Below are 926,717 nucleotides of genomic sequence, written 5' to 3'. Positions count from 1 at the left end.
GCTAAACCAGTTTACATGCCCGCCCACAGGGAACAGCTTCACTTTTTTCTGCATCCCTGCCTAGTTACTTCTTCTTATTGTTGATAATTGATGACCTAACAATGTGAGGTGATATCTTGTGGTTTTAATCCTCATTTCTCTGATGATGAGTTATGTTAAGCACCTTCTCATCTTCCTGTTGGCCATTTGTATGTCTTTTTTGGACAAATGTCTATTCAGATTCTCTGCCCACTTTAAACTTGTTTTTTTTTTTTTTTTAAAGATTTTATTTATTTATTTATTTGAGAGAGAGACAGGGAGAGAGAGCATGAGTGAGGAGAAGGGCAGAGAGAGAAGCAGACTCCCCATGGAGCTGGGAGCCCGATGCGGGACTCAATCCCGGGACTCTGAGATCATGACCTGAGCCGAAGGCAGTTGTCCAACCAACTGAGCCACCCAGGCGTCCCTAAACTTGGTTTTCATTTTGCTACTGAGTTATAGAAACTCTTTATTTTAAATGTTAATCCCTTATCAGGTAAATGGTTTGCAAATATTTTCTCCCATTCCTTGGTTGCCTTTTTATTTTGTTGATGGTTTCCTTTTCTGTACAGAAACTTTTTTGTTTTATGACATTATTTGACTTTTGTTTCCTTTGCTTTGGTGTCAGCCCCCAAAAAAATTATTGCCAAGGTTAAGGTCAAGGAGTTTACTTTTTGTTTTTTGTTTTTTTTCTAGGAGTTTTAGGGTTTCAAGCTTTATGTTCAAGTCTTTAATCCATTTGAATTGATTTCCCCCCACCATGGTCCTTTTTTATTCTTTGGCATGTGACCATCCAGTTTTCCCAACTCAATTTATAAATTATGTATATTGTGTATATATTCTTGCCTCCTTTGTTGTACATTAATTGACCATATATGTGTGGGTTTATCTCTGGGCTTTCTATTCTGTTCCATTGGTTTATGTGTCTGATTTTATGGCAGTATCATACTGTTTTGATTACTAAAGCTTTGTGATGTTGTTTGAAATCAGGAAGTGTGATTCCTCTGCTTTGTTTTTTCCTTCTCAGGATTGCTTTGGCAATTGGGGCTCTTTTGTGGTTCCACAGAAGTTTTAGGATTGTTTTATTTCTGGACAAATGTCATTAGAATTTTGATAGGGGTTGTATCAACTCTGTAGATGGCTTTACTCAATATGGACATTTTAGCAATGTTCTTCCAATCCATCAACACAGAATATATTTTCATTTATTCGTGTCTTCAGTTTTTCTCATCAGTCTTATAGTTTTTAGTGCACATATATTTCACCTCCTTGGTTAAATTTATTCCTGTGTGTTTTCTTGTTTTTGTTGCATTGTAAACGGGATTATCTTAATTTCTCTTTCTGTCGTTGGCAGATAGAAATGCCAATGATTTTTTTACATTAATTTTGTAACCTACAACTTTGCTGAATTAATTAATTCTAGCAGTTTTTTGCTATTGTCTCCGGGGTTTTCTGTATTAAACATCATGTCATCTGCATATAGAGACAACTTTACCTCTTTCTTTCTGATTTGGGTAGCTTTTATTTCCTTGCCTAATTGCTCTGGCTAGGACATCCAGTAAGCATACTGTGTTGAAATAAAAATAGTGAGAGTGGTCGCCCTTGTCTTGTTACTGATTTTAGAGGAAAACCTTCCAGTGTTTCACAGTTGAGTATGTTAGCTGGGGGTCTGTCATCTAGGCCTTTACTGTGTTGTGGTACATTCCCTCTGTACCCAATGTGTTGGGAGCTTTTATCATGAGCATGAATGAATGTTGAATTTTGTCGATGTTTTCTGCATCTACTGAGAGGATCAAGACTTTTATCCTTAATTTTGTTAATGAGGTACATCTCATTTATTTGTGGATGTTGAATCATTCTTGCATGGCTGGAATAAATAACTCTTGATCATGGTGTATGCACCTTTTAATGTATTGTTGAATTTGGTTTGCCAACATTCTGTTGAGGATTTTTGCATCTGTGTTTTTCATGAACTGAATAGCTGTTTACCTTTAGAAAATGTATTTTGATGCTTTCAGAAATAGTTCCAGTATGGGTACTGAAAACAAATTGAAATTATGGATAATAACCCAAATGATTAAATACAACATTATTAAGGGCTTCCCCTTGAAAACTAAGTTAGGGATAGTTGGGCATGATCTGAGGTACATTTAAGTTTAAAGTATTAATTACCTCATTTTAAAAAAAATGAGCCATGATGCTTTGCTTTACGATCAAGTTGGCAAGGAGATTGGTTTTAAAAACACGTACACCTCCAAAAAATGTGGTGGTAGAATAATTTTCAAGTAAACTAATAGATCCCCTTCACAGTTTTTGCTATGTATGTGCACCACCTGGTTATTATCTCTTTAAATCAACTCACATTTCCTTAACTGTGATTTATAAAGAAGCTCTAAATCACTATCCCAAACTGGAAAACATTATTGCTTGTCATGAATAAAAGATAACACATAAATACAAATGAAGACAGTTCTTAAATTCCAGCTGGTTACCATTTTTCCTTAAATCCTTCCGAAAAAGAGCTATTATCAGTGCCAGAAAGATGTTTAAAACTTATTAACACCAAGCTGAGAGTATTACCTTGGTATAACCAGAAGGTAGAATTTAAAAATAATTTTAAATCTTTCTTAAACCTTGAATAGAACAAAATCATCTTCTCACTGTGATTCAGCATGTACATCCCTACTGAAGTTTCCGAGACGCCACCGAAAACCACGAGGAGTATCAAACACTGCTCTGAAACGCAGCTGTCCCCTCTCCCAAATAATTAATACTGCAGATTTTCCTCCATTAAGATCCATATAGAAAATACGTCTTACCACAGATTTAACTAGAGGATAGTGTCTGACTTAACCAAATGCTAACCTAGGTAACATCTTTGGTCTCCTCCCAGCGGATCTGTTTTGCAATACTTCTGCAAACTATATAGCATGTACTCCTTAATGCATTGGCCCATATGTTGCCCCAGTACCTGCTGTCATTCTTTAAAGCTCTTCCCCTCTGTAATACTTTGGCACCCAAGCCTAGAATTACCATCAAGGGAGTAGCCATTAAAGGCCAAGATGGACAGTAGGCAATATACCAAAGATAACACCCCAGCAGACACCCACTGACCTTGTTAACCTTAAACGTAAAACTGTTGGTTATTTTACCAACAAAAATGGGCCTTTTTGGGAATAGCAGGAAATTGCAATTGGGTACACACAAGCTACTGCAAAACCACAGGCAAGTGCAGAGAACAAAGGAGAGGAATGCTCTTTCACAGAGGAAAGGGTAGGGGAAGGATAGTTGGGAGGGGCTCTTACCAACAAAAAGTTCACTGGAATAAACTGGGAGTTCAAAGGACAGTGTCTTTTTATTGGCTGAATTGTAATAGTCTGTTATTGGCTGGGCTTTTTCCAGCCAAGGAGAAAACCTTTCTTCCTCCTGTTGGGGTAAAAGTAGTACCAGTTTGCAAAGTACCCCTTCTTCTGTTGGTTTTGCAATTGATGAAAGTGATCGGGCATGAGAGCTTTCCCTTGTGGCCACTGGACTACATTAGTAAGGTTTCCCTTTATTAATTCTCACAACCTCACCAGTGAGAACAGGTTCACCACAGCCAGTCCCTCTCTGTGGCTGGACGATGTTTCAAGCCAGTAACCAAGTACTCCTGAGAATACTGGAACCTAGAAGTCCATGTGACAAGTTCAAAAAATGTAGAAGGTTTTTGTAAAGGACATTTCTTAGAATTGGAGGTCACCACCTGCAGGAAAGGCTTAGGTGCTTCACCTGACTCTCAAAAGCTTTGCAGCTGCTCCTCAAGACTATGAACCACGGCTGCTGGTAGCAATAAAACCCAGGGGCATAGAAAATGCCCACAGCCAGCCTCTTCTCCACACTGTTTGAATTCATGTGAGGTAGCTACAGAAGTATTTTTAAATAGCTCCCGTCATGGTTATGAAATGCAGTCAGGGTTGAGAACCAAGAGGCATCATACTAGGCAGACCATGCCTACCACTGCAGCGTTGAGGGCAGTCAAGGAACTAAGGTTCCATATGCACGTTTAGAAGGTGAGATGAGATCCTTGTGTGTCTAGAAGTGGACACCTCTCCAGCTATGTTCTGTATGCTCATTTCCCATTTTCCAATGATTAGCTACATCAAGTTTAAAGCTATGCCAGTAAATTGAGGGGTTATGGATAGAACAGGATAGATAGAACATGGACTTTATGCTGATTTCAAAACATAAAAAAACTCGGATCAGTTATTCAGAAGGATGGATACAAATAAGTGTCTTCCCATACTGGATGAGTCCCCCCATCTTCCTTTGTTAGAGCAAGTCCCCCCATCTTCCATTGTTAGAGCAAGCAGAGAATCGTGGTGCCACTTATAATTCTGGAGGAATCAGCACATCTGTTCCCAAGGTTAGAGGTCCATATGCTGATCACGAGTGAAGGAACAAATGTCATTCCAACCCTTCTCAGCAAGAGGAGGATTCCCAGGAAGAATGCTGGTCTTCTCCCTTGCTGGATCACAAAGCTTAATTAATGTTTGTAAAACCCTTGGAGGACTTTAGATAGAAATTGCTCTGCAACTGCAAAAGATGACTGTGAGGGAGAACGCTAGTAGAATTGACTGGGAGAGAAGGATTTAATTGGTAAACCTTGTGTTTTACTTGGAAAATTGTATCAGACAGAAGCAAATGGACTTGATAAGTACACAAGAATAAAGGAAGCTGTCTTAAGAATAGTGATCTATAGGGGCACCTGGAGGGTCAGCTGGTTAAGGGACTGCATTTGGCTCGGGTCATAATCCCAGGGTCCTGGGATTGAGTCCTATACTGGGCTCCCTGCTCAGTGGGGAGCCTGCTTCTCCTCCTCCCCCTGTTTGTATGCTGTCTCTGTCAAATAAATAAAATCTTACAAAAAATTAAACAAAAAAGAAAAGTGGTCTATATATCAAAGATACCATTAAGTTCAGTGGCTCAATTTAATTTTGCTTAGATTCATAACAGCATAACCTTAACCACTTACATTAAAACCATTTGTTACAGAAATAAAAATCTATATATATATGATACCTGTTATCGTTAAAAAAAAAAAAAAAAAGCCTCAGTGCAAAGCATTCTTCGTTTTCTGTGAAGTTCTAACCAGGAAACATACTCCAGTCAACAAGATGGTAATTGGGTTTACTTAGAGGTCTTTCCATTTCTAGAAACCTTTTGGATGCCTTTCGAAGCTGTGGATTATATTTGTTGGATTACGTTTTGTGAAATTTGAGTAAACATAGGTAATGTCTTGTAGTTTATTAGTTTCCATTTTTTGTTTTTCTTGAAGCAAAACATCAAAGCTGGACTTAGTTATCTGATGATACAATGTTATAACCATATGACTTGTAAGTGTTCCTTCCCCAAACCCCCTGCCCTTTTCCCCAGCCCATTTTATGGTACAATGTTAATCTTATCCATGTTGCTCATTTATGGGCTAACAGATTAAGTAGAGTCATTATTCTAGCTAATTCATAGGAGTCCAGGTTTGCAAAGCCAATTACTGCATGGCTCCAGGCTTGAATGGCTGGGAGTTGAGCAGCCCTACTCAGGACAGCAGCAGCTGCCTACACCCTGAAGCTGTAGGAAATGGAGTCTAGATCAGCTGGGCCAGCCCTTGTCCAGATTGTGGGACAGCAGCCCGACTGTAGGAAGAATAGCTACGTTGGTGCACCAGTCCAGGATTTGCCAATAATTTTCTTTACCCAGGAAGTGCTATTTAATCAAGATAGTCCCAGGATGATTTAGCAACTGTGGGCTGCTGTGATCAAAGGAGTCAGTTTGAGGGGAGGAAAGAGATAATGTTCTCTAAGAAAATGGGTTAAAATATGGTGTAAGCCTTGTGAGGGATTGTGGTCTTTGGTATGTGCAAGCCTCAGGGCAAGAGGTAGGAACTAGAGACCCTGGTCATCAAACTAAGACATGATGCTTGAACTGAGATCCTGGAGGACCTGGAGTTGGTGTCAAAGACAAAAGTAAGGAACAGGACAAAGGCATATGAGAGGCAGGCCAGAGGCATGTGAAAGGGGTAATGAAAATGGGGTTACTTATGTCAAGGAGCTTTAAAATGGAGCTGGGAGGTCATCAAGGAGACAGGTCTTATGCATGTCCTCCCTCATAGAACCATGAAATTTTGAACTGGACCAAACCACAAATAAACCAAGGACTCAGCCCCAAACCCTACAATTTGATATATACAGTAACAGACTTTTCTAGACACAGCCTTAGCAACCAATTATATTCAGTCTAGATTAGATTTCCTACTTCCAACACCGGTAAAAAATATTCTTTGTAAATAATGTATACAAGTATTCCTTTTTTGCTTAAAACAAAAACAAAAACAAAAACAAAACCCTGACTTTTGCTCCCTTGTGGGGTACTCTTTGGGTTGCTACTAAATCTGTACCCTGAATTGCAGTTCCTTAATCCCAAGTAAACATTCTTGCTTGATTATGGCCTCCTGACAATTCTAGGTTGGCAGGCAAGCTCTTCCAAGGGGGAGAGGGGGCAAGTGGTTGTTGCTGGACGGCTGTACCATCTCAACAGGTTTCACTCCTGCTCCCATACTTTGAGTGCCTGGACTTTCCTCTATGGGACAACCAGGGCAAAGTCTGATAACTTTGAACTGAATCTGGGTCTTGTACTGTAGGAGGCAGCCATGGTGGAGACCCCCCCTCCCACTCCCACCCTGGGATCCTTCTGTGTTCTGAGAAATTGTGTGCTGTGAAGGGTCAGCCTGCCCTTGCATGTTGCAGGTAAAACCCACGGATACCTTTTCTCAGGGACTCGCTAGTTTTAGAAAATCTTCACTTTCCCCTCTCTCTGCCACTGTCCTCACTGACGGATGCTCTCCCTATTACAAGAGCCTGAATAAAATCATCTCTTTAATTGTCTGATGCATTTTTGTCTTTCACAAATCCAGACTCATTAGCATTTCACAGAAGGCCCTTCATGGTCTGACTCCTTCATGGTCCGACTTCACACTCCCTCCCCTCTTGCCACTCAAACCAATTTCGCACTCCAGCCTCACAGGCTACTTGAATTTTGCCATTAGCTTCACACTTCCCTGGGTCTCTCTGCCTTTGCATGAGCTACCCCAACTAGGACAGGACTTCTTGCCCATGTTCTCTTCCCAACTAGTTCCGACTCCTCCTTCAAGATGAAACAGCTTTCCCCTCTCTCTGGAAACCTTTCTCAACCCCTTCCACAATGCACGGTATTTTGCTGTCCTGCATCAGAGCGTTCACCATACTGTGTTCACCACAGTATGTGGGCGTACAGTATCCTAACTGTCCCATTTACTTACCCTAAAACAGGTAAAACCATATTAGACTCTGAGCTACACAGTGCCTGGGGAGAAGTTACTTAAATGCTGGGGAAAAAATTTTGTTTGATGAATGCTCATCGGTTCAGAGTGGACCGTCGATGATAATAACCACCTCTGTGCTGTTAATGTGCAAACAAGCATTACTGTCTTCTGATTTGATGGATAGCACTCATCCTTGCAGATTGGAAGCCCTAATTAAATGTCAAAAGGGACTAAATTGCAAAGCATGAATTGTTTCTTAATTAAAGAGAGAGAGCAATTGAATTAAATGATCTGGTAATTTTTTTTTAAATGACCATGCTGAATCCTTAGAATTATCCTCAGTTTCTTTCTTGTCTAGGTTACAAATGAGCATAGAAGGCTGGGCATTACACCGTCAGTAGTAGAGCCTGGAGAAGGAAACCTTGGCACTGCCTCAGTGAGCTGATCCCAGCATTCTTGGCCCTTACTACTACTCTCTTTCACACTTCAGTTTCTTCTTTCCAACTTTGAGTCATTACTATACAAGGATTTTTTTGTTTTGTTTTGTTTTTTTAAAATAATTCCTGCCACACTGGTGTCCCGTAATATCTTTCTTTGGTTCGTGTTTTCTCAATGCACACTGATCCCAAAGCAGGTAGAACTATCTTAACCAGTAACTGGTATAAATTGTAATGAGCCAAGGGTCACCTTGAAAATATATAACAAATTCTAGAGGCAGGATCCTGGCAGGCTGAGTTGGAGGGATGTGAGATTCTTGATCTTGGGGGTCATGAGTCTGAGCCCCACACTGTGTATAGAATTTTACTTGAATAAATAAAAACTTTAAAAAAAATTGTCAGCCTGCTTGGAAATCAGGTCCACACGAAAGGAGCAGAAGAACTGAGAGAGGGCTCTTCTCGTGGATGCTAAAGATGTCCTTCCCCCTTGATGATCGGCTTTGCCTGATGGGCTCTGTCTGAGCTGAAAAGCTGTATTTGAAATGACCATTCAGGTCCTCCCTAAAGCCAGGCAGCGAGTCAGTAGCCAGTACTGAACAGCATGCCCCACCGTACAGGGCTTTGGTGACACTGCAGGGTTTCCAGTCCCAAGAGATGAAAAGCTTGTGACTATCCTGACCATTTCTGTGTTGAGTAGGAATTCCTGATTGTTTTCTTTCCCCTTGCACTCAACAACCGTGATTACTTTAACATCTTCCCTATTTTACTTTCCAATCATGTTACCCACTTTGGATGCACTGCTCTCGGGGCCTCCTTACGTCTCTTGACAAGTAATGAGCTAGAATTTGGAACTGACATTTAGCAAGCATCTATTTTAAGGGAATTTATACAGCCTATCTCCATTCATCTTCAGATCAACCTCGAGAGATTGGTATCATGATCTCTATTTCACAGACGTGAAAACTTTGCTGAACGTTACAGAGCTGGAGATTTCAACAACCTGTTGGTTCACCCTTGCCCCTTGCTGTGAATGTGCTGGAGTTGTTTTTAGCAGTCACATCATGGTCAGTATCATGGCAGCTTTGCCGAGATTCCTAGTGCTATATTCCTAGGGATAAAATCAGCACAGCTATGCCCGTGACTTCTTTTCAGTTTGGAATCACTATGACCATCTCCTCTAGAGATGGCAAATAGGGTTCATCTGAATGTCTGTGCCAGACACAAGGCAGAAGGTGCCTGAAGATCTGCATTGGGAGATTTTTGGAGGGCTTGGCAGGAAAGGATGAGTAATTAGAAATGTCTCCCATGGGCTCTGGAGCAGTGGCATGATGAGTAATGTGAGTTTGCCGTGCTTGATGTAATCTTATCTGGAAGTACTTAGGTGCTTGTCATTTCCCAGGGAACATTTACATGCTCTGTGTTTTCTCCTTTTATTCATAACATAGCAGCCTTGGGTTTCATATTACGTCTTTGGAGACCCAAGTTTTAAAATTTAAGTCCAGTGTTGTGAAGGTGCTGGGGAAGCTTTGTTATTTCTCTTCTTTACATAACCCAGTGTTATCTACCTACTGAAGGTGATAACAGCTAAACCAATACAGGTATTTCGCAGAAACAAATCCTAGGACTGGAGCCTCCCTGACGTTCTATAATCTGTTAGAAAAAAATAATATTCACAGAATATACAGAAAGGTTTTGCCAATTTTTATACATGTCATTCCTAAATCTAAAAATGTTTGCCTCTATCTCTACAAGTCTGATGTTAAATGGATCCCATAATCCATTTGGAATTTCAGAGATAAAATTTTTCTGAGCTTGAAGGCCAGCTTAAGGGTTCAAAAACAGCTTTGTCTTAAGAATTTCACTATTTAACTTGTGGTCTAGATCTCAATAAAAATGATTTTAAAAATTTACCTATGTTTTTTATAGCACCAAATAATCCTTTTTCTTCCTTCTCAAACTTACTTAGGCCCCAGACACCAGTTTGCAGGTAGACTTCTAAGCAGTATCTGAGAAGGTCATATTTTCTAATACCCATAAAAAGAAAATGAAATCCTTTGCCTTGAAATGATTTTTTTAAATGTAAGTATAGACTATGTTTGGCAGGAAGGAAGTGAAAACATATGTATGAGGTTACAATTAAAGTTCTTGTGTTTCTAGAGTAAGGAAAGCACAGTAATGTCTTTCCTACAAAAAATTCTTTTTTTTTTTTTTTAAGATTTTATTTATTTATTTGACAGAGAGATCACAAGTAGGCAGAGAGGCAGGGGGAAGCAGGCTCCCTGCTAAGCAGAGAGCCCGATGTGGGGCTCAATCCCAGGACCCAGGGATCATGTCCTGAGCTGAAGGCAGAGGTTCAGCCCACTGGGCCACCCAGGTGCCCCTCCTACAAAAAATTCTTAGACTTAAGAGGATGAACAATTTCATTTTCAGTGGTCATTCATAATTTTAATATGCTGTGCTTAGTATTTGCATGCTGAGTGTTGGTTTAAAAAAAACAAGTTGGCTCTAAAAGCTAAAATTATCTGCTCCAAATTACAGTATTTTCTTCGAAAGTTTTGTCTTTTCTCAAGTACCCCAAGCAAAGGCAAATGAAATGAGAGCACAAGTCCTATGGCAGCCTCAAGAGAAAATTCATTTTAATTGCATTGATCTTCCTTCATAAGGTTAAATACAATTGTTCCCCAAGTTATATATCATTTTTATTGAGGTTAATGTTGAGTCAAGATCTAATTTCGGCAGCTTCTTAAAGTTATTTTAACTGTTGCTACCAGCTACATGATGATACTTCTTGTTCATTTGAAATTTCAATTCATAATGTCTTATTCTACTCATAAATAGTTCAATGTGCTTTTAATAAATTAATAGGAGTATGTGCTACTTATGTAAAGAAACATCAAAAGACTTCCATTCTGAACATGGCAAAATTGATAGCATTACAACAAAACAACACAATCTTTAAAAAAAAAAAGATTTTACTTATTTCTTTGACAGAGATCACAAGTAGGCAGAGAGGCAGGCAGAGAGAGAGGAAGGGAAGAAGGCCCCCTGCCGAGCAGAGAGCCCAACGCAGGGCTCGATCCCAGGACTCTGGGATCATGACCTGAGCTGAAGGCAGAGGCCTTAACCCACTGAGCCACCCAGGTGCCCCAGTGTATGATTTTTTTAATGTACTGTTAAATTCCTTTTGCTAGTCTTCAGTTGGGAATTTTTATAGCTTTATTTTTCAGATATATCTGTAATATTTTCTTCTCCTAGTGTTCTTATCTAGTTTTGGTATCAGGGTAATGCAGGCTTCATATGAGTGTTTCCTTTCTTTGATTTTTTGGGAAGAGTAGAAGTACTGGAGTTAACGGTGGAGTTCACCAGGGAAACAGTCTGTGCTGGAACCTCGCTTAGGTTCTGAGCACACTGCAGGGGAGAAGGCTCCAGCTAGCCTTGGAGTAGTAACAGATCCTGAAAGCATAACTCACAGAAGGTTGGAAGGAATGTGTAGTACGGTATAGAACCAGTTAAGCTGTATTCAAACACCAAGAACACTGTCCTTGAGCAGAGTTAAGCCTTTTCCAAAGAGTTAGGCTTCTGAGGGTTAACGTTGCCATAAGAAAGCATTTGGCTTTGCCAAAGGACCCCAGAGATCCTCAGCAAAAACTGTACAGTGTCTCCTGAGGGGTGAGATAAGTCAGGTAGCTGCTGGGTGGCCATCTGCTGTGGAAGTTGGAAGAACGCCCCTTCCAGCTCTGAAACTCAGTGACTCAATGACAATACTTATCAGTTAAATTAACAAATGATTCTATTAGGCACTGAAGTTTCAGCAAAGACTCCCTCTACTCATTCTTTGCTATGTGATAAATATTAGCTGCAACTCAGAACTTGGGAAAAATATTTAAACCTTCTTCAGAGACCTCTGTCTGAGCACTGACATGGTGTCCTGACACTCTGGCTTTCTGGCCTCAGCGGCAGGGGCCATGTCACCTCCTGCTTGGAGAACCAGGCTCTCATGCCTGTGAATCATAGAAATCTTCACAACAGCATAAGAAAAATGTGCCATTTATCTTCAGTTTCAACAGAGCTGTTACACCACATCCAAAGGCAAGAAGTGTCCAAAAGTCCAGTGTGGAGGAGCTCATCCCGGGAAAGCCATTAGGCAGCCTCTCTGATTTTCCCTATGTCTTTGTCTCAATCTCCATAGCCACATCATCTTTTTACGCTCTTAGTCCATTAGCTTCATTCTGCTCTCTACAGATGAGCGTTCTCAGCTTTTCCCCAAGCAAGGCTTTTTCACAGGTCTACCTGCAGGCTTAGAGACCTCTTGGTCTTGATTGGCTGCTTTGGATCAGGAGTCCACGCCTGCTCTGGGTGTTGTTGGCTAGTGACAGGTGGTAGAAATGGGAGATTTGTCTCTCTGTATAGAAGGTAAATCTCAGAGAAAGGGAGCAGGCATTGAACACAGAAGTTACCTCAAGGGGTTACTGAGATGACCAAGTGACGGGAAGTTTTACCACAGTACTTGGTACAGAGGGATTGATAAATAAATATTAGATTTAGCAGAGTTACAAATACAGGGAGCAAAAAAGTCGACCTGAGAGAGGAGTTTTGCATGGGAGTGAATTATAAGTTCGTATACTGGCTCACAGAATTCCAATTTGTGTCTTAACAGAGTTGCAATCCATAATATCACGGACATCCAAGATCACTATTTATAAGCCAAGATAGCGATTTCTAAACTCAGTAATGTCAGAGATCTATTATAATTATTACATGTCTCTTTGAAACATCCTATTACTAAAAAATGCAAAGAAGTACAAAAAGGCCAAGAGTTCAATATTTAGTTCCTAAGATACAATATTGATCATGGCCAAATAAGACAGGCCTAGGCCACCTGAGCATTTCAAATTTGTTTCCACATAATGACCAAAATAATAATTTAAATGCGGCAGGAAGAATGGTTGACTATGTTACATTTTTGAAGTGGTTTTTTTTTTTTCCTTTTTGGAAAGTATTAGGTAAACTTTGATATTTTACTTAAAATCATCCATCACTTCTAGTCAAACTTTCATTGGGAATATCAAAACTATCCTGATGGGGTTAAACTAGGCTCAAAGACTGAGAAAATTGCTTTATGAGAAAATATAATCTATGGAGCTGTAAGCTCTGAGTTGGTGTGATTTTAGATGACAAAGCCAATTATAGGCATATCCACTCGCTCCTTACTGAGAGCTAATTTAAGCTAACATTATTTCATATAATATTCCTTGGGAACGAAAGAAATCCTTTGCTTCTTAGATACATAAAGCTCTTTCTGACTTCAAAGGGAATTTTGCCTACTTTAGAAACTGGATCATGTTTCTCGACATATTACCCTTCTATGATCTCCCTTTTCTCTTGACTTCTTTTTAGTTCCCTGATGCCTGGAAATTTTGATGGACTATATATTCATGGATGGGTACAGCTCCCATGCGAGTCTGCATTCATGCCGCTCCCGTTTACCTCAGTGGCCTAAGTAGCATTTAAGAAAAGTTCTGTTGGCATACTCCTGAGAAATGGCACATTTTAACAGACGTAAGTTGAAAAATGTATCTGTATATATTTAAAACACTAAAGGATGTGCTGTATAAGAAAATAAGTAGTCCACAGCATTGGCAGGATGAAGAGAGACTCGTGTTCTGTTTTTGCTCTAGTGTACCAGTAAAGTGCTTTGAAATGCCTATATGGGGTCAGGTAAGAGGGTAGAGAAACTATAACAAAGGGTTGAATCTCACCAATTATTTGATCTTTAAAAAATTAATAAAATACAGGCCATTGGCTCTCGAAATTCTTTCAAATGGAAATGTGTCATTAGTCTTCTTTACCTCTGTGAAGTTAAAAAAAAAAAAGAGGGATAACTGTCTTTGTCAAGTCAAAGCTAATTTCATTCAATATATGTATGCAAATTGATATTTTAGATGAAGATGTCTCAGCGAAAGGTCAAGAGAATGCCCCAAACTAAATTTGGTTTCAAAGGGCAAAGAGGAACTCCAGACTCATTTGTTTTTATCAATATTTTGCTGCCCCCACAGTGCACACGTCCTAATCGGATTCAGTCCTAGCAGAGAAGCCTGACAACAGCTCCCTTATCCCTGGTCCCCCCTCTAGAGTCGAGATAGATTCATATGACAAACATGGTCTGTGGAAACAGACCTTGGTCCTTGCTGTCAATCACCATTTTATTCCAGTTTGGGAAAGTAATGCCATGCTCAGTTATTTGAGTTGTTTTCTTAATTAATTGAGATGATGGGATCATAACTAAGATTTTGGCAGCAGTGCCTAGAACAGACTTATTAATGATGATCAATTATGACCAGGTGGACTTTCTGACAGCTGATTTTTACCTGACAATATGTGTAAAGGCTTTAATTAGATAAATATAGCTAACAAGCTGACCCCACCATCTGCTGTCATTTCTCTTCCTGGGTAGAACACTGCAGTGATTGCTCATGGAATATTCACCCTGTCTTGGGCAGCCTCCCTCAGCCCGCCCTACTCGGGACTTACAGTCCATCCATCCGTATAGCCAGTGGTTGAGTGCCTCGCAACCTCTTTGTAGCCTCATGACCAGGAAACAATTTTCCAAAGCTGGCTGGTGAGGATGTAAACAATTCAATTCTTGCTCTAAACCCAAGTGGGTAAATTAGGGCCCTTTCCCTTTTGGGAGGTTAATAAGGAGCTTCACCTCCAAGCATTCTCAGGCTCAAAGGCTGGCCTTGCTGGGACGGCTGGTGACAGGCAGCTGTGGTGACATGGTCTGATAGTGGCAGAGGTACAAGGGCACACACTGGAGCCACCATACCTGACTCTGGTCCTCTTCCAGCCTGAGGCACCACATTCCTATGGAGGGCCCACAGTGGGCCCACATTCCTACGGAGGATCTCTGTGTTTTCCCTCTTCTATGATTTACTCTAACTCCTAGAAGTTCCCCTAAACTATGGTTTTGCCCCAATATAGTTTGTGTGCATAGAGTTTGTGCAGATAGTGTGCTTTAAGAGTTTGGATTTAGACAAGCTAAACCTGAGACATTTAACAAATACTCAACCAGAGATAACAAGTAATCTGTTTTTGGCAGAGCAATCTTGGGACTCCTGGGTGGTTCCGTTGGTTAAGCGTTTGACTCTTGATTTCAGCTCCAATCATGATCTCAGGGTTGTGAGATTGAGCCCTGCATTGGACTCCACACTGGGTGTGGAGCTGGCTTAAGATTTTCTCTCACCCTCTCTGCCCCTTGTCCCCCACACCCACCACTTCTCATGCTCTCACTTCTCTCCCTGTCTTAAATATGATAGAGCAATCTTGAACTCAGAAAAAAAATGTTGGGGTTAGCATAAAACTCCTGTATAAAGCCATGGGAATGGAGTGAGTTATCTAGGGAGAGTGGGAAGAGAGAGAAGAGGGCTTAGAATGAGTTGGAAATTCGTTCTAGAGGCCTGGCAGAGGATGCAGGGTCTTCGAAGGAGACTGAAAAAGAGTAGCCAGAGTGAGAACAAACAAAGAGAATGTTACATTCTGGATGCCTGTGTTTTAAGAGAGACAGGGTGGTCAATTATGGCTTTTTAAAGAATGATAGCTTTTTTTGTGTGTGAGAGAACTCACATATCATAAACTTTGCCATTTTAAGATTTTATTTATTTATTTATTTGACAGAGATCACAAGTAGGCAGAGAGAGAGGAAGGGAAGCAGGCTCCCCACAGAGCAGAGAGCCCGATGCGGGGTTCCATCGCAGGACCCTGGGATCATGACCTGAGCCGAAGGCAGAGGCTTTAACCACTGAGTCACCCAGGCGCCCCAAACTTTACCGTTTTAAAATAAACAATTCAGAGACTTGAGCATCCATTACTACTGTCTCATTCCAGAATATTTTTATCTTCCTAAAACAGAAACCCCATGTCCACTATCAGCCTCTCCTCATTTTTCTTTCCCCCAGCCTCTGACAACTACTGATCTCATTTATCGGTCTGAATTTGTGTATGCTGGATATTTCATGTAACTAGAATCCTGGGACTGACTTCTTTCATTTATGCTTTCAGAATTCATCATGTTGTGCCTTATCATTAAATTTATCCCTGTTTATTGCTAAGTAATATTCTATCACCTAGAAATGCCACATTGTGTCTGTTGTTCATCAGTTGACGAACACTTGGGTTGCTTTGCTTTTTGGATATTATAAATAATGCTGCTATGAACATTTGATACATTAGTTCTTGTGTGAATGTATGTTTTCAGTTCTCTTGGGTATATACTTGAGAGCGGAACTGACGGGTCATCATGTAACTGTATTTAACAGTTTGAGGAGCTCTCAGACTATTTTCAGGATGGTTTCATTATTTTACATTCCCACTAGCAGCAATGAGTGAGGGTTCCATTTTCTCCCATCCTCACCAACATTTTATATTATCCATTTTTTTTTTGATTATTGTTATCCTAGTTGGTGTCCAGTGGTATCCCATTGTGGTTCGGATTTGCATTTCTCTGAAATCTAATGATATTGGGTATCTTTTCATGTGCTTATTGGCCATTTTTATGTTTTCTTTGGCAAACTCTCTGAAATCCTTTGCCAGTTCAACTGGGTTATTTGTCTTTTACAAGTGAGTTGTAGGAGTTCTTTATATGTTCTGGTTATAAGTCTCTTGCCAGATAGATGATTTGCAAATATTTTCTCTCATTCTGTATCTTTCTACTTTCTTCATAGTGCCCTTGGAAGCACAAAAGTGTTAAATTTAGATGAAGGCCATGTTACCTATTTTTAGTTTTGTTGCTTGTCCTTTTGCTGTCATGGTGAACTGTGCTTTGAGTGCTGGGAGTGATGGGGGTAAAGTGGAGACAGAGAAGTACCCATAGGCTTGGCAACAAGAAAGTCATTTGTGACCTTGGAAGAAGGTTTAAAAAATGTTGGGGTTGGACTCCTGCTGCCAGAGTAAATTGTGAGGGACTAAGAAGACCACCTAAGCCACCTTCTGGGCCTGAGGCACATGGGGTATAGAATAAAGAAAACATCCTCTAGTTGAGAAGCCAGCAACTTGCAGGGGAGGGGTCCTCAGAGGGGTCAGATTTTAGTTGTGGAAGTCATAGGGATGTCTAAGAAAGCGGTTAAAATCAGAGAATAGTTGTTGATCAGTGTTTGGAAGTTAAAGAAGGCACAGAGGAAGGTGAGGAGGCTGGTGTAGGATTGGTACGTCGGGCCACGTTGAGGAGGAATCTCGGAGTGAATTTTAATTGTTCCTTTGTCTTCACACCAGTAGAACAAGCCTCAAAATCCTGAGGTGATGTATCCAGCTAAAGACCTGTGGCTTCCAGGGAGCCGAGAAGACATGAGTGCAGTTGACTGAGTACTGCCTCCCACCAATACCCACAGTGGAGGCTTCCCCTGACTGAAAATGGGGATTAGATTCTGGGTTTTTATTCCCCTCAAAAGACAAAAGTCGGCTACATAGACTATTGGTTAAATCTTTGTGTCTTCTTTAAAAGAATGTTTTAGATAAAATCCTCTGGGCTAGGTGACAGAGATTCAATATCAAGTCAAATTCACATATAAGTATCTGACTTGCTGTCACTTTTAACTGTATGTTTGGTCTAGATGGTTTGAGGTATGAATTCTATCAGCCTAGATTTTTTTTTCCTTTTGGAAAGTGTAATCTTCGGAACTATTTTTAAGGCATCATATATCCCTAGAGTTAAAGTATTCTCAACACATGCACATACACACACACGAAGAAGACTCATTAAAAATAACCTTTCCTAGGGTGCCTGGGTGGCTCAGTCGTTAAGTATCTGCCTTTGGTTCAGGTCATTATCCCAGGGTCCTGGCGTGGAGCCCCACAACAGGCTCCCTGTTCCGCGGGAAGCCTGCTCTCTCTCTCTCCCCCTCTCCCCTTGCTGTGTTCCCTCTCTCACTGTGTCTCTCTCTGTCAAATATAGATAAATAAAATCTTAAAAAAAACAACAACAACAACTCAACCCTTTCATGTATATGTAAAAATATGCTAAGTGTCTACTTTGATTTATCCCATTCCGCTTGCGGCTGCTTACAGCTGTACAAATATCCAATGAGAAGTCCCTGGCAAACACGGTTTAATTTTATCCGCATCAGTCTTTAATTTAAATTCTACATGTGTTGGTTGGGGTTCAGTTGAAGTTGCTTAAGTACCATGGATGAAATTTTTTTAAACAAAGATTTTATGTATTTATTTGGCAGAGAGAGAGAGAGATCACAAGTAGGCAGAGGGGCAGGTAGAGGGAGAGGGGGGAAGCAGGCTCCCTGCTGAGTGGAGCGCTCGATGTGGGGAACCTGAGACCATGATCTGAGCCGAAGGCAGAGGTTTAACCCACTGAGCCACCCAGGTGCCCCCGATGGTTGAAATTTGATAGAAGTTTTATTATTTTCTCTCCCCGTGTTGTAGGATGGGTCAATGGGTTGGATCCATGACCAGTAATCTTGGCTGTATGTGGGCAGATTCCATTCCTAAACCCAAGACCACCACTATGGTGCTTCCCATTTCCAGCTGGCAGTGAAGGGGAGGGCTGTGGTCCAGGGTATAAAGCTTGTCTTTATATTAGAGCTGCCCCAGGATTTGCATACACCACTTAGGATCACACCCCATTAGCCTAACTGTAGTCACATGGCTACAAGGGAGACTGAGGAATGTCTTTGCTGTGAACCCAGCTAAAGTAAATGAGTTCTAGTATCAACAGAAGGAGAAAATGGGTCCTAGGGGTGAAGCACTGTCTACCAAATCAGAGGACGGCTAATTTGTGGAGGTCTTAACAGTTTTCTGTGATGACCTCAGTTCTTGCTGCAATGCATTTGGAAGAGGGTTGTCCTATTGAACAAGGACTTTCCTGTTAAACAACACATGGAAAGACGAATGTGAAAACTCTCTGAGCTGCTAACTCAAGCCTTGCTCTGCACTGGCTCTGTGACTTTGAGTGAATGACTTTTCTGTGCTCTTGCTTCTTCAAAAGATGAGAGGGATGAAAAATGTCTATTACAGTGAGCACTCACTTAGGTTAGTTTGTATTCTAGCAGCCACCGAGGGTCATTAACTGGTTTTTGGCTATTTTTTTTGGGGGGGGGGTACCTATTATTTTTTAAAATGAAAATATCCTGGAATTGTTTGTATTGTTCCAATGTGGATTGTACTTTTCTTCTAAAAGCAACTGTGGCCCAGTTTGATAGGCTTCATCTTCTGTGAACTTTCCAACATATCATCCCTTACTCCTCCCCAAAGTTCCCTTCCATCCCCAGTACTTCTGTTGTTTCCTGTTTCGGCTCACTCTGCTTCCTCCTTCCAATAAGCCCGTCCCCACAATTCATGTTGAGGATTTCCTTACACATTTATCCCAAATCCCACCCTCCACCCTGGCCCCCCACAGGCAACCCTTGTCCACTCCTACTGCTCTGTGCTTTGAGCCTCCTGTGTTTCTAGATGCTCATTCTGTCAGTTGAGGGGACACTAGTCTTTCTGGCAAAGGCTTAATTGCCCCATGACCAACCATTGCCCGTTTTTGTTTGCCGTTGGGAATCCAATTGTATTCAAGGCAACAACATGCTCAGTCCCAGGCAAATATGTTTACTTTTCCTGCCTACATTGCAGCTAGGGAGAGCTATGCCACACGGCTCTAGCCAGTGAGAGGTACTGTTGTCTCTGAAGGACTTCAGGAAAGTTTTTCTTGTACTCACGAAAGAGGAAGAAATGTTAGTGCCCCCTTTTATCCTTTTTTCTTTTCTTTTTTCCACATCTGTGTATGCGGTGTCTGAAGCTATAGCAGTCACCTTGTGCCCATGAGGCAATACTCGGGAAGAAGAAACCAACTCTGCTAAGGGTGGTGTAATAGAAATAGAGAAAGAGCCCGAGTCCCTATTAGTATCATCAGGCAGCTGAACCCTTGTCCCCAGCCACCTTACTCTACATTTCTCAGTTTTACCTTCTCCCCCTACAGGTTGATAAATCCACCAACACTATATATCTTTCCCACGCTCCCTTCCTATCTCCAGTAAAACAGTGTCCTCTTCAGTTCCACAGTCAGTAATACTGGAAGCAGAAAACAGCTATTAAATTTCCTTCTGCTCCACCTCTCCCCTCCAGACATCAGACTTTACCAGTTAACCTGGCCTGGTCTAGGGCAGCCCAGTCCTGGGTGGGGCTCTGGAATTTTATCCTCAACACACCAGCTTCTCTCTCATCTGAGATCTGGTATCCCACAGATGGCGATGGACTTCGGAATTGCTCTCTGAGGAACACATCTGAGATCTGGTATCCCACGGATGGCGATGGACTTCAGAATTGCTCTCTGAGGAACGCCTGGGTGGCTCAGTGGGTTAAAACCTCTGCCTTCATCTCAGGTCATGATCTCAGGGTCATGGGATCAAGCCCCATGTTGGGCTCTCTGCTCAGCAGGGAGCCTGCTTCCCCCTCTCTCTCTGACTCCCTCTCTGCCTACTTGTGATCTCTCTCTCTGTCAAATAAAGAAATTTTAAAAAAAATCTTAAAAATTGCTCTCTGGTGCAGATCACTTCTCCTCCTACCTGTTCTATCTATTAAAGGCTTCTGAGTCTTTGGTTAAGCCCAAGTCCTCCATGTAAATGTCAGTTGACAGAATTAAGCTTCTCTCAGCTCCCTACCTTGACACAAGCATGGGATTCTGCTGGGCATTTGCTGCCTCTCACCTTAGTCTAGAGGCTGGCATTCTGTTCTCATCGAGAAGACTTCAGAGACTCTAGTAGAACTGCCTGCTAGGCTCCTGAGCCTCCCTTGCCCTCCGGTTGCCCCTTCGAGTTCCCTTGCCCTCCTGTAATGGCCCTTCTCTTCCCACCCTGAGCTTGCTGCACTGATACGTCATGCCGAAGCCATGATAGGAGATACCTAGAAGATATGGGCCTGGCATTCTTCTTGGTCCAGATGGTGCTTAGCCGTTAGGCCTTACTGATGATCAGCATCCCCAGCAGCAGGTCTGACCTGGTAGGTGGGTCCAGCGTCATGCCAGTCCCACTTGCCTGGTCTCCTTGCCAGAAAGCTGTCATCTCAGCCATAAACCGTTTGGAAAATTGATAAGCGTTCTAGTAGCTTTGGGTGTGGGATTTGTCCTTTTCAGGATACCATTGAAGCCCTGAGGGTTAGTGAGTTCTCCTTTTAAAATTAAAAGAAAAAAGAACTCTGAAAGGGTATTTATGAACGTATAATAGACGCATAATAGTGGTCGAATGAATGGATAATGAGTCACTGAGGCCAGGGAAACCCATAGGTCAGAATAACAATAATGCTTTCTTTTCATATTCTGTCTTCTGAACAGCTTCAGGGAGTTTGGCCTGGTTGTAATTGATAAGGAAAATAGGAGTCTAATTCTTTCCAGGGCTTTCTTGTCTAATTAACACTACAATTTATAGCCAGTGGTTACATGAAAAAAAAAATGTTATCTTGGCATTTATGCTAGTAATTCCAAATGTGACACCAATGACCTGGACATTGCTCATGGTAGAAAATACGAAAAGGACTTAATGTAAAATCCAACCTTTCAGGCCTTGGGTGACCACCTCTGCTGCTCAGGATCTACTCACACCTGACCAGCCCCACACGCTACTTTTAATCCATGGGTCTGGTTCACCAGCTGTTCCTTGAATCATTACATTTGATGGGGTTCCCAAGGCTACGCAACTAAGCTTCTCTGGATTTTTTTTTTTTTTTTAAAGTAGGGAGAGGCAACAAACATTTTCATCTTCTCATTGCTGTTTTTAATGGAATGCCAGCATCTTGAGGGGACGTATTTGAAGTGATGACTAGTTAATGAAAAAATGCTAAAGCCTAAAGAAAAGCATGAGAAAAAGTTTTAAAAAAATGACAAAGGGCCATCTTGATAATGCAGGTCAGTGAGTGAGTCATAATAGTGAGATATGTTAGTCTACAAATAATTAGCAGTTTAAACAATAAAATGTGTGTGTGTGTGTGTGTGTGTATGTGCATGTGTGTGTCTTTCTCTCTCTCTCTCTCTCTCTCTGAAGCGCACACACACACACACACACACTCCAGTGAAGATTGCGTCAAGGGTCGTGTAGCTGGCTACATTACAGTGAACATATGGTTATATATAGCCCTGTGTTTTGATTTCTTTTATTCCCCCTCGACACGAACCACCCACTTGCACTGCACCCTCTAACGTGCTCATCCCTTAGAACTACTCAGAAATGATCGTCACCAGTTCTCTTGGCCCATCTTCCTCTCCTTCCAGTTCTCATGGTTCCAACATCCCCTCTTTCTTTCTTTCCATCCAAACCTCCATTCACCTTCCAAGTCTACCAGAAACCCATCAGTTTTGACTTCCTTTCCTGGCTAACCTAACCTGGTGGTCAATCATGCCCTGCTAGTCCTCCGCGTGCGTGAACCAGCAGGAAGCCAACTTTCCCCTTCCATCCTGGGAGCTTGCTTTTGGCCACTGAATGCTCTTAGAGAAATTCATAAAACTCCAATTGATATCATCACAAATTGTGATCTCCAGTCACAGCTAGTCCTCCACACTGCCCCCAATACTTAAATGTGTTCAGACCTCACCAACTTGAACAAATATGGCCCAAATTTACCACGATCTCCAGGCTTACTTTTCCAGCTCATTGTCCTTACTCTCAGAAAATAATTCTTCTCCCACTACGTGGATAAAACAGGGTCCCTGGGAGTGAACTTTAAATCTCACTATACCGCTAAAAATGCTAGTCTGTATTCAACACCAGGAGTCCTGGAGGAAGAGGCATCCTTCTTCCTGTTCAAGAAAAATCCCTTTTCTGTCCCCTGGATCCCGTTCCCATATTCAGGAACACCTTCCCCCACCCTGTAGGCCAACTCTTTCTCTCGCAGTGCATTCTAGTATTTCTATTGCAGATAGATCTATTTGTCCTTCCTGTTCCTCTGCATCTCTGCCTTTAGTCAGGTTGCCTTTACTGCAAACCCATAGGATCTCCAGCTGATTCTTCTAGTCCATGCTCATCACTACTGCAAGTAATCTTACAGCAATTTTTCTAAAATCTAAGTCTGAACATGCCTTCCCTCCACTTTAAATCCTTTAGAGGCTTCTAACCAGCACTAGGAAAAAAAGTCCCAATTCCCTGGAGTGGCAGACTGTGCCCTTCATAACCTGCCACCTCCTTAGCAACATGTCTCTACTCTTGCCACCTAATGCTTCTGCAATCAGAGCCCTCATACCATCCCCTAAACACTACTGGCTACTGGGTCCTGCCTAGAATGTCTTGTCCCTGTCATTCTTGGTTCTCCTCAAGTATTTGATCAAGGGCTACCCCCTCTGTGGTGCCTTCCCTAACCACTTCTCCCCTGATCCCCTATCCCAGGTTAGAAGCCTTAGCACCACCATAGTAGTCTCCTCCTGGTTCTTTTATAATCCTTATCATGCTTTATATATTTATTTGGCTATTTGTCTTTTTATTTACAGAAATAAATTAATCATAGAAAAATAAATACTCATAAGCAAAAAAAAAAAAAAAAGAAAAGAAAAGAAAACCCAAACCAACCTATAATTCTCCAGATTTAATCAATACTAACCTTTTGGCATATTTTCTAGAATATCTAAGCATATATAGGTGTATATAATTATTTGATAATGAGTTTATAATGTATATGCTATTTTTGTCATAAAAATTTTTATTTTTTTTTAAAGATTGTATTTATTTATTTGAGAGAGAGAGAGAGCATGAGAGGGGAGAAGGTCAGAGGGAGAAGCAGACTCCCTGTGGAGCTGGAGCCTGATGTGGGACTCGATTCAGGTACTCCAGGATCATGACCTGAGCCGAAGGCAGTGGTTTACCCAACTGAGCCAGGTGCCCCAGTCATAAAAATTTTTAGTTAGCAGTGTTGTGAATATCTTTCCATGTCAATGAATAGACATACATATCAAATCTTTCAAAAGCTGTTGAGAGTTACAATGTATGGATATTTTATTCCATTCCCTGCTGTTGGCCATTCAGAATAGTTTTTTGCATCATTATAATCAATGTTGAAATGATTACACATAAATGTGTACATTTCTGTTAGAGTTTTTGGAATAAGATTTTATTGATTTTTCTTAAGATTTTATTATTTGAGAGCAAATGAGTGGGGAGAGGGACCGAGAGAGAGAAGCAGACCCTCTGCTAGGCAGGGAACCCAACAAAGGGCTTGATCCCAGGACCCTGAGATCATGACATAAGCCAAAGTCAGACACTTAACCAACTGAACCACCCAGGAGCTCGTTTAATTTTATTTTTTTAAAGATTTATTTATCTGAGAGAGAGAGAGAGTGGGGGAAGTGGCAGAGGGAGAGAATCTCTTAAGACTCTACTGAGCAAGGAGCCCAACACAGGGCTCTGTCCCACAACCCATGAGATCATGAGCTGAGCAGAAACCAAGCTGGCTGCTTAACTGACTGAGCTACCCAGGTGCCCCAGAATAAGTTTTTTTTAGAAGTAAAATCTCTGGTTCAAGAGGAGTGTCGATACATACTTTGTCAAAGAGCCAGAATCACAGTGTTTAAATGTTTGTCTGTTTCTCTTTCTTCCCATCAGTCTGGAGCCTCTTTCAAGATGGAAATACTGTCTCATTAGTTTCTGTGTCCCCAGACTACACTTGGAATATTGCCTGCTCATATCATAGTCAAGCATGTCATAGATTCAGGCCATTTAGCTGATTGCTCTTTTCTCAAAATAAGGAAACCCAAAACAGGGCTTCAGGATCATTAGTCCCAGACAAACTTAGTTCCAGTGTTTTCAAGAAAATCATCCTAATAGCAGGTCAAGCACAGGGTTTGAACCTACGTGTTGAATGGGATGTATAGCATTATGAGGTCAGCATTTATGGGCTGTGCCACTAATTTCGTGATGATCACTTCTTCACGTCCATAATGGCATTTTTTGTGATGTTATTTCCCAGCTAATATACATATCTTCCTTTTTCTTAATTAAGAACAAACTCCTGGAACATAGGGATAATTATAATTCTTTGCCTATAAATTTGTGTTCTAAGTAGGCCCTAAATACATGTTTCTTGATCACCCAAATCTAATTTTGATAAAACTGCTAGGGGGAAGGACAGGGACTTGTTCTGCTAATGTTGTCAACCCCTGATAAGGGGCCAAATAAGAGAATTCACCACCTGTGCTCGCTGCTTAGATACAGTTGAAGGTGACTGTCTCTGCTCCATGTCACATGTCACTGACGGGTGGCAGGCAGGGAGTACCCACTCAGTCTCAGTGAGTACTCAGTCTTGGCTGAGGCAGCTGCTGGGCATTGCTCATGGTCAAGTTGGAGGCCAAAGACCGTTTCAGCCCCTCGAGTAAATGTGCTTCTGCTTTTGCCACCCAGCCGCCCCCCATTCCTTTCGGCGCTGTGTTTCTGATATTTTATGTCTCTAGCCTGAACAAATTGTCTGAATAACCTATAGCCTTCCACCAGCTTAAAGAATTTAGGAATGTTTTTTTAAAAACCAGTAGCAGGAATATGGGAGAAAAGAAAATGAGTCTCTCGGAGCTATTACCTACTCATCAGCCTCTGCTCAGTACGTTCGACGGGCTTCTACAGCAGTGAAACAGCCAGCGCTTAAGGTTCAAAATGAACCCCAGGCCTTTCACCTAAGTTTGTGAAATTACGGTTAAGTGTGGTGGAGGTAGAAGAGGAGGAAAGCAGATCGAAATGCACAAAATTAGAAAAAATGATGACTAAGTAACTGTATCCTACTGTATCCTGGAGGCCCGGAGATAGTGCTCCACTCATTCCTGTAAATGGTTTTGACTCCCACACTGAAGGGGAGTGGTACCGCTCGTTTCTGTAATCGTCCCATCTCCTTGCCCCAGGAGTACTGGATGGCCCTGCGCCCTAGTCCCCCGGCCACACCATGCACCACCCAAACGGGGCTGCTACCTCTACTTTCCCTCTGTTTCCCAGACCTGCAGTGTTCATGAAACAGGACAAGGGCTTGGAAGGGGTGGTGGGAGAGAGTTGTGAGGCTGTTCCCTTTTACTTGTGCCAGTAAAGATACTGGGATGGGGCACGTGGCTGGCTCAGTTGGTTGAGCATCGGCCTTTAGTTCAGGTCATGATCTCAGGATCCTGGGATTGAGCCCTGTGTCAGGCTCTCTGCTCAGTGGGGAGTCAGCTTCTCCCTCTACCCCTCTCCCCACTCATGTTTTCTCTCTCTCTCTCATTTAAAAAAAAATTTTAAAAAAGATTCTTGGGATGACTCTGGCATCCACTCTCACCAACAATACAAAGACACAGACCACATCTATACCCTCAAAGAAGAGAGAATAAAGTTCTCCCCAGGTTCGGACAGCTGGAAAGCAAAGCCAACACAGACAATATATCCTCTTGTTCTTGTTTCTCTCTTCCTGAAAAATGTGTGAAAAAACTTTCTCACGGAGCAACGTTGGCATCCAGGAAACTCCCTCAGTCTTTGCCTGCACGTTTTCCGCTTTTTCCAAGCACATGCCTCAATGCACTTTGATTCTGCTCTGCTGTTCTGGGTCTCCGATTCCCCTCCCCAAGCACTTGGCCTCCTTTGCTTATACTCGTCCTTTTCTTTCTCCATTCTTCCTCCTGCTCTGCTTTTTCTTTGACCCCCGTGGAGCTGTGTGACTCCATTGTGAGCCAACCCGGTTTTCTCACCTCTGAGCTCTATTTCTCCCTATTCTATTGCATTACATCCCCACTGGTCCTGATTACAGTCCATTCCCAGAACTACGAAGGGGAGGAAGCATCTGCTCCTTGGGGTGGGAGGATCAGTCCACCCCATCCTCTTCTGAGAAAATCAGCAAAATTTACCAGATCCATGCCCGAGGCTGCTCCTGGCTTCTTGCCCAGGATTTTCCCACTTTCAGAAAATACTCTGAGTTGGCTATTCTTTGGCCTTCTTATCTCTCTTTTTTGGCAAATTATGAATAATAATTTTAAAAATTGAAAAACTAAAATTAAAGCCAGATTGTCATCCATAACTTCACTACTTAAAACAACGTTTATCAGTTTGGTATATTGCTTAAAATTATGCACTTAAAAACATGTTCCGTGGGCGGGAATGGAAATTGGTGCAGCCACTGTGGAAAACAGTACGGAGGTTCCTCGAAAAACTGAAAAATAGGAATGCCGTACAATCTGGTAACTCCACTACCGGGTATTTACCCGAAGAAAACAACAACAATCATTTGAAAAGATAGATGCACCCCTATGCTTGTGGCAGCATTATTTTTAATAGCCAAGATGAGGAAGCCACCTAGGTGTCCCTCCAAAGATGAATGGTTAAAAAAGTTGGGTGATCTATGCACAATGTAGTATTACTCAGCCATAAAAAAACAGTGAGATCTTACCATTTGCAACAATATGGTTGGACCCAGAGGGTATATTGCTAAGTGAAATAAGTCAGAGACAAATACCATCTGATTTCACTTATATGTGGAATCTCAAAAACAAAGCAAAAAAAGAAACAGACCCATGAATACATAGAACAAACTGATGGTTGCCAGAGGAGAGGGGTGTGGGGCGGATAGGCAAAGAGGAGTGGTGAGGAAAGGGGGATACAGGCGTCCAGTTACGGAATGAATAAGTTATGGGCATAAAAGATACAGCATACAAAAGTCCACAGTATTGTAGTAGGTTGTGTTGTAACAGATGGTGGCTATACTTGTGGAGAACGTAGCATGCCCACAGAGACCGTGAATCACTATGTTGTATACCTAAAACTAATGTACCATCATCAACTGTATTTCAATTTATTTATTTATATTTTACTTTAAATTAAAAAATAAGTTCCTGTAATCATAGTGTGCATATGTTTTAAAACTTTTTTTTCATTTCATGCACTACTAGGGTTTTCTCTTTGTGACCCGTATTCGGACATATTTTAAAAATTAGGGTATACCATTCTGTTGATTGGATGTGTTCTATTTTATGTAACCATCTCTATACTACTTTTTCTACGACTTGAAATTTTTGCTTGTTGTTTCTCCATATATGCATGTCGCATTTTGAAATTTTTTTTAACATAGATTTCTAATAATGAAGTTATGGCTCAAAGGACATGACCATTTTTTAGACTCTCGATCCATATTAACAAATTATATTTGAAAAGGTTATCCTAATTTAGTGCCACCAGCTGTATCAATGGATACAACTTTTGCCATATTTTTCCCAGAATTGAATGCTATTTTATATATGTAGCTAATTTCATAAGCAACAAATGTTACTTTGTTTTTTCTTCTTAGTGGTTTTGTTAATTTCCCATGTTTGTTTACCCATGTTTTATAAATTACCTATTTGACTATTAACGTATCTTCTCCCTTCCTTTCTGACACTTGTGCCTCTTAAGAGTGTCTTTGTTATTATTTTATAAAATCAATATGTATGAATTCTTTATAAAGATATGAACATTGTCAGACTTAGTGCAAATGTTTTTTGTCTATTCTTTCGTGTTGGCTGTATTTTTCTTTGACTTACCTAAGTTTCGAAATTTAATACCATGAAGTCGGCCAACTTTTTGTATATTCTTGGGCTTAGAAAGTTGCCTTACCAAAAGGAATAAAAAGGTGAGAAAGACAGAAAAGGAAAGCTAGCCTGCTTTCTGGGGTTAGTATTTAGTTGTATTTGTTTTCGGTTTTTTTGGGCCCAGGCATCAGATCACTGTGATAAATGGGGTCAAAGGTGACCACCAGATTCCCTCTCACTTCCTCTTGGTAAGGAAGGGTTTGGAGGAGGGACGTAAGATGGTATTAACTCCTGGGTGGGGAGCTTGATATCCTGATGAGAACTTCTCTTCTCCTGGGCTGGGAATAAGGATTTGCTTAGGCTGTGGGTAGTCAGGCAAGAGTTTGATCTCCTGTGAGGGAAGGGACAAAGGAGTAACAGGAGACCCCCACCCCCCCCAGCCAAACTACTTCTCCATAGACCTGAAGCTCACTTAACACTCAGTGTGTATTAACTAGTTTTTCCCCTCTTGGAGGGAAATAACCTGGGACTGTTGCCTGTTCGCAAGGAAGTTATACTTAGATGTGTGTGTACAGACCTGTGTGTACGTTTATCAGAATGAGAAAACTCACACCACTGACAGAACAGGAACCTGTAAGCTGGTAAAACTTGCAGAGTCCTTTCAGAATCCTGTTTAAAAATTGTTGCTGCGGGCTGCTTCCTGCTCCCACTGAGGAACAAAGAGGAGGAGCCTAAGCTCTAAACCTATTGCAAATGACTTCACCAATGGGATTAAAAAAGTGTTGGTGTTCCTGCCAATCACTTCTGCTCAGGGAGGGGTTTCATATGGATCCAGAAACTCCTCCCCTTCACTTCCTGCTACCTGGCCCCCTACTCCTTTAAGTAGACACCTGGTTGCAAACACAGTATGGGCTTCCCAAAGAGTTCTGGATCCTAATCAGCAGTAGAAAGGAGGGAAAAAATCAGCCACGGAACATGAAACCAGTGTGGTGGTATCAGAATGTTTTAGAATACAGCTTTTTCAGTCTCTTAAAAGTGTACCACAGTCATATATGTATGTAGTTCCACAAAGCCACTGTGAAAGGAGTCACCTGGGATATTTCGGTTTCCAGCCATTTTTACTCCCCAAAGACAATTGTTTCAATTTGAAAAGTTATTTCTTAATGTTTGCCCTAATATCTCTAAACAAAAAAGTATCTTACACTGCTATCTTTTGCCTGCCTTTAGATTTTAAGCATTTTCTATTTCAGGGATCAAGGGCAGGCTGCCCAAAATGTGCTACTTTGGCATATTGATTACCTCAAATAAAACTTATTTAAGAGACAGTCTGTGTAAGGTCATTCAGACCCTCCTCTATTCCCCCAAAAGCCACAAATAAATCTCCCCTGTGATAGGTACCCTTCCTGTATCAGGAGGTAGAGAGACATCCTTATCACCAAAGATAGGAAATTTGGAGCCAAGAAGTCTAGGTAAACAACCCTTGTTCCTTTTTGCTAGTTTACTACCCCAGCCTAAATTCTGTTTAGAATTCCTTACCAATTGAAGGTCCCAAAATTAAGTTTTGTTTGTCCTGTCAGTTCCTCACAGATTTATTATCTCTTTGTCTAAAACGTATAAAGACTTTGGTCCTTGTTAGGTCTCAATTGCATAATTGGGCCTCTATGGCTCCTGTAATAAAACTTTGGTTTATTTTCTCCTGTTAATCTATCTCCTATAAATTTAATTCTTAGCCCAGCTAGAAGAACCCTGGACCAACACAAGTTTCTTCCTCCCCTTCACCTGACACAGTCAGCAGGATAAACTTCCACTGGACATTGGCTCTGAAGATTCTGCAGCTTTGAGCTCTGGGGACTAGGACATAAAACCAGAAGGTAAGGCTTCTTCTGTCAGCCTCCTGACACCTCTGTGGAGTCAGGTGGAGCAAGAGGGGTGAGATTTTTGTTGTCTCTAAGCTTAGGAGATGAAAGTACTGGAACTAGTTCCTTGGGCTTAAGGACTCTTGGTAAAAATTTGGTAGAGTACTCTCGGGTTACTGATCCATTTCCTCTCAGAGATGGTCTTTGTTTTTTTGTTTTGTTTTGTTTTGTTTTGGCCTGTCTTTTATGCCATTCATCCTTAAAACAAAAACAAAAACAAAACCCACCATAGGGCAGAAGGCAGCACGACCTGTAGGCCGACTGTTCAGACTGGCTTCACAGACAGGTGAATCCAGTGATTCTGATCAAACCAGCGTCTAGACACACTTTGTGCATCAAAGTGGGTTATGTGCATCAGAGATAAAGGCTATTGCTATGGGACATGTTGGAAGGAAAAGCCAAGTCAAGCACTAAAAGCTGTTAGAGCATTTACCACCTAACTCAAAGGCTTCCGTGTTTGGATGAGTTGGTCACAGAATGCATTAGATCGGCACCAGGTCACTGGAAACCACAAAAAATGTTCTGTTCAATGAAATACACGATAAAACACACAATCTCCAGCCCCGGGCACATCTGTATTATTAGCATGGCTCCAAGAGAGCCAAGGCAGAGCTAAAGTTGTTAATGCTGCATAAGAAAAATCAGATGGGAGTTTTTCTTTTCATCTCATCCTATGTCAAAGAGCTTGACTTTGTGACCAGTGAGAACATTCCCTGTGGTCTTCACCACTGGGAAGTGTGCCCTTGTCGGGATGCACCTTGGTGGCCAATCAACTAGAATGGGAATCTGAGACATGTATTGTTTGTTTGTTTTTTTAAAGACTTTATTTATTTGACAGAGAGGCAGGCAGAGAGAGGAAGGGAAGCAGGCTCCCTGCCGAGCAGAGAGCCCGATGCAGGGCTCGATTCCAGGACCCCAGGATCAGGACCCAAGCCGAAGGCAGAAGCTTTAATCCACTGAGCCACCCAGGCGTCCCTGAGACATGTATTCTTAAGCAACACTCTTTTTGTCCAGACCTGCCAGTGCTCAGGAAGCTGTCATAAGAGGTCCCAGCCCACAAGGGACCTCTGTTGTCTCAACCTTTGTTGCTTGTTAGTGCTGGCAAGTCCCTTTCCAGTAGTGCCTGCTGGAGGTACTGTATATTCTTACCACCTGCACAGCGATGGTCTTTGCTCTCTTACGGTATTTTTGGGAGAAAACTTCTGGATCATAGATAAAATGACTTTTTGAGTCTCACATAGACTTAATTCTTAGCCCAGCTAGAAGAACAGAGGCTTGGACTAAGGACGATTTCTTCCTCCTCTTGACTACTGACATCCCTCTATAGACGATGAGAACTTCCTGTATTCTCTGCACATACAAATTCCTTCCTTACCCTCACCCTTCCAGTCTAATTCTATTATAATTTGGGATTAGATCAATATGTTTTACTTTGCCATGACTGTGTAAATGTTATATGTAGCTGACCCACACAGTGTGCTATAATTACATTTACTTTTACAAAATATTTTTGTTCTTTGGAGTTAACTTTTTTCCCCCTCCACTTGCATAGCTTTCTAGAGCCCATCTCCTCTATGCCTCAACATTCTTACAAAGTCAGAACAGACTCTTAAGTTCGTTTGAACTTAACACACAGACTTTGTATCAGCTTTATCTTCCTGCGGACACGTCACTCAGCTGACTGTGGCGTTTACGACAGCTGTTTAGGTCACTGTCCTCACCGCTCAGTTTTTTATTCCTTCCCTGATTGTGAATGACAGGGAAAAACTCTGGATAAGTGAGGTTGTACTTGTGTTCAAAATGCTAAGGATTTTCTCTTCTCTGGGATGAAGTATTTTCAGTAGGTGCTGTCAGAGCATCAACATTAGCTTGTTACTTTTCTGTCTTCTCATCTCTCTTTTTCATTTCCTCTGTAAGGATATCAATTTCCTTAGCAAAAGATTGTGTGAAAGACTTATTAACATTTTCTCAAATTTTGGGTAAGGCAGCAATATTTTCTTCCCACATAGCACAAAATACTGCATCAATAGCCAATCTTGGAAAGATATTGCTGGTGGCATTAAAATTGGTAGAACACTTTGGGGAATAAATTTGCCAATATGCAAAAGAATGGTAAAAATCATCATTTCTCTGCCTTTGCAATTTCAGTGTAGGAATACATTGTCAGGAAATAATCCAAACACGGAAAAAGCTGTGTGTAAGAAGAGTCAAAGTGGAGTTATTTGTAGGAGCCACTGCTTGAAAACAATATAATGTCAATTAATAGGGGCATGGCCCAAGAATTATTATACTTTGCCTTTACATATATATTATATGCAAATACATACTACATATAAAGACAAAATAAGGATAATTTGTCCAGGTTTACTGTGATTATAACTGAGTAAAACATATACGTTGAGAACTGAAACTACGTACCTCATACAGCTGTTGTCCGCGTGAGTAGGACCCCATATTCCAATGCTTATTAGTGTAAGCTTACCACAAATCTCTTGGTGAGGGAAATAACTTTATTGTTCATAATAGGAACTTCTCAACAGATCTTATCAAATCATCAGTACAAAGCATCAACTGAAAGCTAATGTCCTAAGACTTCATGAACCCCTCAACCCAAAATTCCTGCCTTGCTGTTTCCATCAAATCTGAACAATTATATCATGATGTTTACCCATTTTTAAACAATGCCCGCTTGTTGAAAGTCCCACCTTAAACAAAATTCTAAAATTTCCCGGAAGTCTGATCTTGCCCTTCTCTCTGTGACACAACCCAAAGCTCTACTGAGCTGTGATGTCCTCACTAGTGGCAAGGCGTCAGCCCTGCATTAGCAACAGGTTATGTTGGTGATACTTGGGCAGCCACACTCAACAGTGGAGAAGAACTATGCACTAAATATATGTAGAAAGAAATGGAAAAGGATATGTAAAAATAATAATCATTGTGTCAGGGGATTGGAATTTGGCCAATTTTTTGATTCTCTTTCAGGTATTCTTAGGTAATGAGGACAAAGCTTATTTCAATCAAGAACTAAAAATTCATTTTGGTACAGCCACATTTTAATATGTAAAGATCAAATAAAGGCAAGGCTGTGTAACTTGTTATTCTCTTCGTTGTGTTTTGTAGAACAATCAATAACAATCCGGAGAGAAGACTACTTAGGTAGGAAGGAGAGCTATTCATATTGTAATTATGCTTGTAGAATCGAAATACTTATGGGCTGTTGTAATGAGAATGATCCAAAAATGCTCTAAAATCACTTAGTTAATGTCGAGAAACAATCAGGAGGACATTGACTATGGCCTTTAAATGGGTTTTGGTATTTAATGGGTTGGAGGCTTTAGACAATGGCTCGCTTAGCATTGAGTTACATAAATGTTGTAAACCCAACACAGCATAGACACATCTCACAAAATTAAACGCCAGCTTCTATTAACAGAAATCTTGTAGTCAATGGGTTTTCCAGTGTTTGTCAAATACATTTCCCATCTTTTCATGAAAATCGGGGAGAAAAGCTGGCCTGTGGATAGAGTTTGTCAGAGCTAACAAAGGCAGTTACTCCTTTGTACGCCTGGCAGTTACCTGTCTGTGTCAAGTACTCCAATGTAAACAAATGTGGATTTTTTTTTTTTTTCTGGAGAGAGCATGCACATGCGTGCGCGCACACACACAGGAGCACCAGCATGTGGGTGGGGGAGTGAGGTGGGGTGGGGAGAGGCAGAGGGTGAGGGAGAGGAGAGAGAATCCCAAGCAGGATCCACGCCCAGCCCAGAGCCTGGGGCGGGGGTAAGGGGGCTGGACTTCAGGACCCCAAGATCATGACCAGAGCAGAAACCAAGAGTTGGCAGCTCAACTGACTGAGCCACCCAGGCACCCTGATGGCTTGACTTTTAAAAAATGGCTCTCCTTAGGTTAATTAGTCTAGTATCCAGGTAAATCACTTCTCTTTTGGTTACTACCAATACCATTACCTTTTCAACTTTTTTTCTCCAAGGTATAAATAAGCTTTGCCTGGAGACGTGTGTCAGCCAAGGCAAGACAACACCAAAACAGGATCTATCACCCAAAGAGTCTAACAACATCAATCAACACGATCCGACCAAGAGATTTACACAGCTTCTGTTGCAGGTAAAGACACGTTGACAACAGGAATAAAGACAGTTATATTAAGATTAATCAGGTAATTTTATTAAATATTTACCATTCAGCAGCAACCAACATGAACATCTGAGCTAACAGAATCTTTTGAAATGTTCTGCTATATAGCTGCTTCAGAAATACACACATGATAAATTGAACTGTTCATTGCCAAAAAACTTCTTTAAAAAATGGCTTCAAGAGCAAATAACACTGATTTACACAGTGCCCAAGCACTAGTCAACAATCTATTAAATTACAAAGGAAAAGGAAATCAAAGAAGCTTTGTTACCTTATGCATGTCAACTGATTTAAATGGAAGGCTTTACTTCTTTAAAGCAACAGGAATATGGAGCTTCCTATGTGTGTGTGTATATATTTTTAAGAATGTGATTACAAACACAAAGTGTTATCATCAAAAGCAAAAGCTAGTCCAGAAATTCCCGACTGCAAAACTTGCAAGATACAAAGCTAAAATTCATGTTCCTTTTCTCAATAATGAATACTTCCACTAAACATAAATATTTTAACATATATTAATTTTTCTGACATTCATTCAAAACTGTAAAGTCAATATGGCAGAATTATTGTTAAAAGCACATATGTACAAATATTCTTTTTCCATACATAAAGTATTTGGCATAATTATAACAATCATACTGCATCCACAACTGTTTGCTTTTATTTGTACTTTTTTTTTTTACACATAATGGTATCTCTTATTAAAATTAACCAGTTATGTACAAAAATACTTGAACATTTATCATAGAAAACCTCTATAACCAGCCTCAACAGCATATACCTGCTGAATGGTTTCATTAAGAGAATATAAAAAAGTGGTCACTGCCTTCCAGGTAAGCTATCAACAAAAACAAACACGGTTAAACTAAAATGAGCTTCCCAACAAAAGAGGGAAAATATTTAACAGTATGATTTAAAATACAGTTCATATTTATTGTCAATTGAGTGTTATAAACAGTCAATAAAAGAAAAAAACAAAGATACAAAATACATTACTACATACAAGGTGCTTTTTTCACACTCCTGCAACTGTGGCTTCAGCATCCCTACCTAGATCTGAGATGCTGTGCAGCAATACTCAAGCCAGAGGGGTCTACAGCCTTCTCACCCTTCAAAAAACAGGATCCGCCAAGAAGACAAGCTCTGGTAGGAGCTTGGAGAGTTGTGAAGAATATTCTATTTGGCGCAGGATTGAATGTTAATGCCCTTACCTTTTGAAAGTCCTTTTGCCATTTAATCATGCTAATATATTTTCTCCAAGGTTTTTTTTCTTCATTTACGCTATTGATTTAATACTGTCCTGTATTGATTCCTGAATTCTTGTTAATGGGACACATTAATTTGTGCCTATTTAACACGTGAACATCTGCTCTTCTTCAATGACAAATGCTGCGGAGGAAACTATCAAGTACGGAAGCACAAGATTCAAGTAAACACTTCTCCTGGGGTCTTTTGCTTAATCTAGCCGATTGGAACTCTGAAAGTAAATTGCACCTTCAAAAGAAATACAGTAGATGCCATGATGTCAGGATACTAAAGGATTTACCAACCGATTCACAAAGGTAGAGTTTTAAGACAGTAGATGTTGGTCAGATGTCAAAAGCAACTTTAAAGAGTTACTTTGTTTCAGGAACAAAATAACTTGCAGTCCTAGTCCTTGCAACCCCTTAAGTATATTGTCTGAGTAGCCTGCTTTAACTTGTAACTCTGTTGGTGTGCACTGATCAGTCTGTTCACGGAAAGAGCCAGAAATCTCCCCTTATGTACAGAAGTCTTCTAAAGCAAGGATCATAGTGTTAGGATGTGCATTGACTTTAGTAAGCTTTCTCGGAGTATCAAGTATTCAGTAAAAAGTATACAACATCATCACGCGCCGTATTGTTCGACAATAGCCTATTGGTTTAAGATGAAACTATATAAAAAAGGTGAACATAAAAAGATACAAAAGAAGTCTTTAACGCTATTTACCACTTTCAAACGAGAGACATTGTAAGGAAAGTCAGCCATACTTCATGGAACATCTGGCGTTTGAGATCATTAACTTTTAATATTGTGCAACATATTAATAAGCAAGTGTTAATTCCATTCATTGAAAGACAAATCTGAGTAAGTGATTAAAGTGCCTACACTAAATGTCTCCTCGTCCTACTCCCTATTCTCTTGTAAACCGCCAGGACTCGGCGTCGTCGCTGCGGGGGCCCAGCAAAGGGACTCACAACTGCGAGACCTTGCGGGGCAGGGGCCGGGGGCGCGGGCCGGGCTCAGTCCTCCGGGTCCCGTTCTCCAGGTGGCCGGGCCGCGCCGCCAGCGGCTTGGGGGGCAGCGCGGGCGGCTCGGCCGTGACCGGGATGGAGAGGCTGTGAGGTAGCGGGACGGGCCGCCGCAGAGTCCGCTCGTACACGCTGTAGGGCGGCGGCGTTTTGCTCTCCTTGCGCCCCGGCTCCTCCGACCCGCTGTAGCTCGGCCCCGGCGCCGGCGCCGACTGTTCGTTCACCTGATTTTCGAAGCCTGAGGTTTCCGAGGTGCTACACCGGCTGAGAGAAGAAATCCCACTGCTGTAGCTGCCCGACAGGACCGGGGAGTTGGAGATGAGTCCTGGGGAGTGGTACTCCACCGGAGACGGGGTGAAAGACTGCACGGAGCCCTGCTCGAAGGCGAGAGAAAGGCCGGAGGGGAGACGCGCCAGAGTCATCACCACTGTCCCAGGCTGCCCGCGAGCCTCCCGCCCTGAACCCCAGCCCTCATCCCCGGCGCTCTTAACGGGACTCTACGTGGAGACAGAGCCTTGAAGGCGGTGGGGGCGACCTTAAAAGTGAGGCCTTTCCGGTAGGCCCTTGTCCGATCACTGGTGTCCTTACAGGAAGAAATTTGGGTAGAGAAGCCCCAAAGGTGCAAAGACCGCGTTAAAGCAGGGAGAAGGCGACCCATCTGCAAGCCAAGGAGAGGGACCGCGGGAGAAACCAAGTCTCCCGACACCTTGTTTTTGGATCCTGCAGCCTCCTGAACTGTGAGGAAACCGTCCCTGTTGTTGAAGACGCCCATACTGCAGCGCTTACTTCTGGCAGCCCTGCTGTGGGACTAACGCACACAACCCGGCCTCACATCGGAGGCCGTGTCCTCTCCGCAGCAAGACCGACCTCTGGCATTCACCTGCTGTCCCCTCCGTTTGTTCACCTTGCTGCCCATATCTACTCTTTTTTCGGGGCAGAAAAAAGCTAAAAGTAATCAGGAAGAAAATTCAGAGGTATATAAGTAGTCCCATCATTTGAAAGATCGGAACCCGCAGAAACAACAGAAAGCTTGGGCGGTGCCGTTTCCCCATTCTAGCTCAGCAGGGATGGGCAGAACTGGAGGACAGGAGTGAGAGCAGCCTGACCTGGGTGGGCCTCCTACCAAAGACCTCCAGAGGAGGAGTGAGGCGCTTGAGGCTTGCACTTCAGTTCTCTCCCATTCCTGACCCCTGAGCTGAAGCAGCAGCACTAGGGCAGCTCTCGGGCTCCTCTCCGGCTCTAGACTGAAATGAGACCTGTTTCTTCTGGCACATTTTTAAAGAAACTGACTTGGTTACTAATTTTGTAAAATCGGAAGATTTCTCATAAAAACCCCAATATTTTTGGCGTTACATTAAAAAAAAAAAAATAGAAGTTCTAGCAACAATGGCTTGCTTTCTCTTAATGGGGACAATCTTTTGAAACAGGAGGGGCTTTCCCCTGGAGATGGGGCATGAATTCTTCAGTTTACTTTGGTCTTCACATTGTGTTCTACCAGCCTCCTTTGTTCACATATGTTAGCGGTCTACTCTGTTGGCATCTGAATTTGCTAATTCCCCAACTGGTGTCCTACGGAAAAGGAGTCCTAACTGATGCTCTGTGAGAGCAGGGTTCTACCTGGAAATGCTGCATACTGTGTGCTCCTTGAGTACATTCAAAGCCTAGTAGCATGTTACAGTCTTACAATCAAGAAAATGAAAGGACACCTCAGCCTAGGGTTTTCTAGACTTAGCTAACCACAGACCACTTTTTCATTTATTGCGTAATGGCCTCTAAAACTATACCCTATGGAGAGGATTTCTGAAACGCTATCCTAGACTAACTCTACTTTGGTCTCTCTTTTTAGACAAAATAATGCAGGGAGACACAAACTCATTTAGCAGGAGCCTAAAATGAAGTGTTGCCAATTAAGGGATCCAAATTCACTGCTGTTCACTGTCAAAAATCAGACTGCAAGTTTAAATAAGGCAGGTAAGCTCAGTCTTCACCATAGGATTAACTCCATAATTTAATTTCTGAAAAACTGAGTTAAGGCAACAAACTGCATTCTAGTCATAGCAAAGCTCGTAACTTGGTAGCACTGTGCCCCCTAATGTAACACAGGAGTCATAACAGAAGGAGGCCATTTGTTTTCTCTCCAAACCCTGTTGGTTGTAGATATGGCTGCAGAGCTACCCCTGGCTGGTAAGAACATCACAGCTCTGCAGAGAGAGAAACCATATGCCACCTTGCCAAACGGGACTGTTTGGTAGCTGCCTGAATATTTTCGTGCCTTCAGTTCTTCTTACAGAATCAGTCTCGTAGACTTGCCATCTTACTACTCTACAGAATCCAGTTGGAAAATGCAGATGTTAATTGCATAGCAGTATGTGGGAGCTCCTTGCGAGTAAGGCCAAATGTAAGATATGGAAACATCATGTTGCTTCCCTTCCCATCACAGCAATGTGACAGTCTATGGCTGCCCAAGCTAACGCAGTCATGGGTACGTTATGATTAACAGCTGCATTGCAGAATGACAAAAAAAAAAAAAAAAAAAAAAAAAAAAAAAAACCCACACAAAACCACCCCCCCCAAAAAAACCCCAAAAAACCAAACTAGCAAATAATTTGCACTCTCCAGCAAATTTCTACATCAGAAACGTTGGCAATGCAAATGAAATCACACTTCTTTGCAATTTTCTCCATTTTGGGGCTTTTGTTTTCCAGAGTCTCAGTTTCTATCAGCAACTATCCTTAGCAACACAGATGCACTGGATCACGACCTGCCCCTGTGTGTTTTTAGAAGCTAATTTGTCTCTTTCTTTCACATTAGCGAGAAATACCTTCTCAACAAAAAGGACACGGAGCATGTAAATCCTCACTCAGATTCAAAATCATTCTTTTAACACCCACTTCAAACCCCATATTTGCCTCTGGTGCAGCGGCTCTGAACACCAGTGTCTGTAGATATTGACAATCCCTACGGCCAGTCTGATTCAATTTGGACAGAGACTAAATATTATTCTTTACCTTCGTGAGGGATTTTGTATGTTTAGAGATGTTAAATAGCCCACGTTTACCTATCAATTTAAAGCTTTTCAATTTGTTTCCTAGAAATTTTACTCCTTTTACTGTCTTGTTTTTCATGATGAAGTATGTATCTCAAATGTAAATGAAAACATTAGTATAAAACATGGAAGGAGAGAAAGTCGGGTTTGACTTTGTCAAATGGTTGGGGCTGACAGAAGCAAAAAGGCCCAGGAGACTCTTTAACTGGGTTTGATGGCTGAGTTTTTAAATTTTTTTCTTTCTCTTTTTTTTGATGTCCCTGAAATCAAAAGGCCAGACTGAAAACATCCTAGGAAATTCAGTGGGACCATATTTCTTTCCTAATTCAGTGTATACGGAGATTCTAGTCCATACATTTTCACGGCCACTATTTGGGGAATGAGGCCAATAACCTGAACACAGAGGGCTGCACTGATGGAGGAGGCTCCCTGACAGGAAAGCCTGTTTTCTTACCAATCTTCCTTCACCCCTTCTCTAGGTGTTCTTTGCCTGGTCTGTACCTATGAAAGCAGCTCAGTGATGAACCACGGATGGATTGTAAGGAAAGAAGGAATGTGGGGCTAGTCTCTAGCCTGAGTCTAAATATGAGTCTGTACCTTCAACGGAGATCTCCCAGCAGGTGAGGGGGACACTGACGTTGTATGTCTTGCTGGTGAAGCTGTAAACAGAGAGAAATGCTTTGAATTGAGAAAAACCAGAAGGTTCACTAGCTGCACATGCCTTCTGTGTACAAACCCATATAGATGGTCTAGTGCCTAAAGACCTCCTAGGCAAGGGGTGGGGGGATAGGGGAGAAACTAAATGATGCCTGTCCGAATCAGACTCCCCACCAAGACACGGGAGAATTAGTGAAAAGTCACCAGCACATACATAATGCTATACAGAAGTGACAGGAACTCGAACTGGTCCAATGTCCCATTTTCCAGAAGCCCAGATGCTTTTCCACTGCCTGATCTGTTTCAAAAGGTGCTTTTAGGTGTGATGTGCCAGGGAGAGACTTTGGAAAATAGCTGCCGACTTTGAGCAGCAGTGGGGACACTCCTGCCACCTAGGCAGGTTAGAAGGGGTCCGTGAGAATAAACTACACCAGCCCCCGGCCCTCACATCCAGTACTCCCCCAACAGAAAACCCTTGGCCACATCCAAACAAGAAGTGAGAAGTTTTCCATTTTCTCCCTTCATGCTTGTCCTCAGGTCTTCCCTTTGTCCTGGGGCGGTGGGGGGCAGGGCGGTGGGGGGCGGGGTGGGGGTGGTGCTCTATGGATGTCGTTATTTCAGCAAGGAGGTGCTGTCTCTCTATTTCTCCCCCTGGGTTTCCTAGCCCTACAGCTGGGATGCAGCCCATGATGGCCCTGCTCTGTGTGCTCGGAAGTCAGGTCCAGCCCCCTGGAACACAACCACACACACAGAAAGCTGCCGTGACACAGCCAACACGAGGAGGGTAAGTCAGATTTCCCAGTTCCACTACAGAGGTTTCACTGAGCTCAGGGTTTGCTGCTCTGTGATCAGCTGCCCTTCTCCCAGCTGCCAAAGTGAGGTTTACAACTCTTGAGAAAACTAGAAAGAGGCTGGAGGAAATAAAGACAGACAGTTACAGATCCCGCGACAGTGAGCACAGATGATGACGTGAGGACAGACCCGGGGAGCAATCAGTGCAGAAGGGAGGGCAGCCCTTCCAGGCGAGACTGGGAGAGGTGAGGTCACCTGTGCCTTCGTGCACGAGGGCGAGTGGCCCTTTGTGGCCACGTGGGGGTGTGCAGCACCTGCTACTCTCAAACACCGGTGTTAGTGTTAGCCTGTGGGTTGCGGTGGGGGCTGACAGAAGAAAATCCTGTGTGAGCGGAGAAACAGAGTGCTGACTGGGAACTGTATTACTGCCACCGCTGTGTGTGGTCCAGGTTTACTACAGCACAGGCTCCTCTTCCTCCTGAGCCGGGCGTTCCGTGACCCCACCACGTGGTTCCAGAGCAGCCCCTGCAGCCATAGTCTGTCCACAGAGCTTTTCTAGAAAGGCCTTCTCCCCCAGAGACCTAAAAGAGTGCCATCAGTATCCTTGCCTCCAAGTTTGACTGGGCCTAGGCTCTTACCTACCATCAATACTGTGGTTCCTCTGAAAATGCTTTTCAAGTTTCTGACATGAGTGATACAACCAGTTTAAACTGGAGGCTCCTTGAATATATGTACAGCATGAATACGATACAAATTACTTGGCTGAAGAGTCTTAACCGTCTTGGGCCACAGTGGTGTTCGGATGTAGGTTATCGATGAAGACTAGTTATTTCTTGTTCTGTTGAAAAATCTCACATGCTTTTCAAAACCTATTGGTGACTTTTAGCTTTGACAAGTATAGAACAAACTGGGTAGCACACAGTTTGTTTAAAAAAAAACCGAAGTCAGTAAAAAAAAAGAAAAAAGAAAACAAAGATGAGATGCTAAAATACAGCAAAGGGAACCTGAATGAGCGACTCCAAAAAATCTGGGACGAAAATGTCGTATTTGCTCTTGCTTTTAGGCCAGTTGTATTTGTAAACTCCAGAACTACTCTAGATGTGTGCACATGTTGAAAAGACTCTCCCCATCACCAAGAGAGGCAGATTCAGCAGAGGAGGTCTTAAAAACTGTGCCATATCAAGGTTACCAAGAAAATGGCTTATTCAGTTGGAAAGGGGTCTGTTATTGCTATAAGCTCATAAAGTTTCTTAAGAATTTTCAGTGGTTCTCAAAATCTAGAAGGGTTTGGTAAAATATCAATTCTAGGGCTTTACCCTGGAAATGGTGATCTGATTCAAATTTTCTGATCTGATTTAGATCTCAGATCTTCTAAGTTGAGCCTAAGAATTTGCTTCTTAAACCATCAGCTGAAGGGCTGCAGTACCCTGAATCAACCCCTTGAGAAATCTCACATTTTTTTAAAGTTTTGTTTATTTAGGGGCACCTGGGTGGCTCAGTCATTAAGCATCTGCCTTTGGCTCAGGTCATGAGATCAAGCCCCGCATCAGACTCCCTGCTCAGCAGGAAGTCTGATTCTCCCTCTCCCACTCCCCTTGCTTGTGTCCTGCTCTTGCTGTGTCTCTCTGTCAAAAAAAAAAAAAAAAAAAGATAAAAAAGGTGTGCACATGCAAGTGAGAAGGCAAGTGTGGGGAAAGGGCACAGGGGTAGGGAAACAATCTCAGGCAATCACTGAGCGCAGAGCCCTATGTAACATAATGTGGGGCTCGATCCCACGACCCTGAGATCATGACCTGAGCTGAAATCAATAGTGGAACACTTAACGGACTGAGCCACCCAGGCACCCTGAGAAATTTCACTCACTCCTGGATACAGACCTCTCTACACAAGGGATAGCAATGGATGTGAGATTAGTTGCACCCCACAAGCTTATCAAAGTTACCATTAGTCAGTTCCTATTTCGGGGCCATGTGGAACTCTGGCATCAGTCCCGAGTAAGAGTAAAGTGGCTGAATTAGCAGAGGTTGATAAAAATGAGGTGGTTCAAGCAAAGGACAGAGAAAATCCTAAGGGCTTGGCAAAGCGTAGGGTACCTCCCCAAATTTTAAGGATAGTGCCTAGCAGGAGGACATCTGTCTGTGGAGCTCATGAGGAACAGAGTACAGTCTGACTTAGTGTCGTAAGAAATTCCGGAAAGAAGGAAAACACTGGGAATGAATTAAACTACTCAGGTTTTTACCTCAGCACATGCCTACCTTTCTCTGAGGAATTCACGACAAGCTGGAGTAGTCATAAAAGTTACTTTATAAAAGTGACTGTTCAAATGCTTCAAATACCCACCAGTTTGTGTGGGTCTTGGAGGGACAGGGGGAGAGATAATTTTCCCACTATCCGACATGTTCTTGGCTTCTTTCCCACTGTCCAGGCTCCAGCTGCTAGGGGTGGGATTCACAGCTGGAAGGGAATAACACAGCTAAAAACACATGGTCCACTTTGCCCTTCGAACACTTGAGGTCTTAGAAGAAAGTCGAAATTATCCGGAATGAAAAGATCAACTGGATTAAAAAACAAAAACAAAAAAAACCCCCAAAGCCTCCTAAATACTAAACCTTTAATTTTCTACCTCACAGTTGTAGTTTACATTTAATTGGGTGCTAGCATGTCTGTTTATTTCCCCTCCAGCAGTCAGACAAAACTACAGATCTCCACAGGAGAATGGTGGAATCTTGCTGAGAATTACAAATGTGTTTAGATAATAGATAACAGATAGGAGGACACAGTCACTGAAGTATTTTATAAGTCAGTTTTTAGTGGAAACTTCTGGACAAGTGGCACCCCAAAAGGGGGAAGACAGTAATAGGCTAATATTTCAACTACCTGGCAGGGTGAATCACACCATCCTGTAGACCAGATCTTTGGCAAAAGGACCCTTGTTCCTGAAATCAATGGATTAGACTGAAGTATGTCCTAAGTCCTCAAAAAAAGTAATTTGGAATACGGACCGTATCATTCCCTTTTTTTTTAATTTGTCTGTTCCATGCTTCAGTAAGATGCAGAAATATGGAACAACTCCTGTTAGAAGCAAGGGCAAGACACACTATAAATAGCTGCTAGGAAATCAGGTTTCCAAAAGCAAGTCTCAAGATTGCTAGCGGTTTGCTCCCTGGACAGACACTGCCATCTGATGGACACAGCTGGGATTTCAACCTTTTACTCGAAATCACCACATCAATTTCAGGGGATGGAATTGCCACTCTTAAAAATTAATTTTTCTCAGTTCGTTTTAAATTGGCTTTGTGGTTTTCCTTGGTAGAAGGGCGAAGAAAAACGCTAAGCTCTCCAGGCAAAGATTAACATTCGACATGTAACATTAAAGCAAAATTTGTGTTTTAAAATCATTTCAGCTACCATCTCACTAGTTTCAGTCTCCCAAGGAAAGTTTTAATGTTAATCTATCCGTGTCGTCCAAGGACAATACAGTTTAGCTCTTAATGAGGACAATTAAAGTGCACTTTATGGGAACATTTCATTAGTGGCTCAAGTCCTGGGCTTACAGGACCACTCGGAGTTTTGAGGCTTGACCCCGCACGAGGCAAATGGGTGACTTGCTGCTGGCCCCACCCGCACGGTGGAGGGGGTCACACTGAATCTGCTCTTCATCTCCTGTCACCGATGCTAATTAGCTATTAACCGCTATGCATGGGTTTCTCATTTTTTTGTATGACCTTGAGGCAGGGCACACTCCATTAGGCACTGGATTGCAACTCCGAAGTAGTAGTATAGGAGTCCCCACAAACAACAGATGAACTGGCAGAGCGAGCTCTGTAAGGGAAACAAGGTTGGGACCAGGGAACCCATCTGGGAAGGTGCTATTTTCACTGTGCCGAACAAGTCGCCTCCTCAGCAGCTTTGTTTCAGGGAGCATAGGCATTGCCTTGGTGATGGGACCCCAAAAGCCATTTAACCGAGGGGTTCCTAACTTGCTCAGATTCTGCTGTTCAATTCTACAAGAAAACAGGTTTGAAAGGATGTGTCAGGAAAGAGTGTCTTTCATGAACTCCCTGAAGGGCAAATTAGTCCCGACCACTAAAGATCCAGAGATCTGAACTTCCACAAAGACACACAATAGACTGGAGAAAATGAGGACAAAACAAAGCCTTACAGCTGCCGGGTGAGGGGTGGGCAATGAAGGGGCTGGCTTTATACTCACCTTTCTCAGGTGCAGAAAGATTCGGGTCACTGCGTGGCAAGGCCCCTTCTCCAATATGATTAAACAGCAGCCTCTGCAAAAGCACAAGAGTCTGTTTCTATGGCGCACTATGCCATGATGGGAGACCTTCTAGAAAATGAGATGATTGTCTCATAACTGAAACTTTTGGTTCAAAATAATTTTTATATGGTACATGATGAGCCTGGGAACCAAGAATTCAATTATATTTAAGGGGAAAAGGGGAGACGAGTTTTAAGTTTAAGAAGTCTGTATTCGATTTTACATGTAAGTGGTAAATAAGTTTTCATAATACAATGGAGGAAAAAAACCAGTAAGCAGCGGTTAAGCTATGGTGCTCTTTATAAATAAAAACGCTAGACTGGCAGTATGAAACATAAGAATTAAGAGATATTCGCTCAAAAACTCTCTAGTGAATGGACATGTGTTGAGTCCTAGGTTAAAAACACGAAATGGACAATGTTCTGTGGCTTTTAACCCATGAAGATGCCAGTTTTACATGGTTCCACCTAATACATTAAAAGAAAGAGGGCAGGACCTTAAAAGTAGATGCACCATAGCCATGTGTATTATCGGGGTTTTGGCAATGACACACTGCTTCACGTTTTACCAAAAGCAGAAAAGCCGGAGGCTAATCAAGGAAGGCTTTCAGAGTCCCCCATGCTGGCAACACGCGCGCTCCTGGAGCAGATGGAACAAAGTGTGAAATTCCCTTGCAACAGCAAGTGACAAAGGGAAGGAAAACTGGTGAGCTGGTTCAGCCAAACGCACTCAGAGAGAATTTCTGCGAGACAGCAGGGTTGCGCAGAGCAGGCATCCTGGGGCTTTCGGGAAGATTACACAATCAGCAAAGATAAACCAATCAAGCCACATCCCACTCGCTCTCATCCATTTCCAGATGCAGCTACAGACTTCTGCCAGGGTGGTGTAGAAAAACAGAAAAATTAGCCGGAACATAAATGAGTACTGTTCTCCGCTCCTAAATTATTCCCAAATCATCGGCAAAATTCAGGGCTACCCAAGAACCTCCACGTTGGAAGCCACCCTTCACAGCCCCTGAAGTGCCCAGAGAGCCGAGCCCTTGGCCCTACCCTCACCTGGACTAAGAGGGATGGATGTGGGAAACAAAGGCAGAAGAAAAATTACTAAATTTCCTTACTACCTACAGCCCACTGACAACATCCTTGAAATGGGCGGAGGAACAGTCCTCTAGCAACTCAACTGCCTCCATGTTAACACTTTGCTAAGGACAAAAGGCAATCCTAGCCTAATCTCTGCCCCGACCCCTGCCCCTAGGATCCTGTAAGTCTACTTTAACATATAGCAATTCTTGGGGCGCCTGGGTGGCTCAGTGGGTTAAAGCCTCTGCCTTCGGCTCAGGTCATGATCCCGGGGTCCTGGGATCGAGCCCCGCATCAGGCTCTCTGCTCAGCCAGGGAGCCTGCTTCCTCCTCCCTCTCTGTCTGCCTACTTGTGATCTCTGCCTACTTGTGATCTCTGTCTGTCAAATAAATAAATAAATAAAAACTTAAAAAAAAAAAAAAAACATATAGCAATTCTTTTGGAAACTTCCCTATCTCTAACCCCTTCCCCACAGATACATGTTGGCAATCATCCCACAAGCATATCGCCCAACGATATACATCTGAACCTCTCATGACTCAGGTTTTATTAGATGGTAAAAAATGACCTTTTCCCAACAATAGCTAGTCTCCTCAAAGTCCTGGAAACCTTGCTCCCAAATTCCTCAGAGACTTACGCTATCCCTAAGTCCCTCCCAACTTGAAAGTCTATAATGGGCTACTCCTCATGACCCTGGGGGGCAGCTCTTTCTACCTCTGTGCCCTACCCCTGTTCTTTAATAAAATCACCTTTTTGCACCCAAGATGTCTCAAAAGTTCCTTCTTGGCCATCCACTTCGAGCCCTAACATCTTTCCTACGTCACGATCACTTCAACATCAAGTCCTGGCAGGAGCTGAGGACCATGGGCCTTTACTCCTTGGGGGTATAGGGAAAGCCTGGGCCCCCAACTGCTTTTCTCTCAACACATTAATGAATGGCAAAGGTGAACAGAAATTGTCCTTGTGCTCCTGGGTACCTCAGAAAGGAATCAAGTGAAGCTCTCTCAAACTAAGCAGCGGCCAAAAGAAAGGCTGCTGGACGGATCATGTTTCTCCAGGGTCTTTGGCTAATGGAGAAAGTCGCTTGAAATTCCTGGTACACACACGCAAACACACACAGACACTCCAGCTCATTTACCTAATTACCCCTTGCCCTGTTTAAATAGCAGCAATGAACTAGAGAGCTAGGTCAAGGAGGGAAAAATCATTTCCCATTTTCCGCTCCGCTCGACTGCTCAGGCAACAACCTATGTATCTGTATCAGAAATATGGCTCCAACGGAAACTGTGAACAACAGGCATGGAACAGAGGTTCGCTCTTCACTCAGATCGACTTGTTGTCTAACAAAGCCCATCTGGTTGCCTCTGGCAGGTACCGGGTTTTTCTGCAGAGATATGTAAGCAATTCCAGACATCGGCTTGTTTTCTAGGATCTCCGTCCCCCAAGGACTACCTGAGAAGGTTCCACAGGTGTTGGGTAGATGGCACTGCACGGTCTCTCTCTCGGGGACAGGCAAGAGTTTTCTCGGGAATGTTTGTGTTTGTCAGACAACAAGGGGGAAGCTGGGAAGAGAAGAAAAGGAAGGATCGTCAGGGTGAGGTGCTGGACCTGCCCGGAGGACAGGGCTCATGTGCCGTGGCCGCTGGCCATCCTTCAGGAACCCGAGGGCCACAGCTCCCACGCGGCACCCTCGGTCAACCCCACATCCTGCCACTGACCTCTGGCGCTCGAGGGGGCAGAACTTGTCACATTAGGAGAAGCAGAGTGAGTTGAACTCAAGCTTGAGGTAGATGGACTTGGCTGCAAAAACACAGGAGCTGTTATCACCTACGGCTTAGAGACTCCACACAACATGGACACACTGAAAACAAAATCCCTGCCCTTTCCTTTCAAAGGAGCCAAAGAACCGAACAAAATGAAATGAAAACGAAAAGCAAAGGGCCATTTAGAACTAGAGAAAAATCTCTGACTGATAAGGAAGCCAGTCTGAATTAATCACGAATTTGAGATTTAAAAACAAAATACTCCGAAAAGAAAAAAAATCTGAGATTTTGACTCCGGCTAACGGAACACATTCACGTTAGTTTCCGGGACACCCTGGGACCGAGGAGCAGGTAGCAGTGCCCTTGCCGACTGAGGGACACGTGGAAGGACTCCCAGCCGAGGCCACAGAGATAGGGGAATGCTTCTAAAGAGCAGAAGACACCTTCTTGTTTTCTTCAAAAATGTGTTCAAGGCATAAAATTGGCAGTAGGTGCCATGCCCCTTTTCTAAAGACAGCGGAGAGGGAAATTTTAGCTGCTTCTTGCTAATCAGTGTAAATACTCTATTATTAGTAGGGTCTGAATAGAATTTTGTGTGGCAGGAGTTACCCTAACTAATGTCCTTAAAAACTATTTTGTTTCTTCAGTAAAAATCTTTTTATTATGAAAATTTTCTGACAGGAACAGAGGTAGAGGAATTTTATAACGTCCCTCTCAACCATGTACTATGAAGCAAAAGGGCCACTTTGCCAGGCTAAGAGGCAGCTAGTGTGTGGTGACAGGCTCCCAGGGTCCCAAACTGAAGACGCAAACCAGAGGCAGGTTTCAACGCCAACCCTGCACAGTGTGCCTGGGCTTTCCTGTTCTTGCTCACGTCTTCTGAGAGTGGAGTGGGAAGTTTGGGGAGAAACCTCTTTGGAGGGTCCAGAGACCAACAAAGCAGTGAGAGTGTTTAAAGCTTTGTCCTTAACTCAACATTCTTGCTCGCAGATCTGTTCATGAGCCCAGCAGACTGAACAGAAACTCTCATGATTGAGACAGAAAAGGAATACACACGACCAGACGATTAAAAAGCCAATCAAGTACCTGCATGTTAAAGACTTCATCAGAGCTTTCTGATTGCCCTGTAATATTGCTTACTTCAGCAGAAGCTTGTGAGGACAGTGAGGAGGAAGAATATCGGTTGACAGCTGGGTAACTTAATGGGCTGTTTTGGGGGAAAAAAAATGGTCATTAACTCAGTCTCTGAATTGTACGTTAATCGCATGCTGGTGTGGTATAAAACCAAAGGAAAAAAAATATACATCCCATTTTGTTGTCTCCTGTTTGCCTCAATATAATCAAATGTTTGAGTTTATTTATTTCTCATGCTGTTGCTGTTTTACCAGTGACAGATGTCTGCAGCTGCCTCGCGGGTTAATTATTTCATTAAGAAATAGCGTATTTGACAAATTGTGCCATAAAGAATGAGAGAATCATTCCAGATCATCTTGTGGGGATGCCAAATTGTAAGATAATTCAGAATATGACTTACCTGCGTCTAGGAATTACCCTGGTACCATCTGGGCTCATGGAAGCAGGGGCTGAGTTTCTACACACGCGGGGGCTTCCATTAGGAAAATGGACCGGACTGGCTTGTATACAAGCAGAGAACTCCTAGAGAGGGAGCGAAGGAAATATTTTAGATGAGCCATCGTAGGGGCAAAATAACTTGTAAGGTTTATGTAAGTTTAAAAAAGTTAATTTTTGGTATTATTAAGCTTTCTTGCCCTTTTTTGTTCTCATAAAAGTTGAACAGGGCAAATAGAAGATGATGCAAAATTTTAATACTGGAGGACTCCATGGTAGGGATGGTGCAGTTTGGTAGAAAAACCAAAAGATGTCACTATTGGATACTTCATCGTCGTCCCTCTAACAAAAAGCAAACCGGCAGTGGTCAGACTGCCCCTATGGACACTTTGGGTACGTACCTGAATCCCTAAACTTGACTTCATCACAAAGAACTGGTCGACCAGCTTTTTGTGTAAGGGTCTCATATCTTGAGGTACAAACTTCTCGTGCACGGCCAAACCAAATTCCAAAATCTGTGCCTTGAGAATGAGACAAGGAAAAAACCCACATCAATGAGGAACTCCACCAAGTGCCTGCTAGGAGTCAAGCACTGTACCAGGCACTCTGTATCTGCTATAGCTAATCCTCTCTACCCCACAGAGGAGCAATCCTTCATTTACAGGTGCGGATCAGAACAATCCAGCATGTACTAACAGACAAATGGGGATTCAAACTGAAGTCTTTCTGATTTTCCTGCTACCCAAAGTTTCTTTGCAGTATATTTTAGATCTGGAATAACAACCCTTTCTTTTTTTTTTTTTTTTTTTCAGTTTATTTTTTTAATTTTTTATTTCTTTTCAGCGTAACAGTATTCATTGTTTTTTGTACCACACCCAGTGCTCCATGCAATCCGTGCCCTCCCTAATACCCACCACCTGGTTCCCCCAATCTCCCACCCCCCGCTCCTTCAAAACCCTCAGGTTGTTTTTCAGAGTACATTGTCTCTCATGGTTCATCTCCCCTTCCAATTTCCCTCAACTCCCTTCTCCTCTCCATCTCCCCTTGTCCTCCATGCTATTTGTTATGCTCCACAAATAAGTGAAACCATATGATAATTGACTTTCTCTGCTTGACTTATTTCACTCAGCATAATCTCCTCCAGTCCCGTCCATGTTGCTACAAAAGTTGGGTATTCATTATTCATCCTTTCTGATGGAGGCACAATACCCCATAGTGTATACGGACCACATCTTCTTTATCCATTTCGTCCGTTGAAGGGCATCTTGGTTCTTTCCACAGTTTGGCGACCGTGGCCATTGCTGCTATAAACACTGGGGTACAGATGGCCCTTCTTTTCACGACATCTGCATCTTTGGGATAAATACCCAGTAGTCCAATGGCAGGGTCATAGGGAAGCTCTATTTTTAATTTCTTGAGGAATCTCCACACTGCTCTCCCTTCTAAGCACTTCTGTGTCGCTTGGCCCCCGTCTACATTGCACAGGACTGGGAAGGAGTTGCTCCCCACGGGATCTCTTCTCTGGATGACACTCCCTTTTCCACGATACTCTTTTCTCTTCCATCAGGTTCTGCTGTGCCTATCCATCTCCCCCCCCCCCACCGCCCCCCAGCTCAAGATTTCCAAAATTTGTTGAGGAAGACATGCAGGTAAAATGGGAACAGAAATTCTATCATAGTTGCTATGCTTTTTGTTTTTGTTAAAGAACGATTATTCTGGTTCACTTATAATGCAATAAGGAGCAGCTCTTACTTAAAAAGGGAGGGGGTGGTTTCCAGTGGTGAAGTCCCAAAAGAAATAAACACAAACATTCAAGTGTTTTTTGTTCTTCAACTATGAATACTGCTTCATTCCTCTGAGTGTCAGCTGCCTTTTACATTAAAAAAAAATGCCCCGGTACTAAAGTTGTCAGAAAAACAAATTTCATGGACTGTGAGGAAAGCATATCATACCATGGGTTTTATCACACTGGGTTTTATCTTTATATCTTGTGAAGATTTAAGATTGAAAGCTCAGGTCAAATAGGACTGAACCTGGTGGGTTAAAGTGTCCAGCACCTTCTGTAGGGGGACAGGACGGTGGCAGCCCCTATCCACTGCCAGCCTATCTACATAAAGATAAAAATACCTCAGACCTCAAGGACACCTTTAAAGGGAGTAGTGAGAAAGAAAAAAAAAAAGTAGTAGTGAGGGTGGAGTGGATGTTTGAGGGGTAAAGGAAGGGTCTGATGAGGGGAAAAGGGCGTGGAAGAGTTGACCTCAGGGTAGGAATCCAGTTTTTAAACACTCGCTATAAGGCAAATTCTGTTTTGTCCAAATCACATCGAAGGTTGGGTTCTCCCAGGAGTAGACCCTGGCATGGAGATGAGGATGTTTACTGAGGTGTCAACTGGCATCACTGTTTGCATGAAGGAGGCACAGAAGCAGGACTGACTAAAAAGAATCTGGGAACATGGCAGTCATGTCAGCCTCTGCCCACACCAGGGGATCTCTGGGCCTCAACCAGGCTGTGAGAGTTGTGCTGTGTTGGGCCCAGATGGCCGGGCTGTTTCTTCCTCAGTCACTGGATGTGGGACCGCCAGGAAGGTGGTGATGCTGGGCCAGGTGGCATTCGGCAGCTGAGGCAATGGCTGAAGGACCAGAGCACCTACAGTGTCTGTCGATGGCCACCACTCCCAGCAGCTGGCTCAACAAGTCCTTTCTGGAAGAGTCACTGGGGCAGAGCATCTCCGAGGCCCCCAGGTAGTTTATCTGAATCACCTCACAGAGGTCCAGCCTAGGACGGTGGCCTTGGCTAGCCTAATCCCCCACTGCTATGGTCTCAAAGAGATGGTGTGATCACCCAAAGTCACATGGCAGTCACTTGTACCACTTATCCTATGACAGAGATCTAAAGTCTCCCATACCGGGGCATCTGGGTGGCTCCGTGGTTTAAGGCCTCTGCCTTCTGCTCAGGTCAGGATCCCAGGGTCCTGGGATCGAGCCCCACATTGGGCTCTCTGCTCAGCGGGGAGCCTGCTTCCTCCTCTCTCTCTCTCTCTCTCTCTCTCTGCCTGCCTCTCTGCCCACTTGTGATGTCTGTCTATCAAATAAATAAATAAAATCTTAAAAAAATGATTTGTTTAAAGTCTCCTACACCAAGGCTCTTTCCACAAGGCCCTATGAACATCAGACAGGATGTGGAGGAAACAAAAGTTCCCAATTTATTTTTCTAGAGAGTCTTCTTGGCCCTTTTAATTTTAATGCAGGGGAAAGAATTCAGTCCGACTGAACACCGGTTGAGTCCTGCAGTGAGGCAAGCCACTCGCTAGATGTACTCAAGTTAAATACTGATTTTTGAATATCAACAAAGGCCACAGTCATTCCCTAATCCTAAGAACTGGATAAACTAACTTGCTCACTTCTAGTATCTACATGAGCCCCAGGGCCACATCGAGAACTTAGCTTATTCTCGATTTCCTTGCAGGTCACCTGGTGCTCGCTTCGGCAGCACATATACTAAAAAAATCTTTGCAGGTCACCTTAAAGTAACTCCTTTCTTGGGCACCTGGGTGGCTCAGTGGGTTAAGCCTCTGCCTTCGGCTCAGGTCATGATCTCAGGGTCATGGGATCAAGTCCCACATCGGGCTCTCTGTTCCGCGGGGAGCCTGCTTCCTCCTCTCTCTCTGCCTGCCTCTCTGCCTACTTGTGATTTCTGTCTGTCAAATAAATAAATAATCTTTAAAAAAAAAAAAAAAGTAACTCCTTTCTTTTTTCCAGAAGCTGCGTAACTGACCCTCTTCCAGCCATGGTACCTGTCCATGGCCACTTCTGACTCCCCAGTATTAAGTTCTGTGGATTAAGCCTGCAGAGCATAAAATGATGAAAATCAGATCCAACCTCATCATTTTCTTACCCAAAAGGGCATGCCATATTTGTTGATTAATTTGGTATTATCAAGTAGAAGGAGATGCTTTGGTCACATTTTTTCATATGTATTCCACTGTTATAGGCGTGTTAAATGTTCTTATTTCCTATTTACCTCAGCCTCTTAACTGCCATGTCTCCCACCTAGGTTTTCAAACCCTGTTCAGGCCGAGAGCTAGCTGCAGGAACACAGCAGGCAAGAGATGACCCTAGTTCTTTGTGCTTGCTGGACCTATATAAATAAAAACAAACTATGCTTTTTTGGAATAGAAAATGATGCGTTTGTTATCTCATTTTGTCCATATCCTATCATTGATAGGCTTAGTCTTTGTTTTAAAGCAAAGTCTATTGATTGCCCCTTCGCTGGAATACTTAAGTAAGAATCTCATTCCTTCCCTCATTCATTTACCTATTCATTTATTTTCAGTTGGCCCGAACTTCAGTGAACCCAAAATTTTGAGTGAAAAGTTGGCACCAAGCCTACAGCAAGCCTTTAGGGAGAGAATGTTCAAACAGTATTCCAAGAAACTACATGAAATTGTCTCTCATAAGGGGCTGCCATAATTTACTCACTGTTAAATTTATTTTTGCATCGAACTGGAGAGTAGAAGTGAAAATGAGCAAGTTGGAATACATTACAGACGAATCTATAACCTTTGGCTGACCGCTTCTATTAGAACACTGATACAGAAAACCAGGGAGATGGGTCTCTGGGTAACCATGCATATCTAGGCAGGAAAGAGCAGGTGACCGGCTTCTGTCCCCAACTTACCTGCTCAAGCATCAGCTCTCTTAACCGTGCAATTTTCTCTCCATCTTCAGGGTGACTTAAGATATATTCTTTGACAAAAAATGCCTAGAAAGAGAATGGAGAGTCAGTTTACTTCAGGAAAGTTAAAAAGTGAGAGACACAGCTGCTTCTAAAGGCCTGGCATCTTGGAAGAAACACCACTGTCAACCACATTTGTAGGGCAGGAGGAACGACTCCTACTGTGGGCATCTGGTCCGAAAGGGAATACAAGGAAAGGACTGTTTAAGCGAGAGCAGCAATTGTGTAAATAGGTATCTTTGGTAAAGCAAGCAAACAGCAAATCCAAATCAATAAGCATTATATCCTAAAATAAAGTGCTTTAAGATTCAGTGTGACAAAAATGGTGGCCTCTCTTGGGGGCGCCTGGGTGGCTCAGTGGTTTAAGCCGCTGCCTTCGGCTCAGGTCATGATCTCAGGGTCCTGGGATCGGGTCCCGCATCGGGCTCTCTGCTCAGCAGGGAGCCTGCTTCCCTCTCTCTCTCTCTGCCTGCCTCTCCATCTACTTGTAATTTCTCTCTGTCAAATAAACAAATAAAATCTTAAAAAAAAAAAAAAAAATGGTGGCCTCTCACCTCCCAGGCTGCTGTGGCTTTCTGTTTAAAACCACAAGGGCAGATGAAAAGTCCGTTTAAAGTATCTTCTAAACAAGATCAGACATGTCTATGCCTGTGAACCTCCTTGGTCAGGGAAATGGTTTAAGGTTGACATTTATTAAGTAATTTTTATAACCTGATCACTTTATTTATCCAAGAAAACACACACACACTTTATCCTCTTATCCTCAAAATACCACAGATCGGAAAATGGTGTTAACTAACTGTGCATCGTAAATGACTATCTGTTTCCTCTATTTAACCAAGGACTCTGTGTCAGTTGTAACCCTATATTAGCATGGAGATTTGTGTATTTGTTTTGAAAAAAAACTTCTGAGGCCCTAAGAAATCAATTTAAAAACTTTCAAACAACAATACCTAATCCTTACCTCTTGATACCTGGAAACTCCACCATTAACCGCAGCATCTATAACTCCATTCAGGCACATGGTCAAGGGATTAATATTCTGCATCTGTCTTGTCTGACACTGACTAATCAGAGTCTTCAGCTGCTGATTCTTATTTTCCAACACTTCAATTGCATTTTCCAGAGGACTCATTTCTACCTGAGAAGCAAATGCACATAAACATATTTTGGATTTTGTGACATTTAAAAGAAAGTAGATTATCCATGCTCTGAATTATCTGTGCTTGCCCTTGGCTCCAATCAGTATCTCCACCAGGGGCCATACTGTAGACTAGACAAGGATGTGGAAGACAAATCAGTTGTTCATTCAAAGGTATGGAAAGTGAAGGTGATTATACTGAGTGGCTGAAACGTGGCAGGGATAATCAACAACCATCACCCCTATATTAGCACTGCAAGAAGCCGTATAATCCTTAAAAGAAAATCCGAGGATCTCATGTCTGTTAAAACTCATTTTTCTTTTCTTTTGAAGGACTAAATATTCAGGGGCCCTGCATATTATTATCACCTTTTTAGTTGCTTACTTAATGCAGAGCATCACAGGAGATACAAAGATGCATTTACAAATCCTCTGATGTCAAGGAGTTTCAGCCCAGTTGGAAAGATGGGACATATGCCCATATGGACCCCATATGCACATATAACAGCACCATAAGGTGGCACAGGATGGTACTCGGTTGGGAGTTATGGAAAATAAGATAATCGTATATGCTGTAGGATCTATTTGTTGAAGGAGAGCCAAACAGAATTATAATGATTTAAAAATTCTAGGTTATATGGGGAACTTAAATGTGAAAATGATGAAAGTGTTCTTCAAATGTTGAACATTGTGGCCATTACTGTCATTGACATTCTCTTTGAAGAGAAGGTCTGCCAAGTTCTTAGCTGTAAAGAATTCAAGCTTACAATAAGCACATTTAAATATTGGTTTTTTTTCAGTTAAGGAAACAAATTAGATTTTTAAAGGTCACTTACATCATCTTCAAACAACACTGAAAAGTACCAGACTAACTTGACTATGTCAAAATTAAGATTATACATTCATTAGCAGGCATTATGAAGAGAGGAAAGATAAGCAAGAAAGGGGAAGATATTTATAACATATAAAACCGTCAAAGAGCCTATGTCCAGAATATATAATGAACTCTCAAAAACAAGATGGCAAATGGCAAATGACCCAGTGAAAAAATGGGCAAAGCCTCTACATGGACACTTTATAAAGGAAGAAATCCAAATGGCCAGTAAATACATGAAAAGGTGTGGAACCTCACTTGTAAATCAACAACATGAAAAATGCCACCACAGTAATCAAAACATCTACATGGATACTTTACAAAGGAAGAAATCCAAATGGCCAGTAAATACATAAAAAGGTGTGGAGCCTTACTTGTGATCAACAACATAAAAAATGATACCACAGTAATATACTACTAAACACTCACTAAATGACAAAAAAACAGCAAATGACGGTGAGAATGTGTTACTAGACTCTCTCAATTTTGGCTGTTGGTAGTTCAAATCGTTTCAACCACTTTGGAAAACAGTCTGGCATTATCTACTAAAGTTAATGATTTCTTTACTATATTTCATGGTCCTACATGCAGTTCTATGTAGGCCTATATCTGGAAAAAAAAAGTGGAGTAGGAGATGTATTTAGATGTGTGTGAAGAAAATGTGTGTACAAAAATGGTCATAAATGTCTCAAAAACCCCTGTCTGTTGATAAAAGAATGCATAAATACATCGTGGTATGTTCACACAATGGAATAGCACCTAGCAATGCAAACAAACTTCAGTCACAAGTAATAACATGGACTAACATTACAAATAATACTGAGTGACAGAACCAAATCAGAATATACACACTATGATACTGTTACATAAAGTTTGGAATCAGGCAAAACTAAATTGACTTGTTTTAGAGAAACAAACTTAGAGGATCAACCAAGGAAGGGAATGGATACCATAAAAGTGAGGACAGTGGTGATGTAAGAGAAAGGGAGTTGTCACTAGAAAGGGGTACATGAAAAGCCTTTAGGGTGCTAGTAGCAATGTTCCCTAACTGAGCGCTGGCAAGTGGGTATTTACTATTTGTGACAATAAACATTTGTTTTATAAGCACAAAAGCTGAACCAGAAAGTAAAAGGCTGAGGACTCAAATGGACTGAAAGTTAAAAAGACATCTTAGAAAGCAGGGCAGGGGAGGAGGAAGAGGGGAAACGTTCAGTGGGTATAGAATTTTCGTTTTGTGAGATGAAACTGATCTGTTGCATAAGAATTCACACATAGTTAACTCTGTTGTACTGTACACTTAAAAATAATTAAGATGGAAAATTTTATATGTGTTTTGGCCAATGGTAAAAAAAAAAATCATGCTCATCTTTATAAATTCAAATGCTACTAATATGAAAAAAAATTTAAAAAGAAAACAAAATGGGAGAATAGTCCAAGATGGCGGAGAAGTAGGAGACCTTAGTTTCCTCTGGTCCCAGGGATTCAGCTAGTTATCTATCAAATCACTCTGAACACCTGTGAACTCAACCGGAGATCTAAGAAAAGAATTGCTGCAATTCTACAAATAGAAAAGCGACCACTTTCTGCAAGGTAGGAGGTGCTGAGAAGCAAATCCAAGGGGATATTTTGGAAGATAAACTGGGGGAGGGGAAAGCCTATGGAGCTACTAGAAAGTGACATAGCAGGCGAGCACAAAATCGGAACTTTAAGTCTGCTATGGTGAAGGACGTCCCTGCCTGAAAGCAGAGCAAAATCCTATGAGGGAGAGTGTGGTCTCAGGATCCCTGGAGTCAAAGGAAGATCGGGCGACCAGTGAGGCAGAGCTCCCAGGCATCGGAGCAGGGAAGCCAGCTGTAGTTAGCAAGCCTAGGAGTGGGCTACGAGCTCGGTGCTGCCATATACCGCAAACAGCAGCAGTCTGGTGACTGCTCTCTGAGCAGGGGCCCAGCAAGCAGCAGAACTGTGGTGAGAACCCCCTTCCTCCCCTGGGGAGGAGTGGTGCAAGTATGTATCATAGGAGTCTGCAGGGTTTGCAGACTGGAAAAGGGGTCACACACCTGAGATTGAAACACTCAGTCACAGGATGGGTGAGCACGAAGTGTGGGTGGAGACCAGGGAGACAGGAGTGACTGACTGCTTTTTCCTGAAAGTTCACTGCAGAATGGGACCCTGAGCTTTGGGTTCTGGCACTGGAGATTGGGAATCACCATTTTCATTCTCATCCTCTAAAGCCAACACAAAAAACCTTCAGGGAACAAAAGCCACTTTGAGAAGTCTGGAACCACTTACTTACCCTGGCCACTGACAAGGGTGGTATAATACCACCCAGGGAAAAGAGACCTGAGAATCAGCACAACAGGTCCCTCCCCAAGAAGGGGCCAAGACCAAGTTTACTGATCACAGAGAACTGCAAAACTCCAGTGGTAGGGGAAAACAGTATATAGAATTCATGGTATTTTCCCCATGATTCTTTACTATTTCAATTTTAATTTTTTTTCTCTTTCCTTTTTCCATTAATTTCCTACTTTATCAACTCCTTTAAAAAAATCTTTTTAAATTTTCATTTTCAGAGTTACATTCTGTACTTTTAAGTACTTTGAAGTACAGAATGTAACTCTGAAAATGAAAATTTAAAAAGATTTTTTAAATGGAGTTTAAAAAACTCCTTTTGTTGCATTTAATTTTCTTTTTGTATATGTATGTTTTTCTTTCTTTACAATTTTGAGATGCAGTTTCTTCTAACAAACAGACCAAAATACACTAAGGATATAATGTATTGCTCTGTTCTGTTCACTTGTCTGATTATATTCTCTTTTTAAAAAAAAAAACAAATTATTATTTTATCTTTTTTGGTTTCAGCTCTCTTCTGATTTGTTTAGTGTCTATTTCTCTGGGGTCATTGTTGCCATTTTAACATTTTGTTCTCTTGTTCATCTATTCTTCTCTGGACGGAATAACAAGATGGAAAAACTCACCTCAAAAAAGAGAACAAGAGGCAGTACTTACTGCCAGGGACCTAATCAGTATGGATATAAGTAAGATGTCAGAACTAGAGTTCAGAATAACAGCTACAAAGATTCTAGCTGGTCTTGAAAAAAAGCATAGAAGACACTAAAGAATTCCTTTCTAGAGAAATAAAATAACTAAAATCTAACCAAATCAAAATCGAAAAGGCTATTAATGAGAGGCAATAAAAAATGGAGCCACTAACTAGGATAAATGAGGCAGAAGACAGAATTAGTGATATAGAAGACAAAATTATGGATAATAAAGAAGCTGAAAAAAGATAACTACTATATCATGAAGGGAGAATTCGAGAGATAAGTGATACAATAAACTGAAACTATATTAGAATAATTGGGATCCCAGAAGAAGAGGAAAGTGGAGGGTGGGGTGGGCAGAAGGTATACTAGAGCAAATTATAGTGGAGGACTTCCCTATTTTGGGGAAGGAAACAGGCATTCACGTCCAGGAGGCCCAGAGAACCCCCTTCAAATAAAAATAAGTCAACATCCCACCATGCAACAGGGAAACCTGCAAATCTTGAAGACAAAGAGAAAAATCCTGAAAGCAGCTCAGGACAAGAGGTCTATAACCTACAAGGGTAGAAACATTAGGCTGGCAGCAGACCTATTCACAGAGACGTGGCAGGCCAGAAGGGACTGGCATGATATATACAGAGTGCTAAATGAGGAAAATATGCAGCCAAGAAGACTTTATTCAGCTACGTTGTCATTTAAAAGAGAAGGAGAGATAAAAAGGTTCCAGGACAAATAGAAACTAAAAGAATTTGTGATCACCAAACCAGACCTGTAAGAAATATTAAAAGGTATCCTTTAAGTGAAGAGAGAGCCCTAATGTAACATAGACCAGAAAGGAACAGAGACAATATACAGAAACAGTGACTCTGTAAAGTAATACAAAGGCACTAAATTCGTATCTTTCAATAGTTACTCTGAATGTAAATGACCTAAATGCCCCAACCAAAAGACAAAGTGTACCAGATTGGATAAAAAAAGCAAGAACCATCACTATGCTATCTGCAAGAGACCTAGATTGAAAGTGAGGGGGTGGAAAACCATTTACCATGCTAATGGATATCAAAAGAAAGCTGAGGTGGCAATCCTTATATCAGACAAATTAGACCTTAAACCAAAGACTGTAATAAGAGATGAGGAAGGACACTATATCATAATTAAAGTATCTATCCAACAAGCTTTAACAATTGTACCTATTTATGGTCCTAACATGGAAGCAGCCAATTATATAAACCAATTAATAACAAAATTAAAGAAACACATTGGTAATACTACAATAATAGTAGGGGACTTTAACACCCCACTCAATGCAATGGACAGATAATCTAAACAGAAAATCAACAAGGAAACAAGAGCTTTGAATGACACTTTGGACCAGATGGACTTCACAGATATATTCAGACCAATCCAATCTAAAGCAGCAGAACACATATTCTTCTCAAGTGCACCTGGAACATTCTCCAGACCAGATCACATACTGGGTCAGAAATCAGGTCCCAACTGGTTTAAAAAGATTGGGATCACTCCCTGCATATTTTCCGACCACGATGCTTTGAAACTTGAACTCAATCACAACAGGAAATTTGGAAAGAACTCAAATACATAGAGGCTAAAGAGCATCCTACTAATGAATGAATGGGTCAGCCAGAAAATTGAAAATGAAAACACAATTACTTCAGGTGGTCCAGGAGAGAGATATAGAGCAATACAAGTTTCTCAAGAAGCAAGAAAAGTCTCAAATACACAACCTAACCTTACACCTAAAGGAGCTGGGGGAAAGAACAGCAAATACAGCTTAAACCCAGCAGGAGAAAAGAAATGATAAAGATTATAGCAGCAATCAATGAAACAGAAACCAAAAGAACAGTAGAACAGATCAATGAAACTAGGAGCTGGTCCTTTGAAAGAATTAATAAGATTGCTAAACCCCTGGCCAGACTTATCAAAAAGAAAACAGAAAAGACCCAAATAAAATCATGATTGAAAGAGGAGAGATCATAACCAACACTGAAGAGATACAAACAACTATAAAAACATATGAGCAACTATATGCCAACAAATTAGGCAATCTGGAAGAAATGGATGCATTCCTAGAGATGTATAAACTACCAAAACTAAAACAGAAGAAATAGAAAACCTGAACAGACCCATAACCAGGCAGGAGGTTAAAGCAGTCATCAAAAGTCTCCCAACAAACATGAGTCTAGGCCTGGATGGCCTCCCAGGGTAATTCTACCACACATTTAAAGAAGAATTAATACTGATTCTTCTGAAGCTGTTTCAAAAAATAGAAATGGAAGGAAAACTTCCAAACTTGTTTTTTGAGGCCAGCATTGCCTTGATCCCCAAATCAGACAAAGACCCCCATCAAAAAAGGGAATTACAGACAAATATCCTTGATGAACACGGATGCAAAAGTTCTCACCAAGATACAAACCAATAGGATCCAACAGTACATTAATAGGATTATTCACTACAACAAAATGGGCTTTATTCTCGGGCTTCAAGGTTGGTTCAACATCTGCAAATCAATTAAACCAATGTGATACACTACATTAATAAAAGGAAGGACAAAAACCATATGATCCTCTCAACAGATGCAGAAAAAGCATTTAACAAAGTACAGCATCCTTTCTTGATCAAAACTCTTCACAGTGTAGGGATAGAGGGAACATACCTCAATATCACCAAAGCCATCTATGAAAAACCCATAGCAAAAATCATTTTCAATGGGGAAAAACTGAGAACTTTCCTCCTAAGGTCGGGAACATGGCAGGGATGTCCACTATAACCACTGTTGTTCAAGAGAGTACTAGAAGACCTAGACTCAGCAATCAGACAACAAAAAGAAATAAAAGGCATCTGAATCAACAAAGAAGTCAAACTCTCACTCTTCTCAGATGACATGATACTCTATATGGAAAACCCAGAAGACCCCACACCAAAACTGCTAGAACTCATACAGGAATTCACGGAAGTGTCAAGATATAAAAATCAATGCACAGAAACCAGTTCCATTTCTATACACTATCAATGAAAGAGAAGAGAGAGAATTAAGGAATTGATACCATTTACAATTGCACCAAAAGCCGTAAGATACCTAAGAATAAACCTAATCAAAGAGGCAAAGGATCTGTACTCAGAAAACTATAAAACACTCATTCAAGAAATTGAGGAAGACACAAAGAAATGGAAAAACATTCCCTGTTCATGAATTGGAAGAACAGATATTGTTAAAATGTCTATGCTACCTAGAGCAATCTATATATTTAATGGAATCCTTATCAAAATACCATCAACTTTTTTTTTTTTTTAACAGAGCTGAAATAATCCTAAAATTTGTATGGAACAAGAACAGACCCCCAAATAGCCAAAGGAATGTTGTAAAAGAAAACCAAAGCTGGTGGCGTAATAATTCTGGACTTCAAGCTCTATTATAAAGCTATAATCATCAAGATAGTATGGTACTGGCACAAAAACAGACACATAGATCAAAGGAACAGAAGAGAGAACCCAGAAATGGACCCTCAACTCTATGGTCAACTAATCTTTGACAAAGCAGGAAAGAATACCCAATGGAAAAAAGACAGTCTCTTCAACAAATGATGTTGGGAAAATTAGCCACATGCAGAATGAAACTGCATCGCTTTCTTACATCATATATAAATATAGGCTCCAAATGGATGAAAGATCTAAATGTGAGATGGGAACCCATCAAAATCCTAGAGGAAAACACAGGCAGTAATCTCTGTGACCTCAGCCACAGCAACTTCTTGCTAGACACATCCCAAAGGCAAGGGAAACAAAGGCAAAAATGAACTATTGGGACTTCATCAAGATAAGAAGTTTTGCACAGCAAAGGAAACAGTTGACGAAACCAAAAGAAACTGACAGAATGGAGGAAAATATTTGCAAATGTCTTTGCAGAGAGAAGGCTAGTATCCAACATTTATAAAGGACTTATCAAACTCAACACCCAAAGAACAAATAATCCAGTCAAGAAATGGCCAGAAGACATGAACAAGTATTTCTCCAAAGACACACAAATGGCTAACAGACACATGAAAAAAATGCTCAACATCACTTGGCATCAGGGAAATACAAATCAAAACCAAACAATAATATACCATCTCACACTGGTCAGAAAGGCTAAAATTAACAAGTCAGGAAACCATAGATATTGGTGAGGATGTGGAGAAAGGGAAGCTCTCTTATACTGTTGGTGGGAATGCAAGCAGGTGCAGCCACTCTGGAAAACAGTAATAGGACTCCTCAAAAAGTTGAAAATAGAGCTACCCTACAACCCAGTAATTACACTACTAGGTATTTATTCCAAAGATGCAAATGCAGTGATCCAAAGGGGCACCTGCACCCCAGTGTTTATAGCTGTAATGTCCACAATAGCCAAACTATGGAAAGAGCCCTGATGTCCATCAACAGATGAATGGATAAAGAAGATGTATGTGTGTGTGTGTGTGTGTGTGTACACACACACACACACACACACACACACACATACATACACACATACTGCTCAGCCATGAAAAAGTGAAATCTTGCCATTTGCAACGATGTGGATGGAATTAGAGGATATTATGTTAAGGGAAATAAGTCAATCAGAGAAAGATAATTATTGTATGATCTCACTGATATGTGGAATTTAAGAAACAAAACAGAGGATCATAGGAGAAGAGAGGAAAAAAATAAAAGAAGAGGAAATCAAAGAGGGAGACGAACCATAAGAGACTCCTAATCATAGGAAACAAACTGAGGGTTGCTGGAGGGGCATGGAGTGGAGAGATGGGGTAACTGGGTGATGGGCAGTAAGGAGGGCACATGAGGAATAAGCACTGGGTATTATATAAGATGGTTGAATCACTGACCTCTACCTTAATGATATAAAATAAAATCTTAAAAAGATTTTATTTATTTATTTGAGAGAGAGAGAGAGAGAGAGAAGCTGACTACCCCCTGACCAGGGAGCCCGATGTGGGGACTTGATCCCAGGACCCTGGGATCATGACCTGAGCCAAAGGCAGGTGCCTAATCAACTGAGCCACCCAGATGTACCAAAAATATATATTCTTACCTAGCATTCAACAAATGCCAAAAAGAAAACTTAACCCTAGTATGATAATTTTTTATCAATTATTTGAAAAGATTAAAATAACACAACACCCAGTGTTGAAGGGTTGTTGGGAAAATGGGTATTCCCAAGAAGAGTTATCCCCACCAGATAGGACATAAGGTGGTACATGCCATCCTTGGCCCATGAATCAAAGGTTAAATTGTGGACTCATTAATAGATCAATTCACTTTTAGAGAAATTATTCTAAGGAGATGGTCAAAGAAGTGTGCAAAGAATATTGTGTAAAAAGATGTTTACTGAGGAATTATTTTTCATCTAGTCCCCAGATTGTGTTCTTTAAATCTTGTTTTCCACTACAAAGATGCAGGAGTCATTGGAGAAATGGTTGTTTTAAGGTCTGGGGTAGGGAGTGTGTGAATGAGCATGGAGTACCTAGTCATCCCACTAAGCCAGGAAGGCAGCTGGGAGGAAGACTTTGAAGCAGCTGGCCCATGATTCATTCACTCTCTTTAATGGAGGAGAAAATATCCTTGGGGGATAGAAAACAAGGCCCGTGATTGGGTCTTATCCCCTTGTCAACTGAACCTTCAAGTAAATAGACTAAGATAAATTGCCAGGAGGATGAGATAGTATCTGTGTCCTCAGTGAAAACTGCTTATATTAATAATATCCAGAAGCCAGGAGACATGATTTCCTACAGAATGTCCCAGAAAAGTGTTATAACTCTTTGAAGTACAAAATGGAATATTTCATAATTTAAAATGTACTCCCTGGATAAGGAATCCCGTGAATCCTACTTGGAGACTCCATCTATTCCAAATAATTATTGATGTGGGGAAGACAGACCTGGAGGGCAAGGCTTGAGGTCTCAGATGTCTCTCCGCTTCATCTGAGGCTCCTGATTGCCTTAAAGTTATTAGGAAAGTTTGCTGCTGATTCCCACATCTGATTTGACAACCCAGTTCTTTGTGTAACCCAGCTCTGTAACAACTATTGGGATATTATCAGAAAGACTCCAAAGTCAATTTGAAGAGGCTCCCAACAGGCAAATGGAACAGCTTGAAAAATTAATAAGAGTAATAACTGCAATGGATTAAAAAAATAAATCCATGAATTACTAATGATACTAATAACGAAACCAAACAAACAAAAACTTCTCTGGTTACTTCTGTAGCATATTATCCTTCCTTTGCTATACCTCAGGGTAATCAGATAGTGGATGAGGGAACGTTTCTCATTATAGAAGTGTTCCAATGAATAAACAAAGAGGGAATGCTAAAATAGCACCATTTTCTGATACCTGATAGAGTAAGACCATCACCATCGGTGGCTGCCAACACAGCAACAAGAAAGAGACAACCAGAAGCATGTAACACCACCTATGAAGTATTCTTGCAAAAAAATAATAAAAATAAAAAATCCAAAATAACAACATTCTATCAAGCCTCTAAATCTAACTGCCAATTTACCAAAAAATATAGGGACAAAGAAACACATTAAATTACCCCAAAGGCTCAGGCTACGAATTGCAAGGCAAAAAAAAAAAAAAAAAAAAAAATTCAGGAAGAACCTATAGATCAAGAGAACTTTAGGAGACCTCTCAACCCATTGCAATGTATGGCCCTTACGTGGATCAGAATTCAAACAACAAATGACAAAAAAACCAAAACTCATAAAATAAACAGACCCTTGGTGAAGTGTGAATGCTGACTTGATATCTTATGTCAAGGAATTACTGTTGATTTTTAGATGGGATCATGTATGATATTGTGGTTATGTGTTTTAGTTAATATACGTCATTATTTATAGATGAAATGATATGATGTCTGAGATTTACTTTAAAATAATCCTGTATAAAACAGGGTGGTGGTAAAACAAAACTGGTCTTTTTGATAGTTGTTTAAGTAAAATGATGGGTAAATCATGTTCATAATATCTTTGCTTTACGTTTATATGATACAACTTAAATTTAAAAGCACAACACTGGGGCGCCTGGGTGGCTCAGTGGGTTAAGCCACTGCCTTTGGCTCAGGTCATGATCTCAGGGTCCTGGGATCGAGTCCCACATCGGGCTCTCTGCTCAGCAGGGAGCCTGCTTCCTCCTCTCTCTCTCTGCCTACTTGTGATCTCTCTCTGTCAAAATAAATAAATAAAATCTTTAAAAAAAAAAAAAAAGCACAACACTGGATGTTGTGCACATAATGACTGTAGGGGGTTAGGGTAGAAACACATGACCGCTTAGGACACTATTGCAGAAATCACACACCAGATGGCGCTATTACTGGGGGCTGGTGAAGAGGGGTCGGATTCTGCATATATTCTGAAAGTAGAACCACATGATTTTCTGATGGATATTATGTGACATGAGAAAATATTCTCATTATCTGTAGCTGGAGTTTAAAAAGTCATCACACCTTTCTTTTGAACTTTTAAAATTTTGTTTAAAATTTTTAAAATGAGCTTACTTATTAACCAGGAAAAGTTGATTTTTTTGTTGGTTCTCAAGACAATAAGAACAATTACTGAAAAAACAGTAGTTCGAAGGCACTGTTATCTTTCAAAGAATGGGATAATATATTTGGGGGCTATGATTTAGAGAATAAAGGCCCATAATCTCATCTAAAACCTTTGATGCCAGATGTTTCACAATTCAGAAAATTTCAGGTTTTAGAAATGTAATATACAGCACGTGGAATCTATTATGTAATTCTCAAACAGGGTCTGGGGAAATTCTCTTTAACCAAATGCATTAACATTTCTGCAGTAAGACATACAAATATTCATACTAAGCAAAATAAAGATCAGATCAGGTCAGGCTTATTACCAATGGAGTTCGGAGCTGAACTTAGGAAAACATCTTTTGGTTTTCAGAATCTTTTAGATTTTGGCATTGTACATAGGAATTTCAATTCAGGCTGGCATACATTTACTTAGTACCTACTATGTGCCCCTGATTTTGAGGGCCTTATACACCATGCAATGAAGCAGTAAATCAGCAACTTTAGTAGAAGGTGAGGACATTCAGGCAGTGGGAACAAGAGAAAGACATAAGGTTGTTATGAGTGGGCTGTGTTCAGAGAACAAAGTAGTCCAATTTAATTTGTTCTGTTTGAAAGAATGTAAGATTATATATTCTAATAAAGTAGGCAGCTGATGTTTGAAAGGTTATTTTGTCATGCTTCTTTAATCATCAGCATGGTACTTTTTATGAATGTTGTGTGTGTGTGTGTGTGTGTGTGAGAGAGAGAGAGAGAGAGAGAGAGAGACGGGGGAAAGGGAGGGGGAGGTAGGGGGTAATGTTTCAAGGGTTAGGACCATTGGTGAGGCCTCAGAGAGTTTAACATTCTGGGTACGAAGTAGCCGGAGAGGCTCCCTGCATCATTAATGCAGTCCAAGATGACTAAGAGCATACTGTGGGCTGGGCCCATTCAGCAGGAAGCATAATAAGACTTTGAGATTGTTCAGCAGCCTCCCCTAGTCCATGGAAGGTACTAGGGTATACCATGGAAGCAACCAGCTTTGGGGACCCTTGACTCAGACCCTCCAAGAACGGGACTACATTGAGGCAGTCTACTGAACTGAGTTCTGTTTCTTCAGGAAGCCACGGGAATTTTTCAGCACTGTAAAAGGAAAATGCCACTAAATCCTCAGTTTCACTGAACATGACAAGATGAGCGGTTTCCAAGCTTGGAAGGCCATTTGGGCAGGAGCTGCTCTTATGTATTCTGGACAGAGGAGGCTTATTACCTCAGTGAGAAAAGGGTTCAGTGATATTTTCACAACTCTCAAGGTTTTGATCGGCTACAGGATATGGCAGTCTCAGGGCTGGTTTCAGTCAAGATGGATGTAGCCGGGGAGGCAAGACGGTGCTTGGTTGCTGCCATCAAGGTGCTGCCGGCCCGAGGAGCGACACAGGCAGCAGGCTAGGTCTCACCCCAATACAAGTGCCATCAGCACCCAAACTGGGGCCTTTTTAACAAGCTGAAGGGTTCTTGGGTGCTGTGGTTTCCAGGTTCTAGAAGAACACCCTTTGGTTTCCAGCTGGTGTTCATCTAGGACAGCTCAGTGAGACTCACGAAGCCGCCTTCCCTCCACTGCCATTGGGAGCAGCCAGGAGCTACCGCGCGTCGGACAGCGAGCTGGGGCCCTGCACCAGCCTCACACTGCCTGTTGGGAAACTGAGCTCAAAGAGATGGATGGGACTGGCTTTTGAGGTTGGACAATCTGGGCTCCAGTCTATCTTTTCTCAATGTCTTGATGCTTTTAGCTTCTGTTTAAAACTTGTAAGAAGAGGGGGGTGGGATACATACCTTATAGTTTCGGTAGGATGATTAATGATTAAATAAGGCAAGGTAGAGAACCTCTTCCCAGTGGCCTACAATAATTCGAATTCCAGCTCTTTGACTCAAGGGCCTGCCGTGTTTCCAGGCTGTGGTCATAGTTCTCTTTGAGAAATGCCTCTTGCTGGCTGGACTAGGATAAGTCACGTTCCCCTTCAAGCCTTGGTCACAGGGGTCAATACCATAAGCATTCACTACCTTACTCTGTGTGTCTCCGGGGACTCAGAGTCACCAGCAGAAGCAATTAATAGATGGCCTGACTCCCGCTGAGCAAGTGTGATGGGAAAGTACTTGAGAATGAGCTCTGATGCTTACCACTTCACGCTTTTCCACTTCAAACCAGCGGGAAATTCCAGGTAAACTCTGCACCAAGTATAATGATGTTCTCTCCACCCAGAGACTCTACGGAATACAAAACAAATTAAGTCCCCAAGTGTCTTTTCTTTCTAGTTACTGAGCTATGACTAACATCAGCCATTCAATTTGGTCAGGTTTGCTTATTTCTATAGTCTTTTCTTTAGTATCCCTTTTAGCCTGTGGGCAATCCCTTCATACTCATGAAGCTGTCACAGTAAGATACCAGTGACGCTGTGTTCATCATTCCCGTTCTGTGTTGCCGGACAATTTTTCCTTCATGGACTACATGGTCTACTTCACACAGCAAGCTTAAAATAGAGTAATAGGCTACCATGTTACTTCCTTTGCTGGTTCTTTCAAATTCCAATTTAAACCCCCCTCACTCCTTAAGGTCTTTCCATTTTTATCTGGAAGGGGTAATATCAACCGCCAGTCAACACAGGTTTAGAGTAATAACATCCTCACGGAGGAAAGGCCCATGAAGAATCACATAGATCCATCTTTCTGTTTTAAAGAGGAAGAGGGTAAGCATCAAGGAAGCCATGTGACCCCCCCCCCGGGGGGGGTACCTTCCAATTCCCAGACCCTACCTACTAGAACTTCCGACCTCCTCACTATGCCACATTTTCTCATGCCCATTTCAACTGCCATCATCCAGGAGGATCTGTATTTAAAGAGCTGAGGCTTCCTCTGGCCAGGAGAGCACCCCCATAATACGTGAAGCCACAGCTGCCTTGGTCCTTGGTAAGAGTCACTGTGGATGACAGATTTCTCTTCTGTCAATCCCATTTCTGGATCTATGCCTCATTTTTCTCAAAAGGATAATAAACTTCACAAAATCCCTGAAATAGTGCCACTTATTCCAGAACAACAGAAAATGGGGGGATTTCTTCGTGTCAGCCACAATATACTGCAAGGAATATGGCAGAGTCCCTGTGACAGCAGTGACAGTGGTGACAGGAAGGTGAGTGGCCAGGGAAGGGCTCAGGGCAAAGAGAAAGGAATGCTTGCAGTGCTGGGGGAGAGCAGAAGGAAGCAGGCAGGCACAGCAGCCGGTGGGGGGAGGACAGCACTTCTCAGAGGAGGTGACACGTGAGCGGAATGCTGAAGAGTGTGTAGGAGTTTGCCAGGCGGAGGGAGGGGGCAGCACGGCAGGCAGCAGGAAGCAGCCCGCGCAGAGGCCTGCAAGAGGCTGGAGAAAGGGAAAGGGCGCAGCAGGAGATGGAGAGGAGAAGTTCAGGGTTGCTGGAGCCCAGAGGGAGGGTGGGTGAGTGGGCTGTGGCACAGATGAAGCTTCCGGAAGGGCACTTTGGTGCCAGATGCCGAGGGCTGGAAGCCCAGGAACAAGGAGCCAGATTTATCATTATTTTCTAGGGGGACTGCTATACCACTGATAAAGTGATGGCCATGAGGAAATGTGCTGCAGCAGAAAGGACAAAGGAGAAGGTTCTAGAAGGTGTGGGTCGTAGTGGAGGGTCTGCAGGTAGTTAGAATGTGCCTGACTCCAGTGGACCTCACACTTTCTATTCAGTGAACACAACTGCAATGAAAACTCTATCATAAACTAATGACTGTTAACTGGTTTTGTGGGACACAAAGAAAAATGGAAATCTCCAAAAGGACTAGAAAGTGATCACGAATCTTTTCAATGACATCCTGGTACGGTCTTCCAATAGTTTGTCTTGATAGGTAACCCATCCGACCTCCCTGCACAAGAGGACTGCTCTGGGTTGAGGCCCATCGTGACCCTGCAGAATGACCCCAGCTTCCCCTTCTGATTGCCGGGCTGTGCCCCATTCCTGGAGCTACTGCTGGGAACTGACATGCAGGCAGAGGCAGCGAGGACAGTTAACATCAGAGGATCTCTGCTAACAGTGTGAGGAGGACCTTTCCCAGATTAAGTAGAGACTCTGTGATGAAGGGAGCTAAGCTAGTTAACCCACAGGAATAGGTCTGTTTTGCATTCTTTGTAGGGGGGAATACTGACTAACCAGGTGTCTACCTGGTCTCACTGGTCACTGATATCAGGGAAAGAAGAGATAATGTACCCTCAGCACAATGCCCCAGTAGGGCTGTGAGCCAGCCCAAGAGAGCTCCAGAGGGCAAGGCTTTTTGCAGCTACTGAGAATGGACAACTCCATACATGCAGGGAGTCTGTGGTTTGCTTTCATTCCATGTCTTCTCAGAAGTCCTAATGACACACCATTCTAACCAGAAAAAGCAGGAGATCGCATGGAAATCTTCCAAGGTAATAGCTGTCTACCTAACTGCTTCCTGTCTCAGAATCTTTGTCCTGCTGTCTGTCAAGCATTTTCTACTCACTGCAGACTACTGTATCTGAGAACAAATATCCTGTGATCCCCACAGTTGGTTCAACATGAATGAGTGACAGGGCTAAGCTAAACTGTGACATCTCAGAGATTGGTCTGAGGGCCACCAGCACTGTCACAAAGAAGCTGATTCCCAGGCCTTCCTCTCAGACCTACTGAGTCAGGACTCCTGAGTTAAGAACTCTGCTTGGTTAGAAAAGCATCCCACGGCCCTCTGATATACCGTTGAGTTTGAGATCAACGAGACTCAATGATTTCTGGTCCCTTCTGGTTCTATCACTTGACTCTATTCTGTGTAAATACTTATCGTGGGGCTTGTTCTAAAGAGCTCATAGGAAACTGTATGTAATAAGAACGCACGGTACCTTGAATTCATTTTCTTTATCTTTAGTGCCTTTGTGAAATGGTCTGTCATAGCGGAATTTCCAGATGTGATTCACTTTATAGAAACTTTTGATGTTGTCTGGTACACCCTCTCTCTGTAGGACCTCCTGGCTCTCCGGGATAGGAGTCACGGCATAGATCTGCAAATCTAGGATTAAAAAGTCAAGGAGGAAACCCGACTTGGCAAACGCCAAGGAAATCTGGCTTGAGCTGAGCTGTGGCAGAGAACCGAGGCTGGGTAACAATCTGGTGTTTCCCTTGGGTCAAAGTCATTTTAAAAACCGCCAAGAAGGTGCCAAGAACTCAGTTCACAACAAATCATTTCTCAAACTACAGGCCTTGAACTAGTTTTAGGTAGGTGATTCTGACAAAGTATCTGGTTAAAATGTCCATACCTTGTGAATTTATTTATCGCTAATTTTTCTTCCTCTTTCTTTTCTTAGTTGGGGGTTGGGTCGGAATGGCTTGGATCTTAGGTACTCAAAATTATATTATTCTAAACCTTGTTTAAGAGACAATTTTATCTTTAGTCCATGCATGGCCCCTCTTAATTTAATGTTTGTAAAATAATGTATAAACATCCATGCAACCATGACCCAGGACATGGCCAGTTCTGACAGTGATTTATATTTACCTGTGTGATGATCTGTGTCTCCAGCCTTCCCACACTTGTGGTATCACTCTCCCAAAGCTTGTACTGATAAGCAAAGTGTTTTTGTAGTTGATATTTTAAAAAGTACATTAAAGGGGTATCACAGGAATCACTGAACACTACATCTAAAACTAACTGATGTACTGTGTGTTGGCTTATTGAATGTAAATTTAAATTTTAAAAAGGAGGTGTCCTATTTACTTGTATATTCACCTTCTTTTCTTCTCATTCAAAGAAGGATAGCAAAACCTTTTCCCTTAATTTCTTGCTTCTGCTGCATTTTATTTTCTACTTTGAAATGGTATCCATGATTATCAATGGGCCTTTCTTGTCTTCTCCCAGATCTTAAGTTTAGGGAAGAGAGAGAAGCATTCACGAAGGAGTGCCGGGGTGAATTCCCTTTGTCTCCAGGGCCTGGGTAATTTCAGTTGAGTTGTTCGTATTTAGATAATTGAAGTGTCAATTATATAGCATTCATCAAAGGCTGTCCAAAATGCCATGGCCAAGAATTCCCCAAAGATATTAAGGTACCTCCTTCTCTGCACTTCCTTCCAGAATAAAAATATCAAGGGGAAAGAGGGTGAATGATGGGGGCCAGTTAATCTTTCCACAGGATATGTTGGAGGAAAATTATTCTAAGGGAAATCACTAAAAGAAGCTTTAAAAGCAGGGTGGAGATAGGGAAGTTTTAATTAAAAGGAAAAAAAATTCTTTACCAGAATCCTTAAGGGATTTCCTTTCCACTGACACTGTGACAATAATGAGAATAATTCTGTTCAGAAGGCGCTAAGCTAAAATCAAGATGAGTGAGAAAGAGGGAGAGAGTGGGAACACAGCAAAGGGGCCAGAGGCTTTCCTTGCAGGAAATTGCTCTGCGGCTAACGGCCCGTGGCTCTAGCTGCAGTGCAGCCCGTCTGGGTGTGGATACACTGAGCTTCCGCTTGGAAGATGGTCTCGTCGGGCTGGTTGGCGTGCTGCATGGCGATGGCGTGGGGGAACTCATTCAGCATTCTCTGTTGGAAGGCCTCCAGCCTTTCGTAGTCATGCCCTCGACACACAAACTCCTTATTCTGGAGGCGAAATAAACAAAGAAATGAGAGCGACATAATGGAGTGTGTTAATTACAGAGAGAAGCCAAGAAAGAAGACCCTGGCAGGAAGTGAGCACATGCCTCACATCTATACACAGTAACAGAAAAAAAAAAAAAAAAATGCAAAACAATCTGAAAAATTTGCCCAGATATGAAAAATGAGAGGCAAGGATCAGGAACTTTGCTCTCCACTGCTTTTGGTCAGAGCCACCAGCACGTGCCGTTCCTCCCAGTTTGTGTGCTAAGGTGTAAAGAGGCATCAGATTCTCAGAGCACAAAACCATGAATCATGTTCCCTCTAAATGTTAATGAGTGCATGTGTTAAAGGTTTTTTTTTTGTTTTGTTTTCTTGTTTTGTTTTTTACTATAAGCAGAGTTTAGTGGATAAATTCTCAATGTGGAAGGAAAGAAAGTAAATGCGATCTCCAAAAATGCATTTTATTGCATTCTTTATGAAAGCTGCAGAGACGGGCCTCCACACTGGATCGTGGCATGGAAGAAAGGAAAGCTGAGCCAGTTTGCATTCCCGCTCTCAGCAGGCCTGGCACTGGAAGCTTCTCTGCCATCACCAACTCAGCTCGGCTTCCTGTGGCCAAGAATCTTATTTACTGGCCCAAACTGAGATTTAGGATTTTCAGGGATTTGCCAAATGTTGGACACATTTTAAAAAAAAATTTGTTGTTGTTGTTGTTCGTTTGTTTGGTAAGATGTGTAAGTACTCTGTGGGCTGGGACTATCTCTTATTCAGGTAGAAATGGTGAAGGTTGTCCTTGAGGTAGGCTAGAGAGCTGGAAAGGGTGGCAGGTTTCCTTAAAACACCTCACTGGGGCACCTGGGTGGCTCAGTTGGTTAAGCCGCTGCTTTTGGCTCAGGTCATGATCCCAGGGTTGTGGGATCGAGTCCTGCATCAGGCTCCTTGCTCAGTGGGGAGCCTGCTTCTCTCTCTGCCTCTGCTTGCTTGTGCTCTCTCTCTCTAATAAATAAATAAAATCTTAAAAAAAAAAAAAAAAAAGCACCTCTCTTTAGGAGAAAGAGGGAGCGGTTCGTGGCCTGGGGAGCTAGCTAAGGCCCAAGGTTCTCAGCATTTCTCAGCCTGATGAGGTTCCTACGATTGCACAAATGCCCTGAGGAACAAATCTGAGCCAGAGGCAGGGGGCTGAGGACTGCAGCTGAGAAAAAGCAGCTGCAGGCAAGCAGAGGAAACAGCGGGGAGTGGGCTCTGAAAAACTGCCGCCAATCCTCACAAACCCTCAAGTCACGATCCTTTGGTAACACAGGCAAAGACGGACTACCTAGAAATCAGGACCCCCCACACAATCCTGTGTTTAAGACTTTCTACAGAAAAGAAGGTATACCTTCTGATGCTATGTATTTTTTATTCTACTCAAAAGATAATAAATTTGCTTGATAAAATAAGACCATGCACATATATCTATGGTGCATATTACAGAAGTCCCCAAATAAATATCCAAGTACTCTAATAACTACAACCTTTTTAAGGCAATGCTTACATATTATAGCAGTTTATAAAACCAGGGGTTACTTTAAGCATATAATCATTCAGCAGTGTTAGGAAGTCATCCTGAAATGAACTTGGGGACACAATGGAGTTGTCAAGAAATGAAAAGGAATGAAGCATTTCCCCCATCAATACATTTTTTTTTTTTAAATCACAGCTTTGAGATACAGTTCACATACCATAAAATATACCCTTTTGAAAGTTTTTAGTATATTCACAGAGCAACTATCACGACTATTGAACGTGAGAACATTTCATTACCCCGAAGAGAAACTCGTACCCATGCGCAGTCGCTCCCTGTTTCCTCCACCAACCCCCGACCTCTGAAACCACTAATCTACTTCCTGTGTCTATGGGTTTGCCCATTCTGGACATTTCATACAAATGGAATCATACAACATGTAGTCTTTTGTGACTGGCTTCTTTCACTTAACATGTACTTAAGGTTCGTCCACTTTGTAGCATATGTAAGTACTTCATTCCTTCCTTATTGCTAAATATCCCACTGCATGGATATACCATATGTTGTTTATCCATTCATCACCAGCTGATGGATATTTGGGCTGCTTCTAGTTTTTGGCAATAGTGAATAATGTTGCTATGAACATTTGTGTAGAGTTCTTTGTGTGAACATATGTTTTCAATTCTCTTGAGTGTATACCTAGGAGTAGAATTGCTGGGTCACATTTGTTCACACTTAAATTTTTTTTAATTGTCTTTTTCTTCTGAAAAGGAAATACATATCTCTGGTAAAAACAAAACAAAACAAAAACCCAAACAGTAGAGAGCATACAATGAAAAGTCAATCTCTCATCCTTGACCTTGGTCATTCTCTTCAGACAAATCACTACTCAGAGATACCTTGTGCATAAAGAGATGGTCAATTTTTCATAAGGGTAAAAAAAAAACTATTTAGATCACATGCTTATATAAATGTATTAATTTATTGCAACTTCAAAAATTATCTTGGAATTTATCAATGAGGAAATCTTTAATGTTGATATTTGCTTGTTTTTTAATTGATGGACAGACTAGAATCTGATTTCCTAAAAAGAGATCCAGCCCCATAATTCTGAAAGGTGTGGTGCCCTTTAGAAACCAATAGAGGGTGACCCTTCTCTTCGTTTTGAAGAAAATGCCATTTTCTTCAAAAATGGCAAAAAAACAACAACAGAAAATGCTGTTTTGAAAAGACTATTACCATAGGTTGATTTATTCCAATTGACTTTGTAATAAAATTTATTTTATTAGCCAATTCAGTTTTCTACTTTGCTAAATTCTCTTTAAAATTGTGGCTCCTAAACTACTTCTGATTAAAAAAAAAAAAAACTTTACACTTTTAATTATCACGGTTTCATTTATAAGATAAATGGGTCTAAGTCTAAGATACTTCACAGTGCACTTGCTAGGTGAACTCAGAATTTGATCAATATGACCACATTATGACTACAATATGACTTTTGCGGGCCCCTTCCTCTATAAAAATGTATTAAAAGTCATACTGAGAGGCTGATTTGGTATAGGGACAAATAAATACATAATCTAATGTATAATATACAAGTTAATATACATTATAACAAGTTCTTCAGCCAAAAAAACCTCACTTTTTTCTTCTGATCTTTAAAAGAAATTAAAATACTTTTGTAGGCAATATTATGAATTGTAAACACTGTACCCTGAGTATCATGAGGAAGAAAAAGTAATCTTTTACTTTGCCTGATTTTGAGCCAAGAAAGGAAGGGGATGTGCTGCACCAGAGTCACGTCTGGACCTTCCTGTGGGGTCTCCCGCCCTCTGCGCTAGACTGTCCCCCTTCTCCCACCACAAGCATCCTGGCCATGTACACTAGGAAGGGGGCTGCTGATGACAGCCCTGGCCTAGAATGTCCACTTTCAAAACTCAGTCTTTCAAAGTCAGCAAGTGTCCTAAATTTATCTCTGTTTTTGATCCAGAATCAAGCTTTCCTCTGCCCTCAGGCCCATCTGCAGAGTCAACTTTGTGACCATCTACACCAACAGGCAGACTCCCTTTTAACCCAACAAGGAGATTTGACTCACGTCTGCATGGCACCAAAATACACAGTCCCTTCAACCAACCTGTCATTTGAGTGTATGCTCAATGTAACACTAAAATGAATTTTTGCTCATGGTGTTTGGAAAATGTGGGCTCTAGTTCTATATTTAGTGTGCATGTATATACATACAAACTTTATAGGTAAATATATGAATTAACAAATACATATAAAACTCTCATTCCAAAAGGGAGACAAGTTAAAGTGATTAAACAAATAACAAAGTCCAGTCTTCCTCTTCTCCCTCCTCCTCCAAGTACCCCTGTCCTATACGTATTCATAAGTGCTGGCAGTTACAGCAGGATACAGGGCAACACAGTTACCAAAGCATTTGTATGCTGAGATTTAGAGTTTGGAATGAATTCACTCAATTTCTAAAGTATTCCCAAAACTTCTCCTCAGTTATGTGGGGAGGTACATTTCCTCTCCCAACTACTGTTCTCATATAAGTAAGTGTAAGTAAGATTTTATACCCTGAAGGGTTAAGATAAGCCTTCAAGCTTGTAACATACGACTTGGCACAATGTAAAAAATGGTAAGAACAGAGTCAAGTATTTTATGATCCACAAGGTACCTTAGTGTCTAGAAGACTTACTTTGGTAGAATTAGTTTATACTAGCAATAAATAGCATCTCTTGGCTGGGTGACATTTACCTTTTCACAAAACCACTAACTGGGCTCTTTACGTGATTCTGGAGGGAGTTTCTACGGGACTTGAGACTGCAGTGTTTTATGTCACCTGCAATGCTTTGCCATTTTTCTCTGCTGCTAACTCTATGGACATCACAGACTGCACAGAATAGTAAACAGCAGTCCCACAGGGGAGCAGTTATAATGACCAAAGACTGCTCATAAGATATATTGCATTTAGAAATTTAGGAAAAAAAATAAAACCATTGTTTGATAACTTGGGAAATTATTCAAAACAAGGTATTCTAGATTTAGTACGGTGTCTGCACACTAAAAACATTAAAGGAAAATCTCTTATTGTTCTAAAAGGACAAAATGTCTTCAAACATCTTGGTTTTCTTGAGTGGCATATCTATTTTAGAAGTATAACAACAAATTAAATAGTGTATTAACTTACTCTTAAGAAGAATGGAAATTTTTTCCCGTAAAATCCAACTCTGAAGAACTCTGGTTCAAGACGTTGCTGGTCCATAATCTTGTCATACAAAGAGGCTTCCATCATCTAGGAAAGCAGAAGAGAATTCTAAGAATCTTACCTCATCCTTCAGCTCTCCCTGTTTCTAGAAGAGGATATTTATTCTTTATGAAGAAGAACTTAATTATAGTGTTCAGTTTTCAGAAAAGAAGGTTTAACTCCCTTTCTATGCTTTAAGGCAGGGACCAGCAAAATGATTCTGGAAATGGCCAGAGAATAAAGAATAGAGGCTTTTCAGCCCATATGATCCCTGTCATAACCGCTCAGTCCTGCCAGGTACACTGGCTACAGGTTGCTGACCCTGCCTTTAAAGGATCAAATATTATTCCACGTTCTCACCAAAGAAAATAATTTCTATGCACAAAGCCTATCAAGAAAATATTTTCTTCACAATTAAATGAAGATGAACATGAATTTTTTTTAAAAAAATGAATGAACTATTAGAGGCCCAATCTTTCTGGAAAATTCTAGCACTAGATGTACTCACCTGTGGATTTGGTTCTTCTTGGTCATGGTAATTCAGGACATTTGGAAGGTGCAAGCTTGCACAGGCTGGACAGGGATAAACCGAACCCGAGGAGACCCATCATGCAAAGTGCTGTCTGGGCTGAAAACTCTTAAGTGTATCTCTAACAATGTCGGCACTATGACGCACATAAAGCTTATGGTTTTCCATTCATGGTATTATCATCCCCAGGGTTTATAGAGAAAGACTAATGTTGCTCTTGAAAACTTCTCCCCCTCCCCCTGCCCCCACTAACAGCACCCCAAAGAGCAGTTGGCATGAAGTGTAATGCTCTCGGTTTATAAAAATCGGAGTGACTATGGTACCCAAGGGCTCTCCCGGGTAAACACTGTAACCTCGCTTCTGTTACAGGGGGTGTATGCCAAGAGAAGCACAGACATGTTTTTATATAGAACCGCAGTGCCTGCCAGAGCTAGCATGATGGACTGAAGTTGAAACAAGGTTTTTGTGTTTTTTTTCCTCGTTGATTTTCATGTTAAGAGAAACATTGATGAACTTCTGGCATGAAATACTATACCAGCTCCTGCAGGCTGAGTGAGCTACTTGTGGGGTATGGGGTTTTACGAGCTGTTAAAGGTTGACAATTTCATCTCATAAACCCCTACTGCAGAATTAAAAGGCAACATCATAATCTTTCTATTTTAGAAACCCTGCAGAACTTAAGTGTGATAAGAGGACACAAAATGATCATGGCTCTGAAGAGTAAGGACTCAGGGAGCAAGAGGGACCCATTTGAACCTGAAAAGAAAAGAAGGGACAAAATGTTTGGTTCAGGAGCACAGAATACTGAACTCCCTGGGTTCTTAGGTACCAAGCCCTTGGTTCTGGTGTCGCACATAACACATGTTGCTACAGCTAAAGAGAGAAGGCATCTGTAGAATTTAGCCTTGAAGTGGTCGGAAATGGGTCAGCTAGCCACGTCTACTGTTTGTGCAGACTGGGGTCTAAGAATGGTACATTGTGGTAGAGATCTGCCGACAAGCGAGCGTCTCTTCAAACAGCACAGAGACTTCTCAGCAAACGAAAAGAATCAATCATGGATTAGATTGCACACTGCAGACGTGATGTTTAGAAGAGATCAAAGGCTCACTTCCATGTACTAATTAGAAGCCTTCGCTGTTTCTCTGTATAAACACTGAGTACGCTGCAGAGGAAAGACTTCCCTTAAACAAGCTTTCTGCACGACAGGTCGGGATGATCACAAAGTTAGTTTTACGGAACGATAGTGAATGACAAAAGGATGCCTTTGCCTGATGGGCATGCATCCAGGCTCCTTACCCTCATCTTGCTCAGGTTTCTGTAGTCATAATAACTCTCATACTGTTCCGCGATCTTCCGGCACAAGACGATGCCATTCTCCCAACACTGTGGACAAACGAATGATACAAACACGAATGGTCCCACAACATTCACTCATTTCCACCCAGAGGACAGGGTGGGACTGCTTTCAGATCACCAGGTCTAACTTCTTAATCTCTACAGTCTACCTTGAATAGTACCATTGCCACTTTAAGCTTGATACCAGCATGCAATTAACATGTAAATTATTAAAAATCTTTAGGAAGTGAGAAAATACAATCCACCACAACAGGCATGAACATATGGTGTGCAAACATTTTCTGGAACCATGTCAGAATCATCATCTTGAAATAACTACAGTTCCACAATGGCCAAGTAGATGAATAAAAGGGCCCTCGGTGCTAAGGGGGGAATTACTACTGACCCCTAAGGCCCAATTATCCACAGCTGGCATGCTCGAGCCCTTGCTTGGCTCAACTGCACTTGTAAATTGTGAGGATCTAACCCAGCTGGTTACTCTCGGCAGAAATGCAAAAATTCTTTCTTCTAGCCCAAGGGTCATCAAACTTTTTCTACACAAGGCCAGACAGTAAATAATTCGGGCTTGGTGGGCGACACGGTCCTTGTCACAACTACCCAACTCCACCATTAAAGCACAAAAGCAGGCACAGTGAATAAGCGTGTCTGTGCTGTAATAACGTTATTATCTAGGAACACCGAAATGCGAATTTCATGTAATTTTCATCTGTCAGATATTCTTCTTCTTGCCATATCTTTCAAACACTTTCAAATGTAAAAGCAATTCTTAGAATGTGGGTGGTGCATAAATGCTGGGGGCTGAGCCATTCGACACATGGGCCATCGTTTGTAACCCCCGATCTAGTGAAAAACCCCTTTGAAGGGCCAAAACAAGCACAACAGGATTTTATAACAGCTTATAGATGGAAACTTCACTGGAGGAGGACACAAAGGCATTTCCTTGCTACTAATGTAACAAATCATATGTCAGGGTATTTAGATACATAATAAAGGACGATAGGAAAGAGGCAATTTCCTTGCATCAAGTTATGCAATTATGTTTTGTAAAAGGACAGCCACTGTTTGTATTTTCGTCTCCTGTTTAACCTTGGCATTTTGGGAGATATATTTAAATCTAAGACACGTATCACCAAAGCATCCAAATGTTCAAATCAAATAAACAACTGTGGTCAGATCCTTAAGTTTTCCTAAAGGGTATTGTAAGCCCTTGAGGAGGGAGACAGAGTGGAGTGAGGTAATGGGCTGAATGGCATCATCAGGTCAGTGGGATCTTTTAAATATATGATGGGATGCCGTAACATTCTTTAAACAAAGTCAGCTTCATTTATCTTCCCTTACCAAAAAAGTGGAATGGGGCAGAATGCATGCTAATTTGGGGAGGTAGCTGAGGGGTGGTTTTTCAGAGAATCAAATGCCTAGGTGTCAAAACCTCCAGACCAGTGTTTCTCAAAGTATGGCCCCAAATTTGTACACACGGCAATGTCAAGTCCTTGTTGAAGTCACAAAATCCCCTGCCTCATGCCAGACATACCCAGTCAGAATGCCTAGAGGTGGGACCTGGGAATTTTAGCAAACTCTTGGGTGTTTTTAATCCTCATTAAAATCTGAGGGTACCTGGCTTGAGGAGGTGGACATGAAAAAACTATGAAGGAATGGAAACATGACACCAACACAACCGCCTTGAGAGAGACCATGGGTGGGGAAGGCTACTTACTTTGCCTCGGTCAAAATTCTGGATGATAGCAAGGTGCAGGTGCTCCTTGCGTTGCCATTCTGTCTGCATGGGGTAGGTCAGGAACTCCCGGAGGGGACGATCCGACCACTCCAACAGCTCATCGTATAATAGGAGAGTATATGCAGCCTCTGAAAGTTGAGTGGGAAGGAAATGATCAAGACAGGATCCCAAACAGCTTCCCCTCAAACGCAGCTGGCTTGGGGCAAATTGCAAAAACCATTTTTTGAATTTCATGATAATGAAGAAAAATGTGCACAACAGATGCAAGAGCCAGTTCACAAGTGATGACTTCCCCCTGGAAGATGGAATTTTCAGAGATTTGTATTTCATCTTTTGGCTCCCTATATTCATCCCCACCCCACCCCCATTTCTCTCTTTCTCTTTTCCCTCTTTCTTGCCTTCTCTTCTTTCCCATCCCTCTTCCTTATTTCTACAACGCCTCTATGCTGCTGGCATCATAAAAATGTTTGAGGATATATTGTTGGAGCTCATTCAGAGGAACAGGGAGACATGACTTTGACTGCTGGGGATGTTCACTGGTAAATCCCTTGGGGGAGGCTACAGGCATCTTCCAAAGGGTGTGTTTAGGAAACAAGAAATGGTAATTAAATTCTTCTTGATAATAAAAGGCTGAAAAAGTTCTCTCTTTATAGGGAGAGGACTGTTGTGTGTTGTGGGATACCGAGGGTTCTCAGTTGGCCCCCAAAATCTTTAGTAATGGTTACTGAAGTCATTACGTGTTGGTGCAGTTGGGATTTCTTGGGAAACATGTAAAGTGGTGGTATTCTGTATACACACATGGAAATAGTAATCCGCAGGCTAGGCACAGTTCATAGGTAGTGTCCTTAATAGAGTACTTGCCATTCTGTAGGGCTCTTCCTGAATCTTAACTACGGCCAAGTAGATTGATAGGAACCAGAGTTCCTCTGTCACTGATGAAGGACTACAATAATTATTTTTTTTTCCTTTAATATTGTAATGGCCAACTCATTTATTAAACAGAATAAAGTAGACGAGCCCTTAAGTTATTAATCCATTTAATGACCATCCCTGTATGTCTCTTAAAGATGTAGTATTTTGTGCCTGGGTGGTGCAGTCGGCTGGGTGCCCGACTATGGATTTCAGCTTGGGTCATCATCTCGGGGTCATGAGCTCCAGCCCTGAGTGGGGCTCCACGCTCAGTGCAGTCTGCCTGAGAGTCTCTCTCCTTCTCCCTCTGCCCCTCCCACTCCAGCTCTCTCCCTCCTCAATAAATAAATAATCTTTAAAAAATTTTAATAGTAGCTTTTAACACAGTATCAATAAATGGTCATTCTTAGTCTTCATTTATTTGCCTTAAGAGTAACTATACATAAAGCTCCCAAGTAGCAGGTTAAGTGCTATTACCACAATGTGGTCATCTCAGTGTGTAACATGAAGTTGTAATAAGAAAGGCCTGGGTTCCTATCCCTTTTCTCTTGCCTTTTACTTGTGCAAGTCCTGTGAGGCATAGGCTCTGGCCTTTTTTCTTCGTGATTACCTTTGGTGATCTTAGTCTCCTGGCTTCAATAACTGCAAAAGCTTTCATAGGCCACCAGCAGTCCCTTACTTCCCTCTGTTCAGTCTGCACACTGTTACCAGTCTGACCTTTCAACTGCAAAGGATCGTATTGCTCCCCTGATTCCAAGCAGCCCGTGACTTGCAACAGCTAACAATAAATGTAGCTTTCAGAAAGGGACAGAGTAGGCTGGCCACGATCTGGTCCCTACCAACCTCTGCTCACATTTCCCAGTGTCCCTCCACACAGCACACATAAGATGGAGCTCACCGCTTTCTCCTGAGAAGCCTCCAGCCTCCGTGGCTGGAGTCCCTTGGCCCCATCAGAGGCTTCTGCTGAAGGAAACACAATGCCTCCTCATTCGGAGGCAGCGGTACAAGAAAGCTGCCCATACAGGGGCAGAGGCAACTTCCGTTTAATGGACACTTGCCAAATTCTATCTTGTGGAAGGTGAATGTGAGGCGGACGAGGAGAGTATCCGCCAAAGGGTGCTGGCTAACTGGGCAGTTGCAGAAACAAAGCTGAATGGCCACACTGTCGGTTGCCAGCCATGAAGACTGGTTTTGATGGGACAGGAATGCTAATAATAATGGTGAGATGGGCGCTGGGTCTGAGGAGCTTCTAGTTTCCTGGGGCCTCCTGAGAGGACTTCCTGATCTTTCATTCCTCACACAGCCTTATAACAAATGCTCAGCATCTAACAAAGCCCTATGTGTGTCCTTGTTCCTCTGTCTACGTGAATAATCCATGGTTCCCTTCATTTACCACAGAGGTGACACCTGCAGGCCTTCAGAGATACTCTCCTTCAAGATTTGGCCCTGTACTGTGGAATAGCTCCTTTTTCTCTTAATACACAGCTCTGGAATGATCACTTTTGTCTCTCAGTTTTCTTTTGTTTCTCCCCCAATACCTGAGATTTTAAAAAATATCCTTGCGGTTAATCATTTCACAGTGAAAAGGATGAGAAGGACCAAGCAAACCTCTTCCTCCAGCTGAAGCCTTCAGCTGCCCACAGGTGGTGACTGAAAGAGCTATGAAGGTCAAATTCATGGAGGCAGAAAGTAGCATGGTGGATGCCAGGGACTGGAGGGAGCAGAAAATGGGAAGCTACTGTTTCATGGGTACACGGTTTTGGTTTGCGCCTATGATAAAGTTCTGGAGAGCCAGAGCGGGGATGGTTGTGCAACCACGGGAATTCACGACGTGCCAACGGACTGTACACTTAAAAACGGGTAAGACAGTAAATTCTGTGGTACGTATATTTTACCATAATAAAAAAAAATTACAAGGGTGGGGGGCAACAAAGCATTTTTAGTTCATCTCAACTGCTTTCCAAATCATGCTTGCCTTGGGGCAGTCCAGGGACGAGGGGTAGATGGGGAGTGGGTATGCCGTCACCGAGTCTGGGAGGGCAAGCTGGGATTGGCAAGGCATCAGAAGAATGGTGACATGGAAAGGCGTGGAGTAAGTGACACCTGTCTCAGAAACTGATTCAGGAAAATGATGATATCTCTCAGGGGTCAGGTGTGTGAAGGAAGCTACAGAAACTTTCCACAAAAGCAAACAGATATACCCTTTGAGGTGTGACCAACATAGGACAATACTGTGACAGATTTTAAACACATTAGCAAACTGTAGATGTTTTATTGCAATACATCGGATATTTATACTTCTGCATCTTAAGACAACAACAATATGTACTGAAGAGGGAAGAATGAATCACATCGCAAATTTCCAGCAGTTTTTAAAAAAGTACTTAGAGTTTTGAACAAAAGGCACCGCCACATAATTAAACATGGGCCATCTCGCTCCATCATCGTGACAAGAGTATAGTGAGGACACCCACATGTGACAAGAAAAAACAAAACATGAGAAGATAAGGCATAAATTACGAATGGAGAGCACCGTCACAAAAGGCTGCAAAGGGTTAAAGCCATTTAAACAGAATGCTCTAAAGATAGAAAAGTTTCCCCATTAATTTCAAATTCTTCAAGGACACACAAAAATGAGGACAGAGGAGAAATGAGTATAATGTGGCAGGTGAGGAGGACTTATTTCTTATGACTTTGGGGAAAATAAATACTGCAAGTTCAGTAAACAAATTAAAGAAAACCAATTTGCCCACTTCTAAAATATAATCAGACAGATTTGGACTCTGTTTCAGAGAACAGTTACATAGCTGGAAGAGCTTGTCCTTAGTTCCCTCCCTCATTTCTTTTTTAATGGACTTTAAAATAACTCCACTAGGTGGTTTTCTTTGCTATAAAAACTAGCTCAAAATGTGGCTACTAACTACTATAAAAATGGTCATTTAAACTTTCAGACAACATACCTCCAAAATCTTAGTCTATTTAATCAAAACCATCAGCACATCTGTGTGAAGATATATATATATATATATATATATATATATATATATATATATATATATATATAACCAATATTGAAGGAGAAAAATTTCTGTAGGTTTTAAAATTTAACTAAGTAAATTTACTGGTGATGCATTTATTTAAATCTCACATTGCAGGGGTGCCTGGGTGGCTTAGTGGGTTAAGCATCAGACTTTTGGTTTTAGCTAAGGTCATGATCTCAGGTCCTGAGATCCAGCCCAGTGTCAGGCTCCACACTGGGTATCAGGCCTTGAGATGCTCTCTCTCCCTCTGCCCCACCCCCACTACTCCCATGCTCATGCATTTGCCCTCTCTCTCTAAAAAAAAAGAAAAAAAAATCTTACATGGGGGCGCTTGGGTGGCTCAGTGGGTTAAAGCCTCTGCCTTCGTCTCAGGTCATGATCCTGGGGTTGAGCCCCACATCAGGCTCCCTGCTCGGCGGGAGCCTGCTCCCCACCCCAACTCTCTGCCTGCCTCTCTGCCTACTTGTGATCTCTGTCTGTCAAATAAATAAATACAATCTTAAAAAAAAAAAAATCTCACATGGCTGGGTACTAAAATGAGAACACTAAGAAGAAGAAAACATCATCCCTGTCTTCAAGGAATTCACCCTTTAACTGGAGATACTTCTACCTACCTGTGTATGCATAGAAACATACACAAACACATACACACATAACACACCCCTTATATAACTATTAAAAACAATGTGGTGGGGCGCCTAGGTGGCTCAGTTGGTTAGTGGCTGCCTTCAGCTCAGGTCATGATCTCTGGGTCCTGGGATCAAGTCCCACATCAGTCTCCTTGCTCAGTGGGGAGCCTGTTTCTCCCCCTGCTTGTGCTCTCTGACAAATAAATAAAATCTTAAACAAAACAAAACAAAACAACAATGTGGTCAGTGCTTTAAAGAAATTTGAAAAAGTTGAAAAAGAGTTGGAACCATGAACTCAGCTCATGAGAGAGGGATGGGGGGTGGGGCATGGAGTTGCTGTGGGAAAGAAAAGGAAAAAGAATTCCAGGAAAAGATGGTAAAGACGCATGCCCTGAAGGATGAAGACAGGGAATGTAGCCCCAAGTGGTAACATGAGGCTGCACAGATTGGTAATGGTTTTACCATGATAGATCTTGCATAAAGAGCTTGAACTATTTTTTTTCTTTTTTCTGTAGAAACTGTACCAACTGAAAATGGTTATATCTGGAGAAGGGGCTGGTAAAATTGCCTTACAGGGCCAGGCAGTAAAACATTTACAGTTATAATAATTTATAATCTGGCATATGGTCATTGCAACTATTCAGTTCTGCCTTTTGTAGGCGCAAAAGCAGCCACAGACAATGGCCGCGTAAGTGGGTGTGGCTAAGTTCTGATAAAACTTTCTTTACAAAATCAGGTGGCTGGTCTGCAGGCTGTAGTTTCTGTCCCCTGTTCTGGTGCTAATTAAGAAACAGCCCGGGGGCGGGAGGGGGGAACAGCCCAGGTGTGAGATGATGAAGGCCTAACTGAGGCAGAGTGAGTGGGAACAGTGAAAAGGACGTGGCTTTGAGAGATTGTTAGGAAGGGAAATCACCAGAAAATGGTGACTGATTATTTGAGGGAGGCTCAGAGATACCAAAGAGCACATCAAGGTCTCCACACTGAGAAACAGAGATGCATTAATCGATACAGGGAAATTATAGCTGGAAGCATTATCTAAAATTTGGCCACACAAGGACCATTTCAGAAAGGATCACTTTCTTTTAAAGCTGGAGAAGAGGCCACAATTCAGGACTTCCTGGGAAGAACAGTGCGGCAAAAGACTCAGGTTTATAGTTCCTACATTCAGTTAAAGGGTTCTTTTCTGGTTACGATATGTGAGCTCTTTGCATCGTATCTTTCCCCCACTAAAAACCCTAGGCAGGATATATAAGGCAACTCTTGGAGGACTCTGAAGAGTAAATGAGAGAAGGTGGGCAGAGTAAGAAAATCAATACTCAAAGAATGACCATAGAATAGTGAGTTTGCGGTTTTTATTTTTTCGCCTTTCATATCTCCTGGCTTCGCTGTCCTGGTCTCCTGGAACTACAAAGGGAAACGGACATAAAAAGCTCCCCAGGAAAGCTCCTCTGGTCAGACGACTGAGAAGAGAACCCTCCTGGGTTTTGGAGTCCTTTTGACCCTTCTAGCTTCCTTTGAGTCCTGGGAACTAGCGCAAAGCTGCAGAGTGCACAGTGTGGGCATCATGGCAGCAGAGGCGTCCATGGGTTTTTTTATGTTCGGTGCTTGGCCCCCAGAAGACCAGCTGTCGGGAATACATCACAATGTAGGGAGGATCAAGTCCTGGCTTTTACTAATTTGCTTCAGATTAAGTGAGAGTGCTAGGAAAAGGAGTCCTTGGGAGATAGTAAAAGTGAGGAAGATCACAGAGAGAAAGGGATTTTTAAATGTTGCGTACAATGTCCTGAGCTCACTTGCAAGCTGCACGTATATTGAACAGACCAGAATCAACATAACAAAGATTTTGAGACATGAACTATGATACAGACCACTGGTTAGGTCCCAGGCTCTCTCCAGGTGACATATATGTGGGACAGACCAGAACAGTATGGAAAGGCTTTGAAAACTAAGCTAACATTGGAATCACAACCTTCAGAAGGTGGTTTAGGACTTGAGGTTTGAATCTAATTGGACTATCTGCTGAAATTAAAAAAACCCTCAACATTCTCCAGGTTTCACCAGAACCGAGTCTCATAATATTCAAAACGTTCGTGAAACAACCCCAAATGACTTGACATTCAAAGAAACAGGATAACCAAAAAAATTTCAAAGGAAAAAGGCAATTAACAGATGCTAACCCCAAGATTCAGCTGTTGGATTTACAGAAAATACTATGAAGAAGTTATTATAACCACGCTCCTTCAAGTAAAAGTGAACACTCTTGAACAGAAAGATACAAGTTCCCTATAAAGAAATGGAAACTAAAAAAAAAAAAAGAAAGAAAGAAAGAAAAAGAAAAGAAAAAAAGTAAAGGAAATTTTACAAATGGGTAATACAGTAACAAAAAATTTCACTGGAAGGGCTCAGTAGCTGAATGGAAATGGCACAGAAGAGCCAATCAACTTGTATACGGATCAACAGAAATGATCTAATTTGAACAAGAAAGAAGAAAAACTGGGAAAGAAAAATGAACAGAGACCCAAGAATTTACAGAATACCAAAAGGCCTAACATTCATGTCACTTGTAGTTCCAAAAGAGGACCAGTGCAGAAAATACATTTGAGGAAATAATGCCAGAAAACCTCCCAAATCTGGTGAAGGAAATAAGTCTATAAATTCAAGAAACACTGTGGACCCAGACAGGATAATCTTAAAGAAAGCCATGACCATATACATCATAATCGAACCGCCAGAAACTGAAGATAAAGTCTTGAAAGCAACCTTACACATTATACACAGGGACACAATTTAGGTGACTCCTGATCTCGCATCAGAAACCATGGAGGCCAGAAGACAGCAGGGCAATGTTTTCCAAGTACTGAAACAAAAGAACTATCCACCTAGAATTTGATAACCAGCAGATGTATCCTTCAGGGGTAAAGGCAAACAAAGACTTCTCTGACGAAGGAACACAACGAGAATTCTTCATTGCTAGGTTTACTTTTTTGTTGTTGTTCTGTTTTTGAAGATTTTATTTATTTATTTATTTATTTGAGAAAGAAAGAATCTGAAGCAGATTCTGCACTGACCACGACCGCAGAGCCGTACTCGGGACTTGATCCCACAACTGTGCAAGCATGACCTGAGTGGAAACCAAGAGTTAGCAGCCCAACTGACTGAGCCACCCAGGCACCCTCCACCACTGGATCTACTTTAAAGAAATACTCTTTAGGTTGAATAAAAATGATAACAAAGAGGAACTGAGAACTTCCATGAAGGAAGAAAGAGCAACACAAACAGTAAATATATGAGCAACAAAGACAGACCATTTAATCCTCTAAATTCTTTAAAATAGGTATGACTGTGGGGGCGCCTGGGTGGCTCAGTGGGTTAAAGCCTCTGCCTTCAGTTCAGGTCATGATCTCAGGGTCCTGGGATTCAGCCCCACATCGGGCTCTCTGCTCAGCAGGAGCCTGCTTCCTCCTCTCTCTCTGCCTGCCTCTCTGCCTACTTGTGATCTCTGTCTGTCAAATAAATAAATAAAATCTTTAAAAAATAAAATAAAATAGGTATGACTGTTAACGTAAAAATTATGGCATTATCTGGTGGGGTTTCCAATGTATGCATACACAATATGTAGGGGAACTACAACATAACATTATTTAACTAGAAGTGGTAAAATACCAACTGTAAGTAGGCTCCAAAAAGTGAGATACATATTTTGTACTCCCAAAAGCAACCTCCAGAAAACAATGCTGAGAGATAGAGTAAAAAAGCCAATAAATTAAAATGGAGTACCTAGAAAAAGAGATCCAATGGAAAATTTCCATTATAAAGGACAAATGCTTGAGTTCCCACCTCTAATTATACAAAGCAAAGGACAGACCATGTACGATACACCAGTGTCCAGCCCACTCTCCCCAGCCGGAGCCAAAAGACAGAATTACCTGTGAAGTTTTGCGCTTTGAGATGCAGATCATACAGTTTGTGGATGTAGCGTATATACATCTCTTCCTTGTTTAGTTCAGTCTTATAGAAGTTCTATAAAAAAGAATACAAGTATGGATTGTTCCTCAACAATCAGGTTTGCAAACAGCTGCTTTTTACTTTGTGAAGTTCCATGTTTGGAACTACAAGAATGGACACATTTTTCCATACAAATGTCTTTTTAAAAATTAAGGAAGGAGGCCCAGCGCTATACTCTTAATGCATCGTTATGTTAAACATTACCTAGCAATTTATTGGATAAGTTGGTAACGCTTGGGGAACGTTACTGCCAGCAACTCACATTTATTTTGCACTCTATTATTTTTTTGTTGGTTTTACTGCCTAGTCAACTAAAAATACATTAAAAATAACAGTGATTAATCCACTTGTTAAACCCGAGCACTGATATTCAAAGCATAGCTTAATTTCAAATTTCAAACATATTTTGCTCTGAAGAAAAAAAAGTTTCTAAGATCTATATAAGTAAGGATGAGTAAAAATAATGTAAAAGCATTTTTTTTCTTTCCCTGAAAAATCATGTAAAAGAGGATAAATGAAAATGCTCTTTTTTTGGTAAGGTACTATTCAGAGTTTCTTACTTGTGCTGGGGTCTCAATACTTCCAGGAAAGGGATTATTAACAAGAGATTTCAAACTATTATTAGAGGGGCATGCTTATGGAAAATATTTTGTTTATTTTTTAAGAAAGTATCTGGAGCTTACCAATCTTCCCTAAAATGTTTTAACATTACTGGTGAAAAATTCAACTCTGACTTACCTGGACCCATTATGTTGGGTTTTTAAGGGTATAAGCTATAAACACCCACATGTAGTCCTCTACCACATCGTACAAAATACCTTAGCCCTCACTGAACTTAGTAAACAGGAAGAAAAATGTACATGACATGAGGTTCCAGCAAAAGCAGGCTGCTGTGAGGTTCTAAATGGGGCACTTCTTGTTGGTGGATCATTTGTGCCTTACGAAATCGCTGCACAAGCCCTCTGAACTACCATCACTATTGTTGACTGATCCTGGCGGGTATGGGGAAGAAGGAAAAATGAGAGGCAATAAGGGGATAATTCTGTTGGCCTGGAGGAGTGACAGGTTTTCTTTAAGGGGGAAAGATCAGGAATTCTAAAAATCTTTTAAACAGACTAGCTAGACAGGGCTCTGGTGATGAACCAAACTAGCCAATGTGGCTGTTTAAATGGCACTTGGCTTCAAGCCCGAGGACCTTCTGTCAAATGTACCTTCTGTCCACCACCTGATACTGTCTATTCTTCAATATGAGAACTCTCTTACCTTGAGGCACTGACATTTAGTTGAATGCATCATAAAATTTTTTTTCTTCCAATTTATGCCATTATCCTCCCCTTTTCCTCTTGTCTCCTATAGATCTTGGCATTCCTTAAAAATCTAAGTAAATAATGCTATTCGCATCTCTCTTATTATGGCCAAAATCATTTTAATTAGCAAGAACTATTGTACCATAAACACAAGTCTAACAACCCCACAGCAGGCTTTTTACATTATTAAGGGATGATTCGCTCTAATAGCTTTTTGGTAAGAAGCAGCATTTTTTTTGAGAACAAAATAAGTGATCACTCTGTAAATGAATAATTCTCCTTTAAAAAAAAAAAAAAAAGAAAAAGAAGAAAAATCTCTCCAGTCAACAGATGAGAATTTTTCACATATGTCTGGCAAAACTTGTGACACAAAGAACAAAACAATAATTACATTTCCTAGTATGAGTCATGTCAAACATTATGCATTTTTACCAATTTAACACTACAGTTTAACTTCAATCTTGTGAAGGAAGCCAGAGCTCTCCTGAAGACAATCTGGAATTAACCCTTCCAAAGAGTTAAGGAAAATCTCTAAGAGGAAGTGAGTACCTGAAGAGAACCATATTACTAATAGAAAACATCAAGAACTTTCCATATGGACTAGAAGCTAAAAAGATTAGCTTCAAAGTTATGTATTTGGCTTTGATAATAAGCGTTCTCGTACTAGTCTGAAATTAGAATAGCTTTCAAAATGTTAACATTTGGGGGGCTCAGTCGGTTAAGCTTCAGCCTTTGGCTCGGGTCATGATCCCAGGGTCCTGGGATCAAGCCCCATGTTGGGCTCTCTGCTCAGTGGGGAGTCTGCCTCTCCCTCTCCCCCAGTGTATGCTCTGTCTCACTCTCTCTCTCAAAAAAATAAACAAAATCTTTAAAAAAAAAAATGCTAACATTTTCTATAAAGACTGTTCTTGGTCAATGCAAAGCCAAAAGGATAAATTCTTTGTGTCAAGTGAATCCTACTGGGGCCACTGATTTTATTAGGTCTCTAGCTTATTCCTACTGGGGGACTACACATATTTTAGGCAGAGCATTCATTCCTTCATCCAGAGAAATGATCTCTTCTGCTACACCAACTGAGGAAATGAACCTGGAGTCTGCATGTACCTGTTAACCTCCACACGGAGCGCACTGTGGAGGAAGATGGAGACAAGGGAAGGAGATTCTTCTGGAAAAAAGTACAGGTTGTCCTTTGAGGTTATTTATGAAACTTTGTGGTCAGCGTTGGGGAAAAGCCAGGGTTAAGCTGATGGACTAAGACTAAAAGTGACAGAGCACTGGGTCTTCTGCCCAAACACTGATGACCAGGTAGGGATACAGAGGCAGCTTGGGCTGGGGCTCTCGAATGTGGTAAAAGGCTGGCAGCAGCAGGCAAGACACTGGGGAAACACATGCAGGAGACTTAAAAGTGGTAATGACGATGCTCAAAGGTTAGACATGAGAACTCCGATGGGAGGTGAGTTGGGCTGACCTCGGGGGTCTGGTCTGGTGGCCTGAGGTCACTGTGGGGTCTGATGACAAAAATTATGTCAAAAAGTGTACCACAAGATGGGGCCGGATAGAGGACTCTCAGGTCTCACTATTTCTAGTAACTGATTTCGGAGGTGGAGAAGTGGGACAGGCGTTCACAATGAGGAACAAGCCGCGGGTGTGGTCAGGAAGGACAGAGGCATCTACCTGGAGGCGAGCCTAGTGCAGTGAGGGACACGGACTAGGGTAACTGGTAACAAAGGAGCAGAAGTCCTGTGCTTCGACGAGGGGCTCTGAAGGGAATAAACAGAGCAGACTGGAAAGACTGAAGCTGGTGAGCGAGGACACGACAGATGAAGAGTGGGGGCAAAAGACACTTCTGAGGTGCCAGCAAAGAGAGACCCGCAGGGCGTGTGAGGGATTCTGACCATCAGAGTCAGGAGAAGAATATCTGCACAAGGACTCAAAACAGCTGTGAGGTTTCAGCTCTTCTGCAACATACGAAAAAGAAACCTTGGCTCTCACACATTTAGACCTGAAAGCAGTCACATATTTCTATATTTCATATCGGACTAAGGGAAACTTCCAAGAGCATCAATATACCCGATATTAAAATGTAAAAAAAAATGAATGTCTCTATGTATGGTCATTTTTCAGCTCTGCGGTGAGGATACCATCCTATTTAACACTTAGGGAGGAGACATTTTAATACAATTGAGTGTTCCAGGACAATCATGGTGTAGCCTGTTTTCCTTACATAATATTTAATTATACTCCTAAAAAATGTCCTCTTTGGGTGATCAATTAATATGCTTATCTTAGTTATGATGCAAAACTTCACAAGAATGGTATTAGACACTTAATTTGCAAACAAGTTAGAGAGTGAAAATTAGTGTGTTAAACAGAAACTGTCATTTGTTCACCAAAGAAGAGATGACTAATATTCATTAAGATGTAGAATGAATATAAAAACAAGGACAGAAACTGTCTACACAGAAGTAGAAAGAGCTCTATCCAGGGACGTTGTGCCTTTTTCTAGGAGAGCCACAAAAGACTCCCGGAGGGTAAAGTGCCACAGGATGGGAGGGGGCATCGCTCTCTGATCTCACACAGCCACAGACAGGCGACGCGCTGGGGACCTTCTGCGATGTTCTGGTTGAGCATTTTGGGGGATTTAATTCAACCTGAAGCTCGCTGTGCTTCTTTTGAAAACACTTCCAAGCTCTTCTAAGAAGCATCCAGATAAAAACACATTGTAAACTAAAAACAATCGAAACAGTATTTCTGTGAACAAACAGAACGATTCTGTGAATCAAACATTAGGATACAAGGAGGAAGAGAGGAATAGTTTACTAACCAGAAGGCTCACTGTGCAGCCAATCTTTTTGCCATCTACCTCTCCCATTTTCATGCAGTCCCTAAAAACAAAAAGCAAGAGTCAAAACTTAGGACTTCCTTCCTAGGGGCAAACACAGTTTCTTCCATGGGGGTGGGACTGGGGGAGGGTAGGGGCAAGTACTGTCAGAGACCCAAGGCAATTCGCAAGTTGCCCTTGAGAAGGGGGCTCTGGGGACTAGGGGAGCCACCCCAGGCTGCAGGGTCTCAGGTGAGACACTCCTGAGCACCATTTCTGCAGCTCCCTCTCAGTAGACAGGCTCCCCCTCCCATCCCCCAGAAGGAGGGGTGAAGATGTGTTCTTATACACCTTCTTCCAGAGGGGTGGGAAGTAACAGGAAGCCTGGCCATCAACAACAAGAACTAGGGTTTCATTCTTAAAAGGAAAACACCACGCATTTAAGGGGATGAACTGCTTTAACAGTTGAGATCATTGAAAAATCAAAAAATTGCATCTAAGAAAGGTAACAGTGTGCACTTCGCATGCCACCTCCCCTTTCATTTTTTTTTACCCCCCTTTCATATGAAAGCAGCTTGACCATGCAATTCTCGTTTACACTGTCTTCACCCTAAAACCGAAACATTTGCTGGTGTCAACGGCTGAGTCTAAACACCAAAAAAGGTCCCTTTACTCATGGGACTCTGAGAACCTTCTCAATTCACTAAGGCTTTGAAAGAACGATCCACCAAACAAAAGAGAGAAAAAGGGGTAAAAAATGAACTAAAAACTCCGAACCAGCTAGATAAGTCCATTATCCTACTGCACAAGGTACTGTGGGCTGATGATTAACTCCAGCGGAAAGTTGACTGGATCCTGACTCTGCTTTCCCAGCTGGAGCACAGCGCACCCGAGAAGCAGGGGACTCAGCTTACCTGTAATCTAACAACCTCTCCATCAGACGAGTTACAGTGGCAATTAATGAAACGCCACTTTCCCTCCATGTTTCCCGCTCAATTTTCTTTAATAGACTGGAAAAGAAAGAATGCAGGGCATTTTCAACACTTATTTTTATCAGTCACCATGACAACCATCTTACTTTCATCAGTACCTTAAATGCCTTAGCAACCACTCCAACATCGCACAAGTAGCACGATTTGCAAACAATGTCTTACCTAGGATAGGGACCAAATAGCGGAATTCTAATCCAGGAAGCATTGACAAAGCAAATTGATTTTCAGATTATCCAAGTCATAAAATACGAACACATGCATATGATCATATTTTCAAACTATACAAGCACCCCAGAGCTCCAAGACATTCTCCCCTAGCTTCTCTCCTACACTAGCAGAGAAGTGAGCCTTACCACAGCAAATAACACCGCGAAGAGGGAAAACAGAGTACCTCTAAGTTTACTTTGAAATAAGATCTTGCTGTTATTCACATAAAAATGTTTTCCTACCTCTCGGTGGAATGCATCTTCATCCAGGCAATTTTACTGCAATGCAACTGCTAGAGGAAAATCCTTGTACAGACGGTATGACGTTTTGCGTTTTTCCCTTTCCCTTCACATTTGCCCACTCAATACATATTGTACTATCTGTGCACTCACTCAACAGTTTCATTCATTTTGTCATTAATCACAGGGGATTGTCTCTGAGGCTGTTAGAGCAGGTTGGTGACAAGTACTGAACCACAACTCTCCTCCTACATTTTCCCTAATCTTAAGCACCTTGGAGCAGAGGCACTACGTAAACACAGAATCACAACAACCAGAATAATTAGGATCTGTTTGACTTTCACTCCTGCCTCTTGGCAAATTAAGCATACACTTGGCAAAGTCTTTATGACTGAACTTCCCCCAAAAGATAAAAGTAAGAACCGAGGCACGGCGATGGGAGCATCCTTCCCTACCCCTCCGCATTGAAAGATCCTTTCTGTCTAAAATCGTTTCCTTTTCATCTTGGTTTTGGGATTACCAGAGAAAGAAAACACTTCTCACGAGCACAACCTAAGCCAATCACATATTGTGCTTAAAGTAGAAATAAACATTAAAGAAAAAAAGCTATTCTGCCCAAACTAGCTTCCTTCCCTCCTCTCTCACTCCTTCTCTCCTTCCTTCCCCGTGCTATGTTCTTTCCCAATTTCTCTCCCGACTTCCTCTTGCTGTTGCCTTTCCAGAGCCCAGCCTTCTGCCTTGTCTCCTCATCTGTTGCCTATGTAACCCTGAGCTTTCGTTTCCTGGGTTATTCTGAATTGCTTCCTGGATTAAGTGGGGGGAAGGAGGGAGAGAAGCCCTACACCATGGGATGGAGCTTGCCCTGACTCATCTGCCAGGGATGGTCCCCTCGTCTGTTTTAAGTGAGTTTTCTTTTAAAAACCCTCTGAGCGGCCCCTGTTTCAAGCTTAAATGCCAAACTGGTCTCGAACCAAGTCCTCAAATGCAAATCTGCCTGCCAAAGCAGCGCAGGGTGATATAGAAATTTCCCCAAGTGACAGCCCACACCTCATATACTTTATAGTCTGAAAAACAAAGAACTCAAGTTAAGTAATAATTCTAAAAATATAGGGAGACTTCTTTTGCAGGCATGAATTTCATTAATTTGCACAGCCTCCTGATGCAGTCAGAAATCAGAGCTCCACAAACCCTCTTGTAAAAAGAGGCACAGCTCCGCAGCACCCGCTTCACCTTCAGGAATCCCAGACCCAAATGGCAGGACCAAGTCTAGAACCCGATCCATCTGCTCTCGCAGCCAGGCTTGTTCTTTCTATCGGGAAGCTGGTTCTCCCAGTTTATCTGATACAAACTGAGAAGGGGAGCCTCGCGGCCAGACAAGAAGAGTCTAGCCAACTTCAGGGAGACTGTGTTTTTATTTGGCCCGTGTGCCCATGCTGAGTACATGGGGAACTCACCCGAGAACAGTGAAGGGTGATTTCTTACTGCTAGCTGATAGGCAGTGGGCCTCCCTACCAGTGGAGAGAGGAGTAAACCAGAGTCCTAGAGGATGACATAACACTCAGAAAGCTCTTACTCTGGGAAAGGACATCAACAGGGGGAGGTAGGATCTGACCCTAAATTTGCTTCTACCTACATCACCACACAGTGGTGGTAAGGCCATCCCTCCTACAGGAAACACCTGTGTCTGTCTGTCCATGCTCCTCTTAATCCAAAAAGAAGAGCCAGACTCCTGAGATACATGTCATGTACCCACTGCTCGGCCTCCAAACTAGAATTTAATGTGTGACTGCCAAATAAAGACCTCTGGAATGACCTTACTTAATTATTTAGAGCAACATATAAGAAAGGAGGGAGAGGGATGGTGGCTCGTCCAGAAAGCACCCTACTGTGTGCTCCCACAGCACATTCCCTGTGGTGTCCTCAGCCCTAGGACAGCACCTGCCCCAGGGAGGTACTTGGTAAATAAAACCAAACCAAGCAGAGCCATGGGAAGCCAAATTTAGTTCTGACACTCTATGCTGGAGAGAGCACACTGGTGTCAATGATCTGCACTTCCAGCATTATCAAAAATAACAAATCCTGACTTCTACTTACTCAAAAAGATGGAGTATGTGTCCGTGAAGACAATGTTGGGGGATAAGGTAGGGAAAGGTGAGCTAGCTCTTAGGAAGGAAACCAATGCACAGATTTCAAGTCTCCTTCTAAGGAGGCTCTTTGGGCAACTCCTACATTTGCAGGAAGGAGGAAGCTACTTTCAGCTTCTGAACAAAACTGAAGAAGTTTTAGATATGAAATACAGAGAACAAATGAAAATCTGTACCATAATGGCATGTGTTCCCAATTGATAATGTATGCAGTGACTCATTGTGCTTATACTAATTCGTGGTGACTTCTATTGCCAAAGAAGCACTTCATTGTTTCCTGAAACATGGCTGGCTTTTCACTTTCTTTTCTGAACCCAGGTAGTAATGATATTTAATTATCACTTTAGGTTTTATTTAAACCCAATATGCTGGTAGGAAAAGCATGAAAGAAAAATATTTATAGTAACATTTCTAATAATATGTTAAAAATCACAAAAGAAAAATAATCTCCATTGAATGAATCAGGCACCTTAAAACAGTCTTAACTACAGAGGCTTAATATATTAATTACTGGTTTCATGCTAACGTCAAGATACATCTCCTATTTCAAAGCCTCATTTAGACACAAGCGTTCCAAATTGCAAGCTCTAGGCCTTTATTAAAGTAGAGAAGAGGCACTATAAAATGATGTATTTATTAATCTTGTGAATTTATTATAAATAATTAATCACAAATCTCCTGAGATTCATTTCGCCGAGTGCTTTCTCGTTTTACTTCTTTGTTCAAACCAACGACTGGTAACTGAAATGAGAGCAGTTTTCAAAGGCAATTTATTACCCTGGATGAGGCTTTAATCAGAGTTCTTGCTAAACTCCAGCTGTCATGAAACATAGGCGCTTTGTACACTAGAATGAACGAGGGCTTGGTGAAGAATTACTAAAAGTTCCAGTTTAATTGCAGTACCAGAAGAAAATGATTTTGTTCAGGAGTCAGTACAAAGAATCTATGTTATCATCACCCACCACCATCCCAAGAAATCTGGGTACGCTTCTTGGTTTTTCCTTTGAATGTAATTTTCTTAAAAGGTTCAGGGATGATTCTGAATCAGGCAAGTTGAAAGCTACCAGTCACTAATAATGCTTTCTAAATCTGGATACTAATAATACATCTACTGTTCTAAAGTAACGATCATAAAGTATACAACTTGGCATTTGGCTACCAATTCTGAAGCATGAATGGCTGGACGTGATGCCTGGGCACATACACAAGGCAGAGCATATTCTGTAACAGAAAGACGTATCGCTGAATGATTTTTGTATTTCTGAAAGAACTGTAAACATTTCCCAGGCATAAGGAGCTAGCCCTGCCTTCAAAAAGAAATACTTTATGAACATAGTCGGACTGAAAATGGCTAAGATCCATAGAAAAGTGTAGAGAAAACAAGTGTTAGAATGAAAACCCTAAAGTACTAAAACACTCTTACATGTCCTCTCTGGCCATCTCACACAGTGATGAGAACTGGGTTTAGCAATTCACCTGGACTGTGATCACATTCTATTGGCAAGGACCGCCTCAAAGTCCCCTACAGCACTCTGCAGTCGTTCTAGCTGCCATCCAAATCCAAATCACAGAATTCACTAAAAATGACTTGGTTCTGTGATACTCTAGCAAGAAACATTTAGAAAGCAATTAATAATGCTGAGTGACCAATCAGTATCAATGAATCAAATCAAGTACTGAGAAACAGAGGCCAGCTCTTAGCTTAGTCAACCTGTCAAGAAATCAGCCAAGGATATCTTGCTTTGGAGAGCAATGCACAAGAACCCGATAATTATGTCACTGTCTCCCCACCCCCCACCCCCCCTACCCTGCCGTCTTCCCACTCTTAACCCTACTTAAAATCATTATTTTGCAGCCCTGGCTTTAATTCTTAGGATTGAAAAGATTGAGATTTGTTACGTAACACAAGTGATCTGACCTAACCAGAGATTAAAATGAGGAAAGGGGTCTAATCATCAGCATACTAAGATCCTTCACCAGAGTTAGGCAATTATCCTTTATTTCACACTCCACAAAGACAAAGCACTCCTGCGAGACCCAAGCTGTCTTTGCAGCTCTCGGGCGCTCAGCTCTGACACCAAATCCTCTGAAGGGAACCGACTGGGGAGACACGCATTACTCACATACTGTTGAAGAGTTCGCGGTACGTTTCATCACCTTTGCCTTCAGACATCAGGCTGTCCAGTTTGTCAATGAGCTTGGCTTCCACCTGAAACATACCCAAATATTACTCCCTTTCCTCTCCTTCACAAGTGGGTTCCCTAGGCAAACCGAAACGTATTTCTATCTGCAAGGGAAAAAAAAAACCACAGTAAATTTTGTGAAAGCAACATTATCATAAGCTGTGGTTAATAGCAGACACCCCCTTGGAATTCTAGGCGGCTACTTTAGATGGAGCAATGTGACTTCAAACTCCCAGAGGGTATCATCTGCTGCCACCAAAGACTTCTATTTATTGACTCAAACACACATGTTTACAGCCCAGCTTAAACACTTGAATTTTTTTTAAGAGCTATAAAAACTGGCAAGTCCTACTTACTTATTTAAAAAAAAAAATCACTCATGTGTAAGAACATTAGCAAAGTAACATACCCACAGACATTAATTTAAATCTTTGATGTGTTTTCTATCTATTTTCTTTCTCAAAACAGTCTGAAGTTGCACTAAATCTTTGCTCCAGTTGAGAACTTGCCTTATCCATGTGCAGATGGTAGATCCATGGAAATATTCTAAGTCAGCAATAAGCTACATGAGAGAGAAAGGACATATTTCCTGAAAACCTGCCATCAAAACATTTATATCTTCAAGAATGTAAACCCCTTGGGCCTTGAATATCAGGAAAGCAGAAATAGCCCTTCATCTGTCTGAGACAGAGAGTCAGAAAGTGAAACACCCCTGCATGGCCAGAGAGAGGGAAGCAACTACAGACTGGTAGAGATACTTGCCTTTGTCAAAGGACTAAGCTATTCCTTGGAATCAGATTCTAATAAGGCTATGAAGACCAAAGGAAGGAGGGTGGATCTCCCCCCGGCAGATACAATTTTAAAATAACCTTCCATTCAGTTATTCGCTTTCTTGAAATGAGGTATTGATACAGGTGATATGGCAAGCTTCCGGCAGGAGGAGGGGTCTGTGGTCGCCTTCACTCACTCCCAGAGTTGATCATCATTTTAAAATTTGAGAAAGGCTGCATTTGGAAAAGCATGGTGGGGGGTAGGGGAGCAGATCCTTCACACAGGTGACTGTGTACAGCTCAGTGAGGTGACTACCTGAACAGAAAGAAGGTGACTATTTCCAACTTGAGTGACCTGGCGCAGCAAAAAGCAGCTGATCTCTTATGTAATATAGTTTTGTAATAAAGAACTTCTATTCTTTCCAAAACTGGAGCAGAGCTCTCAGAACCTATGTCAATGAAACTAATAGGCTCATCTAGAAATCTAGATGCAAGAATTTCCACTGCTTTCCTGGTTAAACTAATTATCAGCACTTCAAGCAAAAAGCGATAAAACATACTATGCATCAAATGCTCAAAGCCTAGCCATTCACCAAATGCAATGCGCAGACCCCAGACAGGTCCATGATTTTAAGAACGGTTAGCCTTCTGATTCCTCTGTGTCGTGTCCAACTGGGAACAGATCAAGTCTCTGCCAGCTCTTCAACAGAAACCCTGGAAATCACAGAATTTTTAAGCAGAAGAGGATGTGAGAGCTTCCCCGGAGGCTCAGGGGAATACAGAACTGGAGAAGTGACCAAGGTCACACGAAGGGGAGAGGCAGACCAGGCTGGAATCGAAGTCCCTTGAGCACTCAGTGCTCTCACTTCCCAACTTGGAGTTGAATCCGGTAGCTCAGAGATGCTCGAGAAGAACTGAAATTCTCCCCAACCGCTCTGAGAAGCTCATCCACTTACCTGTTTAAAGTTGCCGCTCCGCCTCTGCTCCCAGTCCATCATATCGTGAAAAATAGGAATCATGACATTCCGGAGATCTGCCTGGGGTATCAAGGTCACTTCTAGGAAAGGGCCAATCAAGGCAGGAATAAAATGAAGCTTGTGTTCTCCTAAATTGAATAACACATTTGAGTTTTAGTATATTTAATCTTAGCAGGAGTTCAGAAAATTAATATTATTGAATTTATTTTAAATGATTGCCAAAAGTATTTTCAATTATAGTTGTCTCTCCAGGCAATAAAGTATTTCTCTAAGCAGATATACAAACACTAGGTTTTCATAGGTTGACTAATAGTTCTCCATTTTTTATTAAAAAATTAAGGATTTACTTTTTCACAATTTAAGAAAAAGCTCTAAGATACCATGAAAAATTATATCGCAAATTAAAAATGACAAATTAAAATTACACCAGAAGTTAAATCATCAGGAATTGGTTATGTACACTACAATACCGTCACACATTAAAATTTGTATGCGGTCACTAAAGCTGAGGTTAAGGAAGGATAAAAGGCAAATCTTTTCAAGAGAATTAATTGAAAAAGCCAAGGTGCAATACAGTATGGACAGGTACTTCTCTCATTTGAAAAAAAAATACATATAATAATCAAGAAGATTATATCCCCACAACGTTAACCATGAAGGTTATCTCTGGGTGGTAAGAGTAGAGTAGATTTTTATATATGAAGAAAAGTGGTCCCTGCATCATATAAATTTTCTTTTTAATTTTTAAATTTTTAAATAAACATATAATGTATTATTAGCCTCAGGGGTACAGGTCTGTGAATCACCAGGTTTACACACTTCACAGCACTCACCATAGCGCATACCCTCCCCAACGTCCATAACCCCCCCCAACCTCTCCGACCCCCCTCCATATAAATTATTTTATGTTTTGAAACATAACACACAGCCTAAATAAAATACTAAATGGTCAACCAAAAAAAAAAGTATGTAACAATTTTCTAAAAAGATTGCACTATAATAGTGAACTCAAAATGGTGTATTACCAAAGTACACAAAGCATGATGCCGATACTTTGTTGAAAAGGAAGGTAGAGAGCGGGAGGGACACCAGTGAGCTCATCTAGCCGATGAGCATTGAGTTCAGTCCATTACACTAATGGTCTATGTTAAATCTCACAGTCTTACTTTGATGATAAGAACACCGCATACAATGGAAAACACATTATTTCTCAAGTGCTAACCTTGAGCATTGAGGCTGAAAGCATACGACACTTAAAGCGTTCATTTAAAATCCACAGAACAGGTCGGGAAGCTGGGCACAAGAGCCCTGGGGTCATGAAAGAAGATAGTTTCCCCCTTATTATTCTTTTCTACCTCTCATCTTTTGTAGTAAGGGTCAAATATACCCAGAAAATCATGTCATTCAGAGTTACTGGCACATTTTGGAGTTACATACTTTCACCTTAATGATCAATTTCTCTCTTTTGTTTTCTGTACTAGAAGGCATTAGGGTGCTCAGACACACACAACTGCAGGGTGCAAATATACACTTCACATTTATATTGACTTTAGAAGAGCTTTTATTTTTTAACTTACTTTATTTCTAATTTTTTAAAAAGATTTAATTTACTTATTTGAGACACAGAGAAAGAGAGACAGAGAGAGCACAAGGAGGGGCAGAGGGAAAAGCAGACTCCCTGCTGAGCCGAGAGCCCAAGACCCTGAGATCACAACTTGAGCCAAAGGCAGACACTTTACTGACTGAGCCACCCAGGCGCCCCTAATTTTTAATTTTTTGAGAGAGTGAATGGTTGGGGGCAGAGGGGCAGAGGGAGAGGGACAGCATCATAAGCAGACTCTATGCTGAGCATCCGGACACAGGACTTGATCTCATGACCCTGAGGTTGTGACCTGAGTCGAAATCAAAAGTCAGATGCTTAACTGACTGAGCCACCTAGGCACCCCTAGAGGGGCTTTCAAAAGAAAGAATAGGAAAGGGAAAATTTGGAAACTGGAAAAAAATGATGGATGAGATTAGAGAGAGGGTGTTTGTGAAGTCATTGTTTTGTGACTGAAAGTACCTAGAGACAGTTCTGCCATCTTTAGGATGTGGCCCCCATTCCTTTTCCTCAGTTCTGTGGGACAATAGCAGGACACAAGTCACAGGCCCCGGCTTATCTGAAAGTCTCCTTCTTTCCAAACTCTGAGGCCACATTGTCTTTTCCTTTCTCTCTGAGATTTCATTAAAAGTAACCTGTTTCTCACCATCTCTTCATCACTTATCCATACCCATTATGTGTGAGGAATAAACCTGGCTTAGAATTCCTTTTGCTTTCCTACCTTCCTCTGTGGCCCAGGTACAATTTTATCTCTCCCAAGGGACTCCCGAGTTCTCCTCATCTGAGCAAGCACACCTCCTTCTTATTCATGAGAAGACACTTCCTTATTAATCTAACCTTATGCACTTTCCTCGGAAAGAATGAATCCTTTCAAGATGGACAAACGCACTGTGGCAGAATATAGAGAAGCATCAATCCGCAGTTCTTCTCCCTGTGTCTCCCCCATCCTCCCGACACACACATTTCAAGCAGGGAGCTAGCAACCAGCTTTTGTGATTGCTTTCCTCGGTTATTTTTGTCAGGGCAGAAAGCAGAAGCAACTTGAACTCAATCACTCTTCCTGTCATTTGTAAAACCCTAACCCACTCAGTGCTTATTCAAGAGATCCTGACAAGAAAGAGGAATAGAGAAATAGGGGAAGGAGACTTCTGGCCCAGCCTGAGATGAGCAGGCCTTACACCCGGTCTGGGAGCCTGCCCCCAGGGGATGGCTGCAGGTCTCTGAGGCGGAGTCTACCACAGACGCTGTACCCTCTGCCGAGCCACGCACTGAAGGCACCAGGAACACAGGACAAAGGTCACCTTGACATGAGACCAATAACCAGGAGGGCCTCCCCACAGTTTCGAGATTATGTAAGACACCAAATATGTGCATAGCTTTTGGGTATGTGTGGGGAAGAGGTAATAGAAGTGGCAAGAAAGACAAAATAAAATGGAACTTCCTGCCAGCCCAAGTAGTCCTCCCTTGCCTGTTGAAATGAGACTCAGAGCTGCTACATTATTACCTACATTTTTAATCTTTCTTGAGCCTGGCATCCTTTGGCCTCTGCGAAGAAGATCACTAGCAGGTACTTATTTATCATTGTTTCCCTGAGCATTTTTTAATTCCTTTGTAAAAAGAAAAAAGATCCTATTTGCAGGCATTTTACAACCTGATTTTTTTCTTTTAAAAAGGTTTTAATGTGTATTATTTGGAGCCAGATAAGGACTACATTTATCCTGAGTAACGTACAGAATTGTTGAATCATTATGTTGTCTACTTGAAGCTGAAAGAACACTGTATGTTCATTATAGCTCAATAAAACACTTTTTTTTACTATGAAAAATCTTACAGGTGCAAAATTATAAAGAACACTAAAACAGATCCCCACATACCCATCATCTAGCTTCAACAATTAGCAACATTTTTTCCAATCTTGTTTTACCTATCACTCCAAAGTTTTTTCTCTCCCCTAGGGTACTTTAATGCAAGTCTGAGACTTCATATCATTCTACTTGTACACAAATCAGTAAGCATCTTTAACAGGTGGGAAGGAATATATATATATATATATAACATATATATGTAATAAAGGCATTGTGATTATATATGTGTGTGTGTGTATATATATATATATATATTATACATATATAATCACAGTGCCTTTATTACCTCTAACAATGGCACACAATAATTCCTCAATCTAAAGCTTGCCTATATTAAAATTTCCCAGGGCGCCTGGGTGGCTCCGTGGGTTAAAGCCTCTGCCTTTGGCTCAGGTCATGATCTCAGGATCCTGGGATCAAGCCCTGCATTGGGCTCTCTGCTCAGTGGGGAACCTGCTTCACCCTCTCTCTGTCTGGCTCTCTGCCTACTTGTGATCTCTGTCTGTCAAATAAATAAATAAAATCTTAAAAAAAAAATTTCCCTGATTGTCCTAAAACATGTTATTTACAGTTGGTTTCTTTCAATCATAATCCAGACAAAGTCCATTTACTACATTTTACAGCCCAATTTTCTACTGACAGTAGACAGGCCACACCCACTTTTAAATCACTGTACAGGAAAGCATGAAGATGGCCTTATTTGCTGAAAACACAGTTTGGCAACACAGAACCTGTGTAAACCTGAACAGGATCTCGCCATGTAAAACTTAATTCCTCCCTGATCAGCAAAGCAAAATTGGGAGCTGTGTATGACAACAGCAAAATAAACTTCACTTAAATGATTTCTTTTTAAACCGAAGATTTAGTATACTTTCCCCATCCCTAATTGTCAGCCACATGGTCTTGTTTTGAAGTATTTAGGGCATCTGCTACTTGGGCTGTTGGAGTTTTATATTTATGGGCACAGAACAGCCTGTTAGGGAAGTATTGATTTTTTTACGGCAGTTACAAGACGCTGTGTTTGCAAATGTGGAAAAAAGGGCCCACTTTATATTTAGTAAGAATGTTGGTTCCACTAAAAATAGCAAGAAAAATCTTAACCTTGAAGCACAATGAATGCCGAAGCTGGGACACAGTAGTCAAGTCAAGTAGTAGCCTCTTTCTCTGTAGACCAGTTTGTTAGCATAGTACTAATGTATGAAATTTGTGTGCCTTCCCCCTTCTCCTGACAGGGCATTTTAAGTCCTTCTGCTTGGAAATGAAAATACTGAGGAACAACACATTTAAGAAAAGGTATTTACTTTTCACTACTTGGTCTTTACTCTTCAAAAGTAAATTATTTTATCAAAACCACAAGGAAATGTCACTTGACACCTGTTAGGATGGCTACTGCCAAAAAAAAAAAAAAAAAAAAAGGAAGAAGAAGGAAGGAAGGAAGGAAGAAAGAAAGAAAGAGAAAGAAAGAAAAAGAAGAAAGTGGGACGCCTGGGTGGCTCAGTCAGTTAAGCACCTGACTCTTGATTTCAGCCCCAGTCATGATCTCAGGATTGTGGGACTGAGCCCAACATCAGGCTCCGTGCCGGGTGTGGAGCCCGCTTAAGATTCTCCTTCTCCCTCTCCTCCTGCTCTACCCCGCCCCAGCCCCACCCCACTCACATACCTGTGCACATACTCTCTCTCTCAAAAAAAGAGAGAGAGAGAGAGAGAAGAACAAGTGTTGGCAAGAACGTGGAGACTGGAACCCTTATGAACTGTGAATGGGAATGTAAAACGGTGCAGTCACTGTGAATAGAGTATGGCAGTCCTGTAATTACTCCATGATCCATTGCTCAACGGTAATTCAAGGGGATATAATGATAAGATTTGAAAATCGTACAGCTCTGTGCTTAAAAGCAGACTCAATTACATGTACCCTTTATTCCTTGTTCTCAACAGAAGGTAAAAACCAACCCTGTTTCTACTTGAAGAATGCAAGAGTTTCCACACTTCTAGGTAAGTACTGATGACCAAAATCCGATTTAAAAATACTATTCTGTAAAATTTCTGTTTGTGTTTGTGTATTAGACTAACTGGGTATTTTCAAGTGGCAAAAAATGTATTCAGTGCTCTGAGTATTATTTCCTCTTTGCAATTTATTTTCTAAAAGTTAATGTTTTTTGTATCAAACTAAAAGCCATGGAGGCTCTTGACTTCTGAAGTCATAAAGCTTCCTTGATTTACTAAAACTGACAATTCATTTTTATCCACTTTCTTGTCCACAGAAATCGGACAAAAAGTTTAAAATTTGAGATTTAAACACTAAGCTCTGTGCAGGTATGGTCCATTTTTTCTTGTATCTCTCCAAATAATGTGCACAGAGCCAGTGCCTCATGAACTATTCAATTAAATGTATTGTCCTGTTCCATTAAGAAAAGGATATCTGTAATTATCTGAATAAATTCTTCTTTAGCATTCCAAATACTCAACAGGACATATTTATAGGTAAACCAAATTATAGCAAATAGATTTTCATATTTCTAAGTAACAAGCTGACTTAAGGTCTAAAAGGGGTGTTAAAACAGTACTTTGAATACTTAATTTTTCTTATCATTTTGTAAGAATATTTGGATGTTGGAAGAGAGGCTTCAACATTTCTGAACATTTCCCCATTCTAGTTGTTGCACAATAGCAGTGACCTTTAAAATTCACCTTGTGTTTTGGAAGTCTCAGAAAAGTCAGGACACAACTCTAGGGTAATACGCCGAAAACCAAAGAATGAAGTGAAAATTTACACCCACCCTGTATTTGAACTAGGTCCTGCTGGGAATCCATAGTTGAGTCTAAGGAGCCTTTCTTTATATATATATATATATATATATATATATATATTTATTAAAAAATTAATAAAATCTTAAAATATATATATTAATCTTAAAATATATATATTATATATATATTATAAAATATATATATATATTTTAAGATTTTATTAATTTATTTATCACAAGTAGGCAGAGAGCAGGCAGAGAGGGAGTGGGGGAAGCGGTCTCTCCACCGAGCAGAAAGCCCAATGTGGGGCTCCATCCAGGACATTAGGATCATGACCTGAGCCAAAGGCAGAGGTTTTAACCCACTGAGCCACCCAGGTGCCCCTAAGGAGCCTTCTAAAGACCGCCATAACTGAGCTAGAGCTAGCCTCTAGGGCAGGGAGAACAGAGAAAAGGGAGAGTATCTAAAGCAGTGCTTTTCAATCTTTAGCCAAGAACCACCTGGAGAACCTGTGAAAACTCAGCTGTGTCCCACTCTCTCCGTGATTCTGTTTCAGTAGAATCAACAGCTCTGGGGCGGAGCCAGATGATTTCCCTTCCTCACAAGCTCCCAGGTGCTGCTGCTGCTGGCTTATATGAGAACCAATGTTCTAAAGAGTACTGGCATAATAACATCTTGTTAAATTAATGCCAAACGCAATATAGACACTACAGGGCTTTGAAAAACAACACAGAGAATGAACAAAACTTAAAGACTGAAATGAGTACTCTTCAAATAAGACAAACTCCTGCTCTTTTTGGGCTGACTCTAAAGATACATCGTGGACTTCTGGCTGGCCTTAGACAGCTGGAGGTTGCTTTCAAAATGCCAACTCACTTGTATTTTCTGAAATTACCAGCAAGTACTGAACACTGGGCTCAGTTTTATATAACAAGTCTTCCTCAAATTGCTATGAATATTGCTATGCATATATTGGTCAAAAATCACTCTGTAAATAAATGGAAGTAAAATGCTAATGGTTCTGTTTTCATTTACAGAAAACAAATCCTGCCATTTCCAAGTTGTACTTGGGTGAGTCCAAGAGGAGAGATACTTTTAGATCATTACATATTCAATTCAAATAGGCCCATCACTTTAATGAATCATAAGAAGTTTACCACGCTGTAATAGTAATGAATGCTATAAACTTGCATAGTTAGCATACAAAATTTAAAAAGTTGGAATCTCTAGAAAGAAACCCTATGCCAATGCGATGGTAAAACAATCTGTTTTCCAAATATTATTCTTCTCCAAGCAACCAGGTCTGGGTCATCAATTTGCCAGAGCAGTATGCTCTATCTGCTGTGTCGGATTAACCAGATTGAATCTAATAGTTTCTTAGCAACTGCAGAGGCTTTAAAATCCTTTGTATATACTCTTTATGATATAGATCCATGGTGTTTTTAAGAGTTCTGGTGCGCGAGTCGGTGTTTCATAAATTTAATTCTAAATATGTTATGATTCATAGACTCAGCTCAGAGTTCTAGAAATTGAGTTGTTACAATCCCAAATTCTGAAAGGTTAGCTCATTACTGAACACGTGTGTATTATTAGAGCAATGCTAGATAATAAAATTTATCATTTATTAATAATGAAACACACAAAGATAAGATGAGTTTTCAGACAGATACCAATTTTAAAAAGTTAGTTATAACCATATTCAATGCCAAAATATCAATTACATTCTAAGGATGACTTTACTGATCTAAACACTGTCACTTGTAAGTTGTCCTTCTTCATTTATACACTTAAAAGTACAGTGACAAACTGCACAATGGAGGTGGCTTCTCTTTCCATTACTTACCAAGGTTTTGCCACATGCTGAAAATTTCACAACCCATTGTGACGCGCATGTCACCATACCTGAAATAAAACAGAAAGCAAATCTGATGCAAAGTCTTCAAAACAAAGAAGTATTTGTGTCTCTTTGGGACAGAGAAGTATTTTTGTCTCTTCTGAATTAAAAGACACTATATTTGTAATTAAAGATAGTTAATGTAGATGTCTTGATGCTTCTAATGCAAATCCTTATATAAATCCTTTAATGAAATAGATTTGTCCTCTAATTAATTTGCTACTATAACACACTAATTTCTGAAAGATGGAGCTTCCTCACCCAAAAAAAAGTATAAGTTCAAAATTTCCAGAAAAGATTGCTTGTCCTCTTGCTCATTGCCTCTCCACTGTCATTTCCAGTTACGAATACCTGATTTATGAATCATTTAAACCACATGCCCTCTTAAAGGCATAACATTTGATTTGCCTCATATTCCCCACCCAATTATACATTGGTACTTACTTTTCTAACACCTTCTTCTTTTTGGAAGGTGTGAACATCTCTAACTGAAGACACAACTGGTTGATAAAAATGACGGCAAGGTAAAAGTAAGAATCCCAAATCTAAAACAAGAACAAAACATTTAAATGCTATAGTTTACAAAAATATTGACAGATTAAGTGACATATCTTGGATTTGCTTCAAACGTGGTGAGTGGATGGAGGTAGAGTTGAAGTAAGATCGGCCCCGTGTGGATAATAGTTTAATCTAGATATGGGTACATGGGGGTTCATCACACAATTCTCTCTGCTTTTACACATGCCTGAAATTTGCTGTAACAAAGAGGGAAAGCAAATAAATACTATCTATTTCTGTACTGCTTCCGGGCCATACCCCAGGTTTCTTAAGGTCCCTGGTGTATGTTAAATCCTTTGTTTCTCTTATAATATGTCTGAGGTATAAGTTGGGCTATTTTATTCCTGCGAGAATTCATTTTTGGAACTCCTTTTAATGGAGAATTAAAAAAAAAAAAAAGGCATACACTTCTCTGGGTATGCTAATTGCTTTAAATTCAGACAGTATGTAAAAATTCCCTGCCCAGACAAATCTTTTGAGTTTAAGGTTTCTTATACCAAAAACAGCACCAGAAAGAGATCAGAATAAAATTCCCAGAAATAAACTTAACCAAAAACATATGACATAATGGAAGGAAACTACTTCTTCATGGACACCAAGTAAAATTGGAAATAATAAGGAGAAACATCATCAAGAATTAATATCTTTTATGTATAAAGAGCTCTTATAAACAAAAAATATAAGAATGAGCAAAATAATGAAAAAGTCAAGAACAGATACTTCACAAACTAAACTAAACTAAAATATGAATTTTAGTCAGTAATTTTAGGTTGGTAGATATATAGGAAATCAAATATAATTGGCATAACCCTTAACTCATTGTTCCACTTACAAATATATATCCAAAAAATAATTAAGGATATATGCCAAATTTTATATTGTAAGAAGGCACATAGAGTAATTTCTAAGAATAAAATAGCAGAAACAACTAAATATTAAACAGCAGAGTTGTAATCATGAAATTTTCATATATTTATTATTGCACGGTATGATATAAAGACATAGTATACAAACTTTAAATTCCATTGGTTTTCACTGATTTGTGTTTTTTTTTGTATTTTCTAGTTATCCAATAGGGACAGTTTATTCAATGTTGAATATGAAAAATGTTATTTAAAAAGAATAGGAAATACAGATGCCAAAACCTGAAAACATCATTAAGAAAGGAAGCCAAAATAGGCATTGCCCATCCTTGTTTACCATTTATCATCTTCCATTTAGAAAATAGTATATTAAGAATTCTTAGGCATACCAAATTATATTATAGATGTACCAAAAGTTCTGCCGTAAAGAATTTTACCAATCTTTTATTTTGTTTCTTTTCATTAATTCATTCTAAAAAAAAAATGTGATGATGGAGGAGTAAAGGAACTGAAGCATTTACTTCGTAAACATTTTCTTAGTATAAACTCTACTTTAAAAAAGTCCTAAAAACATATTCTAAGTTCCCCTTGTCACACATGAGGACCATACAAGAAAGAAGAATGAAAATTTATAGTAACAAGAAACTACGTCCACTTAAGCACTATGATTTCCACTAGGTTGGTAAGCATGATTATAGCCCTATCTTGTTCACAAATATAATGAAAACTTCTAATATTCATCATTAAAGCTAATATAGTCCAAGATTAATTTGGGGTAGGTGGAATAAATATGTTTTCCTATTATTAAGAGAAAGAAAATATGTTAGGTGATTTCCTCAAGTACAAGGTGAAAGATCTCAGCTCAGGCAGGAGAGTCATCCAAATGGATACTTACTTTATAATCAAAGTTTTCATTTAAGAAGTTCTTACGAAGTGCATCAGACAGGTATAGAACTGTTGTAATAATAACACTAGTGATTAAAAAAAAAAGAAAGAACATTTTAATTTGGAAACTTCACATTAGTGAAAATTATGTATTAGATAAGAATAAAAAACAAGGTAGAAGGAGAAAACCTTCAGGGGCACCTGCGTAGCTCAGTCAGTTAAGCATCCAACCCTTGGTTTCAGCTCAGGTCATGATCTCAGGGTCCTGAGATCAAGCCCCATGACAGGCTCTGTGCTCAGTGTGAAGTCGGCTTAGGATTCTTTCCCTCTCCTTCTCCCTCTGCTTCTGCTCCCCTCCCCCTCCCCCAAATCAATCAATCAATAAATCAATCCTTTAAAAAAGGAAAAGAAAAGAAAACCTTCAGGAAGCATGTTGAACAATATTACTTGAATACCATGTGCTAACTTTTTAAAATTTTCTTTAAAGTAATCTTTATATCCAACATGGGGCTTGAACTCATTACCTCCAGATCATGAGTCACATGCTCTACAGAATGAGTCAGCCAGGTGCCCCCAACGTGAAACAATCTTAGATAACTTGTATTTGGAACAGGAAAAAGGAACACCAGCACCCCCCAACAAAAATCCATCACTGAAGTTGGGTTCTTTGTAAAATGATACCCAGATCTATGAGATCATATGACTCAGGCAGAAATATATCAATCTCCTGATATTTTATAGTGCTTTTATTAATTTCTGAACAAAGCAAAATGATTAATCCAAGTTTAGTGTTCCACATTTGATGAACATGGAAGAAAGCCACACTTAAAAAAAATACAGAACAAGAAACTGGAGCCCAAAGATGAAATGGATGAAGTGAGAGAATATATTGAGAATTTATGAGAGATCTTCTCTCTGTTCTCCCCCGTTTAAGATATTATGGGGCAGGCAAGAGCTATGGAAGGCAGACTCCCTCTCTCCTGGTGACAGAATGCCACAAAAGAAACCATTACAGACTGTGAAATTGTCCATAATCCAGCAGTAAGCTGTGTGAGAAACTGCTAGTGGGTGGTAAGGCCATTCAGAGAATGGGGCATCTCAGGGCTGGAGAAATTAGGGAAAGATGAATCGACATTCAACTGGTTCATTTAATATTACGTACAGCATTACACTGAAACAACACAGGTCATTCTCCAAAATACTATATACTAATGGTATATATATGGTTGATCCTGAAAACCTCCTCGGCCTCTGCTGAGACGCATGCCCAAGGGAGTGTTTGCGAGACTTTAGTTCTCAGCACATGACCTCCAATAAAACAAAACACCCCACCAACTTCACACCTTGATTATCTTATTGGTAAAACCTGGACTAGAGGGATATTTACTAATTAGAAGAATATTTACAGACTTTGAAACACATAAATGTTCATTATCGATATCTACTGGAAAATTCACTATGATAGCCTTCTCCTGGGATAGGGGAATATTAATGAGACTAAGTGGTTGGATGATTGAATGAGAATAGCTCAAGGTAAAGAAAGGGAAGGAGAAGAAAAACCATCATTCCTCAGGCACCTGCTGTACCGTGAGGAAGCACGTACATTTTATGTATGTCAATTACATCTTTCAAAGAATCTTACTGTGAAAGTTAAGTATAAGCAAAGCCCATGAAAATGAAAAGTCCTGTGGTATCTCCACTCCCACCCCAAACAGAAGACATCCTCAGTGACTATCCTATTAAAGAGATAACTCACCTGCAACTAACAGTATTAAGTGGCAATTTTCCATAGCCACTAGCAAAATCAATGATGATAACTGAAGAAATCATTAAAATTCCCAAAGTAGTTTCTCTAAAACTTACATTATGAAGCTAAAACTTAATTATCAGATAATGGAATGCTAGCAAGGAGGAAGTAGTTCATCCTTAACACGGGGTTCTAAGCACAGATGTTCTGCTTTGGTATTCAATGGAGAAATACACCCAGTCCCACTATGCTGGAGTATCACATAAAAAAAACACTTTCTGGCCTATAGCCATAGCAGGCCCATAACCATAACTGGATGAGCATCCAGTGGTACTGAAACAGGACATATCTGGGATTTAGACTATTGGACCTAATGTCCTGGAAAGCAGCCAACACATTCAACCTTCCAAGTAAGAAGGTTATTCCACAGCAAAGATGACCCATTTGTTATTTATATGTTGGGTCCCAAACACACAAACAACATCCACAGCTTATTGGCCTGTCACCCAGTGAGTCTTAACCTAGTGGCTCTGTGGATCACCCAGGAGCCTTTAAAATACAGAGAGATACCCCCAGAGATGCTAATGAAGGGACTGGGGTACAGCCTGGACAGCAGGAGTGTCAAGACTCCCAGGTGATTCTCAGGTGCACCCCGAACCGAGAACCACTTCTCTAGACAAAGTGGTGCTTCTCAGACGTTAGTGGGTACCCGGTGATCTAGTTAAAATTCAGATTCTGCCTCAGTAGGCCTAAGGTGAGGCCTGAGACCCTGCCATTTCTAACAAGCTCCAGGGGATGCTCTTGCTGGTCATCCACCCTTTGAAGAGCAAGGCTCTTCAGAGGACTAAGCCAGAAAAACATTCCAACAAACTCTGCTTCACATTCTCCTGGCTTCTAGAATTCCATGCCAGTCATTATATTTGGTAGTTCTTAAATGGGGAATGCAGTCCTTGTCCTCTCACCAAGGCGGTGTCATCCTTAGGCACCAAGAGGTACAGGGCATAGGACCATGATCTTTGGAGGAGCTTTGGAAAATGCAAAGACCTGAAAAAATGTTATGGGACCAAATTTTAAAACTGCAAAATAACAACTAAAATTAAGTTCATTGCATGTCCACAGAATACAACATTACTTATTTCATTGCTTGCCCAATTTCATATTTAGGCGACATCTATTATATTAAAAAAAAAAAGGATAGGTTACCTTTTACAACTTCACAGGAATTCCTAAACATACAGAAATGCTGAGAAATCACAAGCAAACGGAGTTAAACGACTCACTCACAGGCCAATAACTTAAAAAGCAAAATGTAAAAATTGCCTTTCACTTTCTCTCTTCAGTAAAATGCGGTGTGGGGATCTATTTAATATGTTTGATATGTTGAGAGGTAAGACCTCCAAAAACAAGACTTCTCAGAACTAGAAGGATGGAAAGTGAGTCTACTTCAAATGCTTTGCATTTATGCTTATAACACTCAGCTCAAGTCACAGAGGCAGCTCCCAGAGCTCTGTACAGTAACTCAGCACTGAGTCAGGATCCGGGCACACAGGCTCCAAGCCAGCTAAAGGCATTTGTACATTATTTTTCCTTCATTGTGGTCAATACCTGGGGTGTTTAGGGATCTTTCTTTACTTGTTCCAGTTTTTCCAAAACCATGTGGCTCCTTTGGTTTTATTCTTTTACTCATGACTCAGTTTCTGAATATAAGGACATCTCAAATCCCAACACTCTACTTCCATAGCCAAGAAAGCTTTGCAATCTGTTACTACAAATGGTCAAATGACTGATGGCTGCCACAGAAGTGTAGGCACAAGGATGACTTCCCACAACCTTCATCTATGGGCACAGCACCACAAAATTTACACATGAAAGAGGAACTGGTGCACAGGAAATCAAAATTTTTGCTTCAAGATTTTCAGCTGCCACCTCATTCTGGCATTTAGAAAGTTCTGAGGCAAGGCTATCTCCCTGCTATTGAAATCTCATCTACTTTTAATTGGTCTGTGGTAAACTACTTGGACCTGATAATATGCTTAAGTAAAAGGCCGCCTCCACAGATTATACCTGGACTTGGAGAAGCAGCTTGTGGAGAAACTGGGTTTCAACAAGACTAATGTTTACACATTGAAAACCTATGGAATTCTAATGGTGGAGAACAACAACTTCCCTACAACCTGGTGGATGAACAGGGGTAGGAGAAATCAACACAAAGACACTGGGGGCAAAGGCAAATCCTTGAAGGCCATTCAGGGAACTGATCTAAGCTAGCGGTCCACAAGCTTTAGTGCGATTGACAAAATCACCTGGGGGATTTCTAAGACTTCAGGGCCTTACCGCCGCCGATGGCCTGGTGAGCTCCAGAGGGGGCCCAATGAGACAATTTTTTTTTTTAAGATTTTTGTTTGTTTCTTTATTTATTTGACAGAGAGAGATCACAAGTAGGTGGAGAGAGAGAGAGGAGGAAGCAGGCTCCCTACCGTGCAGAGAGACTGATGCAGGGCCTGATCCCAGCACCCCGCGATCATGACCTGAGCTGAAGGCAGAGGCTTTAACCCACTGAGCGACCCAGGCACCCTGAATGGGACAATTCTAACGCATGTGATCAACCTGTCTCATTTTGGGGACTGTGTCACAGATGGAGGAGAAGACAGCCAAGGGTTGGAACTTAGAGAGCAGTGACGTTGGGGGATCTGGCCTTGTGAACCACTGCTTCACCAAGGGCCTAGCCCACAGTCAGTTTTACTGAATGACTGCAGCCTCACCACTATATCTAAACCTACGCTTTGTTGTACTTATTTGCGTACTAGGTAATTCTAAAATGAGAAGCTGGTAAAACATTTTATGCCTTTTTAAAAGCTATTTTGAAGAACGGACTGAAGGCACTCCAAGGCGAGGGCACAGTGTAAGCCAAAATGGAAGCAGGAAATGGAGTGATTGTGCTTTTAGTCAAGGAAGCATGCCGCGTGGGTGAGGAAGAACAAGAAAAGACTGAAACAGAGAGATTTAGGGATTTTAAAAACTCCCTTGACCTTCTCCAGTGAGCAGTACCAGCAGAAAGTCACTCATGTGTCAACGGGCTCAGTTTTAGCCCATTGGGCTCAGATCTTAAGGAAGCCTCTCATTCCTGGATTCATTCTTCCTGCCAGCTCCTCACAACTCACCAGGACATGGAGTACGCGGGAGGTTCTTGTAAATATTAGCTGTCGCTATTTAAGTTCGGCACATTCATCTGGGTAATGGATAGTCTGGGTAAAAATCAGTATCTTATCTCTCCCTAGACAGTAAATTGTTCAAGGATTATTACCCTAATAGAAAAACACCACCACCTACAGCAAAAAAGAGGGGTTAGCGGTGTTCATGGGTACTCAGCAGATTAGCTGCTCAACCTCCCCACTTTTCATCGCATATTCTGTCTTCCCTCCTGTTCCTGGGCCAAGGCTCCTAGCTAAGGCTAAGCTTTCTTTGTGTGCACAAGATCAGAGCTACTCTAAGTGTGGCACTTCGTTCATTGAGAAAGTTTTACCGCAAAAAGCAATGCCAGCTAAACTAAAGTGCACGCCGATGTGGTTGGTTGCCTTTCCAAGGCAAGCTGCTCATGCAGAGGGAACCGGCAGTTCTCAACAGGCACACTGCTATCCTGCACTTGTCCCAACCCCACTCCCTTCCCCTGCCCAACTTGTTCCTTCACTTATTCCTGTTTTCTTCAGTAGCATCAGTATTTCTGTCTTTGCTGAGCCATGCCTATTTGTAAGCCAAAATACTATGTTATTCCATATCTTAAAAAGAGTCCTCGTCCCTCAACTCCTTCCAGATCCCCAGTTCACTGCCCCTTTCCACAGCAAAACTTCTAAAGAGCTGTTTTCACTTTCTCAGTTCCTAGCTGTTCTTGAATTCCCTCTAAGAAGGCTTCCTCCTCCATCAGTGCCCTGGAAGAGCACATGTTATGGTCATCCGTATCCACCCCACTGCCAGATCCGGGGGCAACTGTCAGTCTTCATCATCTCCAACCTCCAGCAGCTCTTGATACTCCTTGCCTCATGAAATAAATACCTTCTTCGCAGGACATGGTACTCTGCTGGCTCTCATCTTAAATCATGGGCTGCTCCTTTTCAGTCTCTTTGGCTAGATGTTTCTCCATGTCTTGACTGTTAAAATGGCACCATGCTCTACAGCCCTGTCCTAAGTACTTTTTTCTTTTTAATCTGCTCTCTTCCCGGTGCTCTCATTCAGTGCTATGGCTTCAAATATCATCCATAGGCTGGTGACCCTCCAAGGCGCATCTCCAGCCCTAACCTCTCCCCTCAGCTCCATGTAAGCAGGTTTAGCTTCCTCTTCTGTTTCCACTAAGATATCTAGGAGCATTCCAGACTCCTGTTTTACCCAAGACTCTTCACCTGCCCCACCCCCAAAGTTTCTCCTCTGGTATCTCCCCACCCAAGTGAATAGCACCAGCCTTCATCCTTCTGTTCAGGCCAAAATTCTAAAGGCAAATCTTCCATTTTTTTCTCTGCCATCCACATCCCATCATCTGCAAATTATGTTACCTTGATCTTCAATATCAGTCTTACTACATTCACTGTAATCTACCTGTTCAAGCCATTAACATCTTAGCTGGATTGCTGTATTAAGCTCCTAACTGGTCCTTCTTGGTTTCTCTCCCTCTTTTCTAAAAAACAAACAAACAAACAAAAACCCCACAAAAAAACTTATTTATTTATTTCAGAGAGAGAGAGAGAGAGAGCACGCACATGAGTTGGGGCAGAGTGCAGGAGAGGGAGAAGCCGACTCCCCACTGAGCAGGGATTCCCCATGTGATGCTCAGTCCCAGGACCCTGTGATCATGACCTGAGCAAAAGGCAGATGCTTAACCAAGTGCCCTCTTCTTGGTTTCTTTTAATACTTCTCTACTCCCTATATTTGGGCCCCGTCTTCCTCTTCTAACTTCATGGTTACAGGTTCCTTCTTGCCTCATGTTCCAGCCACACTAACAGTCTTTCAGTTCCTTGAATGTGCCATATTTACTCTGACCACAGGGCCCTTGTATAAGCTATTCCTGCTGATAAGAACATTCTTCCTTTGTTGTCTGCCTGTTAACTCCTCCTTTGGCTTTCAGCTCAAGTTCTATATCCTAATGAAAGAGGCTTCCAATCCTAGTTCAGAACAAATTTTCTTTCATAAACATCTTCAAAGAACTATGCTCTATCTGTACGGCATTTATTTTATACTTTAGACACTGAAAAAATATTTGCTGAATCGATGGGTCAGTAAATAAATGAATGACCTTCCCTAAGAATCTTTGGATCCATAAATTACCTATTTGCAACGCTCCTCTCATTTGAAAGCTAAATTAGTTGAAGGTAATAGTCAACTACATAATTCAGTGTTTGGTGAGAAAAAGCACAAAAGAAAATGTATGCTACATTTGAAGCCAACATGCACACAAGATAAAGAAAATAAGGGCCTGAACTTTCAACTGTAGGCCAGAATATTTTACCTTCCTCAGTAAGCAAGTCTAAGATTTATCTCTTTGAAAATGTATAAAGCTGTGACTTTATTTTTGTACTATATTTTGCAATGTGTATGGGAAGGGGGTGGAGAGAAGCTTGTCTCAAAGTGTCCTGTATTTTTGGTACTTAATTTTCATCTCCCTTATGTTCCTTCTTTCTCAAATTGAGCAGTTGTTCTCATCAGAAACATCTACCAAGAACTTAACAGTAGGCATAATATAGCTTTGCAAACAAGCAAGAGAGACACATGTCTCATCCTTGAGCAAGTTAGGCTGGACAGTCTTACCGTGTTGCCCAATATTGGACATTCAGGTGGAAATAAACACAAGACCATACTAATCATCAAGTGTCTGGTCAGAGCTTTTGGTAGAACTTCACATAAAGCAGGCAAGCCACAGGACTTGGGACAACATAGTTTACAGATGAAAGTTAAAGGCTTTAAACCTACTTCAAAATGGGAAGAAAGGACCAACACATCAAAGAATACGTATTTTGAGGGATGAGCTATTCAGTTGCATTTAAGGGTAGGGCAGTGGTGACTTTTCAGCTAGTTACTATCAATTTGACATGTATTAAGCACAGAGTGGGCAGTACAAGTGGGAGTTTGGGTAAAAATGCCCCTTTGAGGGGCCCTGATCAAATGTTTGTCTAAGAAAGCACCATGGAGGGGCGCCTGGGTGCCTCAATGGGTTAAAGCCTCTGCCTTTGGCTTGGGTCATGATCGCAGAGTCCTAAGATCGAGCCCTGCATTGGGCTCTCTGCTCAGCAGGGAGCTAGTTTCCTCCTCTCTCTGCCTGCCTCTCTGCCTACTTGTGATCTCTGTCTGTCAAATAAATAAAATCTTAAAAAAAAAAAAAGCACCATGGAAGAAAGGTGGTAAGCTTCAGAGATGTGGATCTAGCCCTTGCTTCTACAGTTTAGCAAATGATAATGTTTTCTTTTCAATGTAAGCTAACAAGAGTGGGCTAGAGTACACCCAAGTGTGTGTGTGTGTGTGTGTGTGTGTGTGTGCGCGTGGGGGGGGGGCCGCGGGGGATGGAGGAGGGGAGGGGGGAGGGAGAGAGAGGAGACTCCCTGCTGAGCAGAGCCAAACAGGGTTTGATCCCAAGAGCACAACCTGAGCCAAAGTCAAGAGTTGGACGTTCAACCGACTGAGCTACCTAGGCGCCCCTCTCTTTAACATATTTCAAATATCTTTAACATCTTTCAGAAATTTACCTTTTAACCAGTATAGTAGTGGCTAATAGTTTTTTTATGGATTTCTAGTATATTCTAGAAAATACTGCATTCATAAGGCAAGGAAAATCTTACATGGTTTCATAATTTGAATGGGAAATGGCTAGGATGTTTGCATGGGGAGAAGAGTGGGAAGCAGAGCAGCACAGAACAGTGTCTGTTCCAACTTGGCAGGTGTTCTCTACCAGACCCTGGAGTCCTCTCTCCAAATTGGATCGGACTTGCCATCACCAGTGGAAAAACAGTGCCCATTTCTCATCACCACCGACTGGAGTGGCAAGAGCATGATGTTACTGCATTTAGCAAAGGCTGATGGCCTTTTTCTTGGGTTTGCTTTGGGAGCATCTTCTGCTTAGACGTATTACACAGAGCTCATCCTAAACTAACCCATGCTCCTGTTTGGTTAACGCTGTAGATAAAGATCTTGAACATGAGGTATTTACTCAAAAGCAGAATCTATACTTCCAAGTCTGTTACCCATTTGTGTGACCATGAATCTTCATAAATGGAGTAGAGATTTTTAGGTAGGTAGAAAGAGAGAGAAAGAGACAGTGTTTAATTTTTAAAAAGACACATTGTGGTCACGGTTTTCAGGAAGCTCGAGCAGAGCCTGTGTGGATAAGGAACAAAATGTCAAATTTATTTTTGGTTTGAATTTTTGCCATTGAATATTCTAATTCAAGTCAAAACATCCCTCTGCACACAGGGCAGGCATAATGACCACATGATGATGTTGTGTGATGGTGATGTCAGCAGCCTGGACCTCTTCCCAACTGGCTCCCTGGACCACTTCAGAGCCCTCTGCACGTACCTAGAATGTTAGATCTTTGGTAATAAGGCCAGATACATGACCAATAGCTTCCTTTAAACCTATGGCAGCCGGATATCCAGATGAAAAGATACTTGATTCTACTCACAGATATCCAACTAAATATGCTAAATTCTAAAGAGAGCTATTTCAAGAGTTTCAATTAGTCTTGAACATGGAAAAGCTGCTTCTGTACTTATGTAAAATATAATATGCCATATTATACTATTTGTTACTTCACAAGTTTTTAACACTTCGTTTTAACACCTCCACATCTATAAATGTATACTGCAGCAGAAGCCATATTAGGCGTATCTTATCAAAATCCAACCCTACATTCCTGGGGCTCTTACCACCATCATACCTGGCATCTGGGGAGCACATATGGTATCTTTGGTCTACAGATAGATACCTGGAGAATCCAACCTTTATCTTGAATATGAGGATGTTTGGGGCTGGACAAGAGGAAGAAGGAGAAGCAGGCAAATGTAGACTTGAAGGAAAGAATGTTTATGAAACAGTACATTATGAGTGTGGTCATAATGTACTTCAGTTTCCTAAAGAACTTCACCTTCATTCTGTATGCTGAGGTGACAGAGACAGGAAGCATGAGACCAGATACCACCATGACACTCTCCTGGAAGGTTCCTGACATTCAGGCTGCTGCCTAATCTCCTTTCTTGGCTCCTACTCCTTCAAGTACTGACTCTGATCATTTTTTTCCCCCTGGACATGCCTAATACAAGCTAATTTTGCCAACCTTCAGAGATTCAACTTTATGTCAATATCTCCCCGAATGTCTTCTCTAGCTCTAAATTTTGCTGACAGCATTATTTTCGGCTCTCTACTGGCCATATTTCTTGGCTGTATAAAAGGAACTTCAATCTTCATGAGTCCAACTTGGGGATCATATCTTACTCCTAGTGCTGAGCACATGGTAGATGCTTAATGTATCCTGCTGAGTTAAAATGAATTAAGAAAGATTAGAAAATTCTCAAGTGTCCAGCAATAGGGCTGGTTAAATAAATGATGGTACACCGATTCAACAGAACATTATATGCCTATAAAAGAAAAAAAGGAACATAAATGAATGAGGGGCTTTCTACGTATTAATGTGGAAAGAGTGCCAGGATTTTTAAGCAAAAGAGCAACATGAGGGGCACCTAGGTGGCTCAGTGGGTTAGGCCGCTGCCTTCGGCTCAGGTCATGATCTCAGGGTCCTGGGATCGAGTCCCGCATCGGGCTCTCTGCTCAGCAGAGAGCCTGCTTCCTCCTCTCTCTCTCTCTCTCTGCGCCTGCCTCTCTGCCTACTTGTGATCTCTGTCTGTCAAATAAAATAAATAAAATCTTTAAAAAAAAAAAAAGAGCAACATGCAAAATAGTGTATATATTAAGCTACCTGCCAGGCTCTCTATAAAGGAACACCAGAAGTTCATGCAAGAAGGTAATAAAAGTGGTAACTATAGGCTGGGGATAAGGGATGAATAAAATAGGTGAGAGGAGGATTTCTCAATGTACACTCTTCTTGTATTGTTTGGTTTCTGAACTATGTTAATGTTTCACCTGTTTAAAACAAATAGTAATATATATATTTTTCAAATGGGAGAAGTTAGTTCAGAGACAAAGAAAAAGAATCCCAGGACTTACAAACTTTCCAACTGGAGATCAAACTAGAAGAATCATTTGTACCTCCTCCCCTCCATATAACAAGCTGCAGTTATCATCAACTTAAAAGTCTTACTTGTTAGCCACCAAGCGCATAACAGTCCAGTCCTTTGGAAACATCTCTGGGCGTATCAATATTCGGAACACAGTAAATATCTGTAGCAGGAAATCCTTGGATAGGGAGGAAACAGAGCATTTTATTGAGTTATTGTAACTGTTCACACACACACACACACACACACACACACACACACACACACAACACCGTTGTTGCCATTTCCAAGGCAACTACAGAGAAGGAAGTCATGCTTCCCTAATTCACCGGGAGAAGGAATCATCACCCTTCCCCTTCTCACCACCCAACTAGCTTGCTACCCTGCCCAAATGTCCTCTTTTCCTTTTCGTTCTCATACACAGTGGAGATGAGCTTTCATTCCTCTTCACAAGCTCTAAACATTTAGATTTTATAAATAAAAAGGAACTGATAGTTGAAGATTAGCAGACAGATATATTCTTTCTACTATTATAGTGTCCTCTACATCAGAACTTTTCTGATGGAGAGAACAATCAACAGTTCTCCCTTTTAGGTGGGTGTCAAAAATCACGAAGTTCTGTTCATTAAAAAGCATTTTAAGTGAACACCCATGTTTCTTCGAGGGCATTCTGAGGATACAGCATCAATGGTAGGCATGCAGGTTTATAGCATCCGAGTGTGCTATGTAGAAGACACTCAAATAAGGATGTGTACTATGCTGAGCCCAGTGCTGAGTGCTTAGTAGCTAGGATGGTGTCAAGGAATTCTTCACAGAGCTGTCATGCCAGAGGGTAATGGGATTTACTGAAATGTTATCTTTTTACTTTTTTTTTTTTAAGATTTTATTTATTTATTGGTCAGAGAGAGAGGAGCTAGAGCGAGCACAGGCAGACAGAGTGGCAGGCAGAGGCAGAGGGAGAAGCAGGCTCCCTGCCAAGCAAGGAGCCGGATGTGGGACTCAATCCCAGGACCCTGGGATCATGACCTGAGCTGAAGGCAGCTGCTTAACCAACTGAGCCACCCAGGCGTCCCGAGATGTTATTTTTCAACTGATCACCTAGAAACACTCTTGACAAGAAGCTACTGCAAGACACAGAAATACCTCTTTTCAATACATTTCAACTGACAGCAGCTCAAACGCTGTAGTATACTATACTTAACGGGGACTCAAGGAGACCCCATGCTACATGTACTGAACGACATAAAGCATGCCCAATCAGAATGAGATTGGCTCAGTCTAGCTTGAATTTTTATTTATTAACTAGAAAACACAAAGATTTGCTGATAACCTTAAGTAGTGCTAGGAATATATCTCTCTACCAATCTGATGGAAGGCAACAGTGTGGTGTTGCTTAATCTTAAAAAAGAACCCAACACATGAGAGTTTTATTTATGAAACCCAACAACACATTATGTTAAACATGTAAGCTGCTTGAATACAAGATTATGGTTGTCATTCATATCATCAGAAGATAGAATCTGAAAATATAAGAAACGTGGTAGCTCTGTGTGTGTGCATGTATGCATGTGTGTGTGCGTGTGGTTTTTTAAAAGATACTCTAACAGCTTTGATCAAATCCATAAATATTTTGACACAAATTTATTTTGGCTTCTTGGGCATAACACACGTACATATGTACTATGTGCCGTGTGGAAATATGCCCTCTGGGTCATTTGGCTTTAAATGGCCAGACAGATCTTTGTCATTTAGGCAGAATCACCAGACAGAGTTTCCCAAATGAATTCTACATCAGGTCAGACAATCTGGGGAAACACCTCACATTCTAACCCTCTTTTTAGAAAGCAGGTCATTATCATATTAAAACATTGAGAAACTTTTCTTAATGCATTCTAAAACTTATTCCAGAAAGTTTTTCAGTTCATTCTTTTCGGCTTCCCAGAATGACTATATATACTCTCTGCCAAAATGGATGTCTGAATTTACCTTTGAAAGAATTATATCTGAATTCAGTTTCCTATCTGGCTGCACTTGCTTAGATAGATTTCTTTTTTTCCTTCACTTAATTTACTTCACTTTAATTTCAGTTTCCCTTTATTTTATTTTATTTTTTCAGTGTAACAGTATTCATTGTTTTTGCACCACACCCAGTGCTCCATGCAATACGTGCCCTCTCCAATACCCACCACCTGGTTCCCCCAACCTCCCACCCCCAGCCCCTTCAAAACAAGCCCTCAGATTGTTTTTCAGAGTCTATAGTCTTTCATGGTTCACCCCCCCTTCCAAATTCCCTCAACTCCCTTCTCCTCTCCATCTCCCCTTGTCCTCCATGCTATTTGTTATGCTCCACAAATAAGTGAAACCATATGATAACTGACTCTCTTTGCTTGACTTATTTCACTCAGCATAATCTCTTCCAGTCCCATCCATGTTGCTACAAAAGTTGGGTATTCATCCTTTCTGATGGAGGCATAATACTCCATAGTGTATATGGACCACATCTTCCTTATCCATTCGCCTGTTGAAGGGCATCTTGGTTCCTTCCCCAGTTTGACGACCATGGCCATTGCTGCTATAAACACTGGAGTACAGATGGCCCTTCTTTTCACGACATCTGTATCTTTGGGGTAAATACCCAGGAGTGCAATTGCAGGGTCATAGGGAAGCTCCATTTTTAATTACTTGAGGAATTTCCACACTGTTTTCCAAAGTGGCTGCACCAACTTGCATTCCCACCAACAGTGTAAGAGGGTTCCCCTTTCTCCACATCCTCTCCAACAGACGTTGTTTCCTGTCTTGCTAATTTTGGCCATTCTAACTGGTGTAAGGTAGTATCTCAATGTGGTTTTAATTTGAATTTCCCTGATGGCTAGTGATGATGAACATATTTGCAAATGACAGTACAGACAAAAGGCTGATATCCAGGATCTATAAAGAACTCTTGAAACTCAACACACACAAAGCAGACAATCATATAAAAAAAAATAGGCAGAAGATATGAACAGACACTTCTCCAATGAAGACATACAAATGGCTATCAGACACATGAAAAAATGTTCATCATCACTAGCCATCAGGGATATTCAAATTAGATAGATGTTTAAAAAAAATCATGAAGGTGGGAGTCACTTCTCATGGTTCACAATGACTTACGAATAGCTTAATTTCTAAAATACTGAAATTTCATCTTTTTCTTAAAAAATACTGAAATTTCATCATTAACCCTCAAACCTTTTAGAGAATTGGAAATTGGAGGTAGCACCCTTAGTAATGGAGTGTGTGTATGGGGGGAGGTAGGAGAGAGTGACAGAAGCTGCACAGGGCATTGGGGAAGGTATGTGCTATGTGGTGAGTGCTGTGAAGTGTATAAACCTGGCGATTCACAGACCTGTACCCCTGGGGCTAATAATACATTATATGTTAATTAAAAAAAAAAAAAAAGAAGAAGAAGAAGCCACATGGGGCAGAATTGTCTGAAAAACTGGCTACAGCAGGCAGGACATCTAACTTCTGGGCTGACAACTTTGGTTGCTCTTTTGTAGTGCTCGGGTCAAAGGGAAAGTTATTCCCGGGTGGAAGAGTTGAACATAGATCATCTGTTTCAGTGCCATCTTGTTTTCTTATTCCCACTAATCTCACAGAATAAAAGGTGTGGTGGTGTGCGACACTGGGCCAACACCCATGTAGTGACATAAATCTTTGCTTCCCATAAGAAAACCTTTTAGTCTTTCAAATAGCTTCCTATGGTATCCATGCAAGCAAGCTTCATCTATCTTTATAGAACCCAACACATTGTGGCAATCTGACGATGTTTTGTCAGAGGATAACATAAACACCTTCTACTGTGACCCTCCTATGAGATAGAGCTCAGCAAGGATTTACCCTCAGCTGCCATGCAACGGGTTTCATTCCAACTCAGTTCCAGTCTTTTAAAGCACTAATACCCGAATGCTGGATTCTTCAACACCCCCTGCCTGCCCTCCTCAAATGCACTGCGGTTTCCCAGTCTGCCCTAAGTACTTCTCAGCTCTGATCATTTCACTGAACGGGTGCTTTTGCATGTTTATATGAAATTATTTTGCACATGTAACAATAACTAACAGATCTTGCCTATAATTTAAAAAAAGAACATTACTAAAATAATATTCCTGTTTGGATAGCAACAAGGAGGTGTTTCATGTGCTGCTACTTTAAAATTGGTAGCCTGGGAGCAGTTTCTTTTTTGTTTGTTTACTTCAAATAGCACAATATGGTAACTTAACTGCATTACTGTTTTTATTCTGATCAGGGTTCGAAACAGATAAAGGAACAGCGAGGTAGTACTTTATAGAAGCACTTTTTTCTTCAGTGCAAGAGGTTCAAGTAAGGAAGATCATGTGAAAACCAAACGATAAGAATGCCCACAGTCAAGCAGAAAAGAAAGCAAGAGCAATTTTTTATGACTTTAGAAATCATCACTAACATTTATTCATTCATAAATACTGAGTGCTCTATTATGTACCAGGCACTGTGTTAGACGCTGGGGACACCTAGTGGGGTAAGATACATTCTTTTTATTTTATTTGAATGCAAAAAGATACATTCTTTTATGTATGTATTTATTTATTTATGGAGTGTCTGCTACATGTCTTACCACAGCAGTCTGAACGGGATGATTGCCTTCAGGGAGCGTGCAGTTTGGCGGGAGAGAAGAACGTTAATCTAAACACCACACAGGTCTATGCATGTGCCGCAAACGAGGCGACGTCTGAGGACCAGGTATTCCACGCAGAGGGAAGACTACCAGCAGGCCTTAAAGGCAAGAGACAACCCAGGGTTGCCTGGACTGCACTGGGGAGTGGTGAGAAATGGGGATGGAAGATCAAAAAAAAAGGTAAATAGATCTCACTCCTGCTCCATGGTAAGGGATGTGGAAATTTATCCTGAGGGCAATGTAAGGCAGTGAGGGGTTTTTAGGCAGTTGCGTGAGAGGATGAAATTTGTTTTACACTCATTTCCTGATGATATTGTACCAAAAACTGCTTGGTGTTTACACGGCATTCTGTGGTATCAGCGTAGCAGAAGACAGAAATGAAATTTATACAACAGAATGAGTGAGACACAGGAGGAGGAATTCCAAGTTCATGAAACATGAGTTAAGAACTCAAGAAAAGAAAGCATCAGGCCACGACAGGGTCTCCTTATGTCAAAAGCAACGGAAGGGAACAGAGCCTCCTAGGAACACATTTCCTTCACTTAGAATTTAAAGTATAGTCAAATATTGTTTTAAAAACTTGCCACAAATTTCAAACGTGTAACAGCGTTGGTATGGGGTTTGAATTTAATTAAAGGGTGTGAATAATTATTATCACATTGAAATTCATAACCTTAAAGGTGACTATGTAAGCATATTATGCAAAACTAACCCCCAAGTGGTCTTCAGTCTTCAAGAGCTAGAGAACTATTTTTTTTAATAATACTATAAAGGCTATAAATTGGAATAAATGTACAGAAAAAGATGATTTATGAGGTATGCAGACATTATTAAGAGGACTGTTTCATTCAACAGAGATATATTGTCCCAGGCTCTGCGCTTAGGACACAAAGACATGGTCCCTATTCTCACAGAACATAGTCATCAAGGATCCAAGGAAAGAACATTTAGAAGGCAGCGCTGGGTGCTATCAGGGAGGGTGGGAAAGAGTGGGGCTAGGGGCCACCATATTCTGTGAACACTTTGTACAGAAAGTGATTCCTGAGCTGGATTTTATAGTATAAACTAAAATCAGGGAGGGATTAATAGGGGGTAAAATAAAGCAATTCAAGTGAGTGAGTAATGGTAGACTAGGCATTTCAGGGAGACACAAAAAAAATGATTCAGAGGAATTAAAAACTGTATAGTTGGCTAGGAATATGCAAGTAATTTTAAGTGGCTGTTGTGAAAGGGGTTTGGAGGAGGGTGAAGGATAATGAGGATGGAAGGTAGACTGAGGACGGGGATGACTCGGCAGAGACTGGACCTTGTCCCACAGGTGACGTGAAGTCCTCAGGGTTTTTAAGTTGGATTGTGACTTGATTAGATGGGCTTTTTCAAAGCTGGGGGCCAGTATATGGGAGACAATGAAAGGCTGTCAAAGTGCCATACTTCACTTTCAGAACAGGTATAATCACATGCTTAAAGCAGGATCCCCACCGCTCTATGTGAAAAGTCACAATCAACAAAGAACAGGAGACTCACTGCTCTCCATGTACAAGAAATACCACGGATATGGACAAAGCTTTAGCCCTCAGCAGAAGGTGGGTGTATAATAAAACATTACTGACTGTAGAAGGAGGAACAAAAACAACAACTCTAATCACTTCCTAGTCTTTGCTTTTGTTCATTTCTAAAATACTGCCATGCTCCAAAGAAGGAAAGGACTATACAATGCAGAGTACCAGCCCTCAGGACCTTGCTCCTACACAGTTGTGTTGACATTGTGACTCAAACTACTCACAGAGAGCCCCTGAGGACCCAGGAGAGGCACGCTGTTCAAAATGCCAGAAGCCACTCCAACAGTAACTGGAGACATCCTGATTCTTCAAACAAGAATGGAGTTAAAACACCAATAACCTTAATAGATATGGGAACTCCGTACTTTTAAAATTTGTTTTCATTTAGAAAACCACTATGAAATGCTAGGCCAAATCTTTCTTTGAATTGATATGAAGAAAGAAAAAAGCAGTGATGCTAGAGATAAACAACAAAAATATTTATCAGAATATTTCAGAGCGCCTGGGTTGCTCGGTCCGTCAAGCAGCTGCCTTCAGCTCAGGTCATGATCTCAGGGTCCTGGGATCAAACCCTGCTTCGGGCTCTCTGCTCAGCAGGGAGCCTGCTTGCCCCTCCCTCTCTGCCTGCCTCTCTGCCTACTTGTGATCTCTGTCTGTCAAATAAATAAATAAAATCTTTAAAAAAAAAAGAATATTTCAATGTATAATATGTCAGTACCAAGGAAGATTTAAAATGCATATATCCCGTGATCCAACAACAGTTTGATTTCCAGGAATTCGTTCTACAGCAATAAGGGCCCAAGTCCACAGAGACATGTGTGTCACAATGTTCCCTGCTGTAACCTTCTCTTGGCAAATATAAGAAAGATCCTGAATGCCCAGCAAAATGGGAATGATTAAATTATTAACATCCATATAGTGTGATTCAGTGCAATAAATGATACACTGAGCTCTCCAATATTCATGCCATATTACTGTGTGAAAAAGTGCAACTAATACGAATAGTAGGAGTCCATTAAAAATGTGTGAATATATATAGATCAGAAAAAATACTATGTGAGGATATAGCCTTATGTGTCAACAGTAGCTATGTCTGGAGATGAGAATGCACGTGTGTGGAAGGGAGGGGGACATACTTTATCACTTTTAACCGGTAGGTAAGATAGGGGTTTTGGTGTCTAATTCCAGGATCAGCTACAATTTTCCATTAAATACCACTTTACTCAGCTGCACGTTTCCTTACATACAATTTCCTTATATATATTCCATTTCTAACCTAAAGGTAGATACAAAACCTCCAAATAACTCTCCTTCCATTAATTTGGCCTTTTATTCCCACTTCATGACTGGAACTGCCTTATTACTTTTTAAGGAGTTGACAAATGAAATTTTATGCAATTTGATGGCAAAGATCTTGGTTGAACAAACCTCATTAAAGTTTAAGAAAAAGCTGAGTTTAGCTGCCTGAGCAAAGAGCTCCAATGTTAATAGAATTCCAGGCCCTCTCAGTTACTTCCTTGCAGGTGTGGAAAGTGCTTGGGGCAGGTTAGTGGGGAGTAAAATGAGGCAAGGAAAATCGTTGCGCACTGCAAGGCCCATGGCGGTGCAGGTAGGGGTGAGGGTGAGGAGGTATTCTAAGACTGCCATTGTTGTTTTTATACATCCCACTCATTTATAACCTAATGATTTAGACACTCTTAATAACATTAAAGCATTAAGAGAGATTGTTTTATTAGTGTTGATATCCCTAACGTTTAGCCAAGGTGCTCAATAGATGTCTACTGAATCACGTAACTGACATTTGTAATGAAATCATAATGGTGCCTACCTCAGGGGATTGAGGATTAAATGAGTTAATATGAATCAGTCTTTTAGAACAGTACTTTGCATGTGTTGTTTCATAGAAGGGTATGCTGTTAGAAGTCCTCAGTTTCTTTACTACCAGAGTAAAATCTCAAAGTATTCTAAAAATTCTGGTTTTATAATCCATTCGGCAGCAAAACCTGACTTGAATTATTTAGTTTTCATTTAATCCCACTTAGAGTGAGTATTTTTTAACTGAAGAAATATTAAGATGTTAAATTATAGTGGCTATCCCAAATCCTACTAGAGGTCCTATACCGTAAACAGTATGTACACATTACCTTCCTGAAATGTCAAAGCTTCTAATTTCTAAAATAATGGTATTAAGGACTTCGCATAAGGGACAGTGGACTGGTGTTACTCTTCTTTGAAAGATCCTGTAATGTAGCTTTCAGTAGCATAAACGGGTATTTGGCTTTGAAGAAAAAGGAGACTAAGAAAAATAGATCTGTTAAGAGGTGACCTCTGAACTTTTAAAATACGGATTAAAATCTGATGACTAATTAGCCTTTAATAAAATAAGTGACCTTGAGTTTGCCTTCATCCCAGTTACTCCACTCCCATTCTTACACTGGGAAAGTGATCTTCCTTGTCAAGGCTACTTCTGTCCCCTCCTGCTGCCTTCTCAGGGAACCTTCCTACCTCGAGCACTTCTTCCTTGCACCTTCAGCTTCTCCTCTATCAGCTCTAATTGTTGCTATTTACACATGCTTAAGTCTCCTCCATCCTGAATATTCCTATGATATCCAAAGTTCTCCTTTAGTAGACACCTCATCCTCCTTTCCTTGGAACATGGTATTAAGTTTACTGTGGCTTTTTCTCTTTTTATTCCTCAGTTCATGACAGCTTGGCTTCTACCCTCCCCAATGCACTGAAATTGCTCATCGAGTTCATTGACATTATTAAAGGACCCTTTGAGGATCGTACCACACCTCCTTGCAACAGCAAGCAGTGTTCAACACTTCTTCCTCCTTGATGCTTGGATTCTATTCAGATCCCTTCAATTACATACTCTACACTCTCTTTGAATGATCACATTTACTCCCAATGATGTCAATGACAATTTCCAAATCCACATCTGCAGTCCAGCTTTCTCTCCTAAACTGTAGACACTGTCTATGAGACATGACCATTTTGATGTCTCTCAGGTGACCAAACTCTAGCTGAAACCAGATTTATGTTTGCTCCCTAACTTGTACACCCACACCTCCTGGGGTTCCCCTTGCAGTGAATGGCACCAAACCAACAACTGGCCAGTTGTTAAAGAGCTTGGGAGTCATCTTCAACTCTTATCTCTCCACCTCTTTATAAATTGAGTGACCAGCACCTGCCAATTCAACTTCCTAAATGTCCCCAGAATCTACTACCATCATGATCATCTCACTTTCAGGCCATAGTCATTTCTAGTACAGACTGCATCAGATCCTTTATACGGTTCTGCCTCCTGTATACGTTCTGCCCCTCTTGGCTAATTCATTTTCAATAGTGCAACCAGCAGGTTTTTCTTAACTCAAATGGGACCATGGCTCTCCCTTCTTCCTTAAAACCATCTACAACTTCCAATTGTCTTTAAAATAAAGCCCCCACACAGCCTTGTGTCTTATAACTCTCTTATTCATACTTTATATTCTATCAAACATTCAACAAATTTTTTTAATTAACATATAATGTATTATTAGCCCCAGGGGTACAGGTCTGTGAATCGCCAGGTTTACATACTTCACAGCACTCACCATATCACATATCCTCTCCAATGTCCATATCCCCATCCCCCTCTCTCTATCCCTCTCCCCCCGACCCCCTTCAGTTTGTTTTGTGAGATTAAGAGTCTCTTATGGTTTCAACAAATGTTTCTTGAGTGCCTACAATGGTGGTGAGTATGTTCTGGGATCTGAGGATACAGCAGTGAACCAACCAAAGCTTCACACGCCAAGGAGCTTATAATCTAGTAGTTAGGGGTTGGGGATTCATACAAACAAATAAAACTAAAACATTCTGGGTTTGAATAACTGTTACAAAGGTGGCATAGAGAGTGCTTTGTCAGTTAGCACATCCTGGTATCATTTTAGCTGAGAGATCTAAATGTCCTAGACAAAGGTAAGTCCAGAACACTCCTACTCATCTCTTAGTTCTCAGCTGAGACCTCCCTTGGGGACTTTTCCTCCTGTCATGAATTTGGGTTGGCAGCAATTACCAGATGTTCTCAAGCACCATGTGCTTACCCTGGGAGTTCCCTACCTGGGGGGTCAATGCCTATTACCTGTCTGATTTCTCCCCCTTCAGGGACTGGACAATTTGTACCTGGTTACATAACAAAACCAGTAGTTTCCTGAATTTCTCAATCGATACTGCTTAAAGAACAGATGAAGTAATTAAGAGCACTCAATAATTTTCCTGGCCCGAAGGCCCAGTTAATTTTGAAGTGGGAAATGGTGAAAAGGTGTGGGCTGACTGAAATGAGGAAAGGCCACATAAAACACTTTATTCATGACTTCCATTTGCTTTATTATTATTAACATGCATAATAAGGTATAAAACTCAATACCTAGATTAATTATGATTTTCAATGTGTGCTCCTCTGCTATTGTTTTATTCCCAGGCTCTGTAAAAATGAGTAGTAGCTTTTCCTATGGGAAATTTTAAAACATGAAGTCAAGACTTCTTACGTAAAACCTAATAGTTCCTTACCTGTTTTAAATATTCAACTTCTGAAGTTAATGACTACACAATTATCTTCCTTTTTAACCACATGAATTTCTGTGCATAGAGTGGGCGCTTTCTAAGGCCTTTTATCTGTTTTTAATTCTAAACTCAAGATTGAAAATAAACATGAAAAACGTTTTTTTAGGCATGGGTTTATGCCAACTGACTTTCTGCTTGAGAGAGTACATCTGCCCAAACCTTTTCTTTGTTTCATGATTCAGCTTGCCAACTGCTCCAGTGTAACTTTGAAAGATGCTTCTAAGGTCATGCAACATCTTCCAGATCAAAGATAAGTGATCCCTGTGCATGATCTGTATTAAAAAACATCTACAGGTTTTCCTCTGAGGTGCTATGAAGCCTTCCGGTCATGCAAATCTCGCAGTGTGACTGTTCCTCCTGTCCTATAATTCTCCCCCACCGCTATGTTAAGAATCCCTTCCATTACAATGGTGTACCTATGAAGGTATCTGGAAAACTCAAGAGATGGGAGAGAAATAAAAGTAAATAAGAACAGATGACAGGTCATTCTTGTAGCTGAGGACAATCAACTTCTAAGGTTTTAGTGAACACCGTGAAGGAAGCACTGGAGCTCCCTAAATCTCAGGAAAGATCGCATTTTTATAAACCTGGCATCAATATTTTCTATTTAATGTCAGCCTGTCACACTAGCACAGCATATTGATTGGACTGTAGCTGACAGAGAATATCAAACACAACCCTGTTCTCCAGTCAGAACATTGTAGCCACAAGTCCTCATTGTGGTTTTAGAGGGATGAAATCTGCTAATATATTTATATATTCGCCCTTATCTTCTTTAAAGGCAATATTTCCAAGTCCACCTAACTAGAGTTAGCCTATTTGCTTTTGTCTCATTAAGTCTGTGATTCTGTTTTAGTTTATTGAATTTTGCTGACAGGTATTTCAAATCCTATGTCTTTGTATAAAATAAAAGTTAAATGCTTTGCTTGAGTAGTTGAAATCTTAATGAGCCAAGATAGATAGTCAGACATGTGGATGAACGGGAGAAAAAACAGCTCAGAATTTAACACAAACAGGTAAAACAACTGTCAGGGAACTATCTTAACAATAATGAATGAGAACAAAGAAAGCTACAAAGACATAGGAAATTTTTTAAAAAGTTACTTACCCTTAATTCTTCCTTTGTATTGAAACTATCAAGAAGTTGTTGATAATGTCTATCTGTCATTTGTCGTAATAAGGACAGGAGACAAGCAACAAACTCCCCCTAATTTAAAAAAAAAAAAAAAGCATATTTTTTATTAAGAGTAAAAATGAAATGAACATCAATAACTTACTTTGAACCGCCCTCAAATAGAACACTGAAAAAAAACCACTATGATTTAAGTCACTCTATGAAGTCTTTTAAATCTAAAGTAACCATAATATTATAGTCAAAATTTCTCCCTGTGATGAATACCATTTACTTGGTATATATGCATTTTCAAATTAGGAGGGTTTTTTTGTTTTGTTTTGTTTTGACTTGCGTGGAAGCTTCTCACGAGGAAACTTCACGCACTTAAAGGAGGTAAGGTCATTTTACTGAGCATTTATTATACCTTCATTCATTATGTCATTTAGCCTCATTTTCAGTGCTATGAGGTAGGGGGTATAATATTTACTTAAAGAAGATAAATTGTACATTCAGTGGGCTAAAACACTTGCTCAAAGTCTTCCACTAAAACGTGGAAAAGCTGAAGTTATCTACGTGTCTTTCTAAAAACTCTCCCTGTACCTCAAGCTCCCTTTCTGAATTCAAAGTCTCCTCCAACTCATCTCAGTGGTGGTCTGCTAACTGGCAGGGTATAGAGAAAGCCATACATCACAATGTTGGTTTCAAACACCTTTTAAAAATAGCTTAACTGTCATCATTTTCTGCTTGGTGGCTATGTGACTGACTCCTAAAAAGTCCATTCTTAAAAATTAATAATGAAAAAATAGCATCCCTAGATTTAAAGACCTATAAAATTGCTATCACTGCATCTAACTTAAAATATTTGTGCTCTATACTTTTAATGAGAACAATAACATTTAAAACAATATGAACACAACAGAAGAAGCAATCAGTGGTAACAGACAGTAAATTTACAAAAATGTATTTTAATTGAGAATTGGTGGGTTGTTTTTTTTTTGTTTGTTTTGTTTTGCTTTACATTTACATGGAAAGTGGTTATAGACTCACGTGTAAAATCAGGGACTGAAAGCTTTCATAATTGGGATTTTCCAACAGAGGCAGCTAAGTCAGGAAAGTCAAAAGTATATAACCCTTCCAGCTGCCAAAGGAGGCCTGGAGATACTACTTAATTACAGGTCAGGGTAACCAAAGAAGCAGACTGACTTATTGCAGGAGGATAAACGTTTGTAACACAAATATAACAAATAATTATTCCTACACACTTGGTGGGGCAAGTATTTAAGAACTAACAAGTAAAGGCTAGCAGAAATCTATCTTCTAAGCTCAACATAATACTTTGCTAATGAACAAAGAAACCCGTGATACTTAACACAAAAGATGGAAAATTTAAGGGCACAATGATTTATATTTTAGTGCATGTGTGTGAGGAAACGATCCAAGGCTAGGAAAGTAACAAGCCAAAAGAAAAGAGAATACTACCTGGTACTCACTCAAGACTGGGAATAGTATCCTTGTTTCACCAGCAAGACTGGAAAAACCTTGCCATATTAGGGCATCAGAATACTAAAAAAGATCTTTTCTCAGCAGAAGGGAAAAATTACATCTGGAATAAATGCTGCTGTGACCCTACCTAAGAAAGTTCATAAGCAAGATAGGAAAAAATTAAATAGTTCCTAAAAAATTTAACCTCATTGCAGAACAAAGTTCAAATATATTTCTAGGAATTTTAAAAATCCATTCTCAACAGCATAAAATTCACAATGTCTGGCATTCAATGAAAAATTACCAGGAATACAAAGAAGCAGGAAAAAATAATGATGCAAATGAGAAGAAAAAAAATCCATAAAAACAGACCTAGAAATGACATAAATAATAGAATTAGCAGTAAAAGACATTAAAATAGCTATTATTGGGGCACTTTGGTGGCTCAGTGGTTAAGTGTCTGCCTTCAGCTCAGGTTGTGATCCCGGGGCCCTGGGATCGAGTCCCATATGGAGCTCCCTGCTCAGGGGGAGCCTGCTTTTCCCTTTCCCACTCCCCCTGCTTGTGCTCCCTTTCTCACAGTATCTCTCTGCCAAATAAGTAAATAAAAATCTTAAAAAAAAAAAAAAAAGCTATTATTACCACAGTTTACATATTCAGGAAGCTATAGGAAAGTTTGAACATATTAATTTCAGACATGAAAGAAAACAAAAAGACCCAAATTGAGATGAAGACTTGAATGTGTGAGATGAAAATTTACGTAGTAAAACTAGTGGCAGATTAGACATCTGCAGAAGAAAAGATTACTGAACTTGAAGACAGTAGAAATTCTCCAAAATTAAAAAAAAAAAAAAAGGAAATAAAAGAAAAAGCATCAGTGAACTAAAGAACAACGTCAAGTAGCAGAATATATATGTAATTGGAGAACTCAAAGAGGAGGAGGGCATAGAAAAAGTAATTGAAAAAATAAGGGGAAAAATTTCAGATTCTCTGAAAACTATAAACTTATGTATTAAAAAATTTCAACAATTCCTAAGCACGAGAAACATGAAAAAAATACACTAAGGTACATTATAATAAAATAGCCAGAGATAAAGAGAAAATATTAACAACAGTCGGTGCAAAAAAGACACATTACATACAGAGGAACAAAGGTAAGGGCAAGACATTGCTCATTACAAATAATACAAGCCAAAAGACCTTGGAGCAACATCTTTAGAGTACTGAAAGAACAAAACTATCAATCAAGACCGTTACCTAAAAAATCCCTCAAAAAGAAAGACAAAGATTTTTCAGACATTGCAAAGCTTAAACAGGATACCACTTCTATTCAACTTTATATTGGTTTCTAGCCAATACAATAAAACAAGAAAAAATAATAAAGGAATATATACTGGAAAGGAATAAAAAAATCTCTTTATCCACACTTAACATATCTGTGTGCACAAAAAATGCTATCAAATCTATAATGAGCTACTAGAACTACTTAACTGAATTAATCTATGTCTCAGAATATAAGATCAATGTACCCAAATCAATTTTACTTCTACATATGAGAAATGGTTCATTGGAAGCTGAAATTCAAAATAACATAATTTATAATACTACTGAAACATTTAAGTACTTAGTGATATATAAGACAAAAGATTCACACACTGAAAATCATAAAACACTGATGAGAACAATTAAAGATCTAAATAAATAGAATACTATGTTCATAAATTGGGAGATTTGATACTATTAAGGTGTCAATTCTTCTCTAATTAATATACAGATTCATGATAATCCCAATCAATATCACATCAGGTCTTTTGTGGCATAGAAAGTGACAAGCTGATTTAAAAATTCATATGGAAATGTTAAGGACTTGAAATTGCCAAAACACCGTTCAAAAAGAATAAAGTTGAAGGACTTATACTATGTGACTTCAAGATTTATTATAAAGTTCTGGTAGTCAGAATATTGTTATTGGTGTCAAAACAGAAAAAAATAAATAAATAGAACAGAATAGTCCAATCCAAAAACAACCCAAATGTCCACTAAAGGGTGAGTGAATAATCAAATTATAGTATATCCATATAATGTAACACTATTCAGCATTAAAAAAGAATGAATACTGCTACATAAAACAACAATGAAGAAACTCAAATAATTATACTGAGAGGAAAAAGTAGAAATGTCACTCCCCCCAAAAAAACCTAACAGTAACTATGTACCATATAATTCCATTCATATAAAATTCTAGAAATGCACATTTATCTGTAGTAACAGAAAGCAGAGCAGTGGCTGCCTGGGGATGAGTAGTATGGGGGAGGGCAAGAGGAAGGAAAGAGAGGGAGGCACAAGGAAATTTTTCCGATTGATGGACATGTTGTTTATCTTGATTGTGATGACGGTTCACAGGTATATACATATATGTCAAAACTTAGCAGTTGTATTCTTTAAATATATGCAATTTTTGGAATGTCAACTACATCTTAATAAAGCTTAAAAAAGACATTAGGACAACATTATCGTTTATGGAATAGCACTATGTGTAAGTTACTGCATTTTTTAAAAAAGATTTTATTTATTTGACAGAGAGAGAGGGAGAGATCACAAGTAGGCAGAGAGGCAGGCAGAGTGGGGGGGGAAGCAGGCTCCGCACTGAGCAGAGAGCCAGATGTGGGGCTCAATCCCAGGACCGTGGGATCATGACCTGAGCTGAAAGCAGAGGCTTAACCCACTGAACCACCCAGGCATCCCTGCATTTTTTATTATCAAATTCATTCCTTACTAGGGCCTTGTTGAGTAGATACTATTAACTTCATTTTACAGTAAGATCTGTTAAGGTTAAGTTATTTATCCCAGGTTTCACAGTTAGAAAAGGATGAAGCTGGGATGTACCTCTGGTTCTTCTACCTACCTGCTCAGACTGATTTGATTTCATAGAGGAAATATACCTGAGTTTGAGGTTATATTTCAAATATAAATAGGCATATAAAAATCTATCAGTTGATAACCAATGTCTGACTTTTTAACCTCTCCAGTAAGTCTCAACTTAAAAATGCAAATCCACTTAGTAGAAACCCACTGAATCTCTCATTTCTTAGTTTTTCTACATTCTAGCTATACTATCTCTAATGTAGTGACTAGATTAATATTCTTAAAATGTTTACTCCTAAAATAAACCATCCTGTGAATAGTGACATGCCTTGAAGTTAGAATAATGTATTATTCCAATAGTTTTAGTAATAAGAAGAGTTATTCAAAAAACAATAGACTTTCATTACGTATTTACAGTCAGTGTACATAGGAACACTTCCTTGAATCCAGGTTATTATCTATATTTGTCACATCTGCTGCAGACTACAAACAACTTATCCTAGTATCTAATCTTTGGCACATTTTTGATGTTATTAATCTGAATATCTACTCTGCAATGTCATTTTATGTATTCACTTAATCTATTTAGAAATTCAAAGCATATTTAACCTGTTAAGAAGCCTAGATGCCCACTGGCCATAGTAACATTTTTCTAGATATATCTCCTAAGGCAAGGGAAACAAAAGCAAAAATAAATTATTGGACGGGGGGTGCCCGGGTGGCTCAGTGGGTTAAAGCCTCTGCCTTGGGCTCAGGTCATGATCCCAGGGTCCTGGGATTGAGCCCCCGCATCGGGCTCTCTGCTCAGCAGGGAGCCTGCTTCCTCTTCCCTCTCTCTCTGCCTGCCTCTCTGCCTGCTTGTGATCTCTGTCTGTCAAATAAATAAATAAAATCTTAAAAAAATAATAAAAATAATAAATTATTGGTACTATATCAAAATAAAAAGCACTTGCACAGTAAAGGAAACCATCAATAAAACAAAAAGACAACACACTGAATGGAAGAAAATATTTGCAAATGATATATCTGATAAGGCATTAATATCCAAAATACATAAATAATGCAACTCAACACACAAAAAACAAACAATGTGATTTAAAAATAGGCAGAGAACCTGAATAAACATTTTTCCAAGGAAGACATACAGATGGCAAACAGGCATACAAAAAGATGCTCAATATCATTCATCCTTAGGAAAATGCAAATCAAAACCACAATGAGGTATCACCTCACACTTGTTTGAATGGCTAAAATTAAAAAGATAAGAAACAACAAGTGTTGGGAGTGCATGTGGGAAAAAAAAGGAATCCTCACACTCTGTTGGTAGGAATGTAAGTTGGTATAGCCACTGTGGAAAGCAGTATGGAATTCCTCAAAAAATTAAAAGTTGAAACACCATATGATCCAATAATTCCAGCACTGGGTATTTACCCAAAGAAAACAAAAACACTAACTCAAGAGGATATAGATACCATTGTGTTTACTGAAGCATTACTTACAATTTACAACAGTCAAGACATGGAAGAAACCTGCATGTCTATCAGTTGACAAATGGATAAAGAAAATGTGGTACATGTACACGATGGAGTATTATGCAGCCATAAGAAAGGATAGGAATGTGATATTTGAGACAACTTGGATGGACCTAGAGGGTATTATGCCAAGTGAAAAAAGTCAGACTGAGAAAGAGAAAGACCATTAGTCCACTCACAAATAGAATCTTTAAAAAAATGAATAAATACACAAAAAGCAGAATCACACTTATAAATACAGAGAACTGATGGTCGCCAGAGGGCAGAGGAGGGGAGTGAAAGGCTGAAAAAAATGGGTGAAGGAGAGAGAGATACAGGCTTCTAGTTATGGTACGAGTAAACCACAGGAATAAAAGGAATAAAAGCAGAGGGTAAAGAATATAGTCAGTGAATTTTAATAGCAATGCAAGAGTACAGATGGTAGGTATACTTGGTATACTTGGGGTGAACACAGAATAAGGCATAAACTTGTCCAATCACTAAGTTGTATACCTCAAACTAATATAACATTGTGTGTCAACAATATTCCAAAAAAAGAGGCTTAGATGTCCAATATTTTACTAAAATATTTCTTGTCAATAACATAATATTTGTTTTTAAAATATTTGAAGTGTCCAAGGGTGACTGGGTGGCTCAGTTGGTTGGGAGTCTTTTCAGCTCAGGTCATGACCTCAGGGTCCTGGGATCGAGCCCCACATTTGGCTCCCTTCTCAGTGGGGAGTCTGCTTCTTCCTCTCCCTCTGCCTGTCCCCTGGCTTGTGCTTTCTCTCTTATAAATAAATACAATGTGAAAAAAATTTAAGAAAACCCAAGACTCAAACATTTGTTAAAAAGAATAAATGAAAAACCTTTGTTGGCCAAGATCAGCTTTGTTTAAGTGTGGGAGTTATTTACGCATACACTGCCTTTAAAATATTATGTGTCTTAGTGGCTTGCATCCGTTTTATGTATACATTGAGTATAGAAGGTATTTCTATCAACAACTGTGAATAACGAGAGTATTCACAGTACTCACACTGTTGGTGAATTCACAGTATTCTCATACAAAAATGGCCCTCATGAAACCTTCTGTTACACACATGCACTATTTTTTCCAGAAACTTCTTCTTCTTTTTTTTTTTTTAAAGATTTTATTTATTTTATTTGACAGACAGAGATTACAAGTAGGCAGAGAGGCAGGCAGAGAGCAAGAGGAGGAAGCAGGCTCCCTGCTGAGCAGAGAGCCCGATGCGGGCCTCAATCCCAGGACCCTGAGATCATGACCTGAGCCGAAGGCAGAGGCTTAACCCACTGAGCCACCCAGGCGCCCTTTCCAGAAACTTCTTAAAAAATTCTGCATCCCTTTCCCTCCCCCAACCAGAAGCCCACAGTACATGGAAAGTGTATCTTTCTTAGACATGGCCAATGTTGACTTGAGTTACCTGTACCATAAATGGTGCCAAACTAAATTACGGGCAAAGAAAGACGCATTTATAAACTGCAAGGAACTTTGGAGTCCAATTAGTTGAGGGTGTGAGCAAATGGCCATACATGCTCATGCTGCTGTATTAAATCTGCTTCCACATACAATTAGATTTTTGAAAGAAACAGATTACAATGGTCTTTTATTTTTTCTTTCTAGCAAGAGAGAGCATTTTAAAATTTAAAGAACAGTTGGTAAAGGAACAAAAAGTACAATCTCTTTAAATAGTAAAAATAAGGCTACTGTTATCTAGAATTACGATGCAGCAGAAGTCAGTCCTGCTGTTAGTGTTATGGGGAGGCAGGGTGACAGCCATGTGACTTGCAGGAGAACTGGAACATTCTGCCATGACATGCTGTGGGAACTGCTTTCACCCACGGGATGTCCACTTATTGTGGGCACTTTCTGCAAGGACTGGAAGTGTTCAATGTAGGACTACCACGTAAAGACCTTATTCAAAGAGCCTGTTCTCCATGAGCAAATGGTAAAGAAATTAAGTCTTCAGTGCCCACAGAGGACTGATTCTGTGAATGACCAGTGCATGCTCCTCACTATCCAACAGTATAATTATTCAGCAGTCATAATAGCACTACTGTGACTGCTGCTGCTACCACAATAATGACTGAAGTAAACTGATATTATTTAAACCCTTACACACGTGATCAAATCCTCACACTAACTTTGAGAGAGGTCCAATTATTTTGGTTTGTTTTTATTTTTGTTTGCTTTTTAAATTTTATTTATTTACTTGAGAGAGAGAGAGAGAGAGAACACACAGAGGGAGAGGAAGAAGGAGAGGGAGAAGCAGACTCACCACTGAGCAGAGAGCCCAGTGTGGAGCTGGATCCGAGGACCCTGGGATCATGACTTAAGCTGAAGGCAGATGCTCAATGACTGAGCCACCCAAGTGCCCCCCTTTTGTTTTAAAGACAAAGGAAAAGAAGCTTAGAGGTATTTGTAAATTGCCCAAGAGCCTATAGATAATAAAGTTGCAAAAGAGGATTCAAAGCAGATCAGCTTGACTCCCCTGAAAAAAAAGTCTTACAGCATAAAACCAAAGGAGCCAAATAATCCAAATGGATGTTTCCCAGCAAATTTCAAACCACATACCTTGAGAGAGTTTGATTTTTTGCAAAACGGGGGAGGGTACAACATGGCTATGCTGGGGAAAGTTTCTCCTTATGTGATTTTCCTACAATTCGGAACAATGGATGAACATCCTGCCGGCCCTACCCCCAGTGTCATCTGCAAACCTGATTTCACTGCCTTCAAGTCTCTTAATTTGCATTGATTATTATACTGTGAAGGCCTAAAGGCCAGGCATACCCCAGAGAGATCTGTCATTGATAACTGCCTCTGGATACAAAGCAGTCTGAAAATGTGTTTTAGCTTCCAACCTCAGGCAGTCCTTATGCACAGCCAACACTTGCTCTGAAGTTTGCTAGGCTATTACCATTTTAAGACTATGTTAGAGCTCCATTGCCAGGAAGCCATTAAAATGTCACCATCAAAATCATAATGAAGGAGAACTTTTTTCTGCTTTGGGGAAGATGGAGTAGATATACTTTTACCTATTCCTCCTGCTATGTACTACTTTACAGACCTCACTAATAGATACAGAACAAACAGAAGAGGAGTCTAAGGTGGAGAAAAGAGAGCAGTTTGGCCAGGGTCCTTGGGAGCTGAGGAAGGACAAAGTACCACATTCTCTGGGTTTTCTTTCTGCTTTGGGTATCTCACACCTGGAGCTGAAGAAGCTGGCCAATTACACCAACAATTACACACAACAAAAGTCTACTCTCTTTCGCCAAAGGATCAAGTAAAGGACAGTTAAGCAGGACAAAAGTTTTACTGCTCTACTCCAGGTGAAGACCACAAAGGACTTTGGTCTCACCCACACCAAAGGGTGAGCTTAGACTTCCATACTCATAAAGCTATGTAAGGATGCCCTAATATCTTCCCTAGAGAAAGACAAATCGGGAGCCGGTGCTTTCATGCCCAATGTTGTTAGTGAAGACAATGTGGGGAACACGAAATTCCACCTCTGGCCATCATGAGTTAGCACCCTTCCCCTTCCTCTGCCAAGTGGTATCACATAAAGCCAGCTAAAACAGAAGGCTTAAGTAAGATTCACAGTCTTATAAAAATGTCCAGACTTTAATTAAAAATCACTTATCATACCAAGGACCAGGAAGAGCTTAAATTGAATGAAAAAAGACAATTAATACATGTCAATATTGAGATAATAGAATGTTAGATTATCTGGCACAGTTTATGCAAAAATTAGCTCAAAATGGTTTGTAGACTTAAATGTAAAATATAAAACTGTTAAAACTTTTAGGAAAAAAAAACTTAGGAGATAAACTTTAGGATATAGGGCTAGACCAAAGAATTCTTAGACTTGACATCAAAAACATGATCTATGAAAGGAAAAACTGATAAAGTGGTCTTCATCAATAATAAAAACTTTGGCAAAAGACCTTGTTAAGAGGATGGGGAAACAAGTTATAGAGAGGAAGAAAATATTTATAACCCACATACTCAATAAAGAACTAGTATCTACAATATATAAAGAACCATGAATATTCAATGGTAAAAAGCAATTTGGGTAGAAAATGGGAAAAAGACATGAAGAGATGTTCTACCAAAGAGGATATATTGGTGACAAACAAGTGTATGAAAGTGTATGTTCGGCATCACTGGTCATTAGGAAAATGCCAACTGAAATCACAGTAAGATATTACTTCCTATGTAACAGAATACACCACCACCCCCAACAACAACAACCAAAAAACCAACCACCCCAAATGCTGAAGAGGGCAGTGAGAAATTGGATCACTCATACACCGTGTACATGAGAATGTAAAATTATACAGCCACTATGGAATACAGTTCGGTAGTTTCTTAAAAAATTAAAAATGTGGGGTACCTGGGTGGCTCAGTTGGTTGAGCGCTCAGGTCATGATCCTGGAGTCCCGGGGTTGAGTCCCACATTGGGCTCCCTGCTTGGCGGAGAGTCTGCTTCTCCCTCTGCCCCTCCTCACTCTCATGCTCGCTCTCTCAGTCTCAATCTCTCTCTCTCAAATAAGCAAATGAAATATAAAACAAAAACTAAAACTAAAACTAAACATGCAGGGACTCCTGGGTGGCTCAGTCAGTTAAGCGTCTGCCTTCAGTTCAGGTCATGATCTCAGGGTCCTGGGACAGAGTATCACGTGGGGCTCCCTGCTCAGTGGAGATCCAGCTTCTCCCTCTGCCCCTCTCCCTGCTTGAGTGTGCTGCACTCTCTCTTTCTCTCAATTAAATAAAATCTTAAAAAAAAAAAAAAAAAGCTAAACTAAACTAAACCTGCAACTACCATATAATCCAACAACCACACTCCTAGGAATTTATCCTAGAGAAATCAAGACTTATGCTTACATAAAAACTGGCACAGAAACATTTATAGCAGCTTTGTTCATAATAGCCAAAATCTGGAAACAACCCAGGTGGTCTTCAATGGGTGATGGTTAAACACACTGTAGTACATCCAAAACATAGAAACTACTGAGCAATAAAAAGAATAAGATGTATAAATATATAAATATATAAAACAACTTGGATGAATCTCCAGGGAATTATTCTGAGTTAAAGAAAAAAAGCTTATTACAAAAGGTTATTTACTGTATGATTTCATTTCTGTAACATGCTTGAAAAGACAAAATTATAAAAACAGAGAACAGATTTGGGATTGTCAGGGTTAAGGAGGAGGTGCAGATGGGAAGGAAGTGGTTTTGACTGTAAACACAACACGGGGGATCCTTGGGGCCACGGAAATATTCTGTGTCTGGACTTATTAATGTCAGTATCCTAGTCTTGATACTGTCCGATAGTTCTGTAAGATTTTTATCGTTGTGGAAACTGGGTAAAAGCTGTGTAATATTTCCTACAACTCTGTAATAATTCTTACAAGTGCATGTGACTCTATAATCATCACAAAATAACAAGTTTAACTAAAAAAAAAAAATGAAAAAACAAAATAAAAAAATTCAACATAAAAAACCCCCAAACCTTCAAATCCATAATGAACCCCAGGAGTGTTAAGCAGCAACAATATGTTTTGAGCATTTACTTTGGACCAAGCATTGCGCTAAAAACTCGAAGCCGAACCCATGATGCAGGTACCACTTTCCATGTGAAATGGAGAACTCAAATGCTTGGCTTATCTTTTCTTTTAATGAGGCAACAGAGCTATTACATATATTAGAAAGTTTTCATAGTATCTTTAACTTAGTTGGTCAAAAGAGAGAGTTTAACTTTATTTCCCAAACTCAGAGCTTGGTTTCTTCAGGTTAATCTCAGCTCTAAAAGCAGAGAAAATAAAATTCAGCACAACGTGGCCGTCCTGAAACAGTCAGGAGAACTTGGTAGGAGAGTCAGGGCAGACTTCGTATTTTTTTTTAAGTAGAAATAAAAATTATTTTCATCAGGGGCTGAGCAAACATTCTTAAGACAAAGGTTCTTCTGTGGATGATTTATATTAAGAATGGCAAAAGCTGACATTTTTGTAAATATATGAAAACTATAGCATCTACAGCCATTTTGGATATTTGGAAGAATATTCTTAATCAGATCTAAAAAAAATAAAAACAAAAAAACCATTCTTGGTGAACTGAATGTGAGTTTTAAATAGAATCTATCCACCCAATCATCAATCCATCTCTCTCTATAGACACACACACATAAAAATACATACACATATATAAACTATCAGATATACTATTTCTTAATTTTTTTATAAATCATGTTATATAACACTCATAAAATAGTGGAGCTTGAAGGTTACTTAGAAATTACCTTGTCAAACTTTCTCAATTCATACCTAAGGAAACCAAGGCATCCCCAAATTAAGATCCTTACTATCCACAGTGAGAAATCCAGAATTAGAACTCAGGACACCTGACTCCTGTTTCTCTATTTCATTAGTCTCCTCTCCTCAAGCAATTTGGTGAATAAAAAGAGAATGAAAAGTACCAAGAGGACTGGGAACACAGAATCACAGGCTAATTAAATTGAGAAAAGTGAGAACTAATAACAAATTTGGCTTTCTGAAATTAAATATATCTTAATCCAAGATCTTTTAACAAACAGTGTTTCTTATCTTCATTCCCTGGCAAAATGCAAGTTAACTTCGTGTATCTTCAAAATACACAAGGGTCATTCTCCCAGAGCCAGATTTCCCAGTTTCCTATAGCAACCCACCCTCAAAGTGACTGAAGCTTTTACAAGCACAGCTATGCTCTGTTCGGGGCCATTTGCTTTATGCTCTTACAGTGACATCCTGGAATTGGAGCCTCATGGCAGAGCCGGATGGCTGAGGTCGACTGGTGATCTCCAATATGGTTCTCAGCAGGATGTCCAGCAGGCTGGCCACTATCACATCTATTTCCTCCAACACTGATTTCTCCTGAAGGGAAAAAAATAAAAAGCTCAGGAAATGGTGGCTTCATATACATATTAATCTCTCTAGTGGAAAAGAAGGGAAAAACCCCACATTTCCAAACACAGAATCAAAAAGTCAGAGGACTAGCGAACTTGACAGAACTGGACCTCACCTACGTCACCTACGTCAAAGACCTTCTTTTACAGAAAAGGCACAGAGAAGTTCACAGCTTACCCAAGAGCAGGCTGTGCAGTGGCTGCTGGACACACAAATGAAAGGTAGGGTGATGTCCTGGAAAGCAAACCAGATGCACTAAGAGCACCAGCTACGCATGAACACAGCATGTTATGGGGCCCAGGCAGTTCGCCTCTCTGAGTTGGACTGCTGACGGAAAGCCCCTCCTGATTCCCAATGTTCTTAACTGTCTCGATTTCAGATTGTGCTTACATATCCTCTTCTCATCACTTGAGTTGCAAAGGTCATTTTCCAAAACCCTTTTTAGTGCAAATGACTATTCCCATAAAAATGATTTTTAAAAAACTCTCCATGTAATACGAGCAAACAGCGTTCAGTATAGACGAGCACCATGAGCTCCAGACTGGATCTAAGATCAGTGGCCACGGCGGGCACTGCTTCCCTAAAGCAAAATTAATACTTGTATCCAAGCCCCCAGGACCTGAGAGAGAAACCCAAACTACTCTTCAGTGACTGTATGTTTTAATAGAGTTAGATTCTTATTACACCTGCAAAGACAAAACTCTGTGTCCAAAGGCTCCCTACCAAGACTGCCTCTCCAAAAACAGAAGCATAGGAACAAACAAAAACTTTGTTACAAAGTGGGAGTCTGAACAGCTCTCTGGCCAGGGTTTCATGATAAACTTTCTCACAATTGAAAGAAAAGTACCAAGGTTTCTCCTGCAGAGCAGAGTTTCTCTTCTGAATTCCTTAACAGGTAAGTCTAAGGGGACTGCAATTTCCAAACTGAAAGAGACAGGAGAAATTTTTAAAAAGTCTTTTCCGCTACTGTTGATAGTTGTTTTCAGTCTTCTGCAGTGAATCCCCTCACTCAGCAGAATTATACAGGAAAGTTTTAAAGCAAAACTAACATTTTCCCTGTCATCACTCTTCTTCCCAGTCCCAGCTTGACTTTGGGGCCTAGGATCTTGGGGATGTGCAAAAATCAGTCCTCCCTCCCTGGGCAGGTCTCTCTTACTACATTTTTTTTTTTTTTTAAGATTTTATTTATTTATTTGACAGAGAGAGATCACAAGCAGGCAGGGAGAGAGAGAGAGAGAGGGAGAGGAGGAAGCAGGCTCCCTGCCAAGCAGAGAGCCCGATGTGGGACTCAATCCCAGGACCCTGGGATCATGACCTGAGCCGAAGGCAGAGGCTTAACCCACTGAGCCACCCAGGCACCCCTCTCTTACTACATTTTCAAACACAGCTTCTGCCCTTTTCCTCTCCAGTACCAACTCTTTTTCCACAGGCCTGGGGCCCTCTCTCCATTCCTTCCACTGGGGTTCCATGCCAGCTCAACACTGAGCGCTTCAGAAGGCGATCATAAGTACGAAAAACAAACATGGGGAGACGGTAGCAGAGTAATAGCAAGGAGGGAGAGACACGGGACTCCCAACACTGCTCTGGACAAGCTGTCAAAGACGAGTATACATCAATTCACAGCTGTAAACTGCCAGAGCTAGAACAGGACATCCTTTACATGTGAATTTCACATCGGCCGTGAGCCATGAGCCACGGACATGAATACTCAAAGACTTGTCCCCAATTCTAAGGAAGTCTGTGATTTTTCTCTATTTGCCCTGCATTCTATAATGTAACAGCATTGTAGCAAGCATCAGGTATGTGCACAGGAATTCCCAAATCCACAACACTCTAGTGATTACCGTTGGGGCTGAGTAATAACTATAGTGTAAGATACGCTCGGTCTCCCGGGGCTTTCCTCCGTTTCCACAGTTTCTGCAGGGCAGGGTCCGAGAGCCATTCCAAGCTCGGACCACCACCATGCAGCCTTCCACAGACTGGGTCCAAAAAGACTTCACTTCACAGGCAGTAATTTATTCTTGCCACAGAGAATTCAGCATATCAAGATTAAAGATACATGTGGGAGGCTTTGAGAGTTCTAATTTTTTCTCACTGGGTATTCAGTTCTTTCTCGAAATGCAAGTTTAGGAAACCCAGGTTATTTGGGGTTATAGCAATCCTACAAGATGAAAAAAAATTATTTCAGAACAAAAGCAAAATGTCCAACCCAGCTGGAAATAAAAGTGAGAATCTCAGAGGGTTACGCTTAGTGAGGTTTCTCTGAGGACTTTGAGCATTTTTATTTCCAAAAGTCATTTGATGGGAACTACATACTCTGACCTGTATTTACTTACTGAGCTATTTTTCTTGATGAGACAAAATACGTTGCTAAGGATACGTGCGCACATGATCAGGTCCTTCTGCTCCTGCAGGTGCATGTGGAGGTGATGTAACACGACGGGCAAGAGGATGTACCTGGAATCTAGAGAGAGAAGAAACGTTAGCATCACATCTGTGCAGACCCACGCTGACCCCACTCAAATTCTTATCTACTCTTTAATCTAACTATAATTGTTAAAGGATTAACACATGTCTGTAAATGGTACATGACGGATATTGAAAAAAAGGGGTTCCTTTCCCAAATCCATGATTCCTGCACTCAAGAAGCCTTTGATTCTTGTGCTGAAATGGGTTATTTTTTGAATTATTTGTTTTACCTCCCAATATCTACATGGCATGCTTGATTTTTCATTGAGATTGACCATCTACTGACTTCTTACTACAGTAGAGTTAGCCTCTTTTCTTCTTCCCAGTCTCAAAAAAAAAAAAAAAAAAAATCCTATCACAATTTCTGGCTAAAGCAACATTTTGCATTTGCTACCATTATAATTTCCAATGCTTTGCACATGACCCCATTTTTATTTTGCTTTGGTTTCTCTCTCTTTGAAAGTTTTCAGGAAGTTATCCCTGATAATTCAAAATTCTCTAATTGTTTGCCTTGCCTTGGCCCTTGAAATCTATAAACTCATGTCCTTCAGCTCTGGGAACTTGGCTTGAAATACTTGTACGATTATTTCCTTCTCTCTAGTTTTTCTGTCCTCTGTCTGGAATTCTGACTACATTTATATCACGAATGTCTTAAACCATCTTCTTGAGCATTTTTTCATCCTTTTGTCCAAATTCCTTATCTTCTAACTCTTCAACTTTCTTATTCCTGCTCTCGTTTATTTAATCTCCAAGAGTTCTTTCTTATGTCCAAGGCTGGTGTCACAGGTGTGCGCTCACACAGGTGCCTGTGCTCAGAACAGCCCCACACCTGGTTTCATGCTCTGTGCTCCCAGCATGAAAGTCCTAATAATTTTCAAAGAAGAGGTGTTGTATTTTCATTATGCAGCCACTCCTGTTTATTTCTCTGAGTGATATCCTTTTATAGCATGTTTCATGGATTTTCTCTCTCTGAGTTAGTCAGAGACAATTCTGTTATTTATTTATTTATCTCCTCAAACGATCGTTTTCTTTCAAGTTCTTTTTTCTGTTTCTTCATTTTGGCCTCTGCTTTCACATTAAAGGTATTTCTACAAGTATCTGATGATTGTTGGTTGTCTGTCTTTATAAGCAAGGCACCAAAATGCTAACTGGGGCCGGGGAGGAACCACAACTGTGTGCCTGTTGGCAAGCTTGTGTACTGGGGAAGCTTCACAGCAGGGTGGGAAGGCACCCAGATGTTTCATCAGGGGACCCCCAAATTTCAGAATCTGATATGTCTTTTCTTGGGCTGGTCAGTTTCTCTACAGAGGAATCTGATAATCTCCTCTATGGGGGAGCACGAAACCATCATCTTTTAGTCATTTGAAATCAAGAAAGGAAGGGGCCGGTAGGGGTCTCTCTGTTTAACAGCGATAGGGTGTGGTCTCAGATTTAGAGAGCCTGATCTCTTGAATCTAGGCATACCTCATTCACTTCCTTCAGATAGTGAATTTAACCATTTTTGGCTGAATTAGAGAAGGGGACAGGGGCAGGGTGCTAACGCTTCTAAGAATTTTTCTTATCCAATTTTTGTATTTCTAGCACCCTTAATCTTCAGATCCCTAGTATTTTCTGTTTATTTTTCGTATTTTTAAAAAAACTTATTTATCTTTTTTTTAGTAATCTCTGCATCCAAAGCGGTGCTTGAACTCACCACCCTAAGATCAAGAGTCACATGCTCTTCCAACAGAGGCAGCCAGGTGCCCCTGGCAAACTGGTATCTTTCATTCCTGATCCTTTCTGAAGTCGCCCTGAGCTGTCTGCAGTTCGGTGGAGTAAACTAGTTTGTTCCTTGACTCTACCCCAACTCCATACACCTGTGTGGGTCAGCCTTCTCTTGTCTGCTGTCAGCTACCACTCAACTTGGTAAAAAAATGTTGGTATTTATGTGTTATCTCCTCTCCCATGCTCCTAAACTTGTGAGTCTACACATTTTTTAAAAAAAATTCCTTTACCAATCATACATTCAAAAATGCTTTTTACAACTTTAGCCAATCAATTCTAGCAACACATAAAATACGTAGTACTTCACGACCAGACAGGCTTATCTTAAAAGCAAGGTTTGCTGAACATCTGAAAATCGTACTTGCACATACTCTCATCAGGGGAGAAAGATAAACAGCCGATTCTTGTTATTCATGCTAGGTAAGTTCTAAGAAGTCACTGGGAACAATGAAACAGCAAATAATCTATCATAGATAAAATACACAGACCACATAGATAAAAAATATTATATCTTAAAAACAACTCATCCAGTCATATTCAATTTTCTTTATATTACAAAAGAGAAAAAAAAGGTTCAGAAGCCTTAAGTGATTTGCCTGAGGCCAGCCCAGTAAGGAGGGGCCATGGGTGGGATTCAAACTATCCTGTGGCCCCAGAGCTGGAGCTTCTCGCATTGGGCTGCACTGCCCCCTGCTGCTCCATCCTCCAGTTACCCTGCGTGAGAGTGGAAAGGAAGGCAGAGCGCCGCCTTGTTCCATCTCAGCCGAGAATGCATGCATCCTGCTACTCCCAAGTTTTCACTGCTCTGTGCATGGCCACGAATGAACATGAGAGTGTCACAAGTATGATTTTGAGGTTACAAACACATTTTAGTCCCTGAATCCATCAACAGTGAATTTTGATTGTACAAGTATCATTCCTCCATTACTGGAAGTCTTACATTTATCCCTACTTTGTCATTAAATAGGTATTTGAAATAGGTAACGGACCCATGCAGTATTTATTTCAATCTTTTGGAAAAGTAACAAGTAATGATGCTTATTGTCCTGAGTGTTTTCTCTTCACCAGGATGTCATGAACACAAAAGCATTGTCTATTATGTGCCCCAAATGGTCGTATTATTTGTGGATGTGCCCACTTGAAAATGCAAATTCCCTGATCCACATGGCTTTTAAAAAAATGTCAAGGGGGGTCTCTGCCTTCAGCTCATGTCATGATCCCAGGGTCCTGGGATCGAGCCCCACATCGGGCTCTCTGCTCAGCAGGGAACCTGCTTCCTCCTCTCTCTCTGCCTGCTTCTCTGCCTACTTGTGATCTCTGTCTATCAAATAAATAAAATCTTTAAAAAAATAATAAAGATAAAAATAAAAAGATGTCAACAGTGCAACAATTTAGAGGGATTATTCTTAATTTATTAAAACTCATGTATCTTATAAATAGTTGCATAAATTATAATTCAACTTGACTCACTCAAGAAAAAATGGACAGCTTAAATAACACTATACTCAGTAAAGAAATTGAACTTGTAGTTAAGAACCTTTCCATAGGAAAAATGCCATGCACAGGTGACTTCTATGAATTCTACGAAGCATTTATGGAAGAAATCACCACAAGTCTACAAAAATTCTCCCAGAAAATAAAACAGAGAACACAACTAACTCTTTTTATAAGGCCAGCGTTATTGATGTCAAAATTAGCCCAGAGGTATTACAAGACAAGAAAACTATAGATTGCTATCTCTCATGAACACAGATGCAAAAATCCTTATAAAATTTGAGCAAAATGAATCTAGTTTTATATATATATATATATATATATATATATATATATATATATATGATAAAAAGGTTTTATCATGAAGGCAAGTTTGGTATAACATCTGAAAATCAATCAATATTAATTCACCATATTAACAGATGTAGAAAATAATGTGCAAAATTCAGCATTCACGAAAAAAAACTGTCAGGAAGCTAATAATAGAAGGTATTTTTCCCAAATTGATAATGAGCATTAAGGAAATGCCTACCTTTATTTTGCTTTTTAAAAAAAAATTTTAAATTTTATTTATTTGAGAGAGGGAGAGAGCACGAATTGGCGGGAGGGGGGGTTGGTAGGACGAGTGAGAAAGACAGACAGACAGACTCCCTGATGAGCAGAGTGCCTGACTTGATCCCAGGATCCTGGGATCACAACCTAAGATGAAGACAGACGCTTAACTGACTGAACCACCCAGGTGCACCTGAAATGCCTACCTTTAGCTAACACAATACTTAAGAGTGAAAGATTGAATGTTTTCTGTTTAAGATAAAAATGAAGGCAAGGATGGCCAACCTCACCAATCAATTCAACATTGTAGGAGACTCCTAGCCAGTATAAGATACTTGCATAGGTAAAAGAATATATAATTCTGTACCCTAATAAAAATCATAGGGAATGCGGGGCACCTGGGTGGCTCAGTGGGTTAAGCCGCTGCCTTTGGCTCAAGTTATGATCTCAGGGTCCTGGGATCTAGCCCCGCATCGGACTCTCTGCTCAGTAGGGAGCCTGCTTCCTCCTCTCTCTCTGCCTGCTTGTGATCTCTCTCTGTCAAATAAATAAATAAAATCTTTAAAAAAAAATCATAGGGAATGCAAAATATTCACAACTGGGAAAGTGCCATCATCAGGGTTTGCATGGTTTCTCTTATTGGTTTATCAACACAAGGCGTTTTGGCCTTAGGTTTACCACTAAAACAAACCACACAAGGCACAGGCATTCTTCACTTTGGGCAACACAGAACATTAAAATCCAAACTTGTGAAATAATTCATTGCAGGGTTCCTTGAAATGGTAAGCCTGACCAGGAAACTTAAATACTCATTTATAAATCAATTACTTGACAAAAAGAACCAAGAAAAAGAATCTAAAAAATTACAAGACAGGAGTCACTGCCTGGTGATGATTAATTAGGAAGGAAGATAAAGCTCATCTGATACGTTCCTGCAGCCAGCAGAATTTGATCTCTAAAAATTTAATTTGCAACCAACTGTTAAGAGAATAGCTACTGCAAAAAAGGGCGTAAGGTAGACAAATAATTCGTGTGTGGTGTGCATAAAAAGAAATGTATGACTACCTAAACAGATTTGCTTTTTCCCCATTACCAGGGCAATGTCAGCCAATGCAAATGATACAATCGGTGGGTAAATGCCAAACAAGCTGACTGGTTAAAATGCTAATTCTTACCTTTAAAAGGAAACACCTGGACTCATCAAGCAAGACCAAAGAAGAAAAAACCCACAATTGAACACACACTAGCTTTCCACATACATTTAACAATAGAATCCGTTAGGCAGTTTGTCCTTGAAAGGGTCAACACACCCCACACCCCACATCTCAGATGAAGCTCACTGTTTTATGCATCTCATTGAGTGTATAAAGGAGTGACTCTCATTTACTTTTCATTTTGCCTGTATCCACTTGAGTGGTAAAGCCCGCTCCCCTGAGTAACTCTCAGGGCGGTGTGCGGCTAGGAAGGAGGAGAAGCAGCTGTGAAAAGCTGGTTGATTTCCTGCCTGAGGTTAATTTTGAAGGAAGTCACAAACTGGTCTTTACCTCCTGTACCAGCAGAGGCTTATACAGGGAACCTGGATGTCAGCATCTGTCCATACAGGAGCAGGGTCAAGGAGAACTGAACTGCCAGGAATGGCTGCCGGTCACTCTCCACACCGGGGTGCGGCATGGGCTGGACACAAGCCAGGCAGCCCCGGCCGGGGGTGGAGGGTAAATAATAGAGGAGGTGGGCAGCAATCAGGCCGAGGCACAGCAGAACACCTGAATTCAGAGCTAGGTTGGGCCTTGGTGATCAAAGCCACCAGTAACCTCAATGCCAATGTCACAGACAACAAAACCTGCAAACGAGCCTTTCATACACTGGAGGACAGACAACACTCAGAACGGCAAGACAGCACACAATGCAGGGGCTCTGTTCTCACATAGACAATGTCAGGACCACAGAGGGAAACGACAGGAGAGGCCGAAGGATGATCTCTGAGCCGATTTCATACTACCCTAGAGGCCTCGACCACGGGGCACCCTTCCTAAAGCAAACTAGATGCCATGACCACTTGGTTCCTTTTATCCACCATGCTCTGCTTCTGGTCTGGGCCTCCCACTGCCCAAGCTGTTCTGTTGTCCTATTCATGGGCATCCTTTTCCAGTAAGATTTTTTTTTTTTAAGATTATTTATTTATTTATTTATTTGACAGACAGAGATCACAAGCAGGCAGAGAGGCAGGCAGAGAGGGAGGGGGAGGCAGGCTCCCCGCTGAGCAGAGAGCCCGATGCGGGACTCGATCCCAGGACCCTGGGATCATGACCTGAGCCAAAGGCAGAGGCTTAACCCACTGAGCCACTCAGGAACCCCTCCAGTAAGATTTCTTTTTATATACACATCACTGAATTAGCACCTATTGGTGCTCGGCCCTGATCCTTAATGTGTGACCCACTATGTAGTCTTCCTTCGTGAAACCTCTATGGAACATGCACCAGGCACAGTTCTGGAAGCTGGAGAGAATCACTGTGATCAGGACCGATAAAGTCCCAGCCCTGGGAGGTTTTCCTTCTGGAGCAAGGGTTGGAGACAGACTTGAAACGACTAAAACCCAATTCTTTATACAGTTTCAGCTGCGTCAGGTGTTCCAAGAAGCAAAAAGCAATATGAGCACAAGAGAGAGATCTGAGCATGCACGGCAGAGAGGAGAGGCCTGAGAAAATGAGAGTTGAACTGAGCCCAGCAGGGTGAACGGGGATCACTTGGGATCGGAGAGGAGCAGGAGAGCACGGGTTCAAGCAGAAGTGGAGCATTAAGAGACGGGACCAGGCAGGTGGGCAGGGTGATGAGAACGGATGAGATCAGTTCTCTTCTGTGTCCTCAAAAGAGAGCACAACCAGGGGATGTGAGCGAGGTTGCTGGGAGCAACATGGTCTGGTGTGAGTTTCCGTTAGGGAACTCTGGCTATGCAGACGGATGGGAGAGGGAGGTGAGGATGGACATGCCCAAGGGAGAGCAGACAACGCGACAGTGTGGAACGGACCCGTGGCAGGCTTGGGGTAGGGGGCCCGGCACATGTGAGAGGGTGTGGAGGCCCAGGAGCATCTCAGGAGAGGCGGAGATGAAGGGCAGAGGGAGAAGAAGGTTTCAAGGATGGCTAAGAGCTATGTAGGGCTTGGTGTTGCCATATACGGAGACAGGAGGAGCCGGCTGGGAGGGACAAAGGGTTTGAGGTATCTGTGAGGTATCTGCATGGAGAAGCCGAGGACAGATGGCTACTCAGGTTTGGAGCCTAGAGGAGAGATCAGGCCTAGAAATACAGATGTGAGAGTGGTGTCAGGGCACAGGCCACAAACTCAGGTGAAGTAGGTGGGATGAACCCCGAGTCGCATTCAGGTCTCCTTGCTACACAGCACCTTCTTCCCTTCCCAGATCACAACAGCTGCATCTTATCAGTCTAATTCCCTGCTCAAAATCAGCTTTCATGGTAGACTAGCAGCAGACTGAGGGCAAGAACTGGCTGTTTCCCTTGCTATAAACATCTCTAACATCACATCTGGTGTGGGTTCCACCCACAATACACATTTGCTGAATGAATGACAGCACGAGTCCACTGGATACGATGGGGCAGCTGAAACAGAGAGCTCTGTGTCTTCATGTATCAATGCAGCTAAAACGGGAAGACAACAGGACACACACACTCTCTGGGTCTGGCCTACAGTGACTCCCTCTGCGGGTCCTCGCCCGAGCCTCCAGGGGAATGCCCATACTCGCAATCCTTCACGGCAAGGAGTGCAGCTGTTCATGGAAATGAAACCAAGAAACACATCCCAGGCCCGGTTTCCCCTGAACATCAGCACCAGTGCGGATGATGAAGTGTAAGAAATGAGAAGACATGGCTTTCAACTGTTCCCCAGTAGTGTGCTTGCACGTGCCAATCAGTATTGAAAAGTTTAGGAAAAAAAAAAAAGATAAGGAAACAGTTTAAATTTGGGCCTTGATGTTTACATGTATTTTCAAACAGATAAAACTTAGGCTCAACTATGATTTCGGTGATGCTTCCTCCTCAATCTCTATACCTCAGGTCAGCTCCTCTGCCACTGCCAAATTGGTCTTCTCCAAAATGTAGACCTTTTCGTGGCCCTCAGGAAACAGGAAGAATAGAATTGTGAGGAGGCAGTGAAAATGAGTTGTTCAATTTTTACACTTTAAATAGATCTGCCTGGACCCCAGATGACTTAGACATCAAATACTGATCTATATATATTTCAAATCTTAGTGCTGGCCTTCAGGTTTGACAAGATGCCCTAAACTCTGACCTTGGGGTGTGACTGGAAGTGGGGGGGGGGGCGGTTGGGGATGTGTGACTGGAAGTTGAGGGGGTGTTGGGGGGTGACTGGAGGCGGGGGGTGGTTGGGGGGGGTGTGATTCTGCCTAGCTGTGGAATGGCTCCAGCCCTGAAGTTGCCCACGGACCCTCAACTCAACTTGGCCTGAATCTTCCTATGATTTTTGTCATTCCCTTCTTTGGTGTTGACTATATGTGTCCCTCTGTTTTTTCTTTGTATTAATTTCTAACCTGAGCTCAACCAGAAGTATTCTATAGTCATGCTGGTTTCTATGCATGCTTCCTCTGTTTGTTTGTTTGTTTTTTTCCTCTGTTTTTTTTTTTTGTTTTTTTATGCACCAACCTGACTGTGCCATGGGATACCTGGATAATTGTTTAAACATTATCCTGGGCATGTCTGTGAGTGCATATCTGGATGAGATTCACATTGGAATTGGAAGCTCGAGTAAAGCAGGTTGCCCTCCTCAGCATGGGTGGGTCTCATCCAGTGCACTCAAGGCCTGAATAGAACCAAAGGAGACAAAATGGAGAATTTGTTCTTTCTGCCTGTCTTTGAGCAGAGACTTCAGTCTTCTCCTGCCTTAGACCTGGACCGGAACTTCCACCATGGGCTCTCTCAGGTCTCCAACTGACCAGCTATAGATTTTCAGCCTCCGTCATCATTTGAGCTCAATCCTTATACGAAACCTTGTACACGTGTACACGTACACACACACACACCCACACACACACACACCCAGTCACCTATACAGGGTCTGTTCCTCTGGAGAACTCTATCAGAATTCAAGCACATAGACAACCGTTAGAGCGATTTGTCTTTCCTGGGGAGCTTATAACATCTAGGCTTTTTTTCTAAAAATGTTTTGAAATGTATTTTCTTAAAAACGTGGGCCAACTGTACTCTGTATGCCTCTCTCTGGATAATACCAACTCTCAGGAAATAAGGTCACTTTCTCAGATTCTTCTCACTTCGATCCCACCAACCATTTCTTTGCTAATCAGACTTAAGCTCAAAGTAGCAACTGTCTTCACCATAGTCTATGTTCTGAGAAAGAAATACTCTCAAAAACGAAGTATCTGGTCTTTGACTGATGATATATGTAGTTGATACCTGGTAATGTCCTTATCTCTACTTTATCTTGTCCTATTTTAGATTTATAATCTTATGTCAGGAAAGTGTCATTGATAACATCCTTCTAACTAAGATGTACATACTCGCACAAGCATAGTGCTTGAAATCTCATTTTTAAAACTTTTAATCCATAAATAAAACTTATAGATTTTTAAGTGTTTTTTTACCTCCTTATCTACAGGTGAGCCATCACAAGCTTTTGAGTCTGTCTGTTTTACCCATATGCAGCAGACAGAATAATCATCTCCAGAAGATGTCCATGCTTTAATTCCCAGAACCTGGGAACAGCTAAGGGCAATACAGATGCTACAGAAGTGATTGAATTAATGGTCTTGATTATCCTGGATTATCTAGATGGACCCAATATAAACACAGGGGTCCTTGAAGGTGAAAGAAGCAAGAGAGTCAGAGTCAGAGAGAGATCTTGTGATGCTTCATTGCAGGCTCTGAAGATGGAGAAAGGGGCCAAAAGCCAAGAAATGCAGGTGGCCCCTACAAACTATAAAAGGCAAGAAAACAGATCCTTCCTCGACCCTCCACAAAGGAATACAGCTCTGCAGACACCTTAATCCCCTTCATTTTCGCCCAGGGAGAAGGATTTTGGATTTTTCCCTGCAGAAATGTAAGATACAAAGTTTTTGTTGTTTTAAACCATTACATTTGTAGTAGCTGTTACAGTACCAATAGAAAAATAACACCAAATACCTGGTCTGGACCTCTATCCCCTATACTTTGCACCCCTGCTCCTAATCCTGGGGGAGGCCCTGATCACTGAAGAAGAACTACTATGCCTCTGAGGAGCAGAGTTCACAAAACTACTGCAAGAAACAACTTTTCTCCAAGAGGAGATGTTTCCCTCGGGAAAAATTAGAAGGTTTGAAATTTCTTTTATTTCCTGAAATATAATCTCAGGGTGAAAAAAAACCCACAGAAACAAATAAATTAACCAAGATAAATTAATTCAGAATGGAATATCATCCATTAAAAAAAAAAAAAAGAATGAAAGGATAAACTAGAGATGTATCTCACAGCTTGGATAAATAAGCACTCTATGGAATGACATACAACATAATGTCATCATAAAAAGATTAAAGATGAAAGATATTTGAAAAGATAAGAGAAAGATATATTTTTATAGATTTATAATAAAGGCAGAGAAAATACAAACAGCAATCTTTGACAGTGGGAATTTCTCTGAAGTAAGTCAGTAAATGCAGGAGAGCCTAAATATCTCTAGCAACTGATTTCTTAATAAAAGATCTAAAGGAAATACCCGATACTACTGAGATTTATTAATGATTTACTATCTTACACCCCATTCTTGTCTGTATGTTTAAAATGTTTTACAGTAAAATAATATAAAAAAGCTTTTTAAAAATTATATTTAAAATCTTATTTCAAAAATATACACACATATGCATTCATGTGGAAAGAGAATTCTCAAGAGAGTCAATTTTTAGAAGTATACTTAGTGAGAGCGATAGAAACTTCTTAAAATAAGCTAGAAAATGAGGCTAATATGTTATTTCAAGAAAAACTAGAAGAAAAAGGCAGTGGGATTTAATAACAGGTATTATGACAAAACCAATTCAGTAACTGGTCATGTACTAGTATAAAATAAAAATTGAGGGACGCCTGGGTGGCTCAGTGGGTTAAGCGGCTGCCTTTGGCTCAGGTCATGATCCCAGCGTCCTGGGATCGAGTCCCGCATCGGGCTCCTTGCTCCGCAGGGAGCCTGCTTCTCCCTCTGACTCTGCCTTCCACTCTGTCTGCCTGTGCTCGTTCTCTCTCTGACAAATAAATAAATAAAATCTTTAAAATAAATAAATAAATAAATAAATAAAATAAAAATTGAGGGCGCCTGGATGGCTCAGTGGGTTAAGCTGCTGCCTTCAGCTCAGGTCATGATCTAAGGGTCCTGGGATTGAGTCCTGCATCGGGCTCTCTGCTCAGCGGGGAGCCTGCTTCCTCATCTCTCTCTGCCTGCCTCTCTGCCTACTTGTGATCTCTCTCTGTAAAATGGATAAATAAAATCTTAAAAAAAAATAAAATAAAATAAAAAATGACAATACATCAAAACTTTCACTCAGTTTCAGAACACAAATCGATGGAAACATTTTAAGAACAAAGAGACAAACAAATAAGGATCATATCAGGTCCCTGTAAGCCTCTCTGAAAGAAAAGGTTAAATTTTGTTGAATAAAAAAAATAAAATCGAGGTGGCTCAGTTGGTTGAATGTCTGCCTCTGGCTCAGGTCATGATGCCAAGGTCCTGGGATTGAGCTCTGAATTGGGCTCCCTGCTCAGAGGGGGAGTCTGCTTTTCCCTCTGCCCCTCACCTCTGCTCGTGCTCTTTCTCACTATACCCTTTCTCCAATAAATAAATAAAAATCTTTTTTTTAAAAAGATTTTTATTTATTTGACAGAGAGAGAGAGCAAGAAAGGAAACACAAGCAGGGGAGAGAGAGAGGGAGAAGCAGGCTTCCTACTGAGCAGGGAGCTCAACGTGGGGCTCGATCCCAGGACCCTGGGATCATGACCTGAGCCAAAGGCAGACGCTTAACAACTGAGCCACCCAGGTGCCCCAGTAAATAAAATCTTTAAAAAAAAATAAATAAAACCTGTAACAAGAAAATAAGCATGCCTGACATCACCACCAGTTTATGATCAGAATCAATTCAATCAGGGTTTTCATTCTTTCTAGAAATAAAGCTTTGACAGCCATGCTGCTATATTTGGTCACTTAATACATTTATTCTGCTATCCAAACACACAATGCTTTTGAGAAAGGAATTTTCTGCTTCCTCTTTCTAATTGCTTCTGCTGACCTATGATTACCAGGGGTAGGCAATGGCTTTTCAGAACATGTTTCATTCACGAGACTCACCACCTTACCTGGATTGGTATACAGCTGGCTCTCCACGGTTTTGCCGATGCACTGCAGCTTCACGGCCTGTAGGGAGTCATCCACATGCACGATGGTCGGCAGACTGCCCAGGGTGTCCTGTACCAAGTTGGCCACTTCCCTGACATCAAAGAGTTTCAGCAGCTCGGAGTACACAGCGGGGAAGGAGCTCAGAAACACAGCCTTGAAAGGAAGAGATTTAAATCAACTCTAAGATATGTCCCAAGAAATTTGCTGTAAAATGTCAATGAGTTTAAGACTGTGACAAATAATTTGGAATGATTACAAAAATGAAGTAAGATGGTTCCAGTACCTAAAGGTAAAAGGCTGCAATTTAAAAAAAAAAAAAAAAAGCCACGTTTTAAAATGTGAAAGGGTGCCATATAATAAAACTGGGAAATTCTGGAAAATCACTGACATTAGCAAAAGGATTGGCAAAAAATCGCACAAAATCAGCAAAATGCAGCATGATCAAACAGAAAGAATGCTCAACCACGGCCTGGAATGCCATCCCTTATATTTCCTTTCTTTTTAGAGGTTTCTCAAGTGCTCATCTAAATCTCATTTACCTTGAAGAAACCAAACACATTGATTCCCGAAAGCACTGAACTTATGGTTAAAGAAAAAAAAAATAAGACAGAGAACCAGAAGACCTAGATTTTATGTACTACCGGCTTGGCCTCTAATCAACTCTGTGACCTTGGACAAGTCACTTTAGCTCCTTGGGTTTCAGTTTTATCACCTGTAAGATCAAAAGTTCACTATAACAAACCTTTAGGTTGCTTTGAGATTTACTACAACCCCAGAACTGTGTGTACAAGGAATAATATTCTTTATGTAAGTGAAGAAGCTTGCTAACCACTTCTTCAGGGAAAAAAAGTGCTAGTATCAAATCCTAAGGGACACAAATTGGGCTAGGAGGGTACATCAAAACAAACCCTGTCTTTTGAATTCCACAGAAGGAGAGCAATGGAAGGAAGCATCAACCAGCCTCCAGTCTATCAAGCCAGGGGGAAGGAGGCACATGTTTCTAATATGCTAATATTCAAGTGTTAGCTGGCTTACCAATGAGATCTGACACCAGCAAAAAGTAGGTCGAGTCTACATGTGCTGATGATTCAAATACAGAGTCAAATTCAAATTCATGGGTTTTGGCATTTATCTGTACAGCAGCAGCAGAAATATTTGCAAGAGCCAAGACCCGTTTTTGACGCCAGAACCATCAAAATGCTTCAGGGGCTGCAGTCAACGGCTACGTTCTCCTTGACTCTTAAACAGTAGAGGTTTACTTGGATGCATTTAAAATTAATAACTTGGTATTCTCTGTTAAAGACTATATTTATATAACCTTCATTTCACTCTACAAAGAGCTGAGTCATACAGATGAAGTTAAAGAAATAAGATACAATAAAATGAGCCCAGCCTTCTGATTACTGAAAAGTCAACTACATTGATATTCCTCAGGAATCTTTTCATTTATGTTACTTCTTTATTTATAGCTCTTTACTTCAAAAACGGATCTGAATGTGACTGCAGTGAAGATATGTGTATTAAAAAGTATACAGGCACAAGCACCTTGTGATAAGGGCAGAAAGATAGTTGTATCAAGATATCTAAGCTAAGGATTTTTATTGCAAATAAGAAGAAAAGCCCAATTTTATTTTGACCTTCTTGGTAGCCAAGACAAATAGAGAAAGATAATTATTAGGAATTTGGGGCAGGGTGGTACATTCCTCTTCTGCTCTTAAGGATCCAGGGAAGGGATCTGTCCGTGGAAGGGGGAAACCAAGAGCCACAGCTCCAACCCCTGACTGGGCTGGCAGTCCTGTTGGGGCCGGGCTCCCAGAGAAGAGTCATTAGTGAGCCAGAGTTAGGGCAGGAAGACTAAATGAGCATGCCGGAGGGGTGAGGATGGCCTGATCTGTGGGGTGCTATAAATTGATCGAACAGGAAGGCTTTCTGGGATGGCTGCTCTGCCTCCAGAAGACAACATTTGCCCTGGGTCAGAGCCCACAATGAAAAAATATAAAAGAGAGCAAGGAAACTGGGTTTTGGACTCAGACCAGTGGATATCTCTCGCTCTGGACATGCAGAATCCTAAGATGACCCCAAGATCTTTTCTCCTCAGTATTGTCCCTGTGATTAAGTTATGTTACATGGAAAAAAGGATTTTGCCGGTTTAATGAAGGTTACTAATGAGCTGATCTTAAAAAATATGGAAATTTGGGCCACCTGGGTGGCTCAGTGGGTTGAGCCTCTGCCTTCGGTTCAGGTCATGGCCATGGGGTCCTGGGATCGAGCCCTGCATTGGGCTCTCTGCTCGGTGGGGAGCCTGTTTCCCCCCTCTTTCTGCCTGCCTCTCTGCCTGCTTGTGATCTCTCTCTGTCAAATAAATAAATAAAATCTTTTAAAAAAAAATATGTAGATTGTCCATATGGGCCTGACCTAATGACATGACCCTGATCCTTTAAAGCAGAAGTTTTCTCTAGCTCATGGTGGGAGGATTCAGAGAGATCTGAAGCATGAGAAGGACTGGACATACTGTTGCTGGTTTTGAGGATGGGGGGGCCACAAGCCAAGGACTGCAAATGGGCTCTAGGAGCTGAGAACACCCCTCCTCTCCTCCAACCCCTTGCTGATAAGCCGCAAGGAAATAGGAATCTCATTCTTATAAACACTTGGGAGATTCTGAAAGTAAATTCTTCCCCAGAATCTCTGAAGAAGCCATCGAGGCCAACACCTTGATTTTGGCTGTAGGAGACCGTAAATAAAAAATCCAATTAACCCTTCTTATCTACAGAATTGTGACTAAGTAGATGTTATTTAAAGCCATTAAGCACTTGGTTACTTGTCACGCAGCAGTAGAAAAGTCATGTGCAGGGTCAATCAGATTAGTAACGTCTTCATTCTCCGAAAAGAGAGCCATGAAGGTGTGAGGTCAAAAGGGCACTTGGAATAACAAAAAGCTCTAGAGTATTCCCCTTTCTCCCAAAACATAGAGGGAGGACACAGTCCTCTTTGCTTAATAAAGAAAACTAACCACTTCGTCATTTTCTATGAATTCTCTTAGCATCAGCCTAAAAGAAAATGATCACATCACGTGTGCCTGGGTCATCTCAGGGCAACTGCTAAGACACAGTGGAAACATAACGACGGAAAAAGATTATTTCCCTAACTTTATAGAAGGGAAAAGACCTCTTGAGTCCCTAGGAAGGCATGTCACTGAGAAACCATGACTTCAACTTACTCTTAAAAGTAAGAGAGTATTGGGGCGCCTGAGTGGCTCAGTGGATTAAGCCGCTGCCTTCGGCTCAGGTCATGATCTCAGGGTCCTGGGATCGAGTCCCGCATCGGGCTCTCTGCTCGGCAGGGAGCCTGCTTCCCTCTCTCTCTCTCTGCCTGCCTCTCCATCTACTTGTGATTTCTCTCTGTCAAATAAATAATAAATAAAATCTTTAAAAAAAAAAAAATTTCTAAAAAAAAAGTAAGAGAGTATTTTTTCAGATGTGAATTTAAAAAGTTTTGTCCCTATTAACCAGTAAAGGTTTAAGATAAAAAATCTCAACTACAGTAGCTTTCATCAAAGTAGTGAGTTTCTGAGACCTCTGATCTAAAGGAATACTTGATTAGCTTGGTGGATTATCTTTTTTAAGTATCAACTGCTGAAAGTCGTGTTTGGCTAGTGGGCAAGTTCACTTTGAGGTATCTGGCAAGTTCCTCAAGCGTGGGGATTGTGCCATTGGCAACAGAGGCCAAAATGTCATTAAAAGGGCCTGTACTGTATCCTTGCCCATGTGTAAGAATTAGTTCATGTGTGTAAAGAAGAGACCAACCAGAACAGGCACTACAAGTCAGAAAAAGCACAGCACTGTCGTTAGAGGGTTGGTACATTTCTGGGTTTTCCCCATTACACATAGTGCTTTCCAAATGTCGAATGGCACAAATTAACATGTTATTCCAAGGAACTAGTTAGTTTTGTCTTCTAATCTCCCATTTCCCCTGCTAATTCTCAGTGATGATAAATCTCTAGTCTCCAGGGGATGGCAGCAAAGAGGCTGCTTCTCCATCTGAGAGGTTTTTAACCAAGTCTTTAGAACTAAAAGTGTATCAGAAGGATTAAGAAAATGTAGAGTAAGGTATTGAGAATGATTGCTCAGCACGCGTTCAAGGCCATGCTACTTGGAAAGTGGATAAACCCTGTCCTTAAACAAAACCCGTGGAGCTTCTCCAAGTAATAGCATTTGGCAACAGCGGCCCAGCACTGGTTAAGTAAGATCATTGCCAGGACGTTTAGGGTCAAGATATATAAAACAAAACAACATGCCACTTTATCCAAGTCCCATACAATGAGTCTTAAGTTGACAGATTAAAATGCGGTGCAAGGCTTGGGGTAAACAACGGTAACAAGTCGGCTCCAGGAAACTTCCTTCCTCAAGGCAGATGGTGACACCGTGTCCACACACCAGCGTGTGTTTTGGGAACTGAAATCCAGGCTGCTGCAGACCAACAGTCTCCCCACAAACAGTGAGAGCAGCTGGAGGAAAGGCAACCTAACCTCTGCTGAGCTGCTGCTCAGAAGCTAGGGGACCTTTTTAAAATCTGCAAAGTTGCTCGCACTCCGTATATCAACAGGAGAGATGGATTTCTCATGAGGAAAACATCCCGCTGCTATGTAAACACGAATAAACGGGACTCGTTTTTGCTTTCCCAAGCAGAGATGAAAAAACATTACCTGTGATTGAGATAAGGCTCCCGACCCTTTGCTTTCTTGAGAAAGGAAGAAACGGACAGACATAAGGAGCTCCTGAATGCAGCAGCGAAATTCCTCTTCGTTTTGTCCACCGGTGGCGAGGGAAAAGAGCCTTCGAGACTGCACTATGTACTTAAAAATATACTCTTGTGCCTGAAAGTGAAATGTTTTAAAAAATTAGTCTCAAAGGAAACCAAGAGGATTTAACAATGACACAGCATAAAAACCATGGGACAACATCAGAAATTTAAATTATTGATTTAAACACTAAGATCCACGGGAGATTTCTGAACAGAATTTACTTGTGGGGGAAGTGCCATTTTTCTCTGATGCTGAGAGAAAATGTATAGCTAATTTGAAAATTCTTTCTAATTCTCAAGAAGTAGGAGCCTGAGATGCTTTCGATTGTCAGGTGGTTTTTAAAATGTAGTTAACAGGGACGCCTGGGTGGCTCAGTGGGTTAAGCCGCTGCCTTTGGCTCAGGTCATGATGTCAGGGTCCTGGGATCAAGCCCCGCATTGGGCTCTCTGCTCGGCAGGGGGCCTGCTTCCTCCTCTCTCTCTCTCTCTGCCTGCCTCTCTGCCTACTTGTGATCTCTCTCTGTCAAATAAATAAATAAAATCTTTAAAAAAAAATAAAAATAAAATGTAGTTAACAGAGAGATACCTGTCTGTTTCTCAACAATTACTGTGCTTTCCTGGCAGGTCCTCTTGCCACTTAGCATTTTACCTTCCATCAGACCAATGTGATAAATTTATAATTAGGAAACTACTTGCTTTACAAAGTGCATACCTGTCATCATATTGTCTATTGACATCAAACGGAGTGGCACTCAACGACAGGACATGAGAGGACTCTCAGACCTGCTACTGGACAATTCCTTTAAGAACCTCCGTTCCTTATGAACACATTTGCATGTGGAGTGTTAGCATCTCCATCAGAGCACTAAGGGCCCAGACATGTGGGCAGCATTAAACCCTGAGACCCAGTAAAACCTCAGGTCTCCAAGCCACCTTATTCTCTCTCAAAATGCAGACAAATTGTTCTCAAACGGCCTCTGTCAGGGTGCTGAAGGCAAGAGCCAGGAAACTGCAAGCTGAACTGCCCATCCGTGGTCTTCTGTCCTAAGACCTCCACTCCTGCCAACCCTAGACTTCACTCCAAGGGTTCTGGAGCTCAGAGGTACAAGGATTCAATCCCAACAGTTCCAGTGGGTGAGCCTGGCAAAGCTTCTTTCAAAATTCATCAGCTCTGGAGGAGCATAAACTGATTAACATCCTTGAATTGGAATGCCAGTACTATATCATCGCCAATTACTGTCTGTGTAGAGGAAAGCAATTAGTTTAGGCGTCACCATGCAACAGCTCTGTTTGATAACATTATCTGCTATCACCGGCATGTCTTTACCTTCAACACCTCCTGGATGTGCTCTTGCCGTTCCGCTTCCGTTATCCTGTCCACGTACCACTTGAGGACTTTGATGAGATCTCTGAAACACAGGGGAAGAGAGACAGAAGGTGGACTTGGTCGAGTTCTCAGCTGAAAGCCAAAAATCCAACATTTTTATCATGAGGAGGCTTCTTTTCCCAAGTCCTCACAGCGTTCTGTCAGACCACTTCATCTCATGATATGAGGAATGTGCACACCAACATCACTACCCCTCTCTGAAGCTGAACAGAGAAATACTTCCTCCCATTGAGATTCTCCTGGATATGGCCATGTCCATTGACCCTGCTGTTCCTGGCAAAGCTTCCCAATGGATAAACACAAACACCAGAGAAAAGGACTCTGGCCAAAAAAGGGTCTGGAAGTCTGACCGCCATGGTCCATCTTGGATAACTGATAATTGGGATTTCTTCCCCAGTGACCATGTAAACAGCTGGATGAAATGCTCAGTTGGAGGCCAAAGCGGGTGTGGGGAAGGATAAGGCAACAACCCCCTTCTCCAGATCACATGCCCATGGACTGATCTAGCCAATTCTCGGACCCGTGGGAAGAACAAGTCTTCTCATCAGAGTGCCTTAGTAAGAGAACTTCCAAAACAGCCAAGTTTGTTTTTTCTTATAAGAAACAAAATTGGTATTAAAAAAAAAAACAAAACACCAATAATTCTTAAGATTGCAGTCTTGCTACCTTTACCTTTGTTCTGTTCTTGGTTTCTAGGAAACAGAGCAATTTTTAACAATGTTCCTCTTTTCTCTCAGTCAGGGAAGAACGCATGGATGTAGTACAAGGCAGGTGCTGCCAGGAATGTTATTTTGAAGATATAAATGTCAGTGAGTTTCTGACCACCCATAGCCCGAGAAGATTCCGTAGGCCTTATCTGTCTTGTTAGGAATGATTATCCTGCTCTCCTGGCCAACATGAAGTGTTAGAAATTACACCCTTCCTCTCCAGCTTCCACTGAAAATTTCAGTCACAAGTGGTGAGATGTTACTAGGGCCCCAAAAGTTAGGCCGAGTGGCAGAGTCAGGCCGATGTTTCTAACTATCCCTGATATTACATTTCACTCTCTGTAAAAATCATGATGACACGCCATTCATTGAAATGCTGGAGTATTAAATCTTCACATGCCTTAAGAGGCAATACCCAGGGCGCCTGGGTGGCTCAGTTGGTTGGACGACTGCATTCAGCTCAGGTCATGATCCTGGAGTCCCAGGATCGAGTCCCACATCAGGCTCCCAGCTCCACGGGGAGTCTGCTTCTCCCTCTGACCTTCTCCTCGCTCATGTTCTCTCTCACTGTCTCTCTCTCAAATAAATAAATAAAATCTTAAAAAAAAAAAAAGAGGCAATACCCAACGTAACAGGATCAAATGCTTATTTGATTATTTATCTTTTAGATATCACATGATGGGGGGGAAGGGCAAAAACATGATTCCATCTTTTTTTTAACCACACTTCTGGGAATAAATGATTGTGCGTGTACTTGGTCTTCTTGGTGCTTCAAGTATAAGGTAAAAATACCAGAATAGCGATGGCAGTGTTAGAACAGAGAGAAAGAACTTTGGGGAACATTCCAGGGTTGTATTTAAGCAGGGTGAAAGACCAGGAAGATGTTATACATAGCGGAGAAAGAGAGACGCTGTTACCTTCTGGCAAGTATCAACTGGGTTGCAGGGAGGCAGGTAAGAGCTACAGCTTGTCATTATTCATTCACTTTAGCCTTGCCTGCAGAATAATCTGAGCTAATAGGAAGGGATGAGCTGTGAAAACGGCAGCTCCTATCAAAGGGTCAAGCCCACAGCTGACCTGCTTAATGGCTTCACATGAATCAGCATGCATTAGGCAGGCAGTAGGAACTCAGTAAATATTAACAGATAAATGAATGAAGGGATTTAAAAAGATACGATGACCAAGGCTGTTTTCCTTTCACATCTCTTTCTTAAAGACTTCTAGAGTAAGCAAGGAATGTGGTGGTTAATTGGGGTTCTTGGCAGCCAGGCTGAAATAACCAGGCATTCAGACGAAAGAATACCACATGAAATGGAGACAAGAAGAAAACATTTTATAGTTTAAGTTTTAGGAATAGAATTCAGAAAGGCTTCCCCCCACCCCGCCGGGTCCTTTTAATCAAAGTAAGTTGCAGCCATTAAAAAAAGATGTGTAAGAAAGGAAGAGACTGACTCAAGAGACACTTCAGTTGTTGTGGTTCATCTCTTCCTACACTCCCTTTTAAATTTTCCTATATTGCTGGTTCTGCGTGGAAAGGCTCAAAAGGAACTGCTTCTAAACCAATTACAAGATAAAGGCCTTACCTGTATGCAAGTGCCCCAGCAAAGTGACTCTCAATATAAGTGTCCATTACAGGTTTAAAATGATGGAATTTGCTATCTTGCAGCAAATTTATTATGTGAACCTAAAAAGAAATTTGAGGTTTATAAAACCAAATGCAAATTATGGGTTGTTTTTTTTTTGTGTGGGGGAGGGTTCTTTTTAAATGACTTATGCTATTCAGTGCACATTTCAGAAAGAGCCTTACGAAAGTCAAGACCAAGAGACAAAATTGTTAGGATATAATTGAAGTGAATTTAAACTCACCAAAGAATCAAATACTTTAGACCCATATTTTTGGGAATTTTCATCTAAAATTCCAAATAATGTATCCAGTGTATCTTGCAGAAACTGTAAGATAAAGAAATAAATTAATAAAGAAAATATCTGCCCTTCCCCTCCAAATATTCTTTATTCCATGAATTTCCCAAGAGAGAGATAACGAAACACCATATACCTTTACTATCTCTGAGCCATCGATTTCTTTTATTTTAGAGAGACAGCCTGTGATCTTGTCTGGGTGGGTTCTCCATTTCAAGAGATCAAGCATATCACCTTTCCAACGAGAAAAAGAAGGTTAATCACCTTAGCAGAGAATTGTCTCTCACATGAAAGTGTTTCAGCAGGAAAAGCTAGAGTCCTGTACATGTTGCCTAACCCTCCTGGTCATCCAAGTTTCAGTGTTTCAGTGGTAAAAGCTAGAGTCCTGTACATGTTGCCTAACCCTCCTGGTCATCCAAGTTTCAGGTTCCCCCAGACCATGACTAGCTCTCTAAGATGGCATTTATTGTATTACAGTGTATTCTAATTATTTCTCTCTTCCCAGTGCTCTTGATTTACAAACTCCTACTTATCCTTCAGTTCCCAGATTAGCTGTTGCTTCATCCAGGAACCCTTCTTTCCCGAAACCTCTGGACTAAGCTAACTGTCGCTGCTTCCTGCTCTCACCTCACAGTGGCGCTGACCTCACTATTTCAGTTGTCGTTGTGCCTACTAGATTGCAAACTCCAAGAAAGAAAAAGCCAACATGCTGAGTTAAGTATCCCAGCATGGGTACGGAGCAGGCAGATAGCTGGCAGTTGATAAATATTTGTTGAATCCTTTTCTGCCAAAGTGGGAGCTTCTTGAGGGTCAGAAACCTGCTTTATCCATACTTGTGCCCCCAGCACTCAGCACTCTGCCCAGCAACCAATTCTACCTGGCAATGGAGGTCTTCTTGACAATGTGACCTGAACTTGGCAGGACAAGAAGGTCCCCTGCACAAGGATGACAAGTCTGGTCAACTGCTGGGTCATCTAGTGAGCCCGAGGACTTGAGAGGGCCAGTTTCTGGACATCACGGTCATCTTCCAGCCCAGATTCTGGGCAGGTGCAGGGCCCATATCTTCCTTTTCCTTCCCTTCCAAAACTGACAAGACGTGGGCCCGAGTCTACACGGGTCCTCAGAGAACCTCTTCTTCTGGTGAGGGAAAAAATCCTTCCCTCGGCTTTTCTGGGCAAAAGTTAGGAAGGCTCCTGAACATAGTGGCCAGCTTCACTAGTATCCAGAGGGAGCAGGGAGACAGTGGCGTCTGGAGCCAATGACAGCAGGTAAGAACCGACAAGGCTTGTGTATGTGCAGGAGCGCACAGAGCTAGGGAACCTGGCGGAGCTGGCTTCCCGGGCTCAGTGGGGCTAGAAGACTAGAACAACCAAGAAAGAAGCCAAGAAGGCCCTCCCAGGCTTAATGGTGTGAACTCCACTTAAAAGCATTTCAGGAGAAACCCCAAAGGGACTTGCTTAAAGACAGAAAGACCAACATGGTAACGAAAATCTGAAGAAAACAAAAATACGAAATCGAGGAAGAAGTAGTTGTGATGAAAAAGAAAGATGCTGTAGTGAAGAGAGATGAGAAAAAGTGTAAGAATCTTCAGAGGAGAGAGAAGCAACCTTCACCTCAACCAGATTCAAGAGAAAAACTTCACAAAGGACTTAATAGTGAGAAATTTAGTCTTAAAAGGAAATATTTATCTACATCAAACAGGGATAAGAGGATGGTTTAGAATTAGAAAAAAATGAGGGAATTTGAAAAATAATGACTTGTAAAGAGAAATTTATGGTATTTTCCATAGCAGAAAAACCTGAAAGTGTTTAGTATTCATGACTAACTCAGACATCGTGGAGGTCGGATTGGAACCTTTTTAAAAATGACTGGTTACATGTAGAAGAGTAGGTATTTCCACAGAGGGAGACCTGCCACGTCAGAGGGAGCACCACATTCTTCTCCCGTCTGATTGCGGCCTCCCTCCCACATACTTCTTACTTCCTGCATCCTACCGCAGGATGCCTTCCTGCCCAGGCATCTTCTCTCACAGTTCCCCAGCGCATGACCCTTGCCACTTACTCCTCACTTCCCACTCCACCTCCACTCCAGCTCTCATTCAGTCTCCCTCCTCTCTTTCCTGCCCCTCAGGGCAAGGTGTCCAGGGCCTACTAGCCCAGTGTGAGCAGTGTGTGCAGACGAAGGAGGTGGCAGCCCCAGAGGCAGCGGTGGGAAACCAGGAACAGCACTGTCCTCAGGAGAGCTGGAGAAGAGAGGACAGTGGTCCAGACAATCAGATTGAGGTGGGGCTGTGGACCTTTCCCGCAAAAAGTCTGATGAATCTCTTGAGTGCTCATAATGGAGGAAAGGAAGAGTAAAGCCGTATCTTCCTCTGGGTGTAATTAATCATGTGCACAAAGTGCTCAGAATTAAGTCAGAACTGTCATCACCTACGTCTCTATTTTGCTGTCTGAAGATAGGTAAGTTGCAAATTAGGAGCTATGACCTATTGCTGAAAATGCAAATTTTAAGCATTCCATTCAAAAAGCATTTAAGAGTATACTGTAGGTTTGACCTACCAAGAGCTAGAAAATAGGTGGATGACATAATCCCTACTTTTTTTTTTTTTTTTTTACTTTTAAATCACACTCTCAGGAAGAGACTGAATGAACCACCCATTATTTGGGGGAGAAGGGGATGTGGGCAAGTCAGCAACTGTACAATTAACTGTCAAGCTAAATTTAAGCACTGTTTTTAAACCTTTTTAAAAGTTGTGTTTAACAGCCCAAGGAAGAAAACAAATAAGCAAAACCATTTATTCTCTGAAATCTACTTTCAAGAAGCTTAAAGTATCTCCTTGATCTGGCTGTCCCTGATGTCCGGCAGGGTACTCCGGCCTTGGAACACTAGCCCTGAACAATACTGGAGTGCAGAATGGGTGCAGAGACTCACTTTAGGGATCGTGAAATGCAAATCTGCTGTTAGAAACTATTTCTAGAGACCTTATCACTTGCTAAATGCCCAATTGTAATGGAAATGGGATTTGTCTATTTTCCAATTTGAGTAAAACGAATACAAAGCAATTTAATTCCAATTTGGAACTGGATTACTTCTACACAGAAACGTGTGTCTAGCATATAAATTCCAGAAAGATCAACTGACTTCCTTCCTCCGTCTCATCTCTTTGAAACACAGTATTTATCGCCTGGTTCATTCCCAGCTGTGTTACACTGACAAGGTTAAACAAACCCAAATGATAATTAAGCACTTATCAGTGTCCAAAAAGGAGACAAGCATTGTCCTTCATATAGTGAGATGTTTAATATAATGACTTCTAAATATGTTTATTTACCCATATCTACCTGAAAATGTTCTCCACTTCTACAAAGCACAACTTCTAAGTTTTAGGATTGGTTCTGTTTTATGTACACAATTCTGTCTACCAACCTAAACCTGAGAACAAGAAAAGGTTAAGTCGGCCAAATACTTTGATGGGAGATAAGCTATTGCTAGGATTATCTGTGTGGTCGGCAGAACAGCGGCCCCATAGATGTCGATGTCCTAATCTCTGGTACCTGTGAATATGTTTACCTTTTATGACAAAAGAGATTTCACAGATGTGATAAGTTAAAGGTCTTAAAACATGGGCGACTATCATGGAGTAGCTAGTGGGCCCAAAGTAATCACAAAGATCCTTAAGACCAGAAGATGGTCATAACCATGTCAAGGTGCTACACTGCTGGCTCTGAAGACGTAGGAGAGGCCGTGAGCCAAGGAACGCAGGTGGCCCCGTTGGAAGCTAAAAAAGGTAAAGCCACGGGTTCTTCCCTAGAGCTTTCAGGACAAATGCAGGTTCACTGACATCCTGATTTTAGTTCAGTGAAAACTCCCAAACTGCTCAATGATACATGTTTGTTGTTTTAAGCCAGTAAGTTTACAGTAATTATTCCTACAGCAGGAGGTAACTAATACAACCTGAAATTATTCTACCAGAGGCAATCGGTTAAATGTGAACCTAGGCTCTGTAACAGACATACAACCAATCCACACAGAATAAGTACAATTTCTGTCTGAAGGAGTCAACAGCAGGAAGATTTTCTTATCTTCAAAATCTCTGTAGGGATGATTGGCTCCATAAAAAATAACACCTGAGGTGTGGTAAAGGCCTTATAAACTATATCCGGTTCTGTCAGTGAAGTTTTTATTTAAGTGAAATCATTCATCACTGAATACGGATAAAGTCTTGATGTTTCTTAACTTGGTGATGGCTACCTTCAACCAAATGTATTAAAAATACGCAGTTGATTTTGAAAACTATTTCTCCAAAAATAATTTTGGAAGGGGAGAAACAAACCAACAACAAAATGTGAAAGGATCATTTGCCAAAGTTCTACATGTATATAGCAGCACTGCAAGAGAAACTGAAAGGTAGCTTAAAAGAGGTCAATATTATAATGCGACATTTTACTTCTTTTCTGACACCATGTCCTAAGAGAAATAGGTTTCCTTCTATAAATGCTGTTCTGTGACAGCAGAAAGAACTAATCGCACGTACCGATGTTTAGGCACAGGAACACTTTATGAGATTCAATACCTTATTATGAAGTGATTCTCAACATAATGAATCTGACTTATTAATATGGCATTCAGAACGCTAGCCAGAAGCCTTATATGGCAACCATGAAGAATTAAAAAATATTTCATTTCCTTCCTTCATTACAGATGATGTTTTCATGACGGTTTTCCAAGGAGAAGAGCTTATTTTATTAATCATAACTTGGTAAACAATCACTGACATAAAAAGTATGGTAGAATAGAAAAGCAATATCCAGCTAATTAAACGAAAAACAGCCTTATTCCAAAGTCTACAATTAGCACTGTTTATGGAGCTATAAAACAAGAGAGATTAAATGGTCGTATTCTTTGTCTCTCCCTCTTCCTCTTTTTAAAAAGCAGCTGGGTCTTGAAGCATTGTGCACTTGGGTTTCAATACTGGGATGATTTTGAAATCTTTACGTTAGATGCATTAACAGACCATTGGGTCGCAAAGGTTTCCATTTTACTGGAGATCACACACAGAAGGATCAACAATTTTTCTAGTGCAAAGTTCTTAAATATAACACTGGTGTTTATTAAACGTGTCTACCAAAATTCACAGGAGTGATTAAGTACAAGGGCTTTCAAATAAAACAGCATTATACGTTACCATTTTGTGTGAGTTTTGTGGAACAGAGAAAAGATGTTATCCAAAAAGACTCCTTTGTGGCCTTAATGGCTTGATGATTATTTCCAAGAAGGATGCCCTTGGAAAAGGGAAGTTTGAGGTAGCGGGTAGTATCCTGAAGATTTGTGTTTTCTTCACACTGTTAAAAATATTAAAAACAAAATATAAAAGGGAGGGATAAGAGACCTCATGAAAATTACTAAGCATCATTTCCATTTCTACTGTTTATGAACTGGGAAACATTCCACACAGGATTACAAATAGAATTTGGCTTTTAAGTAAAATACAACAAAGACAGAGAGAGAAGGAATTAAGCATGGATTTTGGGGTGGGACCAACTTGGGTCCCTCTCCCAGTTTTGCTACTTCTCCCAGGAGAAGCTCTATCACATTATCTGGCCATGCAAGATCACTATTTCTATCTCTAAAATCTCGGTATATTGTCGTAAGAGTTAGGTTCCATAAAGCCTTTTGCACAGTGCCTAATACACAGGAAGTACACAAGAAATCATATTTGCAGTGATCACAGCATTTTTTAAAAAATGTTTAAATTCTTCCAACATCTCATCTGAGGTTGCTACTGAACGCCTCCTTATTTTGAAAACTGGCAATTAAAGGAAACTGTTTTTCAGGGTTCTCTAAGAGTCCTACCATGAGAGAGAAATCCCTACTTCACAGAAGACACCAGCTAACAAATGTAAAAGGAATTACAGATTTAGAATATATAGTTTCATATCCCTAATGTAACTCTTTCTTTAGTTCAAGGTTGTCACTTGGGAATGCTAAAATTGGCAGGAAAATTGTTGGATAAAAAAATTGGACATTTGGGATGCCTAGTTGACTTAGTAGAGAATCCAACTCTTGATCTCAGGGTCAGGAGTTCAAGCCCCACATTATGTGTAAAGATTATTTGAAAAAAAAAAAAAGATAAGAATTGGACATTCTTATGACACCAATGCACTGACACACAGATTATGACGTCCCAGAAGCAAGGGGACAAATATAACCACATGCACATGGTTGGGTGGGGCGGGGGATCAGGTTGTCATTATACTGATGCAGGACAGGGCAAAAACACGTAACAGCATCCATAATGTATTCTTACTACAGACGCTGAACTGAATCTAGCACAACAGCAGCTTTCACTTCCACTTCACAGTCAACACAATGAACAGAACGACATGCTGAACAATACCACAGGGAAGCATCCAGAAAAATCCCGAAGGCAGCACTTTCTGCAGGATGCTTGGCTTTGTCTCTTCACGTCCAATGTCTTAAGAAAAAAGGATTGGTCTAGACAAACTAGCACCGAAACTAAATATGACATTTGGTCCCAGATTTGGATCAAATCTGAAAAGAGGTTTTTGTTTTGTTTTGTTTTTGAAATTATATACTGACTTAAGTTCTAGATGAGATTAAAAACATTAATGATTAGAAAATCATTAACTGAAAAAGTAGGTTACAAAATGTGAATATTATGAAGTAACGAAGATGTCCTTTAGCAGGTAAATGGATAAACTGTGGTTCATCCGAAAATGGACACTATTCAGTGCTAAACAGAAATGAGCTCTGGAGTCACAAAAAGGCACACAGAGTGAAGAAGTGAAAGTGAAAGAAGTACAAGAAGTCAATCTGAGAAAGCTCCAGACTGTATGATTCCAGCTATAGGACATTCTGGGAAAGGCAAAACTATGGGGACAGTAAAATGATGAGTGGTTGCTAGAGGCCATGGGGCAGGGATGAATAGGCAGAGCACGGAGGATTTTTAGGGCACTGTGATATTATAATGGAGATATGTCATTACTCATTTGTCCAAACCCACAGAATGTACTACATCAAGAGCGAATCTTAAGGTAAACTATGAACTTTGGGTGATTATGATACGTCAATGTAGGTTTTTTTTTTAAAAAAAAAAAAAGGTACCATGCTGGTGAGTGAGGTTGATAATGGAAGAGGCTTTTCATGTGAATAAGGAGGCAAATGAAAAATCTATATCTTCTTCTCAATTTTATTATAAACCTAAAACTGCTCTATAATATCATTTGGGTAAAAAAAATCCATGCAGAAAAATATCTAGAAGGATACATACTAGAGAATTAAGAGTTAACAACACCCAGATAATGAGAGAATTGTGTTTTTATTGTGAAGTAACTCTATACTTCTTGGTAATGATAAACATGATTTTAGGGGCACCTGGGTGGCTCAGTTGGTTGAACGACTGCCTTCGGCTCAGGTCATGATCCTGGAGTCCCAGGATCGGGTTCTGCATTGGGCTCCCTGCTCAGCGTGGAGCCTGCCTCTCCCTCTGACATTTCCTCTCTCATGCTCTCTCTCATACTCTCTCTCTCTCTCAAATAAATAAATAAAAATAAAATCTTTAAAAGTGATTTTAAACTACAGTTCTGAAAAATATTTTAACAGATATAGAACTACTATAACAGGTTATTTTGAATGTAAGTTTTAAAACTCACACGAACTTTATTTCTTTAAATATCCTCAAGGCTAGCATCTTGGTAACAGGCAAGAATTTAAGCACAAAATCCCCTTGGCATTCTAGAATACTGTGTGTGATTCATAAAGTATTTTTTAAATTTTAAATAATAAATCTTTAGGAAAGACCTAACACATTTAGAGAAAAGAATCAGATGACTACAAGATGTTCTTACTAGCACACCTGCCCACTAACAAGAGTACCTATAAACACGATAAACGGCCTCTATAATTCTCTTCTAGTGTTACAACTCCAAATGCTTTCTTTTATTATTGGGAGATATTTCATGGAGACAGCAGAGTGAATGAACGACACGTATATGGTTTAGAGAATCATTGCCAAGTGAACACTTCAAATGCCTTCTTCAGAAAAAGTGCTTAGGCAAAGTAACATTTTGGAACCCTCGAACACTATCCCCTCCCGTCTTGCTCTTGGTGTCAGGCCTTGGACCACCCCAAGTCATAGCATGAGTCACAGCACCCTACACTGCCCCCATTTCCTGCCTGGATCTGGTCTGTGGCATCAGGAACACGGTCTGGTCTGCCGGCCCTCACCTGACTTGTGTTCCATCTGCATAACCACCACTTACTGTGACACAACAGACATACTGTCCAGCTATTTCCAAGCCTTCTCTTCAGGAGCTGGAGCTGGCCCTAGTATGCTATGCTCCATCTGTTCACAGAAATTCTGCTCCTATAGATAGAGCTCTTATTCCCCCACCCATCAAATAATGGCCTAGTTCATGAGCCCTTCTGGCATGTTCCTAGCATTTCTGCTTGCTACAGTCATGTAGCTCCACTGGTAGTCATGGCCTGACCACTTCTGTGACTGAAGACATGATGGCTGTGTCATGTCCTTAGGGAGCACTGGGACTAGAAGACTTGGCTGCCTTCTCCTGGGTCACTCATCGTGGCCCCATGAGCGCCACCAGCAACGGTTTACCTCACCTCTCCTCCAGCCTGGGAAAGTCAAGACCTCAGCATCTGAGTCTGTCAGAGGTTTGACACCTTGACAATTGTCACAGCTCAAGTCTATCACTCTTAGTCAAGTGTAAACATAACCATTAACATAAATATTAGGACACAAAAGTTAATTCAAGATCTTCCGCCAAGAATACTGGGTGTGTGTGCATGTGCATGTGCATGTGTGTGTGTGTGTGTGTACTCATCAGGGAAGAGCTGGTGAAGAGAATTCTACCCATCTACTCAGTAAAGAAAAGCACATAATCACTCTTGGGTTTCAATGAACCTTTTGATGATAACATTTGCCAGAAGTTTGACACTGATTTTTTTTTTTCCTAGGTGGGTGGGTGGGTGGGTGGAGGGGTCCAATAGGAGTCAAAGGAGATAATGCTAGGCATGGGGTTAGATTTGGAGGTTTTAATCTATTTCTGAAAAACTGCAGTGGCCTTGAGAAATTGTATGGAAAAATCTCACAGCACATCTTTTATTGTTCTCTGAGGTTCCCAGCATGCATCCTTAACACATAATACAAACACTGGAGACTTTAAAAGCAATCCAAGCAATTACCATTTAGGACGGTTTATTCCACATCAGGCCCTGCAAAGCACTTTACGTGCATTTTCTTATTCTCATAGCAACCTCAAGAGGCAGGACTCTGGAACCTGAGGAGCTGTGTGATTTGCTCGACATGACATTACTAGTAAGTGTCAGAGTCAGGATTTGAACCCAGGTTTGTGTTCAAAACTACTGCGGAACAGTGTCTCCTTCAAATGTTGTTTTAACCAAGTTTTGAGTTTTGCTATAATTCAGTAAACATTTACTGATTTACAGGTAACATATTGAATGGTGGGTAAGGCTAAGAAAACCCAAAAGGTTCACTTCTCTAAAATAAAGGTCTGTGTGTGGGAGATACCCTGGGAGGCAGCTCAGAGTGGTCTGTGGAGCTGAAATGGCTCTGTGTCCAATCCGCCCATGAGCCCTACAGAAGGAACGGCTGGGCTCCATTCTGAAACCACGAATGGAATGAGGAAGGTCACATGCCCTGGATGCAGTGGGGAACAAGGCCAAGTGGGAGCAGATAAGGCACGACACTGGAGCTTAGGGACCTAACAGGTGAGGTAGAGATCATCTGTCATTTCATCTGATGAAAGAGAACCAACTGTAGAGAAACTGGGTTGGGGAGCACTGAAGAGAAGTGGTGTTCCAGAAAGTCGGCCTCTAGGGCAGAGGCAGGTATCAGCAAACACTGAAGCCAAGAAGGTTCTCCCGCCTTTTATGAGGACATGCACGGATGATTAGCAAAAGCCAGGCGGTGAGGAAGGAAGGGTCAGCAGTAAATTCCTCAGGCCTTCTTCAGCCAGACTGGAGAAGGGACTGTGCTGGGAGTACAACTCCGAAGCAGGGTAAGGGGGAGAGAAAATAGAAACGAACAACCCCACTCCGCGACTCTGAAGCTAAGAGTCCATTAAGTCACCGAAAGAAGCTGGAAAACGATGTGCAGCACTGCCTGTGTGTTACTTGGAAATACTGATATGGAAGAGTCGGGGTTGCGTGTCCGCAGGCCTGTGAGTCTGAGACTGACCCCTGTGATGCTACGGCCTTCTACAAAGCTTTAGTGCACACACGTGAGGCGTGGTCTTGTCACCACACCAAGATCCAGTTACACCCCTCTACTAGATGAGCGGTTAAACACAAAGCACTTGCATTCTGGGGACACTTGCCCAACAACTGCTTTGCTTTGGGCATAAGGACAACTTTTTTCCATCACATCTGGGGCAGACATGGAACAAGGCAATGAGGACATGAGAATGACAGAAGCAAGACCATAGCCTCTTGAGGCCACTACCAGATTACAAAAACAAAACAATGTCATTGCCCCAGTAAAGGACAATATTCTGTGTTTCCTTGGATGTGCTGGGATCTGTGCAAGTCACCTCAAAATGGCGTGAAGTTAATTTATTACAATTTAGAGAGGAAGAACTGAGAACCAGCCCTCTGCTTTACTACACTTGAGACTGAAATCAGACCTGATAGGAGAAATGTGCTCAGACTCTCACAGAAGAACTAAATGCAGGCTTTGGGAAGCTGTGGTGCTGTCTCAATGAGCTCTAAGAGGATACCTCTTAGCTTACGGTCTGTTCCTCTGCCCAGGGTTAAAACCAGTTGGCAGAGCAATGGATGGTACATCCAGGCCAGCTTGTTGACCCAATGTCTTAGACATGTCACAGAGAGCTGCAATGGTCAGTCACAAGCAGTGTTCCAGAAACATGGTGCCTGCAGTAATACAAACTGTGTGACCAAGCAATGAGCATCTAAGTTTTATGCAGAAATACACTGGTACGGAAGTTCATCATACGTTAATCACCTTAAGGGGTCTGTAATTTTTGTACTGCAGAAAGTACGGAGTTAAATTTTAAAAACACAGTAAGTTAAACAGTCCAGTCGGAACTGTATTTTACCAGTTAATCACACCAGATTTAAACAGCTGTGGTAGGATAACACCTTCTTTTAGGGACTTTCTCAGTATGATTAGCCATTCTGGAGGATATTATTAAAAGTTTATTAAATTCTTATTTGTCAGTCCTTTAACTTGGTGTTAAGAATGTACCCAGGAAATAAACACAGTCCCTGTCCCTGAGGGCATGGAATGTCTGACCCCTGCACCTGAATACCCATGACGAAGCTGCGATAAGGGCCACCGGGTTCCAGGGGCTGGGGGCGGGGCTGCCTGACTTTCATAGAGAAGAGGCGCACCCAGCAGGCAAGGCAGGAAAAGGCATATTCTGTGGACGAAATGGTAGCTATCAAGGTACTGAGAGAAGGAAAGCACATACAGGAGACTCCGGGGCCAGGGCAATGAAGAGCCACGTGGGAGGCTGGACTGGACTCCCAAACAGAAAAATGACGGTGGTGGAAGAACTCGTGAAATTCAGGTACTGCACAAAGGTTAATTTAGTTTCCATAAATATGCTGTAGTTACGTAAGATGTTAACATAAGGAGAAGCTAGGTGAAGGGTATATGCGAATTTTCTGTACTATTTTTTCCAAATCTTCTGTAAGTCTAAAATATCTTAAAAATAACCTTCTTTTTTTTTTAAGATTTTTTTTTTTTATTTGACAGAGAAAGATCACAAGTAGGCAGAGAGGCAAGCAGAGAGAGAGAGAGAGGAGGAAGCAGGCTCCCTGCCGAGCAGAGAGCCTGATGCGGGACTCGATCCCAGAACCCTGAGATCATGACCTGAGCTGAAGGCAGAGGCTTAACCCACTGAGCCACCCAACCCCCCACATTTTTTTTTTAAGTACAGGTATATTCAGACAATGATATAGACCTTAGTAAGTCTGGCACATGGGATTTCTCAATACAAAAAAGCCTTGGAACTGCCCTAGACCTCTCAGGAGAAACCGAAAAGAAAGGCTCCCATGGGGACCTGCAGAATTTGAGGTGTCTGTGTCGAAGCCCGCTGTGGATGGTCAGGAGGCTGGTAGAAGTTCAGGCCTGGAAGTCCGGTGTGGCTGTCAGCAACAGAGGTGCGGTGATGAGCGAACCCATGGAAGTCGCTGAGACGGTTCGAGACCACAGGAGTCAGAGACGATGGCCAAGGATGAAATCCATGGTAACACCCAGGTGTAAGGAAAAAGACAGAAGGGTCCTCAAAGGGAAAAGAAGGATGAAACTCAGGAGAAAACCGTCCAACAGACCAAAGAATGTGGGATTTTCAGGAAGGGTCAGCAATGGTGTTACATGCTGCAAAGAAGTAAGAAAAGATTCTCAAAGTGGCCAGTGGCTTTAGCCACTTTCGGAAGACTGACCATGTCCTGGTATAATTCGTAAGACTGAAAGGGCTTTTTGGAAGTCCCACTAATAGCTTTCAGTGCCAAGATCAAGTCCACCTATGAAATTACCTTAGACTTTTTGTCTTTTTTTCTGTTCAGTGTGGCATGTTTCTGTGTTAAGCGTATCAGCTTACTTCTAATTTTTAAAATGTTATAGGTGTTTCATTTTTTTTTAAGGTGTTTAATTTTTAATTTCTCTCATGCTAAGTAATAAAACAAGGGTTATGTGACCCAGGTTGGGCACTAGTGATTTCAACAGAGAAAGTTCATTTGAACTTTGGGCACAGAAACAGCCTGAAGAGCAAATGGAACGCAAGGAGGTCGAGACTATGAGGGAAGACCAGCTTTTCATGGAGACGGAGGGTGACGGGAAGGGAAGGGGGAGGGAGTGGTCATTTGAAAAGTTTTTTGTTGTTTTTGTTTTTAAGAAAAAGGCTTGAGCGGGCCCATGGTCTGAGAGAATACAGTCAGAAGAAAGGAAACAGCTAGAGTTGCAGGAGGAAGAGGAGACAATGGGAAGAGCCGGGTCTCCGGGGAGTCGAGAGGGAGGGGGATCCTGAAGGAAGCAGGTGAAAAAATCAGGCTCGGAGAAGAGTCTTGGCCCATCGTCTGAGACAGGAAGCAGGAAGGAAGGGAAGGATGCCGGTAAGTTTGCAGGTGGCAGAGGAGAGAGCATGGGAAGTTAAGAAAGTTCCTGTCTGCTGGTTTCTGTTTCTCTGCTAAGTAGAGGGGAAGTGGTGGGGTAGGCAGAATGGTAAAATCTTGTAAACAGCTCTTGTTGGGGCTGATCTGTAGTAACTCATGGCCAACTGGGAACAATCACCCTTTGTAAGCTGCATTGCAACTGTGTGACCTTGTCATGTGTCTCTCAGCCTTGATTATGATGGTTTTTATCAATAAGAAGTTTGAGGGGCGCCTGGGTGGTTCAGTGGGTTAAAGCCTCTGCCTTCGGCTCAGGTCATGATCCCAGGGTCCTGGGATGGAGTCCCAAATGGGGCTCTCTGCTCAGCAGGGAGCCTGCTTCCTCCTCTCTCTCTGCCTCCTGCTCTGCCTACTTGTGATCTCTGTCAAATGAATAAATAAAAATCTTAAAAAAAAAATAAAGTAAAAAAAGAGAAATAAGTTTGAAATTTTACGTAGTCAAAAGGTTTTTTTTTGTACCTAATTTCTAACATGTGAGCCATTCTTAGAAAGCCCCTCCTTTCCTCAATAGTATAAGATCATAAAAATATTCAGTTGTATTTTTAAGGCTCTTACAAGTATTTTTTTTTTAAAACCTTTAATCTGGCACTTGTTTTGGTCTAAGAAGCATGGTAGGAATCCAGCTCTTTCTTTTCCCCCAACACCCATCATGGTCATCTCAACACTACTTATTAAATGGGCTATCTTTTCTACTCAATGATTTGAAACCATTCCTCCTCCTTCCCCCCCACCATTTCCTACTTTTTTTTAAAAATAGTAAATTCAAGGCTGCAATTATCAGCAGGCTGTGAGTTTTCCTGCCATGGCAGAAGAAGGATAAGCATTATGCTCAAAATATGTTTTTATAATCCTTATACTACAAGTGGCCTCAGGCTGAACCTGAACTTGCTGGCTCAGTACTATGAAAAAGAAAACCATGGCACCTACTAGACTAAAAACAAAAGTTGTTATACTTGGAGAGAATCCCACACCTCTTCAAAAAAGCAACACCGAATAACCTTAAACACAAGATAAAACAGCTACTCAGGGTTCTTCTGTGGGCCTGATGCGTCCTGATGGGTCTCCTCAAAGCAGGTCTGCCCCAAATTAGACCATCTACAGACACCATCCTGAGCCTCCTTTGTGGTCGAGAATTATCACTGGGAACACCTGCCTTTTAAATTGCTCAAGCTCAAATAAATACATTTTCCTATGTTTTATGGATTGGAATTCTGAATACTCCATGAAAACTTTAACAAGGGTCTGAGCAGATTCAAAGCTCTGCTTCTGGGAAAAGTTTTACCCTTGCCAAAATATACCCAACAGTCCTCTGATATCAGAATAGAATGGTTCTCTGTCTGGGAATCGATGCCAGTTGAACTCCGAAGTGCTTCTGTAGAGAAGCAAGGCCTGCTACCTGTCCTCCTGGCACTTTAAGTATATGGAGTCTTTAAACGCCAACTATGAATCTTGGTCTTATTTGTATTCATTAGGAGGGGTCAACCTGGACTTGACTGGACAGTTAGCACCTGCCCCCAACACTGTCTAACCCACAGGGGAGAAAGCCCATGCTTGATGTACCATATAAAAGGGATTCATCCTTCTATACATTATTGGGAAACTGGAGCTCAGTTTTAATTAACTTAGCCCTGCCTTTTCTGAGTCAAGATTTAATGTCACACAGAGGTAGCATCACAAACACTCACACAAAATACCATTACGTCTTTTGAAAAATTGTAGCTAAAGACATTGCCTGTCATGTATCTCACAAAAGGCACCTCCCACCTAATAGTGAGATAAGCCGATTGAGTTCCTCTGTTTGCTTTATTGATTACTTGAAGATATTTTTTTTTCTTTGTATTCTATCATTGTAAGCATCTTTAAGTTCCTTTTTGAAGTAGAGAGAACATAAGTGCCAGAAACAGGACAGACTTGAACTGTTTTGGTCACCACATTTCCAGTACCTAGAACAGTGCCTGTCATTTGTGGCCAACAAATGCGTTGAACAAATAACTAGAAAATAAAAGATTCAAAAAACATGCACATACATATCCATGCAGGTACCAGCATAAATGATGTGATGTGTTATGCACTGACACTCACTTTCTTAGCAATAATTCAAAGGTAAGGAAAGTTTTGTTTGTATCTCCTTCATTCATTCGGGGAATCTTTGTTGGCACATTGCATGTGCCAGCACCCCTGACGCAGGTGTTACTCTTAGAGGATTCCTAAATCCACTGGAGTAAGCGGAGGGAGCATCAGATAATTAGGGGACAGTATTAAGAGTACCATGGTAAGAGATGTGTCCAGATATCCAGAGAACTCACAGGGGAGTGGTTGGCCAGCTAGGAACACAGGGAGTGGGGGCCGGGGAGGGAGGACCATTCTTCTGATGCAAGGTGTGCTAAAGGTGCGCCTCCAAGGGTGAGCAGGAGTTAGCCATGAGGAGAGGCAGGGGAAAACAGATCTCTAGGGGTGCCAAGGGCAGAGTCAGAGCAGAGAGAACCAGCAGCCAGTGGGAACAGGAGCTAGAAGGAGCTGGAGGTGGTCATGGTATCAAGAACAGAAGGCTTCAGAGGTGATGTGTTTGGGAGTTGAAGCTTTGTACATCCTGAGGGGTCTGAGATTTATTTTCTCAGCAATCAGGAGTTTTTTTGGGGGGGTGGTTAAACTGGGCAGTGTAAACTAGTCTGACCGGTGCCTTAGATGGGTCACCCCAACAGCTGATGAAACCTGGACCAGAGGGAGACAAGAGCCAGGGGGGCAGGGCCACTTAGTGCAGGGGTGAGGTGGGAAGAGCCTGGGCTGTCATGTGATTACAGAAACAGAGAAATTCAAAAGAGAAGTGTTTTTGGAGGAAATTATGTATTTTAATTCTGTGTTTTACAGTGGCTAGTATTTCTCTTCCATACTTTATTAGTACTAGTATTCCCAGATAATTTCTAAGGAGCTCTGGTTTTACTGATTTTCTTTTCATTGCCTACTACAGTCTACTTTGTTCCCAATGTTTTTATGACGATTCTTGATGCACAAAATAGAAAGTGACAACCGCTGACATTGTTAGGACAGAGGACCACAGTATCTCTCCCTACTTAGTGAGAGCAGCAGACCAGAAACATGTAACGATCACCCTGTTAGGTTTACTCCTGGGGCACTATGGCTCTAGACAGGAAAGCATGTATGTACTGGAAATATTCAAAAACCTATTTTCAAGGTTACTGAATCTTCTTATAGCAACGGAAAGGACTTTAACTTAAGGTCAACACGGAGACTTACCCAGACATCTACACCTAAGTTAAGATAAAGATATAAATCATCTTTAAAACAGGCTTGCATGGAGGACATGGGGACTTAGAGTGGAGAAGGGAGTTGGGGGAAATTGGAAGGGGAGGTGAACCATGAGAGACTATGGACTCTGAAAAACAATCTGAGGGTTTTGAAGGGACGGGGGGTGGGAGGTTGGGGTACCAGGTGGTGGGTATCATAGAGGACACGGATTGCATGGAGCATGGGGTGTGGTGCAAAAATAATGAATACTGTTATGCTGGAAATAAATAAATAAATAAATAAATAAATAAATAAAATTAAAAAAAAACAAAATAAAAATAAAAATAAAACAGGCTTCACGATGACACAGAATGTACAGACCATCCTTTCAAAAAGACTCCTTCCTAGCAATCTTCCAAACGAGTATTCTTTTCAGTCACTTCTTTCTCTTTTCCAGAGTGATAACAAGATAATGAGTTAATAATTCAGCCCTGTTTATCACAGCCCGCCGCCAGCATCTGACTGATGTTACCTTATGCACGATGAGCTCATGAGTGCCATCTGGAAGAGTCCTACCATCTTCCTGCATCAGGGGGACGAAGGAGAAACCAAACAATTTCTTCTCTCCTTTCTCCTTTGCTGTGAGAAAAGAGAGAAAGAATTATTTGCTTTTTAAAATGCCTGTTTATACACCTGTGTTCAGACTTGGACTGCCAACAAGCATGATCAAGAAAAACAACCCACGCTCACCAGTTTCCTCTACATAACAGAGAGCGCTTTTGTGATGAGACCTCTACCTACAGCAGCCACCTTCCAACCCGTATTCCTGCCCTGTAGCCTGCAAAGGACACTGCCTGATGAATTTGCTTCACGGGACTCACTATCTGAAAATACATTTTAAAAAAATTTCTGGATTGTCTGTTTTTTCTCTTCATCTCCTATCCTCCAGCCCCAGCCATAAGCATCACTGAGGGCAGGATTCTTCTATGTTATTTTTATTCTAACCTTGGTACCTCAAAGAGTGCCAGGAACATAGTAGGTTCTCAGTAAGTATATGTTAAATCCATGAACAAGTGAATGAATGGACGTGAAATTTGATGTTTTGCTTATTATTGATGCAAAGGTGGTTTCTAGGCTCTGCTTGGCCTATGACAGAACTTTCCCTGTGTCTACATGTGTGATGAGGACAGAGAGCCCTGTAGAAGCTACTTCCTTGGGATCTTAGACATGTGGATAAACAACATGAACTGCTACCTGTAGTTTAAGAAGAGCCTATTACAGTAGTATTCTGGAAGCTGGACATGGGGCCATGAGGTTTTCATATGCCTAATGAAGAATTACAAGGGCTGGAAAGGTTGAGGGTCATTGGCAATTATGTACAGAGAAGGAAACTGACATCACATGATATTAGGGAACTTGCTCTAGATCTTGAGAACCATTCCAATTCTTTCTATCAACTTCCTTCTTCTCCAAAAATGGAGAAAGCATTAAAAGCAACTGGTTGGTTCAATTTGACTGTCTCCTTGTATTTAGATGTTCAGGAGCAAGTTCCAGGACCTGCAGCCTATCCTGGGCGGGACGGTTATTCTTTCCCACACAGAGGAGGAAGTGGAGCATTATACTTGATAGAAGAGTTCAGCTCTGGGAAAGCAGTAAGGTCTGAGCTAGAGGAGTTAGATATGGTGACCTTGAAGATCCGAGAAGAGACTTCAGCAACATATCATTCCCTCACGATTGCTTTTGCCATTTCACCACGGGGAAGTGGGACTCCACATAGAGAACAGTAATTTTGGCTTGGTGGTTTTGGCCCCTAGCATGAGGACATCCCCGAAAATGTGATTCTAGCAAAGTATTTTTTTCTAAAATCATTAATTTCAACCTCAGAGAGAAACTGGGAAAATATCACTGTTCTTTGAAGTTAAGTGAAAATCACAGTGAAGATCTGTAGGATGAGATTTCTACATCAATGAGAGTGCTGGCTATGGAACTGAAGATTTGGGGGAAAAGACTTACTTAGAAGTAATTTCTCAAGTTAATGTGACTATCTTTTTGTGTCATTTTTGGTATTTAATTTGGAAGGTAACAGGAGTCTGTGAATGAATAAAATTAGCAAAGGTAAGAAAAAAAGCAATGGTTTCCCTGAATTTGTCTTTTGTTATAAAAGAAAAATAAACACCAAAGTTTAAAGTCCATGGCCTTTTGCCCTGAGCTTCTAGATCAGCATTAATAAGCTGATGTGACCCCCTCTTCTTACTAATAAAGACCCTACGTTTATGGATTCTACCTCCTAACTTTCCAGTCCGCCCTGATACCCCAAATCCAACAACTGTGCCCTGGGACCTCCAATTTACTGACCTCCTTCCCCAGGCCTCTCCAGCCTCACTTCCCATTTCTAGGCTCCATCCTTCTAACCACTGTGAATCCTGTCTACCCACTACTCCTCCACACTTCCCATTATTATAAGGTAGCACTGCACCGGGCTGAAACACAACCTGCACTTTAGTCTACACCTGCGCCACACTAATCTCACTTTAATTGACACACATTAACCACAGATGGGCCTTGAGCTGGGCAGATTTGCCGCATTTTCCTACCATCTCACCTTTCGACTTTTGAGACGAGGGATTTCATCCATCCTCTTCCCTTCCCAAGCTGCCAAAACCTCAGCATGGTCCTCACTCTCAGCAGACACGCAGAGGACCCCCACACGTTCCGCCCATTACCCCACCTGCATGGGCCCTCCTGCACTATTGCCAAAACTGTCCACTTAACCCGGAGCACTGGACCCCATGCTTCCCTTCCTCAAGGGCACTGCTCCTACACTTGTCCCCTCTCTCTTCTACACATCAGTTTGTTCTCTCTACTGAATCATTTGCACCAAACATGTTTTAGAACTCCAACTTAGGAAAAATCCCTCCCATGACCCACCATTCCATCCCACTTCTCTGCTCTCTTGTAGTCTGTTTTTTAAGATTTTATTTATTTATTGGACAGAGAGAGAGATCACAAGTAGGCGGGGGGGCTGGGGAACAGGCTCCCCGCTGAGCAGAGAGCCCGATGTGGGGCTTGATCATGACCTGAGCTGAAGGCAGAGGCTTAACCCACAGAGCCACCCAGACACCCCTCACTTGTATTCTTTATAGCAAAGTTTCTGGGAAGATCTGTCTGTACTTACTGCTGCCCTTCCTTTCCTCCACCTCACTCTTGGACTCACTCGCACCAGGCTTTCATCACCACCAATCCACTAAAACCACCTGTCAGGTTCAATGACTTCCATGATGCCAAACTGGGTGATAATCACTCTGTCCTCCATTTACTTGATTTATCACTGGCACCTGACATAGCAGATCAATTTCCTTTTGAAAACCTTTCTTCAGGGCACCTGGGTGGCTCAGTGGGTTAAACCCTCTGCCTTCGGCTTGGGTCATGATCTCAGGGTCTTGGGATCGAGGCCACATTGGGTTCTCTGCTCAGCAGGGGGCCTGCTTCCTCCCACCACCAACCCACCCCACCCCCGCTCTCTGCCTGCCTCTCTGCCTACTTGTGAACTCTCTTTCTGTGTCAAATAAATAAAAAAAATCTTTCTTCAATTAACTTCCTGGCTTCTATTCCTGGATTCTCCTTCCACCTCATTGGCTATTCTGTCTTAATTTCCTTAGTGGCTTCTTCTCATTCTCCCAAGCTCTCAATGTGGAAGTACCCCACAGATCCGTTCTTGGACTTCCCTTTCCTATCTAACCTTACTGTTTAAGATCACATCCGGTGTCACGGCTCTGAGAATCAGGGTCATCAGTGATATGCTGGAGCTGGCCCGTCGTGCTTGCAAGAGTTGGCAATGTGCATCTTTTCCCAACTCCAAGTTCAGTGACGGTCATGTTGGGAGCTTGAATTTGGCCATGATGGGGGTATTTACTCAATGGAAATCAGCAAATCCTCTAATTCAGGGCTCCCTTCTCCCCCAGCTCAAGTGCTGGTTATTAAATATTTACAGTACACCACTGAACTCTGTGTCCTCCTTCTCAAGTTTAAGTCTCTAGCATGGATAGCATTCAATGGTCTATCTGACATCTTGAATGTTTAGGAGACCTCACAGATTTCACATGCAATGTTTGGTTTTTGCTCTCCAAAAAGGTTTTTCCTGTTGCCCTCCCCACTTCAATAAATGATCACTTCATTCTCAGGCCAAAACCTTGGGGGTCATCCTTGACTCTTCTTCTTCCTTCAAATCTGGTCTATCAATAAATCTGTGAAAAAGAATTGACCTACTATCATTCTAATGCAAACCATTTTAACTCGGGGGACTGCTGAAGTCTGTTGGTCTTTCGGTTCCCACCCACAACCCATCACACAAAAGCAGACCAGCGCATCTTTAATCTAAATCCTCTTATGGCACTCCTTGCTCCAAACAAAGTCTGAAGTCTTGCCCATGACTTACAAGGCAATGTGGGATCTAGCTCCCTCCCTACGTCTCTGGCCTCATCTCCAAACTCTCTCAGCTGCTCATTCTGGCCTCCTTGATATTCCTTGAATTGCCAAGCATGTTTCAACCTTAGGTGTTTTATATTTACTGTTCTCTCTGCCTATAACTTTCTTTCCCCAGACACCCAAACGCTCATGCCTTTATTTCTTTCAGCTTGTTGCTGATACATCTCATTATTGGAGAGCTTCTCTCTGACTGCCCTTTGTAAAACAGCATCACAGCAACATCCCTTTCCAGCACCTAATTCCAGTGTAATCTTCTTTACTACGCTTAGAACAGCCTGATACACTACCATGTAATTATTTGCTCAGATACTGTCTGTCTTCCCTTCTTAGCAGGAAACCTCTATGAGAGGAGATATTCTGTTGTGCTCACTCATGTATCTCCAATGCCCAGGGAAGTGCTGGACACATAGGAAGTGTTCAGGAAACATGTGTTTTATGAATAAAAGATACTTCTTAAATAAATATACATACACAGGGGCACCTGGGAGACTCAGTCAAGCATCTGCCTTTTGACTCAGGTCATGATCTCAGGGTCCTGGGATGGAGCCCTGTGTTGGGTTCCCTGCTGAGTGGGGAGTCTGCTTCTACCTCTCTCTCTGCATACCCCCCTCCCCACTGCTTGTGCTTTCTCTCTCTCAAATAAATAAATAAAATCTTGCTTTCTCTCCTGCTTTTGCTCTCTCAAATAAATAAATAAAATCTTAAAATACACACAGACACACAGAAATATTTGGGAGCTCATGTGATTAAGTAATTGCTCTGATTATTCAATTTATGGGACTATGGGGATTTTTCTCCTTCATGCTTGTGCTGTTTCTTCTGAACCTTAACAATGAATATTCAAAAACCAAACTGACACTGTGAACAATGTTTGAAATATAAGGACAAGAGGACAGATCTAATGGGTTTTCCTGAAAATTGCCTTTCTTCCATTTTTCAAGTTCTGAGTTAAAATAAATCTTTCCAAATGCTCTTTCTTCCTTTTCTCTCATTTCATCTTTACTTTTCTCTCTCCTTTTTTTACCTTAAAGCTCAAAGCTTGTATTAGCTCGACTGAGAATTTATAACAAAGACTGGGGAAGGTATGCTACGGCATCATTCCAAGTGCTTTCCGTTTTGCCACTCTAAATCCTTCTCATAACCCTCCTCTGGGAATTTGGGAGAATGGTAAGACCTTGCTAGTCATCTCCCAACATTCTGAAACATCCACCAAAGAATAATTACTGGAGCGCCCTGAGCCAGTTCCAAAATATGCCATCATCCTTGCAATAGACAGTCGTCCTCTCTCTGAATCCTGGGTGAATTACACAGCACTCAGGAGAGGTCACCGCATATCTACTGGCAATGGCCCATTCTTTCCAGACTAGAGAGGAGCCTGCTGCTTCTCTAGTAGTGATTCCTCTGGTACCCCTTGTTTGCTCCGGAAGCAAGCACTTCTGGTAGTGTCCAAGTTATACTTCAGAGACACAGAGACACCAGAAGATGGGAGTGGGGGCTTGAGAGGGTGGTAAAGAGAGCAAAAAAATTAAAGTAGAGATGTCAAGAAATGACAATTTTAGGGACAGTGGTGTTCATATGGGCAAATCCTGGATTATCTCTCCATTTTGGGTTTTTTCAGTTCTGCAAAATGAAGCAATTAATTCACATCATCTCTAAGGCCTATTTGACTGACATTACTTGTCATTTGAACACTGAGACTGCACGGTGATGCAGATATATGCAAATCAGATATCACTCTGAGCCAATCGGAAGCTCTCCTGAGGACTTCCCAGGCCCAGAAAGGTCCTCCTGGGTTCCCCTGAGCCAGTGTGAGAGCTGGGTGAGCTCGTGGCTGGAGAACAGCAGATGGGTTAGGACTACCTAAGCTCCCCTGAGTCAGACAAGTTTTGATTCTGTGAATCCCCTTTCTGTCTCATCTTTCCAGACTATGAAACTGATGAACTCATTTTTATGAAAATGAATGATTTAGGGCGAACCCTGTAGACTTCCATATGTACTGTTTCCCTCCTTTTCCTTCCTGAATGTTTCCACAGAGGTTATTGGTTCTTCGAGAAGTGAGCCCACTCACCTCTCAGGACTCCACTGACCTTCACCTCTCCCTCTAGAAGGTCTCTGCTTTGTTACTCGGTCTGCAGATTAGCCCACACTGTCAGTACAGCTCAGCAAGCGCCTTACCCCAGCACAACAAAGCCAGCCCCAAGAAACACTTACTGGAACAATGCCGAAATTCAAAGCGGATGTGCGCGCCCCTGAATTTATCCACAGGAATGGGAAGTTTGAGCAGTTCGGACCACCTGGGACTGTTGTTATGATAAAGCACGAAGGAGTGGTACTCACTAGCTGGCGGCTCTCCAGAGCCGAAGGAGATAAAATCCTAACAAAGGAAACACACCGGTTAAAGACAGCTTCATTTAGAGATTATCTGAAAAACAGCGGAGCAATTGCTTTGCTCTATCTGCCTGCTCCCCAAACGGCACTTCATGGAGAATGACCTCCCCACCCCATCCTTTGCAGGGCTGTTTTACACCTGCTTCTGCCAGCGGCTGCTTCTGCTTAATGCCCATGCATATCTCCCAGGGCCTACTGTGCTGCTTAATGCCCATGCACATCTCCCAGGGCCTACTGTGCTGGGGGTGGACCTTGGGGACAAGTACGAGATGGGCAACTGCACTCCCAATTTGGAGTTCAACTATGCGGCAAAGTCCTCAGCCTGCCGCTTTCACAAGCCGGTTCTGTGCCTCCCTGGGAAATGCAAGAAGCTGCAAGGCTCACACAAAACACTTCTTGCATACAGGAACCTGGTATCACCACCCCAATCAGTAACAGCTCACTTGTCAGGCCCTATTTTGATCAAAAGGAAAATACATGGGATGAAATGTGGCAGTTTTTATTTATTGTTTTTAACCAGTTGCCAAAGACCAAGTGTTCATCTCCAAAACTAGGACAGACGAAAGAGGGAGAACGGAATGACAATAAAAACACGACATTTAAAGAAGAGCTGCTGTGAGGAAATTACTGCCACAATTCATGAAACAATCCAACTGTAAAACCTTTTTGTTTCTCTACTTGCTTTTCTGGAGGGTATTTCAGTGATGAGAAAAAGGGAAGAAAACTACACAAGGGTAGAGAAGAAAAGTCAGATCGAAAAGAATGCAAACCAGAAATTAACTGATGACATTAAAGGTGAACCCAAAATGATGACGTGGGATTGTTTTACCATCAAGGACCCAGCAGGCGCATACCTTTAAGATCTGGCCACTACTCTCCACAATGAACATGGTCACTTCCACATTTCTGGCCACGCTCTTCCCTCCTTTCTCAAATTCGCCCCTTTCTATAGTGATGTATAAATCATTTCTCATTTCACCTAGTAGGAAAATTAAAACCATGTTTATATATGTGTGTGTGTGTATGTGTGCATGTGTGTGCACACGTGAGTATGAAACTAGGAAGTGTAGTAAAATACACAATCAAGAAAAGCCTTAGTCCATAAAATGTACTGTGATAGCATACATATAAAAGTAAAAATATTATACTTACACTTCTATATAAGGGTCCCCACCCTCATTGCCAATATCCAAGAGAAGTGAAGGCCAGCTTCTGCTGGTCTGAATTTGCAATACTGAAAATGTTCGGTGAGGAGGTGAATACAGGGATTGCGTAGGAAGGTGTTGTCAAGTTTTACCATTTTTCAATATTTTCCTCATTTCATTTATGAGGTGTGATTACAAAATGACAGCCTAGCAGGGTGGCTCAAAGAAGCCAGTCTTAATACTTTATAGACACAACACTTTAAAAGTAGAAGAAATACCCAAATGGAATAAAATGACAGGACTGCAAAGGGTAGGGTTACAATTTAAATCTTTTTCAAAATTCGTGGACAAAATGATCTCACTGCTGAAAGAATCCAGGTTAGTGCTTTATGAACACAGATGTAGAATAATTCAGTTATGCAGACAAACTTGGCTTCACATTCCTTACCATAACGCTATAAAACAAATAAGATTCAAACTGACATAGTCTATGAGTGCGTATGCCATTTATTTTTTTTTCTCCATTGGTGACTTATAAAATTTACTGCTCCAAGAAAAAAGAGAAATTTGATGCCAAGGAGCAAACTTAGGCAAACAGGCTAAAAGAATGTTTTTCCTTTCCTATAAGAATTAAGGGTAAGTGGTGAGTGACTAGGGAAGTGAGAAAGAAGTAAACAAACTATTACCATAAAGTTTTTGAAGATTAATACTGGTAAGGTCAGCAGAGTTGAATACACTTTTACTTAACATAGTTTTCAAACATTAGAAGAATCACTGTCAATACTCTTTTTTTTTCCTCTAATAAAAAAGTTCTCCATAAAAAAAGCACAGATCACTAGAATGAACAATAACCATACAAATAAGCCCACAACTAGGAGATTTAGAAAACTTCCTGACCAAAGCGTGTTCAAGAAAGTACTCTAGCTTTCAAAACCATGGGGGAATACCAGCGTGACTGGTCACTTTCCTCCACGAAGACCAACTTTTGATGATGGCATCATTTACGAATGACCCAAGCTGACCGGGAAACAGACGGCCCATTAAAGAGAGAAAATGAGTAAGTCCCAAAAAGGATGAAATCGAAACCACCCTTTACAAAGAGCATGTAAAAAATACATGGGAATTAACGGATATAGTGGTCTCTGGCTTATGCATTTCTAGTAGTCTCAGACAAATCGATTTGGAGAGGCAACGATCTTGGAGTTCCGGGAGGAAACCAATGTGTTTCACCAGATTTAAAATTAGATCTATACGCTTTATAACTGTTTTGTTTGAACCATCTCTTTTGTTTTAAATTTGTACAGAATGGCCCAGTAAATTTTTATAAGCTTGTTTGATTTTGTTACTATATGCATTCATTACTGTACACATACGCATCCTTAATATAAACTCATTCTAACAATTTAATAATCCCATTACAAAACGAATGGTACATTCACAGGCTCTGTCCTCTGAATCAACCAATTTCAATCAAATCAAAATAGGCCTGGTACGCTAATGGTCTGCACACGTGTTCTTTCAAGAATATGTCTGGGAGGAAATTCTTGACAATAGTTTCCCCACTAACAGATTTGGCAGATGAAAAAGCAACACTCAGTTCAAGGTAGTTGAGAGCAAAAGATGTCCGTTAACAAGAATCCAATTCCTTTGCTTCTTAGAGTAGGTGACACATAATGAGCGGCTCTGCTTACGAACAGACTACAGCATACGCTGATTAATGGGAAGTATAGCTACAGGGTATCTACCTTAGGAAGTTCTCAGAATGAGTCATTAGCTAGTCCAAACCACATGGGATTAACTGTCCTGCAAAATGAAGAGTGTTTCTTGGGGAGGGGCCTTCCATGCTCAACTTTTGAAAGGAATGGCAACTCTGACTTTAGCAAAGGCAAGAGAGGATGAGGGAGGTTCGCAAGGTGACCAGTTCTCCCCAGGCTGTAGGCTAGGCCTGAAGGAGGAACGGGGGTGGTGGGGAGAGGAAGGTAGTGCCAGTGTTAGGAAATTCTGCCTCCATGTAGTCATTCAGCAAAGATATTCTGAGCTCCCACTATGGGCCAGATATTATTCTAGGCCAGGTAGACACAGCTGTGAACAAAGCAAAAATCCTTTTCCCACAGTTAGGATTCTAGGAATGGGGAAGTCTTTAATAATGAAGTTAAATATACAGCTTGTTGAATAATAATAGGAAGTGGTGGGGATAAAAGTAAGACCAAGAAGGGGCATAGGGAGTGCTGAACGGCGGCAGAGGGGATGTCATGTGAGGAAAGACCTCTGAGGAGATGAGAGATCTGAGGAAGCTATGCTGTAGTTTGATCAAGGAGCAAGGCTGGAAATGGTATCAGCTTCCCGAATCGATCCCCAAAGCCTGTTTCGCTTACACCACAGCTGAATTCTTCCATCTCTTCTGATTTCAGAAAAGTTCAAAGAAGCCTAAAGCATTCAGAGTTACAGGAAGATTGGAATAAAAGATCTGGATTCAAGTCTCTCTCTCTCCCTCACGCTGCTCTCTGCTCCGTGTGACTGAAGTCTGAACAGGGTAATATAAACCTCTGGGCCTCAAGATTTTGTGTTACTAAAATAGGGGTAGGAGGGACAAGAAGACTACTTTGTTATGTTAGGCTGTGTCTGTGACTTAGAGAAGAACTTCAGAAATACACACATTCATAAATAAGAGCCCCTTAAGCACACGCTTTCCTCTTCTGGTCTTCAACGGACACTCTCCCTGCAACGCCTTTTTCTCTTGCAAACCTTTTAGACTCAAGTAGGATGTGTCTGAAAAGAGAACACAGAGCAAGGAGAACATTTCTCCCAGATGACATTCTACATGCGTCTCCCCAGGAATTCTGCAGCTTGCTGCGTTCCAATACCGCAAGGTACCCACCTTGCCAAGATAGGCGGCAGGAAACAGTTGAAACATGTGCTAATTAAAATCAATACACTTGAGGTCAGCTCTGGAGAAAACTAATAAGCCCAAATGGCATTAAGAAAGCATCTTGGGTAATGAAGAGAGCAACCATAAAGTAAGAAATGGAGTCATAGCACTAGTGTGAAAAACTACTTTCCTGACAATGTTTATTATTAACACCCTGCACCTCTCAAATTTAACACTCTGTAAATTTGATGGGCAGAACACTTTCTTCTGTTCAGCAGGCCCACTGGTTCTGCCCATGTGAGGGCTTCTGAAAATATCACTGTAGACAGAAAAAAATGTAAGGTCACAACAATGGGACCAAATACAAAAGAGTTCAGTGACTGCATCAAATGGGGTTGATTTATGGCTTGACCTCAAGAGCCAAGAGGCTTCTATCAGTAGCTGAGAACCATGATCTTTGATTCTGGGCTGTGAACTCCCTGTGTAAAGCCCGGCAGCGTAAGCTCACATCAAGTAAACCACTGCTCTCAGCTACGGGCTGATCAGGGGGCCTTAATCTGTGCTGGATGTTTGTTAACATTTATGGAACTGGACAAGAAAAGTTTCTGTCCCTTCATCAAAAACAAGTCAACATGGCGGGGGGGGGGGGTGGCGCCTGGTTGGCTCACTGGATTGAGCATTTGCCTTCGGCTCAGGTTATGATCCCAAGGGTCCTGGGATAAAGTCCTGCATTAGGTTCCCTGCCCTGCGGAGAGCCCTCATCACCCCTCTCCCTCTGCCTGCCGCTCTATCTACTTGCACTTTCTCTCTATCTCTCTGTCAAATAAATAAATAAATAAAATCTTAAAAAAAAAAAAAAAGTCAACATGGGTCTGAGACTAAGAACTTCGATCATACTAATGATGAGGACAGTGGTAGTAGATAGATGGGAGCTGGGTACTTTGCCAGGCGCTATAAAGGCAACAGCTCATTCAACTTTCACATCAACATTTTAAGAAGGCCCTATTATTTCTATTTTATTAATAAGAAAACAGATGTGTAGAAATTAAGAAATGTGTCCAACATATCATCAATGTATATTAAAATAAAATCATTTTTTTAGTATGAAAAAGTGTAATTTAACAGGGTGAGAATGGCCATCAAATAATCTAGTGCAATTCAACTTTCTTCACCAGACCAGTGCCTTAAGCAAGGAAGGGATGAGTCCTAGTCTATTCTGCATGGGTCGGCCCAAGCTTGAAGTACTGATTTCAGTTCTAGAGACCATCTTTACAGAACCGGGACAGATAGGAGCAGTATCATTCAGATCATTAATAATACAGAGAAAGGGCTTAGAACCCATCAGAGGAGGAATGACGGTGACAAGAGAGTTAACTAAATTTAAAAATGTTGAGGTTGCAAGCAGAAAAACACAACCCAATGGATAAAAGGTGTAGAGAAACTGGCCCAACACGACAGAGGTCATTCTGAGATATGGTGTGTTCTCGGCCATTATTAATATTTAAGTATGTGCCAGAAAACCATCACCAGGAACCCGAGGAAGAAATTCATGCAATGGATACACGGGTTGGGCTGCATGGCCCTTCATGTGTGCAGCAGACAGAAAAATGACACCCCCTGCACGCCCAAAAGATGTCCCAGTCCTAATCCTGGGAATCTGTGAATATGTTACCTTACACAACAAAAGGGACTCTGTGGCTATGATTAATTAAGTAAGGATCTTGAGATGGGGGAGATTTTCTTGGATTATCAGGATAGGTTCAATAGAATTATAAGAGTCTTTATAAGAGAGAGAGGGAGGCATGAGGGCCAGAATCAGAGAAGAGGATGTGATGAGGGAAGCAGACATTGGCATGATGTAGGGCCATGACCCAAGAAGCGCGGGCAGTCTCCAGAAGCTGGATAAGGCAAGGAACTAAGTTCTCTCTTGCAGTCACCAGGAAAAATGTAGCCCTGCTAATAGGGTTTGCTTTTAGCTCAGTAAGACCTGTACAAACTTTTGATCTCCAGAACTGGAAGAAAGTATTTTTGTGGTGTTTCAGCCATCCCGTCTGTAGTGATCTGTAATAGCAGCCATAAGAAACTAATACAATATGCCATCTGTACCCAAGATTCTACCACCTCACGATACAATCACAGGTGGGGGGGGTGGGACAGGGACAAGATCACATGTAACTGGGTATCAAAGCAGACCACAGAAAGGAAACATTTACGGATGGGCTGAGAACCAAACTTTGGCGTTCTCACATAGAGTGGACTTTTGTGAAATCTATTCATGTCTTCTCTGTTTTTTTTTTTTTTTTCCTGTCATTCTCATTTTTGTTTTGCTTTATTTTAGAAGGGTATTGAGATGGTGAACTTTTGGGGGACATAAATTTTTAATTTTTGCTTGTACATTAAACAACCGATAGCGAATACTACAACAGCACCCACGGTAGGCCTGACAGAACAGTGTTGTGTCAAGACGGGAGAAGGGATGGGCTGAGGCTCCCTGATGTCCATCACACTCTAGGATGAGGCATGGATTTCTGGTAGGGCCAGCTGAGGTAAGTCCTACACCCTTGAGTAATGGCCTGTGACTTCAACATTTTAGAGGCAGCAGACCCTCCCTCATTCTGATTTGGGGCTGGAACCCCAACCTCAGCGATAACATGGAAGATTCTTAGCCTCCACCTCTCTCAGATCACTGTGGTATTCATTGGTTGAAAGACCATGATGCCCTTCCCTAGCATGATCGTGGGGTTTAGGTCTCAGCCAAGTGGTTACACATATATGATATGGAGGCCCAGTGACTTGGACGGAGGAATAGTGAGGTTTGGTTAGATTTAGGATTTTTTTTTAAGATTTTATTTATTTGACACAGAGAGAAAAATCACAGGTAAGCAGAGAGGCAAGCAGAGAGGCAGGCAGAGAGATGGGGGGAAGCAGGCTTCCCACCAAGCAGAAAGCCTGACGGGGGGCTTGATCCGAGGACCCTGAAATCATGACCTGAGCAGAAGGCAGAGGCCTAACCCACTGAGCCACCCAGGCACTCCTTAGGATGTATTTTTAAGGAAGATCCTATCATACTGGCTCCCACCTGCTTCCCCCAAAAGAAGCCTTATCTCAGATGCTGCTGTGTATCTGTTGATACAAATGTCTCTGTCAGAGACTGATAAAGAATAATAATATACTTAAAAGAAAATCTCAACCCCTCCCTCCTCTAACACTCCACAACTTTTACTTAATTCCTTTCAGGGTTAGGAGCTTCACAGGCCTCCTACGAAAGACTGAATGTACCGGAAGGATTTAATTAAGGGTTCCTTAACAAAGAGTGAGTTTAACCAGCTGGTACAGGGGAACAAGCCTCCAAGGGAACAGGCACAAATGCGGAAGATGAAGTAGGGAGACAATGATTAAAGCAAGGACCATTTCGCCTAGAAAGAACAATAAACTCAGAATAAGAATGGACCTTCAGGGGCGGGGCAAGGGGTGGGCTCAGCCTGACCTCCCATGACATTCCAGACACATCAGCCAGCTTTGCTTCAGAATGTCTGGTGGATGGAAACTCAGTGCTTCCCGATATTCAGTACAGTCTGTTAAGACATTTAGAGGCAGGCTGTCCAATACTGTAACCGCTGCCACATGTGGCGACTAAGTACGTGAAATGTGACTTGGCTGAAAAGAGATGGGCTGTCAATGGGCAAGACTTCGCAGCCTTCAAGGATGGAGGTTAAAGAGGAGAGTGTACCGTAGCTCATTAAGAATTTTTGTACATGAATTATTTATTGAAATGGTAATATTCTGAATGTAGTGGGTCAAATAAAATACATTATTAAAATTAATCTCTACTTTTTCTCACTCTTGAAAGTGTCTACTAGAGAAGTTACAATTACATTTGTGGCTCTAATTATAGCTCTACTGGAGAGAAGGGATTGAAATATTTTTGCTGCTCTCCCTGTCAAGGGCTCAGAGAGCAAACGACGGAACGTCCGGCAGAGCTGCGTGGTTTGTGGGGAGCAGTGTTAGAGCTTCAAAGGAAGTGACTTGTCCTCTTTGAAAATTAGACACCCTAAGAAACAAAGTGCTGGAAGACCGACCCGTAACAACGGGGAAGGGTCATGGTGGCTGGAAAGTGCATGGCCAGATCACCGCCTCACACTAGCTGACAGCTCAGACACATGCCCCTCCAGTAGCCAGACCAAGGGCAGAGTTTCAGTTTCTGTGTTTTTCTCATTCCAGAAAGAGTCTGGCACCGATGACATGCTATGATCCTCAACAGGAGTTTTGTGTACACTCCTGTCAGTGTCAAGACCACAGGTAAGTCCTTCTGCAGAGACTCGGTCGCTACGTTGATGAGCCTGCACCGTTGGTCCAAGCACAGGCCTCCCCTGTCCCGACCCCTCTCAGAACACGAATCAACTGTGAAGGATGAATCTAGAAAGGGAAAGGAAAATTTAAAAAAAAAACATGCCAGCAAACGGTCAGTGCAACCCTGGCCTCGAAAGTATGCCTTCTCACGGAAGAATTCTGCACAAGTCTGCATTATGGCCACCAGTGAGAACCAACTGACAAGTCAACATTCTGAAATAAAGGGAGACGGAACAATGAGCGCTTGTTTGCCAGTGCAAAAAAATTCCACTGAGTTTTAAAGTTGCTGTCGGCTGTTTATGTAAACACACGAGCCTTTCCCTTCTTCCTCTAATTTGGAAGATGAAGAAGCCACAGAAGGAAAAGAAGAGAAAAAGAAGCAAGTACTTTAAAATAATCTCTTGGCATCCCCGGCACGGCAGACTGGGGTCCAGGAGACTGATTGCCTGAGCAGGGAGAACCTCGCCACTCCACGGTGGTGCAGCAGAGGGACAGACGCGAGCCTTCTTCCACTCGAAGTTCATTTCCATCATTAAAGCCAGACAAAAGGGACATGAGCGCAGCACATCCCAGACCATTATTCAGCTGGTGAAGTGTCATGTTGCTTTGTGTTTTTCCACTTGTCAATGATACTGCCCAGAGACCAAGCTGAGGAATTCTTCCAGCAGCTGTCTGCATTCTGTTTGAAAATATGTTTTTTATATTAGATTTGCCCATCAATTTGCTTCCTGGTGGCATGAAATTTTTTTCTTTTTTTGTTACAAAGGAAATACCAGTTATTTATAGCAACTGAAGGAAATAATGATGGGGTGTGAGAGCAACTGAGTAACAGGCCACCAAGTAAACAGTTCTATAAACAGTCATTTTCAACAACAGTAGCATGAGATGCTCAGACACAGCCGGTCCCTAAGCCAGGTCAGGTCATCTCGGGAAATTTCCAGGCTCTTGCTGAGCCTTCCCTGCATGAACAGATTTGCATAAAGAGATCACGAGATGCTGCAACAGGGCAATGTTGGTCATTTCTGCGTCACATGAGGTCTTCATGCGCAGCGGCCTCACCATCCCTCTCACAGCTGTGCTGGGAGCCTTGTCCAATGCAACTTCCCGCGCTTGCTTCCACATACGAGATTTAACCAGAGATTTACCTGATCTCATTTCTAAAAATATTGTTAACAATTTCAGAGTATTTCATCTGGTCTACGTTTCTCTTGGTTGTAGAGGGTGGGATGTGGGGCACGGAGAAATGTTACCACTTGGCATTTACTTGAACAACGTGACTCTCATTAAACGCTTAAAATTAGATGCTTTTTTTGAGTCCTTTCGGATTGTTAGGAGAGATCTGAATAGATCTCAAGCAGAAGTAGGAAAGGTGTAGAAATACATATGTATTTGCATATGGCTGCTTATTTACATATACACAACTTAGAAAAATCCTCCAAGAAGGGCGAAATGCTGCACAACAATTATTCTTATCAAAACCTGTAAGGATTTCCCCGAAGTGACTTCACTAACATTCTCCACCCAAGGGTAAAATTTTTTCTGGATCCTACCCCAGTTTTCCTTCTTCTTAAGGGTCATAAAGAATGTAGCATGGCCCTCTAAGTTATCCACCCCAAAATAATCAAAATGTAAAGATTTTTTTTTTTAAGAAATCTTTGCTTATTTATTATCATATACCTCATTTCCTTCTTTAGCACGGTCCATTGGAACTCTTCAAATCTGACTATCTGAAAATTTCTTAAGTGTCAAACACAGACATAATAAGCATATGTCAACCTTTGGTCCATCTCAAGTCACTTACCAGGCATGATGATATTAGAGAAACCCAACTTCCTCGTTATAGATACTCCGTGAGAAAATACTGATGAGTATTCTCTTCTGATTTGTTCAATGTCTCCATGTAATAGCTGTAGGGAAACTGCTAAACCTAAAATAAATGAGAGATACCAGAGTAAAAAATAGAAGGACAGAAATAGCATGAATGGAAATCTGAACTTGCTTCAACAAGCCCACAACTATAATAGCATTGTTTCAAATGAAAGGTTACTATGCAGACAAAATTTAAAAAAATCTATAGGAATAATTTCTAGAAAACATTTTTCCTACTTGACTGTCTGAGTTTTCTTGTGTTTTAGGAGGTTCATAGCGACTGGAAAAAACTTGAGCAGAACACCAAGAAGAGGAAGTTTCATTTCAGCATCTACACCCTCTTCTCCAGCAACCCCCGCCAGAAGGAAATGTCCTTGCACGAACACGCGTGCCAGCAACTGTCAGTGGCTACCTGGCCCTTGAAGACACTGATCTCAAAAGTGGAGTTCTCATTTCCTTTAACTCTATAAAACCTTTGAATACTTACTAAACACTATAAAGGTAGACACAACAATAAAGTCATGTAATAATTCAAGGATTTTAGGGATATTCATAGAGAATTTCTTAAAACATAAGGTACAGGGGTGCCTGGCTGGGCTAAGTGTCCATTCTTGGTTTTGGCTTAGGTTGTGATCTCAGGATCATGACACTGAGCCCTGCAAAGGGCTCCGCGCTTGGCAACGAGTCTGCGTGGGATTTTCTCGCTCTGCCTCTGCCCTTCCTCCTGCTCATGCACACACTCTCCGCCTCTCAAAAAACAAACAAACAAATAAATCTTTAAAAACTTAAGTAACAAAGGTAGTTATAACAAAACCAAGATTATATTAATATTATGTGCATTAGAAATTCCTAATGGCATTATTTTCTGAGAATTTAGCAGGATATAGGCCACTTTGACAAATAAAAGGGTATTTAGTTGGTAAAGTAGTAAAATTAACTTTTTTTAAACCCCAATTATAGTGACATCATTAGAGTGGGATATATAAAAGATGAATGATAAATTTTTCTTATTTTCCCCAAATCTCAGGCAAAAGAAGTACAGAAAGGAAATTAATGTCATCTTTGTGAATATATTTGTGTATTTCTGAGAGGCTACTTCTGTTTTTTAATTCCCTCTTGCTTTTCTTCTGTTATTTTAAACAAGAAAGAACAAAAAGAAAGTCCGTTACTTACATTAGTGATAGAAAATGAAGCCGATCAAAGCAGACTTATTTTTAAAACTTCCAGTCATCACTAAACTGAACTCAATTTTTTTCTTATCTATTTTATTATTTGTTTTTAATGAAAATTTTTAGGTAGTTACCATACAGTGCAATGTTGGTTTCTAGAGTAGAATTCAGTGGTTCATCACTTACATACAGCACCCAGTGCTCATCACAAGTGCCCTCCTTAATCCCCATCACCCATCTAGACCCTCCCCCCACCCCCAATCAACCCTCAGTTTGTTCTCTATGATTAAAAGTCTCTTATGGCTTGTTTCCCTCTCTCCCTTTTTCTCTTCCCCCTTCCCATATGTTCATCTGTTTTCCTCCTTGAACGTCACACATGAATGAGATCACGGTATCTGTCTCTGACTGACGGACTTTGCTTAGTGTAATACATCGAGCTCCATCCATGCCTTTGCAAATGGCAAGATTTCATTCTCTTTGATGACTGAGGAATATTCATTGTATATCAATATACTACACCTTCTTTATCCATTTATCAGTTAATGGACATTTGGGGTCTTACCATAGTTCGGGTATTACTGATGATATTGCTGTAAACATCAGGGTGCACGCATCCCTTTCAATCCATATTTCTGTATTTTTTGAGTAAACAGCTAGTATGAACTCAATTTTAAAATGTATTTGGACGGTGGACTCAAGAGGATAATAAATCTGTGCTCCAAAGATTCTCTATGTCATTACTTACCACATGCAAGCTATCATTCCCCATTCATAATTTATAGTATTTCAATACTATCTCAAACATGAACCATAAGAATGACAACAATCATGCTGGCATAAAAAAGAAATGCAAAGTGTATCCAGCACACATCTACATTAGGATCTTCCCTTCGTTCTCCCTCAACAGAGTGAACAAATAACAACAAAAGCAGTGTCTTGTTAGTTAGTTCGCTTGGCTTTCAATAAAGTGGTTAAAACATCAGGAAAATTTGTTTAAAAAAAAAAAAAAGCATTAGGTCAGAGAGAAGATGGAGCCTTTCCTGGGGATCAAATCTGACCTAGATGGGGCATACCCAAGCGTCAAAGATTAAAGAAGTGAAGGACAGGACAGAACTGCATATTATGTCCTCATACTTTTCAGTGTGTGGGTCCAGGAGAATGTGTAAAAGAGTTATTATCAGAATTAGGTTAAATTTGGCAGGTACTCAGGAATGTTAATTAAATGTTCATTCCATTTTTACCTACCTTTCCTTTATCCCTCTCCCTGACCCCACTCCATTTGAGTTGGGTGACTGAAGGTAACACAACGGAGGAGCCCCTGCCCACCAGTGCCCACAAGGAATGAAAGAGGGGAGTATAAGTGGTCTGGATGGTTTGACAGTGAAACAGTCGGTGCAGCTTTGGGATACTTTAATGTGGTGCTATTGGTTCCTTTTAAAACCCAGAGGCAGGATGATGAAGACAAACTAACATGTGTTATAATCCATCTGTCCCAGCAGCTATTTCTTCCTGACTCACGCTCTCCCACTACCCCCACCTCATTACTGGTGTTTCTGTTCTCTACCCACTTCTGTCCTTTTGCCTTCAAAACACTCACCCACACCATCACCATCACCATTAACATCATCAGGAGCTGATATTTGTGGACTAGCAGTGTGTGCCAGACATGGTACATAAGAACAGTCCCTCCTCTTGGGAAGAACACTGCTCAAATCTGGAATACCAGAAACGATGCTTTCAAATACAGAATCAGATAGATTTAACAAAATTCTTGAGGTCCTGTAATTTTTTTGCAAGTGAAGATCAATTCACTAGGACTTCTCATCAAAGGATCTGATCTGAGACACCATCAACATTTTGTGGCATATGTAAAGGAAGAAAAGAACTGACTAGTAATGAAAAGCAAAGACATCATGCTATTCGGGGTAGGGGCTGCAAGAAGGTAAAGTGACTAGAATTCTGGTTTTGCCCTATGGGAGCCAGAATTCATTTAACCATCAGTGACATTTTTTTTTTTTTTTAAAGTAAGCTGAAACCTAACAGAAGATAAAACAATGAAAAAAGAAAAGCATTCAGTCAAAGACAGTGCTTAAGAAAATTCATGATAGGGGCGCCTAGGTGGCTCAGTGGGTTAAGGCCTCTGCCTTCGGCTTAGGTCAAGATCTTGGGGTCCTGGGATCGAGCCCCGCATCAGGCCCTCTGCTCAGCGGGGAGCCAGCTCCTCCCTCTCTCTGCCTGCTGTTCTGCCTACTTGTGATCTCTCCCTCTCTCTGTCAAATAAATAAATAAAATCTTTAAAAAAGAAAAAAGAAAATTCAAGATAGAAAAATAATATGTGTTCGAGAAGGATATATGTAAACATGAAAAGAGAACTACATCAATGTATTTTAAACAGTAAGTGCAACAGAGATTGGAGAATGCAAAAGGATAAGAGAGGACCCAATTAGGGGAAAACAGGGAAGAGCCAGCTTGTAGATGAATGAAGGAAAGGAGGAAATGACAGAGGGATATCAGACAAAACACTATTGGGCTGGGGGACATGTATTTAAGAGTTAAACCTGTCCTAAAATTTGGTTAGAAGGTTTGGCAGTTTTCATTCTGGAGCTTTAGAAGATATAGATTAAAACTCTAGGTGTAATGATTTCCTTTGTCTTGCTGAGTGACACCAGCTTGGAGGAAAGAGGAAGGTTCTGCCATTTTGAGGTACTTCGATTTCTTCAAACCAAAAGCTCACAGATTGTCAAGAACTTGAAAGGCCGATTGAACTGAGGGCTTCACCACAATTTACTTGGCTCTTCCTAAATCATCATTTTTTTCCCCATAAAAATAAATAAATAAATAAAGAGAAAAAAATATCCCACAACACTCAACATGCAACGTTCAAGAATGGGTATACGTTCAATAAAACAAAAAACATGATTAAGGGTGATCCACAGGCACTAACTCACAAAAAGCCATAGCAATACCACTTATTTTTCCATCAAGGAAACTCCAGATTCTATTTTTATTATGTCCCTTAACGACAAAAACCAACAGGTTGGATAAAGGAGTCAGCAGAAGAATAAGAAATAATGCATTAAGATGAGGAAACTACTCATCACTACAAAGGAGAGACTCATCAAATACTCACCCTTTCCAATTATCTGAGGATTACCCTATCCTTTCAGGAATGGTCATTCATGACACAGGGTGTGTTCACAGAGCAGTATTTTTGTTTCTATTCTTTTCCTTTTCAGCTGACTTCTCTATTCTCATCTTACACCTGCTATCTCTGGGGCTAGGACTTCTAACTAAAATTTCATGTGTTGTACGCCTGAAACTAATATAATATGGTATCAACTACACTCAAATAACAAGTTTTTAATTAAATTTAAAAAATAAAATTTTATTTGTACACTAGCTTAGTACTGCTACAATTTAAACTGCCCATTTTGGGCATACCAGTAACTTTTAGCTTGAGAGGAGGGTGGAAGGTGGGATATAAGGATATATGTGGTAGGGTTCCTACTCAAAGGACACGATAATCTCATACTGAACATAAGACACACACATATAAATAAAATGTAAAGCAAAATGGGTTACGAGTATGATATGACTATTAAAATAAGGAAACAAAAAATATAAAATAAGGAAGCATTACTGACTGAGGGAATTTGAAAGTTCAGGGAAGATTTTTTGGAAAAAAAAATAGGAATATAAGCTGAAGAATCAGCTTATATTTCACAAAATGTATCAATAATGTTTTACAGTTACTTTTTCCCAGTCCTTAATCTAAGTACCAAAATTGAAACCGCTAAGGGAGAACTGTTCCTCTTATTAAAAGGAGCAATCATTAAACTGAACATTTTTATCTGCCTAGATGTTTAAGAGCCAATTACAATGATTTGATATCTAATTTTGAACAAAGGCATAGACATTAATTAATCTAGAGTGTGTCACAAAATAATGTATTTTTCACGATAAAGCTCCCCTTACAGAGCAGTAGTAGAGGAAAGAAAGGCTTCATATCTGTTAAATCAAACATGGTTGATTATTTGGTAGCTCCAATTTCACGGGAATTGAAGTTAACTCACTCCATAAGATGACTCCTTTTAAATTCATGAAATTCTGCACTTTTATATAAAAAATGCCAAGCACAGCATGATTTATAAGTAGCATGCAAAATTAATTTTAGACTAGATCAGCCATTTTACCACCAAATAACATGTAGCTGTGACTGTACAGCAATGCAAAAATTAAAAAATGACAAATATATTTGATAAATACATGTTGTGATTAAGCGTGTAAGAAGTATAACATACAGCTTCATGACCCTGTCAAATATTAACTTCTCTGTGCTCTGGTTTCCGTATCTGTAAAAATCAAGATAATAATGATACCAACTCCATAAAACACTTTGGGTGGTATCTAGCACAAAGGGAGTGTTCAACAGTGTTGGCTGCTATTACTACAACTACCACTGCCCCTACCATTATATAATATCATTGTTTCTGTTCTTATTCCTCCCTACCATGCATATCAACAAATTACCTTCCATCAGAAAAATGCTCAGCATTCTCTAAGTGCCATACGCAAAGACGATTTTCCTTTCAATAGGCATGTCCACTTACCACTAGATTAAGCCAAGTGCTACAAATCTCCTGGATATTGGAATGATGAAGGTCTATGGAGGCTTTGGGGACAAATCTGTCTATCATGAGCAATACTCAATTACCAGAGATTTGACAAAGACATAAGTGATAAATATAAGTAGGCAATGTGCACCGACCTGTGAAGACAGGGAAATTCCTAATAGTGCAGGGGAAGCCAGAAAAATAAGCAGCCATAATTAATGAAGGCCATAATTAATTATTCTTATTCTAAATGCAAAATAAGTCATTGGAGAATTTTAAATAAAGGAAACATGATCCAATTTACATTTTAAGAAAGTTTTCTTAGTGTTATCTGGCCAAAATGGGCTGGAAAGATAAAGAGTGGAACTGATGAGCACAATTAAAGGATACTAGAGATATGAAAGCAGGAAATAATGAAGGCCATGCTGATATGGTTAAAACAGAGATGGGAAAAGGTGGTAAAAAAAAAAAAAACCTACATATTGGCATACAAGAAGTCATATCTTCATAGTATATTAGATGTGGGGGTATGAGGGAAAACAAGGAATCATGGAAGACTCCCGAGCATCTGACCTGAGATACTGTAGAAAATGTCACTGTGTATGGAGTTGGGAAGATAAGAGAAGAAACAGCCATCTATACTGTCTTTTATAAAAGAATAATTGATATTTGATTGTATTATTTTTATTTATTTGTTAGATGGGAAGAGAGAGAGAGAGAGCACAAGTAGGGGGAGTGACAGGCAGAGGAGAAGCAGAGAGCCTGATGCCGGACTTAATCCCAGGATCCTGGGATCATGACAGGAGCTGAAAGCAGATGCTTAACCTACTGAGCCACCCAGGTATCCCTAGTGGTGTATTTTTCATGAGGATTTGGATTATGTTCTACGTCGCTTGCCTTCAGCCTGAAGAACTTTAGTATTTCTTGCAAAGCAGATTTGTTAGCAAAAAACTCTTTGTTTTCAGTCTGGTCTTTATTTTGCCTAGAATTTTGAAAGATAGTTTTGCTGGATATAAGATTCTTGATTGACACTTCAATGGGTTGTTGTTGTTTTATATTGCTTGTTTTTTAAACATTCAAATCTTTGAAAATGTCATCACTGCCTTCTGACTGCTACTGTATTTATGAGAAGTCAGTAGTTATTTCCTGGGATTCCCCTGTGTACAATGAGTAATTTTTCTCTTGCCGCTTTCAAAAATTCTTTGTCTTTCTGCATTATTACTATGATGTGTTTGAGTATGGATCTCTTCCTGTTTACCATACTTGAAGTCACTGCTACTTGGATATACAGATTAATGATTTTCATCGAATTTGGGAAGTTTTCTGTCAGTATGTCTCCAAATACTTTTCCTACTCCTCTCTCTCCTCTCCTTCTGGTACTCCCATTTTGTATATATTGGTATACTTGATGGTATATTTTTTCTGAGGCTCTGTTTGCTTTTCTTCACTCTTTTTTTTTAAGATTTTATTTATTTATTTGAGAGAAAGAGAGAGACCATTAGAGCGGGGAGGGTCAGAGGGAGAACAGGGAGGGAGCCCAATGCAGGACTCAATTCCAGGACTCCAGGATCATGACCTGAGCTGCAGGCAGTTGCTTAACCAACTGAGCCACTCAGGCACCTTTCATTCTTTAAAAAACAAACAAACAACAACAACAAAAAACCCCAAACAAACAAAAAAAACAAAACCCGAAACAAACCAAAAAACCCTATTCCCAAGTCTCCACTTTCAGGAATTCAAATTTCTCCCTACTCTGTTTCAAATAAAGTCATTTCCTTTCAGGAGGACTTCTGAAATTTTTCTCTTTATGAACTGCCTCTCCCCCAGCCAAATCTTTGATCCATTGCTCCAGAGTTGAAGATGGGTACAGTGGTCCATTCTTTAGAGTGACACCTCTGCCTCATGGATAAGGGCCTAGACTGGGGCAGTAATCTCTGGTGTTCTCAAGTTGCTGCTCTCTGTGTGGTACCTTCATCCAATGAGCAAGCTGGGGCACAGGCAACTGATGCCGCAGTATTCTTGGCCTGCTGCTTCTCAGGCAGAGCCATTGTTCCATGAGTGGGGGTTGGGCAGAAGAAGGGAGACCCCCTACCTCACAGCCACTTCTGCCAGAAATTTAGCTTCTGCAATTCAGAGCTAAGGGAGATGAAAAATGCTGGGTGCCTTTACCTCTCAAATCAGAAATGGTATCCCCTGACTGAGAGTTCAGGGAAGAAGGAGTCCCATCTTCTTAGTCACATGTGCCTGGAGAAGAACATCCATCATATGGAGAAAGGGCAGGTGGGAATGAGCAAGTGGGTTGTGGCACTAGTGTCTCCAACTCACTCTCCTTTTATCAAGATTTAGTCTGACTCTTGAATAAGTATCTCTTTATATGCTATATATGCTTGGAAAAACATTCAAATCTTATTTAAATATATGATCTTTACCAGTTACAGCTGGTTCAGCTTGGATTGCATATATGTAGCCCCTGAGGCTGCTCCTCTGCAGTAAAACTCTAAAAACATTATTTTCTTAAAGATTTACTTATTCTAGAGAAAGAGAGAGAGAGCAAGTGGGGGAGAGGCAGAGGGGCAGAATCCTCAAGCAGACACCCTGCTGAGTACAGAGCCTGACCATGAGATCATGACCTAAGCCAAAACCAAGAGTTGGACACTTAACTGAGTCACCAAGGCACCCCTAAAAACACTATTTCTTGACAGTATTTGCATACATTGTGTTTGGGAGGTAGGAGCTATAGGGGTGGGGCAGGTAGGAACAATTGTTAGGACTTCTAAACTTGAAGTACAAAATCACTAACATCATGAGGTAGCAGCAAAACCTGAAAAAGATAGTTTTACTAGATTCCTTCATAAAATCATCTTCAGTAAAACCTGCTTATTTCTAAAACATTTTGGACCTCATTATTATCAGAGCAAGAATATTTACTTCTATTTCTTCCTATGTGCTTGATTTTACAAAATCAATCAACAGAGTTTTGCTTTGGGTACTAGAATATTATATGTGGAGTCTATAAGGTAAGATAATTGACTTTTATTTTATTTTTATTATTATTATTATTATTTTTTTTTTTTTCTGAGAGAGAGAGAGAGAGAGAGCACACGCACAAGTGGGGTAGGGGCAGAGGGAAAGAGAATCTTAAGCAAGCTTCATGTCCAGCATCATGCTTGACATGGTGTTCGATCTCATGACCCTGAGATAATGACCTGAGCCAAAATCAAGAGTCAGACACTCAACCAACTGAGACACCCAGGCATTGTAAGATAACTGACTTTTAAAATAAATACAGTAAAATTTTCATCTAATGTAGGTCCAACTCAAGGCCAGAGAGAACTTTTAGGAGTAGATCCTGGCTGCATCAAGTAGTAAAACCTTGGTGAGATTAAAGGAGGTATTTACAGAGAGGTCAGAGACAGGATCTCACAGTCTCTGGGGTGGAGGAAAGAAAGGAATCCATATGTCTAGCAGGAGCGCTGTCAAGTGAAATAGCACTCTTGGAAAATGACTGAATGAAGCAAAAGGCAGAAGCACAAGGAAGATGCTAGAGTGTCAAAATAAGCCAGATTAGATAAAGAAATAAAATGAGAGCTGTGACAGCACCAAAAGCCTACTAAATGGTGAATTACATGATCGAGGGGCCTAGTTGCTTAAACGCTCTGTTCAGCAGGACCAGATTACTAAAGGACAAGTGTCCTTTAACACTGTCATCTTGAAATTCTAGACCCTATATTATTAATGTTGCCAATGCTCAAATTTGCGGATGTATCTCATCTTTCAGATGTACTTTCAAAGCCAACTTGCAGTAAAAAAAAAAAAAAGAGAGAGAGAGAGAAGAAAAAGATAAAGTAAAAGAAAATAAATTTTCTTTCATAATAGTCACACCTCTATTTCTGACTTTTACACCATATTATTCAGTTTGTGAATGTGCCTATTGCTGAATGTTTCCTAAATCAACTTAACTCATAGAGGATGTGATTTTGGCACCACTGAGGATAATCAAACAGTCTGACTCTAGGCTCACCTTCTGATGATCATTTTCATGAGATCTCGGATTAGATAACCCTATTGATTGGGATGCCTATGGTCTATCATGTAAAAGGTATAAATATGTGCAAATACTCATGTAATTATAATTGCTAGTCCACAGATTGGCATTTCAAAGTTTTGGGAAGACTTTCATGCTTTCTTTAAAGAAGTGGTTAGCCCATGGCTAAGAGTTACAGCAAAAATAAGACCGAAGGAATACATAATAAGCTATGGAACATCAAACTAAAAGAAAGAAGAGACATCTGAAACTGTTTACTTTCAGTGAGTCGTAACCAAAAAAGAAATTTACTGACCAGAAATGAGGGATGGAGGTTTGCACTGGCAGGCAGTACAAAATGTAACTGTAGGAGTGGATGAGACCATTCAGAGGAAATTCACATTTCCTCCTTAACAGAGGAGAATGTTAACCTTAAAATGTTCTTATGATTCTGGGTAACACTTCAATGGTATACATAAGGATTCCATCAAGTTTAAAAAGGTGTTTGTTTTTTTACTGGTATATAATAATAATCATTATCATTAACTTGTAATTTTTTCAAAACACAAAGCACATAGTGAGCCACTGGCTGAAAACAATTTTTAAAAAATGCACAGAGAACATACTATAGGAGTATAACTTAACATCTAATTATTTTATTCAAATACTTGCTTTTATAACCTGCAAATTTTTTCTACATAGCAAATCCTTCAAACAGTATTGCTAGTGATTATATCTAGATTAGCAAAGTATAAGTAATTTGAAGAATAAAATCAAGCTCTAATCACTACTTCCATTAGTTTATAATTTGTTTTTTTTATACTGCATGAAGCTTTAAAAATACCTTTAAGCATAATTTAATACCATATTTTGAACTCTTTTTTGTTCACTGTCATTAAAAGAGAATGGTTTAGATTAAAGGAAACTGAAAAGATATTACAAATGCATGTCATACAGTCTGGGTTTCTTTTGTCATAAAGGATGTCGAGAAAACTGTCAAACTATGAGTAAGATCTATAGATACGAGAGTTACATCATGTTAATTTCCTGATTGTAATCATTGTGCTTTGGTTATGTTGCCATGTCCTGGAGTAGGCAGAGGGAAAGAGAAATCATGAGTGCAAAATGTTCTCAAACAGTTCAGGGGGAAAATGTATGTGTTGTGTGTGTGATACATATATTTATACTTGTATATGTGTGTGTGTATTATGTGTATGCTGTATATACACACACACACACACACACACATCTATAAACATTAGAAGCACTGAAGCAACCTTAAGAATTATACCAATTCAGGGGTGCCTGGGTAGCTCAGTGGGTTAAAGCCTCTGCTTTCGGCTCAGGTCAAGATCTCAGGATCCTGGGATCGAGCCCCACATTGGGCTCTCTGCTCAGGAGGGAGCCTGCTCCCTGCCCTTCCACCTCTCAGCCTACTTGGGATCTCTGTCAAATAAATAAATAAAATCTTTAAAAAAAAAAAAAGAAGAATTATACCAATCCAGTAATGCTATAAATGATTATAGAGAGAGACAGAGCGCGATCAAATACGGAGAGATGGATAAAGCAAATGTAGTAAAATGTTAACCTTTTAAAAATTAGGAATTCTTTGTACTACTCATGCAAATTTTCTGGAAGGAAATTTAGTTGAAAATAAAAAACCTTGAAAGAATAAAAAAGAGAGCATGGTTTAATAGTTTGGGAATTTCAACAGTGCGCAAAAAGTTCACATCCCGCCTTTCTAGCCAACAGGTGGTGCCAATAAGTACCAATTTTCTTTTAATAATATTAGAAAGTAAAGTTTCTAAATGCAATGTTCAAAAATCAGGAGCACTGATACAATCGTCAAGAATTCTAGTAGTTCAATAATACTGAATTAAATGACCGCATTGCCCTGTAAGGGTAGGATATTCAACCCCAAAATGCAATCTAACTATCACAAACCTCCTTTCACCTCCGCCAAAGAAGGAACACTGCTCCCTTCCTGCACAGAGTTAAGCAGTTCTCCCTGCATCTATGGGCTCCTCATCTAGGTAATTCCTTTGAATTTTCTGTGGGGGGTTAAAATGTATAGTTGGTAGGAATGCAACTGTGTACACTCATCTTGCGAAGGTTAAAAAGAAAGGAAAAAAAAAAAAAAGATTGCAGAAATTGACCTGACTAGTCAATATGATTTCTTCTAGCTGTGAACTACATGTGCAAACTGCAGGAAATAGGATTTCATAAATACACAGATAATATGAAAGATTTTGAAGTTTCTTTCAGGACATACTGAACCAGAGCCAAGGATTTTTACACAGTTTACTTCAAGTCACAGAACTGAATTTGCTTCAGTAAATCACACTGGCTCAGTCTCAGTGCACATTCCTAGCATTCAATTGCTAATGTCTATTGGAGGTGACATTTATAATAACCATTTGCTCAACAAACCTAAGCCAGGCTCATGTCATGAATATTTTTAGAATTTCAAATTCTTACAATATAACTTTTAGGATTTAAAATTCCCACAGAGCACAACTTTGGAAATTTCAAATTACTCAACCTAACTAAATCTAACCAGAGAGATACGTTCATTCAATTATTATTTTTTTCATCTTTAAAAGTTAAATGATCACGTGCCATCTTCTCCCAGTTTCTAAACTCAAAGGTAGAGGTTAATGTACCTTTGCAATGTAAGTTTTAGGTTCGAGGGGGATAAAAACCTAGTTAGCTAGACAAATCCCTTTATCTATTAAACAGACAAGATTATAACTACAAGAGATAGAGGACATCAATGAAGAATAAAGGGCCTGGAAATTAGCTGGTAGAATTTGTACCCAAAACTAATTCAAAGTTATTCTTTTTTCTTTTCTCTCTTTTTTTTAGTACCAGTGACCAAGGAATAGTGGGAGGAAAGCAGGAAAAAAACAATACTTGGTTGAATGAACTCAATTCTCTTGAAAACATCTGACTGCACTGCTTTCATTTAGTCAACAATCCCATGGTTCAAGGAGAAAACAATGGAAGCCAACATATCTAATAGTTTGAACATTAGGCACCCCAATTTCCATCTTCAATTCTGTGTACCCTTGCTACTTTCACTATTTTGTTTTTAAGGATTTTAAGTAACCTCTATAATCCAAAGTGGGACTCGAACTCATGTTCGCAAGATCAAGAGTTGCACTTCCCCCGCTGTTTTTAAGTAAGGCATTTCAGGGCCTCTCTCCCAACAGCGATGCCAAATAGCTCCTGACTGTCTCTCTTCTTTCTTATAACTGCCTTTCTACAAGGAGAATAGATCAAGGTGACACAGAACAATGGTCCACCAACACTGACAGGTGGAAACGTCACTGGAAAAACCAGAGTGGAAGGCAGAGAGATGCTGGCAGTGGGCAGCTGGCTGGGGCTCAGACGGAAAAGGAGGAGAATGGAGAGGGGTGGTCAGAAGAACAGGAAACCAGGGCTCCGCAGAAGAAGCCAAGTATGGAGAACATACAGCTGGCTGCCTAGTAATCAAAGTAGCACAGCAGGCGACAAAATGGAGAATGGATTCTGCCAAAGGTGAAATCCTTCATGCAGGGCTGTGAGTACAATGGCTCCTTTCACACCAAAGATGCAGCAAGTGGTCTGTCGTTTCAGTACGATGGTTGTAAACAGACAAGGGAGCACTCGGAATAAGGTGGTTTAGATGTCACTGACTGGTAGTCTCACTCAGGATTCCACCCAGGATAAGCGGTCCATAGGTCAATAAAACTGGCAAAGCACATGGAAAGTGGGGAGCATGTCCACAAGCACACACCCGGAACTTCCCAAGGAAACAGAATGTGCCGCCCTTCCTTCCTGGAAGATTACATTAATCTATGTAATTACAAGACAACGATTAAATTGAAAAGTCCTAGAAAAAGGTATTAGCAATCAAATCAGCAGAGACAAGATGGAAGACACGAAGTAGGAAGGCCTTGTGCAAGGATCTAACCTATCAATAACCCACCTACGTCATTCTCAAAGTCTTCATTACGGAGATCAAATCAGGTAGTCTGCCTTAAGAAAGAGGTAGAATATTCCAGATGATGGCTCCAAAGAGAGTAAACAATAATAGCTAACAATGAACAGATACTTAAACGTGTCAAGTGTTGTGCTACACGCTTTGCATACTCTTTCTCCCCAGTAACCCTCAGAAGACGGTATTACTATCGTCCCAGGAAAACTATGATTCAAACCTAGGACATCCGATTTCCACAGGTAAAGCTGGAACCTTGACCTCATAAGATACAGAATCTGGATTCTATATACCTCTCTCTGGAGGTGTACACATCAAAGTCCATCACTGAGACCTTTACCATGATTCAAGAGGCAACTGGGAATCACATCAGAGTCTGGACAATGATATATTCAAACAATCCAAGAACAGAGGAATTTTGTTCTGCATGAGGCATAGTAGAAAGAGGAAAGTCTTTGGAGTCCATAGGAGTTGGGGGCAAAAAAATCTATTGGAGCAGGCCAACACATGCTGTCAAGACCGCATCTGTGATGATAAGGAGAGAAGGCAATGCACGGGGAAAAAATCCCAAGGTCAGTGTTAATTTTACATGTGTTTATTCACATAGGAGGTAACTGCAGGGAAATTAGGAGTAGTGGGACTCCTGGGGAGAGGCATGAAAAGAACTGAAACAAAACCTTTATTCTTTTTCTTAAGGATTTACTTATATATTTGACAGAGAGAGAGAGAGAGAGAGCGCGCACATGTGTGAGCAAGAATGTCGGCGCAGGGGGCGCCTGGGTGGCTCAGTGGGTTAAGCCGCTGCCTTCGGCTCAGGTCATGATCTCAGCGTCCTGGGATCGAGTCCCGCATCGGGCTCTCTGCTTGGCAGGGAGCCTGCTTCCCTCTCTCTCTCTCTGCCTGCCTCTCAGTCTACTTGTGATTTCTCTCTGTCAAATAAATAAATAAAAAATTTAAAAAAAAAAAAAAGAATGTCGACGCAGGCTGGCAGGAAGGGGAGGGACAGAATCTCAAGCAGACTCTGTGCTGAGCAAGGAGCCCAACGTGGGGTTCAATCTCATGACCCTGAGATGGTGACTTGAGACAAAATCAAGAGGTAGATGCTTAACTGACTGAGCCACCTCAGCAACCCTGAACAAAACCTTTAAATCAAGTCCAGGACAGCACTGTCTAAGAGAAATACAATTGGAGCTACCAATGAAATTAAAAATGTTCTAGTAGCCATGCTAAAAAAGTAAAAAGAAATGATTCTAGTAATATATTTTATTTAACCATTATCTCCATAATGGTGTCTTTCAACATGTGATCAATATAAAAATTATTAATGGGATATTTTTCATTTTCTTTAAAGCACCAAGTTTTCACAATCCAGTATATATTTTATAATGACAGCACACCTCGATCCCAGGGCTGTAAGCCTTCTATCTAGTGCTCAATAGCCACGTGGCTAGTGCCCCATGAACTGGACAGCACAGGGTTAGAGGGTAATTAATGATAAAAAACAGTCCATGGTATCATGAAACCCTGAAAGGCTTAGAACGAACCAGGATTTAGCTAGAAGTCTACTGAAGAATATGGGAAAATTAGTGTTAAAAAAGTGGTATCTCTGTCATCTTACTGAGGGTACATTTAAATTATATCTTTTGGCCCATACACTAGTGTTATTTTAATTCCACAGAAAAAGGGAAGACAAGTCTACAGCCCAGTTTCTAAACTATCTTATCACTTCTGGGGAGCCTGGGTGGCTCATGCTCAGCTGAGGTCTGCCATCAGCTCAGGTCATGATCATAAGGTCCTGGGGTCGAGTCCTACACTGGGCTCCCTGCTCAGTGGGGAGCCTGCTTCTCCCTCTGCCTGCCACTCTCCTTGCGTGTGTTCTCTCTCTCTCTCAAATACATACATAAGATCTTAAAAAGAAATAAAGTATCTTGTATCTTCATGTTGTGTTCTGCTACTACCATCTCTTCCTGATGCTTTAGGGATTCTGCCCTCAACTACTCCAAGTCTGTTGTTTATTCAGTGGTAGGCTGGAGGACTTGGAGAGGAGTAGATAGAACCAAAGTTCCCTCCCCAACTCTTGGGAAAGGGAGGAGAAACTGATCTCATCCCTCATTACAACCTGAATGCTGCCACATGTGTGACTTGTGGATGCTCAGGGCTCTCACTGGACCAAAAAAGTTTTTGTCTGCAGTTACTTCTTCTTTGTGGGCCAGTTTGGCCTAGTAAGATGGGCAGGGTCTGAAAAGAAGGTGGTTTGAGTTTCGATTCTTGTTCTAAATTACAAGGCAGGCTGGACTAGAACATAAACATCTACACTCAAGTTACTTTAAAAATGAGTCTTAAAAAAAACCCAATGCATTCAGTTATCAAATACATTACTTAATTTGAAGTTTTTTTTTTTTTATGACAATGAAACCACAAAGCTACCTAATTTATTTTGCTTCAATATGGGCTAGAAGGGGTGATGGGGAGCAAAGAAGTGTCACCCAGTTTGGTCCACTGACCAAACTCAAAGACGTCATTACATATGTTATATAATGCAGTATTTATGAAGTTACTAGGTTAAGAATACATAGCACGTATCATACATAACTTATAATGCTATATACTTCAGTTCCCTTAACAAGTGTGCTTCCATTTTTCTGTAGGTGACACTGCAGTCAACATGGTTCATCTTCCTAGCCAATTTCAACACAGGAACCTGCGTGTTTGTTCCCAGCACTGCTCCCAGCTGTAGACAGGGAAGCAGGTTTCTCTTAGACCTCACTGGTCAATTTCCATCCATCAGACCTCCTCCACACAACACTCAGGAACCCAGGCATATTTGTCATTTGGGTTTTAGTGACTGGTAACAACTTAGAGGCCCCATGACTTGGCATTATTGAACATATTCAGTTACTCTGCCTTGTTTCAAATCAGAACAGAAGACATTTTTTAAACAGAGTTACAGCTACAAGCCTTCATAGGACAGGGAGACGCACCAGATTGTTCGCTGCACATTTTTAAAGTTATGAAGCAAATGCAGAGAAAAACAAAGGGCAGTTCATTTGCTTCTTACACAGATACATAAAACAAAAGGCCTGAAATGAAAAGTGGAGGGACACACTCACCTGCATTGGAGCCCGTCAAATTGTAACGTGCATTCAGTTTCTTGATGATGTTCTCATGGATTTGGTACCACTCACTCTCTGTGTTACACCTAGAAAACATTAACACTCTGTTAAGCTTTGATAATGGATCAGATCAAACAATGACCTTACTAGCACACCTGCTCTTTCTGGAATAACCACCGTATGGTACCTCCTTATATCTCCTTGGGAATGCCCCCAAACTGGTCGGTTTTGGCATAACTGCCCTGTGATGAGCAGGACGCCCATGTCTGGTAAATGCATGACCAGCTACCTCGTGCCAGAAAGGGTTGTGATGAGCTCACAATTTATGAAGTCCCCCTCACCTCAAAATCTCAGAGGATGATGCACACAATGAAAGGCAGTGCAGATCAAAAGTCCTACTCCCTGGATTTGAACCCTATTAACTGAGTTACATCCTTTGGACAAGTTATTTATGCTCCCTGTGCCTTGGTTTCTTCACCTGTGAAAAGGGGGATAATATACTACAATTAAATAAGCTTGGGCCTAGGATAATGCCAGGCATATACTCCATGCTCCATGAATGTAAGTTCTCATTCATGGGTTTCTACCTACTGTAACATGATCGAGTTTGGTTAGCATCAGGACATAGCAAAACAAGCAAAATGTAACTGAGGTTAACACAACTTGCAAGGGGGTCATTCAAATTGTCCCTTGCATTAAAGAGTAATCAAAGTTCCCCAGCTTTTCCTCTTCTGGGCAAAAGGGCATCTTTCTATCTTCTTACTCTCACAGCCATCTGTACCTTGTTCTTTCAGCTCTTGCCACTTGCTAGCTCATGCCATCTTTGTTAAACATGCTATAGTTCACCTAGTTAGCTTTTAAGGTCCTTGAGTAATGGATCTAGGACCTGTTGATATGTGTCCCCCTTGGGACTTTGAACATTATGGGTGCTTAAAAAGCACACAATGGATTAATGAATGGATGGATGTCCCCTTATCTGGCAATTCCTGATGGCTCCTAAATATTGAGGCTGGTCATCCTTCCTTATTGCGAGACTGTCCCGGTTGGGGGTGGGGGGAAAGCCTCCCTCATTTGAGCATGTTTGTAAATCACAACTAACTTTTATCAACCCCATATTCTCCCTCCCAAGGGTCCTGAATATGAAGATTCTATACACTATTGGTCAAAACGCTCCACAGTAGATTCCTTTTCCTTGTGATCTCGTCTGTAGCTGACAGTTCACAATTTGACTACATATTTATTTCATCACCATATGCTTTTCCAGGATGAACACGATGAAGGTCATTTTTGGGCCACTTAACAACAGGGTACCAGACGGCGCACTGAATCTTAGAAGGCAAGGAAATTAAGATGAAATGAAACCATCCCACCTGTTCAGCTGCAGGACAACAAACTGCCATTTAGTATATTCTGCCTCTAGTTTTCTTATTTCAGCTCAGTGGGGAAGGAAGAGATGGCCTGCTTCCTATTAGTGAAGTGACTCCAGAAATCATTCTTTTAACCTACAGAACTCCGTGTAAAATCAAGCTCAAGTATGTGACTGAAATAGCTTCCGGGCTCACATGAGGTATTTGTTACTGCTCCATATTTGAGACCCAGATGGGTTAGGGATTCGGTCACACTAACAAACAGAAATTTCTTCCAAATTGTTTCTAACAGGCACTTCCTTAAAATGTTCTACTAAAATCACACTTTAGTCTTAACCCACAGTGACTGTTTGGATCAGCTGGCATGCTTCCTGAAACAGATTCATAATTTGCTGAACTGGCATTTTTAAGGGGATCTCTTCTCCAGCAAGAATCATCTAAAACCTTATTTGATGCTTATAAAAAACCAGACAATAACAAGCACAAAGAGCACCACAATTTATTGTTATGTGAGGGAGCGTCTCCCATAGGCAGAGCTGGACTTCATGGGTCTTCTTCAGCAGGCTGCATAATGAGGGGGAGGATGTGACCGTCGGTCCTGTCTTCCCAAAGGCAAGATAGAGTGCTTGCTACACATGCCTGCAAAGACTACTCTAAGGAATGATGAGACTGTTTATAAGGAATTCTAGTTTTCTTAAAAAGCAAGGCCACACAATAGCATCATTATCACACTACTGGATGGTGGTGAACACCCAAAGGCTTAGGACCTTTGACATCTCAAATTCTGAAGTCAGTCCTGACTTCAAATCTGGTTCCTGTTCTTATGAACCCGGTGACTTGGGGCATCATCTAGCCTCTCTGTCCCTTTACGTGGAAATCAGAGCCAACAGCACCTGCTTCATGGGTATGTCGTGGGGATAAAGTCACATGATACATGGAAAATGCTTAACACAGTTCCTCACACGTAGTAAGCACACTGTAAATGGTGGCCATTCTCCCCAGAATTATTTCAAAATCACTGCATTTAATGATCACCAGGAGAGTTTGGAAAGAGGATTATCATGGAAATTGAGGGCCACCACATGATAAAAAGAGTAGTGAGTTTTACTACCTGCTAGTTTCACCCAAAGTTTGCAAGTTAAAATCAAGGTCACAGATTTTATCCCTCTTAAAAGAGAACAGACAGAATTGCTGGTCCTAAACCACAGGCTACAGACAAATCTTTGTCAACTAATTAGCAAATATGTGGCATAGGTCCCAGGGGCACTGGGTCGAGAATGGATAAATCCATGAAACCCTCCAGCAGTGGTCAAAATCAATTTGAAGTCTATGTCCTACAGGCAGTGGGCCACTCATATGAACCCAACATAGGAAAACTATTGGCATATGTTGGGTTTATCAGCTCCACAGACAGAAATGAAACTCAAACAAGCTCGCTCATGGAGGTGGCCAGCCGTATGGTCTCCAAACAAGAATGAGCCCACTCCCCTACCCATTCCCTCAACCCAGAGTGAAGGAATTACAGTATGGCAACTCTCAATTTTCAAACCTCTGGGGAGATGCTCAGGGCAGGGTGGTCTGAAACCATGTGCATTTAAAAAAAAATCAACCAACTGATTTGGAGTACATAAAGTGATTTTCTTAGTGGAGTGCCAGAAGTTGAATATCTCCCCACAACAACAACAACAACAACAACAAAAAAGAATATTGAAGTCCTAAGCCCTAGTACCTCAGAATGTGACCTTATTTGGACACAGGGCCTCTACAGAAGTAATCAAGTTAAAATCAGGTCACTGGGGTGGGGCTCCAACCTAATATAACCATGCCTTCATAACAGGTGGAAATATGGACACAGAGATGAAGGCAATGCTGGGCAATGTCACAGAACACTGAAAACAACCAGCAACCACCAGAAACTAGGAGAGAAAGGCACAGAACAGACTGTCTGTCCCAGCTCTCAGAAGCTATCAATCAAGCCACCACCCTGACCGAGGACTTGCCATCTCCAGATGGCACTGCACTTTGTTAGGCAGAGCTAACAAACTCATAATACATGAAAGAAAAGGGAAATCACTTACTTGCACCTTCTGTTCCGAGTTCTAATTAGTTTGTGTTAAAAACTATGTCCGTTTTCCAAGAACAAATGAACTGAGGGTAAGGACAGGTTCGGTTCTTATATTCAGAGGCGGTACTCTGTGACATGGATGGTCCAGCCCACGCTAATGTGTTTGTTTTCTTGGGTTCTTGATTTCACAGTTCCTCTGACTGCTGAACGGGCTCGCCCGTGGCAAGTCTCCACATTGAGTTTGGGAGGGGTGGCTCATGAACTCAACCCCGCCCCCTGTTCTCCCATGACCCCCTTGGAGTGACCTTCACCACATGGCATCCACACGTGCCCCCACTCCCACCCCAGCCCCTCCATGGGCGTGCTTCTTACATGTACACCTTCAGGATGAGGTCATCTTTTGTATCTCCAGTCAGAAGGTCGGCAATGCTAAGAACTGCACAGCCAAAGGGTCGCCGGTACTGGGTGCTACAGGCATTCTTTTTCTCTCCGGCTCCCATTCGACCTGTTCAATGGAAAAGCAAACATAACCCATGCAGCCACTTGACCAGTGCACCTTCAGAGGATACAGAGACTCTAACCAATGGAACTGGGCAATGAAAGGGCGCAGGAGATGTTGCTTCAGTTCTTGACTCTCCTTTCCAGGCACCTTGTTGTGTGACCTCGGGCTCATGGATGAAACTCTGGGCACCAGCTATCACCAATGAAACATGGAGACTGGAGCTGATCCTCTGTTTGGGAACCCTTCCCCAAGGATTCATGAAGACAACCCAGGAGGTCTGGGTCAATAAATGCAATAATGGTGCCATTTCATTTTTCTATTTTTGAGAAAATTTCCATACTTAAAGAACTATTTCAAATATTTCACCTTTGAAAGGAAGCAGTGTGAGATTCCCTGAAGCTAAAACAAGTAAGCAAAGATGATCAAATGAGTGTGCAGGTCCCTTTCCTGACCCAGGGCTCAGGCTGATTAGAATTCAGCCCAATGGCTAAAATCTCCTGGGATGCTTTTCACTCTGACACAGTTTCATCTTGTTTCAATTGTTATATATTTTTAAGTATGTTATGGAGATACTGTTTTAATTTATTGTTATATTTGCCAATGGATAATTTTGAAGACAGAAAGCAGATAGGATTCTGAAGCTGAAACATAATAAGTTAATGTGAGGAAAAATAATGAAAAAATATGCAAATCTGTTTCCAGATGCTTGGCAACGAATGGGTATAGAAGTTGTTTTCCATCTGAGCAAAATTCTCCTATAGCACATCTAGAGGACTCCAGCACTTCCCAAAGCCGATGGTAAAGGGGTACCAAAGAAAAGCAAGGGGGGGGGGTGGCAATATCTAACTGGCTTTTATTTATCAGTAATACAGTAAAATTACCACACCAATGCATCATTTTTAGGGAAATGCTTACAAATAGCATGAAAACATCTCATTTTATCAATTAGACTCAAAACTAGAAAACAGGCCAGTTGCTCTTTAGATGTGCAAAATTTAAAAAATCACATTTTCATGACCTGATGCTTTAATATGTGGCTAAATTTCAACCCATGTTTTAACATAAATTACATTGGCAAATCAAACACTGTCCTGTCATACTTGAATTTAACAACCAATTATACTTTACTCACGAAAGTCACAAATTTAAAACTCTGATCACTTGTGAAATGGGGGAAAGAAGTCTACGGTATCTCTATTTTAATTATTATTACAGATTGCATTAGGATGAAATGTATCCTCCTATCTTTACCAACATCACAATTTATGTTTCTTGCTTAATCATTCCCTGGTAAATGCAAGACAACAGAATGACTCAAAGATTCCCAAGTGGAGTATTTCAAAAATCACTTAACATCACACAAGAAATTTAGTTGTAAAAAATAAAAACAAACCCCCTGAAACTCTCATCATGATTACTTCCACGGACTCCTCTAGCTCTAAATTCCCAGAAGTTTAGGCAGGGCAGGCCTAGCACCCTGATTTTTTTTACCCCCTTTGGCTAGAACTGCAGGTGTCTGGGGGGAGGAAAGCCCCATACAGGGGTGCAGGCACCCATCCCCTGCAACTTGAGAAGGCGGCAGGGAGGTTCCAGTCCCTCTCTGATTGCTGGGCTAGGCCCTCACACCCCTCATGTCCTCAGATCCTCAATTTCAAGTTTTCTTTCCTATGTCGGCAGGCACCACTCTTTGGATACCAAAACCATGGTCGGGTCCTGTGCTGCAAAGACTACTTGATGCCAGGCCTGGCGTTCCCCACTCTAGAATTAATAAAAGTTCACAGTTCTGGTCAGATTTCCAGGAAAATTCTCAAAGCAGAAAGGAAGGTAGGCATAGGGAAGGTTAAAAAATATTTAGTAATATTTAGCAAACAGTGTTAGCTACCAACTAAAAGCCAAAAGGAGAAACAGAGAGGTAGTAAAACCTTTAGCAGGGTGGCCAGGAGAATATGGAACTATTTATTTCTCTTTTTTCCCCATCCTCCTCTGAACAATCAAAGATCCGGGCTCAGTTTCTGAGGCAAGGTGCCATTGCTCCCGTTCTCTGCAGCCAATGAGGGTCAGCATGCCCTTTTCTTACTAAAGCAGATACAAGGGACATTCTAGAAGAAGAGGTATCTGTCCCTGATAGACAAGAATCCTCTGCTCCTTAATTTCATTGCCGCAGACGAAGCCTTGCCCTTTCTCAGAGTTTCTTACCTTTAATCTAATTTCTTCCCAGTCTCAAAGTGTCAAAACAGTAAAAGGGACGTGATCATCAGGCAACTCTTGCAGTAATCTCAGTGTCAAGCTGAGACCAAAGCTCAGGGGCGGAAATGGGTAACAGGTAATTTCCGATTCAACGTTCATTCTGGTGGCTTAATGATCATAAAAATCTTAGGAAAAAAATGCAATTACTAATCTAATGCTGCCTATTTGAAAGGCAGCTGTGTGACTGGTAACATGCACATGGCTTCCGAGGCAGTAGGGGCCTCCAGGCCCTGGGCGAGCAGGGCCTGGAGCCCCCCTGCCACATGTGTTTCTACCACCCAAAACCTGCAGATATCTTCTAGAAAGTTCTGAAAGCAAAAGGAGTTTTTTCTCTTGATACTGTAGAAGATTACATTCAATGCAGCATTCACATGAAGGCATCTAAAACCACATTTTACATGAACAAACGGCATTATGAATTTGAATGAAAAGAACACACTCTCAAAGAATTATCTAACAAACTGCCCCCTGCCCCTCTGGGAGCCTAAAAGCTTTCTCTCATAAATAGTCAGCAGCACGCATTTCAACTTTCTCAATATTTTTAAAGATTCTTTCCAATTTTTTCCCCATATATACTCACTTATAAGAAGAAAATTAAAATGAAAAAGTTTACTTCTTTTTCTTTTTATTTCAACAGCCCCTCAAATCAAAAAAGAGCATACAATGAAAATGGGTTTTCAGAACTGACTTTTATGAGATAAAATATATGGAAAATCCATGTTAGGATGGCAACGTGTTTTTACAGTCTCTCTCAGTACACAACACGGTTATCAGATGCAAAAGAGAAAAGACTATAGAAATAAAAGTCACTATGCAGGACTGCACGGCAAGACATGACTATGGGGTAGAAGTATTCCCAAGCAAAGAATGGAGCACAGGCAGTGAACAAGTGGGAACCAGTTCCCAGTATCAGCTGGTTAGCTTTAATAGAAAAACGGTGTAGGATATGTCATACTTCATCGTACCTAGCACCTCTGCCATAAACTACCTGCTTTTAGGGGCATTTTATGAGTAAAAACAAGTGAACTTATTCTGGCTCTGTTGTGCAAGTTCAGTGTGGAACACCCAAAGTGTGCTCTGCAAGATCTTAATAACTGTTACATTTATTACATAATAAATGTTACATTATGCAAATGTTTCCATGGTCAAATCGAATTTGGAGAAAACTAGGGCCAACAAAGTCAGAGAAGCATTTTAATATTTCCCTGGAGGACTTCTGAGACCCTTTAATGAGCTGATGATATTATAAAAGTGGAAAAAATATATAGCATTCAGGGTTTCATAACCCTTTACTTGTCTAGCACTTTTTGCAATAATGCTCTGTAGCATTCTGCACTGTAGCATTCTGCACTAATAATGCCAATTAGTATATAAAATTTTCATAAACTTGTAGGAAATCCAGATCCTAAAGAAGTTTAATTGATGCTGTTAACAGAAATTAGAATTTAAAAAGACAAATAAGAAATTTTGAGTCAAATATGTTTATGGAGTCCGATAAAAACAAAGCACAACAAACTACCTAATGACTTCTATGGGAAGAAAACAAAGTCTATGTATGATGCATGAGGAAGACGTCCGTGAGTTTGGGGAGGCATGGGAACAATCCCAAATGTGGTGATTCTCAGACTCCAAACTGGCTTTCACTGTTTTCTGATCCAGACAGCAAAGAGATCACACCAACACAGAGGCCTTTCAGCATTTCTCCCCCTGTTCTATCACACCTATCACACCGGCAAGTGTTAGACTTACCAATTCGGATAATGTGCACAGTGATATAGACGTCCCTTCTTAGCTCACTGCTACCTAAATCCTATCAAAAAAAAAAGTGGGATTATTTTAAAACTCACAAGTTATATAGAATTATTAAAGGTCATAGCACATTAGTTCTACAATTAACAGAAGAAAGACAAAGATAATGCAGACATTCTTAATGGAATTTTGTAACAGAAGCATATAATTCAAATCCTGTTCTAAAAATACCACTTGATCAAATTAACACTCTTAGTCTATGGATGTCAAATGATGCTTAAAAGAAAAGAAAAAAAGGCCCATTCTATCATAGCCAAATTATGGAAATAGCCCACGTATCCACTGACAGATAAATGGATAAAGAAGATGTGAGACACACATGCACACACACACACGAAATGGAGTATTGATGGAGTATTAGCCAGCCATAAAAAAGAACAAAATCTTGCCATTTGCAAAGACAGGGATAGGGCTAGACAGTATTATGCTAAGCAAAATAAGTCAGAGAAAGACAAATACCACATTTTACTCCTATGTGGAATTTAAGAGACAAAACAAATGAGCAAAGGGAAAAAGAGAGAGACACCAAGAAACAGACTCTTAACTACAGAAAACAACTGATGGTTATCAGAGGGGAGCTGGGGGGGATGGGTTAAATACGTGATGCGGATTGAGGAGTACATTTGTGGTGATGAGCACTGGGTGATGTATGGAAGTGCTGGATCACTATACTGTCCTCCTGAAACTACTATTACACTGTGTTAACTAACTGGAATTTAAATAAAAACTTAATAAAATAAAAATACCACTACAAGTTTACAGGGTAAGTCTACTGATGTCAAATAATACATTAAAGAAAAAGTCTTTTTTAAATTTCTCACTCAATCATTCTTTTTTTTTTAAAAAAAGATTTTATTTTATTTATTTGTCAGAGAGAGAGGAGCGAGAGTGAGCACAGGCAGACAGAGCGGCAGGCAGAGGGAGAAGCAGGCTCCCTGCCAAGCAAGGAGCCCGATGTGGGACTCGATCCCAGGACGCTGGGATCATGACCTGAGCCGAAGGCAGCCGCTTAACCAACTGAGCCACCCAGGCGTCCCTCACTCAATCATTCTTTAACCATTTATTAAGTACATCCTAAATGCTCTATGTCATGCAGAGTGTAACAGGCTCCAACATAAACCAAAGGAACAGAGATGTGTGTATGAATGGTGGTATTCAAGATTCTGGGCACTAACTGTACTTCAGTGTGTTTGTTTTGTTTTGTTTTTGTCAAGCACTTATACTTTATTTTATGGTTTACATTATCATGTTCAATTAGCCAACATATAATATAGCAATAGTTTCTGAGGTAGGGTTCCATGATTCATTAGTTGTGTATAACACCCAGTGTTTATCACAGCACGTCTTCCATAATACCCAGGCCCGCAGCCCTGCCCTCCTGTACTGTGAGTGTTATTTACAAAGGTTAAGGGAAGTCACTATGTTCTCTCACAATAATTTATTTCCTCAAGAAACATGAAGTACAGCTGGAAAAATCCGCCTCCGAGAAGAAACAAGATCCACCTACCACAAAGAGAGAGCAATGTCGTTCTGGTTTATCTGGGGCTTTGGGAAGTCCATTTCTATTCAGCCTCAGGAAAAATCTCTCACTACAAGAGAAAAAAAGTTTGATATACTGAAAATTATTTAATATCTAAGGACTTATCACTCTTCTATTTACTCTTCATCTTAAGAGGTAAACTCAAAACACATTAGGTCCTTCATCTGATGTCAAAACTGCTATTGTAAATTAGAAGCACACCCAAGACAATAAACATTTACTTCACTTCTGACAATACTGGCAAATCAGCAAGAGCAGAAAACATAAATATCTATGCAAACAAAAAGATTAACCTTTAAAAGAATAGGTTTCTATATCAGTGATACCACATTCTTACTATTCCAAAAAGTGGAACTAAGTAAGTGCAGGAAAGGAAAAAAAACGGACCTACCATGTTTTGTGTGTCTGTACCTAAGAGTATTGTTTTTCATGTTGTGTGTCATGTATTTAATGAACATCATACAAGGAGTGGTAACCATCTAGCAGAAGGCTTACTATTTTATGCTCTTATAAATATATCATCTAAAGCACCAAGAGAAGGTCCAAGAAATGAAACCTGAATTTGTGCTGGTCCAGGAAGAAAAAGGAGACCTTAAATTTCCCACAGAACTTGCATATGAAAATACAGGGTCACCATATTAAAAACAAACACAAATACTATTTTTTTTAAAGTTTTTTTTTTAAGATTTTATTTATTTATTTGACAGAGAGAGATCACAAGTAGGCAGAGAGGCAGGCAGAGAGAGAGAGAGAGAGAGAGAGAGAGATGGAAGCAGGCTCCCTGCTGAGCAGAGAGCCTGATGCGGGACTCAATCCCAGGACCCTGAGATCATGACCTGAGCCAAAGGCAGCGGCTTAACCCACTGAGCCACCCAGGCGCCCAAACACAAATACTATTGATCAGCTACTAATTCAAATCAATATATTTGTGGATGTCATTTAGATCCAAGGTAATGTTACCCATTTATATTCGAATATACCCATTTATATTCAAATAAACAGAAAAATAAGTAAGTAAAATAGAAAGAATATCAACCAGAGAAAAATGAATGTACCAGCAACCATAAGCTTCTGAATTTCAATATCCTCGTGCCTATGACAGAATCAAATGGCTGCCCACCTCAGGGAGGAAACAAAGCCAACACCTACAGAATGCAGGACCAGGGTATTAGCACACAGTGTGGCCAAAGTTAGATTTGCTTCAGGCTGAGGACCAAGCAGGGAAAGAGAGTGTGGGGCGTTAGTGAGGTTCGGACTATCAACTCACCATGCTGATTCACCACTCCACCCTTGCCTTAAATACTGGCTCTGTCAACGCAAATCTCCCTTGTCTCGTGCAGGAGAAGAAATAAGAGCCATAACCACATCTCTAAGGAAGCATATGGATAAGAATTTATGACTGTTTTGAAACATTTTTATTCTCTTTTGTGATTTAAACCTAGATAGATACACGTAACAGATTCAACTACCTGGCTTACCATGTTTTTCTTTATTCTTACATGATACCTATTCCTGCCCTCTCATATGAGAAAGGGCAACCAATGTACGTTTCTGGGGGGTCATCCCATACCTATTATCTGTGGGGTTTGGGGGTATTTTACAGTGGCTGACGAGGTCTGAGTGATGAGAATACAAATTGTTGCGAGAATTCTCAAGTGAAGCTAATGTTCCCACATGCTACAATTCTGAAGGCCAGTCTGGGAATAAAAGATCCAAGAGGATGCAGAGTTAAATTTTTATTACCCAACCGTCATTTACTATACTTCAAGGAGGACTGTAAGCTTTCTTCACAGCAGAAAAAAATTCACTACTATTTCAAATTTAAGATATGCTTGAAGTAAATGTGTAAAAATTCATCTTCAGATAAATGAATGATACTTAAATAATCATCCTAGGTAATACTATTTTTGTTAAGAATTCACCATTTGATGGCCACTCTGCTAAGGACTTAACGGGAATTGATTCATTTAATCCTCATTATGCCCTTATAAAGACAGAACTACTATTATACCCATTTTATAGATGGGGAAACTGAGAAATAGTAAATTATATTGTCCAAGATCACAGATCTGGTGCACGCCTGAGAATTGATTCTATCCCATGTGTTAATTCAAAACCTTTGTACTTCAAATGAATGCTATAAGGTTAGTCTTTTCTCTGCTTTATAGAAATAAAGAGCAAATATTTCCAGAATATTGAGATAAGAGAGAAGCTGTCCATCTGTTTGGGACACCCACTGATTTGGTCAAGGCTGGTCCTAAGAGCACAGGGTCACTCTCCCCACACCCTTCTTGGCCTCATGGGAATGAAAGCAGCAGAAATATATTTTAGCAGGTTTCAAAGCAGTCCCTGGCTTAAAATAGTTCCTTGGTAATTTGTTCAAGGAAACATACCTAGAAAAATAAATAGGAAAATAGAATTATTTTATTAAACAAATGCAGAACTCCAAAATGATTTAAGAATTTGGCTTTAGTTAATCGACTCTCTTGAGATTTAAGACTGGAATTTGGTTTTGCTTCTTAGTCATCAAAGAATGTTTATGGATTATACTTTAGCCCCAAACACAGGCAATGTGACCATTTTCCCCTCTTCTGTACCACAGACAGCATCTGCTACTTTATATTTTTATATATTGTTGAGATGCACTTATGTTTGAGGTTCCTCTTTATCCCTACTGGAATGTTTACATCAAATTGACCTTTATCTTCTGGTGGGCCAGTCTAAAATAATGAATACCAATAAGATAATATACAAAAGTCAACAAGGCATTCTAGATATGAAAACCTTAACTTTAATACTGATATAAAATACCACTCCATATTTGCAAGCTTCATCAATATTCTGGTAAAGTCATGTTTCCTAAAGTATTCTATTTCAGAAAGAGATTCCTTTTGCTCTGTCACTATTTTAATTTCACCAGTCTAGACAGAATCCTGATTATGCAAGTATTATACTATATCATATCCTGTTTCAGAAAGAATATCAATATGTACTAAGCCAATGACATATCCCCTCGCTTAAGCATGCCTTAAGGGGAGATAAAAATAGACTGACAAAGGGTACTACGGAAAAATAACTCAAATGCAATTAAAAAAAAAAAAAACAGACTTCTATTGGGGTGCCTGGTTGGCTCAGTGGGTTAAGCCTCTGCCTTCGGCTCAGATCATGGTCTTGGAGTCCTGGGATCGAGTCCCGCATCAGGCTCTCTGCTCAGCAGACAGCTTGCTTCCCCCTTTCTCTCTGCCTGCCTCTCTGCCTACTTGTGATCTCTCTCTCTCTCTGTCAAATAAATAAATAAAATCTTAAAAAAAAAATACAGACTTCTATTAAAAGGGAAAAGAAAAATCTTTGTGGCCAATTTTTTAAAAATCTTATTTACTTAATGACAAGTTATTACACAAACTCAAATCTCAAATCAAGTTCTCTTTAGCTTTGGTAATACAGGACCTATTTAACCAGTAAATGGTTTCAGAGGTAAGAAGATGACCTATAGGAAAACATTTCAGAATCTTTGAATTACAAATAAATATCCCGCCACCCCATCCCCACCCCAAGTTTGGACAATACCAAAATGTATGTCTTGAAGGCCGGGGGAGAAAAACTGAACAAATCACTGACGTCGCACTCTGGTACATCTTCTACAATTCTCTCACAAACTTTTGTGGCCACGCACAAAGGCATTTTTGAGACTCGACTCTAAGGAAAAGGGTGGCTTCTCCAATTAGAAAACACAGTTGGTTTTTGTGAGCTTAAAAAGAGTCCTTTTTGACGTGGTAAGATGTGAATATCTCAATTTTATTGTTTACATTTTTTTCCTAATCATAACAGGTGTGTGTGTTCCTTGCTAATACACTGTCAAGAACGAGAGTATGGGATGATCATCATTAACCTTTACATCCCCAGCTGCTAGCCGATGACCTGGTACTTCCTCAGTGGTTAATTAAAGACTGAACAGATATAATCTTTTAGAAAAAAAATACAACACAATCCCAATAAGTGAGGAGATTTATTTGCATTCCTAAGTTTCCCTCTCTTCCCCATAATGTCCTTTACTTTTTGGTGAGAAATACATGAAATTCTCCAAAGAGACATTTCAATCAAGGGCACCTCCCCACCAGATGTGAGAGTCACCTAAATAACTTCATGGCACCCCATATTTTAGATCATGCTTCTAGCCTTGTCCCCGTGTACATTTTATATCTTTGTTATATTAAACATATAGTGATGGAAAAATCTACAGTGAAATTATATATTTCCAAATGAGAATACTGTGTCCTTGATCACTAAGGAATAAGTAAATAGAAACAACTCCAGAAACACTGAGAAATGTGAGCTGACATTACCAGCCAGGAAAAAAAAAAATCCTCATTTGACTTTGCCATATACTACCATGTTCTCCCAGAGGGAACTTCCAAGAGAAATTTGGTGCCCACCTGAATTCCATGTGTAAGCCATTATAAATCATTTTATATTATAAATCAACAAAGACAGATTCTTTTTTTTGGAAATAAAGCATAAAAAATACCCCATAATTATTTATTATCTATGACTTGCCTTCTTCTAACAAGGATTTAAGGAAACCAAGATAATGAAATAAGAGTGTAAACAAGCATCCCCATCCTGGGCCCAAGAGAAAAATTGTACAAGTAAATATTACCCTGTGCTGGGTACCATGACTTACACTTCACATGGATTTTCTCACTTACTTCTCACAACCACCTGATGTGGTAGGAACCACCTCCATCCCTACTTTGCATATGGGGAATCTGGGGCTGGGAGGTATTAGGTAAATTGGCCAAACTTGCATGATCAGCAAGGGTGCAGCCAGGAAATCAATTATTCAGGGCCTGAATCCAGAATCTCAGGTCTTAACCACAATACTAAGCAGTATGTAAAAGAACAGATTATTGTGAACAAAGCACAGTAAGACTAACCATGTCATATGAATGTAGGGTTTGTATTGTGAATATTTTCAGTAAAATAAAAAATAATAACGAAAACGCATGAAACTGAAAATAAATGACTGACTGACAGAATGAATGAATGAATCAAGCCAGCCACAAATGTATCTGTATTTAGGGAGTTTACATCTGTGTGCCTGCTCAGTTGTGCCACCGCATTCCGACGTACTCAAAAAGATCTCTGATAATGAAGAGTGTTATTTCCATGCAGAGCTGGATAGAAAAGTTCTTACCCGTGGTCAGATCATGTGGGGTGTGCAGTCGGGATGTGGGGCCCTCTGATGGCTTCTGTTCCCATTCTCGCAGGACAGGATGTTCCTTCTTCCTGTCCCTCTGCCTAACACAGCCACAGAGAAGCAGTCACCCTTCTGTAGGAAAGGCCTTGCCTAGGGTCTTGGAGGCCTGCAGCCCAGATGTGGGAGAGGGCTCCCAGACTTCTGAGTCATCCTATCAAGTGCCTCTCCCATAGGGTGTTCCTAGGATAAGCAGTTGGCTTCAAAGAAGTTGGCACCTGAAGTTAGGACTGGCCAATGCCAAGGAGATTTTTCTCTTTCTCTGTATGATTCATGTTTACCTCTCTATAGTTCCCAACTTGTAAGAAGCAAAACTGCCTGGTGATCTCAGGAATGTGAAAATTACACAAGCTGTACTTCGTCCAAAACCATAATGAGGGGGGAATATCTTGGGTTGAAACATGTGATGTGAAAGATTAGTAGCCTAGACCGACCAATCTATAGAAAATTATAAAGAATTTTTCTAAAATCACTCGAACAGTTAAATCATTAAAATAAATATAGGACCCCCAAGAGTAACAGTAGCAGAAGAGAGAAAACATTTAGATGCTTATGTTATGGTAAACTAATCAGAAAAACCCTGAACAGTCTGGTTCTTTTACACTCACACTTTAAGAAACCATCTGACCAACAACTGCCCATGTAGTGCCTTTGAAAATGCGAAGTCACTTGTTTTACAGTTAACTTTGCCATGTGTAAGGATAACAATATCTACTCTTTGATGAGCAGAAGCAAAGGGAGGTGCGCCAGGAGCCAAGGCGGAAACAGTGGGAGCGAGAAGACAAAGGGAAGAGTGAGAAGCCATGAGTGGGTGTCTCAGCTGTGCTCACCCCAGAGCCTCGAGCCACAAGGCAAGAGAATGCAAACATAAGGTGATTTCATGCTTCTATTTCACTGCTTCTGCATTTTGTCACATGCTTTCTGACTGATGAACAGTATAAGATGCTGCCAACAGCCTGAGGGGGCTGTTACCATGTTCTTTCCTAGAACAAAGTGGCAAAGGACAACTGAAAACAGGAAGGCCCAAGCTACTTTCTAAATGTGGACTAATGCCCCCCATGGGCTGGTGCTACCATGGTTCAGGCAAGACTCTGGGGAGGTGGGTGGAGGCTGGGCTGGCCACTGGACCAAGGGCTTCAGTGCTCACCATGGCACAGAGGAAAGACGAAAGGAATGCTCAGTGGGAAACAGAGACACTTGCCCGCCTTATCCTCTGGGGGCTCCTAACACAGGTGCACACAACATGCTCTTGGGAGCTGTATAAAACCCAGGCCCTCCCCTGGACATCCTGACTTCCTAGGTCAGGATGAATCTAAAAGCTCCCTGCATGTTTAAAAGTCCAGTTATGTGTAAGGACCACTGTTTTGACCTAAATATACAGGCCCTAATGAGTTAGAACTGCTGTCTGTCTTTTACAAGAGTCACATATACCAGAAAACAGGCAATGCACGCCCGTACCTTCAGGCCAAAGACTTTCCACTGTTCTTCTCCCAACCACATAACCAGACAAGGGACAGTTTCTCCTTGGCAATAAATGAAAGTAACTCTTCGAGCAAGACTTCCTAAATAAAGCTATTAATGGGCTTTCTAAGTTTAAAACTAAAGCAACCTTAGGGTCATGAGCTTTTTTCTGATTACAGGGAAATGGAAAGAGAGTGATTGTCGCTACCAAGGTTTCTGGAGTTCACCTAGAGAGAAGACAGAGTCTTGAGTTTTCTGTTTTTAATAGTAATGTCCATGCCCAGATTCACCCTAAAAATATATGACGGTGAGAGACTAAGCAACCAACTGATGTGATGGCTTTTTCAGCAAAGGATTCTTCAGTTGAATGAGACAAGGGGAGATTATTTTTTAAACTAATAGTCAAATCTATTGTGAATGGTGAACATCATGCTGATTCTTACTACTTAAGATGACTGAAAAGCATTTCATGCTATTTTTTCTTTCAGAGAATAAAGCTATCTGAATCGAAACTCTTCCTAGAATAGTATAACTCAACGAAAAAAGAAATTCCATGCTTTTTAAAATTATAAATAAGTGATATACATATCATCTGCCATTTCATATTGCCTGTGCTATCCATCACTGACTGATGAATTTTAAAAAATGACTGCACTGACTGATTTAAGAAAAGTAGTAATGACTATAAGTTCAAAAGACTTGAGACTCCAGAAATCCCAAGGTTGAATTCAAGCAAATCCTTAGAAATAGCTATATCATTTGAGCAACTCAGGGAAATACTTTTCTGCACCATCTCTAGAGAACTCATTAAGAATTTCAATAGAAAACCAGTTTCTCAGAGAAGTAAAAAAAAGTAGGCAATGATAGGATCTTGTCAACAGAAACAGGAACCATGAAATAAGAAGGCTTATATAGGCAGAATATCTTATGCTTATTCTTCTGTGAATTTACATAATTTGATCATTATAAATATTGTATATTTGACACACCACGAGGGAGGAAACACTCCAGTTGATGCACGGTAATTATTCTGACCTTTCTAACAATGTCTCTTTGTTAGGGAAAGCATCTGTAATAAGAAATCTTGAAAATAGAGCAACCCTGAGCTTAAATATACTCTGGATTGAAGCATGCAGTTCCTTGCAAGGAAATCATAAATGAAAGCAGAATAAATAATAAAACTGGAAGTAAGTCAAGCCCTATAAAACCACTAAGTACAACACATCTTTCATGCATTTATTATCTCAAAAAGATGTTTATTTTAAAGAAAATAAGCAAAAAATCCAATTTCCTTTCAACAACTTACTGACAGATTCTTTGCATTCATTACAAGTTTAAAAACTGAAAACTATCTAAATCCTTATTAAATAGTATTCGTGAGCTAGATGACAAATGCACTTGGGCTTTTGAAGGTCAAGTGATTTTTTTTTTAAATAAGGCAGCTACAAAATATCTAAACTGATATACAAATATTAATGTGAATGAGAACTGGTACACTACTTTCCATAGAGGTTTACAGTTTTCCTAAGTTGCAGAAGGAGCCAAAGGGGCTAAAAAGATTAGGAAGCATTGCTTTAGACACTGCAAATATTTTTGTGAAATGGAAACACTACATTGGTTAAAATACTATGAGATGGTATAGAAACTATCTTTCAAAAATACTTCTTGACTTAAAGTTTAAGAGTATTTTCAGTAGCATTAGAATCCACATTCTGGAAGTACAGGATTTTTTTTTCCCCCTGGGTTATTCACTGATGTGTCCCCACTTGCCCAGATCAGTGCCTGGCTCTGAGAAGGACAGCAGTAATTGTTTGCTCAGTGAATGATCATCAATGACTCAACAGCAACAGTGTGAAATCATGCTCAGTGGACATAAAAAGAAGATGCAGTCTCTGTTTAACTCTCAGTCAAAAATCTTTAAAGAAAAATACTGAGGAAAAGGCACTGTATATGTGTCTGCCAATTTTTATTCACATTTTTTTAGCATGACAGATTTTGCAAATGACGCTCCCATAGGGACAGGTCTGAGAGTGTGCTTCTGATTCACAAAGAGTAACATGAAACAACACCATCAACACTCCAGAAGCCCTCAACAGCTTGAGTTCTCCCTCTCACTGATAGGCACATGCCCACTGGAGTAGAAGGATGACACAAAAATGAGACAATAACGGCATGATCTTACAACGTGTTGTCTCAACAACAGAAGATTTGTAAGCTTCCTTTAACCACATCAACACCCACCCAGTGGACACAAGAAGATGATGAGGGGATAAAGTCTTATGTTCAGAAAAGGAGCTAATGAGGGCCCTATCATTCACAATTCCTTTGTCAGTGTTCAACCATCTTACAGCAGAAATGGCACCAAAGAAGTCCTTGCAAGATAGGTTGCTCAGTGTGACCATAACTTCTTCAGTGGGGAACTTAGGAAAATGAAATCTGAATTCCATATAAGCAGCAAACATAGCACAGAGCAAGAAAGACAGAGATGACAGCTTCTTGGTGAGAAGACCACCAAGCTGATAATTTTTTTTAAAACACAGGAAGAGGGGTAAAAGAGCCTTCTGGTCACATTCTACAAGATTGCACAATCTAAGTAAGAAGAGACAAGTAGGGGCGCCTGGGTGGCTCAGTGGGTTAAGCCTGTGCCTTTGGCTCAGGTCACAGTCTCAGGGTCCTGAGATCGAGGCCCACATCAGGCTCTCTGCTCAGCAGGGAACCTGCTTCCTCCATCCCCCACTGCTTGTCTCTCTGCCTACTTGTGATCTCTCTCTCTCTCTCTGTCAAATAAATAAATAAAATCTTTTGAAAAAAAAGAAAAAAAAAAAGGAGCCTGAGTAAGTGGGGAGGGCTAAAAGAGAGAAAGCTAGTTCTGATTTCTGCCATCTTGAATTTCCAGCCACTTATCATTAGAGTCAGGTATTAATTTGCAATTGGAAAAATAAATGGAATTGTATGGCTCTTAAAATTCTATGGAGAAAAAGAGTAGATGGCTTTTACCCCAGTGTTCTTAGCATGAATGAAGTTATTTCTTGGCTTCTTCTGTTTTAATTTAGATCTTCTTCCTGGCCCATTTCTTAAAATGTCTCTGATGAAAGACACCACCACATCTCTAAAGCAATTATTTGTTGTTGTTATTTTTTTTAAACATTTTTTTATAAGATTTTATTTATTTATTTGACAGATAGAGATCACAAGTAGGCAGAGAGGCAGACAGAGAGAGAGGAGGAAGCAGGCTCCCTGTGGAGCAGAGATCTCAGTGTGTGGCTCAATCCCAGGACCCTAGGAGCATGACCTGAGCCGAAGGCAGAGGCTTTAATCCACTTAGCCACCCAGGCGCCTCTGTTGTTGTTTTTTTTGTTGTTGTTGTTGTTGTTTTTTTTTTAATATGTGACACAGAAGTGTGACCAAAGGGGAAGCAAACCACAAAATCTGATTTACTCCAAAGTGACAATGGCCCCAGTTTTCATGCACCTGCTGGAAGAATTAGAAGACGGAAAAGAAGAGGGAGAATGGGGAGCAGTAGTGCCTTTAAACAGGAGGCCCCAGGCAAGGTCACTGTGGGTCATGGATAGACAGACACCCACAGCGAGATGTGAGCCAGCACGTCTAGACACAGCAGGAAATGCTCCAGGCCGTAGAGTAGTTGATGTTGCCACAATCCAAGGAGGAGCTCGGAACGCCTTCTTCATCTATTTTTGTTCCCAAGCAGAGTTGTGTTCCCTGCATGTATGGCCAGACCTTCTCTCTCTACATTGTTGTTGTGCTTTGGAAAGGTTCCAATTTTGAGTCAGCTTCGTAACATCACACTCAATGAAGAGCTCTTTGCCAGCTATCTTTCAGCATTCACAAACCATAAATGCTCTTCATTTATGATAAAAATATCAATGCTGAACTTATGTGATCACACTCTAATAAGTTGCAAATGATGTATGAAATGAGAAATTCTAGCATAGTGCTCAGAGACTTAAAAAATCTTTCCCGCTCTCTTAACTGGGTTACATACGATAGATACAATGTACTACAATGCATACAATTCAGACACATTTTTCCTAGTTTGGGCTGAGCAGCCATTGTCTCTGACAGCTGACTTCTATAAGCTCTTGAAAAATTTTCCCAGTACCTGAATTTTTCAGGAACAAAACAAAACACCCCTTCTTTAATTTCCTTTAAAAAATGAAAAGGCTATTATTAGATCGCATCTGCCTCTGAAGAGACCCATCGGAAGCTACAGTTGTCATTTCTTTGATTCTCCTCATCGTGATGCCAGATTCCCAATCTTCTCATTCTTTTCCAACTGCGATGTTTCAATCTCCAAACCCCAACCCCTGCTTCTGACACCTACTTCCTGAGCACCTCTGGCAAAAGCTGTAGAACTTGAGAGCCAGGACTCACTACCCATTTCAGACGTCTCTCTTAAGAGAGGCCACACCACACACAGCAATTCTATTATTCTGCACTAACTCGCTTCCTATCACACTTCTGTTCAGCGTCCACTCACCCTGTTCCTGTAAATCACTTTCAGCCTCCAATTAATTCTCTCTTTTGCTTTCCAATGACAGATCTTTTCCCCCCATGTTACTTATATAAGACAAAGGCCACAAACGCAGTCTTTTCATCTCAACATTTTCTGTCCATTTCACTGCCCTCACCTCCCTTCTTCCCACGTTAGAAGCAGCGCCCTTCCTCTCAAGGCATCTTGGATCCCCTCTGACATTTGCTCCAAGATTCACCTTTGAATCTCCAGTAAGGTCTCACCAACAAATACTCCTATGTAACTTGTGCAATGAGTGAATGAATGAACAAGTAATATGCCATTCACAGAACTGCTGCATATCTTCACTTTTGAGAGGTTGAACCTATACTAATTCAGAGTTTCTGGGATGCTGGTCCTAGTGAAGACATAAAATTTTGCTTGAACATATAAGTACTTCCTCTCACAGAATCTTGATTCATCTTCTAAAAGCTGCTATTTTGCTTTATATATGAGTCAAAGTTTATGCTTTAAAGGTAATGTTACAATGCACATATTATAAAATACTGAATGTCCTAGACCTTAGCAAAACATTCCTCTCAAGTTTTGTCAAATCCATCATCAAGGATATTATTGTCAGTTTATATAAACCCAGGAATATTATTACAGTCAGAATGGAACCAAGACATCCATGCAACTAGCGACTAGACTAGACTAAGAAACCAATCTTCTTCTTCATTGCTTTTTTGCCTCCATGCGTAAAACATGTGAAGCAGGTAACTCATTAACTATATACACCCAATTGCTAAAAGTTCAACCAAGAACCTATAGACCTACCACAGGGAATCCACAGTCATGACATTATGTCACACTAGTTCCACCTATCCCTTTATTCTAACTTTGTTCTCCATTTGCTTCCCGCCCCCCTTCTTGTTATTGAAGTATTTTAAAGCAAATCATACCCCTGATGCCATTCTACCTGTTAACCAGGAAGTCTCTCTGAATCTTATCTAACTGTAATAACTTGTACCTAACAAAACAACAATAAGTACTCATAAAATATAAGAATTCAAGAACAAATACTATTTATCATTTCTGGTTATGTTAAAGTACATTTCCTATTTGGGTATTTGAAAATCATAATCTTTATAGCTACCATTTACTGACCAATGACCAGGTGTCAAGCATTACATTATGAAATATATCTATGATCTCATTTAATCTTCAAATAACCCCTGAGAGGAAAGTGCTATTATCATCGTCATTTAGCAGATAATTAACAGCTATAAGAGAAATGAATTAACACACCAGACTGATTCAGCTACTGAATTAAAAAGAAAAAACAACCCAGGATTTGAACCTAGGCCCTCTGACACCAGACCTGGGCCACTTATAAACTATATAGTGCTGCCTGTACCAGATATGGGAAGAGACGTGTCTTGAAGATGGAGATACATTCAGACATATTTCATAGTTCTGTATGAATTCACATTAAAAAGCCCTGGGCCCCATCAATAATATTCACGACTTGCCTTTCTCATAAATGACAGAATTAGGATGATATATCAAAAAAAGAAGGTGACAGTGGGCAACATATAATTTACATGGAAATGAGGCATTTCAAGGAAAATCAAGAGTTTGTATGTATTTCCTACCACGTATGATGGTAGGAAAAATACATAACTTCAGGAAAGAATGTGACTAAGGTACCAGCAGAAAATAAATTTTATCTGAATTTAACTACTATGAAAAGACCTTAGGAATTTAATTACCAGAATAAGACTTTCCAGGAGTACTACCCGGCTGCTATTTTCTCAAATAAAAGCCCATGCCAGCAGCATGCATGCATGAGCAGCCCTGGACTAAGCTAAGTACCCATTTGTGGCACTTAGGTCCTATTAAACAAATTCTCTGATGAGAATGAAATACAGTAATACATTAGTCGTGAAACAAATTTACAGCTTTAATTAATGAAGCCTTAGAATACATCAGTAAACAAAGTAATGAAAGTTATAAGGGAAGTAGTCAGCCAGTGAATGATGTCATTTGCATTGGCCCATATAATTTACAGTCTGTTGTAGATTAACTGACACATCTCCTCACAGGGAAGATATGAATGAGTACACACATGCAGAGCTAAACAGCCTATGCAAAACACAAACACTGGGAGTATTTGTCACTAAACTGTTCAAAAACCAATTTTAAATGCAAGCCAAAGGAGACATGTGTAACATATAAGGTTAACTAGTATATATATATGTATACACACATATATATGAACAAAGACTCCAGATAATCCCAATCCTATAGCTCAGTTTATGCACACCAACACTGTTCCACAAACTCGTCCCTTTCTCTGGCCCCGGCTCATCTCTCCACCTGCAGTTTCAGGCCCATTTCCTGATGCCTCCCACCACCAAAGACTTCCCCTCTCCTCTGAGGGCAGTCTCTCTTTTGTTACTGGATCCTTCCTGTCAACAAGCTCATTTTCTCTCCCACCCTGGTTTCTTAAAAAAACAAACCCTCAACAGACCCCTTACCACACACTTGTGAGTAAAACTTGGTTGAGGAAGAAAACAGGGTATAGTAAGTCCTAAAGATGAGGAGAATGGATATAGAAAAATGACTCAGAGTAATGACACCTGACGAGGCTGCAAGTTAAGATACCAGCCACACGACATACTAGCTGTGTCACCTATTAATCATGCTGTGCCTCAGTTTCCCCATCCATAAAAAATGGGGATAGTATCAGTACCTACCTCATAGGGTTGTTACAAGAGACAAATAAGTAAATATTTTTTTAAAAAGCTTAGAACAGTGCCTGGCATATCACAAGCATTATGTAAGTGCTTTGTTAAATAAACAGAATAGAAAAGAAGAAAATAAAACAAAATTACGGAGGATATCTGGGGAAATGACTGCCTGACTTTCCCAGCTATACCCTTGTAGAGTAGAGAAATTACAAACTTTCAACCAGACAGATATTCTCTAAAACCACTTTACTCATATAAAACTTAATTTATCAAATTCATTTTTTACTAATTATGTAAATGTCAAGACTGTACAAAACGCCAATAAATCAAAGTATGTTATATTTGCTGAGCGTGGAGTCCAGTGTAGGTTTATGTGCAGGGAGCTCTGGGTTGGTGCTGTTACACAAGCAACTGAGCTAGGTAAGCTGGACAGGAAGAACATGGTCGATGTATGTGAGCAAGATGGCGTCAGAGGTTGACTAAGTCTTTATGATTACTTACAGCAAGAGTTGTCTTGCATGAGAGGCCTAACGTTCAGAGAGATGTCCAGGTAGAAATTTTTTTGAGAGAAAATTAATGGGCTTTCTAAATATGACCAAACTTTAGGGACAATTTAAGTTTTTTGGTGGAAAACATACCCTTCCTGGTATTGTAGAGATACATGTGGGGTCACTGTTCTACTGAGTTGAACCAGAAGGGGAGGATTTTCATATGTTGTCTCCTTTTGCATTTGCCATCTCCAAGTACTACTAACCTACTTATCACTGGCACACAGTAAGAGTCAATGCTACTTTGCTTTTCTTAAAGTATTTGAGAAGGACTCAATTCAGAAAACCAATTTCTGTAGCAAAGAGCAATTTTTTTTATCTTTTTTTATTTTTTATTTTAAAGATTTTATTTATTTGACAGAGAGAGATCACAAGTAGGCAGAGAGGCAGGAGAGAGAGAGGAGGAAGCAGGCTCCCTGCTGAGCAGAGAACCCGATGTGGGACTCGATCCCAGGACCCTGAGATCATGACCTGAGCCGAAGGCAGCGGCTTAACCCACTGAGCCACCCAGGCGCCCCAGCAAAGAGCATTTTTGAGGCCCTATGTTTAGTGTTATCATTATCAATAATTTATAACAACTTATTATTAAGACTATCAGTCTCTGGGGCGCCTGGGTGGCTCAATGGGTTGAGCCTCTGTCTTCGACTCAGATCATGATCTCAGGGTCCTAGGATCGGGCCTCGCATCAGGCTCTCTACTCAGCGGGGAGCTTACTTTTCCCCCCACCCCCTGTCTGCCCACTTGTGATCTCTCTCTGTCAAATAAATAAATAAAATCTTTAAAAAAAAAAAAAGATTATCAGTCTCTGAAGTTCAAACTCTGACTCTTGTGATCTCTCTGTCAAATAAATAAACAATACTAAAAAAAAAAAAAAAAGACTATCAGTCTCTCAAATTCTAACCCCGGTTGACTATGCAAACTTTCTGTGCCTTGGTTTCCTCGTCTACAGTATCAGTGCTGACGACATTTTTAAAGCATTTAGGGTGAAGTCTGGAAAATGGTTAGTGCTCAGTAAATGCTGGCTGTTTACTTCTTAGAGGAGGAAAGCTTAAAAAAAAAAAAATAATAAAAGTCCCAAAGATTTGTCTGCCTTGTGGGAGGAACAAACATTTACTGCTCCTCACCACACCTCCACTGGCTTAGCCCACATTGGCCCGTCCACCTACACCTGGACAACGTAACTTCCTGTGATTAATGGTCAGGATCAATGCTATAAATATTATTCTTGGGATGTGTCTTATTTTTTCTATATTATAGCAGTCATGATCTTTAACAACAAAAGCATTCACTTAAATATACCACCTTTTGTCTACAGATTTACATTGTTTGGACTGGACATGGAACTCAGAAAAAGAAAAAAAAATCAAATTATCAGTTTCCCCAAAAAAATAATTACAGGACAATTTAAGAGGGAGAAAGGGAGGGAAACTGTAGCTAAAAAGTGACTTGCGAAACTTATCAATCATGGGCTTGATTTCCAGATTCCAGATAAGAAATTTAGAATTCCAGATAAGGGTTCCAGATAAGTGCTAATTCCAGATAAAGAATTTGTAAAATTGTATGAGTCAATATGGGAAAACTAAAGGCTGGCTGGAGATGGATACTTGATCATGAGGGAATATTAAGTCGTTAAGCGAATATCAGTCGTTAAGTGTCTGCCTTCCGCTTAGGTCATGATCCCAGGATTCTGGGATCGAGCCGCATATCTAGCTCCCTGCTTGGCGGGAAGCCTACTTCTCCCTCTCCCACTACTCCTGCTTATGTTCCCTCTCTCGACATCTTTCTGTCAAATAAATAAATAAAATCTTTTTTAAAAAATAAGGGAATATTAATTTCTTAGGTAGTAATTTCTTTGGAATTCCTCTTTTTTAGGGATATACCCACATTTGAAAATGGGTATCTGGTATTTGCCTCCAAATAACCTGGAGGCAATGAGGAGGACTGGAAAGGGGTGTGGTTTCAATAAGACCAGGTTTGAGCTGATCACTGTTGAAGCTGGAGGCAGGTACCTGAGGCTTTATGATACTATTCTACCTTTTCACATCTGTAATTTTCTAAGAAAAAAAAAAAAAGTTTAAAAAAGAAATGCAAGTTGGTTTTAAAATACCCATACATCCCACACTATTGGGCCTAAGAAGAAACACAAGGTCTCAAAATCATATCTTACCTTTGTAATACCTTTTTCTGAAAAGACGCAAAAGCTTACACTTTACACTTATAAGCGAGGCTGGGAGCCCTGAGAGAAGCCAGATTTGTCACCAGTTCCAAGATGAATGAAAAGACAGAGGCAAGTGAAGGGGTCAGGGCAGCTGCAGTCAACAGCAAAAACCAGAGTCAAGTCCGGTCTCCAGATTTGCGTATCCTAAGGCCCCTTCAAAGGGTAATGGTGACTTGCGCTGTGCCATCAATGGAACCAAAGCTACTCACAGCAAGGTTCTGAAAATTCCCTAAAGGAATAATCGCTGTGCTGCCCAAGATCTCAGAAAGCAAGAACATAAATCTGAAACTGTTCCATCACCTCGTAAGCATATCTATCTATTCTTACTTATTCTTTTGCTCATCATCTTTGCGATGATTACGATGTAGAAGCAGTGAAGAAGGACTTAGGCTTGATGTCTTCTAGGGCCATGACTTCTCAGGTGGATTATCAGAGAAGTGTGTGTGACAGAGGCCAGGGAGAGGGGGAGAAGAAGAAAAGGGGGAAGGGGAAGGGAGAGGCGGGCACAGAGGGGAGCCCAGCTGCGTCACAGAGCAGAAAAAAGGCCCAACTCCTGGTATGAACTTGGAGACCACAAAAACATATTTTGGGGATCCTGTACCCAGGTTATTTTCCCACTTTCATCAAGCACATAGGAATAAAAGAAGGGGAATTCTGTTGCTTAAAACCTAAAACGATATTTTAGGAGATTTCAAAATGTTTATAACAAAACTAAGAGAGCAGCTAATTTTAATTCTAAATTAACACATTCCTGTGGTGATGCAATGTGAACATTAGTGGCAAAGGGGAATTTTTACATAGTCTTCAAAACCTTAGCTTAACAGGAATGAGTAGAAGAATGACCTCATGCCTCCCTTTTACTTTTCCTATAGTTTGTTAAATATTTTAGAGACAACATGTTATATAGACAATGTTATGGGGAATTTTTGTTAAACTATCTGGAAACCAAGCTCTCTAAGACACTCGTCAATATGTTAGCAAGTATTATCTCTAAATAATCTTTCACATTTCTAAAGCAAGTGCTAAGCTGCAATTTGGATCTGTTTTTCAAGCCTTTATTTTCTTCCCTTTTTAGCACTACTGGTCTGTGTTTCTAACTTACGACTGATTTCCTTCAAAAGCGTATAAAGTAGATTTTGAAACTATTATCATTGTTAATTACACATCTTATAAATTCTGTCCTTGCTACCTAAAAATATATATGTATTTTTTAACCAGGAGAGAAATACTCCAGAATTATTTTGTATTTATTAAACAATGTATGTGGCTCAGAGTTGCTTAAAATTGTCAGCATTTTAATAAGCATCATTTTTTAAAACATGGTAAAGTTGGGTCATGTGTGATTTGTGTGTTATAATTTTAATTCTAAATTTAATTTTTAATGTAAAAGGTGGCATGCATTGTGTTCAACTTTAAAGCAAATATCAAAAAATTTGAAACATTAAAAAAAAAATCTCAACAAGGGTGGAGGCTTTTGAATAACCACCAAAATATCCACTACAGTTTTTTCCTAAATATTAAAAACTTGCCCTAAGAGAAGACACTGAGAACTAAGGGGAAAAAAAAAAAAGTATATTTGAAACAGCTTACCATTTCACAGCTCTGAAACTCTAATGGGATGGTTTCCAAGTACTTACCCGTCTCTTGATATTATCTAACACAGGGAAGACAACAATAATGCAATTGTTTACTGCAAATTTGAAAAATACAATGTGTTGACCTTGATAAGCAAACCAACTTTGCACTTTAGAAATATTGTCTTCCTTGCATTATCAATATAAAGTAACTCGAATAACAGACCTGATATTAATGACATACTTTCATTTAGTAATAATTATCATGGTTCTACACCCCTTTTGAGTTTTTCAAAGAACTTCTGTATGCATCACCCCATTTAACTTTCATGGGAACCTCCACAGGGTAGGCAGGTTAGAAATTCACAGAGGTCTACAAATGAGAAAACTGTGGCTCACAGAGGAAAAGTATACAAGGTCCTATATTCCAAAGCTTGCCAATTACAAATGCTCACCATTGCAACATGCAGAAATCCTAGGCATGTTTCCATATGCAGTTACCTGATTGGTCGATTCTCTTTACTGTCGAAGAGTGAGAAGATGACCTCAAGCTCCTCCCCCAGATTGGAACACATGAGGCTCTTCATCTGCACAAAGAGGTGGTGATTGCTGGCCTGCACTGGGGTGTCTTTCTTCCGATGTCGGTGCTCCATCTGAATAACATGCCCCAACAAAAACATGATCAGCATGGACTGAAGAAAACAATGTGATCCAACAAACTAGTTAGCGATCGTATGATTATGATGTCTGGTGGTACCTTTTTTTTTTAACCCCCCCGCCCCATGGATTTGGCATCTGGTTGGATGATACACTCCAAATTTTCTTCCAACTTCTTAAAATAAGAAACCATGAAGTCTGCAGACCATCAAGGAATCTTGCTTTAAGAATTTGGTTTATCATCTAATCTATCTATCTGTCTGTCTATCTATTGAGGGAGAGGTGGGGAAAGGGGGAGAGAGACAGAGAATTGTAAGCAGGCTCTACGCCCAGCACAGAGCCCAACGTGGAGCTCCATTTCACAACCCTGAAATCATGACCTGAGTTGAAATCAAGAGTCAGATGCTTAACGGACTGAGCCACCCAGGCGCTCCAAGAATTGGGTTTTAAATCATTAATGTTAAAATGATAGCAACTTGCTGAGTAGGTTCAGGCAGCATGAAGTTCAAAAGATTCTACTGTTCCCTTATCAACCTCCAGGGAGAAAACAAATTATTACTCATCGTTAAAAAAAAAAAAAAGAAAGAAAGAAAGACTAAACTGTATCTGGTCATTTCACTGACAGTAGTTAAACAATGTAGCCATGATTTCACATTTTTCATAATTAAAAGTCCTTTTAAAGTATACAAAATTGCAAAATTATGATAGTTTTCTGAGACATGCTGTGGTGATATTCAATCACGAGACTTGCCGTGGAGCTACAGGGAGGCAGATGGGGAAGCAGGTGAGCTGGCTAAAAGGAGGAGCAGCATCATGTCCACATCTCATTCCTGCCTATCAGAGGCTACACTTGGGAGGCAGGATCAGAAGCGGGCATTAACAGAAGTGAAGGAGGAAAGGAATCACTGATAGTTTGGGGGTGAACAGAACATGGGGGAGACCAGTCAGGCAACACACACTTGTTAACTGTCTCCTCTGTGCCAAGCAGTGGGAACGCACTGATGAGAAAACAGAAATAGCCCCCACCTTCACGGATCTTATCTACCAGGGGGAGCAGACAGCAACAAAATCATCCTGCATGCAGACAGGAAACCACAACTGTGACAAATGGAGAGGAAGAACCAGCTTACCATGAGGTTCTGGAAGGATGCGATCTGACTTGTGTCTGGGCAGTCAGAACAGGTGTCCTGAGAAAGTGACACTTTGGCCAAGACCCAAAGACGAAGCAGGAGCAAGGAATAATGTAGGACAGTGGTTCTCCAGCAAGGTGCTGGAAAAAAACCCAGTTGTTCTTCCCCCTAACCTATTATAGGCAGATTATTTTGATAACATACAATAAAAATGTCATGGTAATGTTAGAATGTTGTGATGGTTTCTAAATTTTGCTCACCGTTTTTGTACTTGGACCAGTTACAAACGGTCCACGGTCCAGATAGTTCTTGGACCACCTTCAAGGAGAAGTGATTCAGGGTAAGAGCACAGGGAAAACATATACAAAGGACTGTGTATTCGCAGAACAGGTGCGGAGAATGAGGAGGAATTTTGCTTTCCTAATACAGATTACTAATGGCCACCTCTTCTGGCTCACTTCACAGTTAAAAAAAAAAAAAAAGTTCAGGAATTAATTCCACAGTAATGGGGTAATATCCTTTCCTAGGGGTAAGGCACATAACCCTGTTTCTACATGAACCATTTTTTTTTTTAATGTTTCTTAGTTCAACAATTCCTGACTGACGAAGATTTGAAAGGAAAAAACACCATATAAATTTACAACTGTAAATGCAACAGGAAGAGATTACGAGAAGTTTTTCATGCTTATATCTTTTATTTGAAGTACTCAGAAGGTAAACAGTTAAAAACGCAATTAAGCAAATGCATCTGTAATCACTGTATACTCAACAGGTACGACGGACAGCTCTCTGCGAAAGTGAAGAGTCCACTTTCTTGTAAAGTGCATCTCAGCTTTGTGTTATGTGTTACTGATGATTGCTAGAAAAACCTTCCTGCAGAGAAAATTCTAACCATAGGGGAAAAATAAAAAGCATAGTTCTGCCTTGTTTTCTGAGAAGGTTGCTCTATTTTGTGCTTTTTAAAATTCTTTTTTTACCAAAGCAAAAGAAGCATCATACGGTCATACAACTACATTCCTTTAATTCACAAAGAAGCTTTTTATTTTCTGAAAATGCTAACTTATTTACTGATATACTTAAAAGTTGAGGGTAACAGCTCAAAGTACTATGAAGAAATGAATGAAGATTATGGACTAGAGTGGGAGAAACAGGTATAAAAACCTTATTTAAATAAAGGACCTCAAGGAGGTCTTTAGAAACCTCTGATCTTTATTTCAAACAATGCAAAGCTCCTAGCTAGCATCAGTCAAAACATTCATTAAAAATGGAGCAAAAAAGAAAAAAAAAAAAACTAGCTCCTTTACTCATGCAAGGAATTCAATATATCTAGATCAGTGGTTCTCAACCTTGGCTGCACTTTAGAATCACCAGGAGAGCTTTTAAAAAATACTTATGCCCAGGACCTATCCCAGAACAATTAAATTAGAATTTCCAGGGGATAGGGGTCCAGAGAGTGATAGTTTTAAAAGCTCCCCAGGTGATTCTAATGTGCAATGAGGGTTGAAAACTATTGATTGAGATCATATGCAAAGACATGCAAATCAATGCTGACTGAAAAATGCATTGCTGCATCTTCTGTAAAATTACTGCCTTCGAACCTTGGATTTTTGCATGCATGCCTGTCCTAAGGCTGATTATCCACATGTGATATAAGTCATCACAAATGGCTCCGAAATCTCCCCTTCATCCGCCCACCATTCTTCCAGGTCTGCAAAAGATATGGACGTAAGTAGGTTGTGATGACTTGTTTATCTCCTGGTAACTCACTACTATGGGGAACGGCTAAAAATATCTCTGTGAAAATATTATTACAAAAACAAAATTAAAAAGGCATGTTCACACTTTAAGGGCTATAATTTGGTGGTTATAACAAACAGACAAAAATCCATCTGTGAAATGAATTATGCTTACAAAGGCACCTACCAGCCACTCTAAATGTGCTTATTGTTTAACTAAACCTTTGATTTGGAAAAGAAAGAGATTCATTCCAAAGATTTATTGAAGGGATATAAATATTTAATCCTCATATAATGTATCAATTACTGGGTAGATTGCCTATATCATGGTTTTTCAGCTTCAGAACTACTGATAATTTGGGCTGGATATTTCCTTGTTGTGAGGGCTTTCCTGGGTTTTGTACAATGTCCAGCAGCTTTCTCTGGCTTCTATGCATCAGACCCAGAAGCACCTCTCCCCACCTCCATCCACCCACCCCCCAATTGTGACAACCAAAAATGTCTCCAGACATGGTCAAATGTCCCCTGCTCTCTGTTTGAGAATCTCTGGTCCACCCACTAAGGATCATAAAGCAGTTAGTTAACGTGATCTTATAAAACCAAGAAAGGTTTATAAAAAGATACTCTGTGTGCACAGATAAACAGAGAATCTAGCTAAGGCTCTCTTTATTTACAGAAGGATTGGGATCTGGCCTTTGGCAGAAAACCAAATGTTCCAAGTGGACATATGTTAACACTGTGAGGTTTAGCACATTTTACTGCTTAGATGAACATAATTAGGTGAGAAAGATCTGCTAACAAGGCTATCCAAAACCTAAAGCAAGACTGTTTCTCTTCTTTTAAAGATGCAGTATGGATTTAGCAAGATACAAACGTCTGTGTTTCAAATAGGACATGGAGAAGACATATTAAAAAAAACAACAACAGCAAGTGCCAACAATCAATCAAACATCCCCTACTGGGGCACGCATGCCATGGCCCTTGAACTGTAAGTGACGACAAACACCAAAAAAACGACGCTGACAATGACGACCGGCAAGGCATTGGCGGTGGTTCCTGTGAACTTCACCGGTGAAGTCACTATAGTCAGTCACTTCTATGCTGCCCAGAGAAAAAGAGCAGCGCGATGGACAATCTGATTACTGCTCGGCCAGGACATAAACAGGAACCGGAAGCTGCCTTGCCAAGAACAGGTTCTTCTGCAGCTTATAATAATTTGGGTTTTCCTTGGGCTGCTGTCTTTGCTTTACCAACAGTAAAATATGACCACTACTAGGAGAAACTAAATTTTCAAGGAAAATCACAAATGAACACCTTGGGTGAGGATTTGAGCTCTAAAAATGAAAAACACCCTGGCCTGGAAGTCCATGCTCATCAGTGGGAGTCCCCTGCACCAGGGACAGCCACCCAGATGAGACCCCAGAATCGTATCAACATAGCACTCCCAGCGGTCATCACTAACCAATCGGAATGTTGAAAAAGATGGAATCAATTTGCCATCCAATATAAGACATCAGGTCAGAAGAACAAAGATAAAATCACACACATACAAAACCAAACTAGAAAAACTAAAATCTACTTGTGTCAGACACTGTTAGTTGCTTATCGAGTATATGCCATCCCTTAACTAAATATGGGATGTGACTATGTTCTTGCCAAAGAAATGTAACTGCAAATATTGTGTGGAACTTCTAGCCCAGCTCTTTCAAGCCTTTCTCCTTCCTACTGCTGGAAAGCAGATGTAATGGCCAGAGCTCTTGCAGCTGTACTGAACTTGGAAGTATCCTTAACGATGGAAGCCATGGACTGTCTGGCAGAAAAATAAAAAGTCTGTATCACTTTTGACACCATGAAACCAGACACAGGCCCAGAACCTCCTGCCTCCTGGCCTGCGAAAGAAATAAATTTCTATCATGTCTAAGCTTCTACTACTTATTTCACTGAACACAGGCAGATCTAATCTTAAGATCTGGCATGTAAGGTATCAATTATTCTTGCCACTTGCCTCTCTAATAAGGATGAAATAAAGGTGAGCAAGGAATGTAAATCGACTGAACGCTTAGGTGCACTGCAAACATTAACTGTCAAGGAAAGGTCACTTACAGGCATTTCTTATTTAATCTTCCTAACAAACATGGTAAGAAATATTTCCTTACTTAACAGGGGAAGAAAGAGAATCTCTGAGAGACTAAGTGATAAGCTCAAGACCACACGCCCAAGAAAAGGGAATTCAAATCCAGTTTTTTGGATCTACACCCATGGTCTTTTCATAAGACCATGATGACCTCAAAAACACTGAGTGATGACTTATGAAGTACAAAGCACTGTACGAGATTATCTTGGGGATGACAGAGGAAGTATAAAACACTGCCTACCCCGAAGAAACTTCCAGTCGCGTGAGATTAAAAAAGTAAGAGACAAATTTGATGCTCAGTCCCTTAAAGAAAGCAACTGCAACAAAGACACTCCACTGGAGGACAGGGCTCACAAATAAATTACCCAGATTTTACTTGTTATACAAGCAAAGAATGAGGGGTGACTTGAACTTGAGATGCTCTTACTTTGTTTCCTTCCTCCTTCTCTCCCTCCCTCCAACTGACATCTAACTGTGGTTTCTGCTTAGCACTGATGCCACAAAGGTGTGCAGAAATGTCTCTCAAGAAGCTCAATGTGAAGGAAATTCTCTACAGAAGGCAGAATTAATTCCAACTGACATAATAAGGTGCAGATAAATAATCTGAGCAGAGAGCAGTGATGAAGGAAAAAACTGAAAGTGGTAGAACTGCTTTTTAAAACTCAGACATCAGCTCTGATGGGCCGACCGGTGATTTCCCCACATTTCTCAGACCCAGATCATCTCAGGTCAAGACTATCCCCACTATTCTATGAAGACTACTGTACACTTGGGAAGCTATCCAAAAGAGGGAGGGTCTTCCAGAAATGAGTCTACTATTTACCATAGGTGCTGTTCCTTTCAACATTATAGTAAGATGCATGGGAAACCATACTGAAGTAAAATTACACTGGCATCATGGCTTTTGAAAGCCCTTCCCAGCCATAATCTTTGATTTGGGGTTTTAAAAGAGCTTAGTTAAATATCAGGAAATTAGGTAATTTTTACACAAGTATTAAGAATAAAAGGCTAGGGGCGCCTGGGTGGCTCAGTTGGTTAGGTGTCTGCCTTTGGCTCAGGTCATGATCCCAAGATCCTGGGATTGAGCCCCGCATCAGGCTCTCTGCTCAGCAGGAAGCCTGCTTCTCCCTCTCCCTCTGTCTGCTGCTCCCCCTACTTGTGCTCTCTGTCAAATAAATAAAATCTTAAAAAAACCAAAACCAAAACCAAAGGATATAAGGCTAAATACAAGGCAGACCAGACCAGATTTAACTTACCATGTAACTAGGAAAAACTCAAGTGCTAGGTGATGAGCAATATGATCAAACATCTTAGAATCATTCACAGACTTTAGAACTGAGGATGGATTAGGGGCTAGAAGGGGTGGGGTAAGTTCAGCAGTTGCAGACAATGGAGGAGACACTTTCGATGGATTTTGCATATGGTGGTAATGGGGGCAGGGAGTGGGGGCAACATTTTGGGGAAGAATAAGTGGATATCATTAGCCTCAGCACTGTACTGGAAAACAACATAAATATATAGGATTTGTGGGCATATCACTAAACTAACAAAATATACAAAGATGTGCAAAAGAACTTAGAACTTCTTTGGATTTACTTCCTAATATCTAAGACTTGAGAGCTCAGTAGTGCCCATCATATGATTCTGGAACAGGTGAAGTGCCCCAGTTTTTTACCTGGGGCATGGTCACCTCAGCTCTCAATTCTCTTGACTTGCTCCAAATTAAACTTGGAACATCCTGTTCTTATAAAATCAATCAAGTATGAAGAATGCCATGGAAACCACAAAATTAGCAGTGAGGCTGTAAGCCAAGGTTCCATGTACCTACCAGTCGGTAGAGCTCAGTAATGCTGATGTCCTCTGGATCCACCATTGCATACTCTTTCCTGGGCACCAGATCCAGTCCCAGTTGTCTAGAAAACACAGAAAAAATTGGGGGGAAAAGTCAATTCTATAGACTATATTAAAGAAGAGCATTTTTACTGTGCCATCTCGAAATCAGATATGTCTCCCACCATCCTTCATTCACTCCTATCTTCTGACTTATACTTGGAGAAGCCAACATAACCAGGCTGGACATGCGGCATAACTTTAGAAAGATGACAAAGGCAGGTCAATCGAGGGGATGGGCAGGCCCTGTGCCCCTGCCACTGGAAGCCCCAAGAACCACCACCACAGAAACTCTTCCATGTTAGACCAGGGCAGAAACAAGAGAGAGACATACTTTTGTTCTAGAAATCAAGAGCTAAGAAGAGGGAAGTCTAGCCTTTAGGATTTGACCTCGCAATACATAGCTAGTTACATCCAGAGCAAACACATTTCTAATGTGACTCTCTGGCAACATGTGTAGTCCTCAGTTACAGAAAGTTCTGGGGTCGGTCATTTGAAGAAACTCAGGAAAGGCAGGGGACAGAAGTTAAAGCAGTACAGTTTTAGGCCTGGGGTAGTGAAATGGTTTAATCTCTCAGGTCAGATGGACACAGCTGACATGTGGCTTACTGTACTGAGAACTGTTCTAAGGTTATACATCTAGCCTCAGTGAGAGCAAGTGTGGCGGCTGATTTGTGAGGTCCTACCACAGATGGAGGAAAATCAGTGTAACTGCCACTTCGCCTCTAGGGACCTTGGTGACATCCTCCTCTCCAGGGTGCCCGCTTGACTACAATGATATCTATGTTGTATCATTCATCTCCTGAAGCTTCCACGACCATCCCAAAAATGTCACGATGTCTCTGTGATGCCCTGTGGATCAAGGCCAAGATACCGTTTCTCTCCCAGACTCTCCTCAGTTAGCCCATTCCATGTCTCACTGTAATTCTCTGATGATAATTTTTTCTGTGTCCCTTTCACATCGTCTTCTAACACGGGTGCCTTCTGCCATGGCATTTCCAGTTATAAAACCACAGCTTTCTCCCTTGTGTATTAAAAAAAAAATCCTGAAATCTCGTACCTTCCCCCAAACTTCATTAGAGGTTTTGTAAATAGAACTCATTAATTTGGCACTTACTTCAAGCTGACCCAGCCACCTTGAGGGACAGCTGTTCTTATAATGGCAGTAGTTGTCTTTGATGTGAAAAAGTTTAATTTTCTTCAATTATGTTTCTCTTTGAGAAACATACAAATCACACTCCCATTCTCTAATTTTTGTTGAACTTTCAAATCACATACAGCATTGTGATTTGTTCTCAAAGTATTATGGAGTAAATGTGTTCCTTTATATGGAAGCCCAATAAAGCCAACACTATTAGGATTATATTTGAAGACAGGGACCATAATAAGGTAATACAGGTTACATGAGGTCATAAGGGTGGGGCCCTAATCCAATAGAACTGGTGTTCTTATAAGAGGAAGCAGAGACCCCAGAGATTTCTCTATCTCCACGTAAGCACAGAGGAAAGGTCATGTGAGGACACAGCAAGAAGGCAGCTGTTTGCAAGCCAGCAAGACAGCCCTCACCAAATTTGAATCTGCCAGTACCTTGATCATAGATGTCCAGCCTCCAGAACTGTGAGAAAATACATGTGTTGGTCAAGCCACCCACTCTATGATATTTTGTTATGGCAGCCCTAGCAGACTAATATATCCCCCCTTGGTCTACCTCACCAGGGATTCTGATAGGGTCTATTCCCCATTCTCTGCCCCCTCCCAAGAGAGAACCACTGCACTCCAATATAAGACATCATTTGACACCAGGTCGGTATTGCTGAGGAAAGATTATCTAGCAAAGGAAAGAGGATATATAACTACACATGAATCATGGCACCAACCTTACCCACAGCTCCTTCTTTGAGAAGCTGTCCTATCCTGAGTGTCATGAGGAGTTGCTGAGGCAGTCTAGTCATCTGACATCTCCCCTACCCCAGGCACACATGACTGGCTTAACAGATAGACACCCGACCTAAGGACAAATAATCCAGGGACTGGCCAATAGCTTATGAGTGGCTGGTAGAAAACCTCAGTCTAGACAGGAATAGTAGATTTTGGCTTTCAATGAGATTCCTTCTTTGAGAATTTGGACCTGGAAAGTCAGAGCATCAGCCATATGGCACGAGGAAGAAAAGATATAAGAAGGACAACTGGTGTCCATCACTGGAGAATGAGAAAACTCCAACTCTAGCCGCAAAGGCTCTGGAGCAGGTGTGAAGTCCAGAAACCTCCTGGTCCTGGGGTCCCAGGAGCCTTTAACTTGCAAGTCTTTCTCTCCTAAAGCTGGAATTGTTCAGCTTCTGCTGGCTTCCTGGGTCCTAGCTGTATGAAGAGAGCTTCCTCTGTTTTTATTTTGTTTTGTTCACTCCTAGGTATATCCTTAGGATACCTCTCCCAGTGTCTGAGATTTTCGTAGCTCACAGAACAGGATCAGGGTAGTGTTTTAATATCAGGAAGAAGAAATGAGGTAAAAGGAGAAAGGAGAAAATGCTCAGGATATGAGAGACTAGAGCAGGGAAGGGAGGGGCACACTCTTTATCATTTCAGTCACTGGAAAGAAAGAAAGAATGGATTTTCCCTCCTGTATGATCTTAGTGAGAAAAGTCAAAGGACAACACAGGACTCTATGGAGAACAGAAACAGGTATCATTATTTTAACTCTGTGTGACACTTCCAGGTGTGGATACTTCTTTTCATGGCTCTGTTAAGGAACAAAAGGAAATAGCTCCTCCTCCACTTCCTCCCAAGCTTCCCACATGCAGAGGGCTTCTCTTTACCACTGGTTACATGCTCTCATGATACACAACATGAGATTGAACATTCTTAATTTATGGTCATCCAGAGATCTACATGCTGACAGATAATTTTGCAGAACAATCTGATCTAGTTTAATCTAGATAATTTAATTATCTAGAGATAATTCTCTTGCATTATCTGAATTTGTTTTTCTTTTAGCACTACTCAATAAGACAACTGATTTAATACTTACAAGAAGCCAGTAAACGCACAATCTGTGTGCTGTAAGTTGTTTTTAAGTTAAGTGGTCAAAGAAAACAGAATGAGACCTTAGAAAATTCATGAATTTGAGGATGAGCTATATAAATTATATTGTTCATTTTCATGCATCAGTGTTTTACCAACTTACCATAAATTAGCCACAGAACTGCCCAAAGTAAAGCTAGAATTTACATGAGTCAAAACGGAGTCATGATTCAGTCATAATTAATGTTTTTCTCTCTGTCATCATCTCCTTCCTAAAACTGAAAAAGTATCTTTCTGCCTGCTCTATATTTCTATGCTATTTTTGATAAGCTACTTCATCCAACTTTCTTCCTATTTACAAACTCATCTTTAAAGAAGGACCAGCATAATGACTAAGAGCCAATATAAGTCAGTGAAAACTCAAAATATTTTTTTTCAAAATGAAAAAGAAACACAGGATAGATAGCATGAGTCCCTTTCAAACAGCCTTGAAATTACCCCCACCCACTCTGCCTCATCTCACATAGCAAGACCGGAGGCTCCGTGCAAATGGCCGCCATGTTTTCTTCCCCAGGAAATGCTGTGTGTTTGGACTCATACGGTCCTGGAGCAGAAACGGCCCACAGACCTTCTCTAGTTCAACGTACTCCTTCCACAGGTGAGAAAAGTGAAGTCAAGAAGGGCTCAGGAATTCGCCTCATGTCTCAAAAAGCAGCATTCCTAGTCTAATGTCCTGTTGCCATTCCCCACCTACGGTTGTTTTTTGTTTTTTTTAATGCCCCACGGAATCAATCTTGTAGAGGTAAATAACCTGGGGCTATCATACTGCTCATCTGTAAAAGATGAATGGCACATCTTACTCAACAAAATAGCCCAAGTACTCAAGGTGAGCATGAGGCTTAAAGTAGGTCCATGTGCTCATAACTGTAGCCATCTCATCTCAGAGGAATCAAAACTAGCTTTTGAGAGAGCAACTTCCTGCAGTCAGAAGAAGCTGCACTCTAGCTTCAAATCGATTTTTCCAGATTCAATAAGAGGTGAATTCATCTGTGGTGTATGTCCTGCCATTTCCCCCTTTTTTGCTGGCTTTTCTTTTATTCTGTACCCCTAAGATCCTTTGAAGGTCCAATTAGCCAATGGGGACTGAGAGGGGAAAGGAAGGGAGGACAAAACCATGACACTGAGAGACCTTTTGACTTCTTGCAACAAGCCCAGGATCATAGCCAAAGTGTATTCTAATTTCTCACCCACTTATTAGCATTCATACTTAGTACAGTATCAGCCCTGATCAGAGCTTTAAATGATGAGATTAACTGAAGTGTTTGGAGGTTATTTTAGATTAGTCATAGTTTTATTTAAGAATAAATCTTGGTCTACTTTTTACTGAGTTCTCCAAAGCAGCTCCTCAAAGGGGCCAATATCTACACACAGGCGGATTCAAGGGCAATAATCAATTCCCCCACTGGTGCACCTGTTTTAAGACCTTTAATAGGCAGTGTTAGCATCAGCGTCTCCCTCCAGATTAGTCTGGTGACATATTACCACGATACGGAAGGGGTATATATTAAAAGCAAATACACATGCCAAACCTAAAGCTTATTTTTAAATAAGACCTATTTAGAAGAAGCCTTATCCGGTTGATCCCTGTACATATTTCATATTCTACAAGAACGTGCACACTGTCGACCTCACAGGCCACTAGAGAACAAACAACATCCTGATGCCCTCCGCAGCCTGAGGGGATCCAGTTCTCAGCTCCATCGATGACCGTCTTCCCTAAGCCCCCACAAGGAGAAAACTGAAAAAACCCCATATGGTGTTTTCGGTGTTATTACCACACAGTGACTCACACCTATGTGACATCTGTCACCAGAGACACCCCGCCCCTCCCCCCACCATGGGGGACGGTACTCACTCGTTGCCCCAGTCCAGGCGGGCGGTAATGTGACGCTTCACATCCTTCATCCGGTCGTGGGTCAGATGGCCCACCAGCACCTGCCGGCGCAGATCCAGGATCTCATTCATGATGTGCCACAGCCGATGGAAGAGATCGCCTTCATTTCTCTGGGAAGTACCCAAACATGGAAGCGGTGGTCAGTCCCCAGAGTGAGCGGGGTGGGGAAAGGGAAGGACAAGTCCAGCTCAGCCTCCATGTGCTTGCCACTCGGTGGGCAGATTCTCTGTGAACGGGTCCCTCTCCCCTCACACTCGAATACGCCCGCTGCGCTCTACACTCTCAGCCAGGTGCGTGGCCAGGTGCTGTCCAAGAATCCAACTTCCCTTTCCAGGAGTCCTCACCACGCCTCCACGCCCGGGGCCTACAGGCACTGCCCCTCCTCCACCTCCAACCCTCCTTTCTTTAGCTCCATCCACATTCTGCTGTCCTTCAAGGCTCTACCCGAATCCACCTCTGTCAGGAACCTTCCGTGATAACTCTTACCCACATTCTTTTCTCTCTTCTCTCAACAGTGGCTGCATACAATGAAGCCCGCTTCAACAGAAAACACTGTGTTCTTATTATTTCTTACATGCTGGTCTTCCTGCTTTACTGTATTTCCCATCACAAGCTGGCTCTACACAGAGAACTCTCAAACCCATTCACTGCTATTATCTGGTCACTATTCAGACTTCTATGAACAAACACTGTTTTCTTTCTTACTTGTTAAATATTCATGTAGATTCAAAACTCTCCTGGGAAATTCGTCAAGCAAGGCGACTTAACATAAGGAAGATGGGTGAAACTCCCAGCTTCAAATGCTGCTTTTGCTACTTATTTGTTTTAAAGCCTTGGCGAGTGAGTTCTGTCATCTGTGAAACAGACAGTCCTACCTTCCTGTTTGGTTGTTTTGTGGCCTGGAGATAATGTTGGTGAAGAGAGGACAGCACAGTGATGAAGAACACAGACTTGGGAGCCTGGCTGTGCAATCTGCATTCCAAGTTTGCCATTTACTCGCTGATAAACCTTTGGCAATTTATTAACCTCTTCGTGTGTATTTTCTTATCTATAGAATGGATATTATAATAACTACCTGATTGGGTCACTGTCAAGACTGATAAGTTAAAACACCAGAACTGTTAGAATAATGCCCGACCTAGAATAAATACCACCCAAGTGTTGGCAGTTACTAATACTGTTACTACCTGCCATGGGGTTGGTCCAGGACAAGCCTTCTGCTAACGTTGTCTCTTTACCCAAAGCTGGCCTGTATCTCTTACCTAGAGACATGGAGGGCAAAACTATTTCTAAGTATCTACCCTTCATCTTTCTTTCTTTCTTTTTTTTTTTTTTTAAAGATTTTATTTATTTATTTGACACAGAGAGAGAGATCACAAGTAGGCAAGGAAGCAGTCAGAGAGAGAGAGGAGGAAGCAGGCTCCCAGTGGAGCAGAAAGCCCGATGCAGGGCTGGATCCCAGGACCCTGGGATCCTGACCTGAGCCGAAGGCAGAGGCTTTAACCCACTGAGCCACCCAGGCACCCCAGCCCTTCCTCTTTCTTAACAAGAAGCAATACTTTTACTTTCTACTAAAATATTAGTAGAGGACATGAACAGTGGTATAAAAGGATTGAGATTTATGATACATCTGAAGCCCTCTGCAGTGAGAAACTGCCAGAAATAGCAGAAGTTCTGTGGGATGGGAAAAGATGCTCGGTCAGAACACATTTTTTTTTTTACATTTAAAAAAGTCATAACATGTCTTCTACTTTATCAAGACTTGGTGACTTGGAGTGTTTTAATGTACTGTGCGAGTAAGACAAATGTGCTGGCTGAACAGCAAAGCATTCTCCCTGACACTATCCCTGGTCCTCTGAGATAAAAATAATTGTGCTCTCGACATTTAAAGCTCTCTACTATGCTTGTTCTACTATTATCTCTCACTCTTTACTCATGTTATACGCTCCCATACAAGTCACGACAGGCACACTGTAATGCAATACTCTGGTAATTCACGGCTCAGAGTCCATGGTCTCCACTGGGTGTGATCCTCCAACCACAGATGCTGGGTCTCCCTCGGGTAGGCCCAGCAGCTGGAGAAAAATGGGATCCTTGATTTATGGGAGGTCATTTTGTGGATCTTGAGAGCTAGATTCCATCTAAGTCATGTGAAACAGTAAGGGAAGATCAAGAAAGACTTGAGGAGGTCAGTGGCCAGTGGAAATGTCCACAAGAGTCAAAGAAATTACATAAGGAAGATATAAAATAAGTCAAGTCCTATGCAGCAAAATGAAGAGGCAGCTCTGTTGGAAAAGCCATCAGCCCTGCTCTTGGGGACGACGGTGTTTTACAGTTGTGGACTTCATTTTCTAATGATGTCTCCTCTAGTACTTAAGTTGAAGAGAATGCTAAGACGATAAGGAAGCTGGATCCTTCGTAAAAATGAAACCAGCTGGTCAGCGTTCCCTTTAGGGAAGGGGACACAGGAACCCTGACATACCGCAGCCCTAACCAGCAAACCAGCCCTCCTCATGGGAAAGTATCGGGTATGTATCAGGTCTGAGCTGACAGCTGGTCATAAAATGGAAATGAAAAAGTGGACTGTAAATACTGTAAGAGTTATGAAGACTATTTAGAAAATATGAAAAATGCTCTTGGTTTAACATTAAATGAAAAGGGTAGAATATAATATTCAAGCCTTGGAATAAAACAGTATCTGAAAGTTCCTGCAATAAGTGCAAAATGTAGAAAAAAAGCTAATTATGAGTATTTTAGAGAATGGGTAAGTTTCCATTTGCCTCAAAATGAAAACAGCATGGGTTTGGAGGCAGCAGATCTACCTTTCGACTCAGGTTTTACCACTTAGCATGGGACCCTGAATAGGTTATCTCTGCTAAAGACTTGAGAATAAATACAAGTTGGCAGAGCACCAGGGAAGAAAGTTATAAAATATCCAGCCAAAGGCATGCACAGAAGTACTTAAGTAAAGGATGGCTGCTGTATTTCTCCTAAGATTTTTGTGATTATATTACCACTATTTTATTAAGTGATATTTTAAAGAACATTATTTAGGCTCTTACCAATGATATGAAAAAGAGCAACTAACATTTCTCAAGTATTTACCATGAGCTTTTAAGCTAAATGTTCTACTTATATTAAGTATATCTCATAAACTTCTTACAATTTACAAGATCTTATCCTCATCAAACATCTGCCAGTGGAGAAACCAGGCACCTTAAAACCACTGGAAAAGAGCAAGGATGAACTTGAATCAAAACACTGGGCTCAAAACACCTGTATAAGGGAAAGAGAACCTGGAAGGCCCAACACAGCCGAGTCGGCCTCATTCTCAAGGTCGAAAATCTGTTCCCTTCAGGTTCAACTTCATATTTGTCCCTAACATAACTGACTACAATGCCAGTATCCAAGAGAACTTTTAAATCATTCTATCTCTGTGTCCATTACTCAGGACATGAGGAGGTGGAAAAGTTACTCCTAGAGCTTACAACACACAGATTTTCAAACCAATCAAGTATGTCCCCAAAATAGATGTTCACAACCTGAAAAGCAGGTAAAAATAGCTAGGTGAGGCAGAATCAAGAGGAAATTCAACTTTGTTCCCCACAAGCTGCCACATAAAAGGCAAAGTGCTGGTGTTCTATCTCCACTAATGGAGGACGCTTACACTGCCATTCTTTTCATAACTCTTCTGTTGGGTATTTAAGATGCAATGATGTGAACATTTCCAATAGTTTCATTTCCACATATTATATACATTATTTTAAGTGAAATAATAGTTGGATTTTATATTCCTCCTAATATAAATTTTTTCAAAAATCTGGAAGGGAGGGGCGCCTGGGTGGCTCAGTGGGTTAACCTCTGCCTTCAGCTCAGGTCATGATCTCAGGATCCTGGGATGGAGCCATGCATTGGGCTCTTCAGCAGAGAGCCTGCTTCCCTTCCTCTCTCTCTGCCTGCCTCTCTGCCTACTTGTGATCTCTGTCAAGTAAATAAATAAAATCTTTAAAAAAAAAAATCTGGAAGGGAGATCTGCATTTCCTCTGTAACCTCTCAGCACAGATCCCTTGAGTTCAGTTACCTTGACTTTGCATTTACCTCATTCCAGCAAAGCTCAGACCGGCATTTCATCTAAGACTGTTTTGTGGATTTTCATAATGAGTCCTAAAGCCACCAGCTCCAGGAGGGCGTGGTCAGTGAAATCCAACATCAAAAGGGGTTTTATTTTTAAGATTTTCTTGCCTCAGTGAAATATCCTATTGCATTTTATATGTAACAGACAATGAAAACTGTCATTCTGTGCCAATGTCCTTCACTAATTGGGATTTTCTCTTTGACAAGCTGTTTCAAATCGTTTTGTCAGGCTAAGTACACCTTTATATTTTGAACGCACTCCCTTCAAATGATTAAGCTGTTCCATAAATGTCTTTGAAAATAAAAGGAGAAATAGCATTCGTCTTCCTCAAAGCTTCACCACCTCCAAATGTGTGCATATTCAGAGACCCAAAGTGAGGGCAATAGATTCACATCAGAATCCCAGCTCAGCCATTTTCCCACTGCGTAGGCCACAGCCAAGAACCTCATTCTGCCTCACGTTCCTTCTTTGTAAGCTGGGGATGTTCTCGGTCATCATTTCCTTGAGTGGGTGTATGGAGTTGATGAGGCATTGCATATGGCGTACCTCCCCATGGTTTGCAACACAGTAAGCTCTCAATAAGTATAATTTGTTGTAACAGGTAAATAAATACATAAAAGCATACTCTCCAGACATTGACCTGACCTCTTTTTTTTTTTTTTTTCAGGAAATATTCCTTTCTCTTGTGTATTTAAAATATTCTGGCTATTTGGCCTAAGGAGTCTGTCATTTTCCATATATTGAATCATTTATAGAAAATTAGAATAAAATACCACCGATACTCCAATTGCACTGAAAATAAATTTTTCTCCTTGAAAATTAAAAATACTCAGAAAGCCTGACACTAATTAGTTCCATGTAAACCATTCTGATCGATGAGATGCCATAAAAATCATCTTTTACATTCCTGCATCTTGAAAAAAAACTTAGAGAGCCCATGCTTAGTGCACACATGGATTACAGCAAGATTATGTCTTATTAGGCTCTGTATTTCTGACATCTGGAGGACCCCTAGTGCCTTAAACCAGGTGCTCAACAATTAGTCGATGCTAACTCCTGTTCAAGTTTTTCTTAAAATAATTCTCTATCCAAAAATTATGAGACTAAAAAGTTACTTACCACATAGAGCTGTTTCCACATGGTTCCCCAGTCTCTTAATGTTGATGTCATTTCTGTTATAACGGAGTCTTCAGTGGGAATAACCATTTCAAATTGTCTGTGAAATTAAAGAGAAAAACAAAGTCTACATGCAATTATCATAGATAACAATCTTCTTTGAAATCCTCTGAAAGATAAAAGTGGAAAAGGAAACTGCCTATTATTTTGGGTTCTGCAGACTGTAACGAGGATCTGATTAGAGACCCATGCGAGGAATGTTATGTGGGTCATGGCAGAATAATACCAAAAAGTCCAGCCACTTCATCCACATCAAGTTTGAGGAGTGTGGTCAGAAGAAACAGTATCAGAAGACTTCTGCTCCAGCCACAGTGTGACCACTAAAAAACAACTCATTTAACCTCTCAAGCCCAAAAGCCTTCATGTAACATGAGGTCACCAAGTCTGCATAAATTATGAGATAGCTTTTGCTTTTCAAGCACTATGACCATAGGACTCAAAGGGAGTAACAGACTTTTTCAATGATCAGTGTATTATGGCTGCAAACTAACTTAGTGTTAGAAATATCTAGACACCAAGGTACAGATTAAACACTCACTTGATCTTTTTTTTTTTTTTTTAAGATTTTATTTATTTATTTGACAGAGATCACAGGCAGAGAGGCAGGCAGAGGGAGAGAGGGAGGAAGCAGGCTCCCTGCTGAGCAGAGAGCCCCAATGCTGGGCTTGATCCCAGGACCCCGGGATCATGACCTGAGCCAAAGTCAGAGGCTTTAACCCACTGAGCCACCCAGGCGTCCCCACTCACTTGATCTTATCAACACTTTGTTTTTATTATTTGTACATGGGACCATGAAAAATGCTTAGTCTCTTAGTAATGTTATCAAGCATCATTGAACTTAAAAGCTTTTGCTATCACAGATGTTCCAATATCCATTGCGCAATGTTCCTCTCTCCAATTAGGGTCCTATACCATTCCTGTTTCTTCTCTAAAAGCAAACCACTATACTTGGAAAACATTCACATCAACATCTCCTAGTGTATGTAAGTGGTCCTGATATTGCATGAAGCCATGGACAAAAAATAAAATCCAAATTTCCTTTATTTTCCATTTCTGTCTTTGACATAAAACAACCTTTTTTTCCTCATCTCAAATTTGTTTTTTCGAATTCTTTTCAGTGTGTGTGCAGGTTAAAATGCCTAAGTGGCTATTATCAGCACAACGTCTCAAAAGAACGCTACCAGCTATTTGATAGGACTTATTTTCTTAACATGTATATATTTTTTCAAGGACAACATCTAACAGGTACACGGTAACAGCATTTGAGACACCGAACCAGGTTGTCTAGATGATCAAGGGAAAATTACTTCTTAGCATGAGGCTAATAACTGCTCTGTTCTTTTGTGATGTTATATCCAAAGGGTGTATAATTGTCGTGTGTAAAGCCTTCTTGACAGCAAGTAAGAGAACTAAAACCTTCACCAACAGAGGCTCATTTCCTCATTTCATAGGGCTGCTAAAGTACTTGCTCTGTACTTCCCTTCTTTCTAGGGCTTAAACACAGCTGAAAATGTAAAAGTGGGATTTAAAACTAGGAAAAAAAGTAAACAGTAGTATAGGAACTGCAACACACACAGAACCTTTTATCAAGTCTATGTGTGACATTTTCAAATTGGTAGCGCCTTTATTTTGCTTTTGAAGCAGCCATTGCAATTTACATGATGAATATTTGGAGACAGAGATTATAAAATGATCAGATGTAAGGTCAAGAAGGGAACAATGAATTTCCAGGACAACTCGACGCCCTACTTAACATTTAAAACGTGGCATGACCTCACGCAGCAATTAAACACTACTGAAGTGGCCTCGTTGTTCATAAACCGTAATTTAATTTAAGGACCCCCATCAGCCTGACAATGCTCTGAAGACCCAGGAACCAACAAAAGGGCAGTTCCATCTGTGAGACTTTGATTTGGGATTTGTTCAAACAAAATGTAAATTTTTAAGAAGCCTGACAAAATCACCATTTTTGGTGAGGCAGCTGTTTCCTCTTAATTATATCAAAACCAAAGTCAATGTTCAAACAGTTGTAAGTAGTGGCCCTTGATTACATTTTGTTCAGTTATCCTGAGATATACTTTGCAGCTACTTAATCCTGGTGGGCCATCAGGCTGCTGATCCTAAAATAAGAGATGTTTACATCAAAATCCCAAAGAAGTCCCTCTTTGGGAAAGCAATTATCTGGTAATACGTGTTCTCAAATGTTTTCAGGCTTAAGTTTTCTTCCAGTTAATGGTCCTAGAATCTAGGATCTCAACCAATTCCAATAAATTTTTTTCTTTTTAAGAAAATAAACTTGGGGGGCGCCTGGGTGGCTCAGTGGATTAAGCCTCTGCCTTCGGCTTGGGTCATGATCTCAGGGTTGGGTCTCGATCCTGGGATGGAGCACCCAATGGGGCTCTCTGCTCAGCAGGGAGCCTGCTTCCTCCCCTCTCTCTGGCGGCCTCTCCGCCTACTTGTGATCTCTCTCTCTCTCTCTGCCAAATAAATAAATAAAATCTTTGGAAAAAAAAAAGAAAACAAGCTTGGGTTCTACCCTCAACATTCTCCTGCTACTTAATGTTCATGATGCCTTGTGTCACATGGGGAACTGATAACCAAGTCTTAAATTTACACAACTAAAATTTGAGACATCTATAGCCTTATTTAAACTTCCTCAGGCCCAAGGAAGGGGGCCAGACACGTACCAGTTACTGTCTAGGACAAAAATAAATAAATAAAAGAAAGCACTTGTTTTGATAATGACCCACCCCATTCTGCTTTGAGAGGAAGGACTTCCACTGGGTGGAATGATGCTGGACATCGTCTTTGCTAGCACCCTCTATTTCCCTTGCTCTGGGTGTTCCGTTGGGGCTGAGTGGCCCTTTGATCTACAGAGTTCAAGGAGTAGGGTGGGGCTTGGGGCAACGGCAGCAGAGAGAACTGGCTGCATGAGTCTACCTAGCTGGACACCATTAAGGGTCAGGGTAGAGACCCCGTCCAGCCCTGATCACTAGAGCAGAAAGATCAGAACAAAGAGTGAGCCTATGGCTAAAGTATCTTCTATGGTTTCCTCTCGTTCACTTGAGGGGGGCTGGACAGTGTCAGAGTGAGCCTGGTAGGAGAACTCCGAAAGGACTGTTTACTCTCCTTGATTCATTTCCGGCGGGTTACAGCTACACAACCTTCCCAAAGGACACCCATTTATTAAAAAGAGTAGTAGCAGTTGTAATTATTTATATCAGAATTATGATTTTAATCTACTAGTTTAAATAATTACTACTGCTACTGCTAGTAATAGTAATATTGTTTAAAGTAGCATATATGTGTGTGTATGTGTGTGTTTCTGTGTATATGGATACAAAGTATAAGGATCTCCTCCAGTTTTATCTATGTAAGTAACTCTCAGGGTATTTATATCATAGACTCTCGCCCACCTGCAGAAGTTATTTCAATGCACTAAGATTAATACTTTACCTTTATAGACAGTGGATATAATAATCATCTACGTAAATAGCATCCCTGGGACTCTTTTGGTAAAATTCAAGTTTGAAGATCTCATTTACTATTATTTAAAATGTGCTTTAGTCATCCAAGTAAACTGCTATTTTTTTCTATTTGAAGTAAAATGTAATTTTTATGGCTGAATCTGCATTGTTTCTTCTGTCATAAAATGACAATCATTCAATGGTCCAGTGAGTATTCCTTGTGGCACTGGCAGCAAATGTTTGGGTCCAAACCCACGGCCCACTGATAATGAATGGTCTGCTCATGATAACCGCTTAACTAAGCAAGTTCTACTGTTTTACACTATGATATTTTATTTGAATGATCTGTTATTCTGACAGCTCCTTCAAGTCCTTTTGGAAATCGACTAGAAAACCTTCTAAAATGTATGAGAGATCTTGGGTGATGAATGAGTTCAATCAATAAACAGAAATGCCATTTCCTAAAATAGAAGAGTGGCTTTATGAAATGGTCACACAAGGATACGGTATGATCCTGAATTAGGAGAAAACAGTCAGACTTGGCTGCTTATAATCAGTGGTGAATCTAGGAAATTCCTGGGGTTTGAAACATGACTCAGCACTCCATGAGTTGGCTGCCATGCTTCTCCATACAGCAGGAAACCAAAAAGAACCAACTCCTTCTGCTTCAGATTAGGCTGATTCCATGATCTGTGGACAATGAGAGACCTGTGATGCCCTAGATTCTTCTCCAGTCCAGCACACCCAGATGGAGAGTATTAAATTTTCTCTACCAGCTGCCTTTGTGTAATCCACCTTTATCAAACCACAAAGACAATGGCATGATCTCCTGTAGTTCATTTGTCAAGACAATTACTAAGCCTTTCAAATTCTCAACTAAGCAATGGTTCTGTGAAAATCCTCTCACTATTAATAAAACTCATTTCTTACCCTTTGTTCTTCACACAGGCATTTTTCAAGTGAACGTAGCTGGAAGGAAAGATACCCTGTGGGAGAAAAAAGGAGGTTATAGCGCTAGCTGACTGATAACACAGGAGTGTTTGCACAAGTCAAATGCGTAAAATACAGTCATACAACCTGAAGAGTATCAGGAACAGGGAAAAACAACATCTCTACCACACTGGATTCATTCCTTTTATTTCCTATTCACCAGTTTACAAATTCAGGGATTCTCTAAAATGATTTAAAAAAATTAAATCTCACTCAAAAGTATATTCTTTATAAAACAGAAAATCTTTAAATTTTCAGGAATTCTGCAGAGAAGACATGTTACACTGAATAAGAATTTTTAAAATATTGCATATTTTTTAATATTGTATTAGCTTTTGTTTGTTTTGATAGTTGTTCCTTTTCTTCTCCCTGAAACATTCATGTCTATTTTAAAATATACACGTTAAAAAAAAATACCATTATGAATTGGGAGACAAATCATATGTGTTATGGAAGATCTTTGATGGAAACACAGCAGCAATTAATCACCAGGCTGCATACCGATGGAACAAAAATTAAACAAAAGACAGCATGCTACCTTAAAGCTTTTTACTGTAGGGAAAAGATAGGACAAGGAAATTGTTCCTTTGTTCTAAATGCGAAGTTGAAAGAAACAACATAAAAAAATTAGCATCAATTTTATTGTCCATTAAATGACAATATCCTCTGAATGATTTTTGATGTATCATCAAATGACAAATTCAATTAAATATTTAGGAAAGCAAATGTCATTTGAATACATTATCACCTCTGCGGATCCAAGGATAACATAAAACTTAATAAGCAAACTCTGTACATACAACAGTAGTAAACAGACACATATGTTAAAAAATACATATTTTTTTCCTTCAAAATTTAACCCAATATGGTAGGATTAACAAACAGAGTAATTATAATTAATAAGAAAAAGTCAGAACTTGAGGTTAGAGGACTGGCAAAAATAATACATTTTTTTTCAAAATTATTCCAAATGAATAATTAAGTACTGAAGCTACATTTGCATGTGCCTTGCAGATGTCCAAAAATAACTTTAAATGAGGGCTAAAGTATTTTAAAAAATTAAATTTCTACATTCTTTTGTCCTTCAGGCTCTCCTTTAGAATGACCAAAAATAAATGAAATCCAGCTATTAAACATAGCTGGATGATCTAGAAAAAGGTGTGGTTAAGCAGAAAGACAGGTGGAAGAATTTAAATCACTAACATTATATCCCGAGAATAAGCAATGATACAATTTCTTATCTACAATCCTAATAAAGCCAGAATTAAACAAAGAAATGAACATGACATGCAAGAGAATATTGCACAATGTGGGAAGTTTGGATGAAAGTTGGAGAGATTAGAACAAAGGAGACAAATACAGATAATAAATAGTAAGGACGTGTGTCAAGGTCATAAAGCATACAAATGAAAGGTCAAACAAAAATCATACTACTTCCTACTGTAATTCCTGAGGATGTATATGACCATATGAAGGATAATGAGTCTGAGTTTTCTGTCTGGAATGGTAAAAACAGGGAGAGCTTTATAATAGATTTCTCCATGTTTCACACACCCAAACCCAAAAGGGAATCTTATTAAGCTGCTGAAATCCATGTGTTTCTCCACACCACTCTTTTGCAAATGATATCACAGAAAACTCCAAGATTAAATACCTTTATTCAATTTTTGTTTTGGAATATCTACTTCCCCTGCTTTAATTTTAATTTCACTCTCTCTTAAACTAACAGTTCAAAAAGATTTTGTTTATATACAAAGAGCTTATTAAGGTCTTCTCAGTACAAACTGCAAGGACTACGTAGGATTATCATTTCAGTAGCATGTCTTAACGATAATCCGAGTTCAAAGGAATTTCCCAAATTATGAAAATCCGTATTGCCATTTGGCATTTCAACTAAGACTCCCAACTGTAATTTCAATTGTAACATGAAGTAAAACAACTTTTTAAAAATCCTGTAATTATGATTATGAGTAGTATTTTTTATTACCTTGACATTTGGGTTTTTTAAGGCAAATCCTCTGTACCACCCTGTGGAGAAATAATCATGGTCATTATTTTGATAAACCATTGTAATAGTTCAAAGAAAAGAAATGACAAATAAGTCTGTCCTTTACTGATGGAATTTTACCTTATAAATAAATATTCTGTGTATGAACAAGATGGGAGTTGGACTGGGCTCAAGTGATTACTAGTTTAAGAATCCTATTAATAAACTGTTTAAAAAATTGTAATGGAGATTTATTTGGAAAATAGAAACATGCATAGTGGAAGCACAAGGTTTGGAATCAGAGTATTGGGTTTAAATCCTGGCTTTGCTACTTATCAGATTATTTTATTTTGGGCAAGATAATTTATGTGAGCATCTGTCTCAGGGAACTTCAAGAATCTGCACAAGATTTAATATGTTTCCAATTTCTCTTTGCCCAACTACAAGTATAGGTTGGGCTCAGCCAACAGTCATAGGGTAAATTTGCACTTCCTTGAGTCCATCATCTAGGGTTAGGATCAGTCTGATAGCATAAGAAGATGGAAATCAGATATCATCCATCAAAAAAAGTGATGGGGGGCACCTGGGTGGCTCAGCGGGTTAAAGCCTCTGCCTTTGTCTCAGGTCATGATCTCAGGGTCCTGGGATCGAGCCCCACATCGACCTCTCTGCTCAGCAGGGAACCTGCTTCCCTTCCTCTCTCTCTGCCTGCCTTTCTGCCTACTTGTGATCTCTCTCTGTCAAATAAATAGATTAAATTAAATTAAATTAAATTTAAAAAAGAAAGAAAAGTGATGGGTACACTTATCAGCAAAATGTCCTAGCACCTGAGCTCACCCTAACTTTTATTGTATAAAATGCCTATGACTCAACTTCCAAGCAACTCTGAATCAGTATTTTATAGCACTATCCTGAAAGAAGAATGTTATCTTTTTACAGTTTAAAAGAAGTATAAAGTGTGTGTGTGTATATATATATATATACATATATATATATATGAAAATTTATGGTAAATATATACCCCTATAAATGTATTATTTTCAACTTACAGTTTCTTCAAGCATAGAACCATTTTGTTTATTGGTAATAAATTACCATATAACAAATATTTTGTAGTATTAGACTTTCTTGATTAATTGAATTTTTAAAAATAAATATTTGAACTTTGTATTTTAATATTAAAAATTTATATAAAATATTATATAAAAATTATATAAATATTCAGTACAAATATTTAAACATTTTTTGTTCCTTATAAGATATATTATAAAATGCCATGCCTAACAGCTTTTAAATCAGTTTGAAGAAAGCAAAATGAATTGAGCAGAAACTATCTATCTCAGGATTAAGGAGATCCCTTAAAATATCCAAGAAATATATCCATTCTTAAATAATCATTTTAACAGAAACCAAAACTTTTTGAGAACTGCAAAAGTCTCATAGAGAGGTCTTTGTCAACAGTTTTTAGGTTACAAAACTGCTTCCATTAGCTATGGAGTCCACTGTCATGCACCTATTCAAAACAGATTTTATATTTATCTGTATACAAAGTAAAAACAGACAAAATGGATCTGACAATAACATGAAAGACCTGATTATATCTTTAAAGATATCATTCACAGTACACAGAATAAATGTTCATGTATCACCACCATTTAATGTAAGATTTTTAAGTAAATCTGACAGTTCTGTTTGGAGGAACACAGTTTAATGAATCTTGACATGACAGAATGTTATCATATTATAAGTTCCTATTAAGAATAACATTTCAGGAGGAAATTGTGTAGTTTTGGATATACTTATAGGGCTTTAAAATGTGGTCATCTCATTAACGAGAAAAAAAATAGTCATTTCAACTGGGATCTTTGCGAGTAGGAGAGCTTAAGGATGTTTCATGGAATACGATTAGAAACACTTGACGACATATTAAGTATCTTGATTTAATCAGTTACATGTTGCATAAACTAATAACCATAAAGTTCTTGCAATATATTCCACAAACATTTCATATGCACTGAACAACTTTAGTTCAAGTTTCAGGGTGGCAGGAAAGAAGACAGCAGGACTAAAGTAGAGCTGGCCTTGGCAGAAGTCCTCCCCAAGGTATCTGATTACCTAAACTTGGAGAAGCCATTTCTGCTCTGGACCTCTGTTTCTTCCAGTCCTGGGGGACCTACTAGACCCTTGAGATTCTGAGAAAGGTCTTCTAGTTTGGCAAGGAGTCATGAACTCCCACAAATACAGTAGCCTCAACTGTTTTCTATGGTGGGATCTAGTGAATATAAGGAAATAATGTTAGGAAAAATGTATCAGCTTAAAGACAGCAAATGATGCTCTTCCATAAGCCAAACACTTAAGATGCAAGAAATAAGCTTTGTCAAAAATGGCTCACTGTGACCACTGGAAAAATCCTAGAAATCAACAGAAGGAAAGAATTTGCAAGCATTATGAACTGTCCAATGGTGAGGAGGTTGGTCATACAATCTCAAGCAATCTCATTAGCCCACTTACCATCACACTTCTCCAGGATCTGAACTGTATCTCCAATTTCCAATGACAGGCCATAGGGTACAGTTCCTCGAAAACTGGCAATAACTGTAAGAGATGTTATAGAATATATGAAGATAATCATATCGGTTATAGCCAATTATACTGCTCACTATTACATGTCACTGACTAGGAAAAATGATGTGAAGAGGAAGTACACTTTGAGAGCTAAAACCTGCTGTCATACTTAAATTTTATATAGTTTTGAAGAGCGTCAATCTTAAAGTTTACATACTTTGCCAACTTCTGGGTGAAGTAAGTGTTACAAATATGAATTTTAAAGATATGGAATTTACTAAAACAATACAAAATATCAAGAGTATCACTCAATAACCTATGTGACAAGATTATTTCCTCACAAGATCTGTGTCATTCTTGCTTACTGCTATATTCACTCTTCATCCAGACAGCCTGCCCACAGTTGTTACTCAGTACATATGTGCTCACTAACAAATGAGGAATACATATCCTACTTGCTGTTCAGCTTGGTTTAGACTTTCTATTATGTTGCTTGAAGGAGATTTCTCTTTCCTAGACTATAAGCTCCTAAAGAGAAGAGACTGCATCTATTTACTTGCTAACATGTCCCCAGGGCTTAGCCAAGTATGTGGCATAAAAGCAATCTTCTTGTAGTAATCAATAGTAACACTGTATTTAGTCATGACTAGACTCCTCTCCTAGGATTAAACACACAGCCACCATGACAATTCCCATATGCCTTAACTCCTGAAATAGGGCGTGGGTGTCCAGAGGTGTGGGTAGGATGTCACTAGCCTTACCTAGTGGTTAAAGACTGACTAGTTTCTGAAACATTTCACAGGGCGGGGCAGGACTAGGATGTTAATATCGGATGAAGTGTGTGTAGGTTAGTCACCTCTGGGTACCTAGACAAGTTACAGAAAGAATGAAGCACAATGATTCTCCCCAGGAGAGTAATGTTTGAGTCAAAAAGGAGACAAGTATGGAGAAATAACAAAAATGTACCTCAATACATGAAAAAAAGAAAAGACATCTCCGGATCAATACAGCATACAGTAATCAACTTTCAATTCACATTAAAAAAATTTTAAAAAGATAGTAAATGCTTTGATTTTTAAAAGATCAAAATTTTGAAAGTGAATTTTATAATTCTGTCTGAGAGAGTGAGGTTTAGATACAACCCCAATCCCCAAAATACATTAGTGCTACTGTTATGAATGTATTTTAAAAGCTTGAAGAAACGCATGAATCTGTCAAAAATCAGGACATGCCGATAAGTAATGGGCTTTTAGAGAGGTCTGAAGCCCTTTGATCACCTCAAAACAAAATTAACAGTTGAGATCAAAACACAGGACAAAATACAGTACATGAGATGGATGAAAATAACTGTAGAGTAACCAAGTTAGAACATATTAGATAAGCACTAATTTGTGACGTCACTCTCTAACTATAACCATAAATACCATATGACCTCATATTGATGCGCTAGATGATGTTTGCTCAAAAATAATCCAGGGTCTGTGTATCTTGACGGATTATCTCAATTAACTTCCAGAGACCTCTTATAAGAGATTACAACTGAACAGATAGTAGACTGGTAACAATTTAAAAGACTTCAGAGCAAGCTTGTACCCAGAACTGCCTTTCTGTATTGATGAAGTCACCTTGACCGCTCACAAGCCTCGTGGTTCCACACTCCTCCTCTTCGAGATCTAAATGCATGGACTTCCCAGCACAGCTTTCTCTATAGCTCTGACCACTCATAAATGTCCTTGTAACTCCCAAGGCTGCATTTCTCTCCTGGTCCTCATCACCTCCTTGAACAGTTAGTATCATTCATGGACTTCATTTCCTCCTCCTCCCTTCATGCTTCAGCCCACTCAATCCAGCCTTCATTCTGCTCTGAAACCACTCTGGTGAAGTCACCATCCCCTCACTGTGACCATATGCATATCACTTTCAGGAGTCTCTCTTCTCTTGAACCGTGTCTCTCACACTCCCCAGACTTCTTCTGTAGACATTCTTTTATTAGCCCTCTTCATGTCATCCAGCATTCTGTGCTATAAAACAAAGGAGGCGGACAAGGTGTCCTCTGCTCAGTCATACCCCAAATCACAGCAAGCTCCTTCTTACAGGCCTCAGTGCCTTTATACATATTATTCCCTTTTGGGGGGTTGCCGATCCCACTGCTTATACACTGCGAACTACGAGTAGTCTTAGTTTAAGTTCTAGCTCCAAGATTAGCTCTTTTGGTTTCCTGATGCCATCCTTTTCCTCTTCTCATCTTCGCTTCAAGTGGAATCAATGACTCTCTCATCTGTGCTCCAAGAATACTCTGACCGCACCTTAAATAAGGTAAGGCACCATATAATATTACACCACTCTATTCATCTGTGTCTACTTGAGAACATGAACTATTTCTTTTTTTTTTTTTTTTAAGATTTTACTTATTTATTTGACAGACAGAAATCACAGGTAGGCAGAGAGGCAGGCAGAGAGAGGAGGAAGCAGTCTCCCTGCCGAGCAGAGAGCCCCAGGCAGGGCTTGATCCCAGGACCCTGGGATCATGACCTGAGGCAGAGGCTTTAACCCACTGAGCCACCCACGTGCCCCGAGAACAGGAACTATTTCTAATCCACTTTCAAGACCCAGTATATACAAGTATCTGAGTACAGGAACAGAGAATGAACACACACATGGAATAAATAAAGCCACTTAAAAATGGCACCCAGGTTTTGGAGATTCACAGAATATTAGCATCACCTCCTATAGCTGAGAACACCTAAAAGTAGATATTAAACTGCAGATCACATAACAGAGTGGCACTTTTTCAAGATATGGTTCAGGCATGACTTTGAACTTTACCCTCTAAAATGGCAAGCCATTCTCAATCTTCAAGTTATACAAATAACTCCACCTTGTAGAGAAGTAAACTTGTCAATGGATGGATGATCACCATACTATTTACGCTTCAGGTTATAAAAGAGAAAGTTGAAAGGGAACGGCCGTTCTTTTTTTTTTTTTAAGATTTATTTATTTATTTATTTGACAGAGAGAGAGAGAGAGAGAGAGATCACAGTAGACAGAGAGGCAGGCAGAGAGAGAGAGAGAGGGAAGCAGGGTCCCCGCTGAGCAGAGAGCCCGATGCGGGACTCGATCCCAGGACCCTGAGATCACGACCCGAGCCGAAGGCAGCGGCCCAACCCACTGAGCCACCCAGGTGCCCCGGGAACGGCCGTTCTGAGCAAAGAAGCAAAAGATTTCAAAAAAGGAAGGGCCCATTTTTATTAGTGGTCGTGTGTGATGTATCATAAACCAGGCAAACTTGTTTAGCAAAGCAAAGATTCACAAGATAACACAGGCTTTCACAAAACCTCAATTTGCATTTCCACCAAATATACTATGTGTTATTTTTAGATTCCATTGTGGATACAACTTTCCAACAAAATCCCTTTAAGTTTCTTTAGGCATTTTTGCATGAAACCAGTCTTTTTAACAAATAGGTGACAATCCACTTTGTCCCCTGTTATTCTAAAGAAGCTATGTCTTTATACAAAAGTCCTCAGGGGCATATCCCCCCCCAGTAATACTGGGTCTACTGAACATGACCATACACTGGCTTGATCCCTTAATTCCCTTTAGTTTTCTTATAAATTGAACAACTTTAGTAACTACAGAAAAGATCACAGAGAATGAACTCTTCACAGAACTGAAAATGTAAAGGTCCAATACTATTGTTTCAGTCATGAGACTTGAGAGTATAATTTTAAATAGTACATATAAACTACCATATGGTATTAGGTTCATTAATGTCCACATGCTATTACATAAAAAAAAAATTTGGATTAACAAACATATATATAAACTGAAGTTATAACCAGGTCTTTTAAAAATATCTATGTAAAATCAAAGTGTTAAATGTAGAACATAATCATCTTGAAAATCATACCATAAACTGATGCATATAATCACTCCTATTATTCCTTTATAAAATAATAATAATCTGTTTAGTACCTATTGACAATTTATCTGAAATTTAACGGCTGTGAGAAACATCCTCATATAGACTTGGAAATATTTTCTATGAAGAAGATAAAAAACACAACCGTTCTATGAAGTAGGGACTCATACCTTAGTTTCAGTGATACTGTTTGTTCATGCAAGCAACAAATTCACATTTTAAAACTTTTAAGCACTACAGAGAAACTCAATCACAGAGTTCTAGGACTTTTAAAAGCAAAAATAGAGGGTGGGATTCTGGACATTGGGGAGGGTATGTGCTTTGGTGAGTGCTGTGAAGTGTGTAAACCTGGTGAGTCACAGACCTGTACCCCTGGGGATAAAAAATATATGTTTATAAAAAATAAAAAATTAAAAAAAAATTAAAATTAAAAAAGCAAAAATAGAAAAAATGATTTTAAAAAACTACTCTAAGTCAATCACGTAGCTCTACAACACAGACAATAACAAGTTCATCATCATTGTCAAAGTAATATTTATGTGATTCTGCGCACCACAATTCAAGCTGGCAAAGGCTGCCCCTTGCCCTTTGTGGGCTGACAATCTAAGATGAATGGAACATAATGTAAAAAAATAAAATAAAATAATGGAAATGCTTTGTCCCTTGTGACACAAAGGAAGGAAAATCATCTCTCAAAGTGAGAGTTTGGGCTTCATCTTTTTAATAATAGGATCTCCAACTTATGAACAGGTTGTGGTCTGAAAGGTCACTCGGGAACTGACTATTTACAACAGAGACCATGGTGCTATTGTTCTCAAATTCTGAGACTAGCCCACAGAATCTATTTAATACAAAAATGAAACTGCTGGTTTTCGCCACAAAAAAAATGTGCTATGACTGCACCAGAAACCAAATGAGCATGTTGATGGGAGCAGTTGTAAAATCCTGAGGCACCACAGTAATGGAAGACAATGAGGAAGCAGGTGTGGACCACGGAGGCACGCTAAAGAAACGCTTCCTCACAGCATATTTAAAACTGGTTCTTGCCTGTGTCCACATTCATTTCACATTGTACATTCAGCTCTGGCTTGTCACGGATGTACCTACATTTAGGTTTATCAGTTTTGAGTGTCATTGGTAGGAGGGGCAACACAAATGGAAAAGTGGAGAAGGAAGTAGGATTTCTGAAGGACCTCCATAAGAGCTGGGAGAAACCTAAAAAGGGAAAGGAAATTAATGAGAAATTCTTTCCAGGGACTTTATTTCATGAAATGGCGAACTGGGAAAGGAGATAAGGGGTCACCTCCCCTGCACATGTACAAAATCCTCCTATAGGCAAAGATATAATATGATGGGGAAAACCAAGATACTAGTCTAATCAAAGACTCTTCTTTCTTTACAGCTGTCTGGAATAGGGCTTGAGAGCAGACAGAAGTCACTTGGAGATTTCTACTGGTATCATCACTAGTACAGGACAGAACTGTCTTTCCCCAGGTCCTCTTTTCTCTTTGCCTTTCACAAGTTAGGAGCAAAGCGGTCATTCCTAACCTCAAGGGACTCCAGGCTGGCTATCAGTATGACAGCAGGACTGTGGGAGCAGATGGCCCAGAAAGACTGGAGAAAAAATTCAGATGAAATGTGGGAGGGGGATGCCTGGGTGGCTCAGTCACTTAAGCATTTGCCTTTGGTTCAGGTCATGATCCCAGGGTCCTCGGATGGAGCCAGGCGTCAGCATCCCCGCTCAGCAGGGGAGTCTGCTTCTCCCTCTTCTCTGCCCCCTCCCCCACTCTCTCTCTCAAGTAAGTAAATAAAAAGGAAAGGGGAAGGCAGGGAGGAGAGAGGAGGGAGAAAAGAGAAAAGAAATGCGGCGAGGGTGGAGATGGAAGGGTAGCTCCAGAATATGGCTTTGATGCTGAAAATGAGCTAAGAAAATGAAAGAAATGCTGTGCTCCTCCTTCTCATCCTCAGACTTGCTGTGAGCTTGGGATCTGGCTCTGTTCGGGAACCAGCCCGTGCCCCCAGGCCTCATACACCTTGCAGGCACACCCGAGAGGCACAAGTGTGGGCAGACTTATAAGCAGGATTCCATTCCTACGCCAGCGTCACCGTGGTCAGACGTGAGACATGTCACATGACTCCCTTCTGACTTGAGTGACTAGAAATCCAAAGCTCACGGAGTAAAATCCATTCGCTTCTGACACTTCCCACAGATCACCTGAAAATGGATTGGTGTCCTTGGCTGTGAAGAGGATAGTTCTCCCGGGGATTGCAGAACTTCCTTCTGCTTGAACCACTCCCATTTGGACTCAAGGTAAACATCAAGTCTGGTGGTGGCTGCTGCAACACCAACATCCTTCTTCAGAAATGCATGACCTATTCTCCCAGCTGCTGAGAGCATTAGGGCAGGCCGCCCTTGGCTGCCAGCCCCCTTCTGGAATTGTCTCTGCTAAAGAAAGCTGCTTGGCCCAAGGTCATGGCCTCCTCCCTGGGTGGCCTGCATCTGGTGACAGACCGAATGGGAGAGAGAAGACGAGATCTTGCTGCTACCAACTCGGTACAACTGTGAAAGGTCACTCTAGCTCAAGGGACCAAGGCTGTCACTGGGCTGGCCTCACAGGTCAACTTCTCCCTCTGCCCTGTCCTGCTTCCTTCCACTCCCTTCCACTCCCCTCCATGAGTGTGAACTTCAAGAACACTCCTTGGTAAATACCCCACAAGCTAATCTGCGGCTCAGAGTGGGCTTCCTGGAGTCCAACCTGCTACCGGCTTTACAGCTTTACCCATTCACAATTTCTTCTTTGCAAAATGTATTTTCAAGGGAGAAGGAAAGAAATCTTATTGCATTACTTCAATGTGTTAAGGGTTTTGCTAAATTCTTTAGCAAAATTTTTTATTTCTAATCTTCTATGATGTAGGTGTTTCTTTTCTTTTCTTTAGATTTTTATTTATTTATTTGACACACACACAGAGAGAGAGAGAGAGAGAGAGAGCACAAGCAGGGGGAGGTGCAGGCAGAAGGAGGAGGAGAACCAGGCTCCCCACTGAGCAAGGATCCCAAGCAGGACTCCCAGGACCGTGAGATCATGACCTAAGCTGAAGGCAGACGCTTAACCGACTGAGCCATCCAGGAACCCAATGGAGGTGTTTCTATTCCCATTTGAGAGACAGTGAAAAGGAAGAGGAGAAAGGCAACCAAGGAAATAAATCAGTGATATCAGGAGGGAATTATTCCACCTTAAAATTTGAAGATACTGTCGCTGTAGCAGTAAACAAACCGGTTTTATTCTCTGGAGTCACAGACATATTCTTCACCTTGGTTTTAATGCTACAAATGCAAAGGCATTTGCCTAAGTGGCTACAAGTATAACTGAAGGTCAAACAATAAAACTCAGAACTAATTATTCATCCGCCTATCAGTACTTTTAAAAACAACTTAAGATGATAGAAAAGGTTATGGTTTTGGCTAAGTGCCAGCCAAGAGGAGGGAAGAGACAGAGTTTAAACAATTATCTCAAAAGCATCCCAGCACTTAGCAAAGGGAAACGAAGTTAAAGAGAGCTGGAGGCCTGGGGCGTAGCTCCACTGCTTATGAACCATGTGGTCCTGGGTCCTTCCATTTGCTATCCTGGGATGACATCACCTACCTGACCTTGCTACAGAGATATCACGAGGACACAAAAATGTATGAAAATGGGATTTGTAAGCCTACAAAAATGTAAGGAAATATGGGATAGTATATTTTCATCAGCATTGCTAACCAGAAACTTGGAGGCTGGACCTGAGTCTGTCCTAGGCAAAAATACATTCACAACAGTAAGTCAAAAACTCATTCTGTTATTACAGCTTCTTGGAAATCATTATTAACCAGTTAAACTTAGAAAGATTCAGGCTTAGCCAGTCGAGGGAGATAAAAAGGCTGATAAAACAGGAAATCTTTGGCAAAGAGACTGGTATGGAAAGTAAGAGAGCAAAGAGGGATTTTCCTAAAATGTAGACATGGACAGGAAGGAAATTTCACTCCAGACATTCACTCTGCCTCAACAGTACTTGTCTGAGGGGTAACTGCATCAGGAAGGAAAAATTACAAGATGGGCTTCGTGTTACAGAGTGGAATGAAGTAACAGGAAATAATCAGTGCTTTCCCCAATATCCAAATGAAGAACATTCACTGTGAAGCAAAATGCCATTTTCCAAGGAAACATTAAATCTACCAGCAAATATGTGGTGTATATACATAAATAGATGATATATATAGGATGTATATATGCATATAATATATACATATATACGTGTGTATATATATCACATATTATATACACCTATATATAATGTGGGTTTTTTCCCCTGTGTGAGGTGATTAATATGAAAATTATGCTATTTAGGAGAATTTCTGAAAGACAAGATTAAGTTTCCTGACTTTTTTTTTTTTTTAGATTTTTTTTTTTTTTTGTATAAGGGAAGAGAAAAAAATAATCTGTTATGTCTTCCTGTGCCTCTTCTTCCCTCTGATTTATCTCTCCAAGTCCTAAATACCCAGAGTCACAAAACAGGGCAGGGGAACTGAAGGGCACCTGGGCCCCAGCATCTATGCCCTCTGGACCCACAGGCCACCCCAAAGTGGGGAGAACCCAGCTTCTTGCACAGCCTCTTCCAACGTTCTGTCCAAACTAATACTCAGTCCTGTCTCATCTCTGGTCATTCATCTCCCCCACAGAGCAAAGCACAAGAATTTCTAATTTTTCCTCCACAGGCTTTTCTTTTTCCAATTTGAAGTTTGACTTCCATTCCCAATGTTGACTTCTCAAGCAGTCATGCAACTTGCATGACTCCCATCTGCAGAGATTCAAACTCTACATTCTTATTTATTACCCCCACCTTCTCTGATAATTAAGCCAGTTTCCAATTTTGAACAAACACTACTTCGGACTGGTTTTGGCCACTGAAAACCAGTCACCAACAATTTCTTTAGAAAATGAGGGGCCAGGGAACAGTTCAATGGAAAAATAAAACAAAGTCCCAAGTTTTTTCAAAAACCCCTTCTATATACTTGTCCAGCCTTGTCCTTTATAAACCATGTGCAACAGTCACAATGAACCTCTTATCTGCCTAAGCCAATGCCTTTCCCTCTATCTGAGATTCTGGCTACCTATCACCTTTCCCCACCAGATGTTCTTAAAAAAACAAACAACAACAACAAAAAAAACAAACTCAAGCATCTTCTTCAAGGAAGGATTACGCCATGTACCTCTCTCCGTTACACTCATCGCCTCTGGTGTTTCAGCTCCTTTCTATTTCCAAGGCCTAGGACAATGTATGACACTCAGTGGGGACTCAAAAAAAATGTACTGAATATACAATGTAATGAAATCCCCAAAGTGTGTTATTTCCTCATTTATTCAGCCAGTGGCCACCTTCTTCTGTATGCCAGCTCCATGGGAGGCACTGGAAATACGATGGTGAAGGTAACACTTAGCACTTGTTTCATTAAGTTCATATCATGAGAAAGAATATTTCTAGCATCTTTTGGTTCCTACAAAGCACAGTAACTTTTTTTTTTTTAAAGATTTTTATTTTTAAGGAATCTCTGCTCCCAACATGGGACTCGAACTCACAATTCTAAGAGTCACATGCTCCAAAGACTGAGCCAGCCAGACACCCTTCCCCAGTGAGTTTTAAATGCACACAAAACTGACACACTTACAGTTCTATTTATTCTTATGTGAAAAAAAAAATGAAATCCATTGGTTAACATTTAATTGTGAAATAATCTCAGATTTATAGTAAGAAAATTTTAAAAATTGATACATCCTTAACTTGCCTTCATCAAATATTAAGATCTTAAATAAATATAGCACACTTGCCAAAACCAGGAAGGTAATGTTGATAAAATACTATTAACTACAGATCAGATCATACACTAATTTCACCAACTGTCCAAATAATGTTCTTTTTTCTGGTTAAGGATCCATTCCAGGATTCCACATTACATTTTGTTGTTATATTCCATTAATCTCCTCCCATAAAATAGTTTCTCAGTCTTTGTGTTTCATGACCTTGATGCTTTTAAGAATACCCCCCAGTTATTTTTCACAATGTCTCTAAATTTAGGTTTGTCTGATATTTCCTCATGATTAAATGTAGGATCCACAAATTTGGCAAGAATAACATGGAAGTGATGATGAGCCCTGCTCAGTGTACCTCATCAGGAAAAATACATTGGCAATGTATAACCTTGCTGGGGATGTTAACCTTGATCACTTGGTTAAGGCAGTTTTACCACTTAGAATTACTAGTTTTTCCTCTGTAATTAGCAGGTATCTTTGAAACTCTGCAGATACACAGTTTTTCATCATATTTTATAGCATCTATTGATGATTCTTGCCTGCAACCTTAGCCATTTAACTCTGATGTTTTTTCATAGGGTTATTCAGACACAGATGAATTATCTTAATTGCAGTCAAAACCTACAATGGATCCTTTTTGAAGTGGACAATATCCTGAGTTTAGTCTTGATTTTTTTAAGCACAAGGCATAAAATTAATACCACTGCTACCACAGGCATCCTTGAGATGACCTACCTATATCAAACAAAATAAAACGTTAGCCTTCACTTGTTTCAGAAAGTGAAAAAAATTAGTATTTTTGCTTAATTTTCAGTATACCACATGACCTCTTCCGGTACTATTTCCCTAACCAATGAAAATATGTGTGTATGTGTGTCTGTGTGTTCAAAAACAGCTTTTTAATCATTTCAATCCAACATTCTTAAGGAAAATTGGATGGGTCCTGTCAGTAACTAAAGCCATCTGCAGGTCTGAATTAAACTTTTAGGTCGCTATTGCACTTACAGGTGCCTAATAAGGGAATCGTGATAAAATTTCCAAAACTTTTATTTCATGGAAGGAATCTAGCCTTCTATGATGGCTAATGGCCAACCTGACTGGGACTCCAGGTACCCAGATTAAACATTATTTCTGGGTGTGTCTGTAAGGGTGTTTCTGGAAGAGATTAGCATTTGAATTGTGGATTCAGTAAAACATACTGCCCTTCTCAGTGTGGGTGGGTGGGCATCATCCAACCCACTGAGGGCCTAAAAAGAACAAAGATAGAATGACAAATTCCATCTGTCTGTCTGACTGCCACGCTAGAACATCAGGCTTCTCCTGCCCTCAGCTAGGACCTCCAGTTCTCAGAACTTTTTCACCAGACTGCATTGTGGGACTTCTCTGCCTCCATAATCACAGGAGTCAATTCCTTAGAATAAGCCATATATTAATATGTTTTACATATATGTAATATATAACAAATCACAAATCATACAGAATCCTATTGGTTCCATTTCTCTGGAGAAGATTAACACACCTCCCTAATAATTTTGTGCCAGAAGGCTTCTTTTTAGCTAAGATCTTAGGCTTTACTGATGTTTACAATGGCTACCATTATTTATTAATTCTGTCACATGCTATATTAGAACTGATTATTAAAATCTCACTTAAAATAAGATAATGGGATGTCTGGGTGGCTCAGTTGGTTAAGCAATTGCCTTCGGCTCAGGTCATGATCCTGGAGTCCCAGGATCGAGTCCATCCTCAGGCTCCCTGCTCAACAGAGAGTCTGCTTTTCTCTCTGACCTTCTTCTCTCTCAGATGCTCTCTCTCTCCTCTCATTTTCTCTCTCAAATAAACAAATAAAATATTTTTTAAAAAGACTGTGACTACAAACTATCGCGAATCTCTAACTTACAGGTGACTTATATTTTATAAAATTTATAAACTTGGTTCTTTAGAACCAATAAGTAGATTCTCGAGCGACCAGAAAAAAATTCTACTTAATGGATTAAGCAGCTTAAATAATTTCACATGCCATGAACATTAGGGGATGGGAGAGATTTTGCAGAGCAGATACACTTTGGGGGAGGTGGAGAGGTACCAGCCGATGTGGAGAGACAATGGGCATAAGCGAGCTCCTTCCTAATAGCATGTTTCTCATCCTGGTCTCCTAGAAAATCTCCATTCCAGAGAGGACCACCACACCTCACCCTGCCACGACCTGGTGATCCACCCGCATCGCTCAGTGCCCCCAGCACAAACTGCATAATTATGAATACATCTTGATCTTCTTCCTTTCATCACTTCCCTGACATTATACTCATCACATACTCACGTTAAGAACACCTCTCTCTCTCAGTCCACTCCCACCCCAAGACCCAGTGCAGACACACAGCTACCTGACCAGTGGGAGCTGAGAGAATGCATACCGGCATAGGCAAGGATCTGATGGGTGGCCAGCCCGGACACCCTTTAGATTTGCAAAGTAGTATGGCCAGAAGAGCCTTATAGGCATGATCACAGCATTCTATTATAGAGTACTTGCCAACCCAGTATTCGTGTGGCTCATTTTATCCAAGAAATTCATCTAACCTTATTATTTCCACTTTATAAATTCTCTATGAACCCTTTCTGTTCCCCCTCAATTACTATTTTTAAAATTAAAAGATATTAAAAAGAAATGCTGCCAGTTTATCTTTGAGATTTTAATGACAAGTTAAGGAAAAACTCATGAAACTATAATGGCCAAATCAGGGAACCAGGATAAAAATGAGCATTACCAATTCAGCACTTATCAATTATAAATGAACTTTTAAATCCTTCCTCAGGGTTTTTAGAGGGCACCAAGTTTCTCTGGGGATAGTGCCTCTTCCAATTTTATCAGCTAACGAAGGAACTGTTTCCCAAGCCTTTCTTCTTACTGTGAATGTTGGCTATTGATCCCAGATGTTGTCTATAAAAATTGAAATCTGAATTCTTTGTTAGCAAATTGTGGCACTATTTAAAAGAAACTTTTTTAAACTACCCAACATGCCCCCCCCCATCCACATCCCTCTCACATAAATACATCTCTCTCTCTCTCTCTCTTTTAAAGAATGTTTAGAAATCACTGTGCTTGGCCGGGGTTAAAAATCTTTGTAAATATTTATTCTTTCCCCTTATACAGTGAAACTCACCAAATAAACTAGCTACGTTTTCCAAAATATCTTCAAAAACAGACAACAGGTCTGGTGTTAGAGCCAAAACCAGTCATTTATTTCACAATGTTAATTAGGAGCAAGCCATCTATTGCAACTCCTTGGTCTGAATGATAATTTTGCATTTGTTTTTATTTTTCTGAGTATCACTGGAGGTGACTCAAGTCTGGTCATGAACTAAATCTGACAATGTGAATGCCCTTCAGGCTTGCGTACAAAGTAACTGCCTTTAATATTCTAGCCAATGCATGGTGAAATAACAAGTGCCCAAATATAATAAGATTAGAGGAAAAAATTTTAAGCAACATAGAAAATTTATTTTTTTGGAAGATAATGTCAAACTGCCCAAAATAACCTCAACATACAAAATTAAAATGACCGTGGAATGTGTTCTTCCCTTGGTGTGTGGGAATTTAAAGTAATTCCATTTAACAAAATCAGAAGAATTAGCACCTCAAATTCCTAAGCAACACTAGAATCAGTTACAAGTCCATAAAAAGTACATGTGAGAAGATATCACTATTTCTTCTTTTATTAGTGACTATAATTAAAAGTATCTTGTTTTAGGGACTCCTGGGTGGCTCAGTTGGTTAAGCCGCTGCCTTCAGCTCACATCATGATCCTAGGGTCCTGGGATCGAGTCCCGAATCAGGCTCCTTGCTCAGTGGGGGCCTGCCTCTCTCTCTGCCTCTGCTTGCCACTCAGACTGCTTGTATGCTCTCTCTCTCTCTCTGACAAATAAATAAATAAAACTTAAAAAAAAAAAAAGGTATCTTGTTTTAGCCTCTGGTGACAGCTATATGTTGGCTAACCCTTATAAAGCACTGACGATTTACTATACGTTAATAAACATAGGTAAATAGAGTGAATTCTTAAATTTAAAAAAAGCAACTTATATAAATGAATAATGTATTTATTTCTAAATAAAAATGAATGAATTGAAAAGTAACTATAGGTTATCAAGACTCCAAAACAATGAACTCAAAAATTTTGAACTTATTAACTTGTAAATCTAAACACAAAAATGTAAACAAGTAAATATAAATTAATGTCCTTGTCATCTCCCCTAACTCTAGCTCTTACAGCTGGGTGAAGTTTCAGTAAAAGATTAAGACACTTCTTGAAAGTATTTTCAGTTACTAAGTTTCAAGGTCTTTCTGTGTGCTACGGGTTTGTGTCTTTTTTAAACCTTTCAGTGAATCTGGAGTAGCAGATCTGTCTACTAGAGAATGCAATTTAACAAAATTCTGCATTTTCCTCTGAGTTCTTAAAAGCATGGGTGTCCAAGAAGGTTGTTTTTTGTTTCCCTAGGAGATAAATGTAGAACTAATCTACACTATGCCAGGAAATTCCAATTTACAATTGAGCTACAGTTAAAAATACCAAACATTACAGGGAAAAACTTTCCTACACTGGGTCTGAAGCTGGGTGACAGATATAAAAAGGTCCTCAGTGCTTCTCAAGTTATCTCCTCCCCACCAGCTGCTCCAATTCTGACAAAACGCAACAGGCAAGTAGGACGTATTAACCAAGATCTCATCAAAACAGAGAAGTTAAAAGGTACCCACCCATCCCTCCATCAAGCTGTTATTTCCCTTTCTCTGCCTTAATAAACTTTTTCAGTTCATGTAGAAATAACAGATCATTCTGTCAGTTTCCCAAAGACTAGTGGGGTCCTGCTAGATGGAGACTTCATGGGCATCAATCCCAAACTCCCAAGGCGAACAAGTGCAGCTTCATACAATTCCCTAGACGTGGTAGTCCTTTCATTTGTTTTTAACAACAACAACAAAGGAACCAAAAACCATCTCAGTTTGAATCCCTGATGCCCTTCATTTAGTCTGCAGCTTGCACCTAGTGGCCTTGAGAAACAAATTTCTGAATTTGCATTTGTGGTGGTTTTTTTTAGATTTTTTTATTTATTTGGCAGAGAGAAAGATTACAAGTAGACAGAGAGGTAGGCAAAGAGAGAGGGGGAAGCAGGCTCCCCGCTGAGCAGAGAGCCTGATGCGGGGCTCGATCCCAGGACCCTGAGATCATGACCTGAGCTGAAGGCAGAGTCTTAACCCACTGAGCCACCCAGGCGCCCCTGCATTTGTTTTTGAAAAGGAGTTGATGTCATTTATTGAAGTCTTTGTCTTAAATGATCAAATTTTAGTATCCCAAACCCAAGCGCCGTCTATGTAAGATCATAGGGTTCAGAAACTAGGCTGAAATGGTTTTTGCCTTCTATATGCCAAAGAGGCACTTGTACCCTACAAGTAAAGTTTTTAAATGAAATGTAATAAATGAACAAAAGCTGGGCAACAGGGCAGGGAGGTAAAACATAAGGGAAAGGAGGCGGCAGCTGCCAATCACAAGGGCCTGCCTTTAGACAAATGTTATCTCCAGATTTAAGTCCTAAAGACTCGAGGGCCTATAAAATCGTGTCGTTTTTAAGGATTTAGAATTGGCTCCTACAATCAAAAAGCACGTAGTTCTCTCTACAGCCCCACTTTCTTCTTCCGCACCTTCAAATACTGTCATGACTAAGTTTTAACATCAGGAAATTTGGGGTGGGGGAGGTCTCTTGGATTTACAGGTTCACACTTAGCTCTATGGCTGGAGAGTATGTTTACGTATTATCATCTGTATTTCTCATTCCCAGTAACCTCCTACGCTCTGAAGCCCTCCACCCACTGGGGCAGCTGTGTGGCTTCCAAGAGACAACAAAAAAAAGGAGACATGCTCCTCTATTTCTCAAACAAGATTGCTCATTTCCCAGTCAATAGCTGTGAAAATTAAGGGTTTCACTAGACAGAGTTTGGCTTTGCTGGGATAATGTTTTCTAAACTCCTAAGGCTATCCTTTAATATCAAGAATTAGAACCTGGAGGACTCAGAGTCACTGCTCTAAGATAAAGACCATGAAGATACAGAAGGCATTCCCACCATTGGAAGGGGAAGAGCTCTTCCAGGAGGAAGAAAAAGGCATGTCAGAGAATGGCATACAATCCTAGGGCCTCTCTGGGATCTTACTGGGGTCAAGACCCATGAATGGAGAGTCCCTGATGAAGTTTGGAAATTTCAAAGCAAAGAGGTCTATGTGCTCACTGCAATCATAACAAAGAAGAATAGAAATGGCAGGCTGGTATAGGTACTAAGTTGGGTCTGAACTAGCTAGCCTTCACACCTTCCCTCAAGACAACCTCTCTCCCTGGAGAGGCCACTAGAAGGAGAAGCTGAGAATACAGAATCACATTCTTACCGGGTCTGCACAGGCTGTGGAGCAGACAGCCCAAAGCTGGGGCTGGATGGACTCTGAGCTGAATTTCAAAGGCTCAATATCACCAACTAGACCTCAGCTGGAGGCGAGGTGAGGCTGGGAGATGGACCCATTACCATGTCCTGCCCATATCGGGAGACAAACACCAACGTGCACGTGTTAGACAAAAGGTGATGCCCAAAGCCATCATTTGATTTCTCAATTGTTTTGGTTCAGAAATTAGCCCTCTAGATCTGGGCATAAAAAAGAATCAGCAAAGGGGAGTCTGGGTGGCTCAGTGGGTTAAAGCCTCTGCCTTCGGTTCAGGTGATGATCCCAGGGTCCTGGGATCGAGCCCCGCATTGGGCTCTCTGCTTGGCAGGGAGCCTGCTTCCTCCTCTCTCTCTCTCTGCCTGCCTTTCTGCCTACTTGTGATCTCTGTCAAATAAATAAATAAAAATCTTAAAAAAAAAAAAAAATCAGCAAACTGCCAGAATGAGTATCATGAGCTTTTAAAGCATGAGCTTCAGCAAACTCATGCTGTTTGTTCAGAAAATTACTTGTTAGTTATTAGCCATGTTGTATACAGGTGAGGTGAGCCACGGAGATATAAAACGTTATAAATATATCTGCTCTCAAAGGACCTATACCTACATGAAGAAGGGGGCAGATACGAATGAAAAATAAGTGAAAACATCAATCCTGTTTCTCTTTTACGTAGCTCAAGAAAGGAAAGAAGTAGTGCATACATTTCATACAGTTCTCGAATATAAACTGAATAAAAACTCCCTTGCAGTACAGGTTAGTATCTCCCAACAGGCAAGTTAGGCTAATCCACTTTGTGAATCTGTCAGTTTAAACATTTTGTGTCATCCACAAAGGATCCCATCATTTCCATAAATGCACCCAAATCTACTCAGTAAGCTAATTTCCCCCCATCTGTCATCAGTTTCCTTAAAATCTAAGCCTTTTCATTTACTGACTGCACAGGGAGTAAGATTCTCAAACCATTCCTATCTGTCAGAGAGGACTGTACAAAACAAAAACAACACAACACTGGATGAATACGTTTTCCTTTTTTTCCTTTTTCTAAATCAATCTTTAGAATATCAGCTAATGTATGTTTGCTTTAAGAAATATTAACACAAAGACATCTAAAGTAAGAAAGGAACGGCTACTCGGGGCACCTGGGTGGCTCAGTGGGTTAAGCCTCTGCCTTCGGCTCAGGTCATGATCTCAGGGTCCTGGGATCGAGCCCCGCGTTGGGCTCTCTGCTCAGTGGGGAGCCTGCTTCCTCTTCTCTCTCTGCCTGCCTCTCTGCCTACTTGTGATCTCTCTCTGTCAAATAGATAAATAAATTCTTTGAAAAAAAAAAAAAAAAAGAAAGGAACATCTCCTCTTCTCCGGCCGCCTTCTTTCAATCCCACTCCCTGCAATGAACAGTTTGTTCACCCGTTTTCTTTCTCTCCCTCCCTTGCTCTCCTTCTCCCTCTAAAACAGTGTGGTGGGGACGCCTGGGTGGCTCAGTTGGTTAAGCAGCTGCCTTCGGCTCAGGTCATGATCCCAGGGTCCTGGGATCGAGTCCCACATCAGGCTCCTTGCTTGGCAGGGAGCCTGCTTCTCCCTCTGCCTCTGCCTGCCTCTCTGTCTGCCTGTGCTCGCTCGCGCTCTCTCCCTCTGTCTCTGAAAAATAAATAAAATCTTTAAAAAAATAATAATAATAAAATAAAACAGTGTGGTGTTTTGGGTTTTTTTTTTTAAATATTTATTTATTTATTTGAGAGAAACAGAGAGAGCACAACTGGGAGGATGCAGAGAGGGAGATGCAGACTCCCCGCTGAGCAGGGAGCCCAACATGGGGCTCCATCCCAGGACCCCGGGATCATGACCTGAGCCACCGAGAGATGCTTAGCCCACCGATCTACCCAGGCACCCCTCACACAGTGTTTTTATCCATCACCGTTAAGCTTTGATTTGTTTAGTTTCCACAAATTCGGACTCACCTTATAGATGTTCCTCCGTGACTTGCTTTTTCATTCAACAACACAATACTAGGGAAATTCCTTACAACAACATAATGCCTGAGATTCACAGTGGGAAGTACTGTCGTTTATGGAAACCAACAGTTATCAGTGGGCATTCAGGCTGTCTCTAATTTTTTCCAAATTCAGACCAAAATTCTTTCTTCCGGATGTCCTGCAGAGCACATTCTCCCTGCTTCCCCAGCTGAAATACACCCGGTGGGCTACTGACCCAGTGGAGTGTCCAACAGACCACAGAGCTGTCTAAAGCAAGCCCAGAAAGCCCAACACCACGTTAAGGGCATGCCAAATGCTGTGTCTGTAAAATATGCATTTGATTATTTATGCTCCTAAGTAATATCAAAACTGTAAGCTGAGAAAGCCCTGAAGCCATCAGTGGGGACATGCTTTACTTAGCACCATTCTGTATCATGACAGCACGAGGAACACTTAGAACTGAACATGTCCCCTTTCCCTCTTCACAAGCATCTCTGCTCTGTCCCCACCCGGGTTTCTCCCAGAGGAGGCTATAGCATGTGCTTAGCAAATTATAATCACCCACTCAGTACGTGTTTATTTAAACATCTACCACAGACTGGGTACCACTCTCTGGACTGAGCCACAAACGTATGATGGTGACTCCTCTCAGCATCTCTCCGCAGCAGGTATTGTCATCTGTCCTCTGCAGAGGAGGAAGGCTTGGCCCAGACAAGCCAGGAAGCTTGAGAGCCCTACCTAAGAGGGTCCAAATCCCCATCTGGCTGATGGATGTCCCAGTGGTCCTCAGCGCTCCTCAGGAGGGGAACAGCTGCCACAGCGGTGGCAAGGAGAATGACCTGTACATCTGCACAGGGTTGGGGGGGGGGCTCCGAACCCATGTCTGCTACCTACAAACCATGTGCCCTCAAGTAAGTTATGACCCTTGCTTTGGTGAGTTTCCTCCAACTGTGAAACTAGGATAAGACAGTATGTGCCCCATCAGGTTAGGTGAGGACAGGATTGCTGAACACCACAGTGACAGGTATGGCTGGCGACCAGCACGCATGCCACTGCCACCGCTATACTCACTGGACAGGGCAGGTCATGTCAAGAGAAGGTCCCTGACCAAATGCTTATTTCCTCCATTTCTAACCTCTGTGATTGATTGGATGCAAATTCCTACTAAGCACTGGAAACCAGAAGTCTGCACACTGTTTCTACCCAACAGAAGGCTTCTCTCAGCAGCCTTCACAACAGGATGTCCACAGCTGCTATGGGAAGCCGAGGGAAATGCATAAGAGGCAGCACTGACCTTAGGAGATGAACTTGGAGCACAGTCCATGCAGAGAACTTTGGCAAGCCCTCTGGGTTCCCCCCTTGAAGATTTGGCATTTACTTCCATTCAAGTTCTAAAGAGCATCCGATAAAACCAGGCCAAGCAATGGGGCCAAGTTACACTCTGCTCATAGAGATATGACATCTGCTTCTCCTGGGACAACAGCTCAGTAAGAAAGGACGGTATCAGACAGCATCACACCTTCTGAATCAGAAAGGAGAAGTTTTAGGGTATTGTGCTTTCTGTGATGTTTAAAATTGGTAATGGTGAAGGATATTGTTTTTTCTTCCCTAAACTCTGTTCTTGGAATCCACCCACTAGAATACTAATGAGAGAGAGATAGGCATTTTGTACTCCATGCCCTGAATGGTGATGGTGCAGAACTTAGACCACATCATCTCTGCAACTCCAACATCTGCAAGGAAAATCTTCAACTTATCGATTCATACTATGTCTCGCAGGAACTAACAAAAATAATTCTCAAAGTCAGACTTCCTCTTTAATCTACAGTCCATCTCTCTTCATGTCATTAAAAAATAAAACTCCAATATTTAATGTTGCTAATTTCTAGCCAGGAGACCAAGTGATGCCAGTACTGCAAAGGGTCTCTTTCCCTTGCTTTGTTAGTCATTTGCCTGTCAATAGCTTTTCTTCCTAAACTGCTTTGCTTATGCTCTTCAGAGGCAAGATGATATTTATCATGTACATGTTGGTTAACCTTGACTTGCTTTTCAAGAAAGACTATGTATCTTTGAAAAGACATGATCAAGGACACGACACTTTCAATTTTCTAATAAAATGGCTTCATAAAGATAATCATGCCCTAAAATGTAATGAGTAAATAATTCAGGTGTCACAAGAAGTCTCTCTCAGCCTGCTGACCTTCAATATCATCTAAATGCTGAGGATTCCCAAGTAGATCTGTCTTGTTGAGACTTCTCCCTTGATACCTGCATTAAACTGAACTCCTAATCTTCTTTCCCCACCCAACCCAAGTTCCCAGTCTCAACCCTGTTCCACTCTCAGTCGTGTGTCTCCAGAAAGTGCACTTCTCCTTCTAGCTGCTCAGGTCTAAAACCCAGGAGACACCCTTGCCTCTTTTCTCTTACATCTTTAACCAACCCACCAGCAAATCCCTGTCGCCTATTTGTGAAGTACGTCTGGATTCCCGCCACCTCTTCCCTCTCCACTAATAGCAGCCCAGTCAAACCACCATCATCGCTAACCTGGATTACTGCAACTGCCTCCCAAAGCTCTTCCCGATTCCAAAACCTTGACTTTCAGTCAATTCTCCACCTGGCAGCCAGAGTGATTCTTCTAAAACTTAGACCATGTCATCCTCTGCTCAAAATAACATAATTTCTCCTCTCCTGTTCCTTGACAGGCACTGGGTGTTTCCATAGGTTATCATGAGTAGGGCTGCTCCCAAGCAAGACCTGTTGTACTTAGCCGCATATGATGGAAAATTAGCCAAGTGATACAGAATCGTTCACAAAATTAGCAAAGTAATATAACTCCTTCCTCATTATTTCATGCTACTAAATACATTTACAAAATAACCAAATTTCCAAGTTTAGAAACTGGTCTGCATAACACAGCTGGTCACTGCGAAAGCACTAATCAAGAGAAATGTTCGAGGCCCACCTAAAGTACTCAGTGACAGTGCTGACAGTACAGATGGCTTCCAAATGCTGATATAAGCCAAATCCTCAACGTCCACTCAGCATCTCCCATATGCGGGCACCATGCTGGGGGCTGGGGGCAGGGGGTGGGGGATGGACAGACAAGGTCGTTTCTACCTTCTCTTCATTGAGTTCCCTTAACTCTGATGGAACTTCCCAGTCTGCTCTACTCCATGCACATGAAATCCCTAACAGCTCAGGGACCCCCCCCTGGCTGAGGACAGGCAATAAACACAGACTCCTAGCTTCTAATCTATGTTGTGGATGCTAGCAACACACTGCTTCTTTGAGCTATTTGGGGGTATTTCTTGGCCCTTCCATCTTAGCTCAAAGTGCTTAGTTATCGGAGCAGCCACAGAGAGGGTAATGCAGTCCAGCACTAGGACAGACTCCTCCTTCAGCCACCCTCAGTCACCCACTTGTCTCGGCCTCTCGGATTCTCCCCCCATGCAGGTGTCAGCACGACCCACTGCAGGCGGCTGGTCTCTTCCAGGTAACAGCCCTACAAGTGCCCAAGCGCGCAACTGCTGAGACAGAGTTCACATCCTTTGTGGCGTAGCTCATACCTGCTTTATTTGGGGACCTCCTTCCTCATCATCTATTAATTGTATCAGCAATACCAGATCCTGTAGTTCCTCCCACTCAGGAGGCTGTTTCTTAATTCCCACTGTCTCATTGTGAGTCCTTCCACTGGGAGCAGCCTTTGGCTTCATTCCCTGCTTGGTTTATTCTAAATCATTTTAAATTCAAATTCACCTCCACCAGGCAGCCTTCCCTGCTTAGTCCTATGCACACAGCTATCTCCCCACCCACAAGGCTCAGTGCCCTGCTTTGCTATCCCCATTAAACCCAGAGCAAAATCCTCACCATACTCACCCCCGTATGTGCACAAGTATCAGTCTTCCCCACCAAACTTTAAGTTCCCAGAACCTTGTCTAACACAGAGTATGTTATCTAACACACAGGGGCTGCTTCATTAGGCCCCATTACGACCTTTACAACTATACCCTAGAACAAGGGTCAACAAAAGAGGCGCCACCAGCCATATCCAGCCTGTCACTTATTTCTGTAAGCTGATGAGGTAAGGATGGTTTTTACATCTATCAGTGCTTAGTATAAAATCTAAAAGAGAGCTTAAATTTGTGACACGTGAAAATTTCAAGAGGTTCAAAACTCAACATCCGTCAACTGTGTTTGGACCACAATCACACTCATTGATGCTCACACTGTGTACGTCTGCATGGCAGAGCTGACTTGCTGCAACAGAGACTACAGTAGGGCACCCAGAGCCTCCAATATATACCACCTGGCCATTTACACAACAGGGTTCCTACCTCTGTTCTAGAACCCAACTCCTTTGGCTAGGACTCTCCCAGTTATCACAATTCAACAGCACTTTGAATTGATATGAGAAATGCAACAGGAGCTCCAATGAAAGAGTCCAAAAGGGCGCCTGGGTGGCTTAGTGGGTTAAAACCGCTGCCTTCGGCTCAGGTCATGATCCCAGGGTCCTGGGATCGAGTTCTGCATCGGGCTCTCTGTTTAGCAGGGAGCCTGATTCCTCCTCTCTCTCTCTGCCTGCCTCTCTGCCTACTCGTGATCTTTGTCTGTCAAATAAATAAACAAAATCTTTAAAAAAAAAAAAAGAAAAAAAGAGTCCAAAAGATCCCAAGTGGATGAAGCAGGGAGATGGGCTCTAGCTGGAAACAGTGTTGCTTAGGTTAGAGTTTCACGGCCAAAGTAGCTCAGCTGCACCTGCAGAGAACAGGATGAGCTTTGATGGATTCATGTGCTGCTCAATGGCACTTCATAACTTGGGGGCAACTGTTGAAAATAGTAAGATAATTCAACCCACAAATATTCTGGAAGCCCTGATGCTTTCATAGAGTTCTAAAGTGCCAGATCCTTAAACACAGACACAGTAACCTTGTACACAGGCAAGCTACCTTTCTTTACTCGTGTCTTTATGGATTCTGTTGACTAAAGAGAAAATAATTTCTACCAAATTGATAGGCAAATAATAAACTAAGTCCAGCTCGTGAGGCTGTTAGTGTTTTGATCAAAGCAGAAGACTAAATGCACTTTAAAAAAACAGGACACTCATGAGCTGGGAACATGCACTAGACCGAAGAGCTTTGCATTTAGGGGGCCATAGACACATATGCTCAGGAAGGGAAGGAAAAGGAAAAAAATAAAAGATAAATAAAATTAAAAACCTCGATTTTTAAAAGGCTAATTTGACTCCCTTCACCACACCCAAATGCCCTCCAACAGTCATTTTTTTTTTTAAAGATTTTATGTATTTGACAGAGAGACAGACACAAAGAGAGTGCAAGCAGGGGAGCAGCAGAGGGAGAGGGAGAAACAGGCTCCCCATTGAGCACGGATCCTGACACAGGGCTCAATCCAAAGACCCTGAGATCAGGACCTGAGCTGAAGCAGACGCTTAATGACTGAGCCACCCAGGTGCCCCTCAACAGTCATTTCTTAAGCGCCTGAGTGCCAGGCTGAGAGGTTGAGACACAGGTCAGTAAATCACAGTACTTTCTTCAAACTCACAGTCTAGGGAGGAGAAGGACACGTGTAGCACAACAGTGACGATGCAGTCTGAGGAGGATGCCATTAAGGTGTATACCAAGCAGTAAAGACAAGAGGCTTACTGACAAATCCGGGAGATGGAGGATAAAGCCTCTAGAAGAAACACAACACCTGACTTGAGTTTTAACTGATGAAATGGATTGTAGAGAGAAAGGGGAAAAAAGAGCAAGCCACTTAGGAACCCGCATGTAGGTAAGTCTCACTAGAGCAAGTACAGATCCCAGAGGGGGGATAAAGGTGGTAGAATTAGCACATCAACTTTCTTAAAGATTAACTTGAAGAAGGTCCAAACATAGGAGTATATTCCAAGTCCAAGCTCTCCAAGGGCTAACTCTTAGGCTAAGAAGGTGGCAGCAAAAATAAGAAACAGGTTCCAACGTCTTCACAAACCTCTACGGGAACATAGAACTTTCCCAAGAGCAAAAGCATTTCGTTGGCAGCGTGGAGGCTGAGCGCCTGCATCAGAAGGACCCATCCGTACTTGTTTGAAAACTCCCACCCCCCCTGCTCCCAGCATAAAACTACCGCATCTCACTGGCACGATCTCGGCAGAAGTCACCAGCTGGCTTGTAATTGCCCAATAATACCTTAAAAAGATCGACTTAACCTCTTCATTTAAAGAATCATCCCATGGCTAACATCAATGGGAGCAATTTCAACCCAGAAGGAAAGCTTTCTGAAAGACCCTAGATGAAGTGAAATGGAAACTCCGGAAAGAATGAACACCTTCGATCATCCTCTGCACAGCTAGTCACGGCAGTGCTCTGCCGTCTGACACAAAAAGGCTTTAACTGCCTCCCTGCCTCCCTTTAGTTCCTTCCTCTCAGCACAGAGGACACACATTCCACACTGAATCTTACTACAGTTCTGTCCCATGGGCTTGTGATTTTTTTTTTCCCAGACTTCTCATTGTTTTAAAAATAATAATGCCAGGGCTAAGATTTTTCAACGGAATACCTAGAATGTACATCAGATAGCCAGCAGGGCTGATCCTACAATGTTAACGGTATAAGCAAGGTACAGTCTGAGCTTTCCCTTCTTTGTCTTTTGGCATCTCGCTCCTTCCAGCGGCCCTTGAAGAATCTGTCACTGAGCTGGTGTTGCACCAGTTTGTAATTGTGCTGCTCATTCCCTAGAACTGTGTCCCAACACTGGGGCCCACGAGATCTAAAGCTAATCTGATAAGCTAATTGTTATGAATGTGCCCGCGCAGAAAGGCTAAATGGCCACTCTCAGGGAGCATAATCATTTCAGCTACAAGCTTTTGAGGGACGATTATACGTCTACTCTCCCACCCCAGCACATCTGACTCACCAGGTGACCACAGGAGGACGAACAGCATTCGGACCTCTCAGATTATGCAACACAAAACCACTTCTTTCGCAGATAGGTCCTGGATACGAATCTGTTTTGTAAAAATGAAAATCCTAAGCGGCCTCCAGGGGCAAAAATAAATAGGGAAAAATAATTCATAAAATGTCATCATTCATTTTCAGCACAGGACCAGCACTTGGGTGTCTGCAGCATCTTGTGCAAAGTCAAATTGACATTGGAGGAGAACTGTTACTAACCCTTGAACTTCCGTGCTAACACGAAGGACAGAACCTGTCACTTTCATTTGGATAATCTAAAAATGTCAGCCAACAGTCATTCTTGAACTTAACGGGGAAACTCATTAATTTCAACAGACAGCACTGCTAATGAACACAGTAATTGCACTCACTGGGTACTTTGTTTGCTTATGTTGACAGGAGATACGATTATGAACCAATGTGATCCCATTTAATCCCTCAAAATACAAGGGTAAACAACCAGCGCATCACAGAAATTATTTTTAGGAAATATGGCCAAAACTAAACAGTGTCATGATTCACTATTTCTCCAAATATTCATAACAATCAAGTAGCTGTAATGTTTCAAAAAAGATCTGAATGTCTAAAATCTCACTTTCTGGTTCAAAATGACTTGTAGAATTTGCTTTCATAACATAAGCAAAGCAGCTGACTGGGAGACCACTACCTTTGCAGGAAAAACTTAGTGGTGTCAACAACTTTGCTGTTGGCATGTCGTGTGTCTATTTCAAGTGCTGGCTTCGGATTCACACAGACCAACAGGTAGGACCAAGACTTTGGTTTTGCAGAAAGCAGAAGAGGGGCCCTTTTAAGCCCAAGTTAGCATTTGGTCATGAAACAGCAAGTTCCAGGTATCTGTCTCCTAAGGAGAACACACACCAACATCGAGTGGGCTAGAGGTGAGCCCAGAATGAGTCTGAACAGTGAATGATCAAATCTGAGACACATGAAACCAGCTGTACAAATACAATCCCTGTTCAAAGCCAACCACACAGAATCCACTAGGCTGTGTTAATGCTGCCTCCATTAATGCAGCTAAAGAATGGATTCATAGTTTCCAAGTGTTTTCTAAAATCACTCTGAAACCACAAAAATCATGAAACATTAACAAGGTGGACTGACACTGTGCAGTGTGCTTTTATCTTTTCTACCCATTTTACTCAGTCCCTGTACCTTGGGAGGGGAAAGGCCCCTCACATTTTACACCCCCTCTAGCCAGGCACTAAGGAAGGTTAGCAGATTCTTCCTTCCAACTTCAGCCAGAGCTGATGAGAAAGAAGAGCTTTCATCTTTTGGGACTTTGAGCTCTAAGAGATGTGAAAGGCTGGAGCCACACAGACAGAACTTGCTAGAAAGGAAACCTTCGCAGAGGGATGAGGAACGCTCTGCTCGTACGATGAACTCCTGGAGCCAGCAGCTGCTCCAGCAACAGTCGGCACCTCAGATTTCTCAGGGTGATGAACATTTTTAGCTAGTCTGAGTTTGGGGGAGCCGCCACATGTCACTAAGAATAGCGGCCACATACCACACAAATACTCAGGGGTGCAATGTTGGGCAAGGGTTGGAGCACTTTAAGGGAGAAGTTACTGGCTTCTATTCTCTTGTGACAGGCAGTTCATCATGGGGAACCCATGCCTGTCTGTCCCCTTCAGTTACTGTCACCAAACCAGAACAGAGCAGAGGTGGAAAGAGCAGGAACGTTGTACAAATAGCAGAGACATTACACAACCATGGCCATGACCTACCAGCAATTATGACATAAAATAGGAGATGCCAGCAACCATGAAAGCCACGCAAAAATGACCCTGGATTCAAGGCTGCTGAATCCAGCAGGGGCAGGTTCAGCTCCTGTCCCAGTTCAGGCTGCTATGGACTGAGTGGCTTTAGACAACAAAATTTTACTTCTCAGAGTTCTGGAGGAAGGAGGTGGGAGATCGGGGTGCCAGCATGGTTAGGCTCTGGTGACAGCTCTCTTCCAGGCTGCACACCATCGACTTCTCACTGCACCCTCACAGGGCAGAAAGAGAGCAAGCTGGCGCTCAGCTCTCGGCTCTCTTCTTATAAGGGCACTGGTGGCATTCATGAGGGCTCCACCCTCCGGACCTAATTACCCCCAAAGTCCCCACTTCCAAACACCATCCCAGTGGCGTTAGATATCAATATATGAAACTGGGGGAGAACACAAATATTCTGTCCTCAACAGATCCTAGCAAGCAAGGGTGCCCTTCACCCAATTCACTGCTGACCCAATGAGGGGGGTCATCCTGCAAACAGTCAATTGACTCCCTTCCTTGTCTGCTGGAATCCGTGGAGCTGGAGCTCCTCTCTCTCACCTACTGCAAGTGGGATGGGGGCCCCTGGGTGGCTCAGTGGGTTAAGCATCTCCCTTCAGCTCAGGTCATGATCTCAGGGTCGCAGGACTAAACCCTGCATTGGGCTCCCTGCTCAGGGGCGCACCTGCTTCTCCCTCTTTCTCTGTGTTATCTCTTGCTCTCAATTTCTCGCAAATAAATAAATAAATAAATAGTATGCCAAATGGTTTCTCTTTAGGAAAGCTTAATTCCACTCTCCTGTTCATGGTTCCCTCCCTCCTTGCCCCTTCCATCTTCCTTTCTTCTCTTGTCATTTGGCCTTCTTCATATAAGCTTTTTATTGTTAAAAATGGATGACATCTGTCTACAAACTTTTCCAAAAGCACACGTAACCTCCCATGGTGTGCACTGCTTGCTAACCTATAACCAAGTCAGAACCTCTTCCTCACACCTCATCCTCACCCTTTGCTTATCTGGAGCTGTAACTAATGGAAGGACTTCTTTGCAAAGAGAGTTTGCTCTGTGTAGTTCATCATTTCAAGCTTCTACAAATTAATCTCATTGCTACAGGGCAATTTCTTACTTCACTCCAAGAACATTTGTGAAACTATTAGATTAATCTTTGAAGAATACAGACTTAGAAGGGAGATACCAACAAATCAGAATTAAGGTGAGGTGAACATCTCATTAAAATGCCTCCTGCCAAGATGCCAAGAGGTAGGTATGGTGGCCATTAAAAACTCAAATCAACTGAATCAAATGGCATTCCTTCCTGAGATTCACAACAAAAAGCATGTCTACCAAAAAAAGAAGGCAGTGGGTTTGCATGACAAGGCTGGCCATTATCTCCATAGGAACAAGACTGGAAAACACAAGCATAAATGGCGAATTCACTGCAGTCTGCAGCAAGAAATTCACCAGGAGTTTTAATCTTGTCATAAGACCTTTAAGTAGGTCATAGCAAGCTTTAAAAAAAAAAAAATGACAGCAAGAAAAGTGTGATGGGTGACAATGTGTACATCATCTTGGGAGGAAAAGTCAGTATTTTGCTATTCTGACCAAATCTTGACTGCCTTAAAATTATGAAATATTTAGGAAGAAAATGTAAAAAATATATTCTCAAAAAGAGAAATTGGAAGTACTATACCATCTTCAGCGTAAATAGTTGATAACTAATTAGGTTTAAGGGGTCGTTTGCCTTAAACTGGAAATCCCAAGGGAAGGGCTATAAACATCACATATAATTAAGATACAATTTATGCAACTAAGCTAATTTTTTAGAACAAATCTTTCACAGATTACTATAGAGAGGTCTCACATGAAGGCTGTTCTTGGTTTCCATTGGGGGGCCGCTTGCTTTACTTTTAAAAAGAGTCTTTTGGTATTTTGGTATTCATGGCAAGGCACAAAAGTACTCTGGGAGGATCGGTGTTATTCTGAATTCCTCACTACATGATATGGTGTTGCAGTCAGATTCCTGCCTAGTATGTGAACACCATATAAAACAGCAAGTCCAGAAGTGGCTGGAGGTAGACTAGATTGTATTTCCAGTCATACCTTGTGAGCCTACATGACTGACTTTATGGTCTCATTCCCCTCCTCAATGCCTCACTCTCACCTACAAAGGGGGGAGGATGGGTAGAGAATGGATGCAAGTAATGTAAAACAAATGTATTGCCTTTTATTCACAGTTTAAAAGGAACATTTAAGTATCAGCTGAATAATTTTCTCCAATATATTGTGCTTTCTATGAGGAGAAAACATTCTAATCTCCAAGAGGAAAAAATCTTTTCTTACAATATCCCCAAAGGAAAGAAGAAGTGAATTGTTATAGCACTCATTTATTCAGCTCACCAATGTAAGTAAAATAAAACTCATCAGAATTGTTTGTAACTTCAGTTACTAAATGCATCCGCTTTTTTCAGCAGTCATAAATCTGAGTAAACAATCCAAGAAGATATAGAGGTATATTTTAAAAATTTTCCCCAATTTTTATATGCATGTATTTCTGGTAAGCTCAATAGAAGGCAAATGATTCCAGAAGAAATACAATACACAGACAGACAAATACAACAGAATTCTAAAATAGGTCAAACTTCTTTATCTTCCTAGACTAGAAAAAAATGGACTAACAAAAGCAAATATAAAAATGATCATTTCTCTTGTTACCTATTGTTTGAGGCTTAAAGAAAATGCTGAGAAAGCACAAAACTACTAGTTTATAAATGGATTTTTGAATAATCTCAATCCCATTCCTTCAAACAAAAGAAAGCCAAACAAAAAAACACAGTGTGTGAGGGTAGAGGTAAATGCACGTGCTACATCCTGCTATTGAATTCAGCAGTACTTTTCAAGGTGTGCCTTAAGTTTCTTTTTGAAATTTACTCACAATGCTTTCTCATCTTCAGTCAAAACTTCAAGACTGACCCTCTTGTAAAATATATCAATCACAGCAAAGGGCTGTTTCTCTGACCGTATCAGTGAAGATGGGACTTCTTTTTTCTGGACTTTATGGGTTATGACTGCTGGATCAGCTCTTGTGGTCACAGGATTATTAAAGCAGCTCTGGGGAGGACAGGGACAGTTAGGTGCCACTGGTTCCCAATGTTCATGGCCTCAAAAATACAGTCCTGGGAAATCTGAGCCACTACTCCACTGTTGGGGGAATCATAAACTTCTTTACACTTCAAAAAAAAAATTAAATCTTTAAAGAGAATGAGTAAGCTCAACATAAAACTCACATCAACATTAATGTTTCAGTGTTAAATAAAGTGCTCAGTGTGAAGCAATCCCTAGAAATAGAAGTTTCAATGATACCATCTAAATTTATAAATCCTGCAATAAAGGAGCACATTTTCAATTCATGGGCTCATCTATTGTGCTTTTGATTGGGTTTGGGTTCTGAGCTCCCTCTCAAACCTTTATTTTTTTTACTTAAAGGGCCTTATATTTTCACTTGCATATATGTCAAGGGGTCAGGGAAAGAGAGGGAGGGAGAGAGAGAGAGAAGTTGTTTCATGTGTGTATCTGGGGGCAGGAAGGGAGAAGGAGAAAGAAGAGATGAGGATAAATCATGTGGCCAGCTGAGAGAACAGAAGTTTTATAATGGGCTAGGTAACAATAATCAAACAAGATTACTACAAGTACTTCCTCAAATGGCTAATGGGAAATTTAAAACATCTTTTTAAAAAGTGAACAAAAAAGGAAGGAAACTAGGTACGCGCCATCTTTTGAAACGTGGCCATTGCAAGAAACAAGACTGCAGCATAAGAGCCCTGAGTCCTACCCCATGTTATCCTGCTGGAGAAGTGGTAATGAGGAAAAAGAATGAGCATTTTCACTTAAACATTCTCAACTGGAGAGAAGCTGAACTGGAAGTCCTACAGAGGAAAAAATAAAAATGCTTGGCGCAAGAATCCTACACTTCCCTGGGTGCCCCAGGCTGGCCACATTCCAGATACGAAGCAGAGTGTGGGTCGAAATGAATCACCCATGGCTATACAGAGCGGGCACAGGCCTAGGTCATTTAAAAATGCATATAAAAGAGAATATCCCAATAGGGTGACCAACCAACCCAGCATGCCTGGAACTAGTAGGGTTTCCTGGGATGTGGGATTTTGAATGCTAACTCTAGGAAAGTCCCAGAAACACAAGGACAGTTAGTTACCCCAGGTCCAGATCGTCCAACAAAGACTGTACTCTATTCCAGCTGACTTCTCCCCACTCTCACGCCCTTGGATTAGGAATACTAGAGTAAAAGGGCACCTGGGCAGCTCAGTCAGTTGAACATCTGCCTTGAGCTTGGGTCATGATCCCAGGGTCCTGGGATGGAACCCCGCATTGGGCTTCCTGCTCAGTAGGGAGCCTGCTTCTCCCTCTCCCTCTTCCTGTCAAATAAATAAATGAAATCTTTAAAAAAAAAAAAAAAAAAAAAGGAGTACTATAGTGAGGTTGCCAGCCAGCCCTCAAATTGTATGTAGGAATCTGAGAGACAATTTATTCCTGGATAAAAGAGAAATAGGATCAGGTGAATTCACATCTACTTGATTAGAACAAAAGACACTGTGGAGAGTGTCCTCCATTATGCATGAATGAGACGAAATAAGGAAAATTTAAAAGCTATAATAAAATAAAAAATACAAGAAAAGGATCTCACAACCAAACATCAAATGTGGAACTAAGACTGTGAGGAACATCATCTTAGAAACAGGACTTTCAGTGAGGGTTTCACATTCTATGAAAACTTCATACAACTACAAAGTCTATAAAACAAGGACTCCAAGACTAGATGGTAGAACAAAAGGCCAAGATGAAAGAAGATAGTAGAAATGAGGAGATTCAGAGAAAATAAAACACCATTAGGTAGCTAGTAAACAAATTAGAAATAGCAAAGGATAGAAGAGATGAAAATCTAATGGCACAGAGTAAATGTTAGAGATAATCATGCTGAATGGGACAGGAAAAGATAAAAAAAAATTAAGGGAGTAGAGAGAAGGTAACACATGGTGAGCCAAGATAATCAAATGTAAGGATGACTATTGTTCCTGAAGTAAGACATGCATACACACAGACAGGAAAGAGAAAAGCAGCATTCATATTAAAAAACTGGACTACCAAAAAAAAAAAAAAAAAGGAACCACCATGTACTGTTGGTGGGAATGCAAACTGGTGCAACCACTGTAAACAAACAAAAAACCCACCCACACACAAAAACAGCAAGGAGTTTCCTTAAAAAATAAAAAATAGAATTATCATATAATCTAGTCATTCCACTACTGGATATTTACCCAAAGAATATGAAAACACTAATTTGAAAAGATATATGCACCCTTATATTTACTGCAGCATTGCTTACAATAGCCACATTTTGGAACCAACCCAAGGATCCATCTATAGATGAATGGATAAAGAAGATGTGGTATATACATAAAATGGAATATTACTCAGTTCTAAAAAAAAAAAAAAAAAAAGAAGAAGAAAATGAAAATCTTGCCATGTGCAACAGCATGGATGGAATTAGAGGGTATTATGCTAAGTAAAATAAAGTCCAAGGAAGACAAATACTGTATGATTTCACTTATATATGGAATTTAAGAATCAAAACAAACAAAAAGAGACAAAAAAATACCCAGACTCTTAGATACAGAGAACAAACTGGTGGTCACCAGAGGGGAGGTGGATGGTGGATGGGTGAAACAGGTGATGGGAATTAAAGAGTACTTCTTGTGATGAGCACTGTGTGATGCATAGAGTTGTTGAATCACTGTATTTTATACCTGAAAATAATACAACACTGTACATTAACTAAACTGGAATTAAAAATTTTAAAACAAAACTGGAGTACAAAGAATTAGAACACACCAAACTCTCCAAAATAAAGGGAGAACCAAAACTACAGATCAAAAGGGCATTCTCCTGCCAGGGAAAATTTATACATAATACAAAACAATTGAAGCAATAGCTTAAGTTGCTGAACAGAAGAATAAAAATACTTCAGACATCAAGCGTAAAAAGCAAGCCATCTACTAGAGGGAGAGAGACCACATAACTAGGGTGACTACAGACATCTTCATAATAACGTTCAATGTCAGGAGATAATGGGGCCATGTGTTTAAAAAAAGAAACATATGTCCCAAGAATTTTGTATTATTAAATACAGTTAATTTGTGGTTCAAGCACAAAAGCAAAACACAGGCATTTGCAAACATTAAAAAACTGAGGAAATAGATAATCCATGAGTATTCCTTTAGAATAAACAAACCAAAAAAAAAAAAAAAAAAAATAATTGACCATGAAATCTGGATAAACAAGAGATGAATCAAAATAAAGAATTTAGAAATGGAAAAACTGTGGCAAAAGGACCCGTGGTAAGCACAGAATCTATTTAAATATAGAACTAAGACTAAACAACTAGGGGATTATGACTGCAGATCTGAGTATGAATGCTGTAAAACCTGAAAAAAGAAAAATGAATTCAAGCAACATAAGGGGCAGTGGGAGGAAACACCAGTTTGTTCATTCTTCTCATTTTTTTCCACAGGAAGACAATCCATAATATGTAAGATGCTTAAATTTAGTTTGTTTAAACAATTCTCAAGTTGAGGTATACTTATACATAATAAAGTACACAGATCTTAAGTGTACAGTTTGATGGGTTTTGACAAACACATACGTTCATTTAACCAATACCCCAATGAAAATACAGAACGCAGATGTCATTGTAGAAAGTTCCCTTTTCAGCCTATCCTCCAACCATCTCATAGGCAACCAGTTTTGATTTCCAGCATCAAAGACAGTTTACCTGCTCTTACACATAATATAAATGGACTCATGTAATACGTGTGTTTTTGTGTCTGCCTTCTTTGCTTAATGTAATGTCTACAAGTCATCTACGTTATGTATCTTTATAGTCCTTTTATCGATGGATACAATTCTGTTGTATGTATGTATCACATTTTGTTTGTGGAAATCGTTTCTAAGTACTTATTAAATTCACAAATCTTTTTGTAGACATGAGGTTTCAATCCTAGGAAGTAAATGTCAGTGGATTACTGGGGTCCTAAAATCTTATTTTTATGAGAAACAATTTCCTCAGGGCCTCTATCACTTTACGTTCCCACCCAGAGTGTATAAGACTTCTGGTTGTCCCGTATCTTCATACAAACTTTGTATTTTCAGTATTTTTCATTCCAGCTGTTCTGATGGTTGCTTTGTGGCAGTACCATAATGACCCCAAACTCCTAATGGTTCTTAACTCTTTCTCTTATCTTGGAGGTGTTATTCTAGATATTAATTTTTTTTTAATTTTCTTGAATCTTAGGTCTGTGAATCATCAGTCTTACATGATAAAAAAATTACTCAGAAATTAAAATATCCCTCCAGTTTCATTCCGTTAAATGTAATGCTTTAGATTCTAAAATAGCATGTACAGCATAGACACACTATTTTAAAATTATTCACACTAACCTACCTATCCATTCATTCATTCTTCTATTCATAAATTTGCATAATACTCCAAAAGTGATAATATTTTATTTCTGGCAGGTATGATGATTTAGAGATGATTTGTAACTGCTTCTTTGTTTTTCTACATTCTCTGAATTTTATAAAATGAGTGTGTCTCATATCTAACAGATGCTGTGAAGTCATTATTGTTGCTGAGTGAAGATCCCAAACCATATAAATGCAGATAGAGAAAAATATGGTGGTGAGATCAAAGTCCTTTTGAAAAATAGCCATCTCTATTTTGGGGACTTCCGACTCCTCAAAAACTTTGTAGGGAGGAACAACAGAAAAGGTTTAATGGTGATAAGTGCTGATGTCATACGCCACACAACTGGATGAGGACTTAGATCAATATGTCAAGTGAGGCCAAGAACAAACAGCTTGGAGATATCTATAGCCAGTAACCACTACTGGCTATAGAACTTCAGGTACACTCTGGACAGGCGTGTGTATCCTGAAAATCAACATCAGTGGAACCATGTATCTCTTCCAGGTGACAAAGTAACAATAATGCAAAACCCAAGTTGCATCTGGATAATCCTCAATCAGGAAAGTAAATCAAACCCTGTTTGGTTCTATGGAAAGGACATAACTTCTGTACTAGCTAGAACAGACTTCAATCCCTGCTCCTTAGTTACCATCTTCAATGTTGTGTGATGATAAAAGGGATCATGTCTACTGCAGTCAGTAGGAGTTTTTTAAAGAGCAAGATGTAAGACCAAATGGACCAATAAGACTAGCTTCTAGGCCTAAAAAATGGTGCCTACCAACAAGTTCACCCACTAGGAGGTGTTCATGTCCACTTTAGGCTGGTCCTTCTCCTCTGAGAGGTAGGTTAGTCTCTGTACAACAAAGACTAAATAACAGGAAAGGGACTTAAACAGGGGAAGCAGACAGAGAGGCTAGGAGTATTAACATTCCTATACTGTGACATATTATATTGCTTCGGGCTCAGCGAATCTCCAAGATCCCCCCAGAATCATCAACCATATTGAAATAAGCACTTTAAATGTATTCCATACTTAAGTATGAGTGATATCAGAACTATCTCCAACTCTCACATTATTATTTCAATGGAAAGTTATTTACAGATTACGTACAGAATGAGGAACTCGGCCACAATTCCTGTTGATAAGGTGGAATTATCAAGCACTTACTGTACTATACAGAAAACTGAAGATTTTAAAAGAGAATTTCATTTGGGGGCCTTAGAGATGCATTAATCTAGTTTTAAACTGTTGCTCATTCTTTTTCCTTAAGTAATTTCCTACTTAAAATCTTCTGGTTTTTATATATCATACCTACCCTTAAAGTAACCCTGAAAAAATGAGCATAGAAAGCAAAACTTCTCTTTCCAAAGGATGTCCAGATTCCCAAAGAGCTGAAGACCTGCCCCCCGCCCAGGCTACCTCCGTATGTGGACTACATTAAATCTACAGATGTCTCCTGTTTCCTCAGCACTGTGTTGTAAAACAATTATAATTATAGCCAACATGTATGAATGAGGAGTTTTTCATAAATAAATTTAATTTCCAGCTTTTCTAGAAAAATCAGAAAATCCTGTTAACTCAGAATCCTCATTTCCAATGTTCACCACTTAGTTTGATTTACACAACAAATGACCCCTTTAGATGAAATACATAACCCATAACCCCTATTATTTATTACCCGGCCCTGCCCTCTCATGACTAGCACCAATGAGCATCTGAATTTTCAGTCCCCATCACACATGAGGTGTCTTCTACTAAAACTACCATATTCATACTGCTGCTTTCATTAATGAAGTAAGAGTGAGTTAGGCAAGCTTTTACACCTTTGGTATGGAGCCCAGTAGCTGAGAAAATCCTCTCCTTACATGTATGCTGAGCCCATTTAAAGTGAGGTCAAAACGTTTTAAAGAGAAAATTTAATGAGATCAGTGTGAAATAACAAGGAGCAATTAGATAGAAATCCTTCAACAGGATTTTCCAGTGAGAGCAACTAAATGTCCAGTTTCTGTGCTATCAAATCTTATCTTATGATTAGAATTCTAGGTAAAAAGGTCATATATTTAAGTGACACAAATAGGGGAAATTATGCCACAGATAGACTCTGCACTTTTGTTTTAGAACGTCCAACAGTAAGGGTTTGATTTTTTGTATTTGACAAAGAAATACCACCATTAAGGATAATGTTACACAAGGAAACACAAGCACATGAGAAAGTGATCAAGAAGTAACATGCAGTGAAAGGAGCATGCTGTGAAACAGCGACCAGTTATTACACATACTTGCAATAGGTACGTACAATTGTATAGATGAGATTCTATAAGCACATATTTTAAAAGACAAAGTATAGGGGTGCCTGGGTGGCTCAGTGGGTTAAAGCCTCTGCCTTCTGCTTGGGTCATGATCTCAGGGTCCTGGAATCGAGTCCTGCATTGGGTTCTCTGCTCAGCGGGGAGCCTGCTTCCCCCTCCCATCTCTCTGCCTGCTTCTCTGTCTACTTGTGATCTCTGTCAAATGAATAAACAAAATAAAATAAAATAAAATAAAAGACAAAGTATATACAATGATTTAAAGCAGTTCTCTTGGGGTAGTGGATTTAGAATTATTATTATCTTTCTTAACATTTTAACAGTAACCATGTATTTCTTAGTTATGACAGTGATAACCAGTTCAGCCTGAGCTGCAGCCTCAAGCTGAAACCATTAGTTGAGACATCTTATGAACTACTTTCCTTAGGTTTAGCAGGGAAACACTGATGAACACTGCTGATAAAAATCCTTCCAGAGTCTCCAGTACCCATCTATTGTGACAGCAAGGTCACAGAATGCCCAATTATTGTAATTCTTTTCAGGAGAGGTGAGACCCTGAGGTGTAGCTGTCAAAGCAGATAAGAATATACAATTATAGGAGTTAAAAAATGTATTTCCTCTGACCTCAAGGAAACGGGAGAAGAGAAGAAAATGGGGTCATACTATATTTCCATATTAGTCAACATTTTTTACCAAATTACAACCTTGAGCCTTGATACCTTTTAAGTATCAAATATGGCACAACTCAATGTATATGAATAGACAAAAATTTTAGATAAAAGAAGGGTCACTGATAAATTGACTATTCAATGCATAATGAACATCAATAACAATAGAAGTTAATTATTCCAAATCACAACTACTATGTAACAATAGAACTGGACATAAAAACCCCATCTTCAAATTGAAAACCCAGTACTGTTTCTACGCTGACGCTCTGCTTCTTGTTCTGTTTCAACATGGGTGTAATACAGGACTCAAATGACATTTTAGTTAAGGTTCCTGTATTCCTATGAACTTTCATGTTGGCAAAGACAATTCCCATTTATGAGTTTCCTTTACTTATCAATAAAATGAAGAACCAGACCTCCATGATTTCAGTGACCCTGTCAGCCCTAAAATTCTATGATTCAATGGCAAAGAGAAGCCCTAGACTGCCCTTCTTTGCACCATGCAACCTACTTCTAGCTTACTGGATCAAGAGTGCCAGCCTGTAGGCTCAAACGAGAGCACACTGCCAATGTAAAAGATCTCTAGTCCCTAATGGAATACAAGCAACCAGTTGCAAGGTACTAGAGAGTAATATTCTCTGAGAATGTTTATCTATCATTTTAGTGCAACTCTACTCACTAGAACAGATATCACTGTAGTCCAGAGAAATTGGTGACCAAGAAATGAACAGCCCAGGCCCCAAACTCAGTTCTTATTTGCCTTATGACAGGAAGGAAGATCACGTCAGAAAGTGTGAAAGAGAGGAGTGGCTAGGCAGCTCAGTCAGTTAATCAACTGACTCTTGATTTCAGCTCAGGGCAGGCTCCATGCTCATCAGGGCATCTGCTCCTCTCCCTGTCCCTCCCCCCAGCTCATGCACATGCACAATCACCCTCCCCCCACCTCAAGTAAATAAATAAATATTTTTAAAACAAAAATGTGGAAGAGGATACTGGACCACAGACAATGAGAAAGGATCAAGAACTCATCAAACACTATCAGTAAAACTCACATCCAGGACAACAAAGATATATAAAATTTGTTACATGGGGAAAGGGTAGAAGATGAGAATGTGCTAAATAAAAATTCCACAAACAGCACATGACAAAAATTAGCGCAAGCACACCAGCTGGGGGGGGGGTAGGTATTCAGTTGATAATTCACAATCTATACAAAATAAAATTGCTGCTGCTCTACTGCTTGCTATAGGAATGATCAACCATTTATGGACAATAACACATCTGATAAATCACTTTACTTAACACTTAGCATGTCAGGCACAAGAAGGAAATAAGCAGACATTATAAGCTACCCAGTGAAGTAGAGAGTGACTTGTACATGTCTTGAGCAAAACTAGATCATCAAACCTTCTTTATAATCAAAAGATCCCAATCAATAATCTCATTCTCTCTGAAAAGCTTAACAGTTTTCACTAATAAATCATATTCAATTATCCTACCCTCAAGAAACTGCCACAAATCAACTCTTAACCACAAAGGATGGGGACTTGAAAACAAGAGCTTACTTGTTTTTATCTAAACACAATGATGCATTGATAATGTAACAACACACCAATGAGAGGTTACAGTGTAGATAACCAAGACATTGCCTAAAACATTAAGGCAAGATTAAGATCTGTATTAAAAAGGCATTCCAAAAAAAAAAAAGAAAGGCATTCATAAAAGCCATCAGTGGAGAAAATGAGGTGTCACAAAATCATGAATGCTTAATAAAAAGGCAGATAAGCCAGTCTCACAGAATATAATCAATTTAAGAACAAAATAATGCAAAAGAGCAGAGTTTGTTACCAATTACAAGCTCCAGTAGATCCAAATGTCAGGGAGAGAATAGACTACTCCGGGTTGAAGGGATATGAGAATGTCTGACTTCACTAGGGCTTATACATAATATTTGAGTACCCCCAGATATCAAGCCAATTCTGGGTTCCCTAGAAGTTCTAAGAAAAGGTCTTAGCTTCCATTCTGAAAGAAGAATCTTAGACAACATTTAGCAGGGTTTTGTTTGAAGTGCTTGACATATATCCTGTCAATCTTCTCAGTTTATGGGACGAATATTATCAACCTTATCAATTTACATATAAGGAAATTGAAGCCCAGAGAAGCTAGATTATTTATCCAAGGCCACATAGGGATTAGAACCTAGGAAGTGTGTCAGAATTTGTGCCTTTTTTTTTTTTTTTAAGATTTTATCTATTTATTTGACAGAGAGATCACAAGTAGGCAGAGAGGCAAGCAGAGAGAGAGGAGGAAGCAGGCTCCCTGCTGAGCAGAGAGCCTGATGCAGGGCTTGATCCCAGGACCCTGGGATCATGACCTGAGCTGAAGGCAGAGGCTTTAACCCACTGAGCCACCCAGGCACCCCAGAATTTGTGCTCTTAAACAGGGCCCATCACCACTGTTTATTATCTCTGGCTTTTATATAAGTGGGACTTCCCCCATTCTATTACTATAACTTCACGGATGACAGATTGCATGCTGGGTTAGAAAAAATGGATGAAGAGCTGAGTGACATGGGTTTCACCAACAACCTCGTGCCACTGGGCACCTCACTCTACTTTCCTAGACTTCAGATTCTTCATTTGCATAGAGTATGCTCTGTTTTAGATGCTCTTCCATATTATTTTTGTCTAGTGCTCAAAGTACATCAGTTTGTTCCTCCTACTTTCATCATAATATGCCATAACAAATTTGTTCTCTAGCCCAAACTTCTCCTCTCACTCCACACTCATACATCAAATTATCTACCTGATATCTCTACTTGTATCTAATATGTATTTCAAATATACCAGATCCAAAGTCAAATTCTTAAATCCTATGCACCCCTCCAAATCCCCTGATCCCCATTCCTAATCACCCCATTAAACATAACTCTCATCTACCAGTTCAAGACCAAACACATTAAAGCCATCCTGGATTCTGATTCTCCTCTTTGTTCACATCAGACATCCAATCCTTCAGCAAACCCAAGGAAGCGTTCTTTAAAATACAACCTGAAGGTGCCTCATCAGCGCAGTAGGTAGCGCATCAGTCTCATAAAATACAACCTGAATCGACCACTTTCACTGCACAAGTACCTGCATCCCAGCTCAAGCTCTTCAGAATCTCACAGGGACTACTTTAACAAGTTCTAACTAACCCCATGTCACCCCCAAAGTTTCTTCCCCTGCTTCACAGGACAGCAACCCACAGGTACCTCTAACACCAGAGTTCATCAAATCTCACTCTCTGCAGAATCCTCCCAAGCCCTTGTCTCCAGCTCACAAAGAAAGCTCACATCCTTGGGTGCCTGGATGGCTCAGTGGGTTAAAGCCTCTGCTTTTGGCTCAGGTCATGATCCCAGGGTTCTGGGATCGAGGCCCGCATCGGGCTCTCTGCACAGCAGGGAGTCTGTTTCCCTTGCTCTCTCTCTCTGCCTGCCTCTCTACCTATTTGTGATCTCTGTCTGTCAAATAAATAAATAAAGTCTTTAAAAAAAAAATCTTTAAAAAAAGAGAAATCTCACATCCGTCACACCATGCCAATAAAGGCCAGGTGATATGGTTCCCCATCCCATCTCCATCTCTTCCCCACCTTGGGGAACTTACCTCCTGCCATTCTCCCCTTGGTCATTCCACTGGCCACTCCAGCCTCTTTGTGGTTCCTCAGACACACACACTCCAGCACACTCTCCTTTGCTAGTTTTTATACTTGCCTCTGCAGAACACTCTTTCCTCAGACAGCTGCATGATCTCTCTTCTTACTTTTTTAAGGTCTCTGTTCAAATGTCACCTTACAAGTAAAGGCCTTTCTGACTACAGAATGAAAATAGACCCTTCCCACTGTCAAGATCTACCCCACTACACTAATTTACCTTTATTGTATTTCCTATGCTCCCACCTCCTCATCGCCTCATTAAAATATTACCTCCAGAGAAGTAGGTAACTATTCACTGCTCTGAATACACAGACAGGTACAGTATCTGATGCACAGCAGATTCTCAAGAAACACTTATTAAACAAATAGAGACTAGCAAATGATTACCACAACGTGTTATATTATCGATTGATAACGAATGCGCTCATCAATGGAGACAGGCACCAAGTCTTTATCCATACACATTCCAAACATAGCCCAGGTCTAAAAGATAATAATTGCTTAATAATATTTATCAAACAAGAGCATTTTTCTTTACTCTGAAACATACTACTTTTCATAACAGCATAAGAACGAGTAGATTCAAAAGTCATGTCTCTAAATCAGATTGGCTGATAAAAGCATGCCATTTTGTTCAAGAGAGCACTATTAACCAAGAAAGCCCTACGAGACATCAAAAGCACGGCCATAGCAAATGTTATCATTTAAAAAGATGAGGGACTATAGGTCAACTGTCATTTGCCAAAAGTTAAAAAAATAAATATATTAAATTTCATACCTTATAATGTGAAGTAAAGAAAGTAACAGCACTTTTTTCCACAGAGTATAAAGAAAGTAAGTTCCCTTTAAGCCACCATTTTTAAGTTTACATTCATGGCATATGGAAGTACTGCTTAGGGAAATCATTGTTCAACACCCTGTGTCCCTTGAATAACAACTTCACTTAAAATAAATAGAAGAACTTGCCAACTGAAAACCTACATCTCATTTGAGCATGTTTTTTTGTGCTGCATATACTTGTTATTTGCTAGATTCTGGGAACTTTAACGAGGAGTTGTTTTTAAAAAAAAAAAAAGCAATCCTAGGCCATTATACTTTAATATCTACAAAAAACAACATAAAAGGTAGACATCACCCACATCCATGCAAATAATCATCACTCACACAACCCTGGAATCAACAAAACAGACAGCACCCATCAGGGATCTTTGGACACCAGTTAGCTTTTGTCCAAGTCTGGGGCTAGTATCAAGAACCCAAGGTCTCATTCACTCCACTTCAAACACTTAAGAAAATTCAGACAGTTGAAAAAACACATTAAGGGAAACTATATTCCTTCGTTAAAAAAAAAAATTTAAAAAGCCAGTAATGAAAAAGTCTCCCATCAAGCTGCCAAACTGAAAAAGAAGAAAAAAATAAATCCTTCAGTGTAAATTTACACCTAATATTTCTGCTTCCAACCAAGATGGAGTCATAGGACAAGATTTAATCTGCCGCCTGAAACAACCAAAACACTGGATAAAATCTAAGTTAACAGCGGTTTTCAAGACACTGCAAGTGGGGCACTGAATGATAGTCATCTTCGAGAGAGGGATACACATGAAGTCAGCTCTAGAATTGCCCAAAGCTTAATGCCTTGGGATAATGCCCAGGCCAAGGAGCACTGAGGAAGAGCACAGATAGAGCCTAGCAGACTCCTGGAGTTGAGGAAATAGAGTTGGGATTCTGGGGGAACCAAGGAAGCTTAGAGTAGAAAAGGATAGAGTTACCCAGAAACACAACTGCGAAGGTCTGCAGAAGTTCTGCCTTGAGTGTTCAGGAGAATACTGGTTAGTGCAGGCACATAAAGAAACTACGTGAATCTCAGGAAAGAACCACCCTGAAGATTTAGAAGGAATGGTGTCTGAAACTCACAGAAGGCCCATTCCCAGTAGTCAAACTGGAAAACATAAATCATGAGGCATTTGGTAGAGAAAGGGTTTGCCTTAGCAGTGGAGTAATAGTAGCCCTAGACTAACCACTACTCTGTCCTTAAAAAAAAAAATCTCAAATGATCTAAAAGGATTAAATTAACTGTATCCCAGAATAAAGGTGATGAATATTTATAGGAATCTAAAATCTCTACCTAAAATGGTAAAAGCTATTAGAATATGTAATTAAAAAAATACAAGAAATGCAAATATTCAGGAAAATATGGCCCTTTGTGTGAAGAAAAATAAGCCAATGAAAAGTGACTTATAACTAATACAGATGTTATTATTAGCAAAGAAACTGGAATAGTAGTGTAACTGCATTCCATACATTCAAAAGTTAAGTAGAGACATTGAAAAGATATTAAAAAGAACTGAATAAAATTTTAGAGATGAAAACTACCATGCATTGGGGGGGGGGGGGGGGAGAGAACCACTAATGGAATTAGCAGAAAAAGGGGCTAGTAAATTTTGAAGACCAAAATAGTAACTACCCAAAATGAAATAAATGGAAAAAAAAAATTTTAATGAACACATTATCAGTGACCTATGCAACATCAAGTGCCCATTTCATGTGTAACTTAAGACTCTAAAGGAGGGGCAGGGACAAAAGATGCATTAAATAAATAATGACAAAAATTTGTCCAAGTATGATGAGAACACAAATCACAGATCCAATAAACTTAACAAGGCCAAGCATAAGAAACATGGACAAAACTATGTCACCCACAACAGAGACTGCTTAAAATTGTGATAGGACAAGTTAAAGGCATAATGAGAGAAATACACATTATGTATAGAGGAACAAAGATAAGAATGACAGCAGACTTTATGTCAGAAACAGTGCAAGTCGGAGGAAGGTAGAGAACTATCTTTAAGGCACTTAAAGAAAAAAATACCCATTAACTTTGTATTCTACATCCAATAAAAAGTTTCTCAAAGACAAAAGTTAAATATAGACTTTTAAGACATCCAAAAGCTAAAAGAATTTATCACCAGCGCACCAAGATGTGTTAAAGGAAATCCTTCAGGCATATGAAATGTACTGAAGAAGAAAAGGAATAAAGAGCACCAGAAATGCTAATAACAGGTTTGTTTGTTTTTTTAATTTGCTGTCATTTAAGTAACACGGTTATTTTTTTATTTGCTATCATTTAAGTACTTTACCAGGAAGTTGACCGTTTTAACAAAAACAAGAGTAATGTACTCCACAGCTTAAAATGTATTTATGAATAAAATGTATGACAATAGCACAAAGTTCTGAAGGAAAGAAAGAGAAGTACACTATTTTCAGTTCTATCCTATGCGAGAACGGTAGATCAGTTATAGGTACAGTGTAAGTTAAAGATGTGTGCTAAAAACATAAAGTAACCATTAAATAACCAACAGAAGCCAATAGAGATTTATTTATTTATTATTTGTCAGAAAGAAAGAGAACAGGAGCAAGGGGAGTGGCAGGCAGAGGGAGGAGAAGCAGGCTCCGCGCTGAGCAAGCATCCTGATGTGGGACTCGATCCCAGGACCCTGAGATCATGACCTGAGCTGAAGGCAGACACTTAACCGGCTGAGCCACCCAGGCATCCCAACAGAAGCCAACAGAAGTTTCTAAGCCTGTAGAAGACATAAAATAAGATTAAAAAAAATAATCCAAAAGAAGGGAGAAAAAGAGGAAATGAGCAAATAACAAATGGAACAAATAGAACATATATACCACCAAGATAATAGATAAAAATATAGACATAACAACAATTACATTAAATGCAAATGATGTGACCACCACAATTAGAAGGCTGGGGTAGTCAGATTTTAAAAAAAAAAATCAAGACCCAGTTACATACTGCTGAAAGAAAAGCTATTCACATAGAAGGGCACAAGTTAACTTTAAGATGGTAACATTAACCAAAAGAAAGCTGGAGTAACTATCTTAATACCAGGAAAAAGTAGATTTCAGGGCACAAAATCTTAGCATGGATAAAGTCATTTCATAAAGGTAAAAGAGTCAGTTCAGTAGGAGGATATAAAAATCCTAAACATTAACATACCTAAAAACAGAGCTTCAAAATTAATTACAGTGAGGTCAAGCCAGATGTGCTAGAAAGAGTCTGTGTATTTAGAGGCCTACAGACCTAAATCTCAATATTAGCCTAACCACTACTAATTGTGTAATACAGGGCAAGAGATGAAATCCCTCAGAGCTTCCTATCTTGATCCAGGTTACAAGTATCCTCAAACCTATCTATTTGAAGGATGTTAGGGAACTTGCCTCAGAGCACCTGGCTGGCTCAGCTGGTGCAGCATGTGACTCGGAACCTTGGGGTCCTGAGTTGGAACCCCACGTTGGGCACAGCTTACTTAAAAAAAGGACTGGCCTCAACAATTAGTATCATGTCTGATAGAGAGGAGAAACTCAAAATTGGCTACTATCCTCTCCCTTTACTTGTCACCATGTCTGTTTCAGCATTCCTTCTAAAACGAGTGATCTGGTGCGCCTGGGTGGCTCAGTGGGTTAAAGCCTCTGCCTTCAGCTCAGGTCATCATTCCAGGGTCTTGGGATCAAGCCCCGCATGGGGCTCTCTACTCGGCAGGGAGCCTGCTTCCTCCTCTCTCTCTGCCTGCCTCTCTGCCTACTTGTGATCTCTGTCTGTCAAATAAATAAATTTAAAAAAATTTTCAAAAATAAAATAAAATGAGTGATTGCCATCATAAATAAAATCTGGCATTTTCCCCCAAAATTTAAAAAGGCTTCTCCTCAAAGTCTTCAGAATATTGGTCATTCATCTTTGGGCTGGCCTTGTTTTTGTTTTATTTTTATGGAAGGCCTTCAACTGAGAGAAACAGAAAGTAGAGTATGGCGATAATTCTGCTAAGGTCAATGAGTCTATTCCCTGACTTTAACTGGACACAAGTCAGAATAATTCTAAACTTGGTGTTCACTTTCCCAAAAGCCTTTTTAGTTTCTGCTTAATCCACATGTTCTATAGTTGATCCTTGAATAACACAGTTTGAACTGCAGGAGTCCACTTATACATGGATTTTTTTTTCATAAATACAGTACAGCACAGTAAATATGTCTTCTCTTCCTTATGATATTCTTAATAACATCTTCTTTTATTTAGCTTACTTTATTCTAAGAGTAAAGTATATAATACATACACAAAATATGTGTTTATTGGCTAGTTATGTTATTGGTAAAGCCCAAAGTAGGCTCTTAGTTAAGTTTTGGGGGAGTCAAAAAAGTTACATGCAGGTTTTGGGCTCCATGGGGACTTAGTGCCCCAACTTCTGCATTGTCCAAGGGTCAACTCCATAACATTACACTGGTCCCGAAAGAAATACTTGTGCGTATTGGATGCCGGCTTGGCCTTCCACATTGTTAAATAAATATTTATATAGAAAATTAAAGGTAGTCATTGATATGAATGATTTATAAAAGTATTCTTGACAATAATTTTATTTTTCTTTCCTGATAATATGTTTTAAACAAAAACCAAGTGTTGGAATTCACTGGAGAATTATAAAAACAAAACAGAGAACTCCAGGTTTGAGTGCATACTTTTTTCACAATAAGGCAACAGTCACTCTCAATTCTGATTTTTCACTGATTTAAAAGTCTACATAAGATTTCAGGTTGTCTGGGGCACTTGAGTGGCACAGTCAGTTGGGCATCTGACTCTCAGTTTTGGTTCAGGTCGTGATCTCATGGTTGTGGGACCGAGCCCCGTGTCAGGCTCTTCTCATAGTGTGGAGTCTGCTTGAGATTCTCTCTCCCTGTCTGTCTGTCCCTCCCACTCATGTTTGCTCTCTCTCTCTCTCTCTCTCTCTCTCACAAACACACACACACACATAAATAAACCAATCTGAAAAAAAAGATTTCAGGTTGTCAAGCAAATTCAAATTGCCAAGTATTACTAAAATCTAAATTCTGAAGCTAGAACATCCATGGGCTGCTTTTAACTCGGGATTTCAAAATTAGTAATTTCCAGTTGGGCATTATACAGATGAATTGTGAAAATCCATCCTTTACAAGATGGCCTACTGGGCTAAGAGTAAAATATGGCCACGAGCCAGGTTGGGAGGGGGGGATAGCATTAGGTACACATATGTAATATTCATGCTGTATAATATTACTGTATCATATAATACTATGGTGACACATAGAACAATTAGTGTATAATGTTTTTTTAAAAGGTGCTATTTTTAAGGTTTAGGAAGGTAGGGCAATGGAATAGCAGAAGTAGGGTGGGGAGGAGCTATGAGAAAATATTCCATGAACGAAGCTGAAATTCCTCATGGCTTTCAGGGTAGAAGGTTCAAAACTCTCAGACAGGAGGAGGTAGGACACTTCAGCAACAGGATTTACTCATACGATGGAGGGTAAATTTAATGGCACTTGATATTTTTAAAAAGGCTTGAAGTTTCTGCATACATTTTGTACTTTAAGATGGAAAAGTATCAATGACACTGGATTAGAAACTCTTTATAAATGACCTCTTTTATTGAGAAGAGGACTCCAGAAGAGTGAAGGAAAGGTTAGGAGGAGAATATATAGGCTTGATACTTTTTGATGTTAATTCTGAAATAAGATATCTGAAAATGATTGCAATCATTTTTTTTTTTAGAGAAGCCATTAATAGGTCAGAAAAAGATGAGTCAAAATCATGGCATTTTCTAATAATAACAAAAAATTTAATTTACACCTGGCTGCAAATATTTTTTTCAATAAAAATTTGAGGGCACAAAGGAAAAGAACCTCAGGAGCTGTTCAAACAGTATGTTATTATATGAGATGATTTCATATCACCATGAAAAATATCCAAGCATTTTTTTAAAAGACCAAAAACAATACCTTACATCTTCCCAAGATGATTCTATTTCTCAGAAGAGTTACTTTTAATTAAAACCTAATATAAGATCTAGATAGACAGATCTCTACATATCCATACAAATATTTATAGATCTATAGTCATAAGTATTTACTTATGAAATATAGACATATTTAATACAGAAGCATATATATGTATGTATACATTTTGAACTATCTTTTAATATCCAAAGCCTAATTTTCCTCTTAAAGCAAGCTCTATAAACACAAGCTGTGTTCAAAAGAACTTTGAACTTTCTTTCAACATTCTTTATTTTCTAACCCTCTCCCTTTTGGAGCATAGACTATATTACAGATTCCCATGATAGATTTCTTTGAAATGCATTATAAAGCTATCTTATTTCAGTGATGGATCACCAGACCAGTTTCCAACCTACCAATTTACCATCTGTATCTCCACATTCTGTCTTGATGCCCTAGACCCAGCCCTGGACTGTTTTACAAAAAGCTTCACTGCTTCCCACTCACCCACTACCCATAATGGTTGCTGCTTCCTCATAGAAGCAGCTGGACTCCTACACATACCCCCTCCCACCTTTCTCCTTTGATATGTCCCTGCAATGATTTCACACTCCTCCCCAATATTATTAAGAAGCTTTTAATTCTTCCCCTTAACAATCTCATTTTATAGTTTTACAAACTAAGGTCCACTACAATTTGCATAATTTATACAACATATATAGTTTGTCCATTTTAGAATCAACTGACAGAACACACCCATGATCCCCATTTCTTGTTCTGTTTTCTATATCGCCAAACCTATAAGAGTTAAAAAACCAAGTGAAAGCCCAGTTAAATGCTACAGTTCCACCTACTTTGTGTTTATTTATTTCAATTATTGTTATTTCATAGGACTCATATATAATGAGATTCAATGTTCTCCCATTCAAAGCCTAGAGCTAATAAAAGCACTGATTCTTATTGACCAGCCATCATTCTGGAGAGGCAATGGCAGGCCATAAACCTTACTAATTATAGTACAATATTTGGCCACATGCAAGACCCTAGGGTGCTATTTATAACCTACTTCTCAGATCAAGTTCAAGGGTTTGAAGTTCAAGGGAAGGACAAGCAAGGTGCCACAGTCAGACTTCACTGCTGCAGACTGTACCACAAGACGAAACACAGACAAGTAAAAACACCCTTGCTCATCTCCTTTTTATGAGATATGTTTATCTTTAAACAGATTTTTCTCTAAGAAAAAAGAAGAAATCATTCCACTCATTTCATCTCCACTCCAATCCCCTGTTTCTCAGAAGTTCCCTGACCCCTCTCAGGGAACCAAGCACCACTAACTACTACAACCCAAGGCATCATCCTGCTTAATTACAATGTCACCAACATGATAATAATAAAGTGCTCTTTGCAAACACTTGCCTCTACCCAACTTAGCCTACACAGTATGAGCGTTTGTTTTGACAGTTTATTTAGGATTTCCCTTGCTTTCCCACTCAATGGTATGCATGCAATTATGAAATCCTGCAAATCCAGAAATGTCTACCAGAACCTGTGGGACAAAGGTCCAAGGTAAAGGCACTGTCAGCCATACTGTAATTCTCACCCCTTGAGTCAATCACTTGGCCTGGAACTTGACCCAGGCACCTAGGGGAGGGGTAGAGAAGCACAAGTTGCAAATGAAAATGGGAGCTGGCCCTGTCTGCTGGACAGGCAAACCATAAATGTTCAGGAGGTCATCCTCTGAGCTTCTCCAGCATCCTCGTTGTGAAATCTCAAGGCTCAGCTAAGAAAGCACTCCTCTGAAGAAATGAGGGACTAAGGAACAAATTCACATATTCAGAATAGTGAGGCTCAGAAAATCAGTACCCCAACTTCTGAACTGGGTCACAAAATAATGGCTCCCTCAGCATTTAGGTCTGGGGTGACAAAACCTTAAATTCCTTGGATAGAAGTTAATTAATCCTACTTCCCAATCCCAAAATGATGAGATCTATCATGATATACCTTGATAATGTGTCCCCATGACAACTGACCCCAATTTCCAGAGAAAAGAACCCCCGTTCTCTGGTAATCCTAGTGTTAAAATCCTGACCTCTTTGCCAGAAACAACACAGAAGTCATAAATTTATTAACTGACTTCCAAGTTAAAACCAGAGAGCCCAGATGTTCCTCTTTTGTAAACTGGCCTCTGAACTGGGAATCAAAAAAAATTTGCAAAGTAATAAGATACACTATATATTTTGTATTTTGTATTTTACAGTTCTCGTGGATAGAAAAAAGTTTTCATACAACAGTGGATTTACCTGTATCTGCTCCCCAAAACTTTTAAATAAGTCATTCACTACATTTTGAATTCACTTATTTTAAATTTATTTAGAACTTTTCTTCTGAAAATATTATGGTTAATTTTGGAACAATAAAATAGACAGATTTTCAAAGCTCTTGTATTTATTCCAAAAGAGATGAAAGTAATTCAAGCTATATATATTATGGAAAGTTAAAAGAAACTTAACTTGCTTAATATAAAAAGAAAATATGAATCAAAGATATATGAAGCAAAAGAGTATAAAAGGACGAACGTATGAGAAAGCCAGGAGGGGGCCTGAAACCCCAAAGGTATTCCCTGCATTTCCATATATTGCAAAAGATGGAACAGATGGAACTCAACACCATATGTGTCTACAAAAAATCGAAGTGGCTCTAAGCTATTCCTAAAGAAAGGCAAAGAGGGAAATGATCACTAACAAGAACGTCAAGGTCCATTAGCTAAAGACTAAGAGACAGCAATGGAGAAGCCCAGTGAGATCTGATGGTAAGATCTGAGAAGCTGTTTTCCTTCCTGCCTTCAATCCAAGGGCCCTGCAGGAGCTTGGGCGGAGGAGGCAGGAGCGCGGCAGGTGGGAAAGCAGTAAGGCAGAGGCATCCCAGCTCTTTCACGCCGCTTCAACAGCAGCAGCCCTCGCTTACTTTTACATAATTGGCCCTCCCTAATGGGCTATTTTTAGAAAGGGTTATGTGACTTTATTTTAAACAAATCGACAACTATTGATAGAGTTAGGTCTACAAGATGAGCCACTGAGGCACACAACAACAGAGTAGAATTTGCCTGTGTGTGTGCGTGTGCATGCGTGTGCATGTGCAAAATACATATAAGTAATGTTTCTACCTTAAAAATAAACTAAGCTCTCCTAATGTGCATTTTCCGAAATCTGCCCGGTGCATTCTCTAAGTCACATGGTACCAGAACTGTAGGGCATCCAGGGAGTAGAGGGGAAACTCCACCCCCCCCACCCTCCCCACCCCCCCCCCACCCCCCCCCCCCCCCCCCACCCCCCCCCCCACCCCCCCCCCACCCCCCCCCCCGCCACAGAGCCGAGGGCCTGCAGCTCTTCACTTTGAGCCTGTTGTGAAAGACAGCAATGCACCTGTGCCTGGCTAAGTGGATTTACAAACAAGATTACATCAGTGTAAGCGAATTTGCTTTCAAAACTGGCAAATGCTTAAAAATATTCTTGAAATCAAAACACAGATTCAGGATAACGCTGATAACATAAACGCAGGCACACAAACAACAACAACAACAAAAAAGGTAAAAATCAAACTTTCATGGATTTACTTTAATCAAACATATGTTACAGGTAAAAATCAAAGATCTAATCGGATCTGAAAATAAAAGGGCTACACAAATCAAGCAATCCAAGCCTGATACAATCAAGAAAACTCTCTGAAATATAAATTTTATACCCATTATTTTCTTTTAAAGATTTCATTTATTTATTCGAGAGAGATTGTGAGAGAGAGAGAGCACGCAGGGTGACAAGGCCAGAAGGAGAGCGAGAAGCAGACTCGCTGCTGAGCAGGGAACCGGACACGGGGCTCTATCCCAGGACCCTGGGATCATGACCTGAGACAAAGGCAGATGCTTAACCCACTGAGCCACCCAGTCACCCCTTATATCCATTATTTTGAATAATGGATATGACCAAACCCTATTTTGCAGTCAAATGCTCTACCACGACCAAACTGTATTTTGCACATTAGATATCAGCCATTAAAATCAAATATCAAAACAACTTAGTCCAAAACTTATCATCAAAGTGCATACTTTAAAAATGGGTGTAATATTGTATATACACTATAATAAAAACAATGAGGCCAAAGATAATAAAGTGCCAACCTTCAACTGGCTATGCCATGAAAAAGCTAAGATTAAAAATGATGAACCATATTTAAGCACACTGTTCTCATGAATATGGTATCATTGTGTTATCTGACCAAAGGCTTTTATAGTATTAATAAATATTAAATGGCAAAGTTTATTTTGCTTCCATCTCTTCCTATAAGAAATGTTTCTGTAAGTGCTTTATATCATGCTTAAAAAGAGGATGTACTATGTGTATACAACTTGTAGGTAAAAATACCTATTTTGGGGAATGCAGACTCATTCTTTTACCAGTGGAGTTTTACCAACAGAGAAGATACTATATGAACTATATAAAGTAGGAATGTCTAGAAAATGTTAGATGGGAACCTGCAGAGAAAGAATCCCAGGAGCAGCACTGGCACCTTATCTTTGCCCCCACACCTCTGTTTATAGTCCTCTGTCTTCATCACTGCTATGGTAAATGTATTTTTATAATACGCAGACTAGGTAATTCCTTTTTTTTAAAATAAATCATTAAAACTTCTGTTATAAGGAATATGAAGTACCGCCTCCTCTAGTCCATGAAGGCTCAAAAGCAATAAGAAGTGATGACACAATATAATATGCCCAAATTATTTTCATAATATGAATTATCCTAGCATAATTCACATTACATTTCATTGGTGACCTTTCATCTAAGCCACCCTACTTGATTAGAATCTCTGCCATCTCTTTTCCGCCCTTTCAAATGCCTACTATCATGCACGGGGCTTCCATAAACTAAATTTGTCACCTGCTCCCTGTTTCATTAACCCAATCATGAACACATTAAATATTGAGTCCCTTGAGTCAAGCCTTCATGTAACCAATTCTCAGAGCTTCAGTCAGGCGAGAGCCTTGATTATAGTTTTTTTGTTTGCAGTCTTACAGAGAATATGGCCAGATAATGAGCAAGAAGACAATGAAATAAGCTGGACAAAAGAAAGGGAGAGAAAAGGAAAGAAAAAGAAGCCAAATCTAGGAGCAGGTTCTCTGGGTGTACAGTGACAAAGGTCGAAGCCTATTTCCGCTTCCTCTTCAAGCCACATCTGCAAGGGTCACATTGTCCTCTTAATAAGTACAGGCAGGGAGCTACCGTTCAGAGAGGAGAAAAACAGCTCTTCTTAAGTCACAGATCAAAACTGAGGGAAACACTGATTTGGGTAAAAGGTTAAGCTCCACTGTAAGGAGTTTAGGGCTTTCTGAATCTGACCTGGCCTATGTGTCAGAAGACTCAGGAGGACAGCCCTGTTTCAGCCACTCAGGACATTCAGAGGCAGAAGTCCCCCAAATGTTCTTACACACACCTGTAGTCATTTCCCATTCATAACATTATGCTGTGGCATTTCAGAATTTTTTTCAATTCAATGAACATAAAATCATCATGGCAGAACTTAGGAACCTATTCCCTTTCACTCATGAAACCAAGCTAGGATGATGAGCCCCTGTTTTCCTTCATTTTCATTTAACATCAAAAGTGACATATGATTATTTTCCCAACTCAGGAGGGAATATAATCAAAGAGAATTCTAGATATACAACCATGGCTAACCAACCCCGTCTGCTCAAAGAAGTCTCTCCACTAGATTTAACAAGGATGGTTGACGAAGGCAGTACTTTCTTAATATAAAAATTAACATAAACACAGACACATCAAAAGAAAAAAAAGATGAAAGCCATGGGACAGGAAGATTGATAAGGAGCTCCAGAAATGGGGATCTGGACCCTTTCCAATGGCTGTGTCTCATACCTTGAGAAATCTTTTCTTTTCAGATACTGGCATTCACTCACCTCCCTCTCAGCACACTGTACAGAGAGAAACACTCACAACTACTTCTGTCAGAGTCTACACCAACTCCAAGTAAGAAAAGAATACATTTAAGAACCAACAAAAAAAGTTTTTAAGACATTCTTAAGAGAAACCTTGGAAAATTTCCCTGGTATAATGGAAAGAATCGAGATCATACCCAAGGTGGTGGCTAAAAGGGTTGCCAGCTCCAACAGAGAGATGCTTTTATTTCTAAATCCTTCCAGGAGGAGCTACAGGGAAAACGAGCAGGTGCGCTTTCATCTTTGATTTTTTTAACCCATTGAAAGGTCAAAAGCAAAATCTAACAGGAAAATAATAGCCTGAGTTCACTAGGTTAAGATGCATCGAGAGAACCCTGAATAAACCCTCATGTCCTACGGTACCATGTTTCCTTCTTCTGCATTCCTTTATTTCACACAAATGAACACTTTCCAATATAAAAGGGAAAGGATGGAATGGAAAACAACTCACTTTTCCCTCCTCTTACCAACCCCCTCCCACCGCCTTCACATTTGGGTATCTTTCCCATAAAGAGATGATGATCCCACATGTGTAAATGAGCATTTCCAGTAATGACCCCTTGGGATGGATTCGACGTTACATCCTGGAGGACCGAAGGGACTGCCGCACACCCTTTGGAGAGCAGCTGCATCCTGCCTGGGCTGGCTTGCTCAATGCCCTCGAGGGCAGTAGAGGTGGTCACAGGACTTGGCAGTTGCAGAATTCAACCACAGACGTTCACAGTCACGAAGAGAAGAACAGCCACACTGGGAAAGGCTGTCATGCAGTTCCAGGGTTTGGTCCATGAGGTAGCTCAAGGCAGATGCCCAAGAGTAAAAATCAAACAAGGCCTTTCTTCAGGGGAGCTGAGCCCTGAGTCTGTTACCCACTCGCCTTCCCGGCACCTGCTTGCTACTACTACCCCATCTTTCCATCTGATACCAAACAAGGATCAGCACTCAGCAAACTGTTGGTAAGTGCTCTGTGGCCACTTCTGAGGGGCGCCTGGGTGGCTCAGTGGATTAAGCCGCTGCCTTCGGCTCGGGTCATGATCTCAGTGTCCTGGGATCAAGTCCCACATGGGGCTCTTTGCTCAGCGGGGAGCCTGCTTCTCTCTCTCTCTCTCTGCCTGACTCTCTGCCTACTTGTGATCTCTCTGTCAAATAAATAAATAAAATCTTTAAAAAAAAAAAAAAGAGTTATGAATGTAACTTTGATCGTCCGCAGTAGTAACCTTTCCCGAATTTTATTATGCGGAAAAAATATTCTAGGAGCATGTTAATAATGTTCCACCCACACCAAAAATGGTGTACATAATTTTCAAAATGTCAACAGGTTTCTTTTGTTGGAGAACTTCCCATTGTCTTTGTTATGTTAATCTTCATGGGGGAATCTCCCAGAGGAGAATAAACTCATGAGAGAAATGCTGACTGAGGCCAGACCAGCATCATTTCATATTTTTTACAGAGATTCTTTTACTTAACGCTTAAAACAGGCATATGCAGTAACTAAAATTATACAGTATGCCAATAAGAGACCATGATAAGACATCTGGTGAGTAGCAGAGTGGGACCTTGAACTCTTATTTGGCTCCAAGGTATGTTTGTCTTTTTATTCATTCACTCACTCACTCACTTACCAAATAAATATTTACTGTAAGACCCTCTTAATCTGTATTTTGCCCAATAATAATATTGGTAATAATGATCACCTTCTCTACCCCCACTAACTTTGTATTTTTTTTTAATTTCAAAACTACCCAAGTTGAAAGAAAAGCACAATGAATATCCATTCTTCCTGCCCTTGAAATCCACTTTGGGTAAAGCAAAGTTTCCAAAAGAGAGAAGTACATAAAGAAAGTCATGAAAGTGTGAAAAAGCACTATGAACAATAGTAAGACATTCTGAAGGAACTCTCTTGCCTCTAGTAAAAACAAGGCTAATTCTTAAATCTTGTATTTTATATCAAAGTGAGGACAGGTGTCGACATGTGTCTATTTAGATGGTGCTTCACACAGCACTTCTTAAGGAAAATAGTGTAGTGACCAGCAAGGTGCACTAAATACATCCTTACCTCTTCTGTATCTTCAGTGCAAGAAATGACAGCATGACTGATGCCTGAGGGTGGACTTTAAACAATTCTTTGTGAATGCATGCATACAGGGAAGTATATACTCTGATTTTAGCTGTGTCCTTCCTGATGGTACAATAGCTCTCCTGCCTTGACATCATGTGTTACACTCAGGAGTGGCTGTGCCATCTGCACACAGTTGACCCCCTACCCCCATCCAAAGATGGAGCAGTCACGTGCAGGAGAATTATTAGAATCCACCTAAAGGACACAGAGCACACGGAATTCCCCAGTTTCAAATAAACCACATGGGTGAAGACATCTACAATACCTTCCACTGTGATCCAACCAGAAAAGACCCTCCTGAAGATCACAGCTGTGGTTCAAGATGAGCCCAGAGACAGAACCCAGGGGATCCTGAATGCTGGGTCTGCACTTGCCATGGGCCAGCCTTTCTTTCTCAGCCTTTTGCATCCCTCTGCCTCATGTAATGAAATTATGAAAGGGAAGGGCAGTTACTGGTGGGACTCTTAAGATCTCTCCATGCTTCATCTCCTACTTTATGATCTGTGTGTCTCACTCACACCCTCTCCAAGATGTAACAGACAATGAGCACAGTCCCTGCTCATGTGTTACCATTCTGCCAGGGTAGGACTGGGAGATGTCAAATGTGAGCCTAACTTGAAAAAGTGGGCTGAAGAGAACACTGTCATAATTTCATTTGTGGGCTCCCCAAATATAGTTCCTTCTCATCTTTTTTTAAGAGGAAAGGGCTACTATCTTTGACAGCTTCCCATTCTGTGAAACCCCCCTTGCAGTCTGGGTGCAGCCATGAGACCAGGTCCTGCCACTCGAATATGAGTTTCGATTTGGAAATGAACTCTGTGAGTGGAAGCGCAGGACATCCATTCCACTGGCATAGGTGACACAGAGGTGTGGATGCTGTGTGGGTCACAGCAGAGGCAATGTGGCCCTGGAGGTGGCAGCAGCAGTCATTCTCTTGTCAGGCTAGTCCCTGGGGTATTTCTAGAAAATGTTCTTAGAAATGTCACCGACAGCATGTTTCTATGTCCCTTCAAGGAGTCTATAAAACAGCTAATATCCCATTATAAATTTCACTTAAACCAGCTAGGGTAGATTCTCTATTAGCTGGATCAAAAAACCCTGGCAGATACAGAATCTTCTGGAAAGGAAAAGTTCTGAAACTGCAGAAAGTCCCAGCTAATGGAGCAAAAATGTCATAAGCCAGTTCCATACTGCTTCCTACCCCCTCCAACTGTAACAGAGGTAGTAGGGACATTAAGCCAGTCTCTCTTTTGTCCAGGGCATTTCAATTTAAAAAATTCAACTCGTTATTTTACTATCATAGTACAGACTCCCCTCTTGGCTGTACTATCTTAGTACACCCTCCCCAGGTGACAAAGAGGTATTTCCTTTGTTAGACTGACTCCCACGACAAATGGGGGAATTTGTCACCTACAAATTCCTATGTTGAAGCCCCCATGTCTAGGGCCCCAGGATGTGAATGTCTTTAAAGACAGGGCCTTAGAAGAACGGATTAGGGTGAAATGAGATAATTAGGGAATCCTAAAAAAAAGGAAATCTGTATGTATCCAGAGACACCAAGGATGCCCAAGGACAGTTAAGACCATGTGAGGACACAGCAAGAACACGGCCATCTGCAAGGAGACACCTGAGGCCCCGGCAGAAACCAACCCTGTTGAAACTTTGACTTTGGACTTTTAGCCTTCAGAAATGTGAGACAATAAATTTGTTATTTAAGCCCCCTGGTCTATAGCATTGTGCTACAGCAGCCTAAGCAGACTGAACTGGCTGCAAAGAAGGCACAGACTGATGGGACACGAAATCTAGAAAGTAGGTTCGGCCTTCATTCCACCAGTTACTAGCAGGGGTTCTTGGGTCAAAACAACCTTGAACCCACCTCTGTAGTGTCCATTGTCTCACTGCGCTTCAGACATACTGCTCTTCAATTCCAGAAGACACCCAAGCGTTTGCTCACGTCAGGGTCTGTGTGTGGCAGGCTTCCACCTAGGGACTCTTTCCCACACACTTTCTTTCTTTCTTTCTTTTATTTTTTTTTTAATTTAAGATTTTATTTATTCATTTGACAGAAAGAGATCACAAGTAGGCAGAGAAGCAGGCAGAGAGAGAGGAAGGGAAGCTGGCTACCTGCTGAGCAGAGAGACCGACTAGGGGCTCTTTCCAAGGACCCTGAGATCATGACCTGAGCCAAAGGCAGAGGCTTTAACCCACTGAGCCACCCAGGCGCCCCTTTCCCACACGCTTTCTGTGAGTGGTTCTTTCCTAGTCTGTGACCCCTGAGACTTTGTGCCTTTCTCTGAGAAGATACCCCTGACCATTGGATCTAAAATGACTCTCTCTCCGTGCCTTACTTTTAAAACTACTTACTATGATACAATGATTACTTTTGCTTACTTGGTATTTCATTGTCTTCCCTAGTCAAATACACACCCTAAGGGAGAGTATCATGTCTACCCTGGTCATCACTGTATTCCCAAAGCCTAGTGGGGTCGGGGAAGGAGACTGGGGGGTGTGTGTGCAGGTCTCCCGGGAAGCTCTCAAAAGATAGCTGATGAATAAATCATTGAACTGGCTCCCAAATTCTAGTCCACTGAATGGTGCTGTGCAGAAGCCTCCTTGGAAATTTACTAATCCCAGGCTCTAGCCCCAAGACTGTTTTTGTTGGTCCAGGATGACAGCAGTTTAACAAATTCCCCAGATACTTTTAAGCACAATTGAATTTGTAGTCACTGGACTAGATAATTTCCAAGGTGCATTGCAAAACTAATTTTGCCTCCAATCCTTTGTGTCATGATACTGTTTTCCCTTCAAGTTATCATGTAAGCTGTTTCAAGAAGAAACAGTATTTGTGGAATTACTAAGGAAAAGCGTCACTGCAGTCACCATGTGATAGGACACCAGGCATCCAAAATGGGGCTTCTGACAAAGAACAGAAAAGATTTACAGGACTGTCATAGTGCTACCAGAAGATAAAACATCAGATGTCCAAAATGATAAAACATCGGACGCCCAAGGACAGAACACACACACACTGCCTCTCACACCTGAGAGTAAAAGCAAATGGCCCACGATATGAACTCTGGTTATCTACAGTGGTGAACTGATGGGTGATTTCACATACTGTGTTTTTATCTCTTTTAAAAATGTTACACAATGAACATCATTAAACTCATGACCAGGAAAAAATAAACATGCAGTGAAAAAAAAAAAGAAGAAGAAGATTCCTATTCCTGGAATCAAACCGGATACTGCCATGATACCAAACAAAACACACCAACATCCTAATGTGGAGAAGCTGGCTTGAAAGGTCCTGGAGGGGGTGCACCTTCCGGTGTGGTTGGCTAGAGCAAAGGAGCCATTCTGAAGAGGCAGGAGGAGTGGATGGGAATGAGTCAGTCAGGGAAGTATTCCCACAGGAGGTACTTCAGCTAAGTCTTGAAAAATGGAAAATACACTGAGAGAGAAAATAGTCTTTTGCATTCTAATCAAGTGATAACCAGAGGGCTGCAAAGGGAAAAGAAAAAAAAAAGTGTCAATGACATGGTAATGTCCTGGGGCCCTTGCTGCTGGGAAGCAGCATTAATTTCAGGAAAAAGGCAGGTACAGGTTTCCTGACAGCTCTTCTGGAATGGAGAGCTCTGACTCGCCTCCAGGACCCATGGGAAGAGCAAAGCTCCCCAGAGAAGGACAGATGTACAAAACGTGCCTTCAAAGGCCACTGTTTGAAATCCCTGGAAACTCTTAGACCTCTCCAACCTGAGTGCTGGGGGAAACTACAGCAGACACCTCATACAACTGCGTCTTCTCTGTTGCCACCAGCAATTTAATTATTAGCATTTTTGGTGAAACATGTGGAAGGACGTAGGTGACAGCACAACAGTGTCCAGTCTCAGCACATGAATCACTGTACTTCGATTACATCTCAAAGCAGATAAGCAATTACGTATATACAGGGCCAAGAAAATCATCCATGTTCCACACAACAAGGGAAAGGAAAAATGCACTGAAGGAAAATATAATAAACTCCAGATCTCGGTTCCTGCACGCTATATCGTTCCTGTTTATTGCTACTGGGGAGTCAGACAAGGAGAACTGGACCGGTTTACTCACAGCACAGTACTGCCCATTAGTAAGAAGACTACAACTTTAATCTCGCAACCCCTCACGGTCAGTTTCTTCAACCGTGAAACAGGAAGGGTATCTTGTATCCCTCACTGTGTCCTTGAAATGATCAAATGATGTTAAATGACCTTGTAATGACCCTGGCAGTTCTATTTTCCCAGGTTGCTTGGGTTAGATAGAAAGGTGGGATATCCCCGTGGTTAAGAGCACTGGCTTTGGGTATGAATTCCAGCGGCATCCCTTGTAACTCTATGAATGCGGGCAAGTTACCAATCCCTCTAGGCCTCAGTTTCCTCATCTATATGATAAAGGCAATAATATCCATCCCATAAGTTTAACGTGAAATGTTTAAAAAACAATTCACATAAAGTGCCTGGCACCACTCTAGACATGTCACAAAACCATCTTAGGCAAGGAGAAGCCTACAAGGCAACCTGAAGAAAACCATGTCCTTCCTGACAGAAACTCCCAGGCATCTCCACAATGGCCAGAGGGAGACCACCATTCCTAGAGAGTCCTAGTCATCCCTGCATCTCCAAGAGCCTCCCACAATGCCCTGCACTCCGTAGGTAATCACACTCTGGTTGTATTCAAGATCTCTCCTGGGAATTCAGAGAGCCTCTGACAGATGCAGGATCTCTATCTCTGGGTTACCCTTCAAGTGACATACCAGAGTATCACTTCCTTACTGACCTCAGAGTACCCAAGTGAAGGAGTTAAAAGCCAAAAAGAGGAATATTAATAAATGACATCATCGGGATGGTTTCCCAACTTCTATCTCTAATTCCACACTTAAATAAAACGTGTCCCCTTCAGAGCAACATGCCTGACATCTAAAATGCATTGTTGAAAAACTAAGCTAAAATAAATTGCACTCTCAAGTACCTTGAATAGCAGTGACCAGCTATGCTGAGCACCTAATGCTTATTTGTTGCCTGACATGACTACCGTCAGGCAATGAATATAACAATGAGCTTTTGTCATCACGGGGATGATGGCGTAAATGCTTTTCTTCTGACAAGAATGTGTTAGCTTTGGCTATGTAAGCTAAATACTTTTATAATGCTAACACCTTTGCTCTTCTTCTTCAAGCACTCACTTGACCAATTATTAATGAAAGACACAATTCCTACTATCAAGAGACTCCCAGTGTGAAGAGGAAAGCAGCACAGTGTCATTGGTAAAAGTTGGGGCTCCGCAGGAAAAGTAACTGATTTCAATATCAATTCTCCCTCTTGTTGGAAGAGAAAACAGTTCAAGTTCTCCAATTCCCTTATCTATAAAATGGAAGGAAATAGTACCTAGCAGTCTCCTGACTAGGATTAGTGCCCTTGTAGGCAGAAGCCAAAGAGCCAACTAGCTCTTTCCGCCACTTGAAGAGAGCCCTCTGCAAACCCAGAAGAGGGCTCGCACCAGAATCCCGACCGTGCTGGCAACCTGAGCTCGGATCTCCAGCCTCTGGAAAGAAATGTTTGTTGCAAAATCAAGGTAGCTTGAGCCATCCAGGCTATGGTAACTGGCTACAGCAGCCCAAGACATTATTATTATTATTAGTGGTGGCAGATGTGCAATGACAGAAACACGTGAGGGCTCATGTCAGAGTACAGGTTAAGAGTAGACAACGTAGTGGGAGGAAACAGAAAACTCCCCGGGAAAGAAACCACTTACTAGAACAGTCAAAGAGGCAAAGAAGGCGGAACAGGAAAGACAGAAAAACGAAAATGGCATTTACCTGCAGGCTTTTCTTTTTTAAACTATAAAGGCAGAAAGAGGATGTCGCTGCATGGCCCATACTTCTTTGATTTTTTTTCCTTGGAGTAACTATTACTGTTTACCTCATGTAGACAAAGATTTAAAGTAAAGCACTGGGCAGAAGATGGCTCGCTACACTGGATTTCTTTTCAACCAAACCAACAGAGTTTTGGGTTATATGCAAAAGGAAAAAACAATTTGTTCTATAAAGCCGTTTTGTTTTTCAAATGGTAACACTGGCTATGATTCGACTTTACCACAGCCCACAACGGGACCCTCCTCTTAAAATATCTGGCAATTTTGTTGATATCTGATACTGGCAATGAATGTGATTGCTCTTACACAATTTTTTCTACTGTCCTCAACTAGTATTATTTACTTCATCAGTATTACTTAGTTCCCATTCGTTTTTATTTTCTTCTCCTGAAAGCAGTTCTTAGTACCTTCAGGTCAGGAACCTCTGGCATCTCTGTCTTCCGCAGCCCCTGTCTAGTGGAGCATAGTTAAGAATGTCAGAAAAATCCATGCATGTTGAGTAAAGCACAAGAAAATTTAAAGAAAGAATTCCTTAGCATTATTATTAAGGATAGTTTGAAATTTAACTAACACTACAAGATTTAAATTGTAAATTTTTACTATTCTGGCACCCAAAAACAGAAACATTTTTAAAAAAATGGTTATAGTTCTATTTTTTCTTTTTTTAAAAGATCTGTTTATTTGAGAGAGTGAGTGAGTGCAGGTGCACGAGTGGGAAGAGAGGCAGAGGGAGAGAATCCCAGGCAGACTCCCCGCTGAGTGCAGAGCCCATGACCCACAAGATCATGACCTGATACTGACCAAGGGTCAGTCGCTCAACCTACTAAGCCACCCAGGGGCCCCAGTTCTATTATTTTCTTTATCTGGAAGGAACTCAGGAATGATTCTATCTCAAAAGATTACATTCTCAGAGCAGTTCCAGTCTTCTCAAAGGAATTCAAGTAATTCAAGTTCTCTTCAATATTTTCTATGCTTTGAATGTATTTTTATCCACAATTACCTTCCAAGTTCTTATCTTCATATTGGCATGTCCCTGCCCATAGCACAGAAAACCAGAAGTATACTAACTTGAGGAAGAAGCACCAGGAGAAGTACGTAATACTGACAGAAATAAACCTGGCAGGGAGTTACCATCTGAATCCTGTCAAAGGAAGTATAGAGTCTTACCTCCTAGTTTTCAGTTAGAAAGATCAGACTAATGAAACCCCAAATTACTCCTCTTTCTACATTTTAGTAGAAACTCCAAATTATCCCCCTTTCTATAATTTTAGTAGAAGTTGCCTCTCAGAAGTTGAATGAAATATATACCCTTCATCCTGCTCAACTCCCTTTACTATAAACCGACATGAAAATTAATTCCTAAGTCATAACCTGCTATAGCACCATAGCTACAGGGAATTGGAAATATCTTCTGTTTTCTTTCTCAAAGGCTCTAACAAAAGAGCTTCCATTTTCATTTGCAAAACTCTAATAAACCAGAATATCTCTATGCATTCAGGAACTACAAAGAGCTCATAAATTTATTACCTCTTTAAAAAGCCTCACACGTTTAAAAAAAAAAAAAAAAGAAAGAAAGAAAGAAAAAAACTAGCCAAGAGAAGATTATCAGCCTAAAAAATAATAGAACAACAGCAAGTCAGTCAACAGTCTGTTTTTATTTCATTGAATCTTTACTAACACCTACAAAAAACATTATATATATTATATAGGCCATTATACATGCCCTTGCAATCCAGATCCCTTATCTAAACCATTGGGCCAGATGCCTTGTGTAATAAAGCATTTTTCCAGGTTTTCAAAAAGGCAGTTGGGGGGGCACTGGGTGGCTCAGTCCTTAAGCGTTCGGCTCAGGTCATGATCCCATTGTTCTGGAGCCCCACACACTCCCTGCTGGACAGAAAGCCTGCTTCTCCCTTTCCCACTCCCCCTGCTTGTGTTCCCTCTCTCACAGTGTCTCTCTCTGTCAAATAAATAAATAAAATCTTTAAAAAAAAAAAAAAAAAAAGCAGTTGGGTTAAATCTAACTTTCCCAAACAGATGCCCCTTCAGAATCAATATTTCTCCAGCAACATGTATACTGGATCAACAGGTTAGATTAGGTATTACTATCAAATGAGTTATGAAAATATTTAGATTGAAAAACTTCGGGGTGTGGGAGTAGCAGATAAACAAGATACAATACCAACATCAAAAAGCTCATAGTAGGGGCACCTGGGTGGCACAGTGGGTTAAGCCTCTGCATTCACCTCAGGTCATGATCCCAGAGTCCTGGGATCAAGCCCCCGCATTGGGCTCTCTGCTCAGCAGGGGGCCTGCTTCCCCCCCCACCCACCCACCTCTCCACTTCTCTGCCTATTTGTGATTTCTCTCTCTCTCTCTGTCAAATAAATAAATAAACTAAAATCCTTGGGGGAAAAAAAAAGATTGTTTTTTTTTAAAAGCTTATAGTAAACTCAAAGAAGATATTGCATTATCCCTCTAAGTCAGTTAATAAGCCATTATCACCTAAGTACCAACCAGCTGGCCACTGGATCCCAGGCACACACGGCCCTGTTCTGAACTCAGCAAGAGCAGCACCCATCTCTTCAGTCTGCTTCAGTTCTGTTGTTTCTAAGTTTTAACAACCTAACCTCTTCCTTCCAGCTGCAACCTTCCTCATACTTCAATGTTCTCTTCTCACCTTGTCGGTTTCCTTGTTAACACCTTTAGACCTAGTTAACGATTCTTTATATTAAAGTATCACTGCTCAGGGGCACCTGGGTGGTTCAGTGGGTTAAAGCCTCCGCCTTCGGCTCAGGTCATGATCTCAAGGTCCTGGGATTGAGCCCGTATCAGGCTCTCTGCTCAGCGGGGAGCCTACTTCCCCCCCTCTCTCTCTGCCTGCCTCTCTGCCTACTTGTGATCTATCAAATAAATAAATATACCTTAAAAGAAAAAGAGTATCACTGTTCAAATAACTGGTGTAGTTACTGCCCCTGACTGGATTTCGGCTGAAACAACATGCTATAATAAATATGGGAACACACATCATGGAATAAAATACTGTGACAGTGGGCCAAGGAAAGACACAGAAGAGCTAACAGTTGCATTAGAACCCTACATGATAAGAAGGAATTCACCCATAAGAAAAAGAGGGAAAGGAACATTCTGGTAGAAAATACAACAGCAGCAACCACACAGAAAATGCAGAGCCCCCTCATGAAAAGAATTTTTGCAGTGGAAGGAAAGGAGTCCAGGCTGGAAGACAGACTTTTTGCTGTTACCAAGAAATGCTTTTTTTGTGAACAGAAGAGAACTACTAAGACTCCCATGCAGTTCCCTGCATTGGATGGAACAGCACTAATGGCTGCATAGTAGACAGCTGCTAGGGGAAGGACAGCATAAAGGAGAACTTGGAGGTCAGTAAGAAAGCTTAATGTTAAGACAAAGTCTTTCCTCTAAAGATTAATATAATTTAACAGGAAATTCAGACACAACTCACTAGATACTATATAATTAAATTTAACTAGTTCTCAAATTTGGCAGCGAACAATGGAATTTTAGCCCAGTCCAAAAAGTGGGATGACAACTTAAATTTCTAACCTAAGATTTTTGTTACAAAGTACTTCTACTACATGGATTCAACCACCCTCTCACATACACACACAGAACAACAATGAAACTTGTGAGCATGTACATGTGAGTGGGTCTAAACTTTGCCTTTATGTGTATCGGGGTGGAGGGGGAGGGAAAGAAAGTTCCCCAGAGAAATGAATAGTACACCCGGCATAAAGTCTTCCAGTCCAAAGGAAGTACCCAAATAAATGCAGTGACTACTGATTTCTTAACTTGATTTTCTTTGAACTCATAGATAATATAATTATCACTTCCTTATATCCTTGCATTATCTGTTACTTTATCTCCTCTTATGCTAGATCATAATATTACTTTGTCAAAGAGAAATACAACCTGTGACATTTTCCTATACTCTTCTAGAGACTGTCAGAGTGAATAAAAATTCTTAAAATATTTCTTGATTTATAGGCTAAAAATATAGTATTCTTAGGTATTCATTTAGAAAACTCTATAAAATACACTACATGAAACTATTTTGTTAGAACAGTTCCCAATAATTCGAGGTGAATAGTGTGATTTCTATACTTTTATATCCCTTGGAAACAAGCCTAACACCTTGTTCATAGCAGGTACATAATACATATTTGCTGAGTCGAGCTGACTAGGGAAGAGAATTGAGGGTCTTTAAAATATTTTGAAATCAGATTCTTCATTATTTTAGGATCTGAACAATCAGAGTTAATAAGGACAAACTGGATTTGGCAAAAATAGTTTAAATTTTTGGACCTCATCTTCATATTAAATAGGTTATTTAAAAAAAAAAAAAAAAAACACGCCAGATGAGGAAAGCTTAGGACACCTTGGCACACTTCCACAGACTATTTGATGATCAAAGACATCTGGCTTTTCTGACTATTTATGGAATTCCACCCTAAGGCCCACTTGATATTTTCAAAATATGTTTTGCAATATTTGGACATTCTCCAGGTGGCTGGTTTCATTCACATTTCCCTAAACACTCATCTTATTGGAAAGTTTGATTATTACTCCTTTATGATTATAAATAAGCCCTAAATTCTAGGTAAAGTGCGTTCAAGGTTTTAGGAAACAAAATGAGATTTTTTAAAAAATTCATTTTTCATTTAAAATTGAAATGAAGCTTAGAACCAACTGCTCAAGTGGACATAAGTCTCATTTTTCTGTTTAATAATTTAGGTTAAAAACTAAACATTATAAAGGGTTGTTTTTGTTTTTGTTTTTTCAGGAAAAAAACTACATTTAATTGTGAGACAACAAAATACACTAATTCTTTTTTTTTTTTTTTAAAGATTTTATTTATTTATTTGAGAGAGAGACAGTGAGAGAGAGCATGAGCGAGGAGAAGGTCAGAGGGAGAAGCAGACTCCCTGCGGAGCCGGGAGCCCGACGCGGGACTCGATCCCGGGACTCCGGGATCATGACCCGAGCCGAAAGCAGTCGTCCAACCAACTGAGCCACCCAGGCGTCCCCAAAATACACTAATTCTTAAAGCTTGACAAGCACAAGAATAATTTTCATACATAAAGCAAAGACAATCTTATTTAGAGATTCTTTTCTCTAAGAGATCTGTTAAACATAAATGTCAAGGTATGTATGTTAAGTAAAACAGTCAGACATGTTCGATTTTATTCACTGTGAAGCCAAAATGGGAAAAAGGGAGAGACAAGTCAGTGGGACAGGGGAAGAGCAACTGATTGCAAACCAATACCCAATAAATAAGATTAATGTCAATCAGTAGTTAGAAGTTCAAAAACCAAAAGCAATATGCTTTTCTGATTTAAGTAACTTTCGAGATATATCTTTCCTCCATCCCCAACATGATCAATTACATGGTCAATTGAGTTATCCAAAAAGGAAAAATGGTACAGAAGTTGTTAAATATTGGGGCACCTGGGTGGCTCAGATGGTTAAGCATCTGCCTTCAGCTCAGGTCATGATCCCAGGGTCCTGGGAGGGAGCATTGCGCTCCTTGCTTGGCAGAGAGCCTGCTTCTTCCCCTCCCCACTGTTCCCCCCACATCACCCCACTTATGCTCTCTCTTCCTGGAAAATGAATAAATAAAATCTTAAAAAAAAAAAAAAAAGAAGTTGCTAAATATCTTACTAAGAAAAAAAAAATGCAGCGTACTTGGGATTCTTCAGAATATTAAGAATAAAAATGGAGTAGTATTTACATTGCCATGATGGGAAAAACAACTCCTATGAAAAGAAACCAAATTAGAACTGTTTTCATTTTGTACTTTTGATACTATGAAAATACTTTAAATATTTATAGAAACTAACAAGACTCTTAAAAATATATGTTGTTTATAAAACAGAATTATGAATCTGTTCTGTGCGGAAGATGGATGAAGTTTCTGGAAAAAGTCTTTCATTAATAAATCATTTGTAAGTGTTCAATAATGAATTGTGGATACTATGTATTATACTATTATGTTTTAAACTATGGCGTGTGACAGATTGCCTTCAAAGAGCACTACAGGTGCGCCTGGGTGGCTCAGTTGGTTAAGCAGCTGCCTTAAGCTCAGATCATAGTCCCAGGGTCCTCAGATCAAGTCCTACATCAGGCTCCCTGCTTGAGCGGGAGTCTGCTTCTCCCTCTCCCTCTGTCTGCCGTTCTGCCTACTTGTGCTCTCTATCTCTCCGTCAAATAAATAAATAAAATCTTTTAAAAACAAAACAAAACAAAAAGAAAAACAAGGCTCCTATACTTTACTTATTTATGTGTGATATGTGTGTATTTTAACATGCTAGTTTCGTCTGCAGTACTGCTGCAACATTTTAGGCTGAATGTTGATACTGGAAAGCAATGAGTAACACTTATAATTTTCCCCATAATGCTTTCAAATTTTATCAAATATGATTCATTTTAACACCTTTGGGAACTAAGAACTATAATCAGTAAACTTAATGGATTAAAGGTAGCTAAAGAATGTCAAAGCAGTCTGAGAGAGAGAGTAATAATAAACGTTAATCACTTCATGGCAGTTACACATTAAAAGCACAAGCCAATGTGAGTGAAATTATGACTTACATTTATTGAACACACCTGCACAGATACAATGCTAATTATTGATTATGTTGACAAATACAGAAAATTGTTTTCCACTAAATGGCATACTGATAGATGATCGACTCCAGATACATAAATGTATTGGATTCTTCTTGAAATTTTAGGGCTATCAGATATATGAACGTAATTTTACCTTTCGTCTGGTTTGAAGAGATGGTAGAAGATTCTTTCTTCATTGGTATATCTAAATCTGACCTTTTCCTTAAAACAAACAAGAAGTGCCTTGCGTCTCCCATTCTGCCCCCAGCTGTATCTACCACCATTAGAGCTGTCTATTTTCCTCACATGCAGTGGAAATGGTCTATAATTCCCCAGGTAAATACATCTTCTTACTAGCTCTCTGCTACTTTCATTCCTAAGAGCAAACGATTAGGAATCTCACTATTTGGGGAGAAACTTTACAGGTGCAAGCAGGTCACAGAATGACATGGTGATTTAGGGATAATATATCTGACTAGGCAGGATGATTGTGGCTCATCAAAGTTAGGCGATATAAGAGTCTGTCGGGTTCTTTTATTTTATTTTATTTATTTGACAGAGAGAGTGAGAACATGCACAAGCAGGCAGAGTGGTAGACAGAGGAGGTGGGAGAAGCTGGCTACCCACTGAGCAGAAAGCCTAATGCAGGGCTCGACCCCAGGACCCTGAGATCATGACCTGAGCTGAAGGCAGGCTGAAGGCAGATGGTTAACCAACTGAGCCACCCAGGCACCTGAGTCTGTCAGATTTTAACAAAGAATGCTATAACATAGCTCCAAGCTTTTGCTTAAGACAAGAAGGTCAAAGAGTAGAAAACACATTGATATCACCCTGTCAACGACTTAAGCCAAATGGAAAGACCAGCAGAGGCTGGGAAAGTCCAAGCAAGGGGACACACACAGGAGATACTCATATACTCATATGTATATGTTTTCCTGCAGAGTCTGGATCTCTGTTCTAAGTACGTTTCATTACTACCATTATGATTTATTAGATGCCATGATACCAGCCAGGAAGAGTAAGGTAAAATGAAATAATTTCTAAAAAATCAAACAAATACAAGTGAATTCCTACACATTTCTTTAAAAACAAATTGCACAGAAACTGGAAAAGTCTTGCTTGCGTTTTGTGTAGATAAGGAACCTTCAAGTTTTACTTGAAGAAGAACTCAATTTGAGTCAACTGAGTTATGTGAAAGTATGTTCACCACCAAAAAATAAAATTACTAAAATAAAAATTCATATAATCCTTGGACCACCATTAGAACCACAGCATCCAGTAAAAAGGCCATTAAAACATCCCAATATTCTCTGCTTACAAATTTTATATAAGGTACCATAAAAGGTACTTTTAAATTTTGACCGTAATACATTCAAGGGCACTGACAAACCATAGCCAACCCAGAGGTGAACGAGGATAGGAAGGAGTCTAGACAGTTTGTCCTACAAGGAATCAAAGACATGGAAACTTTAAGACTACAAAAGAGAAAAATACTTCAAGACTTCAAGGGTTGAAGAAGAGATGCTCCTTTGGTTAAGCTAATTAGCTTCTCTGTGCTCTTGTTTCCTAATTGATAACAAACAGAAATCATAAAAGCACCTGTCTCAAAAGGTTGTTGTGAAGATTAAATAAACTAAAACAAACACTACAAGAGTGCCTGGCACATAACTGATCTTAAGAGGGGCTGGCTATCATTAGTAACACCATTATTTTCTAGAGTCTCCAGAGGGCACAATTAGGAGCAATGGTGAAATAAAGGTAAAGGAAAACAGATATTCACATGAACTATAAATCCTACTTTCTTGTTTCTAGGATTCCTTACCTTCATTTTTAATTAAATCTAGTTGCATTGACTTCATAAAGGTCAGTTTTTAAACTCCTATGCTTTATTAGCTAATTAAAATTATATCAGAAGAGCTAGAGTTAGACCAATTTGCTTTTATACACATTATTTACATTTAAAAAACAACATTCTCAAACTGACCTAAATGTGGATCAATACTTTCCTAAAAGCAGGATTTCCAAATAAAATACAGAATGCCCACAGAAATACAGATTTCAGAAAAATAACAGAAGTTTTTAGTGTAAGTATGTCTCCAATATTGTATATGAAGTAGACTTGCCTATCAATTTTTTTCATTGTTTACCTGAAATTAAAATTTAACAGGGTGTCCTATACTTTTATTTGCCAAATCTGGCAACTCTACTTAAAAGGGTAAATGTTAACAAACCTCAAAGGAAACGAAAATGGTTTTTTTTTTTTAAACAAATTTTTTGAGGATCCTTTTTCACTTACGATGTTTTCTAACACTGATAGGGAAATGTTGCCATTCTGCCTCTTGGTTGTTTAAGTGACATTTCAGAACATTTTTCTCCCTGACGCACCCTTTAGTCATAATATCTCCGATTTCCTGTGCCAGCTTCAGTTGCTCAAGAAGAGGTTGCAATCAGCTGCGTACTTGCAGCAACCTGTAGGAACATCACTTCCCATTTGGTGAAAAGGAAGACAGACCTACCGGCAGACCTTGGATTTCACCTCTGTCAGGCACAGATAACACGTTCCTCAGTTCCAGGAATACTTACACAACTAACGTATCCAACTATCTGAGATGACCACTGGCAGAAAACACATCTTCTATTACTTTCCTCACGCTCCACAAGTACACCATCCCCTGATACCATACTAGCCACTGGACACAGACTGCGAGGTACCGTGAGGCCTCCGCATTTATAGTTATGTCATTTAAAACCTCACATTGTGTGATTTATGGGGTGTAAGAGATGAGAAAGCAGATTTAAGGAACTTTTCTGGCTGGCGTTTAACAATATGAAACAAGTTTTAAAAGGGCACAAGGAGGGTCTCCCACTAACTGGTGGGGCCAGTAACAGCCTCTACAAGAACTGAATCAGGAAGAAGAACCCCATGGCAGAGAGAAATAAAGTCCGGGGGACAATTCAAGGAAGCAGTGAGGTTCAGAGGAGCTTCCCGGAATGTGGGCAAGCTGTATTACATGACTCAGTTTCCACATGACCACTGCTTGTCAGGGTTGTAAGGAACAAACACGACAATCCATGTGAAAATATTCTGCACACTCTGAAATCTTCAGGAGACGCTGGTCATTGTGGTCATGAATCAGGATGGCCTGCTTCCAGGACTCAGGGTGAGGGCAGAGTCCTCTGGGGGAAGTCTGAGACGGAAATTGGCCACAAGAGTTCATTATGTCCTGCAGAACAGACCAGGTAGACAAATAAAGAACATGGAAGCAGGACCCTCAAGTGGGGACTCTTCCAGACAGCCCCCGGAAGGGAAGTCATTTTATCCTGATGATCTCTGAAATATATTTGTAACTTCTCTGATTGTATGCATTTTATCGGCTACTGCAAACGCTTTGTAGACTGTATTAGCAAGAAACAAATATTTAGAGCTCTGTTTCCTAACATAGTAAGCACTCTTCACACAGCTGATGTTTAGTACATGTGTATTAATAAATAAGTAACAAATGGAAGTTTTCTTTAATGGACCAAAAAGAAAGATGGTCATGGAACTTGGGACTTGAGAGTGAAAGGAGGGAAAACTATCTAAGGCTCCCTAATCCAAATGTCAAGACCAAAGGAGGTGGATTACAGAGCAATGGGGCGTTTAGCATAGTGCTCCTGAGTACAGGCTCTACCAGGAGACACACTTGGCTTGGAGCCCTGCTCTCTATTTTACCAAACATGTGAGAAATTGGGCAAACTGCTGATCCTCTCTGGGCTTCAGATTCCATATGTGTCAGATGGATGTCATAACACTTACTGCAGAAGAGTCTCATTTAGAAACTAAATAAGAGTACATATGGAGAGCTGGCCACGGGTCTCTGGCATGAAATAAACACTCAATAAATGGTAGCAGAAATAGCAATAATAGGGGCGCCTGGGTGGCTCAGCAGGTTGAGCCTCTACCTTCAGCTCAGGTCATGATCTCAGGGTCCTGGGATCGAGCCCCACATCAGACTCTCTGCTCAGCAGGGAGCCTGCTTCCTCCCCTCTCTCTGCCTGCCTCTCTGCCTACTTGTGATCTCTGTCAAATAAATAAATAAAATATTTAAAAAAAAAAATAAATAGCAATAATAGCAGCAGTAATGAAATAGTGAACCATGCATGAAAAACTACTTTGAAAAAAAACATATTTCATGACTGGAGTGAGAGGAAATCTAGGCTACTGGAACCATGCGTTGTATGATCTCTAATACATAATGTTTGGGGTACCTGAGTCGCTCAGTTGATTAAGTGTCCAACTCTTGATTTCAGCTCAGGTCTCAGTCTCAGGATCTCAGGGTCATGAGTACAAGCCCCGCACTGGGCTCCAAAAATAATAATAATAATAATAATAATAATAATAATAATAATGATATCGAAGAAGTAATTTTTGACCCTGAAATTCTCATAAATTATAGTAGTCACCACTACACCTTCATCTGTGATCTAAAGGATCAAGAACACTCCAGGTAGAGAGTTGATAATTCCACAGGAAAGTCAAAGGGAAAGGAAGAATGGGTAGAAAAAAATAAGGGTGGTGGGCTCTATGGTACGAAATCTCTTTTCTTCCCCCTAGACTGGGAAATGATACGACTAGAAATCTATCAACAGGCTGGCATTTCCCATTGAATCAAACATCACAATTGCAGTTTATTGCAAAATTTTTTCTCTTCCTGTAAGAAACTGGAAAATCCTACAGAGAATGTATTATTAAATGAAACACTTCACTCTAATAGAGATGGGAAGGCACTTAGGGATAGTGGCAACCCCACCTCTATCACCTACTTAGATTACATTACATTTTGTACTACATTTAAGGCTCTGTATAAAAAAGAGAGAGAGAGAGAAAGGAAAGAAAAATACTAGCCACCACATGACTTGCTAAGACACTTCATATCAAAAGCAACTATCTGAGATCGACAGTGCCTTTCATGCATCTGGAAAATACGTAATTTCGTAAACAGGGTAAAAATCCTACTCTTGTGACTTACTTAGAAATAAATTTGAATTACGGAAATAGCATTTATTGTGAAATATACTTAAATAAAAGCCACTTTCTTACTTTCAGTTCATTATGGAAATTGTGAATTCAAAGTCCACTGGGCATGCTTTGTGAGTAGATTAAGTACACTTCAAATTAGCACTAATTATAATTAGTACTGATTACATCCCCCAAAATAAATCTCCTAATTTTTACAATGTACTATTCTTTAGTAGGTTCATAACATTAATCGTTTTTTTTTTTTTAAGATTTTATTATTTATTTGACAGAGATTACAAGTAAACAGAAAGGCAGGCTGGGGGACGGGGGTGGGGGGTGGCGGGAAGCAAGGTCCCCACCCTAGCCGGGAGAGCCAGATTCAGGGCTTGATCCCAGGACCCTGGAATCTGAGCCTAAGGCAGAGGCTTAACCCACTAAGCCACCCAGGCACCCCAACACTAATCTTTTTAAAAAACCTTTTCCCCATCAATTGCACTAAGGTAAATTTCAGTGCACCTGAGGTAGAATGATTGGGAATTGGGAATTAGAATTTTATATTAATAAAATTTTAAAGTATTTGAAAATAATTTTATCTGGTAAGTAAAAACCACCACAATTGTCTCAGGCTTTCCCGTCTATCCTCTCCACTGGTTTCACTTACAAGCGCCCAGAGATTAGGCAACTTAACCCTGGAAGTTCTGTGAGTTGGTCGAAGATAAAAGATTAGAATCTGGAAATTCTAGACTTACTAGTGTAGTACATGACCCAGTTACTACAACAAATTGAATTAACCTCTATTTCCCAGTGTTTTACCTTTACATGCCGAGTTAACTCCTTACTCCCGGAAGTCAAATTCCTCGTAATACCACAGATCCTTTCTGAGACAAATTGTGCAGAGAAAAGTAAAGAAAAAAGGTTACCAAGTATCCAAAATAGCCATGAAAATGCCTCACTTTCTAGAAGGAGGCCTTAAATCCTCAAATAAAATTTATCTCTCCTTACCTAAACATCATGGGTAAAAAAACTTGGTCACCTGTATACAGAGCAAGCAGGCTGAAAGGCAGGATTAATGGCAGAGTTTTCAAAGATGAAAACTGTGTATAACATCAAACCACGTTAGAGAATCATACCAATGACCCTGGTTATTAGGATAAATTAGATACTGTTTGGCAAACTTCTCCCCTCTCCACTTTCACAAAAGCGGTACACTTCTCTGCTCCATTGATGTTAGGCTCAGTAACTGACCTACTTTGACCAACGGAATCAAGTCAGAACTTGGTGACAGAACTCACACCCACAACACTCCCAGGGACTTTGATCCCTGTGTCTTCTTCATACATCCCATCAATCTTTGATCAGGTATGGACTTTTAATCTCCAAGCTTGCTTGATTTTTGAAGGGTGTTTGAAATTGCTCTGTGGGCATCCTGATGGCTGGACTGCATGTAAGCATTTGGGGGTTAAGAGGGAGACCATGAAGCATGTCTTTAAATGTGACCATGTTGGATCTCTTCCATTTGAGGAGAAAAGACTGGAAGATGGTCTGTGGTATTGTCTACATAGTCATTTCTGATGTCAAAATGGAGATACAAGGGGCGCCTGGGTAGCTTAGTGGGTTAAGCCTCTGCCTTTGGCTCCAGTCATGGTCCCAGGGTCCTGGGATTGAGCCCTGCATCAAGCTCTCTGCTTAGCAGGAAGCCTGCTTCCCCCCTCACCCCCCCCCCCCCGCCTGCTTCTCTACCTACTGGTGATCTCTGTCAAATAAAAAAATAAAAATCTTTTTTTTAAAAAATGGAGATACAAGAAGTATTTTTTTATGGTATAGGATATGAGTAAGAGCACTGGTTTGGAGTAAGGCAGCTTGGCTTCAGATCACTGCCTGACCACTTCCTAATTCTACAGCTTTATCAAGTTACTTATGCCCTTTACAGTTTAGCCTTTTCATTTTCCATAGTGCAGATGGTAATAACACACATTTCTTAGGTTATTACTTGAAGTGACAATGGTGAAATGCCCCGTGCAAAGCCTACCACACATGGGAAATGTTTAGTAATAGTGGCAGAATAAAATGGTAGCAAGTCATATCCCCGGAATTTGGCATTCTATCTGAATCTGTTACTTCACTCTGCGCAGACAGAAAGGGGGGATTTCTAAGAAAACGAGAGTTTTGTTTCATTTTCATTATTCAGGTCTTAAAATTTCCTGCACCAGTTTATTTGTGGGACGTGAAGAACACATTTTCTCAGCCCACAGCATCATGTGACTGTTTCTTACTGCTTGTCAGCAGTGTGAAACCTGATGAAAGTGTATTAACTCAGGGTCTGGTACAACTGTTCAGCTACGCTAAGCAGACTTTATTTAAAGAAAGTGCTTGTTCTCTTTTTCTGGACATACAACTCTTAAGAACTGTGTATCACACTGTTAAGTAGTGGCTTTGGGATATTTTCCATATAAATGAATTTTCCATGGCTCAGTGGTTAAGGCCTCTGCCTTTGGCTCAGGTTGTGGTCCCAGGGTCCTGGGATCAAGCCCTGAATCGGGCTCTCTGCTTGTTGGGAAGCCTGCTTCCCTTCCTCTCCCTCTGCCTGCCTGCCTTTCTGCCTACTTGTGATCTCTGTCTCTCTGTCAAATAAATAAAAAATAAATAAAATTAAAGAAAATTTTAAAAATGAATTTTCCAGTCAGATGAAACTTAATCTCTTCAAATGCTAAACTTTAAAATATTTTCATAGCTTCTGGTACAAATTTTACTAGAAGTATAACTGCCTTAAGCAGAGACAATTTAAACGTCTCCAACTTTTTCTTTATGAGTGCATCAGTCAGCTATTGCTATATAACAAACAACCCCATAACTCATTACTTTAAAAAATAAAGTAATTTTTATTCATTTTCATTCTCCAGGAGGTTGATAGGTTGGGAGTGAGAGTTGTAAGCAATGTTGCCTGCCTATCTGATCTGACCTTGTGTCCTTCACTATGGAGTAGATTTAAGCCTGTTCCACATTTATTTTTTAAAATTTTTAAAAAAGTTTATTTATTTATTTGACAGGCAGAAATCACAAGTAGGCAGAGAGGCAGGCAGAGAGGGGAGGAAGCAGGCTCCCCGCTGAGCAGAGAGCCCGATGCAGGGCTTGATCCCAGGACCCTGAGATCATGACCTGAGCCGAAGGCAGAGGTTTTAACCCACTGAGCTACCCAGGTGCCCCTCCACAAGTATTTATTCTGGGGCCCAATTTGAAGAGCCAACGAACCAAAGGAAGTGTTTCTGAAGGTGACTGCAAAGATACAAGAAGGCTGGCCCAAGGGTATGTGTAGCACATTGGTCAGTGACTGAGCCTAACATCAGTACAGCAGGGAGCTCCTAACCTACGTATCTGGACTAGATCCACTCAAAAGGTGGCAGCCAGACATCACGTCCTCATTGAAGGAAGGTAAAAGTGAACAGTGTCCCCCCTGAGTTCTTTTTGCCAAAGGAGTAAAGAAATGAACACGCCTGAATCTAATCACATCTCTAGATGAAATATCCAATTTACAGGTTATAGAGGAGCAAGTGAAAGGAAAGTGTACGCCATGTGAAAGCCAACAGCAATATGGCACATCTGAACATACAAATGAGCTCATTGTGTCAACAAGTCAATGGCATGAGGGGGGAAACAACAGCAGCAGGGGAGTGAAGGACAATAATAAATTTAAAAAACTTAAGAATCCCAACAATCACTACAAAATGTGAAGTCTGTTTAGGTCCTAAACTGGAGCAGAGGCAGGGAACATCTATAAAAACACATCCTTGAGATCACCAGAAATATGGACTGGCTGTTAATATTAACTCTTGAAAATATTGTTCATTATAGTAGGTGTAATGATTAAATGATAATTACTTTTTAAAACTAGTCCTTCTCAGAAATACGTACTGAAGAATTTTGAGGTAAAATAACATCATATCTAGGACTTAACTTAAAATTCTTCAGAAACAGGGAAAAATAGGATAATTAAGATTGACAAAATGTGTATAATTCCTGAGGTTCAGAAAACATATGCAGGTATTTTATACTACCTTTGTATATACATAGATGTTCAAATTTCAATAATAAATATGGGCAGAAAGTGAACTCAAGAAAAACTAACACACCATAGCTAACGTTCTTCTAGATATGGGGACTATTAGTAATGCTTCAGTTAATGTTTCTCTTGCCTGTCTCTCTCTTTCCTTTTTCTTTATTTCCTTTTTCTTATTTTTATTTTGTGTTAAATAAGTAAGTTTGAGAGAAGTTGTGTTTTCTACATGAGAGTCAATGAAACAGAACGACAACAAAAAAAAGAACCGAAAGCACCAAAATTCATTCATTCAATAGTTGTTGAGTCGCATGTCTCCTCAACAGTCAAAACTCAAGGCTGGGGAAAACAGCAGTGTCAAAGACAGAAGTCTGTCTTGTTAAAACAGTGGTTGCTAAAAATCTGGCAAATGTCAACTTCCCCCATTAGAATCAGAAATAAGGATGTGGTAACATGCAATTTCCCAAACCAACTTTGGCATGTAAAACGTCAATAAAACCCAGCTCCAAAGTCACATCTAACTGATCTGGACGGGGTTTATGCTGAGCCCAGGCCATCTTGCCTAAGCTCATTAAATGTTAACTGTGAAGCACATGCAAAGGAATTAAATAGTATTCAAAGACCACAATGGGGTTTTGTCACAGTTTACATGGTCAATAGCACCAGGGACAGAAAAGCAAAAGCACCCAGGAGAATTGGAATACTCCATCCCCAACCCACCAACCCTGGAGGGGGGAAAAAAAAAAATCAGGAAAAAAAAAAAAGAAAAATCACAGTTCCAGTGAGGTAACAACGAGTGCTAAACCCTTTGCAAGGAGGAAGAAAAGTCAGAAAAATGAAGAGGAAACCCTCAGGATTCTCAGTTCTACATTTTGTGATGGCAGCCCCACTCACCACACCACCACTCTGATAAGCTATATGGACTTTTGCGTTCCAAGATGCCAATTTAGATGACGTCAATTTCAAGTGCTGATCCCATTTTTCAAAGGCAAATTTCCACCCATTCAGTTTCCTAACTTGAAGGGCAGATTTAACAGGCATGAAACCCTAAGGGTTAGCATCACCCATTCTGGAGCTGGATGGTCTGAGACTCCCCTAGCTGGGCCAATGAGGTACTCTGTGATCTTAGGAAGATTCCTTAACTTCTCATTCCCAAGTTTCTTCATCTATAAAATAAGAATAATCCTAGTATCTACCATTTAAGGTAACTGAAAGGATTAAACACAGTAATGCATTTAAAGAGCTTAACAGAAGAGACTCTTAACTACAGACAAGGGTTTGCTGGAGGGGAGGTGAATGGGGGCATGGGGATTAAGGAGGGCACTTGTGATGAGCACTGGGTGTTATATTTAAGTGATGAATCTCTAAATTCTACTCCTGAAACCAGTGCTACACCGTATATTAACTTGAATTTAAAGAAAACAAAATAATAAAGAGCTTACAGTGACACTTGTTAAGTACTCAATAATGCTTGTTAATATGTTGTCAATGTAAAAGGCACATTGGGTTCTTAGGACTTTTCTTCTTAAAAAGCGGGAATATATAACATTTCAATTTTTATGCTTTTGCATATTAAAAGGATATATTTTAAGCATATATTGAGTTAAATAAAATATTAACAGAATCAATTTCACCTTTTTTACTTTTATTACTTTTTTAACTTTTTAGTGTGCCTACTGGAAAATTTAAAATAATATATGTGACTGACATTGGACAGGGCTACTCTAGAAGGCTGAACTCTGGACTACAGACCCATCACTTTTCGTCCTTTCCAGAGCTGATTAGATTTACTTGAATCTAAGAACACCTGTGCTACAGACAATCGAAAAGACAAACTCCACCCCGCCCACCACCCCTTCCCCCCCACCCCCGCTATCCCCACCCCAACCCTCCAGCCCTGAAGAAAGAAGAGATTCGCAAGGGTATTTATTTCTCAGGTCTTTCTTTACCTGGAGGAGAAGACTATACCCATTTAAGCACCCCAGTTAACATCACATGTGCTACTGAGGTTTGAAATGAATGGTATCGTCCTTACATGACACCCAGAATCTTCCCTGTGCCTTCTAAAGGCATCAGTATAGTCCATTTTATAAGCTGTTTTCTCTCTTCCGGATTATCACTGGAGCAACCACATCAATCTGTCTCCCCTTTTGACCACATTAGCAAGCCACACTGCATTCTGTCCTAGGTGTGATGTTCTCACTAACTCACAAAGCAACCAAATATTCAAAGTGTCCACTCCAAGAACTGCTGAATGTTTTTGCGTGTCATGAACAGAGTCAAGGCCCACTCTCTGCTAACACCACACCTTCACCAAGGCTGGTTGTGTAGGAACATTGATAAATGAAGATGCCAGGGACTGCATGAACTATTTCTTCCCTAACACAGTATAAAGATTCACACTGTGCCTCATTTTCATCCACCAATGGAATACACATGACACAGTGATCTGTCTTTTGTGGGGAAATAAATGCACATTTATTGTCTACCATGTATGAAGCATGATTTTAGGGTTTTCACATTTTATTTCTTCATCCCCACAACAACCCTCTGAGATATCTTACACCTTCCAACAGATACAGAAGTTGAAATTCAGTTATGTGGCTACAAAACAGCTGTCTGCAAATCTGACATGTGCATACTTTTGATGTCAAGGATCAGAGAACTCTAGCCAAAGGAGTGACAGCCTCTGTGTACCTCAACAGGAAGACCCCGTGCTCCCTCTTGTCCTTGGGCCTGCATAAGGACTTTGGGCCCTAAGCATCAAGTCTCTTCAAAACAACATCTGAAAGCACTCCAAGCGCTAAAAACAGTTTCTCCAAAGGCTATTGCACTGTGAAACAGCTCAAGATGACCCTGCCTCAAAGAGACCGTGATTTGCATTAAACTTCCCTACCTTTCTTTTTTAACATGCCCGACAGGCAGCACTAGATCAGAAAGCCATAATCACTATTCCAGTTTTGAAATTGCACTGGCCGCCTTCCCCAAGAAGACGGAATAAAATGCACAGACAGCAGACTCTGAGTACCAATAAATCACACCCCCGCACACCTCAGGATGTCAGAGAGGTGCTGCTCTCTCAGTAGGCATTTGGAAGACAGTGGAACGGAATGCTGAAATCCCTACCAGCCTGCAAACTCAAGGCATCCTGAGGAATCATTTAATGACAAAGGACTTACCATTTCTATCTTTCGCATGTAGACATTATTATGGAAGATTTGGGCACTTGTGGAGATAATTACAGTAGAAGACAGAAAAGAAAGTAACCCAAATGTGGTAAAGGTATGTGGCTGCATTTTTAAGTAGGCAGACAGTTACACTGTTACTTCAAAGGACATAAGTGGGTCCAATATTATCCAGGAGTTCCTTAATAATCACTGATTATAAATAAACATTAAGTGGTTCTTACCATCTTTGCTGTCTCTCAGTGCCCCCTCCACCTCCCACTCCCCACAAACCACTGTTCTTACTAACACTGTAATGAATTCTCTCAGGGCAACTAACTTGTTAAAAGTATCACTTAAGCTGGTCTACAACCATCATTAATCTTCACAGAAATAACCCACTACTTAATATTGCTGGTTCAATTAAAGTCATTGTACATTTCAAAAAAGGGAGAAAAAAAGCATCATATTAATACTACCACTTGGCACTCTAGTGGGGACTGCCCTCCTGACTGATTCATGTGCACCAATAATTTTAAGAAGCATGTCTGTTGAACCTGTTTTAAACATCTCTACAGTAAAGCTGGTAGTTTGCAAAGATGTTTCTTTTAAATGAGAAACTCAGTAAGGAGTTTCTGTAAGGAAATTCTTTTTATTGTAATACATCACCTCAAAGACTAGGGCAAAAAATATCCAGTGATTTTGATCCTAATTCTTAAGGAACAGAATGTCTGATACCCACCTAGTATGAAATTAGCTTTATGAAGCTTCCTTTAAAATAATAATAATAATAATAATAATAATAATAATAATAATAATAATGGCTTTCGGAAACATAAGGGAAAATCAAAGGAAAACCACAAAACTGTCTAAAATGGTTATTGCTGAAAATTTTTTTTAATTTATTTTTATTTATGAGAGAGAGAAAAAATGAGCAGGGGAGGAACAAGGGAGAGACCAGAGTGGGTAGGGAGAAGCAGGCTCCCCACTGAGGAGGGAGCCCTATCTGGGGCTCCATCCCAAGACCTCAAGATCATGACCTGAGCCCCAGGCAGCCGCTTAACCAAATGAGCCATTCAGGCGCCCTGCTGAATTTAAAAACTGTAAATTTAGTTTCTACCTCAGAAAAATATACTGAGCGTAGATATCGTTAAGACTATTTCATTTACGTGAAGTAGGTAGAAAAACATATTGAAATACTGGCAACTGACTGGAAAATATTTATACAAAAATATACCTCAACTGCTTCTTTCAAAAGAATATTCATGCCATTTTTATCTTTCTATTTTAAAAAAATTGTAATTCATTTACTCCCACTAGAGTAATGTGCTCCTTACTTCAATAACACTACTTTGTTGAGGTTAAATTAATAGTCATCACAAGGAGAAAAAAAAATGCAATATTATCATCAAAGCTCAGGAATGAGCCATAGGGAGTTTTCTTTTGTGATACAGTGACAAGCTATATAGATGAAGGGAGATATGAGAAATAAAACTGCATTTCAGCAAGGCCCATTCCTCTTCAACTGAAAGCCTTATCATATGGAGATCATTTTAAGTCAAAACAACTTTCAAAGATTTTGAGTTCACACTTGGAAATTCTCTAATCTTTATCAGCACTAAAAACTTAGAAAAGGACACTGCAAATTACACCAGCTTAGTTGTAGCTAACTTGAAACACAGAAACATGACAATTGTCTATTAAAATAAAACATGTAGGGGCGCCTGGGTGGCTCAGTGGGTTGGGCCGCTGCCTTTGGCTCGGGTCATGATCTCAGGGTCCTGGGATCGAGTCCCGCATCGGGCTCTCTGCTCAGCAGGGAGCCTGCTTCCCTCTCTCTCTCTGCCTGCCTCTCAGTCTACTTGTGATCTCTCTCTCTGTAAAATGAATAAATAAAATCTTTAAAAAATAAATAAAATAAAATAAAACATGTATTTAGGGATTTAAAAATGTATGTGATCTGTGAAACCAATAATACATTATATGTTAATCAACTGAATTAAAATTAAAAAGTATATGATAGAAAATGATAAAATCAGCAAGAAGAAAGTTCTGAAACAAAAATGACCAACTCTTACCACTGTATTTCAATGATTTAACAGGAACTGTATTATAAACTCTTCACAGCTTAACAGGAACTGTATTATGAACTATTCACAGCAAAAGAATAATATGCAATACTGGAAAAAAAATCCCTCTACTTACTATCAATCAGCTTCCAATCCTATACAGTGAAAGTTAGACTTATTTTATACAAATAAGGACAAGTTGGAGTCAAAGAAGGCAAACAATAATGGGAGACAATAATGCTGAATTATCTAGAAATGGACAAGGACTTGCAGTTACTAAAGATATATGAAAGGCTTAAAAAGAAAGCAAGGGGGAAGGTAAGGGATTTCAACTGCTTTAGGAAATAGTAACTTTAGATTCACTTTCTTTTTTTTTTAAGATTTTATTTATTTATTTGTCAGAGAGCAACAAAGAGTGAGAGTGAGCACAGCAGGGAGAGCAGCAGGCAGAGGGAGAAGCAGGCTCCCCCTGGGCTGGAGTTCCGATGTGAGACTCAATCCCAGGATCCTGGGATCTTGACCTGAGCTGAAGGCAGCTGCTTAACCAACTGAGCCACCCAGGCATCCCCACATTCACTTTTAAATCAAAGGAGTGGACGCCTGGGTGGCTCAGTCGGTTAAGCGGCTGCCTTCAGCTCAGGTCATGATCCCAGGGTCCTGGGATCGAGCCCCACATCTCAGGGGGGGAGCCTGCTTCTCCTTCTCCCTCTGCCTCCCGCTCTGCCTACTTATGCTCTCTATCCCTCTGCCAAATAAATAAATAAAATATTTTTTAAAAAATCAAAGGAGAAACAGTGAATAGGAGACAAAAGGGAGTCAAATCCCAAAATTTATTTATTTATTTATTTATTTATTTATTTATTTATTTATTTTAGAGAGGGAAGTGGGGAAGAACATGGGGAGAGGGAGAGATAGAATCTTAGGCAGGCTCCACACCCAGTGTGGAGCCCAGCTGGGGGCTGTATCTCCCAACCCTGAGATAATGACTTAAGCCAAAATCAAGAGTTAGATGCTTAAACAACTGAACCACCCAGGTGCCCCAAACCCCAACATTTTGATCTCTTAAGAAACAGAATATTTAATTAAGTGACCCAAGCCACTTCTTAAATTATTTGGCTCCATGAATCCCATGAATAGAGAATTCCGCAAATATTTCAAAGAAGTCTTTTTTTCTCCTAATTGCTACAGTGATAACCCCATCAACAAATGGCTTCATTCTTTCTAAAACATGCATAATAACTTGAAATACTTTTATAAAGTTCATTGAAGTAGAAAGGGACAAAATAAATGCAAGAAATTTTAAGAAACAAACCTTGCAACAAAAATATTTCACCAAATACCCTTAGGAAGACTGAATAAGCAAGTTTAATGAATTCATGAATTTAGGTGTATCCAGAAGTAAAAAAGCATGGGTATGATTAGGTCTCTCTGAGCAAGTTCTACAATTAAGTAAAATTATCTCTGTGTATGTATAATGCTAGGCAGGGCAGTGGGGGATGTACTTTAACCCTTCATGTATCATGTACTAATTTTGTTCTCTCAACTGATTATGTGACTCTAGAAATTGGGATCAGGTCTCACTTGCCTCTTTGTCACAACATAAAGCATTGCCTTATATACAGCTGGTGCTCAATAAATGTTTATTCAGACACAAAGAATTCTAATGCTTTTGAATTCCACTTAGTAGCCAAGACAATATTAAATGTCAATGAGGTACTCCAGCGTGGGTGAGATTTGGTGTTGGCCAAAAGCAAAGACCAAGATGTAGCTGATCAGTAAAGTTTCCAGTGAGAAGATCGAGAAAGACATAAGTCACGATGGCACAGAGATGAGCAACTGGACATTCCAGCAATGGATCATAGACCACAGCATTGGAGAACACAAAAAAGTCAACTGGTGTCACCACAGATAAGTACATAGTCTGTATAAGAGAGGCAGAGTAGCAGGGTCTCAGGGGCTGGATTCAGTCCTGAGGTGGGTGGGGGAGTGTCTGACTACAGAAAGCAGAGCACCAATATAGAATCAATGAAATGCTTATCAGACGGAGCACACCAGGCAGGGCACCGGACTGGAACCCAGCACCTGGTGACCATAACTGGAGCAAATTCTTGTCCAAAGGAAAAGAGAAGAAGTGGAGTGAATGGAACCTGAGTAACCAATCACAGAAGAACAAGTAGTAGAAGCTATCTGGTATTATTAAGTCATCAAACCATCCAATTAAGGATTCTTAGACTTCCTTGGCTGGGAAAAGAATTGGTTCTACAAACCAGGGGAAGGTCCAAACATACTGGAAGGTGTAAAAAGCTCTAGGTAAAGGGATGAGGATTCAGGTTGTTCTGTGAGCCCTCTATAAACTACAGATGTTTTGAACATTTTTACTGTGAAAAGCCTAGTCACGCATACCTTTGCGATTCTCAGTTTGTAGTATTGTTTGTAGTCATCACACAGGTGAAAGCACGGACAGAGCTTTTTCAGAAGTTCTGGGCCTATTAATTCAGAAATGCCTCAGCGGAGTTCAAGGGATTGCACTGTGTCCGTCAGCACTGAAAGTCTGTTATGTCACGGGGCTTTACATACTCCATACAAATAGTATGCTCCCTCAGGAAATATTTTCTCTTCTTCTGCCCTGTGTCTCAAATGTTTCCATACTGCACAATTATTAGAAATGAATGGGAGTGAATGCCAAAATTAAAAGGCAGAAGTACTAAAAAATAGATAACCTACATCCATCCCTCTGCTCAAATTCTCTGAAAAATTCAACTGCTAAAGGAAATTGTGGTTTTATTCTAAAAATTACATATATACTACAATTAAATTATATATATATATATTTATATGTAATTTCCTTTAGTGGTGAATAATTTAACATGTACATATGTATGCATATCCCACAATTTGAAATAAGATAAATACTAGGTCCAAATGAACACAGACTGAACTTTAAATAGACGAAGAAACACATCACAACATCTTAAAAAAAAAAAAAAAAGTGCATATTTAAATTTCTAAAACTTGCTATCACCATTTACAGCCTAGAAGGGCAAATAAATAACAGTCCACAGAAAGAGCAGCCCTGACAACCCGATCTATAGCAGGACCCACCACACACATGCCTCTCTTTAACAGTAGCCCCTTATTCTCTTTAACAGGAAAAAATAGTTTATTGTATTCCTTAACACAATTGATAACTATGTACTGACTTGTTTGTTGACTCATTCAATGCCTGTCTGCAATACTTCACTCTAAGTTCCATGAGGTCAAGAAAGGGGATAGTTCTGTTCACCACTAAGCAACTATCACAGCACATGGGGGGCATTCATTAAAACTGATAAATTGATTGACTGAATTCATGAACAAACACGACTTTCTTTTAGGTTCATAGACCCTACATCAATCAGAAAAACTTGCCTTTCAAATCAGCCAAGTATGAAGTTGGCCCAGAAACCCCATAGTATGTGGGTCAAAGGAAAGTCACAGATACAATTAGACAACCAGCTAGATGGACACAGCAGAAGACAAAACGACCCCTTCACTCAGACTTAGAAACAGAGTTGGTGGTATTGGAGCTGATTAAGACATTACTACTGGTATGATTATAGGTAAGATAAAAAATTAAGAATCAATGAAAAAATAATGAACAGGTTTTATTTTCATAGAATTATTGCACATATTAAATGCTGATAAATATTTGCAAAACAAAGACTCACAAATAGTATTTTATCCTTTTAATTCTAGGCTATTATAATTTTACAACCGTATCTTTATTTTTAGACTCCACGAAATAGTTTAACAAAAATAAATTCTGGCAATGAAAATGAGCTGTGTTTCAAGCCTACATATGCCAAATATCATACCTCCTTCCAACTGTTAATAAGGAACATTATGCATGAAGCATTTCAAATGTTTTGGTATAGCTACAATTCAGGTATTATTAACTATGTAAAGCAATTATTAAAATTAGATATCTCCTAGGAAAAATTTACACATAATTCGACCCAAAGATAAGTTAGTTGCCTAACCAGAGAGTGTTCTTTGCTCTATCTATCTACAGCATGCTCTTTTAAGATCTTGAGCACTCCCGTGAGATTCATTATAGGATTGACATGCATTTGGATCCTGGGTTAACACAGTATACCAGGCTATCCTTTCCCTTCGGGTTTTTTGTTTGTTTGTTTAAGATTTAGTTATCTTAGGGAGAGAGAGGGAGAGAGAGAGAGCATGAGCTGGGGGAGGACCAGAGGGGTAAGGAGAGGGACAAGAAGACTCACTGCTGAGCCTGGAGCCCAGATGGGGGCTGGATCTCAGGACCCTGAGATCATGACCTGCACTAAAAGCAAGAGTCAGACGCTCAATTAACTGAGCCACCCAAACACCCCTATTCATTCCTTTTGAGAAGAAGAGACACAGCAGCTCTTCAAAGTCAATTTGTCAGCCAACATAGCCAAGTGGGCATGGAGGCTCCAATACTTTATATAAGCCTGAACACCTCCATCATCCCCCACCAAGCCTGCCTGAAGAACTGCTTCTTTCTTAGCATCCAGCTCAAGAGCCCCATCTTTGTCCCCATCCACTGGGAAAGCCTTACCACGGAAAAGAGATAGCTCTTCCCTCCTCTAGACTCCCACTCTCCATCCAGGATTGCATATATAAAAGTGCAATGGAATTACCTGTGCACATCTACCTCTCCCCATTACAATCAGAGCTCAGTGAATTCAAGAACCCCACATATTCACTCCCATATCCCCCAGGCCTGGCATATAGTAGATACTCAAGTGTTTACCAAAGGGAAACATGAGGTCAGAAATTGGGATTAGTGAAATATCCTGATTTCTTCCTGCCTCCCTCCTTCTCTCTTCTCTCTTTGTGTCTGTCTCTCTCTTCCATATGTGATCAGAGCTAAGGGAAGCATTTAAAATAAATTCCACCCTTAAAGAATGGTTTATATTCCAAACTCTGATGTTTGAATTCAGACTTAAATAACCAAGCGAACAAAGCAATACTCCCAAGTTTCTATGGAACAGCCATTCATCTATTCTAAGAGTCTCCTAGGAACTGAGTCTGGGTGTGTTACAAAAGGGCAGGGTGGGGTGACCCACACAGTGAGAAGATTTCCACTTTTGGCACCACTTCTAAAGATGAGAATTATAGTCAACAACCCCCACCCCCCCCCCCAAAAAATGTCATCTACTCAGAACAAACAATTTTGTCACACGCCAACAGTCCTTCAGTGTAAACTCAACTCCCTCTCCCAGTATAAGGTTTGTGATACATTTCACAAGCTAGTTAAGGAGCTCATCTGTAATATCACCCTCAAAATGTCTTTTGAATCAAGATGATGGTGACCCTGCCTCCACCACAGCTCTGGTCCCCAGAGGGGTGAAATATCTGCTATAAAGAAGAGAGGCTTGATTTTTACACGCGGTTGCTTAGCATCAAGTACTTTTATGTCAAAAGACAAATGGCACCAATAAAATAGCTTATTACAAAGGCTACCAATCAGCCCCAGAAAAGTCAGGACCCAGTGCCAACTTCCCAAAGCAATTCTCTTGGTTGAATTTGATATTTATGTTGTTATGATTTTCCACACAATGAAATCCCTCAGAACCCCTCTTCCTAGGTATTTTTTTAACCCTAATATCTCACTATCGAACCATAATTTCTTTGCCTTTCCCACACTGGCAATTACAATTATTTTTTCCTTTTGCCCTCAAATAGATCTGTAGTTCAATCCAGAACCTTCCACATTTTAAACCTGCAGAATGATTTTTCTTAAAATCTTTTTTGTCCAGCCCTCCTGATCCTTCACCCTTCCTTTAAATGCTGATGTCCTGAGGCCTTTCCTGAGATACACACACACACACACACACACACACACACACACACACACACAGTGGATCTGTCTCTTCTACTCCCAAACTCCTTCATCTGTGGTTTATGTATCTATCTCCCACTGCCAGGCTGAGGTTTTTGAGGACAGGAAATATCCTTGACCGCAACACCTAATTGATAGCAGGTCTCAGTAAATGTGAGACTAGTGACCAAGCAAACGAGAAACCGTTCCATGAGTGAGGAAGAAAAAGAAAACTAGAAACACTGTGATTTCTGAAAGCAAGCATAGCAGAGTGGTTAAGAGAAAAGACTCCAGAGCAAATTAACTGCCAGGGTTCAAATCCCAGCCGTGCAGTTTTGTAGTTGTGTGGCGTTCGGAAAGGGACCGACCTTATGAAATGTTCTAAGGAATAACTGAGTTAATGTATGTCAAACGCTTAGAAAGGTGCCTTTAAACATTCCAAACACTTTGAGTACTGGAAATTAACATTTACACAGTGAACCGGCCTCTAAGAATTCTGGTTACTCTAATAAAAACTTGTACATTAATAAAATAAATCTTTTCTTTTTTTTTTTTTTTTCTTCGAGTTTTCTTACTGAAAGGAAGCAAACTCATAGATATCTTGGCCTCTGCCTCTGGTAATGCTGAGCTGTACACATGTCCGAGTTTACCTCTTACAACAAAGAACTCATTTCAAGTATCTACAAAATCAACTCCACTTATATAGAACACTTCCATTTATAATACTTATACATTATATCCACTTTTCCCCACGGTGTTTTAGGAAAATAGCACATGATTAATTTTTTTAAATTGTCAGATCCAAATCCCCAAACTTGGAGAACAAATGGGAAAAACAAAGCGGAATTTTTCTAACGAGACTGTAGGTGCAGGGATACTGAAAGATGAATGGGAACTTGAGGCTAGAGAAGTCAAAGCCACAAATTTATAGCATTACATTCCTCCCTTTCTAGTCCCAGCACCAGGCTCCTGGGAGCCGTGTGGGAAAGCCCAAAGGATGACTCCCTGGCCTCCGCAGAAGACCTGCTTACCCCGGAGTAACAGACTGGCAGAACATTCAGTCATCACCCTTAAAACCAAAGACTGCTCCTACTACAGGGTAGACTGGTAAAAAATGACCTATATAGGATTTAAAAAATGATAAACCCATGACTGCTTTGACCCTAAGAACAGTCCTGAACATCTTTCTCTTTTCCTGAGACCAAGGACCCAGTCCTACCTATCCCTGTGGACCCAGGGCCAACTCTCCAAGGACCGGCGGGCCATCCCGAAGTTTCTGCTCAAACTCCTATACTCCATGCTCTACTCTCCCCTCCCTGCTGAGGCCAGTGTTGTAGGGCCGCCTCTGCAGGAAAATTCAGTCTGAATTTTTTCCTAGAATTTCGGTCTTTAGAGAACGGGGGTTAGGTAGGTTAATGCTCTCTCCATCTTCTAATGATACTTCCACAACAGATGTGTTATTGCTACTGTGTGCTCTGGAATATGAATCATAGCATGCAGCAATTATTACTGAATTACTTTTAAGTACACTACTGAAACAGAATGCCTCATTAACCAAGCTGTGCTCTCTCCATTCATGAACTAATCATTAGAGTAGGGCACTCTAAGAAGAAGTGGGGGAAAAAATCCCAACTCAGAACCTTTACAGCTTTTTTTGCACGTAATTGTGGGCCGTGGCTTGTGAGATCCGGCTCACTGATTGCAAGGGGCACCCAAACTCAAAATTAACCTTGACTATCTACCAAACTCTGAGAATCAGTCATCAGAAGAAATCTGCTTTCTCCCCCTATATTGGATAGCGTAATTTAGAAAGAACAAGTATAAAGTGCCACTTCTTAGGAGAAAAATATCCAAATGACCTCCTGTGTTTCTGCTAAGGAATTTTTACTAAGGAATGTAGAAAGAATATAAAAAACTAGAAGGCAGAAGTTTCAAAATGCTTATTATGTGGTGGGGAGAACACAATTAAAAACAAAATAAGGTCGTATATAATTAACACAACACTAAACAGTGTGATAATAAGCAGTAAATGGGCTCATTTTAAACAAGGGTGAGATCAGTAATGTTGGAGGTGGTAGGTTCAAGACTAACCAGTAGGAATCAAGAAAGGAAGTAAAGCAGCATTTAAATTATCCCTTAGAGATGAGTTTAATAATCTTCTGGGATCATTAAAAAAATGGGAAAATACTGGCCATTATCAGAAACGTGTCGGAGATCACATGGGAGACATTATTCTAATTTTATATCCAAGAAGAAAAACTACTTGTCCCTATCACCTTGGATGGTGATCTGAAACTTGTTTACGTTGACTCAAAGGTGACAGAATCCTTATTTACCAGCTTTGATTTATTTTCAACCTTTCTCTAAATAAGTTATTGAAAATTACAATAAAGAACATAGCATTAAGTTTAGAAAAGCAAATTGAAAGATTAATGTGAAAATCTAGAACTCTAATGAAAAACAGATTTTAAAAAATAGGTACCAACCATGAGGGTATATAGGACCTCTTTGTATTATTTTTTTAAACTTCTTACTAGTGTATAATTATCTAAAAAATTTTTTAAAAATCACTGTGGGAGCAAAATCGAAATGCAAACATTATAACACCAGGAGTTAACTTGAATAACCATGGCAAGGTTTAAAATTTGGTAGTAAGCTTCCTTGAAGCAAAGTCACAAAGCCACCAAATTCTTAGATAAGTTTTTTTTTTTTAAGATTTTATTTATTTATTTGACAGACAGAGATTACAAGTAGGTAGAGAGGTAGGCAGAGAGAGAGAAGAGGAAGCAGGCTCCCCGCTGAGCAGAAAGCGGGATGCGGGGCTCAATCCCAGGACCCTGGGATCATGACCTGAGCCAAAGGCAGAGGCTTTAACCCACTGAACCACCTAGGTGACCTTCTTAGATAAATTTCTTATAAGCTTTATAGTTATGTGAAGGATGGGGAAAACCCATAATGAACAATGTACTCCACAGCAGATTCTGTTTGGCAGTTCCCAAACACAATGGTCTGAATGTTTGTGTCCCTATAGAATTTGAATATTGAATCCTAATCCCCAAGATGATGGTATTAGGAGGTTATTAGGTGGAGAACAGAGCCCTAATGAATGAGATTAGCAGCCTTATAAGAGAGCCCAGAGAAAAGCCCTGCTGCTTCTACCAGAGGAGGAAACATCAAGAAGATAATTGTCATGAACCAGAAATTGGGCAACACCAGACACCGATTCTGTTAACACCTTGGTCTTGGAATTTCCATCCTCCAGAACTGTGAGCAATAAATCGCTGTTGTTTATAAACCACCCAGTTTCTGGTATTATGTTATAGCAGTCTGGTCAACTAAGACACATACACAATCTTCAGCAAGAGAAGAGAGCCCAACATTCAGGCACAGCAGTGGGAGGGAGGGGGCCATGAAACCCAAAAGAACCTGGTACCTTGAGGTATACATGGATCCAAGTCCTTCAGGCACAGTGAATGCCCTTTTCTTTTAGGCAGTTTTCTGATCAAAGCTGTTTGCCAGAAAGGCTGAGGGTACACTCTAATCTGCACCAGGGACTGATGATCCCAAATGCTGAGGAGGACAACTCAAAACACAACAGATCAGACCAGCAGAGAGCAGAGCAGGACCTCGAGTGTCAAGTTGAGATATTTAACCAGATCTTTCCAAGCCAAGCACAGGCACAGAGGGGGCTGCCGAGGAGGCTCTGGGCCAAACAAGACATTTTCTTGGACATCAGCAAAGATTTTCCTCTAACGTGAAGATGTGTAATTTGATAGAGCTTCTGAATAACGCACAATGGAGGATGGCAGAAATGCTAGGAATCTCTTAAGTTTTCAAAATGGAAACAACCAGTTTTTTAGTTTAACCAGTGATAACCTTAAAAGTATTTCCAAGGAATATCTAATTCCGCGGAGCATGGCTTCCTGATAAGGCCTTTGACATCACTAATCCCAAAGAACTGAACCAATGGGTGAGTTACACCCAAGCATTATTCAACTTGTGCCAACTGAATGCAGAGAATGACTGCCTGAGGCAGTTAGGATTCCTATGTGGATTTGAAAGGAAGGTATGTTAAATTCAATCTTGACCTCTCTTTTCACCTTGAGTTTATAAGAATGAGAAAGGATGTATGCAAAATGAGCATTACTTAAGTCTGAAGGAAAAAGAGGAGTAACATATTAGTCTGGCAATGTTTTATTTTATTAATTACTTGGCAGCATTTCACTAAACCCATAAAGAAATCTTAAGTGTCATGTTTTGGCCATAAATCATTTCCATAAGAGCCTAATAACTACACTAAATTTTTGAACAGTTGATTTAATTAAAATTAAATTCAACAGATATTTACTGACCATTTATTATGTATGAGGCATTTAAACTAAGACTTGATAAGCCCATTTATACACGGCTCTATCTTCAAATACCTCACACTCAAATGAGGGAAAGGAAAGAAAAAGCACATAATATGTATAAATAGCCACTGTTTTTCTTTTTTCTTCTTTTTTCCCCCAAAGATTTTATTTCTTTATTTGAGAGAAAGAGAGAAAGCATGAGAGGGGAGAAGGTCAGAGGGAGAAGCAGGCTCCCCATGGAGTTGGGAGCCTAATGCGGGACTCGATCCTAGGACTTCAGGATCATGTCCTGAGCGAAAAGTAGTCACTTAACCAAATAAGCCACCCAGGCGCCCTAAATAGCCACTGATTTGAACTACTAAAGTCCTAATCCCCCATACCTTAGAATATGACTATTTGGAGACAGCCTTCAAAGAGGTTATTACAGTTAAATGAGGCCATGTGGGTGGGCCCTTATCCAATCTGGCTGGTGTCCTTCTAAGAAGAGGAAGAGATGGCAGGGAGGTCTGTGAGGCCATCTGAGGAGAGAAGAGAAGCCACTGGGCAAACAGGCCTCAGGAAAAACCAAACCTGTTGACCTCTTGATCGTGGACTTGCAGCCTCTAGAACTGTGAAAATACAAATTTCTGTAGTTTAAGTGACTCAGTCTCTGGTATTTTGTTATAGTAGTGCTAGCAGACTAATACAGCTGGTCTCTGGGGGATGTAATGATACATACCATAAAAGCAAAGTTGTATTTTATTTAATTGAAAGAATCAAGAAAAACTTCATGGAAGTAGCCTAGGATGGATGCGTGGAATTCTGAAAAATGAAGGTGCAGGAAGGGTGGGGAAAGAAATCCTCGAAGGAATGAGCCAATATCACAGGGTGGGCAAGGAGTAGAATATGTGGCAAGCAGCCAGCTGCCCAGTTTATCCTCATCTCGGAACCAAGGAAGTAAGACCTTATTAAAACGATATAGTGAGGGCTTTGAAGGGCATAAGGAATTTAGCCTGAATTTCATAGAGGTAGGACTGCAAATAAAAGAGAAATCAGCAATCTCCCCACACATGTGGAATGCCTGGTTGGCTCAGTCGGTTAAGCATCAGCTTTCAGGTCAGGTCATGATCCCAGAGTCCTGGGATCCAGCCTCACATCACACTCCTCGCTCGGCAGAGAGCCTGCTTCTCCTCCCTGTCCCACCCCCTGCTTGTGCGCAGGTGCGCTCTCCGTCTCTGTCAGGTAATAAACAAAATCTTAAAAAATATAACAAAACAAACACATATACATCTAAATTCTAAGTATAATTTATTGCAAAGTTCTAAGATTATAATATAAACATTTCTGAGATTACATGCTTAGACATAAACTGATATTATTTCACTGCAAGCTAGTCTGAATTCTGAAGAGCTTGCAAAAATAAATGCCACTCTCTAAATAAACTATCCCAAATTCCATTCCATAATATGTTAGGTGTCACACCCAACACTGAAGTGAGATATAGCCTTCTAGGAAACTCTACAGAAAGGGACAGAAATAAAGAAATCCCTAGTTAGAATCCTCCTCTGCCTGTAAACTTGATACCACAAGACAGGGAGACCCCTATTCTCCCTCAGAATTGAAATTTCTACCTCAGTGCATAAATGAGAATATTTTACACCATTAATTACACTAGTTATTTTTAGACCATTGAGGATACTATTAGATCACTCTCTTGGGAACAAGGCATTTATTTTAATTTGCAGACCCCGATGAAACTTGGATAATTAAAAGGGCATTTAAAAGTTAAGTCAGTAAAAGAACACTGGCCAAACCCATAAGTTTCCACAGATATCAAAATAAACTAAAAACCCATTTCAGGAGCTGACCTTTAATTACATTCTTTCTATTTATTGCAGACAAATGTCAAAATGCCCACATGAATGCATTTCAATGCCAACAGAAATCCAACAATTGCTGAAGAAACCATAAAAATGGATGCTGTAATCCTGCCTCTTAGGGATGGAATCTAGTAGAATGTAGGGGATTTTAATTTGCAGTAAATAAAGCCAGACTCCTTATTTCTAAATATTGCTAAGAACCAGGGAGGTAAAGGAGACCAATCACTTTCAGTGTTTGGCCCAGTTTTATTTACTGAAGGAGGAGAAAAGGAAAGAAAAATATTCCAGTTCGAATCTCATTTTGAAAGGTGGATATGAGAAGAAAGTGCTTTGCCTTTCTTGAAGGATTTGTCTCCATAGGAAACGTTTCTTTCTTTAAGGCCACAGGTGAAATCCAAATGGCCTGGCTGGGAGGCCAATGTCGTCCTGTCCCATTACCACACACACCCCCCCACCCCCAGCAAAACAAGCAGACTGGTACCCATGAGCATCTAGCAGGGGCTCCAAACAGCCCTCCTCCCACTACCATTTCCTCAAGCAAACAAACAAAATAACACAAGAACAAGAGTAAGCAACAGGGGACCCTTTCTCGACTGTCCTACAGACAGGATGAAAGAGCTCTGCTGATCAGATGTCCTCCTCCAGTTAGGATTACGGAGGAGGCTGCACTGAGGGGTAGAGCCCTGGCTAACTCAATTTCTCTGCAGCCCCAAATGAGACATAGAGAAGGAAAAAAAATATATCTGGTAAACTTAAAAATATAAAAAACAAGACTTCTTTCAAAGAAAATGCTATAGAAAGTCAAGCAATCCAACTTTCATATAAATGGTACCAGTTCTCATGATAAAAACTCCTGGGCCACTGGCTCTCTCAAGGTAAAACTAGGGAACTAAAAATACAAATGTATTGATTTTTAGGGATATTGTGCCTCAGCCGAAAAGCAAGCTCCTCAGGTTTTAAAAAAGTTTAGGGAGACTGGTTATTGAACACACGTTACAATATTTGTGAACAAGCAGGGTGCGCTTCTATATAGAGCACAATTTTTTTTCTGTTAAGCTGCAGTAAAAATCATCTTTAAGCATAGCATTGTATCCAAAAGCAAAGTCATTTGTGGATGCCCTCCCAGAGAAGCCAAAGGACTGCCAAACATGAATACCAGCCTCCAAGTCTCCTGATGCTGATTTGTTTATTTCATTAAAATGTGTAAAAAAAGAAAAAAAAGGAAAAGAAAGAAAAGTAATATATTCACAGATAATTCCAATAAAGGTTAAAAAAGACTTTAAATATTAAAGAATCTTGTTTTAAAACATTGTTAACACTTGCAGAGCTCAATGAAGATTATTAGCATGAAAGTCTAAGGAAATGAGCATCTCAGACGGCTACGTGCAGTGTGGTCTGCCTCTCATACATCTGTCCACGCACATTCCTCTTTCTGTGCACTGAGTATCCCCCCCATCCATCTCAGAGCCTCAGTCTTCAAAGACATGACTCAATTATTATATGCAAGATACTAAGTTAAATAGGATAGGGAACATTTCTACATTATTACCCATGTATTGGGGCCCTGATATTGGGCCTGTCTGGGGAAAAGCATGTGGCAAAACAGGATCTCCGGGCCACCTTGGTCAGCAGATGAGGCAGGGAAAGGTCAAATCTCACAACCATTACACACAGTGTGTGTGTGTGTGTGTGTGTGTGTGTGTGTCTGTGTCTGTGCACGCGCACGCGCGTGCTTGTGTGTGGCAGGGGACAACTGTCATCCAGAAATCTCTCAGCCAAGAAGATGGGGGCCGTGCTTTCCAAGGGTGACCATGTCCCTGCCTGTACTGACTTCCTGACTGCAGCCTTTCAGCTCAGCTACTCCCCACTGCCTTCTCTCAGACACTCCCACCACAGACCCAGCGCCCACCACTCCGGGAAATCAGGCAGGTGGTCAGCTGGAGGCCGCGTGTACCTCCTGTCCTACAGGGTCAGTGCGACCTGCCTCCCCATGGTAAGATGTGCAGGTGCAGCTGCCAGCATCTTGGCCATTCAGGATGCACCTAAACCTCAGCAGAGAAATCTTGCCTGTGTCCCATCTATTCATCTCCTGTAAGCCCCCCTTGCCCTTCGGACACCCCCCTCAGGTCTTTATAGAGCAGAGTACAGAACGTTGTTCAGGGAAGCCACATCGGAAAAGGGGTGTGGTCATTTCTGAGACACACCTACAGCAGGGGATGTCACTGAGGTACAGAAGAGTCAGCCCTTTCAGCTCATCGTTTCTGGGGCACCTGGTCCTGCCACAGCTCAAAAGCTGCATTCAAGTAGAAAAGACGACACGAAGGAGGAGTTGTGAGAACATTGGGGAACGATGGAACCACCTCAGCCTAGGCAGTAATGGCTTCTGGTGTGAGCCCTGGTGGACACGAGGACACTGTCTTCTGTGTAGAGGGGCTAAGGGACTTCCTTAGCTCTGGTTACTTCGGTCTGCTCGTCTTCAGGACATCTGTGAGAGTTCTGGCCTCAGTGGTGTCTATATCAGGCTGAGAAAAACACCTTAATTTTACGAACTGGTTGAAAATCACCAGTTTACATTTAGATCATTTACCATATATTGAATTTCCACCTATTTGGGGCATTTATACTCATCATTTGTTATCACTTTATTTTAATTCCAGTCAGTAATTTTTATTTTATATATTTAGCCATCTTTCACAATTTTTCACTCAATACTCTTAGTGTTTATCAAGTCTTTACTCAGAAAACTTATCACTGCTGGATATTTGCTCTCAAAACTCACATGATAGTGTCCTGACCTGGACAGGCTCTGGTTCCCCATAGAGTCAAGGGTGAGGTCTGTTCCAGACAGACTATGACCTGTCTGTCTCACCTAGGGTTAACTAGATATTTTAATTAAGTACAGTAATTTCCCCTCCCCTGCAGTTTCACCTTCTGCAGTTTCAGTTTCCCGCAGTCAACCAGTGTCAAGAGGGAGACGACTCTCCGTCTGATGAATGGTCAGAAGGTCAACAGTTGCCTAACTATATCATACATCACAGCGTCTACATCACTCACCTCATTTCACTCATCTCCTCAGGTAGCCATTTTCTCATCTCGTAAGGGTAAGTACAGTACAATAACATATTTAGAGAGAGAAAGACCACATTCACATACTTTTACTGCAGTGTATTTTTATCACTGTTCCCTTGATTATCAGTTACTATTGTTAATCTCTTACTGTGGCTAGTTTATAAATTAACCTTTACCATAGGTACATATAGAAAAAACACAGTATAATAGGTTCTGAACTACCCACTGTTTTAGTCACCCATTGGCAGTGTCTTGGAAATACCCCCAGGGTCAATGGAGAACTGCTGTATAGGTGTCTTCATTCATGAAAAGTAGAGATGAAGAGTCAACGTAACATGTATAATATCTTCCCAAGGCCATTGTATTTCTCCTCAGCTCCAATCTGGGTGAAAACTTTTTTCCACATTTGCCAAGAAGATTCATCTCAGAGTAAACTGTGAGTGAGCAATATGGATTTTACTAGATTTCATGGGAAGAACCACTAGGGTATTCCCACCCACAATCTCTTTTCTTGAATCTTTTTCTTTAGCTCCAACTACCAGTCCACCTTTCCTTTAAACCTATACACAATTCTCTGAACCTCACTGGCTTTTGTGCCCCATCATGGGGCACTTAACTTGGCCTTAAGAACCCAACTGGCTATCACTGCAGAGAGCAGATTCTAAACTCAGCAAACCACAAATTTCCCACAGGGAAGATCCCTGGAAGGCAGTAGGGGATTACCAATACGGGGGGAAAAAAATTATATGATTGCATATTCAATAAAAACGAGCTTGCAAATAAACAACAGCAACAAATTAGGTCAGAGGCTACCGTGAAAGGAGCCATTATTAGTGAATTCCCGAGGCAAAAGTGGGGCGTTGGCCAGTTCTAGCAGTTTCAAAACCAAAGCGATTTGTCCCTGAGTTCTCAAATACAAAGCCCAGTATCTGAGACCAGAAAGGGAAGTCTTGAGTGACCCCGGTAAGCACTAGACTGAGGAGGAGAGGGGAGCTATGTGAAGTCCGGGGCTTCTGACAGTGAGGCCGGCAACCCAAAGGGGGCTAACGTCTGGCACCATTAATGACTTTAAAAAGGAGACGAAAAAAGGAAATTATGACTATTAAGGTAAGTAAGAAAGGGAAAAAAAAAATCTTTGAAAGTTGGTTTCTTTATATATAACTCCATAAAAGTCTTCCCCAAATAGAAAATCGACAATCAGCTTAGCTTATTTTGGATACATCTGAAGGGGTAAGAAAACTGCATGTCAGGACTCAGCCAAAAGCAAAACATCCCCCCCTTTTTATCTACCCTCCCCACAACCAGTACCCTCACTTGACTCCCCTACATCATTAAAAGTACTATTGCTGGGGAGGTGAAGGGGGATGGGTGAAATAGGGGGAGGGGATGAAGACCACACTTAGCACCATGAGCACTTAGCGATGAGCACTGTATGCAACACCTGAAACTAATACAACACTGTATGTTTAACCACACAGGAACTGAAATTAATTCCTTTGAAAACATACGTACAGGGGCGCCTGGGTGGCTCAGTGGGTTAAGCCGCTGCCTTCGGCTCAGGTCATGATCTCAGGGTTCTGGGATCGAGTCCCGCATCGGGCTCTCTGCTCAGCAGGGAGCCTGCTTCCTCCTCTCTCTCTCTCTGCCTGCCTCTCTGCCTACTTGTGATCTCTCTCTGTCAAATAAATAAATAAAATCTTTAAAAAAAAAAAAAAAAAAAAAAGAAAACATACGTACATACATACACATACACACACTTCCGCACACTTGCTAGAAAAAACATGGTATAATCTATGCAACAGACTATTACTGAGCCTTCAAAAGGAAAGATGCACTGCTTCATGCTGCAACATGGAAAACCTTGAACACATCATCAAGTGCAATAGAGAAGACAACACAGTGTAACTTGGAACACCGTATACTAAGTAAATGAAGCCAACAAGAAACACAACATAGTGTCTTCCACTTACATGAAATGCCCAGAATAGGTAAATCTAGAGAAAAAGAAAATAAGTTACTAGTTGCCCAGAGCTGTGGGTTTGGGAGGAAAGGGGAATGGCTGCTAATGGATATGAAGGTTTTTTGAGGGGGGACGGTGATGAAAATCTTCCAAAATTGTCTTGATGATTGCACAACTCTGTCCATACACTAAAACAACCAAAAAGCACATTTTAAATGAGTGAATTATATGGTATATGAATTTATCTCAATAAAGCTGTTCATTTAAAATAACCTAACAAAGGAAAATAAAAGTATTACTGTTTTCTCAGTTCACTGGGCTCAAAACATCTGTGTGTTTTGGGGGTTTAAATGTGACCATCCAGCAAGCAGGTGCCAAATGCTGAAAATCCAACCTACCTCATGGTGTTCCCTAAATGAGGGCATGAACATATGAGCCATCCTGGTCAATCCTCATGGCACAGTCACTTCCCATGAATAATATTGGAAAATACTGGCTCACTTAGTAATTTCATCTTCCAAACTTCGATGCACTTCATTACATCAAAATATCACAAAATCACATCAGAAAAGTTTTACCAAAAAAAAAAAGTATCAGTACGCTAGTAAGTTCACAGTGACAGATAGAGGTTTTTCAAAATTCTCATTTTTGCTTGAAAGGACAAATTTTATCATTGGCAGTAACTGCTGTCAAATGCCTTGAAGTGACAGGTTCATGTTGTTCATTTCCAAGAAAGTGTCTGCCAAATAACCAAGTCTGAATGATGGTAATATGTCGATTAGTCTCCCATGAAAAATGAATACTCCCTGATAAATGCAGCTAGTTCATCATGCAACCTAAACATTTGTGGAAGGGCTCTCCGTCCCAACAACCAACATTCTCTAGTGTGCAGAAGTAGTTTATGAGTGCTTTCCATTTTGTCAGAGAGAATATTAAGGAGATGTGAACCCGAGGACTGAGATTTTTATAGCTTCGTCAAGGGCATTCTTAAGTGAAACTGGTATTTTTTCCGGCAAGGTGAAAAATATGACTACAGCTAGTGCCATGGCCTTGATTTCTGCTAAGGCGCCAGAAGTTTTCCAAGCATTGGTTTTGCACCATTAATACAAACACCAAACCCAGTGAAAAAAGCTAGTAGTAACATCTTAGTGTTATTATGAAGATAGCCTAGTCTTTGCTGACCCTCCCCCAGAAGAATCTAGGGAGACACCCAGGAGTCTGCAGACTCCACTCTGTGAACCTCTAGTTTGGTTCATTAAAACTCCTTCCTAACAGGCCTCCTATCTCCAGCAATCTATAAAGCAGATCGTTTTGATCTCAAAATGCTGCCAGATGCACTTATCTAACAAACAAGTACCGATACCTATCCCTCTTGGCCCATCAAAATGTGAGTGCTCCCCACTGAAGACAAAATTAACTACAGATTCTCACACTGACATTAAAGATACTCTGTGAGATTGCCTAAACTGCTTATTCTGCCAGGCACCTCCAGTCTCCTGCACTCATATCCTCCGTCTAGTCAAAAAGAATGTAGGTTCTCCCACTTGGACATGTGCTTCTGTAATTTCCTCTGCCCAGAACATGCCTGTCAAATGTTCAGTGGTTCTTTAAACCTATGGTTTTCACCCACAGCTGCTAGAGAATCATCGGGGGATTCTTTAAAAAAAAAAGAAAAAGAAAAGAAAAACACCTATTTTTAAGCCCCTCCCTCCAAAGATTTTGATCTAATTTGAACAGGGCCAGGCCTGAGAACAGGTATTTTTAGAGCTTCCTAGGTGACACTTAGTTCAGACCCAGTGAGACCATATTATGTGCTGCCTGTAGGAAAGCCTTTAGGATCTCTCCAGAAGGGCAGGTATACTTCCTCTCTGGACACCTGAAGCCTACTGTTCTCACCTCCTCCACAGCACAGTTCAACTCTGCCTTGTAACCTATTGTTCTGTTTACCTCATCTCCCAAGTGAGCTGTGACAATCCTTTTTTTTAATTTAAAGATCTTATTTATTTGAGAGAGAGAGTGAGCACAAGAGAGAGCCCAAGCAGGGAGCAACAGAGGGAGAAGGACAGGCAGACTCCCTGGGGAGCAGGGAGCCTGAGGTGGGGCTCCATCCCAGGACCTGGGATCATGCCCCGAGCTGAAGGCAGACACTTAACCCACTGAGGCACCCCGGCGCCCCCTGAGCTGCAGCAATCCTTTGAGACAGCACCTTGCTGCCCTTTTTACACGTCCCTTGTAGTACGAAGAACAGAACTCTTCCCAGGAAAACAAACTCAAAATATGTTTTTATATGTGTATGCGTGCAGGGGTAAAATACATATTACACAAAATTTACCATTTTAACTATTTTAATTTTTTTAAGATTCTATTTATTTGAGAGAGAGAGAGAGAGAGAGAGAGAGCGCGCGCGCACAAGCAAGGGGGAGGGGCAGAGGGAGAGGGAGAAGCAGACTCCCCACTGAGCAGGGAGCTCAACTCGGGGCTTGATCCCAGGACCTGGGGATCATGACCTGACCCAAAGGCAGACGCTTCACCAACTGAGCCACCCAGGTGCCCCCATTTTAACTATACTAAAGTACACAATTCCGTAGCACAAAGTAGATTCACAATATTCTTGCAACTGTCACCACTCTCCAGTTCCAGACTTTTCTCATCACCCCAAATGGGAACCTCATCCCCATCAGCAGTCATTTCCCTATAGGCTGCTTCCCAACTCCTAACTTGCTGTCTCTATGGATTATAGGACATAGAAGCCTATCAAAACAGACAGATAAGCCCCTCATGTTGCTGGCTTCCCTCTGATGGCTTCCAACCACCTACCACCCACCATTCACTAAAACTCACAAACTGCAGCCCCCTGAAACCCACCTTCACAAGCAACTTCAGACCATTTTCAAGCAAAATTCACTACAGTATTTATGTATTTCTTACCCATTTAACATGTGTAAAACCATGCTACCATTTTTACTTGGTTCCTATCCTTTTTACTAATGTGTCACTGAATATATTTTTGAATGCTGAGTCCCTAACCCTATTTTCTATCTCAGTGCTGTGGTTTGTTTGTTTGTTTGCTTGTTTAAGATTTTTATTTATTTATTTGACAGAGAGATCACAAGTAGGCAGAGAGGCAGGCGGGGGGGGGGGGGGGGAGCAGGCTCCCCGCTGAGCAGAGAGGCCGATGCAGGGCTCCATCTGAGGACCCTGAGATCATGACCTGAGCAGCGGAAGGCAGAGGCTTAACCCACTCAGTCACCCAGGCGCCCCAGTGCTGTGGTTTTTATTGTGCAATTTTGAGCAGCACAGTGATTTTTTAGGGACACAGAAGTTGCATGATAGCAGAACTGACTATATATATGGCCTTTACTTCAAAATAGAAGCTTAGGTCCAAGACTAGGCTTTCATGACCGGCTTCTTCTTTTGCTCTGACTCAATCCTGGACATCCAAACAAAGCCATCACTGCACTTATCAAAAGCCTCGCTCCATCTAACTACCTTTAGAATTTATTTTCACACCATATTAAGTAGATAGAGCCTCCTCCTCCACAGTCAGAAAAATCCATGGGAGATTTCCATCACAAGATGCAGAGCTATTACATAAAGAAACTCTCATTGCCCTCATCAAATCATCCACTTTCCACATAAATTTCTGATCTGCTTGCAGACCTCTTATTTACAAAAGAATGACAACAGAACCACAGAACCAAGATTGAAGGAATCGTTTCTCTCAAAATCCCTGAAGCTTACTTACACCACACTCAATTTTCCCCTTCTTAAATTTTAGAGAATTTATGGGAATTATTGAGCAATTTATTGCCACAGTTAACCAGATTTAATTGGATTTCTTCAAATGAAAATCATTCAGAGAGAGAGAGAGAGGCAAGATGTTGGTTAGAATAAACAAATGAGCTTTCAGAGTAATTTGAGAACATTTTGGCCCTTCCGTGTTCCCAAATATGCCATCAAAAAAAAATTCTCACTTTGTGTAAAAATAGATTAACAATTATTCAATGACTCTACATTACAAAGAGAAGTAGTTGCGAAAAAAGCCTTCCTCCTAAGCCTCACAGTTGGGCAGCCAGTAGAACTTCTCTGCTTACTTCAAATACCCCTTCCTGCCCTCTACCTCTCTGTAATGCAGACTGAGATGCCAGACTATCTTTTCTCCTAATTACTAGAACCCCTGCCCAGGGCCTGTCCTCAACCCATGAACCAAACAGGCCTGTGTGACCCAAAAGGCAATGACAAGAAGGAAACAAAGCCAGGGAAGCTGTCAGGTCACCCCACCTCTATTGCTGCTTCCCAAACTTCACATTGGCTGTATGCACTGAAATGCAGCCCAACTAACCCAGAAGATGCACCAGACCTTCCCTTCCCCCTAAATGTAGATGTGTCTTTCCCTAGAAGTCTAAATGCTAAGAGCCCACCAACAGCCCTTACATACCTCTGCCTTTTCCTAATGAGACTGGATGTAAAAAAGAAACAGCAATGGGGCCAGAGCTGGTCACTCCAGTTAGCTCCCTAACTGTTGTTAGTGTCCAACAACTGTTGGCAGTAAAAACATCCAGGGAGTTATGTCATGGATCATCAAGGACCCAGGGCGGGAGAGGAGATCGGAATTCCACCCCACAACAAGAATCAGAAACCAGAGCAGAAAAAATTTTTAAAAGGTGGGGGGGTAGGGAATGGCTGAGGAAGATAGGAATTGAATGAACTGCAGGACCCCAGTTGTACTGTAGATATACTGTTCGGGACAGGAAGGAGGCATGAGATTGGGAGTCAGGCAGATCTAGTTCAAATCCCGGCTTTGTCATTTTCTGCATTATGTGATGGGCAAGTTATTTAATTACAGTTTGCTTACGAGGATATATATAAAATATATAGCATGGTGTCTAGCATATAGTAGGTACTCAATAAATGAGAGCTGCTAGTTCATAAATGCATGCTCTCTAAGGTGATCGCCTGAAACCCAGGGGCTTTGCTCGAATTGTCTACCTGCCCCCTCCTGAAGTCCAGAGCCTTAGCCTTTGTCTCCCTCCCTGTGCTGCTGTAGATGACTAACAGCTCAAATACCAGGTGCAGGGGTGCGGGGGACAGGACAAAAGGGCAGAGTAGTTCCCAGCCTTCCCAAATTAAAAAACCAACATCGCCTCCAGCTCTCAGCACTAGTGGCTTTATGATCTACAGTGCTGCTGGCACTCAGACACCGCAGACACATTAAGGCTGGCACTAGAAACTACTACTTATTGGAACAGCATCTATGGCAACATGCATGCCAGATCCAAGCAACTGCATCCCACGCAAGGAACACAGCCCTTTGATAAAGACGCAGTGCAGGGCAGGGACAAAGCATAGGTTCTGAAGTCCAATAACCTGGCTTCAGATTCCAGTACCACTCCGCTCTGGCCTTGGTTTCAGGCAATGACCTTAGAGAGCATGCATTTATGAACTAGCAGCTCTCATTTATTGAGTACCTACTATATGCTAGACACTATGCTATATATTTTATATATATCCTCATAAGCAAACTGTAATTAAATAACTTGCCCATCACATAATGCAGAAAATGACAAAGCCGGGATTTGAACTAGATCTGCCTGACTCCCAATCTCATGCCTCCTTCCTGTCCCGAACAGTATTTCTACATTACATATGGTATCTTCTGAATCTCTCAATAATCTCTGAATTCAAGCAGTCTTCTCCCTACTTCCTGGAGAGCTGGACTTCGTGCTGTGACTAGATTTTATGAATTCTCTCATGTGCTCTGCTGAACACAGGCTTCTAGTGCTCCTTAACAAGGCTCATTCCCATTCTCCATCGACAAAGTGTTGATCATATTCTCCTACAAATCCACAGAGAGAAAGTTTTGTCTCCTTTTTGTCCACAGTCACTAACCTCTTGGCATGAGGTTCTTTCTCTCCCTTGAATTTTCAGAAGCTTCCCTTCCAAGCTTACCACCTCTATAATTTCATCATCCTTGTCTAGGAACTCTTCAACCACTTGAACTCGAGAAAATAGAAAATACTGTTTGAAGACCTTTGCCACTCACAAATTAGATCCCGACTTGCAAACAATCAGCAGAGAAAATAACTCCAGGCAGAAAGACTCACAGACCAACATAAAGATATTTTAGGGTCTGTAGGTCCCTTCCTTCTGGTTCCCCATTATTCTTCTATATGAGGAATGTGGTTCTGACTATACCCATCTATAGAAACTGCTCCCACAAAAGTCACTGATGACATTCCAGATGCCAAATGATAACCGATTTCTTATTTAGCACAGATGAAGTTCCCTTCCATTTGAATAGAGTATCAAAGTTCTCCACCACTACAATATTTCTTCAGTTTCTCCATCCAGTTCTACTAGAATTTGATTTGCATTTATTTCTGAGTGCAAAAAATTCTGAATTGTTTTGTCTCATATTAATAATATCATACTTGATTCTCACTTGCCATTGTTAACGGATCTGTCTTTTTATTTTTAGTTTTGGTGGGTCATTACGTTTTTTTAATTGTGGCAAAAACTAAAACATAAAATGTGCCATCTTAACCATTTTTAAGTGTCCAGTCAGTAGTGTGAAGTATATTCACACTGTTATGAAACAGATCTTCGTGACTTTTTTGTCTTGGAAATCCAAAACTCAATACCTATTAGACAGTGGCTCTCCCTCCCCTCATATCCCCAACACCTGGAAACCACCATTCTACTGTTTATTTCTCAGAATTTGTCTACTTTAGAGGTAGGTCATTGTGCTGCAAGATCGTCTCTTATAAGCAGCCCTTCGCTGGATTTTTTAAAAAACCCAATCTGGATTTGAACCCTGTAGTGTTTAGCCCAAATGCATTTACTGAGATGACAGAGAAGTGTGCACTTATTTTTTATATTTTGTTTAATCCTTTTTGCATTATTTGCTATGTACTTTAGCTTTCAATTTCATTATAAAGACCAAAATATGTCTTGAAGTTATCTTTGTCTTTAAGTTATCAAAAACAAAGTAAATCTTATATTTCTCTAATGACAAAGTCAAAAGCAAGGTCATTTGCAATTCTGTCATATGCAGCAATAAAAACTTCAGCATCACAAAAGAATGACAGGAAGATATGGCTATCTTTTTAAAAGGTACCATGAATAAACCTTTGATCTATAGTCAAAATAAAGGCCTAGTTAACGAAACCCAGACACCATCAATCATTTCTTTAACTCAAGCAAATCACATTGGAATTTTAGCTGCTATAAAGGTAGGTAACCTCTTAACCCCGGAATACTCACGGTAAATTTTACATTCTGGATCCAGTATGAACTTGAACTTACTATGTCTACCTGTTAGAATTCAAGGCAGGCAAACTAAATTTCCATTCACTCCTAAATCAGCTGTAATGAGGAAAGAAATCTGCTTTAAAAACTAAGAAATATGTTCCAAACCATAATAAGAAATGTATCTACTTAGAAGGAATCTTTCCAGAAGTAATAAAAGGGCTATCCAAAGGTAGGTGGCACAGTAGGCACCCTCACTGTTCTGTCCTTACACTATCATCAGGACTTTACCATGCGAACAAGGTATTAGTTTTCCAGATCATGGAGAAAACACTCTAACCGACATCAAAAACCAACAATCTCTACAGCTTATTCATACACATAACCCATCAGGTGAGTGAGAAATGGTTAACATGGGCAAACTCTGTCATTTACACTTAAATAAGAAATCAACTCACAAGTATGCTACCTAGACCTTACAGCCACACTAAAGGATACTTAACCTGCAATAACCCCTCTTCTAGCCAAGGAACAAATTCCAGCCCTATTATTCCTTCCCCCAGTATCAGAGGGAAGATCAGGGCCTGGAAACAGAACAATAACTGAAGAGAGGTCTAGCCACTCACTGGCCATGTGACTCAGGAAATCTCATTTTCTCATTTATAAAATGGGAACAATATCATCAACTACATCATAAGACCATTTTAAGGATAAAATAATGGATTATCAACTACCTAGCAGTGCCTGGCCCATAGGAGCTACTCATTAAATACAGTTAAAAAAAAGAAAAGAAAGAAAGAAAGAAAACACCTTTTCTATTTCCTTGTTTTTAATTCAAGGAATAAACCCACATTCATTAAAACTTTTTTTTTAAGATTTTATTTATTTATGGGCGCCTGGGTGGCTCAGTGGGTTAAGCCACTGCCTTCGGCTCAGGTCATGGTCTCAGGGTCCTGGGATCGAGTCCCGCATCAGGCTCTCTGCTCAGCAGGGAGCCTGCTTCCCTCTCTCTCTCTCTGCCTGCCTCTCTGCCTACTTGTGATCTCTGTCTGTCAAATAAACAAATAAAATCTTTAAAAAAAAAAAAAAAAGATTTTATTTATTTATTTGTCAGACAGAGATCAAAAGTAGGCAGAGAGGCAGGCAGAAAGAGAGGAGGAAGCAGGCTCCCCGCTGAGCAGAAAGCCCAATGCTATTTGGGACTCCATCCCAGGACCCTGGGATCATGACCTGAGCCGAAGGCAGAGGCTTTAACCCACAGAGCCACCCAGGTGCCCTAAAACCCACATTCGTTAAACTGATACATTTACTGATACATCTCATATATAATTGAGCTTCCTTTTTTCCATCACTTTCCTAACTATAACCTGCTTAAAGCTTCTAAAACACAGGCTGTATTTGAATCTATTTGTATACTGGAAGGTGATAAGAAATCAACAGAGTAAGAAGTGATATTCATTCAAAAATGAGGTTCGTTTCCCAAATATCACAACATCTTTTCACAGGGAAGCTTCATGGGTAAGCATGGCCCTAAAGCACTGAGTTAAACCAGGGCCCAGTGGAAAAACAACAAATCTGAAAATCCAAGCTCCAACAAATTTGAAACTACAAACAATACTGAACTCTACGTTATAAAAGTTACGTCCCTGATGAAGAGATGGGGGAGTTCACGCTCAGGTAATTGTAGTATCTACTACTTTCTATAATATCTTTATGACTGAAATTACAGTGTGTGGGAAAAATCATATGCTTCAGAGACAATGCATCCCCTCACCCCCACAGGGTGACCCCAAGGCTTCTTGATCATGTCATTTAGAGTAATCATCTTGCCTCTCAAAATCCAAGCCAGCTATTTAAAACACACTAAGGTTAGTCAGATTCTTTCGCTCTGAAATACAAGGTAATTATGTGTGTGTGGTTGCTTACACTGACTTTATTAATATTTTTTAATTATTTTTAAAGATTTTATTTCTTTACTTGAGAGAGAGAGTGCACACGCACGCGTGAGTACACAAGCAGGGGAAGAAGCAGACAGAGGGAGAGGGAGAAGCAGGCCCCGCTGAGCAGGGAGACCCACTCAGGGCTCAGGGGTTCGACCCCAGGACTCCAGGATCAAGACCTGAGCCTAAGGCAAATGCTTAACCAACAGAGCCACCCCAGCCGCCACCTCCCCCACCCCGCCTGCTTACACTGACTAATACACAAAGCTTGAAAGTACTTCTCAGTGGGTTGGCTCCTGATGAAGGCAGCGATCAAGCACTCCAGTCACCATGTGCGTATCTTGCAGGGAACTGCGTTTTTCAAAAAGCAACTGATACTAAAGAACAGGTATAGAATAATGACTAGCGCACTAGAGGCAAGACAGTTTAGATGAAATTCCAGCTTTCCAAGATAGACTGATCTTCATCACCTTAATGAGCATTTAAGACTTGGTTTCCCTCATCTGGAAAGGGGGTATTACAAGCATACCTCATCAGAGATCTGCTACAAAGTTCAAACGAGACATGCTTATCAATTATGGCATTACACGTAATAGGTTATCAAGAAATGGGACAACACTGTCACCATTGTTTTTTAAAGATTTTATTTATTTATTGGACAGACCAGACATCACAAGTAGGCAGAGAGGCAGGCAAAGAGAGAGGGAGAAGCAGGCTCCCTGCTGAGCAGAGAGCCCGGATGCGGATGCGGGGGCTCGATCCCAGGACTCTGGGATCATGACCTGAGCCGAAGGCAGAGGCTTTAACCCACTGAGCCACCCAGGCACCCCAACCGTCACCATTCTTATTAAAGAATCAGCAATGGATTTTTCTCTTTTTTGTAAAACTAGAGCTAATGAAAACATCAGCAATTTTAATCAATATAAAAATTAATCGAAAAGGCATATATTGAAATCTTCAAAGACAGAGGATCTCTGAGTATCTACCCTCATCCAAGAAGTCATGCTATTATCCTACTTGGTGCCCCGACAGCCCAGCAAAGTAGGTATTATCGTCTCCAAGTTAAATGTGAACCAAGAGCTCAGAAAAATACCCACAGCTAAAGGGGAAGAGTTGCAGGTTCAACACTAGCTCCATCGTGCCCAAGTCTCTATCTGCACATTAGACCAGGGTGTCCCCTGTGTTGTCTGATACAAGCAGGGTCCCACTAAATGTTTGCCCGTGGACACACTGAAGAGCAACAACAAAATAAACCACTATTACATAACCAATAGTACGCATGAAAGTGCTTTGCAAAGAACACCTACCGCGGTTATGGCTTGCTTACTTAAAAACATTCAGTTAAACAAACAGCACCAGGAACACACAACTTAGACAGCCCCTTAATATCTGCTGGGAAGGAAAGGTGGCAGTATTATCCCTCTCCGGTGCTCACAGATTCTGAATCCTGTACCTCAGAGGACTTTGCGAGGGTGAAATTACGGCCACCTTAGAAACTGGGCCCTCTCCTACCCGGCTGGGGAAGGTGTAAAATGGCACAGTCACTCTGCAAAGCAGTCTGGCAGTTTCTTATAAAACTAAACATCCACTTACCATCTGACCTAATAGCTGTACTCTTAGGCATTTATCCCCGAGAAATGAAAATGTATATGCACACAAAAACCTGTAGAGCAGCTTTCATCATGATAGCCCCAAACTGGAAACAACCCAAATGCTCGTCAGTGGAATGAATGGTTAAACAGACTGGTTTATACATTATGGTACAGGACTCAGCAAGAAAAGAAATCAACCACTGATATAAGCAACAACCTGAAGAGATCTCAGGGCTTTATGCTTGGTGGGGGGGGGGGGGGGGGGGAGAAGCCCATCTAATAAGATTAGATAGAGTACAATTTCACTTACATGATATTCTCAAAATGACAGGATTGTAGTCGTGGCGAACAGAGAAGTAGCTGGCAAGAGCCAGACACAGGGCAAAGACGGGCGCACTCATAAAGGAGTAGCTTAAGGGGGGTCCTTTGTGGAGGCTCAACAGTCTCTATTGTGATGATGGTGGCGGTTACACGAACCCACCCATCGGATTAAAGTGCATCAAACTACACACACACCCACTAGGACACCTGTCAACTGAGCAGAGCATGCAGTCAAGTTAACAGTAAAGTGGCAACATCAGTGTTGTAGTGTTGATCCTGGATGGCAGCTAAATAAGGTAGCTTTGGGAGAGTGAGGTGAAGGGTACATGGAACTCTTCATGTGCAAGTAACCTTCTGTGAGTCTATAATTTTAATTATTTCAAGATTAAAATAAAAGTTTAAAAAAAAAAAAAAGGCTCAGTCAGTTAAGCATCTGCCTCTGGCTCAGGTCATGATCCCAGGTCTCTGAGATTGATAGATCAAGTCGGCTTCTCCCTCTCCCTCTGCTGTTCCCCCTGCTTGCATGCCCTTTCTCTCTCTCTGACAAATAAGTAAAATCTAAAAAACAAAACAAAACACCCCTTGAAGCTTTTAGCCCATCCATATGTAGATACCTATAAACAGACTGGGCAACATTCCTCTTTTCTGAGGGCAGGATTTCCCCCAAAGTTCCTCAAACTAGCAGCAGATTGGAGAGTCCTGTCACCTAACTCATGGAACAGTTCTTCTCTACCACACCTTTTATATGGAAGAAAATGCAAATGAAAATGCATGCATATACCCAGTCTTTGGCTTTCAGTAAAGCCATTCCCTCAGTGTTTGAGTCCTCCGGGATCCTGATCCAATGAGCAGGGCCCTGATTACATCTAGACTTGGAAGCACCTAACTCTGCCTGGAGAGGTCATGGGAGGCTTCCTCCAAGAAGTGAAATTTGAGCAGAGTCTGAAGGTTGAGGAGGACGTCACCTGGCAGAACTAGAAGGAAAGAGCATTCCAGGAAGCCACAGGCCTGGGACAGCACCCCAGGTTTAGCGGAGCTGCCAGGAAGGGGGAAGGGGGTGTGACGACAGAACAACCACCCGTGGGAAAGCAGTGGTCTTAAAGGCCCACAGTGCCACATTTCAGGTGCCATGTCCTAAAGCTCAGGGACACACAGCTGCCATGCTCCACCACAGACAGGCAATCTCAAAAGCTCTCTTTACATCATGTTTAAGAGACCTCCATTAGGTTTCCCTTCTTCACATGCACACCTTTGGATAGTTAATATAAATAAGGTATCACGGTTCCAACAATTTCCCCAGTAATTATGAAAATATAGCTTTGTCGGTTTATTTTCTAAGCAAGGCAGGTGGATTTCTCTGGGCAGTAAAACTAAGCCAATGAGGAATGATATCAAAATCATAAGCCCAGGAACGACTGGGTGGCTCAGTTGTTAAGTATCTGCCTTCAGCTCAGGTCATGATCCCAGGGTCCTGGGATCCAGGCCAGCATTGGAATCCCTGCTCAGTGGGAGGCCTGCTTCTCCCTCTCCCACTCCCCCTGCTTGTGTTCCCTCTCATGTTCTCTGTCAAATAAATAAAGAAAATCTTAAAAAAAAAAAAAAAACCACTCTAGCCCAAATTATACACAAAAGCTAAAGGAATCTCATGTAACATACTCTGAGTCTGTTTTTATTCAATCTTGCCCTTTGTCAAAGCTGGTCTCTACTCTCAAAATAAACTTAAGCCATGCTTTACGTTAGTAATTGTGGGGAAAACTAAAGTGTATGGGAGGTGAGAAAAATACTGAGGTGTCCTACCCAAAGAAGGCAGTAATTTCTGATTGAAATGTAACAGCTTTGTTCACTGTGGCAGTATAGTATTAATGGCCCTGCAAAGTTGAATTCACACAGGCAGTAATTCACGATCTCTGGAACAGAGTCTTTATTTTATGTCAAGTCATTACATCAGTGAAAGTTACCCAAAATAATCCATTTGACTTCCAGTATTTTAGACAATAAATAGAGCCATTCCTTCCCAATGTCAAGTTAGCTTTGAAATACACAGGCTTGTAATAGTGAAAACCGCCATGTTATCAAAGAAATGGCGTGCCATGTCCCACAGACAGGTCTTAAAACTAACAAATGTGATTCTGCTTCTTGTAGTTGGGAGCTGTCTTCTGTTCTCTGAATTAATCTAAAACTCTTGAGTATGAATTATATGGGGTATACTGATGAGATCAGCTCTCCTTACAGCTTCTGAGATTGTTTTCAGATGGGCTGGATCCATGATTGATGGACAGCCTACAATGACCAGAGCACCGCGTATAAGCAGTAACGTGGTCTGTCTACCTGGGCCAGCGAGCAAGTCTTGCAGGATACACGGATGCTGACTTAATGGACAAACATCAGGGTGAGTCATTCACTTCATAAAGTACTTAATTGTCCACAGCTCTCATAAGACAAGAAGAAACCGAGAACTTTTACATCTGATAAACCATGGGCTTTCCGATGGTAGTAACTGTCTTTATCTCTCTATAGCCCCAGTCCCTAATACAGTGTCTCTCAATAAATGTTTTTTGACTGAATGAATGAATGACAGAATGAATGCATACCTGGTGCAATTCAAGAAACAGTTAAAATGTGGTATATGCATTATTTATTCCTTCACTTATTTTTTGTTACAAACATTTATCAGGTGCTTATAATGAACCAAATACCATGCTAGCTAATGAGGAATACACCAAAAAATCCTATGTCACAGGGGACATAATCAGAGATGTGATAGGAGAGAACAACATGACCCAAGTGACCCAAGAGAGGAGAAAGGGGAAAAAAACCTAAGTGCCGTCAGCGCAAACTGTATGGTTTCAAACTGATACCCTAGTATGGGGATGGAGGAGATGCTTTTAAATTCCATCCCTGGAAAGAAAGCCAATGTCCTGCTGGGAGGCAGCAGACTAACTCAGACAAAAGGGGCCTTCATATGCTTATCATCTGTGGGCCTGAAATCTGTAAAACTCTCATTTCAGAAGCATTTATTAATATCTGGATTCAGGGCTAAGATGAAAGGGAGCACAGGTTGGCAGTCCCTCAGACCATTAGGAAAACAGTGGACTGTCACAGTGTTTAGTCTAGGAGTTTCACTTTGATAGGATCCCTTGCCCCTTGTAAATTGGCCCCCTACTTCAGAACCTGAGGTCATTTTCTCTGTGGTTGTTTTGTCTTAACTACAGGGATTCCTGAGGAGGTTTAAACCACACGGTTTCAAAAGCACAGTGTTAACTTGAAATTCGGTTCAACGCAGTTAAAAGAACAGATTGCCATCCCAAAAGGATTTCTAGCTATCACGAACAAAAGAATGGAACTTAACCAGGAAAAACCTGGGGGGAAAACAGGACATGTGGTCATCCCAGCCTGGTGGCAGCTCCTACAAAGGATGCAATGTTAAAAATAGAATCAACAAACATTCACACGGAGATGGTATCTAGAAACAGCACAAAGATTGATGGCATCCCTCCCCTGAAAGGACCTTAAGGGAGGAAGCTACAGACCATAGATAGGCATGCATACACATGCGGATTCAAGCTTTAAAAGAAAAAAAAAACTTTAAGGACTTCAGTCTTGCTATTTCACCTACATTCAATGTCCTTGGTTACCAAGTAGGAGGTGGCATGGGATACACAGAGAATGGTCAGCGAAAGATGAGCAGAATATTCTCTGGCTTTAGGGAAAAGGACTCCTGGTTTAGGCTTCCCCTGAGGCACTTGGCCCATGGCTTGACAGACCCACAGCCCTTGCAGAATTCACTAAGCAGGAGGCCTGCATTAGCCAGTCCTGAAGGTCAGAAGTTCTGGGTTTCACTCGCATGTTTCAACGAACAACGTGAAGGGAAATGGATGAATCCATTTAGGATTCAGGTTCCTTAGAATTTAGGATCCCAAATTCCAGAATCACCCCACACCCTAAATTCCGGAGTTATCTACTTCTGAGACCTTCATTCCAACCTAATTCCCAGAATGGGGCTACAAGGCCTAATTCTCCTTTCAGGAGCTGGAGGGAGAGAAGGTGCCAGGCGAGGGTGAGGTGGTCATGCAGAGGCACTGAGTCTCTGAAAGGCAGAAGCATGTCCAGGTGCCGTTCTTTTTAGCTAGACCAAAACAAAAATGGAATCTGGGGCTGGTCGAGGCAGAATTTATCTTGCCATTCCATAAATGTTCTTGTCATGAGCCTTCTTAAACTTCCTCAAGTAAATAAACCACCCTTTCTTGTTTAATTTTACAATTAGGTCTTTCAATTTGGCACTTCCTTGCCTCAGTGAAAAGGAGTATGGTACAAAAAGGTTACTTGGGGGTGCCTGGGTGGCACAGTCGGCTAAGAACCCAACTCGTGGAGTCAGGGACGTGAGATCGAGCCCCACGTCAGGCTCCATGCTCAGTGTGGAATGTGCTTGAGATTCTCTCTCCCTCCCTCTGCCCCTCATTCTTCATCCTGTCCCCTGCCCTCACGGCGTACGTACTCTCTCTCTCAAATAAATTAAATAAATAAATAAATAAATAAATAAATAAATAAAATAAAAGTTTAAGAATTCTTTTAAATCCTTAAAAGATTTCTTTAAATCTTTAAAAAAATTAAAAGGCTGCTTAGATGTGTGCTTATAGAGGACAAAGACGGCTTTCTTGGGTGAATCATCATATACAGTCAGGTGTTTATTACTTTGGAATGGAGTTAACTCACATTGTGAGTTACGTCTCATTCATCGTTCCTGAAACGGTTTGTGAAATCAATTTTCTGAATGGCAAGGAATAGAATAGAAAAGAAAATACCATAATGTATCAGATACTGTCAGGTTATTATTTGTTGAAACTTGTACCATAGTGGAGACCAAGATTTGGATTTCTAAGTTAGAAAAACAAAACAAAACAAAACAAAAAAACCCTATTCTGAGTAATGTCAACTTGACATTAAGAAAAATATAAATGCACTATTCATACAGCTCATACTACTTTGAATTCTTCACTCCATTACAATGATTGAGAACCATTTTAATTTTAATTAGACAAAATCCCATGCCCTTTATAATTCAGTCTCAAGATAAAGGATATTAATAGAATGGGTTGAGCCTTTACTACAATAACAACAGTCCTCCTCCCTCAGGCACAGAACGTTTGCAGTGACACCAACAGCTTGAGCGAGGGGTAAATCTACCATTGAAAATCACCAAATTCCTAATGCCTAAAGAAATCTCTTCTAAAGACATCAAACATGGACAAGGCAGGCTGAACCAATGAATCACAGTAACTGATCCAATGAACTGTATGACTGTACTAATATTTCAAAACAACTTTTGAAAGTTAAAATAGAAAATATATCTACAACCAAAAAAATTTTTTAAATAATAAGTCTGATTATCAAGTATATTTCAAAAACCATCATGTGTGCTATCATATTTAATGCGAAAATGTCTGGCCTTTGATTCAATGAGCCAAACTCCAATTTTCAGAGTGGCAGTAATATGTCATGATTTAAAAAACAAAACAAACAAAACAAAAAACCTTTACTTCAGTAATTTTCTTAATAAGTATTTACCCTCAATGCTGTAAAATTTATTTCACTCTTTTAAAAAAAAATCACACAAATAGACTTTAAATACAAATACAATCTTTACTTAATCAATAAAGTCCTTTCTGTATAATTTACTTTCTAAATCCTTGGTCGATCAATTTTGCTTTAAGACATAATTTGCTTTAACTAAGACATAATATTCTGAGGGGGCCCTTTAAATTGATTCTGTTACACTGTTCAATTAAAAGTCAGTACATTTTTCAAGTAAATATGATCCAAGCTTATTGATATAAATGGAGTAAACTTTAGTCGCTTAAAAATAGCTAAAACCATGAAAGTAAATGGCTTTTTAGTATCTATTTAAGCTTCCTCTCCTTCTTTATGCTTTTATCAAAACTAGGGCATTAAATCTCAGTATATCTCTCTCCCTCTCCTTCCCTAAACAGTACCACATATATAACAGGTACTTGAGAAAAAATTATTTTATAAATGAAAAAATTACACAGGACGCATTAAACTTATTCCAATAGGCAATTACAACCAAACTTATTTATTAAATTTTATTCCCTAATGCAAGCTCTTATTAGCTATATAATTTATCTCCTTCAATCAACAGAAAGCCATCAATCCAAACCTTCAGTATTACACCCACTCAACTGACAGCTTGCTGTCTTGGTTAAGTGGCATGCAGACTACAAGGAATTAAAGAACATTTAGACTAGAAATGTCTTTTAAAAAAAAAAAAGAACATTTAGACTAGAAATTCAACCAACAAAATCTTAAAAAAAAAAAATAGACCCAACAGCTTTCTCTAACTCCCTCTTTTCTAAGGGTTATATACAATTCTAAACATTCCTTCCACCAAAAAGTTAAACCACTCCAAATTACCCCAAAATATAGTGGAAATTTGAATCTTGTTGCTTTCCCGGGAATATTGGACAAGGCTAATGGGTATTGAATATCATAAGAAACACCAGCCATCCCAACCATCCTTGTCAATTCCCTTTCACATGCAACCTAATTCCAGGCCACTTTGCCCCCAAATAATTATCTAAATCTTCAGCCAAAAGGAGAAGACCAAGTATTTTTTTTTTTTAAAGATTTTATTTATTTATTTGACAGACAGAGATCACAAGTAGGCAGAGAGGCAGGCAGAGAGAGAGAGAGAGAGAGAGAGAGAAGCAGGCTCCTTGCTGAGCAGAGAGCCCCATGCAGGGCTCGATCCCAGGACCCTGAGATCATGACCTGAGTCAAAGGCAGCGGCTTAACCCACTGAGCCACCCAGGAGCCCCGGAGAAGACCAACTATTAAGCAACAATCAAGAACTAATCAGATTTCTCTCTCCTGTTATATACCAGCGCCACAGGTTGAAAGAATTCTTTGGGCCAATTTCCAAAGATGTCACTATAAATTAAACAGATTCTTGTAACTTTTTACCTCACTGTGGTTTAGAACCTAAATCAACAGCTTGCAAAATTTTGCATCTCCGAAGAAACTGAGAAAAAGGGCAGGGGGGACCCTTGTTTCATTTTATGTCTACTGGAAGTGTTTAAAAATTTCTTAAAGTATAGAAACTATGAAGAACTAGCAACACACAAAAAGCCATTATCTGGGGCACCTGGGTGGCTCAGTGGGTTAAGCCGCTGCCTTCGGCTCAGGTCATGATCTCAGGGTCCTGGGATCGAGCCCCGCATAGGGCTCTCTGCTCAGCAGGGAGCCTGCTTCCCTCTCTCCCTCTCTCTGCCTGCCTCTCTGTCTACTGCGATCTCTCTCTGTCAAATAAATAAACAAAATCTTTAAAAAAAAAAAAAATTAAAAAAAAAAAAAAAAGCCATTATCTGCTTGTAGATTTTTCTTTCTGTGGTTCATTCCTCATCTGCAGTCCTGGGGCCAGCTTGTAAATCACTCAGCCTAAAATCATGCCACAATTCCCACTCCCACATCCAAGTACAATACACTCAGGGAACATAGAATAATTTTTATTAGCTTAATCCAGACATTTATGAAAAGGTAAGTCTGCTACAAAATTCAATAATTCATTCACTTACTCACTTATGTATGTACTCATCATGTGCCATGGATCAAACCCTCGGTGGGAGGATTATGTGGCAAAGATTTGTCTCCGCCCTCAGAGCTTGTAATCAGGTGGAGGACAAAAGACTAGGTACAAATAATTAGAGTGCAAGGTCAAATGTTGTAAATGCCATCAGCATGATATAAACAAAATAGGAGTCCGGAAGACGCAAATTATCACGAGTTTATGTGGTCATGCAAGGCTTTTCGGAGATCCCATTTAAATGGGGTCTTGAAGGTAGAATAGCATTTTGAAAAGCAGAGATGAATGGATAATTTGAGAAACGAGAAGACAGAGAGCACTGACATTTCCCAGAAGGCTAGTGTGTGTGCGCACACTGTGCTGAGTTTTCATTTATGATAGTAATTCCTTTCCAATGGGGAAACACAATGGGATTCAGCTGTGAGATCTGGAGGGGAAACAAAACAGTAGGCAAGATGGGGTGGGAGCAAGTGTAATGCGCCTCCAGTTCTGAGCCAGAACATCCGGACTCTACCAGAGAGAAAAGTAAAATAGAATATTACCAGCTATACTTCTGAATGACAAAAAGAAAAGAGAAGAGAAAGGAAGAAAGAAGGGTGGGTCACTACGGATGCCAGGCACAGAGGACTGCTAAGCACATTTTCTATTTTATGTCACTGTTACGTGGTACCCTTTACATTTGTATTACATAAAAAATGTGAGGATTTGAAAGGGTCCTACAAAGTCATTTATGTCACCTTCCACCCAATTGCGTAACTCCCTTTACGTCACCCAGGAAAAATCTTCTGGCCAGTCTCAGTGCTCACTCGATGAGCAACTTTACACTGAGCTGCTGCTCTGTGTCAAGCCCTCTGACACAGGAGGTTTTATTTCTCAGCTGCTTTGACAGGAGAGGAACCATTTCTTTAAACCAAAGTCTTCCTAGCGCTTGGTCCTTCTGTCCCCGATCTAGAAGAACAAAGGACAACATTTTTCCATCTAAGTCATGCTTTCTTCACACTGTAACAACTATAAAATCAGAAGGAGCTTTGCCATTAATTGTGTGTCAATATTAATTGGCAGAAATTTTTCTTAGTGGCAAACAAAATAAGGACGTATCTTATAATCACTGGTCTCTCCAGTGCAGGAAAACAAATCTGATAATAATATCTTATATAGTTTGGCCTAACCCCTCTTCCTGGGCTAATCTCTTGCGTGAAAAATGTCCTCTAAAGCAGAGGTGAGGAGAGTATAGGCTCTGGACACTGGGGGTCCCAGAGCAGGCCCCCATGTTCTAGGTGGTTGACCTTGACCTGAGTGACAATCCTTTGTTCTTCAGTTCTTTCAGCTGTAAAATCGGGCTAACAACAATACCTGCCTCCCAGAACTTTTATGTGTGCATTACATGGAATAACACCTGTAAAGTCCTTTGCACGGTGTTTGGCACACAATCAACATTCAGTAAACTGTTAGCCATTAACATCGACTACCTCTAGACTAAATCATTCCCTCCCTACAATCATAAGACTGGTTCCTAAAACTTGCTCACTTCTGAATCCACTCCAATTTGTCAACATCCTCCTACAAAATCTTTTGTCCAGAAAGGAACATGGTATGTTCTCAGTGGTTTGGCTTGAATATAATACAGAGGACAATTACTGCCCTTACTCTTGACATTGAATATAGAGCATTCTGCTTTAGCTACTGTCTGTTTGGCAGAGCTAAAGCCGAATGACCAAGAAGGCATTTGTCAAGGAATTTTACAATATACATACTCAGGTGACACATGTGGAAACTGAGTGGGAACACCAGAATGACAGAATACAGGAGCACCGGGGTGGTTGAGCGAGTGACTCCTGGTGTTGGCTCAGGTCATGATCTCAGGTTCCTGAGACTGAACCCTGTGTTGGGCTCCATGCTCAACACCAAGGCTGCTTGAGATTCTCTATTTCTCTTTCTCTCTCTCTGTCTCTCACCTGTCCTTGCAATCTTTCTCTCCCTCTCACTCAAATAATTAAATATATCAAATCTTCCGAGAGAGAGAATGGAAGAACACCCTACCAGAAGAGGAAATTCACTGGTTCCTGACTTCAAACAGATTAGAAAAGCTCATCACATGCCCGGATTCCAAGAGAGGACACCGCAGCACCACTGTCCCTACCCGACTCCACCGTACCTGCCTACTCTGCCGAGAGCTGGTGGCACCAGCAGCATCTCCTGCAAGGGCCACTCTGCACATCCCAAACCAGGGCCACTGGAATTCGGGAAACAATCACTCATGGCATGGAGCCTGGTGGCCTCTCAAATGACAAAAGAAGCTACCCACCTATTAAACAGGAGCACAAAATTACACTCCAAAAGGAGTGATCCCCTTGAACAAAAATATTATTAATTCCCAGAGCAAGGCAGGCTACAAAAAGAAAGAAAGAAAGAAAGAAAGAAAGAAAGAAAGAAAGAAAGAAAGAAAGAAAGAAAGAAAGAAAGAAAGAAGAAAGAAAAAAAAAGAAAAGAAAAGGAAAAGAAAAGGAAAAGAAAAAAGGGGGATGGTTTCTGGTTCCAAGAACCAGTAATCCCAATGGCAGGCATGCCCACTGGTTCTTTGCAGAGACGTTTCATCAAGACTATCATTTTTTAAATATAAAGAACAATTTGTGGAAAAGAAAGAGCAGAGAACAAGGGCCATATCTAAGTCTAACCTTTGAATGTGAGAGAATGGAATTTCTCTTGTTTAACCGAAACCAAGAGGGAGCTGGGAAAAGTATCACAGTAACAAATTCAGCAGCAGGAGGGTACCTTAGGCCAGATGTGACAAAACATTACATGTTTTACAGACTAACGGTGATGATTAAAAGTTTCCCTGAAAAATATATTAACAAAGTCAAGGCCACACAACTAAGGAGACCAATAAAGATAGAGTGAAAGAACAGTGAGGTCCCTAACTGAGGAGGAACAAGGAGATGGCAGAGCCCGGGATATGAAGAAAGCAAGACGGCTGAAGTACTGACAAGAGTGACCGATGTGACAGGCCATGGGCCATGGGCAGCACTGAATCTAGAGTGGTTGTTAGCTGGGGAAAGGGCAGAGGAATCAAGGGATTGTGAGAGGCTCCAACTGAGCTACAAGTTTCACTAAGACACAGTTTAGAGAGGAAGTAAAATGAAGTATCCCTTGAATTTTAGTTACCATCCTACTCAGGCACCTTGTGGTTGAGATGGGGGGAAACAGGCCCACGTGACTTGCCTTGAGGCTGTGAAGCTGAAGCACCAATGAAGCCAAGACTAGACACACCACAGAGCCCGAGTCCAAATTCACTGCTCTTCCCTCTCAGTAGCCTGTGACGGAGCCCGAGAATAAACACGAGCACAGCTAGAATTCGCTCAAGAAAGAAACCAAGGACTAATGCCTATGGTTCCAATGAAGCAACAAAGTAGAACAGGTAGAATAAGCAACCAACCAAGGCTCTGTGCTCTCTCCTAGTATAAGAAACTCTGACATGGAGACCGGTGCCTCTCCCCCCACCTACCTCCTGACTGGACACTGTCCCTCACTCTGATGCAGCAGTGTGCAGACCACACCAGAACCTATGGACTCCTACATGTCTGCTCTATGGTGCCAGTGTCTCAGTATGTTCCAAAGAGAACACACCTTTGAGATCAAACTCTGAGGCTGAATTTCTGAGTTTTTGTGCCCTTCCTTAAGATTAATTTCAGATTGGGGCACCTGAGGGGATCAATTCAGTGATCTCAAGGTCCTGGGATGGAGCCCAGGGCTGGGTTCCCTGCTCAGCGGGGAGTCTGCTTCTCCCTCTCCCTCTGTCTCTCCACCTTGCTCATGCACTCTAATTTAAAAAAAAAAAAAAAAAAAAAGATTAATTTCAGATTTTCTAGCCAGTGTAATTTTTCATGGAAATAAAACACAAATAATATTTAAAGTTGCTGCAAATTCTAAAAGATCATGCAGAAAGGAGTATCAAGGCTTTGTTCAATGTCCCTACTTCCCCACCAACAATAATAAGAAACTAAGCTCAAAATCATCTTACCTGATGCATTATAAAACAAAACAAAACAATGCAAAGACAAACACACACAGAAGGACGGTCTTTGCCTTTCAGCCTTTCTACAGCAGCTCCACACAAATCTAGGAGAAACAAAGGAGGCTCCAGAAAAATTCCTTTTAAGCCCTGTTGGCATCCTTCCAATGCACAAAGCCACAGGAGGCAAATGGTTGTGATCTGTATTCAGAACCTGTATTAATACCTGACCTTGAGCAGGAAGAGCACAGGCCTGTGTACCTGATTTGCAGGAGGCTCTACAGCTTGTGAAGAAACCAAGCCCTTCCTAAATGCCCTGTCTTCCTCCAAACTCCCTTAAGAGTCTCCTCAGGACTATTCCTAACCCTGAATGGCATCGCCAGAAGGACCAAACCCAGCTTCGTTGTCAGCCCCCCACTCGAGGGAGCATCCTGCCTCATCAATCACCAGCGTGCTGCCTCACAGATCCCAGCCCAGACATGGCAGCATTATCTGCAGAGCTCAGAGGTTCTCTGAGTTTCTTATATTCAACTCCTTCAAAAACCCTAAGTGCCACTGCAATCCTCTACTATTCAGGACAGAAAAAAAAAGTCTACAGACGTTTTGTACAGATATGATCTGCGAGTCAGTTTCCTTTGTTAACTTGGGTTAGGCTCTAGCGCCCAGTTATGCCACCAAACACTACCCTAGATGTTGCTGTGGAGGAGTCTTGTAGATGTGGTGACCATCTAACAAGCTGGTGACTTCAGGTTAAGAGGATCATTCTTAATCATGTAGGGAGTGCCTCGTCCAAACAGTTGAAAAGGCCTTCAAAGCACACACAGAGATTTCCCTGAAGAAAAAATTCTGCCTCAAGATTGTGCCATCAACTGCTGCCCAAGGGTTTCCTTACATATACGTAAGGGATATAATATGAATAGAATACATACAAAATCTCCTCCCAGTTCTGTTTCTCTGGAGGGCCCCAATTACTGACACATAATCCAGTTCCTATTCGCATCACTACAGACCTTTTAAAATCAAGGTGGCAAATTCAAACGCCAGTGGGGGCTGGACAGGTGATGTCACCGTCACCAGGTGGAGTGGCTTGGCTGATAGATGACCCTGACCAGCTGCCTCAGTGCCCAGGAGACATAAGGGGGTGCCAGGAACTACATTTCACGGGGGGCATTTCTACCTAGAGGGGACAGCGGTGTTGCCAGTGGGGGACCAGGGTCACTACATGCTCTGCTCCTTCATGAGAAGCCAGTAATACATGCTTTTTAAATACAACCCTCACGCAATTCTTAAGTACAGGAAACTAACTCAAATTTAAGACTTCTAGTCATCTGAGCCTGTGGGAATCAAATAAAAGGAGTCTGTGAGCCAGATGGGAGAGAAGAGAACATGCTCTATACGCGTAACTCAGTCCTGCAAACATCCCCAGAGGCAGGTTCGATTCCCGCGTCCCATCTGCAGATGACGGAACTACTGCACAGGAGGTTAAGTAAGTCCCCCAAGGCCGCGAGGCCAGTAAGTGGGCTGCCAGGACCCCAGCCCTGGCAGAGGACAGAGCTGCAGACAGCCCTGCTTCCCTGTGTCTAGTGTCCTCATAGGGAAAGCGCGAGGCTCTCTGTTTTCTGTAATTGTATGAGGCCTGGAAAGGCAGTCACAGAAACTAAGGGGGGAAAATGTGACACAGAAGATGAAAGGCCTCGTGACGGTCTCAGCCACAGAGAAGAATCAATGAATCAACGGCTGCCTCCCTCCTTCACCCTTCAACTGTGAAGGCGCATCCCTCTCTCAGGAAAACGGACCGCTAGGGCATCTCCAGGGAACGGCCCGGCGGGGATTTGGCATGATCCTTATTTCCTAAGTGTGAAGTTCAACATTTTAGTCACTGGAAAAGTTTACAAAATGATACAGGGAACCACGGAGTGCCTACCCTTCAGTTTAAAAAATTGAATGTCCCAAATATAACAGACAGCTCACACACAGTCCTGACCACTCCAAGAAGCAGCCAGGAGCTTGAGTTTTCCGTGCGACCGTTCACACGTACGTGCCAGTGTTTCTACTGTTACTTCACACGCACACACAGCGCCCTGCTCTGCCCTGGCTCTCACCCCAACATCATACACCCTTCCTCCACTTGGTTTTACTTCCTCAACATGGTGCCTTTGACACTTATTTCTACTACGATGTGACATTCCCTCACACAAAAATTACACGGGGTATTTCTCTATTTGCTTGTTATTATTTACCGTCCATTATGCACCACACAGCCAAGCAGATTCTTACATAGGCCTTCCTGTGTACAAAGGTGAGGCTTTCTCTAAGGGTAGATAAGCAGGGATTCTCTAAGATGTTAACATTTGGGAAAGTGGAATGAATGAGAGATATGAGGGGATTCTGTACAGTTTTTGTAAACCATCTGCAATTCTAAAATCAGTTCAAAATAAAAAGTTTTAAAGAAAGAAAAAGGACACCTCCTTTGGGCCACTCAAAACAATTGGGGTGCCTGGGAGGCTCAGTTGGTTAAGCATCTGACTCTTCATTTTGGCTCAGGTCATGATCTCATGCATGCGAGATCAAGCCCCGCATAGGCTGCGTGCTAGGCGTGGAGCCTGCTTGGGATTCTCCCTCTGTCTTTCCAACACCCCCTCCCTCTCTCTTTAAAAAAAAAAAAAAAAAAAGGCAAATCCCCCTAGGACTGCAAAGCTTTGCCAGTGGCAACAGAAAGAGGCTCACTCCTGCTCACCCAACCCCAGAAAGGTCACAACACTGCCAGGAGAACACAGCTGTTTAGAACCTTCAAATAGCTGAGCTTACATGTGTGGTCAAGTATGGATAAGTAAAACCAAAGCAATTTTTTGAAAATTTATTAAAAAAGACAGGAAGGAGGTTTTTGTTTTTTGTTTTAAGATTTTATTTATTTATTTGTCGGATAGAGACAGACGGCACGAACAGGGGAAAGGGCACGCAGAGGTGAAGCAGGCTCCCTGCCGAGCAGGGAGCCTGGGGGCGGGGGCAGGGGGGCCTTGATCCCAGGACTCTGGGATCATGACCTGAGCCGAAGGCAGATGCTTAACAGACTGAGCCAACCTGGTGTCCCAAGAAGGAGTTACTCAAATTGAAAAGACAGCAACGATTCATTAGAGTCAAAAATCTCCCAAGCTAGAGCACCTCTATCCAGTACATGAAATGACTTGTCTTTTTCATTAGGTCTACGTTGAATGTGATATAGTGCTACATTCTGTGCATTTGGCGACACATCTAAAAGTCCAAGACCCCCTAAACTATAAGGCGCAAAAACTCTGAGTATAAATATCTCTTCTTTCCAACCAGTCAGATATCCTTTGCTATGAGAAAAACGTGTTTCCGTAAAGACCCAGCAATTGGGACTGAGGAGAGCTACACGGGCCAAACCCAAGCCCAGCCATCTCCTCTTGGAAGTCTGCCAGGACTAACCTCATCTGAACCACATCACTCGTCTCCTCCTCTCTCCCTTCGGACTTCCACATTCCCTTTGGCCTCAATCACTTAGCACTTGTACAATGTTTTGATTGGGATCATCCGTAAGTCCCTGTTGTGTTTTCTCTTTCTACACTGACTGTAAACGTCTCAAGGCATTATGTCAACTCATCTACAAGGGCAATTGCCAGACTATAGCACCACAAAGCTGCAATGGAAAAGGGGATAAGGCAGAGTTCCTAGGAAGATCTCTGCGAACGCAACCTAAGGATGCTACAGTCTTCTGGGGAAGACTTAGTTTCTTCATCTTTCCTCAGTTTCTGAGAGTTTCCACCCACTAAATTCTATGTGTAAGTCACTCATACATTTCACCTCCCTCTACTGACAGTTTATGAAGTGCAATTTACAGAAACCATGGGAGATACAATCTTTATAAGAAACATCTGATTATTTTATTGCATATTTTGGTATCTCCCACAATGTAAGTAGCCCACTATCAACCAAACACTACCTAGTAAATGTTGGGCAAAGTGATAAAGTGAAAAAGTCAGTAGCTGGAGAATAAAAGCCTCAGTGGATCCATTATCTAAAGTGTGTTTTCTCTATCTAGCTCTTCAATCGTGGCCCACACTCAGGAACAGTTTGACATTTTAGCACCATATGGCTCAGCGAGGATCCAAAGGCCACAGTAGAACTTGCCAGGCCATTTGGCACTTCCTGCATTTGCCCATGTGGATGGCACCAGGCCCCCGGTTCACAGCTGCAGCCTGAGTCAGGTCTAGGAGGACCAGGGTCTCTCCAGGATGCTAGGACAGCAAGTAGCACGGCAGTGACCACAGGGCTTTGTGGTTCAGCATCCTGTCACCAAAATTAGTCATCTAATGCTCCTTTTACGCAGATTTCTGACACAGCTGAGAAAATACACTGGTGGTTTTACAGTACTGCCCTTCCATCAGAGGTATCCCGTAATCACACCCTACAGCAACACTCCATACCTCTGAAGCGTGTCGGTAGGGGTGCCTGCAAACATCAAAGAACCTATCAGGACAGGGAGAACACAAAGGTGTGACAAGAAGGTTCCCAACCCAACCATAGGCCTAGATTTCATCATTAGAGATCTTTTTCCTACTGGGTTTTGAAACACCTCTTGCTTGTTAAAACTTTTTAAGGTGCTACACTTTATGACCTATAAACCCAGAACTTCTCTTGTGCCCCTGTAAGGGCAGCTCCCAATGCAATGCAACAAGATTTACATTGAGAAAAGGAGGAAGCAGAAGGTACCAAAGCCAGGAATGGGCACCATGAGGAGGAATAAAAGTAGCAGCCCCAGAGAGAAGAGGGAACGCGCAGCAGTAAGCCCTGCAGAAAGGCAAGGCAAGAGTGCATCGAAGACACTGGTCTACTTGAGGTCTGTATTGAGGACATGTGATAAACAAGAATTTAGAGTTAGACTGTGATCACTGAGCCACATCCCTAAGCAACACTCGGCTTTAATTGGCCATGTCTCATTACTCAAGGCCCTAAAACCCCTCTTAAACAACACACACACACACACACACACACACACACAGGCATATGCACTAATAAACTCCCATACTAGACCGAAGATTGGTTTGGCTCACATAAAATGGAGCCAGATGCAAGCATATGTTGTTCAGGAAAAGGGCCTTGGGGCTTGCAATAATGCAATGTTATCTACGTAGAGACACAATAGAAGTCTTCCCGGTTAATACTGCCAGAAACGGCTCTTCAGAGGATGAGAGAGTCCAGACGGGCTTACCATTCCTCATTTAATAACATTAATCTATATAAAAACCTAGCGGGGTCATTAAACAGGATTTTTATACTTCCTTCAGGCTCACCTAATTTCATCCTTTCTCCAGTAAGCTTTGCATTCCACTAGGCATACACACACATTCTAGGGATGATTTTAGAAACATGATTTGCATGGAAATGCTTATACTCAACTGACTTCTCTAAAATCAGAAGTCCAGGTCACAACTTAAACAAGTCACAGAACTTAGTTAACTGGAAGAAAAAAAAATAAAAATGGTGCAGGGAGGTTACGAGATCAAGTATGTAAAAATTAATTTATGATAATTATTCCATGTCATCTAACTTCCCTTAAACTGAATACTTGTTAGAATGTGCATGAATGTTTATTTCCAAAAAGAAAATGAGAGAAATAGACTAGAAGTTATAACATTCTAATGGGATAAAATGTACCTCCCACAGCCAGAAGCCCACGGAGCAAATCCAAAATCCAACATCTAAAATCACAATGGGGCAGTGCTTATCAAATACACTATATATCTATATATAGTGTCAAATACACTATATATACACTATATATCATATACACTATAACACTATACACTATAACATAAATCAGTTTTGGTAGCAGAAACCCAAGGTGACTTTACACATGGATTCGGCTTTGGGAAGTGGTTAGACCTTAAATGCTTTGCCAAACTTTGTGAAATAAGGGTTTTCTTTTACAGCTGGCATGGGAAGGAGTATCAAAGTCTCCAGCTCAAGGCTACAGAGGTCAGGAGAGCTTGTTCATCCCACAAAGGGTTAGCCTGGGCTTTCCTAATAAACTGCCAAAACATGATCACCTTTGCTTCTTGGTCTCCATGACTTCGGGAATGCCAAATAAAAGGCAGGAATTACAGCATCTCCTAAATTGTTTTATTGTCTGTGTGACAGAAAACTTTGAAAAAAATTTTGAAAACCAATATTTTCAAGAGGCTTACATATTCCTTTATCCCACCTGATTTTTTTTTTCATTTGCGGTTAACACTTTGTGATAATTTAGGTAAGTTTAACATTATCCAAAATTTTAACATTTCCTCTAAATTAAGGATTCAATAGGGAAACCAGTAATGCAAATAAAAATGACTTTCCACACATTTAAGAGACTTACTTAAAAGCCCCAAAGCGTTTTATAAACACATCTACCTACAATGGCATGTGACTAAGATGTATGATTTAGTTTTTAAAGGAGAACCCTTAGTAACATACTAGATTTGTTCTATTAAATCTAGTTTTATTTTTTTTTTAATTTATTTATTTGACAGCAGATCACAAGTAGGCACAGAGGCAGGCAAAGAGAGAGAGAGGAGGAAGCAGGCTCTCCAGAGTAGAGAGCCCAATGTGGGGCTCGATCCCAGGACCCTGGGATCATGACTTGAGCCGAAGGCAGAGGCTTTAACCCACTGAGCCACCCAGGTGCCCCTATTAAATCTAGTTTTAAAAGTATTTGAGGGGTGCCTGGGTGGCTCAGTGGGTTAAGCCTCTGCCTTCGGCTCGGGTCATGATCTCTGGGTCCTGGGATGGAGCCCCACATTTGGCTCTTTGCTCAGCAGGGAGCCTGCTTCCCTTCCTCTCTGTCTGCCTCTTTGCCTACTTGTGATATCTGTCAAATGGATAAATAAAATCTTAAAAAAAAAAAGTATTTGAAGGCAATATAGTTCTTGTCTAGTAACATTTATATATACTCTCTTGTCCCTAATTCAGATTACCCTCAATCTGAATGGTATTGTCATTAGAAATATACACATGTGGGGCACCTGGGTGGCTCAGTGGGTTAAAGCTTCTGCCTTCGGCTCAGGTCATGGTCCCAGGGTCCTGGGATCGAGCCCCGCATCAGGCTTTCTGCTCAGTGGGGAGCCTGCTTCCTCCTCTCTCTCTGCCTGCCTCTCTGCCTACTTGTGATCTCTGTCTGTCAAATAAATAAATAAAATCTTAAAAAAAAAAAAAAGAAATATACACATGTGAGCAGTAAATTGTTGGGTTTTTTAGAGTCTATAATCCACAAAAATCCAACCATTCATTAAAACTATGTTTCCCAGGGTGCCTGGATAGTTCAGTTGGTTGGGCGACTGCCTTTAGCTCAGGTCACGATCCCAGTGTCCCAGGATCAAGTCCCATATCAGGCTCCCAGCTCCATGGGGAGCCAGCTTCTCCCTCTCTCCTTCTCCCCTCTCATGCTCAATCTCTCTCTCTCTCTCAAATAAATAAATAAATAATCTTTAAAAAAAAAAAAAAAAAAAACTATGTTTCCCAAATGGTGAACAAAACATGTTTTGGAGTCTCAAGGCAATCCAAGCCCAGGTTCTCCTATTACCAGAATAATTTTTTTTTAAATTCCCTAGACCTGGTATTTCAGCATAGCTATTTACAGATATATCAGTGTATGCTTATCTTATCACTTTAAATTCTTTTCTGCATCCACTTTCCCTGTAATATTTCCCCTGTGGCTTAACAAAGACTCAACATTCTGTTACTAAATATTTTACCTAAAAATATTTTCCCTTGCACCGGTTTTTACCTTTGGCGCAACACCTCCTAATCCTCAAACATAGGCAATATTTCCTACAAGCCAAGAGTCTGCCTACTTTCCTCTCTTCGACAGAAAATGCGGACACTACTCATCACAAGATTCTGGCAACAACTAGAACTAAAATAGGGAGTTATCTGGGAGGTAAGGGAGCCTTCACAGAAAGCCCTGAATCACGAAGGCTCCATACTGAATTCAGGTAATTGAAGACACGGGTGAAGAATCCATCCTTAACTACATAGGAACAGTTCCCAGGAGCATAAGTAGATTTTGATATGGAGAAGCTTCCTTCAGGAGGAGACTAGAAAGCCTCAATTTAATTACTTCTCCATCTCCTTATTTTTCCACCTGATGTCCTGTTTCCCCAAATCATTTTCACAGCCTCCATCGGCTCCCCCCCCCCAACCCCGGGCCTCATATTGGACAAGCACAGTCTCTCCTGCCTGCTCCACAGCAGCTCCCCCGCCACCCCACCCACCCCACCCCCCACCCCCGCTCCCAGGGCTGCAGGTCCTCTCTGTGTCTTGCTTTCACAGCCACCAGCTCTCCAACGGTCACTGGATCAACACCTTTCACTGGAAGTTTACATAGACAGCATTGTACTAAAGAGGCAGAAAACCTAAAAAGAGTCTCCTCCTCTAAGATGTATAAATCACAAACAATACAGACAAAGAATTTCCTTTGCCAGAGTCAAAAATATAAAAAAGATGCCAGTGACGCAATGGATACTGAACCTTTCGAAGTCTACATCTCAGCTCTCCAGAACGCGGGCAAAGGGACATGGGGGGGAAGAAAACAGAAGAACGGCTGAGAAGTGCAACTAATACAGAAGCAAAGGACTGGAAAACGGGGTTCTTAACTTTTGTACTCTGGACCCCCGCGGGCAATCTGGGGAAGCCTATCGACTTCATCTCAGAATAATGTTTTTCAAAGCATAAAAGACGATTACAAAGGAACACAAATATATTGCAATGCAGTTATCAAAATATTTTTTTAAAAAAATCCTGATGTAGTTGCATGTATGCTTCTTTATTAACCCACTGAATAACAGGATCTAGTGGCATATTTCACGGGTGTTGTAATTTCAAATGCTAAATACTAACCTGTCTACATTCCATAACGGAAGGAAATGCTAAACTCAGCTCAGGATTCGTGAAAATGAGGATTTTTTTTCTCTCCCCATTCAAGTGCAGAGACCTTGGAATTCTGTTCGTAGGCTCCCTGGTTACAAATTCCTGCCCCAGTTATTCTTCCCGGATTTTAAAACGGTTGAGGCTTCTTACAGGAATTACCTCTAAGTTCATGTCAGTACAAATCCAATTCAGTGATGATGGGACACACAGGTACTGGACTAAGGGGTAACTAACTCCGGAGTCTGGAGCTGCAAGGAAGCCTCTGTGTGGCCCGGAAGTCCAACTCCCTGGGGCTGAGGGGAAGGCTCTGGCCACTGCGCATGCGGCTCCCGCCTTCAGTGGGCAGGCGGAGCATCGCCTCAGTCCCAGACACTGATTTTATACTTCTCAGAGCACAGATTCAGCACCTTCATGTGGACCCATGAATCATCATATTTCCTTGTTCAAAGACAACCAAAAAAAATTTTTCCCCCTTTCATTGCAGCATTCATCAAATAAAGCCTTACCGGGGGAGGAGTGGCAACATTCAACAGATCCACTGATTTTTATTTTTTTTATTATTTTTTAAAGATTTTATTTATTTATTTGACTGAGAGAGAGATCACAAGTAGGCAGAGAGGCAGGCAGAGAGAGAGGAGGAGGCAGGCTCCCTGCTGAGCAGAGAGCCCGATGTGGGGCTCGAGCCCAGGACCCTGAGATAATGACCGGGGCGGAAGGCAGAGGCTTAACCCACTGAGCCACCCAGGCGCCCTGATCCACTGATTTTTAAGACACGTATGGTTTTCAGGCATTCAAGTGCGTACAGAGAGATAGAATGCCTCAGAACTGGATTAAAAAAATATAAGTGGCTTCACGTTATTATGAGGATCTAAAGTATCATGCTTAGGAACGAAGACAGTTCATCAACGAAATATATCCAGTTTCAAATTATTAGCCCTTCGATTTCATGCATTCATGAAATCCATCAGATAATCGACCTAACCAATGCTGGCCAGTATTTTAGTCTTCTGCAGTAACAGACCAATCAGCTCAGATACACATGACGCATCAATTCTCAGTATTTAAGTATTTAACAAACATTTATATAGTGTCAGGCATTATTCTGAACACCTTATAAATGTGAACTCAGTTAATTTTCAAGACAAGCCTCGGAGATCGCAATGAAGTCTCATTTTACAAGGAGTCAACTGAGGCACACAAAGGTGGAATGGCTAGCTTGAGATCGCACAATCACTAAGCTGGAGAGTGGGCTTCAACCCAAGCAGCTGGGCTACTGGGGCCAAGTTCTTGACTGCTGAAAGGCCTTGTCTTGCTCTGTACCTGAGTTTTGGAACACCACTTATGTAATCCACTTTTTTCAAAGTCTTAGTAAGTGCCAGTTGCTAACACATCTCTTTTTGGCATGTGGATACAGAGACTCTCCGTGGAAATTTTTCATGCCAGTGTACAGGGAGCTAGGACTTCTTAACATATATGGAATAAGGGATGATGCAGCTACAAGACTATCACCAGGCTCTGCAAGAGAGTGTCAGTGCCGCCCCTCCCTCATGACAGATCCTTAGCTTCTCACTTGAATAGATCACTATGTCTATGTTCAAGCATTGAGCCCTTTGGCTCTTTTTGGCAACTGGGGCTTTCAGAGTATCGATTTAAAGCACATAGGATAACTTTTCTGCTACCATGCCAACGTAGGTCTGATAACCCCCTGTATGTGAGAATCTAGGGTCTTCTTAAAGACTCTGTAGATGGGGCACCTGAGTGGCTCAATGGCTGGGCATCTGCCTTTGGCTCAGGCCATGATCCCTGGGTCCTGGGATCAAGCCCGGCATCGGGCTCCCTGCTCAGCGGGAAGCCTCCTTCTCCCTCTCCCACTCCCCCTGCTTGTGCTCCCTCTCTCACTGTGTCTCTCTCTGCTAAGTGAGTGACTAAAATCTTTAAAAAAAAAAAAGTGCAGAAAAAAGAAATAAAACAAAGAAATTTAAAAGAAAGGGAGAGAACATTATTAAAAAAAAATAATGTATCCTTATTTTGGAGAAGATTAAAGAAGCCTATTAAAGGGAAATCATCTGTTCTAACCTGGACAGAAGAAAACTTCACATAAGCTGTGAAAAGAAACCTAGGCCTCATTAGAAGATATTACTTTTGATATGTCTACTCTCTGGCCTCAGGACATCTGGGAGAAGGATGAAAGCTACTGGTAAAGAAAACAGAAAGCGCTTCCAGGCCAAGACACCGGATCTGCTCCATGCATCAACAGGCAAGTACTCCAAGCCTTCTGAAACACGCCCTCAGGGCAGCCCCCAGAGGAGGCTTCTGGGCCAGGTTCAGCTGCTGCAAGCTCAGCTGATGGAGAGGACGGAGGACAGATGACAGCTGCTGACATTTACTCAACATTTACTGTGGACCAAAACAAGGTGTGAAGTGCTTCACGGGCACCATTTCTCATGCTCACAAAAGCACTCTGTGTTATTATATTGCCCAACATTTTAGAAAAGAAAATGCGGACTGAGAGAAGTTGAGTGATTTGCCTAAAATAACAAAACGAGTAGGAGTCTAAGTCTGTATGAACATAGGTCGTACTCCAAAGCTTTGAAATACTTGCCTGCCTGAGGAATTTCTCCTCCTAAGACCCTAACATTACCTCTATAACCAAGCATTTCCCAAAATGTCCATCACATGTTACAACTGCAGGGGTAAAGGCATATTGTTTTATTATAGTTGGCAGAAATATCAGGGGACAAATTACCCAGTGACTGCGTAATTTATAGGTAAAGAGTCGCAACTGACTCCATTATTTCCACCTCATGAATGAATCCTTCTCCACAGGCACCCAGTTCCAGATGCTTCGAGTCAGGTGGTTCTCAGGCTCCACCCTCACCTGAGAGAGAACCCTGCCTCATCTTGCTTCTCCCCCTTATGGAGCACTGTGAATTATTTCCTTCAACAACAGAAACAGAGCCGACCGATTCAACAGCAAGTCATCCCTGCTTCCCATGCAAACCTCCAGATGCTGGGCTGCTGAGCAGCTTAGCTGCCACTCTTCCCTGAGGTGCTTTTCCAACATGGGTTCAGCTCACCTCTGTCACTCTTGCTCTGAGTTTCCCATACAGCTCCAAGTCCTTTGCTCCAGCGCTGCGCACAGCTCTCAGCCCCAGCTTGACTTCCCCGGGACTTTCCAAGCCCCCAGGTGTGAGGGCACTTTCCTTCTCCAGGCCTCCAAACATCATTCAGACATCATTTCCTAGCCACTTCCTTCTAAAACATTTACAAGATCGACAGCGTCTCCGCAACTTAATTACAAGGCACCACTTGGCTCCAGGTGGCTTGGGGATGCTGACAGACTCAGCAAGGTCCATTTGTTTCAGTCACACATGTCCCTTCACAACCAGTCTTTCTGAATCAGTGAGTGGGGGTGGGAGCACTGCTTCCTTATCTCCACTAAGCACAATACCTCTCAAGCACGTGACATTGAACTCTGGGGAGAGTAACTTCATTCCATCTACTTTGATTTACACTCGGGGCCAATTCCTAGGACAGGTGATGCAACACCCTTCTTTGGAGCCGTGTTCCAACAGCAATGATGCGTACCCACGGCCAGGACAATGCAGCAGCTCAAGCCTGTGGCTGTAGCACCTGACCCTGAGCTGGCCACTGAGACTCAATAGCTACATTAGCCTCTCGCCACGGCAGCTTCCTCATGTGTATGACAATCGTAGTGTCTACCTTAGAAGATTGTAGGAGGTAAATAAACCAATGCACGTGAGGTACTTACTAAAAATCCAGCAGCTATCACTTAGCAGTAAAAGGGGAGTGACCCCATAGCATACCTCCTATACCTCTACTATCACCCAGCTCGGGTGGTAAAAACAGCTGCAGAAGGATGCACTGGATTTTCAATTCCACAGGAAGGCAGGCACATTCGAGATTCAGATGGACACCCTCTGTCTGGAGCCCATCATCAGTATGCATCTCTGAGTCATATGCTCTAGTGTAGCATCCTTTCCCAAATCCAGTTTTCATGCTGCGGTTAAATCCAGCAAACATGAAGTTGTGTTATCGTGAGTCACTGAATGCTTGTCTCACAAAGAGCTTGGCTGCTTTGTTTTTATCCGATGAAATGTCTTTTTTCCATAATGAGGGAAGTTTAGCAAGAAGTAGAGTGACAGAGGACAGAAAGGTATAATTTAACATAAAGGTTTCCATGACCCAACAACCCACATAGATCTATTATTGAAAAGGTACCTGGGTCTGGCTAGAGATTCAGTAGGACGGGAGAAACAGCATTCACACACAAATGCACAACGAAGAGCCACCTATCTTTACCTACAGCACCAAACTGCTGCTATTTTTTTAGAAAATGAACTCCTGCTGATTGAAGCTAAAATGCAATTACTGGATGCCCAGTTGCCTCTGAGACGGAGAGAGAAACTAAAATCCATTAAAAGGCATACAAAGGAATAATAAATGCTATTTTCTCAAATGCTCTATTTATATAAAGGCACATGCTCAACTTTAATTTTAAAAAAAAAGGCTCAAGAAAAAAACAACTCTTCCATTTACTATGTAAGTACAAGCTCAGAAAATGGACAATAAGACCATTCCATGACAAAGGATCAGCATTTAATAAACTTTATAAATATAAGCAATAAACAGTTTCGGCACAGCTGGCTTCTAAAGACGTCAATATTAACAAACACACTTAATATTCTTGATTTACTACAGATTTTCCCATCAAATGAAATAGTCATGGTGATGATAATTGGCCCCACATGCCACACGGCAGACCTCCTAAAGACACAGTGCTGCCGTGTGATGGGGGTCAAGTCACAGATTCCAATAGGAAGACAACATGTGCAGCATTTCTCCGCTTGCATTAATAAGAAGGTTCTCTTTCCTCCATTCAACTAAAAATAAAGAGAAGAGAGATAGGCCCTCCTAATGACCCTGTCCCAGATTTTAAGTCACCAAATAAACCTCCTCCCTCACTCAAAACATACCAAAGACTGACTCTCGGGACTACTTTCACAGTTTGCAGCCACCAAGCTAAAGGACATGTCTCAAGTCCTTGAGTAAAATAGGAAAACATCAACATTTATTCAAGCAAATATCCTGTGAGGGTAAACATGTATCATGTAGTAAGATTTTAAACACATTTTTGCATTTGACCATTTCAAAACCATAACACAAAGAGGATCAGGGATCACATAAGATATCAGTGTCAATTTCAATAGTAATTTAAAGACTACAGAGTTTGGAATGCCAGGAAATATTTAACTCATAGTCTTTATACTTCAACAGTATTTTACAATAAATGGTATTTACCTTTGCAGGATGTAGCACAATAAATTCTTAGACTTATGCCTTTGACACCACCACCACATACCAACTTGTTGAGTTTTTAGAGAATTCTCTTTACAACAAAGGAAAACCAGTATGAATCAATAAAATGAGACCATTTTTAAAACTGCATTTAATCAAAAGAAAAGAAATCTAAAAGCCACAGTGCTTTTTAGCAAGACTCTGGCAAACAAAGCAGACATTATATTTAGCTCAGCTTCCACCAGTCACCTAATTTTGATTGTTTGAGCTTTCAGGTTAAAGTTTTTATGAAGGGAAGAAGTTCCTACACTAAGAAGTCAGAAATAAAGCTTAACAGAGATGTTACTTGGAATTTATATCTAAAAAAATGAGTAAGCAGTTCCCAGCTTACCAACTTAAGTTATTGACTGTGTAAAATTCAGCTCTAAGTCAGTTTCTGAGAGCACCTTCAGATCTTAACACATTTGTTTCTCTATCAGCTGCGCCATTTTATGGGTTAATTTAGTTTGGTGGGCCATTCTGGGAACCAACCCATTATTTATAACATTATTCCAACTGCAAAGTTAATTGCCAGTTCCAATATAGAATGTGGGATATGTGTGAAGGACACATTGTCCTGGCAAAACAAAGAGATCACCCTCCAATTTCTACCAACTCCAGCTATTGATCCAACAAGCCATGTGTGCAAGGCAGCAGACTAGGTCCTTCACAGGACAGAAAGCAACAGCATTTCAGTGGTATCAGCATCCAGGCTAAAAACTTAGCAATAATAAAAATGAACCACTGTGACATAGATGACACTGTGATATAGATGATCTCTATCAGCTTGATAGTTTGCCACTATCAAACTAACGACGTGGCATATTATACACACACACACATACACCTATGTATATATATATGTATTTTTTTAAGGTAAAAAGAATAAGGACTCTTTACTTAGGTCAGGTAAGTGACATTACACCTGAAGAAAGTAATGAGAACGACAGAAACTCTCAAGAGTCTGCTGCCTCCCCAGCTACGGGCGACATCTCCATACTGCGTGCATATTGTTTGAACGACTCTTCTGTCTTCCTACTTGCTTTCTGAAATGCAGATTAATATGAAATCCCACAATGACTTCTGCATTTGTCACAATGTCCTTCTGGACTTCACTAGTAAAGTGTTCAATAACCTCCCCCTTTCACGACTAAGGCGAGGAACTGATACATAGAGTATTGTCTACTACATATCAAGACAACTGTTCTCTCTGGTGAAGAAGTGCTGAGACGGAGACTGGTATTTATTCCTCCATGAGATAAAGACTCTCTCATCTCCCAGGAATATTGGCTCAGGGTGAACGAGTTCATAAAAGGAAGACAGCTCATGGCACTAGGGCTCCTCCTCCTCAAACAAAGTATTTTTCATCACGTCAATCATATCACTACTGACCCTCTATTAAGAACAAGATCCTTCACTGTCAGAGACGCAGAACAGCCGAACACGCGCTGGGAGAGCCAGGCCTCGGGCAGTACCTTGTTGTTGCTCAGATTTCACGACTGGTTCAGACAAGAGGGGCCCCAGGAAACGAAGCCAGGCTAACATGTGCACCCCACTGGTTGTTTCCCAGGCCCTACCAAATCCGTGAGTTCACTTGAGCCGCTGCCAATGTCTCTGACAAGCAAGGCAGATGGCATTCTTCCGATTTATTGATGGAGAAATGGATAAGGAAATTGACTAAGCTCGGGGAGGTTGCATAGCTTTTTAGAGCTCCACAGAACAGTACTTTTTCCTTTCACAACGCTGCCTCACTTGGCAAAATGACCTCTTTTGTCCTACTGCTTCTAAATGCCATAATAAGAAAATATGCAGACAGTAAGTTACAACTGCTTTTATGTATCCCCCCCAAAAGTCCTTTAAAAAGTCTATTCCCTCTGTCCAAAAATTTCCTGAAGACAGATTACTGAGGATCTTAATGTTAATATGTTCAAAATTCACCAAAGTACATCCTGAATTTCAGTTTTCACTAATTCCTCCCCATTTTGGTTTATTAATTAATTAGTATCAGTATTTGGTTTATTAATTAAGACTGAATTAAGACTCTCTGCCGAGAAAATATTAATTGAATTTAAAATAATTTGTAGTTGGCAGACTGACAGTTTGGAACTTTTCATGCAAAGAAACAGAAATCACTACCCTTCTTATGGTCTAACCTATTTAAATGTTTTTGAGGTAATATACTGTATCAACTACTGTGATGATTAAGATGCAATCCCCAAGAACTGGGTTATGCAAGCCTTCTCAGTCTTTCAGTCAAAGGCCCAGGACTGTGGACAGTGGAGATCTTAGAGTTTAGAAAGATATGAGGGTGTGATTGGCTAAGATTTAGTGTAAGTCAAAGTCCCAAAGAAGTATTTATATGTTTATCAACGATTCTGTTAAGACAGTGGACAGGAGCCTGTAAAGATTTTCCCCAGAGGCAGCCTCCAGACCAGTACGGTCCCTAGAACTGTATGTGATGGAAATGCTCTATCTGCACTATCCAAGGTGGTAACCCTTACAAACATGGGACTATCAAGTGCTTGAAATGTAGTATGGCCAAGAAACAGAATCTTTTTTTTTAAGATTTCATTTATTTATTTGACAGAGAGAGATCACAAGTAGGCAGAGAGGCAGGCAGAGAGAGAGGGAAAGCAGGCTCCCTGCTGAGCAGAGAGCCCGATGCAGGGCTCGATCCCAGGATTCTGAGATCATGGCCTGAGCCTAATGCAGAGGCTTCAACCCACTGAGCCACTCAGGTACCCCAAGAAACTGAATCTTAACTTTTTTTTAAATTTATTTAGATTTAATTGTAAAGAGACACATGGAGACAGCCCAGCTCTAGAGTAATGACATCCCTCCACACAAAAATCATAGTCCATATTTTTGTTCACAGGGTTCATGGGCCCTAGGCACCTAGATGTAACTAAAAGAACATGGGCTTTGGAAGCTAACGGACGCGGGTCTCTTACAAGCCACAGAACCTTGAAACAAGGTAATTTCATTGAGCCTTGGCATCTTCATCTCTATAATGGGGGATCTCGATGTCATCTTCTCGGGATGGCTGGGGGAGAAGGAGGTTCTCTGTCACAGCATCTAGCACAGAACCCAGAAAACAGTAGGCTCTCTCCTTCCAACCTCCCCCATCCTTTTAATCCAAAAGAATTGCACCCTTGGAACTTACCAGGCAATTATGAGATACTTCATCCACAACCCATAAAAATGTCTGAGTTTCTTAGAAGTGAGGTAATGAAGAAAAAAAGAAAATTACATCTGAGCTTACATTTTAACTTGGCAAAAATTTTATGCAAAGAATTATAAACTATACTTTAATATTTGGTTAATTACAACTACACTTTATTAATGAGCCAGAAAGCTAAAGCATGTTCCTCTCTTATCTCACAAAGCATGACATTTTATAATAGACTATAAAAAGCATATAAAATTATTTAAATGTTGCTTTATATGATGTCGTTTTCCCAAGTAGCAGATATGGAGACTATATTACTGTGTAGGGGGAGAATTATCCAGCATTGTTCTACTTCTTAATAAATGCTTCATGGTAAAATAGAGATCATTAATTATAGAGAACAAACTGTTGTTACGGGGGGGGGGGTGTTCAATAGGAGATAAGGATTAAGGAGTGCACTTATCAGGATGAGCACCAGGTAAGATATGAAGTGTTGAACCACTATGTTATACACCTGAAACTAATATTACACGGCATGTTAACTAATTGGAATTAAAATAAAAACTCGGGAGCCTAGGTAGCTCCGTCGGTTAAGCATCCAACTCTTAGCCTCAAGATGTGATCTCAGGGTCGTGAGATCGAGGTCCATGATGGGCTTGCACTCAACACAGAGTCTGCTTCACATTCGCTTCTTTTCCCTCTCCCTCCTCCTCTGCCCCTCTCCTTATTTATACTCTCTCAAAAATAAATCTTTAAGATACAAACTGAAAAAAATAAAAAGAATTCAAGAATAATTACTGACATCCTTAATTATATATTTGGCTAGAGAGATTATTTAAAGATTATTCATACACACACACACACACACACACACAAACACATGTAATTCAAGAGAGTCAATGCAGTTTTATTTATAAAGGAAGAAAATGGACAACAACCTTAACATGCCATTACAGTGGAGTTATGTAAGCGAAGACACATTCATTCAGTGGAATTTCATGCAGCCCCTAAAACATATATTAAGCATTTATAGTGAAGGGAGCCTGGGTGGGTCAGTCGATTGAGCATCTGACTTCAGATTTTGGCTCAGGTTGTCAACTCAGGGTCCTGAGATCCAGCCCTCTCCGTCAGGCTACAAGCTCAACCGAAGTCTGCTTGAGATTCTCTCTCTCCCTCTCCCCCTCCCCCTCCCCCCATTGCACGTACATGCACTCTCTCTCTCTCAAATAAATAAATTTCTAAAAAACTAAAAGAATTTATAGTGAGCAACTTTCACTAGGAAATAGAAGAACATATAAATTCTTTCCCCTCACAGTTTTCTCCTATCTCCCTAGATTCTGATAGTGATGGTGTTCGACTTTTATATTGGGAGGCTGGACACAAATGTTTTTAAAGTTATTCACCGTGGTTGAGCCCCAGTCATCTTCATTTCCCATCACTTGAGACAAGAGCTCAAACCACAACACCTCAAATGTGTTTTGGCCCCCAGCAGCCTGGCAACAAGACAATGAGAGTAATTACAGAGTGCCCATCCCACACCCTCCTTGTGGCGGCCACTGGAGACATCATCTTCTCCTCCCTCCCCCAAATGATGCCATACAAGGTTCTGTACCAGCTGTCGGCTCGCTCTCCAGAACAAGCACCCTCCTGTAGCAACCACACACCTAAGTAATCTGCTGGAAAGGTCTTCCTTGGGTAGCAAAGATTCTGAAAATATGAACTCTGCGGTCAAATAATTTTTGGAATGCTCGCTTTGGCAGCACATGTAACGGATCATTTTTGGAATGATTATTTGAAGGGAAAACACTACAACAGCTCAGAGAACAGAGCCACTCGCACAGCCTGGGTTGCTAAGGACCACCTGGCTACAGAACTTAAGTGTGAATATAAGTTCTCCAGGCAAGCAAGAAAGGGAGGAATATTCCAGGGGCTGGAATGCAGAAAGATGAAGATGTCATGGTCCAGTTAAAGAACTGTGGGGTATTTTCTGCTCAGGCTAAATACAGTGAGGAGACCTTGAAAATGCAGACAAGGTCGAGACCCTGAAAACTTCTTAAAAGCCATTCTAAAGAATTTGGATTTGATCCCATGTGACGAATGAGGAGTTACATGATTCATAGGAAGAAGGTTTCCTTTGGCGACAGTGGGGAGGATGGGTTGGGGGAGTGGCAAGCCTGTTGAGGCGGGACACTTTAGGTGGTGATTTCAATATCTAAAGAAGGAACTGAGTCTTAAGTTAATAACATTGGGAATACAGAAGGAAGGGACTATTTGACAGGTACCTCAACAAGAGCATCCATAGGATTTGGTGAACTGATGGATTACAGAGAAAAAGAAGGGGGAGAAAGAGAGGTAGGCAGGCCAACAGGATCCTACATGCATAGACCGCTTTTGCAATCTGTTGAGGCCCAGGAATGTTTCTCAAAATGTTAAGTGCATAAAATAAAATACAGAGTTAAAAGGGAACTATTAACACTGACATACAGTTCTCTCCATGGAAGCCCTAAGAGACAGAGGCTCTCAGTCTTTAGCGTTTATCAAAATCCCGAGGGAAGGCTTGTTCAAACTGATTGTTGGGTCCCATCTCCATGTTCCCCAATGACACTGATGATGCTGATCTCAGAAACACACTTATTAGGAAGCAATGGAACAGGGTCATGCCCACGTTTCTAGCTAGAAACCTGGGTGGACTTGGTGCTATGGACAGGTTTACTTACCTCTGTATTCCAGTGCCTACAGCTTAGTACATATATGAATTCAATAAATACTTTGTGGACAAATGAAGTTGGAACAGAGATAAAACAGTGAGTTTGGTACTAAATAAGGTTGGGTAAGTGATACCTTCATTTGTTTTTGTTTTGCTTTTTGGGTAGACTTTGGGACTCCCGAAGACAATGGATTACACCGTTTTGATATAATTTATAAGTTGTTTTTTTAAGATTCATCAGATCTTTAAGTGACCAGTTATATTCCTGTATATGAATAAATACATACAGTATGCATTTACATTTCAAAATAACATTTGGAAACTCTGTTAGAATGCTGAATCCTATTTATGTATATATAAAAAATCTCTCTATTAAGGCTAACAGTGTCAAATCCTGAAAATTTCTAAGAAACTATCACATTTTAATAAACTTAGAAAAGTCCAAAAGTTTGCCCAATGAAAGTCTATAAGGAATCTTTTGTAATAAATGGCTGAAAACTATCTTTAATTGGCATCTCAATAGTTTAGTTATAAAAGGATGTTTCTCTGACAGTGCTTTAAAAATCATATGTAACCATAACGATTTTGAGGGTTTTTTTAAAGATTTATTTATTTATTTGACAGAGATCACAAGTAAGCAGAGAGGCAGACAGAGAGAGGAAGGGAAGCAGGCTCCCTGCTGAGCAAAGAGCCTGATGTAGGGCTTGATCCCAGGACCCTGGGATCATGACCTGAGCCCAAGGCAGAGGCTTTAACCCACTGAGCCACCCAGGCGCCCCTCCATAATGATTTTAAATAGTCCTGGTTTAAGGACGCCTGGGTGGCTCAGTCGGTTGAGCCTCTGTCTGCCTTCGGCGTGGGTCATGATCTCAGGATCGAGCCCCACATCAGTTTCCCTGCTCCATGGGGAGCCTGCTTTCTCCCCCTGCTTGTGCACTCTACCTCTCTCTCTAATAAATAAAAATCTTTTTTATAAATAAATAAATAAATAAATAAATAGTTCTGGTTTGGTCTCCTTTACTATAACTATGGTGTAAATAGGATTCAGCCCAGCTTCATTTAAGTTACTACAAACCCACTAAAAGAATCTCATCACTGAATTCATTATGTATTGGTAAAGGGTCCTGATCTATACCAGATGCTATGGAGGATGTTACAGAAGCCAAAGAGAGGGTCAGCCACAATTTAGCTCTTTGAGTATAACCAAGGCCCTCTGATATTCTACTTCCCGGTATATTACCACAAACGTGTGTGTCTCAGAAATATGTTATCTTCTCTTCGAATGAAGCTCCAGTATCCTTCCAAGTCAATACCACTCTACAGATTATAAAAACCCACCACCATCCCATCATATACTGGGGCTGTACCTTTTTCCTTCCCTCTCTCTCTGCCATTAACATTTCTTCCCATCACCCCTGTCCAAGGACTTACCAGGTAGACCTCTGCAACAGCCCCTTAACCCTTTTCCCCATCCCTGGTAGCTCCCACCTATATGGTCACCACCCAGCCTTTATCACTTTGGTCCCTCCCTCCCCCTCCACCATGTTCTTGGCCCCACCAAGATCCTCGGTCTAGCATCAAGGTCCTCCATCATTAGATCCCAACCAGAGTTTCTGACTTATTTTCTTTCCGCTTCTCTAAACAAACTTCTCACTCCAGTCAAATTATCCTACTTCTTCTTCTCAAAATACAGCCTTGTACTTCCTGATTTCTTTTGCTCTGTTATCTCCCTGACAATAATGTCCTGTATCTGGCAAAGTTTTTCCCATACGTTGAAATCCAGTATATGTGTGACACCCTTCTCCCCTAGAAGCCTTCCTTATCCCACCGAACAACCCTCCCTTCCCACTCCCCACAAAATAAACTGTCACATACTTTATATAACAGTGTCCAGCTTCTCTTCTTGGCCTGACCGAAAGCTTCTACGTAACAAGAGCTGTGCCTCCCCTTTGCAAGTCTCCATTTGTCCATCACGGGGCACTTGGCACTCAGAACAAATGGTCCTTAACTAGGTGAGTCCAGAGCCACATCTCCAGGTCTCAGTTCATCTGCAAATGTAGGCTCCTGCTGCCAAAGAGCTTCCTAAACTTCTTTCTAAGCTTTCTAAACTTCTTTCTAAAATTTCTCAACCTCTCCCAAAGGGCTTTCACAAATATCAAACAAGATAATAAAATATTTCTTGAGAAGACACTCCACAGACTGAATAAGTGGGATAATATTGAGTTGGGGAGGCAAATGTAGAGCCACACAGTACCAGAGAACCCAACAAGACAGGGTGATCTCTAGCTCTAAAAGCATTAACAGGTCATTGGATTTCAGACAGCAGACAGCCCCTGCAGGCTCCTGGAGATTACTGGGGAAAGTTTTGTCTGGGGAAAAGAATTGAGGCAAGCCGGGAAGACTTGTAGAATTCTCTCTCAGTCAGCTGAAAAGGAGTGGCTCTCACAAACCTACCAGCCTGTCTGGTTTCTCTGAAAACTATCTTAATCTCCTAGTAAACCATCAAAAATCTGAACATGGTAGTCAGAGGTTACCCAGAAATCTGAACAGCCTTGGGTGGTCTCCTTCACAGGCACCATCACAGCCCCAGCCCCAGGTCAGTGGCCAAGGCAGAAAAGAAAACAGAATGTTTCATCAGTGGGGAACAACAATCAATTTGTTAAACTTTAGCTTTCTGTGCATTTATCTTTCTAAACAAATTGCTTGTACTTGGCTACAGCCTCGATTAAAGAACCTATCATTGCATTCATCAGCTTACAGCTCACCAGACTTTGCTGAGAATGCAGGCTTGGCAAATATTTTCACACGCTACCACAGACTCAGTCCTGTAAGGCCAGACCCAAGGCCCACCATCAGGGTCACCATGGGGATCCTCCACTTCCTGTACTCTGATACACACAGGTCCCTAATCTGTGCAGGTACACAGAAAGAATTAATCATGCAAGTGAGTCTTCCGATTTTAATAATTAAAAACTGGACTTGAAAGCCGACACATACACAAAAGGCTGATCAGTGGCACATTTCCATTGTTTCCTTTCCTGTTATGATGTCTACCAGGAGACGGACAGTTGCTCTTCAAATATACTCCATACACACAGATCTCCAGAATACTGAACATATTTATTACAACCTATACAAATCCAATATGCGGGAAAAGGCTAAGAGACTTCCCTGAGCTAGTGGATTTGTTGGGCTTGTTGAGAAAACTGAATGGGACATAAGCCTGTGGTAGAATCCAATTCTTCTACCACACCATCGAACCTGGTACCGAACAGCATAGAACAATCTGGCTAGGCACGTGTAAACGGGACGGAAAAAAAAAAATCAATACATCTTTCACGTCTAGCGTGGAAAATCTGATGGAAGGCGCTATTTCCTATAAATTCTCATTAGACTAGAAAGGGTTACCAGTGGATTGCGCTTTGATCCCAGGATCTGTCTTTATCCAACCTGTGAAGCACAAAAGCATCTTATTAATTCTGCATTCGAATTTCATGCAGCAGAGCATTTTAGGGTAAAACAAAATGCAGTCCATGCTGACTGTCTAGAGAGATTGGGCTAATTTACATGATATAAGGGATGCTTTATTTATGGAAGAAGATAGGTTAAGCTCTCCTGGGCATAAACACTTGAGCTCTGGAACAATCTCTCCAGACCACTTAAGCAGTATCAATAGTTCACTTATGACATTTACACGTCTCGGTTAATGTGGCATAACAAAACAAGAGGACCTTAATGCCAAGAATTTCTTTCCACTGTGACTGTAAGTAAACGATGACAAAAAGCCTTCATCCTGAGCATCCAAACTAAAGAGTATTCTGAACCCATGGTTGCTATTCCCCCTCCAGATTGGTTCCAACTTTCCTATTAAGATTTGGAGGGCAGAAATGGAGTACATCGTTACTATTATGGTAGTTAAAAAGCTAGTGGAAAAAAAAGGACCCATTTCCATTATAGAATAAATGTTAAAAATTTGATTTAAAAAGTGATAGTGCAGTGTTTTTGTTTTTTTCTTTTTAAAGGCACAATTTTTATTCTGCATGTTTCCAAAGAGAGCAAGTAACTCCAAATAGTGTGAAACCTCATTTATCTGGCATGGAGAGAGTAGAGCTCTGGAGGAGTGGTTTCCTGAATAACAAACACTCTGCCATTCATTTCCCTGGAGTGGAAATCTCTCTCCTGCCAACACTCCTCCCCTAGAAAACTTCCCCTCCTCCACTCTGCGTACTCTGGCGGGGCTGTCACTCAGGAGAACACAGCCCCTGTGCCTCAGAGGAAGCATGTGACCCAGACTGGACCAATCACAGCCAACATCCTCCAGGATACAGTGGTCAATCTATAAGCAAGCATGTGACCCAAGCCGACTTGCGTCCTTTCACTTAGTTTTGTGGACAGACACTGGGAGGGAGAAGGTCTCTTCCCTTCTCTGTCCAAAAGACCCAGCCACATGGACTGGGAGCAAAAGCAACAAGTCCTAAGAAATTCTATCTAATCTCCTGAATACTGCTTTGCCCCGAGCCAGCCATACCTTTGAACTACTGGTTACATCAGTCAACATTTTCCAGTCGGGTTTTTATCATTGCAACTAAAAAGAATTCTGGGGGCGCCTGGGTGGCCCAGGGTCCTAGCATCAAGCCCCGCATCGGGCTCTCTGCTCAGCTGGAGGCCTGTTTCTCTTCCTCTCTCTCTGCTTGCCCCTCTGACTACGTGTGATCTCTCTCTGTCAAATAAACAAATAAATAAATAAAACTTAAAAAAAAAAAAAAAGGAATTCTGATTCATACAATGCCTAAATCTCACCTGATTTAAAATTACAGAAAACCCTCCCAAAACAACCTAAATGCTTCCTTACCTTAGTTTTGTTTTGTTTTGCTTTAAGCCATACTAAACACAATTTAACATTTTCTTATTGATCTAGTCACTTCCATGGTAACATCTGATGTTCCCAAGCACTATTGAATTAACCCAAATACTTAACTCTTCACTGAAGGGGTCAATACTGCTTTGTAACAGACTTCTGTACTGTTACACTGTAAGCAATAAAACACTGAGTGTGTTGGGGCCAAATATGAATCTGTCCTCTCTTGGAGCTACGGCCACTTCTATACCACATCCTAGAACAGGTGGGTTTTTTCCTAAACAAAAAATCATTTACCAAAGGGAAACAAATTAAGACATGCCAAGCAAACTGGTGTGCATGACTCGTCACCCCAGGTCCTTTGTCTCAGAAGAACAGAGCTTCACTCAAGTTACAATATCAGCAAAACAAAGATGAAGGGTGGGGGGAACAAGAAGCGTATGTGACATATATACAGCCTTCCTCCAATCTCTCCACTTCTTCCGCTTCTCTGTACCACATGCTCCACTCTCACGGCTACCCTTGCCCATGGCACCCCCTGTGGCATGCATCCTCTAATGTCCAACCTCCTCTCTGGGTCGTAAACTGACTTTCTCACAACTAATTGGCTTAATTTCTCAAGTTCCCACGCATACCTCCCGGGAGAGGGATCTGACCTACCTCCTCTTTTTGAGCTGGCCAACATCATGTCAATGTCAGCCAAGGTCAGTCTCTGGGTTAGATGTCCACTCCTAGTACAATCAGTGGTAGGTAGCCAAAGAGAAGTCCCTTTTATTTACTTAATTAATATTTAACCATTTAATACTTCGTCATTTAATTTAATCATTTAACATTTACATAGAGCTTAATAGAGGCAAGGCATTCCTCTAAGTGCTTTATAAATATTCATTAATTTAGTACTCATAATAAAACAAATGAGGTAGGTACAATTACACCCCATTACACAAATGAGGAAACTGAGACATACAGAAGTAAATAATTGCTCCAAAGTCCTGAGCCAGTAAATAGATATGAGCTGAAATTGTCTAGGGCCAGAATTCATACTCTTAACCACTATGCCATGGAAAAATTCATAATCAGTTAGGACTGCAAAGGAATGGGCAAGCCACATTCTGAAATGGGTTTACTACACATTTATCCATTCATTTAGTACACATTTACACATTCATTCCAATTTTTTGAACATCTGTTATATGTCAGACACTTTTCACTGAGGAGACAGCAACAAACAAAACACACAAAGATCCTACCTTGAAGGCGTCTATGTTATTTTTTTTTTTTAAGATTTATTTATTTGAGACAGACCAGAGAAAGAGAGCATATGCAGCAGAGAGAGGGAGAAAGAGTCTTAAGCAGAAAAGGGGCTCAATCTCAGGACCCTGAGATCTCCACCTGAGCTGAAACCGAGAGTCGGAGGCTTAACGGACTGTGCCACATGGGCGCACCAGAATGAGTTTATATTTGGATCATGGTAATATTACCCTGCACATTTTCACTTAGTGTTTTTGTAAATATATATATTTTTTGTTTTACAGTCTAAATATAGCCATATTAGTAACCTCTTATTGTTTTATAATCTATATATATATAGTCTTTATAGACTATATATAGTCTTTATAGTCTATATATATAGATATATATAGCCATATTATATATGTATATAGCCATATTATATATGTATGTATATATATATACATAGCCATATATATATATGCATAGTGTATATATATATACACGTAGCCATATATATATGTATGTAATAGCCATATTATATATATTATAGACTATAAATAGTCTATAATATATATATATGGCTATATTATATATATATAGACTATAAAGACTATATATAGTCTATAATATATATATATATGGCTATATATATATATATATAGCCATATTAAAAAGATACACATTTGGTATACTTTTAGAAAATGGGATAAATAACAATAATCACAGTTGCTGTTCTCTAACCCGTCTGGATTACGAATTCAGTTCCTGTGCCAGGAACTATACTACATGTGCCTTACTTCATTCATACAAATATACTCCAGGCCTATGTGCTCTATCTAAAATCAAACAGGCAGATCTCCATCTCACCTAACCAGACTTAGAACTGTCCAGACAGCCTGACTCATGCTCAATATTTACAATGAATTTAAAAAATCTTTCCAGAGCATTAAGTATGCCAAGCATTGTGCTAAATGCATTACATCCTTTACTTCATTTAGCTCTCGTAGCCATCCTGAGGGGGGTACATTAGTCCTTCATCCAGATAAGGAAGCTAAGGCTCAAACACCCAATAAGTGGCAAAGCCAGAATATAAACTAGGGTCTGCCTGAGCTCCACTATAGACTATTGGGGAAAATGTCACTTATTGGTGATAGACATGTTCTTAAAACCTCATGAGACACAGAACCATCTATTAAGGAATACAAAAATATTTAAGTATTAACCTCAGCAGAAACTCTAATTAATACTAATATTAATACTAATATTAATTAATACTAACACTAATTAATACTAATATTAAGCAGCGTATCAACTTGGCTTTCAATCTACAATTACAAACAAAAACTGTCCACTATGTGTCTCTTAAGCTGGGTTTCTTTCCCTGGGTTACAATAAACCCCAATAAGAGAACTATTATTCTATTCTCTTATCTGGATATTTAAACATCAAGTCCATTTCTTAACATGACATGAGGAAAATCACAAAGTTTGTATCTTTCTCCGAGGAACTGAATTAAGCATAAGATTAAATTTGTCAGTATACCCAGGTAGAGGCACCTGTGTGGCTCAGTCAGTTAAGAGTCTGCCTAGGCTAAGGTCATGATCCTGGAGTCCTGGGATCGGGCTCCCTGCTCAGTGGGGAGCTTCTCCCTCTGCCCCTCACCCCACTCAGGCTCTCTCTCTCTCAAATAAAATATCTTTAAAAAGAAGAAGAAGAAGTATACCAAGGTAAATGAGAGCATCTGGAAATCACTCAAAAACACAAAGATGACCAAAGAAACCTAATACTTAAACGTCCTCTTCACCTTCTCACCCTATTCTAAGCAGTGGAATGCCTTGTGACCCCTACCCTTGAAGTCAATGCCACCTTCTGGGACCTGTGGCAGAGTCACAGCCTACAATATCACTCTTGCAACTGAAGAGTAAGTCAACAGGCCACTCTTCCCTACCATTTCTGTCCTAGCTTTTCTCTCTTTCCAAGAGGAAAATCACAAGCTAGGCTGCTGCTGCTTTTCAGTATTATGTCTGAAAGTGAGAACCCTTTAAACACCATTGATCAGTGTACAACGTGAACCAGGTATCTTGGGAAATGAAAAGGCTTATGAGAAACATAAGATGATCTGGCCAATAGAACTATGCCATTAAAGAGAAAAACAAAACAAACACTGCCAAGAATAAGTGTTTTGTTCTCCTAAGCAACCACTCTGGAAGACTTCATAATTTACTTTGGCCCAACCTTATCCCTAAGATGTCTTCAGAGCACACAGTTTATTTCAAATCAAAACCCTTAAGAGTACATTCAAATCACAATTCCCTCAAGATAATGGGATAAAGCAACCCAACTACAACCCTTAAAGTTAAAAAAAAAAAAAGTGTGACCTTATAAGGCTGTAATAAAATCCCGTTCTCAGTAATGGAAGTATTATTAAAAAACAGATTACATATTTAAAGTAACTTCTCTTAGGTCCTAACAGTTACTTGGAAGAATAAATTCCGATAATTATATCTGCTTTAAAATCTAATAAGCAAAATGGCTTAAATTTTCAAAGTTCCCATCATACACATCTCCAGTAGTTCTCAATTATGGAAGAACTCATTTGTGGACAAAATTTCATTCAGTCTAATGGCCTATAGCTGGACCAAAGTCCCAAGATCTCAGTTAAGAGCTGTTAATCTTCAGGGAACAAAACCAGGAACTCTGATCATTCGTCTGCCTCTCCTTTCCAAGGTCTTCCAAGGAATTTTTTTTTTTTTTAACTTATGTTGTACCAAAAGAACCACCACCATTTGCTGGTGAAACAGAAAAACAGAAGCAGGTGGTCAAGGAGCTAAACTGGCTAATAAGCTTCTGGCCAGTGGCCATGTGGCCTGAATTCAGTCTAGGCCAAGGCTGCCAGTAACTTCCCAGTGCACAGCTGTCCAGTGGCCAGTCCCACCTTTACAAGAAGAGGAAAGTCTTGTGAAAGACAACAAAGGGCATGGCTAAAAAAAAACAAAAACAAAAACTCGCTTGATTTCAGAATTTGCTAATGCTGTAACAAACATTAGAAAACCAGCCTATTCATTTAAAACATTCATGGCAAAATAAGAGCAGCAAAGACAGTTAACTGCAGTGAGATGGGTCATATATAGTCAAGGAATTTACTTTAAGATATCAATCATCAGAACTATCCTAGGTCACTCTTATGGTTCATTTTAATGCCTCTGAGCCTTTTCACTATCTCCTCAGCTGCTAGTTCAAATGTAACTAGAGTCAACTTAAATTCAATGAACTATGCTGGGCCTTGATTTATTCTTGTGGTGGGGGGTAGAGGTATTACACTAAATAATCTCTAAGATCTTCTTAAGTGTCTTAATTTCATCACTATAAAATTAAAACTTCTTGTAGGACAGTAAATATCTCACCGGCCCTTCCTCACCCTCCATACCTCACAACTGCCCTGCACTTCAAAACCTATTGACTTGGATACATAATACAGCCATGATCATGATTCACCTAAATCAAAAGTAGAAAACTGTATGAGTTTTGAATCATTGACTCCACCACACATCACATTTTCTGGCAGAAAAATACTATTATTCATGAGTACTTAAAAATACTCCCTGGGTTTGGAATAAAAGTTATCTGGTATTTATAAGTAAAATGTCAGGTACTGATCAAGTTTAAAATGTCTTTACATCTCAGATCCATCACACTCATTCTGGTATCTGTGCTTTCACCTGGATATATTCTTTGGAGCTGTAGAAGTCAAAGTCTCTGGAGAAAGTGACTCTTCATTTTGGGCCAAATGCCAGCATACATACAAAAATGTCCTTTATAAACACAGTTAAGCAATACCAGGAATTAGGCAAGGTAAGTGCTGACCATAGCTGATGTTGTAAATCACTGAGGGGGAAAATCAGGTACATCTGTTGTCCCAGTTTTAAGTCAGAAGTCCAAGAAAAATTGCAAGCTAAGCATGGCAATCCTAAGAAAAATAATCAGCACCCTGGGTGGTCCTTTCAAGAAGACACACATCCATCTGTTTTATCACCACTACTCTGACGCTCTGGTTTTCCAAGCAACATCAGTAGTTAACAAAGATAAAAGGATGAAATTTTATAGACCAAAAATAAAATGCCACTCAGAGCAAGATCATTGAAAACTCTGAATGATTAAATGGAGAGTTCTACAAATCAGATATTTGCTCTTTTAATGGAAGCACTTTGGGGGAGGTGAGAGGATTATAAATTATTCTGTAGTTGACTCCATGAGGAAATTTTTGAAACACATCCTGTTGATAGCAAAGGGATGTAGAATGAGTCCCAGGAGCCTCAATTAGGCGTTTGTGGACTCGCCATGCCTTTCTCTCGCAGAATCTCTTTCAGGATTCTTTACATGATTCTTTGATAAGAATCATGGTCTCTGTTGGAAGGTACTAAATCAAGACTGAAAGAAACAGAACTTTTGCTTTTCAGCTGCAAAAATGGTCAGGGCTGACAAGACAGCAGGAAGACAAATCACTTCTGTGATTCGCCGGCCAGAATTCACGGCACTGCCCAGTGCCGGGACTGGGTGGAATTCACCTACAAGAGACACCCTATAAAAGTGTACTAATCTGAGCAGGTCAACAACTCAAGAAGGTATCACACACTCCATTTGGACTTTTCTCTGAAGCAGAGCTTCTGAGCGTTTTCAGGCAGCTCATTTATACACAACCACTGTTAAGTTCAATTATTATAATCTCCATTTCCACAAGCAAAGTAGACACAGCAAATTACAAGGAGGCAAAGGGGTTACAAAGCAGCAAAGAAAATTAGAGGTGATGATATGATAGCAAAATAGAGGGAAAAAGTATAAAAGGCAAGGAAAACATTCAAAAATCATATATATTTAGGGTTTATTGTAGGAGTAAACTATACTTAACTCAATAGCTCCAAAATACATCATTACATTCCAGAACAAGAATTGCTTTCATAATGATGACCTTGGTTATTTACACAAAGGTCAAGCAATATTCAGAATACCCTAAGAGGGAAAGGATATTTAATACCTTTTACTAATGCTTTCTTAGGAAATATTCTTAACTAGGTACTAAAAGGGAAATCCCAGGCATCCAGAAAACCTGATAAAGTACTCAAGTAATCTAAGAAATTTTAAAACCAGATTTTTAAAGCCAAACACTCCCTATGAATAATTACTGAGATACACAAAAATACTGTCAGCTACTGCCTCAGAGGATAGCATACACTCAGAAGCAGGACTGTATGTGCTTAAAAGAGTATTTTTCTAGTACAATGATCTAATCAGACACTACCTTGCAACCACTGCCATGCATTTAAAATGGGATTTATCCATGTGAAAAATCTCCTCAGTCACAGCACACAAATCCACACATGTATGCACACACAAGCACACGTGGGAATGCACACACATATACAGGTTAAAGTGACATGAACATAGGCCAGATCCACTTCTACTCAACACCCAGAACTTACTCTCCAGAGCATGGTAAATATCCTCAATTCTAAATATTAGAAGAACTTTCACAAGCAGTCCCCAGCCCTCCTTTGTAGCACAGATATTTCAGGATGATCACGCTTCAACGGTGTAAGCTTCTGCATTTTCTTATCACATTGGCAAGGCTGAATAGCTCACTTCTGATATTCATTTTCTCCTTAAATGGAAAGATAATTAACTTATTTCCCATAAAGAAATAACTAATGAATACAATTACAACCTAGAACAAACTACCTTTTGAAAAGAAAAACTATATAAATGATAGTAATAAGAAAAAATTCTGACAATATCCTTCTTTTATTTCACTAAATATCATCATGTAAATAAGGGGATTCCCCCCCCCTTTTTTTTAAACATCTAGTGCTTTTTCCCTTATCTTTAATATAATATTTGATCCATGGAAAATCACATAATGTTAAATAACGTGAGATAGCATAATAATGTAAGGGAACACAATGAATCAACCACACCATCTAGTAGCTAGAGCTTTGCCAAAAACATGGATCCAACTAAATCCTCCCCACTCTCTGTCCTATGGCCCTGCCCCCTTAAGGTCATTTCTTTACACCCCCATGGAAATGTTCTCCATTTATTATTATAGCTGGAAAACATATCCCCAAATATGTCAAATGACTCTTCTGCTGCCTTATTCATTTTGCTAGGGCTGCCAAAACAAAATACCACGGAGTGGGTGGTTCAAACAACAGAAATTTATTTTCTCATAGTTCTGGAGGCTAGAAGTCCAAGATCAAGGTGTTTGTAGCATTATTTTCTTCTGAGGTCTCTCCTTAGCTTGCAGACAGCTGCCTTCTTGCTGTGTCTTACACATGGTTATCCTTCTTTGTACTCATATCCCTGTGTCTCTTTCTGTGTCTACATTTCTTCTTGTTATAAGGACACCGGTCAGTAGGATTAGGGCCCATTTTTTTTTTTTTAATTTAAACTTTACTTAGTTTACATACATCCCTCCATCAACCCTCAGTTTGTTCTCTATCACTGAGTCTCTTACAGCTTGTCTCCTTCTTTCCTCAAGGCCTCGTTTTAACTTAACCACCTCTTTAAGGCTCTGTCTCCAAATGCAGTCCCATTCTAAGGAACTAAGGATTAGGACTTGAACATACAAATTTCAGGGGGTGACAATTCAGCCTATAACACTATCCAAACGAAATTTAAGCAAATATTCCAGTAAGTTTCCAGTGCTGTGAATTTCAGGATTCTTTACAGCAACTTAAAGAAAATGTCCTCCATCTAGAAGGCAAATATTCACTCAGCCCAACAGGAAATATCCAGCAAAAAAAAAAAAAAGAGAGAGAGAGAGAGAGAAACACTCCAAGAAAAAGAAAAGCCAGAGGCTTTATCTCTTCTTCATGGCTCACTTTCATGTGCCACTCTCTCTTAGGTCCTGCACTATGTCTTTGTAATAAGTTTTCCCAAATTTCTGGTACAGCCTGTCCTCTATCTTTAGTGAAAAGTGAACCTTAGAAGACCTGATCTCAGATGAAGGCCAGGTATTCCTCATTTCCACTGTATGTAAAAAAGAGTGACTTTTAGATACTCACTGCCAGCATTATAAACCAAGGTAAAAATCAGGGCTAGACTACACTAATTGCCTAAAATTACAGTAATTCACATTTGCAAGTATTTATCTTGTGTAATAGAAATAAATTCATTAGCTTGCAATCTATCATTAAGTGGAAAAACCATAATACCAAATGGTAAATATTATACGATCCTGTTATCAAAAAGAAGGCATCAAATGCATTTAAAAAATGTAAAGACACAAAGGAAACACTGAAGAATAATAGGTTATTTCTGGTAATGGCATCATAGATGGATTTGGGTCCTTTTTCCTTACATGCTTCCCCACATTTTCAACCACAAAGTGTGCAATCTTATTTTCTGCTCCGCAGATGCGTCAGTAAAAATGACAGCCTGTAGTCCCAAAGGACCCCTATATAGGTAGACTTTACCCTAAAAGACACAGTCTCAGATAGCAACAAAACCTGAGAACCAGAACGAAGCTTAATTATCTCCTGTGAGCCCTTTATGACAATAGTCAGATCCCATGGACATTTATCATTTCACCAACCCCAAAGACATCTGGCGTGTCAATTGCTCAAAGGCCAACCGATGATTACCCAGAATCCAATGTAATCCCTCCGACGTTCTATACATTTGCCTGATTAATTTAGTGTCAAGATTTTATAGGATTCTGTCCAAACACCGGGGAGCAAACAAACCGCGAAAAAGCATGATCTCCCTTGGGCATTGGGTGAGAAAGGAACCACAAAAGGGATGGTGCCTCCCTAGCCCCCAATTTATAATTGCTTTTCCATGTTTCAACACAAGTGTCTCAACTCAAGGGAAGGAGGGAAATGTCACTTCCGGACAATAGGCCTTGTTGTATTAGATTATTTTCCATTGTCTCTTTCTAAAGACTTAGTGGCCAGACAGCTGTTTTGTAGGCAGCAGGTCCTCTTATCCCAGTTCCCAAAGGAATCATCTCCTAAAGAGATTAATAACGGAGCAAAACAGAAGTGGCTTTGAAGCCTGCACGGCTCTTTTAAAGGTAGTCAGCAGTTAGTTCTAAAGGGTTCCACTGGGATCTCATGTGGCTCTCCAAATAGTTAATATTTAGGAATCACCGGCTCCCAAAGGTTCCGGCACACTCTGAACACACTACAAAGACCAGCTGGATACCCCAGTCACGGCTGTGCCGGCTGAGACAAAGCCTGGAAATGCCCAAAGGCTGGCACTGGCCCAGCAAAACACCATGGAAGACATTTCTAGTGGTACTTCCAAGTGGAAGATGGCCCCCAGGAAAGGCCGTAGTGTATGGAACAATGCGATGACCAAAATAAGTCAAGAGAGCAAGTGGGGTATCTGTGTGGACTGACAACAAGGGGACTGGGCCCCAACGCATACCTCCAACACAACCACTCTGGCCCTCCAAGGCAGGCTTTTCCTTCCTCCGCACATTTCCTCACCCCTTCCTAGCACACACGGATTCCCTCTTGATTCTCCACCTGCGATCTGCCCTGCCTGGGCTTGCCAGGTGGGGTCTGAACCATGGCCAGGACAAGACCATCTGCCAACTCCCACCCTGACCAGCTGAAGACCTTCAGCTTTTCAGTTGGCTCTAAGAGTCCGTGAAATCCCATCAGACATTAGTACACAATCCCACCTGGCTCCTACTACATATAAATTGTTCACACAAGCACACAGGATATGGAAAAGTCTGCTGTGATCCTTGAAACACAGTATCTTTTCTCTAGATCTGTTCTCTCCCAATGGCTTTAACAAGTCAGAAGCTCATCCAACTCACTGCTCAATTTAATCATGAGCTGCCAACCTTCCAGCACAGAAATGCATGCAAGGGAACCCAGGCTCACTGCTTTTCACCTTTGTCCAGCAAAAGGACCCAAAACCTTCTCTTCACTAGCATACCAGATCACTCTCACACACACACACACACACACACACAGCCCACATATACAAGCCTCCATATATATGAAAGAAATCATGATTATAGGGAATAAAGGCAGACATTTAAATAATAAATTATTATTACTACAATTAAAAGTTCTCACCACCACCTTAGGATAGAAAATGCTCCTCCAAACACCTTTGTTCATGTGGCCCCAAAAGGCTCCAGAGCCCTCCTGATTTTAAGGCTCTTTATCTCTTCCATATTGTATTGCCAGATGAATGGTACCTGGTTCTCACTAGATGATGCTTTTTCTCCATGTTCTCCCAGTGGTTTTGCTTACATGCCTACGAAAAGAATTACAACTACACTTCCCCTCACACACATTTAAGTTAACATCTGAAATTTTTCAGCTCAAGTTTGAATAGAGAGGATCTAACTGCCAAGGTATCATATTATGACAACTGAAAACTGAATTGTAACATGATTCTCTAAACTGAATTCAACTAAATCAAAACACCAGAACTATTTGTCATCTAACATTTTTCATTAAAAAAAAAAAAAACAACTAACTAAAAAGCTTTTGAGAAATAGAAATTTCTATTTGATTTTATAGCTCCATCCCAGTTCCCCCACCAAATTTAGTCTCAGTGTAAAATATTTTTACTGTTTGAAAGTTTTATTAAGCATTCTAATATCTCTGCAAATTAAGTATAAACACATGTGCATAAGTCACAGAAAAATGTTTTATGTGTGTAAACATCTAATGGTCACAGAAAATTTGAAAAATATACATATAAATTATTTTATGGCCATAGTGTCTTTCTAGATTTACACACATAAAAACATAAATGTGCATTTAGTTTCCCTTGACCATAAGACCTCATAATTTTTTCTTCTGGATTTATACTATTAGTCACATACAAATGATAAAACCACAAATACTATATTATTTTATATACTATATTTTATATACTATATTTTATACTATATTATGATTATTAAAAATAAAAATTAGTGGCTTCTGAAATGTACCACTTAAGGACTGAACAAATGAAATATTTTTCCAATGAAATCATGCATCTGTAGATGAATATTGCTGAAATGAGACAGAATTCATAAATTTTATTCATATCTGCCCCTCCCCCTTTATTAATCTAAAGGCTGAGAAAATTTGTTCACACAAATAACTACATGGAAATTTAAATGTGTTGTAATAATGTTCCTCAATAGTTTGAATTCCTTCTGGAACATATGACAAAAACAATCTCAGGGTGATCTATCATCAAAATTATTTTTAATGATCAACTGACAACTCCATTAAGTCCTCTTTCAATTTGTGGAAAATAAAGAATTGGATGCCACCTGAAATGCATACGTATTTGTTATCCTGTCATTAGAGTCATTAATTTTCATCAACACCAACACCATTATTTCAATCATCCCTTTGTTTGGGGCCCAGGAGTTTTTCTAGCTCAGGGTCTTAAGAGGACCCTAGTATGACTGGGGATGCATGGGCCTTACTCTCAGCAGGAGAAGACCTACTGAGGAAAGGGAAGGTGGGCAAGGAGACAATTAGTAGTAAGGAAAAAATATATATGGAAGTTGAGCTCTGGAAATGGATTCCCTCAAACCTACCCAGACCCCTCACCTACTCACTAGTAGCCTATGGGTCTGTGCACTCCTGTCTAACGGTCTCCTCTTGACCCCACAGTGTTCTACTCGGCCCTAACTCCAAAGACAGCATGAGGCTGGCAGCTTTGTTCTTCCCTCCTGCAGTAGTAATGCAGATCTGTCTGCGTGACCTCTCATTTACCTTCCCATTATGAATAATGATACAAAATCTTTAAAAAGATTTATTTATTTTTATTTTAGAGAAAGCGCAAGTATGAGCTGTGGGGAGGGACAGAGGGAGAGAGAATCCTCAAGCAGACTCTCCTCTGAGTGGGGAGTTCAATGTGGGACTCAATCCCAGGACCCTGAGATCATGACCTGAGCTGAGCTCCAGTCGGCTGCTTAACCAACCATACCACCCAGGCACCTCCCCCCATACAAAATTTTAACGGCTCAATTTGTTGACACAAAAAATATAGTGGGGAAACACACACACACACACACACACACACACACACACACACACAACTCATACATACAGTGTCCCTTATCTGGCTCTTCCAGAATCAAAACAGAAAAACCTGTACTTTGTGCAAACCTGCCAATTACTGAATTTTAATTACTGCAATTTTTAACCCCCAGAGTCCTCTAACCACAAAGTCCTGTTCAGTAACAATGTGGAAACTGACTCATTATAGTAAGCTGTCTCCTGAGTACCTACTTCTTTTAACCAAATGCGTTTGCTCTGAGAGTACTGTATGCAGCAATGAGATTGCACATTAAAAATAAAAACAAGTTCAGTGGTTATTGTTTGTATTTGTCTTTAATGAAAGCACTGCACAGATGTTGATCATCTAGGTATGACTAGCCTTATAATAAGCTCTCCGGTAAGGTTGTCCTTTGTAACCTAAGTTGCCTTAGGTTACAGGGACAGTGAAGCAGAGTGAGGATAGGAGGGAAAATAATTCTCCTGCCAACCAACTTCCAATTCCAGTCATCCCTGTCCGACAATTCAGCTCCAGGGCATGCAATTACAGCCATAACAAGTTGTTAGGCAGAGACACTGGGAAGCTATGTTGCCCCTGCAAAGTGGTGCCTGTTCTGCCTGTTTAGACACTGGAACCCCATCAGCATTGCCTGAGGAATTTCAGAGTTGATGTTCAGTAATCAGACAGCCCTGGGCACAAAGCCCGATATCACCCCTTACTAGAATCGTGTGACCTTGGGCAGGTAATCTTTCTAAGCCCCACATTGCTCTTCTAAAATATAGGGATGATAATAATAGCATCTACCTCACAAGGTTATTGTGAGAAGCAGACAAGCTAATAATGCATTTAAAAGCACTTACCCTGGTGCCTGACAAATAGAACTATTCATTTCATAGAAGCTATTGTTGTTAAATACAATATCCTCTAGTACATTTGTAAACTACTTTCTTTGGAAGTCAATTCATAGATGATATGTCAAATGCAATAGGGGAATATTGATTTTTTTTTTTCCCCACAGAAATTTGAAATAAGGTCTTTGATAAGGTGGAAAAAAAAAAAAGGCACGTTCTGGGGAACTCTCGATCTTGATCACCACAGCTTGAGGTTTACTTCACGGAAATGCTGTGCTTCCTGCTATGGAGAGACCATGGGCAGTCTCTTGGGCATGAAGGCCCACCAGTGGTCACCTGCTGTGTGTGTGCATGTCCATATGCGAGTATGCACACAACAAACCCTATGACACTCGTCCCCTGGGACTTTCCTGGCTACAGTAGAATGGTTGGTTGCAGAGGGTCAATCCAATAAACAAAGTGTGTTAAGTATCCAGCATCAAGATCAGAAAAATCCCCAAACGCCTAATGACACCAGAAGCAGCCTCTCATTCCCAACTAGCTTTCTGAAGGCTGCTTCTGGCCACATTTCCCCTCATCACAGTTAGAGACGAAATGCAACAATGTGTTACAGCAGCATGCACATTGACAGCGGGTAGTGTTTCCGCTGCAGGACATGAGGAGTCTGGCCCTATCACTCACCTATACACTTACAAAGGGAGGCCTTTGTCTGTTGCATTTTTAATGGTCCTAAGTCATTCCATAATTTAAATGAGTCAAGAGCTTCCTCAGACGAGAATCAAGGAGGGAAGATGAGTGCCAGCAAGGGGAGGAGGGAGCTGAGAGAGAAAATGAGCAGGAGTAGTATCTCTATCTCCCTTTGGATTCGAAGGACTCACTTGGTAAAACTCTTCAACTTCTCTGCAGCCAACCTCTCCAGCTCAGTCAGGAACCAAAACACCCAGCAGAAGGAAGCCACAGAGATGCACGACAAGAGGTAAACTGAGAACATACGGTTCATCCTCATATCCCTCCTCAAAGACCACCCGACCCTTCTCATACACCCAGAAGGAGCCTTACAAAGAAGCTGCCAGAATTACAATGAGAAGGACATCGCTTGGTTGCTGGTAGCAGCTAACTATGCAGAAATGACCGGTTTTGTGTCTTTTTAAAAAAAGTGATCTGAAAAATACAAATTCTTTTTCCATCCGTCGTCCATCTTCCTTCTCCTGAATCGACCCTTTCATCCTCAGTTAAGAACCACAGAAGTGGAGCTCAACACGGAACACACGCACACATGCAGCGGACTGCCAGATCGCACTACCCTCACCAACCCGTAAGGAATCAGCGCCATACCCGTTATAAAGGTTATCTGAAAGATACAGCAGCTTCAGACATAAAATGATCTGATGACGATAAAAGGAATCAACATTTTTTAAAACTGTTTTTGAATTTAGCCAAGTCCTCAAGAGTTATGATAAGAAATGCTGAAAAGTTAGGAGCCTTACTTGGGAAGAAAAACAGACATCAAAGGGACCACAGGAGACAGACTTCTAAGTGAAGTCTCTAGGAACCCTGTCTCCCAGATATCAAGTAGCAAAGGAGTAACACATCACTACCTGTTAGGGAACTGCCAGAAAAATGCTGCACACAAGAGCTGGTTTTTTTAAACCTAGATACACACACACACACACACACACACACACACACAGAGGTGAATCTAAGATACTTGGCATGGAAAATACCCCTTCAAGGAACATCCAAGTGCCTCAAAAGGAAGGAAGTTTTTCCAGAATCACAACATGATTTTTTTTTATTTGACAGAGAGATCACAAGTGGGCAGAGAGTCAGGCAGAGAGAGAGGGAAGAAGGCTCCCTGCTGAGCAGAGAGCCGGATGCGGGGCTCAATCCCAGGACCCTGAGATCATGACCAGAGTCGAAGGCAGAGGCTTAACTCACTGAGCCACCCACGCACCCCACAACATGATTTTTAACTGACACACAAAGTCACCTCAAAACCCTTTCTTCCACACGCTATGCAAACCTAACTTAATTAGAAATGTGGAAATACAACTGGCAGCTCTACTGTCAAGATTTAGGAGATGAGAAGAGCTTTGTAGCAAACCCTCACAATCAGACATGTGCGGGGAAAGAGGCACCTGAACGGTGTGATGAATACTGAATGTACACTCGAGCACTTCAGTATGAGCATAAAGAGTTTCCATGTAGGCTCTCCCTATTGTACGGACTTCTGGCTTGTTGTCAGCAAGCTGACAAATTGTCAATTCAGTTTGGGGGGGGGGGGACAACATCAGCTCCTTGTTCTGTAGTAATAGTAAGTCCAAAAGGCTAAAATAGAACATGACTAGAAAACAAAATTCCAAAGTAACAACTCAAAACGTGACTGCTTCCAAGTCAACCAGTGGACAGTGGTAAGTACCGTGGATCTGTATTTCATCGCGTAGACAACTGACTGTACAGAAGACAGGGTGTCCACGGAGCACAGGGCAGAGCCGCAGCAGACCCCAGCCAGGACCTCAACATGGAAAACCTCCTGGGGACCCCTGCCCTCCTGAACCACCCAACAGCCACTCAGAGGCCTGGGGGCCTCAGGGAAATGGAGGCACAGCACCCCTCAACCCATATACAAAATCCTCCCTTCCTTCTACAAGCAGCCTTTTACTCCACACAACACCATCTGAGATCCGCCAGGCAGATCAGACAGATATTCTGCTCTTTCAGGCTTGAAAGTAAGCATGAGTTGATCATGTGGAGCCCAAACACTCTGAAATGGAATCTGCGTGTGCGCAGTTCAAAGCACTGGCTTTTCCTTAGAAAACTCTCAAAACACAGCACTGACGATTAAAGCACAAGCCCCAGAGTCACTCCTGGAGCGGTCTCAATTCCAGGATGACAGCATGAGCTGACTGTCCTGATGACGGCACCCCTCTCTGGAGCAGCTGGAGTTCCCACAGTGTCCCCCAGCACTTGGGGGCTATGCACTGCTAACACCTTGGAAGGAAGGGCTGGCATGGTGAGCTGGTTTGTGTATTACAGAACACTAAGTCCAGACTCCCAAATCAGTTACTGCTTGCCCTCTAGGAAGCTTCCCAGTGTTGATGACATGGTGCAGGTGGTTTGCCTAAAGTTGATTAAAAAATGCTTCCTAGGGTGCCCGGATGGTTCAGTGATTAAGTGTCTGCCTTCAGCTTGGGTCATGATCCCAGGGTCCTGGGATGGAGCCGTGCATGGTGCTCCCTGCTCAGCCGGAGGCCTGCTTCTTTCTCTCCCATGCTCCCGCTTGTATTCCTTCTCTCGCTGTCTCTGTCAAATAAATAAAAACTCTTAAAAAAAAAAAAAAAAAAGCTTCATAGTAACTACATGATTAAAAGAAAAGAATGGAAGACATTTCTTAGGAAAACGGGGAGTAGCTGCATAACTTGCACATCAGTCTTCTTGAGCAAATGAATACTATCAAGACTGATTAGCTAAAGATAACTAACTCCAAACACTGCTGATTTCCCTCTTTTCCTGTACTGCTATCACTTAACAAACTAATACAATATTTGAGATAATATTCAATGCTGGCAAGGGACTGAGGAAACAAAGACATTGGGAGGAGCCCACAATGGCACAGACTTGCGGGAAGATCATTTGTCAAGATCCATAAAAAGCTTACACGTGCACCCCTGCTGACCCAGCAATCCTACTTCCAGGAATATACTGTACAGATATTCCCGTGTCATTACATGATTGCACATATTTGCATATAACAAACAGAAACAGCTTTGAGGTGGCATTGTTTCAAATAGCGTGTTATTGGAAACCACAACGAGAGGTGTTTAAATAAATTATGATACATTCCTACAGTATAGTAGTATGCAACTATTAAAAAGAAAAGGTAAGATATGGAAGCAATCTGAATACCCATTAAGGGATGAATGGATTGAGAAAACGTGGTATGGAAGAGTATCCTACCTTAATAAAGAAGCAAATCCTGCTATCTGTGACCACATGAGTGGACTGAGAAGATACAGTGCTGAGTAAAATAAGCCAGGCACAAAGATAAATACTGCAAGATTTTACTAACATGAAAAATCTAAAAATCTAAAATCTAAAATCTAAATCTAAAATTGTCAAACACATAGAGCAAAGAGTAGAACTGTGATTACCAGAGGCTAAATAGAGGGTGATGGGAAGCAGCATCACAGGGCTGACCTGGATGGACAACAGCTGTACTTGTGTCTCACTCATATAAAGAAAAAAAAAATTGTATGTCCATGTACTGCCTTATGTTAATGGGTGCACAGTGGAGCGTGGGCATGTGTACCCAAGGGGCTCCCAATGAACTGACAGAGGGCTGCCCCACAGAAAATTTTGGGAAAAGGGACAGGAACCTCAGTTGTCCTCCGATCACTAACTTTTTGCACCTTTTGAATTTTATACCATATGCTATCAAATAGACCTAAGAATACCCATTCTGAAGCCAGGACACCTAGCTTTGAACACCAAAGTTACATCCTTGCCCTGCATGACCTCAGACAAGTTACCTGATCTCTGTACCTCACTTTCTCTGTACCTCTGGCACTCAGAGTATCTATCCCCATAGGGTTGTCATGAGACATATGAAGGGCTTAGAGCAAAGCAGACACATGGTGAGCCTCAACTTTAAGTATTACAGTTATTATTATATAAAACTTTTCAAATAAATAATCTTTAAAATATATTAGCTTTTTAAAAGCTAAATTTATAATGTACATGTATGGACAAATATGATGTTAAAAGTTGCAATACTTATATAATGTGATCACATTTTTTTAAAGATTTTTTTCATTTTTTTATATTTTTAAAAGATTTTATTTATTTATTTGAAAGAGAGAGACCATGAGAGGGGAGAGGTCAGAGGGAGAAGCAGACTCCCTGCCCAGCAGGGAGCCTGATATGGGGACTCGATCCTGGGACTCCAGGATCATGACCTGAGACGAAGGCAGTTGCTTGACCAACTGAGCCACCCAGATGCCCCGAGATTTATTTAATTTAGAGAGAGAGAGAGAGAGAGAGAGTTCATGCACAAGCATGAGCCTGGGGAGGACCAAAGAGAGAGGAAAAGAAGCTGACCCCCCACTGAGCGCACCTGACTCAGTCCCATAGCCCTGAGATTACAACCTGAGCCAAAATTAAGAGTCAGACGCTTAACCAACCGAGCCAACTGAGCACCCCAATGGTCACATTGTTAAAAAGACAGAACGTTAAAGAATCTGAGACTCTCCCCCAAAGCATCAGGAATGGTAACTTATAAAAAGGAGCATGGGGCAGGTGAAGAGACACTTGAGCTTCAAACTCTACGCTCTTCTATGCTGTGAATTTGTAATCACAAACACGTGCCAACTGTATGTGTAAGAGACAAAATTTAGATCTCACAGACCACAAAAGCCTTGTTTCACTAAAGAAACTAGAGGACCAGGTAAAGTAGTAAGTAACACCCCTTTCATCCACTGGAATGAAACAGGAAGCAAGTCAAACCAATGGGGATCAAAATGTCAGCTTTACTAGCAACCATCCCCACACAGAACAGCATAGCTGGATGTACACATCCTGCTCACTATCAAGGCAGAACATACAAGACCTAGAACACCAGACATAGAAACACAATGAGAATACCAAGGTACCCTCTGGAGTTGTGCAACATGGCGGCCACTAGTCTATACAGTGCTCTTGTTCAAATGAGCAGAAGAACAGCTCAGCTCCCAGCACAGCAGGCTGGGTACAGCGGAGCTCTGGCAGGCTTCCAGCCACCACTTGCTCCCTTCGTGCAGTACACAGACCACATCACTGTACACACGGCCCAGCTAACACTGGTTTAAGTGTTTAAGTCACAAACATGCAGGCCTCCCACACCACCACTGAACTCACAAATCAGAAGGCAAACTCTCTGTAGGGACAGATACCACTGGAAAGGAGGGACTGAGCCAGGCCAACCAAACACCTTCTCTCCAAGTAGCCAGCCAGTTGGCAATCTAGTGAGGAAGGGAGGGAAGCAGCAGAGAAAGGGCTGGCTGTTTCTTTAATGGAGCTCCCCCACTCAAGAACGGGAGGAGAATTAACTATTTCCTCTTAAAAAAGATGTCTTCTACTAAAGTATTATCTAGAATTGCGACAGAACAGCCATAAGACATGGAAATCAGAAACAGCAAAAGAAATTTCAAATGAAAGTCACTTACAGAAAAGTCATTCCAGACCCTACTGAGGGCCCACAAACCAAGGCCTTGGCTTTCGTGCCTTAATTCAAAATAGCAAGCATGCTCACCTCCTTGTTTCATCATGGGATTTTGCCTAATAGGGTTTCTCAAGGAGGACACCATAGGCATTTGGGACAGGGGCGTCTTTCCTTCGGGAAGCCAACTAGTATTTCCAGTTGGGTCCAAACGATGCCACTAGGGCTTCCCAATCACTCTATTAATGAAAAACACCACATTGCCACACTCCTGGGAGTGAGGGGTGAAGGTTTCAGCTAGGCTGAGAGCCACAGATCTACAATGGAATAAGATAATGCATCACCTACATACAGGAGTATTAGCATAATAATTTTTTCAGAGTAATCTAATGCAGCTCCCCAGCCACTGTGCACACACTGTTAGGCTCACTTGCCTTTACTTATACATTGTCAAGGGAAGTCCTTCCCCAGTCCTTCCACCCACCTAACTCCTCCAATTACTTTGCCACTCTTTCCAAGTATTACCATCTCCAGGACACTCGTGCCTGCCCCGATCAAAGGAGACCTTCCTCCGTGCCCCCTGCCTCTCCCAGGACCACAGCCAGTAATCCCTTCCGTCTTCTCCGCGCAGACTTGAGCTCCTTGGAATTCGCCGTTCATCTCTGTACCCACAGCATGCTACACTGTCTAACACACATACCTAACACATACTTCGTGGAGGAGTGTATTTCTACGTTTCCTGAGATGCAAAAACCCCACTCTCCCCAGTGTTGACGCATCACCTAGCACAGCGGCTGGCACAAAGGAGGAACTCCTAGATCAGAGAATATGCACAGATAGAGTCACGTGAGTGACCATCACTTGCTAAGAACTTCCGGCCAGGGTCCAGTTTTCCCAAGCCCTCCCTGCCTCCCTCCTGCACGATCAGGGGGCACTTCACATGGACAGTGCTCTTGGCAATCTCTCCACAGTGCACGACAGACTCCACCCACTGTCACACAGGAGCATCACAAAAGAAACATCTGACTTGAGGTTTAATAAAGCATATACTCCAAAGTGTCTTTCGTTTTTCTTTGTTCCTTTTTGAGCAAAAGGCATAAGCCACTATCCACATTTTGGCAAGTTCCAGGCAGCATGGCATTGGCCCACCTCATGAACAGCTGGTTCCACGGAGATCAGCGGGTGACTCCTTCCTGACAGGGGCGCCCTGCTCTATGGTCATAGGCCTTGGCCAATGGCTCCCAGAAGCGTAAGCCAGACCATTCCCGAGGGGCTTCGCAAGTCTGCTCCTTCACAAACCCTGTGTGACCACCATAACTCCTCGTGGGGGCTCGTAGCAGGTCTTGAGAGAAGGAGTTATGGATGGTATCGCGAACAATTATTCCAACTAGAGCTGACTTCCATCCTGACCTTAAGGTCATCCATAGTAATTCTTTATGCTTGTAAAGCCCTTTATCATTTCCATGGCTTCACAAGAATGATCTCACCTGATCATGATAATTACATTGTGAATAAGCAAGTAGGTATTATTATCCCTGTTTACGGAGCAAGAAACTAAAGCTTAGCAACATTCCCGTACATAGAAAATTTTTAAATAAAACTGAGATGGGCTATAAAATGCTAAGGAATGCATAGGAAACCAGTAATACTGAACTATAGAGTAACCAGCACTCACAGCTCTAGCCCTGTGGAGGCTGAGTTTGGTCTGGGGAACAAAGTAACCAAGTATGGGCTGGCACACTGATATTCTCATCTACATGTGGTGGCCACACATGGGGACCTGGTTTGGTCCACTACTCAGACATGTACATCTAGCAAGCATGGGGTAAACGGTCAAAGCCCTGCAGACAGAGAAAATATGTATACAAAGGAACAAACTGAGACAGTCCTTCAAACAAACAGCAAAGCTGGGCTGTCTTGACCTGTCACATTTTATTTGTGCTTTGCTGACGACTTTATTCCCTGTGCCTTCGCTGTGTCATCGTTAAAATGGGAAACTATCTTCTCCTATCTACTTCTAAGATGCTAAGAGGATCAAACAGGACAAGTGAGAAGGCACTGCAAATTTTAAAAAGCCCCATATCCATGGAACAGGGTATTATTATTCTACACACAGAAAAGATATAATTTAAGCACTGGAGTCATTTTCTGTCAGACCCGATGATGACTTCACAAGGGAGATGGAACATGGGTCATCCTCAGTGAGCTCTCTGGGGCAAAAGTCACTTGAACTAAAAGAAACCCTCAGTCTGACTATGATACTAACCTTACAGGATGGTGTTATCATTACATCTTCCCAGTACCGCCATAGAGACCTCCCTTTGCCCCCATCCAAAGACCTGGCAGGTCTCTATCATTGTGCATTCTGTTTTCATTAACAGCCTTTCCCCCCTTATGAGTGCACTGTCCTACACTGCCTTTGCTAAATGGAATCCAGCCTTTTCTACATGACCTGACAGATGGTGATTACCACAAGGAGGAAAAGTACCTGCTATCAGGGGCTGCAGCTGAGGGAAAGGGTCACTCTGGTAGATGGGTCCATCCCAGCTGCACACTTGGGGAACCCCAACACCAGGCTCCTGGAAGCAGCCCCTGTTCAGCTGAGTCTCTGGCCAAACTGCCTTCTGATGAGCTCTGGGGCGGTGATGGGTTGACCTGGAGAACCTCATTGGGACATCATGCACAGTCTCAGTTAGATCAAGGGCCCAGTCCAATGCAAAGGTTTCAAAATCACAAGCTGTCCACCCATTAGCCTTGGCTGTGTCAGTGAACAGCTTACACTCATTCATCCTAATGGAGTTGCTGGTTTCAAAAGGAGTAACATGTGCTGCAATTATAACTATGGATTTCGTCAACAGCTTACCTTTAGGATAATCAATACCCCCAACTCCTATACTACCACCAACAACCCAAACAAAACGAATTGGCAACAAAAACCCGACCAGGGAGACACCGTAACCCAATGGTAAAGGCACTGGGGTTTGGAATGTGACAGAAAATCAGAGCTCCACAACTCATTAGCTTGAAATCTCTGACAGGTTCTGTAACACTTCTGTGCCTCAGTTTCTCATTCGTAAAATTGGGGTGAAACAGTACCATGCAGTTGGCTTAAGCAGAGAACGAAATGTCTACACAACCCAGGCATGGTGCCTGACACATAAATGAGTTTCAGTACTTGTCTACTACTATTCTATAAATGAGGTATTGCCTATAATAGTCTAGATCATCACAAAATATGGTTGCATTAACAATTTGACATCAAATTAATATCAGTACCGATGTAGAAATAGAAATGCAAGAATCTTCCCAGTGCGCTTAATGAGACAGCCACAGAAAAACTGCAGGATTTGGACCTAAGGTTCACCAATTACGTCGTAATAATTTTCCCCTCTGAAAATAATACAACACACAAAAAAATGCCACTAACCCCTTTAGAGTACTGCAAGAACTCAGGAGGGTGACGGAGTTTCAGAGACCTACAGAAGATGTGACTTATTAGAGAAACAAAGGTCCCCCAGCAACAAGCCATGGCTATCCAAAAATAAAAAATAAATGAAAGAAAAAAAGAAAGAAAGAAAGAAAGAAAAGAAGAATCAGAAGGGGGTCCCTAATTATACATTTTTGTACACATTCATGTATTTCTTTCTCTTTTTATTTAAGATTTTAATGTGTGAGAGAGAGAGAAAGAGAGAGAAAGCATGCACATGCACACAAGCAGGGGGAAGGGCAGAGGGAGAGAGAGAATCCCAAGCAGACTCTGTGGAACCCGACGCAGTGTTTAATCCCATGACCCCGAGATCATGACCTGAGCCAAAACCAAGAGTCAGACCCCTAATGGACAAAGACACCCAGGAGCCCCTATTACTCTTTTTTTTCTTTTTTAAGTGATGTTAATGAGGCCGGGGGAGGGGGGGATTAAATGTTTTTAAAAGTTAACTATGAGATACCCCAGCATTTGTCAGTTAGTTGCCTTTTTCTCTTAAATCCTCCTTAAAATGTGCAATTGTCCAAATAAATTTTAAGTATGCCAAAATATTAAGAAATTACAAAACTCAATACCAAAATAATTCATGTGTTACAACCGTAATTACTTCTATAGTTAGAAAATTATTATCCTCCTGAGAAAATCCTGGCAAAGTGCTTAAACCATTTCCCTTCTGAGGGAATTTAGAAGGAACAAATGAAAATTCAGAGTTCAATCACTTTGATGTCCCCATGCCTAAAAAGACTTTATCTCCATCAATTACCTAATGCAAATAATTTCAAAAGCCTATGCAAGGATATAATTCCCTAGCTTATGAGGTCTTCCTTCCACCTCTACCCCATTTTATGATCACACCCGTTTCTGTGGAATAGAAACGAAGGAAAGCTTTCTTCCATTTCTAGGCCCTCTGCTCTTTGCAACTCTTTGTCTGATCTACTCCAGACAACCACAGCCAGAGAGGAAATGGGAAGGAGAGAAGAGAAAGGAGGGTTTGGTTTTGCTATCAGAAGCCACCCTTTCTCAGGTGGAAAATAAGGATGTCATGACATGATGACATTTTGCCTTGTGTCACAATGATTAATAGTCCTAATTTTTTCCAATTAGAGAAGTAATCTCAACCAGTCAGTGGAATCTGACCAGTCTTGCACAGTGTGGCCTCTGAGCGGTATAATTTGGATGTGAAATGAGATCGAGGATGGTTCTTTTCTTTTGACAGTTAAGTGTAATATATTTCCATCCCTGAGCTCTTTTTTCACAACTAAAAAAAAGAAAAAATCCTTTTCAGAAATAAATTATGTCTGAATCTGATGCCCTCAACCAATTTGTTTTCTTTGAGTTGGTACAATGTGACTTGAAAATAGACAACGGGATTTAGTTTATTTATTTGAATAAGTTAATAACCCTGGCAAAAGCCTATTAGGGACAGAAAGACTTAGGGGAATAGAGTGGCTTAATGTGATATTTATCAAACACTTAACAAAATTCACAGAACCAAACCCCACAGGGAATTGCCCAAAAGGTTTGAGATAACACATAAAAGTGTGAATGCAGTAAATGGTCTGGCACAAGCGACCACAAGAAAGAGTAAAGGTCTCACTTCACCTTCAGTTACCTAAACACAAAGTGAAACACTTCAGAAATAGAATACTCCAGTCAGCTCCACTGACATCTAGTCAGAGTCCCCAAGGAAATCTCGAACTTACAACAGAATTCTAGAATTTCAAGGAATACTGGAAATCCCTCCATCCAAGCCTCACTTTACATGAGACCTTAAGAAGTCCCTAAGAGATAAACACCCTCATACAGTTCATACAGTTACTATGAAAGCGCCAAAATTAGAACCCTAGGCTCCTGCTCTCATAAACCCCCATGAGCCCTCTGAATTAGGTTCTTGACACTATGATGGTATCAAACAAATGCTTTTTTCAGACACGAAAGCTTTACTGCATCAATATAAATGGCGCAAACTGTATCTCATGGTAATTGCAGTAATTCCATGATAATTCTTTCCCCCCCAGAAGACTTCTCCAATGCCAATGAAAGCAGGAAGATGTCAGCTCATCAACAGAACTCGGACAGTAATTTCAAAGCCTGCGGTAAGAGAAATTTAGCTGCAGTACTCTAGTCTCCTTCCAAGGCATTCTGCCAAGTCAGTGGTTTTCAAACTTGGGTTTTCACAGTCAAGTTTTTGTTTTTGTTTTTGTTTTTTCAATGAATTCTTGGCTAGAACCCCAACATATAAAGCCAATTAAAACAGCATTTTACCCTAATAAATTTGTTTTATATTTTCAAAATTTTATCTGCTCAATATCAATTAAGAAGAAGAATCAGGGTTCCTGTTAGCTCTTATCATACTTCTTACTACACAAATCAGAAAGACAGTATCCCTTCTTGTCAGAGGCAACATTCCCAAACCAGCCACCTTGTGCAGAACACAACCTGCAGTCGCACAAACGGGGCACAACAGATGGCTTCTAATAAAATGTTCTCATGAATAAGGCTGATCTCACACACACAAAAAAAAAAGATGAGAGAGAGAAAGAAAAGCTGGGGCACCTGGGTGACCGACACTGCATTTGATCAGGTCCTGATCTCAGGGTTGTGAGACTGAACGTGAACCCAGCATAGGCTCTGAGCTCAGCGGGGAGTCTGCTTCCCTCCTCCCTCTCCCTTTGCTCCTCCCCCTGTGCGTGCTCTCTCTCTCTCTCTCTAAAAATAAATAAATTTTTTAAAAATGAGAAACTATGAATGACAAGTGTCGTGTATCTCTTCAGCATGTCATAGATCTCTGTATTTTTTTGGTTACAGTACAGTGACAGGGCTGTTTCTCACCAAAGGCTAAGTGCATACAGGGTAGCGGTTTTGGGGGGATTTTTTTCTCTGTGGATAAGTGCCTTGCAATCTTAGGATACTTTTACTCTGAAAAAGCAGCAGCATGAAACTTTTGTTGTGAAGCTGAATCACTCACAAGTCGGGAAAAGAAAAAAAAACGAGAAAGAAGCACTAAAATGTTTAAACAGACTTTTACCTGTAGAGAACAAACTGGTCAACTAGAGGGGAGGTGGATGGGGTGGGGAGCAGGTGATGGGGATTAAGGAGCGCCCTTGCCTCCTGACACCACAGGCTGATGTCTGGAAGTGCTGAATCAGTATATGGCACACCTGAACTTGCATTTCGCTATATGCTAACTAACCCAAATTAAAATAAAAATTTTTTTAAAATGTCTAAGATACAGTGTTAGCCAAAGATACAGTGTTAGCCAGAAGACTTTCTACAATTGCTGATCACGTGGTGGCCAGACTATGTGACAAACAGATGTGCCCCAGCGTCGTCTGGCATGTGAACAGAGTGTCAGGCAGCCAGCCACGTGCTGTTGTGGAGACTTGACTTGCGAACAGTCCTTTAACAATTGAGACCTACCCACAGAAACTCAAAATCTATTTTGTTTTTCATAGTATAAATCATATTATAAAGTATGTACTAAACAGTATACAAACCACAGAGGATACAACAGAAAAAAATCCAGCCCTGTCTTCACAGACTTAAGTGCTTAGCAGTGGATCTCGTCACGGAAGAGCACTCACACCTTTTTTATTTTTATTCTCTATGTGGATCTTTTTTAATGCCAATTTTATATGGTCACAAAACAAACAGAACAGTGCTGTATGTTTCAGAATTTACGTAGGTAGTTTCCTAGACTCTCGACAAATTCTGTCACTTCTCTGACAAATATCTGTCTTCCCCCGGACTAACACTGGCGGATGTTGGGGGCATTTCTCCTGCCAGCATAGTCGCTTCATCTTCTCAGAGGCTGGTTTATGCTTTCTATGCAACCTGGTACAGAAACCTAACAAATAATGACAACACACTAAGCCTAGAGATCTCCCCTTCTTCCAAGGACCCATTCACTCTGGTCTGAAGGTTCATACCTGCCTCCCCAATTTATATACTGAAATCCTAATGCCCAGTGTGATGGTATTAGGAAGTGGGGCATTTGGGAGATGTTTAGGTCACAGGGGTAAAGCCTCATGAATGGGATTGATGCTCTTACAAAAGACCCCAAAGAGCTCCACAGGTCCTTCCACCAGGTAAGGACACAGCAAGAAGTCCGCAGTCCAGAAGAATGTCTTCCCAGAACCTAACCATGCCGGCACCAAATCTCTGTGGATTATAAAGCTACCTCATCTGTGGTATTTTGCTACAGCAACCTGAATGGACTAAGACCATTCGTTCGCTGATTCATCACTTCCTGGGCCTACTCAAAGCTAGTTCTGTATTTATCATCCAGGGAAATCGAAGCTGAAGAGCACAGCATCTCCGGTTTCAAAGGCTTCAGGAGCCTGTAGCAATGGCAGACAGTGTCGAACAGCAGTAAGAAGGGTCCTGAGAGAGGCAGCTGCAGGCACAATGAGGAACGGGGGACAAGTTTTCATTTTTGTGAGCAGTCAGAAATGGAAACTCTTAAAGACACCACAGTTAGGCTTCCCAAGTAAAGAAGGGGAAAGAGGGTGGTCAAGGAAGGCAGAGTTCCAACAAGGAAAGAGACCCGGAATCTAAGAAAAGGTAAGGGGTTCCCTAGGATGGAGCCCAGGGTATGGGAAAAAGAACCATCTGACACTAGACCGGACTGCAGATGGAAGCCAATTTAAGAAGGGCCTTGTATGCCATGAAAGGACTCTACCCTAACTGCAAAGGAAACACCACAGGTATTGTTTCTCCAGATGCACACCACCAAACAAAAATTCACTTTGCAAAAACACATCACTTGCACTCTAATGCAGAGCATGTTCTCGAGAAAGAAGAGACTACGTAGGAGACATATTAAGAAGGTCCTGCAGTAATTTAAACAAGGGGTACCTCTCCAGCACACCAAGGCTGTGTAAGGCACCAGCTCACTGGCTCTGCACCATGAGGCTTCCCCAAGCACAGATGGGGCAGAGTGAGATGCCCACGTCCATGAGAAGCTAGAGCTAGCAGCATCAGCCTCACAGATGAAGGCTTCCGTGGTTCTGATCATCAATGCTGATGCTCCCTTCCTTTTACCTCTCCTTCTTCTAGTCTCCAGACACACACCCCTGCTCACTGAGAACTTGGGGTCTTACTCCACGGTTCCTCCTTGTTGCTGGTCAGGCTTGGCTAAGATCCACCCTCATTCATGGATACACACTTCTTTTCCTTCTGGGTACACAGCATGGTCTCATCCTTGCCTCTCAAACCTCCTTCCCCACACCCTTCTGGCACCGTCAACTCCTGACCCATCGGGTGGTCTCTCCAGTACCACTGTGCTGTATCCCACTCCCCACCTACAGGCAGACGGCACACCGTGCGGCTGACCACCACCACCACTAGAAACCATTGCTAGAACAAAAGGACAAGGTGGGTACAGGTTTCCCCTGCTATCCTAAAGTAGAGCAATCCTATGAAAACTTTCATAAGAAAGTTCATAAGAAAATGCGTAAGACAAAGAAGCAATTACCATTAATTTACATGGAAAAATTTACAAGCATTCCCAGACTCAAAAAAAAATAACCTCTCTTCAGCCTTTTCTGATAGGTGGCTTGATGCTGAGAGGCTGAATGTGGTTCCAGGGGAAGCGCTTAGTGGTGCCACTCTCCAACAGCTCTCTGCAAAACAGATGCTGCAGGGTATTTTCACTTTCTGCCCCCCCCCTTTTTTTTTTGGTAAAAACAACAATCCTCTTTGGATACTCTGCAAAAACAGGTACTACTATAGGTCTGTCATAAAAGGGAAGTGGTATAGGGTGAACTTTTGCAAAGTAGGGCATACCCATACTTACTGCACAGACTTCTAGTATTAACACCAGCATCTCATTTAAAAAGTCAAGAATGGTGACCAATGTCTTCACCACTGTCCATGGAACCCCAAAGCCTGAGGCTAGGTCCCCAGACTTGCTGTAGGCCTGACTGTGTGCACAGAAGATGGTGGTACCATGAAGGGGCTACAGGCTCCCAACTTGGACAGTGTGTCCAAATCTCACCTCTGCCACGTACCAGCTGGGTCACCTTGAACAAATCACTCATTCTTTCCAGACTGGAGCTAAGGCTTCATTGTGTTTGCATGGGACCAATCCCACAGGCATACAGACATTCCATCTTTTAAATTTCTTCTCTGCTTACCCACTCTTACTTCTCTGTAACTTACACATTTACTATGGTTTTTATTTGTTGCTTCAAAATTTTCTTGAAGAAGAGCGAGAAATACTGGATCTATCTTTCTTCCTCTGCCCAATCTTAGAAGGAAACTACAAGAAATAGCAAACCATTTTCTAAGGTACTTAACAGGGTGAGGTGATAAGGTTGTGCCAGGGGGATGGGGTAAGGCGACATGGTGGGTGGGACATGGAAAATGCCCAGTAGGAAGAGGAAAAAGATTTTCCAGCTATTTAAAGTACAACATGGCTCAGGTGTTTATATTGGACAATCCTGGCAGCTGGTGACTCACTTCTATGCAGAATATCTCAAACTGAAACTCCTATTCTTTTATACAAGTTCTGAGTTTTCCAGGATATGAGACACTCCCTCCACAGGGCTGTTTCCTCAGGCTCACAAGTGAATAATACCACCATCCCAAGTCCTTATCTGCACTTGAAAGCTTGAGGGGAAATAACTGTCTTAACCTTCACACTGATTTCTCTGTTTATGCATTGCCTTACTGAATTTTTTTTTGGGGGGGGAACCTTACTGAATTTTTAAAAAATTGATCACACGTACTTTGAATAAATGTATAAATTAAGTGAGATTAAAAATATGATACATGGGGCGCCTGGGTGGCTCAGTGGGTTAAGCCGCTGCCTCCGGCTCAGGTCATGATCTCAGGGTCCTGGGATCGAGTCCCACATTGGGCTCTCTGCTCGGCAGGGAGCCTGCTTCCCTCTCTCTCTCTCTCTGCCTGCCTCTCCATCTACTTGTGATTTCTCTCTGTCAAATAAGTAAATAAAATCTTTAAAAAAAAAAAAATGATACATGTCTCAATTTATTACTTGTTCATGGATCCAGATCTATACCTCCTTATATGCTCCACCAAGCTAGCACACTGCCTTATACCTAGCAGACATTCTCAATAAATAATCATCCAATGTAAGTCATCAATGAGTCACAGGATACTCCGTTATAGTTACCACTAAGGAAAACAAAATAGGTAGCAAGTGAATTCTTAGAGGGATGTACTACCAGCTAACAGGAAAAACATATTTAAGGATAGAAAATGGGGGGAGGGGGAATTTCCCCAAATATTGCTTTATTCACCTTAGGGAGCTGGCATTCAACACCCAAGCCAGCCTGTCTTTATTTTTTCTTTCTTTCTTTCAAGATTTTATTCGTTTGTTTGAGAGAGAGGGACAGAGAGAGCACAAGCAAGGGGAGAGGCAGAGGGAGAAGCAGACTCCCTCCCAAGCTGGGAACCTCACAAGGGGCTCGATCCCAGGACCTGGAGATCATGACCTGAGCAAAGGCAGATGCTTAACCATCTGAGCCACCCAGGCCTTTCAAAATCAAAGGATACCAAAGTGATGTCTCCAACCAAATTTCCGTATAATAAACGGCATCTATCTGTTCAAATGCTAGCCTCAATAGTCAGACCTATCACCTCAGGTTCTTTATAAGTAATTACAACAGGAAGAAAAGAAGCATCTCAAGATCCTACTTCTCCAGATGCGTTCTAGTTGGAAGCTTTGCTGGCATCCGAAGTGGTCTGATCCCTTAAGACGATGTAAGCACCTTTGCAAAACTGCCATTATTCAAATAAACATAAGCCCAGAGCAGATAATCATCATCAAACAGTCTGACTCAGCTAACTCCATGCTTCTGTGGGTGGGCTAGGGGGCTCAGACTTCAGCCAGGATAAGGATCTGTCATACTGAGGTCCAGGATTCAGCTTCTATTCCCTTTGTCCCTGTTCCTAGTACCCAAAACTGTTTAGATCCATTGTGTTAGCTCAGGCTGCCATAACAAAACACTATAGATGAGGTGGTTTAAATGACAGGAACTTATTTTCACAATGTTCTGGGGGCTAGGAGTGTAAGAACAGGGCCGGCAGGATCAGTTTCTGGCCAGAGACCTCTCCCTGGCTGGTGGTTGGCTGCGCCTCACTGTGTCCTCAAACACTAAGACCTGCATGTGCACGGAGAGCAAGCAAACTCTCTAGGGTTTCTTCTTAAGAGAACGCTAATCCTATCCAATCAGGGCCCCACCTTTGTGCCCTTGTTTTTGTTACTTCTTACCTCTTTACTCCAATTATAGCCTTGCTGGGGATAGGAGCTTCCATATGAATTTGAGTGGTGGGGACACATAAACATTCAGTCTGTAACATCCATGAATAAGAAATTATTCCCGATTGCTAACTAAAACCTTTTTGACTGGTTGACTCTGTGGATGAATTTCTCTTGCATAAATGATCCCAGGGCCCACTGAGTTCACAGAACACGGGAAAGCGAGCAGTGACACCTACATTCAAAGTTCTCTAAATGAATACATCATGGAGAGAACAGCATTTTTATCTTAGGTGAGTTCGACTGAAGCTCTTTTTCAAAGAAGGATTAGGGCTCTTTTTCAAAGAGTTCTACCTCAAGGTCATCTGAAAGCACAAATTCACTGAGGCTGAGGAAGCATGAACAGGGCAGAGCCATCACAATAATCAAGACGGTACACCAAGGAAGCCACTTTGAAACTCTGGAACAGATTACTTCCTAGACATAAATGACAAAGTAAATTCAGGCATTTCAGACTCCGCTTCCATCAGTCTAACCTCTAATCCTGGTCAGCTTATAGAAGAGAATAGATCATTATTTCTAATTGTAAAAGAAAAGAAATGCAAGTTAATTTGGAAACTATTAAAAGTACGAAGGCAAAACAAACCGCCATTTCTCAACTGAAACAATTGGTTATAACAACACAGCAACTTTTGTAATTTTGTATCCCCATTCTTCACTTAAGCACTTTCTCATTTCAACATTCATCACTGTATTTTTAACATAAGTTATACCTACTGTTCTAACATGGAGCCAAGAATGCAAATATTTGGTTGTCTGAATCAATTTCTATAAATTACAGCTAGGAGTATTCAGTGAAAATTAATACAAATACAATTCTCCTTTAAAAAAAAAAAGGCAAATTGAAGAAACAACCAACTTTTACTATGTGTGTAATTTTGTAGGAATACCCCTATCTTTTGTTAGTATTTATTATCCAGATTTCTGGAGAAAAATCTCAACAATTTCTTCTATCTTCATTCATTCTATAACCACCCATTCATGTTTGAATTTTCATGTTTCTTTGAGAGCCTAGGTAACCTCTTAGGCTTGCCATCATGGAAGCTCTACCACCAACAGACCCTTCAACCAACTTTGGACACCTCAGGAGAATTACCAATAGGCTCTCTCCTCTCCCCAGGACCCAGGTGAGGGCCATTTTTGGTTGCCTCACATACACACATGCCCATGTTACTGAACATGTTTACCTATAGTGACCAGTGACAGACAAGATACTTTATTCTGGAGAAAAGAAAAAGAAATAGAACCCAATCTCTACATTTCTGCTTAAAGATTTCAAGGAGAGGGCGCCTGGGTGGCTCAGTGGGTTAAGCCGCTGCCTTCGGCTCAGGTCATGATCTCAGGGTCCTGGGATCGAGTCCCACATCGGGCTCTCTGCTCAGCAGGGAGCCTGCTTCCATCTCTCTCTCTCTCTCTCTCTGCCTGCCTCTCCATCTACTTGTGATCTCTCTCTATCAAATAAATAAATAAAATCTTTAAAAAAAAAAAAAAGATTTCAAGGAGACATTTTGAGGTTAATGTTCAACTAATACTTATAAAAATAAATAAATTGCTTGGTTTATGAAAATGATTCACAACTTGGTGGAGGAATGGTTATCCAATTCATCAAGAGAAAGACTTGCTAACTTCATATCCAGAAGAAACCCCACCAGCCTCCTCTTCCTGGCACACCCACCTCGGACATGAACAGGGGTGGATAATACACATATGTACTTGCAATTTTCAACAGCCTCCCCATGTGAATGTCTTGCTTTCCCTTCTTCCTCCCCAGCTGAGAAACAGTCATGTTTTAGTTTATTACTAAGTGACACATGCCTGTTTCCAGATTTAGTAGCTTTCCTTCTTTTTAGGGACACAAATGTGACCACTGGTTCTGAAACTCCCTGCAGTGCTTTGAACATGGCTGAAAATAAAAGTATGTACTGAGTCCCCCTTACAGGCCTTCCTTCAAAATCTGGTTGATGTGCACAGCTCTGAGCCAAGTTCCCAGCTATAAGCCCTCATGTTCCATATGCCATGGTTTTTGGCAATGCAGGTGACTCATCTTTTATCCCACTACTCATCGCCAAGAGACTGCAGGCGAAACTACAATACCCAACATGCTTTGTTACTACAGCCCTTCAAGGGCACCCATGAAATCGCTTTTCTTATAGAGACCCCAGTATACTTCTCAAAGACAGAGTGGCATCTTCCATAGACTCCTTGCTACCCACCCCCTCCCCGACCCCCTTCCCGTCCCAGTTGTTTCTGGAAATGGTTATCTCTCAATGGAAATATAAAGATGAGGTGGAAAGAGAAGGCCCATAGATGCCTCAGGCAGGAAAGGAAACACTCCAAGTTGAAAGTACTAACCTGACCTCTAAGCTGGTGACCCAGGGAGAGATGATAGTCCTTCTGCCCAGGTCACTGAAGCTGCTCTTCTTAATGACGGAAAGCAGAAAGAAACCACCAATGGGTTTCCTTAATCCAATTCCACCTGTCTTGGGAAAATTACTCCCAAACTGCGGCAACACGCCTTATGTCAGACTTGATTTTTAATATTATCAATGTCTGCCTCTTTATGTGCATTTATGGATATTTCAGTGGGAAGTTATGACAGTCTACATTAGGGGAAGGGAGCCCAATGCCATCTTAAGCTGGAATCCCTTACTTCAAATGACATAATTTTTGGGAGGGCAGTAGTATAACTTAATGAAGTCTAAAGTTGACCTTGTGGTTCCTAAGAGGTATTATCTATTTAACACACACACACACACACACACACACACATAAAATCTGTATGTACTAATACACTGCTTTGGATATCTGAGGATTTTGCCATTTTTAGATATGTGTATGCACTTATATGCTGTCTGAGGGATGTATAAATCTTGCTTATTAAAATATTTGTTCATTCTGTTTTTCAACATCCTGTCGGTGAAATCTCACAAACATGCACAATCTGGCATGAGATACTTGCTTGGGAGAGAACTGTCACAGAAATAGAGGCAACTGATGCCTTAGCCAGGAAAGGCACTAATGGGAAGCAAGAAAAGACCATAAAAATTTAGTTTACTACCTATTCTACCTGGACAGGTCATATTCCTTCCTTTAGAGTACCCTGTTCCCATATTAATAAAGTGCTCCAAGACGACTGCTCTTTAGAAATTTACGGCCTGTCGCTTTAAAATTTAGAGTGAGCAAGCAGACTACGTAATCAAAGTCAATACAATGAATAAAGTCTTATCTGGGTCAACTACTTCAATCATCACACATAAACCAAAAATCTCTGTAACCACACTCTTCTCGAAAGCTCCTGGCTGCTCCTTTGCTCCTGGCTGACTACCTACCAGCTAGGCCACCTGAACATTTGACAGGTATGGTAAAATCAAGGAGGCCAAAGGAAACCCAATCTTACACCATAAACCTGCCACGCCTACAAAAATGTCTCATATGTTTTACCCATTGTTGCAGCCAGAAACCAGAGAAACACCCTAAACGTCTTCCTTTCCCAAACTCCTCATATCCAATCACAAAGCCTTGTTGCTTCCCATCTTCTAACCATCTCAGATCGGTCCGGATTTTACCATACAAGGTTTGCTAACCTGGTTCCAGCACTCTCCCAAGTCATCTACTGCAAGAATCTCTCTTTTCTCATTTTTAAGCCACCCCCCTTCCTCCACAAGCAAGAATATGTGTGCTTTTAAGTTTCATACTGCTCGTATTTCCAACAAAGCGAGTTTTTTAAAAAAGAATTTGCTGATAATCTCCATGTTGTAGCAGAAAGAATTATTCTCATCTGTGAATTAACTGCATCTTCTCTATATGCTGTACCTTCTACAGTTTCAGTCATAGGCGAGGGGTGCCTGGGTGGCTCAGGGGTTTAAGAGGCAACTCTTGATTTCAGCTCAGGTCATGATCTCAGGATAGTAGGATCAAGCTCCATGTTGGGCTCTGTGCTGGGCATGAAGCCTGCTTAAGATTCTTTCCCCCTACACCCCTTGCCCCGTGTGCATGCTCTCTCTCTTAAAAAAAAAAAAAAAAGACAAATTAAGGCATCAACGTGCCTTTAAAAAATAGTTATATAACCTGCATTGTTTCTTCCAATAATAATCAGCAAGCAACATGAGAAAAAGCAAAAAATGATGATGGGTGGTAATGCTATAACTGACAATATAGCTCAGCAGGTTTACTGTCTTTATTCTTGTTACAGGGGCCAGAGATCATCCTCAAAGGAAATCACATAGAAAACATCCAAAATTGGTCACTAAGTAGTGCATACCAATCCTCGTCAAAAAGATCCTAGTTGGAAGACACACATGAACTTGAAGAGACAACTTATACAATGCATGTGATGACTTTAGATATTTGTTTTATCTATAATAAGAAATAGTACATAAAGAGACAGATTTTTACAACACTGAAGGAAAAAAGTTATGTATGGTTACTAAATTCTAAGTAAAAAATAAACACAAACATCTAACTGTTTAAAAAATCAAAACAAAAGGAAAAAAAAAAAAGTCACAAATGAACTTGACCAGAAACCCAAAAAAGTCTAAGTTCCAGTCCTTCCTTAGGAAGGACTTTTCAAACTGTGCTTTCAAAAGTACTTTTCAAACTGTGAGTCAGGATGCACTAAGAAGTCATTAGGTTGGGATGCCTGGGTGGCTCAGTTGGTTAAGCCGCTGCCTTCGGCTCAGGTCATGATTCCAGCATCCTGGGATCGAGTCCCACATTGCGCTCCTTGCTCAGCGGGAGCCTGCTTCTGCATCTGCCTCTGCCTCTGCCTGCCACTCTGTCTGCCTGTGCTTACTCTGACAAATAAATAAATAAAATCTTAAAAAAAAAAAAAAAGAAGTCATTAGGTCAAGTTAGCATAAACTTTTTTTTTATGATAAAGAATAGAAGATCACACAGAATATGAGCACATATTGTTGTATTCTTATGCGTGTGGGCTGGTGCTGATGGTATTTGTGTATACACATCAAATGAGGAAAGTAAATGTATTTCCTATTATGAATGATATTATGGATTAATTGAATAAATCTATTTCCTATTCAATGTATTTCCTAGCCAAGATTAAAAGTCACTGACGTTAAGTCACTTAATCTCTTATGAAGTTGCTTCTTCATCCCTTAGATGGAACTTAACATTCTATTTCAGAGAGTATACCCAAATAAAATAACTTCATAGTATTTTCTTCAGCTATAAAACATTGTATTAATATGTTACAGTTATAGCATTTTGGTTGGGATTCTTTAGAGTGTAATGTTTCCCTGCCATGTATGCTCACAGCACGAAGTCATTATGCTAGAAATTTGGACATCCTGAATCAAAGATAATTCTGAAAATGTAGTCTCCAAAAGAGTAAAGCTGGAGACAGGAAAGCCTAATGTTTCTCAAAATTTGTAAATCTCCTTCACAGGAAACCAACCACACTGCCTCCAGGAAAAAATGACAAAACAAACAAACAAAAAACAACACTAAAGAGGAACGGTAGTATCTCTGGGTTTCTAGTGCCTCGTGAAAGAATCCTCCTCCCTTAGGAGAATGGCCAAAAGAGGGAAACACGTTTAGAGGCTATTCCCCTAAGAGAGGAACTCAAGAACATCAGCTGCCATTCTGCACAGCCCTTCAGTGGCACTTTTTTTTCCCCCCCAAAGATTTTATTTATTTATTTGACAGAGAAAGAGAGATCAAAAGTAGGCAGAGAGGCAGGCAGAGACAGAGAGGGGGAAGCAGGCTCCCTGGTGAGCAGAGAGCCCAATCCCAAGACCCTGACACAATGACCTGAGCAGAAGGCTTAACCCAATGGGCCACCCAGGCACTCTGCTTCAGTGATCCTTTGCCTGGAGATATAAATCACTCCTCTTTGCTTCCCATTTAAAGTAAAGAATCCTGTGCCAGGCTCTAAGTGCCACAAATAATTTCAGGCAGCACATCACTATTTAGCTATACATGTTATCTGGACACATGGTACTGCAAATAGGAAACATTTCAAGAAACTAGAAGCTAAAAAACTGAAAAACAGGTAAGAGGACAGACACACTCGCTCATAACTCTCCCACACAAGCTACCATTAAAGCACACTTTTTCAAAGAAAAGATATCCTAAAGATCCTGTAGAATACAGGAAGGCTCGTGAAATTTTTGCACTGACCAATCCAGTATATAATCTCCCTCTAAGCTCACACATGTTAAACATCTGGCTGGGGTTGAGAGGCACACAGTTTGCAGCCCAGTAAGGCGCTCTGGCTCACCTGGGAAGCCTGTGCATACATGGATACTGAACAAATGAATACAGAAATGTATCTTCAATGGTCATAATGTAACTTTCTCTGTGACTAATTCCCATCTTTGAGGGAGGGAAGGGAGGTATGACTGATGAGGGCATGCAGGAAGCAGATAGTGATCCTAAGGAAATGTGCAAGGGGGGTGTCTATCAAGAATGCTTTGTCACTGCCCAAGGAGCTCCTCCTAGAGAAAGAGAATCAAACAGATTGAAATGAGTAACTATCACCTGGGTTCTGGCAGCCTGCCAGGTAGCTTTTGCTTACCTTTGATGTTAGTTAAAAAACCACGTGGTATGGTCACAACAAAAGTGTCTTTCCTATAACAATCTCTACACCATGGAGGTATTTTTCTAACCAAAGGACGCATTTGTTTGGAAGAGCTCTCAAGAATTAATACTGGGAAGGACTTTGGATATCATTTGTCCAAAAGGCGGGCACTCAGAAAGGTTAAATGACTTACCTAAGGTCACACTGCTGGCAGCAGTGTCTAGCCTACGACCAAGAGCTAACCAGAATTTCCCAAGATAAAATATGTCTATCATTGTGCCTAGTAATATAGTTTTAAAGAAACAAGTTCCCCTATCCCTCAGGACTATAGCTTTATTACTATACCTTCTAATTCTCTAGAATCAGAACACTTAGGTCTATAAGTATACATTATTTTAAGACCACCCATCAATTGGATCAAGAGTGCCCATATGTCAGGTTTGAAAAGGAATTTCTATCTGATACATCTTACTATAGGTATGAAATTTAATTTTATCCATATTAACAATGTTGTTTGAAACTAAAACAGAAATATATAAAGACATATAATTATCTCATATGTAATTGATGATGGCTAAGAAGTATCATTGGAAAAATAATACAATGTGCAGTAAAACTTCAGTTATTACAAGTTACAAAGACTAATTTCAAAGAATGAGGAATTGAATTACTACTACACCTGATAACAACCAAACATTTTTGCCCGTAAAATATCTCTTCCTTAGTATTTATAAGAACTAGATGAGAAAAGCACATGTATTTTTTTTAAACCAAGGTTAAAAAAAAAAAAACTTGCAGCATAGATAGCTGCAAATAGTGCTCTCCATGGTGAGAAATAAAGTCTACACTTAAGTATTCTAGCAAAATTTTCACCACAGACACAGGCACACACACATACACAAAATGCACACGCCTAACAGATGGATTCTAAAGAACAGCTAAGCATTTCAAAATCCAAATGCTCAAAAATTAATGATAAAAGATTAACATTCCTGTATGTGTGATACTGTATAAATGAGCAGACCCCTCTATCCTCACCTTCAACTCAACCTCCTTTTCCCAACACTGTGCTCACCCTTCCATCTCCATCTCCCCCTTCTCTGCAAACAAATCACAACCACCCAAAAGCAAGGTGTCTGCTGCAGCCCAAAACACTTGACCAATAATATCCGGTTTGCCATTCCAGGAAATCCCAGAGTGTGTTTTAAGCCTCTGCACAAGGCTTATAAAGAAAGGAGAGAGAAAAACTAATCAATACCAGCACCCAGCTGTGACTTGGCACGTAAAGAAATCAAGAAAATAAATCCCATCCATAATCTGTATAATTTAACACTTGGAAGAAAGCAACATCTGGGATCTACTCCAAGCGGGACAGTGTTGCTGGATCTGTGCTTCCTGCACTGAGTGTTAAACCCAGTGAGTGACAAGGGGGACACTCCAGTCCCTCACCATTTCAGCAAAGGCAGTATCTTTTCCTAGCAAGGGTTAATCTACCCAAAAAGGGAGTGGGAGTAGGGGACAGAAGGAAAATTATAACCACCAACATCTACTCTTTGCCAGTACAATGCCTGGCAAAGGTTCCTCTCCCCACTTTGAAGAGAAGGAAAACTGGAACCCCTTTCTAAAGGTGGGTCTATGACAAACTATTGTCCTGCTGAACGGCCACAGTCAGAATGAAAGCTAATGAAAATACAGGAATGACTTTGTTTAATCATACAGTCCTTTCAGTGGACTCCAAAGTCCTATCCCCATGGGAAGTTAAAAAAAAAAAATCCCCTATGACTACGATTCCCTGGAAAGGTTTGCCAGATTTTTTTAATTACAGGAAAATTAATTTAGAACATAAGCAGATACCTACACATTGTCTAAATCACTAGCTCTGTACCCAAATTAAAAAAAAAAAAGTACAGCAATCAGCAGGACGGGGCATTATAGGAAATAAAGATTGTTAGTAAAACCCAAAACGCTTCCAGCCTGTTAAACCTTCTGAGAGGTTATAATTGCATTTGGCCGCTGCAGGCTTGTCAGAAAGCCTGGCTTCTTAATAGCCACAACCCTAAAAGGACTAACTGTCAAGGGGAGACCCAGCTGAAATCAAACAACAAAAACGGGAACTGTAATCAGCCTGAAATGGGAGGAGGGAAAGGAAGGGAGACTCCTGTATTCATCAGTCAACATTAATGTCCTTTGTTGTTCACCTTTGCACAGAACCGCGAGCGCTACCCTGTTCCTTTTCTTCCGAACGCCAGTGTCAGAGTAGTCCTTTCCTAAAATCTGTCTCCTCGCCTCGAAGACCCAGGCTTTCCGATTTCCCCCTCCCCATTATCACTCCACAGCTGTCCTCCACCAACCCCCAACGCGCTTACCCCGGGCCGAGAGGGTGGCCAGAAGTAAAAACACTGCTGAAATACCCGTTCCCCTCCAAAGACCAAAGAGGCGCAGATGTTGAAATTTACCAATCCCCCAGCCCCTCAACACTCGCACCCCAGGAACCCGGGATAGGAGGAAGGAAGGAAGCTGGGGTCGGGCTCGGTCGGTCAGAACGGCTCTTTTGAGGACGGTGCCACATTCCGCACTCTGAGAATGTGGAGCCGAAGAAAAGGCTTTGCGCCTCCCTTCTGTTTTGGGGGTGTTCTCTATGCGCAGTAGTTGTTGTCTCCCTCTCCACCCCGGGGAATCGTTGCATCCCATTGCCCTCTCCGGGGAAGAAGGGGAACGAGGGAGAGGAGCGCCGTTCGCTCTCCTCTTCCAACTTGACTCACACACGCCCCGTCGCCACTTCAAACTCCGCAGGCAGAGCCCGCAGCGGGAGGGCTGGCCGCGCGCTCTTCCAGCCGTCCCGGCGCTCCGGGAGCCGGTGCGGGAAGCGCCGATGGGGCGGTGAGGGGCGAGACCCCGGCGCACACCCCTCTGCCCGGAGCTGGCCCGGCAAAGCCCCAAACCCGCAGCGCGATGCCAGGATTAGGCATTTCCAGCCCCGCGGAGCCAGAGGGGCGCAGGGGCAAGGACGCGAAATGCGCACCCGCTCGGGCCAGAGAGGCATAAAAGTTCGCCCCGCGGAGACTCACCCACGCCGTATTTCTCGTGCTCCGTAGGTATCCACATGGCTAAAGGGGGGCCCGGGGTCTTTGGGCTTTGTAATCCCCGCGCCTTCTCCGGCTCACAACAATGCACAGTTCCCGAGTAGCGGCTGCAAGGCTGGAACCCGGCGGCTCCGCGCGAGCTGTGGGCGCTGGGCAGGGTCTGCGCTGGAAGCTCCCGAACCCGGCGTTGACAACCGCGCAGCTGAGGCTGCGCCGCCCGCCGCTCTCCCGGCGGCGGCTGCTCACAGTCCTCCGACGAGCTCCCGAGAACCCGGCGGCACAGTCATTGTTCTGATTCACTGAACTAAGCTACAAGCCAGGATACTCTCCGGCGCACCCCCGCCCGCCAGCGCCTCTCCCAGCCCTCCCTGTCCCAGGGTTCCTGCAGCACGCTGGGAATTGTAGTTCTGGGCCTCGCCATCCCGGAAGAGGGCGTGGCATCAGCGGCTGGGGGCGGGGATTAGGCACCGCTCTCCACATCCTATTGGCCCAGGACGTGAAGGCGAGGAGAGGACCTGAAGGAAACCCTGCGTTGATGGGGAGTTCGCCTCCAGTCGCGTTTCCATTGGTTCCGGACCAGCCTGGCGGCCCTCCTTTTTCTCCTCTGCCGCGTAATGGCTGCCCCCGAGACCCAGGGGGCTGCTGCCGGAGGGGAGGAGGACTGTGAGGGCAACCGCAGCAAAGTCGCGGGTGTCAGTTATGAGGGTGAGTACGGTGCCTCTAAAGTGCAAATGGTCTGTCTCCCTTTCTCTGCGATCAGGAGTGCAGCCGATCGCCAGGCAAGCCGCGGGAGCCTGCCTGCTCTAAAGCCACCTGGGCGCGAGGGGGCCACGGGCGGGGCCAGCCCGGCGGGGTGGGGTCCAGGGCGGCTCCCGGGTGGGAACGCTCTGGGGAGGAAAGAGAAAATGGAATAGAATGGCTTTCCGCGAAGCCGAGGAAGCTCCCTGAGCGTTTGTCTTCCGTATGGAGCTCGCAGCTTTGCGCTCCGAGCCGGGTGGGTGTGTGTCCAGTCCTGTTCGCGCATGTGTGATTGTGACTCCTGGATTAGCAGCTCTCTCCTCTCCAGTACCCTGCCTCCGCCTCCGCCGGCCTCGGGCGATGCGTTGTATTTGGGTTTGCGAGGAGGATTTCCAGTTGCAGACCGGTCACTTCTCTCCACTCTGCAAATTTGCTTAATTGCTGGCTGGAGCGGCCTCTGAAGGGAAATTGTGTTTCTCAACAGCCTCTCTGATCGCCCCAGGCCATCTCCAGGGTGGCCTGTGGACCCTGGCCGAGTCCTTAGAAAAAGAGGAAAGGAAGAAGTATTTTACACTCAGGGCTTCAGAGAAAATTTGAAGGTGGTTATGAAAATCATCGCAACTACTTTGGCTCTACGTGTCTTTTCAGTTGCCCTCTAATCCGCTGTAGAGATCAAAAATCAAACTTTGGAGGCTGCCATGGCGGATTGTTTTGAGGATTCCGATCCGTATTCTTTTACCTTTAGTGCATCTGTTCCCGCCCACCTCCTTTCTTTTTTGGCTTGATGTGTAATTTAGTACAAGTTGTCTTTTTCTGTTGGACATGGTTTGGGGCTTAAAGGTTCTCTGTCCTTATTTGATATTTTCGGGGTTACTTTGGTTTTGTTTTCACGATTAAACTGACATTTAGTCTTGAGTTTTTACTCAGTAGCACAGTGATAAAGTGCAGTTTCTTCCCACTGCTCATCAGTGGAACTTCCTAGCTCTGAAATTATTTTAATACCTCTCCCAAAGCATTCTTTGATAGGCTCCCACTTTAAATAGTTATGCCTATGCCCTGCGCAGTTCATTTGGGGGCTTTTACCTAATGGTAAGATACTAGTAAGGTTTTCCAGATTCTCAAGGTTCCAGAGGTCTGGCTATCTGTTTAACATTTAAAGATGGAATCTTTGAAGAATTTATCTCACATATTAACTCATAAAAAAGAAAATTGGGAATTTCTTTCAAAAACATTGTAGAACTTTTAAACATCTTCAGTTATTATAAAAATTTTCATAATAGGGGTGCCTGGATAACTCAGTGGGTTAAGTCTCTGCCTTTGGATCAGGTCATGATCTCAGGGTTCTGGGATTCAGCCCCACAACGGGCTCTCTGCTCAGTGGGAAACCTGCTTCCCCCTCTCCCTCTGCCTGCCTCTCTGCCTACTTGTGATCTCTGTCTGTCAAATAAATAGATCAAATCTTTTTTAAAAATTTCTTTTTCATAATAATATTTGAAACCAGTGCCTTTGAGTTAAATGAAGGTTCCTCCACCACACAGTTCATTCCCAAAATAACAACTTTTAAAAGTTCATTGTGTGTTTTCTCACGTATTTCTTTTTTTTTTTTTTTTTTTTTTTTTTTTTTTTTAAAGATTTTATTTATTTATTTGACAGAGAGAGATCACAGTAGACAGAGAGGCAGGCAGAGAGAGAGAGAGAGAGGGAAGCAGGCTCCCTGCTGAGCAGAGAGCCCGATGCGGGACTTGATCCCAGGACCCTGAGATCATGACCTGAGCCGAAGGCAGCGGCTTAACCCACTGAGCCACCCAGGCACCCTTCTCACGTATTTCTACATGACAACATCTGTATTGTTTTGATTTTGAAAAATAAAAAGGGATCATTCTTTGTAAGCTCAAAGATCTGCAGCCTCCTTTTTCCCAATGATCTATTATAGACACTCTTCCATGTCAGTGTATTTGTTGCTTCATTTTTCTAAGGACTGTGCCAGTCATTTTATTCCATAAAATGAATGTGCCATACTTTAACCATTTCTCTGTTAATGAACATGTAGTGGGCGTAGTGAATAACTTTATTTACATGTCCTTCTCCCTCTTGGTGTGTATTTCTTAAGGAATTGCTAGGTCAAAGGTAACACAGGTTTAAAATTTTGAAAGATGTCAGATTTTCTCTTTGAAAGATGTCAGTATACACAACTATCAGTAATATATGAGTGTTCTTTTCCCCTGTACTTACCAGTGTGAGGAAATCATTAATCAAGGACCAATGTTTAAATGACTGTTGGATTGAATTGAGTAAGCGCTATAAAGCATAATTTTATGTTCCAGTTTGTTTTCAAACTGTATTGAGCAGCAGTGAATTAGAATTATCTGTAACCAAAAAATTCCTCATCTTGGCTCGTAGCTGACAAGTATTCTTACTAATTTGTAGCAGTCAATGGGAGAACTAATGGTTGATTTTTATATCACTCTTATAAGGTAAGGTTGTCATTAAAAATCCCTTTAATAATTTATGTATCATTCTGTAACTTTATTCAAATTATTTTCAAAGCTTACAAAGTATGATGAAAGTTTTAGGTGGAAATAATGATACTAAAAGTATATTTGTATTTTTTTGTTAAGCAGTTACCTAGATTCTCAAGAATGTCTTTCCCTGTGAAATCATTAATTTCTTGAAAACTGTCTTTTTTTTAAATTAATTTATTTATTTTCAGAAAAACAGTATTCATTATTTTTTCACCACACCCAGTGCTCCATGCAATCCGTGCCCTCTATAATACCCACCACCTGGTACCCCAACCCCCCCCCCCCGCCACTTCAAACCCCTTAGATTGTTTTTCAGAGACCATAGTCTCTCATGATTGACCTCCCCTTCCAATTTACCCCAACTCCCTTCTCCTCTCTAACACCCCTTGTCCTCCATGATATTTGTTATGCTCCCCAAATAAGTGAAACCATATGATAATTGACTCTCTCTGCTTGACTTATTTCACTCAGCATAATCTCTTCCAGTCCCGTCCATGTTGCTACAAAAGTTGGGTATTCCTCCTTTCTGATGGAGGCATAATACTCCATAGTGTATATGGACCACATCTTCTTATCCATTCGTCCATTGAAGGGCATCTTGGTTCTTTCCATAGTTTGGCGACCGTGGCCATTGCTGCTATAAACATTGGGGTACAGATGGCCCTTCTTTTCACTACATCTGTATCTTTGGGGTAAATACCCAGTAGTGCAATGGCAGGGTCATAGGGAAGTTCTATTTTTTAATTTCTTGAGGAATCTCCACACTGTTCTCCAAAGAGGCTGCACCAACTTGCATTCCCACCAACAGTGGAAGAGGGTTCCCCTTTCTCCACATCCTCTCCAACACATGTTGTTTCCTGTTTTGTTAATTTTGGCCATTCTAACTGGTGTAAGGTGATATCTCAATGTGGTTTTAATTTGAATCTCCCTGATGGCTAGTGATGATGAACATTTTTTCATGTGTCTGATAGCCTTTGTATGTCTTGATTGGAGAAGTGTCTGTTCATATCTTCTTCCCATTTTTTGATATGTTTGCCTGTTTCGTGTGTGTTGAGTTTGAGGAGTTCATTATAGATCCTGGATATCAACCTTTTGTCTGTACTGTCATTTGCAAATATCTTCTCCCATTCCATGGGTTGCCTCTTTGTTTTTTTGACTGTTTCCTTTGCTGTGCAGAAGCTTTTGATTTTGATGAAAACTGTCTTTTTTAAGAGGTTTCACTCTCAGTCTAATTAAAATATCAGTCTGTGTGCTGACTATCCTAGGACTGATGATTTCTACTCCAGTGTCACCAAGTAGTGTGCAAGCAGGTACAGTACCTTACCTGAGATCTCTGCTGCCAGACTTCTAAGGTTCCATCCCTCTCCAGAAAAGTCCCTGATCTTGCACAACACTGCTTTGCATAGATTTGAACTGTAACTGGGATTTCATATTATCTTCTAAAATTAAGAACAGATAGTAAATACAAGATAGTCTATTAAGTAACACATAGTAAATTAAGAACAGATAGTAAATCACACTTAGAGATGTATTACTGATATTTTTTCTTTTGCTGTTTTTAGTCACAGGCAGTAAGATAATACATATAGTTTATTAACTGACAGTACTTACAGGAGATCTTTATGATAGAGGTGATTTTTTTCTGACAGTCATAACCTGTGTATCTATATTGTAATATTCTAACTGAGTTAACTTTTTTCTCTGCAAATGCATGCTCAGTAGATGATAATCATGGGAATGCTATTTTGGATTTATAATGTACTTCCTCTGGAGACCTTATTAACTAATATGTGATTTCTCTAGGAGTGGGGGTAGCAGGTGGTGTGAACTCCTCATTTTTATATTTGCTATTTCAATAAATAGCAGCAGACCTTAGCTAGAAACATAGGAAGCATCCTTGATTTCTGTCTTGCCCTCATGTCCCAAATGTGATGACTTACTAAGCCTTATTTTTCTGTGCCTGATATCTTTTGAATTTGTTCTTCATCTCTTTAGCCCCTTTTCTGTTTCTAACCTTCACCATTGGTGCTGAATTGTCTGTGTCCTCCATCCTCCAAACTGTGTTCTTGAAACTTTGACATGTTCGGTTTTGTCTGCCAAGACCTTTTCTTGGCACTTTGTCAGTAGTTAATCATTGTTTAACCAGAAATGAATTCCAGCCTGGATGATTGCAAAACCTTCCTAGTGATCTCACTGACTCTTGATTTTTCCCTCCTTTAGTCCACATTCCAAAACACGAATGCGTTCATGCATCCTCACTTGAGATCTTCAGTGTGACTCTCGTGCTTGTATAATGAGGTCTGAATTCTCCGTGTGGCATTTAAGATTCAAATCTACTTTTCCAGCCTCATCTTCAGTCATCCTGCTTTCCTTACCACATCTCCATTATCACACTTAACCATATCACACTGTAGTTAGTTAGTTATGATCAGCTTTGCCTTTCCCAGTAGACTGTGAACTTCTTGAGGGCAAGAGTTGTCTTATTTTACCTTTATGCCTCCAATGCTTATCTGAGCTGCATGAAGTAAACATTCTAATAGTTTAATGGTTAGAATCTGTTTGAAATTTATTCACAGTACTTAGAATGGCTGCTATTTTACACAGAGGAATTGATGTAAAAAAAAAAATGAGTATATGTTTTATGCTTGTGGAAGTTATGCACACCAACTCGGAAATGCAGAATATATCATCATGAATATGATCTTCTGTCAGAGGTAATCATAGTTAGCATTTTCACGTAGTTTTTAGTCTTTTTTTTTAAGTGAAGTGTTAGTATTGTATAGATAATGATTACTTTTTTTTTTTTAAATACTTCATGCCTTTCCCTTGTAACCTTGAACCCATACCTGAGTGAGCTGCTGCATAGAAATTGGAATCAGTGAACCATCATCTGTCTGGCAGTTATCTGGTTTTCCACAGGTTGTCATCGTATTTCCAGCATTAGTTTCAAGTCCAGTTGCATACATTTAACATGACAGTGGGAAGAGAACTAGACCCTATCTTGGAAAAACTGTATTTGAATTTCAACTCTGATGTTTAATAGTTGTGAATAGCTTTATTGCATATGCTGCTGCATTTATGAAAATAGGAATATAATACCTATTTTGCAGAGTTGTTGTGATTATTTCATTCAGTTATATATCTCTGACAGCCTGGCATTATTTCCTTTTACCATCTTGGAATTCAATAAATATTAGTTGTTTTCAGTGTCAAGGTATGCCTGAATGAACTAGAAAGCTGCCTACCCTCTGATTCTGTATGTACTTAGGAAGCAATCTACATTGTGTTATAACCAAGGAGATGCTTAGGAATGTGTTGGTGATAGCTGCTTAGTCTGCCCTTGCATTCCTGGGAGTCATTAGTATCTGTTGGTGCTCCGTACTAGTATTGCAACTATGTGCTCTGAAAGCCTTTTATATTATCTTCATACCTTTTCTCATCCCTACGCAGTGCTTCCCCCTCATCCCCAGCTGTCTGCGCACATACCCACATTCAGAGTCAGCAAGAAGTTCAGATAATCTTGCACACTGGGATGGCCTTGCAAGGTACAGGCTAGAGGGAGTTATGGAAGAAAAAGAATTATGGAAACCTCACCCAGTGGGTTTGGTGTAAGATTCTGAAGAGGCTTCCTTTAGCACATCATTTATTTTCCTATGAAAAATATGTGGAAACTGCTTGTAGAATATTAAGACAAATTTTATAAAAGAGGATGTTAAAATAATGGTGGTACTGATTCAGATAGCTAACATTTGTTGAGCAGTAACTGTGCCAAGTACTGTTTCAAATGCTGTCATAGGTCTTATGTCATTTCATCCTTACAACATACTTGAAGTAGATACTCATAGTATCCCCTTTTCATTTATAAGTGAGGAAACTGAGGCAAGAGTGGCTTGCACAGTAACCAAAACAGACCTATTATCCTATTTACTATATAATGACGTTCATAGAAACTAAATTCCATCGTATAAGGTCTGAAACAGACTTTCCTTGAACATAAATACATCCCAAAGCTTATGTTACTCTAGAAAGGCAGTATAGTATAGGAAAAAGAGTGTGTGTGTACATTTTGAGGTCAGGCCAATGTAAGATTAGGTGCTGGTTACTTACCCCCCATAGGCACATTAATCAACCTCTGAACCTCCACTTCTCATCTTTAAAATGGATAGTAATTAAATCTGTCTTGCCGAAATGTTGATTGGTGACTGAGATGGGCTGGTCCTCAATAAATGGTGACTTATTTGAGATACAGGTATGAACTCATCTTTAGCATGTGTGCCAGAGGTGATACAGGTAATAATTTTGAGTACTACAACTCTAATGGGTCTTTCCATTTGATAATGAGGCTCCTGTTGAGGGATTACTTGGAGTAGCAGACACGGAATTTACATACACTTCTCATTGTGTCAACAAAGACTTACATTCATGCAAAAGCACAGTGCCATCCTCCACAACACATACACTTCCCATCTGGAAAAATTGAAGAAAATGTTGACCAAATTTGTGTAATAAAAATTATACTTTCTTCTAAACATAAATCTATGAGTAAATAGAAACAAAGCAGGATACTACCATCTCCAGTGATTGACTCTTTACATGTTTCTGTTAGTTGTTCTTGGAGAACTTTGATACAGAATTAGGGTTCAGTTTTGCTATGATTTATTTAATAAACTCACCAAGACTCTGAATGGATTGGCCTTTCACTGACAGCATCTTAAAAAATTGCCATCTCTCACTGAAACAAGTGTGTTCTAAATGACCTCATTGACCCAGATGTCTGCAGAGCCGTTTTTTCCAAAAGTGGCATTGGATTTAACTGATAAGTCTTCTGTCTCTATTTTCATCTCAGCCAATACTCTGTGACTAGTGTCATTTATTTGCAAGATAGGCAACTGGGGTTAGGTGCTATCTTTGGCTCTAGGGACCAAGTAAAGTTTCTAGAAATAAACAGGCTTAAACCTTTGGTTCATTTGGGGAGGGGGGTGTCAACAATTGAGAAGTGGTAGAATATTTTAAGTGATATAAGTCAATATGGTATACATTGAGTAGAACTGTATGGAAAGAAAAAATGTATTCAAAGTCGGACTCTGATCATGAATTTGCTGCTTTGTAGCATTGTGAACTTGGGAAAAATTATTTAACCTCTGAATCTCCATTCCATCATGAAAATGCTGCAGTTAATTACATATCTTTTGTGGGGGTTGAGTGAAGCAGTGAATATAGGGATGAATGATGCTGCTGATGAAGATCTATCACTAGAAGCTGTGACAGCTCTTTGGAATGGAAAAAATGGATTCAAAAGTAGCTGTCAGTTACAGGCTGTGTGAGCTCAAGCAAGTTGTTTGACCTCATTGTTATTATGAGTACTACTATTAGAAAAGTCTGGATATAACTTAACTCATTACAAACTAACCAACATTAGAGTTTGAGTCAAGACATACTCTTGGTTTTATAATATGTAAACCCTTTAGGGGCAGAGACTGTCACATATCCCTTGGGATCACTTCATCTTCTACAGTGCCATGCTGTGATGTCATTTGGTGTTGGTTGAATGGTGACTATGGATTGGCTCCATCCTGGGTCCTATATGAGGCAAAATGAAGAACCCCTGACTTTATCTCTGGGGATATGTTCCTATATCCCATAACCCATGGGAAATATCCATGTGATTGGTGGGGCTTTGCAATCATACTTCATCAGAGCTAATTGGAGAGTCCTTTCTGTTTCCATATCACAGTGTGGGAAGAAGTGGATACATCTGAATCTGCAATTTGTATCCATTTACTAAGGAGCTGAAAGCTTTTAAATGTTTTTCTTTTTAAAAGAAAGGAAGTGCATGTTCCAGTTCCTGGTTTCTCCAACACTCATCTCATTTCATGCTTTTTCTTAACTGAAAGATGTATCCTCCCACAAGTAATTACAGAGGCCCTGCCTTATAATAAAATAAATAAATAAAAATTTAGTGTTTTTATCCAAAAACTTAGAGATTTGTTTTTTAAGAGAAGGATTTCAGAATGGTAATTGTGGTTATTTAACACAATTTTCTGTTATGTAACAAGCTGCTATTCACCAGTAATAGCCAATTAGAAAAGAAAATATCTTGTACTACTAATTGTAATTATCATTATAAAGCAATTAATAGCAGGAACAGTTGTTGAATAGTAACGTAACAGCAATTAAACTATCTTTGTTAAAGCACCGTACACCTAATTTCTACAACTGGAGGAGAGGAAGGGTAGGAAAAGAAAGTGAAAAAAAGTTTGGAAGCTTTATAAATATGCACCCACATAAAGAAAAGTACTGCTAATAACCTACTAGGACTCTGAGGTTTATTTCTAGCAGCGTTGATCATAGCTCGTACTGCTTCATAGAAAGCTCACTGGACAAGGCGCCAGAGACCTGAGTTTTAATCCTACTAATGCTTCTAACTGACTCTGATTTTAGAGAAGTTTTTTGCCTTCATGGTTAAGATCTCCTGGTTTGTAAATGAGGTGATTCATTTACATTAGCATCCTTTCAACTGCGTCTTTCAAATATCAAATAAAGAGAAGGTAGTTTTATAGCTAGGGAGCCCAGTTATGTCTGTCCTAGAGTCTGTGTACAAAGAAAACAAGTGTATCTGGGTATTCCCTTAAGAATTCATTGCACATGTGAGTGTGTAGGTGTATTGACCAGGTATCAAGGTAGAAAATTCGTGGAGAACCACTGCAATAGGTAACTTCTAGGGTCTGTCATTCCATGAGACTATGGCTAAATCAGTAGGACACATCCCATCTCATTCTATCCCCTCACCTTTCCATTTTTTAAATAAACAGTGTGAATCTGAAAGTTGTTAATTGAACTGAAACTTAGTTCTGAAATATTTATTAAGCAATGCAGCATGCAAGCTTTTGCATTTTAAATGCTATTAGAATACAAAGGTAAGGACAAGATAGGTCTTGCCATCAGGATCTTACAGCCTAATAGGGAAGATATAAGAAGTATCTAAATAACTATTACAAGGTAGAAAATGTTAAGGACCATCAGAGTGATCAAGACAGAGTTGAATAAGAAAGAGATTAAGATCAGCTGGTGGTGCTTTGCCTTGAAGTTGAATAAGATTTGGACATGGAGAAATAAGGAAAAGCATTTATTACGTGGCTGGGCAAAGGGAGGGAACAATAGAAAAACTAAGGGTATATTTGGGAGATAGCAAGTCAATTCATTTTGCTTGGAGAAAATAGTAAGTAAATGAGAACAGTGAAAAGTTTGAAAAGGTGAGTTGAGACTAGATCATTTACTCTTAAATGTTAGCCCACAGCTCTGCAGATGAAGAATGGGAATGACAAGATCAAAGTTTAATCAGGTAACAATGTATTGAAGAGCAAACAATGAGTCAGGAAGCGTGGGTATTTGCCAAAGCAAGAGATAATGAAGACCCACACTAGAATTTACTAATATGCCTTTGCTAATGAAGTCAGGTGTTTGCTCAGTGCTGTAAAGAAATTTCTGAGATTAGAAAAATAATGCTGGGACACAGCAGGTGGCATATGAAGATTCTCCCTTTGAGAGGTTGAATGTCTGCTTAGGCCCCATCCCAAGGAAGGTCCAGAAACAGAGAATGCCGCAAAGATGATAAAACAGACATCAATTACATATAAACAGGTATAGAACTGCTCAATTCCAAATAAAAGGAAAGACAGGAATTTTTAGCCAAGGAGCAGGTTGGGGTCAGGGGGGTAGAAAATTACTAATTAGAAATCTGGCTAAACAGACTTGACGAGATTCTTGCTAAAGGCAGGTAGGCCAGGGTGAGATACTAGATAATGAGATATCACCTGGAGGATAGTAGAGGATGAGGAACCTCATCAGATACGGAGGATGGGAGAGTCTTTCTGAACTGATGTAGCAGGATTCTTGCAAAAGTTAGGCTGGCGAGGCCTAATCAAGAAAAGAATTGAGAGGAGCCTTCAGGAAACCAAAGTCTAGTCAAGGAGAGAATGTATTTCAGTAGTAGGAACACCATCACAAATAAACTGGGCTTTAGGGACAGGTCTCAAGCCATTAAAAGACCTAAGAGAAACGAGTTAAGAGGTTTATTCTGGGTGAGGCTTCATCAGATCACAGCTTACAGAATCAGTGCAGTGGGTTGAGCACTCAGTTACTGGAAAAGGTATACAAGCTGAGGCTCTCTTCCCAGCTATCAGTCACATGCCCAATGACTAGCATCCTGGACCCAGATGGAGATGAGGTCAAGACTGGGGTTGGTGTAGAGCCTCTGGCTTGAGATGGTCCCCTGCTGGGGCAGAGTCAAATTGCTGGTGGGTTTAGGGACCCCTACCATGCTGATTGGCAGTATTGGGAGAGGCCTAGCTCCAGACAACTCATTACAGTTGCCCATATGGCCACTGAACTCCTAACCCTGGGCTCATTAATCCTGAATAATCAGCCAGTTGTAATATAATTCTCAAGTATAAGGTAATAATACCCTTTCTTTCTCATGACCCTTAGACTACATGGAATTTGATGCCTCAGAGAAAGATTACTGTTCTTGATCTTTTTCCTTGTGAAACATTTTAGAGTTTATTGATAGAACTGATTATGATGTTAATAACCCCCCCATTAATGTGATATTTTTAGATACCATTAGTTATAGTTGTTTCTGTAAATAGCACAATCCTGTTTTCCTTTTATTACATGAAATTCCAAGTATATCCAACATATGAATTTACACATTCTTAAAGCCTAAATTAATTTGACTTTTATGTAATTGATTAAAAAAATCTTTTTTTTCTGTCATGCTTTTGAGAGATACTCGTAGAAAATTGTGTTCTCATTGTTTTTGTCTGCCCATGTGATCGAAGTAGGTAGGGCTAATGTAGCATGCCATTTATGTTTTTAGGGGACAATATTTCAGGACTTCATAGAATCACAAGACAAAAGTATTACAATAGCTTTTTACACACGCAAAGAATTTTATGATCAAATAATTTACAGTTACTGACTTAAACTGATAGCTTCCTTGCTTTAGGACTTTAGTGTGCTAATTTTTGTGAAGAGGTGATAAATATTATACTGCAGTTTTCCAAATATTTGACCACACTATCTTTTTCTCAACTGGCACACATTAACATTTCATGGGATGCTAGTGTTCCATGGAATTTGATTTGGGAAATGCTAGTCTGGGTCATTTTCCTCTTAAGCAGATCATGTTTATTAGGAGCTTAGACATCCCAAAGAGTTCATCTGTAAACATGTTCAAGAAGAGATCATTCACCTTGTGTCTGTAGGAATAACCATTGTCACTCATTTTTATGGCTTTCCTATTTTACTTCAAGTCCTAAGTGGGGGGGAAATAAACAGAGTAGTAGGCACAGGGTAGAGACAAAAAGCATAACTATTTGTTCTGCTTCAGGGAGATGTAGCATCCTCTAAGGAGCATTCCCCCCATTATATTCAGAATGCCAGAGTTCTTTGGAAAATGTCCATGCTAGTAATGAAATAAATAAATAAAACCCAGCCCTTGAGCATAATAGGAGAACTCTTTAAATCAGTATCTTTTGTTTCTTTTAGTATCCCTTTCTTAGAACATTTGAAGTAAGATCTGAATATTGAACAATGGAAAAGGAAGGTGTTCCTAAGTAACGGGTTTCTGACCTACTGTTCCGAGGTACTCAAGCTTGTGCTTCTTATTAAGTCAGGTAACCATAGCTATTTAATACATTATTTAAGGTTATAAAAATTTAATTCACGTTCCTCTATCAACTTTCATTGACTTGAAGAATGTAGGTTGGTTGCAATTTTTTTTTAATTGCATGTGTGTAGCATCATTGTCAGAAATGTCAAAGTTTCTGAATTACTGTTTATTAATGAAATGATGAATCCAAGTAGCTCTTTGATGTAAAATCCACAACTCGTGTGATGTAGAAGAATTTTTTAGTGAAAGGTTTCTTAAAACAGCTTAGAAATGATTCATTGGACCATTGTTATTCACTTCTAGTTAGCAGTATTCAGAGCCAACTGGCAAATCTCCATTTCTTCAGGAGTCTCACTTAAAATGTTATTTCAGAATAAACCGATTTAGGCAAGCAGTGTATAAGTGAAAGAACTGAATTGTTCTCTTTATATTGCCACTGTTTTCTAAAGTTTCATGTTTGTTGATATCCCTTGTGATAATACATTAATCAGATTCTGAACTCATCTTCTATATGGGTAGTTATCAAAAGTTATTGTCATATTAGTACTGTTAGCTGATCTTTGGACCCTGCTCCAAAAGTCACACATACTTGTAGAACCTCAAACACATTTTCATATACTTATGAGCAACATTTTTTTAAGTTATATCCTGCATAGGTTACACTTTATAAATATCATAACCCTCGTTATAAATGTAAGCCTCCTCCCTTTCTCTCTCTGTTATACTCATATTTAAAATCTCTTTTTTACTTTTTTTTTTTTTTTTTTTAAAGATTTTACTTATTTATTTGACAGAGAGAAATCACAAGTAGATGGAGAGGCAGGCAGAGAGAGAGAGAGGGAAGCAGGCTCCCTGCCGAGCAGAGAGCCCGATGCGGGACCCGATCCCAGAACCCTGAGATCATGACCTGAGCCGAAGGCAGCGGCTTAAACCACTGAGCCACCCAGGCGCCCTAAAATCTCTTTTTTAATTTTTAAAAAGATTTTATAGATTTATTTGACAGACAGACGTCACAAGTAGGCAGAGAGACAGGCAGAGAGAACGGGAAAAGCAGGCTCCCTGCGGAGAAGAGAGCCTGATGCTGGGCTCTATCCCAGGACCCTGGAATCATGACCTGAACTGAAGGCAGAGGCTTTAACCCACTGAGCCACCCAGGCACCCCTCATATTTAAAATCTTAAATGTCACTTTTTATGTGAAGCCATTCTTGAACCATAGATTGAATTAGCTACACACTTCTTTTAACCTTAATCATATAGTTATCTAGGAGACTCCCATTACCTGCTGTAGAGAGAAATTTTAATTCTAATAGTTCAGCTGATATATACTATATGAGTTTCCAAAGGCCACCTATAACAAATTACCACAGACTGATGGCTTAGAACCACAGAAGTTTATTCCGTCACCTTTCTGAAGGCCCAAAGGCTGAAGTCAAGATGTCAGCAGGGCCACATTCCCTCTGAAGCATCTAAAGGAGAATCTGGTAGCATCAGTCATTTCTTGGCTTTTAGCAGCATAACGCCAGTTTCTGCTTCTGTCTTCATATAGCCTTCCTCCCTATGTCTTTTTTTCTTCTCCTTTTCTGTCTCTTAAAAAGGCTTCAGTCATTGCATTTAGAGCCTACCCTAGTCCAGGATGAGCTCATCTCAAGATATTTACCTTAATTATATCTGCGGAGACCCTTCTTCCACATAGGGGCACATCTAAGGTTCCAGGTGAGTCACCATTCAGTCCACTATACATACTGAAGATACTCCCTCTTTTCCAGATTGCCTTCTTCCTGACCTAGCCAAGGAGTGTGTGCATAGGTGAGTGCCTTTTTTCATATAAGTTGGGGAGGGGAGGGATGTCCTCCCCACCTCTCTTTTTAAAGCACTCTAGACAGCACATAGTACCTTTTGTTTGACTTCATGGACATTGGGACTTATCCATTGACCTCATTCTTGTGAATATTAAACTCTTTATAGAAAGTCATCACCAAGGATTTGGAAAGAGCTTATTAAAAATGCTGGGGCTTTTTTTTTTTTTTTTACTTCTCTTTTATTATTTTAGGTACTCAGACTGTACATAGTACCTGCTAAGTCCTTTTGTTTATTGACTGATAGCTATTGTCCTTTATACTTACAGCCCCTGAAATTTGGTCTTTTCCTGAGATTGGAAGCATACTATAGTGAAAAGAACACTAAACTTACAGACAAGAATCCAGTTCATGTTTTAGTTGTACAACTTTAAATAAATTATACTCCCTGAACTTCTATTTTCTTATAAATATGATATAAATAATAATCTTTCTTATCTGGCAGTTTAATACTGAGGTGTTTAGGGGATGAGTTCATAAAATATAGAGGGTTATATAAATAAAGCAGAGGTATAATAATATCATGCTTGAAATGACCACCTTTGGATTTACTGACTAGTGCCTTTCTACCCTGACTATCCCTTCTATCCTGAGTATGACTGGGCTCTTCCTCCTTTTAACTGTCAGTCACGTATCAGTTAATCTAAATATTTGTGAGTATTTGAGCTGGAAGTGACACTGGGATAAGTCACTTTTGAAAATAGTTTAAAAAGGCAACATAGGGGAGACCTGGGTGGCTCAGTTGGTTAAGCGGCTGCCTTTGGCTCAGGTCATGATCCCAGCATCCTGGGATCGAGTCCCACATCGGGCTCCTTGCTTGGCAGGGAGCCTGCTTCTCCCTCTAGCCTGCCTCTAGCCTGCCACTCTGCCTGTGCTTGCGCTCTGTATCTCTCTCTCTCTCTCTCTAACAAATAAATAAAAATCTTTAAAAAAAAAAAAAAAAGACAACATAGTTTCTGTCTTGCTTGAAGTCTAAATGGAGAAGAAACACATATACCAGTGACGAGGTTAAGCTCCCATCAGTGGATAGTGGAATGGACAGAGAAAAAATTTGCTTGAAAGGGATAATCATTGTTGCCTTCATGGAAGAAGTGAGAGAGACAAGAGGATTAGGACAGACTCCAGCAAGCATGTAGATAGATAGAGTACCTGCACCTCAGGCGGAGGGGGTGAAAGCCAGGTGTCATCCAGGCACATTTCAGAAACTGCTTAAAGCTTCAGAATAAAGAGAGCAGTAGTGGGAGATAAAATGGAATACAAGACTACATCTGATAACCATCTTAGAAGAACCAAGAGGCTGTCTAGTGCTCAGGCCTGTATTTATAAGGATGTGGATATTTCACAATTTGGATCTTTGTTTTCCTTCAGGCCAAATGGTCTCCAGAAGCATTTAGGAGAATCTCCCTAATTAAAAACAAGAACACACACAGACAATTTGCCTTACAGATCAAAAAGACACTTTTGATTTTCTTAGGCTCTGGGTATTATTGAGCATTTGTTGAGTAGTAATTATGTGCTAAGTTCTGAAGGCACAAAAAAAGAATAAGACAAAGTTCCTGCCCCGAAGGAGACACTTGTCTAGTAGAGGATAATAATGCAGAAGTGTAGTAAAAGAATCTGAAGCAAAGAGGTAACTGTCACATGTGCTTCTAACCTATCAGGGAGGTTTGGGTAGGCTTCTCCAGGAGTGATGATACATAGGCCAAGGTCTTTGCCAGGTGAGGTAGGCCTTTTTGATAGATGAAGCTGCTTGAGGAAAGGCTTGAAGATGCCCTATAAGTATGTATTATCCTAACCTAAAATGATGTGGTAGAGACAAAGCTGAACAGGGCGCAAGGGCTGTATTAAAAAGGAGTTTGTGGATCTAGCAAAAGAACTTGCATTACCTCCTACATGATGGGGAATGTTTTAGGTGAGTGAGTAACATGAATCACATTGACCGACTAAGAACAACCTCATGGCGGTCCTAATATGAAGATGCACATACAGAGGCAAGACCAGTAGTTCAGAGGCTCTTGTTAATGGAGTATGTTCCCTAAGCAGTTCAAACCAGATGTTAAGGTAAATAAGTCTTCCTAAAATGTATAACGTATCATGTCACCTTCCAGCTCAAAAGCCAGCTATGATTTGTCCATGCCTATGGGAAAAGCACAAAGTGAAAGTATATCCTCATTCAAGACTCCTCATTGCTTGTCACCACTAATTTAATCTGTACCACAGGTAGCTGAGAGTTTTCTTTTTCTCTGTTACAGGTAGCCCCTCCTCAGAGGGGAGATCAGAATTAGGAGAATAATCTAGGAGGCCAGATGGAGAAGTTAAGCCTATCCATTGAGTGCTCACAAGGCTTTTGTCATGTGGGAATTTGAACTTTTAAATTTTACTTTCTAGATGAAAGTAATTTTTTTAAGTTATGTTTTTCTTAATTATTTCTAAGAAGTCTTTTTTTTTTTTTTTTTTCTAAGAAAAGTTGCTGTCTTGGGACGCCTGGGTGGCTCAGTTGGTTAAGCAGCTGCCTTCAGCTCAGGTCATGATCCCAGCGTCCTGGGATCGAGTCCCACATCGGGCTCCTTGCTTGGCAGGGAGCCTTCTTCTCCCTCTGCCTCTGCCTGCCACTCTGTCTGCCTGTGCTCGCTCTCGCTCCTCTCTCTCTGACAAATAAATAAATAAAATCTTTAAAAAAAAAAAAAAAGAAAGAAAGAAAGTTGCTGTCTTTTCCATAATTAACAATGGCCATATACCCCTGCAACTCTATATTTTTTTGATCCATGGCAGATCTTACCATAATTAAGCTTCAGATTTTGTACAAATCTGATAAGAATTTTCAAACAAGACTGCACATTATTTGGGAGGAGTGATTGTGTATATTTAAAATTGTGTGTGTATGTGTAACAAAAATTTTAATTTGTTGTAAACATTTTTAAATGTTGATGTGTTAATTGGAGTGAAGTTTGGCCTGATTAACCAGAACGGTGAAATGCTGGTTTGTTGTTATATTTTTTTCTCTTAATGAAAACTTAGATATAGATCTACTGCAGATTCTTCATCTGATCTAACTCCATTGACATAAGTCCAGGTCATCCTCATCTAGTATCCAGAGGTATTGAATTTTGCAGTAGGGTACTTATTTTTAATGATAAACTGCAAGTTTTTTTGTGAGTAGCTCAGTTACCTCTGAAGTCTCTGATGAATACCATCTGGTTCTAATAACAGATCACAGTTTTTTAGGTTGTTCCTTTCATCTCCCCATTCTCCTATTTTTTTCCCCTATTTTGATGATTTATTATAACATTACTTCCTTGCCTATGAATGTTTTTACTGTTTTTTCTTTAAATTTTCTTTAACATGCATGACATCTCAATTTTTCCTGAAAGTAAGGAAACATACCATCATGGCACTATTTTGTATCATGTATTGGAATCAGGACAACCATAGATCATTCCTCATTCAAAGAATCTTTCATTTGATCAGTATACAGCTTATTTTAGATATTCCTCCCTAAAAGCAAGTATATTTGCTTGAAATAGGTATTTTGGAGGGGGAAAATCTTGTCTATTATAATGGTAGTTTCCACTTCATTAGGAAAGAAAATTGGTATCAATTTAAAGTATTCCACAGTTTTCTCCTCTTAGCTCCCTTGATGAAAATAACAGCAGTATCCAGGGACTGCCACCCACCCCCTTCCAGAAAGGATCCTGCCCCTCTTAACTACAGTGATTTCAAAGCCTTTGCCCTATAAAGGTCATATATTAAAAACTTTTTAGTGATTTAGTGAATAATGAGGTTTGGGGAATTAAGGTGCCATTGTGAGTCAATACAATTGGGATTCAAGTCTCAAGTGGAAGACAGACAACATGAATTGCAAGAAAAAGGAACAGGGTTTCAACTACACAAAAGAAACCTTGTGAAATCGAATAAAGTGTGTGCATTTGGAGATTAGAACAAAGTAGTCTGAAAGAGTTTGTGGATTAACACTTAATTCATATAGGACAATGCTCTGAATTTGTAAGTGTAACTCTTCCTGTTTTGAGTTGATTTTCCTACTTGAAGTTAACTTGGAAGCCAGACTGTAAATAAAGTACTGAGAATTGAGGCCACTTCTCTGAGATTACTGGTAGTGCAAGTATCTGTGTGTGCACAAATGGTAGCACACTAGTAGTGTTTGATGACAATCTATACATTATAGTTGAAGCTGCTCTCTGGGATGATATTCCCTCAGGATCCCCTGAGTCCTGACTCTGAAGAGCAATTGTATATCAGTTGCAGTGTCCATGTCAAGAATCTAGTGATGCGGGGCTCCTGTGTGGCTCAGTGGGTCGGGCTTCTGCCTTCGGCTCAGGTCATGATCTCAGGGCCCTGGGATGGAGCCCCACATCAGGCTCTTGCTTGTTGGGGAGCCTGCTTCCCCCTCTCTTTCTGCCTGCCTCTCTGCCTACTTGTGATCTCTCTTTGTCAAATAAATAAATAGAAATCTAAAAAGAAACTTAAAAAGTAATCTAGTAATGCAGTTCTTAGTCTCATAAACCTTGCTATACTGGTTTTATTTGTAGTCACTGGGATACCTTATAATCTTCAGAGTGATGGCTGGTCATTCTAAAAGCGCAGAGGTATTGAATAATCCACTTCCATTATCTCTGCATATTTTGAGAAAGTTTATCATTTTGACCAGTCTAACCATAACTCTCATATTCTTTCTGCCTAAAGTATCTTTTTCCTGCCTTACAGCCTCTACTCATTCCTTAAGACTTAAAATTAGGGATCATCTTCACCTTTCCTGTGAAATGTTTTTGCTGACTCTGCCAATACCAAAATATAGCCCAGCATTTCCTCTTCTTAACTTTCATTTCCATTATTGGTTTCTTATGTCATCTCCCATATGGAGATTATGGCTGTGATACACTTTGCTCAATATATAGATATAGATAGATAGATAGATAGATAGAGATATATATGTTTTTAAGTGTTTATTTTAATTCTGGTTAACATACAGTGTAATACTAGTTTCAGGCGAACAGTGTACTGATTCAACACTTCCATACATCATTTGGTGCTCATAATGACAAGTACTTTCCTTAATCCCCTTCACCTATTCCATCCATCCCCCTACCCACCTCCCCTCTGGTAACCATCAGTTTGTTTTCTGTAAGTCTTTTAGTTTCTGTCTCTCTCTCTCTCTCTCTCTCCCCCTTTGTTCATTTATTTTGTTTCACTTGTCTTTCTCTGACTTATTTTGCTTAGCATTATACTCTATCCATATGATTGCAAATTGCAAGATTTCATTTTTTTATGGCTGAAAAATACTGCAGTGTGTGTGTGTGTGTGTGTGTGTGTGCACCACATCTTCTTTATCCATTCATCAGTCAATGGACACTTGGGCTGCTTCCATAGTTTAGCTATTGTAAATATTGCTGCGGTAAACGTAAGGATGCATGTATCCCTTTGAATTAGTGTTTTTGAATTCTTTGGGTAAGTATCCAGTAATGTGATTGCTGGCTCGTTGGATAGTTCTATTTTTAACTTTTTGAGGAAACTCCATACCGTTTTTCAGAGTGGCTGCACCAGTTTGCATTCCCACCAACAGTGTATGAGGGTTCCTTTTTCTTCTTGCCAATACCTGTTATTTCTTCTATTACTGATTTTGCTTTGCTCTTATATTTTATATTTGCATGCTTAGTAAGAGATGTCAGTGTTACTCCTGACTTGACACTTGACATTTGGATGGAATTAGACATCTGTCTGCTGTATGTCCAGGGCTGAAACGGAGGCACCCCTGTTCCATCTTCTTTTTTCTTGACTCTCGGCTAGTTGGAGGCTAATGTCCTTGAAGAGCCAATAACTACATCAGCTTCCCTCCATAGTCCTCCTCACGTCATATGCAAGTTGTATTTTCTAGAGCATTGTTTAATACTTGATTTCATTTTATCTCCTCAGCTACATTTAGGAGATGAACAATTTGCAAAGCCAAAAGCATAAGTCATACAACTAGTTTTTAGCAAGCAGTACTGTAATCTACTTACCTTAGTACATTAGCATCATACTACACCAAAAATTGTCCTGTGCTGTCATTTTAAATACCTCTGCTGTGAATGAATAGCATATGTAGTTAATATTTGTGTATGATATAAGGAAGTGGTCCAGCTCTGTCTATGGACAGCCAGTTTTTCTAGAACCATTTATTGAAAAGACCATCATTTCCCCAACTAAATTGTCTTGGCATCCTTGTGAAAAATCTAATGACCATAATGTGAGGGTTTATTTCTGTACTCTCAGTTCTGTTCCATTCATCTTTATTGATTTTTTTTCTCATGCCAGTAACACTCTGTCTTAATTACCATAGTTTTTTTTAGGAAGTTTTGAAATCAGTTATGTGTAAGACCCTCAACCTTGTTCTTTTCAAGATGTTCTTGATTTCCCTGCTGATTTTTCCAGCATCAGGGTACATCTTAAGAAAGATACACATCAGTAGTAACTCTTTATTTCAACATATAAATAATCTCTTGAAATTTTTTCTTAATGGGCTATTTATAGATAATATTCTTTGGTTATACTAGACCTCATTTTGGGGGGCTTTAATTTTTTTCTGTGTTAGAGATGGAGTCACTTAGATAACTTTCTAGGTTCCTGATAGACTTTAAAAATTTGGCTCAGTAATCTCTTCCTTATGTAGCTGAACATCTGAGTAAAGTATAGGTGAGAAAAGAAATTCTGTGGTGAGTCAGTATTAATGAAGCACACATGGTATACAATTGGCAGTAAGTTTCAGAATGAATAGCTAAAATGGTTGTGAATGCAATGATAAGTACCTTAAGTTTTGTTGACTCTGAAATCCTCTTTTACTATCACTCCTCCACATTTCATGTTAGAAATTAAGCACAATCTAATATTTTTAATTAGAACCCAAAAGGCAATTTTAGAAACATGTAAACTGTCAGAGTCTGTCTGTGCAAATAACATGTATTTCCTATTACAATGAATAAGGTATTAAACCTGATTGAAATGTATGGATTTTTATATTTCTGTTTCACCCATACTTTTTTTTTTTTTGGTCCCCCCTCTTTTTTTTTTTTTAATAAACATACAATGTATTATTAGCCCCAGGGGTACAGGTCTGTGAATCACCTGGTTTACACACTTCACAGCACTCACCATAACACATACGCTCCCCAATGTCCATAACCCCACCACCCTCTCCCGACCCCCCTCCCCCCAGCAACCCTCAGCTTGTTTTGTGAGATTAAGGGTCTCTTATGGTTTGTCTCCCTCCTGATCCCATCTTGTTTCATTTATTCATTTCCTACACACCAAACCCCCCATGTTGCATCTCCACTTCCTCATATCAGGGAGATCATATGATAGTTGTCTTTCTCTGATTGACTTATTTTGCTAAGCATAATACCCTCTAGTTCCATTCAGGTCATCGCAAATGGCAAGATTTCATTTCTTTTGATGGCTGCATAGTATTCCATTGTGTATATATATACCACATCTTCTTTATCCATTCATCTGTTGATGGACATCTAGGTCTTTCCATAGTTTGGTTGTTGTGGACATTGCTGCTATAAGCATTCAGGTGCACATTCCTCTTTGGATTACTACATTTGTCGGATCACTATGTTTGTGTTTTTAGGGTAAATACCCAGTAGTGTAATTGCTGGGTCATAGGGTAGCTCTATTTTCAACTTTTTGAGGAACCTCCATGCTGTTTTCCAGAGTGGTTGTACCAGCTTGCATTCCCACCAACAGTTAAGGAGGGTTCCTCTTGCTCCGCATCCTCACTAGCATCTGTCATTTCCTGACTTGTTAATTTTAGCCATTCTGACTGGTGTGAGGTGGTATCTTATCATGGTTTTGATTTGTATTTCCCTGATGCTGAGGGATGTGGATCATTTTTTCATGTGTCTGTTGGCCATCTGGATATCTTCTTTGCAGAAATGTCTGTTCATGTCCTCTGCCCATTTCTTGATTGTCACCCATACTTCTTTTAACAAACCTTCTTCTTCCTAGGTTCTCAGTTTATGCAGTCTATGAGGTTGGAATGGGTTTTTTCTGGTGTTGTAATTTAGATAATAATATAGCTCTTTTCATCATAATGGACCCATTGACATTCTGGGTACCAGTGACCTCAGCTTCTTTAGAATTAAAGCAGAAAAACTGTAGAAATGAATTTATATATACAGAGATAAAGTAGAAAGAGAATAGAAGCATATTCCCTAAACAGATGTTTTGAGGTTTGTTTTAATGCCATATATGTATATGTATATGGTTTTCTTTATTACCTCTTTCTGCTGAAGATACCAAAGGTCTCTAAGTTTATGATGTCATTTAGTTGCCCAGTTTTATTAAAGTATTTAGATTAGGAGCCCCTGTCTGTTCAGTTGGTAGAGCATGCTTGCGACTCTTGATCTCGGTTTGGGGTCATAAGTTCAAGCCCCATGTTGGCAGTCGAGGTTACTTTTAAAAAACAAAGTCTTTAAAAAATAAAAAATGTAAAAAAAAAATAAATAAATAAAAAATAAAAAATAAAAAATAAAAAATGTAAAGTATCTAGATTAGAATTTATGGTCATGTGATTAGTTGATGTGTTTTCTAAAACATTAATCAGCATTTTATAATCTTGATATATACATTTATAATCTTGATATATTCATTAAACATAATGCTTATAATTTAGCATTTTAAAGCCTCCCTCATTATATGCAGTTATTTATATGATTAGAAAAAAATTTCAAAAGGCAGTTACAAGCATTTTTCACAAATGAAATATAATGTGCTCCATCTATTGTTACCTACCTAAAGTAACCTCCTGTTATTTCATTTCTACTTTGAATGCCTAGTTACTGGTGCAGAAGAGCTCAAATTGTATATCTTTTGAATAAAAGCTTCTGTTTGCAACGTCCAAACAATTTTTTCCCACACTCTTCTTTTTTAGTCTTCCCTTCAAAAAAATTATTCCTTTTTCTGGTATTCTGATGTGCTAGTAACCACTCTTTTCCCAGTCATTTTGGCTCCTGATTCTTCAAGTCTTCACTTCTCCTTTTCTGTTGCCCCTTCACCCTGACTCCAAGACACTGACAGCAGCCAGCCTGTACATTGTTTTGGGATCCATAGTCTCTGAGGGCCACTCTAGCTGCTAGAAGCTGAGAGAGAATGCTCACTGAAGCTCCAACTACGTTCTCTCTTATTAGGGTTTTCATATAGGTTGAAAGAAGAGAAACGGAAGGAAAGCAGACAGCGGGAAGGAAGTGAGGACGATTCTGGTCTTGCTCTTCTCTCCTAACAGACTTCAGGAATCAGGCAAAGTTGTTTTTCTCCTAGAGACACTGTATATATTTGTAATGTACCTTTTTGCAAGAAAAGAGTTTTGAGTTTGTTTTGTTTTTTTCCCCTCAGTGATTAACAAAAACACAGCTCTATTTCTGTACTGGACACAGGAACAATATTACCACTCACCCTTTTAAAGAAATGCATGAAGAACAGCAGGGTCTTATGGTGACAAAGGCACTTTGTTCTCAGTTCAGTATTCCACTTGGTGGCCTTCTCTTCTCTTCAGTTGCAATAAGCTAGCCTCTTGCATCTCAAATGCAGTTGTAATTCCAAGGAAGTAACCATATCAATGGATGTTTCATTAGCTGCATATTTCTTAAATAATGAGATAAGAAAAACATAAAGTGCAGTACATGTAGTTCAGCAAAATGAACCAGTTCATATAGTTGTGCATCAGTATACAAAAAAGTTATGTAAACCCAAAAGGCATGAATGGGATTGAGAAATTATCAATAACGTCACAAAGCTGGGTCAGTCTCACAAATTAACTGCAAATTTAGATGGCTTGATTTGAGTGGCATTGGAAAGGTCTCTGTTCCTCAAAAATCTGTCCTGTGGGTTTGCTGCTGATTTAAAAAAAAAAAAAAATCATGTATCAATCCATTCTTTTGCATTACACACTAACTTATATCAAGAGATGCTTTTTTTTTATGTGAGCTATTACTCATAGGCAGTATATTATGTCAGTCATCTCAGAATTTGTCACCTCAGTATGAATTTTACGAGATCACTTACAAAATAATTTTAAAATGAATCAATTGGGGTGCCTGGGTGGCTCAGTGGGTTAAAGCCTCTGCCTTCAGCTCCAGTCATGATCCCAGGGTCCTGGGATCTAGCCCCACGTTGGGCTCTCTGCTCAGCAGGGAGCCTGCTTCCCTTCCTCTCTCTCTGCCTGCCTCTCTGCCTACTTGTGATCTCTGTCTGTCAAATAAATAAATAAATAATCTTAAAAAAAAATGAATGAATCCGTCAACAGAATGCACTGCTTTACCTTGGCACTGAGCTAAACACAATGGGGAAAAGACAGATAAGCTACTTTTTTTTTTTTTTTTAAGATTTTACTTATTTACTTGAGAGAGAGCTACTTTTAAGGAGCTCCCAGTATAATTTATGAAACAAAACATATACATGTAAACAATAGTACCAGTAACAACAATTTGTTGAGTGGCAAATGATTTAGTATATTAGCAGTATTTCTCAAAGTTTTTTTAAGTGATGGAACTATTTTCCAGATTATCTTATGCAAAATCCTAACATATAAAACCTATAAAAGCTAGGCCTCTGTGGCTAAAGAGGGTCAGGGAAGGCCAAGGAGCTATCTGTTTTGGTTTTCCCGTCATACCCAGTGGAGCTCCTTGGGATCTGAGGCATCTGGGATTACAGTTAAAAATCATTAAAGTTGGGACAATGAATGTGGCTTCTGACGAGGAGAGGAAAGCTCTGAGTAGGAATTTCTTCCAAGTTGGTGTTAAAAAGGACATAGACAATAAGAGGGATGGTAAAAAATAAAGTTGGATAACAGAAGTGGATAGACGGGGTGCCTGGATGGCTTAGTTGGTTGAGTGTCTGGCTATTGGTTTTTGCTCAGGTTGTGATCTGGGATTGAGTCCTGCCACACTAGGCAGGGAGTCTGCTTAAAGATTCTCTCCCTCTGCCTTTCCTCGCAACTCACACATGCATGCTCTCTCTTTCTCAAAAAAAATTTTTTTTAAACTTCATTTCAAAAAGTGGATAGATGTCGGGTGGGCTTGTGGGTGGCTCAGTTGTTAAGCATCTGCCTTCGGCTCAGGTCGTGATTCCAGGGTCTTGGGATCAACCCCCACATCAGTCTCTCTGCTCAGTGGGAAGTCTGCTTCTCTCTCTCCCACTCCCCTTGCTTTTGTTCCCTCTCTTGCTGTGTCTCTCTCTGTCAAATAATTAAATAAAATCTTTAAAAAAAAAGTAGACAAAGTATAAGCTAGAAAAGTTCAGATATGTTGAGGAAGAAAATAAGGAGATAGGATGATTTTAATTTTAGGAACTGATGGAATAAAAGACTTGAAGAAGGGAGACTGGACGCAGATACAAGATGGTTTAGACGAAGAATTGATGTTTATTTCAGGTTCTTCCTTCCTCTCTGGCTCTTGTTAGTTCCATTTTTTAACAGACTAAGAACAGGCCATTCACCTACCTTCTCCCTTTCTCAGTCCGCAGAGCTATGTGTCCTATCTGCCTGAGTCTTCCATCTCCCTATTGTGCAGAACTGGATCCAAGTGGGCAAAATGTTCCTTTCTGCACAGCCATTGGTCTCGCAGTCATCATGCCTAACTGTGCTTAATAAAAACCCCTAATGCCATTTCCTTCTTCTCCCTTTCAAAAGATTTTGGTTTTGCTTCTCTCTCTGAATTGCAGAGGAATTGTGCATCTGTTAAAGATGGTGCTATCTGTATGTGGCTACATCTCATTGTTAAAGGAGAATTTATACCTTAATTTATGTAAATGCCAGAAAATGGGCAATGTGACTTGGCTTTATTTTCTCAGAAATGTTTGTTCTTGTTGTTGTTTTACTTCATCAATTCCTCTCTTTTCATTTTCTTGTGTACTGATGATTCCTCTCCAGTTGGTCCCCATAGCAACACTGGATCATGCTAATGAAACTGCAACATCTTAAGCTCTCCCACAGAGCATCTCTGTTAAAATAGCCATGAAACACAGTTGCATTTATTATTTTCTTTCCTTAAGAAGAATTGATAATTTGGAATCTTGCCCATGATCAAGACTTAACCTTCTAAACTGTCTGACCAGAATTGCAGTCTAATTTAGAGAAGCTTTTTTGGGGGAAGGGTGGTAAACCATAATTGGGATACCACCTTCTTCCTTGCATTCATACCCCCTTGTGAGTATATGACAGTGGTTCTCAAAACATGATTGTCCAGCTGCATCAACATCACCTGGAAATACAAATTCACATGCCACACCCCAGACCTACTGAATGAGCAGCTTGAGATGGAGCTTAGTACTCTGGTTTAACAAGTCTTTCAGGTGATTTGGAGGTACATTGAAGCAGTAGTAGGCAACAACATCACATCCAGTTTGTGAAGGATTCTGCCAAAATGATTAGAAATGTTAGTTGAATTCTAGTTTGTGTTAAGACAAAATATGGCAGCGAAGAGGGTCTGACTGAGGTTATAACCAATGAAAAGAAATTTTTCCTAGTCTTTATTTATCCGTTATTAATAAGCATAAGGAAAAGCTAAGTAATTGCCATTAAGAATGATAACAGGTAATGACTTAGACTCTAAAAGCACATGGGTTATTGGTTTTTGGGGGGTTTTGTTGTTGTTGTTGTTGGTGGTGGTGGTGGTGGTGGTGTTTCTTATGTTTTGTTGTGTGAGTGATGACAGGTGGCCCCCTTCTTGAAAGTATTTTAAAGAGTGTTTTTTCTGCTGGTAGTAATCCATCCTCTGTATCCCATAATGCATCAAATGCAGGCAGTAAAAGCAAGAATCTTTCAGAGTCCATAACTTAGAGAACAAAAAATAGGAAGTAGATGTAATAGAGAATTGCAAAAAGGACAAGTTTACTTTGTCATGTCAAGTTGTAAGAGAGAGGTTAGAGATCGGGCAGAAATTTGACCTGGAGAAGCAGGGTGAAACTGAAGGTATTTAAAATTGCTGGTTACTGCAGAAACTGAAGTATCTGTATGCCTGGATGTTGGAACGGAACCTGAGTTGTACTTGTTGGTAGTCAGGTCCAATTTGAAAGCCAGGCTATGGGACGTAGTGAAAAAAAAAAAAAAAAAAAACAACAGAAATAGCCAAACAGGATTCAGAAACCAAGATAAGTAAGATTCTTCTGGTGGGAAGTCCCGAGGTCTCTCAGTCCAAGGAAACAATAGCAGCAGAATGATTCTTGTCACTCACCTGATAAGCACTGGGCAGTCACTCCTGTTGATCACCACTGCCCTAATTCAGACCCTCCTATATTCCACCAGAACCATTGCTATTGCTTCCTTACTGCAGTCAGATCTCTAAATATTAGTAATATTTATAGTTCCCTGAAATGCTGTCTCAGCTATATTTCTCCTTGAAGTGTTCATGGTCTCTCTGCTGTTCAACTAGGTTTCCTTCTCCCATATAGTATTCATACTTGCCCTTAAAGTCTTGATTCAGATAACTCCTAGACTTTGATTGGCAGACTTAAATGCCCTCCATACCCTGGATTTTCCTTGTACCTTGCACATATCAGTATCTATAATATGCCATAATTGCTTGTGTTTCTACCTGTGCTTTGGGGACAGGATCCATGTCTTCCTCTCTGTAGTCTTTTGTCCTAGCTTGGTGCCTAGTATACTGGAGATTTTCAATAAATATTTTAGAATGAAGGGAGATGTTTACATATTATAAGCATGATAAACAAATTATGGATTTTCTGAAACTTGATTTAAAATTTTTTGTTCCATTCTCTCAGCTGTAGTAACTTCAGCTATCGCTGTAACCCAAAATTATCTTCGTAATGTCTTATATGCAGAAATGACAAAAATCCTTTAAATGAAGTTACCATATACAATGGATCTGGAATGAGGAAGAAAATATCTCTGCCCTTGAGGAAGGATATGTTAGCCACTTTAGAAAATCTCCAGGGAACTCTATTAATGAAGTATTAAGCTAGGGGATAGGATAGAGTGTTTTTGTGCTTGTTTGAGATACTTAATTATCATAATTCTTGGACCAAATTGTTCAGACCTTATTAAAAATCTTTCTTTGTATTTCCACACCAGGGAAATGTGATTAGAATTGAGAATTTTTTTTTTTAATTCTACATTCTTTCCATGGGGTAATGGAGTATAATGTGCTTTAAATTATCTAGCAACGTCTCAGAAAACAATAGTGTTTTGTATAAGGAGTTTACCGGGTTTCTGAATATTATTATATTGAGCAGTTATTTTTCAAAGGGGTTGCATAAGTCACTGACTGCAAAGATCATGTCTTGAGGAATATCAACATATTCAACACATACTTTACCTACCGATTCTGTATCAAATATTCCTAAATTACTTTACTTTGTTTTTTGTTTTCAGGGTATTCTTTTGCTTCAAATACTATTCCCTCTGATGCCCTTGCCACTTTGCAATTGTTTTTGTACTTTTTGAGATTCTTTTATTGTTCCTGATATTAACCATCTGTATTAATGAGATAATAAACTAGGCTTATTATTAATGAATTGGTTCATTCAACTGCTAGATTTAATTAGAAAGACATTTAACATGCCAGCTGATGTTCTGATTTTGTTTCATTATCCCCAAATATAATAAAATAAAATGAATTTTTATATTTTTGCATGAATTAAACTGAACCAAGTTTGATTACTCTACCATGTATTATAAAAGGTTAACTGATGGAGTTTTGTTTTCATTGTATTTTAAATTTCAGATGGAAGATCATTTTTCTTCTTGAAACACTCACCTAACTCTAATTGGCACAGAATAAAGTCTAGAAATAAAGAGTATTATAACCCTTAAATTAATAGGAGAGAAACTAAGCCACAGGTGCATCCCCAAAGCTTTTTTTTTCCTTTTAATACTTTTATAGAAGATGCATATTCTGAATTAAGCAACTACTTAAAAAGTTACTAAAGAACTATAATTCCGGAGACATACTCAGTGAGGTTTTTTTTTTTTTTCTTTGTTTGCTTTTCATGTTTTTACTTACAATGTCCAAAGGGAATTTTATTTAAAAGAGGAAAGAGAGAAAAGGCAAGGTTTTAGAGAGATTTGAATGTTCAGAACTTTTCTTAGAGAAATTGGCAGGCAAAGATTTAAATGTGCTGGCACATGCACAGAAGTAGCAGCTCAAACTGAGTAGTCCGCACTTTAGACCTTCGAATTCTAGTATGCCCCTCCTAGAAAAGCCCCGGCTACCAAGTCAATAGATAATGTGAATTCAACAATACCAAATACAAAACAATTATAAATACATTAGGAAAAAGCTTTCTTTTAAAACTATCATGTGGGTAAATGCATCTGTCCTAGGCAAATTTCCTGGGATATGGGCATAAAGCTTCTAGCGTAGTTAAAGATAACAGAAGGAATTCCTTTCCCTCAGCCAGCTTATCTTGGTGTTTTCCTTGTTTGGTAGTTTCTTTTGTTTAAAAATATGTTACGTATTTTTTAAAAATAGGGATCATAACATAAATATGATTTTGTATAATTTTTCCTGAGTGTTTTCTCATACCATTAAATCGCTTAAAACATTTTTAATGATCTACTTAATTTCTGTGATTCATTTGATCATTCTTTTATTGTTGGATATCAGTTCGTTTGTTTTTTTTTCCCCTATGATCAAATTAACAAAGATACTCTTGAATAAACCCCCCAGTCTTGCTTTTGTATGGCAGTTATTTTTGGGAAGGGCTCACCCTTCATTACCAGGTAAATTTTAATTTTCATATTACATTTCAGAGTATAAGGAATGCATCAGTTTTCTGAAATTGGGCAAGAAGAGAATGAAATCAGAAGGTTGAGTAGGGAGCAAAGGTGATAGAACCAGAAAGTTGTGCCTACTCTGGTGTCTGTTCTACCTTTCTGACTTCTGCAATGAATAGTTACAGCATAGAGTGATTGCATTTTTCTCATCTGAGGTTCACTTCTTACAAACTTGGAACTTTTTTTTCTTTTAGTCTAAATGTTTTTTTTTTTCAGAATTTGGTGGCATTTTAATGTCAGACAGATCTAATCACAGGAATGTGTGTGTGAAAGGGATTAGAGTTTGTAATGACAGACCATCATAAACCCTAACAATGATCTTTAAGTTCAAACTTGGCCTCAGTGGTTCTCCTGCTTATAGGTTTGCTTAGGCAGCTTGGGAAGATTCTAACCACCAAAAAATTTCATGCCATTAAGTAGCTTCAAAAATTTTAAAGGTCCCCTGGGGATAAAAATATATTATATGTTTATAAAAAATTAAAAATAAACAAAAACAAAACAAACAAAAAACAACAACAACAACAACAACAAAATTTTAAAGGTGTTTTTCCGGGCACTGCCCGGAAATTCCCTACTGGGCCTCCCCTGGACTAAAGGCTGTCTGTGTTTCAGCCACGTGCTTGAGTGATTGGAATGAAGCTTCAGCTCTGACAGTTTCCTTTAAAACTAGTAACCTGGAGACCAACTGTTTCTCATTTCACCATTTGTAAAGTCTGTTTTACCTAACAACCAACAGTTCCAACAGTTTGGTGTTACACCTATAAAAAATGAGAGGATGCAAAGTTTACTAAATCCCAAGAAGAGCTAAGGCGTGACACCTGGTATGACTAGCTAGGTCTCCTTTCTGGTTGTTTTTATTTTCATATTAAGAAAAGTGATTGCTTCATTGGGTCCTTATTGACAACCATTCTTTTCTGGGAGAAAAGAATGATAACTTGTGTTAAAGATGAAAAAAGAAATCTCATTTTTTAGTATTAATCGCTCCCCCATTTGTTTTCCTGCTGCTGCTTTTCTGAATATTATCACATGTACTGGATACACCCTGCCCTTACATTCTTTAACCTTTGTGGTCCCTTTAGAATTGTGTCTGATTTCCTGAGTTTCTTCGTAATCTGTTCTGCATTAAAAGACACCAGTGCTGGGCGCCTGGGTGGCTCAGTGGGTTAAGCCGCTGCCTTCGGCTCAGGTCATGATCTCAGGGTCCTGGGATCGAGTCCCACATCGGGCTCTCTGCTCAGCAGGGAGTCTGCTTCCTCCTCTCTCTCTCTGCCTGCCTCTCTGCCTACTTGTAATCTCTCTGTGTCAAATAAATAAATAAAATCTTTAAAAAAAAAAAAAAAAAAAAAAAAAAAAAAAAAGACACCAGTGCTCATTTGTTTAATCCTGTTGAATATCAAAGCCTCTACTCTAAGATCTTGTGTCATTCTGCTTCCTTTTACTTGAATACTCTGTAGTAGAAAACTGTTCTAAAGCAAGGTGACCTTAACTACTCTTTGTTCAAAATAAAGTTAGTTATTTCATTTTTAAACAACATCCTTTGTCTTATACCAAGGCAGTAAACACCTTAGAATTCTATTTAGGTGGTTTTTTTTGTGTGTTTTTTTTTAAGATTTTATTTATTTATTTGACAGACAGAGATCACAAGCAGGCAGAGAGGCAGGCAGAGAGAGAGAGAGGGAAGCAGGCTCCCACTGAGCAGAGCCCGATGGAAGGCTCATCCCAGGATCCTGGGATCATGACCTGAGCCAAAGGTAGAGGCTTTAACCCACTGAGCCACCTAGGTGCCCCTCTATTTAATTTTTTAAGCACTGTGCTGGAAGTTTAGAGTCAAGTCTTCTATGAAACATTTATTCTTTGTTCACTGTCTTGTAGCATATGAGTACCAGGGGTGTACTCATTTTCTGTAGAAATTGGTGTTGCCTAACTCATTACTTTATATTTCTTTACAATGAGTTCTGTACACTGCTCTCAGCCTGCTTGCATTTAATAGCTCTCTTCCTTCCTACAGTCTGCCCTTCTAGTTTTGCAGGCTCAGTAGAGTTCATCTCCCTTTATATTCTGTTTTCCAAATTACTGAGACATTTTAAAAAGCAATAAAATAAAAAAAGATTATTATTGAGCCATGTGACTGCTTGCCCAGATTTATGGATCTTAAAATGGCCAAGATTTTGGCCGAGAATTTTTAGCTTTATATTAAAGCTCAGAAAGAAAGCCAAAGGGAGAACATACATCGTAGGGGAAATAGTCATTACCAAGAGAACGTGGACTTTGAGTTCCCATGGCAAACAATATTTTTAGTTTCAGGGTTTTTTTTAGAGATTATCTGTTTGTCTTAATTTTTTATTTACAAAAAATACACTGCACATGTTTTATTTTCTTTACTAATACCTTGAAAGCTATTAAGTATTTAAATGTATCAGTAAAGGAGGTTGAATGATAGAAAAAATTTTTTCCATGTGATTATTTCTGGGAATGTTTTGTAAACAATATACAAGGTATATTTTCTAAGATATATTTTATCTTAGTACAAAAATATATTGTTATTTATATTTAGAAACTCTTTCAGCTTAACATTTAAGAGAATGTTATGTTTTAAATGTGTTTCAGTTTTTTAAAAATGGAAACTTGGAGTTATAAAAGTTGGTGGATAACACTGCTTAACTTTATAGGGACTTAACATGTTCACAGTCTCCATAGAAGACTAAAATTAGGTGCAATAATAAATTACCATTTATTGTCTTTTTTTTTAAGATTGTGTTTATTTATTAGAGCGAGCAATACAGAGAGCACGAGTGGGGTGGAGGGGCAGAAGGAGAGGCAGAAGCAGACTCCCTGCAGAGTAGGAAGCCCAACATAGGGCTCAATTCCAGGACTCCAGGATCATGATCTGAGCCAAAGGCAGGCACTTAACCAACTGAGCCACCCAGGTGCCCCACCATATACTGTCTTTAAATAACATTTCTATGGTCAAGAAAAGGAGGATGAAATCAGGCTTTCTAAATAAACTATCCTAATCCAAATACTAAGATATTTGCTTAGGGTGACTATAATGACTTAAAAAGTTTAGGGTCTGGAGTCAGACTGCTTGTATCCCAATCCTCTTGACTTACTGGATGTATAACCCTGTGTAACCTTCCTCTGGTCAAGGAAGAAGTCATTCACTATTCAATACCTGAAACAAAAAGCTGAATTTACTGTTGCTGGACAGTGGAGAACTGTACTTATGAAAACATAGGCCTACTCAACAAAGCAGGCTGCTGATTATTTTGGGTTTGGGGACTTATAGAAGTCAGGGGCGTGTCAGGGTCTCGGAAGCAGGAGTATGTGCGGATTGGTTGACTTTAACTATTGGCAGCATTGTGACTGAACAAAGCTGTTGACACTGTTGGTTGTCCCTGACCTATTGAGATAAGTTTAAAACCTTTTATCTTTCTTGGGGCATCTCTGTTGCTTAGATGGTTAATGTCCAACTCTTGATATCATCCTAGGTCATGATCTTGAGGTTATGAGGTCAAGCCCCACCTTGGGCTTGGCACTCAGTGGGGAGTCTGCTTGAGATTCTGTCTCCCTCTCCCTCTGCCCCTCCTTTGGTGTGCACTCTCTCTTTCTCTAAAATAAGTAAATACTTTTTTTAAACTTTATTATTCTCTCACTACCTAATAATAAAACTGCCTTCCTCATAGGATATTTCTGATAATTAAAACAGATACTAAATAAATTTCCTAGCGTAATGCTAGGAAACAAAGTATCATCTTCATCAGTTTGGCCTTGAAGAAAGTAAAACCCCTCCAATGAAAGTCCCAGCTTTTACAATATTAGATCATCGCATCGGGACAGTGGATAACTCCTCAGATTTGTCTCACTCTTCATTATTCAGTACAAGCCATTAGTTTTCATTTGTGTGTGTGCCTAACACTCAGATCCACAAGGTCAGCACTTTATGCAGGGTTCATTTCACTTTTACGTAGGAACCATTTGCTTCCTAGACAGATGGGCTCTTTGTGGGTTTGGTTTGGTTTTTAAGCTTTTATGAGCCTCACAGATACCCTTAAGAACCTAGTAAAAGTTGTGAATTCTTCACCTTGAGGAATATATGTGCATATATACATTTTTGTAATCAGCCTCTTGGGTTCTCAGACTCCCTGAAGATTCAGGCCTTGCTCTTCAGAGCTACTGTTCAGAAAGGTAGTTCTTGGGGTGCCTGTCTGGCTCAGTCGGCAGACCACACAACTCTTAATCTCAGGATCATGAGTTCAAGCCCAGTGTGGGGTGCAGAGCCTACTTTAAATAATAATAATAATAATAATAATTCTCAGTCAGATTCTCACCTCCAGGTTTCAGTTGCAGGAAATTGGGTAATACCAATAAAAATAGCCCTTTTTGATAGAAAACATAAAGCCTATCTTAGAGTTTGAGGGTAACTGGATTAGACAGGAAGGTGCCACATCCTGGAAGCTGCAGTGATCCTTTCTAGGCAACAATGTAGGCTGGGGTAGTAGGTTCTGAAGATCAGTTTATGTCAGCACCACCTGGGGGTCCTGCTCTGGGCCTTACCGCAGATTTTGATTACATAAGTCTGGGACTTGGTGATTGTGGTCCTAATCCCTCTAGGAAGAAAGCTAAATTACTTACTAAATCCCAACATTGTTACGACACAGCAAGTTCTCCCTGACCAGGTCCCTGCCTTCCACTAGTCCTGTTTTTGCATCAGTCCCCCTTGCCTACTACGAAAAACTTAAGAATTTTTCTAGAAGATCTTACAGTGTTAGATCCCTCGGCCAGTGGTTCTTAACCTGGAGCACTTATTAAAATGCAGGCTTCTGGGCTCCACTCTCAGAGTTTGTCATTTAGTTGGTCCTTCCTGGACTAGGGCCCAGTAATTTGCATTTCTGAGGAGTTTGCAGATGATAATGATGTTGCTGGTCTGAGGGTCACACTTTGAGAACCACATTACTCTAGTCATGGATATGTCCTTGGTTCCCTAGGGTCACGTATCACTAGTTACAAACAATAGATTGTTTATAACAGTTACTCAAACTCAGTAATTTAATTTGTGTTACATAATTATTTATAGTAACTCTAGTCCATTGAAGGGGGGTAGTTGCTCTTGGTAAGTGCCTAATAATGAAAGTATTAACAGAGATATCTTCATGCTTGAGAGAGTAGGACAAGGGCAGAAAGTTTAAATAAATTATTCAGTAAAATTTAAAAATGAAAAAAACAAACAAAAAACCCCAACCATGGTAAGATGTTGATTGTTTCCTCTGAGCCCTAGCCTACCTCTAGTTAAAAGAAACTTGAACAGAGGCTGCATCCCTACCCAAGAGTAGAACACACTTGAAATAGGGCCCTACTCAGATTATGCTTCCCTAGAAAGAAAATAAAGAGTTCCTAAAGCTGAAGACATGGTGGCATATTGAGTGGGGGAAAAGCATGTACCAAGAAAGCATTTATTTGGATTTTTAATAAAAATATATGTTGGGATAAGATGAAGGAAATCATCATAAATTTAATTGTGGTTATTTCTGGAAGATGGTATTGGTATTTTTCCCCTTCATTTCTCTCAAAAGTTTTGTAGTGAAACATATCTTGGTTTTTGTAGTTCAAAAATTTTGTTTTAGAAAACTGGCTTAGTCAAACTAGTGAGACTTTGAATCAAAATATTACATCGGTCGGCCAAGAAATACAGATGACCGTTGTAAGCTCTTCCTTATGTTTTGAATTGGAAGAAAAGGTGGAACTCCCAGAACACTACTGGGTGCCTGTCTGTAGAAAAGAAGGATCAGCAATGGAGAAGGAAGGGTGTAGAAGGAAACTACCAGAGGCAGGTATATTGCTGACTGTGCTCTGCTAACCTTTAAGTAATAGGGACAAGTAGAAACTGTGACTAGTATTATCATTGCCCTACAGAGAGGCAACTCTACCTCCTATTATTAACATTTCTACATTTATTTTTTTAATTCCTAAGATAACTGTATAATTACTCTCTGGTCAGTCAATCACTAACAATGGTCCATTGTTATCACTGGCTATAAAATCACAAACCAAAAACAAAGACTTTTTAGCACAGTGGGTAAGAGTTGCTGCAACTTCTGAAATTTCCAGTACTTGAAAACCTCACCAGTATATCACAACAAACTGACTTCTGAAAAGAATTAGAAAACTGAGGTGTGTGAAACATTGAAAATCTTATTGAAAGCCCTGGCACTTTCTGTTGCACTTCTAAAACAATTGCTTCACCAAAAACTATCAATGCCCATAATGTGTGTCCTTGTTTCCTAAAATCTCTCATGGCTCTTTATAGTTCTGTTTCTTCTCTTTTGAAGCTACTGGAAATCACACAGACTCATCCTTGAAGTTTTCTATTAATCCCTTAATGCACCAAAAAAGTATATTTATCTTTTTATAAATGTAAGAATTACATCTTTGATATTCATAGGCTTCCTGTTCTTTATTCCTCTGAGTACAAGTTTGTTCATCCCAGTGACTTCCACCTGGAGGAGTGGTTTATGAAGGTTCTCAAATTATAACAATATCTTCCTCTTCCATTGTAAATTACTGCTTTAGGACATAGCAGAAATGATAGCTGTCCGTGAGATTCAGAGTGAAGCACCTTTCTGCTCTGGGATAGGCCTTTGACCACTACTATATCACATTAATATATAGGTATATTGGACATGTTGACTAGGATTACTCTCCCATTAGCTTATTTTATATAACCCAAGTAACTTATTTTGCATTTTTGTCTTTTATTTAGTGGCTTTCATACATGATCAATAATCATTGTTCTGTGGAATGCTGGGATTTGGAAACCTAGTTTCTTGATTCTGATCTCATTTTTTGTCAGTTTTATCAGTGAGTCTTCTCCCTGTAATGTTCTAACTGTAGGATGTTTTGAAAATAATTACATTCTGTTCAGAAAGTCTTGTTTCTTAAATGCCTTAAAGTTTTACAGATTCAGAGCTGAGAATGAGAAGAGGTTTGGGGAATAAAGAAGGAGGAGAGGGGCAATGAAGAGCACTCTGAATAATTGCTAACATTTGATTAGTTTTGCTGGCTGTTTTTCTATTTGTTTTTGTTTTATTTGTGCCTGCTTCTAAAAGTCCTCTTCATTTTCCCCCTTCCTTGTTTTCCTAGTCTTTTCTTTAATGTACCTCTCTTTGCCAGCTGACTGGAAGAGGACTAGGAGTTTTGAGGCACCATATCTAAGAGGCAGAGAGGAAAGCAGTTTTCTCTACTGTTAACATTTCCTCATTCTACAAAGGGGATCTGAGCCCATTGTACTTTAAAAAATAGCAGTGGTGGCAGCTTCACCCAGACAGATCCTCCCCAAGATTTCTCTAGATGCTCCCACAGATGATTGAAATTCTCAAGCAACAGGAACTCAGTCTCTCCTTTCATAGGCAAAGCTAAGCATTTTTTTAAAACTCTGGCCCAGTGTAAGACCCAAGTCTGAGCAGTTTTGAGTGCCATTTCTGGAAAGGCAAAGGTACTGCATGATGACAATTTGACATGAAAGTGTATTTATATGTTCCTTAAGGATTTACAATGTGGTGCATTTTTGCCTTTCTGTTTTTTGTGGTTGTGTTTTTTTGTTTTGTTTTGTTTTGTTTTTAAGTAATCTCTACATCCAGCCTGGGGCTTGAACTCAAAATCCCAAGATCAAGAGTGCATGTGCAGGGCACTGCATGGCTCAGTCAGTTAAGCAGCCGACTCTGGATTTTGGCTCAGTTCCTGATCTCAGGATCCTGAGATCAAGCCCTGTACTGAGATTCTCTCTCCCTCCACCCCTTTTCCCCAACCCCACCCAGTTCACACTCACCCTCTGTCTGTCTCTCAAATAAATACATAAATAAAATCTTAATAAAATAAAATAAAATAAAAAGAGTTACATGCTCTTCTGACTGAGCCAGCCAGGAGCCTCTTCTCTGTTCTTTATACAGAACTTTATCCCACATAAGATCGTGAACACTAAAAATTTGGAATGATTCTATAATGAGAGAAGTACAAAGAATAGTTTATACATCATTGTTTCCAAATGTCTCTTTGTGTACCCAAAATTCAAATCCAAAGTTAGAAGAATCATGTATGCTTCTATCAAAGTAAAACATACCAAAGCTTTGGACGGGTTGCTGTTGTTTTGTCAGTATATATAATCTTTCCTTGGCTTGCTTATTTTGAATTACTCTCAATTTTTTTAAGATAATTACTGGATATCTGTTTTATGTGGTTTATATAAGCATCTGGTTAGGTTTCATTAAGTGCCACTTAACAACTTCAAATACATAGTTATTTAAGTATTTTGTTTTAATCTAAATTTCTTGAGTTTCTTCACTTTGGAAGACTACATTTTTTTTGATATCGGTGCTTTATTCCATGAGTCAGTACCCCAGATCTTACAAACTGGGACTGTTGGGTAATATTTTATTATCTTTCTCCATTTAATATTTTTATCTCTCTCTTTGGCAATTTTATATCTGAATATTTTTGGAATCCAAAATGGATCCATTCCAGTAAAATTGGTTATGAAGCAGTTTGGGTTTAAAAAAAACAAAAAAGAAAAAAGCACTATTTCCTCATTGTTTTGCAGAATAAAACGAACTACATTGGGGAAGGACAAAGCCTCCTTGTTGACTTGGTTATAACATGATGCCAAAACAGTTAAAATAGCCAGTTATTTGGCATAATGAGCATTGGCCTATATAAGAAGGCTTTTAAAGCTTTACTAGGCATGCAAGTGAAGTAGAAAAAAGCTTTTAGGTCATAGTTTTCTTATCTCTAAAGTGGAGTTTTGATTCTAGGACTTCATTAGCTGGGAACCTATGATATGCTACACTGGAAGCCCTTTTTCAGTATTTAGACTACCCTCTTTCCCTGCCCCACCTTCTTTTACTAAGGACTTATAAAAGTCCAAAGGCTGAGCTGTATTATTAGACTTAGCCAGTAGATGCCTTCTTCTCTCCCAATGTATTGTGCCCAAAAATACTTCACTGTATACAAACCATAGGGGTGTTTCTGCCCCAGTAACCTTAGATTCATTCCTGAAAAACTTTGCATTCCACAAAATCAGACAATAAAAATATATCTCATGTAGGGAATACGGTTGGGGACAGATCACTCAAAACCGGTACAACTTTGTAACCAGAGCAGTCCTAATAAAAAGAGTAGCAAAGTTAAATCTCCACTGGATTTACATTCAGAATCACAGTCCAGTTGATTCTTTGCTTCCTTGAATTCAAGAATTCATGTTGCCTCTTTCACTGTGTGACATTTACTCCAAATGAAGACTGGTTTCTTCAGAATTAAACAACTGACTCAGTGTGTAAACTCTACTAATCAAGTGTTTTATTCTACTAATCAAGTGTTTTATTATTAAGACTTTATTTTTTTTTTTAGAGCAGTTTTAGGTTTACAACAAATTGAGAAGCAGATACAGAAATTTCCCATATTCCTCCCAATCCCACAGATGAATAGTTTCCCATTATCAACATCACTCACCAGAATGGTACATTTTTTAACCAAGGTTGAACCTACATTGAAGAATCAAAATCACCAGAAGTCCATAGTTTACCCTAGGTTTTTTTTCTCTTGGTGTTGTGCATTCTAAGGGTTTGGGCAAATGTGTAATGACATGTATCCGTCATTAACATACAGAGTTTTGTCAGTGCCCTAAAAATCCTCTGTGCTCTGCCTACTCATCTGTCCCCACCCCTAGTAACCATTGATCGTTGTATGGTCTCCATTTATTTTTTTCTTTGCCTTTTCCAGAGCATCATATAGTTGGAATCGTACTATATATGGCTTTTTCAAATTGACTTCTTTCTCTTAGGAATATGCATTGAAGATTCTTCATGTCTTACTATGGCTTGATAGCTCTTTTTAGCACTGAATAATATTCCGTTATGTGGATTGTACCAAAGTGTATCCATTTACCTACTGAAGGACATCTTAGCTGCTTCCAGGCTTTGGCAGTTAGGAACAAATCTGCTGTAAACATCTGTTTACAGGTTTTTGTATAGACATAAGCTTTCAATTCCTTTAGATAGATACCAGGGAGCATGGTTGCTGGATCGAATGGTAAGAACATGTTTAGTTTTATAAGAAACCACCAAACTGCTTCCAAAGTGGCTGTACCATTTTGCATTCCCAGAAGCAGTGAATGAGAGTTCCTGTTGCTCCACATCCTCACCAACATTTGGTATTGTCAGTGTTCAGGATTTTGACCATTATTAGAGGTGTGTAGTAGTATCTTATTTTAATTTGCACTTTCCTATTAACATATGTGGAGCGTTTTTTTAATATGCTCATTTGCCATCTGTATATCTTCTTTGGGGATATCTATTAAGATTATTGGCCCACTTCTTAATCAGGTTTGTTTTCCTACTGTTGAATTTTAAGAGTTCTTTGTATATTTTAGATAATAGTCCTTGATTATAAGTGTTTTTAGTAAATCTTTTCTCCCAATCTGTGACTTATCCTGATTTTCTTGATACTGTCTTGCAAAGCAAAAGTTTTTAATTTTAACAAAGTTGAGCTTATCAGTTATTTCTTTCATGGTATCAGTTTTATTTCTTTCATCAGTTATTTCTTACATGTTTTTGATGTTGTACCCAAAAAGGCATCACCATAATGAGGGTCATCAAGGTTTTCTTCTTTGTTATCTTTAAGAGTTTTATAGTTTCGTGTTTTACTAGTTCTATGCTACATTTTGAGTTAACCTGTGAAGGATGTAGGTCTGTGTCTAGATTCACTTTTCTTTGCATGTGGATGTTCACTTGTTCCAGCATCATTTGTTGAAGAGACCCTCTTTGTTAATCAGGCTTTTTTTTTTTAAGATTATTTTTTAATTTATTTGATAGAGATCACAAGTATGCAGAGAGGCAGGCAGAGAGAGAGTGGGAAATGTAGGCTCCCTGCTGAGCAGAGAGCACGATGTGGGGCTTGATCCCCGGACTCTGGAATCATGACCAGAGCTGAAAGCAGAGGCTTTAACCCACTGAGCCACCCAGGCGCCCCTAATCAGGCATTTTTTAAACACAGGAACAAATGCCTTTGCAACTTTCTTATCTGCATCCTTGGCTTCCTTGTCTAGCTAAACAAAGTAGAACGGGTAGCAGGTGGTTTTTTTGGTTGTTTTTAAAAATTTTATTTTTAAAATTTTTTCCAGACCTAACGTGGGGCTCAAGCTCACAAACCTAAGATCCAGAGTTGCATGCTTCACTGACTAAGCCAGCCAGGCACCTCTAGGGTAGGAGTTTTTGAAGCCCCTCCTTCCTGGAATTTTCAGGAGTTTTATTAAAGAATTTTCTATATTGCTTAGACTTTCTTTAAATAATGCCCTGATGAATTCAAATCATTATTTTACCAGGGTTGGGGTGGTGGGGAACAAAACACTACAACTGGTTAAAAAAAAAGAAAAACCAATACAACTGCTGTGCTATGCTGACATTATTCTTTAGTTTATCAAATGTGTATGAGCCAACTCACACTAAAGAAACATTTTATCAAAAAGGCTTTAGTCTGATTACATTTCATAAATTAAGTCCTTTTTTTTAGTCAGCCTACTTTCTATAAAATATAATTTTGTCTATCACAAAATATCCCTTCTCTAACCCATAGGAAAGATGTTTTTCCCAAAACCAGAAATGATTTTTTTTTACTCTTTCTCCCTAAAATATTTAGTTTTTTTAATACTTACACTAAATTATAAAGTCATAAAGAATGACTATGATATCTGGTTTTTCTTAGAACAGTAGTTTGTGGCTTCATATAAAACATGTCTTGGTTACCATAGGGTAATTACATTAGAATCTCTGTGTAAAAAATATCAGCATATTTCAGAAGCTCCCTAGTTGATTCATAATATACTGTCAGGTTTGAGAATCACTGCCTGAAAGTAAAAATAACTAAAGATATTCAGGTTGCCTTTGGACATTCCAATGAAACCTATGCTAGTCACATTAACTGCCAGCCGAACTCAGTTTACTGTTGGATGAGTAATTGGCAACATGGACCATTAATGTTAACTGACTTCAACCTTGTTTTAGAGATAAAAAGATTTATTATATCACTTTTTGGATTAATATTTGTAATTGTGACATAAAACTTAGGAATTTAATTCTATATCTGAAATGCTAGGATGAAAATCTGTTGTGTGTTTTATTAACCAACATCATTTTATTCCCATATGGTTTGTGTTGGAAGTCAAGTGGTTTTGTGGTATGATCACGCATTTGTAGATTATGTTGTATCACGGAGATGGGATTTATACTAAATTACACTGAAGATACAAGAGAGGTCGTCATTAGACAAATGACACACAGGTGTTTTGCAGAAGTTTTGAATGCTACTCATAGCTATGTCTTTATAACTATGTCTTTATAAAAGAAGCCCAAATCCTGGAAGGTCCAAGTAGCTTGCAGAAAAGGATTTGTAAAATGTCTCAAAGTAAGGCCAAACAACTGCACAAGTGCTGGCATGTGATTGGAACTGAGTAAATGAATTCAGTGCTTTGGAATCTTACTGGATATAGGCTACCTTGCCCTTTTGCTTTGTTCTTTTCTCTCCTCTGGTGCTTGTGACTTTTCTCAGTTGTATGAGATGTATCTTTGGGTTTGACCAGTCTCCCTAGTGGAAAAGATTTGGGTTTCTTGAGGGCGGGGTCATTCTTTTCTTCATTTGTTCCTCAGTATCTAGCACAGTCTTTTAAGCCTGTGAGTGGCCTGGAATAGAGAATTACTTTCTAGGGAAACATGTTTGTAAAATGGAGTGATACAATGAATTTCTCATATTTAGAGCCTTGCGATTACAGAGCTGCTTCATTGTTGAGGAGACTGTTACACAGAGGTCTTTTATTATTTTAACAGTTAAGATCCATCAGAATCGCAGCTGATTTAACCAATGCTGAATAATCTAGTTAGTACTATCACTGTGAAGGCCCACTGTATTAATAATAGGTTTTCTTCAAAGAAGAAAATTAGTAATTGAATTTAGTGATTCATAATTTTAACATCTCACCCAAAGATCAAAAAACAATTAGCATGTTATCTTAATTTCAGAATCTGTGGTATTTACTGTTTGAGATAGCAGAATTGTTTGTCCAGAGAGCAAAAAACATATTCAATGACTTTTCTCCACATGAAAAATTCATTCAACATAGATACTGATTTGAAACTACCACTTGACTTTATTCTAAATTATTAGTATGTTTGGGACATAAACGAAAAGGTGAATTGCATTGGTAGAGTTGTCAAAGAAGCAAAGTACTTCCCAGACAATGGAAAGACAAAAACCAATTTTTTTCAAGGAACTAATTGATATCTAATACATATATACATACATACATACATACATACATATCTCAAATCTACACATATAAAAATATATGTATTTATAGTATATCTCATATATGTCTTATGTCTAACATATTTCTCAATATATCTGTTATATCTCAATTATGTAGGAATTCAAGTGTTTTAAAATAAGATTTTAAATCTAGTTATATGGTACTATTGAAAAGTATATTTATTAATATTTCTCTGTGCCTAAAAAACTCTTCTTAACCTGTTTCATAAAAACAAACTATTATATTTTTAAATGTTTATATTGATGAATTAAGTAATCAAACACTAAAATGAAAAGATGTCATAGCTCTTTAGTTTTCTAAATAGAGATAGCTATAATAGTCTCACAACTCAGAAGTTTGTGGTTCTATCAAAAACACTAATTATACTTAATAGGAAATATCTGGTGATTAAGAGTTTTCAAGTTGCCAACCCATTTCATTAAAATATTGACAAGAATACTAATTCCAAAGTAATTGCCTATCAAATTAAATCAATTAAAGCAGGTTAAACACAACCCCTCTGGATATACTGTGTAATTTCTGCTGGAGACAGTTGTTGTTATTGGCATAAGTCAGGCCAATAACCAGTCAGATCTTTCTGAATTAGAATCTGCCCTGCCTTCCTTCCATCCTTCCCGCCATAAGTTACATTATATAAAAGCATTCACCAATTTGTTTTGTCTCATTCTTGCCAAAATTCTTTTGTTACGTGTCTGTTACATGGGCCCTCCTATCAGGATCACCAGCATTATTTGCAGTAGGTTATTCAAGTTAATTAAATTTTCCATTAAATGTGGTCATAATTGTGATGCCTGTTTTGTTTATTTCCAGATTTTTATTCCCAAATACCTAATGTCTGACCCCCGACTACTATCTTCTGTTGGTAGAAGGGGATAAAATTGAAAACTTAGTTCCATTTGTTTCCATTATTTCTTAGAATGAAATATATATGTATCCAGCCTTGAATTCCACTTAGACCTCCAGCATCCTTGGTCCTGTTCCTATCAAATAAGAACTTTTATTAGCTTTGCACTGAAGTACTCTGAAATGTCTTTGATAATGCACAGTAGAAGTAGTAGGGTGTGAGAAAATATTTGAAGTAGTCATATAACAAAGTGCAGTCATTTATTCTCCATTCCAACTTCTTTTGGATTTTAAATCTTTCATATCAATAAACATTAGAGTTAAAATATTTCCAGAGTACAGAATATATTTAACCATGTATGTTTTATTTATTTATTTTTTAAAGATTTTATTTATTTATTGGGGGGGGGGGAGCGAGCACAGGCAGACAGAATGGCAGGCAGAGGCAGAGGGAGAAGCAGGCTCCCTGCTGAGCAAGGAGCCCGATGTGGGACTCGATCCCAGGACGCTGGGATCGTGACCTGAGCCGAAGGCAGCTGCTTAACCAACTGAGCCACCCAGGCGTCCCTAACCATGTATGTTTTAAAGCATATTTTAACAGTAATAATCTTGTCTGATTTAAATCTATGTATTAATCATTTATCATATTAATAAGGCTTTATTTTTATCCATTTACATTATCTTCCTAGGATTTACTTCCTTCTAAAATATTATGAATTTATAATTTTAACAGCTGCTGCTGTTTGGAAACATTGTAAGTAATAAGTGACGTTATTGTTACTACTGCATTAGACACTACTAACTCCTCTTAATGGAATAGTTAAGAAGGTATCATGTATAATCCAGAAACATATTACTCTATAGCCAAGAAATGAAACCAGCATACCGTTTAGTTTCCCAGTTTTACACCAAAGTTGCCTGAGAGGAAACTTTTTTATGTTTTGTTTTTGTTTCAAGTTTTTATTTAAATTACGTTTTCACTATTAGGTAGTTTTGAAAGTAAGAAATGCAGCATGGAGGGGAGGCAGCAGCCAAAATTTCTCTGCAGTGTTTTCATAGTATAATAAGGAAAAGGAGCTTAATGGTATTATCTCATTATCCATAGTAGGGTAGAAATCAACCTATTTCTACAACCTTTAGTCTACTATATGGTTGGCTCCTAAGCTCCATTTTTTAGTAGCTCCTAAGCTAATTGAGAGTTTTCTAGACAAAAAGAGAAAACTTCTGAGCCATCCTTAGGGAATTTAATAGGATGGACAGTACTTTGGAGATACATAAGAAAGCAATTTCTGAGTATTTCTAGAAAGATTGGACATGATAATAGCTCCAGATTCATAGCAGAATGGTTGTCATCCATCCACATGTTGTCATCCAGTCTTTTTTCTGACTCATCTTTGGTATTGATAATGCTTGCATACAAACTGAACAGACTTGCTTCACTAGAAATAATTAGGCTATAGGAGGCAGGCTCTCTGCTCATCAGGGAGTCCACTTCTCCTTCTCCCTCCGTCCCCGCCACCCCACCCCCCCACCCCAGCCCAGGCACGTGTGCTTTCTCTCTCAAATAAATAAATGAAATCTTAAAAAAAAAAAAAAGAATTAGGTGATAGAATGTGCTGTAGAGCTTAACACCTGAAACAGTTTTTCTTTATAGAACAGGAATGTTAAAAAAAAAATCTTTGGGGAGCAAGAGCGTTGTTGATCCAGATTCTATGTGGAAAAAGTGTTGCTTTTTCTCAAATCTTTATTGTAGACAAGATGTGAGAATCTGGTCCTATTAGAGACTCTCTGGACTAGAGACCATAGATAAAGAAAACAATTGTGACTGTTGTCAGATAGTAAATTCCTGTATTTATATAAAAGATAACATTTTACTTTCAGAAGCAGTAGTCCAAAGCACTGACTTTAATGGCAGGGATTTTAGGCACTGTGATAACCAGTTTTTAAAAAAAATAGTTTTGCCAGGGGATTTGTCTGTAGTTTCTACATTATACCCATTATAATTATGCCTGTTCTGTCTTCAGGCTCTCTCCTCCTGCTCTGGCTGCAAAGTGAGATAATTTAAATCCTACTGCAGAACAGTGATTAATTTAGTTAGTTATTTGATTGCTTGAAATCCCAGCATGAGGACACTTCACATACACATCATAAATAAAAATGTTAGATGAAATGATAGAAATATATTGACAAGATAGGAAGTTTTTAAACTTTTGGGAGTCCCCAGAATTCTTTAAGAATCTATTAAATCAAAAGACCTTCTTCCCAGAAAAATTCACATACGTATAATTTTGAATTGTATGTTTCACATTGAATTCCATAGACCTGAGACTATGAATCACCGAGGTGCATGTGGACCCAACATTAAGAACTTCAGCACTAATTAGATCTGCCCTATATAATATGACAGCCAATAATCACTTATAGCTACTTAAATTAAAATTAAACACAATTAAAGTTGCCCTAGTCTTACTGTCCATATTTTCAGTGCTCAGTAGCAACATGTGGGTAATGGACCATACTGGACAGAGCAGATACAGAATATTTCCTTTGTCTCAGGTGGTTCTATTGGACAGCACTGGGTTAGATGTTTCTAAAATAGCCTACTTAAGAATCCTATCATTATGTATATATGTATATGTGTTTCTGTAGGGCTGCATGATTTGACAGCCTAAAATATACATATTTTAAGAACAATCAGCTGCTTTTAGGCACAGAATACAAATCTTTTACTGAAAAATAAATTTGTCCCAAAGTTGGACTTCTAGCTAACCTTAGCTGGGCCTTCAGGGCTTTTCTACTATGATTTCTTTTTTATCTTGTTGTATCTAAATTGCATTTTCCATTGTAGTAGTTCAAAGTCTCTTCTATTTTTCCTTAAGCTCTTGCCTTTCAGTATGGTTTGAGACCTCATGTGTTCAGAAAACTGTGGCTATCAGTATAAATTTCTTCAACTGCCCTTATCTTGATATTAAAAATCTCATTGAGTTTTCTTTTATTATAATGTGCTACAGAAATAACAAGGTAATCAAGAGAATGCAGAAGCCTCTGAATTTCAACAATGTAATCAGAACCTAAGAGTAAATAGTTACAAAGTGATCCTATGCTTTAGAAACGTGGGCTCCATCCTCATATGATTTTATCCTTTAGGTCCATGTTAGGGCCATAGAATGTGTATTTTGAATTAATCCACAGGAACTTCTTTTTTTTTAATACTTTGTTTATTTATTCATGAGAGACAGGAAGAAACAGGCTCCCTGTTCCCCACGGAGAAGAGAGCCCAATGTAGATAATGCCTATCCTCAAACTTACAGCCTTACTCATAATTATCAGTAGTAACAATAGGACCTAATGTTTGCCAAGCTTGTGTGTCAGTCATCTCTGTGCTTTACATTAATTTCCTCAATTAACCCTTGTAGCAACTCTATCAGTGATCATCATGCTTAATCCATTTTATGGTGTGGAAACAGGCTATGAGAAGTTAAGTAACTTGCGCAGCACTGTTTAATAGGAGTTTATGAGACCAAATGCGCAATATTTTTTTTTTAAGATTTTATTTATTTATTTGAGAGAGCAAGTAAGAGAGCACAGTGCAGGAGGGGAGGCAGAAGCAGACTGCCCTGCAGAGCAGGGAGCCTGACATGGGACTCTAAATCAGGACCCCGGGACCATGCCTGAATCAAAGGCAACATCCAACTGCCCAAACCACCCAGGTGCCTCTAGTATTTTTAAATGTAACTGTTGTACAGCAGATCTCTAGAACTTTTTTACCTTACATGATTGAAACTCTATACTCAGTTGAACAACCAGTCTGCATTTGCCCCTCCTCTGTCCCCGGACAACCATCATTGTTCCTTCTGCTTATCTGTGTTTGACTACTTTAGGTCCTTCATATAAGCAGAATTGTACAGAACTTGTCCTTTTGTGACTGGCTTACATTTAAGTCTTCAGTCCATTTTGAGTTGATTTTTGTGTGTGCTACAAGGTAAGGAGATAAATGATTTCATTATTTCACATATGAATATCTAGTTTACACAACAAATGGTGTTCTTTAACAAATGATTGTTGAAGAAACTGTCCTTTCCCATTATGTAGTCTTGGCATCTTTGTCAAAGATGATTTGACAAATGTGTGGGTTTATTTCTGGACTCTCTGTTCTGTTCTCTGATCTCTATATATCTGTCTTTATGCCAGTACCATGTATTTTGATTACTGTAGCTTTGTAATATGTTTTTTAGTCAGGAAGTATGATGTGTCCAGCTTTGTTCCTCTTCGTTCCTCAAGATTGTTTTGTCTATTCAGAGTCCTTTGTGGTTCCATATAAATTTAGGATTGTTTTTTTCTATTTTTGCAAAAATCCCATTGGGATTTTGATAGAGATTGCATTGAATTTGTAGATTGCTTTGAGTAATGTGGACATTTTAACATTTATGTCTTCCAGTTCATGAACAGAGGCTGTCTTCCTGACTATTTGTATCTCAATTTCTTTCTTCACAGTTTTTGTAGTTTTCAGTATAAGTCTTTTGCCTTTTTGATTAAGTTTATTCCTAAGTATTTTACTCTTTTTTTTTTCTTTATAACATTTTGTTTTTAAGTAGTCTCTACAGCTAACGTGGAGCTTGAACTCACCACCCCAAGTTCAAGAGTCATGTGCTCTACCAATTGAGCCTGCTATGGGCACCCTGTATTTTACTCTTTCTGATGCTATTTTAAATGAAATCATTTCCTTTTCAGAAGAGTCACTGTTAGTGTATAGAAACACAAATGATTCGTCCATGTTGATTTTGTAGACTGCAACTTGCCTGAATTTTATTCATTGTAAGTTGTGTGTGTGTGTATGTTTGTGTGTATAATCTATGGTGTTCTGCATATAAATTCATGTCATCTGCAGATAGTTTTACTTTTTCTCTAATTTGGATAATTTATTTCTTTTTTCTTGCTTAATTTCTCTTGTTAGAACTTCCAGTATTCTTTTGAATAGAAGTGGCAAGAGTGCGCATCCTTTCTTGTTCCTGACTTTAGAGGGAAAGCTTTCAGTTTTTCACAGTTGAATATGATGTTAACTGTGAGCTTTTCATAAATGGTCTTCATTTTGTTGGGGGAAATGTTCTTTTCCTAGTTTGTTGAGTGTTTTTATCCTGATTAATTTTCATCCTTGCATCCCCGGGATAAATCCTGCTTATTATCGCATATAATTCTTTTAATGTGCCATTGCATTTGGCTAGTATTTTGTTGAGGATTTTTGCATGTGTATTCATTGGGGATATTGGCTGGTAGTTTTCTTGTAATGTCTTTGTCTGTTTTTGGTATCAGGCTCATGCTGGCCTCATAAAGTAAATTTGGGAGTATTTCACTCCTCTGATGTTTTGGAGGAGTTTGAGAAGGAATAGCACTGTCTTCTTTAAATGTGTGGTAGAATTCTTCTGTGAGGTCATCTGTTGCCAGGGTTTTCTTTGGAGGTTTTTGGTTAGTGATTCAACCTCTTTATAGGTCTGTTTACATTTTCTTTATCTTCATGATTCAGTTTGGCAGGTCGTATGTTTCTAGGAATTTATCCATTTCATCTAGGTTATACATTTTGCTGGCATATAGTTATTCATAGTAGTTTCCTATGATCCTTGTATTTCTGTGGTATCAGTTATAATTTCCCCTTCTTTCATATCTGATTTGGAGTCTTTTCTTTTTTCTAACTAAAGGTTTGTTGATTTTGTTTATCTTTTCAAAACACCAATTCTTAATTTTATTGACTTTGTATTTTATTTTCATTCTGTCCTAATCTTTATTATTTCCTCCCTTATGCTAATTTGCATTTAGTTTGTTGTTCTTTGACTAATTCCTTGAGTGAGATTGTTCATGAGATCCTTCTTCTTTTTAACATAGGTATTTACCACTGTAAGCTTCCCTATTAGTCCCGTTTTTTGCTGCATCCCATATATTTGTTGTGTTTTCATTTTGTTAAGTCTTGTTTTGTGACTTAATATGTTGTATTACTTCCTTAAAGACCTTCTGAATCTACTCACAACTTCCAAATTAAATATAACTCTTTGGACTGGCACTAAGGTCCACCAACATGTGGTCCATCTACCCTTGCAGCTTTTTCTTACTTAGGCCCTAGCACTAATTGGCTATTTTGGCTTTTTAACTACGTATATATACTTGATGGAATTCTTTACCATTTTAGGAATCCTCTATGGAGAATTTCCTTTGTTTCTCCTGATTTGTGTTGTTTTTTCCCCTCACTGTTCCTTAACCCTTGATTCCTATGGTGAACTTTGCATATGTTGACTAATATAATTTGTGTAGTTGTCTCATAGTTACCTCTAGCAACGTGTTCAGGATAGGGATTTATATTAATAATCTTCATAGTTTTGATAGTGTCTAACATATACTTTCTGCATAGTAGGCACTCAATTTTAAAATGGTAAATTTAATCAAAATTTTTCATCTTAAATGTCAAAACTTAGAAAGTGGCCAAATAAAATTATACTTGCTTAATTTCTTTATCTTCATTTTATCTGTCATAGTCACATTTAGAAACTCATCAGATAACTTGCTTTTTATTTAAAATTTTTCAGTGTTGGGGCGCCTGGGTGACTCAGTTGGTTGAGCATCCATGTCTTGATTTCAGCTCAGGTCATGAGATTAAGCTCTGTGCTGGTCGCAGTGCTGAGTGTGGAGCCCACTTGAGATTCTCTCCCTCCGTCTCCCCCTCCCTCACCCCTGCACAAAGCTCCCGTGCTTTTTGCTTTCTCTCTCAAAAAAAATCAGTGTTAAAGAAAATTGGGAGTACATTAATGCATTCATAATCTCTCATTGTTTTTCTTTTCAGATGTTTTCTTTAAGTCTTTTTTGTGAGTATATGTAACATGTATGTGTGTGTGAGGAATTGTATGCAATTCATTGTGGATTAGGCTCTTTTCAGCAAATATCAAACATGTTTTACAGTATTTCTCCATTGTCTTCATAATTGTCATTTAGCAAATGCATGACATACAGCGCAGATACACCATAGTTTATTTTTTTTAAAGATTTTATTTGAGAAACAGAGAACACAAATAGAGGAGGGGCTAAAGTAGAAGAGGAAATAAACAAGCAGACTCCCACTGAACTGATGCAGGACTCAGTCCCAGGACCCTGAGATAATGACCTGAGCCAAAGTCAGGTGCTTAATTGACTGAGCCACCCAGGCACCCCTGCCATATTTTTAAAAACTGATTTTCATTTGCATGACACTTAGGTTGTTTCTATTACTTTGCTTTATAGGCGATGTTGTAATAAAGTTTTTATAGCTTTTTGCTCATGTTAAATTTGCTTCTTAAATTTCTAAGCACAGGTTTAAGGGTTGAGTGTGTTTATAACCCTCTTTCCATACCAAAGGCTGTGGCAAACCCACCAGCTATAGTTGAGTGTACTAATTCAGCACAGCCTCCTCAGCAGTCTCAGTGTGGTGTCAAGAATGTATAATAACACTCACTTAAGTGCACCCCCCCTTGCCCATATTCCTCTACTCTTAGTAGTTGTATAGTAAATTAATCTTTTTAATATGAAGTCTCAGTAATTTACAAAATGAATTACTAGCCCAAGAGTAGTTAAATAAGGGTCTTACATTCTTTTTTTTTTTTTTTAAGATTTTTATTTATTTATTTGAGAAAGAGTGAGAGAGAGAGAGCATGAAAGTGGGGAGGGTGAGAGGGAGAAGCAGACTCCCTGCCAAGCAGGGAGCCCGATGTGTGACTCAGTCCTGGGACTCCAGGATCATGACCTGAGCTGAAGGCAGTGGCTTCACCAGCTGAGCTGCCCAAGTGCCCAAGGGTCTTACATTCTTACTCTGAGCTTTAGAGATAGGTTATATTTAAAAAGACCAGACCCAGTGTGTAAACCTATAAACCTGCGATTCACAGACCTGTACCCCTGGGGATAAAAATATATTATATGTTTATAAAAAAATTTTAAAAAAAAAAAAAAGACCAGACCCAGTCTTCTCCATTTTCCAAATGCATCTGTATGGGGTGCACACTTAGAAATTAAGGAACTGGCAAAAAAAAAACAGATAGGAAGTAGAGATTCTTCTTTTTTTTTTTTTTTAGCTACAAGAGAAGGACCCTCAAGAACTTAGAAATAAAGTTACCTTCTTGGAGTTTAACTTTCAGAATAAAACTAAGACATAATAAATGAGGTTAAGTTGGCATTGGAGTCCTATGGAAAGGGATGATGTTTGTCAAATCAAAAGCTTAGAGAACAGGCCCGAAAAATATTATCTGACTTGATAAAATACTAAAGAAAGCAATCATCAAGTAAATTACACTAATATAAATAAAGAACAAATGTAAAAGAAATCTTTACTTTGGAAATTAGGTGTTTGTTTATAGCATTTTCTAAGTTAAAACTACAAAAACAGAAATACCCTGCCCATCTTTGTTCCAGATTTTATGATTATCAATTAGATTATCAGAGTGGGATAAGAGTAGCAACTAAACTTACTTGATCTGGGTTGAGTGTATCATCACATTACGAGTATATCACCAAAATACTGCTTTTTTTTTTCCCCCTTCAGAGTTTTAGCAGTGTGGTGGTAGTGTGCAGAGCCAAGTGTGGATGCTTCCTTAAAGGGCTTGAAGGGATGTGTGAGGTGTTGTGCAGTTCCCCTTGAAGGAATGCTGAAAAACATCTCATCAATTATTTGTTGATATGGGCTTTTCTCATTTGACTTAAGGGGGACAGAAACCTCAGAAGCTTCTTATTTTTCCTTCAAAGCACCAGCAGCTTTTATCTACTTGGCAGAAATGATACACTATAAAGTCTAGGGTTGTCATTTTAGCACACAGATGTATTATGAGTTTGTGACTGGTTTTGTTGCCTCAGTAGAACCTTACTACTCAGAGTATGCCTGTGGATGAGCAGACGGACATCACCTGAGAGCTCAGACATGCAGAATTTCAAGCCTTTTTACCTCCTAGACCTACTTTGTTAGTTCATGTCCTCCAAGAAGCACACACTAAGATGGGATTTGACGTGTAAGAGATTTTGGGGGGAGATACCAGAGGAGGGGAAAGGAGAGCATGCTGGAGGAGGTAGCAATGTAGGTCTGACCCCTGTGAAGGAAAGAGGGAAGGAGAGGTGGTGGAGGAGACTGTCAGACTGCGGCACAGTCGTAAGCAAGTTTCTGACAAGCTGATGGGAGTCCTCCAGCCAATGTCACATGTCAGTGAAATTTCATGTCTCACAGGAACCAGTCTGCGTTACCATTTCTGCTGCCTCTAATCATTTACTGAGACCAGCCTGTGGAAGCTTGGCTTCAGTGCAAGTAGGATTTCAGAGCATAGCACCTGAGACTATCTTTCAGTTACGCTCATAGCAGCAAGAGATTGGATTGGCATGTTTCCCTGGCCCCCACACCTCCTGAATCTGGATCTGCATTTTAACAAAGTCTCCAGGTGAATTGTAAGCACATTAAAACTTCGAGAAGCAGGATCCTAGAGTAATAATTTGGCACTTCGGGGATTTACCCAGTCAGTAAAATTATTTATAATCAGCATAGGATCTCCTCAAAAATTCAGTTCTCTTGGGATGGTATTTTTTACAGTTCATCTGAACAGAGTTGCTGTTCAAAGTGAGAACTAGAGCAGATAATTTGTTGTTGTTAATTTGTAACGAATGTGTGAAGCAGATTTGGGGCCAAAGCAGACTTTCCAAGATGCTTTGCCTCTTTGCTGAAAGGAGCTAGATGTAAGTTTTTTTCCTTTTGCCTTTTCAAGTTCAAGGTCCCTGTAGCAAAAAATTCTATATTTCTGTATTTTTTTTAACCATGTGATAAGTTGTAGTTATGGTTCTTTTTTTTTTTTTTTTAAGAATTTATTTATTTGAGAGAGAGAGAGAGTGAGAGGGGGGAAGGTCAGAGGGAGAAGCAGATGCCCCATGGAGCTGGAGCCCAGTGTGGGACTCCATCCAGGGACTCTGGGATCATGACCTGAACCAAGGCAGTTGCTTAACCAACTGAGCCACCCAGGCGGCCCTGTAGCTATGATTCTTATGGTGGCAGCTAGAAATAATCTCTTGGACAACTCTTACTGAGTTATCTCTGCTGACCTTGTGCGTAGTGTTTGAGAAGCTCTCCTTAGGACAGAATACAGTACCAGGTAAGCTTTGCCACAAGGCCTTATTTATAGACTTTTCCATGAGTTCATCATACTCTCACATTTAATCAAGATGTCCATAATCCCCATGGAATCATCCTTTGAACCACTGATCCTCAGACTTCAGTTTAGGAACTACTGCTTAGAGTACATTTCCTCAGTCCACAACAAAGTCTTAAAATCATTACTTTTTAAAAGCCCTCCAGGTGATGTAATGTCAACAGATTTGGAAACCACTACTGTAAAGTAAAATATACTTGAGATTCAGGCCTTTCCCATAGAAACATCCTCTGATGGAGTGGTATAATTTACTCTGCATTCCAAATGCCTCTTGTCTCTTGTCTACTGGCCAGTATGCATGAAAGTTAAAAAAAAAAAAAAAAAGAACTCAATAATACTTGTTACCTTAGAATTTAGTGTAATTTTTGCATTCTTTATTACCAGCGGGCTCGTTATACCAAGGCCCGCAGCTCTAAGGATTTGGATGTAATTATTCTCTGTTTCTCTCACTTCCCTAAAGTCAGACAGCCACAAGTGTTCCCTGAAATGGGACTTACCTAGAAACTGAGTCCTTTCAGACATTTATCCAATACTCTCTGTAGTTCAGGCAGTCTATAGTCTACACTAGAGATATGAAAATAAAATTTAGTCCTTGACCTTGAGGAGTTCCCAAACTGTCCTAGAGACACATGTTACAACAGAGATATTTGCTATTGTTGGGCATGGAGAGATGGAGTGAGTCAAACCCTCAAGAGGACTTGGGGGGTTGGGGTGCTAGCAAACAGAGGAAATAACACAAATGCATCACGTGAAATTCCAATGACTGCTGCCCTTGTCCAGGACCCATGCCAGGAATATCTAACTTGGGAGCAGGTCACGTGGGTTCATCTAAAGCTTAACTTATTATCCATCCCTCTCTCAGAACAAAAACACCTGCTTTTCTTCATACATTTCTAGATTGGTGACTGGCACCTCTAATTCATACTGCCTCCCCAGCCAGAAACTCGCCAGAGTTTCTAGGCATCCTAGTTGTCTTCACTCCCTATGGAGTGAATAATCAGGAACTGTCAGTTTAATCTCTGCAGCCTCTCCTCTCGTCATCCCCTCGAAGCATTGCTAACATTGCTGCCTCCATCCTGGCTCTGCAGTCATTTCCCAGCTGGCCGATCTCCTCATCCTGAGACTTGTCTCTTTCTCATGCATTCTCCCCAAAGTGGTTTAAACATAGGAGTGGCTCTACTTCTTATAGGAAAAGGTCCAACTTCTTCAGTCTAATGCTTAAACCAGACCACTTGGATTCAAACCCTGCTCCACCACTTACTAGCTATCTAGGGCAAGGCACTTAGCGTCTCAGTATCTCAGTTTAGGGAAGGAAATGGAATCTCTGGCCTCGGGCTATAATGGGGGTTGACTGGGTTAATACTACACGTATAAAGTTAATACTGCACATATGAAGTGCTTAACAGTGCCTTGCACAAATGAACCCCCAGTGGTGGTGACAGTCCTGGTGCGGTGACACAGTATACATGCCGGATAAATAAAGATGACCAGGACTCATCTGGCCTTGCAGGGATTAACAATCCAAAGTGGGAAAAAGAAAGACAAGTAGGTAAACAAATTACTTCTTTTAATCAATGCTGTTGTAAATTTGAGCATGATGATAAATGATTAAGGAGTCAGAACACTAAAATCTTGCTGTCCAAAATGTTCTATTAAAATTTTTATTTCTGGGAGTGCCTGGGTGGCTCAGTTGATTGAGTGTCTCACTCTTGATTTTGGCTCAGGTCATGAGCTCAGGGTTGTGATATCAAGCCCCTAAGTTGGGCTCCGGACTCAGCATGGAGTCTGCTGAAAGTTTCTCTCTCCCTCTCTGCCCCTCCTCCCTGTGCAGATGCTCACTCTCTCCTTCTCTCAAATAAATAAATAAGCCTGTAAAAATTTTTGTTTCTTTTCTGGGTTACATAGTAACTTGAGCTCCCAAAGCAACATAGCACCTTCTAAACCACAAGTTCTTTGTACATGAAATTTGCATATATATGATTTTGTTCCTATATGTCTTTATAGTAACCACAAGCAGTTTGATTCTAGGATGTGTGAACATTTAGTTTCATTCTCTCAAGAATAATTTGAAGAAAGAGAAACTGGACTTTGAACATACAAAAGGGAGGAGAGATGAACCACGGAAGAACATTAGAGAATTTATAGTGAAACTCTGGGAAAGCATACAGACAATGATGGAGATAAACTGTACCCAGTGGTTTTTGGAGGAGGTGGGGAACTGAGATTTGTTGGTGGAAGTAGTATTGCAGAGACTACAGGACACTGGCAGAATACACAGAAATTCGGTGTGCCTTATAAACACATATGAATTCAAAATAGCACTGAATATATACAGAAAAACAGATTTGGGGAAATGACTTTTGGAACTGGGGTAGAATAGTGTATTGTTTGAAGTTAGTCTTAACTTACTGTGTTTAGGTCCCTTGATTTAACTTTTCTAAGTCTCAGTAGTCTCATCTGTAAGACGGGGGTTATAATAGTACTAATTGGGAAAGGTAGCTATGATTGAGAAAGTGCCCTGAAGGCCTCTGCTGGTAATTTACAAATATCAAACACTTAGTAATGTTAGCTCTTGCTATTGATGATGATTAATCTGGCCTTGCAGGGATTAACAATCCAATTGTTTTCTGTAGTCAGACAAAATGAATTTACATACACATCATTCAATTTAAGGGGGAAGGGTGTAGGATGGTACCTGTTATTTTCTAGATGGCAGCTAATGTTCACTGATGGTACCTTTATTTAGAATATGTGTTGTCTTTTATTGTCCCATTCTAGTGAATGTAAAATATAGTTTCATAAGTATATTACCTCTCTTCCCCCGTCTTATTTTTAACATGAGGGTTTAAGTTCCTACATAATTTAACCTAAAACTGAGAAACTATAGAACTCCAGAATCCCTTGCTTCCATTGCATAATTTAATAAATGTAATAGTTGATAACATCACTTTTGTTAATAGTGCTTCTTGAAGTGCTTGTATATTTTAAATAGTCTCTCCATTGTCATATATATCCTATTTTCACCTTTTCTGTATTAAATAATTTTATGGAACTAAGATAAAAGTTTAATTTAGCATACTTTAATGTGAGCAGAGTATTTTGAATCATGTATTGAGGACATGTCCTTGAGGACACCCTCTCATCCAGCTCAGTTAAGTGACTCTCCTATCCCCATGCTGGCATAAACCCTATACATTCCGTCTCTATCCTTTCGACTTATTTGTACTGTCAAATAAGTTGCAAGCACTTTAGCCTTAATAATAAGGATCCTGTCATGCAACATTAAGCAGAAAAGACCAGTACTCAGAAGCTACTCAGCTGATTTTTGTGGAGTGAATGAATGCTTACCCAGTGCTAAGGCCTGGTTATCAGTGCACTAGTGACTGTTTCTGTGAATTAGTCAATTAAGAAGCCCTTTAGAAATAAGGCAAAGTAATATAAAAACAAGAAATAAAATTAGTAGTACACTAATTCCAAAGACTTTTTTATGGAATAACTTACTTACTTCCTTACTTTCTTTCCTCCTTTCTCTCTCTTGCAACATTTATTTATTTTAGAGAGGGAGAAGGAAAGAGAGAATTGAGGGGAGGGGCAGAGGAATACGGAGAGACAGTCTTAAGCAGACTGCGCTGAGCACAGAGCCCAACATGGGACTTGATCTTAGGACGCTGAGATCAGGACCTGAGCTGAAAACCAAGTTGGGTGCTTTACTAACTGCGCCACCCGGCACCCTGGAGTAGCTCTCTTTCTTTATGAAGAAGATTCCCTGCCCTTCCTCAGATATTAAATACCTCACCCTGGTTGCCTTGTTAGTTACTACTCAGTACCTTGCATAAGGTGACGGGTGCAGCCTTTTCCCTCTGGAAGACTGAAGAGGGCTCCTGACACAACTGGCTGTGGTTTGAGTCCTGAATTCAGAACTACAGACCTTACACAGTTCTACTCTTAAAGATACTATAGATGATGTTAGGAAAATGAATAGTATCAGCAGGAAAAATGTTTACTATGTATGTCTAGTAAGTCAGCATTCATCTCTTTGTTCACAAGAACTTGAGTTATGGTACGTAACTGTGTAACAAAGCAAATGGTAGACAAAAGTCAACATCAAAAATTGCCACCTGGGCCACCCAGCACATGCTGTGTCAACCCAATATGAGAGCTATCTTCTTTGCACTTGACAAGTAATCAGAAACAGGAAAGAGTTTGCAGCTGCAACAGGAAGCAGATTAAAAGACTGGCTTGGTATCATTTGGAGACTCAGTATATACCGTTTACTTACCATAATGTGATGACTATCAGCCATAGGTCACAGTCGAGCCATAGAACCTTAACACAGCATTTTGCAGCGGTCCCCCTGCAAGTACCCCCGGAATTGCTGCCATTGGACAGTGTCCAAGAATGCTTGAACAGCTGCTCTGACAAATGGGTTTTTCCCCCATTCAAGCCTGCAAATGGGGAGCTTGAGCTTGCTTTGCAACACTCCCTGCTTCTAGGTTGCAGAATCCATTTAAAAGGATAATAAAGTATCCTGTACTCTGTGTATTTTTCATTTTGGAAAGACGTAAATATCTTTAGGATCCTTTTAATGCAGAAGGTGAGAAATGATCCTGAAGAGTTGATTTCAGCTTTTCTCTTTTTTTTTTTTTCTTTTCGCTTTTGTTTTTTCTTTTTCTCTCTCCCAGACAGTAAGGATTGTATCCTGGAGCCGCTTTCCCTGCCAGAAAGTCCAGGTGGCATCACCGCTTTAGAAGGTTCTCCATCTGTGCCTTGTATTTTCTGTGAAGAACATTTTCCTATGGATGAACAAGACAAACTTCTGAAGCACATGATTATTGAACATAAGATGGTCATAGCTGACGTCAAGTTGGTTGCTGATTTCCAAAGGTAAATTTTGCATTGTCCCTAAAAGAATTAAATTCAGTATTCCATAAAGGAAAAACATAGCTTAAAGATAAGTTTATATATAAAAATATTCCTATGCAAATATAAACATTCATATTATTTTTCAAAAATTGTTGGGAAAACAGAGACATTTGGTTGGAGCCTGTTAGGCCAAAAGAGTAAAGAGTTACTCAACAAACCAAAGTGGTATAAGCTAGATTGCTGTTGAGGTCAGTGAATGAGGTACTGAGGGGAAGAAGATGAAGAGGATGAAGAGCAGAGACATAGAGGTTAGTGGTTGAGGAAATGCCAACCGTGGGCATAGCCAGGACCCAAAGTGAGCTAACCTCCAGTTTATGAGCAGCTGACTTAGAATATCCATACCAATAGACAGGTAATATAAGCAGTTATTCATTGTTTTCTAATTCCTAATTCCTAGAAGTGATTGTCCAAGAGAAATGCAGTTATGTTCATGTTGTTATTAGTTGACACTTGGAAGCATTTTTCATATGCACATTATCATGGTAATTAACTGGTTTTGTACAATTACTAAAAGCATACATTTTGGTATATCTGGCCAAGACCCACTTCTAGATATTCTGCCCTGATTTCCGTACAAAACATTGAAGTAGCCCTGATGTTGTAATATCTCTGCATTTAAACTATGTATCTGCCAGACCGCATTATTCCTAGCAAGCAATTCCTTTCTTATGATGGGTCCTGCAAAGCAGCAAGCTATATTACTAAGATTGAACTGTGAAACCAGTCAGGCCTAGAGTTGAGTGAAGACTTGGTGACTTCCTGACCATGTAACTTCTAACAGACTACTTCAACCACTCTAAGCAGCAACTTCCTCAGCAGTGAAAGGGTATAACACCAACTGTCTTAAGATTGTTGAGCATTAGGTAAACCAGGACATGTATAGGACCGGCCAGTGCCTTGGACATCTTTTATATCCACCAGATGGTAGCCAAAAATTTCATTATATTTTGATTACAAAAGATATATATTTGAAATCTTAGTTTTCCACAACTACAGCTTGAATTTTCTATGGGTATTATGCTGGTCTGAAAACACAATTATTATATATCAAATATAACTTTTGAGAAAATTTAATTTAGGATCCTAAATACTCTAAACTTTGAGAATGAGTTTGTTTTTAAGTTGAAATAGTTGGGAAGCCCACAGGAGTAATATTATTCTCTAACCCTTCATCTTCTTCTCAACTGCCTAGCACCAATACAGAATGTCTGTTGAGTGCTTTCTGTATTATTATGACCCCTCATATCCACTCAGCATTGGGCTTTTTTAGATGTTGGTGTTGTCTGGTCAGGAAGCAGAAAGAGAATAGTGAAGGAGAGTTATGAATGAGATATGCTACCAACTAGTAGAATAAACTAATTACTACATAATTTCAGAGGAAGTACTTCATACTTCTCATTCCCATTCCTTAATCTTTATTTTGAGTTAAAATATTTGTGTTTTTATATATATGTATGTGTGTGTATGTGAGTATTTTGGGAGTATTCTCATATATGATTTCTAGTTGTATGTTGTCAGGTCTGTTGGATTTGTTTTGGATACTTTTTAAGTTAAAGATCTTCAGATTCTTACCAAATAACCATTGACAGGACTATCACATGAGCTATTCTTTGATAAGTTGTATATCTCAGCTTTTCTTTGATGTAAATCTATTCTCTTACCCCACTTTATTATGTAAATGCAAATTCTTCCTCAGGAATTGGAGAAAAATATGATGACCTACCAGTGATAACTGGAGATTTATCTTTCTTCCAAAATCTGTGAGGAATATCTAAATTTCAGTTTATATTTTTCCCTTTGTGTGATGTATAATAGCTAAGTAGCTGTATTTGTACAAACCTTTCTTTTTTATCATTGATATTAATCTCATCTGTATATGGGCAGAAAAACCAAATTATTTACTAGGTCTCAGACTTAGGAGTCAATAATGTTGAAATCAGTCACCCTCTAAATATAGTTATGCAGTAAAATAGATGCTTTAATTAAAAAGCAAAAGATACTTAGCTGATATATGTATATATACATATGTATACACTTTCTAAATAAAGTATGTGGTTAACATGTAATTTTAAATTTGGAAACCTGGCTTTTCCTTGTCAACTGTCCTCCCAGTAAGCTTCACTTTGGTGGTTACTTCAAATTGACCAAGAATGTATGTGAATAAACTTTTGCTTTTAAATACTTTTGAATAAAAAAAAAAAAGAAAAAAGAAATGCTTTTGGATATATACAGTCTCCTTTAGATAATACCCTCCTACTATTTAGGAAAACTAAAAATTCCTCTCCAAAACAATACAAACATTAACTACTTGTGAGAGTTAAGTTGGAATCTTCTCAACCTTATATGACTTTTTCCTAATGTCGGAAAAGTTTCAGGGGTGGGTATGCCAGAAGAGAGATCCCAATGGACATATGTGTATATGTATAGATTTACATGTATCTGTGTGTGTGTATATATATATATGTATGTGTACACATATAGCTTCTCAGAGAGGAATTGTTTCTTTGGAGTACAATAAGTAATAAAGATGATAAATAATAGGTGAGATACTTACCTTGTTCTTTATAGGAAAGAAACTATAAATTTTCATGTTAAATATATTTAACATTTTATTGGAAAAAAGTTAACAGTAAAACTTTCTCAGAATAAAACAAAAATAGAAATCTTTCCTTTGAGCCATTTAACATAGTTGTTTACACTGAACCATTTACAAGCTTTATACAGTAAATAAAATTTTTCCAGAAGATAAATGGTAACTTCTTAATTCTTGCCCCTTTCTATATTAAGTTCCAGTCATTCAGTACTACTTAATTAACAACCATATCTCAAATCTTTATGCCCCTGTCAGAAAGTACACCAGTTACAGTCAGGTTAGGCAGGCAGGACTACTAGAAGGATTTTTTTGGGAAACAATTCAATGAAACATGATTGAAATTCTTTCAAAAGAAAAAAGTATTTGCTGATGACCTAATAATTACTCTTATGGCTTTTTAATGAAGTATAAAATGCTTTGATAACTGTCCTCTAAATAAAGAATTCATATCACATGTCATTTCTTGGCTGCCTTTAAATATTGAATGATTGCAACTATAGCTTTAAATACACTAGAGAAGTAAGAAAACCTGAAGAAGAGACACACTAAGTGTTCCCCTAACACTGAATATCCCCCAGATGGCCTCACTGGAGTAGTAATTGAGGTGAGGAACCTCTCCACGGTGTATTGTAGCGGTAGCCATGATGAAAATTCTGTATCCAACTTGACTGTCCTGGTTTTTGTTTAAGTCCATTATCTTAGCACCCAGTTCTGCTGTATGAATTTGATTAGTCAGAAAATAGATGGCTATGTAGTATGGTTTGGAAGAACAATCCATCTTCTATTCCTGGCATCTCTAATAGAGATTCTTCTGTGTTCTTCATCCCTGGTACCAATTTACAATAGAAAAATGCTGAGGGGAAAATAAGGAGAGTGGCTGGGAGTATCATTTTTATGTTGTCTTCTCTTTCCTTTTATTTCCCCCTTTTTCTCTCTCCTCTGGTTTGGTGGTAAATTGTGGGGAATGATAAGAGAATAAGAGTAGCTGGTTTTTGTTTTTTGTTTTTTTTTTAAGATTTTATTTATTTATTTGACAGAGAGAGATCACAAGTAGGCAGAGAGGCAGGCAGAGAGAGAGAGGAAGCAGGCTCCCCACTGAGCAGAGAGTCCGATGCGGGGCTCTATCCCAGGACCCTGAGATCATGACCTGAGCCGAAGGCAGCAGCTTAACCCACTGAGCCACCCAGGCGCCCAGAGTAGCCGTTTAAGATATTAAGTGAACAGTGCAGTCTGCCCTCGGTGACCAGAGAAGAATGTTTCCGCCTTTTGTAGGTACTTTTCATCTTTTCATCCCCATTGATGGCTCCAATACACACTTGCCTTCTGCATCTGACACTTGTAGTGTGGAAGCCAACAGCTCACCATAGTTAGGGTGAGGTTATGGTTTGAGGGTGAGCTGGAACCTCAGATATGTCATTTTTAGATCTCTTAAAATAAGGTCTTGCACCATCTATAAGGAAAGAGTTCTCCCCTTATTTAACCATCCAGGTCAACAGTATGGTTGTACATGAGAAGGAAGAACTAAAACATGGTTCTATTTTCATATGTTACTCTTTTACTTCTTTTCCTTATATGTTCTAAACTCAGCCTTGTCATCTGTTTATATTTTTCTGTGTCACAGTTCTCTCTTTCTCTCAGACCTCTCCCCAAGCACTTTTTTTTTCTTTTTTTTAAAATACATGAACCCCTTTCTGTAGAGCACCATGGGGCTAGGACATTAATGTTAAGAAAAAGGGAAAGAAGAATTAAAAGGAGACAAAATAGTGAGAGTTGAGGGCTCCTAAGAGAAACTTACAGGAATCTTTAAATGCTCTTCTACCTCTTAAAAATATTTCTTGTTAACCTACTATGTACAAAACACTGCTGGTTGCTCTACCAAGCCATTTAAAATGTCCAAATTTTTACTGTCTGTTACTAAATCGATTTCAATAAGTCCTATCCCCTTCAGGGGGTTTTCTTTCTCTAACTCTAAGTTTTTTTGGTTGTTCTTTGTTGTTGTTGTTGTTGTTGTTGTTCTTTATGTATCAACCATATAGCCTGATAAACGGTGAGCTATAAAGTCAACCTTTCCATGTCTCTTCTCCCCATGAAGGAGGCTACCTTCTTGTCTTGGTACCATTTGATAAATGAGATTGCAGTTGCCAATATAAATCTTGTTAGATAAACAGGAAGATGAACAGGTCATTGAATCCTGTCATCTTACTCCTCCTTTCATCAGACAGTGCAGGTCCGAGTGTTAGGCTATCCTTTAAAATTTATACACGGTCCTGCTTCTAACTCCACTCATTAGATATAATTGTAAGCTTGGCTATTTTTCAAAAAATCTGCCTCATTTCAGCCACAGAGTGCACATACAAAATTTTTCTATCTTGTCATATAGGTATTGAATTTAGACTGACATCTCATTGCATTTTTTTTTTTTTGCCTTCAGTTCTTTTTATGGGTAAGATAACCCCCCACTTTTCAATTTATTGGAAAATGTGTGATAAAGCCTATTTAATCATTGTTGCATTTTAAATTCACATAAACTTAGATGTGATTTCAGAAAAACTTCATTATCAACTAAGAATAATTCATTTTAACTTCCCCATATGTCTGTTTATTGAATTTGGGGATAGTAAAGTTTAATCATGTCCACGCCTTTACAGAGTAATTTCATTTCATTAAATATTTATTTCATATTTCTACAGTGCTCTACTGCATTTCCACTTATAAATTTTCTAGCAGTTCTCAGTCAACATTTGATTTATTGTTTTGGGATAATTAAATGGTCTTATAAAACCTTATCACTCTATAGTAAGTAGAATATTGGGTCTTCTTACTATCCTTTGTTTTTGATTATTCTAAGGTACATTTTATATTGGAGGAAAAGGTTCACTGAACAGCCCATTACAGATTTTTGTAGTGTGATAAGAATCAATTCCACAGCTCCACTTGGTAAGTATACATCTTGGCTACCATTATTTTCCCTACAATCCAAAAATCCAAAGAAATAACCTTACTTCCTTAAATTAGATTTCTCTCACTTTCGTGGTAGCTAACATTAAATTGCTCTCTTTATGTTGCCTAACTTCAGTATGGCTAAGCAGAACTATATGCCAGAAGAGAGATCCCAATGGACATACATATATGTATGTTTTTTAAAGGAATAAATCCTTCTGGAGAAAAAATGATAAATACCATTTCTTATTTATTGTCCTCCCATCCAAGTACTAACCAGGCCCGACCCTGCTTAGCTTCCAAGATCAGAAGAGATCGGGCGGGTTCAGGGTGGTAGGGCCATAGACCTTATTTATTCTCCTAATCTCTCAACAGAAGAACAAGACAATTACTTTTTGTTATGTGACGTTTTACCAGAAGATCGACTACTTAGAGAAGAACTTCAGAAAGAGAGACTGGTAAGAATGGTTTTAGAGGATGAACAGTGTTTTGGAAATACATGTAAAATCACTTTTGTTCTTTTTTGTTTGTTTTCACTTTTTACAGTGAAGAGGAGAAAACTTTCAAACATACACAACTTTCAAACATACACAAAAGAGGTAATACATAAAGATCTTAAAACAGAAGATAAGTATACACTTGATTGAAGATTAAAGCTTTCATGTTAAAAATGCAGTGAGAATTTTTTACTTTGTTTGGCTTCCTGGATTATCTCTAAAATAACAACAAAGCTTACACATTTTAGTGTAATTTTAGCTGCCTGGCACATGCTAGGGTTCAGCAGTCGTGGAAAAATGCCCTCAGCTAAAATTGAGTTGAATTAATTAACTTTTTTTTTCTCCTCTTCACTGGAATGTGCTATGCACTTCTTTTATACCCCTTTATGAATTAAGCATATGGTTTGTTCATAGTAGCCTTTCTCATTTTCAGCTTTAATCATAAGCAAGCTAATTTGAAACTCTCAGCATTTTTGGTCTTTAAAAAGGGTGACAACATATACAAGTATGAACATTTTTATTTTCTTAATAAGTTGAACAGAAATTTGTTCTTTTTTTAAAGTTAATAATTTTATTTAAAAATATACAGTTTTCCATTATTTGTGATTTAACCTCAACTATTACTTGAAAATGACTTATTCCTCCTTTAGTGGTTACCTTTAAATATTCCTTATGTCTTTGGATTTGGCTAAATAATGTTATGACAGAGAGCTGTGATTTCATTGTTTTCTGCTAAATTCTCAAGACATGGAAAAAGAAAATAATCCATCAGTGTCATAGGATTTAAGGAAGCCTCCTGAAGCACTTATATTTTGTAAACACTCCAAATGATTATTTCTCACACAGGGACGAGAATGTTGATTTATATGTCAAAAAAGTTGTGCTTTTACTATGGCAACAAACGCAGTAAAGAAACGGGACTTCTAAAGTCTTTCTTCTTTCTCTATTGTAGTGTCTTAAGCAATCTACAAAACACGGATGAATTTGCAGTCTTTTGGAGGGGGAGGTTATTTGCTTGTACTTACTCATAATTTTTTATTGCTTTGGGTTTTCTCACTGTTGCTCACAGTGGCCTTAATCAAGAATGATCAAACTGACATAATCCTAGTGCCCCAAGGATTTCTTTATATCAAACCCTACTACTTCAGCCATTGCTATTACTCTATACACAGAATCTTTACTGTATGTCAGCAGATAGATACAGTCCCAGAAATATTACATCTCTAAAATTTAGGTGATCTTTTAAGATTCTGACACCCATTTCAGCATGTTTGTTTTCTTTTTCCCCAAACCACTGGCAGTTCTCCCAACACCAGCTGCGTGTCCTACAGTTCAACCCAATTCTGACACTATCTGCCCAGAGATAGTACCCAGTTCCACAGACTGAGGGCTCAGTCCCACAAAACTGCCCTACCGTTTGGATGACAATTGCAAGTCCAGGTTGCTACCTGTGCTTCTGACCCATGGACTGTAAATCAAAGGTTTCCGTGACCCCCACCCCCTTGGGTTTCATTAATTTGCCAGAGCAGCTCACTCTAGGAAACCAGTTTACTAACAACATTACCAGTTTACTACAAAGGATATCAAAAGAATATGTATGAATCAATAGCAGATGCAGAGATACATACATGGGATGAGATCCCAAGCAAAGGAGCTTCTGTCCCTGTAGAGTTTGGGACCCGGCAAGACAGCACATGGAGGCGTTCTGGTTCATCAACCTGGAAGCTCTCCAGACCTTGTCCTTTTGGGATTTTTGTGGAGGCTTCATTACTGAGACATGACTGATTAATTCATTGGCCTTTGGTAACTGAACACTGTCAGTCTCTGTCCTCTGTCCTAGGTAGGAAGGGGGTTGCTGAAAATTATAACCCTCTAATCACACAGTTGGCTCCACTGGCAGCATCCCTCGCATCCTTAGGTTACTTGTGTGCTTTCCAAAAGTCACTCATTAACATATCAAAAAACACTTTTTATAGCTCTGAACACTTAGGACTTTAGGAGCTATGTGCAAGGACAAAGACCAAATGTGGGTTTCTTTTTTTTTTTTAATTAATTTATTTATTCATTTATTTATTTTACAGAGAGAGATCACAAATAGACAGAGAGGCAGGCAGAGAGAGAGAGGGAAGCAGGCTCCCTGCCGAGCAGAGAGCCCAATGTGGGACTTGATCCCAGGACCCTGAGATCATGACCTAAGTCGAAGGCAGTGGCTTAACCCACTGAGCCACCCAGGCACCCCAAATGTGTATTTCTTATTAAATCACATCATACCTTCTTACTAACTTTATATCTGACAAAGTGATAGATTTGATGAAAGTGAGTATTATGGCAGCTAAACAAAATGTGAAATATATATGTATATATTCTTGAATTCCTGCTTAACTAGATAATCATACAAAGGAAAAAATGCAAGGCATGGCTCCTGTGATAGAAGAGCATATAGACTCTAGAGGAAAAAGGCAAATATGTGTTCTTGTCTCAGTACTGGAGATTATAGAATATCTTGTAGGGTTTGTGAAGATGAAGTAGATATTGCTTGTAATATACTTAGAACAGTATCTGCCACATAGAAAGCACTCAATAAAGGTTGCGAATAACAATGATAATACTGTATCCTAACAGTGAAATGGATTTGGGCAATTGGAGAGTTGTGAAAATGAGAGGGAAAAATGCATGTGGATCTAAGTATTCAAGATGTCAGGAAAGTTGATTAAATCCAGTCTGGCTAAGGTAGAAAGATTTTTGGAGAAGGAGTAGGAGAAGGATTTAGAGAGATGAGATGGAGCTAAGTTGTGGAACATTGACTTTTTAGTGATAAAGATCTATCGATGTCTCCCTATTGTCTATGGGAGTGAAGTGGAGAAAAGATGATAAATATAGCTGTGTAAAAATCCACTTAACGCTGACAACTCTGGCAAAGAGCAGAGCAACGTGAAGACATGGAAAGAAGCTAGCAGTTACTAAGAGCCACCCATATGCCATTCCTTGTCTTAGGTCCTTGCTTCACATCAGCCCTCTGAAGTAGCTATTTAAATGCTGTTCTCTTCATGAGGAAACTCTGTCCTAGAAAGACTCTTTTGCCCAGGACCACATAGTGAACAAGAAGCAAGATGGGGCTTTAAACCAAATGTGTGCCTTTTATAAGAGTGCCGTGCCAGTCTAGTAGTAAGTACTTAGCTTCCTGTATGCCTTACTCTTATTCTAGACTCTGGGAATTGCTCTGTTTTGGATGCTCAGCGTTTGACACATCTGTATAGGGAAGGGATTCAGGTTAGGACTGGAATTTAGGGAAAACAGGAGATTTACAATAGGCTGCTGCTGGGAATCATGGCGAGAGGATCAAACAAGGAAAGATTTGCCAAATAGCAGGAAGACAGGTTGAATTTGCAGTCAAGCATTTCATCACAGTTTTATGCTCTAAACTATGGAAGCATGAAGTTGGTGTGGGTGATGTTCATTTGCATTGATGACAAGATATCTCTCTTTTATGTATAATGAGCTCTACATTATCAGTAACAGGCATTTCCGGAAAGAAGTCCAAACAATCAAATGAAACAATTCTGAGCAAAAGCAATAGTATACCTTTTATCTTTCATCAAGGACAAAAACTTTTTCAGCCACTTTCAAGAATATGAATTGGTGTACCATTCCTGAAAGGTGCTTTGTCATCATGTATTGGAACTTGGGAAGAGATTTATGCCCTTGGTCCTTGGTCCTTATTCTCCCTCTAAGAACTCACAGGAGGGGAATCATAGACCCAGAGGGTTAAGTCACCCACTCTGCCACAGCTTGGTAGTTTTTTTCTTATTTGCCATTGTATTTTATCAAAGAATTTCTCTTCATCAGAGTTTCAATCTAGCTTCTGAAAAATGTAATTTAAACCAATTAAGTTACATTATGATACTGGATATATAATGTAATCCATGTTTAAGTGAACTCAGTTCAAGTCCATGAGGGAGGGATGCTCAAACTGGAGAACTCACGTGGCATTTGTTCTCCTGATTTACATTAATGGTAACTCACATATGGATTATATTCTTTGATATTTCCTATCTCATTTGAAACTCTCAATAAAGCATTTAGTTAAATACTTCTGTATGATTTGAGTTCAAATTGACTTTGCCACGTCTTTAAATGTTCTTAAGTAGTACTCAATATATGCTAAGTTCATGTTGGTATTTCCCCCATTTTTTAAAAAATTCCTATTTCTATGTGAGTAGTTGGACAATATAGAGTCTAAAGAATTCAGTTCAGGTTACCATAGCAGATTTAAGGCTAGAACCATATTTCTTTTTCCATTTTCTTGTAGACCTCACTGGTTCCTTGTGACATTTGTGAGATTTGTGTGTGTTCCCAGTTTTCTTTTTGAAAAGCTTGATTCCTACTTAACACTTCTTTGATTTTTTTTATTTGTGCTCAGAAAGGAACTGCAGATTAGGAAAGATTCTCGAGAGTTTAATAGTTTGTATGCCTTCTTTTCTTTAGCTTTCTTCTTTAAAATGTTCCCTTGGGTACTTCGGTGGTTCAGTCGGGTAAGGACTAGTTTTTGCTTGGGTCATGATCTCAGGACCCGCATCAGGCTCCACGCTCAGGGACTCTCTCTCTCTCCCTCTGTCCCTTCCCACCCACCCCCCAACTCCCCACGCTCAAAGGAAAGAAAATCTTTCTAAAAAGAAATAAAAATGGGGGTGCTTGGGTGACTTAGGTCATGCCTTTGTCCTTTGGCTCAGGGGATCATGATCCCAGGGTCCTGGGATTGAGTCCCACATCAGGCTCCCAGCTCAGCAGAGTGTCTGCTTCTCCCTCTCAGTCTGTCGCTCCCCCTGTCGCACACACATACTCTCTCTCTCTCAAATAAATAAAATCTTTTTAAAAATAATTGTTGAAATAAACAAACAAACAAACATGTTTCCTTGATCTCATCATTCTGCCTTAATATCCTCCAGTGGCCCTTTAGCCCCTTTTTTCTTCAATGGGTATGTATAAGTTTCTTAAGGTCATTCCCCCATCTAGACTGTGCACTCATGTCATAACTATTACCGCTACACTGAAGGCTCAAATATTGGTGCTGGTGCAGAGTAGGCAGTCAGAATAAATACCTGTTGATTGAGTTCATCTACAGCTTTCATCTTGGTTTACCTCTAAACCCCAAATCTAGGGCGCCTGGGTGGCTTGCTCAGTTGGTTGAACGACTGCCTTCGGCTCAGGTCATGATCCCGGACTTCCAGGATCGAGTCCCGCATTGGGCTCCCAGCTCCTTGGGGAGTCTGCTTCTCCCTCTGACCTTCTCCTCTCTCATGCTCTCTCTCACTCATTCTCTCTAAAGTAAATAAATAAAATCTTTAAAAATTTTTAAAAAATTAAAAGAAAATTTTAAACCCCAAATCTAACTCTCCTTCCTTATACTAAACGTCTCCATATGGATTTCCAGTCAACACCTTAAGTTGAATGTGCCTAAAACGGAACTTATTTCTTTCTCTACTGAAATTTGTGATTTGCCTGTTTGCTTATGTAATGATACCACCATTCTTCTGGTCACTCAATTTGGAGATTTCTAGGGTTATCTTTAACTCCTGTCAGTTCCGCTTCTGAATCCCATTTTCATACTTTTCTTTGTAATCTTCATAACTTTTATCTTACCTTGCCTGTGGACTCACCTCTCCAATCAATTGACATTGCCTCCAGAATTTTAATATTAATATAATTTAATATTTTAATATTAAAACATATAGCAGATAATTTTATTCTGCCAAAACCTGCAGTGTTCTTTATCATCTACATATTCTTAAGATTTTATGAGCTAAGCCTGCATTTCTGGTGTCTTTTATCTTTCAGTTACTCAGTGTTCAGTTTATTTAATAAATATTTATCTTGTACCAGTGTTCTAAATGCTGTTGTTCTAGCAGTGGATGAAATGGGCCATACTTCCTGCCCTTGTAGAGAATGCAGTCTGGTGAAAACACTACTTGTCTCACATTTACTCAAATGTGTTAGGTACTTTCAGGACTCTGTTTCATCAACCAGGAATGCCACCCCACCATTCCACCTATATAAATAAAATACCCCTCAAGATATTGCTTAAATGCCACATTTGCCAAAAAAGCTTCCAGATGCCACCTATAAGAATTAATAACGTCTTCAGAGTTCTCTTAATACACGATTTTATTTGGCTTTTCAATTATTGTTATTCAGAAATCTATCTTCATTGTTGGAATAAATGCCTCTTAAGGATTGCCCTGTTTACTTTGTATCTTCCCTGAACCTTCTTCATAAAGGTTTAACTTGAATTTTAATCCTCAAGTATTGGTGAGGTGGGTCAATAAAACTGTATAGTCAGATCTCCCTGATTTTTTTTTAGATCTCCCTGATTGTTAAAAGAGATATAAGATAGCAAGGCAGACATCTTTAATCACTGGTTACACCTTAGTATTAAAAAGCACTAGTTTTTCAGTTGGCCCATGGGAAAAGATGTGGCATTCATAAGCTCTCAGTATATAATTTCAATTAAATTGGGATAAGAAGAGATATCCATTTAACTGCCTAGAAGTTTCTCTTTTTTAAAAAATCACTATCGTATCACCTTAAGCAGTCATTCATGACAACTGTAAATATTTTATGACAATTTTAAATTTTTTTTTTTTAAATGTTTGATTTTAACGCTACTTTATATATTCCACCTCCCCCACACACACAATCAAAACAACAACAAAATGAAATTGTGGTTCTCCTACTAAGATTTTTTTTCTTCCTGGCACATTTCTTTATATATTTTAGAGATTTTTAGTAAAAGATTAAATTATTTTCTATTAGTGTCTTCAAAGCAAAAAAGTCAGTTTACATGTATACCTTTCTGGCATAATTCCTATCCTTGTAGCATACTCCTTCTGATTGCATCTAGAACAACTTTCCCAAACATAATATGATATTTCCCATTGAACTTTAACATTGTTAACAACCAACAGAGATCAAGTTAGCTAAAATGACCACTGAGCAATTTTAGCCTTCAGATTAATGTTTCTATTTAGCAAATAAGTATAAACCCTGTCTGAAATTATACTAAACTCAATCCTAAAGTTTACCACTCTGAACTCCTTTAACAGAACTTAAAAATTTACATACCATTTTTCATACATATTGGCTCTATGAAACCAGTAAGACAATTAAATTATTTCTGTTTAAATGGAAAAAACAAGGTCAAGATTGTTAGGAGAAGTGTTCAAGGTCACAGTTATATACTATATAAAATAATAAGGGAAGCATTCCAGACTCCTGCTATTTCCCAAACCCAGTGCACCATGCTTTTTTCCAGTTGTACCAAGATCCTTTATTTAGTTTGATCTTACTTTTTTTTTTTTTAATATTTTATTTATTTGATAGACAGCGATCACAGGTAGGCAGAGAGGCAGGCAGAGAGGGAGAGAGGAGGAAGGAGGCTCCCTGCTGAGCAGAGAGCCCGATGCGGGGCTCGATCCCAGGACCCTCAGATCATGACCCGAGCTGAAGGCAGAGGCTTTAACCCACTGAGCCACCCCACTGCCCCTGATCTTACTTCTGTAAGCAAAAGAGACATTTTCTAAATTGACCTTTGTTGTAATGAATAAAAATGGATAAGTGGGAACATAGATATGTATGTAAATAAGTAATAGTGTTTTGTATCTACTGCTAAGATTTTTTTTAAGAAAATCTAATTTCGGACGCCTGGGTGGCTCAGTGGGTTAAGCCTCTGCCTTCGGTTCAGGTCATGATCTCAGGGTCCTGGGATCAAGTCCCACATCAGGCTCTCTACTCAGCAGGGAGCCTATTTCCCCTCTCTCTCTGCCTGCCGCTCTGTCTACTTGTGATCTCTCTCTGTGTGTCAGATAAATAAATGAAATCTAAAAAACAAATCCCATTTCTTAGTTTATTATCTTAAGTCAGTGGTAGGTAGTAAATTCTTAATTCTTTGGACCTAAACTGCTTACATTTTCTTTTAAAACTTGAAGATAATATGTTTTCAGAGTTTTCCCTATTGTTAAAGAAACATAAAGGTGTATCTGACCTTGAGTTTATCCAAGAAAATGCTTCCTCAGGGAAGTTATACTGTACTGAGCCATGCCCTTGGTGCTCTCTCCTCTTCCAGTATAAGAGGGGGGCATTTTGCAGTCTCCTGTAGGCACTTTTCCATTATTAAAATCCTCCTCTTCTTGCCTACGCTAGATTCCCTCATATCTTCGGTACAAATGAAAATTAGACTTTTCTAATTGGCATGTGTTTAATTCTTACAGTTCTTTTTCTTCTGTCCTTCTGCTTTTCTTTTTTTTTTCAGTGTAATGGTCTGTTCCCTGTTAATGGTTACTTTTATGTAATTTTTTTCTCTACTAGTTAATTCTGTCTCTTGTCTCTTCCTTTCCCTTCAAAAAGCCACCTCATTGCGACTCCAAGAAGAAGAAAAATGCTTTCTGTCCTATGTAGCAAGCAGATGGTTGTTTCTGTTATCATTGCTGTTTCAGAAGGGGTGGGAGGTGCTGATGTCTTTTAAGAAGGTGGAATATTAGTCACATCAAACCTCGTGGATTTGTGGGAGTATATCATAAACCAGTTAAGAAATTTCTTTCTGGCTTTTTTGTTTTACTGTCTTGCTTTAGCCATTGACATGTCTTTTCTCATTAGTTTATTAAGATCCTTGATGTTATTGTCAAAGTTAACTTCCTATCAGCTCTCATAAAATGTTGATTTATCTTAAGAAATGGTACTGTGTCATTGATAATCCTTGCATTAATACAGTTATTCCTGCCTCTACTGTGGATCTGTGTTTTTGTTTAAGCACACTAAGTATATTGTATGGGTATATCACGAACATGAACTCAAAATGCCCAAGTCATCAGATTCCGGCAGACAGGTTAGTCTTTCCTGGGGCTACCTAGGACTTTTAGACACTTAAAAAGGAATTCTTTGGTGAGTACATAGATTTTTACTTAACCCCTGCTCAGAGGGCTTCTAAAATATTTAAGTAAGTTGCCGGCAAGTTCTGTTCTGAATGTGGTTGAAACTACGTCAGTATCTTTACACAAAATTAATTCATTTCCATTTTACTTTGTTAATCAGACTTGCTCTCCATTCCTTAAATTGGTGGAAGTTCATTGAGCTTTCTTTAATTTCCTCATATTGAGTTTTTACATTAGAGAAAGGAAGTGATAAGCTTTCACCATAACTCTGAGTGAGATCAAAATGAAAATACCATGCTTACTATAAGAAGATATGAGAAATGGCAGAAAGAACAAGAGAGGATGGTGTTATTTTTTATCCTTCCTGACTTTGAAACGATTTGAAGACCATTTCAATAGTTTATATAATGTTCACTCTTTCATTTTCATATAACTCCAGTAAATGAAATTTTCCAATACTTTCAAATTTATTTAGAATAAAAATCCAGAGCTCTTACCAGGATCCCAAAGGGTCTGGTGCCTGTTTCTCTCCCCAACTTTGGTCACCATATCCAGCCACATGGCCATGTCTCTGTCTCCATTCCTTAGACACAAGCTCTTGCCAGCATCACTTGATGTTTGCACCTGCTATTGGCTCTGTTTGGAAGGCTGTTCTCCAAAATCTCATGGATTTTCTGAAGGGGAAGAGAAGAGTTTTTAGAAAAGCTGATATCTGAAGTAAGCCTCTAGAGTGGAGCTGCAGATAAATCAATGCTTTGAAAATGCTTTGGGGAAAAAAAATGCTTTCGGAAGAAAAAGACTTTTTATTTTATTTTATTTTATTTATTTATTTGACAGAGAGAGAGAGAAATCACAAGTAGGCAGAGAAAGAGGAGGAAGCAGGCTCCCCGCTGAGCAGAGGGCCCTATGCGGGGCTCAATCCCAATCCCAGGACCCTGAGATCACGACCTGAGCTGAAGGCAAAGGGTTAACCCACTGAGCCACCCAGGTGCCCCAATAAAGACATTTTAAAGAGTAATTCCAGTGAATGAAGTGACTTAGGAAGAATTGGTTTCTGTAGAGAATTATTAACTTTAGCTATCAGTTACAAAGTAGACATTAAAACCTTAATATTCACTGATCAATTTACAAGAACTTTTTTCTCAGTGAGTGGGAAAGATTTAAATTCTGAATTACAGATTATGACCAAAAAGAAGGTGTAGTTCACAGTGCCCAGTATAATACCAAAACTTCAGTTAACCTTTGGGAAATTTTTGCTGAGTAAATGGCATTTGGTTTAGCCAGCTGGAATGTTCAAGTCACCTGTTTTCACCAAAAAACAATATAAAACCTTCTATGTGTTAATTTCAATTCATTTACTCCTTTGGGACAGTGCGGGTGTGGGGAACAGGAAATACCAAACAAACTTCTGTGGTTTCTTTTTATGACCAAAAATAGGTGAGGTACCATTCTCCAGGACTTGATGTCAGTTTCTCAAAGGAGTGCCAGCCCAGAAGCTCCAGTGCTATCAGAGCTGCAAATGTTCACACTCTTAAAGAGAAAAGGCTGATCAGTGTTCCATCTGTATTAGGGGGCTTTGCCATTTGGTATGCAGTCTGGGTTCTGATACTGTAACCAAGTCTCTTCAAAAGAAAGCTAATACTTTGTGACTCATTTATATCAATAGTACAGACCCTTTTCTGCATCTGACTAACGTACTTTTTAATATTTATTACTTTTCTTTTAAACCTCCATTTTGTTGATGTTTTACTATTTTATTTTTTACCCTGAACTTATATTGATGGCTGAAAACTTAAGTAAATCTGAATTCTAAACTGTTCCAGGATTGATTCTTCTTCAAGGTTTTAACTCTATTAATATTCCTAAATGTTCATGGCACCATCTCTTTTCTTGAGGGGATGATCTTTTGTAACCCCTCATAGAAGTAAAAAATAAATGCACCCTGGATCTTTGCTGTCTCCTTTCCCTGCTGTCATCCCAACAGATTGTGGCCAGACCTACTCCATCTTTTAGAAAGAAAAAACATCCTTTCCATAAATTTCAAATGTCTTTATTATTTTTTTAGTATTTAAATCCTTTACTACCAGAATACATGCCTATAACTTACTTCAATGTTCTAAGAAAAAATGTGTTGTAGAACTTGCTTGGCAAACTGCTGGTTAGGGTCTCCTGAGCCTGTCTTCATATCCAGCTCTTATACCACTGAACACTGTTGTATACTCAGAAAGAACTCAGGAATGATATTTTATTTCTCAGCATTTCTTGCCCTCTCCCTGGCAGCAGAAAACCAATGCTTTGTAGCAATGCAAGGTTTGATCCTTCCTCCAGCAGCTTCTGGCTTTTGCTTTGAATGCTAAAGAAGGGTCCTAGAAATCAAGTGGGTTTTGTGCCTGCTCACTTGTGATGGGCTGTTGTTCATATTTCTTTCCCCTACTGCCAATCTTTCTCCTGAAAACTTAAAGGAAACCTGTAGAAAAGAAAGAGCTGGACTGTTTTGTGGCTAGGGTTCCCAGGGACTTACCCTTTAAAAATTCTGTAAAGTTTAAGCTATTTTCTTTTTTCCTTTTCTCAAAGGGGAAATAATTTGTGTCTCTGTCCCTCCTGAGAGAGATTTATCTCCTTTGGAATTCAGTTTGTCTTGTGTCTTGGGGCTTCAGATTTTTTCTTTTCCTTTAAAAAATAACAGCTTTATTTAGATATCATTCACAGAAATACAATTCACCCTTTTAAAATGTACAATTCAGGGGTGCCTGCCTGGTTCAGTCAGTAGAGCAGGTGACTCTTGGTCTCAGGGTCGTGAGTTCGAACCCCATATTGGGTATAGAGATTACAAATAAATAAACGTAAAAAAAATTAAATGGCACAAATAAATAAACGTAAAAAAAATTAAATGGCGTGCCTGGGTGCTTCAGTCTCTTAGCTGTTGGACTCTTGATTTCTGCTCACGTGGGATCTCAGCACTGCAGGATCGGTCCTCACCTCTGGCTCGGTGCTCAGCAGGGAGTCTACTTGAGATTCGCTCCTTCTCCCTCTCTCTCCTCCCTGCTCCCCCTTCCCCTGCACTCATGCATGCATGCTCTCTCTCTCTAAAATAATAAATAAATCTAAAAACAAAAAAAGTTAAAAATAATAAATTAAAAATAAATAAAATGTACAGTCCTGTGGTTACAGATATATAGATTTTTAGATTTAAAATAAGGAATGATTTTATTTTTCTTTCCTTTTTTTATTTTTCCAACTTTTTCTCATTATAAGGATATTCTCCATGACTTTTTTTTTTTTTTAAGATTTTATTTTTAAGTAATCTCCACACCAGACATGGAACTCAAACCCCAAGATCAATATTCGCATGCTCCTACCTACTGAGTCAACCAGGCTCCCCTCTGTGACTTTATTAATCCTAAGCAGGGTAGCAGAGCAGAACTCCTCCTCCTCCCTCTCCTTTATTTTAATTAATATCTTAGTGATTAAGTGCCACTTTGGGTTAAAGTAGATAGATGCTTTTCCTTTCTCAGAGTTCAAAGAGATATACGTATTTGTCTATTGAAAGGCATGGTCAACTAACTAGTTGTCATAAATAAATTCTAAAACCTATACTTGTTTGGTACTCAATCTTCATCTTTTAACCAAGTTGTCAGCAATAAGTATAATAAATTGCTGTACTTAGTTATCTTGGAATATATTTTGCCAGAAGTTTGTCTTTGTGGAGATGTTAGCAGATTATGTCACTCATTGCTAGGTGTTATTGGGATAATTTTCTCACAATCCCCGACCTACCCATCCAATCAGGACTAGGCAACTGGTGACACCTTACTTAAAATTTAATCCATGCTAAAAATTGTGACCTTGATTAATAAATACAACTTTAGAGACCAGTAGTTGGTGTTGGAACGGTGAAATGGGGATTAAAAATGAATTTTTTTAGGGATTTTTTTGTCTAGTTTGTGGCTGTTCTCTTGAGTCATTTTGGCTAAGCATTAAATGACTTGCATGCAAGGTCCAATCCATGTTTAGGACTCTGCAATTTCTATGACAGTATCAACCTACATGTCTCATTACCTTTTTTTTTTTTTTAAGATTTTATGTATTTATTTATTTGCCAGAGAGAGGGGGAGACCACACACAAGCGGGCAGAGTGGCAGGCAGAGTCAGAGAGAGAAACAGGCTCCCTGCCGAGCAAGGAACCTCATGTGAGACTTGATCCCAGGACCCTGGGATCACAACCTGAGCCGAAGGCCGTGGCTTAACCTACTGAGCCACCCAGGCGTCCCTCCTGATTACCTTTTAAGGCCTGTGGCTCTACATCCAAGTGAGAGCTAGAAAAGCAGCATTCTAGGTGCTTTGCTGAAAAGACAAAATCCAGATTATTACCTTATAAAAACTGCATTCGGGGAACATTGTTTGAGTTGAGTAGTTTTTCTAGATAGTCTTAAACTTTCACCCTCCAGTGAGGAGGAAGCAGGCATCTATATTGTATCCCAACAATCTTCATCCAACCCCTCTGCACATCACTGAGTTCGGAATATGCTTTGGCATGAGAGTAAACTCATTTTGAGGATCATTATGAGAAACAGTCCATGTTGTTTGGTCTATTTATTCTAATATTTTGTCCATTAAATCACATTGTATACTTGTTATCAATAACTTCTAGCTCCCCAGAGCTAAGCCGGACTTCACAAAGCACAGTCTCCCACAAGACTGTCCTTATGTTAACACCAGCCACAAGTGGGGTGGATTTCCAGGGCATCTTCTTGACCAGCTGGCTACAAATTGAGGGGTCCTACTGCCCCACAGCTCTAAGAACTCAGGAAAGCACTGTACTTAGGACTACAGTTTTGTTATAGAAAGAGATATAGATCAGAAGCAACAGGAGAGATACATGGGGGAAGGTCTGGCAAAGTCCTAAGCACAGTTTCCATCATCTCCAGGGATCTGTTGGCACATCTCCTGGCACATCAGTGTGTGACAGTGCAGAGTATTCCCAACTAGGACAGCTTACCTGAGCTTTGGTATCTAGGGTTTTTACCCAAATTTCATTAAGACTGATTGATTGAGTCATTGACCACAGAGTGGAACTCAACCACCACTTCCCTCTTTCTGAGGTAAGGCTGATAGCATGTGGCTCAAAGTCCTGAGCCACTAAGCATGCGGTGGGACTTTCTGGCATAGCAGCCTCCATCCTGAGTTCTCTCATTAACATTAGCTGTCAGGTGCTGTCAGAGGGCTCATCCTGAGAAAGACGGACACTCCAGCCGCTCAAGAAATGTCAAGTGTATAAAGGTTACCTCTGAGGAATAAGGGACAAAATCAGCACAAACCCCTGCTGGCTTGGTTTCCCTTTTCTAAGAAAACTGATAGCCAAATTTGGGGCCCACCCTTAGGTATGAATTTGTGCATATGTAGGCGTGTGATATTTTTATTTTTTAACCTTCAAGTTATGTGCCCATCCTAATTTTTTCTTTCTTTTACTCTCATTTCTATGCCACATTGTTTCATAGCAGCCTGAAATAACTATTGGGCTAAGGCGGAAGTATAAATGAAATAATCCCAAAGACCTCAGAGAAAACCCATTGTCCCGAAAGTAGAAAGCAGGAGGACTAGGAGATCCTGCTGCCTTCCTTTGGAGGCTCCTGGCTGCCGCTCTGACTTTACTAGGGACAACTTTTGTGTTCTCTGTTGAAGGAGCTTAGCTGGGCTCCTAAACGGAGATTGCCTGACAGGTTCTGCTCTGCTACTGCCCCGGGGGCTGGATCGGGAAGGAACCTTCGGAGTGTGCTGTTTGCTCTCCTAGTCACTCATACAGCCATTCAGCTGGAAAGTCTGTTATGAATCTGAAATGTCAGTATCTAGAGAACATTTTGGTATCTATAATTAATAACATCAGCCTTAGTTTTACTTCCTGACTGTAACATAAGCTATCTCCATTGGTTATGTCATTCTAAGCATCAGTTTCTGTTTTCCTGTACACAAATACTTAACTGAATTGAGATTTTTCTAAATTGCTTTTTCCTAAATTGGCTGATTTTGTAACTTTCAGCCTAACTCACATTTCCATTTTCTACCTATATATGTCAATCCCCTCTGACTATTGAGGGCCATCTGCTCTATCTGCTATTTCATTAATGTTTCCTCTGCCTTCAGCTTATGAATAAAGATGAAAGACTCTGCACTGACCCCTTTCCTGCCATTCTTGACATTTTAAACCAATTAGACAAAAATACAGCTTGTTATTATGACTCTTTGCCTAATACATAAGCTGATCTTATATTCTTATAACTGTGGTCTTTATCCAAGCCTATTTTGTAATGAAAATTTTTTCTGATTTCATCAGATAAGTTTGAGAAGTTCAAACATATAACATCTGTGACATTCTCTTCATCCTTCCATTCTGGAAATCTGTGAATAAAATCAACTATGTGTACCCAGCATGGGATTTTTTTTTTTTTTTTTTTTTTAGAAAAATAAAACCACAAAGCTAGTAGGCTTTGATTTGCACATCTTTGTGATGCTTGCTGTGGATTATCTGTTAATATTATACTTTTTTGTTTGAAAGTGAGTTAAAGTATATGCTAGAACTAATCATATACCAAGCTTTACAAAAGAAAAAGGAAAGAAAGAGAAAAGAAAAACTATTTTTTCTTAATTAACCATCTTCTTTCTGCTTATTTCATTTACATAAGACTTCTCTTATTTTAAAATTATCAAGTCTAGGAAGAGCAGAGAATCCAAATAAAGCTAGTCTTTGTTAGACTTGTTGATATGAAAATGAGAAAAGTCTTAAGCAAATAAAATAAACAGAAAGCAGAGGCAGAGCAACAAATGGTTTAAGTAGCTCCCCTTGGAAGAGGGTCTGGAAAGGAGTTCAAAAAGCATTTGTTGGGGGGGGGGCGGGGGAGTGTGTGCCATAGACAAAAGGCAGATCTTAATGGAATGAACTTGGGTAAAAATTAAAGGAGTTGTATGGAACCTGCTAGGGCATCTCTGAGCCTAGAGTACAAGGGCATTCTGGAATCTTCATCTCTTACTATGGTTGTCAGTTGTGCAGATGAACTTAGCTGAGAGTCCTCAGTACCCGCCATCACTGTAGGAGAGAGGTTCCAGAACAGAACAGCCTGGTTTTAGTTACTTGCCATTACAGTGAATTTTCTTATTGTCCAGTCTATCCCATGCTGCTTCAAATATACCAAAGTGTAAATTAGGCTCTCCTAAGAAGAATCAATTTATGTTTCTAATGTTTCCACTCGAGTTTTGCAATTCAGGGTCAGTTGATAAAACTTATATTTGGCCAAAGAAAACCTTAAATGGTGTAGTATCCCTCTGGTTTAGACTCACAAATCTTTTGTGTTTGTGCTGAGCCAAAACCAAGGAGACAACGAAGTTGAGTGAGATTTTTCTTTAGCCAAATTGGGTTATATCATCACAAACTTGAGAAGTACGAGCCAGAATGGTGACTTTTAATGAGCACTGAGTCTTGTGGACTGAAAACAGGAATAGGCAGAGAAAGTACATGTTCGGCCCCAGCCTTACTGTACCAGTAGTGATAGGGTTCTTTATCAAAAGCTTTATTAGGGTTTTTGTTTTTTCTGCTAACGAAGTTGTTGATATAGTGCTTGGAAATGTGTTTTCTTTTTTTTCTTTCTTTCTTTTTTTTTAATTTTAGTCAAGCCAGGCATATTTAGAAAAGTTCAGTTTCCTTTATCAATACCTCTTTTATTTGACTTCTATCCATTTCAGTTTTGCTGCAAGGTTCACTTAAACTCAAAAAGCAATAATTGAGATGGTCTGATACGTCTACCTTAGCTCTTTTATTTCTCTAGCTTTTATCTATCTACTTGCTACCAGCCCGTAAATTTAAAGAGTTTCTTTTATATTTGCTGTATGCCTAAACTGTTGAGCAAGGTCTGTTTATTCTGCAAGTCGGAACTCCAATATATCCCAATGCTGTAACCTCTGGAATGTCCATTCAGCTTCACAGCCCCTGGAAATTCCTCTGTCAGGACTTACAGAGTCCTACTTTGTACATGTACAGCTCGGTATTTGGACAAAGACCAAAAATCCTGGTACAGGTTTCTTGAGCTCCCTCTTTCCAGCCGTCTTCTCTCTAGTACCTTGTCCCACAGAGTGCACTCACTATAGTGTCCTGAACTCCATTCTTTTTTTTCCCCTCCATCCAGTGAGGTAGCTACACCTCATTTGGGTTTCACTTCCCTATATTGCAGTTTGGAAAATACCACCCAGCAAAAAACAGGCAGTGTATTATTTTCTTCTTTCATAGATCGCAGCCCTGCACTGTCCATTATCCAGTGTCTGAAAACAGATAAAATAGATGAAGCAAGTTATTTTATAGTAGTTTACAGGGGAAGGATAAGTGTGATATTCATTATTCTATCACAGATAGAACCAGTTCATGGAATTGATTTTTATCATGGTAACTTTTTAATTTTTTTTTCTTCAAATGGATTAGTATTTCTAGATGTTTGGTGATACATTTCCAGAAATGCCACATGGAATTTATTAACTTTCTAGTTATTAGCTCATTTTTATGTTATTCTATAAGTATTCATAGAATCACCAATAAACTTTATAAAGTTCCTATTTTGAGCTCCATGTTATAAGAGAAGCTGTATGCCATTCTAAGAACAGCATAAAGACTTAATTTTCCCCCCTAAAAATCTAGTTTTTAATCAGAGACGAGAGGTTACAATTTACAACTCATGTTTAGCCCTTTAAAAAGTTTTTTGAGATGTATTCTGCATCATGAATTACCACAATTTAAAGTTCTCAACATTTATATATTCTTCACAGGGTATATACTCTAAGACTTAATTTTTACTCCAAAGAGTTTTCATATCCCTTCAGAAGATAAGGCAAACAAACAGTTAACAAAGAGATGATGGTAATAAACAGTGGAAATTGACATAGGCTGGTTAACAATAATATCCAACATTTAATGACCCATGCACAATTTGAACCCTGTACATAAATTATCTGATTTAATCCTATAAACAATTCTCTGAGATAATATTTCCATTTTCATCTTAAAAATGAGAAAACTGATGATTGAAAAAGTTAAATACTGAGTACCACAGAGTGCCGTACCACAGAGTGCCAGAGTTCAAATCCAAGCCTACTCAGTGTTTCAGAGCCAGAGCTTGTAACTCTCATATAGCAGTCTGGAAATGGAAATCATGATAGAAATGGGAATCTTAAGTTACAGGTTAGGATTCATAACAGGCAAAAATCAAAGAGAAATAAAATGACCTCAAGGAAAGATGGTGTGTAGAACCACCCTGATTGGAGCAAATGTTACCAAAGCATATTTAAAATTATTGATTTGGGGGCGGCTGGGTGGCTCATTCGGTTAAGCTTCTGCCTTGGGCTCAGGGTGTGATCCCGGGGTCCTGGGATCAAGTTCCTATTTGGGCTCCCTGCTCCATGGGAAGCCTCCTTCTCCCTCTGCTTCTGTCTGTCTCTCATGAATAAATAAATAAAATCTTTTTAAAAAATTATTTGAGTTGAAGAATAACAAGATAATAGCATAGGAAAACCATGCTTAAGAGTTTGCCTCAGAACAAAAAGAAGGATGGATGTGATGAAAAAAAGATTGAGATCCTGGAGACCCTCTAGGAGATTTATTTATTGTAATCCCATGACTGATCAAAAACCGGACTCAGGGCGATGGCTTTGGGAATGGTGGAGAAAAGTAATATAAAAAATAGTTCAAGAATGAATGAAACAAGATGGGATTGGGAGGGAGACAAACCATAAGTGACTCTTAATCTCACAAAACAAACTGAGGGTTGCTGCGGGGAGGGGGTTTGGGAAAGGGGGGTGGGGTTATGGACATTGGGGAGGGTATGTACTATGGTGAGTGCTGTGAAGTGTGTAAACCTGGCGATTCACAGACCTGTACCCCTGGGGATAAAAATAGATTATATGTTTATAAAAATTAAAAAATTTAAAAAAAAGATAGTTCAAGTGAAAAATTTGTCAGAACTTGATTGCAGACTAAACTGAGAGGTACCAAAAGGAACAAATCAAAAACCCTACCATATTTTTGTTTGGGAAAGAGGGTGAGGATGGGAGTTAACTAATAAGAACAGGAGTAAAGCCAGGGTAGGGAAGGATGATGAGACCCAGGTGACTCTGAGTTTCCTGCAGAGCTATCCAAATGGAGTGTTCTGTCAGCATTTAACAGTATAGACTTGGAGTTTTGATACAAGGACAGAAATGGAGAAATTTGAAATATTGTCAATATTCATATATTCCCTTTGTGCTTCTTCCCCAGATTCCTCCCATTCAGACTATAACATTTTTCATTAGCCAACTGTACACTTATTAAAGATAATATCAGGGATGGCTGGGTGACTCAGTTGGTTAAGATCTGCCTTCGGCTCAGATCATAATCCCAGGGTCCTGGATTTGAGCCCCACTTTGGGCTCTCTGTTCAGCGGAGAGCTGCTTCTCCCTCTCACTCTGCCCGCCTTTACCCCTGCTTGTGCTGTCGCTCACCCTCTTACTTTCTGTCAAATAAATAAATAAAATCTTAAAAAATAATAATAAAATTAAGTATCTGTTTCTACTTTACAGAAAGAAATTCTGGAACAACAGCAGCAAGAAAGAAATGATAACCATTTTCACGGTATTTGTATGTTTTGCAATGAGGAATTTTTCGGGAACAGGTTTGCCCTCATCCATGTCTTTAAATATTATTGTTTTTCATCTGAAAACACATCAAAACATTCGTAATGGTTATATAAATTAAGTTCTGTGGATTAGCTCAGGACTTTTTTATATATCAGCAGTAATTTTTTTACTACGCTTAACATTAAAGATGGACTATAGCTGCTCTAAGCAGATTAAGGGAATAATTTTTTCATTTTTTCTTTTTTTTTTTCCAAGTATTTATTGAATTTCCAGTTAGTTAACTTACAGTGTATTATTAGTTTCAGGTGTGGAATTTAGTGATTTATCATTTACATACAACACTCCAATACCTAGTGCTCATCACTACAGGTACCCTCCTTAATCCTGTCACCTATTTAACCCATCCCCCCATCTCCTCTCCAGTAACATCAGTGTATTCTGTATAGTTAGGAATCTGTTTCTTGGTTTGCCTCTTTTTTCCTTAAATGCCAAAAATAAATTTGTGTTTAATGTTGTAGGACGTTTTCAGTTGGCTGACAGGCAAGACCATGTACAACAAACTACTATAGACACACCCTTCTATAGTGTTAACACTAAACCTTTAGCAGTTTTCAATGTTTCACTTTTGAATATTAAAACTAATAAAGATCTAAAAAACAAAACAAAACAAAACAAAACTGGGGTATTGATAATTCTTTACTACTCCCAACTGGGTTCAAAACCAGCTGGCATATTATAATTCAATTCTAAAGCAATTGCCCACGGTTAGCGTAAGACTCTGCAGGTTAAGCAGCATCATGCCCAGCAAGACTGCCTCCTTTTTGGTTACCAGCCACAAGTTCAGTTGACCAACTGGCCAAAAATTCAAGGATTCTCACCAAGTTGCATAGTTAGTAATTTACAGAATGACTCACAAAACTCTGGAAAGTGAGTATACTTAGGACTGCAGTTTTGTTATAAAGGAGCAGCCAAGTGAAGAGATATGTAGGGCAAGTTTTGGGAGGTTCCTGAACTCAGAGCTTCTGTGCGAAAGAATCAGGATGTATCACTCACCCAGCACATCAGAGTATTCACCAACCAGGAATCTTCACTGAGCTTTGATGTCCAGAATTTTTAATAAGCCTTCGTCATATGAGCATTGTTTCAGTCATTGAATATCCAGATCACTCCCCTCTCTGGAGGCTCAAAAGCACCACCTTGTAATCACATGGTTAGTCTTTTCCTTGACCCACTCCCATTATGAAGCTACCTAATGTTCTTGGGTTGAGTGGCCTTGTCAGCAGAACAAAGATAATCCTATCAAGGAGAAATTCCAAGGGTTTTAGAAGCTCTGTGCCAGGAACTAAAGACAAAGAGAGAGATTTCTCATTATACAGCATTTGATATTTACAAATGTACATGACTTAAATACAAGTCATGAAGTTGTAACCTCTAGGAACTGGGAATAGTTTTAGTGGCAACATAAGAGTGGACAATCAGAAAAATACCATTTCCTGCCCTCTTCAAAGAAGGCAGTCTATAGTATTAACAAAAAAGCCTAGCACAGTAACTGACATTATTACTTAAAAAACATTGAGGAGAGGGTACTAATTTGAATTTAGAAAATGGTTCGGTTGCAGCGCTGTTTAAAACACCACTAATGAAGATTGGATTCTTCTTTAGGGCAGTTGGCATAGAGAAAAATTTGTGCCAAAAGGCACTGTGAAGTACTCTATGAACTACTAGTTTTATTCATAGTTATTGATAATAGCTAAGTGCTTAGCCAAAAGAGTATGTTAACTATGAGGTTAATAAATGGGCCTCCTACATAGTTAAAAAAATCAGCAAACATTTTTAGGGTTGGTTGCTTTATTTTATTTTCTAAAGGAAAAAAATGATAACCCTAAAAAAATAGTGATTTGGGGGCCACCGTAAGTGTCTAAATAAGCTAGATAAACTGTATTATGTGTCACTGTGTATAGTCTTTTAATGGTCTGTGTACTAATGAGTTCCCCAAAACTGTCACCTTCATGTTATGAACTAACATTGTGATAACGAGGGTGCCTTGCTGACTCAGCCCTAGGAGCATGGGACTCTTGATCTTGCGGTCCTGAGTTCAAGCCCCATGTTAGGTGTAGAGATTACTTAAATAAATAAATAAACTTTAAAAAAATAAAATTAAATTAAATAAATAAAAATAGTTATTTATTTTAAATAAAAATAAAAATAAAGTTATGCTAAAGACCCAGTAGGATAATATATTTTACACATAGGCATTTTTGCTGTGTAAAACTTAGAAAAATTAAAATTTTCCTTTTCAGCATAAACTAAGCAACAGACTGTTCATGGTGTATTCAGGTTATAGTAACCCTTACATATTCTTAGATGTGTTTACTGTGGGTTCCTGGTCTGTGTCTGATAGTGGGCTGACTAAATGTCTGTGATCCCAGGATGTACATAGCAGGACATATTTCCTTTTGGCAGTTGTCTCTTCCTCCTTCCCATGATGAATTGGAAAAGTAGGCAAACGACAGTTTATGTATTAGTTTAAAGGACAGAAACCCAGTTCATCTTTAGAGTATATTCCTGTCCACTGGCAGATAATGGAACTTTAACTCACTGTAAAGAACTATTGTGATTATATGTGTACTTAAGTACTTTATAACATATGGCTCTTTCATAGCCCAAATTTATATTTTAGTGTTTAACCTTTGCATGTACTTCTGATAAGTGTTGTCATTATAAAATTGATATCCCTAACCTGATTTGTTTCTAGATGATTTGTAAATAATATAAATTGCTCAAATTTCTTCCTAGATCTGTTCTTTTAAACCACATGGCCAGAGAACATGCTTTCAACATTGGATTGCCAGACAACATTGTAAACTGCAATGAATTTCTATGTACTTTACAGAAAAAGCTGGACAAGTAAGTATTTTTTTCATGAAACACAAGCTGAAGCTATTTTAATTTTGGACTCTTGGCAATTTTTTTTATTGTCTGTTGTGAATTTTTTATGATTAATTAATAGAAGTTAATAATAAAATGGAATTTTCTCATTTCTCCTGTTAGAGGCATTCACATTTTACATGACAGCCTTCTTTTTCTCTGATCATATTGTCTTTTACTGTTTTTTTTAAAAAGTATCATAAATACCAAACAATGTACATACCATGTAACATATGCTATATAGGGTATGAAGCATATACTCTCCATCTAGCCTAAGACATAGAACAGGGATTCCTGGGTGGCTTAGTCAGTTAAGCATCCCAACTCTTGATTTTGGCTCAGGTCATGGTCTCAGGGTCAAGTCTGCTTGAGATTCTCTCTCCCTCCACCCCTCCCACTCCCCCATTCATGCACATGGGTGTGCGCACATGTCCTCTTCCTCTTCTCTCTCTCAATAAATCTTTTTTTTAAAAAAGAAATAGAACATTATTAATCGCCTTGAATTTTCATACGTGCCCTTCCTCATTAGTATCTCCACATTTCTTAATTTTGTACTGGTAATTCATTTGTTTTTCAGTATAATTTTTCACATATGTAGTAAATATATTGTCAAAATGTTCTGTTATTCAGCTTTATGTGAGACAAACTCTGTCCATTCTTTGACCTTTTAGTACTTACTCACATTTATATATCATAACACTCCACTTTTTCTAAGTTCATACTCTGGTGACTGTGGATATCTAGTGCGTATCTAGAGCTTAACTTGTAAAATAAGGAAGGAAATTCACTAGGTCACTAAAATGGCTTTCAGAAATTGATCAACATTTCTCTCTAGGAGAGGACCCAATATTTTTTCTCTCAAAACCAAGTTTTGGGGTTTTTTTGTTTGTTTGTTTTTAAAATTTTTATTTATTGGATTTTAGAGAGAGAGCTTAAGCAGGGGGAGGAACAGAAGGTGAGGGAGAGAGAAAATCAAGCAGACTCCCAGACTCCCCACTAAATGTGGAGCCCAACACAGGGCTTGATCGCATGACCAATATCATGACCCAAGTGAAAATCAGTGGTCAGGCACCCAACCAACTGAGCCACCGAGGTACCCCTGTATTTTTTTTTCCAAATGAAATCTCAGCACACAACATTCAGAGCAATGACATTAAGTAAGAAAGAAATACTAAAAGTTCCGAGTTCAAATTCTGATATCAACACTACATTAAAACAAGTCCTTTCACTCTTACTAAATGATCCTTCATTTATAAAATAACAGATGTGCTGTCTAGCAAGATTAGCATGATCTTTTTTTAATGCCATAAATTATTTGCTGTTAAATAATACAGTTATTTCTCAGGCACAAGAAATGGTTCAAAGGGTGTTTAGTAGTGATGGCAAAAGAATTCGAAATTAAAACAAATGATTTCACTCATTTGAGAATTTTCATGTAAAAGGGAGCATAGACATAATCTGTGTGACTCCAAAAAATAGAACTCTAATGACTGATAGGGGGAAGTTACAGGCAGTATCCACTGTCAGACCTAGGTTGAGAAAGACGTTTTGTTAGTTAGAAAATGAATGTCAATAGAGAAGGCAAGTAACTTGACCAAGTGTCACAGCTAGTGTGTACTGGAACTAGGTATTAATCCCTGCAAATCAGCTCAGAGAATATGCCAAATCATGGACTAATTTGTTGTACTCAATGGAGGCAACCAATGCTAGTTATCATTGTAATTAGTTGAAGAACATAATTACATTTTCATTTTTAGAAGAGAAAATTTGATTAGAAGACACCAAAGTAGCTTTTGGGTGTTAGCTATCTTTGTCACAGTTTGACTGCATAGCCAAGTTGGCCAGTGTAGCCAACCACAAAATAAACCAAGCCTGCATCCCACAAAGCTGAATGAATGAAGTAAAAGAGGTTCTGACAGGGATGTTGTATCCCACTTGAAGATTCTGTGACCTAAAATGAATAATCATAAGACTTGAAAATAAAGGACTTTTATAGCGGCTCTCCAGGAGACATGTGTAATCTGTCAGTGTTTGTGTTTTGTTTTTGTTTTTTTTTTAGCTTACAGTGCTTGTACTGTGAGAAGACCTTCAGGGACAAAAATACACTTAAAGATCATATGAGGAAAAAACAGCATCGGAGGATTAATCCTAAGAACAGAGAATATGACCGATTTTATGTCATCAATTATTTGGTAAGGCTTTCTCTTCATAATTTAAAATTTGATTGCATTTCCACAAACAAAAATCTTTCTAAGGGCTGTCTAATATTTAAACAAGCAATTAGTATAAAGGTCAAAATGTAATCGAGGGACACTTCCAAGCAGTGATTAGCTTCATAGTGTTTAGTTTACAAAGCATAATTTGATTCGGTTTGTCTTTGATTTGCCAGAAGGTTATATAGTAGAAATGTCGTGTCTCTAGAATTCACAGTGATCTGGACCAAAAAAAAAGTAATAATAAACAAAGTATTTGAGTATCTATATACTCTTACTTATTTGTTATGGTATTTATTACCTTGAGACCAGAGACTTCTGTATTCTACTCAAGAAACATCTTTTGGCCTCTGGATGTGGTAGGTATCTTATGCTAGATAACTCTTTAAAAACAGCCTCTTCGTAAGGGTGCCTGGGGGCTCAGTTTGTTGGGTGTTCAACTCTTAATTTCCACTCAGGTCATGATCTCAGGATTGTGAAATCAAGCCCCAAGTCAGGCTCACACACTGGGCATGGAGCCTCACTAAGATTTTCTCTTAATGAGAGGGGGAAAAAAAATCTCTTCACTCTTTCCTCTCTCCCCATTAAAAAAAAATCTTCCTTTTCCCACAAAAAACCAAACTTACCATCCTCCTTAGCTAGCTTATCTTTGATGGAGGTTTTAGAGAAACCAAGTCATTTCCCTAGGCAAGAGGACTTTGATTTGTTCGGCTAATAGAATGTGGTAATGGTGTTACCATGTGAAAGATTTTAAATGCATTGAAAGGTTTCCTTCCTAGAAACCTCAGTACCATTTCATGGGCTTTTTTTCGTTAAGAGAAGGTACTCGGTAGGAGGCATGTATCACTGGGGGTGGGGGGGGGGTGCGTTTAGAAATGGAAGTGGGGATTTTGACTGCCACAGTGACTGGCAGTGCTACTGGCCCTGCCCTATTCTGCTGAATTTGGGGGTGTACATAACAAGTGAAATAATCCACTGGTATAAAGAAAAGGGTTACATAACTCTCCACTTGTATTAGGAGAAAGAGAGTTGTTTCTGACACTTTTCTTAAGCAGTGGCAATTATTTTTTTCCTGTCATTAGGAATGAGTTAGAAATCAAACTCATGGCCACAGAAGGCATAATTGCTTATAATCAACCATTTTATCAATTGGACAGAAACAAGCATCTCCTGAAATATGTTGGAAAGGTCTGCTGTAGGGTTGGAATTTTTGTCTGTTCTAACTAATCCTTGTACTGTTAAAATAAAATTCCCCTTGAGAAGCAAGTTTGACATGTGTTTGAAGGTTGGCTCTGAGAAGTTGCCATGATCTGCTGCAAATGTTTTACAACTAGCTAAAGGCAAAGCCAGCCTTTGAGTACTTCAGTCTTCTCTTGAAATCACTCAATCATTAATTCCTAGAACAAACACTGCTTCAGGGCCCAGTCCAATCCAACAGGGAGTGGACCTCAGTGTTAGCTCTAAGAAATATCAGCTACACGGAAGCAATTTAGTAGTACTTCCTCGTGGGCATCTTTTAAAATAATATTTGAGAGTTTAGGACTAGCAGAACATTATATATATATAGCTGGAGGTATTTACCTTTTAGAGGAGACTTCAAAGACGCTTCACTCAAATTCTGCTGGCATTTCAGAAAAGTACGATGCTCTATTCTCTGGGCATCAAATAGTAAGTCTTTCAAAACTGAAATTATTTGCAATTATTTCAGCTGTCTCTAGATGAACAGGCTAGATAATACTGCCCACTGAGTGTCCAGATATGATGTGGCATGAATCATAGCTTAAGAAGAGTGTTTCAAGAGAATATAAGGACTTTAATAGTATATAAAATGAAAACTAATTCATTTTAGGAGACTATTAATATCAGCAATTTTTTCTTTTAACTAGCAGCATTTGACTACTTGCTATATGCCTGGCACTGTGTTGGATATGTATATTAAGTCATTTACTCTTAACCATATTCATGTGTCACAGATTTTATCATTATCCCCATTTTTATAGGTTTGGAGACTAAGCACGGATCTTTTCCCAGAGTCACATAGTTAGAACAGGATTCTTAACCTCTCCATATCAATTTCCTTCACTTTTTCCTCAGTTGAAATGAGGTACCTGTCTCTTACTTTTTTGGTTCAGTTTTGGTCAAGTAATGGTGATGATCTCTTCACCACCTTCCTGCCTACTCTCTTTTGTACTAAACTAGAAAGTGAGTCTGGGTCAAAGTAAAACTGACTTTAATAAGCTCATCGAGGGCCCTGACCGACAACCTTAGCCTTCTTAGCCCTGTCTGCTTTCCCACGGAAGTAAATAACCCACAAGAAGAAGAATGATTTAAAAAACAAAGCCTAAAATGTGCTATGATTAGCCTCAGCATTTTGGAAATTAAATAAACTTACCTTAGAAAAAGATTGAAGAGGGGCACTTAGGTGGGTCAGCCATTGGACGTCTGCCTTTGGCTCAGGTCGTGATCCCGAAGTCCTGAGATAGAGCCCTGCATCGGGCTCCCTGCTCAGCGGGAAGCCTGCTTCTCCCTCTCCCTCTCCCCCTGCTTGTGTTCTCTCTCTCTCTGTCAAGTAAATAAATAAAATCCTTTTTAAAAAAGAAAAGGATTGAAGAAGCTAAGAAAGTCTCTAAAGATGTAGAAGTGTTCCTACATAGAAAAGGACTTACCAGAACTATCAACCTTAATACCGTCCTGAGTATTGTTGTTGATAAAAGGTATAATATATAGAATGAGTATATAAATACTGTTCCAAATACTAAATACTGCGTAACTAGAGAAAAATGAGGGTCAGAGATTGCTCAGCATCATGTGTTTCCTTTTAGACCCCATTAATGAAAATACTTCATATTTCACAAAAATAATATGAAGAATAAATCCTTCTAAAAGTTTACTTAAGCATTGAATAGTGACATTGCTTCAGTTTTAAAAAGGTGGGGAAAAAATGCTGCCCAGATACTCACTGTGTATTCCTCTGAGGGACAAGGCTGACATGAGTGATGAATGTGGAGCCAAAGAGTGAAGAGCTGTTGTATCCATTTCTCACGTCCTCTTCCCTCCAAGAAGCACTTCCATTGGCTTCATACATTCGACACACATTTGAGTGCCTTCCAGTACGAGACATTGGTGGAATAGGAAAAAAAATATTACAGACAAGGTGGTTGATTTAAGTTAAGGTGGTTGATTTAAGTTACTACTCAGTTTAGAGGCCATATGAGAGACAGACACTTAAGCATATAATTTCAGCACCTCGGGATGGGGTATACAAAGTTAATGCTTGAACCTCTCCTGTAGCAGATAAGTGCCAGCAGCAGAGTTCCTCTTCTCCACTCGGAGCAGAATCTCCACTCAGCAGTGATGGCAGCATCCAGGATATTTCCTGGACTCTAATCGTCATCTAAGGTGGGAGACCTTAGGCACAGAGGTGGTTTTGGCTCTCCTCTGAGCTCACCAAATTGACAGATTCCTTTTTTTTTTTTTCCTTAGGTAAGATAATTTCCATACTTAATAATTCATATCAGTTTTTTAATAATAATAGACTTGCAAATTCATAAAAAGTCACTATGCAGAGACTAGATTACCTACTATGGGTTCTCTCTGTTTTCTCACAAACAAAAGTGTTCGGTGAATAGTGGAGATGGTCAAGGGGACAATTTCACAGGCAGTTTCACGTTCAGATGCCCCTGCCATCATCACTGAGCCGTCAGCTACCGAGTCCTAAGGCATTCATGTTTCAAGCCCTAAGTTTTCCTAAAGGAAATTATTTTTGCAGTGGTTTTATCATTTTTATTTGTATTTTTTATTATTGAAGATATACAAAGTTTTTATAGTTTTAGTATAGTTCTTTCTAATGAAATTATTTACATTTAGAACACTTCTCTCTTTTTTTTTTTTTTTAAGATTTTATTTATCTGAGAGAGAGGAGAACACAAGTGGGGGAGGTGTGGTGCAGGGAACAGCAGAGGAAGAGGAAGAAGCAGGTTTGCCACAGGGTCCCATCCCAGGACCCTAGGATTATGACCTGAGCTGAAGGCTCATACTTAACCAACCAAGCGCCATCCAAGTGCCCCACCATGTAAAACACTTCTCACTAACTAGAATTTAAATAAAAACTTGAAAAAATAAAAACTAAAGCATTTCTTTTTCTCTGTTTATAATGGGTTTTTCATGTAAGTACGTACAAGTATGTGTATTGGAGCGGTGGGGATGCTAAGTGAAGGAGATTTCTTTTTTCTGTCTTGTTTTTCTTGCCCACTCTCTCATTGATCATAAACCATCTGATGTAAGGGTTTGAGGGGATGTGCTGAACATCTTTACTGATACGCCTTCCAAACTTTGTTTTTCTTGAAATCTTTGCTTTCCGAACATGATTCATTAGCAGGCACAGCATCTTAATTAGAGAGTCTGTGCCTTTTTTTTTTTCTTTTTGGGTCTTATTCCTATAATAAATCATATATATTTGACTACACAAGATGGAACATTCTAGGAAAGTCTGGGCCAGTGTCACATGCAAACCACTTGTTTCTTTTTTTTTTTTTTTTTTTTTTTAAAGATTTTATTTATTTTTCAGAGACAGAGGGAGAGAGCGCGAGCGAGCACAAGCAGACAGAGAGGCAGGCAGAGGCAGAGGGAGAAGCAGGCTCCCTGCCGAGCAAGGAGCCCGATGTGGGACTCGATCCCAGGGCCCCGGGATCATGACCTGAGCCGAAGGCAGCTGCTTAACCAACTGAGCCACCCTTGTTTCTTAATACACTAATGAACACCAAGTTCCATTTTCCTCTCAAGTGGTAAATGGTTAGTGCTGTTGCCTAGGAAAATCCCTCCATGTTATACTGAACACTCAGAAAGTTGCGAAATAATTCTTTGGGTTTGGAAGTTTGACACTAAAAGATATTTTATGTCTCTTTGGCCAAAACACTTATTGGTAAACATTTGTCCCTATCATTGAAAATGGTAATACCACAGATGGCCCTTCTTTGAATAATATCCTGCAGCAATGACCTTTAAGTATAAGTCCAGAGAGACCAAGTAATCCATGAAAGATTTAATTTTATCACGAAAAATTCCAACTAACAGAGATCCTGTTGTCAGTGTTGAAGCCATTCCTGATGTCCATAATGAGGTTCAGACACTTCATGACACTCTGGGAAGTACATTATAGAGTCCAAATTATTATCTCTAATGACATTATGGTAAATCTCTGCGTGTCTGAATTTATGCATCATTTAGCTGATAGATAATGACAGCCTCAACACCTCTCATTAAGTTGACAAATGATAGATTTTCTTTTTCCCCTAAATCATAATGGACCTTGTAGTTCTTTGTTTTCGTTAATTGAATACCTTTTTTGAGAAAAGAAAAAAAGTTCAAAACTGAGAGTGAATTTTAGTTATTTTTTTCCAAAAGAGAAATATCAAACAAGAATGTCTGTATTTTTAACAGCTCAGGTTGGGCTTGACTGTAACCATAGTTTAGCTGCTTAGAAAGGTACCCATTACTGTTCTACATCCTTCTTTAGTGCACTGTCTGCTTTTGCATGGCACAGTGGGGAAATTGGATGGAGAAAGAAGAAAAAATAAGGAGGAGAAATAAATGATTCAGGAATAGAAAAGATAAATGGTTAGGGCAAAAGAAATCATTCCTGCCCATTACTCCATAAAGTTTTGCTGAAACTATGGCTAAGTTTGCCAGACTCAGCCCTACATGGGTGCAACTTCTCCATGGACTGTAAGAGATAAAAGGCGTTGAAGTAGATATTTGAGTACTTACTGTTGCCTGCTGCCATGTACTTTATATAGAGGGATAACTAGTTTTATTGCACTTCACTTACGTGCTTCATGGATTTTTACAAATTGAAGGATTATGGCAGTCCTGAAGGATTGAGCAACTCTTATCTGTGCCTTTTTTTCAACAGCATTCACTCACATCATGTCTCTGAGTCACATTTTGGTAATGCTCACAATACTTAATTAAGATATATACAGTGTTTTTTTAGACGTAATGCACACATTATGCACACATAATACACTGCAGTATAATGTAAACATAACTTTTATATGCACTGGGAAACCAAAACATTTATTCGACTTGCCTTACAGGGGTAGTCTGGAACCAAACCTGCAGTATCTCTGAGGTTTGCCTCTATGTGAACTAATTTATTTAGTCACCTTATAAAAACCTTTTGAGGTAGGATCTAAATTCGTATTGAATTTTTAGACTTTTTCAGTTACAATTCAGTTTTTTTTTTAAAGATTTTTATTTATTTATTTGATAGAGAGAGATCACAAGTAGGTAGAGAGGCAGGCAGAGAGAGAGAGAGAGAGAGAGAGGGAAGCAGGCTCCCCGCCGAGCAGAGAGCCCGATATGGGACTCGATCCCAGGACCCTGAGATCATGACCTAAGCCGAAGGCAGTGGCTTAACCATATATGCCTGGCTCTGAAAATAGAACAATCAACAAAGTCCATGTCCTCATGGGCTTTGTTGGGGAGTTCATGTCCTCATGGACTCTGGTGGAGAAACGAATACCAAATGAGAAAACATACAGATACACAGAACTGATTTCAGGAAGTGATTGATGTTAAAAAAAATAATAATAAAACATCGGGGCACCTGGGTGCCTCAGTGATTTAAAGCCTCTGCCCTCAGCTTAGGTCACGATTCCAGGGTCCTGGGATCGAGCCCCACATCAGGCTCTCTGCTCAGCAGGAGCCCGCTTCGCCCCGCCCCTCTGCCTACTTGTGATCTCTGTCTGTCAAATAAATAAATAAAGTCTTTTTAAAAAGTAAAATAATAAAATATCATAGGGGAATAAAAAGTGACTGGGAGAATGGGTGTTGTTTTAGACAGAGGAGTCAGAAGAGGCGGCAACATTTAAGCAGATGCCCCCACGACTGAGCCACACGGTTACGTGGGAGAGCAATGTTCAGACAAAAAATGCAACAAGTCCAGAAGTAGCCAATGGAGGTGAGCTTGTTGCTTTCAAGGGATAGTGAAGACACTGATCTGTCTGGAGCAAACTGAGCCAGAGAAAAAGGCGTGGGGCATAGTAACGAAGAAGGAGCCAGGGCAGAACACGCAGATCTTTCACACCATGATAAGTCCTCTGAATTTTGTTCTAAGTGTGGTAAAAAGCCATAGGAGAGTTTATACAACAAGGAAGTATCATTTAGAAAGATCACTGTGGCTGCTGTTTGAAAAATAGACTCTAGGGGACCTCAGGGAGAAACAGTCCAGCTACGTGGGTGTCTCACAGGCCCCATCAAGAGATATTTTTGGTTTTTTAAAAAAGGTCCCCAAAAGAGTCGAATGTGCGTCCAGGGTTGAGAAACTGGTTTACATTTAAGAGAAAGGAATTTGATTGAAAGAATATCACTGCTTCTCCAAAAAGAAAAACTTATTAAAAGCATTTTAGGATACATCCTTCCTTGTCACTGAAATAACTGTTTTAATTGATTTAAAACCAGTGAGTATGTGGCTTTGAGTGGGTTTCATTATTTTAATTTTGTGTCTATTTTCTCTCTCCTTTCTCCTCTTCCTGCTGCTCCCTCCATCTTCCCTAATCTCTCTGTTCTTCCCACAACAGGAACTTGGAAAGTCGTGGGAGGAAGTTCAACTGGAAGATGATCGGGAGTTGCTAGACCATCAGGAAGAGTAAGATTTGTTATGGCTGCTAATTAATTGCTGTGTTTTAAGAGTAGGAAAACAATTCTATAGTTTGGTTTAAAGTGATTATTCTGAAGACAATAGAAACGAAGAAAACTTTCTCTCCTTGTCATCATCTGTCCATGTAATAGTGCAAAAACTTGAATTCCAAGTAACTTTGACATAAAAATCACTAAAGCAACTGTTACTCCAGCGAAATAGTGTTTTGCCATTAGAACTGTTAATTGAGGGGTGACTGGGTGACACAGTTGAACATCTGACTCTTGGTCTTGGCTCAGGTCTTGATCTCAAAGCCATGAAATCGGGTCCCACTTCAAGCTCTTTGCTCAGTGTGGAGTCAGCTTGTCCCTCTCCCTCTGCTCCTCCTCCTCCTCTCTCGCTCTCAAATAAATAAATAAAATCTTTTAAAATAAATAAATAAATTTTTTTAAAAAACAACTTTAGGGGCTCTTGAGTGGCTCAGTTGGTTAAGCATCTGCCTTCAGCTCAGGTCACGATCCTAGGGTCCTAGAATCGAGCCCCATGCCTCCCTGCTCAGTAAGAAGTGTACTTCTCCCTCTCCCTTCCCCAATCCCCCCACCCCTGCTTGTCCTGTCTATCACTCTCTCAAATAAATAAATAAGATCCTTAAAAATAAATATATAAATAAATAAAAATAAAATTTTAAAAGTTTTTTAAAAAGCTGTTAATTGAACACATAAGTAAAAAATAATGCAGAGAAAGATACATCCCACTGGTATTTTGCTCACTTGGTTGGTGCCCAGATCTTGAAGTTACACAAACTTTGAACTCTCCATGCTGCTTGTCATTGGAGTAGAGAATGTCACGGAATTAACCTTGTTCCATGTACATCCCATTGACCTAGTTAAAATATTCACAGCTTCTTTCCTTGGAATTACAAGCTTGGGAAGTGTTCTTTTCAACCTTAAAGGATTCCCTGTTACTCATCCTCTTTTCCTTCAAAGATGCTTGACCTTATTTCTCTCCTGGGATTTCAGTTTTCCAGGCTTAGGACAAGAAGTTGATAGTGTCTTCAGAATAAGTCAGGGGATGGGGAGTAGAAAGGAATGGTAACATGGGTCCTGTGTGGTTTTTGACCTCTCTGTTTACCGCCAGATTTAACACTTAAAATGATCAGTATTTCTCACATGAAGGATACATGGTTTGCCTTTTTAAAACACACCATTTGTCATGCAGAGACACCCTCCCAGCATCGCACCTCACAGCATGTGTACTTAGTGGTTGTGGCTAATGAGAGGGAGCATCGCATCTACTGATGTGCCTCCTTTGTGAATTAAACCTAGTTGTGTCAGAAAGACATTAATCTGATTCTGTAGTAAAATAGCTGCTCAGAAGAGAAGCAAATAGAAGAAAATGGAGCAGCACCTGTTCACTATTTATATTAATTTCATGGTGCTGCTTTGAATTTCAAAACTATATCAAAAAGTCATAATATGATGTGACAATCTTTACAAAAATGTCAGAGTTGAAAGAAAGTGGCAGGGTTTCCCAGGGGGAGGAAGTAATAGCAAGTGACTGCTTAGTACACCCTCTTAATGAGGGGAATCTCTCTATGTGCTGTTTTCTTTTTAACACAGTGACTGGTCTGATTGGGAAGAACGCCCTGACTCTGCTGTCTGCCTATTTTGTGAAAAGCAAGCAGAAACCATTGAGAAATTATGTGTCCACATGGAGGTGAGATACTTTTATTCATTTGAATTTTGTTTTGTTCTAACAGGGACACTGATCATGATTGCAGTCTTATCAGCTTATGTTTAGTTTGCCATTATCCTGTTCCGAAAAGTGCTGTAAGTGGGGCACCTGATGGCTCAGTTGGCTAAGCATCCACCTCATGGCTTCAGCTCATGTCATGAACTCAGGGTTGTAAGATCGAGCCCCGAGTTCACCACCACCCTCAGCGTAGAGTCTACTTGAAAGATTCTCTCCCTCTGCCCCTCCTCCTGTGCTCACTCGCTCCCTCCCCCCACCCCCAGCCAAATAAATAAATAAATCTTTTATTAAAAAGAAAGTGCTATAGGCAAAACAGAAGAGACAGGCCCAATCCATCAAGAAGAACCAGAACTCAGGGCAATTTAGTATAATGCACAAGACCTGTGCAAACTGTTGGAGTGGGATTTCACAGACCACTGAGGCCATCCTACCTCTGAGATGTTAATGAGATAATTCTAGCTTACAATGTGGGCCCTGTAACCATGAGTAACAGTACTCAAGATATGGACGGTTCTGCATCTTTTTCCACTGCCTCCTGTGCTAGTGAATAAGGAAAGCAGGAAAGGGTTCCTGAAGCCCTTGAGGGAAATGGGCAGTGGGGCATGGGCAGTGTAGAGGCAGAGGGTACAGGATGTGATTGTGCAGCTCCTGCAGTTGTAAGAATTTGGAGGGAAGAAATTTGAGGGTATTTCCAGTTCGTGTGTTCCCTTCTGGATGCCATTTTTATGTTATAATGAAGCTTGAAGCTGGCAGTTCTAAACCTTTTTTCACCCCAGTATATCTGAGAGATGACACACTCCCAACAACTCTGATCCTCAGCTGGACAGTGCCGGTGAAGAGGGGGGACATCTAATGAGTCATGACAGTACTTCAGCTTAAAGGTAGAGGAGTGATTATAATTAAAAAATATTACTGGATGATTCTGATTCGCTCTCCCTACCCTCCCCCAGCCATCTCTGCCAACAGTAACGCAGATTATCCTGTTTCACCCACCTTCTCCCTGCTCTCATTCAGAAACACTCTTCTTAGTTCCATTTAAAAAAAAAATAGAATGTATGTGAAAGGCCATAAGTGTTTACCCTTAAGAAACAGAGAGTCGTTTTCTCTGAAACAGGTTGCTAATAGTATGTGTGTATAATTTCCAGTGTTTAAATTTAATTAATAATATCCTAATATCTTTGAATTGAAAGGAGTCTTAATACCCCTACCTTGTATAGGAAATTTCCTTTGCAACATCCTTGACCTGTGTCCTCGCCCTCTGCTCAGTCACTTCCAGTCATAAAGTACCATGAATTTCCTAATTATCCGGCCTCTGATGTTACATTGAAGGCATTCATAGGAAGTTAGATGTTCTTTATTCTCTGTAAGCTTTTAAGTTCAAACATTTACCCAGATGGATGATTGCACAAGTGGAACAGAAGAAGACTGCGTTGTAAAAATCAAAAGAAATAAAATTTATGGAAAGATGTCGGTGAAGAGAAATTTGCATTAAACAGTATGTTTAACCGCATAAAATGAAAAGCGGATTTGTAAAATTACCTATCTGCTTGTGTAGCAGAGGACCTATATCCATAATTGTAGTCCAGGCACACAATACAGTAAATAGGGCCACATTTTACCACAGACTGAGGACACTTTGTCAGATTGCAGAATGCATACATAGTAAATTGTGAAAACTGTAGATACAAACTGTGAATAATTAAAATGTTTCAACTGATTGGCATGACTTGTTTGGACTGTGCTTTAAAAAGTAGTTGGATGTGGTTGGGGGAAGCAGTTATATTTCGAATACTTCAAAAGCAGAACATGATGAACTGAGACTGAGTTTCAACAGTGTTCAAACTCCTATGAATAAGCCGTCTGTTTATAACTTCAGCCTGAAAGATTAAATAATTTATATGCTCACAGATATTCATTCCTTTTTTAGGATGCTCACGAGTTTGATCTCCTCAAAATAAAGTCAGAACTTGGTGAGTTTGATTCAGAAGTTGTTTTCCATGATGTTACGTTTTTATACACACTCCTGTAAATGATGCCTTGTTCAGGAGTCGTGATTGGAGAATGCACAGCCAAATGTGTCTCTCCACAGATGGTCTCAATGGGACTGCCTGAAGCAGTGATTCACAACCATTTTGAACTGTAATACTCAAATATGGTTTTTATTTCATATGGTCTTTCTTCTTTCCTACATACATGAATCCTTCAAATAAAATACAAGCTAATGATTAGTATCTATTATAAATAAAGTGGAAGCGGCTAAGAGAAAGCCCATGGATTTTTTAGGTCAGACTAGGGTTCATAGTCCCGCTCCAGCACTTACTGGCTGTGTGACATAATGCCTCAGGTCAACAGAATGTGAAGGGAGTGGACAATATATATAAAACAGCTACTATACTGCCTGACAGTGTAGCTAGATTATTTGTCACAGATGGATTCAATTGTATCATTTTCAGTATAAGTATGATGGAAAGATTAGGGGCATGAAGATGTAAATTACTGACTTGTTAATGGATCAAAGGCAGTAGAACACTCACTTCCCACACCTCAGCTTACTGACTGACTACTTTCCTAGACTCTGCAAAGTGTTACTTTACTTTGCTCTTCTTACAGACATGTATGTATGTCAAATGCTGGCTCTACCACCCACTAGCTGTGCAACCTTGGACAGTCTCCTAATAGATAATGTGGATATGATAATACTACCTGTGTGGTAGAGTTCTGCAAGAATTAAATGTATTAATGAGTGGAAACTGGTTAGAACAGTGGCTAGCACATAAGCCCTATATAAGTATTTGCTGTTATTGTTTGGTATCTATTATTCTTTATAATTGTAGTGCCTCTTCAGGTTGGTCAATACAGAGACTCAGGCACTTGGGTGGTACAGATGGTTAAGCATTCGACTTTGGCTCAGGTCATGATCTCAGGGTCCTGGGATGGAGCTCCACTTCAGGCTCCATACTCAGCACAAAGTCTGCTTGTCCATCTGCCCTTCCCCCTGCTCATGCTCACTCACTCTCTCTTCCTCTTTCAAAAAAATAAATAAACCTTTAAAAAAAAAGAATTAGCTCTTTTAAAATATTATAACAATTCAAAAATAGGCCTGACCAGTTGTCTGATGATTGTATAAACTATCTTATTTCAGGATTAAATTTCTACCAGCAAGTAAAACTGGTCAATTTCATCCGGAGACAAATTCACCAATGTAAATGTTATGGCTGCCATGTGAAATTCAAATCCAAAGCAGAGTTAAGGACTCATATGGAAGAAGCTAAACATACATCACTGCTTCCTGAAAGAAAGACGTGGGATCAACCAGAGTGAGTACTACTCAACCAATCATCTACTTCTTTGCTCTATATCCCTTATTTGTTCCATTATTCAGTTTCTCCAGACCTTAATGAAAGAGAAAGATATGTTTTTTAAAAAGAGCAAAAATCTTCAAAAAACCTTATTTTTAAAGGAATCCCCTTTTATAAGTATAACCAACTCTAGTATTTTTGTGGTATGAAGAAAAAGATGTAAGTTTAGAAGTGAAGATTTTTTTCATTATATTTTTGTTAACAGATTATTACATGCATTTTTTATATGTAATACATATAATTGCATCATTTTTAATGGTTGTCAGATATCCCATTCAATAGATATACCCTAATTTCCTAGCTATTGAGGTCGTTTCTTGCATTTTGCTCTTATAAATAGTAATACAGTGAATATCCATATGCCTGCATTGTTGCACACTTGTCTCATTTTTCATTTAGATAAACTCCTAGAAATAAAATTATTCTGTCAAAGAGCACACAACTATTAGGGCTTTTGGTATATATTTTGCATCTCAGAACTTTATAAATGTTAAGCAGTTGGTCCACTGATCTGTACTATGGAGGTGGTATCAGACTCTCAGATATCCTTTGCTAGTTCAGCCATCTGGGCTGGTTCTCATAGCAGTCTGGACAACCTCAGCTGGGAGAACCTTGGAGAGGGTGTAGGGTTCTAGCCACCTGGAGGTTTCTCTCTTCTTAGGAAATGTTAAATAAGTGCCCCCCCACCCCTCCCCCAATACTAGCCCCAAAGCTCTATATTTTCCTCTAGAAAATCCCAGATTTCAGGGCACGTGGGTGGTTCATACAGTTAAACGTCCCAACTCTTGGTTTCAGGTCATGATCATAGGGTCATGAGATTGACCCCCACATCAGGCTCTGTACTCAGCATGGAATCTGTCTGAGATTCTCCTTTTATCCCTCACCCCTCTCACACTCCCTTGCTCTCTCTGTCTCTTTCTCTCTCCCAAATAAATAAATAAATAAATAAATAAATATCTTCTTTAAAAAGAATGCAAGAAAGAAAAGTCCCGATTTGTGAGAGACAAAGTTGGTCCTGGATTGCCTGAGACCCTCTTCCTGTAATTCTTAAATAAGTTGAAATCTTTAGAGATAACTCCAGAACTAACTCCTAAGTGTGTCCAGAAAAGAAACCAGAACAATAGACATAAAATTCTATAAATGTTTTAATTTTTATTCACCTAGGATGAAGGAACCAGTAGTGATTAGGTTGGGAAGAAAACACACACATTCAAAGGAAACAGTGTTTTCATCAGGTATTTAAAGGACTCATGTATGAAAAAGTAGCCATATTTGAGTTTTGGTAATCTTCTAGGGAAGAACTGGAACCTTTGAATAGAAATGAAGAGGGTTCATTTTTAGCTTCATTCATGGCAATATCTCTAACAACTAGCTGCCCAATACTGGAGTAAGCTGCCTTTTCAGATAGTGAGTTCTTGTGGGAATATCAAACAGAGGCTGAATGGGCAGCTAGCAAGGATGCAGCTAAGACTGGTATCAGCCAGTAAAGGTCAAAGTAAAAGTAATTCAGAAGTTGTCTCCCATACCATGTTTGCAAAATGCCGTTGAAATTATTGGCGAGGAAACCCAGCAGAATTATACTAATGTGTATGTCAACTGCCTAGAAACTTTTGTGGATGAGTTATAGTTTGGTTATTCATTATATCTGTGGTTGTTTTCAGGTATTATTTTCCAACCTATGAAAACGACACTCTACTATGTACACTGTCTGACAGTGAAAGTGACCTGACAGCTCAGGAACAAAATGGAAATATTACCATCATCAGTGAAGATATATCTAAACTGCATGCTTTGAAACAAAGCAGTATTTTGAACCAGTTGCTACTACATGAGAGTTTGAAAAACTAGAAGAAAATGCCACAGAAAAACTAGAAGACAATGCAACTTCTTGTGTTTTTTCTCTTATGAGACGATTAATAGAATAGTTTAAATTTGAAGAATTTAAACAGAAGAATAGTTTAAATTTGAACATCAGCAAAGGATTACTCCTTGGTGAAATAAAATTTTAAAAAGTACTTTCTAAAAAATAAAATGAGGACTTTTTGTATTTTTGTCTATAAAGTTTTACTATATAATCATTATAAATGATCTCATTTCATTAGACTCAATTATTTATAATAAGGAAGACATTTGGAGCACCTGGCTGGCTCAGCTGATGGAGCATGTGACTCTTGATCTCGGGGGTCATGAGTTTGAGCCCCACATTAGGTGAACAGACTGCTTTAAAAAATTTTTTTCTTTTTTAAATAAAGAGGACGTGTAAATCACAAAGAAATGAAATGTTCAAATTATTTATAAAGTTAGTTTCAGCGTAATTTCACTTTCCTCCGCCACAGGCTTTCTTCATCCAACAAGTCACAGAATTTGACTACACTGGGGAAGATTTAGAGTGACCAAAAAGAGGATCCAGTAAAAGAAAGGAAAAATGGTCAAAGACCTGGAGAATGCACAGATTGGAAGCAATTTCAGAAAAGTACAAATCTGACTATCATTATTGCTTTCTGCATAGAGTAACCAAACTCCCTAGAAATGGGCATCAAGCCTTGTCTTCTACAATGTATCTATCATTAGCAGATCAGTACCATTTTTTAAAAACATAAACATAATACCATTATGACATCTAACAAAATTAACTTATTAATATCCTATGTTTTCAATTTTCCCTAGCTTTCTCAAGATGTCCTTTTACAGTATTATCAGTTACAGGACAGATACTGTATGCTTTCTAATTAGATGCACTGAGGAAGACAAAACATGTTTGAGGATTCCTTCCAAAAATGCATTAACACGAATATAACAAGGAAACATTAATCAAACCCAAGTTGAGGGACAGTCAACCAAATAACTGGCCTTTATTCTTCAGAAGTCAAGGTCATGAAAAACAAAGACTAAAATATTCTTTTAGATTAAAGGAAACTAAAAAGATAATACTACATGCAATCCTGTATTAGATTCTGGACCCCCAAAAAATTTTCTTTTGCCGTAAAAGATCTAGTGGGACAAATAGTACACTTTTAATAAGATCGGTAGCTACTGTTAATTGGTGTTAATTTCCAGATTTTGACAATTGTACTGTGGTTATTTATGAGAATGTCCATGTCTTTAGATAATACACAGTTAAACTTACAGGTAAAAGAGCATTTTGGTTGCAACTTACTCTCAGAAAACAAATGTGAATATATAGAGAGAGGATGCTAAAGTGAATGTGGTGAGTTGTTAACATTTGGGTAATCTAAAACTCCTTAACAGTTGGTTTGTTTAAATCAGGTCCCATGGAGCACCTACCTGGGTGGCTCAGTTGGTTGGGCGGCTGCCTTCGCAAAGCTCAGGTCATGATGTCAGGATCTTGAAATCAAGCCCTGAATCAGGTTCCCTGCTCAGTGGAGAGTCTGTTGCTCCTTATCCCTCTGCCCCTCCCCCATGTCATGCTCATACTCTCTCAAATCAATAAAATCTTTTAAAAAAATTGGGTCCTAGGTGAGATTCATATATTGCATTTGATTGGTATGGTTCTTAAGGGTCTTATAATCTATACAGTTTGTGCCTCCTTCCTCTTAAAATGTCACTTTTTTGTTAAAGAAACTAAGCCCATTATCTCACTTTCTGTATGTGGATGATCAGATGCTCTTTGTGTCATTTAACATGTTCCTCTATCACCCATTTTTCTTGCTGACTGGTGGACTTAAGTTCCAGTAAATTTGTGTTCAAAAACTTATTTGCACAAATTATTTGTAAGAAATACTGTTGCTGTTGTATCACATCAGGCACATAATATCCCTAGTACCAGTTTTTAGAGATTTTAGAGCTGATAGTCCACTCAGGTGTTGTCAGTCAGTGCATCATTATAAAGTTCCTCATCGATCTTTTATCTAACTCACTCAGTATTCATTGGTAATTGTTACCTATTATTTTTTCTAGTGACTGCAAAGTGATGATTTTCTAATGCTGTCACTTCTTTTACAGTACATTCTTTACATAGCCTGTGTGCTATAGAGTACTGGAGTTTGAAGTTGTAGTTTCCAACAGTTAATACCAACCTCTGTAGGCAGTGCCCAAAGACTAATCTTGAAGTCATGTGACCTGTCATGAGTCTCAGGAGTCATCCCCCAGGGGCACCTGGGCGGCTCGGTCATTAAGCGTCTGCCTTCAGCTCAGGTCATGATTCCAGGGTCCTGGTATGGAGCCCCGGATGGGCTCCCTGCTGAGCGGGAAAAACAACCGTTATAATGGAAAATGCCTAAGTTAAAGACACGATTGAGTTAAATTGTTTTAAAACCAAAGATAAGAAGACAGTCCTATGCCTAGAACCTTGTGTGTCTAGGAATCAGATTTGTTGAGGAAGTGTGTAGAGTGTTTCTAGAATATGCTTCAGTTTTAAAACAGGAGCAATGAAAGAATGAGAACAAAATTAAGAATAATTAAGCTTGTGAAGGAGAAAGGTTTTTTGGAGATAAAGTTGAGATCTTAAAGAACAGATGAGGTGGATATAAAAGGAAAAATGAAATTGAAGGACAGATAAAAGGGAAAAGATATAAGAGGTTATTTTTAAAATGTGTAGATGTTTTGGAGGTTTGGGGTGTTTTTTTTTTAGCTCAGAAATAATAACTTGGTCCCAAAAAAATCAAACAAGAATAGAAGCAAAATTTCAGCCAACTGTGCTGACTCTCAGAGGGAGCAAGAATATAGACCACTACTGGCAAAGGACTCTCTTAGAGCTACACAGAAAATAGAGACTGCTTGTCAAGAACTATTGGGAACTCCTCAAAAATTGGGACACTGATGCAAAGTGTACCCTGAAAGGTTGGACAATTCAAAAGAGGAGGATCAATCAGATGAAAGTACACTATTCAAGGGATCATTGAACGGGTTTCCAGATGTCACTAGAATTGTAAATAGAGATACAAGTGCTATCTATGCCCAGAGGGAGTAGGCTTCAGAAATTCTGAAAATTAATACTAAATGAAGGTAACCAGAAAACATGAAACATAACAGAGAGCTAATAAGGACAGTGATAAACGGAATGCAAGCCTGGATTGGCTGTTGGCCTAATCAGAAAATGCATGCCAGTTATCTAACTCAGAAAGGTGAGAGTGGCCAAGGTTTTTTTGTTGTTGTTTTTATTGTTTTAAGATTTTATTTATTTACTTTGACAGGGAGATAGGCCAAGTAGGAAGAGTGGCAGGCAGAGGGAGAGGGAGAAGCCGCTTCCCACTGAGCAGGGAGCCCAATGCTGGGCTCTGTCCTGAGCCAAAGGCAGAATCTCAACTGACTGGGCCACCCAGGCCCCCCTGGACAAGGTTTTTGTTTGTTGGTTTTGGTTTTGTGTTTGTTTGTTTTTGGTTTGGTTTGGTTTGTTTGTTTGTTTGTTTTTGAACAACCGTTGCTTTTGGCCAAGCAGACCTAGTGATTTATCTCTCAAAACAGAAGACCCCATTAGACGAAATCTAGAACAGAATGTCAGGTAAGTACATGTCTAGGCCAGAAAGAAGAGAAAGATTTAAAAGGAAAGAAAAAAAAGGCATCAGACTGTAGAAATACTAGGCCTTTATTGGGGAATTTTAACTTACTAGGAGGTAAGTTAAACTGTGACATGGGACGCCTGGGTGGCTCAGTTGGTTAAGCAGCTGCCTTCGGCTCAGGTCATGATCCCAGCGTCCTGGGATCGAGTCCCACATCGGGCTCCTTGCTCCGCAGGGAGCCTGCTTCTCCCTCTGACTCTGCCTTCCACTCTGTCTGCCTGTGCTCGCTCTCGCTCGCTCTCTCTCTGACAAATAAATAAATAAAATCTTTAAAAAAAAAAAAAAAAAAAAAAAACTGTGACAAATCCAGCTGTTCCACCTTGAAAGGCATAGAGGGGAAGTCAAGACCCAGAACATATGCACTATTGCTGACAAAGGCAGAATGGAGGGAAATACTGCTGGAGGCCTGGACCAATCAAAAGCAAGGGAAGGTGGACTGCTGAGGAGGGCTCCACAGAGGTATCTGTCCACACCGGTACAATTAATCTGGTAGTCCAATTGCCCCCATATTCATTCTCCATTTCTTGAATAATAAGTTTAGTTGGGTATATGACAGCTAGAATGAAGACTACATTTCCCAGGTTCTCCAGCAGCTCAGGACACTTCCTCGTCTACATTACGGTAAATGAGATGTAAGCAGAAGAGTCGAGTGTGACAGCTTCCTTAAGATAATAGACAAAGCACTCTCTGCTTTCCTTTCATCCCTTCCTGCTCTGTTGCCAAAGATGTCTGCATATGGGACAGGGAGGTCAAACCAAGCATGATGGAGAAAGAGTATCAAAGGAAACTGGATCCCTATCTTGAGGCTACACCAGCCCTTGAACGATGACCTAGACGTTCATCTGAATGGAATAAATATCTATCTCCCCACTGTTACTTTGGGGGTTTTGTGATTCATAGCTAAACCTAGAAATTTCAGCTGCAGAAATGATCATAGCAGCTTTAGTTCAGGAATCTGCTGAGGATGTTTTCCAGGTGAAACCAACGAGTGGATGAAAGAGAAGCTACCCTTCAAAAAAAGGCTTTATAGGCCTGTCATTCCACAACAAAGACCAACAGCACAAGCCAGTGTGGAAACTGTGTGGTTATTTAGAGTCTAGATTCCCACAGATCAGGCAGGGGATATTGTAGACAGAGGGCTCAGAGGGGAAAGGAAAAGTAAAAAGGTTTTTAAGATTTGAGATGGGAAAGAAAGATCTCTCACAGCAGACTCATAATTGGGCTTGCCATCCCTGGATATTTCTTTGCAAGAATCTAAATACCTTACAGGGGAGAAAACTTCTCTGCCCTCTTAGGTTCTTCAGCTGATTCTGCAAAATAAACTGTCAACACAAACCATAAGTGACTTTTAATCTCACAAAACAAATTGAGGGTTGCTGGGGGGAGGGGGTTTGGGAGAAGGGGGTGGGATTATGGACATTGGGGAGGGTATGTGCTTTGGTGAGTGCTGTGAAGTGTGTAAACCTGGTGATTCACAGACCTGTACCCCTGGGGATAGAGTATTATGCCTCCATCAGAAAGGATGAATACCCAACTTTTGTAGCAACATGGACGGGACTGGAAGAGATTATGCTGAGTGAAATAAGTCAAGCAGAGAGAGTCAATTATCATATGGTTTCACTTATTTGTGGAGCATAACAAATAGCATGGAGGACATGGGGACTTAGAGTGGAGAAGGGAGTTGGGGGAAATTGGAAGGGGAGGTGAACCATGAGAGACTATGGACTCTGAAAAACAATCTGAGGGTTTTGAAGGGACGGGGGGTGGGAGGTTGGGGTACCAGGTGGTGGGTATTATAGAGGGCACGGATTGCATGGAGCACGGGGTGTGGTGCAAAAATAATGAATACTGTTATGCTGGAAATAAAAAAATAAATAAATAAATAAACTGTCAACAGACAGATTAATATGAGAAAAAATACACAAAGTTATTTGACATTGGGGCACCTGGGTGGCTCAGTCCACAGTTAAGCGGCTGCCTTCAGCTAGAGTCATGATCCTGGGATCCTGGGATCAAGTCCCTCATCAGGCTACTTGCTCAGGAGGGAGTCTCCTTCTCTCCCTCTACCTGCTACTCCCCATTTGTGCACTCTCTGGCAAATAAATAAATAGAATCTTTTATTTTTTTTTTAAGATTTTATTTATTTAACAAAGAGCTAGAGAAAGAGCACAAGCAGACAGAAAGGCAGGAGGAAGGACAGGGAGAAGCAGGCTCCACTGAGCAGGGAGCCCGACTCCCAGGAATTCGGAATCCCAACCAGAGCCAAAGGCAGACTCTTCACGGACTCAGCCACACAGGCGCCCCTAAATAGAATATTTTTTTAAAAAAATTTTAACCAAAAAGAGTTATTTGATATTAAAAGTTTTAAACTGGTGCCTGGGTGGCTCAGTTGGTTAAGTGCCTGACTTGTGATTTCAGCTCAGGTCATGATCTAATGGGTCATGAGATGAAGTTTTGTGCTCAGCATGGATTCTGTTTGGGATTCTCCGCCTCTCCCTCTCTCTGCCCCTCCCCCTGCACTCACCTCCACTCTTTCTCTCTCTTTCCTCTCAAATGAATAAATAAAATGTTTTTTTTAAAAAGTTTTACATATGGGCGCCTGGGTGGCTCAGTGGGTTAAGCCGCTGCCTTCAGCTCGGGTCATGATCTCAGGGTCCTGGGATCGAGTCCCGCATCGGGCTCTCTGCTTAGCAGGGAGCCTGCTTCCCTCTCTCTCTCTCTGCCTGCCTCTCCATCTACTTGTGATTTCTCTCTGTCAAATAAATAAATAAAAATCTTAAAAAAAAAAAAAGTTTTACATAGGGGGCTTTTCAGAAAGAATAGAAAACCCCCAAAGAAACAGCTAAGTGTGAGTGCTCTTATACCAAAAGAGGGTACATTTAAATAGAACTGTCAAGGCATATGAAAAAGACTGAGCTTTTAGTGGCACCAAATGGCAGGAAGGGAAATACATGGCAAATTAATGGTAGGTAAGGGCTAGTAAGGTAGGTAAGGTTCGTATAGACCTCAAAGAGGTGCCATCTCATCTCTGGTGATAAGGGTGTTAGTCCCTTCCCGGTATGAAAAGTGGGGGATGGTGGGAGGAGGGGGGAGATACCTTGGGCAATTTATGATCTTGTTTTCAGGTAGATAGGGTACCACAGAGAGTTCATCCTATGCCAACTTTATCTCAGTTGCCTTCAGTTCAAAATAATCCTTATGCCAGAGTGGCAACGATTGGAGTGGCATATTCTGATCTCTTACAATCTCATAGGTCACCTTGAGAGAATTGCCAGTTGGTTTTCCTCACAGGAATGGTGAAGCAAGTTACCAGTGGTAACCCCTTGGGGGAGATTCCTCCCAATGCAGTTTAACTTTACTGGTCAAGATCTTCAACACCCTGCTGAAGCGGAAATCAAGCTATCCTTGAGTCTCTCTTATGGAAGGTACAGGGTTTGGGGAGCATCATTTTGTCTTGATAATTACTTGAAGCTCTTGGTATTGATTTGTTTTCTTTTGTTTAGTTATGTTGGTGTTAGCTGTTTTGATGGTACTCTTAAAAATGAGGTATATCAGGGCGCCTAGGTGGCACAGTTGGTTGAGCATCCAACTCTTAGTTTCCACTCAACTTGTGATCTCAGGGTTGTAAGATCAAGTCCCAAGTCAGGGTCCACTCTCAGCACAAAATCTGCCGGAGATTCTCCTTCTCCCTCTCCCTCTCCCTCATGCCTTTACCCCTTCCCCAGCTTGCTATCTCTCTCTCTTTCTCTCAAATAAACTTTTTTAATCCTTTCCTTTTTAAAAGTGAGGTATACTAGAAACTTGGTTATAATTTAACTTTTAAGATTCTGAAAAAAGCCACACCAGTAGTTCTAGTGAGACCCTGTCCATGCTGCTGAAAGACCCACAGTGGCTGTCCAAGGCGTGAAGAACTAACTCATCTGGTTCAGAATGCTAGAATCAAGAAGGATGAGTTTTAGATTCTAATGTCTTTATCTTTAACTCAAGCATAAAAGAGAATCTAATCCTTCAACTTTTTTCCCTGGGGAATTCACAGGGGTTATATTTGAATTGGCAGACATCAATATTTTACTGAAAATTTTTTATTGAGGTATCTTTACATTGTCATATAATCTCTTCAGAGCCCCTGACTGTCCAAACTACATGGTTAGACACAGTTAGGACTGCAAAGTGAACTGAGGAACTTTCAGCTAGGGTTCAGCATGGTCCTAGAATTAGTTTAGTCACTGAACCGCCTTCTGAGGGCGATAGCTATGCACTTCAGCCATTCGGATGGGGAAAGCAAGGGGATGTGCTCGTGGTGGAAGCAGTACTGTCAGGATAGATTGCTGGTCTCCTGCCAAGGAGATGGTCACACTCTTGGTTGGCTTTGAATTTAACGGTTAAGGCCGATGAGCTAATAACAAAAAAAACCTGGGAGTGTTGGAAAAAGGAAACCCATTTCCCTAGCACCTTGTTTCCAGAAGAAAAGGAATCCATTACAATACCTTTCTCAGTTTCTTTCTGCCCCCTGTTACTGCTATGAGGGAGGAAAATGAATTTTCTGACTGGAACAAGAACGAGGCATCTATGACTCAGCCCCTTTCTCCTTTTTCTTGTTCAGATCTGTCAGTCTGCCGAGAGAGCACACCCTGTTCTGCTCCTCCATTCTGCAAACTTCAGAGTGACAGACTCTGCCTGTGCAGTTAGAAGCCAGCAGTTACCCAATGCTGTCTGTGACCATGTGGATAAATCTGCTTAACTTTGGGGTTCATTGTCAGTGCCCACAACTGTATGCCATGCTCTCCAACAGCATTTTTATTAGTACTAAAGGTGATATTTCATCTCTGCCTGCTTGACTCATGTATCACCCGGCCCCTCTAGAAGGTACACAATCTCTCAGGGGACGGTAGGTATAGTCGAAGTTACTAGGAAACCGCATCTTAAAGAGTTTACTGGTAAATACTTTTGAGTCCTGGCAGTCAGGAGGCAAAACAGACTCCATCCCAATCCAGAACTAAGGCTGGGCGATAAAGCCAGAGAATTCTAGAATATCAGTGGCGAGCTAGCTGCTTGTATACTTTTTGAAAGACCATTAAAACTAGGGTCTTGGGTTGAGTTCCACCAAAAACAGACCTTAAAAGAAAACTTGAGTGCAGATCATTTACTTGACAGGTAAACTCAGGAAATGGCAGTATAGGAAGTAAAAAATGAAATGGAAGGAACACTAAAGTGTTCATTAATGAAGAAGTTACTGCTAAGAGAACTGGAGTTCAACCTTACTGAGGACTAGGGGATCGCACAGAACACTTGGAGTGGCCCTCCACCCACCACTACCACCAAAGGGCAAAAGAGATGGGCTATTTATCCACCAACCCCCACTGGCCACAGATCTAGGACTGCTCCCACAGCATAAACTGCCTGGCACTTCCAGCCTGCCTTCCGCATTGCTCTGTACCTTACACAAAGGCTGAGGAAGTGGTAGTGCAAAAGGACTCTAACAGTAACTGCTATGACTATAGATGTTGCATGACCAAAAAGAAACATTTTATGTAGAATTTAGCTGTCTGCACAACTTTTCCATGTATCATCTGACCTGACCCTCAAAATAATGTTATGAGCTCTCTAGTCAGGAATGTTCATCCTCATCAAGGGTAAAGAGATGATGAGAAAATCGAGGAACAGAGAGATGGGGATTTGTCCAAAAGAAAAAAGCCCCACCAAGTATTTTGTATTTTGATGACAAAATAATACATGGGAATTTAAAATGAAACAAAGCCAAGTCCTGAACTTTTTTACTGAATGGAGGAATAGCAATTCTTTTTGAAGGGACAGACTCAAACCTGAATCGGAACAAGAATGGATTCTTTAAAATATTAAGTGCTTTGCTGACTTCAAGTGCAGAATTAACACACCAGTCCACTTTCATCAAGGGCATCAAACTACAGCTATTGTTTGCCTAGTCTGCAAAAATAGCCATCCTACATCCTTGAAGTTTAATTCAACTCTCAATATGCTTTAGATGATGGATAGCCAGAGGAAGGATTAAACCAGAGCTGCAGTTGAACTCTTATGCCTCATAATTGATACTTTGAAAAGCTAAAACATGTTCACTTCCTGATGATAGCAATTTGCAAGATTGAATGACATCACAAGCATATTAATTCAAACTGAAAACATTCAGCTAAGTTAATATTAATTTCACAGTGTTCTGAGATTCAAGTGAAGGTGGGTTCTTTTGGGCTTATAAAATTAGTCTACAGAAAACAAGCTTCTTTTTTTTTTGAAGATAATTTCAGTCAGTTGACTTGGATACAGGATGAGCAGTAAATCAATCTAATGAAATCACAGATTTTCATTTTGGTGTTTTCATCGTTTGGAAAACATTAGAAAAGCAAAAGAATATGCTGTGGTAAATTGTAAAAACTAAAAACAAACAAACAAAAACTAAAGGAGGAAGAGAAAGTGAAAGACATTGAAAACCAAAAATTCTTAATCTCTTAGTCTCCCAAAAGGCAACCCACTCCAACACCTCCATCAACCTACAAAGGTAACATCCAAAGCCTGGCACTTGAGACTTCTCAGAATCTAGTCACAACTACCTCCTCTATCATCCAGTCCATCATTAAGTCCAGTCAATTCTCTCCCCCAAATGCATCTCCTCAGTCTGTGCCACCCCTGGACAAAACCACAGCAACCGTCTCCTAGTTAGCCTCCTCCCTTCTGTGATGGCTCCTCCAGTCTGTCCTCTTCACAGCAGCTCGAGTGATCTTGAACAATCCTTCCACAGTATAATGAATTTGGGGGTTACTTACCAGCACCCACTTCTCCTTTCTTTCTTCCCTAATTGTTTCCAGATGATCTTGGGGGGACCACTCCACCCTCACGAAGTAGCAGCATGCCATTTGGGAATGACCACAGCCCTGGTGACAGGAGGGAGGGAGAACTGCCTGTAGTTAGAGCTTCACTGCAGAGATCGGGTGGTGCAGAGAGGTGCCCCCTGGGACTGGTCCCGGCTGAGCCAATCAGAGTGACTGTGAGGCAGTCTGTTCATTGCCTTACAGAAGCTAGATTCTCCCTTTCCTTGTGAAAAAAAGAAACAGGTACCCCGGTTGCTGCCAAAAACCATCTTGCCATCTTGAGAGAAAGTAGGCCAAGGATTCTGAGAGAAGAAAAAAGGCAAGATGAAATGAAACCAGAGCCCTCACCTCAAGACAGTCCCCTGGACTTTTCAGTTACTCAAGCCAATAAATTCCCTTTATTGCTTAAACGCTTTAAGTGAAGTTTTCTATTATATACATGAGACTGTCAGAGCTCATGTACATGGCTTCTCATTGAACAAGAAATCAAGTGTAAACTTCTTACATGACCCCCAAAGCCCTCCTGATTTAGACCTGGCCACATCTCCAACCTCATCCCTTGCCACTCTCCTGCATGCCCACTACTCTTGAGGAAACCAGGCCTCCTTGAACAGACAATGCTTCTTCCCACCTCAGTGTTTCCACACATCCTCTCTCTGTACACTCTTGGGCAGACTCTTTATATTACTGTCTTCTTATCATCCAGGCCTTGGTCTCAGCATCACATGCTGGTCCATTCCAGTTTAAAGTCCTACAGTATCTTAGATGCTGCCAGTGCAGTTTGAATTTCAGCAACCCCATGAGAAAAGAACTGGGAGAAGGCCAGGCTGTGAGTTGGAAATATTTTTGGTGCCCCAAGCCAATATGCATTCGGTCTCTCCACTCTCACTTCTGAGAAGAATATTATAAATAAATGTGTGGGGACAACATATTTTTCTGGGGTTAGAATGGAGAATTTTATTCCCAAGAATGCCAAGAGGCTGCTCGTCATGAGACAAAAGCTGGACTACACTGCCAGCTGTGTGGGCTCTAGAAAGCCTTGTGCTAGAAGCTGGTGCAATCGTATATGAGGAGAAGGTGAGAGTTCCAGAGGGCAGCAAGTTAGGAGAAGACTGGAGGGAGATTACAGGGTTCATAGAGCAAGCAGGATCTTCAGCACAGAAGGGAGAGTGAAGAGGACTTTAAGGATATTTTCATGGACAGCAACACATGGTGTACTAGTGTCTTCCTTAAAAAACATTCCTAGAAAAACAAAAAATTGGTTTCCAGGGAGTAAGGGGAAATGGAGAGTTACTGTTTGATGGTTACAGAGTTTCTGTTCAGGTGATTACAGAGTTCTGGAAATAGTGGTGATAGTTGCACAACATTGTGAAATTTTTTTTTTTTTGAGAGAGAACAGGCAGTGGGGTGGGTAAGGGAGGGGCAGAGGGAGAGAGAGAATCCTAAGCAAGCCCCACACCCAGTGCGGAGCCCCACGTGAGGCTTGAACTCACCACCCTGAGATCATGACTGAGCCAAAATCAAGAGTCAGATACTTAACGAACTGAGCCACCCAGGCTCCCCCAACATTGTGAATTTAATTAACAACACTGAGTTATTTATTTTAAAATGTTCAGAACAATGAATTTTGTGTTATATATATTTTACCACAATAAGAAAAAGACTAAAAAATAAGTTGAAAATGGGCAAAGGACCAGAACATTTTTCCAAAGAAGGTCAATAGGCACCCGAAAAGATGCTCAACATCACCAGTCATTGGGGAAATGCAAATTAAAACCACAGTGAGTTATCACCTGACAATGCTGACATATCCATCTGTTAGAATGACCAACACCAACAAGAGAAGAGATAATAAATGCTGGTATGGATATGGAGAAAAGGGAAGCCTTGGGCACTGTTTGGACTATAAATATGTACAACTGCTATGGAAAACAGTATGGAGGATCCTCAAAAATTAAAAAAAGAAGGACACCTGGCTAGCTCAATCAGTGGAACATGCAACTCTTGATCTCAGGGTTGTAGGATTAAGCCCCATGTTGGGTATAGAGATAACTTAAAAATAAAACCTTTAGGGGCACCTGGGTGGCTCAGTCATTAAGCATCTGCCTTCAGCTCAGGTCATGATCCCAGGATTCTGGGATCAAGCCCTGCATTGGGTGCCCTGCTCAGCGGGAAGCCTGCTTCTCTCTCTCCTACTCCCCCTGCTTGTGTTCTTTCTCTTGCTGTATCTCTCTGTCAAATAAATTTTTATTCTTTATTTTTTATTTTATTATTTTTTTTTAAGATTTTATTTATTTACTTGACAGACAGAGATCACAAGTAGGCAGAGAGGCAGGCAGAAGGAGAGGAGGAAGCAGGCTTCCGGCCAAGCAGAGAGCCAGATGCGGGGCTCGATCCCAGGACTCTGGGATCATGACCCGAGCCGAAGGTAGAAGCTTTAACCCACTGAGCCATCCAGGCGCCCCTGTCAAATAAATTTTTTTTTAAATCTTTATAAAAAAAATAAAATCTTTAAGGGGGTCTGGGTGGCTCAGTCTGTTAGGCATTCAACTCTTGATTTTGGCTCAGATCATGATCTTGAGGTCATGGGATCAAGCCCCGCGTTGGGCTCAATGCTCAGTGGGGAGTCTGCTTGAAATTCTCTCCTTCTTCCTCTGCCCCTCCCCCTGCTCACTCTCTTTCTCTCAAAGAAATGAATCTAAAATTAAATTAAATTAAATCTTTAAAATGTAAAAAAGAAACCTGCCATATGATCCAGCAATTGCACTACCGGGAATATATCCAAAGGAAATGAAAACACTAACTTGAAAATACATGTGCACTCCCATGTTCATAGTATCATTATTTACAATACCCAAGACATGGAAACAACTTAAGTGTCCATAAGTGGATGAATGAATAAAGAAGTGCAGTATGTACAAATGCATCATTACAATGGGGTATCATCAAGCAATCAATGGACTAGAGGAAATCCTAGTATTTGCAACAACAAGGATGGACCTTGAAGGGATTATGCTAAGTGGAGTAAGTCAGACAGAGAAAGACAAACACTGTATGATCTCACAGGTGGAATCTAAAATAAACTCATAAAGAGAGCAGACTTGTGGTTCCAAGAGACAGAGTGTTGAATTGGAGGAAGGTGGTCAAAAGATACAAACTCCTAAATATAAAATAAATAAACACTAGAGATGTAATGTGCAACATGAAGACTATAGTTAGCACTGCTGTTTGATACACAGGAAGTTAAGAGAGCAAATCCTAAGAGTTCCCATCATAAGGAGAATTTTTTTTTTCTTTTCTTTTTAGTATATTTATATGAAATAATGGATACTAGCTGAACCTATTGTGGGAATCATTTCACAATATGTATAAATCAAACCACCATGCTATATGTCTTAAAATTATGCAGTGATGTGTGTCAACTGTTTCCCAATAAAAATGAGGAAAACATTTAAAAAATAAACTGACTGGGGCCACCTGGGTGGCTCAGTGGGTTAGGCTTCTGCCTTTGGCTTGGATCATGATCTCAGGGTCCTGAGATCGAGCCCCGCATCTGGCTCTCTGCTTGGCCAGAAGCCTGCTTCCTCCTCTCCTTCTGCCTGCCTCTCTGCCTACTTGTAATCTCTCTCTCTGTCAAATAAAGAAATACAATCTTTAAAAATAAATAGATAAATAAATAAACTGACTGTATAAAGGAGGAACTAGAGTAGGCCAAGCAGACCAAGAGAGAGACCAGAACATCAATCTGATCAGATGCTGATGAGCACTTCAACTAAGGCAACAAAAATCTGGAAACTTTTGGAAGTAGAATGGTCAGGACCAAATGCCTATTATTTTGGACCTGCTGAATTTGAGGCATATAACGGACACTCCAGCTCCCTCCTTTAGGATTGAGGCCCTCCTTCTGCCAGCTGGCCTGGGTTTAGATTGATAATGGCCCACAGCTGCATCCCTTGGTGGGCATTGCCCTTGACCAGATGGAGCCTCATTGTGCCCTATGTCATGGAAACTTGAGAAGAAATGGTTACCAGAAGGAGGGAGTGATGGACAGAGAAGTCAATCTAAGAGTTTTTGTAGCATTTGGCAATGGAGAGGTCTTTGGTGACTTTGGTAGAAGGTTATTCAAAGGGACAAAGTCTGGATTGCAAGGAGATGGAAGCTACATGGGAGGCAACGAGGAAGAGGAGCTAGGCCTGAGTCTTGAAGGAACGGTAGGAAGTAGACCACTCTAAGATGACCTGGCAGGCAAGGAATATGGTGAGAACTGGGAAACCCAGACTGGGGAAGTCACCTGGTCTAAATGGAGGGGATCTGGGGAAAGTCGGGTAGGTAGCTGGAAAGTAGCCAGTGCAAGCGAAGCTGTTTTAAGTGGTAGACTGTAGAGTTTGAGCAAAATCAGCCAAAAGGTCTCCACACATGTGCCCAAGTTCCACTGGGTTTGGGAAGCTGCTCTCTAGTGGGAACTGGGCATTCTCTCCCCAGAGTGTGGCCCTGACCATTTACACCAGGTGGTTGATTTTTTTTTTTTTTAAGATTTTATTTATAGATCACAAGTAGGCAGAGAGGCAGGCAGAGAGACAGAGAGAGAGAGGAGGAAGCAGGCTCCCTGCTAAGCAGATAGCCCGATGTGGAGCTCGACCCAGGACCCTGGGATCATGACCCGAGTCGAAGGCAGAGGCTTTAGCCCACTGAGCCACCCAGGTTCCCCCAGGTGGTTGATGTTTTGACCGTGGTCCCTTGGACTCCATGTTTATGAATACAGATGGAATACATTTTCTGCAGTGAGTTCCATTAAGGCAGTTTAATTCCTTGATCAGTTTCCTATCTGTCTTGTGAACTTGTCTGTAATACATTCTACTTTTATTTTATTTAAATTATTTCCAAAGAATTCACTTCTGTTTTGTATAAATTATACAGGAAGTGTTTAATACATTCATCAAATTGTATACATTATAACTTCTGATATTGTAATTTTTCTTTTGTGACCATTGTTTTTATCAAATCCAATTTCCCTAGACAAATATTTGTGGATATAAATTTTATCAAGACAATTTGATCTCTTTTATTGTCTAACAAATTGTACAATGTGAAATTTTAACCATTATCAGTTCTTTTTGAGGTAATTATTCCTCCTAATAAAATTCCTTATGACTAGAAAAACCAATTCCTTGATAAAAACCTATTGTCCGGTCTTCCGGATTTGGGAACTATGTTCTTTTTGGACATGAGGCCAGAAAGAGGCAGGCCTCAAGACAACCTTGTGGTAGTCCACTTACAAATGGAGAAACACAAACTTCAGAGTGAAACTTAGTGTCTCCTTTTACCAAAGACATTCTGAGGCACAAACGAAAGAGGCTTTTTTGCCTTCATCATGTCCCTACCTTAAAACAATGAGGGGTTTCAGCTCTGGAGAGAATCTGGCTTATTAATGTATAAAATAATTTTTATCCTTGCATTCTTTTATTTTCCTCAGAAAGTGACAACATGGTTATTTTGAGTCTCCCTTGAAACCAGTGACAAAGTTAATCATGGTTTTGTGGGGTTTTTTGTCTATTATTTATTTATTTAATCATGGTTTTGTCTTTTTTGTCTATTATTTATTTTATTTTTAGAGAGGGAAAGAGGCAGGGGAGGGGCAGAGGGAGAGGGACAGAGAGAATCTTTTTTTTTTTTAAATTTCTTCTTTCTTCTTGATTTTTTTTTTAAAGATTTTATTTATTTATCAGAAAGAGAGAGCACAAGCAGGGGTAGTGGCAGGCAGAGCAGGCAGAGGAAGAAGCAGGATCCCCTCTGAGAAAGGAACCCCTTATGAGACTTGATCCCAGGACCCTGGGATCATGACCTGAACCAAAGGCAGATACTTCACCTACTGCACCCCTAAGCGTCCCAACAAAGTGAATCTTAAGTGGAGCTCAACGCGGAGCTCGATCTCACAACCCTGAGATCATGACCTAAGAACATGACTGGAGCTGAAATCAAGAGCGGAATGCCTAACGGACAGAAGCATCCAGGCACCCCAGTTAATCATGTTTTCTCAATGCCTCAGTTAGTCCAGTTCTTTCTTTCAGCAGCATTTCATTACCGCAGCCACTGAAATAACCTGGGTTGTTATTAAAGCAAACTCTTACCACGGTGCACTCCAAAAGCAGATTTACAACTAGGTCGAACCCTGTAAAATTCTTTTATTTGTAGTATTTGGAACCTGTGAAATGGCAAATTCATATGGGTTGAGCTAAGATGATTGGTTTTAAAAGTTAAGGTTGGTGGTAAAAATTATCTGGCAGCATACAACATACCAAGATGAAGACTGTCTTCATGTGAGGGTAGAATAAGAAATCCTCATGTCTTGGCAGTAGATCTGACATCAAGGCCTGAAATGTCCACTGGGTCCCCCTACAAGCAAGCGAGGCGGGCAAGGCCGAGACTGCACCCTTGCATGTTCCCCATGAGGGACTCACTGCTGGGGTCCCGCTCATTTTTTCCTCAGCAGCCCCCGCCAATGATGGCATCACAAACTCAGGCCCAAGGGGGTCAAATCTACTGTTTCCAAAAGAAGTCAGAGACCTGTATTTCTACATGAAGTTTCTGATTTATAATCCCTGTCTGAGGGCCAGTTCCCATTATGACTCCTGATATGGATGGCGTGATAAAATGGGATAACAAATTCATATTGCACTGACTATAGAATGATGTCTTTAAAAGAGGAATAGAGGGCATGCACTTGGAATATTTTAAAATTTTTATTTGTGGATATTTATGGTATACATTATACACTAGAACAACAGTGTGCCTGTATTAAATCATAAAGAGTAATTTATAAAGAATGTACATAGGGACACCTGGGTGGCTCAGTCAGTTAAGCATCTGCCTTCGGCTCAGATCATGATCCCAGGGTCCTGGTCTCAAGCCCCGCATCTGGCTCCTTGCTGGGCAAGGATCCTGCTTCTCTTACACCTTCTGGCACTGCTCACTGTTGTGCTCTCTCTCTTAAATAAATAAACTTCTAAAAAAATAAAGAATGTATATAATTTAGAGAAAGAATGAGAATATCCTGAGAAAGCATCTTTTAATACATCTTAATGGTACAGGATCAAAAAGTTCAGAGAACCTCTGACAGTCTCGAGACTACCTCAACAGAGTGTCACTAAGCCACAGTTCTCAAACTTGGATGGACTGAAAAATCTGATTTCAGATGCCTGTTCATAATCTCATACATCATAGTTTCTGATGCACTAGGTCTAGGGTGGTCTGCCTTTCTAACAAGTGCCCCAAGTGATGTTAGGTCAAAGCCCATGAACCATACTTAAACATAGACATATTGTTAGGAGTAAGAGGCTCTTGAGTCAAAAAGGTCCTGGTTTCAAATTTTGGCTCTGACATTTATCAGCCATGGGACTTTGAGAAAGTTAATTTTAACTTCTGAAAGTCACAAATTTCTCATTTGTAACATGGGCATAATACTAATGGTTACCTAATGAGTTTATAAAACAATATTCAGCGCATAGGAAAGGTAAGGTAGATATTAACAGTTTTGTTATGATTAATTCTTAAGCTCTGTTGGAGGGAGCTGAAGTGTTTTTAGGGCAAGGTGAGCTGCCCTGTTTCTTTCGTCACCATCTTATAAAAAGCCTTTGTCTGAGCAGAACTCCTCCCTTTTATCATGACCTCCCTTGTCTGTTCTTTCTCAAATTCTCTATGTCTTCAAAGCTGCCCTTGATGTTCTTTTTAACTTGACTTCATCTACATAAAAACATTCACAGACAAGGGCGCTCATCATACTAATCTCCCTACTTATGAATATGTTTGAAATTTTCCTTAAAAAAAAAAAAAAGCTTTTTAAATTCTTTGTTCAGATGAACGGCTCCAAACGTTACCTTCCATAAGGATAGCTCTGATTAATATCACGTGAAATCTACACCTGGGCACATACAAGATCTGAGGCTTATCCATGACCCTAGCATGGCAATCTCTGTGAAGAACATCAACCATGCTAACACATACAATGTCAGTCTGTCAGAGCTGTCAGAGTGGGTGTCTGCAGGGGGATGGGCCATCTCACTGCTGAGATAATCCAGTTGGCTAGACCCTACCCTGGGTTTTGGCCCAATTCCCAACTCCAACTAGGGCACTCCACAGGAAAAAACAGATGATCCTAGGAACAAAGTCAAGATAATTTAGCTAGATGAACATTCATTATTACTACTAGAAAATAAATTCAAAGCACATGCCCTAATTTCAGCACCAACATCTTTGTAAAAAGGTACTAGATGGGGACGTTTAACTTAAAAATTACCCAAAGGGTTAAAAAAAAAATCATCAAGCTATTTTCCAGTCTCAAATGTTTGAAAACCTCATTCTCCTAAATACAGAAATTCCAAGTGAAACATACCCAAAGTTAATAGCATGAGTTAGGGTTTAGGCTATGATGCTGTAACAAAAAGACCCAAGGATACATTGGTTTACCTCAGGATCTATTTGCCTCTCTCCCCGCAGTCTTGAGGAGCTCCATTGGTAGGGCTGCCTGGTCATGCCTGGACAGGGCTTCCAACCTAGTCAGGAGGAAGAAGGGGAAGAACCACAGAGTACATGAGTGTTTCTTTGTGGCTGCTTAACTGCAGGGTCTACTGCAGTTAGACACGCAGTTATCAGCTCGGTGGTGGTGTGGGCCACTTAAACTCAGAGGCCTATTAGTAAAGAAGGGGAGAATAGATGCTGGTGAACAATTAGCTGGTTCCTTTCAGTTCTTCCTTACTTCTTAAACAGTGGAAGTATAGAAACTTTTCAGGTTATGCAAATCCTCAGTCTTTTCAGGATGATCATGAAACATATGGTATTTGGACTCTGTCTGGGTATAAAACCTGGTTCTCTCACTAGTTGTGGACCCATTGGCAAGTTACATAACATCTATATGCCTCCATTTTATTATGTGTATTTGGAAAAATAATAATAGTACCTATCTCCCAAATATCATAAGAAATAAATGAGAATATATTTTTAAAACATGTAATAGATTTTCCACAATGCAACACCGATCGAAATCCTAATGGTATTTTTTTTTTTTTTTGGCAGAAATAGAAAATAAATCTTTCCTAAAATTCACATGGCATTTCAAGGCACCCAAATAGCCAAAACAATCTTGGAAAAGAAGAACAAAGTTAGAGATCTCACACTTCTTACTCTCAAAACATATTACAAAGCTACAGTAGTCAAAGCAGCATGACACAGAAATAAAGACAGACTTCTGGGCCAACAGTATAGATTTGAAAGTTCAGAGATAACAGTTTCTAGAATGTACGAGGCACTTAATAAGTGTGCCATCATCATCATCATCATCATCATCATCACCATCACCACTAAGCTGGATTATTTTTTCCCAGCCTACTGCTCCATATATTGATGTTAGTCATTTAGCTCATGTTTGGTTTCACTTCTTTATGGACTTTGAGTTTGGGAAGTGTTGACTGGATTACAAGGAGAAATGTGATTTAGGCAGAAATTAATTGAGGAAAGGCAAGTTCCAATCTTATTAGGCATCAAGGACCCGACCTGACAGAACTTTTTCCAGTTTCCAAGGTTTTAAATAGAAATGATGGAACTTGGGACATCTGGGTGGCTCAGTCGGTAAAGCATCATCTGCTCAGGTCAGATCCCTGACAGGGATCGAGTCCCATGTTGGGCTCCTTGCTCAACCGGGAGCCTGCTTCTCCCTCTGCCTGCCTCTCTACCTGCTAGTGTTTGCACTCTCTCTCCCTCCCACTCTCTCTCCCTAACAAATAAATAAATAAAATCTTAAAAAGAAAGAAAGAAAGAAAGAAATGAAGGGGCTTATCCTTGTCTCATCACTGGGAGTTGGTGGATGGGTAGTGGTCAGCAAGCCTAGAGGCAAAAGCAGAGCTCACACAAAGCCATTTCTGGACTTCTAGGGGCTACTGTTAATAACTAGTATAGAGTCTTCAGAGCACGGGAGGCCAAATGGGGCTTGCGGCCTTGAATGCCACACTGCTGGGCAAGTCTTCAATATCTCATGGCCCAGAGAATGAAATAGTCAAATGAACAGTCTGAAGGGGGAACTTAATGGTGCAGGTGATTTCAAGCAAACTTGAGGTCAAGGAATAAAATGTTGGACAGACAGCTCAAAGGTCAAGGCCTGAGCATATATTTTCCACAACTGCCTCTGGAGTTTCAGAGGGGCTTGATGAGAGGCAACAAAATTTCTCAGTGTTTATTGGCAACTATCCCAGAAAGCTGGGTTGACAATCTCTCACAGCAGCACCATTTGATGTCCCAGGTAGAAGATGTTTCCTTTTTTTCCTCCTCTTAAATAATAGCTACAATTCAAATATAATACATGGTAATGATGAATTTGAGACTCATTTCATATTGTGAAAGTATTAGTCCTGATTTACCACACTCACACCACTGTGAAAGTCTACTGCTGATTTTTATTTAAAGGTCTCTGTCTGGAAAATGGTCTGTTTTCGGTCTTCATTTTTACCAGGAGATAATTATAAATCCATCAACGTGCAAGAAGGTATAACTCTTACAAACACAGTTAAGAAGGATGTGCCAGCCATTCCTCTCCATGATATGTGCTCTTACTGCCATATCCGGAGCATAGATTCTATTGGAGTCCCTTCTCTTCTTGCTTAACCACACCCAGAGTAGTTGGTGATGCCCTCCAGACTTCCAAACCATAACAGGGACCTGTCAGGTCATGAGAGTACCTGAATCCTTGGTGTCTGCAGTTCCATTCCGTGGGCCTTGGGGCAACCTGAACTTTGTAAAGAATTAACACAATAGGGAGGCTTCTCTGTTTTCCCGGGAATTGGACCATGATTTGGGCCATGATGAAAACCAGAACACTTGGGCCCCACCACTGTTACCCTCCAGAGTCATGGAATGATATGTATTTAGGTAAACAGGTGTTAAATACTGGTGTGCACAATTCTGGACTTCAGTGAATACTGGTCTTGGATGCCCTAGAGAAAAACATGAAAGACCAGGAGACGGGTCTGTGTGGCTGTCTCAGCTATGGGTTAAAAACCTGGAGTCCCTGAGCCCTCTCCCAAGAGATCCATAGCTAGAATTCAAAGAGTCTCTGAACATGAATGGGAAAAGATGACGTCTTTATTTTCACCAACCTTAAACTGAAGCATAGCATTTCCTTCCACCATGAATGTAGGCAATACATCGTTGTAGAATTTGCGGTGCTTTTGATGATAGAAACCACAGATATATTCATGGTGCAATCAGCTGTTGTAGACATCTCAAAATATACTCATTAGTATTTCAAAATCAATGGTTTCTGGGCTCACCACTGGATCTTGTTGAATACAATAATAAAGATGCACATATATTATTGTATCTTAAATACTTCCTAGAGTTTTTAGTTAACTGTATTTAACATATTTGATTTCCTTTTTTTTTTTTTAAGATTTTATTTATTTATTTGACAGAGAGAAATTACAAGTACACTGAGAGGCAGGCAGAGAGAGAGAGAGAAGGAAGCAGGCTCCCTGCCGAGCAGAGAGCCCGATGCGGGACTCGATCCCAGGACCCTGAGATCATGACCTGAGCTGAAGGCAGCGGCTTAACCCACTGAGCCACCTAGGCGCCCCAATTGATTTCCTTTTTATTTAATTTTCTTTTTCAATGAGTATTACTCTGAAAAGGTGTCTATAGTCTTTACTACGTGACAAAGGGCAGCCATGACAAACACACAAAAAGCTGGGGGGAAAAGAAAGCCTAGATCTAAAAGATGTCACCAGTACACTATCAATGGGACTTTTTCTCTCAAAGACTGGGTGTAAGTTTAGAATCCCACTCGACACAGTGCATCAGGTAGCCACCAGCACTCAACTGAGATGATGCCGATTTACCATCTCTGGTCTGTAAGAAGGAACTGATACAATGACAGGCATGTCCTGGATCCTACAGGTTTCAGGTTTACTTAGAGATTAAGACATATGGGGCGCCTGGGCGGCTCAGTGGGTTAAGCCTCTACCTTCGGCTGGGGTCATGATCTCAGGGTCCTGGGATCGAGCCCCGCATCGGGCTCTCTGCTTAGTGGGCAGCCTGCTTCTCCCTCTCTCTCTCGGTTTGCCTCTTTGCCTAGTTGTGATCTCTATCTGTCAAATAAATAAAATATAAAAACAAGAAAAGAAAAGAAAAGAAAGACATAGCCCTGGATTACATTTGCCCTGGATATTTCTGCCCATAGGGAAGGTTTTAGCTGAGTGTTTTCAGTCCGTCCCCAGGCATCCACAGAGCTCCTGAACAACACTGGTCCTTGGAAGAAATGATCAGTAGCTCAAGGATTTTTCTGATCATAACACCAGTGTGTCCAGGAAGCTGCCATGTGTCATCCATGTGTCACCTCCAGAGCTGCTACCAGTACAGCAGTGTGCATTAGTACAACATTAAAAGCTCCTGGGTCTCCGGGGTGGCTCAGCTGGTTAAGTGTCTGCCTTCCGCTCGGGTCATGACCCCAGGCTCCCTTCTCCCTCTCCTTCTGCTCCTCCCTGCCTTGCTCATTCTCTCTATTTCTCTCAAATACATAAATAAATAAAACCTTAAAAAAGAAATTCTCCTTATCAATTGGTAAATAAACACTGGCTAAAGCTCCCAGAATGCCCTTTTATCACTCCAGCCGCCTCAGCCCTAGGGAGCCCTGGTCAGCACTAAAGGAAAATAGCTCTGTAACTGGTCAAGGCTCCAGCATGCCTGAGGCTGTCCTATATGTCTCCCATCCTCCCTCTACTTCTCACCATCAGTGATGCTATGAGTAGGCTCAGCCATGAGCCCCTCTAGGAGAAGGACTGCCGTCCTCTGGGGAAATCTGCCTGGTGCATACCAGGCCACCCCCAAGGCTGTAGTGTCCTGCCGCCTACTGCCAGGAATCCCCTGTACTTGGCCTCTCTGGGTCCATAGTATGCAATAATGGTTGAAATATTTTGACTAGTCCCATGATCACAGCCATTCTACCTGCTCCTAAATCTCTGCCACTTTAAACAAGGAGATACCAGGGGTTTGTACTTACTGAAATGGTTGTGTAATGGACCCCAATATCACTTCTCTACATTCTCCTTCTCACCACTGGATGAACTGCAATTCGCAAAGAAAGGCAATGATGAACTGGAGGGGAGGTGGCTTCTAGGCACTTTGGCTGTGTCTCCTCAACTGTTAGTCAACGAACCAAACCCATTCACTGGGGCTCAAGCACTGTGTTCCTTGGAGGGCTGAGACCATGGCATCTTTGTTCCATCTGAGTGCTCCTCTAAAACAACTGACCATCACTAATATCTAGTGAAATTGCTAAATAACAGCGCTCCACCCCAAAAGGGCAGGGGAATGGGGCTTTTTTCTAACTCATAGCACTCATACATGTAGATGGCTTCATTCTCGCTTTAAAGCGTGTTATGAAAATTAACAGGAAATTTTGGAAATTTGATCCAAGAATGTCCCACCCAAACATTTTCTTCACAGTCTGGTATATTATTTCAGACCCTAAATGGTGAAAAATGCCTTTTGAACATCATTCAACAACAAAGTGTGTGCTGATTTCTGTGGCGTGCTGCTGAGCTGTTGCTAATGGCACCGCACTTGTGTGCCAGCTGGGAGCGGCTTTCCTTCAATTCCAGTGGGCTGGGCGCTTGCAGTCAAAATAGCTCAGTGCATTTTTTTCTCTACCACTTCCAAGCTGCATGCCTTGGGGAGCCACTTAGGCTTTCCAAGACTCAGCTATTTATCTGAAATGAAGTTGGTGTGGGGTTTAAAGGAATGTAAAAGGCCCAGCCCAATGGCTAACATGTAATAAGAACTCAGTCATTTGTTATTTTTGTTGTTTTAATGCTCTTAGGTATTTCAGGGAGCCAAGGGGCTGCATGCAGGCAAAGTAATGGTGCATTTGGAAGGATATAGGGAAGGCTCAACCTTATTAAATAATGTTGCCGGAAATTCTCCATTAGAGAAGCATTCTGTGGATAGTCACTTTTTTAAAACGCAAGAACCTTTCCGGGTACTCTATTAAACTGTTCGCACTAATTTGCATGGATAGGATGTGTCTCATTGGCCCAAAAATATAACATGTGAGTGTCCAGAGTTTTCCATCCCCCTGCAGATTGACAGTGACTGGTGAAGAAGAAAAAGAAGAAATACACATAGAGAGCGAGATGGAGAGGTGGGGGAGGGTTCTGTGGCTGCGGAGCCCAAGGGTTCTCTGCCAGCTGGGCCTGAAGTCTGGGACCCACTTGGGGCTGTGTGGCCTGAGCATTGAGAGAGAGAGAGTGCTTTGGGTAAGCTCTAAACAGAGGAAACTGAAACAGTTAATATTTAGGAAGAAAGCTGATGGGAGAAGGCCAAAAAGGGGACTCGAAAGAATTCCTGCTGTGCTTGAAATAATCCTCCTTTCAGGTACGTTCTGCAGGTGTAAACGCTAAGATGGAGCTTGGGTTGCTCAAGGCTTACTCCTGACCCACACCAGGGGAAGGAAGTGGGCGGAAGCAGCTGGCGGGCCTACCCAGCCGCAGCCAATCACGTGAGGAGCTCTGGGCTGACACCGCCTCTTCCGGCCTGGGGCTGCCAAGCCGTGCTTTCCGCGGCCAGCCTCGCTCAGGGTCCGTGGGCGGCACGAAGACGGGACTGCTGGAGGCTGTCTGTTGACTGGACTCCCAGTGCTGAAGCGGAGGTGGGTGACACGGCTCTGTGACTACCATCTTCTCCCAGCGCCAGGAGCCTCACTTCCGAACCCACTGGCAGTGCCGTTCTTCTCAGTTCTTCTATGGCGTCGTGGGCTTCTCTTCCTGAGGGAGACTTGGAAGGGGGCGGTGAGCAGACGAACGGCTCTTCATTGTCTTCCTACTTTGCTGTTCGTTCTAAGTTCCCTTCGCTTTCAGCTACCACTTCTGCTGGCCTCAGTGGCCTCCGTGATGCTGTGACCTATCTACACTTTTATCCTCAAGAAGCCCGAGGTTCTGGTCACCATGCCCTTCTTAAGCTGGAGCAGCTACACCTAAGTGCCCAAGGGGGCTGCACCCATATTCCTGCCTGTCCCCATTGTGTGACAACAGGCCTACCTCCTTCTGATGATGAGAGGCAGCTACTGCAATAAGTTCTCTCCCTCCTGCTGGTTCCTGGACACAGGGAGCTTAAGATGACTGGGTGACTCTTGCTAGGTCCCCTGGCAAAAGTGTGGCTGCTCAGGGTTCTAGGTCTTCCAACCCTGCAGAGCCCAGAACTGAGGAGTCACAGCCCCTGTGGCCGGGTCATTGAGATGAGTGGCATGTGAGTCCACGTCTGCTTCCACTCTTATTTCTTGGTCCATCTCTTCTTTCTCTTGGAGACAGCATATAAAGCTCTTCCATCCTGGGAATATAATCTATTCCAGAGATTGGCACCCCGTCCCTTCAGAGTCATGCTCTTGACCTGGTGCTTCCAGCAGGCAGTTTCAACACTCTCAAGCTGGCTCCTTCCGAGGAATGCGGCACGTGCTGCAATCCCATGCTCATGGGCTGACTCCTGCTCCTCCTTTGCTGTGACGTGGTCCCATGATCTGACAGCATGGTATGTGGGATCTCTTACCAGTGGATGGAATATTCTCGAAGCCCTTGAGGGTGTTGCCTGGGGTCTACAGGTGGGAAAGGCAAATCTGTAGCCAGAACATGCATGTATTCCTGAACTGCTGGCTTTTCCAGGATTGAAGGGGCCCAATGTAGTTAGTTTGTTGCCAAGTTAGCTAGTTAATCTCTTTGGGGTATGATGCCTTATCAGAGGCTCGGTGGTGGTCTCTGTTGCTGGACATTCAGCAGTACCAGTAATTAACCTTAGACCTTTTCTCTTTACATTCAAAGTGAATGACCAGTAGCAAGATCGGTCTTGGTCAGTGAAAGTCCATGCTATTGGCCCAGATATTTACCTCCATCTTTGCCACTGTGGCCAAATGCCAGCACTGATCCCAGTGTTGATGACAAAAGCATCAACTGGCCTGGCTGTTCTATCTACTTGATTGCTTATCGCCTTTTCTATGATAGACCCTGTCTGGTGGATGCCAACATTTGATACACAGATCTTAATACTTGGTGCCTTTGCCTGTATGTCTAACTACATTCTCTCTCCTAGACCTCTTTGTCCCCCATCTTCTGATATTTTTCCTCCCATGCCCCTGACCAAAGGCTGGCCCTTTTGATACCACCTCTGAATCCATAAATATTCTAATCTTGAGCCATTTCTCTTACTACACAAAATGAATAACAAGGTGTACCTAGTTGTTGAAGAGACTTTCTCCCATTACATATTCTTGCATCCTTTGTTGAAGATTTATCGATTATATAATTGTGGGTTTGTTTCTGGGCTCTCTGTTGTGTTACATTGGTCTATGTGTCTGTTTTTGTGCCATTGCCGTATGGTTTTGATTACTACAGCTTGATACTATAACTTGAAATCTGGAATTGTGATACCTCCAGCTTCTTTCTTTTTCAAGATTGCTTTGGCTATTTGAGGTCTTTTGCGGTTCCATACAAGCTTTAGGATTGTTTGTTCTAGTTCTGTGAAAGATGCAGTTGGTACTTTGATGGGGATTGCATTAAATTTGTAGATTGTTTTTGGGTAGTATGGACATTTTAACACTATGTCTTCATTCTATGTGTAAGGGATATATTTCCATTTGTGTTGTCTTCAGTTTCTTTCATCAATAGTTTGTCATTTTCAGAGTACAGGTCTCTCACCTCCTTGGTTAAGTTTATCACTAGGTATTTTATTTTCTTTGGTTCAATTATAAATGGAATTGTTTTCTTAGTTTCTCTTTCTCCTGGTTCCTTATTAGTGTATACAAATGCAATGGATTTCTGTACATTGATTTTGTATCCTGTGACCTTACTGAATTCATTATCAGTTCCAGCAGTTTTCTGGTGAAGACTCTAGAGTTTTTTATATACAGTATCATGTCATCCAGAAATAGTGCATGTTTTGCTTCCTCTACCAATTTGGATGCCTTTCATTTCTTTTCCTTGTCTGATTGCTGTTGCTAGGATTTCCAGTACTGTATTGAATAGAAGTGGTGCGCATGGACAGCCTTGTCTTCTTCCTGATCTTAGTGGAAATGCTCTCACTTTTCCTCATTGAGTATGATGTTAGCTATGAGTTTTTATTTTTTGTTTAAAATATTTACTTATTTATTTATTAGAGAGAAAGAGAGTATACATGCAAGTTGGGTGGGGGGAGCAGAGGGAAAGAATCTCCAAGCAGACTCTCCAGTGAGCATGGAGCCCGACACAGGACTTGCTCCCACAACCCATGAGATCATGACCTGAGTGGAAACCAAAAGTTGGAAGCTCAACCAACTGAGCCACCCAGGCACCCCCAGCTGTGGGTTTTTAATGTGTGACCTTTATTATATTGAGGTATGTTCCCTCTAAACCTACTTTGCTGAGGGTTTTTACCATGAATAGATGTTGTACTTTGTCAAATTCTTTTTCTGCATCTGTTGAAATGATCATATAGTCATATGGTTTTTATCTTTTCTCTTATTGATGTGGTATATCATGTTGATAGATTTGTGAATACTGAGCTACCCAGGCATCCTGGCAGCAAATCCCTGACCAGAGTTATCTCTGAAAGGTATTGCCCATTAAGAGAAGGAGGTACATTTACATTTTCATTTCTTTTCCTTGTCTGATTGCTGTTGCTAGGATTTCCAGTTTTTAGGTTTGGATTTTTAAGATTTATCTTTCAATATTTGGACTTTAGATAAACACCTATTAGGTAAACGCCTTGGAGAGGTTAATGGTATCTGAGAGATGTTTGTGGCTGTAGCATTGGTAGTCCAACTTCCCATGGATATGAAGAAACTTTCCTATCTACTGTAGCCAAGGGATGTGCAACTCCCTAACACCTTGACGTATGAGCTAACCCACCCACATGCCTACTTACCTATTTATCCATCCATCCACCTAGCCAGTTAAAATTTACCAGTACCTACTGTCTGTTAGACCCTGTGTAATTGGTGGAGACATAATGGAAAACACAGTGGTCACCATCCTTATCTGTAAGCTTATGGTGTAATTGTGAGGCAATCAAATAAAAAGGCCTTTGCAACACAATGTGATTCTAGTGCTATGAGAAGTGAGCATAGGGATTATGAATGAATATAGGTCTACCCTGATAATCAGTCCAAACAGTGCTCACCCCATCCAAACCTCTTTTTATATAGATGGTCTCCCTCATTTTCTTTCTTCCTCTTGCTCCCAAATAACCATTTTTTCTTACCCAGTTAACTTTAAGGTGAGTAATAAGTAAGGGAGTAATAGGAATATAAAATTCTTACTCTATATAAAGCATTTTAATAAAGTATGCTTAGAATATTGTAATTTTATATCAGATCCTTGCTGCTATATTATACATAAATGAGCATACTGTCAAGATCACAGTCACATGAATGTTCTAGAAACATTGTTGCAAGAAGCTCAAGTTCATTGAAATAAGTGGTTAATTACCTTCTCTTCTGAGATTGGAGATTTTTCTTTCCCTGGTCACTCTCTTTAGAAAAGTTTTATTGCCTAGCCCTATCCTTCTGTCTCCATCTGTCTTAGATGGTTGGTTTGGGTTAGATGGTTGGTTTTAGCAGTTCCGGAAACTTGTTTGCCATTATTTCTTCAGTTCTATTATGATTTGAGGTACTTTGAAAGAAGAATGGTTTGTTGCTGCCTGCATATACTGACCACATCCTCACCTGTGTCAGTGCACTTCACAGTTCCTTTTTCACCACATCATCAATCTCTGTAATAATGACTGAGTTTTTAAGGATTACAGGGGCATTTTTTTTAAAAAAAATTATTTAATTATTTGAGAGAGAGAGAATGAAATAGAGAGAGCATGAGAGGAGAGAAGTCAGCAGGAGAAGCAGATTTCCTACCGAGCAGGGAGCCCAATGTGGGACTCCAGGATCATGACCTGAGCCAAAAGTAGTTACCCAACCAAATGAGTCACCCAGGCACCCTACAGGGGCATTTTTACTTTTTTTTTTTTTTTAACTGATGTTGTCTCCCAATTTAATAGAAAGCTGGTATTCATACTTAAAGACATGGGCAATTTCTAAGATTTTGAATTCTTTGAAGTAGGATATTGCAGGAAGTATGCTATTTCTAGTTTTCTTTATAATATCTCAACATTTAAAAATTAGAAATGAGAAGAATTTAAGAAATACTATATAGATCTGCATTGGGAGATGAGAAAGCAATTGAGTGCTATTGATTTATAGGAGAAATTTAAATATTATGTTATCATTTCTGCAGTAAAGACCCCATTATAATGTTTGAACATGAGATCAGATGTCATAGTTTGTTTCCAGTGTAAGTACTGCTTTAAAAAGGTTTTAAAAATTCCAGTTGTTTCTGCTTTAGCAGAGTGGTTTCTTCAAATTCAAACTAATTTAGGGAAAAAGACCCTAAAAACTTTAAATACTCAAGAAAGATTTCTAATTTGTTATTACTGTCAGTAGCACTCAAATTATTTAAAAATCTTGACTATGACTACATAGTATGTTTATATTAAAATGATGTGCAAGAAAAAAGATGTATAGAATAAATATAAAATATATTGTGGGCATGCCTGGGTGGCTCAGTAGGTTAAGTTAAGTGTCTAACTCTTGGTTTCAGCTTAGACCATGATCCTGAGATGGAACTGAGATGGAGCCTCATGTCAGGCTCTGTGCTCAGTGGGGAGCCTGCTTGAGCTTCTGTACCTTTCCTGCTGCCCCACCCCCCGCTCTCTCTCTCTCAAATAAATAAATAAATCTTTAAAAATTACTTCGTAAATTTTTAAACTTAATATAATTTTACTTTGTTTTATTTTATTATTCTTCCAAACATCACCAAACCATTGCTCAGCTATGTGGATATGCATAATAATAATTTTTAATTCTATGTGTTTTATATTTTGTCAACTTTCTATTTTTTTTTTTTTTTAAGATTTTAAAAATTTATTTGACAGACAGAGGTCACAAGTAGGCAGAGAGAGATGGGGGGAAGAAGGCTCCTTGCTGAGCAGAGAGCCTGATGTGGGGTTCGATCCCAGGACCCTTGTATCATGACCTGAGCCAAAGGCAGAGGCTTTAACCTACTTAGCCACCCAGGCACCCCTATTATGTCAACTTTCAAATTTTGCCCTTATTTATCTTTTTTGTCTTTAAGAAAGTTTATTTGTCAAGGTAGGGGAAGAGAACATATTTTATTTAACAGTTTGTTAGCTTGATTTATAGCTTTTACATTTGTAGACCTGTATTTTTATTCTTGTCCCAGGTTCCACAAATGCTGGAGAAAAGCCTACCTCATTCCTTAATTCAAAAAGATAAGAAAAAAAAAAAAAAAGCCATGGTGTTTACGGATTCTAAATTTTTTTTAAAAAATTAGAAGAAGGCACATATTAAAAATTCTGACTGCCACCCTAATCCCATGCACCACATTTTCACCTCTGCCTGTAAACCCTTTCCCAGGTAGCCCCATTTATTTTCCTACGTCATATACACAAATAAAACCATATGTAAATGTGGCTTCTTAATTACCATCTTCCTTTTTACAGAAATGCTAGCATACCTTGTATGTCACTCTAAACTTTTTTTCCCACTTAATATATATTGGAAATCTTTTCTTAATAGTACATGGGCAGTTTCTCAATCTTTTAAAACCACTGTATAGCATGCCATTGTATGAATGTACTTTTTTTTTTTTTAAGATTTTGTTTATCTATTTGACAGACAGAGATCACAAGTAGGCAGAGAGGCAGGCAGAGAGAGGAAGGGAAGCAGGCTCCCTGCTGAGCAGAGAGCCCGATGCGATGCTCGATCCCAGGACCTGAGATCATGACCTGAGCTGAAGGCAGAGGCTTTAACCCACTGAGCCACCCAAGAGCCCTGTATGAATGTACTTTAATAATTATTTAGTGCCATGTGGAGAAGCACATTTGGATTATTTCCCATCAGTTACTATTACAAACAAAACTACATCGACTAGACTTCTACATTTATCATTTTGTTTGTGTGCAAGTCAGTCTGTGGAGAAAAAATTACAGGAAGCAGGAATGTAGTATGAAAAGGTAAGGTTGAGTTTCTGTGCTGGGATGGGGGCATTCTTCCTTGTTTAGAACCGCCCCGCTCATTGTAGCATGTTGACCTTTACTATTGCTCTCCAGTATGTGCCAAAAGCACCCTCTGTCCCAGAGCTCAGCTAATGTGGCTCTCCCACCTTTCTAGCTGCCTCTGAGGAGCTATCCCCCCAAATATACTAACTGGCCATTTGTAGGGAACTGGTTTGATATATTAGGATATATACTTATTATCAATATGATCTGTTCCATAGTTAAATCTTCTCAAATGCTAGGCCCTTTTCTGAGTACTTTTAAGTATTGATATACACTTGATCTTCACAGCACTCCTATGAGATAGATAGTGGTATTACTGCCATTTTACAGATGTAGAAACTGTTGCCTTGCTCCAGGCCACAGAGCTGATTGTCTGGGAACCAGGAGTTGAACCCAGGCAGACTGACTCCAAAGTCCATGTGTGACCTATCTCTTAGGCGTGAGGCGCAAAATACTCTAAGTGTATTTAACATGATTGAATTGTACACTTAAAACAGGTTCATGTGCTAAACTGTATGTATATTTTACCACATTAAAAAAAATTGTTGAAACAAGAGTGAGACAGATCTATACAACCTAATCTGGAGAGAAAAAGCAATGAAGAGGCAAGTAAGGGGAAAAGGGTAGAACAGTATGTAAAGGATACCTACAGTTTCATTGTTCAAATAACTTTGTTCTGTGTGTAATGTGGAAACATATGAAATATGTGTTTATAAGTAAGGAATTATATGCACAGAAAAAAGTCTAAAAGAAACATCCGGTTGTTAACTGTGACTTCATGTAGTTAGAGGGGTTAGAGAAGAAGAATGATTTACTTCATCTTTGTCATTTTTAGAAAAAAAAAAAAAATCACAGTGAGTGAATATTCCTTTGGGAATCAAATAAGCAGAGAAGATATAAGCCCCTCCCAAAGACACCTTATCACCATATCCAGCACCCCCATCTGTTCCAGGGGCTTTATGTCCTAGATCCTCTACTTTACCTCACGGACAAGAGCCAGTGCTTATTGGTCAGTTGGTCTGACATTGCTATACAGAAATCTCTCAGTTTCTGTGTTTACCCAGCACGGGACCTTGGAATTTCTTTGTCTTCTTCCTTTATATATTTGTCTGTTTAGAAATACTCCAAGGGCTGATTATAAAATGGGTGCTTAATATTTCACCAATATATTTATGTGTAAAGCAGCTTACAGTTTTAATTAAAAGCAGCTGCTAGTGTGGGACACAGATAGTACAAGTGGTGGGACACATCTGGCAGTGTTTTCCCAAAGATCATGTGACCTCATGATATAATAAAGTAAATCTTTTGGTCATATTTTAACCTTTTGTTTATGAGCCCAAATTATAATTTTTCTGGGCTATAGAACCCTCTGGGTTATTGAGATAGGTTGGGAGTTTGGCTCTAATGTGAATGCTTTCCAACACCTGTGTTCATATACCCTCCATCTCAGTGATGGCTGTTATTTCTTGCCAACAAATGTGGACGCTATGTTCTTTCCTGTGCTCCTTATCACCACATCCCTCACTACCAGCGCTAGTCCACTAGTACTCTTCAGCCTATTTGACTTCTTTTTCTCTTCTCCAGTACTTACCTGTACTTCTCAGTTTGGTACCGTCAGGCCAACTATGAGAGTGCTGTGTGTGACCAGTCACAGACAAGGTGCTCTCAACAGGGTCCTTCATCTGCTTGAAATGCTCCAGTGAGTACCCATTCCACCCAGGTCCTTCCTTGGCCCCAAGAAACCCTATATATGAACTGCACCCCCCCTTTACCTCATTCTCTCTGCCTCTCTTTTGCTTGCTTACTCTGATGCCAGCACATGGGCCTCCCTGCCGCTCCTTACACATGCCAGGTACGGTCCCAACTCAGGGACTTTGCAGTTGCTGCCCTCCTGCTTGGAACGCTCTTCTTGGTGCTGCCTGACTCACTCATCTCTTTCCGGTGTTTGTTCAAATGTGGCATTTCCACAGTGAAATCTTCCCTGACCACTGAAGTCCACTCAATGCCCCATCTTTATTCTTTTTTTCTCCTTTATTTTCTCCCCTAGTAGGGATTTTATCTCTTTTATACACTGATGAATTCCTGGCATCTTCAGTATTAGCAATTAGTTACATTAAATATTTCAGGAATGATTTTATTATACCTTTTAGTATCATGGGTCTTCAGGTTGTCTAAGCCATTTTCATTGCAGCTTGGTCTTTGAGGTCTTTTTATTTTCTCTGTTAAGTGTGTGTGTGTGTGTGTGTGTGTGTGAGAGAGAGAGAGAGAGAGAGAGAGAGAGCGCTATTACAGATGGTTGAAGTAACTGATTATTCTACGATGACTCCTGGGGCAGGAAGCTGAAAAGGAAAACCTCAAAGAGAAGGATTATGAGGGTCAGTCACATTAAGTCAAGGGGAAGGTAGAAACAAAGCAGGCCACATCCCAAGGGACTTTGGGGAATTTCAGAAGTCTCTGTGTCCCACATGCCCAAATCTAGCCTCAGGCTAGAACAGGGTCATTTATGTTAATACTGGTATCTCTGATAGAAGCCCTCCAGGGTTATACTGGCAGGAGCAGCTTACCCCAGTTTCCCTAGTTGTAACAGGTTTTAATTCAGGCAGTCATCAGAATTGAGTCCTCTTGGCACTAATTTCTTAAAAGAGAGCTCTACTTTTAGGGGTACAGTGAGTCAAAGTAAAAGACCTTAAATAGCCACCCACTCCTTTATGCTCACATCTGAGGGTAGGGTATTTTTCCTGGATGACTCTGCTGTAGCCCAGGGTGGGTGAGGGGGGTTCTTCTGTGCAGAAACAGCAGGTGGTGTGGCAGATGCTCTTCCTCCCACCATCTTCGAGGCCATGCAGAACAGTCCCTTGACATAGTTGCAGGGAAGGCATGAAGAGCTGGGTCAGGTTTGACATGGTCTTTCTCAGGTAGGGGCCCCCCCAATGACTCATCTGGCATGATATGGTATGAATGACATTATTATAATGGGGTCTATTTCTCTACTTCAGAAGAGGAATATATTCTGAGATTGGTTAAATCCTGTATCTGGTTGACTCTAAGGGATTAAAAAAGGATAGCCCTTTTATGTCTCTGTTCATTAAAAAAAAAAAACCCACATGATTTCTGGATAATCTTTGATTTCTGTAAATGTGCTTAGCTGATTCTCCAGTCTTTCTCCCTCTATTGATTGAGTGCCTGTGGTATACAACACATGAGGTTATACTGTTGGTCAGAGGACCTTTGGAACACTTTTGTCCTTCTTAAACATAGTCATTTGATACAAGCCCTGTGGACATAATGTTTGTCAGAAATGGGCCATTTCCATGATACGTTCTAAGGTTGGATTTGCTAACATTTTGCATTTGCTAAGCACTAAGAAAAGAAGTTTAATAATTCCAATTATCAATGAAAATGAATAAAAATATAGCAACACAGATTACAGTACACTAATATAAATATGAGTTATGAAGAATATCTGGAGAAGAGAACATTTTTAAGATTATTTGTTCTAGGATTTGATACCTGAGACTTTATCTTTTAGATTCCCTCTATTCTCTCCTATTCTTTCCCTCTCTCTCGCTGCGTTGCAAAGTTTTTTGCTGACATTGAATTGCTGTTTTCATCAAGTAGGGGGATGTTTAGTTTGTTTACTAGTTTACTTGCATAGTATTACAACTCTGTTCAAATATATATTGGTGTGATATTTTCTAAAGTGTTCTTAGACTATGATATATGTAAATTTTCCCTATGGATTCACACTCAAGGATGCATTGTTACTTAACATTATTCTACCTGTTGTTATAATCCACTAGTGACATGTGATATTTTTCTTTTATTATTATAGAAAACATAGCTAAAATTGTAATTAAAGCAGTTGATTGAACAGTGTATAAAATATATAACATAACAATCTCATACTTAGGTATTACTGATTATAATTCAACATAATGAACTATTTTTAAATTATTCATTGTTATTTATTTGCACTGAAAGAAAGCTTATTTTGAGGTTTTTGGTTCTCTGCCTAGACATTTTATTTTTTTAAATTTTTAAAAAAGATTTTATTTATTTATTTGACAGACAGAGATCACAAGTAGGCAGAGAGCAGGCAGAGAGAGAGAGAGAGGGGGAAGCAGGCTCCCTGCTGAGCAGAGAGCCCGATGTGGGGCTCGATCCCAGGACCCTGGGATCATGACCTGAGCCAAAGGCAGACGCTTTACCCACCGAGCCACCCAGGCGCCCAGCCTAGACATTTTAGTGTGGGAAATAAAACAATGCTGAATTCTGTAGTAGTATATATATGTATGTATATACACATACACATTTCATTTCTTTTCACAGATTTCCTTCCTGGATGAGACAAAAGTTCTACCTTACCAGTTAGAACTTGTTAGTGAAACTACTCATTTGGGTAGGGAAATCATGAAGTACATATAATGCCCTGAGGTTTAATAAGCAGTTTCTGGAAAGTTGCAAGGCTGTTGTTGGGTAGCTATTACTATGAGGATGTTATTATTTGATTAGCTCACTACAAGGGAGTCTTTTTCTGAGATCTAGCCCTGGATCACTTTCTGCATTTGAGAGTGTTCTCTCCTTAGTTGTAGGAGTAACCCAGCCATTCATTCTGGAAGATCAACCCAGGGATGTCGCTGTGTTATTCACGTAGGAAAAAAAAAATCACAGGTTTGCTTAACCCCTTTTATGCTGGTAAAATGAATTTCCAGTTCACAGTGTTGGTGAGCTTGTGAAAAAATTGGAACCCTCATACATTGCTGATTGATATGTAAAGTGGTGCAGCCACTTTGAAAAACAGTTTAGCAGCTCCTCAAAAAGTCGAATATAAAGGTCCCATATGACCCAGCAAGTCTACTCCTAGATATATAACCCAGAGAACTGAGAATTGAAAACATATGTCCATGCAAAAACTTGTGCACAGGTGTTCATAGCAGCATTATTCATAATAGCCCAAAAGTGGAAACAACCGTGATGCGTAAATCAACTGAGGTAGGGATAAGGGGTGTTGTATCCAAAGAATCTGGCATTTTTTTTTGCCACTGAGAAGGACTGAAGCACTGACACATGCTGTGATGTGGGTGAATCTTGAAAACATTATGCTAAGTGAAAGAAGTCAGTCACAAAAAGCTCCACATGGTATGATTCCTTTATATAAAGTGCCCAGAATAGGTAAATCTGTAGTTAGAAAGTAGACTAGTAGTTTCTAGGGGATGGAAGGAAGGGGATATTAGGGGTGACTGCTAATGAGTATAGGGTTTCTTTTTGGGATGATGAAAACATTTTGCAATTAGATAGTGACAATGGTTACACAGTTCTGGTGACTGTACTAAAAACCATTGAATTGTACAGTTAAAAACCCTTATTCAACAGAAATAAAACATCCACACAGAGACATGCATGTGAATGTTTATAGCATTCATAATAGCCCCGAACTAAAACTCAAATGACTATCATCTAGTGAATGGATAAACAGAATGTGATATACCCATAGAATGAAATACTATTCAGTGATATGTTAAAACAAAGTGCTGATAGTTGCTGCAACATGGATGAATTTCAAAAACATAATGCTCAGTGAAAGAGGTAGGAACAAGAATCACATACTGTGTGATCCTATTTATTTATTTTTTTAATAAGATTTTATTTATTTATTTGACAGACAGAGATCACAAGTAGGCAGAGGGGCAGGCAGAGAGAGAGGAGGAAGCAGGATCCCCGCTGAGCAGAGAGCGGGATGCGGGGCTCTATCCCAGGACTCTGGGATCATGACCTGAGCTGAAGGCAGAGGCTTTAACCCACTGAGCCACCCAGGCACCTCTGTGTGATCCTATTTAAAGAAAATATCCAGAAAAGGAAAATTTATAGGCGTAGAAATAAGATCTGTGGTTGCCTAGGGTAGTGGGGATTAAATGTAAATGGGCCCTGGGGAGCTTTATGGCTTGATGGAAACATTCTAACGTCCTAAAGCTGGGTTTTGGTGATGATTGCATAACTATAGATTTATCAACAGTCATTGACTTAACTGTATAATGGGTGAATTTATGGTATATAAATTAGATTTCAAAAAAGTTGTTAAAAACCTCAACAATAGAATTGGCTATAAATTCCTTTAGACATTCCCCAATTTCCTTGCTGTAAGGATGAATATTTTTTCTACATGCCATAGGGTATGAATGGATGTTTTGAGCAATACTAGCATCAGATTTCTCCTCAAGAAACTGATTTGAAAAGAACAAACCTCTCTTAGATGTCGCAATGCTAGTGTGTCCCTCAAGTAGTCAGATCCCTGTGTTTGTTCTGTCTGATAAGTGATTCTTCCTTGTATATGCTATGCAGCTCTGGGAAGCTTCTGATGGGGGAAGGAAGTGAAGACTAGAGGAGCCTCAAGACAATTCCCAATTCACAGAAATAAACACGTCCCTCCCTTCCATGTTAATGGAAATTTCCCCTAATTAAGGTTTCCTAAAACTAACACAAACTTCATTTATAGAGACCCTTTGACCATTCTACTAGAGATACTGGTATGATTCAGGGCTGTCAAGAAAGAGCAACTTTCCCTGCATTGATCGAGCCCTGTATATAAATACCACATCAAAAAGGAACAAGTTGTGTACCGTACACAAAAATGTCAAAAAACATACACACAAGCAGTTGTGCCCATGGAGGAAACCTGAGTTGAGGAATAACATATGAATGATTGTTTGGGGGTTTCTATTAGTTTAAATGTGTCAGTGACCAAACCTTTTTTTATGCATAGTTGTCTATCATTCTTCTTTTTCTATTCAGACCCATTGCTCCTGCAGTTTTCTTCTCTTATTTACCAACTTTTCTCTTTCTTTTAGATCATACCTGTTAGTATACAAACAGGCTGTGCTATCCCTATTAAACAACAAAAACAACCTTTAAATTTAAAAAACCCTCTTGACCATACATCTCCCTCTGGCAGCTGTCCCATTTTTCTGCATCTTTTTTTTGGGCAAAACTCTCAAAAGACTTGTCTGTGCTTCCCAGTTCCAATTTGGCTTGCTCAATCTACCAAAACTTGGCTTGTTGAGATCAATAAGCACTTCTACTCTGCTCATTCAATGGCCACCTCCTAGTCTTCCTTTTGTTTGACCCATTAACCACACTTAATCTATGTGACACAGTTGATCACCCCTTCCTTCTTGAGACTATTCTTCCCTGGGCTTCAAGGGCACTGTACTCTTCTGGCTTCCCTTTTTCCCCTTCTCACTGTTTCTTTTTTGTTTCTTTCCTGGTTCCTTCCTATTTTCATGATCTCCAAACACTGGAAAGCTCTTGGCTTAGTCCACAGACCTGTGTTTGCCATCTATATTCACTCCTTTGGTGGTCTCATGCAGGCTCATGACTTTAAATACCGTCTGTGGACCATCTGTGCTCCGCTCAGACCTCTTACCTCAACTCCGGATTCAAAGAGCCCAGTGTCTCCTGGACATACCTACCTGGAAGAGATTTCTAAAGCATCTCACTCTTAAAATATTCAAGCCTGATCTGGCCCTCTATTAACTCTCTGACCTATTCTCTGTGGCTCCCTGGTGCCCGCTCACACTGCCCAGTGCTTTTCAAACATGCCAGGCATGCTTCCACTTTAGAACCTTTGCATTTGGGGTTCTCGCTTCTTGGAATACTGTTCCTCAATCCACATGGCTTGTTTCCTCTCCTCCTTCAGGGATTTGCTCAAAGATCCTGTTTTTACTAAGGCTTCTCCTGAATACTCTTTTAAGAAATAACAGCTCACGCATGTCTTAAACTTATGAGTAAGAAAAATAACAGCTCACGCTGCCTTAAGCCCTTTCTAACCTCCCTTCCTATCATTTTTTTTCCTGATAGCACTTAATCACCATCTCACATACCATTTATTTTTTTGCTGATTTGTTACTTATCTTCCCTCACTAGCTTGTAAATTCCATAAGAGCAGGGGTTTTTTTAAAATCACTCTTACTTTCTCTTCATCCCTTCTCTTCAGTTTTTAAAATCACTCTTACTTTCTGTGTCTAGAATAGTGCCTGGCACGTAATAGGCATTCAGTAAATATTGTTTGAATGAATAAATCTTAGAGTGCTTGGAAATGTAAAATTTCCTTTATGACTTAGGGTCATCTATATTTGGGTGGTCTTTTCTGACTGTCCCCTTTTCTTCTCCCATTCTCATCAGAGTGGAGTTTTACACTTTCTCTTCTCTCGTACTGCTGTTCCTTGGATGTACTTTTATGATTGGACCCTTCACACTGAGCTCTAATTTATTTGTAAGCATGTCTGCCTTCCTTTCCACACTGTAGGCTCTTTAGGGCAGCAACTGTATTTCATCCATTTCTAAGTCCCCACTACTTTGAATAGTTTCTGGAAGTGGTTAGACACCAGTTAAATGTCAGTTCGAATGAATTGCCCACACATAAAAGAGTAGGTGCAGACACAGAGTGTGGGACATTTGAGTCAAAGTGTGATTGAGTTTGTTGTTCTACTCTGTGCAGTTAATGTCACCCTCCTTTTCTTTCAGCTTACTGAATCATAGGATCAGAGTACTTCTGCTTGGCATGTGAAGTACAAGTAACTGGCTGTCTCCTCCACATTCTGCTCCCTCTACACAGTAGAATCTCCCTGTATCTCACTTCCAAGAGTTAAGAACAGAGGCACAGCTCCTTGCCTTTCCTCTTTGCCTCCTTCTCTACTTACAGCACCCCCACCTCCAACTGAGGCTTCAGACAGGACTGCCCCATCCTGCTTCCAGCTCCCTTCTTCATCCCTTCAGTGCAGGATCCTCCAGGCTCTGCCCTGAGCCCCTTTCTCATTTCACATACTCTTTCTTGTCAATCTTATCTAGCCCTCCACTTCCACCTATGGAAATACCATCAAACCTAGATAGAATTTAGGAATATTTAGTACTAAACACCTTCTAGACAACCCAAAATTTAGCTTCCCAAACTTAGCATTTGCAAACTGTCTTCACAATTTGTACCTTATCAGACTATTGCCAATATATTTTAGTATTCCTTAAAAACCAAGATGCCTTTTTTTCTTCATTTAGCCAAAGAAATAATGTCAGTGAAATCAGGGTTTTCTTGTGCAATAGTTTTTTTTTGGAAAACACCTGAAAATAAATATAAAATAGTAAAATGAGGTTTCTCTGTGGAGAAAATCCTGAAGTGTACCATGCTTTGGGGACCTTGGATTTAACACAGCATTTTTACTTTGCAGAGGAGGAAGCCAAAGATCAAAGAGGTTTAACAACAAAACTTGGGTTGGCCATGAGCCTTGACTCCATCCTTGACCCCATGATATTCAGCCCTGTACCCTCTCCAGAGCCAGAGACTAGTTTTCCTAATTCCCTGCTTTCATATCTCATTAGATATCCCAGCAACATGCTAGACTTGGTCCTAAACAACTCATTTTCCCCCCATTAAAAAGCTGTTCCTCTTTTTGGCTTCTGTTGTTGCTACCCAGACTCCAAGCATCTGCTTGATTCTTCCACTCCTATATCCAACTGCTGAGATTGTCAGTTTTACTCCCTCATTATCTGACCTGTCAGTGGCAAAGCTGTCCTGTGAAACCCAGTGGCAGCCAGCTTTCTCACCTTTGAGTCCTCTTAGTACTTTGCATGTTTCAGTTGGTGGCATTTATTATATACTACCTCTCATCTTCATTTTATCTGTGAACTTATCTGCAAACTTTTTTTTGAAGGAAGGACTTAATTATCATTGACTCTCCAGTCTCTTGCACATGTATACAGTGTTCTGTGTAAATGAATGTTTGAGTGAATGACTCAATCTATCAATCAATCAACAGATGAATGGATGAATGAGTTAACTGCAATTAAGGCAAGGTAAAAGCAGCATGGGAGCTATGATTTTAAAATAATCATTTTGTTAGTACTTTGGTTGCAGGTTTTTGGAAAACAACTTACACGTAGGTTGTCTTGATGTTTTATGAACTCAAAGGCAACGTTAGTATAGAATAAGTGGAACTTTTCTCAGGTGTGAAATATGAGCATTTTTAACTTGAAGAAAGCTATAAAAACCCAGCTTATTGGGATGCCTGAGTGGCTCAGTCGGTCAAGCTTCTGCCTTTGGCTCAGGTCATGATCCCAGGGTCCTGGGATCAAGTCCGGCATCAGGCTCCTTGCTTGGCAGGGAGCCTGCTTCTTTCTCTGCCTCTGCCTGCTGCTCTGCTTGTGCACTTGGAAGTGCGCACTCTCTCTTTCTCTCTGACAAACAAATAAATAAAATCTTTAAAAAAAATCCAGTTTATTATTGGTCACTGTGACTTATAATGAAGGTACAGTCTGTTAGTCAAACAATTAAGCTGTTGGAAGTATGCACAGGAGGATAATTAATAAATATATTAATTACTTTTTCAGGCCATGAATACTCCCAGCATTCAGCTCTTAACTGAAGCATGTGTGCTGTCTTGGTAGCAGAAGTGTAAGTCTGTAATACTGTTATTATGACACATTATTTACAAGTTACTAAATTGGGAAGCTCTAGAATTATGTTCTTAAATATTTTTTGTCTTATACTAATTAGAATGCCAGATCTTTGTTTCTTTGTCCAGTTAATTCCTTATTTCCTTATATCATTTAAAACCAGGCTTAAACCTGTACCCCTGGGGCAAAAAATACATTATATGTTAATAAAAATAATTTTTAAAAAATCAGGCTTAAATCTCATCTTCACTTTGTCATTTTCTCTGGTTCCTGGGGAAGAACCTAGGCATTTTCATTGAACCACTGCCACAGGTGACTCTGATGCAAAGGGTTCCCATGCCATACTTTGTGTCACTTTGCACAAGACTAGAAGTGTTTTAAGAATGAAAATCTTCCTTCATTTATATCTGTAGGACCTGTGTAGACTATGTTCTGTACATAGACATATAATGAAAGTATAGTCTATGAGTCCAACAATTAACCTATTTGAAGTATAAGTAAGGAAGTATAAGCAGACACTCAATATATGGATACATGTTGAATGAATGACCTCAGCCACTGTGTGTATATCACTAAAACACCCAAATCTTAGTTTTGTTTTTTAATACAATTCTGTAGTAGCTGCTTTCTTGCTATGTGCCTGTTATGCAGTATTAAAGCATTTTTACTATTATTCCAGCATCAGTACACTATAATTTATTTATTTTTTAAGATAATGTTTACTTACTCAATTACAAAGGTAGTAAGTGCTTATGGTAGAAAACATGGAGACAAAAGACCCAAAGAGAAAACTCTGAGAGATGCCCATTGGTAACATATGGGCCATGCTATGATTGAATTATACATAGCTGTGCTTTACATTTTTTAATTTACAGAATTATCTTTTAATGCCTGTCTTTGGAGAAGATAGCTGAAGATAGAGAACAGTTTCAGACATTTTGTAAGTTGTAAAGAGTGAGGACATGTTTGAGGAGAAAGTACTTTCTCAGCTTCCTAATTAAACATTTTACTTTATTCATTAAGACTGTTGTTGAGGCAGCAGAAACTAATTCTCACTAAATTGACCAAAAAGAAGCTTTGTGGGAAGAATCCAGGAGTCTCATGAGATTAAAGAGAGCCTGAAGAACAGGGTTAATAATTGACAGGGATCTAGTGGTCTTGGCCTGGCCTGCATTCCTGGCTTGCACCTTTGTTTTGAAGAATCAAAGTACTAGGGGCAACTGGGTCGCTCAAATGGTTAAGCTCCTGCCTTTAGCTCAAGTCACAATCTCAGGGTTCTGGGATCAGGCCCTGCATTGGGCTCCCAGCCTGCTTCTCCCTCTCCCTCTGCTGTTCCCCATGCTTGTGCTCTCTTGCTCTCTCTGCCAAATGAATAAGTAAAATTAAAATCTTAAAAAAAAAAAAAAAATCAAAGTACTAGGAGAGAATCGTTTTTATTTTGTTTCGTTTTGTGGAATTTAGGCTACATAAAATTAGCTGGACTTGGTGATAGACTTGAGTATGAATGGACAGGGCAAGAGGGACCAGGCATAATTTCCAGGTTTTTGGTTCCATAAATACATTGCTAATGGTGTCATTTCCTAAGATTGGGAACAGTGAAAGACGACCAGGTTGGCTAAATCTTGGGAGGGGTTGCATGAGTGGTTTCTTCTGAGTCATGCTGAATTTCAGGTGCCTTGAGACATCAAAAGATGTTAAGTAGGTAACCAGATATATGGGTTGTGCCACACATTTTCTGTCTTTGCCTCCAGATCTCCCTCCACCCTGCTTGTAGCCCTGGGAGGGTGACCTGCATCAACAAAACTCCCTTTGCCTCTGGCTTCAGATCAGGTTAGTTCAGTGGGGTACACTAGCAGGAGATCAAAAGAGGAAAAGGAGTGACTTTTGTCTTTGTTTTCTTGGCTTCATCCCTGCCTCATTGCTGTGGAAAGGCTGTGTCCCTGAACCAAAGGTCACAGCTCTCGTCAGACACCTTCCCCTGCAAGCCTTGTCTTTCCAGGTTCTGGCTGCATTCTTGCTAATTACAGAACACTGTTCTACCGGGGCGCCTGGGTGGCTCAGTGGGTTAGGCCGCTGCCTTCGGCTCAGGTCATGATCCCAGGGTCCTGGGATCGAGTCCTGCATCGGGATCTCTGCTCAGCAGGGAGCCTGCTTCCCCCCACCCCCGCCTGCCTCTCTGCCTGCTTGTGATCTCTCTCTCTGTCAAATAAAAAAAAAAAAAAAAAAAAAAAAAAAAGAACACTGTTCTACCTCTTTTAATTTCCCTGTATCCTGTCTACACACTTAAGTTGTGCCAGTCTGAACATATCACTCATTTCTGCCAGAGTCCTGACTGATATATGCGTATAGAATTCAATGGATGGGTTCAGGCTAGAGATGTATTTTGTGGACCCTCTGTTTATAGATGTAGCAGATGCTGATGTGGATGATAAATTCCAAGAAATGGAGAGGACTTAGGACTGAGCTTTAGAACACTCCGCCTTCCCTCTCCCTAAAACAGGGAGGTGAAAAGAAGGACCGGATGAAAGGAGACTCTAGAGACCCCCCTTGGATCCATTAAAGAGAGAATGTGTTCGTGACCACCCATCATGACCTCACACAGTGATAGAGAGGCAGTTCAATAAAAGGAAATAAGAATGATTTAAAAATGGGAGAGTGGATGCTGGGTGGCTGGACCTAACATACCACATGTCCACATGCATGTATGCATACACACCTACATAACTTTATTAAAATGGGTTACAAATATTCTTGCTTTGTCACCAATATTAATTCTGTTGTGGGTGACAGGAAATCTAAAATGGTAGTGATATAAACAAGATGGCCATTTATTTCTCTGTCAAATGAAGTTTGGAGATAGTTCAGGGCTGACTCTCTAGAGACAGCATCCGTGTATCTATGATCAAGGTCCCCTCTATATTGTTGGCCTGCTATTCTTGGTATGCAAGTGCCATCTCATGGTTCAGGTTCATGGTTCTTGTGCTTCAGCCATCTTGTCTGCATTTAAGCCAGTAGGACTCTTCCAAGATACTACACATAACACTACTGCTTATATCTCATTGGCTAGAGCTTAGACAAATGACCATATCTACCAGCGAACTACCAAGAAATATCTTTGTTTCAGATGGCTGTTTAAAATCAGAAGTTCTAATATAAAGGAAATAGGGGAAAATAGAAATTGTGACTTTTGGTCTTTGCTAGTGGTCTTTGCTAGACATGTTATTTAAATGTTTTCTTTTCATGCAACTATTTCCTATTTTTCAACTAGTTTTGATCACTCTTTGCCAGCCATAGATATATTGTAATATCCTACTGTGTACACTGTGTGTCATAATCCAAAGCACCCATGAAAAATACCATCTGCAACAAGGATTCAGCACATAGTTAACACACCTTAGGCAGGTTCCTTAAATGAACTTGGCTGGTCCACAAATATAACATTAGAGTCAAAAGAACCTCTAGAGGACTTCCAGTCCAGGAAATGGATCAACAAAAGATCAAGACACGTATTTCAGGGAAGTGCAGCCCAACTCCCAAAGCCTGCCTTTTGCAGCTAGTTCTGACTTTCTGTGATTTAAAAATACTAGAGAATCTTTGATTCATGAGCACATTTTACACCCTGCTTGAGGCAGATGTGAATGTGCACATGTTACCCCTGGCTACACATCAATTTCTAGACAGGAATGAAATACCCATTGCTTCTTTTTCTAGGAGGCATATGATGTGGTGGTGAATGGGGCCATAAATTTCTGCAGGAGATGAAAATTCCACAGTAGGCAGTCATTACCATGTCTTTGGACTGCCTTTTCCCACAACAAATATGGTCAATTTTGTTTATGGGCTTGTAAGGAAGGTAGTTGTTGGCTCAAAGAATTTGGCTCATTAAGCTAGAGTAAACCTTCCCTCCAAAAATAAAAATAAAAATAAAGTCTTAAGCAATGTGGAATAGAAGAAAAGACAAAGTCCAGCCAAGGGTGGGTTGGGAAGGCAGTAGGATAGTAGGATTTTTCTCATTATGTTAGATTTATTAACTTTTTATTTTTTTAATAATTTATTTATTTGAGAGAGAGACAGTGAGAGAGATCATGAGCGAGGAGAAGGTCAGAGGGAGAAGCAGACTCCCCGTGTAGCTGGGAGCCCGATGCGGGATTCGATCCTGAGACTCCCGGATCATGACCTGAGCCGAAGGCAGTCGTCCAACCAACTGAGCCACCCAGGCGTCCCAGATTTATTAACTTTTTAATGCAGGCATTTTGTAGCTTCAGGAGCCAACAGTTATTCTGTTTGTGTCAAATTGTCTTTGAACTCTAGAGTTATCAAACTCTGTCCTAGATACATAGCAAAGAATAAGCATTGTGAAAAGTACTTACGATAAAAATATCTAGTACACAAGATATTTGGTGAGAAACAAATGAAACTGTAAATGACAATAATATTATAAGCTTTAAAGTTTAAACCAATGCTATTTTAATCATCATTTTCTTTATCTTACATCTCTAGCATGGATATTATTAAGCTAGTAAGAACTATATATATTAGTCTGATATGACTATTAGGTCCCCGAGAGCCTTAGGTTATTAGTCCCAAAGGTACTATCTTAGCCAGATGGCCAAAAGGTTTTGTGGAGCTCTGTTCAGTGGGAGAATTAGTGAGTCATATAATTTTACCCATTTGTGTGGGTAGAAAGTTATTTAACTTGAACATAGCACCAGCAATTAAAGATATCTCTCTGGAACATTTTTAAAAGAACCTAATGATTCTCTAAGATTATAAAATGAACCAAGTGTTACTTTGGTTCCTGGTAAACTCTATTCTCTATATCATACTTCCTACTGGTAACAATATTTGAATATATTATGGTGCCAAATTATTACAGATTCTGAATCTTCATGTAATAGCCTGCTACACATTGACTTGTTTACTGATCCATGAAAATACTGTGGTACACAAAGTAGCAAGTAGGATTATTTTGCCCTTCATGAAAAAGATTAAGCTGCTGAATAATAAAACTGTATTGGTTATCTACTGCTGTTTGACAAGTTTTCCCAACTCATAGAGGCTTGAAAGAATTCCTGTGTGTCAAGAATCTGAGTGCAGCTTAATTGGGTGCCTCAGGTCTCTTAGGAGGTGTGACCAAGCTATCAGCTGGGGTTGTAGTCCCATCCAAAAGGTCGACTGATGGTAATGCTGGCATCCACTCCGAAGGCCACACATGTGGTTGTTCAATCACTAGCCAATTAGGCTTTTCCACAGAGTTTCCTCAAAACATGGCAACTGGCTTTCCTTCTAGGCTAGTGACGAGAGAGAGAGAGAGAGCCCAAAAGAGAAGACAGTCTTCTTATAATTTACTCTCAAAAGCAGCTTGTTCTCACTTCTGCCATATTCTATTCATTAGAAGTGAGCCAATAATTCCATTCCACAGCACTGGGAGGGAGTACTCAAGGGCATGAATATCAGATAGTAGAGATCATTAGGTATTATCATAGAGGCTTCCTACAATGGCGTTGGAGTTCTATATATGTTTTTTTAAGATTTTTATTTATTTATTTTGAGAGAGAGAGAGACAAAGTGAGAGAGCATGAGAGGGGAGGTCAGAGGGTGAAGCAGACTCCCCATGGAGCTGGGAGCCCAATGTGGGACTTGATCCCAGGACTCTGGGACAATGACCTGAGCCAAAGGCAGTTGCTTAACCAACTGAGCCACCCAGGTGCCCCGGAGTTCTATATTTTTAAATGACTGATTGGCAGATGGTCTTGATTTTATTTATTTATTTATTTATGAAAGATTTTATTTATTTACTTGACAGAGAGAGACACAGCGACAGAGTGAACACAAGCAGGGGTAGTGGAAGAGGGAGAGGCAGGCTTCCCACTGAGCAGGGAGCCCGATGCAGAACTCGATCCCAGCCAGGGCCCTGGGATCATGACCTGAGCCAAAGGCAGACACAATGACTGAGCTACCCAGGCACTCAGATGATCTTGATTTTAATAAATTCTTTCAATTTTACCTAGTAGCTAATTTGGATATTTGTTAATGAAATAAGGCTCTGTAAAGTCAGAAATCTACTGATAAATTTCCTAGAAAATACTTGATGTCAGGTCAAGTTTTATGATCAACTTTTAGGCACTGAGCCTATAAAATCTACATACTGTTTTTTATAGGTTCAATACATTTCGTCTAGTAACCTCTTTCAGTAAATTAAGTAGTAAACTATTTTCTACAACTCCAGTTTTTTTGAAGTATTGAATAAAAGTAAATTTTCTATGGTGAGAATTTCACATATTATATATTAGGCATAATTGAGCTAAATGTTTTACATACTTTGGCCATTATATCTTTTTTTTTTTTTTTTTTTTTTAAGGGAGAGAATGCACACAAGCAGGAGGCAGGGCAGAGGGAGAGGCAGGCTTTTTACTGAGCAGGAGTCTGATGCGGGACTAGATCCCAGGACCCTGAGATCATGACCTGAGCTGAAGTCAGACGCTCAATGACTGAGCCACCCAGGCGTCCTGGCCATTATATCTTTAACTATGCTCTTCCCCTTTCTTCTAAGGCTCCATTGCACATACATTAGAATCCTTGATATTGCTTGCAATCATTGATGCTGTGTCGTTTGTTAGTCTTTTTTCTCTTGCTTCATGGATAATTTTTTTTTAAAGATTTATTTATTTATTTTGAGAGAGAGAAAGAGAGCACATGGGGAAGAAGGGCAGAGAGAGAGAGAGAGAGTCTTAAGCAGACTCTGCGCTGAGTGGGGAGCCCAATGTAGGGTTCAGTCATGACCCTGAGATCATGACCTGAGCCAAAACCAAGAGTTGGATGTTTAACTGACTGCGCCACCCAGGTGCCCCACTCATGGATAATTTTCTACTGCTATACAACAAATTACCACAGACTTTGAGCCTTAAAATAACATTCATTTATTAACTCACAGTTTTATAAGCCAAAAATCTGACACAACGTATCTGGGTTCTCTCTTCAAGATCTCACAGGGCTGAAATCAAGGTATTGACAGGGAATGAGGTTCTCATGTAAGGCTTAGCATCCATTTCCAAGCTCACTCTTTGTTGACAAAATTCATTTTCTTGGACTTACAGGATTGAGGTCCCTATTTTTCTGCTGCCCCTCAGTTCATAGCTGATCTTATGAAATAGAGACTGCCCACATTTCTTATCATATGCTCTCCTCCATTGTCAAGCCAGTAACAGTGCTTTAAATACTTTTCTTGCTTTAATCTGTAACTCCCCTCTGTGATCAGCCAGAGAAACAATCTGCTTTCAAAAAGCCTATGTGCTTAAGTCAAGTCTGCCTGGATAATCTCTCTTTCTTAAGATCATCTGTGTCATATAACATAATCACCAGGTAAAATGTATCATATTCATAGTCATGTGGATTATGTGGGGTTTGTACACCAGGGGCATGAAATCTTGGGAGTACATCTTGGAATTCTGCTCACCTCAGATAGTTTTACTGTCCTCTCTTCAAGTTTAGCTATCTTTTCTTCTGCAGCATCATACCTGTTATTAATACCATCTAGTATATTTTTCATCTAGACATATTTTTTACCTATAAAGGTCTCATTTATGTCTTTTAAATATCTTCCATTTCTCTCCTCATAATGGTCATTTTTTTCTACCTTCTTGAATAGTTATAATAACTGTTTCAATATCTTTGCCAAGTCATCATGTTTTTCATTTCTCGTTTTTAAAAATCAAAATGTCTCCTGGTTATAGGTAATATTTCCTGCTTTTTTTGCTTGCATGGTGATTTATGATCAAATGTTAGACATGGCGAACTTTATATTTTTGAGTGTTTGGTTTTTGTTGTATTCCTTCAAATTGTGTTGGATTTTGTCTCAGCACACAGTTAAGTTACTTGGAACCTATCAGATCCTTTTAACTTTTGTCTTTAAGCTTTCTTTGTTAAGGCAAGTCTAGAGCTGCCTTCAGTCAGGAAATAATTTAGCCCTCCTGCTAAACTGGCACACTTTTGAGGATTCTACACAATGCCCCATGTATTAAGAAATCTTTCCCCTCAGGATTATACAGAATAAACCATTCCCCACCCTATGTGACCCCTGGGAATTGTTGGGCCTTCTCATTTCCAGTGGTTCTTTTCCTGGCCTTGGATAGTTTCCTTTCAAACACTCAAAGAATAATACTCAGCCAGATACTCGAGGGTATACCTCTGAAGATTTCCAGAGCTCTCTCCTTCTCTCTCAGCAGCTCCGTCTCTTCTGGTAATTTGTCTTGAAAGTTTTTCTTGCCTTGTCCACTATTTATTTTTTGTTTCTTTAATTCCACTTATGAGTGAAATACTATGTATTTATCTTTCTCTGACTGACTTATTTCATTTGGCACTGTACTCTCTAGCTTCATCCATGTAATTGCAAATGGCAATATTTCATTCCTTTTTATGGTTGAATAATATTCTATTACACACACACACACACACACACACACACCACCTCTTCTTTATTCATTCATCTATCAGTGGACATGTGGGCTGCTTCCATATCATGACTATTGTAAGTGATGCTGCAAAATCTATTCTGGAGAATCTGGAGAATCTATTCTGGAGAATGTTCCATGTATCCTTGAAAAGAATGTGTATTTTGCTGTTTTAGGATGGAATGTTCTCAATATATCTATTAGTCAAATGTGTCATTCAAAGCCACTCTTTGCTGTTCAATTTTTGTTTGGATGATCTGTCCCTTGATGTAGGTGGGTGTTAAAGTCCCCTACTATTATTGTATTACTATCAATTACTTTCTTTGTGTTTGTGATTAACTGCTTTATGTATTTGGGTACTCCCATGTTGAGTGTATAAATATTTGCAATTGTTATATTTCCTTAGATTGTTCTTCTTATTATATAGTATCCTCCTTTGCCTCTTGCTGCAGTCTTTGTTTTAAAGTCCATTTTGTTTGATGTAGTTATTGCTATCCTGGCTTTCTTTTCACTCCCATTTTCATGATAAATGCTTTCTATTTCTTCACCTTCAATCTGCATTTGATTTTAGGTCTGAAATGAGTCTCTTGTAGGCAGCATGTGGGTGGGTCTTTAGGGTGGGTCTTTTAGGTCTAAAATATTCTGTCACCCTAAAACTTTTAATTGGAGGATTTGGTCCATTTACATTCAAATTAATTATTTATAGGTATGTATATATTGCCATTTTGTTACTTTTTTTTTTTTAAGATTTTATTTATTTATTTGTTAGAGAGAGAAGGAGCACAAGCAGGGGGAGCTGCAGGCAGAGGGAGAGACAAGCTTTCCGTTGAGCAAGGAGCCCGATGTGGGATTCTGTCCCAAGACCCTGTGATCATCACCTGAGCAGAATGCAGACACTGTACCACTGAGCCACCAAGGTCTCCCTGTTATTTGTTTTATGGTTGTTTTTGTAGTTCTTCTCTGTCTCTTCTCACCATAAATTGGCTTTCTTTAGTGATATACTTGGATTATTTTCTCCCTCTTTTTTGTATAGTCATTACTGATTTTTGATTTGTGGTTACCATCAGGTTTATATATAACATCTTTGCATATAGCAGTCTATACTAAGTTGATGGTTGCTTAAGTTTGAGTCCATTCTTTATTGCCTCCCCCTGCCCCCCAGTTTAAGTATAGGGAGTCATACTTTTGATCTTTCTGTTTTGTGAGTTTCTTGACTGATTTTTGTGAGTCCCTTGACTTATTTTTACTGCTTTTGTGGTTGCTACTTTTCTTACCTTTCCTTGTGGTCTTTCCACTCAAAGAATCCCCTTGACCGTATCTCGAAGGGGCAGGAGTCATTTGGAGTGATGCTGACCCCTGTTGGCGCTACTTGCACACTGCCATGTTTATTGTAGGGGGTGGCCTCAGGAGAGCCCTCGGGACAGGTGTGTGATGTTAGCTAGGTTTGTGCGTGTTTGCTATGGGAGGGTGCCAGGTTGGAGAAGGAAGCTCTATAGAAGTGTGCAGGGTTGGAGCTGCTGTTAGCAAGCTAGGTGGGGAGTGTTTGTGCTGTGCTGATTTGTGTTTATAGGCTGGGGAGGGGAGTGAGAGATGGAAATATGCACCTGCTGGCCCCTTTGTTCTAATAGAAGTCTCCCAAAGATCCCTACTCCTCCAGCACAGGCCCTGAGATTAGCAAACAAATCCCCTCCACTCTTCCCACTCCCCCCCAACTCCCCCCCGCCACCATACACTCCATGTGTCTTTCAATTTGTTGCTTACGTGCTGTATCTCAGCAGGACTGTTTGTTGTGCTGTCTCTTTGAGGGCAATTACTCAGTGTTCCATCACCCTCCAGATTTCCTAGAGGCAAGCCCACTGATTATTAAAGTTCCAGAAGTTTAAGTCCTTCTAATCATTAGAACTGAAGAAGTTAAGCCCCTTCGGTTTACAAAGTCAAATGTTATGGGGATCATCAGCTCAGTGTAGGTTCCCAGTGCCTGGGGTGCCTGGGGTAGGGTGTGATCCTCCCCTCTCTGTACCTGCAGTATCCCTTTGTCCTGTGGCCATGCCTTTGGTTCAGTTTGGCTCTCAATTTCATCTCTTCCACTGATGTTGTTCTCTAGGTGTATCTCTGGAACAAGGTAAACTTGGGATCCTCCTACAATACCCTCTTCCCTTGAAGTCTGGATGCCCATTTTCAAATGTCAGCTCCATCTTTAGGGGCACCTGGGTGGCTCAGTGTGTTAAGCCTCTGCCTTTGGCTCAGGTCATGATCTCAGGGTCCTGGGATCGAGTCCCACATCAGGCTCTCTGCTCAGCAGGGAGCCTGCTTCCCCGCCCCACCCCACCTGCCTCTCTGCGTACTTGTGATCTCTGTCAATTAAATAAGTAAAATCTTAAAAAAAAAAAAATAATAAGGGGCGCCTGGGCAGCTCAGTGGGTTAAGCCTCTGCCTTGGGCTCAGGTCATGGTCCTGGGATCGAGCCCTGTATTGGGGGGATTGGGGGGGGTCTCTGCTCAGCAGGGAGCCTGCTTCCCCCTCTCTCTCTGCCTGCCTCTCTGCCTACTTGTGATCTCTCTCTATCTGTTAAATAAATAAATAAAATCTTAAAAAAAAGAAAATGTCAGCACCATCTTTAGATCCAGGTGACACGGTTTCCTTTCCTGAACTCTGTGTTTTAGACACCAGTATTTCACAGGCACAGAAAACACATAAGTTTCTTTGTCACGGGATCCGGAGCTTGGCTCTCATCTAATACAATCTGTGACATTATGCATCTATCTTCAGGGTTAATACTATTCAGAACCCAGTGAAATATTTAACCACACCTTTTGCCCCAAGTACTTTTAAACAACAGTCATTGGCATCTGAATGACCTGAAGGTCAGTGTGCTTTAGCACTACAGATATTGGAGATGGATATTGCTTCAGTATGAGAATTTGAGTAACAGAAATGTTTAGTAAAGATAAGACAAATTAGTTAACTTTTGAATACTTCCTCTCAGGTAACTTGAATGTAGTAGATGCTTGCACAACAAAATATCATTTTTCTGTAGTGCCCAAGTGTCCGTGTTCTTGCTTCTCCTCATGTTCCAATCTGTGTTTCCAGAGCATGGTGTTCACACAAACTGCAAATGGTGGACAATGACGGTTTCAAGATTCATTCATATGATGTTAAATATTGTATGTATGTGGGCCTAGATGTAACCTGAATAAAATGCAATACCAATTCTCTGTGCTGTCAACTAAACGGTTACTAAATGCTAGAAAATTGTGCCAATTTGTGTTTTTTAGGAAACAGGTGTCAGAAGTACAAGGGATTTTTTTGGGGGAAATGTCTATTAAAGATCAAGGGAAAAGGGAGCAAGAATGGGTCAGGAAAGCCTTCAGACCACAATGTAGGTCTGATACCTACGGAGAGGAAAGGAAGTAAGTTTGGGTAGGAGGAGCCTCTGACTGCGATATAGTTCTGAGAAAGTCTTGACCAGCGGGGATCTCTGGTACAAAGATTGCCAGTAGGGGAGTCCTAGATTAAACAGAAATGACTAACCCCTCGTTTCCCTGTCTCGTAGCCTCTAACTGAAAGCTCCCTTGAGATGGCAGAGCCTCAAACTGCGCACTGAGGCGGATCCTGAAGGGGTGGCTAAGGAAATGGATAACTGCGTACTTTGTGGCCATTTTTCCTTTGAAGTGAGATCTGAGTGGCTTACCTCCATGGCTGGCAAAAATTGTAAATAATCTTATTTTTATAAAAAACTTAGTGAAATTTAATACTTCTAAAAGATCACTTAAAATATCACTAATCATGCTACAACATGGATAAAATTTGAGAACATTATGCTAAGTGGAATAAACCAGTCATAGGAAGACAAATAATGCATGATTTCACTTATGTGAAGATCTAAAATAGTCAAACTTTTAGAAACAAAAAGTAGAATGGTATTTGCTAGGGGCAGGGAGGAGGGCAAAAGGGAAGTTATTCAGAGAGTATAGAACAATATATATAGTTTCAGTTTTGCATGATGAGAAAGTTCTGGAGATCTGTTGCACAAGGTGGCTATAGTTATGAGTGTTGTCCAGTATGCTTAAAAATGGTTAAGATGGGGGATGCCTGGGTGGCTCCATGGGTTAAAGCCTCTGCCTTCGGCTCAGGTCCTGGGATCGAGCCCGGCATCGGGCTCTCTGCTCAGCAGGGAGCCTGCTTCCTCCAGTCTCTCTCTCTCTGCCTGACTCTCTGCCTACTTGTGATCTCTGTCTGTCAAATAAATAAATAAAATCTTAAAAAAAATGGTAAAGATGGCAAATTTTATGTTATGAGTTTTTACCACAAAAAATAGCTTTTATTTTGATTTAATTTTAATTTTATTTTTAAAAGTAGCTTCCACATCCAATGTTGGCCTTGAACTCATGACCCTAAGATCAAGACCTGAGATCAAGAGTTGGACATTGCACCCACTGAGCCACCTAGGTACCCCAATAAATAGTTTTTAAGAGTCACTCATTATAATTACTATTTTGCCTTTTCATTTTAATATAACATTTTGAAATAAGAATTAAAAGTAAGTTTTTTCTTTTTTTATTGAGGTATAATTGATATATAACATTATATGAGTGTCAGGTGTACAACATGATGTGTCTATATTTGTCTATAATTGTGAATTGATTACCACAAAAAGTCTAGTTAATATCCATCACCAAATAAGCTACAAAAATTTTTTTCTTTTGATGAGAACTTTTAAGATCAACCCTCTTGACAACTTTCAAATACACAATACAGCATTCGTAATGTACTCACGATGCTGTACATTACATGACATGCTGTACCTGTAACTGGAAGTTTCTGCCTTTTTTTCATCTTACCCATTGCTCCCTCACCTCCCACCCCATGCCTCTAGTAACCACCACTCTGTTCTCTGTATCTATGAATTCATTTTTGTTTGAGATTCCACGTTAGAGAGATCATATGATATTTGTCTTTCTGTGACTTATTTCAGTTAGCACATGATACCGGCTAGTTCTAGCCATGTTGTCATGAATGGCAAGTTTTCTTTGTCCTATGGCTGAAGATCACATTTTCTTTATCTATTCATCCATTGATGGGCACTTTGGGTGCTCCCCTGTTTTGGCTATTGTAAATAATGCTGCAGTGAAATAATAAATAAAATGCTGCAGTGAAATAAATAATGGTGCATATGTCTTTTTGAGTCAGTGTTTTCATTTTCTTCAGCTAAATACCCAGAAGTGGAAATGCTGGATCATATGGTAGTTCTGTTCTGTTTAATTTTTGAGGAACCTCTATACTGTTTTCCAGAGTGACTGCACCAATGTAAATTCCCACCAGCTGTGCATTAAGAGTTCCCTTTTCTCTACATCCTCACCAATATTTTCACTCTAGCCCTAGGCTCTGCAAACATTGAGATCTGCTGAGCTTCCATTTCTTTCAGTCATAAACCTCTCTATCCTAAGTATAGCAATCTAACCCTAACAGCCTGTTTTTTTTGTTTTTTGTTTTTTTTTTTAATGACAGTTTGTTGTTTCAGAAATCTGAGTCTTAACTGTAACTTGTCCCTGATGATTTAAAATGGCACAACCCCTGGGTTGTGCACATGCTGGGTCCCAGGGAGAGGGAGGGGTCAGGTGGGAGGAAGGAAGTCTCAGAGGGGCAGAGTGAGGAGACTGGTTTAGTATTTTATGTAAATGTTGCCAAGATTGAAACCAGCAGTGAGGAGTGGGTGTTATAAGGCAGGAAAAAATCTATCATCTTTAGAGGAACCTGAACAGTGAAATTAATTATAGCCCATAACGAACATATCTGGACTTTACATTTGTCTTAAAGAGAAAAATCATATAACTCAACCATTTTTTCAGACAATGTTTTGGCTGTTTTAAAATGTCAAACAACAGTGCACACTCAGAAATATTAACTAAAAACTTTGAATTCATTCTCAAGATTTTCATTAAATCAGTACCACCTAGTGTTAAGCTGTTTTCAAAAGGCTAAAGGCTGGTCGGGAGGAGGTGTAGATATGTGGAGAAATTTTGAAACTGCATATATCAGAGCAAACTGGTTGTGTCCTGTAACTGGGAGCATCGAATTATTATGTTATTGTGTGAATGAATACAAAAGAACAGGCTTGTATCCAGGGGGCAATACTTCCAAGCTCTTTGGCTTTGGAATAGTCACTTAACCTCTCTGTGCCTTGGGTTCCTTATTGATAACAAGGAGAGATGATGATCCAGTAGTCTGCCCTTATTGGCAGGTTTGCTTTCTGTGGTTTCGGTGACTCACGGTCAAGTATGGTCCAGAAACTGATGATTGTCTTTCTGATGAATTGTCTGAAGGTCAGTCTTGGCTTCGCTATGTCACCTCACTTTGTCTTATCAGGTAGGCATTTACTCATCTCATATTATCATAAGAAGGGTGGGTACCGTACAGTAAGATATTGGGTACGGGGAGACCATATTCATATAACTTTTATTAAGTATGTTGGTATAATTACTCTACTTTTTATTTTGTTATTGTTACTGAACTGTTACTGTGCCGAATTTATAAATTCCACTTCATCATAGGTATAGGAAAAGTACCGTGTATCTAGTGTTCAGTACTATCTCTGGTTTTAGGCATCCAGTGGCAGTCTCAGAATATATTTCCCATGGATAAGAGGGAACTTCTAGTATTTCTTATCCTATTAAGCTACCGTGATGATTAAATGAGATTATGCATGTGAATAAAATACTAGAGCAGGGCTTGGCACATACCAAGCATTCAGTAAATATTATCCGTAGTTATTGTTTCCTTATCCATGTGTATTTGCTCCCCTCCATGAATTTCTTCTACATCTAAGCTAACTGTTGCCTTCCAAAATGTGTGTTCAGTAAGAAAGCATTGAATGGACCATTTTAAACTCATCACCACCACAAATAAAAATAAAACTACTCAAAGATTGTATGATAATCTTTGTAGTGTGTCCCTTGTCATCCTTGTACCAAAAGACTAGTCTTAGATTAGGGTGGATCATCCATTTTAAATTCCTACCATGAGTCTGAAAGTCAGGTTTCAAAATGATTCTTTGAAAGGGCATGAAAGCAGTTTATTTTTCATGCCTCTTCTTGAAATATATCACAGACGCTATGAAAAAAGAGAGGGAGTAGGAGGCAAGACTTCTTAGATGAATGTGAGATTTAAGATGTTACTTGCCAAAGAGTTTTGGTCTTGTTTTTACACATTTCAAAATTATGTCCCCCAGGTTTCAGTGATGATACCCAAACTTGGTTGAGTGGCTAATGAGAAAAGCAAACGATTCTGTCTGATACTTCAGGACCTCTGCTCTACTACTAACCACTATTCACCCCCAACTCTTCACTACTGTTCACTGTTCACCCAGAGAGCCATCGGAACAGAAACACTTTGCAGTTCCAAATTGGTGACATCAACAGGGAATATGGGAAAATTTGAGGGCCTTGAAAATAACTGGAAATTATTACATGGAATGCTATTTGAATTCTATTATATAGGATTCTATTGATTTTTTTTCTTCCTTTCTGACCAATCTTACTATGCATTAGAAGTCAGAATCCCTCTCGTTGCCCCAGTGAGAGCCAACTCTGAACATTTTTCTTCCTTGAGAGACAGACCTAGGAAAACAAAGCCTCTAATATCCAAATCCATTGCTTGCCTGCTTCTCAGTCTGGAGTTCCAGTTCCATGTGTGAAGAATAATTCTCTCCTTGACACTGGCTATTTCAAGGGAGAGGAAGCTCCCCAATCTAGAATGGCCTTGCTTGTTAGGTCTTAAACCTCTCCCCTAAAAGACAGCTAAGAGTCACTTTGACACAAAGGTTCTGAAGACAATGCCAGCCACCCTCAAACTGCTCATAAAGTGGCCGGTGTGCCATCTAGAGGCGCACATAGTGATCATCATGCCACCATGACGCCGGTCACAGCTCTAGAAATGGACTCCTTGAGTCTCTTTAGACTCAACATCCCAGGTTCCCTCAACTTGCTTGTTTTTCAGGGCTTTGAATCTCCTTCCTCGCTGTTTAAAATTCTTGTATTACTTTTGGGCCACTTCCCTCCAAAAATGAGGTCCCTGCAATGAAATATTTGACTCCTGGTGTGGTGTGATAGGGCCCAGTAGGTAAGTGATAACCAGTGAAGAAGACTATTTTTTCTAGCTTCTGGAGAAAACTTAGACTATACTCAATAAATACTTCTGTCTACTCTTAGGATGGTTAAAGTGTCCAAGCTGTCATTTTAATCTTTTCTGCTTTGAAGTTCCTGGGAGAATCTTATGTCACCTTGCTCTTACCCTTGCTGACTTTAATTAAAAGACTTCTTTATCTCACCTGAAACCCTGCCTCAGATTTCAAAGCCTCCAGGCTGCATACCTTAGGAGAACCAGTAGATTTCTTCTCATCTCTTGGCTATGGATGGTCAAACTTACGTAACCATTTTATGGGATGAGGTGTCCTCAAACATACCATGTTGGATTTTCTTTTCCGGCTCTGCGGACCATCTTGGGCAAATGATATCCATCTCTGGTCTCTTTTCATTATCTAAGCAGTCCTGTTTTCAGGTATTAAAAATTCCTATCTTAACTAATCAAATCCCCACCTCCACCCTTTGTACTCAGCTCAGGGCTGACCTATAGTCCCACAGACTGGCAGTGGGGAGGTCTGTCCTTCTGCTTCCCTGCTCCATCCTTCAGCCTCCCCCAGGGTTTGGTTGTGCAAGGGGATGACAGAAAAAGAATAGCCTGTCTTTTAACTTAGCTGGAGCTATGTGTATTCCTATCCTTGATAGCAAATACCCCTTCTTATGGATAAGCAAAGTGCTGCCCTTTCTCTGCTGAGGAGTTTCTGGGCATACCTCTCCCCTCTCATCCCCCCAAGGGCCTTCTAATTACACTATTTTCTGACTCAAGTATGGAACTTTCTACATTCTTACGAATCCCCACATCCTATTCCAGAGACCTTACCTGGGTTCTCCTTATCCTAATGGGCATCCTTTTGGGAGCCTGTGAGGATGATGATCTTGTGATGACGGTCTGTGATGTCAGTCTGGGAAATGGGTGCTCCTGTCCACAGCTGGTATGAGTGCTGCAGGCGTCCACTTTCCTGCTCTCTTCTTGCACTGGCAGCTCTAACCAGTCCCTCACCTTACACCTTTTTTGTTGAGAATAGGTACCAGTTTTTGTATTCTTTAAACTCTGGGGGACATGTGTCAAGCTTTCTTACTTTGGTTTCACAGTCATCTCTTCACTGGCCACTCCTTCCCCCTAAAATATTTAATTGTAGGGTGACTGCTCCTTCAATAAATTCCCCTATGATCTGTCTCCTTACTAAGAATTCTTCATTGAGCTTCACTCTTAATATTTTTGTAATTTTCTGCCTGTATGATAAACTTCAAAAAAGCTTATGTAAACAGTTAACAATTACAAGACTTCATCAAGATAAAAAGCTTTTGGACAGCAAAGGAAACAATTGACAAAACCAAAAGATAACTGACAGAATGGGAGAAGATAATGGGAGAAATGACCTATCAGATAAAGGGCTAGTATCCAAAATCTATAAAGACCTTATCAAACTCAACACCCAAAGAAAAAACCATCCAGCCAAGAAATGAGCAAAAAACAGGAACAGACATTTCTCCAAAGAAGATATACAAATGGCCAACAGACACATTAAAAAAATGCTCCATATCACTTGGCATCAGGGAAATACAAATCAAAACCTCAATGAGATACCACTTCCCACCAGTCAGAATGGCTAAAATTAACAAGTTAGGAAATGACAGACTTAGTGAGGATGCAGAGAAAAGGGGAAACTTCCTACATTGTTGGTGGGAATGCAAACTGGTGCAGCCACTCTGGAAAACAGTGTGGTGGGTCCTCAAGAAGCTGAAAATAGAGCTACCCAAGACCCAGCAATTGAACTAAAAGGTATTTACCCCAAAATTACAAATGTAGTGATCCAAAGGCACACATGCAGCCCAATATTTATAGCAGCAATGTCCACAGTAGCCAAACTGTGGAGAGAGCCCAGATGTCCATTGATAGATAAATGGATGGAGAAAATGTGGTATATATAAGATGGAATATTGCTCAGCCATCAAAAATGAAATCTTGCCATTGGCAATGTTGTGGATGAAATTAGAGTGTATTAAGCTAAACGAAGTAAGTCAATCAGAGAAAGATAATTATCATACGATCTCACTCATATGTGGAATTTAAGAAAACAGGATCATTGGGGAAGAGAGGAAAAAATAAAACAAGACAAAATCAGAGAGGGAGACAAACGATAAGTGACTTTTAATCATAGGAAACAAACAGAGTGGTTGGAGGGGTGGTTTGGGGGGTTGGAGTAACTGGGTGATGGGCATTAAGGAGGAGGGCACATGATATAATGAGCACTGGGAGTTATATAAGACTAATGAATCCCGACCTCTACCTCTGAAATCAATAATACATTATATGTTAATTAATTGAATTTAAATAAAAATTTTAAAAAATAAACTACACAAGATGAAAAAACATTTAACAATGAATCTTGCATTAATAGTCACATCTCAGCGTTGCTTCACGCTGATTAGCTGTAGCCTCTGACAAGTTTAGGAGTACGCACATGCACACAGGAAGCTCCTTCACCCCAACCAGGACCGAGCCCGGGGTCTCTTTAATACAGTGGTGAGCATCCTTATGTGACCTGGGGATTCATGGGCAATCACCTTTAGTCAAAATAAGGAGGCAACAGCTGTGGACCCTAAAGGGTCTAACAGGAATTAGACGTTCTCCCAGGTTGTGAGCTGCCTCTGAAAGGCCTCCCGCAGCTAAGAGGCCTGTAATTTAATCACAAGAAGAGTTGGGTATTTGTTCCTATGTTTTGTAACTTCAGACTTGTTGGACAGGTCTTCACAAACCAAGATATATATATATATTTATACATACAGTTTTTAAAAAATAAGAGCCAGTTGGACTGCAGAGTATACTCGGGGTCAAATGGCGCTTTATCCTCTCAAATGGAAATGTACGTATACATTTTTGCTTGTCGCTTAAATACTATACTTAGGATAGTGACAAATGCCTTAGACCTTTTGCGTCTTGCCTCTCATTAGTTACTCCCTCAGAGACTGTGTCTTATCCCCTAGAAACAAAAACTTCCCCTTTGGGAGATGATTCTGTATTTCTAGGTAATTCTAGCAATTGCTCTGTAAACCCCTGGCTATTCTGGGTACCAATGGTGGGATCTTGCTTTAGTTAAAAAGCTCTGCTTTAACCTAGAGCAACTCTTTTTCTCTCATTAGATGACCTTGAAAATGAAGCCACTCCTTGTCATCTTTGGGTGTTTCTTTTTAAATTGAGAAAGAGTGTTAGAGAAGGTGACCTTCTGATTCAGCGCTTCGTGCTTTAACATGAGGCATAACAGTTATGTTCTGTGGAATAAGCAACTTTCCCAAAAAGTGGCCCTTATTCATCATTAAGGTTTTCATGGGGAGGTAAAAATTAAAGTTAAAAATAGGTTACCCAAATTTGCAGACCACTCATTTTAGTGTATTGTGTTACTGTACAGTCCAAAAAGTAGAAAGACACGGTCTAATGGCTTATGGAAGAGAATATGAGAATTCACTCGTAGTTTGAAGATTTTCTGATGAGTTACTAAACAGATTTCACTCATGGGGGGAATCTATCTTGTAATCCTGGTGGCATCTTTTTCTAAAAAAAAAAAAAAAATGCACAGCTCTCTTACGCACAATAGTTTTGACATTTTTTTAGCATGCAGCTTAAATCCCTTTGTCTAAGGTTCTGGCTCTAAATTCTTGACCAGGCAGAAGCCCAGAATGAACTGTGAATGAAAGAAGAAATTAATTTGACAACCATTACCATTCCGTCCCTGGGAGGGTGTGAGCAGTGCAGTGCTGCACTCTGTTGGGCTGCTCCAGAAACAGACAGTGTGCATTTTGTCTTCCAAGAGAGTTTTCCCAAGGAAATGTCTCCAGTCACTTGCTTGGGAATAACCTGGCTGTTGATTCAACACAGAGACGACTCTTAACAGAAGAGCAAAAGAAACACAATAAGCGAAGTAATAGGATAGAAAATGAAATGGTAAAACTCTTTGATGGACAGTGAATGTCTGTATGCCCTCTGCCCCCACTAAATATATGTTGAACCCCTAATCCCCGATGTGATGGTATTTGGAGTAGGGTCCTTGGTAAGTAATTAGGGCCTGAGGGTGTAGCCCTTGTAATGGGATTAGTGCTTTTATACAAGAAATGCTTTTTTTCTGCATCTATGGAGATGATCATGTGATTTTTATTCTTAATTCTGTTACTGTGGTATATAGCACTTATTGATTTGTGTATGTTCAGCCATCATAGCATCCCAGGGATAAATCCCATTTCATCAGAGTGTGTGATCCTTTTACTAGGCTGTTGAATTTGGGTGGCTAGTATTTCGTTTAGGATTTTTGGTTTCGGCTGGCGCCTTGATCTTGGACTTCCTGGCATCCTTAACTGTTAAGAAATAAATGTAATCTAGTTCTGGCCAATGAAATATAAGAGCAATTAGGCTGGGGGAAAGATCCCCCCCCCCCACCTTATAAGAGCAAAAGCTTCAGGAGAAGAAAGTTCCATCTGTCTACTCATCCTTCGCTGTTTCTGGAGCCGTTAGAGGCTGTGCTGCCTAGAATGTGGCAGACACCTTGTAACCACCAGGTGTTAATTCTGTGGAGGAAACTACTGACCTGGCAGCCACTGACCACCCATGGAGCCAAGCTTGGAGCTTCTTGTTCTTCAGGGTTTAAGCTTCTGAGGTTGGCTATTCTGTTACTTAGAGCCGAATGCTTTTCCGCCGCTACAGATAGTTTAAAGTCTGGGTAGGAAATAATGCTTCTCTACACCACTGCCTGGAAGAGTATTTAAACTGACCATCCTGCCTGCTCTTAATTCCCTTAGTCAGTGCTTTGATTGCTCAGTGACCTGGGAGCCCTGATGATTACAGTTCAGTGAGACTTGAGATGTGTAAAAGCAGACTTCTGACCTGAAGCTGGCCTCTGAAAGTGTGATTTGGGGGCCCCTGGCTGGCTCAGTTGATAGAGCAGGCATCTCTTGATCTTGGGGTTGTGAGTTTGAGACCCATGTTGGGTATGGAGATTACTTAAAAAGAAAATCTTTACAAAAATAAAAATTAGATCATAAAATCTTTTAAAAATAAAAAAAAAAAGTGTGCTTTGAATGGCATAAAATCTTCCACTCAGTAGATAAAATAAAGTGAATTTCCTTGTATCCTGCTTTCAGATCTGACATTCTAGTGGTAGAGATTATTTTTTCTCAGGGTCTTTAAGAGTTTTCTTTCTTTCTCACTTTCAGATTTTATTTATTTATTTGACAGAGAGAGAGGGAGAGAGAGCACAAGCAGGGGGAGCAGCAGACAGAAGGAGAAGCAGGCTCTCCACCGAGCAGAGAACCCGTTGTGGAACTCAATCCCAGGACTCTGGGATCAGGACCTGAGCTGAAGGCAGATGCTTAACCGACTAAACCACCCAGGTCTCCTAAGAGTTCTTTCTTAATTTGCATATTTTCTTGAGCAGAGACTAGCATCCTATAGTTTTACCAGCTCACATATCAGGTAAGATGGAGAAATATAAGATGGGGACAAAATAAATAGAAACTTAGGATCTGTGGATTGGTAGGGATCTCTGAGATCATCTAGCCTCACACCTTTATTTTGTAGATGAAAAATACTGAGGATTGAAGAGGTTCAGTGGTTTACCCAGATAATGTTCACCTTAGAGCTAGAATCTTGATTCTCAGACTTCCTGCTCAGTGAATTTGATACTTGGTTGCCACCCCCAAAGTAAATGATTTAACAGTTTGCTGGGGAAAACCTTTTGCAGTTTCTCTATCTGGGTCTGGAATATGTGGGCTTGAAACTTCATTTGAATAGTAAATATACTTTTTGCAATTGTCCGGGTGAGCAGCAGGAAAGAAGTGGATGGAGATTGGAGGGAACAGATATAAGGCCACTGGCCTCAGGATTTTGTTGAGGTCTAAGTCTGCTTTTGCCCTCTTTCTATTGGAAGGGGCAGTTCCTTCTCCCCCTCTTCCTACCTCCATTCTTACTGACCACATAGGCTAAATGCATAATTGTCTTTAATAAACAACCCATTTAACATTTTGACACTCATTACCTCCTTTAACAAATGTCACTGCAGGGGTGCCCAGGTAGCTCAGTCGTTGGGCATCTCCCTTCAGCTCAGGTCATGATCCCCAGAGTCCTGGGATGGAGCCCTATGTCGATTTTGGGCTCCCTGCTCAGCAGGAAGCCTGCTTCTCCCTCTCCCATTCCCCCAGCTTGTGTTCCCTCTCTCTGTGAAATAAATAAATAAAATCTTACACAAACACACACACACACACACACACACACACGTCACTGTATTCTATATTTACAGTTGCATCACATTCTTTAAAGAAATGCATTTCTGAGATTTGTAAAATTAATCACTACTATGCATGTTTATTAAAGTTTCAGAGACTTTATTTCTGTGGGATTTTCAACTAAAAGTATTTCTTAAAATTAAGGTTAAATTATTTAAACATATTCCCCTATTTTTGTCAGTGTTTAAGGATCTTTAAGGAAATGCGTCATTTAAATAAATTCTGACTTTTTACAAAAAGCAAGACTTTGTTGCAATGTCAACAGTAATTAGTCACTGCCTTAGACATGCTGTTTTTAAATATGATCTTTCAAAAGACCCACACCTGTCATGTTTTTGTTGTTTATTTTTGCAAAGACACCTATACAATCCTATTCTGAATATTCCAAGGATCATAAATCTCGAAATGGTTTCTGTGTTCTTTTGCCCTCTGCTGGCTAAACTGAGACCTTCCTAAAAATCATGTCAATTAGATAATCTGTGGTCACCAATGTACATCCTCTGTCCTGCTCATGTTTAGATCTATGTGGCAGGAGCCTCCTTAACAATCTTTATGCTGGAGATAAAAATCTAGCTTTAGACTGCTGCTGTTTCTCAAGATAATCCATGACCTGATGGCTCTAGCTATGAGATCTCTCTGTTCTCAAGCATTTTTGTATTTATCCCTGGCATCCTATGATCAGTACCTTATTATATACTATTCTATTTCTGAATTGTCTCTACCGCCCAATTTAATAAATACACCAGTGTGTAAATATAAATAAGCTCTATCATTCTGTCTTGCTTTTCAATTGCTTGGTGTTTATCTTGTTTTCTCAGTATGACTATCAATCTTCTAGGCCTTCAGCCCCATCCACTGGATTCAAAAGAAGCTTCAGCCATGGCAACTAAGCCCTTATACATCCTCCAGACTTTAATAGGAATGATGAGGGGGCCTTCGTTCTTGCTGTGAACCTGACATTCCCAGGCATCCTCCAGTCCACCTGTGGCACTCAGGAGGGAGCACACACATTTGGGTAAGGTCCGCCCTTCCCCTGGGGGCCCAGTGGAGGAGACTTAACCAGCTCATTGCCTTACACCAGTATTCTGCCTGTCTTTGCTGTCAGTGAACCCAGCCTGGTGTTACTTAAAGTCTACTATCACCAAGACCCCGCTGCTCTTTCTCCTCTTCCATGTAATTCTTACAAGTCTGGGCTTCTGAGGTAGGCTATGGAGTGACTGCTGCCCTTGGATTTCTACTATTGTTGGTTTTTGTATGTTCTTCTTCTTTTTTTTCCCCCCCTAGAGGGAGAGTTTTTGAAAAATTGGAATTTGGGTGGCTGGCGTTTTTATCCTAAGGAAAAACTCCAGAAGTTGTCTTCTGATTTTTTGTTCCGTTTTGGTTTGTTTTCTGAATGAGGTAGAAAACAAGACCATCAGCTGAATGGGGGGGGCGGGGAGAGGGTGTAATGAGCTGTGGGGGGAGCTGGAGGCTGAAAGACAGGGCAGTGTTACCTGCTAGGGAGCAGGAAGACACTGCTTTAGGTCTGTCGTAATAAATTTAAAGTAAGACCAGTCAGCATGACCATGGGCTTTTCTCCATCCTGTTGTGGTTTTACCAAATGGATGCAAAGAAATGTGCAAAACAGATAAGAGGACAACTGTAAAATGCTCCGTGAAACACAAATACAGACAAACAAATAAGAAGATATCCCACCTTCTTGGGTCAGACGAGGTAGCATCAAGGAGATGCCAGTCCTCTCCAAGTTGATATATACATTTATTATGACTACCTTGTGGCCTTTGTTTTTTTACTGGAGTCAGAAAAGTTTCCAAAGTACTTTACTGAGAAAGGCACAGTGGACAAAAGATATGAACAGGTGGTTAAATGTTTTTTTAAAAATGTAGAGGGAAACGACCTGTAACTATCTGAAAGGATGGGGGAAAGGAGAAGGGAAGATGAATCATTAGAGACTATGGAATCAGAGAAACAAACTGGGTTATAGAGGGGTGGGGGGATGGGTTAGCCAGGTGATGGGTTTTAAGGAGGGCACGTATTGCATGGAGCACTGGGTGTTATACGCAAACAATGAATCATGGAACACTATATCAAAAACTAATGATGTATTGTTTGCTGACTAACATAACATAATAAAAAAAAAGAATGTTTGCTTGTTTCTGCCAAATACAAAGGCCTTGAAAGGATAAGTAAAAATATTAGTGAAAATGATTTTGTACAAGGGGGAGGAAAAAGGGCTGAGGAGATGGAGGTGGAGGTGACACTTACTTAAAGATAATGACGAGTGTGTTTAATTTTACAAATTAAAAAGTAATAATAAGATGAAATGTAAAAGGAAAATAAAAGCAAACCCTCAGACTGGAAACAAGTGAATATAAAATGAATAACAGGTCAAGGGACCCCATGCCTCTTGTTAACCCTTCATGTAGGAGTTTCCCCAGTAAAACCTGCACTTCATACCCAAATCCTGGCCTCTGGAATTTGCACAGCTTGTCTCAATTACGTTTTTTGTGTCTTGTCCATCTTTTCCCACTCAGCAGCCAGTGCTTCAGGGCAGGGATCTTTGTTTTGTTTACTGACCTATCTTGTCTTTACTGTGTTTGGTGCATAGTAGGTGCTCAATAAATATTTGTTGACTGGATGAAACTCTTCGTGGGCAGGGAAGCCATTTATTGTATGTACTTGTCCTAATGCCCCAGGTCTTGTACAGGGAGGGTTAGCATAGTGATTGCTTAATATATATTTTTATCTCAGTCCAAAGGTTTTTAGCAGAACTACAACTCCATTTCTGTGTTCAATGTCATTTACTCACATCTGGCCAATAGCTCTAGATGGTGCTGTCATGACTTGTCTGCAGCTGGAAGTCCTTGGAAGGCAAGACATTGCCAGGCTCTTGCTGTGTTGAAAGTGGCCCAGACTGTCAAAGATTTGCTCTCCTTTCTCTTTTGGTAGAGCGGAACTGCTGAGCTGCTTTGAGATGATTCACAGCACTCTCTCCATTTCTTTCTGCTCAGCTTACAATAACAGTGATATTTTGGATTCTTGGAGAAATCAGTCTCTCTTTGAAATTGGCTACACACACACACACACACACACACACACACACACACACACACACACGAAGAGACTTCTTTCAGTAGCTCTGATTTAATAATACACTGGATAGATCTGACTCTCAGTAAGACCAGCATCCCTCTCTGAACATTTTATTCTCTCCATAAAATCCACGAAAAGGCTTCAGTTGGGAGTCCACTTCATAAAAAGTTTTGCCCTGGGAGTGAGAGATGTAGATTTGAATCCTCCCTCAGGCAAATTATTAACACCTTTCTAGGACCCAATTTCTATAATTTCAGCAGCACCTGTCTTTTGGAGTTGTTGGAAACACAAGCAAATATGTGTGTCCCCCCCTCCCCACCAGCCCAGCCCCAGTTCTTTGCTGAAGGGTGCTAGTAATAAAAATAGCTTTCCTATTTTTACTAAAATTGTGGGAAAAAGAGATTGGAAGGAAATACATCAAAATGTGGACAGTTACTGCCATGGGGGTGGTAAGATTTTTGTCCTTTTTACCTTGGTGATTTAAACTTTCCTGGATTTTTCATATATTGTAAAACATTATATAATAGTTTTATAATCAGAAAACATTAATAAAAATAATTAGCATAACCCCTAATAGTTAAAAAAAAGTCATCAGTTCTCCTTCTGTGATTCTGTCCTGTTTCTCAATAATAATTCACAACAAAACCCAAACTAAATAAAACGAGTTGTGTCAGGCCCTTTCATTAACAACCAGGAGAATTATTATAAGCACAGAGACCTATGGCCTGAAAAAAAATTAGTCTGCAAATGAATATGAATTAAGAATGAAACTAAGACTTGATCTTTAGCACAGATGTTGAAATCAAAATTTTTAGGACCTCGTGAGCAGATGGCAAGTCTTTTAAATTGTTAGCCAAGAAGAATAATCTCAAGATCAGGGAATGGCTCAACAGAGTGCCCTGTGTGAAGCAGAGAGCAGAGGTAGGGTGCATATTTCCTATTCTAGCAAGGCACTGTTTCTCTGTTGGGAAGGCATCTTCAATGGCCCTCTGGAGAGTCAGGCATAGAGCAGTGAGGCAGCAAGCAGTCCCCCATGCCACAGCCACCCTTGGTGATCAGTGTGGATAGGAGTAAGATGTCACAGCCACATTGTACATGCCCCCACAAGGGGATCGTTACATTTGCATCACCTGATGGGAGGAGGGGCAGGGGACAGTTATCAGAGATTGAAACCCAAGAAGGAAGGAAGTGGTAGAGGTAGTGGTTAGTGCTCTTCAGACCTGCCGGCAACTTCCACCTCCTGTCACTTGCAGGGTCTGTGGTCAGGGTTGCAGAAGTGGGGACAAAGGAGGCTTTTTTGACCACTCAATCCCTGTGCATCAGACATGTAACCACACAGCATTTCACAACCAAGGAAACAGGAAGTGGGGACTTAGAAGGATACACGGGTACAAGGAGCAGTATACTCAAGACTTTAAAGGGCAAGTAGTTTTGCCAGTACAGGTTATTCAGTAAGCAAAGATGCCGAAATTCATTTCCCATGTGGTCTTTTTTGTTGTTGTTTTTTTAAATACAGTATTGTTGACCAATTCTGTAACTCAAGACATCTGCATTCTATTGCAAGGCTCTGAAGCCTGAAAATCAGAACAAACCATTCATCTCACAGGCCTATAGCACAGAGCAAGGGTCAATTAGTTACCAAAATTGATATTATTATGGAAAAGAATTTATGACAGAGAAGAGATGGCAAGCCATCTTTATAACTCTGGCAGCACCCTTAGATTGCACAGATAAGGTTAGGAAATTAATCAAGTAGTTGCATCCATCTATCTTCTGGAAAAACATGTCTGGTTTTTTTTTTCCTTTTGCTTCACTTCATCTATATGTCCATTAGAAGCAGGTTTTTTATTTGCTTTCTCCTCCCTCTCATTTAACTCTTTTAGAAAAATTGAGCAGTGTTTTCAGGAAGAAAGCACCTTTTTCTGCTCAGGGCATCCCCTGATTCTCAAGTGGAAATTCCCAGGTATCAGTAGGAACACCTGCCTGTTTGGCTGTGGCTCCAGAACTGAGGTCAGGAGGCTTGTGCCCAGAGGAGGAAAATAACCGGTTGGATCAGTAGGCAGAGAGGTGAGATCATAAATAGGGCTGAGACAAAAGAAAAGGTGAGCTGCAAGTGGGTCAGGAGATCAGAGTGGGCCAAGTAGGCCCTGGAATGCTCTGCTGAGAAGCCTGCCAGAGAGGATTTCAGTCCCTGACAGCTCCCCACCCCCCTCCAAATCCGGTGGTTGTTGGGGGAGGGTAGGATGACTCAGCATTTTGTATTATTACTACTAATAGGGCCAACCCCAGAGGCCCTAGAACCGCTGACTGCTGGTTCATTCTAAGTCTGTATAGCAGTAGGGTGTTCCAGAAGGAATGTATCAGTCATCCCAATATTTAATGCTGTTTCATTACTTTTGTTAACTTGGGCCAACAGCCTGAACCAGTCAGGCTTTGGGCTGATGCCAGCTTCTTTATATGGGTGCATTGTCACATAATAACAAATAACCTTTTTTGGTAATTGCTAGGTCTAACAGTGTGTGAACTTTACCCAGACACCCCATTTAATTCTCAGAAGCAAGCCACAAGGTAGGTGTTATGTCCATTTGCAGATGAGAAAACTGAGGCTCAAAGATATCAGTGAAATTGCTCAGGACTGAGAATCAAACTCAAGCCTTTCACTTAGAAGTCCACGTATCCTCTTAACCTGTACTCTCCACTGCCCAGCAGTGATTACAAATGGCCTGTTGAGTTTAAACAAAAGTCGGAAGGTGATTGTATGCAGGAGAACATGAAGAAAATTAAAAGCAAACAGAGGGCCAAGAATGGTTTGAGAAGGGGAGAACAGAAGGAGAGAAGCATGTGCTCCTGTGGAGAATCAAGGTGGTAGAACCACTGGCTCTTTATGGTCATTCAAGGTATTGAATACCTAGTAACATCTCTTCAAGATAGACATGGTGTTATCTCCGTTTTCAAGTATGAGTTCTGTGGATTTATTTTCTAGATTTATGTTCTAGCCACCAGAGAACAGGTATAGATTCAGTGTGACTGTGTGTCCCCTGTGTGTCACACTGTTTCCCTGTCTTCTCCCCTCCCAGAAAATTTTACTGCTAAAGTAAACTGGGTAACACAGCAAATGCCAGGCATTGTCTTCAGAAGGTTAGAGTTGAAATGTACATGTTGTCCTCCAAGTCAGATTCCACAGAGGCAAGGATTTTGTCTTGTCCACCTCTATACCCCTAGCTGACAGAATGTAGAGAGTAATCTTTTGTACTGAATAAAGAGTGTGTAACTAAATGAATTGAAGAGGAGGCTGAGTATCCCTCAAAGTCTTTGTTGAAACTCTTGTCTAGGTGATTCATTGACTTTGCAAAGTAGAAAATGGTACTGGGTAACAGGTGATATTTTGGGGGATGGTTGGGTAGGATTAGGGGCAGGAAAGTTTGGGGCTTGGGACTCTGTGGAGGGAGAGCTGGAGAACTGGTGGGTAGGATAAACTTCCCCCTACCTTCCACTTCAGTATCAGTGTCTCCAGACTGACCTCTCATTCCTCCCTCAGCTTCAGGAGAGGAGGCCTTCTGAATCTGTACAGCTGCCATATCCAGGCTTAGGTCTTCTCAAGCATTTGATCCTTATCTCCACTGACAACTTCAGACAAGCACGGGTTATTCCTTCCCCAAGAAAAACAAAACAAAATCTCGTTCAAGTTTGTAGTTTTTTCTAGTCATCACCCTATTTCTTTTCTTCAGTTCTCTGTTGAACATGAATAAATGGTCTATACTTTTTAATCTTCAGTTTCCCAGTACCCAGTAACTCTTAATTCCTTGTAATCTGGCCTTTGCTTCTACCGCTTTACTAAAACATTCTCTTTTCCTCTCTCTCTTGTAGAGAACCAACAGAACAGAACACTTTCCATCTGACCACTAGTCATCCCTGGTATTCCTTTCTCTTTTTCCCTTTTATGGATGAAACTCTTCTGAATTTTAGCTGGGCATATCAATGCCCAACTAGAGACTACATTTCCCAATATCCCTCGCAACTGGGTATGGTTGTTGGGCCAGGAACTGGGAGCAACTTGCTGCTCTTGTCCTATCCTCCGCTTTTGTTGTCACTCTTGACTAGAAGCAGCCTTAGAAATTGGTGGTCAAGAGGCAGGGCTGGCATGTTGAGGACAGCACTGTTGCTCCACTAGCCATGGACTAATCACCTTTGGGTCTTTACATGAGAGAGAAATAAACTTATACTGTATTTTAACCATTTTATTTTGGGGTCTCTGGTGTTTTTTTTTAATTAATTAATTTTTAAAATAATTTTAAAAAATTTTATAGACATATAATGTATTATTAGCCCCAGGGATACAGGTCTATGAATAGCTAGGTTTACATACTTCACAGCACTCATCATAGCACATACCCTCCCCGATGTCCATAACCCCACCACCCTCTCCCTAACCTCAGTTTGTTTTGTGAGATTAAGAGTCTCTTATGGTTTGTCTCCCTCCTGATCCCATGTTGTTTCATTTACTTTTTTCCTACCCCCCCAAGGTCCCCACATTGCATCTCCACTTCCTCATATCAGGGAGATCATATGATAGTTGTCTTTCTCTGATTGACTTATTTCACTCAGCATAATACCCTCTAGTTCCATTCATGTCGTTGCAAAAGGCAAGATTTCATTTATTTTGATGGCTGCATAGTATTCCATTGTGTGTGTGTGTGTGTATACCACATCTTCTTTATCCATTCATCTGTTGATGGACATCTAGGTTCTTTCCATAGCTTGGCTATTGTGGACATTGCTGCTATAAACATTCGGGTGCATGTGCCCCTTCGGATCACTACATTTGTATCTTTAGGGTAAATACACAGTACTGCAATTGCTGGGTCATAGGGTAGCTCTATTTTCAACTTTTTGAGGAACCTCTATGATGTTTTCCAGAGTGGTTGCACCAGCTTGCATTCTGGGGTCTCTGTTTTAAGCAGCTTAGCATGTACCCTAATAAACTTATTTCTTATTTATTTATTTTAAAAGATTTTTAAATTTTATTTATTTGACACAGAGAGAGATCACAAGTAGGCAGAGAGGCAGGCAGAGAGTGGGGGAAAGCAGGCTCCCTGCTAAGCAGAGAGCCCGATGTGGGGCTCAATCCCAGGACTCTTGAGATCACGACCTGAGCCAAAGGCAGAGACTTAACCTACTGAGGCACCCAGGTGCCCCAAACTTATTTCTTATTTTAAAAGTAGTATGCATTCACTGTAGAAATGGTATAACTTAAGGATAAATAGAAAGTAAATGACACAAGTCCTGTTAATCCTCCTACTTTTCTTTTCTTTCTTTCTTTTTTTTTTTTAAAGATTTTATTTATTCATGAGAGAGAGAGAGGGAGGGGCAGGAGGAGAATCAGGCTCCCCACTGACCAGGGATCCCAATGCAGGACTCCATCCCAGGACCCCAGGATCATGACCTGAGCTGAAGGGAGACGCTTAACTATCTGGGCCACTCAGGGGCCCTCCTTCTACTTTTCTAATTATTCTCAATAGCCTATGCTTAATTGCCTTCTTTTCTTTCTCTTATCCACAATAATGGGCATAGTCTAGAAATAAGTTCTCTACTCCTCTTGTCTCTATGTCCTTTGTCAGAGAGAATGACTCGCACAGTGATTGATTCAATCATTAATTTATTCATTCAAAAATAATCTAATGAGACCTACGTTCTGCTAAGTGCTAGGGATACAAACATGAGTCAGACATCGCTCCTACCCCTGAGTTAATGATAGGCTGGAGAGGAGATGAAAAGAGAGAAACAAGTCCTCAGTATAGTGTGTGGAGTACCTTAAGGGAGGTGGAAAGGAGGAAGATGAGGAGAAACAGAGACTCTAAGCTAAAAGGTCAGCCAGGAACTGAAAGCCCGGATATGAAAACTTTAAAGGTGTTTGCAAAGAAATACAGGCATTATGTTGTTGATACTGTGAAGAGTTGAATGCTGAGGTTACTGAGGTACAAAGGAGGCCTTGCTTGTCATGCTAAGGAGGCTTAATGCTTTCTCCTAACTGGGGCTTTAATGAAGGGTACTCAATAGATATGTGAAATCGTAGATTTAATTTTTAGGTAGAGATTAGAGTTCCGAGTGTTAGGGTCAAGGATTTCTGACAAGGGTCAGGAATGGGAACAGGGAACCTGTTAGGAAGCTCTTTGCAGTAGAGTAGGTAAGAGATGCTGTTGGTAGATGTATTGGTATTAAGGATGAAGAAAGAGGGGCGCCTGGGTGGCCCAGTAGGTTAAGTGTCAGACTCTTGATCCCAGTTCAGGTTGTGATCTCAGGGTCATGAGATTCAGCCCCACCTTGAGCTCTGTGCTGGGCATGGAACCTGTTTAATTTTCTTTTCCTCTCCCTCTGCCCTTCTCCCTCCTGTTTGCATGCTTGCTCTCTCTTTCAAAAAAAAAAAAAAAGAATGAAGAAAGAAATGAATTTGAGAAATAATTAGGAAATGAAATGGTCATGACTTGGTGACTGAAGAGGAAATGCGAGGAAGAGTCAACGATGACTTCTGGGTCACCTGGGTGACTCAGTGAGTTAAACCGCTGCTTTCGGCTCAGGTCATGATCTCAGGGTCCTGGGATCGAGCCCTGCATCGGGCTCTCTGCTCAGCGGGGAGCCTGCTTCCTCCTCTCTCTCTGCCTGCCTCTCTTCCTGCTTGTGATCTCTCTCTGTCAAATAGATAAATAAAATCTTTAAAAAAAAAAAAAAAAGAGGACTTCTGGGTTTCCAGCTTGGGTGGTCAGATAGGGGTTAAACTATCACTTACCCATAAGGTAGCTTATTGTGAAGATAACAGAAGTTTAACCTTCAGGCCTCTTTCCTTGTATGGATCCATTCAAAGTCTCTGGGTATGGCACCAGCAGTTTTACATTCTTAAATATATATTCTTTTTCTTAAAAACGACCTACACCCTCTTGGGGCGCCTGGGTGGGGGACTCTGCCTTCGGTTCGGGTCATGGTCTCAGGGTCCTGGGATTGGGCCCTGCATTGGGCTCTTTGCTCGGCGGGGAGCCTGCTTCCCCTTCTCTATTTGCCTGCCTCTCTGCCTACTTGTGATCTCTCTCTGTCAGATGAATAAATAAAATCTTAAAAAAAAAAACAAAAAACAAAAAAAAGGGATGCCTGGGTGGCTCAGTTGGTTGGACGACTGCCTTCGGCTCAGGTCATGATCCCGGAGTCCCGGGATCGAGTCCCACATCAGGCTCCCAGCTCCACGGGGAGTCTACTTCGCTCTCTGACCTTCTCCTCACTCATGCTCTCTCTCACTGTCTGTCTCTCAAATAAATAAATAAAATCTTTAAAAAAACAAAACAAAGCAAACAAACAAAAAAAAACAAACCCCAAAGGACCTACACCCTCTTTAAGCTGATAATAGCTTCAGACGCACAGAACCTGAACCCAACCCTGCCCATCCCCTTTCAATTCATTCTTCTGATTAGTAGATTAATCTTATAAGAATCATCAACATCATGTCAGTGCTCTCCTCAGAAGCTATTGTTTTCATGTCAGTAGCCTTTTACCAACCTGGCAATTTTGCTTCCTCTTTCTAAAACTTTCTAAAACTGTCTCCCAACAAATGTTTATAGTTTCAGAAAAAATAATTTGACCTGTCTGTCAAAGAGCCTGTACATCATTTACAAATGCCCTTGGAAGACTTATCTACTAAAAGTTGCAATTACTCTGTTGAACTTTTTTGTTTATTACCACTCTTCTTTATCTTTCTTTTCTTTTTTCTTGTTTTTATACTAGATGTGGCTTTTCTACCTCACACACTTGTCTAATGTCAGACTTGCCTGTTCAGTATTAACTGGTGTTTGGAATGTCTCATGCCTATAGAAAGCTTTCTTGCACAAGCCAACATCACTTCGCATTTTGGCCATGGTGTATGTCTACTCTGTGATTATGCTTTAATATTCTATTTTTGATAATGTTGAATCAAAGATTGTTTGCTCTCCAGAATGTTCATTCTGAGCTATAAGCCTTTGAACATTAGTTATGCAATAGTTCCAAGATCTGGACTATAATGTTGCTGTCATCTGCAGTGACAGCTATCTAGGACCATTCCCTCATTTGGAAGAAGAGTTGTATTCATTGTTGTTGGCTGCATCACCACTTGATAAATTATTTCTGAGGGGTTTTCCGCTCTCTGAGCAGCCGCTGTTCCATGTATGAAATAATTTCACTTCCTAAGCATTTTCCCCATAATGCACCTTCTGCTTCAACAAATTCTCACTCAGACATACTAAAATGGGACTCACAATAATCAATTTATTATTTTAGCAGCCTTAGTAAACAAGGCAGTCTCACTGTGTTCTTTTTCACTATGTTCTTTTTTCTTTAGGGATAAGGCAGGCCTAGCATTTTTCTACAAAAGAACATACTGTATGGCCTCATGTTACAAAATTTCAGCTTGGTTAAATTGTAACAGACAGTCTTTCAATTTTTCCTGTGAGAAGATCACTTATTATGGATTAGAAACTGTTACATTAAAAAATCAAGAAAGAATGTTACCATCAGGAGACTGCTGTGAGATGGAGAGTATGGTTCTGATGTTTCACACCCAATCTTTCTCCTCTTCTTCTCAGTATCTTCCTGCTGCTTCAGTCTCTCCCTCTGTCTCATGTTGGCAGGTACAGATCGGGGGTGTAGTGGGCTTGACGGCACCTGCAGGGGCTGAAGGACTTCTCTTGTGTAAACAGATTTAGGTCTGCCTGCCTTAATTCTGTAGAAGGAGTAGTGAACCAAGGAGAGCAAAATATGAGAACACTAGGAAATGTGGAGCAGATGCACCATAGGGCAGGATGAGGACTTGGAGCCCACTTCGTCTTTGGAGAAATACTGTTTTCTGTAGTGTTATGTCCTTTTTGGTCAGCACAGGCCTTCTGATTTTCATGATGCTTTGAGGGATTCAGGTATGGAAGCAGAGGGGAAGGCTGGCAGCAGCCCGGGGAGGGTAGTTATGACACAGGGAGCCGTCACCAGCTGAGAACCAAAGGGCAGCCTGGCTCTGGGCTCTGGACTGCTCGATGGGGACAGACAGTGGGCTGCGCAGATGTGCAAAGGAGGCCAGTGCTCTGGAAGAATTCTCCCAAGTACCTGGAAGGAGAACCTGGAACAAGAAAAATTTCCTTTTTGTCACACATGACAGGAGCTTTAGCTTTGATCCTTGTTGCCCTTGGAAGACCGGAGAAGTCTTTTAACATCTGGCCTACCCAGAACACACAGTGATGAATGCATGTCCAGAGTGGGGCTAACTCCCCGCCTCCCTCCCACAGACACACCCCTCCCAGCTGCTGCTCGTGCCACTTCTGTCTCTTCCATTTAGAGTTGCCCCAGGGGAAGAGGAAGACTAGAAGACATTTTACGTAAACAGAGCAAGGAGGATGTCAGATGCTGACCACCTGTTTGTAGCTTGGTACCCCCAAAAGTGGCCCTGGGCCCTCCTGAGGTCTGGTGTTTGAAAGAATGTTGTCTCAGCATCCTGTTTCTTATAGGTCAGCATCATATTCCTTTTTTTTTTTTCTTTTAATTGACTACACTTGCCATTTTTCCCCCTGTAGCATTTACTTACTTGTTTGTATGTTTATTAAAGATTTTATTCATTTGACAGAGAGCATAAGCAGGGGGAGTAGCAGGCAGAGGTAGAGGGAGAGGTAGGCTCCCCGCTGAGCAGAGAGCCTGATGTGAGACTAAATCCAGGATCCTGGGATTATGACCTGAGCCAAAGGCAGGCAGTTAACCAACTAAGCCACCCAGGCACCCCTAACATCATATTTCTCAGCCAGTTAATACAAATGCCCCCCAAAGACTGGTGGGGGTGAAGGGCCATTCCTCAGAGCTCCTTTAGCTCAGTGTTTTACATAATTAATCTTTGATATGGCTGGATCTTGTTAGGTTGATTTATTATCTCTTGGCTTTCTTCTTCCTCCCTTCCACCTTGTCTCTACCCTCCCTTCTTTCCTTCTTGCATATTTGGTCCTAGAAAATTTTCTGTTCAAGTAGTGTTGCTGCTGCTCCCTATGTCTGGTGTTCCCTGTTGTGGCCAGAAATCTGCATCCATCATTAAAGGCTTAGAGAGGATACAGGAGGCTGAGGAAGCTTAAGGATAGGTCTTGAGGTTACTGCTTAGACTGCCAGGAAAGGCTTGTATGAAGACCTATAGCATTGTTATAACTCTGTGTCTTATTATATTTTGAATTAAGGATATCAATTTAAGGATGTATGATGAAATTTAAATTGTTAATTCAGCATGACAGCTCTGGACTTTTTCCTCCTCTTTGATCGATAGTTACTCCAGTATGGCTTATGAACTCTACTTTCCTATCTATCTTGGTGAACAACAATGACACACATCAGTAAGGAAAATTTAGGTGAGATCACCAGGAAGCCAGGTTACAGATGAGGTATAATCATTTATCTTTAGACTCATGGTTACAATTTACCTTCCCTCCACCCATTCTTCATTTCTACACAGCCTTCCTTCCCTTGGTGCTGTAATAATGGGAGGGTATATCCAGGGCAGTAGGAACCTCCCTTGTCCTGACCTCCAGAGTCATGGCTCCTATACTCTCTTATTTATGACAAAGATCAGAGGCGCTACCTCCCTCTGTCTAAGTGGGTGGGAGCAGACAGGTCACAGTTATGGAAGTAGTATTTGAAATAAAGAGGAAAGGGCTATCGAGTGTCCTGTATGTTCTCTGTGATCTTTTAAAATCTATTTTACATGGAAACTTGAGTCATCTAAGGCCTCAGAGTCTTGGAAAGCAAGCACCTCCATGTTAGTCCCTGACATAGATGTATTTGTTCATAAATATTTTATCCGTTTTGGTATCCTCCACTTCCTAAGTGCTCAGTAAGTATTTACTAAACAAATAAGTGACTCTTGCTGCCTATAATAGTGTTGTGTTGGAGGTATGAGCACATTTTTATGGTAGAATGTATTAGTCATCAAGCCAGCCATTTAGCCATGTCCTCTCTTGCCTATTCCAGTAATTACATGCTAAATACAAGGGTGTGAATGCCCATAGCATTTTTTGTATCCTATTTTTTTTCATATTTATTTGTTTTGAAAGTCAAAAATTAGTTATTTGTGCCTACTATGTACCAGGCACTGTAACTGTGACTGGCACTTTTATACATTCTTTCTAATTCTCACAATAGTGCTCTAAGGGATTATCTTCATTTTTTATTCATTCATTGGTCCATTCAACACCAGCCAGGCTCTGTGTTAGATGCTAAGGACAAACGGTGAATGAGACAGATAGCATCCTACCTTCATGGTGCTTAGAAGCTTAGGCATCCAGAGGTAACTGGTAGTAAGGCATTATAATAAGTGGCCAAACCTGAATGTGAATCTGCCTGTTGCCAGAATGCTGAAAAATAGTGGCAGTCTGCTACAAAGAACTTGCAAAGTGCCAGTCCTTTCTAACTCAACTCAGTTTTAAACCTTCAGACCAATCCCATGTTACCTCCATTTTCCAAGTAAGGAAATGGGACTCTGGGAGGTTAAATAACTTGCTCACGATCATAGAGCCAGTTGACAGCAGGACCAAGACCTGGATGGAGGTTGGCCTGTCTCCAGAGGCCAATTTGCTTCTACTTGACCATGCTGTTGCCCTACATAGCAGAGAAGACAAAGGTCCACAGGACCTGCCCTGTAGGATTTTATAGGCAAGAAAAGCAAAATATAATTACAGTGCAAAGCAGAATAGCATAAGGCCACAAGAAGAATATAAACAAGGTGCTTTGAGGTTGAGGAGGAATTATTTTAGTCTAAGGAGTCCTTGAAAACAGAGGACAAGAAAAAGTGCTCTATTTGATAGATCTACAGGGTATCATCTTTCAAGTAGAAAATGACTTATTATTCTGAGTGAAATATAAAAATAGAATTTAGAATTATTTCACTTCCTTAATTTTTTTTTTTTTTGTGAGTGTGTGTGTATTCGTTTTATAAAATTTATTGAATGGTTGACTGGGTATAGCACTGTAAGAAACATCAGTTTCAGAGTTGTTAAATAGTTTAAAAATGTGGATCTTAGAATCAAATACAAATACAAATTCCGAGCAAGAATATATAAAACAGTCTTTGTTCAAAGTATTTTCTATAAGAGTCCTGGTATATTTTCACTTCCATTGGCACCCAAGTGGGGCTACTGTTTGCAGTTGTATAGTTTGTGTGATACACAAAGGTATCCAGCTGAGGAGGTGCCAAGGGGTTGAAACCCAATCACATTTCCCATACTAAACAATGCTCCCCATTGGAGGACTGCCTCCCTCTCTCCAAGAGGAAGGGCATCTTGGTGACTTTTTAAATTTTGTAGAAGTTAGAAAAGATTCTCTATGCGCTAGCAGTGACCCTGGGTCCTACAGCAGGAATGCTGGTAAGAGCTCTGCAGCAGCTGGAGTTGAAGTGTATTCGTTATTCTGAAATTGAAGGATAATTAACATACAGTATTATATTAGTTTCAGATGTGCAGCATAGTAATTTGATATTTTTATATATTATAAAATGGTCACCTTGATAGGTCTAGTTACCCTCTGTACCACGCAAAGTTATCGTGATTTTATTGAGTGCACACTGTCATCCCTGGGACTTATTTATTTCATAACTAGAAGTTTGTACCTCTTAAGCCTCTTTACCTATTTCACCTACCCTCCACCCATCCCCCTGTTCCCCCCCCCACCACAACCACCAGTTTGTTCCCTATATCTATAAGTCTGTTTCTCTTCTGTTCATTCATTTGTTTCTTAGATTCTACATGTAAGTGAAATCATAAGGTATTTGTCTTTCTCTGTCTGAATTACTTTATTAGCACAATGTCTTCTAGATCCATCCATGTTTCATTATTTTATATGGTGAAGTAATATTGGAATATTATGTATATATGTTGGAATATTATGTATATATGTACACACACGTAACACATCTTCTCTATTTAATAATCTATCAGTGGACACTTGGGTAACTTCCATATCTTGGCTATTGTAAGTAATGCTGCAGTGAACATAGCAGTATGTATATCTTTTTGAATTAGTGCTTTCATTTCCTTCAGATAAATACCCAGAAAGGGAAAAGCTAGTTGTATGGTAGTTCTATTTTTAATTTTTTTTTTTTTTAAGATTTTATTTATTTATTTGACAGAGAGAGAGAGATCACAAGTAGGCAGAGAGGCAGGCAGAGAGAGAGAGAGAAGCAGGCTCCCTGCTGAGCAGAGAGCCCGATGCGGGGCTCGATCCCAGGACACTGAGATCATGACCTGAGCCGAAGGCAGCGGCTTAATCCACTGAGCCACCCAGGCGCCCCTATTTTTAATTTTTTGAGGAACCTCTATATTGTTTTCTATAGTAGCCTCACCAGTTTACCTTTCTACCAACAGTGCTTGGAGTTCCCTTTTCTCTACATCCTTGCCAATACTTGTCTTTTTGATAATAGCCATTCTGACAGGTGTGAGGTGTATCTTGTGGTTTCGATTTGCATTTCCCTGATGATTAGTGATGTTGAACATTTCATGTGCTTTTTGTCCATATGTATACCTTCTCTGCCCATTTTTTTTTTACCAGGTTTTTGTTGTTGTTGTTGTTGTTACCGAGTTGTATGAGTTCTTTATGTATTTTGGGTATGAACCCCTATCAGATAAATCATGTGCAAATGTCTTCTCCCATTCAGTAGGTTGACTTTCCTTTTGTTAATGGTTTCCTTTGCTGGGCAAAAGTTTTTTAGTTTCTTGTAGTCATAATTGTTTGTTCTTTATTTTGTTGCTCTTACCAGAGGAGACATATATAAAAGAATGTAGGTAAGATCAATGTCAAAGAACTTACTGCCTGTATTTTCTTACAGAAATTTTATGGCTTCAGATCTTATATTTAAGTCTTTAATCCATTTTGATTTGATTTTTGCATATGGTGTAAGAGAGTGGTCCAGTTACATTTTTTTTTGCATATTGTTGTCCAGTTTTCCCAACACAATTTGCTGAAGAGACTGTCTTTTTCATTGTACATTTTTTAAAAAGTTATTTATTTATTTATTTATTTGAGAGAGAGAGAGAGAGAGAGAAAGAGACAGAGATGGTGGTGGAGATAGCGAGAGAGACAGCATGAGCAGGGAGGAGAGGGAGAAGCAGCTTACCCACTGAGCAGGAAGCCCAATGATACAGGGCTGGATACCAGGACCCTGGGACCATGACCTGAGCAGAACGCAGACACTTAACTGACTAAACCACCTAGGCGCTTGCCTCCTTTGTCATTGATTAATTGACCATATAAATGTGGGTTTATTTGTGGGCTTCCAATTCTATGCTGTTATCTATGGGTCTGTTTTTGTGCCAATACCATACTGTTTTGATTACTATACTTTTGTTTTATAGTTGAAATCAGAGAGCATAATACCTCCAGCTTTGTTTTTTCTCAAGATTGCTTTGCCTCTTGGGGGGGGGGGTCTTTGGTGGTTCCGTAAAGATTTTAGGATTATTTGTTCTAGTTCTATGAATAATGCCATTGGTATTATGATAGGGATTGCAGTGAATGAAGTATACTTAATATGACGACATGTTTTTTTTTTAATGTCTACTAATAGACCTAAAAGGGATATATGACTTTATTAAATCCTAAATTAAACTTAAGATTAAATTAAGTAATTATTAATATCACTGTAAAATCTGTTAATGAAAAGTTTTGTTGATTCCATGCTATTACATAAAGACAAATTATAATAAGGGATAAAATATAATTTCAGGGAGTCCACAGCGCATCTAAATCCCATTTTTGGACCTCAGATTAGAATACCCATAGTACTGTATGGAGTGGTTCAAAAATAATTGAACACTTAACAATATAAACATGGGTTTTAACACTTTCCCTATGGCTAGACAGTTAAAAGGTCACCCACGGTTTAATACATATGTGATTGTACATTACCTGGTTACTGAGTAGTCCACTTTGGAAGGTGTTTAATATTTTTTGAATCATCCTGTATCAGTTTATCAACTTCCTCTGAGAGGTTTTAAGTGCCAATTTGACAGTGTCAGTTTTGAGTGCTCTTGCACCATGAATATATATTTACTATGACTCACTTTGCAAGTTGACATTTATGGGTTGGATTAATGATGAACAGAGTAATTCCTTATTGGATGACAATAATTTTACTCTAGATTTCAATGAGTGATGATGGCATTACCTCCCTACAGCAATACTCAAAATCAGATTGAAAATCTTCCCCCAGATCGGATCATCTCTTAAATGTTAAGAATGCTCATAGTGTTCGTGGAATTGTAAGCTGTTCTACTGTGAGAGAGAATAAAGTTTCCCAGGAAACAAAGTTATTATTAAAGCAGAGCCTCTAAATGTTTTCCTCATTAGACCTGCCAGGGTGCAGCTGTGAAACATGCATCTTTGGACAACATGGTTTCCATCACTCGCTGGAGGCTGTCTTCCACTTCATAGACTGTCTCATGAAACTGTCATGTGAATTGCTTGTTTTTCTGGCCAAATGTTGTCTTTAAGAAATACTGTTTCATTAGAGAGTTTGCTGAGAGGAGACTGGCTTGAGTTTTTTTTTTTTTTTAAGATTTACTTATTTGAGAGAGAGAGAGAGTGAGCATATGTGAACAGGAGGAAGGGAGAGGGAGAGAGACAATCCCAAGCAAACTCTATGCCAAGTGCAGTCTGATGTGGAGCTCAGTCTCATGACCCTGAGATCGTGGCCTGAGCTGAAACCAAGAGTTCAAGGCTTATCTGACTGAGCTACCAGATTCCCCTCGCTTAGAATTTTTACCATAATCTAGAGTCTGCAGGTAGAGGGGATGGGGGACCACACGTTCACTAGTTGAAATGCCACGTTATCTGACTGTAACTATATATACATGAGCTCCATCAGCCAGTATAAATTAAAGTTGATCTTAACAGTAGTGCATTTATCTGGTCAGTTTAGATAATAGCTCTTTGTAAAATTTTAATTTTCTCTTATTAATAAGAACATTCATATGTTAGTGTATCATTTATTTTGAAATGTTTTACTCATTTTACTCTATTGATACTTTTCTTCGTGAAGGCATCAAATAACATTGACTAATTATAAACCACATTTCCTTAATTTTTTCATTTTCAAAACATGCAAATATTCCTTCAAAGAAGACATGTTTTAACCACGAGTTAAAACTGAATATAAGCAATGCAGTATGAAGTCACCAGGGCAGGGTGCCTGGGTGGCTCAGTTGTTAAGTGTCTGCCTTCTGCTCAGGTCATGATCCCAGGGTCCTGGGATTGAGCCCCACATCGGGCTCCCTGCTCAGTGGGGAGCCTGCTTCTCCCTTTCTCACTCCCCCTGTTTGTGTCCCCTCTCTATCAAATAAATAAAATCTTAAAAGAAAAGAAGAAGAAGAAGAAGAAGAAGAAGAAGAGGAAGTCATCGTCATCACCAGGGCACATGGCAAGCATTTTACTTCATTTTCAAGGATGCAACAAGGATGAAAGTGATTGCAGGCAGGATTTGTGCGCTAGGGATGTTCATGATCAGTGATTCAGTGGGTGGCAGTTTTCCTTGCCCAACACATAGATGAGCCATAATAGTTGTTGACATTTTTTTATTTGACAGATATTTTCTGCATGCTTCACCTGTGTTAGTCAGAGTTCAGTGGTTGGGACACAGATCAATAACGCAGGGCCTCTGTGTGTTGCATCCCGGGTAGTCAGCGCTTCACGAAAGAGGCAAAAGGTACTGTGGGAGCACAGAGGCAGGAGGGATCAGTTCTAGCTACAGCGTTGCCATGAAGTTTGGAAATGCAGATAGATTATTTTATCCTATAATGTAATAATCCCAACAAAACTATTATGTGTTTGCCTGTGTTTCTGGACTTGGTGGCCAGTTTTAAGATGGTCAGCAAGGACTATAGGAAAAGATACTTGATTTGGGCCTCAGATGTCAAAAGAAATTCACCAGATTAGAAAAGGGCCTGGGAGGACATTCCCAGTTGAAGGAAATGTTTCTTCAGGAAGCTATGAGTGATCATGCTTAGCTGGTAAGTAGAAGAGGAAGTGAGACAGATGTATAGGAGGCAGGTATTAGAAATTTTGTAAACCGTGTTAAAGTGTATGGATTTTATACTAAAGGCAGTCAGGGGCCAATGAAGGGTTACAAGTTAGGCAGTAACAGACATTCAATCAAAAACTGTTCTTGTAGTGCCTACTACCTTTTAGGCCAGTGCTAGATGCTGAGCTACAAAAATGAATTAGATGCAAGTAACTCAAAGCCTGGTAAAGAAAAATATAGAGAAGTTGGTGCAATGGAAGCCATAGATTTTCTCGAATCATAATCACAGCATTATTACATTTATGGAATATTTACTATGTGCCTGGCGTGTGCTAAGTGCTAACATGCATTGTCTTATTTAATTATGTCAATAATTCTAAAAGCACTGTTGATTGGTGCCGCTTTATAGAAGAGGAAACTGAAAGCACAGATTCAGTAACTTGCGTCTGGTAAAGGGTGGAGCCAGGGTTCAAATCTTAACAGTCTGACTCCAGAAAATGCAGTTTTTACCATATTGGAGGGGACAGTCCATTCTGCAGGGACAAAGGTGGGATTTGGAAAGTCTACATGGGGATAGTGACAGGGTTTGCCTTAAGGAAGATTACTCATTTTTAAAAAAGATTTTATTTATTTGACAGAGAGAGCGAGGGTGCACACAGGCGGGGAAGCAGTAGACAGAGAGAGAAAGAGAAGCCAGCTTGCTGCTGAGCAAGGAGCCTGAGGCAGGTCTTGGTCCCAGGACCTGGGGGTCAAGACCAGAGCTGAAGGCACAGGCTTAAGCAACTGAGCCACACTCAGGCGCCCCAAGGAAGATCACTCTCAATTAGTGGCAAAGAGGGAGAAAGAAAAGGATACTAGGGGGAAAAGCCCAGAAAGCACTCTCATACAATAATAGTGGGAGTGAAGGAAAGGAAATTCTCCAAATAAAGAGTTTTAACAGGGTGTCCTTGGACAGACTTCTGTGGAGGCGGCATGAAGTGGGCAGTGACACTATGTTGGTACATTCTAAGTACAAAACAGCAGATGACAGGAGTGAGGATTTCAAAGACATTTTCTTTCTTGGAGCATATGGAATTTTTAGGGTTGTAGGGGAATAGTTGAATTATTTTTATTCAATTCACTTTTAAACACATATAAGAATGTTAGAAATTGCCAAATGCTACCATCATTTTCAAGAGATTGTTAGATATAGCAGTATCAGTCGGGATCCTTTTAGCACCAAGTCACAGAAATCTCCAGTTAAAATTGACTTAAATATTAAGTACTTTTATTATTTCACATGGTGAGTGCTCTAGAGGTGATAGGTGATGCTACGTGGTAATTGAGTATCTCAGAAATCTCATCTAGTTTCTGTAATCCTTCTTTCTTACAGTTCCTGGTATGTTAGCTTTCTTTCCTGTCATTGGTCTCAAATGACAATATTTAGAGAAAGAGAAGACCACCTTTTTGTTTGTATTTCTTTTGGAAAAGAGAAGTCTTCATGACAAACCCTCAACTCTCACACTTCGTTGGTTAGAATTATGTTGTGTGTCCAAGACTGAACCAACCATTCATAGGAGGAATCAGTCATGGGATCATTCATGACCCAGTGCTTGGTGCTGGGGCTAGGTCCATCTTTCCCTGAAGCACATGGCCACTCAAAGGGGGTTGGAAATCTGGACAAAATTGCAGTTTTGTGAATGAGGAGAGAGAGCTGGGTAGATTTGGGGTAGGCAATCGATGGTGTCTGTTTTAAATTAACTACGAAAGTCTTTCTTAAATGGAATGACAATATAATTATTAAATGTATCTTATTAATAAAATTTTCAGTCTTATAGCCGTGTGTTCAGTAGCCAATTTTCTCTTATTTTTAATAAAATAATTATAATTTTAGAACACCTAATGTAAATATTTCAATGCAATAAACCTGTTAAGGTCAGTTCAGTTTGGTTTAGCTTTTTAATCTAACTCTTCAGAATTCTTTTGGCTGATGATGGTTCATGGTAAATATCACTGATGATGAATGAAATTTGGCAGTTCACTCATTCTCCATAATTTAGGAAAATGCTAAAACACTAACATGCCTCTAAAGTGTTGGAGAATCTGTTCCTACTTCCCACCACCTTTCATTTTAGAGTAGAGGATTAGGCTCTGCAAGTCCTGTTTGCAACTGACTGAATAGTTTCCTGGGTCTCCAAGAAACAATCACTCAAGGAAATAAGGGACGTGCCAAGAAGAAACTATCAGTTACTCCAGCCTGCAAGAAATAGAAACTGACTAAGCCTAAACCTAGACCTAACTTAAGCCTAAAGAAACGGTTTACTTTTAAAAGTTCAGGGATGATCCTGGAACCCAAATTCCGCTGAGTCTTAGGAAGTTCTGTTCTCTGAAAGTGGAAGTACATCGGGAGCTGGGAAGTTTCAACTCCTGTCCCTGCTTCTCACAGTAGTGCTGTTTGGTTCTTTTCTCTCTGCAGACTGACTTTGTTGTTTTTTCAAGTCTGTGGTGGGCAGATGATAGCTAATTTATATTCCTTGATATCACATCCCCTCTGCTCAAAAGACTAGTCCAAACTCTGAATGTCTCTACATTCTAACTCTGAATTTCCCAGGAGAGAGAATCTAATTTACAAATGGATCTGTGGCTTAAATTGAGTATCTTGCACAAGATCACCCAGCTAGTAAGCGGTAGATAAGGCCTTTTGACTCTAGGTCAGTCTGGATCTAAAACCTGATGACTTTCCAACAAAATATGTGGCCACCAATTAGATTTTCAGGAGCAGTGCTAGATGCCTTGTTGATTCAGTCTGGTCTTCTCCTTGCTGGTAAACCTGATTTGGGGTCTTGGTATAGACCAAGGTCTAGGTATTAGTTCCTAGCCAAAAGACCTAAGACCTTGCCTTGCTGACTGGTATCTATAATTCTATCATGAGAAGAGTCATGTTTTTTCTTTGGCTTAACACATGGAATATCTCATCTTTACAGAATATCTGACAGGTTACAAGGATGATATAATGATCTCATTTTATTTTTACAACAATCCAGTGACATAATAGGCAAGGTTATTTACTCCTATTTAGACATAAGGAAATGGAGGTTCACAAGAGGAAGGTGATTTCTTCCAGAATAGAGGACTGACCTCCCTGGGGAGCCTGTAAACTAGTTGCTTTGAAGTAGCTGAAGCATCTCATTGGTCACATCCCTGCGGAACATTGAAGTATCCCTTCCAAGGGGGTGCAGGACAGCCACAGGCCACTTGGCGCTGAACTGCATAGACTGGGAACTTTGTCAGGACAGACACTATTCTCTACCCCTCTCTTTGTTCTCAGGTTCTAGCATCATATTTTGTACATTGCAGACACTTGATGAATATTTATTGAAGGAATATGGGACTTCTTAAAATGATAACTCTAATATTGGAATGATCTGCCTTGAAAGTTGTGTGATTCTTAGCACTGGCAGAGTTTAAGAAAAGATGGGTAAATATCTCCATCCTAATATTAAAGACTAACATTTATTGAGTGTTTACTCTGTGTTGGGCACTGGGCTGAGTGCTCTACATAGTAATATTTCATGTATTCCTCATTACAAGTCAATACAATAGGCTCTGTTATTATTCTCATTGAAACCAAGGCACAGAGAGGTGAAGTGATTTGCTCAAGAATCCATTCAAGTGGTCGGGATTTGAATCCTGGTAGACTAAGTTAGAGATCAGGATCTCAGTTGTGTTGCCAAAGCATTTCCTAGATGAGACAGGATTTTAAAGTAGATGACCTCAAGTCTTTTTTTGATTTTAAGATTCTCTAGTTGGTTGGCCAGAAGATTGGTGCTACCAGAGGAACTGGGGAAGGAGAACCGACTGTAGGTTTTAGATTTTTTTTTTTTTTTTTTTTGACACAGAGAGAGAGATCACAAGTAGGCAGAGAAGCAGTGGGGGAAGCAGGCTCCCTGCTGAGCAGAGAGCCTGATGCCGTGCTTGATCTCAGGACCCTGAGACCATGACCTGAGCCGAAGGCAGAGGCTTAACCCACTGAGCCACTCAGGTGCCCCTGTAGGTTTTAGAATAGAGGGGTCAGTGGAGAACAAATTGATTTTGATTTTGATTAGGTTTGGTATGAAGTATCAGAGGATATCCAAATGAAAGAGTCCAAGCTTCTTTGAAGCTTTTTCTTCAAAGAAAAGAAAATCCATATGTATGTTATTTTCATGAAAAGCCCTTTCAATACATCGTGTGATAAACGTTACTGTCTGGCCATGTATATTATAGTATTTATACCTCACAGTCCTCTTCTAATAGAGCCTTATACTGTAGTATTGATAGAACCACAACTTTGTGAGATAAGCAACATTCTCTTTTGAGAGGACAACTGACAATCTTGTTTTTTATTTTTCAGGAATTTCATTAGAGAAAGTGTATGCAATTTCAGAACCAATAAGAGATATGTCTCCTACATAACAAAAAGAAAAAAGGCAAACAAATATATATTTGGAGGCTTAGGAGTTTTAACTAATTTTGTCACTGTATCCCTTCTTATTTTTTTAAAGATTATTTATTTATTTGACAGACAGGGATCACACGTAGGCAGAGAGAGGAAGGGAAGCAGGCTCCCTGCTGAGCAGAGAGCCCGATGTGGGGCTCCTGGGATCATGACCTGAGCCGAAGGCAGAGGCTTTAACACACTGAGCCACCCAGGCACCCCCTTCTTATTTTTTTTAAAAGATGTTTGTTTGTTTGTTTATTCATTTATTTATTTATTTGACAGAGAGAGAGAGAGAGAACACAAACAGGGGGAGTGGGAAAAGGAGAAGCAGACTTCCCGCTGAGCAGGGAACCCAAAGTGGGGTTCGATCCCAGGACCTCATGACCTGAGCTGAAAGCAGATGCTTAACCACCTGAGCCACCCAGACACCCCACTGTATCCCTTCTTAAAAGAAATAAACAGGGACTGAATATTTATCATGTTGTATTATCATCTTCCCTGGCAATAACACAAAACTTGCAAACTGATGAAGAAAGCAACATACCTAAAACGTAACAAATGATAATCACTTTAAACATTATTTGGTTGAATGACATTGTTATTTAAAAATATAATTCTGCCAGAGTCTTTGAATTATCAGAAACTCTAAATCTGCCAAACAATCAAACAATCAGTCAACAACAGTAGGCGTCTAGGGACACTACAAAAGCGGGGAACAAGACAAGATTCTGCCCACATGGCCTTTCCTAGCAGGACTACATACATAACCCATGACTCTTGGGAAGAAGCGTTCAGGTTGTCATGTGGCCAAGGTCAGCCAAGGACAACCTTGGAAACAGATGGGCCTGGGCTTTAATCACAGACATACTATTTACTAATGGTACAACCATGGGAAAGTGACAAAACCTCTCTGAGCCCAGTTCTTCATCCACAAAATGTTACAACTAATCTGTCCTGCATACGGTCCTTGTAAGAAGTGTATGAGATATGTGAGGTGAACCTACAATTAAGTGTTCTTATCACACTTACCCACAGGGTAGGAGGAAATTTTTGGAGGTGATGGATATGTTTATGGCATTGATTGTAGTAATGGTCCCACTGGTGTATACTTATTTCTGAACTCATCAGGTTGTATCCATCAAAAAGTAGAGCTTTTTGTATATCAATCATACTGTAATCAAGTGGTAAAAAAGAGGAAAAAAAACCTATAACAGCACGAGCAGCAGAGGGGACTTCTGATTATTATTAGTATCATCCTTTCCCCCCACTTCAGTTTCTATCTTTAAGAAAACTGCTCTCATTTAGAGGAAATCCACCCCCTCACTGAATTAAACAGTATTATCTATGAGGGCCACTCTGTACAAATGGACAGGTTGTTCCCTGATGAAGGGAGAGAGGGGGCTGAATTCCAGCTCATTATCACCCATCAAGCTGGGTGCCCTGGCTTCTCTTTCTAATTTGCACAAAGATGCTACATGTAAAGCTTAGGTACTTATCAGGCTCTGGTGTCTGATTTAGTAATGATGATCTTGGACTTTGCCCATTTTGTGTCTGATGGGGAAATGGTAATCAAGAATTACAATACATGTAATTAATGCTGTTCTAAGGAGGGCACTATGGGAACATAGAATAGAGACATTTAAATCTGATGGGCTTGGGGAGGGAGGCCCAGGATCTATGACTTAAAGGATGAGAGGAATTGGTGGAGTGACGTTCAGTTATTTATCCATCTATCCGTTCAGTAAACATGAATATCTACTGAGAGCCAATACTGAAGATAAAACAGTGAATAAAATGATAACTGTTCTTACCATCATTCTGACATTGTAGTAGGGCCAAGAGAAAATAATGACTGAACCTGAGAAGCATTAGGTGGTGAGATGTGCTTTAGGAGAATAACGTACATGGGGTGGTGGTAAGTGGGGTGAGGGGACCATGTCTGAATGGAGAGTAGGGAGGCTCCTTAGGGAGGCATCACTTGAGCTGAGAACTGAGTGGCAATTGTGGAAACTCAGGGGTGAGGGACGGCTGTTACAAAAGTCTTAAGGGGGAAAGAACTTTATATTCTGAGGTGGCAAAGGACACACTTAGGCAAAGTGTAGTGGGTGAAGAGAGGAGTGGGAGAGGTAGCCAGGCATTGAGCATGATGAGCTGCGATACCTGCCAGGAGTTCCATATGGCAAAACAGAAGATCTCTGGCTAGGGCCTGAGAGGTAAGAGGAAGAGGGTAAGAGGAAGAACTTCTAACAACACAGTCCCTTCCCTTCTGTCATATATGACTGTTGTTAGGTGATGAGAGATGAGTTGGGAGAGACAGGTAGGAACTAGGTTATGGTAAGTCTCAGCTGGATCTGGGAGACATTTAATTTTGCTTAATGCTATGCAAAGAATCCCAAGGAAGCCATGACTAAAGTCATTCAAAGACAGGCTTTTATGTTTATGCCTTCAGAGGAAGTTTGAATACCAAGTCTTATTTGTGTTAATTAATTGTTCTTGAGCCATATTTCTCAATATACAGATCCCATGAGAGCTTGGAACTCTGCTCAGGTGTGTCCACACATTCAGATTAATGTACAATTTATTTTCGCAACAATGAGTTTATTTACATGATAGTGATGTCTGTTGGAATGTTAAACTGAGTAGGTTGTATTTTATAGGGGGAGGAAACATCTTTTTACTGCTAAGAGCTGAGACGCAGCACATAATATCAAGTTGGTAACAAATATGTGATATTTATTAGAGCATGGGAAAACTTTGCCTCATAGTACATGAAGGAGACCCTTCTAGCTGCTTACCTGATCTTACCTGATCCATGATCTCCCCCTTATCCTTATTGACAGAACCTTAGATTTGATTGTCAATAAGCCCAGCTGAAAATACTTGTCTTCTAGACTCCCTTTGGGTTAGGGATCGTGGTGTGACAAAAGTCTGGCCTGTGAGATCTAGGCAGAAGTCACTGGAGTATAAAAAGGCAAATCCTGACAAGGAAAAAGCCCTGTGTCCTCTTCCCCTTTCCTCCTGCTATTTGTAGTCACTTGGTGACTCAGTGTTGTTGGGAGTCTTGTAATTTCTTTAAATATGTTGTAAAGCCAACATGTTGAGTTAAGGACCACTGTCTTATGAGGACTGTGACTAAATCTTTCTGGCACTTGTACTGGTCTGAAGTACTTCTGATAAAATCATCTCACTATATTTTAATGTGTATACATTAAAGGTGTATACATTAAAATATAGTGAGACGATTTTATCAGAAGTACCTCTCAGAGTTCATAATTTGAGGTATCTTCAGTGTATGTCATGTTTCTTCCTGTTTTTGAACTAGAGAAATATAGTCAACAATTATTTCTTAAACATTCATTTAACATATGCTGACTATCTATAATTAAGAAGATAACACTTTTTTATGTGCTGTGAGGAATAGAGATGATGAGACCAAGCTTCTTGTTCTGGGGGAGCCAACAATTTTATTAGATGACAGGTGCTCATAAATTAATGTAAAACATGTATGCATAGCCTGTGTAGGCCACGACTGGGCCTGCCCCAGAAAAGCCTCTAAGTGGACATGAACGTGGATGCAGATAAAAGGAACATGCTCCCAAATGCAGGCAGAGCACATGTTCAAATCTTGGAGCCTGGACATCCAGCCTGTATGGATGTCAGTGGGCTTACACTGTGGCAAAATTATTGCCTTAAGTGTAGTATTATTTATTTCTGTATGATAGAGATCCTGGTGTTATAAAAGGTATGGAGTTCTGTGTTCCTCTAACCTGGGTTCGTCTCACTCAGTGTGGCCCAAGGTCGCTAGACTTCAGATGTGTAGTCATGGGAAGGATGATGGAAGGAAATCATGCGAGCTGTGTCCACCAATCTGCATCCTGACCTGGTTTACATGCTCTATGTGGCTTACTTGCTGCCTTAGGATTAAAGAACGTAAAAGCCATCCTGAAATATGGCCCCTTGGAGAGCATCGTTGAATGGGCTGTGTGACCTGTAGGGATATAGTAAGTGACAACAGAGCATTACAAAGAGCACTGAGTTGTGAGGAGGAAGAAACAGTTCTGTTTAGGGCTTCCCTAAGGCTTCATTCACATGGCTGAAGAATGGGATGAGTTTGGGGAAGCACTGAGAGATGGAGCTGGAAAGGGAGTCCAGGCCAAGCTAAGAGGTTTGGCATTGAACATATTGGTAATGGAACCGAGGAATGTTTTTGAGCAACTATTAAACTAGTGAATTAGTAAAACGGGATCATAAATAAACCTGACAGCATTATCATGTGTGAAACCTTGGTGAATGACTGGAAGATCCCTTTAGGTGCCCAGGTTTGAACTGAGGCCATGTGTGACTGGAGAATAGTACATGAATTTAGAGTTTTATCATAAAACTGATTGGGGAACATGAAAGAGAGTGGGGAACCACATAGGAAGTTTGAGTTTTTGAATTTGGACATAGAGGATAGTAGTACTGTGAACACACAAGGGGCACAGGAAGAGGGAAACAGTTCTTGTTTTAGTGATACTGGATTGAGGTGCTGGCAGCACATTCAGGCGGAAATATGCTACAAGCAGCAGAAAATAAGAGAAGGAGCCCAGGAGAGAGGTGGAGTGAGGGATTAGCCACCTACGCTGGGGTGAGTCAGTGAGTTTGGGCATAATACATGAACATAATGACAGGTCCCAAATACATGACAAATTTAACAGGGAAGACATACCTAAGAGTGCCTTGGAAAATAAAAAACACTGCGATATTGGTATAGTTTATATATATATAAACTATAGTTTATAGTTTATGTTTGTTTTACCAGCTGTTGAATTCTCAGAAACCAACTCTTATCCCAGATTGACCTCCTAACTGGCCGAACTGTCAAAGGACTCATTTTTGTGTAGAAATGTGACTCCTGTGACACTGAATCACCAGATCTTTCTGGTCTATACTAGGAGAAAGAGACGAACTACACGACTAAAGCACGCCTTTTTTTGTAGGTAGGGGGCACACAGCCCCTCAATTATAGGTAGTGGTGATCACTAAACTAATTCAACAACTAAAATCTTGGAGGTGTTCCCGAGGAGGGGTATGGGTGTGCCTGGACGGAAGCTGCACGGAAGCAGGGGAGAGGTTAAACAGAAGAACGCCACCCGCGAGAGAAAGATGAGCTAAGCCAATTGCGTAGCTCCCACTTGGAAGCTGGCCTTCGTCATCAGGCATACTCGCTTCATTGCTCACCGCCTGGGAACAACTCGGTTTATTCCGAGGCGGGGCCGCTGAGAAGCAGGGGAGGGGACAAGAGTAGGGAGAAAAGAGCGCAGAAAAGCCCGTTTTGGGCGGAGACAGGAGAACTTTCCCCCGAAGATTTACTACATTTCCCAGAATTCAGTGCGGCAGAGAGGCGTTGATCCGTGGTCGCCGCTGGAAGATTTGCGACATGGGATTGGTAGTCAGCATCCATCGGTCGCCGGAGGTAGGACTCCGGTGGGGAGTCTATAGGGATTGGCTAATGAGAGTTCGAGTCCCGCCCACAGATGGTGACGACAGGCGGCGGTCTTGCTACTTAAGGCGTCGTGGCCCAGCCCGCCCCGCCTTAGCTCCCGCGCTAGAGAGAAACATGTATCGTTTCCGCTCACAGCTCTTCACGGGGATTTCTGCTGCTGCCACCGCCCGCTCGTACCCCCGCCGCTTCTCGCCTCTGTTAGCTGAAGACTCGCCTCTTAGCCGCCCGCCGCACAGACGCACGAGTAAAAAGTGCAGTTCCATCGGCTGATCCTCGCTAAGCTCCGAGTTTAGGCGGCACCGGGCGTCCCACGATGCCGAAGAATAAGAAGCGGAACACTCCCCACCGCGGTGGCAGTGGTGGCAGCGGCACAGGGGCAGCTGCAGCGACGGCGGCGACAGCAGGTAAGGGGGTATCCCTGCCGCCGACATCCCCGTTGCCGGCCGGGCTTGCGAGTCTCAACCTCGGGCGCTGTGGGATTTGTAGTTCCATTCCTCTGGACATATGTGTCGGCCGGGCTCTTTGCTTGACTGGCGAACTACAATTCCCAGCGTGCCGTGGGGGCAGTACCTCGCGCGATTTGGATCTGGCTTGCGGACCGAACTCTTTGGCACCGGCCTTGGGGGCGGGGAGGGGCGGCGCGAATAGGTTCTAGGGCCTGAGAGTGGATCCGGGTCCGGGGTGACGGATTGTTGGGCGGGAGAGGAACTCTTCTCAGAAGCTGGTGCTTGCTCCTCAGAGCTCACCCTGACGGAGGGTGGGGCCGGGAGAGGATTTGCGTCTTTCTATCAGTGGTTGCCTTTGACCCACCGACTCCAACGTGGAGTTCTGGGGAATGCCAAAGGTCCTGCGCGTTTGGCCCGGCTCTTGCGTCACGAGGCCCGCCCTTGCGCTTTGCGGCCCGGGTGACGCAGAGGCGCCGGTGTGGCATCCCATCCCGTTGCCGCCTTGGGCAGCCCGCGTGTCCACCTGGCTGGGCGGAGGCGTGGAGGCTCAGGGCCACTGTCCGAGCCTAGGGTCCATTTCTATTACAAACTGGCACCTCCAGAAACCCCGCGCCCCCGCTTCGTCTGCGGAGGGTGCTCCAGCGACCTTCTCCCGGGGGGCAGAAACCGCGTTCTCCTTTGTGCAGTGTTCTATAGGTTCTGTCCCTGAGGCCGGGGTGGGCGAGGTGGTGGGGAACTCAGGTTGCAATTGGCCAAAAGTTTAGATTTTTTTTGTGTTCTCATTGCAAAGTTGAAGCTTTTCCTGAATGGGTAGGTGCTTAAATGAACTCCTGATTCTCTACTACTAACTATAGGGTTAGGGGAAAAGGACTTAAAAGAAAGTCTTATGAAACACCACTAAACTTAAATCGAGTATTAATGAAATCATCTCATTTAGTAATTTTTTGGTCGAGATTTTGAAGTTAAATATTGGAATTCTCGGACTTTAGCCCATCAGAACTAGTACTAACCATTATGTATTTGTCAACACAATTGCTTATCGACCCTCGTAATGATACGCCTCTGTTCATTAATGAATAGTCCATTTTCCTTGTTAAAGATGATACAAAACTGGCGTTTAAAACGCTTTCCTGTAGGATTTATAGCAGCATGAAAACTTATGTTCTGTAGTAAACATTTAATAATTGACAATAGAAATCAATTATTATAGTTGCAGTTTTCCCCCTTTTTATGTTGCTCTTTATTTTTATTGTATGCCCTCGATACTCATGAAATTTGTTCTTGATCAAGATGTAAAATACAAAATTAGTTTGTTGTAGCATTTGATTGTCAATGTGAATAGAGGGTACCTCTATTCTTTTCTGTATTTTAGCTTTTCCTCCTCTGAAGTCAATTTGAATTGTCTGGGAGGTCCTTATTCATTTTACTCTTCTTTAAGTTTTTACCTTTTGTTGGTGGAGCAGATGATGGTGGAGCAGCAAGCAGTCATTTTAAAAGTTGTAACGGATGTTACTCATGGCTTCCTCGAATCACAAACAAATCTTTATCCCCTCAGAAACTCTGAAATTTCCTTTCTTCCTAGGGCTAAGGAATAACCACAGGTGGTGGTGGGGTATTACTTTTCAAATTTCCCCTCTCCTCTTTGCTCATTTCTCATCAGCCTAATTGCTGTTGCTTTTTTTTTTTTAATTTATTTTCAGTAGAAAAGGTAAACTTAAACACTGAATTTTAGCATATTCAAACGAATGGAAAAGAATTCTTCGTTGAGTGTATAAAACTGTACAGGCTTTGAATATTTTTGGAAATTTACACTAGTACTTGTTATCTGTGCTTACCTCTGGTAAGTGGGTTATGCAGTGGGATTTACTTTTTTAATACGTTAATTTGATTACATGTGGATGTATTACTTTTTAAATAAAGGAATAAATAATAACGGAGTAGAAGGGATGGAATGTTGTCACAAACTTGTACTTACTTAAAAGCCATTTACCTTATTGGTATTTTTAAAATGACATCCAGTAGAGATGGGATTCAAATGAGATCTTAACATGTACAATAAAAAGATAGCCATGTTTCTTATCACTTTAATTGATTTTCCATTTAAATTCTTTCTCTTTTAAGTTATGCAGGGTTTTAGAAAGCTGATAAAATTGACAAGTATGCTTATTTTTCATTGCACTTAATTTAAAGAGAGCATTTTTTTAAAAAAATGAAAGAACAAAACCTTGTTAGTAAACCCTGAAGATATAAGGACTTTATGTCTAGAGTGCCACCTAATAAATATTACTTGGGATCACACAGTGGGTGAATTTGATCTAGATATCAGGCATTCATACAGGGTTCTTTTTCTTGATTTGTTGTTGTTTGTTTAACTTCTCTTTCCTGGAGTCTTGGAAACTGAGACTTAGGGAAAGGAGTTGAGTAAGAGGTGTTTAAGGGTACTCTTCTTGGCAGTTTAGAAGTAGACTGAATATGAAAAGTAAAAAATATGAATTGACTTGTGAATGTGTATTAGTAGAAATCAGATGGCTCTTAACTATTCCCATGACTTCAAATCATGGAAGACAATGAAGGTAGATCCAGAAATAGAGTATGATGTCATAGGTCTTGGTTTATTTGTTTATTCCTGCCCTAAGCACTCTGATTAATATGTTATGGTATCCTGGCTTCTTAGCTTATTCTTTATGCCGTCCTACCTTTATTAGCAAAGTTATTCCTTTGGAATAGCAAGCAAATTTGAAGGCTGCTTGTCATCTTGTGTTGATTTAAAAATTAGCCAGGTTGTATTTTGATTTAAAAAAAAAACTTCATTAAAAATATACCCCCCAAATACTAAACTTAGGAAGCTTAAACACAGAGGATTGGAAAAACAAACAAACAAACAACAAACAAACCACCTCTTTTTAAGGGAATAAGTGACATGAATTTCTTGAACAGAGGCACCTGGTGATATTTGGTACAATCTTTGATTTTACTGATAAGGGAACTTGGACTCAAAGGTGAATCAGGTGACTCAAAGTCATTTTTGAGACAGACTTTGGTACGTACTGTAACTCAGTGCTGAATGTAATTCATGACAGAGCAGTACTTTATTATTAAATTCCTGCAAAACAAAATATAACTAAATTTATTTTTTTTGAAGATTTTACTTATTTATTTGCCAGACAGATCACAAGTAGGCAGAGAGGCAGTCAGAGATAGAGAGGGGGAAGTATCTGAGCAGAGAGCCCGGTTCAGGGCTCGATTCCAGGACCTGAGCCAAAGGCAGAGAGGCTTAATCCACTGAGCCACCCAGGCACCGTGGATTTATTTTTTAAGTTAATTTGAGGAAAGATTCTAGTTACAAAAAAAGATTATATTTTGGGATGCTTGGGTGGCTCAGTGGGTGGAGCATAGGATTCTTTATCTTGGAGTCAATTCAAGCTCCAAGTTGAGTGTAGAGATTACTCAAAAAATAAAATCTTTAAAAAAAAGATTTTATTTTTTAGTAACAGCCCTGATGTTTTTAAACTGTTGGATATGTTAACCTTTCTTTTAAAAGTGAATCATCTAACAGGCTTTTCTACTATATCAAAAACCAAAATTTCTATTTTATTCCTTCCCCCACCTTTTTATTTATTTTTTATTTTTATTTTTATTTTTTTAAAGATTTTATTTTTATTTATTTGTCAGAGAGAGAGCACACAGGCAGGCAGAGTGGCAGGCAGAGGCGGAGGGAGAAGCAGGCTCCCAGCCGTGCAAGGATCCCAATATGGGACTCGATCCCAGAAGACTGGGATCATGACCCGAGCCGAAGGCAGCCGCCTAACCGAGTGAGCCACCCAGGGGTCCTCCCCCACCTTTTTAAATAAAGATGTTATTTATTTATTTGTTTGAGAGAGAGAGACTGCATGTGTGTGTTTGCGTATGTATGTGCAGGGGGAGGGGCAGAGGGAGAAGAGTCTCAAGAGGACTGCAGACTGTGCTGACCCCAGCATCCAGAGCCCCATATGGGGCTCCTGAGATCATGACCTGAGTCGGATGTTTAATTGACTGAACAACTCAGGTGTACCCCCCCTCCCCTTGCTTAATTCAAGCTATCTTTAAAACTACCATCTCTTAATGTCTTACTTCTTCACACAAGGTGTGTAGCTTAAAAATTAATCCATTTACCATGTTTATGTTTACTAGGCTCAGTCATTCTCCTTGAACAATATACTTACTCTTATGACCTATTGTTTCATACTCTATTTCTGGATATATTTTTATTGTCTTTAACGAAGTCATGTTTTGGAAATACTTTTTCAACCATAATACCAGTTTTTGATACATTTCTGAAGTTGATGTATATTGTAAAACAGTAGTCTGAAAAACAGGTGAATTGACTTTTTTTAGAATATTTAAATATGTTTATTTGTAGCATAATCATCCCTTTTAAATAAGGTTGGATTTTCATTACCAAAATTCTCCTAAGTAGATTTAAAAATTCCCAAGTGAGCTTTTTGAGCATATGGCAGCACAGTCATCTACTTCCACCCTCTTTTGCCTACTAGGTGGCCAGCATCGGAATGTTCAACCTTTTAGTGATGAGGATGCATCGATTGAAACCATGAGCCATTGCAGTGGTTACAGTGATCCTTCCAGTTTTGCTGAAGATGGTATGAGTTTTAAATTTAAATTTGCAACTTTAGATAAAAAAATGTTTTAGGTAGAAGAATTCTTATAGCTAAGGCACACTATTGCTGTTTTCTGTCTGCTTTTTTCCTACTTAAATTAACAATGGTAAGTTTATATTATTCCTTAGGACCAGAAGTCCTTGATGAGGAAGGAACTCAAGAAGACTTAGAGTACAAATTGAAGGGATTCATTGATTTGACCCTGGATAAAAGGTAGGAGATACTGGAAACTTTGTTCTGTGTGATTCTGATCAGCCACTATGTATATTATATGCAGTTCTGTGATTTAGCAGTATACTTTTCTAAAGCTTGATTTGTTTACTTTGGATCTTTAAATGTTTCTTGTTCCTTTGGACTTTTAACATAGATAGGAACATGCCACTAGGATTTAGATTGTCTTAGATTAGTCATTATTCTAGCATAATAAATAGCATATAACTGTATTTGTTTGCAATTGAAATGGGTTTGTTGGACTAAAAGTTACTCTTCAGCTGGAAAGAACAGCTAAACTTTGCTTTAAGCCTCTTGCCCACTAATTTTATTGCAGATGTGAAAAATAGCAAAGCTAAATTTTCTTATTTCATAGTAGTTCTAGAGCTGACTTAAACAGAAGTAAAGAGCCCTAACGATGCAAATGCGAAGTCCAGACTTTTGCAGTATCAAAAAATTGTGAGTTTGCTTAAATATGTAATACGGGAGAATATGTCTTCTTTGTAATGAGGTGAATTGTGGATTCACCTTATTACACTGAAAAATGGTTAAGAGCTTGATAACAATTCTATAGAAAGAAAGAATCTACAAATGTATAAAGAGAAATGGAGAGGGAAATAGTGTAGTTTTTATAAGTCATTGTTGACCTATGGTACACACCAAATTGATCTTCTGATTTGTTTTAAATAGTGCGAAGACAAGGCAGGCAGCTCTTGAAGGCATTAAAAATGCACTGGCTTCAAAAATGCTTTATGAATTTATTCTGGAAAGAAGAATGACTTTGACTGACAGCATTGAACGCTGCCTGAAAAAAGGTAATATACTTATTTTTGAGTCAGAGGCACAGAACTAAAAAGGAATTTGCCACCTTCTTTGCAGTAATATTTATTAATGGAAATGGAAGATTGGCTCACTCTTAACTTTATGGTTGTCAAGGAATACACTATGCTTATTCAATTCAGAATGAGACTTGTTAGAAGCTTTGTTTTTGTTTATGTAAAAACAGCTTGAAACTAGGATTGTAGTGGATTGTCATCCTTGTTTATATTGGAACAGGTGATTGCCATTTTCATGTATAAGAAAATCTTGAAAACTTTTGTCAGATTTTAACAAAGGTATTAAAAAAGCCATCCTACTTCATTTTCCTAACTTAAAAAGTATTATAATCACATAGCTCATTTTCCCTTGCACTTACTAAAAACCTCAGTCATACCTGTGGATGACATCATTTTCAGGATATCCCTTGAAATGTTTAAATTCTAGAACTTTGTAATGGAGATTCTGGAAGTCATATTATAATCATAGAACTTTTAAAAATGAAGAGAGACCTTGAAGATTAAGTCTAATATTAACAAACTTCACTTTTAGGAACCACTAAAATTACAAGGGTCTGGGGCTGCCAGCTTAATTATTTTGTCAAGTAAGAACATTATGAGAATAATGACCTTATCATAAAGACCTATGGTTAGGTCTTTATTAACAAAATATTTCTAGCACCAGAAATGTGGGAAGCACACCTGCTCTTTTTAAATTGAATGAGCTTATTACCTTTATCTTCTTGTATTTCTCATTTTACCTCAGGTGAAAGCTTTGCAATAGAATGCCAACCATTCCATCTCTCTCATTGTACAGAATAAAGGTCTAGGAAATGTGAGATTGGTCTAAGGTTATATAACTTCTTAGTGGTATAGTTGATAGCAGAGCCAACTTTTTTGAGACTGTTTCCTATTAATGGTAGTTGGGTTAGATGACCTTTAAAAATTCTGTTCCAATCTGCTTTTTTAATAGATTTTTAATTTGTCAGGTAATAATTTGGTATCTGCAGTTTTCGTATGGTTTTAAAGAATTCTTTCTTTCTTTCTAAAGATTTTATTTGAAAGAGCATGCATATGTAAGCAGAATGGGGAGGGGCAAGCAGACTCCCCTCTGATTGTGGAGCTGGATGCGGGGCTGGATCTCAGTACCCTGAGATCATGAGCTGAAATGAAATCAAGGGTTGGATGCTTATCGAGCAGAACCACCCAGGCGCCCCAAGAATCCTTTATTTTTAATCCCTTACTTGTTTTAAAAAAAACTGGGGAAGGAGAAACCTTGAAGGTTTAGTTTACTTCATGGGCTGCATCCATCTGAAATGGTTGAGAAACTAATTCAGAGTCTACCTGAGCACTGTTCTATGAGTACATGAAAGATCTCGAAGATCAGGTCAGCTTGAAACACGTCATTTTGCTGAATTGTTACAGTGCTCCCTTAAGACAGATGTTAATCTCCATTTCACTGCTGAAGAAATACGTTTTGAGAATAAGAGTTGTAAGTCATTTATTTGGCTAATAAGTGGTGGTTGTAGGGTGAGGTTGGTTTCCAGAGTTTGAGGTCACTAGGTTTGCAGCTCATGTAGCATATTATGGGGTTGTATGAACGGTAAATAATATTTTGGTGAATTGTACAAATGTGGGAAATTGCTGTCTTAATAAGTTCTCTCAGAACAATTTTTCATGGTTGTACCTTTGCTTTTTTCCTAGGTAAGAGTGATGAGCAGCGTGCGGCTGCAGCATTAGCATCTGTTCTTTGTGTTCAGTTGGGCCCTGGAATTGAAAGTGAAGAGGTTTTAAAAACTCTTGGACCAGTCTTAAAGAAAATAATTTGTGATGGAACAGCTAGTATCCAGGCTAGGCAAACTGTAAGTATATGATTTTTTACTTTATAAGTCTGTCCAGGCATGACATCCAGATACTCTGATGAATGGTCTAGGAAGGTTACATTTTTAAAATAATAGGTTTTTAATTAACATTTTATTTGCATTTATCTTTTACTTTGAGCAGACTTAATAGTATTGACAATTGTTTCCTTAAATTTTCTGAGATACCATAGAACATCCCAGATAGAACACATCTCGACGTCTTCGAAATCAAAGGTCATAAGCTGATAGGAAATACTATTTTGAGTTCTTCAGGATGATTGAAGAATAATTTTTGTTGTAACTTAAATGATATAGAAAGTGCTTATTGGGTGGTCATTTTTTATTCTAAGAAATGTAATAGGTATTTTTAAAAAACCTTGGCTGTTGTGGCCTAGAAGTCCTTATGAAAAAGCTGAAAGCTTTATTTCGTAGGAATCTGTAACTTGTGAGATACTCAAGTCATGTCATGGGGTTTGAAAGACCATGTTTCATTCTCTGATTATTCGATACTCATTACTCATGACAGTTGACTTTAGATTGTGGATTTTGTTTGTTTGCTTTTGGAGTGCTCAGGTAATTATCAGAAGCATCTTTGTGGGTTTGGAAAGTGGATTTGAATCATAAGAGATCTTAAGAATTTAATCTTAGTAGATTTGATTGTTAAGCTGTTTTTTTTTTTTTTTTTAACAAGAAACCAGTTCAGCTTCGAGACTTTCTAATAGTTTTAATAGTGACTTTTCACATTAGCTTTCTCTTTAGTATTACTGACTATTTAGTATTACATTTAGATGACATTGATCTTTCTATCAGATAAACCCTGAAATCTTAGGGACTTAATAAAAATTTATTTCTTGCTCATATCACTGTGTAAGTTGGCAGAGTCCCTGGGTGTCCATCCACAACTCTGTGTCCTACCTTTAGGTCCTCCTTATGGCAGCTATGGTGGCAAGGTGGGGAAAGAAAAAAGACAGGTGCTCAGGCCAGAATGCATCACTTTAGTGGCTGGTTCCTTGGTTTACAAACTATATGGAGGCTGGGAATAGTTAAGCTGTTTCCCCAGAGGCAAAAAAAAGTAGAATTTTGGTGACTTCATAGGAATCTCTTGCCCTCTAGCAGTTCATAGTCCCAAAAATAGCTAATTCAGCTTTTGCTGTTTATATTTTTATCCCCCTTTTTTGGGTTTTCATGAAACTTTTAAATCATGCAGGACTATAGGGGTATTTTTGAAATGTTTGACAGAAAACACTGTTGCGTGGATACTTGTAGTAAACCCTTAATTTTCCTTGCATGTGTGTTTGTTGTCATTTTTAAAATAATATGTTTGATGCTTGCTGTGAATTTAAAAAAGTACTTGGCAATCCTCATATTAGCAGAAGGAATGAAGGCAGTTCTAGTTTTTAAGCTATCTTTTCTCTCTTAGAGGCATCAAAAGGAGAGATGTGGCTTTGCCTCTGCTGCTTGTTTAGGATGAGGGATTACAGATTCAAAGTTTCTGTTATCGAGAATAATGCCTCGACTACTTTTTAATTTTAGCAATATCCAGTTTTACGAGGCTGAAATAATGAAAATAAAATAGTGACACCGAGCAGATGAATCTGCAAATGTCCTCATGATATCAGGAACTTGGCTGTATGAATGGTGACTTAAAGACTTCACGCTTTAGTGCCACTTAGAACAACATGAGAGGATTTTAGTGAAAATTAGCAAAAAAGGGAGATGGAGAATACAGAAATCTCACAAATTATAAGTTGTTTTCCTATGATTTATTTGTTTAGAGCAGTGTTCTGAAAACTAATGGTTCCCGTTTATGTTGCGAGCAGATTGTATATAAATTTTGTATTCTGAGCTCCATTTTATTAGGTAACTTAAACCATGGTAGTCCTGTAATGTCATCATTTGTCTAACCTCTTTTTTCCCCTAACAAAAGGGAATTATAGGATTCCTGACTGGTTTTCAACATAGGCAGGAAAAAGTGGAATTTGAATGAATGAGACCCCTTTTGAGGTGGCAAGTTTGAGGATAGTTAATTAAATTTTAGATTTCTGCTATTTCTTGGAAACTGATTTCTTTTAGAAGTTTTCATAGTAGAGTATAAAAAGAGATGAATGAATATAAATGGTTTTAAATGCTTAAAAGCTTATAACAAACTTTGTGTTTAAAGGTTTTTTAAGAAGAGTAGGCTTCTTTATCTCCAATGTGCAAACTTCATCTCTGTCTTTGAGTTGGAGTTGGAAGTTTAAAAAGGATCTGCTGGATTAAAGAAGGAAGACCCAGGAGAAATTGAGTAACTTTCCTAAAGTCACATTGTTGATTTGGTAGCAGAGCTTGGGCTAAAATCCACTTCCATTAACTCTTGATCTTGTATTCCTTATCTCTTCGTATTCTTTTTTTGAAAAAGATTTTTATTTATTTGAGAGCGAGGGAGAGTATGAGCAGAGAGGGGGCTGTGCAGAGGGAGAGGCAGAAGCAGACTCTCTATGCTAGGCCCCCGGCAGACACTTAACACATGAGCCACCCAGGCACCCCTCTCTTTTTATTCTGTGCTTGGGAGCAGTGTCGTCATGTAGTTGAGAAAATCTTCACACTGAATTGTAAAAGCAGGAAAATACGGAAATAATAAGAAAATTACCAACATTAATGTCTATTTTTTTCTTTTTAGTGTGCAACTTGCTTTGGTGTTTGCTGTTTTATTGCTACAGAAGACATTACTGTAAGTAGAACACCCTTTACTCTTGCACATTTCAAATTTAATTAATTAATATACTTGCATATTTCAAATTTAAAGTGGTTACCTTACTTCATGTTCTGATGCATTAGGAGCTGTATTCAACTCTGGAATGTTTGGAAAGTATCTTCACCAAGTCCTATATCAAAGACAAAGACACTAATGTTATTTGCAGCACCCCTAATACAATGCTTCATATCAGCGCTCTTCTCGCATGGACATTATTATTGACTATATGCCCAATCAGTGAAGTGAAGAAAAAGCTTGAGATGTATGTACTCTTAGTTTCATATTTTATAAAAACAGCATTTATTGATATGATTGGTTATGTTCACACAGTAATGACTAACTGTTTTTTAGGCATTTCCATAAACTTCCAAGCCTCCTCTCTTCTGATGATGTCAACATGAGAATAGCTGCTGGTGAATCGTTGGCACTTATGTTTGAATTGGCCAGAGGGATGGAGAGTGTAAGTGTCTGATGAACAGAGGGAAAAGATTGTGTCTCAAGGACCATTATTCTACCATTATATTCATAATTAAGAATTGGATGATAACTTTGGAGTATGGCCAGCTTGAGAATCAAGTGACTGATTGCTCTGCTTCTTGGCAGTGGTGGTATAAAAATTTTAAGAGTATAAACCGGTAGGGGTTGGTAGAGCAACATTTAAGTGTAGTTTATTACACGTAACTCTTGTTGTCTGTAGAACTCAAGTTTAGGGACACTGTTACTTGTGGAGAGAGTTGTCTATGACAGTCTTTGTGGCTCTGCTTGGATGTCTCAGACACAGGGCATATTAAGGTGATTCAGGCATGAGTGCTTTATAATAAATGTCAGACAAATGGATGACATACTTAGGTGACATAGGTTTGAGATCTAATGAGTTTAGTCACTGTTGTTTAACCTCTCTAAGCCAAAGCTGAAAGCAAACATCACCCTTTAGACTGGGCATTATGTGCTTTGCAGTTCCCTACCTATTGTCCGTCCATGGATGTTTATTACCTCAATTTGGCTCTCAAAAATATTTGAGTTTGTGATAGCTGACCAACTTTACCGGTTCGCCTGTTCCGTTGCGGGGTTAGCACTGAAAGTTCTGTGTTCCAGGAAACCTTTCCTCTCAAGCTAACTGGAACATTTGGTCACCCTGGTTTGTATCCTCTCTTGTGAACCTTGGCTTACTTATTAGCTGCTTTTTAATGTAAGAACAAAGATTATATTTCTGGAATGAAACCTTTTCAGGAATTCAATATGTTATTTAACAATGAATAATTCCATTCTAGTCCTGTGTTTAAAAATATCTGGGAAGTGTCTTTTTTAGGCTTACCCCGGCCTCTCTCTTTTTCTTTGAAGGATAGCAGGGTGGGAATGAAAAGAAGTTATTAAGGCTTTCAGTAGTGAATGAATCTACTTATGTGAGAAATTGGCCTCAAGTTTAGCAATCAATTTAATTTTATTGCGCTAGTTAATGCCTCCCTAACCTCAAGGCATAGAAGCCAGATGTCCCACTTTTTTAATCTTCTGTTCTTCTGCAGGCCAGAAATGGTAATTTCTTTTTCTTTTTCCTTTAAAGTGTATTTTAAAAGTAAAGTAATAAGGCAGTTCAAGTTATACATGTTGAATTGTTTAAAAAATTTGTAAATACACTTTTATTGTTGCCCACGTAGCTTATATTCTCTGGGTATAATAAATCATATGAGAGAGCTAGGAGAACTCAGATAAAATTGAACAAGTTTGGGTAACTATTTGTTTAAGGACAGAAGTGACCTTGGTTACAAAACAGAACCTAGTGTTTTGTTTGCTATTTTTGTTAAGTAAGCTTTTTGAAAGGAGTGAGTGTGTGGCTGTGGTGGGGGTAGTTAAGGAGTGTTCAAAAAATTAAACCATGTGTTGATGAATATATAGGCTGATTTAAATTAGGGTTTTGGAAGCAAATTCATGGCATTGAAATATTCAGAGCCTTTTGCTAACATAATTATAAGTTGACATGAAGAACTAGGAATTGTTTGTGAGAGCTCTCTGTGGTTTATTATGCATGTTTGCTTTACAACCAAATGGGTAAGAGTGCACTCTACACTACGCTCCTAAGTTCAAATCTCTTTTCCACTCTTATTAGTTGGATAATGTTGGGTGACTTCTCTATGCCTCGGTATCAGTATCTTTAAAATGGAGAATAAAGTAGTAACTACCTCATGGGGTTGTTGAGAACATAGATACAGTGTAAGTGGTAGCTATTACGGTAACTGTTCATTAAAGTGAGGATTACGTCCCTCTCCTGGTGGTGATCTTTTGGTAGTGGCCTTTTAGGGGCTCTCTGGGATAACCTATAATAAAACAAAGACTGTTTACTGGGCAGAGTTACAGGTCTTGGGAGCCACATAATGTGCTGACTCAGGAAACTATACCAAAATATAATATAGACAGATCTTCCCCAGTTCTTCCTTTTTTGTCCCCACCTAACCTGACATGGGAAGTGCTGCAAGAACAAGGCAGACAGATAGACACAACATACACACACACACCCCTCTGTGATAATGATTATGCCGTTTTCTTTTTATTACTGATAGGAGTTGAGGTGTTTATTTGTATCTCCAAGAGCTCATTTGTCCCTGGGTGTATAGTTTTACTGTAGAGTTACCCTAAACTCTAGTAAATTGGCTTTTGGAAGCTATTTATGGACTTTTTTAATGTCTTAAATTTACTTTCTTTTTAATGCCCCAACATGTTATGGATATGTTTCCCTATAATATTAGTATTTAATTTTTCCAAGTTAATACTGTATTGAACTCATTGACTCAGACTGTAAACTAGATTGAGTTTTACTCATGGCAGAGGTCAATTATAGTGGGATTTCTCAATCTCTACACTGTTGATATATTACTGGGCTGGATAATTTTTTGCTGGAGGGGAGTCCTATCAAGGTAATAGCAAACAGTAATACATTTTGTGGCTTCCCTTCAAAAGGGATTAAAATATCTTCTTAGCTTGAGTAATTTAATTACTTAAGTTGTGCACCAGATTTAAATTGTATTGCTTTTTTGAAATATGGCCAGTATATTAGAAGTTAGGTGCTTTAGGCATTACTGATAGTTTGTACTTTTGGAATAAGAATATTTGGAATTCTAGGGTTGTGTGCTTTGGGGACTGAAGAGCCAAAGGATAGAAGCTATGTTGGTATTTGGGGTATTCAGTTTCACTGAACTACTTTGAAATCCTAGGAATGTCTTGAGTATGGTAGGAGCGCACTAAATATTTATTGAATGTATCTGGATATACTTGGAGGGGGAATGTTAATTGTTTAGTGGTAGTATATCATCTTGTAGTCAGCATTTCTGGATTAAAACTTCTGCATGATATTATAAATGCATTAATGTATTCCTGTGCGCCAAGATCTCTAAAGAGCTCGGAGATTTGTGGTGCTGTTTTTACCCCTGCTGGGTATTTTCCAAGGTAGAGTGTTCTCTTTTAGCACTAGGAAAGGTTGGGGGGAAGACCCAATAATGAACTAAACAAAATTGTTTTTCCTGACCAGGACTTCTTTTACGAAGACATGGACTCTTTGACCCAGATGCTTAGGGCTTTGGCTACGGATGGAAACAAGCACCGTGCCAAAGTGGACAAGAGAAAGCAGCGGTCGGTGTTCAGAGACATCCTGAGGGCAGTGGAGGTAGGTCTTTTAATGCTATAATGGCTACTTTCATTTACTTATTTATTTATAAAATATTTGACAGAGACACAGCGAGAGAGGGAACACAAGCAGGGGGAGTGGGAGAGGGAAAAGCAGGCTCCTCACTGAACAGGGAGCCTGATTTGGGGCTTGATCACAGGATCCAGGGATCATGACCTGAGCTTAACCACTGAGCTACCCAGGTGCCGCTCCTTCCTACTTTTTTTTTTTTTTTTTAAAGTAGATTCGATGCACCCACCATGGGACTTGAACTCATAACCCCGAGATCAAGAGTTGTATGCTCCACCAACTGAGCCAGCCAGGCATGTGCTATTTGTTTTGAGATGAGATTGGTTTAGGCTAAACTGGACAGTTGTGGGTCATTTTTTGATTGAACTTCAGTTTTGGGCAAAACGGTTTCCTCCGTTTAAGCAAGGTTTTTAACTGCATACATAGAGATGACTTTTTTTTTTTTTTAACAAAGGAAAATTTAGTTCTGATGCATAAAGGTACTTTTTTTTTTAGGTTAAAAAATATGACAATTTCATAGTTAAAAAAGTGTGTTAAACAAAGATCTTTGTCTGGGAAACCTGAGTGCTAAAAACGGAAATAACGAAATCCAGCCTTTACACTAGATTTTTTTTTTTTAACAAAGGAAAATTTAGTTCTGATGCATAAAGGTACTTTTTTTTTTAGGTTAAAAAATATGACAATTTCATAGTTAAAAAAGTGTGTTAAACAAAGATCTTTGTCTGGGAAACCTGAGTGCTAAAAACGGAAATAACGAAATCCAGCCTTTACACTAGATCTTAGCCAAAAGGCTAAGAAGTGATGAAATCCAGCCTTTAAATAAGGGTTTAAAATCATCTGATGCTTGAGTATCTTCTATAGTCTTCCAACCTGTTTTAATCTATCTGGCAAATAAATTGATTTAGAAACTTTCAGGGATTTGGATAGAATGCATGGTTAAAAGGAACTGCAGGATAAAAGCAGTTTTACTGTGGAGAATACCAAAGTGTTTGTTTTGTTTTTTTGTTTTTCTTTTTCTTAGCTAGATAAGAATTATTTCTTGGATATAAGAATAAATATCTCAGATACTTGCTATCTGATAGGGCAGTTCATTTAAGAATTAGTATGTCACCAAAGAGTCATCAGCCTGACATGTATATGAAAACTTAGAATGGGAATTAAAAAAATAAAGATGCTAAGACCCCATTCAGGTCCAGTTTTGAAATGTTGCAATGATTCTCATACATAGGCTACTTAAGAACTACTTTCTTCATTTTATTTTATTATTTATTTATTTTAAATAAAGATTTTGTTTATTTATTTGACAGAGAGAGAGAGAAAGATCGGCAGAGAGAGGTGGGGGTTGGGGAAGCAGGCTCCCTGCTGAGGACCCTGGGATCATGACCTGAGCTGAAGGCAGAGGCTTAACCCACTGAGCCACCCAGGTTCCCTACTTTCTTCATTTTAATCTAAGTAAAACGTAGGGTATAGGTATAGAGGTCTTCTGGGACCTGAACATTTTGTTAATGCTAACTCTAATTAGAATAGTAGTTTATATTTACTCTGGTTTTTATAATCTAAAACACAGAGTAAAATTCCCGAACTTGAGCAGACATCTGTATTAACAATTGATCCTTTTGATCTTAAAATTTTAGTGTGGTGGTATCCTCAAATTGAGCCATTTTCTTGAATGCCTGCAACCTACTCACCTGGGTGGGTCAGTCAGTAAAGCATCTGCCTTTGGCTCAGGTCATGATCCCAGGGTTCTTGGATTGAGCCCCTCATTGGTCTCCCCGCTTGGCAGAAGCCTGCTTCTCCCTCTACCCCTCAACTTGCTCGTGCGTGCGCTCTCTCTCTCTCTCTCTCTCTCAAATAAATAAGTAAAATCTTTAAGCAGCCTTAACAGGTCTTTTGTGTGCCCGTCGCTCTTGCCCAGCAGTACAAAAAGTAAAAGCCATTTCTTTGCCTCATAATTCTGACCTGTGGTGCTCTCCCTCCCAGACCTTAAACACCCTCTCCTCTGCATCTCAGGATTTCTCTTCCTCCCATTCCCTTTGACCGGCTTTGCTGTGCTCCAGCTCTGCTTCAGTGTACCCACCAAAGACAGGTCTGACCTTCCAGCCTTGTTGAGTGTTGCTGTTTCTTTGCTTTTACTGGAAGCCAGTTTTCCCTGAAGGACCCTGCTTCCTGGATGGATGGAGGTGGTTAAACTGCTACAGAGGAGAATTCTCCATTTTAGGCATAGTTATTGCTGCCTGTCATTTCTTTTCATTCAGGAATCTTTCTTTTAAGACCATGTGTTTCTCAAGTTAGCAAGCATTTAATAGGTTAGGTACCTTGACATACAGTTTTCTTATTTTAATTCCTTTATAACTTAAGCAACAGAATTAACTTTTTAAGGAAAAAGGAGTTTACTAAAGACATAAAGAACAGTAAGTAGGAAAGCTGGAATTTGAACTCACTGCACTGTGCTGTCTTTCATCAGGGCCAAGAACTGCAGATGGGCAAGTGAGAGAGAGTCAAAGTGTCCATTGGATTTGTCAGTTAGGTCGTTGGTGGGTGACCTTTACAAGTGCAGCTTCAGTAGAATGATGGCAGGAAAGCTTGATGGGGATTGATTGAAAAGAGAATGGGAAGTGAAGAAGTGGAGATGGGGTGTCTTGACTGTTTTTTTTAAAAATACGACTGTAATTGGAAGGGGAAGAGAGTTGACCACTGGACTGTGGGAGTGTGTGTTACTGTGTCTTGTTTAAGATGCTGGATGCATTTTATGGGAGAAGAAAGCCATGGAGAAGGGAGCATTTTAAAATATAAATGAAAGGTTGAGAGTATGATGTAAACAGTATGATTTGCCTTGAACTAGAGAGATTTAGGAGAAGAGTAGGTAAGGATGCAGTTGAGTTTAGAGGGAGTTCTTTCCTGGTGTCTCATGTTTTCTGAAATAAGGAAGGCTGAAATAGTAGAACTCTCGTGGGTTTTTTGAGCTGTTGTAACAGATCAGCTACTGTATGTGCTTCACACACAGACTTTGTCTTAACACTTGTAATAACTGGTAGGGGGAGGAAAGCCCCACTTGACAAGCAAGGGAACAGACCCAAAGGGGTTAAATTACTTGGCAAAATGACAAGCCAGTGAGTAGCATACTTGTGTAAGTCTGGAGTTTGCATTCTGTTCTTCCATGTTAATATGCTGTGTCTGCTGGGAAAGAAGGGGGCTACCTAGATGTGGGGAAGACAATTGGAGTGATTAAGTTCCGTCTCTTTATCTTTATCCTGTCTCCGGTGACCCGCTGTTCTCTTCCTGGTTGCTCTTTCATAGTCATGATTCATCAAACAATGGAATGGCCAGTGTTTTTCCTCCCCAAGTTTTGCCCCTAGTCTGTGTGACTCCTCTGTGCATTTGGAAAACCCTATCCTGTATTTGTTCATGATCTTTACTTCCATTTCCTTTATTTTCATTCACTTGATTCTCTCTCAGGGTTATACTTTATAAAATTGTCTTCTGGCAAAATTATTCCATCTCTGAAGTCTTAAACTCACCTATTCCTTCTCATTTTCTCTTTCTTTTTTTTTTTTTCTTAAGATTTTATTTATTTGACAGAGAGCACAAGTAGGGGCAAGAGGCAGAGGGAGCCCGATGTGGGGCTGCATCCCAGGGCCCTGGATTCATGACCTGAGCCGAAGGCAGATGCTTAAGCAGCCGAGCCACCCAGGCGTACCTGCTCTCATTTTCTTAATAAGCCTGGTCTTAAACCCTTGGAACCCCCTGGTTGCTGGTCCCCTTCTTTTTGGTTGGTCTGTTAACCCCGTTTGTCTTCTCTTGACCCTGCTTCCCCTCGGTTTCACCACTGGCGTGTGGGGGCATCTTATCTTTGATACCACCTCCTCTTCCCTCCCCACTTCACCTCCCATTTGTAGACCGGTAGAGATAACTTTTTTTCCTTCAAGTTTTCTTTTAAATTAACATATGATGCATTATTTGTTTCAGGGGTACAGGTTTGTGATTCATCAGTCTTACGCAATTCACAGCACTCACCACAGCACATACCCTCCCCAATGGCCATCACCCAGCCACCCCATCCTTCCCACTCTGCCAACTCCAGCAACCCTCAGTTTGTTTCCTGAGGTTTCTTGAGTGCTACTGAAATTTAAAGACATTCACAACAATGTGGTTTGCCAGTAAGATTTATTTGAACTCAGTTGTGCCAAGTCTATGACAACTAGATTAAGTTCTACACCCTTATTAGGATAGTAATTTCTAGTCTATTCACATCTCAGGGATGGCAGTATCAGTTTAAACCATATTGTTTTCTTACCTCAGCACGTAAATGTGTCTATTTAGAAATTGTATTTATGTAGGATCTCTTTAAGTCCTCTTAATTCCTCTTAAAATTTTGGTTCTTCTGTTGTCTAGGAACGGGATTTTCCAGCAGAAACTGTTAAATTTGGCCCTGAACGAATGTATATTGATTGCTGGGTCAAAAAACATACCTATGACACCTTTAAGGAAGTTCTTGGATCAGGGATGCAGTATCATTTGCAGGTGAGGGAGTGACCTCTTTTCTGTATGTTTGCTTTTAAATTAGGGAGCAGTTTTGAATGTAGTTCACTGAATGGGCTTTTGAAGTTAGCGGGATATGCAGAATGCATTTAGCATGATACAAAACTACATTTTATTAATTAATTTTACATTTATATTTTAAAGTAAAATTCAATAAGTATGAAACTCTTCCGTTTGCATTGTATAAATCCGGTGGAACATCTATAAATTCTGTAGAGCGCTGTTGCTCTTCTCATAACTTTACTGGATTCAAGGCATTTGAAACAATTTAGTCTTACAAAGAGAAACAAAATAAGTGACCTGTGTTCTTATTTATAAGCTTCACATTACTTCTGTTAATCATTTCACTTTGTATAAAAAAGAGCTGATGTTTAATAATGAGCTTTATTACCTTTCTATTTTACTGAAGTCAAATGAATTCCTTCGTAATGTATTTGAACTTGGACCCCCGGTGATGCTTGATGCCGCAACACTTAAAACAATGAAGATTTCTCGTTTTGAAAGGGTAGGTTTTGTTTTTGTTCTCATCAGAACCAAATGCATTGAAGAGAAGCAGAGCTGATGCTTCGATTCTACCAGGCGATAGGTGTTGAGTGGAGTCTGTGGGCCTTGAGTGCCTCATGCTGTTTCAGACACAACAGCTGTATTAAAATTGTAGAAACTGCATTGCAGTTAGAGTCCAGAGGGGTTGTATTGAATAATTTTATTCTTAATCCCATTAATAAAGAAATTTTCCTTTTTTGTTTTCCTTTATTCTGTTAACTTCTATGAAAGAATAAATATTACATAGTGCTTCTTTTGTATCAGATAACTAAACCTACTTAATAAGTACCAGATTCATTTGCAAATTAAGGAAACAGGCTTAGAGAGTTTGTGACATTACTTATAATTTCACTTAACCTTTCAAAAATCCTTAAATTATAATTATTCTTATGTTTTTACTGAGGTGAAATTCACGTAACAAACTGTTTTCAGTCATATAATTCAGGGCATTTAGTACAGTCACAATGTTGTACAACTATCTGTCTAGTTTCAGGATATTTTCATCTCCTCAGAAGGAAGCTTATACCTTTAAGCATTCAATTCCCATTCCCTCCCCCTTCTCTCCCCCCACAGCTACTGGCAACCACTTGTCTGCTTTCTGTCTGCATTTACCTATTCTGGATATTTTGTATAAATAGACTCAAGTAACATGTGACTTGTTGTGTGGTTTTTTTCATTCAGCATTATGTTGCCAAGGGTCATCCATGTTCTAGCGCATACCAGTACTTCGGTCCTTTTTGGGCTGAATAATACTCCATTGTGTGGAGTATTATTGATTATCCAGTCATCCTTTGATGGACATTTAGCTTGTTTACACTTTTTGGCCATTGTGAATAATGTTGCTATGAACATTTGTAAGTTTTCATTAGAGCACTTGTTCTTAATTCTTTTAGGTATAGGAATGGAGTTGCTGGGTCATATGGTAGTTATATGTTTAATTTTTTAGGGAACTGCCAAACCATTTTCTGTAGGTCCTGAACCATTTTACATTCCTACCAGCAGTGTATGATAATTTCAACTTCTGTATCCTTATCAACACTTGTTATTTTAGCTTTTTTGTTTTTGTTTTGTTTTAAATTATAACCATACTAGTGGGTGTGAAGTGCTCAATCATATATATATATGTTTGTAAATATATATGTTTATCTCATATATATGTTTATATATATTTCTTACATAAATATGCTTTTTAAAGATTTTATTTGGGGAGAGAGAACGCATAAGTGTACGATTTGGGGGAGGGGCCGAGCAGAAAATCTCAAGCAGATTCCATGCTGAGCGCAGAACCCAATGTGGGGCTCAGTCCCACCACCCTGAGATCACGATCTGAGCCGAAACCAAGAGTTGGAGCTTAACCAACTCTGCCACCCAGGTGCCCCTGAAGTGTTTAATTATATTTCTATAGACTCTCTATAGTTAATCATTGTTATGGTCATATAATTGATGAGTATTTTAATATTAGCATCTTTACATATATTTCTCCTTTGAATTTTTTTCTCAGAAGAAATCTGTACATGGGAATACAGAGTCAATTCTGACTTTTTCCATATGTACTGCCAAATTACCTTCTAAAGTTATTCTGTCATTTTTAATTATTTCTAGCAATGAATGAAGGCACATAGCCATTACATATTTGACAGCATTGAATTTTAGGATTTAAAACATTTGTTTAATTGGCATTAAGATGGAGCCTAATTTTTTTTCCTTGCTATTTTAATTAATTGGATATTTTGGGTATTTTGTTCACTTTATTCATGAATTGTTTTTTTCTTTGATCAGATTAAATGTTGATGCATTTTTTTTAAACTTTTTGTTAGAATTTGGTATTTTACATATTTGAATAATACTTTTTCTTAATACAAAATATCATCTATTATTTGTTAATTTTCCCCCTTGTTCTTTGTGTGTGCTTTATAAACTTTTAAAATTGATAAGGTTGAATTAGCTCATTGCTTTGTGATTTTTAATTCATCCTTTATCAGAGTATCTTAAATTTTAGTGATCCACATGTGTTTTTCTTTCCTTCATTTCAGCACCTGTATAACTCTGCAGCCTTCAAAGCTCGAACAAAAGCTCGAAGCAAATGTCGAGATAAGAGAGCAGATGTTGGAGAATTCTTCTAGCTTTTTAGCATTTGGAAGACCACTTTCTAAATTTTTTTTTCCCCTTTGGTAATTCCTAATGTATTTAAACTAGGGATAGTTTTTATCTAGGGTCAGCATAGATAGCTTTTGTAGCAGGGGTTATATTATAATTTAATGTACAGTATTACAAATGGTGAGTTCTGATTACTGAATATTCTCTGTAAACATAAACATAAATAAAGTGTAATGTTTGGTCATTTTCTGTTTATGAGGAGAGCAAAAATATGATATTTCATTTGATTTCATAATGGGGAAAATTATTACCCAAGGTTAAATTTCCTATACTGTGGTTGTCCAAAAATATTGATTATAATGTTGTAAATATACATGGTATTTAAGTTAAGATGTTAAACAGGTGAGTTCTGGATACAGTTTGGGGAGCTAGTTCTTCTGGAAAAGCTGCTATATTTTAATTTTTAAATGGAACCTAATTTAATTTTGTCACTGGGATCAACATAGAGAATTTATACCTTACAGAATAGACCTTACAGATGTACTTAAAGGTTATTCATTCCAGCTATGGGAGTTCCTGAACAATTAGCATATGCCAGAAAGGCTGCTAACCTTGACCTCTGAGGGTACTAACACATTTTATTTGCTATATTCTTGTATTTTGAAATAAAGATCTTTTCACATAAAAAAGTGCTTCTTTTCTAATAGAAGAAACATTTCTGGGTCTGAAGTAGAGTTCAGAATGACCAAGCTAGTAGGGAAAGAGTGAGAAGAAAACTTACTCTGTATATTTGGACAACATGAAAGTAAATGAAAAAAAAAAGTAGCAGTGTCACTGGGAAACTTAGAATAATATTGTAGTATATCATTGGGATTTTAGTTACTGATTTCGTTGGTATTAGTGCAGAGAACAGTAGTAAGAGGCAGGAGGGGTGGGGAAGCACGTACAGTGTAGAGAAGAACCAAAATCAGTGAACGTACTTCCCAAACTAGCGTTCTTTCTCTCCTGCATTTTCCACATCTCTGGGAGGTCTGATGGGGCCCCTCAGCTGCACTTGGCTGGCCTGTGGGGATGCTCTTGGTTGCTGTGAGTGTGCAGCCCATCCTTCAGATCCGGTGCAGAGGAAGACCACCTTGGAATCCAGAATTTGAGTTTGCATGCTGTCACCTCCTTGTGCTCCCAAGTAGCTGAGAATTGTGGAAAAGAGATTGCAAGTAGTGTTTTCCCCCCTAAATTTTCAATTTCCTGTATGTATACATATCTTTAAATAATGAATTTTTATTAAAGCGATCTATATACATAGCTTAATAGTACCGCAAGGATTGTAAGGAAAAGTGTTAGCTCCTGGCACCATCCTTTTCCATTTCTTAGGGGGCATTTCAGCCTTGAGGTTTTTCCTAGCACCTTGGTTTCATATTTCTGAGTGGGGCTTATCCTGCTTATTTTTTAATTTGCTATGTTTAGAAACATCTGACAGTATCCTATTTGATAGATGAAGTTTTCTGCCTTTTTACTTTTTTCTCATTCTCCCAGAATTTTTTCATTAAATTGGCATCATTGTATTACAGCGACCATATTTTTCTGTGTTCATTCCCGAACTAGTTCGCTGTGCTTCTGTTTCCATTCTCAACATTTTGTCTTGGTTTTACATACACATCACTACTTCCAAAACCGTCCCAAATAGGTAAAACTTTAAATCTGTTTTTGACATGGTCAAAGCTCTACTGTGTACTTGTTTCAGTGTAAACTAAGTTCTTTCTTACCCATGTATACAGCTGTTTCCTGAGACTTCATCATCCTGGTATTTGTTTTTCTCTCTGATTGGAGTTTGTATTTCCTGGACCCTATGTCTTGGTTATTAGATTATTTAATTGTTGAAGTGGAACACTTCCTTCAGTAACTTCAGGAATGGGTGCATGGGAGGTTGATTACTTTGAGAGTACTACATGTCTGAAAGGTAGTATGAATTGGTATATAAGACTTGAGGTCGATCATCAAGAGTTTCAAAGGCATTGCTCTATTCTAATTAAAGTGTTGTGATGCACAGATTTCTTTGTTTTTTTGTTAGAGGTTTTTTAGTGTTCTAAAATTGTGTGATACTGTGCTTTGGTGGCCCCTGGCAATCTGGAAAATAAAATTCGTAGGTTCTTGACCCTGCCCTGCACTACACCTTCCCCAAGCCAAAAAACCCAACTGGACGCACACACATACACACTTTTCTTTGTGTCCAAACCCCATGACATAACTAAAGCTGCTGGATTCCTTATTTTTCATTTATTTTTCTTTCTGGGAGATTTCTATAATGTAGTTTTCCAATGTTCATGAAATGACCTGCTTGTGTTTAGCTCCATACTAAGTGTTGCCACCAATTATTGAGCCCGCCTGGACTCTGCAGGTTCCCTCACTCTTCAGTGATCGTCCTCTGGAGGCCTGTGAAGGCAGGCTAACAACCACGGTCTCTTGCATATTTAATACATTTGTTAAAATATTGTTCAGTATTGTTTCTTCCAATTTTCTTTCTTGTGGTTTTGAAATCTTTATATCTGCCTTTTAGCTGGGGTTTTAGGAGGAAGAGGTGAGTGTTTATCTGCTTCTTAGGTTTATAGGTGGATACATTTTCATGAAATTATGGATGTTTGCTCAACAAGGATTAATGGGGATTCAGTGTATACAAATGTTTGAGTTTTCTTGAAAGTAGTAAAATGGTATATGACAGACAAGTTCATTCCTTGATTCTTTGTTAATCTTGCTGGTTTTAAAGGAATTTAAAATGGCCCCTGCCTACTAAGTTCTTTGAGGCTCAAGCATTAATTTTGGAACAACCAGCATTCCATGATTCAAGTGGCATCCACTGAATTTTCTGGGAATTGAATCTAGATAGAATAAATTACTTGAAATAAAAATCAAATACTTAAAAATGCCCCCAGATTAAACAATTCAGGTGAGAATACCCATTTTCTTCTTGTGGCTTTGAACTATTCCTAATGTGTTCTTTCAAGTATGTAATAGATAAAATGAGGTGTGTCCTCTTGCTTTGCTCTTAATGTAGTTCTCCAGAATTGGGAGACAGTTGGTCATAAGCTATAAAAACTTTCAACCCCTTCACTGGTTTAAAAACAGGGGCACCTGGGTGGCTCAGTTGGTTAAATGTCTGCCTTCAGCTTAGGTCATGGTCCCAGGGTCCTGGGATGGAGTCCTGCTTTGGGCTCCCTGCTCAGCAGGGAGCCTTTCTCTCCCTCTTCCCACTTATGCTTTCTTGCTATCTCTGTCTCTCTCAAAAACAGAAAATCTTAAAAAAAAATGGTTTTACTCAGATTTTGGTGTAAGGAATTGCTTAGGCTCCATTTTCCTCATCCCTGGAGGGAATTGATAATTCACAGGCTTGTAAGACTTATGGGAGAGAGAAAAACAGTAAATGCTCAAAATGAGGCCATTCTATTATTTTTTCAAAGATTTGATGGTTTAAGACAGATCAGGTTGTCAGGGGAGTATTTAAAAAACAGGCTGATAATTAATAGCAAACATTTTCATTTTTCATGGAATTTGGCATAGGTTTTTAATGTACAATATAGTTCTGAGAAGGCAGTTATGAGTTATGTCTTCTGCATGAATTGGTCCGCTGGTACAGATGAAGCCTAAGAAAATGGCTTTCCTTTCCCCTAAAAGTAGGGTGAGGTCTGTACTGAATGTAAAATGTAAAGGAAGTTCTGTGAAGCCAATATTTTCTCACTGACATACAAAATGTTTCAAGGACAAATAATGTCTGTCTTAGACGGGGCAGTGGAAGGTGGGATTAGAAATGACTGCATATCCCTTTAGTACCCAGCCCTCAGCATCCTGCTGGGAGAGTCTGTCCCTGTGGCCTTCAAATGGGACTCACAGGGACGGCAGGACTCACTGTAGCTCCTTTTATGTACAGCAGAGGGCAGAAGCTCCTTGGCGTGTTCGTGAGGGAGCCACACAAGAGAAAGCCTGACATTCCTGAGAAAGGAGGATGCCTAAAAACTCAGAGTGAATAAAGCTTTCCAGTAGACAGGGAGGTGGTTGAGACAAAGTGCTTCCCTCTCCTGCGGTGGGTCTGGAGCCACAAAATCTCCCCCTCCCAATCCTGTTTCCTAGTGACTGGACGCCCTAGGGGCTCTCTGACGTGCCATGCCCCTAGTTAATATCACAACCTTGTTCTGTCCTTGCTGATTGCCATCCGCTGCCTGGTCTGGAGTCCTGTGTGAGGTAGTTGTCAGGATGGCAGCTCCAGTCTGCTAGTGGACATTTATATATGGGCGCATACCGTGGCTGAGGCGCTAGAAATGTGTCTGCTTACACACACACACCAGCCAAATAAGGACATTTAACTTTGGCCCAATAAGGACCTCATCAGTTACCAACTGAATCAAAGCATGGTGGCTTTTTATTTTCAAAGCATGGTTTCAGCAATATATTCACAAAGAAACTCAGACATTTTGAAAAAAGTATTTGGCATCTTACATTGCTTGGCTAAATGAACACTAAATATAGACCGACATCAAGCTGGGGTTTCTGGGCCTTGTAGGAACACCTGTGCGCTGAAGGAAGGCAAACAAAGAACCACAGAATTTGTAAAGTTTTGTTGCAGTTGCTTCTGATTAGTTTTTTTTTTTTTTTCCTGGCCGCCTAGCAGTCAAAGCTCACATTTTTGTAAGTAATTTGCATGTTATTACTCTGCCGACCTCATTATGATTCTTGAGCCTGGGATTTTTTTTGTTGCATGCACTCTGCTTTTAACTTCTGATAGAAATGATTTAAACTTGATTTAAAAAATTAATTCCTGAATGTGAAGAGGCACTGACTCTGAAATGGAATTAAAGAACAAATTACCATGACTCACTCAATAAAGCTTCCTGTTAGCTTTGAGTTATGCCCGATTATAACAGTTCTGATCCTGTGGCAAACAATATCGGTGTGTTACTTCCGAGCTTTGAGACCGAGCACCTTTGGTTAAAAAATAAAGAGCAAAGCCATTTTACATAGACAACTATTCTGTCAGAATATTTGTAGGTAGTGAAAGAGTCCTTAAATGATGAAAAGAATCAGTTTTGAGCATTGATCTAAGCTGGAGGAAAATGAAATTACTTACATGTTTTAGTGCCAGGTATCAGAAAGGGCTCCATTAAAAGGATACTACTTTGGTCAACCTTAATGAGCAGATTTGCACACCAGGATTAGGGAGGAAGGCTGAGCCGGGGTGATGCAGAATTTAGTAACCAGCCCTGCTGATTGTTGCCCTTCTACGGAGGAGCCACAGATAGCAACAACTGGATGCCAACAGCCGTGGGTCCTCATTTTAGGGCCATGTGATCCTGTATCCATTTACTTATTGAGTCATTGGTGAGCACTTGGTGGCCGTGAACCACAGACGCCCAACTCTGTTTTCTTGGACAGGTCTTTATTTTCCATTTGCATGTTGTAGTTAATTTTAAAAATACATGAAAATGGCATCTCTTTATATTGTGTCTTAATCCTGAATAAGAAATTTACTTTCAGGGCCCTTCATAGCTTAAGTTGCTGCCTTAGCGCTTTTGGACTCCATGTTGCCCTGAGTCACCTTTGTAGTCAGCAGTAGCAAGGCTAATGATTTGGAGATTTAATTAACTGCACGGCTCTTGGGTTAGCTTTCGTGGCTGTGATTTTCTATTTGGCCCTCCACTTTGTAAACGTCAATTAAGCTTCAGTCTGAGATTTGAGCAATACGAATTCCATTCCTAAAGGGGAAGCTAAGGCTCAAGGACATTAAGTCAGAGATCCAAAAATGAACCACGCGTCAGTCACCAAGCCTAAAATAGGAGCCATGGCTGGAATGATGATCTTATGATGTGAAACATATAACCTTTAGTCTTCATCAAATTTTAGTACCGGGGAGAGTAGAATATACGAGATAACACATAGAATATCTCTGTAAGAATAGAAATCTGTGACCATGCCTCAGTCACTACGGTTTTACCTATGAGAGGATAAGATTTGATTGAGCTCTAAGGCTCCTTTATTTTATATGCTGCTGCTGCTTTTTAAAAAATGACCACTCCATGTCATTCCCTTATGAATGCTCCATGGGTCTATTTGGAATTCAGTATCTAAGGTGTGCTTCAGTAGTAGCTAAACTACCCAGAGAATTATGTATTTTTGTTAATTAAAATTTCAGGGTAACTGAAACACCTTGTTCAGTCTTTAACTTTGGTTGAGCAAAAGTTTAATGAGTCCATGGCATTTTTTAAAAACATCTATTTATTCATTTTAGAGAGAGAGAGCATATGTGGTGGGAGGGACGGAGGGAGGGTGAGAGACTCCTAAGCAGACTCCCCGCTGAGCACGGAGTGGGATGAGGGGCTCGATCCCACAACGCTGAGACCATGAGCCCAGATCAAGAGGTGGCCTCTCAACTGGCTGAGCCCCCCAGGCGCCCCAGGTCATTCTGAACTCGCTGTTTTTCTTAGGACTTCAGGAGCATATTTTTTTTTCATAAGTCCTAGTGGGTTTCAGGTATCACTGGAAAATTCCTGTTTTTTTAATATATAATCTACTTAGTAAATGGCTGATTCTTTTTTCAGATCTTCTACAGGTGTTCACATCTCCCCCCCACCCCCGAATTTGGTTTCTTCTATTTTTCTTCATTCTGTAACTGCTATTGAAGGAAAATTGTAAAATGTTTATGGAAAGTAGTGTGTTGCTTCCTATCAGCAGGCACAAAGCTTATTGAGTTTACCAGAGGCCAGTTAGATATCACATGAGGATTTTTACACGCAGTTTTATTTCCATTAGTGTATTTATTAACTGCCTTAAATTCTTTTGAAAATGGTGAGCTTCAGCTCTTGAATAAAATATGTTAATTACTCCCACTTAAGTCACTGGCTTATACATTTGACACTGGGCACTTGGGAGAATTCGGTGCTGACCCTCAGAAAACTGACAGTTTTCTGTCAGTTGGGAAAGTCAAAGATGGGAGCAATAAATGTTGTAAAACAGGGTAAGTGTTCTGGTGGAAGAAGGTAACTGCATCCAGCACAAGCACAGAGGAGAAGCAGGTTGGTTCTTAGAGGAGGTGAGAGGTTTGAGCTGAGGTATGAAAGAGGGTTAGGGAGGGATGCGGAGAAGAAAGGGACGACGCAGGCAACTCTGAAGCGAGAGGCCCGCTTCCAGCTCCGCAACTAACTAAATGGATGATCTCGGGCATTCCCCAGCTCAGCTTCGATATCCTCACTGAGGAAAGGATGGGGACCAGACCAGAGCATGTCCACCATCCCCTTCAGATCAAAAAGCCCGGGATCACTATCAGACTCATTTTATGACAAGAGAGAACTGTGAAAGAGACAGCTTTGATAGTAATTTGAGTTTGTCTTCCTAGAGCTCTGTATTTCATGTAGTTAAAGGGCCGTCATTTCTCTGTTGTGCTGGACAGACAGCTTAAAATAGACCTTTTTAATCCATTCAGGCTTTTCGGGGTTGTCTGAAGTGGTGCTGTCATTAGAAAATGTAAGTCTCGCTTTTAAAATTCTGTATTATGTAAGTGACCTTGATCTAAGGAAACTCAGAAGGAAGAGACCTCAGATGTCCCAGAGTCTGGTCTCCAGCTCGCCATAGGGTTCCTGTCTATAGCTTCTAAGCTTGTGAAGATTTCGTCTTGAGGACTCCCAGCCAGCAGCTCAGGGCTAAAGGGTACATTTAAGGTAGAAACTCATATGCCATATTGAGGGAGAATATAAAATACAAAAATGGCAGTTTTGTGCCATTGGTTGAGCATCTGCCTCTCAATTTCAGCTCTGGTCATGATCTCAGGGTCATGGGATCGAGCTCCGTGTCGGGCTCTGTGCTCAGTGTGGCGTCTGCTTGAGATTCTCTCTGCCGGTCTGCCTCTGCCCCATTCCCCACTCTCAAAAAAATATATATAAATAAATAATAAATACTAAAAAGGAATTAAATAAATAAATAATGTATTTAAAAAATAAAGAGTTAAAAGAAAATTGCAGTTTTGTTTTACAGCCTCATGCAGTTAGGACAGTTCATCCTAATACTCTCTTCTCCCCTCAGTAATAATGTAATAAAAGAAAACAATGTAACAAAACAAAGTAACAATGTAATAAAAGAAAAAATATTTTAAAATAACTTAGAAAATAAAAAAAGGAGGCCCGGGGAAGATAGAACTGAGAAATCAGCGGAGGAGGGGAAGGATATTCAGAGAAGCAAGGTATAAAGGGCTCAGACTGGGCCACACACTTGAGTCTGAGCTTCCTGGCAAGCCAGGCAAAAAGAGTAGATACGAAGTTGTCCCCACAAGGAAAAATTTCCTTTTGGACAAGCATAGCTCTTCTAGACCTTTGGCTGAAAGGAATGCGTGTGGAGGGTTCTTTATGTGCCTGTGGCCTGTGGTTCTCTTGACCGGGGCTCCTGGGCCCAGCCTTCTGCTTCACGTCACTCTTTTCTTCCAGGAACAATGAATCATTCCCAGGACACGGGCCCTGGAGGCATGCCTGAAGACAGAAAACTTTATATTGTGGATTCCATAAACGACTTAAACAAACTTAACCTCTGTCCTACGGGATCACAGCACCTGTTCCGTATGTGCCTCCTCCCAGGCTTGAGGGCCCTTCCTGGCTTCCAGGCCACCTAAAAATAGCAAATAGCAAATGTCCAGGCCCCTGGACCTGGGAGTGTGTGTGAGGGGGGCAGGGTGGGCATTAGGAACAGCTCAATGTCGGAAGTGCTATTTATTATTAGGCAATTCTTGTTTTTGTTCTTTTAATACTTGCCAGGGGTAGGGGCTTTCTTGGCTCCTAAGCAAGATTTGGAATCCGTCTTCAAGGGTTCTGAGACTTTCCTGTGGAGTGTCTCTCCCAGGAAAGGGTTGGAGGCTGCAGGTCTTCCAAGAGGTTTGCTCCTCCCTCTGGGCATCTGTTGCACCTGCTGGGGACCCCATCCACATCACCCGTGGGGCCCACTTCCCTAGAGAGCTCTGACTTCATAGTGCATTCCTGGAAAATGCTCCACACATTCCTCCAGCTCTTAAAAAGTCATTAGAATTTTATTGGGCAAAGAAATCAACTTAATTTTCTACTTACAGATTACAAATGGCCCCAACTAAAGGCTTAAGAAAGGAGGGGAAAAGCAAAACAAAAATCTGCTAAATACTAAATGTAAACTTTATTCCCTAAATATTGTAAACAAGCTTGATCAGATCATTCTGAGCCCCATTTTTCCAGCTTAAACTGTGACATTCAAACACAGGCCTTAATTTTCCACTGGCCATTTGTTCCATTCCCGTTCTAAACTCTGTCCCAAATTTACACCTATTTTATTCCCCTTTTCCATCCTTCCGAGGTCTTGCTTGTTTCTTCATTTTAATGCGTTTGGGTTTTCACCTGCTTTTACTGGGTCAGTCTCAATAGACGCAGGTGATTCGATGCCAACTTATGCCATCCCTTTGATTAGGAAGCAAAGGTTGTTGTAGGGTGACTTGGCTCAGGACACAAGGCACTCACCCTGCTACAATCAAGTAGCACCCTGTGTGGGACCGATGCCAAGGAGGAGAGAATACAGAAAGGAAGTCATTAGTCTTCCCAAGTCTCTCTATTTCTTAATGAATTTACTTTGGGTGTCACTAGGCACATGGGCCTTACAAAATGATGGCCACATGCAGACGCTTCATGCTCTGGCTGACCCAAGCTGCCTTAAAAGCATGGCTGCAGTCTCAATTTAACTTCAGAACATTTGAAAGAACCTTGTTTCCAGAGCAGCTTGATCGCAAAGATGCTTCTAAGAGACGAAAATACATTGGAGCCATTTTTCTGCTTAAATGGATGTGGGCTTCACTGATGACCCCCATGATGCAAGGAGACATCTCTGTCTTTGGGTGACTTCCCAGAGTAGTCAGCCTTCTGCTTAGAAGAGGTGTCCCAGCCAGCTGTGTTTTTACTCCTGGGTCACACTGGCGGAAGACAGAGCCTCCAACATTCTGAGCCTTTGATGTATGTAGCTTCCTTTACCCAGCCCAGGAAAAGTCCCGGTCCAGCTCCTTCAGTGTTAAAACCATCTTCAAAGAACTTTCCAAGGAGACTCCTTGTTTTTTGAATACCAGTGTTGAAGAAGGTAAAAAATTCACAAAGAGCACCAGCCCAAAGGCATTCTTAAAACCTAAGTCACTCTCCAGGGCGATCACTTGGGGAAAACGGGTGTATCCTTTACACTCTAATCATGGGGACAGTTCAGGTCCGGGGACAGTTCAGGTCTGTGGACAAGCCATCTGCAGAGGAGTTTTTGTCATTGTTTTTGTTTGTTTCCTATCAGCCCTCGAGGAGAAAATCCCGGATGTTGGCACTAACTCAGGAAACGGAAGTCATAGTCTGTTTTTTATGGGGTTGATAATTGTGCTGATTGTCAGCCTGGCACTGGTTTCCTTCGTGATTTTTCTAATAGGTAAGCACCACCGACATGTTCTCATTACTCAAAGGCTCTTACTTTGTGGTTGGTTGTTTAACTTTGTTCTGGGAGAAGACGTGCTTTTTGGCACTCACAGCTATGCTGAAAGAGGGCGTGCGGTGGCCCTGAGTGAGCCCTGCGGCTCCAGGAGGATCGTGGGGACACAAGCCTATGGTGCCCAAAGTTCACCAACACCTCCTAGGACTTTACTCTCTTACTTGAAGTCCCTAGCTGTCAAATGGCTGGCGGATTATCCTTGGTGACTGTCGGTTTTCTTGGTCCGGTGTAAAACGGTTCTATTCATTCAGAGAGAGAGCCTCACGCTGAGGCTTCCAATTCCTTTCCAGGTTTTCTCACTTCCCAGGAATCAGCTGGCAGCCTGACGGCTCTGCACGCCTCCTCTCGCCCCCCACCCCCACCCCAGGCAGTGTTAGGAAGGCTAGGAAGGCGGTAAGACCACTTCTTTCCTGTTTGATGGTGCCTGGGCTCTCCTCGCTGCCCTGCCTGCTATTGGCCTGGGCCTGACCTCTCCCTTGGGGACGGCTGTCCCACACAGCTCCTCAGCCAAAAGACCCGCCCCCCCCCCCGCCGCAAGCCCACCAGTGTTCTCTCTCAGCTAAACCCTGTGGGCCATCATCCAGGACTCTCTTCAGCTTCCTCCCAGCCCCGAGAGAAGCGTGAAAGAAGCCCGAGTGGCGGGAGTCCTCTTTGACACCCTTTCCCCCTGCAGGGATCCACCACACTGTCATTCCTTCTGCCCTTTCCTACTTTGCAGGCCGGGTAGCCTTTGAAAATCGGCATTGAGAAGTGGAGCCCATGTCTTTGGAATGCCCCTAATTTAAATTCATTCAGGATTAGAGGTAGTGCTGGTGGATTGAGGGGGGGGATAGGGGGGCAGAGGACATGACTCTTTGATAGCTTCCCATCCTTTTTCCCCCCAAACTCCCTCGTTCCAGCTAAAAGGTTTTTATTCAGCCCAGACCTTGCCTTCTTGCACTTAAAAGCTGCAAGGGCAACTTTCCTGACAAGGTGCCCTTGTATCTGACCGTCGGCTGGATGTGGTTTGCTCCTGAACCTTCTGAACCATAGAGAGCCTATGGATTACCTTCTGACATGTTACACCAACCAAAATGAATGCTCCAAATATCATTCTGCCACCCCCCTCTGGGACAGTGACTGAGTTAAACTACCGTGCCCAAGGTCCACAGCTCATAAGTGCCCAAAGACTCTCCCGCCCTACCTCAAAGAGCATGACTTTATCAGCATCCTTATAAATATGGTTTATTTTATATTTGCTGCTGGTGTTTTATATTGAGGGCAAAGTCATATTAACAAGTGGAAGAAGACATGAATAAAGGATGTCTTTATTGGGTAGTTGCTCTGTGCCAGACACATAAATTCATTATCGTAATTTTTACGTCTTGAGGTAGTATTTAATATTTCTGTTTCATCAGTGCAAGACTAAGGTCCGGAGTTTACCTCTCCATGTTTACCCTGCTAATCAGAGGCAGAACCAGGATCCAATCCCTCATCTGTCCTGCTCCAGAGCCCCCCTGCCCTTCATTTCCTGCGCTGAAGTAATAAAGTAAGGACTTCCTCTGGTTTTCAGTCAAAACTTAACTCAAACTAAGACCAGAGTTGGCACAGGCATCTAGAAATGAAGTTGGCCTGTGCTCCTCTTTAACAAGGAAATCTTTTTGCTCTCAGTGGGATTGAGTGCAGATTTGTAACCTTTCTCTGTAGTGGAGGAACCTGTATTCTTTAAAACGCTGGTCTTTTTACATGAGAGAGAAGGCTTATTTTATGATGATTACTTTCTTATTAAACCATGGGGTCTTGGGACACCTGGGTGGCTCAGGCAGTTAAGCATCTGCCTGCGGCTCTGGTCATGATCCCAGGGTCCTGGGATTGAGTCCTAGGTTGGGCTCCTTGCTCAGCAGGGCGTCTGGTTCTCTTTTCCCTCCCAGCTTGTGCTCTTTCTCACAATCTCTGTCTCTCTCTTTCTCAAATAATATAAATAAAAATCTTAGAAAAAATAAAACCCCAACAACAGGCCTTAGGTTTTTGTCATAATCCCTCTCCTAAAAAGGAATAATAGACAGCAAGGGTAGATTAACTATGGATGCCCCTGGTAGCAGTTTCTAGTGGCCAGGCAGTGTGTTCCTGAGAATACTGGGCACATAGGATATTATTAAGTGTTGCCTGAAGAAAAAAAGGATCCTATGGTCAAATGTACCTGAGAATTGCTGAGTTAGATAATGCTCTCTTTTTTTTTTTTAACCTTCCTCTGAGTTTCCAAGAGGCAAGTCAGTATATAATTTTTCTGTAACTTTCTTGTACCTGCAACCCCCCTCCTTTTTTTTTTTTTAATTTAATTTGGAATCAGTGTATTGTGGAACACAGTTTAGCCAACATGGCTGCTGCTTCCTTCTCTTTGTGACTAATGTTCTAGGAGGTTCCTAAGAGGGAAAAGTATTTAATGTGTTAGGAATTTAGTTTCACATTTTTCCCCAGAAACAAGTGGTATTCCATCTTGCTCTACAGCAAATCTCAAATAAGATCCTTCCTTCAAGTTTTGGACCATAATTCATCCAGTATAATTTTTCAAACATGGGGAAGAAGCAGCTTCTGAACAATAATTTGTCCCAAACCTGGAAGGGGAAGCTCTAATTTCTAGTTTTCCTTCCCATATTAGTTTATTCACTAAGCCTCGTGGCATGTTACCACTATTAGTTCCTGACAGATAGCTTGGGAAAAACTTGCCTAAAATGGAAATCAAGAAGCTCAAATATTAAGTGTGGATTTTGTGCTGCATTTCCTGGAAATTTTAACTCTGATCAGCAGACCTCAATGTGTTCCATTCTGTAGCTGACTTTATCACCAGGAGTTTGGTTTATTTTGAAAATATTGTCTCTGTTCTCAGGATGGTCTGAGAGGAATTCTTACATATTCATTTATGGGCTGGTAATCCAGAACCAGCAGAGCTATGTCAAAAGAGACCAAAACCCAGGGGTGCCTGGGTGGCTCAGTGGGTTAAAGCCTCTGCCTTCAGCTTAGGTCATGGTCCCAGAGTCCTGGGATCAAACCCCCGCACTGGGCTCCTGCTCAGCGGGGAGCCTGCTTCCTCCTCTCTCTCTGCCTGCCTCTCTGCCTACTTGTGATCTCTGTATGTCAAATAAATAAATAAAATCTTAAAAAAAAAAAAAAGACCATAAACCAGAAAACCTCATTTCCTGATGAGAAGCCAAAAACCTTCTGAGAAGAGGTCTCTGAAAAAGACAAAGTAACCATCACTTCCCTGATGTGCTCATAATGAGACAAGCCGGTGGTTTCCCTTGGTTGCTCACGGTGATATTTCTCGACCAAAATCTGTGCGGAGCTTCCAAAGGTAGTCTAGGCTGGCCCCAACAAATTGTAAAAATAATCCACTTGGTAGATAACTTTAGTTTTAAGCAATTCCTCTCCCGGGCATCTGGGCTGCCTGGGAGACCGGAGCAGGGGACTGGCCACGGGGTCCTTTCAGCACTCAGCTAACATGGCACTAACCAGTCTTGACGGAACAGTCTGGAAACCAGAGTAACCCAGTCTGTTTTCTATTTTGAAGTCCAAACTGGAAACAAGATGGATGACGTGTCAAGAAGACTAACAGCTGAGGCAAAGGACATAGACGATCTTAAGAGAATCAACAGCCTGATTGTAAAGCGACTCAATCAACTGGACGCTGAACAAAACTAAAGAAATGAACATCTAAAAGCAGCTGCTAACCCCGGAGCTTACACTTGACTGGGCGCGTGCAGGGTTATGAACTGAGCTTGCGCATTTCTGCAGGCAACAGACTATCTGATTCGGGATCCCAACCCTGGGGCCAACTTTCTGCTGCAGGGATAGGAGCGACTCCAACGCCAAGGGCCATGGGGGTACTAGGCAGAGAAGGGCTCATTTTATGGTAGGGTCCTTCTGCTTCATTGGGGTTAAGGGTGGCTGACATGAAGGAGAACAAAGGTTAGCAAGAGAATTCCGCTCCGCACCTACACCTTCTCTTACAAAAGGAGCTTTGCCATCAGAATAAGTTCACTGAGCCGGTGAGGTTCATGGCACCTCAAGCACACTTATGAATTCCTGTGACAGCTTGATGAATCCAGTGAATTATCTGTATTCAAGGGAACCAGGTGATGACTCTTCTCAATAAAATAAATTCTGCTCAGGTGATTAAACTCTGACTTTTACTTCCCCAGGGACAGGGGCTGGGCTGACTTCAGAGCCAGTTGCCTTCTGGTATTTGCTAGTAGTACTGGTATGTGTATGGTAGGGTGGGAGTCAAAAGAGAGAGACTGAGTTATTTAACCAATGTTTATTGAGCTCTTTGTGCAAACCGTCTATCTACTTTAGAAGAGTTCACGTTCAACTGGGGAACAAAGGAAATGTATGGTTATATATATATGTTACATAAGCTTTGTTGGCTTCCTTTCTCATGCAAAAAACCCTCAGTGTTCTGCTGATTAATTTTGAAGAAATCTGATAAGTTTGTGGTCTTTACTAAACTACAGGAGGAAATTGTATATTTGGAATATCTGGAACCTGCCCTGTTTTAGCTCAAAAGGTCAGGTACACAGTTTGTGTTATGGTATAAATGAGCTTAAAACGCATGTGAGTCTTAGAAAATCTTTTATGTAATGCAAATATATTGTGCAAGTTTATTGAAGAATGCATTGCAATTCTCTCATTTTAGGCTGATGAAAACCCTGTCCTTAACTATTAAACACAAACACACACGTTTACATTTTACAACACTAGTTGATGAAATAAACACAAGACATTTTACTTACCTATTTTTGCGCTCAAAGGCATTTGTCCTGCATACTCGCTTCTTAAAATTGATAGATATCATATAGAATATTTTAATAATCTAAAATTTGTGTGTACTGAAAATTCTTATTGAACCATTGTTGGGTTGTGGCAAAATAATTTATCAGGAAGGAGAGATATGCAGGGCTCAATCCCAGGACCGTGAGATCATGACCTGGGCCAAAATCAACAGTTGGATGCCCAACTGACCAAGCCATCCAGGCGCCCCTTTCCTTTCTTTTCAAATAGCTTTCTTGAGCTGTCATTGACATATAAATATTGTATATATTTAAGGTATACAACTTGATGTTTTGATATACATATTGTTGGATGAGCACCACAATTAAAATAATTAATATATGCATCATTTTTATAGTTACGATTTGTGTTTGGGGGATTTAGGGGTAAGAATATTGAAGAGCTCTCCTCTTAACACATTTCAGGTATACAGTATGGTGTTGTTAACTGTCATCACCATGCTGGACACGAGGTCTTAAGAACGAATTCTTCTTGCATTACTGAATCTTTGTACTCTTTGCCCACATAGCAGTCTAATATGGGCTGGAAAACCCAATTTCCTGGTTTGGATGCTGCTGCCACTGTTTACTGTGAGTTTTGGAAAAATAACTTCAGTGAAACTGGGTAATTATTAACTCTATTTCTTAATATTGTTGGGTGGCTTAACAGAGCCTTCAGTGCTTAATAAAGCACTGAGAACTAGCAGAAACAAAGTAAGTATGAGTTGTTATTGTAATTATTATTTTTAAAAGTAATAAGTATGGTATGGTGGAAATAACCCACTGCATTTAAACCTCTGCATTAAGTCTTTGGGACTTAAAGCCAAAATATTTTTTTCTACTGCAGCGTTTAAGACCTTAGTATCCTGATCTCATCCGGCCAAGGATGATAGGGCGAGGGGCTTTGCAGCAAAAAATTTACTGTGCTCTAGGAGATGATCAATAAATGCAGGAGGGTTTTATTGTTTACCAAATAATCTAGTCTGATGAACATCAGGGTCCACATTTGCCTACCTGAGATGGAGCCAAGAATCTGTCTGACTGTCCAGCACTAATAACATGCCACAGGGTTCAGTGGAAAGAGGGAGCAAGCAGAGGAGAAAAAGAAATAGAAAACACAGCTGACCTGAGACATATCCTGATAGGAAAAGAAAAGAACATTTGCATCATTCTTTGGACTCTGTATGTGTTCACAAGGGGCTTAGAGAGAGAGGTTTTTTTTCTGGCAATGGGCTCCACTGAGATAGAAGGATTACACACACCTTCTGCCTCCAGGTCCCAGGCCATGCCCTTCCTTTATTTATTTTAAAGATTTTATTTATTTATTTGAGAGAGAGAGAAAGAAAGCATAAGCGGGGGGTGGGGGCAGGCAGAGAGAGAAGCAGGCCTGATGCTTCTTTGCAGAGAGAGAAGCCGCTGATGCGGGGCTTGATCCCAGGACCTGGGACCACCGACCCAAGCCCAGGGCTGACCCTTAACGACTGAGCCACCCAGGTGCCTTACCCATGTACTTTCTATTCCACCTTCTTCTAGCCCCTCAGAGTTCTGCCTTGGCAACCGCCTGCAGGTGAGCCTAGCCCAGCCCTTCCTCCCACGCTCTGCGGTTGACGCGTGGAGGCACGTGGGGGCACGCCGCGCTGGAGCACACTGGGGCACGCAGCAGCCTGAACTAGGAGGCCCCAGCTTCCCAGCGTGGCGGCTGAGCTCCAGTTTAGGGGACACACATTACTCATTTCTCCAGAAAAGACCAAGGCCCTCTGTCTAGGGACTGCCGGTGGATGGATGCCAATCTGCAAAGCAAGGCTTTTGGGTCAGAACAGAGCAAACCTGGAGAGTTAAAAATAATAAAAACAATTGCTTATTTTACTAGTGACAGCCCGTGGAAAACGGAAGTGTTGTGGTGCGCATGCCACGTCGACTAATTGAGGTGTCTTAGAAGTACAGCACGAACCATTGGGTTCTAGCCCATTTTTATTGCTTAGCAAGGTAATTTCAGTGAAAACAAGATTTCTCTGAGTTAGGGTGTATAAAATAATTTTATTCCAGCTTGACATAATGACCCCATTTAAATTCAGACGGGGATGAGGGAAAGAGAGATCGTCAGAAAAGACTGGTAATCTATTCCCTTTGTAAATGAGTTTGTGCAGAAGAAGCTGTGAAAGGGAGTCAGGACCATGAGCTATCTTTTCACGGAGTCCGGATGTGTATCATTTTTTAAAAAAGAGGAAAAATGAAATTATTCTTATTGGAACCTGTGTGCCCCCTTATTCTTACTTGGTGAAGATAAAAGCTTCTTAGTCAAATTTTTTATGGGGAAAACATTATAGAAATACCATTCTTCTTACTGTGAAGGTGAAAAGGAATTTTAAAGATGTGATGAAAAAGCAAGTCAGAACAAGCTTAATTCTCTATAACGAGTGGGATTGGAGCGTCTCTGCCGCACTTGCTGGTGTGGGCTGTGCTGGGCTTCCCTGAGCCCGCGCTGCAGAGGATCCCAGAGGAGGCCAAGGTGTGGTCTTCCTTCCAAGTGGGCTTCTGATCTATGTCATCTGGTATGTTAGTAAGAAATTATTTTCCAAACTGGGAAGATAGGTGGGACATTACTTTTGGTTGGGGATGGACAGCGTTTTGATAAGCGTATAGATCTTATGAGAACAGCTGATCAAACACATCCACATCAATTACTTATAATGGTAATACTTCCAGCACCTGATAATAATATGCTGTCTCAATGTCTTACTCGGAGAGGCCTTGATGTTTAAGATTTTTTTCAAACGAAATTTTGTTCCTCAAACCAAAAGATTTGGTTAACACCCCCATAGTTCTTGCTTTTAAAGTATGGAGAGCCAGAGAAAACAGACGGAAGCATTTAATGTGTTGTGTGGCTAAACTCCTGGCTCTGTGCTGGATCCTTTATATAATTTTTTAAATCACAAGAACCTGTGAGGTTTCTTAAAAATAGATGATGTGGGGCGCCTGGGTGGCTCAGTCACTGACTCATCTGCCTTCAGATTGGGTCATGATCCTGGGGTCCTGGGATCTGTCCTGCAGGGGGGTCTGTGATTAGTGGGGAGCCTCCTGCTCCCTCTCCTAACTTTCCCTGCACCACCCCATCCCGTGCTTGCTCTCTCTCTGCTCTCTTTCTCTCAAATAAATACATTTTAAAAAATGGATTAGATGATGACTTCAGCCTGAAAAAAAATTTTTGTGTTCAGTTCGGTTCTACAGAACAAGTGAATTGCAATCATTGGAAATGGGGGTGTGGGGGGGAGAATGTTTGTGCAAATAAGACATGAGAAAGCGGAATTGGTCTGCAACCACAAACAGGAGATGGCAGTTTCCAGCGAGCTCACTGAGGGGATCACCAGGAAGACTTAAAAAAAACAACAACAGGGACGCCTGGGTGGCTCAGTGGGTTAAGCCGCTGCCTTCGGCTCAGATCATGATCCCAGTGTCCTGGGATCGAGTCCCACATCGGGCTCCTTGCTTGGCAGGGAGCCTGCTTCTCCCTCTGCCTCTGTCTGCCATTCTGTCCGCCTGTGCTAGCTCTCTCTCCCTCTCTCTCTCTGACAAATAAATAAATAAAATATTGAAAAAAAAACAAAAACAAACAAACAAACCAAAAAAACAACAACAACCTGGGGCACCTGGGTGGCTCAGTGGGTTAAACCGCTGCCTTCGGCTCAGGTCATGATCTCAGGGTCCTGGGATCAAGCCCTGCCTCGGGCTCTCTGCTCAGCGGGGAGCCTGCTTCCTCCTCTCTCTCTGCCTGCCTCTCTGCCTACTTGTGATCTCCGTCTGTCAAATAAATAAATAAAATCTTAAAGAAAAAAAAAAAGAAACAACAACCCTGAGTTCCGATCCTCCTCTCAGACATTCTGAGCTGGCAGGCAGGGGCTGGTGTTGGGAGTTCATGTTTTTAAAAAGTTGCTGTGATGATTCTGGTGCTCTGTTTGGACCAGTGACTATACGGATCACGGATTTGGAGTAAACTTGGGATTGGATTCTGGTACTATGCATGAGTAAGAGTGTAGCCTTGACCTCTTTTCATGTTGTCAGCTTCCCTGACTTTTAGGTTGTTCCTTGGTAACACAGGAGGGTATTGCTTCTGATGAAAACTGAGGAATTTGATAGAAAGTTCTTCAGGTTCCGTAGTGTTTATAAGTCACTAATGAGTTGTACATTAAAAAAGGGAGCCATCTGATCATTTATGGATGTGATTCTTAATTTCCAAGGAACATTCATGATCTCTTGTCAAAGACCTATTAATGTCTTGAGAAGAACATTCCAATTTCTACTTTTTATTTCCCTCCCTTCCGCCATAGCCAGACCTTCTCAACTGCACTTGGCTTAAGTTCCAATTGAAGGGGCTACTTCACTTTTCTGAAGAGCCATTGAGAGCTGTTCCGATAGCGGATGTGAGTGAGAAACCAGGAACCCTGAAAGGTAAGGGTCCTGAAGAAAAGCCAGACAGGGAGTCCTGCCCCAGGAGAGCAAAGAAGGATTATTCCTGAAGTGGTAGCTTTGGGATACCATGATGTGTGGGCTTACAAATATGAGACACCCAAAGCTGACCGGACAGGTAGACAGTCCAACAGTTTGTCTTTTCATGTACGTTGGAAAGTGGTATCTAAAGACACAAGGGATTCAGATTTTAGATTTCTGGTTGAGATACAGGTAGTTCTGCTCCAGGTGCCGCTTAAGGGAGCATCCTGGCTGGACATGAGAATGACCTGCCCTTGCCCCATCCCCGCTAATTATGACAGAATCCGCCTTGTTTTCATTTTGAATGAAAACCTCCTGTCTTTGACATCTTCTGCTGAATACATTTTATAGGTCCTTTGACAGACTATTGACATTCCCTAGTGATTAAAAATGCTGTTGAGGAATGGTCAGATGTCCCTCCGCTTTGACGTAACAGTTACAAGGGACTTAGAAATAACTCTACCCAGGTGGTGAGATAAAGAAATAGAATCGATACCAAAATACTCCACAGTCAGCTGAGACCAGTGACAATCATGGAGATGATGTGAGGCAAATGATGAATTCAGTCCTCAGCACAGAGGAGCAAAAAAATAGAGTTGAAATGAGCTGTGACTCTGTTGATACAGTGTGATGGAACTCTTCAAAGTGTCAAGAGATGAAAATTGGGCTTACATGTGGAACTTTCTGCCATTGCTAGCGTTAATTGGGGGCAAAGCTTATGTCACCCCTGAATTTCCCTCACTATCTAAAAGAAATCAAAATGGACTTATAGGAAGTCACATAACTGGTCAGAAGGAAATTGGAGGAAGATTTTACCTTTGTTTCATTTCTTCTTTCTTTTTTTCCTTCAAAGTTGGTCTTGCCAATAAAATAATAAGGATTTTTCTGTAGACATTTTCTCTCACGCCAGGAATGTGGGGAGTAGGATGTGAAGGGGATGAGGGCAGAGAAAGCAGCCGTGGTGTGAAACAGACTGCCCACGGGCAAGGCTGCAGCGTTTGAAATCTTCGCAGATGGAGGAAGACATGGGCCACTCTGTGTCCGCCCAGATAGATGAAGAAGTCATGGGCTGTAGTAAAGGAAGCCATGACCGAACTTTTCCTTGTTTTTTGGTTTCCTCTGACTCTCAAGTCCCTTTCTAAATTTCAAAACATGATGCATTATTCATGCCTGAGTCCTCAAAGACACTGAATGTAACGAGCTTGTTCCATCAGGAATATTCCTCCTGATTGTGGAGTGCTACTGCCACAGAGCATTTATTGTCTGATGAACAAAGGGATTAGGCCAAGCAATTGAAAAACCAGTTAATAATTTAATTATAGCATCTTAAATGCCAAAAAAGGTCTACTTTTCCAATGCCCTAAAGTCATTTTAAATATTCTGTTCCACATCCTCACTCCCCCAAACTCCTTTAATATTAATGAGCTGGGGTCAACATCTGAATCACACTTAAGGTCTCAGAAACAGTTTCTTACAGATGCAGAAAATAAACAAGGAAGGAAAAAGACATTAGGTCGCCTTTGAGGTACAATCTGGGACCTATTTTTAAACCTTCATTCAGTATGGATGATAGAAAACCCAAGTTCTTTCCATATTTACTTGTAGAAGTCACAAAGGACTTCTAATCATCACATTCCATAATCATTACCCCCAACAGTTTGATGCCATCTGTTCCTCCTGTCAACTAGAACTTGATTTGAAGCTCTCTGATTTTGCCTTGTCCTTGTGTGCTTGTGTTGTACCCTTTGCATTGCTCTCTCATCTGGGTGTCCTATGGGTATAGTATGTTGCTCGATAATGTGAATTTGTGTAATTGAATTAAGCTAGGAAGGCTTTCCAGTTTGCTTGCATTGCCCTCTGATTTGCAATTAGAACCAAGTGGTGCTCACTAATAGGAGAGGAGGGACACCTGGTGGCAGTTGGTTATTTCAGAGGAAGGAGGTCACTTGGAAAGGAAGAAAGAAGGCAAGAGTTAAAATAAAATTTGAGATATCCATGAGAGAGTGAAAGGTTGCTTCAGACGTATGATAGCTCGGGGTTTATGTCTGGGGAAAAGGCTCTTAGGCTAGAAGGTCACCTAGATAGCGGTGAAGACTGTGTGTTTTAGAGTTGAGGGACCTACTTTTGAATCTCATTCTGTGCTCATTAAATGTGTGACCTTGGCTATTTACCTTTTCTGAGTGTTGGTCATCTTACTATAAAATGGGAGTGATCCTACCTAATAAGGTTGCTGTAATAATTGAACAAAGTGATACCTAGTACCTGGTAAGCACTTAAGGAAAGTGGCTGTGATATTTCTTATTCACAGCAAAATGCTGAGAGTGGGGTTTCATGCCAAGGAGTGGTTTTCTGCTCGTTCTGGTGGGAACTTCATAATTTTTTTGAATTTTGGGAAAGTCCAAAATTAGACTTTCCCAAAGTCTAAAGAGGCCATAGAGGTGGCCTCTTTGATCCCTCTTTTTTTTTTTTTTTAAAGATTTTATTTATTTATTTGATAGAAATAGACACAGCGAGAGAGGGAACACAAGCAGAGGGATTAGGAAAGGGAGAAGCAAGCTTCCTGCTGAGCAGGGAGCCCGATGCGGGGCTCGATCCCAGAACCCTGGGATCATGACCTGAGCCGAAGGCAGACACCTAACGACTGAGCCACCCAGGCGCCCCTGATCCCTCTTTTATGAAGGTCTTCACAAGGTAACCTTGTTTCAGGTCTGTTGGAAATTATCTCACAATGAAGCAGAGGAATTTATGCAGCTCCTGAAGTGTCTTTTCACCACGCAGACATTCCACCCTTATGGAGCTTACCCCTAAGTGGGAAGATGAGATCATCACACAATGGCAAAGCAAGAAATAAGGCATAACCATTTGGGGGCATAACCCCAATTTTATGACCCAGAGAAAAAGAGGGAAGACATGTCCCTGAGCCCACAATAGGCTGACCAGTTGTTCTGCAAAAGCCTCTGTCCCCAGCAAACTGGGATTTTTGTACACTCTACCTTCAGAGTGAATACCAAAGCCATCAGGAGGGTTTCTCTGAGTGGCCATCTTTTCTTTCTACAGACCTACCTACAACCCTCCCCCCAGCTGTGGCTTTTCCTTAAGACTCATGTCAATGTGCACCGCCTTCTGTCTTTGATCTTAGTCTCTTTTCCTAACCTGGTACTATGATTTCTCTATTATGTCTGTTCTTTTACACTAGCTCCTTGATACCCATGTAAGTCTCTCCTACCCTAATAAATCATTCTCCTGCTATCTCCTCTAGCCATTTCTTTTATTCTTACTTCTCCTTCCTGCCTAGAGTTCTCAAAATGGTGGGCTATACTCATTGTCTCTTATAGTTGGAACTCCCATCCATTCCTCACTACCTGCTGCAATTGGACATTCACCCCAACTGCCTGTGGAAACTGTCCTTGCTGAGGTAATAGAACTTATGACGTCATTGCTAGATCCAATGGCCATTACCCAAACTTTTTCTTAGTGAACTTTTTTGTTGGATTTAACCTTATTTTTATTTTTTTTAACAACATATAATATATTATTTGCTTCAGGTGTACAGGTCTGTGAATCATCAGTCTTAAGCAATTTACAGCACTCACCATGGCACATACTCTCCCCAACATTCATAACCTAGCCACCCTATCCCTCCCCACCCATTTCCCAGCAACCCTCAGTTTGTTTCCTGAGATTAAGAGTCTCTTATGGTTGGGGCTCCTGGGTGGCTCAGTGGGTTAAAGCCTCTGCCTTCGGCTCAGGTCATGATGCCAGGGTCCTGGGATCGAGCCCTACGTCGGGCTGTTCGCTCCGCGGAGAGCCTGCTTCCTCCTCTCTCTCTCTCTGCCTACTTCTGATCTCTGTCTGTCAAATAAATAAATAAAATCTTAAAAAAAAAAAAAAAAGAGTCTCTTATGGTTTGTCTCCTTCCCCGGTCCCATCTTGCTTTATTTTTTCCCTCCTTACTCCCCATGGCCCCCTGCCCTGCCTCTCAAACGCCTCATATCAGAGAGATCATATGATAATTGTCTTCCTCTGATTGACTTATTTCTCTTAGCATAATACCCTCTAGTTCCATCTATGTCATTACAAATGGCAAGATTTCATTTTTTTTGATCTGTGCTTAGTATTCCATTGTATATATATACCACATCCTTTTTATCCATTCATCTGTTGATAGAAAGGTTCTTTCTAGTTTCTTTCCATAGTTTGGCTATTGTGGACATTGCTACTATAAACATTCAGTTGCACATGCCCCTTCAGATCACTACATTTGTATCTTTAGGGTAAATACCCAGTACTACAATTGCTGGGTCATAGGGTATCTCTATTTTCAACTTTTTGAGGAACCTCCATGCTGTTTTCCAGAGTGGCTACACCAGCTTGCATTCCCACCAACAGTGTAGGAGGGTTCCCCTTTTTCCACATCCTCGCCAATATCTGTCTTTTCCTGACTTGTTAATTTTAGCTATTCTGACTGGTGTGAGGTGGTATCTCACTGTGATTTTGTTTTGTATTTCCCTGATGTCGAGTGATGTTGAGTACTTTTTCATGTGTTGACTGGCCATTTGGATGTCTTCTTTGCAGATATGTTTGTTCATGTCTTCTGTCCTTTTCTTGGCTGGATGATTTTTTCTTTGGGTGTTTTCTTTGGGTGTTGAGTTTGATAAGGTCCTTATAGATTTTAGATATTAGCCCTTTATCTGATATGTCATTTGTGAATATCTTCTCCCATTCTATCAGTTGTCTTTTGGTTTTGTTGACTGTTTCCTTTGCTGTGCAAAAGGTTTTGATCTTTATGAAGTCCCAATGGTTCATTTTTGCCCTTGCTTCCCTTGTCTTTGGCGATGCTATTATGAAGAAGTGGCTGGGGCTAAGGTTGAAGAGTTGCTGCCTGTGTTCTCCTCAAGGTTTTTGATGGATTCCTGTCTCATATTGAGGTCTTTCATCCATTTTGAGTCTATTTTTGTATGTGGTGTAAGGAAACGGTCCAATTTCATTCTTTTGCATGTGGGTGTCCAGTTTTCCCAACACCATTTGTTGAAGAGACTGTCTTTTTTCCATTGGACATTCTTTCCTGCTTTGTCGAAGATTAGTTGACCATAGAGTTGAGGGTCCATTTCCGGGCTTCTATTCTGTTCCGTTGATCTATGTGTCCGTTTTTGTGCCAGTACCATACTGTGTTGATGATGAAAGCTTTGTAATAGAGAGTGCCGAATCCTAACCACTAGACCACCAGGGAGAAAGCTTTGTAATAGAGCTTGAAGTCTGGAATTGTGATGCCACCAACTTTGGCTTTCTTTTTCAACATTCCTCTGGCTATTCGGGGTCTTTTCTGGTTCCATATAAATTTTAGGATTATTTGTTCCATTTCATTGAAAAACATTGATAGTATTTTGATGTGGATTGCATTGACTGTGTAGATTGCTTTAGGTAGCATAGACATTTTCACAATACTTGTTCTTCCAGCCCATGAGCATGGAGCATTTTTCCATTTCTTTGTGTCTTCCTCAGTTTCTTTCATGAGTACTTTGTAGTTTTCTGAGTACAGATTCTTTGCCTCTTTGATTAGGTTTATTCCAGGTATGTTATGGTTTCGGGTGCAATTGTAAATGGGATCAACTCCTTAATTTCTCTTTCTTCTGTCTTGATGTTGGTATATAGAAATGCAACTGATTTCTGTGCTTGATTTTATATCCTGACACTAAATTCTTGTATGAGTCCTCGCAGTTTTGGAGTAGAGTCTTTTGGGTTTTCCACATAAAGAATCATATCATCTGCAAAAAGTGAGAGTTTGACTTCTTCTTTGCCAATTTGAATGCATTTTATTTCTTTTGTTGTCTGATTGTTGAGGCTAGGACTTCTAGTACTGTGTTGAATAGCAGTGGTGATAGGGGACATCCCTGCTGTGTTCCTGACCTTAGGGGAAAAACACTCAATTTTTCCCCATTGAGGATGATATTTGCTGTGGGTTTTTCATAAATAACCTTGCTGATATTGTTTTATGTACCCTCTATCGCAACACTGAAGAGTTTTCATCAAGAAACGATGTTGTACTTTGTCAAATGGTTTTTCAGCATCTATTGAGAGCATTATATGGTTTCTTGTTCTTTTTTTATTAATGTATTGTATCACATTGATTGATTTGCACATGTTGAACCAAAATTGCAGCCCAAGAATAAATCTCACTTGGTCATGGTGAATAATCTTTTTAAAGTACTGTTGGATACTCTTGGCTAATATTTTGGCGATAATTTTTGCATCTATGTTCATCAAGGATATTGGTCTGTAATTCTTTTTGATGGGGTCTTTGATTTTGGGATCAAGGTAATGCTGGCCTCATAAAATGAGTTTGGAAGTTTTCCTTCCATTTCTATTTTTTGGAACAGTTTCAGGAGAATTGGAATTAATTCTTCTTTAAATGTTTGGTAGATTCCTCTGGGAAGCTGTCTGGCCCTGGGCTCTTGTTTGTTGGGAGATTTTTGGTGACTGCTTCAATTTCCTTACTGGCTATGTGTCTGTTCAGGTTTTTTATTTCTTCCTGGTTCAGTTTTGGTACTTTATTTGTCTCTAGGAATGCATCCATTTCTTCCAGATGTCAAATTTGCTGGCATATTGTTGCTCATGATATGTTCTTATAATTGTTTGTATTTCCTTGGTGTTGGTTGTGATCTGTCCTCTTTCTTTCATGATTTTATTAATTTGGGTCCTCTCTTTTCTTTTTGATGAGTCTAGTCAGGGGTTTATCAATCTTATTAATTCCGTCAAAGAACCAGCTCCTAGTTTCATTGATTTGTTCTACTGTTCTTTTGGCTTCTATTTCATTGATTTCTGCTCTGATCTTTATTATTTTTCTTCTCCTGCTGGTTTTAGGCTTTCTTTGTTATTCTTTCTCTAGCTTCTTTAGGTGTAGGATTAAGTTATGTACTTGAGACCTTTCTTGTTTCTTGAGAAAGGCTTGTATAGCTATGTACTTTACTCTCAGGGATGCCTTTGCTGTGTCCCAAAGATTTTGAACAGTTGTGCTTTCATTTTCATGAATTTTTTCAATTTTTCTTTAATTTCCTGGTTGACCCATTCATTCTTTAGTAGGATGCTCTTTAGCCTCTATGTATTTGAGTTCTTTCCAACTTTCTTATTGTGGTTGAGTTCTAGTTTCAAAGCATTGTAGTCTGGAAATAAGCAGGGTATGATCCCAATCTTTTGGTACCAGTTGAGACCTGATTTGTGACCCAGGATGTGATCTATTCTGGAGAATGTTCCGTGTGCCCTAGAGAACAATGTGTATTCTATTACTTTGGGATTGAATGTTCTGAATATATCTGTGATGTCCATTGGTCCAGTGTGTCACTTAAACCCTTTATTTCCTTGTTGAGATTTTGCTTAGATGATCTGTCCATTTCAGTGAGGGGGTGTTAAAGTCCCCTATATTATTGTCTTATTGTTGATGTGTTTCTTTGGTTTTGTTATTAATTCGTGGATATAATTGGCTGCTCCATGTTAGGGATATAGATACTCAAATTGTTAGATCTTCTTGTTGCACAGACCTTTTAAGTATGATATAAGGTCCTTCCTCATCTCTTATTATAGTCCTTATTTATCTGACATAAGGATTGCCATCCCAGCTTTCTTTTGATGTCCATTAGCATGGTAATGTTTTCCACTTCCTCACTTTAAATCTGGAAGTGTCTTTGGGTCTAAAATAAGATTCTTGCAGACAGCATATCAATGGGTCTTATTTTTTATTTATTCTGATACCCTGTATCTTTTGATTGGGTCATTTAGTCCATTTACATTCAGAGCAACTATTGAAAGATATGAAATTAGTGCCATTGTATTGCCTGTAAGGTGACTGTTGCTGTATATTGTCTCTGCTCCTTTCTGGTCTGTTACTTTTAGGCCCTCTCTCTGCTTAGAGGACCCCTTTCAATATTTCCTGTAGGCTGGTTTGGCGTTTGCAAATTCTTTTAATTTTTGTTCTAATAGAAGTCTCCCAAAGATCCCTGCTCCTCCAGCACAGGCCCCGAGATTAGCAAACAAATCCCCCCAACTCTTCTAGCCTCCCCCCACCATACACTCCATGTGTCTTTCTATTTGCTGCTTCCGTGCTGTATCTCAGCAGGACTGTTTGTTGTGCTGTCTCTTTGAGGGCAATTATTCAGTGTTCCATCACCCTCCAGATTTCCTAGAGCCAAGCCCACTGATCATTAAAGTTCCAGGTGTTTAAGTCCCCCTAATCATTAGAGCTGAAGAAGTTAAGCCCCTTTGGTTTACAAAGTTAAATGTTTGGGGAATCATCAGCCCAGTGCAGGTTCCCATTGCCTGGGGTGCCTGGGATAGGGTGTGATCCTCCCCTCTCTGTACCTGCAGTATCCCTTTGTCCTGTGGCCATGCCTTTCGGTTAGTTTGGCTCCAGATTTCATCTCTTCCACTGATGTTGTTGTTCTCTAGGTGTATCTGTGGGACAATGTGAGCTTGGGATCCTCCTACAATACCCTCTTCCCCTGAAGTCTGGATGCCCATTTTCAAATGTCACCTCCATCTTTAGGGGCACCTGGGTGACTCAGTGGGTTAAGTCTCTGCCTTTGGCTCAGGTCATGGTCTCAGGGTCCTGGGATTGAGCCTCACATCAGGCTCTCTGCTCAGCAGGGAGCCTGCTTCCCTCTCTCTCTCTGCCTGCCTCTCTGCCGACTTGTGATCTCTGTCAATTAAATAAATAAAATCTTAAAAAAAAATTAACCTTGAAAGACTAAAGAATCATGGGAAAAAATAATGAATTCTATATTCTGTATTCCCATATTTCTGAGGTTTTGTAGTTCTCATTGATTGGTGAACTTGGTCCTGGCTGGATGTTCTTATTGATCTTCTAGGGGAGGGGACTCTTGCATTGGTTCTCAAATGTTTTTTCCTGAGGTGGAATTGCACCACCCTTGCCAGGGGTCAGGCTAGGTAATCTGCTTGGTTTTGCTCTTGGTAGCTTTTGTTCCCTGAACGCTTTCTGTACAGCTTTGGAGGACAGGAATGAAGATGGTGGCCTCCCAATCTCCGGCCCCCTAAGAGGTGAGAGCCTGGGGCCCCACTCCTCTGTGCACTCTCAGAGAGAAGCGGTCAGTCACTCCCCTTGCCCTGGTCTCCAGCAGTGTTCCGAGCTCACCTGGCCTGTGACCGAGTGTTTCTATCTCTGGCGCATGGCCCTGTTTGGAGTCTCCAAACCCAGTATATTCCTGCAGCGCACTCCCATGCTGGAATAAACAGGGGGGAGGAGTAAGGGGGAGTCTCCCTGGATCTGCCACTTGTGGGAGTCCCTGCTTGAAGAGCAGTTGCCTGACCGCGTCTCTGATCACTGTTAAGGTAACGAGCTGAGAGTGCGCTCCTTGGTTCCGTCTCCACAGCTGGCTTCCCTGCTCTGATACATGGGAGCTCTGCCACACTCAGCCATAACTGGTCTTTTTGTGACCCCACCTGTCCTGAGACCACATTGTCCCCAGGAGGGCTCCATCCCCCACTTAGGCTCTGGAATGATGTCCCTCAGTGGAGCAGACTTCTAGAAGTTCTGATTTTGTGCTCCACTGCTCTATTGCTTGCTGAGGGCTCCCCCCATGGTCTATCATCCTATGGCTTCAGATGCACTTCTCTGCGAATCCTACCTTCTGAAAAGTGGTTGGTTTTCTGTTCCTAGAATTGCTGCTCTTCTCTTCAATCTGTTGAATATGTAGGTGTTCAGAATGGTTTGGTAACTATCTAGCTGAACTCCTGGGACCAATGATATTAGGTCTCCTACTTCTCCGCCATCTTGCATCTCCTCCTGGATTTGACCTTATTGAACATTTCTTTCATAAGACTCTTCACTCTCTTGGCCTCTGGGTCAGCACTCTCCTGGTTTCCCTTCTATATTCCTGGGGTTTCCATTATATTTCCTGCTGCGGCCCCTCTGGCTCTGCCTCCTTCCTCAATGTTGCCATTCCCTGGGGTTTTGCCCACTGTTCTGTCTCTACACACTATTTCTGGGTTTATCTTATGGTTTTAAATGCCACTTATATATAGATAATTTCCATATCTGTTTCTTCAGTCCACATCTTTCTACTGTGCTTCAGATAAAGAATGAATTCTGGACTGAGACAAATGGAACATATTAATATGACTGGACCATAACCACCATGAGGGTAGAAACTATGCTCTGTTCCATCGTAGAGTCATCAGTACCTGACAGTGCCTGGCCGGGGGGGGGGGGGGGGACTTTTGGCGTATATGAATAAAAGGTTGTAAATATTAGAATATATAACATACATGTGTATTTCCTCCAACTTCTTGCTTATTAATATTACTCAGGATAAGAAATTCCTAATTCTCTTAGGCCTTTTAGGCCTACACTCCTTTCTGCTAATGTAGCTTTTTACTCACCAAGGACAGATTGTGGAATCTGCAAGAAGAAAGGTGATTTAATCTGGAAAGATTAAAGATGTTGCTTGGCCAGAAAAAGACTTTATTACTATGGATGGTCCTCGCTCTTGCCTTACTCTCTCTCTAGATTTATCCATTATCTTAGATGTGAGGGAAAAAGACATTTTGTGAATAGTGGTAAAATTCTTCATAGTCTTGGGTTTATTGCAGGATCACCTATCTAATTTATGGGATCTAGTATAAAATGAAATTACAGGCCCTTTGTAAATTATTAATTTCATGATGATGATAGGAAAGCATTAGGCCAACACAGGGTACAGTGTGTCTGCATGGGTTGATTGCCCACCCTGAAACCGCCCTGGTTTGGAGATTGTAACTGTGTTGGAGAAAAGAAAATCTTTGTTTTGCTGCCTTTTAGTCAGTGTTCTGTTCAATTTCTGACCCATGAATTTAGAAAAAGAAATACCTACCTGGTCAGCAAGTCCTCTCTCCATAAAGCTGGCTTGTGTTCTCTGTAATTCACACCAGTTGTTTGTTTGTTAAACTCCAAAGTTCCTTGAATTATAAGTTTTTCCAGGTTTGATTCTTTTGTCCTCCAGTTCTCATCCTGCTCTCTTCCTGTTAGGATTTTTGTACTGTTTTTGTAACTAAATTTCATCTGTGCACCTTCTTTGTTTTTACTGTCTTTCAACCAGATTTCCTATCTTTAATTAACTTAGATTGTCCTAAAAAAAAAAAAAAAGTCTGCTCTTCTATGATCACTTTTAGTTTTTCTTGGGTTCTTTCCAATTTTCATTTGTTCCTCAGCAAATAAAATGCTTAAAATGGAGTGTGGTGTTTGAGAAGCCATGGATGTGTAGGCAGGACTTGGCTGCCTTATCTTAGGAAACTTAGCTTATCTGTGGTTGGCTCACCAGCCCCCATCTATTGTTATGGTCCAAATTATATCCATACTCTTTTCTCATAATTGGCTCCTGTTATACAATATATTTGGCATTTCCTCTTTTTAATCTTTTTGAACATCTGTTCAGTATCAGTTTCTTAGGTAGAGTTTCACTTCCATATTCCTTTAGTTAGCACTACTCACCTTTAGTTGAATCGTAACTGATTTTTTTGTCTATTTCCTGGCTTTCCTTGGCTCCATATCAACTTATTCTTTGGCCTTAATGGTTGTATTAAGGTAAGGAGGACCACCCATATTAGATCAGATCAGAGATTTATTTGGTTTAGAATTCTGTCTGTGGCACTCAAGGATATTTTATGGGTAAATATGGTGGCTCTCCATAGCTCCTCTGAATGATTCAAAATTGAAAACACATTATGGGGTCCCTGGGTGGCTCAGTGGGTTAAGCCACTGCCTTCGGCTCAGGTCATGATCTCAGGGTCCTGGGATCGAGTCCCGCATCGGGCTCTCTGCTTGGCAGGGGTCCTGCTTCCTCCTCTCTCTCTCTGCCTGCCTCTCTGCCTACTTGTGATCTCTCTCTGTCAAGTAAATAAATAAAATCTTTAATAAAAAAAATTGAAAACACATTATGGATCTGTATAGCTTATGATACTAAATTGTTTGTAGTTACTTATTTATATATTCTATTTTCATTTTTTACTTCCCAATTTCCCCTGCCAATCAATCACTTACATAAGAGATGTAAGATGTCCTCTGCCATAAGCTCTCTTGGTCCCTTTTTAGGAATTGAGGTATACATGGGAGGGTGCTAATATTGAATATTCCCACATAGACTGCCTTGAGTTTTTTTCCAAGATCAAGAGAAGAAAGGGTACCCCCCACCATGAAAATATTTATATATATAGGAGATGAAAATATAGTTTTGGGTGTGTTGTTGTTAGGAAACCCCATGAATTCTACTTGTTCAATGTATCAGATACTGTTGTTTAGGCAAAGAAGAGAATTTTTTTGAAAGACACAGGCTATATATGCTGAAATCCAAGGAAAAGTCAAATATTATGCCTTAGGAAATGGGAGAAGGGATTTCTGCTTCTTATCAAGACAGAGGAACTAGAACTGGATTTACCATTCCCCTGCTCCCAAGAAATGCAACTATGGCTTCAAGATAATGGGCATCAGGCATTGGAGGACCATTATCTCTAGATATTAGAAACAAACAAGGTAAGCCCTACCATTGTCCCAGTTTACTGCCTTGAATTGTAATCCATATGTTTAAAAAGCTAGAGAAAAGGAAAGTATAAAAGAGACCCAAATTAAAGCATGTGGAATGAAACTATAAGGCATGAAATGAAAAATGCACTAGATTTATTAATAGCAGATTAGACATTGCTGAAGCATTTTTCAGTGAATTCGATGGCAAAGTAATAAAAATTGAAGCAAAAAGAGAAGCTGGCAGAAGTAAACAGAACTGTTTTACAGAACAGAATTCCTCAGTGAGCTGTAGGACCACTTTAAGCAGTCTAAGATTTGTGTGGTTGGAGAGCTCAAAGGACAGAAGGAAAAATATTTGAATAAATAAAGGCTCCAAATTTTCCAAATATGATGGAAACTGAAAATCTCCAGTTCCAAGAATGTCCATGAAACCAAAGCACTAGAAACATGAAGAAAGCATATTGTAATCAAATTGCTCAAAACCCGTAATAAAGAGAAAATCTTAAAAGCAGTCAGAGAAAAAGACACATTAAATACAGAGGTACAGTAATAAGGATGACAGGTTTTTCATGAAAACACTATAAATTGATAAGACAGGGAAAACAAGATCTTTAAGTAACCAAAATTGAAACAATTGTCAACCCATAGTTCTCTACCCATCAGAAATAACTTTTAAAACAAGAGAGAAATAGACTTTTTTTTTCCAGACATGCAAAAGCTGAAAGAATTCACCACCAACAGATCCACACACTACATGAAGTGTTAAAGCTACTTTTCCAGAAGGAAGTGAGAAGACTTAGGAATGAGGAAGAACAGATGGAATGAGGGTATTTCCTCAGTCTCTTTCCTCTGGAACTATGTGGTTTCTTTTTCTCTGCTTCATTCTTCTTTCTCTGCAGCTCAGTCTTTGCTTTGCTGTGCATCATAGCCTCTAAGTTCATATGTCCTCAGTTCCAGATACAATATGGCTCTCTTTGAACCCCATTCCAAGTTTCCAGGAGATCTGTGGCTCAGTTTTTACCAGGTGACTATTTCTGGTCCATTCACATATGGCTGTATTGGAGTGTGGGGCCATATTTTGTGAAGAGGGTAGTTCTTAGAGAAAAGGTTTATTATGAACTAGGCATACACTCTAAAAGGTGACTAATCAAGGCTCCAAACTGCCTTATTTTCCATCCATCTATTGAACTTATCCTCAAAACATCTCAATCTGGATTAATTCTAATGTTTATTGAGAAATCGGGATGCCAAGGAGTTATTGATATGGATATTCAATGACCAAACCTGATGGAATAAAGTGAGAAGGAGGAGATGACATTAGTTTGGGCTCAGACTTTTCAGAACAGAAATTCTGAACATGGAGGTGAACTGGTGTTGGTGACTTAAGAGCATGGTATAAAAATGGGAGCTGAAGAGAGAAGAGGATATATTTGACCTCACCTCCTCATTAAAACAAGATAATCTAGAATACATTAAGGTGTCCTTTAAAAACACAGAGAGGGAGTTTTTTGACAGGAGACAGCCAACATTTTCCTTGACTGAGCAGATAGGAGGAAAAGGAATTGATGCAGGGCACTCATACAGGGTAGGAAGCTGAGGCTTCGACTTGATTTCTAGAGTGTGAAACATGAAGGTTGAAGATGGTCTGGAGAAGTGGGACACTCTGTTTTCATGGTGTAGGAATCCCAAAATGAATGAATCAAATACCAAAAAAGATGTGCAGGCACCTGGATATTCAAACAGATTAGCAGACAAGGCATCACACATGTAAAGTAGGACCATGGACTTCTGGAAGTATTATTTCTGTGTCCCTATTGGCAGTTTTTTTTTTTTTTTTTTTTTTTTTTTGCTGTCCAAGGCCAGTGATGGAATGACCTAAAACCAAGATTCCATCTGGAAGAAGGAGTAAAATACGGAAAAGTGCAAAGATCTTCTGGTGTCAACTCATGCAGATTTAGTGCTAGAATGGACTGAAATCTATCAGGAAAACAAACCATTTTCATTCCCTCTCTTCTTCTTCCCTTCTCTGTTGCCTTGGTGGGATCCCCAGTCTATCATCTCTGCATCAGGTTTTGTGCCTTCAACTATTGCCTGTGATGGAGTAGTCAAACTAAATAAAATATTGGAAAATCCTTATCTATGAATACACATAGAATTCTTGTCTAGTCATTGTGAACTGCAACCTCAAAATCTACTGAAAGTGTGGGATCCTGCTTCACTGTCTTGAGGGAAAAGACCTACTTTTTTCTTGATTTGAGTGATTCCCATAGACTGATGTGACTGTGAATTTATCATGCTTATCACATCCAAGAGATTAAAACTGTACCTGATGTCACCCACTTATGCCTATATCTTGATGTTATCAACACTAAATGAATACAAAACTGAAAAAAATCCAAACAGTGGAAGTAGATCTTTGCAAGCCCTAGTAATTATTGCTTTCCTAAGAAATGGAAACATTGCTTAAGTCTCTGAGGCCAAAATTTACAGCATCTTTCATTGATTAAAGCATTTGAACAGTTCATTGCCTTAAAGCAAAATTTTCAAAGTGACCTACATAGGTAGCTCATGGCTAACAGCTAATGTATTCTAAATTCTAAAAAGGATTCAGAGTGAGGGATGGAGAGTTTTTCCACTAGGTGGTAGGATTTTGCCATGGTCATAAGTCTCAAAATATGGCGAGGAGGGAAAGTGACTTAATTAAGAAGAGTTGAACTAAAATAGAAAGTGACTGTAATAATAACACTACATATCGATTGAATAGATTTCTTTTCTTGGTACAAACACAGAAAATTACTCCTAATGCTATTCTTGCTTTAGGTCCAAAATAAAGCATCAGAGAGTCTTAATTTCCAGAATAAAGCTGGGCATTTAAAAAACACTCTTAGAGAGAAACTTAGCTTATACCTTTTATACCTGTGGAATTTCATACCATGTGCATGCTTTACATAGTCAAAGAATTAGTAAATTTTGGACTCCTTCAGGCTTGAGGGAAGAGAAAAGACATGGCTTTTTCTGAGCTTGAGTGATTCCCATAGACAAAGGTGGATGTGAATTTTTAAAGAACCATCTTGGAACCCCAATCCTTTCTGATTATACTACCTTTCAGCAAGTGTGCTATTCCAGATTTGTTAGAATGGTTATTTAATTATCCTCTTTCAGAGAATTGAAGAGAGAAAAATGTCAGAATATATAATTATTTACTGTCAAAATAGTTTTTTCAATTGAATTTCCAGTTTTCTTTCTAAGGAAATCTTCCTTCTAGTACCTAAACTCCCTTGACTGATTTATTTACATGCTATTGAGTTGGCAGGTCATTATTTCACATACACCAAACATGCTTGTAATTCATGATTCCTACTTCTAATTACGAGATAAGATTAGATAGTATTCCTTATTTTAGCAGGTTTCAATTTGGCCAAGGAATTCCCATGTTTTTATTTCTTTTGAGTTTTCTGGAATAAAATCCTGGCTTCTTAGCCAAACTTTAATTTTTCTTTACCCAGTAAGTGAATCTTCCTGACCCATTCATCATTCCCCAGTGTGACACCCTGGCCCTTTTCCCTAGATCTTTTGAGCACCATAAATGCCTCTGTTGAAATAGGATTCAGCTCAATAGATGTGGGTCAGGATCTAGGATTAATAATTAATTTCAGGCCTTAGATAAAGGTCAGCTAGACATTGTTTCTCTCTCTCAATCCCTTTGTGGTCTAAACTCGCAGTATAATTTGCCATCCAGAATCATAGCCCTGACCTTTGAGCCTTTCTGCTATCTGGGTCTTTCTTCCAGTGCAGAGCTTGTCTTCCGTTCATGAAAAATTCACACCCTGAAAGCTGGTTTTGTAGAGGATTTGGGCTCTTGTCAACCCTCACTGATCTGAGGTGCTTTCCTTCATACAAGAAGATGATACATCTGATTTGCTGGGTGTGTGTTCCAGACTTTTTTTCCTGTTGTGTACTGATTTTGGCCAGTTGTCTGGTGTTCATGTGGAGCTACATTATTGGATATTGGTCAGATAATTATTACTGATTCCCTATTTTTTGCTGGGAACTGAGAGCAGAGCACTGAGGAGTTACAGATCCATAGAGGTAAATGTGGTCTCTGACTTCACAGACTTAATGCCTAGTGTGGAGTAGAGATGAGCAAACTGGCAATGACAATTCAGTATGGCAAAGGTAGGATGAAAAAATACAAGATGGCAGGGAGTCCAGAAATGGAAGCCTAACCCAGACCTCTGGCCAGAAAAGTGTATCAGTTAGTAGTGCTGGGCAACAAATTGGCCCAAAACGTAGTGGCATAACACCACCATTTTACTACACTCACAGAATTTTTTGTGGATCACTCATTTGGGAAGGACACAGTATAATCAGTTCTCTTCTGCTCCATAATGTCTGGGACCCCAGCCAAGAAGACTTGAGTGGTTGGGGGTAATTTGATGGCTAGAATCATCAATGGTGTCTTCACTCCCATGTCTGCACCTAGCAGAAGCTATGAACTGGAGGACCAACACGTGGCTTCTCATTGTGATCCGGGCTTCATCACAACATGACAGCCTTGGAATAGTCAGGTCCCTTACAAGGTCAGCTCAGGGATCCAAAGAGCATGTGGGGTAAAAGATACCATTGTGGCCATTTTTGGAAAATCCTTCCTAACCCATTTCTACTGAATGCCTCATAAATCACACTGTTAGATAATCTACTATGGCTGAGAGTCCCCAGTTAGGCAAAGACATTCTTATCAGGAAGGCTGGCTGAGGGGCCTAGAGATCACTTTTTAGGAGCCAAGGGCAAAGGATATACCTCTCTCTGCATGAGGTTAATTCTTTTCTACCCAGTGGGGTTGGCAGTAGGGTTAATGGAGGGAAAGTAAAAAGTAACTTGATGGTTTTGCTGCAGGTGACTGAGACAACAGAGGGGCTATTACCAGAAACAAGGCCAAGAAGTAGACCTGGTTGGGAGGTAAGGAGGACAGGAAGAAAGGAGCATGTTTGTGAATTGAGCTTTTGGGTTTGAGATGATGGTTCAATACCCAAGAATCTTAACTGACTTTGAGGTGGCAGTGGTGGGGCAGTGATGCATCAGGAGGGTGGCAGGTGGAGGCCAAGGGCACATGGGGGAAAACCCTGAAGAGAGAAGGGAGAGAGACAGTGAATGGGGTTTCCAGGGCACCAGGAACCACCACTTGCTCTGCCAAGCAAGTCTCAGATTAGAAAAATGACTTCTGGGGGCACCTGGGTGGCTCAGTAAATTAAAGCCTCTGCCTTTGGCTCAGGTCATGATCCCAGGGTCCTGGGATTGAGCCCCACATCGGGCTTTCTGCTCAGTGGGAAGCCTGCTTCCTCCTCTCTCTGCCTGCCTCTCTGCCTACTTGTGATCTCTGTCAAATAAATAAATAAAATCTTAAAAAAAAATGACCTCTGAACAGCCCCCTGCCAGGGACTTGGGGGAATCACTCTACAAATGCCTTCAATCACAAACCTGCCACTTTGGGCCATTCTGTCACACTGTAAAGTTTTAGCTACCACATGGATATGAATTATTATTATCATTATAATTTTAAGATTTTTTTAAAAAGATTTTATTTATTTACTTGAGAGAGAGACAGTGAGAGAGAACATGAGCGAGGAGAAGGTCAGAGAGAGAAGCAGACTCCCCGTGGAGCTGGGAGCCCTATGCGGGACTCTATCCCGGGACTCCAGGATCATGACCTGAGCCGAAGGCAGTCGTCCAACCAACTGAGCCACCCAGGCGTCCCTATAATTTTAATATTTATTTATTTATTTGTCAGAGCAAGAGAGCACAAGCAGGGGGAACAGAGGCAGAGAGAGAATCAGGCTCCTTGCTGAGCAGGGAGCTTGAAGTGGGACTTGATCCCAGGACCCTGGGATCATGACCTGAGCTGAAGGCATTCTTAACTGACTGAGCCACCTAGGCATCCCAGATGTGAATTATTTTTTAATAAAATAAAAAAAATGTCTTTGAGGCTTATCTCCATTAGGGTATTTTGCCCCCATTTCAATTTTAATTTTTAATGTCCCAGTGCTACCTGCCAGATAATTTAGAGCACACGATATACAGATCTCAGACTGGCTTCTTTTGGTAACTTCCAAATGTTCATTTTCCTAGCATACCCGTAATGTTTTCTGTTTGTAATATCCCTTAGTTAACTCTGGACTAAATTTGCCTTTAATTTTTCTTTGTAAGGATGTTTTGGGGATTAACAGAGCACAGATGCCTCCCCTGGGTATGCTTCTGCTTTCTGTGTTTTCTCCACTAAGCGAACTTTCCCAAGACCCCTGGGCCATCTCATCTACATAGTCCATGAATTGCCATTGCTTTTGCCCAGAGCCTTCCTGACGATGGCAGCCAAACAGCAAGCTATGTAAGGGCGAAGCCAGGGATGTAAATGGGACTTGGCAAAGCTCTAAGCAGATGTTCCTGGAGGCAGAAATCAAACATGCCCAAGCTCTCAGGAAGGTAACAGGATGGGCTGAGGCATGAGACCGGGACTTCTCCTCCCCTTACCTCTGAGCTGGAGGAAGCAAAGCATCACATTTTTCATTCTCTTGAAAGATGACAAATCCCTCTTTGTTGACTCCCTTCCTTGCATAGATGCACTGGCTAAGTGCCTCTTGGATTCTAGAAAGGAGATGAGGCTCCTAAATGTCCTGTTTCTCGGAGTTCCTCATACCCTTGGCAGAGTCTTCAGTGAGGGAGAAGTCTATTGAAGAGGGGTCCTCAAAAGTCAGTCTTTGTCTTACACACTGTTCAGGTAACTGGCTGTTGTTAACGTCCTCACTGTGCTCTGCCAGGTGCCACTACCTTCACACCACCCCTCAGCTCTTCTCCCAGAATTACCTGAGTGGAAATTTTATTTATAGGCCTCGACATAGCAGAGACCAGATGGGTAACGGTGTATCTGTGTCACAAGCCCTGGACTAGAACAGAGATACAGCTGTGTCTGGCATATGGAGTGACAGCCTTCCTCCTCATGCCTCCACGTGTGTAACAAGATACCCTGTAGGGTGCTTTCTTTGAACACTTCTTCTCTTCCCTTTTCTCTATTCCCTTTTTTTTCATTTCTCTTCCTCCTTCCTTCTTCCTTCCTTCCTTCTTTCTTTCTCTTTCTTATCCTTCCTTTCCTCCCCCCTCCTTTCCCTCCTCTTCTTTCCTCCCTACCTTTCTTCTCCTTCCTTCCTTCCTTCTGAAATTGACAGCTGTATTCTTTTTTTTAAACATATTTTTTAAAGATTTTATTTATTTATTTGACAGAGAGAGATCACAAGTAGGCGGAGAGGCAGGCAGAGAGAGAGAGAGGAGAAAGCAGGCTCCCTGCTGAGCAGAGAGCCCAATGTGGGGCTCGATCCCAGGACCCTGAGATCATGACCTGAGCCGAAGGCAGAGGCTTAACCCACTGAGCCACCTAGGCGCCCTGAGAGCTGTATTCTTAATGGAATCACATGGGACTGATCTTTAATTGAAGTTTCAGTGCAGTGGGTTCTCTTATTTGGTTAATGTAAGGTAAGCTGGCCCCTGCCCTGGGCAAAAGGTGTAAGGGGAGTTTCTGTCTAACTTGCAAGAGTCGCCTTCTCCCTTGGGAGGAGATCTGGGGAGAAGATGGATCAATTAGCATAAGAAGCCATGGGGGTATACACACACTTCTTCTCCTGAAGATTGAAGACTTTGTGTTAGGAAAAATGGAGACTTTTGAGTGAGCCTAAGTGGTCCTAATCAAGGCCCAAGGCCTGTAACACTGGGGCTTGCGAGGCTCAGCAACTGAGTGTTTCCCAGAGAGAGGCCACCCTTATATCCTGCATCCTTGACAGAGATAGCCTCTGAGTGGCCTACACACCTGGGGGAATGAGGTCAGCAGGATGGTGGCAAAACCATGCAGGGACCATGGGGAAAGTGGCATGGCAGAGGCTGGAGTCTAGGAACAGATCCAACTGATCACTGAGAATGTGTGGGATAGTTTTTGTGGACTCTTCCGGAGTGGTTATATTCCAGCCTTCATGGGGCTGGAATAGAGAGGATGCCATAGAGTCAACAAACATTGACTTTAAATATCCATAGAACATCTGCATGGCTGAAGGGGTGACACACATTCTCAGCTTGCCTTCTCAACACTGAGTGGCCTCATCCCTTTCAGAATCCCCATGTACTCAGCCAGGTTTCACAGTGTCTTAATCTGTTTGGATCATCATAACAAAATACCATACGCTGGGTGGCTTAGCAACAGAAATGTATTTTCTCACAATTTAGGAGGCTAGCAGTTCTAGATCAAGGTGCCAGCCTCGCTGGGTTCTAGTGAGGACTCTCTTCCTGATTTGAGCATGGCCACCTTTTGGCTGTGTCATCATTTGGCTGAGAGAGGAAGCAAGCTCCCAGTCTGTACTTAACAGGGCAGTCTCTACAAATCCCTTCATGAATATTCCACCCTCCTGATCTCATCTAATCCTACTTACCTCTCAAAGACTCCATTTCCAAATACTGTTACACTGGGGATTAGGGCTTCAAAATACAAACTTTGGTGGGGGACACAATTTAGTCTGTAACACATGGGTTGCTCTGTATTCTTCCAGTAATATCCCAGCCTTCCTGGAAAGGGGAAACTGCATTTCCTCTTCTTTTTTCATCTATGACCATAAGCATGCATTTGTATTTATTTTTCAATAGTGAAATGAAAGGATAAACAACCCTAAGTCATCAATTTTTACCAGTTTCTGAACTTGGATTAGATTTTGTGATTGGACCAATTTCTTTGATGTAGTCTCTAAGTTAGTCAAGAATACCATGCTTTAAATGGATGTTAAGTGAAGAAAATGACAAGCACAAAAACTGAAAATAATGGATTTTACCTTTTTTGTTTACATTCATTGCTGGGGGAGAGGACCTACAATATTCCCACTAGAGCAGCAAACTCTTTGTGAAGGTATTTATGTGTGTGTGTGTGTGTGTGTGTGTGTGTGTGTGTGTGTGTATACATATATATATATATATATATGTATGTATGTATGTGTATGTATGTATGCATTTTTAAGTTTTTATTTTAATTCCAGTTAGTTAACATATCATGTAATATTAGTTTCAGCGGTAGAATTTAGTGATTCATCACTTACATATGACACCCTATACTTATCACAAGTGCCCTCTTTAATACTGTCACCCATCTAGCCTATTCCCCACCCATCTCCCCTCTAGCAACTTTTGGTTTGTTCTCTATAGTTAAAAATCTATTTTTAGATTTTGCCTCTTTCTTTTTTCCCCGTGTCCGTCTGTTTCATTTCTTTAATTCCACATATGAGTGAAATCATACGGTATTTGTCTTTCTCTGACTGATTTTGTTTGCCTTGCATAATATATTCTGGCTCTATCTATGTTGTTGCAAATGGCAAGATTTCATTTTCTTTTAAAATGGTTGAGTAACGTATACCACATCTTCCTTATCCATTCATCAGTGGATGGATATTTGGGTTCTTTGCATTATTTGGCTATTATTGATAATGCTGCTATAAACATTGGGGTGCTTTATCCCTTTGAGTCAGCATGTTTGTATCTTTTGGGTCAATACCTAGCAGTGCAATTGTTCGGTCATAGGGTAGTTCTATTTTCAACTTTTTGAGGAACTTCCATACTGTTTTCCAGAGTGGCTGCAGCAGCTTGCATTCCCACCAATAGTGTAAGAGTGTGCTCCTTTCTCCATTTCCTCTCAACACCTGTTGTTTCCTGTTAATTTCAGTCATCCTGACAGGTGTGAGGTAGTATCTCATTATAGTTTTGACTTGTATTTCCCTGATGAACAGTGATTTTGAGCATCTTTTCATGCAGTGCCATCTTCCTCGGGAGAGAGTCTCATTTTTCTCCAGGACTCTTTCTTCTGAACATTCGTTTACATTGTGCTTGACTTGACTCTTCCAGGTCGGTCCTTCAGTCTCCTCCTTATGGCACATACCCAAAGCCTTGCATCCTCCCTTGACACAGGCCAGGGCTGTCACAGTGAAGAAGAATAAAAAGCTCAACTCTTCCCTGCTGCTCTCATCTTCACACTCAGGGATAAGAAGAGTGTCTTCAGGCCTTGTCTCATTCTCCTGTTGAGGTGGAAGTTTGGGAGGAAGCCCCAGCCTACAGGGTTTGGAGGCTGCCTCCGCACAGCCTAGAAAACACTGCTAACCACCCACTCTGTTGGGTCAGAACTTTTACATTAGAAGCAGTGGTGATAAAACATTAGGCAACCAGTAACACAGTCAGAACAGATGCTGACCATTGTAAGACATGGATACTACCATATAGTTGAAAATTCTTCAATGTCATTTTTAGTTGCAAGAGCTAGGACTCTAACTCCAAGTGTATTAAATAAAAAAAGGGGTCCTGCAATCCTTGGTAGGATTGGATAAGTGTAGCGTGACTGGATGCAGGGTCTCAAATGTTGTTGCTTGGTCTTTGTGCATGTCTCTGTCAGTCTCTCACCTCTACCTTTCCTCTGTGGATAGGCCTCTTCTTGCAGACTGGCTCTCAGTGTGGTGAAGATCACTAATGGAAGTCCCATGGAAACACCCTTTCTGTTTAGCAGCTCCAGTGGGAAAAGGCACTTCTCTGTGCCCAGGTCTATGTGTCTCCACAGGGAAGGACTCTGGTCCACCTTGGATCATGTGCCATTAGATTGACTAATCACTGTTGTCAGGGAGATGAGGTCAATTTTGTTACTCTGTGTGTGTGTGTGTGGTTTTGCTTGATTGCATCATGAGACTCTTATGGAACAGAAAAAAGAACAGTTCCTCAAAAGAAATAGAGAAGTACTGGCAGGGAAAAACCAGATTTATCCACTATCTACTTGTTAATCAATAGCAGGATGTTAGGTAAAGAGTAGAAGGACTTCTCTCACCATAAACTGTACACTGCTGCACTTGATGCTGCCTACAGTTGGGATGGTGCCTCTCTAACAGGGGCATGGAAATCCCAAAAGGCTGACTCCTGGTGCGTAGCATGGTGGAGGGAAGAGGGATTGCCTATGTGACTTTGCTTTCCTTTTGTGCATTTGCAGATGAAATATTGGGGGTTCTGCCTCTGTCTTTTTTTTTCCCCTGGGAGCATTTAGTAGACACACATCTAGGGTAGGGAAGGTGAGGGGGCTCAGGGCACCTCCTAGCAGCTTTGTCTCATGAACTGTTGCCCACGCAGATCTCCCAGTATTGTACATGCTGTGTTTCTGTGCAGCGTGTGGAGACAGAGCTCTTCTTGGTTCAATGAAGAGAGGTTGGATTAAACTGATTCATTCTATTTTTCAAAGGTTTATTTTTATCAGTAGTGGGTGGGTTGGGGTTAGAAGGTAGTTGATGATGTTTAGGTGTGAGTGGGAACTTGTCTCCTATTTCCGTTCACTATAATTGGGATGTGGATGGGTTTTTGAGGAGAAGGTGGGATGAGAGGGGGGTAAAGAGAGGAGGGGAGGGCCCATAATAGGAGGTTGCTCCAGGCAGAGCAGCTAGAGAACAGGAAAGATTTATAGCTAGAGGTGGGTGAAGCCAATAGAAAGGGCAAGGAGGAAAGTCATCTTCTCGGAAGGGAAGGCTGTGGGGGATGGGGATGCAGGGAGGGAGGAAGATGCAGAGAGAGAGGGGCTGATGGAGGATGTGATTTGCCAGCTAGGAGTAATCTGGTGAAGCTGAGATAGGGAAAGGAGTTGAGGAGCGTTGTGATGTTTGTAGATCAGCCATGTAGATAATTTTAGCTGCCATGGTAGAAAACGCATATCACAGTTCATGCAGTGTGCAAAGTAAACCCTAGGAGCAAAAAATTAGAGATGGAGGTCCACTGTCACCCACACGTCATGATTCTGCAGCCCTTTACCGGGTGCTAGCACACATTCACTGAATGCCTAATGTGTGTTTAATGTATGCCAGGCACAAGGCTAACCCTGTGACCAGCATTATCTCACTTAGTCCTCATAACAACTCTACAGACTGGCACTGTGTAAGCAACCCGATTCTATAGGTGGAAGAATAGGTTCAAAGAGCTAGCAAGTTGCCTAAGATCATGGGACTGGTTCTGGACTGTGACAGCTGGATTTTAGTGTCAGAGGACTGATCCCTCTCCTATCAGCTCAAAACCTTCTTCCTTGGCCCTGTGAGCTAGTTTCCTAGGCTGCTGTAATAAAGTCGCACAAACTGGGTGGCTTAGAACAACAGAAAGTTCTTTCAGAGTTTTAAGGCCAGAATGTGAAATCAAGGTGTCAGCAGGACCATGGTCCCTATGAAGGCCATTGGAAGGGTCTTTTCAGGTCTCTTCCACAGCTTCCGGTAGCTTCTTGGCTTATAGCAGTACAACTCCTTCTTCACATGGCATTCTTCTGGCCTGGGTCTGTCCTTTCACATAGTGTTCTTTCTACAAAGACAGCTGTCATATTGGACTAGAAGCTCACCCTACTCCAGTGTGAACCTGTCTTAACGGATGACACCTGCAACGTCCTATTTCCAAATAAGGTCACATCTGGAGGCACTGGGCATTAGAACCTCAGGGTATAAATTTGGGGAGTGGATATTCACCCCAACACCCAGGATCCCATGGACAGGGGTCCTGCAGGTTGGCATCCTCTCAGCCCCTTCCCACCTCCAGCTAGGCCTCTGGCAAGGTCCCCTTGGCTGGTGAGGCAGGTGTCCACCTGGCTCCACTGCTGGCTCTGGGGCTCAGCTGGGGCGCATACACTGCAGTGATGGCCTTGGCCTGACAGGCCGGGATCGCTGCCAGGAGCAGGTGTTCATCCCCTACTGCCATGGCCAGCCACATCTTTGTCATCACTACCACGTCCTGCCGACCCACTGAAGAACCTCCTGCTGTTCTTTGTTCCCCATCGCTGGTTGTCCTCTGCAACCTAGACTCCCAGCCTCCATCCCTGTGTTTCTCTGCCTATGGTGCTGGCGGACTATTTAATAAACACTCTTGGAGAATGACTTTGCCCGGAAATGAATCTCCACCTCTGCCTGCTAAGACCCCAGAAAGGCAAATGGAAATAGTGTACCTGCTTGGGGGTGTCCCCCTATCTTTGAGAATGAAATCTTCAGCGTCCTTGCTTTTTCTTACAGTGACTTCGAGAGCTGAAGCTTGTGGGACTAATTTCATGGTTGGTTTCCAGGCGGCAGCATATTTGGTAGGGAGCCGTGATGTGAGGGATCGTGGTAACTCCCCAGAAAAGCGAGACCTGTTTTTGTCTCTCCTCTTGCTGCTTTGGAAGTCTGTAGAGGACACACACAGTCACATTCCCCTTTACTGTATAATGTTCCAATCAGCAGCGAGCATAATGAAATCCAATTAATGTGTTAGGCTGTTGTGATTCTAAAAATATTTTTACATTCCCCGGAGGGGCTGAGGAAATTGGAGGAATCAAGGTATTACAGCAAACCCGTAATTTGCAGGAAGGTTCTTCAATCATTTTGGAGGTGGTAGATTTGTTCTTGAGAAAACAAAAATAGATCACCTCTCCAAAATGAGGCTGTCCCTGAGATCATTCTGAGGATTCTTTATTCAGATGCTAGGCCTTTTGCGCAAGTCTAATGATCCCTCCTTTCGGATACATATGAATTATTAAGGTCAGTTAATTAACACATTTTTCTTCTGCTGAAGTAATTAGATGAATAGAGCTCTTGCCCTCTTTTCTGGCTTCCCTGGCAGTTGCTCAGGGCTGAGCAGAGGCAGTAAACATATTGCCACACAGATGCTAACCAGAGAAGTAATTTTTCGGTTTCTATTTGATTTCTGAAGTGTCATCCTGCCACTGTAGGCAGCTTTCTCTTGGGGATGGGAGTGGGAGGGCAGTGCGAGCTAAAGGAGACAGACGGAGGGCAAGAACCAATAACAAGCCTTCGTCTAAAGCTGCCTAGATGCATCTTCTAGATAACCGATATTCATTTGTCCCTCTGCCTAAATTTAGGCTTTACATCTTACAATTTTGTGCTCCCTTTGCAAAGTCTCTATGTCATTTATATAAAGGTTATCTGAAGTCAATGGTCATTATGGCTGTTTGTATTAATATTCCAAGGCCATTTCCTTTCTGCCCTCGGTGTGAACACAGATTTTACAGTTGCCAGAAATTAGAATTTGGTATGTTTAAAGTTATCTTTCCATAATTTGTGTTTCCTGATTTTCTAGGTCAGTGATTCCCAAGATTGCCTTTGTATCAGAGTCATCTGGGGGAGCATAACAAAGTAGAGATTCTCAGCCTTCCCCTCACATCTGTGTCTCAGAATCTCTCAAGAGGGACCTGGAAACCTGGATTTAAAATTGTTCCAGGTGTGTGTGATGCTCAGCCAAGGTTTGGGGGCCATCACTCTTGGGAACGACAATGGAAATGCCAATATGCAGCATCTCTCCTTTTCTTTGCTGACAGGCAGTCTGTTAAAACTGTACCTGTTGGGCTTGATCTTCATCCCAGGGAGGACTTGCAGATCAGCCCAGGCAGACACACAAAATGGCACTGGTGGCTTGCGTTGTGGGTGTGGTAGTCTTCATCCACATGGCTTGATGGTCTTGTCTCCAGGGCTCTGCTGACAAGAATAACCAGCATTTTATAGAAATTACCTGGCTGGATGAGGACACAATGCCTAGTAGAAGAGAATGATGACGACGTAGGTCCCAACTGTAAGGTAATATATTCAGTGTCCCAGGTAAATTGTAGAGCACTGTGTCATAGAAGGATGATGATGGTGATGATGGTGATAGTGATGATGATTCATGAGAACTCTGGGCAAGGGAGCAGAATGGAGGATTGGAGAAGAGACAGAAACTGTGGTGTCTTTAAGGTGGGGCAGGTGACCCAGCAGTGCCACCCCTATCCCTGGTGTGCAGACCATAAAATTTCCCTGGTTCACCATTGCCTTGCTGAGGTTTAATGTGTTCTGGTACTTTCCCTCCATCTTCTGCAATTCATGATTACTTTTGCTGATTTTAATAATATTATCCCTAAAAAATATCATGGCTACAGGGGAAGGTGTCCCATGGTATAATTTACCCCAGCTTCACACCTTCCAGGGTGGTCTTGCAGACAGGTCTTTGCACGGGAGCAAGAGGGCAGGGTGGGTCTCTGGAACCCATCTTGGAGAATTTTCAAAGAAGATTTGATAGGATTTCCAAGAAGAATAGTGAAATGGGCATTATGATTGGTAGTGGGGCTGATAGTAAAGATGAGAACTCATGGGCACCTGGGTGGCTCAGTGCGTTAAGGTGCTGCCTTCAGCTCAGCTCATGATCTCAGGGTCCTGGGATCGAGTCCTGCATCGGGCTCTCTGCTCAGCAGGGAGTCTGCTTCCTCCTCTCTCTCTCTCTGCCTGCCTCTCTGCCTACTTGTGATCTCTCTCTGTCAAATAAATAAATAAAATCTTTAAAAAAAAAAAGATGAGAATTCATAATCAAAAGCACGAGTGAAGATATCGCTAGCTTTGAGAGCTTTGTTGACATGACAGAGTTGAGGCACCTGGGCTGAGGAACGGGGACACTAGTTCACATTTGTTGTCATTTGGGATGAATATCAGATTCTAAGTGCTTTATATGCCTCGCTTATTTAATTCTTACAGAAATTCTGAAGCAAATATTATAATGAGGGGCATAACCCCTTATCTGCAATTCTGAAATCCCCAAAGCTTTGAAAACCTCAAGTTTTTCATAACTCATTTGAATATAGAACTGATGTGACCTGAAATCTTTTGATAGGGAAACAGAACTTGAACTTATGTGAGACTATTTATAGTTTTGCTTTATCCCACTTAGTGTGAATATTCATATGTTTCACTGCAGAAATATATTTTTCCACAGAAAGAATAATGGACTTGACACAGGAGACTGTGTTCAGGCTCGCTAGGTGTGTTACATAATGTGTGGAATGGACAACCCATTACTGTCCGACAGTCCATACAATCTGAATTCTGGGGACACATCTGACCCCACTCTGAGTTTTGTGATAGGGATTTTCATTTTGTTTCTCCAATTCTGTAGAAAAACTGAAGCTTAAGGAGGTTAAGTAATTTAGCCGGGGTCACAAAGCTGCCAAGTTGGGAGCTGTGGTTCCAATATAGATCCATTTTGAGCTTTTCTGCTAAAAGTTTCTATTTCTTCCTGGGTTTTGAATCATGTCCCCTGAAGCTCTGCTTTTTGTTATCTTGGTTGTATGGCAGACCCTAGGAGGAGGGCTGTGTGTGTGTGTGTGTGTGTGTGTGTGTCTGCATGTGTATGTGTATACATATGTATGGGGAGTGGGTGTGAGTGTAGGGAGTGGAGAGTCAGGTCTTCCTGCCTAGCTGCCTTCCCTCTTTCTGTCCTCCACTCTGTAAACACTTGGCATTTGTCCTAAAACACAAGTCTGATCATTCCACTCATCTGCTTAAATCCTCCAGCGCTGCCAGAGTCAAGTCCAGGGTCCTTAGGATGGGTTATAAAGTCCTCTTTGAACTGGCTCTCCCCTCACTAGAGCAGCACGGAGTGCTTACACGTGTGGATTCAGGAGCTGGACTAGAGGGTAACACTCCTTCTCTGCTGCTCCTGTGCTCAAGCATGTCACTTACCTCTGTGCCTCGGGTTTTTTTACTTCTGTAAAAGAAGGGTGGTTGTCATCTCCCTCTTGGGGTTGTAGCGAGGAGTGAATGAGTTAATGCCATGTAAGCAATTTCGAGAAGGGCACACAGGAAGCACTCAGGTAAGGTTAGCTGTTACTGTTAGGTTTTCCCTAGTATTTTTGCTGGATGCTGAGACTCCTTTCTTTCCCCACCCAAGCCCACACTTTGACCATCTTCCCACAATAAGGAAGATGATCCTAGCGTTCTTGACCTTGATCATGCTTGTCCTTTTGCTGGCCTGCCTGTCAGCACCCTGTTTATTTTTTGCAGCTCAAGGGTCCTCTTTTCTTTGAAGGCTTTGCCAACTTGCCCTCCTCCTCTTCGTCTGTCAGAGCTCCACGGTGCTGCATTTGTACTTGTCTTGGCCACCTTTTCTTTGGTTCGCTGATTATTCTCTTCCTGAATCGGAAGGCCCTCACGAATGAGTTCTGCAAGTGTTTGTATCTCCTCTCTGGCAGAGAATCCAAGTCAGATAGTCAATGTGTGTCAGTAAATGCTGTGGAGAGAATTCTTTCCAACTTGGGCAGGAATTTGTATTACAGACACTATTTACAAGCAATAAGAATTCACTCTGGATCATTTGGGCTGAAAAAGAATTTATTAAAGGATATTAAGTAACTCAGGATTTTCAAGAAACCAGAGAATGAGACTTGGATGTTTGATAGCCAGGAATAAGATGTAAGTTATGATCCATGGGTAGCTCCAGTGGAGGCCCTCCTGCCAGGCTGACCCACGACTGGGCTCTCCTTTGCTGACTCTGAGGAGGGGACACTTCTTCTCCCCGCCTCCATTATTGCCGCTACTGCCTCTGAAAGGTGACCTCTCTTGCCACCCTCCCCCATCCCTGCCAGCATGTTTTCACGTAGTGCCTGGCATTGCCTCATAGTTGAATTGCTTTCTTCCAAATTGAAATCTCCCCTGAGTGGACGTGAGTGGTAGATCCTAGGTCATGTGACCTTGTGTACTCTGCAAGGGAATTTGGGAAACTGACGAGAAAGCATGGGTTCAGGACCTGGGGGGTTCCCAAGCACCAAAGGTGATTTCCGAGGTGCTGAGTGGCCTGGGGGTCTTGTGTGGTGAGGTTGGAGGTGGTGGAGTAGAATGGAGAATACATCGAAAGCTGTAGACTGAAGAGGGTTTCCTGGACAGTAGGTGGAGAACTTTCATACATCAGCTGTGGGAAACCCCTAAGACTCTGTGCAGGAAAATGAGGGGGATTTTTCGAGCTTAAAGTTCTAGACCCCTGACTTTCTTATGTGTGCTCGTCATTATCCACACTGATTCTTCCCTGTGAAGACGGATGTTGTCTGGGAAATGAAGGTCACACTCACACATCTCAGTGGCTCTCCTTTCTACACTGCTGACTGCAAGGTGTTTATGGATAGTGGGGGAAGGAATTATTCATTGTCTAAATCGGGGTTGTTCAACAGATGTTCTTTATCTGCACTGCCCACTAGCCACATGTGGATAGCACTGGAAATGTGGCTAATGTGACTCAGGCACTGCGTTTTTTAATTTATTTAATGTTAACCAATTTAACTGTAAGTAGCCACATATGGCTAATGGATAACTTACTGTGTAGGGCAGGTCGAGATAATGTGACCAGTTGAAGAAGGTAAATAGATTACTTTTGTGTGTGTGAAAAAAAAAAGCATACTATATATATGTGTGTATATATATATGTGTGTGTGTGTGTATATATATATATAAAATATATAACCACACATTGCTTCTTGTCAAATAAAGCCTTTATTTAAATTAATATAAATATTGGGACACCTGGGTGGCTTATCGGGTTAAGCCTACAACTCTTGATTTCAGCTCAGGTCATGATCTCAGGGTGGTGACATGGAGCCCCGTGTCTGGCTCCCCGCTGGGCATGGAGGCTGCCTAAGATATTTTCTCTCCCTCTGGTCCTCTCTTTCTCTCTTAACAACAGCGACAACAACAACAACAAAAGAAATATTGGTGGCATGTTGATTTAACAACAAACAAATAAATGGTAAGATACTGGATTTAATCTTTAATTATAATCCCTCACTTTAAAGTTTGTTAAACTAAGAATCTAAAACTGGAGTTTGCAATATTTTCCAAGTAAAACACATTGGAAAGCACTATTATCAGCCAAAAATAGAAAAAGGGCCAGTGTTTAGGACATTGGTCCTCAAACCACACACGAGTGCCCTTGGCAGGCATGTAATCATGTTGCAGGGTCTGGCTTCCAGAGCTTCTGATTGTCTTCATCTTAGTGGGACTGAGTATTTGCATTTCTACCAGGTTCTCAGGGGATTGTCATGCTGCTCATTGGGGGACTATATTTGAGAACACCTGACTTAGGAAATGCTCTGTTAAATACAGTGAAACTCTGTTAAATACAGTTAAATACAGTAGGACAGCTCCAAATCTTTCATCTGCAGACAGTAGTCTGGTATTCTGAAGTTCCTGGAGTAGGGGTTGGGGGGTCACTATGTGTGTGGCATTATCCTACATTGATCTGATCAGAAAACCCTTTTCCACAGGGTATCCCGAGGACTAAAGTTGGAGAAACACAATTCTATGAAATTCTGTTGAGTTAAACATAAAGCTCAGTTTCTCATTCTTCCACTTCCTCCAACCAGCCACAAAATTGGACTTCCCCTCCTGGGCTCTGTTTTTTTTTTTTAAGATTTTATTTCTTTGTCAAAGAGAGAGCAAGCATAAGCAGGGGAGTGGCAGACAGAGGGAGAAGCAGGCTCCCTGCTGGGCAAGGAGCCTGATATGGAACTGATCTCAGGACCCCAAGATCATGACCTGAACTGAAGGCAGACACCTCCCCCACTGTGCCACCAGGCATCCTGTCCCTCTCCCTCCTTCCCTGCCCTGACCCCGGGACTCTGTTCTGAGGTGCTTTTTCTTTTATATCTCTCCTCATAGGGGAGCTCATCTAGGGCCATGACTTTAAATGCTGAGGACATCCAGTCTGACATGTCTACCCATCTCTCCTCTGAACACTAAGTGTATCCATCTACTGCCTACATAGCATTTTTATCTCAAATAGAACATGTCCTGGACTGAACTTTTGTTTGCATCTCCCCACTGACTCCAGTCTGACTCCTCTCCTGGTTTCTCCTTCTTAATAATGGGCATCACCATTTGCTGCCTGGATTGTCTTCATATCCATCAGCAAGGTCTGTGATTTCTGGCCAAAGAAGGTATGTATGAGAGCATATGTGTATATACTTCATACACATGAGCTCAACCACAAGACATATGTGTATATACGAACAGCTCCAACACACATTTAAAACACACATTCATAAATAGGCCTATGTCTCCTTTTACTCATTGATAATGCCACATGCTAGTTCAAGGTAGGTGTTATCTCTGATTATATCATCACATTCTTTTAATTCCATTCCATTTAATTCACATTCCATTTCCCTGGGCTAACCATCCTGGAGGTTATCCTGGAGGTTATAATGCTGTCATAATAGAGGGGAAAAAAAGGTGTTTCTCTAGCTCTGCTCCCATCTGTAATTGCAGAAACTCAGACAGTTCTCAGATCTTTGCAGCTAGTTTAGGAAGATCCTGAGATGTTTTTTGCCTGTGCTTGGGAGCTAGCCCTCTGTGTCGACTTGCTTACTCTTCCTTCCCCCACTGTGACAGTGTCATCCGTCACCCAGGGAGGGACTCAGATGCGTAGCATTCTCTCCTACCTCTCCTCTCTTCCAGAAAGAGGTGGGTCCAACTTCATGGCCAGGCCGCTCTCTCTCTCTCTTCTCTAATGAGCTCCACATTCCTCTGAAGTGGGATATGAAGGGATACTGAGCTCTTCTAGATTCTGTTATACAAGCTGTCAGAGTTCCTTTTTAACTTTTTGCAGAGGACTTTTTTTTATGTTCTGATCCTAACTGAAAATTCAGTGAAATATATCTTTTATTTTTCATTTCTTTTATTTTAGGCTTTTTTACTGGAACTCAGGCAAATAAGTGTCCCTGTATCTCCTTTCCCTTTGCACATGGACCTCATGTTCTTGGATCAAGTTTCTATAACTTTATTCTCCTCTCCTTTAGGAAGGCTTGTAGAAAATGGCTTCTTGTTCCTCATACAAACAGAACTGTGGGAGTTCCGCGCCCAGTGGCCTTCCTTGTTTTCTTCCTGGGACATACCCAATGTCTCACTAACTATGTATCCTGCCCCTCAACAGTGACCTAAATGCTCCTGTCTCTGTGTGTGTGTCCATTATGTAAATGATAAGTCTACCCCTTTCCATCTTAATTGAACCACACCATAAAATCCAGGAGCAAATATTCCGTAGGCTTCTCTTATCCTCTTCCTTTTGAAGTGGCCTGAATTGTTCTTAGTTACCTTCAGAAAACATGTATGAGGGTCAGAGGTAGAGCTTTTATCCTTTGAGCCATGTTGGAAATCTAAAGATCATGAAGCCCCTGAGTATACTTCTTCAGACTTTCTTGACTTTGCTCCCATGAAGAGAAAGATCCAAATTGCAATCTGAGCTTCAGAGGAGAGCCTCCCAGCAAAGCAGAATGCTCTCCTTGTCTTTGTCTACCCCTCGGTTCTGCTCTTTCTACCAGAGCCAGCCCTTTCACAGCTTGCAGGGCCCAGGGCGTACCGCAGAGGCTGCCGGGAGTCGTGCAGGTGGAAGGAGACTTTAGGCATAGCCCAGCATGAGGGCTGCCTTGATTGTTCATCCGAAAGCCACGTGGACAGATGGTGGGTCTTTTCAGTGCTTCACTTATTAGCAGTTTGTCACGTGGCATAATCCTGCTTAGGCAACTGCGTGCAGTGAGGGCTTATGTAATTGAAAAGATCAATAAACAAAGAATGAAGGAGTCGTGAATTCAGTGTGTATTTTTTCAAACTCAGAACAGCACCAACATGGTTTTAAAACACCTACTGAAGGGGAAACCATGTCTGTGGTTGTGTCATAGTCCCAAATAAATAATTGAGAGATTCATTTGTCCAGGCCCTCTGCCAGTTTAATCTCAAATCATTCATGTCACTGGATGGATCCAATTTTCAGCAGACAGTTTTCAACAATTAAAACAAAGTCGTATAGTACAAAGATAGAAACAGCTTCTCCTGCATGTCTGATGAAAGAGAGATTCTAGGGAGAATCTTAAACCTTAGGAGGGAGGGGTGAGAGTGGGATTTGTGAAACCCAGAGGGCATTTTCTGATGGTTTCCCGAGGATTCTCAAGGCCTGCTATAGACAGAGGACCAATGTGTCCACAATAGCTTTAGTTTTCCTCTCTACAACAGGGGTTTCCAAGCCTGACCACGCAACAGAATCACCGGGGGAGCCTATTAAAAATAGAGATTCTTGCTCCAGTTTGGGCTATTAGATTCAGCAGGTCTAGGGGTGAGGAACTAACCCACCTTCAGAGCAGGTAGCAGCCCCTTGAATTGCTTTGCTTCTCGAATTTTTGCTGAGGAAAATACACAAGCTAAAGATGAAGTGGTTGCAGGTTTTCATTAAAACCTGGGGGCACCTGGGTGGCTCAGTGGGTTAAAGCCTCTGCCTTCAGCTCAGGTCGTGATCCCAGGGTCCTTTCATCGAGCCCCGCATCGGGCTCTCTGCTCGGCGGGGAGACTGCTTCCTCCTCTGTCTGTCTCTCTCTCTGCCTGCCTCTCTGTCTACTTGTGATCTCTGTCAAATAAATAAATAAAATCTTCAAAAAAAAAAAAAAAAAAAGGATGAGGTGGTTGCAGGTTTTCATTAAAACATAACCTCCCAGAAGAGCTGCTTCTACTGGGTGAGTCTGGTCCCAGTATGATTTCTTATAAAGTGTTTGGAAGAGCTTTTTATTTCTTTTCCATTTTCTTGCAATTCTCTCTCTAAATTAGATTCTTTGTGCAAATTTTTATTGCCTGCCTGGCATATATCTGGTGGGACACCATGTACCTCCCAGATGTCCTCGTTATCATTAGTGACTGTTATTAATTAATTGCTCCCAATACAATCATTCAAAAAGCATTGCTTTTTGGCACGTGCCTTGCATTGATTTCAGAGTTATGCCATTTATCCAAAGATCTATTCATCCAGTTTGCCTGTGATTTATTATCTGGTATTATTTATACAATTTAAATATCAGCACATAGTGAGTTTAATAATCATAGTATTCAAAATGTATATATATATGCATGTTTGCTTGTATTTATATAAGTAGGTAAAATAATCAGCCATTTCTTCACTAGAAGTGACATACAAAGGAAAAATGTAATCAGCTATTAAAAATCAGATGTAAATGAAGCTTTGTACATTATTATAAACATTTCTCTATTTGAACATTCCGAATCTAAAAATTGTCATTATATCTCCTCAAAAAGTGATGAAAGGAAACAAAATCCTTTAAGGCAAAAAACATCTTAGCATCTTATTAATTTATTTTCTTGCCACCATAAAGCTAATTTGAATGATCTATTTTTTTTAATAGTGTAATAACTTCGATCCAAAATTCATCATTCAAGTAAAGGACCAACATCACTTGTGTACTCACTCAATTTGAAATGGTTGTAATTATGTCTCAACTTCACCTTTCTCCCCTGGTCATTTCCCTTCATTAAGAGACAACTCTTTATCTTTCGTTAGGCTCAGATCCATGCCTCCTGGCCATTGGCAGGAGTGGCTGGTAGCAGCTGATGTTTCTGGAGTCACAGAAATGAATTTCCTAGTGCTGAAATGATTTGCTATCCTTTCCATTTCACACTTGATTTCCTTGTGAACCATTGATCAAATTCCACCCAAATCCTCTGATTAGTAGCATTTAAACATCTCTATGTGCTCCCTATCTTTCCCTTTTAAGGAACATTGCTTTTTCCTTTTTTTCTTCAAAGTTAAGTTTCTTCTGAAATTCAGAACTTTCTAGCAGGAGATAATTTTTCTCACAAAAGAACGGTTTTTACCTTCAGGCAGTTCTTGCTGTAGGGAGCACTTTGTACATGAAATAGAGGTAGACTCCTTTTGGGTGTCTGCCCAGCCCACAATAACCACCCCACCCCACACTTTCTTCTGAGAACTATCTCCTGATCCACAGGGGTGACCCCCAGCCTCCAGGTTTATCCTAATAGCCTTGACTACCTCCTTTAATAATGGGGAGGGGGGAACCAGTTGACCCAAAGTGAATCAATCATAATCTCTCTCCTCAGAAAGCAAAGTGGGGATGCAGACACAGATAGGCTTTGTGAGTGATTATAATTACATCATGTATCATTTAACTCTGGAAACAATAATACTACAAAACAATCACAAATCCCATGGTTGTAGGCCCTTCAGCATTTGTTTGTGCTTATTTTTGGCTGATTTAATGGGCCCAGCTGAGCAGCTCTACTATGTGTGCCTTTCATCCTCCATCTCAGAGCCAGTGGCCTAGGCTGGGCATGTATTCATGGTGCTCTGATCTGAATGTTGTGTTCCCAGCTGTGTTCGTCTGTGGACAATCTCACCCCCAAGGGGATTATTAGGGGGTAGGGCCTATGAGAGGTGAGGAGGTCATGAGCGTGTAGAACAAAGTAGGAAATGGAAGGTCCTGATGATTTTCCTGTTCCTGGTTCCAGGTCCTTTTTGAGTCTTGGCTACATTTCTGCCCTTGGTTTCTCTGCAAGATCTCTGAATACTTTTAATACATCTATTCTCTGTGTGGACACAAAATGGAGAGTGGAGAGGTCAGAAGGAGCTAGGTAATCACAGCACCAGTGCACGCTCATCTGAGCCTTGGCTCTGGGTGTGGCCCGGTAAGCAGGTGGGTAAAGGACACTTCTCCCAAAGGCATTTCTAAGATTATGACTAGATCAGGGGCATAGGCAGCTTCCCACTTCTCAAGAAGCAGGGTCACTTGGAACAAGCCTGGGATGGTCCCTTAAAAGATGACTTTGGAGGATCTTCAAACATTGGGAAGACCGAGTAGGAAACTTTATTCTAATGTTGTCATGTTACACATGGTGGATGATCTCCAAATTTGTATCTGCAGTCAGTTCCAGCTCCTACTTTAAGCCCCAGGTTTGGATACCATCCACCTTTTGACATCTCTCTTTAGAAGTCTAGAGTGGCATCTCAAACTTAAGATGTCTTAGGCGAAATTGGTGACTACCTTCTCTTTCCTCAAAACACTTGTTCCTCTTTCCCTCTTCCCCAGTACAGTATATGGTATTTGCTTTGATCTAATTGTTGAGATCCAACTTTTTAAAGACATCCTTGGGGCTCCTGGGTGGCTAGGTCGTTAGGCATCTGCCTTCTGCTCAGGTCATGATCCCAGGGTCCTGGGAGCCCTGCATCAGGCTCCCTACTCAGCAGGAAGCCTGCTTCTCCCTCTCCCAGTCCCCCTGCTTGTGTTCCCTCTCTTGCTGTGTGTCTCTCTCTATCAAATTAGATAAGTAAATCTTTTAAAAAAAGAGACATCCTTGTTCCCTCATTTTTCTTCATCTAATCCATCAGCTCTACACTTGATTTTCAAAATATATGTTGACTCTGACCATGTATCACGTTCATGCTGTCACATTTCCCTGAGTCATTGTCCTTTTCCCTGGTCTGCCTGTATCCTGTCTTACCACTCTGGATTCCTTCCTTAGAGTAGCCGGAGTGACCTTTAAAAAATACTGTCAGTCATTTTGCATTCTTGCTCAAAACTCGGCAATGACTTTCCATTAAACTTTATTTTTAATTTTAGTCTTTTAAAAACATTATTTATTTATTTATTTATTTATCTTTGTGTGTGCGTGTGTTCCAAAATTCATTGTTTATGCACTAGGCTCCACGCCCAATGTGCAGCTTGAACTCGCAACCCCAGGATCAAGAGTTGCATGCTATCCTGACAGAGCTGTTTAGGTACACTTCCATCCAACCTCTAATAAAATCACATTCCTTTTGACTTGTTCCTTCATATCATTCAGCTTTTTGCTTAGTTACTATCACTCAGAGAGGTCTTACCTGCTCATCTTCTGTAAAACCACTGACCTGCTTCACCCACCCCCGTCCCTACCAATTTCCTTCACTTTGGTTTTTCCTCGAAGCACTAATTATCTGAAGATACATATTTACTATTTCTTATAGTCTCCGTGTCCCATGAGAATGTAAATTCCATGAATACAGTGAGTCTGTCATTTATGTCGCTGTATTCTCAGTTTCTAGAACAGAGCCTGGCACATCATAGGTGCTCAATAAAAGTATTTTTTGAATGAAGAATTAAATGAATCCTGAAGCACGGAGTACCCAGGGCCACCGCGTTAATGACTTCCTTGGACGGCACTCCTTCCCAAGTCACATGTGGCAGTTCAGAATTTGGCGAAAGACAAACCTATATAGCGGATATTTTACAGACACATTATTTCCTAAAATTATTTCTGCCCATTCCTTCTGGAAGTTTGAGGGATCAGAATGGGAACTTCAAGGTAGGTAGCAAGAAGCGGTGAAGGTGAGCCTATTTTTTGTTTTTTTGTACGATGGAATGAAAGGCAGCCTTATAGATTTTCTTCGCACCGAATCCTTCTCTTTTCACTCAGACTATGTTGGTTTGATTTGCACATAAGAGCTTTTGGTCATTCTGTGAACACTGAGCATAGAAGCAAGACTTCTTACATATCAGAGAATAGTTCTACTCAATTAACCCTAAGTACTTTGTCTCACTTAGAGTAGAGGAAAGGTGGATCCCCACAGCAGCCTTTTGAGGGGGAAAGAAAATCCTGAACTGTGGCATCAGGACAGGATGATGATGAATTTCTGGGTCCTTTAAGGGACCCACTTGGCTGTAAAACATTTACATGTGTTAGGTTAATATACGAAAGCCTGCTGCTTGCCCTTATTTTTTTCTTTAATAATGCAGCTTAATGAGGTCACTAAGAGGATTACTTTTACCTTAATTCCCAGATCAATTGCTCTTATTCCTTTAGGCTCCTTGCCTGACCCAGAGGCCAACCCTCACAGATGCCCAGAGGGAGCTGGTCCTCTTAGGAGCTCTTGACCACCCAGGGCTCTTCTGCTCAGCAGCTTACTGGCAGTGGTCAAGTTCCCCTGCACAGCCCAGCAAAAGTGAAGGACATCATTGTGGATCGAATGTGTCTTCTTTCCTCATCTCTCCAGCTTACTTCCTGATGGTGGGTCACTGTCCTCGCTTAAGCTCACTCTGGAACCTTCATTTTGTCAAGGCAATTTCCTCTTTGTTTTCCCTTCTGCTTTTCTGACCTTGAAGCCCTCATTTTCTTGTGTGGGATTGGCCTAATTGGACAAAGTAGAAGTTCATGGAGTTTCTGATATCATCTCCTCTCAGCTGAGTTCAGTGTCCCAGCCAGGCTGTCATGGAGTTGCCTGTTAAGCAGTTCTTGTTTGATACAAGATCTCAAACCCAGATGCGCTAGCTGTGGTGCTTATTTGGCTGCCCAAGGTGCTCTTAATTTAATCTTCACCTGGGATTTGGGCAGAATTTTTGTTTTTAAGATTAAGCAGAGGCAACAGCAGGTTCTTTTGGAGAGGTCTTATGCAAATTTACTGCATCAAATGTTTAAGCCCAGTTAAAAGAGACTTTCTTTCTTTTCTCCTTTCTTTCTTTCTTTCTTCCTTTCTTTCTTTCTTTCTTTCTTTCTAACAACTACGTACTCTTTGTTTTATATTTTTTCCCTCTTCTGTTCTGGCAACTCATACACAGATAGGTATCTTGACAAGGGAATGTCCACTCTCTTTCATTTCTGAAGAGAAACTAATTTTTTTATCCAGAACAGTAATGAACATAGTAGGAGCCAATTGAATTAGCAAATTGTCAAATACCCTGAAGCTTCACCATCAGACACACTTAGGGAGCTATGTTACAGAATTATGTATTCATTAAAATATAGTGCAGTGATTTATTTATTTATTTTTTTAGAATTAAAATCTGTGGTACAAGATCCAACACTGATTTTTGTCTTAAAGTGTTCAAGCATTATGGGACTGGGTTATGGTGGCAATTCTCTGGCACCCTTCTTGGGCTTAGGAAATCACTTAAATTGATGGTAGGCTGGTTTATGTAACAGTGACTCATCTATAGCTTTCTAAGAAGACCAGAGGTGAACTAAAGATGATAGCATTTTATTTTAACAGTTTATGTTTTATTGAGGAGATTTAACACTGTTTGTTTTCAGAAAATATTTCATTTTAAAAAATATTTTATTTATTTATTTGAATGAAAGCGGGAGAGTAAGCATGAGAGAGAATGAGAGAGAGAGCAAGCACTAGCAGGAGGAGAGGGAGAGGGAGAAGCAGTCTCTCTGCCCACCAGGGAGCCCGATGTGGGGTTGGATCCCAGGTCCCTGGGACCATGACTAGAGTCAAAGGCAAACGCTCAACCAACTGAGCCACCCAGGTGCCCCTAGATTGCATTTTTATGGATTTTTCTTTGCAATTTTACTACATTTCCACCATAGGATCATTCACATTGCTGGACTTATTCTCTTGAGAGTTTCTGCTAATATTTTTATTTAGATTGGCTGCCTAGCCTCTCCCAAATTTAGGAGATAATTAAATTTTCCAGTATTTTCCTCTGACTATAGGTCTTGACAAAAATTAATGTAGGGGAGGACAAAAGAATCATGACTTTCTGATGTGGCCTAATTAGCATATCTCTAAGCATTGATCTTAAAATCAAGCAAGGGCATCATAGATATTCCCACCTCTTTGGTTCAGGGGTGGCATGAAGTTTAAGGAAGCCTATTGTATACATTTCTAATTTTTATTTAAAAAAATAGAGAATGCTTATATTTGATAAAGCTGTATCCACATGACTACATCAAAATGTTCCTCTAAATCAAAACCACAATTGCAAATTGACCCTGCTCTGATATCCTGCTTTTGAAACCACGTCAGATGAGACAACCACATATAAAAAGTATATAACACATGGGGCACCTGGGTGGCTCAGTTGGTTAAGTGTCGGCTCTTGGTTTTGGCTCAGGTCCCGATCTCAGGGTTGTGAGATTGAGCCCCACTTGAGATTCTCTCTCCCCCTCCTTATGTTACCCTGCCCCCCAGTCTCTCTCTAAAATAAGTAAATATATGTATATATTTTTTTTAGAGAGAGGGTTTTTTTTTTTTTTTTTTTTTTTAAAGATTTTGTTTATTTGTTTGACAGACAGAGATCACAAGTAGGCAGAGGCAGGCAGAAAGAGAGGAAAGGAAGCAGGCTCCTTGCTGAGCAGAGAGCCCGATGAGCTGAAGGCAGAGGCTTTAACCCACTGAGCCACCCAGGCGCCCCATAAATAAATAAATCTTTAAAAAGTATAGAACACACGACAGTTACAGAACAGAATATAAAAGATATCAATTTCCAAAACAGAAATCGGAAAGGTCGCTGTCAATTGATGGGAGGGGGAAGGGGAAAATGAGGTGGAAATAAGCGTTGAGGTGTGAATATTTTCTTTGTACAGACTGTGTAGTCAAGGGATGACAATTTAATTATTTAAAATTACAAAGATAAGCCATAGATGAAGTAAAGGTAGTCATCTAAACCTCAGAGATGGGGAAGCAGGAGGAGGGAAGGTGGGCAATGGCGTTAGCTGAACCCTTACCGCCTGCGGCAGAAAGCCCATAGACTCACAGGGCCCAAAGTTGATAAATCAAGAAATAGCAGCATGTGAACATTCTTGAAAGATATTGAGGTAGTAAGCAAAATAAAAGGACAATGTTTTCATGGGGCGGTCTCTGTGGAACAGTACTGGGAATCAGAAGGGGTTGGGTGAGAGATGCTCGCTTTTCATGAGAAGTTTAGGGCCCGTTATTTATACCACGTATATAAATTAATTTTAATTTTTAAATAACTGAGTATTTCAGTAGAGGTCTTAAGAACTAAAAGTTATTTTTTCAGAAAGGGAAAAGTTGTCAGAGAGTGCTGTAGCATAAGCTGTTGCTCAGTACCTACCAGAGAAATGCCTCAGAGCTGCTATGGAAACCACAGGAAGGTGAGAGCTAATTAGGGAGTGGGGAAGGCCTGGGCAGCAGGATTGTCATTTTGCCCATGTATATATAGAGAGAGGGGTGGGTAGATGAGTGTTACTCTTCTGTCCACCCAGGACCACCTGGACGGAGGGCTTGAGCCGGAGTCTTCCTTCGCTCTTGCCTCCCACCAAATGATACCCGTCTCATCCAGCTCCCTTGGGGCCCATGTGCTCTCTGCAGTTTGAGCTATAATCAGCTAAAATAATCTCCTGACTATGATCATGGTGGCTAAATTCTTAATGGGAGAGAATGAGTTCCAAGGCCTTTCTCCCATCTTGCTACTGCCCTTGAAACAGCTGTCCATATCTTGCTTCGCGGAGCTCAGGCTTTCTGGCTCTCTGGCCACTCATTTACTTACGCCTCTACCTAAGGTTTTGCCGCCACAGTCTGCTCTGCTGGAGGGTGCCTCAGGCCTCAGTCCGAGGGCATCCTCTCCTTCAGTCCATAGCTTCTCATTCATGCCTATGGCTCTAAATACTGGAACAGGATTTCCTGATTTATATGTAGGTCCAGGCTCTATACTTAATTGGCTACTTCATCTCACCATTCAGCACCTCAAATTCCACGTCTCTCCAACTGGACCCCACATCTGTTCCCTTAAAACTGCACCTTTGAATGAGTAAAGGAATGAACTGTGGACTTCTGCAGATGAAGCTGTAATCAAGAGAACTGCATCTCATGGTGGAAGTTTTAGGCAAAATTCAGGCCGTTACATGTTGTGAGGTTGTCTGTATCTTATATAAACCTGGTTTGTTAAAACAAATCTCTCTTTCTGTCTCATAGACATGCCAGAGAAAAAGTATAATTCCTTTGTGGCCCCCATCTCCTACTTCCCCAAGAAGGGGAGGTCCTTGGGGAATGAGGGAGTGTGGGGGGGTGAACTGTCTTTGTATGTGTGTATTAGAAAGGTGGGGGGCTTTGTAAGGGGAATGTGAAGGAAAACCCAGCCTGGAGATAAACTGAGACAGACTTTTGTGTGTGGGAGGTTGAAAAGTTAAAGTAGGCGGTGGCATCCCATCGACCTGCCCCATACAGAGAAGGGAAATGGAAGGTTTCCAGATCAGTCTGAAGGAAATAGCTGGGCCTCTGTGGAAGGACGGTTGCCACCTTGTGAGGTGGCAGGGCTTTGGAAGGTCATGGAAAGCTCTGACTGTGGAGTACTTGGCTCTGTGGATAGTGGTGAAGCTTGACCAGGAGGAGGCGGAATTACTGTTGAAACTAGTTGCCTTCCCATGGCTGGGGACACTACCCACATGGACTGAGAACCTGACTGAAGGATTGAGGACTGAAAATCCTCCTCATTTTTCTAGATCTTGTAAGGTTTACGATTCTGTATGATCCAAAGAGAGAAGATGGGATTCTTAGAAACCCACAAATACTTAATGTCTTTTCAGTTTTGCTGAGAGCAGAGAAGGGGTGGACTCAAATGAGATCTATTTTGAAATACATCTTTTAGGGAATTGGGAGGGAATTCATATCTGTAATATTTGTGGTGATATTAAATCACCCCCAATGACTGTATCCTCTGTGTTTTCAGATTGACCCAGGGTTTATTTCTAATACCTGGAAAGAACCAATGACTCGTTCATGAAAATAAAAATTGGCCATGAAAAGAACACCTTCAAAAACACTTTTGTGGCTCTCTAAAAAGAGTTTTAAATCATGTTTATTAAAAGTAAATATTAGGGGCACCTCGGTGGCTCAGTGGATTAAGCCTCTGCCTTCAGCTCAAGTCATGATCCAGGGTCCTGGGATCAAGCTCCGCATCGGGCTCTCTGCTCAGAAGGGAACCTGCTTTCCCCGCCCTCTCTCTGCCTGTCTCTGCCTACTTGTGATCTCTCTCTGCCAAATAAATAAATAACATCTTTAAATAAATAAATAAATAAAAGCAAATATTATCTTTTCATATTTGTCCCTTATCAAGTCTGTGCGTTTTGTCTGGGAAGATTTTGTTTTGGTTTGTCTGAAACTGGGAAAATTTGTCGCAAAACTTTTCAGGCATTATATCTATAAAACTGTAATGTGTGGATAGTCTTTTCTGCTAAGTCACTGTGGCATCTAAGAAGCACAGTACACATGTGAGAGGTGGGGCAAGGGAGAGAGTATGAGATGACAAAGTTTTGAAGACCTCTATACTAACACTACTGGACCAGAGTAACAGGGGATCCAGAGTGGATTTTTTTTAAAAGATTTTTTTATTTATTTGACACAGAGAGCTCACAAGTAGACAGAGAGGCAGGCAGAGAGAAAGTAGGGGAAGCAGGCTCCCCACTGAGCAGAGAGCCCGATGTGGGACTCGATCCCAGGACCCTGGAATCATGACCTGAGCCGAAGGCAGAGGCTTTAACCCACTGAGCCACCCAGGCGCCCCCAGAGTGGATTTTTAACTCTGCAAAAAGTACTTGAAATACTCTGGAGGAGTTGTAATTACCATGTTCTTGAACGTAGAAATCTAGCAAAGCAAATTCTCAGTCTAACAGCTTTTATTATTTTTATTTTTTTAAAAAGATTTTATTTCTTCATTTTGAGAGAGAGAGAGAGAGAGAGAGCAAGAGAGAGCACAAGCAGCGGGGAGAGGGAGAAGCAGACTCTCTGCTGAGCAGGAAGCCTGATGTGGGACTCCTCCCAGGACCCTGGGATCATGACCCGAACCAAAGGCAGATGATTAACTGACTGAGCCACCCAGGCATTCCCGTCTAACAGCTTTTGGATCAAGAGCCCTGCTGGTACCCACAGTTGGCGTTTGTGGCTCCGCATGAACCCAGAGGACCTAGTGGAATACCTGCAGACTGAGAGTGAGCCCATAGCCCCAGTCGTTTGTGGGAGAAAAGTATTGGAATCTGGGCTGGTTGAAAATAATAGGAAAATCACTCCAGTGGTTAGACATTTTATTAGATTGTATTACATCTATTTTTGGTCAAAGCTCTTTAGTAAAGCAGGGTAGAGACTGCAAAGAATGTGGAAGAGAGACTAAGAAGATCAAAAGACGTGAAGTACAGTAAGTCCTCATTAACCACAGACCCAGGTCCTTACTTCTGTTTAAAATCTACAAAGTAGAGTACCTCATAGAGTTTGTGTTTCTCTTTAAAGAAACTTTGGCAGTATTGACTTAGCAGTTAGAATAATTACTGCTTTAGTAAGTTGGCTCTTACTAAAGCTAACAAAAAGGATTTATTAAAAATTTTAAGGAAAACCACTAAGTTTTTACATAATTATTTTGCTTTTGCTTTAATATTTCATATAATATCACAGGTGTGTTTAAGTCCCTCACTTCTTTTTTATCTTTCCGAAAGCTAACCCATTATCTTATCTTCCTGCCTAAACTATTATTATTTTGAAAATTTTTATTATAAAGTACAGTTGACCTACCGTGTTATATTAGTTTTGGGTGTGTAATGTAGTGATTTGACAGTTTTGTACATTATGCCACACTTACTGTTGTAAATGTAGTTGCCAAACAATGTTATTACTGCGTTCTTGACTAGATTCCCTATGTCATACTTTTCATCTTCGTGACTTACTTATTTTGTGCCTGGAAGTTTGTATCTCTTAATCCCCTTCTCCCATTTTTCCCACCCTCCCCCACCCCAACTCCCTGATCTCTGACAAAGACCTGTTTGTTCTCTGTGTTTATGGATCTGTTTCTGTTTTATGTTTGTTTGTTGATTTGTTTTTTAGATTCCACATATAAATGAAATCATACAGTATTTGTCTTTCTCTGACTCACTTCATTTAGCATAGTACCCTCTGGGTACTTTGTTGTTGCAAATGGCAAGACTTCATTCTTTTTCATGGCCGAGTAATATTCCATTGTATATTTTTATCACAGCCTCTTTATCTATTCATATATCAATGGACACTTAGGTTGCTTTCATATCTTGACTATTGTAAATAGTGCCGCAGTAAATATAAGGGCGGATATATTTTTTTGAATTAGTTTTTTCTTCCCCTTTGGGTAAATATCTGGTAGTGAAATTACTGGATCATATGGTATTTCTATTTTTAGTGTTTTTTTTTTTAAGACTTTATTTATTTATTTGACAGACAGAGATCACAAGTAGGCAGAGAGGCAGGCAGAGAGAGAGAGAGAGGAGGAAGCAGGCTCCCTGCCGAGCAGAGAGCCCGATTCGGGGCTCGATCCCAGGATCCTGGGATCATGACAGGAGCTGAAGGCAGAGGCTTTAACCCACTGAGCCAGCCAGGAGCCCCATCTATTTTTAGTTTTTTGAGGAAGCTCCATGTTGTTTTCCATAGTAGTTGCGCCAATTTACATTCCCACCAACAGTGCATGAGGGTTCCCTTTTTCTCCACATCCTGTTAACACTTATTTTTATCTTCTTGATACGAGGCATTCTGACTCATGTGAGGTGGTATCTCATTGTGCTTTTAATTTTGCTTTTCCCTAGTAATTGGTGATGTTGTGCATCTTCTTCATTTGTCTTTTAGCCATCTTTATATCTTCTTTGAAAAAATGTTTAGATCCTCTGCTCATTTTTAAATTAGATTATTTGTTTTTTTGTTATTGAGTTATAAAAATTCTTTGGATATTAAACCTTCATTGGGTACATTATTTGCAAATATCTTCTCCCATTCAGTACGTTGCCTTTTTTTGTTGTTGCTGATGGTTTCCTTTGTTGTGCAAAAGCTTTTTATTTTGATGTAGTCCTATCAGTTTAATTTTGCTTTTGTTTCTCTTGCATATGGAAACTTATCAAGGAAAGTGTTGCTAAGACCCATGTATGTCTAAGAGATTACTGCCTACATTTTCCTTAAGGAGTTTTATGGCTTCAGGTCTCACATTTAGATCTTTAATCCATTTTGAGTTTATTTCTGGTTATGGTGTAAGAAAGTGGTCCTGTTTCATTCCTGTGCATGTAGCTGTCCAGTTTTCCCAACCCTATTTGTTGAAGAGATTGTCTTTTCTGCATTGTATATTCTTGCCTCTGCTGGCATAGATTAATTGACCTTATAATCATGGGTTATTTCTGGGCCTTCTATCCTGTTTCATTGATCTGTGTCAATTTTTTGCACCAGTACTGTACTGTTTTGATGATTATAGCTTTGTAGTGTTCTTTGAAAAAAACATTAAAATTTTTGTTTTCTGCATTTGTGAACTTTAAATAAATGATGCTATACTATAAATATGTCCTAAATATTATTTAACTTAATAATAATTCCTTATTAGGAACTTTATTGAGATAATTCATATACCATACAATTCATCTAATGGAAGTATTCAGTGTAATTTTTTTTGGAAAATCACAGATATATGCAGCCGTCACAGTGATTTTTAGAACATTTTCATCATGTAAGAAAGAAAACCTTTGCCCATTAGCTATCATCAGCCAGTCTTTTCCTTTTTGTCTTACCCCTCAATCCTAAGCAACCACTAATATACCTTGTTTCTTAGGTTTCTCTATTATGCATATTTTGTAGGAATGGAAACATGTAATAAATGGTCTTTTGTTATTGATTTCTTTTCCTTAGTGTAATGCTTTCAAGGTTCCTCAATTTTGTAGCATGTATCAGTACTTCAGTCCTTTTTATGGCCATAAAATTGAATTTGTGTGATGTAATTCCTTTTTATGACCATAATTGAATTGTATGATTATACTACAGTTTGTTTATCTATTAATTCATTGATGAACATTTGGGGTCTTTCCACCTCCTGACCATAAATATTTATGAATAAATTTTTGTGTGGACATGTGTTTTCATTTCTCATGGGTATATACCTAGGAATAGAATACTGGGTCATATGGCAACTCTGCATTTGAACATTAAAGGAAGAGCCAGACTGTTTCCAAAGTGGCTGTGCCATTTTGCATTTCTATCAGTAGTGTATGAGAGTTCTCATTTCTCCACATCCTCACCAACATTTGTTATTATCTGACTCTTTTTTATGTTAGTCATCCTAGCAGGTGTCTCATTGTGGTTTTGATATGCATTTGCCTGATAACCAGTGATGTTGAGAATCTTTTCATGTGTTTAATGGCTATTTTTGTGTCTTCCTTGGAAGAAATGTCTGTTCAGATTTTTTGCCCATTTTTAAATTGGGCTATTTGCCTTTTTATTATTAAGCTGTAAAGGTTATTTGTACATTCTGGATACAAGTCCCTTATGAAATACGTGAATTGCAAAAGTTTTCTTTAATTCTGTGTTTTTCTTCACTTTCTTCATGGTATCCTTTACAGAATATTTTAAATTTTGATGATGTCCAGTTTGTTTGTTCTTTTTTTTCCTCTCATGGTTTTGATGTCATATCTAAGAACCTATTGCATAATTCAAGGTCATGATTTATCTCTGCTATTTCCTAAGAATCTATGGTCTCATATTTATATCTTTGATCCATTTGAATTAATTTTTATCTTTGATATGATCTAGGGGTTGACTTCATTCTTATACATGTGACTATCCAGGTGTCTCAGCATGATTTGTTGAGAAGATTATTCTTTTCCCATTGAATGGTCTTGGCATCCTTGCCAAAAATCATTTGGTTCTAGAGATATGGATTTACTTGTGGAATCTCAGTTCTGTGCCATTGATCTTTAAGTCGATCCTTGTGCCAGTACCATACTGTCTTGAGTACCATTGCTTTGTAGTAAGTTCTGTAGTTGAGAAGAATAATTCTATTTGTTCTTCTTTTTAATATTGTTTTGGTTGTTCTAAGTCCCTTACAATTCCATATGCATTTAAAAATCAGCATGTCGATTTCTGTAATGAAGTCAGTTGGGATTCTGCTAAGTATTGACTTTGTATATCAACTTGGCGGTATTGCCATTTCAACCATGTTAAGTCTTCCAATTCATGAACTTGGGATGGTTTCTGTTTATTTAGATCTTCTTTGATTTCTTTCAGCAACATTTTATAGTTTTCAGATTATAAGTTTTACATTCCTTTTGTTAAATTTATTCTTTGGTAGTTTCTTCTTTTTGATGCTACTATAAATGAAATTTTGTTAATTTCATTTTTAGATTGTTTATTGTAAGTGTATATAGAAACAATTGATTTTTGTATGTTGATATTTTATCCAGCAGTCCTGCTGAATTTGTTTATTGGTTATACTTGATTTAGTGGATTCTTTAGGATTTCCTGTATACAAGATCATGCCATTTAGGAATAGAGATAATTTTACTTCTTTATTTCCAATCTGGACACCTCTTCGTCTCTCTCTCTCTTCTTTCTTCCCTCTCTCCCTCCCTCTCTCCTCTCTTTCTCTTTTCCTTCCTTCTCGCCTGCCTGCTTAATTTCCTTGGGTGGAATCTGCAGTACAGTGTTGAATAGAAGTAGCAAGAGTGCACATCTTGTCTTGTTCCCGATTTTAAAGGGAAAGCGTCTAGTCAATCATGATTAAGTATAGTATTAGCTGTGGTTTTTTCATGGTTTGAAAAAGTTCCCTTTTATTTTTAGTTAGCTGAATATTTTATTATGTAGAGTCAATAGTATGCTACTAAGTTTTATCTGTACATTGGTTCATTAGCTCTAGTTCATTCTTTTAACTGTTGTATGGTATCCAATATAAATATACCACAATTTATAAATTTAAATTTTTCTCTCTCTCTTTCCCTCCCCCCTTTTTTTTCCTTATTACAAATTATGGTGCAGTGAACATGCTTGCACATACCTTTTGATCCATGTGGGCTATAATATCTCAAGCATATCTTCCTCCTAATAGAATTGTTGGGTTTTAGGACAAATTCAAATTGTTATAAATGGTTTTGGCAATTTATTCTCCCACTTGCTTATGGGAGTTTCTTATTCCCATATGCTTCCCAAGTTTGTGATTGTCATTTTATTAAATGTTTGTTAATTTCACATGTTTAAATTATATCTCATTTTAAATTTATATTTTTCATATGTATATTTGTTGATTGGGTTTCATCTGTGATTTACCCATTCCCGTTAACCTTTGCGTTTTACTTTTCTTTTTTGAAGTTTTTATTTAAATTCCACTTATTTAACATAGAGTGTAACATTAGTTTCTGGCATATAATTTAGTGATTCAACACTTAGAAACAGCACCCAATGTTCATCACAACAAGTACACTCCTTAATCCCCATCATCTATTTAACCCATCCCCTCACCCCACCTCCTTTCTGGTAATCATCATTTTGTTCTCTACAGTTAAGAGTCTGTTTCTTGGTTTGCCTCTCTCTCTTTTTCCCCTCTGCACATTGGTTCCACAGATGAGTGAAATTGTATGGCATGTGTCTTTCTCTGCTTAGTATAATACTCTCTAGCTCCATCTATATTGTTGCAAATGTTGAGATTTCATTTCTTTTTATGCCCGAGTGATATTCCATTATATATATATATATATATATATATATATATATATATATATATATATACCACATCTTCTTTATCCATTCATCTGTCATTGGACATTCTGTTTTTAACTTTTTGAGGAAGTTTCCTACTATTTTCCAGAGTGGTTTCAACAGTTTGCATTCTCACCAACAATGCAGGAGGGTTCCCCTTTCTCCACATTCTTGCCAACACCTGTTTTTTTTTCCTTGTGTTGTTGTATTTAGCATTTCTGACAGGCATGAAGTGATATTTTATTGTAGTTTTAATTTGTATTTCCCTGATGATCAGAGATGTTGGGTAACTTTTCATGTGTTTATTGGCCATCTGCACGTCTTCTTTGGAAAAATGTCTGTTGACGTCTTCTGCTCATAATAATCCATTCATGACAAAAACCCTCAACAAAGTAGGTTTAGAAGAACATACCTCAACATAATACAGGTTTTACATGAAAAACCCACAGCTGATATCATCCTCAATGGGGAACTATGAAAGCTTTCCCCCTATAGTCGGGAATAAGACAGGTATGTCCACTCTCACCATTGTTATTAAACATAGTAATGAAAGTTCTAGCCACAGCAATCAAACAACAAACAAATAAAAGACATCCACTGCCTGTTTTTCAATTGGGATTTCTCTTTATTTGTAGGAGCTCTTTAGATAGCCTGGATACTAGTCTTTTGTTGACTTTCCACAAGTACAAATATCTTCTCTCAGTTTGTGGCTTATCTCTCTTTTGTGGGTTGTGTTATATAAAAGTTTTAGATTTAAATGATGCCATATTTATCAGTTAGTTTCTTTGTAGTTTGTGTTTTTTTTTTTTTTTAAGATTTTATTTATTTATTTGTCAGAGAGAGAGCAAGTGAGAGTGAGCACAGGCAGACAGAGTGGAAGGCAGAGTCAGAGGGAGAAGCAGGCTCCCCGCAGAGCAAGGAGCCCGATGTGGGACTTGATCCCAGGACGCTGGGATCATGACCTGAGCCGAAGGCAGCTGCTTAACCAACTGAGCCACCCAGGCATCCCAGTAGTTTGTGTTTTTAATCCTGTTTAAGAAATCCTTCCCTATCCTAAGACCACAAGCACACTTTCCATTTGTTGTTCTAAAATTTAAAATTTTTGCTGTTAAATTAAGTGCTTTTAATCCTTCTGGAATTTACCTTTTGTGTATTGTGGGAGTAGGGATCTTTTTCCCCATATAAGGTACCATTTATTGATTTTCCACCCCCCCTTACTGATTTGTAATTCTACCTCTTTCACCTATCATGTTTTTGGATCTGTGATGTCCTGTTTCTAGCCTTTCTATTGTTTGTAATTTGCTTGCTATTTACTGTATCTGTGACTCCTTTAATCTCTGGAGTGTAAGTAGATATAAATGGTATAAAAGTGTGCGTGTTTATGTGCGGGTATAAAATACAACTTAAAAGAGACTGTGATAAAATTTATATTCAGTAAGACAAGTCCCTCACTTGTACTTTCTAAAATTATTTTGGTTTTCTTGATCTTTTACTTTTTTAAGTGAATATTCAGGTGAACTGGTCAAATTCTGTGAGACGTCCTGTTGGATTTGTATTGATCATACATATTTATTTGGAGAGAATTGACCTCTCCTACATGTGTTGATTTTGTATCTAGCCACCTTTCCAATTCTAATTCCAATAGTTTGTCTATAGGGTCTCTTGGATTTCTATGTGGAAATTCTGTTTTTTCCAAAAGGTGACAGCTGTGTCTCTCCACATTCTATTTTTAAACTTCATATAACACTTTTTAGTATTCTTGCATCAATTATGACTTTCAGTATACCTTGAACAGTACAGGGAATAATGGCAATTGTTCTTTTGGTTTTTACTTCAATGAAAATGTTTCCAAAGCTTCATCCTTTGCTGTTGGTTTTTGATAGACTACATAGAATCAAAGCTATTCCAGAGCAGTGATTCTTAACCTGGATCCACTTTGGACTCCCCTAGGGAGCTGTATAAAAATTCTGATGCCTAGTTCCTACACCCAGAAATTCTGATCTAATTGGTTTTAGATTCAGCTTGGGCATTGGGACTTTAAAAACTCTCCTGATGCTTCTAATGTGCAACTTTGGCTAAGTTAAGAACTGCTATTCTTGATTAATGCTTACATATATTGGTCAAGAGTCTCTTAGTAATGGGTGATGGAAACACATGAATAAATAGCTTGAGACAAATAAAGAGGAAAAGGTTTATAAGCTTATAAGTTCATGGCAATCGAAGAGCTAGGAGTAACTGGATCCAGACACAAGGCTGTCTTTTTCTTTCTCTCTATTGCCTGTCTCTGCTCTCTTTGCAAGGGGCAATTATTCTCTACTACAGTAGTGGTAGACTGCTCTCTGTCCCCAAAGAGTAGAAGAAAGCACTGAATCCATCTTGTAATAGCTCCAGTGACAAGGGCATTTCTTTCCTGCTAACTATAGACAGAGCCCCAAGAAAGGGTCTGATTGCTTGACGTGGGTACCTGCTCTTTTCTGAACCATAGGGATGGCCCACATATGGGCAAGTGATTGCAGGGAAGTCTTGTTGGAGAAACTGAGAAAGTAATTAATTTAACATTTAGATTAGATTTTGATTAACTTTAACTTTCTTGCATACAGCCATAAATCTGACAGTAAAGAAAAGTCTCTAAGGAGGGATGAAAACAGAATTCACAGGAGAGTTGCGAAGCCATTCTTAAGCATTGTGTTAAATTACGTTAATTAATTTAATAATTAATTAATTACTTGACTTAATAAAATTGGTAACTTGGTTTTCCCTGGCATGTTGCCTAGGTTTTAGAAAAAACAGACACTAGGCTCAGGGAGGTATTGCTGCTGAAGCTGATATACTGAAAGTGGTCATTTGTAACATGGGAAAAGAGAGGTAAATCACCTGGTAAAAGCTCAAAAACCTGGCTTGTTTAATTACAGGGGTAAACAGTAGTTGAGGGAACTCCCAGAAAGAAATAACTATAAGAAACAAAAGTTGGAGGGGAAAGCACAGGAAGGGAAAATAAGATGGTTTTGCAATCAGACAAAACTAGATATAAATTTTAGCTAAAATGTATATTTGATTTTGGACAAGTTAGTCTTGCTAAATCCTAATGTCTTTATCTGTAGAATGGAGATAACAATGCCTAGTGTATAGGATCATTGAGGAGGTTAAGTATGATGCTTAGGGCCCATCATGCAATAAATGCACTGTAATGCACAGTAAGTGTATAGTAACTATTACTTCTTCTTATCCTTTCCATCTTTTATCATAATAAATAATGATCATAATAATGATCTTGAGTTTACAAGCAAGATTGTATTTTGTACAGTATACTATGTATTGGAAAGGTAGGAAAATTTTAGTGAGTTTGTATAACAAATAGCTAAAATTAAAGGTTTAGTTCCTACAGTAGTAGAATTTATCTAGAAAATTCACCTGTAAAAAATAAGGCATTCTACTACTACAATGTAGAAGAATTTGAGATAGTCAACTTTCTACTTCCAACATGTAACTATAATCTTGCATTTACTTGTTAATAGGTAGGTTGTTTTGTCAGCCTTTCATGATTTCATGATTTCTGAAATGTTCCCCACGGATATGAAAGCCGTCTTGGGCCAGCTGCTAAAAAGTGGGAAAAACTCTATTCTCCTTCATAGAAACCGTGGAATTCCTGAATGACATGAGCTAGGAATGCAGATGAGGACTTTTTGATCCTGCACCATCGCCATCATGGAGGCTTCCAGGAAGGCTGATGGTTGGTTTCAGGTGTACCCAGAGGTTGATCATGGATACTTGGGCCTGAAGTCCTAGGGAAGATCTCAAACCTATGCATTTCCAGGCAGAACGTCTGTTGGATTTATCTGATGGGGAAGGAAATCTGATCAGCTCTTTTCTCTCTCAGGGTCCCCTCTCTTTATTCTGTGTCACTCTCTCCTCCTGGTTTCCCTGTAAGTTCTCTAGTCTTCATTCTTACCATTTTCTACATTCTATACGTTTCTCTTAGTTCTTTAATTCTCACCTACTCTGATGAGGTCACCCACCATTTAAATGTGGCCACTCTTAGGATATATTTCTAGACCTCAACCCTTCTCCTGATGAGTTTTCTTTTCTTTTCGTTTCTTTCTTTCTTTTCTTTTCTTTTCTTTTTTTTTTTTTTTTTTTAAGATTTATTTGTTTTAGGGAAAGAGAGAGAGAGAGAGATATGGAGCGAGCATGAGTGGATGGGGCAGAGGGAGAGGGAGAGAGAATATCAAGCAGCCTCCACACTGAGTGTGGCGCCCCATGTAGGGCTTAAATTCACAATCATGACTTGAGCCAAAACCAAGAGCATGCCCTTCAAACAACTGTGCCCCCCCCAGGCACCCTGACCAGTATTCATATATGCCACACGTGCATTTTTCCAGCTGACTGCTTCTCCAGGCTCTTCTAACTCAGCATCTTTTTCTTTTTTCCCTCCTTTCATTTATACCTGTTTTTCCTTCTGTATTCTCAGCCCAGTTAAAGGCATGTCTGTTTACCAGGCATGCAATCAGAAACCTGGGAGCCATCCCTACCTCACCGTTTCATCCAATATAATTGCTACTGCTATTACTACTAGTTGCTATTAATAATAATAATAATAATAATAATAATAATAATAATAGGAGCTGCTATTTCTGTGAGTCTTACCAAGTCAGAATTATTAGTAATAAAGAGCTAGCATTCACTGGTCCTTGAGTTCTGCTTTTAATCTCTCTACTTTAACTGCCAGTGGGTTCTCAGACCTCACTGACTATACCTGGTCATTATATTTTTGATCTTTCTTCTTAATGTGTAACATATTTAGCTTGTTCTTTCTATCCCACTCTTAATGCCTTAATGCGGTCCTCCATATGATCTCTTTATTCCCTCTTGCCTTCTTTGAATCCTCAACACACTGTAGTGAGATTTGAACTCCTTTCTGAGACTGACCACAAATCAAATAAGCCTTTGGCATTTACCGCTCTGTGTTACATTACCCCTTTATACCAACCTTGGAACAAATGACTCCTTTTTTCTCTTAGAGCCCGAGTGTGATAAATATTTTAAGCAACTGAAATGGTAGCTAATCAGGTGTTCTTCCAGTGCTTAGTCTCAATATATTTAGTATTCACAGAAGATTCATTTCAGCTTTCCTCAGCACCTAGCCACATTCCTCCTAGCTATAGCTCTCATTGATGGAGATAAGTGCTGCAGGGCAAGGGAATTAGAGGAAAAATGCTCTCATAATCACTATCAACACAGGGGTTGAGATGCCACGTGAACATGGGAGGTAGGACTTGGTGGAGAGCCACAGGAGAGCTTTGGGAGAACTTGTGTTACTAAAAGTAGGCTAATTTTCAAGTAGAGAAGAATGCTATACACTAGAATCTTCCCCTTGGAGCTATTGTGGTTAATTAAGAACAGGTTAAGTGGTCATAAGATCCTCTGTAACCAATAATAAACTATGGTGGTTGGCAAATCAAGGTACACAACAGGCTCCTTTCTTTGAAGAAATTAAGATGAATAAACAGAAAATTTTGTTAGAATTTGTTAACTTACTACAACGTGGAACCATTTTTAAAGAGATTAAAAAAAACCCATTGCATGTTACAAATTATTTTCTAGAGGAATTATGGAATGTATAGGATTTTAGAAATCAAACATTTTGGGGGTGCCAGTGGCTCGTTGGTTAAGCACCTGCCTTCTGCTCAGGCCATGATCTCGTGGTCCTGGGATCAAGTACCCCCATCAGGCTCCCTGCTCAGTAGGGAGCCTGCTTCTTCCTCTCTGTCTGTCTCCTCTTTCCTGCTCATGCTCTGTCTCTTTTCTCAAATAAATCAATAAAATCTTTAAAAAAAAAAAGAAATCAAACTTCTTGACTAAGTAATACACAGACATAGGATACAAAATTCAAAAAGTGAAAAAGGGTAGACTTTAAAGATAAAGTTCCTTCCTTAGAGGTAAAGCTGTTAACACCATTTTGTGTTTCCAGAGATATTATAAATAGCACAAATTTTGAGTGAAAATTTTATCAAAACAAGCTTTTCCATCTTCCCAATACCAAATGTATTGCCTGCTATATAGTAGGTATTCTTTAAATATGGATTAAAGGAGCCTGTTTCTGAAGAATGTTTTAGTAAATTTTATGAAACATATTTTCTAAGTTAAAATTACCCTTGGCTTGACACTTAAAAACAGAAATAACATGAAATTAAGCAATGATGAAAAAAAGGAGGGAAGAGGTATATCTCATCCAAATTTCTTTGTTGCAAGACCACAACTAACATCATAGTCAATAGTGAAAGGTTGAAAGCTTTTCTGCTAAGGTCAGGAACAGAACAGGATGTCTAATCTCACCATTTCCATTCAACATAGTACTGGAAGTTCAAGCCAGAGCAATTAGGCAAGAAAAAAAAAAAAGGCATCCAAATCAGATAGGAAAAAGTAGATTTTCTTGTTTTGCAGATGATATAATTTTATATAGAGAAAATCCTAAAGACTTCTCTTAAAACACTGTTAGAACTAATAAATGAATTCAGTAAAGTTGCAGGATACAAAATTAACATATAAAAAGCAATTGTGTTTCTATACATTAACAGTTAACTGTTTCAAAAAGAAATAAAACAACCCCACTTAATACAGCAACAAAAATAATAAAATATTTTTAGGAGTATTTTTAGCCAAGGAGGTGAAAGATCCGTACATATAAGACACTGATGGAAGAAATTGAAGAAAACAAATAAATGGAAAGATAGCCCATGTTCTTGAGCTGGAAGAATTGATATTATTAAAATTTCCATTCTACTGAAAGCTGTCTATAGATTGAATACAGTCTCTATCAAAGTTCTTGGGGCATTTTTCACAGAAATAGAACAAGCAATCCTGAAATTTGTATGGAACCACAAAAGACTCTAAATAGCCAAAGCAATCCTGAGAAAGAACAAAGTGGGAGGCATCACACTTCTTGATTTCAAACATTACTATAGAGTAGTAGGAATCAAAACAGCATGGTACTATCATCTGTCTTAAAAATAAACACATAGAGCCAGAAACAAACTCTACATACATCGTCACTAATATTTGACAGGAAGTCAAGTATATTCAGTGGAGAAAAGAATCTCTGATAGTCCCGGGAAAACTTGATATTCATATGCCAAAGAATGAAGCTAGACCTCCATCTTGTACAACTTTTACCACTCCCCAAAATTCACTCAGAATGGATTAAAATCCTAAATGTAAGGTCCCAAACTGTAAAACTACTGGAAGAAAAACATAAGGAAAAAGTTCCTTGTCATTGGTTTTGGCACTGCTTTTTGGATATGACACTAAGAGTATAAGCAACAAAGGCACAAATAAACAAGTGGGACTATAGCAAAACAAAAGTTTTTTCATAGCAAAGGAAATACTTGGAAAAATAAAAAGGCAACCTATGGAATGGGAGAAAACATTTGCACACCATCTGATAAGGGGTTAATATCCAAAATATATAAATAACCTTTACAACTCAATAGCAACAAAGGAAAAACAATCTGTTTAAAAAATAGAGAAGAACCAAAAAGACATTATTCTGAAGAGGAAATACAGATGGTCAACAGATACATGGAAGGATGCTCAGCCTCACTAATCATAGGAAAATGCAAATCTGAACCTCAAGGAGGTGCTATCAAGGAGATAGCACCTCCCACCTGTTAGAATGGCTATCATCAAAAAGATCAGAGATGTCAAGTTTTGGTAAGAATGTAGAGAAAATGGTACTTATATGCACTGTTGGTGGGAATGTAAATTGGTAGAGCAACTGTGGAAAACAGCGTGAAGGTTCTGTAAAAAATTAAAAATAGAACTACCATATGATCCTGCAATTTCAGTTCTGAATATGTATCTGAAGGAAATAAAATCAATATCTCAAAGGGATATCTGCACCCTCATGTTCACTGCAGCATTATTTACAGTAGCCAAGCCACGGAACCATCCTGAGTGTCCGCTGATGGTAAAAGGTAAAGGAAAATGCTATACAAACACATATCCTCTTTCTCTCTCTTGCATTATTCAGCCATAAGAAGAAGGAAATCCTGACTTTTGCAGGAACTTGGATGGAGGATGTTATGCTAAGTGAAGTCAGTTAGTCAGAGAAAGACAACTACTATATGGTATCAGTTACATATGGAATTTAAATAACTAAACTCATAAAAATAGTAGAATGATGGTTGGGAAAGGCTAGGCAGGTGGGAGGAAGGGGGAGATGCTGGTTAAAGAGCATAAACTTCCAGGTCTAAGATGAATAGAGGATCTAATGCACAGCATGGTGACTATAATTAGATATTGTATTATATACCTGAAAGTTAGGATGACAGATTTTAAGTGTTATCATTAGAAAAAAAAAAGGATCATTTTGTGATGGATGTATGAACTAACCTTATTGTGGTAAATATTTAGCAACATGTATGTGTATCAAATCATTATATTGTACACCATAAATTTACATATGTTCTTTGTCAATAATATCTCAGTAAAACTGGAAAGAATACTTTGCAGATGAACCAGACTTTAATGTAAAAAATAAAACTATAGAAGTCATAGAAGAAAATATGAAAGCAAAATTCCTGCGGGATAGGGAGTGTATCACTGCGTATTCACAGCATAGTAATTGTAGACTCTTCGGTATTTTATAAATGTTGTACTAGGTGCATGTATCACCTAGTCAAATATTTTCTAATAAAGTGAAATAATTAAATAAAAATATTGTCTCTGCCTGAAGAGTCTAATTGGTATCCCAAAAATGAGTATTAACCCATTTCTTTCAAGCTTTGTACCTGCTGTGACAACACAAACCTGAAGGCAGTTTGTTCTTTCTTCTTGCTGCTCTCTGGGGAAATGGGAGAGAAAGATGACAGGGCAGGAGGAAATATTGGAAGTGAGAAATAAAACTAAAACACATAAGATAATATTTCAAAATATTTATTTGGACTCCCCCCTTCACTTTTCTTATCAGTGAGTAATTTACAAATTATTGATCTAGGTAACTTACAAATATGAGAACCTTGGTAGAAACTGTGTTTATTCTGTTTATTTCATTCTTCCCATTTCAGACTGTTGCTGACTGAAACTGTTAACACAGAGCACGCATCATTAACATGAGTAGATAATATTTAATAGTTTAAACCCTGAAAAAGAGAATTTAGAGCAGAAAGGATCTCCAATTTTTATTCTAGCTTGGTTAGTTATTACTTTACATTTTAAAGGAGTTTGCTTTTGTTAATAACACAGAAGGTGAAGTGGTCTCACAAATTCCAAGCAGATAATTATAAAAGCTTGCTAAATAACTTTTAAAGAAATAATTAGAGAATATAGAAAATGTCCACAACAGATGAAAGCCAGAGGAGAGTTTAATTCCTGATGAACCTGAAGGGGTAAGAATTACAAGATTTCTAATGCCCAGAATAGCAACTGAGGCAATCTACCAAACACTGCTGAGAGAAATTTTAGAATTTAGGATTTAAATAAATGGAAAGAGATGGCATGTTCATGGGTTGGAAGATGCAGCATAATTAAGATGTCAATGAACTCCAAGCTGATTTATAGATTTAATAAAATTCCAATAAAATATCTGAGTGGGAGATTTAAAAATTAGAAATTGACAAGCTGATCCTAAAATTTATATGGTCATGTAACTACCTTAAAGAGCCAAAACAATTTTGAGGAAGCAAAACTGGATAGCTTATGAGTGAGGAAAAATAAAAAAGTTAGAGAACTCATTATAACTGATTTCAAGATTTATTGTGAAACTACTATAATTAAGATACTAATGGGTATGAAGATAGACATATAAACCAGAGTTCAGAAATGGATTTATATACAGTGAGGTGATTTTTGACAAATATGCTAATATAATTCAGTGGAGGGAAGAAAAGACGTTTTTTCAACAAATGCTGAAGCTATTGGATATCTATATGCAAAAATAGTAACTTCCACCCTTACCTCACACCATATAAAAATTTTAACAAAAGCTGATAGACCTAGCTGTAAGAGCTAAAAACTATAAAACTCTAACATAAAAAACTCTGATAACATAAGAAATATTTATAACCTTTCATTAGTCAAAGTTTTCTAAGGCAAGATATAAAAACCGTGAAGAAGAAAACTGATAAATTGGAATTCATTACAATTCAACATACACCCATTGGATGAGTTATTTTCTCCCCTTTATTCCTGGCTATGTTACCAGTGTTCTCTTTGCTAGTTAGTGTAATGCTAAGATTTGTCAGTAGAGGGCACTGGAGCAACATTGCAAGATGATAGCCATAGGACATTTTTGGGGTGATGGAAATGCCATGCACTATGTAATATGGTAGTTACTTGTCACATGTAGTTACTTAAGATGAATTAAAATTAAATTTATTCATTCTGTTAACTCAGTCTCTAAGCTGCATTATAATGGCTTCCATATTGGTCTGGGCAGATACAGAACATTTCCATCATGGCTAAAATTTCTACTGGATAGCACTGCTCTATAGTCCTGATTCTGTTGAAGGGTACAGGGCTGTATGCATTTGTCAAAAGTCAATATATTGTATACTTGAAGTTAGTAAATTTTGTTGTATGTAAATTGTACCTCAATAAAAATTAAAGAAAGTGTTATTACTTTTTGATTAAAAAGGTGTCAATGGACTAGTCTAGGGTTTTAGTGATTTTTTTTATATATATACTTTTTACATTTATGTATTTGACAGACAGAGATCACAAGTAGGCAGAGAGGCAGGCAGAGAGAGAGGGAAGCTCCCTGCTAAGCAGAGAGCCCGATACAGGGCTGGATCCCAGGACTCTGGGATCATGACCTGAGCCAAAGGCTCAGGCTTTAACCCACTGAGCCACCCAGGCCCCCCCTGCCCCCAGGTTTTAGTGATTTTTTTATCACTGAAACTGCACCACTAAATAAACGAAAAATCTTGTGAAAATCAATATTTCCTCACCTCCCTCCTTTATTTATTTATTTATTTATTTATTTATTTATTTTTTCTTTTTGAGTCAGGAGCAAGCCATGCTGTAGTGTTTATAGTCTTGAGTGTAACATTAATATGAATTTCCATTTTTTAAAACCAGGCTATTCAACCTCTTATTTAGCTTTAGAAAATTAAAAATGCATCCTTTGAAGGTTTAAACCAATTTGTGGCCATTTGAGAAATGCTATTCATGAACCTTAATATCCTAAGAGAACTACCAAGCATTTAAAAGTGTTTTCTAAAGTGGTTTAAACAGTTATTAAAAATTATCTTGAATCAGTCTGTTGTGTACCTGAAACTAATATAATGCTACATGTCAATGCTTCAATAATACATATATTTTAACAATTATTAGATGCATGAAATAAAATCTTCCTATCTATTTCAACTCTCAGATGCTAGAGGATTACCCTTCCTAGAAAAATAAATAGCTTTTGAGTGAGAAAAACCATGGAAGTTACACCCTGCTGGGAGAGTGGAGGGTGGGCAGGTAGAGACCATGCTTATTTTGTTCAAGAGTGGCCATCTTGAGCTCCTGAGTAAGTACCTCATACTCAGTAAATTTCTGTTGAAAGAATGGATTCAGGTATTGGAGGAAGTCTCTAATTCGTTTTGGATTTTGAAACATGGTATAAATCACCAGTAAAGAACAGAAGAGAACTGGAGAAATACATAGCTGTAATTTATTTTTTACTGAGACATCTCTCCAAATTTCTTTTGGCTGAGCACCTGGGCCAATTTCTTAATTTCAAGCTGAATTTACTATGGCACAAAGCCAGCTGGACAACATATTCTAGACGTTTTAAATTAACAAATATTGAGCTTCTGTGTGCCATTTGGTTTAAGTATTTGAAACAGATGATTTGAACCACAACCTTGGGGACTTCTATCCAGCTACTGCCAAACTTCTTCCCCTTGATGTCCTCCAGACACTGCAACATCAATGTGCTTAAATCCAAATGCTTCATCTATCCCTAACTCCCCTCTCCTGGTCAGCTTTTTGCATCTTAGTAACAAGAACAATCTTAGCCACTCATCCCAGCCAGAAACCAGAGATTTGCTAGATTTTCCTCTTTCTTTCCCACCTTCTAGAGGAAATCAATTGCCTAAACCTTGGCAATTGCAAATATATATATATTTGACAGAGAAAGAGAGAGAGAGAGATCCCAAGTAGGCAGAGAGGCAGGCAGAGAGAGAGGGGAAAGCAGGCTCTCTGCTAAGCAGAAAGCCTGATGTGGGGCTTGATCCCAGGAACCTGAGATCATGACCTGAGCTGAAGGCAGAGGCTTAACCCACTGAGCCACCCAGGCATCCTGCAAATGCAATTTAAATTGAACTGCCTCTAGTCATGCACAGAAGTATCGCAGTGTAGGGGAGGGTAGAAGGGTATGAAGTCTGAAGAACAGACTGGAAACATGGTAGGTAGGGAAGTATTGGTTTCTTTGAAGCATATTCTCAAAAACTGACACCCATTTTTTCCACAATAATTGTTATGATTAGGATAAAAAATTCTTAAAGGAAACAACATGAAGTTGATTGAGACTCTGATATTTTAGAGAAAATAGTTGGACCGATGGCACCATTTTTATCTTTCCTAAGTAACTAATGACAGAGACACATATGCACTCTGTTAGAATTCTTTATCTCTATTCCTACTTTTTATTTCATTTCTTTTTCCATCTTGATGACGGAGTCATCAACCATAATTTTTATTGTCTACTTAAAAACCTTTACAACTTGACTTCCAGTAGAATGACTAGGAATAAAAAATACTGGTATTAAAAGGTGCCAATGAAGATGTGAAAAAATTGAAACCCTCATACACTGCCAGTAGGATTATAAAATGAAGCATCCACTTGAGAAAATATTCTAGCAGTTCCTTGAATGACTAAATGTAGAGTTACCATATGATCCAGCAATTCCATGCCTACGTGTATGCTCAAGAGAAATGAAAACCTATGTCCACAAAAAACTTGGACAGAAATGTTTAAGGCAGCATTATTCATAATAGCCCAAAGTGGAAACAACCCAAATGCCCATGAATGGATGAATAAATAAAAAATGGGGTATAGCCACGCAATAGAATATTATTTGGGCATAAAAATTAAAGAGGCACTGATATGTGTTACAACAGGGATGAACCTTGAAAACATACTAAATCAAAGAAACCGGTCACAAATGACCACATATGATATGATTCCATTTCCTACAAAGTATCCAGAATATGCAAATTTATAGAGAAAGAAAGTAGACTAATAATTGCTTAGGGCTTTTAGAGGACTTAGGGTTATGGAGGTTGATCGCTACAGAGTATAGAATTTCCTTCTGAGGTGATGAAAATGTTCTAAAAACATGTTAGTTGTAAATATCTATAAGTATACTAAAAACCTACGAACTGTACACTTCAGATAGGTGAATCAACCTGAATTTGAATTATATTATCAATAAAGCTATTAAAACAAAAATTAAAAAAAGAAAACTTTACTGATCTACACAATAAAGCCCAAACAAATTTCACCCCATTCTGCGCCTTCTACAGGTCTGGCTTCCTCACTGGTTGCAAAAATCATTTAATTAGTCCTGACTTGGTCTTTCATCCGCATGCTGACTTTCAGTACTCGAGACGGTTTCCATGGGTCCAAGTAACTCTTGCTCTTGCTGCTTCCTTTGCTTGGAGTGTCTTTCCCAATGGTGCCTTCCTTTCAAGATCTTCCAGGCAAACACCTACTTATCTTCCAAGTCTATTCATTGGTCACCTCCATCATGAAACTGTTACCTAAACTTCCCAGGCTGAATTGTCCACTCCCTCTTTTGCACTCTAGTTCTACACCTTGTATGAACTTCTTATCACAGGATCTCTGGTGCTTGTATGCTTGCATGTTTCTTTCTTCCTTTTTAGACTGTGAGCTTTTCAGTGGCAAGGGTGTCACTGTGTTTTTTTTTTTTTCTCTTCCCTCCTTGACACTGTGGAGTTGCACACACCTGCTAGCCCTTACCTACCACATACTGAAATTGGAACTCAGGATAGAGACCAGACAGTCCTATCTTGATTTTACTCACATCCCCCCCTACTGCTTTGTGGTCCTATGCCTTGTGATGACTGGAAAGCCCCTTTCCAGATTATCAGTCCAAATACTGACTCTGAGTCTTGAACTCTGACCCACTCAACCAAATTTTTGGCTATGCTATGCATACCGCCTGGCCCCTGGTGGGCCTGTATCTTTGGAAGTTGCAGCCTCTATACTGGACTGTGAACCTTGCCAATTCTCTCCATTTTAACCAGATAGCTAACATTCTCAACTCTGCTTCATTCTGAGATTGATGGAATCAAGAACTCTAAACCTGTGCCATGTCCAATCCATCCCAAGCCAGCTCCTTGTTCTACCCTTCCTGATCAGGCTTCTCCCATGTTAGCTATGTCTTGGCACAGTTTCCTCTAATCCTAACACCACCCTCTCCTTTCAGCACCATTTTTTTCCTGATCCTTTCTCTTTCTCTGCATGCCCCAAGTTTCCCGTGTATACAATAGGTGTATATGATTGCACCTAACAGAGTACCCTCCAGTTGTTGTCTCTCTGAATATCTCTCCTTCCCACTAGACCGCCAGGCTAGAGCTGGTCAACACTTCTTTTCTCCTTGGACCCATGATAGATGAATTTCGTTTGCTGACACATTCCCTTGGATTTATCCACATGATGGGTCACAGCAAGCACCAGATGGGGTGTGGATTATCTGCAGTTTGTGAATTGTAACTCTACTCCTTTTATTCCTACTCAGGAATGCACCTGGCGATGCCAGTAAATGAGTACAAAATTATTAGAAGGGCAAATGGATCCATTCTAATTTTTTAAAGTAAATACTTCATCAACTTCAGTACTTTTTTATTCATAGCCTATTACTTGTGCTAGCCCTCCAAGGGCTATACACAATACCAGTGTGTTCTAAGGGTCTCTATTTAGAATCTTAAATCCCTGAGAGCAGGGACTTTATAACAGTTGTGTCTATAAATCCAGTATCTAGCACATCTTCTGACAATAGCAGGTGCTCAGTGTGTATTTGATGGGTGACTGATGAACTATGGGGTGAAATTGATTTTATTATTGTTTTAAGATGAAATTAATGTAAAAAAAATTCCTTGTGTCTGTATAAAAACAAATAGGAGACAGGCCGACTGTCTCCAGAGAGTTCCAAATGTCTAAGGCCGCTTCTAAGGTCAAATTCTTCAGAATTGGGTATTTTTTCACAGGCCATGATAGAGGTTACTGTTCAGAAGAAATGATAGACAAAGATGGTCCACTCCTAGATTGTTACTTTTACACACTGGCCATTGGTTTCTAGTCTGTTACTATGGATATCTTTTGAGCATCCATGTGAAACCCACTAGGTGAGGGACGCCTGGGTGGTTTAGTTGGGTAAGGAACTGCATTTGGCTCAGGTCATGATCCCAATGTCCTGGGATGGAGCCCCACATCAGACTCCCTGCTTGGTGGGGAGCCAACTTCTCTCTCTCTCTGCTGCTCTCCCTGATGGTGCTCTCTCGCTCTTTGTCAAATAAATAAATAAATAAAATCTTAAAAAAAAAAAAAAAAAGAAACCCCCCAGGTGATCCATAAATCTATATCATAGTCATTTACTCAAATGCTCACACAATAATATTTTTAGGGTTTTACTGCTCCATGGAGCCCATAATTATAAGGAGCACAGTGAAAGAGTTTTTTTCTTAGAGAACATGATTCTGATACAGTGCTCACTATCTAATGTGTGACTTTAGCCTAGTCAACTCTGCTTTGCTGAGCCTTTAAAAATGGGAATGAATAAATAATTTCCAATCTCATCATTGACCTAAAATTCTTGATTCTAACAAATATCAGAAGACTTTAGAAAGGATGTGGACAGATTGTTTTATAAAACAGGGATAGGATATTTTAAGAGTTGTTCAAAATCTTTATGTACCCTTACAAGGAGGTAAGCTTGGTGTCTCAGTCCCCAGTTTATTGGAGACACTGGGCTTATTTTCCAATTCCTATACAAAATGGGTACCTAGACTGAGGTGGAGAAACAAGGACTCCAGGTTTGCTGCATGGCTGGTACATATGGATTGTGTCTTGGGGTAGTTCCACAACTAGATCCAGGTATGATATTTAAGGGCAGTATACTGGGGTTTGGAATAGATTATAGTTTAGACAGAATATTCCTTCCTTTAGCATTTAGAATCCACGAGTCTGTAGGCATCCTCACCAGTCTGTGTGATTTGTAAGAGGTACATTGCCTAACTTAAAAGCAATATGATGGGCTCCAAAGCCCAATGGAAAGATTAGCCTTTGAGGAGTAGAATGATACATTTTCTATTGTAATGGGAGGAAAGGTGGAGAAATAGGTAGTGACACAGGTTTTCTATATGGAGGTGAGGATGTGGGGGAAGTTTAGTTCCTATAATGAAGTTTAGTTTTTTAGGAAGTAGAAGTCAAGGTCATCAACTGAGAGTGAAAAGGGGAGGGTATATGGAAAGTTTTGGTGAGGGGAGGAGATTTGAAATAATAGTCTTAGAGAGTGGGAAAGTGAGCTTCCTAGGAAAACAGTAGACATTCCAGGAAGTGTTATGTGCCCATTTAAGATTTGTATTTGATGATTTTCTCTAGCATCATTCAAGACACAGGAAAAGTGGATTTTCAGATTCAACCAGGGTTTTGTTAGGATAGTACACCTGAAGAAGAGTGTGTCAAGGGATTGTTAGTGGTAATGGGCCATAGCAACTAAGGTTGGATAAAGTTAATTGAAGATAGGAGATGGGTATTTCAGCAAATGATAAAAGGTCAAGGTTAAAAATTGTAGCAGTGGAAGAGATTGTTAATAGAATAAGTAAGCTCAAAGAGATAAAGGTAGTGGCCAGAAATGAGATGTCTGAAACTGAGGTTATGGAAGAGATCATTCCCACAACATGGTTATGGGAATGACTGGCTGAGGTGGTATGGAAGAAAAAAATCCCTGTGGTAGAGGCAGTTAAGAAATTAATCGATACACTGAGATGTATGATGATGGGTCATCTGTGTGGGTGTTACCATCTTGAAGAATGATGACAAAAGTGGGGATGATAAAAATGACTCTGATCCAGGATCCAGGATTGAATCTTGTAAAAAAAAAAAAAAAGGAGGGGAATAACTTGGAGTTAATATGATAGCCTTGAGGAGGTAGAGTGGTGAGTATGAGCTTCAAAGCAATGGAAAGAAGGGGGAGATGATTTGAGGTTGCAGTGGAAAGCACAGAGGACCGTTTGGCTTCTAATTCTTTTCTGATGTGGACATGTGAGAGTAGGAATGCCTCTACTTGAGAAGATTTCCAAGGAAGCAATGCCCTTAGATGACAGCCTGGTTTCATTTAAGGGAAAGAGGAGATGGCTATGTTCAGAGAAGATGTCAAAGTTACAGTGTTCCCTGCTTAAGAATCTTAGAGAATTCAGGAGGAAGATATGGCAGAGTGGGGAAAAACAATGACCATGGAAGAGATTCAGATTCTAAAAGAGGAGGGGTAGAATCACTCATTTGAGGTTTCTACCCTGAGAAGGCCAAGAGAGTCTGAAAACACTTACCTTAGTGATGAGATATCTCACGAGCCTTACTATTCTAAGCATCGGAATTGTGAAGTCATTTAGGTAAGAATAAGAATAAAGCAAGCCTCTGGGGCATGCACTTAATTTCTTTATGATTAGGAACTTGTGGGTAAAGTAGAACTTGTTTAATAAATACACTGGCAGAAACATATAGAGCTCAAAAAAGATGGCCTTGCATTTGGAGATTATCTAGTAATGAACATTGACTGGTTGAAAAGTGAAAAATCATGTTTCCCACCCCCCCTCCACCACCATAAGTTCTTCCCTTGGCCCAGGTTTTGTGTAGAGAAAGTCTGTAACTTGCAGTAAATTCTCAAAGTGGTCTTTGACCCCCAAAGATTTCCAATCACTAGTCTACGTGATCAATCAAACATTGGAAAAGTTTCATTAGAAATTAGACTGGATTTACCAAGGTTTTTTTTTTTTTTTTTTCCATCACTTGGACACATCCTTATCTTTAGTTTACATAATTGACTTCTTTATGAACTCCGGTTACAGTGTAATGAGAAATACTATGCAGAACAACCTTAATAATTTCCCATCATTACTAACAGAGTTTTTGCAGTGTATTACACTTCATAAATCAGTGAGTAAATAAACAAAGAGAAATGGTAAACAGACAAGGGCATGTTGGCCCTGTGAATGTACTTGACTGTGTAATAAAAAAGTCCCTATAAACTACTTGGGATGTACAGTAATGGTTTGAGTAGTACTCTACACAAAAACAAACACCTCATTAACAGACTTCATTGGAATTGGTGATAATTCTGACCTACAGAATGGAGTAGGGGGATAACTCTGCATTTAAAAAAGTGTGTTTGATATAAATATTAATTATGTAAACAAAGAAAATGGGTAGCTTATTTGAATGAAGTCCAATAAGCTATTTTCAAAAGCTAATTTATAAACCATGTTTATAGTATTTGAATAGTACCAATGAATATGTAAATGACAGATGATTAATTATTTACTAAAGAACTCATGAATGTTTCCTGAGACCTGCAGCCCTGTTTCACTCCCCTGCCAGTCAGCATGCTGTGCTGTGTACTATGACCCCCAGACTTGCTCTCCCACCAGGTAATGTGAATTTATTAGATGTAATCCAATTTTTAGTTTTCCTTTCTTTTAAGATCCATAAATATAGTTTGGAGTTCTATTGTAAGAGACTATTTTGACACAGACCTTCAGGCTTATGAGTTATGGAAAACAATAGTTTCTTTTGGCTTGAGGTGATTTCAGATGACTTGAAATGATTAAATGATAGTTGGATAAGTGGAAGAAATGGATGCATTCCTGGAAACCTATAACTTCCCAAGACTAAAACAGGAAGAAACTGACAACTGAATAGATGAATAACTAGTAATGAGGTTGAAGCAGTGATCAAAAACCTCCCAAAAAACAAGCCAGGACCTGATGAGTTCCCAGGGAAATTCTACCATACATTCAAAGAAGAAATAATACCTATTCTGAAGCTGTTTCAAAAACCAGAAACAGAAGGAAAACTCTTTCTATGAGGCAAGCATTACCAAAACCACACAAAGACCCCATCAAAAAAGAGAATTTCAGACAAATACCCCTGATGAATATGGATGCCAAGATTCTCAACAAGATACTAGCTAATAGGATCCAATAGTACATTAAAAAGATTATCCACCATGACCAGGTGGGATTCATCCCTGGGATGCAAGGGTGGTTCAACAGTCACAAATCAATCAATGTGATGGAACAAATTAATAAGAGAAGAGAGAACAATATGGTCCTCTCAATTGATGCAGAAAAAGCATTTGACAAAATACAGCATGCTTTCCTGATTAAAACTCCTCAGAGTATAGGGATAGAAGGAACATTCCTCAACTTCATAAAACCTATCTACGAAAAACCCACAGTGAATATCATTCTCAATGGGGAAATGCTAAGAGCCTTTCCCTTAAGATCAGGAAGATGACAAGGATGCCCACTCTTGCCACTGTTGTTCAACATAGTACTAGAAGTCCTCGCAACAGCAATCTGACAACAAAAAGAAATAAAAGGTATTCAAATTGGCAAAGATGTCAAAATCAATCTCTTTGCAGATGACATGATACTTTATGTGGAAAACCCAAAAGATTCCATCTCCAAATTACTAAAACTCACACAGCAATTCAGTTATGTGGCGGTGTACAAAATCAATGCACAGAAATCAGTTGTTTTCTTATACACTAACAATGAAACTATAGAAAGAGAAATTAGAGAATCATTTTCATTTGTAGTAGCACCAGCACCATAAGGTACCTGGCAATAAACCTAACCAAGGAGGTAAAGGATCTATACTCTAGGAACTGTAGAACACTCATGAAAGAAATTGAAGAAGACACAAAAAGATGGAAAAGCATTCCATGCTCATGGATCAGAAGAATAAACATTGTTAAAATGTCTCTGCTGCCCAGAGCAATCCATACTTTCAGTGCCATCCCAATCAAAATACCAACAGCATTTTTTGAAGTGCTGGAACAAACAAAACTAACATTTGTATGGAACCAGAAAAGACCCCAAATCGCCAAGGATATACTGAAAAAGAAAAACTAAGCTGGGGGCATCATGTTGTCTGATTTCAAGCTATATTAAAAAGCTGTGATCACCAAGACAGCATGGTACTGGCACAAAAACAGACACATAGACCAATGGAACAGGAGTAGAGAGCCCAGGTACAGACCTTCAGCTCTATGGTCAAATAATCTTTGATGAAGCAGGAAAAAATATTCAAAGGAAAAAAGGCAGTCTCTTCAATAAATGATGCTAGGAAAATTGGACAGCTATATACAGAAGAATGAACTGTAACCATTCTCTTACACCAGGCACACAGACAGCTCTAGGATTGCAGAGCACTCCCTGGGGATCAATCTGCTGCTGACTCAGGAAGCTTGATGTCCCATTTGCATCCTAACTCATCAGCAGAACTGATGCACAGGCTGGCCTCTCTCACTCCACAAGCATCTGGGACTGAGCAGGCAACCAGGGAAGGAGGGCTCAAAAAGGACTTGCTCAAGCCCAGACCAAACTGTATTTTTCATTAGTTTTGGAATAAAATTATGAATGAAAAGGGAGAGATCACAACTAACACCAAGGGAGTAGAAACAATCATCAGAAGTTATTATCAACAGTTATATGCCAATAAGCTAAGCAACCTAGATGAAATGGATGCATTCCTGGAAAACTATAAACTCCCAAAATTGAACCAGGAAGAAATTGACAACCTGAATAGACCGATATCTAGTAACAAGATTGAAGCAGTGATCAAAAACCTCCCAAAAAACAAGAGCCCAGGACCTGACAGATTCCCTGGGGAATTCTACCAAACTTTCAAAGAAGAAATAATACCTATTGTCCTGAAGCTGTTTCAAAAAAATTGAAGCAGAAGGAAAACTTCCAGACTCTTTCTATGAAGCCAGCATTACCCTGATCCCCAAAGCAGGCAAAGACCCTACCAAAAAGGAGAATTTCAGACCAATATCACTGATGAATATGGGTGCTAAGATTCTCAACAAGATCCTAGCAAACAGGATCCAACAGCACATTAAAAAGATTATCCACCATGACCAGGTGGGATTCATCCCTGGGTTACAAGGTTGGTTCAACATTCGCAAATCAATCAATGTCATAGAACAAATTAATATGAGAAGAGAGAAGAACCACATGGTCCTCTCAATTGATGCAGAAAAAGCATTTGACAAAATCCAGCATCCGTTCCTGATTAAAACGCTTCAAAGTATAGGGATAGAGGGAACATTCCTGAACTTCATCAAATCTATCTATGAAAGACCCACAACAAATATTATCCTTAATGGGAAAAAGCTTGCAGCTTTCCTGTTGAGATCAGGAACACGACAAGGATGCCCACTCTCACCACTCTTGTTCAACATAGTATTAGAAGTCCTAGCAACAGCAATCAGACAACAAAGAGAAATAAAAGGTATCCAAATTGTCAATGAAGAAGTCAAGCTCTCTCTCTTCTCAGATGACATGGTTCTTTATATAGAACTCAAAGTCCTTATACTTGTACATTATGTAGCCTTCAGTAGATTTTCAAATGTGCGACCTTTACAGTATGGGTCCTTCTTCCAGCGTGCTTTCTCAGGATCGGGCATATGTAGGCAAACAACCGAAACTTTAAATCTCCTTATTCCATTGTCAGTGAAAGCAGCAGAAATGACAGTGATCAAAAAGCCTTGACTTCTATGACTGAATCAATGGCCAGTCCTTTCAGAACCAAGGGAGCTCACGTGACCATAAGCAGCGGTCTGCAGGACCTTTATCACAAAAGACCAGCCAGCAATTTTGTTACAGAATCTTCTGAGGCAGCTTGTAATTTGGCTGTTTAATTAAACCTCACCAGCCCAGATTGCAGAGGGAAAGTACTGGGAATTTTCCACTGAACTGTCACTCTAAAACTGTGTTCTGCTATGGATTTGATGTCAGAAATCATAACAATATTTAGTGCCAGATAATTGGCCTAACAATGATCTTGAGTGACAACTTGCATACTTGGGAGGTTAAATTAAAATTGATGTGCTTATTCGTCTCTCAGACTGTCAAATCTGTACATGTACCTTTTGCTTTTCCAGCACTACTATGTCTTGGGGCAGTTGGCTGCAATCACTGGTTAATTCTGTGGCTTAAATTAGCAACAGAGTGGATTTGATTCCATTTATTTCTTTCCTTTTCTCTCTCACTCTCTCTCTCTTTTTTTAACCTTGGATGAACATAATGAGAATAATGCTAATGGTAAGTTTACCAAACTGAGGCTGTAAAAAATTACATGTTTAGATGAATATTTTCTTGGCTTAATTCATCTGTCCAGAGAGTTTAGGACATGTCAAGTAGCTTCTAAGGACAGTGACTACTGTTATGGGGTGTTTACTCTGCGCTGGGTACTAGGTTCAAACTCTACCATTTCCTCATTTAAAACTTCGAGCCTCTCAGGGCACCTGGGTGGCTCGGTGGATTAAGCCTCTGCCTTCAGCTCAGGTCATGATCCCAGAGTCCTGGGATCGAGCCCCGCGTCAGGCTCTCTGCTCAGCACGGAGCCTGCTTCCCCGACCCCCACCTCTCTCTGCCTGCCTCTCTGCCTACTTGCGATCTCTCTCTCTCCCAGTCTCTCTCTGTGTCAAATGAATAAATAAAATCTTTAAAAAAAACCCCACAACTTCGAGCCTCTCTGTAGGGGAAGGTAACAGCACAATTTCATAGATGAGGAAGCATGCCAAGTCCCACAGCCAGTAAATGGAGGCTCTGATTGCAGGGCAGGTCTGCCTAACTCTGGAGCCCATGTTGCAAACTATGATTATATCATAATGCTTTCTGCCACAAACTATACCCTTCTCTGCCAAAAACCAAATTCTTTTCTTAAGAGTCTAAATTTGGAAGAGGCTTTTCTTATATTGCCTTATACCCAGAGGAAAAATATTTATTCTAGAGCAACACACACCAAAAAAGTTAGAGATCAATGTAAAAAATTAATTCAGATGCTTTTACTTTAAGAACTTAATATAATTTTATGACAGTTACAATTATTATTTTTATTTCACTTCTACACTGTGCCTAGATGAGAGAGAGAAGTGAGGTGAGGGAAAGGGGAAATGGTAAAGAGAAATAAAAAGGAAGCACTGGGAAGTTGAGGGGAAAGGAAGATTGATGGGGATGAGGAGAGGGAGGCCTGGAAAGAATTCCTAGAAATGGTGTGGAGAGGTACGGGCAAGGCTCTTGTACCCTCTTTGGCCATTGCCCCTGGGAACTTTCTCCTGTGTGTCTCTCTTTTTTCCCAGATCTTTCTTTTTTCTTCCTTCCTTCCTTCCTTCCTTCCTTTCTTTCTTTCTTTCTTTCTTTCTTTCTTTCTTTCTTTCTTTCTTTCTTTCTTTCTTTCTTTCTTTCTTTCCTTCTTTCTTTCTTTTTTTTTTTAAGATTTTATTTATTTATTTGACAGAGAGATCACAAGTAGGCAGAGAGGCAGGCAGAGAGAGGGAAGCAGGCTCCCTGCTGAGCAGAGAGCCCGATGTGGGACTTGATCCCAGGACCCTGAGATCATGACCTGAGCCGAAGGCAGCGGCTTAACCCACTGAGCCCCCCAGGCGCCCCCCAGGTCTTTCTTTTAATGTAGTCAATTTCTTCCATCTATTGGCTTTATCCTTTTTGTTCTGAAAAATACACAGCTCTCTTTTAACATGAAAAACCCTCTCTTGGTCTTAAGCCCTTTTGATCACTGACTGAACTAGTTATTGACTTGAGGCAGGAAGTCTGGGCATCCATTTACCCAGCATTATCTTCTAGGTCCTAGGGGTGCCGAGTAGCTCAAAATGGAGTTACTTCCTTTTCCTAAGTAAACATTCTGAATGATTGGAAATTCATCATGAGCTAATCAGGAGTAAGTAGATGTCAAAGACCATATCTTATTAAGATAACTGAATCTATTAAGAATGAAGTTCTGCCAAATCAGCTTATAGTGTCCTATAGATAAATCAAGTCACCGCAGTGATTGTTTTCCTTCTTTTTACCACTTACTTCTTTCTGTGGGCTTTGATCGCTATCTTCATTTCCTTTCTGTCCACTCATTATGATAATTTGGTACATACCTGTTCCCCTACTAAGCTGTACTTGAATGTCACTAATAACTTCCTTATTGAAAAATCATGTTTCTTTTACTCTCATGCTTTCTCTTCTTTCTCTTGTATGTATTGTATTTATATATTGGACAGTTTCCTTCATCTCTACACCCCTCCCTCAAATTATTTCTTTCTAGAACTGAATCTCAAATATCCATTCCATTCTAGAGAAGCTATATCTCAACGGTTAGAAAAGCTTTATTGGAGCACCTGGGTGGCTCAGTTGGTTGAGTGACTGCCTTGGGCGCAGGTTGTGATCCCAGGGTCCCAGGATGGAGTCCTGAATCAGGCTCCCTGCTCAGTGGGGAGTCTGCTTCTCCCTCTGACCCTCTCCCCTCAAATGCTCTCTATCACTCTCTCTCTCAAATAAATAAGTAAAATATTTAAAAAAAAGAAAAGCCTTATCTTGAATTGTGAGATTGGCTTGCTAAATTTAAGGTAAGCCACTCAATGGGAAGTTGAGGTTCTATTTACGCTAAGTGATATCTTCAGGTCATAAATTTAATTCTTTTACATCTGGAATATATACCTTCCAGTGATGAAAAGAGATAGTGTCTTTTTGAGTGTGATTTTTTGGAGGCAATTATTTTATTTTTGATGCACATAGATCAAAAGGAGATATGGATTTTATAAATCGAATTTTCTGATATTCAATGATTTAAGCCTTTTGGCTCCCTGGGTATAATATGAATGTGTGTGTGTGTGTGTGTGTGTGTGTGTGTGTGTGTGTGTATGGAGGGGACCCAACTTTGATAGACGTAATCTAAGTTGAATTCTAACTGTCCAGTCTACCATCTCTTACCTTAGAGGGAAGACCACCGCACTTCCTGGATCTTACTATAAGAATCTTTCTTCAATAACAATGTCCTCACCATAATGGCACAAAGTATCTGCTTGAATATTATTCATGTATTTCTGGACTCTATTGTGTCTGTAGTCATCATGGACTTATTTATTTTGGGAATTGGGTATCTTATGAAATTAGTTGTCAACTTTATTATAGAGATACTTTCTCTTTGCCCTCCTCTGTTTAGAATGACAATATTTAGCTATTTTAAAAAAGTATTATTCTGCATGTTTTGCTTACTGACATAGTAAAGAGATTTGGGTTGTGTCCATATAAAGAAGAACTGAGTGGTTGAGAAGAAAGAAAACAGTTACTATTGTCAGAATCTATCTATATGACACCAACAAACTGGTTTGGCAGACTTATGTTCTTAATTGATTAAATTATTACTATGAAATATGGTCTTAGATATATACCAGCTCATGATTAATTTCTGACTCATAATCCTACTTTTCTGACAATTTGCCTTTAGAAAATTTCTAATAGGATTGAAAGCTTGAAAAATGAGTCTTGGCTAATTTAAAAAACCTGGAGCCCAGATGAAGGAAATAGAGCCAACTTATATAATGAGACTAATTCATTCAACTTTAAAGGACTATACAACATATGGATTCTTGAATTCTTTTTTTTTTTTTTAAGATTTATTTATTTATTTTAGATAATTTCTACACCCAATATGGGGCTTGAACTTGTGACCTTAAGATCAAGATTCTCATGCTCTTCCCACTGAGCCAGCCAGGTGTCCCTGGGCTCTGGGATTTTTAAGAATATTAAACTTGGTAGAAAATACCCACATTACCTTCATTTTATATATATTATTAAGCCAATAGAGTGGGTGAGGTCTCAGTTTTAAAAGTCATGGATAAAGAATGAGAAAAGGACACATGTGAACTATAATTTCTATGTAAATTTTAATAACAACAGTTATTAATTTAATCACCTCCAAAAGTCAGGCTAACTCTCCATTGTCAATACAAGAAGTATGCAGTCTGTGGCAGGTTGTATCAATCAGGATCCAGACAGGAAATAAATGGCTCCCTTAAATGAGTATTAGAGAAGAGTTTAATGAAAGGACTGTTTACAAAGTTGTAGGCAAGGTCAAAGGAATGAAGGATTTCAGCAAGGAGTGAACCAGCAGGAATGAAGCACTACAGGGCTAGCAGTAGTAGGGAGCCACTATCATCCAAGGCCTGAAACAGCAAGACAAGAGAGCAATTACCAGAACCCCAGAGAGAGAAAGCAGCTGTAGGAGAGTCTGTCTGACAGGTGTTGAGGCCTTTGGCAGAGGGAAAGAGCTAAACCATGGCCTAGCAAATAGATACCTGGTCTCACTTTCCTCTCCTTCACTTTGATGTTCCTCTAGTGCCTTCCATTGGCTGAACCCAACTGGAAGGAAGCCAGAAGATAATACAGCCCTTTGATGCAATTCATGTAAGTCAGTCACCAGAATAGAGAGCAAGGAAGAGAAGTTTGGAAAGTAAATTTTCTCTGGAAAAGCAAGTGAAATATGTCCAGCTTAAGGGTTATGCTTGATCTCTTGCCTACCACAATTCACTTAGGGTCTTTACTTTTATTGGTCTAGATATTAGCATCACTCCTTCTCTTGAATGACACAAATTACTTCCTTCTTGCCATATCAAATGTTTCATTTACTCTCACACTTTTTCTTCTATTTATACACATTGCATGATCTCTCCTACATTTTTCCCATTCCAAATTATGTATTTCTAGAACTATAGCTCAAGTCTCCATTCCAGTCCAGAAGAACTTTATTTTGAACTAGATGAGATGGCTTCCTAATTTTAGAACAAGCCAGTTAAAGGGAATTGAGGTTCCATTTGATGCTTTCCTATCCCTACTGAAGAATATGTAAAACTTAGAAGGGATTGTTTCCTTGGATGGACACTTGAGTTATGACTTCTGAAGTCCATGAATACTGTGAGTTAGAAGCATGGCAATATTGGCAGTATGCCAAGGTACACGATAGCTGTCTTTATAGATGAATTATCTTCTGTGACAATGTCTCCTGAAAACTGTCAGGCAAATGGGAAAAGGAAAAAAAGTCCTATATCTTTCTGAATTTACACAGGAATTGCTCTATCAGGAAGTGTTGAGCTCTTAAAAGACTTAAGTGCCTTTAAAACACACCTTGTAATACAATTCGGTCTTACTATCTTTGTCTTGATGTGAATAGAATCTTGTTGGATAATGGCTCAGGCAAGTTTACCAACACACTTTGCCAGCATGAGTTTACTTTCAAAGAGGCATAATTTGGTCCCAATCTCATCTTTTTCTCCAATCTCATCTTTCACTATTCCCTCTAGCACCCATTGTGCGTGTCCACACACCCAGATAGATACCCACAGACAGATACGCTCTACTCCACCATACTAAACTTCCTTTTTAACTCTGGGTTTTGTGTGTGATATTCATCCTGCCAACAACACTTTCCTTCCTTCTTGTATTTTTCCCATCCTGCCATTCATGATATTGTATTCTGTTTGATTATTAATGACATTGGGCTATCATTAGGCTGAGAGCAGGGGCTATTTCTTACTTATTTGTCATTGAATCTCCAGGACAGTGCCTGGCATGTAATCACTTCTCTTTTATCTGTTGAAGCAACAGGAAAATTTTGTTCACCAATGTTTATCCTAAAAGTTCTGCTTAGGATGATCTCATTTGTAACTGGGAAAGAAAACTGGAAAGTGTCTGAGTAATTCACAAATACAAGTTCATTTCCTGAACAAGTAGCAGAGTAATAGACAGTGTGCTGCATTGGGAGGGCCCCAGACTTGTTAGACCACTGTGAGGACACTGGCAGCTACTGTGTGCTTCTCAGATTAGATGCCCACCAGAATCCCTTCAGATTATTTGTCGCAATTACCCAAGCTAGAATGTCTGCCTCTCAGACCTTCTGAATCACCACCTCTGGGGGTGGGTACTGAGAGTCTGTGTTTTATTAACTGCCCCATCATCCTCCAACTGGTGGTTCTGGTGTGTCCTCAGGCAGGCAAAGCTTTGACCCCTGAAAGGTTTTCAAGCTCCCTGAGGACCTGTGATCTTGCCATGGGCATGAGTCACCAACAACCTTAAGTTTGTAAATGATATTTGTAAATATTCACAGTTTTATGTTTTAATTTTTTATGACTTGTAGGCTTTCCCCTGGGGAGATGTTTAATTTTCTTGTGCTGTTTTGTATTGCAGGGTCTTATTCATTTGATTAATTTTTAATTGGAGGCTCATGCTGAGCTATTTCGACTATGAGTAGAAACAGCTCTGTACTGCTTTTCCAGGGGAATTCTGATTAATGCACTTTCATTGTGGTCCCTGGAGACCACCAATTTCCTTGTCCCCCAATTATGTGTATTCTGTCAAGAGAAAGGCAGAAAGTTGGGGAAAGATACATATGGTTGATCAATGTTGAGATGTGCTGGGTGACAGTGTTAAAACCTATTTTTACATGCCTATAGGTACGGATTTACTTGCATGTGTCCATGGAATCATCCAGTGTAATTCTGCCTCTTTGGTTTTTACAATAATTTGTTTTTATTAGAAAATTATTTGCTCTAAAATTAAGCATTTAATCTCAACAGACACCTCTGCTAAAACTTCCTAATATGCATCCCAGTCTAGAAAATGATTGTTAGAGTCATTTTGGTTAGTTGGTTCTGCTGATTCTTCTACTTAAGCTTGTTATTGAAGCCAAGTGAGTCATTTTCTTATAACAGCTCATTGTAACTCAACCAAAGATCTTCAGAATGGTAAACAGACCTCTCCTATGGCCACCTGGTAGCCTTGTGTTTCTCCTCATGAGCCAGATTTTGAGTTTTTCTACAAAGCTGCATGAAAATATTAGATACAGGAGAAGCATTGCATGTAAGTTCCCAGAAGATTAGTATATTAGTTATCTTCTGCAGTATAACAAATTACCACACAGTTAGTGGTTTAAATTACACCGACTTATCAGCAGAGTTGGGTAGATCAGAAATATGGTAGGGGATCCTGTGGGTTCTCTGCCTGGGGACTCACAAGGAAGAAATTAAGACATTGGCCTATGGGGGAGGGGGAACTTTAATCTAGAGACTCTGGGGAAGAATCTACTTCCAAACTCATTTAGGGTGTTGGCAGAATTTAGTTCTTTTCAGCTATTCAGGTTGCCATTTCTTTGCTGACTGTTGGCTGAGGGGTCTTTCTTAGCTCTTAGAGGCTGCTCTCTTGTCCTTATATGCAGCCCCTCCATCTGCAAAGCCAGCAGTAATGCATTAAATTTTTTTTCATGCTTACATCTCTGGGATTTTGCCCTCTACTACAAGCCACAGAAAACACTGCTTTTACAGGGGTTTTGTGATTGGGTCAAGACTACCCATGTATTGTCTGTCTCTAAAGATCAGTTGATTTGGGGCTTTACATCTTAAAAATCCCTCTAGAATGGTATTGAGATTGGCATTTGATTGAATAACTAGGGGATAGGAATCTTGGGAGTCTACCTGAGAATTCTGCTTAAAACTTACAGGGACATTATTTAAAATGATAAGAAAATGGTTATATTTAAAAATATATGTAATCTATATTATATATAAAATTTAGATTATTCAACCTTAATTGACTGATAATATGGCTGCTATCTTTGGGAAAGATACTAGTTGTAGCAGTATATAATATTGTTTATGCGTTATATGAAATCCAGAAATCAAACTATGAGGATGTATAATCTTTTACTGAATTTAAAGGTAAACTTCCTCTTGAGTTTTATACAAAATAGTTCATCTTTACAGGTAGGATTTTTAGGTCATCTAAATACTCACTCTACAATACATCATTAGTTTTTGTATGGCGACTAACATAACACAATAAAAAAGAAATTAAAAAAAATAAAATGAGTAAATGCTTACTCTAATGCTTTATTCTGCTAGACATTTCCCAATAATTACCTGTTAGAACTGAGGGCCCACTATTTCTTATCTGTTGCCTGGTTTCAAGTATTTATTTATGGACCATGATAGCTAGTACAAAACTCCTGTCATGATTGGTTTGTCTTATATTTAAACCACCACCATTTAATGGAAAGTCCTTTTCCTGACTAACTCAATAGGCCAGCTAGCTTATTGTATCAAAATACTTAAAATTCTTACTAAATGTCTATCTTTTAAAAAAATCTTCAATGGTACTGAGTGGTGAGTGATTGAAATCTGTTTAAGACAATGTACTTAAAATCAGTGAGAGAACAGTGTTTACAATGAATAGGATCATAAGAACTGGGTCTAAGATTGGTGTATATGGTTGAACCATGAATTTGCATATTGACATTGGGACCAAGAACAAAAGCTATAGCAAGGTGTGCAAAGAAGAGAGAAGATTCAGGAGAAGGATGAGATCAGGAAAGTGCCTGGGGGATGCTGGATAAACATAGGCAAGGGCTGTCCCAACTGGTCAGAGGGAGGCTGTGCTTTTATATCTGGGCATACGCTGAAGCCCTAGTTTGAAGCAAGGCAGTGAGTCAAACTAGGAGGAAGGTAGGAATCAGAAGAACACAGACAATGGAGATCGGTGGTTCTTAATTTCTAATATAACCCATTGTTCTCCTTCCTAAAACATACATACACAGACAAACAAAACTACATATACAATTTTTAAAAAATTATTATTGTCAACATATAATGTATTACATGTCCCTGGGTACAGGTCTGTGAATCATCAGGCTTACACATTTCACAGCACTCACCCATACCGTCCCCAATGTCCATAACCCAACCACCCTCTCCACTCACCCCTCCCCAATGCAACCCACGGTTCGTTTCATGAGATTAAGAGTCTCTTATGGTTTGTTTCCCTCCTGATCCTATCTTGTTTCATTTTTTTCCTTCCCTGCCCCACACAACCCCCAACAACCACCCACAACCCCCACCATCTCAAATTCCTCATATCAGAGAGATCATATGATACTTGTCTTTCTCTGATTGACTTATTTCGTTTAGCATAATGCCCTCTAGTTCCACCCATGTCATTGCAAATGACAAGATTTCATTTCTTTTGATGGCTGCATAGTATTCCATTGTATATATATATATATACCACTTCTTCTTTATCTGTTCATCTGTTGATGGACATCTAGGTTCTTTCCATAGTTTGGCTGTTGTGGACGTTGCTGCTATAAACATTTGGCTGCACATGCCCCTTCAGATCACTACATTTGTATCTTTGGGGTAAATACCCAGTAGTGTGATTGCTGGGTCATTGGGTAGCTCTATTTTCAACTTTTTGAGGAACTTCCTTGCTGTTTTCCAGAGTGGCTGCACCAGCTTGCATTCCCACCAACAGTGTAAAAGGGTTCCCCTTTCTCTACATCCTAGCCAACATCTATCTTTTCCTGACTTGTTAATTTTAGCCATTCTGACTGGTGTGAGATGGTATCTCATTGTGGTTTTGATTTGTATTTCCCTGATGCTGAGTGATGTTGAGTACTTTTTATGTGTTTACTGGCCATTTGGATGTCTTCTTTGCAGAAATATTTGTTCATGTCTTCTGCCCACTTCTTGACTGGATTATTTGTTCTTTGGTTGTTGAATTTGATAAGTTCTTTATAGATTTTGAATACTAGCCCTTTATCTGATAATGTCATTTGCAAATATCTTCTCCCATTCTGTCAGTTGCCTCTTAGTTTTGTTGACTGTTTCCTTTGTTGTGCAAAAACTTTTGATCTCGATGAAGTCCCAAAAGTTCATTTTTACCCTTGCTTCCCTTGTCTTTGGCAATGTTTCTAGGAAGAAGTTGCTGTGGCTGAGGTCGAAGAGGTTGCTGCCTGTGTTCTCCTCAAGGATTTTGATGGATTCCTGTTTCACATTGAGTCTTTCATCCATTGTGAGTCTATTTTTGTGTGTGGTGTTAGGAAATGGTCCAGTTTCACCTTTCTGTTGTCCAATTTTCCCAACACCATTTGTTGAAGAGACCATCTTTTTTCATTAGATATTCTTTCCTGCTTTGTCAAAGATTAATTGACCATAGAGTCGAGGGTCTATTTCTGGGCTCTGTATTCTGTTCCACTGATCTATGTGTCTTTGTGCCAGTACCATACTGTGTTGATGATGACAGCTTTGTAATAGAACTTGGAGTCTGGAATTGTGATGCCACCAACTGTGGTTTTCTTTTTCAACATTCCTCCAGCTATTTGGGGTCTTTTCAGGTTCCATATAAATTTTAGGATTATTTGTTCCATTTCTTTGAAAAACATTGATGGTATTTTGATAGGGATTGCATTAAACGTGTAGATTGCTTTAGGTAGCATAGACATTTTCACAATATTTGCTCTTCCAACCCATTAGCATGGAATATTTTTCCATTTCTTTGTGTCTTCCTCAGTTTCTTTCATGAGTACTTTATAGTTTTCTGAGTACAGATTCTGTGCCTCTTTGGTTAGGTTTATTCCTAGGTATCTTACGGTTTTGGGTGCCATTGTAAATGAGATCGACTCCTTAACTTTTCTTTCTTTTGTCTTGCTGTTGGTGTATAGAAATGCAACCAATTTCTGAGCATTGATTTTATGTCCTGACACTTTGCTGAGTTTCTATATAAGTTGTAGCAGTTTTGGAGTGGAGTCTTTGGGTTTTCCACATAAATTATCATATCATCTGCAAAGAATGAGAGTTTGACTTCTTCTTTGCTGACTTGGATGCTTTTAATTTCTTTTTGTTGTCTGATTGCTGAGGCTAGGACTTCTAGTACTATCTTGAATAGCAGCGGTGATAGAGGACATCCCTGCCAAGTTCCTGATCTTAGGGGAAATGCTCTCAGTTTTTCCCCACTGAGAATGATATTCGCTGTGGGTCTTTCATAGATGGCTTTGATGGTAGTGAGGTATGTGCCCTCTATCTCTACACTTTGAAGAGTTTTGATCAAGAAAGGATGCTGAGGCACCTGGGTGGCTCAGTGGGTTAAAGCATCTGCCTTCGGCTCAGGTCATGATCCCAGGGTTCTGGGATTGAGCCCCACATCGGGCTCTCTGCTCAGCCTGCTTCCCCCTCTCTCTCTCTGCCTGCCTCTCTGCCAACTTGTGATATCTGTCTGTCAAATAAATAAATAAAATCTTTAGAAAAAAAAAAGAGAAAGGATGCTGTACTTTGTCAAATGCTTTTCCAGCATCTATTGAGAACCATCATATGGTTCTTGTTCTTTCTTTTATTAATGTATTGTATCACATTGATTGATTTGTGGATGTTGAACCAAGCTTGCAGCCCAGGAATAAATCCCACTTGGTCATGATGGATAATTTTTTTAAAGTATTGTTGGATCCTATTGGCTAGATTTTGGTGAGAATTTTTGCATTTGTGTTCATCAATGATATTGGTCTGTAATTCTCCTTTTTGATGGTGTCTTTGTCTGGTTTTGGAATCAAGGTAATGCTGCCTCATAAAATGAGCTTGGAAGTTTTCCTCCCATTTCTATTTTTTGGAACAATTTCAGGAGAATAGGTATTAATTCTTCTTTAAATGTTTGGTAGAATTCCCCTGGGGAAGCTGTCTGGCCCTAGACTCTTTGTTGGGAGATTTTTGATGACTACTTCAATCTCCTTACTGATTATGGGTCTGTTTAGGTTTTCTATTTCTTCCTGGTTCTGTTTTGGTGTTTATAAGTCTCCAGGAATGCATCCATTTCTTCCAGACTGTTGAATTTTCTGGCATATAGTTGCTTAAAAGATTTTCTTACAAATGTTTGTATTTCCTTGGTGTTGGTTGTGATCTCTTCTCTTTCATTCATGTTTTTATTAATTTGGGTCCTTTGAATTTAATTCTGGACCAGGTATGGATTATGACTGTATAGATGCTCAGATCAACAGACACTCAACACAGGCTCTGGAATTTGGATACAAACCCAGAATTGAGACATTGTCTGAAACCTCGTGCAAAACCATAAATGGGCAGCAGTCAGCAGGCATCAAAGTTCTTGATTTGAAGTTACCCACTTCTTTTACCAAGAACCTCTGTATACACCCTGGTCACTCAGTAACCAGTGTTGTGGTGTGACCCGTGCAAAGTCTAGAAGGAGTGAGGCTAAAGAGGGTGAACTTGGTTGTGTAAGATAGAAAGAAACACGAGCCCTATTATCTAGATTATATTCTAAAGTGTTCTGAATGGATACTTAAAGTGGAACTAACTTTTATTTTGCTGTTTAAAAATCTTGTTCTCGGGGCGCCTGGGTGGCTCAGTGGGTTAAGCCACTGCCTTCGGCTCAGGTCATGATCTCAGGGTCCTGGGATCGAGTCCCGCATCGGGCTCTCTGCTCAGCAGGGAGCCTGCTTCCCTCTCTTTCTCTCTCTCTCTCTCTGCCTGCCTCTCCATCTACTTGTGATCTCTATCAAATAAATAAATAAAATCTTAAAAAAAAAATAAAAATCTTGTTCTCTTTACACATTTCTGGCACCTTGATGGTGCAATTCTTAAATCTGTGCATCTGAGAAAATTGTTAAAAGGTTTTTTAAGCTGGACGTCCACACAAGCTTATTTAGTTTATATTCCTGAGTATTTAAATAATTAAGAAGGAGCTTCAGGAAATTGTCAAATGAAATAGGTGCCTAATAATTGATGAAATACAAATGACTTTCAAGTGGAAAGACAGAGCAAGAGCAGATTTAACCTCCAAGGCAAGATAGTCAAGAGAAAGCATTTAAAAATATATCGTTCAGTTTTGTCTAGGATTACTTGGCAAAAAAAAAATCACTAAAGTTAGAGTTTTAAGATGGTACTTTCTTCTCTTTATCAAATCTGTAGCTGGAAAAACTATGTGGGTTGAGAATTTCATCGATTATGAGCATTTATGAGGCATCCAAAAGGGCCTAAGAATTCTCTACTATAGTCCCCTTCTTATCAGAGGGGACTATACTGACATATGTGCCTGTTGCATCCATATTAAGGATTCAGTGTGTCACTTTTTCTTCCTGACTGGTATTATCCTCAGTGATTTATATTTAGTTTCTGAAACAGTTTGGGGGAATTTTAGACCATTAAGCGTGTCACTGCAGTCATAACTGGAGGTTAGTCTGTGTTTTGAGTTTAGTTTCTCTTTAGGTAGGAGACGTTGCTAATAACTACGGACATCACACATACTGGGACCTCCTTCTTAGGAAGAGGATTCATGTACAGGGACAAATCCAAAGAAGGGACCCTGGAAATGAGGATGTGTTTGGGAAATGTATCGTAAACAAATGTGTTTGGAAAAATCCAACTATTCTAACTTTTAGTGACTTATTGTTTATATTGAACATGAATTAATTGAACGTAAGTTGTAAATGTATTTTGTAAATCATTTACTGTTCCACTGTTAGCCTTTCTCTGTCAGCATGCACATGTTTATAATCTTAAACCACATACATCTTTAGAATGTAGTGTTGTTAGTTGCAATATTTCTTTGATGGTTATAACTCTATGAAGTAAGCAGGAAAGTTAATAATTTTTGTAGCTTTAAAAGATGTACAACTGAGGCACAGAGAGATAAGGTAACCTGCCCAAAGTTACACATATTATAAAAGGCGGACTTAGGAGTTGAACCTTGTCTTACTCTTGAATATCTGTAGATGTGCTTCTGCTCCACCATCCTAAGGAAAGGTATTCTGTGATTTGTTTTTCCAGAGGCAATGATAAACTTGTACTTTTTAGTGAAGCCCCAGTGCCAACAGTCATGTCAGGAGTAAGTGTCAGTAAGTGTCAGTAAGTGCCTGTGCTCCTCACATTGGACTTCTCTTCAAATGGCAATTAACTGGTATGTTATTATGATCAAAACATGTTTTATTCAACTTTAGTAGATAAATGCAAACCAACTCCAACAAAACCCCCAGAACAGTGTTTGGCACTTGGTAACACATAAAAATATTGTTGAATTGACTATTCTTAGCATTACATATTTGACTGAAACTTTTATAGAGTGAGTTTAGTCAGAAGAGTTTATTCATTGATTCAACAAATATATATCAAGTACCATTCTGCCCTTGGTATGGCTCTGGGCATTAGAGATTAAGGGGTAAGAGAAAAAGGTCCCTGCTTTTATGAAGCTTATAGTCTAGTATGGTGAGACAGATATTTAATAAATAAGAAAATGCCATGTATGATGAGTGATGAAGAGAAAATTAAAACAAATATTGTGATAGAATGGCTGAGCTGTGGTGTGGGCAGGCATTTCAGAAAATCCTTCTCTGAGGAGGTAATTGTATGCTGAGATTTGAATAATGCAAAGATGTCTGCTGGGCAAAGATTCAGGTGAGGATCTTTCTGGGAGAGAACTCTTGGAAGTCAATAAGGTAGGCATGGTTGAGGAACCAAACAGAGGGCCAGCGAAGTTGGAATGTCTGCATCCAGGCCACAAGGAGAACATGATGAAGATTAAGAGACAGAGCCTAAGGGACCATGATAGAATTTGAAATTTATTGTAATTATACTCAGAAACTGCAGGAGGATTTGAAGCACGGTAGTCATAAGATCTGATTTATGTTATAGATGAGTCAGACTCTTGTGCAATTAGTGGGCTGTAGAGAGAAAGGGAAGAAACAGGGTCCAGGTGAGAGATACTGGTGGGAGGGGGCGGGTAGATAGGGTGTCAGTGGAGATGTTGAGAAGTGCTTGGATTTGACATGTATATATTGGAGGTAGGACTTGGCTGATCTGATGGGCTGAGGAGGGAGCAGGGAAAGACACTGATCCAGGGTGATTCTAGGATTTATCCTTGAGTGTCAGCTTCTGGGGAACAAAATTTGTGTTGTGTGGGCAAGGATGGAGAATCAGAAATTGCTGTCCAAGAGCACTTTTGCCACTGAGAAAACTCTGCTTGTAAAGGGAAAAGATGAGAGAGAGGAATGGATGGAACCAGGATGCAGGAAGTTTGGGCTTTATTTGATTACTCCCTACTGTGGTATTAGGTCCAAGAGAGTGTATTCATAACTCTTTTTTTCTATTTCCTCACTTAATGAGTGGCAAGATTAAATACTTAAAAATGTGTGTACATGGTAACCTACCCCAACTGTTCTGGGCTCCTTGGATTTCAGTGTTATACAAGTGTAAATGGTTCCCCAAAAGGTCGGGCAGTTTATCTCCTAGAGTGTGATTTATGTTAGCAGCTCTGGTTGTTTATCTCTTCAGCAGCTCTGCTGCCAAGAATAGAAAGAAAATCTTGAGACATCTTATTCTTCATTAGGTGGCAGGAAAGTGGTTTAAAGTTGCTGTCCAAGTTATTAATTAACCACTAAACTCAGTTCTATAATAAAATATAAGGAATTCTTTCTTCTTATCTTAAAGGAATATTGAAGAAAACAAAACAGGTAAACTAAACAGTGTGAGTAGTATAGGTTACTGGAAAATAGCACTTGTCTCCTCCCCATGCTTTTGTTGCCACAAAAATAATTCAGGGCTTTGAGCATCCATTAATATGTGGTTATAATTTAATCAACCTTTTTATTCATTGGGTACAATAAGCTATCACCAGGAGATGATACTTGGGTGCCAGCAAATGACTTCTCTGATTTCACCAAGGACTCTAGATGGTCTTTAGACTGGCACTAATAATGGGAGTAATGAGTGAAATTAGCCAGAATGATTACCTTCCATACACTGATGTGATTTTTTTCTCCACATATTTAGCCCTTAAAGATTGCTGAGCATTTTCAAAACCCTAAACTTGTAAGACTTTTAATTGCTGAGAATTTGAGATACTGAGGGGTAGAGGGCTTATCTAATGGTATGCCAGAATTAGTCTACAGTGGATGAAAGTGTGGAAATAGATTTCCAATGACTAACATCCCCACCTTCATTGTCTGCATTATTTCCCACCCAGAGAGACCAGGGCCTTACTGTACACTTCCTAGAGCTGTACTGTACTGTATACTTCCTAGAGCTCTGGTTTCAGAACAAAAGATTGTTGGTAATGAATTCATGGTTGAATCAGATTGGTGATGATTTAAAGTATATTCCTCCAGAGGGTATTTGAGTTTTTAAGAATATTCAGAGAAATGCTTCACTGAAGGGGGAAGAAGTTAGTCTCTGATAGTGCACTTTTAATCATGTGGCTTCTGGCTGGACAGGTGTTTGAACCAGGAGCATCTTCCCGTTTTTCTCAAGTCATAACAAATCAAAGATTGCCTGCTTTGTCACTGTGAAGACTGTCCAGATATGGCTTCCATTGATTCTCTGAAGCCCATGAAGCAATAGAGACCAAAATATCCATCCTACCACTTGTAGGGTGGTTTTCTTTCAAATAAAAAGAGTATTCTCACCCATGTGCTCTCTATTAAATGTTATTTATATACATGTATTTGAGAAAAATACCAAAATGTTTCTTAAATTCTCCTTTCTGCCATGTTTCCTTCTTTCTGCCGGTACATAGACAAGAGATAGCTGGTTAAATTAAAGCCATTAACTGGCTGCATGTGAATGACTGAGAGCTTGCCTTAGTATAGTGGTTCTCAAACCTGATTAAGCCATGGGCATCAGAATCACATGAAGGGCTTGTTAAAACATGAACTGCTGGACCCCTCCATGGAGTTTCTGATTCAGTAATCTAGAGTGGGGACTGAGAATTCACATTGCTAACAGGTTCCTAGTGATACTGATGCTGCTAATCTGAGGACCACATTTTGAGATCTACTGAGTTAACCTTCAGTGTCATCTGACTCCCCTCAAGTCTCTATCAGAATAATGAAGAGAGGACATAACAGTTACTGGTACTTTTCGCTTCAAACCAAAGGAACTTAAGGCTTAGAACTTAATCATTACATTACTCTCCTCTGAATTTTATCAAGAACATCTATTTTACATGACTTACTTTTTAAGACTTAAGAATCATCTACAGTTAAACAACACCTCCAACTTGTAATAATAGTTCCAGAAATCTCTCTCAGTCAGCCAGAGGCATCTCTGTCTTCTCATGGACTCAGTCTCTCTAATATGTTGGAAATTTGTGTTATCTACTATTTGGGAGTAGATAACAAGTAGTATTTGGTTTAAAAATCAAGCCACAAACAGAAGGGTCTTTCCTGGGTTGATATATATGAAATTACCTTGCGGTCTGATTTCCTTCAGCTGTACTGTGGTAGAATGGAGTTCTTCAGGCCTTATTTCAAACGTCACCTTTTCATGAAACACTCCCCCTCTCAAGCAGGGTGAGCTGCCCTTGCATGGTCTATACCACTCTTAGTTCACATGTTGTTGTTTATCATAAGGAATTACAACATACTCTAACACAAGTCTTTTACCCTCAGTAGATTGTGAGCTGTTCAAGAAGGACCAACTATTTTTTAATAACCTCAGTGCCAGTTATAATGCCACGCATGTAATAGATACTAAATAAATGTTGATAAATGAGTGAAAAAAATTTAAATATTTTATTTATTTATCTAGGGGAGAGAGAGCATGAGCGGGGCTGGGGAAGAAGGGGAGGATCGGGAAGGGGAGAGGCACGGAGGGAGAGGGTGAAGCTGACTCCCACATGAGCCTAATAAGGGCTGGGTCCCAGGACCCTGAGATCATGACCTGAGCTGAAGGCAGACACCTGACACCCAGGTGCCCCAACGAATGAAATTTTAAAATGTTACTGTGGAACAAACATTGATAAATAGCAGAAGAAGATAATCTCATTTTATCAATAATGGTGCACCATTTCTCTTTTGGAATGAATGATAAATTCAGTGATAACAGATACAACTTATTAATCTGTGGCTGTTGTGAAGCATAAAGAACACTTGATGAACGAATTGATTATAAAAAAGTGACTTTTATTATAAAACTAACATATATCTATTGCAAGGAATCTTGAAAACACAGAAAAGAAGATATTTTAAAAATTGTCCCTCAGTTTACACCCAAATTCAATAACAAAAATTATATATAGTTTAAACAAAGTTCCCTTCTTTACTGTTCACATCCATTCTCCTTTCCTAAGAGATAGCCGTGTTAACAACCTGCTTTACCAATTCCATGTAGGTGAGATACTATTTAATATATCGTCCTTACTTTTCATTTAATATTTTATATATTGATTCTATATTTTGATCTATATTTTGATTACCCTGGGTACAAATATCATAAATTTACTTTTTATTCGTCTGCTTAGGGTCATGTTTTTGCATAGTTTGGCTTCATAAGGGAAGGAAAACAACAGGCTAGAGAACATTTCCGTTTTCCCAGATCGACTTCTTCCTCGCATCCAGGGTGTTAGACCTGGCGCCATCTGCTCCCTTCCAAAAAGTAATAAACTTTCCTCCTCCAAATATGGAAACATTCCAGGGTTGTAAGCTCAGACATGCTTGTCTTATCCTTCCCCTAGAGACGTTTATTTATATTCCAAAGATTAAGAGCCTAACATCCTTTCCCTTTTGTTCCCAGAGACAATTTGTTTATATTTGGGAACAGAGGTCTGTCTGTCTCTCAGGGGAGAAGCCAGGGAACGCCTATTTCTCTTCTGTATAATTTCCCAGGTTCATGTTTATGGGGTTCCCCACCTGTAGTAGAGACCCTTTTATAGGGTAGGGTAACATCTCTCCAGCTCTTCTTCTCTCTTCCCAGAAAGGGGAAGACTTGGGACAAAGGGGAAATACTGGTTATTGTGAGTAATAATGTGTACCTGCCCCAGAAATTTTGTGACTGTTTTTAAAGATACTATGAATAAATATAGATGTTAAAAACATTTATTTCAGAGAATAGCTATACCTAAGTTATTTAACACTTTTTCCTTTTGAAAGCATTCAGGCTGTCTACATTTTCTGCAATCATAAATGATGCTTCGTTAAATAGGTTTCTGTAAGTCTGATTCCTAGGAGTGAAAACGTTCAGTTAAATGGCATGGGCATTTAAAATTTTGTCAATACTAAATGGCAACATTGCCTCCAAAAAGGCAACATTGAATTTATATTTCCATCAACTGTGTATATTACCACTTAAAATAATTTTTTTTTGCCAATCTGATAAAAATCATACTACCTTGTTGTTATATGCATTTCACTCCTTAGTGGTTGGTTGAGGAATATTTATTAGTACATTTATTGTTTGTATACATTTCCTTTTCTGTTCATTGCTTGCTCTGAGCCTGTGTTCACATTGCTACTCTGTTGCTTTTCTTAGTGATTCAGAGATCATATGTTACGAGCACTGAAGTTTACCTGTTCTATGTATTGCAAATATTTCCACCCTCCCTGTATGTTTCTTTTTGTTGTTATTTGTTGTTGATTTTACTTTGTTTATGGTCATGTAGTACATCTATCAATCTCTTCCTATCTTTCTCCTATCTTTTCTTACTGTGGGTTTTCCATTTTTCTCATTGTGAAAGGACTCACAAATTGACCTCCTCCGTGAGATTCCAGTTCCCCTGTAGCATGACTTACTTTGTCCTGAAGGCTGGAAAGTAGAAAGGCTAGAATGTAGAAAGGCTACTTTTCACAAAATCCGTCTGAACTTGAGTTCTACACGTGAACTAACTCCTAGTGGAGAAGCCTGTTCTCCCCAAGATTTAGAAGGTGGGAGTGAGATGGGTCCATGCCTTAGCTAGTCTAGCTGCTTCCACAGATGAGCCTGATGGAAGGGGCATTTGGTTTTCAGAGACAGCAGAAGAAGCCTCAGTTCTTGCTCTTTACTTTCAAGGATGTCAAGAAACAGGGTAGATGGGGGCTCCGTTTAGCTAGGATGCGAGGGCTGATGTGTAGTGGTCTTAAAGTTAGTTGATTCCCCAGTTTTCTGATCATGGAATTTTCTGATCAGAGCAGAGCTATTGATTATTTTGGTGGGCCAGATCTACAATGATGTTTTGGAAATTCTTTTTTAAAGTTCTACTTAGATCTTGTTCTTTCAATCCCTTCTGATAATTTTCTAAGAATTAGGTTCTATGTATTTAAATGTTTTCTGCTTACGCAAGGTGGAATAATTTCTGTTATGCTTAGTTAAACCTTGATTAATGTATTTTGTAGTGTTTCCTTAAAGTTATATATTATTTCTCATTTTTCTCTTTCTAAAAAATATTTTGTTTTTTATCGTCCCAATTTTAGTATATGTGCTGCCGAAACGAGCACAAAATATTTTGTTTTTAAAATAATCTGTCCACCCAACATGGGGCCTGAACCCACAAACCTGAGATCAAGAGTCACATGCTCTACTGACTGAGCCAGTGAGGCATGCTTCTTATATTTTCTTGTAATACTTTTATAGTTGTGGTTTTTCATTTAACTTGGAACCACATCAGGAATTTATTTTAGGTTTTGGTATTGGATAAAGATACAATAGATAGTTATTTGTTCCAACTAAATTCTTTGAATAGTCCATTCTTTCCCATGAATCTCAAATCTTGTATTTTTCTTAGATCATATCCCATATTTACAGATACAGGAAACTGTTTAGGCTCTTTATTCTATTCTCTATTATTTGAAATATTTGCCTGTTATTTACTTATTTATTTATTTATTTATTTAATTTTCAGCATAACAGTATTCATTATTTTTTCACCACACCCAGTGCTCCATGCAATCTGTGCCCTCTATAATACCCACCACCTGGTACCCCAACCTCCCACCCGCCCCTCGCCACTTCAAATCCCTCAGATTGTTTTTCAGAGTCTATAGTCTCTCATGGTTCACCTCCCCTTCCAATTTCCCCCAACTCCCTTCTCCTCTCTAACTCCCCATGTCCTTCATGCTATTTGTTATGATCCACAAAGACCTGAAACCATATGATAATTGACTCTCTCTGGTTGACTTATTTCACTCAGCATAATCTCTTCCAGTCCCATCCATGTTGCTACAAAAGTTGGGTATTCATCCTTTCTGAGGGAGGCATAATACTCTATAGTGTATATGGACCCCATTTTCCTTATCCATTCGTCCGTTGAAGGGCATCTTGGTTCTTTCCACAGTTTTATTTGCCTGTTATTTTAATTAATGTTACATTGTTTTTTATTACTGAAGTTCTCCAAAATGTGCTTTGAAATGTTCAAGTTGGATCAAGTTTCCCATCATAATCCTAAATTTTCATCATTTCTATTAGTAGTTTTTAACATTTACATTTGTATTTGAATTTAAGAATTATCTTTTTCATGTATCATAAAAATTTGGGGAGATTTTATTTAGAACTGCATCAAAATTATAGATTAATTTGAAAATAACGGACATATTTTTATTAGTAACAATTATACTTTATATGAATTAACTCATTTAATTCTCATAAAAACCTAATTAAGTCAGTAATATTTTTGTTTCCTTCTTACAAATAAGGGAAATAAGATTCAGAGAGGTTAAATATTTACCCTACTTTTATTTACCCTACTTTTATTTATTTTTTTATTTTTAAAAGATTTTATTTATTTATTTGACAGACAGATCACAAGTAGACAGAGAGGCAGGCAGGGGTGGGGGAGAAGCAGGCTGCCTGCTGAGCAGAGAGCCCGATGCGGGGCTCGATCCCAGGACCCTGAGATCATGACCTGAGCCAAAGGCAGAGGCTTAACCCACTGAGCCACCCAGGGGCTACTTTTAGGTTTTGGTATTGGATACAACACCCTACCCTACTTTTATAAACTAGAAAAATAGTATATCCAGAAACATAGTATGTTTTCCCCTTAATCAGGTGCTCAATATCTTCTTCAAAAGATTTTATGATTTTTTTTTCCTCATAGGTTTGACACATTTTTTTAAATGATGTTTATTCTAACATGTAAAATAGGCTAGTGAGAGTGAATATTTTTCTCATGATTTTGGGGAGTGGTTAATGCCAGCAGTCAGGAAAACAAATCTCTTTCATGTGTTGATCTTATAGCTAGCCATCTGATAAAATTCTCTTATTCATTCTCATAGTCTTAAAACTATTTCACAAAAATTATGTGTTGACTATGATAGCTGATAGGCCAGATCCAGAACATCATGCAGGGATGTGTACACACACACGGATGTATGCATGTGTGCACACGTAAACCACACTGTGCTGCAGAGGCCTGGAGCCCTCAGCACACACCCAGGGTTTCAGTCCTGCTGGCTCAGCTTCTACAAGCCTTGACTTCTGTCCCTGCAGCAATAGGATTGCTGTCAACTCTGAACCAGAGTGACAGACCATTTGGCTCAGGTCATTCCCCACCCTAATCATCCCCACCCCAATTCCCCCAATCATCACCTCTCTAAAAACTGCAGTGTTTTCCATATTTGAGTTTTCAGTAAAGTCGTTCTTGCCTTTCAAGTTCCACAAGTCAAAAGTCTTTTCTGTCTTCTCTTGGACAGTCTAGCTTAAACACTCTCGGTTAACAAGATCTTCTAAACCTAGAGCTTGGTGATCTCCAGGATGGCAAGTACTTTAGTGCTGATTTCTCCTTTACTAGCCAGGCGATACAAAAGCTCAGATGTCCATGGACAGAGGAATGGATAAAGAAGATGTGGTATTCCCAATGGAATACTACTCAGCCATCAAAAAATGAAATCCCCCATTTGCAAAGATGTGGATGGAACCAGAGGGCATTATGCTAAGTGAAATATGTCAATCAGAGAAAGACAATTATCTTAAGATTTTGCTCATATGTAGAATTTAAGAAACAAAACAGAAGAGCTTAGGGGAAGGGAGGGAAAAATAAAACAAGATGAAATCAGAGAGAGAGACAAACTGTAAGACTCTTAACCATGGGAAACAAACCAAGGGTTGTTGGAGGGGAAAAGGGTAGGAGGATGGGGTGACTGGATGATGGGCACTAAGGAGGGCACATGATGGAATGAGCACTGGGTGTTATATGCAATTGATGAATCATTGAACTCTACCTATGAAACTAATAATACATTATATGTTAATTGAATTTAATTAAAAAAAATCAACCCATTATGTAACAAAAAAATTTTTTTTAATAAAAAAAATTAAATAGGATAGTAAAATAATTAGGTACAAAAAAGAGCTCCATTCCAGTTCCAGGTGAGGAAAACCTAGGCCATAGCTTGGCAGTCCTCTTGAAAAGGGGTAAAACTATCTTTTATTCTTAACTAATGTGTTTAAAGGAGTGGGAAAAAAACTCACATTAATTTCTTACAGAACACCCTATTTTCATGCTATTCCTAGGTTTGTGATTTTTTTCAACTTCTTTTAGAAGAATCATGTAGATTTTCTTCTTCTATTTATAAGGAATTAATAAATTTCTTTGTTGAACAATTTAGCTACTTTTTTATTCTTATAAGAAGTCTTACTTAGTTGTGATATATCGTTCTTATAGTTTTGATTTGTGCTTTTTGGAAAAATATTTTTACTTTCATAATCTTATATGAGATTTAGAAAAGGCTGTTTGGGGCAGTCTTTACTCAAGTTGGTGTTATGCTAGGCTTATAGAACAAGTAAGGATATTTTGTATCTATTTTGTGGCCTGAAACAGTTTAAATAAAACATGGGGGGAAAAAATGTGTCTTTTAAAGGTTATGTAGAACTCATTCATAAAATGGTCTAGGACTGATGCTTTTTTGTGAAGAGTAGATTTTTAAAAATTATGTTTTTAGTTTTTTCTGTGGCTGTTTTTTCAGTTTACATCTTCCCTGATATTAGTTGATAATCTATATGTCACAAACAATTCTTTTTTATAAAATTTTAAATTTATTGGTCTCAGTGTTAGATACAATTCTTTGAATTTTTGAAGTATTATCTGTGTCTTTGGCTGTGTTTTAATTCTTATTTCTGGTGTTATTTCTCTCTCTCCCTCCCTACCATCAGAATTACCAGAGGCTTATGTATTTTGTTGGGCTTTTCAAAGAACTAATTTTATTTTAATTAATCTAGTCTGACTTTTGGGGTTATTTTCTATTTAATCTAGTTCTGTTTTTATCTTCTTAAATTTCTTCCTAATTTTTTTGTTTGATTTGGTTGTTTTTCTCTCATCATGAGGTGAAAGTTTAATGCATTTATTTTCTATCTTTCCTGTTTTCTAATAAATGCATTTAGAATGTACATTTCTGCTGAGTATTGCTTTGGCTGTGTGCCATAGATGGGAAGTATAGGACTCTGCTGTTCATTTTATCAGTAATTTTAGATTTTTGCTTTAACTCAAGAATTATTCAGAAAAAATGGTTTCAAATGTCTTTAAATGCCTTTATTTTACCCGCACATCTTTCTTTTTTCTTTTTTCTTTTTTTTTAAAGATCCTATTTATTTATTTGACACAGAGAGAGAGAGAGAGAGAGAGAGATCACAAGCAGGCAGAGAGGCATGCAGAGAGAGGGGGAGAAGCAGGCTCCCTGCGGAGCAGAGAGCCCGATGTGGGGTTCAATCTCAGGACTCCGGGATCATGACCAGAGCGGAAGGCAGAGGCTTTAACCCACTGAGCCACCCAGGCGCCCCCTTTCCTTTTTCTTTTAAATAGATGAATTCAATTGTGCTCTTAATGTCACAGACAGGTCTTAAGTACTCGTTTCCATGGCTCAGCAGCTCCTAGATGTTCCTAATCTGCCTGCTGAACTCTTCCTTTATCAGAGACAGATAACAATCCAAAACCTTTCTGATATCCTTGTTTTTAACTATCGTGCCTTCTTGAATTGAAGCACCTAAATCCAACACAAGTTTAGAATTGTTTCCCTCAAGAATTAACTCATCTTTCTCACCTTGAAATACTGAACAAGTAATGGCCTGGTCTTCTCCAAACATTGTGGGTTTTCCACCCAAGCACTTTCTGATTCCAAGAAGAAACCCATTCTCCTGAATCACAATGTTGTTGGGGAAATAAGCATACACAGACCTCATCCTCTAATGAAAGAACGGGGTGGGAGCCTTAGGATGTTTGTACATAATGACGAAGTGGGAACTGTGCCTTCTCCAGTTTGTCAGCTGGGGCCTTATTCTTTCTCTTTCGAGACTGAGTTCCATGCTGATGTGATGAAAGGCCCTTTGTTTTTGTTTTTGTTTTTGTTTTTTAAAGATTTATTTTTATATTTTTATTTATTTATTTTTTTATTTGACAGACAGAGATCACAAGGAGGCAGAGAGAGAGGAGGAAGCAGGCTCCCTGCTGAGCAGAGAGCCTGATGCAGGGCTCAATCCCAGGACCGTGGGATCATGACCTGAGTGGAGGGCAGAGGCTTTAACCCACTGAACCACCCAGGTGTGGAAGGCCCTTTGTAATAAATGTGGATCCCTTCAGGTTAACTAAGCTCTATGCTGTTGGAGTTAAAAATAAAATACAATCCTTAAAAAGAAACCAAAACAAAATACTAGCAAAGGGTTTCATTCTCCCATCTTTGGGAGATCCACCAAGGATCTCCACAAGCCAAGCTTTCTTGAGAAGTGCAGCTACTGGTCTGCCTTCTTCCTGCTGGCCCCCAGGTGTGCTTAGGTTCACCTCTCCACTTCACGACTCAGCTGAAGAGCCACACACCCTCCAAGCCCAGGGGCCCTTTGGTTGGAAAGTAATATGGCAGTTGGATTGGAGGTGAGGGCCAGTAAATGTGAGAGCAGAGACCAGTTTAAACCACCCCCTTCCTCTCCCAGACTTTTGTGTTTTTGTCAGCCCTATGAGCACAAAGTGGTATTTCATTGTGTTAGTTCAACCTTCTCTAATAACTAAGAAGTTTAAGCATCTTTTTATACGGCCATTCAAACTCTCTCTTTTGTAAATTGGTGCTTTTATATTCCTTCCTCTTTTCCTGTTGAGTTTTTTTTTATAATTTGTACAAATATATAGATTTACATATATATTTTATAATGTACTATTTTATATTGTGTATAAAATCTTATATATGTATAATATTTATACATTATGTAATAGAAACACATATATATATTCTGGACACTAATCCTGTTTGTTAAATGCATTACAACACCCAGTGGTATCTTCTCTTCATTTTGTAGTGTCTTTTGTACAAAAGATTTTAATGTTAATCTAAGAAGTTTATTTTTTTCTTTTTAAAGAAGGAAATAAAACTGACTGAGGTTGCCCTATCTTCCCCACTGCCTCCAGTTCCTAAGAAAAATGTTGAAAGGGGAAAATTGATGATTTGCTTCTCCGACTACGATAATAAATAATAGGTGATGTTAATAGGAAAAAACCCAGGAAGTTTTAACATTTTTTATACTAGAGCTTTAAAAAGCTGCTTAAATGTCAATTTGTGCTAAATGACAGGCTTTAAAGAAGGCCCACAAAATGAACTGTCAGGGTTATAAATCCTCAGAAAAAACCCAAACCTTAGGTCACATGGATGTCTGCCAGGACTGTGTAATTCTCACTTGAACCACGTTTTAGTTGACAGGAGTAATCTGTAAATGCCAAAACCTTCTTATTTACAGGACAGGGTGGCTGAGTCATCTTGATATTCAAAGCAAAGGATTTAAGTGTGTTGTGGATCATCTTAATGCTGTAATATTAATGGGGAAGACACATACATAGAAGGAACAGAGTTAAAAACAGTGGGTCTAAAACATTACTATTCACTTTTATCTGTTATGAAAGGAAGGTCTCTGGCTACCATGGTAACTGCTTGTACTTGTGAACTCATATCACATACATATACAGAGTAGACTGGAAATAATAAAGATGGCAATTTTTGCATTTCAAAACCCAAAGTGAATCACCTCATGCAAAAAAAGGTTGTTGGGTTTTTTTTTTTTTGTGATTATATATCTAATGGCCCTAAATCCTCACCCGAACTGCATATTTAACTCTCGATAAGAGCATACACTTGTTTCTAGTTGACTTATTAATTCTGAGAATTGGCTTATGACATTTTTAACAATTTAGTGACTTTTGGCTATAAATGGCATTTTTTCTATCACTGAATGACATAGAAAAAAGCCCTCAAAATAATCAACTTCTAAATGTATAATTGAAGCAGTATCTGTATATTATAATTGAAGCAATGTCTGGTCTGTAAAAGTTGATCTCCTACAAGCTTCTGCTCCCTTCCCAAGCCTCTAGGGCAAGCTGAGCCCCACATCTTGAGATGGATCCCATCATAGCCTCAGTCTTTTATTGGCTCCATTGTTGGGAGAGCCTACAGACCAGATGCACCTTGAGGGGCAGCTATCTCTTGTGTTGTCTCTGGTTGCTGCTCTGGCACCCAGTTCTGTATGACTTTGATCATGTTTCCATCTTCTAACTTAACCCAAACCTTCCTCATCTACGATACTCTTGACCTGTGACTTGGACCCTGGGCAGTGCCACGCAGCCTCAGTGGTTGTCCAGATGGTTCTGGTTTCCAACTCTTTCTTCACCTCCCAGCCAGCTAGCTCTTCAGCCTTTTTGGGAGGGTGAAAGAAAATAACTTTAAATCTTTACAAAGCTGTTCTTCTTTCATAATAGTTTATTCTTTTTAATTAGGAAAGTTGACAATTTGATGGGAATGGGGAACAAGTATCCTTTTTTGCTCCTTCCTTGTTCCCTAACTCCCTCAGGTCGGTTGCTCCCACCTCCTTTAGTGCTAGGAGCTCTTTTCCCTTAGATAATCCAGCCCTGGGGGACTCAGCCTTTCAATCAAAAGCTGCACATTCTCCCCCCAGAGTGAGAGAAGTCCCTAAATTTTCCAACCCCAAGCTACCCTCTTGGATGGGAAAAGAAAAAAAAAATTCCTTCCTTTAAGGAGGAACGAGACCTTTAAGGAGGTAGAGCCTGGGTGGGCTACCCTGAGCAAGGTCCCTAAATGATACAGAATATATAGTGAGGTTGTTTTCACCATTGTTGCTGTTACTATTGTTAGGTTTTTCAGCTGATGCACAAACAACTAGTGTTTCCCATTCCAAATACACCTGGGCTTCCAAGGTAACAACAGTTAGTATGTGTTAAATTCTCTCTAAAGGCTTTACATGCAATACCTCCATTTTTCCTCATAGGCACCCTGTGATACATGGACTGTGATGATTTCCACCCCCATTTTAAAGATAAAGACACTGAATCTTTATAGTAGTTGCCAAGGTCACAAAGGAGGAGTTCAGAAGCCTGAGTCAGAAGAGTCCAGAGGCCATGTTCTTTCTTCTAGAGCAATGCCTGTGGCTGTATGCTGATCTGGCCCTATCCCAAACTCTTCTTTCTCTAATGGGGTGCTTTTTCTCAAGGGCCCACCTGAATTCCCTCAGCTCCCCTCATCTTACCCTGGTTCATCAGATAAGTCTTTGAAATCTGTAATCTGAATTTCATTTATGGTTCAAGATTTTTTTTCGCCCCAAATGGTTCTCTAGTACTTATATAAGTCAGAAGATGGGAGCAAGTATTTAGTTGCTAAGCAATTCCAAGTTCTGGCTATAGTCTAATCAGTCTGCTACATGTAGGAATCAGGATCTTGAAATGCAGATGCTTCTCCCTCCCTTCTTTCCTTTCCAGAAGCTATATATATTTCCTCCTGCTCCCTAAGTCTTAAATACAGGGAAGTTACGACCTGGGGAATGGTTATACAGGGATTGCATTTTTAGGGTGTGAATATAGATTTGGTTTACTAAAAGTATGAGCAAGCCACCTTTCCACTCGAATCAACGTATCTATGCTTTCATCTTTTCCTTGCAGAGCTGATATTCAGGAGGCATGAATTGGTAGGACCATATTGGTTGTTTGTAGCCAGCCTCTGGTACAATTAGTCAATGCTGAACTAGTTTGAAATATTTTGAATAGCATTTGTGTGTGTGTGTGTGTGTGTGTTTATGTCTGTGTGTGTGCACACACACATGCGTGTATATTCACAATATAATTCACAAAATAATCTCTATTAAAAGAAGAAATCTATAAACTCAGAGGCATACAATTTTAGATTTTAGATTTGCATACTCTGAACCATACGTGAAGAAACAGATCATTAATGGCTACCCTGGAAACCAGAGAGCTTTCCTGGCTTACCGGAGAAGACAGAGCCAAGAAGAAACAGAATCAAGTCTATAACCCAGATCTGCCAAGTCCCTCATTTATGTGCACTCTGCTGCCTGTTGACAGCTTCCATCAGAGATCAAAGATTAAGGAAGAAAACCTCTTGGTATATTTAGCAAAAATGTCCTCTCCCTTTTAACAGAGCCAATCATTTTATTCTAAACTTTGGTTCTTCTCATTGGCCTTAGTGTCTTAATTATTGCTAAAAAATAGTGAGTGTAAATATGTTAGGATTTTCCTTTTTCCACTTTCCTCATCTTCTAGCTCCTTCTCTCTGGCTTCATCTTCCTTAATATTTCTAGAATTCCCATTCTGTGGGAAGTGTCTGGTTGGTAAAATGTTCTGCCAGACCTGCTTGGCTCCTGTTTCTTTACTTGAATTCCTGTGCCTAACTTGTTACCATCAGAAGCCAGTAATACATTCTTTTTTTTTCACATTGCCTTCTATCTAAGTTTCATTTGTTTCTTTCCATTATGTATTTGCTTAAAATTAGCATGCAAAGGTTACATTTGCTTATTTAACATATCCTTCATCCGTGTACCTTTCCTAAATTTTTGTGGTCTTTTGTCATTTATTGGTTTTGAAAAAAATTTCAATATAAAGTTGTAGTTTGTCCTAGATACAGCTTTAAAAAGTATGTTAAAAAAAAATAAGATTTTGATATGAAGGGTTTCCTCACACGTATTTCCTAGCCTGATCATTGAACTGATTTTATACTTAACAACAGATTCCAGAACACCTAAAGCCATTTAATTCGAAATGGGAGATTTTCATCTTGGTGAATCTTATGATTTAATTCAATTTTGGCACTTCTCCCACTGATTTCTATATTTTAAATTCACTATTAAATGCTTATAAAGAAAGGCATTTTTTTCCCTTTTCATTTTAAGAAATGGAAAATTAGCAATGTCAGTTGTATTGCAATATGAAGAAGAGTAGCTTATGGAAGAACCTGTCAGGAGTATTAAAAAAATACTTATTAATTCTCTGTGTTAGAAGGACTGCCACTAAAAAAGGTGAAGAGAACTCTCCTACCTCAAGGAAGGTGAGTTGTCAGATTTTTTTTTACTGTAAATATAAACAAGCATGATTACATTGCATGTGCTTTTAAAATCGCAGAACTGTGGTTTTAAGGTATGTTTATTCCCTGGTATTTAAATTCCTATAAAATATCTTTGTAAACTCTGGACCATACAAGAGATGTAGAGGACGTACTTCCTTTACTTAGGATATTTTTTGTAGATTGGCAGTTTGGCAGTTTATTTAAATTCCTAAAATAAAAAAAAATATGTAAAAACCATCACATCAACAACATTCACCAAGTGCCTGCCAAGGGCAAGATAATATAATGTCACCCTGTATCAAAACTTCTTCTGCCTTTAAGATAGTAGCAAATGTTGGTTGTTTGTTGAGTGCAAGGGAATTTTCAAATCATTTCATTTGGGTTGAACTTTGCTTCCCCCAAATATGTTGAAATCCGAATCCCTAGTGCCTTACAAACATTGGTGGTATAGTGGTGAGCATAGCTGCTTTCCTAGTGCCTTATGATGGGACTTTATTTGGAAGTAGGGTAGTTGCAAGTATAATTAGTTAAGATGACGTCATCTTGGAATAGGTCAGGCCATTAATCCAGAGTTAGGGATTCTCCAGGAAGAGCTGAGGAACACAGTGAAAAGATGGTCAAGTGATGATAGAGGGAGAGATGGAGTGATGCATCTCCAAACCAAGGAGCACCAAGGATTATCAGCAAACATCAAAAGGTTGAAGAGTCAAGGAAGCATTCTCCCCTATGGATTTTGAGAGAACAAGGTCTGACTAATATCTTAATTTTGGAGTTCTAGCCTCCAGAACTATGAGATGATAAATTTCTCTTGTTTTAAGGCACCCGGTTTATGGCCTTTTGTAATGGCAGCCCCTGGAAACGAACACACCATCTCCTCTAACTGTCTCAATAAACATACGATGTGGGAAATATTATTATAGAGACTAGAAAATGGAGCAACTTGCTGAAAATTATATAGCTAATAAAAGAACAAAAGTAGAGCTAAGATTTGAAGCAAGGACTTGAAGCAAGACTGTTAAATACCTATTGTCCTTAACTACTACCCTCAGTGCCTCCCACAGATACAAGAGTGCACATTCCTTCCCACTGCCAGTTACCAAAAGGTCATCAACTACCCTGCACCTGCTAATTAGATGGAGCTGTTCTTCATGCAATCCTATCCAAGAGCAGCACTGCAATATATATAAGCCCAACCTCCCAGCTCAAGCAATAGACTTTCCGGGCAACTGGTTTTTATCTAATATTTCATGGAAATTCATTTTTCCAATTAGTAACTATCTAAAATATTTTAGAGTAATTTATAGAAATAAAAATTTCAAAGAAAAAGCACTCATGTGGATATTTTGTTATTTTAGAAATAAATAACTTTAATGCATTATACCCAATATAATTAATCAGTTCTGTGTTTTAGAAAACCTTTCTGGCTTCCTGATAGTACCTAAACATAATTTGACACAGCCTTAGTAAGCTAGTGGAACCTCCAACTATCTCCTTGAGGAATACTGTTTCTTAATGCTGCCCCTCCCTCAGACCCACCATTTCTAACATTTTCCTAATTCTGTGAAATCCTATCTTCTCATCTTGAGCTCTCCAATTCTTGGACATACTTCAAGGCCCAGGTGCCACTTCCTCCATTCAGCTTTCTCCAGTCTTCTTAGTCCTGGGGCCTATCCTTCCTTGATGCCTCTAGTGGGTTAAATTATGTATCCTCGGAAGACATGTCTAAGTCCTAAACCTGATACCTGTAAATGTGACCTTGTTTGAAAATAGGGTCTTATAGATGTAATTAAGGATCTTGAGATCATCTTAGATTTAGGGGACACCCAAAACCTAATGACATATGTTCTTATAAGAGATAGAAAAAGAGATTACTCAGAGACACACAGATACAGAGGAGAGACAAGGATGAAAAGGCCGTGTGAAGGCAATGGCAGAGATTGGAGGGTATTCACAAGCCAAAGAATACCAAGGATTTCCAGTAGCCATCAGAAGCTAGAAGAGAGTCATGGGACAGATTCTCCCTCAGAACCTCCAGAGTGAACCAACCTGCCATCACCTTGATTTCAGATTCTGTCCTCCAGAACTGTGGGAGAAGAGATTTCTGTTGTTTCAAGGGACGAAGTTTGTGGAAATTTGTTACCAAGATAGTTACTGCGGTAGTTAAACAGCCATGTTAATAAGAGACAAGACCATTAATTTATTTCTGGCTCCTAGATTACTTTGATGATATAGCACTGCTGTTTATAAACTACTTATTTGCATTTGTGAATTATAATTTAATAATATTAAAGCAAATAAATTTAATAAAGTAATAAATTGAATATTAAATATTACATTGATCTTGACTAGAGGTAATGGCAGTGTCCTTTTCTTTTGTTGATGCTGCAACAGAGAACAGACATATATACTACATAGTTTCCTCATTCTAAGTAGGTTTTATTTTAAACTTAAATAACTGAATAGATGGAATAATGTGTTTTTTATAGACCTTCATTTAAAATAGAAAAGCTGATATGGATAGTCTTGGTGAAGAGTGATATACTTCCTACATTCAAATGTTTTTTAGCTTTTTATAAAGCGGTATATGAGACAACTCTTATTGAATATGGAAATAGTGTAGAAGTATATGGAGTAATAAGTGAAAAAGTAGAAGTTTCCTTTTATGAGTGTGTATTCTTTCTGTATTATGGATACGCATCCCTATCTGTTCTAAATCATTAAATATTTTCTGCTAGTTTGTCCTTGATTCCCCTTTCTTAAAACTTTCTTCATGGTACCTTTTATTTTACAGAAATTTTAAGTTTCAATGTAGTCCAGTCCAAAGCTTCTGAGTTTTGTGACTTGCTTAGCAAGACCTTTCCTTTCCCAAGATTTAAAAATTTTTCTCATTTTTTTTCAAAGCGCTTTTGCATAGATATTTAGTTTTATGTTAAGTAGGGAAAATAAATTTAAATTTTCCCCACTTTAAAGTATATCCAGTTGTCACATCATATTTAGAAGAGTTCATCATTTCTATACAGATATTAAGCATCAATTCCATCAGGTATTCCATTTCCATATATCTGAAGAGCAGTTTCTGGACTCCTCACTCTGTTTCATTGATTTGCTTTTGTATATTTCAGTGCAAATTCAACTCTGTTTTTATTATCAAGATTTGAATAAGTGTTTGGGCAATTCCTCTCTTATTCTTTCTCAGACATTTTCAAAATCATTGGGTATTTTTTCTTCCACATGAATTTTACTCTCAGCTTGTTAAACTATGTACAAAACAAATGTCTTGTCGGGATTTTGAATGAAATTATATTAAATTAATAGACTAACTTGAAAAAACAATCCAAGAACATGGTAGACCTCTGTATTTATTTGAATAGAGTTTTATGTCCTTCAGGTAAGTTTTGTAGTTTTCTTTATATGCATTTTAAACATTTTTGATAAGTGTCTTCCTATATATTTTACATTTCTTTTGCTACCATAAATGAAAAATTTTCTACTCTATTAAAAATTGATTATCACTAGTATATCACAATGTCACAGAATTTTTTATGGACCCATCTTATATCTGCCTACGTTACTAACCCCCTAAAAAAAATCTAACAGTTTTTCAGTGAGTTCTCTTGACTTTCTAGATAATCATATTTACCTATAAAGAATGAAAGTTTGATTACTTTTCTATTATTTATCTCACATAATTTGTTGTCTAATTGTGTTGGAAAGGATCTCTTGTTTATGGCTGAATAGTCCTGATGAGGTGTACATCTTTATTCTGCTTGTGACATAAGTGGAAGTACTTCCAATGTTTCACATGGAGTATGGTATTTGCTCTTTGCTTCTGGTAGATATTCTCTATAAATTGAGAAAATTTCCCACCATTTCTAGCTTGATAAGATTTTGTGTTGTATTGTTTTTAATCAGTAAGAGGTGAACTTCATCAAATGGTGTTAGGTTGTATAATGTATAGCTCTCCTTTTTTAATCTGTTTATGTAGTGAATCACATCAATTGATTTATTAGCATTAAGTCATCTCTGCATTATTGGGATAAATTCTACTTTGTCAGCATATTAGTATGTGGTTTTAGTTACAAGCAACAAAACCAACTCATGCTAAGTACAGTACAAAACAAGTTATTAAAAGCTATCAAGGAACTCCTGGAATCTTTGGGAAGTCAAAAGAATCAGGCTTTCAGGCTATGTGGTCCAAAACAAAGTCTCACATTATTTTGTAGAACTGGTCCATCAAAGACACACTGTAGAAACTACTGAACATGGACATCCTAACTTTTATCACCTAACCTGGATGACAAACATGCCCTTGGGCCCCACCATTTTTGTACTTGAATGTAGACTCCACTGCTCAACAAATGGGTTCTGAGCAGTTCTGCTGTTTCTTGTCAGTAGCTTTCAACCCTAAGTCTGCAATGGTGATATCTGATGGGTAAAGCTAGGTCATATACCTCTCACTTTAACTTCACGGAAAACTGGGAAAGAAAATACGTGGTATGAGTAGCCTCTTTGATCGGAGACTGGGAATTCCTTAAACAACAGAAAGGTTTTCAGATATTCAGTAGCCCAGGATGACTAGTGTCCCTTGTAGTTCTGATGTATTATTTAAAAACTAAGCTACTGGGTTCAGTTAGATAATTATTTTATTTAAAATTTTATGATAGTATATTAAAATGAGATTATAGTATTCTATTTTTGAGCTATCCTTATTTATTTTTTAAAATATTTTTTAAAAAATTTATTTGACAGAGATCACAAGTAGGCAGAGAGGCAGGCAGAGAGAGAAGAGGAAGCAGGCTCCCTGCTGAGCGGAGAGCCAGATGCGGGGCTTGATCCAGGATCCTGAGATCATGACCTGAGCTGAAGACAGAGGCTTTAACCCACTGAGCCACCCAGGCGCCCTTCTTCTTATTTATTTTTGATATAAAGTGAGGCTATTCTTAAAGAATGATATGGGAAGATGTGCATGCTTTTCTATGCTCTGAAAGACTTTATATTATATAGTAATTATCTGCCCTTTATAGCTTTAATAAAATTTATAAAGCCTTCTTGGACTGTAGCCTATTTTTAGATTAGAGCTTTGACAACTCCTGCAATTTTTTTTTTACAATTATTCCTATATTCAAGCTTTTTTCCTCTATTTGATTCAACTTGATAATATATATTAAGTATATAATATAATATGTAATTGATATCATTTCATCTATATTTTCCAATTAATTTATATTAGAAACTTTAGTATTCTTTTATAGTTTAAACAGTGTTGGGGCACCTGGGGGGCTCAGTCATTTAAGCATCCAACTCTGGATTTCAGCTCAGGTCATGATCTCAGAGTTGTGAGATTGAGTCCCGTGTGGGACTCCATGCACAGTGGGGAGACTGCTTGAGAATCTCGCCCTCTACCTCTGCCCTTTCCCTTGCTCTCATACACACTCTCTCTCTAAAATAAATAAATACATAAATCTTAAAAAACCCAATATCTTCTGTAGATATACCTCTTTCCTCATTATGAATGGTGTTTATTTATCCTCTTTAGTCTTAATAAAAGATTCAAAGATGTCCTCTATTTTATGGGACTTTTCAAAGTGCAATCACTTGATTTTACTGAACAGTTTTTATTCTTTATGGCTTCGATTTCATTCTTTTAAACTTCATATTTATAAATTCCTTGCTTTTCTTTTCCTAGAGGTATTTTTTTTATTGTTTTTGTACCTACTTGATCTGAGCAATTAACTTATTTATTTTTCCTAAAATTATAAATTATATCAAGAAAACAGGAAAATGTAGAGAAGGATATGTTTATATTTTCCATAAACTTAGACAAATCCTAGTATTTTACCAAGTTTGTGTCAGATAATTTAAAATATTTCAGGTATTAAGTCCCTCATGTATTCTTCCAGAAATAGCTACTGCCCTCAATTGTAGTAGAAATGCTTTTCCTTTTATTTCATTTATATGTGCCCACAAGCAACACAGAATTTATGTAGTTTTTAAACCTCATATAATTGGATCATACTGTATATGTTCTTTTGCAAATTGTTTTGCTGAACACTTTATGCTGAAGATTTATTTGTGAAAATATATACAGCCTCAGTTTATAAATTTTAGCTACTCTGTAACTTCTTTTTGATGAATGTATCACAATTTATATATACAGCATCAAGCTGATGAGTCTGGGGGAATGAAAGCTTTATCCAGGACAATACTAAAAGGAATAGAAGACTGATGGTAGGAAGAGATTTATATTAGACTTCAGACATTGCTACAAGAGTATAGCCAGAGCTTTACCAGGCATCATGTTTGAAAATTATCACCTTTCCCACTTCTTTGTCAAAATTTTTTGACGATATTTATTCAGAATTCCTTTCTTGGGACCCAAATAGAAACCACTTGCCTAATGTGGTTAAAATTTATTTTTTATTCAATGGCCACAAATTTTTGTAATGCCTGCCCTCCCTTCCCCACCAGTTTAAAATTAGGAAAAGAGATATAATTGCAAACAGCTGGATTTTTCTGAGGTTAGAAATAAAGTAGTAGTGGTATATTTGCTCAACTTTTATCCTTTCAGAATATGATGGATACTGGATTTTCATCTACCTACTTTCCTAGATTCCCACACCTCTGCCCCTATTGCTACCTGTTACACTCTACCTTAACTCCTTAACTAAATATGATACAGAACTAAAATACTGAATGGCTAGATGTTCTCTGTTCTAAATTTTAATGCAGAATATTTCTATTTCCTCTTTAATATAAAAATTGCCTTTTAATGAAGCCTCAATTTGAAAATGCATAGGGTGGGGGGAGGTGGTCCTCATCTGATTTAAGGCATGTGAAACTATAATAAAGCCCTTGAAATTGGTACTTTGCATATTGTTTCACAGAAACGTCATTCTTTAAGGTTTACCTAAGCTGGATGGTTTGTCTGCATCATGGCATCAAATCTTTCATTAAAATCACCTGCTGTCTCCAGGTCACAATGTTACATATATATACATATAATTGTATATATTATGTATAATGCATAATTTATATATGTATAACTTATACATGTAACTTATATTTATATATATAATGTATATGAATATATTTTAATTCATTCATTTATTTTAAGATCTTAAAACACCCTCCATCCCTGGGCATTTTGAACTCAAGGAATATATTGTGATTATTAAAAATGAATTATATTTTTTTGAGTTTAAGCATGTTATTACAGAGGCAAAAAAAAAAGAAATACCAAATATTTCTAAATTGCTAGTTTATTTCTAAGTTGCTAAAGCTATGTAAGACTAAGAAGAAATGGTTGATGCATAGAGAGTAAAAATGATCTATAACATTTTGAGATATATAATCTATATATATATATATTTAAAGATTTTATTTATTTATTTGACAGACAGAGATCACAAGTAGGCCGAGAGGCAGGCAGAGAGAGAGGGAGAAGCAGGCTCCCTGTAGAGCAGAGAGTCCGATGCGGGGCTTGATCCCAGGACCCTGAGGTCATGACCTGAGCAGAAGGCAGAGGCTTAACCACTGAGCCACCCAGGTGCCCCCAAAATATATTTTAAATTTGAAAACAAAACTTAAAAGAAAAAAAGCTCCAGAGAAGACTACCAAAGAATTTGAAGAGAATCTCTGCCATTCATAAATGTTCCTTAGTGAAGATGACAGTGGTGAGGAGTAGCGAGAAGGTGGGTTTCTATTTACTGTCTATGATTTTGGCAGCAGGGCTAGACCTGAAAAAACTCAAGAAAACAGCCTGAAGTTCCTGCTTACTTCTTTGTGACTTAAATTATAGTACCGAAGTAAACTTCTGAAACATCTCTAGGCATTCACCAAATATTTATTTAGTCAAGAAAAATGTATTAAGTATTTACTGTATGTTAAGCACTGTGATACTTTCTGAGTACATTGGTGAATTGAATAGATGCAGTTCCTGCCCACAAAGGGACTTCCTGAGTGAGGCATTAATTTGTTTGGGTACACCAGAAGTTTTATTTTTTAACCTGTTCTTTCTATATTGGAGTCTTTTTACTGTTTTACCATTCTATTAAAGATCTGAAGCATGTCATTTGTCTTCTACTTAAAGGACAAAAATGTTCTCTGTCATTAGTGTCCTTTCAGAGAAGGATCCAGTGAGAATGACCTCATTAATAGCAGTAGGATAGAACCAGCTGGGAGGGCCCAGCATGTGGGTTATCCTTGCCCCCTGCCACCAGAAGGACACTGGAGGACAGATGCATGTTGGGGTGCCGAGACTTTCATCTAGCGTGTAAAATATAGCCCCAATTAACAATAGCAAACACTTGCACAGCATTTAAAATGTTCCATGTTGTATAACATCAGTCTTATATTAACTTGTTTACTCCACTCCATACCCCTATGAGGTAGATAGTGGAGTTTGCCTTCCTATCTTAATTCAGAAACCAAACAGATTCAGATAACATGGGATGTCTCTTATTAACCCCATTTTAGAGAGAAGGAAACTGAAGCATGCTGAGGTTAATGACTTGCTCAAGGTCACATGGTTGGAGAACTCATCATTCAAGTTCACACAGTCTGGCTCTAGAATCTGTGCTTTTAACCATTTCACTCTATAGCCTCTACTTCTCTCTTTCTCCAAATACATATATCATAATAAAACTGCAAATACTAATGTGGATCTGAACATTTTTACTAGAAATTGTTTAGAGCCAAGACAGTCTCCCATGGGTTAAAGGAGGGCCTAATTATAGTGCCAGCTGCAAAGAGAGCATCTGTGCAGAGATGGCAACCAGGCAGGGCTGACATTCTTGACAGCCCTTCTGTTAGACCACACTCTGTATATTTCTGTCAATACATTTAACTATATTCTATTAAAAGTATTTTCTCATGTGTCATTATGTCCTGTCAGAGAGAACCCTAACTTTTGTAGTCTTGCAATACACACAAAGTTCCATGCTTCTGTCTCTTCATGGTCCCCTCCCATTGGATTTGGATGTGTTTCCTTGGGAATGACCCTTTCCTCCCTCTAGAAGCTTATATGAAATCCAAGCTTAAGAACATAAAGCTTCTTGAAATCCGAAGACAACAGTTGTGTTAATTCCCCCCCCCCCACCCTGCCATTTGTTTTTATTGACATGGTATCTCTATATTGTAGAGAGATGGAAAGTCTTGAGGAGAGTCTTATGATGATAGAGATACTGATTTAGCTACCTCAATATACATTATCCCTTTGTTACTATGTAAAGCTCCCAATTTAGAGCTGAACACATGGCTGTCTAGAATCAAGACTAAATTTCCCCAGCCTCTCTTCCAGGTAGGTATGGCCATATGACTAGGTTCTAGTCAGTGAGATGTAAGTGGAAGTATTATGTGCAGTCTCAGGAAGGTTCCTCAAAGAGGAGTATGTCCTTCCTCATGTTTCTTCCTTCCCATTGATCAGAATGCAAAAAGATAGTTGAAGCTTGAATAGCCCTCTTGGATCTGTGTCTTGAGTATGATAAATCAATAGGACAGGAGGATACTGGGGATCATGAAACCGCCATTCAGCTCTGAATCAATCAATCAATCAATGTATTGTCTATCTATTTACCTACTTCCCTACCTACTTCCCTACTTTTCTGCCTCTGGGCTTTATGGCAGAATAAAATAAATTCTAATAAGTTTAAGTCGTCATTATTTTAAATTTATATTTGTCGTAGCTAAATCTAATCCTAACTAATACAGATATAAGGTAAATGTAGTCTCTTCCCTTATCCTGGGGGTAGTACCTGCTCATATATCTGCTCTCATTCCCTTTTCCCACCAACCACCATTATATCTTCCTATGGAACTTCCAATAGATCTCTCACCCCAGTCCATTTATCCTGCCTCCAAGGGCTCAGAATGGTCAGCGCTTGGAATTGGCTGATGCCTTAGAAAGTACAAAGCAATTTTGAATGGGATAATGAAGTTTTCCAACTATTAAGGATTTGTTATTCTTGTCCTGTGACTGTTGGATAGTTTATTTAGGGATGGTAGGGATAAGGAGGTGGGGGGCTTTTGTGACTTCTTTGCCTTTTGGGTTACATTTCCTTTGTGATAATAGGCTATGTGAACTGGTATCCTGAGAGTAAAACGATGGCCATGCTTTGGCCGTTAGTCATATTGAGTGTTCTGTTTCATGATCCCTTGCTCCCTAGCTGGTGGCCTGGGTTCTGACTCCCCAGAATTGTCTGGATTTTTGATCCTAGATTTTTTTTAGTATATGTGCTGCCGAAGTGAGCACTTGACCCTAGATTTTTAAAAAAGATTTCATTTATGGGACGCCTGGGTGGCTCAGTTGGTTAAGCGGCTGCCTTCGGCTCAGGTCATGATCCTAGCGACCTGGGATGAAGTCCCACATCAGGCTCTTTGCTCAGCGGGGAGCCTGCTTCTCCCTCTGCCTCTGCCTGCCACTCTGTCTGCCTGTGCTGGCACGCTCTCTTTCTCTCTCTCTCTCTCTCTCTCTCTCTGACAAATAAATAAATAAAATATTAAAAAAAAAGATTTCATTTATTTATTCTTTCATTAGAGAAAGAGAGAGAAAGAGAGAGAGCAAGCATGAATGGGGTGAGGGGGCAGGAGGAGAAGTAGACTCCCCACCAAGCAGTAAACCTGACCCAGAGCTTGATCATAGGACCTGAGCTGAAGGAAGCCAGTTAACTGACTGAGCCACCTAGGTTCCCCTCATCCTAGAGTTCTTATTTCTTCTTTTATCTGGTTTCTTTTACAGCAGAGGTCCTCAGTCTGGGATTCATGTATCCTTGACACATTGGCTGGAGGTGAGGCGGGGCTGTGAAACCTCTTGCATTATATATGGACTTCTGTGGCTATGTACCTGGTGCCTGCCTGCCTTCCTTCCTTCCTTCTTTTTTCTAAGTGGACAACCTGCATTTCATTAAATTCTCAAAGGGATTTCTAACTCTGAAAGGCTAAAGATTTTCCGTTTGTTAAAGCTTGATTGAATCAGATACTTAGCTGAAAACATGGGACTTATTTGGCATTATAGAGCTCCGCTTTTTTTTCATTGAATTGTTTTTTAAAATTAAAAAAATATTGAAATATAATTGACATATGACATTATGTTGGTTTCAGGTGTACAAAAGGATTTGATATTTGAATATATTACAGAATGATTACCATAATAAGTCTACTTAATATCCATTACCATACACACTTATAATTATTTTTCTTGTGATGAGAACTATTAAGATCTACTCTCTTATAAACTTTCAAATATGTAAGAAAGTATAATTAATTGTAGTCTCCATGTGTTACATCACATCCCCAGGATTTATTTATTGTATAAATGGAAATTTGTCCCTTTTGACCATCTTTGTAAGCCCTTTCTCATTGCCTCTGACAACCACCAATCTGCTTTCTTTATCTACATGAGTTCAGGCTTTTGGTTTTGTTTTGTTTTTGTATTGTTTTAGAGTCTACATATATGTGAGATCATGTGATATTTGTTTTGTTCTTAGCATAATGATATTTGTTTTGCTCTTAGCATAATGCCCTCAAGGTCCATTCATGTTTTTGCAAATGGCAAGATTTTCTTTCTTTTTTTTAATGTGTGATTAATATTCCATTTTATGTAAATATGACATCTTCTGTATCCATTCATCCATTGAGGGACATTTACTGTAAATAGAAATACCCGGACACTTGGCCATTATAGAAGATGCTACAACAAACATGGAATTACATAAACTTTGTAAGTTAGTGTTTTTATTTCTTTTGGGATTCCAGAGTGGAATTGATGGATCATGTGGTAGTTCAATTTTTAACTTTTAGAAGAACCTCTAAGCTGTTTTTCATAGTAGCTATGTCAATTTACATTCCCACTAATAGTATATGAAAATTTCCTTTTCTCCACACCCTTGCCAACACTTGTCATCTCTTGTCTTTTTGACAACAGCTCTTCTAACAGGTGTGAGGTCATCTCTCTTTATCATTTTGATTAGCATATCCCTGATAGTTAATGTTGCTGAGCACATTTTCTTGGACCCATTGGCCATCTGTATGTCTTCTTTGGAAAAATGTCTTAGATCCTCTGCCCATTTTTAAATTGGATTATTTATTTATTTTTTTTCGATTGAGTTATATGAGTTCTCTATAATTTGAATATTAACCTTTTATAAGACATATGATTTACAAATATTCTCTCCCATTTGCTGGGTTCCCTTTTAATTTTGTTGACGGTATTCTTTGCTGTGCAGGGCTTTTTGGTTTGATCTAGTATCACTTGTTTATTTTCACTTTTGTTGCCTTTGTTTTTGGTTTAAAATCCAGAAAATTATTACCAAGACCAATGTCCAGGAGACTTTTACCTATGTTTTCTTCTAGGACTTCTGTGGTTTTAGGTCTTACATGCAATATTTAATCCATTTTGAATTAATTTTTGTGTATGGTGAAAGAAAGTGGTCCAGTTTCATTCTTTTGTATGCACCTATCCAGTGTTCGCAGCACCATTTATTGATAAGACTATCCTTTCTTCATGGTATATTCTTGGTTCCTTTATCATAAATTAAGTAGCCAAATATGCATGTGTTTATTTCTGGGTTTTATATTCTGTTTCATTGACCTACGTGTCTCTTTTTAATGCTAATATAATACTGTATTGATTATGATAGCTTTGTAAAATAGTTTGAAATAAAAAAATGTAATGCCGGATGCCTGGGTGGCTCAGTGGGTTAAGCCGCTGCCTTCAGCTCAGGTCATGATCTCAGGGTCCTGGGATCGAGTCCCACATCGGGCTCTCTGCTCAGCAGGGAGCCTGCTTCCTCCTCTCTCTCTGCCTGCTTCTCTGCCTACTTGTGTTCTCTCTCTGTCAAATAAATAAATAAAATCTTTTTAAATAAAATGTAATGCCTATAGCTTTGTTCTTTTGTCTTGAGATTACTTTGATCTGGTGACTTCTATATCTATCGTTTCTCTTTTTTTTTTTTTTTTAAGATTTTATTTATTTATTTGACAGAGAGAGATCACAAGTAGACGGAGAGAGAGGCAGGCAGAGAGAGAGAGAGAGGGAAGCAGGCTCCCTGCTGAGCAGAGAGCCCGATGCGGGACTCGATCCCAGGACCCTGAGATCATGACCTGAGCCGAAGGCAGCGGCTTAACCCACTGAGCCACTCAGGCGCCCATCGTTTCTCTTATTTTTACTTCACAAAACTCAACCACAATTTGCGGTCCATCTCTAACTTACCTATAATTGTATCTTATTTTTCACAACCTAGTTTTATAACCTGCTCACTTTTAATCTCTTGTGTGTATAGCAAGTAACCTGCCTTAAATTCTTTATTTTTTTGAAAAACGTATGACAAAAATACACAATTATAACTTATTTGAAGAATTATCACTAGTTTCGGGGCATTAGGGTGACTCAGTGGGTTAAAGCCTCTGCCTTCGGCTCAGGTCATGATCCCAGGACCTGGGATCGAGCCCCGCTCAGCAGGGAGCCTGTTTCCTCCTCTCTCTGTCTTGCCTGCCTCTCTGCCTACTTGTGATCTCTGTCAAATAAATAAATTTAAAAAAAAGAATTATCACTAGTTTCTTATGACAGACTCTTATGTTGTGCTTAGGGTGATGCTAGCCATCTATGCCCAACATTAAACATAAACATCCATCTTCAGAAATGCTTAAAGCAATTGTGACCCAGAATGATATCAATCTGTATGTATCTGTGGTCTATCTAATGGGTAGAGAATTGGGAAGGGAAATGGCAGAAAATAATTTGAGAGAGAGCCTGGGAGGATGACATAGATTTTGAAGGAGAAAGTGATTATTTCTTCTGCAACAGAAGATAAAAAAGGATAGAAGTAAAGACAAACACATTTTTAGTTGGTCTAGAGGGTGAGAAGGAATATACAAGTGATAGCTCAGTACGTTCAGTAAAGAAAGAAGGGGGAGATTTTATCTGCATGAAAAAGGGAGGCATGAGGGACTGTGTTAGTTCTGATATGAACAGCCCCTTTGGAGTAAGAGTAGTCCATAAAAGAGTAACAAAATAAAGTAGGGAAAAAAGGTCACTTCTGTTCAACAAACTTCTCTGAGCATTACTCTATTCTACAGTATATGTAGGCACAGGGTCAGAGACCATACAATCCCTTTCCTTGTGGTTGTCACACTAAGTGGGAAAGCCACCACCAGGGCCCAGTTGAAAGGAGATGCAAGTGAAACATTAGCATAATCACATGATGATCTTCAGGGATGTATGCTGGCTGTAGAAGGAGAGGAAGGGGAGTTAGAGACTGTGAAAATTCAGGTTTACTAACAACCTCATAAAAGTATTCCAGGCAACATTGGTCTTGATGAACATGATGTCCAGACTAGGAAAGGAGATTCACAGATGAAAGGGAGAGGTGGTATAAGTACCAGGAAAGGGGGTGCCGCCATTAATGGAGCCATCAAGGTAGAGATCATTCAAGTGATAAGAGGCCTTATAGTTAAGCCTTGATGATGGGTCACAGAGACAGTGTAGAGGGACATGGATGAGCAAAATGTGTTGTAAAGATGTAATAAGGGCTTACACATGTCATAATACAATTCAATAAATAGGAAATATACAGGAGTTGTGGGGAGTTGGAGCCCCACAAATCTGACAGAGACCAAGACACATTAGGTCCACCTCACCTAGGGAAGTCTTAAGTACAGGAATCCTGACTCTAAAAACATCTTCATGTATATCGGTTTATCTTTTTGAGACACTTAGTTGCTTCTGAGCGGCCTTGCTATGAAGATTCATTACCTTCTCTTAGCTCTTCTTTTCTTTGGACTATTATTACCTGCCTCAGGTAAGACTTGAGCAATAATAAGGGAAGAGTCAATACAAATAAGAGGGCTATATAAAATGACACAATAATTGTCCATTGGTCATGGTAAGTTGTAGGTGCTCAAGAATGTTTTGAATAAATGAGTCATTGTTTCTTTATGAATGACCCTTGGAGAATAGAACAGAATTTGGAGAATTTCAGGGTTCTCTTTCTGTTTCATATTAAATTTCTCATCTCTGTTGTGAAGTACAATCTCAGATTACTTTCAAGAAAAATGAATTTAGATATTATCTGCTTTGTCCCCTCATTTTACAAAATGATTCTGAGACCTAGAACCTATATCCTCTGACTCCCAATACACCATGAAAAGTTTATTTCCACTGTCATATTTTTCTACCTATTATAAGGAAGATACAAATAGTGCCCATTTTATAGAGTTTTATTGTGAGCCTTAAATGCATTAATCCATGAAAAGAGCTCTCAAGGAGTACTTGACAAATAGTGCTCAAGAAACGTTAACAATTATCATCATTACAATTTTTACCTCTTCTCTAGTTTATTCCACTCAGTAATTTTCCTTTTCGGTACAGAATATCTTGAACAGGATGAGCCCAGAAAAAAATTGTGAAGGTGTTGATCTTTAGAACTCCAATTGCAGCATGCAGTGATAACAGCCTGATACGATTAAGAATGGAAAGGAAGAGGGGTGCCTGGGTGGCTCAGTTGGTTAAGCATTGACTCTTGATTTTGGCTCAGGTCATGATTTCAAGGTCATGAGATCAAGCCCTGGGAGTTGGGCTCTGCTCTTGGTAGGGAGTTTGCTTGAGGTTTTCTCTCTCTCCCTTTGCCTCTGCCCCTCCCCTCTAGACTCCCTCATGCCTGTGGTCTCTCTCCCAAAAATTTTTTAAAGAAGAAATGGGAAGGAAGAGATGGAGGAAAGAGAGATAACATCAGGAAGATGAAAATTAATGGTGTAAAGGGGAGAGAAAGGAGGAAGAGTCATTGATGGCACCAGGAGATTAGGCTGAGTCATTTAGAAAGTTTTGCTACCTTTTTTTTGTAATTAATTAATTTATTTTCAGAAAAACAGTATTCATTATTTTTTCACCACACCCAGTGCTCCATACAATCCGTGCCCTCTATAATACCCACCACCTGGTACCCCAACCTCCCACCCCCCCCGCCACTTCAAACCCCACAGATTGTTTTGCAGAGTCCATAGTCTCTCATGATTTTATTTCTTTATATGACAGAGATCACAAGTAGTCAGAGAGGCAGGCAGAGAGAGAGAGAGAGGGAGGGAAGCAGGCTCCCTGCTGAGCAGAGAGCCCGATGTGGGGCTCGATCCCAGGATCTTGGCATCATGACCCAAGCCAAAGGCAGAGGCTTTAACCCACTGAGCCACCCAGGCGCCCCGAAAGTTTTGCTACCATTAATAGAAATATGAATGCAGGAAAAGGAAGCTGGTTTGAGAATGAAGCCTGTTAAAATGATTTGAGATGTGGTTACTTTGAAGTGACAGTAAGATCTCCAAGCGGAAATAATCTGGTAGACAGACAAGCAGAGATACGAAACCAGGAGAAAGCCTGTGGCTGAAAATAAATATTGTGGGATCTTCCACAGAAGTATGACAGCTACAGTTCTGTGGATAGATCAGTACTCCGAAGATTTCTCTTTTCTTCCTCTTTCTCGCAGGCATGGTGATGATAAGCACTGTGTGTTAGTGGAGGACAAAGGCAATGCAGAAACTATCATTTTCTTTTCTTCGCTAATCCTTCTCCTCCTTTTCACTCTTCTTCCCACCTTGCTCTCACTCCATATATATTTTTCCTGTTCCTGAACATGGAAGGAGGTTCACGAGTTGAACGCAGAACATTTTTTACAGCTAGATAATTAGGAGGAAGATTTGGGCAAAGGAAAATCAGCTTAGAAAAAAGTAATTTGAAATAGGGATGGTTTTGTGTTGCAAAATGATCCCTGGGTGAGGTACCTGACAGTGGAGAAGTCATTGATGTGGATTCCAGTTTGGAACATCCTGAGAAACTACACCTTTATGAACCTGCTTGTCATTTAGAAGGTTTTGCTACCTTTTTATTTTTTTAATTAATTTATTTATTTTCAGAAAAACAGTATTCATTATTTTTTCACCACACCCGGTGCTCCATACAATCCGTGCCCTCTATAATACCCACCTGCCTGGAATGGCAGGACATCCAACATGGCATCATCTTCCAGAAGGTTTGGTTCTGGCCTTCCTCCTAAGATCACGTAATAATGCTGGACTTGTTTAAACTGAAGGAAGTCAATCAGTTCTTTACACTGAGTCAGGAGCACCTACAGTCCCTGTCAGTTCCTTCTAAAACACATGTTTTTTTAACCTGATTAAAAACTATTTTGTTCCAGGATGCCTGGGTGTCCCCGTTGGTTAAAGCACCCGACTCTTGGTTTTGGTTCAAGTCATGATGTTAGAGTCGTGAGATCAAGTCCCACGTTGGGCTTCGTGCTCAGCGTGGTGTCTGCTTGAGATTCTCTCCCTCTTTCTTTCCCTTTGTCTCTACCCCCTTCACTCACCCACACTCTCTCTCTCTAAAAATAAATAAATCTTTTAAAAATAAAACCTGTTTTGTTCCCATGGACCATTGCCACTGACTTCACAAGTTTTTATATTTACAATCTCTACTAGAACTTTGTGAATAGATCCATAAATAAATGTAGTCCCCTGTTTTTGCTTATTTGTTTATCTATCTGTTTAATTTTAGGAACCGAAGATGATTATGTGGTTACTAGCTTCCTGGACTGTAAAAATCAAACATCATGTAGTTCTCCAAATGAAAATGGAAGCTGTTCTCATGCTAACAAGGAGGTTGGAATTTGTGTCTTGCGTTTTAGAAAAAATGCACAGCAACCAGCCATAAAGAAATAGAAAATTAGGAAGACAGAACAATCAACATTCTTGTCTTACCAAAAAATAAACTCTGTTCTCTTTCCTCTCTCTTTTCTTTTATAGTGATACATTTATTTCTTGACAGTTCGGGCAGAAGTTTATCAAGAAATGACAGTGACAGCCAACTTTTCTTTTCATCCAGACAGAACAGAAAATATAGATAAAACAAAAGAAGACCGGTTCTTTCAGGATTAGGGTGGAAGTTTAGAGGGGTATGAAGTGTGAGAGAAAAAATCTGAAGGGGCATCCGTAGTGTAGTGGATATGTGTGTGTGTGTGTGTGTGGAGTGGAAAGGGCAGATGGAGTAGAACTTACTGTGTTTTACTGCATATTATGAATGGAGTCTTCCCTTTGTGTTTTGCAGATTTTGGTGAAGTCTTAATTGGTTTTTCAATGATTATTTTTGGCTCAAAATGTTTGATTGTAATAGGTTAGTGTTTGTATCATAACCTGTGATTTTTTCCCTTGACAATAGAAAATATACATACAGTATCTGGGCCTGCTTAAAAAGGAAAGTCAGTCTTGGAGCCTGGGACTCCTTCCCATAGCCCTGGGAGCCTCAGACCCCCATCCTTTAGGCAGCACCCCTAATTCCCAGCTTGGCAGGGTTGCAAGAGGGCAGGAATGTCCTTTCCGAGTACCTTTGCCACCGAGATTCACTGATTCTATTCTACAGCTTCCCCTGGAAACTGGTCTCTTGGCTTTTGAGGAAAACCCCACATGATTGAACAATTCTAATTTGGGTAGAATAGACTGCCTACCCATGCAGAAGTATTTGCATTTTAAATAGAAAGCATAGTACTAGGAGATGAATTTCAGACTGTGTAATTAAAGTGAAGAGTTTCAGGCAAATAGGGGTGTACCTGTCAGGGAGGGCTCTGGCCAGTAACACATGAGACTTTTAAAGAGGTTCCCAAAGGTATAAAGTAACACATGAGACTTTTAAAGAGGTTCCCAAAGGTATAAACAGGGGCAAGGTCATCAGACTGCTGGGGCAGCTGCCAGAAAACCTTTTCATTGACAGGCCTTGCCTGAAGGGGTGGAGGGAGTTAGCAAGGAATAAAATTAGCCAGTGAACAACTTAGCTTTGCTTTTATTATTAATAGAATGGAGGCAGCAGTAAGGCTTGTAATGGGAAATATTGGTATGGATGGACTTCAAGGAAAGAATTTTTGTTTGCCTGCTTGTTTAAGAATTCAGGACACACTTGCAGGGCCCAACTTTGGGTCTAGGTGGCCTCCTAGAGTGATGCTGACCCCCACTCTGGATCCTTCCCCTCCCCAGGTGAGCTGGTCCCTTTGTGATGTTGCTGTAACTGTCCAGGAGAGGTTGTGACCACTCCCTCTCACCCCCGACTCTCAGTCTCCACCTGCTACCTGCCCTGAGCAGATGTCCCTGTCAGATGTGGGTGAGCTGTCCCTGTCCAGCAGGTCACTGGGCTTGGGGCAGTGGGTGAGCCAGTCCACACACCACCAGCAGCCCGACATGCTCTCCTCAGCGCTGCTGACTGAGGTAATCCACACTTCCCTCCCTGTCCTCCTGTTGATGTGAAGGAAGCGGGCTGGGCCAGCTAGGTGGTTCTTGTTCCCACAAAGCCCTCCCTGCCCTGTGGATCTTGGAGGTTATAGCCCAATGTCTTGTGTGCTTTAGAGAAGCTACATTAAAAGCATGTAAAATGTACTTACTGTTCATGCTTCTAACAGCTGTAAATGTCTTTTTCTGTTTCCCTACTGTCTCCCACCCCGACCCCACCCTTCACATGTCTAGGGATGGTTGCATTCGTTTTCCAAATGGCCTTCCAGCCTCAGTCTTGTCCTCAGATTCACTCTTCATTGTCCCACCAGAAAGGGGTGTGTGTGTGTGTGTGTGTGTGTGTGTATCTGAGAGAGATAGAGAGAGAAGAGAGGAAAGCAATGGGGGAGGAGAGTCTGTGGCTTTCCTGTTTCTTTGGGAGCAGGGAACTGAATTTTATATGCTGAGATTCACGTGTTGACTGGTGTGTACACTCAGAGGACTTCTGACTGTATGTGTACTTGGAGTCTCTTGGAAATGAGTGCCAGAGGGTCACATGAGCCTTGCTTTTGCTTTGGTGAGCCAGGATGCACCAAGATCCCAGCCTCTGAGTCAGCAAGGCAGATAATTTAGAAAGAGTGGGTCATGCTGTGGTCATGCTGTAAACTAGAAGACGTTGTAGGTGGTACATTGCTCAACCTTCTCCACCCCCCGCCAAGACCCCAAAATAAACAGTAGCAACAACGCAACACACAATGGCAAAAACAACCAGACAAAAAGATAATCATTAACACTTGTAGTGCTTACTCAATGTAAAAAAGGTAGTATTTTTCCCTCATGTGCATGAAGAAACGGAGGCACCTGAGGGTTAAAGAACCTTCCTGGGATCATGGGGGTGGTAGGGGGATTCAAATCCAAGCAGAAGTCTTTACCTGCTCTCTGAAGAAAGCAACCAGAAGCAAATGTATGTACTGAAAGTATGAACTTGAAGCAACATACAGCGACTGGACCAAGTTCAAAACAGGCCAAGGCAACCACCTTGATGGAGTAAAGGTTGGAGATCCCTTAATTTCTACACAAACAGTCATGTTAACTTTTTAAGGGGAGTATTTGGGAGCTGGACAGAGTGACAGGATCCACAGATAATTTACACAGCAAGAACTAATTTTAAAACATGGTCCTTGTGGGGACCTGTGTGGCTCAGTCCTTAAGCGTCTGCCTTCAGCTCAGGTCATGATCCCAGCATCCTGGGATGGAGCCCCACATCTGGCTCCCTGCTCAGCGGGAAGCCTGCTTCTCCCTCTCCGCTTCCCCTGCGTGTGTTCCTTCTCTCGCTGTCTCTCTCTCTCTCTCTCTCTGTCAAATAAATAAATAAAATCTTAAAAGCAAAAACCCCCCAAAAAACATGGTCCTTGTAAAAAAAAAAAAAAGCCCCTTTAGTCTATAATATCCCCAAAGGGGTCAGTTAAAAATATAAATACAAGAGATTGCAATCTCCTTTAAGAAAAATAATTACAGATAGTAATATCAGAAAGATGTCAGTTGGAATAAACCCTGATCTAGTCACGGTAATATTAGACAGTGAAGCCAGAAGGCTTTACTTAATCACAATATATTCAGGAGTGTGATGCATTATTCTTGGGGTCACCAGAAAATACAGTACATATCAGTAAACTTTCATCTGAATTTATACTGATTGATTGACAAAAATATATTAGGCTTTGCTTGTACATTTTCCAAGCAGTATTAAAAACACTTAACAAGATGATTATGAAGTTCCAAGCTAAATTTGGAAACAGCGCTACTGAGTCTCCCTGAGCAGCCTCCTGGTTGTGCTCGCCAGAGGAAAGATGTTTGCCGGGGGCTCGGCCTGAGCTTAGCAGCTGAGCAGTCTTGGGACCTTCACACAGCGGAGGAAGCAGACATCGGAAATTGGGCTTGTTAGAAATACACTGTGAAAACAGATGATGGAATTTTGATTTCCTTTTAACTCAGCAAGTTGATTGTGTATTTATGATATTGGCTACATAGTCCCATCCTCAATGCAGTTCTGCATTTAAGAGTCTCGGGCTCATTTGTGTAGGAACGTCACGTGTGCTTCCTAATGCAAATGATTTCAAACAGTTGCCTGAGATAATGGGATGATGTTTTTACCAACCACGTTGACGAGGCTCATAGCCTTGGTGAGGGGGCAGAAAGTGAGTATGATCTTTCTGGAAAGCTGTCAGTCTGCATCAATAGGCTTTAAATGCTCTTTAGAAAATTCCACTTCTGGAGGCACCTGGGTGGTTCAGTCAGTTAAGCGGCTGCCTTTAGCTCAGGTCATGATCCCAGGGTCCTGGATGAAGTTCCTCATCGGACTTCCTGCTCGTCAGGGAATCTGCTTCTACCTCTGCCCTCCACCTTGCTCATGCTTGTTCTCTCTCAATCTCTCTGTCTCTCAAATAAATAAATAAAATCTAAAAAAAAAAAAAAAAAGGTTAAAGAAATTCCACTTCTGGTTTTATACACAAAATAGAGGTATGCCTAGAGATAGGGTTAGAAGTGTATTTATTGCAGGTTCCCCACACCCTTTTGTTGCTCTCTTGTCATAGCTGACCACAATATTGGAGTTCCTCATGCTTCCCGTTCTTCTGCTTCCCAAGTGCTCTCCGTCTTGTCCTTAATTAAAGTTACCTTCTCTTTATAGAAACCTACAAATTTCCTCTCCTCTCACAGAGCAACCAGCTGACTAATTGACACATGTCGTTGGATGTCATGAAGACATTTCAAATTCAGGAGCCCCAAATGGAACTCGTTTTGCTACATGGTCCTCTTCCAGTTTTCCCATGGAGAAATCACGTTATTCCTGTATGAAAGAGACTTTGGTGACTTTTAATTGCCTTTTTTTTTCTAAGATTTTATTTATTTATTTGAGAGAGAATGAGTGATAGCATGAGAGAGGAGAAGGTCAGAGAGAGAAGCAGACTCCCCAAGGAGCTGGGAGCCCGATGCAGTGGATCCTGGAAGTCTGGGATCATGATCTGAGCCGAAGGCAGTCGCTCAACCAACTAAGCCACCCAGGTGCCTGACTTTTCATTGCTCTTATAATAAGGCTGTGCTATGTAATTATAAGGGTGAAAATAAAATTCCAAAAATTATATGACCAAGCCATTAAACTCCCCTTTCCCTTCCAATTTTAGGTTGTTGAATATTATAGTGAAGGATTGGACATTCTAAAGCAACCAGAAATACACCAGGTATCCGACCCTCAGGTTCCTTTATTCAACTGGTAACTTCTGTCTTAGTTGCCAAAGAGTCTTCTTATGGGTAGTAATAAGATGATCTTTGAAAATAGAATTGAATTTCTGGAATAAAAAGTCCAAAGTATATATTATAATTTTCATTATTGAGGTTTTTAAAAAAATATTATTACCTAAGAAGTGTTCCGTTATGGATACAAAGTAGGGTTTTTTATTTGTTTGTTCGTAGTTCAGAAAAACCAGTGAGACTGGATGAGAAGCAGATCTATTTTTTGTAGGCCCTTCTTAAATGATTTATGCAGCATCCTTCTGTTGGATTCACCTTTGCAAAGACTAGAACAAAATAGAAATCAAAGTAGTAGACAGAAAAACCAAATCCATCCACTCGGCTCTAGGAGTGAACAACCCAGTGAGGTTGATAAACACATAAACTTTGTAGTGTCCAGTTCTCCAGAGAAGTACTTCTCACCAGGGGTGCACATGAGACTGTCCTGGGGAGCTCAGAAAAGTTTGGATACCCTTACTGTACTCTGACCCAGGGTGAGTCGCTTTTAAAACTCCCCAGGCAATTTCATTGAGCAGACAGGTTGGAGAATTAAGTATGGGTATATCACCTTCTTAATGAATCTCGTTCTTTTAAACCTTGAGAGAAGCCTTTTAAATATGAGCCTGAATTTAAAACACATGCACATTTTAATGTGGGGATCACAGGAGCAGATTTGGAGTTCTTTTCGTACTGTTTCACTGGTGGAGAGGGGGAAGAATCAAGAACCAAGATGGTGTGACTTTTAGGCAAGAAAGCAGTGTGAGAAAAGATTGTTAATTCATTGTGATACTTCAAAACCCAGTTTCTTAGACTGGAGGAAAGAAACATTTGAGCAGACAAACTTGTTTCATGGCAGGCTGTGGAAACGATCTCATCAGCATGCCTTGTAACCCAAGTGTGAAAAGAAGTCTCATCAAATCCTGTTGTATTTTCTGTGTTGGCACTACTAGTGTTGATTTTAGAAGTGCTCACCTTTTTTTTTTTTTTTTTTTTTTTGGTTCCAGATGATTTTCATTTATTCACATGTTCAGATCAGAATAACTGTTCTGATTAACTTATTTTCTCCCTCTTGAAGATATTGAAGAGGTAGAACTAAAGCTACGCCAAGTGCTTGAATGTGCACTTACAGAACTGTTTCTGTGTATCTTCTATGATGATACCCTTCATTTTGCCAACCAGCATTTGGCTTTGCATCTCACTGGCTCTCCTCCTCCTCAGAGAGCCACCCCCACTCATTCAGAGCTCAATAGCAGGGATGGGGTTTTCATGCATCTGCAATATGATTGGCATTCAGAAGGTCATTGGAACAAGCCATAACAAAGCAGAAATCAGTGCCAAGGCATTTTCCAGTGACATCTCTCCCAGTCCTCCTCACCATCTAACGTCACCTAACCATTTTAACACATCATCTTCTAAACCATTACTTACTAACGATCATTAAGCAGAGAGTTTGAATTCCTCATTTTTATCCATTACTGTGTTTTTTTGATCTCATTGTTTTTTTAGGGAAGAATAACAAACCCATCTAAATTTATTAGGCAGCACATGTTAGAGGATTTTTAAAAAATCTGTGCTGAATTTGTAGTTTTAATCAGTGAGATTCAATATGCTTTGCAAATAATTGGTTTCCATAAATATTGTTCCAAGTATGTTGGTGGCAATGATATCTGGTGGAGAGACTATAAAACAATTAAAATGACAAGTGTCATGCTTAAATAGAAAAGATTATTTGCCAATATTATTTTGGGCAGTATTACCAAAATCATCTTGGGCGTGACCACCATTGGAATAAATAACCACACTTGTAGAAACCCTGCTTGTTGGATTGCAGGTCAGGTTTCGAGTTGGCCTTCTGTTCCTAACAATGATAAAGGATATTTTTTGGAGCTCATGGTTGTTTTCATGATACCTAAAGAGGCTAAGCTGTCACTCAGACATCCCTATTCTTTTTTTTTTTTAATAATGTCTTGGCTATAAATTGATCATGAATTTTTCTAACCATTTTTTAAAAAATGTTATTTATTTTTTAAAAATTTCTTTTCAGTGTTTCAGAATTCATTGTTTATGCACCACACCCAGTGTTCCATGCAATACGTGCCCTCCTTGGCTCACCCAACATCCCATCTCCACTCCTCTTTTTTATTTTTAAGATTTTATTTATTTATTGGACAGACAGAGATCACATTTAGGGAGAGAGACAGGCAGAGAGAGAGGAGGAAGCAGGCTCCCTGCTGAGCAGAGAGCCCAATGCGGGGCTCGATCCCAGGACCCTGGGATCATGACCCGAGCCGAAGGCAGAGGCTTTAACCCACTGAGCCACCCAGGTGCCCCTACCCCTCCTTTATCCATTTTCTGAATCAGTTTATATTTTGAGTTTAGGCTATAGGTTCAATGTGGGAAATTAAAATGTACGAATGATACCTTCTTCAAATACCAACATTTTCTCAGGATTTGTATGACTTCCAAACACATAAACCATGATTTAATGAATTATTCTAAAATTTTTTATTTTTATCAAAGTAATATTGGGATAGAGTGTTTCAGTCAAATACTACTATAAGGTTTTTAAGGAACAAAGAGTAGCCCTCAGATACTACCTCATCTCAACCTGGATTCCTGCTCCAAGTCTTTCAATTCAATGGTTTTCTCCTAGCTTTTACGTCTGTATTTCTCAATAACATTCATATAGCACTATTTTTTGATGTTTCTGTTCTAGGCATTTCATATTGGCTTTCCACTCTAGAAGATGATGACTTATCTCAAATCTTCTCTCAGACAGAGATTATCTTACACATACTCACACATACTCACACATACACACGCATATACACTCACACTGCTAGCTGCATGTACTCTGTACATACTCGCCCTCTCTCCATCCTTCCAATGTTAATGATTGCACAGTGTTCAGTTAAGTCCATATTTAGTATCAACATCATTAGGACATAGTTATTATTATTCACAGGTATCCCACACATAGTGTGTGATGGTTACATTTCCTTTCTTGTACAGCTTGTTGTTTTTCCTGGCATTAACATACTACTTTGTTTTGTTTTGTTTTGTTTGTTTGTTTGCTTGGTTATCTATTATTTACTGAGCAGAACCTATGGAAGATGTTGTGCAATACATTTTATAACAGAGCAACACTTTATCTCTTGCACTTATCCTGTGAGGTAGGTATTCTTATCATCCCCATTTTACAAAAGAGGAAATAGAGTCACAGAGAGGTTGAATAACTTGCCCAGGTCACAAAGCCAGTAAGTAGGCATCTTGAGATGTGAGCACACACAGTCTGACTTCCCCTTAAACACAGCAGAATACAAAAAGATGTCCAAAGCTTTTGAGGCTTAGAGGCTTGAGATAAGAGTGGTGTTATTAGTGAATACGAAAGATCTGCGGGAATGATGTAGTCTGGGTATTTCTTTGCAAATGGAGAAGAAGGAAATGAAACTGTGGACATATTAGAAAGATGTGTGTCAGGATATAAAAAGATCTGCCCTCTGGACAGTTAGACATACGTGATTAGGGTAGAAACTTACACTTTGGATACAGAGAGGAGAATCTTTAACATAAAAAAGGTAGGCTAATGGGTTAGAAAGTATGCAAATGCATATACAGAAAGAAGAGCAGGGAAAATGGAGTAGAACTTCCTGGTAAATATGTAGTTAAAGATGGGAGAAAAGAAGAGAAAGCTAAAATCAGAAACAGTCACAAAGGTGTAAAGAGAATCAGAGTAAGGCTAAGACCCCGGCTAGGGGACACTTGCCCAAAAGATGAGCCCAAAATAAAGATGGTTAAGCTTTTCAAGGAAATAAAGGAGAAAGATGAATGAGAAAAAGAGATTTAGGAAGACAGGTGGTGATAGGTGACCTCCAGAAACTATTATAAGTATTAAGTGTAAACAGTGGTCGATATTAATACCCTTTATTTTGTATTATTTGCTTTTAAATCTTATTTTGTTTCTGTGATGTAATCATTTGTTTTGGGTAGACAGAAAAAGTGAATTGTTGCTCTTCTAAGTACTTCCGGGTCAAGCCCCCAAAATCTTGCCCAGAGCTTAGGTATCAGTAAAGTCAGAGAAACACAGAATATCAGCAATGAGAAGGACCTCAGGAGATCACCCTGGCTCATTTCATCTTATTTGGGGGGGAAATTGAGGCACAGAGTGTTTGAGTGACTCCCATCAGAGAAGCTCCCTGAGTTGGGCCTGGAGGTCTGAGCTGAATCTGGGTCCCTGACTCTTTATGATGTGTCTCAATGGGGCTTTGCAGCAACAGGTGGAGTTGGCTAGAAGACTCATACTCTTCCGACTTCCATATATCCTGCTTGCTCCAATACCATACCATAGAGGGAGACCCTAGACCCTAGACAAAAAAGGAAGACTTTTTTGTTTTTCGTGTTTAATCCCCCATTGTTGAATCAGAGCACTTAGCTGTGCCTGGTTGGTTTGGTCCAGCACCTTGTGAGACCCTAGACCCTAGACAAAAAAAGAAGACTTTTTTTGTTTTTCGTGTTTAATCCCCCATTGTTGAATCAGAGCACTTAGCTGTGCCTGGTTGGTTTGGTCCAGCACCTTGTGCTGCGGAGCCCCGTTTAGATATGATGAGCTTATTTAGAATCAGTAATGTCAGAAAGAAATACATATTCTTTCTGGTAGGCGATAATTCTTTAAAGACTTTAAAGTTGTGACCTATAACTTGTAGCATTGAAAAATATTGAAAATAACAGCGGTTGAGATTTTAAGAATTAATTCTTGGTGACTGGCCACTGGAGCCAGCCCCAGGACCCTTCTACCTCTGCTGTTCCACAGAAGTGCGTGTCGCTGTTTCAAGAAGGAGCTGGAAGCCAGTTTGTAACATGAAAGGTTGTGACTGCAATGAGGGCTTGGGACTGCACTGTGCAGGGATCTGTGGAAGTGTGATCAGAGCATGTGAGCTTGCTTCTGCTCTCTCTGACAGTCTTGGGGCTGGTCTGTTCTCAGAGGCCTTGAAGAGATTAAGGTAACTGAAACCCGACTTCCTGGGTGACATTAGATAAGGGGCAGAAAGAACAATCTGTTCTATAATTTGAATTTAGCCTTATGGTTGCTACTTAAAAAAGAAAAAAACCAACAACAAACCCAAAACACTTTAAGTACTTTGACACCACTTTTATCTTTCCGATGCATGTGAGATATTTTCATTCGGCAGTGGCTCTCTCAAACCTGAATCTCTACAAGAAAGCCATATAGCAATTAAACGCTGTAAAAATTGCCTCCATCCCAAAGGTAAGCCTGGGGAGCTGTTGCTTAGAATTCTCAACAAGGAGAAATTGTAGGACTGTAACGTGCTGGTTTTATCACAGGGCACTTATTTGAAGGTGACTGACAGTCAATGCGTTTGCAGCAGCGACACATGCCATCATGTAAAATACATGAAATTCTTCAGGCCAGAAACAAAACACATTGCTCAATTTGCATCAGGCAGTACCGTAAACCATTTTTCTGAATATTTTATGCTGTCTTATTTTTTTTTAAGTAAATATTTTTCATCTTGTAGAGGGCATATGTAACCCTGTGTCAAGAATTTGGAGCAGAAGAAAGGTACAAATCCTACCAACCGCAGCATCTCCTGTGTTTCCTAAAGTGATGATATGACTCTCAAATATGTAAATGAGAGATTTTTGTTAAGAACAGACTTTCTCTTTTGTTTTACATTAAACATGTGTCTAATATCACAAGTTTAAGGAGAGATTAGCCCTTCGGACTGTTTCCATTAGTTATTTCTTCTGTCCAAAACATGTTTTTTTTCCCTCGTCATTCAAACCTGTAATAGAGACTAATACTCAGAAGTGGAGTGTTGCCATAACAAAAGCCTAAAATATCCTATTGATTTAGCGGTGTGATGGCAAGAATAAAGGACACTGATACTCTTATTACTCTTACTACTAAACTCTCTCTCTGAGTAATTAGCGTCTATCAGGCAAAGCATAAGCACTGCACAGGAACTTTCTCCCCGAGTCGTCACAAGAAACCTACTGGCACTATCCCCAGTGACATCATACAGATGGGTTAGTGGAAGCACAGAGTGATTTATAACATGCCCAAGGTCACAGAGCTGGTAGGGAGAAAGCTAGGATTCAGACTCCGTCCTCTGAAATCCTTACACTACCTCACAGTGAAAGGAGCAGAGGAGAGAAGCTCATTTATTGAGTTTCTCCATCACATAAGGCACCGTGCTGCGTACTTCCCTTGTGGATCCCGTTCAGTCCTCACAACCCCACGAGGTAGATAGTATCATGGTCGTTTACAAATGTGGAAACTTAGGCTTAGGGGAGTAAATACTTCATTAGAATCGCACAGCGGAGAAGTGGTGGAGCTAGGAAGTGATTTAGCTTTCTGTTTCCAAAGCTGTCATTTCTAGTCAGCCACAGACAGAAGTATTTTTATGGTTCTTTTTCCCACATGGATTTATAAGATAAGAACTATTGCCTCATTTAATAGATTTGTACAGAATAATATACAAACTGGATTTGAAGACTCTCGAGCCCCATCAATTCAGGCTGACTCAGACTTTGATGTCCAGCTTGGAAAATTCCACCAGATTCACCATCTGGTCCAAAGATTCTACCAAAAGCACAATCTCATGTGTTGATATATATTTTTTTTAATTTCATTATTATTTTAATTATTTTTTACATTTAACTAATGTTAAAACTTAATACAAGGTTGTAGTAATCAAGACAATGTAGTACTGGCATAAGGTTAGACCTATATACATCAGTGGGATAAAATTGAATGTCCAGAAACCCTTAAACTCATGGTTAATTGATTTTTTTAAATTAAATTAATTTATCTTCAGCATATACTGTTATGCAGAAGTCAACAACAAGAAAAAACAAAGTCTGATTTTTAAATGGGCAAAAGAGAGAATAAACATTTTTCCAAAGACCATACACATGGCAAACAGACAAATGAAAAATACTCAATAACACTAATTGTTGGGGAAACGCAAATCAAAACTACAGTAAGATATCACCTCATGTGTTGATATTTTAATGTGTAGTCTCAATTTCAAATAAATTGGGAAGAATAAATTGGACACTCAGGCCTAAAACAGCATTTTAAAACTGTACAGGAGGAATTCGAGCATATTGCTGAAGTTTTCCCAGTCAACAATGTTCTCTCATTTACTGATTAAATAACAAATGAAAAATAAATAGGTTTGTCATATTATGTAGAATGCACGTTGGTCTATTAAATATTTTTTTAATTTTTATTTTATTATTTTAAAGATTTTTTTAAAAGGAGTATTTATTTATTTATTTGACAGGCAGAGATCACAAGTAGGCAGAGAGGCAGGCAGAGAGAGATGGGGAAGCAGGCTCCCCGCTGAGCAGAGAGCCCAATGCGGGGCTCGATCCCAGGACTCTGGGATCATGACCCAAGCTGAAAGCAGAGGCTTTAACCCACTGAACCACCCAGGTGCCCCAAGATTATTATTATTATTATTATTTTTGACAGAGCGAGAGAGCATAAGCAGAGGGAGCAGCAGAGGAAGAGGGGAAAGTAGGCTCCCTGCCAAGCAAGGAGCCTGATGTGGGGCTCAATCCCAGGATCCTGAGATCGTGACCTGAGCCCAAGGCAGATGCTTAACCGACTGAGCCACCCAGGCACCCCTGTTAAATGATTTTTAAAAGAAACTATAAATAGTAGAGGGAAGTGATAGGAGACCCCTGGGGTAAGAGTGGTATCACAGCTTGTTCTTTCAACAGATAACTCATTGCTGAAGATAGAGCAGTGAGAAAAGCAAAATCCCTGCTCTGAAGATTACTTTCTAGTGGCAAAACACAGACCATAAGCATAAGACAAGTTGATAAGTAGTAAGAAGGTATGTTGTGCCATGGAGAACAATGGAGGAGGGTAAAGTGTGGAGTGTAGGGAAGATCGCTGTTTAAATAGGTAAGTCAGGAAAACAATAGAGACGTCAGAGATCTCCTGGTGAAATGAAGTCTATATTTCCTGCCTTATAGTGGTGTTACAAGAAAGTGGGATAAAATACTCAAAGCTCCCTGTGTGGAGCATAGAGGAACCTATTGTTATATTTAATACATGAGAAACAGATCTGGATTAAGAAGGTCAGTTTCACTCAGTTACTTCCAATTGGCAAAGCTAGGATTTGGACTCAGATTTTCCAGCTCTAGAATCTACAATCCTCCCCTATCACCTTGGAGTTGTGCTGTGTCCCAGGGGTGATGATCACTCTCAGACAGACATTGAAGATAGTATTTGCTTACAACCTAAAATAAATGCTTATTTTTCATTTTCATAAAATTTTCTGTGTGATGCATTTGTTTTCGGAGGATAATCATTGTAATTCTCTATGTGTCTTTTAAAATGTATTTTAAAAGTTATTATCTCTAAGGGTGTGGATTGATTTATATTAATGTGTAACTAATGTTATAGCTCCCTTTACAGCCTCTCGGGTTTTCACCTTGTTTTTAAAAACTGAGGGCAGTTACAGGAAATGCATTTGAAATGATGGCATAAATCAGCTCTAAAGGATAGCAAAAGTCCTGGGAGTAGTCTTGTAGGGTCCTGTCAAGATAAGTGAGAGCAGTGATTTAAAATAAAGAACTAATTGTGCTAATGCTATTATGGTATAAAAATATCGTTAGATGTGTCCCAATTAATTTTTCTATTTGACAATTCATTACATTGCTCTGAAAAATTGTGGCACCAAAGAAACAACAAAGAAAAGTGTTTTATTGTAAATATTCAGAGCTCAAGATGACATATAAAGAGTGCATTCAGTTATAAGGGAAAAAGCAGGACCCCAGTATAATTGGCAAACCTAAATGTCACCAAAGAAGTAGGACAATTTAGGAGACAGTGAAAATGTTTGTGGTTGCTAGTAATCAGAAAATGCAAGCGAAAGGGCAAAATAAGTTGTTTTCACTCAGATGAGTTAAAGGAAATGATTGAGAAGGTGTAATAAAAAATGATATTTTGGGGCACCTGGGTGGTTCAGTGGGTTAAAGCCTCTGCCTTCGGCTCAGGTCATGATCCCAGGGTCCTGTGATCGAACCCCACATTGGGGTTTCTCCTTGGCAGGGAGCCTGCTTCACCCTCTCTCTCTGCCTGCTTCTCTGCCTACTTGTGATATCTGCCTGTCAAATAAATAAATAAAATCTTAAAAAAAAAAGAAAAATGGTATTTTTATACTATGCAGGTGGGAAGATGAATAATGAAAACCTCCTGAGGGACAGTGAGGCAGTATAAATCAAGAGCCAAAGGATTTTAACTAGCAAGCCAATTTATTGAATTTATCTTGCAAAACTAAACTAAGGGGAAAGCCTTGTTGAGGAAGATGTTCATTACAGTATTTTCTATAATGGCAAAAATGCTGGAAGAAAAAATAGCCAGCAATAATATCATACTAGATAAATTAGGGTAGATCTACTTGTTGGAAGATTGTGAGACTAGTAGAAATGATAATGAACCTCACATGGCAACACAGAAATGCCTTAGATAGAATGTTAAGTGAAAATATGAAACAGAATGTAGGCTATTATTAACTATACGCAATTGTGTACAGAAGACCAAAGAGAACATATAAAATAGGTTGTAAATTAAGGATAGTGAGATAACATATTTCCCTCTCTATTTTTCAAATGTTCTGCCATGTTGTTTTAATGCTTTAATAATAAAATTTCTATTTCATAGTGTGTAAATGGTATTCTCCACTTCTTTCCAGGATTACTCTAGCATTGGCTTTGGATATGGAACTTTCTTCTACACACCAGTATTTTTAAGAATGGCATATTCTCATGCAGTATGAGGTAAGATGCATCATTTCCCTCTGAACTGGGCTGTATTTTCAACCTGTTTCCTCTATGAAATTAAGCTTCCACGAGAGACCTCATGGTCACTGTACATAAGAAGTAATTAACAAAAAGCCATTATTTTGATTTTTGACTACATCTTCATATGTCCAGAAGACACTTAAACACAGAGATCCAAACACAGAACTGTTTATGAGGGAGGTCATGGCATTTTTTTTTTTTGCCTTACAGGTTAGGAAAACATGATATTGGTTCAGAATAGCAAAGCTTTCATCCCTTGGAACATGAATGAATATCACTTGGTTTCTATCCTTTACCTCCTAGATCTCCTAAAACCTATCTTGGAGAGAAAACTTCTTTGTGGGTTAAGCAGAGAATGGTATAAGTAGCTTGAAGACAGACACTGATACTATATCCAATTTCACATAAGATTCCACTTTCCTGACCCTTTGTCCTCAAGTTTGCATCTCTTCCTCTGTTCCTGATCTTGATCCATAGTTCCATCTTTCAGGAATTTACTTACGCGACGCAGTTCAGAGTTATTTCAGACTCCCCTCTCCTTCATCCAGAGACTATTACCTGTTAGTCAAACCTTTAAAATGCTTCTTGAGTGGATTCCCTCTTTATTTCTGCATCTGGACTACTGTATTAGCTTTTGATAAAAGAAGATAACTCTAAACTAAGGGGAAAGCCTTGTTGAGGAGTTACCAGAGTTATCTTCCCCAAATGGTATTAAAATTGCCTTATGGGCACCTGGTGGCTCAGTGAGTTAAACGTCCAACTCTTGATCTCAGCTCAGGTCTTGATCTCAGGGTCATGAGTTCAAGCTCCATGTTGGGCTCCATGCTGGGCATGAGCCTACTTAAAAAAAAAAAAAAGTGTTTTACTTTCATATAAAATAATATTTGGTGGCTCTTTACTGCCTGCAGTAGAAGACCCAGTTTTCTTTTAACTTGAAAAATTAAAAGCTGGTAACTGGTCACCCACCTTTAATTCTCCTCGCTTTATTTTTTTAACTTAACCTTTATGCACTTCGCATCTGATTCAGACACAGCAAACTATTTTAATTTCATCAACCCAGAAGGCCTTTGCTTGAATATCTTTTCTATAGCACATTATAGACGTTTGGCCGTTATCTGCTTATATCTGTCTCCCTTACTAGATTGTCAGTCACTCAGGACAGAGGCCATGTCTTGTTCATCACTGTATACCAAGCAGATAACAAAATGTAATTAGAAGAACCTAGATTCTGTCTTATCTTTCCTATAGCCTCCCATAGATAGCTTTCTTATAGCAGATGGGTCAAAGTTCTATTTTCTGCTAAGTCCGAAGATAAAAAGAATCTGTGTAGGTAGAGTAGAACCCAATATTTGCACAGGCAGCTGAGTTGAGGATAGAGCTGACTTCCACTCCAGAGTATTAAGGAGCTTAAGCAACACAGGCATGCGCCAACAGTTAGAACTGGACCAAAACATTCCAGTTTGAAGAAACAGGATACAGAAGAAATAGCCTCAGAGACGAGGGATTTCTAATGCTCTCATTTAGTGGAAAAATAGGATATGAGGGAAAAGTAGGGAAAAGGACATTGACTTTCAGAAAAGAGTGAAAGATCTGAGGTGTCTGAACCCTGTCTCCTGGTGTTCGCATGTAAGCCTTTCCCCTTAAATGTGGGTAGAAACTGTGATTTGATTTTAACCAGGAGAACATGGCACGGGTGACTGTATGTCAGTCTCATGATTGCATTATATCCTGTAATACTCCTTGCTAGCATACTCACTTTTTTTCTTACCTGGATGGTTCTGAAGAAATAAGTGCCATGAATGTTATAACCACACGGAACAGAATGCTGCCAACAACCACATGAGCAGGGAAGAACCCCCCCCCCCCAATCTGAGCCTTCAGAAAAGAGAGTCACCCAGTAGGTGGTGGGGATTAAGGAGTGCATTTGTTGTGATGAGCACTGGGTGATTAAAAAAAAAGAGCATGTCACCCTAGTCAGCACCTTGATAATAGCCTGTGAGATTCTGAGCAGAAGATCCAAGTCAAGACCACACCTCTGGCTCACAGAAACTACATGATAAGAAGTGTGTGTTGTTTTAAGCCACTAGGTTTGTGGTGATTAGGTATGCAACAATAGCAAACAAACACAGATTTTAGCATCTGGAACTGGGGTGTTGCTATAGCAAATACCTAAAAATGTAGGAGGGGCTTGGAAACCAGACAGTATGTGGAATTTATAGAAATTTTAAGTGTCATACTAGAGAAGGCCTAATTTGCTTCAGACTGGTTGTTAGTAGAAACCTGGACTTTAAGGACCCTGTCAGAGGATTCCAGAAGGCAGTGAGGAGCATGTTACTGAAAAATGGAGGACAAGGGATTCTCCTTATGACACAGCACTAAGTTAGAAAAATTGTTTCTGGCAGTTTTGTGGAAAGCAGAACCATAGCTGAAGATATTTCCAAGCCAAGTGCTGAAGGCACTTATAGGAGAATGTGTGAGAAGAGAGAGATTGTGGAAAGAACTGTTAAACATCAGGGAACCAGGACTTGATGATTTTGAAAATTCTCTGTCTCTGCAGATGATGAGAGATGCTAGAGTTAAGGCAATATGATCTAGAGACAAAGCTGAGGACATGATGGTACAACCATTTGTTTAATCTTCAGAAAGGTCAAAAGGTCAGAGTATTCCATCACACAAAGTTCTTTTCAAGAGATGAAGGATTTCCTGACAGATGTCTCCATGAAACCCTAGGGACCCTAGGAAGCTTCATTTTGTTGTTCAAGCATCTCAGTGGGAGCCAAAGGTAGAAAAAAAGATTATCTTGGAAAGGTCTGTGGGTGTGGCTTTCATCTCATGGAGTGAGTCCATTGAAATCCATGGGAGACACGCTGAAATGTTTGAGAAAATTATTTCAGCAGAAACATTTCCATTTCTCGTGGAAAGAGGACAGAATGAAAGGAGGCTGTTGGACCCCCAACAACATTCTCCTGTCAGCAAGAAGGCTGATGAAACTACTTGGCTGTAAACATTTCTATCTTTTATGAAAAAGGAAAGATGATTCAAAGGGCAGAACCAGGTCCCAGATGACTGGGCTGAGAGCCATGGAGAATTACTGAAACTTAATAAAGGAACTCTCAGCGTTTGCTTGGCTAGACTGACTTTTGAACTGCTATGGGCTGGTAACACTTTTTTACCTTCCATTTCCCCACTCTATGAACTGGAATGTCCATAGCTGTTCTCCTTCACCGATCCCACTATTGCCTGCTGGGTACGTCGGGACAGATACCTTTAGTGTCACGGATCTACATATGGAGAAGAATTGTTTCTCAGGAACTGCACTTAGTAGATTACACCCAGGAGCCTAATCTGCACCTGGATCTGTTTTAGATGTTGAGAGTTTGGACCTTGTGTTCTGGCTTTAATGCAACGAGACTCTTGGGAAGCTGACAAAGAGAAAATGTTGTATGTAGAAGAGATGTGTATAATTGATTGCCAGAGGGTAGACCGTGGCAAACAGACTCTAAGGTGGTCTCCACGATCCCCATTACCTGGTGTTAATACTTTTTCTTGCAGGACCTATGACTTGATTCTAACAATAGAGTTTGGTAAAGATAATGGGATGTCACTATAATAATTTTGTTACATTATACTAGATCCTGTCTTCCCAGTAGACTTTATCCTTCTCTTCACTTGCTGTTTTTTTTTTTTTTAAACCATAGTTTTTTTTTAAGGGATATTTTTCCATTTTATTTTAATTTACTTTATTATTTTTTCATTTCATTTTATTTTTATTTTATTTCTTTTCAGTGTTCCAAAATTCATTGTTTATGCACCACACCCAGTGCTCCATGTAATCTGTGCCCTCCATAATACCCACCACCAGGCTCACCCAAGCCCCCCAACCCCCTTCCCTCCAAAACCCTCAGTTTGTTTCTCAGAGTCCACAGTCTCTCATGGTTTGTCACTTGCTGTTTTTAAACAAGTCTCTGTAGCTGCAAGGAGTGAATGCTTCCAACAACCACATGAGTGGGAAAATGGATCTTTCGCTAGTTGGACCTCTAGATGAGAGCTCAGCCCTGGCTAGAGTTTTTGCGTTGCAGTAATTAGTTACTTAGCAATAGAAACTTAGTGCATTAGCATAGGATGCAAAATCTGATAATCTCCACTTTCATCCCTCAGGTATTCAAACAGGTAAAGTATTAAGTTTTGAGGGGCAAACAATTGCATTTTATCTTACGAAGATTTGTCAAAGCTTTCTCAAGCATTTTATTAGTTTTCTATTCCAAGCAGTACAGAATTACTAAAGCCAGTTTCCACTCAGATTAATCTTCTTCTTCTCTAGACCTCTTCTCTAGACTTTCTTCTCTAGACTTCTATACCCATCTTCACTTCCAGGACAAGCTATGTCCAAAGCCACCTCTGCTGGTCTAGCTTCAGGGGGTAAGCCCTTTACTGCCATCAGTTACTTTTAGGTTACTCCAGTGGCCCATTTTCATCTTAACAACTTTTTCTCACTTTATAAATGTGTGAGAATTTCAGCATGTCCTGTGGTGACGTTCAGTGATTTGTAACTATTTATAAACGTGTTATGTAAATACATATTAGTCAGAATATTTATCAGTATGCATTTATTATCCATTTTGTCCTTGACAATAAAATGTAAAGAGAGACTATGGAAAAATATGCTGGTTCTTGATGTTCTCTACATTGACTTAGCACAGGTGAGAGAAAAAGCTATTTCTCTGGACATTCTGAACCCAATAGTTTGATAAATTTTAGAAGTAAAATAAATGCCTGATAATGTGCTCTTCCTATGATTCTTTTCCTTATCATCTCTGCTTGTTATTTTTTAAAAAAAAATATTATAATTCCTCTTATTTTTATGTCTGTCTGTGCTACTGTATATCCCCTTGACTAGTTTTTAAGTCGGGAAATTATACACCTTGGGAAAGAAGAATAAAGTTGAGGAAGACTTAAGTAATTTATAAATTACTATGATCAATAACGTTTTATTAGAGCTTGAGAAGGAGAGCACAGAGGAAGAGGAAGAGAGCACAAAGGGAGAGGGAGAAGGAGACTCCCTGCTGAGCAGGGAGCCCAACTTGGGGCTCCATCCCAGGGCCCAGAGATCATGACCTAAACCAAAGGCAGATGCTCAAACGACTGAGCCACACAGGCATCCCTAGAATATCCTTTCTGGAAAAATGTCTATTCAGATCCTTTGCCCACTTAAAAAATTTTTTTATTATTTATTTATTTAGAGAGCATGTGGAGCAGGGCAGGGACAAAGGGAGAGGGAGATAGAGAACCTCAAGCAAATTCTGAGCTGAGCACAGAACCTGACTGAGAGTTTGATCTCACAACCCTGAGACCATGACCTGAGCTGAAATCAACAGTCAAACCCTCAAATGACTGAGCCACCCAGGCCCTTTCTTTCCTCATTTTTAATTAGATGAAGATATGATGATGATAATGGTGGTGATTTTGCTATTGAGTCGTATGAGTTACTTTTGGATATTAACCTCTTATCAGATATGTGATTTACAAATATTTACTCATTTTCTTTAGGTTGCCTTTTCATTTTGTTGAGTGTTTTGCTGTGCAGAAGCTTTTTAGTTTAATGTAGTCCCCCCTGTTTATTTTTGTGTTGTTGCTTGTGCTTTGTGTGTCATATCCACAAAATCATGGCCAAGACCAATGTCAAGGAGCTTTTTCACTATGTTTTTTGTAAGAGTTTCATGGTTTCAGGTTTTGGTGAGGTCCGTACTCGATGGGGTTGTCTTATGCATTGAAAGATGTTCAGCAATATCCCTGGACTCTATTCAGTAGATGCTGGTGGTTCCCTGTCTCTCAGTTACAAGAACCCAAAGTGTTTCTAGACATCGCCAGCTATTCCCTGGGGGCTACACTCTGTTCAGTTGAGAATCATTGTTTTATCTCCTTGGATTCACATAAGGTTTTTGAAAAAGGATATGAGCAAAACCAATCTCATCTTTTGTTGTTTGGAGTTTGCAGACACTTTCCAACCTCATCAAACCCCAGACCCGTAGATACTCTATCCCTTTACCTCTTGCAAACTGGCCAGTCCTTGCCTGATCTTATCTCTCCTGTAATAACTTGTCAAAAAGTGGCAAGGAGCTACAAATGCATAGTGATGTCCTGGCTTTTTTTTTTTTCCTCCTTCCTGCTTCTCTTAGAGTTGTTGGCATGACAAGGCATATGATCTGTCTTCTAAATTATCATAGGAGACACTGTTACCAAAAAGTTTTGCTGTGGCGTAGCAAGAGTCACCAGATTTTTAGTGTCCTCTGTTCTTGCCACCACACTGCTAAATTAATAGGATATTTTAGGCTTTTGTTAGTGGCAGCTTCTGAGTATTAGTCTCTGTTATAGGTTTGAATCAAGAAAAAAGAAGATTTGGGATAGAAGAAACAGCTAAAGGAAAGGTGCAAGAGTAGAAATGTGCTCAGTCTATTTGAGGAAACAGAAGAAAGCCAGTGTGAATGGGACTGAGAGGAAAAGGGGTCAAACCAATGAAGATGAGGTCATAGAGTGAGGCAGGGCCCAGGCCTGTAGAGATTTCCAGCCAGTATAAGAAGGAAGGATTTGTTCTAGGAATGACGAGGAAGCCTTTGGAGGTGTGTTAAGCAGAGAAAGAGAAAAAGTTGGGTGACTTTGGGTAGCATGGGAGACAAGGACTGTAGGGAAATGAGCTGGAGCAAAAAGTCTTATAAGTTCACATGAGATATGACAGTTGCTTATGTATGAACTATAGTCAAAGAGATGGAAGAAAATGGATGTGGACAGGACAGGAAGTTTTTTTTTTTTTTTTAAGATTTTATTTATTTATTTGAGGTATTGAGAGAGAGAATGAGAGAGAGAGAGAGCATGAGAGGAGAGAGGTCAGCGGGAGAAACAGACTCCCTGTCGATCATAGAGCCCGATGTGGAACTCAATCCGGGGGCTCCAGGATCATGACCTGAGCAGAAGGCAGTCACTTAACCAACTGAGCCACCCAGGCGCCCCTGGACAGAAAGTTTTAAAGATAAAACTAGAAGGAGTCCTTGATAAATTGAATATTGGGTATAATTAAAGGAGAGATCAAGGATAATTCCTGGATTTTGGCTTCAGTAACTGGGGGAATAGTGGTTTAATTTGTTCAGCTAGAGAAGATTCAATGATAAAAACAAGAGTTCTTTTTTTTTTAAGATTTTATTTATTTATTTGACAGAGAAAGATCACAAGTAGGCAGAGAGAGAGAGAGAGAGAGGGAAGCAGGCTCCCTGCTGAGCAGAGCCCAATGCGGGACTCGATCCCAGGACCCTGAGATCATGACCTGAGCTGAAGGCAGTGGCTTAACCCACTGAGCCACCCAGGTGCCCCTCTATTTTTTTTTTTTTGGTCAAATTAAGTTTAAAATGCCATTAGTCAGTCATGTGATTACATTAAGTGGCCTATTTGCTATACAATTCAAAATTTTCTAGAAGATATAAGGAATAGAAAATTTGACTTGAGAGTTGTAGACATTTGAGGATATTGAAAGCCATGGTCCTGAATGAGGTCATTAATGGAGAGTGAAGAGAAGGGAGCTTAGCACAGGTTCTGGGGCTTACCAACATTTAGCATTTAGGGATAATAAGTGGAAAAGTAAAGGAAACTGTCAAGGAGGGGAGAGCGGGTAGAACGGCCCAGAGAGACTGGGTGTCAGGGATGAGAGTTGAATCATATTTATGCTGCTGATTTCCAGTCCTTTTGCCAGTAGGAGTTCTGGATCTATCCTTCCAGTAGGTAGAAGCAGTAGTTAGTTAATACAAGAGGATTCATATTCTCTAAAGATACTAAAATCCAAACAGGAAGATATAATACATTTTGCATCTTGCTTTCTTAACAGTATGTCTGAAAGATCTTTCCATATTAACATACACACATATTGACCTTTTCCATGACTTCATAGAATTTGAAATTTATTTTCAAAGTTTAAGCAACTTTCCAGTTTTCAGATGTTTTATAAAGGGCTGCTCTTTCCTCTCTCTCTTTCTCTATCTCTCATACACACACACACACACACACACACACACACACACACACACACTAATAGTAATATAAAGAACAAGAAGCCACCCCAACATGAAATTTCAATTTGAATTAATGAGTACTTGGAGCATCAGATTTGACTTAACTTTTGAGATTTAATAATTGCCAGAATGGAGAGTTACGGAGTACCAACAAACAACGTTCTCTATTGCTGGAAGAGAGAAATATGAAAAAACAAGAGAAAATGTTCCCTTGTGTCGGTTTCATGCACTCAAAAGCAATAGAATTAAATGAATACCCTTGACAATGTAGAGAAATGGAGAGTTATTAAAACTCTCCAATCATAACCCCTGACTGCTGGAATCCTTGCTTCAATTAATAAAGCAACTTAACTTTGCCTTTATTGAGCTACAAGTAGAAAAATTCAACCTGTGGTTGTCTGAAAAAGTTTGTAACCATGGGTGTAAAAAACTTCTCTCTATTTCTGAACAGTTATGTTTCTTACTGCAATGAAGCAATGAGCCTGATTAAGAGACTAATCGCTGGATGCTTATATTACCATCAAATTACTCAGATTCATTTATTAGATTGCTTATAATTGTAAAACAGCTTTTTGTACCACAGAAATAGACTTTGTGTAATAATACGTATACAATTAGTCAACATAAACTTATGACAAAACCATAATGACTTTTGAGATAAAAATTTCTCATACTTCTGTTCAGTAAATGATCATTGCATTTAGGCATCATTAATGAAGTGTTAGCAATTCCCATTAATACAGTTGAGATGTCATCTTTTTTCTTTAATGGGTTTGTAAAATACAGCCAAATAATAAGCATTTTGTGAAAGTTACAGACTTCAACAGTTCTGAAATGGCTGATTTCTATGACACGTAAATGCTCTAACAGATGAGGAGAATTTAAACTACCTAAAAAATAATTCATTTTTATGGTGAGACAGACTTCATTAATTTTTTTCTAGTTGTTAGCATCCATACCAAGGTCTGAAGGCCTGGGGAAGGAAGGAGCCTCAGGCGTGGGCAGCGATATCCAGTCTGTTCTTTCAGCCTAAAGTTATGTTCCAAAGGCACACGGAGGTCACTTGACACCTTGGATGCTGTATTTTTTCCGGGAAGGGCTCTCTTTCCAATCTGATGCACTGACTCCACAGCCTCCAGGTCGCCCTTACTCTCATTTTTCCCCCATCTGGTCAAGCTTGTATGGGTTGTCAAGATCGTTATCCTTGAAACATTTTTCCTTACACCCTCTTTGCCTTTCTTCTGCTGGTAGAAATTTTTAAAGAGCAGACTGTGTGATTTTCTCAGCCTGGCCTCAGTCTTTGTTCACTGGTTGTAGTCAAGAAAGATTCGTCTTGGGGTGTTTTTGTTTTTCCTCATGGATTGTCACACTGACTGCCTGGTCCCTCAAAGTTGGGTTAATAGTTTGTTTTGTTTGTTTCTCAGAATTTTGTCGGCTTTCTTCAGCAGTTTCTTTCTTCCATGCTGTTTTCTCAAGAGGCTAAACAGCATGTTGATTCCTGGCATTTTCTTCACTTTGTTCCAAATGGTTCTGGTTTAAGATAATATTTCTCAAAATGTAGGGTCTGAGGTTGGGACCCTTTCCTATTGGCAGTGCTGACTGTTCATTACTGTTTGTTGTTTTTTTCATCTGGTTTGGGGGGGTGGGCTTCTTAAATTCTGCCCCAAACTACCAGTTTTCTAGGACATAAGCCCCCAAGGGCAGGATCTTATTTTATAATCCACTGTCTGCCTAGTTCCAGGTTATTTTGAAATAACGAATGATTCTTCCACAAGGTGCACTGAATGATAGGTAGATCAGGTGTCCTCTGTGTATGGAAACTATATTCAGTTGTGTGGTGTGGACCCACTAGACTTAAAGCATCCGGGTGTGTATACATGTTTCCATGACAATCTTCAGTTCCTCCTCCAGGTGCACAGCTCTCCTTTCCAGTCAGTGGCAGCTCCTGCCTCTCCTGCTTCCCATAGAAGGCTACTTCTGGACATCTGCAAATCTCAGTCAGCACCAAGAATTGCAGGGGATGAAGTGCGTTTTAGGTACTTGGTCTGATTCAAATGAATGCTATATGTTAAATATTAAATACTTATATACAGTTCTAGAATATATGGAAGAGGTTTTATGATATAAATATATTTTATGTAAATATAAAATAATTTATATAATATATAAAATAATACATGTATTTTATATAAATATAATATTTCTCAACATGAACAGCTGTGTATGCACTGACAAAACCAGGAAGTATGTTGCCCGCCTGCTGGATGCCTGATCTTGAGTACTGAATGCAGTCATGGCTAGAATAACTAGCCTGCCCTCAGAGGGCTCATGATCTAGTGAGAGAAATAAGTAAATATAGATTATTTACATTTGCAACCTCATTTCAAGGATCGAATGGAAACAATTCAAATCCTGCAAGGTACAGTCATTATTGATAATAAAGATGAAAATTAAGAGAGTCTTTTTTAAAAAAAACACATTTATTTATTTATCTATCTATTTATTTCTTTGAGCGAGAAAGACTGAGATAGCGAGAGAGAGAGAGAGAGAGCACGAGTGGGGAGGAGAGGGAGAAGCAGACTACCGGCTGAGCAGGCAGCCCACCTGGGACTGGATTGCAGGACCCTGAGCTCATGACCTGAGCTGAAGGCAGACCCTTGACTGACTGGGCCACCCATGTATCCTGAAGGTTCAGAGAAGTCTTTACATTTTATTCCCCTGCAGATTGGAGGAAGAGATTGGTGATTGTTTTTTTTAAAGCAAACTGCTTTTGAAATTTTGCCTGTAATTCAAATGAAAATTTTGCATAGCATTTCTGGGCTTTAAAGAGAAAAAAAAATATTTTTGGCAACCTTAGATATCTTTAATTAAGATAGGAATCTTTTCATGTTCCTTGAGTACACACTTAAAAGTCAAAGATTCACACCAACTATTCAAATGCAAAACTCATTGAATCCAACAGCTTTCTCTTCTGCTTTTAGCTACTAGTTTATTTTCTCCTTGCTCTTTGAAAATGAATGCTGTATGAAAATGGCTAGGTGTACTTGTTAAGGTGTAGGCATAAATGGTACCATCTGGTATTATTAAAATGCATTCCTCCTAAATAGCTGTACCATGGAAGAAAGTTAACTGCTACTTTACTTACGAAACCAGGAAAACTTGCTGTGTTTATTTTAACTCAATGTCTTTTCATGGCTGTATTTCCAATGGTTTTTAAGGTTTACATAAGAGAAACTTAAAATTCTGTGTGTGTGTGTGTGTGTGTGTGTGTGTGTGTGTGTTTCCCAGTAAGTATGAGTTCAGTTTATTAAGATCTATTTCTCATACATTCTTGAAAGAACTAAGCAACTTCATGTATGTATTTTTTAACTTTAAGGAATAAGAAATAAAAAGGATAGGAAGTCAAGATATGAGCATCTTTTAGATTTTCTTCTCTCTTTTTCTCTTGATCCCAACTATCTCAAAGCAGATTTCTTTCACAGTTCCAAAGAAATGCCTATAGCAATGCCATATTTGCATTCTGGACGACAAAATAAGGTGGATGGTTTCACAATTTCTTCTACAAAACTAAACACTTACAGTAGTAAATGTGAGTCTGATATAATTCATAAGCTTGGAGAATTTGAAACTAATTGAATCTACATTGAAAGAAACAATATTTGAATAATATATCAAAAAATAAAAAGTATATATTTCCAATAAAAATTTTTTTCAAGTTACCTATTTAAAACATTTAAAATAGGAGATAGAGGAATATTCATTATGTTCCTTTCTGCCCTACCTCAGACATAAATTTTATGATCTTTAACTGACCTTTTCAAACAAAATGAAGAATCTGTTTCTGGCTGCACTAGAATGTGCAGTGGACTTGGAAGTAGACACAGCCTCAGCTGAAACTGTGGCTCAGACTTTCTCTTCTTTATCTTGCAGAATCTCCTCAGACTGACATGTGAAAGAATTTGGATTAGTAAACCATGAACTCTGGTCAGAAACTCTAGGATTTGTATCTTGGTGGTTTCAGTATGGCCTCTTGGGCCCCAAAGAAATTCCAACTGGATCATTGGGGAACTGTCTATTGTTATTCTAGGTACTTTTCCTTCATGAAATCTTTGGTGATGAGCTCCCTGGGCCCTCCAAAGACAAAATGCTTCCTCTCAGAATACATCCTCATCAAATTCAGTACTTCCTAGACTTCCTCTTCAGTGACACACAGTTGTCCTTCATGAAGATCATATCCAGGATAAATATCAGGATGCTGGTCTCAGGCCTGCCTTTTTCACCATGCAGCACCCTATCATATGGGAGGCCCAAGTTGATGAGGAGGTCATAGCAGCGGTTGGTGAGATCTACTTCCTTCACATCAAGGCCAAAGATCGCCTCCATGTACTCAGAGGCTCCCAAGGAGATCTCATGAAGAGGTCTTCATTATCTTTGATGATAATCTTTAACATATCTGCCTTTATCATTGGTTCATTCATTTGATATCTGAGTAGCATCAACTTGACACCAACGAATCTACTCCTCTCTTATCTATGGGCACATTCTTGTGTTTCAGAGACTATGAAGTGCATTTTAGTTCTTCTTGGCTATTGGATCCCACACCTGATGTGCTTGATGAGGTTGCTGTGGTGGCATTGGAAGATGAATGGAAAACTCTGAGGCTTCCCAGGAGTACTAGTTATATCAACATCAGGAGCCTCCTTCAGACTGTCGGGCTTTAGAGGATGGGAAGAGAGACAGGTCTCCTCCAGAGCCTTGGAGACCCATAAATTCTCTGGGTCTCACTGGATCTCACTTCAGGTCAGAAAGGGTAGATCACGTAAGCACTGTTGACTCTTCTAGGATAAAGGTGTGTTATATCTTGTGGATGGCAGTGAGCAGGAATGTGGATGGGAAGTGGGAAATGAGGAATCACGGCCAAATGTTGGTAATGATGCAGAGAGATGATCCACCCATACCTTGCTGGGCGAAATATAAAAGCAACACTGCTTTTTTTTTTTTTTACTACCCATCATATCGCAGAAGAAGATGCCTTCTTGAGATTCATCCTCTGAATCAGTGTAGCTTGAATTTCTGGAATCTGACAGTTGTAGATTTTCTTGGGGATATAGAAATATCCTAAAAGGCTCAGTTCTGTCACATATAAAATAGACTTAGGCTTCTTTGATTTTGAGGCCTTCAAGAGCATAAAATATAGATCACTAGTTTATTATAAAAGGATATAACTCAAGAACAGCCAGGTGGAAGAGAGGCAGGGGGCCGGTGGGGTGGGGATGGGGGCTTGGCAGGTTTGAGGGGGGACGTGCTCAGAGTTTCCACACCCTCCCCAGGTGTGCCACTCTCCCAAATCCCCACATGTTCACCAACCTGGAAGCTCTGCATTATTGTTTTTAAAACAAGCATTTTTTATTCCAAGTCCATTCCTTTCCATTTGCCCATTCCACCTTCTATGAGAAATAAGCACTTGCTCCTCCTTAAATTTTTCTTTGTTCTTGGTAGCCTGCTTGGAATCTGACTCTGTATATGTATTTTTAGGTGCATGATCTGGAACCTAATGGAATTAGAAATGGAAACATGCCACAACAGTACTTTGTCATCACCTGCCTTCTTCCAGTATCACTAGAGAGAGATGCAAAGACACAAATGACCTATTTGTCCATGGAAGCCCCTCAGTGTTTTCTCTGAGAGAGGAGGAGCAGTAATTTGAGGTCATCCACATGTTACTAGGACAAACATTCTGGGTCTGTCTAAATCCTATGAGGAGAGAGAGCTGCATGCAATGCTACCTACATCTGTATCAGGTCCTGTAGATCTGTGTGGAACTGCTAACCCATGGAAGGCTGCCCACACAGACTGCTTTCAGGTCCATATCTGGGTATCAAGAAAAATATGCAGGTAAGACAAACTCATAGCTCTGGTCACCAGCCCAGGATTCTGTCTCTGATATTGGTACCAAGGGATGGACTCCTTCCTTAATTTGTCAAGTGATTATTGCATAGTAAGCCTTTAGTTGCAGGAGATGAAAACGCAGGTAAGACCAGATGCAGTTCCTGCTCTCATGGAGCATACAGTTTCATAGAAAAGAACTAACATCAAATAATGACACTGATAGATATACACTTACAGCCTGAGTGAGAAGTGCTGTGAGAGTGAAGAAATGAGGAATCCAGCCTGGTTGCTGGGGCAGGCAAGTCTTTCCCGTGCAGCAGTGACGATGCTGTAGTAATCTGGGGAAGAGGGATTGTCAGGGAGAGGAAGGATGGTTGTTGGGCAGGAGGAGAGCATGTGCAAAGGCACTGCACTTGGAGGGAGCAGGATGATTGAGGAACTGAAAGAAAGCAACATTGTTGGGGTGTAGAGGGTCAGACAGAGTGTGGTGTGATGTGATCCTGGACAGACAGACAGGGGCCGGACTATATTGAGGTCTTCGAGAATTGGGGATTTCATTATAACAGCGCGAGAGGATTTAAGCAAGGAGCTGGTGTGGAGAGGTGAAGTTGGGGTAAGGTGACATAACCCCCAAATCCCTAGATTTCTTGTGAGTTAAACTTCTGTCAATATCCTAACTTTTTTTTTTCCTTTTTCACATTATCCATATTAAAGAACAAAACCAACCTAGCGAACTTTTAAGACCAATTTGGTTTTATTCAACAATTCATGACTAACAAATAGAAGGGTGCTTCCAGGAGTCTACCAAGTGGAAGGTGTTTAGGGGCAGAAATGAGGTGGGACAAGGAAATTATGAGCAAAAGAAAAGAAAGGGTTGTTTGAGACAAGGTCACTTTCCCTCAGGGGAAAGGGCAGAGGTCTTATCATGCAGACTGTCTCCCAAGTGTGATCAGGAAATTCCACTCCTGGTTGGTTTCAGATTCCACTCCTGGGACATGCTGAAACTGTAAGTCGGGGATTGCTTAGCAAGTGACTCCATTTTGGGCCTGTTGTTTCTGTTTAACAAAAAAATAAATTTATTTTCAAATAAATGGTAATGACTCTGAGCATATAAAGATAAATAATTCCTCAGTGGAGACCAAAAAGTTACTACTATTGAGAAAACAGAAAAATATACTGAATTATTTTTCTGGGAAACCTTCTAGTATAGAAGGAGCCAAAAATCCAAATAAAAAAAGAAGCTAAAACATAGAATAGAACCTACTACTCATATTTTTGGAATAACTTTGGAGTAACTTGACTATATATTTATAGCTAGGAAAATGATCATGTCCTCTGACCAGTAATCTTAACCTTATAAAAATTTTAAAAAAAGTTTGTATTAGTTATTAAGTTTACATGTTTGGCAAATTTTCAAAATGCATTTAACTTTGACTTTGATTTGGAGAATACTTTCGGAAATTATGATTCTGTGGAACTGCAAATTTAATCAGTATTTTGAAATATTTCTTAACTAGCTTTGTGGTCATGAGATTTGACACTTTCACTCAAATTTGTGACTTAGAGTTGGAGCAATTCCTTCCAAGGGGCATCATTCCTAAAGACGTACAGTATGAGTCAGTGACTGAGGCAGAAAAACCTTAACTTCACAACGGGCTGCGTTAAAGCCCGTTCCCTGAATCTGAGACTTACAGACATACCTCCGCCTTCAGCTAAGTGCACTTTAAACTTGGAATTTGAGTCAAACTTCGCACCCAGTCTTGCGAAGTGAAAGGTCAGCTATTTAATGGCATAATTTTAATTAAATGATAATGGCTCTTTGTGTTGTATAAAAAGTAAGCAAGTTCCAAATGGAGACTGAATAACTAATTTTAATGAGGAAATCAGACTTAGGAACACAGACAGCAAAGTTCTTATTAATTACTTTTTTTAAAGAAAATTTATTTTGTTCCATTTGCCTCTGCATTAACTTTTATAATGGAGTGTACTTCCTATATTTATATTGGGTTTTTAATTACAGCGAATGTTGCTGAGTCATCTTACCCAGAATGTGGAAAATAGAACAAGAACACTGAAGACATACTGCTCTTGGAACTTAAGATAAGTATGTATTGATTATGAAAACTCACTTTTCAATATTCACTATTTTAGAAAAAAATTTAAAGTTAGATATCTTAATTCAGAGTCAAGGTTATTTTTCTTTCAACAATGGCCATTTCTATCTCAAAACTGACAACGCTTCTCGTTTCTGGAGATAGGGTTTTAAATGTTCATTATTCAGTTTATGGTTATATGGTTAATTTAAATCATAGGAATGAGAGTGACTTTGTGAAGATTATCACAAAAGCAAAAGTAAAGATTGAGTCATCAGCAAATCTAATGGGCCTAGAAGCAGATAGGCCAATGCATGGTGTATGTTTCCATGAGCCGGTACTGGCTGCTTCCCTTTTCAACGTTGATCGACCAACTGCCTCCCTTTATTTCTCGCTTTCCCCTTATAGAAAAACTTGAAACCTGCCTTTTAGCCAAATTACACTCTGAAAATGTTCCAAGAAATCCAATGATTTTTAATTGCTAGTGCCAGTGATTTTTAATATATTTTTAAACAAAGTTTAACATAACACGTTGAAAAGTGCACAGATCATAACTGTCCATCTCAAGAATCCTCTCTTCTAAAGGGAACCACTATCCTTCCCTATATGGTTTGGTTTTGCCCTATATGGTTTGGTTTTGAGTCTTGAACTTCATGTAAGCACAATTAGACTGTTCCTTCTTTCTGACTTCTTTGTTCCTTCTTCTATATTGTTAGTTGGAGGTATTTATTTTCATTTCTGTGGAGTGTTCTATTATAGAATATGTCATAATTTACCTATTTTACTGTTGCTTTGAGTTATAGCCCAGTTTTGGTTATTTTGAAGGCTTCCATGGACACTTCTGTGCACATATTTCTCTTGAGTTATATATTTAGGAGTGGTTTGCTAGTCCCTAGGATGAATATTCCAACTTCCTTAGATAATGCCAAAAATTTTCTCAAAGTGTGGTAATAATTTAATGCCTCTACCAGTGATGTATAAGACTTTTCATTATACACGTGTTATTTTGAGTCTTGAATTTAGCTATTTTGATAGGTGATTAATAGTATCTTGCTGCATTTTTGATTTGTTTCCTTGATTACTGGTAAAATTTGTCACCGTTCACAAGTCTGTTGTTTGGATTTCCTCTTTTATGCTGTACTGGTTCAGGATACCTGCTCATTTTTTTTTTTTTACTGATTTGTAGTTTTATGTATATACATATCTCCTCTTCATCTGTGGTTTGACTTTTCACTGTCTTTTTTTTTTTTTTTAAGATTTTATTTATTTATTTGACAAATGGAGAGAGATAACAAGTAGGCAGAGAGGCAGGCAGAGAGAGAGAGAGGGAAGCAGGCTCCCTGCTGAGTGGAGAGCCTGATGTGGGGCTCGATCCCAGGACCCTGAGATCATGACCTGAGCCAAAGGCAGAGACTTAACCCCCTGAGTCACCCAGGCGCCCCTTTTCATCTTAATTGTGTCTTTTGAAGAACATACATTTTTAATTTCAATAAAATCAAATTTGTCAGTTTTTCTTTTACTATTAGTGTTAGCAGTAGGAGAGTCTGCCTTGTGTGACTGGAGGTCTCAGTTATTGGATTCCCCATGAAAAGATTTGAGTGAGAATCTATAATCAAATAAAGACAGCCAGAAGGAAACTAGCAAGCACAAAGCAGTTTATTAAAGCGGAAGTACACTGTCCACGTGGGAGAGAGGGAAGTTTGCCATGTAGAACCAGCCTCTAGCAGTTTTGGGATTGGATGTTACTGGATTTTTCTGAGCTGGGAGGAGCTGGGAGGTACAAGTGGGGCAGTCTCTGATGGAGGCTGCTTCCACCCTTTGTCAACCATTGACGAGGTTTGTACTGGTACTGTCATGGCCACCTTTCTCAATAGGAGGTGGGCTTGTGCCCTTAAAGCAATGCATTATCATGAGTCTAAGAGTTACCCTGAGCAGAAGTAGTAGAGGAGAGCTCATGCTCTGCACCGGTGGCTCTTGGTATGTCAGCCTTAATACTCGGAAGCCACAGCATGGGGATGTTGTAACCCTCGAGTTCCAACGTATAATCTGTTTATCACCCGTTTGCCTGCAGCTCAGGTCTCTATCATTCTGCTTTGAAAACTTGGGACTCTGCCTTTGGTGTTCCTTCCGCTGCTCACAGCTGGCTTTTACCTAACATTAGTACTTTTTACATTCTGTTGAAGAAGTCATTTTCCCATCCTGAAGGCATAAGAGTATCTATCGTCTTCTAAATGTTTTATTGATTTACCTCTTAGAAATCACTTTTGAACATTGTAGAATTAGAGAACAAGTCAAACAAGGCTTATAGGAGTGTTACCTAGGAAAAGTGGAGATCTTAAGTTAGATATGAATGGTTCCAAGTCAAGGGCTCAAGGAGTTTTTACCAAAAAAAAAAAAAAAAAAAAAAAAGAAAAGAAAAAAAGAAAATATAGTCTGAGCTTCAGAAGAAGGGAGATATAAATAGCATTTTTGGGGACAATGATGATTGTTCATCCTGGCATCAGTAGGCTTTGTGATTTGCCACTAATTGGATTGCAGTATGCCTGAATATGCTAAGCGATCAATTGCTTCAGAATGTGAGAATGCCAAGCCCAGCTTCCCTGAAGACAGTCAGGGAAACTGCATACCTCATTTCCAGGAAGGGCTTTGAAATCCTTCCTTGTACACTTCCAAGTACACTTCAGCTAAGAAATAGATGTTTGGAGAAATCATAGTGCTGTTTTTTCACAGTTGAATTTTTATCAATTTTTATTTGGATTCTGGTGTGTTTGTCACTGAATAGAAAAATACAACACGAGCCATTTAACTGAAAGAAAAAAAAAGTATCAAGGAAATGAGCTTCACAATTACTTAAAATGGAAACTATTCTACAATTGTTCTTTTCTTTTTCTTTTTTAAAAATAAATTCTAACTGACACTTCCCAATTAGCAGTATTTTCATGGAGTAGCTATTCAATGAAATAAAACTATTAATAGATATGGCAACAAATATATTCGTTCCACTTGTTTTGCTAAATTGGTTTCCAAACAAAGTGGTTTCAGTACTCTTAGTTGAAGAAATTATTAATGATGAGAGTAGTTGGGATTTCTGGGAAGGGGCAAGACTTGAGCTGAGTCATGAGTAAGTATGATTTTCGTCATCTGAAAGGACTGGAGTGAAGGAATGTGAATGGCATGATTTGGGCTAGATTCTTGTTGGGTGGGAGATAGTCGGAGGGTTTTCAAATTTAAGAGCGGCCTGATCTGGAAGGCACTGAAAATGAGACAGAGGTATGTGCATTTGATGTGTCTGGAAATGGGGGAAACTGTTGGAAAAATTGAAGAGGGATGAAAACCATGTTCCAGAAAGGCTACCTGGACAGTGGTGATTTTGTGGTGGGCAGGCCAGCTGAGGGACTGTGTGGTCAGGGGGTATGGCCAGGTGCTTTTGAATCAGAAAAGCCTGCCTGTGCCCCCTGCGGTACCAGCTAGCCTCCCCAGGTTTTCTTTTTCTTGTGTGAGTCAGTAATCATTTACTGGCAGGTAATTGAATCTCAGTTCAATATAGGCTTAAAAACAAGATCTACTGGACGATTACTGGATTGACTGCCAAAGCTGAGGGATTGTGGATCAACCAAGCCTGGGGAAAACATGAACTGAGGCAGTTGGGGGGGGCCTCAAGAAATAGAGCTAGAGATTTCTCTTTTCCTCTGTGGGGAAGGGCAGGGTACAGGGTAGCTTTCACTAGGGAGTGCTGGAAGGGGCTACTGGTCGCTGTGTGCTCACTCCCTCTTTAGTTTCTCTACCAAAGAGAAAAGGACTCTTTCCTTAGCTAGAATTATTAAATTCTTTTTTTTAAAAGATTTTATTTATTTATTTGACCAGAGCTTGTACCTAACTTTTATTATTTCTTATGATCTTAATTATCCCTGGGGTTGCCATATATACACCCACTCCTGCAAACACACACCCGTCTCTGTATGTAGGAATGTTACACTTGTGGTAGAGAAGAAACAAAGCAGTACTAGCCGCGCATCTGTGGTGTGTGCCGGAGTGTATACCTCATTATTCCTTTATCAGTTTCGTGTTAACTCTATTATTAATACATCAGTTCACTTGCACTTTGAGTCTTCTAAATGAGCTAATTGTATTGATCAAATGAATTCATAATCACCAGTCACCGTCCTAATTAATTAATAGCCGCAGAAGCAGGAGCAGTAACAATTTTCCGCCTCTCCAGTGTTTTACACTTTACAAAGTGCTTTCACAGAATTTATCTTATTTGATAAATGAGCTTGCGACGTGTGTTGCATCCATTCAAACAGCCCTTTAGTTGGACAAAATGCCCTGTTTAAGTGAGGGTATCTCTTTTCTCACAACCACAGAGAATGACCTCTGTTCCAAGACCTATTTCAATAATAAATTTATGTCGACACAAAGAGAGCAGCCTCACATCCACGATCACAGCGGTCCATCTGCTGGGCACTGGTCTGTGCCCAAGTAGAGCAAAGCCCCACGGCTGGGTAAGACTGGAAGGATTTCTATGACATAAGAGGGCAGAGTTCATTTTTGCTTTAAGAATGTTGAGCCTATTTAGCACTTAGTCCTTTTTGGTGATTAATTTATGGCTGATCATTATTTTTAAAACAGTTTTTGAGTGAATGTTTTTCTTACAGTTTTGCTGAGGGTTTGTTTACATAAATGGCATATATTTACCGCGTACGACTTGATGAACTTTGAGTTTCACATACACCCGTGCAACCATCACCACAACTGAAATGATGACTATAACCATCACCCCCGCCCTCAGGTGTTCACGGTGCCCCTTTGTAATTCACTTTCAACTCCCGCTCCCCAGGCAACCACTGATGTGCTTTCTGTCCTTATAGACTAGTTTGCATTTTCTCAAGTTTTATAAATAGAATAATATAATAGGTCCTCTTTTTTTTTTTGGTCTGGCTTCTTGCATTCAGTGTAACTAATTTGAGATTCGTCCATGTTATTAATGTATATAAATAGTTCTTTCCTTTTTATTGCTGAGTTGTATTCCACTGTTTGGATCATCTCCGATTTGTTTGTTCATTCACCAGTTAATGGACATTTGTTTTTTTGTGTGTTTTTTTTGTTTTTTCCCTAACTTTGCGCTCTTGCAAATCTGCTGTGAACATTTATGTACCAGTTTGTGTAGGGCTACATTCTTGCCATCATCTTGGGTAAATACTTAGCAGTGGGATGCTGGATCAGGTACTAAGTACGTGTATGTTCACTATTTAAGAAACTGCTGAGGTGCTTTCTGAAATGGAAATCAAGCTGATTGTTTACAAAACAGACCTTTCTTCAAAAAAACTTTAACTTGCACTGTTTAGAACAGTTGATTCCCTAAGTGGGTGTGTGTTTGTTGGGGAGTTAACTGTTTAAACTAGTTAATGAAAATTTGTCTTGGTGGAGTTAATACTTGTTTTAGAATTTTTGATTGACAAGCTAACATTTGTTCCGATAGATTTTTTCAAGCAATTTATTTATTTATTTATGTATTTATTTTAAAGATTTTATTTATGTATTTGACAGAGGGAGAGAGATCACAAGTAGGCAGAGCAGCAGGCAGAGAGAGAAGGGGAAACAGGCCCCTTGCTGAGCAGAGAACCTGACTCAGGGCTCGATCCTAAGACCCTGAGATCATGACCTGGGCCAAAGGCAGATGCTTAACAGCTGAGCCATCCAAGAGCCCCAAACCTGTTTAGAGCTGATCTGCCAAATATAATCTTATTATCTATTTGAGGGATTCATTTCATTACCTGGGCTAAAGCACAAGTATGTCATTCACCTGTCCTGATTTTTCCCTTGTTCCTATCAAACTTAATGGAAAGAGCTTTACTAAAATTATCCAAGTTAGGATTTTCATGACATGAAGATTTTAGTTATAAATACAAATCAGCTGAAACCAGGAATCTCAGAAAAAGATTTATTTCTAGAAATACATTTACATTTCCCTAGAATCAGGATGTAACCAAGTTTGACATAGAGAATGCACAGAGAATTGAATAATTTTTTTTTTTTTTGCTTACAACAACAATTGGTATACAATTGCACAGCCATATACATACAATTTGCACAGCCATATGTCTAGCCCTGGACTTTGGGTACCTCTTGAAATTATTCTGTTTCTTTTTCCTTATTTGTAAAGGAGGTAAAAACTACCTACTTTCTAGAATTGGGGAAGGTTTTATGCTACTTCATACTTACAAAGTGTTGAGGACATGTGGCTGGCATATGGTAAACATTCAGTAAATGCCATGTTGTCATTAATTTTCTTTACAATGTAGGCAAAAGGGTGGTAAGGGTTTCCATAAAACAGGAATTTTTTTTTCCCATAGCTTTTGAAAGAACTAAGGAGGAAGAAATCAAGATTGAAGAGAAATGAATATTTGATGTATGTCCTGATTATTAATACAACCCTACTAAGAATTAATAAAGCAAAATACTAGACAATAATTTTGACTTCAAAAATCGATCTTCAAGCTTCTTATGTCAGAATGAGAGACAGTCTCTTTGCCTAGGAAGAAATAGGGTCAGGATCAAGAATAGTAGAAGTAGCTAGAAGAGAGAGACATGGGAAGGCTTTTGTTCCACATTATTCAACAAGTATTTATTGAACACAAATGATAGGTGCCAGAGATACGGTAAGGAATGAGATTACAAGGTCTTGCCCTCCGAAACTTATTTATCATTCAGCCAGAAAAGCAGACAGGAAAACAAGCAATTACAGTGTGATGAATGCTGTAACAAGAAGGACAGGGTGATTTGAGGGCAGGCATTTTCTGTTGCAGCTTAGGATTTGTGGTGGTTTTCCAAAAAATTTGAAGGGATATGTTTAAAAACATTTTAATGGTAACAACTGAAAGGAAGGGAAATTGTGATTATAGATTACCCTCATCCTAAGATTTCCCATGGGTCCTACTCTTCTCTGGCCATCTCCCCAGGACCCCGAACTCCCCAGGCCTGCCCTCTATGCTCATACCCTCGGTGTTCCTTCCTCTCCCACGTGCCAAGGACAGGTTGGGAAGAGGACACATGTGATAGTTTCCTGTTGCAATGAAAGGTAGTTTGGGTTAACTTGGTGATGGTCCTGTCACAGTAATAGATTATTTGTTCTCTATCAATGAGATCCCAGAGAAGACAGGGAAAGGACCTGTGTTTCCTAAAGAAACACAGTCAACTAGCTTCACTCTTAGACTTTGTCCTCTTGTTCCTTCACTCTTGGATCAGGTCTTTGCATTTTCTTTTTTGCTCCAGAACTCAGGTTGAGTATCTCTGGTACAGGAGGGGATACCCTGTGACCTGCCTCTCTACTCAACTAGGCTCCCTGTCCTAGTGGTAAGCAGACTGTTATCCCCTACTTGATTCATATCAGCCACATTTCATTTAGAAAGGCCTTCACAGAGACACCTGGGTGGCTCAGTCAGTTAAGCATCTGCCTTCGGCTTGGGTCATGATCCCGGGGTCCTGGGATAGAGTCCTGTATTGAGCACCTTGCATACAAAGAACCTTTTCTCTAGCTTTTAAGGAACCATACTGAGACTATGTCTATTACAGGCATATCCCAGAGATGTGGCGGATTTGGTTCAGATCCCTGCAATAAAGCGAATATTGCAATAAAGTGTGTTGAATGAAGTTTTTGGTTTTCTGCTGTATATAAAATTTATGTTTGCACTGAACCATAACCTATTAAATGTTCAATAGCATTACATCTAAGAAAGTGTATAAGCCTTAATTTAAAAATATTTTATTGCTAAAAAATATTAGCCATCCAGAGGGTCTTGCCTCAGTGTTGATGGCTGTTGACTCTTCAGGGTGGTGATTGCTGAAGGTTGGAGTGGCTGTGGCAATTTCTTAAAATAAGACAATATGAAGTTTGCCTCACTGACTGACTCTTACATGAGTAATTCCTGTATAGCCTGCAATGATGTTTGATAGCATTTTTTTTTAAAAAAAAGATTTTATTTATTTATTTGACATACAGAGATCACACGTAGGCAGAGAGGCAGGCAGAGAGAGAGGAGGAAGCAGGCTCCCCGCTGAGCAGAGAGCCCGATGCGGGACTCGATCCCAGGAACCTGGGGCCATGACCTGAGCTGAAGGCAGAGGCTTTAACCCACTGAGCCACCGAGGTGCTCACGTTTGATAGCATTTTACCCATAGTAGAACATCTTTCAGAATTGGAATCTCTTCAAATTCTGCTATTGCTTTGTCAACTAAGTTCATGTAATATTCTAAATCTTTTGTTGTCATTTCAACCGTCTTCACAAACAACTTTACCGGTAGCAGATTCAGTCTCAAGAGACCACTTTGCTCACTCATCCTCAAGAAGCAGCTCCTCATCTGTTAGTGTTATTGCACTATTGTGGCAAGTTTGCCTTATGTTCAGGCTCCAATTCTCATTCTAGTTCTCTTGCTGCTTCCATCACATCTGCAGTCAGAACACACACAACTTTTATTAAGTTTGGCATCCTATAGGGACATTGTTCATGGTACCCCCAAACAATTATAAGAGTTACATCAAAGATCACTGATCACAGATCATCGTAACAAATGCAATAATAATGAAAAAACTTAAAATACTGGGAGAATTTCCAAAACATGACACAGAGACATGAAGTGACTTGCTTGATGGAGGGCTGCCACAATCCTTCAAATGCTAAATGTGTAAGTATGAGAAGTGCAATAAAGTTGCATGCAGTAGAACAAGGCATGACTGGACATTACTCGGTAAAGGTCAGTGTGACTTCTTCCAGAATGTACTGCCAGGCAGGTGATGGTCTCTGAAAGGAGTGGTAGAGAGTCACAGCTGTGAAGCCACTGGCCTCAGCTGCAAGGAAGCTCAGAGCTAAATTTAGTACTCAGGCAGAGGATTGTATCACCCTCACTCTCCCTTTTCCCTATTAATTTAGATCTCTATCTTAATTTAACCTCCCTGTGTATATATGTATGTGCTTTTTCTATAAGAAGACTGGATTCCATGATGAAAGTAGGGAAGTGGTAAATTATACATGTATTTTAAAACTAGTAATATATTTGATAATGGCCCTACCATTTTTCAAGTCGCACAGGCCCAAATCCTCCAGTCCTCTCCTTGTCTTCATCCCCTTAAAGCTATGTCGCATCAATTTTTTTCTCTCGCCAATCCTTAGAGACGTTTTCCCTCTATCACTGTGGCCACCATTGAGGTTCGGGCTCTCACTATGTTATGCTTAGATCAGTCCACCATCCTCCTGTCACACTCTGAGGTGTGTCTCCTTAGATCCAGCTTCAGTACCCACACTCCATAAGTGCTGCTTTCATCAGGACACTCCTAGGCTCACGAACTTCCACTGAGTGTCGATTTCTTTGCTAAGTTTTATTTTCATTGCCCAGCCCTTGTGCCATCACCATGTGCCTGTCTTGTTGGGTTTGGCTATCAAACTTGGAGACAGTGAATGAGAAGATGACTCCAGACACCTTAGTAGGAGAAAGGAGAGGCCTGTGGACCAGACACTCTAGTGGTGAAGGCCCTGTGCCAAGCTTTGTCTCCATTTCTCTTGGAGTCTTAGCAATACATCAGGCTCAACAGTCAGGATAATAATATATAGGGACAGCATGTGCTAAGGGCAAGAAGGCGAGGAGTCCGTGAAGTACGGGACCACCACAGGTGTCTGCTTTTCTTCAAAACTTCAACATTGACTCCCGAGATGAGAATCTTGAGCAGCAGTAGGAATCTGGCTGTTTTCAGCCACAAAACTTCAAAGGAGGCCCAGTGTTCATAGCACTTCTCTTTTGTTCTTTAATGAGTCTCATCCAGGAAGGCGTGTACAAGTTAGATTACATCTATCCAGGCACTCTGAATTCCCACATGTCTGACCTTTCTTCCTTTAACCTCTGTTCTCCAAACTCCTTTCTCGTCTGCTTGTTTCTTCACTACCAGATGTCTGTCTCCCAACCTTTGCTCGTGTGTCTCTCACCAAGAATGCTTTCCTTCTCCTCTTCCCTCCTGAGGTGATTTTTTTTTTTTTTAAGTATTATTTAACAAGTGGCATCAGAGGTTCTCTGAGGGAGAAAACCATCTTTGTTTAGGGAACATGTAAGAATAAAACTTCGACAAACTGGGTGGATGAAAAATGGGGCCTCGAGGGCATGGGTTAGTAGCGGCTAAGGCAAAAAAAAATCCCTGCTGGCTCTACATGAGAGACAGAATGGGAAGCAGAGAGAGCCAAGGAGAGTAAGGTGTGGGGGCGGGGTGGGGGCAGGGGGGGGGTGGGGGAGCAGTGGCAAGTAACAAGTGGAAAGCTTTAAGAACAGGGAGGTTTGGTTTTCACTTTGAAATTACTTTTTTTCTGTAATAGAAGCCCCCTCTTCCATTTTCCCCAACCTCCACTTTCATTTGCTCTCTGCACACAAGGGTAGTATGAAGGTTTCCTGATAGAAACCACAGAAACGGGTGGTTTCACGTGATTCAATGTAGCACTGAATATCTGTCTTCTCTTGACCTAGGTTAAGCTCTTTGAAGGCAGGAGTTACAATGTATTTCCTTTCAGAATTCTCCACAGAGCCAGACACAAAGCTGGGCAGTCACATACCCAACTTACCAATGATGAACCTCTCTCTCAAGTAGACAGGATGAGCAATTCCTAGGTACATTTACAACTGGTACAGTGGATAACATACCCACATGTAAGAGGAAAGTTAGATGATGTGTAACCTGTTTTTTAGAAAGTGAATGAAAATATTCTCATTTATAACAGAGGTTGGCAAACTTTTTCTGTGAAGAGTTAGGTAAGAATATTTTTGGCTTTGTTGACAATAATGTCTTTGTTATAATGACTCAAGTTCACCCTTGTAATGCAAAAGCAGTCATACAAAACAGATAGACAAATGACCATGTATGTCTTTCAATAAAACTTTCTGGACACTGAAACCTGAATTTCACATTCCTTTCATGTCTCATGAAATACTGTCCTTCTTTTGATACTTTCCAATAACTTAAAAATGTAAGAACAGTTCTTCTTTGGTGGACTATTTAAAAGCTGATAGTGGGCCAGGCCTTGGTAGGTAAACCCTAATTTAGAGAATCTATCTTGCTTGCTTAGGTACTTTACGAAGAAAGCTCTTATTTTTAAAAATCTACATTCCAGAAATTCCATGCATAATTTTGGTTGAAAATAAAGAGTCCCTGCTTTATAAAAAGTTTAAGAACTCTTAGTAATGATTTGAAACCACTATCAAATGACTTTATTTCTCTTGAGCCATTATCAAAACTGTGGCATGTACATCAGCAGTGGCAACTACAAGTGACTCAGACACATGGGTCGAGAGAGAACACATACCGGGTGTGAATACCCAGGCATTTGTATATTAGGGGGCTAAATCACAGAGACTGTTTTTTTCCCCCCAAATCTCCAGAACAGTTGGAGACTGTTTCAATTAACTGCTTAAATGTATGCCCATTTGCATCTTTGCCAGTGTTGGAGGACTTAAAATCTGTCTATATTAAATTTGTGCAACATCCCTGAGCTTGGTATCTGGTAGCTTTAGAAATATTATGTAAGGTTTGAAGCCAAAATTCAAAAGGATATTTTGGCTTCAGACTGAAAAGAATGTAAGGTTGTTGTTTTCTTACAGAAATTCCTAAAGTTAGAGCTTGACTTGCCTAGGGAAGACATTCATAATTCAGTAGACCCTGTTAGTTTTTCTGAAGCCCGGAAAGGCTTGAGCTTAACTCATAAACTTATAACCATCAAACTTTTATTTTGCATTTCTCCCACTGGAGGTCATTTAGCTCTAAAATCTCATTAACCATTCTCATAATGATATCACAATATACTGAAGGGATTACTGTAAACATTAAAAAAACTAATTCTGATAATTTGCTTTACATTGATTATACTCCTGACTCACCATGGTTACAACACATTCTGTTCTAAATTTGTCCACAAGGCCTAAAGAAAAACTGAAGATAGAAAAAGATAATGATACCAGGACAGTGGAAATACACTTCAGTAAACCTCTGGAAAAGAGGCATAAGTATTATCATACCAAATGAATGCGAATTTACCCGGGTCCCTCAGTAGAACAAAAGATGACATGATTCATAACCTGATTTGCCTTCTGGTGTATATCAGTATGATTTCCCTTCTGATTGTAGTGAATTATATTTGGAAAAGATAACAATTTAATCTAGTTTAGTGGTTTTTCTATTATGAGTAACATTTAATCTTTTTGTGTTAAATAAAAATGAGTGCATTTCGTAACACATTTAAGTTAACCAAAACAGTAAAGAAAATTTGAAGAAAGGAAACAGCTACATTTCTCTTACTAAAATTGTCATTATTCTAGATTCTTATGGTCCCTAAACATCCCTCACACTATCACAGTGGTTAAACTATCAGAAAGATGTTCTTTGTCTTCTAGCAGTATACATTCAGATCTAGGTATGTATGTATAAAGTTGAGAATAAGTGTTCATTAGAAAAGCTGCATTGGATTTTTAACCTGTTAGAACCAATACTGACCAAAGAAGGAAATATAGTTTTTCAACTAGAAGCAAAGTTACCAGAAGGACAGGCAGGAACCAGAGACAAGTTTGGGCCCTCACTGTGTGTATGGGTGGTGGATAATTAGTATCAGTTTGGTTTTGAAAATCCAGTCAAACTGCTTTGTAAATAAGTAAAATTATAATGTGGTCATTAACTTTTCATCCTTTCCAAGCAGTTAGTTTTATGTTACTTAGCTACAATCTGTGTAACACAGTGATTGTTAAGGTTATGAATGATCATAAATCAAACAGAGAGAGAAAGAAAAAAGGAAGAAAGTGTCTGATGTTGGCTCCTGGGAATGGTTGGTTAATTCCCCCAACCCCCCATTGTCTAGTTTTCAAGATTCCAGTGACTATAAAATTCACTCAGTTGAAGAGGATGAAAATCAATTTTCAATTTACAAGCTTGTCAGACAGATTACCAAGCAGCTTGGGGAATTGTTTGTTTGTATTTATGTTTTCTGTCAACACTAGAATTAATTTTAATTGTCCGTAATTATATTAAAGAGGTCTTATTTTTTTAAGAGGTTTTAGATATTAAAACCACAGTGCGATGCTTCTGATTACTTTCTTCCCAATCTCTACCAGAGCCCTAAGTGGGACCTGTGGGGGAAATAAATGTTTTAAAGGTTAAAAATTATTTTAGAAATTCTAGTTATTATTATTAAATTATTATTATTATTTTAGTTATTTCTCTCTTCAGTCATAGTCAAGACAGGGATCAACAAATTGTGGCTCATGGGTCAGATTAGGCCAGCCACCTCTTTTTGTAAGGCCCAACTGCTTTTATATTTTTAAATGGTTGAAAGTAATCAAAAGAAGAGTATCATTTTCCCAACATTTTTCACTTGAAAATAATACAAAATTCAAAGGTCCGTGTTCATACTAAAGTTTATTGGAACATGTCATGCTAATTCATTAACAAATTGTCTGTTGCTGCTTTTGTAGTGTAACAGTGTGTTAAGAGGTTGAGAGAGAGACCTGATATCCTCAAAGCTTAAAATATTTACTATTTGGCTCTGTAGAAAAGGTTTGTCAACCTCTACTCTATGATAGTCTCACCCACCAACTATGCATATAGTTTAAAGAAAGGACAAAGAAAAGAAAGAAAACCCAGCTACTCACTGAGAACAATAAACTGGTAATAGGCAAGTCTGTCTTACTGGTCTGTGAATGCCTGATCAAGACATTGGAATTTGGCAAAGGGAATGAGAAGGGAAGAGTTGAGGCTTTATAGTGTTTAGAACTATGTCCGTTTTTTCTTGTATATAATGAAAATGGGACTGGTTTCAATCTGATCTGTGGAGTTTCACCTCTCTTTATTAGAACACCTACTGGCTCATAAACAACTATAATTGTAAGTGATGCTACTTTATAACTTATAAAGAATGATACAGCTGCCAAGAATTAGAATCTATTTTTAATATACTCATCCATAAAGATCATCTAATAAAGGGACTCAATCTTTTTAGGTTGTGTGGTATCAGCAACAAAATTTATAGAATGTTATTTCCAATCTTTTGTTAAAAAGAGTTTTATTGAGATATGATACAGAAACCATCTAATTTATCCACTTAAAATGTATAATTCAATAGTTTTTAGTATCTTCACAGATATTTGCGATTCCTATCACTGTCAATTTTAAAAACATTTCTATCACCTCATAAAGAAATTCCATAATCCTTTAGTTATCCCATTTTCAAAAAATACATTTCTTCCAGCCCAATGTAACCACGAATATACAATTTGTTGATATAGATCTGCCTCTTTAGATCTGCCTCTTCTGGGCATATCTAATAAATGGAATCATATAATATGCCTGTCTTTTGTTACTAACTTCTTTCCCCTAGCATATTGTCTTCAAGATTAATCCTCATATCAGCATGGATTTCCTTTTGTGGGTGAATAATAGTTCATTTTATGAATATACCACACTTTATTTATCCTCTTGAGCTGATGAACATCTGCATTATTTCTACCTTTTGGCTTTTGTGACTAGTGCTGCCATAAACATTTGTGTATGAGGATTTGTGTGCACATATGTTGTCATTTGAGTATATACTTTGTAGTAGAATTGCTGGTTTAAATGATAACTTTATGTATGATTGTTTAAGGAGCTACGAAAAATGTTTTCCAAACTGGCTGCCCCATCTTAGAGTCCCATTAACAGCGTATTAGGGTTCAGCTTCTCCAAATTCTCACCAGCACTTGCTATTATCTGACTTTTAAATTCTAACCTTCCTAGTGGGTGTGAAGTGGTATGTTATGTGGTTTTGTATGTGTTTATCATATGCCTAGTGATATTGAACATCTTTTCATGTGCCTATTGGACATTTATACATTTTCTTTAGAGAAAACCATGTTCAGATCCTTTGTCCATAAACCACTTTAATTTATTTAAAATGGGTATTAATCCATTTTATAAGTATATTACATAGATATATAAATTATGATTATATAAATGAAGTCCAGCTTATCAATTATTTTCTTTCATGAATCTTGTCCTTGGTACAATATCTAAAAAGCATCACCATATTCCAAAGTCATCTAAGTTTTTTTCTATGTTATCTTCTAGGAATTTTATAGTTTTGCATTTTATATTTGGGTCTATATTCCATTTTGAGTTAATTTTTGTGAAGGATGTAAGGTCTATGTCCAGTTCACTTTTGGGTCTGTGGTTGTCACTTGTTCCAGCACCATTTATTAAAAAATACTGTCTTGGCTTCAGTGTATTGCCTTTGTTCCTTTGCCAAAGTACAGTTGAGTATATTTATGGGAGGTAGGTCTGTTTATAGACTCTTTTATTCTGTAGATCCATCTGTCTATTCTTTTGTCAATACCTCACTGTCTTGATTATTATAGCTTTGTAGTAAGTCTTGAAATTGGATGACATCAGTCCTTCAGCTTTGCTCTTCAATATTTTCTTGGCTTTTCTAGATCTTTTGCTTTTTTTTTTTTAAATATTTCATTTTTATTTATTTATTTGACAAACAGAGATCACAGGTAGGCATAGAGACAGGCAGAGAGAGAGAGAGAGAGGAGAAAGCAGGCTCCCTGCAGAGCAGAGATCCTGATGCGGGGCTCGATCCCAGGTCCCTGGGATCATAACCTGAGCCGAAGGCAGAGGCTTTAACCCACTTAGCCACTCAGGCGCCCCTAGATCTTTTGCCTTTTCGTATGAGCTTCAGAATCACTTTGTTGTTATCTATTAAAAGAAACTTGCTAGGATTTTAGTTGGGATTGTACTGAATGTATAGATCAAGTTCAGAAGACCTGACAACTTGACAATATTGATTATTCTTGTCCATGAACATGGAATATCTCTCTGGTTATACAGTTCTTCTTTGCTTTCATTCATTAGAGTCACAGTTCTCATCTTAAGGTCTTATATACATTTTGTTAGATTTATACCTAAGTATTTCGTCTTTGGTGGGTGCTAGTGTAAACCCTAGTTTGTTTTTAATTTCACATTCTACTTCTTTAGTTTTGGTATATAGGAAAGCAATTGACTTTTGTATATTCGTCTTATATCTTGCAAACTTGGTATAATTGCTTATTGATCCCGAGAGTTTTTTTGTTGTCTCTTTAGGATTTTTTGCATAGATGATTATGTTATCTATGGAAAAAAAGTATTTTCATGTCCTCTTTCCAAATCTGTATAACTCTTATTTCTTTTTCTTGCCTTATTGCATTAGCAAGGACTTCCAGTATGATATTGAAAAGGTGTGACTTTCAAACAGATCTTGCCTTGAACCTGATTTTAGTGGGAAAGCTTCTAGTTTCTCACAATCAAGTATGATGTTAGCTGTAGGTTTTTTATAAATAGTCTCTATGAAGTTGAGGTGATGGATTGCATTAATTGATTTTCAATTATTAAATCAGCCTCACATACCTGGGTATTAGTTGGTAATAATGTACAATTCTTCTCATGTTTTTTAGCTTCAATTTTGATAATATTTTGCTGAAGAATTTTGTATGTATTTTTGAGAGATATTGGTCTGTAGGTTTCTTTTTTATATATAGTGAATTTTTTATTTCAGTTCAGTTCAGTTCATTGCAGTTCAACTGCAGTACATTTATTTGGTGTGTGTTTTTCTTTTTAAATAATTTTTAACCTTTCTATTGGTGTTCTCTTTTTGATGTAACATTGTTATAATACCTTCCTTTACTTCTTTTTAAAAAAGTTTTATTATTGAAGTATAGCTGACATACAATGTTCTATTTGTTTCAGGTGTACAACATAGTGATTTGACAATTCTAGACATGATTCAATGTTCACCACCTTCCTTCACTTTGTTAATCATGATTTCTTTTAGTTTTGGAACATATTTATAATGCCTGCTTTGAAGTTTTTTAATTTCAACATCTGGTTGGTCTCACAGGCAGTTTTTGTCACATGCATTTTTTTAAGATAATGATCACATTTTGTTGTTGTTGTTAGAAACTAGACATTTTAGAAAATATATTGTAGCAACTCTGGGTAATAGTCCCCCTCAACATAACTAGTGCCTGTTATTTGCTTATTTGTTTAGTGTCTGGCTGGATTTTTTTTTTTTTTTCTAGTGAAGTTCATTTCCTCCCTCAGTATGAAGTCCTGATGTTACTCCAGAGTGTGGTGAGAGTGAAAGGAGGTGAGGGGGTGGCAGGTGCCTACAGCCCGGAGTAGGCCATAATTAACCTTTGGTTTTGGCAGGGCTCTCTGAGATTGTCTTCTTCCTGACTGCACCCATCTCTTAAATGCCAGTACTGTTGGCTGATTGGTCTATATTTTCAACATGCCCTGGGGCATAAATTGCATCATCTTCTGATCCAATCAAATTCAGGCTCCTTTGAAGGTATATGCCAGGTGTCAGTGCTGAGACTTTTACTGAGCCTAGGAGGACTTCTCCCAGATGCCTCATTCCAGCTGTCTGTCTTCTCTGACAAACTGGGTGATGTATAGTTTAGTTTTTATCTCCAATGAATCTACCAACCTCTTCCCAGTTGCCTCTCCCCACAACTTTCACTGTTTTTGAGAGGACACTTAGGCTTTAACTTCTCTGCAATCTATTACAAATGAACTCAGTTACTTTAGGAGGAAATTTGGAGCTCTTTTATGTCCTGATTCTCATTCTTTTTTTTTTTTTTTTTTAAAGATTTTATTCATTTATTTGACAGAGAGGGATCACAAGTAGGCAGAGAGGCAGGCAGAGAGAGAGAGGAAGGGAAGCAGGCTCCTCGCCGAGCAGAGAGCCTGAAGCAGGGCTTGATCCCAGGACCCAAAGGCAGAGGCTTTAACCTACTGACCCACTCAGGCACCCCCTGATTCTCATTCTAACCAAAATCTCTGAGACAGAGCTTAAGCTGGGGTGGGGACATGGTTACTTTTTTCTCAGAATGATGCTTCACTGTAGGGGTTGATTGTTAGTGGAGGAAATGACAATAGCTTCAGGTCTTTTCAGTTTGCCCCTCCTGGCTTGGAACCACTGATATATAAACTACAAATGAGTCATGGCAAGGGTGATCTGGGCCCTACTATTCCTAGCAGGCTACACCTAAGATAGAGCATGTATCCCACCAGGGGGCAATAGGTGGGAGAAGGGAACCTCATCTCTTTGTTGAACTCATCCAGAACTTAGCTTCAGTAATAGATAACAGGATGAGGAATGTTGACATCCTTCTTGTCCTAGGGTGATAGCCTTCTAGCCAGCATGTGATGGAGAGGAAGCCTTGTGCCAGTCTGGAGAGTAGTTTTTGTCTCATTGAACCATGAAGGGATAGGAAAGAAGCAGATATTAGTTGAAATTTCATGATCTCTGTTATAGCATAGTAGTGGATCTTGAATAAATGTTTATTTGCTATACACCCTTAAGATGATTCCAATGGCTTAAATTTTGTTTTAAGTCCTCACTTTTTTTTTTTTTTTTTTTTTTAAGATTTCATTCATTCACCTGACAGACAGAGATCACAAGTAGGCAGAGAGGCAGGCAGTGAGAGAGAGAGGAGGAAGCAGGCTCTCCATGGAACAGACAGCCCGATGTGGGGCTCGATCCCAGGACCCCGGGATCATGACCTGAGCCGAAGGCAGAGGCCCCAACCCACTGAGCCACCCAGGTGCCCCTGGCTTAAATTTTGTTTTAAAATAATTTTCACTGGGGCGCCTGGGTGGCATGGTCCACTGAACAACCTACTCTTGGTTTCAGCTCAAGATGTGATCTTAGGGTCCTGAGGTGGAGCCCTGCCTCCAGCTTTGCACTCTGCATGGAGTCTGCTTGAGATTCTCTCTCTGCCTTTCCCATTTGTGCTCTCTCTCTCTCAAATAAATAAATAAATTTAAAAAATAATAATTTTTACCTATTTCACTAGGGAGTGGGTCTGTGGAGTTTCTCAGTCTTGCCAGAAGTAGAATTTGATTTTAATTAATTGGATATCTCACACACACACACACACACAAACACACACAAACACACTATGCATACCATAAGAAATTTACTAAACTATAAATTTTTAAATGATGAAGTAATTTTAAATAAACTATTTTTAAAAGATAACATATATATTCATGGTACAAAATATCTTACTGCTCTTAAAATAAATATATAAAATATATTTATATATAAATATATAAAATAAAAATATAAAATAAATAAATAAAATATTATTATATCATTATGTTGTAAGTGATTACAATTACACTCATATTTTTAGAGAGAGTAGTGTGATTGAAATGCTTCCTTATTTTTAAAATCTTGGATCTATTTCAGTTTATTTTATAGTTGGTTTTAATAGTGCCTTAGCTGGAAGAACACCTAACAAAGAACTCTAGATCTAAATGGAAAAAGCTCATCATCAGATGTACTAAATCACTTCCAGTTGTATTCAACAAGGAGCCAAAGGCTTTTGTTGAGATTTGACCTGTAAATTTCTATCTTCTATTATGCCATCACTTGCTTTTATAAACTAATATAGACAGTTTTACATTTTTCTACATTTTTAAAAAGGGAGTTTGAAAGCCAATGAAATTCCTTATTTGAAAGATTTTAAAACATATTATAAAGTCTTGTTTATAATTTTTTAAAGTGTTCAAATAAACAAATTTGCTGGTGATAAATTACATTGTTTTGCCCTGAAGAATGCATAGCATGGGAAGTATTTTCAAAATACTGTTTGTAAACACAATTAATTTTGAAAGAGTTTTCTTTAAAAAAATCAGATGTTCTCTCTCTCTCTCTCTCTTTCCCTCCCTCCCTCCCTCCCTCTCTTAACCTTTAAAGAACAGAGAGATTAAATGTGCTTATGTGTTTAAAAACATTTGATGGCTAGCATCCTACCTAACAGCCACCTGTCATCATGCAGCTGGTCAGCAGATTTATCTCTGTAAAAGAGAGATGTCTGCCACATATAAATCTGGCAGCTTTCTAACGTGAGAGGTAATCAGTGAACCTCTGATTAAAATTTTAAAATTCACTATCAGCTGCTCATCTTTTACAAAACATTAGTAAAATACTAAATTTCAATGTCTTGTTTTTATAGAAGTAATTACATTGCTATATGCTTTAGTACTATGCTCATTAGTGACTTTACTACTTTATTGTAGTCTTTGCTTGTAATATTGACCTAGAATCATTTTTTAAAAAACTATTTGAGTTAAAGTAGCATTTCCAACTAACGTAGTTTTCCTGAAAAACATTTTTTTGCAGGTTACAAGATGATTTACTGTTAAGACTATATCTTCTCTGTTACATCTTTTCTTTATCCACTCACAAAACGGAAACTTTGTGTGTTGTAGACTTTAGAAACTTATCTTTGACAATTGTAGGTATATATACTAATATTTCAAGAAGTATTCTTGGTTCTTTCTTTCTTTCTGTCTGTCAAATTTAATTTCATCATCATTTTTACCTTGCAGTATGGCTATCAAGGGCTTATACTAGGAATAGAAGTATCAGGTCTGCCATTTTCTTACTGTTTGCCTGTATTTACTTTATTAGGTCTGTCTTTATTCAGTGTTTTCTTTGCAGACATCTTTTTAAACTGTTTATTTATTTCATTTAAATTTTAGGATATAATCTGTGAACTCCCTTTCCCAGGGCACATAGCTATAACACATTGTATCACACCAAAAGCTAACGTGGATGAACCTCATGGTTACATCCCATTACCCTCCACTGCTTACCCCTCCTTTAAAACATTCTTCTGCTATATGGACACACGTGTAGAAGGAATAAGAGCTCCACTATCTCTGAATATTGAATAAAATCTAATTTATTATTTTTAGGATAAAAATATTAAGAGAATTCTTGATTTTCTTTTGTTTCCTGTAAGATTTTCTTTTGTATCTCTTGGGCATTCACCTGTCTTTGGAGACCTAGGGGAAAAAAACCTCACAACCCAGCGTTATTTTTAAAATGTGAATATTCTAAAAACAAATGAGATGTAATGGTTCCTATTAACAGAAGGATTTGCTATCTCATCAAAGGAGTTATATTTTATTGACTTTATACGGTACTTACTATGCACCAGGCACTATTTGAAGCAGTTTTTTTTTTTTTTTTTTTTTTTAAAGATTTTATTTTATTTATTTGACAGAGAGAAATCACAAGTAGGCAGAGAGGCAGGCAGAGAGAGAGAGAGGAGGAAGCAGACTCCCTGCTGAGCAGAGAGCCTGATGCGGGACTCGATTCCAGGACCCTGAGATCATGACCTGAGCCGAAGGCAGCGGCTTAACCCACTGAGCCACCCAGGCGCCCCTATTTGAAGCAGTTTATACATATTATCTCATTTAATCCTTATAATGATCCTGTGGAATAAGCGCAATTATTTGCTTAGGGAACTGAGGCCCTGCCGCTGGGAGGCTGTTTGGTTCTTACCCAGTACACTCAGCTACCTCTGCCTATTGAACAGTCATTAGAAAAATATAACCCAAGTTTGGAAGGCAAATGGCAAATCAAATTCCAGACTTCCTCCTCACTCTCACTCCCACCAATTCCAAGATCAGAAGTCCTTTCATGCTTCATTTTAGGTAGCAAGTCTCCCATAGATTGTTCTGTTTTCTCAAAGTAAGTCTGTATAGGTCATGGTCTGGGAAAACCAGTGAAATTAGAATATTATTTTATTCTTGTTAGAATAAATCCTGCTCATCGGAAAATTAGGATTCAGGAGAAAAAGTTATTATAGATTATTACAGAAAAGGGAATGAGGCCCTCTGAACCCAGGTGGTGATTAGGAAAAAGTGAGAAGAAAGAAAACAGGTATGCTTCGGAGGGAAAGCAGAGTGGGCTGAATACAGTTCCTGTATGTTTGGGGGTGGGCGGAGACCGTGAAGGACAGCAAAATGATCAAGAGAAAAGATCTGTCAACAAAATTAGGGAAGTGAGAAGGAGGTGTAGTTTTTTTTAACTTAGCTTTGTTTTTAAATCTTTTCTTGATTTCTAAAATCCCCTTATTATGAGAAACAAATACCAAAGTAAAGATTATGTGCATGACCCCTCCCTGTGTGACCATGACCAACTTGAACTCATGGTTAGTCTTATTTCATTTATGCAACCATACTCCCTTTCCTGGCAGAGGTTTTAAAAGAAAAAGGTCACACATCACATAATTTGATGCATAAATATTTTAGTATACATTTTAAAAGATAAACTGTTTTAAAACGTAATTTCAATACCACCATCACACCTAAGCAAATCTAGCAATAATTCCGTAATATTGTCAAATAGTTTAAATTTTCTTGATTATACCATAATGTTTACCGTTTTGTTTGCATCAGATTCAACCTAAGATCCACAAGGTTGATGTGTGTCTTATCTCTTTAATCTATAAGTTTATTACATTTCTCTCTTGTTTTTTAAAAATTGCAATTTACTTGTTAAAAAAAGGAGGTGGGTATTGGGGAAATGAATAATTTGGTGTTGCTCACATTGTGTTGGAGGTGCCAGCTGACCATCCAGATGGAGCTGCACAGGCAACAGCTGGCAGTGTGGGTCGGGAGTTTAGGCCAAAGCAAATTATATTGATTTGGTAAATATTTAAGCAGAGGTTTATATTGGAGCCATGGGAGCAGAGGAGATCTCATATTGAGAGGCCCACAGTGCAAGAGAGCTGGATAAAAAACTGAGCTATGGTGGGGTGGGGGGCGGAGAGTGAGAACATGCAGGGCCAGAGCAAACCAAGGGAGCAAAGTGTTTCAGGAATATATTGTCAACAGTGCCAGTCTCTGCGCCAGGACTAAGGAGGATGACTGACACATGGATTCTCGTGTTCGGTTATCCTCAGGGCTCTGGCAGTGAAGAGGAAGGATAGCACACAATTCGGGGAATTGTGTTCTGTTTTACTTTAAAAATACTGGAACTCTGAGCTTGTTTTTGTAAGCCCTGGAGAAATACGCAGTGGAGAAGGAAAGTCTTGTGGTTTCTCCCTCGTGAGGGAGGGACAGTGGAGATAAGAAAGAATCCCTGACGGAAGATATTTTGGAAGCTGTGATGGATGGTGAAGAGGAGTTGGCACTGGGAAGGCAGACAGGAGATAGGGTGGAAAAAGTCCAGAGAAACTTATCAAGTGCAGAGGAAGGGAAGTGGAGGGGTCAGCATGGAGAGGGCTCTGTCTCCTGAGACTGAGAGAGTCTAGGAACGAGAAAGTAAAATCTGGGACACGAAGAGAAGTAACTAGTCTTTACTTCTGCTAACATAGTTCTCTTCCCCTAACCTTTTAACACCAACCTGAAGGATGAAGTGGGGAGTTAGGACTGACACGTGGATCCCATGTCAGCTTGAGTGAAGCCTGCAGTTTGTGCACGCTTCCTAGTTCTTGTAAAATTTCTACCCTGCCATAGATCATCTTCTTGATTCTGGTACATCTTGAAACTTGGAGCAGATTTCACTGTTTGAACACCCTCTACCCACTAGGAAAAGACTACTCTTACAGACTAAATTGTGTCCCCCCCCAAATTCCTGATACCCAGTACCCCAGAATGTGATTGTTTTGGGAGATAGGGCCTTTAAAGAGGAAAGTAAGGTAAAATGAGATCGTATGGTGGGGCCCTAATCCAAAATGACTGAGGTCCTTATAAGAAGAGAGGATTGGGACATGGAGAAACAGAGGGAAGACCAGACGAAGGCACATGGAGAAGACAGTCATCTACAAGCCAAGGAGAGAGGACTTCAGAAGAAACCAATCCTGCTAACACCTTGATTTTGGATTTCTAGTCTTTATGATTGTGAGAAGTAAATTTGCATTGTTTAAGCCACCCATGCTGTGGTACTTTGTTGTGGTGGCCTTGGCTGCCATACATGTACCCTCTTGTGAAAGTCATTTGCCTCCTTCAGACTTTAGAATATGGCTCCCTGCAGCAGTGGCCACAACTGCAGCACGAAAGACAGTCATCGCCTCAGTCATTCCCTCCAGTGGGAAACACAGACCGGACCCTTCCGGCTGAGTAAGTGCCTTGCTGAAGTCCTCAGGGCTTTCTCTGGAGAAATCATCAAAGCACAACATCCTCCTGCGCAGTGTCCATTTGATAAAGGCTGATGCAATGTAGAAGAAACAATGAAAGGAAACTGATGTGCTGTTAAAAAGGAAAAATGGAATTTGGAGCGCCAATAAATAAAAAGCCCTTTAACAGTGTGTTTTATGACACTTAACCAGATTTTCATTAGAGTCTTTTAAATTTACCAGATGATTATCATCCATCACAGAGCATTGTTTATCTCTAACATGCAAAATCTAGCCATACTACTTTTTTTTTTTTTTAAGATTTTTTTATTCATGTGAGAGAGAGAGCATGAGCAGGGGAGAAGTCAAGGGGAGGAGCAGATGCCCCACTGAGCAGGGAAGCCAGATGTGGGGTTCCGTCCCAGGACCCAGGACCTCTGGATCATGACCTGAGCCAAAGGCAGCCGCTTCCAACTGAGGCACCCAGGTGCCCCGAGGCATTCTACGTTTTATTTCCCCACATCATACTGCTAATTCTTAAGGTTCACAGTTTCCCTCACCCAATCTCCTTATTCTGCTCAGACTACATTTTCTTTTTAAAAGATCATCTGATAAGGAATCTAAACAAGATCGGGGAAAGCATCTAGAGAATTACACTGGACAAACATGTTGCTATAGTGGAGATAGGGGATTATGTACATTTATCATTGTTGTGGTTATATTAGCGGGAGTTCTTTAATCAGGAAGAGGAATTTGCCAGACTGCAGGGGTGGGAATTGGGATTAGTCAAACTAAAAATCTTGATTCTGTTACCTTTTGTCCTTTGTCCTAAATAAAATTTGTCTTCTGGTCAGGAGACCCATTTCAGGGCAGACTGATAACTAGATGGCAGTAGGGCTCTCATAGGGCATAAAGAGAAATATTTAGGTGCATGACTAATTGATTTTGGTGGCTGCCCATGACCTTAGGAGAAAGCAAAGACCTCTTGATTAGATAAAGCTTTGATGAAGATCTGTGCCCCAAGCATTTCTTGACTGCGTAATTAATGCCTCACCCAGACAAGTTCTTAACATTCTTAACATCTTTAGGCTGTACCAACTTCAGATTATACTAATACTGATATCCCTTTGTTCTATTTCACAAGATTCATAGGGATACTATTAACAAGTAACAAACAGGAATTCCTAATCTTTAACAATAGGCTAAGTCAGGGGAAAAGTGTGTGGACAGTTGGTATAAAGGAGGCCAGGCGTGTTAGTCTAGCAAGAGCAACCTCCTATAGAATCAGTAGAAATAATAAATAAGTGCCACCTCCTGGTTTCCTTTAATCTGACAGTCTGGCTATTCTATTTCTGGTAGCCTGCTTCTGGTAATTGTGGAAGACACCAAGGCCTAATGCTAAAATGGGTGTGCCATGATTTATCTTTTGGGTGTGGGACTCATTTCCCAGAGGGATGTTAAGCAGTAAAATTAGTAGTAAAACAGTAAAACTAGGGTACTGCTTTGCCTTCCTGATACTAGAGAGATAGTTCCTATTTTAGCTTGTGGGAAGATAGCACCTATCAGCTAGCGCCCATTCCACCCACCATCAAACAAAACAAAACAAAACAAAACAAAACAAAACAGAGGGGCGCCTGGGTGGCTCAGTGGGTTAAAGCCTCTGCCTTCAGCTGGGGTCATGATCCCATCGTCCTGGGATCGAGCCTCGCATCGAGCGGGCTCTCTGTTCCACAGGGAGCCTACTTCCCTTCCTCTCTCTCTGCCTGCCTCTCTGCCTTCTTGTGATCTCTGTCTGTCAAATAAATAAAAATCTTAAAAAAAAAATCCTTATACTCCATAACCTATAAAAAAACCTAAAAACAACAAACAAACAAACAAACAAACAAAACCCAGAGTCCCACAGCCGGAAGACACAGTGCTCAGCAGTAGCAAGCAGGGAAGAGGGCAGTCTTCCCGCTGCAGCTGCCCCACTTGGCCACCCTAAAGTTTACCAGTGACTCCCTTTCATTCCTTGGATCTTTTGACTCTGAATTTGAAGCTTTCTTAAAACTGACCCTATAGCCACAGCAGTCTTTTCTTTGGGGTTTGTTTTGGGTTATCATAGCCTATTTTTCCCCCAGAGATCTGAACCTGTTTGCTTTTTATTTTTCAGGTGTTTCTCAAAAGTTTTCTAGTGTTGTTAATAATTTATTATTTTTAGAAATACATTTTTTCTTTCTTGAAAGTTGGAAGAAATAGGGAAACTTGCTATCTCGATCCAACTAAAGATAAGTTACTTTTAAAAGGAAATCATGGTTTGTAGGAAGAAAATTCAACGATTTACACTGGATGTTAAGCTATCGTCTTATCCATGAATGCTAGATTTTTAAATAAGTACATATATATTTTTAAAAGTTATTTTCTAAAAATCCATATACCAAGGTGATAAATACCACAGCTAATAAAGCCTTGAGATTCATTTTCAAATTGTATTATTCCAAAGAGGCTACCTTGTTTATATAGACTTAAAATTATTTTATGTTAAAGAGGCAAAATTTATGACAGATTAAGATATCACATTTACTAAATAGATGCTTAACTGAACACACTTACATTTTCCTATTTTTTTTTTAAGATTTTATTTATTTATTTGACAGAGGGAGATCACAAGTAGGCAGAGAGGCAGGCAGAGAGAGAAAGAGGAGGAAGCAGGCTCCCCGCTGCGCAGAGAGCCGGATGCGGGACTCGATCCCAGGACCCTGAGATCATGACTTGAGCCGAAGGCAGTGGCTTACCCCACTGAGCCACCCAGGCGCCCTCCTATTTTCTAATTAGAAGATGTTCCATGCTATTTTGCAACCTGTTTCCTATTCTTGCTTCATGTTGAAGATTTTTAGCTAATAACCACTCTAGAATGCAAGAAATAGCAAGTTATTTATTGTTAAATGTACACATACATATATCCATTGGACTCTATTTATTCCACTTCACAATTTAGAATTAAAGCAGTATAAATTACTTTGGGTACAACAATAGAACTGTTGGGGTATAGGAAAGGGAATTAGTGTAGAGTTTTCTTCTTCTTGGTCAGAAGAAGACTCCCAGGTAAGGACCAAAAAGTACAGGACCCTGGGAACAGCATGACCTCAGAGAGCTGGGCCCTCGGTAGAAAAAGAAACATTAACCTTCCATGAACATACCATGTCTTCCTGACTCTTCCTGGGGTGAAGCAGTTGCTATATGGGTGAGCCAAACCTATCCTGCCCTTGATAAGTCTGCATATAGGAAGACCAAATTGCAGAGAGGTCATCACCTCAATAGAGGACTGGCTCCTTGCCTGCTCCATCATGACCATCAACCTACAGAGGGAGAGGTCACTTTGCCTGTGGTCATCCACTTAGTGTACTCTCAAATCAGCCCTGAGCTCTGTCAGTCAATACGGAAAAATAACATCTAAGGGAACCTAGTATCCAGAAATGAAAATTAGGCAACCCCCCCCCAACAAACAAAAACAAACAAACCACTTAGTGAAATAGAGCTGTTAGATAAAACAAATTAAAAACCTGAGTTATAAAATATCAATATGACTTAAGGAGATTCAAAGGGAGATCATAAAATACTCTGAGTTTTATAAACGGCAACAAAAAATAATTAAGTGATTCAGTAAATAAAATGAAGTTGACTTGAATTAGTGACCTGGAACATCTAGTAGAAGAATTATCTTCATTCATTTCCTAGGGCTGCTGTAACAAATAACAACAGATATGTAGTCATTTTAGAAGTCCAAAAAGTCAGCAGGGCCATATTTCTGCTGAAGGGTCTGGAGGAGAATCCTTTCTTGCCTCTTCTCGGCTTCTGGTGGTTGCTGCCAGTCTTTGATATTCCTTGACTTGGCAGCCGCATCACTCTACTTTCTGTCTCCATCATTACATGGCTTTCTTCTACTTTGTGTCTCTGAGTCTCCAAATTTTTCTTTCCCAATAACAATAGCAGTCATTGGATCGAGGCCCCACCTCATCTTCACTTATTTACATCTACAAAGACCCCATTCCCAAATAAGTTTACATTTTATAGATCCTCGGGATTAAGACCTTGATATATCTTTTAGGAGATACAATTTGACCCACAATATCTCAAAGCAACAAACAAAAATGTAATGAGATATAAAGCATTAGAGAAAAGGTAAGAGAATTATATAGTATCTCTAGGAAAGTAAACCTGGAAATAATACCAGCTTCAGCTGAAAGGTAAATCCATAAAGGAAGATAAAGCTTTTGTTAAAGCTAAAGAGAAAGACAATGACCCTGAACTAAAGATCTGAATTTTTAGATTGAAATGTTCATCATATTTTTGGCCAGACTGATGAGGAGAGACATATAACTAGACATAGCATAGGAAGTTTCTGAGTTCTAGGATACATAGAAAATATTCAAAACATTCTGTCAAAAAGAACAAGCTAACTACAAAGGGAAGGAAAATCATACTGGCTTTGAACTTCTCAGTTGCAACACTAGAAGCCAAAAATCAGTGGAATAGTATCTGAGGACTACTGAAAGAAAAGAATTTCAATCTGAAAGTCCTATATACAGCCAAGAAATTGTTCACTTGTTAAGTGAAAGTAAAGATACTTGAGGATATGCAAATGTTCAGAGAGGAAAATTATCAAGAGAAGATTAATTTAAAAAAAAGAATAAATGCCATAGAATACATCAGAATTTTAAATATGAGTAATCAAAGACATGAGAAAGCAGTGGTGAGCAACAATAGTTTATATATTAAATCAATATTACTTATTCAATTGAAATTCAAATGGATAAAATGACTGTAAGGTAAATGGTAAGTAAAAACCATAGACACAGAAGGGATATACAATAAGGGGTATTCTAATAATAGTTTAAATATACTAAATTATAGCAGCAAAACTCCAGAGTTAGTAGAGTAGAAAGAGATAGGGATGGGGTAGCCAAAGTGCTCATCTACTCGGGGAGGAGACGAAGTAATATGGAAAATGAAATTATTTAGAGGTCTCATCTTATGGGCAAGTAAGAAAAGTAGAAAAAATATAGTGTGTGGCATCTTATTTTCAAATAGTAGTAGAGAAGTATATGCCTTTATAAGAATAGAGAAGATGAAAATAATACAATTAAAAAAATAGAATATCTTTCAAATTAATAAGAGAAAAAAATCAAGCACAACTTGATCATTCTGACAAAAGAAGAAAAAATAGAAAACAATGTAAAATAAGTCATAAGAAGACTATATGATAGTAAACTAAAATAAATGTAACTACACTAAATATAAGTCATTTTTTTTCCTATAGTGAACTTTTCCTTCTGACAGGCAGCAAAGATCAAATTGAGTTAAAAAGTAAACCTAGTTGTAAACTCTTTACAGGAAACACATTTAAAAAACTAAAGAAATGTTGAAAATATAAGAGTGGAAAAAGAGATATAGATTAAAAATATAGACAATGTGAGATAATACAGAATTTAGAGTAAAAACACAAAAAAATAGAAGTAATTTTGTAATGAAAAAGATACAATCTATGAAAAATGCACAGTCATACTTCTATATGAATCAAAGAACATAGATAAATACATAAAGCAAAAAACCTATCAGATATACAGAGACCTTTGAAAAAATAAATTTATAGGATGAGACTTTAATACAGGATTGAAAATTATATTTTAAAATGTGATGTAATGGATAGTGTGTCTGTGTTCATATTTTCTAGCTCCTTAATAGAAAATAAATTTTGTTTTATATATTTCTTTGTCTTATATATTTTTGAGAGATTTATAAAAACTGTTACATCTATAAAGAAAACCTTAATAAATTTAAAGAAGTAAATTTAGTTCACATTATTTTCTCATTATCCAATAAAACCAGAAATATGTTAAAAAGAGTGGCCAAAAATATTGTAATTCCAGGAAATTAAATAATCTATTTTTAGATAAACCTTACCCCAAAGAAGAAATCAAAAGAAAATTAATAAACTTTTAGAAAGCAATAAAAGAACACTTCATTGCATATCAAACTTGAGACCCAGTGAAAACTTAGAGGAAAATTTGAAGCCTTAAATTTTTTCATTACTAAAGAAAAAAATTAATACACAAAGTAGTTCTTGCTGCAGTGTTTAGGGGGGCCCAGTTTTAGTGGCACTTAATAATAGAAAGTAGTAAATGCCCAGTAAGAGAAAGTAGTAAGACAGATGAAGACCATAATATCAGGGACACCTGGGTGGTTCAGTGGGTTAAACCTCTGCCTTCCGCTCAGGTCATGAAGCTCAAGTCATGAGACTCAGGTCGTTATCTTAGGGTCCTAGGATTGAGCTCTGCATTGGCTCTCTGCTCAGCAGAGAGCCTGCTTTCCCCTCTCCATGCCTGCCTCTCTGCCTACTTGTGATCTCTCTCTGTCAAATAAGTAAATAAAATCTTAAAAAAAAAAAAAAAAGACCATAATATCACAAAATATGACCTTGATCACTTCCAACCTTATTTGGTTGGCCAACGTGTTATCTGATCACAACTGAATTCAAGAGGAAGTGCATTCTTGCCATTTACCCAGAAGTAAGGAGAACAGGATTATTTGTGAAGAGCCCTAAAGACATTGTAGTTCTTATTCCCAAACGTCACTTGGCTAGAATTTAGATGGCTGTGATGGAAGCTCTGACAGTTGTTTTGTTTGTTTTATCATAAAAGTGCCTGACTTAAGCTTTGATTGTGGACACATCCATTTCAAAGAGGCATCCACTTCAAAGGTGGCTGTCTCAGAGAAACCCATTGACAGCCACAGGACTAGATCGAGAGCCAGGCCACCTTCCTCCACCGAGATTCCTTTGTTATAGAGATCTTGGTTGATTTTTATAACTGACCCTTTAAGCCACTTCTCTTTTCCCTACATTTTAAATTCCTGCTCTCCTGTTTTAAATTCACTCATAAAGAGTGAGCCCACAAAACTCTAGACTGCCATCCTCAACCCTAATAAAACCAGACCCCCTGGCCACTGTGTGCAAGTACCGCAAGGGTAGTTCTAGTACTAACATTGATTTGGAAAGAGCAGATGTCTGTGGGGAACTCATTCTGAACCAGGTGAGTGCCCTCAGGCATTTCTAGGCAATAGCATGACTATTAATAGACCGAGTCCTGTGCAAAACAATGGCATATTCATATTCAACCTTCTGAATCTCAATGCTGGTTTCACACAAAATGTAGGTGAAATAGGATTTACATGTACCTTCAACCACTGAATATCTCACTGGGTTAATCCTGAACTTCCCTTAAACATACCTGAATCTCTCTGGGACTGATAGGGGTAAGCTGGAGAAATCTAGGACAACACAAATTTCTAGGCATTAGTGGGTGAAGTATCTGGTGAGAGAGTAACAGCAATTCAATCTCTGATATGTCATTATTAGATTAAGTGTTAATCATGGAGTGCAGGTACACCTCATAGTTAATGGAGCCTGTAAATAATCTCCTTGGTTAGAAAGAACTGGTCTAAATAGAAGTTATTTTATAATGTAGGTATTTTTATATTTATTGATAGTTCATGATGTAAGGATAATATTTCTGTTAAAAGGGACAGTTCTGTATTGTATTGAATTAATAAGCAGGGGTACTCTGAAATATAGCAGTCCTGTCATTAACAATAATGTTTGTGTATTTGCATTTACATTTGCTACCCAGTTAGTTAAAAGATTATGTTTATACTGGGGTGTTAAATTATTACAAAAATATTATTAGACCCTGATTCATTGTTTAAAATAATAACAAAACATGTACTGAGTATTTTAGTTACTAATGGAAAAAATTCGCAATGTGAACTTGTACATTGCTAAACAAACTCTGGAATGTACAAACGATAGGATATAGAAAATTTGTGTTGATTCTCTGGAGAACACATTTTTTTTTTAAGCTTTATTTATTTGAGGGAGAGAGAGAGAGACTAGGTGTGTGTGTAGGTGCACAGGAGTGAGAGGAAGGGCAGAGGGAAAGAATGTTCAAGGTGACTCCAGGCTAAGTACAGAGCCCAGTGCAGGGCTCCAGGTGGAGCTCCATCCCACAGCCATGACATTACGACCTGAGCCAAAATGAGTCCATCGCTCAACCAACCGAGCCACTCAGGAACCTTTGTCTTTTCCAAAGACAACACAAAGAACTCCAGGACTATCCTCTTTATCTAATAGAAAGACTATCTTCTTTATCTTAATAGTAAGACTTCCATGACTCACCAAACAAAATCATCCCCTATCTCTTTCAGGAAAAAAGAAGTCCTTGATTAAAAATAGAATAAACAGGGGCACCTAGGTGGCTCAGTCTGTTAAGCATCTGCCTTTGGCTCAGGTCATGATCCTAGGGTCTTGGGATTGAGCCGAGCAGGGAGCCTACTTCTCCCTCTCCCTCAGCCACTGCCCTGCTTGTGAGCTCTGTCGGTCAAATAAATAAATAAAATCCTAAAAAAAAAAAATGTAGAATAAACATAAAAGCAATCCCTTCTATACATTATATGTATACCAAGAACTATGATCTTCACTTCTGTCTCCTTTTCTTACTGACTGATTATTTATTAAATAAGACCTGGTGAGCCTGGTGGTGGGTATTAAGGAGGGCACGTATTGCATGGATCACTGGGTAAGAAAAAAAAAAAGACCTGAAAATTTTAAGTCATTTCAACTTAGCATTTCCCTCCACCTTGTATAAATATATCAGGGTATAACTGATTTTCTTAATTCCTTGGATGCTAAACATCTTATGTAAAGTCTTACAAAACCACTTATTAGCCTTCATCACCTCAACTCTATCCAGAATTTTTCTAAACTCAGTTTTCTCTCTCCTTTTCACCATCCACATTATTTTTGGAATTCTTAAAATGTTGGAAGATCTTTACAAGTATCCCTCTGTAGCATAAAACCTTTCCCTTATTGCTCCCTCCTCTCCCAAACATGGGATAGACTGTTGTATTTGCTCCTGTGTTTGACAAAGGTGCTCAGATTATAATGACATTTAAGACAAGCAATTTATTTAGAATGTTCTAAATAATTTTGAAACTGATACGAGATTTTTATGAAGTTGTGACCATCTAATATCAAAGGGACAATGAAACCATAAAAGCACCTAACTGGAATGAAATAGACCCATGAGTTCCCTTAATTTGTTTGTTTGCTCATGATTACTTTGGTGGTATATATGATCATTGTAAAAAGTGTGGGTCTTCAGGAAAGAATAAAAAGATAATAGAAATAATTATAACTACTCTACCTAGATGTAACAATATTTTAATTAAATCTTTTAAAATAGTCTCCAAACTGCTGTAGACTTCCATAAGACAATCAAACTAAATGTCTTTGTCTTTCTTTTTGTTTTTTTCCTTTTTCCTTTTGGAGACTCCAAAAAGCACTACTCCAAGGAGAAATAAATAAGCAGGAAGAGGTAAAATTAAAGGCCTAAAGGCCACCATGTATTAGCATGCCAAAAGAGAGCCATTCATGTGCTTTTTCTGCAACAGTATTAAAAAAAAAACAGTTAAATTCAGCTATTACTTCCATTTGGCAAACTATGTTACAGCAAACATCTATTGTAAATATTGTGTTGTAAGATGGTGTTTGACATTTTTGGTTACAAAATTAAGCTGTGGTAGTTTAAACATGTCTGACACGTGGACTGCTTGTATCTTCATTTTTCTTTATTTTTGTCTCAGTCTATGCATTATTTCAGTACTTTAATCAAACATCTTCTTGTGCTTTTGCAATGTAATTAAGCAAGACAGTGAGTGTCAAGATCAGTAATTTTCCCTGTGCTAGGAGTTTTATGAGACATCGCATCTCTAGCTCAGGCTTTTCTCATCTATTTACTCTGTCTTGGTGTACTTAGAATCTATTTCTGGAGTTTTTCGAACACACGTACATACCTTTGAAGGATATTGTACATTCCTATCCCACCTTCTCTTCTTCAGGCTATTCTTCATATGCTTTTTCCTTGAAATCCAATTTTTATAAATGAATAATTTTTATTTCTTCTAGAACACCCAAAATCACCTTTTCCTGTCTCTGTCAGTCTTTACTTGAAAATAAAATATTATTCAAGACAAAAAACGTTTTTGACAAATTTTCCCATTACTGGAGGCTCAAGATTTTATAATAGGTAAGTATTTGAAGATTTTTAAAGTCAGGTAAGGGGTTTACCCTTCTATGATGATTCCTTATCTACAAGTCACTATCTGTCTTGTTTTCTTCATTATAAAATATTTTATCACCTTTTATCACCTTTATAGTTCACTGACTTATGCTTGAACATAAAAAGTTATCCTGCCTTGTTCTCTTCTATAACAATATCACATTTAAAACTTTTCTGTAACGGAGCTATATAGTTCATTTTCAGAAAATATTAGCAAGATCACATTTTCAATGTAAAATATCTTTTACATTTACATTTACATCAAAGCTTGATAATTGAGAAATAAATTAGATCTGTAAAAAATAAAATGGCTTTTATTTAAATTAACGGTAGCCCCTAGAAATCTAACTTGAAAACATAACCACCTGATATTATTTAAATAGATAGCTTGGAGAAAAATGATTTTAAACAGAAAATTTATGGCTTTATACATGTCTCAGCTAAGCATATTTTAAAAAATAAATGGGCAAATATAAGCCTGGTTAAAAGATTTTTTCTAAAATATATTTCTAAAAACTAAGTTGATTATTTTATCATGTAGTAATAATAAATATATTTTAATGACATAATTAATTGCTTGATTGATTAAAATATCAGAAATATGTATCTGAAATAGGAAGCAGTTTTTAAAAATCCCTAAAAAGGATTTCCTCAAAACTTAAAAGATTTCAAAATGTGGCCCTAGCCTATTAGTTTCCAACACTGAAGAAATACACAAGTGTAGAAAAGTGTAGAATAAGAAATACGCAAGTGTATCAAAATCCAACAGTTCTTCTAAATCTGAATATTATAAAATCCATATATGCCTTGATTTACCTGGAACTCATTTATTGATTACACAATAGGTAAGAGGAATTGCAAACCAGTCATCTTGGCTCTGGCTTTTCAATATGAATTATACTGACAAATGGAGAATCAGCCATTACTGAATAACTTGTTTTCCAAAAGATATTAAGGCTAACTCTTGAATCTTCTGAGTTTAAGAGTCAGAATCCATTAAAACTTTTAATTTGCTTGAGTACATTGCTATCTAGTTAATGCTTCCCAAACACTCTCAAATTAATTTTCCCCTTTCCCACTCTATTCTTGTTTCCCTGAATTCATTGATGGACACATTAATTCCTGTATTGATTTCTTGTTGATTGCCTTTGAAGGCCAGGATCTGTGCTAGATATTGGGGAATAGAAAAATGAATAAGGGACATTTCTGCTTCTAACGATTACAGAGTAATTGGCCCTAGATTAGTTTTCAAGCTGTAAGAAATCATATAACCGCACAAAGTATATGAGGTCATTGTTTTCAGTTATTGGACAACGTACAGCATAAAACTATGATCCCTAAAAAAAAAAATCATCAGATAATATCCCATAATCACCCTGGCTCTCAGACTGGCAAAGATTAATCAACTATGGCACAGTGAGATAAAGTCCAAGCAGAGCATGGAAGTCCTGCTTGGAAGAAATTTGAATTAGGGAAGATATAGTCACTGTAATGTGTGTGGTAGGAAATGAGGAGAGAGCAGTGTGGGTAGGGCATGGTTTATGTGTCCTAAGCATGCATGAGGTGAGACTACACAGAGAGTGTTTGCAGTGAGGTAGAGTTTTAAACAAAGATGCTCAAGGTTGAATAATTTGGGGGGACATTATAGTTCTAGCCCATAAAGAATGTTAACACCCTGGACATCCAGATGAGGCAGCATAAAGGCCATGCCTTAACAGTAAGACATATGCTTTTAGAGAAAGTCTGTTCTAGAGCTATCCTAATAAAACCAAAAGTCACCAACCTTAAAGTCTGTATCATCTTTCAAATGCGAAAGAGAAATAAAGACTTTCTTGGACAAAGAAAAATTAAGGGAATTTGCTGCCTGTGGACTTACGTTGCAAATGGTAAAAGAAGTTCCTTAGAAAGAAGAAAAATCATATAGAGCAAAAAATTAGACCTACATAAACAAAGAAGAATGCTAGGGAAGGAATAAAGGTCAAATAAAATCTTCTTTTTCTTTACTAATCTAACAGAGAACAGTTTGTTCAAAATAATAATAGCAACAATGTATTTGATGATTATAGCATATGAAAAAGTGAAGTAAATTACAGTAATATTATAGTGGACAGGAGGGATTAGGAATATTTTATCATAAAGTACTTTATTTATTTATTATAAAGTACCCGCACTATGGGTGGTTGGGTGGCTCTGTCGGTTAAGTGTCTGCCTTTAACTCAGGTCATGATCTCGGGGTCCTGGGATGGGGCCCTGCTGTGTTCCCTGCTTGGTGGGGAGCCTGCTTCTCCCTCTTCTCTCCCCCCGAATTTGTGCTCTCTCTCTCTCTCTCTCTCTCAAATAAATAAAATCTTAAAAAAAATAAAGCTCCCACATTGTCCATGAGGCAATATACTATTATATGACAGTAGACTTGAATTACTTGAAAATATATATTGTAAACTCTAGGGTAACCACTAAAAAACATGAAGAAGTATTATTGATAGGCTAAAAGTGAAGAGGAATGGAATGATAAAACGTGGTAAGTTAAAAGCAGAAACCAAATCATGAAGCTCTACCTCTGAAACTAATAATACACTCTATGTTAATGTAATTGAATTTTAACTAAAAAATAAAAGCAGAAATCAGAGAAGGCAGAAAACAAAGACACGAGGAAGAGGAAGAGGAAGGTGCAGGATGAGGAGGGAGAGAAGAAAGAAAGAAGAGAAACAACAACAATAGCAACAATACATACAATCGAACAGAAAACAGTTACAAAAATGATCAATATGCATCCATCAATAATCGCTGAATATGTGAATGGTCTGAATACACCAATTAAAAGACAGAAACAGAGTGGATACAAAAACAAGACCGACTACATACTGTGTACAAGAAACCACTTTAAATGAAAAGATAATTTAAAGTAAAGCAATGGGAAAGATAGGCCACAGTTCATACCAATCGAAAGAGAGCCGAAGTAGCTGGACTAATCGCAGACAAAGCAGACTTCAGAGCAAGGGCAATTATCAGGGATAAACAGCATTCATTCATAATGATCAAAAGGGGTCAATTCTTCAAGAACACGTAACAATCCTTCCTGTCCACTTGCCTCCGAACAGAACATCAAAATGGGCAAAAATTGATGGAACTGCGAGGAGAAATAGAGAAACCTATTATCGCTGGAGACTTCAACACCCCTCTCTCAGTAGCTGACAGTTCCAGCAGGCAGAAAATCGGTAAGAATGTAGTTAAACTGAACAGTACCATCAATCTATATGTCTCCAGGACATCCATGGAACCCTTCATCCAACAACAGAACAAATACTCTTCTCAAGGTCACATGGAACATTTACCCGGATAGATGATATTCCGGTAAGCCAAATAAAACACACCTCAACACATCTGAAAGAAGAAAATCAAACAAAGTATGCTCTTAAATTACAATGAAATTAAACTAGAAATCAACTTTGGAAAGAGCTGGAAAATCCCAAAATATTTAGAATTCAAACAACAGACTTTTAAACATGGCTTAAAGAAGCCTCAAGAGAAATTTTAAGGAATACTTTGAATAAAAATGAAAATACAATTTATCAAAATTTGCGGATGCCATGGAAGCTGGTCTTGGGGGAGGTGTTTTTTTTTTTTTTTTTTTTTAGCATTGAATGAACAGTAGACAAGAAAGATCTGTAATCAATAATTTAAGCTTCCATTTTAGGAAAAGAGAGGGAGAAAAGTAATATAAACCTAGAGCGACCAGAAGAGACAATAAACATTGGAGCATAAATCAATAAAACTGAAAACAGAAAATTAGTAGAGAAAATCAATAAAACCAAATTTGGTTCTTGGAAAAGATCAATAAAATTGATAAAACTCTATTCAGCTGATAAAGAAAAAAGAGAAGACACAAATACTAGTTTCAGAAATGAAAGAGAGGCTATCACTGCGTGTCCCATGGTCATTAAGAGGTTGTTTCTCTGGCAGAACCTTGGATGACACAGGCCCATAGATATGCCTGTTCACATCTCACAGTTAATGTGGCTGCAGGGGTATAACATACACATCTGTGTATCCTGCTACACTACGACGTATGCAAGTGTTGATGGAATATTCCCTTTGTTGGTAAAAGTTGCCAGCTGCTGCCTGGGTGCTTATACTGCCTATGGCTCTTGAATCACATGCTGAAACTTCATAATGAAACCCGAAAATCACAGAAGCATAAACACAGCTGCTTATGCCTATAAAGTAAGTGGTTTACAAGGAAAAGCATAATCAGTAGACTCTGGTGTTTAGTCAATTACATTAACAGCAGACAAATAGAAATCATATGTATTTGACAGGAGGCCATTTTAAGAAACTGTATATTTGTATGTTGCAAGCATAATGAGACATCTTAAATGTCATCCATTATTCATGAATTTGAATAAAATACAAAGGGTTTTCCCCTAAAAACAGAATATTAAAATTCTGTTAAAAATGGGAGCGTTTGGTTTTGATAGTTCATTTTATTTGTCAAGTTGGTTCAGAAGTTTTTGTTTTATTTGTAAGTGATTATAACCCAAGAGATTTAATGTCTCTTAAATATGCCAAAGAGATTGTCTCAGAAAACCTGTATGTTTAGGGATATCCAAGAGTGTAAAAACCACAATCTCTGTCAGAGCTTGAACTGGATTGGGGGAGGAAGAACAGATAGACCCAGCAGAGGTTGGCAGGTGATTCGGGAAATTACCTTGATGGATGATAAAAGGTAATCAGTCAAGGCAGGGAAAACTTGCAGAAGTAAAGGTTAGAGGTCAAGCCAGGAAGCTCAAAAGACCCACTGCTAGCTTACTGATAGAGTTTCAGCCCTTGGGATCAGAGCACACACAAAAAATATCGCTGATGAAATGAAAAAGGAACCAGAGAGACCCCTGTGTCAGGACGAGAATGCATGGCTTCTGCTGTTGGATTTGGGACTCAACGCGTGGGACTGGAACAAAGACCATTTCCAGGACGTCTAGATAGAAGGTAGTGTGGTCATTTATTTCTTAAATTCTACTGATTAATGGCTGTTTTGAGAGCCTGGAGTGAGGCTGAGTCTTCCAGTTCCAGGAACTCTGTCCTCATGATACGGTCTGTGCAGAATGGGGGTGTGCAAGTTGAAAACGACATTTTACTAGTCTGATATAATGACAGTGGTGATAAATCAATAAAGTTCCAGTGAGAGCCACTGGTAGCCGCAGACTTCGCAAAGCATTTCTGAAAGCATTTCCAAATTTCAATTATTATGGGACTGGAAGTCCTTTAGGTCTCTGTTAATAAATAATAGATAATAAATGGTGTGGACTTAGCAGAGATTCCCCAAATGATTGTGCATGAATCGGCTGCATCAGAATCACCTGGTGGTGCTTTAAGAACTAGCTTCCTAGGCCCACGGGTTGTCTCTGAAGTCAGGATCTGAGCATAAGGACTAAGAATCTGATTTTCTGCAAACTCCCCTTTAGAGGGCATTTCAAGTGCAGCAAAGAATTTAAGAATTTGTAGTCTTTGTTATTTCAAAGAGTCGAAGCACTTCCTTTTAGTAGTATCCTGTAAATACACGGCAAATACAGTTCCTTATGATCCCGCAATGTGTAGCTTTAGCTCAGTGCTCCCCAGAATTACCACGAATTCCAATTTTATAAGTCTAAAATTGGTGAAATTTTAATTCCAGAAAACCATCCCTCTTGCTCTGCAGTTTTATGGTACCTCCGTGGGGTACATCGTCTCATGGAGTCCATGGGCTTGAAACAATCCCAACTGTATCTTTATTTTGTGTTTTCCTTACTATCTCTCCTGTCATGCTGAAGTGAGTAGTAGTGATGTGAGAAGACTTGATCCAGATCATCAGTCAGATTATTGTCCCCACGGTTTGGATGAAGGCACAGAGGTACACAAGACTTTGCCACCTAAGGAGGCTTCTTGCCACCAACCCTCTCAGCGCGTCTCTCTCTAGCTGGCCGCTGAAGATGATTTCCAAGTCTGTTCATTGTCCTTGGCAGTTATCTCAGACTCCTGGAGGGAATCGGGACCAGAGTCCTGGTTTTGCCTCCAGTACTAGGCTGCCGTGTGGCCTTACCTAAGTAGCATCATTTCTTTGGGCTAGAATTTCTTGCAGTGGTAAGAGCTAGGGTTTGAATGCTAACTCCACTCTGTATACATGTGATTTGGGCAAAGTTATTTAGCCTTAATCTCCTCCTAATCAGAGGTAGTAAAAGGACCCATCTCAGAGTTGTCACAATTTACTCAGATATCGCTTGTTTAATACTTAATACAATGCCTGGCATAAAGTTAAGTTTTCTATAAATGTTAGGTATCGTATTTAGGAAGAAGGGGGATAATAAATATGAAAACCACTTGAAACAGTTCAAAGTCCAGATATACAGAAGAAAGTAAGTGAGAAAGATAATAGTACTATCTAATGCTGTGTAACAAATTAATAGCTTAAAAACTGACAAACCCCAAATTCATTATATTATCTCCCAGTTTCCAAAAGTAAGTTGTTTTGGTTTAGGATCTCGACTCTCGGGAGCTCGGCTGACCTGGAGAGGGAGCTGAGCTGTTAGGATTTCAGTTTAAAGCAGCAGAGCAAAATGCAACTAACTAAATGAAGCCCTTAATCACTTATGGCAATAATGTAAGAAGCTAAAACCAGAGAAAGTGAAGACTGTCCCAGTTCCATTTTCCCCCATGGCACTATGTGCCTGTTAAGGGGGAAGCAGGAGTGGAAATGAAAGCTAGGAGTCTAGTTTAGGGTGCTTGGTCTGAGAGGGGAAGAAAAGTGTCTTCAGGGTCCTTCTCTAATAAGGAGGCCTCCACCAAGTCACCGTGGCTGAAGGGTGCCTGAGCTAGAATTGCAAGTATACATAAGAGCCTGGCTGGCCAGAAGGGCTTGAGTCCTTGACTGAAGCTCCTTTCAGGGATGCTAATGCATTGACTATACACCAAGCCTAGTATGGAGAGGCCAGCATTTCCCACAAGACCAGCCAGGTAAAGACTTTGTAGTTGTCTGTGGTGAGGTCTGAAAACCCACATCCAGGTTTGGGGTCAAGAGCTGGACTCTTCAGCCAGCCCAGTTGGGATGAGCTTTGGGGACAGTGCCAGGGTGCATGGGTAAAGCCGGCTCAGGAGCAGGGCAGCTGAAGCAAGGACCTATAGCCGGGTTGGATAAAAGCTGGAGAGGAAATGGGGGGCAGGGTCAAATAGATCAGTTCAAACAGACATACATAGGCGATCAGGCAAACAAGGTGAGCAAATATCAGAGGGCCAAGAGTAATTCCAGCATCCAGAACCCCGACTGAAGGGTTGCTCTGCGTGTGGTGCTGTGTGACCAACTGTGTGTCACCTCAGAAACCCACTAAACACTCCCAACCCCACCCTCAGTTTCTCACTAGTCTTAAAATAGAACCAGGACCTTTAAAACACATTTTTAGCAAGTTTCCCTGTGATCTTAATGCACACAAGAATTTGAGCACCACTAGAGGAAGAGTCTGGCATGAGGAAGAGAGGCTGGGCCACAGCAGGGTCAGGACATAGGCACTGACTGGGCATAGTGGCCTCTCTCCTTGGCTTTGTTCCGTTGTTTCTCAGATGGAAATATTCTGTATCTGGTTAGATCTGGCCTAGAAAAAGACACACACAGACAGACTTACACGGAAAGGTAGTTGAGAATGGCTTAAAAAAATTTAAGACTTCAGGGGCACCTGGGTGGCTCAGTTGGTTAAACGTCTGACTTTAGCTCAGGTCTTATTCTCAGGGTCCTGGGACAGAGCCCCACACTCAGCAGGGAGTCTGCTTCTTCCTCTTCCTCTGCCCCTCCCCCAGCTCGGGTTTTCTCTCTCTCTCTCAAATAAGTAAATAAAATCTGAAAAAAATAAATCAAGACTTTGTAACTAAGAACAGGTGAAGCACTTAGTTGTTACCCTTAATAATTGCACCGTGCCAAGCATTAAGCCTGGTCTTGACCCTTTCTCTGGCTTGGATTTTCCACCATAGGTGGGAAATGAAAACTTTGATTGACCTGTGAACTAGGAGGGTAGCTGCTCACACATGATCTGCATACCTTGTGGCAGGTTGATGAGAACTACTTAGCTTGACTTGATTTATCCAGTTTAACCTCTTAAGAATATTTCAGATTTCAGTAAACTCACAATGATGCTAAAGCAAAGATAATGTTTTACTGTGAGAAAGTCAGCTGGATTTCCATGGTCCTCTGAGATAGAGTTCATTGTTTTAGTCGTGTAGTGACCAGTAGTCACTGGTCATGATGCAGTGAATAACTAGTCATTAAAGTGTGCAAATCTTAGTGACTGGTACCTACCTGAGCAAGATGGAAGAGTACCATCAGTATTTGGTATCTGTGCCTTCCATTCCTGCTGGCCACAATCAGCTGTACGGAAAATTCTGGAAGGAGTAATACCGATACTAAAGGTCTTAAGGATCTTAAGAAGCCCAATGGCATAGCCTTAGGAAATGTGGATGAGACTTGTAGTCACCTCCTGATTGTTTTCTGACCACACTAGATGTTACACAGAGGTCCACTTGAGTGAAGAGAAAAGTTTCATACAAAGAAAGAGTGGGGATCTACTTTGAGCATTCTTTTTTTTCCTTAAGATTTTATTTATTTATTTATTTGACAGAGAGAAATCACAAGTAGGCAGAGAGGCAGGTAGAGATAGAGAGAGGAGGAAGCAGGCTCCCTGCTGAGCAGAGAGCCCTATGTGGGGCTCGATCCCAGGACCCTGAGATCATGACCTGAGCCGAAGGCAGAAGCTTAACCCACTGAGCCACCCAGGTGCCCCATACTTTGAGCATTCTTATGGGTCAAATATCTGATAAGTCATTTTGCTGAAATACACATAGGTCTTAAACAACAAATACACTTCTAAAAAATGGCTGAGTTTGCAAGAAAGTAAGGAAAATTCCCAAGAACCGAAAGAAACAGCTGTAAGTTGACATCTGGGCAGCAAGTGAACGTAGAGGCCCGACTCCCCCAGAACAAACAGTGATACCGGAAATCCAGAGTGCTGGGATTTATAATTGCTAAGGAAAGGAAAGGGTCAGATTTGTGGCCGTGAAAATGAAGGAAACAGAACTTGAAATCCATATATGAAGTCAAAGCCTGTTGAAGGAGTTATATGACCTCCAGGAAATAGTGTGCAAGAGGAACATCCGACAGTCAGCAAAGAGCAGCTGAGAGGAAATTTGCCTGGGTTGTAGCACTGGGCTAAAAACAAACACATCATCTCTTGTGAGAATTTTTAACCCTATCCATTTGTGATTTGGGGCTTTTTATTTATACTCTGCATTGAATTTATACTACCCACAAGCAGGAAAATTGCAAACTGAAAAATAAGGAGTCGGGGATTGGAATTGCTCCCTGGTGCCTGGCATAAGCAAATATTAATCCTAGAGAAAGTCTCTCCTACTTGAGGCTTCAGAATTCCTATGTATTTGATTAAGACAAATAAAAATTCCCAGTGCAAAATTATCAAATGTAAGAAAACCAAGCTCTAATGAGAGAAAACCAGCAAACATGACAAACAATAGGTCTAAATCATAAGGAATTCAGAAAGTGGAATTATCTGATATTGAATATAAAGTAGCTATTGAAAGAAATGAAAGATAAAAAATGCAAAAATGAGTTATTAGCAAAGAGAATTCAATACCACATTAAAAAACTAATATTTGTGATGATGCGAGATTTATTTTAGTGATGTTGGTTTAATATTAGGAAATTTAGTAATATTGTATGCCATACTAATAGTTGGGGGGTGGATATATACTTTTTAAATAGCTTTATGGTAATAAAATTAACCTACAATAAGTAGTACATATTTAAACTGGATACTTGGGTAAGTTTTGACACATGAACCCCTATGAAACCAACACCACAGTCAAAATAATAAGACTATCCATCACTTCCAAAAGTTTCCTTGTGCTACTTTGTGATCCTTTCTTCCTTTTCTTTCTCGTGGTCCCTCCACAACTTCCTGTGACAACTTTCTATACCATAGGTTAGTTTGCTTGTTCTAGAATTTATGTAAGTGGAATAATACAGTATATACTCTTATTTTGTCTGCCTTCCACTCGGTATAATTATATCAGGATTCATCAATGTTGGTGCATGTTATCAGTAGTTCATTTCTTTGTATTGCTGAATGTTTCATTGGTTGGCTCATCTGAGAAAATCAGTGGTAGATTCTCTTCAGTTGAGTGGGCTCTAGCCATTTTGCAGCTAAAGAGTAGTGGAAGAGAGGAAAAGACCTCTCCTTGCCTCTTGAGATTTGGCTCAACAGCCGTAAGTCAGTGCAGATTCAGAAGCATCAATAATCCTTAAGTTTGGATCATTCCACAAAAGTGAGTAAAGCTCTTACTAGAAGTGGGACTGTGGATCTAACTTATTTTAGTTTGTGACTTTGGGGAGGCAGAAAACCTGGCCAGTGGGCTGCGCTCCCTGGTGGTCACACTGGTGTGCATGTTGGGGAATTGAGCCATACTGAGGGGCTTTTCTTCTTGGTTCATTTTGGAAAAACTTGGTCAGTTCATTCCGGCCAGGGTTGGATCCCTCTTCATCATGGGAGCAAAGAAATAAAATAACTCAGTTCTTCAGTAAATATTCTATTATATGGGGAGAGACAGGGGGAGAAAACTGCTTTGAAATTGGTAATAATAATTCACAACTATCCGCAAGCATGCTCGTCATCCCTTGGATTTTTTAATATAAAAATCTCAAGTAGGGGAAGAAGATCCAGGACAGGACGCAAGAGAAGAGTTCGGGAGGACTTCCAGCTTATCAAAGATACAGAAACCTGTGGGGCCACAGCAATTTCCTCAGCTCTCTTTCCTGCTAGGGTGTAGCCAGCAACAGGCAGAATTGTAGAGACAGGAGGGCGGCACTGGAGCAACTGCCACAGGTTCTGAATAGAGAATATGGAATCAAGGGAGAGGGTTGAGCAGTTCAGAGATCAAGTCCAGGGGTCATCCTGACCTGATAGTCCAGGAAACACTGAAGGGGGCAGGACAAACTCTGAGTGGGCACAGGGAAAAACAGACGGGAGGGAAAGGAGACCAAGAAGTAGCATATGACCACGTCAGGAAAGGTAAGAATGACTGATGATGGAAAAAGTAAATAAACAATGTTCAGACTTGCAAGATGTATTAGCCAAGGGCGTTTGCCATCTCTGCTCTTGCAACATACTCCCTTCTAACCCACACTCAAACTGTCCTCAAGCAGCTGTCACCGGAGGCAAAGGGAAAGGACTGCTAGAGCAATGTAGTGACAGGAGGGAAATTCACTGTCTTAAGGGCACCTTCAGCATTCTTGACAAAGCAGGTCTGTGTGTAAAGAAGTCTTTTGAAAGTGGCTCTTGTAGTCCCTTAAAAATAGTTTGATATATATACAGAATTTCTAATTCGTGATCAATGTGATCTACCCAAAATAATAAAGCGAATTCCCTCATAGCTGTGGTCCCCACCCTGAGATCTCAAACACAGAGAAACATGACCTATGTTTGTAAGTGATCACAGCATTCAGAGCAGCCAATGCTACTTGGGCTTGCTATGTGTCAGAAGCTGTTCTGCGTGCTTTCCAAGCATTAATTTATTAAATTCTCATAGCAGTCTTAGGAGGCAAGCATTATTATTCCCATTTTTATAGAATAACCTGTTTGTGGATCACTGGGCTAACAATGCATTCATTAGACCAACAGTATATATTTTTTAAGATCATGTGATGAGTGTGCTAAGAGTATTTGGGAAAATTTTAAAATCTTTTCAACTTGTGATAGAAAATCAGTTATGCTTATCATCACATTCATTCAATGAGATCAGAGATTTCCTAGAGATTTGTAGGTGTTCGTATACCAGCAAGTGGGTCCTTAACAATGTGTCTATAATCTCTATCTTTGGAAAAGAAATAATTTCTCTTGATTATGAAAGAAATGTTTAATTATTGTAGACACAGACCAGAAGATTCTATGTTTCTTTTTTTTAATTTAACTTTCAATGACTTTTGGTTGCTCTATTTTGGCGATGATTTAGATTGATTTACCTAGGACAGTTTACATTCAAATAAGCACATTGTCCAAGAAAATGACATTGAGACTTGGATAAAATAAATAAATTACATTTTTTAATTAATTGTTATAAAAGATAAGTAATTTTTGGTGCATCTGACTCTTGATTTTGGCTCTGGTCATGATCTCAGGGTCATGAGATTGAGCCCTGCATCAGGCTCTGTGCTAGACGTGGAGCCTGTTTAAGGTTCTCTCTCTCTCCCCCCGTCTCCCCCTCCTCATGTGCTCTCTCTCTCTAAAAAAAAAAAAAAATTCTAAAAATGAAGCTGGTTCTAAACTGGTTTTGACCGGTTTGGTTTTGAAAAGATTTGCATCTTTAACAATGGTCATGCTATGAAAAGTTATTTTATTAAATATTTTATTAAGGAGAAATTATATGTAAAACGTATACATTCAGGCCCCTTTGATCAAGGATCAAGGATGCTGATGACATCCATCTTCATGTAAATATAATTTTCTTCCCCCACAATGAATTTAGTTAACTGATATGTCAAATGTATGTAGGAGATCATCAAATCTCTTTCTGCTCTGGGTGCATAAGAAGAGGGAGAAATAGGAGAGAGGACTTCTTTCCGAAGAACTAGAAGAAGGAAAGACTTTCATGCAGATAGGTAGAGAAAGCAGCTGAGTTAATAAAGGACATAGAAATGTCTTTCTGGCTAAAAGTATATCCGGTTGGCCTAAATCGTGACCAGATAGTTGGAAATGTTAAAGCATTAAATCTCTATCTTCCATGACAGTTCAGCCATATGACCATGTTGCATTTTAGAACTAATCATTTTCCTAATGTCTTCCCACCCACTTCTCCTGAAAGAAGGAGTAGGGAGAGAGGAATTATAACACAGGAAAAGGGCTTAGTATTCTTGTAGGACATGCCAAAGCTGAAAGCACATGGGAGTCACTGGGCCTTCACACTGTCAGGACCCCTTCTGAGCATAGACTAAGTGGGGTCTTACTCACCTCACATGGGAGGGAGTGATCACTGAATGCTTTGACAAGCACAGGATGCTGCAGAAAGCTGTTAGCAAGTCAGCTGGACACCACATTTGATCTTGCCTTTTCTACTCTTCCTGCGTGGCATTCTCCTGGCTCCTGAGAGCATCTTGCTGACTCCCACATTTCAAATTCCAACCCAAACCTCTCTTCTGGGCTACAAATCTGTATAATTAATCTGCCCATTGAACATCTCCACTTGAATGTCTCTTGAGGCACTGGGATGTAGCCGTGAACAAAATAGGCAAAAACACCTGTCTTTGCGGAATTCACATTCTAGCCCATACTCCGTATGTCCCAAACCGAAGCCATATACCCTAAACCTATCCACACCACTCGGTTGCTCTGGCTAAAAACCACAGCTTACTCGCTTTACCTCTAAGGTATTTTTCCTCTTCGGTGCCAACACATTGATCCAAGAAATCTGTCCTTCTCCCTGAGCATCTATAAGAGTTTCCTCACTGGCTTCCCTCTCTCTGTTTTTTTCCTCCTCCATGCTAAGCTTGAATGTTACTTTATTTCATTTTCTAAGAGTGTTCCATTTATTTATTTGCTTATTTATTTATTTATAGAAAGTGATCGTTTTAAATGGCACATCTGATCACAGCAATCCCCTGCCTTTTTTTTTTTTTTTTTTCAAATGCAGATCTAGTAATATGGAGCCCGCCAGACCCAGCAGGGTCTTGCTTCTGTTCTCCTCCCCAACTTTGTCTTCTTGACTCTGAGTTCCGGGCCCAGTGACTTTCAGAGCATTCTAACCTATGCCTGTCTCTTTCACTCAAGTGACAGTTGTCCTCTTCCATTTGACTCAACTCCTACTCAAATATCAGGAAGAACATCATTTTTTTTTTCTAGTCTACAATTCCTGCCACATCACCATGAGTCCCTTGAAGTACACATTTCTAGTATTTTTTTCCCTTATGCTTGCTATTAATGTAGTTAATTGCCTGTGTGATGATCTGCTTACTGTCTGTTTCTACCACTAGACTGTAAGCTCCATTAAGGCAGGAACTGTATCCAGCTTTCTCACCACAGACTTTGCTCAGAGATCACGGTGGAAATGGTAGCCACTCAGTATGTGTTACATTGGTTAAATATAAGGAAAAGCTCTAACTCCTAAGCCACTATTATAACACATTAATGAGAAATAAAATTTCGCCATGAAGGCTGTAATTGTGGAAAAGGAAGGAGTACCAGTGGGCTATCTAGAAAAAATAATGTAACTAAAACTTTCATTGTTTAGGTGACAATAGTGAATTAATACAAATGTTGCCAGGGAGAATTAATGTCGATAAGTGATAGGAACAGAGAAAAACACTGTAGCAGCTCCAACATGGAAAGACTGGTGCTGGAAATGTCATTAAGGATGGGAAGTAATCTTTCTACAGGAGGATCCAGCAAACCTCACAGTGATTGTTAATAGGATTTCCAGGGACCTGTCCTCTACCAAATGACTTTGAAGCTATAACCTCCCTACACTCAGATACTCCGATGTGGTTGAATAAAGTTGTATAGAGAATAGCACAAAATGCTAAACTGGAATGGGTGGGAAGCTTAGGAGCTGGTAAATGGAGAAAGAAGAAAATACTGAATAGTGTGCATGCAGGTTGATTCCCATGATGACTTTTAAATATGGTTTAGAAGGGATAAATGCTTAATGAACTGAAAACTTCAAGGTTGGGAGTGGCCTTGCACACTGAAAAATAGCAATTTTCAGCCACTCTGGAAAATGGTTTGGCAGTTTCTTAAAAAGCTAAGTATGCAATTACCATATAGTCCAGCAGTTACACTGTTGGGCATTTATCTTAGAGAAATAAAAATTTCTCATATAAAAACTTATAAATGAATATCATGAACATCTTCTGCACATAACTCCTTTGGGTTTCAGATTTCAAAAGAACAGACTGGGCCAAAATTACTTGCTGCGCAGTAATAATGCCATAATGGGAATGTTATGTCTCAAGTTTTAGAATGTCCTAAATTATTCAGAAATCTTCTGAAATTTTTATTTTTCAACCTCAAATGTTGTGGTATATCTTGTTTTGGGAAGAGAAAATGCTTCTATATCTCGGAGAGCTTGTTTTTTAAATAAAAGTAAACCAACATGAACAATCATGTTTTTAGTCATTCATATTGGGAACATATGGAGTATATTTCCTGTATTTTAATTTTAAAATGTTAGGTTAAATATTCAGAAGCTGCTCCATGCCAAATATTACATCAGTATATCAGGTAAGTACTACTGATACTGAGCTCCTAGGTCAGTGTTAAAAATACTTAAATCTTCATTTACATTATTAACAAATTGCTTTTCTTTCAAAGATACTTCATAATATTGCACTGTCATCTTTCTCATTAATTAATTATGATAAGAGGATCTTAATAGAATTCTAGTGTCCTATTCTTGTTAAAGACCTAAGCTTGAATACACTTGATCTTAGCCAAAAGGCAGAGAAGCAATGAGACCTAAGCTTGAATAAAAATGGGCTTTCCTTTTCTTTCTGTTGTGTGGTCAGAGTTAACAATGAACAGAACTACTTTTTGAAAGATAGCAATTCTCAACCACTCTGGAAAACAGTTAGGCAGTTTCTTAAAAAACTAAATATGCAATTACCATACAGTCCAGTAGTTACACTGTTGTGCATTTATCTTAGAGAAATAAAAACTTCTCATATAAAAACTTATAAATGAATATCTATAACATCTTTATTCATAATAGCCCAACAGTGGGAAATAACCACATATTCTTCATTGAGTGAGTGGTTAAACAAACTGTGGTACATTTGCCACTTAGAAATAAAAAGAATGGTTTATTGAGATACAGAACAACTTGGATGACTCACCAGGGAATTACACTGAGTAAAATAAAAAGCCAATTCCAACAGGTTACATGCTATGTATATGATCCCTTTATATAACATTTTTAAAATCACCAAATTAAAAAAATGAAGGACACATTAGTGGTAGTTGTGGGGCAGACAGGAGATGAAGGCGGGGAATGGGGGAGGAGGTACAGTAGCAGGGGGAGTAGACTGTGGTTATAAAAAGGCAACATAGGAATCCTTGTCTTGATGAGAATACACTGTATCTTTATTTATCCATTCACTGGCCAGTGGACATTTGGATTATTTCCAGTCCTTGGCTACTATGAATAATATTGCTATGCATATTCATGTATAAGTCTTTATATGGGTATAAAGTTTCATTTTCTTGGGTGGATACTTTGGAGTAAAATTGCTAGGTAATTGTAAGTTAACTATCATAGTAGTTAGTGTTTAACTTTTGAAGTAATTGCCAAAATGTTTTCCAAATTGGCTGTGCCATTTTACATTCCCACCAACAATCTAAGGGGATTCCAGATTTTTCTCATTTGCTAATTGAGCATTTGCTAACACTTGTATTTACAGTCTCTTTCTTTTTAGTCATTCTGATGGGTACAGAACAGTATCTCACTTTATTTTGCATTTTAATGACTAAAGATGTTCAGTATCCTCTCATGGACTTACTAGCTATTCATATATTTTAGTAGTGAAATATCTGTTCAAACCTTTTGCCCACTTTTAAACTGGGTTATTTTTATTCTTATAACTGAGCTTTAAGAGTTCTTTATATATATTGAATATAAAACCTTTATCAGATATGATTTGTAAATGTTTTCTACTAATCTGTGGCTTAGCTTATTGTAATGATACTTTTTTTTTTTTTAAGATTTTATTTATTTATCAGAGAGAGAGAGAGAGAGGGAGAGCAAGCACAGGCAGACAGAATGGCAGGCAGAGGCAGAGGGAGAAGCAGGCTCCCCGCTGAGCAAGGAGCCCGATGTGGGACTCGATCCCAGGACGCCGGGATCATGACCTGAGCCGAAGGCAGCTGCTTAACCAACTGAGCCACCCAGGCATCCCTGTAATGATACTTTTTGAAGAGCAAGTTTGAAATTTAAATTTAAAAATTTAAAGTCCAAATTACCAACTTTTTCTTTTATGGGTCATGTTATTTCTAATAAATCTTTTTTAACTCAATATCACAAAGATTTTCCCCTATATTTTCTTCTAGAAGTTTTATATTTGTAGCTCACCTATTTAGGTCTACGATTCATTTTGGGTTTATTTTTTCTGTATGGTGTCAGCTAAGGGTCTAAGTTAACCTTTTTTGCCTATGAATATGCAGGTGTTTTAGCATCATTTGCTGAGAAGACTTTTCCTATTGAATTGCTTAGCACTTTGTCAAAAAATCAGTTGACTATAAATGTTTAAGTTTCTTTCTCTTTTATTATATTGATCTATACGTCTATTCTCATGTCAGTATTACGTTATTTTGATCACTGTGATTTTATACTAACCTCTGAAATAAAGTGTAAGGCCTCCAACTTTTGTTCTTCAGAATTGTTTTGGTTATTCCTGGTTCTTTGCATTTCCATGTAAGTTTAATATTGACCTGTCCATTCCTATGAAACAAAACAAAACAAAGCCTTGCGGAGATTTTTTTTTTTAATATATATATATTTTAGGATTTGTTTATTTTAACTGAGAGGGAGAGAGCAATCAAGAGAGAGCACAAGCAGGGGAAGCAGCAGGTAGAGGCAGAGGGAGAGGAAGAAGCAGGCTTCCCGCTGAGCAAGGAGCCCAATGTGGGGCTCTGTTCCAGGACTCTGAGATCATGACCTGAGCCAGAGGCAGATGTTTAACCTACTGAACCACCCAGGTACCCTTCTTGCTGAGTTTTTGATAGAGTTGACATTGATTTGACTCAACTCCGTAGACCAACTTGGGAAGAATTTCTATTTTAATAATTTTGAATCTTCCAATCTACAGACATGTTATGTGTCTCCATTTATTTAGGTCTTTTATTTCTTTAAGCAAAGTTCACAGGGGTACAGGTATATGTCTTTTTTCTAAATTTGTTCCTAAATATTTTATTCTTTTTAATGATACTGTGAATGTAGTTGTTTGTTTTCAGATTGTTCACAGCTTGCACATAGAAATATAATTTATTTTTTGTGTCTTATATCCTGAAAACCTGCTACACAGATTAGTTTTAGTAGTTTTTTTGTGTGTGTATAGATTCTTTAGGGTTTTCTACATATAACACCATGTAATCTGCAAATAGAGTTTTATATCTTTCTTTCTAATCTGAATGACTTTAATTGTCCTCTTGCCTTGTTATGATGGCTAAACCTCTGGTACAATGTTGAATGGGAGCTGTATGAGTTGATATCCTTCCATTATTTTAAATTTTTGTTTTTATTTTATTGATGTAAAGATGAACATTTTCAGCATTACGTGTTATCTTGTAAAATTAGGAAGACCTCAAATGGCCTAACCACAAGTTCTTCTCCTCATTCTGTTGCCAAGGATTAAGGTCCCCAGCTAAACAGTCCTCCTTATCAAACAGGCCAGGAGAAGTTCATGCTTATCTTATCTCTCAGTATAGGGTTTCAGTTCCCTGCCAGCCCATGAATTCATTCAAACAAACCAATCACATTCTCCTGCAGGCACCATGCTTCATTCTTTTGATACTACAAAGCCTGATTGTTCACTCTGTTCCCCACTGCAACTACTGTGTGGCTCTTAATGGCATGTAGTATCCTCCTCCCCTGGACTGTGAGCATATGTGATTAATAAACTGCCAATGATCTCATCTTTCAAGTTCAGGTTTATGTGTTCAGTCACCCCTAAAACCTGGGGTAATAATCCCGCCTTGCCAATGGAGTGAAGGGGAGGCAATTAACAAATCTTGTAGGCTTCCTCTATCAGGCTGAGGAAGCAATCTTCTACTTCTAGTTTAAGAGTTTTTGTCATGAATTGAAGCTGGATTTTGTTGAATGTTTTATTCAGTTTATTGAGATAATCAGGTGTTTTTGCATTTATTCTATTAACATGCTATATTACATTAGCTGGTCTTCATTTGTTAACCAAGTTTGCATTTCTGAGATAAATCCCATTTGGTCATGGTGTGTGATTTTTTTTTAATATGTTGCTAAATTTAATCTGCAGTATTTGTTAGGAATTTTTGTGTCTGTTTATGCTGGTCTGTTTTTCTTCTTTCTTATGAAAGCTTTGTTATTGGTATCAAGGTACAACTAGCCTCTTTGAATGGGTTTGGAAAATTTCCCTCCTCGTTATTTTCCTAGTCATTATTGCTTTTCTTCTGTTTTGGGTTTAATTTGCTCTTTGTCTATTATTATTATGCAAGAAATTTACATTATTGATTTGATACTTCTTTTCTTTTCTTTTCTTTTAATATTTAGACCTATATTCTTATTTTTAATTACTGTCTTAACTTCATCCCATACATTTGAAATGTGCTTTTTTCATTAAGCTTAAAAAATTTTCTAATTTGCCTTGTGATTTCTTCTTAGTCTTACAGATTAATTACAAACACGTTATTTAATTCCAAATATTTGGCAATTTCTCACTTATTTCTGCTATTGTTTTGTAATTGAACTTAATTGAAGTCAGAGGACACACTCAGATTGTTTTCTGGTTTACCATATGGTCTGTCCTAGAGAATGTTCCCCATGTACTTGAAATGACTTTCTCTGTTGGGTGGAAGGTGTGTTGCTTTATGCATCTTAACTTGTTATAATCTATATCAGGTTAAATGGATTGATAGTGTTCAATTTTTCTATATCCATTTTAATTTTTATGTCTAGTCATTCTATCCACTACTGACAATGGGACATTGAAATCTCTAATTATAGTTGTCTCTCTGTCCTTTGAATTTTGTCAGTTTTTATTTCTTCTGATTGGAGGCTCTTTTATTGGGAGTATAAATTAAAAATTGCTTTATTTTCATGATGTGTAGACTATTATTACTATAAAATATCTCTGTTTTTGGTAAGACTTCTTAAAGTTCATTTTTTCTTAATGTAACCACTCAACATGATTAATATCCTTTTATTTTCAACTATTTGTGTCTTGCCATATGTACTGTGTCTCTTAGAGACAGCATATAGCAGGGCAGTGCTGTTTAAACCCAGTCTGACAACTCTTTTTGATTAGAGTGTAATCACAGTAATGCAATTATTGATTTTGTTGGAAATATGTCTGTTTTTGCTATCTGCCTTCTAGTTTCATGTATTTCTTGTTTATATGTTCCTCCTTTATAGCTGTCTTTGCCAAATATCATATAATGTATCATTTAAATACCTTTGCCAATTTTTTAAAGTACACTTGTGGAGTTATTTTCTTGGTGGTTGTGTTAGAGATTATATAAGTTATAATTCATCACAATCTGTGTCAGGTTAATATAGACTTTATTCTGGTAAAATAAAGTAATTCAGCTCCAATACAGCCTCTTTTCCTTTCTCCTTTTTTTGTACTATTGTTGTCATATAGACATTTCTTTTTAAATTGAGGTGTCGAGCGCCTGGGTGGCTCAGTGGGTTAAGCTGCTGCCTTCGGCTCAGGTCATGATCTCAGGGTCCTGGGATCGAGTCCTACATGGGGCTCTCTGCTCAGCGGGGAGCCTGCTTCCTCCTCTCTCTCTCTCTGCCTGCCTCTCTGACTACTTGTGATTTCTCTCTGTCAAATAAATAAATAAAATCTTTAAAAAAAAAATAAAAAAAAATAAATTGAGGTGTCAATTTAGTTTATAAACTCAGCAATACAGTGTTATAATTACTGCTTTACATAATCTCATCTCATGTCTCTTAAGGTAATTAAAAGAAGGAAAGAAAGAATATTTCTACTTTTTTTTTTTTTTTTTTTGGTAGTTACCTACATATTTACCATTTCTGGTGTTCCTGGTTTCTTTTTGTAGATTCAGGTTACCATCCTCAGTCACTCCTATCAGTATGAAGGACTTTCTTTAGTATTTCTTTTTAGGTAGATCTAAGCTCTATCACACTTTTCTGGGTACAGAATTCTTGGCTGTGTAGTTTTTTCTCTCTAGTACTTTGAGTATATTCCTTTACTATCTTCTTCCCTCTACTGGTAAGGCAATCCTAAGCAAATTTGGCTTCCACTTTCTTTTTGAACTCAAAATCGGGTCCTTTCTAGCCTGTAATTCTGGTCTTTATGTCATCCTGTGCTGGGCTCTCTTGGCTTGTGTTTCCTGTTAGTCCTGAAAACTCCTGAGCTTAGGCAATTGTGCCTCCCCATTATACACAGACTAATCTCTGGGAGAAAATAATTTTGTTACTTGTTCATAAAAGAAGTGCTGTTGCCATGGCTTGCCAGAAAAACTCCATGAGAAAATATAATCATTGACTCTTGGCATAATTACCTTCTTTTTAGAGAAATAGCCATCTTTCTACCAACCTTTTAAATTTTTAGTTTTTAAATACTCTGATAGCAAATTATTAAAGAAACCAGACTTCTGGTTAGATTTAATTTTTAAGATGCTAGGACCACTGTCTTCATTTTATTTACTAAGCTATCACATATAAAAATTAGCCCTGGTATATGGGGCTTTTTCTGACCCATACATGACTCATGCAGTCATGGGTTTAACATAACTCATTCGTACATTCAAAGAATGCAAATTACAATCTTTATAATAAGCATTTTTCCAAAAATTAAAAAGGGAGTAAAACTGTTTTATGTGCTTCCTTGTTAAAAGAAACATTACCTCTAACAAAAATTGGATATCAGGAGACCATCTTTTTAATAGCTCAGGAAGAGTATGTGACTGTCTTAGAAGACGTACTGTTTCGTGTAAGTGAACATAATGAAGGACATGGCCGGAGTCCCTTCTATCCGTTAAGATCTAGTCAGGACACAGTCACACTGGCCATTTAACAGAGAGACTATAACACAAAAATTACCAATTAGGTATGAAGTTAATTATGTGACCCAAAAGGCAAACAGAAAAAATAAGAAAGCTACTGCAAGAAGCATCTTCCCCATCTAGGATTGGGTAAACAAAGGGAAAAGGTGGATGGTATGAAAATTTAAAAGCTTGGTGAAGAAGCCACAGGGAACTGAAACTCGGATTTTTAAGGAGGGGTCTTCAGGCCACTGGTCCTGGGTAGCTCTGAGAAAGCGTGCTTATCTGAAGTGTTGTTATGGTTGTGCAAGTGTATGTTATGGGAAGAAACTGCCGTCCTTCTTGGGGCACAGAAATGTTGCTGGGTTGATGCTCCCAGGAACAGGAAACACACTGAAAGCAAGCAGTTTTTTCTTTTTGCTTCTGTCTAACACTCCCTCTGTCACCTGTCCATGCAAACACAGCCCCCTCCACATTACTGCCACCACAATATAACCATCATACATACACACCACAAACACATATACATATACCACATAGACACACATATTACCAAACATAAAAACACACAACCATGTATACACACATCACCATATGCACAGATATCACCGCATACACACACATTACCACATACACATACTACATGCACGCACCACATATACACAAACACCAAATACACAACTACTACCAACACAGACCCACTCACACACTGCAGTTGGCAGAGCCTAATAGGGAGCCAGCTGGCAAAGCAGAAATGTAGCTTGCAAAATCTGCATTTTGACATCATGTAACACAATAGGAAGTGTAGGTTTGGTGCTCAGAAACAAAAGCTTAGGAACTGACATCATCATTTAATTCTCAATAAAATCTTTCCCCTACCTACTCACTATATTTGTTGCCTATGTACTTAATATCACTGGGATATTCCAATATAAAATAATCAAATGTTATTGTGGTTTATGGTTTCCTATAATTTTAAAAAAGGTTGAATCAAAGTTGACTCAAACTTTCTATTATTTGGAGGGATAAGGAGGAAAAAAGGGAAGGGGTTGCTTTTCATTTCCATAATGGACCTAATCTTATTGTTAGCCACCTCAAATATGTTGGAGATATATGGAATATAGATGGTAAATAAATAAAAATAAGCTGTGCCAACTAATAAAAGAGATTCCCAATCATTCTCTAAGTGTCTGATCTGGGGAGGGGAATATAATTTTAGTGGTGGATATTTCCAGTTAGATCGCAGGAGATGATGAAAGAAAGAAAGGACAGTGAGAGCAAATAGAGCATCATTTCTTGAATCTCACCTGCATTTCTCAGTCACGTGAGGACCATCCAGCCTACATGTGCAGTGCCTTCCAATTTCTGGATGGAAAAACCTCTTTGGAGATACAAAAAATGATTAAGGACATCTGTATCTAAAGTAATAGAGCTAAGATTTCTTCAAATTAAAAGCAAGGTGGAAATAATTTTACTCTCTGAAAAACTTTAGAATACTGTTGAACAATTTTTGGTACATTAAAAGGAAGAATCTTCAATTACTTTTTCCCCTTTAACCAAGATTTTAAAAACTAACAGGCTCTTTGTTAATTTAGTTATGAATCTTTAAAATGCCTACAAAACTATATACTGATACATCTTGTTATGTCATGGTACTTAACATAAAACAGGATGTTTTTACTTATGTCAGGAAAGCTTGGTTACATAACCTGCTTTTAAAAAAGCAGAGAGCCCTCCTCCTAGTCATTAAAAAAAAATATATATGGTCTATAAATTCCAAAGGATCTTGAAATTGTTATTATATTTAAGATTTTTGAGGGATTAGAGAAATAGACGCTATCCTCCATATTTTACAAGAGTGGTGGGTTTTTGTTTTGTTTTGTTTTTTTTCTTTGTTCTTTTAGGAATGGTGGTTTTCAACATAATACAATTTTGCAGAAGGGAAGGGTAACTAGTATGGGTTCTTAAAAACTTTTCCTAGGTGACTTTGATATCTGCTCTCCCCCCACACACCAGGTTTATAACCAGTGGAAGAAGGAAACATGGAGGTAGAGAATTGGATTATCAGAAAAGATGTTACCCCGTACAAAAAGATTTTCCATCTGATATTTGTGATTTTTTTTTTAATTATTTTGCATTATGAGCTGTCTTAAATAACAATGAACAGCACTAACAAAAAATTCATTGATCCCGGGCATTAAAATGGCTTATCAAGGCAGGCAGCTCAGTGGGACTGGAATCTGTCTCAGAGAATATTAGAGTGCACAAAACAATGAGTTAGGAATGAGGACACAATGTAATGAGGTAAGGACTAGTCCTACTGAGACAGGGCCAAGGGGCATGGAGATCAGAGTCTGTGGGGCTGCCCAAAGAGTGGGCACAGGAGACAGGAGAGCTGCCCAGAGAGGAGAGCTGTCCTGGCGAAGGGCGGTTCTCCGGGGACAGGGCCCTGAGTGCAGACTCTTGTTTCTAATTTTTCTATAGTACAGCTAAAAAATTTCTTCCTGCCAGGTCAGCAGCCCAGGTGAGGGCTTTTCCTTTTCCTGATGAGATTTGTGTTCTACTCCTGCAGTTTCAGACTCCCTTGAGTTGGGAAAACAGTCTTTGAACCATCCCAATTCCTGCAGTCTCTGACCATTACTCTCCCGTATGTCTCCTGTATTATCTATGTTAGAAAAACTTAGTTATCAGAATAACTTTATGTTGCTCTGGCCTCAAGTTTTGCTGTTTTTGTTTTGTTTTTTTAATTTCTTTATTTTGAGGTAAACTCGACTCCCCACATGGGGCTCGGGCTCATGAGCCTGAGCTGGAGAGCCACATGCTCTGCATGTAGCCAGCCAGGTGGCCCTGCAGGCTCAAGTTCTGAAGGTAAAACTTTTCATGAGGAAATCTATGAAAGGATGTAGAAATACATTAAGCCCTTGGCATTTTTAGAATATCTGTCGTGTCCTCTGCCCTCATTTACAAAATGTCCATGTCCTGTGTGCATGTCTATTTGTTCGTTTGTTATTTATTTTAAAGATTTTATTTACTTGAGAGAGAGAGAACAGGAACAGAGGGGCAGAAGAAGAGGGAGAAGCAGACTCCCTGCTGAGCAGGGCGCCCACTGCAGGGCTCCATCCCAGGACCCTGGGATCATGACCTGAGCCAAAGGCAGAGGCTTAATCAGTTGAGCTACCCAGGTGCCTCTCAGGTGTTAATTTAAATGAAAATATACCACTGTAGTCTGTAGGGTTGTTGGGAGAATTTTTTAAATGAGATCATAGAGCCCTGAGCAAGGATTTAAATGTCAGAAGCGGAAAGTCTACAGGGTAGTTTTTTAGGGAAGAATCCAGGCAAAGTCCACCAATCAAGTTAATGATTGACTCCATTTTGAACATTATTTAAGGCTTCCTGCATATGCTAGGACTTCACCCCGGGTTCTTCTCTGTCTTTAACAAAAGAAGACATTTTACACTCAATTCGAACACTTCAGTTGAACAAAAGAAGACATTTTACACTCAATTCGAACACTTCAGTTGAACAGAGACCGCTTAGGACCGTGGTTAGAATCAGGCTTTGGAGAGCAGGCCACCCAGGTTAGAACCATCTTTTCCTACTGAGTGAGGCAGGCAGGCTCATCTCCCTGCCGCATTCTCTCATCCCTAAAATATCAGTAATGATAATATCTCCTTCATAGGTTGTTGGAAGATTAAATGGGTTAACACATGTCATGGCTTTCAACAGAGGTTGGCTGTTAGTGTTAACTATTCTCTAGTGGTAAATTCAAAAATATCTTCCAAATTAATCTGGCTTCTGGAAATTTATTTTTAACTCAGTTCTGGTAACGGCAAAGCTAGCCTTAACAGTTTTGCCCTACGTGGAGAGTAAACTTACAAAACCATGTTTAAAACCTTATTTTCTCTTTATTTTTTAAAACTATTCCAAGGAACTCTACAAACCTTAATGAATCGCTAGATTATGAAACATCATCTCCAGCTTCCACTTTGAAATTTAATATATTTGGCTTATTTTAATCTGCTTTGTTTTGATGTGCAACAGTTTCCAAATCTGTTATCTTTCTATCAACAACAAATACCTAGTGATGCAGATGGCCTGACTGGGATTGTCAGAAAACTTGGCTGAAAGATGCCGTGGAAACACGCTCAAAGAAAGCAATGGTATCTTCATTTTCCAAAAGTATCTTCATGATATGTTGCCATTTTTAAGGTCAATTCAAATCAAGTAGCAATTATAGCTGCCACATTTGACATTTCATAATTAGTAATTTGTATCACAAAACAACACTGGCTCATCAGCTTTTTGTTTCTTTGTGAATTCCTCTTTGGGATGCTTTATATAGATAATACAGTGAGCCTCACAATGTAACTAGTTCATCATATAAAGCTTAATTTAAAGTGTATATAATGGATGGTAGAAGCTCATAAATGATGAATATAGGCATTAAAAATCAATTGCTGATAGAATTTGGGCATAAAATTAATGAGGCAGTTCATGTTTTCTGGTTATTTTTCGTCTGTTACATGGGATTTCCCATTAGAAACAGAGTTTAAGGGCCAGCATGTCAACCATTTATTTTTTTCTAGGGACAGTTTTTCTTTCTCCAACTTGTTCTCTTGTAAGTCTTGGAACAAGCTATGGTTGTTTCAGCATTATATTGTATATTAAAATACAGTGAAAAAACCAGAATAGAAGGCATTAGAAATTAAATTTTTTTAATTAGAAATTTTTAAAAAGAGGAAAATAAAAGTGAATGGACCTGGAAATAAGTGACCTGTGGGAAAACTATCAAAGTCTTCCTTTTCTTTCTTTCTTTCTTTTTTTAATCATTTAGGCAACAAAGTTCTCATTTTGTGGTAGATAACACATTCCTCATTTCTGGAAGTTTATAAAAATAGATTGAATACTTTTAAAAAGCAAGATGGTTGGACTATAACCATGCTGTGTAAAGAATCATAGCCAGCATCAGTTTCTTCCTGGGAAGTCATTAAAAGAGAATTGATTAGCAGGTTTGATATTCTTTGGCATAAATTAGATTTTATTTTGGACAAATCTTTGCTGGAAACAAATTTGCAAATTAAAATGTTTTCTGATGTAATTACATTGTCTTCTAGTATAAATCATTTCAGAAATGAAAAGTCTAGTTTTAACAAGAAATGAATGCATAGTCTTAGTAGAATTAAATGGAGATCCAAATAGAAACTGAAATGCATATGCATTGCGGACCACAAAATGGAAAAATATAGGATGCATGGCATCCCCAAAATGCTTATAATATGAGTAGCTGCACATATGACTGTAGGCTAAGTTTGGTACATTTGTTTTAAGGATCTATTTATTTGTAACTTAAGAAATCTTAGGAATTCGAATTTTTTAAAAATGGGGTTTGTTGCAAAACTTTTGTCCATCTGTTCTTGTAGGCAATTAAGAACTTAGGTTATATTTAAATAACATGACTACTGTGTGTTTACTCAGTGGTGGATATTCTGTCATAGTGAGATGTGTTTGGAGGTTGGGATGAATCTGAACTGGTTTGAATCCTGTTTTATCATTTACTATCTGAGCAACCTTAGGCAAGCTTCATCTCTGAACTGGGGATAAAAAAAACTTAACTTGCAAGTTCATGGTGATGATAAAAAAGATAGATGAGAGTGACTTGCTGGTGTTCTGGATTCCTGAAATACTCAAGAAGTAGTGATTTTTAAACTTTATGGGATCTTATTAAAAAGGATGTCTTGTCTCCTAAGACAAGCAAGCCGTTTGACTAAATTTATTACTTTCTTCTGTCATACTCCCATGTACTATCCTCAGAAGTCTTAGAACAGTAAATGTGAGTTTAAATCTACCTTCTTTTTATGTATCATGCCTTTTATATGTTCTGTTTTTCTCTCTTTCTTGCTTTCTTTTGGAATCACTGTGTTTTTTTTTTTAAATTCCGTTTTTTCCCCCTCTATCCGTCTGAAAATGTTCCCTTATTTTATGGGAATAAATCTATGCCATATTTTGCTCCAGAAATTACAAGTTAATTAGTATTTTAACCCTAGTACAGGAAAATCAACCAATATGCTATTATTGGTATATGTTCTTTTTTTTTCATTTTCTCTGTATTTTACACCCCATGAGACTTATTATGACTTGACAGAGTCTGTGTTCATTTAACTTCACCCACTTATATATGGCTGTCTTTGGAATTCTTCCTTTCTACAGTCTGCCTTCTAACTGGTGTCATTTTCTGTCCAAAGAATATAGTTCCTTCCTTCCTGAAGATCTACTGGTAGCAAATCCTGTCAGTTTTTGCCTGTAATGTCCTTACAATATCTTCATTCCTGAAGGATATCTTTGCTGGGTATAGATGTTAATTATTATTTTCTCTCAGGATATTGATTATATAATTTTTGTCCTTTGATTTTTTTTGTTGCTGTTACTGAAAGAGAGCTTATTAGTATACATTTTCCACTTTGAAGATACTTAAAAAAATGAACTGCTTTAGATTTCTCTTTGTTTTTTTCTGAAATTTCATTATGAAAGTCTGGATGTAGATTTTTCTTTTTTCTTTTTTTTTTTTTTAATTTCAACCTGTTCAGAATCCATCTGAAATAATCCATCTAAAATAATTCCTTTCTACATCATAGCTAAAGTTATAAGCTCATTCCTAGTTAGAACCCCCATCTGCAAAAATCTAGTTTTAAACACCATTTTCTACAATTTTAACACCTACTACACTCAAAACAATTTTTTGACTTACAAAATAAAGGAACATTGGAATTTTAAAATTTATTTTCCACCTCTCTTCTGGATGACAGAATGTGAATAGAACACTTGTTACTTTTTTTAGCTTTCTACTCCTACAGGCAGGAGGTTGAAAATTAAGGGTGACTGCCCAAGGATGCAAGAAAAGCAATTGAATGGTTTTATTGAACTCTTTTTGACTACAGAAAGTCTATTGGGCTGAAAAACATTTTTTTAAATCTACTGTAACAAGTGTGACCCACCAAAGTGTTGGCAAGTATGACATGGTGTTAAATGGTGGAATTCATGTGTTATCCAGAAGGGCCAGATGAAAAGACCTGAGGCAGAGTACTTCCCATGCCTCCAGGAGACTCCAAAGCAATTGTGGATCTTGTTGAAATTCTTACCTTAGAAGCCTTTTATCTCAGGCAGGAAAAAGCTGTTATCCCTAGTCTATCGTAGGAATGTCTAGTTTTAAGTGCCAGAAGAAACTTGGCTGCATCTCTTGATAAAATGGTCCTATTCATAAGAGGCTTCAGTAACTGTATGCAAGCGGAAGAATTGTTTCCTAAAGTCGGCCCAGGCATTCTTTTGAAACATTGTCTTCTTTCAAGAGATGGGGAGAATTGTTCCATGTGAGACGGGTCTGCATGCATTGGTGTGTTGGTGGTTTTATCCTTCATGGTTCTGTAATCCTCCACAAGGGGGAACCCCAGGGACCCTGGATCGAAAAATGGCCTCAGGTTTCTTGTATATCTTATATATCCTTGGAGAAATCTCTGTGATTTGGTTGTTATCTAAAATATGCCTTTACCATATATGTTAATTGACAAACTCTTTCCAGATGTCATTTGACCCATAAGTGTAGTTAAAAGTGAACTTCTATATTTGGTGTATGGACAATGTAAATAATCTTGCCTCAATGCTGGCTTTACTCTAGCATTTGCTTAATCTACCAGCAAAGCTGGGATATAAAAACAAAGTATTTTGAAGAAGTTTGCTATTTAATTAAAATATTTTAAAATTTCCCTTGTGACGTTGACCCAGGATTTACTGAGGAGTTTGTTATTTTATAGTATTTGGGGATTTTTCTAGATGTCTTTTATGATTGATTTTTAATTCATATCTGTTATGGTCATAGAAAATATTTTGAGGACAGCCATTGTATTTTAATGAGACTTGTTTTTTGGCTCAGCATATGTTCTATCTTGGTGAAAATTCTGGGTGCACTTGAAAAGAATATTGAGTGCACTATTCTGAAAATATCACTAAGTCAAGTTTGTTAAAAGTGTTGTTCAGGGGCACCTGGGTGGCTCATTTGGTTAAGATCCAACTCTTGGTTTTGGCTCAGGTCATGCTCTCAGGGTAGTGAGTCTGGTCCTTTGTTGGGCTCCATGCTCAACACAGAGTCTGCTTGAGATTTCTCCTCCTCCCCCTATTCCGCCCTCCTCCTTGTCTGTGCATGTTTTCTCTCTTTCTCTAAAAATAAAATAAATAAAATAATAAAATAAAATAATAAAATAAAATAATATAAATAAGTCTTTAAAAGTGTTCAAATGTTCTATAATCTTACTGATTATCATCAAGTTATTCTGGCAATTACTGAAAGAGCAGTGTTTAAATCTCCCAATTTGATTGTAGATCTTTACTTTGTTTCTGTCAATTTATGCTTCCATAAATACCTCTGCTATTTGAACACCTCTGTATTTGAACACTTCTGCTATTAGGTGCAAGCACATTTAAGCCCTTTGAATAGGTATGTCTTTTTGTCAATTTGAAACATCTCTATTTCTGAAAATTTGTTTTCAAATTTGCATTATCTGATACTAACATAGTCACACCAGCCTTCTTATGATTAATATTTGTATCTTTCCCCTATTTTTTCCTTGAAAACTTTTGGTGTCTATATTTAACATATGTTTCTGGTAAATAGCATATTGTTGAGTCTTGTTTTTCATCTAGTGAGGTGGTTCTCAACCACGAGTGACTTTGTTCCGCAGGGCATATTTAGTTTGACAATCTCTGACTTTTAATTGAAGAATTAATCCACTTACATTTAATGTAATTATCAGTAAGTCTAACTTTAAATCTGGTATCTTGGTATTTGTTTTCTATTGTCCTATTGGTTCTTTGTTTCTTCCTTCTCCTTTTCTACCTTCTTTTGAATTAATCAAGTTTGTTTTTTAGCATTTTACCTCCTCTATTAATTTTATTATGCCTCTTTAATATAACTTGTCCTTTGAAATTTTTGTGTATGTCTGCATTTACATCATTAGGGCATATAGTTTCCTAGTTTACTCAATGGCTTAAAGTCTGCTATTATCATTGTTTATTTTCAAATCATCTAAGATCTGGCCATTGGGAGTTGCTTTAAGCTGACATATGTGCCTTTTTTTCACAGTTACGTCATGTTCTTTGAGCACTGATTGCTTTCTGAAGCTAATAGATATTCCAGGCTTATCTTGTTTTTTGCTGTTTCAGCAAATGTTATAAGAAGTAATCAGTTACTTCTCCAAAGAACCCTGTTTTTTTTTTTAGGGGAGAATAATATTAAGAAGACACAATATGGGATCTAGGTCTATTCATTACTTTTGGGGCATTAGCAATCTCAGGCTCTCTTACAGGCAAAGCTAAAAATTATATGTATAAAAACATGCACACATAGATGTTTAAACATCCTTCTCTATTAATTTCTCTATCAATTACTTCCTATTCCAACCCAACATCTTAGAGGTCATTCTAGATCTCTCCATTTTCATATTTGCAATTCCCTTTTGAACAGAAAATATGCTTCTATAATCCTTAATATATTTTTATATTTGATAAATCTCTCTTGTGTAACCAATATTCCATTATCCTCTTTCCCTTATCCTTAGTGTCCCCTTCTTAGCACATACCAGATCATCCCTTTTTGTGGTTCTAACTCATTATGACATCCCATGGCAAGGACTATACACCCCACCATGAGTGCCATCCAGGGATTTTTTATTCATAATGTATTTATCAGTCCTAGAATATCTGTTTTGTTCTGAAATTTCCTCTGTGCCCATTGTATCCATCCTTTCCTGTAAATTCTTCAACACACCTTAGTTTTTTAAAATATTCTTGTTTGTTGGTAATCTACAAGGGTCTCTTGACTGCTTATTCTTTTTAAAAAATGTTTACCTTTTTTATTGTCTCTTTTATTATTTTAACTCCAGTAACATCACCTAGTTGTATTAGTCTCAGGTGTACAATATAGTGATTCAACAATTCAATACACCACTCAGTGCTCATCATGATGCTTATACTCTTAATCCTCTTCACCTATTTCACCCATGCCCCTACCAACCTACTCTGGTAACCATCTGTTTGTTCTCTGTTATTAAGAGTGTTTTTGTATTTGTCTATTTTTTTTTCTTCATTTGTTTCTTAATTTCACATGAGTGAAATCACACAGTATTTGTCTTCTTCTGACTTATTTCACTCAACATTATACCTTCTAGATCCATGCATGTTATTGTAAATGATAGGATTTTATTTCTTTTATAGCTGAGTAATATTCATGCATAGACACACACACACACACGTGTGTGTGTATATATATATTATATCTTTATCCATTTACCTATTGATGGGCACTTGGACTGCTTCCATAATTTGGCTATTATAAATAATGCTGCAATAAACATAGGGGTGCATATATGTTTTTAGAGTAGTGTTTTTGTATTCTTTGGGTAAATACCCAGTAGTGGAGTTATACATCATATAGTAGTTCTTTTTTTATTTTCTAAGGAACCTCCTTGCTGTTTTCCACAGTGGCTGCACCAGTTTGCATTCCCACCAACAGTGCATGAGGGTTCCTTTTTTTCTGCTTTCCACAGTGGCTGCACCAGTTTGCATTCCCACCAACAGTGCATGAGGGTTCCTTTTTTTCTCCATATCCTCTCCAATATTTATTGTTTCTTGTGTTTTTGATTTTAGCCACTCTGATAGGTGTGAGGCAATATCTCATTGTGGTTTTGATTTGCATTTCCTTAATGATGAGTGATGTTGAGCTTCTTATGAATTCATGAGTCTGTTGGCCATCTGTATGTCTTCTTTGGAGTAATGTCTATTCATGTCTTCTGCTCATTTTAAAATAAGATTTTGTGGTTTTGGTGTTGAGTTGTATAAGCTCTTTATATATTTTGGATACTAATGCTTTAACAGATACATCAGTTGCAAATATCATCTCCCATTCAGTAGGCTGTCTTTTTGTTTTGTTGATCATTTCTTTTGTTGTGCAGAAACTTATTTTGATGTACTTCCAATTGTCTATTTTTGCTTTTATTTCCCTCACCTTTTAAGACTTATCTAGGAAAATGTTATGGCCCTTGTCAGAGAAATGACTGCTTGTGTTATTTCCTAGGATTTTTATAGTCGCAGGCCTCACACTGAGATTTTTAATCCATTTGGAATTTATTTTTATGTATGGTGAAAAAAGTGGTCCAGTTTCATTCCTTTGCACATAGGTTTCCAGTTATCCCAACAACATTTGTTGAAGAGATTGTCTTTTTCCCATTGCATATTCTTTCCTGCTTTGTTAAAGATTAATTGACTGTATAATTATGGTTTTATTTCTGGGCTCTTTATCTGCTCCATTGATCTATGTGTCTATTTTTGTGTCACTACCATACTGTTTTGATTACTACAGTTTTATAGTATATCTTGCTATCTGTGATTGTGATACTTCTAGTTTTGTTCTTTTTAAATATTGCTTTGACTATTTGAGGTCTTTTGTGGTTCCATACTAATTTTATGATTATTTGTTTTAGTTTTGTGAAAAAATGCTATTGGTATTTTGATAGGGTTTGCATTAAATCTGTAGATTGCTTTGGGTAGTATGGACATGTAAACAGTATTTGTTCTCCCAATTCATGAGCATGGAATATCTTTCCATTTGTTTGTGTCATCTTCAATTTCTTTCACCAGTGTTTTATAGTTGTCACATAGGTCTTTCACCTCTTTAGGTAAGTGTATTCCTAGGTGTTGTTGGTGCCATTATGAATGAGACTATTTTCTTAATTTTCTTTTTGCTACTTATTAGTGTATAGAAATGCAATGGATTTCTGTATATTGATTTTGTATCCTGTGGCCTTACTGAATTCATTTATCAGTTGTAGTAGTTTTTTTGGTGGAGTCAACATAGTATCATGCCATCTGCAAATGGTCAAAGTTTTACTTCTTCCTTACCAATTTGGATGCCCTTCATTCCTTTTTCTTGTCTGATTGCTGTGGCTAGTCCTTCCCATTGACTGCTTACTCTTGATAATAGGTCCAATTCCTCCCCTCTTAATGTCCGAGAATTTTTAAAAATGTGTTCTGTATTGTACGTAAAAGAACAGTGGAGAGTAAAGTGTAAGTTTGTGTCTATTGAGGGAGTGCACGCCTTTCATTCTGTGATTAGGGTGAGGAACTTATCCTTCAGAATTCTCCACAAGTTGAACTGGGCTGGAGCTGGGCTGGAGCTTTAATTAGATTGAGTTCACCTTCACTTAGCCCTGTCCCTAATCTCCCATGCTGAATCCCTCAAGAGACTGAACAATTTGGTTATTTTAGTATTTAAACTGGAATAAGAGTTGTTTCACTTTTAGATAGTTAAGATTCAAATGTGATTCCAACTCTGGCAATTGTGATTCACAGAGCTACATAAATGCTCTTTGTCTCTCAGTCCTCTTCCACTGCCAGTTTCTTGGCAGAATTTTAGTGCAAGGAGGCATGCTTTTTTTTTTTTTTTTTAAAGATTTTATCCATTCATTTGACAGACAGAGATCACAAGTATGCAGAGAGGCAGGCAGAGAGAGAGGAGGAAGCAGGCTCCCCGCCCAGCAGAGAGCCCGATGCGGGGCTCGATCCCAGGACCCTGGGACCATGACCTGAGCCGAAAGCAGAGGCCTTAACCCACTGAGCCACCCAGGTGCCCCGGAGGCATGCTTTTTGAATCAATCTTCTAATGACCTTTGAGGTCCATCTCACCAGCCCACAACATCCTCAAAAGTTCAATCAGTTTCTTTTCTTCAGCAAAATCTTCTCATCTATGGAAGTTCCATTTCTAAGACCTCAGCACTCAGACAGGCATGTGTCCCAGCTCTAGAAGCTGCTCCAGTCTCTGCTTGCTTATGTAGAACTCATTTCTCTTTAGATTTATTGCACCTAGACTTGCTTGTATATACTACTCTGCAATAGCTCCAATAAATTGTATGCT

At 39.9% G+C, this 926,717-nt stretch overlaps 4 protein-coding genes, 5 long non-coding RNA genes and 1 pseudogene across 21 annotated transcripts; 7 read left to right on the top strand and 3 right to left on the bottom strand.

Annotated features, from left to right (window-relative positions):
* Nucleotides 1-29,849: 29,849 nt before the first annotated feature.
* Nucleotides 29,850-49,561, top strand: LOC116568542. Of its 5 annotated transcripts, XR_004276666.1 has the most exons (6): nt 29,850-30,129; nt 34,163-34,296; nt 40,122-40,262; nt 40,964-41,083; nt 45,936-46,066; nt 46,218-46,631. It is a non-coding gene; the product is annotated as an uncharacterized LOC116568542 (long non-coding RNA). The 5 variants fall into 5 exon arrangements; XR_004276667.1 differs by lacking the exon at nt 45,936-46,066 and having other exon boundaries at nt 29,853-30,129; XR_004276665.1 differs by having other exon boundaries at nt 29,853-30,129; nt 45,939-46,631.
* DOCK4 (dedicator of cytokinesis 4) lies at nt 34,335-465,931 on the bottom strand. Of its 3 annotated transcripts, XM_032304000.1 has the most exons (53): nt 465,525-465,931; nt 277,065-277,148; nt 274,554-274,594; nt 272,507-272,562; nt 268,053-268,149; nt 262,760-262,908; nt 257,765-257,849; nt 250,781-250,932; nt 231,968-232,049; nt 230,401-230,461; nt 226,275-226,407; nt 222,468-222,556; nt 205,505-205,630; nt 196,194-196,318; nt 195,163-195,325; nt 188,999-189,105; nt 177,215-177,371; nt 172,166-172,263; nt 171,976-172,059; nt 171,693-171,793; nt 169,343-169,424; nt 167,918-168,088; nt 163,176-163,368; nt 150,877-151,004; nt 148,373-148,507; nt 135,715-135,813; nt 123,833-123,927; nt 112,804-112,879; nt 110,932-111,032; nt 110,437-110,495; nt 102,360-102,508; nt 100,574-100,659; nt 96,023-96,049; nt 95,783-95,878; nt 94,872-94,932; nt 90,662-90,755; nt 82,136-82,284; nt 80,362-80,448; nt 78,480-78,584; nt 73,641-73,782; nt 72,042-72,208; nt 69,305-69,391; nt 55,472-55,648; nt 54,451-54,534; nt 50,175-50,294; nt 49,739-49,860; nt 49,291-49,411; nt 48,160-48,241; nt 47,894-48,003; nt 45,302-45,374; nt 43,432-43,545; nt 40,240-40,301; nt 34,335-36,970 (listed from the first exon to the last, which is right to left on the bottom strand). In XM_032304000.1, the coding sequence occupies exons 1-53, from the start codon at nt 465,559-465,561 to the stop codon at nt 36,539-36,541; spliced, it is 5,913 nt and encodes a 1,970-aa protein (XP_032159891.1). In that variant the 5' UTR covers nt 465,562-465,931; the 3' UTR covers nt 34,335-36,538. The 3 variants fall into 3 exon arrangements, with proteins under 3 accessions (XP_032159891.1, XP_032159893.1, XP_032159892.1); XM_032304002.1 differs by lacking the exon at nt 43,432-43,545; XM_032304001.1 differs by lacking the exon at nt 96,023-96,049.
* On the top strand, nt 97,143-109,603 carry LOC116568544. Its single transcript, XR_004276668.1, has 4 exons — nt 97,143-97,208; nt 107,078-107,138; nt 107,781-107,837; nt 109,083-109,603. It is a non-coding gene; the product is annotated as an uncharacterized LOC116568544 (long non-coding RNA).
* LOC116568545 lies at nt 184,683-206,960 on the top strand. Its single transcript, XR_004276669.1, has 3 exons — nt 184,683-184,695; nt 193,893-193,898; nt 206,868-206,960. It is a non-coding gene; the product is annotated as an uncharacterized LOC116568545 (long non-coding RNA).
* Nucleotides 420,965-424,643, bottom strand: LOC116568546. The gene is made up of 2 exons (XR_004276670.1): nt 424,513-424,643; nt 420,965-423,434 (listed from the first exon to the last, which is right to left on the bottom strand). It is a non-coding gene; the product is annotated as an uncharacterized LOC116568546 (long non-coding RNA).
* A 126-nt stretch (nt 465,932-466,057) lies between the features above and the next one.
* Nucleotides 466,058-570,947, top strand: ZNF277 (zinc finger protein 277). Of its 4 annotated transcripts, none has more exons than XM_032304746.1 (13): nt 466,058-466,244; nt 480,240-480,279; nt 525,199-525,396; nt 530,877-530,965; nt 531,344-531,426; nt 550,980-551,071; nt 553,833-553,943; nt 556,024-556,156; nt 563,758-563,825; nt 565,436-565,532; nt 567,496-567,538; nt 568,711-568,885; nt 570,589-570,947. In XM_032304746.1, the coding sequence occupies exons 1-13, from the start codon at nt 466,154-466,156 to the stop codon at nt 570,773-570,775; spliced, it is 1,407 nt and encodes a 468-aa protein (XP_032160637.1). In that variant the 5' UTR covers nt 466,058-466,153; the 3' UTR covers nt 570,776-570,947. The 4 variants fall into 4 exon arrangements, with proteins under 4 accessions (XP_032160637.1, XP_032160638.1, XP_032160640.1 ...); XM_032304748.1 differs by having other exon boundaries at nt 466,205-466,244; nt 525,195-525,396; XM_032304747.1 differs by lacking the exon at nt 480,240-480,279 and having other exon boundaries at nt 466,060-466,244; nt 525,195-525,396.
* Nucleotides 570,948-595,840: 24,893 nt separating this feature from the next.
* LOC116568951 lies at nt 595,841-636,977 on the top strand. The gene is made up of 4 exons (XR_004276796.1): nt 595,841-595,971; nt 612,792-612,855; nt 636,557-636,733; nt 636,824-636,977. It is a non-coding gene; the product is annotated as an uncharacterized LOC116568951 (long non-coding RNA).
* Nucleotides 636,978-666,081: 29,104 nt separating this feature from the next.
* On the top strand, nt 666,082-687,882 carry IFRD1 (interferon related developmental regulator 1). 2 transcript variants are annotated; one of them, XM_032304802.1, is made up of 12 exons: nt 666,082-666,200; nt 670,775-670,879; nt 671,026-671,110; nt 671,798-671,922; nt 673,627-673,784; nt 676,444-676,494; nt 676,602-676,780; nt 676,870-676,978; nt 680,039-680,173; nt 684,596-684,724; nt 685,152-685,247; nt 687,319-687,882. In XM_032304802.1, exons 1-12 carry the CDS (start codon nt 666,110-666,112, stop codon nt 687,406-687,408), a joined length of 1,353 nt encoding a protein of 450 aa, XP_032160693.1. In that variant the 5' UTR covers nt 666,082-666,109; the 3' UTR covers nt 687,409-687,882. The 2 variants fall into 2 exon arrangements, with proteins under 2 accessions (XP_032160693.1, XP_032160694.1); XM_032304803.1 differs by lacking the exons at nt 666,082-666,200; nt 670,775-670,879 and adding an exon at nt 671,484-671,566 and having other exon boundaries at nt 671,025-671,110.
* Nucleotides 687,883-690,644: 2,762 nt separating this feature from the next.
* On the top strand, nt 690,645-706,118 carry LSMEM1 (leucine rich single-pass membrane protein 1). Of its 3 annotated transcripts, XM_032304806.1 has the most exons (5): nt 690,645-692,056; nt 695,839-695,967; nt 697,694-697,822; nt 701,430-701,574; nt 706,079-706,118. In XM_032304806.1, the coding sequence occupies exons 2-4, from the start codon at nt 695,844-695,846 to the stop codon at nt 701,558-701,560; spliced, it is 384 nt and encodes a 127-aa protein (XP_032160697.1). In that variant the 5' UTR covers nt 690,645-692,056; nt 695,839-695,843; the 3' UTR covers nt 701,561-701,574; nt 706,079-706,118. The 3 variants fall into 3 exon arrangements, with proteins under 3 accessions (XP_032160697.1, XP_032160695.1, XP_032160696.1); XM_032304804.1 differs by lacking the exons at nt 701,430-701,574; nt 706,079-706,118 and having other exon boundaries at nt 697,694-698,379; XM_032304805.1 differs by lacking the exons at nt 690,645-692,056; nt 701,430-701,574; nt 706,079-706,118 and adding an exon at nt 692,582-692,746 and having other exon boundaries at nt 697,694-698,379.
* Nucleotides 706,119-853,705: 147,587 nt separating this feature from the next.
* Nucleotides 853,706-866,220, bottom strand: LOC116568746 (annotated as a pseudogene).
* Between the last annotated feature and the right edge of the window lie 60,497 nt (nt 866,221-926,717).

The sequence above is a fragment of the Mustela erminea genome, chromosome 11 (genome assembly GCF_009829155.1).
Source record: "Mustela erminea isolate mMusErm1 chromosome 11, mMusErm1.Pri, whole genome shotgun sequence".
Classification (NCBI taxonomy): domain Eukaryota; kingdom Metazoa; phylum Chordata; class Mammalia; order Carnivora; family Mustelidae; genus Mustela; species Mustela erminea.
This window is presented reverse-complemented; position numbering and strand designations above follow the sequence as displayed.

Bases quoted from the DNA above. Each gene is read 5' to 3' on its own strand.
- DOCK4 (XM_032304000.1), bottom strand. From the start codon at position 465,561: ATGTGGATACCTACGGAGCACGAGAAATACGGCGTGG. The intron at 195,326-196,193 runs GTATGCGCCTGC...TTCCTTTGTTAG, and splicing joins GTAGTGGCCAGATCTTAAAG to GATTTTATCTCCTTCGGCTC. The intron at 90,756-94,871 runs GTTAGTAAACTA...TCTTTTTTATAG, and splicing joins GCTGCACAGTGAGCCTTCTG to AACTTCTATAAGACTGAACT.
- LSMEM1 (XM_032304804.1), top strand. From the start codon at position 695,844: ATGAATCATTCCCAGGACACGGGCCCTGGAGGCATGCCTGAAGACAGA. The intron at 695,968-697,693 runs GTATGTGCCTCC...GTTTCCTATCAG, and splicing joins GGGATCACAGCACCTGTTCC to CCCTCGAGGAGAAAATCCCG.
- IFRD1 (XM_032304802.1), top strand. From the start codon at position 666,110: ATGCCGAAGAATAAGAAGCGGAACACTCCCCACCGCGGTGGCAGTGGT. The intron at 666,201-670,774 runs GTAAGGGGGTAT...TTTGCCTACTAG, and splicing joins AGCGACGGCGGCGACAGCAG to GTGGCCAGCATCGGAATGTT. The intron at 680,174-684,595 runs GTAGGTCTTTTA...TCTGTTGTCTAG, and splicing joins ACATCCTGAGGGCAGTGGAG to GAACGGGATTTTCCAGCAGA.
- ZNF277 (XM_032304746.1), top strand. From the start codon at position 466,154: ATGGCTGCCCCCGAGACCCAGGGGGCTGCTGCCGGAGGGGAGGAGGAC. The intron at 530,966-531,343 runs GTAAGTATACAT...ATCTCTCAACAG, and splicing joins CAATTCCACAGCTCCACTTG to AAGAACAAGACAATTACTTT. The intron at 565,533-567,495 runs GTGAGATACTTT...TTCCTTTTTTAG, and splicing joins AATTATGTGTCCACATGGAG to GATGCTCACGAGTTTGATCT.